Source organism: Ranitomeya imitator, chromosome 2 (assembly GCF_032444005.1).
Source record: "Ranitomeya imitator isolate aRanImi1 chromosome 2, aRanImi1.pri, whole genome shotgun sequence".
Classification (NCBI taxonomy): Eukaryota; Metazoa; Chordata; class Amphibia; order Anura; family Dendrobatidae; genus Ranitomeya; species Ranitomeya imitator.
Window position 1 is genome coordinate 222,670,099 of NC_091283.1, and position 1,153,433 is coordinate 223,823,531.

General features: G+C 45.4%; 3 protein-coding genes across 5 annotated transcripts; 2 read left to right on the forward strand and 1 right to left on the reverse strand.

Moving 5' to 3' along the window:
- The first annotated feature begins 23,212 nt into the window (after positions 1-23,212).
- On the forward strand, positions 23,213-742,114 carry LOC138662747 (probable E3 ubiquitin-protein ligase MID2). 2 transcript variants are annotated; one of them, XM_069748647.1, is made up of 10 exons: positions 23,213-23,682; positions 31,704-32,413; positions 228,107-228,202; positions 388,885-388,992; positions 443,914-444,062; positions 469,112-469,239; positions 477,054-477,197; positions 659,413-659,574; positions 710,922-711,129; positions 737,250-742,114. In XM_069748647.1, the coding sequence occupies exons 2-10, from the start codon at positions 31,754-31,756 to the stop codon at positions 737,656-737,658; spliced, it is 2,064 nt and encodes a 687-aa protein (XP_069604748.1). In that variant the 5' UTR covers positions 23,213-23,682; positions 31,704-31,753; the 3' UTR covers positions 737,659-742,114. The 2 variants fall into 2 exon arrangements, with proteins under 2 accessions (XP_069604748.1, XP_069604747.1); XM_069748646.1 differs by having other exon boundaries at positions 23,487-23,682; positions 388,885-389,001.
- Positions 688,332-691,056, forward strand: LOC138662745 (uncharacterized). Of its 2 annotated transcripts, XM_069748644.1 has the most exons (7): positions 688,332-688,886; positions 688,966-689,073; positions 689,165-689,236; positions 689,363-689,446; positions 689,533-689,743; positions 689,825-689,981; positions 690,101-691,056. In XM_069748644.1, the coding sequence occupies exons 2-7, from the start codon at positions 689,029-689,031 to the stop codon at positions 691,029-691,031; spliced, it is 1,500 nt and encodes a 499-aa protein (XP_069604745.1). In that variant the 5' UTR covers positions 688,332-688,886; positions 688,966-689,028; the 3' UTR covers positions 691,032-691,056. The 2 variants fall into 2 exon arrangements, with proteins under 2 accessions (XP_069604745.1, XP_069604744.1); XM_069748643.1 differs by having other exon boundaries at positions 688,332-689,073.
- LOC138662746 (uncharacterized) lies at positions 691,044-692,867 on the reverse strand. Its single transcript, XM_069748645.1, has 2 exons — positions 692,230-692,867; positions 691,044-692,124 (listed from the first exon to the last, which is right to left on the reverse strand). Exons 1-2 carry the CDS (start codon positions 692,580-692,582, stop codon positions 691,242-691,244), a joined length of 1,236 nt encoding a protein of 411 aa, XP_069604746.1. The 5' UTR covers positions 692,583-692,867; the 3' UTR covers positions 691,044-691,241.
- Positions 742,115-1,153,433: the final 411,319 nt, after the last annotated feature.

Consider the following 1,153,433-nt stretch of genomic DNA (forward strand, 5'->3'; position numbering starts at 1 on the left):
TAGGACGCACCTGTATGACAGGTAGGCCTGGAGTTATTCTGGGACCCTAGAGACGCCCCTCTCCCACGATTGCCTCCTATGTCCGTTTAGGTGATTTAAGTCATTTAAGTATTTAAGTCAGACAGCCAACCTGTAATTAACTGTCCTGCTGTGAAGTAATGCGTGGAGTCTGTTACTTCCTCGGTGCTCCGGCCACCGGCTATGCGCCTCAGAAGGATGTTGCCACAGTCTTAGGAACACGACTCCTTCTGGTTCTATCTCCTTCGTGCGATGATCCAATGTTAGGGCTAGCGCAACGCACCAAATACAAAGACAGATAGAGTATGGTGCGTTCGCAGCCCGGGGTCCACCGTGCAGAGATGGAACCTGCTGCCAAGTAATGACGGACTATATGGCGGTACTCATAAGTACACACACGTGGGTTAAACTTCACCCAGCGTGAAGGAAGCGATCCTGTTGCGTCACAGGATCGCGGTACCGCACATAGAGCGCGAGCAAGTAGTCAGCGAACTCAACCCCAACTAGGATTGAAGTCCGATTAGACCCTTGCTGGCACAACACCGCAACTGGGTGTGTAAGGAAACTGAGTAACAATATTAGGGCACAAGAGTGCATGCGGTGCCGCACTGACGAACGTCACTAACCACCCACGCTTGGGTAAGGAAAGCACAGAGGGAGTGCACGGCGCCGTACTGGCGGTCACAGCAACTGGACACTGTAATGTGTGATTCGTGCTGTAGGATAAGTCGGGCGCTAGATAGCAACCATACACCTTCCGCGAACAGACATTCAATAGGGAAGGGGTATCCAAGGATGACTTGCACTCACAACAAACACACATATGCAAATGTACACTAGCGCATGGCCGTGCGGTCATGCGCAGTTTATATAGTTGCAGCACAGGAAGTGGCCACAGAAACTTTGCCCTTCCAAGACCTGCCAAGAGGACCAATTTAATGTGCTGCAGGGCCTGAGCACATGACCCTCGATCTCCAACGGGAGATCTTGCCCTGGGCATGCTCAGTGTGTGCAGACAAGGACTTAGTCCCAGAGAAGTCTGCTCGCTGCTGACCAGCACTGGCTTTAATGGCAGAAGCTGAAGAAGCAGCAGTAACTCTCTGTACAGAGTGAGACTGAGCAAGACGCTGGGACCGACGTCCCCGCTGAGCAGACTCCACTGCGGCTGGATAAGAATGGGAGACCGCAGCGGAGATAGCTCGAGATTCCCCCTGTGCAGAAGCGGGAACTCGAGACCTAACATTACCCCCCCTCCTAGGGCCCCCCCCTCCTTGGGCCTCGCTACGCTCGAAGGCAGCAATGAGCTGTGGGGCCCGAATGTTTTCAGCAGGCTCCCATGACCTGTCCTCTGGGCCATAACCCTTCCAATCCACCAGATAGAACATTTTGCCTCGTACCACCTTGCACCCCAAAATAGCGTTCACCTCGTAATCGTCCGTAGACGAACCCGATGTCCCGGCAGATGACTCGGAAAACCGGGACATGTATACGGGTTTCAAGAGGGACACATGAAAGGTGTCGGTGATACCCAAGCGTGGAGGAAGAGCCAAACGATAGACCACAGGATTAACCTGTTCGAGAACCTTGAAGGGACCCAAGTAGCGAGGAGCAAACTTAGTGGACTCAACTCGCAGCCTGATGTTACGGGCGGAGAGCCACACCAAGTCGCGAGGAGCAAAGGTCGGAGCGGGGCGCCGATGAACATCGGCGGAGGACCTCATTCTCTCCTTGGAGGCCCGAATGGCATCCTGCGTGCGGTCCCAAATGTCCCGTGCCTCCACAGCCCAGTCTGCCACCCTGGAGTCAGCAGAAGACAGAGGCATGGGCACAGGAACACGCAGATGCTGGCCGTAATTTAGGAGGAATGGAGTCTGACCGGTGGAGTCGGCTACGGCATTGTTAAGTGCAAACTCTGCCCACGGTAGCAAGGATGCCCAGTCATACTGCCTGGCAGAAACAAAATGTCGTAAATATGTGACCAAGGTCTGGTTGGCCCTCTCTACCAACCCATTCGTCTCGGGATGATATGCCGAAGAGAGATTCAACTCAATACTGAGTAGACGACAAAGCTCTCTCCAGAATCGAGACGCAAACTGGGGACCCCGGTCACTAACAATTTTGTCTGGCATACCGTGTAGGCGAAAGATATGCTTGACGAACAAGACAGCCAACGCCCGTGCAGAAGGTAGCCGTGGAAGAGGCACCAAGTGCACCATTTTGGAAAAATGGTCGGTGATCACCCAGATAATGGTGCAGTTACGAGACTTGGGTAAGCCCACCACAAAGTCCATCCCGACCATCTCCCAGGGCCTGTCCACCACCGGCAGAGGATAAAGCAAATCAGCTGGCCGTTGCCGAGGAGTCTTGTTCTTGGCGCAAGAGACACACGCCCGAGCATACTCTGCGACATCACGAGCCATATGCGCCCACCAGTATGTCCTCGCCAGTAACTCAGATGTCCTTTTGGTACCAAAATATCCACCCACCCTGGACGAGTGTGCCCAAGAGAGAACCTCCGGTCGCAAACTGGATGGTACAAAAGTCTTGCCCGGAGACACAGACTCTAGCGAAACCGGGGCTACAGTTCTCAAGCTCTCGGTGGGGACAATAAGCCGAGGCTCCTCCTCCTCCTCCGCAGATGACACAACGGAGCGAGAGAGAGCGTCGGCCCGAATGTTCTTCTCCCCAGAAAGAAAATGGAGGGTGAAATGAAACCGGGAGAAGAATAAGGACCATCTGGCCTGGCGAGAATTCAACCGCTGGGCTGTCTGCAAGTACACCAAATTTTTATGGTCTGTGAAGACTTGGAAGGGAAAACGTGCTCCCTCCAAGAGATGTCTCCACTCCGAGAAAGCCAACTTCATGGCTAGCAACTCCCTGTCCCTGATGGAATAATTCCTCTCTGCTGGTGAGAAGGTTTTGGAGAAAAAGAAGCAAGGATGTTTCCGACCTTGAGCATCCTTTTGGAAGAGGACTGCTCCAGCACCAACAGAAGAGGCATCCACCTCCATGATAAATGGCTTATCAACATCGGGGCGATGTAGGATGGGAGCACTAGCGAAGTGTGACTTTATAGAGTTAAAGGCCTTGGAGACCTCCTCAGACCACAATTTGGGATTCGCCCCCTTCTTGGTGAGGGCAACCAAGGGAGCTACCAAAGTTGAGAAGTGCGTAATGAACTGGCGATAATAATTAATGAACCCCATAAAGCGCTGCACCGCTTTAAGAGAATGGGGTTCCTGCCATTCCATCACAGCCTGTAGTTTGGCAGGATCCATAGCCAATCCCTGGGCAGAGATGATGTAGCCTAGGAAAGGTAAGGACTCCTGCTCAAACATACACTTCTCCAACTTGACATAGAGGGAGTTTGCCCGTAGGAGGTTGAAGACTTTGCAAACATCTCTCCGGTGGGAGTCAATATCTGGAGAGTAGATGAGAATATCATCCAGATAGACTACGACCGAGGTGGAAAGCATATCCCGGAAGATATCGTTCACAAAGTCTTGGAAAACGGCTGGGGCATTACAGAGCCCGAAGGGCATCACCAGATATTCATAGTGCCCATCCCTGGTGTTAAAAGCCGTCTTCCATTCGTCCCCCTCACGGATGCGAATCAGGTTGTAAGCACCCCGCAGATCTAGTTTAGCAAATACCCTTGCTCCCCGAAGCCTATCGAAGAGCTCAGATATCAAGGGCAAAGGATACTTATTTTTAACGGTGATGGCATTAAGACCCCTGTAGTCTATGCATGGACGCAATTCCCCATTCTTCTTCTGCACGAAGAAGAACCCTGCCCCAGCAGGTGACACTGACTTCCTAATGAATCCTCTTGCCAGATTTTCCTGGATGTACTGTGACATTGCCTCCGTCTCCGGGAGAGATAACGGATAGACTCGACCCCGGGGAGGCTCAGCACCAGGCAAGAGATCAATAGGACAGTCATAGGGGCGATGGGGCGGAAGGATCTCCGCCACCTTTTTGGAGAACACGTCTGCATAAGACCAATACTGCTTGGGGAGAGAGGAAAGATCTGCGGGTACCTCTGTAGTAGCAACCTGAACGCACTTCCCTCTGACACCTACCCCCACAAGATTCGCCCCATCCCAGGATTCTGCCAGAGGACCACTCAATATGAGGAGAGTGGTACCGTAGCCAAGGTATTCCCAACAGGACCTCATCAATTCCCTCAGGAATGACGAGCAGAGATATAATCTCCTGATGAGATGGCGACATGGACAGAGTAAAAGGGATGGTCTGGTGTGTAATCTGTGAGGGCAGTGTCAACCCATTCACCACTCGTACTGTTACTGGTTGAGCTAGCATAACCAGGGGTATTGCGTGACGTTGGGTGAAGGCAGAAGACATAAAATTGCCCTCCGCCCCAGAATCCACGCAGAGCTCTACCGAGTGGGAGAATGAGCCTATAGTAATTGTCCCCTTAAAGGACAATTTAGAGGCAAACGTCGCCGTGTCTAGTGTACCTCCACCTACTACCACTAGACGCTGACATTTCCTCGACCGCTGAGGACATCTGGTGGCTAGATGTCCTGACTAGGGTTGAGCGAAACGGGTCGTTCATTTTCAAAAGTCGCCGACTTTTGGCAAAGTCGGGTTTCATGAAACCCGATCCGACCCCTGTGCGGGGTCGGCCATGCGGTACGCGACTTTCGCGCCAAAGTCGCGTTTCAATGACGCGAAAAGCGCCATTTCTCAGCCAATGAAGGTAAACGCAGAGTGTGGGCAGCGTGATGACATAGGTCCTGGTCCCCACCATCTTAGAGAAGGGCATTGCAGTGATGGCTTGCTGTCTGCGGCGTCACCGGGGCTATAAAGGGGCGTTCCCGCCGACCGCCATGTTACTGCTGCTGATCTGAGCTTAGGGAGAGGTTGCTGCCGCTTCGTCAGAAGCAGGGATAGCGTTAGGCAGGGTCCATTAACCACCAAACCGCTTGTGCTGTAGCGATTTCCACTGCCCAACACCACCTTCGGTGTGCAGGGACAGTGGAAGCTACATTTTTTTTTTTTCCCTCAGCGCTGTAGCTCATTGGGCTGCCCTAGAAGGCTCCCTGATAGCTGCATTGCTGTGTGTACGCCGCTGTGCAAACCAACTGCTTTTTTCAAAGCACAAATCCTCTTGTTCCTTCCTTTCTGCACAGCTATCTTTTTGGTTTGTACACACTTTTTATTTAATTTGTGCATCAGTCCACTCCTTATTGCTGCCTGCCATACCTGGCTGAGATTACTGCAGGGAGATAGTAATTGAAGGACACTCCCTGTTTTTTTTTTTTTTTTGTGGGAGATTAAGATTGACATTTCTGCTAGAGTGCCATCCCTGTCTGTGTCATCTCTCACTCAGTGGGCCATAGAAAGCCTATTTATTTTTTTGCTTGATTTGGGTTATAAAATCTACCTGAAAAAAAATCACTACGTCAATCAGTGGGAGAAAAATATTGGCCTCAGGGCTTGTGTGCCACTCTTGACTCCTGTGTGCATCATCACTCACTCAGTGGGCCATAGAAAGCCTATTTATTTTTTTGCTTGATTTTGGTTCTAAAATCTACCTGAAAAAATCACTACATCAATCAGTGGGAGAAAAATATTGGCCTCAGGGCTTGTGTGCCACTCCTGACTCCTGTGTGCATCATCACTCACTCAGTGGGCCATAGAAAGCCCATTTTTTTTGCTTTATTTGGGTTCTAAATTCTGCCTAAAAAAATCAATAAATCAATCAGTGGGAGATTAATATTGGCCTTTGGGCTTGTGTGCCAGTCCTAAGCGTGCCATCTCTCTCTCTCAGATAGTGGGCCATAGAAAGCCTATTTTTTTTGCTTTATTTGGGTTCTAAATTCTGCCTAAAAAAATCAATAAATCAATCAGTGGGAGATTAATATTGGCCTCTGGGCTTGTGTGCCAGTCCTGAGCGTGCCATCTCTCTCACAAATAGTGGGCCATAGAAAGCCTATTTATTTATTTTTTTTTGGTTTTATAAATTCTCCCTTAAAAAAAAAGGGAGATTAATATTGGCCTTTGGGCTTGTGTGCCAGTCCTAAGCGTGCCATCTCTATCTCTCAGATAGTGGGCCATAGAAAGCCTATTTATTTTTTATTTTTTTTAATGGGTTTATAAATTTTCCCTGGAAAAAAAAAAAAAAAGTGGGAGATTAATATTGGCCTCTGGGCTTGTGTGCCAGTCCTGAGCGTGCCATCTCTCTCACAAATAGTGGGCCATAGAAAGCCTATTTATTTATTTTTTTTGGTTTTATAAATTCTCCCTTAAAAAAAAAGGGAGATTAATATTGGCCTTTGGGCTTGTGTGCCAGTCCTAAGCGTGCCATCTCTCTCTGTCTCTCAGATAGTGGGCCATAGAAAGCCTATTTATTATTTTTTTTATTGGGTTTATAAATTTTCCCTGGAACAAAAAAAAAAAAGTGGGAGATTAATATTGGCCTCTGGGCTTGTGTGCCACTCCTGACTCCTGTGTGCGTCATCTCTCACTCAGTGGGCCATAGAAAGCCTTTTTTTGTTTTATTTGTTTTCTAAATTCTCCCTGAAAAAATCATTTTATTTTCTTTGGTTTCTAAATTCTTCCTGAAAAAATCATTTTATTCTATTTTTTTTTTTCCTAAATTCTCCCTAAAAAAAAAAAAAAAAAAACAAATCAGTGGGAGATTAATATTGCCCTTTCTGCTTGTGTGCCAGTCTTGACTCCTGGGTGTGCCATCTCTCTCTCTCTCCAATTGTGGGCCATAGAAAGCCTATTATTTTTTTAGCTTGATTTGGGTTCCAAAATCTACCTGAAAAAATCACTACATCAATCAGTGGGAGATAAATATTGGCCTCTGGGCTCGTGTGCCACTCCTGACTCCTGTGTGCGTCATCTCTCACTCAGTGGGCCATAGAAAGCCTTTTTTTGTTTTATTTCTTTTCTAAATTCTCCCTGAAAAAATCATTTTATTTTCTTTGGTTTCTAAATTGTTCCTGAAAAAATCATTTTATTCTATTTTTTTTTTTCCTAAAGTCTCCCTGAAAAAAAAACAAAAAAAAAAACAAATCAGTGGGAGATTAATATTGCCCTTTCTGCTTGTGTGCCAGTCTTGACTCCTGGGTGTGCCATCTCTCTCTCTCTCTCCAATTGTGGGCCATAGAAAGCCTATTATTTTTTTAGCTTGATTTGGGTTCCAAAATCTACCTGAAAAAATCAGTACATCAATCAGTGGGAGATAAATATTGGCCTCTGGGCTTGTGTGCCACTCCTGACTCCTGTGTGCGTCATCTCTCACTCAGTGGGCCATAGAAAGCCTTTTTTTGTTTTATTTGTTTTCTAAATTCTCCCTGAAAAAATCATTTTATTTTATTTGGTTTCTAAATTCTTCCTGAAAAAATCATTTTATTCTATTATTTTTTTTTCCTAAAGTCTCCCTTAAAAAAAAAAAAAAAATCAAATCAGTGGGAGATTAATATTTACATTTGTGCTTCAGTGACAGTCCTGCGTGTGTGGCATCTCTCTCATTTGCTGCCACCAACAACAGAGTGTGTAACATTGTGCCTGATTTTCGTTGTGGTCTCACTCACCTGTAAAGGGGTAGCTAAATCATACTGAAGTTATAGCTCACCGTGTAATTTGTGTGACAGCAACAAATACCGTTAGTTTGTTTACGTTTTTAAACCAATGAGGAAGTATGGTGAAAGAGGTCGTGGCCGGGGGCTTTCATTGTCAGCTGGTAATGAGGGTAGTGGTAGTGGTGGAGCATCAGCTGGTCGTGGGAAAAAAAATATTGCACCTAAGTCTGGAGCTGTGGAGCCAGGTTCGTCGTCTGGCTACACAAGGCCTCGAACGCTCCCTTTTCTGGGAGTAGGAAAACCGCTTTTAAAGCCGGAGCAGCAAGAGCAAGTTTTGGCTTATCTTGCTGACTCAGCCTCTAGCTCTTTTGCCTCCTCTCGTGAAACTGGTAAATGTCAAAGCAGCGCGTCGTTAGTGGATGTTCACGGTCAGGGACAAGTCGCTTCCTTGTCCTCTTCAGCAAAAACAACAACAGAGAAGAATGCAGCAGGCGACACAACGGGTTACTCCATGGAGCTCTTTACACATACCGTCCCTGGCTTAGAAAGTGAAGCAGTTAACAGTCCATGCCCATTACAAGTTGAATCTGACATGGAGTGCACTGATGCACAGCCACAGCCAGACTACTATGCTGGTCCTTTGACTCAGACCACAACATTGCCCTCGCAGGGTGCTGATCAAGAATCAGACCCTGATGAGACTATGTTGCCCCATCACGAACGCTATACCACCGACCGACACGGTGACACAGACGAAGTTGCACACGAGCTACAAGAAGAGGTAATAGATGACCCAGTTCTTGACCCCGATTGGCAGCCATTGGGGGAACAGGGTGCAGGCGGCAGCAGTTCTGAAGCGGAGGAGGAGGGGCCGCAGCAGGCATCAACATCGCAACAGATTCCATCTGCCGGGCCCGTATCTTGCCCAAAACGCGTGGCAAAGCCAAAACCTGTTGGAGGACAGCGTGGCCATCCGGTTAAAGCTCAGTCTGCAATGCCTAAAAAGGTATCCGATGCTAGAAAGAGTGCAGTCTGGCATTTTTTTAAACAACATCCAATTGATCAGCGCAAAGTCATCTGTCAAAAATGTTCAACTACCTTAAGCAGAGGACAGAATCTGAAAAGTCTCAATACAAGTTGCATGCATAGACATTTAACCACCATGCATTTGCAAGCCTGGACTAACTACCAAACGTCCCTTAAGGTTGTAGCACCCTCGGCCAATGAAGCTAGTCAGCAACGCAACATCCCTTCCGGCAGTGTAGGGCCACCATTTTCCGCACCACCTGCAGTATCTGTGCAGGTTTCTTTGCCAGGCCAAAGCAGTCAGGGTCAGGGAATCACCAGTTTCGTAGTAGGAAACACTGCATCTAGGGCACCGGTGGCAACAATACCATCTCCCACCGTCTCTCAGTCTGCCATGTCCACCGGCACCCCCGCTAGTTCCACGATCTCCAGCTCTCCAGTCCAGCTCACCCTACATGAGACTATGGTTAGAAAAAGGAAGTACTTAGCCTCGCATCCGCGTACACAGGGTTTGAACGCACACATAGCTAGACTAATCTCGTTAGAGATGATGCCCTACCGGTTAGTTGAAAGCGAAGCTTTCAAAGCCCTGATGGACTACGCTGTACCACGCTACGAGCTACCCAGTCGACACTTTTTTTCCAGAAAAGCCATCCCAGCCCTCCACCAGCATGTTAAAGAGCGCATCGTCCATGCACTCAGGCAATCTGTGAGCACAAAGGTGCACCTGACAACAGATGCATGGACCAGTAGGCATGGCCAGGGACGTTACGTGTCCATCACGGCACACTGGGTAAATGTGGTGGATGCAGGGTCCACAGGGGACAGCAAGTTTGGGACAGTTCTGCCTAGCCCACGGTCTAGGAAACAATTGGCTGTAGCCGTTCGCACCCCCTCCTCCTCCTCTTCGTCCTCCTGCAGAAGCGAGAGCTCGTCCACAGACCACAGTCGCACAACCACTCCATCCGCAGCTGCCACTGTTGCACACCAGGTCTCCCATTATGGGGCAGCTACTGGCAAACGTCAGCAGGCTGTATTGGCTATGAAGTGTTTGGGCGACAACAGACACACCGCGGAAGTTCTGTCCGAGTTCTTGCAGAAAGAAACGCAGTCGTGGCTGGGCACTGTAGATCTTGAGGCAGGCAAGGTAGTGAGTGATAACGGAAGGAATTTCATGGCTGCCATCTCCCTTTCCCAACTGAAACACATTCCTTGCCTGGCTCACACCTTAAACCTGGTGGTGCAGTGCTTCCTGAAAAGTTATCCGGGGTTATCCGACCTGCTCCTCAAAGTGCGTGGACTTTGCTCACATATCCGCCGTTCGCCCGTACACTCCAGCCGTATGCAGACCTATCAGCGTTCTTTGAACCTTCCCCAGCATCGCCTAATCATAGACGTTGCAACAAGGTGGAACTCAACACTGCACATGCTTCAGAGACTGTGTGAACAGAGGCGGGCTGTTATGTTTTTGTGGGAGGATACACATACACGGGCAGGCAGTAGGATGGCAGACATGGAGTTGTCAGGTGTGCAGTGGTCGAAGATTCAAGACATGTGCCAAGTCCTTCAGTGTTTTGAGGAATGCACACGGCTGGTTAGTGCAGACAACGCCATAATAAGCATGAGCATCCCCCTAATGCGTCTGCTGATGCAAAGTTTGACGCACATAAAGGATCAGGCGTCTGCAGCTGAGGAAGAGGAAAGCCTTGATGACAGTCAGCCATTGTCTGGCCAGGGCAGTGTACAGGACGAGGTAGCGGGCGAAGAGGAGGAGGAGGACGAGGAGGATGATGGGGATGATTATATTTTTAATGAGGAAGCTTTTCCGGGGCCACTGGAAATTGGTGGCGCGGCAAGGCCGGGTTCTGGTTTTTTGAGGGACACAAGTGATGTGGATTTGCCTGAAACTGCCCCTCAACCAAGCACAACCGCAGATTTGAGAACTGGAACTTTGGCCCACATGGCGGATTATTCCTTACGTATCCTCAAAAGGGACACACGCATAACTAAAATGATGAATGATGACGATTACTGGTTGGCCTGCCTCCTTGATCCTCGCTATAAAGGCAAATTGCAAAATATAATGCCACATGAGAACTTGGAACTAATATTAGCAACCAAACAATCAACTCTTGTTGACCGTTTGCTTCTGGCATTCCCTGCACACAGCGCCCGTGATCGTTCTCACACGAGCTGCAGGGGCCAGCAGACCAGAGGAGTTAGAGGGGCAGAAATCAGAAGTGGCGTTGGCCAGAGGGGTTTTCTGACCAGGTTGTGGAGTGATTTTGCTATGACCGCAGACAGGACAGGTACTGCAGCATCAATTCAAAGTGACAGGAGACAACATTTGTCCAGTATGGTTACAAACTATTTTTCATCCCTTATCGATGTTCTCCCTCAACCGTCATTCCCATTTGATTACTGGGCATCAAAATTAGACACCTGGCCAGAATTGGCAGAATATGCATTGCAGGAGCTTGCTTGCCCGGCAGCTAGTGTCCTATCAGAAAGAGTATTCAGTGCTGCAGGTTCAATACTAACAGAAAAAAGGACTCGTCTGGCTAGCCAAAATGTAGATGATCTAACCTTCATTAAAATGAACCACAACTGGATTTCGAAATCTTTTGCCCCACCTTGCCCGGCTGACACCTAGCTTTCCTATGAAAAGGTCTTGCCTGTGGACTATTCTGAATGCCTTTTCCAATCTCGTAACTTTCTGCACCTGATTGTCCAGCATACGACATGTTTACACCTCACTAAATGGCCAAACTCCCCACACGGGGCCGTGGTATCGACACTTGGCGACAGCACCCGTGAGAGTGCAGTTTGTCTGAAGAGGTGGGTGAGCCCGCTTTTGGTCGACGGCACTGCCACTGGGTCCCTCCTAGTACAATAAAGTGTCTCTGGCGGTGGTGGTGCGCACCCAACGTCAGACACACCGTTGTAATATGAGGGGCCCTGGGCCTGTACCGCCGGCCACAAGACAGTTTCCCCCCACCCCAGCTCAAACAGTGCTCTACCACTTGCAAAATTATCTCACAGCTCCACCAATGTTTAGTCTATGCGCTGACATCCTTCAATGCCTGCCACTGACAATACCATTGTATTGACATTTTTGTTATGTTAGGCCTTCGATGCCTGTAGGTAGGAGCCAGCCGAAACCTCTGCCTACACTGGGCTCGCTCTAACCTCCGCTCGTTAAAACGGAGGTCAATTCGAGTGGAGACAGTTATTAACTCCTCCAGTGTGGCAGGAATCTCCCTAGTGGCCAGAGCGTCCTTAACGTGGTCAGCCAGGCCCCTCCAAAATATGGGGATAAGAGCTTTATCCGACCAATCCAGCTCAGAAGCTAAAGTGCGGAATTGGACGGCAAACTGACTGATCAAGGACTCACCCTGAGTTAATGCCAGCAGTTGGAGCGCAGTATCATGGGTGACTTGAGGTCCTAAAAAGACCTGTTTCAGAGTGCTCAGAAACAGCGGAGCACTCTGCACCACATGATCGCCACGCTCCCACAGCGGCGTAGCCCATTCCAACGCCCTGTCCGACAAGAGAGACACTATAAATCCCACCTTAGCCCGCTCTGTGGGAAAACGTGCAGCCAGGAGCTCGAGGTGAATAGAGCACTGACTCACAAATCCCCTACAAAATTTGCTATCACCAGAAAATTTTTCTGGCAGCGGGAGGCGAGAAAATGTCGGAGCAGGGGTGGCAATGGACAGGGTTGCTGCAGCCACGCTAGCAGCCTGTACAGCAACTGCGGTAACATCCACAGCTGAGGTTGCGCTCTCAAGAGCCGCCAACCTACCCTCCAGCTGCTGGATATACCGCAAGGATTGCAGTTTGTCCGTCATTACTAGCCAGACCCAGGCGCTAGTGTAATGTTAGGGCTAGCGGAACGCACCAAATTCAAAGACAGATAGAGTATGGTGCGTTCGCAGCCCGGGGTCCACCGTGCAGAGATGGAACCTGCTGCCAAGTAATGACGGACTATATGGCGGTACTCATAAGTATACACACGTGGGTTAAACTTCACCCAGCGTGAAGGAAGCGATCCTGTTGCGTCACAGGATCGCGGTACCGCACATAGAGCGCGAGCAAGTAGTCAGCGAACTCAACCCCAACTAGGATTGAAGTCCGATTAGACCCTTGCTGGCACAACACCGCAACTGGGTGTGTAAGGAAACTGAGTAACAATATTGAGTAAGTCGGGCGCTAGATAGCAACCATACACCTTCCGCGAACAGACATTCAATAGGGAAGGGGTATCCAAGGATGACTTGCACTCACAACAAACACACATATGCAAATGTACACTAGCGCATGGCCGTGCGGTCATGCGCAGTTTATATAGTTGCAGCACAGGAAGTGGCCACAGAAACTTTGCCCTTCCAAGACCTGCCAAGAGGACCAATGGAATGTGCTGCAGGGCCTGAGCTCATGACCCTCGATCTCCAACGGGAGATCTTGCCCTGGGCATGCTCAGTGTGTGCAGACAAGGACTTAGTCCCAGAGAAGTCTGCTCGCTGCTGACCAGCACTGGCTTTAATGGCAGAAGCTGAAGAAGCAGCAGTAACTCTCTGTACAGAGTGAGACTGAGCAAGACGCTGGGACCGACATCCCCGCTGAGCAGACTCCATTGCGGCTGGACAAGAATGGGAGACCGCAGCGGAGATGGCTCGAGATTCCCCCTGTGCAGAAGCAGGAACTCGAGACCTAACATCCCGCTTCTCACTTCTCCACAATATACTTCGCTTCGTGTCCTTCCTTAGGATGCCGCCGCAAGGTAGTGCAGGTGCGGCTCCGTAACAATCTGTCCTTCTGCTAGGTACCTGCCAGGTTCCCACTTCTGACAGGTCCTCTCCCGGGCTGCTTTCTGTCTAACTTCCTGTCCATCCCCCAGTTTTACCAGAGTGTGAGGAGTGGCCTAGTACATAGAGCCCTTTTGCTCCCCCTGGCGGCCTGAGTGTGAAGTGTAATGTGTGAATGTGATACCTGGTCAGGTGAACTCCTTTAGTGCAATCAGACATAACATCACCCCCCTTAGTGGCAGAGTGACATTACTGCAACGACCAGGACTCTGGGGTGCTGCATATGCATTACAGGAGCTCGCTTGCCCTGCTTCTAGTGTGCTATCAGAAAGAGTCTTCAGTGCTGCTGGTTCAATACTGACCGAAAAAAGGACACGTCTGGCTACCCAGAATGTTGATGATCTATCCTTCATTAAACTGAACCAATCATGTATTTCAAATTATTTTGCCCCACCTTTCCCGGGTGACACGTAGCTTGCCGGAAAAATGTCTTGCTTTTGGCCTCCTCTTACTGACTTCTCCAATTCCTCCATTTGCAACTGCTGAATGTCCACCATAGGCCATTTTTATACCTCCCTAAATGGGCTGACTCCCCCCACAGGGCCGTGGTCACCACCTGGCGCAAGCACCCGTGCGAATGCCGTTTGCCTGGACAGGTGGGTGGGCCCACTCTTGGGCGACGGCACTGGCACAGGGTCCCTCATAGTACAATGAAGTGTCTCTGATGGTGGTGGTGCACAACCAACGTCAGACACACCGTCGTAATATGAGGGGCCCTGTGCCTGTACCGCCGCCCACGAGAGTGTATTCCCCCCCAGCTCTAACAGTGCTTTACTACTTGCAATACTTACCTCTCTCTGCTGCACAACTGTGTAGTCTGTGCTGTTAAATCCTTCAATGGCACTGCCAGTACAAATTTGTTGAAATGATAGATGATAGTTAAAATATACAGGGGCCCTGGCCTCCATTTAGACCAGTTAACACTTTGCGCCTACTACCACTGTCTGCTACTCAGCAGAGGAGCCCACCCCTGTACCTAGCTGTGCCGCCTGTTTAGTCCTGTTACCAATTTTGAACTGCATTTAGCCTACTTTATTATTTGGGCCTACTAACTGTGTCTGCCACTCATTACAGTTGTCCTCCACTGAACAAAGCAATGCTGCCCGTTTTGTCCTGAAACCAATTTTGAACTGCATTTAGCCTACTTTATTATTGGGGCCTACTAACTGTGTCTGCCACTCATTACAGTTGTCCTCCACTGAACAAAGCTATGCCGCCTGTTTAGTCCTGTTAACAATTTTGAACTGCATTTAGCCTACTTTATTATTTGGGCCTACTAACTGTGTCTGCCACTCATTACAGTTGTCCTCCACTGAACAAAGCAATGCTGCCCGTTTTGTCCTGAAACCAATTTTGAACTGCATTTAGCCTACTTTATTATTTGGGCCTATATCTGTGTTTCCTCCTCATCCTGCCCATTGGCCAGCCACTGCGCAAAATTGTCTCTGCCAGTGGGAGTCGCCACCCACCGTCAAACACACCACCATACTATGAGGGGACCTGTGCCAGTGCCAACGAGTGCCCCCCCCCCCTGCTTGCTCAGGATCACAGCACTTGCAAAGTTTAAATACTCACCTCTCCCTGCTCCACCGCTGTGACGTATTCCGCGTTTCCAGGGCCCATGAAAATCTTGAGCCAGCCCTACCGCCCCACAAGTTTAGCCAAATGACCCCCAGTTTTCAATGCCTCACTATTATTATAAATTAAATTAAGATTGACAAGCTTCAGTAATACGAATTGATGTTTTTGGCATTAAAATGGGCACTGTAGGTGTTTTCCTGTCCTCCACTCACTGCCGACTTTGATTCCCTATTGACTTGCATTGGGTTTCGTGTTTCAGTCGGCCCCCGACTTTTCGCAATAATTGGCCGATTTCACCTGCCCCGACTTTTGACAAAGTCGGGTTTCGCGAAACCCGACTCGATCCGAAAAAAAGTAAAAGTCGCTCAACTCTACTCACAACCATTTATCACAGGATCCTCTCAACTGTAAGTACCAACATCCATTCTGCTCAGGAACACCAAAAGTGTGCCTTTGATCACCGACACAACAGCAACAAAGAAATCACTGCTGGCACCATTGTTTACATCAAGAATCAATGTCGTATGGGTTCAAAGATGGAACCACGCTGGGTTGGACCCTACTTAGTTGTGTAATCCTTAACCAAGGGACGAGTAAAACTTAAGAACAATAAGACTGACAAGATAGTAAGCAACACCTACCATGCCAGCAACCTTAAGATTTAACAGGATGAAGAGACTTCTCTACCACCCCAGTCCCCTGATGACTGTCCCAGTGACTTTGCCACACAGAAACACCAGCAAACCAAGACTTTCAACCCACTACCAAGCTCAGGAAGGAAGTATCTTACCACCACTCTTGACCTTACATTTAGTAGGGTTGTGTACGTTGGATGCTCAAGAGATCTTAGACAACCACGGCATACAGATGAAACCAAAGGTGATGGGAACTGCTACTTTCGCGCCATCTATAATTTAACGCTGGGAGCGTCACTCTGTCCGAAGCCTTTATAGACTGCACAAGCGCAAGCGCCGGCGCAGTCTGGACAGCAGAGTGACGCTCCCAGGAGATTGCGGTATGCGTAAACACTGAACGCACACCGCGGTCTCCACTGAAGAGGCAGGGACACGCCAGGAGGGTGAGTATATTCACCTGTCCCCCGTTCCAGCGATGCGTGCGGCACCGTCTCCTGGGTCCTCTGCCTGTGACGTTCACAGTTCAGAGGGCGCGATGACGCGCTTAATGCGCACCGCCCTCTGACTGAACAGTCACAGCCAGAGGAGCCGGAACACGGAGCGGACGCAGAGCTGGATCAGGGCCAGGTGAATATAGCAAGTGTCGGGGGCCTGAGCGAGCGGCGATACCGGCACCTGACCCACACAGTGCGCCAGTGTCCCCGCCTGCTCAGGCCCCCCAGCACTCGGCACCCAGCGATGATAGGTGAGTATGGTATTTTTTTTTTCATATATCGCAGCAGCATACGGGGCATACACTATGGAGCATCTTATGGGGCCATCAACCATAATGGAGCAGTGTACGGGGGCATACACTATGGAGCATCTTATGGGGCCATCAACCATAATGGAGCAGTGTACGGGGGCATACACTATGGAGCATCTTATGGGCCATCAACCATAATGGAGCAGTGTACGGGGGCATATAGTACTATGGAGCATCTTATGGGGGCCATAAACCTTTATGGAGCAGTGTACGGGGCATATGGATGGGAGCAGCAAATTACAGAATGGTGGCGCAGGATGGGAGCAGCAAATTACAGAACGGTGGCGCAGGATGGGAGCAGCACATGACAGAACGGGGGCGCAGGATGGGAGCAGCACATGACAGAACGGGGGCATGTCAGGATGGGAGCAGCACATGACAGAACGGGGGCATGTCAGGATGGGAGCAGCACATGACAGAACGGGGGAGCAGGATGGGAGCAGCACATGACAGAACGGGGGCGCAGGATGGGAGCAGCACATGACAGAACGGGGGTGCAGGATGGAAGCAGCACATGACAGAACGGGGGCGCAGGATGGGAGCAGCACATGACAGAACGGGGGTGCAGGATGGAAGCAGCACATGACAGAACGGGGGCGCAGGATGGGAGCAGCACATGACAGAACGGGGGCGCAGGATGGGAGCAGCACATGATAGAACGGGGGCGCAGGATGGGAGCAGCACATGACAGAACGGGGGCGCAGGATGGGAGCAGCACATGACAGAACGGGGGCGCAGGATGGGAGCAGCACATGACAGAATAGGGCAGCACATGACAGAACGGGGGTGCAGGATGGCAGCAGCACATGACAGAACGGGGGCGCAGGATGGGAGCAGCACATGAAAGGATGGGGGTGCAGGATGGGTGCAGCACATGTCAGAATGGATGCGCAGGATGGGTGCAGCACATGTGAGAATGGGGGCGCAGGATGGAGCAGCACATGACAGGATGGGGGCGCAGGATGGAGCAGCACATGACAGGATGGGGACGCAGGATGGAGCAGCACATGTCAGAATGGGGGCGCAGAATGGAGCAGCACATGTCAGAATGGGGGCGCAGGATGGAGCAGCACATGACAGGATGGGGGCGCAGGATGGAGCAGCACATGACAGGATGGGGACGCAGGATGGAGCAGCACATGACAGGATGGGGGCGCAGGATGGAGCAGCACATGACAGGATAGGGGCGCAGGATGGAGCAGTTCATGACAGGATGGGGATGGAGGATGGAGCAGCACATGACAGGATGGGGACGCAGGATGGAGCAGCTCATGACAGGATGGGGATGCAGGACGGAGGAGCACATGACAGGATGGTGACGCAGGATGGAGCAGCACATGACAGGATGGGGATGCAGGATGGAGCAGCATATGACAGGATGGAGACCATCTACTATATAAAGCTGAATGTGTGTATGTGTGTGTGTGTGTATGTGTGTGTGTGTGTATGTCCGGGATTGGCATCTGCACCGTCGCAGCTACAGCCACAAAATTTTGCACAATCACACGTCTGGACCCCGAGAGCGTCATAGGCTATATTGTGAGGCGAAATTTTAACCCCGCGCGTTCCAATTCACCAAACAATTTTGCCCCTATCTACATAATGGGGAAAAAAGTGAAAGGAAAAGTGTTGGAGGCGTCGCAGCTACATAAACAAAATTTTGCACAGTCACACGTCTGGACCCTGAGAGCATCATAGGCTACGTTGTGAGGTGAAATTTTAACCCCGCGCTTTCCAATTCACCAAACAATTTTGCCCCTATCTACATAATGGGGAAAAAGTGAAATGAAAAGTGTTGGAGGCGTCGCAGCTACAGCCACAAAATTTTGCACAGTCACACGTCTGGACCCTGAGAGCGTCATAGGCTATGTTGTGAGGTGAAATTTTAACTCCGCGCTTTCCAATTCACCAAACTATTTTTCCCCTATCTACATAATGGGGAAAAGTGAAAGGAAAAGTGTTGGAGGCAAATTGACAGCTGCCAGATGTGAACAAGGGGGACTTAAAGAGTGAGAGCGATGGCGCCAAAGAGTATATACCGTACAGTTGCTAAGGTGGGACCCCGACATGGGATACTCACCACACACGGGGATATGAACACACACACAAAATGCGCCACACACTACCACGTGCTTGAACACATATACCACCCTCAGCACACATTTCACCACACATACACCAACCTCGCCACATAAAAGTCGAAACACAAAAGTCGCCGCTCAAAACTCACCACGCGCAAAACTCGCCACATGCAAAAAATAGGCTCACGCAAAACTCGCCACAAGTGCAAAACTCACCTCATGGAAAACTCGCCACACGCAAAACTTGCACATGCGGAAAAATTGCCACATGCACAAAATTTGCAACACATGCAAAAGTTGCCTCGCACAAAACTTGCACATACTCAAAAGGCACCAGACATAAAACTCACCACGCGCAAAACTCGCCATGCGCAAAACTTGCTGCACACAACTTGCTACACTAACCTGTCACATGCAACTCGACACACAAAAAGTTGCTACACGCATGTTGCCACACAAAACTCATCTCACAAAAGTCGCTACATGCATGTCGCCACACACAACTCAACACACACAACTTGACAAACGAAACTCGCCCTAAAACACACACAAGTCTGGTATTAGCCTTCAAAAATAAAAATCTGATTAATAAGCAGACAAACTACAAGAGCAACAAATGTACCATATAGGAAATACGGCAGCTGTCAGTCACATGACCTGTCTATTATGTGTATGTGTGAGCTAATATATACTGCCAGGGGGAGGGCTTCCTGTTGGCTGGGGATTTATCAGGCTGCCAATTTAGCTTACAAATACTGAGGTAAAAATACTGAGCAAATAACGTGTTAACGAGGTCTAATACAGGAGATCACACAGGTATATACTATATACAGGGGAGATGACACACAGATATATACTATATACAGGAGAGATGACACACAGGTATATACTATATAGAGGAGGAGATGACATACAGGTACATACTATATACAGGAGGAGATGACATACAGGTATATACTATATACAGGAGGAGATGACACACAGGTATATGCTATATATAGAAGATGACATGCAGGTATATACTATATATAGAAGATGACATACAGGTATATACTATATACAGGAGGAGATGACATACAGGTATATACTATATACAGGAGGAGATGACACACAGGTATATACTATATACAGGAGCAGATTACCTACAGGTATATACTATATACAGGAGGAGATGACATACAGGTATATGCTATATATAGAAGATGACATACAGGTATATACTATATACAGGAGGAGATGACACACAGATATATACTATATACAGGGGAGATGACACACCGGTATATACTATATACAGGAGGAAATGACATACAGGTATATACTATATATAGAAGGAGATGACATACAGGTATATACTATATATAGGAGGAGATGACATACAGGTATATACTATATATAGGAGGAGATGACATACAGGTATATGCTATATATAGGAGGAGATGACATACAGGTATATACTATATACAGGGGAGATGACACACAGCAGGTATATACTATATACAGGGGAGATGACATACAGGTATATACTATATACAGGAGATGACATACAGGTGTATACTATATATAAGGGAGATGACAAACATGTATATACTGAGGTGAAAAGGAGAGGTGTGAGGTGAAAATGAAAAGGTGTGAGTGCAAAATGAGAGGAGTGAGGGAAAATAGTGTAGTGATCGGAAAATGACAGATGTGAGGTCGAAAAGACAAGTGTTAGGCGGGAATGAGAGGAGTGAGGGAGAAAATGAGAGGTGTGAGGGAGAAAATGAGAGATGTGAGGGGGAAAATTAAAGATGTGATTGGGAAAATGAGAGGCGTGATGGGAAAATAAGAGAAGTGACGTGCTATAACTAACCACAGATATTTACTATGCCCAGGCAACGCCGGGCTCTTCAGCTAGTATACCAATATAAATGCTCGCCACCCGGGCGTAGAACGGGTTCAATAGCTAGTCAGCTTTATCCTGACAGGAACAGAGGACAACTACTCCCTTCTCAGAGCTAAAGTCATCCACCACATGAAAACTGACTTGTCCAAAAAACTACAGGGCTACTGTAATCAAGATGTGAATGAATATGTGAACACCTCTGGCATCTCTCGTGATGGAGTCTGGGCAACTGATGCAGAAATCATGGCCACAGCAAATCTGTTGAGTTGTGACATCGTCATCCACGCAAAAGTCGGTGACAACATGGATTGGTTGACCTATCCCGCAAGCTTCAATCTGCAGTCAACAACAGAACATGCACTTGAAAACAATCATGATCATTTTAATGTTGTTATCAGTGTTTACTAATCATTTTAATGTTGTTATCAGTGATTACCTTTGAACGTTTATATTGTAGTGTCCTGTCACCAGCCATGTGTACGATTATCAGCCGAAAGCCTCTCTGGAACCAATAATCCCCCCATATAAAGGTATCTTTATAAGCTGCAGTTTCAGAATGTTATGCCTTTTATTATATCCCGAACAGTCAAGACTTTTATGAACCGTCAATTTTTTCTGGTTGAAGTAACAAAAGTCTGTGAGTTTAGAGATTGAAACAATAAAATGTTGAAAAATTATGTAATTCTTGAGTATATCACTCAATGTTGCTCATAAACATGAAAAATCTGATCTTTAATATACTTTAATCTTTAAAATACTCAAGAACTGGGCCCCAGATGTTGCACAGGGGCCCCTGACGTCGCACATCGCACAGGGGCCTTAGACATCGCACAGGGGCCCAAGACATTGCACATCGCACAGGGGCCCAAGACATCGCACAGGGGCCCCAGACATCGCACAGGGGCCCAAGACATCGCACATGGGCCCCAGTCATTGCACATCACACAGGTGCCCCAGACATCGCACAGGGGCCCTAGACATTGCACATCACACAGGTGTCCCAGACATCGCACAGGGGCCCAAGACATCGCACATCACACAGGGGCCCCAGACATCGCACAGGGGCCCAAGACATCGCACATGGGCCCCAGTCATTGCACATCACACAGGTGCCCCAGACATCGCACAGGGGCCCAAGACATCGCACATCACACAGGGGCCCCAGACATCGCACAGGGGCCCAAGACATCGCACATCACACAGGGGCACCAGACATCGCACAGGGGCCCAAGACATCGCACATGGGCCCCAGTCATTGCACATCACACAGGTGCCCCAGACATCGCACAGGGGCCCAAGACATCGCACATCACACAGGGGCCCCAGACATCGCACAGGGGCCCAAGACATCGCACATCACACAGGGGCCCCAGACATCGCACAGGGGCCCAAGACATCGCGCATGGGCCCCAGTCATTGCACATCACACAGGTGCCCCAGACATCGCACAGGGGCCCAAGACATCGCACATCACACAGGGGCCCCAGACATCGCACAGGGGCCCAAGACATCGCGCATGGGCCCCAGTCATTGCACATCACACAGGTGCCCCAGACATCGCACAGGGGCCCAAGACATCGCACATCACACAGGGGCCCCAGACATCGCACAGGGGCCCAAGACATCGCACATCACACAGGGGCCCCAGACATCGCACAGGGGCCCAAGACATCGCGCATGGGCCCCAGTCATTGCACATCACACAGGTGCCCCAGACATCGCACAGGGGCCCAAGACATCGCACATCACACAGGTGCCCCAGACATCGCACAGGGGCCCAAGACATCGCACATCACACAGGGGCCCCAGACATCGCACAGGGGCCCAAGACATCGCACAGGGGCCCCAGACATTGCACAGGGGCCCAAGACATCACACATTGCACAGGGGGCAGAGACAGTGCACAGGGGCTCAGTATGCTGTCCCTTGCCCCCTTATGTGCTGTCTCTGCCCCGTCTGCTGTCTGGGGCCCCGTATGCTGTCTCTGCCCCCTGTGTGCTGCAAGGGCCCCTGTATGCTGCCTGGGTCCCCCATGTGCTGCCTGGGGCCCCATGTGCTGCCTGGGACCCCGATTGCCGTTTGGGGCTTCGTTATTGAGCATATCACTCAATGATTCTCAAAAGCCTGAAAAATCTGATCTAGAGCAGCTTGGGCATATTCTGACCCGGAGGGGTATAATCTGACCCGTAGGGGTATAATCTGACCCGGAGGGGTATAATCTGACACGGAGGGGTATAATCTGACACGGAGGGGTATAATCTGACCCGGAGGCGTATATTCTGGCCTCTTACCCCAGTACCCACTATCATTATGCCCATGCCAGAAGCCTCGGAGGATGACTCTTCCTGCATTATACAATGCTACACAATTTCTAATGTTCAGGGTAAAAGAGAGCGAATGGTAAAGGGAGCCGACAATCTTCGGGGTCCCGGGTGTAGCAGGGAACATCTCCTCCAGCTGATGCTCCATGTCCTGGGTTGGGCGGTCTCTATTTACGCTCTAGCTCCTGTTATTTGCACTTATTGGCCTTTTGTTACTTGTGTATTGTTCTAAATTCCGGTACAAAATCAAATTATGTAAATCTCAGCGGCAAAAGCAAAATGTATCAATTGTATGTATCTGGTGAAATGTCTGGTGTGAAATGTTTCCTGCCTGCTGTGTGTAGAGGAGATAGGAGGACGCTGCAGTGCCATGTGCGGGGGCAGGGGGCGCCCTCTGCCCGTGTATGAGCAGCTGTCCTGCGCTCTGTCTGACTTACTATGTGCCAGGGAGTGGGAGTGAAGATGGATCAATACTGGAAGTAACTGCACCGACTGTTACAGTGAATGTCACCCCTCCCGGCTCGCACCGAGCCCAGCTCTGCTCCCATTGGACCCTCCAGCACAGCCTGCTCTCGCTGCACTGTGCGCTGACTGTGGGGTGGCAGCAGGACCCTCACCCCGATGATAGGTAGGCTACCGGAGGGGCCTATGTGTGTGCAGTGTGGCTACAGGGAGGCTGAGCTAGCCATTTCTGGGAGAAGATTGCCACAGCCTCAAGGATCCCATCAGGAGCAGCAGCAGCAGCAGCATACTAACTAATGACTGATGGTCTCCAGCGACAACTCCCCTCATCATCCACTGTCCACACTGCACCCTGCACCTGTTACACCGGCAGCCGGAGCCCCCGGCCGTCAATCAGAGTGATGCCGGAGCAACTATGGCCCCCTGGGAAAGTTACGGGTAATGTATAGCTGTGTACATCCACCTACCTCTATCTATTATCTATCATCTATTATCTATCATCTATTCTATCATATATCTATCGATCTGTGTATTATCTATCCATTATCTATTATCTTTTCTCTATCTATTATCTATATGTCTATATATTATCTATCTATCATCAATCTAGCTATCTATTAACTATCTATTATCTATCTAATATCTATATATCTATCTATATATTATCTAACTATATTATTTATTATCTACCATCTATCTAGCTATCTATTATCTATCTATCTATCTATCTATTAACTATCTATTATCTATGTATATATTATCTATATATCTATATATTAGCTATCATCTGTCTAGCTATCTATTATCTGTCTATCTATTATTTATCTATTAACTATCTATAATGTATCTATTATCTATATATCTATTTCTATATATCTATCTAATATCTATCTATCTGTTATCTATCTATTATCTATCTATCTATCTATCTATATATTATATATCTATTATCTATCTATTATTTATTATCTATCTATTATCTATCTATCTGTTTATCTATCATCTATCTATTATCTATATATCTATCTATCATCTATCTATTATCTATCTATCTGTCTGTCTATCTATCTATCTATTATCTATCTATCTATTATCTATCTATCTATCTATCTATCTATCTATCTATCTATTATCTATCTATCTATCTATCTTTCTATCTATCTATCTATCTATCTATCTATCTATCTATCTATTATCTATTTGTCTTTCTATCTAACTCATACAGCTAGATCCAGATATATTTGGCCAGTGACGGATCTTCGTGATTTCAGCTCTGCAGGCCACTATTTTTTATGTAAAATGAAACAACTGAGATAAGACTGAAGTGCAGACTTTCAGGTTTAATTAAAGGACTTGAAAAAATATCCTGTGAGATGTTTAGAAATTGCAACCATTTTTCTACAGTGAGGGGCTTTTTCTGCACCGTAGCAAGGATCAGCCACCTCTGTTTTCTTCTGTCGACGTCCAGGCCTTTTTCACCACTGTGCTCTTTTTTTTTTTGTTGCAGATTGTACCAAACTGTTGATTTGGCTGCTCCTAACATTTCTGCTGTCGCTGATGGATTTTTTCTTTGTTTTATCCTAATGATGGTCTGTTTCTCTCCCATTAAGTGCTCCAATGTCCGCATGTTGTGTGATCATAGCAACATCTTCCCAATGCAAATACCGCACCTGGAATCAGCTCCAGACCTTCTACCTATTTGATGATGGATTAACGAGGGAATAGCACATGCTGCCCATTAAAATTGTGAGCTCATTGTCCAAATACTTTTGGTCTCTTTAAAAAGAGGCAGCTTCATAAGAAAGAGCTGTAATTCTTAAATCCTTCCTCCAATTAGGATGTGAATACCCTCAAATTAAAGTTGACAGTCGGCACGTTAAGCCTAAATTCATTATATATCCAGATCTTAAATATGTTTCGGTAAACAGATAAAATGCCAAAACTTGTGTCACTGTCCAAATATTTCTTACTCTATCCTTATCTATCTATCTATCTATCTATCTATCTATCTATCTATCTATCTATCTATCTATCTATCTATCTATTAACTATCTATTATCTATGTATTATCTATCTATCTATTATCTATATCTTTTATCTATCTATTATATAGTCTATTATCTATCTATTACTTATTATCTATGTATTATCTATCTATCTATCTATCTATCTATCTATCTATCACCTATCTATCTTAATATCTATTGTCTATCTATCATCTATCTATATATAATCTATCTATATATCTATATATTATCTAGCTATCATCTATATAGCTATCTCTTATCTATGTATTATCTATCATCTGTCTACACCGTGTGCAGAACTATTAGGCAAGTTGTATTTTAGAGGATTATTTTTATTATTGATCAACAACTATGTTCTCAATCAACCCAAAAGATTCATAAATATCAAAGCTTAATATTTTTAGAAGTTGGAGTGTTTTTTTTTTAGATTTTAGATCTTAGGAGGATATCTGTTTGTGCAGGTAACTATTACTGTGCAGAATTATTAGGCAACTTAATAAAACCAAATATATTCCCATCTCACTTGTTTAATTTCACCGGGTTAACCAATATAACTGCGCAAAATTTAGAAATAAACATTTCTAACATGCAAAAACAAAACCCCCAAATATTAGTGACCAATATAGCCACCTTTCTTTATGATGACACTCAGCAGCCTCCATCCATAGATTCTGTCAGTTGCTTGACCTGTTTACGACCAACATTGCGTGCAGCAGCCACCACAGCCTCCAGACACTGTTCCGAGAGGTGGACTGTTTCCCTCCCTGTAGATCTCACATTTTATGAGGGACCACAGGTTCTCTATGGGGTTCAGATCAGGTGAACAAGGGGGCAATGTCATTATTTTTTCTTCTTTGAGACCTTTACTGGCCAGCTGCGCTGTGGAGTAGTTGGAGGCATGTGATGGAGCATTGTCCTGCATGAAAATCATGTTTTTCTTGAACGATACCGACTTCTTACTGTATCACTGCTTGAAGAAGTTGTCTTCCAGAAACTGGCAGTAGGTCTGGGAGTTGATATTCACTCCATCCTCAACCTGAAAAGGTCCCATAAGTTCATCTTTGATCATACCAGCCCAAACCAGTCCCCCACCTCCACCTTGCTGGCGTCTGAGTCGGAGTGGAGCTCTCTGCCCTTTACTGATCCAGAATCTGGTCCATCCATCTGGCCCATCAAGAGTCACTCTCATTTCATCAGTCCATAAAACCTTTGAAAAGTCAGTCTTAAGATATTTCTTGGCCCAGTCTTGACGTTTTATCTTATGCTTCTTGTTCAAAGGTGGTCGTTTTTCAGCCTTCCTTACCCTTGGCCATGTCCCTGAGTATCGCACTCCTTGTGCTTTCTGATACTCCAGTAACGTTGCAGCTCTGAAATATGGCAAAACTGGTGGCAAATGGGATCTTGGCAGCTTCACGCTTGATTTTCCTCAATTCATGGGCAGTTATTTTTCGCCTTTTTTGCCCAACACGCTTCTTGCGTCCCTGTTGGCTATTTGCCATGAAACGCTTGATTGTTCGGTGATCACGCTTCAAAAGTTTGGCAATTTCAAGACTGCTGCATCCCTCTGCAAGACATCTCACAATTTTGGACATTTCAGAGCCCGTCAATTCTCTCTTCTGACCCATTTTTTCTAAGGAAAGGAAGTTGCCTAATAATTAAGCACACCTTATATAGGGTTTTGATGTCATTAGACAACACCCCTCCTCATTACAGAGATGCACATCACCTGATTTACTTAATTGGTAGTTGGCTTGGAGTAGGACAACATGTATAAAAAGTATCATGTGATCAAAATACAACTTGCCTAATAATTCTACATACAGTCTATCTATCTATCTATCTATTATTTATTATCTATGTATTATCTATCTATTATATATCTATTATCTATCTATTATTTATTATCTATGTATTATCTATCTATTATTTTTCTATCTGTTTATCTATCTATCACCTATCTATCTTTATATCTATTATCTATCATTTATCTATCATCTATCTATTATCTATCTATCTATCTATCTATCTATCTATTCTATCTATCATCTATCAATCTATTATCTATCTATCCATCAGTGAATACAGATAGAAGATGGCCCTGGTGTAAGAACTTTACATGGGCCCTTTTCATTTCAATGATGCGTCTCTGATTTAAGGTGTTTTCTGCTTTGGTGGTGGATGTGGCCCCCTCACCTCTTTGGCCCCTGCCTGGCTGCAGAGGTCTCACCAGTGTCCTGTCCGCCCTGGTATCTATCTTTCTATCTCAGGATATACTATTTCATTCCTTATCTATGTATCAGGCTCTGTCTTCCACAAACGCTCCATTACACTTGTTGTCTCTACTCACCTTCCCCGCTCCCCTGTATAGAACATTGCCTCGGCTGGGCCACATTCTCATACACCTGGGTGAAGGCTCCATACTTCTGCTTTATTCTGTGCTGTGCTCACTGCATAAATATATTCTGCACATTGTTCACATCGTTACACTATAAGTTGTGGCTGGTATGGATAGTATGTCACTGCCGGTCAGGCCTGATGGCCAGACACACATCACAGCCTGGTAGATATGCCCAAGACATGGAGTGTGCTGTGTGTCCTCCTCTCGTGTTCTCCTCTCGTGTCCTCCTCTCGTGTTCTCTCTTGTCCTCCTCTCTTGTCCTCCTCTCGTGTTCTCCTCTCGTGTCCTCCTCTCGTATCCTCCTCTTTGGACCTCCTCTCGTGTCCTCCTCTTGTGTTCTCCTCTTTTGTTCTCCTCTTTTGTCCTCCTCTTGTGTCCTCCTCTTGGTTCCTCCTCTTGTGTCCTCCCCTCGTGTTCTCCTCTCGTGTCCTCCTCTCATGTTCTCCTCTCGTGTCCTCCTCTCGTGTTCTCCTCTCGTATCCTCCTATCGTGTCCTCCTCTCGTGTCCTCCTCTCTGGTCCTCCTCTCGTGTCCTCCTCTCGTGTTCTCCTCTTGTGTCCTCCTCTCGTGTCCTCCTCTCGTGTCCTCCTCTCGTATCTTCCTTTCATGCCCTCCTCTCATGTGCTCCTCTCGTGTTCTCCTATCGTGTCCTTCTCTCGTGTCCTCCCCTCATGTTCTCCTCTCGTGTCCTCCTCTCATGTCCACCTCTCGTGTTCTCCTCTTGTGTCCTCCTCTTGTGTCCTCCTCTCGTGTCCTCCTCTCGTGTCCTCCTCTCGTGTCCTTCTCTCGTATCTTCCTTTCGTGCCCTCCTCTCATGTGCTCCTCTCGTGTTCTCCTATCGTGTCCTTCTCTCGTGTCCTCCCCTCATGTTCTCCTCTCGTGTCCTCCTCTCATGTCCTCCTCTCGTGTTCTCCTCTCGTGTCCTCCTTTTGTGTCCTCCTCTCGTGTCCTCCTCTCGTGTCCTCCTCTCGTGTCCTCCTTTGGTGTTCTCCTCTTGTGTCCTCCTCTCTGGTCCTCCTCTTGTGTCCCTCCCTCATGTTCTCTCGTGTCCTCCTTTCGTGTCCTCCACTCATGTTCTCTCGTGTCCTCTCGTGTTCTCCTCTCGTGTCCTGCTCTTGTGTCCTCCTCTCGTGTTCTCCTCTCGTGTCCTCCTCTTGTGTCCTCCTCTCATGTCCTCTCGTGTCCTCCTCTTGTATTTTCCTCTCGTGTCCTCCTCTCCCGTTCTCCTCTCATGTAATCCTCTCATGTCCTCCTCTCGTATCTTCCTCTCATGTCCTACTCTCGTATCTTCCTCTCGTGTGCTCCTCTCATGTGCTCCTCTCATGTCCTCCTCTCGTGTCCTCCCCTCATGTTCTTCTCTCGTGTCCTCCTCTCGTGTTCTCCTCTCGTGTCCTCCTTTTGTGTTCTGTCGTGTCCTCCTCTCGTGTTCTTCTCTCGTGTCCTCCTCTATGGTCATCCTCTCGTGTCCTCCTCTTTGGTCCTCCTCTCATATTCTCCTTTCATGTCCTCCTCTTGTGTCGTTCTCTCGTGTCCTCCTCTCGTGTTCTCCTCTCGTGTCCTCCTTTCTGGTCCTCCTCTCGTGTCCTCCTCTTTGGTCCTCCTCTCGTGTCCTCCTCTCGTGTTCTCCTCTCGTGTCCTCCTCTCGTGTACTCCTTTCGTGTTCTCTCGTGTCCTCCTCTCGTGTCCTCCTCTCGCATCTTCCTCTCGTGCCCTCCTCTCGTGTGCTCCTCTTGTGTTCTCCTCTCGTGTCCTCTCGTGTCCTCCCCTCATGTTCTCCTCTCTTGTTCTCCTCTCGTGTCCTCCTCTCGTGTTCTCCTCTCGTGTCCTCCTCTCGTGTCCTCCCCTCGTGTTCTCCTCTCGTGTTCTCCTCTCGTGTCCTCCTCTCGTGTCTTCCTCTCGTATCCTTGTGTCCTCCTCTTATGTTCTCCTCTCGTGTCCTCCTCTCATATTCTCCTCTCATGTCCTCCTCGTGTCCTCCCCTCGTGTTCTCTCGTGTCCTCCTCTCATGTTCTCCTCTCATGTCATCCTCTCGTATCCTCGTGTCCGCCTCTCGTGTCCTCCCCTTATGTTCTCCTCTCGTGTCCTCCTCTCATGTCCTCCTTGTGTCCTCCTCTCATGTCCTCCCCTCGTGTCCTCCTCTCGTGTCCTCCCCTCGTGTTCTCCTCTCGTGTCCTCTCGTGTTCTCCTCTCGTATCTTCCTCTCGTATCCTCCTCTCGTGTCCTCAGTGCATGGCATCACTTCTGCATTACACTTTGCTTTGGTTGTTGTGCTGCTTTTCGTCTTCTTTCTGTGTCCACACATCACACACAGATCTATGGTCAGTGGAGCAATATTTGGTGCAGGGATCGGTTGCTTTCTGCTGAGCTCCTTTAGATGCTGTGACAGTTTTGATACACCGTGTTCTGGCTTATATCTAACCTCATTACAAAGCATTAGTGAGCGCCGTTCTGCCAAATCCAGGGCCGGATGCTGAAGTCAGATCATTGTCGTCTCCTATCACATCTGTAAGACAATTAGCAGGGTGAAGACAATCGCCCACATCTGCTATTTCTGTTGCATCAGATGTCTGGCGTCAGTTGCAGATTTGTGCTCTTTACACTTTACGTTTTAGACATATGTAGAAAAAAAGGGTGTTTATTTTACAAATCAAAAAACTCCCTATTAATAGGTTCAATTCATTGGTATAAGGTGAGGTAGATAAAAGTTGTCATAAGTGGGGGAGAATGTGAATATATGAGATTGCACCAGAGGTCCTCCATATTCATGAGCTCTTTGTAGCTCCGCCTCCACCACTGATTGGCAACTTTCTGGCTATGCACGTTGTTCACAGAAAGCAGCCAATCAGTGGAGCGGGCGGAGTTATACAGAGCTCAGCAGTCAGAGAATTTCTATCCCAGGAATCAGCGACAGATTCCTTTTCAGTGATTTTTATTTTAGCATAATCAGTGAATTAGTGGTGGTCCAAGATCTCACGTTATCCTAATGGGACCTCCCCACATGTGTCACTTTCATTGAATTTATCCTCTGAGACGTTAAAGAAAGCCTGACAGCTGATACCTATGGTGTGACCACGGTCAGCAAGTGTCAGGCAGTGGCTGTGTGATCTCAGCCACGTAAGTGAGACACAGCCCACAGCAAAATATACGTAAAAAGCTAACGGGGATTAATCTGCTCCAGAGACTAGTCATAAAGACATCGAAGGCCTCTCCCCACCCGCTGACTGTGACTGACAGGTCTTTTCCTATACACACACACAGTGAGATACCTATCACTTTAAGGCAGAGGGAAGATGTCTGGGATCCTCCTGTCTGACTGATCTCTACCTGGCTGCTTTTAAAGTATGTTTTGCTCTGAAACACTGCAATGTTTTAGCCTGAAACATGCATGGATGAACTCATGCAGCCAGTGTCTGACATATGCTGTCTGTGGATCGGGCAGTATATATCAGCTGTCAGGTGGTGGGAGAAACTAACAACTGCATAGAAATCAATTTGATGGATCCAGCTGACTGGGATGTTAGGAGTTAACTCTTCTGGAATGTTACTATTGCTCACACTAAGCCAGTGTTTTGGGCAATCACTAGAGCCGAGCTCCAGGGAAACCAGCTGTACAGTATCAAAGACAAAAGCTCTAATTGGAGTACACTGAAAACAGATAGAAAAAGCAAGTCAATTACAAACTTGCTTATTTTCATGCTGTCTGCTCTTTAACTTCACCAATTTAGTAACATGAGAATAGCCCTTTAATAACTACTGATTACCAGAGGTCTCAGTTGTCAGGTAGGAAAACTGCTTTAAATTATGCACTTGGATTGTTACTTGTTCACTGCTCTATACGGACTAGTCATTAATATCTAAGTCCTAACTCCTTGCATTTACTGTCTACATTTAGTCTTTGTATCGTTCCTCCGTACACTGTATTCTTTCACTGCAGCATTTTGCATCCCATCCTCGGCTATGTATCTAATAGAAGTGTGCATGATATTGCCAGAAAATGGGATCTGCTTAAAAACTAATACTGTGCTTTCGTTTAGGTAAAAAATGACTCTGAAGATCTCCTAAATCTGGAATGGTTTAGCCAAACATGGAAACACTGGAGTCAGAACTAACCTGCCCAATATGTCTGGAGCTCTTTGAGGACCCCCTACTGCTTCCATGTGCTCATAGCCTGTGTTTCACCTGTGCCCACCGTATACTGGTTTCTGGAAATTCTTCCAGTGAAATAGTGGAACCTGTTCCAGCCTTTCAGTGTCCAACCTGCAGATATGTCATCGCTCTTAATCATCGTGGTCTGGAAGGGTTGAAACGCAACGTGACTTTACAAAACATTATTGACCGCTTTCAGAAGGCCTCTCTGAGTGTGCCAAGCTCTCCCGGGGACGAAAATCGAGACAAAATCTACAAAAGTATCCCGATCATGGCAACTGAAAGAATTCCATGCCAGTTCTGCGAGGTGGAGCCACCGAGAGATGCGGTGAAGACATGTATCACTTGTGAGGTGTCCTATTGTGACCGCTGTCTACGTGCAACGCACCCGAACAAGAAGCCTTTTACCAGTCACCGCCTGGTGGCACCAGTACCAGACGCACATTTCCGTGGACTTGTTTGCCTGGAACATGAGAATGAGAAGGTTAATATGTACTGTACTGTAGACGATCAGCTTATTTGTGCCTTATGCAAATTAGTTGGTAGACACAGAGAACATCAGGTGGCTTCATTAAGTGATCGGTATGAAAAACTAAAGGTAAGACATAACCTAAATAGTAATTATGGTTATTGAAGTTGTAGCAGCCGTCTGTGTGCTCCGCAATTGTGTGGTGGTCGACGGTGCCAGGCAGATACGTGCAAGTTCCCACCATGCTCATCTATGGTGCCGACTGCTCTGATACCCTCAACCCTTTCGGTCCTCGCCCACAAACCCTAAACTCAACTTGAGGGGCTACATAATGTGGTTACTTCGGTAGACCAAACCCTTTGAAGTGGATATCCAGTGAAGACAAGGTATCACCTATGATAACTGATAGATCGGTGGAGGTGCGACCGCAGGGCGCCGCACTGATCAGCAGAATGGGACACTATTATCCCTGGTGGACTGGAGTGGCAGTGCTCATGCCTGGCCGTGGCTCCATTTATTCCCTTTGACAAACCTTTTGCTCAATTTCGTAGAAAATGAAATTCAGCAGTAGTAATAGTGCTCTGTTCTGCTGATCACTGCTGGAAACCATGGTCAAACCCCCACTGATCTGTGAGCTAGGGCCTATCATGTGGTTTCTTATTTTTTATATTAAGGGTTTTTTCTAGGCAAGGCCTAAGGCTTTGGTCATGCTGTGGCTTCTAACCGCAGCCACTCCATTTATTTCCTTTGCGCCTGAAAAACCTTTAGCTCAACTTCATAGAAAATTAAATTCAGCAGTAGTAATAGTGCTCTGTTCTGCTGATCACTGCTGGAAACCATGGTCAAACCCCTACTGATGTGTGAGCTAGCGCCTAACTTGTGGTTTCTTTTATTAAGGTTTTTGTAGGCAAGGCCTAAGGCTGTGGTCATGCTGTGGCTTCTAACTGCTGCTGCTCAGTGTTGCTGCAGTCTTTTTACTGTTTCCCTGCATAATTACCTAAAGGGAATCTGTCATCAGCTTTTTGCCACCTAATCTCAGAGCAGCATGTAGAGGCAGAAACCCTGATTACAGTGATCTGTCCCTTACTGAGCTGCTTGCTGTAGTTTTTCTAAAATCACTGTTTTACCAATAGGAGATTATCACTACAGGACAAGTAAACCTGCTGCCTGGTAGTACAACCACGCCTCCATCACTGATTGGTAGATTTCTGACAATGCAGAGTGCAGCACACAGAAAGCTGCCAATCAGTGGTGTGGGCGGGGTTATTCAGAGCTCAGCATTTAGAGAACTGCTAGATCTGCAGAAGGAAAAAGTGTTTTTAATTAAAACTGCAGCACCCAGTAAGTGATACATTGTAAGTATCATGGTCTCTGCCCCTACATTATGCTGCTCTGAGATAGGGTAGCAAAAACCTGGTGCCAGATTCCATAGATCTTGTAGAGAAGCAGCTGTTTGTGAAGTACGGTGCAGGTGATCATTATGGCTGGGTGGTTTTACAGGTGCAGATTAAGTGATTGTGCATGGAAACGGTAAAAAGACCCCAGCATGTCCGCCGCGTTTGACACAGTATAATTACTTGTGGAGCTTTGTCATCATACGAGGTAATGCATCCCGCTCTGTATAAATGGAGGGAGACAGAGGAGCTGCCAGTGCTGGGTTTCCGTTACATTGTATACCATCTTGGCAGAGCATCATGACTTTCCTATTTTACATCATTGTGACACTTTGCCAATGGGGGTTCAGTGCTTCCATTACATTCCGAGGCATGAAGAAAGAGGCGCCATGCCGCCGCTCGAGAGTTAGCGAACCGCTGGCAGTCCAGGTTGGCAGAAGAGCATGCAGTGAGAGGGGATCTTTACAGTTACAGCAGGACTTCATGGAAGTGGAAAATGTCAGAAGCAGGAGTGGGTATGCCATTGGTGTAACCTGTGGAGCTGCACAGGGGCCCTAGAGGTAAGGGGGCACGGTCATCCCCAAAGCAGGTAGGAGTGTGCACTGTATATTGTCCATGAAAAGAGTCCCTGTAATGTCTATGTCCATGTAGCATGGTGCAGGGCGGTAGCAGTGGGTGAGGCTCTCATCTCTAGTGCCCACCGTTACATGACGGCGGGGGTCCTGGCTGGGTGTGTGGACTTGTGCCGTGAGTGACTAAAGAAAAACGAGCAGCGTCCAATCCAGGTGAAAAAGTAAAAAGTTCTTTATTCTGCCATCAATACATACAACATTTCGACCAACGTTTCGACTCTTTAGTTGTATTTGTCCAAATTGGGTCTATGGACTTTAGAGCGTGTATCCCGACCCTCTGAAGTGCTGTCCGTTGCTGCTTTTCTGTATACTGTTTATGCTGCGAGTGAGTCTATGCTCGAGCAGGTTGATTGTAACCGATGTTGCTCATTTGCCACGACCAGACGTTCCACAGTTCAATGATGGCGACGACCAGTCAAAAATAAACTCTTTACTGAATGGGGATTTGATAGAGAAAATATACAAGACATAACGGGTACATGGTCCTATGGACGTTTCCTCTACAACTTGAAGCATTTTCCACAGTTTCCTTCCTTAGTAGTTTACTCATTTGCTCCCTATGTCCACTGCTTCTACCAACGTCACCACCACCCAGCTTTAAAGAGAACCTGTCAGCAGGATTTTGCTGTGGAAACTACAGACAGTGCCATATTAGTGCTGTAATACTGATTAAAATGATTCCTGCGGTGAAGAAATCCATTTTGTACTTCTTGTGTAATCAGTGTTTAAAGTTAGGGGCAGGACTATGGTCGGGACTATGTCATAGGACAATGTGACGGGACTGTGGGGCGGGACTATGACATGTGACAATGTGATGGGACTATGGGGCGGGACTATGTCATGTGACAATGTGATGGGACTATGGTCGGGACTATGTCATAGGACAATGTGACGGGACTGTGGGGCGGGGCTATGACATGTGACAATGTGATGGGACTATGGGGCAGGACTATGTCATGGGACAATGTGATGGGACTATGAGCGGGACTATGTCATGGGACAATATGATGGGACTATGAGTGGGACTATGTCATGAGACAATGTAACGGGACTGTGGGGCGGGACTATGGGGCGGGACTATGGAGTTGGACTATGTGGTGGGACTATGGGGTGGGACTATAGAGTTGGACTATGTGGTGGGACTATGGAGTTGGACTATGTGGTGGGACTATGGGGCTGGACTATGGGGCGGGACTATGTGGTGGGACTATGGGGCAGGACTATGGAGTTGGACTATGTGGTGGGACTATGGGGCTGGACTATGGGGCGGGACTATAGGGCGGGACTATGGGGCAGGTCTATGGAGTTGGACTATGTGGTGGGACTATGGGGTGGGACTATGGAGTTGGACTATGTGGTGGGACTATGGGGCTGGACTATGGGATGGGACTATGGGGCTGGACTATGGGGTGGGACTATGGGGCAGGACTATGGGGCGGGACTATGTGGTGGGATTATGGGGCCGGACCATGGGGCGGGACTATGGAGTTGGACTATGTGGTGGGACTATGGGGCTGGACTATGGGGCGGGACTGTGGACAATCTCTTCTTCTGGTTCTGGACCCTCTGCCTCCTGTTGGAATCACAGGTCACTGATTCTGTGGGGTGGGACTATGGAGTTGGACTATGTGGTGGGACTATGGGGCTGGACTATGGGGTGGGACTATGGGGCTGGACTATGGGGCTGGACTATGGGGCTGGACTATGGGGCGGGACTATGTGGTGGGATTATGGGGCCGGACCATGGGGCGGGACTATGGAGTTGGACTATGTGGTGGGACTATGGGGCGGGACTATGGGGCGGGACTATGGGGCTGGACTATGGGGCGCGATTATGGAGCGGGATTATGGAGTTGGACTATGTGGTGGGACTATGGGGCGGGACTATGGTGTTGGACTACGTGGTGGGACCATGGGGCTGGACTATCGGGTGGGACAATGGGGCTGGACTATGGGGCAGGACTATGGGGCGGGACTATGGAGTTGGACTATGGGGCGGGACTATGGAGTTGGACTATGTGATGGGACTATGGGGCCGGACTATGGGGCAGGACTATGGAGTTGGACTATGTGGTGGGACTATGGGGCTGGACTATGGGGCGGGACTATAGGGCGGGACTATGGGGCAGGTCTATGGAGTTGGACTATGTGGTGGGACTATGGGGTGGGACTATGGAGTTGGACTATGTGGTGGGACTATGGGGCTGGACTATGGGACGGGACTATGGGGCTGGACTATGGGGTGGGACTATGGGGCAGGACTATGGAGTTGGACTATGGGGCGAGACTATGGAGTTGGACTATGTGGTGGGACTATGGGGCTGGACTATGGGGCAGGACTATGGGGCGGGACTATGGGGCTGGACTATGGGGCGGGACTATGGGGCAGGACTATGGAGTTGGACTATGTTGTGGGACAATGGGGCGGGACTGTGGACAATCTCTTCTTCTGGTTCTGGACCCTCTGCCTCCTGTTGGAATCACAGGTCACTGATTCTGTGGGGTGGGACTATGGAGTTGGACTATGTGGTGGGACTATGGGGCTGGACTATGGGGTGGGACTATGGGGCTGGACTATGGGGCTGGACTATGGGGCTGGACTATGGGGCGGGACTATGTGGTGGGATTATGGGGCCGGACCATGGGGCGGGACTATGGAGTTGGACTTTGTGGTGGGAGTATGGGGCGGGACTATGGGGCGGGACTATGGGGCGGGATTATGGAGCGGGATTATGGAGTTGGACTATGTGGTGGGACTATGGGGCGGGACTATGGAGTTGGACTACGTGGTGGGACCATGGGGCTGGACTATCGGGTGGGACTATGGGGCTGGACTATGGGGCAGGACTATGGGGCGGGACTATAGAGTTGGACTATGGGGCGGGACTATGGAGTTGGACTATGTGGTGGGACTATGGGGCTGGACTATGGGGTGGGACTATGGGGCGGGACTATGAGGCTGGACTATGGGACTGGACTATGGGGCGGGACTATGGGGCAGGACTACCTGGAGCAGCCAGTGCCAGGCAGCAGCTGCCAAGGCAAACAGGATCATGGGGTGCATTAAAAGAGGTCTGGATACACATGATGAGAGCATTATACTGCCTCTGTACAAATCCCTAGTTAGACCGCACATGGAGTACTGTGTCCAGTTTTGGGCACCGGTGCTCATGAAGGATATAATGGAACTAGAGAGAGTACAAAGGAGGGCAACAAAATTAATAAAGGGGATGGGAGAAGTACAATACCCAGACAGATTAACGAAATTAGGATTATTTAGTCTAGAAAAAAGATGACTGAGGGGCGATCTAATAACCATGTATAAGTATATAAGGGGACAATACAAATATCTCGCTGAGGATCTGTTTATACCAAGGAAGGTGACGGGCACAAGGGGGCATTCTTTGCGTCTGGAGGAGAGAAGGTTTTTCCACCAACATAGAAGAGGATTCTTTACTGTTAGGGCAGTGAGAATCTGGAATTGCTTGCCTGAGGAGGTGGTGATGGCGAACTCGGTCGAGGGGTTCAAGAGAGGCCTGGATGTCTTCCTGGAGCAGAACAATATTGTATCATACAATTATTAGGTTCTGTAGAAGGACGTAGATCTGGGGATTTATTATGATGGAATATAGGCTGAACTGGATGGACAAATGTCTTTTTTCGGCCTTACTAGCTATGTTACTATGTTACTATGTATGTTACTATGGAGTTGGACTATGTGGTGGGACTATGGGGCGGGACTGTGGACAATCTCTCCTTCTGTTTCTGGCCCCTCTGCCTCCTGCTGGAATCACAGGTCACTGATTTGTCACTCATCTGCCTCCTATTTTAAGTCTTGTGCACGTGAGGTACTTTCTTTTGTCTGCAAAAACATTAGGTCTCCATCAAAATGGCATCTAAAAGTCCATACTAATTCTCAATCTGCGCATGATCCATCCACTGTGCCCAGCGCAATGTTTATAGTCTCCTCTTCAGCATGGTCTCTTCTGGGCAGAAGAGGAGACAGTAAACATTGTGCAGGTCCTCTGGGCATGGTGGGTGTCACTGCTTGCCTTGGACTTTTAAGGTCACCCATTATTCACTCCTGGCCTTCACCCACTATTCACTCCTGGCCCTATCTAACTCTCTTAGGCTACGTTCACATTGGCGTTCCGCCAATGTGCGTCGCTGTTGCGCCGGCGACGCAGCGGCGACGCAGCGGCGACGCGCCCCTATGTTTAACATAGGGGACGCGTGCGTTGTTTTGGTGGCGTTTTCGCCACGTGCGTCGTTTCCGACGCTAGCGTCGGACGCAAGAAAACGCTACATTGTAGCATTTTCTGTGCGTCCGATTTTCGTCAAAAACGACGCACGCGTCGCAAAACGCAAAAGGGCGGCGCAACACTAGTGTGAACCTAGCCTTACAGGAAATGATCACTTTCCCTATACAAAATAACCGCTCCCACTCTGGGCTAGTCCCAAACATTAACTTTTCCTACAGTGAACCTGCACGTCATTACCACATAACACTGTTCACATGACATCACAACATTGCATTATATATTACATTTCACATTACACCACATAACAACAATAAACTTGTTTCTTCAATTGGGAAACGTGAGTAGCATGTCCATGTCCTTACATCCGCACCTGAAGCCAAGATAAGTTGGGGGCCCCGCAACCTCCATTCATGAGTTAAAAGGGGGATGGTATGAAGCATCAATTAAAAGGGGTCTATTAGTTGTCTTTACTTTTGGATCGCTTTCTTTTATGTCCATTCAATAAAATGTACAAATATTTTTAAGGAAATTTGTCACCATATTTTGCCACCTATTCTGAGAGCAGCACAACGTAGTGGCAGAGACCCTGATTTCAGCGATGTATCACTTACTGGGCTGCTTGTTATAGTTTAAATAAAATCACAGCATTATCAGCAGGAGATTTTCACTAGAGGACTAGTAAACCTGCCGTCATGTCGTCCTCCATATTCATAAGCTCTGTATCACCTGTCCCCATCACTAATTGGCAGCTTTCTGCCTATGCACAGTGTACACAGAAAGCTACCAATTAGTGGTGTGGGCGGGGTTATATAGGGCTCAGCATTCAGAGAAGTGCTAGATCTGCAGCAGATAGCCCACAACAGATTAGCAACCCTCTGGAATCAGTGTCTCTGCCCCTACTTTATGCTGCTCTCAGATGGGGTGGCAATAAGTTGGTGACAAATTCCCTTTAAAAACTCTTGCCTATAGCATTTATATTCCTTGAAAATACATTGGCCCTAGATAAAGTAAAGCTGCAGTTCTGTAGAAACAATTTTTACTAACGATTGATGGCTGAGTCTGATGTGTCCGGCAGCTGCTATTGTCACGTGAAATGTATCTGGATGTGCATGTTCGCCCCACCTTATATAAAAGTGTAGCGTCTGTTCACAGATACAGTGACAGAATGGGAAGTGGATTTGTGGAGAGCGCACTGTCATTATTCCGGTCGTTTCACATATAAAAGTGTAGAGTCTGGTCACAGATACAGTGACAGAATGGGAAGTGGATTTGTGGAGAGCGCACTGTCATTATTCCGGCCGTTTGACATATAACAGTATAGAGTCTGGTCACAGATAGAGTGACAGAATGGGGAGTGGATTTGTGGAGAGCGCACTGTCATTATTCATGGCCATGTCACATATAAAAGTGTAGAGTCTGGTCACATATACAGTGACAGAATGGGAAGTGGATTTGTGGAGAGCGCACTGTCATTATTCCGGCCGTTTCACATATAACAGTATAGAGTCTGGTCACAGATACAGTGACAGAATGGGGAGTGGATTTGTGGAGAGCGCACTGTCATTATTCACGGCCATGTCACATATAAAAGTGTATTGCCTGTTCACACATACAGTGACAGAATGGGAAGTGGATTTGTGGAGAGTGCACTGTCATTATTCATGGCCATGTCACATATAAAAGTGTATTGCCTGTTCACAGATACAGTGACAGAATGGGAAGTGGATTTGTGGAGAGTGCACTGTCATTATTCACGGCCATGTCACATATAAAAGTGTATTGCCTGTTCACAGATACAGTGACAGAATGGGAAGTGGATTTGTGGAGAGTGCACAGTCATTATTCCAGCTGTTTCACATATAACAGTATAGAGTCTGGTCACAGATAAAGTGACAGAATAGGAAGTGGATTTGTGGAGAGTGCACTGTCATTACTCCCCACCGTGTCACATGTAAAAGTGTAGCGTCTGTTCACAGATACAGTAACAGAATGGAAAATGGATTTGAGCAGAGCGCACTGTCATTACTCCTGGCCGTATCACATGCTACATGGATATCACTGTGATGGTCACGGGGACACTCCGCAGGTGAACAGTGATTAGAGAGCTGTTGTCTCCTGTCATCATCGAGGTGTTCCCACCTTAATTTCTTTCTGCTCATTGATGTAAGTACGTCTGAGTATCTTGGCACTCTCCATCAGGATGGAGGAGGAACGTGCAGCAGAATGCGCTGCGCTTCCTTTTTATGAAGGATGAGTGACATAACCACTATAGGGCTATAGAGGCCAGCAGCACGGTGTGTGACCGCCGAGAGCAACAATCAGGGGAAAAGTATCACCATGTCTGTATTATTTTATTATATTATCTCTTTTTCAAGTATTTTTTATTGAGTTTATTAAGTATGGAATTATTAAAACAAATTATATTATAAAAAAACAAGTAAAGGGCAATTATAAAAGTGAGTAAGGGAGGAAAGAAAAAGGGCGAGGAAGGAATATGGGGGAAAACAGGTAGAAAGGGAAAAGGAAGGAGAACAGAAAAAGAAATCGAACAAATCATTAAACAACTTGGTGTATTCAAATTCACCAAACATTTGTCATATACTGTATTTGTAAAAAGCACGTCTTCAGCATTATTCTGCCAGTCACCGAAGAGCAGCTAATATCTTATCTCTCTAGCTCCGGGCAGAGATGATGGAGTATGCCGCAATATGCAACAAAAGGTCACATGTAATGAATAAAGTGCGTGGAGTCCATCAACAGGAGCCAATAATGACCTAAAGACGTGGTGAGGCCAGTATAAAGTTCTCTGGGGACAGAGACACGAGAGGAGCGCAGAAGCCCCTAGAACAGTATTTCTCAACTCCATTCCTCAAGACCCACCAACAGGTCATGTTTTCAGGATTTCCTTACTACTGCATAGGTGATGGAATTAATGCTTGAAAAGGTGATGAAATGATCACCTATGCAATACTAAGGAAATCCTTAAAACATGACCTGTTGGTGGGACTTGAGGACTGGAGTTGAGAAACACTGCTCTAGACGCACGTTTCGCTGCACTGGACTTCATCAGGAGCACTTTATACTGGCCGCACCATCTCGTTAGGTAATTACCGTACCTTATTTTAATTAGGGACCTGATCTCATTACGCCACGTTTGTCCAATAGGGGGCAGCCCGTTTAAGTGCCTGCCAAGATCTCTGGCAGTAGAAACAAGATCTATCAGAGAAGAGATGGAGGAGCGACATGTAAGAGCAAATGTGCATGATATGTTGATGCGGCTGCTTGTAAAAGAGGCATCATGAGACAAACCCCTCTAAGATCTGTGAAGCAGCTGTGATTTTCCATAGATGTAGTGCCAGGGCTGTGATTCTCAGAACAGGTTTGCTTTGCCTGAAGCAATTTAATGTCACACACACATCCTGAAACTCCAGACTGCAGACGTAGCCGTGCTGAATCCACAATTTACCTTTAGTGTCCTATACCCATGGCTGAGCAGTGTGCCGGAGGTTGTGCAGGCGCACAGATCGCTCCTCCGGGGCCCGTGTAACACTTTAGGACGTCACACCAGGTGATGTTTGTCGGAGATGATGCTTTCTGCAAACTAATCTAATTAAATCGGCTCATCTTTACTGAAAATAACCGCGGGCACCGAAAGACACCAAACCTTTTGGCTAGGGTTGAGCGAAACGGGTCGAACATTTTCAAAAGTCGCCGACTTTTGGCTAAGTCGGGGTTTCATGAAACCCGATCCGACCCCTGTGCGGGGTCAGCCATGCGGTACGCGACTTTCGCGCCAAAGTCGCGTTTCAATGACGCGAAAAGCGCCATTTCTCAGCCAATGAAGGTAAACGCAGAGTGTGGGCAGCGTGATGACATAGGTCCTGGTCCCCACCATCTTAGAGAAGGGCATTGCAGTGATTGGCTTGCTGTCTGCGACGTCACAGGGGCTATAAAGAGGCGTTCCCGCCGACCGCCATCTTACTGCTGCTGATCTGAGCTTAGGGAGAGGTTGCTGCCGCTTTGTCAGAAGCAGGGATAGTGTTAGGCAGGGTCCATTAACCACAAAACCGCTTGTGCTGCAGCGATTTGCACTGTCCAACACCACCCTCGGTGTGCAGGGACAGTGGAAGTTTTTTTTTTTTTTTTCCCCTCAGCGCTGTAGCTCATTGGGCTGCCCTAGAAGGCTCCCTGATAGCTGCATTGCTGTGTGTACGCCGCTGTGCAAACCAACTGCTTTTTTCAAAGCACAAATCCTCTTGTTCCTTCCTTTCTGCACAGCTATCTTTTTTGTTTGTCCACACTTTTTATTTCATTTGTGCATCAGTCCACTCCTTATTGCTGCCTGCCATACCTGGCTGAGATTACTGCAGGCAGGGAGATAGTAATTGTAGGACATTCCCTGTTTTTTTTTTTTTTTGGTGGGAGATTAAGATTGGCAATTTGGCATTTCTGCTAGAGTGCCATCCCTGTGTGTGCCATCTCTCTCACATAGTGGGCCATAGAAAGCCTTTTCATTTTTCTGTATTTTTTTTTTGTGGGGTGTATAAATTCTCCCTGATAAAAATACAGTGGGAGATTAATATTGGCCTTTGGGCTTGTGTGCCAGTCCTGAGTGTGCCATCTCTCTCACAAATAGTGGGCCATAGAAAGCCTATTTTATTTTTTTTGGGGTTTTATAAATTCTCCCTGAAAAAAAGGGAGATTAATATTGGCCTCTGGGCTTGTGTGCCAGTCCTGAGCGTGCCATCTGTGCCAGCCCTGAGCGTGCCATCTCTCTCACAAATAGTGGGCCATAGAAAGCCTATTTAATTTTTTTTTTGGTTTTATAAATTCTCCCTGAAAAAAAGGGAGATTAATATTGGCCTCTGGGCTTGTGTGCCAGTTGTGAGCGTGCCATCTGTGCCAGTCCTGAGCGTGCCATCTCTCTCACAAATAGTGGGCCATAGAAAGCCTATTTAATTTTTTTTTTGGTTTTATAAATTTTCCCTGAAAAAAGGGAGATTAATATTGGCCTCTGGGCTTGTGTGCCAGTTGTGAGCGTGCCATCTGTGCCAGCCCTGAGCGTGCCATCTCTCTCACAAATAGTGGGCCATAGAAAGCCTATTTAATTTTTTTTTTTGGTTTTATAAATTCTCCCTGAAAAAAAGGGAGATTAATATTGGCCTCTGGGGTTGTGTGCCAGTTGTGAGCGTGCCATCTGTGCCAGTCCTGAGCGTGCCATCTCTCTCACAAATAGTGGGCCATAGAAAGCCTATTTAATTTTTTTTTTGGTTTTATAAATTTTCCCTGAAAAAAGGGAGATTAATATTGGCCTCTGGGCTTGTGTGCCAGTTGTGAGCGTGCCATCTGTGCCAGTCCTGAGCGTGCCATCTCTCTCACAAATAGTGGGCCATAGAAAGCCTATTTAATTTTTTTTTTGGTTTTATAAATTTTCCCTGAAAAAAGGGAGATTAATATTGGCCTCTGGGCTTGTGTGCCAGTTGTGAGCGTGCCATCTGTGCCAGTCCTGAGCGTGCCATCTCTCTCACAAATAGTGGGCCATAGAAAGCCTATTTAAATATTTTTTTGGTTTTATAAATTCTCCCAGAAAAAAAGGGAGATTAATATTGGCCTCTGGGCTTCTGTGCCAGTCCTGAGCGTGCCATCTGTGCCAGTCCTGAGCGTCCCATCTCTCTCACAAATAGTGGGCCATAGAAAGCCTATTTTTTTTTTTTTTTGGGTTTTAGAAATTTTCCCTGAAAAAAAAAGGGAGATTAATATTGCCCTTTGGGCTTGTGTGCCAGTACTAAGCGTGCCATCTCTCTCTCTCTCTCAGTCAGTGGGCCATAGAACGCCTATTTTTGGTTTTATTTGTTTTCTAAATTCTCCCTGAAAAAATCATTTTATTTTATTTGGTTTCTAAATTCTTCCTGATAAAATCATATTTTTTTTATTATTTTTTTTTCTAAAGTCTCCCTGAAAAAAAAAAAAAAAAAAAAAAAACAGTGGGAGATTAATATTGGCCTTTCTGCTTGTGTGCCAGTCTTGACTCCTGGGTGCGTCATCTCTCAGTCAGTGGGCCATAGAACGCCTATTTTTGGTTTTATTTGTTTTCTAAATTCTCCCTGAAAAAATCATTTTATTTTATTTGGTTTCTAAATTCTTCCTGATAAAATCATATTTTTTTTATTATTTTTTTTTCTAAAGTCTCCCTGAAAAAAAAAAAAAAAAAACAACCAAAAAAAACAGTGGGAGATTAATATTGGCCTTTCTGCTTGTGTGCCAGTCTTGACTCCTGGGTGTGCCATCTCTCTCTCTCTCTCTCTCTCTCTCCAATTGTGGTCCATAGAAAGCCTATATTTTTTTTCCTTGATTTGGGTTCCAAAATCTACCAGAGAAAATAACTACATCAATCATTGGTAGAAAAATATTGGCCTCTGGGCTTGTGTGCCACTCCTGACTCCTGTGTGCGTCATCTCTCAGTCAGTGGGCCATAGAACGCCTATTTTTGTTTTTATTTGTTTTATAAATTCTCCCTGAAAAAATCATTTTATTTTATTTGGTTTCTAAATTCTTCCTGATAAAATCATATTTTTTTTATTATTTTTTTTTCTAAAGTCTCCCTGAAAAAAAAAAAAAAAAAACAACCAAAAAAAACAGTGGGAGATTAATATTGGCCTTTCTGCTTGTGTGCCAGTCTTGACTCCTGGGTGTGCCATCTCTCTCTCTCTCTCTCTCTCTCTCTCTCTCGCTCTCTCCAATTGTGGTCCATAGAAAGCCTATATTTTTTTTCCTTGATTTGGGTTCCAAAATCTACCAGAGAAAATAACTACATCAATCATTGGTAGAAAAATATTGGCCTCTGGGCTTGTGTGCCACTCCTGACTCCTGTGTGCGTCATCTCTCAGTCAGTGGGCCATAGAACGCCTATTTTTGTTTTTATTTGTTTTATAAATTCTCCCTGAAAAAATCATTTTATTTTATTTGGTTTCTAAATTCTTCCTGATAAAATCATATTTTTTTTATTATTTTTTTTTCTAAAGTCTCCCTGAAAAAAAAAAAAAACAAACAAACAAAAAAAACAGTGGGAGATTAATATTGGCCTTTCTGCTTGTGTGCCAGTCTTGACTCCTGGGTGTGCCATCTCTCTCTCTCTCTCTCTCTCTCCAATTGTGGTCCATAGAAAGCCTATATTTTTTTTCCTTGATTTGGGTTCCAAAATCTACCAGAGAAAATAACTACATCAATCATTGGTAGAAAAATATTGGCCTCTGGGCTTGTGTGCCACTCCTGACTCCTGTGTGCGTCATCTCTCAGTCAGTGGGCCATAGAACGCCTATTTTTGTTTTTATTTGTTTTATAAATTCTCCCTGAAAAAATAATTTTATTTTATTTGGTTTCTAAATTCTTCCTGATAAAATCATATTTTTTTTATTATTTTTTTTTCTAAAGTCTCCCTGAAAAAAAAAAAAAAAAAAAAACCCCCCCCCCAAAAAATGGGAGATTAATATTGGCCTTTCTGCTTGTGTGCCAGTCTTGACTCCTGGGTGTGCCATCTCTCTCTCTCTCTCTCTCTCTCTCCAATTGTGGTCCATAGAAAGCCTATATTTTTTTTCCTTGATTTGGGTTCCAAAATCTACCAGAGAAAATAACTACATCAATCATTGGTAGAAAAATATTGGCCTCTGGGCTTGTGTGCCACTCCTGATTCCTGTGTGCGTCATCTCTCACTCAGTGGCCCATAGAAAGCATATAGTTTGTTACATTTGTTTTCTAAATTCTCCCTGCAAAAATCTATTTTTTTTTTTTGGGGGGGTTTCTAAAGTGTTCCTGAAAAAAATAAAAAAAAAAAAAAAATAATAGTGTGACATTAATATTAACATTTGTGCTTCAGTGACAGTCCTGCGTGTGGGGCATCTCTCTAATTTGCAGCCACCAAAAAAAGAGTGTGTAACATTGGGCCTGATTTTCGCTGTGGTCTCACCAACCTGTAAAGGGGTAGCTAAATCATACTGAAGTTATAGCTCACCGTGTAAGTTGTGTGACTGCAACAAATAACGTTAGTTTGGTTACGTTTTTAAAACAATGAGGAAGTCTAGTGGAAGAGGTCGTGGCCGGGGGCGTTCATTGTCAGCTGGTAATGAGGGTAGTGGTAGTGGTGGAGCATCAGGTGGTCGTGGGGAAAAAAATATTGCACCTAAGTCTGGAGCTGTGGAGCCAGGTTCGTCGTCCGGCTACACAAGGCCTCGAACGCTCCCTTTTCTGGGATTAGGAAAACCGCTTTTAAAGCCGGAGCAGCAAGAGCAAGTTTTGGCTTATCTTGCTGACTCAGCCTCTAGCTCTTTTGCCTCCTCTCGTGAAACTGGTAAAAGTAAAAGCAGCGCGTCGTTAGTGGATGTTCACGGTCAGGGACAAGTCACTTCCTTGTCCTCTTCAGCAAAAACAACAACAGAGAAGAATGCAGCAGGCGACACAACGGGTTACTCCATGGAGCTCTTTACACATACCGTCCCTGGCTTAGAAAGTGAAGCAGTTAACAGTCCATGCCCATTACAAGTTGAATCTGACATGGAGTGCACTGACGCACAGCCACAGCCAGACTACTATGCTGGTCCTTTGACTCAGACCACAACATTGCCCTCGCAGGGTGCTGATCAAGAATCAGACCCTGATGAGACTATGTTGCCCCATCACGAACGCTATACCACCGAACGAAACGGTGACACAGACGAAGTTGCGCAGGAGGTACAAGAAGAGTTATTAGATGACCCAGTTCTTGACCCCGATTGGCAGCCATTGGGGGAACAGGGTGCAGGCGGCAGCAGTTCTGAAGCAGAGGAGGAGGAGGGGCCGCAGCAGGCATCAACATCGCCACAGGTTCCATCTGCCGGGCCCGTATCTTGCCCAAAACGCGTGGCAAAGCCAAAACCTGGTGGAGGACAGCGTGGCCATCCGGTTAAAGCTCAGTCTGCAATGCCTGAAAAGGTATCTGATGCTAGAAAGAGTGCAGTCTGGCATTTTTTTAAACAACATCCAATTGATCAGCGCAAAGTCATCTGTCAAAAATGTTCTACTTCCTTAAGCAGAGGTCAGAATCTGAAAAGTCTCAATACTAGTTGCATGCATAGACATTTAACCACCATGCATTTGAAAGCTTGGACTAACTACCAAACGTCCCTTAAGGTTGTTGCACCCTCGGCCAATGAAGCTAGTCATCAACGCAACATCCCTTCCGGCAGTGTAGGACCACCATTTAGCGCACCACCTGCTGTATCTGTGCAGGTATCTTTGCCAGGCCAAAGCAGTCAGGGTCAGGGAATCACCAGTTTCGTAGTAGGAAACACTGCATCTAGGGCACCGGCGGCAACAATACCATCTCCCACCGTCTCTCAGTCTGCCATGTCCACCGGCACCCCCGCTAGTTCCACGATCTCCAGCTCTCCAGTCCAGCTCACCCTACATGAGACTATGGTTAGAAAAAGGAAATACTTAGCCTCGCATCCGCGTACACAGGGTTTGAACGCCCACATAGCTAGACTAATCTCGTTAGAGATGATGCCCTACCGGTTAGTTGAAAGCGAAGCTTTCAAAGACCTGATGGACTACGCTGTACCACGCTACGAGCTACCCAGTCGACACTTTTTTTCCAGAAAAGCCATCCCAGCCCTCCACCAGCATGTTAAAGAGCGCATCGTCCATGCACTCAGGCAATCTGTGAGCACAAAGGTGCACCTGACAACAGATGCATGGACCAGTAGGCATGGCCAGGGACGTTACGTGTCCATCACGGCACACTGGGTAAATGTGGTGGATTCAGGGTCCACAGGGGACAGCAAGTTTGGGACAGTTCTGCCTAGCCCACGGTCTAGTAAACAGTTGTCTGTAGCCGTTCGCACCCCCTCCTCCTCCTCCTCCTCCTCGTCCTCCTGCAGAAGCAAGAGCTCGTCCACAGACCGCAGTCGCACAAACACTCCATCCGCACCTGCCACTGTTGCACACCAGGTCTCCCATTATGGGGCAGCTACTGGCAAACGTCAGCAGGCTGTATTGGCTATGAAGTGTTTGGGCGACAATAGACACACCGCGGAAGTTCTGTCCGAGTTCTTGCAGCAAGAAACGCTGTCGTGGCTGGGCACTGTAGATCTTGAGGCAGGCAAGGTAGTGAGTGATAACGGAAGGAATTTCATGGCTGCCATCTCCCTTTCCCAACTGAAACACATTCCTTGCCTGGCTCACACCTTAAACCTGGTGGTGCAGTGCTTCCTGAAAAGTTATCCGGGGTTATCCGACCTGCTCCTCAAAGTGCGTGGACTTTGCGCACATATCCGCCGTTCGCCTGTACACTCCAGCCGTATGCAGACCTATCAGCGTTCTTTGAACCTTCCCCAGCATCGCCTAATCATAGACGTTGCAACAAGGTGGAACTCAACACTGCACATGCTTCAGAGACTGTGCGAACAGAGGCGGGCTGTTATGTTTTTGTGGGAGGATACACATACACGGGCAGGCAGTAGGATGGCAGACATGGAGTTGTCAGGTGTGCAGTGGTCGAAGATTCAAGACATGTGTCAAGTCCTTCAGTGTTTTGAGGAATGCACACGGCTGGTTAGTGCAGACAACGCCATAATAAGCATGAGCATCCCCCTAATGCGTCTGCTGATGCAAAGTTTGACGCACATAAAGGATCAGGCGTCTGCACCAGAGGAAGAGGAAAGCCTTGATGACAGTCAGCGATTGTCTGGTCAGGGCAGTGTACATGACGAGGTACCGGGCGAAGAGGAGGTGGAGGATGAGGAGGATGATGGGGATGAGTATATTTTTAATGAGGAAGCTTTCCCGGGGGCACGGGAAATTGGTGGCGTGGCAAGGCCGGGTTCTGGTTTTTTGAGGGACACAAGCGACGTAGATTTGCCTGCAACTGCCCCTCAACCAAGCACAACCGCAGATTTGACAACGGGAACTTTGGCCCACATGGCGGATTATGCCTTGCGTATCCTCAAAAGGGACACACGCATTACAAAAATGATGAACGATGACGATTACTGGTTGGCCTGCCTCCTTGATCCTCGCTATAAAGGCAAATTGCAAAATATTATGCCACATGAGAACTTGGAACTAATATTAGCAACAAAACAATCAACTCTTGTTGACCGTTTGCTTCTGGCATTCCCTGCACACAGCGCCCGTGATCGTTCTCACACGAGCTCCAGGGGCCAGCAGACCAGAGGTGTTAGAGGGGCAGAAATCAGAAGTGGCGTTGGCCAGAGGGGTTTTCTGACCAGGTTGTGGAGTGATTTTTCTATGACCGCAGACAGGACAGGTACTGCAGCATCAATTCAAAGTGACAGGAGACAACATTTGTCCAGTATGGTTACAAACTATTTTTCATCCCTTATCGACGTTCTCCCTCAACCGTCATTCCCATTTGATTACTGGGCATCCAAATTAGACACCTGGCCAGAATTGGCAGAATATGCATTGCAGGAGCTTGCTTGCCCGGCAGCTAGTGTCCTATCAGAAAGAGTATTCAGTGCTGCAGGTTCAATACTAACAGAAAAAAGGACTCGTCTGGCTACCCAAAATGTAGATGATCTAACCTTCATTAAAATGAACCACAACTGGATTTCAAAATCTTTTGCCCCACCCTGCCCGGCTGACACCTAGCTTTCCTATGAAAAGGTCTTGCCTGTGGACTATTCTGAATGACTTTTCCAATCTCGTAATTTTCTTCACCTGATTGTCCAGCATACGACATGTTTCCACCTCACGAAATGGCCAAACTCCCCACACGGGGCCGTGCTATCGCCACTTTGCGCTTGGACCCTTGAGAGTGCTGTTTGTCTGAAGAGGTGGGTGTGGCCGCTTTTGGTCGACGGCACTGCCACTGGGTCCCTCATAGTACAATAAAGTGTCTCTGGCGGTGGTGGTGCGCACCCAACGTCAGACACACCGTTGTAATATGAGGGGCCCTGTGCCTGTACCGCCGGCCACAAGACAGTTCCCCCCCCCAGCTCAAACAGTGCTCTACCACTAGCAAAATTATCTCTCACAGCTTCACCAATGTGTAGTCTAGGCGCTGACATCCTTCAATGCCTGGCACTGACAATACCATTGTTTTGACATTTTTGTTATGTTAGGCCTTCGAAGCCTGTCTGCGGTCCCTTCTTTCTACAACTACTACACTGACCAGGCCACTGCTGGCCGTGTTACCCTGGAACCAATTTAAAAGTGCCTACAGTCAGCCCAATTTTGTTATGTTAGGCCTTCGAAGACTGTCTGCCGTCACTCCTTCCACTAGACTTCCACTGACCAGACCACTGCTGCCCGTGTACCCCTGGAACCAATTTAAAAGTGCCTACAGCCAGCCCAAGTTTGTTATGTTAGGCCTTCGAAGCCTGTCTGCGGTCACTCCTTCCACTAGACTTCCACAGACCAGACCACTGCTGCCCGTGTACCCCTGGAACCAATTTAAAAGTGCCTACAGCCAGCCCAAGTTTGTAATGTTAGGCCTTGGAAGCCTGTCTGCGGTCACTCCTTCCACTAGACTTCCACTGACCAGACCACTGCTGCCCGTGTACCCCTGGAACCAATTTAAAAGTGCCTACAGCCAGCCCAAGTTTGTTATGTTAGGCCTTCGAAGCCTGTCTGCGGTCACTCCTTCCACTAGACTTCCACAGACCAGACCACTGCTGCCCGTGTACCCCTGGAACCAATTTAAAAGTGCCTACAGCCAGCCCAAGTTTGTTATGTTAGGCCTTTGAAGCCTGTCTGCGGTCACTCCTTCCACTAGACTTCCACAGACCAGACCACTGCTGCCCGTGTACCCCTGGAACCAATTTAAAAGTGCCTACAGCCAGCCCAAGTTTGTTATGTTAGGCCTTGGAAGCCTGTCTGCGGTCACTCCTTCCACTAGACTTCCACTGACCAGACCACTGCTGCCCGTGTACCCCTGGAACCAATTTAAAAGTGCCTACAGCCAGCCCAAGTTTGTTATGTTAGGCCTTGGAAGCCTGTCTGCGGTCACTCCTTCCACTAGACTTCCACTGACCAGACCACTGCTGCCCGTGTACCCCTGGAACCAATTTAAAAGTGCCTACAGCCAGCCCAAGTTTGTTATGTTAGGCCTTCGAAGCCTGTCTGCGGTCACTCCTTCCACTAGACTTCCACAGACCAGACCACTGCTGCCCGTGTACCCCTGGAACCAATTTAAAAGTGCCTACAGCCAGCCCAAGTTTGTTATGTTAGGCCTTGGAAGCCTGTCTGCGGTCACTCCTTCCACTAGACTTCCACTAACCAGACCACTGCTGCCCGTGTACCCCTGGAACCAATTTAAAAGTGCCTACAGCCAGCCCAAGTTTGTTATGTTAGGCCTTGGAAGCCTGTCTGCGGTCACTCCTTCCACTAGACTTCCACTGACCATACACTGCTGCCCATGTACCCCTGGAACAAATTTAAAAGTGCCTACAGCCAGCCCAAGTTTGTTATGTTAGGCCTTCGAAGCCTGTCTGCGTCCCGTTCTTTCAACTACAACTACACTGACCAGGCCACTGATGGCCGTGTTCCCCTGGAACCAATTTTAACTTGCCTACAGCCAGCCCTATGTTATTATGTTAGGCCTTCGAAGCCTGTCTGCGTCCCATTCTTTCAACTACAACTACACTGACCAGGCCACTGATGGCCGTGTTCCCCTGGAACCAATTTTAACTTGCCTACAGCCAGCCCAATGTTAGGCCTTTGATGCCTGTCTGCCGTCACTCCTTCCACTAGGCCTCCACTGACCTGTCTATTGCTGCCCGTGTACCCCTTGAACCAACATCATTAAATATAAAAAAAATTAATTTGATTATAAAAAATAAGATCGTGTTGAGATCTCAAATGCAGACATTTTAACAATCAAAACAAACACACAACAAATATCTGGAACTGTACTACAAAGGTCCAACAGCTACAATTTCTTTCTCCTGCAAGAAGTTAACTGAAAGTTTTTTGGAGTTGTTAACACAGATATGGCATCCACCGAGTGTTGTCCTGTCGCGTCTCCTTTAAATTATTTCCAATAAGATGTTAAACTATTAATTTAATAAAATCAATAATTAAAAAAATAATTGAGTAAGTCAAAAGCACATTGCAAATAAACATTAATTACAAATCAAGAAGCATGGCGCGTCCGAGGGTGAGTAGATACCGAATAAGAATATAATCACCCTCGGACGCGCAATGCTTATTTAAAACAGCCTTCCTTCCTAAGAATCAGCCCTTCCGTGGTGTAGAGAGAGGTTGTGTTACACTCCAAGGTGTTCCCCAGGTTGCCTTTCCTGAGCTTCGATCTTCCGGCTCTCGTTTAGTAGCTGTTGGAAACTACGCTGCATTAGGCCTACTAATTGTGTATGGGTGAAACAGTGGCGCATCTGCGGTCCCTCCTTCCACTAGGCCTCCACTGACCTGTCTACTGCGGCCCGTGTACCCCTTGAACCAACCTAATAAAATATTTAAAAAATTAATTTGATTATAAAAAATAAGATCGTGTTGAGATCTCAAATGCAGACATTTTAACAATCAAAACAAACACACAACAAATATCTGGAACTGTACTACAAAGGTCCAACAGCTACAATTTCTTTCTCCTGCAAGAAGTTAACTGAAAGTTTTTTGGAGTTGTTAACACAGATATGGCATCCACCGAGTGTTGTCCTGTCGCGTCTCCTTTAAATTATTTCCAATAAGATGTTAAACTATTAATTTAATAAAATCAATAATTAAAAAAATAATTGAGTAAGTCAAAAGCACATTGCAAATAAACATTAATTACAAATCAAGAAGCATGGCGCGTCCGAGGGTGAGTAGATACCGAATAAGAATATAATCACCCTCGGACGCGCAATGCTTATTTAAAACAGCCTTCCTTCCTAAGAATCAGCCCTTCCGTGGTGTAGAGAGAGGTTGTGTTACACTCCAAGGTGTTCCCCAGGTTGCCTTTCCTGAGCTTCGATCTTCCGGCTCTCGTTTAGTAGCTGTTGGAAACTACGCTGCATTAGGCCTACTAATTGTGTATGGGTGAAACAGTGGCGCATCTGCGGTCCCTCCTTCCACTAGGCCTCCACTGACCTGTCTACTGCGGCCCGTGTACCCCTTGAACCAACCTAATAAAATATTTAAAAAATTAATTTGATTATAAAAAATAAGATCGTGTTGAGATCTCAAATGCAGACATTTTAACAATCAAAACAAACACACAACAAATATCTGGAACTGTACTACAAAGGTCCAACAGCTACAATTTCTTTCTCCTGCAAGAAGTTAACTGAAAGTTTTTTGGAGTTGTTAACACAGATATGGCATCCACCGAGTGTTGTCCTGTCGCGTCTCCTTTAAATTATTTCCAATAAGATGTTAAACTATTAATTTAATAAAATCAATAATTAAAAAAATAATTGAGTAAGTCAAAAGCACATTGCAAATAAACATTAATTACAAATCAAGAAGCATGGCGCGTCCGAGGGTGAGTAGATACCGAATAAGAATATAATCACCCTCGGACGCGCAATGCTTATTTACAACAGCCTTCCTTCCTAAGAATCAGCCCTTTCGTGGTGTAGAGAGAGGTTGTGTTACACTCCAAGGTGTTCCCCGGGTTGCCTTTCATGAGCTTCGATCTTCCGGCTCTCGTTTAGTAGTTGGTGGAAACTACGCTGCATTAGGCCTACAAATTTGGTATGGGGTGTAGAGACAGGTTGTGTTACACTCCAAGGTTTTCACCAGGTTGCCTTTCCTGAGCTTCGATCTTCATGCTCTCGTTTAGTAGTTGTAGAAAAGTACGCTGCATTAGGCCTACAAAATGGGTATGGGGTGGAGAGAGATGGTGTGTTACACTCCAAGGTGTTCCCCAGGTTGCCTTTCCTGAGCTTCGATCTTCATGCTCTCGTTTAGTAGGTGTCGGAAAGTAGGCTGCATTAGGCCTAAAAAATGGGGAATGGGGTGGAGAGAGATGGTGTGTTACACTCCAAGGTGTTCCCCAGGTTGCCTTTCCTGAGCTTCGATCTTCATGCTCTCGTTTAGTAGGTGTCGGAAAGTAGGCTGCATTAGGCCTACAAATTGGGTATGGGGTGGAGAGAGATGGTGTGTTACACTCCAAGGTGTTCCCCAGGTTGCCTTTCCTGAGCTTCGATCTTCATGCTCTCGTTTAGTAGGTGTCGGAAAGTAGGCTGCATTAGGCCTACAAATTGGGTATGGGGTGGAGAGAGATGGTGTGTTACACTCCAAGGTGTTCCCCAGGTTTCCTTGCCATTGCTTCGGTCTTCCGACTCTCGTTTAGTAGTTGTAGAAAAGTACACAGCATTAGGCCTACAAAATGGGTATGGGGTGGAGAGAGATGGTGTGTTACACTCCAAGGTGTTCCCCAGGTTGCCTTTCCTGAGCTTCGATCTTCATGCTCTCGTTTAGTAGGTGTCGGAAAGTAGGCTGCATTAGGCCTAAAAAATGGGGAATGGGGTGGAGAGAGATGGTGTGTTACACTCCAAGGTGTTCCCCAGGTTTCCTTGCCATTGCTTCGGTCTTCCGACTCTCGTTTAGTAGTTGTAGAAAAGTACACTGCATTAGGCCTAAAAAATGGGTATGGGGTGGAGAGAGATGGTGTGTTACACTCCAAGGTGTTCCCCAGGTTGCCTTTCCTGAACTTCGATCTTCATGCTCTCGTTTAGTAGGTGTCGGAAAGTAGGCTGCATTAGGCCTACAAATTGGGTATGGGGTGGAGAGAGATGGTGTGTTACACTCCAAGGTGTTCCCCAGGTTTCCTTGCCATTGCTTCGGTCTTCCGACTCTCGTTTAGTAGTTGTAGAAAAGTACACAGCATTAGGCCTACAAAATGGGTATGGGGTGGAGAGAGATGGTGTGTTACACTCCAAGGTGTTCCCCAGGTTGCCTTTCCTGAGCTTCTATCTTCAGGCTCTCATTAAATTGTGGTTAAATGGAACAACTGCATTTGGCGTACTAGTTGGTTTGGGGCCTACTATCGGTGTCTGCCACTCCTTGCTGTTCTCCTGGTTTCCTGTCCTGAAATTCCATTTTCAGCCTCTCGTTAAGTAGTTGTTAATGTTAGACTGCATTTGGCCTACTAGTTGGGTTGGGGCCTACTATCGGTGTCTGCCACTCCTTGCTGTTCTCCTCCACTGAACAAAGCTGTGCCGCCTGTTTACTACGGTTGCCAATTTTGAACTGCATTTCGACTACTTACTGATTTGGCCCTACTCTCTGTGTCAGCCTCTCATTCCAGTTGTCCTCCACTGCAATGCCCCCTGGTTATTCCTGTGTTACCAATTTTGAACTGCATTTAGCCCACTTTCTTCTTTGGGCCTATATCTGTGTTTCCACTTCATCGTGCCCATTGCCCAGCCAGTGATAGATGAGTCTGCTGGTACATTGACCCATAACGCAACATTCCCCGTGCACGCTACACAACAACATTGTGACCCTGCTGAAAGTCAGGTTGCTCTTCCCGCATACCATACCACCTTACACGGGGACAAAGAGGAAGGTGCAGATGAAAGTGCAGGTTCCTTCATCAGGTGGGGGGAGGAATACTAGTTGGCGACGTCACTGGCACAGGGCCTCTCATAGTACGCAAAAGTGTTGCTGCCGGTGGGAGGCGCCCCCGCCGTGCAAACACACCGCTGTACTTTGAGGGGCCCTGTGCCAGTGCCAATGCCAACGAGTGGGCCCCCCCTGCTTGCTCAGGTTCACAGCACTTGCAAAGTTGAAATACTTACCTCTCCCTGCTCCACTGCCGTGACGTGGTCCAGATTTCCTGGGCCCACTAATTACTTGAACCAGCCCTACCCCCCACAACTTTAGCCAAATGACCCCCAATTTCAAATGCCTTCCAATTATTATAAGGTAAATTACGCTTGACAAGCTTCATTAAGAAGAATGGATGGTTTTGACATTAAAATGGGCACTCTAGGTGTTTTCCTGGCCCCCACTCACTGCCGACTATGCTGCCCCATTGACTTGCATTGGGTTTCGTGTTTCGGTCGATCCCGACTTTACGTCATAATCGGCCGATTTCACTCGACCCGACTTTGGACATAGTCGGGTTTCGCAAAACCCGGCTCGACTCTAAAAAGGTCAAGGTCGCTCAACTCTACTTTTGGCTGCTGCCACATTCGGAGGCACAACTGGCGTTCAGACTCCTTGGAAGGATAACTCTTATATGTTGCAATTTGCTGATTTTTTTTACTCAGGTTTCTGTTCCCTTCCCAGTGACTATGCCGAGTTTCTGTGTTACTTCACACAGTCTCACATTGTCTATCCAGGTAAAATCTCTCATTCTCTCTCATAAACCCTACTACTCTCTAAGACTTTGTCCTCTGGTCCACTCCGCACTCGCTCCCACATTTATAGTAGGGTTGTCTTCACATCTTGGCCTTGCCCCACTGTCTGCTTCACCCAGTCCAGTCTAATCCAGGCCATACCCATGGCTTACAGGACAAGAAGACCTTGCTATACTATTTTCCAAAACACAAGTCCCCGCTGCATCCTCCCTCTTATATCAGTACAACAGTTTATCCCATCACTTCTTCCCATATTAATCTGGTTAGCCTCACAGCCCCAGGCCCTATTCACATCTCTGCGAAGGCTTCGATCATGACTCAAGATTTCCAGTTCACTAATGTAACACTGATGGGTGTGGACCCATTGCGCCACAGGCCACTGGAGGGGCGAGACAAAATGTCTTCCAAGTCTTTACTTTGACCTCTGATGGTGAGGATTGGCTGGTTCAACGCTAGACACCAGGTAACACTTGAGTGCAGTCTCCGGGACTGCAGCAGCTGCCTGGAGGGTCAGAGATGCAGGTACGAGGTACAGAAGGACAAGACAGAAGCAAAGGCAGGTGGTTTGAGGTCTGGGCAGGCAATACGGTTTCAGTTTTCAAATCTGTAGTCAGGAATGAAGATGTCAAATAAAACAGGTAAAAAGGCTGGGTCGATAACGGGAAAGAATACAAAGATACGCATGAACCATAAGTTGACAGAAGAGATCCAGATCAATGAAGTTGCCTGCAGAGCAGGAATCCAGGTGGGCAGCAGTGGAGAGGGACCTCTCCTACCTGGTCAAGATAACTTCACTCAGTAGCTTTGGAGAGCAATTACTCTCATCTAGGGTTGCTCCCCATGTCAACCCTAGGTTCCTATCTCACAGGCCACTGGTGAACAAAATGTCCATTGCCTCCACAGTACATGTAAATGTTCTCTCTGTACCTCTGCTGTCATTCCTGCACATACAGTTTTGCCCACTCAACCTGCATCTTCTCAGTTGCAAGGGGTGCCATTTGTGGTAGTAGAGGAAACTGGAAGTTTTGAGCCAGTCTGGGGGTCCTCTGGCACGAGTGGACACCGAAGCTTGTTGCTGAGCTCCGTCATGGAAGTGGAGATCTATGCTAATTCCTAGTAGCTAGTTGTATAAGGGCATCCAGTGAGGATGGTAGATCTCTTCCAGCCAACTCATCCTTGATTTGACCCAACAGGCCCTGCCAGAAGGTCGCTACCAAGGCTTCTTTGTTCCAAGCCAGCTCTGCTGCCAAGGTACAGAAGTGTAAAACATATTGTGCCACAGTACTCATGCTCTGCCCAGGAGACAACAGGGACAAAGCAGTTGAGGAGATACAGCCTGGAACCTCGAATTCCACACGTAACATCACCAGGAGCCTCCCAACATCGTGGGTCTCCACACCTCCACGCTAAATAATAGGGTTTGCCCATTGTTAGTCGAGACAGCAGAGAAACCATAAACACTATCTCGTTCTGATACAAAGAAAAGAGGTGAGTGTGGAGTATGAAGCGGATCTTACACATTAATGAAGCCACAGCTCTTCTTGGGGTCTCCATCATCGTGAGACAGAAGTGGAAGCTTAGCTTAGCAGTTGCACCAGGAATTGGAGCATCAGGCGGTTTCCTTGGAGAGGCTGACTGTCCAGAGAAGGGTTGGCCAGACATGGTAGAAGCAGAAGACAGGGAGGACATTGCAATGAACAGATCCAGCAGCTGGGTTGCGATGACATTGATGGCCGGCATCAGCTGATCCTAACGCTTACATAGAGAGCGTACCTCCTCGTACAGTACTTGTACACTAGACTTGGGGTCTCTAGGTCCTAATTTATCAGTTGGGTCTATAGCCCAAACATAATTTAACGCTGGTAGGTGTGCACCCACTGCATAAAGGGCCTAGTCTACCCCGGAGGGTGTGACTATGTGTCTACTGGGTATTCACTGGGGTCTCTGATGGTGAGGATAGGCTGGGCTGTCGGTACACTCTATGTATCACTCCAGGGTAGTCCACGGTACTGCAGCAGATTACTGGAGGGTCAGAGATGCAAATACGAGGTACAGGAGGGCAAGACAGAAGCAAAGTCACATGATGCGAGGTCGGGGCTGACAGCATGCTGTCACTTTTCAAATCTGGAGTCAGGAATGGAGATGTTAACTAAGCGAGTAAACAGGTCGGGTCGATAACATAAAGGGAGACAGAATACAAAGATACACATGAACCAGGTAGTAGCGGGCTAGGAAACAATGTTCGGGTGAGGAGTAGAGGGTGGAATCGCCTAATATATCTAGCAGGTAATAGGCTGGGGACACAAATCTCTGCGGGATAAAGTGGATAAAAATTCCCGCAGAGATCAGCCGCGTCCCCTATGACTCACAGCCAGCACAAGGCAACTCAGAGCGATGGCCAGGTACTAGGGGGAGTAGAGGGAAACATGTGGTGGGTAGGCCGGTGCTTAGAAGGCGTGCAAGTGGCCGGCGTAACAGCTACATTCATAGCCACAATGTGCAGTTTTTCCTCTTCTCGGCAGACAATGGGACAAACTTGCTCCTAAAGGCACATTTAGCTCATCTGAAAAACTGAACCATCATTCACGATAATTGTGTAATGCAAACGAGTTGAGCAACTGAACAATGTGTTGAATAACGCTCATTCATCAAACATAAACCCAAAATTCTTGTTCCTCATTTTGAAAAATGTGTATCGTAAATGGTGATAGTTTTTCTCAAAACAATCGTTATTCAACGATTTCATTCACGATTCTCGTCTTGTATAAACACTTGTCTGCCATTGTTTGCCAGCGATGAGTTACATTGCTTGCGTCAACCAATATCCGCTGGTGTAAGCGACCCCATTGAATTGCATCCAGCCATGGTTGGTTTTATTCTGCCCCTAAATACTCTCCCTGATGAATCACAAATACCAGCGAAACACGTAGGAGTAATGACTGGAAAATATGAGAGATTTACAGTCGCACTATGATTGTAATGTAGGGTGATGACGAGGAATAATTAGAAACACTTTATCTCTTCACTTTGTTTAATCAGTGTTTCAAGGGCAGACAAATGAAAAAATAATAGAGTAGGAAACCACTAATAGCTCTTGATGAAACATGGAGATGTAGGGTTTTGATTGTGATAGAGAACTGTAATCCAAATGATGACAAACTTGATGTACGGAGATTATATGAATAAAATAAAGAATAATCATGTAATGATAAGTAAGGGGAAGTTTATATGTTACAGAATAATGACCTCTTGTAAGTAATCAGATAGACTGAGTACTAAGCCATGGTCTACTTGGACTGGAGTCATGACCCACATGTAATAAATGAGATATTTTGATTATTTTTTAATAATCAGATTACATATTCCCTGTCCTCAACAACAAATTGAGTCTGATCCAGGACTGAGCCCGGATTCTTTCCCGTCCTTTTAAACACAGAATAATATTGAGAAGTGGATGTGTGAAATACATTTTATTAGGTTGATGGTTGTTAAGCGCCTAATGTTCCTTAGTATATTATGTCAAATAACAATTTAATTATCGTTAATTATAGGTTTTATTTTAATGGGAAATAGCATCCCTCTATTTTGCCTACAAAATTATGAAAACAAGTCAAACTTTTTCCACTAAAATGTCGATTTAGTCCCAAATTTTTCTTTTTTTCTAAGGAAAAAAAGAGAAAAAATGCAACTCACAATTCATAACACAATTTCTCTTCAGGTTTTGGAATATGAAGCCAAACTATTGTTTGTGTGCAATATGGCGCACAGACATCATCCCCTGATGAAGCCACTGTAGTGGTGAAACAATTCTAATCTGCGACTATGTAACAACCCTGCCGGCATCACTGCATGGCCTTCCATTCCTCACCTGCCTGTTACATCAACTCACTCACCCAGTGCCATGCTGTGAGATCTGTCTGCTGCTGGCTCCATGCCATGTGCTTTATGGTGGCTTGCTCTGTGTTCACTTCCTGGCTGTGTGCATAGGGGGGCGGCGCCAACCACTCTGGATTCTTATTGAGACTGTGTGCACCTCCCTTGGGTGTTCCTGGCCAATAGCCTTGAGGCCTCTGATACTTAAGGCATCCTCACCCATTGGAGGATGCCTGAGCAAACTATTCCCCTCAGTTAGCACTTGCTACAGAGCTGCCAGGTTGTGTCTGTTTCCTGTCTCAGAGGGCTGCAATACTGCAGGCTTTCATCTGTATTCTATTAGTGTTTCCGTGTCCGTTCCTGTCTGAACTCTGGTCTATGTCCGTCCTTGCTCCTCCTATGTCATTAGTCATTTCCCGCTCTGCTGTGTGTACCTCCGCCTTATCTTCCTGCTCTGATTGCCACTATCTGTGGCTCTACATCTCTCTGCTCTGTTCTGCCACAACCTGCGTCTCCACTCTTGGCTCCGCCTCCAGCGTCTCCACTCTTGGCTCCGCCTCCTGCATCTCCGCTCTTGGCTATGCCCCCTGCGGCTCCATCCTTGGCTCTGCCTCCTCCTTCTCTACTCTTTGCTCTGCTTTCTCCTTCTCTTCTCTTAGCTCCACCTCCTATTCTTACTCCGCCTCCTATGATTCAGCTTTGCTTCCACTCTTGCTCTATCTTTATGCTGCAACTTTCCATACAGGTCTACCTGTTTCTTTATGTTCTCCAGTCTGAACAGGTTCTTACCTGTTTCCATACATCCATCTGAATACCAGTTCCTACTAGAGTATCAGTCCTGTCTGCCAGTGCCAGCCGTGCCCGCCTGTCTGCCTGAGTGCCAGCCGCGCCCATCTGCCTGCCTGTATCTCCGTCAAGCCAGTCTGCCCGTCTGGGCCTCTGCCATACCCGTCTGTCAGCCAGTGTCACAGCCATGCCTGCCTGCCCGTGTCTTGTCCCCGGTGGGATCAGCATCCACAGTCCGACTCCACCCTGGAGTGGTACCTGGTAGCTTCCTATTGCACAAGTCTGACCTCACCATCAGAGGCTCCAGCGAACACCTAGGAAGCTACTTAGTTACGCCCCTTCAAGGGAAGTTCGGTCTGTGGTCCAGTGGGGCCACACCCCCAGGCGCCCGCACCTACCAGTCTCGGCACGAGCGTTACAGACTATTTGTGTTGAAAGAAAAGTGAAATCACTGTTATACAGGCATTAGCCAGTAATAGGACGATATTCTGGGGACCTTATTTGCAATTAATTAAGGCACCAAACATACTCTATATGACATTCACTATGATTACATCAAGAAACTGTTTAATTATTAATTTTCGTATGATCCTTATTTGTAAATAATTGTCATTATAATAGTTATATTGTATAAAGGTAAAAGTGAAGATTTAGTAAGAGACCGGCTGTCCTACTGCTGGAGGTTTATACTGTTTTTATGATTACATTTTGGAAAATACACCCACTCGGGAATTCATCAGGGATGTAGTGAGCACTTTGGCTCCACACTTTTTTCATGGATTATTACAAAATTGAACAATGGAAATGAAAAATGATATTCTTTAAAATATTTCAATTTAGCAAAAATAAATTATTCATGTAAAACGTAAAATGAGAAAAAAAAGGAGCCCGCAAATTCGAACAGAGTTTCTCTTGAGTATTTTAACACGGAATGTATTATCAGACATTACTGTTTGGACTTGGAAGGGAATGAGCACCATTTGGCTTTAGGAGCGCAGATTTTGGTGAAATAGTTTATCACATATTTAGAGCCACTAAGGTGCCGGAACAGGAAAACATCCTTAAAATGACCCAATTTTTGAAATTAGACCTCACATGGAATTCATCTACGGTTGTAGGGAGCATTCTGACCCTCCACAAGTGTTTCACGGCATATTATGGCACTGGGCCATGAAAATGAAAACATCAATTTTTTCCAATAAAATTACGGCCAGACCCCAATTTTTTTTTTCTTTTAACAAGACATAACAGGTACCAATATTTGTTAGGAAACTTTTTCTAACTGCTTTGCAGTCCAGTTGGTTGTTTCTTTACAGTCTTTTTTGGTGATGTACGCTTTCACCCCTAGCTCCCAGGTCCTGTCAATCACATCGGCAATGGATCAGGCAGTCTAGCAGCCTCCGATGCTTCTGAGCAGTGGCCGGCACGAAAGAGTGAAATCACACACCCCCAGAGAAAACTACGAAGAAAATGCCTGGTTGCACTAGAAACAGAAATTTCACATACTACGCTTCAAAAGCAATACATGCAAATATCTCTGCTTTAGACCGATACAGAGTAAAAAAAATGGCAAAATCAATGGACTTTTACAAAGTATTTGACTCAATTTTTTGAGAAAATGACAACGAACAAGGAGTAGTCTTTATTGTCGTCAAGTATGCCATGTTTCAATAAATAATCACAGACTTTAGATAAAAAGACAGATTCTGTGGAATCCCAGAAAAGTGTTATAAAACCGGTTATATATCTGGGGTTATACTAAGGAACATTATTTGTATTTGGGATTTTAATAGCACCACTTTGAGTATCAAAATCAGATTTTTATTTTTTTTAAGAGAATTTTTCATAACATGATATAACAAAATCAAAGGTTGTGGCCCACATCGGCCTATCAGAAGATAAACAAAACAGAATTTTATAAACTTTGATCCACTAAAGAAACGAGTGCTACATTATAGCGAGGAGACAAAACATTCAGATCTGGGTCAGACCACAAAACTGAACAAACAAAAGGGAAAAAACGATATCAGGTAATACAATTCAATTGGATATAGTAGAGTCTCCAGAAGACCAAGACCGTATCCTCCGGGAACCTATAGCAGTGAGTCAGTTGTATAACAAAAACTGGTTAAAGGCAGAAGGAAGACAGGCGAGGAAAATCATACGAGCAGACAATGGACTATAATCAACTTATAATAATTGATTTTGATTAAGGTCGGGCTCCGCGCTTCGGCTCTAGTGGTGGGCAAGGTCCTGTCAGCAGAGGTAGGTCCTGGAGATAAATGACCCATAGGTAGTTGTATGTCACAATCATGGTAGGGGGTGATTATTCTTAACCAAAGGCTGCCATGTGAGTAGAAATTTTTCGTGTGTGTGGGAATCCCAGCTGGACAGTTCTTCCATTCTATAAATGTCTAGAAATTCTACCCAAAGCCAATCAGAGTTATGTTTTAGTCCTGATTTTAGTTTGGAAATAATAAAATTAACATGATGCTTTTGTAGAGAGTCGTGGGGTCGCTTCTTGGCATCTCTTGGCCAAGCGTCTATGCAGGGGATTTGGTTGGAAAGGAGATGTGAAATTGGTAAGTTAGGTGAAGAGTCTCATAAACCGAAAGCGTCAACATAATTGGGGTCAATGAGCCAAGGGATGATTTTCAGTGGAATATTGTCTAAGAAAAAACAGTGAGGTACCCTATTAGGAATTAGAGAACGTCGAATAGCTAAGGTGTTGTAAGTTATAACATCGAGTGAATTGGTGGGGGGAGTGCAGGAAGACCAGAGGAAGATCTCTGCTTTATTTCCCATCGGGTAAATTCGAGATTAGAGATTTTAGGGTCTGGGTTAGTCTTGACTAAACGTAACCATCTAGCAAGATGGATTGCATGGTAGTAAGTCTTAAAGTTAGGAAGGCCAAGTCCACCTTTGTTTTTGGGAAGTGAAAGAATTTTAGGAGAGAGTCTAGCTCTCTTTGATCTCCATATGTAATTTGCGACTAATTTATTCATGAAAGTAAAGAAGGAACTGGGGAGAGGAATGGGGACCATGTTCATTACATAGAAAATTTTTGGAAGAATATAGGATTTAATAACATTGATCCTGCCTACCCGGGAGAGATATGGTAAATCAAAGGATCTAAGCAAAGTCTGCATCTTGACCAATAAAGGGAGAAAATTAAATTTGTAGAGTGTAGTAGGGTCTGCAGACAAGTAAATCCCTAGGGACCTTAATTTCTCAGGAGGCCATTTAAAAGGGGTAGTTTGTTTCAGAATCGTGGCATCTGCCTCTGGCAAAATCAGATTTTTAAAAAACATTTTTTACAAAATCTCACATTGTTTTTGAGGTTTTGTTTTTATGGCATTCTTTTGTGTGTCATAGTTGATATGACAATTTGGCCATATAAGTATATGTATGGTGGTGCCAAATTAATTTTTTTATGTTTTACAATTTATTCTTTTTAAGAAAAAACATGTTTTTATGTTGCTAGATTCTGACAGCTATAATATATATTTTTTTTTACCATGATGGAGGCTCACTTTTCTGAAAGATGAGCTCATGTTTTATTAGTACTATTTTTTGGTTAACTACTGTGTTATAAGAGTTTGATCTTGAAAAGTTATTTCTTAAAAAGTGCACAAAATAAAAAAAGACTCAATAGTAATCTGCTAGATTACAGCGGATCACTGAAGGTCCCAGCAGCCTTCTCATCAGTTTTTTGATGGCAGATCCTTTCAAAAGATTTTTTGTCTTAATTAGACATTCCTATTTGAAGAAAGAATCAGGCTTTATCAAATAAGCAAACAAAACTCAAAATGTTTAAAAAAACTGACAAGGACAATATTGTGAATATAAGAAAAACCCATAACGGTCACTGAAATAACATGAAACTGGCAAAATTAATTTTAAGTAAAAATTTACTTAATATCAAATAATGAATTTCAGATATTGCTTTTTAGTTATGGTTACAAAAGAGCATTTAACAAAAACTAATGAAAATGGCCTGGACAAAAATTATGGTAACCCGAGAACAGATTAAAAATAATTTGACCCTAGGCACATGTGCCCTGAAATTAGCATCAAAGGTGTCTCCAAACTTGTAATCAGTCAGTTGCCCATTTCAAAGGTGAAAAGTAGTCATTGTGCTGTTTGATATCATGTTGTGTATCACACTGAACATAAAGCTCAGAGAGATAAGGAGAAAGTTGTCTAGGGAGATTAGAAAGAAGATTTTGGTAAAGGATATAAGACCCTCTCAGCTTGGTGTTCCTGCTATTGCAGTTGCACATATTTTTCAGAAGTTTAAGGACTATGGGATTGTAGCCGACCTCCCAGGACGTGGCCGCAGGAGGAAAATTGATGACAAGTTGAAGAGATGGATAATACAAATGGTAACTAAATATCCCAGATCAACCTCCAAAAAGATTAAAAGTGAACTCCAAGGTCAAGGAACATCAGTGTTAAATTGCACCATCCCTTGCTGTCTTGGTCAAAGTGGACTTCATGGAAAATGACCAAGGAGGAGACCACGGTTTAAAGCAAATCTTCAAAAAGTGAATTTGCCAAAATGCATATTCACAAACTTTAATGCTTCTGGGAGAATGTACTTTGGAGAAATGAGACAAAACTGGAGATTTTGGTTGTTACGTCAGCTCTATGGTCACAGACACAAAAAATGAATCATATAAAGAAAAGAACATTGTACCTACTGTTAGACATGGAGGAGGCTTGGTTATGTTTTGTGGGCTGCTTTATTGCATCTGGGACAGCGTGTCTTGAAATCTCAAGACTATAAAGGTATTCTAGAGCCAAATGTGGTGCCCAAGTGTCATAAACCTCTATCTTATCTATCCAACAGGATAACGACCAAAACACAGCTAAAAAACATCCAAGAATGACTAAGAGCAAACCACTGGACTATTCTGAAGAGGTTTCTATGAGCCCTGAGCTAAATCCTATCGAACATCTGTGGAAAGAGCTGAAGCCTGCAGTCTGGAGAAGATACCTTCATACTTCAGACACAAGGAGCAATTTTCCTATGAGTAGTGGACCAAAATACCTGTGAACAGGTGCAGAAATCTCATTAGGAGTAATTTTTTGTGTGCAGTGATTGCCTCAAAATGGTGTGCAACAAAATATTAAATAAAGGTACTGTGACGCTAGTCACTACTTACGGTTAAGCCATGATGCTGGGTAGTCAAGAGGTCCGGGGTCAGATACCAAGAGGGCTCATCATAAATAAAGGGGTAAGGCAAAGGCATAGTCAGGCCACAGTCCAAGGTCAGAGTTCCAGGAACGTAGCCGATCAAGACAAAGGAGCTAGGCAAATAGATGGTCAGAGACAAGGTCCAAGATCATGCAGCAATAGATCAGAGACAGAACACTGAAGAACAAGGCAAACATGCACCACCGATCTAAAGCTAAATTGGCAGTAATCAAAGGCAGACACCCAGCTAAATAGCCAGGGAATCACTCAGAACAGGAGACACCTGTTGACATCCCAGCACACCCTGGCCCTGATTGGGTGGCTGGACTGTCACTCACTGGTGACTGGTACCATCACTTTTGTCCAGGCCAGTTTCATTATTTATTTTTTTTTTTCTGTTGAATCAAAATTCTAAAACAATGTCTGATTCTGATTAGTTGATATCAAATACATTTAAATTGAAAATTACTTTTGTCAGTATTAAGTTTTCTCAGTGACCATTGTGGGGTTTTCTTACTTTAAAGGGACTCTGTCACCTGAATTTGGCGGGACTGGTTTTGGGTCATATGGGTGGAGTTTTCGGGTGTTTGATTCACCCTTTCCTTACCCGCTGGCTGCATGCTGGCTGCAATATTGGATTGAAGTTCATTCTCTGTCCTCCATAGTACACGACTGCGCAAGGCAATCTTGCCTTGTGCAGGCGTGTACTATGGAGGACAGAGAATGAACTTCAATCCAATATTGCAGCCAGCATGCAGCCAGCGGGTAAGGAAAGGGTGAATCAAACACCCGAAAACTCCGCCCATATGACCCAAAACCAGTCCCGCCAAATTCAGGTGACAGGTTCCCTTTAATAGAAGACTTCCAGCAATTTTGTCCACATCTGTACTTGCCATCCCTAAAACAGAATTTAATCTGAAATATAATGTCTGTATAAGGCTTCATTTACACATATCGTGTTTTTTGTGGCCCATTTATTGCGGGCCTTTTTTGTGGGCTGTATCGCCGCAATTTTCATGGTCGGCCGCAATAATGGACTGCAATAAACTTGCGGATTGCCAGTTTCCAGGTTTCCAATACTATGGAAATAGTACTGGAAAAAAAACGGTGTTCCGCAAAACCAGAAGTCACAGTGCACCGCAAAAACAAGCTTTCGTTGTTTTTGCGGCCCCATTGATTTTTCACGGCCGTAAATACGGCCCTCATGGCCATACGGCGCATGGCGCACCCTGAAATTATTCGACCCATTTTTGCGGCCCCATAGAAATCTATTGGGGCAGCAAAAACGGGCCGCAAAACAACGGTATGTGTAAAAGAAGCCTTAGACATCTTGTGGCCGTGGAGTCGGACAATCTTTCAGTCTTTACACAAACTTCTCCATCTGCGGCTATCACAGATCTGTGTGGATGAGTGCACCAGTTCCTTCTAGTCAAAGTCGAATATTGCTAAATTTCTAGACTGATAATTACCAGAAAACAATAAAAAAACTTACATGAAGTTATTTCTGCCATAGGGTACACCAGAGTATTTGGATTATCTAGCAGCCTCTTTTCCTGTATGTGCATGTTCCCATTTTTCCTGTTTGTCAGTTTGCACCAAGCACTGCTCACATACAGTACAGACCAAAAGTTTGGACACACCTTCTCATTTAAAGATTTTTCTGTATTTTCATGACTATGAAAATTGTACATTCACACTGAAGGCATCAAAACTATGAATTAACACATGTGGAATTATATACTTAACAAAAAAGTGTAAAACAACTGAAATTATGTCTTATATTCTAGGTTCTTCAAAGTAGCCACCTTTTGCTTTGATGACTGCTTTGTATACTCTTGGCATTCTCTTTATGAGCTTCAAGAGGTAGTCACCGGGAATGGTTTTCACTTCACAGGTGTGCCCTATCTGGTTTAATAAGTGGGATTTCTTGCCTTATAAATGGGGTTGGGACCATCAGTTGTGTTGTGCAGAAGTCTGGTGGATACACAGCTGATAGTCCTACTGAATAGACTGTTAGAATTTGTATTATGGCAAGAAAAATGCAGCTAAGTAAAGAAAAACGAGTGGCCATGATTACTTTAAGAAATGTTAGTCCGAAAAATTGGGCAGACTTTGAAAGTGTCCCCAAGTGCAGTGGCAAAAACCATCAAGCGCTACAAAGAAACTGGCTCACATGAGGACCGCCCCAGGAAAGGAAGACCAAGAGTCACCTCTGCTTCTGAGGATAAGTTTATGCGAGTCACCAGCCTCAAATCGCAGGTTAACAGCAGCTCAGATTAGAGACCAGGTCAATGCCACACAGAGTTCTAGCAGCAGACACATCTCTACAACAACTGTTAAGAAGAGACTTTGTGCAGCAGGTCGTTATGGTAAAATAGGCTAGTAAACCACTGCTAAGGACAGCCAACAAGCAGAAGAGACTTGTTTGGGCTAAAGAACACAAGGAATGGACATTAAAACAGAGGGAATCTGAGCTTTCGTCTGATGAGTCCAAATTTGAGATCTTTGGTTCCAACCACCGTGTCTTTGTGCGACGCAGAAAAGGTGAACGGATGGACTCTACATGCCTGGTTCCCACCGTGAAGCATGGAGGAGGAGGTGTGATGGTGTGGGGGTGCTTTGCTGGTGACACTGTTGGGGATTTATTCAAAATTGAAGGCATACTGAACCAGCATGGCTACCACAGCATCTTGCAGCGGCATGCTATTCCATCCGGTTTGTGTTTAGTTGGTCCATCATTTATTTTTCAACAGGACAATGACCCCAAACACACCTTCAGGCTGTGAAAGGGCTATTTGACCAAGAAGGATAGTGATGGGGTGCTACGCCAGATGACCTGGCCTCCACAGTCACCAGACCTGAACCCAATCGAGATGGTTTGGGGTGAGCTGGACCGCAGAGTGGAGGCAAAAGGGCCAACAAGTGCTAAGCATCTCTGGGAACTCCTTCAAGATTGTTGGAAGACCATTCCCGGTGACTACCTCTTGAAGCTTATCAAGAGAATGCCAAGAGTGTGCAAAGTAGTCATCAAAGCCAAAGGTGGCTACTTTGAAGAACCAAGAATATAAGACATAATTTCAGTTGTTTCACACTTTTTTGTTAAGTACATAATTCCACATGTGTTAATTCATAGTTTTGATGCCTTCAGTGTGAATTTACAATTTTCATAGTCATGAAAATACAGAAAAATCTTTAAATGAGAAGGTGTGTCCAAACGTTTGGTCTGTACTGTATTTCTTAACCACTTGAAATTATAATAATGTAATTTAATTTATCCTCATACCAAATGAAAACGAAAATAACTCAATCATATTCTTGAGGCAGGGAAATACAGAATTGTGTTGTGCTAAAACCAGATTCACAGTCGAATGTTCGTGCGATGTGTCTAGTGGAAGATCATAATCCCGAGCGGTGATGATGGGGGGGGCGATTCTGTCATATTGATGGAATATTGATCCCACATCTTTTCTGAGCGAACGTCTTCATGATTATAATTCCAGTCCATGAGCGACTCACACCACTTTATGGCATGTCATGGCCTGATATGTGTGGCTCTAAAAGATTGCTGTGCTCTTCAAGCCAAGTCCGGAGACACCCCAGCATATCACATCTGAAGCGATATGGTAATGGCCCTCGGGTCCTGCTCTTCTGCAAGTGTGAGCGTAGTGGCCATGCTCTGTGCTCCGATCCTCTCGGAGCTGCGGAGGAGATGGAAAAAGTAATTTCTCCATCTCCTCCATTGCTGCCGTCTGCAAACCGGAAGCACATCATATTGTGGGGCAGCGATCAGTTGTCATAGCAGCAAGGGGTCTACAGAAGAACCTTGTGACTGTCATTGTGAATCTCTTATGAACGCCAGCCCAATGCCGACATTCATATGAGATTCGGGTCTCAGAAAATGGTGACATTTTTTTCTTACACCACTTTTGATTTTTCTTTTACCACTTAAGTAAAAAAATAACCTAAATATGTTAGTACCTTCAAACTTGTAATCACCTGGAGAATCATAATGGCAGGTCAGTTTTAGCATTTATTAAAAATGGCAAACAAAAAAAAAATAAAAAACAAGTGTGGAATTGCACTTTTTTCCAGTTTCACCGCACTTTGAATTTTTTTCCCCATTTTCTAGTACATATGGTAAAACCAATGGTGTCATTCAAATGTACAACTTGTCCCGCAAAAAATGCCCTCACATGGGCATATTGATGGAAAAATAAAAAGTTATGGCTTTGGGAAGAAGGGGAGCGAAAAACAAAAGCGCAAAAACGGACAATTGCAAGATACTGTGCTCCCTTCATAGACATCAGTAAAGATCCCAGAGAACATGTTCTGAGCACTCACATTAGAAATGCTGTGTAAAGTGTCTCCTCAGTCCCCACATATTGGAGATTACTGTATTCAGGGTGCATGCCATAGTAACGTGCGGCGCTGCAGTTATTGCAGTTGTAAGTGTGTGATGTGCGGCATGAAAATCACCGCTCTCTTGCATGTAGGGACACAAAATATTAATGACTCTCCGCATTTGTGAGATCTCCTGGTGCTCAGCCAAACACCGTCCTCGTATATTTCAGTACGAGCTTGGTGGGATGATTTCTTCTCAGTTGTGTTTTCTCCCCTCGCAGATTATCTCTGTCCTTTTTGCAATATTTACAGGCACGATCATCCTTGTGCAAAATGAATGATCCTTGTATTACTGACCAGCCTCACTAGTGTAGGAAACCCCAGATCAACTGATGGAGAAAGCTCTAATTATTGGTATATGGAAGGTCAGAGCTGATGATGGACTGTGATGTTTATTGAGAAGACCCCTGTTGTACCATCTTTTTTCGATACTGGTTTGCACTCAATATTGTGAAATCTGAATCTCTGGAGCAGCTAGGTGTGGCTCTATTCATTTATTCATTTCTCCTATACATCAGTGTTTGATCATAGGTCACTGGTGAAAGCTGGTAGCATGACTGATGAAATGATCTAGTGACTGCATGACGTTCTGTAAGGAAAAGATCTAAAAAATCAAATGGATATTTTTGGACGGCAAAAGTAAAAAAAAAAAAAAATCATCTCGATTGTTGTTGATGCTGGAGACAATTGGTAGAATGAATGTCATGGCACCCACTGCATCCTTCTTCTTGTCCTTCCAGTACCCACTACATCCTTCTTCTTGTCCCTCCGGTACCCACTGCATCCTTCTTCTTGTCCCTCCGATACCCACTACAGCCTTCTTCTTGTCCCTCAAGTACCCACCGCATCCTTCTTCTTGTCCCTCCAGTACCCACTGCATCCTTCTTCTTGTCCCTCCAGTACCCACTGCATCCTTCTTCTTGTCCCTCCAGTACCCACCGCATCCTTCTTCTTGTCCCTCCAGTACCCACTACATCCTTTCCTTGTCCCTCCAGTACCCACTGCATCCTTCTTCTTGTCCTTCCAGTACCCACTACATCCTTCTTCTTGTCCTTCCAGTACCCACTACATCCTTCTTCTTATCCCTCCAGTACCCACTGCATCATTCTCCTTGTCCCTCCAGTACCCACTACATCCTTTTCTTGTCCCTCCAGTACCCACTGCATCCTTCTTCTTGTCCTTCCAGTACCCACTACATCCTTCCTCTTGTCCTTCCAGTACCCACTGCATCCTTCTTCTTTTCCCTGCAGTACCCACTGCATCCTTCTTCTTGTCCCTCCGGTACCCCCTGCATTCTTCTTCTTGTCCCTCCGGTACCCACTGCATCCTTCTTCTTGTCCCTCCGGTACCCACTGTATACTTCTTCTTGTCTCTCTGGTACCCACTGTATACTTCTTCTTGTTCCTCCAGTACCCACTGCATCCTTCTTCTTGTCCCCCCAGTACCAACTGCATCCTTCTTCTTGTCCCTCCAGTACCCACTGCATCCTTCTTCTTGTCCCTCCAGTACCCACTGCATCCTTCTTCTTGTTCCTTCGGCACCCACTGCATCATTCTTCTTGTCTCTCCGGTACCCACTGCATCCTTCTTCTTGTCCCTCTGGCACCCACTGCATCCTTCTTCTTGTCCCTCCGGTACCCACTGCAACCTTCTTCTTGTCCATCCGGTACCCACTGTATGCTTCTTCTTGTCCTTGCAGTACCCACTGCATCCTTCTTCTTGTCCCTCCAGTACCCACTACATCCTTCTTCTTGTCCCACCAGTACCCACTGCATCCTTCTTCTTGTCCTTCCAGTACCCGCTACATCCTTCTTTTTGTCCCACCAGTACCCACTGCATCCTTCTTCTTGTCCCTCCGGTACCCACTGCATCCTTCTTCTCATCCTTCCAGTACCCACTGCATCCTTCTTCCTGTCCCTCCAGTACCCACTGCATCCTTCTTCTTTTCCCTCCAGCACCCACTGCATCCTTCTTCTTGTCCCTCCGGCACCCACTGCATCCTTCTTCTTGCCCCTCCGGTACCCACTGCATCCTTCTTCTTGTCTCTCCGGTACCCACTGTATACTTCTTCTTGTCCCTCCAGTACCCACTGCATCCTTCTTTTTGTCCCTCCAGTACCCACTGCATCCTTCTTCTTGCTCTCCGGTACCCACTGCATCCTTCTTCTTGTCCCTCCAGTACCCACTGCATCCTTCTTCTTGTTCCTCCGGCACCCACTGCATTCTTCTTCTTGTCTCTCCGGTACCCACTGCATCCTTCTTCTTGTCCCTCCAGCACCCACTGCATCCTTCTTCTTGTCCCTCCGATACCCACTGCATCCTTCTTCTTGTCCCTCCGGTACCCACTGTATGCTTCTTCTTGTCCTTGCAGTACCCACTGCATCCTTCTTCTTGTCCTTCCAGCACCCACTGCATCCTTCTTCTTGTCCTTCCAGTACCCACTGCATCCTTCTTCTTGTCCCTCCTGTACCCACTTCATCCTTCTTCTTGTCCTTCCAGTACCCAATGCATCCTTTTTCTTGTCCCACCAGTACCCACTGTGTCCTTCTTGTCGTTCCAGTACCCACTGCATCCTTCTTCTTGTCCTTCCAGTACCCACTGCATCCTTCTTCTTGTCCTTCCAGTACCCACTGCATCCTTCTTCTTGTCCCTCCGGTACCCACTGCATCCTTCTTCTTGTCCCTCCGGTAACCACTGCATCCTTCTTCTTGTCCCTCCTGTACCCACTGCATCCTTCATCTTGTCCCTCCAGTACCCACTGCATCCTTCTTCTTGTCCCTCCAGTACCCACTGCATCCTTCTTCTTGTCCCTCCAGTACGCACTGCATCCTTCTTCTTGTCCCTCCAGTACCCACTGCATCCTTCTTCTTGTCCCTCCAGTACCCACTGCATCCTTCTTCTTGTCCTTCCAGTACCCACTGCATCCTTCTTCTTGTCCCTCCGGTACCCACTGCATCCTTCTTCTTGTCCCTCCGGCACCCACTGCATCCTTCTTCTTGTCCCTCCAGTACCCACTGCATCCTTCTTCTTGTCCCTCCAGTACCCACTGCATCCTTCTTCTTGTCCTTCCAGTATCCACTGCATCCTTCTTCTTGTCCCTCCGGTACCCACGGCATCCTTCTTCTTGTCCCTCCGGCACCCACTGCATCCTTCTTGTCCCTCTGGCACCCACTGCATCCTTCTTCTTGTCCATCCAGTGTCCACTGCATCTTTCTTCTTGTCCATCCGGTGTCCACTGCATCTTTCTTCTTGTCCCTCCAGTACCCACTGCATCCTTCTTCTTGTCCCTCCAGTACCCACTGCATCTTTCTTCTTGTCCTTCCAGTACCCACTGCATCCTTCTTCTTGTCCCTCTGGTACCCACTGCATCCTTCTTCTTGTCCCTCCGGCACCCACTGCATCCTTCTTCTTGTCCCTTCGGCACACACTGCATCCTTCTTCTTGTCCCTCCGGCATCCACTGCATCCTTCTGCTTGCCCCATTGTGCCCACTGCATCCTTCTTCTTGTCCCTCAGGTACCCACTGCATCCTTCTTCTTGTCCCTCTGTACCCACTGCATCCTTTTTCTTATCCCCCTGTACCCACTGCATCCTTTTTCTTATCCCCCTGTACCCACTGCATCCTTCTTCTTGTCTCCCCAGTATCCACTGCATCCTTTTTCTCGTCTCTCTGGCACCCACTGCATCCTTCTTTTTGTCCCTTCGGTAATATGTCATGAATCACAGCAGGGATATTTTTATCATCCCATGCTGCCACCAATATGTCATGGACTGGGGATGTTTCGTGGCCCCCAGTTCTTTTCTGAAGGGGCTTTATTTATATCCCACTTCCCAGTTCTGGTTTGGAACTCACAGCTCTCTGGAGCCTCCCTTGCCCTCAGGTCAAACAGGGAACTGCACCTTGGATAATTTTTGCCAGAAGGGCTCCCTTGCTAAGTACTGGCTACTGTGCACACTGCAGCGAGGGTGATATACTTACTCCCATTTTCGCTGCTACCAGTTCTTAGTGCTTATTAAATAATGGGTTAGGAACCAACCCAATTAGTAGCAATGGCTTACTTCAGAGGATTTAAGGTAAGTTTTAGAGCAAGGGGAACAAGGCTAGCAAATATTACAACTTTTACTCCAAAAAGGTTAAGCAGTGTTTGCAAAAGTTTATAAAAGATATTATAAAAGGAGACAATTATCGTATGTACTGACAATTACAAAATAAAAAGGGATTAATGGAAGAAAAAAACACTTACAGTTGCTTAAGTCATTTCATTTCATGGCAGACCATGCGGTTTGAGGGGAGGAGCAATACATCAAAATGCATCACAGCGCGTATAAACTACATCCTTCTTCTTGTCCCTCCGCCACCCACTGCATCCTTCTTGTCCCTCCGGTACCCACTGCATCCTTCTTCTCTTCCCTCCAGAGCCCATTACATCCATCGTCTTGTCCCTTGGTACCCACTCTGTCCTTTTCTTGTCCCTCTGTACCCACTGCATCCTTCTTCATTTCTCTTCGATACCCACTGCATCCTCCTTCTTGTCCTTCCATGGGTGTCATTCTCTCAGGCCCACACCATTGTTAGTGCACATAAACACAGAAATACACAATAGGGTGATGGTTTGGGGTCTGTGGAGAAGAGCAGCTCTTACTATAGTGTAAATGTCAGAAATGTGGCTAGAAAGACTACAATAATATAATAATCGCTGTAATGCTTTGTTCGTTCATACTAATAAAACTGTTCGATAGTCTGGAAAGTGAAATATGACACTTCATATTTATATAAAATAACAATAATCTGACACTTTATATAATAATCTGACACTTTTATATTTATTTAATAATCTTATACTTTATATTTATACTAGCTGTACTACCCGGCTTCGCCCGGGTTAATAACTGCTGTTAGCAAAGCCCTCCCCCCTGGCAGTATATATTAGCTCACATATACACATAATAGACAGGTCATGTGACTGACAGCTGTCGTATTTCCTATATGGTACATTTGTTGCTCTTGTAGTTTGTCTGCTTATTAATCAGATTTTTATTTTTGAAGGATAATACCAGACTTGTGTGTTTTAGGGCGAGTTTCATGTGTCAAGTTGTGTGTGTTGAGTTGCGTGTGGTGACATGCATATAGTGAATTTCGTGAGATGAGTTTTGTGTGGCGACATGCTTGTAGCAACTTTTTGTGTGTCGAGTTGCATGTGACAGGTTAGTGTGTTTTGCGCGTCGAGTTTTATGTGTGGTGCGTTTTGAGTATGTGCAAGTTTTGTGTGAGGCAACTTTTGCATGTGTTGCAACTTTTGTGCATGTGGCAATTTTTCCGCATGTGCAAGTATTGCGTGTGGCGAGTTTTCCATGAGGTGAGTTTTGCACGTGTGGCGAGTTTTGCGTGAGCCTATTTTTGCATGTGGCGAATTTGGCAAGTGGCGAGTTTTGAGCAGCGACTTTTGTGTTTTGACTTTTATGTGGCGAGGTTGGTGTATATGTGGTGAAATGTGTGCTGAGGGTAATATGTGTTCAAGAACGTGGTAGTGTGTGGCGCATTTTGTGTGTGTGTTCATATCCCCATGTGTGGCGAGTATCCCATGTCGGGGCCCCACCTTAGCAACTGTATGGTATATACTCTTTGGCGCCATCGCTCTTGTTCTTTAAGTCCCCTTTGCTCACATCTGGCTGCTGCCTTTTTCCCCTGTATGTAGATAGGGGCCAAATTGTTTGGTGAATTAGAACGCGCGGGGTTAAAATTTCGCCTCACAACATAGCCTATGACGCTCTCGGGGTCCAGACGTGTGACTGTGCAAAATTTTGTGGCTGTAGCTGCGACGGTGCAGATGCCAATCCCGGACATACACACATACACACACACATACACACATTCAGCTTTATATATTAGATAATAATAATCTGACACTTTTTATTTATATAATAATCTGACACTTTATATTTATACAATAATCTGATACTTTTATATTTATATTTATATGATAATCTGATACTTTTATATTTACAGTTAGGTCCATATATATTTGGACAGAGACAACATTTTTCTAATTTTGGTTATAGACATTACAACAATGAATTTTAAACAAAACAATTCAGATGTCTTTGAAGTTCAGACTTTCAGCTTTCATTTGAGGGTATCCACATTAAAATTGGATGAAGGGTTTAGGAGTTTCAGCTCCTTAACATGTGCCACCCTGTTTTTAAAGGGACCAAAAGTGATTGGACAATTGACTCCAAGGCTATTTCATGGACAGGTGTGGGCGATCCCTTCGTTATGTCATTCTCAATTATGCAGATAAAAGGCCTGGAGTTGATTTGAGGTGTGGCGCTTGCATTTGGCAGGTTTTGCTGTGAAGTAAACATGCGGTCAAAGGAGCTCTCCATGCAGGTGAAACAAGCCATCCTTAAGCTGCGAAAACAGAAAAAACCCATCCGAAAAATTGCTACAATATTAGGAGTGGCAAAATCTACAGTTTGGTACATCCGGAGAAAGAAAGAAAGCACTGGTGAACTCATCAATGCAAAAAGACCTGGGCGCCCACGGAAGACAACAGTGGTGGATGATCGCAGAATAATCTCCATGGTGAAGAGAAACCCCTTCACAACAGCCAACCAAGTGACGAACACTCTCCAGGAGGTTGGCGTATCAATATCCAAATCTACCATAAAGAGAAGACTGCATGAAAGTAAATACAGAGGGTTCACTGCACGGTGCAAGCCACTCATAAGCATCAAGAATAAAAAGGCTAGACTGGACTTTGCTAAAAACATCTAAAAAAGCCAGCACAGTTCTGGAAGAACATTCTTTGGACAGATGAAATCAACATCAACCTCTACTAGAATGATGGAAAGAGAAAAGTATGGCGAAGGCGTGGTACAGCTCATGATCCAAAGCATACCACATCATCTGTAAAACATGGCGGAGGCAGTGTGATGTCTTGGGCATGCATGGCTGCCAGTGGCACTGGGTCACTAGTGTTTATTGATGATGTGACACAGGACAGAAGCAGCCGAATGAATTCTGAGGTATTCAGAGCCATACTGTGTGCTCAGATCCAGCCAAATGCAGCCAAACTGATTGGTCGTCGTTTCATACTACAGATGGACAATGACCCAAAACATAAAGCCAAAGCAACCCAGGAGTTTATTAAAGCAAAAAAGTGGAATATTCTGGAATGGCCAAGTCCGTCACCTGATCTCAACCCAACTGAGTAGCATTTCACTTGTTAAAGACTAAACTTCAGACAGAAATGCCCACAAACAAACAGCAACTGAAAACCACTGCCGTGAAGGCCTGGCAGAGCATCAAAAAGGAGGAAACAGCGTCTGGTGATGTCCATGAGTTCAAGACTTCAGGCAGTCATTGCCAACAAAGGGTTTTCAGCCAAGTACTACAAATGAACATTTTATTTACAATTATTGAATCTGTCCAATTACTTTTGGTCCCTTTAAAAACAGGGTGACACATGTTAAGGAGCTGAAACTCCTAAACCCTTCATCCAATTTTAACGTGGATACCCTCAAATGAAAGCTGAAAGTCTGAACTTCAACTGCATCTGAATTGTTTTGTTTAAAATTCATTGTGGTGATGTCTATAACCAAAATTAGAAAAATGTTCTCTGTCCAAATATATATGGATATAACTGTATATAATTATCTGACACTTTTATATTTATATTATAATCCGACACTTTACATTTATATTTATAGATTAATAATCTGACAATTCTTATTTATGTAATAATCTGACACTTTATATTTATATAATAATTTGACACTTTATATTTATATAATAATCTGACATTTTTGTATTGATATAATAATCTGACGCTTTATATTTATATTACGATACAGTAGACTGAAGGATAAAACATTGGTAAGACGACATTTGTGACTTGTCTCACAGAAGTGTTCTGCCTTCATTCCTATTTCCCAAATGATGTTTTTCCAGCGACACTGAGCTGAGCCTATAAAAGGAGATCAGTGCTGAGAGGCGCGGGGATGTTGTGGTTTATAGAGAGGAGCGCAGCGCGGCGGCTCTGCAGACACTGCTGGTATCTGACCATACTGTACAGCACGCGTCTATGGAACATTACTGCAGATGAGACTACAGCAGGCGCCCTACATACCTGAATACGACGGTTTATTTTCACACGGATTCGTTTCCTGCACTGACACAAAAAGCCAAGTCATTAGATGTAGGAACATCGGCTGAAGGGAAATTCTTTCCGAGAACGTTATGTAAAAACAAACCCACAATGTCACCTTGAAACCTGGCATCTGTGTTATTATAAGATGTTTGTGGATTTATTAGAAAAGTGTATTCAGATATTAAAGGAGCTCTGCTACCAAGTGTTTGCTCCCCTGTCTGAGAGCAGCATGATGTAGGGGCTGAGACCCTGATTCCAGCGATCTGTCACTTCCTGGGTTGCTGATCTGCTGTGGGCTATCTGCTGCTGATCTATCATTTCTCTAAATGCTGAGCTCTGTATAACTCCGTTCACACCACTGATTGGCAGCTTTCTGTGTACACTGTGCATAGGCAGGAAGCTGCCAATTAATAGAGGGGACAGGGTATTACAGAGCTCATGAATATGGAGGACTAGCAGGCAGCAGGTTTACTAGTTGGAGAGCCCCCAGACGCAGGGCTGCGGGGTACTCGGTCCGGGGTTGGGGTTGTCACGGTGGCGGGACCCAGTCCGTGACCCTGCTAAGGGGCGTCCAATGAAAGGGTGATGTAAGATTGTCAAGTATTACGTGACGCCACCTGTGGTATTCGGTAAGGATGACCGACGCTGCTTAGGGGTCCGCTGGGGTGATGGAATGGCAGCTAGATGGTGTACCTTCCCACAGGTGAAGTATGTCCCCAGGGCTTCCCAGTAGTGTAGGAGGCGATGATGTGAGGCGCAGTTAATAACGAGGACACAGGGTTGCAGTCTCTTTACCTTTTACTGAAGACTGCGGGATCCGCAATCCAGAGCACTGCTAACAGGGCTCTCTGAGACCGGCCGGTCCGAAGGCACATCCAGAGTTCCCTTTGCAGGTGGAAATCAGTGCCTACCAACTAGCGCCTGTGTGTTGTAGTCCTTCCCTGCTGAGCATTCGGGATAGTCCTCACAACTTTCGTATTCGTTCTTTCTCTCTCCGTCCCCCAAGTTTATCTGGCTAGGATGCACCCGTTTGACGGGAAGGCTCGGAGCTATTCTGGGACCCTAGAGATGCCCCTCTCCACGTTTGCCCCCTATGTCTTCTTTGGTGATGTAAGGTAGACAGCCAACCTATAATCAACTGTCCTGCCGCTGTTTGAAGTAATGCTTGAAGTCTGTTACTTCCTCGGCGTTCCGGCCACCGGCTACGCGCCTCAGTAGGATGTTGCCGATCTCAGGGCACGACTCCCACTGGTTTATCTCCTTGTGCTGCGATTTCGTTTCTCACTTCTCCACAATATCCTTCGCTTCGTATCCTTCCTTAGGATGCCGCCACAAGGTAGTGCAGGCGCGGTTCCGTAACGATCTGTCCTTTCTGCTAGGTAACTGCCAGGAACCCACCCCTGACAGGTCCTCCCTGGAGCTCTCCCAGGCTGCGTTCTCCCTAACTTCCTATCCAATCCCCAGTTTTACCAGAGTGTGAGGAGTGGCCTAATACATAGAGCCTTTTGCTCCCCCTGGTGGCCGGAGTATGAAGTGTAATGTGTGACTGTGATACCTGGTCAGGTGAACTCCTTTAGTGCAATCAGAGATAACATCACTCCCCTTAGTGGCAGAGCAACATTACTGCAACGACCAGATCTCTGGGGCGCTGCACTAGTCCTCTAGTGATAATCTCCTGCTGATAAAACTGTGATTATATCCAAGCTACCAAGCAGTCTAGTAAGTGACACATCACTGGAATTGGGGTCAATCTAGATAATAGATAGATATAGTTAGATAGATAATAGATAGATAGATAATAGATAATAGATTGATAGATAATAGATAGATAGATAGATAGATAGATAGATAGATAGATAGATAGATAGATAGATAGATAGATAGATAGATAGATAGACAGACCCCTGGTCTTGCCCCTGCCCCAGGTATGGACTGGGACTGAAATTCCGTCCTGGCATTTGCAATCACACAGGCCCATGTTGTCCCCCCTCCCCAAGCACCAGCTGGGATATATCACTAATATTACCCTGGATGGTGGAAAGCAAGGTTTACTACAGGACCAATATTTCTAATGCTGCCTGTGGCCGGATGGGGTGAGTGTTAACAGTATGGGTGTTTTGAGAACACGGATTCTGTTAACAACGTGGCAGACAAGGTGGCCCATGACCAGACAGGCCCTTCTGGCATTTGCCAGATGGCCAGCCCGGCCGGCCCTATTTTTATCTGTGCCCAGAAGAACCTTGAAAGTTGATTTGCAAAATCCAAATTCCAATGTAATTTTCGTCTTTAGAAGATGAATCTTTTCTAATGTCAGAATCATGTGACTTGTCTTAGGCCCCCGGGGGAAGTTGGCAAAGTATGTGCACCCTCACAATACCTCCTATTCAACATTCACATGGCAATTCCAGTTCTTCCAGCATTAGCCAATCGAGTCCAGGTGCCAGACTAGAGGAAGAGAGCTCAGGAGTCCAGAACCGCAAAACTGTACAAGAAGCATGGGGAAGATTAACCCCTGAAGTCCCCAAACCCCTGAAGTCCCCAACCTAAACCTGTCAGTCAGTAGTTAGGATTCCATATAGATGCTCAGCACTTTATTGTTGTGCAGACTTTGGTTCACAGTCGCTTTCCCAGTTTCATATCATAATGATCTTTTGTTGTCCCTATATATTCCTGAGCGCTCATACAGGAGCATGGAGGACCGGCTCACAAATTACAGTCTATAATATGTAATGCAAAAGCTAGAAGTGCTTGTGGAGTGCCATATTCCAGTCATCTTTTACTCAATCAACAGTCAGAAGATGGAGGTCCCTATTATTGCTGTAGGTCCCTATTCAAGATGTAGGTCCCTATTTTAGATGGAGGTCCTTATATTAGATGGAGGTCCATAGTCCAGATGTAGGTCCCTATTTTAGATGAAGGTCCCTCTTTTAGATGGAGGTCCTTATATTAGAAGAGGTCCTTTTTTAGTTGGAGCACCCTATTTCAGATGTAGGTCCCGATTTTAGATGGAGGTCCCTATTCAAGATGTAGGTCCCTATTTCATATGGAGGTCTCTATTTTAGATGTAGGTCCCTATTCCAGATGTAGGTCCCTATTTTAGATGGAGGTCCTTATTCCAGATGTAGGTTCCAAGTTCATGTGGAGGTCCCTGTTTTTGATGTCAGGTCCCTAGTCCAGATGTAGGTCCCTATTTTAGATGAAGGTCCTTCTTTTAGATGGAGGTCCTTATATTAGATGGAGGTCCCTGTTTTTGATGTAGGTCCCTAGTCTAGATGTAGGTCCCTATTTTAGATGAAGGTCCTTCTTTTAGATGGAGGTCCTTATATTAGATGGAGGTTATTTTTTAGTTGGAGGACCCTATTCCAGATGTATTTTAGATGAAGGTCCCTCTTTTAGATGGAGGTCCCTATTCCAGATAGAGGTCCTTATTTTAGATGAAGGTCCCTATTACAGATGGAGGCCCCTATTTTAGATGGAGGTCCCTATTACAGATGGAGGTCCTTTTTTAGTTGGAGGACCCTATTCCAGATGTAGGTCCCTATTTTAGATGAAGGTCCCTCTTTTAGATGTAGGTCCCTATTTCAGATAGAGGTCCCTATTTTAGATGGAGGTCCTTATATTAGATGGAGGTCCTTTTTTAGTTGGAGGACCCTATTCCAGATGTAGGTCCCTACTTTAGATGAAAGTCCCTTTTTTAGATGGAGGTCCCTATTCCAGATAGAGGTCCCTCTTTTAGATGGAGGTCCCTATTCCAGATAGAGGTCCCTATTTTAGATGGAGGTCCTTATATTAGATGGAGGTTCCTATTTTAGATGGAGGTCCCTATTACAGATGGAGGTTCCTATTTTAAATGGAGGTCCCTATTACCGATGGAGGTTTCTATTTTAGATAGAGTTCCTTATATTAGATGGAGGTCCCGTTTTTAGATGGAGGTCCCTATTCCAGATAGAGGTCCCTATTTTAGATGGAGGTTCTTTTATTAGGTGGAGGTCCCTGTTTTAGATGGAGGTCCCTATTACAGATAGAGGTCCCTATTTAAGATGGAGATCCTTATATTAGATGGAGGTCCCTATTACAGATAGAGGTCCCTCTTTTAGATGGAGGTCCTTATATTAGATGGAGGTCCCTATTTTAGATGGAGGTTCCTATTTTAGATGGAGGTCGTTATATTAGGTGGAGGTCCCTTTTTATATGGAGGTCCCTATTACCGATGGAGGTTCCTATTTTAGATGGAGGTCCTTATATTAGATGAAGGTCCCTATTTTAGATGTAGGTCCTTATTCCAGATAGAGGTCCCTATTTTAGATGTAGGTCCCTATATTAGATGGAGGTCCTTTTTTAGTTGGAGGACCCTATTCCAGATGTAGGTCCCTATTTTAGATGAAGGTCCCTCTTTTAGATGGAGGTCCTTATATTAGATGGAGGTCCCTTTGGCTCCTATTCAGTAAAACTAGCGCTTTGTACTTAATGACCGACGTGCCGGAATAAGATGCACACCTTCATTGAGGAGCTCACATCTCTTAGTATGTTTGGCACATCTTATCAGTCAGGGACTGGAGAAATATTCTGGGGTAAGAATTTCCATGAATTTGATGAACAGACAAAGCGATGTCCCTTTCCAGACTTTCTCTGCCCATTTTGGTGGAGGGCCTAGAAACTCTTGTAAAAATGCTAAAAGTCATTTACTTTTGCACAATGTAAATTTGCAACTTTTCAAATGTTTTTACTCCTGAACTGGCATAAAACAATCTTCTTATTGACCCCTTTGGCTTTTCGGGTTTTGCATAACCTTAGTGATGTCGCAAGGATCCTTATAAGATTGTCATTGACTTATCCTCCAACAGGCGGACCTGGAGAGACAGGTTTATTCCTCTTGGAGGAGCATGATGTCGAATACACTTTCCCCATGAAGTGCTCCTCAAGGAGTAATTTACCTTCTAGACCTCTATCAAAGGCCTCACTCAGCCGACCAGTGTCCTGCTCTGGAATGACAAGGGGTACAAACCATGAGTGAGCTGTAAATGGAGGTCTTTTTTTTTGGAGAAGATTATGGTTTGGCTGAATATCCTAAGTCCTATGGTCAGGCACAATATGGGGAGTACTAGAGAGTCAGCTTTACTCTTCCGCATGTAGACTTCTTTGCAATGAGCTGTAAATGTTATGAATTGTGCCTGTTAATCCGATTGTCTGTGGTGGTGTAGACCTTACTAAGGAAGAAGTAGGCCGTAATGTACCATGCACATTCTAGTGTCACCACATAGTGGACGCCAAGGTCAGACTGTAGGACTACAGCACCTGGACAAGGGGAATGGTGACACTCAGTCGTCTACTTTCTTATACAGTTCCAGTAGAATAACAAACGGAACAACACAGAGATCTAAGACCAGATGCTTAATAGACCTTCTGCCGATAGGAAAAATCCCCTACAGAACAAAACTAGAACACATGGAAAATATCTGCCCAACACTGGACACATGTGTGTCAATGCAGAAAACATATTGATATATGATAAAATATTAATACATTAATGTGGGCCGGGAGGTTCACTCGCCGTCCACCATCTCACCTTCCACACTTCCTGACTTCTGAGCAGTGGTCCTCAACAGAATAATAACTGTTCATAAATCTCATATAAGTCATTTATATATATACTAGATGGCAGCCCGATTCTAAAGAATCGGGAGTCTAGAATCCATATATACTTTATTTATTCAAATGTAAGAATAATACAATAAATAATAGTAAGAAAGAACAAAAATGGCTGCACTCACCAGCTCTTGACAATTCTTGTTATTTAAGGTACAGTTACACAGGATCCATGAACATGCTTATGAGGGGAGGGATGAAAGACATCAGACGACAACTTTGCGTGTTGTGGCAAATGCCACAACAACGGTTCTTTGCTTAAGAACAATAATGTAAATAATAAATAATATGTATCAATAACTATGTATATTGGTATGTTCTATGACATTTTAAAATATTTCATTATTATGTGGAAAGGCTCTTAGTACCCATACTGGCGCATACTTGTGTGCCCATCAGGTATTTTCACAGTAATTATACATCTGATGGGTTGGTATGAAACGTTTTTAATCATCTCTTGGGCTTAGCTAAGCCTTCATTTTAAATAATTCTAATAGGTACAACAGAAATAAAAGCCTTTTTGTGTACCCACATTTTTTGTGTTTATTTTTACAGAAGTGTAAAATTTAAGAAATCAACGTTCATAGTACACCGATGGGCTAATATAAGCATGCCCATCAACCACATCACAGTAGCCTTTGAACTGATGGGTCCTAACTAACGAATCTATGACTGAGGACGTGGAAATATTATGTTTGCAACGTTGAGAGCGTGCAGCAGCAGCTTTATTACTTAATCGATTAGTTTTGTCCTCAAAAGACTCATTAGTAATGCGTTTATTGCAAGCAGCATTAACAGTGTCCAGGCGCTTATGTCTGTCCTCTGTAGTCATCGGCGGCTTTTCGCTCAGCGTCATTGGTATACTTATTATCAGACCTGATGTTATGTGCGCCATCAGCAGCTTTGGGCTCTGTGTCATTAGTATACTTAACAGTGTCCAGGCGCTTGCATCTCTCCTCTGTACTCTTGTTAGCACGCTGTTTGCGCTTACGTGCGGCATCGGCGGCTTTTCGCTCTGCATCATTACCATACTTTATATCAGACCTGATCTTACGTGCGCCATCAGCAGCTTTGGACTCTGTGTCATTAGTATACTTAACAGTATCCAGGCGCTTGCATCTATCCTCTGTACTCTTGTTAACACGCTGTTTGTGCTTACGTGCGGCATCGACGGCTTTTCGCTCTGCATCATTACCATACTTAATATCAGACCTGATCTTACGTGCGCCATCAGCAGCTTTGGGCACTGTGTCATTAGTATACTTAACAGTATCCAGACACTTGCATCTATCCTCTGTACTCTTGTTAACACGCTGTTTGCGCTTACGTCCGGCATCGGCGGCTTTTCGCTCTGCATCATTACCATACTTTATATCAGACCTGATCTTACGTGCGCCATCATAAGCTTTGGACTCTGTGTCATTAGTATACTTAACAGTGTCCATGCGCTTGCATCTATCCTCTGTACTCTTGTTAGCACGCTGTTTGCGCTTACGTGCGGCATCGGCGTCTTTTTGCTCTGCATTATTAGTATACTTTCTATCAGACCTAATCTTACGTGCGCCATCAGCAGCTTTGGGCTCTGTGTCATTAGTATCCTTACTATTAGAGCTCATGTTGGCTAAGCTAAACAGCTTTAAGCGTGGTGGTGGCAAACAACAGGTTAATAAGAGGCAGTGTCAGGTAGTAGGAAAATAGCCAGTTAATAATAGGCAATAGTTCTTTGCAGGAATGCAGATATTAATAAATAGGCAGTTTATATTGCAGAGAAATTGCTGGGCAATAATGGACAATGTCCTTATGTGGCAAATAATAGAGCAATATACCCAATGTGGCAAAGAAGAGGTTAATAAACGGCAGTCTCTCAGTATAACAGTCAGTGAATAATAGGCAGTATATGGAGAAAACACCAAACAAAATTTCAAAATTGGTGTGAAAATGTCACTGAACCACTTCACAACTAAATATATATAGTTTTGGTAAATGGTATTATCATTTTTTTTACGAAATTCGGCAGGAGCTTGAAGAGCAACGTCACTGGGCCTGCCTCCACGCAGTAGAAACTTGCTGTGAGGTAAAAATTCAAAAATCACACAAAAATGGCGGGCGGAGTGTGTCACAGTACGGCACGTTTCTGATTGGTCGCTCGCAGCAGGCGGCAACCAATCAGACACTGGACACTGTTGACGTCACTTATCTCCGGACATTAGCTCCGGACATTAGCTCCGGACATTAGCTCCGGACATTATCTCCGCACATTAGCTCCGGACATTAGCTCCGGACATTAGCTCCGGACAAAGCCACGGAAGTTGGCACAAATTGCAGGAAGTAGTACTCTAGGCAATTAATCTCCGGACATTAGCTCCGGACATTAGCTCCGGACATTAGCTCCGGACATTAGCTCCGGACAAAGCCACGGAAGTTGGCACAAATTGCAGGAAGTAGTATTCTAGGCAATTATATATTAGATATATACATATCTACTGGAGATATAAAATTCACCAAAGTTCCTGGCAGCATATCTATAAAGGAAATCTGCAACCAGGAAAGACTGCATGCTGTCTAAATAGTTGTTAAAAACTAAGAGATGATGAGAAAGAAGACTGAAAATGTGCCACACCGATGGGAGGAGATCCATACAATCAAAAGACAACAGACTCCTTGGGCATTTCTAACAAGCCATCAATTGAATCTGTTGGAATTCTGCCTGAATCCACTTATATGGCAGCTGTCATCAGAGCAGGATCAATTGTTCAGATTTTTGTGTTAAATGTATTTTTGGCAATGTTTATTTACGTATCAAAATCTGTATTAAAAATCAAAAATAGAAAACTTGCAATTTTTATATTTGGCACTCAGGCTTTTTTAGACTCTAACTTCAAGTTTCAAGAAACAACATATGCACTTAGCTACAATAAACTCTGACCTTATTTTTTGCATTGAAGTATCTAATGAGTGTGAGCAAAAGGTACCTTCACACATAACGATATCGTTAACGATATCATTGCTTTTTGTGACGTAGCAACGATATCGTTAACTAAATCGTTATGTGTGACAGCGACCAACGATCAGGCCCCTGCTGGGAGATCGTTGGTCGCTGGGGAAAGTCCAGCACTTTATTTTGTCGCTGGATCTCCCGCTGACATCGCTGAATCAGTGTGTGTGACGCCGATTCAGCGATGTCGTCACTGGTAACCAGGGTAAACATCGGGTTACTAAGCGCAGGGCCGCGCTTAGTAACCTGATGTTTACCCTGGTTACCGTTGTAAATGTAAAAAAACAAACACTACATACTTACATTCCCGGTGTCTGGTCATGTCCCTCGCCTTCAGCTTCCCGCACTGACTGGTGAGCGCCGGCCAGCCGTAAAGCAGAGCACAGCGGTGACGTCACCGCTGTTCTTTACGGCCGGCACTCAGTCAGTGCTGGAATCTGAAGGCGAGGGACCTAACCAGACACCGGGAATGTAAGTATGTAGTGCTTGTTTTTTTACATTTACAACGGTAACCAGGGTAAACATCGGGTTACTAAGCGCGGCCCTGCGCTTAGTAACCCGATGTTTACCCTGGTAACTGGCATCGTTGGTCGCTGGAGAGCTGTCTGTGTGACAGCTCTCCAGCGACCAAACAGTGATGCTGCAGCGATCGACATCATTGTCGGTATCGCTGCAGCGTCGCTGAGTGTGACGGTACCTAAAGGTGATTGTGAAGGGAGGGCAAGCCGGGTCAGATCTGACATCACCTATTGTGATTGGTGGAATCTACAGTCTTCGGCCTTGGCGCTATAAATTTACATAATAAAAATAGACACATGTATCAAAGAAATTGCAAAACAAGTGTAAGAAATAGGGATTGTTGTGAAACCTAGAAGTGAAGAAAAAGCATCAACATAAAAAAAATGTGATCATCCTGACCCAGAGCAGGAGGCGACATCACAGGACGGGTGATGAGTAACAAAGGACCAGGTCTTAAAATATATGTGTAAGATTTTGGATATTGGGCATTTCTTGGGGATCAATAGATTGGAAGACTGGTCCTGGTTTTTGTCTTCTTCATGCACTGGATCCTGCACACAACATGTGACTGTTAGGATTCTGCTTCACTTACATTTATTTTAAGAAACGTGTTTTTATTGTATGTCATTTGCTGTTTTCTTATTTTTATATTGTTTAACCCCTTAATGACCGCCAATACGTCTTTTAACTGACCTGAGATATGAGAGACTAGCATCCCCATACAGGAGACAATCCAGTAGCTGTCGGCTGTACACTATAGCTGACAACTTGCTGCATCAGCCACGATCAGTGTTTGCACCGTACAACTCTGTTTAACCCCTTAGATGCTGCTGTCAATAGTGACTACATCATTATAAATGGTTAACAAAGTGTGGGGGCTTCCTATTTAAACAAACTGGTGCCCTCAGATCTTGATTGTGTGGTCCTGATGTTTGCCATGGCAATTCATGACCAAATAGCGGCCTTAGAGTCTGATGGCTGTAGTAATCTGTTCAGAAGTTAGAGACATTTAGGTGGTAAAAATGCAAATTTTCATTCCTATCATGCAACTTTACGTTAATTCCTGTAAAGCACCTGAAGAGTTAATAAACTACCTGACAGCAGTTTTCAATATGTCAGGGGGTGTTGTTTTTAAAATGGTATCATGTTTGGATGTTTCCCAATATATGAGACCCCTAAAGTCACTTCAAACATGGATAAGTCCCTAAAAAAATAAATTTTGTAAATTTCCTTGAAAAATGAAACATTGCTGCTACATTTTTAATCCTCCTAAAATGCTAACAAAATAAAATAACATTTTACAAATGGTGCTGATGTAAAGCCGACATGTGGGAAATGTTATTTATTAATGGTTTGCTGTGGTATGGCCATCTGGATTAAAGGGATAATCATTCAAAGTTTGAAAATTGCAAATTTTTTAATATTTTTCTCAAATTTTTGATATTTTTTATAAATAAACGCAATTAAACATATTGACCTAAATTTACCATTATCATAAAGTATAACGTGTCACGAAAAAATAATCTCAAAATCACTGGGATTTGTTGAAGCGTTGCAGAGTTATTACCACATAAAGTGACACTGGTCAGATTTCAAAAATTTGGCTCCGTCACTAAGGGGTTAAGCATTGTGACCGTTTTCATCATAATGAACTGCATTTACTAAGTTCTGTCTTGCGTTCTCATTTGAATCCATCTGCTAATTTTGATTTTGTATTGAGAAGTAAAGGAGTAACTGAGGGCTTTCTGAAGAGTGCTAGCTCTCAAGCCAAACCTTAGTGGTGGCAGCTTTGGGTGGTTATTCACAAGGGTAAAATGTGTATTAGGCGGTTGTCATTGTTTGGACAGCCTAGGCCAGTGATGGCGAACCTTTTAGAGACCCACTTATTTATCACAAAGTGTCAACACGTAATTTATCCTGGGGCTTCTGCGGACATTACAGGAGATACGGATTAGATATTAGAAAAAACTTTTTGACAGTGAGGGTGATCAATGAGTGGAACATGAGGCCATGAGAGGTGGTGAGTTCTTCTCCAATGGAAGTCTTCAAACAAAGACCGGACAGACATCTGTCTGAGATGGTTTAGTGAATCCTGCATTGATCATGGGGTTGCACAGAGATGTCCCTTGAGGTTCCTTCAAACTCTAGCATTCTATGATTCTATGGATCAGCACGCCAGGTTTAGAGCATTTGCCTATTTCGGAAAATAATGAAAACCTTGACACCTACTTTCAGGGTTTTGAAAAAAACCTGCAAAGAGTACCAATTGCCCTGCAGGCACTAGGCACGGAACTTTACCCTTGAAATGGATGGAAAAGCCTTAGAAACATTTGCTGATCTTCCCTTTGAGTTGGGTCACGATTATGAGATAATCAAGAGCGCGTTGCTGCTCCAAATTAACATTAACCCTGAGGTACACCAAAAAAGTTCAGACACTTAACACATAGTGTCCTTGACATCTAAAGTAAAAGTGTTTCTCAATTATTCTCTTTACTACTTTTTAAAAATGGATTGAAGAATTAAACATGAACAACTTTGATGAACTGAAGGATCTTATGATTCAGGAACAATTCGTTTCATTATGCTCTCTGTATGTGAAATAATAGGTGATCGATCATGAACTTGTTCCATCTGAGGAGTTCATCAGACTTGTAGATGGATTTACTGCTACTCAGGCCTCTCCCGCTAAAAAATGAACTTTCATACTAGGGCATTCCTCACGAGGGCGATCAGGAGAACAAGCAGTGTCCTCAGCCCTATCACCTGTTCCTTCTCTGCCTGGGAGACTGGGAGCCAAGCCTGTTGCAGGTACTCACTGGTGTTTTGTTTGCCATCTGGTCAGGCACATCAATACCATCTGTCCAGCGAAGATTTGCAACCATCATTAGAGTGTTATGTTACAGGATGTAGCATTGACCATAGGTTTGTGTCAGAATCTAACCCTGCTTTTTCACCTCATCCTTGCCTGAGGTCAGTAGAGCATTTATCCCATTCTGATGAGTGGCTGGAAGCTAAGAAGTAGGGTTGGTGCATCAAATGTTCCATGGGGAACGACTTACTGAATGGAAGGACAGTTTAGCAAGGCTAATCCTGTGACAGAACCAGTAGTCTCCAAATGTGGGGACGCTAAGGGGAAGGGTTTGATCGTTAATCCTCTGGGAATCTACCAGCCATTAACTAGAGGACTCGAGTATGGGAACGATTGCCAGGATGAGGTCTCTGGTTCTGTGCTTCAAAGCTCTGTGGATCTCCATGTGTTTCAGAGAAATGCCAGGAATAAGACGGAGGACCCAGGGCAGAGAAGAAGTGCCAAAGTGTTCACAACTCAAAATGTGAGTCATCACAGTGTGCTTCCACAGGTTACGGAGGAGAGAGGGGTCCATGGTGCAACAAGGTTTCCACAAAAGTCCATGATGTTTGCTACATTAGAGAAATCCACATATTTCCCCAGGAGAATCATCAAGCAGATATGTTGCAGCTTTATTCCTCACATGACCGTAACACAAAGCAACAACGAACCCTAGAATGAGGACGTGCAAATGGGGGATGAAAAAAACACATGTGTCAGATGACTATAAAAGCATCATGACTAGTCCCACACTGAATGCAAGTGGGGCATCGCACAGCAATACCAGGGTTAAACCATTCGCAACATTTGCTAGTAAGTAGGGAGAAGACAAGTGTTTATCTTTTCTGCAGCACTTAGACATAAACTCAGTCCACATCAGTCCACCATGGCGTCTACAGCACTCAGTATTGTCATGGGCTGTACGGGTGCTAACTTGGACTAGTGAAGCAGGTATGCAAAAAATAAAATAATTCTTTATTTTTTAAAGATATACAAAAAATAATAACACCTCCTGATCCTTTACCAAAAAAAGACTTCACATGAAAAGCTATGTACGGTAGTTACATGTCCCAAAAGCAATCACCTGCAACAATCTACTGTATTCACGTATCAAGTGCAGGTGTAATATTGGACTGTTAAAATTAGTGTAACGTTTTTAAAACACGCACTTTTAATGTTTTGAAATGTTGACATTTTTATTTTATCTCTTAGAAAAAAAAACCTTAAAAATTACCCTTTACAAAAAATAAGGCAAAATAAATACAAAAACTAATATGATGTATGGCGTGTCTATCTCACAAGCCAAGAAGCACACTTTCTCTAACAAACAAGCCTTGGTTTCAGTATTTTTCTTCAGTAGAAAAATTGGGAATGAGGGGACTTAAATTGCCCTTTTTATTTGTAGTGCATCAAGTTTGAAACTAAAAAGCTGTCTTAAAGATGCTGTAATGCAGAATATCACAGTCACACAGACTCTGCAGGTCCTGCACCTCCCCATCGCCTCAATCACAGACTGAAACAACTACATCGCTTCCATTTTCTATGTTCTTCACTGCCACAATAGTACAATAGTACAACACAAGCAGAGTTAGATCTTTCTAACCCTATATGTAATGATGATCTGTGTGCTCTGACCTCCTATCCCTAGGCTGTAAAATCCTAAATTCCCTGCCATCATCTTTTATTGTGTCTATGATAGATCTCCATGATTGCGGGTGCTAGACATAGGCATTACGATGAAGACAATGCGGCCACACCTCATGTCATATGTGCTCTCTCTGGGGGATGCATGTTTCAGCAATATTTGAAATATTTTAGACTTAGAACATTTTTTTTTGATCCACGCAAATTGAAATGTTCAAAAATTCCCCAAGATCTGCAGATTTCAGGAAATTTCACTCAAAGTGAATCGTTCGGATCACCTCTAGTAGTTAGATTTTGTATTTCGGGGTGGTGGTGGGTGCAGGTGTGGGCGTGATCCATGTGTTATTGGATTGACATGCATTGCATAACTTTACCATTTGCTTGGTCTAGATTGCAGCGTGATCATTTCTTCTGCTGGAGGGCTGTCATATGTTGTCGGAATATTCCCTTCTGTGGACACATAACACTCAGTATAAATCATGGTTATTACTCGAAGGACTTTGGGGCTTTATTCAATTCATAAGGACCGCAGAGTTAAATGGGTCTCAGCGGAGACATAAAATGGCTTCAATTACAGTATGTGGCTTAGCATTACTCCAGAAAGCTCTCCGCTCAACATCTGTCATTGCTCCTGTCCAGGAACCATTTAGTATCATGTATGTAATAGGTTGAATAGTAGGTTTGCAAATTTCTATATCACATTTTACCTTTACTTCCTCAGCTCATTTACCCGATCATTTAAGAATTGTATTAAAATCCCATATATTACAGACAAAAAATTATATGTGATTTATTTAGACATCCAGCAAGATTTTACATTTAGAGATATAATGAAAATGCCACCTATAGTATCTGACATCTTCACATTTTAAAGAACTTTGTTTTACTTGTGTAATTTATCGAAGCTAAAAAAAAGAAAAAGCACAATTGCATCTATCCTCACATACAGCTATCTGTCCACTGGGTAATGGGAGCCAATTATACCTCCTGGGGAAAGAAATATTTCCCTCGTAACCCCTCAAGGACAGTCAGGTAAATGACCAGGATCAAGTTTATGGACAATATGTGGTAGAATTTGCTCACTTGTGAGGCCCCAGCATCATCGTGGATTAGCTAAAGAGGTTGCGAGAAACATTTTTGAACAAGTTATCTAACCATGAAATATTAGAATTATAATGAAGAAAAAAATTGATAATGATTTTCATTCACATGCTGTTAATTTATCCAGTGATGTTAGAACATCTTCTTATATTGCGTAATACCACCAAGTGTAAAGCAATGTGCACATCTCCATAACATTCTGTGTTTATGGATACACATGCTCCGTTGGTATAGTGCTGTGAAATGATGGATGCACATGCTCAGTTGGTGTAGTGCTGTGAAATGATGGATGCACATGCTCAGTTGGTGTAGTGCTGTGAAATGATGGATACACATGCTCAGTTGGTATAGTGCTGTGAAATGATGGATACACATGCTCAGTTGGTGTAGTGCTGGGAAATGATGGATACACATGCTCAGTTGGTATAGTGCTGTGAAATGATTGATACACATGCTCAGTTGGTGTAGTGCTGTGAAATAATGGATACACCTGCTCAGTTGGTGTAGTGCTGTGAAATGATGGATACACCTGCTCAGTTGGTGTAGTGCTGTGAAATGATGGATACACATGCTCAGTTGGTATAGTGCTGTGAAATGATGGATACACATGCTCAGTTGGTGTAGTGCTGTGAAATGATGGATACACATGCTCAGTTGGTATAGTGCTGTGAAATGATTGATACACATGCTCAGTTGGTGTAGTGCTGTGAAATGATGGATACACCTGCTCAGTTGGTGTAGTGCTGTGAAATGATGGATACACATGCTCAGTTGGTATAGTGCTGTGAAATGATGGATACACATGCTCAGTTGGTGTAGTGCTGTGAAATGATGGATACACCTGCTCAGTTGGTATAGTGCTGTGAAATGATGGATACACATGCTCAGTTGGTATAGTGCTGTGAAATGATGGATACACATGCTCAGTTGGTGTAGTGCTGTGAAATGATGGATACACATGCTCAGTTGGTGTAGTGCTGGGAAATGATGGACACACATGCTCAGTTGGTGTAGTGCTGGGAAATGATGGATACACATGCTCAGTTGGTATAGTGCTGTGAAATGATGGATATACATGCTCAGTCGTTTTTGTGCTGTGTGTTGATGGATACACATGTTCAGTGAGTTTTGTGCAGTATGTTGATGGATACACATGCTCAGTCGGTGTCGTGCTGTGTGTTGATGGATACACATGCTCAGTTGATGTTGTGTCATGTGTTGATAGATACACAAGCTCAGTTGGTGTTGTACTTTGTGTTGATCAATACACATGTTAATTCGGTGATGTGCTGTGTGTTGATGTATACACATGCTCAGTTGATGTCACACTGTGTGTTGATGGATACACATGCTCATTCAGTGTTTTGCAGTGTGTTGATGGATACATATGCTGAGGGTGTCATGCTTTGTGTTGATGGATACACATGCTCAGTTGGTGTTGTGCTGTGTGTTGATGGATACACATGCTCAGTCGATGCTGTGCTGTGTGCTGATGGATACATATGCTCAGTCAGAGGAGATTATCATAATTAATATGTCTCTGCAGTCTTACGAGACGAGTTTTTATTTTGAATGACACCAAATAATTTTTTTTTTTAAATTGAAAAATTATTTTTTGAATTCTGTTTTTATGGCGTTGTTGTGCAGTAACAAAAACCTGACAACATAACTCATTAGGAAAGTACAATTAAGGCAAAAACAAAGTAGCATAGTCTATTTCCCTTGTGCTTTTTTTAAGTATTTTTCTTATAGTGGTTAAAAAAATATTTAAATGGTGAAAAAAATTCAGAAATGTGAAACAATAAAAATCGGAGACAGCCCTGCTGAAGGAAAGATTATTTTCCACAAGTCCCCCATTTCAGATAAATACCAATTTTTTAAATCTGTCCAAAGTGAGTACATACATTAATAATGTATTGGTTTATCCTTGCCCCAGGCTCTATACGACATACATTTCTGGCTGGAAATAATTAGAAACAGGCAAAGAAGCAGCAATCTTCACGTAGCCATCGAGTTTGTGTGTTTGTGTAGGTGTAGATATCTGAACAAGGACACTAAATTGGATAAGAAGAGTACCGAAGTTTACTGGAGAGAACCGAGCACGTTGAGAATTTGATCTTCTGCCATTAGCTCTGTCTCTTCATGCTCTGGCGGGAGCAATACTTCCTAAATTTGGTCTGGAATGCCTTTGATGAACATAAACATGAAAATGATTGTGCATGGTCACTTTGGTTTTTACCTTTCCTATAAAAGGCAAGGCTCAAGACAAGGCCTAACATACTGATCAGGCATTTACCGTGACCTGATCCGTTATTCTATAGAAGGTGCCAATGTCAATGGCAGAGATGTATGAGGGGTTTGGTAAAGGGTAGAGTTCATGAGTACAGGATGAGACAGGAACTGACGGTCTCTGGGCCTGAGAAGACGAGACAAAAGATGGGCAAGAACTCAGTCTTGGGGCAAGGGGAAGAGATGATGTGGCTGTACTACATGTGGGGTAGAAGCTGAGACCCTAGGAGATGTTCAACACTAGTTGCTCTGTCTCCAGTTGAAAGCTGGCCAGCTTTGGACTTGTTTTAATCAAGCTACTCCACTTACATAGTAACATAGTAACATAGTTAGTAAGGCCGAAAAAAGACATTTGTCCATCCAGTTCAGCCTATATTCCATCATAATAAATCCCCAGATCTACGTCCTTCTACAGAACCTAATAATTGTATGATACAATATTCTTCTGCTCCAGGAAGACATCCAGGCCTCTCTTGAACCTCTCGACTGAGTTCGCCATCACCACCTCCTCAGGCAAGCAATTCCAGATTCTCACCGCCCTAACAGTAAAGAATCCTCTTCTATGTTGGTGGAAAAACCTTCTCTCCTCCAGACGCAAAGAATGCCCCCTTGTGCCCGTCACCTTCCTTGGTATAAACAGATCCTCAGCAAGATATTTGTATTGTCCCCTTATATACTTATACATGGTTATTAGATCGCCCCTCAGTCGTCTTTTTTCTAGACTAAATAATCCTAATTTCGCTAATCTATCTGGGTGTTGTAGTTCTCCCATCCCCTTTATTAATTTTGTTGCCCTCCTTTGTACTCTCTCTAGTTCCATTATATCCTTCCTGAGCACCGGTGCCCAAAACTGGACACAGTACTCCATGTGCGGTCTAACTAGGGATTTGTACAGAGGCAGTATAATGCTCTCATCATGTGTATCCAGACCTCTTTTAATGCACCCCATGATCCTGTTTGCCTTGGCAGCTGCTGCCTGGCACTGGCTGCTCCAGGTAAGTTTATCATTAACTAGGATCCCCAAGTCCTTCTCCCTGTCAGATTTACCCAGTGGTTTCCCATTCAGTGTGTAATGGTGATATTGATTCCTTCTTCCCATGTGTATAACCTTACATTTATCATTGTTAAACCTCATCTGCCACCTTTCAGCCCAAGTTTCCAACTTATCCAGATCCATCTGTAGCAGAATACTATCTTCTCTTGTATTAACTGCTTTACATAGTTTTGTATCATCTGCAAATATTGATATTTTACTGTGTAAACCTACCAGATCATTAATGAATATGTTGAAGAGAACAGGTCCCAATACTGACCCCTGCGGTACCCCACTGGTCACAGCGACCCAGTTAGAGACTATACCATTTATAACCACCCTCTGCTTTCTATCACTTAGCCAGTTACTAACCCATTTACCCACATTTTCCCCCAGACCAAGCATTCTCATTTTGTGTACCAACCTCTTGTGCGGCACGGTATCAAACGCTTTGGAAAAATCGAGATATACCACGTCCAATGACTCACCGTGGCCCAGCCTATAGCTTACCTCTTCATAAAAACTGATTAGATTGGTTTGACAGGAGCGATTTCTCATAAACCCATGCTGATATGGAGTTAAACAGTTATTCTCATTGAGATAATCCAGAATAACATCCCTCAGAAACCCTTCAAATATTTTACCAACAATAGAGGTTAGACTTACTGGCCTATAATTTCCAGGTTCACTTTTAGAGCCCTTTTTGAATATTGGCACCACATTTGCTATGCGCCAGTCCTGCGGAACAGACCCCGTCGCTATAGAGTCCCTAAAAATAAGAAATAATGGTTTATCTATTACATTACTTAGTTCTCTTAGTACTCGTGGGTGTATGCCATCCGGACCCGGAGATTTACCTATTTTAATCTTATTTAGCCGGTTTCGCACCTCTTCTTGGGTTAGATTGGTGACCCTTAATATAGGGTTTTCATTGTTTCTTGGGATTTCACCTAGCATTTCATTTTCCACCGTGAATACCGTGGAGAAGAAGGTGTTTAATATGTTAGCTTTTTCCTCGTCATCTACAACCATTCTTTCCTCACTATTTTTTAAGGGGCCTACATTTTCAGTTTTTATTCTTTTACTATTGATATAGTTGAAGAACAGTTTGGGATTAGTTTTACTCTCCTTAGCAATGTGCTTCTCTGTTTCCTTTTTGGCAGCTTTAATTAGTTTTTTAGATAAAGTATTTTTCTCCCTATAGTTTTTTAGAGCTTCAATGGTGCCATCTTGCTTTAGTAGTGCAAATGCTTTCTTTTTACTGTTAATTGCCTGTCTTACTTCTTTGTTTAGCCACATTGGGTTTTTCCTATTTCTAGTCCTTTTATTCCCACAAGGTATAAACCGCTTACACTGCCTATTTAGGATGTTCTTAAACATTTCCCATTTATTATCTGTATTCTTATTTCTGAGGATATTGTCCCAGTCTACCAGATTAAGGGCATCTCTAAGCTGGTCAAACTTTGCCTTCCTAAAGTTCAGTGTTTTTGTGACTCCCTGACAAGTCCCCCTAGTGAAAGACAGGTGAAACTGTACAATATTGTGGTCGCTATTTCCTAGATGCCCAACCACCTGCAGATCTGTTATTCTGTCAGGTCTATTAGATAGTATTAGGTCTAAAAGTGCTACTCCTCTGGTTGGATTCTGCACCAATTGTGAAAGATAATTTTTCTTGGTTATTAGCAGAAACCTGTTGCCTTTATGGGTTTCACAGGTTTCTGTTTCCCAGTTAATATCCGGGTAGTTAAAGTCCCCCACTGAATATCGTGTTTTGTTTTTATAATCTGTCATATGGATCCAAAGATCTGGCCATTTTTGTTAAGTACTAATTTTTATAGGCTTTAACCCCTTCACGACATGCGCCGTACTAGTACGGCGCATGCCGTGAATCCCCCTTTGATGTGGGCTCCGGCGGTGAGCCCACATCAAAGTCGCGACATGTCAGCTGTTTTGTACAGCTGACATGTGCGCGCAATAGCGGCGGGCGAAATCGCTATTCACCCGCCGCTATTAACCTCTTAAATGCCGCTGTCAAACACAGACAGCGGCATTTAACTACCGCATCCGGCTGGGCGGCCGGATATGACGTCATCACCGACCCCCGTCACATGATCGGGGTTTGGCGATGCATCAGGAAGGTAACCATAGAGGTCCTTGAGACCTCTATGGTTACTGATGCAGGTCTGCTGTGAGCGCCCCCCTGTGGTCGGCGCTCACAGCACACCTGCATTTATGCTACATAGCAGTGATCTGATGATCGCTGCTATGTAGCAGAGCCGATCAGGCTATGCCAGCTTCTAGCCTCCCATGGAGGCTATTGAAGCATGGCACAAGTAAAAAAAAAATGTTTTTAAAAATATGAAAAAAATATAAAAAATATAAAAGTTTAAATCACCCCCCTTTCGCCCCATCCTAAATAAAACAATAAAAAAAACCAAACCTACACGTATTTGGTATCGCCGTTTTCAGAATCGCCCGATCTATCAATTAAAAAAAAGCATTAACCTGAACGCTAAACGGCGTAGCGAGAAAAAAATCCGAAACGCCAGAATTACGTTTTTTTGGTCACCGCGACATTGCATTAAAATGCAATAACGGGCGATCAAAAGAACCCCCTCACCCGACCCCAGATCACGAAAAATGGAGACGCTACGGGTGTCGGAAAATGGCACTTTTTTTTTTTTTTTGTTTAGCAAAGTTTGGAATTTTTTTTCACCACTTAGGTAAAAAATAACCTAGTCTTGCTAGGTGTCTATGAACTCGTAATGACCTAGAGAATCATAACGGCAGGTCAGTTTTAGCATTTAGTGAACCTAGCAAAAAAGCCAAACAAAAAACAAGTGTGGGATTGCACTTTTTTTGCAATTTCACCGCACTTGGAATTTTTTTCCTGTTTTCTAGTAAAAGACATGGTAAAACCAATGGTGTCGTTCAAAAGTACAACTTGTCCCGCAAAAAATAAGCCCTCACATGACCATATTGACGGAAAAATAAAAAAGTTATAGCTCAGGGAAGGAGGGAAGTGAAAAACGAAAACGCAAAAATGAAAAAGGGCCGCGACTTGAAGGGGTTAACAAGGGGCTGTCACAAACGGGGCATGTCTTTAGGCTACTCTGAATTGTCACCCTGACTGCTTTGGCACCACGGTATAGACCATAAAAATTACCGCCAAATAAAAAGGCTCATATTTCTGACCCCATAATAGTGATTTAAAGAAGCACTCCTTCACCCATCAAAGTTTTTATCCTCTTAATATATTGTAGTCATCATATTATATAGCACTGTGTACTTACAATTGCTCATTTTGCCTTTCTACCCAGATAATGCTTCTGTTTTCCATTAGTTCTATAACATAATGTGATTAAAAATGGATGAGCTGCATCCTCTATGTAGAAACAGAAAGTCTGCTTTCACTACATGAGTCATCGCTACAAAAGTCTCTGGCAGAGGGAGGAGAGTGCAGCTGCATCAGGAGTTGAAGAAGGGGATGACTCATGCAGGAACAAGAAACATCCTGTTTCTACATAGAAAAGTGAAGAATTAGTCAGGTAGAAAGGCAAAATGAGCAATTGTAAGTACACCGTGCTATATAATATGATGACTGCAATATTTTGAAATGATAAATACTTTGATGGGGAGGAGGAGTGCTTCTTTAAAAACAGCAAAAAATGTAATAATTAGGAAAGCAACAGAAAGAACATTTTGACCTAATGACAGGGTCTGTTAAAGTAACCAGTCTCTGGTAAATTTTCCCCACAGGCCATGAGGAAGAATGCCGGATTACTGGATTTCCCTGTTCCCCTGCTGCACTATGAAATGTTTTAATGTTCTAATAAAATAAGAATATTTTATCATTTCACCAGAAGCTTGAACCCTTGTTAGTTTTTTCATGATACTTGCGCTTGTCAGACTGTTGTTCCTGACACACTGGCCCCTAGAATACGGTGAGTTGGCTCCTTTTTCACTGTATACTAGAGATAAGCGGTGTTCGAGTCGAACTGTTCGCCAATTTCAAATTCAAGCTGTTTTGGGCGGTGTTCTCTGATGCTCGGGTGATTATACCCATGGTAATAGTACGCAATCGGTTAGTAAGATTTCACGGCTTACTGTGTATAGGGCAGCTACAGGACATATGGGTTTGTGATGCCTGGTGGTTCTGTGTGAGCATCTAGGGGTGGGCAATTGCCCTATTCATTTGAGAAATACGTTTTCTCTGGCTATCGACACTTGTCTTACCAGAATAACGAATTATCGAGGAATATTATGCACTGGCACCTTTCTGTGGTATGACCCGGTAATGACTATTTTGCATTGACTCCTTAAAATTTTGAGTATTTTTTATGAAAAAGTAATGGATTGTCTGAATAATTAATTAGATTGTTACCTTAAAATTTTGAATATTTGCTATGAAAAAGTAATGGATTGCCTCAATAATTAATTAGATTGCTATGAGCATCGATTGACATATGTATAGTAGGAAAGGCAACCGTTTTTGCCTGGACATCTGCTGTTTTCTTTGCTGGTCCTCACAATGTTATCTTTGTTCTGGTTCTGAGGCACTGATTTTAATTGTGTGTATTATTTATGTGAATAAAGGTTGTTCTTAAACTAATAAACACTTCGTGACCGAGTATGGTTTAATAACTTTACTGTCAGTATGTTCATTACGCACACTATAGCCTGGGAATCAGAAGTCTGCTCCAGAGCTTCTGTGAATCCAGACGAGGAAATGATCTGCACTGATTCCCCACAATCTTTGTGAGTCGGATCCAGGTCAAGGTGAAGAAGGTACCAAGCATAATGTAGACCCTCGTTCCCAGACTGTAACTCCTGTTGGTGGAGACAATGAGGAAGATGATGATGAGGCTGAGATACCTGATTGGAACGAAAACTTAACTTTTCGGTCGGGGCAAGAAGATGTTGGCTCTGAGGACGACCGGTGTGAGAACACACAGGATGATGATGAAGAGGTTGTAGACCCCACTTACTGTCAACCCCCAGTCCGCCAGTCCATGAGGTCAGTAGAGGAGGTGGAGGAGGATGCTAGTGACGAGTCTGACGACGAGGTTACGTTGCGCCTTCCTGGACAGAGATGGAGTACTGGAAGCACGTCAACAACTGCATCCTCAACCCCAACTGTGCTTCAGACCAGAAGTCATGGTGGCTCTTCAGGTCGCACGGGCTCTAAGCCGTGCATAGCCTGGGCATTTTTTGACATTGCAAAGGATGACCCAACTCATGTTGTCTGTAAGATTTGTCAACAAAATCTCAGTAGAGGACAAAAAGTGACTAGATTGAGTACTTCATGCATGAACCGTCACATGGATATGAGGCATAAGTTGCAGTGGAAAGCTCACTGTGCTACAATGTGACCTAGCGGGCCGGGTCAACCACCGTCTGCCCCATCAAGTGCATCCGCGTCCTATTCATCCTCTGTGACTGTGGGGACAGCAGTCGCACATGGTTTTGGACGCAGACCTTACACCTTTTTACCCGCAACAGCCAGTGTGGTTGGCAGGTCGTCAGGACACTTGCAAGTGGAAACACCTGCTGTTGTTGAGCGCTCTCTGACATCGACACCACCTTTTGATCAAGGCAACATAACATCTCTGCCTGCACCTTCCTCACAGACTAGCAGTTTGCCGGGGACACCCTACTCAACTCCATCTAAGCACGGCAGCAAGCCCTCTGTCCCTCAGATGTGGACAAGTAAAAGACCATTTCCTCCTAGCCATGACAAAGCTAAGAGGTTGAATTTCTCCATCTGCAAGCTGTTGGCTACAGAAATGCTGCCTTTCCGCCTGGTGGACACAGAGGATTTTCGAGACCTTATGTCCATCACTTTGCCCCAGTACCAGATGCCCAGTCGCCAATACTTCTCAAAGAAAGCTGTGCCTGCGCTACACCTACATGTCACACACAACATCACCGCTTCCTTGAGAAACTCTGTGTGTGACAGGGTGCATTTCACCACAGACAGTTGGACTAGTAGACATGGACAGGGGCGTTACATTTTGGTGACTGGGCACAGGGTAACTATGGTGACTAGAGTTGAGCGACCTTGACCTTTTTAGAGTCGAGCCGGGTTTCGCGAAACCCGACTATCTCAAAAGTCGGGTCGAGTGAAATCGGCCGATTATGACGTAAAGTCGGGATCGACCGAAACACGAAACCCAATGCAAGTCAATGGGGCAGCATAGTCGGCAGTGAGTGGATGCCAGGAAAACACCTAGAGTGCCCATTTTAATGTCAAAACCATCCATTCTTCTTAATGAAGCTTGTCAAGCGTAATTTACCTTATAATAATTGGAAGGCATTTGAAATTGGGGGTCATTTGGCTAAAGTTGTGGTGGGTAGGGCTGGTTCAAGTAATTAGTGGGCCCAGGAAATCTGGACCACGTCACGGCAGTGGAGCAGGGAGAGGTAAGTATTTCAACTTTGCAAGTGCTGTGAACCTGAGCAAGCAGGGGGGGCCCACTCGTTGGCATTGGCACTGGCACAGGGCCCCTCAAAGTACAGCGGTGTGTTTGCACGGCGGGGGCGCCTCCCACCGGCAGCAACACTTTTGCGTACTATGAGAGGCCCTGTGCCAGTGATGTTGCCAACTAGTATTCCTCCCCCCCACCTGATGAAGGAACCTGCACTTTCATCTGCACCTTCCTCTTTGTCCCCGTGTAAGGTGGTATGGTATGCGGGAAGAGCAACCTGACTTTCAGCAGGGTCACAATGTTGTTGTGTAGCGTGCACGGGGAATGTTGCGTTATGGGTCAATGTACCAGCAGACTCATCTATCACTGGCTGGGCAATGGGCAGGATGAGGAGGAAACACAGATATAGGCCCAAAGAATAAAGTTGGCTAAATGTAGTTCAAAATTTGTAACACAGGAATAACCAGGGGGCATTGCAGTGGAGGACAACTGGAATGAGAGGCTGACACAGAGAGTAGGCCCAAATCAGTAAGTAGTCGAAATGCAGTTCAAAATTGGCAACCGTAGTAAACAGGCGGCACAGCTTTGTTCAGTGGAGGAGAACAGCAAGGAGTGGCAGACACCGATAATAGGCCCCAACCCAACTAGTAGGCAAAATGCAGTCTAACATTAACAACTACTTAACGAGCGCCTGAAAACGGAATTTCAGGACAGGAAACCAGGAGAACAGCAAGGAGTGGCAGACACCGATAGTAGGCCCCAAACCAACTAGTACGCCAAATGCAGTTGTTCCGTTTAACCACAATTTAATGAGAGCCTGAAGATAGAAGTTCAGGAAAGGCAACCTGGAGAACACCTTGGAGTGGAACACACCATCTCTCTACACCCCATACCCAATTTGTAGGCCTAATGCAGTGTAGTTTCCAAGAACTACTAAACGAGAGCCGGAAGATCGAAGCTCAGGAAAGGCAACCTGGAGAACACCTTGGAGTGGAACACACCATCTCTCTACACCCCATACCCAATTTGTAGGCCTAATGCAGTGTAGTTTCCAACAACTACTAAACGAGAGCATGAAGATCGAAGCATTGGCGAGGAAACCTGGGGAACACCTTGGAGTGGAACACACCATCTCTCTACACCCCATACCCAATTTGTAGGCCTAATGCAGTGTAGTTTCCAAGAACTACTAAACGAGAGCCGGAAGATCGAAGCTCAGGAAAGGCAACCTGGAAAACACCTTGGAGTGGAACACACCATCTCTCTACACCCCATACCCAATTTGTAGGCCTAATGCAGCGTAGTTTCCAACAACTACTAAACGAGAGCATGATGATCGAAGCATTGGCGAGGAAACCTGGGGAACACCTTGGAGTGGAACACACCATCTCTCTACAGTGGAACACACCATCTCTCTACACCCCATACCCAATTTGTAGGCCTAGTGCAGCGTAGTTTCCAACAACTACTAAACGAGAGCCGGAAGATCGAAGCTCAGGAAAGGCAACCTGGGGAACACCTTGGAGTGGAACACACCATCTCTCTACACCCCATACCCAATTTGTAGGCCCAATGCAGCGTAGTTTCCAACAACTACTAAACGAGAGCCGGAAGATCGAAGCTCAGGAAAGGCAACCTGGGGAACACCTTGGAGTGTAACAAACCCTCTCTCTACACCACGGAAGGGCTGATTCTTAGGAAGGAAGGCTGTCGGAAAGAAGTAGGGCGCGTCCGAGGGTGATTATATTCTTATTAGGTATATACTCACCCTCGGACGCGCCCTGCTTCTTTATTTGTAATGAATGTTTATTTGCAATGTGGTTTTGACTTACTCTATTTTTTTGGTAAATAATGATTTTATTATTTTCATTGTTTTGCATCTTCTTGGCAATAATATAAAGAAGACGCGACAGGACAACACTCGGTGGATGCCATATCTGTGTTTAAAATTGAAAAAACCTTTCAGTTAACTACTTGCAGGAGAAAGTTATTGTAGCTGGTGGCCATTTTTAGTACTGTACCAGATTTTTGTTGTATGTGTTTGTTTTTAATGTTAAAATGTCTGCATTTGATATCTCTCCAGTATTTTCTTTTTTATAAGCAAAATACTTATTTTTATATTTTCTGATGTTGGTTCCAGGGGTACACGGGCAGCAGTGGTGTGGTCAGTGGAGGCCTAGTGGAAGGAGTGACCGCAGACAGGCATCGAAGGCCTAAAATAATAACACATGGCTGTAGGCAATTTTAAATTGGTTCCAGGGGTACACGGGCAGCAGTGGTGTGGTCAGTGGAGGCCTAGTGGAAGGAGTGACCGCAGACAGGCATCGAAGGCCTAAAATAATAACACATGGCTGTAGGCAATTCTAAATTGGTTACAGGGGTACACGGGCAGCAGTGCCCTGGTCAGTGTAGTAGTAGTTGAAAGAATGGACCGCAGACAGGCATCGAAGGCCTAAAATAAAAAAATTGGGCTGGCTGTAGGCAATTTTAAATTGGTTCCAGGGGTACACGGGCAGCAGTGGTGTGGTCAGTGGAGGCCTAGTGGAAGGAGTGACCGCAGACAGGCATCGAAGGCCTAAAATAATAACACATGGCTGTAGGCAATTTTAAATTGGTTCCAGGGGTACACGGGCAGCAGTGCCCTGGTCAGTGTAGTAGTAGTTGAAAGAATGGACCGCAGACAGGCATCGAAGGCCTAAAATAAAAAAATTGGACTGGCTGTAGGCAATTTTAAATTGGTTCCAGGGGTACACGGGCAGCAGTGGTGTGGTCAGTGGAGGCCTAGTGGAAGGAGTGACCGCAGACAGGCATCGAAGGCCTAAAATAATAACACATGGCTGTAGGCAATTTTAAATTGGTTCCAGGGGTACACGGGCAGCAGTGGTGTGGTCAGTGGAGGCCTAGTGGAAGGAGTGACCACAGACAGGCATCGAAGGCCTAAAATAATAACACATGGCTGTAGGCAATTTTAAATTGGTTCCAGGGGTACACGGGCAGCAGTGCCCTGGTCAGTGTAGTAGTAGTTGAAAGAATGGACCGCAGACAGGCATCGAAGGCCTAAAATAAAAAAATTGGGCTGGCTGTAGGCAATTTTAAATTGGTTCCAGGGGTACACGGGCAGCAGTGGTGTGGTCAGTGGAGGCCTAGTGGAAGGAGTGACCGCAGACAGGCATCGAAGGCCTAAAATAATAACACATGGCTGTAGGCAATTTTAAATTGGTTCCAGGGGTACACGGGCAGCAGTGGTGTGGTCAGTGGAGGCCTAGTGGAAGGAGTGACCGCAGACAGGCATCGAAGGCCTAAAATAATAACACATGGCTGTAGGCAATTTTAAATTGGTTCCAGGGGTACACGGGCAGCAGTGCCCTGGTCAGTGTAGTAGTAGTTGAAAGAATGGACCGCAGACAGGCATCGAAGGCCTAAAATAAAAAAATTGGGCTGGCTGTAGGCAATTTTAAATTGGTTCCAGGGGTACGCGGGCAGCAGTGGTGTGGTCAGTGGAGGCCTAGTGGAAGGAGTGACCGCAGACAGGCATCGAAGGCCTAAAATAATAACACATGGCTGTAGGCAATTTTAAATTGGTTCCAGGGGTACACGGGCAGCAGTGGTGTGGTCAGTGGAGGCCTAGTGGAAGGAGTCACCGCAGACAGGTATCGAAGGCCTAAAATAATAACACATGGTTGTAGGCAATTCTAAATTGGTTACAGGGGTACACGGGCAGCAGTGGTGTGGTCAGTGGAGGCCTAGTGGAAGGAGTGACCGCAGACAGGCATCGAAGGCCTAAAATAATAACACATGGCTGTAGGCAATTTTAAATTGGTTCCAGGGGTACACGGGCAGCAGTGGTGTGGTCAGTGGAGGCCTAGTGGAAGGAGTGACCACAGACAGGCATCGAAGGCCTAACATAACAAAAATGTCAATACAATGGTATTGTCAGTGGCAGGCATTGAAGGATGTCAGCGCATAGACTAAACATTGGTGGAGCTGTGAGATAATTTTGCAAGTGGTAGAGCACTGTTTGAGCTGGGGTGGGGGGAAACTGTCTTGTGGCCGGCGGTACAGGCCCAGGGCCCCTCATATTACAACGGTGTGTCTGACGTTGGGTGCGCACCACCACCGCCAGAGACACTTTATTGTACTAGGAGGGACCCAGTGGCAGTGCCGTCGACCAAAAGCGGGCTCACCCACCTCTTCAGACAAACTGCACTCTCACGGGTGCTGTCGCCAAGTGTCGATACCACGGCCCCGTGTGGGGAGTTTGGCCATTTAGTGAGGTGTAAACATGTCGTATGCTGGACAATCAGGTGCAGAAAATTACGAGATTGGAAAAGGCATTCAGAATAGTCCACAGGCAAGACCTTTTCATAGGAAAGTAGGTGTCAGCCGGGCAAGGTGGGGCAAAAGATTTCGAAATCCAGTTGTGGTTCATTTTAATGAAGGTTAGATCATCTACATTTTGGGTAGCCAGACGAGTCCTTTTTTCTGTTAGTATTGAACCTGCAGCACTGAATACTCTTTCTGATAGGACACTAGCTGCCGGGCAAGCAAGCTCCTGCAATGCATATTCTGCCAATTCTGGCCAGGTGTCTAATTTTGATGCCCAGTAATCAAATGGGAATGACGGTTGAGGGAGAACATCGATAAGGGATGAAAAATAGTTTGTAACCATACTGGACAAATGTTGTCTCCTGTCACTTTGAATTGATGCTGCAGTACCTGTCCTGTCTGCGGTCATAGCAAAATCACTCCACAACCTGGTCAGAAAACCCCTCTGGCCAACGCCACTTCTGATTTCTGCCCCTCTAACTCCTCTGGTCTGCTGGCCCCTGCAGCTCGTGTGAGAACGATCACGGGCGCTGTGTGCAGGGAATGCCAGAAGCAAACGGTCAACAAGAGTTGATTGTTTGGTTGCTAATATTAGTTCCAAGTTCTCATGTGGCATTATATTTTGCAATTTGCCTTTATAGCGAGGATCAAGGAGGCAGGCCAACCAGTAATCGTCATCATTCATCATTTTAGTTATGCGTGTGTCCTTTTTGAGGATACCTAAGGCATAATCCGCCATGTGGGCCAAAGTTCCAGTTCTCAAATCTGCGGTTGTGCTTGGTTGAGGGGCAGTTTCAGGCAAATCAACGTCACTTGTGTCCCTCAAAAAACCAGAACCCGGCCTTGCCGCGCCACCAATTTCCAGTGGCCCCGGAAAAGATTCCTCATTAAAAATATAATCATCCCCATCATCCTCCTCGTCCTCCTCCTCCTCTTCGCCCGCTACCTCGTCCTGTACACTGCCCTGGCCAGACAATGGCTGACTGTCATCAAGGCTTTCCTCTTCCTCAGCTGCAGACGCCTGATCCTTTATGTGCGTCAAACTTTGCATCAGCAGACGCATTAGGGGGATGCTCATGCTTATTATGGCGTTGTCTGCACTAACCAGCCGTGTGCATTCCTCAAAACACTGAAGGACTTGACACATGTCTTGAATCTTCGACCACTGCACTCCTGACAACTCCATGTCTGCCATCCTACTGCCTGCCCATGTATGTGTATCCTCCCACAAAAACATAACAGTCCGCCTCTGTTCACACAGTCTCTGAAGCATGTGCAGTGTTGAGTTCCACCTTGTTGCAACGTCTATGATTAGGCGATGCTGGGGAAGGTTCAAAGAACGCTGATAGGTCTGCATACGGCTGGAGTGTACGGGCGAACGGCGGATATGTGAGCAAAGTCCACGCACTTTGAGGAGCAGGTCGGATAACCCCGGATAACTTTTCAGGAAGCACTGCACCACCAGGTTTAAGGTGTGAGCCAGGCAAGGAATGTGTTTCAGTTGGGAAAGGGAGATGGCAGCCATGAAATTCCTTCCGTTATCACTCACTACCTTGCCTGCCTCAAGATCTACAGTGCCCAGCCACGACAGCGTTTCTTTCTGCAAGAACTCGGACAGAACTTCCGCGGTGTGTCTGTTGTCGCCCAAACACTTCATAGCCAATACAGCCTGCTGACGTTTGCCAGTAGCTGCCCCATAATGGGAGACCTGGTGTGCAACAGTGGCAGCTGCGGATGGAGTGGTTGTGCGACTGCGGTCTGTGGACGAGCTCTCGCTTCTGCAGGAGGACGAAGAGGAGGAGGAGGGGGTGCGAACGGCTACAGCCAATTGTTTCCTAGACCGTGGGCTAGGCAGAACTGTCCCAAACTTGCTGTCCCCTGTGGACCCTGCATCCACCACATTTACCCAGTGTGCCGTGATGGACACGTAACGTCCCTGGCCATGCCTACTGGTCCATGCATCTGTTGTCAGGTGCACCTTTGTGCTCACAGATTGCCTGAGTGCATGGACGATGCGCTCTTTAACATGCTGGTGGAGGGCTGGGATGGCTTTTCTGGAAAAAAAGTGTCGACTGGGTAGCTCGTAGCGTGGTACAGCGTAGTCCATCAGGGCTTTGAAAGCTTCGCTTTCAACTAACCGGTAGGGCATCATCTCTAACGAGATTAGTCTAGCTATGTGTGCGTTCAAACCCTGTGTACGCGGATGCGAGGCTAAGTACTTCCTTTTTCTAACCATAGTCTCATGTAGGGTGAGCTGGACTGGAGAGCTGGAGATCGTGGAACTAGCGGGGGTGCCGGTGGACATGGCAGACTGAGAGACGGTGGGAGATGGTATTGTTGCCACCGGTGCCCTAGATGCAGTGTTTCCTACTACGAAACTGGTGATTCCCTGACCCTGACGGCTTTGGCCTGGCAAAGAAACCTGCACAGATACTGCAGGTGGTGCGGAAAATGGTGGCCCTACACTGCCGGAAGGGATGTTGCGTTGCTGACTAGCTTCATTGGCCGAGGGTGCTACAACCTTAAGGGACGTTTGGTAGTTAGTCCAGGCTTGCAAATGCATGGTGGTTAAATGTCTATGCATGCAACTTGTATTGAGACTTTTCAGATTCTGTCCTCTGCTTAAGGTAGTTGAACATTTTTGACAGATGACTTTGCGCTGATCAATTGGATGTTGTTTAAAAAAATGCCAGACTGCACTCTTTCTAGCATTGGATACCTTTTCAGGCATTGCAGACTGAGCTTTAACCGGATGGCCACGCTGTCCTCCAACAGGTTTTAGCTTTGCCACGCGTTTTGGGCAAGATACGGGCCCGGCAGATGGAACCTGTTGCGATGTTGATGCCTGCTGCGGCCCCTCCTCCTCCGCTTCAGAACTGCTGCCGCCTGCACCCTGTTCCCCCAATGGCTGCCAATCGGGGTCAAGAACTGGGTCATCTATTACCTCTTCTTGTAGCTCGTGTGCAACTTCGTCTGTGTCACCGTGTCGGTCGGTGGTATAGCGTTCGTGATGGGGCAACATAGTCTCATCAGGGTCTGATTCTTGATCAGCACCCTGCGGGGGCAATGTTGTGGTCTGAGTGAAAGGACCAGCATAGTAGTCTGGCTGTGGCTGTGCATCAGTGCACTCCATGTCAGATTCAACTTGTAATGGGCATGGACTGTTAACTGCTTCACTTTCTAAGCCAGGGACGGTATGTGTAAAGAGCTCCATGGAGTAACCCGTTGTGTCGCCTGCTGCATTCTTCTCTGTTGTTGTTTTTGCTGAGGAGGACAAGGAAGCGACTTGTCCCTGACCGTGAACATCCACTAACGACGCGCTGCTTTGACATTTACCAGTTTCACGAGAGGAGGCAAAAGAGCTAGAGGCTGAGTCAGCAAGATAAGCCAAAACTTGCTCTTGCTGCTCCGGCTTTAAAGGCGGTTTTCCTACTCCCAGAAAAGGGAGCGTTCGAGGCCTTGTGTAGCCAGACGACAAACCTGGCTCCACAGCTCCAGACTTAGGTGCAATATTTTTTTTCCCACGACCAGCTGATGCTCCACCACTACCACTACCCTCATTACCAGCTGACAATGAACGCCCCCGGCCACGACCTCTTCCACCATACTTCCTCATTGTTTTAAAAACTTAAACAAACTAACGGTATTTGTTGCTGTCACACAAATTACACGGTGAGCTATAACTTCAGTATGATTTAGCTACCCCTTTACAGGTGAGTGAGACCACAACGAAAATCAGGCACAATGTTACACACTCTGTTGTTGGTGGCAACAAATGAGAGAGATGCCACACACGCAGGACTGTCACTGAAGCACAAATGTAAATATTAATCTCCCACTGATTTGATTTTTTTTTTTTTTCAGGGAGACTTTAGGAAAAAAAAAAATAGAATAAAATGATTTTTTCAGGAAGAATTTAGAAACCAAATAAAATAAAATGATTTTTTCAGGGAGAATTTAGAAAACAAATAAAACAAAAAAAGGCTTTCTATGGCCCACTGAGTGAGAGATGACGCACACAGGAGTCAGGAGTGGCACACAAGCCCAGAGGCCAATATTTATCTCCCACTGATTGATGTAGTGATTTTTTCAGGTAGATTTTGGAACCCAAATCAAGCTAAAAAAAATAATAGGCTTTCTATGGCCCACAATTGGAGAGAGAGAGAGAGAGAGAGAGATGGCACACCCAGGAGTCAAGACTGGCACACAAGCAGAAAGGGCAATATTAATCTCCCACTGATTTGTTTTTTTTTGTTTTGTTTTTTCAGGGAGACTTTAGGAAAAAAAAATAGAATAAAATGATTTTTTCAGGAAGAATTTAGAAACCAAATAAAATAAAATGATTTTTTCAGGGAGAATTTAGAAAACAAATAAAACAAAAAAAGGCTTTCTATGGCCCACTGAGTGAGAGATGACGCACACAGGAGTCAGGAGTGGCACACAAGCCCAGAGGCCAATATTTATCTCCCACTGATTGATGTAGTGATTTTTTCAGGTAGATTTTGGAACCCAAATCAAGCTAAAAAAATAATAGGCTTTCTATGGCCCACAATTGGAGAGAGAGAGAGAGAGATGGCACACCCAGGAGTCAAGACTGGCACACAAGCAGAAAGGGCAATATTAATCTCCCACTGATTTGTTTTTTTTTTTTTTTTTTTTTCAGGGAGACTTTAGGAAAAAAAAAAATAGAATAAAATGATTTTTTCAGGAAGAATTTAGAAACCAAAGAAAATAAAATGATTTTTTTCAGGGAGAATTTAGAAAACAAATAAAACAAAAAAAGGCTTTCTATGGCCCACTGAGTGAGATATGACGCACACAGGAGTCAGGAGTGGCACACAAGCCCAGAGGCCAATATTTATCTCCCACTGATTGATGTAGTGATTTTTTCAGGTAGATTTTGGAACCCAAATCAAGCTAAAAAAATAATAGGCTTTCTATGGCCCACAATTGGAGAGAGAGAGAGAGATGGCACACCCAGGAGTCAAGACTGGCACACAAGCAGAAAGGGCAATATTAATCTCCCACTGATTTGTTTTTGTTTTTTTGTTTTTTCAGGGAGACTTTAGGAAAAAAAAAAAAATAGAATAAAATGATTTTTTCAGGAAGAATTTAGAAACCAAAGAAAATAAAATGATTTTTTCAGGGAGAATTTAGAAAACAAATAAAACAAAAAAAGGCTTTCTATGGCCCACTGAGTGAGAGATGACGCACACAGGAGTCAGGAGTGGCACACAAGCCCAGAGGCCAATATTTATCTCCCACTTTTTTTTTTTTGTTCCAGGGAAAATTTATAAACCCAATAAAAAAAATAATAAATAGGCTTTCTATGGCCCACTATCTGAGAGACAGAGAGAGATGGCACGCTTAGGACTGGCACACAAGCCCAAAGGCCAATATTAATCTCCCTTTTTTTTTGTAAGGGAGAATTTATAAAACCAAAAAAAAATAAATAAATAGGCTTTCTATGGCCCACTATTTGTGAGAGAGATGGCACGCTCAGGACTGGCACACAAGCCCAGAGGCCAATATTAATCTCCCACTTTTTTTTTTTTTCCAGGGAAAATTTATAAACCCAATAAAAAAAATAAAAAATAAATAGGCTTTCTATGGCCCACTATCTGAGAGAGAGAGATGGCACGCTTAGGACTGGCACACAAGCCCAAAGGCCAATATTAATCTCCCACTGATTGATTTATTGATTTTTTCAGGTAGAATTTAGAACCCAAATAAAGCAAAAAAAAAAAAAAAAAATGGGCTTTCTATGGCCCACTGAGTGAGTGATGATGCACACAGGAGTCAGGAGTGGCACACAAGCCCTGAGGCCAATATTTTTCTCCCACTGATTGATGTAGTGATTTTTTCAGGTAGATTTTAGAACCAAAATCAAGCAAAAAAATAAATAGGCTTTCTATGGCCCACTGAGTGAGTGATGATGCACACAGGAGTCAAGAGTGGCACACAAGCCCTGAGGCCAATATTTTTCTCCCACTGATTGATGTAGTGATTTTTTCAGGTAGATTTTATAACCCAAATCAAGCAAAAAAATAAATAGGCTTTCTATGGCCCACTGAGTGAGAGATGACACAGACAGGGATGGCACTCTAGCAGAAATGTCAATCTTAATCTCCCACAAAAAAAAAAAAAAAAACAGGGAGTGTCCTTCAATTACTATCTCCCTGCAGTAATCTCAGCCAGGTATGGCAGGCAACAATAAGGAGTGGACTGATGCACAAATTAAATAAAAAGTGTGTACAAACCAAAAAGATAGCTGTGCAGAAAGGAAGGAACAAGAGGATTTGTGCTTTGAAAAAAGCAGTTGGTTTGCACAGCGGCGTACACACAGCAATGCAGCTATCAGGGAGCCTTCTAGGGCAGCCCAATGAGCTACAGCGCTGAGGGGGAAAAAAAAAAAAATGTAGCTTCCACTGTCCCTGCACACCGAAGGTGGTGTTGGGCAGTGGAAATCGCTACAGCACAAGCGGTTTGGTGGTTAATGGACCCTGCCTAACGCTATCCCTGCTTCTGACGAAGCGGCAGCAACCTCTCCCTAAGCTCAGATCAGCAGCAGTAACATGGCGGTCGGCGGGAACTCCCCTTTATAGCCCCTGTGACGCCGCAGACAGCAAGCCAATCACTGCAATGCCCTTCTCTAAGATGGTGGGGACCAGGACCTATGTCATCACGCTGCCCACACTCTGCGTTTACCTTCATTGGCTGAGAAATGGCGCTTTTCGCGTCATTGAAACGCGACTTTGGCGCGAAAGTCGCGTACCGCATGGCCGACCCCGCACAGGGGTCGGATCGGGTTTCATGAAACCCGACTTTGCCAAAAGTCGGCGACTTTTGAAAATGAACGACCCGTTTCGCTCAACCCTAATGGTGACATCAGGAGAAGGGGCTGCTGTCCAAGTCTTGCCGTCCCCACTAGTTACTCGTCGATCCTCTGTATCTAGAAGTTCCTCCACTGCTTCGGCCTCCTCAACCTTCTGTTGGTCCTCCACCTGCACCCAAAGCCTGTCTGGTAATGCCACCCATGTTGTAACTGCGCAGAGGGAATCCTGCTCACCTCCTCACTATGCTGTCACCAGGGCTCAACGGCATCAGGCAGTGTTTACATTGAAATGTCTGGGAAATGTGAGTCACACAGCTGAGGAGTTGTGGTCAGCACTGGAGACCGATTTCCATCAATGGTTGTCTCTACTCAACCTGCAGCCAGGGAAGGCTGTGTGCGACAATGCAGCAAACCTGGGTGCGGCTCTTCGCCGGGGCAATGTCACACACGTGCCTTGTATGGCTCACGTTTTGAACCTGGTTGTCCAGCAATTTTTATCCCACTATCCCGGACTAGATGGATTTCTGCAGAGGGCACGGTCGCTGTGTGCTCACTTCCGCCATTCACATCCCGCAGCTCAACGACTTACATCTCTACAGAAGTCATTGGGCCTGCCAGTTCACCGGCTGAAATGCGATATGCCCACACGGTGGAATTCAACTCTGCACATGTTGCAGCGACTGTGGCAGCACTGACGAGCCCTGGTGCAATACGTTATGACGTATAGCCTGGGCCAATGAGATCAAGAGGTGGGGCAAATCACGCTGCAGGAGTGGTCTCAGATCAGGGACCTATGCACCCTTCTGCACAGTTTTGAAATAGCAACGAAGATGTTTAGTGCTGACGATGCCATTAACAGCATGACCATGGAGCACACCTTACAGAGTGTTCGGAGTCAGGTGGTGGAACAAGAGGAGGAGGAGGAACAGGAGGAGTTGTATGCAGAATGGATAATATCTCTAAGGTCAAGAAGGTTGGCAGCACCAAGGCGGCTGGCATTGGAGGCTGGGGGAGAGGGATTACCGAGGGCGCATGGTAGCAGCCAAACTGTTGAGGAAGTTGCAAGAGGCGAGGAAGAAGTGGAGGACGAACTGGCGCTGGGCATGGAAGACTCATCAGATGAGGGAGACCTTGATCAAATTTCTGTTGTGCGAGGTTGGGGGGAGAGGGCTGACGAAGGAAGCATGATTCTCACCTCGCCACCACCAAGACAACAAGGACTTGGTCCTCCTGGATGCGCAAGACACACAAGTGCCTTCTTGCTGCACTACCTGCAACATGACCCTCGGATTGTCAGAATCCGAAGTAATGCCGACTACTGGGTTTCCACACTCTTAGATCCCCGGTACAAAAGCAAATTTGGCTAAATAATTCCTGCCATAGAAAGGGATTCATGCATGCAGGAGTATCAGCAGAGACTGTTACAGAATCTGCTTTTCCACAAAACACCAGTGGTGCACGTAGTGAATCTCTGAGTTCCAACTTGCCAACCGTAGGAGTATTGAGTCATCACTCAAACCTTAACAGTATCATCGTATCTGGTTGTAACAGCAATTTTTTCCAATCGTTTCAAGATTTTTTTAGACCATCCTTTGCAAGGCCACAGGAGACAGGAAGTCTGACGCACAGCCAACGCCTAGAGAGGATGGTACAAGAGTATCTCCAAGTTAACATTGATGCCATGACTGTGGAACTGTGGACTCTTGCTCATTTTGGGCTTCCAATCTTGAAAAATGGCCTGAGCTCGCCACTCACGCCTTGGAGATCTTGTTGTGCCCCGCAGCCAGCGTTCTCTCTGAACGTGTGTTCAGCGCTGCTGGTCGTGTTCTGACAGATAAGCGCACGCGGCTGTCCAGTGACAATGTAGACAGACTAACGTTCATCAAGATGAACAAATCCTGGATCCGCAAGGACTTTTCTACCCCTGTGTCATCTTGGGGAGACTAAAAGCTTGATGATTTTTGAAAATCACCTCACCAACCGTTTTAAAAAACTCTGGCGAAATTGATGCCACTTAAGTGGTGTCTGTGGCCAAATTTTTGGAAAAAATGGAGACTCTTTATTTAGTCCCCTTGCTGAGTTTTACATGACATTGCCATCGTCAATTCCAGGTGGGTGGGGTCGTCTGCAGGGTTGCTTACTCATACTATGGCCTGGGATTCAGAGGTTTGCTCCAAAGCTTCAGTGTCTGCTAGTCAGCAGAGTAGCCTAGCCACCCACCGCCTGTTTTCCTAAGTACTATTTTTATCGGCATCTGGCCCAGGAAATCCTTTTGGGCCTAGTAGAATTTGGTGCTACTCAGCAGCATACCCCACCCATGAAGCAAGCTACACTGCCTGTTTACCTAACTACTATTTTGTAATGGCATCTAGCCCAGGAAATCCTTTTGGGCCTAATAGAATTTAGTGATACTCAGCAGCGCACCCCACCCATGAAGCAAGCTACACCGCCTGATTACCTAAGTACTATTTTTTAACGGCATCTAGCCCAGGAAATCCTTTTGGGCCTAGTAGAATTTAGTACTACTCAGCAGCGTACCCGACCCATGAAGCAAGCTACACCACCTGTTTACGTAAGTAGTATTTTGTAACGGCATCTTGCCCAGGAAATCCTTTTAGGCCTAGTAGAATTTAGTGCTACTCAGCAGCGTACCCCACCCATGAAGCAAGCTACACCACCTGTTGATCTAATTACTAATTTTAAACTGCATCTAGCCCAGGAAATTGTTTTTTACCTAATAGCATTTTGTGCTACTCAGCAGAGTACCCTACCCATGAAGTAACCAACACTGCCTGTTGATCTAATTACTAATTTTTAACTGCATCTAGCCCAGGAAATTGTTTTGTACCTAATAGCATTTTGTGCTACTCAGCAGGGTACCCCACCCATGAAGCAAGCTACACCGCCTGTTTACCTAAGTACTATTTTTTAACGGCATCTAGCCCAGGAAATCCTCTTGGGCCTAGTAGAATTTGGTGCTACTCAGCAGCGTACTTCACCCATGAAGCAAGCTACACCGCCTGTTTACCTAAGTACTATTTTTTAACGGCATCTGGCCCAGTAAATCCTTTTGGGCCTTGTAGCAATTTCTGCTACTCAGCAGAGTACACCGCCTTCTTTCTTTCTCAATCTAACCCCTCGGCTCTGGGGTGTCCACTCTCCCTCCAGCTCTCTCCTTCTCACAGGTGGACTACCGCATGTTTTCACTCTGTGGTGAATCTTTTGGGCCCAGGCATAAGTAGTCGTCGAGGTAATGGATAATATGTGCCACCTTACAAACGTCCGTGACGACACATTCGATGAAGCAACTAAATGCCTCAAATAGTGAGCAGAATATGGAGCACCCCATGGGCAAACAGCGATCTATGTAGTATGCTCCTTCACAGAAGCAGCCCAATAGGCGGACACTATTCGGAGGCACAGGTAGTAACCGAAACGCCCCCTCAATGTCTGTTTTGGCCATTAGGGTGCCCCTTACCAACTTCTTGGCCCGCCTGATTGCCTCGTCAAATTAGGTACAGTACATAGTACTGTACTTGGTTCCACGTCGATGTTGTAGTTTACTGACCTGCCCCTTGGATATGACAAATGGTGGATTAGTCTGAATGTATTGGGTTCATTTTTTGGCACAACTCCCAACGGGGGTACCACTACGTCTTCTAAGGAAAGTGTTCTGAAAGGACCCGCCGCCATTCTACCTAAAGATATTTCTTTTTTTATTTTTTTTGTCAAGACTAGGGTTGAGCGAAATGGGTCGAAAATTTTCAAAAGTCGACGACTTTTGGCAAGGTCGGGTTTCATGAAACCCGACCCGACCCCTGTGTGGGGTCGGCCATGAAGTCGGCGATCTTTTGAATCTGGAATCGGAATTCCGATACCGATTCCCGATATGTTTAAGATATCGGGAATTGGTATCGGAATTCAGATTTAAGTGTAAAATAAAGAATTAAAATAAAAAATATCGCAATACTTACCCTCTTCCGAGGGTGAGTATATTCCTATCAGGTATATACTCACCCTCGGACGCGCCCTGCTTCTTTCCGACAGCCTTCCTTCCTAAGAATCAGCGCTTGCAGGACCTTCGGTGATGTCGCGGTGACGTCACGGCTTCTGATTGGTCGCGCGAGCGGTCACATGGGCGGCCGCGCGACCAATCACAAGCCGCGACGTCACCGCGACGTCACCGCAAGGTCCTGGAAGCGCTGATTCGAAGGAGGAAGGTTCCCGGTTAGTACCAGGGCGCGTCAGAGGGTAAGTATTGCGATATTTTTTATTTTAATTCTTTATTTTACACTAAAATATGGATCACAGGGCCTGAAGGAGAGTTTCCGCTCCTTCAGACCCTGGGAACCATGGAAACCCAATGCACTGCATTGGGTTTCGGGTTTCGGCCGACCCCGACCCCGACTTTTTTATAGGATCGGCCGATTTCACTCGACCCGACTTTTGAAAAAGTCGGGTTTCGTGAAACCCGACCCGATCCTATAAAAGTAAAGGTCGCTCAACCCTAGTCAAGACGTCTGGGAGTTGGTAGAGTGATTTTAGATTTTTACTCCAGCCTTTCTTGATTTTAGAAGGGCATGACATGCCTATATCTGTGTCTCCTCCTCCTTTTACTCCTCCACCTCTTTTCTTTTCGCATGACTATATGTAGTTGTGACTTTTCCATGTGTTTGTTGTGTCTTCTGAGCAGTTTGTTAGCTTTTGGACACCTTTTAAGGTGTTTTCTATGTGTTTTCCATGTGTTTGTATGTGTTTGCGTTTGCCTGCCATTGGTTTCAATGGGGTTTGACGGTGTTCGTTGAACGTTCGACGAACATTTGTCGAACACGTCCCTGTTCCACGAACCGAACCGAACCCGAACACTAGGGAGGTGGCTCAACACTACTGTATACATAACATTAGGATTTGGCAAGTTGCAAGGCTTGCCCAAAGTTTTCTCGGGGATTGACAAACCCATTATCCCGGCAGTGGAGAGTAAAGAACGGCACCACTGTGGCACCTGTTGTCTAATTCCAGCTGAATGTAATTGACACCTTGCCCCTAGAATCTCGCGTGGACACCATAGAAAAAACAAGTCAAATAGTGTCCATGAAGGAAAAAATGTGGCACTCCCCAAGCCGGTAAAAAAGTTCCTTTTATTGGTTCACCTTTTAGAACATGCCAACAGGAAGGTATTCATGTGGAGCACAATGGACAACGGTCGTTTCGCGCCTACTGCGCTTCAATGGATGAGTGCCACCTTTTTTCTTTCACTGACACAACCCATTTATCCACTTCTCCAAACATGAACTGTCCTGGGTCCAGCATCTTCTCCAGACACCTCTCACTTCACGAGGTGCTTCTCTGGAGCTAGATTGTCTATGTACTTTCTCCTTTTCTTTTTGGTTTCTAACACATCAGAGTCTTTGACTTTTCCGCTGCATGATCTTTAGGGATATATGAGAAATCATAGATGAAGAGAAAATAATTGCTGCGCGGAATCTGCTCTTCCCTTTAATGTCAGACTTACAAGATTAAAACCTGTTTAAAAGAATATCATCATAGATAGAAATCCACATAAAAGTCCATACAAGATCCAACACATTTCACCTTGCTGACTTCTTTATGAAAACCCTTTCTAAAGGCTCCGCTCCAAATCCTATTTTTATACAGATTTGTTGCAGCATTTCCAGATTTTCAAAAGGTGAAACTCAAAGTAGTAATTACTTTACCATTAAACAGTTTATACTCGGCTCCGATATTGCTATGGCAAGTAAGCGCTGCAGCCAATCAGCGGCCATTTATTGGCTGCAGTGCTCATGTGTCAGATAGACAGTAATGATGATGATGTTGCGAGAGTCGGATTATCGATCTGCTAATGCATCGCTTCTGGGAATAATGGCTCCTGGGAGAGATGTCAATCTCTTTGAACTACGGTACTCCATCGCCTGAGATCTTACACAGGTGCCATTTTTCCCAAGGGTGGCGCTTCAGCAGATGAATACGTCTCACACTTTGGATGGTTTTCACACTTTAGATTCTAAAAATCTGCTAACAGATTCGCTTTAGATTTAGATCTCAGACCACAAAGTTAATGTATGCTTTTGCTTATGTCCCGAAATTAATTCAGACCCAAATTAAATTATTCAGACTTAATTCCAGGGCCCTTAAATTAAATCATAAAATAGCCCCCAAAAAACAATTTACACTACAAGACCAGACCTTTAAATAAGTTCAGCCCCCACCCCCCTTATTTCAATGTCAGACAAATACTAAAAAAAATCAATTCAAACCCTAAACTGGAAGTCTTGTACGTTTGCAATCTGCTTGCTTTTTCTATCTGTCTTTGTTCAGCTGTTGTCATTTCTTTTATATTTTTCATTTACTGCTTGTGACACTCAAGAATAAACACAAACTGAACGTAGCAAATCATATACTTCAACGTAAAAGGAATAATCGACCACTGTGGGGGAAAAAGTGATATATACTTGCGTAGAGGTGAATGGAAGACCATTCGGTAGAGAACTGTGAACCATAAAGAGAACACCGAACATCAAAAATGTGAGTTAGAAGGATAAACTACATTTATTGAACAGTATGGTATATGGTGGCACTATAAGCAAAATAGTACCCGCACTTACATAAAAGACATTAATTATACAGACATGATAAAGGTCAGTCAGGGTCCACGTAAGAAAGAAAATCATATACCTATAAAATCATATATATCTAGTAATGGCGTGAAAATGCCCACAATATAGTAGATGTATCGGGAAACAGACCCAACGAGATGGCTTGGCTATATATATAATAGTTACCCTCCATAAGTGCCCCCCGCTAAAGTAGAAAAAGGAAAACTACCAATTCTCAAAGGGTAGAAATTTTGACGGTAAAGATGAGATAGCCAACACAAAGAATGCCTGATAGAAACCTAGTAAGAACATGAGAGGGGAATCCATGCCATAGTAACACGCCTGTACATGGGAATATAGAACACTAACTAATGTGATAAGTAATGTGAGCAAAATACCAGGAACTCGGTAAAGGATTGATTGTGACTTGTAGGATCGATACTTCCAACAGGTGGCACTATAGAGTCCAAGACCTCTTTTTCTCTGAAGAGGCAATAAGCCTCCTTACCTTGACAAGCCAGAGCTGGTGTGTCACTTTCCACAAGGAGAAACCTTGCTCCTTAGACCTCAGTCCAGAGCTTCTCGGCCAAATCAGTTCTCATGCTTCGCACTGACGAGGGCCAACAGCCAGAAACACTGTGTCTGCAAATTGAGATACTGATTTGGCTTTTATCCTAAGTCATATTGCAAGACACGTTAATGGGCTGATTGGGACTTGTAGGATCACTACTTCCAACAGGTGGCGCTATAGAGTTCAAGTCCTCTTTTTCTCTGAAGAGGCAATTTGCATACAGGAACTGATGGAAATAGTAAACTGCCATGCGAGCTCTTGATAATAGGTAGAGTTGAGAGAACTTGATCGGGTCACTGCTTATTCGGCAAGCTATAGCGCTTACCAAATAAGCAGGGATCCAATCAACTTCGCTCATCTCTACTAATAGGTAGAAAAGGGACTATCTGTATAATGCAGCTATTAATCAAAGAGCGATATACTGCCAAAAAGATGACAAAGTGCCAAGTGGCTACAGAAGGAATCATGGCAGTGATCAATATATTCAAAAAAGTCAATGTAGACTATTCTTATAAATGTCATGTGTAAATATCCATCCATTCATTGGAACACACCCAGGGTTAAATCACATTTGTAAGAAAAGCAGACAGCTATTTTGGGAAGGGGCCAATATCCATAAATGTTGTCAGCCTATTAATAACAGCTCACAGCTGTCTGTTTAGCCTTTACTGGTTATTAAAAAGGGGGGACGCTCAAAAAATGACATAGCATTCCCCCTATTTTTAATAATTAGCAAAGGCTAAACAGACAGCTGCGGGCTGATCTTTATAGGCTAGGAAGAGGCCATGGATATTGGTCCCCTTCCAGACTAATAACACCAGCACTCAGTCTATGCGCCGATTCTGGTGCTCAGCCTTAGCTTTTCGCACTTGGCCTGGTGCATTGGCAAGCGGGGCAATAGTTTATGGGGTTGATGTCAGCTGTATAATGACTGCTGACATCAAGCCCAAAGGTGAGTAATAGAGAGGTTTCTATCAGACACCCCTATTACTAATCCAGAAAGTTAAAAAAATATACACACACAGGAAAAAAAAAACAATTTATTTGAATAAAGACCCCCCCCACACACATTCACTGGTTTACCCATTTATTTATATATATTCCCTTCCCAGAATAAAAACACCAGCTGTCTGCTTTTCCTCAGCTAGTAATTAAAAATACGGGGGACCCCACATTGTTTTTCATTTATTAACAATAAAAGACAGTAAAACACACTCCCAAGGTAACCTTAGTTCACAGCCACTCGTGTCCCAGCAGCTGGAAACTCCAATAACCTTAAAGTGTCCCTCAAAGGTTTCCATGAGGTTTCCAAACTTGACATCTGCCAGGAGACCCAAGGTAACCCAAGTTCACAGCCCCTCATGTGTCCCAGCAGCTGGAAATGCCAATAACCTTAAAGTGTCCCTCAAAGGTTTCCATGAGGTTTCCAAACTTGACATCTGCCAGGAGACCCAAGGTAACCTTAGTTCACAGCCCCCCATGTGTCCCAGCAGCTGGAAACTCCAGTAACCTTAAAGTGTCCCTCAAAGGTTTCCATGAGGTTTCCAAACTTGACATCTGCCAGGAGACCCAAGGTAACCTTAGTTCACAGCCCCCCATGTGTCACAGCAGCTGGAAACTCCAGTAACCTTAAAGTGTCCCTCAAAGGTTTCCTTGAGGTTTCCAAACTTGACATTTGCCAGGAGACCTGATGGCTGTGAACTATGTTACCCCTTAACTGAGCTTGCAGCTACCATGTATCACAGTAGTTCAAGCACTGAACTGTTGAGTGCCAAGTGCCGGATTTGCGGTTGTTCATCAGTTCCGCACTGTTGCCGCGCAGCATGAGAACCAGCTGCTATGAACTCAGGTGATCGAACAGTAAGGTTATCGCAGTTCACAGGCCGGCTCACACAGAGCTTACAGTGAGGACAACCAACTGTGACCTGCAGTAACCTTAATTACATCATCGCTGCTCAGAACCGCCACGTTCTTACGCTACGTGTGTTCCAGCTAGCTCATTATGGATTAACAGTGGAGAGGTGAGGATTAGTTTTATTTTTTATTTTTATGTTAATAAGTGGGTAAAAGAGGGTAATTGTCAAATAATTATGTCTACAATTAAAGACTTTTCTGTGTGTGTTTACTTAATATTTTTGACAAAGGAGTTAGTAATGGGGGTGTCTTATAGATGCCTCTCTATTAGTAACCTCTGACATCAGCTGACATTATAAAGCTGACATCATCCCCAAATGCTATTACCCAGCTCGCCAATGCACCAGGGCAAGCGGTAAGAGCTGAGGCTAAGCTCCAGAATTGGTGCATCTAATGGATGCAACTTTCTTGGGCGGCCAAGGGCTGGTGTTATTAGGCTGGGAGGAGGCCAATTTACATGGCCCCTTAGCAACCTATTAATATCAGCCTGCAGCTGTCTACTTTGCTTTAGCTAGTTATTACATCTTTTTTAAGGGTCCACGTTATTTTTAATAACCAGCTAAGGCAAGTCAGACAGCTGCGAGCTGACATTAATAGACTGTGCAGCTTCCTGGATATTGGCTGTCTCCCAGTCTAAAAATACCAAGTTCCAGCTGTCTATTTTCCCTCGGCTGGTTGGAGAAAGGAAGGGGACCACATGGGGCCACATGAAATGGCTGTAATGGAGCCAGAAGTGCCCACAGACTTAAGGCTTGTTGATTGGCTGTGCTGCAGCCTTTCAGCAAGTTTCATTACACTTCTGGACAACAACCGGAAAATGAACATACATTAAGAAGTCCGTGTTCATGGTCTGGTATCAGACACTAGACACTTTCCAGTTCGGGTTTGCTAATCCCTAGTGATGACCATCGGCTGAAAAAATCGAAAATGCCCAGCCAGAGTTTTGAACAAAGAGTTTTGGCTTGGCTTCTGGTCTCTTAAGGTTCCACTCTTCATACGGAAATGCTTTTCTGATGTGACTAATGGTATTGTGGGTTATAAATAATCTAGCGATAATTTATAAGTGATCAAAAAAAGTTGAAATTAATACTAATAATAACTTTTTATTTACAAATCAGAGGGAACTTGCACAGACAAGGTAAGACATTACAGAGTATAAAAAATTCTACAGATACCAAGAGGTGCAAGGGCCCCGCTGTTCACAAGCTACAGTCTATGATGGTCCATCTATTGACCTAAGTCTCTTTCTAACCCACGTATCAGAATTTCACCTCTTCCTGTGTAAATCTTTGGCTCATACTATGGGGCACTTGTACTTACGAGCCCTTACTGCTACATCTTATGATTGTGGAAATGTCCCTTTTATTATGTAGATCCATCGGCCTTTGGGAATTCCACTTTCTGCTCATATACATTTGCAGATGTTGTTCTGGCAATGTAGCATCCCTCAGCATCTGTCTCTTAGTGTCTGTTTGCATAGTAAGATGAAAGGAGCAAATTCAGCATAAGTAATAGCCTTATATATTGCTATTATGAATCGGAAATAAACATAATCCAGAAGAACCATATGTCAATGGTAAACCAAGGTCTGATTAGCTCTGCTTGTAATAAAAATTAGGTATAAAATCCAAACGAATATGGAAATACAGATACACAGAAACTAGCAGTGTAACGTTTTGGACAAAGGTGGGTAAACATAAAAGCATTGAGACGATTGCTTGAATTGCAGTGAAAAATTGAAGAAAATTAAATACCAAAATTTAAAAACTTATTTAAAGAGGTTGTCCACTAATTTTACATTGATGCCATTTCCTGAGGACAGGGCATCAATATCTGATCAGCTGAGGTCCAGCACCCTGCCAATCAGCTGTCATCGGTGCTGCCGCTGCTGGTCGAAAGTACTTACTTGCAGATTTTGGCCATCTACTTATAGTAGGGTACTACACATCCACCCACCATTCCATTCCATAGGAGGTGGATGTGCAGAAACAGCCCCGGCCAGTACAAGTAGACAGCCAAGCTCCACAAGTAAGGACTTCCGGCCAGCAGCAGCAGCAACGATAACATGGGGGGTGCCAATCTTCGGATCCCAGCCGATCAGACATTGATGCCCTATCCTAAGAATAGGGCTTCAGTGTAAAAGTAGTGGACAACTTCTTTAACACGAGCTGTCTTCCTCGGCTTGATCGGTCTACACTGTCCTGGGAAAGTTTTCCATTAGATCCTGGAAAAACCTCAATAAAATTCATGCCTTTATTCAGTAGACTTTTAATGGTGGTGGCTACTGTTGTTGGCTTGACTTAGCCTGCATTCCTTCATCACAAAGGTGGGGTTTATACCAAGGCTTTCCTCCATGCCAGATTGGACAACTCATTTTTTCATGCATTGCAGTTTACAAATGTGAAGGTGCAAAAGTTGTAAAGGGGCATTCTGGTTTAATTAAATTAACTTTGCAGCGGCCCGTGTCCCTCTTTGCCTCTTCTGGATCAGAAGTCTTGCGCACGTACAAAATGTCTTTGCTATACAAATCCCCCCGAATCCACAGTTCTTGTGTCTTAGGTTATGTAAATGATGTAACAGAGAACGAATGCTGACTAATTGCTCTAAAACGTCTTCTTTATCCAGCACGGAAACTCATTGCTGCCCTTCGGCTCGGCAGCAATATTCCTGGTGTGTGAGAATTACTAGATAGAATGAATGCAGAGATGAGACTAGAATAGGAGGTAGACAAAAAATGGAAAGCGCTAAACATATATGAAATCACATCAGGACAAACATTTAGTGTAGGGTTCTGCTTTGTCCACAGTTTGGGTACACGGCGACATTAGATGTGTCCAGCTAGTTTGCTGATCATTGTCATTGTTCTCTTATTTTACCTACGACTTTGCACTGTACAGTTATGGACAATGATGTAGCAAAGAATGTCTCTTGTATTCTTGGTAAATCATAGGGACATTGGGGAATTGCTTTAATTTATGTATTTGTAAAATGTAAAATCTTAATAAAAAACATGGACTTACCTTACAAAAAGATTAGTGGGGCAACTCAATTCTGGTCACCACTTCACAGAAAGGAAGCCCTGGAGTTAGGAAAGGTCTAAAGAAGAGTCACATATCTGATATGGGGTATGTAACATAGTAACATAGTAACATAGTTAGTTAGGCCGAAAAAAGACATTTTATCATCCAGTTCAGCCTATATTCCATCATAATAAATCCCCAGATCTACGTCCTTCTACAGAACCTAATAATTGTATGATACAATATTGTTCTGCTCCAGGAAGACATCCAGGTCTCTCTTGAACCCCTCGACTGAGTTCGCCATCACCACCTCCTCAGGCAAGCAATTCCAGATTCTCACCGCCCTAACAGTAAAGAATCCTCTTCTATGTTGGTGGAAAAACCTTCTATCCTCCAGACGCAAAGAATGCCCCCTTGTGCCCGTCACCTTCCTTGGTATAAACAGATCCTCAGCAAGATATTTGTATTGTCCCCTTATATACTTATACATGGTTATTAGATCGCCCCTCAGTCGTCTTTTTTCTAGACTAAATAATCCTAATTTCACTAATCTATCTGGTTATTGTAGTTCTCCCATCCCCTTTATTAATTTTGTTGCCCTCCTTTGTACTCTTTCTAGTTCCATTATATCCTTCCTGAGCACCGATGCCCAAAACTGGACACAGTACTCCATGTGCGGTCTAACTAGGGATTTGTACAGAGGCAGTATAATGCTCTCATCATGTGCATCCAGACCTCTTTTAATGCACCCCATGATCCTGTTTGCCTTGGCAGCTGCTGCCTGGCACTGGCTGCTCCAGGTAAGTTTATCATTAACTAGGATCCCTAAGTCCTTCTCCCTGTCAGATTTACCCAGTGGTTTCCCGTTCAGTGTGTAATGGTGATATTGATTCCTTCTTCCCATGTGTATAACCTTACATTTATCATTGTTAAACCTCATCTGCCACCTTTCAGCCCAAGTTTCCAACTTATCCAGATCCATCTGTAGCAGAATACTATCTTCTCTTGTATTAACTGCTTTACATAGTTTTGTATCATCTGCAAATATCGATATTTACTGTGTAAACCTTCTACCAGATCATTAATGAATATGTTGAAGAGAACGGGTCCCAATACCGACCCCTGCGGTACCCCACTGGTCACAGCGACCCAGTTAGAGACTATACCATTTATAACCACCCGCTGCTTTCTATCACTAAGCCAGTTACTAACCCACTTACACACATTTTCCCCCAGACCAAGCATTCTCATTTTGTGTACCAACCTCTTGTGCGGCACGGTATCAAACGCTTTGGAAAAATCGAGATATACCACGTCCAATGACTCACCGTGGTCCAGCCTATAGCTTACCTCTTCATAAAAACTGATTGGATTGGTTTGACAGGAGTGATTTCTCATAAACCCATGCTGATATGGAGTTAAACAGTTATTCTCATTGAGATAATCCAGAATAACATGCCTCAGAAACCCTTCAAATATTTTACCAACAATAGAGGTTAGACTTACTGGCCTATAATTTCCAGGTTCACTTTCAGAGCCCTTTTTGAATATTGGCACCACATTTGCTATGCGCCAGTCCTGCGGAACAGACCCCGTCGCTATAGAGTCCCTAAAAATAAGAAATATTAGTTCTTAGAAAGATTAACCCTTTCCAAACATTTGACATGTACGGTATGATCGGGAATGGGTTCCCACAATAGGATGCAAACAGGGCCGTATTTAGAGTTTCTGCCACCCTAGGCACTTTTAGTGCTGCCTTCCCCATTGAAGAGTATGACACTATTGGCAGTGACTTTGGCAAAAATCGCTGATGTGAAAGTAGCCTTTTGCAGTTTTTCCGCATCTGCCGCGATACGGATCACTTACGGCAACACTGCGTTCGGCCTCATTCATTCCCTATGGGACTTGCGGACATGTGCGGCACTTGCGGTTTTGCCGCGATGCGGCAAATGCGGTACTTGCAGCAATGGGAAAAAACGCTGCCAGCAGTGTTTTTGTCTTACCGCAAGTGCAAAACCACAAGTGACGCACATGTCCGCAAGTAGCCATCACTACCTGTCCCTGCACCTTGCTAGCTCATCCCTAACCATTCCTCCCTGACCTAAAACTACACTATAAAGCTTTAGAAAAACAATTTTTTAAAGGGAGTCTGTCACCCCAAAAATCGTATATGAGATAAGGTCACCAGCATCAGGGCCTTATCTACAGCATTCTGTAATGCTGTAGATAAGCCCCCGATGTATCCTGAAAGGTAAGAAAAACAGGTAAGATTATACTCACCCAGGGGCGGTCCCGGTCCGGTTGGGGTCCGATGGGCGTCGCGGTCTGGTCCGGGGCCTTCTATCTTCATACGATGATGTCCTCTTCTTGTCTTCCTGCCCCTGCTCCGGTGCAGGCGAACTTTGTTTGCCCTGTTGAGGGCAGAGCAAAGTACTGCAGTGCGCAGGCGCCGGGAAAGGTCAGAGAGGCCCAGCACTTGCGCACTGCAGTACTTTGCTCTGCCCTCAACAGGGCAAACAAAGTATGCCTGCGCCGGAGCCGCAGCATGAAGACAAGAAGAGGACGTCATCGTATGAAGATAGGAGGCGCTGGACCTGCACCGTGACACCCATTGGACCGGACCGCAGCAGAACCGCCCCTTGGTGAGTATAATATAACCTTTATTTCTCATCTTTCAGGATACCTCGGGGGCTTATCTACAGCATTACAGAATGCATTACAGAATGCTGTAGATAAGCCCCTGATGCCGGTGGGCTTACCTCACCCGCGATTTTTGAGGTGACAGGTTCCCTTTAACTGACATATTACTATGATAATGAGGGCTCCAGGCTATGGCGTAGACAGGGACGGGCAGTTTCTGGGTCTCCATTCTCTCTCTGTGCACACCCTCAGTCCCTGCCTCACTGCCTGTGCTGCACTGTGCACAGACCTCCCTCCACCGGACCCGGTAATCACCGCTCACAGCAGCATACCGGCAGAGGTGTATGTCGGTTTTCTGGCATCCGGGGAAAGAATTCATTTTGGCGCCCCCCCAGCACACATGCGATTTGCACACTCAGTCATGTACCCACGAGCTCCTCACCCTAATGCTCTCAATGTTCAGTGAAAAACAGAGAAGCAGAAGAGAAGCTCGTTGTCACAGGACCACAAGTATGAAATTCGCATATGAGTGAAGTATCCATGTAACGAGTCGACTACTGGAACCTGCCGAGCTGAATCCTGACATCGCAGCTTCTGAATTCTCACAACTAATGCACTGCACACTTTTAGGATTCTCCCCTGCCGGTGAACAGTCATGTCAGCACAAGGACATGATTTGTATACTTCTGACCACATTCCGACTAGATGTGCCCGGCCTAGCTCAGCTCGTTTTCATTGACTGAGGCCACACATGTCTAGTCAGCACGTGGCTGCATGTATGTAAATCACCAGCATGAGAGAATCCTGACAGTGTGCAGGGCGCACTGTGAGAAGTCAGAAGTCTGCAGTCACAAAGAATGACTGCAGACTCATCACAAACCTGGACATCCCCTTTAATGCTCCTAATATGAGTAAAAACATGAGAGTTAGTCAGTATCACAAATAACATTTACATCCAGGTACCTTATAGATGACGTCATCTCTGGAGTCGTTCTCCTTTTCTTCATCTTGTCCAGACCCCATGATGAGTTTTCTCATCCACAGCTCGTCTCTGCCGACTTCCATGTTCTCCGCTCTTTTGCAGAAAATCTCCACGATGCCCTTAAAGATACAAATGTCATTATAATGCTGCTGTATAAAAAATTGCCCCTCACTATATTGTCTGCACAAAATATGACCCCACATTGTCCCCCTTATGGTACATGCTCTTCACACTGACCTCTCATTTCCATACCGGTCCCCTCTTCATACTGTCCTCTCATACTGTGTCCCCTCTATAGGGGCCAGTATTTATACTGTACTCTCTCATCATACTCCCCCTCCTTGATATACTGTCGCCTCCTGGCTGTGCCCTTACACTGTCCCCCCATGCTACGAACCCGCTACTCAGTTTCTATTCTGTGCCCACTCACTTTTCTCCCCCATATTGTCTCCTCACACTATTCCCCTCCCTCCTCATACTGTCTCCTCTCACATCCCCCTGTTCAACATACTGTCTCCTCCTATATTTAACCCTTCACTTTCTATACTGCCTGCTCACCTGACTCCCCATACTGTGTCTGCACATATCCCATCCCCCTCACTCCCCGTACTCTGTCCACATACATTTTTCACATCGCTACTCATACTGTGTCCGCATACATTCCCCGTTCGCTCCCCATACTGTCTGCACCCATCTCCCCATACTGTTTACTCATACATGCCCCCATTCCCCCAGTACTGTTTCCCCGTCTCCCCCTTTGTTCTTCATTTTGTGCCCTTAAATCTCACCCCACACATTAAGCACCCCCATCTCCACTTCAATTCTCCCCACACATAATAAATTCCCCACTCAAATTGTCCCCCCCTCCCGTGCACTTAATCTTCGGTGTCTTCTGCTCCACTGGGGCACTTACCACCAGTGTTTGCTTCTGCAGCGCAAGTGAGCAACGTCAGCAGCTTGATCACATGATCTGATCACACTGCTCACGTCACTCTGACCCGGCAGTCAGGGCCTCAATTGTACTCACTTCTGTAAGATGCGAGTACAATTGTTACCTGGGCAGGGGCGGACACTGACAGCTTGGGGCCCCTGTGCAAGAACTGTGCCTAGGCCCCCCTCTTTTTATGGAGACAAAGCTATATAGATACAGCCACACACACACATACATGTCTATATATTACACACCGTATATACTCGAGTATAAGCCGACCCGAGTATAAGCCGAGGCACCTAATTTTGCCACAAAGAACTGGGTAAGGTTACCGACTCGAGTATAAGCCGGGTATGTATTGTCCCCTCATCACTGTCCATCATGTGTGGCTCCCCCCTCTTGTCCTGCTCTGTGTGGCTCCACCTGTTATATGCATGGCTCCCCCCTCCCATCTTGTATGCGTGGCTCTGCTCCCTCCTCCCATCCTTATATGTGTGGCTCTGCTCCCCCCTCCCATCCTTATATGCGTGGCTCTGCTCCCCCTCTCATCCTTATATGCATGGCTCTGCTCCCCCTGCCAACCTTATATGCGTGGCTCCTCTGTCCTCCTTCATCCTCCCCGTCCTCCTTCACCATCCCCCATCCTCCCTCCCCCGTCCTCCTGTATCCTCCCCCATCCTCCTGCATCCTCCCCGTCCTCCTGCATACTCCCCCATCCTCCTTCATACTCCCCCGTCCTCCTTCATACTCCGCCGTCCTCCTTCATACTCCCCCATCCTCCGTCATACTCCCCCGTCCTCCTTCATCCTCCCCCATCCTCCTGCATCCTCCCTGTCCTCCTGCATCCTCCCCCATCCTCCTTCATACTCCCCAGTCCTCCTGCATCCTCCCCGTCCTCCTTCATACTCCCCTGTCCTCCGGCATCCTCCCCCTCCTCCTGCATACTCCCCTGTCCTCCTTCATCCTCCCCCGTCCTCCTTCATACTCCCCCGTCCTCCTCCGTCCTCCTACATCCTCCCCCGTCCTCCTTCATACTCCCTTGTCCACCTGAATACTCCACCCTTCCTCCTTCATCCTCCCCGTCCTCCTTCATACTCCCCCATCCTCTTTCATACTCCCCCATCCTCCTGCATCCTCCCATGTCCTCCTACATCCTCCTCCGTCCTCCTTCATACTCCCCCATCCTCCTGCATACTCCCCCATCCACCTGCATTCTCCAACGTCCTCCTGCATACTCCCCCGTCCTCCTGCATACGCCCCATCCTTCTTCATACTCCCCCATTCTCCTGCATCCTCCCCATCCTCCTTCATACTCCCTGTCCTCCTGTATACTCCCCCATCCTCCTGCATACTCCCTTGTCCTCCTTCATACTCCCCGTCCTCCTGCATACTCCTCCGTCCTCCTTCATACTCCCTCGTCCTCCTGCATACTTGTGCATCAAATCATTATATTCTCACCTCCCGGCGTCCGCGGCAGCCTTTCCCGCTCCTCGTGACACTCCGGTCACAAGAATGCATTGCGGCAATGACCCCAGATGATGTAGCGGACTCTCAAGACTGCTACATCATCACGGGTTATTGCTGCAAGGCATTACTGGGAATGGAGCATCGCGAGGAGCATCACTAAAGGCCTGGGCTGGATGCGGGGCTGCCGGAAGGTGAATATATAACTATTTTTTATTTTAATTCTTTTTTTAAAAGGGATATGGTGCCAATATTGCGATATACTACATGGGCTGTGTTGTATACTGCGTGGGCTGTGTTATATACTAGTGGGCTGTGTTAGATACTGCGTGGGCTGTGTTATATACTGCATGGGCTGTGTTATATACTACGTCGCTGTGCTATATACTACGTGGGCTGTGCTATATACTACGTGGCTGTGCAATATACTACGTGGCTGCACTATATACTACGTGGCTGTGTTATATACTACGTGGTCTGTGTTATATACTATGTGGGCTGTGCGATATACTATGTGGCTGTTTTATATATTACATGGGCTGTGTTATATACTACTTGGGCTGTGTAATATACTGCGTGGGCTGTGCTATATACTACATGGGCTGTGTTATATACTACTTGGGCTGTGTTATATACTACATGGGCTGTGCTATATACTACGTGGGCTATGTTATATACTTTGTGGGCTGTGCTGTGTGCTGCGTGGGCTGTGTTATATACTACGTGGGCTGTGTTATATACTACATGGGCTGTATTATATACTTCGTCTCTGTGCTATATACAATGTGGCTGTGCTATATACTACGTGGGCTGTGTTATATACTATGTGGGCTGTGTTATATACTGTGTGGGCTGTGTTATATGCTATGTGGCTGTGCTATATACTACATTGATGTGCTATATGCTACGTGGCCGTGCTATATACTATGTGGCTGTGTTATATATTACGTGGGCTGTGTTATGTACTACGTGGGTTGTGCTATATACTACATGGGCTGTGTTATATACTGCGTGGGCTGTGCTATTTACTACATGGCTGTGCAATATACTACGTGGCTGTGTTGTATACTGCATGGGCTGTGCTATATACTACATGTCTGTGCAATATACTACATGGCTGGGCAATATACTACGTGGGCTGTGCTATATACTATGTGCCTGTACTATATACTACGTGGCTGTGCAATATACTACGTGGCTGTGCAATATACTACGTGGCTGTGCTATATATTACGTGGCTGTGCTATATACTACGTAGCTGTGCTATATACTACGTGGCTGTGCTATATACTACGTGGCTGTGCTATATACTAAGTGGATGTGCTATATACTACATGGGCTGTGTTACATGCTACGTGAATCCAAAAGCTATGATGGCTAGCACTCAACTCGGGTAAAGGTGACGGTGCTAGTGAATGGAAGCAAAGGTTCCAAAGTCACTGGATATAGAGATCACTGCACACGTTCAAAGGAAGATATGCTTGAAAAGTGGAAGTTTATTTATAGTGATTTCAAGATAAAGCGACTGGTAAATTTTGACGTTTCGGCCAATACATAGCCTTGGTCACAACGTCGCTGCAAAAAACATAGAGATACAACTATTTACAATTCAGTATATACAAAAAACAATAAAGATATGTACTGTACAATATATACAAGATATACAGCTAAAGGTTTAGATGGTAGTCATGTACAGAGTAATGACTCTGTGAGACATGTAACGAGGTATACTAAAAAAAGGGGGATAAATGATGATAACCAAGGGGTGTATATAAACAAGAGGATCGAAAAAGGGTTTACATGATGACAAGGATATGTCCACATATAATAGTACATACAACTAAATTCATGGGTAATCTAGAAATTAGTCTAGAGGGCCAAAAAATGGCCTGAATAGCTATATTTTATATAGATCAATCATGATATAAAAATCACACGGCAAATGAGGGTGGCCCACCTAATATGCAGAGTAAGTCTCAGTTCAGGGTGTCGCAAATGTGGTACTGACAAGAGGTTACGTCCTGGTGGGGATGGAGGGTAAAAAGAATATAAATCAATATGAGTATGGTTATCCATTATGAATCCTGTAATGGAGTGTAGGGAAATATGGAAGAGAGCATCAACCTACCCCTATATATGCTACGTGGGCTGTGAGACTCTTTCGCCCGGGGCCATCAAAAACCTGCAGCTGGCCCTGGTTTCACTGACGGCCGGCCACGAACAATCAGTGACAGGCACAGTCCGGCTGCGAATTGGAGCAGGATTTGAACCACGTTTCGCTAATTGTTCGCACCCGGCCGGCCGAAGTCTGTGTATTCATTGCATTATTCTGAAATCTTCATAAATAAACTACATACATATTCTAGAATACTCGACCCGTTAGAATCGGGCCACCTTCTAGTATTATATAAAGTGCTAGTGCTCGAATTCAGCAGTGCTCTAAATAGAAAATTTGTTTGGTCTCCCCAGAATCGTTTCTCACTCCTCCACTCAGTCATAGGTTCACCAACTCAAAATGAGAATAAGGAGAGATTTAACTCTGTATTGGCAGTGGGGGGTAGGAAAAAAAAGATGTTCCTGTCCTTTCAATACTCCATGTCGTGCCCCTGCATTACTCCTGCCCTGACAAAGGGCAGTACCCAAGTATGGACCTGTTCAAAAATTACCCATAATGGTTGTGTAGCCTCCCAATGTGTTTCTCCTTCCATTTGGATGGTTCATCAGGGGGGATTTAAACCAATATCTGATATGGACTCTTACAGTGGCAAGTAATGCCAAATAAGCATAGTGGTTGTGTCAGTACTCCTGTCCGGGGTGAAAAAGTTTATCACATCATACCATCTGTTGTCCTATATATGTAGTAGATAATCCCCCTGACGCCATTTCCGATTTTCAAGAGGTTGGTCCCTGTAGTTTGAATGCCTGCATCATTCCAGACCTCGGGAGTGCCAATTGATGCTCTTTGACTTCACTTCCGGTTTATATAATATTGTTTGTCCGTATGTAGAAATTGGCTGATAACCTTTTAGATAATTAAAAGATATGTTCTAAATATTTTTCCTTGCCCTGCTGAAATCTCCTTACACTGTGCATAGGCAGAAAACAGCAGTGGTGGGAGAGGGGTTATACAGAGGTCATGAGATCCCTAGTGTTAATATCATGTTAATAAAATAGTTTATCAAAACTGCAGCAAGCAGTCTAGTACATGACACATCTCTGGAATCAGGGTCTACATATTCTACTGCTTTCAGATTAGTATAAAATAAAATAAAATAAAATAAGTGTAACATTAAATGCCAAAGATTGATGGACTGGGTTTGCTTTTCTTGGTGTTGAGCAGAAGGTTTTGTCTTGTTTTCTGACCAGTTCTGTTTCCCCATGAGCTGCTCCCTATCTGACACCAGGTTGTAAAAGTCGCCTCTCCTCTCCCCTTCCTCCTAATAACATATCCATTTCTTCCTCCTCCCCATCTCCTTCTGGCAGTCACGGTGTTACAGTAGATGGACATCTGTGAGAAGTGAGAAGGTTACTGCTGGAGTCTGGCGAAACACATGCGGCTGTAAAGTCGCCATATTGCCGCTTTCCCTAATCTCATTTATTGCAAGCTTCAGTCACTCACGCTAGAACCGTAGCGCCATACTTTATTGTGAAGCTCATCTTTGTGGTGCTTGGAGGATTAATCATTTGGAAGCAGATGTCTTTTGTAGAACAACAGTTTGAGATTACGCTGGAGGCTCCTGGAGATGGACAGTCCTGTTCCAGATTCCTTAGGGCACTGGCTCCAAGAGGCAAATATTATCCCTGACAACAGTAGAGTGTAGGGAAAAGATTCTGAGCTGGAAGATAACGTTAATGGTCTCATCATGTTCTGGTATCAGCTTTAATATTGATTCTCTTGTTCCCCAAAACTTTATAGAAGAAAGCAAATGGTAGTAGACAAGAAGTAGGAAACACGCAAAGTTCCCAACACTCTCATAGTAAAAGGTCACTTCAGATTGTTCTTCATTTTTGCACTTTTTGTTGATCAGAGCCTAAGTGGTTTGACACAAAGTAAGTATGTGTCATTAGGAAAATCCCATTAGGGGGGTTGTACAGCATGACCCCATCACTAATATGTTTTTTGCTCCATCAAAATCCAATGGACAGTAAATTAAACAACACTCTGCTAGATCGGGAACTGACCGGGACTCCATCCAGCACAGTTCAGGCGCAAGCTGAGACATCAGTCTCCGAAGAATTCGTCAAGTGCTTGCTGAGTGGAGGCTTTAGCTGGACGCAGTCATCTAGGCAGACAAGGCAGCTAAATGTTGGCCATCGCCCAACTCCAATGTAAGATTGAATAGTTTTAGTCACATCTTTACTAGAATGAAAGTGTCATGACTCTGTTGTCGGGTGTCCTGGGACCAGGGGCTCCTTTCCTGTCCCGACTGCTAGGGGCACCCTATCTTGCCCTGTTCCCTTGATTACTTCTTAAGGTGAAGATGTTTGGGCCACATACCTTGCCTTAACACCTGAATCCGACCTCGTCTGTACCCTTCCTCTACCCAGGGAAGAGAGGAGTAGTAGTGTACCATAATACACCAACCGGAGTTAACAAGATAATACGAACAGGGATAATGAAAAATATAAAACATACACAAATACACACACATATAACAGAAGAATGCACTGGAGAGTGGAGGATGGGTTAAACCAAAGTAGGAGAAAAAAGGGAATAGACACACTCAAAACCAAGCAAACAACAGTCACAGATAAATCCACCAAGCGCCTTCTCAAATAACAACCACCTCCAGCCATGCAGCATAAGCTAAGTCTAACAATGAGTGCTAGTCAGTTTATTTAGGAGATGGGAGTGGCTAACAATGCACAGCTAAGAGCCTTAGCTCCAGGAGTTCTCATCTGTGCAGTTTAACCTCTATACTGCCCAAAGAAATTTACGCCGTTTAATATGATGGCGAAGTGCTTCTATTCAGCGCAGGAGCAGCAGAAATCAGAAGCGCGGTCTTCTGGCTCCTCTCTGTCGCTGTAAACCCGCGACAGAATGTCTCCGTTTTCTTATCTCACCAGTGTGTACAGAGTCACAGGAGTGGCTCCTCTGCAAGAACAATATATGGGCCCTTTGCTCATCATAAGGCACAATTTCATCTATTTTGGAGGTTGTAGTGGCCCCAGGGCCGCCATCAGGGCATTTCAGCCGCGACTGGCATATGGGGCCCAGTGAGCAGAGGGAGCCCGCATCGGGCCCCCTCTTACCTGCTCACCGGGCCCCTACCGGCAGCCGCAGGCTGAACCGGGCCCTTAGCGGCGGCCGGCACTACAGCTGTTTAACTCTATTGACGTGCGGGCCCGCGCCCGCACGTTAATAGTTAACAGCCGTCAGCCGCAGCGTGCAGGTCGCCGGTGTCTGACGTCATTGTCAGTCGCCGGCGAGTGCACGCTGCAGCTGCATGGAGAGAGCAGGAGCGCGGCGGCAGGTAAGCAGAAACTTTTTTTTTTTTTTTTTAATTGAGAGCGACTATCCGGGGGGGGGGGGGGGGGAGGGGGGGGGGGTGGCAGAAAGCTGAACACAGGGGGGCAGAAAGCTGGACACAGGGGGGGCCCGGGGCAGAAAGCTGGACACGGGGGGGCAGAAAGCTGGACACAGGGGGGGCAGACAGCTGGACACAGGGAGGGGGGCAGAAAGCTGGACACAGGGGGGGCCCAGGGCAGTGAAGCTGGACACAGGGGGGGGGCAGAAAGCTGGACAGGGGGGGGGCAGAAAGCTGGACACGGGGGGGGCAGAAAGCTGGACACAGGGGGGGCAGAAAAGCTGGACACGGGGGGCCCAGGGCAGTAAATCTGGACACAGGGGGGGCAGAAAGCTGGACACGGGGGGGGGGCAGAAAGCTGGACACAGGGGGGGCCCAGGGCAGTAAAGCTGGACACAGGGGGGGCAGAAAGCTGGACACGGGGGGGGGGGGGGGGGCAGAAAGCTGGACACAGTGGGCCAGAATGCTGGACACAGGGGGGGGGCAGAATGCTGGACACAGTGGGGCAGAAATGCTGGACAAACAGTGGGGCAGAAATGCTGGACACACAGTGGGGCAGAATGCTGGACACACAGTGGGGCAGAATGCTGGACACACAGTGGGGCAGAGTGCTGGACACACAGTGGGGCAGAAATTCTGGACACACAGTGGGGCAGAATGCTGGACACACAGTGGGGCAGAAATGCTGGACACACAGTGGGGCAGAATGCTGGACACAGTGGGGCAGAAACGCTGGACACACAGTGGGGCAGAAATGCTGGACACACAGTGGGGCAGAAATGCTGGACACACAGTGGGGCAGAAATGCTGGACACACCGTGGGGCAGGATGCTGGACACAGTGGGGCAGAAATGCTGGACACACAGTGGGGCAGAATGCTGGACACACAGTGGGGCAGAATGCTGGACACACAGTGGGGCAGAATGCTGGACACACAGTGGGGCAGAAATGCTGGACACCAAGTGGGGCAGAAATGCTGGACACACAGTGGGGCAGAATGCTGGACACAGTGGGGCAGAAATGCTGGACACAGTGGGGCAGAAATGCTGGACACAGTGGGGCAGAAATGCTGGACACAGTGACAGGGGCAGAAATGCTGGACACAGTGACAGGGGCAGAATGCTGGACACAGTGACAGGGGCAGAATGCTGGACACAGTGACAGGGGCAGAATGCTGGACACAGTGACAGGGGCAGAATGCTGGACACAGTGACAGGGGCAGAATGCTGGACACAGGGGCAGACTGTGAGACCCGGGGGCAGAATGCTGGACATTGGGGCAGAATGCGAGACACCGGGCAGAATGGAGATACGGGGCATGATTGGAGACATGGGGCAGGATGAAAGACATGGGGGCATGACTGGAGACAGATGGGGGAGGATTGGAGACAGATGGGGCAGAATGGAGACACAGGGGGCATAATTGGAGACAAGTGGCAGAATTGCAGACACAGGGGCATGGTTGGAGACATAGGGGGCAGAATGGAGACATGGGGCATGATTGGAGACACTGGGGGCAGAATTGGAGACAGATCGTGCAGGATCATGGGGCAGGATGGATATGATGGAGACAGTCAGATGGGGCCGGATGGAGAGATCACATGGGGCGTTCATATGGGGCAGGATGGGGAGATCATATGGGGCAGAATGGATACTCATGAGGGCAGGATGGGAGAACATATGGCTGACGCCAGGAATGAGACACACGGTGGCCAGGATTGGGAATATTATTACCATAGGGGCTAATTTAGGGATATTATTACTGCAGTGATGTATTTTTTATTTTTTGAGTATACTGTTTTAAATGAGGGGGCGGTCCTGTTACTGTATAGAGTGATACTATGTTGCCTCTTTTTCTTCATGTGGTGTAATGTAGAAGTTGTGAAAAATTAAGTAATGTATTCTACAAGTGGAGCTCGAGATAACTGTGTTATTTCCTGCAGAGACGAGTCCTGGCTGGATGAAAGGATGGCGGTCTGTGCTGGATGAAAGATGAAGGACTTCACCTAGAGACGTCACTGGTGAGTCAGTGTGTTACCTATACACTGACACTATACACTGTATACTATATACAGAGCTCCTGTGTATAATTTCACTAGTGATCACTGTATTATCTGTACACAGACACTGCATACTAAGTACAGATCTCCTGTGTATAATGGCACTTATGGTGATAGTATGGTGCTTTTTTTTTAATTACTGATCAGAATTGTAGTATTCGGTCACTTTGTGGTGGTAATATGTGGTCTGGTCATGGTGTTGTGGTATTTGTTCCTTGTATGTGATATTATTCGCTCACTGTGGTGGTAATATGTGGTCTGGACATGGTGTTTTGGTATTTGTTCCTTGTATGTGATATTATTGGTCATTTTAAACATTGAAAAATAAATAAAAATATACCTAAATTGTATTGCATATTTTAACAAATATTTAATAGGTTACAGTAGAGTAGGGCCCGGCCAAAAGTGTCTACCGTGTTATGGTGGCGGCTTAAAAAATCTTTTGGCCAAAACAAAAGCTGCTGGCTATATGTGTGATCTGGTGATGGGAACTGTTAATGTGTGATAGGTGAGAAGGGGAGTTTTTCCAAGAGAGAGCGGTGGGACTGTGGACAGTTTGAGGGGTGGAGCGTGGAGGCGGGGCTGGGGTGGAGCATGGGCGGAGTCTCAAGGGGGCCCCGAAAATTTTGCCAGTATGGGGCCCCGAAATTTCTAGTGGCAGCCCTGAGTGGCCCACTTACCTCTTGGTCATCTGTGTGGCACTAATGGTATGTCCCCTGCAGAGCCTTAATGAGACTGGGAATTAGAAGTCTACAGATGCAGAATTGTGCTCCACTAAGTGGAGAAGTTGCATGTCCTTAGTCCTTATTTTGTTCCTTAAGGTACCTTCACACATAACGATTTAGTTAACGATATCGTTGCTTTTTGTGACGTAGCAACGATGTCATTAACGAAATCGTTATGCGTGACAGTGACCAACGATCAGGCCCCTGCTGGGAGATCGTTGGTCGCTGCGAATGATCAGGACCTTTTTTTGGTCGCTGATCACCCGTTTTCATCGCTGAATCGGCGTGTGTGACGCCGATCCAGCGATGTGTTCACTGGTAACCAGGGTAAATATCGGGTTACTAAGCGCAGGGCCGCGCTTAGTAACCCGATGTTTACCCTGGTTACCATTGTAAATGTAAAAAAAAACCACATGCTCACATTCCGATGTCTGTCACGTCCCCCGGCGTCAGCTTCCCGCATGTGTCAGCGCCGGCCGTAAAGCAGAGCACAGCGGTGACGTCACCGCTCTGCTTTACGGCCGGCCCTTACACAGTGCAGGGAAGCTGACGGCAAGGGACGTGACAGACACCGGAATGTGAGTATGTAGTGTTTTTTATTTTTTTTACATTTACAATGGTAACCAGGGTAAACATCGGGTTACTAAGCGCGGCCCTGCACTTAGTAACCCGATGTTTACCCTGATTACCCGGGGACTTCGGCATCGTTGGTCGCTGGAGAGCTGTCTGTGTGACAGCTCTCCAGCGACCACACAACGACTTACCAACGATCACGGCCAGGTCGTATCGCTGGTCGTGATCGTTGGTAAATCTTTAAGTGTAACGGTACCTTTAGCCCCAACAACTCCTGGAAAGATAACCAGATAGTTTGTGCCACATTGGCCGTCCCCAATCTAATATCTGTATTTAAACCAATAAACATTTTTCATTTTCATACAATCAGAGAAATGGTGAGGAATGGATTCTTCCCATAGATAGAATGTTTATTTTGACATTTGTTTTGATTGTAACCAGCCTTTAACAAGACAATTGTCTACGCTGGATCACACTAGAAATAGATTATGAAGTAGTTGAAACTGAATACTGTAATTGAAAAAAATATATCCTCAGATTGTTGTACCAGGTCTAAAGATAATGGTTTTGTGCTCCGTGAGGAGCCATAAATAAGACAAAGTCTCAGTATATCTCTCTCTTAACGTCGTCTTCGGTTAGACCATAGATACACAACTTATGAATCACTACCTGAATTGTGGTCCCAGAATGTGACATCGGATGACATATTCCCAGTACATTCTTTGGTGAACCAGATTACAAAATTATGTAATAAAATGGATTGATTCTATCTATTGGCTGCTGGTGCTAACAGAAAGGTGCTAAATAGTGATGAGCGAATATACTCGTTACTCGAGATTTCCCGAGCACGCTCGGGGGTCCTCCGAGTATTTTTTAGTGCTCGGAGATTTAGTTTTCATCGCCTCAGCTGAATAATTTACAGCTACTAGACAGCTTGATTACATGTGGGGATTCCCTAGCAACCAGGCAACCCCCACATGTACTTATGCTTGCTAACAGATGTAAATTATTCAGCTGAGGCAATGAAAACAAAATCTCCGAGCACTAAAAAATATTCGGAGGACACCCGAGCGTGCTCGTAAAATCTAGAGTAACGAGTTTATTCACTCATCACTAGTGCTAAATATTTATTATAGCATCAATTGATTAGTCCAAACTCTCGGCGAGCTTCCTGCTGTGCGTGGGTCTTAGAGATCGCTCACCTGCAGGGTCCTCGAGGTGTGGGGCGGTGCCCTGGGCAGAACATATCTAGTTTCCCGTTTACAATGTAGGATCCGATTTATTATTGCATATTCGCCTGTTTTATTGTCAGGATTTTGTTTTTCACCTGTTTTTCATTTGTACCTGATTCTTCTTTTCATTTGCACCATTTTCACAGTCTGGTTTTTATTTGTTCAGTTCACCTGTATTTTATGTTCACCATTGTGGCAAAAATTTGTGGTTTTCAAACGATTAAATTTAGAATTTTTAAAAAGTCGGAATATTTGGGGCAAATGTACTCCAGTCCTCCCCTAGCCCCAATTTTGTGTGTGCCACATATTTTGATACAGCTTCGGAGCCATTTTGAGAAATATTCCGCTTAAAAAAGGCAAAAAGAAAGAGCATTTTTTACTTTGGGAGCAAACCATGAGCTGGATAATCCTTTCTAATAATGTGGTGCAAAAAACAACAACAAATGCCACACAAAAAAAGAAAAGGACTAAAATATGCAAACAATGAATTGCGGCCACAGTATTAAAAAAAAAAGCTGCAGTGTTGCAGTGTTAAAATATGCTACAACCCAAATAACACTGCCCAATAAATCAAATGAAGCTGCAACCTGTGCAGGACTATCTATCTGGTTTACTCACATCTCAGTCACTCATGGCTGGCTCTCGATTACCTATCCTTTCAAGCTCATATTCTTGTGGCTCAGATCGCACAGACAAATGTTCAAAGTCTGAATAGTGGTATACAATCCCCTTTTTGTAAAGCTGTAAGGATAAAAAAGTCTCCCAAATGGAACAGCTCTGTTGCAATGGTTGTCTACTGGTCTTCAAGTGCTGCTTAATATAAAAGTCCCAAGTCTAGAGTCCTAGTGGCAGGTCAGACTTTCGCCTTACCTTGGGTTTCACTTTCAAAGCTTCTTCTGGGGCATGTGGACTACCATTGCAAGAGAGTTGCTCTTCTTTGGGACCAATTTATCCTTAAGTTTATACAAAGGTGCTGAATGGAAATCATAATTCTGACTGTGACCATTTGCTTGTACGTAAAAAATCCACAGAAGTACAAACTTGATCTGATTGTACATTTAAGGGATTGTGGACTTTCCTTTATTTCTTTTGTTAGTCCACCATTATAATTGTAACTTTTGGTTTGCAACACTCTTCCACTTACATCGATATTATATATGGATTGTCGATTCCTTCGCACCACCTAAAGTAGCGTGGAACTCTACTGAGCTGTATCCGGAGTCCCTCGCTCCTACGGCTAGTGCACTGTTTTTGTATCAGACTTTTCGGCATAGTGCCCTGCATTCTAAATGCATTCAGGATCAAGGATTTTTATGTTATACTTTTCAAATTGCATCCTCATTTGCCAGGCATGTCTTTTTACTTCAGAGGGAATTCGGAAGCAAAGTCACAGTCAGAATCTTTTCAGTATCACATTTTATACATGTCGTAGAATCTTAGAATGTTAGAGTTGGAAGGGACCTCCAGGGTCATCATGTCCAACCCCCTCCTCCATGCAGGATTCACTAAACCATCTCAGACAGATGTCTGTCCAGCCTCTGTTTGAAGACTTCTATTGAAGGAGAACTCCAAATATATAGATACATAGCTTAGAAAAGACAACGGTCCATCAAGTCCAACCTTTCTCCACCAATTGTACATTTTGTCGCTAATTTAACTATAACCCGCAATGTTATATGTACCGAGGAAATCATCCAGCCCTTGTATAAAAGCTGTTATAGTGTCGGCTGTGAGGATATGGTCGCTTACTATAGGACAAATGGGTGTAGAGCGGAGACTTTTTCCAGAACAAAGGACTGGTTTTGTTGTGTTTTATTAGATATTTTCTTGCTGTGTTTTATTAGTGATTTTCTTGCTCATCAGTTCATCCTCAGGAATCGTTTACATTCAGTGACAGTAAGGGTACCGTCACACTCAGCAACTTTGCAAAGAGAACGACAACAATCCGTGACGTTGCAGCGTCCTGGATAGCGATTTCGTTGTGTTTGACACGCAGCAGCGATCTGGATCCCGCTGTGCCATCGCTGGTCGGAGCTAGAAGTTCAGAACTTTATTTCGTCGCCAGGTCGGCGTGTATCGTCATGTTTGACATCAAAAGCAACGACGCCAGCAACGAGCATAGGGCCCCTAGATGTGTGTCGGATCGGTACACTCCGGCTGTTTGACATGGAGCTAAAAACCAGTGAGAAGGAGAAGTGATTCGCCGTTACGTCACTGGATCTCTCCTGCATCGTTCTGGAGTTGCTGTGTTTGACGTCTCTACAGCGACCTAAACAGCGATGCTCCAGCGATCTAGTTTAGGTCAGCTCGTTGTCTATATCGCTGCAGCGTCGCTGAGTGTGACGGTACCTTAAGCAGAGGAAGAATAGCAGGCTAGATCTTATGTGTAGTTAAGGCCAGACAGTAGATTGCTAACCGTAAATGTAAAGCAATCATCCTATCAATCCATTGTCCTACCAGCCTAGGCCCATTGTGTGGATGGAGAGAGTAGACCCAGGGGAGCCGTCGCCACAGGGGGTCTCACATCAGCCTCAGGTGATGGAATATGCTTTGTTCTGTGAGCTAAAGAAAAATGTTTAAGGGGGAGGGAGAAAAGGGCACATGGGTTGAAACAGGCAATTGTTGGAGGGACTTCAATGGAAAATGATCCCAGCTGGGATGGATGATCTATGGAGTTTTGGATATTGACTGTTGGCTGGACGGGTATCCATGAGCTATGTTCGGGATTTCCATCATCTGGAGGAACATAGGCTGTGACGGCACACTATACCGGCTGGAGATACGAAATCTGTGGGCCAACCAAAATTGGGAGACAGTGGGTATCGCCTGGTACAGGGCCATTTTATTGCTTTCCGGGGGTGGTGTTAATCTCATCTCTCGAGATTACCATCTGCGCATGTGCAGGTGGCCATATTCCCTGAGACCACCGCACATAGAGCTTTGGAAGTGCAAGGGCTCTGGCTTGTCACAAAATGTCAGAGCCACGGGCAGCATCGGACACCCACGCAGCACCGCTGGGCATCGGAAATACCCGCAGCATCGGCCAGCAACCGCTGGACACCCTGTATATCACTTGTGCAGTCGCTGTTCATGGCCGCAAGGCACGCAAGACACTGCTGTGGTGCCTTATGGGATTCGGGGACAGCGGCCGGAAGTCCCAACTGGCGATTATTATATAGAATAACCTCAGATCTTCACATTGGCCATTATTGCCTCTTGTGGTTGGCATTCCACAGTCTGACTACTCTAACTGTAAAGAACCCTTTCCTCTTTAGCTGCCAAAGTCGGCCTTCTTCCACCCATAACGAGTGCCGCTAGGTCCTTAGTATGGTCCATGGAAGGAATAAGTCCTGTGCCGTCCTTTGTACTGACCACACATGTATTTATACATATAAATGAGATCCCCTCTGAGGTGTTTTTTTTTCTAAGCTAAACAAGCTCAACTTTTCCAACCTCTCATCATATGAGCGACCTCCATCCCTTGTAATATTCTATCTGCTGCCTTTGACTGACTCTAACTTCTTTATATTCTTTTTAAAACGTGGAGCCCAAAACTGGATCCCATATTCTAGATGTGGCCTTACAAGTGATTTATAAAGTGGTAATAATACGTTGGGAATGCGGGATTTTATTTCCCTTTTTATACATCCTAAAATCTTGTTTTTGCTTTTGCGGCTTCTGCTTGACATTGAGTACTGCTGCTCAGTTTACTTGTCACCAGAATACTCAAGCCCTTCTGTTCTGTAGTCCCGAGTACAGTCTCATCTAATGTATATGCAGCAATAGGATTACTCCGTCCTCGGTGATTAGTCTACATTTATCTACATTAAAAATCATTTGACAAGTGTTTGTCCGTGAGATGTCTTATCAAGATTGTTTTGCAATATTGTGATGTCAAGGTCAGATTTTAATATCCTACATAGTTTTTTTTGTCATAAGCAAAGACTGACACTTTTCTCTCAATCCCATCCACTAAGTCATTAATGAAAGGTACAGATCCCTGCGGGCCCCAAAACTCCCAGTACAGATTCTTATACTGCTGACTATATCCCATTTAGAGAACGTACCATTTATGATGACTTTGCTTCTTGCCATTTAGCCTATTCCTTACCCATCTGCATATAGTTTCCAACAGTCCCTGCTTTTTGGGCTTCAGTATAAGGCTCTTAAGTAGTACAGTATCAAATGCCTTTTCAAAATACAGATAAATCACATCAGCTGCATTACCAAAATCCTTATTTGCACATACTTCCTCATAGAAACCCAACATGTTGGTTAGACATGAATAATTCTTCATGAATCCATGCTGGTTGTCAATTATATTATTCTCTGCAATATATCTCTGCAGATCATCTCTTATAATGCACTCAAAAACTTTGCACATTACTGATGTCAGACTTACCAGACAGTAGTTACCTTCCTACCTTTCTTATATATCGGTACCATGTGAGCCATCCTCCAATCCTGTGGCACTACCCGTGTTACAAGTCTAAAAATATGATATACAGAGGTCTGTCAATTAGTGAGCTCAATTCCCTCAGTATCCATGGATGAATGCCATCTAGGCTGGTGGATGTGTCAATGTTTAATTTGCTCTGACAAAGGCATACATCTTCTTGTGTTAAACTAATTATATCAAATGGTGAATTTGATGTTTGCCTGGTTGAATGATGCATGGAGCAGTCAGTTCATTTGTGAACACAGATGAAAAGTGCCTGTTTAATATCTCAGCCTTTTCTTTGTCCTCTATAATTATCTTGTTATTATCATCTTTTAAGGGAATGATAGCATCTGTATTTTTATTTTTGGCATTGATGCATTTATAAACTTTGGGGAGTCATTTTAATGTCACTGGTTATTTGTTTCTCTCTAGATAACTTTTGGAGCTTGGCTTCTTATTTACATTTCTTATTGAGATGTTTATACTCCTTAAGTGCTATTTCTGTATTCTCTTCCTTCAAGATTTCTCACACTATGTTTTTGCCTAAACTTTGCACTCTTGTTTATCCATAATAGTTTATTGTTATTCCTGGACATTTTATTGCCAGAGGGTATATGTTTTCTACAGGATTCTAGTAGTATTTCCTTAAACATGCCCCATTTATATTCGGTATCCCCAGTTACCATGACATGGTCCCAGTCTACATGACTAAGCTCCTTCCTTAATTTGTTGAAATCAGCTTTCCTAATGTTCCAGGTTTTAAGATTTCTCCTTTGAAATGTTTTATTGAATATTGCAAGCTTAACATATTATGGTCACTGCCTCCCAAATGCTCCCTGACCTTTACAGTACAGACCAAAAGTTTGGACACACCTTCTCATTTAAAGATTTTTCTGTATTTTCATGATTATGAAAATTGTACATTCACACTGACGGCATCAAAACTATGAATTAACACATGTGGAATTATATACTTAACAAAAAAGTGTGAAACAACTGAAATTATGTCTTATATTCTAGGTTCTTCAAAGTAGACACCTTTTGCTTTGATGACTGCTTTGCACACTCTTGGCATTCTCTTCATGAGCTTCAAGAGGTAGTCACCGGAAATGGTTTTCACTTCACAGGTGTGCCCTGTCAGGTTTAATAAGTGGGATTTCTTGCCTTATAAATGGGGTTGGGACCATCAGTTGTGTTGTGCAGAAGTCTGGTGTATACACAGCTGATAGTCCTACTGAATAGACTGTTTGAATTTCTATTATAAAATAGCAACTGAGTAAAGAAAAACAACTGTGGCAATCATTACTTTAAGAAATGAAGGTCAGTCAGTCCGAAAAATTGGGAAAACTTTGAAAGTATCCCCAAGTGCAGTTGCAAAAACCATCAAGCGCTACAAAGAAACTGGCTCACATGAGGACCGCCCCAGGAAAGGAAGAACAAGAGTCACCTCTGCTTCTGAGGATAAGTTTATCAGAGTCACCAGCCTCAGAAATCACAGGTTAACAGCAGCTCAGATTAGAGACCAGGTCAATGTCACACAGAGTTCTAGCAGCAGACACATCTCTACAACAACTGTTAAGAGGAGACTTTGTGCAGCAGGCCTTCATGGTAAAATAGCTGCTAGGAAACCACTGCTAAGAACAGGCAACAAGCAGAAGAGACTTGTTTTGGCTAAAGAACACAAGGAATGGACATTAAACCAGTGGAAATCTGTGTTTTGGTCTGATGAGTCCAAATTTGAGATCTTTGGTTCCAACCACCGTGTCTTTGTGTGACACAAAAAAGGGGAACAAATGGACTCTACATGCCTGGTTCCCACTGTGAAGCATGGAGGAGGAGGTGTGATGGTGTGGGGGTGCTTTGCTGGTGACACTGTTGGGGATTTATTCCAAATTGAAGGCATATTGAACCAGCATGGCTACCACAGCATCTTGCAGTGGCATGCTATTCCATCCGGTTTGCATTTAGCTGGACCATCATTTATTTTTCAACAGGACAATGACCCCAAACACATCTCCAAGCTGTGTAAGGGTTATTTGACCAAGAAGGAGAGTGATGGGGTGCTACGCCAGACCTGAACCCAATCGAGATGGTTTGGGGTGAGCTGGACCGCAGAGTGAAGGCAAAAGGGCCAACAAATGCTAAGCATCTCTGGGAACTTCTTCAAGATTGTTGGAAGACCATTTCCGGTGACTACCTCTTGAAGCTCATCAAGAGAATGCCAAGAGTGTGCAAAGCAGTCATCAAACAAAAGGTGTCTACTTTGAAGAACCTAGAATATAAGACATATTTTCAGTTGTTTCACACTTTTTTGTTAAGTATATAATTCCACATGTGTTAATTTATAGTTTTGATGCCTTCAGTGTTTATGTACAACTTTCATAGTCATGAAAATACAGAAAAATCTTTAAATGAGAAGGTGTGTCCAAACTTTTGGTCTGTACTGTATATCTGAAATTGTATCTGGTCTCCGTGACAGAATCGGATCCAGCAGATTACCGCCCCTGGTTGGTTCATCTACCAACTAAGAGAAGTAATTGTCCTCAATTGTGGATAAGTACTTACAGCTTTTAGCACGACCAAAAAGATTCTATGTCCCATTAAATGTCTGGGTAAAATCTCCCATAATAAGGACCATATTATTATTTGCTGCCATTTTAATTTGTTGCAGCATTTCCTCCTCTACATGTTAAGCTATATTAGAAGGTTTGTAGCACACTCCAATTACCAGCTTTCCATTGTTGCCATTCCCATGTACATTTACCCATATTAACACTACATTGTCGCAGCTACCCCCAATGTCGTTATTGAGCACAGGTCTTAAGATGGATTTAACGAAACTACACACCCTTCCATTTTTTTTTGTCTTTCCTGTCCATTCTAAATGTATGGTAACGTTCTATGCTTGTCACCCAGTCATGGCTGTTGTCCAGCCAGGTTATTACTACTCTTCACCTTCCTATGTTCCTTGCATGTCCCATCCCCCTAAATCCTCAATGTCCCATACTGTCTCATTCTCACTGTCTACTCTACATATCCTCACTTTAGCACAACTACCCTCCCTCCCCCCTAGATAAAAGCTCCTTCATCCATCTGACCATTTTCCCCCTGCACAGCTGCACCCTCCCCATTGAGGTGCAGCCCGTCCCTACCATAAAGCCTGTAGCCAACAGAGAAATCGGCCCATTTTTCCATGAACCCAAACCTTTTTTTCCTGCACCAATTTCTAAGCCACTTATTTATCTTCCTAAGCTGCTGCTGTCTTTCCAGTGAAGCTCATGGCACCGGCAGTATTTCTGGAAACACCATCTTGGAGTTGCTGTCCTTCACTTTCTCTCCTAGTTCCCTGTAATCGTTTTTAAGGACCTTGCACCTCCCTCTAACTTTGTCATTTTTACCGATTTGTACTATGACCGCTGGGTGTTACAAGTCGCAACCAGCAATCTGTCTATCCGATCCACAATACTGTATGCTGTACCAGAGCACCCGGCAGACAACACACTGTTCGGCATTCACGGTCTCAGCGGCAGAAGACCTTGTCTGTCCTCCTAATAATAGAGTCCCTTACCAATAACACCTGTCTATTCTGCTAATTATAGAGTCCCTTACCACCAACACCTGTCTGTCCTCCTAATTATAAAGTCCCTTACCACCAACTCCTGTCTGTCCTCCTAATTATAGAGTCTCCTACCACCATCACCTGTCTAGCCTCCTAATTATAGGGTCCCTTACCACCAACACCTGTCTGGCCTCTTTATTATAGAGTCCATTACCACCAACACCTGTCTGTCCTCTTAATTATAGAGTCCCTTACCACCAACACCTGTCTGTCCTCTTAACTATAGAGTCCCCTACCACCAACACCTGTCTGTCCTCTTAATTATAGAGTCTCTTACCTATAACACCTGTCTGTCCTCCCAATTATAGAGTCCCTTACCACCAACACCTGTCTGTCCTCTTAATTATAGAGTCCCTTACCACCAACACTGTCATGATCCCAATGGCAGGGGATCACTAAAGGACAAGCACAGATACAAACAAGCTCTAGGGCGATGGAACCTGAGCTGACCGCGACCCTGAACCTAACACACAAATAAAAGTAGCCGGGGAACGTGCCTACGATGATCCTAGACATCTCGCTCCAGCCGAAGATCTAACTTCCCCTATTAGAAGAAACACAGACCTCTCTTGCCTCCAGAGAAATACCCCACAGAAATAGCAGCCCCCCACATATAATGACGGTGAAATGAGAGGAAAGCACATACGCAGTATGAAAACAGTTTCAGCAAAATGAGGCCCGCTAAAGCTAGATAGCAGAGGATACAAAAGTGAACTGCGCGGTCAGTGAAAAACCCTTCAAAAAACCATCCTGAAATTACTTGAACTCATGTGCCAACTCATGGTACATGAGGAGCAATTTCAGCCCACTAGAGCAACCAGCAGCAAAGAATCACATATCTGCAGGCTGGACTTAAAAACCAAATAAAGCAAAACACCAAAACAGGAAAATCCAAACTTAGCTTGACCAGAAGGTTCTAGGAGCAGGGAGCAGAGGTAACAAGACACACTGGATACATTGATAACCGGCGAGGAAATGCCAGCAAAGCCAGGTTAAATAGGAAACTCCCATATCCTGATGGAACAGGTGGAACCCAGAGACCCAGGAAAGACAAGTCACCCAGTACCATCAGTAACCACCAGAGGGAGCCCAAAAACAGAACTCACAACAGTACCCCCCCCTTGAGGAGGGGTCACCGAACCCTCACGAGAACCACCAGGGCGACCAGGATGAGCCCTATGAAAAGCGCTAACCAAATCATCAGCATGAACATCCGAGGCAACCACCCAAGAATTATCCTCCTGACCATAACCCTTCCACTTGACCAAATACTGGAGTTTCCGTCTGGAAACACGAGAATCCAAGATCTTCTCCACAACATACTCCAATTCTCCCTCCACCAGCACTGGAGCAGGAGGCTCAAGCGAAGGAACAACAGGTACCTCATACTTCCACAACAACGACCGATGGAACACATTATGAATAGCAAACGATGCCGGGAGATCCAAACGAAACGACACAGGGTTAAGAATTTCCAAGATCCTATAGGGACCGATGAACCGAGGCTTGAACTTAGGAGAAGAGACCTTCATAGGAACAAAACGAGAAGACAACCACACCAAGTCCCCAACAAGAAGTCGAGGACCCACGCGGCGACGGCGATTAGCAAACTGCTGAGCCTTCTCCTGGGACAACTTCAAATTGTCCACCACATGACTCCAAATCCGATGCAACCTATCCACCACCATGTCCACTCCAGGACAATCAGAAGGTTCCACCTGACCAGAGGAAAAACGAGGATGAAACCCCGAATTACAAAAGAAAGGAGAAACCAAGTTAGCAGAACTAGCCCGATTATTAAGGGCAAACTCGGCCAGCGGCAAAAAGGTAACCCAGTCATCCTGATCAGCAGAAACAAAACACCTTAAATAAGTTTCCAAGGTCTGATTAGTTCGTTCAGTCTGGCCATTCGTCTGAGGATGGAATGCAGACGAAAAGGACAAATCAATGCCCATCTTAGCACAGAACGTCCGCCAAAATCTAGACACAAACTGGGATCCCCTGTCAGAAACGATGTTCTCAGGAATCCCATGCAAACGAACCACATTCTGAAAAAACAGAGGGACCAACTCAGAGGAGGAAGGTAACTTAGGCAAGGGTACCAGATGAACCATTTTAGAAAAGCGATCACACACAACCCAGATGACGGACATTTTTTGAGAGACAGGGAGATCCGAAATAAAGTCCATGGAAATGTGCGTCCAAGGCCTCTTCGGGATAGGCAAAGGTGACAACAATCCACTGGCCCGAGAACAGCAAGGCTTAGCCCGAGCACAAACCTCACAAGACTGCACAAAAGAACGCACATCCCTCGACAAGGAAGGCCACCAAAAAGACCTGGCCACCAAGTCTCTAGTACCAAATATTCCAGGATGACCTGCCAACGCAGAAGAATGGACCTCGGAGATGACTCTACTGGTCCAATTATCCGGAACAAACAGTCTCTCAGGCGGACAACGATCAGGTTTACCCGCCTGAAACTCCTGCAAAGCACGTCGCAAGTCTGGGGAGACAGCAGACAAAATCACCCCATCCCTAAGGATACCAGAGGGCTCAGAATTTCCAAGGGAGTCAGGCACAAAACTCCTAGAAAGAGCATCCGCCTTCACATTCTTTGAACCTGGCAGGTATGAAACCACAAAATTGAAATGAGAGAAAAACAGTGACCAACGAGCCTGTCTAGGATTCAGACGCCTGGCAGACTCAAGGTAAATCAAATTTTTGTGATCAGTCAAGACCACCACACGATGTCTAGCACCCTCTAGCCAATGACGCCACTCCTCAAATGCCCACTTCATGGCCAAAAGTTCCCGATTACCAACATCATAATTCCGCTCAGCCGGCGAAAACTTTCTAGAAAAAAACGCGCATGGCTTCATCACTGAGCCATCGGAGCTTCTCTGAGACAAAACCGCCCCCGCTCCAATCTCGGAAGCATCAACCTCAACCTGAAAAGGGAGCGAAACATCTGGCTGACGCAACACAGGAGCAGAAGAAAACCGGCGCTTAAGTTCCTGAAAGGCCTCCACAGCCGCAGGAGACCAATTAGCAACATCAGCACCCTTCTTAGTCAAATCCGTCAAAGGCTTAACAACACTAGAAAAATTAGTTATAAAACGATGATAGAAATTAGCAAAGCCCAAGAACTTCTGTAGACTCTTAAGAGATGTAGGCTGCGTCCAGTCACAAATAGCCTGAACCTTGACGGGATCCATCTCAATAGTAGAAGGGGAAAAAATATACCCCAAGAAAGAAATCTTCTGGACTCCAAAGAGACACTTTGAGCCTTTTACAAACAAGGAATTGGCCCGCAGGACCTGAAACACCTTCCTGACCTGCTGAACATGAGACTCCCAGTCATCAGAAAAAACCAAAATATCATCCAAATACACAATCATAAATTTATCCAGATATTCACGGAAAATATCGTGCATAAAGGACTGGAAGACTGAAGGAGCATTAGAAAGTCCGAAAGGCATTACCAAATACTCAAAATGGCCCTCAGGCGTATTAAATGCGGTTTTCCACTCATCACCTTGCTTTATTCGTATAAGATTATACGCACCCCGAAGATCAATCTTAGTGAACCATTTAGCCCCCTTAATGCGAGCAAACAAATCAGTCAACAATGGCAAAGGATACTGATATTTTACGGTAATCTTATTCAAAAGATGATAATCTATACAAGGCATCAAGGAACCATCTTATTTGGCCACGAAAAAAAAACCTGCTCCCAAAGGGGACAAAGATGGACGGATATGTCCCTTTTCCAAGGACTCCTTAACATAATCCCGCATAGCAGTATGCTCTGGCACTGACAGATTGAACAAACGACCTTTAGGAAATTTACTGCCTGGAATTAAATTTATAGCACAATCGCAATCCCTGTGAGGAGGAAGCGAACTGAGCTTAGGCTCCTCAAAAACATCCCGATAGTCAGACAAAAACACAGGAATCTCAGAAGGAGTAGATGAAGCGATAGAAATCGGAGGTGCATCATCATGAACCCCCTGACAACCCCAGCTTAACACAGACATCGATTTCCAGTCAAGGACTGGATTATGAGTTTGTAACCATGGCAGACCAAGCACTAGGACATCATGCAAATTATACAGTACCAGGAAGCGAATCACCTCCTGATGAACAGGAGTCATACGCATGGTCACTTGTGTCCAGTACTGAGGTTTATTCATAGCCAAAGGTGTAGAGTCAATTCCCTTCAAAGGAATAGGGACTTCCAGAGGCTCCAGACTAAACCCACAGCGATTGGCAAATGACCAATCCATAAGACTCAGGGCAGCGCCTGAATCCACATAGGCATCGACGGAAATGGATGATAATGAACAAATCAGAGTCACAGACAGAATGAACTTAGACTGTAAAGTACTAATGGCAACAGACTTATCAACCTTTTTTGTGCGTTTAGAGCATGCTGATATAACATGAGCTGAATCACCACAATAAAAGCACAACCTTTTTTTTCCGCCTATAATTTTGCCGTTCACTTCTGGACTGAATTCTATCACATTGCATTATCTCAGGTGACGGTTCAGACGACACCGCCAAATGATGCACAGGTTTGCGCTCCCGTAAACGCCGATCAATCTGAATAGCCATAGTCATAGACTCATTCAGACCAGTAGGCGCAGGGAACCCCACCATAACATCTTTAATGGCCTCAGAAAGGCCATCTCTGAACTTTGCAGCCAGGGCGCACTCATTCCACTGAGTAAGCACCGACCACTTCCAAAATTTTTGACAATAAATTTCTGCTTCATCTTGCCCCTGAGAGAGGGCCAACAAAGCTTTTTCAGCCTGAATCTCTTGGTTAGGTTCCTCATAGAGCAAACCCAATGCCAGAAAAAACGCATCCGCATTAAGCAACGCAGGGTCCCCTGGTGCCAATGCAAATGCCCAATCCTGAGGGTCACCCCGCAGGAAAGATATAATAATCTTGACTTGCTGAGCAGGGTCTCCAGAGGAGCGAGATTTCAAAGAAAGAAACAACTTGCAATTGTTCCTAAAATTCAGAAAACGAGATCTATCTCCAGAAAAAAACTCTGGGACAGGAATTCTAGGTTCAGACATAGGAGCATGTACAACAAAATCCTGTATATTTTGAACCTTAGCGGCAAGATTATTCAGGCTGGAAGCCAAACTCTGGACGTCCATGATAAACAGCTGGGATCAGAGCCATTCAAAGATTAAGAGGAGGAGGAAGTAGCCAGGCTGCAATAAGGCTAGGCAGCAAACTCTGAGGGAAAGAGAAAAAAAAAAAAAAAAACTTCCTCAGACTACTTATCCTCCTACTTCAGCCAATACAATTAACACTTTGTCGGCCGTTATACTGTCATGATCCCAATGGCAGGGGATCACTAAAGGACAAGCACAGATACAAACAAGCTCTAGGGCGATGGAACCTGAGCTGACCGCGACCCTGAACCTAACACTAAACCTTTGACTAAACCTGTCAAAAACTGAACTCCTCGTGTTTTCTCCCTCTACTAACCTACCTTTGCCTGACATTGCCATCTCCGTGTGCGGTTCCACCATTACTCCAAAGCAACATGCCCGCTGCCTTGGGGTCATCCTTGATTCTGACCTTTCATTCACCCCCCACATCCGATCACTGGCTCGCTCTTCTTACCTGCATCTCAAAAACATTTCTAGAATTCGCCCTTTTCTTACTTTCGACTCTGCAAAAACTCTTACTGTTTCACTTATTCATTCTCGTCTGGACTATTGTAACTCTCTACTAATCGGCCTCCCTCTTACCAAACTCTCCCCGCTCCAATCTGTCCTGAATGCTGCTGCCAGGATCATATTCCTCACCAACCGTTACACCGATGCCTCTACCTTGTGCCAGTCATTACACTGGTTACCCATCCACTCAAGAATCCAGTACAAAACTACTACCCTCATCCACAAAGCACTCCATGGCTCAGCACCACCCTACATCTCCTCCCTGGTATCAGTCTACCACCCTACCCGTGCCCTCCGCTCCGCTAATGACCTCAGGTTAGCATCCTCAATAATCAGAACCTCCCACTCCCGTCTCCAAGACTTTACACGTGCTGCGCCGATTCTTTGGAATGCACTACCTAGGATAATACGATTAATCCCCAATCCCCACAGTTTTAAGCGTGCCCTAAAAACTCATTTGTTCAGACTGGCCTACCGCCTCAATGCATTAACCTAACGATCCCTGTGTGGCCTATATTAAAAAAAAAAAAAAAAAAAATTAATTAACTGGTTCATGCAGCTTTACATGAACACCCAAGCCTTACACTATGGCTGGTCCGAATAACTATAGCAATTGTTACCATCCACCTCTCGTGTCTCCCCTTTTCCTCATAGTTTGTAAGCTTACGAGCAGGGCCCTCACTCCTCTTGGTATCTGTTTTGAACTGTATTTCTGTTATGCTGTAATGTCTATTGTATGTACAAGTCCCCTCTATAATTTGTAAAGCGCTGCGGAATATGTTGGCGCTATATAAATAAAAATTATTATTATATTATTATTAACACACAAATAAAAGTAGCCGGGGAACGTGCCTACGATGATCCTAGACGTCTCGCTCCAGCCGAAGATCTAACTTCCCCTATTAGAAGAAACACAGACCTCTCTTGCCTCCAGAGAAATACCCCACAGAAATAGCAGCCCCCCACATATAATGACGGTGAAATGAGAGGAAAGCACATACGCAGTATGAAAACAGTTTCAGCAAAATGAGGCCCGCTAAAGCTAGATAGCAGAGGATACAAAAGTGAACTGCGCGGTCAGCGAAAAACCCTTCAAAAAACCATCCTGAAATTACTTGAACTCATGTGCCAACTCATGGTACATGAGGAGCAATTTCAGCCCACTAGAGCAACCAGCAGCAAAGAATCACATATCTGCAGGCTGGACTAAAAAACCAAATAAAGCAAAACACCAAAACAGGAAAATCCAAACTTAGCTTGACCAGAAGGTTCTAGGAGCAGGGAGCAGAGGTAACAAGACACACTGGATACATTGATAACCGGCGAGGAAATGCCAGCAAAGCCAGGTTAAATAGGAAACTCCCATATCCTGATGGAACAGGTGGAACCCAGAGACCCAGGAAAGACAAGTCACCCAGTACCATCAGTAACCACCAGAGGGAGCCCAAAAACAGAACTCACAACACAACACGTGTCTGTCCTCCTAATTGTAGAGTCCCTTACCAATAACACCTGTCTGTCCTCTTAATTATAGAGTCCCTTACCACCAACACCTGTCTGTCCTTCTAATTATAAAGTCCCTTACCACCAACACCTGTCTGTCCTCTTAATTATAATGTCCCTTACCACCAACACCTGTCTGTCCTCCTAATTATAAAGTTCCTTACCACCAACACCGGTCTGTCCTCTTAATTACAGAGTCCCTTAACACCAACACCTGTCTGTACTCCTAATTATAAAGTCCCTTACCACCAACACCTGTCTGTCCTCTTAATTATAAAGTCCCTTACCACCAACACCTGTCTGTCCTCCTAATTATAAAGTTCCTTACCACCAACACCGGTCTGTCCTCTTAATTACAGAGTCCCTTAACACCAACACCTGTCTGTACTCCTAATTATAAAGTCCCTTACCAAAAACACCGGTCTGTCCTCTTAATTATAGAGTCCCTTACCACCAACACATGTCTGTCCTCTTAAGTATAGAGTCCCTTACCACCAACACGTCTTGCTTCCTAATTATAAAGTCGCATACCACCAACACCTGTCTGTCCTCTTAATTATAGAGTCCCTTACCACCAACACCTGTCTGTACTCCTAATTATAAAGTCCCTTACCACCAACACCTGTCTGTCCTCTTAATTATAGAGTCCCTTACCAAAAACACCGGTCTGGACTCCTAATTATAAAGTCCCTTACCAAAAACACCGGTCTGTCCTCTTAATTATAGAGTCCCTTACCACCAACACCTGTCTGTCCTCTTAAGTATAGAGTCCCATACCACAAACACCTGTCTTGCTTCCTAATTATAAAGTCGCTTACCACCAACACCGGTCTGTCCTCTTAATTATAGAGTCCCCTACCACCAACACCTGTCTGTCCTCTTAACTATAGAGTCCCTTACCACCAACACCTGTCTTGCTTCCTAATTATAAAGTCGCTTACCACCAACACCTGTCTGGCCTCCTAATTATAGATTCCTTTACCACCAACACCTGTCTGGCCTCGTAAATATAGAGTCCCTTACCACCAACACTTTTCTGGCCTCCTAATTATAAAGTCCCTTACCACCAACACCTGTTGGTCCTCTTAACTATAGAGTCCCTTACAACCAACACCTGTCTGTCCTCCTAATTATAGAGTCCCTTACCACTAACACCTGTCTGTCCTCTTAATTATAGAGTCCCTTACCACCAACACCTGTCTGGCCTCCTAATTATAAAGTCCCTTACCACCAACACATGTCTGTCCTCTTAATTATAGATTCCCTTACCACCAACCACTGTCTGTCCTCCTAATTACAGAGACCCTTACCAATAACTCCTGTCTGGCCTCCTAATTATAGAGTCCCCTACCACCAACACCTGTCTGTCCTCTTAATTATAGAGTCCCTTACCACCAACACCTGTCTGTCCTCCTAATTATAGAGTCCTTTACCACCATCACCTGTCTGGACTCCTAATTATAGAGTCCTTTACCACCAACACCTGTCTGGACTCCTAGTTATAGAGACCCCTATCACCAACACCTGTCTGTCCTCCTAATTATAGAGACCCTTACCAATAACTCCTGTCTGGCCTCCTAATTATAGAGTCCCCTACCACCAACACCTGTCTGTCCTCTTAATTATAGAGTCCCTTACCACCAACACCTGTCTGTCCTCCTAATTATAGAGTCCTTTACCACCATCACCTGTCTGGACTCCTAATTATAGAGTCATTTACCACCAACACCTGTCTGGACTCCTAATTATAGAGACCCCTACCACCAACACCTGTCTGTCCTCCTAATTATAGAGACCCTTACCAATAACTCCTGTCTAGCCTCCTAATTATAGAGTCCCCTACCACCAACACCTGTCTGTCCTCCTAATTATAAAGTCCCTTACTATCAACACCTGTCTGGCCTCCTAATTATAACGTCCCTTACCACCAACACCTGTCTGTCCTCCTAATTATAAAGTCCCCTACCACCAACACCAGTCTGTCCTCTTAATTATAGAGTCCTTTACCACCAACACCGGTCTGGGCTACTAATTATAAAGTCCCTACCACCAACACCTGTCTGTCCTCCTAATTATAGAGTCCTTTACCACCAACACCTGTCTGTCCTCCTAATTATAGAGTCCTTTACCACCATCACCTGTCTGGACTCCTAATTATAGAGTCCTTAACCACCAACACCTGTCTGGACTCCTAATTATAGAGACCCCTACCACCAACACCTGTCTGTCCTCCTAATTATAGAGACCCTTACCAATAACTCCTGTCTGGCCTCCTAATTATAGAGTCCCCTACCACCAACACCTGTCTGTCCTCTTAATTATAGAGTCCCTTACCACCAACACCTGTCTTTCCTCCTAATTATAAAGTCCCTTACCACCAACACCTGTCTGGCCTCCTAATTATAACGTCCCTTACCACCAACACCTGTCTGTCCTCCTAATTATAAAGTCCCCTACCACCAACACTGGTCTGTCCTCTTAATTATAGAGTCCTTTACCACCAACACCGGTCTGGACTCCTAATTATAAAGACCCTTACCACCAACACCTGTCTGTCCTCTTAATTATAAAGTCCCTTACCACCAACACCTGTCTGTCCTCCTAATTATAAAGTCCCTTACCACCAACACCTGTCTGTCCTCTTAATTATAAAGTCCCTTACCACCAACACCTGTCTGTCCTCCTAATTATAAAGTCCCTACCACCAACACCTGTCTGTCCTCCTAAGTATAGAGTCCTTTACCACCAACACCTGTCTGTCCTCCTAATTAAAGAGTCCTTTACCACCAACACCTGTCTGTCCTCCTAATTATAAAGTCCCTTACCACCAACACCTGTCTGTCCTCTTAATTATAAAGTCCCTTACCACCAACACATGTCTGTCCTCCTAATTATAAAGTCCCTACCACCAACACCTGTCTGTCCTCCTAAGTATAGAGTCCTTTACCACCAACACCTGTCTGTCCTCCTAATTATTGAGTCCCTTACCACCAACACCTGTCTGTCCTCCTAATTATAGAGTCCTTTACCACCAACACCTGTCTGGACTCCTAATTATAGAGACCCTTACCACCAACACCTGTCTGGACTCCTAATTATAGAGACCCCTACCACCAACACCTGTCTGGACTCCTAATTATAGAGTCCTTTACCACCAACACCTGTCTGGACTCCTAATTATAGAGACCCCTACCACCAACACCTGTCTGTCCTCTTAATTATAGAGTCCTTTACCACCAACACCTATCTGGACTCCTAATTATAGAGTCCCCTACAACCAACACCTGTCTGGCCTTCTAATTATAGAGACCCCTACCACCAACACCTGTCTGTCCTCCTAATTATAGAGACCCTTACCAATAACACCTGTCTGGCCTCCTAATTATAGAGTCCCCTACCACCAACACCTGTCTGTCCTCTTAATTATAGAGTCCTTTACCACCAACACCTGTCTGGACTCCTAATTATAGAGTCCCTTACCACCAACACCTGTCTGTCCTCCTAATTATAGAGTCCATTACCAATAACACCTGTCTGGCCTCCTAATTATAGAGTCCCCTACCACCAACACCTGTCTGTCCTCTAAATTATAGAGTCCTTTACCACCATCACCTGTCTGGACTCCTAATTATAGAGTCCTTAACCACCAACACCTGTCTGGATTCCTAATTATAGAGACCCCTACCACCAACACCTGTCTGTCCTCCTAATTATAGAGACCCTTACCAATAACTCCTGTCTGGCCTCCTAATTATAGAGTCCTTTACCACCATCACCTGTCTGGACTCCTAATTATAGAGTCCTTAACCACCAACACCTGTCTGGACTCCTAATTATAGAGACCCCTACCACCAACACCTGTCTGTCCTCCTAATTATAGAGACCCTTACCAATAACTCCTGTCTGGCCTCCTAATTATAGAGTCCCCTACCACCAACACCTGTCTGTCCTCTTAATTATAGAGTCCCTTACCACCAACACCTGTCTTTCCTCCTAATTATAAAGTCCCTTACCACCAACACCTGTCTGGCCTCCTAATTATAACGTCCCTTACCACCAACACCTGTCTGTCCTCCTAATTATAAAGTCCCCTACCACCAACACTGGTCTGTCCTCTTAATTATAGAGTCCTTTACCACCAACACCGGTCTGGACTCCTAATTATAAAGACCCTTACCACCAACACCTGTCTGTCCTCTTAATTATAAAGTCCCTTACCACCAACACCTGTCTGTCCTCCTAATTATAAAGTCCCTTACCACCAACACCTGTCTGTCCTCTTAATTATAAAGTCCCTTACCACCAACACCTGTCTGTCCTCCTAATTATAAAGTCCCTACCACCAACACCTGTCTGTCCTCCTAAGTATAGAGTCCTTTACCACCAACACCTGTCTGTCCTCCTAATTAAAGAGTCCTTTACCACCAACACCTGTCTGTCCTCCTAATTATAAAGTCCCTTACCACCAACACCTGTCTGTCCTCTTAATTATAAAGTCCCTTACCACCAACACATGTCTGTCCTCCTAATTATAAAGTCCCTACCACCAACACCTGTCTGTCCTCCTAAGTATAGAGTCCTTTACCACCAACACCTGTCTGTCCTCCTAATTATTGAGTCCCTTACCACCAACACCTGTCTGTCCTCCTAATTATAGAGTCCTTTACCACCAACACCTGTCTGGACTCCTAATTATAGAGACCCTTACCACCAACACCTGTCTGGACTCCTAATTATAGAGACCCCTACCACCAACACCTGTCTGGACTCCTAATTATAGAGTCCTTTACCACCAACACCTGTCTGGACTCCTAATTATAGAGACCCCTACCACCAACACCTGTCTGTCCTCTTAATTATAGAGTCCTTTACCACCAACACCTATCTGGACTCCTAATTATAGAGTCCCCTACAACCAACACCTGTCTGGCCTTCTAATTATAGAGACCCCTACCACCAACACCTGTCTGTCCTCCTAATTATAGAGACCCTTACCAATAACACCTGTCTGGCCTCCTAATTATAGAGTCCCCTACCACCAACACCTGTCTGTCCTCTTAATTATAGAGTCCTTTACCACCAACACCTGTCTGGACTCCTAATTATAGAGTCCCTTACCACCAACACCTGTCTGTCCTCCTAATTATAGAGTCCATTACCAATAACACCTGTCTGGCCTCCTAATTATAGAGTCCCCTACCACCAACACCTGTCTGTCCTCTAAATTATAGAGTCCTTTACCACCATCACCTGTCTGGACTCCTAATTATAGAGTCCTTAACCACCAACACCTGTCTGGATTCCTAATTATAGAGACCCCTACCACCAACACCTGTCTGTCCTCCTAATTATAGAGACCCTTACCAATAACTCCTGTCTGGCCTCCTAATTATAGAGTCCCCTACCACCAACACCTGTCTGTCCTCTTAATTATAGAGTCCCTTACCACCAACACCTGTCTTTCCTCCTAATTATAAAGTCCCTTACCACCAACACCTGTCTGGCCTCCTAATTATAACGTCCCTTACCACCAACACCTGTCTGTCCTCCTAATTATAAAGTCCCCTACCACCAACACTGGTCTGTCCTCTTAATTATAGAGTCCTTTACCACCAACACCGGTCTGGACTCCTAATTATAAAGACCCTTACCACCAACACCTGTCTGTCCTCTTAATTATAAAGTCCCTTACCACCAACACCTGTCTGTCCTCCTAATTATAAAGTCCCTTACCACCAACACCTGTCTGTCCTCTTAATTATAAAGTCCCTTACCACCAACACCTGTCTGTCCTCCTAATTATAGAGTCCCTTACCAATAACACCTGTCTGGCCTCCTAATTATAGAGTCCCCTACCACCAACACCTGTCTGTCCTCTTAATTATAGAGTCCTTTACCACCAACACCTGTCTGGACTCCTAATTATAGAGTCCCTTACCACCAACACCTGTCTGTCCTCTTAAGTATAGAGTCCCTTACCACCAACACCTGTCTTGCTTCCTAATTATAAAGTCGCTTACCACCAACACCTGTCTGGCCTCCTAATTATAAAGTCCCTTACCACCAACACCTGTCTTGCTTCCTAATTATAGAGTGCCTTACCACCAACACTTTTCTGGCCTCCTAATTATAAAGTCCCTTACCACCAACACCTGTCTGGCCTTCTAATTATAGAGACCCCTACCACCAACACCTGTCTGTCCTCCTAATTATAGAGACCCTTACCAATAACACCTGTCTGGCCTCCTAATTATAGAGTCCCCTACCACCAACACCTGTCTGTCCTCTTAATTATAGAGTCCTTTACCACCAACACCTGTCTGTCCTCCTAATTATAGAGTCCCTTACCAATAACACCTGTCTGGCCTCCTAATTATAGAGTCCCCTACCACCAACACCTGTCTGTCCTCTAAATTATAGAGTCCTTTACCACCAACACCTGTCTGGACTCCTAATTATAGAGTCCCTTACCACCAGCACCTGTCTGTCCTCCTAATTATAGAGTCCCTTACCAATAACACCTGTCTGGCCTCCTAATTATAGAGTCCCCTACCACCAACACCTGTCTGTCCTCTTAATTATAGAGTCCTTTACCACCAACACCTGTCTGGACTCCTAATTATAGAGTCCCTTACCACCAACACCTGTCTGTCCTCTTAAGTATAGAGTCCCTTACCACCAACACCTGTCTTGCTTCCTAATTATAAAGTCGCTTACCACCAACACCTGTCTGGCCTCCTAATTATAAAGTCCCTTACCACCAACACCTGTCTTGCTTCCTAATTATAGAGTCCCTTACCACCAACACTTTTCTGGCCTCCTAATTATAAAGTCTCTTACCACCAACACCTGTCTGTCCTCTTAATTATAGAGTCCCTTACCACCAACACCTGTCTGTCCTCCTAATTATAGAGTCCCTTACCACCAACACCTGTCTGTCCTCTTAATCATAGAGTCCCTTACCACCAACACCTGTCTGGCCTCCTAATTATAAAGTCCCTTACCACCAACACCTGTCTGTCCTCTTTATTATAGATTCCCTTACCACCAACACCTGTCTGTCCTCCTAATTATAGAGTCCCTTACCACCAACACCTGTCTTGCTTCCTAATTATAAAGTCCCTTACCACCAACACCTGTTTGCCCTCTTAATTATAGAGTCCCTTACCACCAACACCTGTCTGTCCTCCTAATTATAGAGTCTTTACCACCATCACCTGTCTGGACTCCTTAGTATAGAGTCCTTTACCACCAACACCTGTCTGGACTCCTAATTATAGAGACCCCTACCACCAACACCTGTCTTGCTTACTAATTATAAAGTCCCCTACCACCAACACCTGTCTGTCCTCCTAATTATAGAGACCCTTACCAATAACACCTGTCTGGCCTCCTAATTATAGAGTCCCCTACCACCAACACTTGTCTGTCCTCTTAATTATAGAGTCCGTTATCACCAACACCTGTCTGTCCTCCTAATTATAAAGTCCCTTACCACCAACACCTATCTGTCCTCCTAATTATAAAGTCCCTTACCACCAACACCGGTCTGTTCTCTTAATTATAGAGTCCTTTACCACCAACACCGCTCTGGACTCCTAATGATAAAGTCCCTACCACCAACACCTGTCTGTCCTCCTAATTATAGAGTCTTTTACCACCAACACCTGTCTGTTCTCCTAATTATAGAGTCCCTTACCAATAACACCTGTCAGGCCTCCTAATTATAGAGTCCCCTACCACCAACACCTGTCTGTCCTCTTAATTATAGATTCCTTTACCACCAACACCTGTCTGGACTCCTAATTATAGAGTCCCTTACCACCAACACCTGTCTGTCCTCTTAAGTATAGAGTCCCTTACCACCAACACCTGTCTTGCTTCCTAATTATAAAGTCGCTTACCACCAACACCGGTCTGTCCTCTGAATTATAGAGTCCCCTACCATCAACACCTGTCTGTCCTCTTAAGTATAGAGTCCCTTACCACCAACACCTGTCTTGCTTCCTAATTATAAAGTCGCTTACCACCAACACCTGTCTGGCCTCCTAATTATAAAGTCCCTTACCACCAACACCTGTCTTGCTTTCTAATTATAGAGTCCCTTACCACCAACACTTTTCTGGCCTCCTAATTATAAAGTCCCTTACCACCAACACCTGTCTGTCCTCTTAATTATAGAGTCCCTTACCACCAACACCTGTCTGTCCTCTTAATCATAGAGTCCCTTACCACCAACACCTGTCTGGCCTCCTAATTATAAAGTCTCTTACCACCAACACCTGTCTGTCCTCTTTATTATCGATTCCCTTACCACCAACACCTGTCTGTCCTCCTAATTATAAAGTCCCTTACCACCAACACCTGTTTGCCCTCTTAATTATAGAGTCCCTTACCACCAACACCTGTCTGTCCTCCTAATTATAGAGTCTTTACCACCATCACCTGTCTGGACTCCTAATTATAGAGTCCTTTACCACCAACACCTGTCTGGACTCCTAATTATAGAGACCCCTACCACCAACACCTGTCTTGCTTACTAATTATAAAGTCCCCTACCACCAACACCTGTCTGTCCTCCTAATTATAGAGACCCTTACCAATAACACCTGTCTGGCCTCCTAATTATAGAGTCCCTTATCACCAACACCTGTCTGTCCTCCTAATTATAAAGTCCCTTACCACCAACACCTGTCTGTCCTCTTAATTATAAAGTCCCCTACCACCAACACCTGTCTGTCCTCCTAATTATAAAGTCCCTTACCACCAACACCGGTCTGTTCTCTTAATTATAGAGTCCTTTACCACCAACACCGCTCTGGACTCCTAATTATAAAGTCCCTACCACCAACACCTGTCTGTCCTCCTAATTATAGAGTCCTTTACCACCAACACCTGTCTGTCCTCCTAATTATAAAGTCCCTTACCACCAACACCTGTCTGTCCTCCTAATTATAAAGTCCCTACCACCAACACCTGTCTGTCCTCCTAATTATAGAGTCCTTTACCACCAACACCTGTCTGTACTCCTAATTATAGAGTCCCTTACCACCAACACCCTTCTGTCCTCCTAATTTTAGAGTCCTTTACCACCAACAGCTGTCTGGACTCCTAATTATAGAGTCCTTTGCCACCAACACCTATTTGGACTCCTAATTATAGAGTGCCCTACAACCAACACCTGTCTGGCCTTCTAATTATAGAGTCCCTTACCAATAACACTTGTCTGGCCTCCTAATTATAGAGTCCCCTACCACCAACACCTGTCTGTCCTCTTAATTATAGAGTCCTTTACCACCAACACCTGTCTGGACTCCTAATTATAGAGTCCCTTACCACCAACACCTGTCTATTCTCCTAATTATAGCGTCCCTTACCAATAACACCTGTCTGGCCTCCTAATTATAGAGTCCCCTACCACCAACACCTGTCTGTCCTCTTAATTATAGAGTCCTTTACCACCAACACCTGTCTGGACTCCTAATTATAAAATCCCTTACCACCAACACCGGTCTGTCCTCTTAATTATAGAGTCCCCTACCACCAACACCTGTCTGTCCTCTTAACTATAGAGTCCCTTACCACCAACATCTGTCTGTCCTCTTAACTATAGAGTCCCTTACCACCAACACCTGTCTTGCTTCCTAATTATAAAGTCGCTTACCACCAACACCGGTCTGTCCTCTTAACTATAGAGTCCCCTTCCACCAACACCTGTCTGTCCTCTTAACTATAGAGTCCCTTACCACCAACACCTGTCTTGCTTCCTAAATATAAAGTCGCCTACCACCAACACCTGTCTGGCCTACTAATTATAGAGTCCGTTACCACCAACACCTGTCTGTCCTCCTAATTATAGAGTCCCTTACCACCAACACCTGTCTGGCCTCCTAATTTTAAAGTCCCCTGTTGTGAATTCTGCTCTTGGGCTCCCTCCGGTGGTTGTTGATGGTAATGCTGTTGTGCCTGGGCGGCAGTCCTGGACAGGTGTTTCTACTAATAGCAATTCTGACTGGGGTATTTAGCTTTGCAGGACTCATTAGTCCTTGCCAGTTTTCAATGTTCTATTGGAAGTATTGGTTCTCTGCCTGGCCTCTCCTGCTTGCTGCCATTTCAGCACAGATAAGTGTCTTCTTCATTTTCTTAGGCACTCAGGCTGTGTGTCTATTTTCTGTGCTGTTCATAGTTTCTATTTTCTTCCAGCTTGGACTGTCCTGTTGTTTTTCTCAGTCTGGTTGGATTTGCTGGAGTCGCAGATATACTCTCCACATCTTTAGTTAGGTGGTGGAGTTTTTGTATTTTTCTGCTGTGGATATTTTGTAGTTTTTGTGCTGACCGCTTAGTATCCTGTACTATACTTGCCTAACTAGGTAGAAGTGGCCTCCTTTGCTAATCCTGTTTTCTGCCTGCGTGTGTCTTTTCCTCTCCTACTCACAGTCATTATTTGTGGGGGGGGGTCTGCCTATCCTTTGGGGGTCTACTCTGAGGCAAGTCAGTTTTCCTATTTTCCATCTTTAGGGATATTTAGTCCTCCGGCTGTGTCGAGGTGTCTAGGTCTGGTTAGGTACACCCCACGGCTGCTTTTAGTGTCTGTGATAAGTTCAGGGTTTGCGGTCTGTATAGTTACCACTACTCCAGCGAAGGTTTTTTCATGTGGTTCCAAGGCCGCCTGATCATAACAGTCCCCTACCACCAACACCTGTCTGTCCTCTTAACTAGAGTTGAGCGACCTTGACCTTTTTAGAGTCGAGCCGGGTTTTGCGAAACCCGACTATCTCAAAAGTCGGGTCGAGTGAAATCGGCCGATTATGACGTAAAGTCGGGATCGACCGAAACACGAAACCCAATGCAAGTCAATGGGGCAGCATAGTCGGCAGTGAGTGGGGGCCAGGAAAACACCTAGAGTGCCCATTTTAATGTCAAAACCATCCATTCTTCTTAATGAAGCTTGTCAAGCGTAATTTACCTTATAATAATTGGAAGGCATTTGAAATTGGGGGTCATTTGGCTAAAGTTGTGGTGGGTAGGGCTGGTTCAAGTAATTAGTGGGCCCAGGAAATCTGGACCACGTCACGGCAGTGGAGCAGGGAGAGGTAAGTATTTCAACTTTGCAAGTGCTGTGAACCTGAGCAAGCAGGGGGGGCCCACTCGTTGGCATTGGCACTGGCACAGGGCCCCTCAAAGTACAGCGGTGTGTTTGCACGGCGGGGGCGCCTCCCACCTGCAGCAACACTTTTGCGTACTATGAGAGGCCCTGTGCCAGTGACGTCGCCAACTAGTATTCCTCCCCCCACCTGATGAAGGAACCTGCACTTTCATCTGCACCTTCCTCTTTGTCCCCGTGTAAGGTGGTATGGTATGCGGGAAGAGCAACCTGACTTTCAGCAGGGTCACAATGTTGTTGTGTAGCGTGCACGGGGAATGTTGCGTTATGGGTCAATGTACCAGCAGACTCATCTATCACTGGCTGGGCAATGGGCAGGATGAGGAGGAAACACAGATATAGGCCCAAAGAATAAAGTTGGCTAAATGCAGTTCAAAATTGGTAACACAGGAATAACCAGGGGGCATTGCAATGGAGGACAACTGGAATGAGAGGCTGACACAGAGAGTAGGCCCAAATCAGTAAGTAGTCGAAATGCAGTTCAAAATTGGCAACCGTAGTAAACAGGCGGCACAGCTTTGTTCAGTGGAGGAGAACAGCAAGGAGTGGCAGACACGGATAGTAGGCCCCAACCCAACTAGTAGGCCAAATGCAGTCTAACATTAACAACTACTTAACGAGCGCCTGAAAACGGAATTTCAGGACAGGAAACCAGGAGAACAGCAAGGAGCGGCAGACACTGTTAGTAGGCCCCAAACCAACTAGTACGCCAAATGCAGTTGTTCCATTTAACCACAATTTAACGAGAGCCTGAAGATAGAAGCTCAGGAAAGGCAACCTGGAGAACACCTTGGAGTGGAACACACCATCTCTCTCCACCCCATACCCATTTTGTAGGCCTAATGCAGTGTAGTTTTCTACAACTACTAAACGAGAGTCGGAAGACCGAAGCAATGGCAAGGAAACCTGGGGAACACCTTGGAGTGTAACACACCATCTCTCTCCACCCGATACCCATTTTGTAGGCCTAATGCAGTGTAGTTTTCTACAACTACTAAACGAGAGTCGGAAGACCGAAGCAATGGCAAGGAAACCTGGGGAACACCTTGGAGTGTAACACACCATCTCTCTCCACCCGATACCCATTTTGTAGGCCTAATGCAGTGTAGTTTTCTACAACTACTAAACGAGAGTCGGAAGACCGAAGCAATGGCAAGGAAACCTGGGGAACACCTTGGAGTGTAACACACCATCTCTCTCCACCCGATACCCATTTTGTAGGCCTAATGCAGTGTAGTTTTCTACAACTACTAAACGAGAGTCGGAAGACCGAAGCAATGGCAAGGAAACCTGGGGAACACCTTGGAGTGTAACACACCATCTCTCTCCACCCGATACCCATTTTGTAGGCCTAATGCAGTGTAGTTTTCTACAACTACTAAACGAGAGTCGGAAGACCGAAGCAATGGCAAGGAAACCTGGGGAACACCTTGGAGTGTAACACACCATCTCTCTCCACCCGATACCCATTTTGTAGGCCTAATGCAGTGTAGTTTTCTACAACTACTAAACGAGAGTCGGAAGACCGAAGCAATGGCAAGGAAACCTGGGGAACACCTTGGAGTGTAACACACCATCTCTCTCCACCCGATACCCATTTTGTAGGCCTAATGCAGCCTACTTTCCGACAACTACTAAACGAGAGCATGAAGATCGAAGCTCAGGAAAGGCAACCTGGGGAACACCTTGGAGTGTAACAAACCCTCTCTCTACACCACGGAAGGGCTGATTCTTAGGAAGGAAGGCTGTCGGAAAGAAGCAGGGCGCGTCCGAGGGTGATTATATTCTTATTAGGTATATTCTCACCCTCGGACGCGCCCTGCTTCTTTATTTGTAATGAATGTTTATTTGCAATGTGGTTTTGACTTACTCTATTTTTTTGGTAAATAATGATTTTATTATTTTCATTGTTTTGCATCTTCTTGGCAATAATATAAAGAAGACGCGACAGGACAACACTCGGTGGATGCCATATCTGTGTTTTAAATTTAAAAAAACTTTCAGTTAACTACTTGCAGGAGAAAGTTATTGTAGCTGGTGGCCATTTTTAGTACTGTACCAGATTTTTGTTGTATGTGTTTGTTTTTAATGTTAAAATGTCTGCATTTGATATCTCTCCAGTATTTTCTTTTTTATAAGCAAAATACTTATTTTTATATTTTCTGATGTTGGTTCAAGGGGTACACGGGCAGCAGTAGACAGGTCAGTGGAGGCCTAGTGGAAGGAGGGACCGCAGACAGGCTTCGAAGCCCTAACATAATAAATTGGGCTGGCTGTAGGCAATTTAAAATTGGTTCCAGGGGAACACGGGCAGCAGTAGACAGGTCAGTGGAGGCCTAGTGGAAGGAGGGACCGCAGACAGGCTTCGAAGCCCTAACATAATAAATTGGGCTGGCTGTAGGCAATTTAAAATTGGTTCCAGGGGAACACGGGCGGCAGTAGACAGGTCAGTGGAGGCCTAGTGGAAGGAGAGACCGCAGACAGGCTTCGAATCCCTAACATAATAAATTGGGCTGGCTGTAGGCAATTTAAAATTGGTTCCAGGGGAACACGGGCAGCAGTAGACAGGTCAGTGGAGGCCTAGTGGAAGGAGGGACCGCAGACAGGCTTCGAAGCCCTAACATAATAAATTGGGCTGGCTGTAGGCAATTTAAAATTGGTTCAAGGGGAACACGGGCGGCAGTAGCCAGGTCAGTGTAGTAGTAGTGGAAAGAATGGGCCGCAGACAGGCTTTGAAGGCCTAACATAACAAAAATTGGGCTGTAGGCAATTTAAAATTGGTTCCAGGGGAACACGGGCGGCAGTAGACAGGTCAGTGGAGGCCTAGTGGAAGGAGGGACCGCAGACAGGCTTCGAAGCCCTAACATAATAAATTGGGCTGGCTGTAGGCAATTTAAAATTGGTTCCAGGGGAACACGGGCGGCAGTAGACAGGTCAGTGGAGGCCTAGTGGAAGGAGGGACCGCAGACAGGCTTCGAAGCCCTAACATAATAAATTGGGCTGGCTGTAGGCAATTTAAAATTGGTTCCAGGGGAACACGGGCAGCAGTAGACAGGTCAGTGGAGGGCTAGTGGAAGGAGGGACCGCAGACAGGCTTCAAAGCCCTAACATAATAAATTGGTCTGGCTGTAGGCAATTTAAAATTGGTTCCAGGGGAACACGGGCGGCAGTAGCCAGGTCAGTGTAGTAGTAGTGGAAAGAACGGGCCGCAGACAGGCTTCGAAGGCCTAACATAACAAAAATTGGGCAGTAGGCAATTTAAAATTGGTTCCAGGGGAACACGGGCGGCAGTAGACAGGTCAGTGGAGGCCTAGTGGAAGGAGGGACCGCAGACAGGCTTCGAAGCCCTAACATAATAAATTGGGCTGGCTGTAGGCAATTTAAAATTGGTTCCAGGGGAACACGGGCAGCAGTAGACAGGTCAGTGGAGGCCTAGTGGAAGGAGTGACCGCAGACAGGCTTCGAAGGCCTAACATAAGAAAAATGTCAGTACAATGGTATTGACAGTGCCAGGCATTGAAGGATGTCAGCGCATAGACTAAACATTGGTGGAGCTGTGAGAGAAAATTTTGCAAGTCGTAGAGCACTGTTTGACCTGGGGGGGGACTGTCTTGTGGCCGGCGGTACAGGCCCAGGGCCCCTCATATTACAACGGTGTGTCTGACGTTGGGTGCGCACCACCACCGCCAGACACTTTATTGTACTATGAGGGACCTAGTGGCAGTGCCGTCGACCAAAAGCGGGCACACCCACCTCTTCAGACAAACAGTACTCTCACGGGTGCTGGCGCCAAGTGGCGATACCACGGCCCCGTGTGGGGACTTTGGCCATTTAGGGAGGTGTTAACATGTCGGATGCTGGACAATCAGGTGCTGCAAATTACGAGATTGGAAAAGTCGTTCAGAATAGTCCACAGGCAAGACCTTTACATAGGAAAGCTAGGTGTCAGCCGGGCAAGGTGGGGCAAAAGATTTCGAAATCCAGTTGTGGTTCATTTTAATGAAGGTTAGATCATCTACATTTTGGGTAGCCAGACGAGTCCTTTTTTCTGTTAGTATTGAACCTGCAGCACTGAATACTCTTTCTGATAGGACACTAGCTGCCGGGCAAGCAAGCTCCTGCAATGCATATTCTGCCAATTCTGGCCAGGTGTCTAAATTTGATGCCCAGTAATCAAATGGGAATGACGGTTGAGGGAGAACGTCGATAAGGGATGAAAAATAGTTAGTAACCATACTGGACAAATGTTGTCTCCTGTCACTTTGAATTGATGCTGCAGTACCTGTCCTGTCTGCGGTCATAGCAAAATCACTCCACAACCTGGTCAGAAAACCCCTCTGGCCAACGCCACTTCTGATTTCTGCCCCCATAACACCTCTGGTCTGCTGGCCCCTGCAGCTCGTGTTAGAACGATCATGGGCGCTGTGTGCAGGGAATGCCAGAAGCAAACGGTCAACAAGAGTTGATTGTTTGGTTGCTAATATTAGTTCCAAGTTCTCATGTGGCATTATATTTTGCAATTTGCCTTTATAGCGAGGATCAAGGAGGCAGGCCAACCAGTAATCGTCATCGTTCATCATTTTTGTTATGCGTGTGTCCCTTTTGAGGATACGTAAGGCATAATCCGCCATGTGGCCCAAAGTTCCAGTTCTCAAATCTGTGGTTGTGCTTGGTTGAGGGGCAGTTTCAGGCAAATCCACGTCACTTGTGTCCCTCCAAAAACCAGAACCCGGCCTTGCCGCGCCAACAATTTCCACTGGCCCCGGAAAAGCTTCCTCATTAAAAATATAATCATCCCCATCATCCTCCTCGTCCTCCTCCTCCTGTTCACCCGCTACCTCATCCTGTACACTGCCCTGGCCAGACAATGGCTGACTGTCATCAAGGCTTTCCTCTTCCTCAGCTGCAGACGCCTGATCCTTTATGTGCGTCAAACTTTGCATCAGCAGACGCATTAGGGGGATGCTCATGCTTATTATGGCGTTGTCTGCACTAACCAGCCGTGTGCATTCCTCAAAACACTGAAGGACTTGACACATGTCTTGAATCTTCGACCACTGCACACCTGACAACTCCATGTCTGCCATCCTACTGCCTGCCCGTGTATGTGTATCCTCCCACAAAAACATAACAGCCCGCCTCTGTTCACACAGTCTCTGAAGCATGTGCAGTGTTGAGTTCCACCTTGTTGCAACGTCTATGATTAGGCGATGCTTGGGAAGGTTCAAAGAACGCTGATAGGTCTGCATACGGCTGGAGTGTACGGGCGAACGGCGGATATGTGAGCAAAGTCCACGCACTTTGAGGAGCAGGTCGGATAACCCCGGATAACTTTTCAGGAAGCACTGCACCACCAGGTTTAAGGTGTGAGCCAGGCAAGGAATGTGTTTCAGTTGGGAAAGGGAGATGGCAGCCATGAAATTCCTTCCGTTATCACTCACTACCTTGCCTGCCTCAAGATCTACAGTGCCCAGCCACGACTGCGTTTCTTTCTGCAAGAACTCGGACAGAACTTCAGCGGTGTGTCTGTTGTCGCCCAAACACTTCATAGCCAATACAGCCTGCTGATGTTTGCCAGTAGCTGCCCCATAATGGGAGACCTGGTGTGCAACAGTGGCAGCTGCGGATGGAGTGGTTGTGCGACTGCGGTCTGTGGACGAGGTCTCGCTTCTGCAGGAGGACGAGGAGGAGGAGGAGGGGGTGCGAATGGCTACAGCCAACTGTTTCCTAGACCGTGGGCTAGGCAGAACTGTCCCAAACTTGCTGTCCCCTGTGGACCCTGCATCCACCACATTTACCCAGTGTGCCGTGATGGACACGTAACGTCCCTGGCCATGCCTACTGGTCCATGCATCTGTTGTCAGGTGCACCTTTGTGCTCACAGATTGCCTGAGTGCATGGACGATGCGCTCTTTAACATGCTGGTGGAGGGCTGGGATGGCTTTTCTGGAAAAAAAAGTGTCGACTGGGTAGCTCGTAGCGTGGTACAGCGTAGTCCATCAGGGCTTTGAAAGCTTCGCTTTCAACTAACCGGTAGGGCATCATCTCTAACGAGATTAGTCTAGCTATGTGGGCGTTCAAACCCTGTGTACGCGGATGCGAGGCTAAGTTCTTCCTTTTTCTAACCATAGTCTCATGTAGGGTGAGCTGGACTGGAGAGCTGGAGATCGTGGAACTAGCGGGGGTGCCGGTGGACATGGCAGACTGAGAGACGGTGGGAGATGGTATTGTTGCCGCCGGTGCCCTAGATGCAGTGTTTCCTACTACGAAACTGGTGATTCCCTGACCCTGACTGCTTTGGCCTGGCTAAGAAACCTGCACAGATACTGCAGGTGGTGCAGAAAATGGTGGCCCTACACTGCCGGAAGGGATGTTGCGTTGATGACTAGCTTCATTGGCCGAGGGTGCTACAACCTTAAGGGACGTTTGGTAGTTAGTCCAAGCTTGCAAATGCATGGTGGTTAAATGTCTATGCATGCAACTTGTATTGAGACTTTTCAGATTCTGCCCTCTGCTTAAGGTAGTTGAACATTTTTGACAGATGACTTTGCGCTGATCAATTGGATGTTGTTTAAAAAAATGCCAGACTGCACTCTTTCTAGCATCGGATACCTTTTCAGGCATTGCAGACTGAGCTTTAACCGGATGGCCACGCTGTCCTCCAACAGGTTTTGACTTTGCCACGCGTTTTGGGCAAGATACGGGCCCGGCAGATGGAACCTGTTGCGATGTTGATGCCTGCTGCGGCCCCTCCTCCTCCGCTTCAGAACTGCTGCCGCCTGCACCCTGTTCCCCCAATGGCTGCCAATCGGGGTCAAGAACTGGGTCATCTATTACCTCTTCTTGTAGCTCGTGTGTGTCACCGTGTCGGTCGGTGGTATAGCGTTCGTGATGGGGCAACATAGTCTCATCAGGGTCTGATTCTTGATCAGCACCCTGCGAGGGCAATGTTGTGGTCTGAGTCAAAGGACCAGCATAGTAGTCTGGCTGTGGCTGTGCATCAGTGCACTCCATGTCAGATTCAACTTGTAATGGGCATGGACTGTTAACTGCTTCACTTTCTAAGCCAGGGACGGTATGTGTAAAGAGCTCCATGGAGTAACCCGTTGTGTCGCCTGCTGCATTCTTCTCTGTTGTTGTTTTTGCTGAAGAGGACAAGGAAGCGACTTGTCCCTGACCGTGAACATCCAATAACGACGCGCTGCTTTTACTTTTACCAGTTTCACGAGAGGAGGCAAAAGAGCTAGAGGCTGAGTCAGCAAGATAAGCCAAAACTTGCTCTTGCTGCTCCGGCTTTAAAAGCGGTTTTCCTACTCCCAGAAAAGGGAGCGTTCGAGGCCTTGTGTAGCCAGACGACGAACCTGGCTCCACAGCTCCAGACTTAGGTGCAATATTTATTTTCCCAAGACCACCTGATGCTCCACCACTACCACTACCCTCATTACCAGCTGACAATGAACGCCCCCGGCCACGACCTCTTCCACCAGACTTCCTCATTGTTTTAAAAACGTTACCAAACTAACGGTATTTGTTGCTGTCACACAACTTACACGGTGAGCTATAACTTCAGTATGATTTAGCTACCCCTTTACAGGTGGGTGAGACCACAACGAAAATCAGGCACAATGTTACACACTCTGTTGTTGGTGGCAACAAATGAGAGAGATGCCACACACGCAGGACTGTCACTGAAGCGCAAATGTAAATATTAATCTCCCACTGATTTGTTTTTTTTTTTTTTAAAGGGAGACTTTAGAAAAAAAAAAATAATAAAAAAAAATGATTTTTTAAGGAAGAATTTATAAACCAAATAAAATGAAATGATTGTTTCAGGGAGAATTTAGAAAACAAATAAAAAAAAATAGGCTTTCTATGGCCCACTGAGTGAGAGAGGACGCACACAGGAGTCAGGAGTGGCACACAAGCCCAGAGGCCAATATTTATCTCCCACTGATTGATTTAGTGATTTTTTCAGGTAGATTTTGGAACCCAAATCAAGCAAAAAAATTAATAGGCTTTCTATGGCCCACAATTGGAGAGAGAGAGAGAGATGGCACACCCAGGAGTCAAGACTGGCACACAAGCAGAAAGGGCAATATTAATCTCCCACTGATTTGTTTTTTTTTTTTTTTCAGGGAGACTTTAGAAAAAAAAATACAAAAAAATGAATTTTTCAGGAAGAATTTAGAAACAAAATAAAATAAAATGATTGTTTCAGGGAGAATTTAGAAAACAAATAAAAAAAAAATAGGCTTTGTAGGGCCCACTGAGTGAGAGAGGACGCACACAGGAGTCAGGAGTGGCACACAAGCCCAGAGGCCAATATTTATCTCCCACTGATTGATTTAGTGATTTTTTCAGGTAGATTTTGGAACCCAAATCAAGCAAAAAAATTAATAGGCTTTCTATGGCCCACAATTGGAGAGAAAGAGAGATGGCACACCCAGGAGTCAAGACTGGCACACAAGCAGAAAGGGCAATATTAATCTCCCACTGATTTGATTTTTTTTTTCAGGGAGACTTTAGAAAAAAAAAAAAAAAAAAAAATGAATTTTTCAGGAAGAATTTAGAAACGCGATCTGCCCGCACCTATTAACTAGTTAAATGCCGCTGTCAAACGCAGACAGCGGCATTTAACTACCGCTTCCGGCCGGGCGGCCGGAAATGACGTCATCGCCGACCCCCGTCACATGTCCGGGGGTCGGCGATGCGTCTCCATTGTAGCCATAGAGGTCCTTGAGACCCTATGGTCGGCGCTCACAGCACACGTGCAATTCTGCTACATAGCAGCGATCAGCAGATCGCTGCTATGTAGCAGAGCCGATCGTGCTGTGCCTGCTTCTAGCCTCCCATGGAGGCTATTGAAGCATGGCAAAAGTTAAAAAAAAAAGTTTAAAAAAATGTGAAAAAAATAAAAAAAACATAAAAGTTTAAATCACCCCCCTTTCGCCCCAATCAAAATAAATCAATAAAAAAAATATCAAATCTACGCATATTTGGTATCGCCGCGCTCAGAATTGCCCGATCTATCAAATAAAAAAAAGTATTAACCTGATCACTAAACAGCGTAGCGGGAAAAAAACTCGAAACGCCAGAATTACGTTTTTTTGGTCGCCGCGACATTGCATTAAAATGCAATAACGGGCGATCAAAAGAACGTATCTGCACCGAAATGCTATCATTAAAAACGTCATCTCGGCACGCAAAAAAAAAAGCCCTCAACCGACCCCAGATCACGAAAAATGGAGGCGCTACGAGTATCGGAAAATAACGCAATTTTTTTTTTTTTTTTAGCAAAGTTTGGAATTTTTTTTCACCACTTAGATAAAAAATAACCTAGTCATGTTTGGTGTCTATGAACTCGTAATGACCTGGAGAATCATAATGGCAGGTCATTTTTAGCATTTAGTGAACCTAGCAAAAAAGCCAAACAAAAAAACAATGTGGGATTGCACTTTTTTTGCAATTTCACCGCACTTGGAATTTTTTCCCCGTTTTCTAGTACACGACATGCTAAAACCAATGATGTCTTTCAAAAGTACAACTCGTGCTGCAAAAAATAAGCCCTCATATGGCCAAATTGACGGAAAAATAAAAAAGTTATGGCTCTGGGAAGGAGGGGAGCGAAAAACGAACACGGAAAAACGAAAAATCCCCCGGTCATGAAGGGGTTAATATCCCACTGATTTGATTTTTTTTTTTTTTCATGGAGACTTTAGAAAAAAAAAATACAAAAAAAATGATTTTTTCAGGAATAATTTAGAAACCAAATAAAATAAAATGATTTTTTCAGGGAGAATTTAGAAAACAAATAAAACAAAAAATAGGCTTTCTAGGGCCCACTGAGTGAGAGATGACGCACACAGGAGTCAGGAGTGGCACACAAGCCCAGAGGCCAATATTTATCTCCCACTGATTGATTGATTTATTGATTTTTTCAGGTAGAATTTAGAACCCAAATCAACCCAAAAAATAAATAGGCTTTCTATGGCCCACTATTTGTGAGAGAGATGGCACGCTCAGGACTGGCACACAAGCCCAGAGGCCAATATTAATCTCCCACTTTTTTTTTTTTCCAGGGAAAATTTATAAACCCAATAAAAAAAATAATAAATAGGCATTCTATGGCCCACTATCTGATAGAGAGAGATGGCATGCTTAGGACTGGCACACAAGCCCAAAGGCCAATATTAATCTCCCACTGATTGATTTATTGATTTTTTCAGGTAGAATTTAGAACCCAAATCAAGCAAAAAAATTAATAGGCTTTCTATGGCCCACTGAGTGAGAGATGGCACACACAGGAGTCAGGAGTGGCACACAAGCCCTGAGGCCAATATTTTTCTCCCACTGATTGATGTAGTGATTTTTTCAGGTAGATTTTAGAACCCAAATCAAGCAAAAAAATAAATAGGCTTTCTATGGCCCACTGAGTGAGAGATGACACAGACAGGGATGGCACTCTAGCAGAAATGCCAATCTTAATCTCCCACAAAAAAAAAGAAAAGAAAAAAAAAAAGGAACTGTCCTTCAATTACTATCTCCCTGCAGTAACCTCAGCCAGGTATGGCAGGCAGCAATAAGGAGTGGACTGATGCACAAATTAAATAAAAAGTGTGGACAAACAAACAAGATATCTGTGCAGAAAGGAAGGAACAAGAGGATTTGTGCTTTGAAAAAAGCAGTTGGTTTGCACAGCAGCGTACACACAGCAATGCAGCTATCAGGGAGCCTTCTAGGGCAGCCCAATGAGCTACAGCGCTGAGGAAAAAAAAAAAATGTAGCTTCCACTGTCCCTGCACACCGAAGGTGGTGTTGGGCTGTGGAAATCGCTACAGCACAAGCGGTTTGGTGGTTAATGGACCCTGCCTAACGCTATCCCTGCTTCTGACGAAGCGGCAGCAACCTCTCCCTAAGCTCAGATCAGCAGCAGTAACATGGCGGTCGGCGGGAACGCCCCTTTATAGCCCCTGTGACGCCGCGGACAGCAAGCCAATCACTGCAATGCCCTTCTCTAAGATGGTGGGGACCAGGACCTATGTCATCACGCTGCCCACACTCTGCGTTTACCTTCATTGGCTGAGAAATGGCGCTTTTCGCGTCATTGAAACGCGACTTTGGCGCGAAAGTCGCGTACCGCATGGCCGACCCCGCACAGGGGTCGGATCGGGTTTCATGAAACCCGACTTTGCCAAAAGTCGGCGACTTTTGAAAATGAACGACCCGTTTCGCTCAACCCTACTCTTAACTATAGAGTCTCTTACCACCAACACCTGTCTTGCTTCCTAATTATAAAGTCGCTTACCACCAACACCTGTCTGGCCTACTAATTATAGAGTCCTTTACCGCCAACACCTGTCTGGCCTCCTAATTATAGAGTCCCTTACCACCAACACCTGTCTGGCCTCCTAATTATAAAGTCCCTTACCACCAACACCTGTCTGTCCTCTTAATTATAGAGTCCCTTACCACCAACACCTGTCTGGCCTCCTAATTATAGAGTCCCTTACCACCAACACCTGTCTTGCTTCCTAATTATAAAGTCCCTTACCACCAACACCTGTCTGTCCTCCTAATTATAGAGTCCCTTACCACCAACACCTGTCTGTCCTCCTAATTATAGAGTCCCCTACCACCATCACCTGTCTGGCCTCCTAATTATAAAGTCCCCTACCACCAACACCTGTCTGGCCTCCTAATTATAGAGTCCCTTACCACCAACACCTGTCTGTCCTCCTAATTATAGAGTCCCTTACCACAGACACCTGTCTGGCCTCCTAATTATAGAGTCCCCTACCACCAACTCCTGTCTGTCCTAAATATAGAGTCCCTTACCACCAACACCTGTCTGGCCTCCTAATTATAGAGTCCCCTACCACCAACACCTGTCTGTCCTCCTAAATATAGAGTCCCTTACCACCAACACCTATCTGGCCTCCTAATTACTTTTGTGTGAAATTTGCCTTTTTTTTCTGTTTTTTTGTATTAGTCCAATACACACAAAGGAAAGAAACGTGTGCACCAAATCATGGGTCACTGCAATAATTTTATGGGAGAATACTACGTTTTCTGGAATAATTTCAAGGGTGCCAACACTTTCGGCCATGACTGTATGTGTATCATGTGTCAGCGTTGAGTACTTGGTGCAGGCTCAGGGCAAGCTATATCAAGACTCAGTTTCAAATGAGCAAATGGTGGATTGAAATCCTTGCCTAAATATTAGTTTAAAAGGCATCTGTTAGCAACACCAACTTTCCTAAGTCATCTACTGTAAATGGGCATGTAGGTCATAGGAAGCTGAAGAACATGACACCTTGATACCTTCAATCTGATGTCTTATTCCAGAGAAAGCCACATTTGTCTGATATGTAAATGAGTTGTTAAGATCTCTGGGCTGGACATAGATCTCAATGAGAATCTGCCTCCAGAGATTATTATAAATGACAGGTGGTGTTACCAGTGTGAGACATGTAATGACTGACAGTCCGCTCTCCTGATCTACAGGTCTCACACTGGTAACTTTCCAAGTCATTTATAATAATCTCTGGAGGCAGATCCTCAGGGAGATCTAAATAAAAACCTGAATTTCTCCGCAATAAGTCATCAGATCACAGGTATCAAGGTGTCATGTTCTTCAGCTTCCTATGACCTGTGTGTCCATATAGACAGCTCAGAAGGACCATCCTACTGATGGACTCCCATTGAGGACTGGCCTTACACCTGAGTTTTTTAAGCAATTAATAAAAAATATATAATGCTGTGATTTTTCTAAAACTGCAACAAAAAAAGGCCACTTTGGGGGAAGATAAGCCACCGAGAAGAACTCATTGTGACTAGAGTTGAGCGACCTTGACCTTTTTAGAGTCGAGCCGGGTTTCGCGAAACCCGACTATCTCAAAAGTCGGGCCGAGTGAAATCGGCCGATTATGACGTAAAGTCGGGATCGACCGAAACACGAAACCCAATGCAAGTCAATGGGGCAGCATAGTCGGCAGTGAGTGGGGGCCAGGAAAACACCTAGAGTGCCCATTTTAATGTCAAAACCATCCATTCTTCTTAATGAAGCTTGTCAAGCGTAATTAACATTATAATAATTGGAAGGCATTTGAAATTGGGGGTCATTTGGCTAAAGTTGTGGTGGGTAGGGCTGGTTCAAGTAATTAGTGGGCCCAGGAAATCTGGACCACGTCACGGCAGTGGAGCAGGGAGAGGTAAGTATTTCAACTTTGCAGGTGCTGTGAACCTGAGCAAGCAGGGGGGGCCCACTCGTTGGCATTGGCACTGGCACAGGGCCCCTCAAAGTACAGCGGTGTGTTTGCACGGCGGGGGCGCCTCCCACCGGCAGCAACACTTTTGCGTACTATGAGAGGCCCTGTGCCAGTGACGTCGCCAACTAGTATTCCTCCCCCCACCTGATGAAGGAACCTGCACTTTCATCTGCACCTTCCTCTTTGTCCCCGTGTAAAGTGGTATGGTATGCGGGAAGAGGAACCTGACTTTCAGCAGGGTCACAATCTTGCTGTGTAGCGTGCACGGGGAATTTTGCGTTATGGGTCAATGTACCAGCAGACTCATCTATCACTGGCTGGGCAATGGGCAGGATGAGGAGGAAACACAGATATAGGCCCAAAGAATAAAGTTGGCTACATGCAGTTCAAAATTGGTAACACAAGACTAACCAGGGGGCATTGCAGTGGAGGACAACTGGAATGAGAGGCTGACACAGAGAGTAGGCCCAAATCAGTAAGTAGTCGAAATGCAGTTCAAAATTGGCAACCGTAGTAAACAGGCGGCACAGCTTTGTTCAGTGGAGAACAGCAAGGAGTGGCAGACACCGATAGTAGGCCCCAACCCAACTAGTAGGCCAAATGCAGTCTAACATTAACAACTACTTAACGAGCGCCTGAAAACGGAATTTCAGGACAGGAAACCAGGAGAACAGCAAGGAGCGGCAGACACTGTTAGTAGGCCCCAAACCAACTAGTACGCCAAATGCAGTTGTTCCATTTAACCACAATTTAACGAGAGCCTGAAGATAGAAGCTCAGGAAAGGCAACCTGGAGAACACCTTGGAGTGGAACACACCATCTCTCTCCACCCCATACCCAATTTGTAGGCCTAATGCAGTGTAGTTTTCTACAACTACTAAACGAGAGCCGGAAGATCGAAGCTCAGGAAAGGCAACCTGGGGAACACCTTGGAGTGTAACACACCCTCTCTCTACACCCCATACCCAATGTGTAGGCCTAATGCAGCGTAGTTTCCAACAACTACTAAACGAGAGCCGGAAGATCGAAGCTCAGGAAAGGCAACCTGGGGAACACCTTGGAGTGTAACACACCCTCTCTCTACACCCCATACCCAATTTGTAGGCCTAATGCAGTGTAGTTTCCGACAACTACTAAACGAGAGCCGGAAGATCGAAGCTCAGGAAAGGCAACCTGGGGAACACCTTGGAGTGTAACACACCCTCTCTCTACACCCCATACCCAATTTGTAGGCCTAATGCAGCGTAGTTTCCGACAACTACTAAACGAGAGCCGGAAGATCGAAGCTCAGGAAAGGCAACCTGGGGAACACCTTGGAGTGTAACACACCCTCTCTCTACACCCCATACCCAATGTGTAGGCCTAATGCAGCGTAGTTTCCGACAACTACTAAACGAGAGCATGAAGATCGAAGCTCAGGAAAGGCAACCTGGGGAACACCTTGGAGTGTAACACACCCTCTCTCTACACCACGGAATGGCTGATTCTTAAGAATGAAGGCTGTCGGAAAGAAGCATTGCGCGTCCGAGGGTGATTATATTCTTATTAGGTATATACTCACCCTCGGACGCGCCCTGCTTCTTTATTTGTAATGAATGTTTATTTGCAATGTGCTTTTGACTTACTCTTTTTTTTAGGTAAATAATGATTTTATTGTTTTCATTGTTTTGCATCTTCTTGGCAATAATATAAAGAAGACGCGACAGGACAACACTCGGTGGATGCCATATCTGTGTTTTAAATTTAAAAAAACTTTCAGTTAACTACTTGCAGGAGAAAGTTATTGTAGCTGGTGGCCATTTTTAGTACTGTACCAGATTTTTGTTGTATGTGTTTGTTTTTAATTTTAACATGTCTGCAATTGATATCTCTCCAGTATTTTCTTTTTTATAAGCAAAATCCTTTTTTTTTTATTTTCTGATGTTGTTCCAAGGGGTACACGGGCAGCAGTAGACAGGTCAGTGGAGGCCTAGTGGAAGGAGGGACCGCAGACAGGCTTCGAAGGCCTAACATAATAAATTGGGCTGGCTGTAGGCAATTAAAAATTGGTTCCAGGGGAACACGGGCAGCAGTGGCCTGGTCAGTGTAGTATTAGTGGAAAGAATGGGCCGCAGACAGGCTTCAAAGGCCTAACATAACAAAAATTGGGATGTTGGCAATTTACAATTGGTTCCAGGGGAACACGGACAGCAGTAGACAGGTCAGTGGAGGCCTAGTGGAAGGAGGGACCGCAGATGCGCCAATGTTTCCCCCATACCCAATTTGTAGGCCTAATGCAGCGTAGTTTCCAACAACTACTAAACGAGAGCCGGAAGATCGAAGCTCAGGAAAGGCAACCTGGAGAACACCTTGGAGTGTAACACACCCTCTCTCTACACCCCATACCCAATTTGTAGGCCTAATGCAGCGTAGTTTCCAACAACTACTAAACGAGAGCCGGAAGATCGAAGCTCAGGAAAGGCAACCTGGAGAACACCTTGGAGTGTAACACACCCTCTCTCTACACCCCATACCCAATTTGTAGGCCTAATGCAGCGTAGTTTCCACAAACTACTAAACGAGAGCCGGAAGATCGAAGCTCAGGAAAGGCAACCTGGAGAACACCTTGGAGTGTAACACACCCTCTCTCTACACCCCATACCCAAATTGTAGGCCTAATGCAGCGTAGTTTCCAACAACTACTAAACGAGAGCCGGAAGATCGAAGCTCAGGAAAGGCAACCTGGAGAACACCTTGGAGTGTAACACACCCTCTCTCTACACCCCATACCCAATTTGTAGGCCTAATGCAGCGTAGTTTCCAACAACTACTAAATGAGAGCTGGAAGATCGAAGCTCAGGAAAGGCAACCTGGAGAACACCTTGGAGTGTAACACACCCTCTCTCTACACCCCATACCCAATTTGTAGGCCTAATGCAGCGTAGTTTCCAACAACTACTAAACGAGAGCCGGAAGATCAAAGCTCAGGAAAGGCAACCTGGAGAACACCTTGGAGTGTAACACACCCTCTCTCTACACCCCATACCCAATGTGTAGGCCTAATGCAGCGTAGTTTCCAACAACTACTAAACGAGAGCCGGAAGATCGAAGCTCAGGAAAGGCAACCTGGAGAACACCTTGGAGTGTAACACACCCTCTCTCTACACCCCATACCCAATTTGTAGGCCTAATGCAGCGTAGCTTCCGACAACTACTAAACGAGAGCATGAAGATCGAAGCTCAGGAAAGGCAACCTGGGGAACACCTTGGAGTGTAACACACCCTCTCTCTACACCCCATACCCAATGTGTAGGCCTAATGCAGCATAGTTTCCGACAACTACTAAACGAGAGCATGAAGATCGAAGCTCAGGAAAGGCAACCTGGGGAACACCTTGGAGTGTAACACACCCTCTCTCTACACCCCATACCCAATGTGTAGGCCTAATGCAGCGTAGTTTCCGACAACTACTAAACGAGAGCATGAAGATCGAAGCTCAGGAAAGGCAACCTGGGGAACACCTTGGAGTGTAACACACCCTCTCTCTACACCATGGAAGGGCTGATTCTTAAGAATGAAGGCTGTCGGAAAGAAGCATTGCGCGTCCGAGGGTGATTATATTCTTATTAGGTATATACTCACCCTCAGACGCGCCCTGCTTCTTTATTTGTAATGAATGTTTATTTGCAATGTGCTTTTGACTTACTCTTTTTTTTTGGTAAATAATGATTTTATTGTTTTCATTGTTTTGCATCTTCTTGGCAATAATATAAAGAAGACGCGACAGGACAACACTCGGTGGATGCCATATCTGTGTTTTAAATTTAAAAAAACTTTCAGTTAACTACTTGCAGGAGAAAGTTATTGTAGCTGGTGGCCATTTTTACTACTGTACCAGATTTTTGTTGTATGTGTTTGTTTTTAATTTTAACATGTCTGCAATTGATATCTCTCCAGTATTTTCTTTTTTATAAGCAAAATACTTTTTTTTTTATTTTCTGATGTTGGTTCAAGGGGTACACGGGCAGCAGTAGACAGGTCAGTGGAGGCCTAGTGGAAGGAGGGACCGCAGACAGGCTCCGAAGGCCTAACATAATAAATTGGGCTGGCTGTAGGCAATTTACAATTGGTTCCAGGGGAACACGGGCAGCAGTAGACAGGTCAGTGGAGGCCTAGTGGAAGGAGGGACCGCAGACAGGCTTCGAAGGCCTAACATAATAAATTGGGCTGGCTGTAGGCAATTTACAATTGGTTCCAGGGGAACACGGGCAGCAGTAGACAGGTCAGTGGAGGCCTATTGAAGGAGGGACCGCAGACAGGCTTCGAAGCCCTAACATAATAAATTGGGCTGGCTGTAGGCAATTTACAATTGGTTCCAGGGGAACACGGGCAGCAGTAGACAGGTCAGTGGTGGCCCAGTGGAAGGAGGGACCGCAGACAGGCTTCGAAGGCCTAACATAACAAAAATTGGGATGTAGGCAATTTACAATTTGTTCCAGGGGAACACGGACAGCTGTAGACAGGTCAGTGGTGGCCTAGTGGAAGGAGGGACCGCAGACAGGCTTCAAAGCCCTAACATAATAAATTTGGCTGGCTGTAGGCAATTTACAATTGGTTCCAGGGGAACACGGGCAGCAGTAGACAGGTCAGTGGAGGCCTATTGAAGGAGGGACCGCAGACAGGCTTCGAAGCCCTAACATAATAAATTGGGCTGGCTGTAGGCAATTTACAATTGGTTCCAGGGGAACACGGGCAGCAGTAGACAGGTCAGTGGAGGCCTAGTGGAAGGAGGGACCGCAGACAGGCTTCGAAGGCCTAACATAACAAAAATTGGGATGTAGGCAATTTACAATTGGTTCCAGGGGAACACGGACAGCTGTAGACAGGTCAGTGGTGGCCTAGTGGAAGGAGGGACCGCAGACAGGCTTCGAAGCCCTAACATAATAAATTTGGCTGGCTGTAGGCAATTTACAATTGGTTCCAGGGGAACACGGGCAGCAGTAGACAGGTCAGTGGAGGCCTATTGAAGGAGGGACCGCAGACAGGCTTCGAAGCCCTAACATAATAAATTGGGCTGGCTGTAGGCAATTTACAATTGGTTCCAGGGGAACACGGGCAGCAGTAGACAGGTCAGTGGTGGCCTAGTGGAAGGAGGGACCGCAGACAGGCTTCGAAGGCCTAACATAATAAATTGGGATGGCTGTAGGCAATTTAAAATTGGTTCCAGGGGAACACAGGCAGCAGTGGCCTGGTCAGTGTAGTAGTAGTGGAAAGAACGGGCCGCAGACAGGCTTCGAAGGCCTAACATAACAAAAATTGGGATGTAGGCAATTTACAATTGGTTCCAGGGGAACACGGGCAGCAGTAGACAGGTCAGTGGTGGCCTAGTGGAAGGAGGGACCGCAGACAGGCTTCGAAGGCCTAACATAATAAATTGGGATGGCTGTAGGCAATTTAAAATTGGTTCCAGGGGAACACAGGCAGCAGTGGCCTGGTCAGTGTAGTAGTAGTGAAAAGAACAGGCCGCAGACAGGCTTCGAAGGCCTAACATAACAAAAATGTCAATACAATGGTATTGACAGTGCCAGGCATTGAAGGATGTCAGCGCATAGACTAAACATTGGTGGAGCTGTGAGAGAAAATTTTGCAAGTGGTAGAGCACTGTTTGAGCTGGGGGGGGGGGACTGTCTTGTGGCCGGCGGTACAGGCCCAGGGCCCCTCATATTACAACGGTGTGTCTGACGTTGGGTGCGCACCACCACCGCCAGACACTTTATTGTACTATGAGGGACCTAGTGGCAGTGCCATCGACCAAAAGCGGGCACACCCACCTCTTCAGACAAACAGTACTCTCACGGGTGCTGGCGCCAAGTGGCGATACCACGGCCCCGTGTGGGGACTTTGGCCATTTAGGGAGGTGTTAACATGTTGGATGCTGGACAATCAGGTGCTGCAAATTACGAGATTGGAAAAGTCGTTCAGAATAGTCCACAGGCAAGACCTTTACATAGGAAAGCTAGGTGTCAGCCGGGCAAGGTGGGGCAAAAGATTTCGAAATCCAGTTGTGGTTCATTTTAATGAAGGTTAGATCATCTACATTTTGGGTAGCCAGACGAGTCCTTTTTTCTGTTAGTATTGAACCTGCAGCACTGAATACTCTTTCTGATAGGACACTAGCTGCCGGGCAAGCAAGCTCCTGCAATGCATATTCTGCCAATTCTGGCCAGGTGTCTAATTTGGATGCCCAGTAATCAAATGGGAATGACGGTTGAGGGAGAACGTCGATAAGGGATGAAAAATAGTTAGTAACCATACTGGACAAATGTTGTCTTCTGTCACTTTGAATTGATGCTGCAGTACCTGTCCTGTCTGCGGTCATAGCAAAATCACTCCACAACCTGGTCAGAAAACCCCTCTGGCCAACGCCACTTCTGATTTCTGCCCCTCTAACACCTCTGGTCTGCTGGCCCCTGCAGCTCGTGTGAGAACGTTCACGGGCGCTGTGTGCAGGGAATGCCAGAAGCAAACGGTCAACAAGAGTTGATTGTTTGGTTGCTAATATTAGTTCCAAGTTCTCATGTGGCATTATATTTTGCAATTTGCCTTTATAGCGAGGATCAAGGAGGCAGGCCAACCAGTAATCATCATCGTTCATCATTTTTGTTATGCGTGTGTCCCTTTTGAGGATACGTAAGGCATAATCCGCCATGTGGGCCAAAGTTCCAGTTCTCAAATCTGTGGTTGTGCTTGGTTGAAGGGGCAGTTTCAGGCAAATCCACGTCACTTGTGTCCCTCCAAAAACCAGAACCCGGCCTTGCCGCGCCAACAATTTCCACTGGCCCCGGAAAAGCTTCCTCATTAAAAATATAATCATCCCCATCATCCTCCTCGTCCTCCTCCTCCTCTTCGCCCGCTACCTCGTCCTGTACACTGCCCTGGCCAGACAATGGCTGACTGTCATCAAGGCTTTCCTCTTCCTCAGCTGCAGACGCCTGATCCTTTATGTGCGTCAAACTTTGCATCAGCAGACGCATTAGGGGGATGCTCATGCTTATTATGGCGTTGTCTGCACTAACCAGCCGTGTGCATTCCTCAAAACACTGAAGGACTTGACACATGTCTTGAATCTTCGACCACTGCACACCTGACAACTCCATGTCTGCCATCCTACTGCCTGCCCGTGTATGTGTATCCTCCCACAAAAACATAACAGCCCGCCTCTGTTCACACAGTCTCTGAAGCATGTGCAGTGTTGAGTTCCACCTTGTTGCAACGTCTATGATTAGGCGATGCTGGGGAAGGTTCAAAGAACGCTGATAGGTCTGCATACGGCTGGAGTGTACGGGCGAACGGCGGATATGTGAGCAAAGTCCACGCACTTTGAGGAGCAGGTCGGATAACCCCGGATAACTTTTCAGGAAGCACTGCACCACCAGGTTTAAGGTGTGAGCCAGGCAAGGAATGTGTTTCAGTTGGGAAAGGGAGATGGCAGCCATGAAATTCCTTCCGTTATCACTCACTACCTTGCCTGCCTCAAGATCTACAGTGCCCAGCCACGACTGCGTTTCTTTCTGCAAGAACTCGGACAGAACTTCAGCGGTGTGTCTGTTGTCGCCCAAACACTTCATAGCCAATACAGCCTGCTGACGTTTGCCAGTAGCTGCCCCATAATGGGAGACCTGGTGTGCAACAGTGGCAGCTTCGAATGGAGTGGTTGTGCGACTGCGGTCTGTGGACGAGGTCTCGCTTCTGCAGGAGGACGAGGAGGAGGAGGAGGGGGTGCGAATGGCTACAGCCAACTGTTTCCTAGACCGTGGGCTAGGCAGAACTGTCCCAAACTTGCTGTACCCTGTGGACCCTGCATCCACCACATTTACCCAGTGTGCCGTGATGGACACGTAACGTCCCTGGCCATGCCTACTGGTCCATGCATCTGTTGTCAGGTGCACCTTTGTGCTCACAGATTGCCTGAGTGCATGGACGATGCGCTCTTTAACATGCTGGTGGAGGGCTGGGATGGCTTTTCTGGAAAAAAAGTGTCGACTGGGTAGCTCGTAGCGTGGTACAGCGTAGTCCATCAGGGCTTTGAAAGCTTCGCTTTCAACTAACCGGTAGGGCATCATCTCTAACGAGATTAGTCTAGCTATGTGGGCGTTCAAACCCTGTGTACGCGGATGCGAGGCTAAGTACTTCCTTTTTCTAACCATAGTCTCATGTAGGGTGAGCTGGACTGGAGAGCTGGAGATCGTGGAACTAGCGGGGGTGCCGGTGGACATGGCAGACTGAGAGACGGTGGGAGATGGTATTGTTGCCGCCGGTGCCCTAGATGCAGTGTTTCCTACTACGAAACTGGTGATTCCCTGACCCTGACTGCTTTGGCCTGGCAAAGAAACCTGCACAGATACTGCAGGTGGTGCAGAAAATGTTGGCCCTACACTGCCGGAAGGGATGTTGCGTTGATGACTAGCTTCATTGGCCGAGGGTGCTACAACCTTAAGGGACGTTTGGTAGTTAGTCCAAGCTTGCAAATGCATGGTGGTTAAATGTCTATGCATGCAACTTGTATTGAGACTTTTCAGATTCTGCCCTCTGCTTAAGCTAGTTGAACATTTTTGACAGATGACTTTGCGCTGATCAATTGGATGTTGTTTAAAAAAATGCCAGACTGCACTCTTTCTAGCATCGGATACCTTTTCAGGCATTGCAGACTGAGCTTTAACCGGATGGCCACGCTGTCCTCCAACAGGTTTTGACTTTGCCACGCGTTTTGGGCAAGATACGGGCCCGGCAGATGGAACCTGTTGCGATGTTGATGCCTGCTGCGGCCCCTCCTCCTCCGCTTCAGAACTGCTGCCGCCTGCACCCTGTTCCCCCAATGGCTGCCAATCGGGGTCAAGAACTGGGTCATCTATTAACTCTTCTTGTAGCTCGTGTGCAACTTCGTCTGTGTCACCGTGTCGGTCGGTGGTAGAGCGTTCGTGATGGGGCAACATAGTCTCATCAGGGTCTGATTCTTGATCAGCACCCTGCGAGGGCAATGTTGTGGTCTGAGTCAAAGGACCAGCATAGTAGTCTGGCTGTGGCTGTGCATCAGTGCACTCCATGTCAGATTCAACTTGTAATGCAGGAAAGAAATATATCTTGGTACCGTGTTAGCCAGTGGATAGAAAAATATTTAGAATTGAGAGTCCTCAGTGGTTGATACCTTTTAATGGCTAACTGAAAAGATGGTAACAAATTGCAAGCTTTCGAGACTACACAGGTCTCTTCATCAGGCAAAGACTAAAACAAATTCTGAAGAATCACATATTTATGCACAACATAGTATAGGAAAAAAAAAAAAAAAAAAAAAAAACCATGGATAAGCCAGGTGACATGAAGCAGAATTACCATGGGTGATAAACAGTTACGTCCATAAATATTGGGCCAATTCTTAGATAAGGATTGTTTTATTGTCCTGTGATTAGGGTCTCTGTTTTAATGACCCTTCATGGTCTGAGGGGCAAGTTCCTTAGTTGATGTAAAAAGACATAAATCCATGTGACACATTCATTCCTTGCAGGAATGAATGTGTCACATGGATTTATGTCTTTTTACATCAACTAAGGAACTTGCCCCTCAGACCATGAAGGGTCATTAAAACAGAGACCCTAATCACAGGACAATAAAACAATCCTTATCTAAGAATTGGCCCAATATTTATGGACGTAACTGTTTATCACCCATGGTAATTCTGCTTCATGTCACCTGGCTTATCCATGGTTTTTTTTTTTTTTTTTTTTTTTCCTATACTATGTTGTGCATAAATATGTGATTCTTCAGAATTTGTTTTAGTCTTTGCCTGATGAAGAGACCTGTGTAGTCTCGAAAGCTTGCAATTTGTTACCATCTTTTCAGTTAGCCATTAAAAGGTATCAACCACTGAGGACTCTCAATTCTAAATATTTTTCAACTTGTAATGGGCATGCACTGTTAACTGCTTCACTTTCTAAGCCAGGGACGGTATGTGTAAAGAGCTCCATGGAGTAACCCGTTGTGTTGCCTGCTGCATTCTTCTCTGTTGTTGTTTTTGCTGAAGAGGACAAGGAAGCGACTTGTCCCTGACCGTGAACATCCACTAACGACGCGCTGCTTTTACTTTTACCAGTTTCACGAGAGGAGGCAAAAGAGCTAGAGGCTGAGTCAGCAAGATAAGCCAAAACTTGCTCTTGCTGCTCCGGCTTTAAAAGCGGTTTTCCTACTCCCAGAAAAGGGAGCGTTCGAGGCCTTGTGTAGCCAGACGACGAACCTGGCTCCACAGCTCCAGACTTAGGTGCAATATTTATTTTCCCACGACCACCTGATGCTCCACCACTACCACTACCCTCATTACCAGCTGACAATGAACGCCCCCGGCCACGACCTCTTCCACCAGACTTCCTCATTGTTTTAAAATGTTAACAAACTAACGGTATTTGTTGCTGTCACACAACTTACACGGTGACCTATAACTTCAGTATGATTTAGCTACCCCTTTACAGGTGGGTGAGACCACAACGAAAATCAGCCACAATGTTACACACTCTGTTGTTGTTGGCAACAAATGAGAGAGATGCCACACACGCAGGACTGTCACTGAAGCGCAAATGTAAATATTAATCTCCCACTGATTTGTGTTTTTTTTTTTAAAAGGGAGACTTTAGAAAAAAAAAAAAAAATACAAACAAAATGATTTTTTCAGGAATAATTTAGAAACCAAATTAAAAAAAATGATTTTTTCAGGGAGAATTTAGAAAACAAATAAAACAAAAAATAGCCTTTCTAGGGCCCACTGAGTGAGAGATGACGCACACAGGAGTCAGGAGTGGCACATAAGCTCAGAGGCCAATATTTATCTCCCACTGATTGATTTAGTGATTTTTTCAGGAAGATTTTGGAACCCAAATCAAGCAAAAAAATTAATAGGCTTTCTATGGCCCACAATTGGAGAGAGAGAGAGAGAGAGAGAGATGGCACACCCAGGAGTCAAGACTGGCACACAAGCAGAAAGGGCAATACGAATCTCCCACAGATTTGTGTTTTGTTTTTTTTTCAGGGAGACTTTAGAGAAAAAAAAATACAAACAAAATGATTTTTTTCAGGAATAATTTAGAAACCAAATAAAATAAAATTATTTTTTCAGGGAGAATTTAGAAAACAAATAAAACAAAAAATAGCCTTTCTAGGGCCCACTGAGTGAGAGATGACGCACACAGGAGTCAGGAGTGGCACACAAGCCCAGAGGCCAATATTTATCTCCCACTGATTGATTTAGTGATTTTTTCAGGAAGATTTTGGAACCCAAATCAAGCAAAAAAAATTAATAGGCTTTCTATGGCCCACAATTGGAGAGAGAGAGATTGAGAGATGGCACACCCAGGAGTCAAGACTGGCACACAAGCAGAAAGGGCAATATGAATCTCCCACAGATTTGTGTTTTTTTTTTTTTTTCAGGGAGACTTTAGAGAAAAAAAAATACAAACAAAATGATTTTTTCAGGAATAATTTAGAAACCAAATAAAATAAAATGATTTTTTCAGGGAGAATTTAGAAAATAAATAAAACAAAAAATAGCCTTTCTAGGGTCCACTGAGTGAGAGATGACGCACACAGGAGTCAGGAGTGGCACACAAGCCCAGAGGCCAATATTTATCTCCCACTGATTGATTTAGTGATTTTTTCAGGAAGATTTTGGAACCCAAATCAAGCAAAAAAATTAATAGGCTTTCTATGGCCCACAATTTGAGAGAGAGAGAGAGAGAGAGATGGCACACCCAGGAGTCAAGACTGGCACACAAGCAGAAAGGGCAATATGAATCTCCCACAGATTTTTTTTTTTTTTTTTTTTCAGGGAGACTTTAGAGAAAAAAAAATACAAACAAAATGATTTTTTCAGGAATAATTTAGAAACCAAATAAAATAAAATGATTTTTTCAGGGAGAATTTAGAAAACAAATAAAACAAAAAATAGCCTTTCTAGGGCCCACTGAGTGAGAGATGACGCACACAGGAGTCAGGAGTGGCACACAAGCCCAGAGGCCAATATTTATCTCCCACTGATTGATTTATTGATTTTTTCAGGTAGAATTTAGAACCCAAATCAACCAAAAAAATACATAGGCTTTCTATGGCACACTATTTGTGAGAGAGATGGCACGCTCAGGACTGGCACACAAGCCCAGAGGCCAATATTAATCTCCCACTTTTTTTTTTTTTTCCAGGGAAAATTTATAAACCCAATAAAAAAATTAATAAATAGGCTTTCTATGGCCCACTATGTGAGAGAGAGAGATGGCACACTTAGGACTGGCACACAAGCCCAAAGGCCAATATTAATCTCCCACTGATTGATTTATTGATTTTTTCAGGTAGAATTTAGAACCCAAATCAACCAAAAAAATACATAGGCTTTCTATGGCACACTATTTGTGAGAGAGATGGCACGCTCAGGACTGGCACACAAGCCCAGAGGCCAATATTAATCTCCCACTTTTTTTTTTTTTTTCCAGGGAAAATTTATAAACCCAATAAAAAAATTAATAAATAGGCTTTCTGTGGCCCACTATGTGAGAGAGAGAGATGGCACGCTTAGGACTGGCACACAAGCCCAAAGGCCAATATTAATCTCCCACTGATTGATTTATTGATTTTTTCAGGTAGAATTTAGAACCCAAATCTAGAAAAAAAAATAATAGGCTCTCTATGGCCCACTGAGTGACAGATGGCACACACAGGAGTCAGGAGTGGCACACAAGCCCTGAGGCCAATATTTTTCTCCCACTGATTGATGTAGTTATTTTTTCAGGTAGATTTTAGAAGCCAAATCAAGCAAAAAAAATAAATAGGCTTTCTATGGCCCACAGAGTGAGAGATGACACAGACATGGATGGCACTCTAGCAGAAATGCCAATCTTAATCTCCCACCAAAAAAAAAAAAAAAAAAAAAGGAACTGTCCTTCAATTACTATCTCTCTGCAGTAATCTTAGCCAGGTATGGCAGGCAGCAATAAGGAGTGGACTAATGCACAAATTAAATAAAAAGTGTGGACAAACAAACAAGATAGCTGTGCAGAAAGGAAGGAACAAGAGGATTTGTGCTTTGAAAAAAGCAGTTGGTTTGCACAGCGGCGTACACACAGCAATGCAGCTATCAGGGAGCCTTCTAGGGCAGCCCAATGAGCTACAGCGCTGAGGGGGGAAAAAAAAAAATGTAGCTTCCACTGTCCCTGCACACCGATGGTGGTGTTGGGCAGTGGAAATCGCTACAGCACAAGCGGTTTGGTGGTTAATGGACCCTGCCTAACGCTATCCCTGCTTCTGACGAAGCGGCAGCAACCTCTCCCTAAGCTCAGATCAGCAGCAGTAAGATGGCGGTCGGCGGGAACGCCCCTTTATAGCCCCTGTGACGCCGCAGACAGCAAGCCAATCACTGCAATGCCCTTCTCTAAGATGGTGGGGACCAGGACCTATGTCATCACGCTGCCCACACTCTGCGTTTACCTTCATTGGCTGAGAAATGGCGCTTTTCGCGTCATTGAAACGCGACTTTGGCGCGAAAGTCGCGTACCGCATGGCCGACAACGCACAGGGGTCGGATCGGGTTTCATGAAACTCGACTTCGCCAAAAGTCGGCGACTTTTGAAAATGTTCGACCCGTTTCGCTCAACCCTAATTGTGACCTGTATTTCATATAGTCAATATTTGGCCCAAGAATGCGGTGATAGAAGTGTGTGAATAGTGTGGTGCTAATCCCACCACTCCGCACCCCACAGGCAGCGCTAGAAGAGATTATCTGTTTGATTTTCTTCTGGCTTAATCCTTACAATTTCTCAGCTATGTTCTTTCTTGTTTAGTTTCCCTCCCTAGCGTGTGAAGCATTACAAGTGCGGCAAAGATATAGGTCACATTGAAGTGCCACGTAGAAGAATGGCATTTATTTCTGCTTGACCCTCATTCTTGTGTACAGAGATTTGCCCTAATTCTGACAGGTCACTTCTTTACTACCCCCCTGAAAATCTATTTTCAAATATTCGACTAGGGACTTTTCGATTAAAGGGGTATTCCCATCTCATTATGCCATGGTGTATCGTAATGCGATAAGCAACAGCAAAATAACGAGGCAGGCACTGCTGTGTGCACAAGGGGAACAACGAGACCCTCAAGAAGTTTTCAGCTGAAGCAAGGGCTCCCTGCAAAGGACTCCAGAGGGGCTCAGCAGGAGAGATCAAAAGTCATCAAAATGAGCAACACAAAAGAATAATTAAAACCTATAACAGTACTTTTCACTTACAGAAAAAAAGGTATTGGGATCAGGAAAGGCACATTAAACCTGTGAAAAATCTGGGTATGAATAGTCTCCAACACATGACTTTTGGATATGGGATGGACCCCACTCCTTCTTAAAACCACCATAACTACTGTAAACCTAGGTACTAAAATAAATACACAAAACACATTATTTTGGTTGTCAAAATGGCCACAGCTTTTATTCAAATCACAGGATTAAATAATCACAGTAGGAGTCAGGTGGAGTGCTAGTACATTGGGATTCACAAGTACTGCGATATCCCCAGCTGTCTGACATACAGCACCAGGACAGACAGCCATAAAGGGGTGGCACACACTGGCTTGCCATTCAAGCAGAGCCAGTAAACTTTCAGGGCACCAATGACCCTATTATCCTCACTCCTGTGCTTAACCACTGTGCCCGCCCCTGATTGATGTTACCATTACAACGTCCTTGAGGCTGGCCACCAAAGCCGAGCCTGCTCACCACCATGAGGTTTTACATCCTCTATTAGTTAAAATGAGTCCACCTTAACTTGTCTGCAACTTCCACCTGACTCCTAAACTGCAAAGCCGTGACGGGTTATAAATTCCAAGTCTCATTTGACACTTTTTTTTTTTTATAATTAAATCATTTTTGTAAACTTAAAAACTAGAAGTCCCTGCAAAAGCATTAATGGGACTAAACTTGGCAAACACCCGACTCACAAAAAGTCATCCTACAGAGCTCAGGAGAGGAAAAACCCCCTGTGGAGGAAACCTCCAGGGAACCATGGCTGAAGGATTGACCTTCCCTTGGGCTTAGAAGGTTACCGCAAATAATAACTCTTTATAGCCAATATACAATTGAACCTGAACCTGGTACAAGAGACACGATGACAAATTCAAAAATACAATAAAGCATCTATCATTATACAAGCAATAATTAAAAAGTTTAAGGACAGAGGTTATAAATAGGGTGGGAGGGTGGCTAATGTTTCCTCCTGTCCATACTGTGAGAGAAAGAGGGAGAGCCAGAGTTGCCTCCCCTATATAAGCCCCACTCTCCTCACAGTAATACACCAGGCACAAACATCTAAACTCCTTCCTCTTAAAGCAACAACTCTCTTGTTTAAGACTATGTGCACACATTCAGGTTTTTTCGCATTTTTTTCGCGTTTTTTTGCGCTAAAAACGCTATAAAAACTTATTTAAAACGCATACATTATGCATTCTATCATTTAGAATGCATTCTGCATGTTTTGTGCACATGGATGCGTTTTTTTTTCGCGAAAAAAACGCATCGCGGTAAAAAAATGAGCATGTTCATTATTTTTGCTGGTTTTTTGCGTTTTTCCCGCAATTCTAACCATTTGGGAAAAATGCACAAAAAAACGCACCAAAAACGCATCAAAACACGTGAAAAACGCTGTAAAATCGCTGTAAAATCGCTGTAAAAACGCATGAGGATTTCTGGCAGAAATGTCTGATTTTTGTCAGGAAAATTTCTGCAAGAAATCCTGACGTGTGCACATACCTTAAAATCTACACCGCAAAACAAACAAAAGCTGCAGGAGTTCTCAGTCCACCCATCCCCAAGTCATGTCCACCTCCATCTAGTCTCCGGTGGTTTCTAGATTATCCACTGATCTTCATCCACTTTTACTATAAGTGAATAGTCATATACAGTGGGTACAGAAAGTATTCAGACCCCTTTAAAATTTTCAATCTTTGTTTCATTGCAGACATTTGGTAAATTCAAAAAAGTTCATTTTTCCTCAATAATGTACACTCTGCACCCCATCTTGGCTGAAAAAAAAATGAAATGTAGACATTTTTGCAAATTTATTAAAAAAGAAAAACCGAGTATATGGGAAAGATAGGAGAGGAACTGGGTGAATTCTTTAGGATAAATGAAGGTAGTGCAGAGGGTCATATACAGTACAGACCAAAAGTTTGGACACACCTCATTTAAAATTTTTTCTGTATTTTCATGACTATGAAAATTGTAAATTCACACTGAAGGCATCAAAACTATGAATTAACACATGTGGAATTATATACTTAACATAAAAGTGTGGAACAACTGAAAATATGTCTTATATTGTAGGTTCTTCAAGGTAGCCACCTTTTGCTTTGATGACTGCTTTGCACACTGTTGGCATTCTCTTGATGAGCTTCAAGAGGTAGTCACCGGGAATGGTTTTCACTTCACAGGTGTGCCCTGTCAGGTTTAATAAGTGGGATTTCTTGCCTTATAAATGGGGTTGGGACCATCAGTTGTGTTGTGCAGAAGTCTGGTGGATACACAGCTGATAGTCCTACTAAATAGACTGTTAGAATTTGTATTATAGCAAGAAAAAAGCAGCTAAGTAAAGAAAAATGAGTAGCCATCAATACTTTAAGAAATGAAGGTCAGTCAGTCTGAAAAATTTGGAATAGTTTGAAAGTGTCCCCAAGTGCAGTTGCAAAAACCATAAAGTGCTTCTGAGGATAAGTTTATCCGAGTCACCAGCCTCAGGAATCGCAGGTTAACAGCAGCTCATAATGGCTCGACTGATGGAGGGCTGCAGTGATAGGTGACTTTGTGGAACTTTCTCCCATCTCCCTATTGCCTCTCTGGAGCTCAGCCCCAGTGATCTTGGGGTTCTTCTTTACCTCTCTCACCAAGGCTCTTCTCCCATGATTGCGCAGTTTGGCAGTTTCTTTATGTAAATGAGAATAGTTATGTTTGAAGAAATATAAACACTACGTTACAGCATAAGGGTTTGCTCGCATCTGCGTATGGCGAGTGCAATATGAGAAAAAAATTGCATTGCACTTGCAGCTAAGTTAGTCAATGAGGCAGTGTTCATCTGAAAGTTTTTCCTCACCTGGAATTGGGGACAGAATCGCAGCATTGTGCGTATGACCGCCTAAAACTTCCTAGACTCATCAAAGCAAGTCTATGGGTGTGAGATAAAAAACTGCATGGCACACGGACCATGCATGCTCCTTCCCATTTTAATGCACAAATCTCAAAGGAAACTCAACATTTCATCAGCCAAATACAGTAAATTTACAGCATGAACCGTCAGATTAAATGGATAGAAAAATGCCAGTGAGATATATAATAAGTGCTTTATGTGTGTAGCTTATTGTACATGTATTTAACTAATAAATATAAAATCAAATGAAAAGAATGCTGCGAGTTTCCCCTTCTTTTTAGTAACCAGCTGAGGTAAAGCAGACAGCTGGCCGGAAGTTGGTGTTATTATTCTGGGAAGGAGTCAATAAGCATGGAGCTTCTCAGACTATTAATATTGGTTCACAGCTTTCTACTTAGCCTTTAATGGTTATTAAAAAAGAAGGACACAAAAAACAAATGACGTGGGATCCCCCTTATTATTTAATAACCAGCAAAGGCTAAGCAAACAGCTGTGGGCTGATATTAATTGACTGGTTAGGGGGCATGGATATTGTCGCCCTCCCAGACCAATAATACTAATAATATCTATTATCTCTTTTATTATTTATCTATTATCTATGTATTATCTATCCATCTATCCATCTATCTATCTATCTATCTAGCTATCTATCTATTGTTAGTGATGAGCGAGTGTACTTGTTGTCTATCTATCTATCTATAGATCTATCTATCTATTATCTATCTATCTATCTATTATCTATCTATCTATCTATCATCTATCTATTATCTATCTATCTATCTATCTATCTATCTATCTATCTATCTATCTATCTATCTATCTATCTATGTGTTATATATCTATCTATTATCTATCTATCTATAGATCTATCTATCTATCTATTATCTATCTATCTATCTATCTATTATCTATCTATCTATAGTTCTATTTATCTATCTATTATCTATCTTTCATATCGTTTTACTATTAGAAAACTTGCTTGAAATGACAGAGAATTCCGGTATGTAAAAGCTGATGTTAAAAACGCATTGCATTCAGATGTTAGGTGAGAAAAAAAATGTATGTCACTCGCCAACTTTTCTGGCTGAGAATCTCAGAGATTTTCTATCTGCAGATGTGAGCGAACCCTAAACCCTCATATCATCTATGAATCACAATTCTTGTAGTATCATGGTCTGGGTCTTCTTTACTGCATCGGAGCCAGGATGCATGGCTGCCATCAGATGCAGTCTTCTACAAAAATTTGTTAAAGTTAAAATTTTGGAATAGCAAAAATCAAAGTCTTGACTTTAGTCCTATAGAAATGTTGTGGAAGGGCTTGAAGGAAAAAGTTCATGGGAGCTAAAGATATTCGTAGGGAAGTGCAAGCTGAAGTTCCTTCAAGCCGACGAGCGGGACTAACAAAAAATCACTGCAAAAGGCTACTTTCACACTAGCGTCGGAATCTCCCCGTCGCAATGCGTCGGGGAGAGATTCCGATGCTAGCGTTTGCTGCATTGCACAATGGGTGCAGCGGATGCATTTTTCCGGCGCATCCGCTGCCCCATTGTAAGGTGCGGGGAGGTGGGGGCGGAGTTCCGGCCGCGCATGCGCGGTCGGAAAAAGCGGTCCGTCAGGAGCAAAAAACGTTACATGTAGCGTTTTTTGCCCCCGACGGTCCGCCAAAGCACGACGCATCCGTCGCTCGACGGATGCGACGTGTGGCAATCCATCGCAAATGCGTCGTCAATACAAGTCTATGGGGAAAAAACGCATCCTGCAAGCACTTTTGCAGGATGCGTTTTTTCTGCAAAACGACGCATTGTGACGGATTGCAGAAAACGCTAGTGTGAAAGTAGCCTTAAGGACATCAATGCTTCACATACCAGCCTAAGTTAAAGGGATAAATAGCAATAAAAAAATTAATACATTGAAATTGCGCCCATAGGTGAAAAATAAACAAATTTAAAGGCATAAATACAATGGTAAGCAAAAGTTAAACACAGATATAACATTATATTTATAGAAAAGAGAAAGCATTTTAAAATGTTTTTAGCTGTTCTTTTTTGTTAGAATGTCAAGTTTAAAATTGAAAGAAAATCTTATAAATAGACACATATTTCCTACTTTTATTACATTTTCCTCCAATTTCAGTAAAATAGATCTGAAAAAGTCATATAAATTAAGCCCAATGTTTCATGAAAAAAAGTAAAAAAAATATTATTTAAGTTTCTGAATGAGAATAGCTGATAGATGCACAGGTAATAAAAAAAAAAAGAAAATGTGCCTGGCCAAGAACAGGGTAACATGGCCCTAACCCTGAACTGGCTAAGGAGGTGGATAATGTCTGGTGTAGAGATGAATGGCGATATGCAGAAAAATGGTTCTGCCCTTTATATACAGTATCTGCTCCATACTTTTATTTATTTATTTTTTTAACAATCGGCTGTCGTACGCTTTGATCAAATCTTTGAGGGTGGTAGTTTTCAAAATGGTATACATTTTTGGGGGGGAGTTGGGTGGGGGTAGGGTTTACAATATTTTACTTCAAAGCTTCTGCCACAAAAACAGTGGTGCAAGTGGGCACAACATATTGAGCTCGGAAAATCGTCTATCTGTGGCACAATTGCAAATTTTGTTTTGGACCACTGCATTACTTTATGGAAGCCACCTATGGAGTTGAATGCCTACCTCACCACTTGGAGAATTTCTTAAGAATTTCCCCTTTCTGGACAAATACGTGACCTGTCACTCCAGGGCGGTGGGCCGGTAGAAGCTGCCGGGGACCCGCCTGTCCGACTAGTCTCCATTTTAGAACTAAATTGGTCCCCGAACAACTTCAGCAAATTCCACAAATTGCTGCTAAAGGTGGAGGACGTCCACCCAAAATGACAAAAGGTTGTATTAAGAAATACTGGCCGTGTGCAGAGATTCCTGCGACTTGCTGGCGTTTAGCTGTCGCCGAGTTAACTGTCTCTTGAAATCTTAGAGGAAATGCCGTAGATTACATCTGTTTTGACCTCAGCGCTCAGGTTCTAATAGGGGTGAAATGACTGCCTCCGTCCCTGCCGCCAGCCGCTAATTACCCCGACACACATCATTTTATTTGTTCCTGCTGCCAACCGGAAACAATAGAAAATGTCATTCCTGGAAGGCCTAAACTATTAATAAGGGATCATTTACATGTCGGGTTAAGCGCCATTTCATTTACCTACACTTTCCTCATATCATTTAATGGGGATTCAGTGTCACGTGAATTATTGATGCTTTATATGGTCTCCGATGTTCAGAAATCTAGAAATACTTCCAAATGGATTATCTTTAGCTCTGCTAAGCTCTCTACAGCCTTTATAAATATTGCATAATGCACAGTGGACAGATAAACAGTGTATAATGTGGCGTCTGCTATGGTAAATGACAGCTCCGCTGAACACAGCCTGATTTTATGGAAATATATTCATATATTTATGCGTTTTGTGGAAGTAAACATTTCTGTGTGAGTGATTTTCACTCCATAAGACAGACGTGTGCGCGGAAGAGACAGTATATCTAACCTCCTTACTAATAGCCGTACTCTGCATATTATTAGGGCGCCATGCCTGTTACTACATTGCTCTGCGTGGTAGATTGGTTCTCATTGTTTGGTCTGTCGTAGTGAATATCCAGCACTGCAGAAGTTGAATTTTACTTATATAAAGTTAGTAAGGTTTCTAATTCAGAGCTGTTACTGTGTGACTTGTTTGCAAGTATACTTATATCTGTACTAGATGGTGGCCCAATTCTAACGCATCAGGTATTCTAGAATATGCATGACCACGTAGTATATTGCCCAGCCACGTAGTATATAGCACACCAACGTAGTATATTGCCCAGCCCCGTAGTATATTGCCCAGCCACGTAGTATATTGCCCAGTCACGTAGTATGTAGTATATTGCTCAGCCAAGTAGTATATTGCCCAATCACGTAGTATATTGCCCGGCCACATAGTATATTGCCCAATCACGTAGTATATTGCCCAGCCACGTAGTATATTGCCCAGCCACATAGTATATTGCCCAATCACGTAGTATATTGCCCAGCCACGTAGTATATTGCCCAGCCACGTAGTATATTGCCCAGCCACGTAGTATATTGCCCAGTCACGTAGTATGTAGTATATTGCTCAGCCAAGTAGTATATTGCCCAATCACGTAGTATATTGCCCGGCCACATAGTATATTGCCCAATCACGTAGTATATTGCCCAGCCACGTAGCATATTGCCCAGCCACATAGTATATTGCCCAATCACGTAGTATATTGCCCAGTCACATAGTATATTGCCCAGCCACGTACTACACCCCAATAAGTTTGCTAAGTTGTCAGATGAGGGGGGTGCCAGTACAGAGGTAGCACTGGTGCAGCCAGGCATGTCCTCTGAAAGCCGGAGGAGTGACTGCTCCAGTAAGGAGGGAAATAGGAGAGCAGGGCAGGCCAGACAGGTGCTGGTAGTGGGGGACTCAATTATTAGGGGAACAGATAGGGCAATCTGTCACAAAGACAGGGATCACCGAACGGTGTGCTGCCTACCTGGCGCTCGAGTCTGACACATCGCTGATCGGGTGGACAGATTACTGGAAGGGGCTGGTGAGGATCCAGCGGTCATGGTGCACATTGGCACAAATGACAAAGTTAGAGGTACAGTACAGACCAAAAGTTTGGACACACCTTCTCATTTAAAGATTTTTCTGTATTTTCATGATTATGAAAATTGTACATTCACACTGACGACATCAAAACTATGAATTAACACATGTGGAATTATATACTTAACAAAAAAGTGTGAAACAACTGAAAATATGTCTTATATTCTAGGTTCTTCAAAGTAGACACCTTTTGCTTTAATGACTGCTTTGCACACTCTTGGCATTCTCTTGATGAGCTTCAAGAGGTAGTCACCGGAAATGGTTTTCACTTCACAGGTGTGCCCTGTCAGGTTTGATAAGGGGGATTTCTTGCCTTATAAATGGGGTTGGGACCATCAGTTGTGTTGTGCAGAAGTCTGGTGGATACACAGCTGATAGTCCTACTGAATAGACTGTTTGAATTTCTATTATCGCAAGAAAATAGCAACTGAGTAAAGAAAAACGAGTGGCCATCATTACTTTAAGAAATGAAGGTCAGTCCGAAAAATTGGGAAAACTTTGAAAGTGTCCCCAAGTGCATTTGCAAAAACCATCAAGCGCTACAAAGAAACTGGCTCACATGAGGACCGCCCCAGGAAAGGAAGAACAAGAGTCACCTCTGCTTCTGAGGATAAGTTTATCAGAGTCACCAGCCTCAGAAATCGCAGGTTAACAGCAGCTCAGATTAGAGACCAGGTCAATGCCACACAGAGTTCTAGCAGCAAACACATCTCTACAACAACTGTTAAGAGGAGACTTTGTGCAGCAGGCCTTCATGGTAAAATAGCTGCTAGGAAACCACTGCTAAGGACAGGCAACAAGCAGAAGAGACTTGTTTGGGCTAAAGAACACAAGGAATGGACATTAAAACAGTGGAAATCTGTGTTTTGGTCTGATGAGTCCAAATTTGAGATCTTTGGTTCCAACCACCGTGTCTTTGTGCGACACAAAAAAGGGGAACAAATGGACTCTACATGCCTGGTTCCCACTGTGAAGCATGGAGAAGGAGGTGTGATGGTGTGGGGGTGCTTTGCTGGTGACATTGTTGGGGATTTATTCCAAATTGAAGGCATACTGAACCAGCATGGCTACCACAGCATCTTGCAGTGGCATGCTATTCCATCCGGTTTGCGTTTAGTTGGACCATCATTTATTTTTCAACAGGACAATGACCCCAAACACATCTCCAAGCTGTGTAAGGGCTATTTGACCAAGAAGGAGAGTGATGGGGTGCTACACCAGACCTGAACCCTATTGAGATGGTTTGGGGTGAGCTGGACCGCAGAGTGAAGGCAAAAGGGCCAACAAATGCTAAGCATCTCTGGGAACTCCGGGAACTCCTTCAAGATTGTTGGAAGACCATTTCCGGTGACATATTCATTTTATAGGAGGGGAAGATAGTGCAGATAGAGACCTGGGCACAAATAAGGAAGTTGGGGGTGGTGGTGGCATGGGGGGTGGGGATAGAACTGTTAATAATTTAAGAAAGAATAGAGGTGCAGAGAGATACATAAAGTGCATGTATACTAATGCCAGAAGTCTCGCCAACAAAATGGACGAATTAGAATTAATGTTGTTGGAGCATAATTATGACATGGTGGGGATATCTGAGACGTGGCTGGATGAGAGCCATGACTGGGCTGTTAACTTGCAGGGTTATAGCCTGTTCAGAAATGACCAAATGGATAAGCTAGGGGGAGGTGTGTGTCTCTATGTAAAATCGTCCTTAAAACCCATCCAGCGTGATAATATAGGTGAATCTAATGAAAATGTAGAGTCCCTGTGGGTAGAGATAAGGGGAGGGGGGAAAAATAATAAATTACTGATAGGGGTTTGTTTTAAATCTCCAAAAATAATGGAAGCAATGGAGAATATCCTCGTAAAGCAAAAAGATGAAGCTGCGACTCAAGGAGAAGTCATTATTATGGGGGACTTCAACTACCCTGAAATAGATTTGGGAACGGAAACCTGCAGTTCCAGCAAAGGTAATTGGTGTCTGACAACTATGAGAGACAATTACCTCTGACAACTGGTTCAGGACCCAACAAGAAGGGGGGCACTGCTAGACCGAATATTAACCAACAGGCCAGATCGCATAGCAAATATAAGGGTTGGGGGTCATTGGCGGAATAGTGATCACAAAATAATAAGTTTTCATGTATCCTTTAATAAGATGTGTAGTAGAGGCGCTACACAGACACTAAACTTCAGGAGGGCAAATTTCCAATGGATGAGAGATGATCTTGGTGCAATTAACTGGGATGATATCCTGAGACATAAAAATACACAAAGAAAATGGGAGACGTTTATTGGCATCCTGGATAGGACCTGTGCACAGTATATACCGAATGGGAATAAACATACTAGAAATAGGAGGAAACCAATATGCCTAAATAGAGCTGTAAGGGGCGCAATAAGTGACAAAAAGAAAGCATTTCGAGAATTAAAGGAAGTAGGTAGTGATGAGGCATTAAATAAATACAGAAAATTAAATAAAGTCTGTAAAAAGCAAATCAAGGCAGCAAAGATTGAGACAGAGAGACTCATTGCCAGAGAGAGGAAAAATAACCTCAAAATATTCTTTAACTACATAAATAGTAAGAAACTAAAAAATGATAGTGTTGGCCCTTTAAAAATAGTCTGGGTGAAATGGTGGATGAGGATGAGGAAAAAGCCAATATGCTAAATTAATTTTTTCCATCAGTATTTACAAAATAAAATCCCATGGCGGACAATATGATCAGTGATAACAAAAATTCCCCATTAAATGTCACCTGCTTAACCCAGCAGGCAGTACGTTGGCATCTAAAAATCACTAAAATTGACAAATCTCCGGGCCCGGATGGGATACACCCCCCGAGTACTGCAGGAATTAAGTACAGTCATTGATAGACCATTATTATTAATCTTTAAAGACTCCATAATAACAGTGTCTGTACCACAGGACTGGCATATAGCTAATGTGGTGCCAATATTCGAAATGGGGACCAAAACTGAACTCGGTAATTATATTCCAGTAAGCTTAACCTCTACTGTAGTTAAAATCCTGGAGGGCATTCTAAGGGATGCTATACTGGAGTATCTGAAGAGGAATAACCTCATGACCCAGTATCAGCACGGGTTTACTAGGGACCGTTCATGTCAGACTAATCTGATCAGCTTCTATGAAGAGGTAAGTTCCAGACTGGACCAAGGGAACCCAGTGGACGTAGTGTATATGGACTTTTCAAAAGCTTTTGATACGGTGCCACACAAAAGGTTGATACATAAAATGAGAATAATGGGGATAGGGGAAAATATGTGTAAGTGGGTTGAGAGCTGGCTCAGGGATAGGAAGCAAAGGGTGGTTATTAATGGAGCACACTCGGATTGGGTAGCGGTTAGCAGTGAGGTACCACAGGGGTCAGTATTGGGCCCTCTTCTTTTTAACATATTTATTAATGACCTTGTATGGGGCATTCAGAGCAGAATTTCAATATTTGCAGATGACACTAAACTCTGCAGGGTAATCAATACAGGGGAAGACAATTTTATATTACAGGATGATTTATGTAAACTAGAAGCTTGGGCTGATAAATGGCAAATGAGCTTTAATGGGGATAAATGTAAGGTCATGCACTTGGGTAGAAGTAATAAGGTGTATAACTATGCGCTTAATTCTAAAATTCTGGGCAAAACCATCAATGAAAAAGACCTGGGAGTATGGGTGGATGACAAACTCATGTTCAGTGGCCAGTGTCAGGCAGCTGCTACTAAGGCATATAAAATAATGGGATGCATTAAAAGAGGCATAGATGCACATGAGGAGAACATAATTTTACCTCTATACAAGTCACTAGTTCGACCACACTTAGAATACTGTGCACAGTTCTGGTCTCCGGTGTATAAGAAAGACATAGCTGAACTAGAGCGGGTGCAAAGAAGAGTGACCAAGGTTATTAGAGGACTGGGGGGTCTGCAATACCAAGATAGGTTATTACACTTGGGGCTATTTAGTTTGGAAAAACGAAGACTAAGGGGTGATCATATGTTAATGTATAACTATATGAGGGGACAGTACAAAGACCTTTCTGATGATCTTTTTAATCATAGATCTGAGACAGGGACAAGGGGGCATCCTCTACGTCTGGAGGAAAGAAGGTTTAAGCATAATAACAGACGCGGGTTCTTTACTGTAAGAGCAGTGAGACTATGGAACTCTCTGCCGTATGATGTTGTAATGAGTGATTTATTACTTAAATTTAAGAGGGGATTGGATACCTTTCTTGAAAAGTATAATGTTACAGGATATATATACTAGATTCCTTGATAGGGTGTTGATCCAGGGAACTAGTCTGATTGCCGTATGTGGAGTCGGGAAGGAACTTTTTCCCCAATGTGGAGCTTACTCTTTGCCACATGTTTTTTTTTGCATTCCTCTGGATCAACGTGTTAGGGCATGTTAGGATAGGCTATGGGTTGAACTAGATGGACTTAAAGTCTTCTTAATAACTATGTTACTATGTAACTATGTAGTATATTGCCCAGTTACGTACTATGTTGCCCAGCTATGTAGTATATTGCCCAGCCACGTAGTATATTGCCCAGTGACGTAGTATATTGCCCAGCCACATAGTATATTGCCCAGTCACGTAGAATATTGCCCAGTCACGTAATATATTGCCCAGCTACGTAGTATATTGCCCAGCCACGTAGCATATTGCCTAGTATATTGCCCAGTGACGTAGTATATTGCCCAGCCACATAGTATATTGCCCAGCCACGTAGTATACAGCACAGAGCCACGTAGTATATTGCCCAGTCACGTAGTATATTGGCCAGCCACGTAGTATATTGCTCAGTAACGTAGTATATTGCCCAGTCACGTAATATATTGCACAGCCCACGTAGTATAAAGCACAGCCCATGTAGTATATTGCCCAGCCACGTAGTATATTGCCCAGTCACGTATTATATTGCCCAGTCACGTATTATATTGCCCAGTCACGTAGTATATTGCCCAGTAACGTAGTATATTGCCCAGCCACATAGTATATTGCCCAGCCACGTATTATATTGCCTAGTCACGTAGTATATTGCCCAGTAACGTAGTAAATTGCCCAGCCACATAGTATATTGCCCAGCCACGTATTATATTGCCCAGTAACGTAGTATTTTGCCCAGTCACGTAGTATATTGCCCAGCCACGTAGTATATTTCCCAGTAACGTAGTATATTGTCCAGCCACGTAGTATATTGCCCAGCCACGTAGTATATTGCCCAGTAACATAGTATATTCCCCAGTCACGTAGTATATTGCCCAGCCACGTAGTATATTGCCCACTAACGTAGTATATTGCCCAGCCACATAGTATATTGCCCAGTAACGTAGTATATTGCCCAGTCACGTAGTATATTGCTCAGCCACGTAGTATATTGCCCAGTAACATAATATATTGCCCAGCCACGTAGTATATTGCCCAGCCCAAGTAGTATATTGCTCAGTCACGTAGTATATTGCACAGCCCACGTAGTATATTGCCCAGTCATGTAGTATATTGCACAGCCCACGTAGTATAAAGCACAGCCCATGTAGTATATTGCAACAGCCCATGTAGTATATGCATGCCCACATAGTATATAGCAATGTGGGCATCATATCCCTGTTAAAAAAAAGAATTAAAATAAAAAATAGGTATATACTCACCTTCCGGAGCCCCCGGATCCAAGCGAAGCGGTTACCGACGCTAAGTCCTCACGCGCTCCAGTCTGAAGAGTGCATTGCGGTCTCGCGAGATGATGACGTAGCAGTCTCGCGAGACCGCTACATCATCATCTCGCGAGATCGCAGCATGGACCGGTTACCAGAGAGTCGCGAGCGGGAAAGGCCTGTTGTGGATCCGAGGGGCCGACGGACGGCCAGTATATAATGATTTTTAATTTTTTTTATTATATTTAACATTAGATCTTTTTACTATTGATGCCGCATAGGCAGCATCAAGAGTAAAACATTGGTCAGGCAGGGTTAATAGCAGCGTTAACCGAGTGTGTTACACCGCGGCATAACGCGGTCGGTTAAGGCTGCCATTAACCCTGTGTGAGCGGTGACCAGAGGGGAGTATGGAGGGGGCACTGACTGCGGGGAGGAAGGAGCGGCCATGTTGCAGCCAGACTGTGCCCATCGCTGATTGGTCGTGGCTGTTTTGCTGCGACCAATCAGCGACTTGGATTTCCATGACAGACAGAGGCCGCGACCAATGAATATCCGTAACAGACAGAAGGACAGACAGAAAGATGGAAGTGACCCATAGACAATTATATAGTAGATATGGAAATCATACAAATTACATATTTTTGCAGAAACCATCAAAAAAGGTGCATCACAGGGGTGTTCCAATGCGCTGATACTAATGAGATATCCAATTGGTGGGGGTCCAACACCCAGCAAGTAGAGATGAACAGATCGATCTGCAGAGAATCGAGTTCAAGTCAAAATTCCCCAAATTCTCCGCTTCACAAAAATTCAAACATTTTGGATTCAGTTTGCACTTCACAAAAAAATTGCCTTGCACCAATTCCCACACTGCTGAAGCATCAGAGAGCAGGGTAATGACATTTTGCATGGTGGACTTCCCCATAATCCCCTGCAGTTATGACAGCTAGCAGATTATTAGACCTTGTACAGTGGTGGTCAGTAAGGAGGCCATCACAGATCAGTGACACAGTAACATAGTTAGCAAGGCCAAAAAAAAGACATTTTTCCATCCAGTCCAGCCTATATTCTGTCAGAATAAATCCCCAGAACTACATCCTTCTAAAGAACCTAATAACTGTAAGGTACAAGATTGTTAGGCTCCAGGAAGACATCCAGGCCTCTCTTGAACCCCTCGACTGAGTTCGCCATCACCACCTCCTCAGGCGACGAATTCCAGATTCTCACTGCCCTAACAGTAATGAATCCTTCTCTCCTCCAGACGCAGAGAAGCCCCCTTGTGCCCGTTACCTTCCTTGGTATAAACAGATCCTCAGCGAGATATTTGTATTGTCCCCTTATATATTTATACATGGTTATTAGATCGCCTGTTATGGACCTGGTGGTTAGGAGCACCCGGAATGACCTGATGGTTAAACTAACACAGGACAACTCTGGGAAGTGGGAGCTCTGCTGACCGCAACCCCTAATCCTATCACACACACTAGAAATAGCCGTGGAGAGTACCTAACTCTGCCTAGACGCCTCTTCACAGCCTAAGAGCTAACTACCCCTAGAGATAGGAAAATAAGCCTATCTTGCCTCAGAGAAGTTCCCCAAAGAAAAAGGCAGCCCCCCACAAATATTGACTGTTAGTTAAGATGAAAGTCACAAACACAGGAATGAAACAAGTTTCAGCAAAGGGAGGGCAGACTTACTAAACAGACTGAGGATAGAAAAGGTAACTTTGCGGTCAGCACAAAAAACTACAAAAAGACCACGCAGAGTGTGCAAAAAGACCCCCGCACCGACTCACGGTGCGGAGGTGCCACTCTGCATCCCAGAGCTTCCAGCTAACAAGGCAAAATCATGATAGCAAGCTGGACAAAAAAACAAAGAACAACAAATAAACTAGCAGGGACTTAGCTTCTGCTGGAGTAGACAGGTCACCAGAAAGATCCAAGAGCGAACTGAACCAGTACTAGAACATTGACAGCTGGCATGGAGTAACGATCTGAGTGGAGTTAAATAGAGCAGCCAGCCAAAGAATAAACTAGGTCACCTGTGGAAGGAACCTCAGAACCAGCAGCTCCACTCACAGCCACCAGAGGGAGTCCATGGACAGAACTCGCCGAAGTATCATTCATGACCACAGGAGGGAGTTCGATAACAGAATTCACAACAGTACCTCCCCTTGAGGAGGGGTCACCGAACCCTCACCAGAGCCCCCAGGCCGATCAGGACGAGCCAAATGAAAGGCACGAACCAGATCGGCAGCATGAACATCAGAGGCAACAACCCAGGAATTATCTTCCTGACCATAACCCTTCCACTTGACCAGGTACTGGAGTTTCCGTCTCGAAATACGAGAATCTAAAATCTTCTCCACCACATACTCAAACTCCCCCTCGACCAACACCGGGGCAGGAGGGTCAACGGAGGGAACCATAGGTGCCACGTATCTCCGCAATAACGACCTATGGAACACATTATGGATGGCAAAAGAAGCTGGAAGGGCCAAACGAAATGACACAGGATTGAGAACTTCAGAAGTCTTATAAGGACCAATGAAACTTAGGAGAGGAAACCTTCATAGGAACATAACGAGACGACAACCAAACCAAATCCCCAACACGAAGTCGGGGACCAACACAGCGACGGCGGTTAGAGAAACGTTGAGCCTACTCAGGGGACAATGTCAAATTGTCCACTACATGAGTCCAAATTTGCTGCAATCTGTCCACCACAGAATCCACACCAGGACAGTCCGAAGGCTCAACCTGCCCTGAAGAAAAACGAGGATGGAAACCAGAATTACAGAAAAAAGGCGAAACCAAAGTAGCCGAGCTGGCCCGATTATTAAGGGTGAACTCAGCCAAAGGCAAGAAGGACACCAAATCATCCTGATCAGCAGAAACAAAGCATTTCAGATATGTCTCCAAAGTCTGATTGGTTCGTTCGGTTTGGCCATTTGTCTGAGGATGGAAAGCCGAAGAAAAAGACAAATCAATGCCCATCCTAGCACAAAAGGCTCGCCAAAACCTCGAAACAAACTGGGAACCTCTGTCAGAAACGATGTTCTCCGGAATGCCATGTAAACGAACCACATGCTGGAAAAACAATGGCACCAAATCAGAGGAGGAAGGCAATTTAGACAAGGGTACCAAATGGATCATCTTAGAGAAGCGATCACAAACCACCCAGATGACCGACATCCTTTGAGAGACAGGGAGATCTGAAATAAAATCCATGGAAATATGCGTCCAGGGCCTCTTCGGGACCGGCAAGGGCAACAGCAACCCACTGGCACGAGAACAGCAGGGCTTAGCCTGAGCACAAGTCCCACAGGACTGCACAAAAGAACGCACATCCCGTGACAAGGAAGGCCACCAAAAGGATCTAGCCACCAAATCTCTGGTACCAAAGATTCCAGGATGACCAGCTAACACCGAACAATGAACCTCAGAGATAACTCTACTAGTCCATCTATCAGGGACAAACAGTTTCTCCGCTGGACAACGGTCAGGTCTATCAGCCCGAAATTTCTGCAGCACCCGCCGCAAATCAGCACCCGCCGCAAATTTCTGCAGCACCCGCCGCAGACAAAATTACCCCCTCTTTGAGAATACCAGCCGGCTCAGGAACACCCGGAGAGTCAGGCACAAAACTCCTTGAAAGGGCATCAGCCTTCACATTCTTAGAGCCCAGAAGTTATGAAACCACAAAATCGAAACGGGAGAAAAACAGCGACCATCGAGCCTGTCTAGGATTCAACCATTTGGCAGACTCGAGATAAGTCAAATTCTTGTGATCCGTCAAGACCACCACGCGATGCTTGGCTCCTACAAGCCAATGTCGCCACTCCTCGAATGCCCACTTCATAGCCAACAACTCTCGATTGCCAACATCATAATTGCGCTCAGCAGGCGAGAACTTTCTATAAAAGAAAGCACATGGTTTCATCACCGAGCCATCAGAACTTCTTTGAGACAAAACAGCCCCTGCTCCAATCTCAATAGCATCAACCTCGACCTGAAACGGGAGCGAAACATCTGGCTGGCACAACACAGGGGCAGAAGAAAAACGACGCTTCAACTCCTGAAAAGTCTCAACGGCCGCAGAGGACCAATTGACCACATCAGCACCTTTCTTGGTCAAATCAGTCAACGGATTAACAACACTAGAAAAATTAGCGATGAAGCGACGGTAAAAATTAGCAAAGCCCAGGAACTTCTGCAGGCTCTTCACAGATGTAGGCTGAGTCCAATCATAAATGGCCTGAACCTTAACAGGATCCATATCGATAGTAGAAGGGGAAAAAATGAAACCCAAAAATGAAACCTTCTGAACTCCAAAGAGACATTTAGACCCCTTCACAAACAAGGAATTTGCACAAAGGACCTGGAACACCATTCTGACCTGCCTCACATGAGACTCGCAATCATCCGAAAAGACCAAAATATCATCCAAATATACAATCATAAATCTATCCAGGTACTTTCGGAAGATGTCATGCATAAAGGACTGAAACACAGATGGATTATTAGAAAGCACGAATGGCATCACCAGGTACTCAAAATGGCCCTCGGGCGTATTAAATGCTGTTTTCCATTCATCGCCCTGTTTAATACGCACAAGATTATACGCTCCTCGAAGATCTATCTTGGTGAACCAACTAGCCCCCTTATTCTGAGCAAACAAATCAGACAGTAGCGGCAAAGGGTACTGAAATTTGACCGTGATCTTATTAAGAAGGCAGTAATCAATACAAGGTCTCAAAGAACCATCCTTCTTGGCCACAAAAAAGAACCCAGCTCCCAACGGTGATGACGATGGGCGAATATGCCCTTTCTACAAGGACTCCTTTATATAACTCCGCATAGCGGCGTGTTCTGGCACAGATAAATTGAACAGTCGGCCCTTAGGAAACTTACTACCAGGAATCAAATTAATACCACAATCGCAATCCCTATGAGGAGGTAGGGCACTGGATTTGGGCTCATCAAATACATCCCGGTAATCCGACAAAAACTCAGGGACTTCAGAAGGAGTGGAAGATGAAATTGACAGCAATGGAACATCACCATATACCCCTTGACAACCCCAGCTGGACACAGACATTGATTTCCAATCCAACACCGGAATTATGGACCTGTAGCCAAGGCAACCCCAAAACGACCACATCATGCAGATTATGCAACACCAAAAAGCGAATATCCTCCTGATGTGCAGGAGCCATGCACATGGTCAATTGAGTCCAGTACTGAGGCTTATTCTTGGCCAAAGGCGTAGCATCAATTCCTCTCAATGGAATAGGATACTGCAAGGGTTCCAAGAAAAAACCACAGCGCCTGGCAAACTCTAAGTCCATCAAATTCAGGGCAGCGCCTGAATCCACAAATGCCATTACAGAATAGGACGACAAAGAGCAAATCAGAGTAACGGACAAAAGAAATTTAGACTGTACCGTACCAATGGTGGCAGACCTAGCGAACCGCTTAGTGCGCTTAGGACAATCGGAGATAGCATGAGTGGAGTCACCACAGTAAAAACACAGCCCATTCTGACGTCTGTGTTCTTGCCGTTTAGCTCTGGTCAAAGTCCTATCACATTGCATAGGCTCAGGCCTCTGCTCAGAGAATACTGCCAAATGGTGCACAGCTTTGCGCTCACGCAAGCGCCGATTGATCTGAATGGCCAAGGACATAGACTCATTCAGACCAGCAGGCGTGGGAAATCCCACCATATCATCCTTAAGGGCTTTAGAAAGACCCTTTCTGAAAATTGCCGCCAGGGCACACTCATTCCACTGAGTAAGCACAGACCACTTTCTAAACTTCTGACAATATACCTCTGCTTCATCCTGACCCTGACACAAAGCCAGCAAGATTTTCTCTGCCTGATCCACTGAATTTGGTTCGTCATAAAGCAATCCAAGCGCCAGAAAAATCGCATCTACATCACGCAATGCAGGATCTCCTGGTGCAAGGGAAAATGCCCAGTCTTGAGGGTCGCCACGCAACAAAGAAATAATGATTTTTACTTGCCGAACGGGGTCACCAGAGGAGCGGGGTTTCAAAGCAAGAAACAGTTTACAATTATTTTTTAAATTCAGGAATTTAGATCTATCCCCAGAAAACAAGTCAGGAATTGGAATTCTAGGCTCTAACATCGGATTCTGAACCACAAAATCTTGAATGCTTTGTACCCTTGCAGTGAGATGATCCACAGAAGAGGACAGACCTTGAATGTCCATATCTACACCTGTGTCCTGAACCACCCAGAGGTTAAGGGGAAAAGAAAGACAAAACACACTGCAGAGAAAAAAAAATTGGTCTCAGAACTTCTCTTATCCCTCTATTGAGATGCATTAACACTTTTGGCCAGCTGTACTGTTATGGACCTGGTGGTTAGGAGCACCCGGAATGACCTGATGGTTAAACTAACACAGGACAACTCTGGGAAGTGGGAGCTCTGCTGACCGCAACCCCTAATCCTATCACACACACTAGAAATAGCCGTGAAGCGTACCTAACTCTGCCTAGACACCTCTTCACAGCCTAAGAGCTAACTACCCCTAGAGATAGGAAAATAAGCCTACCTTGCCTCAGAGAAATTCCCCAAAGAAAAAGGCAGCCCCCCACAAATATTGACTGTGAGTTAAGATGAAAGTCACAAACACAGGAATGAAACAAGTTTCAGCAAAGGGAGGCCAGACTTACTAAACAGACTGAGGATAGAAAAGGTAACTTTGCGGTCAGCACAAAAAACTACAAAAAGACCACGCAGAGTGTGCAAAAAGACCCCCGCACCGACTCACGGTGCGGAGGTGCCACTCTGCATCCCAGAGCTTCCAGCTAGCAAGGCAAAATCATGATAGCAAGCTGGACAAAAAAACAAAGAACAACAAATAAACTAGCAGGGACTTAGCTTCTGCTAGAGTAGACAGGTCACCAGAAAGATCCAAGAGCGAACTGAACCAGTACTAGAACATTGACAGCTGGCATGGAGTAACGATCTGAGTGGAGTTAAATAGAGCAGCCAGCCAAAGAATAAACTAGGTCACCTGTGGAAGGAACCTCAGAACCAGCAGCTCCACTCACAGCCACCAGAGGGAGTCCATGGACAGAACTCGCCGAAGTACCATTCATGACCACAGGAGGGAGTTCGATAACATAATTCACAACAATCGCCCCTCAGTCGTCTTTTTTCTAGACTAAATAATCCTAATTTTGCTAATCTTTCTGGGTATTGTAGTTCCCCCATCTCCTTTATTAATTTTGTTACCCTCCTTTGTACTCACTCTAGTTCCATTATATGCTTCCTGCGCACCGGTGCCCAAAACTGTACATAGTACTCCATGTGCGGTATAATCAGGGATTGTACAGAGGCAGTATAATGCTCTTATCATGGTTCTAAGCAAAGCAGAATCTGTACTGTATGGTCATTTGAGTCACTGGGTCAGTCTCACTCTCCAGTAGAGTGTAAAGTCTTATGGTCAGCGGGGTCCTCTCTCTCCTGTAGAGTGAAAAGTATTATGGTCAGTGGGGTCCTCTCTCTCCTGCAGAGTGTAAGCTCTTATGGTCAGTGGGGTCCACTTTCTCCTGTAGAGTGTAAGACCTTATGGTCAGTGGGGTCCTCTCTCTCTCCTGTAGAGTGTAAGCTCTTATGGTCAGCGGGGTCCTCTCTCTCCTGTAGAGTGTAAGCTCTTATGGTCAGTGGGGTCCTCTCTCTCCTGTAGAGTGTAAGCTCTTATGGTCAGTGGGGTCCTCTCTCTCCTGTAGAGTGTAAGCTCTTATGGTCAGTGGAGTCCTCTCTCTCCTGTAGAGTGTAAGCTCTTATGAGCAGTGTGGTCCTCTCTCTCTACTGTAGAGTGTAAGCTCTTATGGTAAGTGGGGTCCTCTCTCGCTCCTGTAGAGTGTAAGCTCTTATGGTCGGTGGGGTCCTCTCTCTGCTGTAGAGTGTAAGCTTATATGGTCAGTGGGCTCCTCTCTCTCTCCGGTAGAGTGTAAGCACTTATGGTCAGTGGGGTCCTCTCTTTTCTGTAGAGTGTAATGTCTTATGGTCAGTGGGGTCCTCTCTCTCTCCTGTAGAGTGTAAGCTCTTATGGTAAGTGGAGTCCTCTCTCTCCTGTAGAGTGTAAGCTGTTATGGTCAGTGGGGTCCTCTCTCGCTCCTGTAGAGTGTAAGCTCTTATGTTCAGTGGGGTCCTCTCTCTCTCTCCTGTAGAGTGTAAGCTCTTATGGTCAGTGGGGTCCTCTCTCTCCTGTAGAGTGTGAGCTCTTATGGTCAGCGGGGTCCTCTCTCTCCTGTAGAGTGTAAGCTCTTATGGTCAGTGGGATCCTCTCTCTCCTGTAGAGTGTAAGCTCTTATGGTTAGCAGGGTCCTCTCTCTCCCCTGTAGAGTGCAAGCTCTTATGGTCAGTGGGGTCCTCTCTCTCCTGTAGAGTGTAAGCTCTTATGGTCAGTGGGGTCCTCTCTCTCCTGTAGATTGTAAGCTCTTATGGTCAGTGGGGTCCTCTCTCTCCTGTAGAGTGTAAGCTCTTATTGTCAGCGGGGTCCTCTCTCTCCTGTAGAGTGTAAGCTCTTATGGTCAGTGGGGTCCTCTCTCCTGTAGAGTGTAAGCTCTTATGGTCAGTGGGGTCCTCTCTCCCCTATAGAGTGTAAGCTCTTATGGTCAGTGGGGTCCTCTCTCTCCTGAAGAGTGTAAGCTCTTATGGTCAGTGGGGTCCTCTCTCTCCTGTAGATTGTAAGCTCTTATGGTCAGTGGGGTCCTCTCTCCCCTATAGAATGTAAGCTCTTATGGTCAGTGGGGTCCTCTTTCTCCTGTAGAGTGTAAGCTCTTATGGTCAGCAGGGTCCTCTCTCTCCTGTAGAGTGTAAGCTCTTATGGTCAGTGCGGTCCTCTCTCTCCTGTAGAGTGTAAGCTCCTATGGTCAGTGTGGTCCTCTCTCTCCTGTAGAGTGTAAGCTCTTATGATCAGCGGGGTCCTCTCCTGTAGAGTGTAAGATCTTATGGTCAGTGGGGTCCTCTCTCTCCTGTAGAGTGTAAGCTCTTATGGTCAGTGGGGTCCTCTCTCTCCTGTAGAGTGTAAGCTCTTATGGTCAGTGGGGTCCTCTCTCTTTTGTAGAGTGTAAGCTCTTATGGTCAGTGGGGTCCTCTCTCTCCTGTAGAGTGTAAGCTCTTATGATCAGCGGGGTCCTCTCTCCTGTAGAGTGTAAGCTCTTATGGTCAGTGTGGTCCTCTCTCTCCTGTAGAGTGTAAGCTCTTATGGTCAGTGGGGTCCTCTCTCTCCTGTAGAGTGTAAGCTCTTATGATCAGCGGGGTCCTCTCTCCTGTAGAGTGTAAGCTCTTATGGTCAGTGCGGTCCTCTCTCTCCTGTAGAGTGTAAGCTCTTATGATCAGCGGCGTCCTCTCTCCTGTAGAGTGTAAGCTCTTATGGTCAGTGCGGTCCTCTCTCTCCTGTAGAGTGTAAGCTCTTATAGTCAGTGGGGTCCTCTCTCTCCTGTAGAGTGTAAGCTCTTATGATCAGCGGGGTCCTCTCTCTCCTGTAGAGTGTAAGATCTTATGGTCAGTGGGGTCCTCTCTCTCCTGTAGAGTGTAAGCTCTTATGGTCAGTGTGGTCCTCTCTCTCCTGTAGAGTGTAAGCTCTTATGGTCAGTGGGGTCCTCTCTCTCCTGTAGAGTGTAAGCTCTTATGATCAGCGGGGTCCTCTCTCTCCTGTAGAGTGTAAGCTCTTATGGTCAGTGGGGTCCTCTTTCTCCTGTAGAGTGTAAGCTCTTATGATCAGCGGGGTCCTCTCTCTCCTGTAGAGTGTAAGATCTTATGGTCAGTGGGGTCCTCTCTCTCCTGTAGAGTGTAAGCTCTTATGGTCAGTGCGGTCCTCTCTCTCCTGTAGAGTGTAAGCTCTTATGGTCAGTATGGTCCTCTCTCTCCTGTAGAGTGTAAGCTCTTATGATCAGCGGGGTCCTCTCTCTCCTTTAGAGTGTAAGATCTTATGGTCAGTGGGGTCCTCTCTCTCCTGTAGAGTGTAAGCTCTTATGGTCAGTGGGGTCCTCTCTCTCCTGTAGAGTGTAAGCTCTTATGGTCAGTGGGGTCCTCTCTCTCCTGTAGAGTGTAAGCTCTTATGATCAGCGGGGTCCTCTCTCTCCTGTAGAGTGTAAGCTCTTATGGTCAGTGGGGTCCTCTCTCTCCTGTAGAATGTAAGCTCTTATGGTCAGTGGGGTCCTCTCTCACCTGTAGAGTGTAAGCTCTTATGATCAGCGGGGTCCTCTCTCTCCTGTAGAGTGTAAGATCTTATGGTCAGTGGGGTCCTCTCTCTCCTGTAGAGTGTAAGCTCTTATGGTCAGTGCGGTCCTCTCTCTCCTGTAGAGTGTAAGCTCTTATGGTCAGTGTGGTCCTCTCTCTCCTGTAGAGTGTAAGCTCTTATGATCAGCGGGGTCCTCTCTCTCCTGTAGAGTGTAAGATCTTATGGTCAGTGGGGTCCTCTCTCTCCTGTAGAGTGTAAGCTCTTATGGTCAGTGGGGTCCTCTCTCTCCTGTAGAGTGTAAGCTCTTATGGTCAGTGGGGTCCTCTCTCTCCTGTAGAGTGTAAGCTCTTATGATCAGCGGGGTCCTCTCTCCTGTAGAGTGTAAGCTCTTATGGTCAGTGCGGTCCTCTCTCTCCTGTAGAGTGTAAGCTCTTATGGTCAGTGGGGTCCTCTCTCTCCTGTAGAGTGTAAGCTCTTATGATCAGCGGGGTCCTCTCTCCTGTAGAGTGTAAGCTCTTATGGTCAGTGCGGTCCTCTCTCTCCTGTAGAGTGTAAGCTCTTATGATCAGCGGGGTCCTCTCTCCTGTAGAGTGTAAGCTCTTATGGTCAGTGCGGTCCTCTCTCTCCTGTAGAGTGTAAGCTCTTATAGTCAGTGGGGTCCTTTCTCTCCTGTAGAGTGTAAGATCTTATGGTCAGTGGAGTCCTCTCTCTCCTGTAGAGTGCAAGCTCTTATGATCAGCGGGGTCCTCTCTCTCCTGTAGAGTGTAAGATCTTATGGTCAGTGGGGTCCTCTCTCTCCTGTAGAGTGTAAGCTCTTATGGTCAGTGCGGTCCTCTCTCTCCTGTAGAGTGTAAGCTCTTATGGTCAGTGTGGTCCTCTCTCTCCTGTAGAGTGTAAGCTCTTATGATCAGCGGGGTCCTCTCTCTCCTGTAGAGTGTAAGATCTTATGGTCAGTGTGGTCCTCTCTCTCCTGTAGAGTGTAAGCTCTTATGATCAGTGGGGTCCTCTCTCTCCTGTAGAGTGTAAGCTCTTATGATCAGCGGGGTCCTCTCTCCTGTAGAGTGTAAGCTCTTATGGTCAGTGTGGTCCTCTCTCTCCTGTAGAGTGTAAGCTCTTATGGTCAGTGGGGTCCTCTCTCTCCTGTAGAGTGTAAGCTCTTATGATCAGCGGGGTCCTCTCTCCTGTAGAGTGTAAGCTCTTATGGTCAGTGCGGTCCTCTCTCTCCTGTAGAGTGTAAGCTCTTATGATCAGCGGCGTCCTCTCTCCTGTAGAGTGTAAGCTCTTATGGTCAGTGCGGTCCTCTCTCTCCTGTAGAGTGTAAGCTCTTATAGTCAGTGGGGTCCTCTCTCTCCTGTAGAGTGTAAGCTCTTATGATCAGCGGGGTCCTCTCTCTCCTGTAGAGTGTAAGATCTTATGGTCAGTGGGGTCCTCTCTCTCCTGTAGAGTGTAAGCTCTTATGGTCAGTGTGGTCCTCTCTCTCCTGTAGAGTGTAAGCTCTTATGGTCAGTGGGGTCCTCTCTCTCCTGTAGAGTGTAAGCTCTTATGATCAGCGGGGTCCTCTCTCTCCTGTAGAGTGTAAGCTCTTATGGTCAGTGGGGTCCTCTTTCTCCTGTAGAGTGTAAGCTCTTATGATCAGCGGGGTCCTCTCTCTCCTGTAGAGTGTAAGATCTTATGGTCAGTGGGGTCCTCTCTCTCCTGTAGAGTGTAAGCTCTTATGGTCAGTGCGGTCCTCTCTCTCCTGTAGAGTGTAAGCTCTTATGGTCAGTATGGTCCTCTCTCTCCTGTAGAGTGTAAGCTCTTATGATCAGCGGGGTCCTCTCTCTCCTTTAGAGTGTAAGATCTTATGGTCAGTGGGGTCCTCTCTCTCCTGTAGAGTGTAAGCTCTTATGGTCAGTGGGGTCCTCTCTCTCCTGTAGAGTGTAAGCTCTTATGGTCAGTGGGGTCCTCTCTCTCCTGTAGAGTGTAAGCTCTTATGATCAGCGGGGTCCTCTCTCTCCTGTAGAGTGTAAGCTCTTATGGTCAGTGGGGTCCTCTCTCTCCTGTAGAATGTAAGCTCTTATGGTCAGTGGGGTCCTCTCTCACCTGTAGAGTGTAAGCTCTTATGATCAGCGGGGTCCTCTCTCTCCTGTAGAGTGTAAGATCTTATGGTCAGTGGGGTCCTCTCTCTCCTGTAGAGTGTAAGCTCTTATGGTCAGTGCGGTCCTCTCTCTCCTGTAGAGTGTAAGCTCTTATGGTCAGTGTGGTCCTCTCTCTCCTGTAGAGTGTAAGCTCTTATGATCAGCGGGGTCCTCTCTCTCCTGTAGAGTGTAAGATCTTATGGTCAGTGGGGTCCTCTCTCTCCTGTAGAGTGTAAGCTCTTATGGTCAGTGGGGTCCTCTCTCTCCTGTAGAGTGTAAGCTCTTATGGTCAGTGGGGTCCTCTCTCTCCTGTAGAGTGTAAGCTCTTATGATCAGCGGGGTCCTCTCTCCTGTAGAGTGTAAGCTCTTATGGTCAGTGCGGTCCTCTCTCTCCTGTAGAGTGTAAGCTCTTATGGTCAGTGGGGTCCTCTCTCTCCTGTAGAGTGTAAGCTCTTATGATCAGCGGGGTCCTCTCTCCTGTAGAGTGTAAGCTCTTATGGTCAGTGCGGTCCTCTCTCTCCTGTAGAGTGTAAGCTCTTATGATCAGCGGGGTCCTCTCTCCTGTAGAGTGTAAGCTCTTATGGTCAGTGCGGTCCTCTCTCTCCTGTAGAGTGTAAGCTCTTATAGTCAGTGGGGTCCTTTCTCTCCTGTAGAGTGTAAGATCTTATGGTCAGTGGAGTCCTCTCTCTCCTGTAGAGTGCAAGCTCTTATGATCAGCGGGGTCCTCTCTCTCCTGTAGAGTGTAAGATCTTATGGTCAGTGGGGTCCTCTCTCTCCTGTAGAGTGTAAGCTCTTATGGTCAGTGCGGTCCTCTCTCTCCTGTAGAGTGTAAGCTCTTATGGTCAGTGTGGTCCTCTCTCTCCTGTAGAGTGTAAGCTCTTATGATCAGCGGGGTCCTCTCTCTCCTGTAGAGTGTAAGATCTTATGGTCAGTGTGGTCCTCTCTCTCCTGTAGAGTGTAAGCTCTTATGATCAGCGGGGTCCTCTCTCTCCTGTAGAGTGTAAGATCTTATGGTCAGTGGAGTCCTCTCTCTCCTGTAGATTGCAAGCTCTTATGATCAGCGGGGTCCTCTCTCTCCTGTAGAGTGTAAGATCTTATGGTCAGTGGGGTCCTCTCTCTCCTGTAGAGTGTAAGCTCTTATGGTCAGTGTGGTCCTCTCTCTCCTGTAGAGTGTAAGCTCTTATGATCAGCGGGGTCCTCTCTCTCCTGTAGAGTGTAAGCTCTTATGGTCAGTGTGGTCCTCTCTCTCCTGTAGAGTGTAAGCTCTTATGATCAGCGGGGTCCTCTCTCTCCTGTAGAGTGTAAGATCTTATGGTCAGTGGAGTCCTCTCTCTCCTGTAGAGTGTAAGCTCTTATGGTCAGTGTGGTCCTCTCTCTCCTGTAGAGTGTAAGCTCTTATGGTCAGTGTGGTCCTCTCTCTCCTGTAGAGTGTAAGCTCTTATGATCAGCGGGGTCCTCTCTCTCCTGTAGAGTGTAAGATCTTATGGTCAGTGGGGTCCTCTCTCTCCTGTAGAGTGTAAGCTCTTATGGTCAGTGGGGTCCTCTCTCTCCTGTAGAGTGTAAGCTCTTATGGTCAGTGGGGTCCTCTCTCTCCTGTAGAGTGTAAGCTCTTATGATCAGCGGGGTCCTCTCTCTCCTGTAGAGTACTAGAGTGTAAGCTCATATGGTCAGTGGGGTCCTCTCTCTCCTGTAGAGTGTAAGCTCTTATGGTCAGTGGGGTCCTCTCTCTCCTGTAGAGTGTAAGCTCTTATGATCAGCGGGGTCCTCTATCTCCTGTAGAGTGTAAGATCTTATGGTCAGTGAGGTCCTCTCTCTCCTGTAGAGTGTAAGCTCTTATGGTCAGTGCGGTCCTCTCTCTCCTGTAGAGTGTAATCTCTTATGGTCAGTGTGGTCCTCTCTCCTGTAGAGTGTAAGATCTTATGGTCAGTGGGGTCCTCTCTCTCCTGTAGAGTGTAATCTCTTATGGTCAGTGCGGTCCTCTCTCTCCTGTAGAGTGTAATCTCTTATGGTCAGTGTGGTCCTCTCTCCTGTAGAGTGTAAGATCTTATGGTTAGTGGGGTCCTCTCTCTCCTGTAGAGTGTAAGCTCTTATGGTCAGTGCGGTCCTCTCTCTCCTGTAGAGTGTAATCTCTTATGGTCAGTGTGGTCCTCTCTCCTGTAGAGTGTAACATCTTATGGTCAGTGGGGTCCTCTCTCCTGTAGAGTGTAAGATCTTATGGTCAGTGGGGTCCTCTCTCTCCTGTAGAGTGTAATCTCTTATGGTCAGTGTGGTCCTCTCTCCTGTAGAGTGTAAGATCTTATGGTCAGTGTGGTCCTCTCTCCTGTAGAGTGTAAGATCTTATGGTCAGTGGGGTCCTCTCTCTCCTGTAGAGTGTAAGATCTTATGGTCAGTGGGGTCCTCTCTCTCCTGTAGAGTGTAAGCTCTTATGATCAGCGGGGTCCTCTCTCCTGTAGAGTGTAAGCTCTTATGATCAGTGGGGTCCTCTTTCTCCTGTAGAGTGTAAGCTCTTATGGTCAGTGGGGTCCTCTCTCTCCTGTAGAGTGTAAGCTCTTATGATCAGCGGGGTCCTCTCTCTCCTGTAGAGTACTAGAGTGTAAGCTCATATGGTCAGTGGGGTCCTCTCTCTCCTGTAGAGTGTAAGCTCTTATGGTCAGTGGGGTCCTCTCTCTCCTGTAGAGTGTAAGGTCTTATGATCAGCGGGGTCCTCTATCTCCTGTAGAGTGTAAGATCTTATGGTCAGTGAGGTCCTCTCTCTCCTGTAGAGTGTAATCTCTTATGGTCAGTGTGGTCCTCTCTCCTGTAGAGTACTAGAGTGTAAGCTCATATGGTCAGTGGGGTCCTCTCTCTCCTGTAGAGTGTAAGCTCTTATGGTCAGTGGGGTCCTCTCTCTCCTGTAGAGTGTAAGGTCTTATGATCAGCGGGGTCCTCTATCTCCTGTAGAGTGTAAGCTCTTATGATCAGCGGGGTCCTCTCTCTCCTGTAGAGTACTAGAGTGTAAGCTCTTATGGTCAGTGGGGTCCTCTCTCTCCTGTAGAGTGTAAGGTCTTATGATCAGCGGGGTCCTCTATCTCCTGTAGAGTGTAAGCTCTTATGGTCAGTGCGGTCCTCTCTCTCCTGTAGAGTGTAATCTCTTATGGTCAGTGTGGTCCTCTCTCCTGTAGAGTGTAAGATCTTATGGTCAGTGGGGTCCTCTCTCTCCTGTAGAGTGTAATCTCTTATGGTCAGTGCGGTCCTCTCTCTCCTGTAGAGTGTAATCTCTTATGGTCAGTGTGGTCCTCTCTCCTGTAGAGTGTAAGATCTTATGGTTAGTGGGGTCCTCTCTCTCCTGTAGAGTGTAAGCTCTTATGGTCAGTGCGGTCCTCTCTCCCCTGTAGAGTGTAATCTCTTATGGTCAGTGTGGTCCTCTCTCCTGTAGAGTGTAAGATCTTATGGTCAGTGGGGTCCTCTCTCCTGTAGAGTGTAAGATCTTATGGTCAGTGGGGTCCTCTCTCTCCTGTAGAGTGTAATCTCTTATGGTCAGTGTGGTCCTCTCTCCTGTAGAGTGTAAGATCTTATGGTCAGTGTGGTCCTCTCTCCTGTAGAGTGTAAGATCTTATGGTCAGTGGGGTCCTCTCTCTCCTGTAGAGTGTAAGATCTTATGGTCAGTGGGGTCCTCTCTCTCCTGTAGAGTGTAACCTCTTATGGTCAGTGGGGTCCTCTCTCTCCTGTAGAGTGTAAGCTCTTATGATCAGTGGGGTCCTCTTTCTCCTGTAGAGTGTAAGCTCTTATGGTCAGTGGGGTCCTCTCTCTCCTGTAGAGTGTAAGCTCTTATGGTCAGTGGGGTCCTCTCTCTCCTGTAGAGTGTAAACTCTTATGGTCAGTGGGGTCCTCTCTCTCCTGTAGAGTGTAAGCTCTTATGGTCAGTGGGGTCCTCTCTCTCCTGTAGAGTGTAAGCTCTTATGGTCAGTGGGGTCCTCTCTCTCCTGTAGAGTGTAAGCTCTTATGGTCAGTGGGGTCCTCTCTCTCCTGTAGAGTGTAAACTCTTATGGTCAGTGGGGTCCTCTCTCTCCTGTAGAGTGTAAGCTCTTATGGTCAGTGGTGTCCTCTTTCTCTCTATTAACAGAAAACAGGCCATGAAATGACCATCAGTCGGCAATTTGCATAAATGGGCGATTGTTTAATACTGCAAATTATGTGCTCTAAAAGCGCATTACAAGATTATTCAGACTGCTGCTGTTTGTGTAAGATCTACTGTATATCTGTGTTTTTCACTGATAGAATTAAAATCTATTATAGTCAACGGGGCCATATACGTTTGTTTGTTTTTTGCGGAACAAGTGATGCATGCAAAATCATTGATATGTGCGATATTAATACAAGTGTGAGATCAAAATCTGCAATACAAGTCTATGGGTTTGCAAAAAAAAATGGACACCACTCAGATGCCATCTGTGTGTCTGTTTTTCATGGACTACTAGATAGAAGAAGATAGATGAGAACAATTAAAGTTTTTCTAAGAAAACGAAAGTCTGAATAAAATCACTGATGGCACCAGGACCGTTTTTTTTTTGTATGTGAATAATCGGGCCGTCTGACTGAGCGTTTAAGTCGTCACCTCTTTTGCCTCCCAGCTGTATCCAAACCTCTGGGTTATGACTTTGGCTTATCTCAGTGATACATCACACCGCACCTACAGACGTCTTGTAGCATCTGTTAGAAGTGGTTCTCTTTTCTCAGTCGCTCTCAACCCTCGTTTACAAACTTGCCTGATAACAGGGTCTTTTGCTCCACAGGATTGCAAACAATCTTTTTTTGGGTATCGCTCAAAAGTATTTTTAATTATATTAGTAAAGACTCTACGACTTATGTTCTCCCATACAATGTATTTCAAAGTTACTTTTAAGAATAGAAAAAAAAAAGTGCAAAAGTAAGTAAAGCACTTACCTATGCACAGTACCCTCCGTATATGTGTGGCACATACCTGATAACTTTATTTTTCTTTTGGTGGTTTAGTAGTTTGTACTTGATATTCATTGTATATGTGCTGACGTCCTTATCGGCCTGTAGTAGACACATAGCAGGCGATCTAAGGAGGTGGGAGCAGCCTGAGCCAATGGGGAGGCAGGGGGTGTGTCTCAGACTACCTCAGACTCCCTGCAGACACTGGAGCTAAGCTGTAGTCGCAGAGCATGAGTTTTCTATAATGGCGATATGATAATCAGCAACCAAACAGCAAAATGTGGAGTAAATAAATAAATCAGTTATTTTCATGATGTTTACTGAACTTATTTCACATTGACATTTACAAAATGACCTTTACTGCTCTCTAATCTTTAGCCTTTCTCTGTGTATTTTTCTATAGCAAACGCTGGAATATAATATCACCAATCTGGTCAAGCATAGCAGTGAACTTGAAACCCAAATGGCAAAGCTCATACAAATTTGTCAACAGGTTGAGGTAAGAACAACTTCTACATTCACCACGTGATAATACGCTGAGCACGGGTAGCTATGTTATCATTTATGGAACATATATTTGGACATGTTGTTACTGCTGGAATTATAATTTATTAAATGGAATCTGTCAGCAGTGTTTTGATAGGTAATCTGAGAGTAGCATGATTGTAGGGGCAGAGACCCTGATTCCAGCGATGTGTCACTTACAGGGCCGTGTTTTACAGTGTCAGTACAGTCATTGATGTATCAGCGGGAATTGTCACTACAGGACTAGCTGTCACATGCATACTAGCCCAACCACGCCCCCACCACTGATTGGCCGATTTGTGTCAATATACCGTGTACACAGAAAGTTACCAATTAGTGGTGTGGGTGGGGTTATAAACAGGAAGTTAACAATCTGGTGTGGGCAGGGTTGTATACGGAAGCTGCCAGTCAGAGGTGTGGGCAGGGTTATAGACAGGAAGCTGCCAATCAGAGGTGTGGGCGGGGTTATACACAGGAAGCTGCCAGTCAGAGCTGTGGACGGGGTTATACACAGGAAGCTGCCAGTCAGAGGTGTGGGCAGGGTCATACACAGGAAGCTGCCAGTCAGAGGTGTGGGCGGGGTTATACACAGGAAGCTGCCAGTCAGAGGTGTGGGCGGGATTATACACAGGAAGCTGCCAGTCAGAGGTGTGGGCAGGGTCATACACAGGAAGCTGCCAGTCAGAGGTGTGGGCAGGGTTATACACAGGAAGCTGCCAGTCAGAGGTGTGGGCGGGGTTATACACAGGAAGCTGCCAGTCAGAGGTGAGGGCGGGGTTATACACAGGAAGCTGCCAGTCACAGCTGTGCGAGGGGTTATACACAGGAAGCTGCCAGTCAGAGGTGTGGGTAGGGTTATACACAGGAAGGTGCCAGTCAGAGGTGTGGGTGGGGTTATACAGGAAGCTGCCAGTCAGAGGTGTGGGCGGGGTTATACACAGGAAGCTGCCAGTCAGTGTGGGCGGGGTTATACACAGGAAGCTGCCAGTCAGAGGTGTGGGCAGGGTTATACACAGGAAGCTGCCAATCAGAGGTGTGGGCGGGGTTATACACAGGAAGCTGCCAGTCAGAGGTGTGGGCGGGGTTATACACAGGAAGTTGCCAGTCAGAGGTGTGGGCGGGGTTATACACAGGAAGTTGCCAGTCAGAGGTGTGGGCGGGGTTATACACAGGAAGCTGCCAGTCAGAGGTGTGGGCGGGGTTATACACAGGAAGTTGCCAGTCATTTTGGCTTCAAACCCAATTTCATTAAGTAGGTTCAACTAATGAACAAAACCAGCAGAGCCAGTCTCGGTGTCAATGTCGTCCCATGCACCACTTTCAGTTACACAGGGGCACCCGTCATGAATTCCCCATCTCCAGCTTTGTTTCTTCTTGTTTTGGAGCCAATGACTGCTCATTCCATAACTCTTCATCACTACTTGCTTCCCATTGGTAGAAAAGTCTTGTTTAATTGATCTTTGCACAGATTACATGATTTCTCCCTTTATGACTAGCACCGTTCCCTGGAGGTGATTAGGGCATGATCAGACGCATCCGGCCTTTGCATTAACTGGCAAAACTCTGCTTTAATGTTTCTGTCTTATGCGCAGTTGCCCACCCCATCTCTGCAGTGTGTCCGTAAAGTCATGATGCACTTTTGGCCAGTTGCTGGAAAGCAACAAAAAAACAATAGAAATGTAAAATCTGCTACAAATAAAAGAAAAACTCTCCCAGTTTCATACCTACTCAGTGCAGTTCGATTTGGGCTCCATTTGTTGCCCTACACACATCCAAACAATAGTGAAGTTCTTGCCACACACGGGTAAAGACGTGAACAGAGTGAATAACATCTGTGATTCTCTGTTTTAAGTGATTAATGTCATTGATACGTTCAATGTACACATGTTGCTTCAAATAACCCCAAAAGTAAAATTGGCCTGTCACCTTATCATGCATCAGGCCACACCACACGTTCACTTTAGCATATCTGTAGCAAACGCGCATTGTTTGGGTCTATCTGCCGGTTTGATAGCGTGTAACAAATGCAATTTGTGCCCCGTAAAACAGAGATTTTTTTTAACACCTTATGAACTGTAGTCTTGCTTATGTGTAATTGTCGAGCACACGCACGCACAGATTTTTTAGGGCTTCTTAGGTAGCTACCCCGTATAGCTTCTACAGACTCGTCACTGACTGATGGCCTACCAGAACGGGGTTTCTCCACCAAACTGCCGATTTCCTCCAACTGCTTATCCCACCGAGTAATGTTATTCCTATGTGGTGACGCTTCGTTATAAACGCGCCGATATTCACGTAGCACTTCGGTCACGGATTCGAATTTAGCGAGTCACAGAACACCCTGAACTTTCCTCTGTACCGTCCACATCTCGACTGGCATGGAACCCACACTGCTGGAATAAGCTTGTGGTTGTATGATGTCACAGACCTGGCCGTGTTTTAATCAGAGTTCAGTGAATCTGACTGGGGGATCGTGAACAGCTTAAATGACTTTGTGTTGTTTGATTGGTTCTTGTTGTCTCTCCTCATGAACAGGTCTGATATGATTGGGCCAGAGAAAGGGTGCCAAAATGTAAACTATAAATATAAATTGATCCTGTGATTGGTGAAAAGTGCACCATGACTTTACGGAGACACTGTATTTCTCAAGACCTTGTGTCTTCCTTTATACACCCTGACAAACACATGTCTAGAGACCGCACATTATTTAAAAAAGAAAACATATTCCTAGTCCTAGAACTAATCAAGGTCAAACTCATAAACTGGGCAAAATTACCATTAGTGGTTGGTGGTGTCAAATCTAGCAAAAGTAGTCATTCCATCCAAATGCCTAAAAATACCGCAGCACAGGCCAATCAAGATTCCTGTGAGATTCTTCAGAATACGTAGAGGGAACCTACACCCTAAACTGCCACAATCTCTGTCTTTCATCCCTTACCTACATTCTTATAAGCTCCTTCTTGTGGATTTGTGGGTAACTATAAAATTAACTTAGTGGTTGTGCTATGATAGTCGGGGGGTGACTAGTCAGGGAAGGGCATTGATTTCCCAGGACTAATCCTCCATATCGTCATGTGCAAGAGCGAGGTGGTCATTCTCTGCACTCCATGTTCTTCCACCCTGAGCATTTACAGTGCATCCATGAAGATTACATCTGGCTTCACTGTGCATTACATGGAGGCAAAGTGGATCACATCACTCCACAGGGCTTACACGAGGAGAGCGGGGAACAGTCAGTGTCCCCCAAACTAGTCACTCGCTAATCCGCACAGCGCAACCGTAGGTTAAAGTTAATTTTGTAGTTATTAACAAGTGGCTAAGCCACAAATAGAGGCTTATTAGAGTGAAGGAAAAGGGGGCCAGGGCCGCTGACCGGTTCCCTCTAACCCCTACTGACCACATGCATGCAAACGGAAATAATTTCATCTGGTGTGTGCCGGAACGACGTTGTCTAAATTCCATTTACACTACCTGGCAGTAAAACTGAGAAACTGTGTGTCTGTGAATTGGGTTAACCCCCCATTACCCATAGCAGACGATAGTCTATTGAGATTTCTGGAGCGTCCTGAATTCCCTAAACCTACCAATCTCTTACCTACTCATAGACGGTTCTCCAGTTCTGTCGTTTGCCCTCCTTTGTCACGGAGGTAATGTCTATAATAATAGTGTCTGTTCCTACAGTAGACTCTTAAGGTACCTTCACACTGAGCGATGCTGCAGCGATCAAGACAACGATCCCGATCGCTGCAGCGTCGCTGTTTGGTCGCTGGAGACCTGTCACACAGACAGCTCTCCAGCGACCAACGATGCCGGTAACCAGGGTAAACATCGGGTTACTAAGCGCAGGGCCGCGCTTAGTAACCCGATGTTTACCCTGGTTACCAGCGTAAAAGTAAAAAAAAACAACCACTACATACTTACCTTCCGCTGTCTGTCCCCCGGCGTTCTACTTCTCTGCACTGTGTAAGCACAGCGGCCGGAAAGCAGAGCGGTGACGTCACCGCTGTGCTCTGCTTTCCGGCTGGCCGGCGCTCACAATGCAGAGAAGCACAGCGGAGGACAGACAGCGGAAGGTAAGTATGTAGTGGTTGTTTTTTTTTACCTTTACGCTGGTAACCAGGGTAAAACATCGGGTTACTAAGTGCGGCCCTGCGCTTAGTAACCCGATGTTTACCCTGGTTACCAGTGAAGACATCGCTGAATCGGCATCACACACGCCGATTCAGCGATGTCTGCAGGAGGTCCAGCAACGAAATAAAGTTCTGGACTTTCTGCGCCGACCAACGATGGCACAGCAGGATCCTGATCGCTGCTGCGTGTCAAACTGAACGATATCGCTAGCCAGGACGCTGCAACTTCACGGATCGCTAGCGATATCGTTCAGTATGAAGGTACCTTTACCATCTCCTGATCTCGTTTGTACAGCCACTTCCATATGAGACATGCACGTATCTCACAAGTGTATCCCTCCAATATCCACACTTCCTCATGCCCCTTATAGATGTCTGAAGGTCTCCAGACACTAACGGCCTTATCTCTGCTCTAGATACTCATTTACTATCAGCTGGTGGAGCCAAAATGGCAATCCTTAAAAGGGATATCTAACAGTCAAAGGCACGGATGCTCCTCCATTATCGGATGTTTCTCTGACGACTCATTCACACGTCACTGTTTCACCAGCACTTAATAATAAATTACTTCAACTCTACATGATTTATTACACCTATCTGACCTCTTCCATTTGCACATTTGTTTTCCTCTCTCGTACCCTACACTGTGAACGTAAAGTATCTCTGTTCGGAATACAAGATGAAGAACAATGGCAACATTATACTCAATTTTTTTTAAACAACATTTTTTTAAATGAATGCAATACATTACCTTGATAACCTGCGTACAACAGTCTGAATAAAACAATAAAATGTGTTCTGTCTGTAGTCAGGACCTATATAGGTAAGGCAGCAACAGAATGCTTTACTATGGTAGAGTCCCTAGAACACCCACAGGCCGGAGACTAGGAAATACAGTGGGGAAAAAAGGTATTTAGTCAGCCCCCAATTGTGCAAGTTCTCCCACTTATAAAGACGAGAGAGACCTGTAATTGACATCATAGGTAGACAACAACTATGAGAAAACAATGAGAAAACAAATCCAGAAAATCACCTTGTCTGATTTGGAAGATTTATTTTGCAAATTATGGTGGAAAATAAGTATTTGGTCATTAACAAAAGTTCATCTCAATATTTTGTTATATATCCTTTGTTGGCAATGGCCAGGGCCGTATTTGCCACTAGGCACTTGAGGGCACGTGCCTAGGGCGGCAGGATGCTGGGGGGGGGCGCACTTGAGCAAGGTTTATTTTTTTATAAAGTCCGCCCCCCCTCCCTCCCGCCCCCTCGCTCTCGCCCCCTCCCTCCCTCTCTCCCTCCCGCCCCCTCCCTGAAGACTTCATACTCACCCTCCACCAGCGATGCCTGCTGCAACTCCGTCTCAGTGCCGGCAGCTCGTCCTGTCCTCAGCGGTCACGTGGTACCGCTCATTAAGGTGATGAATATGGATGCATATTCATCACCTTAATCAGCGGTACCACGTGACTGCTCATACAGGAAGGAAGACACTGCGGGGACAGAGATGCCGGGAAGTTCAGCGCCGCACGGTGAGAGAAAGGTGAGTATGATAGGGGAGGATAGAGGAGGATGGGGGAGGATGGAGAAAGACGGAGGAGGACAGGGGAGGGTGATGGAGGAGTCATGTTTACAGGGTGGGAGGATGGGGAAGCCATGCATACAGGGTGGGAGGATGGGGGAGCCATGCATACAGGAGGGGGGAATATGAGCCATGCATACAGGAGGGGGGGAATATGAGCCACGCATACAGGAGGGGGGAATATGAGCGATGCATACAGGAGGAGGGGGATATGAGCCATGCATATGTGATGGGAGGGAGATGAGCCATGCATACAGGAGGGGGTAATATGAGCCATGCATACAGGAGGGGGGATATGAGCCATGCATATGGAATGGGAGGGAGATGAGCCATGCATACAGGAGGGGGGGAATATGAGCCATGCATACAGGAGAGGGGGGAATATGAGCCATGCATATGGGATGGGAGGGAGATGAACCATGCAAACAGGAGGGGGGGAATATGAGCCATGCATATAGGAGGGGGGAAATATGAGCCATGCATATGGGATGGGAGGGAGATGAGCCATGCATACAGGAGGGGGGATATGAGCTATGCATACAGGATGGGGGAGATGAGCCATGCATACAAGATGGGAGGGGGGCATTATACAGTATTGAGCATCATGTGGGATCATTATACAGTATGGAGCATCATGTGTGGCTATTATACAGTATGGAGCATCATGTGTAGCCATTATACACTATGGAGCATCATGTCTGGCCATTATACAGTATTGAGCATCATGTGGGATCATTATATAGTATGCAGCACTGTGTGGCCATTATACAGTATGGAGCATCATGTGTGGCCATTATACAGTATTGAGCATCATGTGTGGCCATTATACAGTAGTGAGCATCATGTGTGGCCGTTATATAGTATTGAGCATCATGTGTGGCCATTACACAGTTTTGAGCATCATATGTGGCCATTATACAGTATGGAGCATCATGTGTGGCCATTATACAGTATTGAGCATCATGTGTGGCCATTATACAGTAGTGAGCATCATGTGTGGCCGTTATATAGTATTGAGCATCATGTGTGGCCATTACACAGTTTTGAGCATCATATGTGGCCATTATACAGTATTGAGCATCATGTGTGGCCATTATACAGTATGGAGCATCATGTGTGGCCATTATACAGTATGGAGCACTGTGTGGCCATATTTGTTTTTGGTTATAATAATTGTATATGAAACAGTGTGATCAGCAGTGCTAAATGGGTGTGGTTGGGACGTGGATATGGGTGTGACTAGTTGTGAAATGGGTGTGATCAGAGGCGTGGCCTAAAATTTGCCGCAGTGCACTACGCGCACCGCAAACTTTATACCTCTTTCCCTTCTTCAAAAGTTGGGCGGTATGGTACCACATTTGCCAGATCACGGCAAGTGTCGCAAATCCCATAGGGAATGAATGAGGCCGAACGCAGTGTTGCCGTAAGTGATCCGTTACACGGCAGATGCAGAAAAACTGCCGGATCTGCTGCAAAAGGCGACTTTCACATCAACGATTCTTGCCAAAGTCACTGCCGATAGTGTCATACTCACGAAAGGGGGAGGCAGCACTAAAAGTGCCTAGGGCAGCAGAAACTCTAAATACGGCCCTGGCAATGGCAGAGGTAAGACATTTTCTGTAAGTCTTCACAAGGCTGGCACACACTGATGGTGGTATGTTGGCCCATTCCTCCATGCAGATCTCCTCTAGAGCAGAGGGGGCGTCTGTGGACGCATAGTTGACATGGAATTTCTTCAAATCCCACCCACCATGCTGTAACATCTGGCCACAGCGGGTTGGACACTGCATAAATACACAGCATCAAACCTGCATCAAATCCGGATCATGTGCATATACCCTTAGATGCTGAAATGTGGACTCCTGGCTGGTCCACACTATTAGCAGAAATGATTTAGATGCAGGAAGGTCGATTTCACACAGGATCCTATCTCTCTGAACTATCTGACTTCTTGCAGCAGCAGTAGGAGCCTCTCTGCACTGTTACACTGACAAAATGGCACAAAAATAATATGTCCGCTGTTTATATGGAGAGGGACATGTGATTTCAGTAGCCAATGGCAGATGTCCTTGTGTGGGAACATTGTGGATGGTTTCTGCCCCCTGATTGGCTGCCGGAATGTCCACACATTAAATTAAAAAATAAATGAATAACAGTCAGCCGCTCCTCTGACCTGTCCCCACCTCTCCCTTCATCAAACCTGCCCACCAATCATCATACCGCCCCACTATCCTAGCCAATGTCATAACAAAAGCATTAGTGGAAACTCCATCATTTACTGAACTTTGGGCACATTTTGTGGGTTTGGACGAAAATGTTCAGGAATGTGAACACGAATCTGAATGTGCTACATTCGTGCCAACTTTGAGATTGGGGAATATTTTCTAAACACGTTCGCTCATCTCTAATAAGGAGCCATGGAGACACACAATGGGACTTGTGCAGGCTTGGACTGGCCCACCGGAGAAGCGGAGGATTCTCCAGTGGGCCCAGGCACTGACACCAGCTGCCTAGGGCCCTCCACTGCTCCACGGGCCCCCAGCCAGTGGCTATGGGGCCCCTGAGTCAAGGGGGCCTGCCCTGTGCCAGTAGCAGCAGCAGCTGGAGACAGGATCCTGTCCCCGCTGCTAAAGCAAAATGAATATTTAAGCTTTCCCACGCCCCTATGGGCGTGGAGAGGCGTGAATACTAGAGTTGAGCGACTTTTACTTTTTTCGGATCGAGTCGGGTTTCGCGAAACCCGACTTTGTCAAAAGTCGGGTCGGGTGAAATCGGCCGATTATTGTGAAAAGTCGGGGGCCGACTGAAACACGAAACCCAATGCAAGTCAAAGGGGAATCAAAGTCGGCAGTGAGTGGAGGACAGGAAAACACCTACAGTGCCCATTTTAATGTCAAAAACATCAATTCTTATTACTTAAGCTTGTCAATCTTAATTTACTTTGTAATAATAGTTTAACATTGAAAACTGGGGGTCATTTGGCTAAGTTGTGGGGGGGTAGGGCTGGCTCAAGATTTTCGTGGGCCCAGGAAACGCGGAATACGTCACGGCGGTGGAGCAGGGAGAGGTAAGTATTTCAACTTTGCAAGTGCTGTGATCCAGAGCAAGTGGGGGGGGGCCCACTCGTTGGCACTGGCACAGGGCCCCTCATAGTACGGCGGTGTGTTTGACGGCGGGTGGCGCCTCCCACTGGCAGAGACACTTTTGTGTACTATGAGGGACCCTGTGCCAGTGATGTCGCCAACGAGTATGCCCCCCCACCTGATGAAGGAACTTGCACTTTCATCTGCATCTTCCTCTTTGCTCCCTTGTAAGGTGGTATAGTATGCGAGAAGGGGAACCTGACTTTCAGCAGGGTCAGATTCTGGCTGTGTAGAGTGCAAGGGGAATGTAGTGGTCTGGGTCACTGTACCAGCAGACTCATCTAGCAGTGGCTGGTCAATGGGCAGGATGAGGAGGAAACACAGATATAGGCCCAAATAATAAAGTAGGCTAAATGCAGTTCAAAATTGGTAACAGGACTAAACAGGCGGCATTGCTTTGTTCAGTGGAGGACAATTGTAATGAGTGGCGCAGACACAGTTAGCAGGCCCAAATAATAAAGTAGGCTAAATGCAGTTCAAAATTGGTAACAGGACTGAACAGGTGGCATTGCTTTGTTCAGTGGAGGACAACTGTAATGAGTGGCAGACACAGTTAGTAGGCCCAAATAATAAAGTAGGCTAAATGCAGTTCAAAAATGGTAACAGGACTAAACGGGCGGCATTGCTTTGTTCAGTGGAGGACAACTGTAATGACTGGCAGATACAGTTAGTAGCCCCAAATAATAAAGTAGGCTAAATGCAGTTCAAAATTGGTAACAGGACTAAACGGGCGGCATTGCTTTGTTCAGTGGAGGACAACTGTAATGAGTGGCAGACTGTTGTGAATTCTGTGGCAGAGCTCCCTCCTGTGGTCACGAGTGGTGCTTCGGCTGATTCTCTCTGTGAGCTTCCGTTGGTGGAGGAAAGTGGTACTGCGGCTTCTGAGTTTCCTTCCTCAGGTGTGTGGTGAAGTCGTTAGGTGCTGCTCTATTTAACTCCACCTAGTGCTTTGATCCTGGCCTCCAGTCAATGTTCTAGTATTGGACCTGTTTCCTCCTGGATCGTTCCTGTGGCCTGCTGCTCTGCATAGCTAAGTTCCGCTTTGCTATTTTGTTTGCTGTTTTTTTCTGTCCAGCTTGTCTATTTGTTTTTTCCTGCTTGCTGGAAGCTCTGGGACGCAGAGGGTGTACCTCCGTGCCGTTAGTTCAGTACGGAGGGTCTTTTTGCCCCCTTTGCGTGGTTTTTGTAGGGTTTTGTGTTGACCGCAAAGTTACCTTTCCTATCCTCGCTCTGTTCAGAAAGTCGGGCCTCACTTTGCTGAACCTATTTCAGCTCTACGTTTGTCTTTTCATCTTAACTCACAGTCATTATATGTGGGGGCTGCCTTTTCCTTTGGGGTATTTCTCTGAGGCAAGGTAGGCTTATTTTCTATCTTCAGGCTAGCTAGTTTCTCAGGCTCTGCCGAGTTGCATAGGGAGCATTAGGCGCAATCCACGGCTGCCTCTAGTGTGGTTGGAGAGGATTAGGGATTGCGGTCAGCAGAGTTCCCACGTCTCAGAGCTCATTCAATGTTTTTGGGTTATTGTCAGGTCACTGTATGTGCTCTGACCTCTATGTCCATTGTGGTACTGAATTACCTTATCATAACAGTACTGGAGGCCAAAAGTACTAATGATTCTCAATAGAGGGAAAAAAGAAGCTCTGAGACCATTTTTTTTTCTCTGCACTGTGTTTTGCCTTTTTTTTCCCCTAGACATTTGGGTGGTTCAGGACACAGGTGTAGCGATGGACATTAAAGGTCTGTCTTCATGTGTGGATCAGCTCACGGCAAGAGTACAGAATATTCAAGACTTTGTGGTTCAGAATTCTATGTTTGAACCGAGAATTCCTATTCCTGATTTGTTTTTTGGAGATAGAACTAAATTTCTGAGTTTTAAAAATAATAAAAATATATATACACACTAAGAAGGTGAATACACACCCGCGCTACGTCCTACGTTCCTACCAAGAAATAACACTACTAATATACAAGTTCTAGTTATTATTACCTGCTTTAACAGATGGAATGGGGCGGATAGTTTTGATAGTGGCACAGGTCAGATTTAAAAAAATGCTGCGGATGTTTTCACTAGTGGAAAAAAGTAAGGACATTAACGTTGATATTTCAAAACTACAGCATTCATATTTATAGTGTCTACCGAATAAAAAATAGTTTACTCAAGATAGCGGCTTAACGAGAAAAGAGATAACCTATATGTCATCACTAATTAAATAGTGCAATCTCTACTGAAAAAATGGTGCAGTCAGGATAGCAGCTTGACAAAAAACATAACCTGTTTGTCACCATTAATGAATAGCACAATCTCTTGCAGTTATACGGTATTCAATATTACATACCTCTTCCTATTGTTTTTAATACAGAATCCACAGGTCTTATGTAATAAATGTGCCTGTATAGTATAGCTCAATAGAGTCAGAGGTCTCAGACAACGCTGAGAAAATAGATACTGGAACAGTAGTGAGTCAAAGCGAAGGTACTTAGCTGGCAGATTCCTGCTATACGTAGAATATCTTCTGCGCGCGCTGTCCCGGCCGGTGACAGGCGTGCGCGTTACTCCACGAGTCTTCACCGGAAGTAGAGAAGGACCTTCGGAAAAGACCTTCGGTATCCAGGTAGCCGAATCACGTGATGATCAGTCACGTGATGCTTCTTTCGGAAAGTACGGAGCGTGGTGGGAGCCAGAAAACCAACGCGTTTCGGAATTCCTACGGATTCCTTCATCAGGGTTGGCTCCCCCACGCGCTGGTCATGCTTAAATACATGTATGCTCATTAGTATAATTTATTCAAAGGCAAATAGCTCCACCTCATTGTTCAAACCTTTCGGTCTCAGAGTATCTAGTTCAAAAATCATGCGAGTCTCTTCACGTGACATACGCTTAATGAAATCACCATTCCGCCAGTCTTTTTTAACCACTTTAATCCCTGTTATTTTCACTCCCAGCGTTGATCCTTTGTGATACTTTAAAAAGTGTCTGGACAAAGGGTGTAGGTCATATTTGTTACGAATGTTCCGTAAATGTTCATTAATCCGTTTATGTAAAGGCCGTTTTGTCCGACCCACATACTGTTTTTTACATGGACATTCGATCATATAGATTACACCTTGTGTCGTACATGTTATAAAATCTGTGATGTTAATTTGTGTACCGCTATGGGATAACACGAATTCCTGTTTGGTTGGGGCTACGGATTTACACATTTTGCATTTTTTGCATGGAAAAAAACCTTTCAATATCTGATTGAATGGTCCCTTTATGATATTTTGTAGTTTGGGATTTTTTACTGTTGGTGCGATTGTTAGTCCCAAATTGCGTGCTTTTCTGAAAACAAATTTAGGTTGTGTTGATATTTTATCCCCTATTATCTTATCATCTTTTAAAAGATCCCAATGCTTATTCACAATCTTTTTTAATAATCCGATATTAGAATTATACTGGGTAATGATTGGTATGGAGATCTGATCCTGGGGAATTTCGTTATTCACCGCAACTTTATTGCATAGAAGGTCTTTCCTTGGTATTTCCTGCACGTTGTCCCTTACTTCAGTTAAAAACTGATGGTCATAACCTTTATTCAAAAATTTATTTATTAAAATGTCTGTTTCCCTAGTATAATCCCGGGAGCTGGTACAGTTACGGTGTGACCTAACAAATTGACTACGGGGCACATTCAGCAGCCATGTTGGAAGATGACAACTGTTTACAGATATAAAGCTGTTAGAATCCGTCGGTTTTAAATAAGTGCATGTCTGAATACGGTCCTCTGAAATAAAAATATTAAGATCTAAAAAATGTACGTTCTCTCTACTTATTGTAGCTGTAAATTCTAAAAAAAAGTCATTTTTATTTATATCGATTAAAAACTGATGTAGAGAGTCGTCATTACCCTCCCAAATAAAAAAGATGTCATCAATAAAACGCAGCCATAGGGCCAGACCCGCGCGCAGCTCGCCACCTGGATAAATGTGGGTAGTCTCCCATCGACCCACATACAGGTTTGCGTAGCTGGGCGCGAATCTGGTCCCCATGGCTGTACCCCACTGCTGGGTATAGTAGTACTCCATGTATTTAAAACAATTGTGCGTAAGAATAAAATGAGCACAATCTTGAATAAAAGTCACCTTCTCCGGAGAGAGAGATTGTGAAGCATTTAAAAAGTGACCCATAGCTTCTATACCTCTATCATGTTGAATTACCGTATAGAGCGATGTAATATCGAGGGTACCCATAATATAGTCACTCTTCCATTGTAGTTTATCCAGTATCTGTAAGACATGTTTACTGTCTTTGAGGTATGCTGGTAAGGAGGGCACTGGTTCCTGTAGAAAACTATCCACATAATGAGATAAGTTAGAAGTTAAATTGCCGATTCCTGAGATAATTGGCCGACCTGGTGGATTTGTGGCGTTCTTATGGATTTTCGGCAGATGGTAAAATACAGACATTCTTGAATGTGGTGTATATATATATTCAAATTCTTGTTTATTAATGAATCCATTGTCTAGCCCTTTAATCAATAGTTTCTTTAATTCATTTGTGAATTTTACAGAAGGGTCACTTGATAATTTCTTGTATGTTCTTGTATCATTAAGAAGCCGCAATGATTCCTTCTCATATTTAGATTGATCCAGGATAACGATCCCACCCCCCTTATCGGCGGGGCGGATGATGATATCCTCTTTCTGTTGTAATGACAGAATAGCACTTTTTTCTCTTTTAGTTAGATTATGTCTAACTTTGTTGCATTTTTTATTACTGATTTTTTTCAAATCGTGGATCACATTCCTTTGGAATGCTTCAAATGATTCTGAGTATTCATTAAGTGGATTAAATTTAGATTTAGCACGTAAGTTGGTAAAATTTCCCAATTGTGGCCCACCATGTTGTATTTGTGGTGCCTCACCAATAGGGTTTTTCTTAATGAAATACTTTTTCAAGGCTAACTTCCGCATAAATTGTTTAATGCCTATGAATGCTTCGAATTTATTAAATTTTGATGCTGGGGCAAATTTTAGTCCTTTCTTTAGAAGAGTTATTTCATTCCCTTTTAATTTATATGAACTCAAATTAAAGATCTTTTGAGTGTCTTCATTTATTTCTTTGTATTTTTTCTTTTTTTGGGAGAGTTTCCCCCCTCTGCAGCCCCTATAATGTTTTTTCTTTGATCTAATCGAAAAAACTGATTGATAGTTTTATGTCTTCCTACTAGCTGCTGTTTATTAGTATTCAATATTCTATCTGGCCTTGCAGATGTACTGGTTTGAGGCTCTGGTGTATTCGTATTTGGCATTGACGATTCGTCTAATCTGTCCAATGTTTCAAAACGATTTTGAATTACAATTGGGGGTGTAGTCTGGATATTATCATTGGATTCGCATCTAGTTTCTGTTGTTATCATAACTTCATGACAACCAGACTGACTTATTAAAATGCTGGGATTTGGTGACAGGTGTATAGAAAAATCCTCTTCTGATATGGAAGATTGACTTCCATCTACCTGATCTATTATCTCAAAATCTTGTCCGATTCTGGATTCAAAAGATGGAATCATATCACGTCCGAATTTTCGCTTCTTTTTTTCGATAATTTCTTTCTCTTTATTATTTATGCGATTTTTTATACTAGTTGAGAGATTCCGAATTTCTGGATGGTTTTTAAATGGATCAATCTCTTTAAAAAGTGTGGATATTTCATTTTTACTTATTAATAATTGATCCCTTCGTTTATTTATGATAAATGACATTGCTTGTTTTGAAAAAGTTTTTAATAATAAATCCCATTCTTTTAAGGTGTCTTCGTCACCTATATCCCCAGACAAAGATTTTTGTATTATCAATCCTTTTGGGATGCAATCAAATGCCAAATAACGTTCTAAGGTGACTACCTCCCAGAGATCTCTCATTTCCTTTAATAGTAATTGTTCTAATCGTTTCAATTTCTCTTTGATGGTGTATATATTACTATCACAAATATCTATATGAGCTCGTGATTTCCCTAAGTTAAAGAAAGATTCAATATACTGAATGCGTTCTTTCCTATCTTCACGTAGGATACTCATTTTAGGGGTTTGTGGGTATATATTCACTTATTTTAGAAGTAGTGAAAACTTAGTAGCACGTTTGTACTGCTGCCAGCTAATGATGTGATACAGCGTAAAGCGTAAAAAAATAGTAAAGAATAGCGGCGCTGTTGCGTATGGAAAAAATGGACTGCAGCGGGTGAAAGCCCTATATCACGAATAGGGTAAACAGCAAATAATAAAAATATATATACACACTAAGAAGGTGAATACACACCCGCGCTACGTCCTACGTTCCTACCAAGAAATAACACTACTAATATACAAGTTCTAGTTATTATTACCTGCTTTAACAGATGGAATGGGGCGGATAGTTTTGATAGTGGCACAGGTCAGATTTAAAAAAATGCTGCGGATGTTTTCACTAGTGGAAAAAAGTAAGGACATTAACGTTGATATTTCAAAACTACAGCATTCATATTTATAGTGTCTACCGAATAAAAAATAGTTTACTCAAGATAGCGGCTTAACGAGAAAAGAGATAACCTATATGTCATCACTAATTAAATAGTGCAATCTCTACTGAAAAAATGGTGCAGTCAGGATAGCAGCTTGACAAAAAACATAACCTGTTTGTCACCATTAATGAATAGCACAATCTCTTGCAGTTATACGGTATTCAATATTACATACCTCTTCCTATTGTTTTTAATACAGAATCCACAGGTCTTATGTAATAAATGTGCCTGTATAGTATAGCTCAATAGAGTCAGAGGTCTCAGACAACGCTGAGAAAATAGATACTGGAACAGTAGTGAGTCAAAGCGAAGGTACTTAGCTGGCAGATTCCTGCTATACGTAGAATATCTTCTGCGCGCGCTGTCCCGGCCGGTGACAGGCGTGCGCGTTACTCCACGAGTCTTCACCGGAAGTAGAGAAGGACCTTCGGAAAAGACCTTCGGTATCCAGGTAGCCGAATCACGTGATGATCAGTCACGTGATGCTTCTTTCGGAAAGTACGGAGCGTGGTGGGAGCCAGAAAACCAACGCGTTTCGGAATTCCTACGGATTCCTTCATCAGGGTTGGCTCCCCCACGCGCTGGTCATGCTTAAATACATGTATGCTCATTAGTATAATTTATTCAAAGGCAAATAGCTCCACCTCATTGTTCAAACCTTTCGGTCTCAGAGTATCTAGTTCAAAAATCATGCGAGTCTCTTCACGTGACATACGCTTAATGAAATCACCATTCCGCCAGTCTTTTTTAACCACTTTAATCCCTGTTATTTTCACTCCCAGCGTTGATCCTTTGTGATACTTTAAAAAGTGTCTGGACAAAGGGTGTAGGTCATATTTGTTACGAATGTTCCGTAAATGTTCATTAATCCGTTTATGTAAAGGCCGTTTTGTCCGACCCACATACTGTTTTTTACATGGACATTCGATCATATAGATTACACCTTGTGTCGTACATGTTATAAAATCTGTGATGTTAATTTGTGTACCGCTATGGGATAACACGAATTCCTGTTTGGTTGGGGCTACGGATTTACACATTTTGCATTTTTTGCATGGAAAAAAACCTTTCAATATCTGATTGAATGGTCCCTTTATGATATTTTGTAGTTTGGGATTTTTTACTGTTGGTGCGATTGTTAGTCCCAAATTGCGTGCTTTTCTGAAAACAAATTTAGGTTGTGTTGATATTTTATCCCCTATTATCTTATCATCTTTTAAAAGATCCCAATGCTTATTCACAATCTTTTTTAATAATCCGATATTAGAATTATACTGGGTAATGATTGGTATGGAGATCTGATCCTGGGGAATTTCGTTATTCACCGCAACTTTATTGCATAGAAGGTCTTTCCTTGGTATTTCCTGCACGTTGTCCCTTACTTCAGTTAAAAACTGATGGTCATAACCTTTATTCAAAAATTTATTTATTAAAATGTCTGTTTCCCTAGTATAATCCCGGGAGCTGGTACAGTTACGGTGTGACCTAACAAATTGACTACGGGGCACATTCAGCAGCCATGTTGGAAGATGACAACTGTTTACAGATATAAAGCTGTTAGAATCCGTCGGTTTTAAATAAGTGCATGTCTGAATACGGTCCTCTGAAATAAAAATATTAAGATCTAAAAAATGTACGTTCTCTCTACTTATTGTAGCTGTAAATTCTAAAAAAAAGTCATTTTTATTTATATCGATTAAAAACTGATGTAGAGAGTCGTCATTACCCTCCCAAATAAAAAAGATGTCATCAATAAAACGCAGCCATAGGGCCAGACCCGCGCGCAGCTCGCCACCTGGATAAATGTGGGTAGTCTCCCATCGACCCACATACAGGTTTGCGTAGCTGGGCGCGAATCTGGTCCCCATGGCTGTACCCCACTGCTGGGTATAGTAGTACTCCATGTATTTAAAACAATTGTGCGTAAAAATAAAATGAGCACAATCTTGAATAAAAGTCACCTTCTCCGGAGAGAGAGATTGTGAAGCATTTAAAAAGTGACCCATAGCTTCTATACCTCTATCATGTTGAATTACCGTATAGAGCGATGTAATATCGAGGGTACCCATAATATAGTCACTCTTCCATTGTAGTTTATCCAGTATCTGTAAGACATGTTTACTGTCTTTGAGGTATGCTGGTAAGGAGGGCACTAGTTCCTGTAGAAAACTATCCACATAATGAGATAAGTTAGAAGTTAAATTGCCGATTCCTGAGATAATTGGCCGACCTGGTGGATTTGTGGCGTTCTTATGGATTTTCGGCAGATGGTAAAATACAGACATTCTTGAATGTGGTGTATATATATATTCAAATTCTTGTTTATTAATGAATCCATTGTCTAGCCCTTTAATCAATAGTTTCTTTAATTCATTTGTGAATTTTACAGAAGGGTCACTTGATAATTTCTTGTATGTTCTTGTATCATTAAGAAGCCGCAATGATTCCTTCTCATATTTAGATTGATCCAGGATAACGATCCCACCCCCCTTATCGGCGGGGCGGATGATGATATCCTCTTTCTGTTGTAATGACAGAATAGCACTTTTTTCTCTTTTAGTTAGATTATGTCTAACTTTGTTGCATTTTTTATTACTGATTTTTTTCAAATCGTGGATCACATTCCTTTGGAATGCTTCAAATGATTCTGAGTATTCATTAAGTGGATTAAATTTAGATTTAGCACGTAAGTTGGTAAAATTTCCCAATTGTGGCCCACCATGTTGTATTTGTGGTGCCTCACCAATAGGGTTTTTCTTAATGAAATACTTTTTCAAGGCTAACTTCCGCATAAATTGTTTAATGCCTATGAATGCTTCGAATTTATTAAATTTTGATGCTGGGGCAAATTTTAGTCCTTTCTTTAGAAGAGTTATTTCATTCCCTTTTAATTTATATGAACTCAAATTAAAGATCTTTTGAGTGTCTTCATTTATTTCTTTGTATTTTTTCTTTTTTTGGGAGAGTTTCCCCCCTCTGCAGCCCCTATAATGTTTTTTCTTTGATCTAATCGAAAAAACTGATTGATAGTTTTATGTCTTCCTACTAGCTGCTGTTTATTAGTATTCAATATTCTATCTGGCCTTGCAGATGTACTGGTTTGAGGCTCTGGTGTATTCGTATTTGGCATTGACGATTCGTCTAATCTGTCCAATGTTTCAAAACGATTTTGAATTACAATTGGGGGTGTAGTCTGGATATTATCATTGGATTCGCATCTAGTTTCTGTTGTTATCATAACTTCATGACAACCAGACTGACTTATTAAAATGCTGGGATTTGGTGACAGGTGTATAGAAAAATCCTCTTCTGATATGGAAGATTGACTTCCATCTACCTGATCTATTATCTCAAAATCTTGTCCGATTCTGGATTCAAAAGATGGAATCATATCACGTCCGAATTTTCGCTTCTTTTTTTCGATAATTTCTTTCTCTTTATTATTTATGCGATTTTTTATACTAGTTGAGAGATTCCGAATTTCTGGATGGTTTTTAAATGGATCAATCTCTTTAAAAAGTGTGGATATTTCATTTTTATTATTTGCTGTTTACCCTATTCGTGATATAGGGCTTTCACCCGCTGCAGTCCATTTTTTCCATACGCAACAGCGCCGCTATTCTTTACTATTTTTGAGTTTTAAAAATAATTGTAAACTATTTCTGGCTTTGAAACCTCGCTCCTCTGGTGACCCAGTTCAACAAGTTAGGATCATTATTTCTTTTTTACGTGGCGACCCTCAGGACTGGTCATTTTCTCTTGCGTCAGGAGATCCTGCATTAAGTAATATCGATGCGTTTTTCCTGGATCTCGGATTGCTGTACGATGAACCTAATTCAGTGGATCAGGCAGAGAAAAATTTGCTGGCTCTGTGTCAGGGTCAGGATGAGATAGAGGTATATTGTCAGAAATTTAGAAAGTGGTCTGTACTCACTCAATGGAATGAAGGTGCGCTCGCAGCTATTTTCAGAAATGGTCTCTCTGAAGCCCTTAAGGATGTCATGGTGGGATTTCCTATGCCTGCTGGTCTGAATGAGTCTATGTCTTTGGCCATTCAGATCGGTCGACGCTTGCGTGAGCGTAAATCTGTGTACCATTTGGCGGTATTACCTGAGCTTAAACTTGAGCCTATGCGGTGCGATAGGACTTTGACCAGAGCTGAGCGGCAAGAACACAGACGTCTGAATGGGCTGTGTTTCTACTGTGGTGATTCCGCTCATGCTATCTCTGATTGTCCTAAGCGCACTAAGCGGTTCGCTAGGTCTGCCACCATTGGTACGGTACAGTCAAAATTTCTTCTGTCCGTTACCTTGATCTGCTCTTTGTCATCGTATTCTGTCATGGCATTTGTGGATTCAGGCGCTGCCCTGAATTTGATGGACTTGGAGTATGCTAGGCGTTGTGGGTTTTTCTTGGAGCCCTTGCAGTGTCCTATTCCATTGAGAGGAATTGATGCTACGCCTTTGGCCAAGAATAAGCCTCAGTACTGGACCCAGCTGACCATGTGCATGGCTCCTGCGCACCAGGAGGATATTCGCTTTCTGGTGTTGCAAAATCTGCATGATGTGGTCGTGTTGGGGTTGCCATGGCTACAAGTCCATAATCCAGTATTAGATTGGAAATCCATGTCTGTGTCCAGCTGGGGTTGTCAGGGGGTACATGGTGATGTCCCATTTCTGACTATTTCGTCATCCACCCCTTCTGAGGTTCCAGAGTTCTTGTCTGATTACCGGGATGTATTTGATGAGCCCAAGTCCGATACCCTACCTCCGCATAGGGATTGTGATTGTGCTATCGATTTGATTCCTGGTAGTAAATTCCCAAAAGGTCGACTGTTTAATTTATCTGTGCCTGAGCACGCCGCTATGCGGAGTTATGTGAAGGAGTCCTTGGAGAAGGGGCATATTCGCCCGTCATCGTCGCCATTAGGAGCAGGGTTCTTTTTTGTAGCCAAGAAGGATGGTTCGCTGAGACCTTGTATAGATTACCGCCTTCTAAATAAGATCATGGTTAAATTTCAGTACCCCTTGCCGTTGTTATCTGATTTGTTTGCTCGGATTAAAAGGGCTAGTTGGTTCACCAAGATAGATCTTCGTGGTGCGTATAATCTTGTGCGTATTAAGCGAGGCGATGTATGGAAAACTGCATTTAATACGCCCGAGGGCCATTTTGAGTATCTAGTAATGCCATTCGGACTTGCCAATGCTCCATCAGTGTTTCAGTCCTTTATGCATGACATCTTCCGAGAGTACCTGGATAAATTCCTGATTGTGTACTTGGATGAAATTTTGATCTTCTCGGATGATTGGGAGTCTCATGTGAAGCAGGTCAGAACGGTGTTTCAGGTCCTGCGTGCTAATTCTTTGTTTGTGAAGGGATCAAAGTGTCTCTTTGGTGTTCAGAAGGTTTCATTTTTGGGGTTCATCTTTTCCCCTTCTACTATCGAGATGGATCCTGTTACGGTCCAAGCCATCCATGATTGGACTCAGCCGACATCTCTGAAAAGTCTGCAAAAGTATCTGGGCTTTGCTAATTTTTATCGTCGTTTCATCTGCAATTATTCTAGTATTGCTAAACCATTGACCGATTTGACCAAGAAGGGCGCTGATGTGGTCAATTGGTCTTCTGCTGCTGTGGAAGCTTTTCAAGAGTTGAAGCGTCGTTTTTCTTCTGCCCCTGTGTTGTGTCAACCAGATGTTTCGCTTCCATTCCAGGTCGAGGTTGATGCTTCTGAGATTGGAGCAGGGGCTGTTTTGTCGCAGAGAAGTTCTGATTGCTCGGTGATGAAACCATGCGCCTTCTTTTCCAGGAAGTTTTCGCCTGCTGAGCGAAATTATGATGTGGGCAATCGAGAGTTGCTGGCCATGAAGTGGGCATTCGAGGAGTGGCGTCATTGGCTTGAAGGAGCTAAGCATCGTGTGGTGGTCTTGACTGATCATAAGAACTTGACTTATCTCGAGTCTGCCAAGCGGTTGAATCCTAGACAGGCTCGTTGGTCGCTGTTTTTTGCCCGTTTTGACTTTGTGATTTCGTACCTTCCGGGTTCTAAAAATATGAAGGCGGATGCTCTGTCTAGGAGTTTTGTGCCCGACTCTCCGGGTTTATCTGGGCCGGCGGGTATCCTCAAAGAGGGAGTAATTGTGTCTGCCATCTCCCCTGATTTGCGGCGGGTGCTGCAAAAATTTCAGGCTAATAAATCTGATCGTTGTCCAGCGGAGAAACTGTTTGTCCCTGATAGGTGGACGAATAAAGTTATCTCTGAGGTTCATTGTTCGGTGTTGGCTGGTCATCCTGGAATCTTTGGTACCAGAGAGTTAGTGGCTAGATCCTTTTGGTGGCCATCTCTGTCGCGGGATGTTCGTTCTTTTGTGCAGTCCTGTGGGATTTGTGCTCGGGCTAAGCCCTGCTGTTCTCGTGCCAGTGGGTTGCTTTTGCCCTTGCCTGTTATGGCTGGCAATCAGGCAACACAGCGTGCAGTAATCAGCGCACATACAGAGATCTGGCAATAACCAAAAACAATAGGACGAGCTCTGAGACGTGGAATCTCTGTAGACTGCAGTACCTGATCTATCCTCACACAACTATAAGCAGCAGTGGATTGCGCCTATCACTACCTATGCAACTCGACACTGCCTGAGGAGCTGACTAGCCTGAAGATAGAAATACAAGCCTGACTTACCTCAGAGAAATACCCCAAAGGAATAGGCAGCCCCCCACATATAATGACTGTTAGCAAGATGAAAAGACAAACGTAGGAATGAAATAGATTCAGCAAAGTGAGGCCCGATATTCTAGACAGAGCGAGGATAGCAAAGAGAACTATGCAGTCTACAAAAAACCCTAAAACGAAAACCACGCAAAGGGGCAAAAAGACCCACCGTGCCGAACTAACAGCACGGCGGTGCACTCCTTTGCTTCTCAGAGCTTCCAGCAAAAGTTAATAGCAAGCTGGACAGAAAAAAAAGAAAACAAACTAGAAGCACTTATCTAGCAGAGCAGCAGGCCCAAGGAAAGATGCAGTAGCTCAGATCCAACACTGGAACATTGACAAGGAGCAAGGAAGACAGACTCAGGTGGAGCTAAATAGCAAGGCAGCCAACGAGCTCACCAAAACACCTGAGGGAGGAAGCCCAGAGACTGCAATACCACTTGTGACCACAGAAGTGAATTCAGCCACAGAATTCACAACAGTACCCCCCCCTTGAGGAGGGGTCACCGAACCCTCACCAGAACCCCCAGGCCGACCAGGATGAGCCACATGAAAGGCACGAACAAGATCTGGGGCATGGACATCAGAGGCAAAAACCCAGGAATTATCTTCCTGAGCATAACCCTTCCATTTGACCAGATACTGGAGTTTCCGTCTAGAGACACGAGAATCCAAAATCTTCTCCACAATATACTCCAATTCCCCCTCCACCAAAACAGGGGCTGGAGGCTCCACAGATGGAACCATAGGTGCCACGTATCTCCTCAACAACGACCTATGGAATACATTATGTATGGAAAAGGAGTCTGGGAGGATCAGACGAAAAGACACCGGATTGAGAATCTCAGAAATCCTATACGGACCAATAAAACGAGGTTTATAAAATAGGAGAGGAAACCTTCATAGGAATATGACGAGAAGATAACCAAACCAGATCCCCAACACGAAGTCGGGGTCCCACACGGCGTCTGCGATTAGCGAAAAGCTGAGCCTTCTCCTGGGACAAGGTCAAATTGTCCACTACCTGAGTCCAGATCTGCTGCAACCTGTCCACCACAGAATCCACACCAGGACAGTCCGAAGACTCAACCTGTCCTGAAGAGAAACGAGGATGGAACCCAGAATTGCAGAAAAATGGAGAGACCAAGGTAGCCGAGCTGGCCCGATTGCCAACGGCAAAAATGACACCCAATCATCCTGGTCAGCGGAAACAAAACATCTCAGATATGTTTCCAAGGTCTGATTGGTTCGTTCGGTCTGGCCATTAGTCTGAGGATGGAAGGCCGAGGAGAAAGATAGGTCAATGCCCATCCTACCACAAAAGGCTCGCCAGAACCTCGAGACAAACTGGGAACCTCTGTCAGAAACAATATTCTCAGGAATGCCATGTAAACGAACCACATGCTGGAAGAACAAAGGCACCAAATCAGAGGAGGAAGGCAATTTAACCAAGGGCACCAGATGGACCATTTTAGAAAAGCGATCACAGACCACCCAAATGACTGACATTTTTTGAGAAACGGGAAGGTCAGAAATGAAATCCATCGAAATATGTGTCCAAGGCCTCTTCGGGACCCGCAAGGGCAGAAGCAACCCACTGGCACGTGAACAGCAGGGCTTAGCCCTAGCACAAATTCCACAGGACTGCACAAAAGCACGCACATCCCGCAACAGAGATGGCCACCAGAAGGATCTAGCAACCAACTCCCTGGTACCAAAGATTCCTGGATGACCGGCCAGCACCGAACAATGAAGTTCAGAGATAACTTTACTAGTCCACCTATCAGGGACGAACAGTTTCTCGGCCGGACAACGATCAGGTTTATTAGCCTGAAATTTCTGCAACACTCTCCGCAAATCAGGGGAGATGGCAGACACAATGACTCCTTCCTTGAGGATACTCGCCGGCTCAGATAACCCCGGAGAGTCGGGCACAAAACTCCTAGACAGAGCATCCGCCTTCACATTTTTAGAGCCCGGAAGGTATGAAATCACAAAATCAAAACGAGCAAAAAATAACGACCAACAGGCCTGTCTAGGATTCAAGCGCTTGGCAGACTCAAGATAGTAAGGTTCTTATGATCAGTCAAAACCACCACGCGATGCTTAGCACCCTCAAGCCAATGACGCCACTCCTCGAATGCCCACTTCATGGCCAGCAACTCTCGGTTGCCCACATCATAATTACGCTCAGCAGCAGAAAATTTCCTGGAAAAGAAAGCACATGGTTTGAACACTGAGCAACCAGAACCTCTCTGTGACAAAACCGCCCCTGCACCAATCTCAGAAGCATCAACCTCGACCTGGAACGGAAGAGAAACATCAGGTTGACACAACACAGGGGCACAGCAAAAACGACGCTTCAACTCCTGAAAAGCTTCCACGGCAGCAGAAGACCAATTAACCAAATCAGCACCCTTCTTGGTCAAATCGGTCAATGGTCTGGCAATGCTAGAAAAATTACAGATGAAGCGACGATAAAAATTAGCAAAGCCCAGGAATTTCTGCAGACTTTTTAGAGATGTCGGCTGAGTCCAATCCTGGATGGCCTGAACCTTAACCGGATCCATCTCGATAGTAGAAGGGGAAAAGATGAACCCCAAAAATGAAACTTTCTGCACACTGAAGAGACACTTTGATCCCTTCACGAACAAGGAATTAGCACGCAGTACCTGGAAAACCATTCTGACTTGCTTCACATGAGACTCCCAATCATCTGAGAAGATCAAAATGTCATCCAAGTAAACAATCAAGAATTTATCCAGATACTCACAGAAAATGTCATGCATAAAAGACTGAAAAACAGATGGAGCATTGGCAAGTCCGAACGGCATCACCAGATACTCAAAATGACCCTCGGGCGTATTAAATGCCGTTTTCCATTCATCTCCCTGCCTGATTCTCACCAGATTATACGCACCACGAAGATCAATCTTAGTAAACCAACTAGCCCCCTTAATCCGAGCAAACAAGTCAGAAATCAATGGCAAGGGATACTGAAACTTAACAGTGATCTTATTAAGAAGGCGGTAATCAATACACGGTCTTAGCGAACCATCCTTCTTGGCTACAAAAAAGAACCCTGCTCCCAATGGTGACGACGATGGGCGAATATGTCCCTTCTCCAGGGACTCCTTCACATAACTGCGCATAGCGGTGTGTTCAGGTACGGACAAATTAAATAAACGACCCTTAGGGAATTTACTACCAGGAATCAAATCGATAGCACAATCACAATTCCTATGCGGAGGTAGGGCATCAGACTTGGACTCTTCAAATACATCCTGAAAGTCCGACAAGAACTCTGGGATGTCAGAAGGAATGGATGACGAAATAGACAAAAATGGAACATCACCATGTACTCCCTGACAACCCCAGCTGGTTACCGACATAGAGTTCCAATCCAATACTGGATTATGGGTTTGTAGCCATGGCAACCCCAACACGACCACATCATGCAAATTATGCAGTACCAGAAAGCGAATAACTTCCTGATGTGCAGGAGCAATGCACATGGTCAGCTGGGCCCAGTACTGAGGCTTATTCTTGGCCAAAGGTGTAGCATCAATTCCTCTCAACGGAATAGGACACCGCAAAGGCTCCAAGAAAAATCCACAACGTTTAGCATAATCCAAATCCATCAGATTCAGGGCAGCGCCTGAATCCACAAACGCCATGACAGAATACGATGACAAAGAGCACATTAAGGTAATGGACAAAAGGAATTTGGACTGTACAGTACCAATAACGGCAGAGCTATCGAACCGCCTAGTGCATTTAGGACAATTAGAAATAGCATGAGTAGAATCACCACAATAGAAACACAGTCTGTTCAGACGTCTGTGTTCTTGCCGTTCTACTTTAGTCATAGTCCTGTCGCACTGCATAGGCTCAGGTTTACTCTCAGACAATACCGCCAGATGGTGCACAGATTTACGCTCGCGCAAGCGACGACCGATCTGAATGGCCAAGGACATAGACTCATTCAAACCAGCAGGCATAGGAAATCCCACCATTACATCCTTAAGAGCTTCAGAGAGACCCTTTCTGAACAAAGCCGCTAGTGCAGATTCATTCCACAGAGTGAGTACTGACCACTTCCTAAAATTCTGACAATATACTTCTACATCATCCTGACCCTGGCATAAAGCCAGCAGATTTTTCTCAGCCTGATCCACTGAATTAGGCTCATCGTAAAGCAATCCCAGCGCCTGGAAAAATGCATCAACATTACTCAATGCAGAATCTCCTGGTGCAAGAGAAAACGCCCAGTCCTGTGGGTCGCCGCGCAAAAAAGAAATAATAATCAAAACCTGTTGAATAGGATTACCAGAAGAATGAGGTTTCAAGGCCAAAAATAGCTTACAATTATTTCTGAAGCTCAGGAACTTAGTTCTGTCACCAAAAAACAAATCAGGAATCGGAATTCTTGGTTCTAGCATCGATTTCTGATCAATAGTATCTTGAATCTTTTGTACATTTACAACGAGATTATCCATTGAGGAGCACAGAGCCTGAATATCCATGTCCACAGCTGTGTCCTGAAGCACTCTAATGTCTAGGGGAAAAAAAAGACTGAAGACAGAGCTAAGAAAAAAAAATGCTGTCAGGATTTCTTTTTTCCCTCTATTGGGAATCATTGGTTTGGCTCCTTGTACTGTTATGGCTGGCAATCAGGCAACACAGCGTGCAGTAATCAGCGCACATACAGAGATCTGGCAATAACCAAAAACAATAGGACGAGCTCTGAGACGTGGAATCTCTGTAGACTGCAGTACCTGATCTATCCTCACACAACTATAAGCAGCAGTGGATTGCGCCTATCACTACCTATGCAACTCGACACTGCCTGAGGAGCTGACTAGCCTGAAGATAGAAATACAAGCCTGACTTACCTCAGAGAAATACCCCAAAGGAATAGGCAGCCCCCCACATATAATGACTGTTAGCAAGATGAAAAGACAAACGTAGGAATGAAATAGATTCAGCAAAGTGAGGCCCGATATTCTAGACAGAGCGAGGATAGCAAAGAGAACTATGCAGTCTACAAAAAACCCTAAAACGAAAACCACGCAAAGGGGCAAAAAGACCCACCGTGCCGAACTAACAGCACGGCGGTGCACTCCTTTGCTTCTCAGAGCTTCCAGCAAAAGTTAATAGCAAGCTGGACAGAAAAAAAAGAAAACAAACTAGAAGCACTTATCTAGCAGAGCAGCAGGCCCAAGGAAAGATGCAGTAGCTCAGATCCAACACTGGAACATTGACAAGGAGCAAGGAAGACAGACTCAGGTGGAGCTAAATAGCAAGGCAGCCAACGAGCTCACCAAAACACCTGAGGGAGGAAGCCCAGAGACTGCAATACCACTTGTGACCACAGAAGTGAATTCAGCCACAGAATTCACAACACTTGCCGGTCCCGAAGAGGCCTTGGACACATATCTCTATGGATTTTATTTCAGAACTTCCCGTCTCTCAAAAGATGTCAGTCATTTGGGTGGTCTGTGATCGCTTCTCTAAGATGGTCCATTTGGTACCCTTGTCTAACTTACCTTCCTCCTCTGATTTGGTGCCATTGTTCTTCCAGCATGTGGTTCGTTTACATGGCATTCCAGAGAATATCGTTTCTGACAGAGGTTCCCAGTTTGTTTCGAGGTTTTGGCGAGCCTTTTGTGGTAGGATGGGCATTGACTTGTCTTTTTCCTCGGCTTTCCATCCTCAGACTAATGGCCAGACCAAACGAACCAATCAGACCTTGGAAACATATCTGAGATGCTTTGTTTCTGCTGATCAGGATGACTGGGTGTCCTTTTTGCCGTTGGCTGAGTTCGCCCTTAATAATTGGGCCAGCTCGGCTACCTTGGTTTCACCGTTTTTCTGCAAGTCTGGGTTCCATCCTCGTTTCTCTTCAGGGCAGGTTGAGTCTTCGGACTGTCCTGGTGTGGATACTGTGGTGGACAGGTTGCAGCAGATTTGGACTCATGTAGTAGACAATTTGACCTTGTCCCAGGAGAAGGCTCAACGTTTCACTAATCGCAGATGCTGTGTGGGTCCCCGACTTCGTGTTGGGGATTTGGTTTGGTTATCTTCTCGTCATATTCCTATGAAGGTTTCCTCTCCTAAGTTTAAACCTCGTTTCATTGGTCCGTATAGGATTTCTGATGTTCTCAATCCTGTGTCTTTTCGTCTGACCCTTCCAGATTCTTTTTCCATACATAACGTATTCCATAGGTCATTGTTGCGGAGATACGTGGCACCTATGGTTCCATCTGTTGATCCTCCTGCCCCGGTTTTGGTGGAGGAGGAGTTGGAGTATATTGTGGAGAAGATTTTGGATTCTCGTGTTTCAAGACGGAAACTCCAGTATCTGGTTAAGTGGAAGGGTTATGCTCAGGAAGATAATTCCTGGGTCTTTGCCTCTGACGTCCATGCTCCCGATCTTGTTCGTGCCTTTCATATGGCTCATCCTGGTCGTCCTGGGGGCTCTGGTGAGGGTTCGGTGACCCCTCCTCAAGGGGGGGGGGGACTGTTGTGAATTCTGTGGCAGAGCTCCCTCCTGTGGTCATGAGTGGTGCTTCGGCTGATTCTCTCTGTGAGCTTCCGTTGGTGGAGGAAAGTGGTACTGCGGCTTCTGAGTTTCCTTCCTCAGGTGATGTGGTGAAGTCGTTAGGTAATGCTCTATTTAACTCCACCTAGTGCTTTGATCCTGGCCTCCAGTCAATGTTCTAGTATTGCTACATAAATAAGGCAGCACACTGCAGCGCTAGAACATACAAACTTGAAAAACGAAATTTGAACTGCATTACTGCACTAAAAATATGAAAAATGAGAGTGTTTAGCGCATAAAAATGGCCAATTTTATGTGTACCTGGTAGCCACTTTACGGCATCTCTCTTATACCAAGTCCTACGCTTGCCTTACCTCGCTGAGAATAAACGTCTCCATCTCAATGGGTACATGTGAAACCACTTCCTAGACTAAAATTCTCTCTCTCTATGGAGGGGTATTGGACCTGCTGTAATTAAAACACCTGTGGCTAGAAGGCGGAGTGCACGATCAGAAGGCTAGAGAATACATTTCAAAAACCTGACCTGCACATCCAAACATAGACTAAGTGTGAACAGGTGCTGAACCTAGAGTCGCCAACTCGTATATAGTTACATAAATAAGGCAGCACACTGCAGCGCTAGAACATACAAACTTGAAATACGAAATTTGAACTGCATTACTGCACTAGAAATATGAAAAATGAGAGCGTTTAGCGCATAAAAATGGCCAATTTTATGTGTACCTGGTAGCCACTTTACGGCATCTCTCTTATACCAGGTCCTACGCTTGCCTTACCTCGCTGAGAATAAACGTCTCCATCTGAATGGGTACATGTGAAACCTCTTCCTAGACTAAAATTCTCTCTCTCTATGGAGGGGTATTGGACCTGCTGTAATTAAAACACCTGTGGCTAGAAGGCGGAGTGCACGATCAGAAGGCTAGAGAATACATTTCAAAAACCTGACCTGCACATCCAAACATAGACTAAGTGTGAACAGGTGCTGAACCTAGAGTCGCCAACTCGTATATAGTTACATAAATAAGGCAGCACACTGCAGCGCTAGAACATACAAACTTGAAATACGAAATTTGAACTGCATTACTGCACTAGAAATATGAAAAATGAGAGCGTTTAGCGCATAAAAATGGCCAATTTTATGTGTACCTGGTAGCCACTTTACGGCATCTCTCTTATACCAGGTCCTACGCTTGCCTTACCTCGCTGAGAATAAACGTCTTCATCTGAATGGGTACATGTGAAACCTCTTCCTAGACTAAAATTCTCTCTCTCTATGGAGGGGTATTGGACCTGCTGTAATTAAAACACCTGTGGCTAGAAGGCGGAGTGCACGATCAGAAGGCTAGAGAATACATTTCAAAAACCTGACCTGCACATCCAAACATAGACTAAGTGTGAACAGGTGCTGAACCTAGAGTCGCCAACTCGTATATAGTTACATAAATAAGGCAGCACACTGCAGCGCTAGAACATACAAACTTGAAATACGAAATTTGAACTGCATTACTGCACTAGAAATATGAAAAATGAGAGCGTTTAGCGCATAAAAATGGCCAATTTTATGTGTACCTGGTAGCCACTTTACGGCATCTCTCTTATACCAGGTCCTACGCTTGCCTTACCTCGCTGAGAATAAACGTCTCCATCTGAATGGGTACATGTGAAACCTCTTCCTAGACTAAAATTCTCTCTCTCTATGGAGGGGTATTGGACCTGCTGTAATTAAAACACCTGTGGCTAGAAGGCGGAGTGCACGATCAGAAGGCTAGAGAATACATTTCAAAAACCTGACCTGCACATCCAAACATAGACTAAGTGTGAACAGGTGCTGAACCTAGAGTCGCCAACTCGTATATAGTTACATAAATAAGGCAGAACACTGCAGCGCTAGAACATACAAACTTGAAATACGAAATTTGAACTGCATTACTGCACTAGAAATATGAAAAATGAGAGCGTTTAGCGCATAAAAATGGCCAATTTTATGTGTACCTGGTAGCCACTTTACGGCATCTCTCTTATACCAGGTCCTACGCTTGCCTTACCTCGCTGAGAATAAACGTCTCCATCTGAATGGGTACATGTGAAACCTCTTCCTAGACTAAAATTCTCTCTCTCTATGGAGGGGTATTGGACCTGCTGTAATTAAAACACCTGTGGCTAGAAAACGGAGTGCACGATCAGAAGGCTAGAGAATACATTTCAAAAACCTGACCTGCACATCCAAACATAGACTAAGTGTGAACAGGTGCTGAACCTAGAGTCGCCAACTCGTATATAGTTACATAAATAAGGCAGCACACTGCAGCGCTCGAACATACAAACTTGAAATACGAAATTTGAACTGCATTACTGCACTAGAAATATGAAAAATGAGAGCGTTTAGCGCATAAAAATGGCCAATTTTATGTGTACCTGGTAGCCACTTTACGGCATCTCTCTTATACCAAGTCCTACGCTTGCCTTACCTCGCTGAGAATAAACGTCTCCATCTGAATAGGTACATGTGAAACCTCTTCCTAGACTAAAATTCTCTCTCTCTATGGAGGGGTATTGGACCTGCTGTAATTAAAACACCTGTGGCTAGAAGGCGGAGTGCACGATCAGAAGGCTAGAGAATACATTTCAAAAACCTGACCTGCACATCCAAACATAGACTAAGTGTGAACAGGTGCTGAACCTAGAGTCGCCAACTCGTATATAGTTACATAAATAAGGCAGCACACTGCAGCGCTAGAACATACAAACTTGAAATACGAAATTTGAACTGCATTACTGCACTAGAAATATGAAAAATGAGAGCGTTTAGCGCATAAAAATGGCCAATTTTATGTGTACCTGGTAGCCACTTTACGGCATCTCTCTTATACCAGGTCCTATGCTTGCCTTACCTCGATGAGAATAAACATCTCCATCTGAATGGGTACATGTGAAACCTCTTCCTAGACTAAAATTCTCTCTCTCTATGGAGGGGTATTGGACCTGCTGTAATTAAAACACCTGTGGCTAGAAGGTGGAGTGCACGATCAGAAGGCTAGAGAATACATTTCAAAAACCTGACCTGCACATCCAAACATAGACTAAGTGTGAACAGGTGCTGAACCTAGAGTCGCCAACTCGTATATAGTTACATAAATAAGGCAGCACACTGCAGCGCTAGAACATACAAACTTGAAATACGAAATTTGAACTGCATTACTGCACTAGAAATATGAAAAATGAGAGCGTTTAGCGCATAAAAATGGCCAATTTTATGTGTACCTGGTAGCCACTTTACGGCATCTCTCTTATACCAGGTCCTACGCTTGCCTTACCTCGCTGAGAATAAACGTCTCCATCTGAATGGGTACATGTGAAACCTCTTCCTAGACTAAAATTCTCTCTCTCTATGGAGGGGTATTGGACCTGCTGTAATTAAAACACCTGTGGCTAGAAGGCGGAGTGCACGATCAGAAGGCTAGAGAATACATTTCAAAAACCTGACCTGCACATCCAAACATAGACTAAGTGTGAACAGGTGCTGAACCTAGAGTCGCCAACTCGTATATAGTTACATAAATAAGGCAGCACACTGCAGCGCTAGAACATACAAACTTGAAATACGAAATTTGAACTACATTACTGCACTAGAAATATGAAAAATGAGAGCGTTTAGCGCATAAAAATGGCCAATTTTATGTGTACCTGGTAGCCACTTTACGGCATCTCTCTTATACCAGGTCCTACGCTTGCCTTACCTCGCTGAGAATAAACGTCTTCATCTGAATGGGTACATGTGAAACCTCTTCCTAGACTAAAATTCTCTCTCTCTATGGAGGGGTATTGGACCTGCTGTAATTAAAACACCTGTGGCTAGAAGGCGGAGTGCACGATCAGAAGGCTAGAGAATACATTTCAAAAACCTGACCTGCACATCCAAACATAGACTAAGTGTGAACAGGTGCTGAACCTAGAGTCGCCAACTCGTATATAGTTACATAAATAAGGCAGCACACTGCAGCGCTAGAACATACAAACTTGAAATACGAAATTTGAACTGCATTACTGCACTAGAAATATGAAAAATGAGAGCGTTTAGCGCATAAAAATGGCCAATTTTATGTGTACCTGGTAGCCACTTTACGGCATCTCTCTTATACCAGGTCCTACGCTTGCCTTACCTCGCTGAGAATAAACGTCTCCATCTGAATGGGTACATGTGAAACCTCTTCCTAGACTAAAATTCTCTCTCTCTATGGAGGGGTATTGGACCTGCTGTAATTAAAACACCTGTGGCTAGAAGGCGGAGTGCACGATCAGAAGGCTAGAGAATACATTTCAAAAACCTGACCTGCACATCCAAACATAGACTAAGTGTGAACAGGTGCTGAACCTAGAGTCGCCAACTCGTATATAGTTACATAAATAAGGCAGCACACTGCAGCGCTAGAACATACAAACTTGAAATACGAAATTTGAACTGCATTACTGCACTAGAAATATGAAAAATGAGAGCGTTTAGCGCATAAAAATGGCCAATTTTATGTGTACCTGGTAGCCACTTTACGGCATCTCTCTTATACCAGGTCCTATGCTTGCCTTACCTCGATGAGAATAAACATCTCCATCTGAATGGGTACATGTGAAACCTCTTCCTAGACTAAAATTCTCTCTCTCTATGGAGGGGTATTGGACCTGCTGTAATTAAAACACCTGTGGCTAGAAGGCGGAGTGCACGATCAGAAGGCTAGAGAATACATTTCAAAAACCTGACCTGCACATCCAAACATAGACTAAGTGTGAACAGGTGCTGAACCTAGAGTCGCCAACTCGTATATAGTTACATAAATAAGGCAGCACACTGCAGCGCTAGAACATACAAACTTGAAATACGAAATTTGAACTGCATTACTGCACTAGAAATATGAAAAATGAGAGCGTTTAGCGCATAAAAATGGCCAATTTTATGTGTACCTGGTAGCCACTTTACGGCATCTCTCTTATACCAGGTCCTACGCTTGCCTTACCTCGCTGAGAATAAACGTCTCCATCTGAATGGGTACATGTGAAACCTCTTCCTAGACTAAAATTCTCTCTCTCTATGGAGGGGTATTGGACCTGCTGTAATTAAAACACCTGTGGCTAGAAGGCGGAGTGCACGATCAGAAGGCTAGAGAATACATTTCAAAAACCTGACCTGCACATCCAAACATAGACTAAGTGTGAACAGGTGCTGAACCTAGAGTCGCCAACTCGTATATAGTTACATAAATAAGGCAGCACACTGCAGCGCTAGAACATACAAACTTGAAATACGAAATTTGAACTGCATTACTGCACTAGAAATATGAAAAATGAGAGTGTTTAGCGCATAAAAATGGCCAATTTTATGTGTACCTGGTAGCCACTTTACGGCATCTCTCTTATACCAGGTCCTACGCTTGCCTTACCTCGCTGAGAATAAACGTCTTCATCTGAATGGGTACATGTGAAACCTCTTCCTAGACTAAAATTCTCTCTCTCTATGGAGGGGTATTGGACCTGCTGTAATTAAAACACCTGTGGCTAGAAGGCGGAGTGCACGATCAGAAGGCTAGAGAATACATTTCAAAAACCTGACCTGCACATCCAAACATAGACTAAGTGTGAACAGGTGCTGAATAGTGTTGAGCATTCCGATACCGCAAGTATCGGGTATTGGCCAATACTTGCGGTATCGGAATTCCGATACCGAGATCCGATACTTTTGTGATATCGGGTATCGGTATCGGATCAATAGGGATGTGTAAAATAAAGAATTAAAATAAAAAATATTGATATGCTCACCTCTCCGGCGGCCCCTGGAAATCATGCTGCTAACCGGGAGGCTTCTTTGTTTAAAATGCGCGCCTTTAGGACCTGGGAATGACGTCCCGGGTTTTGATTGGTCGCGTGCCGCCCATGTGACCGGCACGCGACCAATCAGAAGCCGCGACGTCATTCTCATTCACAAAAACTCCTAATTCTAGGAATTGAGGACCTGCGAATGACGTCACGGCTAGAGTTGAGCGACCTTGACCTTTTTAGAGTCGAGCCGGGTTTCGCGAAACCCGACTATCTCAAAAGTCGGGTCGAGTGAAATCGGCCGATTATGACGTAAAGTCGGGATCGACCGAAACACGAAACCCAATGCAAGTCAATGGGGCAGCATAGTCGGCAGTGAGTGGGGGCCAGGAAAACACCTAGAGTGCCTATTTTAATGTCAAAACCATCCATTCTTCTTAATGAAGCTTGTCAAGCGTAATTTACCTTATAATAATTGGAAGGCATTTGAAATTGGGGGTCATTTGGCTAAAGTTGTGGTGGGTAGGGCTGGTTCAAGTAATTGGTGGGCCCAGGAAATCTGGACCACGTCACGGCAGTGGAGCAGGGAGAGGTAAGTATTTCAACTTTGCAAGTGCTGTGAACCTGAGCAAGCAGGGGGGGCCCACTCGTTGGCATTGGCACTGGCACAGGGCCCCTCAAAGTACAGCGGTGTGTTTGCACGGCGGGGGCGCCTCCCACCGGCAGCAACACTTTTGCGTACTATGAGAGGCCCTGTGCCAGTGACGTCGCCAACTAGTATTCCTCCCCCCCACCTGATGAAGGAACCTGCACTTTCATCTGCACCTTCCTCTTTGTCCCCGTGTAAGGTGGTATGGTATGCGGGAAGAGCAACCTGACTTTCAGCAGGGTCACAATGTTGTTGTGTAGCGTGCACGGGGAATGTTGCGTTATGGGTCAATGTACCAGCAGACTCATCTATCACTGGCTGGGCAATGGGCAGGATGAGGAGGAAACACAGATATAGGCCCAAAGAATAAAGTTGACTAAATGCAGTTCAAAATTGGTAACACAGGAATAACCAGGGGGCATTGCAGTGGAGGACAACTGGAATGAGAGGCTGACACAGAGAGTAGGCCCAAATCAGTAAGTAGTCGAAATGCAGTTCAAAATTGGCAACCGTAGTAAACAGGCGGCACAGCTTTGTTCAGTGGAGGAGAACAGCAAGGAGTGTCAGACACCGATAGTAGGCCCCAACCCAACTAGTAGGCAAAATGCAGTCTAACATTAACAACTACTTAACGAGCGCCTGAAAACGGAATTTCAGGACAGGAAACCAGGAGAACAGCAAGGAGTGGCAGACACCGATAGTAGGCCCCAAACCAACTAGTACGCCAAATGCAGTTGTTCCGTTTAACCACAATTTAATGAGAGCCTGAAGATAGAAGTTCAGGAAAGGCAACCTGGAGAACACCTTGGAGTGGAACACACCATCTCTCTACACCCCATACCCAATTTGTAGGCCTAATGCAGTGTAGTTTCCAAGAACTACTAAACGAGAGCCGGAAGATCGGAGCTCAGGAAAGGCAACCTGGAGAACACCTTGGAGTGGAACACACCATCTCTCTACACCCCATACCCAATTTGTAGGCCTAATGCAGTGTAGTTTCCAACAACTACTAAACGAGAGCATGAAGATCGAAGCATTGGCGAGGAAACCTGGGGAACACCTTGGAGTGGAACACACCATCTCTCTACACCCCATACCCAATTTGTAGGCCTAATGCAGTGTAGTTTCCAAGAACTACTAAACGAGAGCCGGAAGATCGAAGCTCAGGAAAGGCAACCTGGAAAACACCTTGGAGTGGAACACACCATCTCTCTACACCCCATACCCAATTTGTAGGCCTAATGCAGCGTAGTTTCCAACAACTACTAAACGAGAGCATGAAGATCGAAGCATTGGCGAGGAAACCTGGGGAACACCTTGGAGTGGAACACACCATCTCTCTACAGTGGAACACACCATCTCTCTACACCCCATACCCAATTTGTAGGCCTAATGCAGCGTAGTTTCCAACAACTACTAAACGAGAGCCGGAAGATCGAAGCTCAGGAAAGGCAACCTGGGGAACACCTTGGAGTGGAACACACCATCTCTCTACACCCCATACCCAATTTGTAGGCCTAATGCAGTGTAGTTTCCAACAACTACTAAACGAGAGCATGAAGATCGAAGCATTGGCGAGGAAACCTGGGGAACACCTTGGAGTGGAACACACCATCTCTCTACACCCCATACCCAATTTGTAGGCCTAATGCAGTGTAGTTTCCAAGAACTACTAAACGAGAGCCGGAAGATCGAAGCTCAGGAAAGGCAACCTGGAAAACACCTTGGAGTGGAACACACCATCTCTCTACACCCCATACCCAATTTGTAGGCCTAATGCAGCGTAGTTTCCAACAACTACTAAACGAGAGCCGGAAGATCGAAGCTCAGGAAAGGCAACCTGGGGAACACCTTGGAGTGGAACACACCATCTCTCTACACCCCATACCCAATTTGTAGGCCCAATGCAGCGTAGTTTCCAACAACTACTAAACGAGAGCCGGAAGATCGAAGCTCAGGAAAGGCAACCTGGGGAACACCTTGGAGTGTAACAAACCCTCTCTCTACACCACGGAAGGGCTGATTCTTAGGAAGGAAGGCTGTCGGAAAGAAGCAGGGCGCGTCCGAGGGTGATTATATTCTTATTAGGTATATACTCACCCTCGGACGCGCCCTGCTTCTTTATTTGTAATGAATGTTTATTTGCAATGTGGTTTTGACTTACTCTATTTTTTTGGTAAATAATGATTTTATTATTTTCATTGTTTTGCATCTTCTTGGCAATAATATAAAGAAGACGCGACAGGACAACACTCGGTGGATGCCATATCTGTGTTTAAAATTGAAAAAACCTTTCAGTTAACTACTTGCAGGAGAAAGTTATTGTAGCTGGTGGCCATTTTTAGTACTGTACCAGATTTTTGTTGTATGTGTTTGTTTTTAATGTTAAAATGTCTGCATTTGATATCTCTCCAGTAGTGTTGAGCATTCCGATACCGCAAGTATCGGGTATTGACCGATATTTGCGGTATCGGAATTCCGATACCGAATTCCGATACTTCCCGCGTATCGGATACCGGAATCGGAAGTTCCCAGAATTCAAATTGAACGCAGCAGCCAATGAGGAATGAATGAAAGTGTGGGCACATCCTGTTTAGCATGGTGGGCATGTAAGTACTGGCAAGGCTGGGATTGGCTGCTGAAATGATGTCACTCTGCACTATAAAAAAGCGCTGCCGCCATTTTGCGCTCACTCTGCTGTGATTTCAGTTAGGGACAGGACGCTGTGTTCTAACTGAGGGCCAGTTGAGCTTGCTAATTGCTTTATTTTCCTTTCCAAAGGCTAATTTAGCAAAACGCTGTGTGTTCTTCACTGTTCACCTTGCTCTTGCCTTGCAGCGCTGTTTTAACAGCGTTCTGCAAGGTCTCTGTGTGTGTGTGTGTGTGTGCAGCTCACTCTGTAGTCTGTGTGCAGCCATATACCCGGTTGTATTCAGCTCAGGGGGGGGTTCACACTGCCTCACACAGTTGTTCTTTTTTGCTCTTAGTGCAGCCTGCTGCACATTTTTTCTCAAATTTCCTATTAGTGTTTTTCCACCAGTCTCCAGCTCTATTGTGGAAAAACACTACATAGGATAACCTAGAGGGGGGTTTTTGGGCCTTGCAGCACCGTTTACGGCTGTCTGCATGGTCTCCGTGTGAGCCCAGCTCGCCCTGTAGTCTGTGTGCAGCCATAGCCGGTTGGATTCAGCTCAGGGTTCGTTACTGGCTCATACCTTGAGAAAAATTTTCCTTTTTTTCAAATAGTGCAGCCTGTTTAAAATTTGAAAAAAAAAATTCCTATTAGTGTCTTTCCACTCGTATCCAGCTAAATAGTGGAAAAACACTATATAGGATAACCTAGAGGAGGGTTTTTTGGCCTTGCAGCGCCGTTTACGGCTGTCTGCACGGTCTCCGTGTGAGCCCAGCTCGCCCTGTAGTCTGTGTGCAGCCATAGCCGGTTGGATTCAGCTCAGGGTTCGTTACTGGCTCATACCTTGCGAAAAATTTTCCTTTTTTTTCAAATAGTGCAGCCTGTTTAAAATTTGAAAAAAAAAAATCCTATAAGTGTCTTTCCACTCGTATCCAGCTAAATAGTGGAAAAACACTATATAGGATAACCTAGAGGAGGGTTTTTTGGCCTTGCAGCGCCGTTTACGGCTGTCTGCACGGTCTCCGTGTGAGCCCAGCTCGCCCTGTAGTCTGTGTGCAGCCATAGCCGGTTGGATTCAGCTCAGGGTTCGTTACTGGCTCATACCTTGCGAAAAATTTTCCTTTTTTTTCAAATAGTGCAGCCTGTTTAAAATTTGAAAAAAAAAAAATTCCTATTAGTGTCTTTCCACCAGTCTCCAGCTCAATTGTGGAAAAACACTACATAGGATAACCTAGAGGGTTTTTTTGGGGCCTTGCAGCGCCGTTTACGGCTGTCTGCACGGTCTCTGTGTGAGCGCAGCTCGCCCTGTAGTCTGTGTGCAGCCATAGCCGGTTGGATTCAGCTCAGGGTGCGTTACTGCCTCATACCTTGAAAAACAATTTCCTTTTTTTCAAATAGTGCAGCCAGTTTAAAATTTGAAAAAAAAAATTCTTATTAGTGTCTTTCCACTTGTATCCAGCTAAATAGTGGAAAAACACTATATAGGATAACCTAGAGGAGGGTTTTTTGGCCTTGCAGCGCCGTTTACGGCTGTCTGCACGGTCTCCGTGTGATTTAAACTAGCTCTGGAGCCCGATCTGCACAAAAAAAAAAGTTAAGTTCACCAAACACAACTTAACACTTGTGTAGGCCACATTTGAAAAATAATAAAGTTTAGTCCACAATTTACAACATTAGTGTTTCTTACACCTGTTAGGAGGAGCATTACAGGAATAAGCACACTAAGGCCTTAGTACTTTTCTGCTTATCTTTATCTGTCAACCAAGATGAAGAGGGCAGGGAGTAAGGCACGTGGGCGTGGGCGCGGAGCAGGGAGAGGAGCAGGGAGAGGACGTGGTGATTCTGTGCCTGCTGCGGGCGCCGGTGACTCGTCGTCACTCAGTTTCAGCAGGGAACAGTCCTTCATGCGCAGCTTTGTCGGAGAGCGCCGTGCACCGCTGCTGCGTGAAGACCAAATTGAAGCCGTTGTCGGGTGGATGGCAGCTAACGCCTCGGCATCGACTTCAGTTAGTGCCACATCCTCTCAGGCACAGAGCACTGGAGAGCAGCCATCTGTCTCTTCACCACCTGCCAAATTGGCCAGGCAGTCAGAGAGCCCAGGACAGGAGCCGTCTCTACTTCTGTTCTCTGAATCTCTTGGCTTGGAAACAGGGGGCCAGCCAAGCAGCATTGGAGAAATGGAAGAAGAGGCAGTGTGCAGTGATGCCCAACACCTTTTTCTCTCTGACTCTGAAGAGGCAGGTGGGCCAGTGCCTCCGGTGACCACAGCGCAGTACGCATCTGATGATGAAACTCAGGTGCCGCTTTCTCGTGCGTACTGTGCTGCTGAGACTACCCAGGAGGAGCAGTTGGTGGCAGAGGGTAGTGGAGATGATGAGGTCCTTGACCCATCGTGGCGTGAGGAACAGGAAGGTGGTGGGAGCAGCTCAGAGGAAGAGCTTCCTCTTACGGGCCAAAGAGGGAGAGGGAGGGGGAAGACTGCGGAGCCTGTAGCCTCCACTTTGGCACCCGTTAGGAGCCTGTCTCTTTCCAAAGCCAAAAAGGGCGCTCCCAAGACTTGCAGTGCCTGGTCCTTTTTTGACACAGTTGCAGATGACATTTGTTTTGTCAAATGCAAGCTGTGTCATCATAAAGTAAAAAGAGGGAAAAATGTCAGCAACCTCAATACCACAAATATGTGGAAACATGTGCGGACCAGGCACGCGGTGGAGTTACAGAAACACACTGAAGATGTAGGCCAACCAACAGCGGCAGCTACCACCTCTTCAGCTCGTGTTGCCTCTTCCTCCAGCTCACGCACAGCTGGTTTGGCTTCCTCCCAGAGACCTTGTGTAATTCCACCCACAGCACCACCTTCCCAGTCATCCTCACACTCCCAGTCTACTCTACAGCCATCGGTAGTACAGGCATGGGAGAAAAGGCGGGCATTCTCGGCCAACCATCCCCGAGCACAGGCTCTGAATGCAGGCATTGCCAAACTGTTGTCCCTGGAAATGCTCTCGTTCAGGCTGGTGGAGACTGACAGCTTCCGTGACTTGATGGCATTGGCAGTCCCACAGTACAAGGTGCCCAGCCGCTTTTACTTCAGCAGGCAGGCTGTCCCTGCCCTGCACAGGCATGTTGAGGCAAACATAAAACATGCGCTACTGAACGCCGTCAGTAGCAAGGTCCACCTCACCACCGATGCGTGGACCAGTCAGCATGGACAGGGGCGATATGTTTCCCTCACTGCCCATTGGGTTAATGTTGTTGAGCCAGGTACAGATCGTGCGAGTGGCGCAGGACGTGTCCTGCCCACTCCAAGGATTGCAGGAATCCAGTCTGTACGCATCGACTCCTCCTCTTACACCAGTTCCTCTGATTCCTCTCTGCAGGATCCGTCACAGTCCACCCCCACATGGACCCGTGAACGTTTACCTATGACCGACATGAGCACAGCCGTGGCCAAACGTCAGCAGGCCGTCTTGAAACTAGTTTCATTGGGGCATCGAAGCCACACAGCGCAGGAGCTCTGGAATGCCATAAAGCAGGAGAGCGATGTGTGGTTACTGCCAGCGAATCTCCAGCCAGGCATGGTAGTGTGTGACAATGGCCGAAATCTGGTGGCAGCTTTGGCCCTTGGCAACCTCACTCACATCCCATGTCTGGCACATGTGCTCAATTTGGTTGTGCAGAGTTTTCTGAGGGACTATCCGGATCTTGATGCCCTGCTGCACAAGGTCCGCCTAGAGTGTGCTCACTTGCGGCGTTCCAGCTTGGCCAGATCCCGCATTGCTGCTCTGCAGCGCCGATTCCGCCTTCCGGAACACCGCATCATATGTGACCTACCTACCCGGTGGAATTCCACGTTACATATGTTGGAGCGGTTGTGTGAGCAGCAGCAAGCAGTTATGGAGTACCAGCTGCATCAGGCGCAAAGAAGTCGCAGTCAGCGCCGATCAGACTTCACAACCACAGAGTGGGCCACTATGAAGGACGTCTGCCAGGTTTTGCGTCCTTTTGATTATTCCACGCGGATGGCAAGTGCAGATGATGCACTAGTCAGCATGACTGTCCCCCTTATCTGCCTGCTTCAGCAAACTTTGCAAGGGTTAAGGGATGATGTGGTGGAAGAGGTGGAGGATGAGGAGTCACCTTTTCCATCAGCTTCTGGAGAGTCAGCGCCACGTGGTTCCTCACAAAGGGGTACGCAGGGGCCAATTTGTGAGGAGGATGAGGAGGAGTCAATGGAGGAGGAAGAGCTCCGTCCAGAGGAGGGAGCGACACAATTGTCCAGTGGTCAGTGTGTACAGCGAGGGTGGGGTGATGACGAGCGGGCAGAGATCATGTCTCAAGCAGGGGACAGCGTTTCTGGGCCAGTTGGCACTCTGCAGCACATGGTGGATTTCATGCTGCAGTGCCTGAGAAGCGACCGCCGCATCGACCACATTCTCAACATGCCTGATTATTGGGTGTTCACCCTCCTCGATCCTCGCTACCGGGACAACGTCCAAAACCTCATCCCTGCGTTGACCCGGGAGCGTAAATTGCGGGAGTACCACGACACACTGGTGAATTCCATCATCTTCTCCTGTCCAACTGAGAGGAATGCTGCTAGTGCTTTACAAAGCAGCTCAGTGCGTCGAGGCAGTGGGGGAGGCTCTGCCCAAAGAGGGAGCAGAAGCAGTGCCTCTGCCCAAGGCAAGCCCAGTATGGCACAACTCTGGCACACTTTTGTGTGCCCGCCCCAAATGTCTACACCATCACCGGCGGCTCCAGTCAGCAGGAGGCAACGGTTCCGTCAGATGGTGACAGACTACATGGCTTGCCCTCTTACTGTACTCCCAGACGGCTCTTCCCCGTTCAAGTTTTGGGTCTCTAAGCTGGATACATGGCCAGAGCTAAGCCAGTATGCATTGGAGGTGCTGGCTTGCCCTGCGGCTAGTGTCTTATCGGAACGTGTCTTTAGTGCCGCAGGTGGTGTACTAACAGACCGTCGCATGCGACTATCCTCCGATAACGTTGACCGGCTTACTTTCCTGAAAATGAACCAGGCCTGGATCTCGCAGGAATTTGCCACTCCTCTGCCTGATTAAGTAATTGGGTGTCATCCAGGTCTCCTGCTGTGTTCATCTTTCTACCACCTGAACTGCTATTCCTGGGCTCCAACACCGCCAGTTGCGGCTCAGAAGTGCAGGCTGCACAGTAAAAACATACGACCCAGTGTTATTGGGTTTCAGTAACGTCAGCTGATCCCCAGCTGTGTAGCCGGCAATGTGTCCTGCGACCGCCACGCTGGCACAACAACCTAAATGTAAGGGAACCTGTCCCTCCCCCCCCCCCCGTCGTTTGTTACTGAAAGAGCCATCTTGTGCAGCAGTAATGCTGCACAAGGAAAAGGTAGCTCTTTTTTTTTAGCTCTTTGCACACGCAGAACTTAACACTTATAAAATGTGTTCACTGATACCGTTATACCGTCCCGGAGCTGGGACTTTCCTTCGTAATGTGACGCAGCACAGCCGTCATTCCTACCCCCTTGGTGCCATGCGCTGCCTCCTCAGCGTTGTTTTAAGCTGTCACGGAGCCTGCGCTGTTCTGTTATCCCTTGGGCATGCCCTATTTGCGCTGCCTGTCTTCTGACATAATTTGGTGTCAGGCTGGCTGCGCCTGTGCGGCCGCGGTGCCCGAGATCCCGCCTCGCAGTGTCTTCTGATTGAGTCACACTGCGGGCCTGGGATCCATGGGCATGCGCAGTGCATATCTTCCCCTCGGGCTCTCGCTCATTTCCCTCCGCCTTCTTTAGACTGTGCGCCGTCAGCTGATCCCTAGCATGCCACGGCCGTGACACCGCACAGTCTGAAGAAGAGGGAAGGAGGGGAGTGAGAGTCGAGGATATGCACTGTGCATGTCCATGGATCCAAGGCCCGCAGTGGGATTACAATAGACGACACTGCGAGGTGAGATCTGGAGTCGCGTGGACGCACAGGCACTGACAGCCTGACACCAAATTATGTCAGAAGACAGGCAGCGCTAATTGGGCATGGCCAAGGGCTAACAGAACAGCGCAGGCTCTGTGACAGCTTAAAACAACGCTGAGGAGGCAGCGCACGGCATCAAGGGGATAGGAATGACAGCTGTGCTGTGTCCCATTACGAAGGAAATTCGCACCTCCGGAACGGTTTAACGGTATAAAGGGACACATTTTTAGTGTTTACTTCGGTGTTTGCAAGGAGCATAATTAAAAGAGCAACCTTTTCCTTTTGCATCCTTAGTGCTGCACAAGATGGCTCTTTCAGCTACAAACGTCTTGGGGGGGGGGGGTTAAAGGTTTCCTTTCAACTTGCTCCAATCAGGCTTCGGCCTACACTCTGTTCCTCTGCTCCTCCTGCTGTCCCTGGGCTCTAACACCGCCAGTTGGTGCCTGGAAGTGCTGTGTGCACAGTCAACAGTCGCTCCTCTGTTATTGGGGTTCAGTAGCGTCAGCTGATCCCCAGCTGTGTGTGCGGCAATACCTCCAATCTGCTCCTCCTGCTGTCCCTGGGCTCTAACACCGCCAGTTGGTGCCTGGAAGTGCTGTGTGCACAGTCAACAGTCGCTCCTCTGTTATTGGGGTTCAGTAACGTCAGCTGATCCCCAGCTGTGTGTGCGGCAATACCTCCAATCTGCTCCTCCTGCTGTCCCTGGGCTCTAACACCGCCAGTTGGTGCCTGGAAGTGCTGTGTGCACAGTCAACAGTCGCTCCTCTGTTATTGGGGTTCAGTAACATCAGCTGATCCCCAGCTGTGTGTGCGGCAATACCTCCAATCTGCCTCTCCTGCTGTCCCTGGGCTCTAACACCGCCAGTTGGTGCCTGGAAGTGCTGTGTGCACAGTCAACAGTCGCTCCTCTGTTATTGGGGTTCAGTAACGTCAGCTGATCCCCAGCTGTGTATCCGGCAATGTGTCATGCGACCGCCACGCTGGCACAACTAAAATGTAAGGGGACCTGTCCCCCCCCCCCCAGGCGTTTGTTACTGAAAGAGCCACCATGTGCAGCACTAATACTGCACAAGGGAAAGGTCGCTCTTGAAATTATGCTCCTTGCAAACGCTGAACTACACACTCATGTAATGTGTCCCCTCACACCGTCCAACCGTCCCGGAGGTGGGACTTTCCTTTGTAATGTGACGCAGCACAGCCGTCATTGCTACCCCCTTGGCACCGTGCGCTGCCTCCTTAGCGTTGTTTGATTCCGTCATGGACCCTGCACTGTTATGTTATCCCTTGGCCATGCACAGTTTGCGCTGCCCGTCCTCTGACATCATTTGTTGTCGTCCTGGCTGCGCCTGTGCGTCCACGCTGCCCGAAATCACACCTCGCAGTGTCGTCTAATGTGATCCCACAGTGGGCCTGGTATCCATGGCCATGCGCAGTGCATATACTAGCCTCTCACTCCCCTTCTTCACGCTTCTTCAGACTAGGCGGCGTCAGCTGATCCCTAATAGCATGCCACGGCCGTGACGCCGCACAGTCTGAAGAAGCAGGAAGGAGGTGAGTGAGAGGCGATGATATGCACTGCGCATGCCCATGGATCCCTGGCCCGCAGTGGGACTACATTAGATGACACTGCAAGGTTGGATCTCGGGCAGCTTGGACGCACAGGCACTGCCAGCCTGACACCTACATGATGTCAGAAGACGGGCACCGCTAACTGTGCATGGCCAAGGGATAACATTACAGCACGGGCTCCGTGACAGAACCAAACAACGTTGAGGAGGTGGCGCCCGGCACCAAGGGGGTTGGAATGACGGCTGTGCTGTGTCACATTACAAAGGAAAGTCCCACTTCCGGGATGGTTTGACAGTGTGAGGGGACACATTATATGAGTGTGTACTTCAGCGTTTGCAAGGAGCATAATTTTCGGAGCCACCATTTTCCATGTGCAGTATTACTGCTGTACAAGATGGCTCTTTCAGCAACAAATGCCTGGGGGGGGGGGGTTAAAGGTTCCCTTTCAACTTGCTCCACTGCAGGCTTCGGCCTACACTCTGCTCCTCTTTGATTCCCTGGGTTTCAACGCTGTCAGTTGCCACCTGGAAGTGTTGTCTACACAGAAAAAACACTAGGTGATGTGTCAGTGGGGTTCAGCACCGCCAGCTGTTCCCCTGCTGTGTAGTCGGCAACGTGTCCAGCACAAGCCACGCTGGCACAACAGAACAAAAGCTGCCACCAGTGCAGGCTTCGGCCTACACTCTGCTCCTCTCCTCCTCCTGCTGACCCTGGGCTCAAACACCGCTAGTTTTTGCCCGGAAGTGCTAGCTGCACAGAGAAAAACACCAGCCAATGTGTTAGTGGGGTTCAGCAACGCCAGCTGTTCCCCTGCTGTGTAGCCGGCAACGTGACCTGCAAACGCCATGCAGGCACAGGAACTGAAATTAAAGAGAACCTGGCCCCACCCCCCCAGGTGTTTCTATGTATAACAGCCACGTAGTACAGCAGTACTGCTGCATTTGTACAAGGTGGCTGACTTTTTCTCCTTGCCCACGTGGAACTCAACACGTACAAAATGTGTCTCATTGAGACCATTCCACTGTCCCTGAGGTGTGACTTTCCTTTGTAATGATACGCAGCACCCCCCTTGGTAGCGTTTCCCGTCTTTTGTCATCATGGTTAGCTGGCTGCGCCTGTGCATCCGCCCTGCTAGAAACAACGCCCCTCGTTGTCATATTTATTTTGTCAGCGAGGGTGTGGTTTATGGGCACGAGCAGTGCATATGTTCGCCTGTCTTAACTCATCTCCTTCCGCCTTCTTCAGACTGTGCGGCCTCCTGGCCGTGGTAGGCGATAAGGGATCAGCTGAGGCCGCCCAGTCTGGAGCAGGTGTAAGGACATGTGTAAGCGGCAAACCTATTTACTGCACAAGGCCACGAATCCCAGCCACGCAGTGTGATTTTTTGAAAACACACTGTGGGTCTGGGATTCATGTCCATCGCTAACCGCAACAGCCGACATGAAATGAGGTCAGAAGACAGGAAGCGCTCACAGCGCATGGCCAAGGGATCACAATAGCACAGACTCCTGTACAGCAAATAACAACGCTCAGGAATCTGCGCCCAGTACCTAGGTGCAAATTTTGACACCTGTGCTGCGTCTCCTTAAAAAGACAAGTCACGCCTCCACAACTGTTTGACAGTATAATGGGCTAAATAGTGTACGTGTTTTAGTCAGCGTGTGCAAGGAGCAAAACAAATAGAGCAACCTTTTACTTGTGCAGCATTAATGCTGCACAAGGTGTGGCTCTTGTACCTTGCAACACCTGAGGGGGGTTAAAGGTAACCTTTGAAATTGGTTCAACTAGGCTTCGGCCTACACTCTGCTCCTCTCCTGCTGACCCTGGGCTCAAACACCGCCAGTTTCTGCCCGGACATGCTAGCTGCACAGAGAGAAACACCAGCCAATGTGTTAGTGGGGTTCAGCACCACCAGCTGTTCCCCTGCTGTGTAGTCGGCATCATGTCCAGCACAAGCCACGCTGGCACAACTGACCAAAAGCTGCCACCAGTGCAGGCTTCGGCCTACACTTTGCTCCTCTCCTCCTCCTGCTGACCCTGGGCTCAAACACCGCCAGTTTCTGCCCGGACATGCTAGCTGCACAGAGAGAAACACCAGCCAATGTGTTAGTGGGGTTCAGCACCACCAGCTGTTCCCCTGCTGTGTATTCGGCATCATGTCCAGCACAAGCCACGCTGGCACAACTGACCAAAAGCTGCCACCAGTGCAGGCTTCGGCCTACACTTTGCTCCTCTCCTCCTCCTGCTGACCCTGGGCTCAAACAACGCCAGTTTCTGCCCGGACACGCTAGCTGCACAGAGAAAAACACCAGCCAATGTGTTAGTGGGGTTCAGCACCGCCAGCTGTTCCCCTGCTGTGTAGCTGGCAACGTGTCCTGCAAACGCCACGCAGGCACATGAACTGAAATTGAAGGGAGCCTGCCCCCCACCCCCCCAGGTGTTTCTATGTATAACAGCCACCTTGTACAGCAGTACTGCTGTATTTGTACAAGGTGGCTGATGTTTTCTCCTTGCCCACGTGGAACTCAACACGTACAAAATGTGTCTCATTAGAGACCAATGCTAATGTCCCTGAGGTGTGACTTTCCTTTTTAATGACACGCAGCACCCCCATTGTTAGCGCTGCCCGTCTTCTGACATCATTGGTTGGCTGCCTGTGCCTGTGCGTCCGCCCTGCCCGACACAACGCCCCTCGTTGTCTCATATTTTGGATGCGAGGGTGTTATTGATGGGCATGTGCAGTGCATATGTTCGCCTGTTTTAAGTCACCTCCTTCCGCCTTCTTCAGACTGGGTGTCCTCATGGCTGCGGCATGCGATAAGGGATCAGATGAGGCCGCCCAGTCTGAAGCAGGTGTAAGGACATGTGTGAGCGGCAAACATATTTAGTGCACCAGGGCACGAATCCCAGCACCGCAGTGTGATTTTTTAAAAACACACTGTGGGTCTGGGATTCATGTCCATCGCTAACCGCAACGGCCAACATGAAATGAGGTCATAAGACAGGAAGCGCTCACAGCGCATGGCCAAAGGATCACAAGAGCGCAGACTCCTGTACAGCAACTAACAACGCTCAGGAAGCTGCGCCCATGCAAAAAGGTGTTGTTTTCGACACCTGTGCTGCTTTTCTTTAAAAAGACAAGTCACGCCTCCACTACTGTTTAACAATATAATGGGCTAAATAGTGTACGTGTTGCATTCAGCTTGTGCAAGTAGACAAATTAATAGAGCAACCTTTTACTTGTGCAGCATTAATGCTGCAGAAGGAGTGGCTCTTGTACTTTGTAACACCTGAGAGGGGGTTAAAGGTAACCTTTGAAATTGGTTCAACTAGGCTTCGGCCTACACTCTGCTCCTCTCCTCCTCCTGCTGACCCTGGGCTCTAACAACGCTAGTTTTTGCCCGGAAATGCTAGCTGCACAGAGAAAAACACCAGCCAATGTGTTAGTGGGGTTCAGCACCGCCAGCTGTTCCCCCGCTGTGTATTCGGCATCGTGTCCAGCACAAGCCACGCTGGCACAACCGACCAAAAGCTGCCACCAGTGCAGGCTTCGGCCTACACTTTGCTCCTCTCCTCCTCCTCCTGCTGACCCTGGGCTCTAACACCGCTAGTTTTTGCCCGGACATGCAATCTGCACAGAGAAAAACACCAGTCAATGTGTCAGTGGGGTTCAGCAACGCCAGCTGTTCCCCTGCTGTGTAGCTTGCAACGTGACCTGCAAACGCCACGCAGGCACATGAACTGAAATTGAAGGGAGCCTGCCCCCCACCCACAGATGTTTCTATGTATAACAGCCACCTTGTACAGCAGTACTGCTGCATTTGTACAAGGTGGCTGACTTTTTCTCCTTGCCCACGTGGAACTCAACACGTACAAAATGTGTCTCATTAGAGACCATTACAATGTCCCTGAGGTGTGACTTTCCTTTGTAATGACACGCAGCACCACCCTTGTTAGCGCTGCCCGTCTTTTGACATCATTGGTTAGCTGGCTGCGCCTGTGCATCTCCCCTGCTCGAAACAACGCCCCTCGGTGTCTTATTTTTTTGGACAGCGAGGGTGTGATTGATGGGCATGTGCAGTGCATATGTTTGCCTGTGTTCACTCATCTCCTTCCGCCTTCTTCAGACTGGGTGTCCTCATGGCCGCGGCAGGCGATAAGGGATCAGATGAGGCCGCCCAGTCTGAAGCAGGTGTAAGGACATGTGTGAGCGTCAAAAATATTTACTGCACAAGGCCACGAATCCCAGCCACGCAGTGTGATTTTTTGAAAACACACTGTGGGTCTGGGATTCATGTCCACCGCTAACCGCAACGGCCAACATGAAATGAGGTCATAAGACAGGAAGCGCTCACAGCGCATGGCCAAAGGATCACAAGAGCGTAGACTCCTGTACAGCAACTAACAACGCTCAGGAAGCTGCGCCCATGCAAAAAGGTGTTGTTTTCGACACCTGTGCTGCTTTTCTTTAAAAAGACAAGTCACGCCTCCACTACTGTTTAACAGTATAATGGGCTAAATAGTGTACGTGTTGCATTCAGCTTGTGCAAGTAGACAAATTAATAGAGCAACCTTTTACTTGTGCAGCATTAATGCTGCAGAAGGAGTGGCTCTTGTACTTTGTAACACCTGAGGGGGGGTTAAAGGTAACCTTTGAAATTGGTTCAACTAGGCTTCGGCCTACACTCTGCTCCTCTCCTCCTCCTGCTGACCCTGGGCTCTAACAACGCTAGTTTTTGCCCGGAAATGCTAGCTGCACAGAGAAAAACACCAGCCAATGTGTTAGTGGGGTTCAGCACCGCCAGCTGTTCCCCCGCTGTGTAGCCGGCATCGTGTCCAGCACAAGCCACGCTGGCACAACCGACCAAAAGCTGCCACCAGTGCAGGCTTCGGCCTACACTTTGCTCCTCTCCTCCTCCTCCTGCTGCCCCTGGGCTCAAACACCGCTAGTTTTTGCCCGGAAATGCTAGCTGCACAGAGAAAAACACCAGCCAATGTGTTAGTGGGGTTCAGCACCGCCAGCTGTTCCCCTGCTGTGCAGCTTGCAACGTGACCTGCAAACGCCACGCAGGCACATGAACTGAAATTGAAGGGAGCCTGGCCCCCACCCCCAGGTGTTTCTATGTATAACAGCCACCTTGTACAGCAGTACTGCTGCATTTGTACAAGGTGGCTGATGTTTTCTCCTTGCCCACGTGGAACTCAACACGTACAAAATGTGTCTCTTTGAGACCATTCCACTGTCCCTGAGGTGTGACTTTCCTTTCTAATGATACGCAGCACCCCCCTTGGTAGCGCTTCCCGTCTTCTGACATCATTGGTTGGCTACTTGCGCCTGTTCGTCCGCCCTGCCTGAATAAAATGCTCCTCGTTGTCTTAATTATTTTGACTGCGAGGGTGTGATTGATGGGCACGAGCAGTGCATATCTTCGCCTGTCTTAACTCATCTCCTTCCGCCTTCTTCAGACTGTGCAGCCTCATGGCCGCGGCATGCGAGAAGGGATCAGCAGAGGCCGCCCAGTCTGAAGCAGGTGTAAGGACGTGTGTGAGCGGCCAAAATATTTACTGCTCAAGGCCACGAATCCCAGCACCGCAGTGTGGCTTTATGAAAAGACACTGTGGGTCTGGGATTTATGGCCATCGTTAACCACACCGGCCAACATGAAATGATGTCATAAGATGGGCAGCGCTAACAGGGCATTGCCAAGGGATAACACAAGAGCGCAGACTCCTGTACAGCAAATAACAACGCTCAGGAAGCTGCGCCAAGCACCAAGGCGTTATTTTGGACACCTGTGCTGCGTCTCATCAAAAAACCAAGTCACGCATCCACTACAGTTTGACTGTAGAATGGGGTAAATTGTGTATGTCTTTCATTCAGCGTGTGCAAGTAGACAAATTAATAGAGCAACCTTTCACTTGTGCAGCATTAATACTGCACAAGGTGTGTCTCTTGTACTTTGTAACACCTGAGGGGGGGGTTAAAGGTTTCCTTTGAAATTGGTTCAACTAGGCTTCGGCCTACACTCTGCTCCTCTCCTCCTCCTCCTGCTTCAACACGGGCTCTAACATCGCTAGTTTTTGCCTGCAAGTGCTAGCTGCACAGAGAAAAACACACGCCATTGTGTTAGTGGGGTTCAGCAACGCCAGCTGTTCCCCCAGTGTGTAGCCGGCAAAGTGTCCTGCAAACGCAACGCAGACACAAAGCTGCCTCCAGTGCAGGCTTCGGCCTACACTCATCTCCCCCTGCTTACCCTTTGCTCCAACACCGCTAGTTGGGGCTCTAGGAAGACAATCTTTAATAGGCAAGGCAACGCATCTGGGTTCCAGCACCGCCAGCTGGTTCTCGGCAGTGTTCTTGTCACAGGTACTCCCTCGTGCCAAGCCTGGTTTCAGCACCGTCAGCTGTTTCGGGGTTGTGTCAACTTCACTGAGACGCCTATGCTTGCCCCGTCGTGGTGCGGTCGAGTTAGCCAACTCCAGGGTGCCTCCAGTTTAGGAGCTTCCTATGTGGGCTGCGTGAACTGGTAGTCAAGGCTGGTTCTGTAGTGCCAGTAGGCCCAGCTCCCCCTGTAGGACTGTTGGGGTTCGGTAACTGCGGCTGCCTCGCGGCCTAGCTGTTCTCTCCTCTCCTGTGGACCTTCGGGTCCACCACCTGGTTCCAGCACCGTCAGCTGGTTCCGGGCCGAGCCTTTGGCTTAGGTGCCTCCTCCTGGGTATCCGAGTTCCGCCAACGCCAGGCGGTCCTTGGTAGTGCTTTTAAGCGCGGGCACCTACAGCTTAGTAACCGGGTTCCAGCACCGTCAGCTGGTCCTCGGTCGTGCCATTGGCTCTTGCACACTGGGGCAACGCATCCGGGTTCCAGCACCGCCAGCTGGTTCTCAGCAGTGTTCTTGTCACAGGTACTCCCTCGTGTCAAGCCTGGTTTCAGCACCGTCAGCTGTTTCCGGGTTGTGTCAACTTCACTGAGACGCCTATGCTTGCCCCGTCGTGGTGCGGTCGAGTTAGCTAACTCCAGGGTGCCTCCAGTTTAGGAGCTTCCTATGTGGGCTGCGTGAACTGGTAGTCAAGGCTGGTTCTGTAGTGCCAGTAGGCCCAGCTCCCCCTGTAGGACTGTTGGGGTTCGGTAACTGCGGCTGCCTCGCGGCCTAGCTGTTCTCTCCTCTCCTGTGGACCTTCGGGTCCACCACCTTGTTCCAGCACCGTCAGCTGGTTCCGGGCCGAGCCTTTGGCTTAGGTGCCTCCTCCTGGGTATCCGAGTTCCGCCAACGCCAGGCGGTCCTTGGTAGTGCTTTTAAGCGCGGGCACCTACAGCTTAGTAACCGGGTTCCAGCACCGTCAGCTGGTCCTCGGTCGTGCCATTGGCTCTTGCACACTGGGGCAACGCATCCGGGTTCCAGCACCGCCAGCTGGTTCTCGGCAGTGTTCTTGTCACAGGTACTCCCTCGTGCCAAGCCTGGTTTCAGCACCGTCAGCTGTTTCCGGGTTGTGTCAACTTCACTGAGACGCCTATGCTTGCCCCGTCGTGGTGCGGTCGAGTTAGCCAACTCCAGGGTGCCTCCAGTTTAGGAGCTTCCTATGTGGGCTGCGTGAACTGGTAGTCAAGGCTGGTTCTGTAGTGCCAGTAGGCCCAGCTCCCCCTGTAGGACTGTTGGGGTTCGGTAACTGCGGCTGCCTCGCGGCCTAGCTGTTCTCTCCTCTCCTGTGGACCTTCGGGTCCACCACCTGGTTCCAGCACCGTCAGCTGGTTCCGGGCCGAGCCTTTGGCTTAGGTGCCTCCTCCTGGGTATCCGAGTTCCGCCAACGCCAGGCGGTCCTTGGTAGTGCTTTTAAGCGCGGGCACCTACAGCTTAGTAACCGGGTTCCAGCACCGTCAGCTGGTCCTCGGTCGTGCCATTGGCTCTTGCACACTGGGGCAACGCATCCGGGTTCCAGCACCGCCAGCTGGTTCTCGGCAGTGTTCTTGTCACAGGTACTCCCTCGTGCCAAGCCTGGTTTCAGCACCGTCAGCTGTTTCCGGGTTGTGTCAACTTCACTGAGACGCCTATGCTTGCCCCGTCGTGGTGCGGTCGAGTTAGCCAACTCCAGGGTGCCTCCAGTTTAGGAGCTTCCTATGTGGGCTGCGTGAACTGGTAGTCAAGGCTGGTTCTGTAGTGCCAGTAGGCCCAGCTCCCCCTGTAGGACTGTTGGGGTTCGGTAACAGCGGCTGCCTCGCGGCCTAGCTGTTCTCTCCTCTCCTGTGGACCTTCGGGTCCACCACCTGGTTCCAGCACCGTCAGCTGGTTCCGGGCCGAGCCTTTGGCTTAGGTGCCTCCTCCTGGGTATCTGAGTTCCGCCAACGCCAGGCGGTCCTTGGTAGTGCTTTTAAGCGCGGGCACCTACAGCTTAGTAACCGGGTTCCAGCACCATCAGCTGGTCCTCGGTCGTGCCATTGGCTCTTGCACACTGGGGCAACGCATCCGGGTTCCAGCACCGCCAGCTGGTTCTCGGCAGTGTTCTTGTCACAGGTACTCCCTCGTGCCAAGCCTGGTTTCAGCACCGTCAGCTGTTTCCGGGTTGTGTCAACTTCACTGAGACGCCTATGCTTGCCCCGTCGTGGTGCGGTCGAGTTAGCCAACTCCAGGGTGCCTCCAGTTTAGGAGCTTCCTATGTGGGCTGCGTGAACTGGTAGTCAAGGCTGGTTCTGTAGTGCCAGTAGGCCCAGCTCCCCCTGTAGGACTGTTGGGGTTCGGTAACTGCGGCTGCCTCGCGGCCTAGCTGTTCTCTCCTCTCCTGTGGACCTTCGGGTCCACCACCTGGTTCCAGCACCGTCAGCTGGTTCCGGGCCGAGCCTTTGGCTTAGGTGCCTCCTCCTGGGTATCCGAGTTCCGCCAACGCCAGGCGGTCCTTGGTAGTGCTTTTAAGCGCGGGCACCTACAGCTTAGTAACCGGGTTCCAGCACCGTCAGCTGGTCCTCGGTCGTGCCATTGGCTCTTGCACACTGGGGCAATGCATCCGGGTTCCAGCACCGCCAGCTGGTTCTCGGCAGTGTTCTTGTCACAGGTACTCCCTCGTGCCAAGCCTGGTTTCAGCACCATCAGCTGTTTCCGGGTTGTGTCAACTTCACTGAGACGCCTATGCTTGCCCCGTCGTGGTGCGGTCGAGTTAGCCAACTCCAGGGTGCCTCCAGTTTAGGAGCTTCCTATGTGGGCTGCGTGAACTGGTAGTCAAGGCTGGTTCTGTAGTGCCAGTAGGCCCAGCTCCCCCTGTAGGACTGTTGGGGTTCGGTAACTGCGGCTGCCTCGCGGCCTAGCTGTTCTCTCCTCTCCTGTGGACCTTCGGGTCCACCACCTGGTTCCAGCACCGTCAGCTGGTTCCGGGCCGAGCCTTTGGCTTAGGTGCCTCCTCCTGGGTATCCGAGTTCCGCCAACGCCAGGCGGTCCTTGGTAGTGCTTTTAAGCGCGGGCACCTACAGCTTAGTAACCGGGTTCCAGCACCGTCAGCTGGTCCTCGGTCGTGCCATTGGCTCTTGCACACTGGGGCAACGCATCCGGGTTCCAGCACCGCCAGCTGGTTCTCGGCAGTGTTCTTGTCACAGGTACTCCCTCGTGCCAAGCCTGGTTTCAGCACCGTCAGCTGTTTCCGGGTTGTGTCAACTTCACTGAGACGCCTATGCTTGCCCCGTCGTGGTGCGGTCGAGTTAGCCAACTCCAGGGTGCCTCCAGTTTAGGAGCTTCCTATGTGGGCTGCGTGAACTGGTAGTCAAGGCTGGTTCTGTAGTGCCAGTAGGCCCAGCTCCCCCTGTAGGACTGTTGGGGTTCGGTAACTGCGGCTGCCTCGCGGCCTAGCTGTTCTCTCCTCTCCTGTGGACCTTCGGGTCCACCACCTGGTTCCAGCACCGTCAGCTGGTTCCGGGCCGAGCCTTTGGCTTAGGTGCCTCCTCCTGGGTATCCGAGTTCCGCCAACGCCAGGCGGTCCTTGGTAGTGCTTTTAAGCGCGGGCACCTACAGCTTAGTAACCGGGTTCCAGCACCGTCAGCTGGTCCTCGGTCGTGCCATTGGCTCTTGCACACTGGGGCAACGCATCCGGGTTCCAGCACCGCCAGCTGGTTCTCGGCAGTGTTCTTGTCACAGGTACTCCCTCGTGCCAAGCCTGGTTTCAGCACCGTCAGCTGTTTCCGGGTTGTGTCAACTTCACTGAGACGCCTATGCTTGCCCCGTCGTGGTGCGGTCGAGTTAGCCAACTCCAGGGTGCCTCCAGTTTAGGAGCTTCCTATGTGGGCTGCGTGAACTGGTAGTCAAGGCTGGTTCTGTAGTGCCAGTAGGCCCAGCTCCCCCTGTAGGACTGTTGGGGTTCGGTAACTGCGGCTGCCTCGCGGCCTAGCTGTTCTCTCCTCTCCTGTGGACCTTCGGGTCCACCACCTGGTTCCAGCACCGTCAGCTGGTTCCGGGCCGAGCCTTTGGCTTAGGTGCCTCCTCCTGGGTATCTGAGTTCCGCCAACGCCAGGCGGTCCTTGGTAGTGCTTTTAAGCGCGGGCACCTACAGCTTAGTAACCGGGTTCCAGCACCGTCAGCTGGTCCTCGGTCGTGCCATTGGCTCTTGCACACTGGGGCAACGCATCCGGGTTCCAGCACCGCCAGCTGGTTCTCGGCAGTGTTCTTGTCACAGGTACTCCCTCGTGCCAAGCCTGGTTTCAGCACCGTCAGCTGTTTCCGGGTTGTGTCAACTTCACTGAGACGCCTATGCTTGCCCCGTCGTGGTGCGGTCGAGTTAGCCAACTCCAGGGTGCCTCCAGTTTAGGAGCTTCCTATGTGGGCTGCGTGAACTGGTAGTCAAGGCTGGTTCTGTAGTGCCAGTAGGCCCAGCTCCCCCTGTAGGACTGTTGGGGTTCGGTAACTGCGGCTGCCTCGCGGCCTAGCTGTTCTCTCCTCTCCTGTGGGCCTTCGGGTCCACCACCTGGTTCCAGCACCGTCAGCTGGTTCTAGGCAGTGTCTTTTGCTCTTGTACCTTCTGCTCCCCATCCTGATTCCAGTAACGTCAGCTGGTTCCGGGCAGAGCCTTTGGCTTAGGTGCCTCCTTCTGGGTATCCAAGTTCCACCAACGTCAGGTGGTCCTTGGTAGTGCTTTCAGGCACGGGTACCTCCTGCTTAGTAACCGGGTTCCAGTAACGTCAGCTGGTCCTCGGTAGTTCCATTGGCTCTTGGACCTTCGGCTACCCATCCGGGTTCCAGTACCGTCAGCTGGTTCTCAGCAGTGTCTTTTGCTCTTGTACCTTCTGCTCCCCATCCTGGTTCCAGTAACGTCAGCTGGTTCCGGGAAGAGCCTTTGGCTTAGGTGCCTCCTTCTGGGTATCCGAGTTCCGCCAACGTCAGGCGGTCCTTGGTAGTGCTTTTTAGCACGGGTACCTCCTGCTTAGTAACCGGGTTCCAGTAACATCAGCTGGTCCTCGGTAGTTCCATAGGCTCTTGAACCTTCGGGTAGCCATCCGAGTTCCAGTTCCATCAGCTGGTTCTTGGCATTTTCTCAGCCTTCTTGTACCTTCTGCTACATTTCCAAGTTGAAGACCCTAAAGTCGACGACCCGGAAGACCACCCCGATGACGACGACGACGACGACCCGGAAGACCACCCCGATGACGACGACGACGACGGCGGAGACGACGACGGAGACGACGACGGCGGAGACGACGACGGCGGAGACGACGACGGCGGAGATGACGACACTGAAGACGACGACCCTGGAGACGACGACATGGAAGACCGAGAAGCAGAAGAACAAGAGGCTGCAGAACAAAGAGCAGAAGAACATTAAGCATAACACTTAATATCAGAGCAAAAGATATTATCTAAATTATATGCAGAAGAAGACTAAGCAGTGTATGGGGGTGAGTCCGTTCCTCCTCGTGGTGCCCCTGGATAAAGCCTGATGCTGCACGCCAAACTGAACGCGGACAAATGTAACTTTTGTGACTGGCAGAACGGAAGGTGTAATCTTCCAACTTTTATAGATAACAACTACGGGAATGCCTGTCACAAATGAGAATATGATGAAGAAGTAGAATAGGAAGAATAATAACAGTGGAATAAAAAGAATATGTAGAATAGGAAGAATAATAATAGTTGAAGAAAATGAATATGAAGAATGTAATAAAAAAAAAAAATAGGTAGAAGATGAAGAAGAAGATGAATAAGGTGAAGAAGTTGATGTCAAAGATGCTGATGATGATGAAGATGAAAGTGTGGGAAAAGGAAAAAAAAGAAGGGGAAGGTCGTGGAATAGTGAAACATCAATATATGACAAAATAAAAAAAATTTTACATAGTCAATATCTTTTTCAATCCGAACGTCTTTAAAAAAAAAAAAAATCATGCTATTCTATTTGATTGGACTAATCCTCATTGCCTTTAATGTCTCCGCCACCTCCCCCATACATCCTACATTATTCTTAGTTGTTTTCCTTCATGTAGAATGAACCTACAAGGAAAGAAAGGGTTTATTTTAATTCCGATATTTTGGTCCCATTGACTTGCATTGGGATCGGGTATCGGTATCGGCGATATCCGATATTTTTTGAATATCGGCCGATCCAAACCGATACCGATACTTTCCGATATCGGAAGGTATCGCTCAACACTACTCTCCAGTATTTTCTTTTTTATAAGCAAAATACTTATTTTTATATTTTCTGATGTTGGTTCCAGGGGTACACGGGCAGCAGTGGTGTGGTCAGTGGAGGCCTAGTGGAAGGAGTGACCGCAGACAGGCATCGAAGGCCTAAAATAATAACACATGGCTGTAGGCAATTTTAAATTGGTTCCAGGGGTACACGGGCAGCAGTGGTGTGGTCAGTGGAGGCCTAGTGGAAGGAGTGACCGCAGACAGGCATCGAAGGCCTAAAATAATAACACATGGCTGTAGGCAATTCTAAATTGGTTACAGGGGTACACGGGCAGCAGTGGTGTGGTCAGTGGAGGCCTAGTGGAAGGAGTGACCGCAGACAGGCATCGAAGGCCTAAAATAATAACACATGGCTGTAGGCAATTTTAAATTGGTTCCAGGGGTACACGGGCAGCAGTGGTGTGGTCAGTGGAGGCCTAGTGGAAGGAGTGACCACAGACAGGCATCGAAGGCCTAACATAACAAAAATGTCAATACAATGGTATTGTCAGTGGCAGGCATTGAAGGATGTCAGCGCATAGACTAAACATTGGTGGAGCTGTGAGATAATTTTGCAAGTGGTAGAGCACTGTTTGAGCTGGGGTGCGGGGAAACTGTCTTGTGGCCGGCGGTACAGGCCCAGGGCCCCTCATATTACAACGGTGTGTCTGACGTTGGGTGCGCACCACCACCGCCAGAGACACTTTATTGTACTAGGAGGGACCCAGTGGCAGTGCCGTCGACCAAAAGCGGGCTCACCCACCTCTTCAGACAAACTGCACTCTCACGGGTGCTGTCGCCAAGTGTCGATACCACGGCCCCGTGTGGGGAGTTTGGCCATTTAGTGAGGTGTAAACATGTCGTATGCTGGACAATCAGGTGCAGAAAATTACGAGATTGGAAAAGGCATTCAGAATAGTCCACAGGCAAGACCTTTTCATAGGAAAGCTAGGTGTCAGCCGGGCAAGGTGGGGCAAAAGATTTCAAAATCCAGTTGTGGTTCATTTTAATGAAGGTTAGATCATCTACATTTTGGGTAGCCAGACGAGTCCTTTTTTCTGTTAGTATTGAACCTGCAGCACTGAATACTCTTTCTGATAGGACACTAGCTGCCGGGCAAGCAAGCTCCTGCAATGCATATTCTGCCAATTCTGGCCAGGTGTCTAATTTTGATGCCCAGTAATCAAATGGGAATGACGGTTGAGGGAGAACATCGATAAGGGATGAAAAATAGTTTGTAACCATACTGGACAAATGTTGTCTCCTGTCACTTTGAATTGATGCTGCAGTACCTGTCCTGTCTGCGGTCATAGCAAAATCACTCCACAACCTGGTCAGAAAACCCCTCTGGCCAACGCCACTTCTGATTTCTGCCCCTCTAACTCCTCTGGTCTGCTGGCCCCTGCAGCTCGTGTGAGAACGATCACGGGCGCTGTGTGCAGGGAATGCCAGAAGCAAACGGTCAACAAGAGTTGATTGTTTGGTTGCTAATATTAGTTCCAAGTTCTCATGTGGCATTATATTTTGCAATTTGCCTTTATAGCGAGGATCAAGGAGGCAGGCCAACCAGTAATCGTCATCATTCATCATTTTAGTTATGCGTGTGTCCCTTTTGAGGATACGTAAGGCATAATCCGCCATGTGGGCCAAAGTTCCAGTTCTCAAATCTGCGGTTGTGCTTGGTTGAGGGGCAGTTTCAGGCAAATCAACGTCACTTGTGTCCCTCAAAAAACCAGAACCCGGCCTTGCTGCGCCACCAATTTCCAGTGGCCCCGGAAAAGCTTCCTCATTAAAAATATAATCATCCCCATCATCCTCCTCGTCCTCCTCCTCCTCTTCGCCCGCTACCTCGTCCTGTACACTGCCCTGGCCAGACAATGGCTGACTGTCATCAAGGCTTTCCTCTTCCTCAGCTGCAGACGCCTGATCCTTTATGTGCGTCAAACTTTGCATCAGCAGACGCATTAGGGGGATGCTCATGCTTATTATGGCGTTGTCTGCACTAACCAGCCGTGTGCATTCCTCAAAACACTGAAGGACTTGACACATGTCTTGAATCTTCGACCACTGCACACCTGACAACTCCATGTCTGCCATCCTACTGCCTGCCCGCGTATGTGTATCCTCCCACAAAAACATAACAGCCCGCCTCTGTTCACACAGTCTCTGAAGCATGTGCAGTGTTGAGTTCCACCTTGTTGCAACGTCTATGATTAGGCGATGCTGGGGAAGGTTCAAAGAACGCTGATAGGTCTGCATACGGCTGGAGTGTACGGGCGAACGGCGGATATGTGAGCAAAGTCCACGCACTTTGAGGAGCAGGTCGGATAACCCCGGATAACTTTTCAGGAAGCACTGCACCACCAGGTTTAAGGTGTGAGCCAGGCAAGGAATGTGTTTCAGTTGGGAAAGGGAGATGGCAGCCATGAAATTCCTTCCGTTATCACTCACTACCTTGCCTGCCTCAAGATCTACAGTGCCCAGCCACGACTGCGTTTCTTTCTGCAAGAACTCGGACAGATCTTCCGCGGTGTGTCTGTTGTCGCCCAAACACTTCATAGCCAATACAGCCTGCTGACGTTTGCCAGTAGCTGCCCCATAATGGGAGACCTGGTGTGCAACAGTGGCAGCTGCGGATGGAGTGGTTGTGCGACTGCGGTCTGTGGACGAGCTCTCGCTTCTGCAGGAGGACGAAGAGGAGGAGGAGGGGGTGCGAACGGCTACAGCCAATTGTTTCCTAGACCGTGGGCTAGGCAGAACTGTCCCAAACTTGCTGTCCCCTGTGGACCCTGCATCCACCACATTTACCCAGTGTGCCGTGATGGACACGTAACGTCCCTGGCCATGCCTACTGGTCCATGCATCTGTTGTCAGGTGCACCTTTGTGCTCACAGATTGCCTGAGTGCATGGACGATGCGCTCTTTAACATGCTGGTGGAGGGCTGGGATGGCTTTTCTGGAAAAAAAGTGTCGACTGGGTAGCTCGTAGCGTGGTACAGCGTAGTCCATCAGGGCTTTGAAAGCTTCGCTTTCAACTAACCGGTAGGGCATCATCTCTAACGAGATTAGTCTAGCTATGTGTGCGTTCAAACCCTGTGTACGCGGATGCGAGGCTAAGTACTTCCTTTTTCTAACCATAGTCTCATGTAGGGTGAGCTGGACTGGAGAGCTGGAGATCGTGGAGCTAGCGGGGGTGCCGGTGGACATGGCAGACTGAGAGACGGTGGGAGATGGTATTGTTGCCACCGGTGCCCTAGATGCAGTGTTTCCTACTACGAAACTGGTGATTCCCTGACCCTGACGGCTTTGGCCTGGCAAAGAAACCTGCACAGATACTGCAGGTGGTGCGGAAAATGGTGGCCCTACACTGCCAGAAGGGATGTTGCGTTGCTGACTAGCTTCATTGGCCGAGGGTGCTACAACCTTAAGGGACGTTTGGTAGTTAGTCCAGGCTTGCAAATGCATGGTGGTTAAATGTCTATGCATGCAACTTGTATTGAGACTTTTCAGATTCTGTCCTCTGCTTAAGGTAGTTGAACATTTTTGACAGATGACGTTGCGCTGATCAATTGGATGTTGTTTAAAAAAATGCCAGACTGCACTCTTTCTAGCATCGGATACCTTTTCAGGCATTGCAGACTGAGCTTTAACCGGATGGCCACGCTGTCCTCCAACAGGTTTTAGCTTTGCCACGCGTTTTGGGCAAGATACGGGCCCGGCAGATGGAACCTGTTGCGATGTTAATGCCTGCTGCGGCCCCTCCTCCTCCGCTTCAGAACTGCTGCCGCCTGCACCCTGTTCCCCCAATGGCTGCCAATCGGGGTCAAGAACTGGGTCATCTATTACCTCTTCATGTAGCTCGTGTGCAACTTCGTCTGTGTCACCGTGTCGGTCGGTGGTATAGCGTTCGTGATGGGGCAACATAGTCTCATCAGGGTCTGATTCTTGATCAGCACCCTGCGAGGGCAATGTTGTGGTCTGAGTCAAAGGACCAGCATAGTAGTCTGGCTGTGGCTGTGCATCAGTGCACTCCATGTCAGATTCAACTTGCAATGGGCATGGACTGTTAACTGCTTCACTTTCTAAGCCAGGGACGGTATGTGTAAAGAGCTCCATGGAGTAACCTGTTGTGTCGCCTGCTGCATTCTTCTCTGTTGTTGTTTTTGCTGAAGAGGACAAGGAAGCGACTTGTCCCTGACCGTGAACATCCACTAACGACGCGCTGCTTTGACATTTACCAGTTTCACGAGAGGAGGCAAAAGAGCTAGAGGCTGAGTCAGCAAGATAAGCCAAAACTTGCTCTTGCTGCTCCGGCTTTAAAAGCGGTTTTCCTACTCCCAGAAAAGGGAGCGTTCGAGGCCTTGTGTAGCCAGACGACGAACCTGGCTCCACAGCTCCAGACTTAGGTGCAATATTTTTTTTCCCACGACCAGCTGATGCTCCACCACTACCACTACCCTCATTACCAGCTGACAATGAACGCCCCCGGCCACGACCTCTTCCACCATACTTCCTCATTGTTTTAAAAACTTAAACAAACTAACGGTATTTGTTGCTGTCACACAAATTACACGGTGAGCTATAACTTCAGTATGATTTAGCTACCCCTTTACAGGTGGGTGAGACCACAACGAAAATCAGGCACAATGTTACACACTCTGTTGTTGGTGGCAACAAATGAGAGAGATGCCACACACGCAGGACTGTCACTGAAGCACAAATGTAAATATTAATCTCCCACTGATTTGATTTTTTTTTTTTTTTTTCAGGGAGACTTTAGGAAAAAAAAAAAATAGAATAAAATGATTTTTTCAGGAAGAATTTAGAAACCAAAGAAAATAAAATGATTTTTTCAGGGAGAATTTAGAAAACAAATAAAACAAAAAACGGCTTTCTATGGCCCACTGAGTGAGAGATGATGCACACAGGAGTCAGGAGTGGCACACAAGCCCAGAGGCCAATATTTATCTCCCACTGATTGATGTAGTGATTTCTTCAGGTAGATTTTGGAACCCAAATCAAGCTAAAAAAAATAATAGGCTTTCTATGGCCCACAATTGGAGAGAGAGAGAGAGAGAGATGGCACACCCAGGAGTCAAGACTGGCACACAAGCAGAAAGGGCAATATTAATCTCCCACTGATTTGTTTTTTGTTTTTTTGTTTTTTCAGGGAGACTTTAGGAAAAAAAAATAGAATAAAATGATTTTTTCAGGAAGAATTTAGAAACCAAATAAAATAAAATGATTTTTTCAGGGAGAATTTAGAAAACAAATAAAACAAAAAAAGGCTTTCTATGGCCCACTGAGTGAGAGATGACGCACACAGGAGTCAGGAGTGGCACACAAGCCCAGAGGCCAATATTTATCTCCCACTGATTGATGTAGTGATTTTTTCAGGTAGATTTTGGAACCCAAATCAAGCTAAAAAAATAATAGGTTTTCTATGGCCCACAATTGGAGAGAGAGAGAGCGAGAGATGGCACACCCAGGAGTCTAGACTGGCACACAAGCAGAAAGGGCAATATTAATCTCCCACTGATTTGTTTTTTTTTTTTTTTTTTTTTCAGGGAGACTTTAGGAAAAAAAAAAATAGAATAAAATGATTTTTTCAGGAAGAATTTAGAAACCAAATAAAATAAAATGATTTTTTCAGGGAGAATTTAGAAAACAAATAAAACAAAAAAAGGCTTTCTATGGCCCACTGAGTGAGAGATGACGCACACAGGAGTCAGGAGTGGCACACAAGCCCAGAGGCCAATATTTATCTCCCACTGATTGATTTAGTGATTTTTTCAGGTAGATTTTGGAACCCAAATCAAGCTAAAAAAATAATAGGCTTTCTATGGCCCACAATTGGAGAGAGAGAGAGAGATGGCACACCCAGGAGTCAAGACTGGCACACAAGCAGAAAGGGCAATATTAATCTCCCACTGATTTGTTTTTGTTTTTTGTTTTTTTCAGGGAGACTTTAGGAAAAAAAAAATAGAATAAAATGATTTTTTCAGGAAGAATTTAGAAACCAAAGAAAATAAAATGATTTTTTCAGGGAGAATTTAGAAAACAAATAAAACAAAAAAAGGCTTTCTATGGCCCACTGAGTGAGAGATGACGCACACAGGAGTCAGGAGTGGCACACAAGCCCAGAGGCCAATATTTATCTCCCACTGATTGATGTAGTGATTTTTTCAGGTAGATTTTGGAACCCAAATCAAGCTAAAAAAATAATAGGCTTTCTATGGCCCACAATTGGAGAGAGAGAGAGAGATGGCACACCCAGGAGTCAAGACTGGCACACAAGCAGAAAAGGCAATATTAATCTCCCACTGATTTGTTTTTTTTTTTTTGTTTTTTCAGGGAGACTTTAGGAAAAAAATTAAAAAAAAATAAAATGATTTTTTCAGGAAGAATTTAGAAACCAAAGAAAATAAAATGATTTTTTCAGGGAGAATTTAGAAAACAAATAAAACAAAAAAAGGCTTTCTATGGCCCACTGAGTGAGAGATGACGCACACAGGAGTCAGGAGTGGCACACAAGCCCAGAGGCCAATATTTATCTCCCACTTTTTTTTTTTTGTTCCAGGGAAAATTTATAAACCCAATAAAAAAAATAATAAATAGGCTTTCTATGGCCCACTATCTGAGAGACAGAGAGAGATGGCACGCTTAGGACTGGCACACAAGCCCAAAGGCCAATATTAATCTCCCTTTTTTTTTGTAAGGGAGAATTTATAAAACCAAAAAAAAAAAAATAAATAGGCTTTCTATGGCCCACTATTTGTGAGAGAGATGGCACGCTCAGGACTGGCACACAAGCCCAGAGGCCAATATTAATCTCCCACTTTTTTTTTTTTTTCCAGGGAAAATTTATAAACCCAATAAAAAAAATAAAAAATAAATAGGCTTTCTATGGCCCACTATCTGAGAGAGAGAGAGATGGCACGCTTAGGACTGGCACACAAGCCCAAAGGCCAATATTAATCTCCCACTGATTGATTTATTGATTTTTTTCAGGTAGAATTTAGAACCCAAATAAAGCAAAAAAAAAAAAAAATGGGCTTTCTATGGCCCACTGAGTGAGTGATGATGCACACAGGAGTCAGGAGTGGCACACAAGCCCTGAGGCCAATATTTTTCTCCCACTGATTGATGTAGTGATTTTTTCAGGTAGATTTTAGAACCAAAATCAAGCAAAAAAAATAAATAGGCTTTCTATGGCCCACTGAGTGAGTGATGATGCACACAGGAGTCAAGAGTGGCACACAAGCCCTGAGGCCAATATTTTTCTCCCACTGATTGATGTAGTGATTTTTTCAGGTAGATTTTATAACCCAAATCAAGCAAAAAAATAAATAGGCTTTCTATGGCCCACTGAGTGAGAGATGACACAGACAGGGATGGCACTCTAGCAGAAATGTCAATCTTAATCTCCCACAAAAAAAAAAAAAAAACAGGGAGTGTCCTTCAATTACTATCTCCCTGCAGTAATCTCAGCCAGGTATGGCAGGCAGCAATAAGGAGTGGACTGATGCACAAATTAAATAAAAAGTGTGTACAAACCAAAAAGATAGCTGTGCAGAAAGGAAGGAACAAGAGGATTTGTGCTTTGAAAAAAGCAGTTGGTTTGCACAGCGGCGTACACACAGCAATGCAGCTATCAGGGAGCCTTCTAGGGCAGCCCAATGAGCTACAGCGCTGAGGGGGAAAAAAAAAAAAATGTAGCTTCCACTGTCCCTGCACACCGAAGGTGGTGTTGGGCAGTGGAAATCGCTACAGCACAAGCGGTTTGGTGGTTAATGGACCCTGCCTAACGCTATCCCTGCTTCTGACGAAGCGGCAGCAACCTCTCCCTAAGCTCAGATCAGCAGCAGTAACATGGCGGTCGGCGGGAACTCCCCTTTATAGCCCCTGTGACGCCGCAGACAGCAAGCCAATCACTGCAATGCCCTTCTCTAAGATGGTGGGGACCAGGACCTATGTCATCACGCTGCCCACACTCTGCGTTTACCTTCATTGGCTGAGAAATGGCGCTTTTCACATCATTGAAACGCGACTTTGGCGCGAAAGTCGCGTACCGCATGGCCGACCCCGCACAGGGGTAGGATCGGGTTTCATGAAACTCGACTTTGCCAAAAGTCGGCGACTTTTGAAAATGAACGACCCGTTTCGCTCAACCCTAGTCACGGCTTCTGATTGGTCGCGTGCCGGTCACATGGGCGGCACGCGACCAATCAGAACCCGGGACGTCATTCCCAGGTCCTAAAGGCGCACATTTTAAACAAAGAAGCCTCCCGGTTAGCAGCATGATGTCCAGGGGCCGCCGGAGAGGTGAGCATATCAATATTTTTTATTTTAATTCTTTATTTTACACCTCCCTATGGATCCCAGTGCCTGAAGGAGAGTTTCCTCTCCTTCAGACCCTGGGAACCATGAGAATACCTTCCGATACTTGATGTCCCATTGACTTGTATTGGTATCGGATATCGGTATCGGCCATATCCGATATTTTTCGGGTATCGGCCGATACTATCCGATACCGATACTTTCAAGTATCGGACGGTATCGCTCAACACTAGTGCTGAACCTAGAGTCGCCAACTCGTATATAGTTACATAAATAAGGCAGCACACTGCAGCGCTAGAACATACAAACTTGAAATACGAAATTTGAACTGCATTACTGCACTAGAAATATGAAAAATGAGAGCGTTTAGCGCATAAAAATGGCCAATTTTATGTGTACCTGGTAGCCACTTTACGGCATCTCTCTTATACCAGGTCCTACGCTTGCCTTACCTCGCTGAGAATAAACGTCTCCATCTGAATGGGTACATGTGAAACCTCTTCCTAGACTAAAATTCTCTCTCTCTATGGAGGGGTATTGGACCTGCTGTAATTAAAACACCTGTGGCTAGAAGGCGGAGTGCACGATCAGAAGGCTAGAGAATACATTTCAAAAACCTGACCTGCACATCCAAACATAGACTAAGGGTGAACAGGTGCTGAACCTAGAGTCGCCAACTCGTATATAGTTACATAAATAAGGCAGCACACTGCAGCGCTAGAACATACAAACTTGAAATACGAAATCTGAACTGAATTACTGCACTAGAAATATGAAAAATGAGAGCGTTTAGCGCATAAAAATGGCCAATTTTATGTGTACCTGGTAGCCACTTTACGGCATCTCTCTTATACCAGGTCCTACGCTTGCCTTACCTCGCTGAGAATAAACGTCTCCATCTGAATGGGTACATGTGAAACCTCTTCCTAGACTAAAATTCTCTCTCTCTATGGAGGGGTATTGGACCTGCTGTAATTAAAACACCTGTGGCTAGAAGGCGGAGTGCACGATCAGAAGGCTAGAGAATACATTTCAAAAACCTGACCTGCACATCCAAACATAGACTAAGTGTGAACAGGTGCTGAACCTAGAGTCGCCAACTCATATATAGTTACATAAATAAGGCAGCACACTGCAGCGCTAGAACATACAAACTTGAAATACGAAATTTGAACTGCATTACTGCACTAGAAATATGAAAAATGAGAGCGTTTAGCGCATAAAAATGGCCAATTTTATGTATACCTGGTAGCCACTTTACGGCATCTCTCTTATACCAGGTCATACGCTTGCCTTACCTCGCTGAGAATAAACGTCTCCATCTGAATGGGTACATGTGAAACCTCTTCCTAGACTAAAATTCTCTGTCTCTGTGGAGGGGTATTGGACCTGCTGTAATTAAAACACCTGTGGCTAGAAGGCGGAGTGCACGATCAGAAGGCTAGAGAATACATTTCAAAAACCTGACCTGCACATCCAAACATAGACTAAGTGTGAACAGGTGCTGAACCTAGAGTCGCCAACTCGTATATAGTTACATAAATAAGGCAGCACACTGCAGCGCTAGAACATACAAACTTGAAATACGAAATTTGAACTGCATTACTGCACTAGAAATATGAAAAATGAGAGCGTTTAGCGCATAAAAATGGCCAATTTTATGTGTACCTGGTAGCCACTTTACGGCATCTCTCTTATACCAGGTCCTACGCTTCCCTTACCTCGCTGAGAATAAACGTCTCCATCTGAATGGGTACATGTGAAACCTCTTCCTAGACTAAAATTCTCTCTCTCTATGGAGGGGTATTGAACCTGCTGTAATTAAAACACCTGTGGCTAGAAGGCGGAGTGCACGATCAGAAGGCTAGAGAATACATTTCAAAAACCTGACCTGCACATCCAAACATAGACTAAGTGTGAACAGGTGCTGAACCTAGAGTCGCCAACTCGTATATAGTTACATAAATAAGGCAGCACACTGCAGCGCTAGAACATACAAACTTGAAATACGAAATTTGAACTGTATTACTGCACTAGAAATATGAAAAATGAGAGCGTTTAGCGCATAAAAATGGCCAATTTTATGTGTACCTGGTAGCCACTTTACGGCATCTCTCTTATACCAGGTCCTACGCTTGCCTTACCTCGCTGAGAATAAACGTCTCCATCTGAATGAGTACATGTGAAACCTCTTCCTAGACTAAAATTCTCTCTCTCTATGGAGGGGTATTGGACCTGCTGTAATAAAACACCTGTGGCTAGAAGGCGGAGTGCACGATCAGAAGGCTAGAGAATACATTTCAAAACCCTGACCTGCACATCCAAACATAGACTAAGTGTGAACAGGTGCTGAACCTAGAGTCGCCAACTCGTATATAGTTACATAAATAAGGCAGCACACTGCAGCGCTAGAACATACAAACTTGAAATACGAAATTTGAACTGCATTACTGCACTAGAAATATGAAAAATGAGAGCGTTTAGTGCATAAAAATAGCCAATTTTATGTGTACCTGGTAGCCACTTTACGGCATCTCTCTTATACCAGGTCCTACGCTTGCCTTACCTCGCTGAGAATAAACGTCTCCATCTGAATGGGTACATGTGAAACCTCTTCCTAGACTAAAATTCTCTCTCTCTATGGAGGGGTATTGGACCTGCTGTAATTAAAACACCTGTGGCTAGAAGGCGGAGTGCACGATCAGAAGGCTAGAGAATACATTTCAAAAACCTGACCTGCACATCCAAACATAGATTAAGTGTGAACAGGTGCTGAACCTAGAGTCGCCAACTCGTATATAGTTACATAAATAAGGCAGCACACTGCAGCGCTAGAACATACAAACTTGAAATACGAAATTTGAACTGCATTACTGCACTAGAAATATGAAAAATGAGAGCGTTTAGCGCATAAAAATGGCCAATTTTATGTGTACCTGGTAGCCACATTACGGCATCTCTCTTATACCAGGTCCTATGCTTGCCTTACCTCGCTGAGAATAAACGTCTCCATCTGAATGGTTACATGTGAAACCTCTTCCTAGACTAAAATTCTCTCTCTCTATGGAGGGGTATTGGACCTGCGGTAATTAAAACACCTGTGGCTAGAAGGCGGAGTGCACGATCAGAAGGCTAGAGAATACATTTCAAAAACCTGACCTGCACATCCAAACATATACTAAGTGTGAACAGGTGCTGAACCTAGAGTCGCCAACTCGTATATAGTTACATAAATAAGGCAGCACACTGCAGCGCTAGAACATACAAACTTGAAATACGAAATTTGAACTGCATTACTGCACTAGAAATATGAAAAATGAGAGCGTTTAGCGCATAAAAATAGCCATTTTTATGTGTACCTGGTAGCCACTTTACGGCATCTCTCTTATACCAGGTCCTACGCTTGCCTTACCTCGCTGAGAATAAACGTCTCCATCTGAATGGGTACATGTGAAACCTCTTCCTAGACTAAAATTCTCTCTCTCTATGGAGGGGTATTGGACCTGCTGTAATTAAAACACCTGTGGCTAGAACATAACATAGTAACATAGTAACATAGTTAGTAAGGCCGAAAAAAGACATTTGTCCATCCAGTTCAGCCTATATTCCATCATAATAAATACCCAGATCTACGTCCTTCTACAGAACCTAATAATTGTATGATACAATATTGTTCTGCTCCAGGAAGACATCCAGGCCTCTCTTGAACCCCTCGACTGAGTTCGCCATCACCACCTCCTCAGGCAAGCAATTCCAGATTCTCACTGCCCTAACAGTAAAGAATCCTCTTCTATGTTGGTGGAAAAACCTTCTCTCCTCCAGACGCAAAGAATGCCCCCTTGTGCCCGTCACCTTCCTTGGTATAAACAGATCCTCAGCGAGATATTTGTATTGTCCCCTTATATACTTATACATGGTTATTAGATCGCCCCTCAGTCGTCTTTTTTCTAGACTAAATAATCCTAATTTCGCTAATCTATCTGGGTATTGTAGTTCTCCCATCCCCTTTATTAATTTTGTTGCCCTCCTTTGTACTCTCTCTAGTTCCATTATATCCTTCCTGAGCACCGGTGCCCAAAACTGGACACAGTACTCCATGTGCGGTCTAACTAGGGATTTGTACAGAGGCAGTATAATGCTCTCATCATGTGTATCCAGACCTCTTTTAATGCACCCCATGATCCTGTTTGCCTTGGCAGCTGCTGCCTGGCACTGGCTGCTCCAGGTAAGTTTATCATTAACTAGGATCCCCAAGTCCTTCTCCCTGTCAGATTTACCCAGTGGTTTCCCGTTCAGTGTGTAATGGTGATATTGATTCCCTCTTCCCATGTGTATAACCTTACATTTATCATTGTTAAACCTCATCTGCCACCTTTCAGCCCAAGTTTCCAACTTATCCAGATCCATCTGTAGCAGAATACTATCTTCTCTTGTATTAACTGCTTTACATAGTTTTGTATCATCTGCAAATATCGATATTTTACTGTGTAAACCTTTTACCAGATCATTAATGAATATGTTGAAGAGAACAGGTCCCAATACTGACCCCTGCGGTACCCCACTGGTCACAGCGACCCAGTTAGAGACTATACCATTTATAACCACCCTCTGCTTTCTATCACTAAGCCAGTTACTAACCCATTTACACACATGTTCCCCCAGACCAAGCATTCTCATTTTGTGTACCAACCTCTTGTGCGGCACGGTATCAAACGCTTTGGAAAAATCGAGATATACCACGTCCAATGACTCACCGTGGTCCAGCCTATAGCTTACCTCTTCATAAAAACTGATTAGATTGGTTTGACAGGAGCGATTTCTCATAAACCCATGCTGATATGGAGTTAAACAGTTATTCTCATTGAGATAATCCAGAATAACATCCCTCAGAAACCCTTCAAATATTTTACCAACAATAGAGGTTAGACTTACTGGCCTATAATTTCCAGAAGGCGGAGTGCACGATCAGAAGGCTAGAGAATACATTTCAAAAACCTGACCTGCACATCCAAACATAGACTAAGTGTGAACAGGTGCTGAACCTAGAGTCGCCAACTCGTATATAGTTACATAAATAAGGCAGCACACTGCAGCGCTAGAACATACAAACTTGAAATACGAAATTTGAACTGCATTACTGCACTAGAAATATGAAAAATGAGAGCGTTTAGCGCATAAAAATGGCCAATTTTATGTGTACCTGGTAGCCACTTTACGGCATCTCTCTTATACCATGTCCTACGCTTGCCTTACCTCGCTGAGAATAAACGTCTCCATCTGAATGGGTACATGTGAAACCTCTTCCTAGACTAAAATTCTCTCTCTCTATGGAGGGGTATTGGACCTGCTGTAATTAAAACACCTGTGGCTAGAAGGCGGAGTGCACGATCAGAAGGCTAGAGAATACATTTCAAAAACCTGACCTGCACATCCAAACATAGACTAAGTGTGAACAGGTGCTGAACCTAGAGTCGCCAACTCGTATATAGTTACATAAATAAGGCAGCACACTGCAGCGCTAGAACATACAAACTTGAAATACGAAATTTGAACTGCATTACTGCACTAGAAATATGAAAAATGAGAGCGTTTAGCGCATAAAAATGGCCAATTTTATGTGTACCTGGTAGCCACTTTACGGCATCTCTCTTATACCAGGTCCTACGCTTGCCTTACCTCGCTGAGAATAAACGTCTCTATCTGAATGGGTACATGTGAAACCTCTTCTTAGACTAAAATTCTCTCTCTCTATGGAGGGGTATTGGACCTGCTGTAATAAAACACCTGTGGCTAGAAGGCGGAGTGCACGATCAGAAGGCTAGAGAATACATTTCAAAAACCTGACCTGCACATCCAAACATAGACTAAGTGTGAACAGGTGCTGAACCTAGAGTCGCCAACTCGTATATAGTTACATAAATAAGGCAGCACACTGCAGCGCTAGAACATACAAACTTGAAATACGAAATTTGAACTGCATTACTGCACTAGAAATATGAAAAATGAGAGCGTTTAGCGCATAAAAATGTTCTAGCGCTGCAGTGTGCTGCCTTATTTATGTAACTATATACGAGTTGGCGACTCTAGGTTCAGCACCTGTTCACACTTAGTCTATGTTTGGATGTGCAGGTCAGGTTTTTGAAATGTTCTAGTATTGGACCTGTTTCCTCCTGGATCGTTCCTGTGGCCTGCTGCTCTGCATAGCTAAGTTCCGCTTTGCTATTTTGTTTGCTGTTTTTTTCTGTCCAGCTTGTCTATTTGTTTTTTCCTGCTTGCTGGAAGCTCTGGGACGCAGAGGGTGTACCTCCGTGCCGTTAGTTCGGTACGGAGGGTCTTTTTGCCCCCTTTGCGTGGTTTTTGTAGGGTTTTGTGTTGACCGCAAAGTTACCTTTCCTATCCTCGCTCTGTTCAGAAAGTCGGGCCTCACTTTGCTGAATCTATTTCATCTCTACGTTTGTCTTTTCATCTTAACTCACAGTCATTACATGTGGGGGCTGCCTTTTCCTTTGGGGTATTTCTCTGAGGCAAGGTAGGCTTATTTTCTATCTTCAGGCTAGCTAGTTTCTCAGGCTGTGCCGAGTTGCATAGGGAGCGTTAGGCGCAATCCACGGCTGCCTCTAGTGTGGTTGGAGAGGATTAGGGATTGCGGCAGCAGAGTTCCCACGTCTCAGAGCTCGTTCAATGTTTTTGGGTTATTGTCAGGTCACTGTATGTGCTCTGACCTCTATGTCCATTGTGGTACTGAATTACCTTATCATAACAGCAGACACAGTTAGTAGGCCCAAATAATAAAGTAGGCTAAATGCAGTTCAAAATTGGTAACAGGACTAAACAGGTGGCATAGCTAGGTACAGGGGTGGGCTCCTCTGCTGAGTAGTAGACAGTGGTAGTTGGCGCAAAGTATTAACTGGTCTAAATAGAGGCCAGGGCCCCTGTATATTTTTACTATCATCTATCATTTCAACAAATTGGTATTGGCAGTGCCATTGAAGGATTTATCAGCACAGACTACTCTGTGGTGGAGCAGGGAGAGGTAAGTTTTGCAAGTGGTAGAGCACAGTTCGAGCTGAGGGGGGAACACTCTCTCGTGGGCGGCGGTACTGGCACAGGGGCTTTCATATTACGACGGTGTGTCTGACGTTGGTTGTGCACCACCACCATCAGAGACACTTCATTGTACTATGAGGGACCCAGTGCCAGTGCCGTCGCCCCAGAGTGGGCCCACCCACCTGTCCAGGCAAACGGCACTCGCACGGGTGCTTGCGCCAAGTGGTGACCACGGCCCTGTGGGGGGAGTCAGCCCATTTAGGGAGGTATAAAAATGGCCTAATGCCCTTCTCTAAGATGGTGGGGACTGAGACCTCTATCATCAAGCTGCCCACACTCTGCGTCCACCCTCATTGGCTGAGAAATGGCGCTGAACGTGTCATACGACACGCAAAATTTGGCACGAAGATCGCCGACCTCATGGCCGATCCCACATTATGCCCTCATATTAGCGCTTTTTATCGAACCATATGGGGTCTTGTATCTATTTCTATGTAGCTACATAGTGGGCCCCAAGAATGATTTTCTCTGGTGGGCCTAAGGTGCTCCAGTCCGACGCTGGACTTGTGGACTCTTTTGGACCCATTGATGGGCGATATTGTTCTTTTATGTATCTCTCGGTATTCTATTATTTATACATGGGTGCTTGGATCTAGGTACTATAGGATATATATATATGGTCCTTCTCTTGCCTTACGGACCTTTACTGACACTATCAGAATGATTTACCATCCATTTATTGTACACCATTGCTAACATTTTACCTTTTTTCTTTCCTTTTTACCTTTCTATAAAGGTTTTTTTTCTGTATATTTCTGGAGATGGATTTATCCATGGTGAATTGTAGCTGCAGTTATTTTACGAATATATTATAAGTGATTTTTTGTACTCATTATTGCTGGTTCAGGGTTTACATTTGAGAGCAGGTCTTCATTCTGCTCGGACCTGCCTGTAGATCTTCTCCTTGTGCTTGGTACAATAAAATCTCATTACTAATCAGCGAGCAGGTAATGAAGCTGCTGGTTCTTCCGGAATCCTAGAGGATCCTTGAAGATGGTCCAGATGGATGGAGTGGTGGATGGTTAGTACATGATGATTAGGACTGTGGTGTAGATTGTGACTCCCGATGGAGACAGTGACGATGATGTCTGTAAAGTGCTGCGGAATACGGTGGTCGGGCGTAAGGGCGCACACTACATGTTTACCCAGATGGAACCCTAATGAAACATTCACCAAAGCGAGACAGACGGACTCCCCGTTGTGCTCGGTTTGGCCTTTGTACTGGTGTGATTTTTTTTAGGTGGACATGAAAGTGTAGTGTATGGAGGAACAGAAGACGGACGCAGCAGTGACCCGTCTGCTCCATTAGTGGAACCTCCAATGATGGGTCCATGCCACCTCTGCACATTGCTGTGTCTGGATACAGCTGATTCCATGGCCGGTGATGCCTCTCACTGCACACATGGTCGTCTTCCAGCATCGACCATGCCCGTGGCTGGAGCCGGATAACACCGCCGTGTGCTGTCTGATGGACACCGATCAGCCAGTAACCTGGCTCACTGCTGCCTCGCACACTGGGCACCATTTTCGATTCCCTGTCTGATGGAAGATGTGAGCTTCTCCATGGTAAATGAGGCTTTTAGTAACGATCCTTTATGGTGCAGAGATCAGTGCTGGCAGACTGACATCCAGCAGTGTATGGTACCTTCACACATGGGAGGGTTGTGGCATCGTGCAATGTGCGGCCAGATACGCCCCGTCCAGAGGAATGATGGGGCTGATCGGCAGCTTCTGAGAACTTACACAGCCAGTGATTGTCCCGACGCTGCTGCAGTGCAACATAATGCAAGGAGCTACATGGCCCCGCAACAGTTGCAGAAAAACAAAAATCATTTAGGATGTTGCATAATTAAAGGGAATTTGTCACCAGGTTTTTACTGATCCCATCTGAGAGCACCATAATGAAGGGGCAGAGAGCCTGATTCCAGTGATGTTTCACTTACTGGGCTGCTTGCTGCAGTTTTAATTCAACCACATTTTTCTCTGCTGCAGATCTAGCAGCTCTCTGAATGCTGAGCTCCGTATAACCCCACCCACACCACTGATGATTGGCTGCTTTCTGTGTAGACTGTGAATGGGCAGAAAGCTGGGGCTATACAGAGCCAATATAGAGGACTACATGGCATCAGGTTTACTAGTCCTCTAGTGATAATCTCCTGCTGATAAAACTGTCATTTTATAAAAACTCCAGCAAGCAGTTTAGTAAGTGATATCACTGGAATCAGGGTCTCTGTGTCTTCAGCATGCAAAACATAGTGACTTCTAAAACTATACGATGTAACAACCACAAAATCAATCTAAGGGCGCAGTCAGACGGTCGTATAACACGAACAGCGATGGCACCATAATGCTCCGACTGGCCGGCGGCTCTCCTGACCCTGCATAGAAATACCGTACATGCTGGCACGCTCGGGTCAGGAGAGCCGCCGGCCAGTCCAAGCATTGTGATGCCATCGTCGTCCATGTTATATCTGTCTGCGCTACACACAAGGAAAGTTCACATCTAGATTTAACTAGACCTTGATAAAAAAAACCAAATATAATGAAATGTAAAGGCATGAAAAGTTTGCGCTGATATGGAAAGCGCTGCTCCTTGCCTCCTGGCTCCCTGCTGGGACAGGTCAGGCCAGCGCCATTATTACACTGCTGGCCTGGTGGTTTGGAATAAGAGCTCACCAGCTTTCCTGGATCCCCCGCCAGCCTCAGCGCAATGCTTACCAGCTCCGCTATAAAGAGCTTGTAAGCACTGCATATGCTCGGCCATCACTCCTAAACCGCAATGTGCTCACTTTCTTTCTTGCATGACAGGTTGTTGCTTTCATTGGTACCATTTTGGGGACATATATTGTTTTGAGTGATTTGTGTTGCATTCTTTCAGATGAGTTGCAGCAACCAAAAATGGACAATTCTGGCATCTTGATTTTATTTTATTTCCTTTACAGCATTTATTATATGAGATTTATGCTTTGCCGATTGGACATTTTGGACATATCAATAGCATGTATGTTTATTTGTAACTGGAAAGAATCATTCAGCTTTTCATGTTTTTTTTTTTACTTTTTTTTTATTGCTTACTTATTTTTTTAAGCCTTCCGAATAAACTTGAACCTTCGATCATTTGCTCGCCCGAACTATGTGCTGCAATACTTCAGGATTTCATTATGTAGTGAATGTAACAATCTCCTGTGAAGCACAGACTTGGCTTAATAGCAGCGGAACGATGGCTGTGATGGGATCCACTGTACTAGATGCACTGCGGGAGTCGGGAAGAAGTGTACTTTTATTTTCAGGTGGCTGTTCAGAATAAGTTTTTGTTTGTACTTATGGGGTAATTCTGTTTCTGGCTATCATAGGATTTTACATAACACTTCTTTGCTTCACCAGTTTTCCCCCATACTGGCTGTTTTTCAATACTTCAGTTGTCTCTGAGCTAGTAGATGGAGACCTGCAGTAATGACGCCTCCCATACACAGCATGCGGGAGGAATTCCTGCTCTCTTACATCCATATAGCACATATAGATAGACTGGAGTATTCTCATATATTAACTGTTTTTCATAGTGAATAATGAATTTAGGAGTTGAATGTCATGATCCAGGCCAGGGTTTGTTTCTTGTTACTTTCTCCCCAATTTGGTCATGTGGGAGTTAACCATCTCTGCCTCGTTTTGGGTTCTGTGTGCCTGCGGACCAATGTCAGTGATAGTTCATGCTCCCAGGCTAGAGCAGCTGACCCCTTGATACCGTGTTTTTGTCCTCTGCCCGTTTAGTCTGTTCCCGTGACTTCCCTTTCCTGCCTCCCCGCTTGTCTTAGAGTTCGCTACCTGTGCTTGGATCTTTTTTGTTATGTAACCCGGCTTGTCATCTGAACGGCTTGACTGTCTCTCCTCTCTTTTATCTCTGCTCCCGTCTGGCTCTGACTTCTGGCTTGTATTTGACCACGTGTATTGCTGTGACCTCTGGCACTTCTTGTCCTGACAGTTTCTGACTCGGCTCGCCTGACCTCTCTTTCACCACTTGGTTGAGCTTGTGCTGCTGCTCAGTGCTGTTACGCTGTGTGTGCAACCTCTCTTCCCTCTCCAGCATCCTCTGGTGGAGGTTGTGCTATACTGCTCTGCAGCAGCATTACATTGAGCAGGATAAAACAGCCAGAAAGTGGCAAAGGAAACATATTTCTCCCATAAGATATATTACAAAGCTTCTTAGATTTACTTGTACTATAGATTTATGCAAAGTTTCTTACAATCAGAGTGACCATTAACAACAGCTATATAAGGCATAAAAAGACAAAAAATAAAATTCCCCAAACCATTACATACTATAAACCATGACACCAATATCAGAATCAATTTCTGCTACTTTTTCTGATGCAGTAAATTAATGAAGTGTAAAAGCAATAAAAAATAATAAACAATAGTATATACCAAATACAGTAGTGCTTGAAAGTTTGTGAACCCTTCAGAATTGTCCATATTTTTACATAAATTTCACCTAAAAATGTATCCTAAAAGTACAGTAGATAAAAATCACTAAACCAAACCTGTGAGTCACTAATCTTTTAAAAGTGGAAAATGATCCAATCTCATATCTGTAGGTGGCAAAAGCATGTGACCCTTTATTTCAGTATGTACTGTGACCCCGTTGTGCAGCAATATCTGCATCGAAACGTTTCTGGCTGTTGTTGATATTCTGTTTGGAGGAATTTTAGCTCATTCCGCTTTCTTATATTGGTCGGTTTTCTCCCATGAACTCCTGACATTCCCTTTCACATTTTCTGATATTGGCATGAAACAATGACGCTCTACTGTCTATTTTCAACGCCGACTTATCCACTCGGATCAAAGATGAACTCGCTGTCAGAGATTTCCCTTCCGCCCTCAATGAATTCATTACTCTTGCTACCCAAGTAGACTTGCATTTTAAAGAATGGTCTAGGGAAAAAACGCTTGATTACCACACTATTTTTGTGACGTTTATGGTTGCTAAATTGGACTATTAAAACCATACAAATCCTTTACTTTTTTGCATTTTATTTATAATCTGTTTTTACTTTTTTGTTTCATTTTAAATAATCTTCCCCTTCTTGACCAATAATGCACCATGACTTGAAAATGGAACGTTACTAATTAGCTACACATACAAGTTCAGCGCCCCAGAGTCCTGGTCGTTGCAGTAATGTCATTCTGCCACTAAGGGGAGTGATGTTACGTCTGATTGCACTAAAGGAGTTCACCTGACCAGGTATCACAGTCACACACTACACTTCACACTCCGGCCACCAGGGGGAGCAAAAGGCTCTATGTATTAGGCCACTCCTCACACTTGGGTAAAACTGGGGGTTGGACAGGAAGTTAGTCAGAAAGCAGCCCGGGAGAGTTCCAGAGAGGACCTGTCAGGGGTGGGATCCTGGCAGGGACCTAGCGAAAAGGACAGATCAGTACGGAGCCGCGCCTGCACTACCTTGCGGCGGCATCTTAAGGAAGGACACGAAGCAAAGTATATTGTGGAGAAATGAGAAACGAGATCACAGCAAAAAGGCGATAGAACCAGTAGGAGTCGTGCATCGAGATCGGCAACATCCTACTGAGGCGCGTAGCCGGTGGCCGGAATGCAGAGGAAGTAACAGACTTCAAGCATTACTTCAAACAGTGGCAGGACAGTTGATTATAGGTTGGCTGTCTACCTTACATCACCTAAGCAGACATAGGGGCAATTGTGGGAGAGGAACGTCTCTAGGGTCCCAGAATAACTCCAAGCCTTCCCGTCAAACGGGTGCATCCTAGCCATATCATCTGGGGGACGGAGAGAGAAAGAACAAATACGACAGTTGTGAGGACTATCCCGTGGTGCTCAGCAGGGAAAGACTACAACACACAGGCGCTAGTAGGTAGTCACTGATTTCCACCTGCAAAGGGAACTCTGGATGTGCCTTCGGACCAGCCGGTCACAGCCAGCCCTGTTAGCAGTGCTCTGGATTGCGGATCCAGAAGTCTTCAGTAAAAAGGTAAAGAGACTGCAACCCTGTGTCCTCGTTATTAACCGCACCTCACATCATCACCATCTACACTACTGGGAAGCCCTGGGGAAACACTTCACCTGTGGGAAGGTATTCCATCTAGCTGCCATAACATCACCCCAGTGGACCCCCAAGCAGCATCGGTCACCCTGACCGAATACCACAGGTGGCGTCACGAACCCTTGACAAACTTTCATCACCTTTCATTGGACGCCCTTTAGCAGGGTCACGGACCGGGTCTAGCCACCGTGACAACCCCAGGACTGAGACAGAGAGTCTGGGGGCGCTCCACATTGACGCCATCTATTGGCTAATGTATGTGTAGGAGAGTTAGCTATTAACAATCTCTTCGCCATAAAATTCTACTAGAAGCTATTAGAAATGTGTGGGACTCCTAGCTCAGTGCTCTCACACTCCGAGGGCTGGAACAAACCAATCTAGTGTGGTCTAACAATAAGTTGCTTAGATGTTTCTTAAATGGGTCCAGGTTTTAGAAGTGACCAGAAGAGCTGAGTGGGACTGGTCGCTCCCATAACTGTGTTCCAGGTCTTCTGATGAGGACTAGTTTAAGGCAGCTGATATGCCTCAGTGTGATGTGTGTGTGTTGAGGTGAAAAGACCTGTGAATGTTGCTTAAACTCTGACAGAGATTGAGAACTGGACTTTATTCTGTTCTTATGAGCCCGCACTGACAAACCTGTGCCTACTGCATGGACTATTTATTTTCTGTTTTCCTTTGTGTCAGGAAAAAAGCTGTTCATTTTTGTTGGAGTCCTACTAAAGTATATGAATATTAATAAATCTTCCTGGCCTGTGTGGACCAGGCATCTATCAAAGAGCAAGAATTACCTACAAAATTATATATACAGTTAGGGCCAGAACTATTTGGACAGTGACACAATTTTCGCGAGTTGGGCTCTGCATGCCACCACATTGGATTTGAAATGAAACCTCTACAACAGAATTCAAGTGCAGATTGTAACGTTTAATTTGAAGCGTTGAACAAAAATATCTGATAGAAAATGTAGGAATTGTACACATTTCTTTACAAACACTTCACATTTTAGGAGGTCAAAAGTAATTGGACAAATAAACATAACCCAAACAAAATATTTTTATTTTCAATATTTTGTTGCAAATCCTTTGGAGGCAATCACTGCCTTAAGTCTGGAACCCATGGACATCACCAAACGCTGGGTTTCCTCCTTCTTAATGCTTTGCCAGGCCTTTACAGCCGCAGCCTTCAGGTCTTGCTTGTTTGTGGGTCTTTCCGTCTTAAGTCTGGATTTGAGCAAGTGAAATGCATGCTCAATTGGGTTTAGATCTGGAGATTGACTTGGCCATTGCAGAATGTTCCACTTTTTGGCACTCATGAACTCCTGGGTAGCTTTGGCTGTATGCTTGGGGTCATTGTCTATCTGTACTATGAAGCGCCGTCCAATCAACTTTGCAGCATTTGGCTGAATCTGGGCTGAAAGTATATCCCGGTACACTTCAGAATTCATCCGGCTACTCTTGTCTGCTCTTATGTCATCAATAAACACAAGTGACCCAGTGCCATTGAAAGCCATGCATGCCCATGCCATCACGTTGCCTCCACCATGTTTTACAGAGGATGTGGTGTGCCTTGGATCATGTGCCGTTCCCTTTCTTCTCCAAACTTTTTTCTTCCCATCATTCTGGTACAGGTTGGTCTTTGTCTCATCTGTCCATAGAATACTTTTCCAGAACTGAGCTGGCTTCTTGAGGTGTTTTTCTGCAAATTTAACTCTGGCCTGTCTATTTTTGGTATTGATGAATGGTTTGCATCTAGATGTGAACCCTTTGTATTTACTGTCATGGAGTCTTCTCTTTACTGTTGACTTAGAGACAGATACACCTACTTCACTGAGAGTGTTCTGGACTTCAGTTGATGTTGTGAACGGGTTCTTCTTCCCCCAATTAAGTATGCGGCGATCATCCACCACTGTTGTCATCCGTGGACGCCCAGGCCTTTTTGAGTTCCCAAGCTCACCAGTCAATTCCTTTTTTCTCAGAATGTACCCAACTGTTGATTTTGCTACTCCAAGCATGTCTGCTATCTCTCTGATGGATTTTTTCTTTTTTTTCAGCCTCAGGATGTTCTGCTTCACCTCAATTGAGAGTTCCTTTGACTGCATGTTGTCTGCTCACAGCAACAGCTTCCAAATGCAAAACCACACACCTGGAATCCACTCCTGACCTTTTAACTACTTCATTGATTACAGGTTAACGAGGGAGACGCCTTCAGAGTTAATTGCAGCCCTTAGAGTCCATTGTCCAATTACTTTTGGTCCCTTGAAAAAGAGGACGCTATGCATTACAGAGCTATGATTCCTAAACCCTTTCTCCGATTTGGATGTGGAAACTATCATATTGCAGCTGGGAGTGTGCACTTTCAGCCCATATTATATATATACAGTGGGGCAAAAAAGTATTTAGTCAGTCAGCAATAGTGCAAGTTCCGCCACTTAAAAAGATGAGAGGCGTCTGTAATTGACATCATAGGTAGACCTCAACTATGGGAGACAAACTGAGAAAAAAAAATCCAGAAAATCACATTGTCTGTTTTTTTATCATTTTTTTTGCATATTATGGTGGAAAATAAGTATTTGGTCAGAAACAAACAATCAAGATTTCTGGCTCTCACAGACCTGTAACTTCTTTTTTAAGAGTCTCCTCTTTCCTCCACTCATTACCTGTAGTAATGGCACCTGTTTAAACTTGTTATCAGTATAAAAAGACACCTGTGCACACCCTCAAACAGTCTGACTCCAAACTCCACTATGGTGAAGACCAAAGAGCTGTCAAAGGACACCAGAAACAAAATTGTAGCCCTGCACCAGGCTGGGAAGACTGAATCTGCAATAGCCAACCAGCTTGGAGTGAAGAAATCAGCAGTGGGAGCAATAATTAGAATATGGAAGACATACAAGACCACTGATAATCTCCCTCGATCTGGGGCTCCACGCAAAATCCCACCCCGTGGGGTCAGAATGATCACAAGAACGGTGAGCAAAAATCCCAGAACCACGCGGGGGGACCTAGTGAATGAACTGCAGAGAGCTGGGACCAATGTAACAAGGCCTACCATAAGTAACACACTACGCCACCATGGACTCAGATCCTGCAGTGCCAGACGTGTCCTACTGCTTAAGCCAGTACATGTCCGGGCCCGTCTGAAGTTTGCTAGAGAGCATTTGGATGATCCAGAGGAGTTTGGGGAGAATGTCCTATGGTCTGATGAAACCAAACTGGAACTGTTTGGTAGAAACACAACTTGTCGTGTTTGGAGGAAAAAGAAAACTGAGTTGCATCCATCAAACACCATACCTACTGTAAAGCATGGTGGTGGAAACATCATGCTTTGGGGCTGTTTCTCTGCAAAGGGGCCAGGACGACTGATCCGGGTACATGAAAGAATGAATGGGGCCATGTATCGTGAGATTTTGAATGCAAACCTCCTTCCATCAGCAAGGACATTGAAGATTAAACGTGGCTGGTTCTTTCAACATGACAATGATCCAAAGCACACCGCCAGGGCAACGAAGGAGTGGCTTCGTAAGAAGCATTTCAAGGTCCTGGAGTGGCCTAGCCAGTCTCCAGATCTCAACCCTATAGAAAACCTTTGGAGGGAGTTGAAAGTCCGTGTTGCCAAGCGAAAAGCCAAAAACATCACTGCTCTAGAGGAGATCTGCATGGAGGAATGGGCCAACATACCAACAACAGTGTGTGGCAACCTTGTGAAGACTTACAGAAAACGTTTGACCTCTGTCATTGCCAACAAAGGATATATTACAAAGTATTGAGATGAAATTTTGTTTCTGACCAAATACTTATTTTCCACCATAATATGAAAATAAAATGATAAAAAAACAGACAATGTGATTTTCTGGATTTTTTCTTCTCAGTTTGTCTCCCATAGTTGAGGTCTACCTATGATGTAAATTACAGACGCCTCTCATCTTTTTAAGTGGTGGAACTTGCACTATTGCTGACTGACTAAATACTTTTTTGCCCCACTGTAATTGTATTTCTGAACATGTTTTTGTAAACAGCTAAAATAACAAAACTTGTGTCACTGTCCAAATATTTCTGGCCCTAACTGTATATATATATATATATATATATATATATATATATATATATATATATATATATATATATATATATATATATATATAGTTAAGTCCATATATATTTGGACAGAGACAACATTTTTCTAATTTTGTTATAGACATTACCACAATGAATTTTAAACAAAACAATTCAGATGCAGTTGAAGTTCAGTCTTTCAGCTTTCATTTGAGGGTATCCACATTAAAATTGGATGAAAGGTTTAGGGGTTTCAGCTCCTTAACATGTGCCACCCTGTTTTTAAAGGGACCAATAGTAATTGGACAAATTAAATAATTTTAAATAAACTGTTCATTTCTAGTACTTGGTTGAAAACCCTTTGTTGGCAATGACTGCCTGAAGTCTTGAACTCATGGACATCACCAGACGCTGTTTCCTCCTTTTTGATGCTCTGCCAGGCCTTCACTGCGGTGGTTTTCAGTTGCTGTTTGTTTGTGGCCTTTCTAAGTCTGACGTTTAGTCTTTAACAAGTGAAATGCTGCTCAATTGGGTTGAGATCAGGTGACTGACTTGGCCATTCCAGAATATTCCACTTCTTTGCTTTAATAAAGTCCTGGGTTGCTTTGGCTTTATGATTTGGGTCATTATCTGTTATGATCTGGTGGCCTTGGAGCCGCATGGAACTTTCTCTGGAGTTGGTGGAAACTATACTGACCGCAAATTCTGAACTTAACACTGCAACTAGAAGTAGCCGTGGGGTGTGCCTAACAAATCCTAGACACCTCGACACAGCCGGAGGACTAAATACCCCTATAGATGGAAGTATGAATTCTACCTTGCCTCAGAGCAGAACCCCAAAGGATAGGCAGCCCCCCACAAATATTGACTGTGAGTAGTAGAGGAAAGACACACACAGGCAGGAAACAGGATTTAGCAAAAGAGGCCACTTCTAGCTAAATAGGAAAGGATAGGACAGAGTACTAAGCGGTCAGTATTAAACCCTTCCAAAAAATATCCACAGCAGATGATACAAAAAACTCCACCATCTAACTAAAGATGTGGAGCGTATATCTGCAACTCCTGAGAAACCAACTAGACTGAGAAAACACTGACACAATCTAAGCTGGACAAGAGAAAACAATGAATAGCACAAAATTATTAGCACACAGCATGTGTGCCACAGAAAAAGAAACCAAACACTTATCTTTGCTGAATTAGCAGCAAGGCAGGAGGAACCAGACAGAGAACCTACTCCTCCCAGAGCCATGGACAACTGGCAAGGACTAATGAATCCTGCACACCTAAATACCCCAGTCAGAACTGCAATCAGCAGAAACACCTGACCAAGACTGCCCTTCAGGGACAACTGCATTACAACATACAACCACCGAAGGGAGCCCAAAAGAAGAATTCACAACAGTACCCCCCCCTTGAGGAGGGGTCACCGAACCCTCACCAGAGCCCCCAGGATGATCAGGACGAGCTAGATGAAAGGCACGGACCAAATCAGCAGCATGGACATAAGAGGCAAAAACCCAAGAATTATCCTCCTGGCCATAACCCTTCCATTTGACAAGGTACTGAAGCCTCTGCCTCGAAAAACGAGAATCCAAGATCTTCTCAACCACATACTGCAACTCTCCATCAACCAACACCGGGGCCGGAGGATCAATAGAGGGAACAACGGGCACCACATATTTCCGCAATAAAGATCTATGGAAGACATTATGGATAGCAAAAGAGGCCGAGAGCGCCAAACGAAAAGACACCGGATTAATAATCTCAGAAATCCTATAAGGACCAATAAACTGAGGCTTAAACTTAGGGGAAGAAACCTTCATAGGAACATGACGGGAAGACAACCAGACCAGATCCCCAACCCGAAGCCGGGAACCAACACACCGACGACGGTTAGCAAAACGTTGAGCCTCCTCCTGCGACAACACCAAATTGTCCACCACATGAGCCCAAATCTGCTGCAACCTGTCAACCACAGAATCCACACCAGGACAGTCAGAAGGCTCAACCTGCCCAGAAGAAAAACGAGGATGAAAACCAAAATTACAAAAGAAAGGTGAAACCAAAGTAGCCGAACTAGCCCAATTATTAAGGGCAAACTCGGCCAATGGCAAGAAGGCCACCCAATCATCCTGATCAGCAGACACAAAGCATCTCAAATAAGTCTCCAAAGTCTGATTAGTTCGTTCGGTCTGGCCATTTGTCTGAGGATGAAATGCAGGAGAAAAAGACAAATCAATGCCCAGCCTAGCACAAAAGGCCCGACAAGACCTAGAAACAAACTGGGAACCTCTGTCGGACACAATATTCTCCGGAATACCATGCAAATGAACCACATGCTGAAAAAACAACGGGACCAAATCTGAAGAGGAAGGCAATTTAGGCAAATGCACCAAATGAACCATCTTAGAGAACCGGTCACAAACAACCCAGATAACAGACATCTTCTGGGAAACCGGAAGATCAGAAATAAAATCCATAGAAATATGCATCCAGGGCCTCTCAGGGACCGGCAATGGCAAAAGCAACCCACTAGCACGAGAACAACAAGGCTTGGCCCGCGCACAAGTCCCACAGGACTGCACAAAAGAACGCACATCACGTGACAAAGAAGGCCACCAAAAGGACCTAGCAACCAAATCTCTGGTACCAAAAATAACAGGATGACCAGCCAACACAGAACAGTGAACCTCAGAAATCACTCTACTAGTCCATCTTTCAGGAACAAACAGTTTCCCCACTGGACAGCGGTCAGGTCTGTCAGCCTGAAATTCCTGAAGAACCCGTCGTAAATCAGGGGAAATGGCAGAAAGGACCACCCCTTCTTTCAGAATGCCGACCGGTTCAAGGACCTCAGGAGAATCAGGCAAAAAACTTCTAGAGAGGGCATCAGCCTTAATATTCTTAGAACCCGGAAGATATGAAACCACGAAATCAAAACGGGAAAAAAATAAGGACCATCGAGCCTGTCTAGGGTTCAGCCATTTGGCAGACTCGAGGTAAATCAGATTCTTATGATTGGTCAAGACCATAATATGGGCTTAGCTCCCTCAAGCCAATGTCGCCACTCCTCAAACGCCACTTCATAGCCAACAACTCCCGATTGCTGACAAAGCATCTTCATTCCATTTAGTCAACACAGACCATTTTCTACATTTCTGACAATACAATTCTGCCGCCTCCTGACCCTGAGACAGGGCCAACAAGGTCTTCTCCGCTTGATCCACAGAATTAGGTTCATCATATAATAATCCTAAAGCCTGAAATAAGGAGTCTACATTAAGCAAAGCAGGATTCCCAGATTCCAGGGAAAATGCCCAATCCTGTGGATCGCCACGCAGCAGGGAGATGATGATTTTAACTTGCTGAAAGGAATCACCAGAGGACCGAGGTCTCAGAGCAAAAAACAGTTTACAGTTGTTTTGAAACTCAAAAATTTGGACCTGTCACCGAAAAACAAATCAGGAGTAGGAATCTTTGGCTCTAAAGCAGGAGTCTGAACAATATAATCAGAAATACCCTGTACCCTAGCAGCAAGCTGGTCTACACGAGAAGCTAATTGCTGAACATCCATGCTAGCACAAAACTCCTCAGCCACCCAGAGATAAAGAGGGAAGAGAAAAAAAAGCAGACTACAGAAAAAAAATGGCTCAACACCTTTCTTCCCTTCTTCTGAGATGCATTTAACTCATTGTTGGCCAGTTGTACTGTTATGATCTGGTGGCCTTGGAGCCGCATGGAACTTTCTCTGGAGTTGGTGGAAACTATACTGACCGCAGATCCTGAACTTAACATCGCAACTAGAAGTAGCCGTGGGGTGTGCCTAACAAATCCTAGACACCTCGACACAGCCGGAGGACTAAATACCCCTATAGATGGAAGTATGAATTCTACCTTGCCTCAGAGCAGAACCCCAAAGGATAGGCAGCCCCCTGTTGTGAATTCTGTTGTCGGGCTCCCTCCTGTGGTCATGAATGGTACTTCGGCGGGTTCTGTCCATGGACTTCCTCTGGTGGGTGTTTCTGAGTTTCCTTCCACAGGTGACGAGGTTAATTCGTTAGCTGGCTGCTCTATTTAACTCCACTTAGATCTTTGCTCCATGCCACCTGTCAATGTTCCAGTATTGGTCTAGTTCACTCCTGGATCGTTCTTGTGACCTGTCTTCCCAGCAGAAGCTAAGTTCCTGCTTGTATTTTCTTTGGTTTGCTATTTTTCTGTCCATCTTGCTATTTTTATTGCTGTCTTGCTTGCTGGAAGCTCTGGGACGCAGAGGGAGCGCCTCCGCACCGTGAGTCGGTGCGGAGGGTCTTTTTGCGCCCTCTGCGTGGTCTTTTTGTAGGTTTTTGTGCTGACCGCAAAGCAACCTTTCCTATCCTCGGTCTGTTCAGTAAGTCGGGCCTCACTTTGCTAAATCTATTTCATCTCTGTGTTTGTATTTTCATCTTTACTCACAGTCATTATATGTGGGGGGCTGCCTTTTCCTTTGGGGAATTTCTCTGGGGCAAGGTAGGCTTTATTTTTCTATCTTCAGGGCTAGCTAGTTCCTTAGGCTGTGCCGAGTTGCATAGGGAGCGTTAGGAGCAATCCACGGCTATTTCTAGTGTGTGTGATAGGATTAGGGATTGCGGTCAGCAGAGTTCCCACGTCCCAAACCTCGTCCTATATTTTTTGTAACTATCAGGTCATTCTGTGTGCTCTTAACCACCAGGTCCATTATTGTCCTGACCACCAGGTCATAACAGTACAGGTGGCCCAAAGTACTAATGCATCTCAATAGAGGGATAAGAGAGGTTCTGAGACCATTTTTTTTTCTTTGCAGTGTGTTTTGTCTCTCTTTTCCCCTTTACATCTGGGTGTTTCAGAACACAGGTTTAGACATGGACATTCAAAGTCTGTCCTCTTGGATGGATAATCTCACTACAAGGGTACAAAACATTCAACATTTTGTGGTTCAGAATCCGATGTCAGAGCCTAGGATTCCAATTCCTGATTTGTTTTTTGGTGATAGATCTAAGTTCTTGAATTTCAAAAATAATTGTAAATTGTTTCTTGCCTTGAAATCTCGCTCCTCAGGTGACCCTGTTCAACAAGTAAAGATCATTATTTCTTTGTTACGTGGTGACCCTCAAGACTGGGTGTTTTCCCTTGCGCCAGGAGATCCGGCATTGCGTGATGTTGATGCGTTTTTCCTGGCGCTTGGATTGCTTTATGACGAACCTTATTCAGTGGATCAGGCAGAGAAATTCTTGCTGGCTCTGTGTCAGGGTCAGGATGAAGCGGAGATATATTGTCAGAAGTTTAGAAAGTGGTCTGTGCTCACTCAGTGGAATGAATGTGCCCTGGCAGCAATCTTCAGAAAGGGTCTCTCTGAAGCCCTTAAGGATGTCATGGTGGGATTTCCCATGCCTGCTGGTCTGAATGAGGCTGTCTTTGGCCATTCAGATCGATCGACGCTTGCGTGAGCGTAAAGCTGTGCACCATTTGGCGGTACTATCTGAGCATGGGCCTGAGCCTATGCAATGTGATAGGACTTTGGCCAGAGCTGAACGGCAAGAACACAGACGTCGGAATGGGCTATGTTTTTACTGTGGTGATTCCACTCATGTTATCTCCGATTGTCCTAAGCGCACTAAGCGGTTCGCTAGGTCTGCCACCATTGGTACGGTACAGTCTAAATTTCTATTGTCCGTTACTCTGATTTGCTCTTTGTCATCCTATTCTGTTATGGCATTTGTGGATTCAGGCGCTGCCCTGAATTTGATGGACTTGGAGTATGCTAGGCGCTGTGGTTTTTTCTTGGAGCCCTTGCAGTATCCTATTCCATTGAGAGGAATTGATGCTACGCCTTTGGCCAAGAATAAGCCTCAGTACTGGACCCAATTGACCATGTGCATGGCTCCTGCACATCAGGAGGATATCCGCTTTCTGGTGTTGCATAATCTGCATGATGTGGTCGTTTTGGGGTTGCCATGGCTACAGGTTCATAATCCAGTATTGGACTGGAAATCTATGTCTGTGTCCAGCTGGGGTTGCCAGGGGGGACATAGTGATGTTCCATTTTTGTCTATTTCGTCTTCCACTCCTTCTGAAGTTCCAGAGTTTTTGTCGGATTATCGGGATGTATTTGATGAGCCCAAAGCCAGTGCCCTACCTCATCATAGGGATTGCGATTGTGCAATTAATTTGATTCCTGGTAGTAAGTTTCCTAAGGGCCGATTGTTCAATTTATCTGTGCCAGAACACGCCGCTATGCGGAGTTATATAAAGGAATTCTTGGAGAAAGGCCATATTCGCCCGTCGTCATCACCCTTGGGAGCAGGGTTCTTTTTTGTGGCCAAGAAGGATGGTTCTTTGAGACCTTGTATTGATTACCGCCTTCTTAATAAAATTACAGTTAAATTTCAGTATCCTTTGCCGTTGCTGTCTGATTTGTTTGCTCATATTAAAGGGGCTAGTTGGTTCACCAAGATAGATCTTCGAGGGGCATATAATCTTGTGCGTATTAAACAAGGCGATGAATGGAAAACAGCATTTAATACGCCCGAGGGCCATTTTGAGTACCTGGTTATGCCATTCGGGCTTTCCAATGCTCCATCAGTATTTCAGTCCTTTATGCATGACATCTTCCGAGAGTACCTGGATAAATTCCTGATTGTGTATTTGGATGATATTTTGGTCTTTTCGGATGATTGGGAGTCTCATGTGAAGCAGGTCAGAATGGTGTTCCAGGTCCTTCGTGCGAATTCCTTGTTTGTGAAGGGGTCAAAGTGTCTCTTTGGAGTTCAGAAGGTTTCATTTTTGGGGTTCATTTTTTCCCCTTCTACTATCGAGATGGACCCTGTTAAAGTCCAGGCAATTTACGATTGGACTCAGCCGACATCTGTGAAGAGCCTGCAAAAGTTCCTGGGCTTTGCTAATTTTTATCGGCGCTTCATCGCTAATTTTTCTAGTGTTGCTAAACCGTTGACTGATTTGACCAAGAAAGGTGCTGATGTGGTCAATTGGTCTTCTGCAGCTGTAGAGGCTTTTCAGGAGTTGAAGCGTCGTTTTTCTTCTGCCCCTGTGTTGTGCCAGCCAGATGTTTTGCTCCCGTTTCAGGTTGAGGTTGATGCTTCTGAGATTGGAGCAGGAGCTGTTTTGTCGCAAAGAAGTTCTGATGGATCGGTGATGAAGCCATGTGCTTTCTTTTCTAGAAAGTTTTCACCTGCTGAGCGTAATTATGATGTTGGTAATCGAGAGTTTTTGGCCATGAAGTGGGCATTCGAGGAGTGGCATCATTGGCTTGAAGGAGCCAAGCATCGCGTGGTGGTCTTGACAGATCACAAGAATTTGACTTATCTTGAGTCTGCCAAACGGTTGAATCTGAGACAGGCTCGATGGTCGTTATTTCTCTCCCATTTTGATTTTGTGGTTTCGTACCTTCCGGGCTCTAAGAATGTGAAGGCTGATGCCCTGTCAAGGAGTTTTGTGCCTGACTCTCCGGGTGTTCCTGAGTTGGCGGCTATTCTCAAAGAGGGGGTAATTTTGTCTGCCATCTCCCCTGATTTGCGGCGGGTGCTGCAAAAATTTCAGGCTGATAGACCTGACCGTTGCCCAGCGGAGAAACTGTTTGTCCCTGATAGATGGACTAGTAGAGTTATCTCTGAGATTCATTGTTCAGTGTTGGCTGGGCATCCTGGAATCTTTGGTACCAGAGATTTGGTGGCTAGATCCTTTTGGTGGCCGTCTTTGTCACGGGATGTGCGCTCTTTTGTGCAGTCCTGTGGGACTTGTGCTCGGGCTAAGCCCTGCTGTTCTCGTGCCAGTGGGTTGCTTTTGCCCTTGCTAGTCCCGAAGAGGCCCTGGACGCATATTTCTATGGATTTTATTTCGGATCTCCCCGTCTCTCAAAAGATGTCGGTCATTTGGGTGGTTTGTGATCGCTTTTCTAACATGGTCCATTTGGTACCTTTGTCTAAATTGCCTTCCTCCTCTGATTTGGTGCCATTATTTTTCCAGCATGTGGTTCGTTTACGTGGTATCCCGGAGAACATCGTTTCTGACAGAGGTTCCCAGTTTGTTTCGAGGTTTTGGCGATCCTTTTGTGCTAGGATGGGCATTGATTTGTCTTTTTCCTCGGCTTTCCATCCTCAGACAAATGGCCAAACCGAACGAACTAATCAAACTTTGGAAACATATCTGAGATGCTTTGTTTCTGCTGATCAGGATGATTGGGTGTCCTTTTTGCCATTGGCTGAGTTCGCCCTTAATAATCGGGCCAGCTCGGCTACTTTGGTTTCGCCGTTTTTCTGCAATTCTGGTTTCCATCCTCGTTTCTCTTCAGGGCAGGTTGAGTCTTCGGACTGTCCTGGTGTAGATACTGTGGTGGATAGGTTGCAGCAGATTTGGACTCATGTGGTGGACAATTTGACATTGTCCCAGGAGAAGGCTCAACATTTCGCTAACAACCGGCACTGTGTGGGTCCCCGACTTCGTGTTGGGGATTTGGTTTGGTTGTCGTCTCATTATGTTCCTATGAAGGTTTCCTCTCCTAAGTTTAAGCCTTGTTTCATTGGTCCGTATAAGATTTCTGAGGTTATCAATCCTGTGTCATTTCGTTTGGCCCTTCCTGCTCCTTTTGCCATCCATAATGTGTTCCATAGGTCGTTATTGCGGAGATACGTGGCGCCTGTGGTTCCATCCGTTGATCCTCCTGCCCCGGTGTTGGTTGAGGGGGAGTAGGAGTATGTGGTGGAGAAGATTTTGGATTCTTGTATTTCGAGACGGAAACGCCAGTACCTGGTCAAGTGGAAGGGTTATGGTCAGGAAGATAATTCCTGGGTTTTTGCCTCTGATGTTCATGCTGCCGATCTGGTTCGTGCCTTTCATTTTGCTCATCCTGGTCGGCCTGGGGGCTCTGGTGAGGGTTCGGTGACCCCTCCTCAAGGGGGGGGTACTGTTGTGAATTCTGTTGTCGGGCTCCCTCCTGTGGTCATGAATGGTACTTCGGCTGGTTCTGTCCATGGACTTCCTCTGGTGGGTGTTTCTGAGTTTCCTTCCACAGGTGACTAGGTTAATTCGTTAGCTGGCTGCTCTATTTAACTCCACTTAGATCTTTGCTCCATGCCACCTGTCAATGTTCCAGTATTGGTCTAGTTCACTCCTGGATCGTTCTTGTGACCTGTCTTCCCAGCAGAGGCTAAGTTCCTGCTTGTATTTTCTTTGGTTTGCAATTTTTCTGTCCAGCTTGCTATTTTTATTGTTGTCTTGCTTGCTGGAAGCTCTGGGATGCAGAGGGAGCGCCTCCGCACCGTGAGTCGGTGCGGAGGGTCTTTTTGCGCCCTCTGCGTGGTCTTTTTGTAGGTTTTTGTGCTGACCGCAAAGCAACCTTTCCTATCCTCGGTCTGTTCATTAAGTCGGGCCTCACTTTGCTAAATCTATTTCATCTCTGTGTTTGTATTTTCATCTTTACTCACAGTCATTATATGTGGGGGGCTGCCTTTTCCTTTGGGGAATTTCTCTGAGGCAAGGTAGGCTTTATTTTTCTATCTTCAGGGCTAGCTAGTTCCTTAGGCTGTGCCGAGTTGCATAGGGAGCGTTAGGAGCAATCCACGGCTATTTCTATTGTGTGTGATAGGATTAGGGATTGCGGTCAGCAGAGTTCCCACGTCCCAGAGCTCGTCCTATATTATTTGTAACTATCAGGTCATTCTGTGTGCTCTTAACCACCAGGTCCATTATTGTCCTGACCACCAGGTCATAACAGCCCCCCACAAATATAGACTGTGAGTAGTAGAGGAAAGACACACGCAGGCAGGAAACAGGATTTAGCAAAAGAGGCCACTTCTAGCTAAATAGGAAAGGATAGGACAGAGTACTAAGCGGTCAGTATTAAAACCCTTCCAAAAAATATCCACAGCAGATGATACAAAAAACTCCACCATCTAACTAAAGATGTGGAGCGTATATCTGCAACTCCTGAGAAACCAACTAGACTGAGAAAACACTGACACAATCTAAGCTGGACAAGAGAAAACAATGATTAGCACAAAATTATTAGCACACAGCACGTGTGCCACAGAGAAAGAAACCAAACACTTATCTTTGCTGAATTAGCAGCAAGGCAGGAGGAACCAGACAGAGAACCTACTCCTCCCAGAACCATGGACAACTGGCAAGGACTAATGAATCCTGCACACCTAAATACCCCAGTCAGAACTGCAATCAGCAGAAACACCTGACCAACACTGCCCTTCAGGGACAACTGCATTACCACCTACAACCACCGGAGGGAGCCCAAAAGCAGAATTCACAACAATTATCCATCTGTAGTATGAAACGATGACCAATCAGTTTGGCTGCTTTTGGCTAGATCTGAGCACACAGTATGGCGGCTCTGAAGACCTCAGAATTCATTCGGCTGCTTCTGTCCTGTGTCACATCATCAATAAACACTAGTGACCCAGTGCCACTGGCAGCCATGCATGCCCAAGCCATCACACTGCCTCCGCCGGGTTTTACAAATGATGTGGTATGCTTTGGGTCATGAGCTGTACCACGCCGTCACCATAATTTTCTCTTTCCATCATTCTTGTAGAGGTTGATCTTGGTTTCATCTGTCCACAGAATGTTCTTCCAGAACTGTGCGGCTTTTTTTTACATGTTTTTAACCTTTTTCTTCTTGATGCTTATGAGTGGCTTGCACCGTGCAGTGAACCCTCTGTAGTTACTTTCATGCAGTCTTCTCTTTATGGTAGATTTGGATATTGATACGCCGACCTCCTGGAGAGTGTTGTTCACTTGGTTGGCTGTTATGAAGGGGTTTCTATTCTCCATGGAGATTATTCTGCGATCATCCACCACTGTTGTCTTCCGTGGGCGCCCAGGTCCTTTTGCATTGATGAGTTCACCAGTGCCTTCTTTCTCAGGATGTACCAAACTGTAGATTTTGCCACTCCTAATATTGTAGCAATTTCTCGGATGGGTTTTTTCTGTTTTCGCAGCTTAAGGATGGTTTGTTTCACCTACATGGAGAGCTCCTTTGACCACATGTTTACTTCACAGCAAAACCTTCCAAATGCAAGCACCACACCTCAAATCAACTCCAGGCCTTTTATCTGCATAATTGAGAATAACATGACGAAGGGATCGCCCACACCTGTCCATGAAATAGCCTTGGAGTCAATTGTCCAATTACTTTTGGTCCCTTTAAAAACAAGGTGGCACATGTTAAGGAGCTGAAACTCCTAAACCCTTCATCCAATTTTATTGTGAATACCCTCAAATGTAAGCTGAAAGTCTGAACTTCAACTGCATCTGAATTGTTTTGTTTAAAATTCAGTGTGGTAATGTCCATAACCAAAATTAGAAAAATGTTGTCTCTGTCCAAATATATATGGACTTAACTGTATTTATACACAGTATTTTTATATTCTATTCCAAGCAGATGTAAACTTTTTTGTTAGCAATGTTTCTTAATTATTTTAACTTCTTTTTTCTGTCCTTTATGTCTGTATTCCCAGTGATGCGAGAGGCTCACTAAATTATGCTCCTTTTTGATATGTGCCGCCTCTTTAAAATCATGATGGTACAATTTCCAACATGGATATGAATGTATTGTGAAAAATAAATAACATACAAACATACTTATTGATTGTAATTGGGTGTAAAAAGAAATGATATGTAGTGCTTTATAAAACACAGGATGGATCACATTGGTGCTCACTAAATTCCAAAAAATGTGGTGGAGCCGCTGGTACATAAACAAATGCTGTGCCAACTCCGTCAGTGAGCCTGAAATACGGTAATGTTAAAAATTAAAGGTACCGCTCTACAAGCTGTACAATCAAGAATGGGCTGGCTAGTTGGGTGTGCACCTCTACTAGGGTGCACTGCTGCAACAACTCAATTGAGGTGGAGAGCCCAGATATAATTGCACTGATGCTATAGACAGAAGCAAGTGAACCTAGTTCGTGTGCCAATAGACTAGTAATTGTACATATCAAACTGTATACTATACTGTTTGCAGAATTATTAGGCAAGTTGTATTTTGCTCACATGATACTTTTTATACATGTTGTCCTACACAAGCTGTTCTGGCTGGAGAGCCAACTACCAATTAAGTAAATCAGGTGATTTGCCTCTCTGTAATGAGGAGGGGTGTTGTCCAGTGACATCAAAACCCTATATAAGGTGTGCTTAATTATTAGGCAACTTCCTTTCTTTTGGCAAAATGGGTCAGAAGAGAGATTTGGGGGGCTCTGAAAAGTCCAAAATTGAGTGATGTCTTGCAGAGGGATGCAGCAGTCTTGAAATTGCCAAACTTTTGAAGTGTGATCACCAAACAATCAAGCGTTTCATGGCAAATAGCCAACAGGGTCTCAAGAAGCGTGTTGGGCAAAAAAGGCGCAAAATAACTGCCCATGAATTGAGGAAAATCAAGCGTGAAGCTGCCAAGATGCCATTTGCCACCAGTAGGGATGAGCGACCTTTACTTTTATAGGATCGGGTCGGGTTTCACGAAACCCGACTTTTTCAAAAGTCGGGTCGAGTGAAATCGGCCGATCCTATAAAAAAGTCGGGGTCGTCCGAAACTCGAAACCCAATGCAGTGCATTGGGTTTCCATGTTTCCCAGGGTCTGAAGGAGCGGAAACTCTCCTTCAGGCCCTGCGATCCATATTTTAGTGTAAAATAAAGAATTAAAATAAAAAATATCGCAATACTTACCCTCTGACGCGCCCTGGTACTTCCTTCCGACAGCCTTCCTTCCTAAGAATCAGCGCTTGAAGGACCTTCGGTGACGTCACGGCTTCTGATTGGTCGCGCGAGCGGTCACATGGGCAGCCGCGCGGCCAATCACAAGCCGCGACGTCACCGCCAGGTCCTGGAAGGCTGATTCTAAGGAAGGAAGACTGCCGTTTAGTACCAGGGCGCGTCAGAGGGTAAGTATTGCGATATTTTTTATTTTAATTCTTTATTTTACACTTTAATCTGAATTCCGATACCAATTCCCGATATCTTAAACATATCGGGAATCGGTATCGGAATTCCGATTCCAGATTCAAAAGATCGCCGACTTCATGGCCGACCCCACACTGGGGTCGGGTCGGGTTTCATGAAACCCGACCTTGCCAAAAGTCAGCGACTTTTGAAAAATCTTGACCCGTTTCGCTCAACCCTAGCCACCAGTTTTGCCATATTTCAGAGCTGCAACATTACTGGAGTAACAAAAAGCACAAGGTGTGCGATACTCAGGGACATGGCCAAGGTAAGGAAGGCTGAAAAACTACCACCTTTGAACAAGAAGCATAAGATAAAGCATCAAGACTGGGCCAAGAAATATATTAAGACTGACTTTTCAAAGGTTTTATGGACTGATGAAATGAGAGTGACTCTTGATGGGACAGATGGATGGGCCAGAGGCTGGATCAGTAAAGGGCAGAGAGCTCCACTCCGACTCAGACGCCAGCAAGGTGGCGTTGGGTACTGGTATGGGCTGGTATTATCAAAGATTAACTTGTGGGACCTTTTCGGGTTGAGGATGGAGTGAAGCTCAACTCCCAGACCTACTGCCATTTTCTGGAAGACAACTTCTTCAAGCACTGGTACAGGAAGAAGTCGGTATCGTTCAAGAAAAACATGATTTTCATGCAGGACAATGCTCCATCACATGCCTCCAACTACTCGACAGCGAGGCTGGCCAGTAAAGGTCTCAAAATAGAAAAAATAATGACATGGCCCCTTGTTCACCTGATCTGAACCCCATAGAGAACCTGTGGTCCCTCATAAAATGTGAGATCTACTGGTAGGGAAAACAGTACACCTCTCGGAACAGTGTCTGGACGCTGTGGTGGCTGCTGTACGCAATGTTGGTCATAAACAGATCAAGCAACTGATAGAATCTATGGACAGAAGGCTGTTAGTGTCATCATAAAGAAAGGTGGCTATATTGGTCACTAATTTGGGGGGGGGTTGTTTTTGCATGTTCTAAATTTTGTCTAGTGATATTGGTTTACCTGGTGAAACTAAGTGAGATGGGAATATATTTGGTTTTTATTAAGTTGCCTAATAATTCTGCACAGTAATAATTACCTGCACAAACAGATATCCTCCTAAGATAGCCAAATCTAAAAAAAAGAACACTCTAACTTCCAAAAATATTAAGCTTTGATATTTATGAGTCTGTTGGGTTGATTGAGAACATAGTTGTTGATCAAAAATAAAAATAATCCTCTAAAATACAACTTACCTAATAATTCTGTGCACAGTGTAGTGCATAATTCATATATACTATTGTATATATCATTGGTAGTCAGTTATGAATATGTAATTGTATAGTCAAGTATACTTGCCCAACTCAATTTTCCCCTGGTTGACAGTAGGGTATCATCCCAAGGTTATTGACAAGGGGTTGTCTGCTATAGTGTAACACTCCAGTGTCGGATTGAAGGTGCGTGGAGATATAATTGTATTGATGCCAACTGAGTGATCCCCCGATCGCCAGTAGGGTATCATCCCAAGGTTATTGACAAGGGGTGGGCTGCTATAGTGAAACACTCCGGTGTCGGATTGAAGGTGCATGGAGATATAATTGTACTGATGCCAACTGAGTGATCCCCTGGTCGCTAGTAGAGGTATTATCCCGAGGTTGTCAACAAGGAATGGGCTGCCATAGTGTAACGCTCCGGTATGGATTGAAGGTGCGTGGAGATATAATTGTATTGATGCCAACTGAGTGATCCTCCGGTCGCCAGTAGGGTATCATCCCGAGGTTGTTGACAAGGGGTGGGCAACTATAGTGGAACACTCCAGTGTTGGATTGAAGGTGCATGGAGATATAATTTTATTGATTCCAATGCGTTTCGAAGGACTGCGTCCTTCTTCATCAGGATTACCCGGTAACCTCCACCCCTACTCTTCCCATAGAGTATAAGGTATAACCTGACACTACACTGTGCTAGTAGTCCATCTTGTCTTCTTGACCAATACAGAGTTGAGCTGTGCTTTTCATACGGTGGATAGTAAGTTCGGGAGGTAGGGTAAAGGAAAGAAGGGGCTCATAAAGAAAGAAATAATAAGATTTGAAAAGTTTCTTGTAATTTGCTTGTACTATTGATTTATGCTAAGTTTGTTAAAAGTATAGGTCGCACTTGAGCAAATATTGACCTCTGTATAGTTTCTTGGCTCTTTCCAACCTGTTCATTTTATCCTTATGTGCTTCCATTTGCTTATTAATATTTCATTGTGATCTTGTTTTTTGCTCATATTTTACCATGAAGTGGATATATTTTCAAATAGCAAGAAGATGAGAAAAAGAAAACCATACTTGAATATTCTAGTCATGTATAGTATGTATAACTTTAATGCATGCAGGCCAAGAACCCCCAATGCAAAAAACTTAATAATAGACATGGACGTATCCAGATAATACGTCTCCAGTTTTTCAGGCAGTTTTGCTTTCCAACATTAAAATAAAGGAAAAATCCCTTCCCTAGATTTATAGCACTAATTAAACTAATAAGGCAGTGTTCTGTTACTATCGGCATATTGCGGTCTACCTGACTTCTGCTTGTTCCGTAGATGATATATTACTGAGATCAGGTTTTGACATTGATTATTTTGTACTGGACAAGCTGGGAAAAATAAATTTACATAGTGAATGATTTACCAAGTATTAGATGTGGTCTGTAGGCCCAGGAGCGGATATTTTGCAGTGTCTCATGCTTCCATTTAAAGATTCATGTGTTTAGGACATGTATATTTCCACTTGAATGGAGATAACTGAGCTCATTGAATTTCTTCTCTTAATAAATGCCTTCAGTGAAATTGGCAATCACGTGTCTGCTAAGCAAAATGCATGATGAATATGATAATTCATCCCCGGCAATTACTGAATGGCTTTGAGAGGCAACCACAGCCATCATGATAAAACTAGTAACAAGTATTACAAAACTGAAGCTACTTAAGAAAATGAGGCAGAATGTGTGACACATTAACATTACAGGATACTACTATCACCAGTGTCGGCATTAAAGGCAGGCAAACCAGGCAGCTGCCTAAGGCCCCACTACTCCAGGGGCCCCTAGCCAGTGGCCGCCATGGGGCCCATGAATAAGAGGGGCCCAGCGCTGTTTCCCTCAGCCTGCATCGCACATTCAACTTATCGGCATCATAGATACAGATACAGTTGAAAGCAATGATGGAGGAGAGTGTCATTTGACATTCCCTTTCCCATCACTCCCCCTCTGCCTCTGACTCGACAGCATGTGCCAGCAGTGGAGCTGATCACATGCAGAAGCCAGAGCAACGGGGGAACGAGGGGAGACATAAGTATTGTGTGTGTGTGTGTGTATATTCACTAAAGTGTGTGTATGTGTGTTGCATTATATTGGTGTATGTGTTGCATTATACTGTGTGTGAGGGGGCTGCACTATACTGTATGTGTGGGGAGGCTGCATTATACAGTGTGTGTTGCATTATAATGTGTATGAGGGTTGCATTACACTGGGTGTGGGGGACTGCACTATAATGTGTGTGGGGGGATGCATTATACTGTGTGTGTGGGACTGCACTCTACTGTGTGTTTGGGAGGGCTACATTATACTGTGTGTGAGTGGGCTGCATTATATTGTGTGTGCGGGGCCGCATTATGCTATGTGTTTTGGGGGGCTGCATTATACTCTGGGTGTGGGGGTGCCGCATTATACTGTGTGTGTGGGGGGGCTGCATTACTCTGTGTGTGGGGGAGGCCAGCTTTATACTGTGTGTGGGGGGGTTGCATTATACTGTGTGTGTTTGTGGGGGTGAATTTTACTGTGTGTGTGGGTGGCTACATTATTCTGTGTGTATGTGGGGCTGCATTATACTCTGAGGGGGCTGCATTATATTGTGTGTGGGGGGGGCGCTGCATTATACTCTGAGGTGGATGCATTCTGCTCTATGAGGGGACTACATTATACTCTATGAGGGGGCTGCAATATGCTCTATGAGGGGGGCTACAGTGTGCTCTGAGGGGAGCTGCAGTGTGCTCTGAGGGCGGCTGAATTATACTCTGATGGGGGCTGCATTATACTCAAGGACCATGGGGATGCATTATACTATATGTACTATATGGGACCTTCATTATACTGTATCATGGACTATCTGTAGCTATCATTCTTCTCAGCTGGTGTAAAGAGGCCAGGAAACAAGTGTCGTGCGACTTCAATATTGTCGATCGGTCGTTTAGCGGCCTGAACTCAGCACATGTAGATACCACTGAAAAGTTTCTGTGTGATGTTGCAATAAGGGAGCATTTGGGACCCCACTTTGTCTAAAACTGGCCCTGACTATCACTACATTGTGGTGATAAGATTATACCTCTATCTGCGCTTTGGGGTCGTAACCATGGGTACATAAGGTCCTGCAATGGCCTGCACATGCGGTAAGAGACAAAGCTAATCAGGAGAAGTACACCTTTCTAATTGGAGGTATTTACTAATATTATTATTACACCTACTACATATGGGAAAAGGATCTTTACCCCTTTAAGGAAATCTGTCAGCAGGCAACCAAAAAAGATCTAACCCCTTCAATGCCTGTCCTGATAGGCCTGGAGCTCATGTGATCCTCCTTGAACCCTAAAAGCACTCTCCTGCCTTTTCTTTCTTTGTTTTAGTTTTTTTTATCTTTTTTTTATTTTTTATATCCTGTCAAAGATCACAGCCTGGGCAGTCGCACTAAACTTCCCCGCTATTTTTTGTCACGAACAGCCCTTTGCTGCTGCCCCTATCGTCTTGACAATTACGCAATTGACCGACAATTAATGGAGGAGGCTGCAAGCGGTTATTGGAGGACTAACAGTGAGAGTTTGGTATACATACCTCCAATTCCATAGCAATGGAATAAGTGTATATACCCCCAAAATGGCCACTGCTAACTTCACAATAACCAAAGAAAGGTTATTAGCTGCTACCACCAATCATTTATTGGCCAATTGGACGCCTGGCTTCAGGTAGTGTATGGCTTTCAGGAGTGTGGTTTACAGAAGAAAAGAAACAGGATTATAAATCTTTATGTTTAATCCAGAACAATAAGCAGTGCTTATAAAAAAAATATACAAACAATTTTACAAAGGGGACAAAACAATACAGAGAAAACAAATCCAGAAAATCACCTTGTCTGAATGGCAAGATTTATTTTGCAAATTATGGTGGAAAATAAGTATTTGATCATTAGCAAGGTTCACTTCAATATTCTCTTATATATCCTTTGTTGACAATGACACAGGTCAAACGTTTTCTGTAAGTCTTCACAAGGTTCGCACACACTGTTGGTGGTATGTTGGCCCATTCCTCCATGCACATCTCCTCTAGAGCAGTGATGTTTTGGGCCTGTCGCTGGGCAACACCGACTTTCAACTCCCTTCAAAGGTTATCTATGGCATTGAGATCTGGAGACTGGCTAGGCCACTCCTGAACCTTAATATATAAGCCACTCCTTATATATATATCTATATCTATCTATCTATCTATCTATCTATCTATCTATATATATATATATATATATATATATACACTGCTCAAAAAATAAAGGGAACACTTAAACAACAGAATATAACTCCAAGTAAATCAAACTTCTGTGAAGTCAAACTGTCCACTTAGGAAGCAACACTGTTTCACAGTCAATTTCACATGTTGTTGTGCAAATTGAATAGACAACAGATGGAAATCATTTGCAGTTATCAAGACACCCTCAATAAAGGAGTGGTCCTGCAGGTGGGGACCACAACCCACATCTCAGTACAAATGCTTTCTGGCTGATGTTTTGGTCACTTTTGAATGTTGACTGTGCTTTCACACTTGTGGTAGCATGAGACGGACTCTACAACCCACACAAGTGGCTAAGGTAGTGCAGCTCATCCAGGATGTCACATAAATGGGAGCTGTAGCAAGAAGGTTTGCTGTCTCTTTTAGCGTAGTGTCCAGAGGTTGGAGGCCAGGCCACCAGGAGACGTGGAGGGGGCCGTAAAAGGGCAACAACCCAGAAGCAGGACAGCTACTTCAGCCTTTGTGCAAAGAGGAACAGGAGGAGCACTGCCAGAGCCCTGCAAAATGACCTCCAGCAGGCCACAAATGTGCATGTGTCTGCACAAACGGTTAGAAACTGACTCAATGAGGATGGTCTGAGTGCCCGACGTCCACAGATTGGGATTGTGCTCAAAGCCCAACATCGTGCAGGACACTTGGCATTTGCCACGGAACACCAGGATTGTCAAATTCGCCACTGTAGTCCTGTGCTCTTCACAAATGAAAGCAGGTTCACACTGAGCACATGTGACAGATGTGACAGAGTCTGGAGACGCCGTGGAGAGCAATCTGCTGCCTGCAACATCTTTCAGCATGATCGGTTTGACAGTGGGTCAGTAATGGTGTGGGGTGGCATTTCTTTGGATGGCTGCACAGCCATCCTTGTGCTTGCCAGAGGTAGCCTGACTGCCATTAATGTACAAAACACGGCACTCTGCTGGATGGTGAGATATGGTGCTCAAGTAGGGTCTCCAACCCGTCAATCAATGTATACAATAAACTTGGCACTCAAATCGGTTGTAAGGTGAAGTTAATTGACTTTATTGCACGTCCCAGATACAGTTTCATCAGTTAAAAGTTTTCAGTCCCACTGGACCTTCTTCAGAACAATTTCCAATTTATCTGGTTAAGCTGGTTACAACATGTGGAAGGAAAAATCACCTTCTAACGAGAAACTGTGGAGCAATGCAATAAATGAGAAAACGAAGGGGCTCTAGGCGAACTAAGCCGCTAATGGAGTCTGTGGCCCATAATCAGGATGAGGAGCTCAGATCTGCGTGGCGCTGGATTGCCAGAGAGGGACGTACATGGCACAAAACTAAAGTCATTACAAATGGCAACTTTCTGGCTTTAAGAAACACTAAAAGAAATCAAGAACAAATAATGTGGTAGTCAGTAATAGTTACTTTTTTATCCAAGCATAGGAAAAAAAACAAGGAATCACTCAATTCTGAGGAAAAAAATTATGGAATCACCCTGTAAGTTTTCATTCCCAAAACTAACACCTGCATCAAATTAGATCTGCTTGTTAGTCTGCATCTAAAAAGGAGTGATCACACCTTGGAGAGCTATTGCACCAAGTGGACTGACATGAATCATGGCTCCAACACAAGAGATGTCAATTGAAACAAAGGAGAGGATTATCAAACTCTTAAAAGAAGGTAAATCATGATGCAATGTTGCAAAAGATGTTGGTTATTCACAGTCAGCTGTGTCTAAAATCTGGACCAAATACAAACAACATGAGAAGGTTGTTAAAGGCAAACATACTGGTAGATCAAGGAAGACATCAAAGCGTCAAGACCGGAAACTTAAAGCAATATGTCTCCAAAACAGGAAACTCACAACAAAACAAATGAAGAACAAACGGGAGGAAACTGGAGTCAACGTCTGTGACCGAACTGTAAGAAACCGCTGAAAGGAAATGGAATTAACCTACAGAAAAGCTAAACGAAAGCCATCATTAACACCTAAACAGAAAAATATAAGGTTACAATGGGCTAAGGAAAAGCAATCGTGGACTGTGGATGACTGGATGAAAGTCATATTCAGTGATGAATCACGAATCTGCATTGGGCAAGGTGATGATGCTGGAACGTTTGTTTGGTGCCATTCCAATGAGATTTATAAAGATGACTGCCTGAAGAGAACATGCAAATTTCCACAGTCATTGATAATATGGGGCTGCATGTCAGGTAAAGGCACTGGGGAGATGGCTGCCATTACATCTTCAATAAATGCACAAGTTTATGTTGATATTTTGGACACTTTTCTTATCCCATCAATTGAAAGGATGTTTGGGGATGATTAAATCATTTTTCAAGATGATAATGCATCCTGCCATAGAGCAAAAACTGTGAAAATATTCCTTGAAAAAAAAACACATAAGGTCAATGTCGTGGCCTGCAAATAGTCCGGATCTCAATCTTTGGTGGAAGTTGAAGAAAATGGTCCATGACAAGGCTCCAAACTGCAAAGCTGATCTGCCAACAGCAATCAGAGAAAGTTGGAGCCAGATTGGAAAAGAGTCCTGTGTGACTCTCATTAAGTCCAGGCCTCAGAGACTGCAGGCTGTTAGAAAAGCCAGAGGTGGTGCAACAAAATACTAGTGATGTGTTGGAGGGTTTTTTCTTTGTTTGTTTTTGATGATTCCATAATTTTTCCCTCAGAATTGAGTGATTCCATAATTTTCCCCTATGCTTGGTTAAAAAAAAAGTAGCCATTACTGACTATCACATTTTTTGTTCTGTATTTCTTTTAGTGTTTCTTAAAGAGAATCTGTCACCCTAAAATTTGTCTATAAGCTAAAGCCACCGGCATCAGGGGCTTATCTCCAGCATTCTGTAATGCATTCTGCAATGCTGTAGATAAGCCCCCAATGTAACCTGAAAGATAAGAAAAACAAGTTACATTATACTCACCCAGGGGTGTTCCCGATTCCGTCCAGTCCGATGGGTGTCGCGGTCCGGGGCCTCCCATCTTCATATGATGATGTCCTCTTCTTTGCTTCCTGCCGCGGCTCCTGCGCAGGCGTACTTTGTCTGCCCTGTTGAGGGTAGAGCAAAGTACTGCAGTGCGCAGGCGCCGGGCCTCTCTGACCTTTCCCGGCGCCTGGTTGGTTCATTGTGTTATATACTCTATACTGTGGTTGCTAAAGCTACAAATGCAACATTACATTTCATTGCAATGCAACGTTGCACATCAGATGATTGTGAGCAGGTTGCGAGATGCAGTGATGGACAGGCGACAGAGCAAGGGTTATTGTATTTACTTTAACAGGGATGTACGCCATGCAGGGAGATAAAACAGTTCAACGGGGGTATTGCGGGTAATATGAAATAGAGGATATGCGGGGTGGCGGCAATGCAGGTTTACAATAGCAGTAAAAGTTCTTAAGGTGCAACTTACCCATTCAGATGACTTCCAAATTCTAGAGTTTACGAAACAAGCGATGGTGCCAACATCGGTCAGCGCAGAGTTGATCTGGTGTAATCCTGAAGACAACGTTGAGCTGGGTCCTGGCGGCAGCGGTTATTCTCTGATGTCCTCTGTGGGATCCTTAGTCCAGGGGTAGCTGTGGTAAGGGGTAAGGCGCTGACCACAGTGTTGTTGGGGCCCAACGTGGCCCGACAAATATGCGCTGGGAGGTCACAGTACAGTTCACGGTCACATCCCCAGTGCATCTCAGGTGGTAGGTGCGCAGCAGTCATGGGCCTAGGGTGTCTGGCACTTTTCTTTGCGGGGGCCATCGGACGCATGGCACATCTCTGCTCACAGTCTCTGCAGCGGGGATACATGGGCACCTGCCTGCGCTGCTACGGTGCTCGGAGGACGGAGCATTCACCTCCCCCTGCTGCACACTGTTTGTTCCCGCCAAGTCTGACTGCTTATGTGTGTGCTTTCTCTTTTAATCTTCAAACATGCCCCCTGCTGCCAAGTGCAAAGGTTGATCCGGTTCTTTTAGTTCCGGACCCGGCGCAAGGAAGGTACCCTCAGCCCGGTCTTTCTGCTTACATGATGCTCAGGCACACCATTCTGTTTCCTCAAAATGTGAAGGCCTTGCTTCGTCATACAAGAACAGTTGAAATGCCCAAACAATCATCTGGCATTGGGCAAAACCTTAATAATATAGCAATGTTTCTTTAGAAAATTGTGCGTGATCAAATGATAGGGCCTGTCCAATGAAAGGAGTATGTGTTACTTTCCCAAATGTAGTGCAGGCACATTGTTCCAAATGTGCTAAAATGTACACTTGTTGATAACAAAAGTACCAAATACATATTATAAAGCCAGGATCGTGGCAGGAAGAACCACCCACCCCCAGACTTACTCAATCAGCTCCAAAAAATATATATGAATAAGGAGGAAAATAAGGAGCATCGATGAAATCTAATTAGATAAAAAAAATGCATATCATTAGTCACTTTGACATACAGCGGATCATGGGGTTTTCCCTGGGGTGATTTGGGTGAATTCTCATTTTTGCATTGCATTGGCGTTGTCTTGTTACTATGTGATATAATATGGTATTTTAACCTTTATATATAGATTAATAAAATTATCTTTTTTATCTAATTAAATTTCCTCGATGCTCTTTATTTTCCTCCTTATTCAAATGTACAGTTGATGTTGACAGAGAGCCATGACATTGTGGAAAATAATTCTCACACCCGAAATGACCGCACACAGGACCCACCAGAACCGCAGCCAGAGCTTTCAGGTGCCATTGATCCTTCTACATCACCAGCATTTGTTGCATTGTTGGAATAACCTGTTCCTTAACTGATCTGAGAAGATGTAGATCTACCCCTACAATCACTTTTGACAGCCCTCAGTTTTGCTCTTTATTGTTGATGCTATCACCCTACTCTTTTAATGACTTCACCTTCTCATCATCCTAATCTGGTTTACAAGTCTTGTCCACCACAAAATGATCATACTTTTTATCCCTGACTCAGCTGACAGTTGTCTCAATGGGCATTGTCCTGAGCTCCTTGCCCACCCACCTGGTTCCCACTTTTAGATTTGCCTACCTCAGAGTGCCACTAACATTTTGGCTGCCACTGCCGGTGTCCTTACTATCGTGGCTGTTAGTGCTACTACCACCACCACCAACATAACTATACATTTTAGTCATATTCTTCACCTCCACCACCCCTCCTGACCTAAGTCCAAATGTTGACTATTCTCATTCCAGAACTAAGCTAAATTTCTGCAAAAATTTCTTCCCTAGCACATTGAATGATGTTACGTAGAGAACTGGGGTGAGATAAAATAGATATGTCGTTGATGGAATGTAAAAGTCTGCAGTCAGAAAGATTAACTGCTATGAGAAAGAATATGCAGAACAGTTACTAAAATTGATGGTGTTACTGTCAGAGGTAACATCATCCTGCTGTGCCCGGTCGATGTTTCATGTAGTCCATAACATCCCCTGCTTTTTCCCCTCTTATATGCTTGTTGAAGGCAAAGGAGGCTAATTGTGGCCTGTATTTGGTAGTACTAGCAACTCCCATATTCTTAGCCATGATATGTGGATTGTTTTATTCCACACTTCCTTGTCTGTTGCCATTGCCAGTTTCCTAGTGTAACATTTCCAAAAATAGTCAACCACATCTGTTCAACCTTTGACAGCGCAGTGTGAACAAGAAATACTAGGAAGGTCACAAGTGGTTCCCAAAAAGCCTAAAGAACCCACCCATAATACTACTATGATGTTTAAGGGTCTCAAAGACCCAAATTGGTGGTGTTAATGGCAGAAGTAACCTCACTCTGTTGTGATTTCAGATGAATGGTGTACAATTGCAATATTTACTGTATAATTGTCTAAGGGTCACTTCCGTCTGTCTGTCCTTCTGTCTGTCCTTCTTTCTGTCATCATCTCGCGAGACCACAATGCACTCTTCAGACCGGAGTGCACGAGGAGCGTCAGTAACCACTTCGATCTGGGGGGCCAACGGAGGGTGATTATATAACTATTTTTTATTTTAATTCTTTTTTTTAACAGGGATATCGTGCCCACATTGCTATATAATAAGTGGGCTGTGCAATATACTACATGGGCTGTGCTTTATACTACGTGGGCTGTGCAATACACTACGTGGGCTGTGCTTTATACTACGTGGGCTGTGCAATATACAACGTGGGCTGCGCAATATACTACGTGGGCTGCGCAATGTACACCGTGGGCTGCGCAATGTACTACGTGGGCTGCGCAGTATACTACGTGGGCTGCACAATATACTACGTGGGCTGCGCAATATACTACATGGGCTGGGCAATACGTTGGCTGTACAATATACTAAGTGGGCTGCACAATATACTACGTGGGCTGCGCAATATACTACGTGGGCTGCGCAATATACTACGTGGGCTTCGCAATATACTACGTGGGCTGGGCAATATACTACGTGGGCTACACAATATACTACGTGGGCTGCGCAATATACAACGTGGGCTGCACAATATACATTGTGGGCTTCGCAATATACAACGTGGGCTGCGCAATATACAACGTGGGCTTTGCAATATACTACATGGACTGTGCAATATACTACATGGGCTGCACAATATACAACGTGGGCTGCGCAATATACTGCGTGGGCTGGGCAATATACTACGTGGGCTGCACAATATACTACGTGGGCTGCGCAATATACAACGTGGGCTGTGCAATATACAACGTGCGCTGCGCAATGTACTACGTGGGCTGGGCAATATACTACGTGGGCTGCGCAATATACTATGTGGGATGCGCAATATATAACGTGTACTGCGTGGGCTGCGCAATGTACTGTGTGGGCTGTGCAATGTACTGCGTGGGCTGTGCTATACACTACACATACGTATTCTAGAATACCCGATGCGTTAGAATCGGGCCACCATCTAGTAGTCCATAACATCGTCCTCTCCACTAATACACTTGTCAGAGATATAGGAGGACAGTTATTATGTATATTTGGTAGTCCTGAAGCCCAGATGGCTGGTGCCAGTAATTGTGCGGCTGCTTCTTCTTCCACATCCTTATTGACAGATGCTGTGGTATGTTTTTTCCTGTTACATTACAGAGCGCAGTGTTGATGCCACATGTGCAAACTTCAAACCAGACTAATAAAATAATAGTTGGAAAAAAATCAGTAGTTTTTGGGGCTGTCACAGAGTTAAATGTCTGCATTTATATTACTCCTCTTTAGTATATTGAACACAATTCCCCCTTCCCCAAAATTATTGGCCAAAAAATGCTAGGTAAACGCCAAAGAACAGCGGCAAAAGGCAGCTGCATTGGCGTGTCAGGTACAGAAGTCAAATTGGACTAATAAAATGGCTGTGCAAAAACTCGGTTAAACCTGAATTGCTTTTTACTTCTTTTCTGTAACAAATTTCCCCTTCCCAAAAAAGAGCACCCAAAAACTGATAGACAAAAGCAAAACAAAAAAAAAGCGGCCAACTTCAGTATCGGTGATGCATGTATGCACATCAGATAAAGATAAACGTACAGTAGCAGGTGTGCAAAAAATCAGCAGTATTGTTCATCACGTGCGCACTTTGTGAGACAGTCCCAGAGTTATTTTTCCAATCAATATTGGTGACTTGCTTCTGCATTATTACAAAAAATGAATAACTGATATTGCGCAGCACTGTAACCAAGTTGATCAAGTAAAGCAGCAGCTACCACCTCTCATATTCTCCCTGCTGTGATGTCGCACACGGTCTGTACAATTTGTTCAGGGTTTTGTGGCTTCTTTTCTCTATCTTCATGGCTAAGCTGTGAGCTTTGACATGCTTTCATTATGATTCATAACAAAATGGCTGCTGCATTCCCTGCTTCTACTTTTATACAAGCTATGATAGTCCCTTCTGATTGGCTGAGCTATTTTCTGCTATTCCAATAGCAAATTATTCAAATTTTTGAATCGATTGAATTGATTTGATCATCTCTGCTTCATATTGAAATCATATTATAACTGATATTTATCTATGTGACTTTCACAGATGTGATAGATGTGGTGATGATCACTGATGCCTTCTCCTGTGTTTTTTACCACTAAATATCACCCTGCACATATATGTTCCTAGACAATGTGATGTCAGTGCATTGAAGTGGATCATTATACTGTGTATGTTGCTTTTCCAACTAGAGGCGCAGTGATAGTAAAAGGTCCGGATCAATAGTAATTTGTACGTGACTATCTAGTGTGCCCATAGTTTGTGCCTGCAGAAATCAGCCTGGGATCCTTGTATCAGCGTCGGTTTCCTAGATCAGGCACAATATTAGTAGATCAGGGTGGGGGATGACTGTTGCTTTATTGCTTCCTTTGCATAATGCCGTCTGCTATTTTGGCTCATAGAGGAGATTTTCATTGAGGATAAAATTGAAAGCCCAGAATGCATTGCAGGCACCGAACCATCATTTTTCACAACAGAACAGGGAGACAGGATTTCAGAGCTGCGTGATGCAAGTTCTGGCTTTTGTTAGAGCCGATGTAATGGCCCAGCGAGGTCCTACGTGACAAAAGATAATCACTGGACCAGTGCACCTCGCGGGGCGCAGCCCAGGAGCGGAGAGGGGGTTATGTATGGCTTCAGCTCCCCGTATCTCAGCAGCACCGCACTCATCATTACATTACTCGATGACTTACTGTACCGAGAGATGGCGCGTGACCCAGCGTGGAGGAGAAGACAGCGCAGGTGATGACTGCGACACAGATTACAGTATTATTTAGCCTGAAAAATAACAGATCAAAGTTCAGCCTTTGAAAGTAATAATAGATTATTTTAGCTGGATAATTTTTAACCCTCAATGCCATTTAAAGGGAACCAAAGACAATAAACATGGAAGAGCGCAGCATGAGAAGCACCAGGTGCTTTGATTGGGATGTTTCAATGAAAGGTGAGGGGGATTGGCCTCTCACCTGGAAGGGTTGTGCACCCCTGCACAACTCCGGTAGCAGACGTCTCCGTGCACTCCTGCTCTGTTGCTCCAGGACCACTCCTGTGCTGTGCTTCCTGCTCTGGCCACATGGGCCCAAGATCCAATCACGTGATGCCACTTCACAGGATGTGACATCACTTCAGGTCCTGTTGCCTGGAGATGAACTCTATGGCTGCTCCAGCCACAATCCCTCAAGGGGAATATCAAAGTTTTTGTTGGAAAAAAATGGCATGTGTATGTGGTCAATTTAAGTAGCGCTATGGCTATAGAGGAAGGTAGCAGTCTGCTGCCAAAATGCGTAGTGGTTCAATAAATAGTCTGTTCACCACTAATCTATTGCAGTGTGCTCTATAGGCATAGCGCTCCTTAAATTGACCACATTTTTTTCCCCAAAAAATTTAAATGGATCCTGACATCAATAAATTGCAAAACAATCCGTCCTGCAGGACGTTGAATGATGATGGTGCTTCTAGCTGAGCGGTTTTAGCATAATTATAAAATAACACGGCGGTCCTAGTCATTGAGGTGGTCCAGCATTCTGACCAAGTCACCTGTCATCCATGTCATCACGCCCATTGTCTTATGATTGATCGCACCCCTACGTACTAACATCAGAGTAGACATTTATTATATCACGCCCATGTTCTTATAAGAGTCCTGACTCCTGATGTTTCTGTGCAGTGAGAGGCATCTACATCTCGGCCTCACCAAGTCTACTGTAATGATACAGAGAATTAGTAAAAGTTTCATAAAGTTCTTATTCAACTAAAGTGTTCCGTCCTTAAGCTACAAGTCTGCAGTCACTCTATGTGTCACGATAGGTGACTGCAGACTTGTCAGTCCTCACATCGCGTGACCTGCCTGCTGTAATGATTCTACACTGCCAGTGTCAAGTGACCTCAAACATGTGATTTGCATACTCCCGGCAACATTCCTACTAGAGGAGCGCAGCCTCGCTCAATGCAAGTGTATTAATCTAGACTAGAAGCAGTCTAGTCTGAATGTGGCCAGAATGGGGGACATTATCAGGGTATGGAGGCCAGAATGGAGACATTATTAGGGTATGGAGGCCAGGATGGAGACATTATCAGTGTATGGAGGCCAGAATGAGGACATTATCAGTGTACGGAAGCCAGAATGGGGACATTATCAGTGTACGGAGGCCAGAATGGAGACATTATCAGTGTATGGAGGCCAGAATGGGGACATTATCAGTGTATGAAGGCCAGAATGGAGACATTATCAGTGTATGGAGGCCAGAATGAGGACATTATCAGTGTATGGGGGCTAATATGGGGGACAGTATCAGTGTATGGAGGCCAGAATGGAGACATTATCAGTGTATGGAGGCCAGAATGGAGACATTATCAGTGTATGGAGGCCAGAATGGAGACATTATCAGTGTATGGAGGCCAGAATGGAGACATTATCAGTGTATGGAGGCCAGAATGGAGACATTATCAGTGTATGGGGGCCAGAATGGGGGACAGTATCAGTGTATGGGGGTCAGAATGGGGACATTGTCAGTGTATGGAGGCCAGAATGGAGACATTGTCAGTGTATGGGGGCTTAAATGGTCATGCATACTGTATCTCCTGCTGTGCACACTCACCTTCTGCTTTCTGTGCTGCGCCACTAGTTGCTCCCACCTCTCACTGGAGATCAGTGCCTTCATGGTCACCCTATTAGTTGTCTGGTGTGTGAGTATGAATCTTTGAATGCTACAACACTTATTCTTGTGGCTTGGGCTTATTATTTTAGTATTAATATATGTAGGACATGCCATGATTACTGTCTAAGAGTGAGGCGCATATTATAATAAGCACCCCCCAGACCGTTAACATGGCCAGAGCTGCATTACTTGTAATAATCTCTTAATATTTGTATGACATCATTAAATGCAGTGCACCTCCTGCCAGGGTTACTGTTTGGGATGGGGTAGGCTAACAGCACGATATTACAGATGATTATTTTCCCCATATCGTGATTGCGTCTTTTGTAGCCCTTCCCCCCAGACAGTAGCCATGATGTGCAGTAAATAATTATGCATCACATTATCTTAGCTGGGCTAGGCTGACTTCTGGTGTTAACAGACCTCCGATCTACAATATGTTTGCTGATAATAATCGTTTAATAGCCTGTTTAAACACACAGAGCACATTTAATATGCACCCAGAATGATCAGTAATAGACTGTCAGCACATACTATGTCTCCAAAGGGCGATAATGGTGCTGTCACAATGTGACTCGACCCCACGAATGGTCGGTCAATGGACGACACTAACACAACAGGGAACACAAGAGAAACAATAACAATGGAGAGCCCTGTCGATAGGGAATGGACACCTCCTGTCACCTGAGGAGGTGCTCTGATATCACTATCATCCCTATACGGGTTCTTTCACCCAGTCGTCGAGCAGGATACCTAATCCCTCACTTGAACTGCTCTTATCCCTAAGTAGTGAACTGGCAGGTGAGAGCACAGGCCCCACTGCTGCACTAATACAACAAAAGGAAAGGAAAGACAGACACCAAAAAGGGACAGGCTAAAAAAAATGCAACACTTAAAGGGACTCTGTCACCTGAATTTGGCGGGACTGGTTTTGGGTCATATGGGCGGAGTTTTCAGGTGTTTGATTCACCCTTTCCTTACCCGCTGGCTGCATGCTGGCTGCAATATTGGATTGAAGTTCATTCTCTGTCCTCCATAGTACACGCCTGCGCAAAGCAATCTTGCCTTGTGCAGGCGTGTACTACGGAGGACATAGAATGAACTTCAATCCAATATTGCAGCCAGCATGCAGCCAGCGGGTAAGGAAAGGGTGAATCAAACACCCGAAAACTCCACCCATATGACCCAAAACCAGTCCCGCCAAATTCAGGTGACAGGTTCCTTTTAAGCTTTCTGCTGAAAAGCGCCACACAGCAGGATAAAGACATCAGATAAACGTATTCAGCTGAAGCACAACTGCACCCAGAAAGCTCCTTTACTCAAGCTTGGTCACTGCAGATTGCTCTAAAACCAACAGCTGATGCATCAGGTGACCTCTTGAAGGATGGCGGAAGTGGTCACCACCCACGTCAGCGGACCCAGCAGCAGTGCAATTACACCAGCGGGCCGCTGGGGAAAAACTGCATTAACCCCCGATGGCCTGAAAGGAAAAAAGTTTTAAGTTGATGAAACCAGATCTGCCAAAAATTCCAAAAATGGATCGTGACAGGTGCCGTGTAAATCCACCGTAAGAGCATGTAGTGGATGATTAGTACTCGCCATCATGGTACTAGAGAACGGCACATGATGGATGATAACGGCAAATTACCATTACTATGTTAACAAACTGGTGCGTGGTATGGAGGATTACGGAATTAATTACAGTGTTGGAGGGAATGATGCAGGAACTCTGCAGTCACTGTAATTATCTACGTGAATTATTCACTAATGCCTGCTGACATATTTATGTGTACTTTTTCATTTCTGGATTCATAAATATAAATATATATATATATATATATATATATATATATATATATTCTATGCTGCTGATGTATATTTATGTGTATGGATTATTCCTTGATGAATGTTGGTATATACTTATTTATACGTTTCTTTTACTGCTGATGTATATTTACGTGTATATTTCATTGCTTTATGCTAGCATACACTTATGTATGTGGTTTATTCAATGCTGATATATATTTGTGCATTTTCTTCATAGCTTGTACTGGTATATACTTATATATTCTGTTTCTGAGTGGCAATATACCAGTGAGTATGTTTTTCTTCTTTGTGGGCTGCTTTGTTTGGATTCCTGGCAGTTGGAATCCATTTCATTTTTACTTACCGTTACAAACGAGGTAGGCTTCGTCCTGCCCTGATCTTCTACTTTTTGGAATTCTCTCCCTTGTGGCTGTAATGTGCACATAGACTCAGGCTCGGGCTTCAGAAATTAAAAAGCTGCTTCTGGATTTTGGGGTCTTTTTTTTTATTGGGACATTTTCCAAACACAAATGTTGGTTTGTCAAGCAGTTAACCGAAAATCTGGGTGAAAAGCAGAAAGTTGGTGGTTCCTGGCTGCTAATATCCAGACGTGGATGTAAAGTAACTCCAATAGGATCAATATTCACTGGGTATATTATTATTAAAATGTTATGAAATAATTTAAAAACAAAAAAGAAAATCCACAAAGGTGAAAAGCCCATTCAGCGTTTCACTAGGTGACTGCTCTTATTTAAAGCATCCCTGACAGCTGAATCATCCCCTATATGCTCATTATACGGCTGCATCTGTCTTTTAAGGCACAAGGAACGGCGACAGGACGAGGGGTACAGCAGCAATCAGCAGACATGATTTTATGAAAACAAAGGAAAGGATGGTAGGGAAATAGTGTATAAGTGACAAATACTATGACAGGAGTTATTCACAGTAACACCAACTAAGAGCATACACAGGTACACTTACACAGAATTAAGAGCTATATGCGAGCAAAATACAATGCAATAAACAATTTCTATGCATAAATCAATAAAATGATAATATTGAGCCAGTACCTTAGTATTCGCCTATTTGGATCAGTTTTCAAAATGTCTCTTACACAAGAGGCGTTCTTTTCCTCACTAGTTAAGTAAATAAGGCAGCACACTGCAGCGCTAAAACATGTAAACTTGAAAACACGAAATTTGAACTGCATTACTGCACTAGAAATATGAAAAATGAGAGCTTTTAGCGCATAAAAATGGCCAATTTTATGTGTACCTGGTAGCCCCTTTACGGCATCTCTCTTATACCAGGTCCAAAACTTGCCTAACCTCGCTGAGAATAAACGTCTCCATCTGAATGGGTACATGTGAAACCTCTTCTTAGACTAAAATTCTCTCTCTCTGTGGAGGGGTATTGGACCTGCTGTAATTAAAACACCTGAAGCTAGGAGGCGGAGTGCACGATCAGAAAGCTAAAGAATACATTTCAAAAACCTGACCGGCACATCCAAACATAGACTAAAGGCCCCTTCACATTAAACAACGCTGCAGCGATACCGACAACGATCCGGATCGCTGCAGCGTCGCTGTTTGGTCGCTGGAGAACTGTCACACAGACCGCTCTCCAGCGACCAATGATGCCGGTAACCAGGGTAAACATCGGGTAACTAAGCTCAGGGCCGCGCTTAGTAACCCGATGCTTACCCTGGTTACCATCCTAAAAGTAAAAAAAACAAACAGTACATACTTACCTACCGCTGTCTGTCCTCCAGCGCTGTGCTCTGCACTCCTCCTGTACTGTCTGTGTGAGCACAGCGGCCGGAAAGCAGAGCGGTGACATCACCGCTCTGCTTTCCGGCTGACCGACGCTCACAGCCAGAGCAGGAGGAGTGCAGAGCACAGCGCTGGAGGACAGACAGCGTTAGGTAAGTATGTAGTGTTTGTTTTTTTTACTTTTAGGATGGTAACCAGGGTAAACATCGGGTTACTAAGCGCGGCCCTGCGCTTAGTTACCCGATGTTTACCCTGGTTACCAGTGAAGACATCGCTGGATCGGTGTCACACACGCTGATCCAGCGATGTCCACGGGAGATCCAGCGACGAAATAAAGTTCTGGACTTTCCTCAGCGACCAACGATCTCCCAGCAGGGGCCTAATCGTTGGTCGCTGTCACAAATAACAATTTTATTAACGATATCGTTGCTAGATAACCAAAAGCAACAATATCGTTAACAATATCGTTATGTGTGAAGGTACCTTAAGTGTGAACAGGTGCTTAACCTAGAGTCGCCAACTCGTATATAGTTAAGTAAATAAGGCAGCACACTGCAGCGCTAAAACATGTAAACTTGAAAACACGAAATTTGAACTGCATTACTGCACTAGAAATATGAAAAATGAGAGCTTTTAGCGCATAAAAATGGCCAATTTTATGTGTACCTGGTAGCCCCTTTACGGCATCTCTCTTATACCAGGTCCTAAACTTGCCTTACCTCGCTGAGAATAAACGTCTCCATCTGAATGGGTACATGTGAAACCTCTTCTTAGACTAAAATTCTCTCTCTCTGTGGAGGGGTATTGGACCTGCTGTAATTAAAACACCTGAAGCTAGGAGGCGGAGTGCACGATCAGAAGGCTAAAGAATACATTTCAAAAACCTGACCGGCACATCCAAACATAGACTAAGTGTGCTGCCTTATTTACTTAACTATATACGAGTTGGCGACTCTAGGTTAAGCACCTGTTCACACTTAGTCTATGTTTGGATGTGCCGGTCAGGTTTTTGAAATGTTCTTTTCCTCACTAGACCTCTGTAAGGCAATTTATATAAGCACATATATATTCAAATGTAAGATGGCACCGGTACTTCCTGAAACTGAAGTAGAAGTTTCCTTGCTGGGCTGAGTCCTGAATAATCAGAAACACTGTCTTGAAGCTCTTAGGGAATACCAATCTCTCCAATACAGGGATTCCTTAATTCCTTAGAAATAAGGCCTTACGTGGCCTAGCCCAAGACGCTGTGTAGTAGGTTGTCCTCACAGAGTAGGCTCATGTCAAGCCGCACAACGCGTCCCAGAGTCACCAGCAACAGATCCAGTTGCACATCCCTATCCAGCCTTTGTCAAAGGATCTGCAGCTTCACTTCCACCTGGACTCTCCTTTGAGTTCTCCCCACCACCAAAAACCCCACAGTCCAACTCCAGCCTCTCACTACTGTCCTCTACTGGCCACATCATATATTATATCACAAATCTCCAATAATACAGTAAACTTTGATAAACCCTTACATTTATTGTGAGGGGGAAGTTTATAGTATTTGGTGATTCTCACATTTTTAAAATTCTTTTTCCTCATATCTAAAGGTATTTGACTAGCTGAAAAGGAGTAGCTCTGGGCGGACCAGTCCGGCTCCATTTTCCCTGAGATGTAACTGTGAACTGTTATCCAGCCTTACTCTCTCCTTCTAGAACTTTGAATCCCACAGTTGCTTGTGAACACAGCGACTTCAGGCATGAGCAATGGTTCTCTACGCACACACCCGGAGGCTTCAGGTCGCGCTGTGTATGCCTAAAGCCATGGCATTCACAAGCAGCTGTGGGATGCAAAGTACTGAGAGGAGACAGTAAGAGTGGATCAGGGTTCTCAGTCACTCCTCAGGGGCATGCTATCCGCAGGACAGATCTGCCCATAGTGCACGCCTCTTCACCTGGGCAAGGTCCTTTTAGATATGCAGCAAAAGAAGTTTGAAAAGGTTAAAGAGAAACTGTCACCCCAAAAAATTGTATATGAGATAAGGCCACCGACATCGGGGCTTATCTACAGCATTCTGTAATACTGTAGATAAGCCCCCAATGTATCCTGAAAGATGAGAAAAAGAGGTTAGATTATACTCACCCAGGGGCGGTCCCGCTGCGGTCCGGTCCGATGGGCGTCGCGGTCCGGTCCAGGGCCTCCCATCTTCATAGGATGACGTCCTCTTCTGGTCTTCACGCTGCAGCTCCGGCGCAGGCATACCTTCCCTGCCCTGTTGAGGGCAGAGCAAAGTACTGCAGTGCGCAGGCAACGAGAAAGGTCCGAGAGGCCCAGCTCCTGCACACTGCAGTACTTTGCTCTGCCCTCAACAGGGTACATAAATACACCTGCGCCGGCGCCACAGCAGGAAGACAAGAAGAGGACGTCATCGTATGAAGATAGGAGGCACCGGACCAGACCGCGATGGCCATCGGACCTGACTGCAGCAGGACCGCCCCTGGGTTGGTATAATCTAACCTGTTTTCCACACACGATGAGGTCACCTGTAATCAGCCTTAAAAAGACAGATGCAACCAAAAAGTTTATTGGTGTTGATCTCGCTGTCTTTCCATAACACCTTCCTGTAGTAATACTGGTACAGACCTTATTATTTGCCAGTAACTGAGTTTCTTCGCTATTATCATTCACAATTGAGAAACTTTTGGGGGAATTTTCTTTAAAATTCATCCAGAATTATGAAATCTATCACTAGCCTTCTAATGTCACCTGGGTAGTGATCAGACGTAAAGCTGGGGTTATTGGGGAATTGTTTGTGTGAATTTCCTCTCCTCTCCCCATACACACAGACTAATAGGTAAGTGGCCTGCTAGGAGATTGTTGTGGACGTGGTCATGTGAGTGTTGTACATGGCTGCAGAATAATACGCCATTGTATAAGCATTACTAGATAACTAAAGCATTATAAAGCCTGGAAGTTATTATAATTGGCTACGTGCTTTTTGTAATGTCACCTGGATAGCCAGGTCCATTTGGTTACAACCCAGATTGCAGTATGTATGAGTAATGCTAATCGTAATTAAAAAAGACAAAGAAGCTTCACCTACTGATTCTTCAAAGGACAAGCGGAAAGACAGAGAAGAAAATGGAATTCTGGAAGTGAGAGGTTAGATTAGGTATTAGATGTATAAAGAGAATAAAAGATGAGGAAGATAGAAAACCTGGACTGCTTGAGGAATGAAATATTACGTAGTGAGGCCGTGGGGGCCTGGAGCAAGAAGTTGAGAAATAAAGATTGAGGGAATAAATCAAAGAGAAAGAAGAAGAGAACACACAGCCGATTCAGAAAGATTAAACACTGCACGGTTATTTGCTGTCATTCTTTTCTTCTCAAGATCATTTTTAACTTATTCTGAGAAGTCAGCATTATTACTTCAGGTAATGTAATGAGTAGAATAATAGAAACTGCATGTTCATGCATAGAGATGAGCAAATATAGTCAGGTGGAATTCAATTTTACTTGAATTTTACAAAAATCTGCATTGGCCAAAAGGGCCATAAAAAGGTGTTATCCTAAAGGACCATCATAAAGGGCCGTCATAAAGGGCCATCATAAAGGCCATCATAAATCTGATTCCTAAAGGGCCATCATAAAAATTAAAAGAAAATGTCCTTATACTTACCGCACCACTCATTTCTGCAGCTCCTCCAGTCCCCACCATCGCTCTTCAGGATCTCATCACATTTTTTGATCCCCGCCACTCGATCTGACATTCCCAGGGCACAAACACTGAAGGGGACTTCTGGCTTTGACGAGGACTGCTATGGTTCTGAAAAAAGCAATATACAGAAACACTAGTGCTTAGTAAATCCATTGAAACTAGAACACGCTAAAAAAGTTGCTGCCAGTCCAAATGTGGTCCTGTGTGATGGCCCATTTATGTTAATGACAAAATTGAAAATAGTGTGCGGTATGGCCCTGCTAATGGCACAATATGATGGCCTAATGGGTAGAACACATCTCGTGTCTCCCCTTTTCCTCATAGTTTGTAAGCTTACGAGCAGGGCCCTCACTCCTCTTGGTATCTGTTTTGAACTGTATTTCTGTTATGCTGTAATGTCTATTGTATGTACAAGTCCCCTCTATAATTTGTAAAGCGCTGCGGAATATGTTGGCGCTATATAAATAAAAATTATTATTATATTATTATAACACATGGAGATGATTAAAAATGCGATATTGTGTGTGTGTATGAGTTAAAAATCACTTGTCACATAAATATCCTTGTAGGTAAACTCCAAGAGGACCAAGTTACTATAGGAGTAATGTCCTGAGACTAGGGTGTGGGCAGTTCAGTCGGAGCTCCATGTGCATGGTTCCATGATGTCCTGTGTGCAGAAAGTTGGGTTCTTGGTCCTTTGGTATCCTGTGATGTCATCTGCATAGCACTGGTGGGTAGACCAGGGGACCAAGGCTGGTAGCTGCATGTGGAGATTGAGAGAAGGCGTGTGGCGTCACTGGCTGCTGGGTACGGTGTCCTGTAGTAGCCTAAGACAAATGTGTTTCCCAGAACACAGTTCTTCTTTGTCAGGGTCTGGCTGCTGCTAAGTCTTGGTTTCCTTATACAGTATAGCCTATTGGCCCGTCCAGCAAAGGATTACTTTGGATTTAAAGGAAGGAAACTAACTTGCTGATCCTAGGGGGTATGACCACTGGAACCCCAAGGGATCCTAAAAACATGGCTCCTTATCTCTGAAAATGGGGCCAGAAAATCCCTCTCTTGAAAGGAGGATAGGTGGGCATGTTCTGTATACCCTCCAAATGCCTCACACTATATTCGTCGGCAGTGGGACTGCAGGATAATATTGCTTTGACCCCGCCCATCATTGGCACTAACTAACTTTATTCCTCTTTAGGTTTCAGTTACAGGGTTCAGTCACCGCTCTGTGTATTGAGAGTGGCGCTGTAACCTCGCCTCGACACTGACTGACAGCAGCTCAGCATTATGGCGTCTGTCAGTGCAGGGTGTGTGGTCGCAGCGCCATTCTCTATACACAGAGCGGTGATTGACCACGTGTCGGAGCCCCCCATGACTGAACCCAAACGCTGCCCATAGGAATAAAGTTCCTTTCCTTTTTCGGCACCGTGGGTCTAAGTCACAGCGCTATTAACCTGCAGATTAACCTCATATCTGCTGGTTAATATAGTTTATTTTCACGTGATGGGTTCCCTTTAAAGTCAGTGGAGCACAAATTTCTTGCACCCAACACTTGATTACTGCAACAACAAAAAAAATTGGCTAGCAAAGAAAAGTTTTCATCCTTGACTTGAAATCCGCGTACATAATAATTCTTTGTGATATGTACCGTAACTCCTTTTGGACTGAATCAATGTCTGTGCTAAAGCAAAACCAAAATGAGAATATTCATGGCATTGCAGGCAGAGAATCCTGTCGGGTAGACTTTGCAATGTGTAATCTAAAACTAAAATAAATTAACAATGAATACAAATATTCATAAATGTATTGTGGAAACTACAGTAGTTTCATTCAATTGTTTTCCATCAAGTATGGGGAATTTTTCCTAATCCCAATTATTCTGTAAAGATCCAATACATACAGTACACTATATAGTGTATAGAGGTACATGGAGGGGAGCTCACACTATAAAGAGGTATATGGGGTGGAGCTCACACTATAAAGAGGTATATGGAGGGGAGCTCACACTATAAAGAGGTATATGGAGGGGAGCTCACACTATATAGAGGTACATGGAGGGGAGCGAACACTATAAAGAGGTATATGGGGTGGAGCTCACACTATAAAGAGGTACATGGAGGGGAGCTCACACTATAAAGAGGTATATGGAGGGGAGCTCACACTATATAGAGGTACATGGAGGGGAGCGAACACTATATAGAGGTATATGGGGTGGAGCTCATACTATAAAGAGGTATATGAGGTGGAGCTTACACTATATAGAGGTATATGGGGTGGAGCTCACACTATATAGAGGTATATGGGGTGGAGCTCACACTATATAGAGGTATATGGGGTGGAGCTCACACTATATAGAGGTATATGGGGTGGAGCTCACACTATATAGAGGTACATGGGGTGGAGCTCACACTATATAGAGGTATATGGGGTGGAGCTTACACTATAAAGAGGTATATGGGGTGGAGCTCACACTATATAGAGGTATATGGGGTGGAGCTTACACTATATAGAGGTATATGGGGTGGAGCTTACACTATATAGAGGTATATGGGGTGGAGCTCACACTATATAGAGGTATATGGGGTGGAGCTCACACTATATAGAGGTATATGGGGTGGAGCTCACACTATATAGAGGTAAATGGGGTGGAGCTTACACTATGTAGAGGTATATGGGGAAGAGCTCACACTATATAGAGGTATATGGGGAGGAGCACACACTATATAGAGGTATATGGGGAGGAGCTTACACTATATAGAGGTATATGGGGTGGAGCTTACACTATATAGAGGTATATGGGGTGGCGCTCACACTATATAGAGGTATATGTGGTGGAGTTCACACTATATAGAGGTATATGGGGTGGAGCTTACACTATATAGAGGTATATGGGGTGGAGCTCACACTATATAGAGGTATATGGGGTGGAGTTCACACTATATAGAGGTATATGGGGTGGAGCTCACACTATATAGAGGTATATGAGGTGGAGCTCACACTATATAGAGGTATATGGGGTGGAGCTCACACTATATAGAGGTATATGGGGTGGAGCTTACACTATAAAGAGGTATATGGGGTGGAGCTCACACTATATAGAGGTATATGGGGTGGAGCTTACACTATATAGAGGTATATGGGGTGGAGCTTACACTATAAAGAGGTATATGGGGTGGAGCTCACACTATATAGAGGTATATGGGGTGGAGCTCACACTATATAGAGGTATATGGGGTGGAGCTCACACTATATAGAGGTATATGGGGTGGAGCTTACACTATATAGAGGTATATGGGGTGGAGCTTACACTATAAAGAGGTATATGGGGTGGAGCTCACACTATATAGAGGTATATGGGGTGGAGCTTACACTATATAGAGGTATATGGGGTGGAGCTTACACTATAAAGAGGTATATGGGGTGGAGCTCACACTATATAGAGGTATATGGGGTGGAGCTCACACTATATAGAGGTATATGGGGTGGAGCTCACACTATATAGAGGTATATGGGGTGGAGCTTACACTATATAGAGGTATATGGGGAGGAGCTCACACTATATAGAGGTATATGGGGAGGAGCACACACTATATAGAGGTATATGGGGAGGAGCTTACACTATATAGAGGTATATGGGGTGGAGCTTACACTATATAGAGGTATATGGGGTGGCGCTCACACTATATAGAGGTATATGTGGTGGAGTTCACACTATATAGAGGTACATGGGGTGGAGCTTACACTATATAGAGGTATATGGGGTGGAGCTCACACTATATAGAGGTATATGGGGTGGAGTTCACACTATATAGAGGTATATGGGGTGGAGCTTACACTATATAGAGGTATATGGGGTGGAGCTCACACTATATAGAGGTATATGGGGTGGAGTTCACACTATATAGAGGTATATGGGGTGGAGCTCACACTGTATAGAGGTACATGGAGGGAAGCTCACACTATATAGAGGTACATGGAGGGGAGCTCACACTATATAGAGTTATATAGGGTGGAGCTCACACGAAATATAGAGGTATATGGGGTGGAGCTCACACTATATAGAGGTACATGGAGGGAAGCTCACATAGAGGTACATGGAGGGGAGCTCACACTATATAGAGTTATATGAGGTGGAGCTCACACTAAATATAGAGGTATATGGGGTGGAGCTCACACAATATAGAGGTATATGGGGTGGAGTTCACACTATATAGATGTATATGGGGTGGAGTTCACACTATATAGAGGTATATGGGGTAGAGCTCACACTATATAGAGGTACATGGAGGGAAGCTCACACTATATAGAGGTACATGGAGGGGAGCTCACACTATATAGAGTTATATGGGGTGGAGCTCACACTAAATATAGAGGTATATGGGGTGGAGTTCACACTATATAGAGGTATATGGGGTGGAGTTGACACTATATAGAGGTATATGGGGTGGAGCTCACACTATATAGAGGTACATGGAGGGGAGCTCACACTATATAGAGGTACATGGAGGGGAGCTCACACTATATAGAGGTATATGGGGTGGAGCTTACACTATATAGAGGTATATGGGGTGGAGCTCAAACTATATAGAGGTACATGGAGGGGAGCTCACACTATGTAGAGGTACATGGAGGGGAGCTCACACTATATAGAGGTATATAGGGTGGAGCTTACACTATATAGAGGTATATGGGGTGGAGTTCACACTATATAGAGGTATATGGGGTGAAGCTCACACTATATAGAGGTATATGGGGTGGAGCTTACACTATATAGAGGTATACGGGGTTTAGCTCACACTATATAGAGGTATATGAGGTGGAGCTCACACTATATAGAGGTATATGGGGTGGAGCTCACACTATATAGAGGTATATGGGGTGGAGCTCACACTATATAGAGGTATATGGGGTGGAGCTCACACTATATAGAGGTATATGGGGTGGAGCTCACACTATATAGAGGTATGTGGGGTGGAGCTCACACTATATAGAGGTACATGGAGGGGAGCTCACACTATATAGAGGTATATGGGGTGGAGCTCACACTATATAGAGGTATATGGGGTGGAGCTCAGACTATAGAGGTATATGAGGTGGAGCTCACACTATATAGAGGTACATGGGGTGGAGCTCACACTATATAGAGGTATATGGGGTGGAGCTTACACTATAAAGAGGTACATGGGGTGGAGCTCACACTATATAGAGGTATATGGGGTGGAGCTCACACTATATAGAGGTACATGGGGTGGAGCTCACACTATATAGAGGTATATGGGGTGGAGCTTACACTATAAAGAGGTATATGGTGTGGAGCTCACACTATATAGAGGTAAATGGGGTGGAGCTTACGCTATATAGAGGTATATGGGGTGGAGCTTACACTATAAAGAGGTATATGGGGTGGAGCTCACACTATATAGAGGTATATGGGGTGGAGCTCACACTATATAGAGGTATATGGGGTGGAGCTCACACTATATAGAGGTAAATGGGGTGGAGCTTACACTATATAGAGGTATATGGGGAGGAGCTCACACTATATAGAGGTATATGGGGAGGAGCACACACTATATAGAGGTATAAGGGGAGGAGCTTACACTATATAGAGGTATATGGGGTGGAGCTTACACTATATAGAGGTATATGGGGTGGCGCTCACACTATATAGAGGTATATGTGGTGGAGTTCACACTATATAGAGGTATATGGGGTGGAGCTTACACTATGTAGAGGTATATGGGGTGGAGCTCACACTATATAGAGGTATATGGGGTGGAGTTCACACTATATAGAGGTATATGGGGTGGAGCTTACACTATATAGAGGTATATGGGGTGGAGCTCACACTATATAGAGGTATATGGGGTGGAGCTCACACTATATAGAGGTATATGGGGTGGAGCTTACACTATAAAGAGGTATATGGGGTGGAGCTCACACTATATAGAGGTATATGGGGTGGAGCTTACACTATATAGAGGTATATGGGGTGGAGCTTACACTATAAAGAGGTATATGGGGTGGAGCTCACACTATATAGAGGTATATGGGGTGGAGCTCACACTATATAGAGGTATATGGGGTGGAGCTCACACTATATAGAGGTATATGGGGTGGAGCTTACACTATATAGAGGTATATGGGGTGGCGCTCACACTATATAGAGGTATATGTGGTGGAGTTCACACTATATAGAGGTACATGGGGTGGAGCTTACACTATATAGAGGTATATGGGGTGGAGCTCACACTATATAGAGGTATATGGGGTGGAGTTCACACTATATAGAGGTATATGGGGTGGAGCTTACACTATATAGAGGTATATGTGGTGGAGCTCACACTATATAGAGTTATATGGGGTGGAGTTCACACTATATAGAGGTATATGGGGTGGAGCTCACACTGTATAGAGGTACATGGAGGGAAGCTCACACTATATAGAGGTACATGGAGGGGAGCTCACACTATATAGAGTTATATAGGGTGGAGCTCACACGAAATATAGAGGTATATGGGGTGGAGCTCTCACTATATAGAGGTACATGGAGGGAAGCTCACATTACATAGAGGTACATGGAGGGGAGCTCACACTATATAGAGTTATATGAGGTGGAGCTCACACTAAATATAGAGGTATATGGGGTGGAGCTCACACAATATAGATGTATATGGGGTGGAGTTCACACTATATAGAGGTATATGGGGTAGAGCTCACACTATATAGAGGTACATGGAGGGAAGCTTACACTATATAGAGGTACATGGAGGGGAGCTCACACTATATAGAGTTATATGGGGTGGAGCTCACACTAAATATAGAGGTATATGGGGTGGAGTTCACACTATATAGAGGTATATGGGGAGGAGCTTACACTATATAGAGGTATATGGGGTGGAGCTCAAACTATATAGAGGTACATGGAGGGGAGCTCACACTATATAGAGGTACATGGAGGGGAGCTCACACTATATAGAGGTATATAGGGTGGAGCTTACACTATATTGAGGTATATGGGGTGGAGTTCACACTATATAGAGGTATATGGGGTGGAGCTCACACTATATAGAGGTATATGGGGTGAAGCTCACACTATATAGAGGTATATGGGGTGGAGCTCACACTATATAGAGGTATATAGGGTGGAGCTTACACTATATTGAGGTATATGGGGTGGATTTCACACTATATAGAGGTATATGGGGTGGAGCTCACACTATATAGAGGTATATGGGGTGGAGCTTACACTATAAAGAGGTATATGGGGTGGAGCTCACACTATATAGAGGTATATGGGGTGGAGCTTACACTATATAGAGGTATATGGGGTGGAGCTTACACTATAAAGAGGTATATGGGGTGGAGCTCACACTATATAGAGGTATATGGGGTGGAGCTCACACTATATAGAGGTATATGGGGTGGAGCTCACACTATATAGAGGTATATGGGGTGGAGCTTACACTATATAGAGGTATATGGGGAGGAGCTCACACTATATAGAGGTATATGGGGAGGAGCACACACTATATAGAGGTATATGGGGAGGAGCTTACACTATATAGAGGTATATGGGGTGGAGCTTACACTATATAGAGGTATATGGGGTGGCGCTCACACTATATAGAGGTATATGTGGTGGAGTTCACACTATATAGAGGTACATGGGGTGGAGCTTACACTATATAGAGGTATATGGGGTGGAGCTCACACTATATAGAGGTATATGGGGTGGAGTTCACACTATATAGAGGTATATGGGGTGGAGCTTACACTATATAGAGGTATATGGGGTGGAGCTCACACTATATAGAGGTATATGGGGTGGAGTTCACACTATATAGAGGTATATGGGGTGGAGCTCACACTGTATAGAGGTACATGGAGGGAAGCTCACACTATATAGAGGTACATGGAGGGGAGCTCACACTATATAGAGTTATATAGGGTGGAGCTCACACGAAATATAGAGGTATATGGGGTGGAGCTCACACTATATAGAGGTACATGGAGGGAAGCTCACATAGAGGTACATGGAGGGGAGCTCACACTATATAGAGTTATATGAGGTGGAGCTCACACTAAATATAGAGGTATATGGGGTGGAGCTCACACAATATAGAGGTATATGGGGTGGAGTTCACACTATATAGATGTATATGGGGTGGAGTTCACACTATATAGAGGTATATGGGGTAGAGCTCACACTCTATAGAGGTACATGGAGGGAAGCTCACACTATATAGAGGTACATGGAGGGGAGCTCACACTATATAGAGTTATATGGGGTGGAGCTCACACTAAATATAGAGGTATATGGGGTGGAGTTCACACTATATAGAGGTATATGGGGTGGAGTTGACACTATATAGAGGTATATGGGGTGGAGCTCACACTATATAGAGGTACATGGAGGGGAGCTCACACTATATAGAGGTACATGGAGGGGAGCTCACACTATATAGAGGTATATGGGGTGGAGCTTACACTATATAGAGGTATATGGGGTGGAGCTCAAACTATATAGAGGTACATGGAGGGGAGCTCACACTATGTAGAGGTACATGGAGGGGAGCTCACACTATATAGAGGTATATAGGGTGGAGCTTACACTATATAGAGGTATATGGGGTGGAGTTCACACTATATAGAGGTATATGGGGTGAAGCTCACACTATATAGAGGTATATGGGGTGGAGCTTACACTATATAGAGGTATACGGGGTTTAGCTCACACTATATAGAGGTATATGAGGTGGAGCTCACACTATATAGAGGTATATGGGGTGGAGCTCACACTATATAGAGGTATATGGGGTGGAGCTCACACTATATAGAGGTATATGGGGTGGAGCTCACACTATATAGAGGTATATGGGGTGGAGCTCACACTATATAGAGGTATGTGGGGTGGAGCTCACACTATATAGAGGTACATGGAGGGGAGCTCACACTATATAGAGGTATATGGGGTGGAGCTCACACTATATAGAGGTATATGGGGTGGAGCTCATACTATAGAGGTATATGAGGTGGAGCTCACACTATATAGAGGTACATGGGGTGGAGCTCACACTATATAGAGGTATATGGGGTGGAGCTTACACTATAAAGAGGTACATGGGGTGGAGCTCACACTATATAGAGGTATATGGGGTGGAGCTCACACTATATAGAGGTACATGGGGTGGAGCTCACACTATATAGAGGTATATGGGGTGGAGCTTACACTATAAAGAGGTATATGGTGTGGAGCTCACACTATATAGAGGTATATGGGGTGGAGCTTACGCTATATAGAGGTATATGGGGTGGAGCTTACACTATAAAGAGGTATATGGGGTGGAGCTCACACTATATAGAGGTATATGGGGTGGAGCTCACACTATATAGAGGTATATGGGGTGGAGCTCACACTATATAGAGGTAAATGGGGTGGAGCTTACACTATATAGAGGTATATGGGGAGGAGCTCACACTATATAGAGGTATATGGGGAGGAGCACACACTATATAGAGGTATAAGGGGAGGAGCTTACACTATATAGAGGTATATGGGGTGGAGCTTACACTATATAGAGGTATATGGGGTGGCGCTCACACTATATAGAGGTATATGTGGTGGAGTTCACACTATATAGAGGTATATGGGGTGGAGCTTACACTATGTAGAGGTATATGGGGTGGAGCTCACACTATATAGAGGTATATGGGGTGGAGTTCACACTATATAGAGGTATATGGGGTGGAGCTTACACTATATAGAGGTATATGGGGTGGAGCTCACACTATATAGAGGTATATGGGGTGGAGCTCACACTATATAGAGGTATATGGGGTGGAGCTTACACTATAAAGAGGTATATGGGGTGGAGCTCACACTATATAGAGGTATATGGGGTGGAGCTTACACTATATAGAGGTATATGGGGTGGAGCTTACACTATAAAGAGGTATATGGGGTGGAGCTCACACTATATAGAGGTATATGGGGTGGAGCTCACACTATATAGAGGTATATGGGGTGGAGCTCACACTATATAGAGGTATATGGGGTGGAGCTTACACTATATAGAGGTATATGGGGTGGCGCTCACACTATATAGAGGTATATGTGGTGGAGTTCACACTATATAGAGGTACATGGGGTGGAGCTTACACTATATAGAGGTATATGGGGTGGAGCTCACACTATATAGAGGTATATGGGGTGGAGTTCACACTATATAGAGGTATATGGGGTGGAGCTTACACTATATAGAGGTATATGTGGTGGAGCTCACACTATATAGAGTTATATGGGGTGGAGTTCACACTATATAGAGGTATATGGGGTGGAGCTCACACTGTATAGAGGTACATGGAGGGAAGCTCACACTATATAGAGGTACATGGAGGGGAGCTCACACTATATAGAGTTATATAGGGTGGAGCTCACACGAAATATAGAGGTATATGGGGTGGAGCTCTCACTATATAGAGGTACATGGAGGGAAGCTCACATTACATAGAGGTACATGGAGGGGAGCTCACACTATATAGAGTTATATGAGGTGGAGCTCACACTAAATATAGAGGTATATGGGGTGGAGCTCACACAATATAGATGTATATGGGGTGGAGTTCACACTATATAGAGGTATATGGGGTAGAGCTCACACTATATAGAGGTACATGGAGGGAAGCTTACACTATATAGAGGTACATGGAGGGGAGCTCACACTATATAGAGTTATATGGGGTGGAGCTCACACTAAATATAGAGGTATATGGGGTGGAGTTCACACTATATAGAGGTATATGGGGAGGAGCTTACACTATATAGAGGTATATGGGGTGGAGCTCAAACTATATAGAGGTACATGGAGGGGAGCTCACACTATATAGAGGTACATGGAGGGGAGCTCACACTATATAGAGGTATATAGGGTGGAGCTTACACTATATTGAGGTATATGGGGTGGAGTTCACACTATATAGAGGTATATGGGGTGGAGCTCACACTATATAGAGGTATATGGGGTGGAGCTCACACTATATAGAGGTATATGGGGTGGAGCTTACACTATATAGAGGTACAGTGGGGCAAAAAAGTATTTAGTCAGTCAGCAATAGTGCAAGTTCCACCACTTAAAAAGATGAGAGGCGTCTGTAATTTACATCATAGGTAGACCTCAACTATGGGAGACAAACTGAGAAAAAAAAATCCAGAAAATCACATTGTCTGTTTTTTTATCATTTTTTTTGCATATTATGGTGGAAAATAAGTATTTGGTCAGAAACAAACAATCAAGATTTCTGGCTCTCGCAGACCTGTAACTTCTTCTTTAAGAGTCTCCTCTTTCCTCCACTTATTACCTGTAGTAATGGCACCTGTTTAAACTTGTTATCAGTATAAAAAGACACCTGTGCACACCCTCAAACAGTCTGACTCCAAACTCCACTATGGTGAAGACCAAAGAGCTGTCAAAGGACACCAGAAACAAAATTGTAGCCCTGCACCAGGCTGGGAAGACTGAATCTGCAATAGCCAACCAGCTTGGAGTGAAGAAATCAACAGTGGGAGCAATAATTAGAAAATGGAAGACATACAAGACCACTGATAATCTCCCTCGATCTGGGGCTCCACGCAAAATCCCACCCCGTGGGGTCAGAATGATCACAAGAACGGTGAGCAAAAATCCCAGAACCACGTGGGGGGACCTAGTGAATGAACTGCAGAGAGCTGGGACCAATGTAACAAGGCCTACCATAAGTAACACACTACGCCACCATGGACTCAGATCCTGCAGTGCCAGACGTGTCCCACTGCTTAAGCCAGTACATGTCCGGGCCCATCTGAAGTTTGCTAGAGAGCATTTGGATGATCCAGAGGAGTTTTGGGAGAATGTCCTATGGTCTGATGAAACCAAACTGGAACTGTTTGGTAGAAACACAACTTGTCGTGTTTGGAGGAAAAAGAATACTGAGTTGCATCCATCAAACACCATACCTACTGTAAAGCATGGTGGTGGAAACATCATGCTTTGGGGCTGTTTCTCTGCAAAGGGGCCAGGACGACTGATCAGGGTACATGAAAGAATGAATGGGGCCATGTATCGTGAGATTTTGAGTGCAAACCTCCTTCCATCAGCAAGGGCATGAAGATGTAACGTGGCTGGGTCTTTCAACATAACAATGATCCAAAGCACACTGCCAGGGCAACGAAGGAGTGGCTTCGTAAGAAGCATTTCAAGGTCCTGGAGTGGCCTAGCCAGTCTCCAGATCTCAACCCTATAGAAAACCTTTGGAGGGAGTTGAAAGTCCGTGTTGCCAAGCGAAAAGCCAAAAACATCACTGTTCTAGAGGAGATCTGCATGGAGGAATGGGCCAACATACCAACAACAGTGTGTGGCAATCTTGTGAAGACTTACAGAAAACGTTTGACCTCTGTCATTGCCAACAAAGGATATATTACAAAGTATTGAGATGAAATTTTGTTTCTGACCAAATACTTATTTTCCACCATAATATGCAAATAAATTGTTAAAAAAACAGACAATGTGATTTTCTGGTTTTTGTTTTCTCAGTTTGTCTCCCATATTTGAGGTCTACCTATGATGTAAATTACAGACGCCTCTCATCTTTTTAAGTGGTGGAACTTGCACTATTGCTGACTGACTAAATACTTTTTTGCCCCACTGTATATGGGGTGGAGCTCACACTATATAGAGGTATATGGGGTGAAGCTTACACTATATAGAGGTATACGGGGTTTAGCTCACACTATATAGAGGTATATGAGGTGGAGCTCACACTATATAGAGGTATATGGGGTGGAGCTCACACTATATAGAGGTATATGGGGTGGAGCTCACACTATATAGAGGTATATGGGGTGGAGCTCACACTATATAGAGGTATATGGGGTGGAGCTCACACTATATAGAGTTATATGGGGTGGAGCTCACACTATATAGAGGTACATGGAGGGGAGCTCACACTATATAGAGGTATATGGGGTGGAGCTCACACTATATAGAGGTATATGGGGTGGAGCTCATACTATAGAGGTATATGAGGTGGAGCTTACACTATATAAAGGTATATGGGGTGGAGCTCACACTATATAGAAGTATATGGGGTGGAGCTCACACTATATAGAGGTATATGGGGTGGAGCTCACACTATATAGAGTTATATGGGGTGGAGCTCACACTATATAGACGTACATGGAGGGGATCTCACACTATATAGAGGTATATGGGGTGGAGCTCATACTATAAAGAGGTATATGAGGTGGAGCTTACACTATATAGAGGTATATGGGGTGGAGCTCACACTATATAGAGGTACATGGAGGGGAGCTTAAACTATAAAGAGGTATATGGGGTGGAGCTCACACTATATAGAGGTATATGGGGTGGAGTTCACACTATATAGAGGTATATGGGGTGGAGCTAACACTATATAGAGGTATATGGGGTGGCGCTCACACTATATAGAGGTATATGGGGTGGGGCTCACACTATATAGAGGTATATGGGGTGGAGCTTACACTATATAGAGGTATATGGGGTGGAGCTTACACTATATAGAGATATATGGGGTGGAGCTTACACTATAAAGAGGTATATGGGGTGGAGCTCACACTATATAGAGGTATATGGGGTGGAGCTTACACTACATAGAGGTATATGGGGTGGAGCTCACACAATATAGAGGTATATGTGGTGGAGCTTACACTATACAAAGGTATATGGAGTGGAGCTTACACTATAAAGAGGTATATGGGGTGGAGCTCACACTATATAGAGGTATATGGGGTGGAGCTTACACTATATAGAGGCATGTGGGGTGGAGCTCACACTATATAGAGGTATATGGGGTGGAGCTTACACTATAAAGATGTATATGGGGTGGAGCTCACACTATATAGAGGTATATGGAGGGGATCTCACACTATATATCGGTAAATGGGGTGGAGCTCACACTATATAGAAGTATATGGGGTGGAGCTCACACTATGTAGTGGTATAAGGGGTGGAGCTTACACTATAAAGATGTATATGGGGTGGAGCTTACACTATATAGAGGTATAAGTGGTGTAGCTTACGTTATTAAGATGTATATGGGGTGAAACTTACACTATATAGAGGTATATGGGGTGGAGCTTACACTATAAAGAGGTATAAGGGGTGGAGGTCACACTATATAGAGGTATAAGGGGCTGAGCTCAGGGCTCTGGGTGGCCCGTCACACAAAACTCCCCCAACTAAGGCTTGATGGACTTATCACTGGGCCACAGTCATGGAAAGCAGAAAAAAATCCCTACCCAAACTGCTCCCATAAACTATATGTCCTTTTACACTGAAAGATTATCATGAATGAACGTTCCTGGGACGGCTCATTCCTTCATAAACCTGCAGTGAGAATGGGCTAAAACATTAAAATCTCCCAGCACGTGAACTAAGGGTCCCAAGCCGGCCTATGAAAAAAGCATCAACATTCCTCCACAAACTTTACAGCAGACACAATGCAGTCAGGCAAGTAACGTTCTCCTGGCAATCAACCAACCCAAAGTTGTCCATCAGACGGCGGATGGAGATGTGTGATTCTTCTCTCCAGAGAACGAGTTTCCACTGCTCCAGTAGAATGACGTCTAGTGTGGTCGAGCTTCACGTCTACATTTCTACATCCATCCAACACTGTTGGGGTTTTGCAGTCATGCGTGTAGAGCCCGATGGCGACCTATAAGCCCCTTAGCATTCTACAACATCGCTTTGTAACTCTACGTGGTCGGACACCTTGTGGCTGAGATTTTGTGACTTTGTGGTTTCTAGACGCTTCCACTTTTCAATAATATCACAATTATTGTGGAATATAGAAGAAGGACGAAACTTCACACGTTGTCTCCCAAAACATGAAAATGTGGTCAGAACACTGTGTGCTTCCCAGTAACTAGTAACAATGATAACTGCAGTCATCCTGCAAAAACAACAATCCAATGCACACCTCAGTCAGCAGGAAAGAAGTATGGCAAAAAACACTTCAATTGTGTAAAAGTAATTAAAAAATTATATATATATTTATTGTTTAAATGATCACCACAATGGTAGTGACCCTCTGAATACAGTAACAATCTTATTTACGTGGCATGGCAAGATTGTTTTCATCCCTTCCAGGAATAAAATGAATAAAATATATACAGTGGGTACGGAAAGTATTCAGACCCCTCTTAGTAATTGCGTGGATGGCAGACCAGGAGTGTCTAACCATGGACCCCAGACGCTTTCACATTTCAGCCTTTCTTATCTTATATATGTTCTTCTCCATTTTAATCATGGAATTCATCCTGTTTATAAAGTCTGATGACGACGGAGGTGCACCGCGGATCCATCGAACAGTTATGCATTTTCTAGCCAAGAATAAGATTCTAGAGATACCTATTTGTATCTGATCAAAATCCATTTCATTCTCTGGCATTCCCAGAATGAATATTTTAGGATTCAGATGTGGATTAATATTATAGACGGTAGGATTAATCTTAAGGTAAATGATGTTAAAATGATACCTTACTAAAAGCTTTAACTGGCAGGAGTACATGATCTTATATTCTTCCGAGAGCCGCCGGCTTTCAGTCATAGGGGCGGAGCATGGAGTGATTACATTCCCGGCTCGCTATACTGTACCCGGCGGTTGTAATCCCTCCCCGACACTTTGATTGACAGCCCACTGTACATGCATCCACATCTGTGCGGATCGTACTGCCAATCAAAGTGAATAAAGAACTATACTGACCCATGATTGAAGCCCCATGCAGTCCTCTATGACTGAAAGCTGGCATCTCCTGAAAATGTATAAATTAATTTTATACAGTAGCCGCACTTTCAGTAAAGCAGCCGGGTGTGCTTTTTAACTCTATTTACTTGCAGATTAACCCTACACCTGCAGGTAAATAGTATTTTTGCACATGACAGGATCCCTTTAACTAAGAATACTGTAAGAATTCCTGAAGCCAAAGAGGCCTAAAGATTTACCCCTGGAAATCAAGATGCTAATATTTTTTCAATCGGCCAATCAACCCATGGCCACACCCACAGAGAAGTTCTGCGGTATACGCCCATTTGGTTGAAGGGAAAGTTTGCACCTTTATTACTGGCAGTCATAACTTTGGAACAGAGGGGCACATAAGATAATGAAAAACTGTCCCAGAATCAGTGGAACAACACCATTCTTAAAACAATCAAGTGAAAGGTGCTCTTTAAGGTTTAGGATCATTGCAGCAATGAGCATAGCATACACAAGGTACAAGGTTATCCTATTGACTAATTACACGAGGCGTTGCCACAAGTTGCATTTCAGTTTTGTAATTGGTTGTATCAATCTTCTAATATGTTTCATTGCATCAATAACAAAGATATTAAGATAAAAGATGTCATTGATTTTGTCTTGTGGCTTCGGATTTTTCTGACAATCCTTCAGACTGCTCGAATTCCTGGAGAGATGTGGGATAACGAGGCGGCCTCGTATTGGCAGCTCATCTAACCTGTAAACCACCATTGATTAGAGAACAATTAGACGATGCAATTATGCCGCCTGGTGTCCGATGATTCAGCACCGGACAGCGACCTTTCCAGGGATGAGAGATGTAGGTGCCATTAGCTTAATGTCACAATTACATTCGCTCATTTCTTGTGGATTTTCCACTGTGAGGATCAGATAAATGTTCCACAACCTGATGTAATAAATCCAGATCTATCGGTGCAGCAATTGCCTCTTACCTGTAGGATGTAATAGCACCTTGTATTGTGGAATATATACTAATTATTGGGTAAATCTTGACCTGCTTATTTTCGGTATTACTTTAATTATATTGTTTTCTAGGTATATTTTATTATTTTCTGTATTTTGTGAAACTGTGCGCTTAGCGAATAAGGTTCAGGTTAATTTGGCTTTCTGTTAATCGTTAATCGTATATTTATCACTAGTTCCTTATCACATTATACTTTGCTTGCTTTTCCTCATATTCTTTGGTTATATCTTTTTAGTTGTGTTTTTGCTTATTTGCTTCACATTCATTTTCACTATTTAATAATCACAAATATTGTTTTTCTATTTTTTTCTTCTAATGTCATGGAGACAGAGCAGTGGCTTCTCTTTCGCTTTGTTGTGTTGACGGGGCGTGACTGCTGACGTCATGGAGACAGAGCAGTGGCTTCTCTTCTGCTTTGTTCTGTTGACGGGGCGTGACTGCTGATGTAATGGAGACAGCAGTGGCTTCTCTTCCACTTTGTTCTGTTGATGGGGTATGACTGCTGACGTCATGGAGACAGAGCAGTGGTTTCTCTTCTGCTCTATTCTACTGTATTGAGGGGGTGTGACTGCTGATGTCATGGAGACAGAGCAGTGGTTTCTCTTCAGCTATATTCTGGTGAAGGGGCGTGACTGCTGATGTCATGGAGACAGAGCAGTGGTTTCTTTTCAGCTCTGTTCTGTTGAGGGGGCGTGACTGCTGATGTCATGAAGACAGAGCAGTGGCTTCTCTTCCACTTTTTTCTGTCGATGGGGTATGACTGCTGACATCATGGAGACAGAGCAGTGGTTTCTCTTCCGCTCTGTTCTGTTGAGGGGGTGTGACTGCTGACATCATGGAGACAGAGCAGTGGTTTCTCTTCCGCTCTGTTTTGTTGAGGGGGTGTGACTGCTGTCATCATGGAGACAGAGCAGTGGTTTCTCTTCCGCTCTGTTCTGTTGAGGGGGTGTGACTGCTGACATCATGGAAACAGAGTAGTGGTTTCTCTTCTGCTCTATTCTATTGAGGGGGTGTGTGTTAGGGCTAGCGGAACGCACCAAATAGAGAAAAGGAATAAGGTGCGTTCGCAGCCTGGGGTCCACCGTGCAGAGATGGAACCTGCTGCTAAGCAATGACAGACTATATGGCGGTATAATGAGGATACACACATTGGTTAGCTCCACCCTGTGTGAAAGAAGCGAACCCTGTTGTGTCACAGGGCCGCAGTACCGCACGTAACAGAAATAATAATTAAATAGCACGAGAGTGCATGCGATGCCGCACTGGCAAACGCCACTAACCACCCAGCTTGGGTTTGGAAAGTGCGGTGATAGCGCACGGCACCGCACTGGTGGTCACAGCAATAGACGCTGTTTGTGTACCAGTGTTGGTAACAAGTCATCCACCATACGCGAGCATTCAAACACAAGGGAGGGGATGATTAATGAGTGACTTTCACTCACAACACACACATACACAAGTGTATACTAGCGCATGGCCGAATCTTTTATAGCTGCAGCAAGTTCAGGACCTTCCTAGAGGACCAATGAGAACTACTACAGTAACTGAGCAGCTTGCTATAGGACCTTCCTAGAGGACCAATAGGAGCTACTGCAGTACCTGAGCATGTGACCCCAGACCTCCACTGAGAGGTCTTCCTTTGGGCATGCTCAGAAGGGGAAAAGCAGGACTTAGTCCCAGAGACGTCTGCTGGCCGCTGATCAGTACAGGCTACAATGGCAGAGCCTGGAAAGGCAGCAGTAACCCTTTGCACAGAATCCGACTGAACGAGACTCTGGGACTGAAGTCTCTGCTGAGCAGGCTCCACTACGGCTGATGCAGAATGAGAGACCGCAGCAGACATGGTTCGAGATTCCCCCTGTGCAACGGCGGGAACTCGACTCCTAACAGTGTGACTGCTGATGTCATGGAGACAGAGCAGTGGTTTCTCTTCAGCTATATTCTGGTGAAGGGGCGTGACTGCTGACGTCATGGAGACAGAGCAGTGGTTTCTCTTCCGCTCTGTTCTGTTGAGGCGGTATGACTGCTGACGTCATGGAGACAGAGCAGTGGTTTCTCTTCAGCTCTGTTCTGTTGAGCGGGCATGACTGCTGACATCATGAAGATAGAGAAGTGGCTTCTCTTCCACTTTGTTCTGTTGATGGGGTTTGACTGCTGACATCAAGGAGACAGAGCAGTGGTTTCTCTTCAGCTCTATTATGTTGAGGGGGTGTGACTGCTGACATCATGGAGACAAAGCAGTGGTTTTTCTACAGCTCTGTTCTGTTGAGGGGGCGTGACTTCTGACATCATGGAAGCAGAGCAGTGGTTGTTCTTCCACTCTGTTCTGTTGAGGAGCCGTGACTTCTGATATCATGGAAACAGCAGTGGTTTTTCTTTCGCTGTGTTCTGTTGAGGGGGCGTAACTGCTGATGTCATGGAGACAGAGCAATGGTTTCTCATCCGCTCTGTTCTGTTGAGGGGGCATGACTGCTGACATCATAAAGACAGAGCAGTGGCTTCTCTTCCACTTTGTTCTGTTGATGGAGCATGACTGCTGACATCATGGAGACAGAGCAGTGGCATCTCTTCAGTTCTGTTCTATTGAGGAGGCGTGACTGCTGACATCATGGAGACAGAGCAGTGGTTTATATTCCGCTCTGTTCTGCTGAGGGGGCGTGACTGTTGACATCATGGAGACAGAGTAGTGGTTTCTCTTCAGCTCTGTTCTGTTGATGGGGTGTGACAGCTGATATCATGCTGATTGACAGTTAACTCTCAGCTGCATAACTGCAGGAAGCCAGCTGTCAGTCCGCATGACATTGTCATTCACACTGATGTCAACCGGAAGAAGAGCTGCTCTGTTGGTGTGGAGCAGCTGAATCGCCAGCAGAAGTGGTCAATGGCTGCTCTGTGCCAGGGCCAGATAGAACAGGCAGGGAGTTGCAAACTAAATAGCAACTCCCTGCCTGTTAGTTTTTAGCTCATAGTAAAAAAAACAATTTCGTCCTAGACAACCCCCTTAATTATTTTTCTTACCTGAATATAAAACGCAGATCAGGCAGTAAATTATTTACCCATGGGAAGGTCACAGTTGGTGACAATTTGTGTATGACTTTACACCCGCTTTTAACTTTTTTGCATTGCTCTTTTTCTATAGCTTTTTTTTTGGTCTCTGGCACGTATCAGGGTGTTTTGGCTGCTCCTGTTTGGGTTTTGTGCTGTTCTGACATATACACTGTATACATTTATCTAGTAAACACTATATATGCTAATTGGTATTCAGTGTGCTCGCCCAATTCTACATAGCTCTGCTTTATTGGTGCCGTAGTACCTCGGTGTCAATCTGACAAACCAGTGTTTTTCCCAGAAACCATGTAAATAGGAGAAGCAGTATGTTATTACTGTATGAGACTTCACATTTGTAACAATTCCATACGTGTGTTGCCACAAATACACAACATGTTCAGATGATTGTGACTTAGCTCTCAGGGTTGTACCCTCCACCACACGCTGTTGACCAAATGATGGCTCAGCCGACAGCTATCTCCCCTGTGTTCTCTATGAGAGCTTCTGTCAGACTCCTCTGGTGGTGGCTTATCTCTCTCAAAGAACAGTACAATCTTCTGTTCGAAATGGGACTCATTGGATCCTTCTTCCCCCAACTTCATCTGCAAGTCCAGAGGCCCAAATACATATTAGGATATTGGCTGGTTTGGCCATTGTTAGTTTAATGTGTAGTGCGGCCTTTATGGATATACTTCTATTTGCTATTTAACAGATTAGGCTACTTTTAAGGTGACAGTGGACTCTTGTGTGGCGCCCCTGAGGTCCGGTCGCCACAGAGGTACTGCACCTCCTCCAGAGGTGTGGGACTTCGTTCTCTGGTAAGGAGGGGGCACTACCCAGGACCCACACACTTGCATCCAACATCATATCACTTTAGCCTGGCAAGATGGGCAGACCCTAGAGAAAAGGGGCGGGATCTCACGCAGGCGGGAGGAGTAGTGACAGTTGGAGGGAAAGTTAGTCAGAGACTGTGAGAGGGAGTAGATGGAGTGAGACATGCAGAAAGGAGCTCCCAGAGAGAGGGAGCTAGATAAAGGTGAAGCTACAGAAAGAAGAGAGAGAAGGGGTCCTAGGGGCACGGTTAGTGAGGAATCCACAAAGGGGGCCCGCATCAACGCCGACCATAGTTGGGTGGAGAGACCAGGTCGCAGTGGGGAACCGGCCCTCAAAACTAGTGGAGAACTTCAGGGCTCAGCTAACCAGCCAGAGTCTGTGGTATCTGTATGTGCTACAGCCACATCCATACATATTCACTGAAAAAGCAGCCATTTGGGATCAAGGGGACACAGAAGACATCGCCAGACAAGATCCAAGGCTGCTGGCTTGGGACACTGTGTGAGAAGGCGCAGGGCAGGAGAGGAGGGAGCCAGCACAATGAGACGATCAGGAAAGGAACATAAGAACAGGGTCCTGGAAAAGTGCACCCAAATTACCTGAGAGCTGGCTGGACCACAGATCCGGAGGACACAGCACCCTGGCTGGGGACTGCAAATAAGAACTGTGAGTAAAGGTGTGGAAACTGCACCCTGCTGTTTCCTCTGAATTATTAATGCGTCACCTGCCCTGCACTACAACATTCACCATCATTGACTTTACCACCATAATTGCCCTGGGACTAAGCTCTACCTGTGTAGAGCTGTAACAACAATGCTGCATCACTATCAGCCCCAGCGGTCTCTTTAAGTAGCTTCAGCCATTTCTAGCCAAGTGCCACAGGTGGCGTCACGGACACTCCCTTACCCTATATAAACTTTATTCCCTTTTATTGGCACCCAGGGCCATGGACCGGGTCACTGCTGCCGTGACACAACCCCTTTAAGAATTCTTTGACCCAGCCCGAGTACCCCACAGCCATGGCGGGCGCTCCACTTGTACCTACTGGGTGAAACTGCATCGGAACAACCCGACATTATAAATCTGGAGGCAAGGATGTTTGCGACTCCCCAACATCTGACACCAAAGACATTAGATGGCCAATTCTGACATCTTCAGTGGATTTGGACGATTTTAGACTTATTTGTATGGGGACTTTAAGTCCTCTGGTTCTCCGATGGGACAGTCCGGCCCTGTATGGGGGTCTTTATAAATCATTCTAAAGTTTGAGAAATATTATACAGTTGAAAAGAACAGGAAGGGTATGTTCACAGTTTCTTTTGGATGGATCGGCATAATAAAACACCTCCCCTTGTTATCCATGTTGCCAATCAAACAGTTAAAACTTCTTCCTATGCGAATTTGAAACCAGCTTCAGCAAGTGACATGTCTGTTATTGAAGTAGCTAACATACAGATTGCACAAGCAAATCGGTGTGGTCGGTATATGCAAATTAGTCCCATGTAAGAGGGATAATAATATGTGGAAGGACCAACAGTAGTTCCAACTGTGAATCCTTAGCAGAAACCCAAAGGGTAAGCCTCGGATTTGAGACGAAAATTATTTTTCCATCTGAAAATTCTGCCGTGTGAAGAAGCACTCTCATGAAAAATGTAATTGGCTAAACTTGTGTAAATGTATATGTAGTGTAGTGTAAGTGCATGGATATGGTCATCAGATGCCATCATCTCCAGTTTCCAGCGTGGCTCATGTTCTGGTCAGAACAAGACTTCATAGACTTGCAATCTAAAAATGATTTCCCACTCACAAGGTAAAGTTAGAATAGCCATCAAGTGACTTGGAAGAGTACTCTAGCAGCGCTGAAACTGGGGAAGATGGCGATCGATAAGTGTATTAATGCACATGCACTACATATGTATTTACACAGGCTTAGCCAACATGGGAGTGCTTCCTTGAGTGGAGAGAAAAGGTGCCCTAATAGATGCTGCATGATCAGTCACCAAATTACAATGACCAAATGATCAATCAGACAATCACCACTAGTGTTGAGCATTCCGATACTGAAATATCGGGTATCGACCGATATTCGCTGTATCGGAGTTCCGATACTGAGTTCCGATACTTTTAGAATATCGAATACTGGAATCGGAAGGCATGTTAACTAATGGCATGGCTGTGATTGGCTGCTAAAATGATGTCATGATGCACTATAAAAGCCGCCGCCATTTTTGATTCACTCTGCTGTGAATTTACTTAGGGACAGGAGGCTGCTGTTCTGACTCTGAGGGACAGTTTGAGATAGCGATTTGCTTCATAGTGCTTTACCCAGGCTACTTTAGCAACCGCCATGTGAGAAGCTTTCTTTTGCCTTGCAGCGCTGTTCACGGCTGTCTGCGAGGTGTCTGTGTGTGAGTGCAGCTCACGCTGTAGTGTGTTCTGCAGCCACCTCCGGTTGTAGTCCGCTCAGCGTGCGTCACTGCCTCATACATTCTCCTTTTTTGCATTAGTGCTGCTCATTTTTCTTGATTTCTCCTATTAGTGTGGTTCCATCCGTATCCAGCTAGATTGCTTGCAAACATTATATAGGAGTAGATAGAGGAGCCTTTCTGCAGCCTTGCAGTGCTAGTGCACAGTTCTCGGCACTGTTCACGGCTGTCTGCGAGGTCTGTGTGTGTGAGTGCAGCTCACGCTGTAGTGTGTTCTGCAGCCACCTCCGGTTGTAGTGCGCTCAGTGTGCATCACTGCTAGTGTTGAGCGATACCTTCCGATATCAAGAAGTATCGATATCGGATTGGATCGGCCAATATCCCAAAAATATCGGATATCGCCGATACCGATACCCGATACCAATGCAAATCAATGGGACACAAACATCGGAATGTAAATAAGCCCTTTCTGTCCCTCTACATCCTGTTCCGGAGGGGGGAAGAGTGTGGGCGGTGCGTGGGCAGACACTGTGCGTGTCTGTGTGTGCAGGCGGCATCTGTGCGGGCCTGCCAGGGATCTGTACGGGTGTCTCGGGGCTCTGTGCGGCCTGCCTGGGCTCTGTGCGGGCTTGCCGGGGCCCGGTGCGGGCTTGCTGGGGCTCTGTGTGGCTTGTGGGGGCTCTGTGCGGGCTTGCCGGGGCTCTGTGCGGCTTGCGGGGTCTGTGCGGGCTTGCCGGGGCTCTGTGTGGCTTGCGGGGGTTCTGTGCGGGCTTGCCAGGGCTCTGTGCGGGCTTGCCGGGGCTCTGTGCGGGCTTGCCGGGGCTCTGTGCGACTTGCGGTGGCTCTTTGCGGGCTTGCCGGGGCTCTGTATGGCTTGCCGGGGCTCTGTGTGGGCTTGCCGGGGCTCTGTGCGGGCTTGCCGGGGCTCTGTGCAGATTTGCCGGGGCTCTGAGCGGGCTTGCGGGGGCTCTGTGTGGGCTTGCCGGGGCTCTCTGCGGGCTGCCGGGGGTCTATGCAGGCATCGTCCGATGGGACTACAAGTCCTATCGGACGATGCCTGCAACAGTGACAGTGATTGACACATTAGCCAATGATGGGAGAGTAGTAGTCCCATCATCCGGCTAATGTGTTGAATGTAAAAAAAAATAAAAAAATACTACATACTATACATACTACATACTTACTACATACAATACATTCTTACATTACATACATAACATACATACAGACATACAGTACATTAAACATAGAGTTCATACCATTACTTGTCACTTTGATCCCCGAAGCCAGTGTCATCTGTAAAAAATATGAAAATAACAAACAACTAATATACTCCCTGTCCGCAGAAATCCACGAGTGTCCCACGACGATCTCCCGTAGAGAACGGCAGCATCAGCTGTTGCGACCGCTCTCCAGGGGCTCCAAGAACACAATGATGGGAAGAAGGTATCCTTCCGCACTGTATTCATCCGCCGCTGTAAAAAATAGTCCCTAGTCTCACTTTTGGCATTGCTGTATGAGAATTTTTCCCACGCAGCAATTGCCATAAAGTGAGACTTTGTCCTAAGGTAACCTCTCAGTGATGCACTGCAGGAGCCATTGTCTCCTGTCAGTGTATCACTGAGGGTCCTATAGAGCAGTGACATCACCCGATGTCACTGTTCTATAGGGGGGATCGTCGTGGGACACTCGTTATTTATTGGACTACGGCGGACAGTTAGTATGCGGTTTATTATTTTACGTTTTTTTGCAGGTGCTGAAGTATGGTAAGTATGGTTAAATGAAGAATATTAAAACACTTTTTTCCTAATGTGTGTGTTTTATTAACCCTTTATTACTACTGGATTAATAATGTATAGGCGTCTTATTGACGCCTCTCCGTTATTAACCCGGCTTAATGTCACCTTACAATATCAAGGTGACATTAACCCCTTATTACCTCATAGCTACACGGGAGTATGAAGAGAGGGGCTAAGTGCCGGAATTGGCACATCTTACAGATGCGGCATTTCTGCGGCGGCTGCGGACTGGTATTTGTAGCCTGGGGGGCAATATCCATGGCCCCTCTTTAGGCTATGAATATCAGGCCACAGCTGTCTGCGTAGCCTTTCTGGCTATAAAATATAGGGGGACCCCACGTCATTTTTTGGGGGGTCCCTCTAATTTTAATAGCCAGTGCAGTTTTTGGTGCAGTTTTTAAATGCAGGTTTTTGGTGTGGTTTTTGATGCAGTTTTTGGTGTGGGTTTTGATGCAGGTTTTGGTGCAGTTTTTGGTGCAGTTTTTGATGTAGGTTTTTGGTGTGGTTTTTGATGCGTTTTTTGATGCTGATTTTGGTGCACTTTTTGATGCATTTTTGTGTGCAGTTTTTGTTGTGGTTTTTGATGCAGGTTTTTGGTGTGGTTTTTGATGCGGTTTTTGAAGCGGTTTTTGATGCAGTTTTTGGTGCAGTTTTTGATACAGGTTTTTGGTGTGGTTTTTGATGCTTTTTTCATGCTGTTTTTGGTGCAGTTTTTGGTGCAGATTTTTGGTGTGGTTTTTGATGCGTTTTTGATGCTGTTTTTGGTGCAGTTTTTGATGCAGGTTTTTGGTGTGGTTTTTGATGCTGTTTTTGGTGCAGTTTTTGATGCAGGTTTTTGGTGTGTTTTTTTTATGCATTTTTTGATGCTGTTTTTGGTGCAGTTTTTGATGCAAGTTTTGGTGCAGTTTTTGGTGCAGGTTTTGATGCAGGTTTTTGGTGTGGTGTTTGATGTTTTTTTTATGCTGTTTTTGATGCAGTTTTTGGTGCAGTTTTTGATGCAGGTTTTTGGTGTGGTTTTTGATGCTGTTTTGGTGCAGTTTTTGATGCAGGTTTTGGTGTAGTTTTTGATGCAGATTTTTGGTGTGGTTTTTGATGCTTTTTTTATGCTATTTTTGGTGCAGTTTTTGGTGCAGTTTTTGATGCAGGATTTGGTGTGGTATTTTTATGCTGTTTTTGATGCAGTTTTTGGTGCAGGTTTTGGTGCAGGTTTTTGGTGTGGTTTTTGATGCTTTTTTGATGCTGTTTTTGAAAAAAAAAAACGGATCCCGCGGCAAAAAACGGATCCGGAGGAAAAAAACGGATCCTGTGGGAAAAAAGCGGATCCTGTGGGAAAAAACGGATGCGGTGGAAAAAAAACGGATCCGGAGGAAAAAAAAGGGATCCGGCATAAAAAAACGGATCCAGTAGAAAAAACGGATCCGGTGGAAAAAATGGATCCGGCGGGAAAAAAAACGGATCCGGTGGAAAAAAATGAATCCTGCGGAAAAAAGCGGATCCGGTTGAAAAAACAGATCTGGTTGAAAAAGCGGATCTGGTGAAAAAAAACAGATCCAATGGAGAAAGCGGATCCGGTGGAAAAAAACAGATCCGGCAGAAAAAAACTGATCCGTTTTTTTCAAAACTCGCCGGATTGTGCCTACGGCAAAAACCTGATGTGTGAAAGCAGCCAGATATATGGATAGATACATCTATGTATCTATAGATATATCTATCTATAAATTTATCTATAGATAGATATATCCAGGGCCGTATTTGCCACTAGGCACGCGAGAGCACGTGCCTAGGGCGGCGACATTGCGGGGGGCGGCACCTGAGCAAGGTGTTTTTTTTGTTGTTGTTTTTTATAAGTCCCGGGTCAAAAATGCGACCGACGGCCCCGCCCCCCCGCCTCCGAGTCCCCCCACCTCCGAATCCCCCCACCTCCGAGTCCCCCCACCTCCAAGTCTCAGAGTCTCCCCGCCTCCGAGTCCCACCCACCCTCCTTGAAGACGATACTCACCTGCTCCAGCGATGCCTGGTCTCAGCGTCTTTAGCGCGTCCTGAGTGAGCGGTCACGTGGTACCGCTAATTAAGGTCATGAATATGCACATATTCATGACCTTAATTAGCGGTACCACATGACCGCTCACTCAGGAAGAAGGCGCTGCGGCGGGACAGAGCTGGAGCCAGAGGGATGTCGGCGCGGCGTGTGGGACAGGCAGCTGACAGGTGAGTATGAGGGACGGGGGGCGGGGGGAGGATGGTAAGCCACCCGCGCCATGCAAGATGGCCCGGGAGAAGGAGCGGGGGAGGGGGTGGAGAGATGAGCCATGCACAGGGAGGGAGGGAGGGGAGGGGAATTATGAGCCATCAGCCATCAGCCATGCATAGGGAGGGAGGGCGGGAATTATGAGCTATGAGCCATGAGCCATGCATAGGGAGGTGTTGTGAATTCTGTGGCAGGGATCCCTCCTGTGGTCACAAGTGGTACTTCGGCTGATTCTCTCTGTGATCTTCCATTGGTGGAGGGAAGTGGTACTGCGGCTTCTGAGTTTCCTCCCTCAAGTGATGTGGTGAGGTCGTTAGGTGCTGCTCTACTTAACTCCACCTAGTGCGTTGATCCTGGCTTCCTGTCAATGTTCCAGTATTGGACTTGTTTTCCTACTGGATCGTTCCTGTGGCCTGCTGCTCTGCATAGCTAAGTTTTCCTTTGCTATTTTGTTTGCTTTTCTTCTGTCCAGCTTATCTATTTGTTTGCTGGAAGCTCTGGGATGCAGAGGGTGTACCTCCGTGCCGTTAGTTCGGTACGGAGGGTCTTTTTGCCCCCTTTGCGTGGTTTTTAGGGTTTTGTGTTGACCGCAAAGTTATCTTTCCTATCCTCGCTCTGTTCAGAAAGTCGGGTCTCACTTTGCTAAATCTATTTCATCTCTACGTTTGTCTTTTCATCTTAACTCACAGTCATTATATGTGGGGGGCTGCCTTTTCCTTTGGGGTGTTTCTCTGAGGCAAGGTAGGCTTATTTTCTATCTTCAGGCTAGCTAGTTTCTCAGGCTGTGCCGAGTTGCATAGGTAGCGTTAGGCGCAATCCACGGCTGCCTCTAGTGTTGTTGGAGAGGATTAGGGATTGCGGTCAACAGAGTTCCCACGTCTCAGAGCTCGTTCTATGTTTTTGGATTATTGTCAGATCACTGTGTGTGCTCTGACCTCTATGTTCACTGTGGTACTGAATTGCCTAATCATAACAGTACAGGAAGCCAAAAGTACTAATGATTCTTAATAGAGGGAAAAAAGAAGTTCTGAGACCATTTTTTTTTCTCTGCACTGTGTTTTGCCTTTTTTTTTTTCCCTAGACATTTGGGTGGTTCAGGACACAGGTGTAGCAATGGACATTAGAAGTCTGTCTTCATGTGTGGATCAGCTCTCGGCAAGAGTACAAAAGATTCAAGACACTATTGATCAGAAATCTATGTTAGAACCAAGAATTCCTATTCCTGATTTGCTTTTTGGTGATAGAACTAAGTTTCTGAGTTTCAAAAATAATTGTAAACTATTTCTGGCCTTGAAACCTCGCTTCTCTGGTGATCCAGTTCAACAGGTTTTGATCATTATTTCTTTTTTGCGTGGCGACCCTCAGGACTGGGCATTTTCTCTTGCGCCAGGAGATCCTGCATTAAGTAATATCGATGCGTTTTTCCTGGCGCTCGGATTGCTGTACGATGAACCTAATTCAGTGGATCAGGCAGAAAAAAATTTGCTGGCTCTTTGTCAGGGTCAGGATGAGATAGAGTTATATTGTCAGAAATTTAGAAAGTGGTCTGTGCTCACTCTATGGAATGAATCTGCGCTGGCAGCTATGTTCAGAAAGGGTCTCTCTGAAGCCCTTAAGGATGTCATGGTGGGATTTCCTATGCCTGCTGGTTTGAATGAGTCTATGTCTTTGGCCATTCAGATTGGTCGACGCTTGCGTGAGCGTAAATCTGTGCACCATTTGGCGGTATTACCTGAGCTTAAACCTGAGCCTATGCAGTGCGATAGGACTTTGACCAGAGTTGAACGGCAAGAACAGAGACGTCTGAATGGGCTGTGTTTCTACTGTGGTGATTCCACTCATGCTATCTCTGATTGTCCTAAGCGCACTAAGCGGTTCGCTAGGTTTGCCACCATTGGTACAGTACAGTCAAAATTTCTTCTGTCCGTTACCTTGATCTGCTCTTTGTCATCGTATTCTGTCATGGCATTTGTGGATTCAGGCGCTGCCCTGAACTTGATGGACTTGGAGTATGCTAAGCGTTGTGGGTTTTTCTTGGAGCCCTTGCAGTGTCCTATTCCATTGAGAGGAATTGATGCTACGCCTTTGGCCAAGAATAAGCCTCAGTACTGGACCCAGCTGACCATGTGCATGGCTCCTGCACATCAGGAGGTTATTCGCTTTCTGGTGTAGCATAATCTGCATGATGTGGTCGTGTTGGGGTTGCCATGGCTACAAGTCCATAATCCAGTATTAGATTGGAAATCCATGTCGGTGTCCAGCTGGGGTTGTCAGGGGGTACATGGTGATGTTCCATTTCTGTCAATTTCGTCATCCACCCCTTCTGAGGTTCCAGAGTTCTTGTGTGATTACCGGGATGTATTTGATGAGCCCAAGTCCGATGCCCTACCTCCGCATAGGGATTGTGATTGTGCTATCAATTTGATTCCTGGTAGTAAGTTCCCAAAAGGCCGATTGTTTAATTTATCTGTGCCTGAGCACGCCGCTATGCGCAGTTATGTGAAGGAGTCCCTGGAGAAGGGGCATATTCGCCCGTCATCGTCACCATTAGGAGCAGGGTTCTTTTTTGTAGCCAAGAAGGATGGTTCGCTGAGACCTTGTATAGATTACCGCCTTCTAAATAAGATCACGGTTAAATTTCAGTACCCCTTGCCGTTGTTATCTGATTTGTTTGCTCGGATTAAGGGGGCTAGTTGGTTCACCAAGATAGATCTTCGTGGTGCGTATAATCTTGTGTGAATTAAGCGAGGCGATGAATGGAAAACTGCATTTAATATGCCCGAGGGTCATTTTGAGTATCTAGTAATGCCATTCGGACTTGCCAATGCTCCATCAGTGTTTCAGTCCTTTATGCATGACATCTTCCGAGAGTACCTGGATAAATTCCTGATTGTGTACTTGGATGACATTTTGATCTTCTCGGATGATTGGGAGTCTCATGTGAAGCAGGTTAGAACGGTTTTTCAGGTCCTGCGTGCTAATTCTTTGTTTGTGAAGGGATCAAAGTGTCTCTTTGGTGTGCAGAAGGTTTCATTTTTGGGGTTCATCTTTTCCCCTTCTACTATTGAGATGGATCCTGTTAAGGTCCAAGCCATCCATGATTGGACTCAGCCGACATCTCTGAAAAGTCTGCAAAAGTTCCTGGGCTTTGCTAATTTTTATTGTCGCTTCATCTGCAATTTTTCTAGTATTGCTAAACCATTGACCGATTTGACCAAGAAGGGTGCTGATGTGGTCAATTGGTCTTCTGCTGCTGTGGAAGCTTTTCAAGAGTTGAAGTGTCGTTTTTCTTCTGCCCCTGTGTTGTGTCAACCAGATGTTTTGCTTCCGTTCCAGGTCGAGGTTGATGCTTCTGAGATTGGAGCAGGGGCTGTTTTGTCGCAGAGAGGTTCTGATTGCTCAGTGATGAAACCGTGCGCCTTCTTTTCCAGGAAGTTTTCGCCTGCTGAGCGAAATTATGATGTGGGCAACCGAGAGTTGCTGGCCATGAAGTGGGCATTCGAGGAGTGGCGTCATTGGCTTGAAGGAGCTAAGCATCGCGTGGTGGTATTGACTGATCATAAGAATTTGACTTATCTCGAGTCTGCCAAGCGGTTGAATCCTAGACAGGCTCGTTGGTCGCTGTTTTTTGCCCGTTTTGACTTTGTGATTTCGTACCTTCCGGGCTCTAAAAATGTGAAGGCGGATGCTCTGTCTAGGAGTTTTGTGCCCGACTCTCCAGGTTTGTCTGAGCCGGCGGGTATCCTCAAGGAAGGAGTAATTGTGTCTGCCATCTCCCCTGATTTGCGGCGAGTGCTGCAAAAATTTCAGGCTAATAAACCTGATCGTTGTCCAGCGGAGAAACTGTTTGTCCCTGATAGGTGGACGAATAAAGTTATCTCTGAGGTTCATTGTTCGGTCTTGGCTGGTCATCCTGGAATCTTTGGTACCAGAGAGTTAGTGGCTAGATCCTTTTGGTGGCCATCTCTGTCGCGGGATGTGCGTACTTTTGTGCAGTCCTGTGGGATTTGTGCTCGGGCTAAGCCCTGCTGTTCTCGTGCCAGTGGGTTGCTTTTGCCCTTGCCAGTCCCGAAGAGGCCTTGGACACATATCTCTATGGATTTTATTTCAGATCTTCCCGTTTCTCAAAAGATGTCAGTCATTTGGGTGGTCTGTGATCGCTTTTCTAAGATGGTCCATTTGGTACCCTTGTCTAAATTGCCTTCCTCCTCTGATTTGGTGCCATTGTTCTTCCAGCATGTGGTTCGTTTACATGGCATTCCAGAGAATATCGTTTCTGACAGAGGTTCCCAGTTTGTTTCGAGGTTTTGGCGAGCTTTTTGTGGTAGGATGGGCATTGACTTGTCTTTTTCCTCGGCTTTCCATCCTCAGACTAATGGCCAGACCGAACGAACCAATCAGACCTTGGAAACATATCTGAGATGTTTTGTTTCTGCTGATCAGGATGACTGGGTGTCCTTTTTGCCTTTGGCTGAGTTCGCCCTTAATAATCGGGCCAGCTCGGCTACCTTGGTTTCGCCATTTTTCTGCAACTCTGGGTTCCATCCTCGTTTCTCGTCAGGACAGGTTGAGTCTTCGGACTGTCCTGGTGTGGATAATGTGGTGGACAGGTTGCAGCAGATTTGGAATCAGGTAGTGGACAATTTGACCTTGTCCCAGGAGAAGGCTCAACGTTTTGCTAATCGCAGACGCTGTGTGGGTCCCCGACTTCGTGTTGGGGATCTGGTTTGGTTATCTTCTCGTCATATTCCTATGAAGGTTTCCTCTCCTAATTTTAAACCTCGTTTCAATGGTCCGTATAGGATTTCTGAGGTTCTTAATCCTGTGTCTTTTCGTCTGACCCTTCCAGATTCTTTTTCCATACATAACGTATTCCATAGGTCATTGTTGCGGAGATACGTGGCACCTATGGTTCCATCTGTTGACCCTCCTGCCCCGGTTTTGGTGGAGGGGGAGTTGGAGTATATTGTGGAGAAGATTTTGGATTCTCGTGTTTCAAGACGGAAACTCCAGTATCTGGTTAAGTGGAAGGGTTATGCTCAGGAAGATAATTCCTGGGTCTTTGCCCCTGATGTCCATGCTCCCGATCTTGTTCGTGCCTTTCATGTGGCTCATCCTGGTCGGCCTGGGGGCTCTGGTGAGGGTTCGGTGACCCCTCCTCAAGGGGGGGGTACTGTTGTGAATTCTGTGGCAGGGCTCCCTCCTGTGGTCACAAGTGGTACTTCGGCTGATTCTCTCTGTGAGCTTCCGTTGGTGGAGGGAAGTGGTACTGCGGCTTCTGAGTTTCCTCCCTCAGGTGATGTGGTGAGGTCGTTAGGTGCTGCTCTACTTAACTCCACCTAGTGCTTTGATCCTGGCTTCCTGTCAATGTTCCAGTATTGGACTTGTTTTCCTCCTGGATCGTTCCTGTGGCCTGCTGCTCTGCATAGCTAAGTTTTCCTTTGCAATTTTGTTTGCTTTTCTTCTGTCCAGCTTATCTATTTGTTTGCTGGAAGCTCTGGGACGCAGAGGGTGTACCACCGTGCCGTTAGTTCGGTACGGAGGGTCTTTTTGCCCCCTTTGCGTGGTTTTTAGGGTTTTGTGTTGACCGCAAAGTTATCTTTCCTATCCTCGCTCTGTTCAGAAAGTCGGGTCTCACTTTGCTAAATCTATTTAATCTCTACGTTTGTCTTTTCATCTTAACTCACAGTCATTCTATGTGGGGGGCTGCCTTTTCCTTTGGGGTATTTCTCTGAGGCAAGGTAGGCTTATTTTCTATTTTCAAGCTAGCTAGTTTCTCAGGCTGTGCCGAGTTGCATAGGTAGCATTAGGCGCAATCCACGGCTGCCTCTAGTGTTGTTGGAGAGGATTAGGGATTGCGGTCAACAGAGTTCCCATGTCTCAGAGCTCGTTCTATGTTTTTGGATTATTGTCAGATCACTGTGTGTGCTCTGACCTCTCTGTTCACTGTGGTACTGAATTGCCTAATCATAACAGGGAGGGGGGGGGGGAATTATGAGCCATGAGCCATGAGCCATGCATAGGGAGGGAAAGAGGGAAATTATGAGCCATGAGCCATGCATAGGGAGGGAAGGGGGGGAATTGAGGCGACAGCCATGCATAGGGAGGGAAGGGGGGAATTATGAGCCATCAGCCATGCATACAGGGGGGGGAATTATGAGCCATCAGCCATGCATAGGGAGGGTGGGGAATTATGAGCCATCAGCCATGCATAGGGAGGGGGGGATTATGAGCAATCAGCCATGCATAGGGAGGGAGGGGGGGAATTCTGAGCCATCAGCCATGCATACAGGGAGGAGGGGGAATTATGAGCCATGCATACAGGAGGAGGGGGGATATGAGCCATAGCCATTATACAGTATTGAGCATCATGTGAGGTCATTATACAGTATGGAGCATCATGTGAGGTCATTATACAGTATGGAGCATCATGTGTGGTCATTATACAGTATGGAGCATCATGTGGGGCCATTTTAAAGTATGGAGCATCATGTGTGGCCTTTATAAAGTATGGAGCATCATGTATGGCCATTATACAGTATTGAGCATCATGTGGGGTCATTATACAGTATGGAGCATCATGTGGGGCCATTATACAGTATGGAGCATCATGTGTGGCCATTATACAATATGGAGCATCATGTGGGGCCATTATAATGTATGGAGCATCATGTGTGGCCTTTATAAAGTATGGAGCATCATGCATGGCCATTATACAGTATTGAGCATCATGTGAGGTCATTATACAGTATGGAGCATCATGTGTGACCATTATACAGTATGGAGCATCATGTGGGGCCATTATACAGTATGGAGCATCATGTGTGGCCCTTATACAGTATTGAGCATCATGTGTGGCCATTATACAGTATGGAGCATCATGTGTGGCCATTATACAGTATGGAGCATCATGTAGGGCCATTATACAGTAGGTGGAGCACTGCGTAGCCATTATACAGTATGGAGCACTGCGTGGCCATATTTTTTTGGTTTTAATTATTGTATATGAAACAGTGTGATCAGCAGTGCTGAATGGGTGTGGTTGGGACTTGGATATGGGTGTGATTAGTTGTGAAATGGGTGTGGTCAGAGGCGTGGCCTAAAATTTGCCGTTGCGCACTATGTGCGCCGCAACCTTTAGACCTTTTTCGCTTCTTCAAAAGTTTGGAGGTATGGTACCGCATTTCCCAGATCACAGCAAGTACCGCAAATCCCATAGGGAATGAATGAAACCAAACGCAGTGTTGCCGTAAGTGATCCGTGGTAGATGCAGAAAAACTGCCCGATCTGCTGCAAAAGGCGACTTTCACAACAGTGATTCTTGCCAAAGTCACTGCGGATAGTGTCATACTCACCAGAGGGGGAGGCAGCACTAAAAGTGCCTAGGGCAGCAGAAACTCTAAATACGCCAGAGGGGGAAAGCTGACAGTCGGGGGCCAATATTTGTAGCCTACTATGAATATCAGCCCGCAGCTGTCTGCGTAGCCTTTACTGGCTATTAAAATAGGGGGACCCCCCCAAAAAAAATGGCGTGGGGTCCCCCTATATTTTATAGCCAGAAAGGCTACGCAGACAGCTGCAGGCTGATATTTATAGCCTAGAGAGGGGCCATGGATATTGCCCCCCCGCTACAAATACCAGTCCACAGCCGCCCCAGAAATGGCGCATCTGTAAGATGCGCCAATTCCAGCACTTAGCCCCTCTCTTCCCACTCCCGTGTAGCGGTGGGATATGGGGTAATAAGGGGTTAATGTCACCTTGCTATTGTAGGGTGACATTAAGCCGGGTTAATAACGGAGAGGCGTCAAAAAGACGCCTATCCATTATTAAAGGGACTCTGTCACCCCCTCCAGCCGTTAGAAACTAAAAGAGCCACCTTGTGCAGCAGTAATGCTGCATACTGACAAGGTAGCTCTTTTAGTTATTGGTGCAGTCAAAGCAGAAATAAAGAGTTTTATAATTTTGCAAAAATACCTGTTTTTAGTCCTGGAGGCAGGTCTTAACCCCCCTGCTGCACACGCCACACTGCCATCACTCAAGGCTTCTTCAGCACCGGGCGCCGCCCCCTCTACGCTGTTTTCAAATCAAATCCGGTGCTTGTGCTGTTTTGTTCTGCTTGGGGCAGGCGCAGTGAGCGCTGCCCGTCTGACATCAGATGCAGTCTCGCAGACTACACCTGTGCAGCCACCCAGCTTGTGAATCCCAGTCCCGCACTGTGCATAATGCATAACACACTGCGGGGCTGGGATTCACAAGCTGGGTGGCCACACAGGCGCAATGCCAAAAGTGAGACTAGGAACTATTTTTTTTTACAGCGGCGGAGGAATACAGTGAGGAAGGATACCTTCCTCCCGTCATTGTGTTCTTGGAGCCCATAGAGAGCGGTCGCATCAGCTGATGCTGCCGTTATCCACGGGAAATCGTCGTGGGACACTCGTGGATTTCTGCAGACAGGAAGTATATTGGTTGTTTGTTATTTTAATATCTTTACAGATGACACTGGCTTCGGGGATCAAAGTGACAAGTAATGGTGAGTATGAACTCTATGTTTAATGTACTGTATGTCTGTATGTATGTATTGTATGTAATGTATGAATGTATTGTATGTAGTATGTATGTATGTAGTATGTACGTAGCATGTATGTATGTAGTATGTATGTAGTATGTATGTATCTAGTATGTACGTAGCATGTATGTAGTATGTATGTAGTATGTATGTAGTATTTTTATTTTTACATTCAACACATTAGCCGGATGATGGGACTACTACTCTCCCATCATTGGTTAATGTGTCAATCACTGTCACTGTTGCAGGCATTGTCCGATGGGACTTGTAGTCCCATCGGACGATGCCTGCACAGACCCCCGGTAGCCCACAAAGAGCCACGGCAAGCTCGGACAGAGCCCCCACAAGCCCACACAGAGCACCGGTAAGCCCGCACAGAGCCCCGGCAAGCCCTCACAGAGCCCCCGCAAGCCGCACAGAGCTCCAGCAAGCCCGCACAGAGCCCCCGCAAGCCGCACAGAGCCCCCGCAAGCCGCACAGAGCCCCGGCAAGCCCGCACAGAGCCCCCGCAAGCTGCACAGAGCCTCGGCAAGCCGCACAGAGCCTCGGAAAGCCCACACAGAGCCTCGGCAAGCCCGCACAGAGCCCCCGCAAGCCGCACAGAGCCTCGGCAAGCCCGCACAGAGCCCCGGCAAGCCCGCATAGAGCCCCCACAAGCCGCACAGAGCCCCCGCAAGCCGCACAGAGCCCTCGCAAGCCGCACAGAGCCCCCGCAAGCCTGCCCAGAGCCCCGGCAAGCCCGCATAGAGCCCCTGCAAGCCGCACAGAGCCCCCGCAAGCCGCACAGAGCCCCCGCAAGCCCCACAGAGCCCCCGCAAGCCCGCACAGAGCCCTGACAAGCCTGCACAGAGTCCCGGCAAGCCCGCACAGCACCCCCTATGGTCACGCACAGACCCCGCCCGCACACACACGCAGTCTCCGCCCACGCACCGCCCACACTCCATTATAGTGCATCATTGCACTATGGGAACTTCCGATTCTGGTATCCGATATCGCAAAAATATCGGAACTCAGTATCGGAATTCCGATACAGCGAATATCGGCCGATACCCGATATCTGCAGTATCGGAATGCTCAACACTAGTCACTGTCTCATACATTGTCATTTTTTGCATTAGTGCTGCTCATTTTTCCTGATTTCTCCTATTAGTTTGGTTCCATCCATATCCAGCTAGATTCTAAGTTGTTTTCCTTCATGTAGAATTAACCTACAAGGAAAGAAAGGGTTTATTTTCATTCCGATATTTGTGTCCCATTGACTTGCATTGGTTTCCGGTATCGGAATCGTCGATATCCGATATTTTTTGGGTATTGGTCCGATCCAATCCGATCCGATATTTCCCGATATCGGAAAGTATCGCTCAACACTATTCACCACATAACCTCCAGTAACAGTCATGGACCCAAGTAATAGCTATCATATTCCCAGCAAGTATATGTGCTCACAACCTCCTGTTCAGTCATGTACTCTCCGTAAACCGCCTGAAAAAGCACGGAATCATTGTTAATCGGAATGAACATAGGTACTGAAAAGTACATTGCTTGCTGTGCATGTATTCAGTCTTTTGATCGTCTTTTACCAGCTTCATATTTGTAAAGACTTGAAGCAGTTAAAAGAAGTTATGGGTCCATTTTTCAGGCAGCTTACACCTAGAAGCCACTCACTCCTGTAGCAAAGCTCTGCGTGTACAAAGATGTTGTGTGCACATACCCCAAAAGCCACAGGACCCCAATAATATTGAGAGCTAGTAAGAAAAAATGCATATTTTGTAATGCAAAAAATGCCAGATGGAAAGGTAATGATTCTTTTCAGAGGTTCCAAACTCAAGGCCCGTAGGCCGCATATGGCCTGTCACATAATTTTATGTGGCCCGCAAGGACAAAACACAGAATGACCAGCTCTCCCCTTTAAAAATAAAAGAGCCTTGTGAAAGTGTGCGCCGAAGCTAAAAGTCTAAGATGTCACCCACACCCTGTGTTGTCGCCACCCCCTCTAAAAGGTACTGACTACATTCTACATTGACACAGCCAGTGTTTAGCAGAGGCTGTGGGGCCAGCTCAGGAAGCAGATGATATCATGGAATCTGAGGAGACGCAGTCCGCACATAGTTGAGGGAGCGGCACCAACAGAAGGAGCGGGTGACATCTTTGAAACCAAGTAAATGCAATCAGCCAGCACAAAAACTGAACACAGTGAAAGCAGTCAGTCAACATAAAAAGTGAACACAGTCAGTCAGCACAAAAATTGGTCAGCTAGCACCAGACAAAGTCAGTACTTGGCATAGGAAGAAGTTCATCTTGGACTCTGATGTCTGACACAGCTGTCTTAGCCCTACAACCCAGGGACAGCTCTCTCAGCCCTACTGCACAGGGACAACTGTCTTAGCCCTACAACCCAGGGACAGCTCTCTTAGCCCTACTAACAAGGGACAGCTCTCTTAGCCCTATTACACAGGGACAGCTCTCTTACCCCTACTACCCAGGGACAGCTCTTTTACCCATACAACCCAGGGACAGCTCTCTTGGCTCTACTACCCAGGGACAGCTCTTTTAGCCCTACTACCCAGGGACAGCTCTCTTAGCTCTACTAACCAGGGACAGCTCTCTTAGCCCTACTACCCAAGGACAGCTCTCTTAGCCCTATTATCCAGGGACAGCTCTCTTAGCCCTATTACCCAGGGACAGCTCTCTTAGCCCTACTACACTGGGACAGCTATCTTAGCCCTATTACTACCCAGGGACAGCTCTCCTAGCCCTATTACCCAGGGACAGCTCTCCTAACCCTACTACACTGGGACAGCTCTCTTAGCCATACTACTCAGGGACAGCTCTCTTAGCCCTACTACACTGGGACAGCTCTCTTAGCCCTACTACCCTGGGACAACTCTCTTAGCCCTACTACCCAGGGACAGCTCTCTTAACCCTACTACCCAGGGACAGCTCTCTTAGTACTACTTCCTTGGGACATCTCTATTAGCCCTACTACCCACTGACAGATCTCTTAGCCCTGTTACCCAGGGACAGCTCTCTTAGCCCTACTACACTGGGACACCTCTCTTAGCCCTACTACCAAGGGACAGCTCTCTTAGCCATACTACCCAGGGACAGCTCTGTTAGCCCTATTGCCCAGGGACAGCTCTCTTAGCTCTACTACACTGGGACAGCTCTCTTAGCCCTACTACCCTGGGACAGCTCTCTTAGCTCTACTACCCAGGGACAGCTCTCTTAGCCCTATTACCCCGGGACAGCTCTCTTAGCCCTATTACCCAAAGACAGCTCTCTTAACCCTACTACCCAGGGACAGCTCTCTTAGCCCTATTACCCAGGGACAGCTCTCTTAGCCCTATTACCTAGGGACAGCTCTCTTAGCCCTACTACCCAGGGACAGCTCGCCTAGCCCTATTACCCAGGGACAGCTCTCCTAACCCTACTACACTGGGACAGCTCTCTTAGCCATACTACCCAGGGACAGCTCTCTTAGCCCTACTACACTGGGATAGCTCTCTTTTGCCCTACTACCCTGGGACAACTCTCTTAGCCCTACTACCTAGGGACAGCTCTTTTAGCCCTACTACACTGGGACAGCTCTCTTAGCCCTACTACCAAGGGACAGCTCTCCTAGCTCTACTACACTGGGACAGCTCTCTTTGTCCTACTACCCTGGGACAACTCTCTTAGCCCTACTTCCCAGGGATAGCTCTCTTAGCCCTACTTCCCAGGGACAGCTCTCTTAGCCCTACTTCCCTTGGACATCTCTCTTAGCCCTACTACCCACTGACAGATGTCTTAGCCCTACTACCCAGGGACAGCTCTTTCACCCTACTATTCACAGACAGCTCTCTTAGCTCTACTAATCAGGGAAAGCTCTTTAGCTCTACAACCCAGGGACAGCTCCCTTAGCCCTACTACCATGGACAGCTCTCTTAGCCCTTCTATCCATGGACAGCTCTTTTAGCCCTACTACCCACGGACAGCTCTCTTGGATCTACTAACCAGGGACAGCTCTCTTACCCCTACTACCCATGGACAGCTCTTTTAGCCCTACTGCGCAGGGACTGCTCTACTACCCAGACTGTGACAACTAGACCAGCCCTCATTGCCCATCCACATTGTCTCCCTTCTGTTTGCAAGTTCCAGAATATTATATGCAAAATACCTCTCACTGTGAAGTACTCCTCAAGATCTCCACTAAAAGTTAAGCTGTCACCGTGCCGTAAACCATAAGGAATGGCCTTAATATCACAGGAATGAGATTTGCTGTTATTAGACATTTCTGCTCTTTCGGTAAGCTTTTCATTTTTCTTCGAGCTACAGTCCAAGGTAATTTTCAATACCTCTCAAATAATTGCCAAATTTCTCTTCTGTTTCCCCGCTGTACCTAAACTAACACTGGAGTTAAAAAAAAATAAAGCCTTTTCAGTGTAAGAGAAAAAACAGACAGCTAAATAAAGAAAACAATTATAAAAGTGAGATGCTCTGAAACAAATGTTCGTCCTGACCTTTACGTACTTTCTGATGTAGTGCACAATTAGAAAATGTTAATCCACCGTGACAGGCCTACATTAAATGTATTCCCAGCAATAAGGCAGCTTGCTGTGTGGCTCCGGAGTAGAGGTTAAGATCTTTTAGATTGAATTTGTCTCTAAATCATGACTCAGTCTAGCGCTGTACTGTACGCTGGCATCGCGTAACCTGAAATAAGAGGGCATTTTATCCTAGCAATCCATTTCCTCACATTCGGGCAGCATATTCCTTCCACACTAGCATATTTGGCTCTATAAGCAGCAGTTGTGCCCACATAATGTCCATTAGAGCTATGCCATTAAGCAGGCAGCGTAGTGAAAAGGAATACAGATTATACAGGAAGGCGGCTGCACACCGCTAATGGGAAATTAAACATGTCACTTCATGGTGCTTTCCCCGTAACCCATTTAACCTATTAAACATGTCATTATTATTCTGCTAAATTGGTTTCACATCTGTAATAAGTAGATGGTGTACCGGCCAAAAACTTTGTATTTCTTGTCTTCCTACAGGTTAACACCAGCATGCATGAGGCGAAGCTCAACGAGGAATGTGATGAACTCATGGACATTATACAGAGACGAAAGCAAATGATTGCGGTGAAGATCAAGGAAACAAAAGTAAGAAAAGTGTGTACAGACATAAATAGTATAACATAAAATGTTATTGTGTCGCTCAAATATTGGAGGTTTTTTTTGTATGTATATAGATATTAATGGGGTTGTCTACTACTCAAACAACTGCTTCTCAATTGCCATATTCCCCCATGTACTATATAATTGTCTAAGGGTCACTTCCGTCTGTCTGTCCAGGATATTCATTGGTCGCGGCCTCTGTCTGTGATGGAAATTCAAGTCGCTGATTGGTCTCGCCAGCTGCCTGTCATGGCTGCCGCGACCAATCGGCAACAGCCACAGTCCGATTAGTCCCTCCCTACTCCCCTGCCTCCCAGTGCCCGACGCCTGCTCCATACTCCCCACAGTCAATGCCCGGCGCCCGCTCCATACTACCTGCAGTCAGTGCCCGGCGCCCGCTCCATACTCCCCGCAGTCAGTGCCCAGCGCCCGCTCCATACTCCCCGCAGTCAGTGCCCAGCGCCCGCTCCATACTCCCCACAGTCAGTGCCTGGCGCCCGCTCCATACTCCCCGCAGTCAGTGCTCGGCGCCCGCTCCATACTCCCTGCAGTCAGTGCCCGGCGCCCACTCCATACTCCCTGCAGTCAGTGCCCGGCGCCCGCTCCATACTTCCCGCAGTCAGTGCCCGGCGCCCACTCCATACTCCCCGCAGTCAGTGCCCGGCGCCCGTTCCATACTCCCCGCAGTCAGTGCCCAGCGCCCGCTCCATACTCCCCGCAGTCAGTGCCCGACGTCCGCTCCATACTCTCTGCAGTCAGTTCCAGGCGCCAGCTCCATATTCCCCTCCAGACACCGCTCACATAGGGTTAATGCCAGCGGTAACGGACCGCGTTATGCCGCAGGTAACTCACTCCGTTACCGTCGCTATTATCCCTGTGTGACCAAGTTTTTACTTTTGATGCTGCCTATCCAGCATCAATGGTAAAAAGATGTAATGTTAAAAATAATAAAAAAAACAAAAAAACTGATATTCTCACCATCTGTAGTCAGACGATGCGCTCGCGCCTGCCGCCAGTTTCCGGTACCAGAGATGCATTGCGAAATTACCCAGAAGGCTTTGCGGTCTCGCGAGACCTCTAAGTGATCTGGGTAATTTAGTAATGCATCCTGGGAACACAAGATGGCGGCAACCGCGCGCATCACCAGAGGTTCGCCGGATCTACACTGGATCCCGCCGGGTGAGTATATAACTATTTTTTATTTTAATTATTTTTTTAACAGGGATATGGTGCTTACACTGCTAAATACTATGTGGGCTGTGTTAGATACTGCGTGGCTGCTATATACTACCTGGCCAGTGTTAGATACTATGTGGGCTATGTTCTATACTGCGCGGGCTGTGCCATATATTACGTGGCCAGTGTTATATACTGCGTGGGCTGCGTTGTATACTACATGGCTGCTATATACTACGTGGGCTGTGTTATATACTACATGGCTGTGTTCTATACTGCGTGCTATATACTACGTGGCCACTGTTAGATACTATGTGGGCTGTGCTATATATTACGTGGGCTGTGTTATATATTATGTGGCCAGTGTTACATACTACGGGGGCTGTGTTATATACTGCGCGGGCTGTGCTATATATTACGTGGCCAGTGTTATATACTGCGTGGGCTGCGTTATATACTACATGGCTGCTATATACTACGTGGGCTGTGTTATATACTACATGGCTGTGTTCTATACTGCGTGCTATATACTACGTGGCCACTGTTAGATACTATGTGGGCTGTGCTATATATTACGTGGGCTGTGTTATATATTAAAATATATATATATTTGCGCTAGGGAACCCCAAAAGCTGAGAAACAATTAGTAACAAAACTATTAGTAACAAAACTATATACCCAAGATGGTATAACTCATAACATGTACCGAAAAGATTACCTATTTGGCATAATTTTTCCTTCATCCATACAATCTACACAATGTGACAGGCGTCCACGTGTGTGCTGCACTTTCCCGAATAGCAGTGACTCTCCAAAAACAAGTGAGGAAAAGGGTGTGAAAAACTGTCCCGGCCGGTGACAGTCACCCCCTACCTCACAGGCGATCTTCCTGGATCTTCAGCGGTGGGACCGCACTTACTCGGGCGAATACCCGGCGATAATCCCAGATCTTCAGCTGCAAAAAGCCGCGCTTCTGTAAACAAGTTTGCCGGCGAGGTGCAGAGAAGCTGCAGGACCTCGCGTGACGTCACATGCACGTGGTGATACACGTGATCGGCTGACGAGATGCACCTAGGACCAAAAGACTTATCCAACGCGTTTCGGAGTCGGCAGTAACTTAATAAAAATTATTGGATTTTATTGATGAACTTAATAAAAATAATTATTTTTTAAATTTTACAGCGAGCACTAGTAATAAAGAAATAAATTTTTTGGACTTGAGGATTTTTATAGAAAATAACGAGATTCAGACTAGTCTATATCACAAACCAACTGATTCAAATAACTATATTACATTAAATAGTTGTCATTTACCTAGCTGGCTTTTGAATGTACCCAAAGGCCAATTTATAAGAGCTCACAGAAATTGCTCCAAACTGGAGGACTTTAATAATGAGACAAATGTCCTTATAGAGAAATTTAGCCAGAAAGGATATGACAAAGAGACTCTTACACGTGTTAAGGAACAAGTAGGGAAACAATCAAGAAAGAAATTACTTAAACAGAAAAAGAAGAGGAATAACAATATGGTAAATGAAGAGACACCGATCATAACTCCATATAATTCTAATAGTCATCTATTGAAAAAAATTGTAAATAAACATTGGAGTTTATTAAAGGAAGATAAAGTGATCGGGAACATATTGGCGGAATATCCCAGATTTGTGTATAGGAGGGCAAATAATTTAGGTAACATAATAGCTCCATCGGTACGTAAACCCGTGTCATCTATATTGCCCTCTACATTAAAAGCTCTGTCTGGTTTTTTTCCATGCAGAAAGTGCTTACCGTGTAAGAAATTAAATATAAAAAAACAACTGAGCATCACCAATGAAGAATTTGAAGCAGATATAAAGGACTTCATAACTTGCTCCACTCGAGGCGTTATTTATGGTATACAATGTCCATGTGGGAAATGGTATATAGGCCGTACCATACGGCCTATGAGTGTACGTATTGGGGAACATCTACGCAATATTAATAAAAAGTTCACGGGACACCCCTTATCTCAACACTTTGAGGAATATCACGGGGGCTCAGTGAAGGATATGATAGTGGTTGGGATTAAAAAAGTGGAAAAGAACTGGCGAGGAGGGAATTTTATCCACCAAATGTCAAAAGAGGAAAGCAGGTGGATTTTTGAAATGAATACACTGATCCCGAATGGACTGAACAGCGAGATTGAACTTTTTGCTTTCAACAAATAGACTGAGCCCTTCTATTCATTGCACGATATAAAAGAACCTCTGTTATGCACCAGACCATCCCTGAAGAAGGAGTCTGCCGACTCCGAAACGCGTTGGATAAGTCTTTTGGTCCTAGGTGCATCTCGTCAGCCGATCACGTGTATCATCACGTGCATGTGACGTCACGCGAGGTCCTGCAGCTTCTCTGCACCTCGCCGGCAAACTTGTTTACAGAAGCGCGGCTTTTTGCAGCTGAAGATCTGGGATTATCGCCGGGTATTCGCCCGAGTAAGTGCGGTCCCACCGCTGAAGATCCAGGAAGATCGCCTGTGAGGTAGGGGGTGACTGTCACCGGCCGGGACAGTTTTTCACACCCTTTTCCTCACTTGTTTTTGGAGAGTCACTGCTATTCGGGAAAGTGCAGCACACACGTGGACGCCTGTCACATTGTGTAGATTGTATGGATGAAGGAAAAATTATGCCAAATAGGTAATCTTTTCGGTACATGTTATGAGTTATACCATCTTGGGTATATAGTTTTGTTACTAATAGTTTTGTTACTAATTGTTTCTCAGCTTTTGGGGTTCCCTAGCGCAAATATATATATACAGTGGGGCAAAAAAGTATTTAGTCAGTCAGCAATAGTGCAAGTTCCACCACTTAAAAAGATGAGAGGCGTCTGTAATTTACATCATAGGTAGACCTCAACTATGGGAGACAAACTGAGAAAAAAAAATCCAGAAAATCACATTGTCTGTTTTTTTAACATTTTATTTGCATATTATGGTGGAAAATAAGTATTTGGTCAGAAACAAAATTTCATCTCAATACTTTGTAATATATCCTTTGTTGGCAATGACAGAGGTCAAACGTTTTCTGTAAGTCTTCACAAGGTTGCCACACACTGTTGTTGGTATGTTGGCCCATTCCTCCATGCAGATCTCCTCTAGAGCAGTGATGTTTTTGGCTTTTCGCTTGGCAACACGGACTTTCAACTCCCTCCAAAAGTTTTCTATAGGGTTGAGATCTGGAGACTGGCTAGGCCACTCCAGGACCTTGAAATGCTTCTTACGAAGCCACTCCTTCATTGCCCTGGCGGTGTGCTTTGGATCATTGTCATGTTGAAAGACCCAGCCGCGTTTCATCTTCAATGCCCTTGCTGATGGAAGGAGGTTTGCACTCAAAATCTCACGATACATGGCCCCATTCATTCTTTCATGTACCCGGATCAGTCGTCCTGGCCCCTTTGCAGAGAAACAGCCCCAAAGCATGATGTTTCCACCACCATGCTTTACAGTAGGTATGGTGTTTGATGGATGCAACTCAGTATTCTTTTTCCTCCAAACACGACAAGTTGTGTTTCTACCAAACAGTTCCAGTTTCGTTTCATCAGACCATAGGACATTCTCCCAAAACTCCTCTGGATCATCCAAATGCTCTCTAGCAAACTTCAGACGGGCCCGGACATGTACTGGCTGAAGCAGTGGGACACGTCTGGCACTGCAGGATCTGAGTCCATGGTGGCGTAGTATGTTACTTATGGTAGGCCTTGTTACATTGGTCCTAGCTCTCTGCAATTCATTCAATAGGTCCCCCCGCGTGGTTCTGGGATTTTTGCTCACCGTTCTTGTGATCATTCTGACCCCACGGGGTGGGATTTTGCGTGGAGCCCCAGATCGAGGGAGATTATCAGTGGTCTTGTATGTCTTCCATTTTCTAATTATTGCTCCCACTGTTGATTTCTTCACTCCAAGCTGGTTGGCTATTGCAGATTCAGTCTTCCCAGCCTGGTGCAGGGCTACAATTTTGTATCTGGTGTCCTTTGACAGCTCTTTGGTCTTCACCATAGTGGAGTTTGGAGTCAGACTGTTTGAGGGTGTGCACAGGTGTCTTTTTATACTGATAACAAGTTTAAACAGGTGCCATTACTACAGGTAATGAGTGGAGGAAAGAGGAGACTCTTAAAGAAGAAGTTACAGGTCTGTCAGAGCCAGAAATCTTGATTGTTTGTTTCTGACCAAATACTTATTTTCCACCATAATATGCAAATAAAATGTTAAAAAAACAGACAATGTGATTTTCTGGATTTTTTTTTCTCAGTTTGTCTCTCATTGTTGAGGTCTACCTATGATGTAAATTACAGACGCCTCTCATCTTTTTAAGTGGTGGAACTTGCACTATTGCTGACTGACTAAATACTTTTTTGCCCCACTGTATTTTAGTTTTTGTGTTTTTTACATTTTACCTTGGACACTTTTTGGTAGTTGTGTCCTTTTATTTGCAGCAAGGGAGAAATTCTAGCGTAACCCTTTGTGCAGCGCCCTTAGTTGTTTGTATATTTGTGTTATATATTATGTGGCCAGTGTTACATACTACGTGGGCTGTGTTATATACTGTGTAGCTGCTATATACTGTGTGGGCTGTCTTATATACTACGTGGGCTGTGTTATTTACTGCGTGGCCTATATTAATGCATCGGGTATTCTACAATATGTATGTATATAGCAGCCACATGGTATATACCACACGCCACGTAGTACTCCTATATACTACGTGGCCTGTACTATATACTATGTAGCTGCTATATACAGTACATACATACAGTGGGGCAAAAAAGTATTTAGTCAGTCAGCAATAGTGCAAGTTCCACCACTTAAAAAGATGAGAGGCGTCTGTAATTTACATCATAGGTAGACCTCAACTATGGGAGACAAACTGAGAAAAAAAAATTCAGAAAATCACATTGTCTGTTTTTTTAACATTTTATTTGCATATTATGGTGGAAAATAAGTATTTGGTCAGAAACAAAATTTCATCTCAATACTTTGTAATATATCCTTTGTTGGCAATGACAGAGGTCAAACGTTTTCTGTAAGTCTTCACAAGGTTGCCACACACTGTTGTTGGTATGTTGGCCCATTCCTCCATGCAGATCTCCTCTAGAGCAGTGATGTTTTTGGCTTTTCGCTTGGCAACACGGACTTTCAACTCCCTCCAAAGGTTTTCTATAGGGTTGAGATCTGGAGACTGGCTAGGCCACTCCAGGACCTTGAAATGCTTCTTACGAAGCCACTCCTTTGTTGCCCTGGCGGTGTGCTTTGGATCATTGTCATGTTGAAAGACCCAGCCACGTTTCATCTTCAATGCCTTTGCTGATGGAAGGAGGTTGGCACTCAAAATCTCACGATACATGGCCCCATTCATTCTTTCATGTACCCGGATCAGTCGTCCTGGCCCCTTTGCAGAGAAACAGCGCCAAAGCATGATGTTTCCACCACCATGTTTTACAGTAGGTATGGTGTTTGATGGATGCAACTCAGTATTCTTTTTCCTCCAAACACGACAAGTTGTGTTTCTACCAAACCTTTGCAGTTTGGTTTCATCAGACCATAGGACATTCTCCCAAAACTCCTCTGGATCATCCAAATGCTCTCTAGCAAACTTCAGACGGGCCCAGACATGTACTGGCTTAAGCAGTGGGACACGTCTGGTACTGCAGGATCTGAGTCCATGGTGGCGTAGTGTGTTACTTATGGTAGGCCTTGTTACATTGGTACCAGCTCTCTGCAGTTCATTCACTAGGTCCCCCGGCGTGGTTCTGGGATTTTTGCTCACCGTTCTTGTGATCATTCTGACCCCACGGGGTGGGATTTTGCGTGGAGCCCCAGATCGAGGGAGATTATCAGTGGTCTTGTATGTCTTCCATTTTCTAATTATTGCTCCCACTGTTGATTTCTTCACTCCAAGCTGGTTGGCTATTGCAGATTCAGTCTTCCCAGCCTGGTGCAGGGCTACAATTTTGTATCTGGTGTCCTTTGACAGCTCTTTGGTCTTCACCATAGTGGAGTTTGGAGTCAGACTGTTTGAGGGTGTGCACAGGTGTCTTTTTATACTGATAACAAGTTTAAACAGGTGCCATTACTACAGGTAATGAGTGGAGGAAAGAGGAGACTCTTAAAGAAGAAGTTACAGGTCTGTGAGAGCCAGAAATCTTGATTGTTTGTTTCTGACCAAATACTTATTTTCCACCATAATATGCAAATAAAATGATAAAAAAACAGACAATGTGATTTTCTGGATTTTTTTTTCTCAGTTTGTCTCCCATAGTTGAGGTCTACCTATGATGTAAATTACAGACGCCTCTCATCTTTTTAAGTGGTGGAACTTGCACTATTGCTGACTGACTAAATACTTTTTTGCCCCACTGTACATGCATATTCTAGAATACCTGATGCGTTAGAATCGGGCCACCATCTAGTATAAAATATAAACAGCCTGCACTCACCTCCATGGCCAGAGCCGTTCCTGAGCGTGACCCTGCAGCCAATCAGTGACCGCTTCACTCTAATTTTTTTTAACATAACTTACTTCTGGAAGAGGTCAGAGAGAAGCAGCAGCTCTCACTTCTGGATGTCAGTTTTGTTTGAAGAAAGTAAGAACAAAGCGGCCGCTGATTGACTGCAGTACTCACGTGTCATAACAAAGCCACACCAGCCCCAGGAGACCTGCCAACGTAGCTACTAGCTAGTATTGGCACTGGAGGTGAATAGAAGCTGTTATGAACAGGTAATTCAGAACCACAATGGACCTTGAAGTTCAGAGCACACAAGGTGACCTGACATTTACCAAAAACATAGGACAAACTCTGAGACGTGGAAACTCTGCTGACCGCAATCCCTAATCCTAACACACCACACTAGAGGTAGCCGTGGATTGCGCCTAACGCTCCCTATGCAACTCGGCACAGCCTGAGAAACTAACTAGCCCTGAAGATAGAAAAATAAGCCTACCTTGCCTCAGAGAAAATTCCCCAAAGGAAAAGGCAGCCCCCCACATATAATGACTGTGAGTAAAGATGAAATACAAACACAGAGATGAAATAGATTTAGCAAAGTGAGGCCTGACTTACTGAGTAGACCGAGGATAGGAAAGATAGCTTTGCGGTCAACACAAAAACCTACAAACAACCACGCAGAGGGGCAAAAAGACCCTCCGCACCGACTAACGGTACGGAGGTGCTCCCTCTGCGTCTCAGAGCTTCCAGCAAGCAAGAAAAACTAATATAGCAAGCTGGACAGAAAATATAGCAAACAAAAAATAACACAAGCAGATCTTAGCTTATGCAGGATAGAGAGGCCACAGGAACGATCCAGGAGGAAGCAAGACCAATACTAGAACATTGACTGGAGGCCAGGATCAAAGCACCAGGTGGAGTTAAATAGAGCAGCACCTAACGACTTAACCTCATCACCTGAGGAAGGAAACTCAGAAGCCGCAGTACCACTCTCATCCACCAAAGGAAGCTTATAGACAGAACCAGCCGCAGTACCACTCACGACCACAGGAGGGAACTTGGCCACAGAATTCACAACAAGAAGCTGCTTTTATTTTACACAGGGTAAAATAGCAATTGAGAAGGGGATGTTCAGTGATTTTTTTTATTTTCACAAGGGTAACAGGAGAAAATGGACCACAAAATTTGTTACACAATTTCTCCTGAGTATGCTGATACCCATATGTGTGTGAAAACTACTGTTTGGGCGCACAGCTGGGCTCAGAAGGAAAGGAGTGCCATTTGACTTTTTGAATGTGAAATTTGATGGAATCATTAGTGGATGCCATGTCGCATTTGTAGAGCCCCTGATGTTCCTGAATAGTGGAAATACCCCATAAGTTACCCCATTTTAGGAATTAGACCCCTCAAGGAACGTTTCTAAATGTGTGTTGAGCACTTTGAACCCCAAGGTGCTTCACAGAATTTTATAACGTAGAACCGTGAAAATAAAAAAAATCACATTTTTTCCCACAGAAATGTTCTTTTACCACCCATTTTTATATTTTCACAAGGGTAACAGAAGAAAATGGACCCAAACTTTGTTGTATAATTTCTTGTCAGTACACCAATACCCCATATGCGGTTGAAAACTACTTTTGAGGCACAGTACAAAGCTCAAAGGGGAAGAAGCATCATATTGGATTTCAGATTTTGATGGACTGGTTTGAGGGTGCCATTTGACATTAGCAGAGCGCTTGAGGTGCCAGAACAGCAGAACCCCAAAAAATTGACCCCATGAACAAACTACACATCTCAATGAATTAATCTAAGGGTGCAGTGATTATATTGACACCACGGGTGTGTCACAGAATTTTATACCATGCAGTAAAGGAAAATTACATTTTTTCCACCGAAATTTTGTCTAAGCCCCAGATTTTACATTTTGACACTGGTAAATTGGTAAAAAAAAGGCACGTATATTTGTCTCACAATTTCTGCTGAATGTAGAAATGCCCCATATGTGGCTGTACAGTACTGCTTAGCCATAAGGCAAGATTCGAGAGGGATGTATAATATTTTACCTCCTTTAGAGCAGAATTTCCTAGATGACAGAGTTCCTAAGTGCTAGAAGAGGAGAACCACCACCCAAGTGACCCCATTTTGGAAATTATACCCCTTTGGGAATTTATTTACAGCTGTAGTGACAATTTTGACTTCATGGGTGTTTTACAGAAACAAGCAGGATTGGATGTTGTTCACTGAAAATTTCAAACTGCTATTGTAATTACCAGTACCTTGTAGTGGCCAGTACGTTGTAGTGGCCAGTAAGTTGGAGTCCCCAATACCTTGTATTTCCCAGGTCATCCTCCTAGAGACACGCACCCATAAATTAGGTGGGCTCTCATCGCTACATAAATACTAAACATGTAGACGCTAAATGTCGTTTAGGCGCACAGAGGATAAAATGTCCCCTGTTATGGACCTGGTGGTTAGGAGCACCCGGAACGACCTGATGGTTAAACTCACACAGGACAAGCTCTGGGACGTGGAAGCTCTGCTGACCGCAACCCCTAATCCTATCACACAACTAGAAATAGCCGTGGAGCGTACCTAACACGACCTAGACGCCTCTTCACAGCCTAAGAGCTAACTAGCCCTAAAGATAGAAAATAAAGCCTACCTTGCCTCAGAGAAATTCCCCAAAGGAAAAGGCAGCCCCCCACATATATTGACTGTGAGTTAAGATGAAAGTCACAAACACAGAAATGAAACAGCTTTCAGCAAAGGGAGGCCAGACTTACTAAACAGACAGAGGATAGGAAAGGTAACTGCGGTCAGCAGAAAAAACTACAAAAGGACCACGCAGAGTGTGCAAAAAGACCTCCGCACCGACTCACGGTGCGGAGGTGCCACTCTGCATCCCAGAGCTTCCAACTAGCAAGGAAAAATCATGAAAGCCAGCTGGACAAGGAAACAATGAACAAATAAATGACTAGCAGGGACTTAGCTTCTGCTGGAGTAGACAGGTCACCAGAAAGATCCAAGAGCGAACTGAACCAGTACAAGAACATTGACAGCTGGCATGGAGTAACGATCTGAGTGGAGTTAAATAGGGCAGCCAGCCAAAGAATAACCTACGTCACCTGTGGAAGGAACCTCAGAAGCAGCAGCTCCACTCACAGCCACCAGAGGGAGTCCATGGACAGAACTCGCCACAGTACCATTCATGACCACAGGAGGGAGTCCGATAACAGAATTCACAACAGTACCCTTACCTTAAGGAGGGGTCACCAAACCCTCACCAGAGCCCCCAGGCCGATCAGGACGAGCCAAATGAAAGGCACGAACCAGATCGGCAGCATGAACATCAGAGGCAAAATCCCAGGAATTATCTTCCTGACCATAAGCCTTCCACTTGACCAGGTACTGGAGTTTCCGTCTCGAAATACGAGAATCCAAAATCTTCTCCACCACATACTCCAATTCCCCCTCGACCAACACCGGGGCAGGAGGATCAACGGAGGGAACCATAGGCGCCAAGTATCTCCACAATAACAACCTATGGAACACATTATGGATGGCAAAAGAAGATGGATGAGCCAAACGAAATGACACAGGATTAAGAACTTAAGAAATCTTATACGGACCAATGAAACGAGGCTTAAACTTAGGAAAGGAAACCTTCATAGGAACATGACGAGATGACAACCAAACCAAATCCCCAACACGAAGTCGGGGACCAACACAGTGCCGGCGGTTAGCTAAACGTTGAGCCTTCTCCTGGGACAATGTCAAATTGTCCACCACATGAGTCCAAATCTGCTGCAACCTGTCCACCACCGTATCCACACCAGGACAGTCCGAAGGCTCAACCTGCCCTGAAGAGAAACGAGGATGGAAACCAGAATTACAGAAAAAAGGCGAAAGCAAAGTAGCCGAGCTGGCCCGATTATTAAGGGCGAACTCAGCCAAAGGCAAGAAGGACACCCAATCATCCTGATCAGCAGAAACAAAGCATCTCAGATATGTTTCCAAAGTCTGATTAGTTCGTTCGGTTTGGCCATTTGTCTGAGGATGAAAAGCCGAAGAAAAAGACAAATCAATGCCCATCCTAGCACAAAAGGACCGCCAAAACCTCGAAACAAACTGGGAACCTCTGTCCGAGACGATGTTCTTTGGAATGCCATGCAAACGAACCACATGCTGGAAAAACAATGGCACCAAATCAGAGGAGGAAGGCAATTTAGACAAGGGTACCAAATGGACCATCTTAGAGAAGCGATCACAAACCACCCAAATGACCGACATCCTTTGAGAGACAGGGAGATCTGAAATAAAATCCATGGAAATATGTGTCCAGGGCCTCTTCGGGACCGGCAAGGGCAAAAGCAACCCACTGGCACGAGAACAGCAGGGCTTAGCCCGAGCACAAGTCCCACAGGACTGCACAAAAGAACGCACATCCCGTGACAAAGAAGGCCACCAAAAGGATCTAGCCACCAAATCTCTGGTACAAAAGATTCCAGGATGACCCGCCAACACCGAACAATGAACCTCAGAGATAACTCTACTAGTCCATCTATCAGCGACAAACAGTTTCTCCGCTGGACAACGGTCAGGTCTATCAGCCTGAAACTTCTGCAGCACGCGCCGCAAATCAGGGGAGATGGCAGACAAAATTACCCCCTCTTTGAGAATACCCGCTGGCTCAGGAACACCCGGAGAGTCAGGCACAAAACTCCTTGACAGGGCATCAGCCTTCACATTCTTTGAGCCCGGAAGGTACGAAACCACAAAATCAAAACGGGAGAAAAACAGCGACCATCGAGCCTGTCTAGGATTCAACCGTTTGGCAGACTCGAGATAAGTCAAATTCTTGTGATCCGTCAAGACGAGCACAAAATACTTGGCTTCTTCAAGCCAATGTCGCCACTCCTCGAATGCCCACTTCATGGCCAACAACTCTCGATTGCCAACATTATATATGCGCTCAGCAGGCGAGAATTTTCTAGAAAAGAAGGCACATGGTTTCATCACCGAGCCATCAGAACTTCTTTGCGACAAAACAGCCCCTGCTCCAATCTCAGAAGCATCAACCTCGACCTGAAACGGGAGCGAAACATCTGGCTGGCACAACACAGGGGCAGAAGAAAAACGACGCTTCAACTCCTGAAAAGCCTCTACAGCCGCAGAGGACCAATTGACCACATCAGCACCTTTCTTGGTCAAATCAGTCAACGGTTTAGCAACACTAGAAAAATTAGCAATGAAGCGACGGTAAAAATTAGCAAAGCCCAGGAACTTCTGCAGGCTCTTCACAGATGTCGGCTGAGTCCAATCATAAATGGCCTGAACTTTAACAGGGTCCATCTCGATAGTAGAAGGGGAATAAATGAAACCCAAAAATTAAACCTTCTGAACCCCAAAGAGACATTTCGACCTTTTCACAAACAAGTAATTTGCACGAAGGACCTGGAACACCATTCTGACCTGCTTCACATAAGACTCCCAATCATCCGAAAAGACCAAAATATCATCCAAATATACAATCATGAATCTATCCAGGTACTCTCGGAAGATGTCATGCATAAAGGACTGAAACACAGATGGAGCATTAGAAAGCCCGAATGGCATAACCAGGTACTCAAAATGGCCCTCGGGCGTATTAAATGCTGTTTTCCATTCATCGCCCTGTTTAATTCGCACAAGATTATACGCCCCTCGAAGATCTATCTTGGTGAACCAACTAGCCCCCTTAATCCGAGCAAACAAATCAGACAGCAGCGGCAAAGGGTACTGAAATTTGACTGTGATCTTATTAAGAAGGCGTTAATCAATACAAGGTCTCAAAGAGCCATCCTTCTTGGCCACAAAAAAGAACCCTGCCCCCAACGGTGATGATGACGGGCGAATATGACCTTTCTCCAAGGATTCCTTTATATAACTCCGCATAGCGGCGTGCTCTGGCACAGATAAATTAAACAGTCGGCCCTTAGGAAACTTACTACCAGGAATCAAATTAATAGCACAATCGTAATCCCTATGAGGAGGTAAGGCACCGGATTTGGGCTCTTCAAATACATCCCGATAATCTGACAAAAACTCAGGGACTTCAGAAGGAGTGGAAAGGGAAATTCACAGCAATGGAACATCACCATGTACCCCCTGACAACCCCAGCCGGACACAGACATAGATTTCCAATCCAATACTGGATTATGGACCTGTAGCCATGGCAACCCCAAAATGACCACATCATGCAGATTATGCAACACCAAAAAGCGAATATCCTCCTGATGTGCAGGAGCCATGCACATGGTCAATTGAGTCCAGTACTGAGGCTTATTCTTGGCCAAAGGCGTAGCATCAATTCCTCTCAATGGAATAGGATACTGCAAGGGCTCCAAGAAAAAACCACAGCGCCTGGCAAACTCCAAGTCCATCAAATTCAGGGCAGCGCCTGAATCCACAAATGCCATAACAGAATAGGACGACAGAGAGCAAATCAGAGTAACGGACAAAAGAAATTTAGACTGTACCGTACCAATGGTGGCAGACCTAGCGAACCGCTTAGTGCGCTTAGGACAATCGGAGATAGCATGAGTGGATTCACCACAGTAAAAACACAGCCCATTCCGACGTCTGTGTTCTTGCCGTTCGGCTCTGGTCAAAGTCCTATCACATTGCATAGGGTCAGGCTTATGCTCAGAGAATACTGCCAAATGGTGCACAGTTTTGCGCTCACGCAAGCGCCGATCGATCTGAATGGCCAAGGACATAGACTCATTCAGACCAGCAGGCGTGGGAAATCCCACCATGACATCCTTAAGGGCTTCAGAAAGACCATTTCTGAAAATTGCCGCCAGGGCACACTCATTCCACTGAGTAAGCACAGACCACTTTCTAAACTTCTGACAGTACACCTCCGCTTCATCCTGACCCTGACACAAAGCCAGCAAGATTTTCTCTGCCTGATCCACTGAATTTGGTTCATCATAAAGCAATCCAAGCGCCAGAAAAAACTCATCTACATTCCGCAATGCAGGATCTCCTGGCGCAAGGGAAAATGCCCAGTCTTGAGGGTCACCACGCAACAAAGAAATAATGATTTTTACTTGTTGAACGGGGTCACCAGAGGAGCGGGGTTTCAAAGCTAGAAACAGTTTACAATTATTTTTGAAATTCAGGAACTTAGATCTATCTCCAGAAAACAAATCAGGAATTGGAATTCTAGTCTCTAACATCGGATTCTGAACCACAAAATCTTGAATGTTTTGAACCCTTGCAGTGAGATGATCCACAAAAGAGGACAGACCTTGTATGTCCATATCTACACCTATGTCCTGAACCACCCAAAGGTTAAGGGGAAAAGAAAGACAAAAAACACTGCAGAGAAAAAAAAATGGTCTCAGAACTTCTCTTATCCCTCTATTGAGATGCATTAATACTTTGGGCCAGCTGTACTGTTATGGACCTGGTGATTAGGAGCACCCGGAACGACCTGATGGTTAAACTCACACAGGACAAGCTCTGGGAAGTGGAAGCTCTGCCGACCGCAACCCCTAATCCTATCACACAACTAGAAATAGCCGTGGAGTGTACCTAACACGACCTAGACGCCTCTTCACAGCCTAAGAGCTAACTAGCCCTAAAGATAGAAAATAAAGCCTACCTTGCCTCAGAGAAATTCCCCAAAGGAAAAGGCAGCCCCCCACATATATTGACTGTGAGTTAAGATGAAAGTCACAAACACAGAAATGAAACAGGTTTCAGCAAAGGGAGGCCAGACTTACTAAACAGACTGAGGATAGGAAAGGTATCTTTGCGGTCAGCACAAAAAACTACAAAAGGACCACGCAGAGTGTGCAAAAAGACCTCCGCACCGACTCACGGTGCGGAGGTGCCACTCTGCATCCCAGAGCTTCTAACTAGCAAGGAAAAATCATGAAAGCCAGCTGGACAAGGAAACAATGAACAAATAAATGACTAGCAGGGACTTAGCTTCTGCTGGAGTAGACAGGTCACCAGAAAGATCCAAGAGCGAACTGAACCAGTACAAGAACATTGACAGCTGGCATGGAGTAACGATCTGAGTGGAGTTAAATAGGGCAGCCAGCCAAAGAATAACCTACATCACCTGTGGAAGGAACCTCAGAAGCAGCAGCTCCACTCACAGCCACCAGAAGGAGTTCATGGACAGAACTCGCCGCAGTACCATTCATGACCACAGGAGGGAGTCCGATAACAGAATTCTCAACAGTCCCCGCATTTGCATTTTGAAGTGCAAATTTGCTGGATTTCTTTTGAGGTGCAAGGAGCCATTTAGCTTTTCCAGAGCCTTTGTACTACCAGTAACATGGAAAAATCCTATATTTCAGTTAACAGATGATGTACCTGAGTGGGGATTTGCTTTTTTTAACCTAACGTTTGGAATCAGTTATCCTGCGCTCCACGCTGAGCACTTATGGGTCTCCATCTAAATCTCCAAATGATGTCATTCAGATAAAACTCCTGAGTAGAGATGAGCAAATATGTTCAGAAAACGATCGCCAAACATAAATTTGTCATGAATATAGCACATTCGGATTCATAATCGGAAACACCAGCATTTTTTCTTAAAATCTGAAAAAGTCAGTAAAATTCTGTGAAAGTGCGGGAAATTAATTGAGTTGCTTGCCACTAAAGTATTTTAACCCCTTAAGCCCCAAGGGTGGTTTGCACATTAATGACCAGGCCAATTTTTACAATTCTGACCACTGTCCCTTTATGAGGTTATAACTCTGAAACGCTTCAACGGATCCTAATGATTCTGACATTGTTTTCTCCTGACATATTGTACTTCATGATAGTTGTAATATTTCTTCGAGAAGACTTGCGTTTACTTGTGAAAAAAACAGAAATTTGGCGAAAGTTTTGAAAATTTAGCAATTTTCCAAATTTGAATTTTTATTCCCTTAAATCACAGAGAGATGTCACACAAAATACTTAAGTAACATTTCCCACATGTCTACTTTACTTCAGCACAATTTTGGAACCAATTTTTTTTTGTTAGGTAGTTAAAAGGGTTAAAAGTTGACCAGCAACTTCTCAGTTTTACAACACCATTTTTTTTAAGGACCACATCTCATTTGAAGTCATTTTGAAGGGTCTATATTACAGAAAATAACCAAGTGTGACAACATTCTAAAAACTGTACCCCTCAAGGTTCTCAAAACCACATTCAAGAAGTTTATCAACCCTTCAGGTGATTCACAGGGATTTTTGGAATGTTTAAATAAAAATGAACATTTACCGTATATACTGGAGTATAAGCCGAGATTTTCAGCCCAAAATTTTGGGCTGAAAGTGCCCCTCTCGGCTTATACTCGAGTCAAGGTGGGTGGCAGGGTCGGCGGGTGAGGGGGTGAGGGTGCTGAGGCATACTTACCTAGTCCCAGCGATCCTCGCGCTGTCCCTGCCGTCCCACGGTCTTCTGTGCTGCAGCTTCTTCCCCTCTTCAACGGTCACGTGGGACCGCTCATTACAGAAATGAATAAGCGGCTCCACCTCCCATAGGGGTGGAGCCGCCTATTCATTCCCCTAATCAGCGGTGCCGGTGACCGCTGATAGAGAAGGAAGCTGCGGCACCGAAGACCAGGCAGAGGGACAGCGCGAGGATCGCCAGGACTAGGTAAGTATAGCATATTCACCTGTCCTCGTTCCAGCCGCCGAGCGTCGCTCCATCTTCCCGGCCGGCGCCTCCATCTTCCCAGCGTCTGCGCTCTGACTGTTCAGGCAGAGGGTGCGATGACGCAAATAGTGTGCGCGGCGCCCTCTGCCTGATCAGTCAGAGCAGAGACGCCGGGAAGATGGAGGTGCCGGAACGAGACGCCGGGAGCTGCAATCAAGGGAGGTGAGTATGTGTTTTTTTTTTTTTATTGCAGCAGCAGCAGCGGCGGCGGCAGAGATTTATGTGGAGCATCTATGGGGCACAGTGAACGGTGCAGAGCACCGTATATGGCACATCTATGGGGCACAGTGAACGGTGCAGAGCACCGTATATGGCACATCTATGGGGCACAGTGAACGGAGCAGGGCACCGTATATGGCACATCTATGGGGCACAATGAACGGTGCAGAGCACCGTATATGGCACATCTATGGGGCACAGTGAACGGTGCAGAGCACTGTATATGGCACATCTATGGGGCACAGTGAACGGTGCAGAGCACCGTATATGGCAAATCTATGGGGCACAGTGAACGGTGCAGAGCACCGTATATGGCACATCTATGGGGCACAGTGAACGGTGCAGAGCACCGTATATGGCACAGCTAGGGGGAAATATGAATGGTGTAGAGCACCGTATATGGCACATCTATGGGGCACAGGGAACGGTGCAGAGCACCGTATATGGCACATCTATGGGGCACAGTGAACGGTGCAGAGCACTGTATATGGCACATCTATGGGGCACAGTGAACGGTGCAGAGCACCGTATATGGCACATCTATGGGGCACAGTGAACGGTGCAGAGCACTGTATATGGCACATCTATGGGGCACAGTGAACGGTGCAGAGCACCGTATATGGCACATCTATGGGGCACAGTGAACGGTGCAGAGCACCGTATATGGCACATCTATGGGGCACAGTGAACGGTGCGGAGCACCGTATATGGCACATCTATGGGGCACAGTGAACGGTGCAGAGCACCGTATATGGCACATCTATGGGGCACAGTGAACGGTGCAGAGCACCGTATATGGCACAGCTAGGGGGAAATATGAATGGTGTAGAGCACCGTATATGGCACATCTATGGGGCACAGTGAACGGTGCAGAGCACCGTATATGGCACATCTATGGGGCACAGTGAACGGTGCAGAGCACCGTATATGGCACATCTATGGGGCACAGTGAACGGTGCAGGGCACCGTATATGGCACATCTATGGGGCACAATGAACGGTGCAGAGCACCGTATATGGCACATCTATGGGGCACAGTGAACGGTGCAGAGCACCGTATATGGCACATCTATGGGGCACAGTGAACGGTGCAGAGCACCGTATATGGCACATCTATGGGGCACAGTGAACGGTGCGGAGCACCGTATATGGCACATCTATGGGGCACAGTGAACGGTGCAGAGCACCGTATATGGCACATCTATGGGGCACAGTGAACGGTGCAGGGCACCGTATATGGCACATCTATGGGGCACAGTGAACGGTGCAGAGCACCGTATATGGCACATCTATGGGGCACAGTGAACGGTGCAGGGCACCGTATATGGCACATCTATGGGGCACAGTGAACGGTGCAGGGCACCGTATATGGCACATCTATGGGGCACAGTGAACGGTGCAGGGCACCGTATATGGCACATCTATGGGGCACAGTGAACGGTGCAGGGCACCGTATATGGCACATCTATGGGGCACAGTGAACGGTGCAGAGCACCGTATATGGCACATCTATGGGGCACAGTGAACGGTGCAGAGCACCGTATATGGCACATCTATGGGGCACAGTGAACGGTGCAGAGCACCGTATATGGCACATCTATGGGGCACAGTGAACGGTGCAGGGCACCGTATATGGCACATCTATGGGGCACAGTGAACGGTGCAGGGCACCGTATATGGCACATCTATGGGGCACAGTGAACGGTGCAGGGCACCGTATATGGCACATCTATGGGGCACAGTGAACGGTGCAGGGTACCGTATATGGCACATCTATGGGGCACAGTGAACGGTGCAGGGCACCGTATATGGCACATCTATGGGGCACAGTGAACGGTGCAGGGCACCGTATATGGCACATCTATGGGGCACAGTGAACGGTGCAGGGCACCGTATATGGCACATCTATGGGGCACAGTGAACGGTGCAGGGCACCGTATATGGCACATCTATGGGGCACAGTGAACGGTGCAGAGCACCGTATATGGCACATCTATGGGGCACAGTGAACGGTGCAGAGCACCGTATATGGCACATCTATGGGGCACAGTGAACGGTGCAGAGCACCGTATATGGCACATCTATGGAGCACAGTGAACGGTGCAGAGCACCGTATATGGCACATCTATGGGGCACAGTGAACGGTGCAGAGCACCGTATATGACACATCTATGGGGCACAGTGAACGGTGCAGAGCACCGTATATGGCACATCTATGGGGCACAGTGAACGGTGCAGAGCACCGTATATGGCACATCTATGGGGCACAGTGAACGGTGCAGGGCACCGTATATGGCACATCTATGGGGCACAATGAACGGTGCAGAGCACCGTATATGGCACATCTATGGGGCACAGTGAACGGTGCAGAGCACCGTATATGGCACATCTATGGGGCACAGTGAACGGTGCAGAGCACCGTATATGGCACATCTATGGGGCACAATGAACGGTGCAGAGCACCGTATATGGCACAGCTATGGGGAAATATGAACGGTGCAGAGCACTGTATGGCACAGCTATGGGGAAATAATGATCTATTTTTATTTTTGAAATTCACCTTTAAATGCTGCATTTCCACCCTAGGCTTATACTCGAGTCAATAAGTTTTCCCAGTTTTTTGTGGCAAAATTAGGGGGGTCGGCTTATACTCGGGTCGGCTTATACTCGAGTATATACGGTAACTTTTTTTCACACAAAATTTATTTCAGCTCCAATTTGTTTTATTTTACCAAGGATAACAGGAGAAAATGGACCCCAAAAGTTGTTAAACAATTTGTCCTGAGTACGCCGATACCCCATATGTGGGGGTAAACCACTGTTTGGGTGCATGACAGGGCTCGGAAGGGAAGGAGCGCTTGGAGAGCCCCTGATGTGCCTAAACATTGAAACCCCCCACAAGTGAAACCATTTTGGAAAGTAGACCAATGAAGGAACTTATCTAGATGTGTGGTGAGCACTTTGACCCACCAAGTGCTTCACAGAAGTTTATAATGCAGAGCCGTAAAAATAAAAAGTCATATTTTTTCACAAAAATGATCTTTTCGCCCCCAATTTTTTATTTTCCCAAGGGTAAGAGAAAAGATTGGACCCCAAAAGTTGTTGTGCAATTTGTCCTGAGTACGCCGATACCCCATATGTGGGGGTAAACCACTGTTTGGGTGCATGACAGAGCTCGGAAGGGAAGAAGCGCCATTTGACTTTTCAGTGCAAAATTGACTGGAATTGAGATGGGACGCCATGTTGCGTTTTGAGAGCCACTGATGTGCCTAAACATTGAAAAAAAACCAAAAGTGACACAATTTTGGAAAGTAGACCCCCTAAGGAACTTATCTAGATGTGTTGTGAGAGCTTTGAACCCCCAAGTGTTTCACTACAGTTTATAACGCATAGCCGTGAAAATAAAAATTATTTTTTTCCCACAAAAATTATTTTTTAGCCCCCAGTTTTGTATTTTCCCAAGGGTAACAGGAGAAATTGGACCCCAAAAGTTGTTGTCCAATTTGTCCTGAGTATGCTGATACCCCATATGTGGGGGGGAACCACCGTTTGGGTGCATGGCAGAACTCGGAAGGGAAGGAGCGCCATTTGTAATGCAGACTTAGATGGATTGGTCTGCAGGAGTCACATTGCATTTGCAGAGCCCCTGATGTAACTAAGCAGCAGAAACCCCCCACAAGTGACCCCATGTTGGAAACTAGACCCCCAAGGAACTTATCTAGATGTGTTCTGAGAACTTTGAACCCCCATATGTTTCACTACAGTTTATAACGCAGAGCCGTGAAAATAAAACATAATTTTTTTCCCACAAAAATGGTTTTTTAGCCCCCCAAATTTTTATTTTCCCAAGGGTAACAAGAGAAATTGGACCCCAAAAAGTTGTTGTCCAATTTGTCCTGAGTACGCTGATACCCCATATGTTGGGGTAAACCCCTGTTTGGGCACATGGGAGAGCTCGGAAGGGAAGGAGCACTATTTTTTACTTTTTCAATGCAGAATTGGCTGGAATTGAGATCGGACGCCATGTCGCGTTTGGAGAGCCCCTGATGTGCCTAAACAGTGGAAACCCCCAATTCTAGCTGAAACCCTAATCCAAACACACCCCTAACCCTAATCCCAACGATAACCCTAACCACACCTCTAACCCTGACACACCCCTAACCCTAATCCCAACCTTATTCCCAACCGTTAATGTAATCCAAACCCTAACCCTAGCCCCAACCCTAACCCTAGCCCCAACCCTAACCCTAGCCATAACCCTAGCCCTACCCCTAACCCTAGCCCTAACCCCAGCCTTAACCCTATCCTAACCCTAACCCGAGCCCTAACCATTATTCTGATTTTTGTGAGGCAGAATGACCAAAAACCAGCTATTCATGAAATCCTTTTGGGGGGGGGCGTTTATACCGTTCCACATTTGGTAAACTTGATTCTTCGGATCAGTACGATTACAACGATACCTCATTTATATCATTTTTTTATGTTTTAGCGCTTTTATACAAAACCAATTATTTTTGCATCGCTTTATTCTGAGGACTATAACTTTTTTATTTTTTCGCTGATGATGTTGTATAGTGACTCGTTTTTGTGGGACAAGATGACGTTTTCAGTGGTATCGTGGTAATTTATATCCGTCTTTTTGATCGTGTGTTATTCCACTTTTTGTTCAGCAGTATGATAATAAAGCGTTGTTTTTTGCCTCGTTTTTTTTTACTGCATTCACTGAAGGGGTTAACTAGCAGGACAGTTTTATAGGTGGGGTCGTTATGGATGCGGCGCTACCAAATATGTGTACTTATTTTTTTTATTATTATTTAGATAAAGAAATGTATTTATGGGAGCAATATTTTTTTTTTTTTTTTTTTTTACACATGTGGATATTTTTTTTTTTTACTTTATAACATTGCCCCGGGGGCACTGGGTCAGATCAGCGATCTGACATGCAGGGCTGCAGGCTTACCAGCAAATGCTCTGAGCAGGCGCTGGTAAGCCACCTCCCTGCAGGACCCCGATGTAGCCCCGCAGCCATTTTGGATCCGGGGCCTGCAGGGAGGAGACGCTCGGTAGAAGGTGAGCACATCGCCTTGTACCGAGGGTCTCAGGGAAGCACGCAGGGAGCCCCCTCCCTGCGCGATGCTTCCCTGTACCACCGGAATGCTGCAATCATGTTTGATCGCAGTGTTCCAGGGGTTAATGTGCCAGGAGCAGTCCGTGACCACTCCTGGCACATAGTGCCGGATGCTAGCTACGATAGTCAGCTGACGCTCGGCACGATCGGCCGCGCTCCCCCCATGAGAGCGGCCGATCGCATATGACGCTGCAGCGCCCCAGGGTTCTGGTCGTTGCAGTAATATCATTCTCCTCTAGGGGGAGTGATGTTATGTTTGGAAGCAATGAAGGAGAACTCTTTGTCAGGTAACACAATGCATGCAACCTGTTGACACTCCAGACCAGAAGGGGGAGCTCTAAGCCTGTTTAAGGTGAACTCCCCTATAACAACATCCTGATCTGGAGGGAAAGGGTTCAGTTCCTGTCAGGGAGACAGAGGGAAAGGAAACAGAGGAGCCCTGTGCCTGAAGTGCTCCAGCTCCTAGGGAACAGATGAATAGAAAGCAGAACATATTGCAGCAAGCATGAAGGAAAGCAAAGGAGAGGATATCAGAGGGAGATCAGCCAGGAGCAGACTGCTTCCTTCTGAGGCTCAGAAATCTGGTAGCCAGAATACAGAGGGAGTATGGATCTCTACGCTTTACTTCAGAGACTGGCAGGACAGCTAATTGCAAGTTACCTGTCCGCAGCTACACCCAGGAGGCACGGTGGCATCTCTAAGAGGCCGGGGCGTGCTAGAGTCCCTACAATAAGCCTCAAGCCACCAGTCATACGGGTTTGTCCTATCCTATCCAGGGGACAGAGAGAGACATAACATCTACAACAGCTGTGAGGACCTTATGAGAAGCTTAGCAGTAAGGGACTACAACACTGCAGCGCAAGGGAAGGCTACCGATTTCCACCTTGACAAAGGGGACTCTGGACTTGCCTCCAAACCAGCCGGACTCTGCCTGCCCTGTGGTCTAGTGCTCTAGACTGTGGATGCTGAAGCCTTCAGTAAAAGATAAAGAGACTGCAACCTTGTGTCCTCGTTCTTTACTGCGCCTCTCACCATTCTACCATCTACACACTGGGAATCCCTGGGGACATACTTCACCTGTGGGAAGGTATACCATCTAGCTGCCATAACATCACCCCAGCGGACCCCTTAAAGCAGCGTCGGTCACCCTGACCGAATACCACAGGTGGCGTCACAAACATATCCCTTTAAGGACCTCTCCCTTTAACAGGGACGTCCCATGGGCCACGGACTGGGTCAGCCACCATGACATCCCCCTGAGAACCGAAATTCCCAGTACCGAGTACCCCGCTGCCCATGGGGGCGCTCCAACGTACTATCCCGTCAGTGGTCATACGGGCCGACCCCACCTCGACGGGATAGTACGTCATATGGGATTAAGGGGTTAAAGTAGATAATAGATCGATAGATAGATATAGAAAAAGAAAACACAGCAGTGGTTGATGCATGCTTTGGCCAATTTATGCGCTAAAAACCTTCATTTATGCAAGTACATCTTTCTGTGTAATAACACAGTTTAGATTTAACGTATTCAGAGTTTGCATATATCTTGGCTCATATAGAGTGCTGCTTAGTTTTCTTTTTCTATATTATGTGGTTATTGCAGCTGCCACCTGTTTACACTTAGGAGGTGCTGGTCAGGTTTTTTCTCTAGATAGATAGATAAAGAACCAGCAATTCAACAGCTGCGTACAGTAAATTCACAGCAGGACCTTACAGGATAGAATAGATGGATTACATACAGTAAATACACATAGAATAGATAAATATATAGATGTCATTGACATATATGTGCATATATACAGTGGGGGAAATAATTATTTGATCCCTTGTTGATTTTGTAAGTTTGCCCACTGACAAAGACATGAACAGTATAATTTTAAGGGTAGGTTCCTTTTAACATTGAGAGATAGAATATCAAAAATAAAATTCAGAAAATCACATTGTATAAATTATATAAATTTATTTGCATTATTTGTTCTGGCTACTACAGACCAGTTAGACTCCTAATCAACTCGTTACCTGCATTAAAAACAGCTGTCTTACATAGTCACCTTTATAAAAGACTCCTTCCCACAGACTCAATTAATCAGTAGGACTCTAACCTCTACAACATGGGCAAGACAAAAGAGGTTTCTAAGGATGTCAGGGACAAGATCACAGACCTGCACAAAGCTAGAATGGGCTACAAAACCATAAGTAAGACGCTGGGTGAGAAGGAGACAACTGTTTGTGCTATAGGAAGAAAATGGAATAAATACAAAATGACTGTCAATCGACATCGATCTGGGCACAATGCAAAATCTCACCTCGTGGGGTATCCTTGATCACGAGGAAGGTGAGAGATCAGCCTACAACTACACAGGGGGAACTTGTTAATGATCTCAAGGCAGCTTGGACCACAGTCACCAAAAAACCATTGGTAAAACATTACGCTGTAAAGGTTTATAATCCTGCAGTGCCCGCAAGGTCCCCCTGCTCCAGAAGACAAATGTGCAGACTAGGGTTGAGCGAAACGGGTCGAACATTTTCAAAAGTCGCCGACTTTTGGCTAAGTCGGGGTTTCATGAAACCCGATCCGACCCCTGTGCGGGGTCGGCCATGCGGTACGCGACTTTCGCGCCAAAGTCGCGTTTCAATGACGCGAAAAGCGCCATTTCTCAGCCAATGAAGGTAAACGCAGAGTGTGGGCAGCGTGATGACATAGGTCCTGGTCCCCACCATCTTAGAGAAGGGCATTGCAGTGATTGGCTTGCTGTCTGCGACGTCACAGGGGCTATAAAGAGGCGTTCCCGCCGACCGCCATCTTACTGCTGCTGATCTGAGCTTAGGGAGAGGTTGCTGCCGCTTTGTCAGAAGCAGGGATAGCGTTAGGCAGGGTCCATTAACCACAAAACCGCTTGTGCTGCAGCGATTTGCACTGTCCAACACCACCCTCGGTGTGCAGGGACAGTGGAAGTTTTTTTTTTTTTTTTTTTCCCCTCAGCGCTGTAGCTCATTGGGCTGCCCTAGAAGGCTCCCTGATAGCTGCATTGCTGTGTGTACGCCGCTGTGCAAACCAACTGCTTTTTTCAAAGCACAAATCCTCTTGTTCCTTCCTTTCTGCACAGCTATCTTTTTTGTTTGTCCACACTTTTTATTTCATTTGTGCATCAGTCCACTCCTTATTGCTGCCTGCCATACCTGGCTGAGATTACTGCAGGCAGGGAGATAGTAGCTGCCTGCCATACCTGGCTGAGATTACTGCAGGCAGGGAGATAGTAATTGTAGGACATTCCCTGTTTTTTTTTTTTTTTTTTTTTTGGTGGGAGATTAAGATTGGCAATTTGGCATTTCTGCTAGAGTGCCATCCCTGTGTGTGCCATCTCTCTCACATAGTGGGCCATAGAAAGCCTTTTCATTTTTCTGTATTTTTTTTTGTGGGGTGTATAAATTCTCCCTGATAAAAATACAGTGGGAGATTAATATTGGCCTTTGGGCTTGTGTGCCAGTCCTGAGTGTGCCATCTCTCTCACAAATAGTGGGCCATAGAAAGCCTATTTATTTTTTTTTTTGGTTTTATAAATTCTCCCTGAAAAAAAGGGAGATTAATATTGGCCTCTGGGCTTGTGTGCCAGTCCTGAGCGTGCCATCTGTGCCAGCCCTGAGCGTGCCATCTCTCTCACAAATAGTGGGCCATAGAAAGCCTATTTAATTTTTTTTTTTGTTTTATAAATTTTCCCTGAAAAAAGGGAGATTAATATTGGCCTCTGGGCTTGTGTGCCAGTTGTGAGCGTGCCATCTGTGCCAGTCCTGAGCGTGCCATCTCTCTCACAAATAGTGGGCCATAGAAAGCCTATTTAAATATTTTTTTGGTTTTATAAATTCTCCCAGAAAAAAAGGGAGATTAATATTGGCCTCTGGGCTTGTGTGCCAGTCCTGAGCGTGCCATCTGTGCCAGCCAGCCCTGAGCGTGCCATCTCTCTCACAAATAGTGGGCCATAGAAAGCCTATTTAATTTTTTTTTTTGTTTTATCAATTTTCCCTGAAAAAAGGGAGATTAATATTGGCCTCTGGGCTTGTGTGCCAGTTGTGAGCGTGCCATCTGTGCCAGTCCTGAGCGTGCCATCTCTCTCACAAATAGTGGGCCATAGAAAGCCTATTTAAATATTTTTTTGGTTTTATAAATTCTCCCAGAAAAAAAGGGAGATTAATATTGGCCTCTGGGCTTCTGTGCCATCTGTGCCAGTCCTGAGCGTCCCATCTCTCTCACAAATAGTGGGCCATAGAAAGCCTATTTTATTTTTTTTTTGGGTTTTAGAAATTCTCCCTGAAAAAAGGGAGATTAATATTGGCCTCTGGGCTTGTGTGCCAGTTGTGAGCGTGCCATCTGTGCCAGTCCTGAGCGTGCCATCTCTCTCACAAATAGTGGGCCATAGAAAGCCTATTTAAATATTTTTTTGGTTTTATAAATTCTCCCAGAAAAAAAGGGAGATTAATATTGGCCTCTGGGCTTCTGTGCCAGTCCTGAGCGTGCCATCTGTGCCAGTCCTGAGCGTCCCATCTCTCTCACAAATAGTGGGCCATAGAAAGCCTATTTTATTTTTTTTTTGGGTTTCAGAAATTCTCCCTGGAAAAAAAAAGGGAGATTAATATTGCCCTTTGGGCTTGTGTGCCAGTACTAAGCGTTCCATCTCTCTCTCTCTCTCAGTCAGTGGGCCATAGAACGCATATTTTTGGTTTTATTTGTTTTCTAAATTCTCCCTGAAAAAATCATTTTATTTTATTTGGTTTCTAAATTCTTCCTGATAAAATCATATTTTTTTTATTATTTTTATTTCTAAAGTCTCCCTGAAAAAAAAAAAAAAAAAACAACCAAAAAAACAGTGGGAGATTAATATTGGCCTTTCTGCTTGTGTGCCAGTCTTGACTCCTGGGTGTGCCATCTCTCTCTCTCTCTCTCTCTCTCTCTCTCTCTCTCTCTCCAATTGTGGTCCATAGAAAGCCTATATTTTTTTTCCTTGATTTGGGTTCTAAAATCTACCAGAGAAAATAACTACATCAATCATTGGTAGAAAAATATTGGCCTCTGGGTTTGTGTGCCACTCCTGACTCCTGTGTGCGTCATCTCTCAGTCAGTGGGCCATAGAACGCCTATTTTTGTTTTTATTTGTTTTATAAATTCTCCCTGAAAAAATCATTTTATTTTATTTGGTTTCTAAATTCTTCCTGATAAAATCATATTTTTTTTATTATTTTTTTTTCTAAAGTCTCCCTGAAAAAAAAAAAAAAAAACAGTGGGAGATTAATATTGGCCTTTCTGCTTGTGTGCCAGTCTTGACTCCTGGGTGCGTCATCTCTCAGTCAGTGGGCCATAGAACGCCTATTTTTGGTTTTATTTGTTTTATAAATTCTCCCTGAAAAAATCATTTTATTTTATTTGGTTTCTAAATTCTTCCTGATAAAATCATATTTTTTTTATTATTTTTTTTTCTAAAGTCTCCCTGAAAAAAAAAAAAAAAAAACAACCAAAAAAAACAGTGGGAGATTAATATTGGCCTTTCTGCTTGTGTGCCAGTCTTGACTCCTGGGTGCGTCATCTCTCAGTCAGTGGGCCATAGAACGCCTATTTTTGGTTTTATTTGTTTTATAAATTCTCCCTGAAAAAATCATTTTATTTTATTTGGTTTCTAAATTCTTCCTGATAAAATCATATTTTTTTTATTATTTTTTTTTCTAAAGTCTCCCTGAAAAAAAAAAAAAAAAAAACAACCAAAAAAAACAGTGGGAGATTAATATTGGCCTTTCTGCTTGTGTGCCAGTCTTGACTCCTGGGTGTGCCATCTCTCTCTCTCTCTCTCTCTCTCTCTCTCTCTCTCTCTCTCTCTCTCTCCAATTGTGGTCCATAGAAAGCCTATATTTTTTTTCCTTGATTTGGGTTCTAAAATCTACCAGAGAAAATAACTACATCAATCATTGGTAGAAAAATATTGGCCTCTGGGTTTGTGTGCCACTCCTGACTCCTGTGTGCGTCATCTCTCAGTCAGTGGGCCATAGAACGCCTATTTTTGTTTTTATTTGTTTTATAAATTCTCCCTGAAAAAATCATTTTATTTTATTTGGTTTCTAAATTCTTCCTGATAAAATCATATTTTTTTTATTATTTTTTTTTCTAAAGTCTCCCTGAAAAAAAAAAAAAAAAAAAAACAACCAAAAAAAACAGTGGGAGATTAATATTGGCCTTTCTGCTTGTGTGCCAGTCTTGACTCCTGGGTGTGCCATCTCTCTCTCTCTCTCCAATTGTGGTCCATAGAAAGCCTACATTTTTTTTCCTTGATTTGGGTTCCAAAATCTACCAGAGAAAATAACTCCATCAATCATTGGTAGAAAAATATTGGCCTCTGGGCTTGTGTGCCACTCCTGATTCCTGTGTGCGTCATCTCTCACTCAGTGGCCCATAGAAAGCATATAGTTTGTTACATTTGTTTTCTAAATTCTCCCTGCAAAAATCTATTTTTTTTTTTTGGGGGGGTTTCTAAAGTGTTCCTGAAAAAAATAAAAATAAAAAAAAAATAATAGTGTGACATTAATATTAACATTTGTGCTTCAGTGACAGTCCTGCGTGTGGGGCATCTCTCTAATTTGCAGCCACCAAAAAAAGAGTGTGTAACATTGGGCCTGATTTTCGCTGTGGTCTCACCAACCTGTAAAGGGGTAGCTAAATCATACTGAAGTTATAGCTCACCGTGTAAGTTGTGTGACTGCAACAAATAACGTTAGTTTGGTTACGTTTTTAAAACAATGAGGAAGTCTAGTGGAAGAGGTCGTGGCCGGGGGCGTTCATTGTCAGCTGGTAATGAGGGTAGTGGTAGTGGTGGAGCATCAGGTGGTCGTGGGGGAAAAAATATTGCACCTAAGTCTGGAGCTGTGGAGCCAGGTTCGTCGTCCGGCTACACAAGGCCTCGAACGCTCCCTTTTCTGGGATTAGGAAAACCGCTTTTAAAGCCGGAGCAGCAAGAGCAAGTTTTGGCTTATCTTGCTGACTCAGCCTCTAGCTCTTTTGCCTCATCTCGTGAAACTGGTAAAAGTAAAAGCAGCGCGTCGTTAGTGGATGTTCACGGTCAGGGACAAGTCACTTCCTTGTCCTCTTCAGCAAAAACAACAACAGAGAAGAATGCAGCAGGCGACACAACGGGTTACTCCATGGAGCTCTTTACACATACCGTCCCTGGCTTAGAAAGTGAAGCAGTTAACAGTCCATGCCCATTACAAATTGAATCTGACATGGAGTGCACTGACGCACAGCCACAGCCAGACTACTATGCTGGTCCTTTGACTCAGACCACAACATTGCCCTCGCAGGGTGCTGATCAAGAATCAGACCCTGATGAGACTATGTTGCCCCATCACGAACGCTATACCACCGAACGACACGGTGACACAGACGAAGTTGCGCAGGAGGTACAAGAAGAGTTATTAGATGACCCAGTTCTTGACCCCGATTGGCAGCCATTGGGGGAACAGGGTGCAGGCGGCAGCAGTTCTGAAGCAGAGGAGGAGGAGGGGCCGCAGCAGGCATCAACATCGCCACAGGTTCCATCTGCCGGGCCCGTATCTTGCCCAAAACGCGTGGCAAAGCCAAAACCTGGTGGAGGACAGCGTGGCCATCCGGTTAAAGCTCAGTCTGCAATGCCTGAAAAGGTATCCGATGCTAGAAAGAGTGCAGTCTGGCATTTTTTTAAACAACATCCAATTGATCAGCGCAAAGTCATCTGTCAAAAATGTTCTACTTCCTTAAGCAGAGGTCAGAATCTGAAAAGTCTCAATACTAGTTGCATGCATAGACATTTAACCACCATGCATTTGAAAGCTTGGACTAACTACCAAACGTCCCTTAAGGTTGTTGCACCCTCGGCCAATGAAGCTAGTCATCAACGCAACATCCCTTCCGGCAGTGTAGGACCACCATTTAGCGCACCACCTGCTGTATCTGTGCAGGTATCTTTGCCAGGCCAAAGCAGTCAGGGTCAGGGAATCACCAGTTTCGTAGTAGGAAACACTGCATCTAGGGCACCGGCGGCAACAATACCATCTCCCACCGTCTCTCAGTCTGCCATGTCCACCGGCACCCCCGCTAGTTCCACGATCTCCAGCTCTCCAGTCCAGCTCACCCTACATGAGACTATGGTTAGAAAAAGGAAATACTTAGCCTCGCATCCGCGTACACAGGGTTTGAACGCCCACATAGCTAGACTAATCTCGTTAGAGATGATGCCCTACCGGTTAGTTGAAAGCGAAGCTTTCAAAGACCTGATGGACTACGCTGTACCACGCTACGAGCTACCCAGTCGACACTTTTTTTCCAGAAAAGCCATCCCAGCCCTCCACCAGCATGTTAAAGAGCGCATCGTCCATGCACTCAGGCAATCTGTGAGCACAAAGGTGCACCTGACAACAGATGCATGGACCAGTAGGCATGGCCAGGGACGTTACGTGTCCATCACGGCACACTGGGTAAATGTGGTGGATTCAGGGTCCACAGGGGACAGCAAGTTTGGGACAGTTCTGCCTAGCCCACGGTCTAGTAAACAGTTGTCTGTAGCCGTTCGCACCCCCTCCTCCTCCTCCTCCTCGTCCTCCTGCAGAAGCAAGAGCTCGTCCACAGACCGCAGTCGCACAAACACTCCATCCGCACCTGCCACTGTTGCACACCAGGTCTCCCATTATGGGGCAGCTACTGGCATACGTCAGCAGGCTGTATTGGCTATGAAGTGTTTGGGCGACAATAGACACACCGCGGAAGTTCTGTCCGAGTTCTTGCAGCAAGAAACGCAGTCGTGGCTGGGCACTGTAGATCTTGAGGCAGGCAAGGTAGTGAGTGATAACGGAAGGAATTTCATGGCTGCCATCTCCCTTTCCCAACTGAAACACATTCCTTGCCTGGCTCACACCTTAAACCTGGTGGTGCAGTGCTTCCTGAAAAGTTATCCGGGGTTATCCGACCTGCTCCTCAAAGTGCGTGGACTTTGCGCACATATCCGCCGTTCGCCTGTACACTCCAGCCGTATGCAGACCTATCAGCGTTCTTTGAACCTTCCCCAGCATCGCCTAATCATAGACGTTGCAACAAGGTGGAACTCAACACTGCACATGCTTCAGAGACTGTGCGAACAGAGGCGGGCTGTTATGTTTTTGTGGGAGGATACACATACACGGGCAGGCAGTAGGATGGCAGACATGGAGTTGTCAGGTGTGCAGTGGTCGAAGATTCAAGACATGTGTCAAGTCCTTCAGTGTTTTGAGGAATGCACACGGCTGGTTAGTGCAGACAACGCCATAATAAGCATGAGCATCCCCCTAATGCGTCTGCTGATGCAAAGTTTGACGCACATAAAGGATCAGGCGTCTGCACCAGAGGAAGAGGAAAGCCTTGATGACAGTCAGCGATTGTCTGGTCAGGGCAGTGTACATGACGAGGTACCGGGCGAAGAGGAGGTGGAGGATGAGGAGGATGATGGGGATGAGTATATTTTTAATGAGGAAGCTTTCCCGGGGGCACGGGAAATTGGTGGCGTGGCAAGGCCGGGTTCTGGTTTTTTGAGGGACACAAGTGACGTAGATTTGCCTGCAACTGCCCCTCAACCAAGCACAACCGCAGATTTGACAACGGGAACTTTGGCCCACATGGCGGATTATGCCTTGCGTATCCTCAAAAGGGACACACGCATTACAAAAATGATGAACGATGACGATTACTGGTTGGCCTGCCTCCTTGATCCTCGCTATAAAGGCAAATTGCAAAATATTATGCCACATGAGAACTTGGAACTAATATTAGCAACAAAACAATCAACTCTTGTTGACCGTTTGCTTCTGGCATTCCCTGCACACAGCGCCCGTGATCGTTCTCACACGAGCTCCAGGGGCCAGCAGACCAGAGGTGTTAGAGGGGCAGAAATCAGAAGTGGCGTTGGACAGAGGGGTTTTCTGACCAGGTTGTGGAGTGATTTTTCTATGACCGCAGACAGGACAGGTACTGCAGCATCAATTCAAAGTGACAGGAGACAACATTTGTCCAGTATGGTTACAAACTATTTTTCATCCCTTATCGACGTTCTCCCTCAACCGTCATTCCCATTTGATTACTGGGCATCCAAATTAGACACCTGGCCAGAATTGGCAGAATATGCATTGCAGGAGCTTGCTTGCCCGGCAGCTAGTGTCCTATCAGAAAGAGTATTCAGTGCTGCAGGTTCAATACTAACAGAAAAAAGGACTCGTCTGGCTACCCAAAATGTAGATGATCTAACCTTCATTAAAATGAACCACAACTGGATTTCAAAATCTTTTGCCCCACCCTGCCCGGCTGACACCTAGCTTTCCTATGAAAAGGTCTTGCCTGTGGACTATTCTGAATGACTTTTCCAATCTCGTAATTTTCTTCACCTGATTGTCCAGCATACGACATGTTTCCACCTCACGAAATGGCCAAACTCCCCACACGGGGCCGTGCTATCGCCACTTTGCGCTTGGACCCTTGAGAGTGCTGTTTGTCTGAAGAGGTGGGTGTGGCCGCTTTTGGTCGACGGCACTGCCACTGGGTCCCTCATAGTACAATAAAGTGTCTCTGGCGGTGGTGGTGCGCACCCAACGTCAGACACACCGTTGTAATATGAGGGGCCCTGTGCCTGTACCGCCGGCCACAAGACAGTTCCCCCCCCCAGCTCAAACAGTGCTCTACCACTAGCAAAATTATCTCTCACAGCTTCACCAATGTGTAGTCTAGCCGCTGACATCCTTCAATGCCTGGCACTGACAATACCATTGTTTTGACATTTTTGTTATGTTAGGCCTTCGAAGCCTGTCTGCGGTCCCTTCTTTCTACAACTACTACACTGACCAGGCCACTGCTGGCCGTGTTACCCTGGAACCAATTTAAAAGTGCCTACAGTCAGCCCAATTTTGTTATGTTAGGCCTTCGAAGACTGTCTGCCGTCACTCCTTCCACTAGACTTCCACTGACCATACACTGCTGCCCATGTACCCCTGGAACCAATTTAAAGTGCCTACAGCCAGCCCAATTTTGTTATGTTAGGCCTTCGAAGCCTGTCTGCGGTCACTCCTTCCACTAGACTTCCACTGACCAGACCACTGCTGCCCGTGTACCCCTGGAACCAATTTAAAAGTGCCTACAGCCAGCCCAAGTTTGTTATGTTAGGCCTTGGAAGCCTGTCTGCGGTCACTCCTTCCACTAGACTTCCACTGACCAGACCACTGCTGCCCGTGTACCCCTGGAACCAATTTAAAAGTGCCTACAGCCAGCCCAAGTTTGTTATGTTAGGCCTTGGAAGCCTGTCTGCGGTCACTCCTTCCACTAGACTTCCACTGACCAGACCACTGCTGCCCGTGTACCCCTGGAACCAATTTAAAAGTGCCTACAGCCAGCCCAAGTTTGTTATGTTAGGCCTTGGAAGCCTGTCTGCGGTCACTCCTTCCACTAGACTTCCACTGACCAGACCACTGCTGCCCGTGTACCCCTGGAACCAATTTAAAAGTGCCTACAGCCAGCCCAAGTTTGTTATGTTAGGCCTTGGAAGCCTGTCTGCGGTCACTCCTTCCACTAGACTTCCACTGACCAGACCACTGCTGCCCGTGTACCCCTGGAACCAATTTAAAAGTGCCTACAGCCAGCCCAAGTTTGTTATGTTAGGCCTTGGAAGCCTGTCTGCGGTCACTCCTTCCACTAGACTTCCACTGACCAGACCACTGCTGCCCGTGTACCCCTGGAACCAATTTAAAAGTGCCTACAGCCAGCCCAAGTTTGTTATGTTAGGCCTTCTAAGCCTGTCTGCGGTCCATTCTTTCAACTACTACTACACTGACCAGGTCACTGCTGCCCGTGTACCCCTGGAACCAATTTAAAATTGCCTACAGCCAGCCCAATTTTTTTATTTTAGGCCTTCGATGCCTGTCTGCGGTCCATTCTTTCAACTACTACTACACTGACCAGGTCACTGCTGTCCGTGTACCCCTGGAACCAATTTAAAATTGCCTACAGCCATGTGTTATTATTTTAGGCCTTCGATGCCTGTCTGCGGTCACTCCTTCCACTAGGCCTCCACTGACCACACCACTGCTGTCCGTGTACCCCTGGAACCAATTTAAAATTGCCTACAGCCATGTGTTATTATTTTAGGCCTTCGATGCCTGTCTGCGGTCACTCCTTCCACTAGGCCTCCACTGACCACACCACTGCTGTCCGTGTACCCCTGGAACCAATTTAAAATTGCCTACAGCCAGCCCAATTTTTTTATTTTAGGCCTTCGATGCCTGTCTGCGGTCCATTCTTTCAACTACTACTACACTGACCAGGTCACTGCTGTCCGTGTACCCCTGGAACCAATTTAAAATTGCCTACAGCCATGTGTTATTATTTTAGGCCTTCGATGCCTGTCTGCGGTCACTCCTTCCACTAGGCCTCCACTGACCACACCACTGCTGTCCGTGTACCCCTGGAACCAATTTAAAATTGCCTACAGCCATGTGTTATTATTTTAGGCCTTCGATGCCTGTCTGCGGTCACTCCTTCCACTAGGCCTCCACTGACCACACCACTGCTGCCCGTGTACCCCTGGAACCAATTTAAAATTGCCTACAGCCAGCCCAATTTTTTTATTTTAGGCCTTCGATGCCTGTCTGCGGTCCATTCTTTCAACTACTACTACACTGACCAGGTCACTGCTGCCCGTGTACCCCTGGAACCAATTTAAAATTGCCTACAGCCATGTGTTATTATTTTAGGCCTTCGATGCCTGTCTGCGGTCACTCCTTCCACTAGGCCTCCACTGACCACACCACTGCTGTCCGTGTACCCCTGGAACCAATTTAAAATTGCCTACAGCCATGTGTTATTATTTTAGGCCTTCGATGCCTGTCTGCGGTCCATTCTTTCAACTACTACTACACTGACCAGGGCACTGCTGGCCGTGTACCCCTGGAACCAACATCAGAAAATATAAAAATAAGTATTTTGCTTATAAAAAAGAAAATACTGGTGAGATATCAAATGCAGACATTTTAACATTAAAAACAAACACACAACTCTAATCTGGTACAGTACTAAAAATGGCCACCAGCTACAATTACTTTCTCCTGCAAGTAGTTAACTGAAAGTTTTTTTAAATTGAAAACACACATATGGCATCCACCGAGTGTTGTCCTGTCGCGTCTTCTTTATATTATTGCCGAGAAGATGCAAAATAATGAAAATAATAAAATCATTAATTACCAAAATAATAGAGAAAGTCAACACCACATTGCAAATAAACATTCATTCCAAATAAAGAAGCAGGGCGCGTCCGAGGGTGAGTATATACCTAATAAGAATATAATCACCCTCGGACGCGCAATGCTTATTTCCAACAGCCTTCCTTCCTAAGAATCAGCCCTTCCGTCGTGTAGAGAGACGTTGTGTTACACTCCAAGGTGTTCCCCAGGTTGCCTTTCCTGAGCTTCGATCTTCCGGCTCTCGTTTAGTAGTTCTTGGAAACTACTCTGCATTAGGCCTTCAAATTGGGTATGGGGTGTAGAGAGATGGTGTGTTCCACTCCAAGGTGTTCCCCAGGTTGCCTTTCCTGAGCTTCGATCTTCCGGCTCTCGTTTAGTAGTTGTTGGAAACTACGCTGCATTAGGCCTTCAAATTGGGTATGGGGTGTAGCGAGAGGGTGTGTTACACTCCAAGGTGTTCCCCAGGTTGCCTTTCCTGAGCTTCGATCTTCCGGCTCTCGTTTAGTAGTTCTTGGAAACTACACTGCATTAGGCCTTCAAATTGGGTATGGGGTGTAGAGAGAGGGTGTGTTACACTCTAAGGTGTTCCCCAGGTTTCCTTGCCATTGCTTCGGTCTTCCGACTCTCGTTTAGTAGTTGTAGAAAAGTACACTGCATTAGGCCATACAAAATGGGTATGGGGTGGAGAGAGATGGTGTGTTACACTCCAAGGTGTTCCCCAGGTTGCCTTTCCTGAGCTTCTATCTTCAGGCTCTCATTAAATTGTGGTTAAATGGAACAACTGCATTTGGCGTACTAGTTGGTTTGGGGCCTACTATCGGTGTCTGCCACTCCTTGCTGTTCTCCTCCACTGAACAAAGCTGTGCCGCCTGTTTACTACGGTTGCCAATTTTGAACTGCATTTCGACTACTTACTGATTTGGCCCTACTCTCTGTGTCAGCCTCTCATTCCAGTTGTCCTCCACTGCAATGCCCCCTGGTTATTCCTGTGTTACCAATTTTGAACTGCATTTAGCCCACTTTCTTCTTTGGGCCTATATCTGTGTTTCCACTTCATCGTGCCCATTGCCCAGCCAGTGATAGATGAGTCTGCTGGTACATTGACCCATAACGCAACATTCCCCGTGCACGCTACACAACAACATTGTGACCCTGCTGAAAGTCAGGTTGCTCTTCCCGCATACCATACCACCTTACACGGGGACAAAGAGGAAGGTGCAGATGAAAGTGCAGGTTCCTTCATCAGGTGGGGGGAGGAATACTAGTTGGCGACGTCACTGGCACAGGGCCTCTCATAGTACGCAAAAGTGTTGCTGCCGGTGGGAGGCGCCCCCGCCGTGCAAACACACCGCTGTACTTTGAGGGGCCCTGTGCCAGTGCCAATGCCAACGAGTGGGCCCCCCCTGCTTGCTCAGGTTCACAGCACTTGCAAAGTTGAAATACTTACCTCTCCCTGCTCCACTGCCGTGACGTGGTCCAGATTTCCTGGGCCCACTAATTACTTGAACCAGCCCTACCCCCCACAACTTTAGCCAAATGACCCCCAATTTCAAATGCCTTCCAATTATTATAAGGTAAATTACGCTTGACAAGCTTCATTAAGAAGAATGGATGGTTTTGACATTAAAATGGCCACTCTAGGTGTTTTCCTGGCCCCCACTCACTGCCGACTATGCTGCCCCATTGACTTGCATTGGGTTTCGTGTTTCGGTCGATCCCGACTTTACGTCATAATCGGCCGATTTCACTCGACCCGACTTTGGACATAGTCGGGTTTCGCAAAACCCGGCTCGACTCTAAAAAGGTCAAGGTCGCTCAACTCTAGTGCAGACCCATCTGAAGTTTGCCAATGAACACCTGGAAGATTCTGTCAGTGATTGGGAGAAGGTGATGTGGTCAGATGAGACAAAATTGAGGTCTTTAGCATTAACTCAACTCGCGGTGTTTGGAGGAAGAGAAATGCTGCCTATGACTCAAAGAACACCATCCCCACAGTCAAGCATGGAGGTGGAAACATTATGTTTTGGGGGTGTTTCTCTGCTAAGGGCACAGGACTACTTCACCGCATCAGTGGGAGAATGGATGGAGCCATGTACCGTAAAATCCTGAGTGACAACCTCCTTCCCTCCGCCGGGACATTAAAAAAGGGTCGTGGCTGTGTCTTCCAGCAAGACAATGGCCCAAAACATGACTGTTCAAGTCTTTGTCAGTGGGCAAACTTACAAAATCAGCAAGGGATCAAATACCTATTTCCCACACTGTATATAATATAAATATAAATATATATACTGTATATATATATATTTATATATATATATATATACACACACACACACAGTGCCTTGCGAAAGTATTCGGCCCCCTGGAACTTTTCATCCTTTTCCCATATATCATGCTCTAAACATAAAGATACCAAATGTAAATTTTTGGTGAGGAATCAACAAGTGGAACACAATTGTGAAGTTGAATGAAATTTATTGGTTATTTTAAATTTTCGTGGAAATTCAAAAACTGAAAAGTGGGGCGTGCAATATTATTCGGCCCCTTTACTTTCAGTGCAGCAAACTCACTCCAGAAGTTCATTGTGGATCTCTGAATGATCCAATATTGTCCTAAATGCCTAATGATGATAAATATAATCCACCTGTGTATAATCATGTCTCCGTATAAATGCACCTGCTCTGTGATAGTCTCAGGGTTCTGTTTGAAGCACAGAGAGCATCAGGAAGACAAAGAAACACAACAGGCAGATCCGTGATACTGTTGTGGAGAAGCTTAATGCTGGATTTAGTCACAAAATGATTTCCAAAACTTTAAACATACCAAGGAGCACTGTGCAAGCGATCATATTGAAATGGAAGGAGTATCCTACCACTGCAAATCTACTAAGACCCGGCCGTCCCTCTAAACTTTCATCTCAAACAAGGAGAAGACTGATCAAAGATGCAGCCAAGAGGCCCATGATCACTCTGGATGAACTGCAGAGATCTACAGCTAAGGTGGGACAGTCTGTCCATAGGACAACAATCAGTCGTACACTGCACAAATCTGGCCTTTACGGGAGAGTGGCAAGAAGAAAGCCATTTCTCAAAGATACTCATAAAAAGTGTTGTTTAAAGTTTGCAAGAAGCCACCTGGGAGACACACCAAACATGTAGAAGAAGGTGTTCTGGTCAGATGAAGCCAAAATCGAACTTTTGGCAACAATGCCAAACGATATGTTTGGCGTAAAGGCAACACAGCTCATCACCCTGAACACACCATCCTCAAAACATGGTGGTGGCAGCATCATGGTTTGGGCCTGCTCTTCTTCAGCAGGGACAGGGAAGATGGTTAAAATTGATGGGAAGATGGATGGAGCCAAATACAGGATCATTCTTGAAGAAAACATGTTGGAGTTTGCAAAAGACCTGATACTGGGACGGAGATTTGTCTTCCATCAAAACAATGATCCCAAAAGGAAAATCTACAATGGAATGGTTCACAAATAAACATATCCAGGTGTTAGAATGGCCAAGTCAGAGTCCAGACCTCAATCCAATCGAGAATCTGTGGAAAGAGCTGAAAACTGCTGTTCACAAACGATCTCCATCAAACCTCACTGAGCTCGAGCTGTTTGCCAAGGAAGAATGGGCAAGAATTTCAGTCTCTCGATGTACAAAACTGATAGAGACATACCCCAAGCGACTTGCAGCTGTAATCGCAGCAAAAGGTGGCGCAACAAAGTATTAAGTTAAAGGGGCCGAATAATATTGCACGCCCCACTTTTCAGTTTTTGAATTTCCATAAAAGTTTAAAATAACCAATAAATTCTGTTCAACTTCACAATTGTGTTCCACTTGTTGTTGATTCTTCACCCAAAATTTACTTTTTGTATCTTTATGTTTGAAGCATGATATGTGGGAAAAGGATGAAAAGTTCCAAGGGGGCAAATACTTTTACAAGGCACTGTATATAATGGGTGTGGAAAGTATTCATGCCAATTTAAATTTTTCACTCTTTGTTCCATTGCAGCCATTTGGTAAGTTCAAAAAAGTTCATTTTTTTCTCATTAATGTACACTCTGCACCCCATCTTGACTGAAAAATACTGAAATGTAGACATTTTTATAGATTTATTAAAAAAGAAAAACTGAACTATCACATGGTCATAAGTATTCAGACCCTTTGCTCAGTTTTGAGTAGAAGCACCTTTTGAGCTAGTACAGCCATGAGTCTTCTTGGGAATGATGCAACAAGTTTTTCACACCTGGATTTGGGGATCCTCTGCCATTCTTCCATGCAGATCTTCTCCAGTTCCGTCAGGTTGGATGGTGAACGTTGGTGGATGCCATTTTCAAGTCTCTCCACAGATACTCAATTGGGTTTAGGACAGGGCTCTGGCTGGGCCAGTCAAGAATGGTCACAGAGTTGTTCTAAAGCCACTTCTGTGTTATTTTAGCTGTGTGCTTAGGGTCATTGTCTTGTTGGATGGTGAACTTTCGGCCAAGTCTGAGGTCCAGAGAACTCTGGAAGAGGTTTTCATCCAGGATATCTCTGTACTTGGCTGCATTCATGTTTCCTTCAATGACAACCAGTCGTCCTGTCTCTGCAGCTGAAGAACACCCCCATAGCATGATGCTGCCTCCACCATGTTTCACTTTTGGGATTGTATTGGGCAGGTGATGAGCAGTGCTTGGTTTTCTCCACACATACCACTTAGAATTATCAGCTAAAAGATCTATCTTCATCTCATCAGACCAGAGAATCTTATTTCTCATAGTCTGGGAGTCCTTCATGTGTTTTTTTTTAGCAAACTCTATGCAGGCTTTCATATGTTTTGCACTGAGGAGAGGCTTCCGTCAGGCCACTCTGCCATAAAGGCCCGACTGGTGGAGGGCTGCAGTGATAGTTGACTTTGTGGAACTTTCTCCCATCTCCCTACTGCATCTCTGGAGCTCAGCCACAGTGATCTTGGGGTTCTTCTTTACCTCTCTCACCAAGGCTCTTCTCCCACGATTGCTCAGTTTGGTTGGATTGCCAGGTCTTGGAAGACTTCTGGTGGTCCCAAACTTCTTCTATTTAAGGACTATGGAGGCCACTGTGCTCTTAGGAACCTTGATTTCTGCAGAAATTCTGTTGTAACCTTGCCACAATTCTGTCTCTGAGCTCCTTGGCCAGTTCCTTTGACCTCATGATTCTCATTTGGTCTGACATGCACTGTGAGCTGTGAGGTCTTATATAGACAGGTGTGCACCTTTCCAAACCAAGTCCTATCAGTTTAATTACACACAGCTGGACTCCAGTGAAGGAATAGAACCATCTCAAGGAGGTTCACAAGGAAAAGGACAGCATGGGACTTAAATATGAGTGTCTGAGCAAAGGGTCTGAATTCTTATAACCATGGGGTATTTCAATTTTGTCTTTTTTATTAAATTTGCAAAAATTTCTACATTTCTGATTTTTTCAGTCAAGATGGGGTGCAGAGTGTACATTAATGGGATAAAAAAAATTTTTTGAATTTACCAATTGGCTGCAATGAAACAAAGAGTGAAAAAATTAAAGGGGTCTGAATACTTTCCGTACCCACTGTATATAATATAGATAGAAGAAAATCTGGCAATTCAGAAGCTGTGTACAATAAAATCACAGCAGGACCCAACAGGTTAGATTAGATGGATTGCAAACAGTATATAGGAAAAAATTGCAGGCAGCACTCCATAGTTTAAAGGTGAAAAAATGTGGTTTTATTTCAAACCCATATGCTGTGGCAACGTTTCTGCTCAAAGGAGCCTTTTTCAAGCTGTGATTAACACACATGGGTAGGTTTTTATACATAGTTCTTCACAATACTTATTAATTTACATTTCATCAAAAACGTTTTAAAATACATATTCCAAGGCAATTATGTCCAGGTGCAATTACATCAGTACAAAAATCTTTTCATATAAAGTGACTCGTGCAATAAAGTGATTCATATATCAGATATAGTGCTCAAAAACATTTAATCGAGTCTAATTATACAGTGCATACATATGTGCAAAATAGGAATTACATTACACCCAGTTAGGTTTTCTCATTAGCACAAGGAGGACGCTAGAAAACACCATAAACACTAACTGCGCATGTCAGAGCGCATAACTGCTTCCACATTGGCTGCTGGCCAATCAACAGGCTTGTGTGGAAAAATCTGGGTTCGCACATGTGCAGTACCACTTTCCGGACATGTTGACACCATCTTGGATGTGGAACCACATTCTTTTATAAAGAGTGGTTCCTCATCCAAGATGGTGTCAACATGCAAACCCAGATTTTGCCACACAAGCCTGTTGATTGGCCAGCAGCCCATGTGGAAGCAGTTATGCGCTCTGACATGCGCAGTTAGTGTTAGAGAAGCTGAATATGGTGTTTTCTAGCGTCCTCCATGTGCTAATTAGACTCGGTTAAATATTTTTGAGCACTATATCTGATATACACTGTGTGCAGAATTATTAGGCAACTTAATAAAAACCAAATATATTCCCATCTCATTTGTTTATTTTCACCAGGTAAACGAATATAACTGCACAAAATTTAGAAATAAACATTTCTGACATGCAAAAACAAAACTCCAAAAAATTAGTGAACAACATAGCCCCCTTTCTTTATGATGACACACAGCAGCCTCTATCCATAGATTCTGTCAGTTGCTTGATCTGTTTATGATCAACATTGCGTGCAGCAGCCACCACAGCCTCCGGACACTGTTCCGAGAGGTGTACTGTTTTCCCTCCCTGTAGATCTCACATTTTATGAGGGACCACAGGTTCTCTATGGGGTTCAGATCAGGTGAACAAGGGGCCATGTCATTTTTTTTTTCTTTGAGACCTTTACTGGCCAGCCACGCTGTGCAGTAGTTGGAGGCATGTGATGGAGCATTGTCCTGCATGAAAATCATGTTTTTCTTGAACGATACCAAGTCGACTTCTTCCTGTACCACTGCTTAAAGAAGTTGTCTTCCAGAAACTGGCAGTAAGTCTGGGAGTTGAGCTTCAATCCATCCTCTAACCCAAAAAGGTCCCACAAGTTCATCTTTGATTATACCAGCCCATACCAGTACCCCACCTCCACCTTGCTGGCGTCTGAGTCCGAGCGGAGCTCTCTGCCCTTTACTGATCCAGCCTCTGGTCCATCCATTGGCCCATCAAGAGTCATGCTTATTTCATCAGTCCATAAAACCTTTGAAAAGTCAGTCTTAAGATATTTCTTGGCCCAGTCTTGACATTTTATCTTATGTTTCTTGTTCAAAGGTGGTCGTTTTTCAGCCTTTCTTACCTTGGCCATGTCCCCGAGTATCGCACACCTTGTGCTTTTTGTTACTCCAGTAATATTGCATTTCAAGGCGCCTCCTGCCACCGCTCCTGCCACCGCGTCTGCTGCTCTCTACACCCCGACATACTTACCCATCCCGGCGCGCTCCAGCAGTTTGCGCGCGCCTTCTGGTCTCTTCTCCTGACTCACCACTGGTCCCTGGCTCTCGTCGTGTGCGTGCCTCTCACTGCGCACTTCTTCTGTCTGGTCTGCAGACGCTCCGTTCCTCCACTCTATGATTCTGGAGGATCTTGACCCGGAAGTTCTGCAGCACTCAGTCTATTTAAGGTAACTCCTTCCCCTGCTCCATGCCTGATTGTCATTTGTCCTCATTTGACCCAGGTCCTTCTGTGCCTTGCTCTGTCCTGTGCATCCGCCATATCCTGCCTGTCCTGTGTCTCCGCCATACCCTGCCTGTCCTGTGTCTCCGCCATACCCTGCCTGTCCTGTGTCTCCACCATACCCTGCCTGTCCTGTGTTTCCACCATACCCTGCCTGTCCTGTGTTTCCGCCATATCCAGTTTGTCCTGGGCGTCCGCCATATCCTGCCTATTCTTAGTCTCAGTCATTGCCAGTCTGTCCTGTGTCTCCATTATAGCCAGTTCTGCGTCTTTTCCGCTCTTACTTCCTGTTCCTGGGTATCAGCTTCTGCGACAATAGTCTCCCTCGGGCCTGCCCCTCACACTCCCTGTATTGGGGGTGGTCCACCAGGCCAGCTCACCCTTGGGACTTTGTTGTCGTGGTTCTGCGGGTTCACTTTAGGAGTTCTAAAGATCTGACATCGCAGCTCTGAAATATGGCAAAACTGGTGGCAAATGGCATCTAGGCAGCTTCACGCTTGATTTCCTCAATTCATGGACAGTTATTTTGCACCTTTTTTGCCCAATACGTTTCTTGCGACCCTGTTCGCTATTTGCCATGAAACGCTTGATTGTTCGGTGATCACACTTCAAAAGTTGGGCAATTTCAAGACTGCTGCATCTCTTTGCAAGACATCTCACAATTTTGGACTTTTCAGAGCCCGTCAAATCTCTGTTCTGACCCATTTTGCCAAAGGAAAGGAAATTGCCTAATAATTAATCACACCTTATATAGGATTTTGATGTCATTAGACAACACCCCTCCTCATTACAGAGATGCACATCACCTGATTTACTTAAGTGTAGTTGGCTCTCAAGCCGGAACAGCTTGGAGTAGGACAACATGTATAAAAAGTATCATGTGATCAAAATACAACTTGCCGAATAATTCTGCACACAGTGTATGAATCACTTTATTGCACGAGTCACTATATATGAAAAGATTTTTGTACTGATGTAATAGCACTTGGACATAATTGTCTTGGAATATGTATTTTAACATGTTATTATGTAAGATAATAAGAACTATGTCTAAAAACCTATCCCATGTGTGTTAATCACTGCTTGAAAAAGACTAATTTAAGCCAAAATGTTGCCACAGCATATGGGTTTGAAATAAAACCACATTTTTTCACCTTTAACCCCTTAATGACCGCCAATACGCCTTTTAACTGACCTTACATATAAGAGAATATCATCCCCATACAGGTATCAATCCGGCATCTGTTGGTTGTGCACTATAGCTGACAACTTTCTGCATCAGCCACGATCAGTGTTTGCACCGTCCAAATCTGTTTAACCCCTTAGATGCTGCTGTAAATAGTGACTACATCATTATATATGGTTAACAGAGTGTGGGGGCTCCCTCTTTATCCCAATTGGTGCCCTCAGATCATGATTTTGTGGTCCTGATGTTTGCCATGGCAATTCATGACCAAATAGCGGCCTTCGAGTCTGCCGGGTGTAGTAATCTGTTCAGAAGTTAGAGGCATTTAGGTGGTAAAAATGCACATTTTCATTTTTGTCATACCACTTTGCATTAATTCCTGTAAAGCACCTGAAGGGTTAATAAATTACCTGACAGCAGTTTTTTTATATGTCAGGGGGTGCTGTTTTTAAAATGGTATCACGTTTGGGGGTTTCCCAATATATGAGACCCCTAAAGTCACTTCAAACATGGATGAGTCCCTAAAAAATAAATTTAGTAAATTTCCTTGAAAAAATGAAAAATTGCTGCTACAATTTTAAACCTCCTAAAATGCTAAAAAAATAAAATATCATTTTACAAATGGTGCTGATATAAAGCCGACATGTGGGAAATATTATTTATTAATGTTTTGCTGTGGTATGACTATCTGGATTAAAGGGATAATCATTCAAATTTTGAAAATTGCAAATTTTTTAACATTTTTCTCAAATTTTTGATATTTTTTATAAATAAACACAAAACATATTGACCTAAATTTACCATTTTCATAAAGTATAATGTGTCACGAAAAAACAGTCTCAAAATCACTGGGATTTGTTGAAGCGTTGCAGAGTTATTACCACATAAAGTGACAATGGTCAGATTTCAAAAATTTGGCTCTGTCACTAAGGGGTTAAACTAGGGAGTGCTGCTTGCAATTTTTTCCTATGTCTGGATTGAGGCAAGTCTGGGAAGTTTTGTCTGGGAGGCGTGCACCCACCTATTGGTAAAGTGCTTTTCAAATGTTCTATGTTTGCAAACAGTATATACACATAAAATAGATAGATATATAGATGTCAGTGATGCATACAGTTGTGCTCATGAGTTTACACACCTCGGCAGAATTTTTGCTTTCTTGCCCTTTTTTCAGAGAATATGAATGATAACACCAAAACTTTTTCTCCACTCATGTTTAGTGGTTAGGTGAAACCATTTAGTGACAAACTACTGTGTTTTCTGTTTTTAAATCAAAAAGACAACCCAAAACACCCAAATGACCCTGATCAAAAGTTTGCATACTCAATTTCTTAATACCGTGTATTGCCCCCTCTAACAGCAATGACTGCTTGACGTCTTTTTTGGCAGTTGTGGATGAGGTTCTTTATTTTCTCAGATGGTAAAGCTGCCCACTCTTCTTGGTAGAAAGCCTCCAGTTGCTGTAAATTCCTGGGCTGTCTAGCATGAATTGCATGCTGGAGATCTCTCCAGAGTGGCTCAATGATATTGAAGTCAGGAGACTGAGATGGCCACTCCAAAACTTTCATTTTGTTCTGCTGTAGCCAATGGCAGGTCAACTTGGCCTTGTGTTTTGGGTTGTGGTCATGTTGCAATGTCCAAGTACGTCTCATGCGCAGCTTCTGAGGCTGATGATTCAAATTTGCCTCCAGTGTTTGCTGATAATGTGCTGCATTCATCTTTCCTTCAACTTAGACCAAGTTTCCTGTGCCTTTGTAGCTCACACATCCCCAAAATATCAGCGATCCACCTCCGTCCTTTACAGTAGAAATGGTGTTCCTTTCATCATAGACCTTGTTGACCTCTCTCCAAATGTAACATTTATGGCTGTGGCCAAAAGTTCAAATTTGGTCTCGTATGTGAAGAGGTTGAAGGTTTGAGGATGTAATCCGTGCTGCCGACTAAAATTCAGGACCAAAGATATCCAAATGAAAGAAAGTGGTTTATATTTCAACGTGTTTTGAAGTTCAAGTGACTTCTTCCTCAGGAACACAACCACATGTATACATGTTCCTGAGGAAGAAGTCACATGAACTTAGAAATGCGTTGAAATAAAAACCACTTTCCTTCATTTGGATATCTTTGGTCCTGAATTTTAGTCGGCAGCACGGATTACATCCTCAAACCTTCAACCTCTTCACATCTGATATGGTCGCCAACAGACCCGTGGATCTGCTGCAGCTGATATTCTCAGAGATCTATATGTTATTACATTAGATCTATCAGGTTAGTGCAATTTTAGTAGATCACTTATTTTGTCCATCGGATAAGACCCTATGTGCGCTGATTTCTTCTACAATTACGTTCTCAATTTTGGTCTAATCACTCCAAATTACCTTTTTCCAGAAGTGTTGAGGTTTGTCTCTGTGCTGTTTTGCGTATTGTAGGTGAGATACTTTGTGGCATTTGCACAGTAATGGCTTTCTTCTGTGACTCCACCATGCAGCCCATTTTTTTTCAAGTGCCTCCTTATTATGCATCCTGAAACAGCCACACTCTAGTTTTCAGAGAGTCCTGTATTTCAGCTGATGTTATTTGTGGGATTTTCTTTGCATCCTGATTAATTTTCCTGGCCGTTGTGGATGACATTTTTTTGGTCTACCTGACTATGGTTTTGTTTTTACAGAGCCCCTGATATTCCATTTGTTAATCAAAATGTGAACGCTGATGACTGGCATTATCAATTCTTTGGATATCTTTTTGTATCCCTAACCTGTTTTATACAATTCAACTACCTTTTCCATTGGATTTGTTGACAATTCTTTTGCTTTCCCCATGACTCACAATCTAGAAACGTCAGTGGCTGGATGAAAGATGTAAGAGTCTGTCTGGATCCCAGAAACTCACTCAGCTTTTATGCACACACACTGATTACAAGCAAACAGGTCACAGGTGAGGATGTTACCTTTAGTAGCCATTCACACCCATTTGTGTCAATGTCTGTGCATGTTATCAGGCCAAAATCACCAGGGTATGTAAACTTTTGATCAGGGTCATTTGAATATTTTGGGTTGTCATTCTGATTTTCCCACGCTCAAGAATTCATATGAGATCAGGCCGGCAGGGAGCGCAGCTTCGGTGATGTCACCACTAGTCTCTGAAGCTCCACTCCCTGCATTTCATTAATTCCCCAGTAGTTTACAACCGGAATGGTTACATTAGCACAGCTCCCGGTTGTAAACTGTATATACCCCAGATATGGATTATGGCGTGAGGCTGACTGTATGCTGGACAGGTATGGGTATATTGTTGGTTTTTTATTTTAAATTTTTTACAGGAGATCGATGGTTTCACATGGATTACCTGTAACAATAAAATGGTCAAACAGTGTTTAGGGTTTTATTTCATTAAAAGACTTTATTCTGCATGTGGGTGTTTATTTAACCCTTTACAAACTATAGGATTAATAATGGAGAGGTGTCTTATTGACACCTCTCCATTACTATACCGGATTAATGTTACCTTACAATACAAAAGTGACATTAACCCCTTATTACCCCACATGCAATGCAACAGGGCAGTGGTAAGAGAGAGAGGCTAAGTGCCAGAATTGGCGCATCCTACAGATGCGCCTTTTCTGGGGTGGCTGGTGGCTGATGGTTTTAGCCAGGGTGGGGCAATAACTATGGTCCCTCTCTAGGCTATTAATATCTGCTCTCAGTCACTGGCTTTCCCTCTCTGGCGCAGAAAATTGCGTGGGATCCCATGCCAGTTTATTCAGTGAATACATTATTTTATTAAATACATACAGGTCCCAAATTTTACACTCGCATACTACTAACAGTATTAGACACTGACATCTATAACTCTAACTGTTTTGCAATGGTTTGCTGTATGTAAACCATGTTTCCTATCCTGTCGGCTTCTGCAATGATTTTGCAGAAGCTGACTAATGAATTATATGCGATTCTACTATCTCTCTATGAAATATAAAGAAAGATATGTACAGTACATACCCAAAGTTTGGGCACACCTTCTCGTTTCAAGATTTTTCTGTATTTTCATGACTATGAAAATTGTACATTCACACTGAAGGCATCAAAACTATGAATTAACACATGTGGAATTATATACTTAACAAAAAAGTGTGAAACAATTGAAATTATGTCTTATATTCTAGGTTCTTCAAAGTAGCCACCTTTTCCTTTGATGACTGCTTTGCACACTCTTGGCATTCTCTTGATGAGCATCAAGAGGTAGTCACCGGGAATGGTTTTCTCTTCACAGGTGTGCCCTGTCTGGTTTAATAAGTTGGATTTCTTGCCTTATAAATGGTGTTGGGACCATCAGTTGTGTCGTGAAGAAGTCTTGTGGATACACAGCTGATAGTCCTACTGAATAGGCTGTTAGAATTTGTATTATGGCAAGCAAAAAGCAGTAATGAAAAACGAGTGGCCATCATTACTTTAAGAAATGAAGGTCAGTCAGTCCAAAAAATTGGGCAAACATTGAGAGTGTCCCCAAGTGCAGTGGCAAAAACCATCAAGCGCTACAAAGAAACTGGCTCACAGGAGGACCGCCCCAGGAAAGGAAGACCAAGAGTCACCTCTGCTTCTGAGGATAAGTTTATCCGAGTCACCAGCCTCAGAAATCGCAGGTTAACAGCAGGTCAGATTAGAGACCAGGTCAATGCCACACAGAGTTCTAGCAGCAGACACATCTCTACAACAACTGTTAAGAGGAGATTTTGTGCAGCAAGCCTTCATGGTAAAATAGCTGCTAGGAAACCACTACTAAAGACAGGCAACAAGCAGAAGAGCCTTGTTTGGGCAAAAGAACACATGGAATGGACATTAGACCAGTGGAAATCTATGCTTTAGTCTGATGAGTCCAAATTTGAGATCTTTGGTTCCAACCACTGTGTCTTTGTGCGACGCAGAAAAGGTGAACGGATGGACTCTACATGCCTGGCAATCACCGTGAAGCATGGAGGAGGAGGTGTGATGTTGTGGGGGTGCTTTGCTGGTGACACTGTTGGGGATTTATTCAAAATTGAAGACATACTGAACCAGCATGGCTACCACAGCATCTTGCAGTGGCATGCTATTCCATCCGGTTTGCGTTTAGTTGGGCCATCATTTATTTTTCAACAGGACAATGACCCCAAACACACCTCCAGGCTGTGTAAGGGCTATTTGACCAAGAAGGAGAGTGATGTGGTGCTACGCCAGATGACCTGGCCTCCACAGTCACCAGACCTGAACCCAGTCGAGATGGTTTGGGGTGAGATGGACCGCAGAGTGAAGGCAAAAGGGCCAACAAGTGCAAAGCATCTCTGGGAACTCCTTCAAGATTGTTGGAAGACCATTTCCAATGACTACCTCTTGAAGCTCATCAAGAGAATGCCAAGAGTGTGCAAAGCAGTCATCAAAGCAAAAGGTGGCTAATTTGAAGAACCTAGAATATAGTCTAGAATATAGAATACTGAATATATGAACACTAGAATATAGAACTGAATATTTTCAGTTGTTTCACACTTTTTTGTTAAGTATATAATTCCACAAGTGTTAATTCATATTTTTGATGCCTTCAGTGTGAATTTACAATTTTCATAGTCATGAAAATACAGAAAAATCTTTAAATCAGAAGGTATGTCCAACTTTTGGTCTATACTGTATTTTTGCAAATTTATTAAAAAAGAAAAACTGAAATATCATGCGTCTGCCTGGTTATCTACTGCGGGTACGCTATCTTTCTTGCTTGTGTTCTCCCTTGTTCCCTGGTTCCCTTTCTCTGTTCGCTCTGGTGTCTCAGCCGTACCAGCTCAGCACCTCAGCTGTACCTGCCCTGTGTCTCATCCATGCCCACCCCGTGTCTCAGCCGTACCAGCTCGGCGTCTCAGCCGTGCCTGCCCTGTGTCTTGCCGTGTCTGCTCTGTGTCTCTCCCTTACCTACCCTGAGTCTCTGTCGTATCAGCTCCATGTCTCTGCCGTGCCTTCTCAGTGTCTCAGCCATCCCATCCTTGTGTCCACTCGTGCCTACCAGTTCCTTTTATTTCTGCTAGTCATTACCATTTTCGTTCCTGTCTTGCAGCATTGTGCCACCGCTCCGTCTCTGGTCCTCCTGGTCCCATTTGCCTCCCGTATTCCATAATTTCCGTTTGTTCTCTGTTCTCATCTACCGCCTCCATACCCAAGTCTCTTCCCTCTCTTTATTTACCCTTAGTCGCCCCTTTGGCTCCAGCCGTTGTGGTTCCATCCTTCTTGGGACTGCCCCTTATGCTCCCTGTATATGGGGTGGTTCCATCAGGTCCGCTCACCCTTGGGGGCTCTAGAACTATAACCCAGAGGGTCCACATTCGGGTCTTCCCTTCGAGCCCTGATACAGCATCCATTAAACCAAATAACCCTTTTTGTCTTGAATGCCATGATGTACTACCTAGGATAGCGCTGTAGCCGAATTAATAAAATTGTATGTGTACACAACGTCTTGCGTTGCATTCGTACTTGCATTGTTTTGAATACAATAGATGCTTGAGGAAAACATTGAAGCGTCCTTTTTTAAGTCTTTTTTAGTCCTTGTGCTTAGCCTTGTATTTGTGCTTTGCCATAGATTTTTTTTCCTCATATATACCACAGTGGCGTTTTCTGAAGGATGCTGTTGATAGAACGGTCCGGAAAACTTCTTTTAGCCACTTGATGGCTTTTGAAGCCTGAAGTTCTTAATAAAAGTTACAAAAGATGGAACATGTGCACCACAAGTCATTTTAACGTTGCTGAGCATATATTCAATCTTTTTGGCATTTTGTGGCGCTTGTTCAGGTGGATTCAGGCGAAACCCACCTGCAAAAGACTTTGTGTGGAGATAATCTGTAAGTACCCCCATGTAACAAAAAACATCTTGTAGAGTACTTCTGGTGTGAAAGACCTGAGATGGCTGCTGCGGAGCTCAGGAATTCTCCATTGTACTTTCATACTGTCATATTGCCCCTTAAGAATCGTCTGTGCCTTCTGAATGGTAACAATAAGCAGTGCGGTTGTGGAAGGCTTTTCAGACATTGGGGTTAACACACTAGCGACTAGTAGCATTTTGCCTAGTGTAGAGACCACAGGGTTCTCTTTGGTTCTCTCTCAGGTTTTCTCCTCTCTAAAGATTTTATAATATGTTATTAGATACGGTACATTCGTGATCTGCTTTATTCATCACCTTTCCTGATTATAGACCTATTGGTTTTGTGGTTCTCTCTTTCTGGCTTAGTCATTTAAAGAGATATTCATCTTTCAGTATTTTACAGATGATCAAGTTGATAGCAATTAAGTGTGGATGGGAATGAGGTGGGTTCTCCTTATCCACACAGCCCACACAAGGGTCAATAAATCAATAAATCCTCATTACTGGGCCTTCACTGTGCACAGCTGTTCGAGAAGTATGAAGCCTCTTAATTATTATCAATGGCTGACTGCAGTAGCAATCATTTATCCTTTGTTAAGTTTCCGAAGTATCGTATAGTAAAGGGGAGATGAACGTTATTCCACTACAGATCTGTTCTTCTCTATTCTTTGTTATATATTGTTTGATGACGTATACTATACCATCATACTTTTTTACGTTAGATTTATATTTAATATGACAGAATAATCCTCTATGTATTTGTTTCTAAAATTGGGGCATATTGAGGTCTCACCGAAGGCTGGCATTGGTGCATTGCTCTTCTGTATTACTGTAAATGAGCAGAAAACTAACAGAAAATGATCAACAATAAAACATTAAAGCAACACTAGCAGTATTTTTAGATTAGTTCTGGAGTGGTGGCACTAATCTAAGTTCCCTTCTTGTAGTATTTTACTCCCCAGCCGCTGTCTTCATCTGTTCTCAGCACCGCACCATTGTCTTCTGCAGTTTCTTACCGGATCGCTCCAGTGTTTGCTGGGCGCCGGAAGTCACTCACAACTCAATGTATATCTATGAGAGGCAGAATGAGACTAGAATGAGGCCACAACATGGCTCTCATAGACTGACACTGAGAGCTTGTGGTCATTACCTGTCACTTCTGCTTAGTCCTGAGCTGCAGTCACAAGATGGGGGATCGGAACCAGAAAAGCTGAAGACGACGGCTGAGGAGTAGCACCACTCAAGCACTGAGATAAGTAAATCTCTTTGGAGTGGTGCTTTAAGCCTCTGGTTAATCAAATTAGGACCGTAATTAAAACAAAACCATTATACACTCACCTCCTGCACTGGTGCAGTGATGTTGGTGCTGCTTTTGTCGGAGAGTAATGCGACTGGTTGTGTCACATGCCGGCTGCAGCCAGTGCATCGGCCGCTCTTTGGCTCCAATTCATTAATATTCCATTAGAGCAGACGCCTTTCCTGGTTAATTGGTGGAAGCTGCTGCCTGTGATGGTCGGCGCGTGACACAAGAAGCCACGTCACTCTCCAGTAACAGCAACACAGACATGGATGGAACGGCGCCGCTACAAGAAGTGAGTATACACTGTTTTTATATTAAAATCTACAAGAGAAAAACGTAAACGAAAACCCTGATGTAACTAAGGAAAAAAGCAAAAGTGCATTTAAATAACACAGAGTTTTTAGTAATACTGTTTTTTGATCAAAAAATAGCACAAAAGCCATCCCACCTCGTCACGGTAACTCTGATCGGGACAGTCCTACACTGTCTAATATTGAAACCTTACCATGTGTCAATGTTGACCTCAGTTTGAATAAGGGCAGACAAAAGGACTGGGCCCAAGCAGTGAAACACCAGACTGGGGAAACCTTATATAGTCTCTAGCTCAGAAACAGGGAGGCCACACCCCGGCTTGCACAGAATGCAACAATACAGAGAAAAAAAACAACAACACAAAATTGAGCTTAACGTAAGTTGGTACACATGCAGAGGTTAAACGCATGTTCACATTGGCCACAAAACATTAAAACCTACAAGAGAAAAAAGTAAACGAAAACCCTGATGTAACTAAGTAAAAAAGCAAAAGTGCATTTAAATAACACAGAGTTTTTAGTAATACTGTTTTTTGATAAAAAAATAGCACAAAAGCCATCCCACCTCGTCACGGTAACTCTGATCGGGGCGGTCCAACACTGTCTAATATTAAAACCTTACATTGTGTCAATGTTGACCTCAGTGTCAATAAGGGCAGAGTTTTTAGTATTGTTGCATTCTGTGCAAGCCGGGGTGTGGCCTCCCTGTTTCTGAGCTAGAGACTATATAAGCCTTCCCCAGTCTGGTGTTTCACTGGTTGGGCCCAGTCCTTTTGTCTGCCCTTATTCACACTGAGGTCAACATTGACACAATGTAAGGTTTTATTATTAGACAGTGTAGGACCGCCCCGATCAGAGTTACCGTGACGAGGTGGGATGGCTTTTGTGCTATTTTTTGATCAAAAAACAGTATTACTAAAAACTCTGTGTTATTTAAATGCACTTTTGCTTTTTTACTTAGTTACATCAGGGTTTTCGTTTACTTTTTTCCCTTGTAGGTTTTAATGTTTTGTGGCCAATGTGAACATGCGTTTAACCTCTGCATGTGTACCAACTTAAGTTAAGCTCAATTTTGTGTTTGTTTGTTTTTTTCACTGTTTTTATATTAATTAAGATCTGGAAATTATTAATCTGGGATTGCCCGGTTCTGGACAGCCCTCATAATTTGTTTGGCACAGTAATATTCATCTGTTTTCAATGTCTAGCTCAGTGCACTGATGACTGGGTCTTCGTGTTATAAGATAGCATTAAAAAGGTGGTCTACTAAATTGGATAGTGCCCACATCAATTTACACCTTTTAACTAAATATTTTTTTAAATACCTTCTGCTGCCATATGTGCCTGTGAGTGGCGCTATCGCTGTTCTCTCAGTCCGCATCATGTGACCCCAGCTGCAGCCGCTGATGTGTCAATTTCCGGATTTCCTGGATTCACCCCGGTCGCTCACAGGCATATATGGCAGCAGAAGGTGTTACAAAAATTCTTAGATAAAAGGTGGAAATTAATGGGGCTTTATACAATGTAGTAGACTGCCTCTTTATTTACAGTATATTAGGAAAAGGTTTTATTTATTTACTTTTATATATTTTTTCAAGGTCATGAAGTTAAGGAAACTTGCTCAGCAAATTGCCAACTGTCGGCAGAGGCTTGAGCGATCAACAGTGCTAATTAACCAGGCTGACCATCTCCTTAAAGAAAATGATCATGCAAGGTTCCTGCAAGCTGCTAAAACAGTAGTAGACAGGTAAGGGATGGAAAAAATGTAACTTTTTTTTTATAAATATTGATTCACGTGGCTTAGTCGAATGTTCAAAGACATGGTTAATTAAAAGGTATCTGGTTTGAAGGGGTCTGTGATCATGTCATTATTGGTTCCTTAAAATGTTGTAAATATCATAGGGTGAATATAGAGTAAGGAAATTTCTCCTTGTGGAAAGTGGCAAAATGGCGTAAGGAGACATGTAAGTCATGCAATGCTCCTATTGGCCTTTAAATATTCATGCTGCCTCTTCAGAGAGGAAGAGGACAGAAATCCTAGTGCAACATATTGGAGCTAGCAATCCTAAAAGTCAGTATCAACCCTTTAAAAGGCAGTGCTAGATTGCTGAGGGTAAAAATCCAAACCGGAAATTCCATTAGTAGACACATGTTTCGATATGGTTTCCCCCAATAAGTGGCACTATAGTTCCCCCAATAAGTGGCACTAAAGTTCCCCCAATAAGTGGCACTAAAGTTCCTGTCTTTTTTTCGCTCTAAAATGGCTACTTTCATATGAAATTTCCCAGAGGAGCTGTCACACACACTGTGGGAAGACTTAAGTGCAACATAAAGCGATGGGGGGAAGGAAGCCCAGACACTTGGGCAGGGGGAAACCTCAGGCCCCAGGAACACTTAGGGCACTCGATGATCTTTTATCAGGCCCCTGAGCAGGTTCTCAGGGACCGCATTCTTGGGCAAGGAGCTGTATTTTCATTGCCACAAGATCATTAATTTCTTCTTGCTCTGTTAGCACACACATGCAGTGTTCACTACTGAACACTGAAGGGCATGCAATGAAAGATTATGTCCTGAAACCAGTGCCAGAGTCAGGATGTACTTTGTGGGTGGAATTTGAACAGCCCCCGAAAGATGGTATAAATATTAGTGATGAGTGAGTGTACTCGTTGCTTGGGTTTTCCCGAGCACGCTCGGGTGACCTCCGAGCATTTATGACTGCTCGGAGATTTAGTTTTCATTGCGGCAGCTGAATTATTTGCAGCTACTAGCCAGGCTGAGTAAATGTGGGGGTTGCCTGGTTGCTAGGGAATCCCCACATGTAATCATGCAGGCTAATAGCTGTAAATCATTCAGCTGCTGCAATGAAAACTAAATTTCTTATCAGTCATACTCGGAGGTCACCCGAGCAACGAATACACTCGCTCATCTACTATATAATTGACTAAGGCAGAGGTGTCAAACTGCATTCCTCGAGGGCTGCAAACAGGTCATGTTTTCAGGATTTCCTTGTGTTGCACAGGTGATAATTTAATCACCTGCACAGAATGATTCCATCACCTGTGCAATACTAAGGAAATCCTGAAAACATGGCCTGTTTGCAGCCCTCGAGGAATGCAGTTTGACACCTCTGGTCTAAGGGTTACTTCCATCTGTCTGTCTTTCTGTCACAGATATTCATTGGTCGCGGCCTCTGTCTGTCATGTAAATCCAAGTCACTAATTGGTCGCGGCAAAACAGCCACGACCAATCAGTGACGGGCACAGTCCGGAAGAAAAATGGCTGCTCCTTACTCCCCGCAGTCAGTGCCCAGCGCCTGCATACTCCCCTCCAGTCACCGCACACACAGGGTTAATGCCGGCGGTAATGGACCGCGTTATGTCACGGGTAACGCACTCTGTAACCGCTGCTATTAACCCTGTGTGTCCCCAACTTTTTACTATTGATGCTGCTTATGCGGCATCAATAGTGTTAAAAATAATAAAAAAACAAAAAACCTGCTATTCTCACCCTCCGTAGTCCGACGATGCACTCGCGCCTGCCACCAGCTTCCGTTCCCAGAGATGCATTGCGAAATTACCCAGAAGACTTAGCGGTCTCGCGAGACTGCTATGTCATCTGGGTAATTTTGCAATGCATCATGGGAACAGAAGATGGTGGCAGCCGCGTGCGTATCGCCGGAGCTTCGTTGGATCCCAGGGGTGAGTATATAACTATTTTTTATTTTAATTATTTTTTTTTAACAGGGATATGGTGCCCACACTGCTGTATACTACGTGGGCTGTGTTAGATACTGCGTGGCTGCTATATACTACATGGCCAGTGTTATATACTATGTGGGCTGTGTTCTATGCTGCGTGGGCTGCGTTATATACTACATGGCTGCTATATACTACGTGGGCAGTAGTGTTGAGCATACCGATACCGCAATTATCGGGTATCGGCCGATATTTGCGGTATCGGAATTCCGATACCGAATTCCGATACTTCCCGCGTATCGGATACCGGAATCGGAAGTTCCCAGAATTCAAACTGAACGCAGCAGCCAATGAGGAATGATTGGAAGTGTGGGCAAATCCTGTTTAGCATGGTGGGCATGTAAGTACTGGCAAGGCTTGGATTGGCTGCTGAAATGATGTCACTCTGCACTATAAAATACGCTGCCGCCATTTTGCGCTCACTCTGCTGTGATTTCAGTTAGGGACAGGACGCTGTGTTCTCACTGAGGGCCAGTTGAGATAGCTAATTGCTTTATTTTCCTTTCCAAAGGCTAATTTAGCAAAACGCTGTGTGTTCTTCACTGTTCACCTTGCTCTTGCCTTGCAGCGCTGTTTTAACAGCGTTCTGCAAGGTCTCTGTGTGTGTGTGTGCAGCTCACTCTGTAGTCTGTGTGCAGCCATATACCCGATTGTATTCAGCTCAGGGGGGGTTCACACTGCCTCACACAGTTGTCCTTTTTTGCTCATAGTGCAGCCTGCTGCACATTTTTTCTCAAATTTCCTATTAGTGTTTTTCCACCCGCCTCCAGCTAAATTGTGGAAAAACACTACATAGGATAACCTAGAGGGGGGTTTTTGGGCCTTGCAGCGCTGTTTACGGCTGTCTGCATGGTCTCCGTGTGAGCCCAGCTCGCCCTGTAGTCTGTGTGCAGCCATAGCCGGTTGGATTCAGCTCAGGGTTCGTTACTGCCTCATACCTTGAAAAAAAATTTACTTTTTTTCAAATAGTGCAGCCTGTTTAAACTTTAAAAAATAAATTTCCTATTAGTGTTTTTCCACCCGTCTCCAGCTAAATTGTGGAAAAACACTACATAGGATAACCTAGAGGGTGTTTATTGGGCCTTGCAGCGCCGTTTACGGCTGTCTGCACGGTCTCTGTGTGAGCGCAGCTCGCCCTGTAGTCTGTGTGCAGCCATAGCCGGTTGGATTCAGCTCAGGGTGCGTTACTGCCTCATACCTTGAAAAAAAATTTCCTTTTTTTCAAATAGTGCAGCCTGTTTAAAATTTAAAAAAAAAATTCCCTATTAGTGTCTTTCCACCCGTCTCCAGCTAAATAGTGGAAAAACACTAAATAGGATAACCTAGAGGAGGTTTTTTGGGCCTTGCAGCGCCGTTTACGGCTGTCTGCATGGTCTCCGTGTGATTTAAACTAGCTCTGTAGCCCGATCTGCAAAAAAAAAAAAGTAAAGTTCACCAAACACAACTTAACACTTGTGTAGGCCACATTTGAAAAATAATAAAGTTTAGTCCACACTTTACAACATTAGTGTTTCTTACACCTGTTAGGAGGAGCATTTCAGGAATAAGCACACTAAGGCCTTAGTACTTTTCTGCTTATCTTTATCTGTCAACCAAGATGAAGAGGGCAGGGAGTAAGGCACGTGGGCGTGGGCGCGGAGCAGGGAGAGAAGGAGGGAGAGGACGTGGTGATTCTGTGCCTGCTGCGGGCGCCGGTGACTCGTCGTCACTCAGTTTCAGCAGGGAACAGTCCTTCATGCGCAGCTTTGTCGGAGAGCGCCGTGCACCGCTGCTGCGTGAAGACCAAATTGAAGCCGTTGTCGGGTGGATGGCAGCTAACGCCTCATCCTCTCAGGCACAGACCACTGGAGAGCAGCCATCTGTCTCTTCACCACCTGCCAAATTGGGCAGGCAGTCAGAGAGCCCAGGACAGGAGCCGTCTCTACTTCTGTTCTCTGAATCTCTTGGCTTGGAAACAGGGGGCCAGCCAAGCAGCATTGGAGAAATGGAAGAAGAGGCATTGTGCAGTGATGCCCAACAGCTTTGTCTCTCTGACTCTGAAGAGGCGGGTGGGCCAGTGCCTCCGGTGACCACAGCGCAGTACGCATCTGATGATGAAACTCAGGTGCCGCTTTCTGGTGCGTAATGTGCTGCCGAGACTACCCAGGAGGAGCAGTTGGTGGCAGAGGGTAGTGGATATGATGAGGTCGTTGACCCATCGTGGCATGAGGAACAGGAAGGTGGTGGGAGCAGCTCTGAGGAAGAGATTCCCCTTACGGGCCAAAGAGGGAGAGGGAGGGGGAAGACTGCGGAGCCTGTAGCCTCCACTTTGGCACCCGTTAGGAGCCTGTCTCTTTCCAAAGCCAAAAAGGGCGCTCCCAAGACTTGCAGTGCCTGGTCCTTTTTTGACACAGTTGCAGATGACATTTGTTTTGTCAAATGCAAGCTGTGCCATCAGAAAGTAAAAAGAGGGAAAAATGTCAGCAACCTCAATACCACAAATATGTGGAAACATGTGCGGACCAGGCACGCGGTGGAGTTACAGAAACAGACTGAAGATGTAGGCCAACCAACAGCGGCAGCTACCACCTCTTCAGCTCGTGTTGCCTCTTCCTCCAGCTCACGCACAGCTGGTTTGGCTTCCTCCCAGGATCGCCATGGAAGAACCTCTGGCACTGTTGTCCAGAGACCTTGTGTAATTCCACCCACAGCACCACCTTCCCAGTCATCCTCAGACTCCCAGTCTACTCTACAGCCATCGGTAGTACAGGCATGGGAGAAAAGGTGGGCATTCTCGGCCAACCACCCCCGAGCACAGGCTCTGAATGCAGGCATTGCCAAACTGTTGTCCCTGGAAATGCTCTCGTTCAGGCTGGTGGAGACTGACAGCTTCCGTGACTTGATGGCATTGGCAGTCCCACAGTACAAGGTGCCCAGCCGCTTTTACTTCAGCAGGCAAGCTGTCCCTGCCCTGCACAGGCATGTTGAGGGAAACATAAAACATGCGCTACTGAACGCCGTCAGTAGCAAGGTCCACCTCACCACAGATGCGTGGACCAGTCAGCATGGACAGGGGCGATACGTTTCCCTCACTGCCCATTGGGTTAATGTTGTTGAGCCAGGTACAGATCGTGCGAGTGGCGCAGGACGTGTCCTGCCCACTCCAAGGATTGCAGGAATCCAGTCTGTACGCATTGACTCCTCCTCTTACACAAGTTCCTCAGAATCAACTCTGCAGGAGCCGTCACAGTCCACCTCCACATGGACCCGTGAACGTTTACCTATGACCGACATGAGCACAGCCGTGGCCAAACGTCAGCAGGCCGTCTTGAAACTAGTTTCATTGGGGAATCGAAGCCACACAGCGCAGGAGCTCTGGAATGCCATCAAGCAGGAGAGCGATGTGTGGTTACTGCCAGCGAATCTCCAGCCAGGCATGGTAGTGTGTGACAATGGCCGAAATCTGGTGGCAGCTTTGGCCCTTGGCAACCTCACTCACATCCCATGTCTGGCACATGTGCTCAATTTGGTTGTGCAGAGTTTTCTGAGGGACTATCCGGATCTTGATGCCCTGCTGCACAAGGTCCGCCTAGAGTGTGCTCACTTGCGGCGTTCCAGCTTGGCAAGATCCCGCATTGCTGCTCTGCAGCGCCAATTCCGCCTTCCGGAACACCGCATCATATGTGACCTACCTACCTGGTGGAATTCCACGTTACATATGTTGGAGCGGTTGTGTGAGCAGCAGCAAGCAGTTATGGAGTACCAGCTGCATCAGGCGCAAAGAAGTCGCAGTCAGCGCCGATCAGACTTCACAACCACAGAGTGGGCCACTATGAAGGACGTCTGCCAGGTTTTGCGTCCTTTTGATTATTCCACGCGGGTGGCAAGTGCAGATGATGCACTAGTCAGCATGACTGTCCCCCTTATCTGCCTGCTTCAGCAAACTTTGCAAGGGTTAAGGGATGATGTTGTGGAAGAGGTGGAGGATGAGGAGTCACCTTTTCCATCAGCTTCTGGCGAGTCAGCGCCACGTGGATCCTCACAAAGGGGTACGCAGGGGCCAATTTGTGAGGAGGATGAGGAGGAGTCAATGGAGGAGGAAGAGCTCCGTCCAGAGGAGGGAGCGACACAATTGTCCAGTGGTCAGTGTGTACAGCGAGGGTGGGGTGCTGACGAGCGGGCAGAGATCATGTCTCAAGCAGGGGACAGCGTTTCTGGGCCAGTTGGCACTCTGCAGCACATGGTGGATTTCATGCTGCAGTGCCTGAGAAATGACCGCCGCATCGACCACATTCTCAACATGCCTGATTATTGGGTGTTCACCCTCCTCGATCCTCGCTACCGGGACAACGTCCAAAACCTCATCCCAGCGTTGACCCGGGAGCGTAAATTGCGGGAGTACCACGACACACTGGTGAATTCCATCATCTTCTCCTGTCCAACTGAGAGGAGTGCTGCTAGTGCTTTACAAAGCAGCTCAGTGCGTCGAGGCAGTGGGGGAGGCTCTGCCCAAAGAGGGAGCAGAAGCAGTGCCTCTGCCCAAGGCAAGCCCAGTATGGCACAACTCTGGCACACTTTTGTGTGCCCGCCCCAAATGTCTACACCATCACCGGCGGCTTCAGTCAGCAGGAGGCAACGGTTCCGTCAGATGGTGACAGACTACATGGCTTGCCCTCTTACTGTACTCCCAGACGGCTCTTCCCCGTTCAAGTTTTGGGTCTCTAAGCTGGATACATGGCCAGAGCTAAGCCAGTATGCATTGGAGGTGCTGGCTTGCCCTGCCGCTAGTGTCTTATCGGAACGTGCCTTTAGTGCCGCAGGTGGTGTACTAACAGACCGTCGCATGCGACTGTCCTCCGATAACGTTGACCGGCTTACTTTCCTGAAAATGAACCAGGCCTGGATCTCGCAGGAATTTGCCACTCCTCTGCCTGATTAAGTAATTGGGTGTCATTCAGGTCTCCTGCTGTGTTCATCTTTCTACCACCTGAACTGCTATTCCTGAGCTCCAACACCGCCAGTTGCGGCTCAGAAGTGCAGGCTGCACAGTAAAAACATACAACCCAGTGTTATTGGGTTTCAGTAATGTCAGCTGATCCCCAGCTGTGTAGCCGGCAATGTGTCCTGCGACCGCCACGCTGACACAACAACCTAAATGTAAGGGAACCTGTTCCCCCCCCCCCCCCGTCGTTTGTTACTGAAAGAGCCATCTTGTGCAGCAGTAATGCTGCACAAGGAAAAGGTAGCTCTTTTGGTTTAGCTCCTTGCACACGCAGAACTTAACACTTATAAAATGTGTTCACTGATACCGTTATACCGTCCCGGAGCTGGGACTTTCCTTCGTAATGTGACGCAGCACAGCCGTCATTCCTACCCCCTTGGTGCCATGCGCTGCCTCCTCAGCGTTGTTTTAAGCTGTCACGGAGCCTGCGCTGTTCTGTTATCCCTTGGGCATGCCCTATTTGCGCTGCCTGTCTTCTGACATAATTTGGTGTCAGGCTGGCTGCGCCTGTGCGGCCGCGCTGCCCAAGATCCCGCCTCGCAGTGTCTTCTGATTGGGTCACACTGCGGGCCTGGGATCCATGGGCATGCGCAGTGCATATCTCCCCCTCGGGCTCTCGCTCATTTTCCTCTGCCTTCTTTAGACTGTGCGCCGTCAGCTGATCCCTAATAGCATGCCACGGCCGTGACACCGCACAGTCTGAAGAAGAGGGAAGGAGGGGAGTGAGAGTCGAGTATATGCACTGTGCATGCCCATGGATCCAAGGCCCGCAGTGGGATTACATTAGACATAGTAACATAGTAACATAGTTAGTAAGGCCGAAAAAAGACATTTGTCCATCCAGTTCAGCCTATATTCCATCATAATAAATACCCAGATCTACGTCCTTCTACAGAACCTAATAATTGTATGATACAATATTGTTCTGCTCCAGGAAGACATCCAGGCCTCTCTTGAACCCCTCGACTGAGTTCGCCATCACCACCTCCTCAGGCAAGCAATTCCAGATTCTCACTGCCCTAACAGTAAAGAATCCTCTTCTATGTTGGTGGAAAAACCTTCTCTCCTCCAGACGCAAAGAATGCCCCCTTGTGCCCGTCACCTTCCTTGGTATAAACAGATCCTCAGCGAGATATTTGTATTGTCCCCTTATATACTTATACATGGTTATTAGATCGCCCCTCAGTCGTCTTTTTTCTAGACTAAATAATCCTAATTTCGCTAATCTATCTGGGTATTGTAGTTCTCCCATCCCCTTTATTAATTTTGTTGCCCTCCTTTGTACTCTCTCTAGTTCCATTATATCCTTCCTGAGCACCGGTGCCCAAAACTGGACACAGTACTCCATGTGCGGTCTAACTAGGGATTTGTACAGAGGCAGTATAATGCTCTCATCATGTGTATCCAGACCTCTTTTAATGCACCCCATGATCCTGTTTGCCTTGGCAGCTGCTGCCTGGCACTGGCTGCTCCAGGTAAGTTTATCATTAACTAGGATCCCCAAGTCCTTCTCCCTGTCAGATTTACCCAGTGGTTTCCCGTTCAGTGTGTAATGGTGATATTGATTCCCTCTTCCCATGTGTATAACCTTACATTTATCATTGTTAAACCTCATCTGCCACCTTTCAGCCCAAGTTTCCAACTTATCCAGATCCATCTGTAGCAGAATACTATCTTCTCTTGTATTAACTGCTTTACATAGTTTTGTATCATCTGCAAATATCGATATTTTACTGTGTAAACCTTCTACCAGATCATTAATGAATATGTTGAAGAGAACAGGTCCCAATACTGACCCCTGCGGTACCCCACTGGTCACAGCGACCCAGTTAGAGACTATACCATTTATAACCACCCTCTGCTTTCTATCACTAAGCCAGTTACTAACCCATTTACACACATTTTCCCCCAGACCAAGCATTCTCATTTTGTGTACCAACCTCTTGTGCGGCACGGTATCAAACGCTTTGGAAAGATCGAGATATACCACGTCCAATGACTCACCGTGGTCCAGTCTATAGCTTACCTCTTCATAAAAACTGATTAGATTGGTTTGACAGGAGCGATTTCTCATAAACCCATGCTGATATGGAGTTAAACAGTTATTCTCATTGAGATAATCCAGAATAACATCCCTCAGAAACCCTTCAAATATTTTACCAACAATAGAGGTTAGACTTACTGGCCTATAATTTCCAGGTTCACTTTTAGAGCCCTTTTTGAATATTGGCACCACATTTGCTATGCGCCAATCCTGCGGAACAGACCCTGTCGCTATAGAGTCACTAAAAATAAGAAATAATGGTTTATCTATTACATTACTTAGTTCTCTTAGTACTCGTGGGTGTATGCCATCCGGACCCGGAGATTTATCTATTTTAATCTTATTTAGCCGGTTTCGCACCTCTTCTTGGGTTAGATTGGTGACCCTTAATATAGGGTTTTCATTGTTTCTTGGGATTTCACCTAGCATTTCATTTTCCACCGTGAATACCGTGGAGAAGAAGGTGTTTAATATGTTAGCTTTTTCCTCGTCATCTACAACCATTCTTTCCTCACTATTTTTTAAGGGGCCTACATTTTCAGTTTTTATTCTTTTACTATTGATATAGTTGAAGAACAGTTTGGGATTAGTTTTACTCTCCTTAGCAATGTGCTTCTCTGTTTCCTTTTTGGCAGCTTTAATTAGTTTTTTAGATAAAGTATTTTTCTCCCTATAGTTTTTTAGAGCTTCAATGGTGCCATCCTGCTTTAGTAGTGCAAATGCTTTCTTTTTACTGTTAATTGCCTGTCTTACTTCTTTGTTTAGCCACATTGGGTTTTTCCTATTTCTAGTCCTTTTATTCCCACAAGGTATAAACCGCTTACACTGCCTATTTAGGATGTTCTTAAACATTTCCCATTTATTATCTGTATTCTTATTTCTGAGGATATTGTCCCAGTCTACCAGATTAAGGGCATCTCTAAGCTGTTCAAACTTTGCCTTCCTAAAGTTCAATGTTTTTGTGACTCCCTGACAAGTCCCCCTAGTGAAAGACAGGTGAAACTGCACAATATTGTGGTCGCTATTTCCTAAATGCCCGACCACCTGCAGATTTGTTATTCTGTCAGGTCTATTAGATAGTATTAGGTCTAAAAGTGCTGCTCCTCTGGTTGGATTTTGCACCAATTGTGAAAGATAATTTTTCTTGGTTATTAGCAGAAACCTGTTGGCTTTATGGGTTTCACAGGCTTCTGTTTCCCAGTTAATATCCGGGTAGTTAAAGTCCCCCATAACCAGGACCTCATTATGGGTTGCAGCTTCATCTATCTGCTTTAGAAGTAGACTTTCCATGCTTTCTGTTATATTTGGGGGTTTGTAACAGACCCCAATGAGAATTTTGTTACCATTTTTCCCTCCATGAATTTCAACCCATATGGACTCGACATCCTCATTCCCTTCGCTAATATCCTCCCTTAAAGTGGACTTTAGACAAGACTTTACATAGAGACAAACCCCTCCTCCTCTCCGATTTTTACGATCCTTTCTAAACAGACTGTAACCCTGTAAGTTAACTGCCCAGTCATAGCTTTCATCTAACCATGTCTCGGTTATTCCCACTATGTCAAAGTTACCTGTAGATATTTCTGCTTCTAGTCCTTCCATCTTGTTTGTCAGGCTTCTGGCGTTTGCGAGCATGCAGTTTAGAGGATTTTGTTTTGTTCCAATCTCCTCACTGTGGATTGTTTTAGAAATGTTCTTACCTCCCTTCTGAGTATGTTTTCCTGGGTCGTCTTTGTTCGAGTCTAATGTTTTTCTTCCCGTCCCCTCTTCTTCTAGTTTAACGCCCTCCTGATGAGTGTAGCGAGTCTTCTGGCGAATGTGTGTTTCCCAGGTTTGTTGAGGTGTAGTCCGTCTCTGGCGAGGAGTCCATCATACCAGTAATTCACACCGTGGTCCAGGAATCCAAATCCTTGTTGTCTGCACCATCGTCTTAGCCAGTTGTTTGCATCAAGGATCCTGTTCCATCTCCTGGTGCCATGCCCGTCTACTGGAAGGATAGAAGAAAAAACTACCTGTGCATCCAGTTCCTTTACTTTCTTCCCCAACTCTTCAAAGTCCTTGCAGATTGTCGGTAGGTCCTTCCTTGCCGTGTCATTGGTGCCAACATGTATCAGAAGAAATGGGTGGACGTCCTTGGAGCTGAAGAGCTTTGGTATCCTATCGGTCACATCCTTGATCATCGCACCTGGAAGGCAGCATACTTCTCTTGCAGTTATGTCCGGTCTGCAGATGGCTGCTTCGGTGCCTCTCAGTAGTGAGTCTCCCACCACCACCACTCTTCGTTGCTTCTTGGCTGTACTTTTTGCTGTCACTTGTTGCTGTGTGCCCTTTTCTTTTTTGCTTGCTGGTATTGCTTCATTCTTAGGTGTGCCATCTTCATCCTCTACAAAGATTTGATATCAGTTCTTCAGTTGTGTGGTTGGTGATTTCTCCATGGTCTTCTTGCTTCTTTTGGTCACATGCTTCCACTCATCTGCTTTTGGAGGTTCTCTGACACTTTTTGCACCTTCTGTGACCAGTAGAGATGCTTCTGTTCTGTCTAGAAAGTCTTCATTCTCTTTGATGAGTTTCAAAGTTGCTATTCTTTCTTCCAGACCCCGCACCTTTTCTTCTAAAAGGGCCACTAGTCTACACTTCTGACAGGTGAAATTGGATTCTTCTTCTGGTCGATCTGTGAACATGTAGCACATGCTGCAGCTCACCATGTAGGTTGTCACATCTGCCATGTTGCTCCTAGATCCTGCTGACTTGCTGTGTGTTTTCCTCCTTGTGTAATCTACTCAGCCAAGCTCTCTTGCAATAATGTCCTACAGGCAAAAATTTGGTGATGCTTTCGAAGCAGCTGGTCCCGGCTGTACCCAACGATCTTCTAGCTTAGGGAGACTTCGCTTCTCCCAGACGAGACTGCGAGGTGGGATCTGGAGCAGCGTGGACGCACAGGCACTGACAGCCTGACACCAAATTATGTCAGAAGACAGGCAGCGCTAATTGGGTATGGCCAAGGGCTAACAGAACAGCGCAGGCTCCGTGACAGCTTAAAACAACGCTGAGGAGGCAGCGCATGGCACCAAGGGGATAGGAATGACAGCTGTGCTGTGTCCCATTACGACGGAAATTCGCACCTCCGGGACGGTTGAACGGTATAAGGGGACACATTTTTAGTGTTTACTTCAGTGTTTGCAAGGAGCATAATTAAAAGAGCAACCTTTTCCTTTTGCATCCTTAGTGCTGCACAAGATGGCTCTTTGAGCTACAAACGTCTTGGGGGGGGGTTAAAGGTTCCCTTTCAACTTGCTCCAATCAGGCTTCGGCCTACACTCTGTTCCTCTGCTCCTCCTGCTGACCCAGGGCTCTAACACTGCCAGTTGGTGCCTGGAAGTGCTGTGTGCACAGTTAACAGTCGCTCCTCTGTTATTGGGGTTCAGTAACGTCAGCTGATCCCCAGCTGTGTGTGCGGCAATACCTCCAATCTGCTCCTCCTGCTGTCCCTGGGCTCTAACACCGCCAGTTGGTGCTTGGAAGTGCTGTGTGCACAGTTAACAGTCGCTCCTCTGTTATTGGGGTTCAGTAACGTCAGCTGATCCCCAGCTGTGTGTGCGGCAATACCTCCAATCTGCTCCTCCTGCTGTCCCTGGGCTCTAACACCGCCAGTTGGTGCCTGGAAGTGCTGTGTGCACAGATAACAGTCGCTCCTCTGTTATTGGGGTTCAGTAACGTCAGCTGATCCCCAGTTGTGTGTGCGGCAATACCTCCAATCTGCTCCTCCTGCTGTCCCTGGGCTCTAACACCACCAGTTGGTGCCTGGAAGTGCTGTGTGCACAGATAACAGTCGCTCCTCTGTTATTGGGGTTCAGTAACGTCAGCTGATCCCCAGCTGTGTGTGCGGCAATACCTCCAATCTGCTCCTCCTGCTGTCCCTGGGCTCTAACACCGCCAGTTGGTGCCTGGAAGTGCTGTGTGCACAGTTAACAGTCGCTCCTCTGTTATTGGGGTTCAGTAACGTCAGCTGATCCCCAGCTGTGTGTGCGGCAATACCTCCAATCTGCTCCTCCTGCTGTCCCTGGGCTCTAACACCGCCAGTTGGTGCCTGGAAGTGCTGTCTGCACAGTCAACAGTCGCTCCTCTGTTATTGGGGTTCAGTAACGTCAGCTGATCCCCAGCTGTGTATCCAGCAACGTGTCATGCGACCGCCACGCTGGCACAACTAAAATGTAAGGGGACCTGTCCCCCCCCCCTAGGCGTTTGTTACTGAAAGAGCCACCATGTGCAGCACTAATACTGCACAAGGGAAAGGTCGCTCTTGAAATTATGCTCCTTGCAAACGCTGAACTACACACTCATGTAATGTGTCCCCTCACACCGTCCAACCGTCCCGGTGGTGGGACTTTCCTTTGTAATGTGACGCAGCACAGCCGTCATTGCTACCCCCTTGCCACTGTGCGCTGGCTCCTTAGCGTTGTTTGATTCCGTCATGGACCCTGCGTTGTTATGTTATCCCTTGGCTATGCACAGTTTGCGCTGCCCGTCCTCTGACATCATTTGTTGTCGTCCTGGCTGCACCTGTGCGTCCACGCTGCCCGAAATCCCACCTCGCAGTGTCGTCTAATGTGATCCCACAGTGGGCCTGGTATCCATGGCCATGCGCAGTGCATATACTAGCCTCTCACTCCCCTTCTTCACGCTTCTTCAGACTAGGCGGCGTCAGCTGATCCCTAATAGCATGCCACGGCCGTGACGCCGCACAGTCTGAAGAAGCAGGAAGGAGGTGAGTGAGAGGCGATGATATGCACTGCGCATGCCCATGGATCCCTGGCCCGCAGTGGGACTACATTAGATGACACTGCAAGGTTGGATCTCGGGCAGCTTGGACGCACAGGCACTGCCAGCCTGACACCTACATGATGTCAGAAGACGGGCACCGCTAACTGTGCATGGCCAAGGGATAACATTACAGCGCGGGCTCCGTGACAGAACCAAACAACGTTGAGGAGGTGGCGCACGGCACCAAGGGGGTTGGAATGACGGCTTTGCTGTGTCACATTACAAAGGAAAGTCCCACTTCCGGGACGGTTTGACAGTGTGAGGGGACACATTATATGAGTGTGTACTTCAGCGTTTGCAAGGAGCATAATTTTCGGAGCCACCATTTTCCATGTGCAGTATTACTGCTGTACAAGATGGCTCTTTCAGCAACAAATGCCTGGGGGGGGGGGTTAAAGGTTCCCTTTCAACTTGCTCCACTGCAGTCTTCGGCCTACACTCTGCTCCTCTTTGATTCCCTGGGTTTCAACACTGTCAGTTGCCACCTGGAAGTGTTGTCTACACAGAAAATACACTAGGTGATGTGTCAGTGGGGTTCAGCACCGCCAGCTGTTCCCCTGCTGTGTATTCGGCAATGTGTCCAGCACAAGCCACGCTGGCACAACAGAACAAAAGCTGCCACCAGTGCAGGCTTCGGCCTACACTCTGCTCCTCTCCTCCTCCTGCTGACCCTGGGCTCTAACAACGCTAGTTTTTGCCCGGAAGTGCTAGCTGCACAGAGAAAAACACCAGAAAAAGTGTTAGTGGGGTTCAGCACCGCCAGCTGTTCCCCTGCTGTGTAGCCGGCAACGTGTCCTGCAAACGCCACGCAGGCACATGAACTGAAATTGAAGTGAGCCTGCCCCCCACCCCAGGTGTTTCTATGTATAACAGCCACCTTGTACAGCAGTACTGCTGCATTTGTACAAGGTGGCTGACTTTTTCTCCTTGCCCACGTGGAACTCAGCACGTACAAAATGTGTCTCATTAGAGACCATTACAATGTCCCTGAGGTGTGACTTTCCTTTTTAATGACACGCAGCACCCCCATTGTTAGCGCTGCCCATCTTCAGACATCATTGGTTGGCTGGCTGTGCCTGTGCGTCCGCCCTGCCCGACACAACGCCCCTCGTTGTCTCATATATTTTGACTGCGAGGGTGTGATTGATGGGCACGAGCAGTGCATATGTTCGCCTGTCTTCACTCCCCTCCTTCCGCCTTCTTCAGACTGTGCGGCCACATGGCCGTGGCAGGCAATAAGGGATCAGCTGAGGCCGCCCAGTCTGAAGCAGGTGTAAGGACATGTGTGAGCGGCGAACATATTTACTGCACAAGGCCACGAATCCCAGCACCGCAGTGTGACTTTATGGAAAGGCACTGTGGGTCTGGTATTTATGGCCATCGTTAACCGCACCGGCCAACATGAAATGAGGTCATAAGACGGCCTGCACTAACAGTGTATTGCCATTGCCAAGGGATAACACAAGAGCGCACTCTCCTGTACTGCAAATAACAACGGTAAGGAGTCTGCGCCCAGCACCTAGGTGTAAATTTTGACACCTGTGCTGCGTCTTCTTCAAAAGAAAAGTCACGCCTCCACTACTGTTTGACAGTATAATGGGCTAAATAGTGTACGTGTTTTATTCAGCGTGTGCAAGGAGCAAAATGAAGAGAGCAACCTTTGACTTGTGCAGCATTAATGCTGTTCAAGGTGTTGCTCTTGTACCTTGCAACACCTGAGGGGGGGTTAAAGGTTACCTTTGAAATTGGTTCAACTAGGCTTCGGCCTACACTTTGCTCCTCTCCTCCTCCTGCTGACCCTGGGCTCTAACACCGCTAGTTTTTGCCCTGAAGTGCAGGCTGCACAGAGAAAAACACCAGCCAATGTGTTAGTGGGGTTCAGCACCGCCAGCTGTTCCCCTGCTGTGTAGCCGGCATCGTGTCCAGCACAAGCCACGCTGGCACAATCGACCAAAAGCTGCCACCAGTGGAGGCTTCGGCCTACACTCTTCTCATCTCCTCCTCCTGCTGACCCTGGGCTCTAACACCGCTAGTTTTTGCCCGGAATTGCTAGCTGCACAGAGAAAAACACCAGCCAATGTGTTAGTGGGGTTCAGCACCGCCAGCTGTTCCCCTGCTGTGTAGCTTGCAACGTGACCTGCAAACGCCACGCAGGCACATGAACTGAAATTGAAGGGAGCTTGCCCCCCACCCCCAGGTGTTTCTATGTATAATAGCCACCTTGTACAGCAGTACTGCTGCATTTGTACAAGGTGGCTGACTTTTTCTCCTTGCCCACGTGGAACTCAACACGCACAAAATGTGTCTCATTGAGACCATTCAACTGTCCCTGAGGTGTGACTTTCCTTTCTAATGATACGCAGCACCACCCTTGGTAGCGCTGCCCGTCTTTTGACATCATTGGTTGGCTGCCTGTGCCTGTGCGTCCGCCCTGCCCAACACAACGCCCCTCGTTGTCTCATATATTTTGGCTGCGAGGGTGTTATTGATGGGCATGTTCAGTGCATATGTTCGCCTGTCTTATCTCATCTCCTTCCGCCTTCTTCAGACTGTGCGGCCTCATGGCCGCGGCATGCGATAAGGGATCAGATGAAGCCACCCAGTCTGAAGCAGGTGTAAGGACATGTGTGAGCGGCAAACATATTAACTGCACAAGGGCACGAATCCCAGCCACGCAGTGTGATTTTTTCCAAACACACTGTGGGTCTGGGATTCATGTCCACCGCTAACCGCATTGGCCAACATGAAATGAGGTCAGAAGACAGGAAGCGCTCACAGCGCATGGCCAAGGGATAACAAGAGCGCAGACTCCTGTACAGCAAATAACAACGCTCAGGAAGCTGCGCCCATGCACCAAGGTGTTATTTTCGACACCTGGGCTGCTTTTCTTTAAAAAGACAAGTCACGCCTCCACTACTGTTTTACAGTAGAATGGGCTAAATAGTGTACGTGTTTTATTCAGCGTGTGCAAGGAGCAAAATTAATAGAGCAACCTTTTACTTGTGCAGCATTAATACTGCACGAGGTGTGGCTCTTGTACCTTGCAACACCTGAGGGGGGTTAAAGGTTACCTTTGAAATTGGTTCAACTAGGCTTCGGCCTACACTCTGCTCCTCTCCTCCTCCTGCTGACCCTGGGCTCTAACACCGCCAGTTTTTGCCCGGACGTGCTAGCTGCACAGAGAAAAACACCAGCCAATGTGTTAGTGGGGTTCAGCACCGCCAGCTGTTCCCCAGCTGTGTAGCCGGCAACGTGACCTGCAAACGCCACGCAGGCACAACAGAACAAAAGCTGCCACCAGTGCAGGCTTCGGCCTACACTCTGCTCCTCTCCTCCTCTCCTCCTCCTGCTGACCCTGGGCTCTAACACCGCTAGTTTTTGCCCGGAAGTGCTAGCTGCACAGAGAAAAACACCAGCCAATGTGTTAGTGGGGTTCAGCACCGCCAGCTGTTCCCCTGCTGTGTAGCCGGCAACGTGCCCTGCAAACGCCATGCAGGCACATGAACTGAAATTGAAGGGAGCCTGCCCCCCACCCCCAGGTGTTTCTATGTATAACAGCCACCTTGTTCAGCAGTACTGCTGCATTTGTACAAGGTTGCTAACTTTTTCTCCTTGCCCACGTGGAACTCAACACGTACAAAATGTGTCTCATTGAGACCATTCCACTGTCCCTGAGGGGTGACTTTCCTTTCTAATGATACGCAGCACCCCCCTTGGTAGCGCTTCCCGTCTTTTAACATCATTGGTTAGCTGGCTGCGCCTGTGCATCTGCCCTGTGTGAAAAAACGCCCCTCGTTGTCTTATTTATTTTGTCAGCGAGGGTGTGGTTTATGGGCACGAGCAGTGCATATGTTCGCCTGTCGTCACTCATCTCCTTCCGCCTTCTTCAGACTGTGCGGCCTCATGGCCGCGGCATGCGAAAAGGGATCAGCAGAGGCCGCCCAGTCTGAAGCAGGTGTAAGGACGTGTGTGAGCGTCGAAAATATTTACTGCTCAAGGCCACGAATCCCAGCACCGCAGTGTGACTTTATGAAAAGGCACTGTGGGTCTGGGATTTATGGCCATCGTTAACCGCAGCGGCCAACATGAAATGAGGTCATAAGACGGGCAGCGCTAACAGGGCATTGCCAAGGGATAACACAAGAGCGCAGACTCCTGTACAGCAAAAAACAACACTCAGGAAGCTGCGCCAAGCACAAAGGCGTTATTTGGGACACCTATGCTGCGTCTCCTTAAAAATACAAGTCACGCCTCAACTACAGTTTGACTGTAGAATGGGCTAAATTGTGTACGTGTTGCATTCAGCGTGTGCAAGTAGAAAAATTAATAGAGCAACCTTTTACTTGTGCAGCATTAATGCTGCACAAGGTGTGGCTCTTGTACTTTGTAACACCTGAGGGGGGGGTAAAGGTTACCTTTGAAATTGGTTCAACTAGGCTTCGGCCTACACTCTGCTCCTCTCCTCCTCCTGCTGACCCTGGGCTGTAACAACGCTAGTTTTTGCCCGGAAGTGCTAGCTGCACAGAGAAAAACACCAGCCAATGTGTTAGTGGGGTTCAGCACCGCCTGCTGTTCCCCCACTGTGTAGCCGGCAAAGTGTCCTGCAAACGCAACGCAGACACAAAGCTGACTCCAGTGCAGGCTTCGGCCTACACTCTGCTCCCCCTGCTTACCCTTTGCTCCAACACTGCTAGTTGGGGCTGTAGGAAGACAATCTTTGATAGGCAACGCATCCGGGTTCCAGCACCGCCAGCTGGTTCTCGGCAGTGTTTTTGTCACAGGTACTCCCTCGTGCCAAACCTGATTTCAGCACCGTCAGCTGTTTCCGGGTTGTGTCAAACTCGCTGAGACGCCTATGCTTGCCCCGTCGTGTTGCAGTCGGGTTAGCCAACTCCAGGGTGCCTCCAGTTTAGGAGCTTCCAATGTGGGCTGCGTGAACTGGTAGTCAAGGCTGGTTCTGTAGTGCCAGTAGGCCCAGCTCCCCCTGTAGGACTGTTGGGGTTCGGTAACTGCGGCTGCCTCACGGCCTAGCTGTTCTCTCCTCTCCTGTGGGCCTTGGGGTCCACCACCTGGTTCCAGCACCGTCAGCTGGTTCCGGGCCGAGCCTTTGGCTTAGGTGCCTCCTCCTGGGTATCCGAGTTCCGCCAACGTCAGGCGGTCCTTGGTAGTGCTTTTAAGCGCGGGCACCTACAGCTTAGTAACCGGGTTCCAGCACCGTCAGCTGGTCCTCGGTCGTGCCATTGGCTCTTGCACACTGGGGCAACGCATCTGGGTTCCAGCACCACCAGCTGGTTCTCGGCAGTGTTTTTATCACAGGTACTCCCTCGTGCCAAACCTGGTTTCAGCACCGTCAGCTGTTTCCGGGTTGTGTCAAACTCGCTGAGACGCCTATGCTTGCCCCGTCGTGTTGCAGTCGGGTTAGCCAACTCCAGGGTGCCTCCAGTTTAGGAGCTTCCTATGTGGGCTGCGTGAACTGGTAGTCAAGGCTGGTTCTGTAGTGCCAGTAGGCCCAGCTCCCCCTGTAGGACTGTTGGGGTTCGGTAACTGCGGCTGCCTCGCGTCCTAGCTGTTCTCTCCTCTCCTGTGGGCCTTGGGGTCCACCACCTGGTTCCAGCACCGTCAGCTGGTTCCGGGCCGAGCCTTTGGCTTAGGTGCCTCCTCCTGGGTATCCGAGTTCCGCCAACGTCAGGCGGTCCTTGGTAGTGCTTTTAAGCGTGGGCACCTACAGCTTAGTAACCGGGTTCCAGCACCGTCAGCTGGTCCTCGGTCGTGCCATTGGCTCTTGCACACTGGGGCAACGCATCTGGGTTCCAGCACCGACAGCTGGTTCTCGGCAGTGTTTTTGTCACAGGTACTCCCTCGTGCCAAACCTGGTTTCAGCACCGTCAGCTGTTTCCGGGTTGTGTCAAGCTCACTGAGACGCCTATGCTTGCCCCGTCGTGGTGCGGTCGGGTTAGCCAACTCCAGGGTGCCTCCAGTTTAGGAGCTTCCTATGTGGGCTAAGTGAACTGGTAGTCAAGGCTGGTTCTGTAGTGCCAGTAGGCCCAGCTCTCCCTGTAGGACTGTTGGGGTTTGGTAACTGCGGCTGCCTCGCGGCCTAGCTTTTCTCTCCTCTCCTGTGGGCCTTCGGGTCCACCACCTGGTTCCAGCACCGTCAGCTGGTTCCGGGCCGAGCCTTTGGCTTAGGTGCCTCCTCCTGGGTATCCGAGTTCCGCCAACGTCAGGCGGTCCTTGGTAGTGCTTTTAAGCGCGGGCACCTACAGCTTAGTAACCGGGTTCCAGCACCGTCAGCTGGTCCTCGGTCGTGCCATTGGCTCTTGCACACTGGGGCAACGCATCTGGGTTCCAGCACCGCCAGCTGGTTCTCGGCAGTGTTTTTGTCACAGGTACTCCCTCGTGCCAAACCTGGTTTCAGCACCGTCAGCTGTTTCTGGGTTGTGTCAAGCTCACTGAGACGCCTATGCTTGCCCCGTCGTGGTGCGGTCGGGTTAGCCAACTCCAGGGTGCCTCCAGTTTAGGAGCTTCCTATGTGGGCTGCGTGAACTGGTAGTCAAGGCTGGTTCTGTAGTGCCAGTAGGCCCAGCTCCCCCTGTAGGACTGTTGGGGTTCGGTAACTGCGGCTGCATCGCGGCCTAGCTGTTCTCTCCTCTCCTGTGGGCCTTGGGGTCCACCACCTGGTTCCAGCACCGTCAGCTGGTTCTCGGCAGTGTCTTTTGCTCTTGTACCTTCTGCTCCCCATCCTGGTTCCAGTACCGTCAGCTGGTTCCGGGCAGAGCCTTTGGCTTAGGTGCCTCCTTCTGGGTATCCAAGTTCCACCAACGTCAGGTGGTCCTTGGTAGTGCTTTCAGGCACGGGTACCTCCTGCTTAGTAACCGGGTTCCAGTAACGTCAGCTGGTCCTCGGTAGTTCCATTGGCTCTTGGACCTTCGGCTACCCATCCGGGTTCCAGTACCGTCAGCTGGTTCTCGGCAGTGTCTTTTGCTCTTGTACCTTCTGCTCCCCATCCTGGTTCCAGTACCGTCAGCTGGTTTCGGGCAGAGCCTTTGGCTTAGGTGCCTCCTTCTGGGTATCCGAGTTCCGCCAACGTCAGGCGGTCCTTGGTAGTGCTTTTTAGCACGGGTACCTCCTGCTTAGTAACCGGGTTCCAGTAACGTCAGCTGGTCCTCGGTAGTTCCATAGGCTCTTGAACCTTCGGGTAGCCATCCGAGTTCCAGTTCCATCATCTGGTTCTTGGCATTTTCTCAGCCTTCTTGTACCTTCTGCTACATTTCCAAGTTGAAGACCCTAAAGTCGACGACCCGGAAGACCACCCCGATGACGACGACGACGGCGGAGACGACGACGGCGAAGACGACGACGGCGGAGACGACGACGGCGGAGATGACGACACTGGAAACGACGACATGGAAGACCGAGAAGCAGATGAACAAGAGGCTGCAGAACAAAGAGCAGAAGAACATTAAGCATAACACTTAATATCAGAGCAAAAGATATTATCTCAATTATATGCAGAAGAAGACTAAGCAGTGTATGGGGGTGAGTCCGTTCCTCCTCGTGGTGCCCCTGGATAAAGCCTGATGCTGCAGGCCAAACTGAACGCGGACAAATGTAACTTTTGTGACTGGCAGAACGGAAGGTGTAATCTTCCAACTTTTATAGATAACAACTACGGGAATGCCTGTCACAAATGAGAATATGATGAAGAAGTAGAATAGGAAGAATAATACAGTTGAATAAAATGAATATGTAGAATAGGAAGAATAATAATAGTTGAATAAAATGAATATGAAGAATGTAATAAAAAAAAAAAAAAGGTAAAGGATGAAGAAGAAGATGAATAAGGTGAAGAAGAAGTTGATGTCAAAGATGCTGATGATGATGAAGATGAAAGTGTGGGAAAAGTAAAAAAAAAAGAAGGGGAAGGGCGTGGAATAGTGAAACATCAATATCTGACAAAATAAAAAAAATATTTACATAATCAATATCTTTGTCACTCCGAACGTCTTTAAAAAAAAAAAAAAAACATGCTATTCTATTTGATTGGGCTAAACCTCTATGACTTTAATGTCTCCGCCACCTCCCCAAATACATCCTGCATTATTCTTAGTTGTTTTCCTTCATGTAGAATGAACCTACAAGGAAAGAAAGGGTTTATTTTAATTCCGATATTTTGGTCCCATTGACTTGCATTGGGATCGGGTATCGGTATCGGCGATATCCGATATTTTTTGAATATCGGCCAATCCTGTCCGATACCGATACTTTCCGATATCGGAAGGTATCGCTCAACACTAGTGGGCAGTGTTATATACTGCGTGGGCTGTGTTATATACTACGTGGCTGCTATATACTAAGTGGGCAGTGTTATATACTGCATGGGCTGTGTTATCTACTGCATGGGCTGTGCTATATATTACGTGGCCAGTGTTATATACTGTGTGGCCAGTGTTATATACTGCATGGCCTTTGTTATATACTATGTCGCCTGTGTTATATACTGCATGGGCTGTGTTATATAGTACGTGGGCTGTGTTATATACTGTTTGGGCTGTGTCATATACTGCATAGCCACTGTTATATATTGCGTGGCCTGTATTTACGCATCAGGTATTCTACAATATATAAGTATGTATATAGGAGCTACATAGTATATAGCACAGGCCACGTAGTATTTGTCTGCTATATACTACATGGCTCCTATATACTACGTGGCCTGTGCTATATACCAGGGGTGTCAAACTGCATTCCTCAAGGGCTGCAAACAGGTCATGTTTTCAGGATTTCCTTGCATTGCACAGGTAATAATTTAATCACCTGCAGAGAATGATTCCAGCACCTTGTGCAATGCTAAGGAAATCCTGAAAACATGACCTGTTTGCAGCCCTCGAGGAATGCAGTTTGACACCCCTGCTATATACTATGTGACTGCTATGTACATACATAAATACATATTCTAGAATACCCGATGCGTTAGAATCGGGCCACCATCTAGTCACTAATAAATATTCAAATGGCCCTACGCAGAAAAAAGATTCCCCTCCCCTGCACTAGGGAAAGGGTGAGTGGAGACCCCTAGGCAGATCTGATAATACCCTACCAGCCCTACCATGTCTAAATTGGTTCCTCACCAATCCCCAAGCAGGAATCTAAGCCCTGTATCTCCCTAGAGCTAGGTAGGTCCTGGATAGGGAGGGGGTGGGATGAACAGTTTTGAGTTCCTACTGTAAACTAAAGACAAAAAGGTAGACTACTATAGCTGCAAGCCTTCACAACAGAAAACTGTGAATATCACCGGCAACTCTCTGCAGCAGACTGGGGATTTATAAACCCCCAGGTCCAGGTTTGCCACTAGATCTGGAGGGAGGTTACCGCTGGGTCCCAGAGTGAAAAGGATTAAGGAGGCGTCTGCAATGCCAAATGCAGAGACCTTATGGAGCCAGATGCAGAGCGACAGTCTGTTGCATCTGACACACCTGTGAAGGGAGTGTTGCATGGCCTATATGTTTATGTAGCCAACTTGACACTCTCCACTAGGAGTAACTTTAACCCCTATATACTCTGTCATAGGCCTCTCACCAAATGAAACTAGATTCCCTGCTTTGCACTGAGGATGCTCAAACACACAGAAACATATGCCTGCAGAATGGAGTTTCTGATTTGGCTCCTAAGTAATGTGGTAAGGTCATTAAAATGGTTGATATTGACTTCTAGATTTGTTACCCCAAAGGTGGCATTAGTGTCCCAGTCCTTGTTCTCTTTGAAGAGACAATTTGTCTAAAGTAGGGAAGCCACAGGAAGTCGAATTCGCCAATCTTGGCTCCCGAGTAGACTAACACTGTACAGGCTGTAACCTGCGACCCACAGGTTGTCCATAACGGATTCCGGGGTCAAACACAGTTCTTCCTCTCTAACGGATATACAAGTGCTTCTCACAAAATTAGAATATCATCAAAAAGTTAATTATAGTTCTTCAATACAAAAGTAAAGCTCATATATTATATAGAGTCATTACACACAGAGTGATCTATTTCACGTGTTTATTTCTGTTAATGTTGATGATTATGGCTTACAGCCAATGAAAGCCCAAAAGCCATTATCTCAGTAAATGAGAATACTTTATGACACCAGCTTGAAAAATGATTTTAAAATCCAAAATGTTGGCCTACTGAAATGTATGTTCAGTAAATGCACTCAATACTTGGTTGGGGCTCGTTTTGCATCAATTACTGCAAAATTACTTACATGCGTGGCATGGAGGCGATCAGCCTGTGGTACTGCTGAGGAGTTATGGAAGCTCAGGTTGCTTTGATAGCATCCTTCAGCATTGTTAGTTCTGGTGTCTCATCTTCCTCTTGACAATACCCCATAGATTCTCTGTGAGGTTAAGCTCAGGTGAGTTTGCTGACAATCAAGCACAGTGATACTGTTGTTTGTAAACCAGGTATTGGTACTTGGTGCCAAGTTCTGCTGGAGAATAAAATTTCCAATTCCAAAAAGCTTGTCAGCAGAGGGAAGCATGAAGTGTGTGATGGTCCAGCCTCAGCACCAGTATCAGCACTACAGATCTGTGATTCGTTATGCTGTGTACACACAGGCCTGGATAACCGCTTTCTCCCTCCATTCATAAACTGTACCTGAACTGTGCAATGGGTGAGTGAGCCCAGCGCTGGGGCGACTGTCTCTTTAGAATCTCTGATGAGATAATGTGGCCAGCCAATCACAGTAATGTCTCCTCCAAGATGTTTACAGCATTAAGTTGACTGGCAGGAAATCCCTGCATGTTTATTGGCCGTGTAACAGGCGCCAAACATGTGGGGGGGATTAGAGTTTGAAATCGAGAACCAGCTAATGCTCGCCGAGTCCCAAGCATTTCTGAGCCCCCCGATGCTCAACTGATATCCGAGTATCACCAAGCACGTCCGCTCATCCCTACTGCATACAATAAGAGTGTTACTATGAGGCATTTTGCTTTTCAGTCTTATGCTCATTTGAATAACGGTCATACTATGAACCGTGACTTTAAAAGTCTTTCTTAGTGGGTCAATTTAGACAACTGTGTTATGTAATTACTATAACTGATTTAGAGAAAAGAAGAAAATATTTCCTATTTTCGAGAAACAGAATTCACATAAGTGAAATGAAATGAAAATCACGGAAGAACCCAAATATTTAATGGTGCTGTTATCTTATGACAGGGTATCCATGGCAACTACATCTTCTCAAGTTCTTATCCCTGATGTCAATTTAAATGATGCCTTTGAAAACTTTGCCCTGGATTTCTCCAGAGAGAAAAAATTGTTAGAAGGTTTGGACTACGTAACAGGTAAGAGGATCCGAGCCCGATATCTGCTCAATCATCAAAGACAGCTCACACCGATAATATTTCCTTTAGAGTTTAATGTTTTCCTCTGATTAGTGTTTGATTTCTTTTAAGTGTTTCAAAGGAAGTTTTCAGGAAGGGGAGTAATATAGGAGAAAGATTGGAAGAATTCCTTCATTTCCAGCACTAGACACAATGCAATCGATAATGGGTAGGACGTACATGGAGTAGATACAATACAATTAATATTGTGTGTGACGCACATAGAGTAGATACAATAAATATTGTGTAGGACGTACATGGAGTAGATACAATAAATATTGGGTAGGACATACATAGAGTAGATACAATAAATATTGTGTAGGACGTACATAGAGTAGATACAATAAATATTGGGTAGGACGTACATAGAGTAGACACAATAAATATTGGGTAGGACGTACATAGAGTAGATACAATAAATATTGTGTAGGATGTACATGGAGTGGATACAATAAATATTGGGTAGGACGTACATAGAGTAGATACAATAAATATTGCGTAGGACGTACATGGAGTGGATACAATAAATATTGGGTAGGACGTACATAGAGTAGATACAATAAATATTGTGTAGGACGTACATAGAGTAGATACAATAAATATTGGGTAGGACGTACATGGAGTGGATACAATAAATATTGGGTAGGATGTACATGGAGTGGATACAATAAATATTGGGTAGGACATACATGAAGTGGATACAATGAATATTGGGTAGGACGTACATAGAGTAGATACAATAAATATTGGGTAGGACGTACATAGAGTAGATACAATAAATGTTGGGTAGGACATACATGGAGTAGATACAATAAATATTGGGTAGGACATACATGGAGTGGATACAATAAATATTGTGTAGGACGTACATGGAGTGGATACAATACAATAAATATTGTGTAGGACGTACATAGAGTAGATACAATAAATATTGTGTAGGACGTACATAGAGTAGATACAATAAATATTGTGTAGGACGCACATAGAGTAGATACAATAAATATTGTGTAGGACGTACATGGAGTGGATACAATATGTACAGGTTAGTACTTACTCTGCTCTTGAGGTCGGCACAGGGGGCGGTTCTCATGCAATAGTCCAGGCAGGTTTATTTATCTTCATAAACCGCTCCGGGTGGCAAAACAAAACAGAGCCTTTTCTGTAACAAAGTGAAGACAAACTGAACCAAATAGTCCATATGACATTGAGGGTCCGCCTGTTCAGGTCAGTGCCTTTAGCAACTCAGACTGAAGGAAAACACGAACTACAGGTGAATAGTCCATATAGCCCTGCGGGTCCGCCCGCTCGGGTCAGTATCTTTAACAACACACACTAGAGGTCTCCACACCTCCAGCCACAGAACCCAACGAGAGACTCGGCAACCATTTTATCTGCCAAACCATGCCCCTAGGGTTGGGATATGTGAGTGGCCATTCCCACCCACCTCTTATGGCCGCTCGTAAAACCCGATCCAGGAATGGCCAAATAACTCTCTCAGCACTATACAGTTAGGTCCATATATATTTGGACAGAGACAACATTTTTCTAATTTTGGTTATAGACATTACCACAATGAATTTTAAACAAAACAATTAAGATGCAGTTGAAGTTCAGACTTTCAGCTTTCATTTGAGGGTATCCACATTAAAATTGGATGAAGGGTTTAGGAGTTTCAGCTCCTCAACATGTGCCACCCTGTTTTTAAAGAGACCAAAAGTAATTGGACAGATTAAATAATTTTAAATAAAATGTTCATTTTTAGTACTTCGTTGAAAACTTTTTGTTGGCAATGACTGCCTGAAGTCTTGAACTCATGGACATCACCAGACGCTGTGTTTACTCCTTTTTGATGCTCTGCCAGACCTTCACTGCGGTGGTTTTAAGTTGCTGTTTGTTTGTGGGCCTTCCTGTCTGAAGTTTAGTCTTTAACAAGTGAAATGCATGCTCAATTGGGTTGAGATCAGGTGACTGACTTGACCATTCCAGAATATTCCACTTCTTTGCTTTAATAAACTACTGGGTTGCTTTGGCTTTATGTTTTGGGTCATTGTCCATCTGCAGTATGAAACGACGACCAATCAGTTTGGCTGCATTTGGCTGGATCTGAGCACACAGTATGGCTCTGAATACCTCAGAATTCATTCGGCTGCTTCTGTCCTGTGTCACATCATCAATAAACACTAGTAACCCAGTGCCACTGGCAGCCATGCATGCCCAAGCCATCACACTGCTTCCGCCGTGTTTTACAGAGGATGCGGTGTGCTTTGGATCATGAGCTGCACCACGCCTTCACCATACTTTTCTCTTTCCATCATTCTGGTAGAGGTTGATCTTGGTTTCATCTGTCGTAAGAATGTTCTTCCAGAACTGTGCTGGCATTTTTAGATGTTTTTAGCAAAGTCCAGTCTAGCCTTTCTATTCTTGATACTTATGAGTGGCTTGCACCGTGCAGTGAACCTCCTGAATTTACTTTCATGCAGCCTTCTCTTTATGGTAGATTTGGATATTGATACGCCGACCTCCTGGAGAGTGTTGTTCACTTGGTTTGGCTGTTGTGAAGGGGTTTCTCTTCACCATGGAGATAATTCTGCGATCATCCACCACTGTTGTCTTCCCTGGGCGCCCAGGTCTTTTTGCATTGATGAGTTCACCAGTGCTTTCTTTCTTTCTCAGGATGTACCAAACTGTAGATTTTGCCACTCCTTATATTGTAGCAATTTCTCGGATGGTTTTTTTTCTGTTTTAGCAGCTTAAGGATGGCTTGTTTCACCTGCATGGAAAGCTCCTTTGACCGCATGTTTACTTCACAGCAAAACCTTCCAAATGCAAACACCACACCTCAAATCAACTCCAGGCCTTTTATCTGCTTGATTGAGAATGACATAACGAAGGGATTGCCCACACCTGTCCACGAAATAGCCTTGGAGTCAATTGTCCAATTACTTTTGGTCCCTTTAAAAACAGGGTGGCACATGTTAAGGAGCTGAAACTCCTAAACTCTTCATCCAATTTTAATGTGGATACCCTCAAATGAAAGCTGAAAGTCTGAACTTCAACTGCATCTGAATTGCTTTGCTTAAAATTCATTGTGGTAATATCTATAACCAAAATTAGAAAAATGTTGTCTCTGTCCAAATATATATGGACCTAACTGTATGTGCTGGAGCATGCTTCTGAGCTCACATCACTGCAGCTAACAGCTGCGATGACCCATATCTCTCCTCAAGGACTCATCTGGCAGCCATCTTACATAACCTCCCCCTCTGCCCAAAGCTTTAGGGCTTGGCACCTTCTGCCAACAAACAGTGGATCCTCGACTGAGTATCAGCATTTTATTCAGTTTCCATGACCATTACCAGACCTGCGGTGGATACAGCGTCTCCTTCCTCCTCTCCAGCTCCTCTCTGGCTTGATCGGCTGGTTTAGCCCTCTAATTCAACAGGATTTCCTGTTCATCCCAATCATTTGATGCAATATTTTGTTCTCTTGAGGGTCTATATCATATACCCTGATGAAGCACACTGATGAAGGTCCTTGCAGACCGAAACGTTTGTGAACATTGTGAATACTGTATGTATTAAACACTTTTTTGCATCAGACTCACTGGAGTGTGCCAAGTATATCCTATACCATATTCTAAGGTCTGGGCACCTACTTCTAGCTACCTCCACCCTTGGGCTGTGCTGACCATTTACTGTACTGCACCTCTAGAGATAAGACTGCACCCAGCTTTACATCCGAAGCATTCGTCTGAACCCCAAACTCCTTGAGAAATCGAGTGGTACCAGCCCCGGCTGTTTGTACAGGGCCAGCTTCAGTTCCTGGAAGGCATTCTCAGCTTCTGGAGACCACTTAGCCATAGCTGACTTTGTCCCTTTATGGAGGTCAGTCAGATAGGCAGCTACCAGGTCAAAGTTTGGGATAAATTATCAGTAATAGCCCACAATGCCCAGGAGCATCCTGACCTGCTTCTTTGAGAGAGGTTGTGGCCAGCCCTGGATTGCCTCAACTTTATTTATCTGGGGCTTTATTTCACCCCTGTCTACAACTTTGCTCAAGTATCTTGCTTCTTCCATTCACAAGGCACATTTCTTTGGGTTTAAGGAAAACCTTGCCTTCCATAGAGCATCAAATATCTCCTGGACCTTGTTCAGATGGCTTCCTCAATCGTGGCTGAAGATCACAATATCGTCCAGGTATGCTGCTGCATACCTCTTGTGGGGAGCTAGGATTCGGTCATTGGCTCATTAGAACATTGCTGGTGCTCCATGTAGCCCAAACAGCATCCTTGTATACCAGTGTTCCCCAAGTCCGGTCCTCAAGAGCCACCAACAGGTCATGTTTTCAGGATTTCCTTAGTATTGCACAGGTGCTAATTGCATCACCTGGCCAGGCAAGCATTCAATAACCTGTGTGCAATACTAAGGAAATCCTCAAAACATGACCTGTTGGTGGCTCTTGAGGACCGGACTTGGGGAACACTGTTGTATACAGTGGGGTAAGGCCTTCGACCAGTCCATTCATCTGAAGATGGTATACTGAGGTTCTGAACTGGGAAATTTGCAGAAACTTGCACAGCTCCCTCATGACTTTTGACATGAAGGCGGTCCCTTGATCCATTAGTATCTCCTTCGGCAGCCCGGTTAGGGAGAAGATATGGATCAGCTTCTTAGAGATACACTTGGCAGAGACATTTCTTAAGGGCACCGCCTCTGAGTACCGAGTAGCATAATCCAGGACCACCAATATATATTGATGTCCTCTTGTGGATTTTTAGAAGCCTGGGGGTGCTCAGAAGAAAAAAAAACCTAAATATAAAAATGAAAGAATCTTCAGCACTCAAAAAGGAACAATTTAATGTCATCCAATACTCATATGAAAACAAAAGAGGAAAATTGTCGACCACATATACAAGGTACAAAACACTGGTATATATAGATATGTTTCTGCTGCAATGTTTCGGCACTTATATGCCTTTCTCAAGCCAAATCTGTGCTGAAGTGAATCTCTGGTAATGAGGTGTAAGTGGCGTATCTGCCTGAACGCTCAAGCCTGTGTGAGAGGGGACGAGCAGCCAGTGTCTGTCCCTTGTGGATTTTACCATGGGTCCCACCAGGTCCATCGTTATGCGCTCGAATGGCACCTCGATGATGGGCAACGGTACCAAAGGACTTCGGAAGTTGTCTACTGGGGAGGTCAGCTGGCACGTGAGGCAGGAACAACAATTGTTCACAATTTCTCTGTAACACCCAGGCCAGTAGAATCTCTGCAGAATGTGTTCTTGGGTCTTATCTGCCCCAAGGTGACCACCCAACTCATGGGAATGAGCCATGTCCAACAGCCTGCATCTATAGGGCTTTGGTACCAATAGTTGCTCTATTACCTCACCTTTTGGCATGGTTACCCTATACAGTAGATCTCCAATCACAGTAAAATGAGGGAACCAACTGTCGGCCCCTGGCTCCTGAGGCACACTATTTAATACAGTAACATTTTCAAATGCCCATTTAAGAGTTAGGTCCCTGAGTGGGGTGGTTACAATGTTTACCCCGGACACCCTCAGCTCAGGGACGTTGACTTCCGTGGATGCCACCTCATCCTCATCGCCAACAAGTACTCAAAATGGAAACTTGTCATCCACAGCGTGCAACTAAGTTTCTTCGGGAGCAACTTGGCTGTTGTTCAGACAACCAGCCGTCCTCCCTTCTGCCCACAAGTCTCAAAATAACACAAAGTCCCACCCTATTATAATAGGGTGCAATAGGTCCTTGATCACGCCGACCTCATGGGACTCGGTGCCACAGCTTGTGTTCATGACCACTTGGGCCACAGGGTAGTCCTTCGCATTGCCATGGAAACAGCAGACGCCCACCCTCTTTCCAGGAATCAGCTGATGAGGAATTGTGGCCCTCACTAGGGTTACCAAACTTCCTGAGTCCAGAAGATCAGTCTCTTGCACCCGGCTTACTGTGTCGGGACATGCCTGAGGTCCCTCTCCTGGTTGAGGGACAGCACTACAGGCGGGGTTATGCAAAATTGAAGCAGCGCCATCCCAGGCTGCAATCTATTGTCTCAGTGGTCATAGGGCAACAGGTGACTATGTGACCTGGGGCATGACTCCTCCAACAAATTATAATGTGGACAGGGCTTTTGACTCTGGTACCTCCTGGGTTCGTGGACGTACCACACCCTTTTTGGTGTCCACCCCCTTTTAAGACCCCCATTATGGGGAGACTCCACCCCCTTGCTTCCCCAAGGACCTCTCAACCACCTGGTACCTCTCCACCAGGCTCACTAGGTCATTGGCATTACGGGGATCTCCCTGGGCAACGCAAGATTGCACTGGCCTTGGTAGGGAGTGTATTAACCTGTCCATGACAACCTTCTCCACCATCTGTGCTGCAGAGGAGGATTCAGGTTGCAAACATTTTTAGACCGGGTGTAGGAGATCTTACATTTGGGACCGGGGAGGTTTGTCACTGTGATACGCCCACTCGTGCACACATTGCACCCTGACAGTCAGGGTCACTCCTAAGCGTGCCTAGATCTCAACCTTTAACTTGGCGTATTCTTTTGTATCCTGCAACACCAAGTCATACTATGCCTTCTGCGGTTCACCTGTCAAATTTGGCACCAGAATCTCTGCCCACTGCTCTGGAAGCAATTTCTCCCGCTCTGCCACCCTATCAAACACTGCCAGGAAAGCCTTGATGTCATCACCCGGGGTCATCTTTTTCAATGCTTTTCTTACGGTCTTCCTCACATGAGAGTCATCACCTGGATTTAGGGTTGGGGCCGTCTCTCTGCTGCGGACATCTCCCGCCAGGAGTTCCATCTGCCTCTGCTGCTGTTGAATTTGTTTCATCAGGAGTTTGTTTGTATCCTGCTGTATCTGCTGCTGCTCTCTATGCTGCTGGTATTGTTGCTGCCATATCTGTTACTGCTGGTGATTAGCCTGAATGAGTTGCTTTACCAATTCCTCCATGTTGTCAGATTTTGCTCCTGCAGCCACTTTCACCCAGGACATGCTGTATCGGCAGTCACACTGCTTCTTGGGATTCGTGCCCGTGCTTCTAGCACCAATTGTAGAGGTTTGTACTCACTCAGCTGCTCTTGAGGTCGGCACAGGACGCGGTTTTCATGCCTTAGTCCAGGCCAGTTTATTTAACTTCATAAACCGCTCCGGGTGGCAAAACAAAACAGAGCCTTGTCAGGCACAAAGTGAAAAACTGAGAACAAATAGTCCATGTGGTGTTGCGGGTCTGCCCGATCAGGTCAGTGTCTTTAGGTACGCCTCCAGCCACAGACCCCAATGAGAGACTCGGCCACCACTTTATCTGCCAAACCACGCACCTGGGGTTGGGATATGTGAGCGGTCATTCCAAAGCATCTCTTATGACCACTCGTCAAACCTGACCCTGGAATGGCCTAAGAATTCTCTCAGCACTATATGTGCTGGAGCATGCTTCTGAGCTCACATCTCCGCAGCTAACAGCTGTGATGATGACACATATCTCCCCTCAAGGACTCGTCCAGCAGCCATCTTACAAACACAATAGATAATGTATCACCGCAGAAAACAGAATTAAGCAATGATTTTTTGTATCATTTACCCTATTTACAGCAAGCGATATTGATGTCATACATTCTCCCCAGTTGGAGATAACACATTGAACTGACATTCTGCTTATCCCTGTATGGTTGTGGTTTCTGGCAGTCACTTTGTACAACTCTATGTCTGATGATTATATTTATGTTCTCATTTCCATCTCCAGCCCCAAACCCTCCGACTATAAGAGAAGAGCTTTGTACTGCATCGCATGACACTATAACCGTCCATTGGATGTCCGATGATGAGTTCAGCGTTGGTTCCTACGAGCTACAATACACCATCTATACTGGACAAGCCAACTTCATCAGTAAGATTGATCTTTTACACGAAAAGCAGTATGCAATGCTTGAAAGGAAATCTGTCAGCAGGTTCTTATTAATTAATCTGAGAGGGACAGAGACCCTAATTTTAGTGATGTGTCACTTACAAGGCTGTGTATTACTGTTTTTTAAAAAATAAAATCAGTGTTTTATCAGCAGGAGATTATCACTACAAGACTACATGTCTCATGCCATCTAGTCATCCTGACCTTCGTAACCCCGCCTCCACCAATGATCGGCAGCTTTCTGCCTATGCGGGGTTATACAGCAACTCTGCAGCAGAGAAAACAATGATGGCATACAGATCAGCAAGTGTCGCTGGAATCAGGCTGCTACATAGCAGAAACCTGGTGACAGATTCCCTGCCATCTGAATTATGCTGCCCAAGCCACATGCAGCATAAAACAGAGCCTGGCTGCACATCAGCTAAGTATTTCAGAGAGAGCATACTACAGACATCCGGCACTAGCCCTGGCCGGCTAGTCCCAGACCTGTTCTATGTGATTGATATGCCTTTTTGCTATGGGAGAGACCTGTCAATCACATTTGTAACACTGGGAAGAGCCGACTAGAAACGCCGGAGATTTTTACAGAAGTATATTACTGGCTGCAGTGGCGCAAACAGACAGGGATTGGGCAGCATGAGTCCGGTGACAGGGTCCCTTTAAATGACTGCAGTACAGATGTAAAGGGGATTACTGTTGTCTGGAATCTTGTACATTACAACTTGCTTCTTCAGAGGAATTGTTGCATTTCATGAACCAAAAATTACAATTGTAGACTTGTTCTTTAGTCTTAAATGTAAAATGGAATCCAGCCCCGGCCTTCACGTTGGTGAGATCTCATCCCCTCAACATAAAGATAAAACATTTCTTAAGATTCATGGGTTTTCTCTAAGACAGTTTTTAGCAGATCTGCCGGAAAAAATGTTCTTTAACTTGTGTCCATTGAAGTGAATGGAGACATTGTGCTACATGGATACATGGAGTTCTCCATAGCAGGAGCTCTTTTTCCAGTTTTACTCATCTTGGCTAATTCTGTGGCTTCTATGACAACTATATGTGTTCATATAAAAATCGTACTATGCTATAAAATACTTGTGGATTTACCTGAAATTACTGTCAGTTTACAATATGTTTTTTTCATGTATTTTGTAAAGATGAAAGTATGGTTTAGGCATTTTCTTCCTATGCAAGCTGCAAAAATACAACGTAAAACTACACACAGTTGTGTAAAGACATGCTGTTTTGGCACTCGGTTCTTCTTTTTTGGCACTCAGTTCTGTTTTGGCACTCAGTTAAGTTTTGGCACGCAGTTCTTCTGTTTTGGCACTCGGTTCTTGTGTTTTGGCAATCGGTTCTTGTGTTTTGGCAATCAGTTCTGTTTTGACACTTGGTTCTGTTTTAGCCCTTGGTTCTTCTATTTTGGCACTCGATTCTTCTGTTTTGGCACTCGATTCTTCTGTTTTAGCACTCTGTTCTTGTGTTTTGGCACTTGGTTGTGTTCTTGCCCTCGGTTCTTCTGTTTTGGCACTCGATTCTTCTGTTTTGGCACTCGATTCTTCTGTTTTGGCACTCGATTCTTCTGTTTTGGCACTCAGTTCTGTTCTGGCACTCAGTTCTGTTTTGGCACTCAGTTCTGTTTTGGCACACAGTTCTGTTTTGGCACTCGGTCCTTCTGTTTTGGCACTCGGTCTTTCTGATTTGGCACTCGGTCCTTCTGTTTTGGCACTCGGTCCTTCTGTTTTGGCACTCAGTTCTGTTTTACCACTCAGTTCTGTTTCGGCACTCAGTTCTGTTTTAGCACTCGGTCCTTCTGTTTTGGCACTCAGTCCTTCTGTTTTGGCACTCGGTTCTTGTGTTTTGGCACTCAGTTCTGTTTTAGCACTCAGTTCTGTTTTGACACTCAATTCTGTTTTGGCACTCGGTCCTTCTGCTTTGGCACTTGGTCCTTCTGTTTTGGCACTCAGTCCTTCTGTTTTGGCACTCGGTCCTTCTGTTTTGGCACTCGGTTCTTGTGTTTTGGCACTCAATTCTTCTGTTTTGGCACTCAGTTCTGTTTTAGCACTCAGTTCTGTTTTGGCACTTGATTCTTCTGTTTTGGCACTCGGTCCTTCTGTTTTGGCACTCAGTTCTGTTTTAGCACTCAGTTCTGTTTTAGCACTCGGTCCTTCTGTTTTAGCACTCGGTCCTTCTGTTTTGGCACTCAGTCCTTCTGTTTTGGCACTCGGTCCTTCTGTTTTGGCACTCGATTCTTCTGTTTTGGCACTCAGTTCTGTTTTAGCACTCAGTTCTGTTTTGGCACTCGATTCTTCTGTTTTGGCATTCGGTCCTTCTGTTTTGGCACTCAGTTCTGTTTTACCACTCAGTTCTGTTTCGGCACTCAGTTCTGTTTTAGCACTCGGTCCTTCTGTTTTGGCACTCAGTCCTTCTGTTTTGGCACTCGGTTCTTGTGTTTTGGCACTCAGTTCTGTTTTAGCACTCAGTTCTGTTTTGACACTCAATTCTGTTTTGGCACTCGGTCCTTCTGTTTTGGCACTCGGTCCTTCTGTTTTGGCACTCAGTCCTTCTGTTTTGGCACTTGGTCCTTCTGTTTTGGCACTCGGTTCTTGTGTTTTGGCACTCAATTCTTCTGTTTTGGCACTCAGTTCTGTTTTAGCACTCAGTTCTGTTTTGGCACTCGATTCTTCTGTTTTGGCACTCGGTCCTTCTGTTTTGGCACTCAGTTCTGTTTTAGCACTCAGTTCTGTTTTAGCACTCGGTCCTTCTGTTTTAGCACTCGGTCCTTCTGTTTTGGCACTCAGTCCTTCTGTTTTGGCACTCGGTCCTTCTGTTTTGGCACTCGGTCCTTCTGTTTTAGCACTCAGTTCTGTTTTGGCACTTAGTTCTGTTTTAGCACTCAGTCCTTCTGTTTTGGCACTCGATTCTTCTGTTTTGGAACTCGATTCTTCTGTTTTGGCACTCGGTTCTTGTGTTTTGGCACTTGGTTCTGTTTTGGCACTCAGTCCTTCTGTTTTGGCACTCGGTTCTTGTGTTTTGGCACTTGATTCTTCTGTTTTGGCACTCAGTTCTGTTTTAGCACTCAGTTCTGTTTTGGCACTCAGTTCTGTTTTGGCACTCGATTCTTCTGTTTTGGCACTCGATTCTTCTGTTTTGGCACTCAGTTCTGTTTTAGCACTCAGTTCTGTTTTGGCACTCAGTTCTGTTTTGGCCCTTGATTCTTCTGTTTTGGCACTCAATTCTTCTGTTTAGGCACTCAGTTCTGTTTTGGCACTCAGTTCTGTTTTGGCACTTGGTCCTTCTGTTTTGGCACTCAGTCCTTCTGTTTTGGCACTCGGTCCTTCTGTTTTGGCACTTGGTTCTTGTGTTTTGGCACTCTGTTCTTGTGTTTTGGCACTCAGTTCTGTTTTGGCACTCGGTTCTTGTGTTTTGGCACTCAGTTCTGTTTTGGCACTCAGTTCTTCTGTTTTGGCACTTAGTTCTTCTGTTTTGTCACTCATTTCTGTTTTGACACTCGGTTCTTCTGTTTTGGCACTCGGATCTTGGCTGCGTGGCACACTACCACCGTCTGGACAGACAGTCTAAAACTTGATAAAGATGTTCCCCGCAGAGATGATTGAATCAATACATTTTAAGCTTAATTTTGTGAAATATATTGCAGGTTTTGGTGAGTTGTTTTGCATTGATCGCAAACAAATATATTCCCAGAATCGTTGTACACCAGACATTGCTGAAGAGAGCACATTCTCACCCGATACCAGGCATGGCTGTACAGGCTACCTCATGATGCCTAGCAGCTATCGCATCACATGGTCTACTGCAGTCAATCAGGAAGAACTATCACAGCTACTATAAGGCTATGTGCACACGTTGCGGATTAGGCTTAGGAATTTCTGGTGCAGATTCTGCCTCTCCAGGCAGAAAACGCACCTGCGGATTTGTCACGTTTTTTGTGCAGTTCCCCAGCGGTTTTAGTGCATTTTTGCTGCGGTTTTCTTGCGGATTTACCCGTGGTTTTCTGTAATGGAATGGGTACAAAAATGCTGCAGATTCACAAAAAATAAATGCTACTTCTTTTAAACCGCAGCGTTTCCGCAGCAGATTTTCTGCAAAGTGTGCACAGCATTTTTTTTTTCTCATTGATTTACATTGTACTGTAAATCAATTGCGGATCTGCAGCGTTTCTGCACCGCAAAAAATGCTGCGGATCCGCAGAGAATCCGCAACGTGTGCACGTACCCTAAAAGAGGTGGGCAAGGAAAGCAGCAGCCATTTTTACATTTCACAGATAGGAAGCCGATGCACACAGCTCATCATTACACATAGGGATGTAAATGTCTAATCAGATTGTGGTGTATTATTGCAATGCTGGAGAACATAGAATGTGGGGTTGGTTGTCTCAGGCAGTTCTAAGTGATAGGAAGGTGCAGGACCTGCAGAGTCTGTCAACTGGTTGATCCATGACATACTGCACTTTAATGAACACCACTTTCTTTTTGTAATTTCTGATGCAGTGGCAAAATAATAGGACAGTTTAATTCCCCTCATCCCTAACTTTGTTGCTCTAGAGAAATACTCAGCTTGTCTGTCTCAGAAAGCAATGCTTCCTAGTTTTTGAGACAAGGAGTAAGCAATATCATTTTTTGTATTTTCTTTGCATTTTTTTGTAAAGGCATGGTGGTTTTTTAAGACAAAAGACAAATCTCAACACTCTGGAAATATACAGTAAATGCAAATGTCAACCATGCAAAGTGTGCAATAACCCAACATTACTTTACCATCTTTTGTGAAGTCTTTTTGATAAAGACCCATGGAATTTTTCTTTAAATCTTTTAAAAAAAAAGTAGAAAAATATTTAGAATTGAGAGTCTTCAGTGGTTGATACCTTTTAATGGCTAACTGAAAAGATGATAATAAATTGCAAGCTTTCGAGACTATCTATCTACTGGCTAACACGGTACCAAGATATATTTCTTTTTTTCTTTTAAAAAAAAGTACACATTCAGTTTTGCATACCTGTTTTACTAGCAAGCTACCTAACACTGTAGTTTTTAGTGTTACATAATTTTTGTCAAGGTGGCTGAGAATTGAAACAAATATATGTGTATAAAAAATACAGGATAAAAACGTTTTGCATAGCTGTTTTACTAGTAGAAATAAGTGTGCTTGCACCCTGTGGCCATATAGCGACAGAATGTAATATAAAAATGAGCAAATACCCTTTAAGAAGTAAATACATAAATAGTATTAATAATAGTGGACTTCTTGTAAGTAACACCATTTTGATCAAAACGTGTAAAAAGCCATCCCACCGTGACAAGGTGTACCCGATCGGGACGGTATGTAACCCTTGTAGGACAGTGCAGGACCAGGTCCCAACTCTTCAGACACTCTTTCTCCACCCTTATCTGATACACAGTGATGTAAACTACAAGAGTTAGGTACTGTCACAGTTGGTTTCACCTTGTCGCGGTGGGATGACATTTACTCTTTTTTTGTTCAAAACAGTGTTAGCTAAGTCTTATGTGTTATTTACATGTACTATTACTATTTATTCAATTAATTACTACAGGGATTCTGTCCATTAATATGACTGTGTTTGCATTATAAAACTCACGAGGGGTTTAATAATCCAAAGGGACCTCAAAATGTTATACACGTATTTTCTAGGAATTTAAAGGCTTTTCAGCATTGTGATTTTTTTCAGCATAGTATGTGTTAGGTGTTGAGTTCCCACCTCTGCACAGGGGGAATCTTGAACCACCTCCGCTGCGGTCTCCCATTCTTCTAAAGCCGCAGTGGAACCTGCTCAGCGGAGACATCGGTCCCAGCGTCTGGCTCAGGCTGATACAGGGCAACTGGTTACTACTAGGGTTGAGCGAAACGGGTCGGCCATTTTCAGAAGTCGCCGACTTTTGGCAAAGTCGGGTTTCATGAAACCCGACCCGACCCCTGTGTGGGGTCGGCCATGAGGTCGGCAATCTTCTGAATCTGGTATCGGAATTCCGATCCCGAGCTCCGATATGTTTGCAATATCGGAAATCGGTATCGGAATCCATATTTAAGTGTAAAATAAAGAATTAAAATAAAAAATATTGCTATACTTACCCTCTGACGCGCCCTGGTACTAACCGGCAGCCTTCCTTCCTTAGAATCAGTGCGTGAAGGGCCTTAGATGACGTCGCGTCTTGTGATTGGTCGCGTGACCACCCATGTGACCGCTCGCGCGACCAATCACAAGCCGCGACGTCACCGAAGGTCCTTCAAGCGCTGATTCTTAGGAAGGAAGGCTGCCGGAAAGAAGCAGGGCACGTCCGAGGGTGAGTATATACCTAATAGGAATATACTCACCCTCGGACGCGCCCTGCTTCTTTCCGGCAGCCTTCCTTCCTAAGAATCAGCGCTTGAAGGACCTTCGGTGACGTCGCGGCTTGTGATTGGCATGAGCGGTCACATGGGCGGTCGCACAACCAATCACAAGCCGCGACGTCATCTAAGGCCCTTCCTGCGCTGATTCTAAGGAAGGAAGGCTGCCGGTTAGTACCAGGGCGTGTCCGAGGGTGAGTATAGCAATATTTTTTATTTTAATTCTTTATTTTACACTTAAATATGGATCCCAGGGCCTGAAGGAGAGTTTCCTCTCCTTCAGAACCTGGGAACCATAGTATCCCATTGCACTGCATTGGGTTTCGTGTTTCGATCGACCTCGACCCTGACTTTTTTATAGGAGCAGCAGATTTCACTCGACCCGACTTTTGAAAAACCGACCCGATCCTATAAAAGTAAAAGTCGCTCAACCCTAGTTACTACTGTTCTTCCAGGCTCTGTCTTTGTAGCCAGCGCTGATCAGCAGTGAGCAGATCTTTCTGGGACTAAGTCCTGCTTTTCCCATACTGGGCATGCCCACTGGACGACCTCCCATTGGAGGTCGGGGGTCACATGCGCAGGTCCTGAAGCAGTTCCTATTGGACCACTAGGAAGGTCCTTGAGTGCTAAAACTATAAAAGGTTCGCATGGCCGCACTAGTATCAAACCAATGTTAAAGAGCTCAGCGCCAGTGTGGTCATGCTTGTATGTGGTCAGGGTTTAGCTGAAATAAGCCCCTAGAATACCGGCTCCAGTGAGGAGTTGTTTGTGTGCTATTCTAACTGCATAACCACAGTTTTGCTCTGTTTGGTAGCTGTGTTCCTCTGTGAGGTTAACAGGCCACAGCATCTAGTTATTCCTTCGAATCTGTGAAGTAACAGAGTTTGCTAATACCGCCATATATTACCGCCTATTACTAGCAGCAGGTTTCTGGTGGACCCCAGGTTGCGAACGCACCAATTGTCTCATATATATATATATATATACTAGCTGAAGAGCCCGGCGTTGCCTGGGCATAGTAAATATCTGTGGTTAGTTATAGCATGTCACTTCTCTTATTTTCCCATCACGCCTCTCATTTTCCCAATCACATCTTTAATTTTCCCCCTCACATCTCTCATTTTCTCCCTCACACCTCTCATTTTCTCCCTCACTCCTCTCATTCCCGCATAACACTTGTCATTTCGACCTCACATCTGTCATTTTCCGATCACTACACTATTTTCCCTCACTCCTCTCATTTTGCACTCACACCTTTTCATTTTCACCTCACACCTCTCATTTTCACCTCAGTATATACATGTTTGTCATCTCCCTTATATATAGTATACACCTGTATGTCATCTCCTGTATATAGTATATACCTGCTGTGTGTCATCTCCCCTGTATATAGTATATACCTGTATGTCATCTCCTCCTATATATATAGTATATACCTGTATGTCATCTCCTCCTATATATAGTATATACCTGTATGTCATCTCCTCCTATATATAGTATATACCTGTATGTCATCTCCTTCTATATATAGTATATACCTGTATGTCATCTCCTCCTGTATATAGTATATACCTGTGTGTCATCTCCCCTGTATATAGTATATATCTGTGTGTCATCTCCTCCTGTATATAGTATATACAGTGGGGCAAAAAAGTATTTAGTCAGTCAGCAATAGTGCAAGTTCCACCACTTAAAAAGATGAGAGGCGTCTGTAATTTACATCATAGGTAGACCTCAACTATGGGAGACAAACTGAGAAAAAAAAATCCAGAAAATCACATTGTCTGTTTTTTTATCATTTTATTTGCATATTATGGTGGAAAATAAGTATTTGGTCAGAAACAAAATTTCATCTCAATACTTTGTAATATATCCTTTGTTGGCAATGACAGAGGTCAAACGTTTTCTGTAAGTCTTCACAAGGTTGCCACACATTGTTGTTGGTATGTTGGCCCATTCCTCCATGCAGATCTCCTCTAGAGCAGTGATGTTTTTGGCTTTTCGCTTGGCAACACGGACTTTCAACTCCCTCCAAAGGTTTTCTTTAGGGTTGAGATCTGGAGACTGGCTAGGCCACTCCAGGACCTTGAAATGCTTCTTACGAAGCCACTCCTTCGTTGCCCTGGCGGTGTGCTTTGGATCATTGTCATGTTGAAAGACCCAGCCACGTTTCATCTTCAATGCCCTTGCTGATGGAAGGAGGTTTGCACTCAAAATCTCACGATACATGGCCCCATTCATTCTTTCATGTACCCGGATCAGTCGTCCTGACCCCTTTGCAGAGAAACAGCCCCAAAGCATGATGTTTCCACCACCATGCTTTACAGTAGGTATGGTGTTTGATGGATGCAACTCAGTATTCTTTTTCCTCCAAACACGACAAGTTGTGTTTCTACCAAACAGTTCCAGTTTGGTTTCATCAGACCATAGGACATTCTCCCAAAACTCCTCTGGATCATCCAAATGCTCTCTAGCAAACTTCAGACGGGCCCGGACATGTACTGGCTTAAGCAGTGGGACACGTCTTGCACTGCAGGATCTGAGTCCATGGTGGCGTAGTGTGTTACTTATGGTATTCCTTGTTACATTGGTCCCAGCTCTCTGCAGTTCATTCACTAGGTCCCCCCGCGTGGTTCTGGGATTTTTGCTCACCGTTCTTGTGATCATTCTGACCCCACGGGGTGGGATTTTGTGTGGAGCCCCAGATCGAGGGAGATTATCAGTGGTCTTGTATGTCTTCCATTTTCTAATTATTGCTCCCACTGTTGATTTCTTCACTTCAAGCTGGTTGGCTATTGCAGATTCAGTCTTCCCAGCCTGGTGCAGGGCTACAATTTTGTTTCTGGTGTCCTTTGACAGCTCTTTGGTCTTCACCATAGTGGAGTTTGGAGTCAGACTGTTTAAGGGTGTGCACAGGTGTCTTTTTATACTGATAACAAGTTTAAACAGGTGCCATTACTACAGGTAATGAGTGGAGGAAAGAGGAGACTCTTAAAGAAGAAGTTACAGGTCTGTGAGAGCCAGAAATCTTGATTGTTTGTTTCTGACCAAATACTTATTTTCCACCATAATATGCAAATAAAATGATAAAAAAAAACAGACAATGTGATTTTCTGGATTTTTTTTCTCAGTTTGTCTCCCATAGTTGAGGTCTACCTATGATGTAAATTACAGACGCCTCTCATCTTTTTAAGTGGTGGAACTTGCACTATTGCTGACTGACTAAATACTTTTTTGCCCCACTGTACCTGTATGTCATCTCCTCCTGTATATAGTATGTACCTGTATGTAATCTCCTCCTCTATATAGTATATACCTGTGTGTCATCTCTCCTGTATATAGTATATACCTGTGTGTCATCTCCCCTGTATATATATATATATCTGTGTGTCATCTCCTCCTGTATATAGTATATACCTGTATGCCATCTTCTATATATAGCATATACCTGTATGTCATCTCCTCCTGTATATAGTATATACCTGTAGGTAATCTGCTCCTGTATATAGTATATACCTGTGTGTCATCTCCTCCTGTATATAGTATATACCTGTATGTCATCTCCTCCTGTATATAGTATGTACCTGTATGTCATCTCCTCCTCTATATAGTATATACCTGTGTGTCATCTCTCCTGTATATAGTATATATCTGTGTGTCATCTCCCCTGTATATAGTATATACCTGTGTGATCTCCTGTATTAGACCTTGTTCACACGTTATTTGCTCAGTATTTTTACCTCAGTATTTGTAAGATAAATTGGCAGCCTGATCCCCAGCCAACAGGAAGCCCTCCCCCCTGGCAGTATATATTAGCTCACACATACACATAATAGACAGGTCATGTGACTGACAGCTGCCGTATTTCCTATATGGTACATTTGTTGCTCTTGTAGTTTGTCTGCTTATTATTCAGATTTTTATTTTTGAAGGCTAATACCAGACTTGTGTGTGTTTTAGGGCGAGTTTCGTTTGTCAAGTTGTGTGTGTTGAGTTGTGTGTGGCGACATGCATGTAGCGACATTTGTGAGATGAGTTTTGTGTGGCAACATGCGTGTAGCAACTTTGTGTGTCGAGTTGCATGTGACAGGTTAGTGTAGCAAGTTGTGTGCAGCAAGATTTGCGCATGGCGAGTTTTGCGCGTGGTGAGTTTTATGTCTGGTGCCTTTTGAGTATGTGCAAGTTTTGTGTGAGGCAACTTTTGCATGTGTTGCAAATTTTGTGCATGTGGCAATTTTTCCGCGTGTGCAAGTTTTGCGTGTGGCGAGTTTTCCATGAGGTGAGTTTTGCACTTGTGGCGAGTTTTGCGTGAGCCTAGTTTTTGCATGTGGCGAGTTTTGCGCGTGGTGAGTTTTGAGCGGCGACTTTTGTGTTTCGACTTTTATGTGGCGAGGTTGGTGTATGTGTGGTGAAATGTGTGCTGAGGGTGGTATATGTGTTCAAGCACGTGGTAGTGTGTGGCGCATTTTGTGTGTGTGTTCATATCCCCATGTGTGGTGAGTATCTCATGTCTGGGCCCCACCTTAGCAACTGTACGGTATATACTCTTTGGCGCCATCGCTCTCATTCTTTAAGTCCCCCTTGTTTACATCTGGCAGCTGTCAATTTGCCTCCTACACTTTTCCTTTCACTTTTCCCCATTATGTAGATAGCGGAAAAATTGTTTGGTCAATTGGAAAGCGCGGAGTTAAAATTTCACCTCACAACATAGCCTATGACGCTCTCAGGGTCCAGACATGTGACTGTGCAAAATTTTGTGGCTGTAGCTGCGACGCCTCCAACACTTTTCATTTCACTTTTTCCCCATTATGTAGATAGGGGAAAAATGGTTTGGTGAATTGGAAAGCGCGGGGTTAAAATTTCACCTCACAACATAGCCTATGACGCTCTCAGAGTCCAGACATGTGACTGTGCAAAATTTTGTGGCTGTAGCTGCGACGCCTCCAACACTTTTCATTTCACTTTTTCCCCATTATTTAGATAGGGGAAAAATGGTTTGGTGAATTGGAAAGCGCGGGGTTAAAATTTCACCTCACAACGTAGCCTATGACGCTCTCAGGGTCCAGACGTGTGACTGTGCAAAATTTTGTTGCTGTAGCTGCGACGCTTCCAACACTTTTCCTTTCACTTTTTTCCCCATTATGTAGATAGGGGCAAAATAGTTTGGTGAATTGGAACGCGCAGGGTTAAAATTTCGCCTCACAACATAGCCTATGACGCTCTCGGGGTCCAGACGTGTGACTGTGCAAAATTTTGTGGCTGTAGCTGCGACGGTGCAGATGCCAATCCCGGACATACACACACACATACACACACACACACACACACACATACACACATTCAGCTTTATATAGTAGATATATATATATATATTCGGTGCGTTTCGCCAACCGTAACAGTAGGTAAATTCAGATTTCATACTATTCGCCTAACTCTACTGATATACCATATTCCAAAAAATAAACTAACAAGCAATAAAGAATATTACAAGGTAGGACAAAATTAAGTACTTTCAGGCATTGAACTTCTTTTTTTATTTCCTGTTTTTAAATCAACTTGTACCCAGGCTACTAATTGATCAAACCTTAGAATGAGGATCGCTCAGACTGAGTCCTCTGGTTTAATATTAGCTCGAAAATAATCAAGTCCTCCCCGTCCTAATTGGGCACAGAGCACACACAGCTAAGAGAAAAAGAATGGGTTTTATATTATCTAATTAGTTCTAACAGTAGTAAATAGCACTGACTGCGCAATATTGCACAAAATATAGAACCACGAAAGGAAGCGGTCAACAACTCCACGGATTCACATTCATCAGCAACTCTTGATTTTTAACTCCTCTTCTTCCTAAGCCACCTATACATCAAGCCTCAGAATAGACAACCACTTCTTAATTGCCCAAATCCTCTGCGTAAAATAACAAAAGGCATATCAGTCTTGACAGTCCTTGCCGTGTGGATGGTTCTCTTTCTATGTTTGCCTTATAATAATAAAAGAGTTTATTTTGTGAACAAAGTGCATATTAATCTATTGATCTTAGCATAATAAGAAGTTCCACAACTGGATGTGTAAAAAAAATGTTCTTGTGCTGAGATAATCTTATAAATGTGCCCCTGCTGTACTGTGTAATGGCCGCGTCTCACTGTACAGGGACATGGTCTGATAATACCACAGCTCCTGGGCAGGAGAGAAGAGAGAATACAGACAGGACAGCCCAGGAACATTATTCCTATAAATGTGTCCCTACTGTACTGTGTAATGGCTGCGTCTGACCGTACAGGGACATGGTCTGATCATACCACAGCTCCTGGCAGGGGAGGAAGAGAGAATACAGACAGGACAGCCCAGGAACATTATTCCTATAAATGTGCCCCTGCTGTACTGTGTAATGGCCGCGTCTCACTGTACAGGGACATGGTCTGATCATACCACAGCTCCTGGGCAGGAGAGAAGAGAGAATACAGACAGGACAGCACAGGAACATTATTCCTATAAAAGTGTCCCTACTGTACTGTGTAATGGCTGCGTCTGACCGTACAGGGACATGGTCTGATCATACCACAGCTCCTGGCAGGGGAGGAAGAGAGAATACAGACAGGACAGCCCAGGAACATTATTCCTATAAATGTGCCCCTGCTGTACTGTGTAATGGCCGTGTCTGACCGTACAGGGACATGGCCTGATCATACCACATCTCCTGGGCAGGAGAGAAGAGAGAATACAGACAGGACAGCACAGGAACATTATTCCTATTAATGTGCCCCTGCTGTACTGTGTAATGGCCTTGTCTGACCGTACAGGACATGGTCTGATCATACCACAGCTCCTGGGCAGGGGAGGAAGAGAGTATACAGACAGGACAGCACAGGAACATTATTCCTATAAATGTGCCCCTGCTGTACTGTGTAATGGTCGTGTCTCACTGTACAGGGACATGGTCTGATCATACCACATCTCCTGGGCAGGGGAGAAGAGAGAATACAGACAGGACAGCACAGGAACATTATTCCTATAAATGTGCCCCTGCTGTACTGTGTAATGGCCGTGTCTGACCGTACAGGGACATGGTCTGATCATACCACAGCTCCTAGGCAGGGAAGAAGAGAGAATACAGACAAGACAGCACAGGAACATTATTCCTATAAAAGTGTCCCTACTGTACTTCGTAATGGCCGTGTCTGACCGTACAGGGACATGGTCTGATCATACCACAGCTCCTGGGCAGGAGAGAAGAGAGAATACAGACAAGACAGCACAGGAACATTATTCCTATAAAAGTGTCCCTACTGTACTTCGTAATGGCCGTGTCTGACCGTACAGGGACATGGTCTGATCATACCACAGCTCCTGGGCAGGGAGGAAGAGAGAATACAGACAGGACAGCCCAGGAACATTATTCCTATAAATGTGCCCCTGCTGTACTGTGTAATGGCCGTGTCTGACTGTACAGGGACATGGTCTGATTATACTACAGCTCCTGGGCAGGGGAGAAGAGAGAATACAGACAGGACAGCACAGAAACATTATTCCTATAAATGTGCCCCTGCTGTACTGTGTAATGGCCGTGTCTGACTGTACAGGGACATGGTCTGATCATACCACATCTCCTGGGCAGGAGAGAAGAGAGAATACAGACAGGACAGCACAGGAACATTATTCCTATAAATGTGCCCCTTCTGTACTGTGTAATGGCCGTGTCTGACCGTACAGGGACATGGTCTGATCACACCACAGCTCCTGGCAGGGGAAGAACAGAGAATACAGACAGGACAGCACAGGAACATTATTCCTATAAATATGCCCCTGCTGTACTGAGTAATGGCCGTGTCTGACCGTACAGGGAAATGGTCTGATCTTACCGCAGCTCCTGGCAGGGGAGGAACAGAGAATACAGACAGGACAGCACAGGAACAGTATTCCTATAAAAGTGCCCCTGATGTACTGTGTAATGGTCATGTCTGACCGTACAGGGACCTGGTCTGATCTTACCACAGCTCCTGGGCAGGGGAGAAGAGAGAATACAGACAGGACAGCACAGGAGCATTATTCCTATAAATGTGCCCCTGCTGTGTACTGTGTAATGGTCGTGTCTGACCGTACAGGGACATGGTCTGATCATACCACAGCTCCTGGGCAGGGGAGAAGAGAGAATACAGACAGGACAGCACAGGAACATTATTCCTATAAATGTGCCCCTGCTGTACTGTGTAATGGTCGTGTCTGACCGTACAGGGACATGGTCTGATCATACCACAGCTCCTGGGCAGGGGAGGAAGAGAGAATAGAAACAGGACAGCCCAGGAACATTATTCCTATAAATGTGCCCCTGCTGTACTGTGTAATGGCCGTGTCTGACTGTACAGGGACATGGTCTGATCATACCACAGCTCCTGGGCAGGGGAGGAAGAGAGAATGCAGACAGGACAGCACAGGAACATTATTCCTATAAATGTGCCCCTGCTGTACTGTGTAATGGCCGTGTCTGACCGTACAGGGACATGGTCTGATCATACCACAGCTCCTGGGCAGGGGAGAAGAGAGAATACAGACAGGACAGCACAGGAACATTATTCCTATAAATGTGCCCCTGCTGTACTGTGTAATGGCCGTGTCTGACCGTACAGGGACATGGTCTGATCATACCACAGCTCCTGGGCAGGGTAGGAAGAGAAAATACAGATAGGAGAGCACAGGCAGTGACGCTGCTACCATTAGGTGATTTGAGCACTTTGACTCAGGCGGCAGAAGAGAGGGGGCGGCAGATTCTGTAGTAACTGGATTTGCGCTGCTAGTTTTTATTTTTTTTTTTATAAAACTCTGGTGTCAAGTGCCCGCCCCCCCTCCTCCCTCCCTCCTTCTAGCCCCCCTCCACTCTCCCTCCTTCCCGCCCCCCCTCCTCCCTCCCTCCTTCCCACTCCCCCTCCTGTTAAAAATCGTTATTGAGCAAAAATATCTCATCAAGACTTAACCAGGTGCGTTATTCTTAAAATAAAAATGTCATGATATTCTGACGAAAGTATAGTGGTTTATTGAGTTATCCACCATCGCAACAAAAACATAAAAGGTAGATGAAACAATTACAAACAGAGTGTCCATGTGTAGATATCAGCGCTTCTCCTGTTACTCATCTTTCCAGGGTCCTGAATGGTAGAAGTCATCTGTCTGTGTGAAAGTCTGAAGTCATCATGGCATGGAGTAGCTAACAGCTGTTGTTCCTCGTGTCTTGTCCCATGTCCATGGAGAATGATGGTGAAGGAAGGGAGGTGTCCCTACTGTACTTCGTAATGGCCGTGTCTGACCGTACAGGGACATGGTCTGATCATACCACAGCTCCTGGGCAGGAGAGAAGAGAGAATACAGACAAGACAGCACAGGAACATTATTCCTATAAAAGTGTCCCTACTGTACTTCGTAATGGCCGTGTCTGACCGTACAGGGACATGGTCTGATCATACCACAGCTCCTGGGCAGGGAGGAAGAGAGAATACAGACAGGACAGCCCAGGAACATTATTCCTATAAATGTGCCCCTGCTGTACTGTGTAATGGCCGTGTCTGACTGTACAGGGACATGGTCTGATTATACTACAGCTCCTGGGCAGGGGAGAAGAGAGAATACAGACAGGACAGCACAGAAACATTATTCCTATAAATGTGCCCCTGCTGTACTGTGTAATGGCCGTGTCTGACTGTACAGGGACATGGTCTGATCATACCACATCTCCTGGGCAGGAGAGAAGAGAGAATACAGACAGGACAGCACAGGAACATTATTCCTATAAATGTGCCCCTTCTGTACTGTGTAATGGCCGTGTCTGACCGTACAGGGACATGGTCTGATCACACCACAGCTCCTGGCAGGGGAAGAACAGAGAATACAGACAGGACAGCACAGGAACATTATTCCTATAAATATGCCCCTGCTGTACTGAGTAATGGCCGTGTCTGACCGTACAGGGAAATGGTCTGATCTTACCGCAGCTCCTGGCAGGGGAGGAACAGAGAATACAGACAGGACAGCACAGGAACAGTATTCCTATAAAAGTGCCCCTGATGTACTGTGTAATGGTCATGTCTGACCGTACAGGGACCTGGTCTGATCTTACCACAGCTCCTGGGCAGGGGAGAAGAGAGAATACAGACAGGACAGCACAGGAGCATTATTCCTATAAATGTGCCCCTGCTGTGTACTGTGTAATGGTCGTGTCTGACCGTACAGGGACATGGTCTGATCATACCACAGCTCCTGGGCAGGGGAGAAGAGAGAATACAGACAGGACAGCACAGGAACATTATTCCTATAAATGTGCCCCTGCTGTACTGTGTAATGGTCGTGTCTGACCGTACAGGGACATGGTCTGATCATACCACAGCTCCTGGGCAGGGGAGGAAGAGAGAATAGAAACAGGACAGCCCAGGAACATTATTCCTATAAATGTGCCCCTGCTGTACTGTGTAATGGCCGTGTCTGACTGTACAGGGACATGGTCTGATCATACCACAGCTCCTGGGCAGGGGAGGAAGAGAGAATGCAGACAGGACAGCACAGGAACATTATTCCTATAAATGTGCCCCTGCTGTACTGTGTAATGGCCGTGTCTGACCGTACAGGGACATGGTCTGATCATACCACAGCTCCTGGGCAGGGGAGAAGAGAGAATACAGACAGGACAGCACAGGAACATTATTCCTATAAATGTGCCCCTGCTGTACTGTGTAATGGCCGTGTCTGACCGTACAGGGACATGGTCTGATCATACCACAGCTCCTGGGCAGGGTAGGAAGAGAAAATACAGATAGGAGAGCACAGGCAGTGACGCTGCTACCATTAGGTGATTTGAGCACTTTGACTCAGGCGGCAGAAGAGAGGGGGCGGCAGATTCTGTAGTAACTGGATTTGCGCTGCTAGTTTTTATTTTTTTTTTTATAAAACTCTGGTGTCAAGTGCCCGCCCCCCCTCCTCCCTCCCTCCTTCTAGCCCCCCTCCACTCTCCCTCCTTCCCGCCCCCCCTCCTCCCTCCCTCCTTCCCACTCCCCCTCCTGTTAAAAATCGTTATTGAGCAAAAATATCTCATCAAGACTTAACCAGGTGCGTTATTCTTAAAATAAAAATGTCATGATATTCTGACGAAAGTATAGTGGTTTATTGAGTTATCCACCATCGCAACAAAAACATAAAAGGTAGATGAAACAATTACAAACAGAGTGTCCATGTGTAGATATCAGCGCTTCTCCTGTTACTCATCTTTCCAGGGTCCTGAATGGTAGAAGTCATCTGTCTGTGTGAAAGTCTGAAGTCATCATGGCATGGAGTAGCTAACAGCTGTTGTTCCTCGTGTCTTGTCCCATGTCCATGGAGAATGATGGTGAAGGAAGGGAGGTGACCGTCCCACGTGACAAAAAGCCCTCCACCCTCCTTAGAGACGTTATTTATATGGTTTCTACAGATCACGTGTCCTCTGTATATGGAGTTAACTTATACTCTGAGCTACATACACAGAAATAGCTTTTGATAGTGTCAGCAAGAAACCATGTGCTCGGTACAGAATAATTAATATTTAACACCTCCTCCCTCCCTCTTTCCGCCCCCTCCTTGAAGACGTAATACTCACCTTCCTCCAGTGGTGGCTGCAACTGCGTCTCAGCGCCGGCAGCGCGTCCTGTCTTCAGCGGTCACATGGTACCGCTCATTAAGGTCATGAATATGTGCATATTCATGACCTTAATTAGCACTAACATGTGACCACTGAAGACAGGAAGAAAGACGCTGCAGAGATGCCAGGAAGTTCTGTGCCGCGCGGTGAGTGGTGAGTATGGCAGACAGGGAAAAAGGATGGGGAGCCATGCACGGCAGGATGGGAGGATAGGGGAAGCATGCACGCAGGGGAGAAGGATAGGGGAGCCATGCACGCAGGGGAGAAGGATGGGGGAGCCAAGCATGCAGGGGAGAAGGATGGGGGAGCCATGAACGCAGGGGAGAAGGATGGAGGAGCCATGCACGCAGGGGAGAAGTTTGGGGGAGCTATGAACGCAGGGGAGAAGGATGGGGGAGCCATGAATGCAGGGGAGAAGGATGGAGGAGCCATGCACGCAGGGGAGAAGGATGGGGGAGCCAAGCACGCAGGGGAGAAGGATGGGGGAGCCATGAACACAGGGGACAAGGATGGGGGAGCCATGCACACAGGGGAGAAGGATGAGGGAGCCAAGCATGCAGGGGAGAAGTTTGGGGGAGCCATGAACGCAGGGGAGAAGGATGGGGGAGCCATGAATGCAGGGGAGAAGGATGGAGGAGCCATGCACACAGGGGAGAAGGATGAGGGAGCCAAGCATGCAGGGGAGAAGTTTGGGGGAGCCATGAACGCAGGGGAGAAGGATGGGGGAGCCATGAATGCAGGGGAGAAGGATGGAGGAACCATGCACGCAGGGGAGAAGGATGGGGGAGCCAAGCACGCAGGGGAGAAGTATGGGTGAGCCATGAATGCAGGGGAGAAGAATGGGGAGCCATGCACACAGGGGAGAAGGATGGGGGAGCCAAGCATGCAGGGGAGAAGGATGGGGGAGCCATAAACGCAGGGGAGAAGGATGGGGGAGCCAAGCACGCAGGGGAGAAGGATGGGGGAAGGATACTCGCCGATCACCACCTTCATCCTCCATCACATGCTGCATCTCCAGCTGCTTCACCATAGACGGCCATGTCCAGGCCATGGAGGTTACAATGTGTCATAAGTTTGTGACTATATCACACGTAGAACACGCCTAGGCCTGGACAAGGCGGGAAATATTGGAGATATGGCTCACAACAGCAGAAAGAGGATAGGATGTTGAGTATCAGGGCGGCTGGTGACTTTTATTTACCTTATTTATAAATCAATTCTCACCTCTCCAGCCAGCCCGTTATTCACCATCTGATCCTCTTCTTTTGGTTATTGGACTTGCTACACCTCCAGCCTCTGAACCACATCCAGGTCAGATCTTACTAAGCATCATAAGGGTACGATGATGATGATGATGATGTGACCTTATGACACGCAGAGAGCTCTGACCTGAACTTGGCTGAAAGTCTAAAGTGAAGAGGCCAAAGAAGCGGTACATGATAGTGAGAAGAAGAGGAACAGATGATTGCAAGAAAGTGTATTGATGAGGTGAATATTATTATTTTTTTTTTCACATACAATGTTCGGAATTAGGTCTCCGACGTAAGTCAGGGAATGTGTGTATATGGACAATACTTTTGATCAAATTGTTCCCATACTAAACACACTTAGCTGTTTTTTGGGCTAGTGTAACAAATAAAGATTCGATGTGGCTGGCACCTTTTGTTCTCTTATGTTTGTAGGAATTCACAAACTTTATTTTTAGATTAAATATGGTGAAGCAACGCTACAGGAAGTTACAACAAGGTCCCGGCTAATTCCCTAGAGGGCTTTTAGTGTCCTACTTCTCTCCTTGTGAATAATGAACTTTTGTAAGCGATCAGGCTGCAGGTGCCCTCCTGTAGATGTTGCAGAACAGAGAGAACAGCAGAGAAGCTCCTGAGCAGTCACAAAAAGCTCAAAGTGTCACTAATTTGCTTTGTTGTAATCCACAGCATCTGGGTGCTTGTTAACTCTTTCATATTCTATGTAACTGTGACATTTAAAGTAATTGAACCATTTTAAGAGCTTGCATTTTCCTTTTACCTTAAAGAAGCCTTCCTCCTCCTCCTTTTCCGGTTTGTTCTACTTATCCTTGCCCTCCTCCCATCAAAATTGTTATCCTCTTAATATATTGCAGTCACCATATTATATAGCATTGTGTACTTACAATTGCTCAGTTTGCCTTTCTACCCAGATAATTCTTCACTTTCCATTAGGTCTGTGACCTCACATGATTAAAAACTGACGGGATTAATCCTTTCTAAACTCTATGTACAAGCAGGAGGTCAATTTTCCCTGCATGTGTCATCACTGCAAAAATCCCTTGCGGTAGAAGGAGCGGAATAGTTGGGTCAGGAGATGAAGAGGGTGATAACTCATGCAGAGAAAAGAGACTTCCTGTTTCTACATAGAGCAGAGAACACAGGTGAATTATCTGGGTAGAAAAGCAAAGTGAGCAATTGTAAGCACACAGAGCTTTACAATACGATGATAGCAATATATTAAGAGGATAAAAACTGTGATGGGAGGAGGAAGAGGAGAAGGAGGAAAAGGAGGAAGAGGAGAAGGAGCAGTTCTTCTCTCCACCAAAGTGCTGCAGAATATATTGAAATAATTATATATATATATATATATATATATATATATATATATATATATATATATACAGTATATATAATATTTTACAAGAATTATCATTCTTTATTATAGTGATGTAAAAGCAATTACAACAAATGCCAAAAACCGCAAAAAGTACAATGGACACACATATATATATATATATATATATATATATATATATATATATACGGTATATACAGTTAGGTCCATATATATTTGGACAGAGACAACATTTTTCTAATTTTGGTTATAGACTTTACCACAATGAATTTTAAACAAAACAATTCAGATGCAGTTGAAGTTTAGACTTTCAGCTTTCATTTGACGGTATCCACATTAAAATTGGATGAAGGGTTTAGGAGTTTCAGCTCCTAAACATGTGCCACCCTGTTTTTAAAGGGACCAAAAGTAATTGGACAATTGACTCCAAGGCTGTTTTATGGACAGGTGTGGGCAATCCCTTCATTATGTCATTCTCAATTAAGCAGATAAAAGGCCTGGAGTTGATTTGAGGTGTAGTGCTTGCATTTGGAAGGTTTTGCTGTGAAGTAAACATGCTGTCAAAGGAGCTCTCCATGCAGGTAAAACAAGCCATCCTTAAGCTGCGAAAACAGAAAAAACCCTTCTGAGAAATTGCTGCAATATTAGGAGTGGCGAAATCTACAGTTTGGTACATCCTGAGAAAGAAAGAAAGCACTGGTGAACTCATCAATGCAAAAAGACCTGGGCGCCCACGGAAGATAACAGTGGTGGATGATCGCAGAATTATCTCCATGGTGAAGAGAAACCCCTTCACAACAGCCAACCAAGTGACCAACACTCTCCAGGAGGTCGGCGTATCAATATCCAAATCTACCATAAAGAGAAGGCTGCATGAAAGTAAATTCAGGAGGTTCACTGCACGGTGCAAGCCACTCATAAGTATCAAGAATAGAAAGGCTAGACTGGACTTTGCTAAAAACATCTAAAAAAACCAGCACAGTTCTGGAAGAACATTCTTACGACAGATGAAACCAAGATCAACCTCTACCAGAATGATGGAAAGAGAAAAGTATGGTGAAGGCGTGGTGCAGCTCATGATCCAAAGCACACTGCATCCTCTGTAAAACACGGCGGAGGCAGTGTGATGGCTTGGGCATGCATGGCTGCCAGTGGCACTGGGTCACTAGTGTTTATTGATGATGTGACACAGGACAGAAGCAGCCGAATGAATTCTGAGGTATTCAGAGACATACTGTGTGCTCAGATCCAGCCAAATGCAGCCAAACTGATTGGTCGTCATTTCATACTACAGATGGACAATGACCCAAAACATAAATCCAAAGCAACCCAGGAGTTTATTAAAGCAAAGAAGTGGAATATTCTTGAATGGCCAAGTCAGTCACCTGATCCCAACCCAATTGAGCATGCATTTCACTTGTTAAAGACTAAACTTCAGACAGAAAGGCCCACGAACAAACAGCAACTGGAAACCACCGCAGTGAAGGCCTGGCCGAGCATCAAAAAGGAGGAAACACAGCGTCTGGTGATGTCCATGAGTTCAAGACTTCAGGCAGTCATTGCCAACAAAGGGTTTTCAACCCAAGTACTAAAAATGAACATTTAATTTAAAATTATTGAATCTGTCCAATTACTTTTGGTCCCTTTAAAAACAGGGTGCACATATTAAGGAGCTGAAACTCCTAAACCCTTCATCCAAATTTAATGTGGATACCCTCAAATGAAAGCTGAACGTCTGAACTTCAACTGCACCTGAACTGTTTTGTTTAAACTTCATTGTGGTAATGTCTATAACCAAAATTAGAAAAACGTTGTCTCTGTCCAAATATATATGGACCTAACTGTATATATATATACATACATACAGTATATATGTATATCACATCCGAAACATTGTCACGCCAGCTGGACAATAAAGTCCACTTTTTTTCATACTTCTTTTGTGCGGTTTTCCTTTTTTTACTTTATATACTGTGTGTGCACAGAATATCTGTGTATTTGGATAAGTCTGAATACATGCAGGGAAAAAAAAATCATGAATCCATTATCTGCTAGTGCTGGATTATTGCATTTTCTGGAATATCCAATTGAATGGAATTTTACAGTATTTTTAACAATTTGTACCACCTTATTAGGATTTGCTTGAGAAAATAGTGAAGATGACTTTGGTAGGAGAGCCGGATACTCGGAGTAAGCCAATGATGTGAGATTATGTGCAAACACACTATTACAATAAACAATAGCTAATTCTGCTGTACAGATATAATACAGGCTAACAAAGCTAATAAATCCAATGATTGAGCGTAGGTCTGAGAATCTAGAGTCCGCTCATACCTGGGCATATGTTCTCCTCTCCAACTACAATGCAGTCTCTATGGATTCCTAATAGGCTGTAAATTAGGAAAAATAATTTATTTTTTATAAAATATTTTATTTAAGTGGTTCGAATCTTATACCCCGGAGGAAAAAAACACAAGGCTGGAGCTACCCAGCACCGATGGCTGTGACCCGGTCGGCATGGCCAACGCTCACTATGTGACTAGCGCCATACTACTGCCCAGGGTCTCACTTTGACCGTAGCAAGCAAGTCGCAGAATATCCAAAGTTGTTGCATTTTTGCTACTTGCTTGTCTCACCCCTCGGGAATGATGGCGCCTGTGCAAGATCTCAGGCAAGGGAGGAATAGACTTCATGAAAGTTTCTGGTTCTTTACATAGATTACGTTAGTTTAGGGTTAGAGGTTAGGGTTAGAGGTTCCCTCTAATGATAAAACTATTTGGTACCTGCCCAGGGCAGAGCTGCGGTATGTTCTCTACATTGCAGGTATAATATCTCAGCAGTTTTGCACAATGCTCAGCCATTTAGTCTGAAGAGCATTTTCCCCTGTGACCAGGTGATAAATGTGTTATTGCTAGGAGGCAACATTGATGGGTACCGTGAAAATAGGAGTTGTGGCTGCCCAGGGTTTCCCAACCTGTGACTCTCTAACTATTGTGGAACTACAAATCCCAGCAAGTCATACCAGTTTATGGCTATCTATCTATGCCAAGGATTGGATACTTCCGCTACTGAAGAGTCACAACGTTATACTGACCTAATAGTAGAGATCTTTATTATTAATTCCATTCATATTTACAAGCTCTAAATTCATCCCACCATGCTCTCCCCCACCTGCCCTACATTGGGGTCTCTACTAATATTTTTCTGCCTGGAGACCATGAAGATTTACTGCAATACTAATATTTCCAATAATACTGCTATAAAATCACAATAATAATGCTTATATATATATAACATTTAATAAGAATTATTCTGCACTGATAATATTGCAATAAACAGACAAATACGGGCACTCCATAACTAACTATATAGCCATATATACAGCAGTAATAATACCGGTCATCAAAACAGCTGTACTTGGACTGATATCCCCGCCATACAATCACCATATAATGGGAATATCAGGTGTACCCCAGTGCTTTGCAGACCATATACCGTGTATACTCGAGTATAAGCAGAGTTTTTTAGCACATTTTTTGTGCTGAAAGCGCCCCCTTGGCTTATTGGCTTACAGTTATTCTCAAAAGTTTACATACCCCGGCAGAATTTTTGCTTTCTTAGCCTTTTTTACAGCTAAAGCCTGTGCCCACTGCTAAGGAGCTGGCAGTGAATATTAATTTCTCTGTAATAGTGCGCACAGTGTGAGCCGCAGCTGCCGGGCGATCACGTGTGACTCCTACTTATGGCTACGTTCAGATTAGCGTTTCCCGACGCTGCGTCGGGAAACGCAGCGGCGACGCACGCGTCATGCGCCCCTATGTTTAACATGTGGGACGCATGCGTTTTTCTTGTTGCGTTTTCCGACACGTGCGTCGTTTTTGACGCTAGCGTCGGACGCAAGAAAATGCAACAAGTTGCATTTTTCTTGCGTCCGATTTTCGTCAAAAAACGACGCACGCGTCGCAAAACGCAGCGTTTTTGCGTGCGTCGTGCGTTGCGTCGCCGACGCAGCGGCGCGCAACGCTAATCTGAAGGTAGCCTAAGAGAAATGAATATTCACATGGGAGTGGAGAGAGGTGAATAATGAATATTCACCTCTCTCCACTCCCATGTGAATATTCATACCCTTTAGCAGCAGCACACGTGATCGCCCGGCAGCTGCTGGAAGAAAGCTGCTGTGGCTAACACTGTGCTCGCTTTTAAATAGCAATGAATACTCATTGCCCTCCAAGCACATAGTCCCAGTGTGGAGAGAAGTGATTATTCCGGCAGCTGTTCTCTGCTTGTAAGCAGTGCATGACATCCCTGCTATGCACTGTTTACAAGCATAAATCAGCTGCTGGCACTGGAATAAGACACTGTGAGAGAGCACAGAGACTGTAAGTATAATGGATTTTTTTATGTTTTTGGATGGTGGCCATGCATACCAGGATAGGGATGAGGAGCCATGTATACAAGAATAGAGCTGAGGAGGCCATGCTTACCAGGATAGGGATGAGGAGGCCATGCATACCAGGATAGGGATGAGGAGGCCATGCATACCAGGAAAGGGATGAGGATCATGCATTCAAGAATAGGTATGAGGAGGCCATACATACAAGAATAGGGATGAGAAGACCACGTATACCAGGCTAGGATGAGGAACCATGCATACCAGGAGAGGGATGAGGATCCATGCAGACAAGGATGGTGATGAGGAGCTATGCATACCAGGATAGGGATGAAGAAGCCATGCACAAGGATAGTGATGAGGGAGCCATGCTGACCAAGATGAGGATGAGGAGCCATGCAGACCAGGATGGGGATGAGGAGCCATGCAGACCAAGATGGTGATGAGGGTGCGATGCATACCAGGTTAGGGATGAGGAGCCATGCAGACCAGGATGGGGATGAAGAGCCATGCAGATCAGGATGAGGATGAGGAGCCATGCATACAAGGATAGGGATGAGGGGACAATGCATACCCGGCTTTTACTCAAGTCTATGCATTTTGCCAATTTTTGTGGTAAAATGAGGTGCCTTGGCTTATACTTGGGTCAGCTTATACTCAAGTATATATGGTATGTGTGAACTGTGCAGGTTCTCACCTGTGTTCAGTAGACCATATACAGTTGAAACCAGAAGTTTCCATCCACTATATAAAAAGACACATCTGCATGTTTTATTACTTACTGCAAAGTCAAAAGTTTCCATACATTTCATTAGTATTTGGTACCATTGCCCTTATACAAAAAGACTTGGGTTAAACATTTGGGATATCTCTCCACAAGCTTCTCACTATAGTTGGTGGGAATTTGGGTCCATTCCTCTTGACAAAACTGGTGTAACTCATCCCGATTTGTAGGTCGCCTTGCTCGTACAAGTCTTTTCAGCTTTGCCCATACATTTTCAGTAGGATTGAGATCACGTCTTTGTGATGGCCACTCCAAAACATTGACTTTGCTATATTTAACCCCTTTCTGACATTAGACGTACTATCCCATCGAGGTGGGGTGGGCCCGTATGACCACCGACGGGATAGTACGTCATATGCGATCGGCAGCGCTCACGGGGGGAGCGCCGCCGATCGCGGCCGGGTGTCAGCTGCTTATCGCAGCTGACATCCGGCACTATGTGCCAGGAGCGGTCACGGCATATTAACCCCCGGCACACCGCGATCAAGGATGATCGCGATGTGCCGGCGGTACAGGGAAGCATCGCGCAGGGAGGGGGCTCCCTGCGGGCTTCCCTGAGCCCCCCGCAGCAACGCGATGTGATCACGTTGCTGCGAGGGTCTTACCTCCCTCCCTGCCTGCTCCAGGCCCGGATCCAAGATGGCCGCGGATCCGGGTCCTGCAGGGAGGGAGGTGGCTTCACAGAGCCTGCTCAGAGCAGGCACTCTGAAGCCTGCAGTGCTGCATGTCAGATCGGTGATCTGACAGAGTGCTGTGCAAACTGTCAGATCACCGATCTGTGATGTCCCCCCTGGGACAAAATAAAAAAGTAAAAAAAAAAATTTTTCCAAATGTGTAAAAAAAAAAAAAAATATTCCTAAATAATGAAAAAAAAAAAAATATTATTCCCATAAATACATTTCTTCATCTAAATAAAAAAAAACAATAAAAGTGCACATATTTAGTATCGTCGCGTCCGTAACGACCCGACCTATAAAACTGGCCCACTAGTTAACCCCTTCAGTAAACACCGTAAGAAAAAGAAAAAAAAAACGAGGCAAAAAACAACGCTTTATTATCATACCGCCGAACAAAAAGTGGAATAACACGCGATCAAAAAGACAGATATAAATAACCATGGTACTGCTGAAAACGTAATCTTGTCCAGCAAAAAACGAGCCGCCATACAGCATCATCAGCAAAAAAATAAAAAAGTTATAGTCCTGAGAATAAAGCGATGCAAAAATAATTATTTTTTCTATAAAATAGTTTTTATCGTATAAAAGCGCCAAAACATAAAAAAAATATAAATGAGGTGTCGCTGTAATCGTACTGACCCGAAGAATAAAACTGCTTTATCAATTTTACCAAACGCGGAACGGTATAAACGCCTCCCCCAAAAGAAATTCATGAATAGCTGGTTTATAGTCATTCTTCCTCACAAAAATCGGAATAAAAAGCGATCAAAAAATGTCACGAACCCGAAAATGTTACCAATAAAAACAACAACTCGTCCCGCAAAAAACAAGACCTCACATGACTCTGTGGACCAAAATATGGAAAAATTATAGCTCTCAAAATGTGGTAATGCAAAAAATATTTTTTGCAATAAAAAGCGTCTTTCAGTGTGTGACGGCTGCTAATCATAAAAATCCGCAAAAAAACTCGCTATAAAAGTAAATCAAACCCCCCTTCATCACCCCCTTAGTTAGGGAAAAATTAAAAAAATGTATTTATTTCCATTTTCCTATTAGGGCTTGGGTTAGGGCTAGGGTTAGGGCTAGGGTTAGGGCTAGGGTTAAGGTTAGGGCTAGGGTTAGGGCTAGGGTTAGGGCTAGGGTTAGGGTTAGGGCTAGGGTTAGGGCTAGGGTTAGGGTTAGGGCTAGGGTTAGGGCTAGGGGTAGGGCTAGGGTTAGGGTTAGGGTTGGGGCTACAGTTAGGGTTGGGGCTAAAGTTAGGGTTAGGGTTTAGATTACATTTACAGTTGGGAATAGGGTTGGGATTAGGGTTAGGGGTGTGTCAGGGTTAGAGGTGTGGTTAGGGTTACCGTTGGAATTAGGGTTAGGGGTGTGTTTGGATTAGGGTTTCAGTTATAATTGGGGGGTTTCCACTGTTTAGGCACATCAGGGGCTGTCCAAACACGACATGGCGTCCGATCTCAATTCCAGCCAATTCTGCGTTGAAAAAGTAAAACAGTGCTCCTTCCCTTCTGAGCTCTCCTGTGTGCCCAAACAGGGGTTTACTCCAACATATGGGGTATCAGCGTACTCAGGAAAAATAGGACAACAACTTTTGGGGTCCAATTTCTCCTGTTACCCTTGGGAAAATACAAAACTGGGGGCTAAAAAATAATTTTTGTGGGAAAACAAAAAGATTTTTTATTTTCACGGCTCTGCATTATAAACTTCTGTGAAGCCCTTGGTGGGTCAAAGCGCTCAAAACACATCTAGATAAGTTCCTTAGGGGGTCTACTTTCCAAAATGGTGTCACTTGTGGGGGGTTTCAATGTTTAGGCACATCAGTGGCTCTCTAAACGCAACATGGCGTCCCATCTCAATTCCTGTCAATTTTGCATTGAAAGGTCAAACGGCGCTCCTTCCCTTCCGAGCTCTCCCATGCGCCCAAACAGTGGTTTACTCCCACATATGGGGTATCAGCGCACTCAGGACAAATTGTACAACAATTTTTGGGGTCCAATTTCTTCTCTTACCCTTGGGAAAATAAAGAATTGGGGGCGAAAAGATAATTTTTGTGAAAAAATATGATTTTTTATTTTTACGGTTCTGCATTATAAACTTCTGTGAAGCACTTGGTGGGTCAAAGTGCTCACCACACCTCTAGATAAGTTCCTTAGGGGGTCTACTTTCCAAAATGGTATCACTTGTGGGGGGTTTCAATGTTTAGGCACATCAGAGGCTCTCCAAACGCAACATGGCGTCCCATCTCAATTCCTGTCAATTTTGCATTGAAAAGTCAAACGGCGCTCCTTCCCTTCCGAGCTCTCCCATGCGCCCAATCAGTGGTTTACTCCCACATATCGGGTATCAGCGTACTCAGGACAAATTGTACAACAACTTTTGGGGTCCAATTTCTTCTCTTACCCATGGGAAAATAAAAAATTGGGGGTGAAAAGATAATTTTTGTTAAAAAATATGATTTTTTATTTTTACGGTTCTGCATTATAAACTTCTGTGAAGCACTTGGTGGGTCAAAGTGCTCACCACACCTCTAGATAAGTTCCTTAGGGGGCCTACTTTCCAAAATGGTGTCACTTGTGGGGGGTTTCAATGTTTAGGCACATCAGGGGCTCTCCAAACGCAACATGGTGTCCCATCTCGATTCCAGCCAATTTTGCATTGAAAAGTCAAATGGCGCTCTTTCGCTTCTGAGCTCTGTCACGCACACAAACAGTGGTTTACCCCCACATATGGGGTATCGGTGTACTCAGGACAAATTGTACAACAACTTTTGTGGTCCATTTTCTCCTGTTACCCTTGGTAAAATAAAACAAATTGGAGCTGAAGTAAATTTTTTGTGAAAAAAAGTTAAATGCTCATTTTTATTTAAATATTCCAAAAATTCCTGTGAAGCACCAGAAGGGTTAATAAACTTCTTGAATATGGTTTTGAGCACCATGAGGGGTGCAGTTTTTAGAATGGTGTCACACTTGGGTATTTTCTATCATATAGACCCCTCAAAATGACTTCAAATGAGATGTGGTCCCTAAAGAAAAAAAAAAGGTGTTGTAAAAATGAGGAATTACTGGTCAACTTTTAACCCTTATAACTCCCTAACAAAAAAAAAATTTGGTTCCAAAATTGTGCTGATGTAAAGTAGACATGTGAGAAATGTTACTTATTAAGTATTTTGTTTGACATATCTCTGTGATTTAATTGCATAAAAATTCAAATTTGGAAAATTGCGAAATTTTCATAATTTTCGCCAAATTTCCGTTTTTTTCACAAATAAACGCAGGTACTATCAAAGAATTTTTACCACTATCATGAACTAAAATATGTCACGAGAAAACAATGTCAGAATCACCGGGATCTGTTGAAGCGTTCCAGAGTTATAACCTCATAAAGGGACAGTGATCAGAATTGTAAAAATTGGCCCGGTCATTAACGTGCAAACCACCCTTGGGGGTAAAGGGGTTAAGCCACTTTATTACTATTTTCTCAGTATGCTTCAGGTCATTGTCCATTTGGAAGACCCATTTTTAGTTTCATCAGACCACAGGACATGTCTCCAAAAATAAAGGTCTTTGTTCCTGTGTGCATTTGAAAACATTAATCTGTCTTTTCTATGTTTCTTTTGGAGTAATGGCTTCTTCCTGGCAGAGTGGCCTTTCAGCCTATGTTGATACAGTACTCATTTCACTGTGGATATTGGCACAATCTTACCAGCTTCCACCATCATCTTCACAAGGTCTTTTGCTTTTGTCCTTGGGTTGATATGCATATATCGGACCGAATGTTCATCTCTGGGACACAGAACCCATCTCCTTCCTGAGCGGTATGATTGCTGGACATTCCCATCTTGTTTGTACTTGAGTATAATTGTTTTTACAGATGAACGTGGCACCTTTAGGTAACTTGAAATTGTACCCAAGGATGAGCCAGACTTGTGTAAGTCCACATTTTTCTTGCTGATTTCTGGGCTGATTTCTTGAGACTTTCCCATGATGCCACACAAAGAAGCAGGGTGTTTCAGGTGTGCATTAAAATACATCCACAGGTGAATCATTGAATGTTCCACTCATTGATCACCCTCACTGTCAAAAAGTGTTTTCTAATATCTAATCTGTGTCTCCTCCCATTCAGATTCATCCCATTGCATCTAGTCTTTCCTTGTGCAAATGAGAATAATGATGATGATCCTTCTACAATGTGACAGCCCTTGAGATATTTGTAGACAGTTATTAAGATGGAATCATAAGTTCTCTAATTAACTCAGATGTTGCCATAACGCCTATCAGAAGCTTCCAAACAGATGACATCATCATATGGGCAGTCCAGAATTGATTAAAGGCATAGTAATCTTAATATATGTAAACGTTTGACATTGCAGTAAGTAATACAAATACCATAAAACATTCTCTCTCTCTCTCATTATCCTGGCATTTGACAAATATTAATATTTATGGTAATCCTAAAATGGGAAAAGGTTTATTCTGATTTCATGTCAGATATTCAGAAAAAAATGCGGATGTGTCTTTATGTATAGTGGACGGAAACTTCTGGTTTCAACTGTATGTGTGTACTGTGCATGTCCTCACCAGTGCTCTGCAGACCATATATGTGTAGATTGTGCAGGTTCTCACTAGTGATTTTATCGCTGATTGTTGTCATTCATTTTCCTTTTTCATTCGGCCCAGACCACCATGACCTCTTTTTCTATCCGTAACTCATCCCTGCAAAATGTAACACACAGACCTCTTTTGGCTGACTGCTTTTCCAGGACTGTCCTCACATTTTCCCAGCTCTACACAAACCATACTGTGCAATTAACAGTGCACCAGACAGTAATAATGCCTCATTTTTACCCTGTGCAGTAATAGTCCCCTCCTTTTGAGCCCCACACAATAACAGTGCCCCCTTTGTGTCCCTACACAATTATAATGTTCCCTATGTACTTCCTCATGGAAATAATTCTCCTCTGTACCTCCTAAGAATAATAATCCTTCTGTGCCTCATAATAATAATAACAACAGTAATAATAATAACAACCCCATATCTCCTTATAATCATAATTACCTCATACCTTCTTATAATAATAATCCCCCTGTGCCTCCTTATAACATGACTAGATGGATGCCAGATGCTATCACATCGAGATGGTGGTAATGTCACGATGGGGGCAGGCTTTGCAGCGTTGAGAATCTCTCCCACATGCACTCACCCACCTATCCACTCTCTCTTTCCCCATGTGCTGACTTCTCCCATCTGTGCTCTCTTCTTTGACCTGTCTACCCCATGTGCTATCCCCCCTGTCTCTCTCCTTCCTGTGCCGTGTTCTCCCCTCATGTGCTGTCCCGTTTGAGCTGTCTCCCCGTGTGCTCTGTCTCTCTCACCCCTGTGCGCTCTCTCTCTCCCTCATCTGCTGTCTTCTCCTCTCATGCTTTCTCTTCTTTTGACCTGTGTACCCCATGTGCTCTCCCCCTTGTGTGCTCTTTCTTTCTCCACCATTGTGCTGTCTTCTTCCATCATGTATTTCTCGTTTGAGCTGTCACGTCGCGCATCTGCCACCGATATCAGCCGAATGATTCACTGCACCTGTAAATTAGACCACCGCCATCTTTGTGCAGACAGATAGCGGTGGTCACATTAAAACTGCACATGTGCTCCTCCTGTACAAAGATGGGGGTGGTCAGTGAATCATTCGGCTGATCATCGAGGCGGCTTGTTCGTGACAGTGTTCCGCTGGTGGCACCGCGCAAGAGGCTGCATACAGCGTACACAGTGTGTGAGTGTGTGTGGTGCGTAAGGCGTATACAGTGTGTATGCGTGTGTGTGTGTGTGTGGTGTGACGGTGTTCTGCTGGTACCACCAGCAGTTTCCGTATTGAGACACCCATCACTTGGGTATCCCAATATGGTGGTCAGTGAACTTCGCCGCTTGGAATTCTGGGATCCGGAAATATCTGAATGGAACCAGATATGAAGACATTATAAGGTAAGTATATATTAAGATCCCCCGTGCCTCCTTATAATAATAATCCCCCTGTGACCCCTTATAATAATTACCCCATACCTTCTTTTAATAATTCAAACGCCCCAGTGCTTTCTTATAATAATGCATCCTTGCTCCCCATTGTGCCTCCTTATAATAAAGAATGGCAGTGTCTCTTTATTGTAATAATGTCCCTGAGCAGGGGTGCACATAGAAATCATGAGTAGGGTTGAGCGAAATGGATCGGACAAATTAAAAAATCGCCGACTTTCGGCAAAGTCGGGTTTCTTGAAACCCCACCCGATCCTAGTGCGGGATCGGCCATGAGCTCGGCGATCTTTGCGCCAAACTCACGTTTCGTATGACGCTTTCAGCGCCATTTTTCAGCCAATGAAGGAGGACGCAGAGTGTGGGCAGCGTGATGACATAGGTCTCGGTCCCCACCATCTTAGAGAAGGGCATGACAGTGATTGGCTTGCTTTCTGCGGCGTCACAGGGGCGATAAAGGGGCATGCACGCCGACAGCCATCTTACTGCTGCTGATCTGAGCATAGGGAGAGGTTGCTGCAGCTTCATCAGAAGAAGGGATATAGTTAGGGAGGGAAGATTAACCCCGAAACTGCTTGTGCTGTAGCGATTTCCACTGTCCAACACTACTATTTGTTAGCAGGGACAGTGGAGTTTATATTTTTGTGCATCAGCTCTGTAGCTTATTAGGCTGCATTATAAGGCTCCCTGATAGCTGCATTGCTGTTTGTACGCTGCAAACCAACTGCTTTTTTAAAGGCAAAAATCCTGTTGCTCCTTTCTGCACAGTTATCTTGTTTATTTGTCCACACTTTTGTGTGCAGCAGTCCTTTTTATTGCTGACATACTTTTCCTGAGATCAAATCAAATTCTCACAAAATGGATATACTGCAGTCCTGTTAGTTTGTGGTATGTCAGCCAGCCACTTTCTGCTACTTAGATTGCATTTTTATATACACTGGGCCTGAGTTTTGGGTCAGGCTCCCCCCAAAAAAGGGAGATTTAAATTCTCAACAAGTTTATATACACCTTCTACCTTGTTTTACAGTACCATCTAATGGTTGTTATTTTGGTTAGATTTTCCAAAAAATGAGGAAGGCTCGTGGAAGAGGCCGTGGGCGGTGGTTGCCAGCTGGTACTGATGGTGGTGGTGGTGGTGCATCTGGTGGTAGTGGCAAAAGCACAATAGCACCTAAGGCTGGAGGTGTTGAACCAGCGTCATCGTCTGACTACACATGGCCTCGAAGGCTCCCTTATCTGGGAGTAGGAAAACAGCTTTTAAAGCCAGAGCAGCAGGAAAAAGTTTTGGCTTTCCTTGCTGACTCAGCCTCTAGCTCTTTCGCCTCCTCTTCAGAAAGTTCCAAATATAAAAGTAGCGAGTCGTCAGTGGATGCTGCCAGTCAGGAACAAGACGTTTCCTTGTGTCCTTCACCGAAACCAAAAGTGAAGGTTGCGTCTGGTTACACACACCGTGCCTGGGTTAGAAAGGGAAATTGTTAACTGCCCATTACAAGATGAATCGGACATGGACTGCACTAATGCACAGCCACAGCTAGATTATAGTGCTGTTCCATTGACTCAGATCACAACATTGCCCTCGCAGTGTACTGAGCCAGAATCTGACCCTGATGAGACTATGGTGCCCCGTCCCGAACGCTATAGCACCTTACACGGTGACACAGAGGAAGGTGCACATGACATTGAAGAGGAGTGACAGATGACCCAGTTGTTGACCCAGATTGGCAGCCATTGGGGGAAGAGGGTACCGCTGCCAGCAGCTCTGAAGCGGAGGAGGATGATCCGAAGCAGCCATCTACATCGCAACAGCTGTCATCTGGCAGGACCGTATCAGGCCAAAAACGTTTGTCAAAAACAAAAACAGTTTTAGGACAGCGTGGCCATCCAGTGAAAGTATCACAGTGTGCAATGCCTGAAAAGGTATTCCATAGTAGGAAGAGTGCAGTGTGGCAATTTTTTAACAAAGATCCGAATGATCAGTCAAAAGTTATACGTAAGAAATGCTCAAAGACCTTTAGCAGAGGGAAGAATCTTCAATATTTAAATACAATGTGCATGCTTAGACATTTAACCAGCATGCACTTGTAAGCCTGGACTAACTACCAAACATCCAGTACCGTTGGTGCACCTGCTCAGAATGAAGGTAGTCAGCAATGCTACATTGCTTCCCTCACTGTAAGCCCACCAGTTAGGACACCACCAGCAGCAAATGTGGAGGTATCGTCACAAGGCCAAAGCAATCAGGGAATCACAAGGTTCTTGGTAGGAAACACTGTATGTAGACCAACATCAAGAATACCATCACCAACCCTCTCTCAATCTGCCATGTCCACCACCACCACCACCGCTAGTTCCACCACATGCACCTCTCCAGTCCAGCTCACCCTACAAGAGACTCTCGTTAGGAAAATAAAGTACTCATCCTCTCATCCGCGTACACAGGGTTTGAACGCACACATTGCTAGACTAATCTCGTTAGAGATGATGCCCTACCGGTTGGTTGAAAGCGAAGCTTTCAAAGCCCTGATGGCCTACACAGTACCACGCTATGAACTACCCAGATGACACGTCTTTGCGAGAAAAGCCATCCCAGCCCTCCACCAGCATGTCAAAGACCGCATTGTCCATGCACTGAGGCAATCAGTCAGTAGAAAGGTGCACCTCACAACAGATGCAGGGACCAGTAGGAATGGCCAGGGACGTTACGTGTCCATCACGGCACACTGCGTTAATGTGGTGGATGCAGGGTCCACAGGGGACAGCCATAGTGGGACAGTTCTACCTAGCCCACGGTCTAGGAAACAGTTGGCTGTAGGCGTTGGCCACCCCTCCTCCTCCTCCTCCAGAAGCGAAAGCTCGTCCACAGAGCGCAGTCGCATGACCACTCCATCCCCAGCTGCCAGTGTTGCACACGAGGGGTCCCATTATCAAACAGCTAGTGGTAAGCGTCAGCAGGCTGTGTTAGAAATGAAGTGTTTGGGTTACAACAGACACACCACGGAAGTACTGACCGAGTACTTGCAGCAACAAACTCAGTCATGGCTGGGCAGTGTACATCTTGAGGCAGGCAAGGTAGTCAGTGATAACGGAAGGAATTTTATGGCTGCCATAGCCTATTCAGAACTTAAACACATACTTTGCCTGGCTCACACCTTGAACCTGGTGGTGGAGTGCTTCCTCAAAAATTATCCGGAGTTACCAGCCCTGCTCCTGAAGGTGCGAAGACTTTGCTTGCACATCCGCCGGTCGCCCGCACACTCCAGCCGTATGCTGAACCATCAGCGATCACTGAATCTTCCCCAGCACCACCTAATAATTGATGTTGCAATAAGGTGGAACTCCACACTGCACATGCTTCAAAGGCTGTGCGAACAGAGGCGTGCTGTGATTAATTTTTGGGAGGATACACATACACAGGCAGGCAGTTGGATGGCAGACATGGAGTTGTCTGGTGTGCAATGGTCGAAGCGCCAAGACCTCTGTCAAGTCCTTCAGTGTTTTGAGGAATGCACACGGCTGTTAAGTGCAGACGACGCCATCATAAGCATGAGCATCCCACTAAGGCGTCTGCTGATGCAAAGTTTGACGCACATTAAGGAGCTGGCATCTGCAGCCGAGGAGGAGGGAAGCCTTGATGATAGTCAGCCATTGTCTGCTCAGGGAACTCTCCTGGACGAGGTGGCAGACAAAGAGGAGGAGGAGGAGGATGATGGGGATGAATATTTATGGTAGTAGGATGCTTCACAGGGGAAAATAGAAACTGGTGGTGTTGCAAGGTCAGGTACAGGGTTTTTGCGGGACACAAGTGATGTTGATTTGCAAGAAAGTGCTCCTCAACCCAGCACAAGCAGTGAATTGACACCTGGAACATGGGCCCATATGGCTGAGTATGCCTTTTGTATCCTAAAAAGGGACCCCCGCATTATCAAAATGATGACCGATGACGATTACTGGTTGGCCTGCCTCCTGGATCCATGATATAAAGGAAAATTACAAAATATCATGCCACATGAGAACCTTGAGCAACTATTGGCTACCAAACATGCAACTCTTGTAGACCGTTTAGTTCAGGCATTCCCAGCACACAGCGGCGGTGATGGTTCTCACACGAGGCGTAGGGGGCAACATGGCAGAGGTGTTAGAGGTGCACAAATCCAAAGTGGCGTTGGACAGAGGGGTTTTATGACCAGCTTGTGGAGTGATTTCGCAATGACCGCTGACACGACAGGTAGTGCTGCATCGATTCAAAGTGACAGGAGACAGCATTTGTCCAGTATGAATGCAAACTACTTTTCCTCCCTTATCGATGTTCTCCCTCACAGGTCATTCCCCTTTGATTACTGGGCATCTAAAATAGACACCTGGCCTGAATTGGCAGAATATGCATTACAGGAACTCGCTTGCCCAGCTGCTAGTGTGCTATCAGAAAGAGTCTTCAGTGCTGCTGGTTCAATACTGACCGAAAAAAGGACACATCTGGCTACCCAGAATGTTGATGATCTAATCTTCAATAAATTGAACCAATCATGGATTTCAAATTATTTTGCCCCACCTTCTCCTGCTGACACGTAGCTTGCCTGAAAAATGTCTTGCTTTTGGCCTCCTCTTACTGACTTCTCCAATTCCTCCAATTGCAGCTGCTGAATGTCCACCATAGGCCATTTTTATACCTCCCTATATGGGCTGACTCCCCCCAAAGGGCCGTGGTCACCACCTGGCGCAAGCACCCATGCGAGTGCCGTTTGCCTGGACAGGTGGGTGCGCCCACTCTTGGGCGACGGCACTGGCACAGGGTCCCACATAGTACAATGAAGTGTCTCTGACAGTGGTGGTGCACAACCAACGTCAGACACACTGTCGTAATATGAGGGGCCCTGTGCCAGTACCGCTGCCCATGAGAGAGTGTTGCCCCCAACTCGAACAGTGCTCTACCACTTTCAATACTTACCTCTCCCTGCTCCACCACTGTGTAGTCTGTGCTGTTAAATCCTTCAATGGCACTGCCAATACAAATTTGTTGAAATGATAGATGATAGTTAAAATATCCAGGGGCCCTGGCCTCCATTTAGACCAGTTAATACTTTGCGCCTACTACCACTGTCTGCTACTCAGCAGAGTAGCCCACCCCAGTACCTAGCTATGCCACCTGTTTAGTCCTGTTACCAATTTTGAACTGCTTTTAGCCTACTTTATTATTTGGGCCTACTAACTGTCTCTGCCACTCATTACAGTGGTCCTCCACTGAACAAAGCAATGCCACCTGTTTAGTCCTGTTACCAATTTTGAACTGCATTTAGCCTACTTTATTAATTGGGCCTATATCTGTGTTTCCTCCTCATCCTGCCCATTGCCCAGCCACTGCTAGATGAGTCTGCTGCTGCTGGTACATTGACCCAGACCACTACATTCCCCTTGCACCCTACACAGCCAGATTCTGACCCTGCTGAAAGTCAGGTTCCCCTTCCCGCATACTATACCACCTTACACGGGGACAAAGAGGAAGGTGCAGATGAAAGTGCAGGTTCCTTCATCAGGTGGGGGGGCATACTCGTTGGCACTGGCACAGGGCCCCTCATAGTATGTAAAAGTGTCTCTGGCAGTGGGAGGCGCCACCCGCCATCAAACACACCGCCGTACTATGAGGGGCCCTGTGCCAGTGCCAACCAGTGGGCCCCCCTGCTTGCTCAGGATCACAGCACTTGCAAAGTTGAAATACTTACCTCTCCCTGCTCCACCGCCGTGACGTATTCCACATTTCCTGGGCCCACGAAAATCTTGAGCAAGCCCTACCCCCCCACAACTTTAGCCAAATGACCCCCAGTTTTCAATGCCTAACTATTATTATAAAGTAAATTAAGATTGACAAGCTTAAGAAATAAGAATTGATGTTTTTAGCATTAAAATGGGCAGTGTAGGTGTTTTCCTGTCCTCCACTCACTGCCGACTTTGATTCCCCATTGACTTGCATTGGGTTTCGTGTTTCAGTCGGCCCCCGACTTTTCGCAATAATCGGCCGATTTCACCTGACTCGACTTTTGACAAAGTCAGATTTCGCGAAACCCGACTCAATCTGAAAAAAATAAAATTCGCTCAACTTTAATCATGAGTACTCAGCAAAAGTCTTATCATGGCACATAGGTTCAGTCACAGAGGAACATACCTTAAAGGCATGGAAATGGATATGTAATGTGGGACTTATGCAAATATTTTGCCCTTACTGAAGCCACTCAGTGTTCTCACTCACTATGATACCCCTTCCATGTCCTCCCTTGATTATGATACCTCATAAAATGCCCTCACACATAATAGGACTCCACAGAGAATGATATTGCACATTCCTCCACCTATACAGTATGATGGACCCGCAAAACCTTCACAAAGTATGATGCTACATCGCACCCCACACAGTGACATGGCCACCACAGCCTCTCATAGAGTATGATGCTCTACAACAGCCAGTTAATGTCCCACAGATGCCACAGTGTTATGTCCAATATCTCCCACACAGCATGATGTCCACCATAGCCCTCATACAGTATGATGTCCACCACAGCCCGCCATACAGTATCATGTCCACCACAGCCCCATAGAGTAAGATGTCCACCACAGTCCCGCAAACAGTATGATGTCCACCACAGCCTTCCATACAGTCCACTACAACCCCCATACAGTATGATGTCCTGCACAGTGTCCCTGCAGTATGATATCCACCACAGTCCCCACACAGTATAATGTCCACCATAGCCCCCCACACAATATATCCAAAACAGCCTTCCATTCAGTCTACTACAGCTCCATACAGTGTAATGTTCAACAGAGTCCCCCACACAGTGTGATGGTCACCATATCCCCCAATGCTGAATAAGGTTTCCCGCAGCCCCCATACAGTATAATGACCCCCATAACTCCCCATGAAGAAGTGTCTTGATTCCCATTCTCAGATTTGTGATTCTTATAGATATCTGAATACATCTCCTCTGCTCTAAGGGTTTATGTGCTATCTAATGAGACATTGGACAGCACACGGGCATTTCATTCGGATGTGTGAATGCAGCCTAAGCTAATGAAGGTCAGTTTTAAATAAAATTGAAACATAATCTCCTTTATTTTAATTACGAGGTGCTGTAATTCAATGGGAGTTTTATTGTGAAATGGAAAGCGTGTTTAATGGATTTTGATTCATTTTGACCTGCAATCGTCTGCAAGTAATTGTTTTAAAATAGTTCTGTCCAATTTAATTATCCACATAGCGGTGTGTAAATCTGGCCGTCAGGAACTGGATTGAAATAATCATCTACAAATCTCCTGTGATGCAGTCACAAATCCCGGAGATGTTCACCAAGCATTGCAGCCTCACAAATGAAAGGATATATTGTAAGTGATGTGCCCTCCTGGCAGAACGGATGCTGCTATTTGACTTCTGCTTCAAGAACATTATTGGATATGGCAACAACATGTGAGGGAGGTGGGTTTTTGTTTCATTTTGGGGGAGAAGGTGGGGAGAGGGGAGTCAGGCGAGGTTTGTGCTAGAGAAGAGCAACTTTGATGTATGCTGTCTATTTTCTCTTATGAGCGAGGACAGAAAGGCTGTTTGGGTGAAGACTCATGGTCTACACAGTTTATTAATTACAGCCAAAAGAACATTGATTTAATCCTGACCATCACATACATGTGAGCTTATCGGAAATCCTATTCCTTTCTGCAGAAACAATTTCGTCTTCTCATTTTTCAGAAGTTTGGAGTCAATCTTTGTGAATTCGTGTCCCTTTGAGAGAACGGGTACTGATGTTGGCCAAGTAGGTCTAGGTAAGGTTACAAGTGGCATCCCAATTCTTCTCAAAGGTGTCCAAAGTGGCCGATGTCAGGACGTGTGTTCTTCCACAGCAATTTCTTCAAACAATGTCTTTCTAGACCCAGCTTTACACAGGATCATGGTCATGGCTAGTACGGGAAAAGACCTAACTGTTGCTTCCAAAGTGGCAAGCTGTCATTTAAGTTAAGTTAAAGACCTTAAAAAAATCCCTTTTCAAAAACCTGACCTGCACATCCAAACATAGACTCAGTGTGAACAGGTGCTGAACCTAGAGTCGCCAACTCGTATATAGTTAAGTAAATAAGGCAGCACACTGCAGCGCTAGAACATACAAACTTGAAATACGAAATTTGAACTGCATTACTGCACTAGAAATATGAAAAATGAGAGCGTTTAGCGCATAAAAATGGCCATTTTTATGTGTACCTGGTAGCCCCTTTACGGCATCTCTCTTATACCAGGTCCTACGCTTGCCTTACCTCGCTGAGAATAAACGTCTCCATCTGAATGGGTACATGTGAAACCTCTTCCTAGACTAAAATTCTCTCTCTCTATGGAGGGGTATTGGACCTGCTGTAATTAAAACACCTGTAGGCTAGGAGGCGGAGTGCACGATCAGAAGGCTAGAGAATACATTTCAAAAACCTGACCTGCACATCCAAACATAGACTCAGTGTGAACAGGTGCTGAACCTAGAGTCGCCAACTCGTATATAGTTAAGTAAATAAGGCAGCACACTGCAGCGCTAGAACATACAAACTTGAAATACGAAATTTGAACTGCATTACTGCACTAGAAATATGAAAAATGAGAGCGTTTAGCGCATAAAAATGGCCAATTTTATGTGTACCTGGTAGCCACTTTACGGCATCTCTCATATACCAGGTCCTACGCTTGCCTTACCTCGCTGAGAATAAACATCTCCAGCTGTGCATCTCCATTGTGTGTATTTTACCACATGGGTCCACTGCATCCTGTTAGTGCATTTGTTTGGAGGCCTAGGCAGGTAAGAACCTCTGCCGTGTTTTGCTGTTTTTTCTAATTTTTGGAGGATCTCTGAATCCTCTTTTTGTGCTTTTGCTGTTTAGAGATAGGACTCATAAGCGTGAGTACCCTTGACGTGGGTTATGAGCTTGCGTATTTTGGCCAGAATATAAACCAATACCTCACATAATATTTTTTTATGTGTTTTTTGCACTTTTTTTCGGGGTGCAGTTGGGCCCATTTTCTGCTTGTAAACTGTGGTGTCTGTGCACATGGGGTGCATTTGGATAGCGCTGGGCAGGCCCGCCTGATCTAATAGAAGGGTGTCACTACTAGGCCTGCCTGGATGCTGTGCATCTCCATTGTGTGAACAGCGCCACATACAAGTTTTTATGTGCAGCTATGTGCCAAGCAGCCACCCCCTCCATTAGTTTGGTAGCTGATGAGTGGCTGCGTCATCGGTTATGCTGCACCTGTGTTTCTATTTTACCACATGGGTCCACTGCATCCTGTTAGTGCATTTGTTTGGAGGCCTAGGCAGGTAAGAACTGTTTGCTGTTTTTTCCTCTTTTTGATGAATCAGGACCTACTTTATGTAAATAAAAAATATTATTATTTGGCCTATGTATTTTTTTAATCTTACTAAATATGTGACTGGTCTGGGATCTTGTTTCTCTTTTTCACACTAAAGGGGGTCCGTCAGTAGGATGGTCCTCCTGAGCCATCTGTAGAGGCACGCAGGGTCATAGGACGCTGAAGAACATGACTGTTGTGAATTCTGCTCTTGGGCTCCCTCCGGTGGGTGTTGATGGTAATGCAGTTGTGCCTGGGCAGCAGTCCTGGACAGGTGTTTCTGCTAATTGCAATTCGGACTGGGGTATTTAGCTTTGCAGGACTCTTTAGTCCTTGCCAGTTGTCAATGTTCTATCCTGTACTATACTTTCCTATCTAGGTAGAAGTGGCCTCCTTTGCTAATCCTGTTTTCCGACTGCATGTGTCTTTTCCTCTCCTACTCACCGTCATTATTTGTGGGGGGCTGCCTATCCTTTGGGGGTCTACTCTGAGGCAAGTCAGTTTTCCTATTTTCTATCTTTAGGGATATTTAGTCCTCCGGCTGTGTCGAGGTGTCTAGGTCTGGTTAGGCACACCCCACGGCTACTTCTAGTGTCTGTGATAAGATCAGGGTTTGCGGTCTGTATAGTTACCACTACTCCAGCGAAGGTTTTTTCATGCTGTTCCAAGGCCGCCTGATCATAGCAGTACAACTGGCCAGACCGAGCGAACTAATCAGACCTTGGAGACCTATTTGAGATGCTTTGTGTCTGCTGATCAGGATGATTGGGTGGCTTTTTTGCCATTGGCCGAGTTTGCCCTTAATAATCGGGATAGTTCGGCTACCTTGGTTTCGCCTTTTTTTTGTAATTTTGGTTTTCATCCTCGTTTTTCTTCTGGGCAGGTTGAGCCATCTGACTTTCCTGGTGTGGATTCTGTGGTTGACATGTTGCAGCAGATTTGGGCTCATATGGTGGACAATTTGGTGTTATCTCAGGAGGAGGCTCAACGTTTTGCTAACCGTTGTCGGTGTGTTGGTTCCCGGCTTCGGGTTGGGGATCTGGTTTGGTTATCTTCCCGTCATGTTCCTATGAAGGTTTCTTCCCCTAAGTTTAAGCCTCGGTTTATTGGTCCTTATAGGATTTCTGAGATTATTAATCCGGTGTCCTTTCGCCTGGCGCTTCTGGCCTCTTTTGCTATCCATAATGTATTCCATAGATCTTTATTGCGGAAATATGTGGAGCCCGTTGTTCCCTCTGTTGATCCTCCGGCCCCTGTGTTGGTCGATGGGGAGTTGGAATATGTTGTTGAGAAGATTTTGGATTCTCGTTTTTCGAGGCGGAAGCTTCAGTACCTTGTCAAATGGAAGGGTTATGGCCAGGAGGATAATTCTTGGGTTTCGGCCTCTGATGTCCATGCCGCTGATTTGGTTCGTGCCTTTCATTTGGCTCATCCTGATCGGCCTGGGGGCTCTGGTGAGGGTTCGGTGACCCCTCCTCAAGGGGGGGTACTGTTGTGAATTCTGCTCTTGGGCTCCCTCCGGTGGTTGTTGATGGTAATGCAGTTGTGCCTGGGCGGCAGTCCTGGACAGGTGTTTCTGCTAATTGCAATTCGGACTGGGGAATTTAGCGTTGCAGGACTCTTTAGTCCTTGCCAGTTGTCAATGTTCTATTGGAAGTATTGGATCTCTGCCTGGCCTCTCCTGCTTGCTGCCATTTCAGCAAAAGATAAGTGTCTGCTTCATTTTCTTAGGCACACAGGCTGTGTGTCTATTTTCTTTGCTGTTCATAGTTTCTATTTTGTTCCAGCTTAGACTGTCCTGTTGTTTTCTCAGTCTGGTTGGATTCTCTGGAGTCGCAGATATACTCTCCACATCTTTAGTTAGGTGGTGGAGTTTTTGTATTTTTCTGCTGTGGATATTTTGTAGTTTTTGTGCTGACTGCTTAGTATCCTGTACTATACTTTCCTATCTAGGTAGAAGTGGCCTCCTTTGCTAATCCTGTTTTCCGCCTGCGTGTGTCTTTTCCTCTCCTACTCACCGTCATTATTTGTGGGGGGCTGCCTATCCTTTAGGGAGCTATTCTGAGGCAACTCAGTTTTCCTATTTTCTATCTTTAGGGATATTTAGTCCTCCGGCTGTGTCGAGGTGTCTAGGTCTGGTTAGGCACACCCCACGGCTACTTCTAGTGTCTGTGATAAGATCAGGGTTTGCGGTCTGTATAGTTACCACTACTCCAGCGAAGGTTGTTTCATGCTGTTCCAAGGCCGCCTGATCATAACACCTGACACATCGATATCTGCGATCTGATGTCTTATTCCAGAGAAATGCACATTTTTCTGAAATGTAAATAAGCTGTTTAGATCTCTGGGCCGGACATAGATCGTCCTGAGGATCTGCCTCCAGAGATTATTTTAAAGCACTAGAGCGGGTTTTGGTTATTTCAGTGCTGGAGTGGTGAAACTAACCTGTGTTCTCAGCGCTTATTATTATACTCACCAGCCGCTGTCTTCAGCTGTTCCCCGTTCTGCTCTGGTCCCACGCCAACATTTTGTAGACTCAACTTCTGACTGACCAGAAGTCAGAGGTAACGGTCACAATCTCTCAGTGTAAGTCTATGAGAGCTTCCTTCTGGCCTTGATCTGGCTCTCGGATACTTACATTGAGTTGTGACTTTCAGCTCGCCCAGCAAATGCTGAAACCATCCACCAGGTCACAACCTGCAGAAGATGACTGGAGCCTAGCATATCACAGAGGAAGACAGCAGCAGTTTAATATTGGGACAGAGAACTTAGATTAGTTGCACCACTCCAGTGGTGCAATAAAACAACCTGCTGGAGTAGTGCTTTATATGAAAATGAGCGCTAGTAGTGTGAGACAAGTGGATCAGGAGTCGACTGTCAGTCATTACATGTTTCACTGGTAATGCTACTTATCATTCATAATAAGCTCTGGAGGCAGATCCTCAGGGAGATCTATATCTGGCCCAGAGATCTTAAAGCTTTTGGTGAAGAAATCTGCTTTGTCCTTTGCCTTTAGAAACCATTTCCAATTTTTTGCTAATTTGATATCTGTACATAGGGGCCGGACTGTGCACTGGATCTTTTGCTCCTTATAAGTGTTTTTCTGGCTTATCCACTGCCTCCAGTCTTTGAATAGCAGGTCACTGCTGAGATTTGAGACAGAAGAGGCTGAATATTCACACACCAAAAGCGGAGGGGCCAAGAATCACAAACTGCAGGCAGAGGGGTCAGGAATCTTAGACCGGACGGAGAGGGGCCAGGAATCTCAGACCGGAGGGAGAGGGACCAGGAATCTCAGACCGGAGGGAGAGGGGCCAGGAATCTCAGACAAGGAGGAGAAGGCCCCTGTGCATTGAAATCTACATTACAAAATCGTGCTGACAGGTTGTTTTTAACTGCTCATTCACATAGTAAAAAATATGGATTTATATGAAATAAGACATCAGATCGCAGATATCAATATTATGCATCTTCCTATGACCTGTTTGCCCATATAGACGGCTCAGGAGGACGATCCTACTGACAGATCCCTTTAACATTTGTTAGTTTATTCATTTTCTGTTACATTCCTCATTGTATGTAAATTACAATCCTGCCTCAGATTTCTTTCTGCCCTATCCTTTCAGTACTTTTCCCTTGATTCTTTCTTACTGATAGCTCTTTTTAGGAGTTGTCTCCTGATGTCAATATGTGGTTTCTAGCTTGCTGTCTGATTTGTGACTAGCCCACCCGGGAAGTGAATATACAGCAGAGTGGATAGGAAAGGGCCGTAAAGCCCATCTGGGACACACAATGGAACAACAAAATCAAAGGTGTTTCGATATTTCCAGCAGACATCTGGTACATGTCACTTACAAATAGGACAAATAACAGAGTATTCGATGACTCTTCTATTCCGGCCTCTTGTCATAAGCTCGGAAGCCATGAAGAAGTGGAGCGCCTGTATTATAATGCAGAACTTGTGCCTGAATGTGTCAGCGAAGGAGCGGCCGGAGGGAAGAGGCAGAGACGGGTGTGATGTTTGGGAAGATGAGAGAATAAGACTGTAGGGGAAAGAAAGGCGAGTGTGTAAGAGACAGACACGTTGTAGTGATGGGGAGAGTGACAGACAACTCCGAGGCGCAGAGCGACAGGGACGAATACCGATGAAGGAAAGCTGGGAGCTGTAGAAGAACATGCGTGACAAAATGGCAACAATTATTAGAGTAACTTTAAAGGGGATCTCACCTTTCTGATAATATTTTGCCTCAGCTTCAGACACTGAATAACAACGAGCTGTACTCACCTTCCCCAGGTCCACTGGCGAGTTTCCATCGCTGCTCCCGGTGTCTGGCTGCCACGCTGTCAACATGATGTCATCACCGCAGTGAAAGCCAATCAGTGAGCTAACACGGACGTTATGTCTACATGGGCAGAGCTGCTGGGCTACTGATTGGTTGCCACACTGTCAACATGATCTCAGGGATACACCCAATGCCAGATATCAGGAGCAGTATTGAACCTGGGGAAAGTGAGTAAAGCATCGTTTGTTACTTTTCAATAAACTTCAGCCAGGGCAGAATATAATCTTTAAAGGGACAAACGCTATTAGTTTACTAGTGATGGTGATACTTACATAGGAAGGGACGATTTTGAGGACAATTGTGTGGAAAAGAAAAGTAATGGGGGAGGAAAGCAGAATAGGAGAAGAAAGGATGGCATCAGTCATTCCCACATTACTATTCAGGTGCTGTTAGAGGCGCTGCGCTAAATCTCTAAGGATGCTGTCAGATTGCGTGTCGGCACCTGTTCAGTGGCTCCGTTGGGGCTTATGTGCGTCGGCACTGTAGCAATATGTTATATGTTCATGTGGCCTCTAGGGGTCTCACTACTTTTATGTGTGTTCTATATTCTTTGTTTGGAACTTGTTGGATGTTGTTGTACTCGGAATTCATGTAATGGAGGTTGAGACATGATGTGAATAAAGAGCCTGGAGATACTCACAGAGTGTGATTTATGACAGGATTCATCAAACACAACATGGTGGCAGCCGGGCACAGAACCTGCAAATTCTTAGAGCTTATATGAGGCTGGAACTGCACAGATCACTGCAACTGTAAGGACAGATTCCCTGACAGTACAGGAAAATGGAGACTGGTCTGAAGCCCCCTCAGAGACTGGATGTCACTTCATGTAATCTGTCCCAGACTTGGAGACATTGGAAGGAAGAGTTTACACTGTATGTGGATCTGACTGTGGGCCCCACTGATGACAAACGGAAAGTAAAGCTGTTTTATTACCTAATTGGGGAAAATGGCAGAGAATTAGCCCACACCTTGCTCCCAGACACAGACAACCTCCTCCTAGCAGACATTGTGCAGGCATTTGATAAACACTGTGACCCAAAGAAGAATGAGACAGTGGAAAGATATGTTTTTCACAAGACATCAGGAGGATGGTGAAAATGTGGACAGATATCTGACAGAGCTGAGGAGACTTGCAGAAACATGTGGCTTTGGAGAGATCAGGGACAGTCTAATCAAGGACAGAATGGTGTGTGGCATAAAGGACAGTCATCTCAAAGAAAGATTACTGAGAGAGGAAGGCATGACTTTAGAGAAATGTATGCAAATCTGCAGGGCTGCTGAGCTCACAAAGCACAGCCTGAAGATGATGGCAGGCACCAGTGAGAATGATGATGACAAGGTACATGCAGTATCTAGGAAAGGAAAGACAGGACCAGACTACCCTATAAACACTGTCAACTGCAAGTATTGTGGGAAAAGACATGAGAGAGACAAAACCAAGTGTCCAGCATATGGGGAAACCTGCAGGTCATGTGGCAAGAAGAATCATTCCTCTGCTGTCTGCAGGCAAGGAAGAGGCAAACAGTACAGACAGCTCCACACTGTGACACCAGACACTGACAGTGCAGAGGACATTACATGGCTACAAATGCAGTCTACAACAGAGAAAGTCAATGTAGTCGGGCAGTCAGTAGTGAAGGATGCCAAGCAGCTTTATGCAACATTCTTGTTGGATGAGAAGCCCGTTAGATTTCAGCTGGATTGTGGAGCAAGCTGCAATGTAATTTCATTTGATCTGCTAAACAAACAGGTTTCTATTGAGCCAACTGACAAGGTACTGGTGATGTACAACAAAAGTGTTCTGAAACCAATGGGGACATGTAAGCTAAAAATACGAAACCCATGTAACAGAAAGAGTTATAGAGTTGAATTTACCGTGTTACGGGGTGGTAACCATGTACCATTACTGGGAGTAAAAGCAGTTCAGGCAATGGACTTAATAAAAGTACAGTCTCAGAACATTATGTCTGTTGAAGTTGCCCAGGATATACAAAATCCTAAACTAAATGCAGAGCACAACTTGGACATGCAGAAAATAAAAGCAGAGTATGCTGATGTATTTGAAGGTGATGGGTGCTTTGAAGGTAAATATAGGCTAGAAATTGACAACACAGTGCAGCCCACCAGATTACCTACAAGAAGAGTGCCTGTAGCGTTAATGCAACCGCTGAAAGTAGATCTACAGAGAAGAGGCATGATAGCACCAGTCCATAAGAGCACAGATTGGATCAGCAGTTTGGTCATAGTGCAGAAACCATCGGGCAAGTTAAGAATATGTATTGATCCTAAGCCACTCAACAAGGCGCTGAAACGAAATCATTACCCAATGCCAACATTAGATGATGTTCTACCAGATTTATCAAAGGCTAAAATATTTTCTGTATGTGATGTAAAAAATGGATTCTGGCATGTGGCCCTGACTGAAGATTCAAGTTTATTGACAACATTTTCTTCACCATTTGGACGCTTTAAATGGCTGAAAATGCCCATGGGACTAAAACCTGCTCCAGAGATATTCCAGCAGAAATTGATGCAGGCTTTGGAAGGACTTACTGGAGTGAAGACAATAGCGGATGATATCCTAGTAGTGGGAGAAGGTGAAAATATGGAATCTGCAATCAAGGATCACGATCAGAAGATGATACAATTTTTGGACAGATGCAGAGAAAAAAACATAAAGCTGAATTTGGACAAATTCACATTGAAAATGACAGAAGTGGCCTATATTGGTCATCGACTGACTTCAACTGGGGTCAAAGTGGATCCTGAAAAGGTGAGAGCAATACAAGATTTGCCTACCCCTACTGATGTTTCTGGAGTACAACGATTTTTGGGCATGGTGAATTATCTCTCAAAATTTTGCAGACATCTGTCAGACATGTGTGAGCCACTGAGACAGCTAACCCACAAAGATGTGCGCTGGGAATGGACAGAAAGCCAGGAGACTGCTTTCCGAGCAGTAAAGAATGCCATTGCAGATACAGCAACCCTAAAGTATTTCGATCCAGATCAAGAAGTGGTGGTACAATGTGATGCTTCGGAAAAAGGCCTTGGAGCCACATTAATGCAGAACAAACAGCCAATTACATTTGCAAGCAGAGCCCTTACAACAACAGAGCAGGGATATGCGCAGATTGAGAAGGAACTACTGGCTGTGGTATTTGGGATGGAGAAGTTTCACCAGTACACCTATGGTCGACGGGTAACAGTGCAGTCGGATCACAAACCATTGGAGAGCATTACAAAGAAACCATTACTAAATGCCCCAAAGAGACTACAGCGCATGCTGTTGCGACTTCAGAAATATGATGTTGACATCGGGTACTGTCCAGGACGAGACTTACTGATTGCAGATACGCTAAGCAGAGCTTACCTTCCTATCACAAATGATGAGGAGGAAGACATTGAAACCATCAATATGTGTAACTACCTTGCAGTGTCAAAAGAAAAGGTCAAGCAAATCCAGACTTTTACAGAGAAGGATAAAAGTCTCCAGAGTTTAAAGACTGTCATCTTGCAGGGCTGGCCAAAATACAAGCAGCATGCTCCGAGGGAAGTCTCACCATTCTTCCACATAAGAGATGAATTGTCAGTGCAGCAAGGAATCATCTTTAAAGGAGACAGGGCTGTTATACCTGAAGTTCTCAGAAGAGGCATATTGAAGACATTGCACTCTTCTCACTTAGGCATGGAAGGATGCCTATGTCGTGCACGAGAATCAGTTTATTGGCCAGGAATGAATGACCACATAAAAAACTACATAGCACAATGTGAAATATGTGCATCCTGCAATGATAAGCAACCAAAGGAGACATTGCAACCTCATGAAATTCCACATAGGCCTTGGTCAAAAATAGGAACAGACTTGTTCACATGGAATGACAAAGAATACCTGATTACAGTGGACTATTTCTCTAACTTCTGGGAGGTTGATTTGGTGCAGGACACAAGGGCGAGAACAGTGATTAAAAAACTCAAGGCCCATTTTGCCAGGTATGGCATTCCAGATATCGTTTTCTCTGACAATGCGGCACAGTTTACGTCGGAAGAATTCAAAACTTTCAGTAAGAAATGGGAATTTGAACACCAGACATCTTCTCCAAGATATCCTCAGAGTAATGGGAAAGCAGAGTCAGCAGTAAAAACGGCCAAAAGACTCATGCAGAAAGCAAACCAGGCGGGTGCTGATGTATATCTGTCTATACTGGATCATAGAAACACACCCACCCAAGGCCTAGACAGCAGTCCGGCACAGAGGCTCATGAGTAGGCGTACAAAGACACTAGTACCAACTGCGTGTCATCTGTTAGAGCCAAAGCTGCTGGGAAACATCGAAGCTAAATTACAGAAGAATCAAGCTAGGCAAGCTTTCTATTACAATAAATCTGCAAAGGATCTGCCTGAGCTCCAGAGAAATGACAACATTCGGCTGCAGCCAAGCACCACATTTGACAAACACTGGCAAAAGGCAAAGGTTGTCCAGAAACTGGGACCTCGGTCTTACGAAATTCTAACAGACGACGGAAGAAGACTAAGGAGGAATCGAAGATATTTGAGGAAAACGCAAGAAAGAGATGATTCATGGCCTTTTGAACAGTATCCAGACACCCAAGACAACGAGGCAGCAAGTACAAGTCAGGCACCAACAGTGACAGCTGACCATCAGGGTGAGGACTCTGGCCAGAGACAGACAATATCAGAAGAACTACCAGATGTACCAGATGTAGAAAGTGACACATCTTATATTACCAGAGCTGGCAGAATTAGCAAAAAGCCGGCGTACCTCAAAGATTATATCTAACTGGACGTACTAGGTTAATTTCTAACTTTGTCATAGTATACATTAGTTTAGTATCTTTTATTGTTCCTCCAGTTAAAAGAGAAAGGATGTAGCAATATGTTATATGTTCATGTGGCCTCTAGGGGTCTCACTACTTTTATGTGTGTTCTATATTCTTTGTTTGGAACTTGTTGGATGTTGTTGTACTCTGAATTCATGTAATGGAGGTTGAGACATGATGTGAATAAAGAGCCTGGAGATACTCACAGAGTGTGATTTATGACAGGATTCATCAAACAGAACAGGCACCACTTCAGTGGCTCCGTTGGGGCTTATGTGCACCGGCACCAGTTCAGTGGCTCTGTTGGGGCTTGTGTGCGTCAGCACCAGTCCAGTGGCTCCATTGGGGCTTATGTGCACCGGCACCAGTTCAGTGGCTCCATTGGGGCTTATGTGCACCGGCACCAGTTCAGTGGCTCCGTTGGGGCTTATGTGCACCAGCAGCAGTTCAGTGGCTCCGTTGGGGCTTATGTGCACTGGCACCAGTTCAGTGAATCCGTTGGGGCTTATGTGCACCAGCAGCAGTTCAGTGGCTCCATTGGGGCTTATGTGCACCGGCACCAGTTCAGTGAATCCGTTGGGGCTTATGTGCATCGGCACCAGTTCAGTGGCTCCGTTGGGGCTTATGTGCACCGGCACCAGTTCAATGGCTCTGTTGGGGCTTATGTGCACTGGCACCAGTTCAGTGGCTCTGTTGGGGCTTATGTGCGTCAGCACCAGTTCAGTGGCTCGGTTGTGGCTTATGTGCGTCGGCACCAGTTCAGTGGCTTCACTGGGGCTTATGTGCACCGGCACCAGTTCAGTGGCTCCGTTGGGGCTTATGTGCACCAGCAGCAGTTCAGTGGCTCCGTTGGGGCTTATGTGCACCAGCAGCAGTTCAGTGGCTCCATTGGGGCTTATGTGCACCGGCACCAGTTCAGTGGCTCGGTTGTGGCTTATGTGCGTCGGCACCAGTTCAGTGGCTCCACTGGGGCTTATGTGCACCAGCACCAGTTCAGTGGCTCTGTTGGGGCTTATGTGCACCAGCAGCAGTTCAGTGGCTCCGTTGGGGCTTATGTGCACCAGCAGCAGTTCAGTGGCTCCGTTGGGGCTTATGTGCACCGGCACCAGTTTAGTGAATCCGTTGGGGCTTATGTGCGTCGGCACCAGTTCAGTGGCTCCGTTGGGGCTTATGTGCAGCGGCACCAGTTCAGTGGCTCTGTTGGGGCTTATGTGCACCGGCACCAGTTCAGTGGCTCGGTTGTGGCTTATGTGCACCGGCACCAGTTCAGTGGCTCGGTTGTGGCTTATGTGCGTCAGCACCAGTTCAGTGGCTCCGTTGGGGCTTATGTGCATCAGCACCAGTTCAGTGGCTCCGTTCGGACTTATGTGCGTCAGCACCAGTTCAGTGGCTCCATTGCGGCTTATGTGCACCGACACCAGTTCAATGGCTCTGTTGGGGCTTATGTGCACCGGCACCAGTTTAGTGGCTCCGTTGGGGCTTATGTGCACTGGCACCAGTTCAGTGGCTCTGTTGGGGCTTATGTGCGTCAGCACCAGTTCAGTGGCTCGGTTGTGGCTTATGTGCGTCGGCACCAGTTCAGTGGCTTCACTGGGGCTTATGTGCACCGGCACCAGTTCAGTGGCTCCGTTGGGGCTTATGTGCACCAGCAGCAGTTCAGTGGCTCCGTTGGGGCTTATGTGCACCAGCAGCAGTTCAGTGGCTCCATTGGGGCTTATGTGCACCGGCACCAGTTCAGTGGCTCGGTTGTGGCTTATGTGCGTCGGCACCAGTTCAGTGGCTCCACTGGGGCTTATGTGCACCGGCACCAGTTCAGTGGCTCTGTTGGGGCTTATGTGCACCAGCAGCAGTTCAGTGGCTCCGTTGGGGCTTATGTGCACCAGCAGCAGTTCAGTGGCTCCGTTGGGGCTTATGTGCACCGGCACCAGTTTAGTGAATCCGTTGGGGCTTATGTGCGTCGGCACCAGTTCAGTGGCTCCGTTGGGGCTTATGTGCAGCGGCACCAGTTCAGTGGCTCTGTTGGGGCTTATGTGCACCGGCACCAGTTCAGTGGCTCGGTTGTGGCTTATGTGCACCGGCACCAGTTCAGTGGCTCGGTTGTGGCTTATGTGCGTCAGCACCAGTTCAGTGGCTCCGTTGGGGCTTATGTGCATCAGCACCAGTTCAGTGGCTCCGTTGGGACTTATGTGCGTCAGCACCAGTTCAGTGGCTCCATTGCGGCTTATGTGCACCGACACCAGTTCAATGGCTCTGTTGGGGCTTATGTGCACCGGCACCAGTTTAGTGGCTCCGTTGGGGCTTATGTGCACCTGCAGCAGTTCAGTGGCTCCGTTGGGGCTTATGTGCACCGGCACCAGTTCAGTGGCTCCGTTGGGGCTTATGTGCACCGGCACCAGTTCAGTGGCTCGGCTGTGGCATATGTGCACCTGCGCCAGTTCATTGGCTCCGTTGGGGCTTATGTGCACTGGCACCAGTTCAGTGGCTCCGTTGGGGCTTATGAGCAGCGGCACAAGTTCAGTGGCTCCGTTGGGGCTTATGTGCGTCGGCACCAGTTCAGTGGCTCCATTGGGGCTTATGTGCACCGGCACCAGTTCAGTGGCTCGGTTGTGGCTTATGTGCACCGGCACCAGTTCAGTGGCTCGGTTGTGGCTTATGTGCACCGGCACCAGTTCAGTGGCTCGGTTGTGGCTTATGTGCGTCGGCACCAGTTCAGTGGTTTCGTTGGGGCTTATGTGCATCAGCACCAGTTCAGTGGTTCCGTTGGGGCTTATGTGCGTCAGCACCAGTTCAGTGGCTCCATTGGGGCTTATGTGCGTCAACACCAGTTCAGTGGCTCCGTTGTGGCTTATGTGCACCGGCACAAGTTCAGTGGCTCGGCTGTGGCATATGTGCACCTGCGCCAGTTCAGTGGCTCCGTTGCGGCCTATGTGTACCGGCACCAGTTCAGTGGCTCCGTTGTGGCTTATGTGCACCGGCACCAGTTCAGTGGCTCTTGTTGTGAATTCTGTTGTCAAGCTCCCTCCTGTGGTCATGAATGGTACTTCGGCTGGTTCTGTCCATGGGTTTCCTCTGGTGGTTGTGAGTGGAGCTGCGGCTTCTGAGTTTCCTTCCACAGGTGACGAGGTTAATTCGTTAGCTGGCTGCTCTATTTAACTCCACTTAGATCATTGCTCCATGGCACCTGTCAATGTTCCAGTATTGGTCTAGTTCTCTCCTGGATCGTTCTTGTGACCTGTCTTCCCAGCAGTAGCTAAGTTCCTGCTTGTTTTTCTCTGGTTTGCTATTTTTCTGTCCAGCTTGCTATTTTGGTTTTTGTCTTGCTTGCTGGAAGCTCTGGGATGCAGAGGGAGCGCCTCCGCACCGTGAGTCGGTGCGGAGGGTCTTTTTGCGCCCTCTGCGTGGTCTTTTTGTAGTTTTTTGTGCTGACCGCAAAGTTACCTTTCCTATCCTCTGTCTGCTCAGTAAGTCGGGCCTCACTTTGCTAAATCTATTTCATCTCTGTGTTTGTAATTTTCATCTTTACTCACAGTCATTATATGTGGGGGGCTGCCTTTTCCTTTGGGGAATTTCTCTGAGGCAAGGTAGGCTTTATTTTTCTATCTCTAGGGCTAGCTAGTTTCTTAGGCTGTGTCGAGTTGCATAGGGAGCGTTAGGAGCTATCCACGGCTATTTCTAGTGTGTGTGATAGGATTAGGGATTGCGGTCAGCAGAGTTCCCACGTCTCAGAGCTCGTCCTATATTATTAGTAACTATCAGGTCATTCCGTGTGCTCTTAACCACCAGGTTCATTATTGTCCTTACCACCAGGTCATAACAGGCTCTGTCGCAATTCGGGCGTATGTGCCGATGAGGCATTATACTGTAACGACGCACGGCAGAGTAAACATGGGCTCTTGTGGTCATTCTGTTTGGATGTATATGCCTACTGGAGGCGGCCACTCACAGGCAGCCTACTACATCTGGGGGTCTGTCTCTAGTAAGTGTACACGGCTGAATATGATTCCTGGCAGAGCTCACGTTTGCTCTGTTGGAACCATTATAGTCTATGGTCACATTGGCCCATTTTAAAGGGGGTTCAGGCATAAGCCCTGACGGGATCACTGAACGGAGTGCTATGTGAGAGCACCCTATGGTGAGTGCCCCGCTGTGAGGCCGCCGGCTCCTCTACATGCAGCACATAGAGCGGGGAGGATGACAGTGATACTCACCGACCAATGAGGGCACCACGCCGTCACATCCTTATTACTGACTGTATCCAATTATACAGAACACGGCGACTCAGGAATTATATTACCGAGATTTAGGAAAAGTAATATTGTCTAGTTTGTAGAAATCATTTTGGGTTACTCAATATCATCAAGTTCAAGCTTCTCGTTAATTTCTAAATGAATAAAGTGTGACATCATAGATAACTAAAATAATGTGTTCGAAAACAGTAAATATATCTGGATCAGGAATTTATTGTTCACAATGTAAATATATGTGCAGCATGCAGAAGTGCAGTGTTACTTCACACAATGCAAAGTTATTGAAAATGTGACAGTGTCACTTGCCATCTTCATGCTGATAAAATCACAATTTTTTGGCTGGAAATCCGAATGCTGAGCTCTGTATAACCCCGCCCACACCACTGATTGGCAGCCTCCTGTGTATAACCCCGCCTACACCACTGATTGGCAGCTTCCTGTGTATAACCCCACCCACACCACTGATTGGCAGCTTCCTGTGTATAACCCCGCCCACACCACTGATTGGCAGCTTCCTGTGTATAACCCCGCCCACACCACTGATTGGCAGCTTCCTGTGTATAACCACGCCCACACCACTGATTGGCAGCTTCCTGTGTATAACCCCGCCCACACTACTGATTGGCCGCATTCTGTGTATAACCCCGCCCACGCTACTGATTGGCAGCTTTCTGTGTATAACCACGCCCACACCACTGATTGGCAGTTTCCTGTGTATAACCCCGCCCACACCACTGTTTGGCAGCTTCCTGTGCATAACCCCACCCACACCTCTGACTGGCAGCTTTCTGTGTATAACCCCGCCCACACCACTGATTGGCAGCCTTCTGTGTATAACCCCGCCCACACCACTGATTGGCAGCTTCCTGTGTATAACCACGCCCACACCACTGATTGGCAGCTTCCTGTGTATAACCCCGCCCACACTACTGATTGGCCGCATTCTGTGTATAACCCCGCCCACGCTACTGATTGGCAGCTTTCTGTGTATAACCACGCCCACACCACTGATTGGCAGTTTCCTGTGTATAACCCCGCCCACACCACTGTTTGGCAGCTTCCTGTGCATAACCCCACCCACACCTCTGACTGGCAGCTTTCTGTGTATAACCCCGCCCACACCACTGATTGGCAGCCTTCTGTGTATAACCCCGCCCACACCACTGATTGGCAGCTTTCTGTGTATAACTGTTTCTATTCAGTGGGGGAGGCAATGTTACACAGAGCAGTTGACTAGGAGGCACGAGACACCTAGTCTTCTAGTGACAATCACCTGCTGATAATACATTGATTTTACTAAAACAACAATACTCAGCCTAGTAATTGACCCATCACTGGAATCAGGGTCTCTGCCCCTACATCATTCTTCTGTCAAATTACATTGTAAAAACCTGCTGACACATTCCCCTTACTGAGTTTTACACATTCTGTGTATCATTGTGAAGAATAACATTCCATGTGACTAGTTTAATAGGGGAGTAGCTTTGGTATTACTATATGAGAAAAAAAAATGAATGGTCGGGTCCCCAAGTGTTTGGGCAGTGAAACAATGTTATAATTTACCTCCATATATTTCCAGGATGGATTCAACTACCAAAGAAATTGATTTCTACTTTTCTAGCTCTGTAGTAACCAGAAAGATGCAGCAGCACAGAGGACTCTGTACAGCAGTATTGAGCGGTGTTGCTGTGAATGCAGCAGTAAAACAAAATACATTCTTTATAGGCTGCAACAAGCTCTTTGTGTGTCTACCTGGTCTGTCACTGTGCTGAGTGTTCTTCATGCCTCCTCCCCATCTATATCCATAGAGTTCAGTATTTTCTGTTGCCTCACGCTGGAGATAAGCAGATCATTGGAAATTCAAAAGAGAAAGTCATTGTCTTTATTTGACCAAACCAGATTTCAGTCATTTTTTTCAGCATGCAAAGCAAATTCACGCAGAAGTGAGAAGGGGAAGGAGTGGCTCATAAGTGGAGAAAGGAGCTGATTTCTTTGAAAAGATTTATTACAAAGTCTCTAACACTTGCCACCTTGTGGTTGGCGCTCAAAGCAATGCTATAATTCTCCTACATAGAGGCGATCGAGTGGTGCCAGCTTCTAGCCTCCCATGGAGGCTACTGAGACATGGCAAAAATAAAGAAAAAATGTGTTTACATTTCTGAAAAAAAAATTAAAAAAGCATAAAAGCTTAAATCACCCCCTTTCACCCCATTCAAAATAAAACAATAAAATAAAAAATCAAGCCTACACATATTTGGCATCACCGCTTTCAGAATCGCCCGATCTATCAATAAAAAAATAGGATTAACCTGATCGCTAAACGGCGTAGCAAGAAAAAAAGTCAAAACGCGAGAATTACATTTTTTTGGGTCACCACGACATTGCATTAAAATGCAATAACGGGCGATCAAAAGAACGAATCTGTGCCAATATGGTATCATTAAAAATGTCAGCTCGGCGCGCAAAAAATAAGCCCTCACCCAACCCCAGATCACTAAAAATGGACACGCTACATGTATCTGAAAATTGCGCAATTTTTTTTTTCTTTATCAAAGTTTGGAATTTTTTTCCCCACTTAGATAAAAAAAAGAACCTAGACATGTTCGGTGTCTATGAACTCGTAATGACCTGGAGAATCAAAATGGCAGCTCAGTTTCAGCATTTAGTGAACGTAGCAAAAAATCCAAACAAAAAAACAAGCGTGGGACTGCACTTATTTGCAATTTCACCGCACTTGGAAGCTTTTTCCCGTTTTCTAGTACACGACATGGTAAAACCAATGGTGTCGTTCAAAAGTAAAACTCGTCCCACAAAAAAAATAAGCCCTCACATGGCCACATTGACGGAAAAATAATAAAAGTTATAACGAAAACGCAAAACTGGAAAAAGCCCGGTCATTAAGGGGTTAAATATATATATATTTTTTTACAACTGGGTCCCCAAATTCAAATCTCAAGCGCATATACTATATGTCTATCTCTAATTGTACCGCAAAGAAAGGCTAACGAAATCTGTGTTTAGGGAATTCATTTTAACCCCTTTCTGCCATTAGACGTACTATTGCGTCCATGTGGGGTGGGCTTTACTTCCCAAGGACGCAATAGTACGTCATATGCGATCGGCAGCGCTCACGGGGGGAGCGCCGCCGATCGCGGCCGGGTGTCAGCTGCCTATCGCAGCTGACATCTGGCACTATGTGCCAGGAGCGGTCAAAGACCGCCCCCGGCACATTAACCCCCGGCACACCGCGATCAAAGATGATCGCGATGTGCCGGCGGTGCAGGGAAGCACCGCGCAGGGAGGGGGCTCCCTGCGGGCTTCCCTGAGCCCCCCGCAGCAATGCGATGTGATCGCGTTGCTGCGAGGGTCTTACCTGCCTGCCTCCCTCCCTGCTCGAGCCCCGGATCCAAGATGGCCGCGGATCCGGGTCCTGCAGGGAGGGAGGTGGCTTCACAGAGCCTGCTCAGAGCAGGCACTGTGAAGGCTGTACTGCTCTAAGTCAGATCAGTGATCTGACAGAGTGCTGTGCAAACTGTCAGATCACTGATCTGTGATGTCCCCCCCTGGGACAAAGTAAAAAAGTAAAAAAAAAAATTTTCAAATGTGTAAAAAAAAAATTAAAAAAAATATTCCAAAATAATGAAAAAAAATATATATATTATTCCCATAAATACATTTCTTTATCTAAATAAAAAAAAAAAACAATAAAAGTACACATATTTAGTATCGCCGTGTCCGTAACGGCCTGACCTATAAAACTGGCCCACTAGTTAACCCCTTCAGTAAACACCGTAAGAAAAAAAAAAAAAAAACGAGGCAAAAAACAACGCTTTATTATCATACCACCGAACAAAAAGTGGAATAACACGCGATCAAAAAGACAGATATAAATAACCATGGTACCGCTAAAAGCGGCATCTTGTCCCGCAAAAAACGAGCCGCCATACAGCATCATCAGCAAAAACATAAAAAAGTTATAGTCCTGAGAATAAAGGGATGCAAAAATAATTATTTTTTCCGTAAAATAGTTTTTATCGTATAAAAGCGCCAAAACATAAAAAAATGATATAAATGAGGTGTCTCTGTAATCGTACTGACCCGAAGAATAAAAATGCTTTATCAATTTTACCAAACGCGGAACGGTATAAACGCCTCCCCAAAAGAAATTCATGAATAGCTGTTTTTTGGTCATTCTTCCTCACAAAAATCGGCATAAAAAGCGATCAAAAAATGTCACGTGCCTGAAAATGTTACCAATAAAATCGGCAACTCGTCCCACAAAAAACAAGACCTCGCATGACTCTGTGGACCAAAATATGGAAAAATTATAGCTCTCAAAATGTGGTAACGCAAAAAATATTTTTTGCAATAAAAAGCGTCTTTCAGTGTGTGACGGCTGCCAATCATAAAAATCCGCTAAAAAACCCGCTATAAAAGTAAATCAAACCCCCCTTCATCACCCCCTTAGTTATGGAAAAATTAAAAAAATGTATTTATATCCATTTTCCCGTTAGGGCTAGGGTTAGGGCTAGGGTTAGGGCTAGGGTTAGGGCTAGGGCTAGGGTTAGGGCTAGGGTTAGGGTTAGGGCTAGGGTTAGGGCTAGGGTTAGGGTTAGGGTTGGGGCTACAGTTAGGGTTGGGGCTACAGTTAGGGTTGGGGCTAAAGTTAGGGTTAGGGTTTAGATTACATTTACAGTTGGGAATAGGGTTGGGATTAGGGGTGTGTCAGGGTTAGGGGTGTGGTTAGGGTTACCGTTGGAATTAGGGTTAGGGGTGTGTTTGGATTAGGGCTTCAGTTATAATTGGAGGGTTTCCACTGTTTAGGCACATCAGGGGCTCTCCAAACACGACATGGCGTCCGATCTCAATTCCAGCCAATTCTGCGTTGAAAAAGTAAAACAGTGCTCCTTCCCTTCCGAGCTCTCCCGTGTGCCCAAACAGGGGTTTGCCCCAACATATGGGGTATCAGCGTACTCAGGACAAATAGGACAACAACTTTTGGGGTCCAATTTCTCCTGTTACCCTTGGGAAAAAACAAACTAGGGGCTAAAAAATAATTTTTGTGGGAAAAAATTTTTTTTTTTTATTTTCACGGCTCTGCGTTATAAACTGTAGTGAAACACTTGGGGGTTCAAAGTTCTCCCAACACATCTAGATGAGTTCCCTGGGGGGTCTAGTTTCCAATATGGGGTCATTTGTGGGGGGTTTCTACTGTTTAGGTACATTAGGGGCTCTGCAAACGCAATGTGACGCCTGCAGACTATTCCATCTAAGTCTGCATTCCAAATGGCACTCCTTCCCTTCCGAGCCCTCCCATGCGCCCAAACGGTGGTTCCCTCCACATATGGGGTATCAGCGTACTCAGGACAAATTGGACAACAACTTTTGGGGTGGAATTTCTCCTCTTACCCTCGGGAAAATACAAAACTGGGGGCTAAAAAATAATTTTTGTGGGAAAAAATTTTTGTTTTATTTTTACGGCTCTGCATTATAAACTTCTGTGAAGCCCTTGGTGGGTCAAAGCGCTCACCACACATCTAGATAAGTTCCCTATGGGGTCTACTTTCCAAAATGGTGTCACTTGTGGGGGGTTTCAATGTTTAGGCACATCAGTGGCTCTCCAAACGCAACATGGCGTCCCATCTCAATTCCTGTCAATTTTGCATTGAAAAGTCAAACGGCGCTCCTTCCCTTCCGAGCTCTCCCATGCGCCCAAACAGTGGTTTACCCCCACATATGGGGTATCAGCGTACTCAGGACAAATTGTACAACAACTTTTGGGGTCCAATTTCTTCTCTTACCCTTGGGAAAATAAAAAATTGGGGGCGAAAAGATAATTTTTGTGAAAAAATATGATTTTTTATTTTTACGGTTCTGCATTATAAAGTTCTGTGAAGCACTTGGTGGGTCAAAGTGCTCACCACACCTCTAGATAAGTTCCTTAGGGGGTCTACTTTCCAAAATGTTGTCACTTGTGGGGGGTTTCAATGTTTAGGCACATCAGGGGCTCTCCAAACGCAACATGGTGTCCCATCTCGATTCCAGTCAATTTTGCATTGAAAAGTCAAATGGCGCTCCTTCGCTTCCGAGCTCTGTCATGCGCCCAAACAGTGGTTTACCCCCACATATGGGGTATCGGTGTACTCAGGACAAATTGTACAACAACTTTTGCGGTCCATTTTCTCCTGTTACCCTTGGTAAAATAAAACAAATTGGAGCTGAATTAAATTTTTTGTGAAAAAAAGTTAAATGTTCATTTTTATTTAAACATTCCAAAAATTCCTGTGAAGCACCAGAAGGGTTAATAAACTTCTTGAATATGGTTTTGAGCACCATGAGGGGTGCAGTTTTTAGAATGGTGTCACACTTGGGTATTTTCTATCATATAGACCCCTCAAAATGACTTCAAATGAGATGTGGTCCCTAAAAAAAATGGTGTTGTAAAAATGAGAAATTGCTGGTCAACTTTTAACCCTTATAACTCCCTAACAAAAAAAAATTTTGGTTCCAAAATTGTGCTGATGTAAAGTAAACATGTGGGAAATGTTACTTATTAAGTATTTTGTGGGACATATATCTGTGATTTAATTGCATAAAAATTCAAAGTTGGAAAATTGCGAAATTTTCATAATTTTCGCCAAATTTCCGTTTTTTTCACAAATAAACGCAAGTACTATCAAAGAATTTTTACCATTGTCATGAAGTACAATATGTCACGAGAAAACAGTGTCAGAATCACTGGAATCCGTTGAAGCGTTCCAGAGTTATAACCTCATAAAGGGACAGTGGTCAGAATTGTAAAAATTGGCCCGGTCCATAACGTGCAAACCACCCTTGGGGGTAAAGGGGTTAAGAGTATAAAATATAAGTGAAACCTTTACCTGACAATGCAGAATAAAAGTAGAATTTTACAGAATCTGTTACGTTAACCAGAAATGTATAAAAATTTCATAGAATATATAATGTCATACAATATATAATATACTATAATATAATATGTTGGTGCATTTTCCGCTGATGTTTGATTTTTATGGTGAGGCTCACTTTGTCCTTGACTTTGTCCTTGACCTATCTTGCTTCATTTTCCTGGTGAGTCTCGCTTTATCCTTGACCTATCTTATCTATTTTTTTTGCTGCAGAACTTGTCATGTTCTGTATTCTGGCTGTGATTGTCAGAATCTATCATTTTTATATTGTGGAACTTGTAGATTTATTGCTGTTGCGAATATAAAAATGAATTAAGGTTTTGCTCGGAGGTCATGTTCCTTTCGAAGGTGTCTGCTTAGATTTGGCCTTAGAAAACTTACAAAAATGCAAATCTTTTTTTTCCTTTACTCCTTAGCGGTCGCACATTACGTAATCATGATGTGCAGGGTATACAGTCATGGCCAAAAGTATTGACACCCCTGCAATTCTGTCAGATAATACTCGGTTTCTTCCTGAAAATGATTGCAATCACAAATTATTTGGTATTATTATCTTCATTTAATTTGTCTTAAATGAAAAAAAACACAAAAAGAATTGTCCTAAAGCCAAATTGGATATAATTCCACACCAAACATAAAAAAGGGGGTGGACAAAAGTATTGGCACTGTTCGAAAAATCATGTGATGCTTCTCTAATTTGTGTAATTATCAGCACCTGTAACTTACCTGTGGCACCTAACAGGTGTTGGTAATAACTAAATCACACTTGCAGCCAGTTGACATGGATTAAAGTTGACTCAACCTCTGTCCTGTGAAATAAGACCAAAGCACTGTCTGAGGACTTGAGAAACCAAATTGTGAGGAAGCATGAGCAATCTCAAGGCTACAAGTCCATCTCCAAAGACCTGAATGTTCCTGTGTCTACCGTGCACAGTGTCATCAAGAAGTTTAAAGCCCATGGCACTGTGGCCAACCTCCCTAGATGTGGATGGAAAAGAAAAAATTGACAAGAGATTTCAGCGCAAGATTGTGCGGATGTTGGATAAAGAACCTAGACTAACATCCAAACAAGTTCAAGCTGCCCTGCAGTCCGAAGGTACAACAGTGTCAACCCGTACTATCCATCGGCATCTGAATGAAAAGGGACTGTATAGTAGGAGACCCAGGAAGACCCCACTTCTTACCCCGAGACATAAAAAAGCCAGGCTGGAGTTTGCCAAAACTTACCTGAAAAAGCCTAAAACGTTTTGGAAGAACGTTCTCTGGTCAGATGAGACAAAAGTTGAGCTTTTTGGGCAAAGGCATCAACATAGAGTTTACAGGAGAAAAAAAGAGGCATTCAAAGAAAAGAACACGGTCCCTACAGTCAAACATGGCGGAGGTTCCCTGATGTTTTGGGGTTGCTTTGCTGCCTCTGGCACTGGACTGCTTGACCGTATGCTTGCCATTATGAAGTGTGAAGACTACCAACAAATTTTGCAGCATAATGTAGGGCCCAGTGTGAGAAAGCAGGGTCTCCCTCAGAGGTCATGGGTCTTCCAGCAGGACAATGACCCAAAACACACTTCAAAATGCACTAGAAAATGGTTTGAGAGAAAGCACTGGAGACTTCTAAGGTGGCCAGCAATGAGTCCAGACCTGAATCCCATAGAACACCTGTGGAGAGATCTAAAAATGGCAGTTTGGAGAAGGCACCCTTCAAATATCAGGGACCTGGAGCAGTTTGCCAAAGAAGAACGGTCTAAAATTCCAGCAGAGCATTGTAAGAAACTCATTGATGGTTACCAGAAGCGGTTGGTCGCAGTTATTTTGGCTAAAGGTTGTGCAACCAAGTATTAGGCTGAGGGTGCCAATACTTTTGTCTGGCCCATTTTTGGAGTTTTGTGTGAAATGATCAATGTTTTACTTTTTGCTTCATTCTCTTTTGTGTTTTTTCATTTAAGACAAATTAAATGAATATAATAATACCAAATAATTTGTGTTTGCAATCATTTTCAGGAAGAAACTGAGTATTATCTGACAGAATTGCCGGGGTGTCAATACTTTTGGCCATGACTGTATTTGCACTTGGTATATAAATTGATTTTATATTTGCGGCAGTAGTGAGTTGTATTTATATTTTATATTATTCTCTCTCTTAGAAATGGTTTCAGCCTTTCCGGAGCTTTACGCATGCAGTTTATGGGAGGAGAATTATCAGATATTGGCAAAATGTAAAATATAGGATACATGGAAAAATACAATTTACAAATTATAGTCTATGTCCTTATTTCTCTATAGAGCATACATATAGCTCCGCGAAACGTAGGTTTACCTTTTATGATTTGTGAACGTAATTGCTCAGGGCTTAGATTCCTGACATTAGGCCAGTGTTGGCATAATCTGGCTATTATTTGTTCTTTGTTCTCATTTAAAAGCTTCTATTTAAAGGGAACCTGTCACCCCGTTTTTTGAGATTGAGATATAAATACTGTTAAATAGGGCCTGTGCTGTGCGTTACTATGGTGTATGTAGTGTACCCTGATTCCCCATGTATGCCGAGAAATACATTACCAAAGTCGGCGTTTTCGCCTGTCAATCAGGCTGGTCTGGTCAGGTGGGCGTGTTCACAGCGTTCTTTTCTTCCCCAGGTTTCCGTTGGTGGCGTAGTGGTGTGCGCATGTCCAAGGTCCGGATTCCCTGTGCCCACGTGAAGACACAGCGCGCGATCTGCGCTGTCATTCCTTTCATCGGTGCGGGCGGCCATCTTCCTGGGGCCGCGCGTGCGCAGATGTAGTGCTCTGCTGCACGGGGCTTCAGAAAAATGGCCGCGGGATGCCGCGCGTGCGCAGAAGAGATCGCGGCGGCCATTTTCCCAAAGCCGAGTTTGCATCTCGGCTTTGGGAAAATGGCCGCCGCGATCTCTTCTGCGCACGCGCGGCATCCCGCGGCCATTTTCCTGAAGCCCCGTGCAGCAGAGCACTACATCTGCGCACGCGCGGCCCCAGGAAGATGGCCGCCCGCACCGATGAAAGGAATGACAGCGCAGATCGCGCGCTGTGTCTTCACGTGGGCACAGGGAATCCGGACCTTGGACATGCGCACACCACTACGCCACCAACGGAAACCTAGGGAAGAAAAGAACGCTGTGAACACGCCCACCTGACCAGACCAGCCTGATTGACAGGCGAAAACGCCGACTTTGGTAATGTATTTCTCGGCATACATGGGGAATCAGGGTACACTACATACACTATAGTAACGCACAGCGCAGGCCCTATTTAACAGTATTTATATCTCAATCTCAAAAAACGGGGTGACAGGTTCCCTTTAATGGAAATATCAAGGAAATAAAACTAACAGCAGAAAATGCCGCTACCCCACTAAATTCTGTGAACGGCTCTCACTGGGCGTGAAATGATAGTGATCCGCGGCCACGACCCCGCCCTCTGAACCAGTCCCCGCATTGGCTGGCTGCAATTTGGAAGGGTTCCGGCAATCTGAAATGTGTGTTCACCTATGGTTAGCTTATATCTAATAGGGATCCATTTAGGATCAAAAAGAGCCAGCGTTTTTTAGTAAACAGAACCAATTGATCCAGATCAAAAAGAGCCGGACTGCTGAACACTACTGCATCAATATTTGACCTCTGCAGCCAATCAATGGCGACAGCAGTGATGCCTGTATGGCACAAGACTGCTGAGGCCAGAAATTAATTATTAGGCCGGAGTCACACTAGAGCGTACTACGGACGAGTGCTATGTGATACAAAATCGCACAGCACTCGGACCAATGTTTCTCAATGGGGCAGCGCCCATCATCCGTTGTTTTCTCGGCCGTATTATACACGCAAGAGAAATTGCTGCATGTTGGGATTATCACCGTAATACGCCTGAAATACGCCAATGCAAGTCTATGGGTGCGAGAAAAACCATCAGTGTGACTTGTGAGAAATACGCACCGGTGTCCTATAGAAAAGCCGGCAATTCAGTGCGGTGTATAGTAAAATCACACTGACAGGTTAGAATAGAATACGTAGAATAAATGTCTACACATAGTATAGGGGTATATATATGTGTATATATATATATATATATATATATATATATATATACCTATATATATATATACCCCTATACAGCATGGGTCTTTACTGTACAGCAGACAGGTATGGGATATTGTTGCTTTATTATTTTGGAATTTTTTACAGGAGAACGAGGGCTTTGATTGGATTGAGAGAGCAATAAAGATTTTAAAACCTGTGTTTTTCATTATTTCATTAAAACACTTTGTTCTTAATGTGTGTGTGTGTATTTAACCCTTTCATACTACTGGATTAATAATGGATAGATGTCTTATTGACACCTCTCTATTATTAACCAGGCTTAATGTCACCTTACAATAGAGTGAAGATTAGCAATACTGTCCCATGCTGTAACCCATGTCTGCAATATGTGGTTTACTACTGATGTAGTAGTTCAGGATTTTGCCAGGATGCAGTAGTTTAGGATGAACCCATGGGATAATGAGGTGCTGTGAGCACAGCTTCAGTGACTAGAGGTGATGTTATTGAGGTTACCACCGGTCACTGAGGCTGCGTTCCTATTGGCGCTTCACTGTGAGTTTGGATGATAAACTACGGTGAACTCAAAGAGATCACCGCGGGCACCATGAGAATTTTCTCACAATGACTGATGTGACTGCCATCCAAATCATCGTCATTGGACACTATGGATTATCTTCACGTCGGACAGGTGAGAGATATGGTTATTATTTTTCTTTTTTACACAGGACAAGGACTTTGATAAAATGGGCATAAGGTGAGTTTTACGGTTGTTTATTATTTTTTGTTTTTTTACAGAACTTAAGTACTTTATGCAATCCAGACCCTATATGCTTCTCTGACAGGAAATTGTCACTTTCCCATCACCTCAGCCCTTTCCCACTCTGGGCTAGTCTCAAACAATAACTCTCACTATCCCGACTGTCAAACTACACACAGTATTAATGACAACTACATTTAACTTACATCACAATTTATGTTATACATCACAGTTCACAATACATCACATAACATTAAACTTATTTCTTCATGGGGGAACATGGGCAGTATGTCCATCTTTTTACATAGCTAGCAGATTCTAGATGTCATTCTCTGCACAGATCTAAGCTGTGGGTAACAACTTTATGTGATTATGAGTTATGTATGAGGCTTGGCATCTGTATCAACAGAACCAAACACGCACTGCAGCTTCTGAAAATATCTATTGCTCAGAGTCCTAGGATGCAAACTTTTGATCATTTCCACTTATTATACCAAAGGAGTCACTTGTAACTCTTGGAAATTATTGCACTGTAGGCATTTTTATTTGCATATCACTAGCCTATTAGCAGATGAAAGAATTTTCCGTTACGGCACTACACATATTTTTAGAGTACGGCAGTTTTGTCAGCTATTTCCAATTTTTGCTAGAGGGATGCAGTTGTGTTTTGGTCAGTAATATTGTAAAAAAAAAAAGAACAATTCTTCTGATCTGTGAAAGGCATTCAGTGACAGCTAGGAAGTCTTTGTAACACTATAGGTTCTATCACAAAACTGGAATAAATATGGACGAATGTAAATATAAATGTCATCTTGTTCTGCAAAAAACAAGCCAGCTCCATCAGGGGAAAAATAAAAAAAGTTATACCGAATGCAGCGATACAAAAATAATTATTTTTTCTATAAAATAGTTTTTATTGTGTAACAACGCCAAAGCATTAAAAAAATGATATAAATGTGCTATCGCTGTAATCGTACTGACCTGAAGAATAAAACTGCCTTATCAATTTCATGACATGGCATAACCCCCCCAAAAAAATATTCCAGAATTGCTTTTCTTTGTTCATTCTGCCTCCCAAAAATTGGAATAGAAAATTATGAAAACACATTTTGTGACCAAAAATGGTAGCAAGAAAACGTCAACTCGTCATGCAAAGAACAAGCCCTCACATTACTCTGTTGGCAGAAATATGAAAAAATTATAGTTCTTGAAATATGACTAGGGACTCTATAGCGACAGGGTCTGTTCCGCAGGACTGGCGCATAGCAAATGTGGTGCCAATATTCAAAAAGGGCTCTAAAAGTGAACCTGGAAATTATAGGCCAGTAAGTCTAACCTCTATTGTTGGTAAAATATTTGAAGGGTTTCTGAGGGATGTTATTCTGGATTATCTCAATGAGAATAACTGTTTAACTCCATATCAGCATGGGTTTATGAGAAATCGCTCCTGTCAAACCAATCTAATCAGTTTTTATGAAGAGGTAAGCTATAGGCTGGACCACGGTGAGTCATTGGACGTGGTATATCTCGATTTTTCCAAAGCGTTTGATACCGTGCCGCACAAGAGGTTGGTACACAAAATGAGAATGCTTGGTCTGGGGGAAAATGTGTGTAAATGGGTTAGTAACTGGCTTAGTGATAGAAAGCAGAGGGTGGTTATAAATGGTATAGTCTCTAACTGGGTCGCTGTGACCAGTGGGGTACCGCAGGGGTCAGTATTGGGACCTGTTCTCTTCAACATATTCATTAATGATCTGGTAGAAGGTTTACACAGTAAAATATCGATATTTGCAGATGATACAAAACTATGTAAAGCAGTTAATACAAGAGAAGATAGTATTCTGCTACAGATGGATCTGGATAAGTTGGAAACTTGGGCTGAAAGGTGGCAGATGAGGTTTAACAATGATAAATGTAAGGTTATACACATGGGAAGAGCGAATCAATGTCACCATTACACACTGAACGGGAAACCACTGGGTAAATCTGACAGGGAGAAGGACTTGGGGATCCTAGTTAATGATAAACTTACCTGGAGCAGCCAGTGCCAGGCAGCAGCTGCCAAGGCAAACAGGATCATGGGGTGCATTAAAAGAGGTCTGGATACACATGATGAGAGCATTATACTGCCTCTGTACAAATCCCTAGTTAGACCGCACATGGAGTACTGTGTCCAGTTTTGGGCACCGGTGCTCAGGAAGGATATAATGGAACTAGAGAGAGTACAAAGGAGGGCAACAAAATTAATAAAGGGGATGGGAGAACTACAATACCCAGATAGATTAGCGAAATTAGGATTATTTAGTCTAGAAAAAAGACGACTGAGGGGCGATCTAATAACCATGTATAAGTATATAAGGGGACAATACAAATATCTCGCTGAGGATCTGTTTATACCAAGGAAGGTGACGGGCACAAGGGGGCATTCTTTGCGTCTGGAGGAGAGAAGGTTTTTCCACCAACATAGAAGAGGATTCTTTACTGTTAGGGCAGTGAGAATCTGGAATTGCTTGCCTGAGGAGGTGGTGATGGCGAACTCAGTCGAGGGGTTCAAGAGAGGCCTGGATGTCTTCCTGGAGCAGAACAATATTGTATCATACAATTATTAGGTTCTGTAGAAGGACGTAGATCTGGGGATTTATTATGATGGAATATAGGCTGAACTGGATGGACAAATGTCTTTTTTCGGCCTTACTAACTATGTTACTATGTTACTATGCAAAAACTAGTTTTTGCAACAAAAAAGCGTATTTTAGTGTGTGACAGCAGTCTAACATAAAAAACTGGTATAAATCTGGTATCACTGTAATCATACTGACCTGAAGAATAAAGTTGTCTAGTCACTTATACCACATGAGGAACGGAATAAAAAATATATAAAAACAATTCTTCACCTGCTGTTGATTTGCTCATTTGGCTTCCCAAAGATCGCATTATGGCTCGATGCACATTTATCCTGCTCTCTGCACTGAGCGCTTATACCGGGGTTTCAGTGTAAATCTCTGAAATACGTGATTCAGATGGAACCCCCGGTGAAAGATTCCCTATAGTGAGGCAGATGGGGGCACTGTGGACATTGGCCTACGATTCAGTGGTGTCCATCTTTTTAGGCATGCGTAGAAGGATATAATGGCCAGCACCAACAAATTTATCAAGATCAACCTAATGTATATATTGTAGTAACCGAAAAAAGAAGAGTATATGCAATACACATGGATATCTTAAAGAAGTAACAACAAATTTTATTCATATAATACTACAGGTAAAAAATATAATTTAAAAAGCCCATGGCCTAAGAATACTGACCAAAAACAAACAAACTCCTAATAGAGTTGTGGCCACCCTAATCCACCAGATGGCACAAGTATGAACACACATGCAATAATAGCATCTAAACCTCCAATGCAACACAATTAATAGTAAAATTGTACATATACATTACAATGTGCCACTAAGGGAATGAAGGAGAGAAACATGCATAATAATGATACTGGTCACAAATAGCAGTTTAGATGAAATGAGAGTAGAACATCTAAAAAATGCATGAGCATAGCCCTATTAAATGAAACGTGACAATAATGTCTTGTAAAAAAATGTCAAATACAAGACAACAATCATTTTTTTTCTTTTATTGGCACAAAAGCAGGAGAGGCACAACACTTGTAGCTGTCGCCCCATATCACTTCTCCTCCTGCTCCCTGCTCCTACTCCCTTTTGACCACTTACAATCTGGCTTCCGACCGCACCATTGCACTGAAACTGCCCTGACTAAAGTCACCAATGACCTACTAACCACCAAATCCAAGCCACACTACTCTGTGCTCCTCCTTCTGGACCAGTCATCTGTCTTCGACACAGTGGGACATTCCCTCTTACTACAGATTCTCTCATCTCTTGGCATCACAGACTTGGATCTCCTCATACTTAACAGACCGGATACTCAGCGTTTCCCACTCACACACCACCTCCACACCCCCTATCTGGCGGAGTCCCCCAAGGTTCAGTTTTAGAATCCCTGCTCTTCTCCATCTAAACTTTCGGCCTGGGACAGCTCATAGAGTCCCACGGCTATCAGTATCATCTTTATGCTCAGGACACACAGTCCTTCCTCTCTGGACCTGATATTACCTCCTTACCAACCAGAATCCCACAATGTCTGTCAGCTACTTCATCTTTTTTCCTGATAGATTTCTAAAACTTACAATGGATAAGACAGAATTCTTTATCTTTCTACCACCGCATTCAACCCCTTACAACAGACCTATCCATTAAAGTCAATGGCTGCCCACTCTCCCCGCCCCAGTCCCGTAAGCCTAGGTTCATGCTGCGTTAAAGCAGCCCGTTCAACGCAAGTTAACGCAAGCGCTGAATTTTGTGCACGCTAGCGCAGAGAGAGCTAGCAGATGCTCTCACTGCTCTAGCAATGTCGGACCCGGAAACGCTGCAGCCCGCTTCCCAGGGTCCGTCACTCAATGACGTCACATCGCTAGTGCACGCCCAAAATAGGCATGCGCTAGCGATGCGCCCAAAATAAGGTAGAATGGCAGCGTTAACGGACTGCGTTACATTATATATTATAACGATGTCCGTCTAATGGACTGCTGGAACGAAATGTGAACTCAGCCTAAGCTTGTTGTCTCTGGGTAACCGTTGACTTTATTTTCTCCTTCAAACCACATATCCAAGCCCTTTCTATTTCTTGCCGACTCCAACTCAAAAATATTTCCTAGATCCGCACATTCCTCAACCAAGAATCTAAAAAGGCACTAGTGCATGTCATAATTATCTCCTGCCTTGACTACTGCAACCTCCTGCTTTGCGACCTCCCCTCTAACACTCTTGCACAATTCCAATCTATCCTAAACTCTGCTGCCCGACTAATGAACCAACCTTCCTATTGCCTGGCCTCTTCTCTCTGTGAATCCCTTCACTGGCTCCCCATTGCCCTGACACTCGAGTTCAAAACCCTAACCATTGCATACAAAGCCATCCACAACCTGTGTCCTCCATACAGGGCCGGCGTCAGCACCCGGCGTACCCGGGCAAGTGCCAGGGCCATGGCGAGACAGGAGGGCCCATTCAGGGCTGGCATTAGGGGCAGGCAGCTGCTTAGGGCCCACGCTCCCCAGGGGCCCTCAGCTAGCGGCACATTACGCAGCCGCTATGGGGCATCTGTGAGGCAGGGGGGCCTGCCTGTCACCAGCGCCAACTCCCCTGCCGCCGCATTGACCTATACCGGTATCTGCCGGTAAAGTTAAAAGCAAATGATGGAGGAGAGAGCGTCACTTGACGATCCCTCTCCCATCATTCCCCACTCTTTCTCTGACACTGCCGCTGCGGGTGCACGATGACGTCATCGCGCACTCGCTGTGTGCCAGGCAGTGCAGTGGCAGCTGCCGAGACCGGAGCAGGGAGCAGCGCGGGCACGTTGAGAGGTGAGGAGTGTTTTTTTTTTGTAATTATACCAGTGAGTACTGGACTATGGGGCCAATATTGGGGGGAGGGGGCTATGCTGTATACTACATGTCTGTGCTACATACTACATGGCTGTGTTATATACTATGTGGGCTGTGCTATATACTATATGGGCTGTTATATGCTACGTGGGCTGTGCTATTTACTACATGGCTGTTCTATATACTACATGGGCCGTGTTATATACTATGTGGGTTGTGCTATATACTATATGGGCTGTTATATGCTACGTGGGCTGTGCTATATACTACATGGCTGTTCTATATACTACATGGGCCATGTTATATACTATGTGGCTATGCTATATACTATATGGGCTGTTATATGCTACGTGGGCTGTGCTATATACTACATGGCTGTTCTATATACTACATGGGCCATGTTATATACTATGTGGCTGTGCTATATACTATATGGGCTGTTATATGCTACGTGGGCTGTGCTATATGCTACATGGCTGTTCTATATACAGTACTACGTGGGCCGTGTTATATACTATGTGGCTGTGTTATATACTATATGGGCTGTTATTTGCTACGAGGGCTGTGCTATATACTACATGGCTGTTCTATATACTACATGGGCCATGTTATATACTACGTGGGCCGTGTTATATACTATGTGGGCTGTTATATGCTACGTGGGCTGTGCTATATACTACATGACTGTTCTATATACTACGTGGGCCGTGTTATATACTACGTGGGCTGTGTTATATAATACGTGGCTGTGTTATATACTATATGGGCTGTTATATGCTACATGGACTGTTATATACTACATGGCTGTGTTATATGCTACGTGGCTGTGTTATATGCTACGTGGGCTGTGTTATATACTACATGGCTGTGTTATATGCAATCATGAATCGTGGTATGTGTTAAAGGGGGGGCCCACTGAGACCGTTTCGCCCGGGGCCCTCAAAAACATGGAGCCGGCCCTGCCTCCATACATCTGTAACTTAGTCTCCCGATACTTACTGTACCTGCATGCAACCTCCGATCCTCACAAGTTCTCCTTCTCTACTCCTCTCTTATTTCCTCTTCCCACAATCGTATACAAGATTTTTCCCTTGTATCACCCCTACTCTGGAACACTCTACCTCAACATATAAAACTATCGCCTACTATGGAAACCTTTAAAAGAAACCTGAAGACCTACCTCTTTCGACAAAAATAACATGAAAAAAGAGCCAATTAGAGAGCTTACATCCCTACTAGTTAAACAAGTGTGAAAATATAAAGAAGTCCAGTCATTGAATAAATATATAACAGGTCTTTGTTAATCAGTAAATGACCAGGACATAAGTAGAAAAATTAAATTACACACTTTACAAAAAAATTGTCTCTATAAAATAAGGCGGGCAGTGACAGATCCGTGTAGCAACATCGTGGGCAAAGATTGTACATACAAAAAGAGGGTTGGAGAGCATCATATGAGGCACTTAATATGTAAATAATACATTCAGAAAGGACTACAAAGAAGCACCCTAAGGTACCTTCACACTGAACAACATTACAATGATAACGATAGCGATCCGTGACGTTGCAGCGTCCTGGATAGCGATATCATTGTGTTTGACACGCAGCAGGGATCTGGACCCTGCTGTGACATCGCTGGTCGGAGCTAGAAGGCCAGAACTTTATTTCGTCGCTGGATCACCCGCTGTCATCGCTGGATCTGCGTGTGTGACGCCGATCCAGCGATGTGTTCACTGGTAACCAGGGTAAATATCTGGTTACTAAGCGCAGGGCCGCGCTTAGTAACCCGATGTTTACCCTGGTTACCATTGTAAATGTAAAAAAAAAACCACATACTCACATTCCGGTTCCTGTCACGTTCCCCGGCGTCCGCTTCCCTACACTCCTCCTGCATCCTGTGTCAGCGCCGGCCATAAAGCAGAGCACAGCAGTGACGTCACCGCTCTGCTTTATGGCCGGCGCTTACACAGGATGCAGGAGGAGTGCAGGGAAGCGGACGGCGGGGGACGTGACAGGCACCGGAATGTGAATATGTGTTTTTTTTTTTTTACATTTACAATGGTAACCAGGGTAAACATCGGGTTACTAAGAGCGGCCCTGCGCTTAGTAACCCAATGTTTACCCTAGTTACCGGGGGACTTCGGCATCGTTGGTCGCTGGAGAGCTGTCTGTGTGACAGTTCTCCAGCGACCACACAAGGACTTTCCAATGATCACAGCCAGGTCGTATCACTGGTCGTGATCGTTGGAAAGTTGCTGAGTGTGACGGTACCTTAAATGTAAAGGTAAAGGGGTGCAACTATTGTCTAGCAATAGAAAAAAAGAATTAATCTTGTAAACCACAATGGGCAGAGATCACTAGAATATAAACCACCCCATATGTGCACCTTAGGGTATAATAACCCCAGCTGAGATCAAAACCAGCTCAAATCAAAATGACAAGGAGACTCCTTACCCATGTCAAATATGCCCACGTGCCGCACTGGAGCAGATCTTTCGACAAGCCTACAATCTGCAGTAACCCTCATTCCACCAAACCGCTGCATGACCTGCTCTGCCCTCACCTACTCTATCCTCGCTCATCCTTTGTATATTTTGAGCTCTCATGGGCGGGGTCTTCTCTCCTCCTGTACCAGTCAATGACTTATTTTGTTCAAGATAATTATACTTTTTTGTTATGTACAGCCCTCCTCACATGTAAAGCACCATGGAATAAATGGCACTATTATAATAATAGTCTCATAGTCACAATAGTCTCAATAACTCATCTCAGCTGAAGACTTTGCCTCATTTTTCAAGCAGAAGATAGAGAACATCAGATACAGTTTTAGTCCACAACTAGGGAGCCCTTCCTCCCAACTACCCAGCCCTCCACCTCGAAAACCAACTTCTCCACCATTACAGAAGATCGACTCTCCACTCTACTCTCAAGATCGCATCTCACCACCTGTGCACTTGACCCGATCCCTTCCCGCTTCATCCCAAACCTCACCACAGTCTTCATCCCAACACTAACCCATCTCTTCAACCAATCACTAACAACTGGTGTTTTCCCCTCAAGATTTAAACATGCCTCAATCACACCTATCCTCAAAAAGCCCTCTCTTGACCCATCCTCTGTATCTAGCTATCGCCCTATATCACTTCTCCCCTATGCCTCAAAACTACTAGAACAACACGTCCATCTTGAACTGTCCTCTCATCTATCTTCCTGCTCCCTTTTCGACCACTTACAATCAGGCTTCCAGTCACACCACTCCACTGAAACCACCCTAACTAAGGTCACCAATGACCTATTAACCGCCAAGAGCAAGCAACACTTCTCTATCCTCCTCCTCCTGGACCTGTCCTCCGCCTTTGACACAGTGGAACATTCCCTATTACTACAGACCCTCTCATCCCTTGGCATCACAGACTTGGCCCTATCCTGGATCTTGTCATACCTAACTGACCGAACATTCAGCGTCTCCCATTCACACACCACCTCTTCACCTCGCCCCTATCTGTCAGAGTCCTGCAAGGTTCAGTTCTAGGGCCCCTGCTCTTCTCCATTTACACTTTTGTCCTGGGACAGCTCATAGAATCTCACGGTTTTCAGTATTATCTCTATGCTGATGACACACAGATCTACATCTTTGGACCAGATATCACCTCCCTACTAACCAGAATCCCTCAATGTCTGTCCACTATTTCATCCTTCTTCTCCACTAGATTTCTAAAACTTAACATGGACAAAACAGAATTTATTGTCTTTCCCCCATCTCACGCGACCCCCCCAACGAACCTAGCCATTACAGTAAACGGCTGCCCACTCTCCCCAGTCCCACAAGCTCGCTGTCTCGGGGTAATCCTTGACACTGATCTCTCCTTCAAAACGCATATCCAGGCCCTTTCCACTTCCTGCTGCCTTCAACTCAAAAATATTTCACAGATCCGTACATTCCTAAACCAAGAATCTGCAAAAACCCTAGTTCATGCCCTCAGCATCTCCCGCCTCGACTACTGTAATCTCCTGCTCTGTGGCCACCCCTCTAACACTCTCGCACCCCTCCAATCTATTCTAAACTCTGCTGCACGACTAATCCACCTGTCCCCCCACTATTCCCCGGCCTCTCCCCTCTGTCAATTCATTCACTAGCTCCCCATTACCCAGAGACTCCAGTACAAAAGCCTAACCATGACATGCAAACCTCCGATCCTCACAAGATCTCCTTCTCTAATCCCCTCTTGTCTCCTCTTCCCACAATGGCATACAAGATTTCTCTCGCGTATCACCCCTACTCTGGAACTCTCTACCACAACATATCAGACTCTCACCTACCATCGAAACCTTCAAAAAGAACCTGAAGACCCACCTCTTCTGGCAAGTGTAACCACTGATCGACCAAACCATTGCACGACCAGCACAATCCTCACCTACTGTATCCTCACCCATCCCTTGTAGATTGTGAGCCCTCGCGGGCAGGGTCCTCTCTCCTCCTGTACCAGTTATGACTTGTATTGTTCAAGATTATTGTACCTGTTTTTATTATGCATACCCCTCCTCACATGTAAAGCGCCATGGAATAAATGGTGCTATAATAATAAATACTTTTTTTTTCCGGCGTATAAGACGACTTTTTATAAAGACGAGATCTGAATCTGAGCATGCGCCGCACCCAGCGGCCATTTTCCCGGAGGCCACCGCATCGCAGCAATGGAGCTGCCGGTGCCTCCGGGCTTTGAAAAAATGCTGACGGAGCCCCGACGCTGCATGAAGATACGCTGCTGCCGCCCCACAGCACAGAGCACCCTCGGCAGGAAGATACACTGCCCAGCACAGAGACCCCACGCTGCTACGATGAAGTAATAGGGGGATACTCCACTCACACTTTCCTGTGAGACACCCCCTCCCTTCGTCATCGGGACCACTCCCCCCCCAAAAGGCACATTAGTCACTGACCCTATAAGACGACACATGGCATATAAGAAGACCCCCCTTTTAAGAAGATTTTATATTTTAACTGGAAAAGTTGGGGGGTCATCTTATACGCTGGAAAATACGGTAGTAGTAATAATAATAATAATAATAGAAGCTTGAGGGTATTATAAAAACTTTAGATGAAAAAACGAAGGACTCAATAGTCAATAATGAATAGTGCGGACCGCGGTGATAAAAAATCTGTGGCTGTTATCAGGTAGAACAAGGGACCAGACCCCATGCATATCATCACACCATGTGTGGTTCCCTCAGGGGCAATTGTGTATTCTTAAGCCATCGGCTTTTTAAATGTTTTTAAATTATTTTTTGCTTTTCGGCATGGATAAAAACTCTGCCACAGTTTTGTGCACTTCTGAAAAGAATGACACCACTGAACAGAGTCCAAAATAACTGTGCAGCCTCATTATAGTTATTGGACTGGTCAGGGATTTCATCTGAATCACGTAGTTCAGAAATTTTAGATTTAGTAACTGCTCAGCTGAGAATGCAGCATAAATGTGATCCCAAACTTTATGTACAATGTTTCCAATAAAAGCTTTAACTCTCTTCACAAAAAAAGTAAGCCCGCACTCAGGTCCGTCATATGTTAACGTAAATATAGGGGGCTTCCAGGTTACTAGTAGCAAAATGGCTCCTTACACCCCAAAATAAATCCAGCAAATTCTGTGCTCCAAAATCCAACCCCCCTCCCTTCGGAGTATTTGTAATATCTGTAGTGATGAGAGGAGGGCCTGATTAATTTCCGGGTGAATGCCTCCAGAAGAAGGAGCTAGGCACTACAATGTACAGGGCACTACAACGTACTGGGCACTAAAATATACTTGACTATATAGCAAACTGGGCACTACAACATTCGGGGCACTGCATTGTATTGGGTACTATAACGTGCTGGGCACTACAATAGCAGATTTGAAATTTTCACTCAGCAACATCCACTGCTGCTTACTTCTGGAGAATGTCCATGGAGTCAAAATCGTCACTACACCTGTAGACACAGTAAATTCCCAAAGAGGTATCATTTCCAAAATTGGGTCACTTGAGGGGTAATTCTTCTCTTCTAGCACTTAGTGGCTTTGTATATGGAGTCCGCAAACTGTTCTAGAAAAATCTGTGCTCCACGAGGCAAATAGCACTCCATCCCTCTTGAGTCTCACCTTGTGGCTAAGAGGTACTAAACAACCACATACGGGGTATTCCTACAAATTTTGGTGCCATATTTACTCATTTCCCTAGTTGAAAATGCAAAATGTGGGGCTAAAACAAAATCTTTGTATTAAAAATTCTGTGACACCCCTGTGGTGTCAATATGATCACTGCACTCCTAGATGAATTAATTTAGAGATGTAGTTTGAAAATTGTGGTCACCTATGGAAGGTTCTGTAGTTCTGGAACCTCAGGGACTCTCCCACTGTGACATGGTACCATTAAACCATTCCAGAAAGATCTGAGCTCCAATATGGCGCTACTGAACTTTGCACTCCACCTCAAAAGTAGTTTTCGACCGCATATGAAGTATCCGCATACTTGGGAGAAATTATACAACAAATTTTGTGGTCCATTTTATCCTGCTATCCATGTGAAAATGAAAAAATTGGGACTAAAATATAATTTTTGTGGGAAACATTTTTTTCACATTCACAGTTCAAAGTAAAATTCTGTGAATTTGGGTTTAAGATGCTCACCACATGTCTAGATAAATTCCTTGAGGGGTCATTCCAAATGGGATCACTTATGTTGGTTTCCACTGTTTAAGAACATCAGGGGCTCTCCAAATCTTTGTAAACATATCAAAATTGGGGCAAAAAATGTTTTTGCGTGAAACTTCATTTTTTATTTTCTCAGTTCAACATCATAAACTTCTGTGAAGCACCTAGGAGTTCAAGGTGCTCATCACACATCTAGATAAATTCTTTGTGGCGTCTAGTTTCCCAATTGCGGTCTCTTGTGGGGCGTTTCCACACTTTAGGCACATTAGGGGCTCTTCAAACAGGGCATGGCATCCGATCTCGATTCCAGCCATTTTTGCGCTCAAAAAGTCAAATGGAGCTCCTTCCCTCCTTAAGCCCTGTCATGCGTTCAAACAGTAGTTTTCCCCCTTCATATGGTTATCAAGGTGAACCAGTTAAATGACATAGCCAGAAGCAAATATGGTAGGTAAGGTGTTTGAGATGGGACGCTCTTTGTTACTCCATCAGCTACACCTTGACATGATCGCAGGATGCCTTGGAGTTGTTATAATCTCCAATTAAAATAGTCATAGTTTAAAAAAAAACTTATTTTCATTATTAAAATGCTTTATTTTGAACAAATATAAAAAGAAAAAGAATCATATACTTCTATTCACTTCTGTAATGACTGAACTATTAATTGACCACATTATTTGACCGTCACAGTGAGTGTCACCATAATTGTGATCACCTGAAGAAATACGATAACCTATTAGGTATGCTGCATGGTGAACAGCACAAAATGTACAAAAAATGCAAAATAATGGCGGAATTGCTGTTTGTTTAATGTATAATGAAACGTACATAATACATCATATAAAACTAAGCTCACAAAAAAACTATATAGTGCTGTGTCGCAAAAAAAAGTTATTGTAATGAACTGTTGAAAAAAAAAGCTCAGCCATTCTTTATGGACCAAACAGCCTTCCTCCATAACGGGTTAAGTATGCTTCCCTCGATTCCTCTTTAGTATACTGCTCTGTTGTACCTCTCTTTTGTCACTTTTTTAGCGTAGTATTTGCTGGTTCTTTTCCTCTTCCTCTTGCTTTTGGGATTTCTGTATGGATGCAATTCTTTGTCTCTCTCTTACCACCATTTAGCTATAAACTGGCGACAAGCCGTGATATACTTATTGATGTCACCTCGTCACCACTGTTAGTCTCCATAGCACCAATGTTTGTCCATCAGCTGTCTTTAATATTATTTCTTTTTGCTACTTGACAACGCGCATTTCAGAATCTAATCTTGTGTTCTCTTAATCTACTAAACTTTGAAAATGTGGTATCTCCCTTTTAGCATATGGCACTGCCGTAACTTCTAGGCAGGAGGCCAGCAGTCTTACAGCTATGCTTTCTCAGATCTCTATTTTACTGCCTACATTCGCACATAGGTCAACAGCTCCCCAAAAACATCTCAAGACTCGACTTTTCACGCTTGTTACTGTGGAAGAAAACAAAACTGTAATTGCTGCCCTTATTTTGTCTTTCCTTGATTATCTGAACCCATAAATAACCAGTCTTCACCAAACATTCCTTTCTCCAATTCGTTGTCTTGGACCTCTCTCGTACGGCACCAGTTTTCTGGCATGCACTACCCAGGATGAAAAGATTTTCCATTGGCATGTCAGAGTTAGGAGACTAAAAAGCCTTGCATGCTCCTCTGGAAAATTAAATATGTAAATGTTCTCTTCGGCGAGGAAGAGAACTTGAACTTTAGCACCACCTATTAGAAGCAGCGACCCTAAAAGTTAATATCGACCCTTCAACGGCCTTGCCATATGACTTATGATAAAACCCAAACCAGAAGAAACGTGCATGGATTTTAAGTTTACTAAAAAAGGAGAAACGTTACCCCTTGCACCCCAATCCAGAGCCTCTCACCTAGCTATATCAGATCTCATACTTTGCACTGATGAGGATCAATCACCCTGAAACACTGTGTCTGCACATTGAGATTCTGGTTTGGCTTTTATTCTAAGTCATATTGCAAGGCTCGTTGAAGGGTCTATATTAAAGTTTAGTGTCGATGTTTCCTATAAGTGGTTCAAGTCCTCTTCCTCTCTGAAGAGACAATTTCCATATTTAATTTCCCAGAGGAGCAAGCATGGTTTTTAAGTCTCCTAACTCCGACATGCCAGGCTTGACGTGTCACTCTACACAAGGAGAAATGTTACCCCTTAAACCACATTTTTATACCCTTCTCTCATATTTTACAGTATATAATGCATTACTAAAAGAAGCCAGACATATTCAGTGTTTTTTAGTCCTTGTACTCTATGTATCATCCATGCGCCAGGAAACACAAATGTATTTTTCTATCTTATTGCGAAGTGAGCGCATTCATTCCTTCCATCTTCTTGGCTTGTGTTCCTGATTCCTGGCAGTGATGCTGCATGTGTCATTTTCCCAATATTCACTTTTTACAAGTGTGCTACTTTTCCTTTTTTGATAAGCTACATGTTACCAGAAAGTTCTACAAATGTCATGTAGCAGGAAGCTGATCAAGTGATTGTCACCGGCACAAAATGACCTAGAAAAGTTTTCGAGTTTTGGTGAAAGCTTTACAGCGTATTACACATTGAACATTCTGGGACTCTTGCCTCATCATTTCTGTCCAAATGGCGCGTTGTTACTTCTCTCGAGATTTATGCTTAAAGCTTCATTTTTTCTAGGTTTGAGAACCAGCTGTTTTATCGATGTTTTCTCTCTCTGGCATATGCTCTCGTCTTTTCCTGAGGGCATGAATCTGCTGCAGACACTACGGTCCATTCTTCCAGTGTCACAAGAGAAACCTCTGTTGTAAGGGGAATGCGAGGCCGAGGAGGATGACCCCGAATTCTCCTAGTCTGGGAATTGCTGCATTCTTTGACATTTTACTGATGCTTGATATTGGCAGTATATATGAGTTTTGTTAAACCCAAAATCAGATTTTATTCGCAGCATTATTAGATTTTACTCCGGTCTCGCATTTTTGACTGCTTAGTTTAGGATAAAGTGCAGTTGAGCATTTGCCTCTACTAAGTGTTAATTTGTGTCCACCAGATCTTTGTTAATATGTGTGATGTATATATAAAACACTGGGGAAACATAGCCATCATAACCCTGAATTCAGATGACAATTTTTTTGTAGCATGAAAAACCCCAGAGTGATTTTCATCAATGTGCAGGATCAGGTCATGAGCAGGGTTTAGCCCGTGTGTCGGCTTCTCCCGTCAGGCAGTGGGGCTCATCAGTGTGCTGTCCCAATATTTCACAAACCCATAGAAACTGATGAGTTTCATCAATGACTTAGAGAAAAAATGGCCTTGGCTCTGTTTTGTTGTTTTATTTTTGCTGCAAAAGAAAAATTGATCCGTGACCAGTCCTCAAACTTTAATGGCCATGAGATCTTGCCTTGAAAAGCTTGGATAAGCGCAAGCTCGAAAAATCGATTTCTGGATGAGGCCTAAAGAGTTCTAGTATGTGCTTGGCAATATTATCTGGATTTTGTCAGTCTATACATGTGGTGTAGAGGTGCCGCCTTCCTCGTCTTCCTCGACTTGCCCTCATCTTTATACAGCAGCTTTGGCTTATGCATAAGCGGCTCGTTAAGGATCAGTGATGTGTTACCAGGTCTGCAGTATTGGGGCTCATTCAGACATTGTTTTTTCTCATTTGTGCACTATCCATGTTTTTCACATGTAGCACTCGTAGCTATGAGAGTCTATGGGGTAGTTCACCTGTCCATTACCAGTGTGAGCCATGTAATGACTGACAGTCTACTCTGCTAGTCTCCACGTCTCCACTATAGATTAGGGGACCTGTGGAAGTTCAGGCTCGTCGAGGTCTACCAAAATTTGGTCATGCTGCCAGATCTATACCCGAATTTGAACCTGAACCTAAACGTCAAAGAAATCAAAGGGGACTTGAAGTTTGGGACTGGAAAAAATCTCTCTTGCGCTCTCTCTCCTACTCGAACTCCCGAACTGTAAGATGAACTTCCAGGAGAAGTCCATGTTTGGAGTTCAGCACCGTACTCCTAGTCCGATACGAACCCCGAACTTTACAATTCAGGTTTGCTCATCTCTAGTCTCCACTGGTAATTCCTTCTTTCATATAAAATAAATCCTGCTGGCAGATTCTCAATGAGATCTATGTCCAGCTCATTTACATATACAGAAAAACGCGAATTATTCTGTAATAAGACATCAGATTGCAGATATCAAGGTGTCATGCTCTTCAGCTTCCTATGACCTGCATGCCCCTATAGACGGCTCAGGAGGACGATCCTACTGATGGACTCCCTTTAAAAGATGGGAGGTGTGCAGTATCCTATATGTCAGGAGGGGAAATATCTACAAGTTCAGAGTACAGGCTAGAGATAATCATTGACTAACAGCATTTCAGCCAAAAATGTAAATACACCTCCCTACCTACTTATTTCCCTCTATCTCCACTCTTTTTGGATTGATTGTACAGACAGATGACCTTTAAGGAACTAAAGATAGACAATACTTGCTGCACATTTTGTGTTACGCCATGCTGGTAACTTTAACCTATCTGTAATAATAATAATAATAATAATAATAATAATAATCTTTATTTTTATATAGCGCTAACATATTCCGCAGCGCTTTACAGGTTGCACACATTATCGTCGCTGTCCCCATGGAGGCTCACAATCTAAATTCCCTATCATTATGTCTTTGGAATGTGGGAGGAAACCGGAGTACCCCCACGCAAACACGGAGAGAACATACAAACTCTTTGCAGATGTTGTCCTTGGTGGGGCTTGAACCCATGACTCCCGCGCTGCAAGGCTGCTGTGCTGACCACTGCGCCACACCCCTGTTCCCTAGAAGACATACAGTTATATGAAAAAGTTTGGCCACCCCTATCAATCTTAAGCTTAATGTTTTATAAAAATTGTTTTTTTGGCAACAGCTATTTCAGTTTCATATATCTAATAACTGTTGGACACAGTAATGTTTCTGCCTTGAAAAAAGGTTTATTGTACTAACAGAAAATGTGCAATCTGCATTCAAACAAAATTTGACAGATGCATAAGTATGGGCACCCCACCAGAAAAGTGACATTAATATTTAGTAGAGCCTCCTTTTGCAAAAATAACAGCCTCTAGTCGCTTCCTGTAGCTTTTAATGAGTTCCTGGATCCTGGATGAAGGCATTTTTGACCATTCCTCTTTACAAAACAATTCCAGTTCAGTTAAGTTTGATGGTCGCCGAGCATGGACAGCCCTCTTCAAATGATCCCACAGATGTTCAATGATATTCAGGTCTGGGGACTGGGATGGCCATTCCAGAACAGTGTAAGTGTTCCTCTGCATGAATGCCTGAGTAGATTTGGAGCGGTGTTTTGGATCATTGTCTTGCTGAAAGATCCATCCCCTGCGTAACTTCAACTTTGTCACTGATTCATGAACATTATTGTCAAGAATCTGCTGATACTGAGAGGAATCCATGCGTCCCTCAACTTTAACAAGATTCTCGGTGCCGGCATTGGCCACAGAGCCCCAAAGCATGATGGAACCTCCACCAAACTTTACTGTGGGTAGCAAGTGTTTTTCTTGGAATGCTGTGTTTTTGGCCGCCATGCATAATGCCTTTTTGTATGACCAAACAACTCAATCTTGGTTTCATCAGTCCACAGGACCTTCTTCCAAAAAGAAATTGGCTTCTCCAAATGTGCTTTTGCAATACCTCAGCCGACTCTGTGGCGTACTTGCAGAAATGGCTTCTTTCACATCACTCTCCCATACAGCTTCTCCTTGTGCAAAGTGCATTGTATAGTTGACCGATGCACAGTGACACGATCTGCAGCAAGTTGATGCTGCAGCTCTCTGGAGGTGATCTGAGGATTGTCCTTGACTGATCTCACCATTTTTCTTCTCTGCCTTTCTGATGTTTTTCTTGGCCTGCCACTTCTGGCCTTAACAAGAACTGTACCTGTGTTCTTCCATTTCCTTACTATGTTCCTCACAGTGGAAATTGATAGCTTAAATCTCTGAGACAGCTTTTTGTATCCTTCCCCTGAACAACTATGTTGAATAATCTTTGTTTTCAGATCATTAGACAGTTGTTTTGAGGAGCCCATCTCAGAGGAGATTCAAACAGGAGAACAACTTGCAAGTGGCCACTTTAAGTAGCTTTTCTCATGATTGCATACACCTGGCTATGAAGTTCAAAGCTCAATGAGGTTAGAAAACAAAAAAAAGTGCTTTAGAAAGTCAGTAAAAAGTAGGTAGGAGTATATAAAACAAGAAAATGAAAAGGGTGCCTTATGCACCTGTCAAATTTTGTTTGAATGCAGATTGCACGTTTTCTGTTAGTACAATAAACCTCATGTCAAGGCAGAAACATTACTGTGTCCAACAGTTATTAGATATATCAAACTGAAAGAGCTGTTGCAAAAAAAAAAACAATTTTTATAAAACATTAAGCTTAAGATTAATAGGGGTGCCCAAACTTTTTCATATAACTGTAATTAATGTTAATGGAATACTGCATTCTGTTAACATTCATGGATTCCATGCACCAGTCCATACACCATTCCATGCACATGTCCAGGCACCAGTCCATGCACCAGTTTGGGCACCAGTCCGGGCACCAGTTCATGCACCAGTCTATACACCAGTCCAGGCATCAGTTCATGCACCAGTCCATACATCAGTCCAGGCACCAGTCCATGCACTAGTCCGGGCACCAGTCCACGCACCAATCCATGCACTAGTCCAGGCACCAGTCCGGGCACCAATCCATGCACTAGTCCAGGCACTAGCCCAGGCATCAGTTCATGCACCGGTCCAAGGCACCAGTCCATGCACCAATCCAGGCACCAGTCCATGCCCCAGTCCAAGCACTAGTCCAGGCACTAGTCCAGGCATCAGTCCAAGCATCAGTTCATGCACCCGTCCAATGCACCAGTCCAGGCACCAGTGTGATTTAGTAAAAACATTTCTCAATGTTTCCCAGTTGTGTTCCTAGAAGCTGTGATAGGGAAAATGTTGTCTCTGACAATATGCTGCCCTAACCATGGGAACAATGACAGCCAGGTCAGTGTATTATTTTCTGAATCGTCATTTTAGAGAAAATAAACTTTAATGATCTGCCCGGAAACATAGCCAAAAATGAGACTAGTTCATGACCGCCTCTAACTGGTTTCTCACAGCACTACTGAAGGTGATTGACAGGTCTCTCCCATAGTTAATGACCTGGTACAGCGCTTTGCCGGATTTTCAAAGAATATTAAATTACAAGATGGTGGCCCGATTCTAACGCATCGGGTATTCTAGAATATTCATGTCCACGTAGTATATTGCCCTGCCACGTAGTATATTGCCCAGCCACGTAGTATATTTCCCAGCCACGTAGTATATTGCCCAGCTACGTAGTATATTGCCCAGCCACGTAGAATATTGCCCAGTCACGTAGTATATTGCCCAGTCACGTAGTATATTGCCCAGTCGCGTAGTATATTGCCAAGCGACGTAGTATACAGCACAGAGCCACGTAGTATATTTCCCAGTCACGTAGTTTAATGCCCAGCCACATAGTATATTGAACAGTGACGTAGTATACAGCACAGCCACGTAGTATATTGCCCAGTCACATAGTATATTGGCCAGTCACGTAGTATATTGCCCAGCCACATAGTATATTGCCCAGACACGTATGTAACAGGTTAAAAAAGACTTAAAATTAAAAAAAACATATACTCACCTTCCGAGGGAGCCCTTGTAGTCCCGTCGCCTGTGTGCGGTGCAGGCGGCAGCTTCCAGTCCCAGGGTTGGATGAGCGCAGGACCTGTGATGACGTTGCGGTCACATGACCGTGACGTCATAGAAGGTCCTTGTCGCATACCATCCTTGCCACCGGAACCTGCCGCTTGCATGGAGCGGTCACCGGAGCATCACGAGGAGCAGGAAATGTGCCGGAGGGTGAGTATATGATGATTTTTTATTTTTTAAATTATTTTTAACATTAGATCTTTTTACTATTGAGGCTGCATAGGCAGCATCAATAGTAAAAAAGTTTGTCACACAGGGTTAATTGCAGTGTTAATGGAGTGCATTACACCGCGGTTCATTAGCGCTGCCTTTAACCCTGTGTGAGCGCTGATTGGAGGGGAGTACGGAGCGGGCACTGACTGCGGGGAGGAAGGAGCGGCCATGTTGCCGCCGGACTGAGCCCGTCGCTGATTGGTCATGGCAATGGTCGTAGGCGTTTTGCCACGACCAATCAGCGACTTGGATTCCATGACAGACAGAGGCTGCGACCAATGAATATCTGTGACAGACAGACAGAAGGACAGACAGAAAGACGGAAGTGACCCTTAGACAATTATATAGTAGATAATATATACCTGTGTTCAGTCTTTCAGCCAGGTTCTGATTCTTGCTGCCCAAACCGTTGACAGGTTCCCTTTAATTATTTCAATATCAGGTTTACATTCAGCTGACTATGCGCTGGCAGAGGATCAGTCATAACTAGAGATGATCGGGTCGTTTTAAATTGACATTTGCTGGTGTAAGATTGCACTTACTTACAGGTTGGGGAATACTCGCTTGGCACGGGACTCAAGCACTCAAGCACGTTTTTTTAAACACAAAACGAGTCCATACGGTTTATTTTATACAGCATAAACCGCACTGTAAGCCTGGTTACACATCATTTGCTTACACATAGTCCGTTACTTCATCATTAATCTGTGGCAACTAAACACACCGGTCCTCTCCTGACCAGTTGCCGAGGGTTACCACACAGTACATAGAACATCATAAGCCCCAACAGTCTATTGAGGTACCTTACTGGAGCTCCTGCTCCACCCGCTGACTCCTTGTCAGTCCTCTCTCCTGGAGAAAGCTGCCTCACAGGGATCACCAACTTGCCTGGCAGGCATACCTCAGTCAGTTCCAGACCCACCGAAGGACTGTAGCTTCCCCACACAGTAGCTGTAACTGGCTCTGCAGATCCTTGTGCTGTTCAGGGATCCAGTCCTACTCCCAGGACCTCCCAACACCCAGGTTACTCGGGATCACACAGGTGGCCTGTCTGGGTACTATTCAGGACGTCCATCCCCGGCTGGGACTTTCCAATACCCAGGCCACCAGTAGCAAAGTCCCACCACGTGCTCTTCAGGGCTAGCACACCCAACACCGAGGTTTCTACCAGGACCTTGCACATGGACCATTCAGGTCCCCTCCCTCAGAACATGTGACCTACACCCTGGTCAAATTACATACCTGTAACCACTCCCCTGGATGGGAGTGTGGGTGTGTGAGTAGTTTGACCCGCCCATCTCTCATAACTAGCCTTGCCAGCCTCCCTTAAGAACTTCACAATTACTTATGAGACTACAGGTCCCAGAACACAACATCGCTTCAGGCTGACAATGCAGAGTTCCTTCTTCTGCGACACACGCATGTGATCATTCACCACAATGCCGGACACTGTCTTACTATCCCCATTACGTCTCCATGCGTGTACTGGGGAGCACATACAGTGCCCCCTAGCTGTAACAGGGGTCACTACATCACATATTCCCCCCCCCCCCCGTTCAAACTTGTGGGGTTGAACATTTGTCACATACCAGGGATCTCGGGATCGGGTACCCAAGTCACCTTGCCCTACCAGTCGAGAGGTCCCTGTCAGTCGGGTTTGAGCATCTCTCATCGTCATACCCTCATTATTTTTTTCCCGCCCCTGGCTGTCAACATGTACGTCTTGAGTTTTGGCCCCCAAGCCACTATCCATTTGTGTCAACAGAGCTTTGGTCACCACATTTTCCCTGTATGCCTCGTCATCCGACTTTTCTCTCCATGGCCATCACCCACGGTTGTCACGGTCATGAGACCCACTTACAGTCAAGGCTACTGTCTGGTCAGATTTTGACCCTTTGTCACTATTTTTTCTCCAAGGTCTCCCACCTATGTCACTCAGCCCTGAGTTAACTGAGGCGACACTACTTCTTTCATCAGACTTTGTACTTCCACCCCTTTGTTTGTCCACATTTCAGGTTGAAAGTGGCCGCCATCTTCTTTGCCTTTTCGGCAGCTGTTTATTAACTTGCAGTCTCTCAAGTCTCAGCTGCTCTACCTCTCTTACATATGCCATGCGATATTCCAGGAGCATGCAGATAGTCTCAAGACTCTCTCTGGATCCAACCTCAAGGAATGAAACCATCCCATCTTCACCCATGACCCGGACCTCGTCATCAGCTGGTATCCTCAGTCTTTTCACACTGGATTTATCCACCATCTCCTGCATCACTCTCCCAAGTCTCCCAATGACTTTCGCCACCAGAACTTTGGGTACTCGGACTGTGTCTTCCACCAAGCCCAGACAACTTTGAGCTTTCCTTTAATGCTCCAAACGTCGAGCAGCTTCATTATTCTTCAATATGATCCTCTGTTTTTTACAGAGACAGTGTAGGTGCATGTCCCTCAGGATCGCCACCCGCTTCACTGTGACTTCCCTAGTCGACAGTATCACCAATTGCTGAGTCTCAGGTGCCCAGTGCACACTACACGCCTCTACTGCCTTTCTAAAAGCCTCATGCACACCCTTACTGGCACACACTTCTCGCATGTCTTCGGGTACTTCTATTATGCTCTTGGAAAGCGGGGTATCACTCTCTTCATGGACGGACGGCTCCTGCCTTGCCATGGACCTTTTCATCAAGACCTCTGCCACCACCGTGTGACTGTCTTGTTCCTCTCTTAGCGCACCCTCTTCTTCAGCATTACCCTCTTCCAGACCCCTGGTCAAGATGGGCATTAGCAGCTTCACCTCGTTACTACTCTGGTGCCAGCACGGTAAGTCTGCGATAACCATCTCTTTTTCTTGTAGAGGGCCTTTTACTGCTTCTCTGAGCAGTTCCATGTCTTCCTTTAGGGCCTTGGTCACAGTTTTCCACTTTGACAGGTGACCTCTGAGCTCCGACACCTCTTTCTCCAAAGCACCCACTCGGCACTCAGCAGCCTGTCTCCGAAGCTCCTCTTACTTCAGCCGGGTTTCTACCACCTCCTGGAACCTCGTTAACTCGCTTCTCCCATCCTCTGGTTGGGTTGAGTTTCCATCACTTGAGAAGGTATCTGCGTCAGGCCCCACACCTTTGGTGGCTTCCTCCACCTCTGCACCCTTGGACTCAGCACTGTCACCTTCATCCCTCTCTTGGGTCTCAGCGGTGACATCCTTAGCTTCATCCTGTTTCTCTGGGACTTTAAAGTACTTTACACACTCCAGGTATTCAGCACCAGGTTTTCTGGAGGCTTCATCATCTTCCGTCAAATCTTCACAAGGTGCAATTAGTTCAGCCCCTTTGCCTTTTTTAAGTCTCCGGCGACGGGAGGAAGACTTGCCACCTGTACCTGAGCCAGCGTTACTGCACTCTTTTCCACTGGCGTCATCATCTGAATGGGAGTCACCTCCACCCAAACGGTTATCTTGGAACCGACAGTCCCCACTTAAACAGGTCACATTTTCTGGCATGGCTGTCGCCGCCATCCTGACTTCACCCTGTGGTGCCCTGTCGTTCCCCTGTGTCAGTACTTCTGATAGCATAACACTGTACTCAGTTGTAACTTGTAGCTTGTCACTGGCCATGACATGTTACAGTCACCCCCAAAGTCTGTCTCACACCCCACAACATTATGAACCTTCCAGTTGCGTCCTAACTGGGTGTCAGCTTCACAGGCTTTATTAACCATGTCACTTACAGTCATCTTGGGGTACACATCAGGTGACACGTCTGTAAGTTGGGCAGATGCACCTTCCCCACTGGTCAACCCGACGTCTGACCCGTCAACTTTGGGAGGTATAAATGCTTTAAGGTATGCAACCCCACCAGCTGAACAACCCAGAGTCCCAGCCAATTATCACTGGACAGGGTAAGTTTGTGACTATGCTGACATCATGGATCGCACTGTCCCTGGCCGTCTTGAGGACCACCCTGGCCACTGGATAGTCCTTAGTGTGCCCATGGATGCAGGTGACCCTGACCCTCCTATTGGGTATTTCAAATCCCTCAGTTGCAACCCTCACTAGAGTCACCGGGCTCCCAGATTCGACCAGTTCGTACATTTCCATCTCATGCATCCGCAGGGCACTCCCCTGTAAACTATCGCCGGGTATATAGCTCACACAGCAGACTGGACACACATAACTCATTTGCCCTGGGCAACAGTCTATCTGCGGCACCCCTTCAGGATGCTCCTCCCCTTTTGGGAAACTATTCCCTTGGACTCCACACCTTTTTGGGACACCATCCCTGTTTGGGTTATCGCCCCCTTTTGGGCAACCATTCCTGTTTGGATTACCGCCCACATTTAGGGACACCACCCTCTTTAGGGACACCACCCCTTCTCTGGGGTACACCCCGTGGACTCTCCCACGGCACTCCCAGGCCCCAGTTCGCACATTACACCACTATGTCTCTGGGCTTGTACTGGCCCTTTAAGAGTCTGCACGACCTGGTACTGCCACTGCTCCCGCTGCAGTCACAAACAACCGGTACCTCTGGCTGTCGATCACAAGCCACTGCTGCTGCCACTGCAGCTCCGGCTGCTGCGGAACCTCTTGCTGCAACTGCAGCTACACTCCACAGGGCTCTGTACGGCTCCACCGCAGACTTCGTGGACCCGCCGATCCACAGCAAGCCGCTTGTCACCTTCGTGGACCAGCCGATTAACAGCAAGGTGCTTGTCAGCTTCGTAACCCCACCGAGTTACAGCCAGACTCAATCTTCGTGGCCCCGCCGAGCCACAGCAATTAACTCCGCACGTGCTTTCCTGGACCGCTGCCCGCAGTCTAGCACCATATGTAAGATTGCAATTATTTACAGGTTGGGGAATACTCGCTTGGCACGGGATTCAAGCACTTAAGCACGGTTTTTAAACACAAAGCCAGTCCATACGGTTTATTTTATACAGCATTATCCGCACTGTAAGCCAGGTTACACATCATTGGCTTACATATAGTCCGTTACTTCATCATTAATCTGCGGCAACTAAACACGCTGGTCCTCACCTGACCAGTTGCTGTGGGTTGCCACACAGTACATAGAACATCATAAGCCCCAACAGTCTATTGAGGTACCTTACAGGAGCTCCTGCTTCACCTGCTGACTCCTTGTCAGTCCTCTCTCCTGGGGAAAGCTGCCTCACAGGGATCACCAACTTGCCTGGTCGGCACACAACAGTCAGTTCCAGACCCACCGAAGGACTGTAGCTTCCCCACACAGTAGCTGTAACTAGCTCTGCAGATCCCTGCCCTCACCTCGTGCTGTTCAGGGATCCAGTCCTACTCCCAGGACCTCGCAACACCTAGGTTACTCTGAATAACACAGATGGCCTGTCCGGGGACTATTCAGGACGTCCATCCCCGGCTGGGACCATGCAATACCCAGGTCACCAGTAGCAAAATCCCACCACATGCTCTTCAGGGCTAGCACACCCAATACCGAGGTTTCTACCAGGACCTTGCACATGGAACATTCAGGTCCCCTCACTCAGAACATGTGACCCACACCCTGGTCACATTACATACCTGTAACCACTCCCCTTGGTGGGAATGTGCATGTGTGACTAGTTTGAGCCACCCATCTCTCATAACTAGCTTTTGCCAGCCTCCCTTAAGAACTACACAATTACTTGTGGGACTACAACTCCAAGAACACAACATCGCTTCAGGCTGACAACGCAGAGTTCCTTCCTCTGCGACTCACATACCGATCATTCACCACAATTCCGGACACTGTCTTATTATCCCCATTACGCCTCCATGCGTGTCCTGGGGAGCACATATAGCACCCCCTAGCTGTAGCAGGGGTCACTGCATCACACTGGCTTTGTCAAATTTTCCACAAAAAATAATTTTGCATAAATCTGTTGCGAATTGCAACATTGGAAAGATTTTAATTGCTTGGAAAAGAGAGATGTAATGGTTAAATGAGTTGCAGAGCACTAAATTGGTCTTTACTATGAGCCAAAAACTAACAGACAGGTAGCTCCTAAAAGAGACAGCTACCTTCCTGCTCTGTCTTGCGCTGGTGTAAGGTGCCCAAGTGAGGTGGTCATGGGTGCAGGTGTAAGGTGTATGAGCGAGGTGGTCATGGGCACAGGTGTAAGGTGCCCGAGCGAGGTGATCATAGGTGCAGGTGTAAGGTGTACGAGCGAGGTGGCCATGGGCACAGGTGTAAGGAGACCGAGCAAGGTGGTCATGGGCGCAGGTGAAAGATGCCTGGGCAAGGTCATCATGTGTGCAGGTGTAAGGTGACTGAGCAAGGTGGTCATGGGCACAGGTGTAAGGTGTATGAGCGAGGTAGTCATGGGCGCAGGGGTAAGGTGCCTGAGCAAGGTCGTCATGGGTACAGGTGTAAGGTGCCTGAGTGAGGTCATCATGGGTACAGGTGAAAGGTGCCTGAGCAAGGTCATCATGTGTGCAGGTGTAAGGTGTTTGAGCGAGGTAGTCATGGGCACAGGTGTAAGGTGCCTGAGCGAGGTCGTCATGAGTACAGGTGTAAGGTGCCCGAGCGAGGTAATCATGGGTACAGGTGTAAGGTGCCTGAGCGAGGTCGTCATGTGTGCAGGTGTAAGGTGACTAAGCGAGGTGGTCATGGGCACAAGTGTATGGTGACCGAGCAAGGTGGTCATCAGCGCAGCTGTAAGGTGACCGAAGGAAGTGGTCATGGGCGCAGGTGAAAGTTGCCCAAGCGAGGTAGTTTTGGGCACAGGTGTAAGGTGCCCAAACGAGGTGGTCATGGGTACAGGTGTAAAGTGACCGAATGAGGTGGCCATGGGTGCAGGTGTAAGGTGCCCGAGCGAGGTAGTCATGGGCGCAGGTGTAAGGTGACTGAGTGAGGTGGTCACGGAAACAGGTGAAAGATGCCCGAGCGAGGTAGTCAAGGGTGCAGGTTTAAGGTGCCTGGGCGAGGTGGTCATGGGCGCAGGTGTAAGGTGCCTGAGTGAAGTGTTCATGGGTGCAGATGTAAGGTGCCCGAGCGAGGTGGTCATGGGCGAGCTCTAACTCCTGCACGCTCTGGCACTTTGGAACTGATATTGAACTTTGACATGGCAGGTGTCTCTTTGGCGCCCATTTTTTTCTAAACCATGTGTATAAATATGTTCACCTTGCACTGTCTGTATATACGGTTTGTGTCCTGAAGAAGAAGTCTGGAATGACTTTGAAGCTCGTTGACTAAAAAACCTGAAATAAAAAATCAACTATTATACTTCCATTTGGATTTTCATTGCCTACCAGCAGCGGATAAAGCACAGTTAGGATGACGTCGGCAGTCACCCCCCGCCAACAGAGCAGAGCGGAATAGAAATCAGCAGAAGCTGCAGAATCACTATCAGGAGCGTTCAATGATTGGCTTCCAGCACAACAGACACTTAGTTATCCCTCGGTAAAAAGTTAATATCGTTATGAATAACCACTTTAAATTTGATCTGTATCATTCACTTACCCACTGAGTCTGGAGATGGAATCCAGTTCTTCTGTACAAATTGTCAGACCTGCAGAGCTCCACTGGGACCTGCTGATTTCTGATAAACCAGGTACTGGTCAGTGGTCGCCATCGTACAAGGTGTGAAATCTATAAACTGGGATTGACCACGTGATGTCATAGCTGCGTCCAAGCAGGACACCATTAGCGCACGCTCTGATGTTTCAGCACTGTGAGACGTAGTGCCGGACATTTTTAGCCCATGCAAATCGAATCTCAAAATGTTTGAATTTGTGTTGAACAGCGAATGTTAGGACGTTTTAGGAACTTCAACTTGAGGTCGATCCTCTGCTGACCTGCTCATCTCTGGTGACAAAACCTGCATTTTAGCAATAAGCACAGGATCTACTTTTGCATCCGGCATATTGTGTTTATCTGCTTCTATGAGGCATAAATATTTATACGGGTAAACCTATATCTCTTGTATCTTGTTTAGCATTGACAACAAGATAATGAAACGTTCATGTTTTCGAATCTGTTTTTATCTCTGTATTTTTGTACTTTTTATTTTATTTTCTCCACATGACTATGATAGATTGCGACCTTACCTGAGCTTCTCATAACAACATTTAGGGCATGTAGGACAGCGTCCACATGGATCACAGAATTCCGCAGGCAATATCTGATCTGGCTCAGTAATTCCTATAATAAAGGCATGTTCAGGGAGCATTTTCTATTGTCAATTGAATGGATCTAAGATTATGCTTGAAAGTTTGTGAACTCTTCAGAATTTTCCACATTTCTGCATAAATTTGACCTTTATCAGTTCTATAACTAAGAAAAGAGAACCGAAATTTCATCTATTCTCAGTAAATAGTGATGAGCGAAGTGCTCCGATAACGTCTTGTCCGAGCACACTTGGGTGTTATCCAAGCCTCTGGGTGTGCTCGTATATTATATTCGAGTCTCCGCAGCTGCATGATTTGTGGCTGTTACACATGTGAAGATCGACTGTTTTTTATGCAATCCCCACAAATCATGCAACCGCAGGGACTCAAACATGATATACGAGCACTCCCAAGGTACTTGGATAACACCCGAGCATGCTCGGATAAGATGTTATCCAAGCACATTCGCGAGCAGGAAATTATAAAAGAAAATGTCAAGACATCTGTCCTTGCGCTAAATCTCAAGGTGGGTCATGCAGCAAGACCCAAAGACCCAAAGCCTCAAGTCATTCTACAAGAAAATGGTTGCAGAAACTAACAGTTTTTGAATGGCTAAGTCAGAGTCCTGAGCTTAATCTTATAGAAATATTGTGGAACGACCTTAAGTGAACAATTCATTGGAGATGACCAAATAAATTAAATTGAAATTGAATTCCACTTTTATTTACCAAAATTTGCATTTGGCAAAAAGTACATTTTTTTTTTGCAATTTACCTTTGTGCAGAGTCTGCAAAATGGTGGCCGCTGAACTTTAAAGGGCCATCAAAAGGTTAAAAAAATGAAAAAAAAAATCCTTACACTCATCTCACTGCTCACTTTTCCAGCTCCATGATTCCTCACCATCAGCTGTCTGGTCCTTGTCGCCCCACTGATCCTGATCTAAGGGCTCATTTCCACTTGAGAGAAAAAAAACGGTCCGACTGTCATGTAAATCATGCGACTGTCATGCGATTTTTTATCGCAACATCCGTATGACATCCGTATCCGTATGCAATCTGTGAGCAATGCAGTTCTCAGACATTTACATATCGTTTTACGACATATTCTTCAAAACACATGTATATACAGTGGGGCAAAAAAGTATTTAGTCAGTCAGCAATAGTGCAAGTTCCACCACTTAAAAAGATGAGAGGCATCTGTAATTTACATCATAGGTAGACCTCAACTATGGAAGACAAACTGAGAAAAAAAAATCCAGAAAATCACATTGTCTGTTCTTTTATCATTTTATTTGCATATTATGGTGGAAAATAAGTATTTGGTCAGAAACAAACAATCAAGATTTCTGGCTCTCACAGACCTGTAACTTCTTCTTTAAGAGTCTCCTCTTTCCTCCACTCATTACCTGTAGTAATGGCACCTGTTTAAACTTGTTATCAGTATAAAAAGACACCTGTGCACACCCTCAAACAGTCTGACTCCAAACTCCACTATGGTGAAGACCAAAGAGCTGTCAAAGGACACCAGAAACAAAATTGTAGCCCTGCACCAGGCTGGGAAGACTGAATCTGCAATAGCCAACCAGCTTGGAGTGAAGAAATCAACAGTGGGAGCAATAATTAGAAAATGGAAGACATACAAGACCACTGATAATCTCCCTCGATCTGGGGCTCCACGCAAAATCCCACCCCGTGGGGTCAGAATGATCACAAGAACGGTGAGCAAAAATCCCAGAACCACGCGGGGGGACCTAGTGAATGAACTGCAGAGAGCTGGGACCAATGTAACAAGGCCTACCATAAGTAACACACTACGCCACCATGGACTCAGATCCTGCAGTGCCAGACGTGTCCCACTGCTTAAGCCAGTACATGTCCGGGCCGGTCTGAAGTTTGCTAGAGAGCATTTGGATGATCCAGAGGAGTTTTGGGAGAATGTCCTATGGTCTGATGAAACCAAACTGGAACTGTTTGGTAGAAACACAACTTGTCGTGTTTGGAGGAAAAGGAATACTGAGTTGCATCCATCAAACACCATACCTACTGTAAAGCATGGTGGTGGAAACATCATGCTTTGGGGTTGTTTCTCTGCAAAGGGGCCAGGACGACTGATCCGGGTACATGAAAGAATGAATGGGGCCATGTATCGTGAGATTTTGAGTGCAAACCTCCTTCCATCAGCAAGGGCATTGAAGATGAAACGTGGCTGGGTCTTTCAACATGACAATGATCCAAAGCACACCGCCAGGGCAACGAAGGAGTGGCTTCGTAAGAAGCATTTCAAGGTCCTGGAGTGGCCTAGCCAGTCTCCAGATCTCAACCCTATAGAAAACCTTTGGAGGGAGTTGAAAGTCCGTGTTGCCAAGCGAAAAGCCAAAAACATCACTGCTCTAGAGGAGATCTGCATGGAGGAATGGGCCAACATACCAACAACAGTGTGTGGCAACCTTGTGAAGACTTACAGAAAACGTTTGACCTCTGTCATTGCCAACAAAGGATATATTACAAAGTATTGAGATGAAATTTTGTTTCTGACCAAATACTTATTTTCCACCATAATATGCAAATAAAATGATAAAAAAACAGACAATGTGATTTTCTGGATTTTTTTTTCTCAGTTTGTCTCCCATAGTTGAGGTCTACCTATGATGTAAATTACAGACGCCTCTCATCTTTTTAAGTGGTGGAACTTGCACTATTGCTGACTGACTAAATACTTTTTTGCCCCACTGTATATTTATATATATACTAGATGGTGGCCTGATTCTAACGCATCAGGTATTCTAGAATATGCATGTCCACGTAGTACATTGCCCAGTCACGTAGTATATTGCCCAGTCACGTAGTACATTGCCCAGTCACGTAGTATATTGCCCAGTCACGTAGTATATTGCCCAGACACGTAGTATATTGCTCAGCCACGTAGTATATTGCACAGCGACGTAGTATATTGCACAGCCACGTAGTAATTGCCCAGCCACGTAGTATATTGCCCAGTCACGTAGTATATTGCCCAGCCACGTAGTTTATTGCCCAGCCACGTAGTTTATTGCCCAGCCACGTAGTATATTGCCCAGTCACGTAGTATATTGCCCAGTCACGTAGTATATTGCTCAGCCATGTAGTATATTGCACAGCGACGTAGTATATTGCCCAGCCACGTAGTAATTGCCCAGCCACGTAGTATATTGCCCAGTCACATAGTATATTGCCCAGCCACGTAGTTTATTGCCCAGCCACGTAGTATATTGCCCAGCCACGTAGTATATTGCCCAGCCACGTAGTATATTGCCCAGTCACGTAGTATATTGCCCAGTCACGTAGTATATTTCCCAGTCACGTAGTATATTGCCCAGCCACGTAGTATATTGCCCAGCGACGTAGGATATTGCACAGCCCACGTAATATATTGCCCAGCCACGTAGTATATTGCCCAGTCACGTAGTATATTGCTCAGTCACGTAGTAATTGCCCAGCCACGTAGTATATTGCCCAGTCACGTAGTATATTGCCCAGTCACGTAGTATATTGCCCAGCCACGTAGTATATTGCCCAGCCACGTAGTATATTGCCCAGCCACGTAGTATATTGCCCAGTCACGTAGTATATTGCCCAGTGACGTAGTACATTGTCCAGCCACGTAGTATATTGCCCAGCGACGTAGTATATTGCCAGCGACATATTATATTGCCCAGTCACGTAGTATATTGCTCAGTCACGTAGTAATTGCCCAGCCACGTAGTATATTGCCCAGCCACGTAGTATATTGCCCAGTCACGTAGTATATTGCCCAGTGACGTAGTACATTGCCCAGCCACGTAGTATATTGCCCACACATGTAGTATATTGCCCAGCCACGTAGTATATTGCCCGGCCACGTAGTATATTGCCCAGCCATGTAGTATATTGCCCAGCTACGTAGTATATTGCCCAGCCACGTAGTATATTGCCCAGTCACGTAGTATATTGCCCAGTCACATAGTATATTGCCCAATGATGTAGTATATTGCCCAGCCACGTAGTATATAGCAGAGCCTCGTAGTATATTGCCCAGGCACGTAGTATATTGCCCAGCACAGAGCCACGTAGTATAGAGACTTAAAAAAAAAAACATATACTCACCTTCCGAAGGCCCGTTGGAAGTCCTGCTATACTCACCATCCGCCGCCTTTGCCGCTCCTCGCCACGTTCCTGGGATCGCTCCATTGGAAGTGGCAGCTTGCGGTCCCAGGGCTGGTGTGAGCAGGACCTATGATGACGTCGCGGTCACATGCCCGTGATGTAACGGCAGGTCCTTGTCGCACACCAGCCCTGGTAGCGGAAGCTGCCGCTTGCAATGGAGCGGTCCCGGGAGCGTGGCGAGGAGCGGGAAAGGCGGCGGAGGGTGAGTATAGCAGGTTTTTTTTTTTTTTTTAATTATTTTTAACATGACCTATTTTTACTATTGATGCTGCATAGGCAGCATCAATAGTAAATAGTTGGGGACACACTGGGTTAATAGTAGCGGTAACAGAGTGTGTTACACCGCAGGCCGTTACCGCTGCCATTAACCCTGTGTGAGCAGTGAGTGGAGGGGATTACAGAGCGGGCACTGGGCAGTGAGTTTAGGGGAGCAGGGGAGGGACTAATCGGACTGTGCCCGTCGCTGATTGTCGCGGCAGCCATGACAGGCAGCTGCCGAGACCAATCAGCGAACGAATAACCGTGACAGAAGGACAGACAGACAGGCGGAAGTGACCCTTAGACAATTATGTATATAGATATATATGTCAGTGAGAAACCTATATACAGTATATATATTTAATACAGCGCTAGATAGCAGAAAAGCCGGTAATGCCGGCTTTTCCTATCTCCTTCACAAACCCGACAGGATATGAGACATGGTTTACATACAGTAAACCATTTCATATCCGTTATATTTTTACATATTCCACACTACTAATGTTAGTAGAGTCTGTGTATAAAATTTGGGCACTCTAGCTGTTAAAATAAAGGGTTAAATCATAGAAAAAATTGGCGTGGGCTCCCGCGCAATTTTCTCCTCCAGAGTGGTAAAGCCAGTGACTGAGGGCATATATTAATAGCCTGGAGAGGGTTCATGGTTATTGTCCCCCCTAGCTAAAAACATCTGCCCCCAGCCACCCCAGAAGAGGCACATCTGTAAGATGCGCCTATTCTGGCACTTGGCCACTCTCTTCCCACTTCCGCGTAGCGGTGGGCTATGGGGTAATAAAGGGTTAATTCCACCTTGCTGTTGTAAGGTGACATTAAGCCAGGTTAATAATGGTGAGGTGTCAATAAGACACCTATACATTATTAATCCTATACTAGTAAATGGTTAATAAAACACACACACATTAGGAAAAAAGTATTTTAATGAAATAAAGACACGGGGTGTTGTAATAGTTTATTATACTCTCAATCCAATTGAAGACCATTGTCACCTGAAACAAAGTTAAAATAAAAAAAACAACAATATTCCATACCTTCCGGCGCTCAGTCTTGTCCCATGCTGTAAATCTATCTGATGGGGTTAAATAATTTTACAAGCAGGAGCCTGCTAATGTAGCTGTGCTCCTGCCTGTAAAATCTGGGGAATGAAAGGAAAGCAGGGGAACGTAGCTACCTAGACTTGCAGAGCTGCACCCCCTGCTGGTACAGTATAAACTCATATGAACTCTAACGCGAGAATTTTTCTGAATTTTTCTGAAGAGAGCTGCCATAATATCATCCCAGAGGACCCTGTTAAGCAGCGTCGGTCACACCTGATGGAATACCACAGGTGGCGTCATGAGCTTTCCTTATTTCTACAAATCCCTTTAAATACTATCCCTTTAACATGGGCGCCCATGGCCACGGACCGGGTCACCACCACCGTGACTCGTCCCTTTAAGTACCGGACCTAGTACTGAGTACCCCACGGCCCTGACAGGTGACTCACATACCCTCAGAGACTGATCCTGGCTGTGTATCACAGCCATCATCTGCTGGGTATGTTACATTCACTGCTTCTGAGTACTTGTGCTATAAATGTACGCAAATATCATAAAGGGTAAAAAAAAAGTCTCAGCTTCTTCCACATTTTCTACAAAAATGCATTTTTGAGTGGTAGCTACTGTAGTGAATTCTCCCACTAAGACCATGCACAGAATTGAGACCCTGCACATAGCAGGGCAAAAGGGGAAAATGTATGCAATGTATGTAATTTAGCAGATAAAAATTCTTATTTTTACATTAATGCAAATTACAGTGGCATGTAAAAGTTTGGGCACCCCTGGTCAAAATTACTATTATTATAAACAGGTAAGCAAGTTGAAGATAAAATAATCTCTAAAAGGCCTAAAGTTAAAGATGACAAATTTCCTTTGTATTTTAGGCAATATATACACAGTATGTATATATATATAGATATATATATATATATATATATATATATACATATATATATATATCTACATATATACATATATGTATATATATAGATATATATATATGTATATATATATATATATATATACACTAGATGGTGGCCCGATTCTAACACATCGGGTATTCTAGAATATATATGTAGTTTATTTATGAAGTTTTCAGAATAATTCAATTTACGGTATACACAGGATTCGGCCATCCTGGCGCGACCAATTAGCGAAGCGTGGTTCAAATTCCGTGTCAATTTGTGGCCGGACTGTGCCGGTCGCTGATTGTTCGCGGCCGGCTGGGCGTGACCAATCATAGAAACCAGGGCCTGCTCCAGGTTTTTGAGGGCCCCGGGCGAAAGAGTCTCACCCACGTAGCATATAGCACAGCCACATAGTATATAGCACAGCCACGTAGCATATAACACAGCCATGTAGTATATAAAACAGCCCACATAGTATATAGCACAGCCCACACAGTATGAAGCACAGCCCACGCAGTGTATAGCACAGCCCACAAAGTGTATAACACAGCCCATGTAGTATATAACACAGCCCATGCAGTGTATAACACAACCCACGTAGTATATAGCACAGCCCACGTAGTATATAACAGCCCACGTAGTATATAACACAGGCCACGTAGTATATAACACAGCCAACATAGTATATAACACAGCCACGTAGTATATAGCACAGCTACATAGTATATTTCCCAGCCATGTATATTGCACAGCTACGTAGTATATAGCACAGCCCACGTAGTATATAGCACAGCCCATGTAGTATATAGCACAGCTCATGCAGTATATTGCTCAGCCACGTAATATATTGCACAGCCACGTAGTATATAGCAAAGCCCACATAGTATATAGCACAGAGACGTAGTATATAACACAGCCCACACAGTATATAACACAGCCACATAGTTTATTGCCCAGCCACGTAATATGTTTCACAACCTCGTAGTATATAGCACAGCCCACGTAGTATATAGCAGAGACGTAGTATATAACACAGCCCATGCCGTATATAACACAGCCCATGCAGTATATAACACAGCCACGAAGTATATAGCACAACCACATAATATATGTCACAGCCACGTAGTATATTGCACAGCCACGTAGTATATAGCACAGCCATGTAGTATATGTATGCCCACTTAGTATATAGCAATGTGGGCACCATATCCCTGTTAAAAAAGAATTAAAATAAAAAATAGTTATATACTCACCTTCCATCGGCCCCCAGATCCAGGCGAGGCATTTAATGATGCTCCTCATGATGGTCCAGTCCTAAGAATGCATCGCGGTCTCGTGAGATGATAACATAGTGGTCTCGCGAGACCGCAATGCATGGCCCGGAGCATTGCGAGGAGCGGGAAAGGCGCCGGAAGGTGAGTATATAATGATTTTTTATTTTTTTAATTATTTTTAACATTACATCTTTTTACTATAGATGCTGCATAGGCAGCATCAATAGTAAAAAGTTGGTCACACAGGGTTTATAGCAGCGTTAACGGACTGGGTTACATTGCGGCATAACGCGGTCCGTTAATGCTGGAATTAACCCTGTGTGAGCGCTGACTGGAGGGCACTATGGAGGGGCACTGATGGAGAGTAGGAAGGGGCAAATTCACGGCCAGACTGTGTCTGTCGCTGATTTGTCACAGCTGGCAGCGAAGCGGGATTTCCATTACAGACAAACAGACAGAAGTGACCCTTAGACGATTATATATATATACTAGATGGTGGCCAGATTGTAACGCATTGGGTATTCTAGAATATGCATGTCCACGTAGTATATTGCCCAGCCACATAGTATATTGCCCAGTAACGTACCATATTGCCTTGTCACGTACTATATTGCCCAGTCACATAGTATATTGCCCAGCCACATAGTATATTGCCCAGTCATGTACTATATTGCCTAGTCACGTACTATATTGCCCAGTCACATAGTATATTGCCTAGCCACGTAGTATATTTCCCAGCCACGCAGTATATTGCCCAGCCACGTAGTATATTGCCTAGTCACGCAGTATATTGCCCAGTCACGTAGTATATTGCCCAGCCACGTAGTATATTGCCCAGTCACGCAGTATATTGCCCAGTCACGCAGTATATTGCCCAGTCACGTAGTATATTGCCCAGCCACGTAGTATATTGCCCAGCCACGTAGTATATTGCCCAGTCACGTAGTATATTGCCCAGTCATGTAGTATATTGCCCAGCCACGTAGTATATTGCCCAGTCACGTAGTATATTGCCCAGCCACATAGTATATTGCCCAGCCACGTAGTATATTGCCCAGCCACGTAGTATATTGCCCAGTCGCGTAGTATATTGCACAGCCCGCGTAGCATATTGCACAGCCCGCATAGTATATTACCCAGCGCACGTAGTATATTACCCAGCGCACGTAGTATATTGCCCAGCCAGCATAGTATATTGCCCAGCCCGCGTAGTATATTACTCAGCCCGCGTAGTATATTGCCCAGTCACGTAGTATATTGCTCAGTCACGTAGTATATTGCACAGCCCGCGTAGTATATTGCACAGCCGGCATAGTATATTGCTCAGCACGCGCAGTATATTGCCCAGCGCGCAAAGTATATTGCCCAGCCAGCATAGTATATTGCCCAGCCCGCGTAGTATATTGCACAGCCCGCGTAGTATATTGCACAGCCGGCATAGTATATTGCCCAGCGCGCGTAGTATATTGCCAAGCCCGCGTAGTATATTGCCCAGCCCGCGTAGTATATTTCACAGCCCGCGTAGTATATTGCCCAGCGCGCGTAGTATATTACACAGCCCACGTAGTATATTGCCCAGTCACGTAGTATATTGCCCAGCGCGCGTAGTATATTGCCCAGCCCACGTAGTATATTGCCCAGCCCGCGTAGTATATTGCCCAGCCCGCGTAGTATATAATACAGCCCGTGTAGTATATTGCACAGCCGGCATCGTATATTGCTCAGCGCGCGCAGTATATTGCACAGCGCGCGTAGTATATTGCCCAGCCCGCATAGTATATTGCCCAGCCCGCGTAGTATATTGCACAGCCCGCGTATTATATTGCACAGCCGGCATAGTATATTGCCCAGCGCGCGTAGTATATTGCCAAGCCCGCGTAGTATATTGCCCAGCCCGCGTAGTATATTGCCCAGCCACGTAGTATATTGCCCAGTCACGCAGTATATTGCCCAGTCACGCAGTATATTGCCCAGTCACGTAGTATATTGCCCAGCCACGTAGTATATTGCCCAGCCACGTAGTATATTGCCCAGTCACGTAGTATATTGCCCAGTCACGTAGTATATTGCCCAGCCACGTAGTATATTGCCCAGTCACGTAGTATATTGCCCAGCCACGTAGTATATTGCCCAGCCACGTAGTATATTGCCCAGTCGCGTAGTATATTGCACAGCCCGCGTAGCATATTGCACAGCCCGCATAGTATATTACCCAGCGCACGTAGTATATTACCCAGCGCACGTAGTATATTGCCCAGCCAGCATAGTATATTGCCCAGCCCGCGTAGTATATTACTCAGCCCGCGTAGTATATTGCCCAGTCACGTAGTATATTGCTCAGTCACGTAGTATATTGCACAGCCCGCGTAGTATATTGCACAGCCGGCATAGTATATTGCTCAGCACGCGCAGTATATTGCCCAGCGCGCAAAGTATATTGCCCAGCCAGCATAGTATATTGCCCAGCCCGCGTAGTATATTGCACAGCCCGCGTAGTATATTGCACAGCCGGCATAGTATATTGCCCAGCGCGCGTAGTATATTGCCAAGCCCGCGTAGTATATTGCCCAGCCCGCGTAGTATATTTCACAGCCCGCGTAGTATATTGCCCAGCGCGCGTAGTATATTACACAGCCCACGTAGTATATTGCCCAGTCACGTAGTATATTGCCCAGCGCGCGTAGTATATTGCCCAGCCCACGTAGTATATTGCCCAGCCCGCGTAGTATATTGCCCAGCCCGCGTAGTATATAATACAGCCCGTGTAGTATATTGCACAGCCCACGTAGTATATAGCAATGTAGGCATCATATCCCTGTTAAAAAAAGAATTAAAATAAAAAATAGTTATATATTCACCTTCCGTGGATCCAGAAAGCGTTTACCGACGCTCCTCACGCGCTCCAGTCTCAAGAGTGCATTGCGGTCTCACGAGATGATGACGTAGCGGTCTCACGAGACCACACGTCATCATCTCGCGAGATCGCAATGCATGGACCGGTCACCGGAGCATCGTGAGGAGCGGGAAAGGAGCCGGAAGGTGAGTATATGATGATTTTTTATTTTTTTTATTATTTTTAACATTAGATCTTTTTACTATTGATGCTGCATAGGCAGCATCAATAGTAAAAAACTTGGTCACACAGGGTTAATAGCAGCATTAATGGAGTGCGTTACACCGCGGCATAACTTGCTGCCATTAACCCTGTGTGAGTGCTGACTGGAGGGGAGTATGGAGGGGGCACTGGCTGCGGGGAGGAAGGAGCGGGCATTTTGCCGCCGGACTGTGCCCGTCGCTGATTGGTCGTGGCAATGGTCGTAGGCGTTTTGCCACGACCAATCAGTGACTTGGATTTCCATGACAGACAGAGGCCGCAACCAATGAATATATGTGACAGACAGACAGAAAGACAGACAGACAGACGGAAGTGACCGTTAGACAATTATATAGTAGATACAGTATATATATATATATATATATATATATATATATATATATATATATATATTACATTTTAAAAGTTACAAAAAGGAAAAATTACTGATGCAAAAGTTTGAGTACCTTGCATGGTTAGTACCTAGTAGCACCCCGTTTTGAAAGTGTCACAGATTGTAAATGCTTTTTGCAGCCATACAAGAGTCTTTCATTTCTTGTTTGAGGGATTTTCAACCATTCTTCCTTGGAGAATTCCTCCAGTTCTGTGAGATTCCTGGGACGTCTTGAATGCTCTGCTGTTTTGGGGTCTCGCCACAGATTTTCAATGATGTTCAGATCAGGAAACTGTGAGGGCCATTGTAAAACCTTCAGCTTGTGCCTTCTGAGGTCGTCTATTGTGGATTGTGATGTGTGTTTAGGATCATTATCCATTTGTAGAAGCCATTTTCTTTTCACCTTAAGCCTTTTTACAAATGGTGTTATGTTTGCATCAAGAATTTGTTGAAATTTCATTGAATCCATTCTTCCCTTTACCCGTGTAATGTTCCCCGTGCCATTGACTGCAACACAACCCCAAATCATGATTGATCCCACAGAAGCTTAATGGTTGGCGAGATGTTCTTTTCCTGAAATTCTGTCTCCTTTTTTCTCCACACATACGTTTGATCATTTTGGCCAAAGAGTTCTATTTTAGCCTCATCGGTCCTCAGTACTTGTTTCCAAAATGCATCATGCTTGTTTAGATGTTTTTTTGCAAACTTCTGATACTGAATTTTGTGGTGAGGACTCAGGAGAGTTTTTTTTCTGATGACTCTTCCATGAAGGCCATATTTGTGCAGGTGTCAACATCCAACTCCAAAGTCTGCTAAATCTTTCTGAAGGTCTTTTGCAGTCAAGCAAGAGTTTTTTTATTTTCCTCTCTGGCAATCATTCAAGCAGCTCTCGCTAAAATTTTGCTTTGTTTTCCAGACCTTATCTTGACCTCCACTGTTCCTGTTAACTGCCATTTCTTCATTACATTTTTAATTGAGGAAAGGGCAACGTGAAAACACTTTGCTATCTTCTTATAGCCTTATCCTGCTTTGTTGGCTACCATTTTCAGACTGCTAAGCAGCTGCGTAGAAGAACCCATGACTGCTGTTTATTGGCACAAGGTTAGAGGAGGCTGGGTTTATAAAAAGCTGGGAAATTTGCATCAGCTGGTCTTTCCTAATGATGATATTGAACAGGCCATAACCTTTATAGGCTAACTAAGGTCTGAATCCCTTGTCAAAGTTATCTGAACGCAAGTCTGCCAGGGAGCACAAACTTTTGCATTGGACCACGTTTCTTTACTCCTTGTAGTCACTATGAACAAATATCAGGAAGCTTAGGAGACAGATCGATCCTTCGCAATTCTTTTAGATGCATCTTCAAGTGATAATGAACCAATACTAAACAGTTATCTTGAGAAGGCATCACTTCTTCAAGGATTTCAGATTCACTCAGTTTGCTTTACATTAGTAGGTAATGGCAAATTCTACTGGTGAAAGAATATCTTAATGCCAGGTCCTCAGCTACAACATCACAATTCTCCAATGCAGATGTTTCATTAACTGCACTGTCATTGCCCCAAAGATAGATGTCTATCATCACCCTATAGACGTCGGTTATAAAATGCATGCTCAATCAGGATTGACATAGACCAAAGTCCTAGACAGGAGAATTCTGAGTTGGCCCCCGTGCAGGAAATTTCAGCTGTTCTAGTAGACTTAGAGGCAGTGACAGAATTATGTATATGATCACAAAAAACTAAGAGGGATAATTTTTGGACAGTTTTTCTAATTTTAAAAAGCATGAAATGCTTGTTTGTGCTGTGTGGCATTGAACAGGCTGTTGGCCACCATTAGTTACCAGCCCTTTACCCATGGCCAGAGATGTTGAGGTCAATTGGAGACTAAGGCTGTGATTGCATAAAGTCTCAAAGGGGATGTATACAGTCCTAGGAGAGCTCAGAGTGTTACACACTTCGAGTTCCGAACAATTATAATCTTTACAGTATTGAAATTCCCAACAAATTGTCAAACCCATCATTTTAAGTTTCAAAAGAAGTGTTCATCTTTATTAGAATGTTGTAATAAATCTGCCCTATTATACTTAGCATAAAGCTTTATGTAAACAATAGCTCATTTTTTTTGGTTTGTTTTCTGTTTTTTTTTTTTTTGCACAGTTAACAGTTGTTGTAATATAACGCTTCTAAATCTGCCCAAGTAAAGATTCACTCCTGCCTCTCGGTTTCCTGAGTTTTTACATGCTGGGTATCAGACAGTAAACCTATGAAGCTATTAGTTTCTCACCCATATTACTTGTAGGTGTAGCAATCCAGGAGGGATAATGGAAATTTCATGAAAGGTGCAGACACCAGGATGGTTCTCAGGTTCAATCCTTATTAGAGGAAACTACCTCAAGAATTATCCAAAGTAGAAAATCTATGCATACTCACAAAACAAGACTGGTATAAGTGTTACATAAAAAAAAAGAAAGAAAAAAATGAAGGATTAACAAAAAAAAGCTACTTCAGACATTCTGTAGTGAAGATAATTAACTAGTGCAAAATAAAGACATATTACATTTCTGGAGGGGTGTGAGACAGACACTAACAAGGTTCCATAAAAGCTAATATCACTAACTAATGCACATAAATAAAAAGGAGAAATAAATTAATCTAGAGGGGCAATAATATTATGGAAACCTTCCAGAAGTATAAGGATGTGGGGCCGGTAGAGGTATACGTGCAATAATATAGCACACTAAAGTGAAAGATATGTAGTAACTAAGTAAAAAATAAAGAAAGGGTTAATAAAATATGTAAACAGACCAAGAAATATTCGAATATGGAAATAAGGATTAGTGCACACTAAACGTATAAACATATAATAATGACTCCAATAATTACCAAACTGTGGAGAACAACATCCAGCGTTTCGCCTGGCGCTTCATCAGCAGTTATAAAGGAGAAGGGTAGGTGTGGCTGCAATCGTATTCCAATAGGCATGTTCTGTGTCCGAGTCACTGCTTCTATTCTGGTGACCTGAGTGATGTCGCTGGAGCTTGTCGACATTTCACCGTCCATGACGTCAGTCAAGCTCAGTTTGTAGCGTGCGGCAGGACCGGGCATGAGCAGTTGGCGCCCCACACACCGAGAGACCAATTTTGAAGACCGCATATGGTAATGTAACGAAAAAAATACATGACTGAGAAGGAGTAATATTATAGAAAACAGGATACACAAAAAAGGTCATATCTATATATATAATTGTCTAAGGGTTTTTCCGTCTGTCTGTCTGTCTGTCTTGGAAATCCCGCCTCTGTGATTGGTCGAGGCCGCAAATCATGCAGCTGTGGGGACACAAACATAATAAATGAGCACACCCAAGATACTCGGAGAACACCCAAGAATGCTCAGAAAACTCGAGCAACAAGCACACTCACTCATCACTAATAATCATCAACATTAACAGAAATAAACACGTGAAATACATCACTCTGTGTGTAATGACTCTATATAATATATGAGATTCACTTTTTGTATTGAAGAACTGAAATAAATTAACTTTTTGATGATATTCTAATTTTGTCAGAAGCACTTGTACCTATATTTTATACTTAATTACTATAGATATTGAATTTTGTTCATTTCTTGTGCTACATTATTGCATGTATTGCACGGTATTCACGGTGGAAAATGAAATGCTAGGTGAAATCCCAAGAAACAATGAAAACCCTATATTAAGGGTCACCAATCTAACCCAAGAAGAGGTGCGAAACCGGCTAAATAAGATTAAAATAGATAAATCTCCGGGTCCGGATGGCATACACCCACGAGTACTAAGAGAACTAAGTAATGTAATAGATAAACCATTATTTCTTATTTTTAGTGACTCTATAGCGACAGGGTCTGTTCCGCAGGACTGGCGCATAGCAAATGTGGTGCCAATATTCAAAAAGGGCTCTAAAAGTGAACCTGGAAATTATAGGCCAGTAAGTCTAACCTCTATTGTTGGTAAAATATTTGAAGGGTTTCTGAGGGATGTTATTCTGGATTATCTCAATGAGAATAACTGTTTAACTCCATATCAGCATGGGTTTATGAGAAATCGCTCCTGTCAAACCAATCTAATCAGTTTTTATGAAGAGGTAAGCTATAGCCTGGACCACGGTGAGTCATTGGACGTGGTATATCTCGATTTTTCCAAAGCGTTTGATACCGTGCCGCACAAGAGGTTGGTACACAAAATGAGAATGCTTGGTCTGGGGGAAAATGTGTGTAAATGGGTTAGTAACTGGCTTAGTGATAGAAAGCAGAGGGTGGTTATAAATGGTATAGTCTCTAACTGGGTCGCTGTGACCAGTGGGGTACCGCAGGGGTCAGTATTGGGACCTGTTCTCTTCAACATATTCATTAATGATCTGGTAGAAGGTTTACACAGTAAAATATCGATATTTGCAGATGATACAAAACTATGTAAAGCAGTTAATACAAGAGAAGATAGTATTCTGCTACAGATGGATCTGGATAAGTTGGAAACTTGGGCTGAAAGGTGGCAGATGAGGTTTAACAATGATAAATGTAAGGTTATACACATGGGAAGAGGGAATCAATATCACCATTACACACTGAACGGGAAACCACTGGGTAAATCTGACAGGGAGAAGGACTTGGGGATCCTAGTTAATGATAAACTTACCTGGAGCAGCCAGTGCCAGGCAGCAGCTGCCAAGGCAAACAGGATCATGGGGTGCATTAAAAGAGGTCTGGATACACATGATGAGAGCATTATACTGCCTCTGTACAAATCCCTAGTTAGACCGCACATGGAGTACTGTGTCCAGTTTTGGGCACCGGTGCTCAGGAAGGATATAATGGAACTAGAGAGAGTACAAAGGAGGGCAACAAAATTAATAAAGGGGATGGGAGAACTACAATACCCAGATAGATTAGCGAAATTAGGATTATTTAGTCTAGAAAAAAGACGACTGAGGGGCGATCTAATAACCATGTATAAGTATATAAGGGGACAATACAAATATCTCGCTGAGGATCTGTTTATACCAAGGAAGGTGACGGGCACAAGGGGGCATTCTTTGCGTCTGGAGGAGAGAAGGTTTTTCCACCAACATAGAAGAGGATTCTTTACTGTTAGGGCAGTGAGAATCTGGAATTGCTTGCCTGAGGAGGTGGTGATGGCGAACTCAGTCGAGGGGTTCAAGAGAGGCCTGGATGTCTTCCTGGAGCAGAACAATATTGTATCATACAATTATTAGGTTCTGTAGAAGGACGTAGATCTGGGTATTTATTATGATGGAATATAGGCTGAACTGGATGGACAAATGTCTTTTTTCGGCCTTACTAACTATGTTACTATGTTACTATGTTACTATGTATACCACTACTGGCCCTGTATCCTTATACTTCTAGAAGGTTGTATTTACTACGTCTTGATATTTATGGGCATTATTTTGGGCTTTCATCTTTTATGGAACCTTACTAGTGCCTGCATATCACCCCTCCTGCAGAATTTTAATGTTTTTTCATATTGCAGTTTTTTTTATATTTAGATAATTATTTTCAATTAAGATGAATTTCTGAATTTGCATTTTTATATTTCCTTCATGTATTGGCTCCTATGTAACACTTTTTCCAGTTTTAGTTACTAGATGTTCATGTATGTAGAATATAGAATGTGAAATCCACTTTACATTACAACATTCCATTAACTTCATTTCAGCTTCTAATATGTTAATATCAGTCGTGGAGTCATGTGCTTCATTCTCTCTGGGTGGCAGAGTATATGGCCCTCGATGGCTCTTGGTCAGGGGGTGTGGTGGAATCATTAGGAGGTGCCCACCTCTTCATGAATCTGGACTGTCTGACTAGTGGTGTGTGTCTCTGTGCGCCATGCCAGAAATCTTACGCTGGGTTCACATTTCTTTCTGGCAGTCCATTAGATGTGGTGTAACGCAGTCCGTTAACGCTGCCATTCTCCCCTATTTCAGGCGCATCACTAGTGCATGCCCATAATGGGCATGTGCTAGCGATGTGCCGTCATTGAGTGACTGACCCTGGGACGCGGGCTGCAGCGTTTCCAGGTCCGTCACTGCTAGCGCAGATAGAGCATCTGCTAGGTCTATCTGCGCTAGCGCATGCGAAATTCAGCATTTGCATTAACACAGCTCGTTTAACGCATGTGTTGAACGGGCTGCTTTAACTCCTAGCCTTACTCCAGACACGAAGTGAAGTGAGATTCCTGGCATAGGGAATGCTTCAGAACTTCATGATTTTGATGATCTGCGGCAATACAACCCTGCCCTGCCCCAGATAGAGCTGACAGAAACTGGCATGAAGGTGCCACTAGCCACAATGTTTTGGCACAACTTCGAGTTGTGTCAACATTTTCTGATTTTTGAAAGCTATTTTGCCAATTTTTGAGTGTACAATCTCTATTGAATCAGAGCTTATGTTGTCTGGTAGACTATTGAGTGTAATTGGACCACTGGACCTACATATAAGCGAGGGACGTTCTATCACCTTTTTCTTGAGGTAATGTCTGTGAGATGAGGCGAATCATGGACACAATATCTCTTTCCATTGGTAGCACTGACACAGCAATACTTGGAAAAATGAGGACTACATTGCTGCACAAAGCTTGGAAAGAACTTTATGTACTATATTATGGCGTAATCTAGTGAATATTCGGACAAAGCTCAGAGATTTTCTTCAGTTTTATATCTCAGAATAACTTTTTAATGGGAACTTGTCATACTAACCATCTAGTCGGCTCTGAAGCACGTTATGGAGCAGAGTAGGAGTCGTAATTTGGTAGGAAAAGATTCCATGATTCTCATTATTTTATTCATTTTATGCACAATCGTACAGAGATGACAGTCAGTCATTAGGTAAGACCGCCCACCGGACTTGTGAGCATAGAGACAGCAGGGATCTCAACTGATAACTTTTTCGTTTAGTAGATTTATAGTAAAGGATTGAATATATGAATGTTCTCAGATTCTCCTGCTCTGTCATGGCCCTTCACGCCTGTGGATTGAACACAATTTTCTGCGTTTAGTATTGATAAAGATGGTGATCTTCATTCACTTATTCTCGAAATACTGTATATCAGTATATATTGCATTGCGTGTAAGGCTTACGCCAGCATTAGTTATCACTATTGAAAATTGTGAAGGAATCCTATAAGACTTAAGTACGTGGAAATCAGCAGAAGACTTTGACCGGCTGCGACAAAGTGATGGCCACGAAGCACAGTCCTTTCAGAGAGATACAGGTCAAGTAGACATACACAACCATGTGTTATGAGTTGATTATGACCAACGATATTAATCCCAGAGAACCTTGTGCGAGTCTCAGGTCACCTCCGTACAAATCAATGTTCTCACACAAACATACCTAGAAAAGAGACAGGAAAACATCCAACTACAATTTCGACACCACTTTTCCTGACATAAAACAAATTAGTGACTTACACTTTTGGGCATTTTGACTGGAAATTAATGTATTCTGAGATGCAGATGTAGAGCTACAAATCATGTTACGTCCACAATGATGTTGCATCTAGAGTTGGTCAAATAAGAATGTGCCAAATTGTGCAGGTCTTGAAATTTCATTGGAATTTGATTTGCAGAAAAGTTATTCACTGTAAATGTAATGTTCCCGATTATGCTTCAGGGTCTTATAATTTATTTTTTAACCTTGCCTCACCTTGCCTAGCACTCTACAGGTTCAGCAAAATGGTGGCCTCAGCTGGTTGCTGCTTTGATGAATTTGAGAGGCACAAGCTGAAAAATGTTTGTATTATGGAGAAAATTCGAGGAGAATTCAATTTCACTTAAATAAATTTGCTCATATCCAGAAGTGAAACTATAGCAGTCATGTAAATTAGACAAACCAAGTTTGTCACCATGGGATAGGGGATAACTATCCAATCGCCAGGGATCTGACTGCTATTATTCCCGCAGATCCAGAGAACAAAAAGCCCAGCTGAATGGAGTGGAGGTCGTCCATGTGCACTGCTTTTCCATTCATTCTAATAGGAGAGCCGAAGATCATGCAAGAGCTTGGCAATCCCCGACACTCCCGTTTAGAATGAATGGACAGGTTGTGTACATAATCGACCTCTGCTCCATTCAGCAAGGATCATGACGGCCCTGGTTTTGATGGATGACATGGCAATCGGACCCCTAGAGATTGGAAGCATATACCCTATCCTGTGAATCATAACGTTTAAGCTTGAGAACACCTCTTTAAAAGATACATTACTTGTTGCACAGCCCAATGTGATCAAATATGCAAAATGTGAAGTATGTGCCAAGCAAGTAGACACCGACTAACGGCAAACATTCATACCTTCCACCATAGTTTATGTGGGACATTTTCTTAGTTGTATGGGTAGTTGGGCGGTCTGTTGTGGTGGTGTCGCTCAAGCAGGACAGCGGCTTGACATTGTGTATTTGCTCACCCTACTGACACCGTTGTAAAGTGGTGTGGGGCAGTAGCCATGGGCGAGGTACTTGTCCCTTGTGTCTCAGCACTATACATGAAGGTAAGGGTCATAGGTGTATGGACTTATTCTATGGGGGCACTATGCCCTTGCAGGCTGCATATAACCGATGACTTTGGTTGGCCAGGATCAGATGTTTGACAGTTCTATGATGGAAACCACTAGTTAAAATATAAACATTCTACTCAACGATAACTTGGAAGGGATTATATACAAGAGATTGCGGGTACACATCTTGATTAATGTTTCTTTTACAATACAGAGCATTTTCCACACACACATTTTTAATTATTTTCACTTTACTCGTCTGTTTTCTATCTTTACTATTTCTCTCTACCTTACCACAGCCCAGCTGAGTAGGTAGCCGGCCAGGTAGCAAGAGTCCTTCACTCAACCTTCGGTTCCGCATCTTCTTTCCAGTATTGCCAATGCTTATCTTGTCTGTCTCTGACGCTCTGGAACTCTCGGCCGTACTCTCTTCATCTTATATACTTTGTCCCATCCTGACCCGTTACCTCGGTGAGTTATAAACTTTGGACTGTACTGCTATACGTCCTTACCCTAGTCCGTCTCCGATTGATCAATTTGTTCTTCTGGTCACTTCTCTCCTGGGATGTCACTATCCTCTGTCTCCACCTTCACTATGGATACCCACGTCATGCAACACTTCTCACAACATACCTTAGGTCTTCTTTCCAGGAAACTATCTCTTTTCCTTCAGCCTATTTCTTCCCACCCTGGGCTAGTTCCAAATATTAACTCTCTCTTTCCCTACTGTCTGGCAGCGCACAACATTAACATCATTAACACTTATCACAATTCACATGGCACAATAAAATAGTATATTTAGGAATGTTAATAATATTATTAAAAATGTTGGCAGTATGTCCATCTCCTTACATCGTTACAAAGGAGGCTTTGTGGAATTGGCGATGGTGATGTCTGTTGTATTTGTGGGAGGCGTTCAGACATCTTTATCTAAATTCGATCAGTTGTGGGTACATTTGCTATCAATATTGTTTGCGATAAAAAATGAGCCTTAAGTGCATAAGTAGAAGAAGATTTGCAGCACTGTTGATTGTGGGTGGGACCAATGGATATGGTACATATAAACAATACTGATAATATACTCACTTACATTGTTACTCGCGGAATGAGTTGCTAAGGATCCGGGCAGGAACTGTTTGTGATGAGCGTAATACTTGGGAATGTTGCTCCCTTGGACCACCAAATTTCCAACTAATTGATTAGATTTATATTTGCATTAGTTATAATATTAAACAGTGGATACAGCCTGATTCAATTATGTCAATTTGTATACTCTATACAATTAACAGGTTAACCGCCACATGCGGAGCTAGCTTTCATCCCCAGTTGTTAAAGGCACTTGATGGTTGATAAAGTCAGCCATAATCTGCTGGGAAAGGAGTGAGCCTGCATCAAAGGCAGGGACACAACATATGATTTATCAATATATCTTATGTCGTGAGGGGTTAATAAAGTTACTTATATTTATAAAAAATGCTGCAGAAATGGCGCAAAAACCTGTTTTTGCACTTTCTCTAAAACAAAGAGAAAGTAAATAGAAAACAACTATGGGAGCAAAAACGCTGTTAGGGACTGGCGGAACGCACCAAGAATCAGATGTTATGGTATTAGGTGCGTTCGCAGTCCAAGGTCCACCGTGCAGGTAAAAGACCCTGCTGCTAGTAAGACGGACTATATGGCGGTACTAAGTATACACACATGGGTTAACTTCACCCTGCGTGAAGGAAGCGATCCTGTTGCGTCACAGGACCGCAGTACCGCACATAAAGCGCGAGCAAGAAGTCAGCGGACTCAACCCCTACACAGGATTGAAGTCCGATTAGACACTTGCTGGCACAGCACCGCAACTGGGTGTGTCAGAGGAACATAAATAATAATATTAAGGCACAAGAGTGCGTGCGGTGCCGCACTGACGGACGCCACTAACCACCCAGGCTTGGGTCAGGAAAGCACAGAGCAAGCGCACAGCGCCGTACTGGCGGACACAGCAACTGGTAGCTGTAATGTGTGTTTCGTGCTGTTGGATAAGTCGGGCGCTAGATAGCAAACATACACCTTCCGCGAACAGACATTCAATAGGGAGGGTTATTTAAAGAGCGACTTTCACTCACAACACACACACATATTTACAAGACAATACTAGCGCATGGCCGTGCGGACATGCGCAGTTTATATAGCTGCAGCACAGGAAACAGCTACAGAAGTTTTGCCCTTTCAGGACCTGCCAAAAGGACCAATGGGATGTGCTGCAGTACCTGAGCATGTGACCCTCGATCTCCAACGGGAGATCCTGCCCTGGGCATGCTCAGACAGAGAAAAGCAGGACTTAGATCCAGAAACGTCCACTCGCCGCTGCCCAGCACTGGCTTCAATGGCAGAAGCAGGAAAAGCAGCAGTAACTCTTCGCACAGAGTCAGACTGAGCGAGACGCTGGGATCGACGTCCCTGCTGAGCAGACTTCACTGCGGCTGGAGAAGAATGGGAGACCGCAGCGGAGACGGATCGAGATTCCCCCTGTGCAGCAGAGGAAACTCGACTCCTAACATGGCCCCCCCCTCCTTGGGCCTCGCTACGTTCGAAGGCAGCAATGAGCTGCGGGGCCCGAATGTGCTCAACAGGCTCCCAGGACCTGTCCTCGGGGCCATAACCCTTCCAGTCCACCAAATAAAAATTTTTGCCACGTACCACCTTGAACCCCAAAATAGCATTCACCTCATAATCGTCCGTAGACGAACCCGATGTCCCAGCAGATGACTCGGAAAACCAGGACATATACACGGGTTTCAAGAGGGACACATGAAAGGTGTCGGTGATACCCAGGCGTGGCGGAAGGGCCAAACGATAGACCACAGGATTAACCTGCTCGAGGACCTTGAATGGGCCCAAGTAGCGAGGAGCAAATTTAGTGGACTCAACTCGCAGCCTGATGTTACGGGCGGAGAGCCACACTAAATCGCCAGGAGCAAAGGTCGGGGCAGGGCGCCGATGTGCATCGGCGGAGGACCTCATTCTCTCCTTCGAGGCCCGAATGGCATCCTGAGTGCGGTCCCAAATGTCCCGTGTCTCCACTGCCCAGTCTGCCACCCTGGAGTCAGCAGAGGACACGGGCATAGGCACAGGAACCCACGGATGCTGACCGTAATTAAGGAGGAAAGGAGTCTGACCGGTGGAGTCGGCTACAGCGTTATTAAGGGCGAACTCTGCCCATGGTAATAAAGATGCCCAGTCATCCTGCCTGGCAGAAACAAAATGTCGTAGATATGTGACCAGAGTCTGATTGGCCCTCTCTACCAACCCATTCGTCTCATGATGATATGCAGAAGAGAGATTTAACTCAATGCTGAGAAGACGACAAAGCTCTCTCCAGAACCGAGACGCAAACTGGGGACCCCGGTCACTGACAATTTTGTCTGGCATGCCGTGTAGGCGGAAGATGTGTCTTATGAACAACGCTGCCAAGGCCCGTGCAGAAGGTAACCGTGGGAGCGGCACCAAATGCACCATTTTCGAGAAATGATCAGTAATAACCCAAATGATGGTACAGCCGCGAGACTTGGGCAAACCCACTACAAAGTCCATCCCGACCATCTCCCAGGGCCTGTCTGCCACCGGCAGGGGATAGAGTAACCCAGACGGCCGTTGTCGATGAGACTTATTTTTGGCGCATGAGACACACGCCAGAACGTAATCTCTGACATCTCGGAGCATATGCGGCCACCAGTACGTCCTCGCCAGCAGCTCAGATGTCCTTTTTGTCCCAAAGTGTCCACCCACCCTGGAGGAATGAGCCCAAGAGAGAACCTCCGGTCGCAAATTTATGGGCACAAAAGTCTTGCCTGGAGGCACAGACTCAAGCGACACCGGAGCCACGGTTCTCAAGCTCTCAGAAGGAACAATAAGCCGAGGCTCTCCTTCCTCCTCCTCAGATGACACAACAGAGCGAGAAAGAGCATCAGCTCGAATATTCTTCTCCCCAGCGAGATAATGGAGGGTGAAGTGGAATCGGGAGAAGAATAAGGACCATCTGGCCTGGCGAGAATTTAGCCGCTTTGCTGTTTGCAAATAGAGCAAATTTTTGTGGTCTGTAAAAACTTGAAAGGGAAAACGAGCCACCTCCAAGAGATGTCTCCACTCTGAGAAAGCCAATTTCATCGCTAGCAACTCCCTGTCCCCGATGGAATAATTCCTCTCCGCTGGTGTGAAGGTCTTGGAGAAGAAGAAGCACGGATGCTTCCGACCTTGAGCATCCTTTTGGAAGAGGACTGCTCCAGCACCAACGGAAGAGGCATCCACCTCCATTATAAACGGCTTATCGACATCGGGACGATGTAGGATGGGAGCGCTAGCAAAATGAGACTTAGTAGAAGAAAAGGCCTTGGAGACCTCTTCAGACCACACTTTGGGATTTGCTCCCTTCTTGGGGAGGGCTACCAAGGGAGCTACCAAAGTTGAGAAATGGGGAATGAACTGGCGGTAATAATTAATGAACCCCATAAAGCGCTGCACCGCTTTAAGTGAATGGGGTTCTTGCCAGTCCTTCACAGCCTGGAGTTTGGCAGGATCCATAGCCAATCCCTGGGCAGAGATGATATAGCCCAGGAAAGGTAAAGACTCCTGCTCAAACACACACTTCTCCAACTTTGCGTAAAGAGAGTTTGCCCGTAAGAGGTCGAAGACTCTGCCAACATCTCTCCGGTGGGAGTCAATATCTGGAGAGAAGATGAGAATATCATCCAGATAGACTACGACCGAGGTGGAAAGCATATCCCGGAAGATGTCATTGACAAAGTCTTGGAAAACGGCTGGGGCATTACAGAGCCCGAAGGGCATCACCAGATACTCATAGTGCCCATCTCTGGTGTTAGACGCCGTCTTCCACTCGTCCCCCTCACGGATGTGAATCAGGTTATAAGCTCCCCGCAGGTCTAATTTGGTAAATACCTTAGCTCCCCGTAGCCTATCAAAAAGCTCAGAAATCAAGGGCAGCGGGTACTTATTCTTAACGGTGATGGCGTTAAGACCCCTGTAGTCTATGCAAGGACGCAACTCTCCATTCTTCTTCTGTACGAAGAAGAACCCTGCCCCTGCTGGTGACACTGACTTCCTAATAAACCCTCTTGCCAAATTCTCCTGGATGTACTGGGACATAGCCTCCGTTTCCGGGAGAGAGAGGGGATAGACATGTCCCCGAGGAGGTTCTGCTCCAGGCAAGAGATCTATAGGATAGTCATAGGGACGGTGAGGCGGAAGGGTCTCCGCGGCCTTTTTGGAGAAGACGTCTGCATAAGACCAATAGTATTTGGGGAGAGTAGAGAGATCTGCGGGCATCTCAGTGGTGGAAACCTGAACGCACTCTTTCACACATCTGCCCTTACAGGATTCACTCCAACCCAATATCCTCCCAGAGGTCCACTCAATATGTGGGGAGTGGAAACGGAGCCAGGGTATTCCCAGCAGAATCTCATCCATTCCCTCGGGAAGGACAAGAAGGAAAATAATCTCCTGGTGGGATGGGGACATGGCTAACGTGAAAGGGACAGTCTGATGTGTGATCTGTAGCGGAAGTGTCGACCCATTCACCACTCTAACGGTTACTGGTTTGGCAAGCATAACCAGAGGTACTGCGTGGCGCAGAGCAAAAGCAGAAGACATAAAATTTCCTTCTGCTCCTGAATCCACACAAAGCTCTACTGTAAGAGTGGATGTGCCTAATAGGATTGTCCCTTTAAAGGACAATTTGGAGGAAAATGCCGCTGTGTCCAGTGAACCTCCTCCAATGGTCACTAGACGCGATCGTTTTCCCGACCGCCGTGGACATTTATTAGCGTAATGTCCCGGTTGCTGGCAATTTTTACACACCACAGGTACTCGAGCGGTCTGAGACCTAGGTCCCGCTCGAGAAACCTCCATGGCCTCATGGGAGTCAGATGCCATAACAGGAGATTCTAGAGGTTTGGCAAAGGTGGGAGCCAGCCGAAACCTCTGCCTACACTGGGTCCGCTCCAACCTCCGCTCGTTAAAATGGAGATCGATGCGGGTAGCTATAGTAATAAGCTCCTCCAGTGTGGCGGGAATCTCCCTGGTGGCTAAGGCGTCCTTTCCATGATCTGCCAGTCCTTTCCAGAACACCGGAATAAGGACTTTATCCGGCCATTCCAGCTCAGAAGCTAGAGTCCGGAATAGGATGGCGAACTGGCTGACCATGGACGAAGCCTGAGTAATTGCCAACAATTGGAGCGCGGTATCGTGGGTGACATGGGGTCCCAAAAAGACCTGCCTCAGAGCGTCCAGGAAGATAGGAGCACTCTGTACCACACGATCACCACGTTCCCAAAGCGGCGTTGCCCACTCCAACGCCCTGCCCGACAAAAGAGACAAGATGAATCCCACCCTCGCCCGTTCCGTAGGAAAACGTGCAGCCAGCAGCTCGAGATGTATGGAGCACTGGCTCACGAATCCCCGACATAGCTTACTGTCACCAGCAAACTTGTCTGGAAGCGGGAGATGGGATAAGGTCGGAGCAGGGGTGGCAGCGGACAAACTGGCTGCAACTGCACTTGCAGCCTGAACAGCGACAGCAGTAACGTCCACAGCTGAGGTTGCACGCTCTAGAGCCGCCAACCTACCCTCCAGCTGTTGGATGTACCGCTGTGAACGCTGATCGTCCGTCATTACTAGCCAGACCTTGGCGCTAGTATTCTGTTAGGGACTGGCGGAACGCACCAAGAATCAGATGTTATGGTATTAGGTGCGTTCGCAGTCCGAGGTCCACCGTGCAGGTAAAAGACCCTGCTGCTAGTAAGACGGACTATATGGCGGTACTAAGTATACACACATGGGTTAACTTCACCCTGCGTGAAGGAAGCGATCCTGTTGCGTCACAGGACCGCAGTACCGCACATAAAGCGCGAGCAAGAAGTCAGCGGACTCAACCCCTACACAGGATTGAAGTCCGATTAGACACTTGCTGGCACAACACCGCAACTGGGTGTGTCAGAGGAACATAAATAATAATATTAAGGCACAAGAGTGCGTGCGGTGCCGCACTGACGGACGCCACTAACCACCCAGGCTTGGGTCAGGAAAGCGCAGAGCAAGCGCACAGCGCCGTACTGGCAGACACAGCAACTGGTAGCTGTAATGTGTGTTTCGTGCTGTTGGATAAGTCGGGCGCTAGATAGCAAACATACACCTTCCGCGAACAGACATTCAATAGGGAGGGTTATTTAAAGAGCGACTTTCACTCACAACACACACACATATTTACAAGACAATACTAGCGCATGGCCGTGCGGTCATGCGCAGTTTATATAGCTGCAGCACAGGAAACAGCTACAGAAGTTTTGCCCTTTCAGGACCTGCCAAAAGGACCAATGGGATGTGCTGCAGTACCTGAGCATGTGACCCTCGATCTCCAACGGGAGATCCTGTCCTGGGCATGCTCAGACAGAGAAAAGCAGGACTTAGATCCAGAAACGTCCACTCGCCGCTGCCCAGCACTGGCTTCAATGGCAGAAGCAGGAAAAGCAGCGGTAACTCTTCGCACAGAGTCAGACTGAGCGAGACGCTGGGATCGACGTCCCTGCTGAGCAGACTCCACTGCGGCTGGAGAAGAATGGGAGACCGCAGCGGAGACGGATCGAGATTCCCCCTGTGCAGCAGAGGAAACTCGACTCCTAACAAACGCTGAAAGAATTGACATGCTGCAGATTTACAAAATGCTGCAATTCACAAATTTAGTCAGGAAAAAAAAAAAAATCGCGTGCACTTAGGAAATCTTAGACCTTTTGGTGGTGCTGTAAAAAGCAGCTTGTTTTCTGTTAAAAAAGAAAAAAAAGCAGCAAAAAATGCTGAAAAAGTGCCACTTGTGAACATAGCCTAAATGTAACTACAGTATATTGCTAGTAAGTAGGGTTGAGCGAAACGGGTCGAACATTTTCAAATGTCGCCGACTTTTGGCTAAGTCGGGGTTTCATGAAACCCGATCCGACCCCTGTGCGGGGTCGGCCATGCGGTACGCGACTTTCGCGCCAAAGTCGCGTTTCAATGACGCGAAAAGCGCCATTTCTCAGCCAATGAAGGTAAACGCAGAGTGTGGGCAGCGTGATGACATAGGTCCTGGTCCCCACCATCTTAGAGAAGGGCATTGCAGTGATTGGCTTGCTGTCTGCGACGTCACAGGGGCTATAAAGAGGCGTTCCCGCCGACCGCCATCTTACTGCTGCTGATCTGAGCTTAGGGAGAGGTTGCTGCCGCTTTGTCAGAAGCAGGGATAGCGTTAGGCAGGGTCCATTAACCACAAAACCGCTTGTGCTGCAGCGATTTGCACTGTCCAACACCACCCTCGGTGTGCAGGGACAGTGGAAGTTTTTTTTTTTTTTTTTCCCCCTCAGCGCTGTAGCTCATTGGGCTGCCCTAGAAGGCTCCCTGATAGCTGCATTGCTGTGTGTACGCCGCTGTGCAAACCAACTGCTTTTTTCAAAGCACAAATCCTCTTGTTCCTTCCTTTCTGCACAGCTATCTTTTTTGTTTGTCCACACTTTTTATTTCATTTGTGCATCAGTCCACTCCTTATTGCTGCCTGCCATACCTGGCTGAGATTACTGCAGGCAGGGAGATAGTAGCTGCCTGCCATACCTGGCTGAGATTACTGCAGGCAGGGAGATAGTAATTGTAGGACATTCCCTGTTTTTTTTTTTTTTTTTTTTTTGGTGGGAGATTAAGATTGGCAATTTGGCATTTCTGCTAGAGTGCCATCCCTGTGTGTGCCATCTCTCTCACATAGTGGGCCATAGAAAGCCTTTTCATTTTTCTGTATTTTTTTTTGTGGGGTGTATAAATTCTCCCTGATAAAAATACAGTGGGAGATTAATATTGGCCTTTGGGCTTGTGTGCCAGTCCTGAGTGTGCCATCTCTCTCACAAATAGTGGGCCATAGAAAGCCTATTTTATTTTTTTTTGGGTTTTATAAATTCTCCCTGAAAAAAAGGGAGATTAATATTGGCCTCTGGGCTTGTGTGCCAGTCCTGAGCGTGCCATCTGTGCCAGCCCTGAGCGTGCCATCTCTCTCACAAATAGTGGGCCATAGAAAGCCTATTTAATTTTTTTTTTGGTTTTATAAATTCTCCCTGAAAAAAAGGGAGATTAATATTGGCCTCTGGGCTTGTGTGCCAGTTGTGAGCGTGCCATCTGTGCCAGTCCTGAGCGTGCCATCTCTCTCACAAATAGTGGGCCATAGAAAGCCTATTTAATTTTTTTTTTTGTTTTATAAATTTTCCCTGAAAAAAGGGAGATTAATATTGGCCTCTGGGCTTGTGTGCCAGTTGTGAGCGTGCCATCTGTGCCAGTCCTGAGCGTGCCATCTCTCTCACAAATAGTGGGCCATAGAAAGCCTATTTAATTTTTTTTTTGGTTTTATAAATTTTCCCTGAAAAAAGGGAGATTAATATTGGCCTCTGGGCTTGTGTGCCAGTTGTGAGCGTGCCATCTGTGCCAGTCCTGAGCGTGCCATCTCTCTCACAAATAGTGGGCCATAGAAAGCCTATTTAAATATTTTTTTGGTTTTATAAATTCTCCCAGAAAAAAAGGGAGATTAATATTGGCCTCTGGGCTTCTGTGCCAGTCCTGAGCGTGCCATCTGTGCCAGTCCTGAGCGTCCCATCTCTCTCACAAATAGTGGGCCATAGAAAGCCTATTTTTTTTTTGGGGGGGGGTTTTAGAAATTCTCCCTGGAAAAAAAAAGGGAGATTAATATTGCCCTTTGGGCTTGTGTGCCAGTACTAAGCGTTCCATCTCTCTCTCTCTCTCTTAGTCAGTGGGCCATAGAACGCCTATTTTTGGTTTTATTTGTTTTCTAAATTCTCCCTGAAAAAATCATTTTATTTTATTTGGTTTCTAAATTCTTCCTGATAAAATCATATTTTTTTTATTATTTTTTTTTCTAAAGTCTCCCTGAAAAAAAAAAAAAAAAAAAAAAAAAACAGTGGGAGATTAATATTGGCCTTTCTGCTTGTGTGCCAGTCTTGACTCCTGGGTGCGTCATCTCTCAGTCAGTGGGCCATAGAACGCCTATTTTTGGTTTTATTTGTTTTATAAATTCTCCCTGAAAAAAATCATTTTATTTTATTTGGTTTCTAAATTCTTCCTGATAAAATCATATTTTTTTTATTATTTTTTTTTCTAAAGTCTCCCTGAAAAAAAAAAAAAAAAAACAACCAAAAAAAACAGTGGGAGATTAATATTGGCCTTTCTGCTTGTGTGCCAGTCTTGACTCCTGGGTGTGCCATCTCTCTCTCTCTCTCTCTCTCTCTCTCCAATTGTGGTCCATAGAAAGCCTATATTTTTTTTCCTTGATTTGGGTTCCAAAATCTACCAGAGAAAATAACTCCATCAATCATTGGTAGAAAAATATTGGCCTCTGGGCTTGTGTGCCACTCCTGATTCCTGTGTGCGTCATCTCTCAGTCAGTGGGCCATAGAACGCCTATTTTTGGTTTTATTTGTTTTATAAATTCTCCCTGAAAAAATCATTTTATTTTATTTGGTTTCTAAATTCTTCCTGATAAAATCATATTTTTTTTATTATTTTTTTTTCTAAAGTCTCCCTGAAAAAAAAAAAAAAAAATCAACCAAAAAAAACAGTGGGAGATTAATATTGGCCTTTCTGCTTGTGTGCCAGTCTTGACTCCTGGGTGTGCCATCTCTCTCTCTCTCTCTCTCTCTCTCTCTCTCCAATTGTGGTCCATAGAAAGCCTATATTTTTTTTCCTTGATTTGGGTTCCAAAATCTACCAGAGAAAATAACTCCATCAATCATTGGTAGAAAAATATTGGCCTCTGGGCTTGTGTGCCACTCCTGATTCCTGTGTGCGTCATCTCTCAGTCAGTGGGCCATAGAACGCCTATTTTTGGTTTTATTTGTTTTATAAATTCTCCCTGAAAAAATCATTTTATTTTATTTGGTTTCTAAATTCTTCCTGATAAAATCATATTTTTTTTATTATTTTTTTTTCTAAAGTCTCCCTGAAAAAAAAAAAAAAAACAGTGGGAGATTAATATTGGCCTTTCTGCTTGTGTGCCAGTCTTGACTCCTGGGTGCGTCATCTCTCAGTCAGTGGGCCATAGAACGCCTATTTTTGGTTTTATTTGTTTTATAAATTCTCCCTGAAAAAATCATTTTATTTTATTTGGTTTCTAAATTCTTCCTGATAAAATCATATTTTTTTTATTATTTTTTTTTCTAAAGTCTCCCTGAAAAAAAAAAAAAAAAAAAAAAAAAAACAGTGGGAGATTAATATTGGCCTTTCTGCTTGTGTGCCAGTCTTGACTCCTGGGTGTGCCATCTCTCTCTCTCTCTCTCTCTCTCTCTCTCTCCAATTGTGGTCCATAGAAAGCCTATATTTTTTTTCCTTGATTTGGGTTCCAAAATCTACCAGAGAAAATAACTCCATCAATCATTGGTAGAAAAATATTGGCCTCTGGGCTTGTGTGCCACTCCTGATTCCTGTGTGCGTCATCTCTCACTCAGTGGCCCATAGAAAGCATATAGTTTGTTACATTTGTTTTCTAAATTCTCCCTGCAAAAATCAATGTTTTTTTTTGGGGGGGGTTTCTAAAGTGTTCCTGAAAAAAATAAAAATAAAAAAAAAATAATAGTGTGACATTAATATTAACATTTGTGCTTCAGTGACAGTCCTGCGTGTGGGGCATCTCTCTAATTTGCAGCCACCAAAAAAAGAGTGTGTAACATTGGGCCTGATTTTCGCTGTGGTCTCACCAACCTGTAAAGGGGTAGCTAAATCATACTGAAGTTATAGCTCACCGTGTAAGTTGTGTGACTGCAACAAATAACGTTAGTTTGGTTACGTTTTTAAAACAATGAGGAAGTCTAGTGGAAGAGGTCGTGGCCGGGGGCGTTCATTGTCAGCTGGTAATGAGGGTAGTGGTAGTGGTGGAGCATCAGGTGGTCGTGGGGAAAAAAATATTGCTCCTAAGTCTGGAGCTGTGGAGCCAGGTTCGTCGTCCGGCTACACAAGGCCTCGAACGCTCCCTTTTCTGGGATTAGGAAAACCGCTTTTAAAGCCGGAGCAGCAAGAGCAAGTTTTGGCTTATCTTGCTGACTCAGCCTCTAGCTCTTTTGCCTCCTCTCGTGAAACTGGTAAAAGTAAAAGCAGCGCGTCGTTAGTGGATGTTCACGGTCAGGGACAAGTCACTTCCTTGTCCTCTTCAGCAAAAACAACAACAGAGAAGAATGCAGCAGGCGACACAACGGGTTACTCCATGGAGCTCTTTACACATACCGTCCCTGGCTTAGAAAGTGAAGCAGTTAACAGTCCATGCCCATTACAAATTGAATCTGACATGGAGTGCACTGACGCACAGCCACAGCCAGACTACTATGCTGGTCCTTTGACTCAGACCACAACATTGCCCTCGCAGGGTGCTGATCAAGAATCAGACCCTGATGAGACTATGTTGCCCCATCACGAACGCTATACCACCGAACGACACGGTGACACAGACGAAGTTGCGCAGGAGGTACAAGAAGAGTTATTAGATGACCCAGTTCTTGACCCCGATTGGCAGCCATTGGGGGAACAGGGTGCAGGCGGCAGCAGTTCTGAAGCAGAGGAGGAGGAGGGGCCGCAGCAGGCATCAACATCGCCACAGGTTCCATCTGCCGGGCCCGTATCTTGCCCAAAACGCGTGGCAAAGCCAAAACCTGGTGGAGGACAGCGTGGCCATCCGGTTAAAGCTCAGTCTGCAATGCCTGAAAAGGTATCCGATGCTAGAAAGAGTGCAGTCTGGCATTTTTTTAAACAACATCCAATTGATCAGCGCAAAGTCATCTGTCAAAAATGTTCTACTTCCTTAAGCAGAGGTCAGAATCTGAAAAGTCTCAATACTAGTTGCATGCATAGACATTTAACCACCATGCATTTGAAAGCTTGGACTAACTACCAAACGTCCCTTAAGGTTGTTGCACCCTCGGCCAATGAAGCTAGTCATCAACGCAACATCCCTTCCGGCAGTGTAGGACCACCATTTAGCGCACCACCTGCTGTATCTGTGCAGGTATCTTTGCCAGGCCAAAGCAGTCAGGGTCAGGGAATCACCAGTTTCGTAGTAGGAAACACTGCATCTAGGGCACCGGCGGCAACAATACCATCTCCCACCGTCTCTCAGTCTGCCATGTCCACCGGCACCCCCGCTAGTTCCACGATCTCCATCTCTCCAGTCCAGCTCACCCTACATGAGACTATGGTTAGAAAAAGGAAGTACTTAGCCTCGCATCCGCGTACACAGGGTTTGAACGCCCACATAGCTAGACTAATCTCGTTAGAGATGATGCCCTACCGGTTAGTTGAAAGCGAAGCTTTCAAAGACCTGATGGACTACGCTGTACCACGCTACGAGCTACCCAGTCGACACTTTTTTTCCAGAAAAGCCATCCCAGCCCTCCACCAGCATGTTAAAGAGCGCATCGTCCATGCACTCAGGCAATCTGTGAGCACAAAGGTGCACCTGACAACAGATGCATGGACCAGTAGGCATGGCCAGGGACGTTACGTGTCCATCACGGCACACTGGGTAAATGTGGTGGATTCAGGGTCCACAGGGGACAGCAAGTTTGGGACAGTTCTGCCTAGCCCACGGTCTAGTAAACAGTTGTCTGTAGCCGTTCGCACCCCCTCCTCCTCCTCCTCCTCCTCGTCCTCCTGCAGAAGCAAGAGCTCGTCCACAGACCGCAGTCGCACAAACACTCCATCCGCACCTGCCACTGTTGCACACCAGGTCTCCCATTATGGGGCAGCTACTGGCATACGTCAGCAGGCTGTATTGGCTATGAAGTGTTTGGGCGACAATAGACACACCGCGGAAGTTCTGTCCGAGTTCTTGCAGCAAGAAACGCAGTCGTGGCTGGGCACTGTAGATCTTGAGGCAGGCAAGGTAGTGAGTGATAACGGAAGGAATTTCATGGCTGCCATCTCCCTTTCCCAACTGAAACACATTCCTTGCCTGGCTCACACCTTAAACCTGGTGGTGCAGTGCTTCCTGAAAAGTTATCCGGGGTTATCCGACCTGCTCCTCAAAGTGCGTGGACTTTGCGCACATATCCGCCGTTCGCCTGTACACTCCAGCCGTATGCAGACCTATCAGCGTTCTTTGAACCTTCCCCAGCATCGCCTAATCATAGACGTTGCAACAAGGTGGAACTCAACACTGCACATGCTTCAGAGACTGTGCGAACAGAGGCGGGCTGTTATGTTTTTGTGGGAGGATACACATACACGGGCAGGCAGTAGGATGGCAGACATGGAGTTGTCAGGTGTGCAGTGGTCGAAGATTCAAGACATGTGTCAAGTCCTTCAGTGTTTTGAGGAATGCACACGGCTGGTTAGTGCAGACAACGCCATAATAAGCATGAGCATCCCCCTAATGCGTCTGCTGATGCAAAGTTTGACGCACATAAAGGATCAGGCGTCTGCACCAGAGGAAGAGGAAAGCCTTGATGACAGTCAGCGATTGTCTGGTCAGGGCAGTGTACATGACGAGGTACCGGGCGAAGAGGAGGTGGAGGATGAGGAGGATGATGGGGATGAGTATATTTTTAATGAGGAAGCTTTCCCGGGGGCACGGGAAATTGGTGGCGTGGCAAGGCCGGGTTCTGGTTTTTTGAGGGACACAAGTGACGTAGATTTGCCTGCAACTGCCCCTCAACCAAGCACAACCGCAGATTTGACAACGGGAACTTTGGCCCACATGGCGGATTATGCCTTGCGTATCCTCAAAAGGGACACACGCATTACAAAAATGATGAACGATGACGATTACTGGTTGGCCTGCCTCCTTGATCCTCGCTATAAAGGCAAATTGCAAAATATTATGCCACATGAGAACTTGGAACTAATATTAGCAACAAAACAATCAACTCTTGTTGACCGTTTGCTTCTGGCATTCCCTGCACACAGCGCCCGTGATCGTTCTCACACGAGCTCCAGGGGCCAGCAGACCAGAGGTGTTAGAGGGGCAGAAATCAGAAGTGGCGTTGGCCAGAGGGGTTTTCTGACCAGGTTGTGGAGTGATTTTTCTATGACCGCAGACAGGACAGGTACTGCAGCATCAATTCAAAGTGACAGGAGACAACATGTGTCCAGTATGGTTACAAACTATTTTTCATCCCTTATCGACGTTCTCCCTCAACCGTCATTCCCATTTGATTACTGGGCATCCAAATTAGACACCTGGCCAGAATTGGCAGAATATGCATTGCAGGAGCTTGCTTGCCCGGCAGCTAGTGTCCTATCAGAAAGAGTATTCAGTGCTGCAGGTTCAATACTAACAGAAAAAAGGACTCGTCTGGCTACCCAAAATGTAGATGATCTAACCTTCATTAAAATGAACCACAACTGGATTTCAAAATCTTTTGCCCCACCCTGCCCGGCTGACACCTAGCTTTCCTATGAAAAGGTCTTGCCTGTGGACTATTCTGAATGACTTTTCCAATCTCGTAATTTTCTTCACCTGATTGTCCAGCATACGACATGTTTCCACCTCACGAAATGGCCAAACTCCCCACACGGGGCCGTGCTATCGCCACTTTGCGCTTGGACCCTTGAGAGTGCTGTTTGTCTGAAGAGGTGGGTGTGGCCGCTTTTGGTCGACGGCACTGCCACTGGGTCCCTCATAGTACAATAAAGTGTCTCTGGCGGTGGTGGTGCGCACCCAACGTCAGACACACCGTTGTAATATGAGGGGCCCTGTGCCTGTACCGCCGGCCACAAGCCAGTTCCCCCCCCCAGCTCAAACAGTGCTCTACCACTAGCAAAATTATCTCTCACAGCTTCACCAATGTGTAGTCTAGGCGCTGACATCCTTCAATGCCTGGCACTGACAATACCATTGTTTTGACATTTTTGTTATGTTAGGCCTTCGAAGCCTGTCTGCGGTCCCTTCTTTCTACAACTACTACACTGACCAGGCCACTGCTGGCCGTGTTACCCTGGAACCAATTTAAAGTGCCTACAGCCAGCCCAATTTTGTTATGTTAGGCCTTGGAAGCCTGTCTGCGGTCACTCCTTCCACTAGACTTCCACTGACCAGACCACTGCTGCCCATGTACCCCTGGAACCAATTTAAAAGTGCCTACAGCCAGCCCAAGTTTGTTATGTTAGGCCTTCGAAGCCTGTCTGCGGTCACTCCTTCCACTAGACTTCCACTGACCAGACCACTGCTGCCCGTGTACCCCTGGAACCAATTTAAAAGTGCCTACAGCCAGCCCAAGTTTGTTATGTTAGGCCTTGGAAGCCTGTCTGCGGTCACTCCTTCCACTAGACTTCCACTGACCATACCACTGCTGCCCGTGTACCCCTGGAACCAATTTAAAAGTGCCTACAGCCAGCCCAAGTTTGTTATGTTAGGCCTTGGAAGCCTGTCTGCGGTCACTCCTTCCACTAGACTTCCACTGACCATACACTGCTGCCCATGTACCCCTGGAACCAATTTAAAAGTGCCTACAGCCAGCCCAAGTTTGTTATGTTAGGCCTTCGAAGCCTGTCTGCGGTCACTCCTTCCACTAGACTTCCACTGACCAGACCACTGCTGCCCGTGTACCCCTGGAACCAATTTAAAATTGCCTACAGCCATGTTTTATTATTTTAGGCCTTCGATGCCTGTCTGCGGTCACTCCTTCCACTAGGCCTCCATTGACCACACCACTGCTGCCCGTGTACCCCTGGAACCAATTTAAAATTGCCTACAGCCAGCCCAATTTTTTTATTTTAGGCCTTCGATGCCTGTCTGCGGTCCATTCTTTCAACTACTACTACACTGACCAGGGCACTGCTGCCCAAGTACCCCTGGAACCAATTTAAAATTGACTACAGCCATGTGTTAATATTTTAGGCCTTCGATGCCTGTCTGTGGTCACTCCTTCCACTAGGCCTCCACTGACCACACCACTGCTGCCCGTGTACCCCTGGAACCAATTTAAAATTGCCTACAGCCATGTGTGATTATTTTAGGCCTTCGATGCCTGTCTGCGGTCACTCCTTACACTAGGCCTCCACTGACCACACCACTGCTGCCCGTGTAACCCTGGAACCAATTTAAAATTGCCTACAGCCATGTGTTATTATTTTAGGCCTTCGATGCCTGTCTGCGGTCACTCCTTCGACTAGGCCTCCACTGACCACACCACTGCTGCCCGTGTACCCCTGGAACCAATTTAAAATTGCCTACAGCCAGCCCAATTTTTTTATTTTAGGCCTTCGATGCCTGTCTGCGGTCCATTCTTTCAACTACTACTACACTGACCAGGGCACTGCTGCCCAAGTACCCCTGGAACCAATTTAAAATTGACTACAGCCATGTGTTAATATTTTAGGCCTTCGATGCCTGTCTGTGGTCACTCTTTCCACTAGGCCTCCACTGACCACACCACTGCTGCCCGTGTACCCCTGGAACCAATTTAAAATTGCCTACAGCCATGTGTGATTATTTTAGGCCTTCGATGCCTGTCTGCGGTCACTCCTTCCACTAGGCCTCCACTGACCACACCACTGCTGCCCGTGTAACCCTGGAACCAATTTAAAATTGCCTACAGCCATGTGTTATTATTTTAGGCCTTCGATGCCTGTCTGCGGTCACTCCTTCCACTAGGCCTCCACTGACCACACCACTGCTGCCCGTGTACCCCTGGAACCAATTTAAAATTGCCTACAGCCAGCCCAATTTTTTTATTTTAGGCCTTCGATGCCTGTCTGCGGTCCATTCTTTCAACTACTATTACACTGACCAGGGCACTGCTGCCCGTGTACCCCTGGAACCAATTTAAAATTGCCTACAGCCATGTGTTATTATTTTAGGCCTTCGATGCCTGTCTGCGGTCACTCCTTCCACTAGGCCTCCACTGACCACACCACTGCTGCCCGTGTACCCCTGGAACCAATTTAAAATTGCCTACAGCCATGTGTTATTATTTTAGGCCTTCGATGCCTGTCTGCGGTCACTCCTTCCACTAGGCCTCCACTGACCACACCACTGCTGCCCGTGTACCCCTGGAACCAATTTAAAATTGCCTACAGCCATGTGTGATTATTTTAGGCCTTCGATGCCTGTCTGCGGTCACTCCTTCCACTAGGCCTCCACTGACCACACCACTGCTGCCCGTGTACCCCTGGAACCAATTTAAAATTGCCTACAGCCAGCCCAATTTTTTTATTTTAGGCCTTCGATGCCTGTCTGCGGTCCATTCTTTCAACTACTACTACACTGACCAGGGCACTGCTGCCCAAGTACCCCTGGAACCAATTTAAAATTGACTACAGCCATGTGTTAATATTTTAGGCCTTCGATGCCTGTCTGCGGTCACTCCTTCCACTAGGCCTCCACTGACCACACCACTGCTGCCCGTGTACCCCTGGAACCAATTTAAAATTGCCTACAGCCAGCCCAATTTTTTTATTTTAGGCCTTCGATGCCTGTCTGCGGTCCATTCTTTCAACTACTACTACACTGACCAGGGCACTGCTGCCCGTGTACCCCTGGAACCAATTTAAAATTGCCTACAGCCATGTGTTATTATTTTAGGCCTTCGATGCCTGTCTGTGGTCCCTCCTTCCACTAGGCCTCCACTGACCTGTCTACTGCGGCCCGTGTACCCCTTGAACCAACCTAATAAAATATTTAAAAAATTAATTTGATTATAAAAAATAAGATCGTGTTGAGATCTCAAATGCAGACATTTTAACAATCAAAACAAACACACAACAAATATCTGGAACTGTACTACAAAGGTCCAACAGCTACAATTTCTTTCTCCTGCAAGAAGTTAACTGAAAGTTTTTTGGAGTTGTTAACACAGATATGGCATCCACCGAGTGTTGTCCTGTCGCGTCTCCTTTAAATTATTTCCAATAAGATGTTAAACTATTAATTTAATAAAATCAATAATTAAAAAAATAATTGAGTAAGTCAAAAGCACATTGCAAATAAACATTAATTACAAATCAAGAAGCATGGCGCGTCCGAGGGTGAGTAGATACCGAATAAGAATATAATCACCCTCGGACGCGCAATGCTTATTTACAACAGCCTTCCTTCCTAAGAATCAGCCCTTCCGTGGTGTAGAGAGAGGTTGTGTTACACTCCAAGGTGTTCCCCAGGTTGCCTTTCCTGAGCTTCGATCTTCCGGCTCTCGTTTAGTAGCTGTTGGAAACTACGCTGCATTAGGCCTACTAATTGTGTATGGGGTGTAGAGACAGGTTGTGTTACACTCCAAGGTTTTCACCAGGTTGCCTTTCCTGAGCTTCGATCTTCATGCTCTCGTTTAGTAGGTGTCGGAAAGTAGGCTGCATTAGGCCTACAAATTGGGTATGGGGTGGAGAGAGATGGTGTGTTACACTCCAAGGTGTTCCCCAGGTTTCCTTGCCATTGCTTCGGTCTTCCGACTCTCGTTTAGTAGTTGTAGAAAAGTACACAGCATTAGGCCTACAAAATGGGTATGGGGTGGAGAGAGATGGTGTGTTACACTCCAAGGTGTTCCCCAGGTTGCCTTTCCTGAGCTTCGATCTTCATGCTCTCGTTTAGTAGGTGTCGGAAAGTAGGCTGCATTAGGCCTAAAAAATGGGGAATAGGGTGGAGAGAGATGGTGTGTTACACTCCAAGGTGTTCCCCAGGTTTCCTTGCCATTGCTTCGGTCTTCCGACTCTCGTTTAGTAGTTGTAGAAAAGTACACAGCATTAGGCCTACAAAATGGGTATGGGGTGGAGAGAGATGGTGTGTTACACTCCAAGGTGTTCCCCAGGTTGCCTTTCCTGAGCTTCTATCTTCAGGCTCTCATTAAATTGTGGTTAAATGGAACAACTGCATTTGGCGTACTAGTTGGTTTGGGGCCTACTATCGGTGTCTGCCACTCCTTGCTGTTCTCCTGGTTTCCTGTCCTGAAATTCCATTTTCAGCCTCTCGTTAAGTAGTTGTTAATGTTAGACTGCATTTGGCCTACTAGTTGGGTTGGGGCCTACTATCGGTGTCTGCCACTCCTTGCTGTTCTCCTCCACTGAACAAAGCTGTGCCGCCTGTTTACTACGGTTGCCAATTTTGAACTGCATTTCGACTACTTACTGATTTGGCCCTACTCTCTGTGTCAGCCTCTCATTCCAGTTGTCCTCCACTGCAATGCCCCCTGGTTATTCCTGTGTTACCAATTTTGAACTGCATTTAGCCCACTTTCTTCTTTGGGCCTATATCTGTGTTTCCACTTCATCGTGCCCATTGCCCAGCCAGTGATAGATGAGTCTGCTGGTACATTGACCCATAACGCAACATTCCCCGTGCACGCTACACAACAACATTGTGACCCTGCTGAAAGTCAGGTTGCTCTTCCCGCATACCATACCACCTTACACGGGGACAAAGAGGAAGGTGCAGATGAAAGTGCAGGTTCCTTCATCAGGTGGGGGGAGGAATACTAGTTGGCGACGTCACTGGCACAGGGCCTCTCATAGTACGCAAAAGTGTTGCTGCCGGTGGGAGGCGCCCCCGCCGTGCAAACACACCGCTGTACTTTGAGGGGCCCTGTGCCAGTGCCAATGCCAACGAGTGGGCCCCCCCTGCTTGCTCAGGATCACAGCACTTGCAAAGTTGAAATACTTACCTCTCCCTGCTCCACTGCCGTGACGTGGTCCAGATTTACTGGGCCCACTAATTACTTGAACCAGCCCTACCCCCCACAACTTTAGCCAAATGACCCCCAATTTCAAATGCCTTCCAATTATTTTAAGGTAAATTACGCTTGACAAGCTTCATTAAGAAGAATGGATGGTTTTGACATTAAAATGGGCACTCTAGGTGTTTTCCTGGCCCCCACTCACTGCCGACTATGCTGCCCCATTGACTTGCATTGGGTTTCGTGTTTCGGTCGATCCCGACTTTACGTCATAATCGGCCGATTTCACTCGACCCGACTTTGGACATAGTCGGGTTTCGCAAAACCCGGCTCGACTCTAAAAAGGTCAAGGTCGCTCAACTCTACTAGTAAGTGAGGCACTGGGAGTTTATTTACTTCCAGAATTACAACTTTCATAGTTTTAGGGGTTGAAATGTGGGTTGAAGACTCCAGAGAGAAATCCGAAGAAGCGTCGGAGCCAAACAGGAGTTTTGCATTTCTAAAGGCGAATCTGGATCCAGTACAGTTGGCCATCTGCTTATTGCAGTTTTTTAGAAGAGAAAAGTCTGAGAAAGTAATAGGCAACTGTAAGTTTTCTACGGAATAAGTTTTACATACGGTATATTTTATACCGATCTCAACTCATTGAATATATTATCAATAGTCATAATGGTAAGAATATTTATCATAAACGCCAATGATGAAAAGAATAAAACAGGAGAGCTGCTTACCGATGTGAATGTGTAATACTTGGTCAATATTGGGGGAATTACAGAAATATCAATAGTTTTCTTTGTATTGTTCATCTATTCAGTCACATTTGAGGGGGGACATCCAACTAAAGTACATATACAGAATCTGAGGAGATCAGACCTACTATGACCACCACCCATCTTACAGCAAATTCAAAAAGTTAAGGCACCTGAGAAACCGAGCCATGCGGCTTTTCCCCATTGATGTCTGTGGAACATATGGAAAAAGAATGCAAAGCCCTTACTCAGACTTCAGGAAGGCCAGAGAGAAGACCAGAAGAAGGTTGTATCTTTATAGGAATGATATGGCCACAGGCTCAATGCGCCGTTACGCCTCCTCAGTTCACATTTTGGGAACTTCCCTCATGTCTGATGGACAGTGCTCGCTTGCTCAGAGCAAGCAGTGTAGAAACTTAGTCTGCAGTTCTGCAGAGTGCACTGATATTGCCTAAGCCTGGCCACGTGTGTACACCATGTAGGAAGGCACATTCTCCTCCCTTGTTCGTCTCTAAAGCCATTGCTACACTAATACACCCAGAATTGGCGGCTTCAGAGAGAGGAGCTGTGGGGGAGGACACCCAAACCCACACTGTGTGCTCACAGCCGGGCTCAGGCAGTGTCAGTGCACACACACAGACTCAAGTGATGAGTTCATGCCACACTCACCATGGACAATCAAGAGCAGTCAGCAGTAGGGTAAGTCTTTAAACTGCAAATTGAGGGGGTATAATGTTGCATAGTTTGGTCGCAGAAGAAACTTGTGAAAGTAGATTATATGGGGTAATTCAACTTTCATCTTCACAGATCATGAGGTACATGCATCAGCTTCTTAATACAGCAAAACAGGAAGTCTGAAGGACCTTTTACCAGAGAGAAAGTGAAACCAAAGTACAATAAGTATATGTATTACATTCAACTAAGCATATAACAGTAACAACATCGCCATCTACTGTCAGAAAAGTGTAAACTCATCCTGTACAAAAATACATATGTATCTGTTGCATGTCTGCCAACATATAATGGTGCACTTAGCCCTGGCTATGGTAAAGGCAAGGAACCACTCACTGCTCATTTGGTATTGGCCATATTATTGTTACCGACATGACTGTGTATGAAACCTATTCTTATTGGGTGAAAAGGCACCTTTTGGTTAGTGTCACCCCTACATGAACAGGTTTTGCTTTTCGTCAGGTTACAGGGAATTGTTGCTGTTGTTGTTGGAGAGGATAGGAAGCGTTCAGCAATGATATTTCTCAGATTAGGGTTCCGTATAATATACAGGGCCAGGCCTGAACATATTTTTTAATGGCAATCTTTCTGTAAACCAAGCGTTCACAAATCCTAAAGTTGTTGGAATTGGAGAGTTTCTGTAGAATAATTTGCATATATTGTAATTGTTCTCCTGAAGATAAGAATTTATTCAGATGTCACGCTGGACGTATGCAGCGTTTCCACTGGAGAATTATGAAGGCGCTTTCTTAAGAACGCTCGTCTCACAATGATCTTAAAGTGTAAACAGGTTACCAATTGCCCAAAAGATCATTTCACCCGAAGTACGGGCATTTTGCGGATTCATCTGGTGAAATGATCTTTTGATTTTTCCCAAATGATCATGGTTCTCGATGGTGCATCATCTTCTGTATACATTGGAGAACAATGACATCCTCTGCACATTAAGCGATCTAATGCAGATTCATCGGGGTGCATGACTTCCCGAAGACGGCCATTAACAACGAATCTGTAAATGTCTCCCGGTGGCTGGTCGTTTAGTGCCACTGGTTATTCTGTGTAAACGGACTCTTAGGCCATTATTTTGGACAAAGACGTGTGTGGTAGTTAGCAGCACTCTCCCACTAGGAGAATGCGATATCCAAAAATTAAGGAATCCAACTTGGCAAAAATACACCAGTCTAAAAAATATAGGCAGCATCCAAATGGGTTGTAAGAGAAAACAAACATAATCTATTCCTCCTAATATACTGTATCAATGATAGGTTTCGACCTGTTGTTGGTCTCTTTAAAGCATTTAGAAGAAGACTTAAAATGAATTTCAATAGGGAAACATACACATACCCACCTATCATAATGAAAAGGGCCACCCACCTAATTAGCCGATCATAAAAGTTTTAAATCCAAGCCTCTACATAATTACAGAGGTGTGAAATTCCAAATATTAGTAGTTCCTATCATTAATACAATAACTAATCAATAGAACATAATCATAACTAACATCGTTTGCTGGGTGATCACAGCCATGTTTGTCTATTCTGCCAACAACAGCCATGGAATCCCCCCTTACCAAGGTCCCACTGTCAGCCGATTGGAGAGATTCCTTCACCGTGCGGCAAGAGTCAAAGAAGTACAAGGCATCCACGCAACCAAGTAACCACAATCATGTAACGCAAAGAAGACCATCGCCAGCCAGCAAATAATTGCTAGATAGAAAAAAAATCATTTGGGCAATGTCTATCTTTATCCATTTCGTCTTCGTGAGAGTGATATCTTACCGGTTGTTGAGTCCATTTTGGTTAATCTTTGTCCTGACGTGGGTACCACAATGTCATCTCTATCTCAGATTTCATTAGCTTTTTTAAGCAAAGAAATGAACATTATAAATATTTGATTTTCAGTTTTATTTGTCCCAAATATCAATTTTGGATAGACTGCACAAATTCCATGTAGAGGAAAAAAAAAACCTTTTGTAAAAAGTTATCTGATATCAGAAGCGTTTCAGGTGGCCACTGATAACATTTGGGTCACTTTATGCTATATACCAGTTGTAAGCTCATGAGAAACAAAAATGATCTCTTAGAATGATCTCATGTTCTTACCAATATTTGCTTTTTGAACCTTTTTCTGTTGCGGTCAATTTAAATTATGTGTGAAAAGTGTCGACACCAGATTTTAACAGCTCAGAAATATTGGTGATCACTTAGGTTTCCTAGCAGAAGTTCTTGGTGTTGCCGCATCGGTGGATGAGTATGGATGAGTTTTTCACTTACGGGAATCCACCTCCCCATTATTCAGCAGACCAGAAAGGGCTTAAGTCTGTGACTTATTGCCTTACAGCCTTGACTTCTTAGAAACAAAGGATGTCTTTTTTCTAAGCAACCTTCTTCTGGTCCACTGGTGATCATTTCAGGGGCCATTCAATCTCTGCAGTTGTTTCTACTAATTCAACTGTGATATAAAAGTCTCCACACGTTCTCCTCTAAGGGTGTGTGCACTTGGCATCGTTATCAGGTGGATTCCGTCTGGAACATTCCAGAAAAGATGCTAAAAAGAAAGTATGATACATATGCACGGCGATGTAAAAATGATTTGCTTTTCTCATATAATCAGTGTTTTGAGCCGTCTTCTACTCTGCAGAGATGTTCTAAAACGCGCAACTGTATAGCTGCAGCAGCGGTTTATTACCATCTCTGCCTTCTCTCTGTATACACAGCAATGATCTAACACTGTATTTGCAGTAAAAGGAATCAAGGAGACGCTTCCTCCTCTGGACAGAGCTGTCATTTGATCACGGTGTATAAAGGGGGAGCAGGATTGCTGGGTCACAGGAGACCCCAACAGCTCTGCTGTGCAGACAGGAGGCAGCATTTCCCCTGTAACTGGGGCTAATATACCATCCCCAGTCACAAGTGAAATAAGATGAAAATAAAAAGATGTAAAATTTGAAATACCCCACAAAGGTCTTTTATGACCTTATGGAGGGGCACAATGTATAAAAGAAATGAAAAATGAATAAATAAATAAATGCAAATAGCAGATTGAAAATAAAAATGTTAATGCCTATCCAAATTTCTGTTACTAGCCCCTCTCAGATAGAAAAAAAAGGGTCCAGTATGTAAAATTTATTGTTACAGAATGAGGAATACATTGTTAAATGTATTTTAGGGGTCCTTTGTGGTCATTAAAGATAGACACTTATTTTATTTCCCCACCGATATCGCTTGTTATAAGCTAAAAAGATTTAAAGAAATTATCTCTGTGAAAATGAAAAAAAGGAGAAAATTCAGCCCGATATATTATGAAAAAAAAGATCAAAAGTTACCGGAATATCCAAATGAAAAAAGGTTTGCGGCTCTTTAACCCCTTTCTGACATATGACGTACTTTACCGTCGAGGTGGGGTGGGCCCGTATGCCCACCGACGGGATAGTACGTAATAGCGATCGGCCGCGCTCACGGGGGGAGCGAGGCCGATCGCGGCCGGGTGTCAGCTGCCTATCGCAGCTGACATCCGGCACTATGTGCCAGGAGCGGTCACGGACCGCCCCCGGCACATTAACCCCCGGCACAACGCAATCATACATGATCGCGATGTGCCGGCGGTACAGGGAAGCATCGCGCAGGGAGGGGGCTCCCTGCGGGCTTCCCTGAGACCCCCGCAGCAACGCGATGTGATTTGCGTTGCTGTGAGGGTCTGCCTACCTCCCTCCCTGCAGCAAGGCCCGGATCCAAGATGGCCGCGGCATCCGGGTCCTGCAGGGAGGGAGGTGGCTTCACAGAGCCTGCTTAGAGCAGGCACTGTGAAGCCTGCAGTCCTGTAAGTGACATCGGTGATCTGATAGAGTGCTGTGCAAACTGTGAGATCATCGATCTGTGATGTCCCCCCCTGGGACAAAGTAAAAAAGTTTAAAAAAAATTTCCAAATGTGTAAAAAAAAAATATTCCTAAATAATGAAAAAAAAAAAATTATTATTCCCATAAATACATTTCTTTATCTAAATAAAAAAAAAACAATAAAAGTACACATATTTAGTATTGCTGCGTCCGTAACGGCCCGACCTATAAAACTGGCCCACTAGTTAACCCCTTCAATAAACACCGTAAGAAAAAAAAAAAACGAGGCAAAAAACAACGCTTTATTATCATACCGCAGAACAAAAAGTGGAATAACACGCGATCAAAAAGACGGATATAAATAACCATGGTACCGCTGAAAACATAGTAACATAGTAACATAGTAACATAGTTAGTAAGGCCGAAAAAAGACATTTGTCCATCCAGTTCAGCCTATATTCCATCATAATAAATCCCCAGATCTACGTCCTTCTACAGAACCTAATTGTATGATACAATATTGTTCTGCTCCAGGAAGACATCCAGGCCTCTCTTGAACCCCTCGACTGAGTTCGCCATCACCACCTCCTCAGGCAAGCAATTCCAGATTCTCACTGCCCTAACAGTAAAGAATCCTCTTCTATGTTGGTGGAAAAACCTTCTCTCCTCCAGACGCAAAGAATGCCCCCTTGTGCCCGTCACCTTCCTTGGTATAAACAGATCCTCAGCGAGATATTTGTATTGTCCCCTTATATACTTATACATGGTTATTAGATCGCCCCTCAGTCGTCTTTTTTCTAGACTAAATAATCCTAATTTCGCTAATCTATCTGGGTATTGTAGTTCTCCCATCCCCTTTATTAATTTTGTTGCCCTCCTTTGTACTCTCTCTAGTTCCATTATATCCTTCCTGAGCACCGGTGACCAAAACTGGACACAGTACTCCATGTGCGGTCTAACTAGGGATTTGTACAGAGGCAGTATAATGCTCTCATCATGTGTATCCAGACCTCTTTTAATGCACCCCATGATCCTGTTTGCCTTGGCAGCTGCTGCCTGGCACTGGCTGCTCCAGGTAAGTTTATCATTAACTAGGATCCCCAAGTCCTTCTCCCTGTCAGATTTACCCAGTGGTTTCCCATTCAGTGTGTAATGGTGATATTGATTCCTTCTTCCCATGTGTATAACCTTACATTTATCATTGTTAAACCTCATCTGCCACCTTTCAGCCCAAGTTTCCAACTTATCCAGATCCATCTGTAGCAGAATACTATCTTCTCTTGTATTAACTGCTTTACATAGTTTTGTATCATCTGCAAATATCGATATTTTACTGTGTAAACCTTCTACCAGATCATTAATGAATATGTTGAAGAGAACAGGTCCCAATACTGACCCCTGCGGTACCCCACTGGTCACAGCGACCCAGTTAGAGACTATACCATTTATAACCACCCTCTGCTTTCTATCACTAAGCCAGTTACTAACCCATTTACACACATTTTCCCCCAGACCAAGCATTCTCATTTTGTGTACCAACCTCTTGTGCGGCACGGTATCAAACGCTTTGGAAAAATCGAGATATACCACGTCCAATGACTCACCGTGGTCCAGCCTATAGCTTACCTCTTCATAAAAACTGATTAGATTGGTTTGACAGGAGCGATTTCTCATAAACCCATGCTGATATGGAGTTAAACAGTTATTCTCATTGAGATAATCCAGAATAACATCCCTCAGAAACTCTTCAAATATTTTACCAACAATAGAGGTTAGACTTACTGGCCTATAATTTCCAGGTTCACTTTTAGAGCCCTTTTTGAATATTGGCACCACATTTGCTATGCGCCAGTCTTGCGGAACAGACCCTGTCGCAATAGAGTCCCTAAAAATAAGAAATAATGGTTTATCTATTACATTACTTAGTTCTCTTAGTACTCGTGGGTGTATGCCATCCGGACCCGGAGATTTATCTATTTTAATCTTATTTAGCCGGTTTCGCACCTCTTCTTGGGTTAGATTGGTGACCCTTAATATAGGGTTTTCATTGTTTCTTGGGATTTCACCTAGCATTTCATTTTCCACCGTGAATACCGTGGAGAAGAAGGTGTTTAATATGTTAGCTTTTTCCTCGTCATCTACAACCATTCTTTCCTCACTATTTTTTAAGGGGCCTACATTTTCAGTTTTTATTCTTTTACTATTGATATAGTTGAAGAACAGTTTGGGATTAGTTTTACTCTCCTTAGCAATGTGCTTCTCTGTTTCCTTTTTGGCAGCTTTAATTAGTTTTTTAGATAAAGTATTTTTCTCCCTATAGTTTTTTAGAGCTTCAGTGGTGCCATCCTGCTTTAGTAGTGCAAATGCTTTCTTTTTACTGTTAATTGCCTGTCTTACTTCTTTGTTTAGCCACATTGGGTGGCTAAACAAAGTGTCCTGCAAAAAACTAGCTGCCATACAGCATCATCAGCAAAAAAATAAAAAAGTTATAGTCCTGAGAATAAAGCGATACAAAACTAATTATTTTTCCTATAAAATGGTTTTTATCGTATAAAATCGCCAAAACATAAAAAAAGATATAACTGAGGTATCGCTGTAATCGTACTGACCCGAAGAATAAAACTGCTTTATCAATTTTACCAAACGCGGAACGGTTTAAACGCCTCCCCCAAAAGAAATTCATGAATAGCTGGTTTTTGGTCATTCTGCCGCACAAAAATCGGAATAAAAAGCGATCAAAAAATGTCACGTGCCCGAAAATGTTACCAATAAAAACGGCAACTCGTCCCGCAAGAAACAAGACCTCACATGACTCTGTGGACCAAAATATGGAAAAATTATAGCTCTCAAAATGTGGTAACGCAAAAAAATTTTTTTGCAATAAAAAGCGTCTTTCAGTGTGTGACGGCTGCCAATCATAAAAATCCGCTAAAAAACCCGCTATAAAAGTAAATCAAACCCCCCTTCATCACCCCCTTAGTTAGGGAAAAATTAAAAAATTAAAAAAAATGTATTTATTTCCATTTTCCCATTAGGGTTAGGGTTAGGGTTAGGGCTAGGGTTAGGGCTAGGGCTAGGGCTAGGGTTAGGGTTAGGGTTGGGGCTAGGGTTAAGGCTACAGTTAGGGTTGGGGCTAAAGTTAGGGTTAGGGCTAGGGTTAGGGCTAGGGTTAGGGCTAGGGTTAGGGCTAGGGTTAGGGCAAGGGCTAGGGTTAGGGTTAGGGTTGGGGCTAGGGTTAAGGCTACAGTTTGGGTTGGGGCTAAAGTTACGGTTAGGGTTTAGATTACATTTACAGTTGGGAATAGGGTTGGGATTAGGGTTAGGGGTGTGTCAGGGTTAGAGGCGTGGCTAGGGTTACCGTTGGGTTTAGGGTTAGGGGTGTGTTTGGATTAGGGTTTCAGTTATAATTGGGGGGGTTTCCACTGTTTAGGCACATCAGGGGCTCTCCAAACGCGACATGGCATCCGATCTCAATTCCAGCCAATTCTGCGTTAAAAAAGTAAAACAGTGCTTCTTCCCTTCCGAGCTCTCCCGTGTGCCCAAACAGGGGTTTACCCCAACATATGGGGTATCAGCGTACTCAGGACAAATAGGACAACAACTTTTGGGGTCCAATTTCTCCTGTTACCCTTGGGAAAATACAAAACTGGGGGCTAAAAAATAATTTTTGTGGGAAAAAAAAGATTTTTTATTTTCACGGCTCTGCGTTATAAACTGTAGTGAAACACTTGGGGGTTGAAAGTTCTCACAACACATCTAGATAAGTTCCCTGGGGGGTCTAGTTTCCAATATGGGGTCACTTGTGGGGGGTTTCTACTGTTTAGGTGCTGCCTTGGTGATGTACGCGTCATCATGGGGAGGCGGGTCTCAGCAGTGGCGGCCAAACGAGGTACACAGCAATGGCGGCAGCATTGTGTCTAGATGGTAATGTGGTTCAGTGTTATTCATCGCCATGGTAGCATGTCCTATGGGCGCATTCATGACATCATGCTCCCAGCATACCTTTGATTGGAACTATAACATTCAGCTGATGCATGCAGCAGTGATTGGTGGTTGCTCTGTATTTTAAGCTTGTCACTTCCCCTACCTTGTTACCCCTTGAGAAAGGCTCATCACGCCGAGACGCGCATTGGGGTGGGTACACGCTGTGGACCGGGGTATACTTTGTGCCTGTGCAGGTAAATATGATGGATTTGTTTGGTTAGCATTACCGCTGTATTATTTAGATGTATTTCCAAGTTGGATACTGCTTTCCTGCGATGGCCATTTCTAGCTATCCTCATTTAGGACTTAGATATTGATTACTATTGTCTATATGGTCTACATGCCGGTACCCCTGGCCGTTTCATGGTGCACATTGTGACCTGAGTTTTTTCCTCCTTCCCTCTCTGGCCGTATTAAATACCGTGTTTTATTCATCTTATATATAATTGCCTAGAATACTACTTCCTGCAATTTGTGCCAACTTCCGTCCGGAGCTAATGTCCGGAGCTAATGTCCGGAGATAAGTGACGTCAACAGTGTCCAGTGTCTGATTGGTTGCCGCCTGCTGTGAGCGACCAATCAGAAACGTGCCGTACTGTGACACACTCCGCCCGCCATTTTGGTGTGATTTTTGAATTTTTACCTCACAGCAAGATTCTACTGCGTGGAGGCGGGTCCAGTGACGTTGCTCTTCAAGCTCCTGCCGAATTTCAAGTATATATGGATTCTAGACTCCCGATTCTTTAGAATCGGGCTGCCATCTAGTATTTAATAAAGGATTTATATGATTTTTCTATTTGGGTGTTTTTGATCGTGTGTTTTTCTATGGTCGTTTATCTTTAAGAAGCGATTTTCCCATAGACATGTCCGTAATGGCCCATATTTAATATCTAACATTGGATTATACATCATTCATTTTACAACTGTTATATGGGCATGCTTCTCATGAAGTTGTGTTTTTCTTATTAAGTATTTTGTGTGACATATCTCTGTGATTTAATTGCATAAAAATTCAAAGTTGGAAAATTGCGAAATTTTCATAATTTTCGCCAAATTTCCATTTTTTTCACAAATAAACGCAGGTAATATCAAAGAATTTTTACCACTATCATGAAGTACAATATGTCACGAGAAAACATTGTCAGAATCACTGGGATCCGTTGAAGCGTTCCAGAGTTATAACCTCATAAAGGGACAGTGGTCAGAATTGTAAAAATTGACCCGGTCATTAACGTGCAAACCACCCTTGGGGGTAAAGGGGTTAAACCTAATGTACAAAAAAATCTGAAAAATGTGAAAAGACATAAAAAGCGACATGATAAAACAGCGCTGATAGGCGCCATGTGCACGTGTCCTTAGAGTAATCTGTCTCAGTAAGTGTCGGATGTGGTGTGCATAGACATTTGCCAGTCGTCAGGTTACTGCGGCCAATAGATGTGGATTTCATTGTATGTTTGTAATCACATATAATTTAAGGGATCTCTCCCCCGCTGGTGCCATAAATAAGTATAATATAAGGGATCTCTTGCCCGCTGGTGCCATATATAAGTATAATATGAGGGATCTTTCGCCCGCTGGTGCCATAAATAGGTATAATATGAGGGAACTCTCGACCGCTGGTGCCATATATAAGTATAATATGAGTGATCTCTTGCCCGCTGGTGCCATAAATAGGTATAATATGAGGGATCTCTCACCCGCTGGTGCCATATATAAGTATAATATGAGTGATCTCTCCCCCGCTGGTGCCATGAATAAGTATAATATGAGGGAACTCTCGACCGCTGGTGCCATATATAAGTATAATATGAGTGATCTCTTGCCCGCTGGTGCCATAAATAGGTATAATATGAGGGATCTCTCGGCCGCTGGTGCCATAAATAAGTATAATATGAGGGATCTCTCAACCACTGGTGCCATATATAAGTATAATATAAGGGATCTCTCGTCCGCTAGTGCCATATATAAGTATAATATGAGTGATCTCTTGCCCTCTGGTGCCATAAATAGGTATAATATGAGGGATCTCTCGGCCGCTGGTGCCATAAATAAGTATAATATGAGGGATCTCTCAACCACTGGTGCCATATATAAGTATAATATAAGGGATCTCTCGTCCGCTAGTGCCATATATAAGTATAATATGAGGGATCTCTTGCCCGCTGGTGCCATATATAAGTATAATATAAGGGATCTCTTGCCCGCTGGTGCCATAAATAGGTATAATATGAGGGATCTCTCGGCCGCTGGTGTCATATATAAGTATGATATGAAGGATCTCTCGCCTGCTGGTGCCATATATAAGTATAATATGAGGGATCTCTCACTCGCTGGTGCCATATATAATTATGATATGAAGGATCTCTCGCCCGCTGGTGTCACATATAAGTATGATATGAAGGATCTCTCGCCCGCTGGTGCCATATATAAGTATAATATAAGGGATCTCTCAACCACTGGTGCCATATATAAGTATAATATAAGGGATCTCTCGTCCGCTAGTGCCATATATAAGTATAATATGAGTGATCTCTTGCCCTCTGGTGCCATAAATAGGTATAATATGAGGGATCTCTCGGCCGCTGGTGCCATAAATAAGTATAATATGAGGGATCTCTCAACCACTGGTGCCATATATAAGTATAATATAAGGGATCTCTCGTCCGCTAGTGCCATATATAAGTATAATATGAGGGATCTCTTGCCCGCTGGTGCCATATATAAGTATAATATAAGGGATCTCTTGCCCGCTGGTGCCATAAATAGGTATAATATGAGGGATCTCTCGGCCGCTGGTGTCATATATAAGTATGATATGAAGGATCTCTCGCCTGCTGGTGCCATATATAAGTATAATATGAGGGATCTCTCACCCGCTGGTGCCATATATAATTATGATATGAAGGATCTCTCGCCCGCTGGTGTCACATATAAGTATGATATGAAGGATCTCTCGCCCGCTGGTGCCATATATAAGTATAATATAAGGGATCTCTCGTCCGCTGGTGCCATAAATAGGTATAATATGAGGGATCTCTCGGCCGCTGGTGCCATAAATAAGTATAATATGAGGGATCTCTCAACCACTGGTGCCATATATAAGTATAATATAAGGGATCTCTCGTCCGCTAGTGCCATATATAAGTATAATATGAGTGATCTCTTGCCCGCTGGTGCCATAAATAGGTATAATATGAGGGATCTCTCGGCCGCTGGTGCCATAAATAAGTATAATATGAGGGATCTCTCAACCACTGGTGCCACATATAAGTATAATATGAGGGATCTCTTGCCCGCTGGTGCCACATATAAGTATAATATAAGGGATCTCTTGCCCGCTGGTGCCATAAATAGGTATAATATGAGGGATCTCTCGGCCGCTGGTGTCATATATAAGTATGATATGAAGGATCTCTCGCCTGCTGGTGCCATATATAAGTATAATATGAGGGATCTCTCACCCGCTGGTGCCATATATAATTATGATATGAAGGATCTCTCGCCCGCTGGTGTCATATATAAGTATGATATGAAGGATCTCTCGCCCGCTGGTGTCATATATAAGTATGATATGAAGGATCTCTCGCCCGCTGGTGCCAAATATAAGTATAATATAAGGGATCTCTTGCCCGCTGGTGCCATAAATAGGTATAATATGAGGGATCTCTCGGCCGCTGGTGTCATATATAAGTATGATATGAAGGATCTCTCGCCTGCTGGTGCCATATATAAGTATAATATGAGGGATCTCTCACCCGCTGGTGCCATATATAAGTATGATATGAAGGATCTCTCGCCTGCTGATGCCATATATAAGTATAATATGAGGGATCTCTCGCCCGCTGGTGCCATATATAATTATGATATGAAGGATCTCTCGCCCGCTGGTGCCATATATAAGTATGATATGAAGGATCTCTCGCCCGCTGGTGCCATATATAAGTATAATATAAGGGATCGCTCACCCGCTGGTGCCATATATAAGTATAATATAAGGGATCTCTCGCCCACTGGTGCCATATATAAGTATGATATGAAGGATCTCTCTCCCGCTGGTGCCATATATAAGTATGATATGAAGGATCTCTCGCCCGCTGGTGCCATATATAAGTATAATATAAGGGATCGCTCACCCGCTGGTGCCATATATAAGTATAATATAAGGGATCTCTCGCCCACTGGTGCCATATATAATTATGATATGAAGGATCTCTCTCCCGCTGGTGCCATATATAAGTATAATATAAGGGATCTCTCGCCCGCTGGTGCCTTATATAAGTATAATATGAGGGATCTCTCACCCGCTGGAGCCATATATAAGTATAATATAAGGGATCTCTCGCCCGCTGGAGCCATATATAAGCATGATATGAAGAATCTCTCGCCCGCTGGTGCCATACATGTCTAAGGGGACATTAATCTTATTCCGGAGAACACTCTTCCCCACTAATCAGACCTTGTCACAATGGCTCCACATCTTGCATTCATTGCTGCCTTTTCACTGTCACTAATGAAACCCCTCTTGTAGACAGAATGGACTCTTTAAATCTGTCAGTGCCGTCAGCTCGGCGGGCTTCATTAGACAGCGCCCAGAAGTACTGGCTGGTAAAATATCCCACTACAAGGAAGAGTAATCACATCTCTTAGAAATCCCAGGCGCTTATTGTAATGCACGTAATATCAGAACATAAATCTTAATTAGAAGTGATTGTGACTTGCATGAGCGCCGTATCAGGCGAGGAGTTAGCCAGGAAAATATTAATACAGCGCGGTTATTCAAACATGTCTTCTTTAATACCCTGGAAATAAAGAACACAGATTGCATATAAATAGGAAAATAGCAGCGGAAGATACTGTGTGGCAATAAAATAAAACAGGTGACATTGGTACGAGAATTATGAGGAACCTACGGGCCACGTATAAAGAAGAGCGACGGTAATGGGAATATGCCACGTGAGATTAATAGAGCAATAATAAGAACGAGCGGCGCTCACTCCTTACACAATAAGAACAGATTCTAGAAACTGTTTTTTCTTTCTACTGTCTACTATTCTGATCACATTTTAGTGGATGATGGGAGTGAACGTTTCATTGTGATTCTGCCAAGTGAAAACCACCATTGCTATTATAATAGGAGCAGTTCCCCCTAACCTGCCGCTCAGGGGCCACATGTGCCACTTTGGCTTGGTGCATATGGTTTCTGAAGACACCAGTGTCAGGCACCGGAAAAGGTCAGAGAGGCCCGGCGCCTGCGCACTGCAGTTCTTTGCTCTGCCCTCAACAGGGCAGATATGTATGTGAAGGAGCGCAATTCCGGGGAGCCATGAAGCAAGCAGGAGGGCGGCGATCATAAGAAGATGGGAGGCACCGGACCTGGACCAGCGACACCCATCGGACTGGACCGCTCCCCCGGATGAGTATATTAAAAGTTATTTTTCTTCTCTTGCAGGTCAGTTCAGGGCCTTATGTACAGCATTATAGAATGCTGTAGATAAGCCCTGAAACATAGTGGCCTAGCTTATATCGGCCAAACCTGGTGACAGGTTCACTTTAATTCTCAGCATTTCTGGCTCTTCTTTTGATTATCCATGCTGGCACATCCTTATCATTGTGACATGATGCACACTTCATCAGGCCACCCATTGTAATCAAGGCAAGATATGTGGCCCCAGCATCTTCACCATCAGAAGTAATCCAAGAAACAGGGCGAGCTAGGGCGTCCCTAACGTTAGGGACAGAGAAGGATACCCTGGTCCTGGGACACCCGACAACAGAGTTGTGATATTAGCTCTGACCAACACAGTTTATTTTTAACAGTTATGGATCTTATCACTGCTCTGAAAGGGAAACTGCGGCAGCTCAGCCTGGAGGTGGCAGATTTTACAGCACCCTAACGCATCAAGTTTGGGGACCATGACTCCCATACAACCCTTAGTGAAGCCTAAGATCGCTTTGCTTGACAGGTACTCTGGGGGTGTGACAAGTTTGTTTTTTTCAAGGAGGCCTGTAAGCTAGATTTCAGGTTATGTCCTTGTTCCTCAGGAGCAACAGGTGGGGATAATAGTCTTAATCCTTCATATTGACCCCCCATCATGGGCATTCTCTCTCCCATCTGACTCCCAATCGCTCCAGATAGTGGAGGAATTTTTCTGGCACTGGGTCATATATACGGTGACCACAACTGCATCTCCCTGAATGAGTCCACACTATGTCAGCTTCAGCAGGTAGATTGGCCAGAGGAGGAGGATTGCTCCGAGTTTTTAAGGTGGTCCACGGACACTAATTGAAACGACCCTGCGTTCTTATGACAGTTCTGTGAAGGGCTATCAGTAAGAGTAAAGGATGCCTTAGCCCTGTTTGAGACTCCAGTTTCCCTTTGACATAGCCATGTCTCTGTCTATCCGGGTGGATTGCCGTCTTCACCAGAGACATAAAGGGACACCCCAATATGCGAGAGGTCCGGGTCCAAGGGAAACCGGGTCAGAGTCATCTGAGGAACCTTTGAAATTGGGAAGGGAAACTCGTTCTGGAAAGTAGTCTGTTGTTCGGAGCAAAGAGGAGTATGTTTTTATTGTGGAAGAAAGGGCCATTTCATGGGCATGTGTCCTTCCCTACCTCACTGTAAACATCCGCCAGAAAACTAAGGAGACCAGGTTGCAGGGAGGCTAGCAACCCAGGTGTTCATATCTCATCCTTGAGTAGTACCCCATTTTCTACCTGCTGAAATATATCTGGGCAAAAATAAGGTGATTTTTTCTGCGTTTCTGGACAGAGGGGTGGGGTTTAACTTGATCGACACTAGGTTCGCACAGATCCAGGGCCTGAAACCACATACGCTGTCCAGACCCAAACCCATAATAGCCATCGACTCCACACCCTTGAGACAGGGGTATTTAACTCAGTCGTCCAAGGGTTACATCTGCAGGTAGGGACCATAAACACAGAAGGTATTGACTGCTAGAAAGTTTGCCCTCTCCTGTGGTTCTTGGACTTCCTTGGCTCACACTGCACAACCCTGTGGGAGATTGGCAGACTCGGGAGGTGGTAAAGTGGAGTGAGTATTGTGAAGGACTCTTCTTGAGCACCCAACTTGGTGGTTAAGGCAGTCTGTGCCGAAATACCCATCTGACTTAGGTGATGTGTTCTCGGAGCAGTGGTGCAAATAGTTTCTCCCCATTGTCCTTATGACTGCACTTGTCCCTGGGGCCAAGCTGCCAAAGAGCAGGCTATATAATATCTCTGGTCCAGAGAGGCAGACCATGAAGGACTATATCGCGGAAAGTTTGGCAAAGGGTCTTATCAGACTATCCCTATCTCCCATTGCTGTGGGGTTCTTCTTTGTAAAAAAGAAAGATGGGGGTTGCGCCCCTGCCTAGATTTCCACGAACTTAATCAGTTCACGGTCTGGGATCCATATCGGCTCCCTCTCATCCCGGACCACTTTAATCAGATTGTAGGAGCAGAATGGTTTTCTACACTGGATCTCAGGTGGGTGTATAATCTCATTCCTATTAAAGAGGGGTATGAGTGGAAAAGAGCTTTCAATACGCCTGAGGGATACTATGAGAACCTTGTGATGCCATTTGGGTTGACTAATACTCCTGTCGTCTTTCAGCTGTAATGTGCTGCTGCAGTGTAGTATAGTGCAACCTCCACCAGGGGGTGCTGGTTAAGGAAAAGAGGCTGTAAACACAGCGCAGCAACACTGAACAACAACACAGGTGTCACAGGTAATGAAAGAGAAGTCAGACAAGCCAAGGTCATACACAGAGAGATAAGAAGAAGAGGGGACGGGAAGAAAAACATTAGACTTGAACAAAGAAGATCCAGGAAAACATACTCAGATGGGAGGTAAGAACATTTCTAAAACAATCCACAGCGAGGAGATTGGAACAAAACAAAATCCTCTAAACTGCATGCTCGCAAACGCCAGAAGCCTGACAAACAAGATGGAAGAACTAGAAGCAGAAATATCTACAGGTAACTTTGACATAGTGGGAATAACCGAGACATGGTTAGATGAAAGCTATGACTGGGCAGTTAACTTACAGGGTTACAGTCTGTTTAGAAAGGATCGTAAAAATCGGAGAGGAGGAGGGGTTTGTCTCTATGTAAAGTCTTGTCTAAAGTCCACTTTAAGGGAGGATATTAGCGAAGGAAATGAGGATGTCGAGTCCATATGGGTCGAAATTCATGGAGGGAAAAATGGTAACAAAATTCTCATTGGGGTCTGTTACAAACCCCCAAATATAACAGAAACCATGGAAAGTCTACTTCTAAAGCAGATAGATGAAGCTGCAACCCATAATGAGGTCCTGGTTATGGGGGACTTTAACTACCCGGATATTAACTGGGAAACAGAAACCTGTGAAACCCATAAAGGCAACAGGTTTCTGCTAATAACCAAGAAAAATTATCTTTCACAATTGGTGCAGAATCCAACCAGAGGAGCAGCACTTTTAGACCTAATACTATCTAATAGACCTGACAGAATAACAAATCTGCAGGTGGTCGGGCATCTAGGAAATAGCGACCACAATATTGTACAGTTTCACCTGTCTTTCACTAGGGGGACTTGTCAGGGAGTCACAAAAACACTGAACTTTAGGAAGGCAAAGTTTGACCAGCTTAGAGATGCCCTTAATCTGGTAGACTGGGACAATATCCTCAGAAATAAGAATACAGATAATAAATGGGAAATGTTTAAGAACATCCTAAATAGGCAGTGTAAGCGGTTTATACCTTGTGGGAATAAAAGGACTAGAAATAGGAAAAACCCAATGTGGCTAAACAAAGAAGTAAGACAGGCAATTAACAGTAAAAAGAAAGCATTTGCACTACTAAAGCAGGATGGCACCATTGAAGCTCTAAAAAACTATAGGGAGAAAAATACTTTATCTAAAAAACTAATTAAAGCTGCCAAAAAGGAAACAGAGAAGCACATTGCTAAGGAGAGTAAAACTAATCCCAAACTGTTCTTCAACTATATCAATAGTAAAAGAATAAAAACTGAAAATGTAGGCCCCTTAAAAAATAGTGAGGAAAGAATGGTTGTAGATGACGAGGAAAAAGCTAACATATTAAACACCTTCTTCTCCACGGTATTCACGGTGGAAAATGAAATGCTAGGTGAAATCCCAAGAAACAATGAAAACCCTATATTAAGGGTCACCAATCTAACCCAAGAAGAGGTGCGAAACCGGCTAAATAAGATTAAAATAGATAAATCTCCGGGTCCGGATGGCATACACCCACGAGTACTAAGAGAACTAAGTAATGTAATAGATAAACCATTATTTCTTATTTTTAGGGACTCTATAGCGACAGGGTCTGTTCCGCAGGATTGGCGCATAGCAAATGTGGTGCCAATATTCAAAAAGGGCTCTAAAAGTGAACCTGGAAATTATAGGCCAGTAAGTCTAACCTCTATTGTTGGTAAAATATTTGAAGGGTTTCTGAGGGATGTTATTCTGGATTATCTCAATGAGAATAACTGTTTAACTCCATATCAGCATGGGTTTATGAGAAATCGCTCCTGTCAAACCAATCTAATCAGTTTTTATGAAGAGGTAAGTTATAGGCTGGACCACGGTGAGTCATTGGACGTGGTATATCTCGATTTTTCCAAAGCGTTTGATACCGTGCCGCACAAGAGGTTGGTACGCAAAATGAGAATGCTTGGTCTGGGGGAAATTGTGTGTAAATGGGTTAGTAACTGGCTTAGTGATAGAAAGCAGAGGGTGGTTATAAATGGTATAGTCTCTAACTGGGTCGCTGTGACCAGTGGGGTACCGCAGGGGTCAGTATTGGGACCTGTTCTCTTCAACATATTCATTAATGATCTGGTAGAAGGTTTACACAGTAAAATATTGATATTTGCAGATGATACAAAACTATGTAAAGCAGTTAATACAAGAGAAGATAGTATTCTGCTACAGATGGATCTGGATAAGTTGGAAACTTGGGCTGAAAGGTGGCAGATGAGGTTTAACAATGATAAATGTAAGGTTATACACATGGGAAGAAGGAATCAATATCACCATTACACACTGAATGGGAAACCACTGGGTAAATCTGACAGGGAGAAGGACTTGGGGATCCTAGTTAATGATAAACTTACCTGGAGCAGCCAGTGCCAGGCAGCAGCTGCCAAGGCAAACAGGATCATGGGGTGCATTAAAAGAGGTTTGGATACACATGATGAGAGCATTATACTGCCTCTGTACAAATCCCTAGTTAGACCGCACATGGAGTACTGTGTCCAGTTTTGGTCACCGGTGCTCAGGAAGGATATAATGGAACTAGAGAGAGTACAAAGGAGGGCAACAAAATTAATAAAGGGGATGGGAGAACTACAATACCCAGATAGATTAGTGAAATTAGGATTATTTAGTCTAGAAAAAAGACGACTGAGGGGCGATCTAATAACCATGTACAAGTATATAAGGGGACAATACAAATATCTCGCTGAGGATCTGTTTATACCAAGGAAGGTGACGGGCACAAGGGGGCATTCTTTGCGTCTGGAGGAGAGAAGGTTTTTCCACCAACATAGAAGAGGATTCTTTACTGTTAGGGCAGTGAGAATCTGGAATTGCTTGCCTGAGGAGGTGGTGATGGCGAACTCAGTCGAGGGGTTCAAGAGAGGCCTGGATGTCTTCCTGGAGCAGAATAATATTGTATCATACAATTAGGTTCTGTGGAAGGACGTAGATCTGGGGATTTGTTATGATGGAATATAGGCTGAACTGGATGGACAAATGTCTTTTTTCGGCCTTACTAACTATGTTACTATGTTACTATGTAAGCACAGTACACAGGGGGAGTCAGAGGAACAGTCGGGGTCAAGCAAGAAGTCAGAGCCTACCGGGAATGTGGTAACCAAAACGTGAGACGTAAGATGGAGTCGAGGTACAAGCCAGAGGTCAGAACAAGTCATAAACGGGTGCAGGCAGTCAGAGGCAAAAGGAACACTAGTAGAAGTATCCAGGTCAGGTGCTCAAACCGTGCAGCATGAACTATAGCTGACACTGGCCCACAGGCTGCCGAGGACTTAAATAGCTCAGCCAGCTTCAAAGTGAGGCAGTTGGGATTAACTCCCACATGACCAGTCCAGAGACAAGACAGCTGAACACAAACTCAGAACTGGATCATGACATCAGCACTTTGTAAATGACATCTTTAGTCACCTGGTAGGGAGATTTGTGGTAACCTATCTTGATGACATATTCATTTATTCACCTGATCTTGAGTCACATCAGATACTTGTCTGGCAGGTCTTACAGATACTCAGAGACAAAAAATTATTTGTCAAACCAGAGAAATGTATGTTCTCGATAGAGGAGATTCATTTTCTAGGATATGTTTTATCGTCAACTGGTTTTCACGTGAATCCGGTGAGTGTCCGGGCTGTACTGGATTGGGAACGTCCTGAGGATTTCAAGGTGTTACAAAGGTTTTTAGGTTTCGCCAACTACTACCGTAAGTTCATCAAAAACTTTTCAGTAGTGGCCAAACCTCTGACTGATATGACCAGGAAAAGGACAAACTTTTCTATTTGGTCCAGTCCAGCCAGGGAGGCATTTGATATCTCGAAGGAGTGTTTTGCATTTGCGACAATTCTCATACATCCTGATGTCACTCAGCCTTTAATTGTAGAAGTTGATGTGTCAGTAGTGGGTGTGGGGGCTGTATTGTCTCATGGTGCATCTCTTGTTAAATGGTGTCCATGTGCATATTTTCATTAAAAAAAACTGTCATCTAAAAAGAGAAATTATGACATTGGTAACAGGGAACTCTTGGCAATCACAGATCATAAGAATCTCGTATATATAAAGTTTGCAAAACATCTAACGCCTCAACATGTAAGATGGGCATTGTTCTTCACCAGATTTAATTTTTGTGTTACATATGCGCCTGGAAACAAGAACATTAAGGCGGATTCCTTATCTTGTTGTTTTCCTCGGGGTGGACATAATTGTGAACAAGTTCCTATACTACAAAAAGGGTTGGTTATTGTGTCTGTATGCTCCGATCTTGAGAAAGAGATTGTTGAGGCTCAGTGGGACACCTCTGCTGCCTGTCCATTAGGTAAAGTATTTATACCTGTGAATTTCTGTCTGAGAGTTCTTAGTGAACATCACGATTCGGTCTTGGCCAGACATCCTGGTAATAAAGTAACCGCCGATCTTCTTACTCTGTGGTTTTGGTGGTCAGGGGTACATCGGAATGTTTGCGAGTATGTAGCCAATTTCTACACTGCACTGTTATGTTTGAGGGATCTTCTGGGGAGGTATGTTGTTCTGCACTTTCATATTTATTTTGGTGCTACTGGGGAGGTATTTTGCGCTGCTCTATTGAATTTGCTGAATCTATTGATGTTTGTTGTGAATAGCTAATTTGAGAACTCATTTAGAGTTTAATGAAGAGACCTGTACATGCCCAGCCATCAACGTTCACCCCCCATTGACAGGATATTGTGAGTTCAGTTGGTGGACCCCTCATGTGTCAGTCACTTATGGGGTCTCCTGTGGGTTTGCTGTATATATCATCACTATATCACAGACACAGGAATCTGACTTTGTCTTAAAAACTCACTTTATTTATTGTCACTATTCTCCGATATGGGGGGACGGGGGCGATATTTTATGTGGGTGGGTGGCCTTTGTGAGCCTAGGATACTGTTTAATCCCAATCTTTCCCTATTTGTATGTAATTAAGTCAAAAGATACAGAAAGACATTAGCAAGTAAATGTGAACAGTGTCAAATACTTATCGTGAGAAATCCGTATATAAGAAATCCATATGTGGGTAAGTTGTTGGGCTATGGGTGAATATTTTAGGCTGCAGCCTTTCATCAGTTGTGTGGACTTTGCATGTTCCACCGGCTTATTCATATTATCCCCAGCGAGATGAACTGTGTGATGTAGAATAAAATGAATCAGAAATGAATGTCTTCTCTGTGGTATACTGTAATACCAGGCTGAGTAACGGACCTCCCCCGCTGCACCCCCGCTGCACCCTGCTCAGTATGCAGCGGCTCGGCCGGCTTCTGGAGCTGACGTTCTGTCAATCTCCGCACCGCCTGCCTGTGTACTTCAGGATTCAGGTGCGTGAAATTACATATGAATTCAGGAGCCTGAGACTATTTCAGTTGATATGGTGTTTAGTGAATCAACGACATAAAGTAGAGAATCGCTCATAGACTCATCTTTTAGGTCGTTTAGTCCTGCTTAAAATGCCAGTGCTGTAATCAATGCAGGATAATAACAGCAGCAATACTTGGAGGGGTTCACACACTATCCTCCTAATGCAGAGGTGTGCGTCTGCTTACTGATACATGCAGAGTCTGGCCTCAATTATTCCTTTTCCCCTTGATTTTTCATCTTCCCTTTCTTGACTGAAGACCAGCAGCCATTGGTTTTCTAGTGAAATGCTGGGGGTAGGAATAAGGGAACCATGGGCAGCATGATCCAGATCCTGGCTGCTTGTCAACAGACAGGTATGTTTTTTCTCTAAACCCTGGCATTTCAGAGAAATTATGCTTTAAAGATGTGGACAGGGACTAAAGCCAGAGATGTGACCAGTCCGGCTCCGCCCCTGGCCGGCTCTTCCCAGCGCCACGCTTGGTTATTGACAGGTCTCTCCTTATGTACACACAGAAGGGAGATACCTGTCAATCACCTGCTGCCATGCTAAAATACATTTTCTATAAAAAGTCACAGCATTTTAGAAAAAAAATATATACCTGGCTGCACTCATGCATCCAGGATCTGATTCATGATGCCTCCGCTTTGAGCATAATCAATGATGTGAAAGATTGCCCTTAACTATCAAACCTATGTGCATCCATTTTTTACATGGATGCAGCACAGTGGCTCAGTGGTTAGCACTGTGTGGTGGCTCAGTGGATAGTACTGTACGGAGACTCGGTGATTAGCACTGTAAGGTGGCTCAGTGATTAGCACTGTATGGTGCTTCAGTGGTTAGAACTACACAGTGGATCAGTGGTTAGCACTGTGTGGTGGCTCAGTGGATAGTACTGTACGGAGACTCGGTGATTAGCACTGTAAGGTGGCTCAGTGATTAGCACTGTATGGTGCTTCAGTGGTTAGAACTACACAGTGGATCAGTGGTTAGCACTAGAAGGTGGCTTCATGGTTAGCACTGTACGGTGGTTAGCAACGTACGGTGGATCAATGGTTAGCACTGTATGGTGGCTCAGTGGTTAGAATTACACAGTGGATCAGTGGTTAGCACTAGAAGGTGGCTTAGTGGTTAGCACTGTACGGTGGTTAGCAACGCACGGTGGATCAATGGTTAGCACTGTATGGTGGCTCAGTGGTTAGCACAGCATGGTGGCTTAGTGGTTAGTACTGCAGCCTTACAGCCCTAGGATACTTCGTTCAAATCCCACCTAAGCCAACATCTGCAAGAAATCTGTATGTTCTCCCCATGTGTGCATGTGTTCCTTCTGGTTTCCTTCCACACTCCAAAGATTGATAGAGAATCTAGATTGTGAGCCACAATGGAGACAGTGGTGACGTCTGTACAGTGCTGTGGAATATGATAGCGCTATATAAGTATAGCATAGAAATAGAAAAATAATAACATCCCATGTAAGTGCTTGCAATGCACAAAGTAGAGAAATAGGTTGCACTCACCCTCCAGTTTTCTTTATTTCATCATGAATAACAGTTTAGGTGGGAGGAGAGTGGAGACTTCTGGACATGGGGGGCATTTCTCGCTAACTTCGCTTGAACGCTTGAAGTGCACTCACTCTGGCCGTGCATGCACTGTGTTTTCTGTGTTTTAGCACATAGTGCCCATGGTGGCGGCACTGGGATCCCTGCTGGTCCGTGGGGAATATAAAGCCATATTTGTCCTCTGCTTGTCAGAGAAGATATCCATCGTGCACATACGGGCTTCATGCAGATGACTACATAGACTGACCGCCAGCCGTCCACCTCTGCTCATACGTGCTCACTGATGACGGTAGATGTGCTCACAGTGGGACGCTGTAAGGAGAGAGAAAACTGAATAACTAAACACAACGACGTCTATAATTGGGCTCCGACTATAAATCACAAATTACTTATTGCACTTTACAAAGTCTTAGGCTACTTTCACACTAGCGTCGTGTGACGGACGTCGCAATGCGTCGTTTTGGAGAAAAACCGCATCCTGCAAAGTTGCCCGCAGGATGCGTTTTTTCTCCATAGACTTGCATTAGCGACGCATTGCGATGTATTGACACACGTTGCATCCGTCGGGCGACGGATGCGTCGTGTTTTCGGCGGCCGCGACGCACAAAAAACGTTCAATGTAACTTTTTTTGTGCGTCAGGTCTGCCATTTTCGACCGCGCATGCACGGCCGAAACTCCGCCCCCTCACAATGGGCAGCGGATGCGTTGTAAAACTGCATCCGCTGCCCACGTTGTGCTAATCAATCACACTGTCCGTCGGTACGTCGGGCCGACGGACTAGTGTGAAAGTAGCCTTACTGGAAGCAAACCTTTCCTAACATTCCTGGTTGCATTACTTCCATCCAGTCGCCGGCACATGGACATTTTGCGGGACCACATAGATCTGGACCTTTTAGCCGTGTTCATCCTTCCAAGAGCTGAGCTGAAGCCTGTTGCTTTCTCGAGCCCATGGCACCATGTTTAATTTCATTATCTTACTCTTCTGTAATTGTGTTATGATTTGACATTATCCAGAACGCCCGGACTTATACCGCCGGCATAATATGCATAATCCAACATTCTCTTGGCGAATTCCTCCCAGCCGGTGAATGCAGCCAGTTACCTTGTATGTATTCAGTGTAATTAAACTTTTCCAATGCTGCGCCGCGTGATTTGTATTTTATCCTCATTTTTTATATTCCAATTTGTGTATCCCGGGGTGATAGATATTTTTTTTCAGCGCCGGTATAAACATTTACTCATCAGATTGAACTTCATTTGCACTCCCTGTAGAATCCGGAATTTTAAGATGCTTGGAAACCAGGCAGAGATTAATTCAAGATTAGTTATGACAGAAAGTAGTACATTAAATGCTTCATATCCTGGATTAAGTGGATCCTCTAATTCACAAACTGCTGAAACATTGAACACAGAATTAAACTACGTCTCATTGCTTTATATGAGGAGATTTTGTTCTGAAATGGACAATAACATGGCGGTAAGCGTGCTCTCTGGACAGCCAGGGGGAAATGCTTGACGTACCTTTTACTTCTGCTGTGGATCACCTTGTGATGTGGATTAGTAAGCCATAGGTCAGGGTGAGCAGCATGGGCGAGAGGCATCCGAACAGCTGGGTCGCAGCAGAACCGAGTGTGCGGGCAGCATATTGAATCAGTGAAGATGAGTAGGCAGGACAGTTCCTTTACGCAGCAGAGTTATGCGGACAGCACCTTGAATCAGCAGAGCGGAATAGGCAATGTGGCACCCTGTTGTAGTAGAGCAGGGGTGCAGATAAGGCCGGAGCCACGCTAGCGTATAGTAGCATCCGATGACCCTCGGCTCCCGCTCTGCTGCGAGGGAGAGCCAAGTGTCATGCTACCCGATTCTCTCACATGACAGGATTGGAGCACAGCTGTGGAGGAGAAGGAGAAAGAAATTTCTCCATCTCCTCTGCTGCCGGCGTCGGCGGAAATCACACTGAACTCAGGTGAAATCAGAGTGCAGAGCAATGTTTCACTTGGGTGCATGTGAGCTGAGTCTTGCTGCAATCGCAGCATGCTGGCGAATCGGTATGAGAAAATGATCGCAGATCTGAGCTGCCCCATAGAGTAACACTAGGACAAGTGCTATGCAATGCTTTATTGCTTACCACTGCCCTCCCACAACTAAGGTCACTGTGATTGGCTGTTCAGTTCTAAGCAGCCAATCACAACGTTTTTAGCGTTTCAGGCAACATTATCATCACAAAGGCCAGCTCTGATTGGTGCAATCGGATGATAGCGCTGATTGCACCAATCAGAGTGCACAGACACGATCTGACCCCACAGTGACCACCCTGTATTTCCTCATTCTAGCTACTGATGTGTACAGGTGGTTACTGCACTGTTCTGTTACGTCCTGGACCTTGTGGTTCCACAGACTTTTTGAACCCTGTTCCATCACTGCTGCTGGCGTGCATGCAATTCCTGAAATAAGAAAGAAGACATTCCCTATCCCTAAAGTTTCCTAATCCACGCAATCTCCATCTCCCTCCTTTCCCCCTTTTTCCACATTTTTACCCACTTCCCCATTGTATCACCAAGCACTGATCTGTACTTGATTGCTTAATCTTTGTCAGGTTTTTTTGTGTTTGCGTATCCTGCAGCTGCTGAGCGCTGATCAGTGACACAAATTTCTGATCAATGTCCATGCTCACTGTTTTCCATTACTTTTTTCTCCCTATCTATCCCCGTCTTTGCACCACCTCTGTGCATACGTCCTTCTGCAGTTGAACCACTGATCCGATGCATATAACTGATTGGCACCCGTGCTCGATTTTGGCTAGGAATCTTTTTTTAACTATTTTTTTTCTCCTCTTTTTGCATCACATTCATTTGTATGTCATACAGTGGTTGGCGCTGGTCAGGGCGAACATTACTGATCGGCCTCCTGTTGTTGTTTTTTTGGTGTGTAAAAACAATTAATTAAAAAATAATTTAGATTATTTGATAGGACTAGATTAAAAACAGTAAAAATATCCTTTAGTAATCAGCTCATTCTGCAGTATTTTTTTTTACTGAATTTGGCCAGTGTTAGTCTTACATAGGAAAAAGTAAAATCAGAAGCAAAACAATCTATATATATAATTGCCTAAGGGGTACTTCCGTCTGTTTCTAACTTCCGTCTGTTTGTCTGTAATGGAAATCCTGGGTCGCTGATTGGTCGTGGCGTGGCTGTGCATTCTAGAATACCCGATGCGTTAAGGTACCGTCACATTTAGCGATGCTGCAGCGATCTAGACAACGATCCCGATCGCTGCAACGTCGCTGTTTTGTCGATGGAGAGCTGTCACACAGACCGCTCTCCAGCGACCAACGATGCCGGTCCCCTGGTAACCAGGGTAAACATCGGGTTACTAAGCGCAGGGCCGCGCTTAGTAACCCGATGTTTACCCTGGTTACCAGCGTAAACGTAAAAAAAACACTACATACTTACATTCCGCTGTCTGTCCCCCGGCGCTGTGCTTTCCTGCACTGTCAGCATCGGCCAGCCGTAAAGCAGAGCAGTGACGTCACCGCTGTGCTTTACAGCCAGCCGGCGCTCACAGCCAGTGCAGGAAATCACAGCGCCGGGGGACAGACAGCGGAATGTAAGTATGTAGTGTTTGGTTTTTTTACGTTTACGCTGGTAACCAGGGTAAACATTGGGTTACTAAGCGCGGCCCTGCGCTTAGTAACCCGATGTTTACCCTGGTTACCAGTGAAGACATCGCTGAATCGGCGTCACACACGCCGATTCAGCGATGTCTGCGGGAGATCCAGCGACGAAATAAAGTTCTGGACTTTCTGCTCTGACCAACAATGGCACAATAGGATCTTGATCGCTGCTGCGTGTCAAACTGAACGATATCGCTAGCCAGGACGCTGCAATGTCACGGATCGCTAGCGATATCGTTCAGTGTGAAGGTACCTTTAGAATCGGGCCACCATCTAGTTAATTTATAATGCTTGATGGGACTATATTAGGGACAGTAAAAATATATCATAGTCATCAGCGTCTACTACAGTATTTTTTACTGAATTTAGCCAGGGTTAGTGTGGGATAGCAAAGTGGAAAAAAAATCACATCCTTGCATGCGTCCTACAGCGGTCGAGCACTGATCATCACGGATAAGCATCCAGTTGTTTTGTTTTTTTGGGTGAGAAAAAAAAATGTGATTAGTTGATAGGACTAGATTGAGGACAGTACAAATAAACTATAGTAATCGTCAACTTCTACAGTGTTTTTACTGAATATAGTAAGAGTGTCAGATAGTTGCCGGCGCTCAGTAATTTTTTTTGCTTATGTCCGTTGTGAGATAGCGCTCACTAGCGGATTGGGGAATACTCGCTTGGCAGCAGGATAAGCATAGACAGGCAAGGTTTTTCACATAAACAGTCCATGTGGTTTATTATATACTCAGCATAAACCACTGTAGGCTATGTTACACATAACAGACCTCACATAGTCCTTAGCACTTCATAGTATATGGCTTTGAAGTGCAGTCAGTAAACTGTTGTGAATTCTGTTGTCGGGCTCCCTCCTGTGGTCATGAATGGTACTTCGGCTGCTTCTGTCCATGGACTTCCTCTGGTGGGTGTTTCTGAGTTTCCTTCCACAGGTGATGAGGTTAATTCGTTAGCTGGCTGCTCTATTTAACTCCACTTAGATCTTTGCTCCATGCCACCTGTCAATGTTCCAGTATTAGTCTAGTTCACTCCTGGATCGTTCTTGTGACCTGTCTTCCCAGCAGAAGCTAAGTTCCAGCTTGTATTTCTTTGGTTTGCTATTTTTCTGTCCAGCTTGCTATTTTTATTGTTGTCTTGCTTGCTCGAAGCTCTGGGACGCAGAGGGAGGGGTCTTTTTTGCGCCCTCTGCGTGGTCTTTTTGTAGGTTTTTGTGCTGACCGCAAAATAACCTTTCCTATCCTCGGTCTGTTCAGTAAGTCGGGCCTCACTTTGCTAAATCTATTTCATCTCTGTGTTTGTATTTTCTTCTTTACTCACAGTCATTATATGTGGGGGGCTGCCTTTTCCTTTGGGGAATTTCTCTGAGGCAAGGTAGGCTTTATTTTTCTATCTTTAGGGCTAGCTAGTTCCTTAGGCTGTGCCGAGTTGCATAGGGAGCGTTAGGCGCAATCCACGGCTATTTCTAGTGTGTTTGATAGGATTAGGGATTGCGGTCAGCAGAGTTCCCACGTCCCAGAGCTCGTCCTTTATTATCAGTAACTATCAGGTCATTCCGTGTGCTCTTAACCACCAGGTCCATTATTGTCCTGACCACCAGGTCATAACAGTAAACATGCTGGACCTTACTTTGTCCAGTTGCCATGGGTGACCGCATGCTGCACAATTCATTAGTTCATAGCACACAACAAGCACCGACAGTCTGTGGAGGTACCTTACGGGAGATCCTGCTTCACCTGCTGACTCCTTGTCAGTCCTCTCTCCTGGGGAACTGCCTTACGGGGATCACCAACTTGCCTGACAGGCATACACCAGTCAGTTCCAGACCCACCGAAGGATGGTAGCTTCCCCAACACGGTAGCCGTCACCGACTCTGCAGGTACGTGGCCTCTCTGTGCGCTCTTCAGGATGTCGAGCCCCGGCTGGGACCATCCAACACACAGGCCACTCAGTACCAAAGCCCCACCATGTGCTATTCATGGAGATAGCACTACCAACACATAGGCTTTTCCGGGACCTTGCATAAGGACCATACAGATCCAAACACTCTCCTCCATGTGACCAAACCCTGATCGCATTATGTAGCTTGTAACCACACCCACAGGTGAGGTATGGATCATATGGGCTGGTCACGTGATCCTGACATCACTGCAGGTCCTCAAGAACCCGCACTTCCCACAGGAAAAAGGGGTACAGTGAGCACCCTCTCCCAGAGGTGAGGTACGTGGTTAGCCAGACCCTCCCATCTCTCATAGCTACCCGCAACCCGGCCCCGGTTGCACTAAATGACATCATAGTGCTCATGTGCACCAAAGACAAAATACTCCAGGTTGCACTACAGGGAGCAGGTCCCCATATCAAGTGAGGCTTACAGCGCAGAAGACCTCTTCCTCTGCGACACATACCGGCCATTCATCACAATGCCGGACACTGTCTCACTATCCCTATTACGCCTCCATGCGTGTCCTAGGGAGCACATACAGCGCCCCCTAGCTATAACAAGGGTCACTGCATCACATCGTATAATAAGTTTGTTTTTTATTTTACCATTTTTTTATTCTTTTTATCTTTTTCTTTCTGGATTCGTTTATTTTTTTCTCTTTTAACCCCTTAATGACCGCCAATACGCCTTTTAACTGACCTGAGATATAAAAGACTTATATCCCCATACAGGTGACAATCCAGCAGCTGTCGGCTGTACACTATAGCTGACAACTTGCTGCATCAGCCACGATCAGTGTTTGCACCGTCCAAATCTATTTACATAGTAACATAGTAACATAGTTAGTAAGGCCGAAAAAAGACATTTGTCCATCCAGTTCAGCCTATATTCCGTCATAATAAATCCCCAGATCTACGTCCTTTTACAGAACCTAATAATTGTATGATACAATATTGTTCTGCTCCAGGAAGACATCCAGGCCTCTCTTGAACCCCTCGACTGAGTTCGCCATCACCACCTCCTCAGGCAAGCAATTCCAGATTCTCACTGCCCTAACAGTAAAGAATCCTCTTCTATGTTGGTGGAAAAACCTTCTCTCCTCCAGACGCAAAGAATGCCCCCTTGTGCCCGTCACCTTCCTTGGTATAAACAGATCCTCAGCGAGATATTTGTATTGTCCCCTTATATACTTATACATGGTTATTAGATCGCCCCTCAGTCGTCTTTTTTCTAGACTAAATAATCCTAATTTCGCTAATCTATCTGGGTATTGTAGTTCTCCCATCCCCTTTATTAATTTTGTTGCCCTCCTTTGTACTCTCTCTAGTTCCATTATATCCTTCCTGAGCACCGGTGCCCAAAACTGGACACAGTACTCCATGTGCGGTCTAACTAGGGATTTGTACAGAGGCAGTATAATGCTCTCATCATGTGTATCCAGACCTCTTTTAATGCACCCCATGATCCTGTTTGCCTTGGCAGCTGCTGCCTGGCACTGGCTGCTCCAGGTAAGTTTATCATTAACTAGGATCCCCAAGTCCTTCTCCCTGTCAGATTTACCCAGTGGTTTCCCGTTCAGTGTGTAATGGTGATATTGATTCCCTCTTCCCATGTGTATAACCTTACATTTATCATTGTTAAACCTCATTTGCCACCTTTCAGCCCAAGTTTCCAACTTATCCAGATCCATCTGTAGCAGAATACTATCTTCACTTGTATTAACTGCTTTACATAGTTTTGTATCATCTGCAAATATCGATATTTTACTGTGTAAACCTTCTACCAGATCATTAATGAATATGTTGAAGAGAACAGGTCCCAATACTGACCCCTGCGGTACCCCACTGGTCACAGCGACCCAGTTAGAGACTATACCATTTATAACCACCCTCTGCTTTCTATCACTAAGCCAGTTACTAACCCATTTACACACATTTTCCCCCAGACCAAGCATTCTCATTTTGTGCACCAACCTCTTGTGCGGCACGGTATCAAACGCTTTGGAAAAATCGAGATATACCACGTCCAATGACTCACCGTGGTCCAGCCTATAGCTTACCTCTTCATAAAAACTGATTAGATTGGTTTGACAGGAGCGATTTCTCATAAACCCATGCTGATATGGAGTTAAACAGTTATTCTCATTGAGATAATCCAGAATAACATCCCTCAGAAACCCTTCAAATATTTTACCAACAATAGAGGTTAGACTTACTGGCCTATAATTTCCAGGTTCACTTTTAGAGCCCTTTTTCAATATTGGCACCACATTTGCTATGCGCCAGTCCTGCGGAACAGACCCTGTCGCTATAGTCACTAAAAATAAGAAATAATGGTTTATCTATTACATTACTTAGTTCTCTTAGTACTCGTGGGTGTATGCCATCCGGACCCGGAGATTTATCTATTTTAATCTTATTTAGCCGGTTTCGCACCTCTTCTTGGGTTAGATTGGTGACCCTTAATATAGGGTTTTCATTGTTTCTTGGGATTTCACCTAGCATTTCATTTTCCACCGTGAATACCGTGGAGAAGAAGGTGTTTAATATGTTAGCTTTTTCCTCGTCATCTACAACCATTCTTTCCTCACTATTTTTTAAGGGGCCTACATTTTCAGTTTTTATTCTTTTACTATTGATATAGTTGAAGAACAGTTTGGGATTAGTGTTACTCTCCTTAGCAATGTGCTTCTCTGTTTCCTTTTTGGCAGCTTTAATTAGTTTTTTAGATAAAGTATTTTTCTCCCTATAGTTTTTTAGAGCTTCAATGGTGCCATCCTGCTTTAGTAGTGCAAATGCTTTCTTTTTACTGTTAATTGCCTGTCTTACTTCTTTGTTTAGCCACATTGGGTTTTTCCTATTTCTAGTCCTTTTATTCCCACAAGGTATAAACCGCTTACACTGCCTATTTAGGATGTTCTTAAACATTTCCCATTTATTATCTGTATTCTTATTTCTGAGGATATTGTCCCAGTCTACCAGATTAAGGGCATCTCTAAGCTGTTCAAACTTTGCCTTCCTAAAGTTCAATGTTTTTGTGACTCCCTGACAAGTCCCCCTAGTGAAAGACAGGTGAAACTGTACAATATTGTGGTCGCTATTTCCTAGATGCCCAACCACCTGCAGATTTGTTATTCTGTCAGGTCTATTAGATAGTATTAGGTCTAAAAGTGCTGCTCCTCTGGTTGGATTCTGCACCAATTGTGAAAGATAATTTTTCTTGGTTATTAGCAGAAACCTGTTGCCTTTATGGGTTTCACAGGTTTCTGTTTCCCAGTTAATATCCGGGTAGTTAAAGTCCCCCATAACCAGGACCTCATTATGGGTTGCAGCTTCATCTATCTGCTTTAGAAGTAGACTTTCCATGCTTTCTGTTATATTTGGGGGTTTGTAACAGACCCCAATGAGAATTTTATTACCATTTTTCCCTCCATGAATTTCAACCCATATGGACTCGACATCCTCATTCCCTTCGCTAATATCCTCCCTTAAAGTGGACTTTAGACAAGACTTTACATAGAGACAAACCCCTCCTCCTCTCCGATTTTTACGATCCTTTCTAAACAGACTGTAACCCTGTAAGTTAACTGCCCAGTCATAGCTTTCATCTAACCATGTCTCGGTTATTCCCACTATGTCAAAGTTACCTGTAGATATTTCTGCTTCTAGTTCTTCCATCTTGTTTGTCAGGCTTCTGGCGTTTGCGAGCATGCAGTTTAGAGGATTTTGTTTTGTTCCAATCTCCTCACTGTGGATTGTTTTAGAAATGTTCTTACCTCCCTTCTGAGTATGTTTTCCTGGGTCGTCTTTGTTCGAGTCTAATGTTTTTCTTCCCGTCCCCTCTTCTTCTAGTTTAACGCCCTCCTGATGAGTGTAGCGAGTCTTCTGGCGAATGTGTGTTTCCCAGGTTTGTTGAGGTGTAGTCCGTCTCTGGCGAGGAGTCCATCATACCAGTAATTCACACCGTGGTCCAGGAATCCAAATCCTTGTTGTCTGCACCATCGTCTTAGCCAGTTGTTTGCATCAAGGATCCTGTTCCATCTCCTGGTGCCATGCCCGTCTACTGGAAGGATAGAAGAAAAAACTACCTGTGCATCCAGTTCCTTTACTTTCTTCCCCAACTCTTCAAAGTCCTTGCAGATTGTCGGTAGGTCCTTCCTTGCCGTGTCATTGGTGCCAACATGTATCAGAAGAAATGGGTGGACGTCCTTGGAGCTGAAGAGCTTTGGTATCCTATCGGTCACATCCTTGATCATCGCACCTGGAAGGCAGCATACTTCTCTTGCAGTTATGTCCGGTCTGCAGATGGCTGCTTCGGTGCCTCTCAGTAGTGAGTCTCCCACCACCACCACTCTTCGTTGCTTCTTGGCTGTACTTTTTGCTGTCACTTGTTGCTGTGTGCCCTTTTCTTTTTTGCTTGCTGGTATTGCTTCATTCTTAGGTGTGCCATCTTCATCCTCTACAAAGATTTGATATCGGTTCTTCAGTTGTGTGGTTGGTGATTAACCCCTTAGATGCTGCTGTCAGTAGTGACTACATCATTATAAATGGTTAACAGAGTGTGGGGGCTTCCTCTTTATCCCAATTGGTGGTCTCAGATCATGATTGTGTGGTCCTGATGTTTGTCATGGCAATTCATGACCAAATAGCGGCCTTAGAGTCTGACTGCTGTAGTATTCTGTTCAGAAGTTAGTGACATTTAGGTGGTAAAAATACACATTTTCATTTTTCTCATGCCACTTAGCATTAATTCCTGAAAATCACCCGAAGGGTTAATAAACTACCTGACAGCAGTTTTCAATATGTCAGGGGGTGCTGTTTTTAATATGTTATCACTTGTGGGGATTTCCCTATATATAGGACCCCCAAATTCACTTCAAACATGGATAGGTCCCTAAAAAAATACATTTTGCAAATTTCCTTGAAACAAATTTAAATTGTTGCTACATTTTTTAACCTCCTAAAATGCTAAGAAAATAAAATAACAATTTGCAAATGGTGCTGATGTAAAGCAGACGTGTGGGAAATGTTATTTATTAATGTTTTGCTGTGGTATGGCTATCGGGATTAAAGGGATAATCATTCAAAGTTTGAAAATTGCTAATTTTTTAACATTTTTTTCAAATTTCTGATATTTTTTATAAATAAACACAAAACATATCAACCTAAATTTACCATTATCATAAAGTATAATGTGTCACGAAAAAACAGTCTCAAAATCACTGGGATTTGTTGAAGCATTGCAGAGTTATTGCTACATAAAGTGACACTGGTCAGATTTCAAAAATTTGGCTCCGTCACTAAGGGGTTAAATAAACAAAAGTTTACATCAACGCTCATACACACCTGAATAAAATTTGGTACACACACAAACACCTAATACATGAAAAAATGTACTGATTGTCCCAAACCCAATATTTAGCAGAGGAGGCATATGCTTTCTTGCCTCCAACACTGATAGTGAGGGAAAGGATGCCACCTCCTCCACGTCCTCAAGTGACACCGAACCACCACTCAGTCACCCCAAGACAGAAAAGCAACCAGTGTCCATCATTACTGACCCCGTATGGAACTCACCCCATGAAGTTTAGAATCCACATATTCCTGATTTTATATCAAAAGGAGAAATCAGGCGGAATTAGGTATAAAAATAGTACATTTATAATAATTCAAAAAAGTCCACAAAATAAATCATATCATCCAGTAAATCAAAAAACAAAAACACCGAAAGAAAGGATCCTATTAATTGCACCTGCCCACTCTGTTACATTAAATAAGGTGCAAGTGCAATAGTACATTGCCTATAAATGGCAAGCAAAATCACCCAGCAATAACTCTCAGATCACTCTGTCAATGTACAAACCGGGGGATAGAAAATGCTTACCAGAGGCAGAAAGGGTCCTAGACCAGGTGTGGATACCCCAAATACCCCGACGCGCGTCTCACGTGTCTATAACACCGCTGTCGCCCCTTGAGAGAAATTGCTCAACTAATTTTGGGGTCGACTTTCTCCTGTTACCCTTGTGAAAATAAAAAAATGGGGCTAAAAGAACATTTTTGTGGAAAAAAATAGATTTTTTTTTATTTTCATAGCTCAAGACTATAAATTTCTGTAAAGCACCTTGGGGTTCAAAATGCTCACCACACACCTAGATAAATTCTATGATAGGTCTAGTATCCAAAATGGGGTCACTTGTGGTGGGTTTCTACTGTATAGGCACATCAGAGCCTCTCCAAATCTGACATGGCATTTGCTCTCGATTCCAGCCAATTTTGCAGTCAAATAGTGCTCCTTCCCCGCTGAGTCCTGCCATGTCGCAAAACAGTTGATTAACCTCATATATGGGTATTCAGAAGAAATTGCACAATAATATATAGGGTCCATTTTATCCTATCACCCTAGTGAAAATAAAAAATATTGGGACTAAAAGAATATTTTTGTGAAAAAATATGATTTTTTTATTTTCACAGCTTAACGTTACGTTTCTTGATGGGGTATACTTTCCAAAATGGGGGTCACTTGTATGGGGTTTCCTCTGTTTAGATACATCAGGGGCTCTCCAAACGAGACAAGGCATCCGCTCTTGATTCCAGCCAATTTTGGGTTTAAAAAGTCAAATGTTGCTCCTTCCCTTCTGATACCTGCCATGCATGCAAATGGTAGATTTCCCCACTTATGGAATATCAGCATACTCAGGAGAAATCGCTCAACAATTTTTGCTATCCATTTTTTTCCTGCTAAAATTGTGAAAAAAAAATTGGGGCTAAAAGAACATTTTATTCTTACAAATTAGATTTTTTTTATTTTCACAGCTCAGCTATATAAACTTTGGTGATGCACCAATAGCGTTCAAGGTGCTCACCACACATCTAGATAAGTTCCTTGGGGTGTCTAATTTCCTAAAGGCGTCCACGACATCGGCTCAAGGCAATTTTGCATTTAAAAAGTCAAAATGGTGCTCCTTCCCTTCCGAGATTTGCCCTGCATGCAAAAGGTAGATTCCCCCACATAAGGAGTATCAACATACTCAGGAGAAATCACTCAATCATTTTTGCTGTCCTTTTTCTCCTGTTACCATTGTAAAAATAAAAAAAATTGGGACTAAAAGAACTTTTTTGTGGAAATTTTTTTATTTTCAAATCTCAACGTTATAAATTTTTAAGATGCACCTGTGGGTTCCAAGTGCTCACCACAAATCTAAATAAGATGCTTGAAGGGTTTACTTTTTAAAATGGGGTCATATTTTGGGAGTTTCCACTGTTTAGGCACATCAGAGGCTCTCCAAATGAAAGATGGTGTCAGCTCTTCACTGCAGATAATTTTGTGTTCAAAAAGTCAAACAATGCTCATTCCCTTCCGAGCCCTGCCATGCGCCCGAACAGTAGTTTTTCCCCACATATGGAGTATTGCTAAGGAGAAATAGCACAACACATTTTTGGTCCATTTTTTCTTTTTACTCTTGTGAAAACAAAGAAATTTGGGGCTAAAGAATTTTTTTTTGTGGAAAAATAGTTAATTGTTAATTTTTTCATTCCACATTTCTTCAGTTCCTGTAAAGCACCTGAAGGGTTAATAAACTTCTTGATTGTGGTTTTGATCACCTTGAGGGGTTCAGTTTTTAGAATAGTGTCACATTTGAGTAGAGTATTTTCTGTCATATAAACCTCTCAAAGTCACTTAAAATGGGTTATGGTTCCTAAAAATCATGGTTTTCTAAATTTTGTTGAAAAAATGAAAAACCGCTGGTCATCGTTTAATGCTTCTATCTGCCTAACAAAAAAAAATAATGTTTCAAAAATGAAAGTGAAACCTAGTCATGAAGGTCAAAATAGGCCTGGGGGGTGAAGGAATTAAAGACTCAGTTTACCAATAAGTTTTTACAATCAAAATATGTTCCTTCAAACTGTATCTGTACATTGTTAACAAATGAAGGAAGTTGGCAGGAGAGAAATGCAAACACCACACACAAACTACTGATACATAGAAAGGCCTGCAGCAAGTCTATCTAATAGTGGAGATGATCGGTGGGGCAACAAGTCAGCGAGACCACTCGGTGCAAGGATGTTTCTCATGAACCAAAGTATGTACAGTCCAAATTTCAGTACTGTCAACTGAGACTTTTAGAAGCTACAGTAATTTTTCCGGGTCAAGTAGTGAGTGAATCACCCTGAATAATAAAGTAAGAATATACAAAAAAAGACAATTCCAAATACTGTATATTATTTTATCTTCATCCCTCATACTAAAAAGTAAAAGTAAAATAGATGGAAAAGTTATATGTGTGGCAAAATAACACCAGTAAAAGCTACAGCTTTTCTTACAAAAAAAAAAAACAAGCCAAGCTCGAATATAGCACATTCTATGGAAAAATAAAGACGTTATTTCAACTGAAAAAAAAAAAAAACGTTAAAAAAGTGTGTTTTTTTTGTACAAAAGTAGTAAAACATATCCCAAAGATACATATGCTTGCTATAATGTGTTCAATATTTCTTGTGCCTATTATGCTTCAGGACCATCTAGTTGTCATCAGAAGTAAGGATGAATGGACCAATGAAAGTTTGGGTTCTCGAATCAGATCCGAACTTTATTCCAAAGTTCAGTTCGGGTAAAAGGACAGTACATGAACTTGAACTAGAGCTCGAAACTCCATTGCAAACAATGGGAACCTGAACATTTGAGCTGGAAAATTATCTCTCTCTCTCCCCGGAATTTCAAACTTTGCAATGGATATCTGGAAGAAGTCCATGTTCGGCATTTAGTCCATGTTTGGCATTTAGCACTGGAAAACTAACTATCCGGTACGACCCCCAAACTTTTAAGCTCTGATTCGCTCATCTCTTTTCAGAAGGTTACTAAATCTATGACAATTTCTACTCTACTTATTGGACCTTTAAATTTTTTATATTACAATTTGGACAGATGAAGATCTGAAATTGTGAACCAGAAATGTTCTGTTCTGGATTGCACAAGAAGAATTCATCTTATCTACTGTTTTGGTGGTGTGCCGAGTTCTTCAGATCTTCATTGCTTAGTTCCAGCTGCTGCTTGATCACTGATATACGAATAGGTCATCAAATGTTCCGTCCTAGATAACTCTTTTTTCTGTTCTAAAAAATAAGTATGCAAAACTTACATGTTGATGCCCCTGCCAAATTTAAGGACAGGATGAGGAATGGCTAGGCTTTGCCTAACTTTAACCACCTGAATTCCCCCTTTTACTTTATCCCTACCCCCTCTTTCAATAATGACAGACATTGTGGGTTTTGATGAAATGGCCACATCAGCCTTTATTAAATTGCATTAACAATATTAATACTCATATTACAATGTTTTCAATTGACCTGAATATAATAAAGGCTCTTTATAAGCTGAAACATAAAACCTTGCACCATCAGCTGTTCCTCTTTGCCCTCAACTGCATTGCGCTGATTTGGGTGCCCTTCTGCTGAATAGTGTGCCATAAATTGTCACTCTGAGACCTTGGTGAAGTAAGCACCACAAGTATTTTCTTACCACTCACAAGGGGTGAAGGTTGTTGTGAATTCTGCTTTTGGGTTCCCTCCAGTGGTTGTAGGTGGTAATGCAGTTGTCCCTGAGTGGCAGTCATGGTAAGGTGTATCTGCTGATTGCAGTTCTGACTGGGGTATTTAGGTGTGCAGGATTCATTAGTCCTTGCCAGTTGTTCATGGTTCAGGGAGGTTTTGGATCTATGTCTGGTTCCTCCTGCCTTGCTGCCAATTCAGCAAAGATAAGTGTTTGGGGTTTTTTTTTCTGTGGCACACATGCTGTGTGCTTATTAATTCTGTGCTATTCATTTGTTTTCTCTTGTCCAGCTTAGATTGTGTCAGTGTTTTCTCAGTCTTGTTGGATTCTCAGGAGTTGCAGATATACGCTCCACATCTTTAGTTAAATAGTGGAAGGTTTTGTATCATCTGCTGTGGATATTTTTTGGAAGGGTTTTAATACTGACCGCTTAGTATTCTGTCCTATCCTTTCCTATTTAGCTAGAAGTGGCCTCTTTTGCTATATCCTGTTTCCTGCCTGTGTGTGTATTTCCTCTACTATTCACAGTCAATATTTGTGGGGGGCTGCCTATCCTTTGGGGTTCTGCTTTGAGGCAAGGTAGAATTCCTACTTCCATCTATAGGGGTATTTAGTCCTCCGGCTGTGTCGAGGTGTCTAGGATTTGTTAGGCACACCCCACGGCTACGTCTATTTGCGGTGTTAAGTTCAGGATTTGCGGTCAGTACAGTTTCCACCAACTCCAGAGAAAGTTCCATGCGGCTCCAAGGCCACCATAACAGTACAACTGGCCAATAATGAGTTAAATGCATCTCAGAAGAAGGGAAGAAAGGTGTTGAGCCATTCTTTTTCCTGCACTCTGTTTTGTCTTCTCTTCCCTCTTTTTCTCTGGGTGGCTGAAGAGTCTTGTGCTAGCATGGATGTTCAGCAATTAGCTTCTCGTGTGGACCAGCTTGCTGCTAGGGTACAGGGTATTTCTGATTATATTGTTCAGACTCCTGTTTTAGAGCCAAAGATTCTTACTCCTGATTTGTTTTTTGGTGACAGGTCCAAATTTTTGAGTTTTAAAAACAACTGTAAACTGTTTTTTGCTCTGAGACCTCGATCCTCCGGTGATTCCATTCAGCAGGTTAAAATCGTCATCTCCCTGCTGCGTGGCGATCCACAGGATTGGGCATTTTCCCTGGAATCTGGGAATCCGGCTTTACTTAATGTAGACTCCTTTTTTCAGGCTTTAGGATTATTATATGATGAACCTAATTCTGTGGATCAAGCGGAGAAGACCTTGTGGCCCTGTCTCAGGGTCAAGAGGCGGCAGAATTGTATTGTCAGAAATTTAGAAAATGGTCTGTGTTGACTAAATGGAATGATGATGCTTTGGCGGCAATTTTCAGAAAGGGTCTTTCTGAATCCGTTAAAGATGTTATGGTGGGGTTTCCCACGCCTTTCGGTCTGAGTGATTCTATGTCTCTGGCCATTCAGATTTACCGGCGCTTGTGGGAGCGCAGAACTGTGCGCGCTGTGGTGTTGTCCTCAGAGCAAATTTCTGAATCAATGCAGTGTGATAGGATTCTGTCTAGAACAGAACGACAAGGTTTCAGACGTCAGAATAAGTTGTGTTATTATTGTGGCGACGCTTCTCATGTCATTTCTGTCTGCCCTAAGCGGACAAAGAGGATCGCCAGTTCATTTACCATCAGTACTGTACAACCTAAATTTCTGTTATCTGTGTCCTTGATCTGCTCATTGTCATCATTTTCTGTCATGGCGTTTGTGGATTCAGGCGCCGCCTTGAACTTAATGGACTTTGAGTTTGCCAGGCGTTGTGGTTTTCCCTTGCAGCCTTTGCAGAAACCTATTCCTTTAAGGGGCATTGATGCTACACCTTTGGCTAAAAATAAGCCCCAGTTTTGGACACAGGTGACCATGCGCATGGCGCCAGCCCATCAGGAAGATTGTCGATTTCTGGTGTTGCATAATTTGCATGATGCTATCGTGCTGGGTTTTCCGTGGTTGCAGGTACATAATCCTGTGTTGGACTGGAAGTCTATGTCTGTGACTAGTTGGGGTTGTCAGGGGATTCATAATGATGTTCCTTTGATGTCAATCTCCTCTTCTTCCTCTTCTGAAATTCCAGAGTTTTTGTCTGATTTTCAGGATGTATTCGATGAGCCCAAGTCCAGTTCCCTTCCACCGCACAGGGACTGTGATTGTGCTATTGACTTGATTCCAGGCTGTAAGTTTCCTAAGGGCCGACTTTTCAACCTGTCTGTGCCTGAACATACCGCCATGCGGAATTATATTAAGGATTCTTTGGTGAAAGGGCATATTCGGCCATCTTCTTCACCGTTGGGAGCGGGATTATTTTTTGTTGCTAAGAAGGATGGCTCCTTGAGACCCTGTATTGATTATCGCCTCTTGAATAAGATCACGGTCAAGTTTCAAAACAGTTTACATTTGCTTTCTGATTTGTTTGCTAGGATTAAGGGGGCTAGTTGGTTTACTAAGATTGACCTTCGGGGGGCATATAATCTTGTTCGTATTAAGCAGGGTGATGAATGGAAAACTGCGTTTAATACGCCCGAAGGTCATTTTGAATATCTTGTGATGCCATTCGGGCTCACTAATGCTCCATCTGTTTTTCAGTCCTTCATGCATGATATCTTCCGGACTTATCTTGATAAATTCTTGATTGTATATTTGGACGATATTTAGATTTTTTCTGATGATTGGGAGTCTCATGTGGAACAGGTCAGGATGGTATTTCAGATCCTTCGTGACAATGCCTTGTTTGTGAAGGAGTCTAAGTGTCTCTTTGGGGTGCAGAAGGTTTCTTTTTTGGGCTTCATTTTTTCTCCCTCATCTATGGAGATGGATCCGGTTAAGGTTCAGGCCATTCATGATTGGATTCAACCCACATCCGTGAAGAGCCTTCAGAAATCTTTGGGTTTTGCAAATTTTTATCGCCGTTTCATTGGTAACTTCTCTAGCGTGGTTAAACCCTTGACCGATTTGACGAAGAAAGGCGCTGATGTGGCGAATTGGTCCTCTGCGGCTGTCTCTGCCTTTCAGGAGCTTAAACGCCGTTTTACTTCTGTTCCGGTTTTGCGTCAACCGGATGTTTCTCTTCCATTTCAGGTTGAGATTGACGCTTCTGAGATTGGGGCAGGGGCCGTTTTGTCTCAGAGGGACTCTGTTGGTTACTTGATGAAACCGTGTGCCTTCTTTTCCCATAAGTTTTCGCCTGCTGAACGCAATTATGATGTCGACAATCGAGAGTTGTTGGCTATGAAGTGGGCGTTTGAGGAGTGGCGACATTGGCTTGAGGGAGCTAAGCACCGTATTGTGGTCTTGACCGATCATAAGAATCTGATTTACCTCGAGTCTGCCAAACTGCTGAATCCTAGACAGGCTCGATGGTCCTTGTTTTTTTTCCCGTTTTGATTTCATGGTTTCGTATCTTCCGGGTTCTAAGAATATTAAGGCTGATGCCCTCTCTAGGAGTTTTTTGCCTGATTCTCCTGAGGTCCTGGAACCGGTCGGCATTCTGAAAGAAGGGGTGGTCCTTTCTGCCATTTCCCCTGATTTACGACGAGTTGTTCAGGAATTTCAGGCTGACAGACCTGACCGCTGTCCAGTGGGGAAACTGTTTGTTCCTGACAGATGGACTAGTAGAGTGATTTCTGAGGTTCACTGTTCTGTGTTGGCTGTTCATCCTGGTATTTTTGGTACCAGAGTTTTGGTTGGTAGGTCCTTTTGGTGGCCTTCTTTGTCACGTGATGTGCGTTCTTTTGTGCAGTCCTGTGGGACTTGTGCGCGGGCCAAGCCTTGTTGTTCCCGTGCTAGTGGGTTGCTTTTGCCATTGCCAGTCCCTGAGAGGCCCTGGACGCATATTTCTATGGATTTTATTTCTGATCTTCCGGTTTCCCAGAAGATGTTTGTTATCTGGGTTGTTTGTGACCGGTTCTCTAAGATGGTTCATTTGGTGCCTTTGCCTAATTTGCCTTCCTCTTCAGATTTGGTTCCATTGTTTTTTCAGCATGTGGTTCTTTTGCATGGTATTCCGGAGAATATTGTGTCCGACAGAGGTTCCCAGTTTGTTTCTAGGTTTTGGCGGGCCTTTTGTGCTAGGCTGGGCATTGATTTGTCTTTTTCTTTTGCATTTCATCCTCAGACAAATGGCCAGACCGAGCGAACTAATGAGACTTTGGAGACTTATTTGAGATGCTTTGTGTCTGCTGATCAGGATGATTGTGTGGCCTTCTTGCCATTGGCCGAGTTTGCCCTTAATAATCGGGCTAGTTCGGCTACTTTGGTTTCGCCTTTCTTTTGCAATTTTGGTTTTCATCCTCGTTTTTCTTCTGGGCAGGTTAAGCCTTCTGACTGTCCTGGTGTGGATTCTGTGGTTGACAGGTTGCAGCAGATTTGGGCTCATGTGGTGGACAATTTGGTGTTGTCGCAGGAGGAGGCTCAACGTTTTGCTAACCGTCGTCGGTGTGTTGGTTCCCGGCTTCGGGTTGGGGATCTGGTCTGGTTGTCTTCCCATCATGTTCCTATGAAGGTTTCTTCACCTAAGTTTAAGCCTCGGTTTATTGGTCCTTATAGGATTTCTGAGATTATTAATCTGGTGTCTTTTCGATTGGCGCTTCCGGCCTCTTTTGCTATCCATAATGTCTTCCATAGATCTTTATTGTGGAAATATGTGGTGCCCGTTGTTCCCTCTGTTGATCCTCCGGCCCCTGTGTTGGTTGATGGAGAGTTTGAGTATGTGGTTGAGAAGATTTTGGATTGTCGTTTTTCGAGGCGGAGGCTTCAGTACCTTGTCAAATGGAAGGGTTATGGCCAGGAGGATAATTCTTGGGTTTTTGCCTCTGATGTCCATGCTGCTGATTTGGTTAGTGCCTTTCATCTGGCTCGTCCTGATCATCCTGGGGGCTCTGATGAGGGTTCGGTGACCCCTCCTCAACGGGGGGGGGGGTACTGTTGTGAATTCTGCTTTTGGGTTCCCTCCAGTGGTTGTAGGTGGTAATGCAGTTGTCCCTGAGTGGCAGTCATGGTCAGGTGTATCTGCTGATTGCATTTCTGACTGGGGTATTTAGGTGTGCAGGATTAATTAGTCCTTGCCAGTTGTCCATGGTTCAGAGAGGTTTTGGATCTATGTCTGGTTCCTCCTGCCTTGCTGCCAATTCAGCAAAGATAAGTGTTTGGTTTTTTTTTCTGTGGCACACATGCTGTGTCCTTAATAATTATGTGCTATTCATTTGTTTTCTCTTGTTCAGCTTAGATTGTGTTAGTGTTTTCTCAGTCTTGTTGGATTCTCAGGAGTTGCAGATATACGCTCCACATCTTTAGTTAGATGGTGGAAGTTTTTGTATCATCTGCTGTGGATATTTTTTGGAAGGGTTTTAATACTGACCGCTTAGTATTCTGTCCTATCCTTTCCTATTTAGCTAGAAGTGGCCTCTTTTGCTATATCCTGTTTCCTGCCTGTGTGTGTATTTCCTCTACTATTCACAGTCAATATTTGTGGGGGGCTGCCTATCCTTTGGGGTTCTGCTCTGAGGCAAGGTAGAATTCCTACTTCCATCTATAGGGGTATTTAGTCCTTCGGCTGTGTCGAGGTGTCTAGAATTTGTTAGGCACACCCCACGGCTACTTCTAGTTGCAGTGTTAAGTTCAGGATTTGCGGTCAGTACAGTTTCCACCAACTCCAGAGAAAGTTCCATGCGGCTCCAAGGCCACCAGATCATAACAGACGGTGACCCTACCAAAATGGATCCACTACCCCACTTTACCATACCACCAACTGGCTTTCCAAAGACCTGTTCCCGCCAGCTATCATGACAAAATGCTTAAAGTGCCCCTGTCAGCAGGATAGTTCACAGTAAACTACAGACAGTGTCAGGTTGGTGCCGTTATACTGATTACAATGATACCTGGTGATTAAATCTGTCTTGTGGTTGTTGTTTAATTTTTATTTTCAGTTTTGAGTTAATGATATTCTCGTGCTTCTGGGTGGGGTGGTGGGTGGAACCGTGGGTTGGGCTTTATGTGGTGCTCTGATTAGCTATTCATGTGTACTGCTTCTGACAAGTCACTGATCCCTCAGGGACCTGCCCCCTAGTTTACATAATGAATATTATATACTGTATAGCTTGGAGAAAAAGAAAACCTTCTGCCTTCAGGCACCTGCACTGCAGCAGGTGTCGGTGGCGTCATCTTGGAAAAGGAAATTATTTTTTTCTCTAGCAAGATGACGTTGGCGGCACCAGCGTAATAGCAGATATCGGCAATCGACGATAGCTGCTACTGTGCAGGCGCCGCTGGCACCATTTTGGAGGAGGATTTTCTTTTCTCTACCAAGATGGCGTCAGTTGGCGCCTGCGCAGTAGCAGCTATCTGATCACTGCTACTGTGCAAGCTACTGTGCAAGCGCAGCTGGCAAAATTTTCAAACTTTTTTTTAAAGTGAATATTAGGATTACATCAAACAAATTAGTTATATACACATCACATATACAATCATGCTGCAGTGCAGGCTCCATAGCCTTCAAAAGGTTTTTTCCCCCAAGCTATATATATAATATTCATTATGTAAACTAGGGGGCAGTACTATGAGGAATCAGAGCCTTGTCAGAAGCCATACACATGAATAGCTAATCAGAGCACCACATGAATACCTTCACAGGCCACCCCAGAGCACGAGCATATCATTAACTCAAAACTGAAAATACAGATTCCACAACAACCACAAGACAGATTTCATCACCAGGTATCAGTGTAATCAGTATAACGGTGCCGACCTGACACTGCCTGTGGTTACTGTGCACAATCCTGCTGACCGTTCCCTTTAACCTTGAGAAGCTGAACAATACCCAAATCTTGACCTTTAAACCTCCAGTCTCTCTAGGTTTCAAGCAACCTTAGGAGAGGGATGGTGGGACGCTGATCCACCAATGGACTGCTCTTGCACCACTCAGTCAACCCTATATACTCAGCTCCTTCCATCAATTGGGTAGGACCACGTTATTCCAGTTACTCCTCTAATTCCCCCATTTTTCTGTTTAGTCCCTGTCTACTGTCTCCTAAAACACCATCTTAGGCTATCCTATCAAATGATACCCCACCCCAATACCAAGGCCCTGGTATACATCCTAGTCATGTTACCATCTTTTTTAGCCCCTTTGGGTCACACTACATGCCGTACTTTGGGGGTGCACTTGAGGGGCATTGTTTGTAATCAGACTACCAATAGGACACAAGGAGTCTTCTGTATTTGCACAAAGACAGAGAACCAATTAGAAAGTTCAGGTATTATATGATCATTTCATCTGCTTAAAATTTTCAGTTGTTTACCCTTGATTTTACTGTTTTATAGGTTTATACAGCTCCATGGACAGCTGGATGATAGTCCCCAATATCAAGCAGAACCATTACACTGTGCATGGACTCCAAAGTGGAACTCGTTATATATTTTTGGTCAAAGCAATTAACCAGGCTGGGAGCAGACATAGTGATCCGGCAAGACTCAAGACTAACAGTGAGTATATGTGATCATTAGGTGGTAACGCAAGAGCAAAATCTCATGAAGATGATAAATGTTCCCTGGCTGGATTCCTCAATTGCATCTGAAATTAATTATGATCAACTATCCCTTAAATATAAGGATGGGCGAACCCAAATGGTAAAGTTCAGTGTCCGTACCGAACACTTAGTGTCTGTGTACGGACCCCAAGCATGGACTTCTTGAAGTCTGTGTCACTGTTCAGGTTTGTCAGCCCGAACATTCAGCATTAATATGCTGCCATCTGTGTGACAGCGAGAGAAACACTGGCTCTGATTGGCGTTAAGTTTGTTACCACCCGTCAGAGGGCTGCAGTTCCCATGCTGTCATACAAATGACAATGTGTGAGCCAGCAGTTGTGACCGGCAGTAAAAAGGTCACCGCCGGTCACAGGTGTCCTCTGATGAGAGTCCTCATCTTCATATGCCTGGTGTTAGGGGTCGAGTTCCTGCCTCTGCACAGGGGGAATCACGGGCCATCTCCGCTGCGGTCTCCCATTCTTCTCCTGCCGCAGTGGATCCTGCTCAGTGGAGACGTCAATCCCAGCGTCTCGCTCAGTCTGACTCTGTGCTAAGAGTTACTGCTGCATTTCCTGCTTTTGCCATTGAAGTCAGTGCTGGGCAGCTGCGAGCGGACGCTTCTGGGGCTAAGTCCTGTTTTTCACATTCTGAGCATGCCCAGAGTAAGATCTCTCAGTGGAGATCGAGGGTCACATGATCAGATGCTGCAGCTAAGGTCCTTGTAGGTGCTAGGACTAAATCCTGCTTTGCACTCTGAGCATGCCCAGGGCAAGATCTCTCAGTGGTGATCTGGGGTCACATGCTCAGGTGCTGCAGCTCTCCATTGGTCCTTCTTTGAAAGGTCCTAAACGTGCTGCAGCTATTTAAGGCTCGCATGGCCGCACGGCCATGCGCTAGTATCAAGTCATTTATGTGCTTTGCGCCAGTGTGGTTATGTATGAGTGTGTTCAGGGACCCGGCTGAAATAAGCCCCTAGAATACCGGCACCTCCGGTGAGGAGATTGCATGTTACATAACCACTGACTGCTATCAGCTTGGCAGTAAGCTTGCGCTCCTGTGAGGCTAAACAGGGCACAGTGCTTCCCTTTCACGGCTACTCTGTGGAGTAACAGAGCTAGCCTATATCGCCTAACAGTGCCACCATTCGCTAGCAGCAGGTTCCTCCTGCACGGTGGACCCCGGGCTGCGAACGCACCTTTCATAATAAACATCTCTATTTTCTCGGTGCGTTCCGCTAGCCCTAACACCTGGTCTCAGTGATAGTAGCAGGTGCAGGCAAATAACAATGAGAGTATTCATCAGCCGGTGCCTTTGCAATAAATAAATAAATACAATTTAAAAATGGCGTGGCAGTCCCTGTATTCTTGATAACTTGATAAAACTTGATTAAAGAAAGTAACTTAAAGTAACAGACAAAAAATAGCCAAAAATAAAAAATTGAACCATGAGGCGGTGGTCAAAGTGGAGGAAGGAATAGAGAAGTGGTAAGGAGAGGGTGGAGGCGGACATGGAAGAGGGGGCCAACACTGTTTTATTAATTTTGTTTTTTTTTGCTTAAATTTGGGGAAGCAACAAAATGAATTGAATGCAAAATGGAGAATAACCATGGCTGGATGCAGCTGATATAATATTTCAGTTAGCCAAAGAAATGCAGAAGCCCTGAGTCATCCACTCCTGATTCATTTTAATGATTCTTAGGTTCCCACTAGGGTTGAGCGAAACGGGTCGAACATTTTCAAAAGTCGCCGACTTTTGGCTAAGTCGGGGTTTCATGAAACCCGATCCGACCCCTGTGCGGGGTCGGCCATGCGGTACGCGACTTTCGCGCCAAAGTCGCGTTTCAATGACGCGAAAAGCGCCATTTCTCAGCCAATGAAGGTAAACGCAGAGTGTGGGCAGCGTGATGACATAGGTCCTGGTCCCCACCATCTTAGAGAAGGGCATTGCAGTGATTGGCTTGCTGTCTGCGACGTCACAGGGGCTATAAAGAGGCGTTCCCGCCGACCGCCATCTTACTGCTGCTGATCTGAGCTTAGGGAGAGGTTGCTGCCGCTTTGTCAGAAGCAGGGATAGCGTTAGGCAGGGTCCATTAACCACAAAACCGCTTGTGCTGCAGCGATTTGCACTGTCCAACACCACCCTCGGTGTGCAGGGACAGTGGAAGTTTTTTTTTTTTTTTTTTTCCCCTCAGCGCTGTAGCTCATTGGGCTGCCCTAGAAGGCTCCCTGATAGCTGCATTGCTGTGTGTACGCCGCTGTGCAAACCAACTGCTTTTTTCAAAGCACAAATCCTCTTGTTCCTTCCTTTCTGCACAGCTATCTTTTTTGTTTGTCCACACTTTTTATTTCATTTGTGCATCAGTCCACTCCTTATTGCTGCCTGCCATACCTGGCTGAGATTACTGCAGGCAGGGAGATAGTAGCTGCCTGCCATACCTGGCTGAGATTACTGCAGGCAGGGAGATAGTAATTGTAGGACATTCCCTGTTTTTTTTTTTTTTTTTTTTTTTTGGTGGGAGATTAAGATTGGCAATTTGGCATTTCTGCTAGAGTGCCATCCCTGTGTGTGCCATCTCTCTCACATAGTGGGCCATAGAAAGCCTTTTCATTTTTCTGTATTTTTTTTTGTGGGGTGTATAAATTCTCCCTGATAAAAATACAGTGGGAGATTAATATTGGCCTTTGGGCTTGTGTGCCAGTCCTGAGTGTGCCATCTCTCTCACAAATAGTGGGCCATAGAAAGCCTATTTATTTTTTTTTTTGGTTTTATAAATTCTCCCTGAAAAAAAGGGAGATTAATATTGGCCTCTGGGCTTGTGTGCCAGTCCTGAGCGTGCCATCTGTGCCAGCCCTGAGCGTGCCATCTCTCTCACAAATAGTGGGCCATAGAAAGCCTATTTAATTTTTTTTTTTGTTTTATAAATTTTCCCTGAAAAAAGGGAGATTAATATTGGCCTCTGGGCTTGTGTGCCAGTTGTGAGCGTGCCATCTGTGCCAGTCCTGAGCGTGCCATCTCTCTCACAAATAGTGGGCCATAGAAAGCCTATTTAAATATTTTTTTGGTTTTATAAATTCTCCCAGAAAAAAAGGGAGATTAATATTGGCCTCTGGGCTTCTGTGCCAGTCCTGAGCGTGCCATCTGTGCCAGTCCTGAGCGTCCCATCTCTCTCACAAATAGTGGGCCATAGAAAGCCTATTTTATTTTTTTTTTGGGTTTCAGAAATTCTCCCTGGAAAAAAAAAGGGAGATTAATATTGCCCTTTGGGCTTGTGTGCCAGTACTAAGCGTTCCATCTCTCTCTCTCTCTCAGTCAGTGGGCCATAGAACGCATATTTTTGGTTTTATTTGTTTTCTAAATTCTCCCTGAAAAAATCATTTTATTTTATTTGGTTTCTAAATTCTTCCTGATAAAATCATATTTTTTTTATTATTTTTATTTCTAAAGTCTCCCTGAAAAAAAAAAAAAAAAAACAACCAAAAAAACAGTGGGAGATTAATATTGGCCTTTCTGCTTGTGTGCCAGTCTTGACTCCTGGGTGTGCCATCTCTCTCTCTCTCTCTCTCTCTCTCTCTCTCTCTCTCCAATTGTGGTCCATAGAAAGCCTATATTTTTTTTCCTTGATTTGGGTTCTAAAATCTACCAGAGAAAATAACTACATCAATCATTGGTAGAAAAATATTGGCCTCTGGGTTTGTGTGCCACTCCTGACTCCTGTGTGCGTCATCTCTCAGTCAGTGGGCCATAGAACGCCTATTTTTGGTTTTATTTGTTTTCTAAATTCTCCCTGAAAAAATCATTTTATTTTATTTGGTTTCTAAATTCTTCCTGATAAAATCATATTTTTTTTATTATTTTTTTTTCTAAAGTCTCCCTGAAAAAAAAAAAAAAAAACAGTGGGAGATTAATATTGGCCTTTCTGCTTGTGTGCCAGTCTTGACTCCTGGGTGCGTCATCTCTCAGTCAGTGGGCCATAGAACGCCTATTTTTGGTTTTATTTGTTTTATAAATTCTCCCTGAAAAAATCATTTTATTTTATTTGGTTTCTAAATTCTTCCTGATAAAATCATATTTTTTTTATTATTTTTTTTTCTAAAGTCTCCCTGAAAAAAAAAAAAAAAAAACAACCAAAAAAAACAGTGGGAGATTAATATTGGCCTTTCTGCTTGTGTGCCAGTCTTGACTCCTGGGTGCGTCATCTCTCAGTCAGTGGGCCATAGAACGCCTATTTTTGTTTTTATTTGTTTTATAAATTCTCCCTGAAAAAATCATTTTATTTTATTTGGTTTCTAAATTCTTCCTGATAAAATCATATTTTTTTTATTATTTTTTTTTCTAAAGTCTCCCTGAAAAAAAAAAAAAAAAAAAAAAAAAAAAAAAAAAACAGTGGGAGATTAATATTGGCCTTTCTGCTTGTGTGCCAGTCTTGACTCCTGGGTGTGCCATCTCTCTCTCTCTCTCTCTCCAATTGTGGTCCATAGAAAGCCTACATTTTTTTTCCTTGATTTGGGTTCCAAAATCTACCAGAGAAAATAACTCCATCAATCATTGGTAGAAAAATATTGGCCTCTGGGCTTGTGTGCCACTCCTGATTCCTGTGTGCGTCATCTCTCACTCAGTGGCCCATAGAAAGCATATAGTTTGTTACATTTGTTTTCTAAATTCTCCCTGCAAAAATCTATTTTTTTTTTTTTGGGGGGTTTCTAAAGTGTTCCTGAAAAAAATAAAAATAAAAAAAAAATAATAGTGTGACATTAATATTAACATTTGTGCTTCAGTGACAGTCCTGCGTGTGGGGCATCTCTCTAATTTGCAGCCACCAAAAAAAGAGTGTGTAACATTGGGCCTGATTTTCGCTGTGGTCTCACCAACCTGTAAAGGGGTAGCTAAATCATACTGAAGTTATAGCTCACCGTGTAAGTTGTGTGACTGCAACAAATAACGTTAGTTTGGTTACGTTTTTAAAACAATGAGGAAGTCTAGTGGAAGAGGTCATGGCCGGGGGCGTTCATTGTCAGCTGGTAATGAGGGTAGTGGTAGTGGTGGAGCATCAGGTGGTCGTGGGGGAAAAAATATTGCACCTAAGTCTGGAGCTGTGGAGCCAGGTTCGTCGTCCGGCTACACAAGGCCTCGAACGCTCCCTTTTCTGGGATTAGGAAAACCGCTTTTAAAGCCGGAGCAGCAAGAGCAAGTTTTGGCTTATCTTGCTGACTCAGCCTCTAGCTCTTTTGCCTCATCTCGTGAAACTGGTAAAAGTAAAAGCAGCGCGTCGTTAGTGGATGTTCACGGTCAGGGACAAGTCACTTCCTTGTCCTCTTCAGCAAAAACAACAACAGAGAAGAATGCAGCAGGCGACACAACGGGTTACTCCATGGAGCTCTTTACACATACCGTCCCTGGCTTAGAAAGTGAAGCAGTTAACAGTCCATGCCCATTACAAATTGAATCTGACATGGAGTGCACTGACGCACAGCCACAGCCAGACTACTATGCTGGTCCTTTGACTCAGACCACAACATTGCCCTCGCAGTGTGCTGATCAAGAATCAGACCCTGATGAGACTATGTTGCCCCATCACGAACGCTATACCACCGAACGACACGGTGACACAGACGAAGTTGCGCAGGAGGTACAAGAAGAGTTATTAGATGACCCAGTTCTTGACCCCGATTGGCAGCCATTGGGGGAACAGGGTGCAGGCGGCAGCAGTTCTGAAGCAGAGGAGGAGGAGGGGCCGCAGCAGGCATCAACATCGCCACAGGTTCCATCTGCCGGGCCCGTATCTTGCCCAAAACGCGTGGCAAAGCCAAAACCTGGTGGAGGACAGCGTGGCCATCCGGTTAAAGCTCAGTCTGCAATGCCTGAAAAGGTATCCGATGCTAGAAAGAGTGCAGTCTGGCATTTTTTTAAACAACATCCAATTGATCAGCGCAAAGTCATCTGTCAAAAATGTTCTACTTCCTTAAGCAGAGGTCAGAATCTGAAAAGTCTCAATACTAGTTGCATGCATAGACATTTAACCACCATGCATTTGAAAGCTTGGACTAACTACCAAACGTCCCTTAAGGTTGTTGCACCCTCGGCCAATGAAGCTAGTCATCAACGCAACATCCCTTCCGGCAGTGTAGGACCACCATTTAGCGCACCACCTGCTGTATCTGTGCAGGTATCTTTGCCAGGCCAAAGCAGTCAGGGTCAGGGAATCACCAGTTTCGTAGTAGGAAACACTGCATCTAGGGCACCGGCGGCAACAATACCATCTCCCACCGTCTCTCAGTCTGCCATGTCCACCGGCACCCCCGCTAGTTCCACGATCTCCAGCTCTCCAGTCCAGCTCACCCTACATGAGACTATGGTTAGAAAAAGGAAATACTTAGCCTCGCATCCGCGTACACAGGGTTTGAACGCCCACATAGCTAGACTAATCTCGTTAGAGATGATGCCCTACCGGTTAGTTGAAAGCGAAGCTTTCAAAGACCTGATGGACTACGCTGTACCACGCTACGAGCTACCCAGTCGACACTTTTTTTCCAGAAAAGCCATCCCAGCCCTCCACCAGCATGTTAAAGAGCGCATCGTCCATGCACTCAGGCAATCTGTGAGCACAAAGGTGCACCTGACAACAGATGCATGGACCAGTAGGCATGGCCAGGGACGTTACGTGTCCATCACGGCACACTGGGTAAATGTGGTGGATTCAGGGTCCACAGGGGACAGCAAGTTTGGGACAGTTCTGCCTAGCCCACGGTCTAGTAAACAGTTGTCTGTAGCCGTTCGCACCCCCTCCTCCTCCTCCTCCTCGTCCTCCTGCAGAAGCAAGAGCTCGTCCACAGACCGCAGTCGCACAAACACTCCATCCGCACCTGCCACTGTTGCACACCAGGTCTCCCATTATGGGGCAGCTACTGGCATACGTCAGCAGGCTGTATTGGCTATGAAGTGTTTGGGCGACAATAGACACACCGCGGAAGTTCTGTCCGAGTTCTTGCAGCAAGAAACGCAGTCGTGGCTGGGCACTGTAGATCTTGAGGCAGGCAAGGTAGTGAGTGATAACGGAAGGAATTTCATGGCTGCCATCTCCCTTTCCCAACTGAAACACATTCCTTGCCTGGCTCACACCTTAAACCTGGTGGTGCAGTGCTTCCTGAAAAGTTATCCGGGGTTATCCGACCTGCTCCTCAAAGTGCGTGGACTTTGCGCACATATCCGCCGTTCGCCTGTACACTCCAGCCGTATGCAGACCTATCAGCGTTCTTTGAACCTTCCCCAGCATCGCCTAATCATAGACGTTGCAACAAGGTGGAACTCAACACTGCACATGCTTCAGAGACTGTGCGAACAGAGGCGGGCTGTTATGTTTTTGTGGGAGGATACACATACACGGGCAGGCAGTAGGATGGCAGACATGGAGTTGTCAGGTGTGCAGTGGTCGAAGATTCAAGACATGTGTCAAGTCCTTCAGTGTTTTGAGGAATGCACACGGCTGGTTAGTGCAGACAACGCCATAATAAGCATGAGCATCCCCCTAATGCGTCTGCTGATGCAAAGTTTGACGCACATAAAGGATCAGGCGTCTGCACCAGAGGAAGAGGAAAGCCTTGATGACAGTCAGCGATTGTCTGGTCAGGGCAGTGTACATGACGAGGTACCGGGCGAAGAGGAGGTGGAGGATGAGGAGGATGATGGGGATGAGTATATTTTTAATGAGGAAGCTTTCCCGGGGGCACGGGAAATTGGTGGCGTGGCAAGGCCGGGTTCTGGTTTTTTGAGGGACACAAGTGACGTAGATTTGCCTGCAACTGCCCCTCAACCAAGCACAACCGCAGATTTGACAACGGGAACTTTGGCCCACATGGCGGATTATGCCTTGCGTATCCTCAAAAGGGACACACGCATTACAAAAATGATGAACGATGACGATTACTGGTTGGCCTGCCTCCTTGATCCTCGCTATAAAGGCAAATTGCAAAATATTATGCCACATGAGAACTTGGAACTAATATTAGCAACAAAACAATCAACTCTTGTTGACCGTTTGCTTCTGGCATTCCCTGCACACAGCGCCCGTGATCGTTCTCACACGAGCTCCAGGGGCCAGCAGACCAGAGGTGTTAGAGGGGCAGAAATCAGAAGTGGCGTTGGACAGAGGGGTTTTCTGACCAGGTTGTGGAGTGATTTTTCTATGACCGCAGACAGGACAGGTACTGCAGCATCAATTCAAAGTGACAGGAGACAACATTTGTCCAGTATGGTTACAAACTATTTTTCATCCCTTATCGACGTTCTCCCTCAACCGTCATTCCCATTTGATTACTGGGCATCCAAATTAGACACCTGGCCAGAATTGGCAGAATATGCATTGCAGGAGCTTGCTTGCCCGGCAGCTAGTGTCCTATCAGAAAGAGTATTCAGTGCTGCAGGTTCAATACTAACAGAAAAAAGGACTTGTCTGGCTACCCAAAATGTAGATGATCTAACCTTCATTAAAATGAACCACAACTGGATTTCAAAATCTTTTGCCCCACCCTGCCCGGCTGACACCTAGCTTTCCTATGAAAAGGTCTTGCCTGTGGACTATTCTGAATGACTTTTCCAATCTCGTAATTTTCTTCACCTGATTGTCCAGCATACGACATGTTTCCACCTCACGAAATGGCCAAACTCCCCACACGGGGCCGTGCTATCGCCACTTTGCGCTTGGACCCTTGAGAGTGCAGTTTGTCTGAAGAGGTGGGTGTGGCCGCTTTTGGTCGACGGCACTGCCACTGGGTCCCTCATAGTACAATAAAGTGTCTCTGGCGGTGGTGGTGCGCACCCAACGTCAGACACACCGTTGTAATATGAGGGGCCCTGTGCCTGTACCGCCGGCCACAAGACAGTTCCCCCCCCAGCTCAAACAGTGCTCTACCACTAGCAAAATTATCTCTCACAGCTTCACCAATGTGTAGTCTAGCCGCTGACATCCTTCAATGCCTGGCACTGACAATACCATTGTTTTGACATTTTTGTTATGTTAGGCCTTCGAAGCCTGTCTGCGGTCCCTTCTTTCTACAACTACTACACTGACCAGGCCACTGCTGGCCGTGTTACCCTGGAACCAATTTAAAAGTGCCTACAGTCAGCCCAATTTTGTTATGTTAGGCCTTCGAAGACTGTCTGCCGTCACTCCTTCCACTAGACTTCCACTGACCATACACTGCTGCCCATGTACCCCTGGAACCAATTTAAAGTGCCTACAGCCAGCCCAATTTTGTTATGTTAGGCCTTCGAAGCCTGTCTGCGGTCACTCCTTCCACTAGACTTCCACTGACCAGACCACTGCTGCCCGTGTACCCCTGGAACCAATTTAAAAGTGCCTACAGCCAGCCCAAGTTTGTTATGTTAGGCCTTGGAAGCCTGTCTGCGGTCACTCCTTCCACTAGACTTCCACTGACCAGACCACTGCTGCCCGTGTACCCCTGGAACCAATTTAAAAGTGCCTACAGCCAGCCCAAGTTTGTTATGTTAGGCCTTGGAAGCCTGTCTGCGGTCACTCCTTCCACTAGACTTCCACTGACCAGACCACTGCTGCCCGTGTACCCCTGGAACCAATTTAAAAGTGCCTACAGCCAGCCCAAGTTTGTTATGTTAGGCCTTGGAAGCCTGTCTGCGGTCACTCCTTCCACTAGACTTCCACTGACCAGACCACTGCTGCCCGTGTACCCCTGGAACCAATTTAAAAGTGCCTACAGCCAGCCCAAGTTTGTTATGTTAGGCCTTGGAAGCCTGTCTGCGGTCACTCCTTCCACTAGACTTCCACTGACCAGACCACTGCTGCCCGTGTACCCCTGGAACCAATTTAAAAGTGCCTACAGCCAGCCCAAGTTTGTTATGTTAGGCCTTGGAAGCCTGTCTGCGGTCACTCCTTCCACTAGACTTCCACTGACCAGACCACTGCTGCCCGTGTACCCCTGGAACCAATTTAAAAGTGCCTACAGCCAGCCCAAGTTTGTTATGTTAGGCCTTCTAAGCCTGTCTGCGGTCCATTCTTTCAACTACTACTACACTGACCAGGTCACTGCTGCCCGTGTACCCCTGGAACCAATTTAAAATTGCCTACAGCCATGTGTTATTATTTTAGGCATTCGATGCCTGTCTGCGGTCCATTTTTTCAACTACTACTACACTGACCAGGTCACTGCTGCCCGTGTACCCCTGGAACCAATTTAAAATTGCCTACAGCCATGTGTTATTATTTTAGGCCTTCGATGCCTGTCTGCGGTCACTCCTTCCACTAGGCCTCCACTGACCACACCACTGCTGCCCGTGTACCCCTGGAACCAATTTAAAATTGCCTACAGCCAGCCCAATTTTTTTATTTTAGGCCTTCGATGCCTGTCTGCGGTCCATTCTTTCAACTACTACTACACTGACCAGGTCACTGCTGCCCGTGTACCCCTGGAACCAATTTAAAATTGCCTACAGCCATGTGTTATTATTTTAGGCCTTCGATGCCTGTCTGCGGTCACTCCTTCCACTAGGCCTCCACTGACCACACCACTGCTGTCCGTGTACCCCTGGAACCAATTTAAAATTGCCTACAGCCAGCCCAATTTTTTTATTTTAGGCCTTCGATGCCTGTCTGCGGTCCATTCTTTCAACTACTACTACACTGACCAGGTCACTGCTGTCCGTGTACCCCTGTAACCAATTTAAAATTGCCTACAGCCATGTGTTATTATTTTAGGCATTCGATGCCTGTCTGCGGTCCATTTTTTCAACTACTACTACACTGACCAGGTCACTGCTGCCCGTGTACCCCTGGAACCAATTTAAAATTGCCTACAGCCATGTGTTATTATTTTAGGCCTTCGATGCCTGTCTGCGGTCACTCCTTCCACTAGGCCTCCACTGACCACACCACTGCTGCCCGTGTACCCCTGGAACCAATTTAAAATTGCCTACAGCCAGCCCAATTTTTTTATTTTAGGCCTTCGATGCCTGTCTGCGGTCCATTCTTTCAACTACTACTACACTGACCAGGTCACTGCTGCCCGTGTACCCCTGGAACCAATTTAAAATTGCCTACAGCCATGTGTTATTATTTTAGGCCTTCGATGCCTGTCTGCGGTCACTCCTTCCACTAGGCCTCCACTGACCACACCACTGCTGTCCGTGTACCCCTGGAACCAATTTAAAATTGCCTACAGCCATGTGTTATTATTTTAGGCCTTCGATGCCTGTCTGCGGTCCATTCTTTCAACTACTACTACACTGACCAGGGCACTGCTGGCCGTGTACCCCTGGAACCAACATCAGAAAATATAAAAATAAGTATTTTGCTTATAAAAAAGAAAATACTGGTGAGATATCAAATGCAGACATTTTAACATTAAAAACAAACACACAACTCTAATCTGGTACAGTACTAAAAATGGCCACCAGCTACAATTACTTTCTCCTGCAAGTAGTTAACTGAAAGTTTTTTTAAATTGAAAACACACATATGGCATCCACCGAGTGTTGTCCTGTCGCGTCTTCTTTATATTATTGCCGAGAAGATGCAAAATAATGAAAATAATAAAATCATTAATTACCAAAATAATAGAGAAAGTCAACACCACATTGCAAATAAACATTCATTCCAAATAAAGAAGCAGGGCGCGTCCGAGGGTGAGTATATACCTAATAAGAATATAATCACCCTCGGACGCGCAATGCTTATTTCCAACAGCCTTCCTTCCTAAGAATCAGCCCTTCCGTCGTGTAGAGAGACGTTGTGTTACACTCCAAGGTGTTCCCCAGGTTGCCTTTCCTGAGCTTCGATCTTCCGGCTCTCGTTTAGTAGTTCTTGGAAACTACTCTGCATTAGGCCTTCAAATTGGGTATGGGGTGTAGAGAGATGGTGTGTTCCACTCCAAGGTGTTCCCCAGGTTGCCTTTCCTGAGCTTCGATCTTCCGGCTCTCGTTTAGTAGTTGTTGGAAACTACGCTGCATTAGGCCTTCAAATTGGGTATGGGGTGTAGCGAGAGGGTGTGTTACACTCCAAGGTGTTCCCCAGGTTGCCTTTCCTGAGCTTCGATCTTCCGGCTCTCGTTTAGTAGTTCTTGGAAACTACACTGCATTAGGCCTTCAAATTGGGTATGGGGTGTAGAGAGAGGGTGTGTTACACTCCAAGGTGTTCCCCAGGTTGCCTTTCCTGAGCTTCGATATTCCGGCTCTCGTTTAGTAGTTGTCGGAAACTACGCTGCATTAGGCCTACAAATTGGGTATGGGGCGTAGAGAGAGGGTGTGTTACACTCCAAGGTGTTCCCCAGGTTGCCTTTCCTGAGCTTCGATATTCCGGCTCTCGTTTAGTAGTTGTCGGAAACTACGCTGCATTAGGCCTACAAATTGGGTATGGGGTGTAGAGAGAGGGTGTGTTACACTCCAAGGTGTTCCCCAGGTTGCCTTTCCTGAGCTTCGATCTTCATGCTCTCGTTTAGTAGTTGTCGGAAACTACGCTGCATTAGGCCTACAAATTGGGTATGGGGTGTAGAGAGAGGGTTTGTTACACTCCAAGGTGTTCCCCAGGTTGCCTTTCCTGAGCTTCGATCTTCCGGCTCTCGTTTAGTAGTTGTTGGAAACTACGCTGCATTAGGCCTTCAAATTGGGTATGGGGTGTAGCGAGAGGGTGTGTTACACTCCAAGGTGTTCCCCAGGTTGCCTTTCCTGAGCTTCGATCTTCCGGCTCTCGTTTAGTAGTTCTTGGAAACTACACTGCATTAGGCCTTCAAATTGGGTATGGGGTGTAGAGAGAGGGTGTGTTACACTCTAAGGTGTTCCCCAGGTTTCCTTGCCATTGCTTCGGTCTTCCGACTCTCGTTTAGTAGTTGTAGAAAAGTACACTGCATTAGGCCATACAAAATGGGTATGGGGTGGAGAGAGATGGTGTGTTACACTCCAAGGTGTTCCCCAGGTTGCCTTTCCTGAGCTTCTATCTTCAGGCTCTCATTAAATTGTGGTTAAATGGAACAACTGCATTTGGCGTACTAGTTGGTTTGGGGCCTACTATCGGTGTCTGCCACTCCTTGCTGTTCTCCTCCACTGAACAAAGCTGTGCCGCCTGTTTACTACGGTTGCCAATTTTGAACTGCATTTCGACTACTTACTGATTTGGCCCTACTCTCTGTGTCAGCCTCTCATTCCAGTTGTCCTCCACTGCAATGCCCCCTGGTTATTCCTGTGTTACCAATTTTGAACTGCATTTAGCCCACTTTCTTCTTTGGGCCTATATCTGTGTTTCCACTTCATCGTGCCCATTGCCCAGCCAGTGATAGATGAGTCTGCTGGTACATTGACCCATAACGCAACATTCCCCGTGCACGCTACACAACAACATTGTGACCCTGCTGAAAGTCAGGTTGCTCTTCCCGCATACCATACCACCTTACACGGGGACAAAGAGGAAGGTGCAGATGAAAGTGCAGGTTCCTTCATCAGGTGGGGGGAGGAATACTAGTTGGCGACGTCACTGGCACAGGGCCTCTCATAGTACGCAAAAGTGTTGCTGCCGGTGGGAGGCGCCCCCGCCGTGCAAACACACCGCTGTACTTTGAGGGGCCCTGTGCCAGTGCCAATGCCAACGAGTGGGCCCCCCCTGCTTGCTCAGGTTCACAGCACTTGCAAAGTTGAAATACTTACCTCTCCCTGCTCCACTGCCGTGACGTGGTCCAGATTTCCTGGGCCCACTAATTACTTGAACCAGCCCTACCCCCCACAACTTTAGCCAAATGACCCCCAATTTCAAATGCCTTCCAATTATTATAAGGTAAATTACGCTTGACAAGCTTCATTAAGAAGAATGGATGGTTTTGACATTAAAATGGCCACTCTAGGTGTTTTCCTGGCCCCCACTCACTGCCGACTATGCTGCCCCATTGACTTGCATTGGGTTTCGTGTTTCGGTCGATCCCGACTTTACGTCATAATCGGCCGATTTCACTCGACCCGACTTTGGACATAGTCGGGTTTCGCAAAACCCGGCTCGACTCTAAAAAGGTCAAGGTCGCTCAACTCTAGTTCCCACGTTGTCTGATGAAACCACCTGCAGTATAAAAGTCACGTTCTGACATGACACTTGCAGCAGGGCAGGCCAGCACTTCCAAACAAACAGGGCAAGGTCTGACCTTGTGTCCATTTCGGACACCCAATAGTTAAATGAGGTAGTACGTGGATATGTATGGACACATACTCTTTCACCATGTTGATGAGATGCTGCCTCCTACTGATACGAGCAGTATCACACGGTGGTGTCAGATGTTGTGGCATTCTCAGAAAGTTCTGACCAATTGCAGCCATGCTAACCCTGCCTTAAGGTGGTGGCGGTGCCACAGTTGTGTTGGTGATTTCCTCTTCTGCCTTTGCCTTGTTGTTCCACTGAGTTGCTGCTCTCAGGTGGGAAAGCCATCAGTAGTTTCTCTACCAATGCGTTCTTGAATTGATGCATTTTTCGATCCAGCTCTAGTGATGGAATCAATTATGGTCTGTTGCCCTTGTACCAGGAATCCAGCAAGGTGGCATCTCAGTAATCTACATTGGTGCATTTATTTAAATAATATAAAAAAATGTCATGGGCCCCCCCCCATTTTTGACAACAAGCCAAGCTAAAGCAGAGGGCTGATATTCTCAGATTGGGAAGGGGTCCTGGATATTGGCCTTCCAAATCCTAAAAACATCAGCTCGCAACCACCCCAGAAAAGATGTATCTATTAGATGTGCCGGTTCTGGCGCTTTGCCCAGCTCCTTCCACTTTCCCTGATACAGTGACAAGTGGAGTAATATTTTTGGGGTTGATGTCAGCTTTGTAACGTCAGCTGAAATCAATCCCAAGGGTTAGTAATGGAGAAGCATCTATGAGACGACCTTATTATATATATATATATATATATATATATATATATATATAAAGCCAAAAGTTTGGACACACCTTCTCATTTAAAGATTTTTCTGTATTTTCATGACCCTGAAAATTGTACATTCCCACTGAAGACATCAAAACTATGAATTAACACATGTGGAATTATATAGTTAACAAAAAAGTGTGAAACAACTGAAATTATGTCTTGTATTCTACTGTAGGTTCTTCAAAGTAGCAACCTTTTGCTTTGATGACTGCTTTGCACACTCTTGGCATTCTCTTGATGAGCTTCAAGAGGTAGTCACCGGGAATGGTTTTCTCTTCACAGGTGTGCCCTGTCAGGTTTAATATTGGGATTTCTTGCCTTATAAATGGGGTTGGGACCATCAGTTGTGTTGTGCAGAAGTCTGGTGGATAGACAGCTGATAGTCCTACTGAATAGACTGTTAGAGTTTGTATTATGGCAAGAAAAAAGCAGCTAAATAAAGAAAAACGAGCGGCCATCATTACTTTAAGAAATGAAGGTCAGTCAGTCCGAAAAATTGGGAAAACTTTGAAAGTGTCCCCAAGTGCAGTGGCAAAAACCATCAAGCGCTATAAAGAAACTGGCTCACATGAGGACCACCCCAGAAAAGGAAGACCAAGAGTCACCTCTGCTTCTGAGGATAAGTATATCTGAGTCACCAGCCTCAAAAATCGCAGGTTAACAACAGCTCAGATTAGAGACCAGGTCAATGCCACACAGAGTTCTAGCAGCAGACACATCTCTACAACAACTGTTAAGAGGAGACTTTGTGCAGCATGCCTTCATGGTAAAATAGCTGCTAGGAAACCACTGCTAAGGACAGGCAACAAGCAGAAGAGACTTGTTTGGGCTAAAGAACACAAGGAATGGACATTAGAGCAGTGGAAATCTGTGCTTTGGTCTGATGAGTCCAAATTTGAGATCTTTGGTTCCAACCACGTTGTCTTTGTGCGACACAGAAATGGTGAACGGATGGACTCTACATGCCTGGTTCCCACGTGAAGCATGGAGGAGGAGGTGTGATGGTGTGGGGGTGCTTTGCTGGTGACACTGTTAGGGATTTATTCAAAATTGAAGACATACTGAAACAGCATGGCTACCACAGCATCTTGCAGCGGCATGCTATTCCATCCGGTTTGCATTTAGCTGGACCATCATTTATTTTTCAACAGGACAATGACCCCAAACACACCTCCAGGCTGTGTAAGGGCTATTTGACCAAGTAGGAGAGTGATGGGGTGCTACGCCAGATGACTATCGAGATGGTTTTGGGTGAGTTGGACCACAGAGTGAAGACAAAAGGACCAACAAGTGCTAAGCATCTCTGGGAACTCCTTCAAGATTGTTGGAAGACCATTCCCGGTGACTACCTCTTGAAGCTCATCAAGAGAATGCCAAGAGTGTGCAAAGCAGTCATCAAAGCAAAAGGTGGCTACTTTGAAGGACCTAGAATATAATACATAATTTCAGTTGTTTCACACTTTTTTGTTAAGTATATAATTGCACATGTGTTAATTCATAGTTTTGATGCCTTCAGTGTGAATGTACAATTTTCATAGTCATGAAAATACAGAGAAATCTTTAAATGAGAAAGTGTGTCCAAACTTTTGGTCTGTACTATATATATATAAATATATATATATATATATATATATATATATATATTAGGCCTTTTACATTCTAGAATGCTTATAATGATTTAATGAAAAGCTCAGGGTCTCATGGCTAAGCCTCCTCTTCTACGACCCATTTCTAGAATTCCACTTTGTCTCTTAGTCACTAGTAATTCAGAACTGAACTGTCTTAATGTCTCCTATTCGGTCCCCTGTCACTTAGAGTCCCCACCAAATGCAACACCTTTGGTCCACTCACTATGCACTCCAGGCCCTATCTGGCCTCCAAACAGGAAACAGTTTCCCTTACACTAACCCCTCCCACTATGGGCTAGCCCCAACTCTTAACTTTTACTGTCCCTGTCAGCTGTCTGTTGATGGGCAGAATACAGCTTCATCATCAACAATGCAAATCACCACACATAACACAACATATAACAGCAACAGTCTACCTCATGACAAGTATATTGACACACTTACACTCCAGTACGTATACACAGGCTCGGACTGGCCACAGGAGAACTGAGAATCTTCCGGTAGGCCCCTGTGATGGAGTGCTAATGAGTAATGCTGTTACACTTGAATTACAATTTGCAGAAAAAGTTATATGCTAATCATTCATTAAACAACCTAGCCAAGTTAATATTACATAGAAACAAGAGTAAATTTGTGTAGTAGGTTCAGGTTATTTTTGCATATAACTCAACAGTTGGCTCCAGGAATCAACGTTACTGGTGGGCATTTTGGCAACTCAGTCCAACATAGGTTTAGTGGGAAAAAGTTCAGGGGAATGTGTCTTTAAAGCTGAACATCATCTTCTCAGAAAGATTTAGCCACGGGAAACTATCATCAGATGCTTTGTACTTACTATATTCAAGGAACACAGTGGTTCTATTAAAACCAAATTTTCTGCCTATACTTAGAGGAAATTGCTATTCACGATGAATTCTGAATTTAATGTTCTCTCGTACTGCTAAAATGACTCTGCCCTTGTAGGATCTAACAATTCATTGTGAGCGTGCATTTTCTATATATGCCTTGGCGCCTGTCTCAGACTGAAATAACGGCCTTTAAAAGCTTAGACACTCAATAAGATTTCCAATCAGAAGTCTGACAGGCCAGATCTAAAACGTGGACCGTTTACCAATAACGCTCATATCTGCAGTTTGAGATTGATTAATCTGCCGGCAGCTAGTGCATTAGGCTGGTGATATGCCGGGAATGTGAACCCTATCTAACTGTAAATGCTAAATAGGGTACGGCGGGGGTACGGCAAACCAGACTGGTTATTGTTAATGGGAATAAATTGGTTTATATCAAACATATTGTCTGCGTCCTCGTAAATTGTACCCGAACGTCCCTCCGAATGCTCCCTACTGCTTCTGTAATTGTCACTGTCAAGACACAGTCGTATGATGCATGTGCAGACGTGGCTGACTTTCAAGTCGCTTTATCATTGTCTGCCACGTTATAGAAAAAAGTAGCTGTGTTTTGTTTTGTTAGTGACTGCGGATACTCTGACGACAAAGTAAGAAAATGCACGAAGTCCTGAGGAACGTTCCTGACCCATGTATGGAAACAAAAACTTGTATTATGTCTTGTATCAATGCAAACACATTCAATTTTGCTTCTAATTGTTGGCTCACATTTCATTAGGATTGTTCTTAACGTCTTAAAATATGGTAGTGATTAGTTTAACAATTGTTTTTCTCGTATTGATTTTTGAATTCCAGGAGCCGTAATATATATTTTTTTTATTTTGTTACAACTGTGTGAGGGCTTGATTTTTGCAGGATGGGTGGGATTTGTCGATGGCAAAATTATAGTGTTAAAATTTACCCAAATTTTTTTTTATTAAAGAGGTCATTTACTTTCGGTAAAATAAAAAAGGTGATGACTATTTTTTTTCTTAAATAGAACTTGTTTTTTTTTTACATATTCTGAGAAGCATTACTTTTACATTTTTGTTTTATAATCAGGGCTCTATGTGTTAGGAGTCGAGTTTCCTCTGCTGCACAGGGGGAATCTCGATCCGTGTCTGCTGCGGTCTCCCATTCTGCTTCGGCCGCAGTGGGCTCTGCTCAGCGGAGGCGTCGCTCCCAGCGTCTTGCTGGGACTGATTCTGTGCAAAGGGTTACTGCTGCCTTTTCTGGCTCTCCTGTTGTACCCTGCACTGATCTGCGGCGAGCGGGCTTCTCTGGGACTAAGTCCTTATTTGCACACACTGAACATACCCAGGGCAAGATCTCCCGTTGGAGATCGAGGGTCACATGCTCAGGTACTGCAGCACATCCCATTGGTCCTTTTGGCAGGTCCTGAAAGGGCAAAACTTCTGTAGCTGCTTCCTGTGCTGCAACTATATAAACTGCGCATGACCGCACGGCCATGCGCTAGTATTGTCTTGATATAATGTGTGTGTGTAGATGGATGTATGTCGATGGATGAAAGCTCCTAAGTATCCCTCCCTAGTGTTGTTGACTGCTCGCGGATGATGGTAGCTATCTAGCGCCCGACTAGCCATCTGCACGTAACACACATCACAGCGTCCAGTTGCTGTGTCCGCCAGTACGGCGCCGTGCGCTTCCTCTGCGCTTTCCTTACCCAAGCCTGGGTGGTTAGTGGCGTCCGTCAGTGCGGCACCGCATGCACTCTCGTGCCTTTATACACTATTTTAATAGTTTCCTTACACACCCAGTTGCGGTGTTGTGCCAGCAAGTGGTCTAATCGGACTTCAATCCTGAGTTGGGGTTGTGTTCGCTGACTTCTTGCTCGCGCTCTATGTGCGGTACCGCGGTCCTGTGACGCAACAGGATCGCTTCCTTCACGCAGGGTGAAGTTAACCCGTGTGTGTATACTTATAGTACCGCCATATAGTCCGTCTTACTAGCAGCAGGGTTTTTACCTGCACGGTGGACCTCGGACTGCGAACGCACCTAGTTTCATATCATCTATACTTGGTGCGTTCCGCCAGTCCTTAACATAATACTAGCGCCAAGGTCTGGCTAGTATTGACGGACGATCAGCGTCTACAGCGGTACGTCCAGCAGCTGGAGGGAAGGTTGGCGGCTCTAGAGCGTTCAACCTCAGCTGTGGACGTTACTGCTGTCGCTGTTCAGGCTGCAAGTGTGGCTGCAGCTACCTTGTCCACTGCCGCCTCCCGCTACCAGAGAAATTTTCTGGTGACAGTAAGTCCTGTAGGGGTTTCGTGAGTCAGTGCTCAATACATCTCGAACTTCTGGCCTCTCGTTTCCCTACAGAGCGGGCTAAGGTGGCTTTTATCATATCCTTATTGTCGGACAGGGCGTTGCAGTGGGCTACGCCGCTGTGGGAGCGTGGCGATCATGTGGTGCAGAGTGCTCCGTTATTCCTGAGCACTCTGAAACAGGTTTTCTTAGGACCTTGTGTCACCCATGATACGGCGCTCCAACTGTTGGCATTGACTCAGGGCTCGTACTTGGTCAGCCTTTTTGCCGTCCACTTCCGCACTCTAGCATCTGAGCTGGAGTGGTCGGATAAAGCCCTTATCCCTATATTTTGAAGGGGGCTGGCTGACCACGTTAAGGACGCCCTGGCCACTAGGGAGATTCCCGCCACACTGGAAGAATTAATAACAGTATCTACTCGTATTGACCTCCGTTTTCACGAGCGGAGGTTAGAGCGAGCCCAGTGTAGGCAGAGGTTTCAGCTGGCTCCCACCTTCGCCAAACCTCTGGAATCTCCAGTCCAGGCTCCTGAGTCCCATGAACCTAAGGTAGTGTCACGAGCAGGATCTAAGTCCCAGACCGCTCATGCACTCCAGGTTTGCCATGTATGCCAACAGTCAGGACATCTTGCCACCAGATGTCATCAGCGGTCGAGGAAACGTCAGCGTCTAGTGGTAGTAGGTGGAGGTGCAAGAGACACTGCGACATTTGCCTCCAAATTGTCCTTTAAGGGGACAATTACTTTTGGCTCATCCTCCCACTCGGTAGAGCTCTGCGTGGATTCTGGGGCGGAGGGCAATTTTATGTCTTCTGCCTTCGCCCAACGTCACGCAATACCCCTGGTAATGCTACCTCAACCAGTAACGGTACGAGTGGTGAATGGGTCGACACTCCCCGCACAGATAACACATCAGACCATTCCTTTTACTCTGTCCATGTCCCCATCCCATCAGGAGATTATATCTCTGCTCATCATTCCTGAGGGGATTGATGAGGTTCTGTTGGGGATACCTTGGTTACAGTACCACTCTCCTCACATCAAGTGGTCCTCAGGCAGAATTCTGGGATGGTGTGAATCATGTGGGGGTAGGTGTCACCGAGAGTGCGTTCAGGTTGCTACTACTGAGGTACTCGCAGATCTATCCTCTCTCCCCAAGCAATATTGGTCTTACGCAGACGTGTTCTCCAAAAAGGCGGTGGAGACCCTTCCGCCCCATCGCCCCTATGACTGTCCTATCGATCTCTTGCCTGGTGCGGAGCCTCCCCGGGGTCGAGTTTATCCATTATCTCTCCTGGAGACAGAGGCCATGTCTCAGTACATTCAAGAGAATCTGGCAAGAGGGTTTATCAGGAAGTCAGTGTCACCTGCTGGGGCAGGGTTCTTCTTCGTGCAGAAGAAGAATGGGGAACTACGTCCATGCATAGACTACAGGGGTCTTAACGCTATCACCGTTAAGAACAAGTATCCTTTGCCCTTGATATCCGAGCTCTTCGATAGGCTTCGGGGAGCTAGAGTGTTTACTAAATTAGATCTGCGGGGTGCTTATAACCTGATTCGCATCCGTGAGGGGGACAAATGGAAAACGGCGTTTAACACGAGAGATGGGCACTATGAGTATCTGGTGATGCCCTTCGGGCTCTGTAATGCCCCAGCCGTTTTCCAAGACTTTGTCAACGACATCTTCCGGGATATGCTTTCCACCTCAGTTGTAGTCTATCTGGATGATATTCTCATCTTTTCTCCAGATATTGACTCCCACCGGAGAGATGTTGGCAGAGTCTTCGACCTCCTACGGGCAAACTCTCTTCATGCTAAGTTGGAGAAGTGTATGTTTGAGAAGGAGTCTTTACCGTTCCTGGGCTATATCATCTCCGCCCAGGGATTGGCTATGGATCCTGCCAAACTACAGGCTGTGATGGACTGGCAAGAGCCCCATTCTCTTAAAGCGGTGCAGTGCTTTATGGGGTTCATTAACTATTACCGCCAGTTCATTCCCCACTAATCAACTCTGGTAGCTCCCTTGGTAGCCCTCACCAAGAAGGGAGCGAATCCCAAATTGTGGTCGGAAGAGGTCTCCAAGGCCTTCACTTCTATTAAGTCCCACTTTGCTAGTGCTCCCATCTTACATCGTCCCGATGTGGATAAGCCATTCCTAATGGAGGTGGATACCTCATCCGTTGGTGCTGGAGCAGTCCTCTATCAAAAGGATGCTCAAGGTTGGAAGCATCCATGCTTCTTCTTCTCTAAGACCTTCTCGCCAGCGGAGAGAAACTACTCCATCGGGGATAAGGAGTTGCTAGCAATGAAGTTGGCCTTTTCAGAGTGGAGACACCTTCTGGAAGGTGCGCGGTTTCCCTTCCAAGTTTACACGGACCACAAAAATTTGGTCTACTTGCAAACAGCCCAGCGGCTAAATTCTCGCCAAGCCAGATGGTCCTTGTTCTTTTCCCAGTTCCACTTTTCTCTTCATTTTCTCGCCAGGGAGAAAAATATTCGTGCTGACGCTCTCTCTCGCTCCCTTATATCAACTGAAGAGGAGGAAGAGGAGCCTCGGCTTTTTGTCCCTTCTGAGAGCCTGAGAACCGTAGTGCCGGTTTCACTGGAGTCTGTTCCACCGGGCAAGACTTTTGTGCCCATTAATTTGCGACCGGAGGTTCTCTCTTGGGCTCATTCGTCCAGGGTGGGTGGACACTTTGGGACAAAGAGGACATCTGAGCTACTGGCGAGGACGTACTGGTGGCCGCATATGGTCCGGGATGTCAGGGATTATATTCTGGCGTGTGTCTCCTGCGCCAAAAATAAATCTCCGCGTCAAAGGCCAGCTGGGTTGCTCTATCCCTTGCCGGTGGCAGATAGGCCCTGGGAGATGGTCGGGATGGACTTTGTCGTGGGTTTACCCAAATCTCACGGCTGTACCATCATTTGGGTCATCACCGATCATTTCTCAAAAATGGTGCATTTGGTGCCGCTACCACGGTTACCTTCTGCACGGGCCTTGGCAGCGTTGTTCATTAAACACATCTTCCGCCTACATGGTATGCCTGACAAAATTGTCAGTGACCGGGGTCCCCAGTTTGCGTCTCGGTTCTGGAGAGAGCTTTGTCGTCTTCTCAGTATTGAGTTGAATCTCTCTTCCGCTTATCATCCCGAGACGAATGGGTTGGTAGAGAGGGCCAACCAGACCTTGGTCACATACCTGCGACATTTTGTTTCAGCCAGGCAGGATGACTGGGCATCCTTGCTATCATGGGCAGAGTTTGCGCTGAACAACGCCGTAGCCGACTCCACTGGACAAACCCCATTTCTCCTCAACTATGGTCAGCATCCACGGGTACCTGTGCCTATGCCCGTGTCTTCCGCAGACTCCAGGGTGGCAGACTGGGCTGTGGATGCACGGGATATTTGGGACCGCACTCAGGATGCCATTCAGGCCTCTAAGGAGAGAATGAGGTCCTCCGCCGTTGCTCATCGGCGCCCCGCTCCGACCTTTGCTCCTGGCGACTTAGTGTGGCTCTCCGCCCGTAACATCAGGCTGCGTGTTGAGTCCACTAAGTTTGCTCCTCGCTACTTGGGTCCCTTCAAGGTCCTTGAACAGGTTAATCCTGTGGTCTACCGTCTGGCTCTTCCTCCACGCCTTGGTATCACCGACACCTTTCATGTGTCCCTTCTTAAGCCCGTATACATGTCCCGGTTTTCTGAGTCATCTGCCGAGACATCGGGTTCATCTACGGACGATTTCGAGGTGAACGCTATCTTGGGGTGCAAGGTGGTACGTGGCAAAAAAATTTTTTGGGTGGACTGGAAGGGTTACGGTCCTGAGGATAGGTCCTGGGAGCCTGCTGAGCACATTCGGGCTCCGCAGCTTATTGCTGCCTTTGAACGTAGCGAGGCCCAAGGAGGGGGGGGCCCTAGGAGGGGGGGTAATGTTAGGAGTCGAGTTTCCTCTGCTGCACAGGGGGAATCTCGATCCGTGTCTGCTGCGGTCTCCCATTCTGCTTCGGCTGCAGTGGGCTCTGCTCAGCGGAGGCGTCGCTCCCAGCGTCTTGCTGGGACTGATTCTGTGCAAAGGGTTACTGCTGCCTTTTCAGGCTCTCCTGTTGTACCCTGCACTGATCTGCGGTGAGCGGGCTTCTCTGGGACTAAGTCCTTATTTGCGCACACTGAGCATGCCCAGGGCAAGATCTCCCGTTGGAGATCGAGGGTCACATGCTCAGGTACTGCAGCACATCCCATTGGTCCTCTTGGCAGGTCCTGAAAGGGCAAAACTTCTGTAGCTGCTTCCTGTGCTGCAACTATATAAACTGCGCATGACCGCACGGCCATGCGCTAGTATTGTCTTGATATAATGTGTGTGTGTAGATGGATGTATGTCGATGGATGAAAGCTCCTAAGTATCCCTCCCTAGTGTTGTTGACTGCTCGCGGATGATGGTAGCTATCTAGCGCCCGACTAGCCATCTGCACGTAACACACATCACAGCGTCCAGTTGCTGTGTCCGCCAGTACGGTGCCGTGCGCTTCCTCTGCGCTTTCCTTACCCAAGCCTGGGTGGATAGTGGCGTCCATCAGTGCGGCACCGCATGCACTCTCGTGCCTTTATACACTATTTTAATAGTTTCCTTACACACCCAGTTGCGATGTTGCGCCAGCAAGTGGTCTAATCGGACTTCAATCCTGAGTTGGGGTTGTGTTCGCTGACTTCTTGCTCGCGCTCTACGTGCGGTACCGCGGTCCTGTGATGCAACAGGATCGCTTCCTTCACGCAGGGTGAAGTTAACCCCTGCGTGTATACTTATAGTACCGCCATATAGTCCGTCTTACTAGCAGCAGGGTTTTTACCTGCACGGTGGACCTCGGACTGCGAACGCACCTAGTTTCATATCAACTATACTTGGTGCGTTCCGCCAGTCCTTAACACTATGAACATTTTTTTATTGCATGACAACATGTAGTTTACAGGGGTAGTACATTTTCAACCTTTGATTTTTTTTTTATGCCCATTCGCAGTACACAAAGCAGTTAATAAAAAAACATTTTTTCGTGTCTAATTTGGCAGCATTTTTTTATTAGGTTGATAGATGGGTTAAACGCTTAACAGGAATTCTTCATTTTTTCAGTAAAATTTATTAAGCCATTTTTTTGTACTTATTATTGAAGTAACTTGTTCCAGTTTGTTAGAAAACCTCCAAACAATGCTAAATATTAAAACAGCATTCTCCAAGGTATCAGAAAATAATTAATGAAGTTTTAACTATTTAGAAGCCTCACAGGAATTAGTAAAAAAAATAAACGATTACATTGTATTTACTAAAATTATGTTTTAGCCCCAATTTCTTCATTTTCACAAGAGGAAAAAATGAGTCCTCCAGTGTGTTGTGCAATTTCCCATATTTGGTTTGTAACTACTGTTTGAGCCCACGCATGGGAGGGAAAAAGCCCCTTTTTGACTTTTGGAACACAAATTTGACTTGATCATATTACAGATATCATGTAACAATTAGCAGAGCCCCAGAGGTGTCAACAGCAGAAACCCCAAACAAGTGGCCCGCTTTTGGAAGCTACCCTTCTTAAAATATTCCTCTAGGGGTGTGGTGAGTATTTTGGAGCTACAGGTGCTTCACAAAATTTTATAACAATGGGCTGTGGAAAGTGAAAATATTTTTTTCCACTAAAATGTTTGTTTTGTCTCAATGTCACGGTGGCACAGTGGTTAGCATTGCATCGCTGGGGTCCTGGGTTCAAATTCCTCCAAGAACGACATCTGCAAGGATTTTGAATGTTCTCCCCGTGTTTGTGTGGGTTTCTTCGAGTTCCTCCCACACTGACTGATAGGGAATTTCGATTGTGACCTCCAATGGGGATGGTGATGATGAGGTCTGTAAAGTGCTGTGGAATTAATGGTGATATATAAGTGAGAAAAATAAATATTTCATTTTTAAAAAGTAACAGGGTAAAATGGACTCCACAGAGTATATGTGGTCAGGAACTGTTGCTTAGGGACACTGCAGGGCTCAGGACAGAAAAAGAGCTTTTTTACTTTTGAAGCAGAATTTCGGCTAGAGTGTGAACGCTATGTCACATTTGAAGAGCGCTTACATGTCAAAACAGCAGAAATCTCCAGAATTCACGCTATTTGGAAAATTTAACTCCTTAAGGAACTCATCTAGTGGTGTAGATTAATTTTTACAGAGGTTGACAAGAGAAATTAGGCCCCAATGTATGTAATGCCATTTCTGCTGAGAATTCAAATCCGGAAATGTGGTCAGAATCTACTAATCGAAAAAACTGAAATGCTCAGTGGAGATGGGGGAAAATTTTGGAGGGCAAAGGTTTCTAGAATGCTTTCCGGGTACTGTATCACATTGGGCAAGTCCCGAAGGTACCAGAATAGCAGTACCCACCAAAACGTAACTCCATTTTACAATCTACACACCACAATGAATTTCAAATATTCCACCGTAGCACCCAATGTGCCATTGTAGCATTGTGGCCATCTTGTGCTTCTGGAGACACGCACACTGTAAATTGATTAGGGGGCTCTCCACCATAGGAATGCCAAAAAATGTGGATGCAGTTTAGGCACACTATGGGAGTCAATAGAGAACGGGGCATTTGGATTTAGAAGCTCAGATTTCACTTGATTGTTTCTTAGGCAGAGCCATGTGGCTTTTCCAGGGTCTTTGTTCTACCAGTAAAACGGAAACTCCCCATATTTCCGACAGTTAATGGACCTGAGTTGGGACTTGTTTTTTGTGGTTTGAGTTGAAACTTTTATTGGTACCATTTTGGAGTACATAAAACTTTGAATCACTTTTCAGACTCGGTTCACATTTATCCTGTGCTCTACGCTGAGTGCTTATATCAAGATTTCCATCTGGGTCTGCAATATACACGAGTCTGATATAACCAGTAAGTATGATGAGGTAGACGGAGTCTCAGGACTCAGGGTTCCATTTTTGTCTCTGTTTTGTCCGGGGCCATTTTGCTGTCATAGAATCATAGAATCCTAGAATGGTAAAGTTGGAAGGGACCTCCAGGGTCGTCGTGTCCAACCCCCTGCTCAATGACGGATTCACGAAACCGTCTCAGACAGATGTTTGTCCAGCCTTTGTTTGAAGTTCATTGAAGAAGAACTCACCACCTCTCGTGGCAGCCTGTTCCCTTACCCTCACTGTCAAAAAGATTTCTCTAATATCTAAGGCCTCTTTCACACTTCAGTCTTTCGGCGTCAGTCAAAAACCGCCATTTTCGTGAAATGGCGGATCCGCCATTTTTTTTTGGCGGATCCGCTATTTTCCCATTGACTTGCATTAGAGACGGATTGTGGCGGATGGCCGTCCGTTCCATCCGCCATGCGACGGATCCGTCGATATTTGGCGGACGTTGTCTAGACATTGACGGACTTTGTAACGTTTTTTGGCGCCGCCGAAAAGGCGGACCGCGGCGGATCCGTCGTGTCCGCCTTTTTTTAGAATGGGCGCCTATGGGCGACGGATCCGTCGCGATCCGCTTTTTGGCGGATCCGTCGCCTCAATCCGCTTTTTTTGATTGAGCATGCTCCAAAAAGTGGATACTTTGCCCAGACAACCCAAAAACTATATAAAGAGGACAGGTCATTCCCAAATGTACCAGCCAGCAAGACAGACCCTTCAATGCAAGAGAGACCCAGCCAGACCCTGCCAGCAAGACCTTGCCAGCCAGCCAGAGAGGCCCTGCCAGCTAGCCAGAGAGGCCCTGCCAGCCAGAGAGGCCCTGCCAGCCAGAGACACACTGCCAGACCCTGCAAGCAAGACCTTGCCAGCCAGGCCCTGCCAGCCAGCCAGAGAGGCCCTGCCAGCCAGCCAGAGAGGCCGTGCCAGCCAGACCCTGCCTGAGACAGCCATGTGAGTACTGACATCCAGCGTGCATGTGTGTGTGTGTGTGTGTGTGTGTGTGTGCGCATTTGTGTATGACGTACTGAGTACAGCAAGAGCTTTTAAAACCTGAATCCAACCTGAGGCCTGCCGTCGTCCTGCAACAGCCAGTGCCCTGCTACAGTCCAGATCCACCCCGAGGCCTGCCACTGTGAATATATCAAGCTCCAGCTGGAGGACTGATGGCCGTGTGTGTGTGTATTTTTGTACTGCTGTGTGCTTTTGTATGTATGTGTTCATGTGCCTGCACCTTATTATGCCTTCGTCAATATTACGCCTGTTCATGTGTTATGCTTGCGTTATGACTCTGCTTGCAGGTATGTTTGTGTGCATCTTGTTGGTTGCATGTGCATTTGTCAATGCCATATTGGTTAATGTTGATTTTTGATGTATTTACTAAAGGTACCGTCACACGCTGCAGCGATACCGACAACGATCCGGATCGCTGCAGCGTCGCTGTTTGGTTGCTGGAGAGCTGTCACACAGACAGCTCTCCAGCGACCAACGATGCCGGTAACCAGAGTAAACATCGGGTTACTAACTGCAGAGCCGCGCTTAGTAACCCGATGTTTACCCTGGTTACCAGTGTAAAAGTAAAAAAAAAAGGTAAATTCCGCTGTCTGTCCCCGTGCTGTGCTTCTCTGCATTGTGAGCGCCAGCCAGCCGTAAAGCAGAGCACAGCGGTGACGTCACCACTCTGCTTTCCGGCCGCTGTGCTTACACAGGGCAGAGAAGCAGAGTGCCGAGGGACAGACAGAAGGTGGCTGTGTGTGTGTGCGTGCGTGCGTGCGTGCGTGTGCCTGCCTGCCCTGTTTATATGTTTTTCATACTATGCTGGTATTTTGAATAGCTGTGGTGTAAAATTTGTTTTGTGTGTGTGTATAAATGATGTGTGATGTGTTCTGCATCTTTGTTGTTTTCCATAATATACTTGTATTTCAAATAAAGAGCAGTGTAGCTCCTACTGTACCCTAAAAAAAAGAAAATTTAAAAAAATATAGTAATAAAAATTTCACAAAACTGTCAGTAGTCTCATTTCAAGATAAATGTAATATTGGGTAAACATGCAGTAAAGGTTATATATACAAATGAGTAATGCAAATCTTTGCTATAGAATATGTTATCTGGTTTTAGAAAATACAAACTGTAGGGTAATCATAATTAACAATTTTGGGGATTGGTATTTTAATTTCGAATGAGGAACATTTTTTATAAGGTTAAACTTTGTTTAGGTGGGTTTTACCAGCATGCGCATTGCGCATATCAAGTTCTAAGTAGTTTTGGTGTTGTTTTAAAGGGATTTTTTGGGGGTTTTTTTTGTGGGGAAACAGGAGGTAGAGGGTTTGGCAGCTTGTGCATCAAGTTTGACGGTAGAATTTTTTTTTTCTTTTGTGGTGGGGGAAATCAAAAATAAGTTGGCACTGTAGGTACTGTAGTAGGTACTGAGCCAAGACGTACACAAGCAGGCTCCCCATTTTTTTTTTAAAGTTGTAAGTGTAAAGTCCCTACAGCTGCATCTATCCTTTTGTATAGTAGCTTAGAACTCTCTTTATGCTTGCAGATTCTAGGGACCAAGAGGACCCAAGCAAGGGACCGACCGACCCAAGCTATACGCAAGCCCCAAGTTTTGGAAACAGATGTAAGTGTAAAGTCCTGAAAGCTGCATCTATCTATCTATCCTTTTGTATAGTAGCTTAGAACTCCCTTTATGCTTACAGATTCTAGGGACCAAGAGGACCCAAGCAAGGGACCGACCAACCCAAGATAGACGCAAGATCATAATGTCTTCTTCTGAGAGCCCCCCAGCACATCATCAGCAAACTGAGGTGTTAATTTTTTTTCTTCATAAATTTTTTATTTTGGTGCAACAATGGCAATTGTATTTTAAGCCTTTATGTGTTTATTCTGTATTCACAGGAATATGAAGCAGAGGGGCTAACAGAAGGAGACGGACAGGGTGGAGAAATACAAGGAGCGGGAGCGCATAGTGTAAGTTTTGAACAGACCGATCCTCACATACAATGCACTACACCCAACACAAACATTCAGCACAGCACACAATACATATGCCTCGATCAAAGAACATTATTAATTTTATTTTTTTTTTTAAATTAGTCTTCACAATCCGGGGCTCGACGTAGAGTTCCTCAAAGCACCTCCCATAGTCGTCGGAATGATAATCGCGGCGGTCGCCGAAGAGTAAGTTCCTTTTTGGTTTGGTGTTTAGTAAAATGTAAAATTCATGTGTTGTAATCTTTCCCTTTTTATTCTTATCTTTTTGTTAGGCTTCACAGCGTGCTCCCGAACAAGATGATGAAGAGGAGGGCATCGATGTGAACACCCTCATCGAAGCAGTACAAAGTCGGGAGCCGCTGTGGAACATGTCGGACCGCCGCCATGCTGACCAGTTAATCACCCGACGGCTATGGGAGGAAGTGTGCAGTGCTGTTATGGATAACTGGGAGGAACTCGATGCTGGGGCCCAGGATCTAGCGCGTAAGTATTCACACTTCATAACCTTATGTTAGCATGATTTAATGTGGTGTATAGTAACCAATTTTTGCTTTTTCTTTCCAGGTAACAGGATTATCGTGCGGTGGCGGTCACTCAGGGATCGCTTCAAGAGGGAGTTTAATAAGGAGATGCAGGCCCCGAGTGGATCTAGAGGACGCAGGAGCAGATACAAACATGCCAGAGCCCTGTCGTTCCTCCGGTCGACGCTGCTGAGCAGAAGGTAAATATTCAACACCACATATTTTCAGTCAAACTGTAAAAATGTGTAACCTTCAATTTTTTTTGCAGCAAGGGCAATTGTAATATCCAGATACTAATTTTTTTTTTCTTCTTTAACAGCACTTTCTGCAGCACTCGGGAGCCTGCATCAGAGTTGCACCCCTCTGGAGCGATCCCTCAAGAGTCCGCCACCGGGGACCACGTCAACCCCTCTGTTTCTGCACCTTCCCTTTCGTTTGATCCCTCAGCCTCATCCACCAGCGCTGGAGCAGCAGGGCGGACTTCGTCACTTGAAGCTGCAGGTGATGAGTTAGAGTTCCCTTTACCCCACCCCTCTGCCACTGCCGCAACATCTAGACCAACGTTGTGGTCAGGACGGCAGCGCCAGAGAGGTCAGGAAAGGAGCTATGCGCCTGACTTTTTGCAGCTGAATGCATCCTTTCACAGTGCCATCAAGCTTTTGAGTGAGCAAACGTCTGCTGGGTACAATATGCTTAACAAAAGCATACTTGAACTCAGCAGTCGTCTTGATAGGATGCAATCAGATGCAAATCAGTCACCAAGGCACTGTTTTTTTCAGTCGGTCCTCAGGCACATGGAAAATCTAACTCCTGACCTGCAGATGCATGTGATGCAAGGCTGCCACACTGCTCTAGCGCAGGCGATGTCCCATGCCCCTCCACCTACCCTTCATGTGTCAACACCTTTCCCCTCTCAATCCACCGTCTATCCTCCCGTCCGTCCTCCTCCTGTCCGTCCTCCTCCCGTCCATTCTACTCCTTCGTCATTTGTTCCTTCCCCCCTTAGTCTTTCCCAGTTTTTACCGTCCCCCTTCCATTCTTCCCCTTTAACTTCTCCGTTCCCAATCCCACCAACACCTTCATACCTCCCACACACCACATCAGCACCTCAACTCTCTACACAACCTCATGTTTTCACCACCCATTCTACTTCTGTTCCTCCCCGTGATGTCCTGTCCCCCACTCTCGACGTGGTCCGCCCTGTCAGCCCCTCCGCTACTATCTCCACCCCAAACTATGAGAATCTGTAAATAAATAAACAGTTTTTTGGTTTAAAAACAATTTTATTGTCTTTCTCTTTTTTTTTTGTAAAGTTTTTAAATCACCAAGGTTATGGCAATAGTAACAATAACAGTGTTTAAAGGGTACCGTTGCAAAACATACAATGCTGCATTAAAGTACAAAGATTTTGTAAGCAAACAAAAAATGGTATTTTTACAAGTGTAAAAAGAAAAATTTTTTTACACCATTTCATACTGCCAGTCAACTGATCCTGCAGGAGACATGAAGTAGTCTGCAAAACTGTCCCGCATTCTGGAGACTGCTACTGGACTGCGAAAAGTGGGGTTTTGGTAATCCCGTAAGGTGCTTTCAGAAACATTATCCTCCAGGGAAACTTGTTCTTTTGATAAAACAAAATTGTGCAGGACAACGCACGCTTTGACCACATCATCGACAGTTTCAGTCTGCAGTTTAATTGCAGTTAGCAGGACTCTCCATTTGGCAGTTAAGATGCCAAAAGCACATTCCACTACTCTTCGTGCTCTGGTTAAGCGGTAATTGTAAATTTTTTTCCTCTGGGTCAGTCCACTACTTCCAAAGGGTTTCAGCAAGTGTGGGGAAAGCTGGAAGGCATCATCTCCAACACAAACAAATGGTAATGGTGGACTAGTGGTTCCAGGGAGAGGTCTAGGGGGCGGAAAATCAAATGTCTCTCCATATAAACGGCGCCCCATTGGTGAATTTTTAAAGATTTGTGAATCATTTGCGCGTCCATACGCACCGATATCAACAGCGATGAACTTGCATTGTGCATCGGCTATGGCCATCAACACAATAGAGAAGTACTTCTTATAGTTATAAAACTGTGATCCAGAGCCTGAAGGTTTGACGATCCGTATGTGCTTTCCATCAACTGCTCCAACACAATTTGGAAACTGGCAAATTTGATGAAAATTTTGGGCGATCTCCAGCCACCTCTCCTGTGATGGCTCTGGGATGTATTCCACTTGTAGGCACTCCCACAATGCCCGGCAGGTATCTCTGATGATCCCCGAGATGGTGGATATCCCAAGTCGATACTGAAAATGGAGGGATGAGAACGACTCTCCAGTTGCAAGGAATCTGTTAACAAAACGAAAAGACAATAATTAATAAAAAAATTCAAAAAACAACATTACAGTTATAAGTCTGATGAATGAGAATCATTTAAAAAAAAAAATTACTTACCGAATAGTCACCATGAGACGCTCTGCTGGTGATATTGAGAATCGCATCTGGGTGTCTCGTCTACGTATACAGTCTTCCACATAGCCTAATAAAAACTCGAAATTTTCAGCTCTCATCCTCACATAATTGAAGAACTTTTGAGGGTTTTCCCTTAGTTCCATGTAAAGCGTGGAATAAACACCACGGGTCATACGTTGTGCTGTGATGGGATGGATCCACAGCCTTCTCTTCCGCCGCTGCCGTAGGATGCGCAGTCTTTGTTCCTCCCTCTCTCGAACGCTGACTGCCAACTGATTTGCCTCAAAAGTAAAATCCGCATAGATCTTTGCAATGTTCGCCAGGACTCCTTCCATTTCTGCCACTTTCTCTACAACCTTTCAAAGATGTGGTGTAAATACACGCTATATATAGTTTTGCAGTAGTATCCAGTAGCCAATCACATTGAAATCCTCCCCTTTTAAAAAACGGATCCGTCAAAAAACGGTTACAACGGATGTAAAAACGGTCGCAACGGTTCTAACGGATCCGTTTTTAAAACGGATCGGGGCAGCTGATCCGTCAAAAAAACGGATCCGTTAGAACCGTTTTTCCACCAAATTTGACGGATCCGTCGATCCGCCACGATGTCGGACCTAACTGACGCCACACAACTGAAGTGTGAAAGAACACTAATCTGTATGTTCTCCCTTTCAGTTTCATCCCATTGCTTCTTGTATTTCCATGTGCAAACGAGAATAATGATGATCCCTCTACATTGTGACATCTCTTCAGATATTTGTAGACAGCTATTAAGTCTCCTCTTCTTTTTGCAGTTAAACATTCCCAGATCCTTTAACCGTTCCTCGTAGGACATATTTTGCAGTTCGCTCACCATCCTGGTCTCTCTTCTCTGAACTTGCTCCAGTTTTTAATGTATTTTTTAAAATGTGGAGCCCAGAACTGGGCACAGTATTCCAGATGAGGCCTGACCGAGGAGGAGTAGAGGTTGATAATTAATTAATTCACATTATAGTTGCACAAAGGAATTGTCCATACTCTGTGTACCTAAATGGATAGGAAAAATGTTAAAATTTGAGAGTCCTCAGTAGTTGATACCTTTTAATGGCTAACTGAAAAGATGGTAACCAATAGCAAGCTTTCCTGACCTGTGTAGTCTCAAAGCTTTCTATTTGTTACCATCTTTTCATTTAGCCATTAAAAGGTATCAACCACTGAGAACTCTCAAATTTTAATATTTTACTTTTTACTGCCTAGCACAGTACAAATATATATATATATTCTTCCTGTATCTAAAAGATACAGCAATATCAGACTTATATTTTTTTATGCTTTGCTACTTTCACATCTCATTTCTTTTTTAGAAAAAAAAATTGGCATGCCATACTGTATTTTGAGATCTATATATTTTTTTCTATTTTTCTGACAGAGCGGTACGAGGGCTTATATCTTGCGATATGATTTGGTGTTTTTATTGGTATCATTTGGAGTTGCATAGCATTTTTTTTTATCACTTTCTGTTGTGATTTTTGACAGGCAGAGTGAATAAAAATGGCAATTCTGGATTATTTAATTTTTTTTAATACACTGATCTGCAAGTGGTAAAAGTAATATGGCAGCTTTATTCTTTGGGGCAGTATGATTACAGTGATATTACATTTATATTGCTGTTTATGTATTGCTACTTTTGCATACTAAAATTTACTATTTTGTGGAAAAAAATGTTTATTCCTTGCTTTATTCTAAGGGTTATAGATTTTTTTTACATTTTTCTGCTGACAGAGGTCAGTGGCAGCTAGATTTTGTGAGATGAAATCATTTTTTGCCTGTGATTCCATTGTTAGTTACAGATGACAATTTGATTGCGTTTTACTTTTTATGCGGCGCAATGTTGAAAATGTTGAAAAATCTGTGATTTTACCCTGATTTTACTATGTTGTTGACTCTAGGGGAAAAATAGTGTATTATCGATCGAGCCATTCTGGATTCGATTTTACCAAATAGAAGTAGACGAACCCGATGTACCTGGGTAGAAGTAATAAGATGTATAACTATGCGCTTAATTCTAAAACTCTGGGCAAAACCATCAATGAAAAATACCTGGGAGTATGGGTGGATGACAAACTCATATTCAGTGGCCAGTGTCAGGCAGCTGCTACAAAGGCAAATAAAATAATGGGATGCATTAAAAGAGGCATAGATGCTCATGAGGAGAACATAATTTTACCTCTATACAAGTCACTAGTTCGACCACACTTAGAATACTGTGCACAGTTCTGGTCTCCGGTGTATAAGAAAGACATAGCTGAACTAGAGCGGGCGCAGAGAAGAGCGACCAAGGTTATTAGAGGACTGGGGGGTCTGCAATACCGAGATAGGTTATTACACTTGGGGCTATTTAGTTTGGAAAAATGAAGGCTAAGGGGTGATCTTATTTTAATGTATAAATATATGAGGGGACAGTACAAAGACCTTTCTGATGATCTTTTTAATTATAGACCTCAGACAGGGACAAGGGGGCATCCTCTACGTCTGGAGGAAAGAAGGTTTAGGCATAATAACAGACACGGGTTCTTTACTGTAAGAGCAGTGAAACTATGGAACTCTCTGCCGTATGATGTTGTAATGAGTGATTCATTACCTAAATTTAAGAGGGGACTGGATACATTTCTTGAAAAGTATAATGTTACAGGGTATATATACTAGATTCCTTGATAGGGTGTTGATCCAGGGAACTAGTCTGATTGCCGTATGTGGAGTCGGCAAGGATTTTTTTTCCCCAAGGTGGAGCTTACTATTTGCCACATGTTTTTTTTTTGCCTTCCTCTGGATCAACATGTTAGGGCATGTTAGGTTAGGCTATGGGTTGAACCAGATGGACTTAAAGTCTTCCTTCAACCTTAATAACTATGTTACTATGTTGCACGCCTTGACACAGTGGGTCTGTGCTTCCGAAGCTCGCTTATGCATCACAGGTGAGCTGGTTTATATTTCTGTTCTTTTGGGAGCCACAACAACCATCACACCATGGGTTATGTTAGCGTGATGGGGTGAAAAAGGAAGTCAACTCCCTCTCACAACCTTCTCAATGACACAATTGCTATTGTTGATGCCTTCTAGAGAGTTAAACTGTTAGAGACATTGCTTTTACTGCAGGAGCCCGGCTGCCAGTTAAGCCTAGCTGCTGGCAGTGAATATGCGGGCACAGCTCCTGTTCCCGTATAATCACTACGACGTAACTAGGAACTCACGATCTACATGTACAAAAAATGTCATAAATAATTGACACACTAACTTTAGCCTCTTGGTCGGTACAATATTGACAATACCAAACATATTATTTTTAAGGATTTTACTTATTTTGCAGACAAAATCCCTTTTTAAAATAAAACAAACAAAAAAACATTTTCTTTTTGTTTGTCACATTGAGGAACACATAACTTTTTTCTTGTTTGTAAATAGAGGTATACGGGGCTTATTTCTTCGAGGACAAATGGTTTTCATGTATACCATTTCTGGATGCAGATCACACAGAAGACTTGAGTGTTGCATGGCATTCTTAACGGAGGGTGTGCAGGAATAAGATGTGCACGCCACTTAAGGAATTTGGCGCATCTTACCCGTGACATGTGTCTCCGTGTGCCTTGCCAGAAATGTTACTCCAGTCAAAGACTCACGTAACATTTCTGGTGTAAGAAACATTGTCGCTTTGCATAAATTTGTTGGGTGGGCCTTGTCACACCTGTCCTGCCCCAGTTCTGCCCCAGTTCTGCCCATTTTTCTGAGCTCTACAGCTTTTCATAGTGTTTTAGACCAGTTTTAATGCATAAATATTTTGGATCTCCTAGACTCGTAATGCACATACACTAAGTGTATGGACTGACAAACATTTCCCCATGGGGGGTAAATTTAAAAAAAAATATTTAATAGGGATCACAGACACCCTTGCCAAAAATAATGACTGTCTGTAGCAGCACGGAACACGTGAACCCTGGTGATCTAGTGGTGGAAAATGATGAGAGATGGAGGAAGGCCTCATTAAAAACTAGGCCCAATTTAAAGGAGTGGGTCTCCTAAACCTGTAATGCCCATATACTAAATGTATGGGCTGACAAACATTTCCCCATGGGGGATACATTTAAAAAAAATATTTAATTGGGATCACAGGCACCCTTGCCAAAAAATTGACTGTCTGTAGCAACACGGAACACGTGAACCCTGGTGATCTAGTGGTGGAAAATGATGAAAGGTGGAGGAAGGCTTCATTAAAAACTAGGCCCAATGATAAGGAGCGGGTCTACTAGGCTTGTAACAACCATACACAAAGTACATGGGCTGGGAAACATTTCCCCAAGGGGGATACATTTTTTTTAAATATACTGTGGGCATCATAGACACCCTTGCCAAATATTGGACAGCAGTACAGAACATGTTAAGCGTGGTGAATGGTGATCTAGTGGTGGAGAATGAGGAGACATTGCTGAAGGTCTCATTAAAAACCAGGCCCAATGTAAAGGAGTGTGTTTCCTAAACTTGTAATACCCATACTCGCAGTACATGGTCTGACAAACATTTCCCCAAGGAGGATACATTTTTTAAAAATATACTATAGGCATCATAGACACCCTTGCCAAAAATTGGATTGCCTGCAGAGGCACAGAATACGTTAAGCCTGGTGATCTAGTGATGGAGAATGAGGAGTTAATGCTGAAGGCCTCATGAAAAAAAAGGCACAATGAAAAAGGAGTGTGTCTCCTAGACTTGTAATGCCCATACACGCAGTGCATGGTCTGAAAAACATTTCCCCAAGGGGATGCATTTTTTACAAATATGCTATAGGCATCATAGATACCCTTGCCAAAAATTGGACTGCCTGTAGCGGCACAGAAAACGTTAAGCCTGGTTATCTAGTGGTAGAGAATGAGGAGACATAAAGATAATTCATACTGAAATAAAAAAAAGGATGTGAATCCACCGATGAAAGTAAATGCGAAAATGGAGGGCCGAACACAGGTTTATATATATGATGCCAGATTGTGTCCAACAAGATATGTTTGTCCCTAGCAACAGCTCAGAGACAGGGATATAAAAAATATATATAATACAATTGCAATATTTTCATATTGTAGAGGTATACACTGGGTCATAAAAGATATTAAAACTGGAATATATAAGAATACATGGGAAAATATACGTACATCTTATTTTGATGACAGTTCCTCCTGGGGGAGTTTATTTTGGTTTCTAATTAGTAATGGACATCTGAAAACACCCTTGCACAAAAATTGAGTGACTTTTGCATCATGGAATGCGTTCACCCTGGGGTTGTACCGGTTGTGGATGATGAGGATGAGAATAAGGAGAAGGATAACACCAAACAAACGATATCAGGAAGCGAATAGCCATGTGTGGTTGGGGAGAGGTGCATGATAATACACCTCCGCAAAAAAGACAAGGTATTACAGGTTATGTTTCACTGTTTTGAGTTTGTGGTGTTCAGAAATCTTGTCCAATCCAGCCCTTGTTCATTTTTATAAGAGTCAGCCTGTCAGCATTTTCAGTTCACAGGCAAATACACTTATCTGTTATAATTCCACCAGCGGCACTAAAAACCCGCTATGATAGAACACTAGCAGAAGGGCAGGCCAGGACCTCCAAGGTATAGAGAGTCAGTTCATGCCATGTGCCCAGCTTGGATACCCAATAATTAAAATGCACAGAGGAATCACGGAGGATGTTTGTATGATCTGCAAGTTACTCCCTCACCATCTTCCCAAACATTGCACTTCTTGTGACAGCACCCCTTGCCTCTGTGCCAGCATGATAGGAGGGTCTGGGAAAACTGTCCCAGAACTTTGTCATTGTTCCCCTGCCTGAGCTGGATTGTACTTCTGTCTCTCTCACTTGGACTCTGACATCTGCTGCCAGCGTTCTCACATGTGAAATTTCTAAGTAATTCTGCTACAAGGGCCCTCTGGTACTGCAACATTTTAGTACACCTCTCTGCCTCTGGCAGAAGAGATTGAAAGTTCTCCTTGTTACAGTGTCACCAACCAGTAATGAGTGTCACCAAATTTTTTTATAATTGAAACGCAGCGCAACATAAAGTCAGCCATGCGTGCCATACTGCTAATAGCCATGACTTCCGTGTCCTCACCAACAGGACTACTGACCATGCTGTCCACCTCCTCCTCATCCTCCTCCTTCCTGTCCTCAGACCATCCCCACTGAACAGATGGTATGATAGCTGTGCTTGTAGTACCGTCTATAACGCATGAAAGAAGCTCCTGTTCTTCCTCCTCCTCCACATTGCCTACCACTCCACGTTAGGAAGACATGAGGCTGGGCTGAGTGAAATCCGCCTGTATGGTTACTTGTTCCATGTTCTTGTGCTCTGCCTGCAATGCATCCTCTTTAATTGTGACCAGAGGTTTTCAGAATGCTGAGAAGCGGGATGGTGACACTAATTATGGCGTCATCGCTGCTCACTGTCTTGGTACAGTCCTCAAAGTTATGGAGGACAGACATATGTCTGACATCCATGTCCACTCCTGAGGTATTGTGTGGAGTCTGGACTGAATATTGACGGCCTGGTTGATGTTGGTAGTCAACAACTGCCCTCTTCTGCTAACAAATCATTTCCAACATATGCAGCGTACAGTTCCAACACGTTGGGACATCACACACCAGTCGGTGAGCTGTAAGCTGCAAACGCTGCTGAAGCACGGCAAGGGCGGCTGAAGCTGTAGCTGACTTTTTAAAACGGGCAGACAGGCGGCATACTTTCACTAGCAGAGTCGGGAGCTCCGGGTAGCTTTTCAGAAATTGTTAAACCATGAGGTTAAGCACATGGGAAAGGCAAGGTATGTGTGTGAGCTCACCTTGCCTCAGAGCCGTCACCAGGTTCCAGCCATTGTCACACATGACCATGCCTGGCTGTAGGTTCAGCGGTGTCAAACAAATATCTGACTGCTCTTTCAGCCATGTCAACTCTTCTGCATTGTGCGGTTTGTCACCAATGCAGATTAGCTTTATCACAGCCTGTTGCCGCTTGGCTGAGGCAGTTCTGCAGTGCTTCCAGCTTCTGACTGATGTGTTGATTTCAGAGATGGAGGCTGAAGAGGAGGAGGAGGAGGTGCAGGAGCTGTAGACTGTTGGGGCAATTGTGATTGACATAGAGCCCACAATTCTCAGCGTGGCGAGGATGTGTTCCATCCCAAGGTCCGACTGGGTCCCAGCTTCCACTATGTTAACACAGTGTGCCATCAGTGAGATGTACCGTCCCTGCCCAAAAGGACTTGGCCACGTGTCCTTGGTTAGGTGGACTTTCCCAGTAACAGCATTGTTGAAGGCACGGGTAATGTTGTGGAACACATGCTGGTGTAATGCCGTTACAGCATACCGGGAGAAATAGTGGCAACTGGGGATAGAGTAGTACGGGCAACACGGTGGCTCAGGGGCTGCACAGTGGCTCAGTGGATAGCACTGCAGCCTTGCAGCGCTGGAGTCCTGGGTTCAAACCCCACCAAGGACAACATCTGCAAAGAGTTTGTATGTTCTCTCCGTGTTTGCGTGGGTTTCATCCAGGCACTCCGATTTCCTCCCACATTCCAAAGACATACTGATAGGGAATTTAGATTGTGAGCCCCATCAGGGACAGAGATGATAATGTGTGCAAACTGTTAAGCGCTACAGAATATGTTAGCGCTATATATAAAGAAAGAAAGAGTACCTTGGGATGGTCGCCACCATCAGATTGCGGAAAGCTTTTGTCTCAACCAGCCTAAAAGGCAAAATTTCAAGCGCAAGCAGAAGAGAAATGCGAGAATTTAGTACTGTGGCCTGTGGGGCGTTGGCTGGGTATTTTCACTTGTCTTCCAATGACTGGGGTATAGACAACTGAAGGCTGTGCTGGGACAAAGACCTGGACGGGCTTGATGATGGTGCTGCTTGACTGTGGGCAACAACAGGTGCAGGACTAGAGGCCTCTTCACATGCACCTTGGACTGGGGATTGGATTCTATGCAAAAGAGTGGAAGAAGCAGTGGTGTCACCTGCAGACAGTGTTCCTGGAGCCTGAGGTTCGGCCCACAAAGTAGGGTGCTTTGCTGCCATGTGCCTGATCATGCTGGTGGTGGTCAGCCTGGTAGTTTTACTACCCCTGCTGATGCGGGCATGGCAGATGCTGCAAATGGCCTGTTTGGGGTTATCGGCAGAGTCTTTAAAAAATAACCAGACTCGGGAAGATCTAACTGTTGGAATGGCAACTTCCCTCATGTTGGTGTTAAGAGGAACGCATGCACGCCTTCTGTCTGTCGCCACCACACTGCTTCTCACCTGCCTGTTGGAGTCCCCATGTGGGCTGCTGTCATCGCTCTGCGTGTCCTCCTGCCAGTTTGGGCCAGTCACTTTGTCATCCTTCACGTCGTCTTCCACATCAGCACCCTGCTCCTCCTCTTGACTTTCTGGCAATTGTGTCACCATCTTTGTGCACCTCTAGTGACACTTTCCCACCATCGCCTTTGTGTGACCGTGGCTGGTTAAAGCTTTGGGCATCACTACATGCAATCTCATCTGGCCCCACTTCAAGTTGACCTGCTGAGAGTCTGGAATCTTAAAAGGGAAAACTGAACAGCTCTTCGGCGTGTCCAATTGTTGGATCAGTTGTCTCAGGGCACTCGGCATGGTGAGAGGAAGGAGGATCAGGGTGAGGAATATCCGATCCACACTCACGGCTACTCAGACTTGGCCGTGTGGAAGACATGGTGGTGGTGGTGGTGGTGGCTAAGTGACTGGAAGCATTATCGGCTATCCAACCAACAACTGTTTCACACTCCTCTGGCTTCAATAGTGGTGTGTTGCGATCCCCTAGAAACTGGGACAGGAAGGTCGAGCGAGAAGATGTGGTTCTTTGTCGTGGCCCATTTTCAGCTTGGCCACGGCCTCGTCCTATGCATGCACCATCAGCATCACGTCCTCTTCCCCATCCCTTTCCCCTTGCCTTCCCAATTTTAAATGGACTGCTGAACTATTTAAAAAGCTCAACACAAATGTATTTATTTGGAGCAAAATTATATCTGACTAGTATGCCTTCAAAGCTACGATTTTTCCACCACTGATACAACAGGCCTCAGCCTGACATAACCGACTGTATAAATTGTTTTTGGAGAATTTTTTTTTTTAAAGTGGAAAAAGGCTATCAGACAGAACTATGCAACTTATGCCTGCAAAGCAACAATTTTTCCACCACAGATACAACAGGCCAAAGCCTGACATAACAGACTGTATACATTTTTTTTTAGTTTTTGGAGAATTTTATTTATTTTTTTTAAAGTGGAAAAAGGCTAGCAGACAGAACTATGCAACTTATACCTGTGAAGCTATGATTTTTCAAACAAAGATACACCAGGCCTCAGCCTGACATAACAGACTGTATAAAATATATTTTTTAGGGGGTGTATTTTTGAAGAAGAAAAAAGAACAAGGCTAGCACACAGAACTATGGTATGTATGCCTGTGAAGCTATGATTTTTCCACCACAGATACACCAGCCGCCAGCCTCAGATAACAGACTGATCTAAATGTGGCCTTGAATTTTTTGGGCACAACTAAATTGTGTCAACAAGTTGGTATGACACACACAAAAAAAGATTTTTTGGCGCACTCACATCTGGTGTCTGGGACCAAAAAAATGGTAGATTTGCACGTTCTTAGACTTCAGTAACCTGGCTGTAGTAGGCAGCATGAACAAGCAAATAAATGTTAAAATAAGGGGGCTATGGATTGCTTTAAAATAAAAGGAGCAGGTATCAGGTGGCGAAAAAAAAGCCACAGGAAACTGCAGCTAGATATATATTAAATAAGCAGCAGAGACAGTAATGGAGCCTTTGGAGGGATGCAGTGAGAGCTATGGACGCACATACAGTGCCTGCAGGCCTTTCACTGATATGGATATGCGCACATAGACTTCCCTGCCTACCTAGCACTGCAATCTATGTATGTATGCATGCATAATAAATAACATTATAGTTTTAGAGTATCAGCAGTTATTGTATGGATTGCTACAGATACTGCAATGCTAAATAAGTGTTTTGTGGACATTTGTATTTTTTCCAGATTAAACTATTTATACTTGGGAAAATTGAGATTCTAGATTTTTTTTTTACATTTTTTTATATTAAACCAAACTTTTTAACAATATTTATCTATTACTACTTAAACATGTGATTCTTTTATAGCATAGGTATTACACTGCATTACTTTATACTGTCACACTGGCAGAAAACATATTGTATTCTGCCTCTAGCATCAGCATATGCAGTGGCATGTAAAAGTTGGGGCACACTTGGTCAAAATTACTGTTAGGCTGCCGTCACACTAGCAGTATTTGGTCAGTATTTTACATCAGTATTTCCAAGCCAAAACCAGGAGTGGGTGATAAACACGGAAGTGGTGCATATGTTTCTATTATACTTTTCCTCTATTTGTTCCACTCCTGGTTTTGGCTACAAATACTGATGTAAAATACTGACCACATACTGCTAGTGTGACGGCAGCCTTATTGTGAACAGGTAAGCACGTTGAAGATGAAATAATCTCTAAAAGGGCTAAAGTTAAAGTTGACACACTGTCCCTGTACTTCAGGTATATATATATATATATATATATATATATATATATATATATATATACACTGTATATATATATATACTGTATATATATGCATTTTTTTTCATTAAAAAAATTACAGAAAGGCAAATGATCTAATGCAAAACTTTGGGCACCTGTGGAGATTTCTGTGCTCAGATAACTTTGACCAATGTTTCCGACCCTAATTAGCCTGTTGGGGTTATGGCTTCACTATCATCATTAGGAAAGGCCAACTGATGCAAATTTCCCAGCTTTATAAAAACCCAGACTCCTCTAACCTTGTGCCACAAACCCGCAGCCATGGGTTTTTCTAAGCTGCTACCGAGCACTCTGAAAATGAAAATGGTGGAGGACCACAAAGCATGAGAAGGCTGGAGGAAGATTTCATCTTCAACTGCTAAATTGGTGAAAACGCTGATCCTAGAAATTATGGAGCGCCCCCAGACACAGGGCCGTGGGGTACTCGGTACCGGTCCTCTCTGTCTCGGTGCTGGGGTTGTCACGGTGGCTGGACCCGGTCCGTGACCCTGCTAAGGGGCGTCCAACAAAAGGGTGATGTAGTTTGTCAAGGGTTCGTGACGCCAACTGTGGTATTCGGTCAGGGTGACCGACGCTGCTTAGGGGTCCGCTGGGGTGATGGAATGGCAGCTAGATGGTATACCTTCCCACAGGTGAAGTATATCCCCAAGGCTTCCCAGTAGTGTAGGTGGCGATGATGTGAGACGCAGTTAATAACGAGGACACAGGGTTGCAGTGTCTTTACCTTTTTACTGAAGACTTTGGGATCCACAATCCAGAGCACTGCTAACAGGGCTGGCTGAGTCCGGCCGGTCCGAAGGCACATCCAGAGGTCCCTTTGCAGGTGGAAATCAGTGCCTACCAACTAGCGCCTGTGTGTTGTAGTTCTTCACTGCTGAGCATTCGGGATAGTCCTCACAGCTTTCGTATCTGTTCTTTCTCTTTCTCTCCGTCCCCCAAGTTTATATCTGGATAGGATGCACCCGTTTGACGGGAAGGCTCGGAGCTATTCTGGGACCTTAGAGACGCCCATCTCCAACTTTGCCCCCTATGTCTGCTTAGGTGATGTAAGGTAGACAGCCAACCTAAAATCAACTGTCCTGCCGCTGTTTGAAGTAATGCTTGAAGTCTGTTACTTCCTCGGCGTTCCGGCCACCAGCTACGCGCCTCAGTAGGATGTTGCCGATCTCGGGGCACGACTAATACTGGTTATCTCCTTGTGCTGCGATTTCGTTTCTCACTTCTCCACAATATCCTTTGCTTCGTGTCCTTCCTTAGGATGCCGCTGCAAGGTAGTGCAGGCGCGGCTCCGTACGTTTTGTCCTTCTGCTAGGTACCTGCCAGGAACCCACCCCTGACAGGTCCTCCCTGGAGCTCTCCCAGGCTGCGTTCTGTTCTAACTTCCTATCCAACCCCCAGTTTTACCAGTGTGAGGAGTGGCCTAGTACATAGTGCCTTTTGCTCCCCCTGGTGGCCGGAGTGTGAAGTGTAATGTGTGACTGTGATACCTGGTCAGGTGAACTCCTTTAGTGCAATCAGACATAACATCACTCCCCTTAGTGGCAGAGCGACATTACTGCAACGACCAGGACTTTTGGGCGCTGCAATTACATCAGGTCTCCTGCCGGTGATTGCAGGTATAGCAGCGCACTGTGCCATCACTGTGACACATATATCTTTTATGGATTTCTAATTAAAGAGGTTGCCCAGTACTTTTATAATGATGGCCTATGCTTAGGATATATCATTAGTATCAATCTGTGTGGGTGCGACAACCAGCACCCTCGCTGATCAGCTGTCCCCGGTGCCACCAATAGACAGATGTGTTCAGTTGTTGAGCCGCACAGCACAGTTCCATCAACTGCAAAGTGGCCATAGCCAGGTACTGCACTGCTGCTCATATTTGAACCCACTGCGCCTACTATGCAGTTGTGCAGATTCGCATTCGATCACATCTGGCCGCTGCCAACACTGACTCGGAACAGCTGATCAGTAAGTTTGCTAGTTGTCGCATCCCTTCAGATCGGATATTAATCACTCCTCCTAAGACAAATGTATGTCATGTCATGTTAACAGGTTAATGAAATAATATTGTCGCAATTCCTCTGCTCAGTGTGTCTTGGATGCAGTGAGTGACAGTTTTGCTGCCCTATGGAATCAGAGGCGTGCTCAGCTGTCAGTTTGATGATTGAAAGCTTAGAAGTCCAATGAAGAGCAGGGGCGAGTTCAACTGTTGGTATTTGGATAGACAGCTCAGCTGTCCAATCTGAGACTGGGTGGTGGTGAGCTTCCTTCAGGTGTTCCCTGTCCTTACTGATTACTCAGCTATTTAGTTAAGCTGTCAGTCCCAGACCTCTGCCAGCTTTCACCTTACTTGTGTATTTTCTCTGTGCTCTGAACTCAGACATTCTGATTTTTCTTTGCCGGTCCTTGGATTTGCTTTTTGTCTACCCATTTGTATTACCCCATTATCCTTGACGCACTCTAACCTTGGAATTTTCATCCTGGACTGTGATATGACTACGCCTTTGTTTCTTCCTTCTGTTTATGCTGACCCTGGACTCTTTGACTTCCCTAACTCACAGCTTGTCCATGAGAAATGATAATAATAACAATAAATGCAAGATTAACCCCTTAGCGACCGCCGATACGCCTTTTAACGGCGGCCGCTAAGGGTACTTAAACCACAGCGCCGTTAATTAACGGCGCTGTGGAAAAAGTCAATAGCGCCCCCCAGAGGCCGATTTTCTCCGGGGTCTCGGCTACCGAGGGTAGCGGAGACCCCAGAGAACATGATTCGGGGGGTTTTTAACCCACCCCGCATTTGCGATCGCCGATAATTAACCGTTTACCGGCGATCGCAAAAAAAAAAAAAAAAAAAAGCGATCTCTTTTTAATTTCTCTGTCCTCCGATGTGATCGCACATCGGAGGACAGAGAAAAGGGGTCCCAGGTGGCCCCCCAATACTCACCTAGCTCCCCCGATGCTCCTCGTATCTCCCGGTGGGCGCCGCCATCTTCAAAATGGCGGGCGCATGCGCAGTGCGCCCGCCGGCCGGCACCGGGAAAATCTTTGGGGTCTCGGCTGCCGGGGGTAGCCGAGACCCCAAAGAGCATGATCGGGGTCGGTTTTACCGACCCCTGTTTTGCGATCGCCGGTAATTAACTGTTTACCGGCGACCGCAAAAAAAAAAAAAAAACTCCAAGTGTAATTCTCTGTCCTCTGATGTGATCGCACATCAGAGGACAGAGAAATAGGGGGATTCGGGGACCCTACAATACTCACCTGTGTCCCTGGATCCTCTTGCTGCTCCTCCTGGCCGCCGGCAGAAGAACATGGCGGACGCATGCCCAGTGCGCCCGCCATCTGTCTCCATCTGCCGGCCGGCAGGAGACCAGCAGTTGGGGCTAAAATTAGGGTTAGGGTTAGGGGTAGGGTTAGGGGTAGGGTTAGGGGTAGGGTTAGGGTTAGGGATAGGTTAGGGGTAGGGTTAGGGTTAGGGGTAGGGTTAGGGGTAGGGTTAGGGGTAGGGTTAGGGTTAGGTTAGGGGTAGGGTTAGGGGTAGGGTTAGGGGTAGGGTTAGGGGTAGGGTTAGGGGTAGGGTTAGGTTAGGGGTATGGTTAGGTTAGGGGTAGGGTTAGGGTAGGGTTAGGGGTAGGGTTAGGTTAGGGGTAGGGGTAGGGGTAGGGTTAGGTTAGGGGTAGGGTTACGGCTAGGGTTGGGGCTAAATTTAGGGTTAGGGTTGGGGCTAAATTTAGGGTTAGGCTTCTTTCACACTTACGTCGGTACGGGGCTGTCGCAATGCGTCGGCCCGACATACCGACGCACGTTGTGAAAATTGTGCACAACGTGGGCAGCGGATGTAGTTTTTCAATGCATCCGCTGTCCAATCTATGTCCTGGGGAGGAGGGGGCGGAGTTACGGCCACGCATGCGCGGTCAGAAATGGCGGATGCGACGTACAAAAAAACGTTTCATTGAACGTTTTTTTGTGCCGACGGTCCGCCAAAACACAACTGATCCAGTGCACGACAGATGCGACGTGTGGCCATCCATCACGATCCATCGGCAATACAAGTCTATGGGCAAAAAACGCATCCTGCGGGCACATTTGCAGGATCCGTTTCTTGTCCAAAACGACGGATTGCGACGGATGCCAAACGACGCAAGTGTGAAAGTAGCCTTAGGGCTAGGGTTAGGGTTGGGGCTAAAGTTAGGGCTAGGGTTGGGGCTAAAGTTAGGGTTAGAGCTGGGATTAGGGTTACGGTTTGGATTAGGGTTGGTATTAGGGTTAGGGTTGGCATTAGGGTTACGCTTGGGATTAGGGTTAGGTTTGGCATTAGGGTTAAGGTTAGGGTTGTGATTAGGGGTGTATTGGGATTAGGGTTAGGTTTGAGGTTAGGGTTGAGATTAGGATTAGGGGTGTGTTGGATTTAGGGTTTTGATTAGGGTTATGGTTAGGGTTGACATTAGGGTTGTTTTGGGGTAAGGGTTGTGATTATGGTTGGGGTTAGTGATTAGGATTATGGAACAGGTTGGGATTAGGGTTAGGTGTGTGTTGGGGTTAGGGTTAGAGCTAGAATTGGGGGGTTTCCACTGTTTAGGTACATCAGGGGGTCTCCAAACACGACAGCCAATTTTGCGCTCAAAAAGTCAAATGGTGCTCTCTCCCTTCCGAGCTCTGCCGTGTGCCCAAACAGTGGTTTACCCCCACATATGGGGTACAAGCATACTCAGGACAAATTGGACAACAACTTTTGGGGTCCAATTTCTCTTGTTACCCTTGTGAAAATAAAAACTTGGGGGCTAAAAAATCTTTTTTGTGGAAAAAAAAAATATTTTTTGTTTTCACGGCTCTACGTTATAAACTTCTGTGAAGCACATGGGGGTTCAAAGTGCTCGCCACACATCTAGATAAGTTCCTTAAGGGGTCTAGTTTCCAAAATGGTGTCACTTGTGGGGGGTTTCCACTGTTTAGGCACATCAGGGGCTCTCCAAACGTGACATGGCATCCGATCTCAATTCCAGCCAATTCTACATTGAAAAAGTAAAACGGCACTCCTTCTCTTCCAAGCTCTGTGGTGCGCCCTAACAGTGGTTTAGTCCCACATATTGGGTATCAGTGTACTCAGGAGAAATTGCACAACAACTTTTGTGGTCTAATTTCTCCTGTTACCCTTGTGAAAATAAAAATTTGTGGGCAAAAAGATCATTTTTGTAGAAAAAATGCGATTTTTTTTTTCACGGCTCTACATTATAAACTTCTGTGAAGCACATGGGGGTTCAAAGTGCTCACCACACATCTAGATAAGTTCCTTAAGGGGTCTAGTTTCCAAAATGGTGTCACTTGAGGGGTTTCCACTGATTAGGCACATCAGAGGCTCTCCAAACGCGACATGGCGTCCAATCTCAATTCCAGCCAATTCTACATTGAAAAAGTAAAACGGCGCTCCTTCACTTCCAAGCTCTGCGGTGCGCCCAAACAGTGGTTTACCCTCACATATGGGGTATCGACGTATTCAGGAGAAATCGCACAACAACTTTTGTGGTCTAATTTCTCCTGTTACCCTTGTGAAAATAAGAATTTGTGGGCGAAAAGATCATTTTTGTGTAAACAAAAGCGATTTTTTATTTTCACGGCTCTACGTTATAAACTTCTGTGAAGCACTCGGGGGTTCAAAGTGCTCACCACACATCTAGATAAGTTCCTTAAGGGGTCTAGTTTCCAAAATGGTGTCACTTGAGGGGTTTCCACTGATTAGGCACATCAGGGGCTCTCTAAACGTGACATGGCGTCTGATCTCAATTCCAGCCAATTCTGCATTGAAAAAGTCAAACGGCGCTCCTTCACTTCTAAGTTCTGCGGTGCGCCCAAAAAGTGGTTTACCCCCACATATGGGGTATTGGCGTATTTAGGAGAAATTGCATGACAAAATTTATGGTTACATTTCTGTTTTTACACTTGTGAAAATAAAAAAAATGGTTCTGAATTAAGATGTTTGCAAAAAAAAGTTAAATGTTCATTTTTTCCTTCCACATTGTTTCAGCTCCTGTGAAGCACGTAAAGGGTTAATAAACTTCTTGAATGTGGTTTTGAGAACCATGAGGGGTGTAGTTTTTAGAATGGTGTCACACTTGGGTATTTTCTATCACATAGACCCCTCAAAATGACTTCAAATGTGATGTGGTCCCTAAAAAAAAATGGTGTTGTAAAAATGAGAAATTGCTGGTCAACTTTTAACCCTTATAACTCCCTAACAAAAAAAAATTTTGTTTCCAAAATTGTGCTGATGTAAAGTAGACATGTGGGAAATGTTATTTATTAACTATTTTTCGTGACATATCTCTCTGATTTAAGGGCATAAAAATACAAAGTTTGAAAATTGCAAAATTTTTAACATTTTCGCCATATTTCCGTTTTTTTCATAAATAATCGCAAGTAATATCGAAGAAATGTTACCACTAACAAGTACAATATGTCACGAAAAAACCATCTCAGAATCAGCGGGATCCGTTGAAGCGTTCCAGAGTTATAACCTCATAAAGTGACAGTGGTCAGAATTGCAAAAAATGGCTCGGTCATTAAAGGGAACCTGTCACCTGAATTTGGCGGGACTGGTTTTGGGTCATATGGGCGGAGTTTTGGGGTGTTTGATTCACCATTTCCTTACCCGCTGGCTGCATGCTGGCTGAAATATTGGATTGAAGTTCATTCTCTGTCCTCCGTAGTACACGCCTGCGCAATGCAAGATTACTTTGCGCAGGCGTGTACTATGGAGGACAGAGAATGAACTTCAATCCAATATTGCAGCCATCATGCAGCCAGCGGGTAAGGAAAGGGTGAATCAAACACCCAAAAACTCCGCCCATATGACCCAAAACTAGTCCCGCCAAATTCAGGTGACAGGTTCCCTTTAATTACCAAATTGGTTCTGTCACTAAGGGGTTAAGATCACATATTGGTTCTTCTCTAGTGATGAGCAAGTATGAGAACGCTCGGATGGTCTTCAAGTATTTCAGCGTGCTGGGAGATTTAGTTTATGTTGATGCAGCTGCAAGATTTGCGGCTGCTAGACAGCTTGAAGGTGAAGGTTGCTTAACAAGCAGGCATTCCCCACATGTACTCAGGCTGTCTGGCAGCCACATATCATGCAGCTGCGTCAACATAAACTGAATCTCCCAGCACGCTGAAATACTTGGAGATCACCCGAGCATGCTCAGAGAAACTTGAGTAACGAGCATATTCGCTCATCACTAGTCTTCTCCTATTCCTCTATTTGTGCTATATATTTAGAGTACACATTTTTTTTTACAAATCAACAGTACAATTTTGGCAAAGTCGGGTTTCATGAAACCTGACCCGATCCCTGTGTGGGGTCGGCCATGCGGTACGCGACTTTCGCGCCAAAGTCGTGTTTCGTATGACGCGCTTGGCGCCAATTTTTTCAGCCAATTAAGGAGCGTGGGCAGAGTGATGACATAGGTCTTAGGGGCGTGGACGCCTATCGTCATCTTGTCGATTGTGCGCTGTAGCGATTTGCAATGTGTTACACCAGCTTTTCGAGGAAAATAGAAACAGAGCGACAGAAAGGGAAACCGCTGCAACCTCTGGTGGCTAAAGCCAGTATGGTAAAGATAGCAAGGTGCAAATTAATCGGTATTTGTCAACTTTTCAAAACAATTTTCCCCAAGAAGATGGGGACTGCGATTGCGAAATGGTTACTTGAATCAACATCCCCTTTTTCAGCAAGTCGCATGCCTTTCGTGACCTGAATCTGCCCCTGAAAGTTGCTCGGGACAAAGATGAGATATCCTGGAAATATAGTTTGGGGTGGTCCAACACTTTTCAGAAGGTGTTAGTTAGCACTACGAGATTTGTCAAGTCTTCTGGGAGGCTTCCTTTTATTCTTGGGGACCTCCTGTACATATTGGCAGAGATGGCTGTAATATTTGGGTATTGTGTTGTCTTCAGACCCATTTTGATATGTTTGCTATTTAATATCTTATATTGTCTACTTCTACCTATAGGTCAGCCATTTAAACTTGACCCTAAATTTGCACATAAGAAGCTAAAAATAACCAATGATGGAATGCAGATGGAAAAAGAAGAAAGTTCCCTGAAGAAGAGTCACACACCGGAGCGCTTCAGCGGCACAGGATGCTACGGGGCAACAGGCAATGTCTTTATTGACAGTGGATGTCATTACTGGGAAGTAGCTATAGGGAATTCTACTTGGTGAGTATGCCGGCTATGCCATACAATGACAATGTCCAGCTCTCTTAGATTTTTTAGCACATTCTATATGAGGCCACAGTTAACTTTCTAGGATACCTGACGCCTAATTTCTAAGGATTCAGAAACTCAGTGAGGTGTTTCTATCAAAAATGCATAAAATGTATCACTATATATACAGCACATAGAAGAGCCGGTGAATAGCAAGAAAGAGACACCTAGTAACGGAGAAGGAAGGCGTCTCCTATCTACTTAAGAAACATCCATTAATAGGTTCCTGCAGTATCGGACTCAACTTTGTCACTATATGTTAGGGGTCTAAGGGGTAACATTTCTCCATGCTGAGAGTGATATGCCAGTGTAAGGAGACTTATAGGCAATGCGATACTCCTCTGAGAAATTAAATATGCAAATTACCTCTTCAGAGAGGAAGAGGACTAGACCTCTGCTGCCATTCTTGTGTTAACGGCAAGTCTCGCTAATGGGTCGATATTGACTTTTAGGATCGCTGCTTCCAATAGGTGCTGGAGTCCAAGTCCTCCTCTCTGAAGAGACAAGTTCCTATAAGTTTTTTATTCAGAATTTTTAACTGTTTTAAACCCTATTAACCGAAAGACTTTTACTAAATGAATGTTTGCCATTTTATCACTGGCATTTTAGTCTTATTTTTGGATGCAGAGCACATATTGGTGATGCATCTTGTCCATCAGGTACAACTTTTTATAATAAATCAACAGTATAAATCTTTTCTCCCTGCGCTGATTATTTACTTCAAAAATTGCTCAATTCTATATACAGATCTGTTTTCAGTGAGGGATCAAATTACACCTACTACCTATAGAGGTGAGAAGGAGGCGAAGCTGGAGGGAGCTAAAAGCAGAGAAACACAAAGAGAATCCGCTGCAGCCTCCAGTGACTAGAGCCAGGAGAGTCATACAATGGCGAGGAGGAGTAGTGTTATTGTTTTTATATATTCCTTATTCCGAAAAGTCACTTAATGGTGTGGTTACACTTTATATCGCTTGGCTTCTTAAGTCCAATAGACTGAATAGTGTTACAATGACGTATTTGACACTTTTGTGTAAAGGACGCCTGTCGCCATATTCCTCAGTACAAGCTGCATTCATTATTAAACAGATCCCTTGGAAGTGATGAGGCCGGTTCCTTTTTGTGAAAAGTATGTCAGAGTGCCTGTGTAATGCCTTTTAAAAGTTTTCAAACATGATTTTAAAATGAGCATTTTGAATGCAGCAAGAGATAAAATGACCATGGTAATATCGAGATTATGCAACGATTGCTTTTAGATCTTACCAGTTCCTTGACCGTCCGTATACTTAAAATGTCCTGGACCATCCACACTTTACACTGACATTCTGAACTGTCAATGCAGAATAAGCTGCTTGCACGAACTTGTCCAACTGTGGGGGCAGGAAGCCGGCTGTAGGCATAGTCACATATACAGTAGAAGGCAGAGATGGTTTATTACCAAATGTGCCTTCCCGATTGCTGTATACAGAACGCTGAACAAGTCCTGTGTACACAGATTTGGTAGCCCTGACAGTGCCTCCTCCTCCGGACCCAATAATCTTGTGATCGCTGGTTGTAGGGAGGAAATAATAAGAGTTCCTGGGTCCTTCTTTGTACCTCAGTGTACAGGCAATACAGTGATCACTATTGGCATTATGTACAGTAGCTCTGTATATAGTGTCAGTGTAGAGGTAATAGCTTGATCATTAGTGACATTATACACAGGAGCTCTGTATATAGTATGCAGTATTTAGTGTATGTGTACAGGTAACACATTGACTCACCAGTGACATCTCTAGTTGAAGTCCTTCATCTTCGCTTTTCTTCTTCATCCAGTTCGGACCGCTATCACTTCTTCCAGCCAGGATTCGTCTCTGCAGAAAATTACACAGTTATCTAGAGTACATTCCACAATTTTTCCCCAACCTCTATATGATGCCAGATGAAGAAAAAGGTGACTGTGTCACCCTGCACAGTAACAGGACCTCTCCTCTCCCACACTGAAAACAGTATCCTTAAAAATAATATCATTTAATAAGCCCCTACAGTAAAATTATCTCACATTCTTGACCACATGTTTCCTCCCATTCTGGACACTTGTCCAACCATTCTGCCTCAAGTCTCTCCATACTGCCCCATAGTCATCCATAATAGTATAATGCATCCCATAGTCATATATAGTAGTATAATGCAGCCCCATAGTGCAATAATGCAGCCACATAGCGATGTAATGCAGCCACATAGCGGTATAATGCACCCCATAGTGGTATAATGCACCCCATAGTAAAATTAAGCCCCATAGTAGTATAATGAACCCCATAATATAATGCACCCCCATGGTGGTATAATGCACCCCCATAGTAGTATAATACACCCTCATAGTGTAATGCACCCCATATTAAAATGCAGCCTCATAGCAGTATAATGCACCCCTGTGGTATAATTCATCCCCATAGCAGTATAATGCAACCCCATAGCAGTATAATGCACTATATAGCAAAATGCAGCCCCATAGCAGTATAATGCACCTCGTAGTATAATGCAGCCCCATAGCAGTGTAATGCACCCCATAATATAATGGAGCTCCATATCAGTTTAATGCACCCCCATAGTATAATGCAGCCCCATAACACTATAATGCACCCCATAGTATAATGCAGCCCCATAGGAGTATAATGCACCTCCATAGTATAATGCACCCCTATAGTGTACAATGCACCCCCATAGTATAATGCACCACCCTAGTGTATAATGCAGCCCCTAATAGTATAATACACCCCCTAGTATAATGCAGCCCTATAGTAGTATAATGCACCCCATAGTATAATGCAGCCCCATAGTAGTATAATGCACCAACATAGTTTAATGCAGCCCCATAACAGTATAATGCACCCCATAGTAAAATGCAGCTCCATAGCATTATAATGCACCCCTATAGTATAATGCAGTCCCATAGCAGTATAATTCACCCTCATAGTATAATGCAGCCTCCTAGTATAATGCAGCCCCATAGGAGTATACTGCAGCCCATAGTACAGTGCACCCCCATAGTGTATAATGCAGCCCCATAGGAGTATACTGCAGCCCATAGTACAGTGCACCCCCATAGTGTATAATGCAGCCCCATAGGAGTATTATGCACCCCATAGTATAATGCACCCCCATAGTGTATAATGCAGCCCCATAGGAGTATAATGCACCCCTGTAGTATAATGCAGCCCCATAGTAGCATAATGCACTGCACAGTATAATGCACCACCTGGTGGACAATGCAGCCCCATAGTAGTATAATGCAGCTCATAGTATAATGCACTGTGCAGTATAATGCACCCCTGGTGGATAATGCAGCCCTATAGTAGTAAAATGCAGCCCATAGTATAATGTACCTCCATACCGTGACGCGATGTTCTCCCCTATGATTCAGCTGAGGCATGGACCTTTGTTTTGCCGTATGACAGTGACGTCATACGCCAGCGACGTTTCCGCTGATGTCAGCCGCCGGCCTGTGATGCCCTAGTGACTGCTAACTGTTGTCGTGCGGGAGGAATCTCCCATATGACAACAAATATTAACTGCCTGTAAGGATACACGGGCAGTTACTGAGCCGGCAGAATCCTGCCGCTGGGGCCCATTAAGCAGAGTAGAGAAGACCCGCTGCAGGCCCCCTCTGCTCATCGAGCCCCATATGCCAGTAAGGGCAATAATGCCCTGATGGCAACCATGGACATATACATCAGGTTTATGAATAGAATCTATATTTTAATTGCTGACCTATATTTTTCTTGAGAGAAAAATACTTGCTTGGACAGAGATGGTTACTCTGTAGGCTTCCTTTCTTACAAAATCAGAAACTGCACTGATAATGCCCCATCTGCATTGTCAGTAGAGATTTTAAGGGAAGAAGGACTTTTAGTGACATGTGACCAAAGATTATTGAGTGGCCCAAGACAAGTGTTCCCGCGTGACCTAGAGTTGCCAACAGGTTGGACACCGCTGCTCTATAGTAGGACAGATCTGATTGTTCTTACAGATCAGTCCATTTACAGGCGGCATGACCTTGTCTCTCTTCCTTCTTGTTTCTGTCACCGTAGGAGGGCATTCTTATCCTAAAGTTTGGGCCTCTCTTTCACAAGAACAATATTCATAGAGCGAGGCATTACTGATGGTTGTTATATTAAGGATCTGTAAAAAGACATGACATGTGGATGTACCAGTATGGGACGTGTTCTTTGTGCACCCGTGGACCTATATGGGCAAGTCTGATCCAGAATACGGAGGAAATATGCTGCAATTTTTGCCATGTAAACCATCATCATCACGTGAGCTTCCACACCGAGCTTTAGATAACGTCCTTGTGCTTTATCCAAGCATGGTCTGTATGAATTCTCTGGTGTTCTGGAGGCAGAGCACGTACACGCGGCAGCCTCCGGCCACTCTCGTGGGCGCTGTGTAATTCATGCCACGTAACAGTACCGGAAACTCTTAGAACAAAGCAGGGAAGCTTTTATTTAAGACTTAATTCACACATCAGTTTTTATTTCTCGCACATTTCACTGCGCTGGATCTAACTTTTATCCTTTTTTTTATGTGTCTATTCATACCATCTGTGCGCCATGTGTTTTTTTAAGATCAAAAATTGAACCCCTTCACAATGCGGCCGATTTCCATTTTTTGCTTTTTAGTTTTTTCCTCCACTTCTTCTTCCCAAAGCCATAGCTTTGATTTTTTCTGTCTGCATAGACGTACGAGGGATTGTTTTTTTGTTTTTGCAGGGCGAGTTTTAGTTTTGAATCACACCCACGTAATGTACTGGAAAAGGGGAAAAAAATTGTGAAAAAATAAAAAATGCAATTCTAACACTGTTTTTTGGGAATTATTTTTCATGACGTACATTGTGTGATAAAAATGACCTTGCAATATGATTCTGCTCATCAGTACGATTACAGAGATACCACACATCTCCAGGTTTCTTTTATTTGTTAGTGGTAAAAAAAAAATGGGGCGAGTCGCGTCACCATTCACAATACCTGTAACATTTACATTTTTTGGTAATGAAGCTGTGTGACGGCTTATTGTTTGCGGGGTGAGATGGCCTTTTTATTGATACCATGTTGAGATAGATGTGACTTTTTGATCGCTTGTCACAGCATTTTTTGTGGTATTGCAGTGACCAAAAAAGCAGAATTTGGGGGTTCTTGAATTTTTTTTTTTAATTTACAGTATTTACCGATTGAGTTAGTTATTTTGATATTTTGAAAGATCGGACTTTTCTATGTGCGATGATACCACATATGTGTGTTAATAGGGCAAAAGGGGAAAGGAGTGAACATTTATGTTTTTTTAAACATTTTTTCATATTTTTTTAAAACATTTTTTTTTTAACTTTTCACTGCTCTTGTTATTCCGATAGAGGACTTGAGGTTGCGATTGTCTGATGTTTCAAGGCTGATTATAGGGTCGATACTGACTTTTTACTTCCAACAGATGGCACTAGAGTTCTAGTCCTCTTCGTCTCTGAAGAGGCAATTTGCAATGCTTAAATGTCTCCTCACATTAGCATGCCAGGCTTGGAATATCATTCTCCACAATGAGATCTGTTACCCATTAGATCACTGACAAATCTCTGTCACAATTTTATTCCCAAACCTGATACTTGACTGACAGCCTCTATGATGTGTGATTTTGGGCAATGAAGCTGTCAGTCATGCAGGAGGGGACCATATTGGGCGGAGAATAGAGCTGGAGTGACAGATGCTTAAGAGCAACCATAGCCCTTCCACCTCATTTACATGTCAATTGATATGCTGATTTTTCAGTAACGGAGAAGCAGGCTAGCCATGTAAAGGTATTTCTGGATTTATCAATGAAAGTGTGTGGGGTGTGGAATCCTAATGACAGATTTATTTTAAAGGAAACCTGTAACATCCAGAAATGCTATTTACTTGCACATGTACCTGCAGGTAAACAGCATTTTCAATAAGCGGCATTACTGGAGCAGTGGCTTCAGGGAGAAAATAAAGTTTTTTGGCTATGTGCGCACACATTCAGCATTTTTCGCGTTTTTTTCGCATTTTTCGGCCATTTTCTGCTGAAAAAAACCCTAAAAAAATGCATACATAAGCATCCCATCGTTTTTAATGCATTCCGCAATTTTTGTGCACATGCTGTGTTTTTTTCCGCGAAAAAGACACTTTGCGGTAAAAAATGCAGCATGTTCAATAATTTTGCGGATTTTTTTGCATTTTTTGCTGCTATTTTACTGCATTGGGAAGCTCACGAAAAATCCACCCATAAAAACCGAGCAAAAACGCAATAAAAAGGCAAAAAAAAAACGCATGCGGATTTCCTGCGGAAAAAGTCCGGATTTGCTCAGGAAAATTCTGCACACTTTCCTGAATGTATGCACATAGCCTAATTCTCCCTGCAGTCGCTCTCTATCAGCCATGCTCAGTGTGACCTCAAGACGCTGGAATGTAGGCAGCCCCAAAGGTCCAGCGTTCACAAGCAACCATGGAATGCAAACTTCTGGAAGGAGAGTGTGAGGTCGGAATGTGATCCCGCCTCAGTGGGCGTGCTAACCGCATACGGTGCAGAACTGGTCTACCCGTTACCCATAGCGTATGCCGTTTTGATTGGGCAAAGATTTCGAATTTTGAAAATATGGGTAGCACCATATACAGTACTCTAAGCTTTCCCCCAAAATGTAGTAGCCTGTAATCAGCCTTAAAAGACGCATGCAGCCATTATAATTAGCTTATAGGTGCGGATCCAATTGTCAGCATCGCTTTGACGTACGTTGATGTTGATTGGACTGTGTAATGTAAAAATATAAATGATTGACCACATTATATTAGCAAATCCCAAAATGTCTCACCCCACAAAAAATAAGCTTATTTATATTGTAATGGCGAGTGCAAATCTGGCGTCTTATACCCATATAGCCATAAATTCACCAGGAGATCCAGAACACACATTGCCAGGATGTCCAAGTGTGTTAGACTAAGTTTTAATGGTCCGGCGTTCTTCCTGCACTCTGCCTCCCTCCTGCCTCAAGGTCCCAAGCTACATAGTACTTGGTCAGTTGGTTCCTGACAACTTCCATTAAAGTGATGCTGTCGACTCGGCTTAAACTTCTCGCCCGTCGTCTGTTTAACATGCAGCGTGGAGTCTTCCAACATTCATTTTTAATAAGGTACATAGCACTTCAGGCTTTCTAAGCGTAAAAAATCCCATTCCTTGCTGCAGAGGTGTTCATAATGTTTAGGTTCCAGTGCAACGGAAATCTGTTTTGCCGAGTTAATAAAAACCCACAAGCAAAATCTCTGCTTATTGTGGACGTCTTACCCAGAATCCCTTTCTAGTGACACTGTGCAGTTAATACATTTTTAACATTGTTATGCATTAGTCAGAGATTAGGCAGAGAGATACATCAGGAAAGTGTTTACCTTTTGCTGGCTCCAAGTAAATGACAGTTTAGAGAACTCCACACTTCTGACATTAACATCTTTGCTCTTGGCGATGTTAGGGTCTGAAGCATTGTTCTTAAAATATATTCTGCAACCTGAATATTTGTAAAAGATGTTGGTGCTGGTAGATAAAATCATTTATGGTGTCTTGTTCAGATCAGCTCTATAATGTTCACAAATCTGAAATGTTTCCCCATAGCCTCATGGAAGTGTGGTACCCCAGGGTCCTGGTCGTCACAGTAGCATTGCTTACCTCACGGGGAGAGTGATGCTACATTTGGAGGCAAGAAGGGATAACTGGCACCAGGTAAACACAAGCATGCAACACATTCACACTCCAGGCCACCAGGGGGAGCTTTTGATCCTATTTACTAGGTGACTCCCCATATATATGGTAGTCTGTAGGGAAAGTTAGTCAGTTCTTGCCAGGAAGCAGACTGGACCAGTCTGAGGCAGAAGAGGGTTTACGGAGCTGTGTAGCCACAGTGCTGCAGCTCCTGGAAAGAGACATTCAGAAAGCCAAATATATTGCAGTGAGCGTGCAGGAGAGCGAAGCACAGGAGAGGAACACAAGTGGGAGACCAGCCACGAGCAGGCTGCCTCCTTCTGAGGCGCAGAGACCGGTAGCCAGAACACCGAGGTTGTAAGGACCTCTACGACTTACATCAGAGACTGGCAGGACAGCTGATGTTATGATCCGGTGGTTTGGACAAATAATGGACCTGATAGTTACTGATAATAAGGACGAGCTCTTGGACGTGGGAACTCTGCTGACTGCAATCCCTAAACCTATCAAAACACACTAGAAATAGCCGTGGATTGCGCCTAACGCTCCCTATGCAACTCGGCACAGCCTAAGAAACTAGCTAGCCCTGAAGATAGAAAAATAAAGCCTACCTTGCCTCAGAGAAATTCCCCAAATGAAAAGGCAGCCCCCCACATATAATGACTGTGAGTAAAGACGAAAATACAAACACAGAGATGAAATAGATTTAGCAAAGTGAGGCCCGACTTACTGAACAGACCGAGGATAGAAAAGGTTACTTTGCGGTCAGCACAAAAACCTACTAAAGACCACGCAGAGAGTGCAGGGAAAAATACCTTCCGCACCGACTCACGGTGCGGGAGGCGCCCCTCTGCGTCCCAGAGCTTCCAGCAAGCAAGGCAATATTGACAAAAGCAAGCTGGACAGAAAAAATAGCAAACAAGCAAAATAGCACAGAGGAACTTAGCTTCTGCTGGAGCAACAGGAACTCAGAATGATCCAGGAGCGAACTAGAGCCATAGTACAACATTGACAGCTGGCATGGGGCAAAGATCCAAGTGGAGTTAAATAGAGCAGCCCACTAACGAATTAGCCTCGTCACCTGTGGAAGGAAACTCAGAAACACCCACAGGCACCAGAGAAAGTCCATGGACAGAACCAGCCGAAGTACCATTCATGACCACAGGAGGGAGCCTGACAACAGAATTCACAACAAGCTGAACTCCAAGTTACCTATCCGCCTTAGTACTCAGGAGGCACGGTGACAACCTTAGAGCCCAGGGCATGCTAGAGTCCCTATAAACAGGCTCAAGTCACCAGTCATACGGGTTGTGTCCTATCCCATATGGGGAACAGAGAGAGAACTGTGAGGATCTTATTTGAAGCCATATGCAGTAAGGAACTACACCACCACGTTAGAGGAAGGCTTTGATTTCCACCTGGATAAGGGGACTCCTAACTTGCCTCCAAGCCGGCCGGACCCTGCCTGCCCTGTGATCTGGTGCCCTGGACTGTGGCTGCCTGAAATCTTCAGTAAACAAGGTAAAGAGACTGTAAACCTGTGTCCACGTTCTTTACTGCACCATCCACCACCTTCCATCAACACACCGGGAGCCCTGGGGATATACTTTACCTGTGGGAAGGTATACCATCTAGCTGCCATAACATCACCACAGAGGACCCCTTAAAGCAGCGTCGGTCCCCACTGACCGAATACCACAGGTGGCGTCATGAACTTAAACTTTATTCCCTTTAAAGACCTTTCCCCGTTTTACATGGGTGCCCAGGGCCAGGGACTGGGTTACCACCATGATATCCCCCTGTGAACGCAGGACACGGTACTGAGTACACCACGGCCCTGGCGGGCGACTCAGAAGGGCAGCATATAACGCTCCAACTTCTCTGAGAAATCCAGACTAGATAATGAAACCTGCAGTAACACAGAAACACACACTGTCATGTAATATAGTAGAAAAAGCCAACATATGGCTAAAAACGGGGGCAGATATGGACAGCGTAGGGCCCTGTGCAAAAAATATGTTTGGGACCCTCTCATTTTATAACAACCAAGCTACAGATTATATACTTTTTGGGTATATATATATATATATATATATATATATATATATACAGTCATGGCTGAAAGTGTTACCTCCCAGGAAATTGTTCCAGGAAATGCATAAAATTAAATATTTCTTCCGTAAAATTATTGCAATTACCCATATTTTGTTAAACACATGTTTTTTCCTTTGTGTGCATTGGAACAACATAAAAAAAAACAGAAGTAGAAAAAGTCAAATTGGACAAAATAGTTGGCACCTTTCCAAAATTGTGTGTAAATAACTTTGTGTTTCAAGCATGTGATGTTCATTCAAACTCACCAGTGGCAAGTAACAAGTGTGGGCAATAAGAAAATCTCACCTGAAACTAGATAAAAAGCGAAAAAATTAACTCAGTCTTTGCATTGTGTGTCTTTGTGTGCCACCCTAAACATGGAGAACAGAGAGAGGAGAAGAGAACTTTCTGAGGACTTGAAATTGTTGAAAAATATCAACAATCTCTAGGTTGCAAGTCCATCTCGAGAGATCTTCTTGTCCCTTTGTCCACGGTGTACAACATAATCAAGAAGTTTACAACCCATGGCACTGTAGCTAATCTCCCTGGACATGGATGGTAGAGAAAAATTTATGAAAGGGTGCAATGCAGGATAGTCCGGATGATGAATAAGCAGTCCCAATCCAGTTCCAAAGAAATTCAAGCTGTTCTGGAGGCTCAGGGTGCATCAGTGTCAACGCAAACTATCTGCCAACATTTGAATGAAATGAAACTCTATATCAGGAGATCCAGGACATAAAAATGCTAGACTTCAGCTTGCCAAAACTACGTGACTGAGCCCAAATCCTTCTCGGAAAGCGTTTTGTGGACCAATGAGAACACGATACACCTTTTTGGGAAAGCACATCATTCTGTTTACCTAAAATGGAATGAGGCCTTCAAAGATAAGAACACAGTATCTACAGTCAGATATGGTGGAGGTTCAAATGTTTTTTTTTCTGACTCTGACACTGGGTGCCTTGACTGTTTTCAAGGCATCATAAAATCTGAAGATTACCAAAGGATTTTGGGTCGCAATATGGTGCCCAGTGTCAGAAAGCTGAGTTTTTCATCCTAGGTCATGGGCCTTCCAGCAGGACTCTAGACATACTTCAAAAAGCACCAAAACGTGGATGAAAACAAAGCGCTGGAAAGTTCTGAAGTGGTCAGCAATGAGTCTGGACCTAAATCCCATTAAACACCTGAGGAGAGATCTTAAAATTCCCGTTGGGAGAAGGCGCCTTCAAATAAGAGAGACCTGGAGCAGTCTGCAAAATAAAAGTAATCCAAAATTCTAGCTGAGAGGTGTAAGAACCTTGTTTATTGTTGTAGGAAGTGCCAACAATTTTGTCCAGGCCATTATTGGGGTTTAGTATGAAATTATATCCTGTTTGCATATTTGTATCTGTTGTATTGTGTTGATCCTGCACACACAAAGGAAATAAACGTGTATAACAAAACAAGTGTGATTGCAATAATTTTCTTGGAGAAAGACATCATTTTCTGGAACAAGTTTTAAGGGTGCCAACACTTTCGGCTATAACTGTAGGAATATAGTTGATCAGCTTCTGTCTTTAGAAAAGAAGCTTTACCATGCTCCAACAGCCATCATTTAATTTATATCTAACAAGAGAGAATGCTGTGAAATAAAGAACAGGGCAATATAAATAACAAAGATAACAAGAGAATTTCTTATGTAAGGAACTATGCTGTACATAACAAGAGAGGACACTGTGCTATAAGAGAAGGTAATATACAGTACATAATGAGAGGAGACTATGTGATATATAAATACTAGTTTTGAGCGATACCGTCCGATACTTGAAAGTATCGGTATCGGATAGTATCGGCCGATACCCGAAAAGTATCGGATATCGCCGATACCGATATCCGATACCAATACAAGTCAATGGGACACCAAGTATCGGAAGGTATTCTGATGGTTCCCAGGGTCTGAAGGAGAGGAAACTCTCCTTCAGGCCCTGGGATCCATATTAATGTGTAAAATAAAGAATTAAAATAAAAAATATTGATATATTCACCTCTCCGGCGGCCCCTGGACATCATCGCGGGTAACCGGCAGGCTTCTTTGTTTAAAATGAGGGCGTTTAGGACCTGAGGAATGACGTCGCGGCTTCTGATTGGTCGCGTGCCGCCCATGTGACCGCGACGCGACCAATCAGAAGCCGCGACGTCATTCCTCAGGTCCTAAATTCCTAGAATGAGGAGTTTAGTGCCTGAGAATGACGTCGCGGCTTCTGATTGGTCGCGTCGCGGTCACATGGGCGGCACGCGACCAATCAGAAGCCGCGACGTCATTCCACAGGTCCTAAACGCGCTCATTCTAGGAATTTAGGACCTGAGGAATGACGTCGCGGCTTCTGATTGGTCGCGTCGCGGTCACATGGGCGGCATGCGACCAATCAGAAGCCGCGACGTCATTCCTCAGGTCCTACGCGCTCATTTTAAACAAAGAAGCCTGCCGGTTACCCGCGATTATGTCCAGGGGCTGCCGGAGAGGTGAATATATCAATATTTTTTATTTTAATTCTTTATTTTACACCTCACTATGGATCCGATACTGATACCCGATACCACAAAAGTATCGGATCTCGGTATCGGAATTCCGATACCGCAAGTATCGGCCGATACCCGACACTTGTGGTATCGGAATGCTCAACACTAATAAATACATAAATAAATAAATATATATATATATATATATACCGTATATACTCGAGTATAAGCCAAGAATTTCAGCCCATTTTTTTAGGCTGATATTGCCCCTCTTGGCTTATACTCGAGTCATACCCAGGGGTCGGCAGGGGAGGGGGAGCGGCAGCTGTGTAATAATACTCACCTGCTCCTGGTGCGGTCCCTGCACGTCCCTGGTTCCCGGCGCCGGCAGCTTCTTCCTGTAGTGAGCAGTCACATGGTACCGCTCATTACGGTAATGAATATGGACTTGACTCCACTCCCATAGGGGTGGAGCCGCATATTCATTACTGTAATGAGCGGTACCACGTGACCGTTCACTACAGGAAGAAGCTGCCGGCGCCGGGGAACCAGGGACGGTATATATATATATATATATGTACATATATATATATTACTGTAATGAGCGGTACCACGTGACCGTTCACTACAGGAAGAAGCTGCCGGCGCCGAGGAACAGACGTGAAGGGACAGAGCCAGGAGAAGGTGAGTATGACGGGGGCAGTGTGCGATTTTCACCTGCACCCCGTTCCACCGCCGCCGGCGCCGCTGCGTCTTCCCCATCCTCTGCACTGACGCTCAGGTCAGAGGGCGAGATGACGCGATTAGTGTGCGTGCCGCCCTCTGCCTGAACAGTCACTGCAGAGGATGGGGAAGACACAGCGGCAGTCGGCGCTGGAACGCGGAGCAGGTGAATGTAGCAAGTGCCGGGGGCCTGAGAGGTGAGTCTTGTCATTTTTTATTTTTTTAATCGCAGCAACAACATATGGGGCAAATATCTGTATGGAGCATCTTATGGGGCTATGTGCAGCATTATATGGGGCAAATATCTATATGGTGCCATGCGCAGCATTATATTATTTTTGAAATTTACCAGTAGCTGCTGCATTTCCCACCCTAGGCTTATACTCGAATCATTAAGTTTTCCCAGTTATTTGTGGCAAAATTAGGGGGATCGGCTTATACTAGAGCATATACGGTATATATATATATATATATATATATATATATATATACACAATCTCATTATGGTAAAGCTTCTTTTCTAAATGCAGAGGCTGATGGACTAGTTATCTGGTCGCAGGCTGCTCCATCAGCAATCAGTTTATATCTAAGAAGACAGGACTATGCAATAAAGAAAGGGCACTATGCATAATAAAAAAGATAACAAGAATAGACTATGTAAAGAAGGATGCTGTATATTTTAAGACATAATACTGTGTAATAATGAACGATAATGTACATAACAACAGATAAAGTACAGCACTATGCATAATAGAGAGTGCTACATAATTATGGACAGTGTTATCTATATATATAAAAATGAGTGTATGTATGTGTGTGTGTGTGTGTATCAGCCACGCCTACTCCACATAGCCCCAACCAATCACTAAGCATCTTTCATTTCACCAGAGCTGTTTAAAAGAAGCTGAGCTGTGATTGGTCGCTTTGAGCAACAGTTTTCCGTGTAGACAGTTGTGGTAACTGAGGCCTATTATTCTTATCATTTCTATGGTGTCATCGACCTTCTGTAAAGCGGGAAATAACACAATTTATTACCGTACCGACACCGACCACCTCTGACACTAACTGCAGGGGCCCAGAATCAGGAACTTCTCTTTGTCCGGCATGAAGCATCTCATTAACTTCAACCACAGGTTAAAAAAAGGAACACAAGACGGATTTCTCCAACCCTGGAATCATTTCAATTGGTGCAACAGCGCAAACCTGACAATGTTGGCTCTGATGGGATGATGTGGGATATTAGGGGTAGTAGTCCGGTGGCTCTGGCTAACAGGATGATGGGGGATATTAGGGGTAGTAGTCCGGTGGCTCTGGCTGACGGGATGATGTGGGATATTAGGGGGAGTAGTCCGGTGGCTCTGGCTGACGGGATGATGTGGGATATTAGGGGGAGTAGTCCGGTGGCTCTGGCTGATAGGATAGTGTGGGATATTAGGGGTAGTAGTCCGGTGACTCTGGTTGATGGGATGATGTGGGATATCAGGGGTAGTAGTCCGGTGGCTCTGGCTGATGGGATGATGTGGGATATTAGGGTTAGTAGTCCGGTGGCTCTGGCTGATGGGATGATGTGCGATATCAGGGGTAGTAGACCGGTGGCTCTGGCTGACGGGATGATGTGGTGGAGTGCCCCCAGACACAGGGCCGCGGAGTACTCGGTACCGGTCCTTTCTGTCTCACTGCTGGGGTTGTCACGGTGGCTGGACCCGGTCCGAGACCCTGCTAAGGGGCGTCCAATGAAAGGGCGATGTAGTTTGTCAAGGATTCGTGACGCCACCTGTGGTATTCGGTCAAGATGACCGACGCTGCTAGGAGGTTCCACTGGGGTGATGGAATTTCAGCTAGATGGTATACCTTCCCACAGGGGAAGTATATCCCCAGGGCTTCCCAGTAGTGTAGGTGGCGATGGTGTGAGGCGCAGTTAATAACGAGGACACAGGGTTGCAGTCTCTTTACCTTTTACTGAAGGCTTCGGGATCCGCAATCCAGAGCACTGCTAACTGGGCTGGCTGAGTCCAGCCGGTCCGAAGACACATCCAGAGCTCCCTTTGCAGGTGGAAATCAGTACCTACCAACTAGCGCCTGTGTGTTGTAGTTCTTATTTGCTGAGCATTCGGGATAGCCCCCGCAACTGTCGTATCTCTTTCTCTCCATCCCCCAAGTTATTGTGTGGATAGAACGCACCCGTTTGACGGGAAGGCTCGGAGCTATTCTGGGACCCTAGAGACGCCCCTCTCCAACTTTGCCCCCTATGTCTTCTTAGGTGATGTAAGGTGATGTAAGGTAGACAGCCAACCTAAAATTAACTGCCATGCCGCTGTTCGAAGTAATGCTTGGAGTCTGTCACTTCCTCGGCGTTCCGGCCACCGGCTACGCGCCTCAGTAGGATGTTGCCGATCTCGGGGCGCGACTCCTACTGGATATCTCCTTGTGCTGCGATTTCGTTTCTCACTTCTCCACAATATCCTTCGCTTCGCTTTGTGTCCTTCCTTAGGATGCCGCCGCAAGGTAGTGCAGGCGCAGCTCCGTAATGTTTTGTCCTTTCTGCTAAGTACCTGCCAGGAACCCACCCCTAACAGGTCCTCCCTGGAGCTCTCCCAGGCTGCGTTCTGTTCTAACTTCCTATCCAACCCCCAGTTTTACCAGTGTGAGGAGTGGCCTAATACATAGTGCCTTTTGCTCCCCCTGGTGGCCGGAGTGTGAAGTGTAATGTGTGACTGTGATACCTGGTCAGGTGAACTCCTTTAGTGCAATCAGACATAACATCACTCCCCTTAGTGGCAGAGCGACATTACTGCAATGACCAGGACCCTGGGGCGCTGCACTCCCCCCCGGTTAAATCCAGTACTACTGGACTGTGAAAAGAAGAACAAGAATACATATTACGGAAAAGACATACAAAATTTTGAAATGCTGTGAACAAGTAAATATAACAATGCTTCCCTTTATGGGAGGTGAGAACACTTGAACGTTACAAACAGAAACATTTTAAATAACATTCTAATCTACTGACTATCAATAATTTCCTATTACCCAGCCGGGTATTCTACTAAGTGCAAATCTTTGAACAATAATTTAACTTTTCCTTTAAGGGTGTATAGGCTGAACCCACTAAAGGCTTACTATAAAACACTATGGTACAAAACTAACATTCTCTTTACTTCTTCTAACTTCACACAGATGCAGGACCGCCTGGCTATTCGTCTGGGCCTACTACCTCTCTTCTTCTCTCTCTCTATGGTTCTCAGACTCACTAACCCCTACAGGTTCACTTTCTAGCTCTCTAGCTACATGGCATCTATTATGCAAACATTATCACTATCTTACTACTTAAGGTAACATCATCAAGTGCAACAAGTAAACATTCCCTTTAAGAGGAAAAATCAGTCTTTGCAATCAATCAACAAGTCACTAATAAACTTTAAGACAAGAGAAACTTTCACGTCGTCATCAGGAACAGTTTCTTCGCAAAGTCTTCTGCCTTTGTAAAACCATTCGGGAGCACCTTTAAGAAGGTGCAAACTATTTACAACACAGTTTGTGAATCACTCTCCGTCCATGATTCGGCAGTCTTTTTAAACAGTGATGAAGTTGTGTAAAAGAAAAATGGAAACAATAGGGATCCCGGGAAAACGAAGGGACCCCTTTTAAGGATTAACCCTAAACGGGTTCAAGGAGCAAAAGAGCAGGAAACAGTTAACTATTTACAGTTTCGGTTTTCCGAGGTTTAGTGCTGTAACGGCTTCACCTCACACACCATCCTCCTCGGCCGAGAACGGGTGGGGCTCAAGGTTATAGCACATATATACGAAAAGCGGCTTAAAAAGCCTAAGCCAGCTCACCAACCAGACCAGCAGTAATGGAGCACGAGAGTCCGTCTTGATCCAAACGTCCAGCAACAGCAAATCCAACAGAAAATAGATACTCCAGCTCCGATAAAAACTTGAAATCTTTAATAATCCAGATGGTTAAAATAGACAATCCTTACATGCGGTGGACCAGACAGGTGTTTGTAATAGATAAGGCTACGCGTTTCGACCTGAATCGGTCTTACTCATGCCTGTGTTACATTGCAAGTGAAAGCTACACATATAGTGTTCCTAGACAGAAGGTTTCGCCCTCTCCACATCACATGATCTCTAGTGAAAGGTCCTACAAGGTCCTACAAACACATAGGTGAGTATAATATACAATTTAAAACAATAACACTAAACAATTAGCAATAGTAGTATAATAATTCGTTTCTTTTGTTTAACCCTGATGGAAATCGAGTGTTGAGATTAAAAATCCAGAACGCCTCTCTTGTGAGTAGACGTCTTTTTATGTCTTAAGACAAAAGGATAAGAAGGGGAACGGTCCACGCCAACGAAGGTAATGTGCCTACGCCACTGCGCGATTTAACCCTTCGGTCTTTATTTGATTGGGCAATTTAACCCCTTGATCTCCTATTAAGCTGCACTTGCACCTTACAAACTACTAATCTCACTCCTGTGAGTATTGTTACCATACTCGGCCGTAACTTTATTCAGGCCTTTTTACAACCCTCATCAAAGCCATATAGGTACAGATACATTAACAGTAGGAGGGTTTTTTTTCCCACCGTAGATTTACCTTTTTTCTCTGTATACCTATATGTTCCTTTTTTCACATAAGCCCAATAGCGCCATTTATCCGTAGGCTGGTCCGTACATAGTTTGCACAGTGTCTTCGCAACTTCTTATCCTTTTGTCTTATTTAAAGTGTTGATTTTAACTATTGATTGAAATAAAACGTTTGTATTTTAAGGCTATAGCTTTTTTCGCTTTTATGGATGTGTATACTTTTCATGAGCTGCCTGAACCTAGGCATGACATAATTCTGAGATTAGTCTTTTTATGTCTCCTCCTCGATTAGGCGGATAGATTTTTTCTATGCCATGCACCTTAATTTGGATAATTTCTAGCTTTATAAATTGCCATACAAAAAATGTAGTCTATGAAATAGAGTGCACTACATGTCAGAAATCCTATGTGGGCTGCACATCGCGCAAATTAAAAACTCGCATTACAGAGCACCTGAAAGATGTCAATATATGTAATATGACTAATAGAAATATATCAATGGCTGCAAAACATTTTCGTACGATGCATAATGGTGATACTTCATCCTTTAAGGTGCATGGCATAGAAAAAATCTATCCGCCTAATCGAGGAGGAGACATAAAAAGACGTCTACTCACAAAAGAGGCGTTCTGGATTTTTAATCTCAACACTCGATTTCCATCAGGGTTAAACAAAAGAAACGAATTATTATACTACTATTGCTAATTGTTTAGTGTTATTGTTTTAAATTGTATATTATACTCACATACAGTGGGGCAAAAAAGTATTTAGTCAGTCAGCAATAGTGCAAGTTCCACCACTTAAAAAGATGAGAGGCGTCTGTAATTTACATCATAGGTAGACCTCAACTATGGGAGACAAACTGAGAAAAAAAAATCCAGAAAATCACATTGTCTGTTTTTTTAGCAATTTATTTGCATATTATGGTGGAAAATAAGTATTTGGTCAGAAACAAACAATCAAGATTTCTGGCTCTCACAGATCTGTAACTTCTTCTTTAAGAGTCTCCTCTTTCCTCCACTCATTACCTGTAGTAATGGCACCTGTTTAAACTTGTTATCAGTATAAAAAGACACCCGTGCACGCCCTCAAACAGTCTGACTCCAAACTCCACTATGGTGAAGACCAAAGAGCTGTCAAAGGACACCAGAAACAAAATTGTAGCCCTGCATCAGGCTGGGAAGACTGAATCTGCAACAGCCAACCAGCTTAGAGTGAAGAAATCAAACAGTGGGAGCAATAATTAGAAAATGGAAGACATACAAGACCACTGATAATCTCCCTCGATCTGGGGCTCCACGCAAAATCCCACCCTGTGGGGTCAGAATGATCACAAGAACGGTGAGCAAAAATCCCAGAACCACGCGGGGGGACCTAGTGAATGAACTGCACAGAGCTGGGACCAATGTAACAAGGGATACCATAAGTAACACACTACGCCACCATGGACTCAGATCCTGCAGTGCCAGATGTGTCCCACTGCTTAAGCCAGTACATGTCCGGGCTCGTCTGAAGTTTGCTAGAGAGCATTTGGATGATCCAGAGGAGTTTTGGGAGAATGTCCTATTGTCTGATGAAACCAAACTGGAACTGTTTGGTAGAAACACAACTTGTCGTGTTTGGAGGAAAAAGAATACTGAGTTGCATCCATCAAACACCATACCTACTGTAAAGCATGGTGGTGGAAACATCATGCTTTGGGGCTGTTTCTCTGCAAAGGGGCCAGGACGACTGATCCGGGTATTCTGGATTATCTCAATGAGAATAACTGTTTAACTCCATATCAGCATGGGTTTATGAGAAATCGCTCCTGTCAAACCAATCTAATCAGTTTTTATGAAGAGGTAAGCTATAGGCTGGACCACGGTGAGTCATTGGACGTGGTATATCTCGATTTTTCCAAAGCGTTTGATACCGTGCCGCACAAGAGGTTGGTACACAAAATGAGAATGCTTGGTCTGGGGGAAAATGTGTGTAAATGGGTTAGTAACTGGCTTAGTGATAGAAAGCAGAGGGTGGTTATAAATGGTATAGTCTCTAACTGGGTCGCTGTGACCAGTGGGGTACCGCAGGGGTCAGTATTGGGACCTGTTCTCTTCAACATATTCATTAATGATCTGGTAGAAGGTTTACACAGTAAAATATCGATATTTGCAGATGATACAAAACTATGTAAAGCAGTTAATACAAGAGAAGATAGTATTCTGCTACAGATGGATCTGGATAAGTTGGAAACTTGGGCTGAAAGGTGGCAGATGAGGTTTAACAATGATAAATGTAAGGTTATACACATGGGAAGAGGGAATCAATATCACCATTACACACTGAACGGGAAACCACTGGGTAAATCTGACAGGGAGAAGGACTTGGGGATCCTAGCTAATGATAAACTTACCTGGAGCAGCCAGTGCCAGGCAGCAGCTGCCAAGGCAAACAGGATCATGGGGTGCATTAAAAGAGGTCTGGATACACATGATGAGAGCATTATACTGCCTCTGTACAAATCCCTAGTTAGACCGCACATGGAGTACTGTGTCCAGTTTTGGGCACCGGTGCTCAGGAAGGATATAATGGAACTAGAGAGAGTACAAAGGAGGGCAACAAAATTAATAAAGGGGATGGGAGAACTACAATACCCAGATAGATTAGCGAAATTAGGATTATTTAGTCTAGAAAAAAGACGAATGAGGGGCGATCTAATAACCATGTATAAGTATATAAGGGGACAATACAAATATCTCGCTGAGGATCTGTTTATACCAAGGAAGGTGACGGGCACAAGGGGGCATTCTTTGCGTCTGGAGGAGAGAAGGTTTTTCCACCAACATAGAAGAGGATTCTTTACTGTTAGGGCAGTGAGAATCTGGAATTGCTTGCCTGAGGAGGTGGTGATGGCGAACTCAGTCGAGGGGTTCAAGAGAGGCCTGGATGTCTTCCTGGAGCAGAACAATATTGTATCATACAATTATTAGGTTCTGTAGAAGGACGTAGATCTGGGTATTTATTATGATGGAATATAGGCTGAACTGGATGGACAAATGTCTTTTTTCGGCCTTACTAACTATGTTACTATGTTACTATGTTACTATGAAAGAATGAATGGGGCCATGTATCGTGAGATTTTGAGTGCAAACCTCCTTCCATCAGCAAGGGCATTGAAGATGAAACGTGGCTGGGTCTTTCAACATGACAATGATCCAAAGCACACCACCAGGGCAACGAAGGAGTGGCTTCGTAAGAAGCGATTCAAGGTCCTGGAGTGGCCTAGCCTGTCTCCAGATCTCAACCCTATAGAAAACCTTTGGAGGGAGTTGAAAGTCCGTGTTGCCAAGCGAAAAGCCAAAAACATCACTGCTCTAGAGGAGATCTGCATGGAGGAATGGGCCAACATACCAACAACAGTGTGTGGCAACCTTGTGAAGACTTACAGAAAACGTTTGACCTCTGCCATTGCCAACAAAGGATATATTACAAAGTATTGAGATGAAATTTTGTTTCTGACCAAATACTTATTTTCCACCATAATATGCAAATAAAATGTTAAAAAAACAGACAATGTGATTTTCTGGATTTTTTTTCTCAGTTTGTCTCCCATAGTTGAGGTCTACCTATGATGTAAATTACAGACGCCTCTCATATTTTTAAGTGGTGGAACTTGCACTATTGCTGACTGACTAAATACTTTTTTGTATGTGTTTGTAGGACCTTGTAGGACCTTTCACTAGAGATCATGTGATGTGGAGAGGTCGGATCCTTCTGTCTAGGAACACTATATGTGTAGCTTTCACTTGCAATGTAACACAGGCATGAGTAAGACCGATTCAGGTCAAAACGCGTAGCCTTATCTATTACAAACACCTGTCTGGTCCACCACATGTAAGGATTGTCTATTTTAACCATTTGGATTATTAAAGATTTCAAGTTTTTATCGGAGCTGGAGTATCTATTTTCTGTTGGATTTGCTGAGGCTCAAGGTTACCTGACGAGTCCGAGCAACTCGAGAGTCTGCAGCGGAGGTCGCAGTCGTTCCTTCCTCGACGGATTCGGCCTCCCTGGTCGGAGATGTAGCAAGGAGGGCTGCGCACCTCTGGACACCGTGGGCCCACCAGCCAGCTCCTCTCTGCCATCGGCTGTAAGTTACCGCATCTCCAGGTCGTAGGTCGCGGTTGGCGTCAGCTTGCCCCCAGCAGGGTTCCACCTCATCCCGGGCGACACGTACCATCAACGGCATCCCGATCTCCTGGATGACTCCCCTCCCCTCCTGGGGATTGAAGAGGACCACGACACCCCACTGCAGTAGAGGATGATCCTCCCTCAAGTCAACCAAGGCCCCGGGTTTGGTTTCCTCTTTCCACTCCACCAATCGGTGCCGTTGGTACTCCTCCCAGGTGAGGACCCTAAGATCTGGTCCTCTCGGTCCACGATGGGGTGGCGTTGCGGTCGGGCCCCCCGCAGCCTCAGCAAGCAGCGGATCAACCAAGGGGGACAGTCAGATCCCAGGGGCCCATTCTGTTTCGGTACTTGCATGGGGCCTGAACCGACCTCGACCGACCCATGGTTCAGGCGGGGAGACCGGGGTCGTTAGCGTGGTGAACCGTGCCTCCCTCCAAGCATCCTTCCAACAGGTGACCAGCCGCCGGACTCTGGTCACATCCAACCCACCCTCCAAGGGCTGAGCATCGGGCCCCTCTCGTACCAGTGGACCGGAGTCCTCTCCCTCCGGCATGGAATCGGGCGAGGCCGGGGTGGTTCCACGTGGACGCCTGGGGGTCACCATGTCAGTTTCTCCGTCGCCTTCATATTCTTCCCACGCCCTCTTTCATGGGCGGCCCCGTCTCCAGATCCCCCACCCTCCATAGAGAAGCAGGAGGCGGGTCTCTGCTGGTGACAGACACGTCTCCAAGATGCAAAAATACTTAGACTGGGTGGCCATTAATTTTCGCACTTCTCAGTCCATTCACACCCACAACTCCTCGCCCCTTCTTCTTCTCCTGCATTCCTCGTGGCGTGGTAATGGCAGCAGTTTTGGCGGGAATCTTGGCGGCAAATAGCAATACACAGTCTTTGCAATAAATCACAGTTCAAGCACAATTCAATCACAGTTCCAAGGCACACATGACCCGATTCTTCAGGCTTAAGTACGATCCTGTTCGTGACGCCAAGTTGGAGAGCCCCCAGACACAGGGCCGCGGAGTACTCAGTACCGGTCCTTTCTGTCTCAGTGCTGGGGTTGTCACAGTGGCTGGACCCGGTCCGAGACCCTACTAAGAGGCGTCCAATGAAAGGGCGATGTAGTTTGTCAAGGATTCGTGACGCAACCTGTGGTATTTGGTCAAGATGACCAACGCTGCTAGGGGGTTCCACTAGGGTGATGGAATGGCAGCTAGATGGTATACCTTCCCACAGGTGAAGTATATCCCCAGGGCTTCCCAGTGGTGTAGATGGCGATGGTGTGAGGCGCAGTTAATAACGAGGACACAGGGTTGCAGTCTCTTTACCTTTTACTGAAGGCTTCGGGATCCACAATCCAGAGCACTGCTAACTGGGCTGGCTGAGTCCGGACGGTCCGAAGGCACATCCAGAGCTCCCTTTGCAGGTGGAAATCAGTGTCTACCAACTAGCGCCTGTGTGTTGTAGTTCTTCCCTGCTGAGCATTCGGGATAGCCCCCGCAACTGTCGTATCTGTTCTTTCTCTTTCTCTCTGTCCCCCAAGTTATAGTGTGGATGGGACGCACCCGTTTGACGGGAAGGCTCGGAGCTATTCTGTGACCCTAGAGATGCCCCTCTCCAACTTTGCCCCTATGTCTTCTTAGGTGATGTAAGGTAGACAGCCAAAATCTAAATCTAAAATCTAAAATCAACTGCCCTGCCGCTGTTTGAAGTAATGCTTGGAGTCTGTCACTTCCTCGGTGTTCCGGCCACCGGCTACGCGCCTCAGTAGGATGTTGCCGATCTCGGGGCACGACTCCTACTGGATATCTCCTTGTGCTGCAATTTCATTTCTCACTTCTCCACAATATCCTTCGTTTCGTGTCCTTCATTAGGATGCCGCCGCAAGGTAGTGCAGGCGCGGGTCCGTAACGTTCTGTCCTTTCTGCTAAGTACCTGCCAGGAACCCACCCCTTACAGGTACTCCCTGGAGCTCTCCCAGGCTGCGTTCTACCTAACTTCCTATCCAACCCCCAGTTTTACCAGTGTGAGGAGTGGCCTAATACATAGTGCCTTTTGCTCCCCCTGGTGGCCGGAGTGTGAAGTGTAATGTGTGACTGTGATACCTGGTCAGGTGAACTCCTTTAGTGTAATCAGACATAACATCACTCCCCTTAGTGGCAGAGCGACATTACTGCAACGACCAGGACCCTGGGGCGCTGCACTGGGTTATTAGGGGTAGTACTCCGGTGGCTCTGGCTGATGGGATGATGTGGGATATTAGGGGTAGTACTCCGGTGGCTCTGGCTGATGGGATGATGTGGGATATTAGGGTTAGTAGTCCGGTGGCTCTGGCTGACGGGATGATGTGGGATATTAGGGTTAGTAGTCCGGTGGCTTTGGTTGATGGAATGATGTGATATGTTAGGGGTCTCCGTGATCTCATTTTTGAGTCTGTGATTTTCACTTTCCAAAATGGTGTCACTTGTGGGGGGTTTCAATGTTTACGCACATCGGGGGCTCTCCAAACGCAACATGGCGTCCCATCTCAATTCTAGCCAATTTTGCATTGAAAAGTCAAACGGCGCTCCTTCTCTTCCGAGCTTTCCCATGCGCCCAAACAGTGGTTTACCCCCACATATGGTGTATCGGCGTACTCAGGACAAATTGTGCAACGACTTTTGTGGTCCAATTTCTCCATTTACCCTTGGTAAAATAAGACAAATTGGATCTGAAATAAAAATTTTGTGAAAAAAAGTTAAATGTTCAATTTTTTTTAAACATTCCAAAAATTCCTGAAGGGTTAATAAACTTCTTGAATGTGGTTCTGAGTACCTTGAGGGGTGCAGTTTTTAGAATGGTGTCACTTTTGGGCATTTTCTGTCATATAGGCCCCTTAAAGTCACTTCAAGTGTGAGGTGGTCCCTAAAAAAAAATGGTTTTGCAAATTGTGTTGTAAAAATGAGAAATTGCTGGTCAACTTTTAACCTTTATAACTTCCTGACAAAAGAAAATTATGTTTCCAAAATTGTGCTAATGTAAAGCAGACATGTGGGTTATGTTATTTATTAACTATTTTATATGATATGACTCTCCAATTTAAGGGCATAAAAACTAAAAGTTTAAAAATAGCAAAATGTTCGCCAAATTTCCATTTTTTTCACAAATAAACGCAAGTCATATCGAAGAAATTTTACCATAAAGTAGAATGTGTCACGAGAAAACAATCTCAGAATCACCAGGATCCGTTGAAGCGCTTCACAGTTATGACCTCATAAAGTGACAGTGGTCAGAATTGAAAAAAATGGCCTGGTCACGAAGTTGAAAACAGGCTTCGGGGTGAAGGGGTTAATAACCAGCCGAATTTTTCTGCGGTAGATTAACATATCCTCAGGACAGATGCTAAATGTATGATCACTGGTGGACCCTTGTGGATCACAAGAGCAAGGGTCTTACATGTCTTATTTCAATGGTGCAACAATATTGCTTGCAAGCTGCATGGAACTAATAGAAATAGCTGATCATAGCACTTGGATATCTTTGTCGGCCAAGTAGATAAAAAATGAGTGGCTGGGCATATGAGTATGCTCAAACTCCATTCAATTGGGGTCATTGGACTCCTTGTCATGGTTTGGGGTCTTAGCAGTGAGGACCCATAGGGATCAGACAATTATCACCTATTCTATTAATAGGTGTGAAATTGTTATTGTAACCCTAACTAAAGTTCCCTCTTAAAGGGAAGTTGTCATCAGAAAATTATCTATTGTTTAAATTAAGTTTTTGTCATACATGTATTTAAAAAAAGTTTGCCGTCTTTTTTTCCTATCATGACCTTAATTAAAAAAAAATAATACAGCAATTTTTACATTGACCACTAGGGCTTTATTAGAATCAAACTTCCTGTCTTTTAACGAAGCGTTTTCAGCAGGTTTGTTATCAGCAAAGGCAGGGATCTAGTGACAGGTAACTCCTCTACATACAGCTCTACATACACAAGATCCACCATTCACAATATGCTCAGAGTCTGTTCATTGTGGCTATTTACATATATTGTTTCCTGAAACAACAGGAAGTTAGAGTCTAAGAAAACCCCGGTTGCCATTATGAAAATTGAAAGATTTCTATTTTTTATTACTTATGCAGATTGGGACATGAAAAAAACCTTAAAAAATACATGCAACCCAAAAATCCTGATCTAATCAACAGGTCATACTCTGACGATAGCTGCCCATTCAGTCAAAGTAAATCCTTAAAATTGAATGAGTCTCTTCTCTTTCTTCCTAGGTACGCGGTAGGAATTGCTTACAAGTCTGCTCCTAAGAATGAATGGATTGGAAAGAACACCTCATCTTGGGTTTTCTCTAGATGTAATAACAATTTCCTCGTTAGGCACAATAATAAAGAGTTTCTGGTAGATGTTCACCCTCAACTGAAACGTCTGGGTGTCCTCCTAGACTATGACAACAATACACTTTCTTTCTATGATCCGTCTAACTCTCTTCACCTTCACACATTTGAGATCTCATTTATCCTGCCGGTTTGTCCTACTTTTACTATATGGAACAAGTCTCTACTGATCCTCTCAGGGCTCCCAGCTCCAGATTTCATGGATGCCTTTGTGACTCCTCAGCCTGAGTGTATCTGTCGACCACAAGAATCTCCATATGTTTCTGGCCTTAAGGCTTGCCAATGAATGCCAATATGATGATCGGCTCTATCGTCTTCTAAAAGTAATCCAAGATATTGGGCACCTGTATCCTACGGTGGATGACCTGCCATAAATGAGAATACACAAAGTTCTTCAACTTTAGAAAACCATTTTCTACATCTACTAGTGGATATAGATTAGATAGCTACTGTAGCTTTACAACCTTTTTCATTTCTGTTTTTTTGTTTTGCATATTATGATATGTTACTGTAAGCGAAAGTCATCCGACAGTGTCCGTCCCTGGCGAAGTCTTCCCGCATAAGGAATATTATCTGAACATTATTCTAAATCTTTTCTGACTGTGTATATATTGCAGACTTTTTTGTTACTTCCATTATTTAAGGGTTATGGTCATGAAAATGTCATTGATTAATAATGCGTGGACATTGAAAGAATTTTGAGTGTTATTGTTGCTTCAAAAATACGCCGGCTTCTGGTCATCCTTCGAAATAAAGCCGTGCAGATAAAGCATGAACTCTGCAGACACTACGTTATGACTTCCTGTCTCTGTGGGTTTTGAGAGGTGTAAAAAAGTGTAAAATACCAGAAAAATGCTATTTTCAATCAATAAACAGAGTTATGAAGTCAGTCATCTCAATGTCCAAAATAATAAAATGACCTGTAAAAAAGGGGAATTTTGAAATTCAGATCTGTGTCGAGAAAAATATAAAATTTGCCAAATTTAATAAATAATGTAATCATTGTAGCAAAACCCAAATCAATGTAATACAATGATGAACATCATATAGCGGTTTACGATTTTACCTTGTGGGGTTGTAAATGACTTGTCTGTAAAGCGTAAGACATTAAACACCCGGGCTCCAATTCCGATTCTGTAAGGGTACGTTCACACTGTTATTGGGAGCAGAATCTTCTCCAAAATTCACATAAAAAAATCTACATGAACTATCGCTAAGGGTATATCTACACATTTTCATTCTTCTAAATATGTCTTACTGTACATTATCTTTCTTTGGAAACGATACCGTTTAGATGGATTGAACAGGTTGGCACTGGCAACATATTCTGCATCAAATCTATGAAGTGTGAATATTCCATAATTTGGCCCCACAAACTAGTATTTTATGTGGAATAGGAGCATCTTGGACCCCTAAATGCATCAGTGCCCAAGGGTAATTGCTAGTTTTACGCTCCATACTCAGTGGCTATGGCTATACCCTCAGTCCTATGGAAAGCTACAATGTTTTAGCATGATGATTATGAATCGATCAGGTACACATACACATATGTTAAAAAATATAACTAAATTATCTATAACCTTTGGATGAAAACAATGGAAGAATTATTAGCTGAGTACCGAATGGCTAAGACTTTTCGGAGCTATTATCATAAGTATTGATGTAAGCTGCATCAACTCTAAATCTGACTTGCCAACTCTAAAGCCCCTCATACACTTTAATGAAGTGTTGGCCAAACTATGGTTTTGCCAAGAGCTATGACTCCGACCCTTCCATATACAGGAGCGCTCAGCAGACCTGCCACTCCTGGAATCTCTATGAGAGCTGCTGCCAGATGTCTAGTAGTGGCTAATCTGGAGAGCAAAAAGATCGTCGGTCCAAAATCGGACAGGTAGACTGATTCTGTACCTGGACCTTATCTGTTGTTGGACAGTTGGGAGGCGCCATACATGTTAGACTCTTGGCTGAACTCATCTATATCAATGTGTTTGGCTAATGTTCGTCAATGTGTATGTTGACAAGCCACTCAAGTAGGACTTTGCATCCATGCCATAAACCCTGCCGTCCAAAAACTTCTCCCATAACCATGAACCTTTTCAGGTATACAGGTCCTTCTCAAAAAATTAGCATATAGTGTTAAATTTCATTATTTACCATAATGTAATGATTACAATTAAACTTTCATATATTATAGATTCATTATCCACCAACTGAAATTTGTCAGGTCTTTTATTGTTTTAATACTGATGATTTTGGCATACAACTCCTGATAACCCAAAAAACCTGTCTCAATAAATTAGCATATTTCACCCATCCAATCAAATAAAAGTGTTTTTTAATAACAAACAAAAAAACCAACAAATAATAATGTTCAGTTATGCACTCAATACTTGGTCGGGAATCCTTTGGCAGAAATGACTGCTTCAATGCGGCGTGACATGGAGGCAATCAGCCTGTGACACTGCTGAGATGTTATGGAGGCCCAGGATGCTTCAATAGCGGCCTTAAGCTCATCCAGAGTGTTGGGTCTTGCGTCTCTCAACTTTCTCTTCACAATATCCCACAGATTCTCTATGGGGTTCAGGTCAGGAGAGTTGGCAGGCCAATTGAGCACAGTAATACCATGGTCAGTAAACCATTTACCAGTGGTTTTGGCACTGTGAGCAGGTGCCAGGTCGTGCTGAAAAATGAAATCTTCATCTCCATAAAGCATTTCAGCCGATGGAAGCATGAAGTGCTCCAAAATCTCCTGATAGCTAGCTGCATTGACCCTGCCCTTGATGAAACACAGTGGACCAACACCAGCAGCTGACATGGCACCCCACACCATCACTGACTGTCGGTACTTGACACTGGACTTCAGGCATTTTGGCATTTCCTTCTCCCCAGTCTTCCTCCAGACTCTGGCACCTTGATTTCCGAATGACATGCAAAATTTGCTTTCATCAGAAAAAAGTACTTGGGACCACTTAGCAACAGTCCAGTGCTGCTTCTCTGTAGCTCAAAAGTGGCTTTACCTGGGGAATGCGGCACCTGTAGCCCATTTCCTGCCCACGCCTGTGCACGGTGGCTCTGGATGTTTCCACACCAGACTCAGTCCACTGCTTCCTCAGGTTCCCCAAGGTCTGGAATCGGTCCTTCTCCACAATCTTCCTCGGGGTCCGGTCTCCTCTTCTCGTTGTACAGCGTTTTCTGCCACATTGTTTCCTTCCAACAGACTTACCATTGAGGTGCCTTGATACAGCACTCTGGGAACAGCCTATTTGTTGAGAAATTTCTTTCTGGGTCTTACCCTCTTGCTTGAGGGTGTCAATGATGGCCTTCTTGACATCTGTCAGATCGCTAGTCTTACCCATGATGGGGGTTTTGAGTAATGAACCAGGCAGGGAGTTTATAAAAGCCTCAGGTATCTTTTGCATGTGTTTAGAGTTAATTAGTTGATTCAGAAGATTAGGGTAATAGGTCGTTTAGAGAACCTTTTCTTGATATGCTAATTTATTGAGACCGGTTTTTTGGGTTATCAGGAGTTGTATGCCAAAATCATCAGTATTAAAACAATAAAAGACCTGACAAATTTCAGTTGGTGGATAATGAATCTATAATATATGAAAGTTTAATTGTAATCATTACATTATGGTAAATAATGAAATTTAACACTATATGCTAATTTTTGGAGAAGGACCTGTATAGAAAAAAAACCGCTGTTTTCCACTACTGTTGTTCTTAGAATGGTTTTCCCTTTACCTGGCGGTCACAATTTACATTGGGGAAGGATTTACCTAAATACAGAAGTACACATTGATATTTATTTATATATTTTAAAATGAACATGATCTTATTTGTAAATGCAAAAATACCCAGACTCATATTGTTCAGTATGCCAAGCAACTAATGCCTAGCTACTTACATACCACTCCATGATAATTATATTCAAAAAGGAGAAACATTGGAGTTTTTGGCCAAATTTCTATAACAACCTTTATTGAAACAGACCATCAAACAACATTAACAAACAAGATTTAAAAGATGTGATTAAAAAGGACACCAACACACCTCCCCTTGAGAAAGCAAGGCTATAGAGCAGCGAAACGTGCGTCGGGGTGCGTCCAGAGGTGTGCCTCAGTCTGGGTTAGATGACCCTTTTTTTCAACTTAACATAGGTTGATTTTTGTGACCATATTATTTGGAGTAGAACACATGGACACCAAGAACCTAACACCTCAATTTACACTGTCTATTTTTTTGCTAGGCTTCATGAACGCAGAGAAGCCTCACCTAGAAGACTATACGTTCAGCAGCTCAAAAATAAAATGACTTCCTTCTCCCATTGCTTCTCTCGTTTTCATCATCCCCAGGTGTAGGGTAATATAAGAAAAAGAACAACATAGCACTGAACACGGCGACCACTTATGGACAATAGGGATCACATTTTTGCATTGCAACATAGAAGACGCTACGATGTCCTATTAAACTCTGTGGGCCAAAATAAAATCTCTCCCCAGATTTTTCATACTGCTGCATATGTATCAACTACTGTGTCACTCTTAGAAATCTTTATAAATATATGTTTAAGATATACAAATGTTGTATGATATATTTATTCCAAAACCTACATAAATGCTGAATATAATTGACCTCCATGAAAACGACAACCGGGGGGATACGTTTTTATTGGAAAATATTCAAGTTGAAGGAATAAGGAGAATGTCCGATTTATATAAATAAACTTTGTGCAGAAGGTTTCTCTTGTCAGTGTTTTTTCTTCTTTCTAAATTAAACAAAAAAAATTATCTTAGACTTGTATTTCATTTCATTTACTTTTTAATTAAAGCACATGAAGCTTTCAGGAGGTAGGTGCAGGATGTGAGCCCACTTAAAAGAGCCAGGAGGCACCGTAACAATTCGTAGACTCAATCCCACTTTTATTTCCTCTCAATCTTCTTCACCAGCAGAGAGCTTGGTGCTGTGCCAGGAAGCAACAGAACACAAACTCAAGGGAAAAAAAAGATAAGTCCTAGGTTTACTGAATCATACATCTAAAGTTAATAGGATATACAGTCATTTTGTTCCAATTGGACTGTCAAAAACAGTGCCCCCTTATCAACACTTTCCCATTTATTAGAAGGGGAAGAACACCCCAAGAAGCAGCTCCCAGTGTGTAGGACTCGGTCTGATCATGGGTTATTTGGTTGCCTATTTAATTAACTTCCATGAAAACAGTTTCCAGGTATCCATGACATGAATGTTATGCAGTCATGGATACCTAATAATTATCCTATCTTTAAGAGTCCTCTTTTTAGGATCTATCTACTATATAATTGTCTAAGGGTCACTTCCGTCTGTCTGTCTGTCTTTCTGTCTGTCTGTCACAGATATTCATTGGTCGCGGCCTCTGTCTGTCATGGAAATCCAAGTCGCTGATTGGTCATGGCAAAACGCCATGACCATTGCCACGACCAATCAGCGACGGACACAGTCCGGCGGCAAAATGGCCGCTCCTTCCTCCCCGCAGTCAGTGCCCGCTCCATACTCCCCTCTAGTCAGCCCTCACACAAGGTTAATGGCAGCGTTAATGGACCACGTTATGCCGCGGTGTAACGCACTCCATTAACGCAGCTATTAACCCCGTGTGACCAACTTTTTACTATTGATGCTGCGTATGCAGCATCAATAGTAAAAAGAACTAACGTTACAAATAATAATAATAAAAAAAAGGTTATTCTCACCCTCCGACGTGCCGCGCTGTCCTCGGCAGTGCAAGCGGCAGGTTCCGGTGCCAAGGATGCTATGCGAGAAGGACCTGCCATGATGTCACAGTCATGTGACCGCGACGTCATCACAGGTCCTGCGCCCATACCAACCCTGGGACCGGAAGCTGCCGCCTGCACCGCACACAGGCACCAGGACTTGGAGGGGCCTTTGGAAGGTGAGTATATGTTTATTTTTTATTTTCAGTCTTTTTTTAACCACGCATATAGTGCCCACATTGCTGTATACTACACTGGCAGTGTTACATACTGCGTGGGCTGCGTTTTATACTACATGGCTGCTATGAACTACGTGGGCAGTGTTATATACTATGTGGGCAATGTTATATACTGCGTGGGCTGCGTTATATACTACATGGCTGCTATATACTACGTGGGCAATGTTATATACTGCATGGGCTGTGTTACATACTGTTTGACTGTGTTTTATACTGCGTGGCCACTGTTATATACTGCGTGGCCTGTATTAACGCATCGGGTATTCAAGAATATGTCGTGGCCTGTGCTATATACTATGTGGCTGCTATATACATACATATTCTAGAATACCCGATGCGTTAGAATCGGGCCACCATCTAGTAGTATATATTTATCTTGAAACCACACTTCATAAAGGAAGAAAGGGAAATAGGCACTAATAGTGTGCAATGAGTGGACACCACCAAGTTGCGGCAAATCTATCATGGTCATAAATTTGATGTATATTTACAGAAAAAAGCTTAAAACTGGCTTTTTTTTTACACTATCATTTTTTTTGCCAAAAACCCTACAAAAACTATCAAAGAGGTCGTCCTGAGTCCTGACTTGAGTGAAAAGTCTTCAGTCTATGACTCAGTCAATTGTGACACCATACGACGCCCACACTGATTCACCTGTATTCCCTGCGCACGTATGCATGTATATAGTTTGTATTGTTGTGCTCATGTGCCAAGTGTTTTCACAACCAAACATAAATGTGGCATAAAGCATGTTCACCACAGAACAGTGTTTGCCAAGTTTTTTCGATCCTTGGAAATTTGTAAACAAATTGCAGCCAAAATTCAGGCAAACATATTTCTCCTGAAAAAAATATATGGGGGTTCACAATTAAGAGGGTGTCACGTCATGGAGAGTTTAGTGAATCCACTTGACCACAGAGGACACTGTGGAAGCTGAACCCTAGGAACCAGCCGGACAAGGATGTCAGATGAATTGCAAGGCTTTATTTAGACTCTTAAACAGGAGAACACACAAGGCAGAACCCCCTGGGCTGAAACACCAAATTAGCCCGAGGGAGCCCCGGCGAGTGAAGCCCTTAGCAGGGATTACCTTGGAACAACAAAGGAGGCTCAAATGCAACAGCCCCAAGACCAGAGGTTCAGACCCAAGAGGAACATTGGAACCGAGGGGACAAGAGTAAGAGGTCCAGGAAACCAGAGAAGGTAAACCAGAAGGTACAGAGGGTACTGCCAGAGTCCACGGGTAGATAGTAACAAGCAGAAATACACATCCAGCTACTGGAGTACCACATAGTCAATATAGATCATAAACAAGTATACATATAGATATTGAGGTAATCCATAGCCAGAATATTAGGACCATAAAAGGACCCACTGAAGTAAATTAGAAACACACCACAGAAAAAAACAGTGGAAAATTTGTCCGAACAAAATAACAGATATATATTATAAAGATAAGTTTATTGAATGATACAAAAAGCAATGGATAGAGATGAGGCTAAACGAGTGGTGAACCATGCCGCAGCACAAACGGTGGAGACCGCACAATGTACCCAAATGTTACAACGATACAAGCTTAACAAGTATTGATGGCACCAATATAGATATAATCATCATGCTTATCGTAACATACCTAGTGGTGTGTAACAGGGGCACATGCAATCTCCCGCCCTCCTCGACGCGCGTTTCGGAAGAAAACTTCCTTCTTCAGGGGACGTCCACAGGTAGATAGTAGGTAGGCAGGACACTGGCACTAGGAGAAAACACTGGGTATTAGAACTAGGCAATATAAGACAGAATAAGCAAGCGCTGGTCTGGGACCTGAGAACGGCGACTTAGAACAAAGCACAAAGTTGCCCAGGCACCTCCCAAAGGACCTTAAGTATAGGCAGGCCTCTCAGCAATTGGCTGAGAGGTGATTACAGGAAAAGGATACACTGGCCCTTTAAATCATTTGACAGTGGTGCACGCGGCCTATGCTTGCTCCCTCGCAACCTAGAAGAAAGGAGGCGAAGGCGACACATCGGAAAGATGTCGCAGCCCAATGGAACATCACGAGAGTGCAGACAGGGTAAGTAAGATTGCAGGGAATGGGGGAATGCCAGTATCCTGGAGAGAGATCGCATTAACTGGGTCATTACAGTACACCCTTCCTTATGCCCCCTCCTTTTCAAGCCAGCCCGGAACCTATTCATGAGACGGGGAGCATTAATATTCTCTCTCGGTTCCCAAGACCGCTCCTCTGAACCAAAACCCTTCCAGTCGACCAAAAATAGCATTTTGTTCCCTCTCCATTTCACATTAAGTATGGACTTCACTTCGAAGACATCATCAGCTGATACAGGAGAGGCAAGAATACCAGGATCCTGGAAGTAGTGTCCGAGGATGACAGGTTGAAGGAGAGAGACATGAAAAGAGTTGTGGATCCACAAAGAGGGAGGCAATTTAACCGGTTGCATGCCGGTTTGATTTACCTCAAATGGACCTATGGAGCAAATTTGTAGGAGGGAACCTTGAGATGAATGTGCCTAAAAGAGCCATACCTTGTCCCCAGATTGGAATGGAGGGGAATCCAGATGTCTCTAGTCTGTGTGATCTTTCATACGCACGGATGCCTATTCCAAAGAAGCCTTGGTCTCGGACCAGATTTTGAAGAAGTCTCTAGCCAGATCCTCAGCTGCTGGATTACTGAAAGAGGTGTTCAAGGGAGTCAGAGTCTTAGGGTGGCACCCATATACAACAAAGAATGGAGAATTAGAAGAAGACTCACCGACATGGTTGTTGTAAGAGAAGTCCGCCCATGGCAACAAGGCAACCCAGTCACTGTGGTGTGTGTTGACAAAGTGATGCAGGTAGTTAATGAGTACCTGGTTCACCCATTCCACTTGGCCATTGGACTGCAGGTGATATGCTGAGGAGAAGTCCAGGGAGACATCCAGATGCTTGCAGCAGGATTGCCAGAACCAGGACACGAACTGCACTCCCCTGTCAGACATGATATGAAGCAGTAAACAATGAGGAAGATGTTGAACAAACAACTCCCCAGCTTAGGTGCAGACCGGACAATGGGACGAAGTGACCCATCTTGGAGAATCAATCCACCACAACCCATATCACTGTACAACAGGAAGACACCGGCAAGTCAGTGATGAAAACCCTCGCAATATACCCCCAGGGAGCAGACAGTACGGGAAGAGGCTGAAGACGACCAGTAGGAAGCCTTCTGGGAGTCTTATTGCGGGCACACGAGGGACAAGCTGACATCCACACACAACTTAGGCAACCTGCAGTGCCAGGAAATCAGCTGCAATGTCCTCTTTAGCCCCCGCATGACCAGCAAGCTTAGACAAATGTCCCCACAGAAGTACACGTTTCCTGTCCGAGACAGGGACGAACGTCTTACCCGGCGGCAAAAATGGGTAGCACTCCCACAATAAAGACACAGCCTCCTAGAAAACCTTTCCTCATGTTTTTCATTCACCCAACTTGATGCGGTCAACCTCCATAGACTCAAGAACCGAAGTTGGAGCTGCATCAGAGGCAATGAGAGGTCTTTGGAAAGATGGAGCTAAACAGGGAAATCACCTCTCATGGGTTCTTTCCTTGGTCCGTTCCTAAAGGCGGAGATCGATTCAGATGGCGAGAGAGTTGAAGTCATCCTGGGTATCATGTAGATCCCAAACTGCCAATTCATCCTTAAGTCTCCTGGATAACCTACATTGGAAGACTCCATTCAACGGTTCGTTGAACCACTGTAACTCAGAAGCCAGATTGCATACTGACCGACTGAGAGAGAACCTTGTTGTAGATTGAAGAGAGCTTTAATCGACGACGCCACTCATTCTGGATCGTCAAAGATCTTGCGGAAGGTGTTCAGAAAACTTTGGAGATGGAACACAATGGGATCGTTCCACTCCAGTAAGGGATTAAACCATGCTAAGGCCTCTCCCTCCAAGTGGGAAGCAAGGCATGCCACTTTAGCTACGTTCGGCAGATATTAATGGGGCAACAAACAAAAATGCAGCTGACACTGGTCAAGAAACCACCTGCACAACTTGGGATCACCAGAGTACTGGGTGGTTTTGCAGAGACGAGGAGAAGGGCCGGATGCCGCTGCAACGCCCGAATTGAGCACTGGTACCAGTACAGGAGGAGGAGTGGCCACCATTTGTATGCTGGTTAGGCATTGTTCCACAGAAGTCATGTAATTATTATTATTCATTATTATAACGCCATTTATTCCATGGTGCTTTGCATGTGTGAGGAGGGGTATACATAATAAAAACAAATACAATAATCTTAAATAATACAAATCACGACTGGTAGAGTAGGAGAGAGGACCCTGCCCGCGAGGGCTCACAATCTACAAGGGATGGGTGAGGATACAATAGGTGAGGGTAGAGCTGGTCATGCAATGGTTTGGTCGATCGGTGGTTACTGCAAGTTGTAGGCTTGTCGGAATGTAGGTCTTCAGACTCTTTTTGAAGGTTTAGATGGTATGCGAGAGTCTGATATGTTGTGGTAGAGAGTTCCAGAGTAGTGGTGATTAGGGTTGAGCGAAACGGATCGTTCATTTTCAAAAGTCGCCGACTTTTGGCAAAGTCGGGTTTCATGAAACCCGACCCGACCCCTGTGCGGGGTCGGCCATGCGGTACGCGACTTTCGCGCCAAAGTCGCGTTTCAATGACGCGAAAAGCGCCATTTCTCAGCAAATGAAGGTGAACGCAGAGTGTGGGCAGCGTGATGACATAGGTCCTGGTCCCCACCATCTTAGAGAAGGGCATTGCAGTGATTGGCTTGCTGTCTGCGGCGTCACAGGGGCTATAAAGGGGCGTTCCCGCTGACCGCCATCTTACTGCTGCTGATCTGAGCGTAGGGAGAGGTTGCTGCCGCTTCGTCAGAAGCAGGGATAGCGTTAGGCAGGGTCCATTAACCACCAAACCGCTTGTGCTGTAGCGATTTCCACTGTCCAACACCACCTTTGTTTGCAGGGACAGTGGAAGCTACATTTTTTTTTCCTCAGCGCTGTAGCTCATTGGGCTGCCCTAGAAGGCTCCCTGATAGCTGCATTGCTGTGTGTACGCCGCTGTGCAAACCAACTGCTTTTTTCAAAGCACAAATCCTGTTGTTCCTTCCTTTCTGCACAGCTATCTTGTTTGTTTGTCCACACTTTTTATTTCATTTGTGCAGCAGTCCACTCCTTATTGCTGCCTGCCATACCTGGCTGAGATTACTGCAGGGAGATAGTAATTGTAGGACAGTCCCTGTGATTTTTTTTTTTTTTTAATTCTCCCTAAAAAAAAAAGCTGTGGGAGATTAAGATTAGCATTTCTGCTCGAGTGCCATCCCTGTGTGTGCCATCTCACATAGTGGGCCATAGAAAGCCTAATTTTTTTTCTGTTTCTTTTTTGTGGGGTTTCTAAATTCTCCCTGAAAAAAAAAAACAGTGGGAGATTAATATTGGCCTTTGGGCTTGTGTGCCAGTCCTGAGCGTGCCATCTCTCTCTCAAATAGTGGGCCATAGAAAGCCTATTTATTTTTTTTTATTGGTTGTATAAATTCTCCATGAAAAAAATAAAAACAGTGGGAGATTAATATTGCCCTTTGGGCTTGTGTGCCAGTCCTGAGCGTGCCATCTCTCTGTGAAATAGTGGGCCATAGAAAGCCTATTTATTTTTTTTTCATTGGTTGTATAAATTCTCCCTGAAAAAAATAAAAACAGTGGGAGATTAATATTGCCCTTTGGGCTTGTGTGCCAGTCCTGAGTGTGCCATCTCTCTGTGAAATAGTGGGCCATAGAAAGCCTATATATTATTTTTTCATTGGTTTTATAAATTTTCCCTGAAAAAAAAAAACAGTGGGAGATTAATATTGCCCTTTGGGCTTGTGTGCCAGTCCTGAGCGTGCCATCTCTCTGTCAAATAGTGGGCCATAGAAAGCCTATTTTTTTTTTTTATTGGTTGTATAAATTCTCCCTGAAAAAAATAAAAACAGTGGGAGATTAATATTGCCCTTTGGGCTTGTGTGCCAGTCCTGAGCGTGCCATCTCTCTGTGAAATAGTGGGCCATAGAAAGCCTAATTTTTTTTTTCATTGGTTGTATAAATTCTCCCTGAAAAAAATAAAAACAGTGGGAGATTAATATTGCCCTTTGGGCTTGTGTGCCAGTCCTGAGCGTGCCATCTCTCTGTGAAATAGTGGGCCATAGAAAGCCTATATATTATTTTTTCATTGGTTTTATAAATTTTCCCTGAAAAAAAAAACAGTGGGAGATTAATATTGCCCTTTGGGCTTGTGTGCCAGTCCTGAGCGTGCCATCTCTCTGTCAAATAGTGGGCCATAGAAAGCCTATTTTTTTTTTTTATTGGTTTTATACATTCTCCCTGAAAAAAAAAAACAGTAGGAGATTAATATTGCCCTTTGGGCTTGTGTGCCAGTCCTGAGCGTGCCATCTCTCTGTCAAATAGTGGGCCATAGAAAGCCTATTTTTTTTTTTTTCATTGGTTGTATAAATTCTCCCTGAAAAAAATAAAAACAGTGGGAAATTAATATTGCCCTTTGGGCTTGTGTGCCAGTCCTGAGCGTGCCATCTCTCTGTGAAATAGTGGGCCATAGAAAGCCTATTTATTTTTTTTTCATTGGTTGTATAAATTCTCCCTGAAAAAAATAAAAACAGTGGGAGATTAATATTGCCCTTTGGGCTTGTGTGCCAGTCCTGAACGTGCCATCTCTCTGTGAAATGGTGGGCCATAGAAAGCCTATTTATTATTTTTTCATTGGTTTTATAAATTTTCCCTGAAAAAAAAAACAGTGGGAGATTAATATTGCCCTTTGGGCTTGTGTGCCAGTCCTGAGCGTGCCATCTCTCTGTCAAATAGTGGGCCATAGAAAGCCTATTTTTTTTTTTCATTGGTTGTATAAATTCTCCCTGAAAAAATAAAAAAAACAGTGGGAGATTAATATTGCCCTTTGGGCTTGTATGCCAGTCCTGAGCGTGACATCTCTATGTGAAATAGTGGGCCATAGAAAGCCTATTTATTATTTTTTCATTGGTTTTATAAATTTTCCCTGAAAAAAATAAAAACAGTGGGAGATTAATATTGCCCTTTGGGCTTGTGTGCCAGTCCTGAGCGTGCCATCTCTCTCTCTCAGATAGTGGGCCATAGAAAGCCTATTTGTTTTTGTTTTTTTGTTTGGTTTCTAAATTCTCTCTGATCTCTGAAAAAATCACTTTTTTTATTTTGTTTTCTAAATTCTTCCTTAAAAAATCTTTTTTTTGGGGGGGTTTCTAAATTCTCCCTGAAAAAATAAAAACAAACAGTGGGAGATTAATATTGACATTTGTGCTTGAGTGACAGTCCTGCGTGTGTGGCATCTCTCTCATTTGGTGCCACCAAAAACAGAGTGTGTAACATTGTGCCTGCTTTTCCTTGCGGTGTCACCCACCTGTTAAGGGGTATCTAAATCATACTGAAGTTATAGCTCACCATGTAAGTTGTTTGACAGCAACAAATACCGTTAGTTTGGTTACGTTTTTAAAACAATGAGGAAGTCTGGTGGAAGAGGTCGTGGCCGTGGGCGTTCATTGTCAGCTGGTAATGAGGGCAGTGGTAGTGGTGGAGCATCAGGTGGTCGTGGTAAAAAAAAATATTGCACCTAATTCTGGAGCTGTGGAGCCAGGTTCGTCGTCTGGCTACACAAAGCCTCGAACGCTCCCTTTTCTGGGAGTAGGAAAACCGCTTTTAAAGCCGGAGCAGCAAGAGCAAGTTTTGGCTTACCTTGCTGACTCAGCCTCTAGCTCTTTTGCCTCCTCTTTTGAAACTGGTAAATGTAAAAGCAGCGCGTCGTTAGTGGATGTTCACGGTCAGGGACAAGTCGCTTCCTTGTCCTCTTTAGCAAAAACAACAACAGAGAAGGATGCAGCAGGCGACACAACGGGTTACTCCATGGAGCTCTTTACACATACCGTCACTGGCTTAGAAAGTGAAGCAGTTAACAATTAACTACTATGCTGGTCCTTTGACTCAGACCACAACATTGCCCTCGCAGGGTACTGATCCAGAATCAGACCCTGATGAGACTATGTTGCCCTGTCATGAACGCTCTACCACCGACTTACACGGTGACACAGACGGAGTTGCGCACGAGCTAGAAGAGGAGGTTATAAATGACCCAGTTGTTGACCCCGATTGGCAGCCATTGGGGGAACAGGGTGCAGGCGGCAGTAGTTCTGAAGCGGAGGAGGAGGGGCCGCAGCAGGCATCAACATCGCAACAGGTTCCATCTGCCGGGCCCGTATCTGGCCCAAAACGCGTGGCAAAGTCAAAACCTGTTGGAGGACAGCGTGGCCATCCGGTTAAAGCTCAGTCTGCAATGCCTGAAAAGGTATCCGATGCTAGAAAGAGTGCAGTCTAGCATTTTTTTAGACAACATCCAATTGATCAGCGCAAAGTCATCTGTCAAAAATGTTCAACTACCTTAAGCAGAGGTCAGAATCTGAAAAGTCTCAATACAAGTTGCATGCATAGACATTTAACCACCATGCATTTGCAAGCCTGGACTAACTACCAAACGTCCCTTAAGTTTGTAGCACCCTCGGCCAATGAAGCTAGTCAGCAATGCAACATCCCTTCCGGCAGTGTAGGGCCACCATTTTCCGCACCACCTGCAGTATCTGTGCAGGTTTCTTTGCCAGGCCAAAGCAGTCAGGGTCAGGGAATCACCAGTTTCGTACTAGGAAACACTGCATCTAGGACACCGGCGGCAACAATACCATCTCCCACCGTCTCTCAGTCTGCCATGTCCACCGGCACCCCCGCTAGTTCCACGATCTCCAGCTCTCCAGTCCAGCTCACCCTACATGAGACTATGGTTAGAAAAAGGAAGTACTTAGCCTCGCATCCGCGTACACAGGGTTTGAACGCCCACATAGCTAGACTAATCTCGTTAGAGATGATGCCCTACCGGTTAGTTGAAAGCGAAGCTTTCAAAGCCCTGATGGACTACGCTGTACCACGCTACGAGCTACCCAGTCGACACTTCTTCTCCAGAAAAGCCATCCCAGCCCTCCACCAGCATGTTAAAGAGCGCATTGTCCATGCACTCAGGCAATCTGTGAGCACAAAGGTGCACCTGACAACAGATGCATGGACCAGTAGGCATGGCCAGGGACGTTACGTGTCCATCACGGCACACTGGGTGAATGTTGTGGATGCAGGGTCCACAGGGGACAGCAATTTTGGGACAGTTCTGCCTAGCCCACGGTCTAGGAAACAGTTGGCTGTAGCCGTTCGCACCCCCTCCTCCTCGTCCTCCTGCAGAAGCGAGAGCTCGTCCACAGACCGCAGTTGCACAACCACTTCATCCGCAGCTGCCACTGTTGCACACCAGGTCTCCCATTATGGGGCAGCTACTGGCAAGCGTCAGCAGGCTGTATTGGCTATGAAGTGTTTGGGCGACAACAGACACACCGCGGAAGTTCTGTCCGAGTTCTTGCAGAAAGAAACGCAGTCGTGGCTGGGCACTGTGGATCTTGAGGCAGGCAAGGTAGTGAGTGATAATGGAAGGAATTTCATGGCTGCCATCTCCCTTTCCCAACTGAAACACATTCCTTGCCTGGCTCACACCTTAAACCTGGTGGTGCAGTGCTTCCTGAAAAGTTATCCGGGGTTATCCGACCTGCTCCTCAAAGTGCGTGGACTTTGCTCACATATCCACCGTTCGCCCGTACACTCCAGCCGTATGCAGACCTATCAGCGGTCTTTGAACCTTCCCCAGCATCGCCTAATCATAGACATTGCAACAAGGTGGAACTCAACACTGCACATGCTTCAGAGACTGTGCGAACAGAGGCGGGCTGTTATGTTTTTGTGGGAGGATACACATACACGGGCAGGCAGTAGGATGGCAGACATGGAGTTGTCAGGTGTGCAGTGGTCGAAGATACAAGACATGTGTCAAGTCCTTCAGTGTTTTGAGGAATGCACACGGCTGGTTAGTGCAGACAACACCATAATAAGCATGAGCATTCCCCTAATGCGTCTGCTGATGCAAAGTTTGACGCACATAAAGGATCAGGCGTCTGCAGCAGAGGAAGAGGAAAGCCTTGATGACAGTCAGCCATTGTCTGGCCAGGGCAGTGTACAGGACGAGGTAGCGGGCGAAGAGGAGGAGGAGGAGGATGAAGAGGATGATGGGGATGATTATATTTTTAATGAGGAAGCTTTTCCGGGGCCACTGGAAATTGCTGGCGTGGCAAGGCCGGGTTCGGGTTTTTTGAGGGACACAAGTGACGTAGATTTGCCTGAAACTGCCCCTCAACCAAGCACAACCGCAGATTTGACAACTGGAACTTTGGCCCACATGGCGGATTATGCCTTACGTATCCTCAAAAGGGACACACGCATTACTAAAATGATGAACGATGACGATTACTGGTTGGCCTGCCTCCTTGATCCTCGCTATAAAGGCAAATTGCAAAATATAATGCCACATGAGAACTTGGAACTAATATTAGCAACCAAACAATCAACTCTTGTTGACCGTTTGCTTAAGGCATTCCCAGCACACAGCGCCCGTGATCGTTCTCACACGAGCTACAGGGGCCAGCAGACCAGAGGTTTTAGAGGGGCAGAAATCAGAAGTGGCGTTGGACAGAGGGGTTTTCTGACCAGGTTGTGGAATGATTTTGCTATGACCGCAGACAGGACAGGTACTGCAGCATCAATTCAAAGTGACAGGAGACAACATTTGTCCAGTATGGTTACTAACTATTTTTCATCCCTTATCGACGTTCTCCCTCAACCGTCATTCCCATTTGATTACTGGGCATCCAAATTAGACAACTGGCCAGAATTGGCAGAATATGCATTGCAGGAGCTTGCTTGCCCGGCAGCTAGTGTCCTATCCGAAAGAGTATTCAGTGCTGCAGGTTCAATATTAACCGAAAAAAGGACTCGTCTGGCTACCCAAAATGTAGATGATCTAACCTTCATTAAAATGAACCACAACTGGATTTCGAAATCTTTTGCCCCACTTTGCCCGGCCGACACCTAGCTTTCCTATGAAAAGGTCTTGCCTGTGGGCTATTCTGAATGACTTTTCCAATCTCGTAATTTGCAGCAGCTGATTGTCCAGCATACGACATGTTTACACCTCCCTAAATGGCCAAACTCCCCACACGGGGCCGTGGTATCGCCACTTGGCGCCAGCACCCGTGAGAGTGCTGTTTGTCTGAAGAGGTGGGTGTGCCCGCTTTTGGTCGACGGCACTGCCACTGGGTCCCTCATAGTACAATAAAGTGTCCCTGGCGGTGGTGGTGCGCACCCAACGTCAGACACACTGTTGTAACATGAGAGGCCCTGGGCCTGTACCGCCGGCCACAAGAGAGTTCCCCCACCCCCAGCTCAAACATTGCTAAACCACTTGCACAATTATCTCTCACAGTTCCACGAATGTTTAGTCTATGCACTGACATCCGTAAATTCCTGCCACTGACAATACCATTGTGTTGACATGTATGATGGTACTTAACATAGTCAGGGGCAGTGTCCTATATTTACCCAAGTAAATACTTTGTGCCAAATTACTAGGTCTGAAACTACGCAGAGGAGCCCACCCCAGTACTGAATGATTGCACCCTTTGGTGGTTTCGTTTTGTTGTCATGCGAGAGATTAACATGTATTTATTGTTTGGGACTACTAACTGGCAGACACTCATTACAATCGGCCTCCGCTGACAACACCAATGCTGCCCGTGTACCTCTGGAACCAATTATAAATTGCCTACAGCCCAATTTTATTATGTTAGGCCTTCAAAGCCTGTCTGCGGTCCCTTCTTTCTACTACTACTCCACTGACCTGTCTACTGCTGCCCGTGTACCCCTGGAACCAATTAGAAAGTGCCTACAGCCCAATTTTTTTTATATTAGGCCTTCGAAGCCTGTCTGCGGTCCCTCCTTCCACTAGGCCTCCACTGACCTGTCTACTGCTGCCCGTGTACCCCTGGAACCAATTATAAAGTGCCTACATCCCAATTTTATTATGTTAGGCCTTCGAAGCCTGTCTGCGGTCCCTTCTTTCTACTACTACTCCACTGACCAGACCAATGCTGCCCGTGTACCCCTGGAACGAATTTAAAAGTGCCTACAGCCCAATTTTTTTAATATTAGGCCTTCGAAGCCTGTCTGCGGTCCCTCTTTCCACTAGGCCTCCACTGACCTGTCTACTGCTGCCCGTGTACCCCTGGAACGAATTTAAAAGTGCCTACAGCCCAATTTTTTTTTATGTTAGGCCTTCGAAGCCTGTCTGCGGTCCGTTCTTTCTACTACTCCTCCACTGACCAGACCAATGCTGCCCGTGTACCCCTGGAACCAATTAGAAAGTGCCTACAGCCCAATTTTTTTTATGTTAGGCCTTCGAAGCCTGTCTGCGGTCCCTCCTTCCACTAGGCCTCCACTGACCTGTCTACTGCTGCCCGTGTACCCCTGGAACCAATTATAAAGTGCCTACATCCCAATTTTATTATGTTAGGCCTTCGAAGCCTGTCTGCGGTCCCTTCTTTCTACTACTACTCCACTGACCAGACCAATGCTGCCCGTGTACCCCTGGAACGAATTTAAAAGTGCCTACAGCCCAATTTTTTTAATATTAGGCCTTCGAAGCCTGTCTGCGGTCCCTCTTTCCACTAGGCCTCCACTGACCTGTCTACTGCTGCCCGTGTACCCCTGGAACGAATTTAAAAGTGCCTACAGTCCAATTTTTTTATGTTAGGCCTTCGAAGCCTGTCTGCGGTCCCTCCTTCCTCTAGGCCTCCACTGACCTGTCTACTGCTGCCCGTGTACCCCTGGAACGAATTTAAAAGTGCCTACAGCCCAATTTTTTTTTATGTTAGGCCTTCGAAGCCTGTCTGCGGTCCGTTCTTTCTACTACTCCTCCACTGACCAGACCAATGCTGCCCGTGTACCCCTGGAACCAATTAAAAAGTGCCTATAGCCCAATTTTTTTATGTTAGGCCTTCGAAGCCTGTCTGCGGTCCCTTCTTTCTACTACTACTCCACTGACCAGACCAATGCTGCCCGTGTACCCCTGGAACCAATTATAAAGTGCCTACAGCCCAATTTTTTTTATGTTAGGCCTTCGAAGCCTGTCTGCGGTCCCTTCTTTCTACTACTACTCCAATGACCTGTCTACTGCTGCCCGTGTACCCCTGGAACCAATTTTGAAAGTGCCTACAGCCCAATTTTTGCATGTTAGGCCTTCGAAGCCTGTCTGCGGTCCCTTCTTTCTACTACTACTCCACTGACCTGTCTACTGCTGCCCGTGTACCCCTGGAACCAATTAGAAAGTGCCTACAGCCCAATTTTTTTATGTTAGGCCTTCGAAGCCTGTCTGCGGTCCCTTCTTTCTACTACTACTCCACTGACCAGACCAATGCTGCCCGTGTACCCCTGGAACCAATTATAAAGTGCCTACAGCCCAATCTTTTTTATGTTAGGCCTTCGAAGCCTGTCTGCGGTCCCTCCTTCCACTAGGCCTCCACTGACCTGTCTACTGCTGCCCGTGTACCCCTGGAACCAATTATAAAGTGCCTACAGCCCAATTTTTTCATGTTAGGCCTTCGAAGCCTGTCTGCGGTCCCTCCTTCCACTAGTCCTCCAGTGACCAGTCCACTGCCGCCCGTGTATCCCTGGAACCTATTTCAAAGTGCATACAGCCTACTTTTTTTCTTTTATTTATAATTAAAAAAAGCCCAGATGGACTACGCTGTACCACGGTAAGAGCTACCCAGTCGTCACTTCTTTTGCGAGAAAAGCCATCTCAGCCCTCCACCATCATGTAAAAATCCGCATTGTCCATGCTCTCAGGCTATCTAATAGTAGAAAGGTGCAACTGACAACAGATGCATGGACCAGTAGGCATGTCCATGAAAGGTTACATGTCCATTACGGCGCACTGGGTTAATGTTGTGGATGCATGGTCCACAGGTGACAGCCTACTAAGTCTGTCTGCAGTCCCAAATAGAAATTGTCCTCCGCTTACCACACCAATGCTGCCTGTGTACCCCTGGAACATTTTATAAACTCCATTGACCAAAATTTTGGGTTTAAAGCCTACTACCTGTGTCTGCCGCTCCAAGGTGTTCTCCGGGTTGCCTTTTCTGAGCTTTGATCTTCAGGCTCTCGTTTAGTATTTTTTTAAAATCTAACTGCAGTGGGGCTAGTACTTGGGTTGGGGCCTACTACCAGTGTCTGCCGCTCCAAGGTGTTCTCCGGGTTGCCTTTTCTGAGCTTTGATCTTCAGGCTCTCATTTAGTATTTTTTGGTAAATCTAACTGCAGTGGGGCTAGCACTTGGGTTGGGGCCTACTACCAGTGTCTGCCGCTCCAAGGTGTTCTCCGGGTTGCCTTTTCTGAGCTTTGATCTTCAGGCTCTTGTTTAGTATTTTTTGGTAAATCTAACTGCAGTGGGGCTAGTACTTGGGTTGGGGCCTACTACCAGTGTCTGCCGCTCCAAGGTGTTCTCCAGGTTGCTTCTCCATTGCTTCAATCTTCTGGATCTCGTTTAGTAGTTGTTGAAAACAACACTGCATGCGGCCTACAAGTTGGGTCAGGGGTGTAGAGACAGTGTGTTCCACTCCAAGGTGTTCCCCAGGTTGCCTCTCCATTGCTTCAATCTTGAGGCTCTTGTTAAATAGTTGTTAAATGGAACAACTGCATTTGGCCTACTAACAGTGTCTGCCGCTCCTTACTGTTCTCCTGGTTTCCTGTCCTGAAATTCCATTTTCAGGCTCTCGTTAAGTAGTTTTTAATGTTAGACTGCATTTGGCCTACTAGTTGGGTTGGGGCCTACTATTGGTGTCTGCCGCTCCTTGCTGTTCTCCTCCACTGAACAAAGCTGTGCCGCCTGTTTGCTACTGTTGCCAATTTCGAACTGCATTTAGACTAATTACTGATTTGGGCCTACTCTCTGTGTCAGCCTCTCATTACAGTTGTCCTCCACTGAACAAAGCAATGCCCCCTGGTTAGTCCTCTTACCAATTTTGATCTGCATTTAAACCACTTTATTCTTTGGGCCTATATCGGTGTTTCCTCCTCATCCTGCCCATTGCCCAGCCAGTGATAGATGAGTCTGCTGGTACATTGACCCATAACGCAACATTCCCCGTGCACGCTACACAGCAAGATTGTGACCCTGCTGAAAGTCAGGTTCCTCTTCCCGCATACCATACCACCTTACACGGGGACAAAGAGGAAGGTGCAGATGAAAGTGCAGGTTCCTTCATCAGGTGGGGGGAGGAATACTCGTTGGCGACATCACTGGCACAGGGCCCCTCATAGTACGCAAAAGTGTCGCTGCCGGTGGGAGGCGCCCCCGCCGAGCAAACACACCGCCGTACTTTGAGGGGCCCTGTGCCAGTGCCAATGCCAACGAGTGGGCCCCCCCTGCTTGCTCAGGATCACAGCACTTGCAAAGTTTAAATACTTACCTTACCTTAACTATTATTATAAGGGAAATTAAGATTGACAAGCTTCATTAAGAAGAATGCATGGTTTTGGCATTAAAATGGGCACTCTAGGTGTTTTACTGGCCCCCACTCACTGCCGACTATGCTGCCCCATTGACTTGCATTGGGTTTCGTGTTTCGGTCGATCCCGACTTTACGTCATAATCGGGCGATTTCACTCGACCCGACTATTGAGATAGTCGGGTTTTGCGAAACCCGACTCGACTCTAAAAAAGTCAAGGTCGCTCAACCCTAGTGGTGATGCACTACAGAAATCTTGCATGCAATTGTGGGAAGAGGAGGTTGCGTACAGGTAAGTACTGGGAGACAAGGTCACAGATGTATTGAGGAGACAGGTTGTGGATGGCTTTGTATGTCATGGTTAGGGTTTTGTACTGGAGTCTCTGGGCAATGGAGAGCCAGTGAAGGGATTAACAGAGGGGAGAGGCCAGGGAATAGCGGGGGACAGGTGGATTAGTTGGGCAGCAGAGTTTAGAATAGATTGGAGGGGTGCAAGAGTGTTCGAAGGGAGTCCACAGAGCAGGAGGTTGCAGTAGTCCAGGAGATGATGAGGGCATGGACTAGGGTTTTTGCAGATTCTTAGTTTAGGAATGTACAGATTCGTGAAATATTTTTGAGTTGAGGGCGGCAGGAAGTGGAAAGGGCTCAGATATTTGGTTTGAAGGAGAGATCAGTGTTAAGAATTACCCCCGAGGCAGCGAGCTTGTAGGACTGGGGAGAGTGGGCGGCCGTTCACTGTAATGGATAGGTTCGTTGGGGGGGTCACGTGAGATGGGGGAAAGATGATGAATTCTGTTTTGTCCATGTTAAGTTTTAGAAATCTAGCGGTGAAGAAGGATGAAATAGTGGACAGACATTGAGGGATTCTGGTTAGTAGGCTGGTGATATCTGGTCCAGAGATGTAGATCTGTGTGTCATCTGCATAGAGGTGATACTGAAAGCCATGAGATTCTATGAGTTGTCCCAGGCCAAAGGTGTAAAAGGAGAAGAGCAGTGGCCCTAGGACTGAACCTTGCGGGACTCTGACAGATAGGGGGCGAGGTGAGGAGGTGGTGTGTGAGTGGGAGACGCTGAATGTCCGGTCTGTTAGGTATGATGAGATCCAGGATAGGGCCAAGTCTGTGATGCCAAGGGATGAGAGGGTCTGTAATAATAGGAAATGGTCCACTGTGTCAAAGGCAGAGGACAGGTTCAGGAGGATGAGGACAGAGTAGTGTCGCTTGCTCTTGGCGGTTAATAGGTGATTGGTGAACTTAGTTAGGGCTGTTTCAGTGGAGTGGTGTGATCGGAAGTCAGATTGTAAGCGGTCGAAGAGGGAGCAGGAAGAGAGATGGGAGGATAGTTCAAGATGGACGTGTTGTTCCAGTAGTTTTGAGGCATAGGGGAGAAGTGATATAGGGCGATAGCTAGATACAGAGGATGGGCCAAGAGAGGGCTTTTTGAGGATAGGTGTGATTGAGGCATGATTAAAGCTTGAGGGGAAAACGCCAGTTGTTAGTGATAGGTTGAAGAGATGGGTTAGTGTTGGGATGAAGACTGTGGCGAGGTTTGGCATGAAGTGGAGAGGGATCGGGTCAAATGCACAGGTGGTGAGTAGTGTTGAGCATTCCGATACCGCAAGTATCGGGTATCGGCCGATACTTGCGGTATCGGAATTCCGATACCGAATTCCGATACTTCCCGCGTATCGGATACCGGAATCGGAAGTTCCCAGAATTCAAACTGCACGCAGCAGCCAATGAGGAATGAATGGAAGTGTGGGCACATCCTGTTTAGCATGGTGGGCATGTAAGTACTGGCAAGGCTGTGATTGGCTGCTGAAATGATGTCACTCTGCACTATAAAAAACGCTGCCGCCATTTTGCTCTCACTCTGCTGTGATTTCAGTTAGGGACAGGACGCTGTGTTCTAACTGAGGGCCAGTTGAGATAGCTAATTGCTTTATTTTGCTTTTCCAAGGCTAATTTAGCAAACGCTGTGTTCACTGTTCAGTTCACCTTGCTCTTGCCTTGCAGCGCTGTTTTAACAGCGTTCTTCAAGGTCTCTGTGTGTGTGTGTGTGTGTGTGTGTGTGCAGCTCACTCTGTAGTCTGTGTGCAGCCATATACCAGGTTGTATTCAGCTCAGGGGGGTTCACACTGCCTCACACAGTTCTATTCATTGTCCTTTTTTGCTCATAGTGCAGCCTGCTGCACATTTTTTCTAAAATTTCCTATTAGTGTCTTTCCACCCGTCTCCAGCCAAATAGTGAAAAAACACTAGATAGGATAACCTAGAGGGGGTTTTTTTGGGCCTTGCAGCGCCGTTTACGGCTGTCTGCACGGTCTCCGTGTGAGCGCAGCTCGCCCTGTAGTCTGTGTGCAGCCACAGCCGGTTGTATTCAGCTCAGGGTTTGTCACTGCCTCATACTGTAAAATAACTTGTCCTTTTTTCAAATAGTGCAGACTGTTGAAAATTTTTTTTAAAATTTCCTATTAGTGTCTTTCCACCCGTCTCCAGCAAAATAGTGGAAAAACACTAGATAGGATAACCTAGAGGAGGGTTTTTGGGCCTTGCAGCGCCGTTTACGGCTGTCTGCACGGTCTCCGTGTGAGCGCAGCTCGCCCTGTAGTCTGTGTGCAGCCACAGCCCGTTGTATTCAGCTCAGGGTGCGTCACTGCCTCATACCGTTAAATAACTTGTCCTTTTTTTCAACTAGTGCAGCCTGTTTAAAAATTATTTAAAAAATTCCAATTAGTGTCTTTCCACCCGTCTCCAGCTAAATAATGGAAAAACACTAGATAGGATAACCTAGAGGAGGGTTTTTGGGCCTTGCAGCGCCGTTTACGGCTGTCTGCACGGTCTCCGTGTGAGCGCAGCTCACCCTGTAGTCTGTGTGCAGCCACAGCCGGTTGTATTCAGCTCAGGGTTTGTCACTGCCTCATACCGTTAAATAACTTGTCCTTTTTTTTCAACTAGTGCAGCCTGTTGAAAATTTTGTAAACAATTACCTATTAGTGTCTTTCCACCAGTCTCCAGCAAAATAGTAGAAAAACACTAGATAGGATAACCTAGAGGAGGGTTTTTGGGCCTTGCAGCGCCGTTTACGGCTGTCTGCACGGTCTCCGTGTGAGTTAAACTCGCTCTGTAGCCCGATCTGCACAAAAAAAAAAAAGTAAAGTTCACCAAACACCACTTAACACTTGTGTAGGCCACATTTTATCAATAATAAAGTCTAGTCCACACTTTACAACATTAGTGCTTCTTACACCTGTTAGGAGGAGCATTTCAGGAATAAGCACACTAAGGCCTTAGTACTTTTCTGCTTATCTTTATCTGTCAACCAAGATGAAGAGGGCAGGAAGTAAGGGTCGTGGGCGTGGGCGTGGAGCAGGGAGAGGAGCAGGGAGAGGACATGGCGATTCTGTGCCTGCTGCGGGCACCGGTGACTCATCATCACCCAGTTTCAGCAGGGAACAGTCCTTCATGCGCAGCTTTGTCGGAGAGCACCGTGCACCGCTGCTGCGTGAAGATCAAATTGAAGCCGTTGTCGGATGGATGGCAGCTAACGCATCGACTTCAATTAGTGCCACATCCTCTCAGGCACAGACCACTGGAGAGCAGCCATCTGTCTCTTCACCACCTGCCAAATTGGCCAGGCAGTCAGAGAGCCCAGGACAGGAGCCGTCTCTACTTCTGTTCTCTGAATCTCTTGGCTTGGAAACAGGGGGCCAGCCAAGCAGTATTGGAGAAATGGAAAAAGAGGCAGTGTGCAGTGATGCCCAACAGCTTTGTCTCTCTGACTCTGAAGAGGCGGGTGGGTCAGTGCCTGCGGTGACCACAGCGCAGTATGCATCTGATGATGAAACTCAGGTGCCGCTTTCTGGTGCGTACTGTGCTGCCGAGACTACCCAGGAGGAGCAGTTGGTGGCAGAGGGTAGTGGAGATGATGAGGTCCTTGACCCATCGTGGCGTGAGGAACAGGAAGGTGGTGGGAGCAGCTCAGAGGAAGAGATTCCCCTAACGGGCCAAAGAGGGAGGGGGGAAGACTGCGGAGCCTGTAGCCTCCACTTTGGCACCAGTTAGGAGCCTGTCTCTTTCAAAAGCCAAAAAGGGCGCTCCCAAGACTTGCAGTGCCTGGTCCTTTTTTGACACAGTTGCAGATGACATTTGTTTTGTCAAATGCAAGCTGTGTCATCAGAAAGTAAAAAGAGGTAAAAGTGTCAGCAACCTCAATACCACAAATATGTGGAAACATGTGCGGACCAGGCACGCGGTGGAGTTACAAAAACACACTGAAGACCTAGGCCAACCAACAGCGGCGGCTACCACCTCTTCAGCTCGTGTTGCTTCTTCCTCCAGCTCACGCACAGCTGGTTCGGCTTCCTCCTTGGATCGCCATGGAAGAACCTCTGGCACTGTTGTCCAGAGACCTAGTGTAATTCCACCCACAGTACCACGTTCCCAGTCATCCTCACACTCCCAGCCTAGTCTACAGCCATCGGTAGTACAGGCATGGGAGAAAAGGCGGGCATTCTCGGCAAACCACCCCCGAGCACAGGCTCTGAATGCAGGCATTGCCAAACTTCTGTCCCTGGAAATGCTCTCATTCAGGCTGGTGGAGACTGACAGCTTCCGTGACTTGATGGCATTGGCAGTCCCACAGTACAAGGTGCCCAGCCGCTTTTACTTCAGCAGGAAAGCTTTCCCTGCCCTGCACAAGCATGTGGAGGGACAAATAAAACACGCGCTACTGAACGCCGTCAGTAGCAAGGTCCACCTCACCACTGATGCGTGGACCAGTCAACATGGACAGGGGCGATACCTTTCCGTCACTGCCCATTGGGTTAATGTTGTTGAGCCAGGTACAGATCGTGCGAGTGGCGCAGGACGTGTCCTGCCCACTCCAAGGATTGCAGGAATCCAGTCTGTACACATTGACTCCTCCTCTTACACCAGTTCCTCAGATTCATCTCTGCAGGATCCGTCACAATCCACCTCCACATGGACCCGTGAATGTTTACCTGTTACGACTGACATGAGCACAGCCGTGGCCAAACGTCAGCAGGCCGTCTTGAAATTAGTTTCTTTGGGGAATCGAAGCCACACAGCGCAGGAGCTCTGGAATGCCCTAAAGCAGGAGAGCGATGTGTGGTTTGTGCCAGCGAATCTCCAGCCAGGCATGGTAGTGTGTGACAATGGCCGAAATCTGGTGGCAGCTTTAGGCCTTGGTAACCTCACTCACATCCCATGTCTGGCACATGTGCTCAATTTGGTTGTGCAGAGTTTTCTGAGGGACGATCCGGATCTTGATGCACTTCTGCACAAGGCCCGCCTAGAGTGTGCTCACTTGCGGTGTTCCAGCTTGGCAAGATCCCGCATTGCTGCTCTGCAGCGTCGGTTTCGCCTTCCTGAACATCGCATCATATGTGACCTACCTACCAGGTGGAATTCCACGTTACATATGTTGGAGCGGTTGTGTGAGCAGCAGCAAGCAGTAATGAAGTACCAGCTGCATCAGGCGCAAAAAAGTCGCAGTCTGCGCCACTCAGACTTCACAACAACAGAGTGGGCCACTATGAAGGACGTCTGCCAGGTTTTGCGTCCTTTCGATTATTCCACGCGGATAGCAAGTGCAGATGATGCACTAGTCAGCATGACTGTCCCCCTTATCTGCTTGCTTCAAGAAACCCTGCAAGGGATAAGGGATGATGTGGAAGAGGTGGAGGATGAGGAGTCAGCTTTTCCATCAGCTTCTGGACAGTCAGCGCCACGTGCTTCCTCACAAAGGGGTCGGCAGGGGACCCTTTGTGAGGAGGATGAGGAGGAGTCAATGGACGAGGAAGAGCTGCGTCCGGAGGAGGGAGTTACACCATTGTCCAGTGGTCAGTGTGTACAGAGAGGGTGAGGTGATGAAGAGCGGGCAGAGATCATGTCTCAAGCAGGGGACAGCGTTTCTGGGCCAGTTGGCAGTCTGCAGTACATGGTTGATTTCATGTTACAGTGCCTGAGAGACGACCGCCGCATCGACCACATTCTCAACGTGCCTGATTATTGGGTGTATGCCCTCCTCGATCCTCGCTACCATGACAATGTCCAAAACCACATCCCGGCGTTGACACGGGAGCGTAAAATGCGGGAGTACCACGACACACTGGTGAATTCCATCATCTTCTCCAGTCCAACTGAGAGGAGTGCTGCTAGTGCTTTACAAAGCAGCTCAGTGCGTCGAGGCAGTGGAGGAGGAGGCTCTGCACAAAGAGGGAGCAAAAGCAGTGCCTCTGCCCAAGGCAAGCCCAGTATGGCACAACTGTGGAAAACTTTTGTGTGCCCGCCCCAAATGTCTACACCATCATCGGCGGCTCCAGTCAGCAGGAGGCAACGGTTCCGTCAGATGGTGACAGACTACATGGCTTGCCCTCTTAGTGTACTCCCAGACGGCTCTTCCCCGTTCAAGTTTTGGGTCTCTAAGCTGGATACATGGCCAGAGCTAAGCCAGTATGCATTGGAGGTGCTGGCTTGCCCTGCGGCTAGTGTCTTATCGGAACGTGTCTTTAGTGCCGCAGGTGGTGTACTAACAGACCGTCGCATGCGACTATCCTCCAATAACGTTGACCGGCTTACTTTCCTGAAAATGAACCAGGCCTGGATCTCGCAGGAATTTGCCACTCCTCTGCCTGATTAAGTAATTGGGTGTCATCCAGGTCTCCTGATGTGTTCATCTTTCTACCACCTGAACTGCTATTCCTGGACTCCAACACCGCCAGTTGCGGCTCAGAAGTGCAGGCTGCACAGTCAAAACATACGACCCAGTGTTATTGGGTTTCAGTAACGTCAGCTGATCCCCAGCTGTGTAGCCGGCAATGTGTCCTGCGACTGCCACGCTGGCACAACAACCTAAATGTAAGGGAACCTGTCCCCCCCCCCTCGGCGTTTGTTACTGAAAGAGCCATCTTGTGCAGCAAGGAAAAGGTAGCTCTTTTATTTTAGCTCCTTGCACACGCAGAACTTAACACTTATAAAATGTGTTCACTGATATCGTTATACCGTCCCGGAGCTGGGACCCTGACAAAGCAAACGCAAAACGCGCGTTGGGGCCACAGCGCGGTGTCTCTCTGTGTGCCATCTCTGTGGGGTAAGGATCCAGGGTTTATATATGACCTTTCAGTATACTGCGTAGTGGTGGGAGTCTGTGTACAGGGCTCCGTCACCGGTCCACATGGACGTAATTGATGTAAACATTTAGATCAGATACACCCAGCCTCCTTTCCCCCTTTAGTAAATTTACGGCACTATGCACTTTATGGGAATGATAATTGGCACCAGTCTTACCCCGCGCTGTTTTCTATCTGTGCTACCATAGCCATTTATCTGTCTATTATACCTTGTTCATGTACTAATATTTATTGTGTTATTAATATTGTGGATTATTTTTGGTTTTTCAATAAAATTGATTTTTTATGGACAATTACTCCAGTTTTCTTGCAGTGCATACACTAGCCTCTCACTCCCCTTCTTCACGCTTCTTCAGACTAGGCGGCGTCAGCTGATCCCTAATAGCATGCCACGGCCGTGACGCCGCACAGTCTGAAGAAGCAGGAAGGAGGTGAGTGAGAGGCGATGATATGCACTGCGCATGCCCATGGGTCCCTGGCCCGCAGTGGGATTACATTAGATGACACTGCGAGGTTGTATCTCGGGCAGCTTTGACGCACAGGCACTGCCAGCCTGACACCTAAATGATGTCAGAAGACGGGCAATGCTAACTGTGCATGGCCAAGGGATAAAATTACAGCGCGGGCTCCGTGACAGAACCAAACAACGTTGAGGAGGTGGCGCACGGCACCAAGGGGGTTGGAATGACGGCTGTGCTGTGTCACATTACAAAGGAAAGTCCCACTTCCGTGACGGTTTGACGGTGTGAGGGGACACATTATATGAGTGTGTACTTCAGCGATTGCAAGGAGCATAATTTTAGGAGCCACCATTTTCCATGTGCAGTATTACTGCTGTACAAGATGGCTCTTTCAGCAACAAATGCCTGGGGGAGGGGGGTTAAAGGTGCCCTTTCCACTTGCTCCACTGCAGGCTTCGGCCTACACTCTGCTCCTCTTTGATTCCCTGGGTTTCAACACTGTCAGTTGCCACCTGGAAGTGTTGTCTACACAGAAAAAACACTAGCTGATGTGTCAGTGGGGTTCAGCAAAGCCAGCTGTTCCCCTGCTGTGTAGTCGGCAACGTGTCCAGCACAAGCCACGCTGGCACAACAGAACAAAAGCTGCCACCAGTGCAGGCTTCGGCCTACACTCTGCAACTCTCCTCCTCCTGCTGACCCTGGGCTCTAACACCGCCAGTTTTTGCCCGGAACTGCTAGCTGCACAGAGAAAAACACCAGCCAATGTGTTAGTTGGGTTCAGCACCGCCAGCTGTTCCCCTGCTGTGTAGCCGGCATCGTGTCCAGCACAAGCCACGCTGGCACAACAGACCAAAAGCTGCCACCAGTGCAGGCTTCGGCCTACACTCTGCTCCTCTCCTCCTCCTGCTGACCCTGGGCTCTAACACCGCCAGTTTTTGCCCGAACGTGCTAGCTGCACAGAGAAAAACACCAGTCAATGTGCAATTGTACAAGGTGGCAGACTTTTTCTCCTTACCCACGTTGAATTAAACACGTACAAAATGTGTCTCATTACAGACCATTACAATGTCCCTGAGGTGTGACTTTCCTTTTTAATGACACGCAGCACCCCCCTTGGTAGCGCTGCCTGTCTTCTGACATCATTGGTTGGCTGCCTGTGCCTGTGCGTCCGCCCTGCCCGACACAACCTCCCTCGTTGTCTCATATATTTTGGCTGCGAGGGTGTGATTGATGGGCATGTGCAGTGCATATGTTCGCCTGTCTTCACTCATCTCCTTCCGCCTTCTTCAGACTGTGCGGCCTCATGGCCGTGGTAGGCGATAAGGGATCAGCTGAGGCCGCCCAGTCTGAAGCAGGTGTAAGGACATGTGTGAGCGGCGAACATATTTACTGCGCAAGGCCACAAATGCCAGCTCTGCAGTGTGACTTTATTGAAAGACACTGCGGGTCTGGGATTAATGCCCATTGCTACCCGCACCGGCCAACATGAAATGAGGTGAGAAGACAGGCAGCGCTCACAGCGCATGGCCAAGGGATCACAATAGCGCAGACTCCTGTACAGCAAATAACAACGCTCAGGAGGCTGCGCCCAGCACCAAGGCGTTATTTATGTGCACCTGTGCCGCGTCTCCTTAAAAAGACAAGTCACGCCTCCAATACAGTTCTACTGTACAATGGGCAAAATTGTGTACGTCTTTCATTCTGCGTGTGCAATGAGCAAAATTGAAAGAGCAACCTCTCACTTGTGGAGCATTACTGCTGCACAAGGTGTGGCTCTTCTACATTGTAACACCTGAGGGTGGGTTAAAGGTTAACTTTGAAATTGGTTCAATTAGGCTTCTGCCTACACTCTGCTCCTCTCCTCCTCCTGCTGACCCTGGGCAAAAAACACCGCCAGTTTCTGCCCGGATGTGCTAGCTGCACAGAGAAGAACACCAGCCAATGTGTTAGTGGGGTTCAGCACCGCCAGCTGTTCCCCTGCTGTGTAGCCGGCATCGTGTCCAGCACAAGCCACGCTGGCACAACTGACCAAAAGCTGCCACCAGTGCAGGCATCGGCCTACACTCTGCTCCTCTCCTCCTCCTGCTGACCCTGGGCTCAAACACCGCCAGTTTTTGCCCAGACGTGCTAGCTGCACAGAGAAAAACACCAGCCAATGTGTTAGTGGGGTTCAGCACTGCCAGCTGTTCCCCTGCTGTGTAGCCGGCATCGTGTCCAGCACAAACCACGCTGGCACAACAGACCAAAAGCTGTCACCAGTGCAGGCTTCGGCCTACACTCTGCTCCTCTCCTCCTCCTGCTGACCCTGTGCTCAAACACCGCCAGTTTTTGCCCAGACGTGCTAGCTGCACAGAGAAGAACACCAGCCAATGTGTTAGTGGGGTTCAGCACCGCCAGCTGTTCCCCTGCTGTGTAGCCGGCAACGTGACCTGCAAATGCCACCCAGGCACATGAACTGAAATTGAAGGGAGCCTGCCCCCCACCCCGAGGTGTTTCTATGTATATCAGCCACCTTGTACAGCAGTAATGCTGCATTTGTACAAGGTGGCTGACTTTTTCTACTTGCCCACGTGGAACTCAACACGTACAAAATGTGTCTCATTGAGACCATTCCACTGTCCCTGAGGTTTGACTTTCCTTTCTAATGATACGCAGCACCCCCCTTGGTAGCGCTTCCCGTCTTCTGACATCATTGGTTGACTGGCTGCGCCTGTGCATCCGCCCTGCTCGACACAACGCCCAACGGTGTCTTACTTATTTTGACAGCGAGGGTGTGATTGATGGGCATGTGCAGTGCATATGTTCGCCTGTCTTCACTAATCTCCTTCCGCCTTCTTCACACTGGGCGGCCTCATGGCCAAGGCATGCGATAAGGGATCAGCTGAGGCCGCCCAGTCTGAAGCAGGTGTAAGGACATGTGTGAGCGGCGAGCATATTTACTGCTCAAGGCCACGAATCCCATCCCCGCAGTGTGATTTTTTGAAAACACACTGTGTGTCTGGGATTCATGGCCATCGCTAACCGCACTGGCCTACATGAAATGAGGTCATAAGACGGGCAGCGCTTACAGGGCATTGCCAAGGGATAACGCAAGAGCGCAGACTCCTGTACAGCAAATATCAACGCTCAGGAGGATGCGCCCAGCACCTAGGTGTAAATTTTGACACCTGTGCTGCGTCTTCTTAAAAAGACAATAATATAGAGAATGTTCAGCACAGCCGAAGGAAGGAGGTGCACGGTCATAGGTTCCCAAGCCTCAATATATAGATAATAAGTGACTGGCACACTCCGGACGTGTTGTGATGCAAAATTGGGGTTTATTATACATACAGTAACACAAACGTTTCGGTCATAACTGGACCTTCATCAGTGTGCTAGATAACTAGTATGTTGAAGGAGCCCCAATAATTGAAACTACATTGCATCAGAAAAAAGCCTGGAGCTATATGAAATTCAGGTGATAGTATCGGTCCATGGACACAGGGGAATATGGCCCAGATGGTGCTATCAGAAAAGAAGCCTGAAGGTATATAGATCCCAGCAGGTGAGAACAATCTGCAGATGCAGGGTGGTGTATCACAGGTAACGCTAATCCCCAGTAGATATGAAACCATGCGGAGTCACCGCTGCTGTGAGCTAAGAGGGAGGTATGCTCTGTCAGCCTGATGAGTGGAGGGAGCACGCGGTGTCCACCGCAAGTGCAGGTGGACACCGCGTGCTCCCTCCACTCATCAGGCTGACAGCGCATACCTCCCTCTTAGCTCACAGCAGCGGTGACTCCGCATGGTTTCATATCTACTGGGGGATAGCGTTACCTGTGATACACCACCCTGCATCTGCAGATTGTGCATTAATGCTGCACAAGGTGTGGCTCTTGTACTTTGTAACACCTGAGGGGGGGTTAAAGGTTACCTTTGAAATTGGTTCAACTAGGCTTCGGCCTACACTCTGCTCCTCTCCTCCTCCTGCTGACCCTGGGCTCTAACACCGCCAGTTTTTGCCCGGGACTGCTAGCTGCACAGAGAAAAACACCTGCCAATGTGTGAGTGGGGTTCAGCACTGCCAGCTGTTCCTCTGCTGTGTAGTCGGCAACGTGTCCAGCACAAGCCACGCTGGCACAACCGAACAAAAGCTGCCACCAGTGCAGGCTTCGCCTACACTCTGCTCCTCTCCTCCTCCTGCTGACCCTGGGCTCTAACACTGCCAGTTTTTGCCCGGGACTGCTAGTTGCACAGAGAAAAACACCCGCCAATGTGTCAGTGGGGTTCAGCAAAGCCAGCTGTTACCCTGCTGTGTAGTCGGCAACGTGTCCAGCACAAGCCACGCTGGCACAACCGAACAAAAGCTGCCGCCAGTGCAGGCTGCGGCCTGCACTCTGCTCCTCTCCTCCTCCTGCTGACCCTGGGCTCTAACACCGCTAGTTTTTGCCCGGAAGTGCTAGCTGCACAGAGAAAAACACCCGCCAATGTCTCAGTGGGGTTCAGCACCGCCAGCTGTTCCCCTGCTGTGCAGCCGGCAATGTGACCTGCAAACGCCACGCAGGCACATGAACTGAAATTAAAGGGACCCTGCCACCCACCCCAGGGTGTTTCTATGTATAACAGCCACCTTGTACAGCAGTACTGCTGCATTTGTACAAGGTGGCTGACTTTTTCTCCTTGCCCACGTTGAATGTAACACGTACAAAATGTGTCTCATTACAGACCATTACAATGTCCCTGAGGTGTGACTTTCCTTTTTAATGACACGCAGCACCCCCCTTGGTAGCGCTACCCGTCTTCTGACATCATTGGTTGGCTGGCTGCGCCTGTGCGTCAGCCCTGCCTGAAACAACGCTCCTCGTTGTCTTACTTATTTTGACTGCGAGGGTGTGATTGATGGGCACGAGCAGTGCATATCTTCGCCTGTCTTTACTCATCTCCTTCCGCCTTCTTCAGACTGTGCGGCCTCATGGCCGCGGCATGCGAGAAGGGATCAGCTGAGGCCGCCCAGTCTGAAGCAGGTGTAAGGACATGTGTGAGCGGCGAGCATATTTACTGCACAAGGCCACGAATCCCATCCCCGCAGTGTGATTTTTTGAAAACACACTGTGTGTCTGGGATTCATGGCCATCGTTAACCGCACCAGCCTACATGAAATGAGGTCATAAGACGGGCAGCGCTTACAGGGCATTGCCAAGGGATAACGCAAGAGCGCAGACTCCTGTACAGCAAATATCAATGCTCAGGAGGATGCGCCCAGCACCTAGGTGTAAATTTTGACACCTGTGCTGCGTCTTCTTAAAAAGACAAGTCACGCCTCCACTACTGTTTGACAGTATAATGGGCTAAATAGTGTACGTGTTTTATTCAGCGTGTGCAAGGAGCAAAATTATTAGAGCAACCTTTTACTTGTGCAGCATTAATGCTGCACAAGGTGTGGCTCTTGTACCATGCAACACCTGAGGGGGGGTTAAAGGTTACCTTTGAAATTGGTTCTACTAGGCTTCGGCCTACACTCTGCTCCACTCCTCCTCCTGCTGACCCTGGGCTCTAACACCGCTAGTTTTTGCCCGGAAGTGCTAGCTGCACAGAGAAAAACACCAGCCAATGTGTTAGTAGGGTTCAGCACTGCCAGCTGTTCCCCTGCTGTGTAGCCGGCATCGTGTCCAGCACAAGCCACGCTGGCACAACTGACCAAAAGCTGCCACCAGTGCAGGCTTCGGCCTACACTCTGCTCCTCTCCTCCTCCTGCTGACCCTTGGCACAAACACCGCCAGTTTTTGCCCGGACGTGCTAGCTGCACAGAGAAGAACACCATCCAATGTGTTAGTGGGGTTCAGCACCGCCAGCTGTTCCCCTGCTGTGTAGCCGGCAACATGACCTGCAAACGCCACGCAGGCACATGAACTGATATTGAAGGGAGCCCGCCCCCCACCCCCAGGTGTTTCTATGTAAACAGCCACCTTGTACAGCAGTAATGCTGCATTTGTACAAGGTGGCTGACTTTTTCTACTTGCCCATGTGGAACTCAACACGTACAAAATGTGTCTCATTGAGACCATTCCACTGTCCCTGAGTTGTGACTTTCCTTTCTAATGATACGCAGCACCACCCTTGGTAGCGCTGCCCGTCTTTTGACATCATTGGTTAGCTGGCTGCGCCTGTGCGTCCGCCCTGCTAGAAATAACGCCCCTCGGTGTCTTATTTATTTTGTCAGCGAGGGTGTGGTTTATGGGCACGAGCAGTGCATATGTTCGCCTGTCGTCACTCATCTCCTTCCGCCTTCTTCAGACTGTGCGGCCTCATGGCCGCGGCATGCGAGAAGGGATCAGCAGAGGCCGCCCAGTCTGTAGCAGGTGTAAGGACGTGTGTGAGCGGCGAAAATATTTACTGCTCAAGGCCACGAATCCCAGCACCGCAGTGTGACTTTATGAAAAGGCACTGTGGGACTGGGATTCATGGCCATCGTTAACCGCACAAGCCAACATGAAATGAGGTCATAAGACGGGCAGCGCTAACAGGGTATTGCCAAGGGATAACACAAGAGCGCAGACTCCTGTACTGCAAATAACAACGCTCAGGAATCTGCGCCCAGCACCTAGGTGTAAATTTTGACACCTGTGCTGCGTCTTCTTAAAAAGACAAGTCACGCCTCCACTACTGTTTGACAGTATAATGGGCTAAATAGTGTACGTGTTTTATTCAGCGTGTGCAAGGAGCAAAATTAATAGAGCAACCTTTTACTTGTGCAGCATTAATGCTGCACAAGGTGTGGCTCTTGTACCTTGTAACACCTGAGGGGGGGTTAAAGGTTACCTTTGAAATTGGTTCAACTAGGCTTCGGCCTACACTCTGCTCCTCTCCTCCTCCTGCTGACCCTGGGCTCTAACACCGCTAGTTTTTGCCCGAAAGTGCTAGCTGCACAGAGAAAAACACCAGCCAATGTGTTAGAGGGGTTCAGCACCGCCAGCTGTTCCCCTGCTGTGTAGCCGGCATCCCGTCCAGCACAAGCCACGCTGGCACAACTGACCAAAAGCTGCCACCAGTGCAGGCTTCAGCCTACACTCTGCTCCTCTCCTCCTCCTGCTGACCCTGGGCTCTAACACCGCCAGTTTTTGCCCGGAACTGCTAGCTGCACAGAGAAAAACACCAGCCAATGTGTTAGTAGGGTTCAGCACCGCCAGCTGTTCCCCTGCTGTGTAGCCGGCATCGTATACAACACAAGCCACGCTGGCACAACTGACCAAAAGCTGCCACCAGTGCAGGCTTCGGCCTACACTCTGCTCCTCTCCTCCTCCTGCTGACCCTGGGCTCAAACACCGCCAGTTTTTGCCCAGACATGCTAGCTGCACAGAGAAGAACACCAGCCAATGTGTTAGTGGGGTTCAGCACCGCCAGCTGTTCCCTGCTGTGTAGCCGGCAACATGACCTGCAAACGCCACGCAGGCACATGAACTGAAATTGAAGGGAGCCTGCCCCCCACCCCCAGGTGTTTCTATGTATAACAGCCACCTTGTACAGCAGTAATGCTGCATTTGTACAAGGTGGCTGACTTTTTCTACTTGCCCACGTGGAACTCAACACGTACAAAATGTGTCTCATTGAGACCATTCCACTGTCCCTGAGGTGTGACTTTCCTTTCTAATGATACGCAGCACCCCCCTTGGTAGCGCTTCCCGTCTTTTGACATCATTGGTTAGCTGGCTGCGCCTGTGCGTCCGCCCTGCTAGAAACAACGCCACTCGGTGTCTTGTTTATTTTGTCAGCGAGGGTGTGGTTTATGGGCACGAGCAATGCATATGTTCGCCTGTCGTCACTCATCTCTTTCCGCCTTCTTCAGAGTGTGCGGCCTCATGGCCGCGGCATGCGAGAAGGGATCAGCAGAGGCCGCCCAGTCTGAAGCAGGTGTAAGGACGTGTGTGAGCGGCGAAAATATTTACTGCTCAAGGCCACGAATCCCAGCACCGCAGTGTGACTTTATGAAAAGGCACTGTGGGTCTGGGATTTATGGCCATCGTTAACCGCACAGGCCAACATGAAATGAGGTCATAAGACGGGCAGCGCTAACAGGGCATTGCCAAGGGATAACACAAGAGCGCAGACTCCTGTACAGCAAATAACAACGCTCAGGAAGCTGCGCCAAGCACCAAGGCGTTATTTGGGACACCTGTGCTGCGTCTCCTTAAAAAGACAAGTCACGCCTCCACTACAGTTTGACTGTAGAATGGGCTAAATTGTGTACGTCTTTCATTCAGCGTGTGCAAGTAGACAAATTAATAGAGCAACCTTTCACTTGTGCAGCATTAATGCTGCACAAGGTGTGGCTCTTGTACTTTGTAACACCTGAGGGGGGGTTAAAGGTTTCCTTTGAAATTGGTTCAACTAGGCTTCGGCCTACACTCTGCTCCTCTCCTCCTCCTGCTGCCCCTGGGCTCTAACACCGCTAGTTTTTGCCCGGAAGTGCTAGCTGCACAGAGAAAAACACCCGCCATTGTGTCAGTGGGGTTCAGCAACGCCAGCTGTTCCCCCACTGTGTAGCCGGCAAAGTGTCCTGCAAACGCAACGCAGACACAAAGCTGCCTCCAGTGCAGGCTTCGGCCTACACTCTGCTCCCCCTGCTTACCCTTTGCTCCAACACCGCTAGTTGGGGCTGTAGGAAGACAATCTTTAATAGGCAACGCATCCTGGTTCCAGCACCGTCAGCTGTTTCCGGGTAGTGTCAAGCTCACTGAGACACCTATGCTTGCCCCGTCGTGTTGTGGTCGGGTTAGCCAACTCCAGGGTGCCTCCAGTTTAGGAGCTTCCTATGTGGGCTGCGTGAATTGGTAGTCAAGGCTGGTTCTGTAGTGCCAGTAGGCCAAGCTCCCCCTGTAGGACTGTTGGGGTTCGGTAACTGCGGCTGCCTCGCGGCCTAGCTGTTCTCTCCTCTCCTGTGGACCTTCTGGTCCACCACCTGGTTCCAGCACCGTCAGCTGGTTCCGGGCCGAGCCTTTGGCTTAGGTGCCTCCTCCTGGGTATCCGAGTTCCGCCAACGTCAGGCGGTCCTTGGTAGTGCTTTTAAGCGCGGGCACCTACAGCTTAGTAACCGGGTTCCAGCACCGTCAGCTGGTCCTCAGTCGTGCAATTGGCTCTTGCACACTGGGGCAACGCATCCGGGTTCCAGCACCGTCAGCTGGTTCCCGGCAGTGTTTTTGTCACGGGTACTCCCTCGTGCCCAGCCTGGTTCCAGCACCGTCAGCTGTTTCCGGGTACTGTCAAACTCACTGAGACACCTATGCGTTGCCCCGTCGTGTTGCGGTCGAGTTAGCCAACTCCAGGGTGCCTCCAGTTTAGGAGCTTCCTATGTGGGCTGCGTGAATTGGTAGTCAAGGCTGGTTCTGTAGTGCCAGTAGGCCAAGCTCCCCCTGTAGGACTGTTGGGGTTCGGTAACTGCGGCTGCCTCGCGGCCTAGCTGTTCTCTCCTCTCCTGTGGACCTTCTGGTCCACATCCTGGTTCCAGCACCGTCAGCTGGTTCTCGGCAGTGTCTTTTGCTCTTGTACCTTCTGCTCCCCATCCTGGTTACAGCACCATCAGCTAGTTCCGGGCAGAGCCTTTGGCTTAGTTGCCTCCTTCTGGGTATCCAAGTTCCACCAACGTCAGGTGGTCCTTGGTAGTGCTTTCAGGCACAGGTACCTCCTGCTTAGTAACCGGGTTCCAGTAACGTCAGCTGGTCCTCGGTAGTTCCATTGGCTCTTGGACCTTCGACTACCCATCCGGGTTCCAGTACCATCAGCTGGTTCTCGGCAGTGTCTTTTGCTCTTGTACCTTCTGCTCTCCATCCTGGTTCCAGTAACGTCAGCTGGTTCCGGGCAGAGCCTTTGGCTTAGGTGCCTCCTTCTGGGTATCCGAGTTCCGCCAACGTCAGGCGGTCCTTGGTAGTGCTTTTTAGCACGGGTACCTCCTGCTTAGTAACCGGGTTCCAGTAACGTCAGCTGGTCCTCGGTAGTTCCATAGGCTCTTGAACCTTCGGGTAGCCATCCGAGTTCCAGTTCCATCAGCTGGTTCTTGGCATTTTCTCAGCCTTCTTTTACCTTCTGCTACATTTCCAAGTTGAAGACCCTAAAGTCGACGACCCGGAAGACCACCCCGATGACGACGACGACGGCGGAGACGACGACGGCGTAGACGACGACCCTGGAGACGACGACCCTGGAGATGACGACATGGAAGACCGAGAAGCAGAAGAACAAGAGGCTGCAGAACAAAGAGCAGAAGAACATTAAGCATAACACTTAATATCAGAGCAAAAGATATTATCTAAATTATATGCAGAAGAAGACTAAGCAGTGTATGGGGGTGAGTCCGTTCCTCCTCGTGGTGCCCCTGGATAAAGCCTGATGCTGCAGGCCAAACTGAATGCGGACAAATGTAACTTTTGTGACTGGCAGAACGGAAGGTGTAATCTTCAAACTTTTATAGATAACAACTATGGGAATGCCTGTCACAAATGAGAATATGATGAAGAAGTAGAATAGGAAGAATAATAATAGTTGAATAAAATGAATATGAAGAATGTAATAAAAAAAAAAAATAGGTAGAAGATGAAGAAGAAGATGAATAAGGTGAAGAAGTTGATGTCAAAGATGCTGATGATGAAGAAGATGAAAGTGTGGGAAAAGTAAAAAAAAAAGAAGGGGAAGGGCGGGGAATAGTGAAACATCAATATCTGACAAAATAAAAAAAAAATTACATAGTCAATATCTTTGTCACTCCGAACGTCTTTAAAAAAAAAATAAAATAAGGCTATTCTATTTGATTGGGCTAAACCTCTATTAATTTAATGTCTCCGCCACCTCCCCAAATACATCCTGCATTATTCTTTGTTGTTTTCCTTCATGTAGAATGAACCTACAAGGAAAGAAAGGGTTTATTTTAATTCCGATATTTTGGTCCCATTGACTTGCATTGGGATCGGGTATCGGTATCGGCGATATCCGATATTTTTTGAATATCGGCCGATCCAATCCGATACCGATACTTTCCGATATCGGAAGTTATCGCTCAACACTAGTGGTGAGATGCGATCTTGAAAGTAGAGTGGAGAGTTTATCTTCTGTAATGGTGGAGAAGTTGGTTTTGGAGGTGGAGGGCAGGGCAGTTGGGAGGAAGGGCTCTGGGGGTTGTCGACCAAAACTGTCTCTGATGTTATCAATCTTCTGCTTGAAAAATGAGGCTGTCATGATCCGTTCCAGGGTTTATTAGTGTCTGTCCTTTTTTTTGGACAGATCATGTCAAGGGTTAACTTTGCTCTGCCTCATTCTGGGTTCAGGTTTGCCATTTAGCTCGCATAAATCTTGCTGACAGTGTCAGCTATAGTTCTGCCTTCGGCGTGTTAACCTGACCCTGCTGGTAGCTCTTGATTTGCCCTGCTGTGAACCCTGACTTGTCCTGTGTCTGTTATCTCCCTCTGTCTGCCCTTTTCCCAGTATTTCTCTGTCTGTTTGTCTGCTTGATTCTCTAGTTCTGATCTCCTTGCTTGGTTATTTACTTCGTTACTGTTTGTCCCTTTAGTACCGTATATTGCCCGTTCTGGTTTACTGATCTCTGGCTATGTCCTGACTATCCGTTTGTCTAATCCTATTATACTGTCGTGCTATCTCGTGGTTTTTACTCGGCTTGTCTGACCACTCTCTCGCCACAGCAGCCTGACAGAGGCAAAGTCTTCAGCTAAGATGAGTGGGGAGGGAGGAGGTGCTGGGGGACGGAGGAGAGAATTGAAGGTGTTGAATAACTGTTTAGGGTTGTAAGACAGGGAGGATATGAGAGATGAGAAGTAGGTTTAATTTGCAGCAGCAAGTGTGGCCTTGAAAATAGTGAGGGACTGTTTGAATGTGATGAAGTGCTCGTTGGAGTGAAATCTTTTCCATCTCCGCTCAGTAGCCCTGGAATCTTGCCTCAGTTCTTTGGTCAGGCTGATGTGCCAGGGCTGTCTGTTAATTTTGCGAGCTTTCGTATGTGTGGGAGGGGAAACAGATTCCAAAGCTACAGCTATTGTGGTGTTATACAGAACGCCAGCGACATCCACATTGTATAGGGAACTTATTTCTGTAAAAGGGAGAAGGGATTCAGAGAGTGAGTGTAGATCGAGGCGTTTCAGATTTCTGCGATGGTGTGCAAGTTTGTGGGTTGGGGGTTGTAGACAAGGCGTTGAGAGGGAAGAGATTGTGAGTAGGTTGTGGTCCGAAAGAGGAAGAGGTGAGGTAGAGAGTTTAGATAGGGAGCAGAGGTGGGTGAAAATGAGGTCCAGTGTGTGGCCACCTTTGTGGGTGGCTGTAGAAGACCATTGAGTGAGGCCGAAGTAGGAAGTGAGAGATAGAAGTTTAGTAGCAGCTGAGAGGGAAGTGTCAATTGGGATGTTGAAGTCACCCAAGATGATAGTGGGGATGTCAGCGGAGAGGAAATGAAGTAGCCAGGTGGTAAAATGGTCAAAGAAGGTGGTGACTGGCCCTGGGGGAAGGTAAATGACAGCCAGTTGGAGGGGGAGTAGATGCATACAGAGTGCACCTCAAAGGAAGGGAGGGTAACAGAGGGACATGGCCATATTGACAGAAAAATAAAAAAGTTATGGCTCTGGGAAGGAGGGGAGCGAAAAACGAACATGGAAAAATGGAAAATCCCACGGTCATGAAAGGGTTAAACTCTGTCAAGTCAAAAAGTTCTGGTATTCAAAAATTTAACCCTTTCCCCCAGACCGATTTATGATCTGTAATCAAAAAAAAATTTTCAATTTCAGTTTTAAGTAAACCCCAGTGGATCGAATAATTCATGCCTCAATCCATAAAAATTGGCATGTCCTTGAGTCCGATAATGATTTAGCCAAGTCTGGAGTAATTAAACCTAGATTCGCGTATAGATGCACAAATAAGCTTTCCGACCTATTGGTACGTAATCGCATAGAGATTATACAAAACAGCAATTGGCTTACTGTGGGTACCCCCAAAGGTAATTGTAGATGTGAAAGCTGCAATTTTTGTAGATATCATCTAATAGGGACATCTATAAAAGTTGGACATATCCAACATCGGGTTCTGGATTTAATCACTTGCAGGACCAAATTTGTGGTCTATATTATTTTTTGCCCATGTTTATTTTTTTGTATTGGGAAAACCATAAGATCTATGTTCATAAGATTCCAGGAACACTTCAATTCCATCTCCACAGGGAAAGGCTTGCCGCGGTTTATAAAACATATCCAGGAGGTACATGGTTCCGATCCCATTGCCTACGATTTGCAGGGTTAGAAGTGGTTAAACCATCAAAAAATGGGGGTGACGATAACAAAATTCTTCTACGTCAGGAAGCTAAATGGACTATTAAATCTAACGCGCAGGGCCCCTTAGGTCTTAATGAGAGGTTGGACTTTTCGTGTTTCTTATAATTTTCTATTTCTTTTTCTATGCCTGTTTAATATGTTTTTGGAAAAAATGTTTTTGATATTTATGTGAATAGGTGACATTATCAACGAAACACAATATTGGTGGTTGTTTTATATGTCTTGCTCATGTGTTTTGCATGTTTTAATTATTTTAATTCTATGAGGTCATGTGATGACATTTAAAAGGAAATGACATACCATCTGTTTCATTTAGACCCGTTGAAGCGTGTAACACGCGAAACGGCCATAGTCCATTAACCTAACCAGCTTGCTCTGCATCTATCCTGCCCTCTGTAACCATGTCCACAGCACGTTGTTGAAATAAAAGACAAAGGTTTTTTTTATCGGAAGATTTGTGCGGTGCTGCTACTTTCTTTCCTATTTGGAGACCCTGTAATAAGGCAGCCCCCCAGTCAGACCCTGTAATAAGGCAGCTTCCCCCATAGGCAGACCCTGTAATAAGGCAGCTTCCCCCATAGGCAGACCCTGTAATAAGGCAGCACCCCCTGTAATAAGGCAGCACTCCTATAGGCAGACCCTGTAATAAGGCAGCACCCCTATAGGCAGACCCTGTAATAGGGCAGCACCCCATAGGCAGACCCTGTAATATGGCAGCAGCACCCATTAAAAAATAAATAAATACTCACCTCTCTTCTTCCTGGCTCCTGCGCTGCTACCACTGATCTCCTGACAGCGGGCGCCGGGCAGCGATGTCATTGCGCCCACTGTCAGTGTTGGCGACGTCAGATGCCAACACTGACAGGGGGATGATGGGAGAAGGAACGCTGCGCTCCTTCTCCCATCAATGCGATCAGCTGTATTGGCTAAATGCCCTAGAAAACAGTGCCCATATTTTGCCCCTTGAAAGTAATAATGCCAGGTGTGCCCCTTTGATAGCCATAGTAACCCGAGTTCCCCTATAACAATAAGTGCCCACTTTACATTTAATAAAGTCCCGAGTCTCTCCCTGTACAGCTCCCCTATACACAGTATACTGACCCCTTAGTAGTCCCCAATGGGGGAATGCCTGCGGCCAGACGGGGCCCGATCTCCCAGTATCCATCCTGGAGATGGATCCTGCCAACCGAGCCGTTACAGAGGGGTAATGCAGGTGTTCCTGTTGGTTGGCAATCTTTGGGAACTGCTGAGAAGTTTCCCAGCTTAAACTACTAAGCCCTTCACATTGCACCCACATGTGGACACCAGTTTCTAATTTTGTACTAGTCGTAAAGCTTGGCCTTGCTGCTTTCCTGGAAAGAGATGTACATCCAATCACTAAGGCCTCTTTCAGACATTTTTTTTCTTTCCCGATCAAGAAAAACGGACCCATTATTTTGTTCAGAGTTTGGTCTGAGTCAGGGTCTTCCATTTTTCTCATACTTGGAAAAAAAATGTCTCCACCTTCTCCTATGTGACAGTCTGTGAAAATTGAGAAAAATCACAGACATTTGGATCGCCCAATGGACTATAACATGCTATAATGCTATCTGTGAAAACCACGGTTAGCTATTGTATAAGAACATTGGATGTCTGAATGTGGCTTCACACCAATGTTTTCATCGTCAATATTCTTTTACATTTTAGGGAAAGATAAAAGAAATAATTGATGGATCAGTTACATGACCTAATTAGCTCCAAATAAACTTATATAGGGTCCAAGAGGTTTGTTAATCTCCAACACATATGTAAACCCACCTAAAACTGATTTTTTTAGCAGTCTGGTTTCTACACAATTTTGTAGAGTGAATCAATCAATGAATATTGGCAATCCTCTACTGAGAACTGTTTTTTGTTCTTTTTGCTGTTTTGCTACTTTACATATAATTTGCTAATAAGTACTCGATTCCTTCATGATGTTCTTAGTAACTAAGAAGTGTTTCATTTGTTATTTTACTCTTAATTAGTAACCTAGTGAACTGAGATGAATAATGTTTCTCATTCATTAAAGGGTTATTGTCAACATGTGCCTTCAGCAGCAAAAAAACACCCATTCTCCTTACCTCCTTGTTTCTGGATGTGGGCAATCCTCCTTGAGTGACAGTTCTGGTCAGTATTAGTGATGAACTAACGTGCTTGGATAAGGTGTTATCCATGCTTGCATGCTAACCGAGTGTCTTCGGCGTGCTCAAATAACATGTCCCACTGCGGGGTCGGACTGGCCCACCGGGATACGGGTGAAAAGCCCGGTGGGCCCCGACCCAGGGAGGAGGAGAAGGAGGAGGAGGAAGAAGAAAAAAAAAAAGAGACGCGGGCCCTTTAAATCTTCGGGCGGCGCCGACTGCCGCCACGACCAGGGCCCCCGCCGGTGCCAGCGCTGGTATCGGGCCCCCCTTCTAATACTCACCTCTCCTGGTTCCTGCGGCAGTTGCAGTGTCTTCAGGGCCCTCTGACTCTGCGACGTCTCAGGGCAGAGGGTGCGATGACATCATAACTGTGCGCTCAGCCTCTCTGTCCTGAGCGTTGCAGAGTCGGAGAGACACTGAGTGCACCAGACCTGCGCTGGGAACGGGAGAGGTGAGGATTTTTTTTTTCTTTATGTCTGACTGGGGCCCATAATAATTTATGAAGGAGCGGGGGGGCATAAGACTGTGCTGGGGGGGGCATAATACTGTGCGGGGGCGGCATAATACTGTGCAGGGGGAGGAGGGACATAATACTGTGTGGGAGCATAATAATGTGTGGAGGAGCTGGGGGGGAAATACTATGCGGAGGCATAATACTGTGTGGAGGAGCTGGGGGAGAATACTGTGCGGGGGCATAATACTGTGTGGAGGAGCTGGGGGGAAATACTATGCGGAGGCATAATACTGTGTGGAGGAGCTGGGGGGAATACTGTGCGGGGGCATATTTAATAAAAGTTTTGTGTACGTTTGTATATTATGAGCTTCTGACTCGTTTTTTCTCCTGTATTATTATATATATTTGAGTCGCTCTGCCCTTTATTATATGCAATTTAGCATTAATGCTACTTCATGCATGGTATTTTTGTAGGAAGACTGTCTTTGGGATTATTTTTCAAAGATACGAGTCTTTGCTGGAAGATGTAATGGCTGTCTGCACTGGATGAAGAAAAAAGACCTCAACTACAGATGTCACCGGTGAGTCAGTGTGTTGCTTGTACACTTACACTATATACTGTGTACAGAGCTCCTTTGTATAAAGTCACTGGTGATCACTGTATTATGTGTACACTGACACTATACACAGAGCTCCTGTGTGCAATGTCACTCACTGGTGGTCACTGTATTACCTGTACACTGACACTATATACAGAGCTCCTGTGTATAATGTCACTGGTGATCACTGTATTAACTGTACACTGACACTATATACAGAGCTCCTGTATACAATGTCTCCTGTGATCACTGTATTAACTCTACACTGACACTATATACAGATTTATTGTGTACATTGTCACTGGTGGTAATAACAGGGTTGTTAGTATTGTGGTTTGTATTCATAATCAATATTGTAGTATTCGGGCACTATGTGTTGGTAATTTGTGGTCTGGTCACGGCGTGGCAGTATTTCTCCTTGCATGTGGTATCATGTGGTCCCTATATGCTGGTAATATTTATTTTTATTTATTTTTAGTCATTTATATAGCGCTATTAATTTCACAGCGCTTTACAGATATTATTGCCACTGTCCCCGATGCGGCTCACAATCTAGATTCCCTAGCAGTATGTCTCTGTAAATGTGGGAGGAAACCAGAGTACCCAGAGGAAACCCACGCAAACACGGGGAGAACAAACAAACTCATTGCTGATGTTGTCCTTGGTGGGATTTGAACCCAGGACCCCAGCGCTGCAAGGCTGCAGTGCTAACCTCTGAACCGTGCTGCCCTAATATGTCATATTATACAGTCACTGTGTGGTGGTAATATGTGATCTGTTCATGGTGTGGCGGTATTTGTCCCTTGTATGTAGTATTATTCGTTATAATGTTAGAACACAGAGATACCACAGATATAGGAAAATGTATATAAACCTGTATAACTTACAATTAAGAATATACACCAATCCCGGTACTCTATGTAAATTGGTGACTACCACCACCATGTGGAGAAAAGCGCCTAATCACCCTACATACAGACAACCAGAAAGCAACCCAAGCCAGGATTTATGTTAAAATATAATTTTATTACATCATCATTGGCAACAAATAAACAATAATAATTAAAATTATAACGTATAAAATCAATGAATCTGTACGTAACACAGGACATCTAAGGATAGTAAAATACCGGCAAACCCAATATTACACAATAAGTCCCTACCAGAGTAAAACAAAAGTGTAAATCAATCTCACTCATAAATATAGGAATAAACACTATCATTGAGGTGTGCAATACAAATATATATACATAGAGATTCAAAAAAAGAGGCAGCACTCCATTATTAAAGTGAAAAAATGTGGAAGGTTTAATCAACCCACATAGCCGGGCTATGTGGGTTGATTAAACCTTCCACATTTTTTCACTTTAATAATGGAGTGCTGCCTCTTTTTTTTGAATCTCTGTGAATATGGTGCAATCGTTGGACTGGTTGCCTGAGGCCCTGCACCTGAAGATAAGTACAAGCGTTGTGCTGTTCCCTTTCTTCTATTATATATATACATATATATATACTCCAAAGTGAGTCATATAAAGTGCAAATTGCTAGGAGAGTCCAATTGCATATGTTTCCTCCAGAAAGTGCAATGTGCTGACACCGCTCTGAGCGAACAAAAAATGTGCTTATACAAAATCTGTGCAGAGTGCTAGAAGGGACCAAAAAAATATAAATGTCGGTATATACCTTTAGGGTAGCCTTGTCCTGTAATAACGCACCCCGACGTGCGTTTCGGACAATTTCCTTCATCAGGGGGTAATTCATATGGGTCCGAAGAGATGTTTTATACTATACGTCCTCCTATCCCTGTCACCCCCATTGTATCTGGCGCATGCGCAATCAGGAGGACCCGGAAGTCTGAGATCCCGCCCCACGTGACCAGACGTACGGGGCCGAGTACCCGACGTTGCCATGGACACTGGGACGCAGCATGCACAGACCTCGGATCGCAGACCGCGCATGCGCTTCACCCGGAGCGCAGTACAGGAGGAATCCAACACTATCGGTAAATATATCATGTAAAAAATTATATACTTAAAGATAGCCTATAATGTTTGTAGGTGTCGTATCAGATGCTAATTGCAATCTTTATTCCTGGAGATCTCAACTATTAATCGCTCACCCTATCATCATACCCTTCACCTGTCTATATTTAAAACAATACCTACCCCAAAAATCAAATCACATATATACAGAACATATATGCATGTGTATGAGTAAAAAAAAAAATACAAAAATAATATAAAGGACTACATTTCTTACATCATACCAACCAATTCATTATTTAATTACCGTGAAGCCCCATTCTATAAATAATATATAAACAGCATATCTATATATGTAAAAAATAATCAATAATAAATACTAGCTATACAAACATAGACATAGATGTGCACCTGTAAAAAACAATAGCAATATTTATCTGTATAGGCAAAATGATATATATATATCTACAATACTACAGTTCTCAAATATACATGAAAAAAATATATAAAATAAAAAATGTGCAAAAAAATATAGAAATAAATATATATTTATATCATCAATATGAGAACACTAAACAATTGTATCATTATTCATTTTTTTATATATATACGATCTTCATAGAGACTGACGACCTACACCCAGACCGACGCTACACCAAGGGCTCCAATCCAGGTCCAGGATCATCCAACCCACAACAGCTACAGATATTGAGTAAGTACCAATCTAAAAACATATATAAAAGCATAAAATAGTGTTAAAATTCAGACCACATAAAACCAATATATAATATAATAACAAAAATGGTTTACTCGAGAACCCAGAATCATAAAAAAGGGGTAAAACTCAGATTTTCATTCAAACCTATTGGTGACACTGTATTTAAAATCCAAATCCATCTCGTTTCCATTTTTGCCAATGGTATAGTGATTGGTCCACCACGCTCACTCTTTTCAATGGTGTCAATACCAATCACTCTGAACAAAGAAGAATCACAATTGTGGTGGAGCCTAAAGTGTTTGGGAATAGTTTTCAAAACTGAAATATCTTCTGCTTCTTTTGCAGCTTCTATCCCTAGCACATGTTCTCGGACCCATATTTTGAGCTGCCTTGTGGTCATACCCACATATATCAGGGAACATGGGCATGTGGCATAATAAATAACTGCCTTCGATGTACATGTTATACTATGCCTAATTTGAAAAGTACTTGTACCATTTGAATTACAAAATGTCTGTTCCCTTACAATATTAGAGCAAGCCACACATTTCCCACATGGTCTACAACCCAAAGTCTGTTTGGCCTTATCTAAAAACGAGGGAGGAGCCAAATGGTGTGTATAATGGCTTTTTACCAAGCAATCCCTAAGATTCCTTGACCTTCTGTATGTAATACTCGGTTTCTCACCTACATACTGTGACAGAATTGGATATGCTTTTAAAATTTCCCATGATTTACTAAGTTGGGATCTCACCATTTCACTTTGCCCGTGATATTGCGTTATATAGCTAACAACCTGGTTTGTTTTAATTGGTTTAGTTCCATAAAGTGCTTGGTGCCGAGAAATACTATTTGCCCGATTATAGCCTTTTTTCACTGATCGTCGGCTATATCCCCGTTCCAAAAATCTTTCTGTAAGCTCAGAGGCCTGTCTTTCAAATTCCATGTCATATTATACGGTCACTGTGTGGCGGTATTTGTCTCTTGTATGTAGTATTATTCGGTCACTATGTGGTCTGGTCATGGTGTGGTGGTATTTCTTCCTGTATGTGGTAATATTGGTCTTGGTATAGTGGATTGTGTTGTGTATGGCGGTTATTTCTTCTCTTTGATATTAATTAGGAGAAGATTCATTATTTCCATTAGAGTTTTAATGCTTTGTACACAGCGGCGGAGATGCACTTACAGGGGGTTTTCTGTGGAAAAAAGTAATTACCTCTCCACAGGATAAGTGATAACGTATTGATTGGTGGGGTTCTGACTGCTTGGACCCATTCAGCAAAATGTGGAACTTTTTATCCCCATTAGACTGGAGTGGCATGTCCGACTAGATCACTGATCCATTCATTCCCTCAGTGGCTGCACTTGTTTTTTTTTTGGAAGCCCCAAAGAGAATGAATGGAGCTGCGGTCAGATATCCCACCTGCCGCTGCATTTTAAAATAGTGATAAAAGTGTCCTGTCAGGGATAAAACTTCCCCATTCTTCCGATCGGTGCAGTTTCTAATGGTCGGACCTAAGCGATCACCTATCCTGTGGAGCCCATGGATCGGTGATAATTGTTTTAACCAAGAACCCCGTTAATGTAAACTACTGTAATTATACATCCCAGTTATTGGGGCACAAGGTAGATGTGCAGCAGCCGCCGGTATTTTACAGCCGATGCTCCACTATAATGACAGATATTTGCATATAGCTGTAGGGTGGGCCCCTAGAGTCCATTCCCCTGGTGGGCCCCAGACACCCCAGTCCGACCCTGATCCCCTGTCTCACAGCTGTTCAACAGTCGCAACACATGCAGGGATTGCCTAACAAACAGGGAATTCCTTAATGAGTTGTCTAACCGTTACAAGACATGCACCCGCGGGACTCGAACATATTATTTGAACACGCCAAAGACACTCAGATAGCACCTAACCTGAGCACATTAGCTCATCACTAGTTATTCTTAGTTATCCTTCTTCATTGCGGCTTTAGGTCTCCTCATCTCGGCATGCTTAGCATGTCAAGCTCTGCAAGGAGAAACGATACTTCTTGGATATCGGTCGGACGCCTCTCACACAGCCAAACCAGATGTCCACTTTGCACTAACGAGGGGCAGTACCCCGAAACACAGTGTCTGCAAATTGAGATTCTGATTTAGCTATTATCCTAAGTCATGTGACAAGGCTTGTTAAAGGTTCAACATTGACTTGTAGGATTGCTACCTTCCAATAGGTGGCACTAGATTTCTAGTCCTCTTCCTCACTGAAGAGACAATTTGCATAATTAGCATATTTCCCAGAGGAGCATTGCGGCTTTACGGCTCCTCATCTTGGCATGCTTAGCATGTCAATCTCCGCAAGGAGAAACGATTCTTCTTGGATACCTTGATACTATGACACATTAAGGTCAGTGGCTTGTTCTGAAATCTATATACTTATCAGAACATTTGTAGCGACAACAGACTCTTTTAACAGACATTAATTGCAAAATCCATTCTGCTTCCCTCACAAGCTCCCGTCTGCGACAATCTCTGCCGCTGGATGGACAACTGACTTTTTCAATGCCATAAAAAGTAAAAATTCCCCTCACCAGCATGGCGCTGCTCTACAAAATATTTAACCGCCACTGAAAAGGAGTTATTTTTACTACAATTATTAGAGATGTGTTGACCAATTCTCTTCTTAAGATTTCTGATTGTACACCCTGTGTATCTAACACTCTATTTTTTGCATTCGATACAATATACCAGATGGTTCGTGTCACAGGTAATGAAGGATCCAATACTGTGCCTTTCTCCTTGACACAGCTCCACCAGATCCACAGACTGTCTTTTTTCTACCCTAAGGCTACTTTCACACTAGCGTCGTACTCGGCCCGTCGCAGTGCGTCGGGCCGACGTACCGACGCATACTGTGGAAGCGCTGCACAACGGGGGCAGCGGATGCATTTTTACAACGCATCCACTGCCCCATTGTGAGTTGCGGGGAGGAGGGGGCGGAGTTCCGGCCGCGCATGCGCGGTCGAAAATGGCGGACACAACGTACCAAAAAACGTTACAAGCAACGTTTTTTGGTGCCGACGGTCCGCCACAACACGACGCAACCGTCGCACGATGGTTGCGACGTGTGGCAATGCGTCGCAATGCGTCGCTAATGTAAGTCTATGGGGAAAAAACGCATCCTGCAGCCAACTTTGCAGGACACGTTTTTTCACCAAAACGACGCATTGCGACGTATGCAAAACGACGCTACTGTGAAAGTAGCCTAATTCACACATTACATCTTTGTTTACCACATTTAAAAAAACCTTCAGGACCGACCATGTTGTAGTGTTTTTTTTTTCTCCGCATATATAAAATTGGGGATACAAGCTCTAGAAGTGATCTTCCTCTCCTCAGTACAGCCAAAAATCTATTTTCTTAGATCGTTTTCTCAAATTTCACATCCTGATTTAAAATAGGCAAATATTTTCATATAACATATTTTATCTGATTGAATTTCCCACTATAAGGCTTTGTGCCCATGGTCTGGGTTCCTAACGTTCTGGACACAATGCATTTTCACTGTGTCCAAAATTCTGCATTAAACAGTTTTAGCACAGTGGATAGGATTAATAGAAATCTCATGCCCACTGTTTTGACTCATTATAGTGAACTAGATGGTGGCCCGATCTAACGCATCGGTTATTCTAGAATATTTATGTATGTATATAGCAGCAGCCATATAGTATATAGCACAGGCCACATAGTATATAGGAGCCATGTAGTATATAGCAGACAAATACTATGTGGCCTGTGCTATATACTATGTGGCTGCTATATACATACATATTGTAGAATACCCGATGCGTTAATACAGGCCACGCAATATATAACAGTGGCCACGCAGTATATAACACAGCCACGTAATATATAACACAGCACACGCAGTATATAGCAGCCACGCAGTATATAACACAGGCGATGTAGTATATAACACAGGCCATGCAGTATATAGCAGCCACGTAGTATATAACACTGCCCACGCAGTATCTAGCAGCCACGTACAATATAACACAGCCCATGCAGTATATAACACAGCCTATGTAGTATATAACACAGCCCACGCAGTATATAGCAGCCTTGTAGTATATAACACTGCCCAAGCAGTATATAACAGTGGCCACGTAATGTATAGCACAGCCCACGCAGTATATAGCACAGCCCATGGAGTATATCACACAGCCCACATAGTATATAACACTGCCTATGTAGTATATAGCAGCCACGTGATATATAACACAGCCCACGTAGTATACAGCAGTGTGGGCACCATATCTGTTATGAACAGGTAATTCAGAACCACAATGGACATTGAAGTTCAGAGCACACAAAGTGACCTGACAATTACCAAAAACAAAGGACGAGCTCTGAGACGTGGGAACTCTGCTGACCGCAATCCCTAATCCTAACACACCACACTAGAGGTAGCCGTGGATTGCGCCTAACGCTCCCTATGCAACTCGGCACAGCCTGAGAAACTAACTAGCCTTGAAGATAGAAAAATAAGCCTACCTTGCCTCAGAGAAATTCCCCAAAGGAAAAGGCAGCCCCCCACATATAATGACTGTGAGTAAGATGAAAGTACAAACACAGAGATGAAATAGATTTAGCAAAGTGAGGCCCGACTTACTGAATAGACCGAGGATAGGAAAGATAGCTTTGCGGTCAACACAAAAACCTACAAACAACCACGCAGAGGGGCAAAAAGACCCTCCGCACCGACTAACGGTACGGAGGTGCTCCCTCTGCGTCTCAGAGCTTCCAGCAAGCAAGAAAAACCAATAAAGCAAGCTGGACAGAAAAAATAGCAAGCAAAAAATAACACATGCAAAACTTAGCTTATGCAGGATAGACAGGCCACAGGAACGATCCAGGAGGAAGCAAGACCAATACTAGAACATTGACTGGAGGCCAGGATCAAAGCACCAGGTGGAGTTAAATAGAGCAGCACCTAACGACTTAACCTCATCACCTGAGGAAGGAAACTCAGAAGCCGCAGTACCACTCACATCCACCAAAGGAAGCTCATAGACAGAACCAGCCGAAGTACCACTCTCGACCACAGGAGGGAGCTTGGCCACAGAATTCACAACAGTACCCCCCCCTTGAGGAGGGGTCACCGAACCCTCACCAGAGTCCCCAGGCCGACCAGGACGAGCCACATGAAAGGCACGAACCAGATCGGCAGCATGGACATCAGAGGCAAAGACCCAGGAACTATCTTCCTGACCATAACCTTTCCACTTAACCAGATACTGGAGTTTCCGTCTCGAAACACGAGAATCCAAAATCTTCTCCACTATATACTCCAATTCCCCTTCAACCAAAACCGGAGCAGGAGGATCAATAGATGGAACCACAGGTGCCACGTATCTCCGCAACAAAGACCCATGGAACACGTTATGGATGGAAAAAGAAGCTGGAAGAGTCAAACGAAAAGACACAGGATTAAGAACCTCAGAAATCCTATATGGACCAATGAAACGAGGCTTAAATTTAGGAGAGGAAACCTTCATAGAAATATAACGAGATGACAACCAAACCAAATCCCCAACACGAAGTCGGGGACCCACACAGCGCCTGTGGTTAGCGAAACGTTGAGCCTTCTCCTGGGACAAAGTCAGATTGTCCACTACATGAGTCCAAATCTGCTGCAACCTATCCACCACAGTATCCACACCAGGACAGTCCGAAGACTCAACCTGCCCTGAAGAGAAACGAGGGTGGAACCCAGAATTGCAGAAAAACGGCAAAACCAAAGTAGCCGAGCTGGCCCGATTATTAAGGGCGAACTCAGCCAAAGGCAAAAAGGACACCCAATCATCCTGATCAGCAGAAACAAAACATCTCAGATATGTTTCCAAGGTCTGATTGGTTCGTTCAGTCTGGCCATTTGTCTGAGGATGGAAAGCTGAGGAAAAAGACAAATCAATGCCCATCCTAGCACAAAAGGCTCGCCAAAACCTCGAAACAAACTGGGAACCTCTGTCAGAAACGATGGTCTCTGGAATGCCATGTAAACGAACCACATGCTGGAAAAACAACGGCACCAAATCAGAGGAGGAAGGCAATTTAGACAAGGGCACCAAATGGACCATCTTAGAGAAGCGATCACAAACCACCCAAATGACCGACATTCTTTGAGAGACGGGGAGATCCGAAATAAAATCCATAGAGATATGTGTCCAAGGCCTCTTTGGGACCGGCAAGGGCAAAAGCAACCCACTGGCACGAGAACAGCAGGGCTTAGCCCGAGCACAAATCCCACAGGACTGCACAAAAGAATGCACATCCCGCGACAGAGACGGCCACCAAAAGGATCTAGCCACCAAATCTCTAGTACCAAAGATTCCAGGATGACCAGCCAACACCGAACAATGAACCTCAGAGATAACTTTATTCATCCACCTATCAGGGACAAACAGTTTCTCCGCTGGGCAACGGTCAGGTCTATTAGCCTGAAATTTTTGCAGCACCCGCCGCAAATCAGGGGAGATGGCAGACAAAATTACCCCCTCTTTGAGAATACCCGCCGGCTCAGACAAACCCGGAGAATCGGGCACAAAACTCCTAGACAGGGCATCCGCCTTCACATTTTTAGAGCCCGGAAGGTACGAAACCACAAAGTCAAAACGGGAGAAAAACAGCGACCAACGAGCCTGTCTAGGATTCAACCGTTTGGCAGACTCGAGTTAAGTCAAGTTTTTGTGATCAGTCAAGACCACCACGCGATGCTTAGCTCCTTCAAGCCAATGACGCCACTCCTCGAATGCCCACTTCATGGCTAGCAACTCTCGATTGCCAACATCATAATTTCGCTCAGCAGGCGAAAATTTCCTGGAAAAGAAGGCGCATGGTTTCATCACCGAGCAATCAGAACTTCTCTGCTACAAAACAGCCCCTGCTCCAATTTCGGAAGCATCAACCTCGACCTGGAACGGAAGCGAAACATCTGGATGGCACAACACAGGGGCAGAAGAAAAACGATGCTTCAACTCCTGAAAAGCTTCCACAGCAGCAGAAGACCAATTGACCACATCAGCACCCTTCTTGGTTAAATCAGTCAACGGTTTAGCAATGCTAGAAAAATTAGCGATGAAGCGACGATAAAAATTAGCAAAGCCCAGGAACTTCTGCAGACTCTTCAGAGATGTTGGCTGAGTCCAATCATAAATGGCCTGAACTTTAACAGGGTGCATCTCGATAGTAGAAGGAGAAAAAATGAACCCCAAAAATGAAATCTTCTGAACACCAAAGAGACACTTTGACCCCTTCACAAACAAAGAATTAGCACGCAGGACCTGGAACACCATTCTGACCTGCTTCACATGAGACTCCCAATCATCCGAGAAGACCAAAATATCATCCAAGAATACAATCAGGAATTTATCCAGGTACTCTCGGAAGATGTCATGCATAAAGGACTGAAACACTGATGGAGCATTAGAAAGTCCGAATGGCATAACCAGGTACTCAAAATGGCCTTAAATGCTGTTTTCCATTCATCGCCCCGTTTATTACGCACAAGATTATACGCACCACGAAGATCTATCTTGGTGAACCAACTAGCCCCCTTAATCCGAGCAAACAAATCAGACAGCAGCGGCAAGGGGTACTGAAATTTGACCGTAATTTTATTTAGAAGGCGGTAATCAATACAAGGTCTCAGCGAACCATCCTTCTTGGCCACAAAAAAGAACCCTGCTCCCAATGGCGACGATGACGGGCGAATATGACCCTTCTCCAAAGACTCCTTCACGTAACTCCGCATAGCGGCGTGCTCAGGTACAGATAAATTAAACAGTCGACCCTTAGGAAACTTACTACCAGGAATCAAATCGATAGCACAATCACAATCCCTATGCGGAGGTAGGGCATTGGACTTGGGCTCATCGAATACATCCCGGTAATCAGACAAGAACTCTGGGACCTCAGAAGGGGTGGATGATGAGATAGACAGAGATGGAACATCACCATGTACCCCCTGACAACCCCAGCTGGACACAGACATGGATTTCCAATCCAATACTGGATTATGGACCTGTAGCCATGGCAACCCCAAAACGACCACATCATGCAGATTATGCAACACCAAAAAGCGAATATCCTCCTGATGTGCAGGAGCCATGCACATGGTCAATTGGGTCCAGTAACATAGTAACATAGTAACATAGTTAGTAAGGCCGAAAAAAGACATTTGTCCATCCAGTTCAGCCTATATTCCATCATAATAAATACCCAGATCTACGTCCTTCTACAGAACCTAATAATTGTATGATACAATATTGTTCTGCTCCAGGAAGACATCCAGGCCTCTCTTGAACCCCTCGACTGTGTTCGCCATCACCACCTGCTCAGGCAAGCAATTCCAGATTCTCACTGCCCTAACAGTAAAGAATCCTCTTCTATGTTGGTGGAAAAACCTTCTCTCCTCCAGACGCAAAGAATGCCCCCTTGTGCCCGTCACCTTCCTTGGTATAAACAGATCCTCAGCGAGATATTTGTATTGTCCCCTTATATACTTATACATGGTTATTAGATCACCCCTCAGTCGTCTTTTTTCTAGACTAAATAATCCTAATTTCGCTAATCTATCTGGGTATTGTAGTTCTCCCATCCCCTTTATTAATTTTGTTGCCCTCCTTTGTACTCTCTCTAGTTCCATTATATCCTTCCTGAGCACCGGTGCCCAAAACTGGACACAGTACTCCATGTGCGGTCTAACTAGGGATTTGTACAGAGGCAGTATAATGCTCTCATCATGTGTATCCAGACCTCTTTTAATGCACCCCATGATCCTGTTTGCCTTGGCAGCTGCTGCCTGGCACTGGCTGCTCCAGGTAAGTTTATCATTAACTAGGATCCCCAAGTCCTTCTCCCTGTCAGATTTACCCAGTGGTTTCCCGTTCAGTGTGTAATGGTGATATTGATTCCCTCTTCCCATGTGTATAACCTTACATTTATCATTGTTAAACCTCATCTGCCACCTTTCAGCCCAAGTTTCCAACTTATCCAGATCCATCTGTAGCAGAATACTATCTTCTCTTGTATTAACTGCTTTACATAGTTTTGTATCATCTGCAAATATCGATATTTTACTGTGTAAACCTTCTACCAGATCATTAATGAATATGTTGAAGAGAACAGGTCCCAATACTGACCCCTGCGGTACCCCACTGGTCACAGCGACCCAGTTAGAGACTATACCATTTGTAACCACCCTCTGCTTTCTATCACTAAGCCAGTTACTAACCCATTTACACACATTTTCCCCCAGACCAAGCATTCTCATTTTGTGTACCAACCTCTTGTGCGGCACGGTATCAAACGCTTTGGAAAAATCGAGATATACCACGTCCAATGACTCACCGTGGTCCAGTCTATAGCTTACCTCTTCATAAAAACTGATTAGATTGGTTTGACAGGAGTGATTTCTCATAAACCCATGCTGATATGGAGTTAAACAGTTATTCTCATTGAGATAATCCAGAATAACATCCCTCAGAAACCCTTCAAATATTTTACCAACAATAGAGGTTAGACTTACTGGCCTATAATTTCCAGGTTCACTTTTAGAGCCCTTTTTGAATATTGGCACCACATTTGCTATGCGCCAGTCCTGCGGAACAGACCCTGTCGCTATAGAGTCACTAAAAATAAGAAATAATGGTTTATCTATTACATTACTTAGTTCTCTTAGTACTCGTGGGTGTATGCCATCCGGACCCGGAGATTTATCTATTTTAATCTTATTTAGCCGGTTTCGCACCTCTTCTTGGGTTAGATTGGTGACCCTTAATATAGGGTTTTCATTGTTTCTTGGGATTTCACCTAGCATTTCATTTTCCACCGTGAATACCGTGGAGAAGAAGGTGTTTAATATGTTAGCTTTTTCCTCGTCATCTACAACCATTCTTTCCTCACTATTTTTTAAGGGGCCTACATTTTCAGTTTTTATTCTTTTACTATTGATATAGTTGAAGAACAGTTTGGGATTAGTTTTACTCTCCTTAGCAATGTGCTTCTCTGTTTCCTTTTTGGCAGCTTTAATTAGTTTTTTAGATAAAGTATTTTTCTCCCTATAGTTTTTTAGAGCTTCAATGGTGCCATCCTGCTTTAGTAGTGCAAATGCTTTCTTTTTACTGTTAATTGCCTGTCTTACTTCTTTGTTTAGCCACATTGGGTTTTTCCTATTTCTAGTCCTTTTATTCCCACAAGGTATAAACCGCTTACACTGCCTATTTAGGATGTTCTTAAACATTTCCCATTTATTATCTGTATTCTCATTTCTGAGGATATTGTCCCAGTCTACCAGATTAAGGGCATCTCTAAGCTGGTCAAACTTTGCCTTCCTAAAGTTCAATGTTTTTGTGACTCCCTGACAAGTTCCCCTAGTGAAAGACAGGTGAAACTGCACAATATTGTGGTCGCTATTTCCTAAATGCCCAACCACCTGCAGATTTGTTATTCTGTCAGGTCTATTAGATAGTATTAGGTCTAAAAGTGCTGCTCCTCTGGTTGGATTCTGCACCAATTGTGAAAGATAATTTTTCTTGGTTATTAGCAGAAACCTGTTGCCTTTATGGGTTTCACAGGTTTCTGTTTCCCAGTTAATATCCGGGTAGTTAAAGTCCCCCATAACCAGGACCTCATTATGGGTTGCAGCTTCATCTATCTGCTTTAGAAGTAGACTTTCCATGGTTTCTGTTATATTTGGGGGTTTGTAACAGACCCCAATGAGAATTTTGTTACCATTTTTCCCTCCATGAATTTCGACCCATATGGACTCGACATCCTCATTCCCTTCGCTAATATCCTCCCTTAAAGTGGACTTTAGACAAGACTTTACATAGAGACAAACCCCTCCTCCTCTCCGATTTTTACGATCCTTTCTAAACAGACTGTAACCCTGTAAGTTAACTGCCCAGTCATAGCTTTCATCTAACCATGTCTCGGTTATTCCCACTATGTCAAAGTTACCTGTAGATATTTCTGCTTCTAGTTCTTCCATCTTGTTTGTCAGGCTTCTGGCGTTTGCGAGCATGCAGTTTAGAGGATTTTGTTTTGTTCCAATCTCCTCACTGTGGATTGTTTTAGAAATGTTCTTACCTCCCTTCTGAGTATGTTTTCCTGGGTCGTCTTTGTTCGAGTCTAATGTTTTTCTTCCCGTCCCCTCTTCTTCTAGTTTAACGCCCTCCTGATGAGTGTAGCGAGTCTTCTGGCGAATGTGTGTTTTCCAGGTTTGTTGAGGTGTAGTCCGTCTCTGGCGAGGAGTCCATCATACCAGTAATTCACACCGTGGTCCAGGAATCCAAATCCTTGTTGTCTGCACCATCGTCTTAGCCAGTTGTTTGCATCAAGGATCCTGTTCCATCTCCTGGTGCCATGCCCGTCTACTGGAAGGATAGAAGAAAAAACTACCTGTGCATCCAGTTCCTTTACTTTCTTCCCCAACTCTTCAAAGTCCTTGCAGATTGTCGGTAGGTCCTTCCTTGCCGTGTCATTGGTGCCAACATGTATCAGAAGAAATGGGTGGACGTCCTTGGAGCTGAAGAGCTTTGGTATCCTATCGGTCACATCCTTGATCATCGCACCTGGAAGGCAGCATACTTCTCTTGCAGTTATGTCCGGTCTGCAGATGGCTGCTTCTGTGCCTCTCAGTAGTGAGTCTCCCACCACCACCACTCTTCGTTGCTTCTTGGCTGTACTTTTTGCTGTCACTTGTTGCTGTGTGCCCTTTTCTTTTTTGCTTGCTGGTATTGCTTCATTCTTAGGTGTGCCATCTTCATCCTCTACAAAGATTTGATATCGGTTCTTCAGTTGTGTGGTTGGTGATTTCTCCATGGTCTTCTTGCTTCTTTTGGTCACATGCTTCCACTCATCTGCTTTTGGAGGTTCTCTGACACTTTTTGCACCTTCTGTGACCAGTAGAGATGCTTCTGTTCTGTCTAGAAAGTCTTCATTCTGTCTTCAGTACTGAGGCTTATTGTTGGCCAAAGGCGTAGCATCAATTCCTCTCAATGGAATAGGATACTGCAAGGGCTCCAAGAAAAAACCACAGCGCCTAGCAAACTCCAAGTCCATCAAATTCAGGGCAGCGCCTGAATCCACAAATGCCATAACAGAATAGGATAACAAAGAGCAAATCAGAGTAACGGACAAAAGAAATTTCGACTGTACCGTACCAATGGTAGCAGACCTAGCGAAATGCTTAGTGCGCTTAGGACAATCGGAGATAGCATGAGTGGAATCACCACAGTAAAAACACAGCCCATTCCGACATCTGTGTTCTTGCCGTTCAGCTCTGGTCAAAGTCCTATCACATTGCATAGGCTCAGGTCTATGCTCAAATAGTACTGCCAAATGGTGCACAGCTTTACGCTCACGCAAGCGTCGATCGATCTGAATGGCCAAGGACATAGACTCATTCAGACCAGCAGGCATGGGAAATCCCACCATGACATCCTTAAGGGCTTCAGAGAGACCCTTTCTGAAAATTGCTGCCAGGGCACATTCATTCCACTGAGTGAGTACAGACCACTTCCTAAACTTCTGACAATATATTTCTACCTCATCCTGACCCTGATACAGAGCCAGCAAGATTTTCTCTGCCTGATCCACTGAATTAGGTTCATCATAAAGCAATCCGAGCGCCAGAAAAAACGCATCAACATCATGCAATGCCGGATTGCCTGGCGCAAGGGAAAATGCCCAGTCTTGAGGTTCGCCATGTAACAAAGAAATAATGATTTTCACTTGTTGAACAGGGTCACCTGAGGAGCGAGGTTTCAAAGCAAGAAACAATTTACAATTATTTTTGAAATTCAGAAACTTAGATCTATCCCCAAAAAACAAATCAGGAATTGGAATCCTAGGCTCTAACATCGGATTCTGAACCACAAAATCTTGAATGTTTTGTACCCTTGCAGTGAGACTATTCATACAAGAGGACAGACCTTGAATTTCCATATCTACACCTGTATCCTGAACCACCCAGAGGTAAAGGGGAAAAGAGAGACAAAACACACTGCAAAGAAAAAAAAAATGGTCTCAGAACTTCTCTTATCCCTCTATTGAGATGCATTAATACTTTGGGCCACCTGTACTGTTATGACCTGGTGGTAAGGACAATAATGGACCTAGTGGTTAAGAGCACACGGAATGACCTGATAGTTACTAAAAATATAGGACGAGCTCTGAGACGTGGGAACTCTGCTGACCGCAATCCCTAATCCTATCACACACACTAGAAATAGCCGTGGATTGCTCCTAACGCTCTCTATGCAACTCGACACAGCCTAAGAAACTAGCTAGCCCTAGCGATAGAAAAATAAAGCCTACCTTGCCTCAGAGAAATTCCCCAAAGAAAAAGGCAGCCCCCCACATATAATGACTGTGAGTAAAGATGAAAATTACAAACACAGAGATGAAATAGATTTAGCACAGTGAGGCCCGACTTACTAAACAGACAGAGGATAGGAAAGGTAACTTTGCGGTCAGCACAAAAACCTACAAAAAGACCACGCAGAGGGCACAAAAAGACCCTCCGCACCGACTCACGGTGCGGAGGCGCTCCCTCTGCGTCCCAGAGCTTCCAGCAAGCAAGACAAAAATCAAAATAGCAAGCTGGACAGAAAAATAGCAAACCAGAGAAAAACAAGCAGGAACTTAGCTTCAGCTGTGAAGACAGGTCACAAGAACGATCCAGGAGAGAACTAGACCAATACTGGAACATTGACAGGTGGCATGGAGCAATGATCTAAGTGGAGTTAAATAGAGCAGCCAGCTAACGAATTAACCTCGTCATCTGTAGAAGGAAACTCAGAAGCCGCAGCTCCACTCACAACCACCAGAGGAAGCTCATGGACAGAACCAGCCGAAGTACCATTCATGACCACAGGAGCGAGCTTGACAACAGAATTCACAACAATATGCGTCTGATTCTCCCGCAAGTACACCAACTCCTTCTGAGCGGCAGCTGAGGCACCAGCGGGGTCTATGGCCTGATTATTCTGCTATGATTCCTGGAGTGGACCCACTGGGTCGCAGTGACGAACGTTCCCAGGCGAGCTGACCAGGTGGAACCGACCCCTATACAGGGACCGTTAGGGGCAAGCCTAGGAGGGAGATACACCGCGATAGCTTGTACCAGAGGGTCAGCTCGAGGACAATGAGGAGAATCGGGGTACTCACCGAGGACCAGATGGGTGGAGCAGCCACAGAGAAAACCCGTGACTCAGGACACGGAAGGGTTCACACAAAGGGTACCAGATACTGTACAGAGCTGGGCAAGCACTAGAAGCGTACAGGGACTGAGCAGAGTGCGCACACACTGGAAGCGTACAGCGACAGAGCTGAGCACACACTGGAAGCATACAGGGACAAAGCAGAGTACACACGCACTGGAAGTGTACAGGGACCTGACGTACTGAAACCTAAGTGGACCTGGTGGGAGCATGGAAGGGCACAATAATAATCAGGTGCTTCCTCTAGTGAACTGATATACCCAGAGGCCGCTGCCCAGGCAGAACAGTGCTTCCGGGTCAGTGCAACCCGGAATCATAAAGAAACTGGGAGTGCGCGCGACTGCAACCTAAGAGGAGGAGGAGGAACGCGGCGAGGGACCCAGTAAGCTAGGTGAGTATCACAGTGCGCTGTAATACAGCCAAGACTATACCCAGTTCTATGGAGACATTGTGTGATGCAGGGATTCTCTCTTTAATGTTATGCAATGCCTAGACATAGTGTGTTTGCTGGGAGCATTGCTTTGAATTGTCAGAAGAAAGTTTCTGTGAAAGCTTTTGTTTTGTTATTTTCTGTAAACTGCTCCTTTGCACTTGCCTATTTGACCCTAATTGCTATTGGAAGATGTGAAGAAGAGTGATTACCTTGTTAGCACATTTTACAGAAGCCTTTGCACTTGCCAATAAACCTACTGAGCTGGAAAAAAATTCATCTGAAAGTTTAAGCTGCTTTAAACTAGCCATAAAAGAAAGTATTTTAATGTGCAATCTAATTTGTGATCAAGTCTGTTAGTAGCCAATTATTGCATTGCCCAATAATTAATTATTTCAAGTAAACTGGCTATTTATCTAGCGAACTAATCAGATCAATAATGCTTAAAACAATTATAGGGGGAGCAGAGATGAAGGTTATTTAGTTCTTTTCTTTCTGATTGCTTATACAGCAGTAACATATTTTGCAGAGCAGTATAAAGAGTGTTACACCTGATGTGGTGGAAAAATGTTGTCTTCTATTGACAGGTCAGACAAAATGGTTCAGAATGCACAATACACTGGTTAAGAAAACCCTGCATACATTAAGATTTCCAACATAACAAGTTGGAGTAGATAAATGAAGAGATGATCCCTAAATGGAATGTCTTGGCCATGAGAGACATTGAATGTTGAGAAACTAAAGATGAAGCAATAATGTCTTTGAGCCAAGTTCTGAACAGTAGACTACTGTAGTATTCTGATCAGTAAGGCTACTTTTACACATACCGTGTTTCTTGCAGGCCATTTTGCGGGTCTTTTTTGAGGGCCGAATTGCCGCAATTTTCAAGGCCTGATACAATAACAGACAGCAAAAAACTTGCGGATCGACATTTTCCAGGTTCCCAATACTATAGCAAAACTATTAGGAAAAAAATAGAGGTCCGCTAAACTGGAAGTGACTGTGCACCGCAAAAACAACCTTCCGTTGTTTTTGTGGCCCCATTGATTTACAATGGGGGCCATGTCCATATGCTGTGAAAAAGATGAAGCAAGCTCGATCTTTTTTTCACAGTCGCAAATACGGCCCTGGCGGCCATACGGTGCATGGCGCGCCGTGGAATTATTGCGGCCCAATAGAAATCTAATGGGGCCGCAAAAGCATGGCAAGTGTAAAAGAAGCCTAATAGAAGAAACTTATGCACAAACGTAACATTTTAAGAATATAAATATACTGTATATTCATATGTCAAAATTATGGCTCAAATTCTGCTACTGTAAGTAGTGGACAACAATGCGGTCAAGTCGTCAAACCTAGAGATAAGAAAAAGGGCGTGTAAAAGCACCAAGAAACGACTGAAAGGTTTGATGAAAGTATAAAACATAAAAAAACTTTACAAAATAGAAAAACAGGTATGGGAAAATAATGGACAATTCCACGTAAAACTAAGTGCACAAACGCAGAAGGATTCACGGGAGCCGGTAAGACACTGGAATCTCACAATCTAGACATAATTGTAACAAACATCAATGAATAATTAGCCAAAGATGTGAATACATACATACATACATACATATAAACAAGAGTGAGAAGCCTGTCCAACTGTAAAGAGTAAACCAGTCAAACTAGAGCTAGATATTATGTATAGTGTGCAAGGTACACACGTGGTCAAAATTGTTGGTACCCCTCGTTTAATGACAGAAAAACCCACAATGGTCACAGAAATAACTTGAATCTGACGAAAGTAATAATAAATAAAAAATCTGGGAAAATGAACAAATGAAAGTCAGACATTGCTTTTCATCCATGCTTCCACAGAAATAAAAAAAAAAATAATACTCATGAAATAGGCCTGGAAAGAAATGATGGTCCCTTTAACTTAATATTTTGTTGCACAAGCTTTTGAGGCAATCCCTGCAATCAAACGCCCAAGCCATTCTTGGGTGTTTTTAGCTGAGTGTTTGGGTCATTATCCTGTTGCAAGACTCATGACATGTGACTGAGACCAAGCTTTCTGATGCTGGGTAGCATAATTTTCTCTAGAATCCCTTGATAGTCTTGAGATTTCATAGTACCCTGCACAGAATTTAGACACCCTGTGCCAGATGCAGCAAAGCAGCCCCAGAACATAACAGAGCCTCCTCCATGTTTCACAGTAGGGACAGTGTTCTTTTCTTCATATGCTTCTTTTTTCCATCTGTGAAGATAAAGCTGTTGTGCCTTGCTAAAAAGTTCCATTGTTGTCTCATCTGTCCATAGGACATTCTCTCAGAAGCTTTGTGGCTTGTCAACATGTAGTTTGGGAAATTCTAGTGTTGCTTTTTAATGATTTTCTTCTACAATGGTGTCCTCCTTGGTCGTCTCCCATGTAGTTCACTTTGGCTCATACAACGACGGCTGGTGCCATCTGACACTGATGTTCCTTGAGCTGGAAGTTCACCTTTAATCTGTTTAGAAGTTATTCTGGTCTCTTTTTTTACCATTCGTATTATCCGTCTCTTTGATTTGTCATCAGTTTTCCTCCTGCGGCCATGTCCAGGGAGGTCGGCTACAGTCCCATGGATCTTAAATTTCTGAATAATATGTGCAACTGTAGTCACAGGAACATCAAGCTGCTCGGAGATGGTCTTATACCTTTTGCCTTTAAAATGTCTGTCTATAATTTTCTTTCTAGTCCCCTGAGACAACTCTTTCCTTCGCTTCCTCTGGTCCATGTTGAGTGTGATACACACCATGTCACCAAACAGCACAGTGAGTATCTGTAGCCCTATATACAAGCCCACTCACTGATTCCAAGGTTGTAGACACCTGTGATGCTAGTTAGTGGACACATCTAGATTTAACATGTCCCTTTTGTCACATTATTTTCAGGGGTACCATCATTTCTGTCCAAGCCTATTTCATGAGTTCTATTTTTTTTAATTTGGTGGCAGCATGGTTGAAAAGCAATGTCTGACTTTCATTTGTTCATTTTCATAGACTTTTTATTTATTATTACTTTTGTTAGATTCAAGTTATTTTTGTGACCATTGTGTGTTTTTCTGTCATTAAACGAGGGGTATTAACAATTTTGAACATGTGTGTATGCATGAATGAATGACCGATAATGAGAAGTTAAATTAAAAGTACCTGTATAGATGGGCAGGTTAAGGCTCACTGGGAGCCTGGGTCCACCCCAACGTACATTTCGGATGCTGTTACTTCATCAGGGTGCAGGAAGCCCCTGACGAAGAAACAGCATCCGAAATGCACATTGGTTAGCCTTAGCCTGCCTATCCGTACAGGTACTATATCATTCCTTTGAATTTAACTTCTCCTTACCGGTCATTCATTCATGCATACCTTGCACACTCTACATCAGAGGTCTCAAACTGCATTCCTCCAGGGCTGCAAACAAGATATGTTTTCAGGATTTCCTTGTATTGCACCAGTGATAATTTAATCACCTGCACAAAATAATTCCAGCACCTTGTGCAATGCTTAGGAGATCTTGAAAACACGCATGGTTTGAGGCCCTCGAGGAATGCAGTTTGAGACCCCTGCTCTACATAATATCTAGCTCAAGTTTGACTGGTTTACTCTTCACAGTTGGACAGGCTTCCTACTCTTGTTTATATGTATTACCTAGATTCACATCTTTGGTTAATTATTCATTGATGTTTAATACAAACATGTCTACATTGTGGGATTCCAGTGTCTCACCGGCTCCCGCGAGTCCTTCTACATTTGTGCTTTATGTGGAATTATCCATTATTCTTCCATACCTGTTTTTGTATTTTGTATAATAAAGTTTTGATGTTTTATACTTTTTTTTAGTGCTCTAATTAGCAGAATAAAAAACCAATAAAAAAGGAGAAAAAATAATAAAAATTGAGAAAATATGCAAGAAATATATGAAAAATACATATATAAAAGCAATAATTTTAACAGGGTATATCCTGTTTTCGTTTTGAACCAAAAATCATCCATAATTTTTGCCAGTCTTTCTGAAATCTAAAAAATGTCTATGAATTCTTATTTTTAAATGGCAATATATTTAACATTACATATTGTACAAGTTATTGCATATACTCATATTTCCCAATTTTAAAATTAGAAAGAGAGAACGACTCATACTACAGCATGCATATCACGCTGTGCCAATTTTTTATTTTACACTAAGCCAGAACCCTAACCTTGCCTAATTCTATATACAGTATGCACCTATATAAAAACATTGCTCTTAGTGAAGTCCATTCACATTTTCTCACAGTATGGTACCCCTTTCATGGCCACCACATTGCTCGCTACACAGTAAAATGCTCCCACAGTTTCCACAACATACATTGTGATGCCCCCAGAGTACATTCTGGAGCACACAGTATGCTGCCCCACAGTCCCAATGTAAGGGGGTTGACGAGACAGCGGGTACCTGCGTGCTGGGTCTGGAACTAGAGATGCTGCATCCATTGTTCCCGGGGGAAGCCTGAGTGAGGCGTGCTTCCCCCAGTTGCCTGGGGGAAGCTTGAGAGGAGAGGGGCTTCCTGCTGTGGGAGGGGGTGGAAGAAAAGAGGAAAAAAGCGCACAATGCAGGGCAGTGTGGGGCCAGCGCAGAGCAGTGGGAAGCATGCTCTGCTTCCCCCTCCAGAGAGTGCTGCAGCAGGCCTGAAGGATTGCTGCATTGAGGGGGTAGTGTGCTCAGCGAGAGCCGTGCAGAGGCGAGCCATGTGGAGAAGAGCATTGCAGCGCTGAGCCGTGTTTAGCAGAGCTATGTAGAGCAGAGCTGTGCAGAGCAGAGCCGTGTGGAGCAGAGACATGTGGAGCAGAGTCATGCAGAGCAAAGCTGGGTAAAGCTGTGTACACAGAGCAGAGCTGAGCCGGGTGTTGCAGCAGCCACAGAGAGGAGTGCTACAGCCAAGAGCACCAGCGCCAAGCAGATCAGCGTCACCCGCCACCAATAGTGGGGACCTGGAAGAGCAGGAATGTGCGGTGTTTGTCCAGTGACTGCAAGAGAGAACCAGGTGCCATACACTACGTAACCCTGAGTATCGCACATGCAGTGCCCCAAGAGAGACCACACACACAGGGGCGGATTATCAGAGGGTCAATATGGGCGGTAGCCCAGGGCCCAGTGGTGTGGGGGGGCCCTGGGCTACCTCACAGATTGACCCTCGATAATCCGCCCGACTCGCCCGAGTGTGACTGCCCGCCGGCATTTGTGTGCCCCCGGACCCGGTGGGCAGAGAGAGGGGCCCGCATCGGGCCCTTTCTCATCTACTCACCGGGCCCCTTCCGGCGCTGTCATTGTCAGTCGCCGGCGAGTGTGCGCTGCTGGAGCTCGCCGCTGGAGTGCACAGGTCAGGTGAGGAGACTGTTTGTTTTTTTGTTTTGTTTTTTTTGATAACGGTGGACACACTGGGGGCAGATGAACGCTGGAGGACACACTGGGGCAGATGAACGCTGGAGGACACACTGGGGCAGATGAACGCTGGAGGACACACTGGGGCAGATGAACGCTGGAGGACACACTGGGGCAGATGAACGCTGGAGGACACACTGGGGCAGATGAACGCTGGAGAACACCCTGGGGCAGATGAACGCTGGAGGACACACTGGGGCAGATTGCTGGAGACACTGGGGCAGATTGCTGGAGACACTGGGGCAGATTGCTGGAGACTGGGGCAATGCTGGAGACACTGGGGCAATGGTGGACACACTGGGGCAATGCTGGGCACACTGGGGCAATGCTGGACACACTGGGACAGATTGCTGGACACACTGGGGCAATGCTGGAGGACACACTGGGACAGATTGCTGGACACACTGTGGGCAATGCTGGACAATTGGACATACTGGGGCAGATTGCTGGACACACTGTGGGCAATGCTGGACAATTGGACATACTGGGACAGATTGCTGGACACACTGGGGGCAATGCTGGACATACTGGGGCAGATTGCTGGACACACTGGGGGCAATGCTGGACATACTGGGGCAGATTGCTGGAAACACTGGTGGTAATATGCTGGACACACTGGGGGCAATATGCTGGAGACACTCTGGGGGCAATGCTGGACACACGGGCAGATTTCTGGACACACTGTGCAGAGTGACACTATATTGCCTTTTTTTCTTCATGTGGTGTAATGTAGAAGTTGTGAAAAATTAAGTAATGTGTTCTGCAAGCGGAGCTCGAGATAACTGTGTTATTTCCTGCAGAGACGAGTCCTGGCTGGAAGAAGTGATGGCGGTCTGTGCTGGATGAAAGATGAAGGACTTCACCTAGAGACGTCACTGGTGAGTCAGTGTTGCCTATACACTGACACTATACACTGTATACTATATACAGAGCTCCTGTGTATAATACCACCAGTGATCTCTGTATTACCTCTATACAGACACTGCATACTAAGTACAGATCTCCTGTGAATACTGGCACTTATGGTGTTAGTATTGTGGTTTTTTTTTTTCATTTCTAATCAGTATTGTAGTATTTAGTCACTATGTGGTGGTAATATGTGGTCTGGAAATGGTGTTGTGGTATTTGTCCCTTGTATGTGCTATTTGGTCACCAAGTGGTGGTAATATGTGGTCTTGACATGGTGCTGTGGTATTTGTTCCTTGTATGTGATATTATTCGATCACTGTGGTTGTAATTTGTGGTCTGGTCATGGTTCGGTGGTATTTGTTCCTTGTATGTGATATTATTGGTCAAAATATACCTAAATTGTATTGCAGATTTTAACAAATATTTAATAGGTTACAGTACAGTAGGGCCCGGCCATTTTTCTGGAATAATCTGGTTCGGGTATATCATGACCCTGACCCCCGTCACATGACCCCCGTCACATGACCCCCGTCACATGACCGGGGGGGCCCACAATGTCTGAACAGCCCGGGGCCCTGGCTACCCTTAATCCACCCCTGTATATATATATATATATATATATATATATATATATATATTCATATATATGTATATTAGCTCCTGTGGGACCCCTACAATGGAATAGGACCCATTCTTTAATTTTTATAGTTATCAGTTTATATTCTTTTTTTAATCTGCTTTTACTTTCTGTCTATTTTTCATTCTATTTTGAGTATGCATTTAGGGAAACTTCTCCCGTGTCTAAGCTGCTCTTCTGAGACAAGTATAAGACTTTAGAGATTTGTTTTAAAGGCACCAGATAGACATAAGGAAGCCCGTTAAAAAATGATGAATGATTGTAGTCATGCTTTGTGACATACAGTATGTAGGGAGAGGAGGAAGGTGAGCTGTAACCATTAACTTTTATAGTGTGACCATCTAAATTAAAAAGAACCAGAGCACCTAAATGAAATTGAGCTTAACATATAAAGTTGTTTTACACTCTAGGTAATTTATGGCAGGTTGACTTTATGCTCAGGAAACATACATTGAATTTTGCTATAGGCTATAGAAACATATTTTACACCGAAATTAATATATCATGAATCTGCTGGTGCATCTTCCTGAAACCAGACATTTGCCCATATTTTATTCACGTATTCCAGATACTCCTAACCCAGAGCCCTGACTTGTACGGTATAGGTCCTTATATATGACAGCCACTATAAAGATCAAGGAATTGATCTCTTCCCTTCAGTGATTTTTCCCTGTGGAAATTGCTCAGATTAACTTTAAATAGAAGTGGAATTTGGCCGATGAAGGCAGAATCCTCCCTGTACAAACTGTGGGAGAAAAGAGAGCAGAATATAAATGTAGCTGAAATGTTCTGTAAATGTGTCTCTCATTATCGTTAAACATTATTCCTGTAATGGTGCCTTATCATTACCATGCAGACAATCAGTTTACTGCAGAATAAAGCCTCAGAATTAAGTAGTGCAGACAGCCGCTCCCAGAGGAGCCGGAACAGAAGCCAGAACAATATGAGATTTTAACATCTCTCTGCTCCGTGTTCACAAAACCGAGAAACAGAATCCACGTGATGTACGAGCTGACTTAGCAGCAAATTCTTATCAACCTCCAGTGAATTAGTTACACAGCATTACATAGTCCGCTTCTACCTATCAACACAAAAATATGTTCTGATTGTGTCTCCTGCAACGTGTGATTTCTGCTGCAGAGCAATGGGGACTAGAAACAAGGCTCGTATCTGGAAAGAAATGTCTGCAATTCCTGTAGACGGAACGAAGGCTTCTTGTGTTTAGCGGTGATTGGACTGTGGCCGCTCATACATTAGTAATGTCTTCACACTTTTGGAGGATGTTTGTTATTTCCTGCTGTTATGGATAGCACAATGTACAGATTTGTAACTTTTACTGAAAGTATGAACTGAAAGAGTGTTTTAATCTATGGAAGATTAGGTTGTAGCCATTAAATGCTAGGGTTAGAAGATAAGCAAGTGTTAGATATGGTGGGGAGAGTCGGAATAACACAACTTACCTCATGGTGCCCTTGTTAGGTATTAGCAGGACAAGCAGGAGGCAGAGCAAGAGTTAACGGGTTTTATATATATATATTTATCTCAGCAGTAAATACTCCACTCAGGGAGTGAGGGGGTGTAGGTAAACAGGCCCACCGTATGTACATGGCAATAAAGTAACTACACAGGTCAAATAATGGGTTAACTTATCAGTCTCTGGTTCCTGGAAAATGGTGGCTGGAAAATCCCATGATGGCACCGTAGGTGGCGGAGGCGTCTCTGCGCCTGTCCTGGAGACAAGTGAAGCACTGCCTCTGCACTGCGACAAAGTATCCTGGTATTCCTACAAGTGGTCTTGTGATCCTGGAACAAGGGGCAGAATGGGGAAAGGTCTGCTGCATAGCCAAAGAAGTGCAAAGTTCCGGAGTGGAGGCCGCAGTCTCACAGCTGCGAACCGCATACAACGCCGGATCAGCATTGCCAAGGGAGTCAGCAGTTGTCAGGTGCACCGCCTGGTTAGTGTTGTAGGGATCAGGGAATAACGGGGAGTTAGTCTCAGGAGATGCACAATCTGTATGCACGAGGGATGGAACGCTACAAAATGGGAATGTCAGTTGGCGTTGGTCAGCGGAGAGGGAGTCAACTTTCTCCTGTAGCACACACTGGGTCACCACAAAAAGCACTGTTCCCACGCACTCAGTCTCTTTTATATTACACCCGCCCCCAACAGTCAGGTGCAAATGTCTACCCCGGTCAGAAAGTGCTTCCACCGGCAACAATGGTGACAGTTACGACAGTTGCGGCCCGGACACGCAAGAGAGACCACTATTCTGGTCCATCCTCCTACACCCTCACTAGGACAATCAGAGATATCATGCTCGCTTTGCTTTAAGGTGGTTTTCCGGGATGAAAAGAAAATTCTGAAGTTACCATAAAAAGGCACAATTTCGAAACTAGTCTCCTACATTTGAAATAGAGTGCAGGGTTGAGTATGTCACCACGGAACAGACAGACCAACTGTTGAGGGGAATTAATTAACAGGAATAAGATTCTCCTCGCAGGGAGTAAACAGGGGGTTAAGAGAGACAAAGCAAACAGTAAACAGTTAAGCGGAATCGAAATGTTTAATGAGTGTTCTTGTAACTTATCAGTCCAAGGAGGTCCTGACTGGAGGGTCCTTATTCCAATGTGGGTACAGTCACCAGCAGCGCTTGAGATCCTGAAGTCTCTCCTCTGTCTCCTGGGAACTGGAGACTCCGGGGTTAAGTCTTTGCAGTTTTTTCTCCCAGTGAAGCTGGAAGCAGGAAGTAACACAGCCACTCTGCTGCACCAGTCTCTGTATATTGGGCTGGCAGTCTCTCTGCAGTAGCAATGCTACACACACACAGAGCAGTTTGCTTGTCACACTCAGAGGTCCTGGCTTGTTACTGCGGTCATCGGTGCTGCGCGCTCAGATCACTGCCAGGGGATACGCCTTCTCTGATTAGAGATGCTTCCAAGTCCATACTCTCACATCCAGCCTCCACTACGGGTGGTATCTCAGCCTCAGTGCCCTCACGGGGAGCACTCTCTCTCGGAGAGCGCGGCGCTGCAGCCTGCTTTCTCTCTGGTGCGCTGTCCCCTCTGTCTTGCACGCTCTGCTCTCCCGCTCTTTCCTGACCACACCCCTCTCTCTTCCTCTCTGCCCCCAGCAGTCACATGGTCCCTTCTGTCCAGGGCAGAAAGTCCTTCCCCCAACAACCCAGCTGGCCGACTAAGTGGTTCCAGGAAAGGAGCAGGGAAAGGAACCTCTTTACATTCCCCCTCTCTTGAAGCTCGCCATTCCACGGGCAAGAACTCTTCGTGCTTCTCTTTGTTCTTTTTAGGGGAGTCAGATACCTGCAATTCTCGCATCTCCTTCTGCTTTTCTTCTTTCACATACTGCCAAACTAAATGGTCTAGGAGTTGCTTATCAGTCAGGTTGAGATATTCTTTCTCTACTTCATCGGCAGTCATAGAAGAAAGTTCCTCAGATGAATTTTGTGTTGTCACATTAGAGTTTCCAACGGCATCCACTGTCCTCTTCTTCTTTTTTTTCTTCTTCTTCTTGGTTTTGCCGCTAGCAGATGCTTGCATAGATGATTCATCCTTTTCCTTCCTTCGTCCTTTTCGTTATCGGAAACTTTAGGGACTTCTTGCCCGGGCTCCTCAGTCTGGGGGCTTAGTACAAGAAATTCTTCTCCATAGCTCCCCCTCTCTTTGACAGGAGCATTCTCGTCGAAACTAGAATCAGATGAATTAAGACCATGCAGGCCAGACTCTTCGTCATCTGCGCTGGGCTCTGTGGGCATCACTTCCCAGGGCTTCTCAGCGACACGCCCTGTCTCACACAGCTGTTCCATTTCCTCTGTCCGATCAGGAACTGGTGAGCTGAGAGCCAGCACACTCTTCACCTCAGGGGACGACATCAGTGGTTGCTCCTTCTCATTGACTAGGACCTTGAAAAAGAGCATTGCAGGAACACTTGGCACTTTCTCCCCTTCTCCTGGGCATCAGACATTGTGGTACTGTCTTGCTGTAGGTGGGGCTCTTCTCTTCCTGCCATACCACTCCCTCCAGGGGCAACGTTCACTCCAGTTAGCAGGACCCTCAGAGGGGTGAGCGGATCTCTGCCACCGCTCTTCTTGGGTAGGGCAATTTCAGGACATGTGTCCCACCCTTCTGCATAACCAGCACTCACGTCTGCGTCTGTCTGGAGGGCGCTTTAGTCTGGATCGTCGACCTCGGTGGGAGACATCTATCATCAGCGGTTGCTCTTCACCCCAGGATACGGAGTTACACTCTGGGGCCTCCACTGAGACCTTCTCCATGCTACGCACCTCTCCGCTATCTATTTCTGGCTGCTTCTGCACGTTACCTCGGGGTATGCCGCTGGTCCCCAAAACGGCAGTCAGAGCTTTCCCCAGACTCTCAATCTCTTCACAGATTCTTCTTATCTTCAACCGGGAATCTCGGGTCCATGTCATCTCCTCTTCATTCTGACTGGGTGCTCCGCAATTGTAGCATGTCGGCAGTCTTCTTCGTCGATCGGCACTAGTCTCACTTTGGGGGGCGGTCTCTCTTTCTCGCACCGGAGGGCTGCACTTTGCAGCAGGGGTCTTCTTATATTCAGCCACTTCCTCACGGTCCTGCTTAACCTCCTTCTTCAAGTCTTCTACCCATTGAGGGGCTGTTTCTTCCCTGCTCCATACCTTCCCCACTGGCACTACCACCCCTTGCTCTTACTCGCGTGTGCGTGCCTCACGCTCGACCTCAGAGAAGGTCATATCTGGCTTTACGCGCATGCGCTCTTGCAGGGCCTGTTTCATCAACACATCTAGCAAGCCTGTCACCAGTTTTGCAGCACAATGTCAATTGACCCCACACCTACGCCGTCCTTCCGTATAACGGCAGTATGAAGCTCCTGCAGTGCATTCATATATTGCATCACGGTCTCCCCCTCTGTTTGTACCGGGCAAAACAGTCGCATACGCAGCTCCCCCACGTCAGTGGGGTCCCCATGCATCTCAAGGATACGTAATACTTTGTCCAGGGTATCTCTCGCCTGGGGGGGGGTCTGAGCATAACAGAGTCCCATGCATCCCCCTCTAGGGCCATCACAGCTATCCGACAACCCAGCTGTCCGACTAAGTGGTTCCATGTAGGGAGCAGGGAAAGCAACTTCCTTACACATTCACAACTTTGTGGGGAAACACTGCTTGTCCATTGTTAGTAGTGTTGATCATTCCGGTACTGCAAATATCGGGTATCGGCCGATGTTCGCTGTATTGGAATTCCGATGGAGTGTGAAAAAAAAAAGAGAAAAAGGAGCCACTATATATATATATATATGCACACCACGGACATATGAAACAACAATAACTCATATAAAGTAACAAGAATTTTATTGGCAAACCACACAAAGAAAATTTAAAACATAATTAAAAACAATGCATATAAACAACTTGGTCCCTCCGTTATTATAAACATATAGTGTTATAGTATACAATAATATGCCTGCAAAACAATGTAAAGGGAAAACCTATCCCCTGGCTCATGAGGTCAAAATGGGGACATACCCAAAACCTGGACACAAATACTGACTGCCCTGAGCCACCAAACTGATGGAAAAGTGCATGCAAAAGAGCGGAAAACAGTAGCTAACTGCACAATAACATAGTGATCTACAAGCGATCACTCATAACGGACGCATGGGGGAAAAACCCCAAACAAGAAACAGGCAGTAAGACAGTGCCCAGTACGATTAGCGGGTTAAATAACTCATAATAGAGTCAAGAGGTGCAGTATTACCCAGAAGAGTAACAGAGGACAAAATCCCCATGTGCAGGCACACCGGAACCAAGGCAACGCGACCCCACGCGTATCGCCCTCTGAATAGCGCTTCGTCAGGGGAGGATGTGGTGTGGATACCAAGTCCTGTTAATATAGCAACTAATGATACAGACCTGATGAAGATCAGGTGAGCAGGAGCATGGAGTGGACGGCAATAAGCTGTGTTCACCATTGCACATGCGGCATATAGAACAGACGTACCTCCCTGCAGAGCAGAGAGAGAGCCTGGCAATAACAGTGCGCAGGCGCAGTGTGGCAAGAGGCGCCAATGAGCATGGAGCGGGCAATAGTAAAATGCAGTACTTGTTGTGCCTGAGGGCATAAAGTCAAAGAGAAATGACAAGCTACCGTCATTTGAAGGAGCACAGAAAGACTCAGGATGTGGGCAAGCTTGTGCAGCCTAATCAGGGGTGCATATACAGAATATCAACCCAAAGGGGAAAAAAAAAAAAAAAAAAAAAAAAATACACACATAGGGCAAAAGAAGTCAAATGACATGAAAAATGTCTAAATCATAAGGGCAAACCCCCCCACTGATGAAAATATATGGGGGGAAAAGGCAAGATAGTGTGAATAGGAAACCGGGAAAAAGGGACAAATTGTCAATCCCTAACCCATGTATACACCAACACATAAAGCCAGATTTATCATTCATAAACATACAAGCCACATTCAGCCCCCGGGGGTATTAAACACATACCGCATGTATAATTCACATATACGCATCATAAAATATTTTTTTAATAGAGACCCAAATGCGTGCATATATCAAAATAGTTTTATTAAACAGCTCAACATCCGGAATATATAACAATCAGGTTTTACTTAATAAAATATTATATAATATATATTTGCACATGACCGGTAATACGGCCTATAAATATGCTTTTCCTTCTTTCCTTCCTCCTTTTTCCTCCTCCTTCTACTATTTCTTCTTTGCACATCCCCTTTTAGAACCTACAAGGTCAAACAGTAGTCAAATAGACGCCCATTGATGAAAACATTCCCAAAATGGGAAGAGATGAATCCCGTGTCCGAGTCCTGCCCCAAAGTAGCATAGTTGAAAGAAAAATATATGCCAAGAAACGTACAAGCAAAATGGTTTAGAGTAGGGCACCCACTACACCAACTAACCATGATCATCAAGCAAGAGAGAAAAACCCCATGAGCCAGGTGTGGAGGCAGTAATGCGCGATATGAAAGAATAGAACAATACGACAGTAATCTGTCCGGTCAGGAGCACCTGAATATCCACCACATATAGGAATAAAACAAATATACAGAATATACCATATACGGGCAGGGCCAGCACATCGGTATGTACAAACCACCATAATACCAAAGCCATACAGAGAATGAATACAAATCACGTATATTCATCGTCCAAGTGGTAATGGAAATGAAGAGTGTAACCATGCACCCAGGTGTGCTGAAGAGTTGGTGGAAGGCAACCAATGCGTAATTTTCTTAAAAAGTTTTAATCCCAGATCAACATCGGCATATTCCTCCATAATAGATTCCAAGTAGATTCACCCAGGTAGGTCCTATATAGCACCTAGAGAATGGGAAGAAGAGAGAACACAGGCAATTAGCCCAGAAAACCTGTAAACAACAACTCCTCATTGAGACCCGCTGGGGCCACCGACCCCAGATCAAAGATCCATCGGGCCTCGGATCTGAGGAGACGGGGCTTAATAGGACCACCCCTGTTGGAACAGTTGATCCTTTCCAGCCCCACCACTTGTGTATGGGACACACGACCTGAGTGATGGGCCAAAAAATGGGCCGCCACAGGAGTGAGGGTCCTGCCTTTGGCCAGATCAGCTGCGGCCAAGCTGATCGTGGAGAAGTGCTTCTGCACCCTGCGTCGCAACTCCTGCGAAGTCTGACCCACATATACCAGCCGGCAGGGGCAGACTAACGCATAAATAACACAGGTGGTCTTACAGTTTATGTAGGACCGTAATCTGTGCCGACTCCCATCCCGGGGGTTGGTAAAAAAATCCCTCGTCGCCCCTACATGGGCACAGACATTACAACTCCCACATGCAAAGGAGCCATTGAGCCTAATCCCCTGGTTTGTCCTGATGGACTGTCTCACGTAATGACTTCTGGTTAGGAGATCCCTAAAATTTGGGGCCCTTCTGGCAGTAAGCAAAGGACGCTCCCCCACTATTTTGGACGTGCTCAGGTCAGTAGTTAGAATCCCCCAGTGTCTCCGTAGAATGGCACCCAGACTATCCCAACTGTTATTAAAGGCCGTAATAAATCTGGGCTTGTTATCACATACCCTAGTCCTTGGTTCCAGAAGAGAGTCCTGCGTATGGGCACTGGCCCGCTGGTATGCCCTGGAGATGCTTCCACGGGGATAATGCCGATTCTTGAAACGAGTCGTGAGCTCCCTTGCTTCCCTTTGGAAATCCGAGTCATCCGTACAATTCCTTCTGACCCGCAGGAATTGGCCCGTTGGGACCCCCATCCTGGTGTGTACTGGGTGGAAGCTCCTATAATCAAGCAGGCTATTTGTAGCTGTAGGCTTCCGGAATAGTTTTGTAACAATTGATCCATTCTCCAGGATGACTTGCAGGTCCAAAAACGTCACTGTCGATGATGACATGGAGTGCGTAAGAAAGATGTTGTGGGTGTTGGTATTCAGGAAGTCAATAAATTGACAACACTCCTCCGTAGACCCTGTCCAAACGAAAAACAAGTCATCAATATATCGTGACCAGTGACATACATTACTCCTGAAGGCCAACGATGTAAAAACCTGCGTGGCCTCCCACCAACCTAAAAGGAAAGAAGGAAAGAAGGAAAAGCATATTTATAGGCCGTATTACGGGTCATGTGCAAATATATATTATATAATATTTTATTAAGTAAAACCTGATTGTTATATATTCCGGATGTTGTGCTGTTTAATAAAACTATTTTGATATATGCACGCATTTGGGTCTCTATTAAAAAAATATGTGTTTAATACCCCCGGGGGCTGAATGTGGCTTGTATGTTTATGAATGATAAATCTGGCTTTATGTGTTGGTGTATACATGGGTTAGGGATTGACAATTTGTCCCTTTTTCCCGGTTTCCTATTCACACTATCTTGCCTTTTCCCCCCATATATTTTCATCAGTGGGGGGGTTTGCCCTTATGATTTAGACATTTTTCATGTCATTTGACTTCTTTTGCTCTATGTGTGTATTTTTTTTTTTTTTTTTTTCCCTTTGGGTTGATACCATCAGTTTGGTGGCTCAGGGCAGTCAGTATTTGTGTCCAGGTTTTGGGTATGTCCCCATTTTGACCTCATGAGCCAGGGGATAGGTTTTCCCTTTACATTGTTTTGCAGGCATATGATTGTATACTATAACACTATATGTTTATAATAACGGAGGGACCAAGTTGTTTATATGCATTGTTTTTAATTATGTTTTAAATTTTCTTTGTGTGGTTTGCCAATAAAATTCTTGTTACTTTATATGAGTTATTGTTGTTTCATATGTCCGTGGTGTGCATATATATATATAGTGGCTCCTTTTTCTCTTTTTTTTTTTCTGGTTGTACATTGGCCACTTTTTGCACCCCGGCTGACACCTATTTTATACAATTTGTTAGTTGTGCGCTTGGTGTTTTTTGGTTTCTCACTCTGGTCATTGCCTTATCTCATTATAAGGTTTTCTTACTGAGCAGCACACGCCTCATTGTGGGTTTATTATATGGTGTGACTATTATATATTGTAGTTCACATCGGCCTTGTATAGTTATTTGATAAAGGTTTCATCCCCTTACAGATGGTAGAGATTTGTGGGCAGGTGTTCCAGGCATGTGGGGCTATGCGCCCATACCTATAAGGCTCTGTCCTTGATGTTTTCATTTTTTTTTTTTTTTTTTTTTTTTTTTATATATATATTTTTTTTATTTATTCATTTATTTTTATTATTTATTTTTTTTTTTTTTTTTTTTATTTTTTTTTTATTGTTCTTTGTCCCCTTTTTTTTTTCTCTCTTTTCAGTGTATTGATTAAGGAGTGTTTTTGCACGGAACATGGATTGGGAGGCCCGTGAGGCGGCTTGGCAGGCCCAATCTGCCAATATCTTCTCCACTAAGGAGGACATTACCACAGACTCGGACTTTTCAAGACTCTCTACAGAGTTAACAACAGCCCACAGGACTGGTATAAGGCTATGGTGGAATATCCGTAGCCTAGAGGAATATGTCAAAGTTAATATTGTACCCCGGGGTCTAAGGGTTTCCATCTATCCTGCATGGGAGCCCTCCTCAACCTTTCGGACCACCTGGGAACAAGGGCTGCTGAAATGTTCCAACATTATTATCAACATGCTGTTGGAGCATGATAGGGAATTGTTGGCCGTTACAAGGGCTAATATCAGGGATTTGGATACTAAACTATCAAAATTTGATGAGATCAAGGAAGTGCAACCCTTTAAAATTAGACTGAAGGAGAATTTGGATAAATATGATAGGGATATCATGAATAAGAAAAAGTCTAAATTTCTTAGAGATAGAACTGATTTTGAGTCCTCTAGGGCCTTCAAATGGAAGCATCAAGGTAACCAGAGGCAGGTCCCGCCTGTTCAAAAAATGAGGAACATGACACAAGAGACCCCCAGGGGCATGGGCTATACCTCTGGAAGTGATTTTTTTATCTTCAGCAGAGAGCGAGCCAGACGCCGTACCCGAAGGGGGCGCAGGCGCCGCTCTGGTTTCTATGAGGACCACCAGGTTCGGAGGGCGTCGGCCGCCGGCGCAGAAACACTACAGGAATCACCGCAAATATTAGCACTTACAGCTTCGGAAACAGCCTCTGGAGGAATCATGGCATCAGGTAACACTCTGCAGGTTATTAATCTCACTGACTATGAGCTTTCGGCGACTGAGCTCTCTGTTTTACAGAGGGGTCTTACTTTTTCTCCTGCTCAGACTGCCGAAAAGTTCACTTTAATTAAAGATTTATACCTGTTTTGTAGAAATCTTGTTCTCCGGGTACTACATAATCGGCCTCATCTATTGGGAAATTCTGACCAAACTGATCAACAGACACTGCAAGATTTAATCCAGCTGCTCCAGGAGAATGAACCCGACACAGGTAGGAACCGCTTCCCTCACAGGAATCGGTCCAGTGTGACACCTCCATTTTCCTTGGTACCAGCCGTCCGGGTGTTCTTTGAGCTTGTTAAAAAGGATATCATGACCTTATCATCACGAGCCTTGGTCCCCAATAATCTAAGTAAAGAGGAGAAACGGGCCCTTTCTGGGTTGCGTCAAAACAAGACGTTTCTTATCAAGGAGGCGGATAAAGGGGGCAATGTGGTCTTATGGCCGCATGCCCTCTATCTGGAAGAAGCATCACGCCAATTGGAAGATACCAGGTTCTACAAAAAGTAGCCCTCTGACCCCACTCAGGTATTTTCGGTTAGATATAGACAACTCCTGGAGAAGGCTAGAGATCTGGGCATTATTGACCATCATGAATTTAAGTTTCTGTGGGTCGAGTGCCCGGTCACGGCCACTTTTTACATGTTACCAAAAGTGCATAAATGCCTCCTCAAGCCCCCAGGTAGGCCCATTGTGGCCAGTATTGGTAGCCTTTGCGAGAAGGCATGTGTCTATGTGGACTTTTTTCTACAACCCCTGGTTAAATGACGACGATGATGACATGGAGTGCGTAAGAAAGATGTTGTGGGTGTTGGTATTCAGGAAGTCAATAAATTGACAACACTCCTCCGTAGACCCTGTCCAAACGAAAAACAAGTCATCAATATATCGTGACCAGTGACATACATTACTCCTGAAGGCCAACGATGTAAAAACCTGCGTGGCCTCCCACCAACCTAAAAGGAAAGAAGGAAAGAAGGAAAAGCATATTTATAGGCCGTATTACGGTATGTTTATGAATGATAAATCTGGCTTTATGTGTTGGTGTATACATGGGTTAGGGATTGACAATTTGTCCCTTTTTCCCGGTTTCCTATTCACACTATCTTGCCTTTTCCCCCCATATATTTTCATCAGTGGGGGGGTTTGCCCTTATGATTTAGACATTTTTCATGTCATTTGACTTCTTTTGCCCTATGTGTGTATTTTTTTTTTTTTTTCCCTTTGGGTTGATATTCTGTATATGCACCCCTGATTAGGCTGCACAAGCTTGCCCACATCCTGAGTCTTTCTGTGCTCCTTCACATGACGGTAGCTTGTCATTTCTCTTTGACTTTATGCCCTCAGGCACAACAAGTACTGCATTTTACTATTGCCCGCTCCATGCTCATTGGCGCCTCTTGCCACACTGCGCCTGCGCACTGTTATTGCCAGGCTCTCTCGCTGCTCTGCAGGGAGGTACGTCTGTTCTATATGCCGCATGTGCAATGGTGAACACAGCTTATTGCCGTCCACTCCATGCTCCTGCTCACCTGATCTTCATCAGGTCTGTATCATTAGTTGCTATATTAACAGGACTTGGTATCCACACCACATCCTCCCCTGACGAAGCCCTATTCAGAGGGCGATACGCGTGGGGTCGCGTTGCCTTGGTTCCGGTGTGCCTGCACATGGGGATTTTGTCCTCTGTTACTCCTCTGGGTAATACTGCACCTCTTGGCTCTATTATGAGTTATTTAACCCGCTAATCGTACTGGGCACTGTCTTACTGCCTGTTTCTTGTTTGGGGTTTTTCCCCCATGCGTCCGTTATGAGTGATCGCTTGTAGGTCACTATGTTATTGTGCAGTTAGCTACTGTTTTCCGCTCTTTTGCATGCACTTTTCCATCAGTTTGGTGGCTCAGGGCAGTCAGTATTTGTGTCCAGGTTTTGGGTATGTCCCCATTTTGACCTCATGAGCCAGGGGATAGGTTTTCCCTTTACATTGTTTTGCAGGCATATGATTGTATACTATAACACTATATGTTTATAATAACGGAGGGACCAAGTTGTTTATATGCATTGTTTTTAATTATGTTTTAAATTTTCTTTGTGTGGTTTGCCAATAAAATTCTTGTTACTTTATATGAGTTATTGTTGTTTCATATGTCCGTGGTGTGCATATATATATATAGTGGCTCCTTTTTCTCTTTTTTTTTTCTGGTTGTACATTGGCCACTTTTTGCAACCCGGCTGACACCTATTTTATACAATTTATTAGTTGTGCGCTTGGTGTTTTTTGGTTTCTCACTATAATGGAGTGTGGGCGGTGCGTGGGTGGAGACTGCGTGTCTGTGTGTGCGGGCGGGGTCTGTGCGTGCCTGCCGGGGGTCTGTGTGGGCCTGCTGGTGCTTTGCGCGGGCCTGCTGGGGCTCTGTGTGGGCTGCCAGGGGTCTGTGCGTGCCTGCCGGGGCTCTGTGCGAGCTGCCGGGGCTCTGTGTGGTCCTGTGGGGGCTCTGTGCAAGCTGCCGGGGGTCTGTGCGTGACTGCCGGGGGCTCTGTGTGGGCTGCCGGGGCTCTGTGCAGGCTGCCGGGGCTGTGTGTGTGCCTGCTGGGGGCTCTGTGTGGGCTGCTGGGGCTCTGTGCATGCCTGCTGGGGGGTCTGTGCGTGACTGCCGGGGGCTCTATGCGTGACTGCCGGGGGTCTGTGCGTGCCTGCCGAGGGCTCTGTGCGTGACTGCCAGGGGCTCTGTGCGGGCTGCCGGGGTTCTCTGTGTGCCTGCCGAGGGCTCTGTGCAGGCTGCCGGGGCTCTTTGCGGGCTGCCGGGGCTCTGTTTGTGCCTGCCCGGGGCTCTGTGCGAGCTGCTGGGGGCCTGTGCGTGACTGCCGGGGGTCTGTGTGTGATTTCCAGGGGCTCTGTGTGGGCTGCCGGGGTCTCTGCATGCTGCCGGGGCTCTTTGAGGGCTGTCGGGGGTCTGTGCGTGTCTGCCTAGGGCTCTGTGCGTGACTGCCAGGGGCTCTGTGCGGGCTGCCGGGGTTCTCTGCGTGCTTGCCGAGGGCTCTGTGTGGGCTGCCGGGGCTCTTTGTGGGCTGCCGTGGCTCTGTTCGTGCCTGCCGGTGGCTCTCTGCGTGCCTGCTGGGGGCTCTGTGCGGGTGGCCGGGGCTCTGTGCGGACTGCTGGGGCTCTGTGCAGGCCATGCATACAGACATACAGTACATTAAACATAGAGTACATACTCACCATTACTTGTCATTTTGATGCCAAAAGCCAGTGTCATCTGTAAAAAAGATTAAAATAGCAAAGAACTAATATACTCCCTGTCCGCAGAAATCCACGAGTGTCCCACGACGATCTCCCGTGGAGAACGGCAGCATCAGCTGATGCGACCACTCTCCAGGGGCTCCAGGAACACAATGACGGGAGGAAGGTATCCTTTCACACTGTATTCCTCCGCCGCTGTAAAAAATAGTCCCTAGTCTCACTTTTGGCATTGCTGCGTGAGAAATTTTCCCTCACAGCAATTGCCATAAAGTGAGACTTTGAACTATAGTAACCTCAGTGATGCACTGCAGGAGCCATTGTCTCCTGTCAGTGTGTCACTGAGGGTCCTATAGAGCAGTGACATCACCCGATGTCACTGTTCTATAGGGGAGATAGTCATGGGACACTCATTATTAATTGGACTACGGCAGACAGGTAGTATACGGTTTATTATTTTCCGTTTTTTGCAGGCGCTGAAGTATGGTAAGTAGGGTTAAATGAAGAATATTAAAGTACTTTTTTCCTAATGTGTGTGTGTTTTATTAACCCTTTATTACTATTGGATTAATAATGGATAGGCGTCTTATTGACGCCTCTCCGTTATTAACCCGGCTTAATGTCACCTTACAATAGCAAGAGACATTAACCCCTTATTACCCCATATCCCACCGCTACACAGGAGTGGGAAGAGAGGGGCTAAGTGCCGGAATTGGTGCATCTTACAGATGCGCCATTTCTGGGGTGGCTGCGGACTGGTATTTGTAGCCGGGGGGAGGGGGCAATATCCATGGCCCCTCTCTAGGCTATGAATATCAGCCCGCAGCTGTCTGTGTAGCCTTTCTGGCTATAAAATATAGGGGGACCCCACGTCATTTTTTTGGGGGTCCCCCTATTTTAATAGCAAGTAAAGGCTACGCAGACTGGTGTGGGATGATATTCATAGCAGGCTACAAATATTGGCCCCCGGCCGTCGGCTTTCCCCCTCTGGCGCAGAAAATTGCGCGGGAGCCCATGCCATTTTTTTCCTTTTTTTTAAAAAAATTAAATGCTCATTAAGGCCCCTTTCACACTGGCGTCGGTACGGGTCCGTCGCTATGCGTCGGGCCGACGTACCGATGCACAATGTGAAATTTGTGCCCCAACTTGGGCAGCAGATGCAGTTTTTCAATGCATCCGCTGCCCATTCTGAAGTGTGGGGAGGATGGGGCAGAGTTTTGGCTGCCCATGCACGGTAGAAAATGGCAGACGCGACGGACAAAAAAACGTTAACTTGAATTTTTTTTGTGCCGATGGTCCACCAAAACACGACGGATCTATTGCACGACGGACGTGACGTGTGGCCATCCGTCGCTAATACAAGTCTATGGGTAAAAAAGGCATCCTGCGAGCACATTTGCAGGATCCGTTTTTTCCCAAAATGACGGATTGCTAAAAACGCAAGTGTGAAAGTAGCCTTAGAAACATTGGCCTTTCTATTATATATCTATTGATATATATATCTATAGATTTATTTATAGATAGATATGTCTACAGTATAGATACATAGATGTATCTATCCATATATCTGGCTGCTTTCACACATCAGGTTTTTGCCGTCAGGCACAATCCAGAGACTTTTGAAAAAAACGGATCCGGCAGAAAAAACAGATCCGGCGGAAAAAAAAACGAATCCAGCATAAATGAACGGATCTGGCGGAAAAAAACAGATCCGGCTGAAAAGAACGGATCCGGCTGAAAAGAACGGATCCAGCGGAAAAGAACGGATCTAGCGAAAAAATGGATCTGCCGGAAAAAACTGATTTGTTTTTTTCACAACTCGCCGGATTGTGCCTGACGGCAAAAATATGATGTGTGAAAGCAGCCAGATATATGGATAGATACATCTATGTATCTATAGATATATCTATCTATGATATATCTATATATAGATATATCCATAGATATGTAATAGAAAGGCCGATGTTTCTAAGGCTACTTTCACACTTGCGTTTTTAGCAATCCGTTGCAATCCGTCATTTTGGGAAAAAAACGGATCCTGCAAATGTGCTCACAGGATGCATTTTCTACCCATAGACTTGTATTAGCGACAGATCGCGACAAATGGTCACACGTCCTGTCAGTTGTGTAACGGATCCATTGTGTTTTGCCGGACCGTCGGCATGAAAAAATGTTCAAGTGAACTTTTTTTGTCCGTTGCATCCGCCATTTTCTACAGCGCATGCGCAGCCCTAACTCCGCCCCATCCTCCCCGGACTTCAGAATGGGCAGCAGATGCGTTGAAAAACTGCATCCGCTGCCCACGTCGGGGCACAAATTTCATAACGTGCGTCAGTATGTTGGCCCGACGCATAGCGACGGACCCATACTGACGCAAGTGTGAAAGAGGCCTTAAAGAGCTTTTAATTTTAAAAAAAGGAAAAAATGTTCTGCGCCAGAGGGGGAAAGTCGACGCCCCCCCGGCTATAAATACCAGTCCGCAGTCGCCCCTCTCTTCCCACTTTCATGTAGCAGTGGGATATGGGGTAATAACGGGTTAATGTCACCTTGCTATTGTAAGGTGACCTTAAGCTGGGTTAATAACTGAGAGGTGTCAATAAGACGCCTATCCATTATTAATCCAATAGTAATAAAGGGTTAATAAAACACACACATATTACGAAAAAAGTATTTTACTATTCTTCATTTAACCCTATTTACCATACTTCAGCGCCTGCAAAAAACATAAAATAATAAACTGTATACTACCTGTCCGCCGTAGTCCAATTAATAACGAGTGTCCCACGACTATCTCCCCTATAGAACAGTGACATTGGGTGATGTCACTGCTCTATAGGACCCTCAGTGACACACTGACGGGAGACAATGGCTCCTGCAGTGCATCACTGAGGTTACTATAGTTCAAAGTCTCACTTTATGGCAATTGCTGCGTGGGAAAATTTCTCACACAGCAATGCCAAAAGTGAGACTAGGGACTATTTTTTTTACAGTGGCGGAGGAATACAGTGCGGAAGGATACCTTCCTCCCATCATTGTGTTCCTGGAGCCCCTGGAGAGCGGTCGCATCAGCTGATGCTGCCGATCTCCACGGGAGATCGTCGTGGGACACTCGTGGATTTCTGCGGACAGGGAGTATATTGGTTCTTTGTTATTTTAATCTTTTTTACAGATGACACTGGCTTCGGGGATCAAAATGACAAGTAATGGTGAGTATGTACTCTATGTTTAATGTACTGTATGTCTGTATGGATAGCCCGCACAGAGCCCCAGGCAGCCCGCACAGAGCCCCAGGCAGCCCGCACAAAGCCCCGGCAGCCCGCACAGAGCCCCCGGCAGTCCGCACAGAGCCCCCGGCAGCCCGCACAGAGCCCCCGCAGGCACGCAAAGACACCTGGCAGCCCGCACAGAGCCCCAGCAGCTTGCACAGAGCCCCCGGCAGGCATGCACAGACCCCCGGCAGTCATGCACAAACCCCCGGTGGCCCGCACAGAGCCCCAGCAGCCCACACAGAGCCCCCGGCAGGCACACACAGACCCCCGGCAGTTCGACAGAGCCCCGGCAGCCCGCACAGAGCCCCAGCAGCACGCACAGAGCCCCTGGCAGGCATGCACAGATCCCCCGCAGGCACGCACAGACCCCCGGCAGGCACGCACAGACCCCCGGCAGGCACGCACAGACCCCCGTCAGCTCGTACAGAGCCCCGGCAGCTCGCATAGAGCCCTGGCAGGCCCGCACAGAGCCCCGGTAGCCCGCACAGAGCCCCGGCAGCCCACACAGAGCCCCGGCAGACCAGTACAGACCCCCGGCAGCTCGCACAGAGCCCCGGCAGGCCCACACAGACCCCGCCCACACACACATACACGCACAGTGTCCACCCACGCACTGCCCACACTCTTCTCCCCTCCGCAACAGGATGTAGAAGGACAGAAAGGGCTTATTTACATTCCGATATTTGTGTCCCATTGACTTGCATTGGTATCAGGTATCGGTATCGGCGATATCCGATATTTTTTGGATATCGGCCGATCCAATCTGATACCGATGCTTCTGGATACCGACAGGTATCGCTCAACACTACTGATATATTTATTTGATGACATCATAGTTAACTGATGTCAGAAATATTTGTTAACATGATAATTGTTTGATGTCAAAATACTGATGATGTCATAATTTGATATTGTAATAATTATTCAATGATGTGATAATCAATTGATGATGTCATAATGGTTTGATGATCTCATAATAAACAGATGATGTTATAAATATTTTCTGATGTCATAATCAACTGATGATGCCATTGGAGCTCCTGCAACACTCGACCTACTGTCTCTTTCTCCATAGTCCTGTAGAATGTAATCACGGAAGGGCAGGGTTCTCTTCCCCCTGTATCAATCTGTCATTGTTAGTTTGTTTTCTGAAAGTGACATTTGTATTTTGATGTAACCGCTTCTCATGTTCAGCAACATGGAATCAATGGTGCTATATAAATAAATAATAATAATGATGGAATAATTATTCGATTAAGATTTGATGTTGTCATAATTACTTAATGATGTCGTAATGAACTGATGTCATAATCAGTTGATGATGTCATAATAAACTAATGTCATAATTATTTGATGATGCCATAATCAGCTGATGTTTCCATAATCATTTGATGTTATAATCAACTGTTAAAGTCATAATCATTTGGTGATGTCATAATAATTTGATGTCATAATCAGCTGATGATGTAATAATTATTTGATAATGACATATTCAACTGATTGTCATAATAAATTCGATAGGTTCATAGTCATATCATGATGTCACAATGCTTTGATGATGACACATAATCATTTGATGATGTAGTCAACTGATGTCATATTTATTTGTTAATGTGACAATTATTTGATGAGGTCATAATACTGATGATGTCATAATGTGATGTTGTCATAATTATTCGATTATGTCAATCATTTGATGATGTCACAATAAACTGATGATGTGATATTTTTATTATGTCAATCATTTGATGATATCATTATTCGATGAATTAATAATCGATTCATGATGTCATAATTATTTGATGATGTCAATTAATTGATGTTATATTCATATGATGAGGTCATAATTTTTTAATGACGTTATAATGAGCTGATATTGTCTTAATTTGCTGATGTCATAAATATTTGATGCTATCATCAGCTGCTGATGTCAAAATCATTTGATGATGTCATAATACTGATTATGTAAATTTGGTATTGTAATAATTATTTGATATTATAATCATTTCATTATGTCATAATCATATGATGATCTCATAATAAACTGATTATGTCAAAAATTTTCTGATGTCATAATCAACTGATGATGCTATTGGAACTACTGCAACACCTGATCTACTGTCTCCTTCCCATAATCCTGTAGAATGTAAGCACAAAATGGCAGGGTCCTGGCCCCTCTTTACCAGTCTGTCATTGTTAGTAATTGATATTTGTATTTTGATGTAACCCCTTCCCATGTACAGCACCATGGAATCAATGGTGCTATATAAATAAATTAAAATAATAATTATGGCATAATTATTCGATTAAGTCATAAACATTAGATGATGTCATAAGCATTTAATGATGTAGTAAAAAACTGATGATGTCATAATGAGCTGATGGTGTCATAATCATTCGATGATGTCAATCAACTGACAAAGTCAATTATTTGATGATGTCAACCAACTGATGATGTTATAACCATTTGATGATGTCATAATTAGCTGGTGATGTCATATTTATTTGATTGTCATAATTATTCGATGAGGTCATAATCAACTAATGATGTCATAATCATTTATTGAGGATATAAATATTCATTAATGTCGTAATCAACTGATGGTGTCGTAATTATTGGATAATGTCATAATCAACTGATGTCAAATATTTAATGATGTCATAATCAACTGATGTCATAATCACCTGATAATGCCATTATTCATTCATGTCATAATTATTTGATGATGTCATACTCATTTGATGATGACATCATTATTCAATGATGTCACAATTATTTGATTATGTCACAGTTTTTAAATGATGTTGTAATCAACTGATGATGTTCTAATCATTTGATGATGTCATAATTAACTGGTGATGTCATATTTATTTGATTGTCAATTATTCGATGGGGTCATAATCAACTGATGATGTCATAATAATTTATTGAAGATATAAATAATCATTGATGTCGTAATCCTCTTCCTTCTGTACCAGTCTGTCATTGTTAGTTTGTTTACTGTAAGTGATATTTGAATTTTGATGTAACTCCTTCTCAATTACAGCACCGTGGAATCAATGGTGCTATATAAATAAATAAAAGTAATAATGGCATATTTATTCACTGAAGTAATAAACTTTTGATGATGTCAAAATTAATGATGTTGTAATCAATTGATGATAGCAATCGTTTGATGACGTCATAACAAACTAATAATGTCATAATTATTCAATAATGTCGTAATCAGCTGATGTTGTCAATCATTTGATGATGTCATATTCATCTGATGATGTTATTTGAAGATGTAATAATTATTCGATGATGTCATAAAAATTCAATAATTTTATAAATATTCGATGATCTCGTAATCAACTGATGATGTCTTCTTCATTTGATGCCATATTAAACTGATGATGTCATAATTATTCAATGATGTAATCAACTGATGATGTCAAAATCATTTGATGGCATGATAAAGTGATGATGTCATACTCATTTGATTATGTCTTAATCAACTGATGATGTCATAATTACCTGATATGTCATTATTCATTCATGTCATAATTATTTGATGCTGTCATCACAATCATTTGATGTTATATTTATTCAATGATGTCGCAATCAACTGATGTTCTAATCATTTGATGATGTGATAATTAACTAGTGATGTCATATTTATTTGATTGTCAATTATTCGATGAGGTCATAATCAAGTTACGATGTCATAATCATTTATTGAAGCTAAAAATATTCATTGATGCCGTAATCCTCTTCCCTCTGTACCAGTCTGTCATTGTTAGTTTGTTTACTGTAAGTGATATTTGTATTTTGATGTAACTCCTTCTCATGTACAGCAACATGGAATCAATGGTACTATACAAATAAATAAAATTAATAATGGCAAATTTATTCGATGAAGTAAACTTTTGATGATGTCATAATTAATGATGTTGTAATCAAATGATATAATTATTTGATGTCATAATAAACTAATAATGTCATAATTATTCATTGATGTTATAATCAGCTGATGTTGTTATAATCATTTGATGATGTCATATTCAACTGATAATGCATGTAAAGTAAGCTGCAGAGACACCATCACGTGTTTCTCAACGCAAGCAATGAATAGCCAGGCCTTTCCCCGGGAAGGAACAACCACGGGAAGGGCAGCATCCAATAAAGGAAAACATCCAATAAAGGAAAACCACCTATGCCAAGCATGGTATCCATCCACAGACAGCTGTTTCGGGGTTTTTGCCCCTCATCAGTGTGGAGTAGGAAACTGGCTATCAGGAGCAGTGCCTAGTAAAAGGCTGTGAAGGTACAGATGAATGACCTCGGGGAGACCAAAACATCCAACACCGCGGAGACACCATCACGTGTTTCTCAACGCAGTGATACAGAACACTGCCCCCATCCCTTATGAAAAATATGCAAATGCATGTAAAGTAAGCTGCGGAGACACCATCACGTGTTTCTCAACGCAAGCAATGAATAGCCAGGCCTTTCCCCGGGAAGGAACAACCACGGGAAGGGAAGCATCCAATAAAGGAAAACATCCAATAAAGGAAAACCACCTATGCCAAGCATGGTATCCATCCACAGACAGCTGTTTCGGGGTTTTTGCCCCTCATCAGTGTGGAGTAGGAAACTGGCTATTAGGAGCAGTGCCTAGTAAAAGGCTGTGAAGGTACAGATGAATGACCTTGGGGAGACCAAAACATCCGACACCGCGGAGACACCATCACGTGTTTCTCAACGCAGTGATCCAGAACACTGCCCCCATCCCTTATGGGAAATATGCAAATGCATGTAAAGTAAGCTGCGGAGACACCAACGCAAGCAATGAATAGCCAGGCCTTTCCCCGGGAAGGAACAACCACGGGAAGGGCAGCATCCAATAAAGGAAAACATCCAATAAAGGAAAACCACCTATGCCAAGCATGGTATCCATCCACAGACAACTGACAGTAATTATTCAATGATGTTATAACCATTTGATTATATCATAGTTATTCAATGATGTAATAATCAACAGATGATGTTATAATCATTTGATGTCATAATTAGCTGATGATGTTATATTTATTTGATCATGTCAATTATTTGATGATGTCATAATCAACTGATGTCATAATCATTTATTGAAGACATAAATATTCAATTATGTCATAATCAACTGAATTTCATAATTATCCAATTATGTCATAATCAACTAATGATGTCAATTATTTGATGACCTTGTAATCACCTGATGTCATACTTATTTGATGATGTCATAATTATTTGATGATGTCAGATTCATCTGATGATGTTATAATTTGAAGATGTCATAATTATTCGATGATGTCATAAATATTCGATGAGGTCATAAATATATGATAATATCATGTTTTTGATGATGTCATATCAATCATTTGATGGTATCATAATCAACTGACAATGTCATAATTATTTGATGACCTTGTAATCACCTGAAAATGTCAGAATTATTCATTGATGACATAATTATTTGATGATGTCATCATAAAATGATGATGTCATACTCATTTGATGATGTCACAGTTACTCGGTTATAATTATTTGATGATCTAATAATCAACTGATTATGTCATAATAATTCAATGATGTTGTAATCAACTGATGATGTCATAATCAACTGATGATGTCAATCATTTGATTGACAAGCCTATAACCTGCAGTAACCACCAATTAACCAAACCGCTGCATGACCAGCTCTACCCTCGCCTACTGTATTCCAACCCATCCCTTGTAGATTGTGAGCCTTCGCGGGCAGGGTCCTCTTTCCTCCTGTACCAGTTATGACTTGTATTGTTTAAGATTATTGTACTTGTTTTTATTATGTATACCCCTCCTCACATGTAAAGCGCCATGGAATAAATGGTGCTATAACAATAAATAATAATAATAATAATAATAATTTGATGATATCAACTTATGATGTTATCATTCATAATGACATTATCAACTGATGATTAGAGTTGAGCGACTTTTACTTTTTTAGGATCGAGTCGGGTTTCGCGAAACCAGACTTTCTCAAAAGTTGGGTCGGGTGAAATCGGCCGATTATTGCGAAAAGTCGGGGGCCGACCGAAACACGAAACCCAATGCAAGTCAATGGGGAATCAAAGTCGGCAGTGAGTGGAGGACAGGAAAACACCTACAGTGCCCATTTTAATACCAAAAACATCAATTCGTATTACTGAAGCTTGTCAATCTTAATTTACTTCATAATAATAGTTAGGCATTGAAAACAGGGGGTCATTTGGCTAAAGTTGTGGCTGGCTCAAGATTTTCGTGGGCCCAGGAAACGCGGAAAACGTCACAGTGGTGGAGCAGGGAGAGGTAAGTATTTCAACTTTGCAAGTGCTGTGATCCTGAGCATGCAGGGGGACCCACTAGTTGGCACTGGCACAGGGCCCCTAATAGTACGGCGGTGTGTTTGACGGCGGGCAGCGCCTCCCACTGCCAGAGACACTTTTGCGTACTATGAGGGGCCCTGTGCCAGTGCTAACGAGTATGCCCCCCCACCTGATGAAGGAACCTGCACTTTCATCTGCACCTTCCTCATTGTCCCCGTGTAAGGTGGTATAGTATGCGGGAAGGGGAACCTGACTTTCAGCAGGGTCAGATTGTGGCTGTGTAGAGTGCAAGGGGAATATAGTGGTTTGTGTCAATGTACCAGCAGACTCATCTAGCAGTGTCTGGGCAATGGGCAGGATGAGGAGGAAACACAGATATAGGCCCAAATAATAAAGTAGGCTAAATGCTGTTCAAAACTAGTAACAGGACTAAACAGGCGGCATTGCTTTGTTCAGTGGAGGAAAACTGTAATGAGTGGCAGACACAGTTAGTAGGCCCAAATAATAAAGTAGGCTAAATGCTGTTCAAAATTGGTAACAGGACTAAACAGGCGGCATTGCTTTGTTCAGTGGAGGAAAACTGTAATGAGTGGCAGACACAGTTAGTAGGCCCAAATAATAAAGTGGGCTAAATGTCTGCCAAAAAATTGTTCATAAATAAACTGTGGCATAGCTAGGTACAGGGGCGGGCTCCTCTGCTGAGTAGCAGACAGTGGTAGTAGGCACAAAGTATTAACTGGTCTAAATAGAGGCCAGGGCCCCTGTATATTTTAACTATCATCTATCATTTCAACAAATTTGTATTGGCAGTGCCATTGAAGGATTTAACAGCACAGACTACACAGTGGTGGAGCAGGGAGAGGTAAGTATTGCAAGTGGTAGAGCACTGTTCGAGCTGGGGGGGAACACTCTCTCGTGGGCAGCGGTACTGGCACAGGGCCCCTCATATTACGACGGTGTGTCTGACGTTGGTTGTGCACCACCTCCGTCAGAGACACTTCATTGTACTATGTGGGACCCTGTATGTGGGATCCTGTGCCAGTGCCGTCGCCCAAGAGTGGGCTCACCCACCAGTCCAGGCAAACGGCACTCGCACGGGTGCTTGCGCCAGATGGTGACCACGGCCCTGTGGGGGGAGTCAGCCCATTTAGGGAGGTATAAAAATGGCCTATGGTGGTCATGCAGCAGCTGCAAATGGAGGAATTGGAGAAGTCAGTAAGAGGAGGCCAAAAGCAAGACATTTTTCAGGCAAGCTACGTGTCAGCAGGGGAAGGTGGGGCAAAATATTTTGACCTCCAGCCTTAGTTGCTATTGTGCTTTTGCCACTACCACCAGATGCACCACCACCACCACCATCAGTACCAGCTGGCAACCACCACCCACGGGCAATTCCACCAGACTTCCTCATTTTTTGGAAAATCTAACCAAAATAACAACCGTTATATGGTACTGTAAAACAAGGTAGAAGGTGTATATAAACTTGTTGAGAATTGAAATCTCCCTTTTTTGGGGGGAGACTGACACAAAACTCAGGCCCTGTGCATACAACACAATGTAAGTGGAAGAAAGTGGCTAGCTGATATACGACAAACTAACAGGACTGCAGTATATCCACTTTGTGAGAATTTGAATCTCACTTTTTTGGGGGGAGACTGAACCAAAACTATAGGCGCAGTGTATAAAACAACACAATGTAAGTGGCAGAACATGGCTGGAAGATATATGAAAAAAATACAAGGACTGTAGTACAATTTCTCCCTACAATGATCTCAGGACAAGTATGGCAGCTATAAAAAGGACTGCTGCAAACAAAAGTGTGGACAAAGAAACAAGATAACTGTGCAGAAAGGAGCAACAGGATTTTTGCTTTTAAAAAAGCAGTTGGTTTGCACAGCAGCGTGCAAACAGCAATGCAGCTATCAGGGAGCCTTATAAGGCAGCCTAATAAGCTACAGAGCTGATGCACAAAAATATAGCCTCCACTGTCCCTGCAAAAATATGGTGGTGTTGGACAGTGGAAATCGCTACAGCACAAGCAGTTTGGGAGATTATCTTCCCTCCCTAACTATATCCCTTCTTCTGATGAAGCTGCAGCAACCTCTCCCTATGCTAAGATCAGCAGAAGTAAGATGGCGGTCGGCGTGCACGTCCCTTTATAGCCCCTGTGACGCCGCAGAAAGCAAGCCAATCACTGTCATGCCCTTCTCTAAGATGGTGGGGACCGAGACCTATGTCTTCACGCTGCCCACACTGTGCGTCCTCCTTCATTGGCTGAAAAATGGCGCTGAAAGTGTCATATGAAATGCGACTTTTGCGCGCAGATCGCCGACCTCATGGCCGATCCCACACTAGGATCGGGTCGGGTTTCATGAAACCTGACTTTGCCGAAAGTCGGCGATTTTTGAATTTGTCCGATCCGTTTCGCTCAACCCTACTGCACGTGGGCATGGAGCAGGGAGAGGACGTGGGGATTCTGTGCCTGCTGCAGGCACCGGTGACTTATCATCATCCAGTTTCAGCAGGGGACAGTCCTTCATACACAGCTTTGTAGGAGATCGACGTACCCCGCTGCTGCGGGAAGAACAAATTGAAGCTGTTGTCGGATGGATGGCAGCTAACGCATCGACTTCAATTAGTGCCACATCCTCTCAGGCACAGAGCACTGGAGAGCACCCATCTGTCTCTTCACCACCTGCCAAATTGCCCAGGCAGTCAGAGAGCCCAGTACAGGAGCCATCTCTACTTCTGTTCTCTGAATCTCTTGGCTTGGAAAGAGGAGGCCAGCCAAGCAGCATTGGAGAAATGGAAGAAGAGGCAGTATGCAGTGATACCCAGCAGCTTTGTCTCTCTGATTCTGAAGAGGCAGGTGGGCCAGTGCCTCCGGTCAGCACACCTCAGTACGCATCTAATGATGAGACTCAGGTGCCACTTTCTGGTGCGCACTGTGCTGCCGAGACTACCAAGGAGAAGCAGTTGGTGGAAAAAGGTAGTGTAGATGATGAGGTCCTTGACCTATCGTGGCGTGAGGTATAGGAAGGTGGTGGGAGCAGCTCTGAGAAAGAGATTCCCCGAACGGCCCAAAGAGGGAGAGGGAGGGGGAAGAATGCTGTGCCTGTAGCCTCCACTTCGGCACCCATTCGGAGCATGGCTCTTCCAAAAGCCAAAACGGGCACTCCCAAGACTGGCAGTGCCTGGTCCTTTTTTGACACAGTTGCAGATGACATTTGCTTAGTCAAATTCAAGGTGTGTCATCAGAAAGTCAAAAGAGGGAAAAGTGTCAGCAACCTCAATACCATAAATATTTGGAAACATGTGCGGACCAAGCACGCAGTGGAGTTACAAAAACACACTGAAGACCTAGGCCAATTTACAGCGGCACCTACCACCTCTTCAGCTCGTGTTGTTGCCTCTTCCTCCAGCTCACACACAGGTGGTTTGGCTTCCTCACAGGATTGCCATGAAGGAACCTCTGGCACTGTTGTCCAGAGACCCAGTGTAATTTCATCCACATCACCACGTTCCCAGTCATCCTCACACTCCAAGCCCAGTCTACAGCCATTGGTAGCACAGGCATGGGAAAAAAGGTAGCCATTCTCGGCAAACCACCCCCGAGCACAGGCTCTGAATGCTGGCATTGCAAAACTACTGTCCCTTGAAATGCTGTCATTCAGGCTGGTGGAGACTGACACCTTCCGTAACTTGATGGCATAGGCAGTCCCACAATACAATGTGCCCAGCTGCTTTTATTTCAGCAGGCAAACCATCCCTGCCCTGCAAAAGCATGTGGAGGGACACATAAAACACGTGCTGCTGAACGACGTCAGTAGCAAGGTCCACCTCACCACTGATGCAAGGACCAGTCACCATGGACAGGGGTGATACATTTCCCTCACTGCCCGTTGGATTAATGTTGAGGAGCGAGGTACAGATCGTGCGAGCGGTGCAGGACGTGTTTTGCCAACTCCAAGGATTGCAGAAATCCCGTCTGTACACATTGCCTCCTCCTCATACTCCAGTTCCTCAGAATCATTGCTGCAGGAACTGTCGCGGACTACCTCCACCTTGACCCGTGAACGCTTACCTATTACTACCGATATGAGTACAGCCGTGTCCAAACGTCAACAGGCCGTATTGAAATTAATTTCTTTTGGGATTCGAAGCCACACAGCGCAGGAGCTCTGGAATGCCATCAAGCAGGAGAGCGACGTGTGGTTTGTGCCAGCAAATCTCCAGCCAGGCATGGTAGTGTGTGACAATGGCCGAAATCTGGTGGCAGCTCTGGCCCTAGGCAACCTCACTCACATCCCATGTCTGGCACATGTGCTCAACTTGGTCATGCAGAGTTTTTTGAGGGACCATCCGGATTTTGATGCACTGCTGCACAAGGTCTGCCTAGAGTGTGCTCACTTGCGGCGTTCCAGCATGGCAAGATCGCACATTGCAGATTTGCAGAACCGATTCCGTCTTCCGTAACATCGCATCATATGTGACCTACCCACCAGGTGGAATTCCACGTTACATATGTTGGAGCGGTTGTGTGAGCAGCAGCAATCAGTAATGGAGTACCAGCTGCATCAGGCGCAAAGAAGTCGCACTGCGCGCCGTTCAGACTTCACAACCACTGAGTGGGCCACTATGAAGGACGTCTGCCAGGTTTTGCATGCCTTCGATGATTCCACGCGGATGGCGAGTGCAGATGATGCACTAGTCAGCATGACTGTCCCCCTTAGCTCCCTGCTTAAAAGAACACTGCAAGCGCTAAGGGATGATGTTGTGGAAGAGGTGGAGGATGAGGAGTCACCAATTCCATCTGCTTCTGGACAGTCAGCGCAACGTGGTTCCTCACAAAGGCTTAGGCAGGCGACACTTTGTAAGGAGGATGAGGAGGAGTCAATGGAGGAGGAAGACATCGGTCCAGAGGAGGGAGTTACACAATTCTCAAGTAGTCAGTGTGTAGAGTGAGGGTGGGGTGATGCAGAGCAGGCAGAGATCATGCCTCAAGCAGGGGACAGCGTTTCTTGGCCAGTTGGTAGTCTGCAGCACATGGTTGATTTCATGCTGCAGTGCCTGAGAAACGACCGCCACATCGCCCACATTCTCAACATGGCTGATTATTGGGTGTACACCCTTCTAGATCCGCACTACCGGGACAACTTACAAACCCTCTTAACACCGTTGAAGCGGGAGCGTAAAATGCGGGAGTACCAAGACACACTGGTACATTCCATCATCTTCTCCTGTTCAACTGAGAGCAGTGCTGCTAGTAATTTACAAAGCAGCTCAGTGCGTCGAGGCAGTGGAGGAAGCTCAGCACAAAGAGGGAGCAGAAGCAGTGCCTCAGCACAAGGCATTCTTGTGATAGAAATATGTATATCATGTAGATCTCACTTGCATGTATACTCCTTTAAATCATATATATTCCTTTAAATCACATATACTTACACAAAAGCAAATATATCTATCTACTCAGCTACTTTATAATCAATTGCTCAATTTTACCACATGAGCTAGGCCAGATTGTGCTCGGTACTTTCCGCTATGTCTCAAACACCTTAAAAATGGGAAGTTGGACCAGATGTTCGGGACTGATATCGCTGAATCTTCTGAAATGGCAGATCAACAGTGCCAAATGTACTAAGTCCTGGTCAGATGTCTCAACTTTGCCCTACATACCGAGAGCTACATTTTAGTTGCATAATCAGCAGTCATATGCGCATTAATCACAATATTCCATATATATCAGATAACCAATAACTGAATTGTATGTTAATTAACTAACCGCCCCAACCACACCTTTCTATATGTTATTATAAAAACTATGTATCAGGAAATAAATCTCCAGTCTTTTGATTGAATGTCAAGCTGTCATCACGTGTCAGACTCATTCTTTAAGGGCTCAGAAATAATAATTGGGAGCGGCCGCAGTACACACGGGTAGATTTATCCAACCCAAATTTCCATAACAAATGGCGCCCCCGCGAGGCCGGACGAAGATATCACAGGAGGGGATCCGGATGACCGCACAGACGAGGGTGCGGGCCACGGCCTTGGCCCACGGGACGGAGACTGCAGCTCCATCAGAGTAAGGTAAGAAAATTCTATCATCTTACCTGAATGTCCCCTGTGCCCAGTCCGGGTCTGTACCTTTAGCCGGTCAGGTGTGGTCACCACCGCATTCCCAGGTAGTGTAAAAAGTCCGAGCCTGAACCTAAACCCTGGGATATAAGTCAAGGTGTCTGCTGTGTGCCGTGTATATGTTCTGTGTTTGTGTAACATCCGGGAGAAGCAAGGAACAGTGACTGCTTGTGGTTGCTGGGTAACAGACCGCATGAAGTCAAATCGCTCGATAAGTTATTGCAGGATTCCCATGCATAGGAGGGACAGGTAGTCCCGGGGCAGGTGGTCCCAGGCTCCAGGCACGGGTAGTGATAACTTAGAGGGCTACTGCAGATTCCCGTAGTGCCGACTATCTAGGTAGATAGGTCGGACAGGGGTGGTAGAATTCCTACCTGTTGTGTTTCTCACTCAGGTGGCCTGGGCATAGGTGTGCTCAGTGCGATTGGCAGTAGTCTGTTTCCCAGCGCACCCTGCACGTGTCACAGAATAATAAAGAGGGTGTCGAATCTCCTGGATGTCAATGTTCTTTGTCTATTAATATCATGTATTGTTGCTTAACTGCGTAGAATTAAAAAATAAGTTTGATTTTTTTTCTTCTCTCTCCCCGTCTGTTCTCTATTTAGAACTTCCCCTCCTCCATGCAGTTAGGAGAAATATATGCATTGTAAATCACACGGTCACCACCGTTTTTTTTTGTCTTTTTTTTCCCTCTTCTTTTTGTTGCTAAGTTTTCTGTTTTTGCATATATCTGGTTATGGTATAACATTTATTTGAAGAGGTGAAACTAAATGATATCTATCATTTTTGATGTGACATACGTGATTTTTGGTATACCAGCAGCTGCTGATAAAAAGGGGAAGTGTGTCTCTGACTGCATTTGAGCGCAGAGTACGGAGAAAAAGGAAAAAAAGGGGGGGAGAGGAGAAGCCGTTATTTTATTTTTATTTTGTTTTCTGTTTTTGTTGCATTTTGAAGTTGTTGTTTTTTTAATTTTTATGCCTCTTCACCTTTTTGTTTAAAAAGGGATTTTTATTTATTTATTTTTCTTCCATTTCTGTGAGGATCCTGAGTTTTGGATCATGTACCCAGTTTTTTTTTATGGTTCTTTTATGTTTTGATTTCAACATCTTGCATCAGTTTTTTGAAAGCTCCCTTTTTCTCCTATTTTTCGTGTTTTTATATACTTACCTCCTTGAGATTTTTATTGTTGTGTTTTTTTTATTTCTCTTTTTGCAATGGGGAATAGATTGGCCAAGCAACAGGAGAGCCTTTTGCTTCCTGATGAGAAAACGGCTCCTCAAATAGTAGCAGAGCATGAAGGTGTCAGATATGTAACATAGTAACATAGTAACATAGTTAGTAAGGCCGAAAAAAGACATTTGTCCATCCAGTTCAGCCTATATTCCATTATAATAAATACCCAGATCTACGTCCTTCTACAGAACCTAATAATTGTATGATACAATATTGTTCTGCTCCAGGAAGACATCCAGGCCTCTCTTGAACCCCTCAACTGAGTTCGCCATCACCACCTCCTCAGGCAAGCAATTCCAGATTCTCACTGCCCTAACAGTAAAGAATCCTCTTCTATGTGAAGAATTACAGGCAGCTCATGAAAGTATGTGAAATCCATAAGGGAGGCAGACTTAGAGCTGCAGAGTGGCATGATGTCTTAAAAAGAAAGAAAGGAAAGCTAGTTGATAAAAACTTGCTGCCCACTGCAACAGCATGGTATAAGGTGGCTACAGACTTACAACGTTTAGGGAGCACGGAAAGATATGTGAAGGAGTCAGGAAGTGATTTTTATGTGTACAAAGTAGGGAAAGGTGTTAAACCATCAGCACCTCCCCCATATGGGGATGAAAAAATATTGGGTGTGTGCAGTCTGCACCCAGCAGAATCCATTGTACAGGGAGACTTGCTCAGCATGTGGTGCGCCCCGCCCAAACTTGGTACAGGGAGATGGCACTGTTACTCTGACAATGCCGGCACGGGCTGCATCAAAGAAGAAGGAATTATCTTCTTGTCTTTCTCCTCCATCTTTTTCCTCTCTGTCTTCTGCACTGCCCTCTCCTCATCCTCTTTCTTCTCCACCTCTTTCTCCTCCTCTTTCTCTTCCTCACCCTTCTCATTATTCCGCACCTCCTCCCCCTACCCCACACCCACCTCCTTCTTCTTCTTCTTCATCTCCTCCAACTACACCACACCCACCTTCTTCTTTTTCTTCATCTCCTCCTCCTACACCACAACCACCTCCTTCACACTTTTCATCTCCTCCTCTCTCTCTGAAGCACTCTCCCCTTCCTCTAAATCACCCATCTTTTCCTTACTCTGTGTCACACTCTCCTTCTCCTGATCTGCTGCCTGTCAGACAGGTGCCGAGTCCAGGCAGTGTGGTGTCCCTGTATCCAGTGCTCACAGCACAAGGCACATTCTATGTTCCCAATACAGCCCAGCCTCTGACAGTCATGGTATCGGGGGAGGAGGGTGGAGCTCCCCCAGTAGAAGGCACCCCCCAAGCCGCAGCAGGCTCCCCACAGGCAAACCCAGCAGCAGGCAGCTCAGGTCCGGGGACGGGGGGGGAGACAGGCATCACCATCAGATGGTGATCAGTATCCCCGGTCAGAGCAGCCAACATTCACACCACAATGGAACTATAATCCTCCACAGCCTCAGCAGGGTGGGGACACATCCTCTCACAAAAAGACAATATCCAAGACCGTCTATCAGCCACTGCATGACCCCAGTGCACTCTATCACAACTATTCCTCTGATGAGGATGAAGAGGGGACTTCATACATGCTACCCAGTACTAGAAAGAAAAACCCACGGGCACCTAGGAGACAGGGGCAGATAGAAGCACCACCATTACACTATGTGCACTTCACCCCAAGTCAGGTGACCAGCATCCTCAACAATCTTCCAGATCCAGAGATGCACCCCATGCCATTCTACAGAAGAATGCAGCAGAACCAGCGCACGTATGCAGCCACCTGGAATGATCTGTGGGCAGTGATGGAGATAAAGGCAGGTGATGCCTTCTGGCCAATCATGAAAGAACACTTCAAGCTTTCAGCAGATTTAGACGTACATGCCTGGGAGTAAGGGCCGAAGCTGATTGAACAACTCAGAGAGTGAGCCAAAGGCAGGCTGGCTGGACAGGCCCTCAGCTTACATGACATGAGTCAGGAGAAGACAGAGACTGTGGAGAAGATTCATGGCAGAGTAATGCAGGTTTTCCAGGACCTGGGCTTCACCATTCATGATCAGATACACAGGCAGATGTTGGCACAGGCCTTTGTGCATGGACTCAGAGAACCAATCAAGAAGCCACTGATAGTGGCTAGACCCGAGTACAGGTCAATAGCAATGGACACCCTGCTCACTGTAGCCAAAGGGATCGAGTCCCAACCAGGAGTGCGGAAGACAACACCCCTTATGGCGGCCATAGACTCTGAAGAGCCACCGCAATACCGAGACAGAAGGAACATCAGATGTTTCAACTGCGGCAAATTGGGTCATTACCAGAGCCGGTGCAGAGCTCCATCACAACCCAAGACCCTGCCCAGAGGAGCAAGCCGAGGAGCAGACAAGGTGGACAGTGAAGTGCCCCATCCATAGGACAGGGGCAAGCCAGGTCCGCAAGACACCACGCTCCTGACATGCAAAACCCCTTCAGCAGGACCAACCCCTCAAATTACCCTGAAAGTGAATGGCGTTGTCAGGTCTTTTCTTGTGGACACTGGTGCAGCCAGAAGTGTGATGAGACATGGGGAACTCCCTGACCCTACCTGCCTATCAGAATCCTCTGTGTCTTGCGTAGGCATCGACGGTCAAGTCAGAAATTCTCAGCTTACAAAGCCTCTGAGCGTGTGCACTCAGCCAGGACACTCTATCCTGTCCCAGTTTTTGGTGTCAAGAACCTGCCCACTCAACCTACTGGGGGCAGACCTACAGAAACTAAAAGCAACCATAGTGTTCCAGGAAGATGGGACCGTGACCCTTTCTTCACCTCTGACCCAGGAAGAGTCAGTCATGCTGGCAGCCTTACAGGAACCTCAAACAACCCATGAAGGCCTACCAAGGAGGTACTGGACGTAGTACCAGAAAGTCTATGGTCCAAGGGACCCCAAGATGTGGGAAAACTTCAAGTTGCCCCGGTGCGGGTATCACTCAAGCCAGGTACTCCATATCCTCGTAAGGCAAAGTATCCCATGTCCATCGCACAGAGTTAAGCCGTCTCAGACCAATTGAAGGTGTTCCTCAAAATAGGGGTCATTGTCCCCTGCACCTCTCCTTGCAATACCCCGCTTTTCCCCGTCAAGAAAAAGACTGTAAAAAGAGAGCCAGCCAAGTTCAGAATGGTACATGACCTAAGAGCGGTGAATGACGCTACAGTATTTGAAACTCCAATTGTGCCGAATCCACACACCCTGCTCTCAAATGTGCCTTCCACAGCAACAGTGTTCACGGTGATCGACCTGGCAAATGCTTTCTTCAGTGTTCCCCTCCATCCAGACGACCAGTTCCTGTTTGCCTTCACGCATCAGGGGGCACAGTACACATGGGCGGTGATGCCCCAGGGGGCCCAGAACAGCCCCTCGCAATTCACCAAAGCAATGTCCACAGTTCTCGCCAACTGGATCACAGAACATGCAGAAGTGACCCTGCTACAGTACGTGGATGATCTACTCCTTTGTGCAGTTGACTTTGACACGTGTAAAGCACATTCCGTGTCTCTCCTACTCTACCTGGTGAAACAACACTGCAAGGTCTCAAAGAACAAAGTCCAGTGGTGTCTGAAGCGAGTTACATTCCTTGGGCACTGCATTGCTCACCAGACTAAACACCTGACAGATGACCGGAAGACCACAGTGGAGAGGATGGCTCCCCCAACATCTCCAAAGGCACTACAAGCTTTTCTTGGTCTAGTTTCATATTGCAGAGCCTGGATCCCTGATGCCTCAGTCCTAATGCAACCTCTGTATGACTGCATTAACGTAACCCCATTCCTGCTAACAGATGTGGCCTTCAGTTCGTTCAAGAAGCTAAAAGACTCAGTAGTCTCAGCGCCAGCGCTAGGCCTACCTGACTACGAGAAGCCATTCCGTCTCTACCTGATGGAGAAAGAAGGCCATGCTACTGGAGTCCTGACACAGACTCACGGGGGAAGACAGAGACCTCTAGGCTATTTTTCAGGTCGCCTGGATCCAGTTGCAAGGGGAGCCCCCTCCTGCATGAGATTAGTATTTGCAGCACACGCCCTCCTGGACAAAACAGCTGACATCATTCTTGGACATCCACTGGAAATCCTGGCTCCACATGACATCTCAGCAATTCTCAATCAAACCCAGCCAAAACATCTCTCCACCGCAAGACATCTTCGTCTACAGTGCTCACTACTACTGCCTGACAACGTCACCATCTCCAGATGTACAGTCCTCAATCCGGCCACTCTACTCCCACTCCCAAGGGGGGATACAGATACGAACCTTCCAGATCAAAATCTGCATGATACCTTCCACAAGGATCTGGATTTGCTCCAACAGGATGATCATGATTGTTTCAGCATCATGCAACAGGAAACAGCAGAACTACCCAATGTGGCAGAAGAGCCACTGGCCAACCCAGAGTTGATCCTCTATGTAGATGGCTCCAGATTTGCAGATGATGAAGGAAGATTTCACACGGGATGTGCAGTGACCAGCAATCAAGAAATCCTGTGGTCCAGGAGTCTGCCACCTAGCCTGTCAGCCCAAGAAGCAGAACTGATAGCGATGACGAAGGCTTGCCAGATTGCAGAAGGCAAAACTGCAAACATTTACACCGATTCAAGGTATTCGCATGGCATAGCACACGACTTCTGACCCATCTGGGCTGCAAGAGACTTCATCACAGCAAGTGGAACAACCGTAAAGCATCATGGAGCTATTAAAGACCTACTGAGCGCACTCCAACTCCCAAAAATGGTGGCAGTACTGAAGGTCAAAGCACATGGAAAACTGAACACAGTAGAGGCACGGGGCAACAACATGGCGGATATGACAGCCAAAGAAGCCGCCAAAGGAAGACAGTATGGAGAAATGGGAGAGGTCGTAGAGCCGGACGGCTACTACGTGGCAACTGAGGACAAGACACCAGATGAGATGACGTCTTGGGATCTATTCAAGAAGTTGCAAGAACAAGCCCCAAAGGAGGAGAAGGAGAATTGGATGCGGAAGGGTGCAACACATCAAGAAGGAAGGGTATACTCAATGGACTACAAACCCTGTTTACCCCGAAGCATGTACCCTATGGTGGTCCAGTGGGCACATGGGCCCACGCACAGATCAAAGACACAGATGAATGATCTGATTGGTGCTTACTGGTTCGCTCCAGGGATCTCCACCCTAACAGCCAAGTTCACTAGCAGCTGTCTGACCTGCGGCAAATGCAACCCTGGAAGAATGGAGAAAGTTCCCACACATCATCTTGCCAGACCGCTGTACCCCTTCCAGAGGATCCAGATAGACCACATCCAGATGCCGCCAAGTGGAGGATTCGAATATGCCCTTGTGGTCGTGGATGTGTTTTCAGGATGGCCAGAAGCTTTCCCAGTGAGGAATCAGTCAGCAAAGACTACTGCAAAGAAGCTACTCTCAGAGATCGTGTGCAGATACGGGGTCCCAGAAGTGATAGAGAGTGATCAGGGGCCCGCATTCACAGCAAACCTCAAAAGGGAGATCTGGTCAGCAGTAGGGTCAGACTTAGGCCTACACACTCCCTACCACCCCCAGAGTAGCGGGAAAGTGGAAAGACTGAATGGGACACTCAAAAACAGGATGTTAAAAGTTGCCCAAGAGACACGCAAACCATGGCATGAAACACTCCCCATCGCACTGTTTAGTGTCAGGCACACTCCCAGGGGCCCAGAAAAGCTGTCACCTCATGAGATTCTGTTTGGGTCCAGCCCTCGGTTAGGGGTATTCTTCCCTCAGCAGTTGACAATGCAATATGATACTTTGTCTGCTTATGTAATTGAACTCACCAAGAAACTTGCTAACATCTATTCTCGAGTTTTCTCTTCATTACCAGATCCAGGATCGGTACCCGGTTCACACTCCCTGAAACCAGGAGACTGGGTGTTGGTGAAGAAGTTTGTGAGGAGAACGCTCGACCCTAGATTTGACGGTCACTTCCAAGTGCTGCTGACGACACCAACCTCTGTGTAACTAGAGGGAAGGCCCACTTGGATCCACGCATCGCAATGCAAGAAGGCTCCCGTACCAGAAGATACGCCTAAGCCAGAATGATCCTGATGATGGAAAAGACAGTGAAGGAAACTACAAACCTGATGCCGCATCTCCTCCTGGACGAACCTATCCGAATTCAGATTCACCCACCTGATGGCTCCTCCAATCCTGATGACGACGAATATGTGGAACTGATCGCAGAGTCGCCAATATGAGACCATGCATGTTTCTACCCCCGTTTAGGGACAGATCTCCTGATCGCCCATTGCGAAAGTCTGTATGGTGTAGGGCGTAGGCACTAGGTTTGCGTCAGTTCGCCGGCAGCACAAAAGAGTTGCAGCGCTTTGGGACAGGGGGCTAGGCTTTAGGGCAAGTGATATCTAAGGGGGGCTTGTGATAGAAATATGTATATCATGTAGATCTCACTTGCATGTATACTCCTTTAAATCATATATATATTCCTTTAAATCACATATACTTACACAAAAGCAAATATATCTATCTACTCAGCTACTTTATAATCAATTGCTCAATTTTACCACATGAGCTAGGCCAGATTGTGCTCGGTACTTTCCGCTATGTCTCAAACACCTTAAAAACGCAAAGTTGGACCAGATGTTCGGGACTGATACCGCTGAGTCTTCTGAAATGGCAAATCAACAGTGCCAAATGTACTAAGTCCTGATCAGATGTCTCAACTTTGCCCTACATACCGAGAGCTACATTTTAGTTGCATAATCAGCAGTCATATGCGCATTAATTACAATATTCCATATATATATCAGATAACCAATAACTGAATTGTATGTTAATTAACTAACCGCCCCAACCACACCTTTCTATATGTTATTATAAAAACTATGTATCAGGAAATAAATCTCCAGTCTTTTGATTGAATGTCAAGCTGTCATCACGTGTCAGACTCATTCTTTAAGGGCTCAGAAATAATAATTGGGAGCGGCCGCAGCACACACGGGTAGATTTATCCAACCCAAATTTCCATAACAAGACCAGTATGGCCCAACTGTAGCAAACTTTTGTGTGCCCGCCACAAATGTCTACACCATCACAGATGGCTCCAGTTAGTAGGAGGCAATGTTTCCGTCAGATGGTGACAGACTACATGGCTTGCCCTCTCAGTGTACTCCCAGACGGCTCTTCCCCCTTCAAGTTTTGGGTCTCTAAGCTGGATACATGGCCAGAGTTTAGCCAGTATGCATTGGAGGTGCTGGCTTGCCCTGCTGCTAGTGTATTATCGGAACATGTCTTTAGTGCCGCAGGTGGTGTGCTAACAGACCGTCGCATGCGACTATCCTCCGATAATGTTGACCGGCTTACTTTTCTGAAAATGAACAAGGCCTGGATCTCACAGGAATTTGCAACTCCTCTTCCAGATTAAAAAAATTGGTTGGCTACAGTATCCAGGTCTCCTGCTGCATTCATGTTTCTACCACATGAACTGTAATCCCTGGGCTCCAACACCGCCAGTTGCTGCTCAGAAGTGCTGTCTGCACAGTCAAAACACATGACCCAGTGTTATTGGATTTCAGTAACGTCAGCTGATCCCCAGCTGTGTATCCGGCAATGTGTCCTGCTACCTCCACGCTGACACTACATTTGAAATTTAAAGCAACCTGTCCCACCCAGGTGTTTGTTACTGAAAGAGCCGCCTTGTGCAGCAGTAATGCTGCAAAAGGAAAAGGTGGCTCTTTTAGTTATGCTCCTTGCACACGCTCAACTTAACACTGAAAATGTGTCCCCTCATACCATGAAAACAGCCTGGAGGTGGAACTTTCCTTCCTAATGAGATACAGCCATCATTTCTACCCCCTTGGCGCCAGGCGCCACCTCTACAGCGTTGTTTGAATCTGTCCCGTAGCCTGCGCTGTTATGTTCAACCTTGGCCATGCACAGTTAGCGCTGCCCGTCTTCTGACATCATTTGGTGTCTGGCGGACTGTGCCTGTGCGGCCGCGCTGCCCGAGATCCCGCCTTGCAGTGTCTTCGGATTTTATCGCACTGCGGGCCTGGGACTCATGGGCATGCGCAGTGCATATCTTCACCTCAGGCTCTCACTCATCTCCCTCTGCCTTCTTCAGACTGTGCGCCATCAGCTGATCCCTAATAGCATGCCATGGCCGTGACGCCGCAGAGTCTGAAGAAGCCGGAAGCAGGTGAGTGAGAGGCGAAGATATGCACTGCGCATTCCCATGAATCCCAGGCCCGCAGTGTGATTAAATCAGAAGACACTGCGAGGCGGGATCTCGGGCAGCGCGGCCGTACAGGCGCAGTCAGCTTGACACCAAATGTTGCCAGAAGATGGGCAGCCCTAACTGCACAGGGCCAAGGTTGAATATAACAGCGCAGGCTCCAGGACAGATTCAAACAATGCTGAAGAGGTGGCGCATGGCGCCAAGGGGGTAGGAATCACGGCTGTGCTGCATCCCATTACGAAGGAAAGTCCCACCTTCGGGATGGTTTCACGGTATCAGGGGACACATTTTAGAAGTGTTTAGTTCTGTGTTTGCAAGGAGCATAATTAAAAGAGCCACCTTTTCCTTGTGCAGCATTATTGTTGCACAAGGTGGCTCTTTCAGTTTCAAACGCCTGGGGGAGGGTAAAGGTTCCCTTTCAACTTGCTCCAATTAGGCCTTGGCTGCACTCTGCTTCTCCTGCATTCCCTGGGCTCCAATACCGCTAGTTGTTGCCCAGAAGTGCTGTCTGCACAGTCAACACTTGCTGCCATGTTATTGGGGTTCCGTAACGCCAGCTGTTCCCCTGCTGTGTATCCGGCAATATATCCTGCGACTGCCACGCTGACACAACAACAGACATTAAACTGCCTCCAGTGCAGGCCTTGGCCTACACTCTGCTCCTCCTGGATTCCCTGGGCTCCAATACTGCCAGTTGGTGCTCGGAAGTGTTGGCTGCACAGAGAAAAATACTCGCTCACGTGTCAGTGGGGTTCAGTAACGCCAGCTGTTCCCCTGCTGTGTAGCCGGCAACGTGTCCTGCGACCGCCAGGCAGACACAACAACAGACATTAAACTGCCTCCAGTGCAGACCTTGGCCTACACTCTGCTCCTCCTGGATTCCCTGGGCTCCAATACCGCCAGTTGGTGCTCAGAAGTGCTAGCTGCATAGATAAAAACACTCGCTCATGTGTCAGTGGGGTTCAGTAACGTCAGCTGTTCCCCTGCTGTGTGAGCTGCGACCGCCACGCAGACACATCAACAGACATTAAACTGCCTCCAGTGCAGGCCTCGGCCTACACTCTGCTGCTCCTAGATTCCCTGGGCTCTAACACCGCCAGTTGTTGCTCGGAAGTGCTGGCTGCACAGAGAAAAACACTCGCCACTGTGTCAGTGGGGTTCAGTAACGTCAACTGTTCCCCTGCTGTATAGTCGGCAATGTGTCCTGCGACCGCTATGCTGATACAACAGACATTAAACTGCCTCCAGTGCAGGCCTCGGCTGTTAGGGTTGGCGGAACGCACCAAATATATTTATTAAATGAGATAGGTGCGTTCGCAACCTGGAATCCACTGATGCAGGAAAGAACCTGCTGCTAAGCAAGGTGGTGCAGCAAATTAGTATAAACGAACTCTGTTACTTCACAGAGCCCGTAGTAAAGAGAACGCTGTGCCCTGTTTAGCTCACAGGGGCACAGCTACTGTGTAGAGCTGACAGTGGTCATACAGTCCAACCAAAATGCAGCTCCTCTCCGGTGGAGCCGGAATTCTAATGGCTATTAGCCAGCCCTGAATTCAGACATAAACTCCTCGCCGGAGGCGCCAGTATTCTAGGGGCTTATTTCAGCCGGGTCCCTGAATGCATACACAAAACTCCTCGCCGGAGGTGCCAGCATTCTAGGGTCTTATTTCAGCTGGGTCACTGACCACACACATGACCACACTGGCGCTGAGCTCGTACATATTTGATACTAGCGCATGGCCATGCGGTCATGAGAACCTTTTATAGCTGTAGCACCTACAGGACCTTCCTAGAAGAACCAATGGAAGGCTGCCACAAAACTTGATCAGGTACAGGACCTTCCTGGAGGACCAATGGAAGTTGCTTCAGTACCTTAGCATGTGACCCTTGATCTCCACTGAGAGATCTTACACTGGGCATGCTCAGTGTGTGCAAAGCAGGACTTAGTCCCAGAAAAGCCTGCTCACCGCAGACAAGTGCAAGGTACAATAGCTGAGCCTGGAGAGGCAGCAGTAACCCTTTGCACAGTATCAGATTCAGTGAGACGCTGGGACCGACATCTCCGCTGAGCAGGCTCCACTGCGGCCGATGCAGAATGGGAGAACGCAGCACACATGGTTCGAGATTCCCCCTGTGTAGCGGTGGGAACTCGACTCCTAACATTACCCCCCCTCTTAGGGCCCCCCCTCCTTGAGCCCCGCTACGCTCAAAAGCTGCAATAAGCAGCGGAGCGCGAATGTGCTCCACAGGTTCCCAGGTTCTATCTTCTGGATTGTGACCCTTCCAGTCCACCAGATAAAATTTCTTGCCATGTACCACCTTGCACCCCACGATAGCATTCACCTCAAACACATCCAAGGATGAACCCGATGTCCCAGCAGATGACTCAGAAAACCGGAACAAATGAACGGGCTTTAAGAGAGAAACGTGAAAAGTGTTGGTGATACCAAGACGTGGAGGAATAGTCAAACGGTAGACCACAGGGTTGACCTGTTCCAGAACCTTGAACGGGCCAATGTAGCAAGGCGCAAACTTAGTGGACTCAACTCGCAGCCTGATGTTACGAGCGGAGAGCCACACTAAGTCACCAGGAGCAAAGGTCGGAGCGGGGCGCCGGTGTGTATCAGCAGAAACCCTCATTCTCTCCTTGGAGGCCCGGATGGCATCCTGTGTCTAGTCCCAAATGACACGTGCCTCCACCGCCCAGTCTGCCACCCTAGAATCGGTGGATGACACGGGCATGGGCACAGGGACACGCGATGCTTGCCGTATTTAAGGAGAAAAGGAGTCTGCCCAGTGGAATCGGCTATGGCGTTGTTCAAGGCAAATTCCGCCCAAGGTAGCAAAGATGCCCAGTCATCCTGCCTAGCAGAGACAAAATGCCGCAAGTATGTCACCACTCACCAGAGTCTGGTTGGTCCTCTCTACCAACCCATTCGTCTCAGGATGGTATGTAGAGGAGAGATTCAACTCTATGCTGAGTAAACGGCAGAGCTCTCTCTAAAACCGAGACGCGAACTGGGGACCCTGGTCACTGACAATTTTATCAGGCATTCCATGTAAATGAAAAATATGCTTTATGAATAACGCCGCCAAGGCCCGTGCAGAAGGTAACCGTGGAAGCGGCACCAAGTGCACCATCTTAGAGAAATGATCGATGACAACCCATATAACAGTGCAGCTACGAGACTTGGGTAAGCCCACCACGAAGTCCATCCCGACCATTTCCCAGGGCCTGTCTGCCACCGGTAGGGGGTAAAGCAACCCAGCAGGCCATTGCCGAGGAGACCGATTCTGGGCTCAGGAAACGCACGGCCGAATATAGTACCCGACATCACGGGTCATATGCGGCCACCAGTATGTTCTCGACAAAAGCTCAGATGTCCTCTTGGTCCTACCCACTCTGGACGAGTGAGCCCAAGAGAGACCCTCCGGTCACAAATTCGCTGGCGTGAAAATCTTGCCCGAGGGCACAGACTCTAAGGGTACCTTCACATTTAGCGATGCTGCAGCGATCCAGACAACGATCCCGATCGCTGCAGCATCGCTGTTTGGTCGCTGGAGAGCTGTCACACAGACAGCTCTCCAGCGACCAACGATGCTGGTTCCCTGGTAACCAGGGTAAACATCGGGTTACTAAGCGCAGGGCCGCGCTTAGTAACCCGATGTTTACCCTGGTTACCAGCGTAAAAGTAAAAAAAAAACAAACACTACATACTTACCTTCCGCTGTCTGTCCTCCGGCGCTGTGCTTCTCTGCACGCGCTTAGTAACCGGATGTTTACCCTGATTACCAGTGAAGACATCGCTGAATCGGCATCACACACCCCGATTCAGCAATGTCTGCAGGGAGTCCAGCGACAAAATAAAGTTCTGGACTTTCTGCAGCGACCAACGATGGCACAGCAGGATCCAGATCGCTGCTGCCTGTCAAACTGAACGATATCGCTAGCCAGGATGCTGCAACGTCATGGATCGCTAGCGATATCGTTCAGCGTGAAGGTACCTTAACGAAACCGGAGCTACAGTTCTCAGGCTCTCAGAAGGGCCAATAAGCCAAGGGTCCTCCTCCTCCTCCACAGATGACACTACGGAGCAGGAGAGAGCGTTGGCGCGATTGTTCTTCTCCCCAGAGAGAAAATGAAGAGTAAAATGAAACTGGGAGAAGAACAGGGACCATCTAGCCTGGCGAGAATTCAGCCGCTGGGCTGTCTGCAGATATACCAAGTTCTTGTGGTCAGTGAAAACCTGGAAGGGAAAGCGAGCTCCCTCCAAGAGGTGTCTCCACTCTGAGAAAGCCAACTTCATGTCTAGCAACTCCCTGTCCCTGATGGAATGATTCCTCTCCGCCTGTGTGAAGGTCTTGGAGAAGAAGAAGCAAGGATGCTTCCGACCTTGAGCATCCTTTTGGAAAAGGACTGCTCCAGCATCAACGGATGAGGCATCCACCTCAATGATAAATGGCTTATCTACATTGGGGCGATGTAGAATGAGAGCGATAGCGAAGTGTGACTTAACCGAGAGGAAGGCCTTGGAGACATCCTCCGACCACAACTTGGGATTTGCTCCCTTATTGGTGAGGGCAACCAAGGGAGCTACCAAAGTTGAGAAGTGTGGGATGAACTGGCGATAGTAATTAATGAACCCCATAAAGCGCTGCACCACTTTAAGTGAATGGGGTTCCTGCCAGTCCATCACAGCTTGTAGCATGGCAGGATCCATAGCCAAACCATGGGCAGAGATGATATAACCAAGGAAAGGCAAGGACTCCTGCTCAAACACACACTTCTCCAACTTGGCGTAGTGGGAGTTTGCCCGTAAGAGGTCGAAGATTTTGTGAACATCTCTCCGATGGGAGTCAATATCTGGAGAGTAGATGAGAATATCATCCAGATAGACTACGACTGAGGTGGTGAGCATATCCCGGAAGATGTTGTTCACAAAGTCTTGGAAAATGGCTGGGGCATTACAGAGCCCAAAGGGCATCACCAGATATTCATAGTGCCCATCCCTGGTGTTAAAAGCCGTCTTAGATTCATCCGCATCACGGATGTGAATCAGGTTGTAAGCACCCCGCAGATCTAATTTAGTAAATAACCTTGCTCCCCGTAGCCTATCAAAAAGCTCAGATATCAGGGGTAGTGGGTACTTGTTCTTAATGGTGATGGCGTTAAGACCCCTGTAGTCTATGCATGGACGTAAGTCTCCACTCTTTTTCTGCACGAGGAAGAACTCAGCCCCTGCAGGTGACATTGACTTCCTAATGAATCCTCTTGCCAGATTCTCTTAGATGTACTGAGACATTGCCTCCGTCTCCAGGAGACATAACGGATAGACTCGACCCCGGGGAGGCTAAGCACCAGGCAAGAGGTCAATAGGACAGTCATAGGGGCGGTGAGGCGGAAGGATCTCCAAAGCCCTTTTGGAGAACACGTCCGCATAGGGCCAATCATGCTTGGGGAGAGAGGAAAGATCTGCGGGTACCTCTGTTGTAGCAACCTGAATGCACTCCCTCTGACATCTACCCTCACAGGATTTACTCCATCCCAAAATTCTCCCTGAGGACCACTCTATATGAGGAGAATGATAGCGTAGCCATGGTATCCTCAACAGGACCTCATCAATTCCCTCAGGAATGACTAATAGAGAGATAATCTCCTGATGTGATGGAGACACAGAAAGAGTGAAATGAATGGTTTGGTGGGTAATCTGTGAGGGTAGTGTCGACCCATTTACCACTCGAACGGTTACTGGTTAGACGAGCATCACCAGGGGTATTGCGTGACGCTGGGCAAAAGCGGATGACATAAAATTACCCTCCGCCCCAGAGTCCACGCATTGCTCTACCATAAGAGTGGATGGGCATATGGTAATTGTCCCCTTGAAGGACAACTTAGAGGCAAACGTCGCCGTGTCTAGTGTACCTCCTCTAACTGCCACTAGACGCTGACGTTTCCCCGACCGCTGAGGACACTTGGAGACAAGATGTCCTGACTGCCGGAAAACATGACAGACCTTAAGTGCACGAGCGGACTGGAACTTGGACCCCGCTCGTGTCACCTCTATGGCCTCATGTGACTCGGACGCCTGGACTGGAGATTCCAAAGGTCTGGCGAAGGTAGGAGCCAGCCAAAACCTCTGCCTACACTGGGCTCGCTCCAACCTTCGCTCATGAAAACGAAGGTCTATGCAAGTTGATACAGCTATGAGCTCCTCCAGTGTGGCGGGAATCTCCCTATTGGCCAAAGCATCCTTCACATGGTCAGCCAGCCCCCTCCAAAATACAGGAATGAGGGTTTTATCTGGCCATTCCAACTCAGACGCTAATGTCCGGAAGTGGATGGCAGAATAGCTGACCATGATCGAACCCTGAGTCAAAGCCAGCAGTTGGAGCGCTGTATCATGGGTGACTTGAGGTCCTACAAAGACCTGTTTCAGAGTGTCCAGAAACCGAGGAACACTCTGCACCACATGATCGTTGTGCTCCCACAGCGGCGCAGCCCACTCCAAAGCTCTGTCTGACAGGAGAGAGATTATGAATCCCACCTTTGCCCTCTCAATGGGAAAACGTGCAGCCAGGAGCTCGAGGTGTATACCACACTGGCTCACAAAACCCCTACAGGACTTACTGTCCCCAGAGTATTTTTCAAGCAATGGGAGGTGAGATAAAGTCGGAACAGAGGTGGCAGTGGGTAAAGCTGCTGGAGCCACGCTAGCAGCCTGAACAGCTATTCCGGTAACATCCATCGCCGAGGTTGCACGCTCAAGAGACGCCAACCGGCCCTTCAGCAGCTGGATGTACCCCTGCAATCGCTGTTCATACACCATTACTTAGCCAGATCCTAGCGCTAGTATACTGTTAGGGTTGGCGGAACTCACCGAATATATCTATTAAATGAGATAGGTGCGTTCACAACCCGGGATCCACCGTGCAGGAAAGAACCTGCACCTGTTCCTTTGTACAGAGAGTACAAAGGAGGGCAACAAAATTAATAAAGGGGATGGGAGAACTACAATACCCAGATAGATTAGCGAAATTAGGATTATTTAGTCTAGAAAAAAGACGACTGAGGGGCGATCTAATAACCATGTATAAGTATATAAGGGGACAATACAAATATCTCGCTGAGGATCTGTTTATACCAAGGAAGGTGACGGGCACAAGGGGGCATTCTTTGCGTCTGGAGGAGAGAAGGTTTTTCCACCAACATAGAAGAGGATTCTTTACTGTTAGGGCAGTGAGAATCTGGAATTGCTTGCCTGAGGAGGTGGTGATGGCGAACTCAGTCGAGGGGTTCAAGAGAGGCCTGGATGTCTTCCTGGAGCAGAACAATATTGTATCATACAATTATTAGGTTCTGTAGAAGGACGTAGATCTGGGTATTTATTATGATGGAATATAGGCTGAACTGGATGGACAAATGTCTTTTTTCGGCCTTACTAACTATGTTACTATGTTATGTTACCTGCTGCTAAGCAAGGGGGCGAAGCAAATTAGTATAAACGAACTCTGTTACTTCACAGAGCCCGTAGTAAAGAGAACGCTATGCCCTGTTTAGCTCACAGGGGACACAGCTACTATGTAGAGCCAACAGTGGTCATGCAGTCCAACCAACACGCAGCTCCTCTCCGGTGGAGCTGGAATTCTAATGGCTATTAGCCAGCCCTGAATTCAGACATAAACTCCTCGCCGGAGGTGCCAGCATTCTGGGGGCTTATTTCAGCCGGGTCCCTGACTGCATACACAAAACTCCTCGCTGGAGGTGCCAGTATTCTAGGGGCTTATTTCAGCCGGGTCCCTGACCACACACATGACCACACTGGTGCTGAGCTCGTACATATTTGATACTAGTGCATGGCCGTGCGCTTATGAGAACCTTTTACAGCTGTAGCACCTACAGGACCTTCCTAGTAGGACAAATGGGAGGCTGCCACAGAACTTGATCAGGTACAGGACCTTCCTGGAGGACAAATGGAAGTTGCTGCAATACCTGAGCATGTGACCCTTGATCTCCACTGAGAGATCTTACCCTGGGCATGCTCAGTGTGTGCAAAGCAGGACTTAGTCCCAGAAAAGCCTGCTCGCCGCAGACCAGTGCAGGGTACAATAGTAGAGCCTGGAGAGGCCGAAGTAACCCTTTGCACAGTATCAGATTCAGTGAGATGCTGGGACCGACGTCTCCACCGAGCAGGCTCCACTGCGGCCGATGCAGAATGGGAGACCGCAGCAGACATGGTTCGAGATTCCCCCTGTGCAGCGGCGGGAACTAGACTCCTAACATCGGCCTACACTCTGCTCCTCCTGATTCCCTGGGCTCCAATACCGCCAATTGGTGCTTGGAAGTGCTGGCTGCACAGAGAAAAACACTCACTCATGTGACAGTGGGGTTTAGTAACGTCAGCTGTTCCCCTGCTGTGTAGCCGGCAATGTGTCCTGCGACTGCCAGGCTGACACAACAACAGACATTAAACTGCCTCCAGTGAAGGCCTCGGCCGACACTCTGCTCCTCCTGGATTCCCTGGGCTCCAATATCGCCAATTGGTGCTCAAAAGTGCTGGCTGCACAGAGAAAAACACTCGCCACTGTGTCAGTGGGGTTCAGTAACGTCAGCTGTTCCTGTGCTGTGTAGCTGGCAATGTGTCCTGCGACTGCCAGGCTGACACAACAACAGACATTAAACTGCCTCCAGTGTAGGCCTCGGCCTACACTCTGCTCCTCCTGGATTCCCTGGGCTCCAATACCGCCAGTTGGTGCTCGGAAGTGCTGGCTGCACAGAGAAAAAAACTTGCTCATATGTCAGTGGGGTTCAGTAACGCCAGCTGTTCCCTTGCTGTGTAGCCGGCAATGTGTCCTGCGACCACCATGCAGACACAACAACAGATATTAAACTGCCTCCAGTGCAGGTCTTGGCCTACACTCTGCTCCTCCTGGATTCCCTGGGCTCCTATACCACCAGTTGGTGGTCGGAAGTACTGGCTGCACAGAGAAAAACACTCGCTCATGTGTCAGTGGGGTTCAGTAATGCCAGCTGTTCGCCTGCTGTGTAGCCGGCAATGTGTCCTGCGACTGCCATGCAGACACAACAACCGATATTAAACTGCCTCCAGTGCAGGCCTCGGCCTACACTCTGCTCCTCCAGGATTCCCTGGGCTCCAATACCGCCAGTTGGTGCTCGGAAGTGCTGGCTCCACAGAGAAAAACACTCGCCACTGTGTCAGTGGGTTCAGTAACATCAGCTGTTCCCCTGCTGTGTAGCCGGCAACGTGTCCTGCGACCGTCACGCTGACACAACAACAGACATTAAACTGCCTCCAGTGTAGGCCTCGGCCTACACTCTGCTAATCCTATATTCCCTGGGCTCCAATACCACCAGTTGATGCTCGGAAGTGCTGGCTGCACAGAGAAAAACACTCGCTCATGTGTCAGTGAGGTTCAGTAACGTCAGCTGTTCCCCTGCTGTGTACCCGGCAATGAGTCCTGCGACCGCCACGCTGACACATCAACAGACTTGAAACTGCCTCCAGTGCAGGCCTCGGCCTACACTCTGCTCCTCGTGGATTCCCTGGGCTCAAATACCGCCAGTTGGTGCTCGGAAGTGCTGGATGCACAGTAAAAACACTCGCCACTGTGTCAGTGGGGTTCAGTAATGTCAGCTGTTCCCCTGCTGTGTAGCCGGCAATGTGTCCTGCGACCGCCACGCTGACACATCAACAGACATTAAACTGCCTCCAGTGCAGGCCTCGGCCTACACTCTGCTCCTCCTGGATTCCCTGGGCTCCAATACCGCCAGTTGGTGCTCAGAAGTGCTGGCTGCACAGAGAAAAACACTCGCCACTGTGTCAGTGGGGTTCAGTAACGTCAGCTGTTCCCCTGCTGTGTAGCCGCCAATTTGTCCTGCGACCGCCACGCTGACACAACAACAGATATTAAAGGGAACCTGTCCCCCCAAGGCATTTGTAACTAAAAACATCACCTTGTGTGGCACTAATGCTGCACAATGAAAAGGTGCCTCTTTTCATTATGCTCCTTGCACACGCTGAAGTTAGCACTTATAAAATGTGTCCCCTCATACCCTGAAATCATCTGGCTGGACTTTCCTTCTTAATGAGATGCAGTACAGCTGTCATTCACACCCCCTTGGTGCCGTGCGCCACCTCCTCAGCATTGTTTGAATCTGTCCCGGAGCCTGCGCTGTTATGTTGTCCCTTGGCCCTGCGCAGTTAGCGCTGCCTGTCTTCAGACATCATTTGTATGATCAGGGTATGAGGGGACACATTTTATAAGTGTTAACTTCAGCGTGTACAAGGAGATAATGAAAAGAGGCACCTTTTCCTTGGGCAGCATTAGTGCCGCACAAGGAGGCTCTTTTAGTTTGGGGGTTAAAGGTTCCCTTTCAACTGGCTCCAATTAGGCCTCAGCCTATACTCTGCTTCTCCTGGATTCCCTGGGCTGCAACACCGCCAGTTGCTGCTTAGAAGTGTCTTTGTCACGGGTAGTCCCTTCTGCCCACCCTGGTTCCAGTACCGTCAGCTGGTTCCGGGCAGAGCCTTTAGCTTAGGTGCCTCCTTCTGGGTAACTGAGTTCCACCAATGTCATGTGGTCCTTGGTAGTGCTTTCTGGCATGGGTACCTCCTGCTTAGTAACCGGGTTCCAGTAATGTCAGCTGGTCCTCAGTAGTTCCATTGGCTCTTGTACCTTCGGCTAGCCATCCGGGTTCCAGTACCGTCAGCTGGTTCTCGGCAGGGTCTTTTGCTCTTGTACCTTCTGCTCCCTATCCTGGTTCCAGTACCGTCAGCTAGTTCCGGGCAGAGCATTTGGCTTAGGTGCCTCCTTCTGGGTATCTGAGTTCCACCAACATCAGGTGGTCCTTGGTAGTGCTTTCTGGCACGGGTACCTCCTGCTTAGTAACCGGGTTCCAGTAACGTCAGCTGGTCCTCGGTTAGTTCCATTAGCTCTTGTACTTTTGGCTAGCCATCCGGGTTCCAGTACCGTCAGCTGGTTCTCGGCAGTGTCTTTTGCTCTTGTACCTTCTGCTCCCCATCCTGGTTCCAGTGCCGTCAGCTGGTTCCGGGCAGAGCCTTTGGCTTAGGTGCCTCCTTCTGGGTATCCAACTTCCACCAATGTCAGGTGGTCCTTGGTAGTGCTTTCTGGCACCGGTACCTCCTGCTTAGTAACCGGGTTCCAGTAGCGTCAGCTGGTCCTCGGTTATTCCATTGGCTCTTGTACCATCGGCTAGCCATCCGGGTTCCAGTACCATCTGCTGGTTCTCAGCGGTGTCTTTTTCTCTTGTACCTTCTGCTACATTTCCAAGTTCAAGACCCTAAAGGTGATGACCCTGAAGACCGAGAAGCAGAAGAACAAGAAGCTGCAGAACAAAAAGCAGAAGAACATTAAGCATAAGGCTAAAAATCAAAGCAAAAGATATTATCTAAATTATAAGCAGAAGAAGACTAAGCAGTGTATGGTGGTGAGTCAGTTCCTCCTCGTGGTGCCCCTGGAAAAATCCTGCTGCTGCAGGCCAAACTGAACGCGGACAAATCCTGTTGTAAATCTTTTGTGACAGGCAGAACAGAAGGTGTAATCTTCAAACTTTTAACAACTACAGGAAGGCCTGGCTGTCACAAATAAGAATATGATGAAGAAGAAGAAGATGAAGAAGTTGATTATGAATAATAATAATAGTTGAATAAAAAGAATATAAATAATTAAAAAAAAAAATAATACGAAGAAGGGGAAGAAGAAGAAGATGAAGAAGTTGATGGAAAAGATGATGCTGCTCAGGATGATGAAGTGTTGGAGAAGTTAAAAAGAAGGTGAACAGCATGGAAGTAGTAAAACATAAATATGTGACTAAATATAAAAAATTGTAACATAATCAATAGCTTTGTAACTCCGAATGTCTTAAAAAAAAAAAATTAATTCCTGCTATTCCATTTAATTGGCCTAAACTAGGGTTGAGTGAAACGGATCGGACAAATTCAAAAGTTGCTGACTTTCAGCAAAGTCGGGTTTCGTGAAACCCGACCCGATCCTAGTGTGGGATTGGCCATGAGGTCGGCGATCAGCGCGCCAAAGTCGCGTTTCGTATGACGTTTTCAGCGCCATTTCTCATCCAATGAAGGAGGACGCAGAGTGTGGGCAGCGTGATGACATAGGTCTCGGTCCCCACCATCTTAGAGAAGGGCATTACAGTGATTGGCTTGCTTTCTGCGGCGTCACAGGGGCTATAAAGGGGCGTGCACGCCGACCGCCATCTTACTTCTGCCGATCTTAGCATAAGGAGAGGTTGCTGGAGCTTCATCAGAAGAAGGGATATAGTTAGCGAGGGAAGATTAACCCCGAAACTGCTTATGCTGTAGCGATTTCCACTGTCCAACACCACCTTTTCTTTGCAAGGACAGTGGCATTTATATTTTTGTGCATCAGCTCTGTAGCTTATTAGGCTGCCTTATAAGGCTCCCTGATAGCTGCATTGCTGCTTATACGTCGCTGTGCAAACCAACTGCTTTTTTAAAAGCAAAAATCCTGTTGCTCCTTTCTGCACAGTTCTCTTGTTTATTTGTGCACACTTTTGTGTGCAGCAGTCCTTTTAATTGCTGCCATACTTGTCCTGAGATCATTGTTGGGAGATTGAAGTTGCACTACAGCCCTTTTATTTTTTGATATATCATCCAGCCACGTTCTGCCACTTACATTGTGTAGTGTAATACGCTGGGCCTGAGTTTTGTTGCAGTCTCCCCCCCAACAAAAAGGGAGATTGAAATTGGCAGTAAGTGGATCTACGTCACAGTTCTGTTAGTTTGTCGTATATCTTCCAGCCACATTCTGCCACTTACATTGTGTAGTGTAATACACTACGCCTAAGTTTGGTTGCCCTCTCCCACCTCAAAAAAAGGGAGATTTAAATTGGCACTATGTGGATCTACATCAGTTCTGTTAGTTTGTCGTATATCAGCCAGCCACGTTCTGCCACTTACATCGTGTAGTGTAATACACTGGGTCTGAGTTTTGTTGCAGTCTCCCTCCAAAAAAGGGAGATTTAAATTGGCACTAAGTGGATCTACGTCACAGTTCTGTTAGTTTGTCGTACATCTTCCAGCCATGTTCTGCCACTTACATTGTGTAGTGTAATACACTGGGCCTGAGTTTTGTTGCAGTCTCCCCCCCAAAAAAGGGAGATTTAAATTGCACTAAGTGGATCTACGTCACAGTTGTGTTAGTTTGTCGTACATCTTCCAGCCACGTTCTGCCACTTACATTGTGTAGTGTAATACACTGGGCCTGAGTTTTGTTGCAGTCTCCCCCCAAAAAAAGGGAGATTTAAATTGGCACTAAGTGGATCTACATCACAGTTGTGTTAGTTTGTCGTACATCTTCCAGCCACGTTCTGCCACTTACATTGTGTAGTGTAACACACTACGCCTGAGTTTTATTGCAGTCTCCCCCCCCCCCAAAAAAAAAGGGAGATTTAAATTCTCCACATGTTTATATACACCTTCTACCTTGTTTCACAGTACCATATAACGGTTGTTATTTTGGTTAGATTTTTCCAAAAATGAGGAAGTCTGGTGGAAGAGGCCGTGGGCGGTCGTTGCCAGTTGGTACTGATGGTGGTGGTGGTGAAGCATCTGGTGGCAGTGGGAAAAGCAAAATAGCACCAAAGGCTCAAGGTGTTGAGCCAGCATCATCGTCTGGCTACACAAGGCCTCGAAGGCTCCCTTTTCTGGGAGTAGGAAAACAGGTTTTAAAGCCGGTGCAACAGGAAAAAGTTTTGGCTTTCCTTGCTGACTCAGCCTCTAGCTCTTTCGCCTCCTCTTCAGAAGGTTTGAAATCTTAAAGCAGCGAGTCGTCAGTGGATGCTCCCGGTCAGGAACAAGTCGCTTCCTTGTGTCCTTCACCCAAAAAAAAGTGAAGGATGCGGCAGGCGAAACTACAGTTTACTCCATGGAGCTCTTTACACATACCGTGCCTGGGTTAGAGAGGGAAATTGTTAAAAGCCCATTAAAACATGAATCGGACATGGAGTGCATAGATGCACAGCCACAGCTAGATTATTATGCTGTTCCATTGACTCAGATTTCTACATAGCCCTCGCAGTGTACTGAGCCAGAATCTGACCCTGATGAGACCATGGTGCCCCGTCACGAACGCTATAGCACCTTACACGGTGACACAGAGGAAGGTGCACATGACATTGAAGAGGAGGTGATAGATGACTCAGTTGTTGACCCAGATTGGCAGTCATTGGGGGATAGGGTGCCGCAACCAGTAGCTCAGAAGCGGAGTAGGGTGATCCGCAGCAGCCATCTACATCGCAACAGCTTTCATCTGGCAGGCCCGTATCTGGCCAAAAATGTTTGTCAAAACCAAAAACAGTTTTAGGACAGCGTGGCCATCCGGTGAAAGTAGCACAGAGTGCAATGCGTGAAAAGTTAATCCATAGTAGGAAGAGTGCAATGTGGGAATTTTTTAACCACGATCCGAATGATCAATGCAAAGTTATCTGTAAGAAGGGCTCAAAGACCTTTAGCAGAGGGAAGAATCTCCCAAATTTAAATACAACGTGCATGCGTTGACATTTAACCAGCATGCACTTGCAAGCCTGGACTAACTACCAAACGTCCAGTACCGTTGGTGCACCTGCTCAGAATGAAGGTATTCAGCAACGCTACATTGCTTCCCTCACAGTAAGCCCACCGGTAAGGACACCACCAGCAGCAAATGTGGAGGTATCGTCGCAAGGCCAAAACAGTCAGGGAATCACAAGGTTCTTAGTAGGAAACACTGTAGGTAGGCCGACATCAAAAATACCATCACCAACCCTCTCTCAATCTGCCATGTCCACCACCACCCCCACTAGTTCCACCATATGCAGCTCTCCAGTCCAGCTCACCCTACAAGAGACTCTCGTTAGGAAAAAGAAACTACTCATCCTGCCTGTCATCCGCGTATACAGGGATTAAACGCCCACATTGCTAGACTAATCTCATTAGAGATGATGCCCTACCGGTTGGTTGAAAGCGAAGCTTTCAAAGCCCTGATGGCCTACGCAGTACCACGCTATGACCTACCCAGTCGACACTTCTTTGCGAGAAAAGCCATCCCAGCCCTCCACCAGCATGTCAAAGACCGCATTGTCCATGCACTGAGGCAATCAGTCAGTAGAAAGGTGCACCTCACAACAGATGCATGGACCAGTAGGCATGGCCAGGGACGTTACGTGTCCATCACGGCGCACTGGGTTAATGTGGTGGATGCAGGGTCCACAGGGGACAGCAATATTGGGACAGTTCTGCCTAGCCCACGGTCTAGGAAACAGTTGGCTGTAGGCATTTGCCACCCCTCCTTCTCCTCCTCCAGAAGTGAAAGCTCGACCACAGAGCGCAGTTGCACGACCACTCCATCCGCAGCTGCCAGTGTTGCACACGAGGTGTCCCATTATGGAACAGCTAGTGGTAAGCGTCAGCAGGCTGTGCTACAAATGAAGTCTTTGGTTGACAACAGACACACCGCGGTAATACTGGCCAAGTACTTGCGGCAAGAAACTCAGTCATGGCTGGGCAGTGTACATCTTGAGGCAGGTAAGGTAGTCAGTGATAACGGAAGGAATTTTATGGCTGCCATAGCCCTTTCAGAACTGAAACACATTCATTGCCTGGCTTACACCTTGAACCTGGTGCTGCAGTGCTTCCTGAAAAATTATCCGGAGTTACCAGCCCTGCTCATGAAGGTGCGAAGACTTTGCTCGCACATCCGCCGGTCGCCCGTACACACCAGCCGTATGCAGAACCATCAGCGATTGCTGAATCTTCCCCAGCATTGCCTAATAATTGACGTTGCAACAAGGTGGAACTCCACACTGCACATACTTCAGAGGCTGTGCGAACAGAGGCGTGCTGTCATTTATTTGTGGGAGGATACACCTACACGGGCAGGCAGTTGGATGGCAGACATGGAGTTGTCTGGTGTGCAGTGGTCGAAGCTCCAAGACCTCTGTCAAGTCCTTTAGTGTTTTGAGGAATGCACATGGCTGGTAAGTGCAGACGACGCCATCATAAGCATGAGCATCCCACTAATGCGTCTGCTGATGCAAAGTTTGACGCAAATCAAGGAGCAGGCGTCTGCAGCCGAGGAGGAAAGAAGCCTTGATGACAATCAGCCATTGTCTGGTCAGGGAACTCTCCTGGACGAGGTGGCGGATAAAGAGGAGGAGGAGGAGGATGATGGGGATGAATACTTATTGGAGGAGGATGCTTCTCAGGGGGCAATAGAAACTGGTGGCGTTGCAAGGTCAGGTACAGGGTTTTTGCGGGCACAAGTGATGTTGATTTGCAAGAAAGTGCTCCTCAACCCAGCACAAGCAGTGAATTGACACCTGGAACATTGGCCCACATGGCAGAGTATGCCTTGCGTATCCTAAAAAGGGACCCCCGCATTATCAAAATGATGACCGATGATGATTACTGGTTGGCCTGCCTCCTGGATCCACGATACAAAGGAAAATTACAAAATATCATGCCACATGAGAACCTTGAGCAAACATTGGCTACCAAACAAGCAACTCTTGTAGACCGTTTGGTTCAGGCATTCCCAGCACACAGCGGCGGTGATGGTTCTCACACGAGGCGTAGGGGGCAACATGGCTGAGGTGTTAGAGGTGCACAAATCCAAAGTGGCGTTGAGCAGAGGGGTTTTATGTCCAGGTTGTGGAGTGATTTCACAATGACCGCAGACACGACAGGTACTGCTGCATCAATTCAAAGTGACAGGAGACAGCATTTGTCCAATATGGTTGCCAACTATTTTTCCTCCCTTATAGATGTTCTCCCTCACAGGTCATTCCCCTTTGATTACTGGGCATCTAAAATAGACAACTGGCCTGATTTGGCAGAATATGCATTACAGGAGCTCGCTTGCCCAGCTGCTAGTGTGCTATCAGAAAGAGTCTTCAGTGCTGCTGGTTCAATACTGACCGAAAAAAGGACACGTCTGGCTACCCGAAATGTTGATGATCTAACCTTCATTAAAATGAACCAATCATGGATTTCAAATTATTTTGCACACCTTCCCCTGCTGACACGTAGCTTGCCTTAAAATGTCTTGCTTTTGGCCTCCTCTTACTGACTGCTCCAATTCCTCCATTTGCAGCTGCTGAATGTCCACCATAGGTCATTTTTATACCTCCCTAAATGGGCTGACTCCCCCACAGGGTCGTGGTCACCACTTGGCGCAAGCACCTGTGCGAGTGCCATTTGCCTGGACAGGTGGGTGTGCCCACTCTTGGGCGACGGCACTGGCACAGGGTCCCTCATAGTACAATGAAGTGTCTCTGATGGTGGTGGTGCACAACCAACGTCAGACACACCGTCATAATATGAGGGGCCCTGTGCCAGTACCGCAGCCCAAGAGAGAGTGTTCCCCCCAGCTCGAACAGTGCTCTACCACTTGCAAAACTTACCTCTCCCTGCTTCACCACTGTGTAGTCTGTGCTGTTAAATTTTTCAATGGCACTGCCAATACAAATTTGTTGAAATGATAGATGATAGTAAAAATATACAGGGGCCCTGGCCTCCATTTAGACCAGTTAATACTTTGCGCCAACTACCATTGTCTACTACTCAGCAGAGGAGCCCACCCCTGTACCTAGCTATGCCACCAGTTTATTTTTTATCATTTTTTGGGCTGACATTTAGCCCACTTTATTATTTTGGCCTACTAACTGTGTCTGCCACTTATTACAGTTGTCCTCCACTGAAGAAAGCAATGCCGCCTGTGTACTCCTCTTACCTATTATGAACTGCATTTAGCCTACTTTTTTATTTTAGGCCTACTAAGTCTGTCTGAGCCACTTATTACAGTTGTCCTCCACTGAACAAAGGAATGCCATCTGTGTACTCCTGTTACCAATTTTGAACTGCATTTAGCCTACTTTCTTACTTGGGCCTAGTAATTGTGTGAGCCTCTCGTAACAGTTGTCCTCCTCCGCTGTACAAAGCTATGCCGCCTGTGTACTCCTGTTACCAATTTTGAACTGCATTTAGCCCACTTTTTAATTTAACTCCTTACAGTTGTCCTCTGCTGAACATAGCAATGCCGCCAGTTTAGTCCTGTTAGCAATTTTGAACTGCATTTAGCCTACTTACTTGTTTGGGCCTAGTAACTGTGTCAGCCACTCCTTCCAGCTGTCCTCCGCTTAACAAAGCAATGCCGCCAGTTTAGTCCTGTTACCAATTTTGAACTGCATTTAACCTACTTTCTTATTTGGGCCTAGGGTTGAGCAAAACGGGTCGTTCATTTTCAAAAGTCGCCGACTTTTGGCAAAGTCGGGTTTCATGAAACCCGATCCGACCCCTGTGCGGGGTCGGCCATGCGGTACGCGACTTTCGCGCCAAAGTCGCGTTTCAATTACGCGAAAAGCGCCATTTCTCAGCCAATGAAGGTAAACGCAGAGTGTGGGCAGCGTGATGACATAGGTCCTGGTCCCCACCATCTTAGAGAAGGGCATTGCAGTGATTGGCTTGCTGTCTGCGGCGTCACAGGGGCTATAAAGGGGCGTTCCCGCCGACCGCCATGTTACTGCTGCTGATCTGAGCTTAGGGAGAGGTTGCTGCCGCTTCGTCAGAAGCAGGGATAGTGTTAGGCAGGGTCCATTAACCACCAAACCGCTTGTGCTGTAGCGATTTCCACTGCCCAACACCACCTTCGGTGTGCAGGGACAGTGGAAGCTACATTTTTTTTTTTTTCCCCTCAGCGCTGTAGCTCATTGGGCTGCCCTAGAAGGCTCCCTGATAGCTGCATTGCTGTGTGTACGCCGCTGTGCAAACCAACTGCTTTTTTCAAAGCACAAATCCTCTTGTTCCTTCCTTTCTGCACAGCTATCTTTTTTGTTTGTACACACTTTTTATTTAATTTGTGCATCAGTCCACTCCTTATTGCTGCCTGCCATACCTGGCTGAGATTACTGCAGGGAGATAGTAATTGAAGGACACTCCCTGTTTTTTTTTTTTTTTTTTTTTTTGTGGGAGATTAAGATTGGCATTTCTGCTAGAGTGCCATCCCTGTGTGTGCCATCTCTCACTCAGTGGGCCATAGAAAGCCTATTTATTTTTTTGCTTGATTTGGGTTATAAAATCTACCTGAAAAAATCACTACATCAATCAGTGGGAGAAAAATATTGGCCTCAGGGCTTGTGTGCCACTCTTGACTCCTGTGTGTGCCATCTCTCAGTCAGTGGGCCATAGAAAGCCTATTTATTTTTTTGCTTGATTTTGGTTCTAAAATCTACCTGAAAAAATCACTACATCAATCAGTGGGAGAAAAATATTGGCCTCAGGGCTTGTGTGCCACTCCTGACTCCTGTGTGCATCATCACTCACTCAGTGGGCCATAGAAAGCCCATTTTTTTTTTTTTTTTTGCTTTATTTGGGTTCTAAATTCTACCTGAAAAAATCAATAAATCAATCAGTGGGAGATTAATATTGGCCTTTGGGCTTGTGTGCCAGTCCTAAGCGTGCCATCTCTCTCTCTCAGATAGTGGGCCATAGAAAGCCTATTTATTATTTTTTTTATTGGGTTTATAAATTTTCCCTGGAACAAAAAAAAAAAAGTGGGAGATAAATATTGGCCTCTGGGCTTGTGTGCCACTCCTGACTCCTGTGTGCGTCATCTCTCACTCAGTGGGCCATAGAAAGCCTTTTTTTGTTTTACTTGTTTTCTAAATTCTCCCTGAAAAAATCATTTTATTTTATTTGGTTTCTAAATTCTTCCTGAAAAAATCATTTTATTCTATTATTTTTTTTCCTAAAGTCTCCCTGAAAAAAAAAAAAAAAACAAATCAGTGGGAGATTAATATTGCCCTTTTTGCTTGTGTGCCAGTCTTGACTCCTGGGTGTGCCATCTCTCTCTCTCTCTCCAATTGTGGGCCATAGAAAGCCTATTATTTTTTTAGCTTGATTTGGGTTCCAAAATCTACCTGAAAAAATCACTACATCAATCAGTGGGAGATAAATATTGGCCTCTGGGCTTGTGTGCCACTCCTGACTCCTGTGTGCGTCATCTCTCACTCAGTGGGCCATAGAAAGCCTTTTTTTGTTTTATTTGTTTTCTAAATTCTCCCTGAAAAAATCATTTTATTTTATTTGGTTTCTAAATTCTTCCTGAAAAAATCATTTTATTCTATTATTTTTTTTTCCTAAAGTCTCCCTTAAAAAAAAAAAATAAACAAATCAGTGGGAGATTAATATTGCCCTTTCTGCTTGTGTGCCAGTCTTGACTCCTGGGTGTGCCATCTCTCTCTCTCTCTCCAATTGTGGGCCATAGAAAGCCTATTATTTTTTTAGCTTGATTTGGGTTCCAAAATCTACCTGAAAAAATCACTGCATCAATCAGTGGGAGATAAATATTGGCCTCTGGGCTTGTGTGCCACTCCTGACTCCTGTGTGCGTCATCTCTCACTCAGTGGGCCATGGAAAGCCTTTTTTTGTTTTATTTGTTTTCTAAATTCTCCCTGAAAAAAATCATTTTATTGTATTTGGTTTCTAAATTCTTCCTGAAAAAATCATTTTATTCTATTTTTTTTTTCCTAAAGTCTCCCTGAAAAAAAAAAAAAAATCAAATCAGTGGGAGATTAATATTGCCCTTTCTGCTTGTGTGCCAGTCTTGACTCCTGGGTGTGCCATCTCTCTCTCTCTCTCCAATTGTGGGCCATAGAAAGCCTATTATTTTTTTAGCTTGATTTGGGTTCCAAAATCTACCTGAAAAAATCACTACATCAATCAGTGGGAGATAAATATTGGCCTCTGGGCTTGTGTGCCACTCCTGACTCCTGTGTGCGTCATCTCTCACTCAGTGGGCCATAGAAAGCCTTTTTTTGTTTTATTTGTTTTCTAAATTCTCCCTGAAAAAATCATTTTATTTTATTTGGTTTCTAAATTCTTCCTGAAAAAATCATTTTATTCTATTATTTTTTTTTCCTAAAGTCTCCCTGAAAAAAAAAAAAAAATCAAATCAGTGGGAGATTAATATTTACATTTGTGCTTCAGTGACAGTCCTGCGTGTGTGGCATCTCTCTCATTTGTTGCCACCAACAACAGAGTGTGTAACATTGTGCCTGATTTTCGTTGTGGTCTCACTCACCTGTAAAGGGGTAGCTAAATCATACTGAAGTTATAGCTCACCGTGTAATTTGTGTGACAGCAACAAATACCGTTAGTTTGTTTACGTTTTTAAAACAATGAGGAAGTCTGGTGGAAGAGGTCGTGGCCGGGGTCGTTCATTGTCAGCTGGTAATGAGGGTAGTGGTAGTGGTGGAGCATCAGCTGGTCGTGGGAAAAAAAATATTGCACCTAAGTCTGGAGCTGTGGAGCCAGGTTCGTCGTCTGGCTACACAAGGCCTCGAACGCTCCCTTTTCTGGGAGTAGAAAAACCGCTTTTAAAGCCGGAGCAGCAAGAGCAAGTTTTGGCTTATCTTGCTGACTCAGCCTCTAGCTCTTTTGCCTCCTCTCGTGAAACTGGTAAATGTCAAAGCAGCGCGTCGTTAGTGGATGTTCACGGTCAGGGACAAGTCGCTTCCTTGTCCTCTTCAGCAAAAACAACAACAGAGAAGAATGCAGCAGGCGACACAACGGGTTACTCCATGGAGCTCTTTACACATACCGTCCCTGGCTTAGAAAGTGAAGCAGTTAACAGTCCATGCCCATTACAAGTTGAATCTGACATGGAGTGCACTGATGCACAGCCACAGCCAGACTACTATGCTGGTCCTTTGACTCAGACCACAACATTGCCCTCGCAGGGTAATGATCAAGAATCAGACCCTGATGAGACGATGTTGCCCCATCACGAACGCTATACCACCGACCGACACGGTGACACAGACGAAGTTGCACACGAGCTACAAGAAGAGGTAATAGATGACCCAGTTCTTGACCCCGATTGGCAGCCATTGGGGGAACAGGGTGCAGGCGGCAGCAGTTCTGAAGCGGAGGAGGAGGGGCCGCAGCAGGCATCAACATCGCAACAGGTTCCATCTGCCGGGCCCGTATCTTGCCCAAAACGCGTGGCAAAGCCAAAACCTGTTGGAGGACAGCGTGGCCATCCGGTTAAAGCTCAGTCTGCAATGCCTGAAAAGGTATCCGATGCTAGAAAGAGTGCAGTCTGGCATTTTTTTAAACAACATCCAATTGATCAGCGCAAAGTCATCTGTCAAAAATGTTCAACTACCTTAAGCAGAGGACAGAATCTGAAAAGTCTCAATACAAGTTGCATGCATAGACATTTAACCACCATGCATTTGCAAGCCTGGACTAACTACCAAACGTCCCTTAAGGTTGTAGCACCCTCGGCCAATGAAGCTAGTCAGCAACGCAACATCCCTTCCGGCAGTGTAGGGCCACCATTTTCCGCACCACCTGCAGTATCTGTGCAGGTTTCTTTGCCAGGCCAAAGCAGTCAGGGTCAGGGAATCACCAGTTTCGTAGTAGGAAACACTGCATCTAGGACACCGGCGGCAACAATACCATCTCCCACCGTCTCTCAGTCTGCCATGTCCACCGGCACCCCCGCTAGTTCCACGATCTCCAGCTCTCCAGTCCAGCCCACCCTACATGAGACTATGGTTAGAAAAAGGAAGTACTTAGCCTCGCATCCGCGTACACAGGGTTTGAACGCCCACATAGCTAGACTAATCTCGTTAGAGATGATGCCCTACCGGTTAGTTGAAAGCGAAGCTTTCAAAGCCCTGATGGACTGCGCTGTACCACGCTACGAGCTACCCAGTCGACACTTTTTTTCCAGAAAAGCCATCCCAGCCCTCCACCAGCATGTTAAAGAGCGCATCGTCCATGCACTCAGGCAATCTGTGAGCACAAAGGTGCACCTGACAACAGATGCATGGACCAGTAGGCATGGCCAGGGACGTTACGTGTCCATCACGGCACACTGGGTAAATGTGGTGGATGCAGGGTCCACAGGGGACAGCAAGTTTGGGACAGTTCTGCCTAGCCCACGCTCTAGGAAACAGTTGGCTGTAGCCGTTCGCACCCCCTCCTCCTCCTCTTCGTCCTCCTGCAGAAGCGAGAGCTCGTCCACAGACCGCAGTCGCACAACCACTCCATCCGCAGCTGCCACTGTTGCAAACCAGGTCTCCCATTATGGGGCAGCTACTGGCAAACGTCAGCAGGCTGTATTGGCTATGAAGTGTTTGGGCGACAACAGACACACCGCGGAAGTTCTGTCCGAGTTCTTGCAGAAAGAAACACAGTCGTGGCTGGGCACTGTAGATCTTGAGGCAGGCAAGGTAGTGAGTGATAACGGAAGGAATTTCATGGCTGCCATCTCCCTTTCCCAACTGAAACACATTCCTTGCCTGGCTTACACCTTAAACCTGGTGGTGCAGTGCTTCCTGAAAAGTTATCCGGGGTTATCCGACCTGCTCCTCAAAGTGCGTGGACTTTGCTCACATATCCGCCGTTCGCCCGTACACTCCAGCCGTATGCAGACCTATCAGCGTTCTTTGAACCTTCCCCAGCATCGCCTAATCATAGACGTTGCAACAAGGTGGAACTCAACACTGCACATGCTTCAGAGACTGTGCGAACAGAGGCGGGCTGTTATGTTTTTGTGGGAGGATACACATACACGGGCAGGCAGTAGGATGGCAGACATGGAGTTGTCAGGTGTGCAGTGGTCGAAGATTCAAGACATGTGTCAAGTCCTTCAGTGTTTTGAGGAATGCACACGGCTGGTTAGTGCAGACAACGCCATAATAAGCATGAGCATCCCCCTAATGAGTCTGCTGATGCAAAGTTTGACGCACATAAAGGATCAGGCGTCTGCAGCTGAGGAAGAGGAAAGCCTTGATGACAGTCAGCCATTGTCTGGCCAGGGCAGTGTACAGGACGAGTTAGCGGGCGAAGAGGAGGAGGAGGACGAGGAGGATGATGGGGATGATTATATTTGTAATGAGGAAGTTTTTCCGGGGCCACTGGAAATTGGTGGCGCGGCAAGGCCGGGTTCTGGTTTTTGGAGGGACACAAGTGACGTGGATTTGCCTGAAACTGCCCCTCAACCAAGCACAACCGGAGATTTGAGAACTGGAACTTTGGGCCACATGGCGGATTATGCCTTACGTATCCTCAAAAGGGACACACGCATAACTAAAATGATGAACGATGACGATTACTGGTTGGCCTGCCTCCTTGATCCTCGCTATAAAGGCAAATTGCAAAATATAATGCCACATGAGAACTTGGAACTAATATTAGCAACCAAACAATCAACTCTTGTTGACCGTTTGCTTCTGGCATTCCCTGCACACAGCGCCCGTGATCGTTCTCACACGAGCTGCAGGGGCCAGCAGACCAGAGGAGTTAGAGGGGCAGAAATCAGAAGTGGCGTTGGCCAGAGGGGTTTTCTGACCAGGTTGTGGAGTGATTTTGCTATGACCGTAGACAGGACAGGTACTGCAGCATCAATTCAAAGTGACAGGAGACAACATTTGTCCAGTATGGTTGCAAACTATTTTTCATCCCTTATCGATGTTCTCCCTCAACCGTCATTCCCATTTGATTACTGGGCATCAAAATTAGACACCTGGCCAGAATTGGCAGAATATGCATTGCAGGAGCTTGCTTGCCCGGCAGCTAGTGTCCTATCAGAAAGAGTATTCAGTGCTGCAGGTTCAATACTAACAGAAAAAAGGACTCGTCTGGCTACCCAAAATGTAGATGATCTAACCTTCATTAAAATGAACCACAACTGGATTTCGAAATCTTTTGCCCCACCTTGCCCGGCTGACACCTAGATTTCCTATGTAACGGTCTTGCCTGTGGACTATTCTGAACGACTTTTCCAATCTCGTAATTTGCAGCACCTGATTGTCCAGCATCCGACATGTTAACACCTCCCTAAATGGCCAAAGTCCCCACACGGGGCCGTGGTATCGCCACTTGGCGCCAGCACCCGTGAGAGTACTGTTTGTCTGAAGAGGTGGGTGTGCCCGCTTTTGGTCGACGGCACTGCCACTAGGTCCCTCATAGTACAATAAAGTGTCTGGCGGTGGTGGTGCGCACCCAACGTCAGACACACCGTTGTAATATGAGGGGCCCTGGGCCTGTACCGCCGGCCACAAGACAGTCCCCCCCCAGGTCAAACAGTGCTCTACGACTTGCAAAATTTTCTCTCACAGCTCCACCAATGTTTAGTCAATGCGCTGACATCCTTCAATGCCTGGCACTGTCAATACCATTGTATTGACATTTTTCTTATGTTAGGCCTTCGAAGCCTGTCTGCGGTCCCTCCTTCCACTAGGCCTCCACTGACCTGTCTACTGCTGCCCGTGTTCCCCTGGAACCAATTTTAAATTGCCTACAGCCAGCTCAATTTATTATGTTAGGGCTTCGAAGCCTGTCTGCGGTCCCTCCTTCCACTAGGCCTCCACTGACCTGTCTACTGCTGCCCGTGTTCCCCTGGAACCAATTTTAACCCTCCGTCACATACAATATTCGGACTAACGAGTTCACATACAATGTGCCTGTCAGGCGCCTGCTGGAAAAATACCTATAATACCTAATGTTTGCAATTTCAGTGCTCTAAAAGTGATCAGTGACCTTCATAGGGATGTAATAAAAGAGACTACACATAATCAGTTGCAAAAAAAAACCATTTACTTAACATCAAACTAATAACTATGAAATACAAACTTTTCAAAACTCCTGCCAAATAGTCCCCAGTTCGACTCTCTCAAAAAAATGTACAAAGAAAATTTTTGAACACGAACTTAATTTTAAGGTACCTTAAGTACTATTAAAAACATATTCAATCAGAAGTAGATGCTGAGGTTTCCCCAGAAAAGTCACACTTGCAGAGCAAATAGCAAGAATTACACACCATTTTTGCATGTGTCAGGCAAATTGCTTTATGACATTTGAGACATTCATAATTTGAAAGCCTTCTGGTTCCGCTTTCCGTTTGGCAGGTGGTGCATCTCCTTCTTTTGTGAGGTGGTGCAGATGGTGACTTTTCACCATCATCTTCTGGGCGGAACCTTTTGAGCTGAACTTGAAGGCGAGAGGGGATACCGATTGTTTTCACGCTTCTCCTGCGTAGCTCTCCAAGTACTAGTTCATGGGCCAATTTTTTCAGATACAATCGTCTACGGAGTGGTTCAAGCTTGTTTTCAAGATAAATTACTTGTGAATTTATACCACCCAAATTCAACATAGCAAAAAATATGACCATTGGCCAGCGTTTGATGTTTCTGCCGACGTTGAAAGTGGAGCACATCTGATCTGCTGTATCCACACCCCCTTTGGTGGCATTGTAAAATGTAATTATCTTTTTTTTCTGCCCCAGTCCCAGGATCAATGGCAGCATCATCATGAAGTGTTGATAGAAGAAGTACGATTTTTTTGGCATGTGGTACATAGGAAACTAAAGCCTTTCCATTATGGAATGCAAACATACTGCTGTACTGTTGTCTCTCTTTCACACTTACAAACTGTGGCGGCAATTCCCTTTTGTTTTTTCTTACAGTTCCCACATATGACAGCTTCTGAATTTTTAGATAATCAATCAGATCACAACTTGTAAACCAATTGTCAGCTGTAATATTGCGACCCGATCCAAATAAGGGTTCAGCCAGTCTTTTTACAACATCAATGGGTTTGTTGCTCACACAGTAAGGACCTTCTGGTTGTTATCCTGCATAAACTTCCAGGTTGTAAGTGTAGGTCTTACTGGCATCAACAAGGGCATAAATTTTTATTCCATATTTGTTTGGCTTTGATGGAATATATTGACGAAAGGCACATCTACCACGAAAACCAGGGAGCATTTCGTCAATAGTGAGATTCTCTCCAGGGTAATAACTTTGTTTACAGTTTACAACAAATCTTTGAAATATATCACGAATTGGAGCAAGTCGGTCATGTGTTTTGCGTTCGGTTCGGGTAGTTCTGTCGTCAAACCGAAGGCAACGAATTAGAATCTTGAATCTGTTTATGGACATAACAAGGCTAAATTTTTCAACTCCATCCCCATCTTTACCCCAAAGTTCCTCCAAACTTTGTCTATTTGCCCTATAAGCTCCTGCAAGGTACAGTAATCCAAAAAAAGCACGCAGTTCTATTTCATCTGTGGGCTTGATGGTTCTGTTGCAGATGTACTTGTCCTTTATAATGTCTATATATTGGTTGGTATATGTGACAATAGAGTCCAGAATGTCATCTGTAAATATACTGTTCCAGCATTCAACTGCAGTTTTTGCATTACGTGCAGTTCCTATTACTGCAGGAAGGTGAGTAATAATGTTTAAAGGTTCCCTACATTTTTTCTGGAATGGCTTCTTGTTCCATTTAGTATTTTTATCTTTTCCAATATATTATGATCCAACTTCTTCATCCTCACCACTGTCACCATCTTGCTCTGTTTCAGAATCCAGGACACATTCTTCCACCTCATCATGAGAATCAATCTCACTTTCCTCTCCTAAATCCTCATTCAGTGTGAGGTCTCTATCATCTAACAGCATGTTTGTTACTTCCTCAACATCAAGTTGTTTGGATAAATTGTACATTTTCCTCTCCATTTCAGCAGATAATCTGAAGCAAGAGAAGGAATATGTTAGGGAACTACTGTATATGCCTGAGCAGCACACTTTCTTTTATAAAATCTCCCTTATTTCTATGAAATATCCTCACATTTTGTGCTATACATTCATAAAACAAGCTAAATAAACTATTGTGATGAATAAAAACATAAAATACCAACCTTACTGAATGTGACGTGTTCACATACAATGAGCCTGAGAGATCTGTGCAGCTATATCCTCTCCCCTGAAGCTCTGAAATCCAACTGTGATATCAGGTTTCACAGACCTTCAAGAGACAGGAGACTACCTGGAGGGAGGGGGTTTCCTCACAATCTGGTGAGGAAGGAGAAATGAAAGTAAAAGAGAAGCGCCTGTCAGATCAGTTGTATGTGACGGAGGGTTAAATTGCCTACAGCCAGCCCAATTTATTATGTTAGGGCTTCGAAGCCTGTCTGCGGTCCCTCCTTCCACTAGGCCTCCACTAACCTGTCTACTGCTGCCCGTGTTCCCCTGGAACCAATTTTAAATTGCCTACAGCCAGCCCAATTTATTATGTTAGGGCTTCGAAGCCTGTCTGCGGTCCCTCCTTCCACTAGGCCTCCACTGACCTGTCTACTGCCGCCCGTGTTCCCCTGGAACCAATTTTAAATTGCCTACAGCCCAAATTTTGTTATGTTAGGCCTTCGAAGCCTGTCTGCGGCCCGTTCTTTCCACTACTACTACACTGACCTGGCTACTGCCGCCCGTGTTCCCCTGGAACCAATTTTACATTGCCTACAGCCAGCCCAATTTATTATGTTAGGGCTTCGAAGCCTGTCTGCGGTCCCTCCTTCCACTAGGCCTCCACTGACCTGTCTACTGCCGCCCGTGTTCCCCTGGAACCAATTTTAAATTGCCTACAGCCAGCCCAAATTATTATGTTAGGGCTTCGAAGCCTGTCTGCGGTCCCTCCTTCCACTAGGCCTCCACTGACCTGTCTACTGCCGCCCGTGTTCCCCTGGAACCAATTTTAAATTGCCTACAGCCAGCCCAATTTATTATGTTAGGGCTTTGAAGCCTGTCTGCGGTCCCTCCTTCCACTAGGCCTCCACTGACCTGTCTACTGCTGCCCGTGTTCCCCTGGAACCAATTTTAAATTGCCTACAGCCAGCCCAATTTATTATGTTAGGGCTTCGAAGCCTGTCTGCGGTCCCTCCTTCCACTAGGCCTCCACTGACCTGTCTACTGCCGCCCGTGTTCCCCTGGAACCAATTTTAAATTGCCTACAGCCAGCCCAATTTATTATGTTAGGGCTTCGAAGCCTGTCTGCGGTCCCTCCTTCCACTAGGCCTCCACTGACCTGTCTACTGCCGCCCGTGTTCCCCTGGAACCAATTTTAAATTGCCTACAGCCCAATTTTTGTTATGTTAGGCCTTCGAAGCCTGTCTGCGGCCCGTTCTTTCCACTACTACTACACTGACCTGGCTACTGCCGCCCGTGTTCCCCTGGAACCAATTTTAAATTGCCTACAGCCCAATTTTTGTTATGTTAGGCCTTCGAAGCCTGTCTGCGGCCCGTTCTTTCCACTACTACTACACTGACCTGGCTACTGCCGCCCGTGTTCCCCTGGAACCAATTTTAAATTGCCTACAGCCAGCCCAATTTATTATGTTAGGGTTTCGAAGCCTGTCTGCGGTCCCTCCTTCCACTAGGCCTCCACTGACCTGTCTACTGCTGCCCGTGTACCCCTTGAACCAACATCAGAAAATATAAAAATAAGTATTTTGCTTATAAAAAAGAAAATACTGGAGAGATATCAAATGCAGACATTTTAACATTAAAAACAAACACATACAACAAAAATCTGGTACAGTACTAAAAATGGCCACCAGCTACAATAACTTTCTCCTGCAAGTAGTTAACTGAAAGTTTTTTTCAATTTAAAACACAGATATGGCATCCACCGAGTGTTGTCCTGTCGCGTCTTCTTTATATTATTGCCAAGAAGATGCAAAACAATGAAAATAATAAAATCATTATTTACCAAAAAAATAGAGTAAGTCAAAACCACATTGCAAATAAACATTCATTACAAATAAAGAAGCAGGGCGCGTCCGAGGGTGAGTATATACCTAATAAGAATATAATCACCCTCGGACGCGCCCTGCTTCTTTCCGACAGCCTTCCTTCCTAAGAATCAGCCCTTCCGTGGTGTAGAGTGAGGGTTTGTTACACTCCAAGGTGTTCCCCAGGTTGCCTTTCCTGAGCTTCGATCTTCATGCTCTCGTTTAGTAGTTGTCGGAAAGTAGGCTGCATTAGGCCTACAAATTGGGTATGGGGTGTAGAGAGATGGTGTGTTCCACTCCAAGGTGTTCTCCAGGTTGCCTTTCCTGAGCTTCGATCTTCCGGCTCTCGTTTAGTAGTTCTTGGAAACTACACTGCATTAGGCCTACAAATTGGGTATGGGGTGTAGAGAGATGGTGTGTTCCACTCCAAGGTGTTCTCCAGGTTGCCTTTCCTGAACTTCTATCTTCAGGCTCTCATTAAATTGTGGTTAAACGGAACAACTGCATTTGGCGTACTAGTTGGTTTGGGGCCTACTATCGGTGTCTGCCACTCCTTGCTGTTCTCCTGGTTTCCTGTCCTGAAATTCCGTTTTCAGGCGCTTGTTAAGTAGTTGTTAATGTTAGACTGCATTTGGCCTACTAGTTGGGTTGGGGCCTACTATCGGTGTCTGCCACTCCTTGCTGTTCTCCTCCACTGAACAAAGCTGTGCCGCCTGTTTACTACGGTTGCCAATTTTGAACTGCATTTCGACTACTTACTGATTTGGGCCTACTCTCTGTGTCAGCCTCTCATTCCAGTTGTCCTCCACTGCAATGCCCCCTGGTTATTCCTGTGTTACCAATTTTGAACTGCATTTAGCCAACTTTATTCTTTGGGCCTATATCTGTGTTTCCTCCTCATCCTGCCCATTGCCCAGCCAGTGATAGATGAGTCTGCTGGTACATTGACCCATAACGCAACATTCCCCGTGCACACTACACAACAACATTGTGACCCTGCTGAAAGTCAGGTTGCTCTTCCCGCAATACCATACCACCTTACACGGGGACAAAGAGGAAGGTGCAGATGAAAGTGCAGGTTCCTTCATCAGGTGGGGGGAGGAATACTAGTTGGCGACGTCACTGGCACAGGGCCTCTCATAGTACGCAAAAGTGTTGCTGCCGGTGGGAGGCGCCCCCGCCGTGCAAACACACCGCTGTACTTTGAGGGGCCCTGTGCCAGTGCCAATGCCAACGAGTGGGCCCCCCCTGCTTGCTCAGGTTCACAGCACTTGCAAAGTTGAAATACTTACCTCTCCCTGCGCCACTGCCGTGACGTGGTCCAGATTTCCTGGGCCCACTAATTACTTGAACCAGCCCTACCCACCACAACTTTAGCCAAATGACCCCCAATTTCAAATGCCTTCCAATTATTATAAGGTAAATTACGCTTGACAAGCTTCATTAAGAAGAATGGATGGTTTTGTGTTGTGAATTCTGTGGCTGAATTCACTCCTGTGGTCACAAGTGGTATTGCAGCCTCTGGGCTTCCTCCCTCAGGTGTTTTGGTGAGCTCGTTGGCTGCCTTGCTATTTAACTCCACCTGAGTCTGTCTTCCTTGCTCCTTGTCAATGTTCCAGTGTTGGATCTGAGCTACTGCATCTTTCCTGTGGCCTGCTGCTCTGCTAGATAAGTGTTACTTTGTTTTTGTTTCCGTTTTTTCTGTCCAGCTGTGCTATTCTCTTTTGCTGGAAGCTCTGAGACGCAAAGGGTGCACCGCCGTGCCGTTAGTTCGGCACGGTGGGTCTTTTTGCCCCCCTTTGCGTGGTTCTGCTTTAGGGTTTTTTGTAGACTGCATAGTTCTCTTTGCTATCCTCGCTCTGTCTAGAATATCGGGCCTCACTTTGCTGAATCTATTTCATTCCTACGTTTTGTCTTTTCATCTTGCTAACAGTCATTATATGTGGGGGGCTGCCTATTCCTTTGGGGTATTTCTCTGAGGCAAGTCAGGCTTGTATTTCTATCTTCAGGCTAGTCAGCTCCTTAGGCAGTGCCGAGTTGCATAGGTAGTGTTAGGCGCAATCCACTGCTGCTTTTAGTTGTGTTTAGGATAGGATCAGGTATTGCAGTCTACAGAGTTTCCACGTCTCAGAGCTTGTTCTATTGTTTTTGGGTTATTGCCATATCACTGTATGTGCGCTGATTACTGCACACTGTGTTGCCTGATAGCACAGCATAACAGTTTTGACATTAAAATGGGCACTCTAGGTGTTTTCCTGGCCCCCACTCACTGCCGACTATGCTGCCCCATTGACTTGCATTGGGTTTCGTGTTTCGGTCGATCCCGACTTTACGTCATAATCGGCCGATTTCACTCTACCTGACTTTTGAGATAGTCGGGTTTCGCGAAACCCGGCTCGACTCTAAAAAGGTCAAGGTCGCTCAACTCTATTTGGGCCTTCTAACTGTGTCTGCCCCTCATTACAGTTGTCCTCCACTGAACAAAGCAATGCCGCCAGTTTAGTCCTGTTAGCAATTTTGAACTGCATTTAGCCTACTTACTTTTTGGGGCCTACTAACTGTGTCAGCCTCTCATTACAGTTGTCCTCTGCTGAACAAAGCAATACCGCCTGTTTAGTCCTGTTACCAATTTTTAACTGGATTTAGCCTATTTTCTTATTTGGGCCTATATCTGTGTTTCCTCCTCATCCTGCCCATTGGCCAGCCACTGCTAGATGAGTTTGCTGGTACATTGACCCCGACCACTACATTCCCCTTGCACTCTACACAGCCAGAATCTGACCCTTCTGAAAGTCAGGTTCCTCTTCCTGCATACTATACCAGTTTACACAGGGACAAAGAGGAAGGTGCAGATGAAAGTGCAGGTTCCTTCATCAGGCCCCTCATAGTACGCAAAAGTGTCTCTGGCAGTGGGTGGCGCCGCCCGCCATCAAACACACTGCCGTACTATGAGGGTCCCTGTGCCAGTGCCAACTAGTGGGCCTCCCCTGCTTGCTCAGGATCACAGCACTTGCAAAGTTGAAATACTTACCTCTCCCTGCTCCACCGCCATGACGTATTCCGCGTTTCCTGGGCCCACGAAAATCTTGAGCCAGCCCTACCCCCCCACAACTTTAGCCAAAAGACCCCCTGTTTTCAATGCCTAACTAACCGACCCGAATTTTGAGAAAGTCGGGTTTCGCGAAACCCGACTCGATCCTAAAAAAGTAAAAGTCGCTCAACTCTAGGCTAAACCTCTATGCCTTTAATGTCTCCTCCATCTCCCCCAATACAGCCTACATTATTCTTAGTTGTTTTCCTTCATGTAGAATTAACCTACAAGGAAAGAAAGGGTTTATTTTAATTCCGATACTTGTGTCCCATTGACTTGCTTTGGTATCGGGTATCGGTATCGGCGATATCCGATATTTTTTGAACATCGGCCGATCCAATCCGATACCGATACTTTTGGATATCGGAAGGTATCGCTCAACACTAATGATAAGTATGGGATTATATACATTTATGACTTGGTAGCACCACTCGGGTGTTTTTAGTGGTGGTGTTTTACGGGCATTTATAGGTAACTAGCATAGGTATACATATGTATATATACGGATGTGGGACTTATAGATGTTCATCATTAATTAAGGGCATATAGCACCTTCAATATAATATAAAGATATCGCACTTTAGCACTTTAATCACTATTGATAATGATATTATATTCGCATCTTTCTACTTTATTAATATTTTATATAGTTCACTAAGTACTGAAATAAAGATGTTATTTTAATATATTTTTAAGTGTGTTATTTATTCACTATTCACGTCTTATGGCACATTTGCACTTTCTTGGCAGCATTAGTTATTTTTGTGCACATAAAATCCCCACCTACATGTCATCCTTGCTGTGCACATTCGCAGTACATCTCAGTTCCCTGCATTTCTGGACACGCCCACTACTGGTTACGTCTGTGTTTCATGCAGCGTTCCATGGAGCGCATGCTCAGTAATGCCTATTCGGCCAGGAACGAGACGGAAGATTCATGCGCCGTAGAGCTTGGATGACATCTGGATCATCACCTCCCCTTAGTGACGCGCAGCCTTCTGGTTGGTCAGGCTTCACTTAAGAAGCCATCACTTTCTCACTGCGGCACGCCTCCGGAAGAAGCTCTGGGCGAAACGCGCGTCGGGGCTCACGAGGAAGGATCGGTGGGCTCTCACTTGGTACCGCTGCTTTTCTTTGGGGATGTCACTCCTTAGGTAATTATGGCTTTGGATTAATAGTGACCACACATGCTTGATTATTTAAGATATTTTTCTACTATGTGGCCGCACATGCTTGATTATTTAAGATATCGCTCCACTATGTTGTGGACAGTGGTAATATATATATATATATATATAGCATTAAGCACTGAGCGACTACATATGTTGTACTTTTAGTTTATATCTGATCTCCATTCACTAACAATAAATCCATTATATATGGTTTATTACAACTTGTACATTTCTAAGGTGAAGGATATTAACTACAATGCCGCAATAAGCAGTGGTTAGGCATTGATCCAATTTGGACTATATATTGTTAGCATAGACAAGTTTGAGCCATATCTATCCATTCCTTGGACACTTTGTTTTATAATGTTTGGTCTTGTTTTGTTTTTACGTGATATTGTTTCATAAAGATTACAATTTTAAATATTTTCATATGGATCTCTTCATGCGGCCAAAGTAATTTAAGTCCGCAAGTGGTAGTACATTGTGTTGAAGTGCCATAATTTATGAATTTGAGGACAATTTGATAGCGTATGTAATTTGTATACTGTTGCATTAACAGTTTGTCCAGTATCATGGATATAAAAGCCAGGGAGTCGGCTTGGCGTTCTAAGGCAGTCGACATTTTTAAGTGTCCCAGTCGTTTCGCAGGATGCCCCACACAAAATTAAGGATGGTATATTCTAGTACAGGAATGCTATGTTCAGTCCTTTCTGTATCCCAATCAGAAGAGAAAATATCAGTATGGCTACTAAAGATATCCTCAATCAGAAAATGCTAAACCTTTTTTTTCCTGAAATCCATCAAATCTCTTAAAAAAAAGTTCATGTTTTTTAATCTTCAGTGATGTTTAATAGTTTGAAGTTTGCAGAATAGCTTTCTTCCTGTTAAATTGTTGGTCTATATTGAACTTTAAAGGGGTACACCCATCTCCAAGATCCTATCCCAATCTGTAGTAGGTGTAATAATAATAATATTAGCAAATACCTCCAATTTTAAATGTAGGATAGTTTTTTTTGTTTCATGTCTCTTTCCTCATGTACAGGCATTACAGGACCTTAGGTATCCATGGTTATGTCCACTGATAAATAGACTAGTTATCTAGTTGCTAGTGGTCATAATTATGGATACCTAAGGTCCTGCAATGCCTTCACATGAGGAAATAGACATAGCGAGTTAAAAAAAAAAACTATACTACTTTTCTAACTGGAGATATCTGATAACATTATTTTCATTACATCTATTACATATTGAGATAGGATCTTGGAGATGGGAATATCCCTTTAAGGTAAAGTTATTCCATATAGGAGATTTAATAACGTAAATGCTCTTATAGCAGAACTTTAACTACAATGGAGTCAATTTCTTGGAAACAACACACTGTGACATCGGCACATGTGTAATCTTCTACATTGGGAAGGAGCTGGAGTAAAAAACAAAGGATTGCAGCAAATAATTACATCTGTATTATGGAGACTGAAAAGAAATAAATGAATCCTTAAATATTCTATTCTCCTCGGATTCTCCAAAACAGGAATCACTTTGTATCTGAAACTTACTCCTGGCAGTCACATGAATCTTGTCATTTTCAACTCATGCATGTAACACGTTTTAAAGAGGAAATACTGCAAAAAGTAGCTATTTGATACACCCTAAATACATAAGTAGGATCACATTGGTGACCTTTGTGATCTCTGTTACGAGAAACCAAACAATCCAGGTACAACATCAAGAATTTAACCCCTTTCCGACATTAGACGTACTATCCCCTCGAGGTGGGGTGGGCCCGTATGACCACTGACGGGATAATACGTCATAGCGATCGGCCGCGCTCACTGGGGGATCACGGCCGGGTGTCAGCTGGCTATCGCAGCTGACATCCGGCACTGTGTGCCAGGAGCGGTCACGGACCGCCCCCTGCGATCAAACATGATCGCAGTGTTCGGGCAGTATAGGGAAGCATCGCGCAGGGAGGGGGCTCCCTGTGGGCTTTCCTGAGACCAATGGAGCAACACGTTGCTCCGAGGGTCTTCTACCTCCTTCCTCCCTGCAGCAGGCCCGGATCCAAAATGGCCGCGGCATCCGGATCCTGCAGGGAGGTGGCTTCACAGCGCCTCCAGGAGTGCACGTCAGATCGCTGATCTGAAACAGTGCACAGCAAAGTGTCAGATCAGCGATCATACACTATACCATGATGCCCCCCTCCCCATCCTTACCTCCCCAACCCCCTCCCCGGGCAATGTTATAGTGTAAAAAAAAATTTTCACATGTGTAAAAAAATGTAAAAAAAATTCCTAAAAAAAAAATATATATATATATATATATATACAGTGGGGCAAAAAAGTATTTAGTCAGTCAGCAATAGTGCAAGTTCCACCACTTAAAAAGATGAGAGGCGTCTGTAATTTACATCATAGGTAGACCTCAACTATGGGAGACAAACTGAGAAAAAAAAATCCAGAAAATCACATTGTCTGTTTTTTTATCATTTTTTTTGCATATTATGGTGGAAAATAAGTATTTGGTCAGAAACAAACAATCAAGATTTCTGGCTCTCACAGACCTGTAACTTCTTCTTTAAGAGTCTCCTCTTTCCTCCACTCATTACCTGTAGTAATGGCACCTGTTTAAACTTGTTATCAGCATAAAAAGACACCTGTGCACACCCTCAAACAGTCTGTCTCCAAACTCCACTATGGTGAAGACCAAAGAGCTGTCAAAGGACACCAGAAACAAAATTGTAGCCCTGCACCAGGCTGGGAAGACTGAATCTGCAATAGCCAACCAGCTTGGAGTGAAGAAATCAACAGTGGGAGCAATAATTAGAAAATGGAAGACATACAAGACCACTGATAATCTCCCTCGATCTGGGGCTCCACGCAAAATCCCACCCCGTGGGGTCAGAATGATCACAAGAACGGTGAGCAAAAATCCCAGAACCACGCGGGGGGACCTAGTGAATGAACTGCAGAGAGCTGGGACCAATGTAACAAGGCCTACCATAAGTAACACACTACGCCACCATGGACTCAGATCCTGCAGTGCCAGACGTGTCCCACTGCTTAAGCCAGTACATGTCCGGGCCCGTCTGAAGTTTGCTAGAGAGCATTTGGATGATCCAGAGGAGTTTTGGGAGAATGTCCTATGGTCTGATGAAACCAAACTGGAACAGTTTGGTAGAAACACAACTTGTCGTGTTTGGAGGAAAAAGAATACTGAGTTGCATCCATCAAACACCATACCTACTGTAAAGCATGGTGGTGGAAACATCATGCTTTGGGGCTGTTTCTTTGCAAAGGGGCCAGGACGACTGATCCGGGTACATGAAAGAATGAATGGGGCCATGTATCGTGAGATTTTGAGTGCAAACCTCCTTCCATCAGCAAGGGCATTGAAGATGAAACGTGGCTGGGTCTTTCAACATGACAATGATCCAAAGCACACCGCCAGGGCAACGAAGGAGTGGCTTCGTAAGAAGCATTTCAAGGTCCTGGAGTGGCCTAGCCAGTCTCCAGATCTCAACCCTATAGAAAACCTTTGGAGGGAGTTGAAAGTTCGTGTTGCCAAGCGAAAAGCCAAAAACATCACTGCTCTATAGGAGATCTGCATGGAGGAATAGGCCAACATACCAACAACAGTGTGTGGCAACCTTGTGAAGGCTTACAGAAAACGTTTGACCTCTGTCATTGCCAACAAAGGATATATTACAAAGTATTGAGATGAAATTTTGTTTCTGACCAAATACTTATTTTCCACCATAATATGCAAAAAAAATGATAAAAAAAACAGACAATGTGATTTTCTGGATTTTTTTTTCTCAGTTTGTCTCCCATAGTTGAGGTCTACCTATGGTGTAAATTACAGACGCCTCTCATCTTTTTAAGTGGTGGAACTTGCACTATTGCTGACTGACTAAATACTTTTTTGCCCCACTGTATATATATATATATATATATATATATATATATATATATATATTGTTCCTATAAATACATTTCTTTATCTAAATAATAAAAAAACAATAAAAGTACACATATTTAGTATTGCTGCGTCCATAACGACCCGACCTATAAAACTTTCCCACTGGTGAACACCGTAAAAAAAAAAAGAAGCAAAAAAGAACGCTTTATTATCATACCGCCAAACAAAAAGTGGAATAACACACGATCAAAAAACGGATATAAATAACCATGTTACCGCCGAAAACGTCATCTTGTCCCACAAAAAACGAGCCGCCATACAGCGTCATCAGCAAAAAAATAAAAGTTATAGTCCTCAGAATAAAGCTATGCAAAAATAATTATTTTTTATATAAAATAGTTTTCGTCGTATAAAAGCGGCAAAACATAAAAAAATTATATAACTGAGGTATCGTTGTAATCGTACTGACCCGAAGAATAAAACTGCTTTATCCATTTTACCAAACGCGGAAAGGTATAAACGCCCTCCCCCCCAAAAAAGAAATTCATGAATAGCTGTTTTTGGTCATTCTGCCTCACAAAATTCGGAATAAAAAGCGATCAAAAAATGTCACATGCCTGAAAATGTAACCAATAAAAACGTCAACTTGTCCCGCAAAAAACAAGACCTCACATGACTCTGTGGACCACAATATGGAAAAATGATAGCTCTCAAAATATGGTAACGCAAAAAATATTTTTTGCAATAAAAAGCGTCTTTCAGTGTGTGACGGCTGCCAATCATAAAAATCCACTAAAAAACCCGCTATAAAAGTAAATCAAACCCCCCTTCATCTCCCCCTTAGTTACAGAAAAATTAAAAAAATGTATTTATTTCCATTTTCCCATTAGGGTTAAGGTTAGGGTTAGGGCTAGGGTTAGGGCTGGGGTTAGGTTTAGGGCTAGGGTTAGGGCTAGGGTTAGGGCTAGGGTTAGGGTTAGGGCTAGGGCTAGGGTTAGGGCTAGGGTTAGGGCTATGGTAAGTGTTAGGGCTGGAGTTGGGGCTAGGGTTAAGGCTAGAGTTAGGGTTGGGGCTAAAGTTAGGGTTAGGGTTTGGATTACATTTACGGTTGGGAATAGGGTTGGGATTAGGGTTAGGGGTGTGTCAGGGTTAGGGGTGTGGTTAGGGTTACCATTGGGATTAGGGATGTGTTTGGATTAGGGTTTCAGTTATAATTGGGGGGTTTCCACTGTTTAGGCACATCAGGGGCTCTCCAAACGCGGTATGGCGTCCGATCTCAATTCCAGCCAATTCTGCGTTGTAAAAGTAAAACAGTGCTCCTTCCCTTCCGAGCTCTCCCGTGCGCCCAAACAGGGGTTTACCCCAACATATGGGGTATCAGCATACTCAGGACACATTGGACAACAATTTCTCCTGTTACCCTTGAGAAAATACGAAACTGGAAGCTAAAATATAATTTTTGTGGAAAAAAAAAAAGATTTTTTATTTTCACGGCAATGCGTTATAAACTGTAGTGAAACACTTGGGGGTTTAAAGTTCTCACAACACATCTAGATCAGTTCCATGGGGGGTCTAGTTTCCAATATGGGGTCACTTGTGGGGGGTTTCTACTGTTTAGGTACATTACGGGCTCCGCAAACGCAATGTGATGCCTGCAGACTAATCCATCTAAGTCTGCATTCCAAATGACCCTCCTTCCGTCCCGAGCTCTGCCATGCGCTCAAATGCTGGTTCCCCCCACATATGGGGTATCAGCGTACTCAGGACAAATTGGAAAACAACTTATGGGGTCCAATTTCTCCTGTTACTCTTGAAAAAATACAAAACTGGGGGCTAAAATATAATTTTTGTGGAAAAAAAAATATTTTTTATTTTCACAGCTCTGCGCTATAAACTGTAGTGAAACACTTGGGGGTTCAAAGCTCTCACAACACATCTAGATGAGTTCCTTAGGGGTCTACTTTCCAAAATGGTGTCACTTGCGGGGGGTTTCAATGTTTAGGCACATCAGTGGCTCTCTAAACGCAACATGGCGTCCCATCTCAATTCCAGTCAATTTTGCATTGAAAAGTCAAAAGGCGCTCCTTCCTTTCCGAGCTCTGCCATGCGCCCAAACAGTGGTTTACCCCCATATATGGGGTATCAGCGTACTCAGGACAAATTGTGCAACAACATTTGGGGTCCAATTTCTTCTCATACCCTTGGGAAAATAAAAAATTGGCGGTGAAAAATCATTTTTGTGAAAAAATATGATTTTTTATTTTTACGGCTCTGCATTATAAACTTCTGTGAATCACTTAATGGGTCAAAGTGCTCGCCACACATCTAGATAAGTTCCTTAGGGGGTTTATTTTTCAAAATGGTGTCACTTGTAAGGGGTTTCAATGTTTAGGCACATCAGGGGCTCTCCAAACGCAACATGGCGTCCCATATCAATTCCAGTCAATTTTGCATTGAAAAGTCAAGTGGCGCTCCATCGCTTCCGAGCTCTGTCATGCGCCCAAACAGTGGTTTACCTCCACATATGGGGTATTGGCTTACTCAGGACAAATTGTGCAACAACTTTTGGGGTCCATTTTTTCCTGTTACCCATGGTAAACTAAATCAAATTGGAGCTGAAATAAATTTTTTGTGAAAAAAAGTTAAATGATCATTTTTATTTAAACATTCCAAAAATTCCTGTGAAACACCTGAAGGGTTAATAAACTTCTTGAATGTGGTTATGAGCACCTTGAGCGGGGCAGTTTTCAGAATGGTGTCACACTTGGGTATTTTCTATCATATAGACCTCTCAAAATTACTTCAAATGAGATGTGGTCCCTAAAAAAAAATGGTGTTGTAAAAATGAGAAATTGCTGGTCAACTTTTAACCCTTATAACTCCCTAACAAAAAAAAATGTTGGTTCCAAATTTGTGCTGATGTAAAGTAGACATGTGGGAAATGTTACTTGTTAAGTATTTTGTGTGACATATCTCTGTGATTTAATTGCATAAAAATTCAAAGTTGGAAAATTGCGAAATTTTCAAAATTTTCGCCAAATTTTTTTTTTTCCCACAAATAAACGCATGTAATATCAAAGAAATGTTACCACTATCATGAAGTATCATATGTTGTGAGAAAAGATTGTCAGAATCACTGAGATCCGTTGAAGCGTTCCAGAGTTATAACCTCATAAATGGACAGTGGTCAGAATTGTAAAAATTGGCCCGGTCATTAATGTGCAAGCCACCCTTGGGGGTAAAGGGGTTAAATGAATCTTTCACTAATGAAGCATGGCATACATGTAAATCACAGAGTGCCTTTAATTAAGTCACCATGGCATACATATACATCACAAGGCTCTCACAGACTAAGAAGATGTGCAGCAGAAACATCGCCGGAGCCTGACCGTGATTTCCTGCTGGTGTTCCATTGCCCTTAGTGAGAAACCACTGAAAAAGTAGTCCACACATGTATGTGCTTAGACAGATGGCAGATCAACCTATGTCAGAGGTGTCAAACTGCATTGCTCAAGGGCCGCAAACAGGTCATGTTTTCAGGATTTCCTTAGCATTGCACAAGGTGCTCTAATCATTATGTGTGCAGGTGATTAAATTATCACCTGTGCAGTACAAGGAAATCCTGAAAACATGACCTGTTTGCGGCCCTTGAGGAATGCAGTTTGATACCTCTGACCTATGTCACACCATAAGTGATCCAAAACCATCTGATATTTGAGGGTTGAAGGAAACCATGCTATGGAAGCTAGAAGGCTAACAATAACCTCCAGGCCTGCAAACAACAGAAGCTTGTTAGGCTTTTCCACAAAAATCTTGGCAGTTGACAATAATTTTTGTAGTCACTTTGCCTTAATAACAAATAGTCAAAGCGTAAATAGGATGCATGAGTACCGCAGCCTTGACAAGTAGTATGAGTGCATGAAATGTAAGTCTTCCCTCATCCGATTTAAGGCTGTTTGTAAAGATAAATAAAGGTTAGGAAATATAGAGAGTGCCGCAGGATTTTTTTCATTTTATGCATTTGCTTTAGAGACTTACTGCACATTGTACAAAAACGGCGCCTGCTCATCCAGAAACATCTACAAGCCAAGTGGATTTAAAATGACAGTTATATCTGAATTTGGGACGGAGAGAAGAAGATATTGGAGAGATTTATCGAAGATAAATGAAAATTACCTAAATGTTAGGAGAACATGGCAAATTGATGAGCAAATAATTAATTTCAAAGAATGGAGAAATGGGAATGTACTATGGATGAACTAATAAATGTGAGTGGAAAAGAATTCTACAAAAATTTCACGAAAATTTCGCATTCACCAAAATGCAGATTTTTTTGTCATTAGTTTCTGCGAGGACAGCCGTTATTCTGAACCATAAAAGACAATCAGAATGTAAAAAAAATCCTTACACTCACCTTACCAATCATTTTTCCATCCCCTTTGCTCGTCATCTTCAAAAGTCTGGTTCTCATCGCATCTTCAGATTGCCGCCGCTCACGTTAAATTTCCCAGGCGTCGGGTGGAGCTTATGGGTTCAATTCAGTTGGGTTCTGCCCATGGGCAAGGTCATTTCACCAAATCCTTTGGCACTCCCTTGCGTAGAACCCTCACGCCTGGACCTCATGAGACCCAGAAGTCCGGGCCCGGCATGAGAGGCCAGTGGAATTCAACAAGAGCGGCAGCAATACTAAAATGGACCAGACAGATGATGATGAACAGCAGAGGGGCCAAAGAGGTGAGAGGTGAGTATACGTCTAACGTATTTTTCTTATTTTTTACATATTACGTTTATTGAAAATGATAAGTTGCTCTAAATTCACAGAGAATATCTTCTCCGATAATCACATCTCCTGGTAAATTTCGTAAGAAGATGCAAATTTGAATTTGGCCTGATCAGCTCATCTCCAGAATGTACATATGTAGCAAAGCTTTACGCACATGACACAGCAATGCGATATCACGACACAGTTAAGTTTAATTTCACACTTGACTTGATATCAGTCAAAGGCTTGTGAAATGTTATCTTAATCCTCTTAAAGAAAATTATCACTAGGTTTGTGCCAACTAATTTGACATCAGTATAGTGTACAGACAAAGACCCTGATTTAAGCGATGTGTCACTTACTGGGCTGCTTACTGTAGTTTTGATAAATTTACTGTTTTAACTGCAAGAGATGAATAAACCTGCTGCCTGTAGTCCTCCACATTCATGAGCTCTCTTTAACCTCGCACCCACCACTGATTGGCAGCTTTCTGCCTATGCACAATGTACCCAGAAAGCTACCAATCAGTGTTGTGGGCGGGGTTATACAGCTCAGCATTCTGAGAACTGCTAGATCTGCAGCAGATAAAATAGGTATTTTATCAAAACTACATCGAACAGCCCAGAAAGCTACACATCGCTGGAATGAGGGTCTCTGCTGCTACATCACGCTGCTCTCAGATGGGGTGGCAAAAACCTGGTGACTCGTTCCCTTTAAGTGAGATTACAGGACTATATATGCTAATAATGAAAAATTGCACGATAACTGAAATTTTTATGTAGAGAGATGAACCTTCAATGAGGAATTTAAAGAACAGAATTATTTTCTATAACCTTCAGAACTGTTATAAAGTAAGTAGAGAAGACAGACTGTAACTTACTAATTAAAAAAACTGTACTGTAAGAGGAATGAGGGAGAAAAAGGAAAGATATTTCAATCATAAACCGTCCATAACTAATTTTTCACAAAATAGTTATAGGGTGAAGAATTTGCAATGTCATGTTCTTAAGAGTAATCAGGGTTATTTGCATAAGCCAGGAGTGGCAGATAGAAGATCACAAACTAATAAAGGTTGGCTTGTGACAAGTTGTGTTAGGGAACATCTAAATAAATTAACAAATAGTTCAATGAGGTTTGTTTTTACCTGAAAGCGTTACATGATATGTAAAATCTTGATATTAGACAAACAAATATTTTACCATCAATGTAAACAGGGGTTAAGCGTATGAGATTAACGAGTTGATCAATTTGAAAAGTGGTAATGTGGTCTCCATACGTGGAATGTACATCCAAACTAAAGACTAAGTCTTGTACATGTGACCTGGGGGCAGTAAGTGCATTGTGGTGGCATTGGGACTTACCTCCCAATCCGTAAGTAGTGACAACATTGAGCTTCTTGGGTGTGTGCACTGGTTGCGGTACCTGTTTTGTTCAATCTGTAGCCTCAGAGTGGGGCAAAAATAAGATTTAGCTGTAGAGGGGTGTGGACCTCACACGACTGAAGGCCTTATACGTGACAGATTGGTGGTGTCCACTACTTGAACAACTTCTTCTCATACCCCATGCTTGGCCCCGATAAAATAAAAAAGCTTATACTCACCTCCCATGCTGGCACTGTTCCCGTGGAGTCGACACTCGCTCTCTCCAGGGCTTTTCTGTGGTTGTTGTGACTTGTGATCCTGTCCCCACCTCCTGTCGAATTAAACATGAAGAGGAAGTCAGAGATCTGCTGAAGCCCAGACTTCCTCTTCATGTTCAAATAGTACGAAGGCAGGTACAGTGACGCTAGTGCTGATTGGACACCGGGGGTCACGTGTCCCAACAACAGCATGGGAGCTTCAGCAGAGTGAGTGCTGAACATGGGAAGTGAGTATAAGCTTTTTTTATTTTGACAGGGCCAAGTGTGGGGTACGAGAATATGATGTCCTAGTAGTGGACAACCCTTTAAAGAAAATTTTAATTAAATATTTGCCAGAAATGTATCTGATTTGGGGCAAAATCAATCTATCTAGATCAGAGGTCCCCAACTCCAGTCCTCAAGGCCCACCAACAGGTCATGTTTTCAGGATTTCCTTTGCATTGCACAGGTGATGCAATTATTACCTGGGCAAGACTAAGGAAATCCTGAAAACATGACCTGTTGGTGGGCCTTGAGGACTGGAGTTGGGGACCTCTGATCTAGATCACAAAGATCACAAATCACATTAAGTAGTGGACAAAAAAATGACAGAATTATTTAGCTCACAGCAAATTGAAACCACTCAACACTGGTAAAAATCTGAATAATTTATCCTTATTTCCATGATTAAAATTAAGTGCTTTCGTTGTAATGTGATTGTGCATGGTAGAAAGGAATTTTATTTGTCTATCACAAAGAATCCCTTTTCTATCAAATAGTTTTTAAATTGTGGCACAAAATATGCAATATATCTCCTTGAGTGTGGCTCAATATACAGGAAGAACAGCGCAGAAGATCAGAGGAAACGCTCGAATAAATATCGACCTAATAAGCACAATGGGATTCAGAGACACCGCACATCCAGACACTCTGTTTAGAACATAACAAGGCCCTACAAGTATAATCTTACAATTCTAGAACAAATCCCAGAATAAGTTCCATGTCACTTTAGAAAACCAGGAATCCTTCTAGTTATTTAAGGTGTGCGCATTAATACTGGAGGGTTCAAATGAATGTGCTAATAGAATGCTGTAATTTACTATCTGATCTTTAGTGTCTTTATCCACATTCTCGTTTGTATCGTTTTCTCTTCCCCTTATTCCAAGAGACAAAACTTTGGTTACTTTTCCTTCCACATAGTCATGTCAGGGCTTTTTTTTTTTTTTACAAGGGACGAGTTGTACTTTTAAAAGACACCATCAAATTTATCATGTAAAGCAGGAAGAAAATTCCAAGTGCAGCAAAATCTTGAAAAAAGCGCAATTCTGCAATTGTTTTTCGCATTTTTTTTTATCAACAGCATTGATTTTATGACAAAAATGACCTGCCGTTATGATTATCAAGGTCAGTACGATTGTGGTGATACCAAACATGTGTCGTTTTTCTTTTATTTAAAAGTTGAAAAGAAAAAAAATCAGAAATGTATAAAAATAAAATTTGCTTGTGTCACAATTTTTAAAAAGCCGTAACATATTAAATTTTAGGATATGAGGCTATGTGGGGGCTTGTTTGTTGCGCCCTGAGCTGATATTTTTCAGATTTTTATTTTGATGTAGATATGATATTTTGATGGCTTCTTATTATTTTTTTGGTGTTGTTGTGGTGTTCGAAAAACTGCTTCTGGCGTTTTGATTTTTTTTCTCATTTACCATTAATTTATTAATATATTTTGATATATCAGACTTTTACCAATGCAGCAATACCAAATACAGTATGTGTAATTTTTATTTTTTTTATTTCTTAATTTTTAACTGAGAAGAGAGGGGTGATTTGAGCTTTTATATTTTTTTCATTATTTAAAAAAAAACTTTTTCTTAATTTTTTTTATTGTATTTAATAGACTATTTAGGGGACTTGAAAATTTGTCAAACATAGCCAAATGCCATTGGAGTCAATGGGAGGCAAGAACAAATGCATACACAACACCTTCAAATGGGTCCAAAAGCTGCCAAAACACATCAAATTAGGGGCAGACACCAGAAAAGTGGCCTCAATTTACCCACAGTACAAATTTTAGAGTGGCGCGGCAGCAATCAGCCAGGCATGAGGTATCGGGGTCTGGGCCAGCATTTACAGCTTTCAGTTGAACTTCAAATTAAAACTAGGTGGGTGAGGGATCGGTGTAGACCTGCTGTACTGGGAGCCCTGATACCACATGCAACACCTCTACCTGCTTTTATGCTCAGCCACATTCAGGTGGCACCAATATCAGTTTCGTAGACTACCATTGTCAGAAAAATGTAAGGATTGTAAGACGGGTAGTTGATTGAAAGTAAGTGGATGCCTGCTGGTCTTGGAGGCCTACTACTACAGGCAATGTGCTACACACATTAGGAGATAAACCGAAAACTGAGCTGAAGTACGACTTGAAAACACGCATGATGTAAAAGCATGTTCACACTGGCCATGGAAACAAACAAAACCAAAGAAAAGACAATGTGTGTATATACCCTAATGAAAATAAATAAGTAAAAAAGCAAGCGCATTAAATAACATAGGGTATTTAGTAAACACTGTTTTTGATCAAAAAAAGCATAAAGCTGTCCCACTGCGACAAGGTATACCAAGTTGGGACAGTACCTACACTCTCTAATGTTAAAACCTACCTAGTGTGAACAGTGGCAGAGAGTCACAGGGTCCCAACCGAACACCCAGCTTTCGAGGGATTATATATAATCATTTCCCAGGTGAACACAGTGGAGGAGTCTGGTTGGTCCTTACATGGTCCTCCAGCTAGTACTCATATTAGCATTAATGACTTTTTAATTGTTTTTAAACGTGTCTTTTTGGTCTTGCATACATATTTGGACTTAAATAAAATTATTGATGTTATTTAAATTTGATTCTACAGCCTACAAAAACCAAGCCGCCGCCAGAGCCGCCGCCAGAGCCGCCGCCTCACCGCCGCCAGAGCCACCGCCTCACCGCCGCCAGAGCCGCCGCCTCACCGCCGCCTCACCGCCGCTAGAGCCGTCGCCTCACCACCGCCAGAGTCGCCGCCTCACTTCCGCCAGAGCCGCCGCCTCATTGCCGCCAGAGCCGCCGCCTCACCCCTACCGTCTGTCTCTTCCCCACTATCCCATAGAATGTAAGTCCACAAGGACAGGGTCCTCTCCCCCTGTACCAGTCTGTCACTGTAATCCTGTTTACTGTAAACGATATCTATAACCCTGTATGTAACCCTTTCTCATGTACAGCACCATGGAAATAATGGTGCTATGTAAATAAATAATAATAATAATAATAATTCTAGCCTTGTGTTTGCACACTTCTTTTTCTCCCATGTTTTTCGATACAGTAGGTGCCATAAGGCAGTATCGTGGAGCAAGGGTTACTGCAGGTTCAACACTAGTAGGAAGAAATCGGTCTTCAGGTTCCTTTTGAAGGTTAACATGGTAGGCGAGAGTCTGATGTGCTGGGATAGAGTGTTCCACAGAAGGGGAGATGCTGGGGACATATCTTGTATGTGATTGTGGCAAGAAGATATAAGAGGGAAGTAGAGAAGGAAATCTTGTAAGGATGGGAGGTTGCGCACAGGTAAGTATACAGAAGGGAGGGTAGGTCACAGACGTATGGAGGAAACAGGATTTTGATAGCTTTGAATGACAAAGTTCGGCTTTTCAACTGGACTCTCTTGGCAATGGGGAGTCAGCGCAGGGATTGATAGAGGGGAGAATCCAGGGAATAGCAAGGTGACAGGTGAATTAGTCTGCCAGCAGAGTTTAGGATAGTTTGAAGAGGTGCGACAGTGGCAGATGGGAGGCCACAGAGCAGGAGGTTGTAGTAGTCAAGGCAGGAGATGATGAGTTTGTGCACTGGTGATTTTGTAGCTTCATGGTTGAGGAACGTTGGAGTCAGTGACAAGTGGAAATGGCTTGGATCTGACCTTTGAAGGAGAGATAAGATTCAAGTTTTCTGGACTGGGGAGAGTGGGCAGCCATTGACTTTGATGGATAGGTCAGTTGGGAGGATGAATGAGATGGTGGAAAGATGATGATTGATGAATTTGATTTTATCCTTTTTAAGTTTCAGAAATCTAGCAGAAAAGACGAAATAGCGGACACACATTCTGGAATTCTGGTTAGTAAGGAGGTGATATCAGGTCCAGAGAGGTAGATCTGTGTGTCATCAGCATAGAGGTGATACTGAAAGCTGTGAGATTATCAGCTTTCCCAGGCCAAAAATATAGATGGAGAAGAGCAGGGGTCCAACAACTGAACCTTGGGAGACATTGACACAGAGGGAGAGAGAGATGAGGAGGTGGTGTGTGAGTGGGAGACGCTGAATGTCATGTCTGTTTGGCATGGGGAGATCCAAAAAAGGGCCAAATCTGTAATGCCAAGAGATCAGAAAGTCTGTAGTAAGAGGAAATAGTCCCCTGTCTTAGGCAGATGGTAGGCCCAGGAGGAGGAGGACAATCTAGCGTCGCTTGGATTTGGCGTTTAGAGAGTAGTTGGTGACTTTAGTCAGGACAGTTTCAATGGAATGGTGCAGTCTGAAGCCACATTGTAAGCAGCTTTAGAGAGAGTAAGAGGAGAGGTAGGAGTACAGTTCTAAATGAGTAGCTCAGCAGAGGAGGTGGAGGAGGAGGAAGACAAGGCGGCTACAATGCGGCTTTCTGCACAGACACAGAGTTATTCAACCACAACAAGCAATGCATCCTCAGCCCCAGCTCAGTCAGTGGCCAGCAGCGTTCGTGGGTCTGCAGTTGCCTAACATGGGTCTTTTTTCCAATCTCCAAAAATGACACAACTCACATTATCTGCCAACTTTCTTAAAAACGACGTAAAAAAAAAATGCAATAATTTGTTTACTACATGAATGAACTGGAACATGCACAATCAAAATGTGATAAGCTGGGAATCTCACTGTGCTAATATGCAGAAAAGAGGGCCTCACTGACCACCGTCCGCCCCATCAACCGCATCTTCTGTTTCTTCCTTCTCCCTTACCATGGCAAATATTCTCATATTGGTCCCTGGCTGCAGCATCTCAACTTGTTTACCTGTAAGGCTACGTTCACATTTGCGTTGTGCGCCACTGCGTCGGCGATGCAACGCACAACGCAAATAAAAATGCACCAAAACGCACACAAAAACGCTGCGTATTGCGACGCATGCGTCATTTTTTGCCGAAATTTGGACGCAAGAAAAATGCAACTTGTTGCGTTTTCTGCGCACGACGCTTGCGGCAAAAAAAACGCATGCGTCGCACAACGCAGCACAACGCATGTCCATGCGTCCCCCATGTTAAATATAGGGGCGCATGACGCATGCGTCGCCGCAGCGTTTCCCGATGCTGCGTCGGGAAACGCTAACGTGAACGTAGCCTTACAGTCAGGTTGAGTGAGAGCCTATCCGCTTTTACGGAAGTGGACATGCCTGCTGTTTTTGACTGATCTCAGATGCTGAGCACATCATACTTTTCTCAATCCACCATAACATCTCCATCTGCACATCTGTCACAGTCCAGCAGTTTGTCATGTTCACCCTACTCCATACTCTCTCAGCACAGCAGTAAACCCTCAATCCCACAGTTGTGGTAACATAAATCATTGTTTCCTCCTACACATGCCAAAGCAAAGAACTTGAACTTCACTTTCTCCAATCGGTTGGCCACGGAAATGCTGCCTTTCCGCCTGGTAGAAACAGACAGTTTCTGAAAGCTGATGGCCTTTGCATCCCCCATTACCAGTTGCCCAGTCACCATTACTTTTACCACAAAGCTGGGCCTGCACTACACCTGCATGTTGCAGACATCAACTGTTCCTTGAAAAACTCTGTCTGCCAAGTTGCATTTTACCACTGACACCTGGGCAAGCAAGCTTAGCCCGGTACGTTACATCTCGCTGACTGGGCACTTAGTGACTCTGGTGGTTGTGGGGGCAAGCGTGGAAGGGGCTGCTCCACAAGTCTTGGAATCACCAAGGCACTTGTGGATGGAGAACTAAACCCCTACACACCATAAAAAGGAGAACTAAACTACTATACATCAGGGCTTGACAAAATAAACTACTAAATACAGTTGAAACCAGAAGTTTACATACACTATATTAAAAAAGACACATCTGCATGTTTTTTTCAATATCTGACATGAAATCAGAATAAACCTTTCCCGTTTTAGGTCAGTTAGGATTAGTATAATTATTAATATTTGCCAAATTCCAGAATAATGAGAGAGGATAATGTTTTAAGGCATTTTATTACTTACTGCAAAGTCAAAACTTTATAGGTTTGTAAGTCACCTTGCTCGCACCGGCCTTGTCAACTTTACCCATAAATTTTCAATACGATTGAGATCAGGGCTTTGTGACGGCCACGCCAAAACATTGACTTTATTGTCTTTAAGCCACTTTGTTACCATTTTGGCAATATGCTTCGGGTCATTGTATGTTAGGAAGACCCATTTCTGCCCAAGCTTTAACTTCCTGGCTGATGTCTTGAGATGTTGCTTCAGTATATCTTCTTCTCTCATGCTGCCATCTATTTTGTGAAGTTCACTGGTCCCTCCTGCAGCAAAACAACCCCACAAAATGATGCTGACACACCGTGTATCACAGTTGGGATGGTGTTGTTAGGCTTCCAAACTTCTCCCTTTTTCCTCAAAACGTAACGATGGTCAGTATGCCCACAAAGTTCAATTTTAGTGTCATCAGACCACAGAGCATGTCTCCAAAAATTATGGTCTTTGTTCCTGTGTGCATTTGCAAACATTAATCTGGCTCTTTTATGTTTCTTTTGGAGTAATGGCTTTGGACCGTGAGGTACTTGGGCCGGGTCCGACAGTTCTTAAGGGAATAGTCATGGCAGCAGTGACCCGCTCCGTGGCTCTGGGCATCCAATATAAAAGTCAATTCAAATTAAAGGGGAATAAAGTTTATGGGGAGATTGTTCGTGACACCACCCGTAGTGTCCGGCAATAAGGAGATGGCCGACGCTGGAAATCAGGTCCACTGGGGCAGTTGGTGACACAGCAGTGATGTTGCAGCTTCCCACGGATAGAGCTAGGCCCCAGGGCAGTTAAAGTCTATGATGGTGAATGTTGTAGTGCAGGGCAGGTGATGCAGTAATAATTCAGGGGACACAGCAGGGTGCAGTTTCCACACTTTACTCACAGTTCTTATGTGCAATTCCCAGTTGGGTGATGTGTCCTCCAGGTTTGTTGTCCAATCAGCTCCCAGGTAATTTGGAGTACACTTTGCCAGAACCCCCTTCTCATGTTCCTTCTCTGGCCATCTCACTGCGTTGGCTCCCGCCTCTCCTGTCCTGCGCCTTCACACAGTGTCCCATGCCAGCAGCCTCGGATCCTGTTGGGCAACATCCTCTTGGTCCCCTTGATCCTATATGGCTGCCTTTTCAGCGAATGTGTGTGGCTGTGACTGTAGCACATGCAGTTACGTCACTCTCCGGTTTGCTAGCTGAGCCCTCAGTTTCTCCACTAGTCTAGGGCCGGTCCCTTACTGCAACCTGGTCCCTCTACCCAACTACATCGGCGTGGATTCAGGCCCCACGGGTGGATTCCTCATTAAAATACATCTACAGGTGTGTTTCTAATTAACTCACATGTTTCCAAAAAACCTATCAGAAGCATCCAAACACATGACTAGATATGAGCACATATGTTCGGAAAACATTCGCCAAACATAAATTCGGCACAAATATGTCTCATTAGGATTCATGATCAAAAACACTTATGACTACATGATATTTCAGTTTTTCTTTTTTAATAAATTTGGCAAAAATACTACATTTCTGTTTTCTCCATCAACATGGTGTGCAGAGTATACATTAATGTGTCAACAAATGAACTTTTTTGAATTTACCAAATGGCTGCAATGAAACAAAGAGTGAAAAATTTAAAGGGGTCTGAATACTTTCTGTACCCACTGTAAATAGATAAAAAGCCGGCAATTCAGCAGCCGTGTACAATAAAACCACAGCATAACCAGACAGGATAAAATACAGTGGGGGAAATAAGTATTTGATACCTTGCTGATTTTGTAAGTTTGCCGACTGACAAAGACATGAACAGTCTATAATTTTAAGGGTAAGTTAATTATAACATTGAGAGATAGAATATCAAAAATAAAATCCGGGAAATCACATTGTATAAATTATATAAATTTATTTGCATTTTGCAGTGAGAAATAAGTGTCTGATCCCCTACAAACCATTAAGCGATCTGGCTCTTACAGACAATTAGATGCTCCTAATCAACTCATTACCTGCATTAAAGACATCTGTCTTACATAGTCACCTTTATGAAAGACTCCTGTCCACAGACTCAATTAATCAGTCAAACTAACCTCTACAACATGGGCAAGACCAAAGAGCTTTATAAGGATGCCAGGGACAAGATCATAGACCTGCACAAAGTTGGAATGGGCTACAAAACCATAAGTAAGGCTGGATGAGAAGGTGACAACTGTTGGTGCAATAGTAAGAAAATGGAAGAAATACAAAATGACTGTCAATTGACATCGATCTGGGGCATCATGCAAAATCTCACCTCATGGGGTATGCTTGATCATGAGGAAAGTAAGAGATCAGCCTCCAAGAAAACCATTGGTAATACATTATGCTGTAAAGGTTTAAAACCCTACTGTACCCGCAAGGTCCCCCTGCTCAACAAGGCACATGTACAGGTCCATCTGAAATTTGCCAACACCTGGATGAGTCTGTGAGTGATTGGGAGAAGGTGCTGCGGTCAGAGGAGACAAAAAGTCTTTGGCATTAACTCAACTCACCGTGTTTGGAGGAAGAGAAATGATGCATATGACCCAAAGAACACCATCCCCACTGTCAAGCATGGAGGTGGAAAAATTATGTTTTGGGGTGATTCTCTGCCAAGGGCAAAGGACTACTTCACCTACAATGGGAGAATGGATGGAGCCATGTTAGAGTTGGCGGAACGCACCGAATATATTAATTAGGTAAGATTGGTGCGCTCGCCACCCGGAATCCACCGTGCAGGAAAGAACCTGCTGCTAAGTGAATGGCGGCACTATATGGCGGTACAATGTGATTTCACACACGGGTTAACTTCACCCTGTGTGAAGGAAGCAATCCCTGTTAAGTCACAGGGTCGCGGTACCGCACAGAGAGCGCAAGCAAGGAACCACAGAACTCTATCCCAGGACACAGGATTAGAGCTAGTGTAGACCTCTTGCGATCGACAGCACAATTGGGGTATCAGCGGTAACTATTATGCACAGAAGTGCATGCTGTGCCACACTATCGGACGCCACTAACCACCCAGACTTGGGTAAGTTAAGCACTCTAATAGCGCACGGCGCTGCACTGGCGGTCACAGCAGTTAGACACTGCTTCGTGTGCTAAAGCTGTGAGTTCAGCCGGGCGCTAGATTGCAGCCATACACCTTACGCGAACAGTCATACACAAGGGATGGGTTTTTTAAGGAATGACTTGCACTCATAAACACACACACGATAACAATTGTATATTAGCGCATGGCCGTGCGGTCATGCGAAGCTTATATAGCTGCAGCACGTTCAGGACCCTTCAAAGAAGGACCAATGGATTTGCAGCAGTACCTGAGCATGTGACCCTGGATCTCCATTGAGAGATCTTGCCCTGGGCATGCTCAGTGTGAGCAAAGCAGAATTTAGTCCTAGCACCTTCAGGACCTTCCTGAGCATGTGACCCTAGATCTCCACTGAGAGATCTTGCCCTGGGCATGCTCAGTGTGTGCAAAGCAGGACTTAGACTCAGAAAAGCCTGCTCGCTGCAGATCAGTGCAGGGTACAATAGCTGAGCCTGGAGAGGCAGTAGTAACCCTTTGCACCGTACCAGTCTCAGCGAGTCGCTGGGAGCGACGTCTCCGCTGAGCAGGCTCCACTGCGGCCGATGCAGAATGGGAGACCTCAGCAGACACGGATTGAGATTCCCCCTGTGCAGCAGAGGAAACTCGACTCCTAACATTCCCCCCACTCCTAGGGCCCCCCCTCCTTGAGCCTCACTACGCTCAAAAGCTGCAATGAGCAGCGGAGCCTGAATGTGCTCCACAGGCTCCCAGGTTCTATCCTTTGGGCCGTGACCCTTCCAGTCCACCAGATAAAATTTCTTGCCACGTACCACCTTGCACCCCACGATAGAATTCACCTCAAACTCATCCATGGATGAACCCGATATCCTAGCAGATGACTCAGAAAGCCGGGACAAATGGACGGGCTTTAAGAGGGAAACGTGAAAAGTATCGGTGATACCAAGGCGTGGAGGAATAGCCAAACGGTAGACCACAGGGTTGACCTGTTCCAGAACCTTGAACGGGCCAATGTAGCGAGGCGCAAACTTAGTGGACTCAACTTGCAGCCTGATGTTACGGGCGGAGAGCCACACTAAGTCGCCAGGAGCAAAGGTCGGAGCGGGGCGCCGGTATGTATCAGCCGAAACCCTCATTCTCTCCTTGGAGGCCCAGATGGCATCCTGAGTGCGGTCCCAGATGTCACGTGCCTCCACCGCCCAGTCTGCCACCCTAGAATCGGTGGATGACACAGGCATGGGCACAGGGACATGCGGATGCTGGCTGTAATTAAGGAGAAAAGGAGTCTGACCAGTGGAATCGGCTGAATCAATGCAAATTCCGCCCAAGGTAGCAAAGATGCCCAGTCATCCTGCCTAGCAGAGACAAAATGTCGCAAGTATGTCACCAGAGTCTGGTTGGTTCTCTCTACCAACCCATTCGTCTCAGGATGATATGCAGAGGAGAGATTCAGCTCTATGCTGAGCAAACGGCAGAGCTCTCTCCAAAACGGAGACGCAAACTGGAGACCCCGATCGCTGACAATTTTATCAGGCATTCCATGTAAGTGGAAAATGTGTTTAATGAACAACACCGCTAAGGCCCGTGCAGAAGGTAACCCTGGAAGCGGCACCAAATGCACCATCTTAGAGAAATGGTCGGTGACTACCCAGATAATGGTGCAGCTACGAGACTTGGGTAAGCCCACCACGAAGTCCATCTCGACCATCTCCCAGGGCCTGTCTGCCACCAGCATGGGGTAAAGTAACCCAGCAGGCCGTTGCTGAGGAGACCGATTCTGGGCGCAGGAGACACATGGCCGAATATAGTCCCCGACGTCACGGGCCATATGCGGCCACCAGTACGTCCTCGCCAAAAGCTCAGATGTCCTCTTGGTCCCAAAATGTCCACCCACTCTGGACAAGTGAGCCCAAGAGAGAACCTCTGGTCGCAAATTCGCTGGTACGAAAGTCTTGCCCGGGGGCACGGACTCTAGCGAAACCGGAGCCATAGTTCTTAGGCTCTCTGAAGGGACAATAAGCCGAGGCTCCTCCTCCTCCTCCTCAGATGACACTACGGAGCGGGAGAGAGCGTCGGCACGAATGTTCTTCTCCCCAGAGAGAAAATGGAGAGTAAAATGGAACTGGGAGAAGAACAGGGACCATCTAGCCTGGCGAGAATTCAGCCGCTGGGCCGTCTGTATATACACCAAGTTCTTGTGGTCAGTGAACACTTGGAAGGGAAAGCGAGCTCCCTCCAAGAGATGTCTCCAATCAGAAAAAGTCAACTTCATGGCTAGCAACTCCCTGTCCCCGATGGAATAATTCCTCTCCGCTGGTGTGAAGGTCTTGGAGAAGAAGAAGCAAGGATACTCCCGATCTTGAGCATCCTTTTGGAAAAGGGCTGCTCCAGCACCAACGGATGAGGCATCCTCCTCCATGATAAATGGTTTATCTACATTGGGGTGATGTAGGATGGGAGCGCTAGCGAAGTGTGACTTAATCGAGAGAAAGGCTTTGGAGACCTCCTCTGACCACAACTTGGGATTTGCTCCCTTCTTGGTGAGGGCAACCAAAGGAGCCACCAAAGTTGTGAAGTGTGGAATGAACTGGCGATAGTAATTAATGAACCCCATAAAGCGCTGCACCTCTTTAAGAGAATGGGGTTCCTGCCAGTCCATCACAGCCTGTAGCTTGGCAGGATCCATAGCCAAACCCTGGACAGAGATGATATAACCAAGGAAAGGCAAGGACTCCTGCTCAAACACACACTTCTCCAACTTGGCGTAGAGGGAGTTTGCCCGTAAGAGGTCGAAGACTTTGCGAACATCTCTCCGATGGGAGTCAATATCTGGAGAGTAGATGAGAATATCATCCAGATAGACTACGACCGAGGTGGTGAGCATATCCCGAAAGATGTCATTCACAAAGTCTTGGAAAACGGCTGGGGCATTACAGAGCCCGAAGGGCATCACCAGATATTCATAGTGCCCATCCCTGGTGTTAAAAGCCGTCTTCCATTCATCCCCCTCACGGATGCGAATCAGGTTGTAGGCACCCTGCAGATCTAATTTTGTAAATACCCTTGCTCCCCATAGCCTATCAAAAAGCTCAGATATCAGGGGTAATGGGTACTTGTTCTTAACGGTGATGGCGTTAAGACCCCTGTAGTCTATGCATGGACGTAAGTCTCCAGTCTTCTTCTGTATGAAGAACCCAGCCCCTGCAGGTGACACTGACTTCCTAAAGAATCCTCTAGCTAGATTCTCTTGAATGTACTGAGACATTACCTCCGTCTCCGGGAGAAATAACGGATAGACCCGACCCCGGGGAGGCTCAGCACCAGGCAAGAGGTCAATAGGACAGTCATAGGGGCGGTGAGGCGGAAGAGTCTCCGCAGCCCTTTTGGAGAACACGTCTGCATATGGCCAATAGTGCTTGGGGAGAGAGGAAAGATCTGCGGGTACCTGTGTTGTAGCAACCTGAACGCTCTCCCTCTGACATCTACCCTCGCAGGATTTACTCCATCCCAAAATTCTCCCTGAGGACCACTCTATATGAGGAGAATTATAGCGTAGCCATGGTATCCCCAACAGGACCTCATCAATTCCCTCAGGAATGACTAATAGGGAGATAATCTCCTGATGTGATGGAGACACCGAAAGCATGATAGGAATGGTTTGGTGGGTAATCTGTGAGGGTAGTGTCGACCCATTTACCACTCGAACGGTTACTGGTTTGGTGAGCATCACCAGGGGTATTGAATGACGCTGGGCGAAAGCGGATGATATTAAATTACCCTCCGCCCCTGAATCCACGCATAGTTCTACCATAGGAGTGGATGGGACTATGGTAATTGTCCCCTTGAAGGACAACTTTGAGGCAAACGTCGCCATGTCTAGTGTACCTCCTCCTACTGCCACTAGATGCTGACGTTTCCCCGACCACTGAGGACACTTGGAGGCAAGATGTCCTGACTGCCGGCAAACATGAGAGACCTTATGTGACTCGGACGCCTGGACTGAGGATTCCAAAGGTTTGGCCAGCCGAAACCTCTGCTTACACTGGGCTCGCTCCAACCTTCGCTCATGAAAACGAAGGTCTATGCGAGTAGATACAGCTATGAGCTCCTCCAGTGTGGCGGGAATCTCTCTAGTGGCCAAAGCGTCCTTCACATGGTCAGCCAGCCCCCTCCAAAATACAAGAATGAGGGTTTTGTCTGGCCATTCCAACTCAGACGCTAATGTCCGGAAGTGAACAGCAAAATGGCTGACCATGGCTGAACCCTGAGTCAAAGCCAGCAGTTGGAGCGCTGTATCATGGGTGACTTGAGGTCCTACAAAGACCTGTTTCAGAGTGTGCAGAAACCAAGGAACACTCCGCACCACATGATCGTTGCACTCCCACCGCGGCTTAGCCCACCCCAACGCCCTGTCCGACAAGAGAGATATTATGAATCCCACCTTTGCCCGCTCTGTGGGAAAACGTGCAGCCAGGAGCTCGAGATGTATACCACACTGGCTCATGAAACCCCTACAGGACTTACTGTCCCCAGAGTATTTCTCAGGCAAAGGGAGGTGAGATAGAGTCGGAACAGGGGTGGCAGTGGGTAAAGCTGCTGCAGCCACGCTAGCAGCCTGACAGCAATTGCGGTAACATCCACCGCCGAGGTTGCACACTCAAGAGACGCCAACCGGCCCTCCAGCAGCTGGATGTACCCCTGCAATCGCTGTTCATCCGCCATTACTTAGCCAGATCCTTGCGCTAGTATTACGTTAGGGGTGGCGGAACGCACCGAATATATTAATTAGGTAAGATTGGTGCGTTCGCCACCCGGAATCCACCGTGCAGGAAAGAACCTGCTGCTAAGTGAATGGCGGCACTATATGGCGGTACAATGTGATTTCACACATGGGTTAACTTCACCCTGTGTGAAGGAAGCGATCCCTGTTAAGTCACAGGGTCGCGGTACCGCACAGAGAGCGCAAGCAAGGAACCACAGAACTCTATCCCAGGACACAGGATTAGAGCTAGTGTAGACCTCTTGCGATCGACACCAAAATTGGGGTATCAGCGGTAACTATTATGCACAGAAGTGCATGCTGTGCCACACTATCGGACGCCACTAACCACCCAGACTTGGGTAAGTTAAGCGCTCTAATAGTGCACGGCGCTGCACTGGCGGTCACAGCAGTTAGACGCTGCTTCGTGTGCTAAAGCTGTGAGCTCAGCCGGGCGCTAGATTGCAGCCATACACCTTACGCGAAGTCATACACAGGGGATGGGTTTTTTAAGGAACGACTTGCACTCATAAACACACACGATAACAATTGTATACTAGCGCATGGCCGTGCGGTCATGCGAAGCTTATATAGCTGCAGCACGTTCAGGACCCTTCAAAGAAGGACCAATGGATTTGCAGCAGTACCTGAGCATGTGACCCTAGATCTCCACTGAGAGATCTTGCCCTGGGCATGCTCAGTGTGTGCAAAGCAGGACTTAGACTCAGAAAAGCCTGCTCGCTGCAGATCAGTGCAGGGTACAATAGCTGAGACTGGAGAGGCAGTAGTAACCCTTTGCACCCTACCAGTCTCAGCGAGACGCTGGGAGCGATGTCTCCACTGAGCAGGCTCCACTGCGGCCGATGCAGAATGGGAGACCGCAGCAGACACGGATTGAGATTCCCCCTGTGCAGCAGAGGAAACTCGACTCCTAACAAGCCATGCACCATAAAATCCTGAGTAACAGCCTCCTTCCCTCCACCAGGAGATTAAAAATGCATCGTGGCTAGGTCTTCCATCAAGACAATGACCCAAAATATACAGCCAAGGCATCAAAGCATAGCTCAAAAAGAAGCACATTAAGGTCATGGAGTGGCCTAGCCAGTCTCCAGACCTTAATTCCATAAAAAACTTATGGAGAGTAAGACAAGACCATTTGACTTGATACACACTGATGTATGTGGACCCATGAAAGTGTCCACATCAGGGGGTAATAGATATATGGTGACCTTCTTCATAGATACACAGTCACCTACTTTATAAAGAACAAAAGTGAAATTTTTGAAAAATTAGAATACTATGTGGCAAAGTCAAATAGCAAGTTTCAGAAGAAGCCAATCATCATCAGAAGCGATAATGGAGGTGAATTTACTGGACATCAAATGGAAAACTACTTAAGACAGAATGGAATAGAGCATCAAAAGACTGTTCCATGCACACCTGAACAGAACGGGGTAGCAGAAAGGAAACACAGAACTCTGACTGAAATTATAAGATGTATGCTAACAGACTCCAAACTACCAGAGAAATACTGGGGTGAAGCAGCAATGACACCTTCTTATCTGCAAAACAGACTTTTTTCAAGAAAACTAAAAAAAAAAAACATACAAACTGTGGCAAGGTAAGAAACCAAGTGTGAGTCATTTAAGAGTTTTTGATTGCAAAGTTTTTTGTGTTTATTCCAGAAGAAAAATGCTCCAAACTTCAAAACAGAACCATTGAAGGAATATTTGTCTGATATAGCGACAATTGCAAAGGATACCGAATCCTAGAGCCCAAGACAGACAGAATCACTGTGAGTAATAGTGTAACATCCATTGAAGATCTAAATGATAACATAATGACATCACTAGTAACGAAAAATGAGAGAAACGACAGTGATACAATTGCAGGAACATTTAATGAGAAAGAAGTGGAAATCGATGAAAATAAAAAAACTGAAAGTCAAGAGATAGAGCTCCATACAGACACAGGACCAAGACGCTCAATAAGAGAAAACAAAGGAAGACCACCTCTTTCATACAAGGCAAGCACAAATAAAATTTATTAACCTATAGCATGTGACAGGCATCTAGTCAGGGATTATTGTCTTACTAGATTGTGGCCCGATTCTAACGCATCGGGTATTCTAGAATATGCATGTCCCCGTAGTATATGGACAATGATGATTCCAGAATTCGCGGCACACTGTGCCCGTCGCTGATTGGTCGAGGCAACCTTTATGACATCATCGTCGCCATGGCAACCATTATGACATCTACGTCGATACTGTGCCCGTCGCTGAATCAGAAACGTGAGATGTCTATGTCCTTTATGACATCATCGTCGCTGTGCCCGTTGCTGATTGGTCGAGGCCTGGCGGCCTCGACCAATCAGAGACGTGGGATTTCTACGTCGATGCTGTGCCGGTCTCTGATTGGTCGAGGCCTGGCGGCCTCGACCAATCAGAGAGCCAGGATTTCCAGGACAGACAGACAGACAGACAGACAGATGGAAAAACCCTTAGACAATTATATATATAGATAAATTCTTAGCCTTGCTGCTGCTTTTCTCCATGCAGTCATTGACTGATTGCTTACAAGATTTCACAGCCGGGACAAAAGAGTTTTTACACTAAGTACAGAAGATCCTGGCCTCCTCTATTTCACAATGAGTAGATGTGAAATCTCCAGCATATTCCCCAGCAGGGTTAATTAAATTACAGTCGTTGATGCTGCCACATTAAACTAATTCCTTTTCAGGGTTAATACAAATATATTCTATATACTGCTAATATCTGCAATTCGTAGAGGGTGAGTTGTCGCAGAAGTGATAGCTTATTACAGAGATCTAGTCAGGGATTATTGTCTTATAAATTATAATAATTGCTGATGCAATTTAGTGTTGGGATAGGAGCTAGGTACCATCTGCTGGAAATGAGTGTTTATACTGGTCACATAAATCTCTTTCACATTCCATACCTTGATTGCTTTTTTCCATGCAGATATTGACAGATTCATGTTTTATACGGTGACCCGTAAGCAAGAGTTTATCAAAGCAGGCATATTAATTGATTTAACCCCTTTACCCCCAAGGGTGGTTTGTAGGGTTGAGCGAAACGGGTCGAACATTTTCAAAAGTCCCCGACTTTTGGCGAAGTCGAATTTCATGAAACCCGATCCGACCCCTGTGCGTGGTCGGCCATGCGGTACGCGACTTTCGCGCCAAAGTCATGTTTCAATGACGCGAAAAGCGCCATTTCTCAGCCAATGAAGGTAAACGCAGAGTGTGGGCAGCGTGATGACATAGGTCCTGGTCCCCACCATCTTAGAGAAGGGCATTGCAGTGATTGGCTTGCTGTCTGCGGCGTCACAGGGGCTATAAAGGGGAGTTCCCGCCGACCGCCATGTTACTGCTGCTGATCTGAGCTTAGGGAGAGGTTGCTGCCGCTTCGTCAGAAGCAGGGATAGCGTTAGGCAGGGTCCATTAACCACAAAACCGCTTGTGCTGTAGCGATTTCCACTGCCCAACACCACCTTCGGTGTGCAGGGACAGTGGAAGCTCCTTTTTTTTTTTTTTTTCCTCAGCGCTGTAGCTCATTGGGCTGCCCTAGAAGGCTCCCTGATAGCTGCATTGCTGTGTGTACGCCGCTGTGCAAACCAACTGCTTTTTTCAGAGCACAAATCCTCTTGTTCCTTCCTTTCTGCACAGCTATCTTGTTTGTTTGTCCACACTTTTTATTTAATTTGTGCATCAGTCCACTCCTTATTGCTGCCTGCCATACCTGGCTGAGATTACTGCAGGGAGATAGTAATTGAAGGACAGTTCCTTTTTTTTTTTTTGGTGGGAGATTAAGATTGACATTTCTGCTAGAGTGCCATCTCTGTCTGTGTCATCTCTCACTCAGTGGGCCATAGAAAGCCTATTTATTTTTTTGCTTGATTTGGGTTCCAAAATCTACCAGAAAAAATCACAACATCAATCAGTGGGAGAAAAATATTGGCCTCAGGGATTGTGTGCCACTCCTTACTCCTGTGTGTGCCATCTCTCACTCAGTGGGCCATAGAAAGCCTATTAATTTTTTTGCTTGATTTGGGTTCTAAATTCTACCTGAAAAAATCAATAAATCAATCAGTGGGAGATTAATATTGGCCTTTGGGCTTGTGTGCCAGTCCTAAGCGTGCCATCTCTCTCTCTCTCTCAGATAGTGGGCCATAGAAAGCCTATTTTTTTATTATTTTATTGGGTTTATAAATTTTCCCTGGAAAAAAAAAAAAAGTGGGAGATTAATATTGGCCTCTGGGCTTGTGTGCCAGTCCTGAGCGTGCCATCTCTCTCACAAATAGTGGGCCATAGAAAGCCTATTTATTTTTTGGTTGATTTGGGTTCATAATTCTACCTTAAAAAATCAATCAATCAATCAGTGGGAGATTAGTATTGGCCTTTGGGCTTGTGTGCCAGTCCTAAGCGTGCCATCTCTCTCTCTCAGATAGTGGGCCATAGAAAGCCTATTTATTATTATTTTTTTTATTGGGTTTATAAATTTTCCCTGGAAAAAAAAAAAATGGGAGATTAATATTGGCCTCTGGGCTTGTGTGCCAGTCCTGAGCGTGCCATCTCTCTCACAAATAGTGGGCCATAGAAAGCCTATTAATTTTTTTGCTTGATTTGGGTTCCAAAATCTACCTGAAAAAAATCACTAAATCAATCAGTGGGAGATTAATATTGGCCTCTGGGCTTGTGTGCCACTCCTGACTCCTGTGCGCGTCATCTGTCACTCAGTGGGCCCTAGAAAGCCTATTTTTTGTTTTATTTGTTTTCTAAATTCTCCCTGAAACAATCATTTTATTTTCTTTGGTTTCTAAATTATTCCTGAAAAAAATCATTTTTTTTGTATTTTTTTTTCTCTCAAGTCTCCCTGAAAAAAAAAAAAAAAAAAAAATCTGTGGGAGATTCATATTGCCCCTTCTGCTTGTGTGCCAGTCTTGACTCCTGGGTGTGCCATCTCTCTCTCTCTCCCCAATTGTGGGCCATAGAAAGCCTATTAATTTTTTTGCTTGATTTGGGTTCCAAAATCTACCAAAAAAAATCACTAAATCAATCAGTGGGAGATTAATATTGGCCTCTGGGCTTGTGTGCCACTCCTGACTCCTGTGTGCGTCATCTGTCACTCAGTGGGCCCTAGAAAGCCTATTTTTTGTTTTATTTGTTTTCTAAATTCTCCCTGAAACAATCATTTTATTTTCTTTGGTTTCTAAATTATTCCTGAAAAAAATCATTTTTTTTGTATTTTTTTTTCTCTCAAATCTCCCTGAAAAAAAAAAAAAAAAAATCTGTGGGAGATTCATATTGCCCCTTCTGCTTGTGTGCCAGTCTTGACTCCTGGGTGTGCCATCTCTCTCTCTCTCCCCAATTGTGGGCCATAGAAAGCCTATTAATTTTTTTGCTTGATTTGGGTTCCAAAATCTACCTGAAAAAAATCACTAAATCAATCAGTGGGAGATTAATATTGGCCTCTGGGCTTGTGTGCCACTCCTGACTCCTGTGTGCGTCATCTGTCACTCAGTGGGCCCTAGAAAGCCTATTTTTTGTTTTATTTGTTTTCTAAATTCTCCCTGAAACAATCATTTTATTTTCTTTGGTTTCTAAATTATTCCTGAAAAAAATCATTTTTTTTGTATTTTTTTTTCTCTCAAGTCTCCCTGAAAAAAAAAAAAAAAAAAAAAATCTGTGGGAGATTCATATTGCCCCTTCTGCTTGTGTGCCAGTCTTGACTCCTGGGTGTGCCATCTCTCTCTCTCTCCCCAATTGTGGGCCATAGAAAGCCTATTAATTTTTTTGCTTGATTTGGGTTCCAAAATCTACCAAAAAAAATCACTAAATCAATCAGTGGGAGATTAATATTGGCCTCTGGGCTTGTGTGCCACTCCTGACTCCTGTGTGCGTCATCTGTCACTCAGTGGGCCCTAGAAAGCCTATTTTTTGTTTTATTTGTTTTCTAAATTCTCCCTGAAACAATCATTTTATTTTCTTTGGTTTCTAAATTATTCCTGAAAAAAATCATTTTTTTTGTATTTTTTTTTCTCTCAAGTCTCCCTGAAAAAAAAAAAAAAAATCTGTGGGAGATTCATATTGCCCCTTCTGCTTGTGTGCCAGTCTTGACTCCTGGGTGTGCCATCTCTCTCTCTCTCCCCAATTGTGGGCCATAGAAAGCCTATTAATTTTTTTGCTTGATTTGGGTTCCAAAATCTACCTGAAAAAAATCACTAAATCAATCAGTGGGAGATTAATATTGGCCTCTGGGCTTGTGTGCCACTCCTGACTCCTGTGTGCGTCATCTGTCACTCAGTGGGCCCTAGAAAGCCTATTTTTTGTTTTATTTGTTTTCTAAATTCTCCCTGAAACAATCATTTTATTTTCTTTGGTTTCTAAATTATTCCTGAAAAAAATCATTTTTTTGGTATTTTTTTTTCTCTCAAGTCTCCCTGAAAAAAAAAAAAAAACTGTGGGAGATTCATATTGCCCCTTCTGCTTGTGTGCCAGTCTTGACTCCTGGGTGTGCCATCTCTCTCTCTCTCCCCAATTGTGGGCCATAGAAAGCCTATCATTTTTTTTAGCTTGATTTGGGTTCCAAAATCTACCTGAAAAAATCAGTACATCAATCAGTGGGAGATAAATATTGGCCTCTGGGCTTGTGTGCCACTCCTGACTCCTGTGTGCGTCCTCTCTCACTCAGTGGGCCCTACAAAGCCTTTTTTTTTTTTTTTTTTTTCCTAAATTCTCCCTGAAACAATCATTTCATTTTATTTGTTTTATAAATTCTTCTGTAAAAAATAATTTTTTTTTAATTTTTTTTTTTTCTGAAGTCTCCCTTTTAAAAAAAACAAACACAAATCAGTGGGAGATAAATATTTACATTTGCGCTTCAGTGACAGTCCTGCGTGTGTGCCATCTCATTTGTTGCCAACAACAACAGAGTGTGTAACATTGTGGCTGATTTTCGTTGTGGTCTCACCCACCTGTAAAGGGGTAGCTAAATCATACTGAAGTTATAGCTCACCGTGTAAGTTGTGTGACAGCAACAAATACCTTTCGTTTGTTAACGTTTTTAAAACAATGAGGAAGTCTGGTGGAAGAGGTCGTGGCCGGGGGCGTTCATTGTCAGCTGGTAATGAGGGTAGTGGTAGTGGTGGAGCATCAGCTGGTCGTGGGAAAAAAAATATTGCACCTAAGTCTGGAGCTGTGGAGCCAGGTTCGTCGTCTGGCTACACAAGGCCTCGAACGCTCCCTTTTCTGGGAGTAGGAAAACCGCTTTTAAAGCCGGAGCAGCAAGAGCAAGTTTTGGCTTATCTTGCTGACTCAGCCTCTAGCTCTTTTGCCTCCTCTCGTGAAACTGGTAAATGTCAAAGCAGCGCGTCGTTAGTGGATGTTCACGGTCAGGGACAAGTCGCTTCCTTGTCCTCTTCAGCAAAAACAACAACAGAGAAGAATGCAGCAGGCGACACAACGGGTTACTCCATGGAGCTCTTTACACATACCGTCCCTGGCTTAGAAAGTGAAGCAGTTAACAGTCCATGCCCATTACAAGTTGAATCTGACATGGAGTGCACTGATGCACAGCCACAGCCAGACTACTATCCTGGTCCTTTGACTCAGACCACAACATTGCCATCGCAGGGTGCTGATCAAGAATCAGACCCTGATGAGACTATGTTGCCCCATCACGAACGCTATACCACCGACCGCCACGGTGACACAGACGAAGTTGCACACGAGCTACAAGAAGAGGTAATAGATGACCCAGTTCTTGACCCCGATTGGCAGCCATTGGGGGAACAGGGTGCAGGCGGCAGCAGTTGTGAAGCGGAGGAGGAGGGGCCGCAGCAGGCATCAACATCGCAACAGGTTCCATCTGCCGGGCCCGTATCTTGCCCAAAACGCGTGGCAAAGCTAAAACCTGTTGGAGGACAGCGTGGCCATCCGGTTAAAGCTCAGTCTGCAATGCCTGAAAAGGTATCCGATGCTAGAAAGAGTGCAGTCTGGCATTTTTTTAAACAACATCCAATTGATCAGCGCAAAGTCATCTGTCAAAAATGTTCAACTACCTTAAGCAGAGGACAGAATCTGAAAAGTCTCAATACAAGTTGCATGCATAGACATTTAACCACCATGCATTTGCAAGCCTGGACTAACTACCAAACGTCCCTTAAGGTTGTAGCACCCTCGGCCAATGAAGCTAGTCAGCAACGCAACATCCCTTCCGGCAGTGTAGGGCCACCATTTTCCGCACCACCTGCAGTATCTGTGCAGGTTTCTTTGCCAGGCCAAAGCCTTCAGGGTCAGGGAATCACCAGTTTCGTAGTAGGAAACACTGCATCTAGGGCACCGGTGGCAACAATACCATCTCCCACCGTCTCTCAGTCTGCCATGTCCACCGGCACCCCCGCTAGTTCCACGATCTGCAGCTCTCCAGTCCAGCTCACCCTACATGAGACTATGGTTAGAAAAAGGAAGTACTTAGCCTCGCATCCGCGTACACAGGGTTTGAACGCACACATAGCTAGACTAATCTCGTTAGAGATGATGCCCTACCGGTTAGTTGAAAGCGAAGCTTTCAAAGCCCTGATGGACTACGCTGTACCACGCTACGAGCTACCCAGTCGACACTTTTTTTCCAGAAAAGCCATCCCAGCCCTCCACCAGCATGTTAAAGAGTGCATCGTCCATGCACTCAGGCAATCTGTGAGCACAAAGGTGCACCTGACAACAGATGCATGGACCAGTAGGCATGGCCAGGGACGTTACGTGTCCATCACGGCACACTGGTTAAATGTGGTGGATGCAGGGTCCACAGGGGACAGCAAGTTTGGGACAGTTCTGCCTAGCCCACGGTCTAGGAAACAATTGGCTGTAGCCGTTCGCACCCCCTCCTCCTCCTCTTCGTCCTCCTGCAGAAGCGAGAGCTCGTCCACAGACCGCAGTCGCACAACCACTCCATCCGCAGCTGCCACTGTTGCACACCAGGTCTCCCATTATGGGGCAGCTACTGGCAAATGTCAGCAGGCTGTATTGGCTATGAAGTGTTTGGGCGACAACAGACACACCGCGGAAGTTCTGTCCGAGTTCTTGCAGAAAGAAACGCAGTCGTGGCTGGGCACTGTAGATCTTGAGGCAGGCAAGGTAGTGAGTGATAACGGAAGGAATTTCATGGCTGCCATCTCCCTTTCCCAACTGAAACACATTCCTTGCCTGGCTCACACCTTAAACCTGGTGGTGCAGTGCTTCCTGAAAAGTTATCCGGGGTTATCCGACCTGCTCCTCAAAGTGCGTGGACTTTGCTCACATATCCGCCGTTCGCCCGTACACTCCAGCCGTATGCAGACCTATCAGCGTTCTTTGAACCTTCCCCAGCATCGCCTAATCATAGACGTTGCAACAAGGTGGAACTCAACACTGCACATGCTTCAGAGACTGTGTGAACAGAGGCGGGCTGTTATGTTTTTGTGGGAGGATACACATACACGGGCAGGCAGTAGGATGGCAGACATGGAGTTGTCAGGTGTGCAGTGGTCGAAGATTCAAGACATGTGTCAAGTCCTTCAGTGTTTTGAGGAATGCACACGGCTGGTTAGTGCAGACAACGCCATAATAAGCATGAGCATCCCCCTAATGCGTCTGCTGATGCAAAGTTTGACGCACATAAAGGATCAGGCGTCTGCAGCTGAGGAAGAGGAAAGCCTTGATGACAGTCAGCCATTGTCTGGCCAGGGCAGTGTACAGGACGAGGTAGTGGGCGAAGAGGAGGAGGAGGACGAGGAGGATGATGGGGATGATTATATTTTTAATGAGGAAGCTTTTCCGGGGCCACTGGAAATTGGTGGCGCGGCAAGGCCGGGTTCTGGTTTTTTGAGGGACACAAGTGACGTGGATTTGCCTGAAACTGCCCCTCAACCAAGCACAACCGCAGATTTGAGAACTGGAACTTTGGCCCACATGGCGGATTATGCCTTACGTATCCTCAAAAGGGACACACGCATAACTAAAATGATGAATGATGACGATTACTGGTTGGCCTGCCTCCTTGATCCTCGCTATAAAGGCAAATTGCAAAATATAATGCCACATGAGAACTTGGAACTAATATTAGCAACCAAACAATCAACTCTTGTTGACCGTTTGCTTCTGGCATTCCCTGCACACAGCGCCCATGATCGTTCTCACACGAGCTGCAGGGGCCAGCAGACCAGAGGAGTTAGAGGGGCAGAAATCAGAAGTGGCGTTGGCCAGAGGGGTTTTCTGACCAGGTTGTGGAGTGATTTTGCTATGACCGCAGACAGGACAGGTACTGCAGCATCAATTCAAAGTGACAGGAGACAACATTTGTCCAGTATGGTTACAAACTATTTTTCATCCCTTATCGATGTTCTCCCTCAACCGTCATTCCCATTTGATTACTGGGCATCAAAATTAGACACCTGGCCAGAATTGGCAGAATATGCATTGCAGGAGCTTGCTTGCCCGGCAGCTAGTGTCCTATCAGAAAGAGTATTCAGTGCTGCAGGTTCAATACTAACAGAAAAAAGGACTCGTCTGGCTACCCAAAATGTAGATGATCTAACCTTCATTAAAATGAACCACAACTGGATTTCGAAATCTTTTGCCCCACCTTGCCCGGCTGACACCTAGCTTTCCTATGAAAAGGTCTTGCCTGTGGACTATTCTGAATGCCTTTTCCAATCTCGTAATTTTTAGCACCTGATTGTCCAGCATACGACATGTTTACACCTCACTAAATGGCCAAACTCCCCACACGGGGCCGTGGTATCGACACTTGGCGACAGCACCCGTGAGAGTGCAGTTTGTCTGAAGAGGTGGGTGAGCCCGCTTTTGGTCGACGGCACTGCCACTGGGTCCCTCCTAGTACAATAAAGTGTCTCTGGCGGTGGTGGTGCGCACCCAACGTCAGACACACCGTTGTAATATGAGGGGCCCTGGGCCTGTACCGCCGGCCACAAGACAGTTTCCCCCCACCCCAGCTCAAACAGTGCTCTACCACTTGCAAAATTATCTCACAGCTCCACCAATGTTTAGTCTATGCGCTGACATCCTTCAATGCCTGCCACTGACAATACCATTGTATTGACATTTTTGTTATGTTAGGCCTTCGATGCCTGTCTGTGGTCACTCCTTCCACTAGGCCTCCACTGACCACACCACTGCTGCCCGTGTACCCCTGGAACCAATTTAAAATTGCCTACAGCCATGTGTTATTATTTTAGGCCTTCGATGCCTGTCTGCGGTGACTCCTTCCACTAGGCCTCCACTGACCACACCACTGCTGCCCGTGTACCCCTGGAACCAATTTAAAATTGCCTACAGCCAGCCCAATTTTTTTATTTTAGGCCTTCGATGCCTGTCTGCGGTCCATTCTTTCAACTACTACTACACTGACCAGGGCACTGCTGCCCGTGTACACCTGGAACCAACATCAGAAAATATAAAAATAAGTATTTTGCTTACAAAAAAGAAAATACTGGAGAGATATCAAATGCAGACATTTTAACATTAAAAACAAACACACAACTAAAATCTGGTACAGTACTAAAAATGGCCACCAGCTACAATTACTTTCTCCTACAAGTAGTTAACTGAAAGGTTTTTTCAATTGAAAACACACATATGGCATCCACCGAGTGTTGTCCTGTCGCGTCTTCTTTATATTATTGCCGAGAAGATGCAAAACAATGAAAATAATACAATCATTAATTACCAAAATAATAGAGAAAGTCAACACCACATTGAAAATAAACATTCATTCCAAATAAAGAAGCAGGGCGCGTCCGAGGGTGAGTATATACCTAATAAGAATATAATCACCCTCGGACGCGCAATGCTTATTTCCAACAGCCTTCCTTCCTAAGAATCAGCCCTTCCGTGGTGTAGAGAGACGTTGTGTTACACTCCAAGGTGTTCCCCAGGTTGCCTTTCCTGAGCTTCGATCTTCCGGCTCTCGTTTAGTAGTTGTTGGAAACTACGCTGCATTAGGCCTTCAAATTGGGTATGGGGTGTAGAGAGATGGTGTGTTCCACTCCAAGGTGTTCCCCAGGTTGCCTTTCCTGAGCTTCGATCTTCCGGCTCTCGTTTAGTAGTTGTTGGAAACTACGCTGCATTAGGCCTTCAAATTGGGTATGGGGTGTAGAGAGATGGTGTGTTCCACTCCAAGGTGTTCCCCAGGTTGCCTTTCCTGAGCTTCGATCTTCCGGCTCTCGTTTAGTAGTTCTTGGAAACTACACTGCATTAGGCCTTCAAATTGGGTATGGGGTGTAGAGAGAGGGTTTGTTACACTCCAAGGTGTTCCCCAGGTTGCCTTTCCTGAGCTTCGATCTTCCGGCTCTCGTTTAGTAGTTGTTGGAAACTACGCTGCATTAGGCCTTCAAATTGGGTATGGGGTGTAGAGAGAGGGTGTGTTACACTCCAAGGTGTTCCCCAGGTTGCCTTTCCTGAGCTTCGATCTTCCGGCTCTCGTTTAGTAGTTCTTGGAAACTACACTGCATTAGGCCTTCAAATTGGGTATGGGGTGTAGAGAGAGGGTGTGTTACACTCCAAGGTGTTCCCCAGGTTGCCTTTCCTGAGCTTCGATCTTCCGGCTCTCGTTTAGTAGTTCTTGGAAACTGCACTGCATTAGGCCTACAAATTTGGTATGGGGTGGAGAGAGATGGTGTGTTACACTCCAAGGTGTTCCCCAGGTTTCCTTGCCATTGCTTCGGTCTTCCGACTCTCGTTTAGTAGTTGTAGAAAAGTACACTGCATTAGGCCTACAAAATGGGTATGGGGTGGAGAGAGATGGTGTGTTACACTCCAAGGTGTTCCCCAGGTTGCCTTTCCTGAGCTTCTATCTTCAGGCTCTCATTAAATTGTGGTTAAATGGAACAACTGCATTTGGCGTACTAGTTGGTTTGGGGCCTACTATCGGTGTCTGCCACTCCTTGCTGTTCTCCTGGTTTCCTGTCCTGAAATTCCATTTTCAGGCTCTCGTTAAGTAGTTGTTAATGTTAGACTTAGTGTTGAGCATTCCGATACCGCAAGTATCGGGTATCGGCCGATATTTGCGGTATCGGAATTCCGATACTGAATTCCGATACTTCCCGCGTATCGGATACCGGAATCGGAAGTTCCCAGAATTCAAATTGAACGCAGCAGCCAATGAGGAATGAATGAAAGTGTGGGCACATCCTGTTTAGCATGGTGGGCATGTAAGTACTGGCAAGGCTGGGATTGGCTGCTGAAATGATGTCACTCTGCACTATAAAAAAGCGCTGCCGCCATTTTGCGCTCACTCTGCTGTGATTTCAGTTAGGGACAGGACGCTGTGTTCTAACTGAGGGCCAGTTGAGCTTGCTAATTGCTTTATTTTCCTTTCCAAAGGCTAATTTAGCAAATTGCTGTGTGTTCTTCACTGTTCACCTTGCTCTTGCCTTGCAGCGCTGTTTTAACAGCGTTCTGCAAGGTCTCTGTGTGTGTGTGTGTGTGCAGCTCACTCTGTAGTCTGTGTGCAGCCATATACCCGGTTGTATTCAGCTCAGGGGGGGTTCACACTGCCTCACACAGTTGTTCTTTTTTGCTCTTAGTGCAGCCTGCTGCACATTTTTTCTCAAATTTCCTATTAGTGTTTTTCCACCAGTCTCCAGCTCTATTGTGGAAAAACACTACATAGGATAACCTAGAGGGGGGTTTTTGGGCCTTGCAGCGCCGTTTACGGCTGTCTGCACGGTCTCCGTGTGAGCCCAGCTCGCCCTGTAGTCTGTGTGCAGCCATAGCCGGTTGGATTCAGCTCAGGGTTCGTTACTGGCTCATACCTTGAGAAAAATTTTCCTTTTTTTCAAATAGTGCAGCCTGTTTAAAATTTGAAAAAAAAAATTCCTATTAGTGTCTTTCCACTCGTATCCAGCTAAATAGTGGAAAAACACTATATAGGATAACCTAGAGGAGGGTTTTTTGGCCTTGCAGCGCCGTTTACGGCTGTCTGCACGGTCTCCGTGTGAGCCCAGCTCGCCCTGTAGTCTGTGTGCAGCTATAGCCGGTTGGATTCAGCTCAGGGTTCGTTACTGGCTCATACCTTGCGAAAAATTTTCCTTTTTTTTCAAATAGTGCAGCCTGTTTAAAATTTGACAAAAAAAAATCCTATAAGTGTCTTTCCACTCGTATCCAGCTAAATAGTGGAAAAACACTATATAGGATAACCTAGAGGAGGGTTTTTTGGCCTTGCAGCGCCGTTTACGGCTGTCTGCACGGTCTCCGTGTGAGCCCAGCTCGCCCTGTAGTCTGTGTGCAGCCATAGCCGGTTGGATTCAGCTCAGGGTTCGTTACTGGCTCATACCTTGAGAAAAATTTTCCTTTTTTTGAAATAGTGCAGCCTGTTTAAAATTTGGAAAAAAAAAAATTCCTATTAGTGTCTTTCCACCAGTCTCCAGCTCAATTGTGGAAAAACACTACATAGGATAACCTAGAGGTTTTTTTTGGGGCCTTGTAGCGCCGTTTACGGCTGTCTGCACGGTCTCTGTGTGAGCGCAGCTCGCCCTGTAGTCTGTGTGCAGCCATAGCCGGTTGGATTCAGCTCAGGGTGCGTTACTGCCTCATACCTTGAAAAACAATTTCCTTTTTTTTCAAATAGTGCAGCCTGTTTAAAATTTGACAAAAAAAAATCCTATAAGTGTCTTTCCACTCGTATCCAGCTAAATAGTGGAAAAACACTATATAGGATAACCTAGAGGAGGGTTTTTTGGCCTTGCAGCGCCGTTTACGGCTGTCTGCACGGTCTCCGTGTGATTTAAACTAGCTCTGTAGCCCGATCTGCACCAAAAAAAAAGTTAAGTTCACCAAACACAACTTAACACTTGTGTAGGCCACATTTGAAAAATAATAAAGTTTAGTCCACAATTTACAACATTAGTGTTTCTTACACCTGTTAGGAGGAGCATTACAGGAATAAGCACACTAAGGCCTTAGTACTTTTCTGCTTATCTTTATCTGTCAACCAAGATGAAGAGGGCAGGGAGTAAGGCACGTGGGCGTGGGCGCGGAGCAGGGAGAGGAGCAGGGAGAGGACGTGGTGATTCTGTGCCTGCTGCGGGCGCCGGTGACTCGTCGTCACTCAGTTTCAGCAGGGAACAGTCCTTCATGCGCAGCTTTGTCGGAGAGCGCCGTGCACCGCTGCTGCGTGAAGTCCAAATTGAAGCCGTTGTCGGGTGGATGGCAGCTAACGCTTCGGCATCGACTTCAGTTAGTGCCACATCCTCTCAGGCACAGAGCACTGGAGAGCAGCCATCTGTCTCTTCACCACCTGCCAAATTGGCCAGGCAGTCAGAGAGCCCAGGACAGGAGCCGTCTCTACTTCTGTTCTCTGAATCTCTTGGCTTGGAAACAGGGGGCCAGCCAAGCAGCATTGGAGAAATGGAAGAAGAGGCAGTGTGCAGTAATGCCCAACACCTTTTTCTCTCTGACTCTGAAGAGGCAGGTGGGCCAGTGCCTCCGGTGACCACAGCGCAGTACGCATCTGATGATGAAACTCAGGTGCCGCTTTCTCGTGCGTACTGTGCTGCTGAGACTACCCAGGAGGAGCAGTTGGTGGCAGAGGGTAGTGGAGATGATGAGGTCCTTGACCCATCGTGGCGTGAGGAACAGGAAGGTGGTGGGAGCAGCTCAGAGGAAGAGCTTCCTCTTACGGGCCAAAGAGGGAGAGGGAGGGGGAAGACTGCGGAGCCTGTAGCCTCCACTTTGGCACCCGTTAGGAGCCTGTCTCTTTCCAAAGCCAAAAAGGGCGCTCCCAAGACTTGCAGTGCCTGGTCCTTTTTTGACACAGTTGCAGATGACATTTGTTTTGTCAAATGCAAGCTGTGTCATCATAAAGTAAAAAGAGGGAAAAATGTCAGCAACCTCAATACCACAAATATGTGGAAACATGTGCGGACCAGGCACGCGGTGGAGTTACAGAAACACACTGAAGATGTAGGCCAACCAACAGCGGCAGCTACCACCTCTTCAGCTCGTGTTGCCTCTTCCTCCAGCTCACGCACAGCTGGTTTGGCTTCCTCCCAGAGACCTTGTGTAATTCCACCCACAGCACCACCTTCCCAGTCATCCTCACACTCCCAGTCTACTCTACAGCCATCGGTAGTACAGGCATGGGAGAAAAGGCGGGCATTCTCGGCCAACCACCCCCGAGCACAGGCTCTGAATGCAGGCATTGCCAAACTGTTGTCCCTGGAAATGCTCTCGTTCAGGCTGGTGGAGACTGACAGCTTCCGTGACTTGATGGCATTGGCAGTCCCACAGTACAAGGTGCCCAGCCGCTTTTACTTCAGCAGGCAGGCTGTCCCTGCCCTGCACAGGCATGTTGAGGCAAACATAAAACATGCGCTACTGAACGCCGTCAGTAGCAAGGTCCACCTCACCACCGATGCGTGGACCAGTCAGCATGGACAGGGGCGATATGTTTCCCTCACTGCCCATTGGGTTAATGTTGTTGAGCCAGGTACAGATCGTGCGAGTGGCGCAGGACGTGTCCTGCCCACTCCAAGTATTGCAGGAATCCAGTCTGTACGCATCGACTCCTCCTCTTACACCAGTTCCTCTGATTCCTCTCTGCAGGATCCGTCACAGTCCACCCCCACATGGACCCGTGAACGTTTACCTATGACCGACATGAGCACAGCCGTGGCCAAACGTCAGCAGGCCGTCTTGAAACTAGTTTCATTGGGGCATCGAAGCCACACAGCGCAGGAGCTCTGGAATGCCATAAAGCAGGAGAGCGATGTGTGGTTACTGCCAGCGAATCTCCAGCCAGGCATGGTAGTGTGTGACAATGGCCGAAATCTGGTGGCAGCTTTGGCCCTTGGCAACCTCACTCACATCCCATGTCTGGCACATGTGCTCAATTTGGTTGTGCAGAGTTTTCTGAGGGACTATCCGGATCTTGATGCCCTGCTGCACAAGGTCCGCCTAGAGTGTGCTCACTTGCGGCGTTCCAGCTTGGCCAGATCCCGCATTGCTGCTCTGCAGCGCCGATTCCGCCTTCCGGAACACCGCATCATATGTGACCTACCTACCCGGTGGAATTCCACGTTACATATGTTGGAGCGGTTGTGTGAGCAGCAGCAAGCAGTTATGGAGTACCAGCTGCATCAGGCGCAAAGAAGTCGGCAACGGCCGACATGAAATGAGGTCAGAAGACAGGAAGCGCTCACAGCGCATGGCCAAGGGATCACAATAGCGCAGACTCCTGTACAGCAAATAACAACGCTCAGGAATCTACGCCCAGTACCTAGGTGCAAATTTTGACACCTGTGCTGCGTCTCGTTAAAAAGACAAGTCACGCCTCCACAACTGTTTGACAGTATAATGGGCTAAATAGTGTACGTGTTTTAGTCAGCGTGTGCAAGGAGCAAAATAAATAGAGCAACCTTTTACTTGTGCAGCATTAATGCTGTTCAAGGTGTGGCTCTTGTACCTTGCAACACCTGAGGGGGGTTAAAGGTTAAAGGTAACCTTTGAAATTGGTTCAACTAGGCTTCGGCCTACACTCTGCTCCTCTACTCCTCCTGCTGACCCTGGGCTGTAACAACGCTAGTTTTTGCCCGGAAATGCTAGCTGCACAGAGAAAAACACCAGCCAATGTGTTAGTGGGGTTCAGCACCGCCAGCTGTTCCCCCGCTGTGTAGCCGGCATCGTGTCCAGCACAAGCCACGCTGGCACAACCGACCAAAACCTGCCACCAGTGCAGGCTTCGGCCTACACTTTGCTCCTCTCCTCCTCCTCCTGCTGACCCTGGGCTCTAACACCGCTAGTTTTTGCCCGGACATGCAATCTGCACAGAGAAAAACACCAGTCAATGTGTCAGTGGGGTTCAGCAACGCCAGCTGTTCCCCTGCTGTGTAGCTTGCAACGTGACCTGCAAACGCCACGCAGGCACATGAACTGAAATTGAAGGGAGCCTGCCCCCCACCCACAGGTGTTTCTATGTATAACAGCCACCTTGTACAGCAGTACTGCTGCATTTGTACAAGGTGGCTGACTTTTTCTCCTTGCCCACGTGGAACTCAACACGTACAAAATGTGTCTCATTAGAGACCATTACAATGTCCCTGAGGTGTGACTTTCCTTTGTAATGACACGCAGCACCACCCTTGTTAGCGCTGCCCGTCTTTTGACATCATTGGTTAGCTGGCTGCGCCTGTGCATCTCCCCTGCTCGAAACAACGCCCCATGGTGTCTTATTTTTTTGGACAGCGAGGGTGTGATTGATGGGCATGTGCAGTGCATATGTTTGCCTGTGTTCACTCATCTCCTTCCGCCTTCTTCAGACTGGGTGTCCTCATGGCCGCGGCAGGCGATAAGGGATCAGATGAGGCCGCCCAGTCTGAAGCAGGTGTAAGGACATGTGTGAGCGGCAAACATATTTAGTGCACCAGGGCACGAATCCCAGCACCGCAGTGTGATTTTTTAAAAACACACTGTGGGTCTGGGATTCATGTCCATCGCTAACCGCAACGGCCAACATGAAATGAGGTCATAAGACAGGAAGCGCTCACAGCGCATGGCCAAAGGATCACAAGAGCGCAGACTCCTGTACAGCAACTAACAACGCTCAGGAAGCTGCGCCCATGCAAAAAGGTGTTGTTTTCGACACCTGTGCTGCTTTTCTTTAAAAAGACAAGTCACGCCTCCACTACTGATTAACAGTATAATGGGCTAAATAGTCTACGTGTTGCATTCAGCTTGTGCAAGTAGAAAAATTAATAGAGCAACCTTTTACTTGTGCAGCATTAATGCTGCAGAAGGAGTGGCTCTTGTACTTTGTAACACCTGAGGGGGGGTTAAAGGTAACCTTTGAAATTGGTTCAACTAGGCTTCGGCCTACACTCTGCTCCTCTCCTCCTCCTGCTGACCCTGGGCTCTAACAACGCTAGTTTTTGCCCGGAAATGCTAGCTGCACAGAGAAAAACACCAGCCAATGTGTTAGTGGGGTTCAGCACCGCCAGCTGTTCCCCCGCTGTGTAGCCGGCATCGTGTCCAGCACAAGCCACGCTGGCACAACCGACCAAAAGCTGCCACCAGTGCAGGCTTCGGCCTACACTTTGCTCCTCTCCTCCTCCTCCTGCTGACCCTGGGCTCAAACACCGCTAGTTTTTGCCCGGAAATGCTAGCTGCACAGAGAAAAACACCAGCCAATGTGTTAGTGGGGTTCAGCACCGCCAGCTGTTCCCCTGCTGTGCAGCTTGCAACGTGACCTGCAAACGCCACGCAGGCACATGAACTGAAATTGAAGGGAGCCTGGCCCCCACCCCCAGGTGTTTCTATGTATAACAGCCACCTTGTACAGCAGTACTGCTGCATTTGTACAAGGTGGCTGATGTTTTCTCCTTGCCCACGTGGAACTCAACACGTACAAAATGTGTCTCTTTGAGACCATTCCACTGTCCCTGAGGTGTGACTTTCCTTTCTAATGATACGCAGCACCCCCCTTGGTAGCGCTTCCCGTCTTCTGACATCATTGGTTGGCTACTTGCGCCTGTTCGTCCGCCCTGCCTGAATAAAATGCTCCTCGTTGTCTTAATTATTTTGACTGCGAGGGTGTGATTGATGGGCACGAGCAGTGCATATCTTCGCCTGTCTTAACTCATCTCCTTCCGCCTTCTTCAGACTGTGCAGCCTCATGGCCGCGGCATGCGAGAAGGGATCAGCAGAGGCCGCCCAGTCTGAAGCAGGTGTAAGGACGTGTGTGAGCGGCCAAAATATTTACTGCTCAAGGCCACGAATCCCAGCACCGTAGTGTGGCTTTTGTTATGGCTGGCAATCAGGCAACACAGCGTGCAGTAATCAGCGCACATACAGAGATCTGGCAATAACCAAAAACAATAGGACAAGCTCTGAGACGTGGAATCTCTGTAGACTGCAGTACCTGATCTATCCTCACACAACTATAAGCAGCAGTGGATTGCGCCTATAACTACCTATGCAACTCGGCACTGCCTGAGGAGCTGACTAGCCTGAAGATAGAAATACAAGCCTGACTTACCTCAGAGAAATACCCCAAAGGAATAGGCAGCCCCCCACATATAATGACTGTTAGCAAGATGAAAAGACAAACGTAGGAATGAAATAGATTCAGCAAAGTGAGGCCCGATATTCTAGACAGAGCGAGGATAGCAAAGAGAACTATGCAGTCTACAAAAAACCCTAAAACGAAAACCACGCAAAGGGGCAAAAAGACCCACCGTGCCGAACTAACAGCACGGCGGTGCACCCCTTTGCTTCTCAGAGCTTCCAGCAAAAGTTAATAGCAAGCTGGACAGAAAAAAACAGAAAACAAACTAGAAGCACTTATCTAGCAGAGCAGCAGGCCCAAGGAAAGATGCAGTAGCTCAGATCCAACACTGGAACATTGACAAGGAGCAAGGAAGACAGACTCAGGTGGAGCTAAATAGCAAGGCAGCCAACGAGCTCACCAAAACACCTGAGGGAGGAAGCCCAGAGACTGCAATACCACTTGTGACCACAGAAGTGAACTCAGCCACAGAATTCACAACAGTACCCCCCCCTTGAGGAGGGGTCACCGAACCCTCACCAGAACCCCCAGGCCGACCAGGATGAGCCACATGAAAGGCACGAACAAGATCTGGGGCATGGACATCAGAGGCAAAAACCCAGGAATTATCTTCCTGAGCATAACCCTTCCATTTGACCAGATACTGGAGTTTCCGTCTAGAGACACGAGAATCCAAAATCTTCTCCACAATATACTCCAATTCCCCCTCCACCAAAACAGGGGCAGGAGGCTCCACAGATGGAACCATAGGTGCCACGTATCTCCTCAACAACGACCTATGGAATACATTATGTATGGAAAAGGAGTCTGGGAGGGTCAGACGAAAAGACACCGGATTGAGAATCTCAGAAATCCTATACGGACCAATAAAACGAGGTTTAAATTTAGGAGAGGAAACCTTCATAGGAATATGACGAGAAGATAACCAAACCAGATCCCCAACACGAAGTCGGGGTCCCACACGGCGTCTGCGATTTGCGAAAAGCTGAGCCTTCTCCTGGGACAAGGTCAAATTGTCCACCACCTGAGTCCAGATCTGCTGCAACCTGTCCACCACAGAATCCACACCAGGACAGTCCGAAGACTCAACCTGTCCTGAAGAGAAACGAGGATGGAACCCAGAATTGCAGAAAAATGGAGAGACCAAGGTAGCCGAGCTGGCCCGATTATTAAGGGCGAACTCAGCCAACGGCAAAAATGACACCCAATCATCCTGGTCAGCGGAAACAAAACATCTCAGATATGTTTCCAAGGTCTGATTGGTTCGTTCGGTCTGGCCATTAGTCTGAGGATGGAAGGCCGAGGAGAAAGATAGGTCAATGCCCATCCTACCACAAAAGGCTCGCCAGAACCTCGAGACAAACTGGGAACCTCTGTCAGAAACAATATTCTCAGGAATGCCATGTAAACGAACCACATGCTGGAAGAACAAAGGCACCAAATCAGAGGAGGAAGGCAATTTAACCAAGGGCACCAGATGGACCATTTTAGAAAAGCGATCACAGACCACCCAAATGACCGACATTTTTTGAGAAACGGGAAGGTCAGAAATGAAATCCATCGAAATATGTGTCCAAGGCCTCTTCGGGACCGGCAAGGGCAAAAGCAACCCACTGGCACGTGAACAGCAGGGCTTAGCCCTAGCACAAATTCCACAGGACTGCACAAAAGCACGCACATCCCGTGACAGAGATGGCCACCAGAAGGATCTAGCAACCAACTCCCTGGTACCAAAGATTCCTGGATGACCGGCCAGCACCGAACAATGAAGTTCAGAGATAACTTTACTAGTCCACCTATCAGGGACGAACAGTTTCTCGGCCGGACAACGATCAGGTTTATTAGCCTGAAATTTCTGCAACACTCTCCGCAAATCAGGGGAGATGGCAGACACAATGACTCCTTCCTTGAGGATACTCGCCGGCTCAGATAACCCCGGAGAGTCGGGCACAAAACTCCTAGACAGAGCATCCGCCTTCACATTTTTAGAGCCCGGAAGGTATGAAACCACAAAATCAAAACGAGCAAAAAATAACGACCAACGGGCCTGTCTAGGATTCAAGCGCTTGGCAGACTCAAGATAAGTAAGGTTCTTATGATCAGTCAAAACCACCACGCGATGCTTAGCACCCTCAAGCCAATGACGCCACTCCTCGAATGCCCACTTCATGGCCAGCAACTCTCGGTTGCCCACATCATAATTACGCTCAGCAGCAGAAAATTTCCTGGAAAAGAAAGCACATGGTTTGAACACTGAGCAACCAGAACCTCTCTGTGACAAAACCGCCCCTGCACCAATCTTAGAAGCATCAACCTCGACCTGGAACGGAAGAGAAACATCAGGTTGACACAACACAGGGGCACAGCAAAAACGACGCTTCAACTCCTGAAAAGCTTCCACGGCAGCAGAAGACCAATTAACCAAATCAGCACCCTTCTTGGTCAAATCGGTCAATGGTCTGGCAATGCTAGAAAAATTACAGATGAAGCGACGATAAAAATTAGCAAAGCCCAGGAATTTCTGCAGACTTTTTAGAGATGTCGGCTGAGTCCAATCCTGGATGGCCTGAACCTTAACCGGATCCATCTCGATAGTAGAAGGGGAAAAGATGAACCCCAAAAATGAAACTTTCTGCACACCGAAGAAACACTTTGATCCCTTCACGAACAAGGAATTAGCACGCAGTACCTGGAAAACCATTCTGACTTGCTTCACATGAGACTCCCAATCATCTGAGAAGATCAAAATGTCATCCAAGTAAACAATCAAGAATTTATCCAGATACTCACGGAAAATGTCATGCATAAAAGACTGAAAAACAGATGGAGCATTGGCAAGTCCGAACGGCATCACCAGATACTCAAAATGACCCTCGGGCGTATTAAATGCCGTTTTCCATTCATCTCCTTGCCTGATTCTCACCAGATTATACGCACCACGAAGATCTATCTTGGTGAACCAACTAGCCCCCTTAATCCGAGCAAACAAGTCAGAAATCAATGGCAAGGGATACTGAAACTTAACAGTGATCTTATTAAGAAGGCGGTAATCAATACACGGTCTTAGCGAACCATCCTTCTTGGCTACAAAAAAGAACCCTGCTCCCAATGGTGACGACGATGGGCGAATATGTCCCTTCTCCAGGGACTCCTTCACATAACTGCGCATAGCGGTGTGTTCAGGTACGGACAAATTAAATAAACGACCCTTAGGGAATTTACTACCAGGAATCAAATCGATAGCACAATCACAATTCCTATGCGGAGGTAGGGCATCAGACTTGGACTCTTCAAATACATCCTGAAAGTCCGACAAGAACTCTGGGATGTCAGAAGGAATGGATGACGAAATAGACAAAAATGGAACATCACCATGTACTCCCTGACAACCCCAGCTGGTTACCGACATAGAGTTCCAATCCAATACTGGATTATGGGTTTGTAGCCATGGCAACCCCAACACGACCACATCATGCAAATTATGCAGTACCAGAAAGCGAATAACTTCCTGATGTGCAGGAGCCATGCACATGGTCAGCTGGGCCCAGTACTGAGGCTTATTCTTGGCCAAAGGTGTAGCATCAATTCCTCTCAACGGAATAGGACACCGCAAAGGCTCCAAGAAAAATCCACAACGTTTAGCATAATCCAAATCCATCAGATTCAGGGCAGCGCCTGAATCCACAAACGCCATGACAGAATACGATGACAAAGAGCACATTAAGGTAATGGACAAAAGGAATTTGGACTGTACAGTACCAATAACGGCAGAGCTATCGAACCGCCTAGTGCGTTTAGGACAATTAGAAATAGCATGAGTAGAATCACCACAATAGAAACACAGTCTGTTCAGACGTCTGTGTTCTTGCCGTTCTACTTTAGTCATAGTCCTGTCGCACTGCATAGGCTCAGGTTTACTCTCAGACAATACCGCCAGATGGTGCACAGATTTACGCTCGCGCAAGCGACGACCGATCTGAATGGCCAAGGACATGGACTCATTCAAACCAGCAGGCATAGGAAATCCCACCATTACATCCTTAAGAGCTTCAGAGAGACCCTTTCTGAACAAAGCCGCTAGTGCAGATTCATTCCACAGAGTGAGTACTGACCACTTTCTAAATTTCTGACAATATACTTCTATATCATCCTGACCCTGGCATAAAGCCAGCAGATTTTTCTCAGCCTGATCCACTGAATTAGGCTCATCGTAAAGCAATCCGAGCGCCAGGAAAAACGCATCGACACTACTCAATGCAGGGTCTCCTGGCGCAAGAGAAAACGCCCAGTCCTGTGGGTCGCCGCGCAAAAAAGAAATAATAATCAAAACCTGTTGAATAGGATTACCAGAAGAATGAGGTTTCAAGGCCAAAAATAGCTTACAATTATTTCTGAAGCTCAGGAACTTAGTTCTGTCACCAAAAAACAAATCAGGAATCGGAATTCTTGGTTCTAGCATCGATTTCTGATCAATAGTATCTTGAATCTTTTGTACATTTACAACGAGATTATCCATTGAGGAGCACAGAGCCTGAATATCCATGTCCACAGCTGTGTCCTGAAGCACTCTAATGTCTAGGGGAAAAAAAAGACTGAAGACAGATCTAAGAAAAAAAAATGATGTCAGGATTTCTTTTTTCCCTCTATTGGGAATCATTGGTATGGCTCCTTGTACTGTTATGGCTGGCAATCAGGCAACACAGCGTGCAGTAATCAGCGCACATACAGAGATCTGGCAATAACCAAAAACAATAGGACAAGCTCTGAGACGTGGAATCTCTGTAGACTGCAGTACCTGATCTATCCTCACACAACTATAAGCAGCAGTGGATTGCGCCTATAACTACCTATGCAACTCGGCACTGCCTGAGGAGCTGACTAGCCTGAAGATAGAAATACAAGCCTGACTTACCTCAGAGAAATACCCCAAAGGAATAGGCAGCCCCCCACATATAATGACTGTTAGCAAGATGAAAAGACAAACGTAGGAATGAAATAGATTCAGCAAAGTGAGGCCCGATATTCTAGACAGAGCGAGGATAGCAAAGAGAACTATGCAGTCTACAAAAAACCCTAAAACGAAAACCACGCAAAGGGGCAAAAAGACCCACCGTGCCGAACTAACAGCACGGCGGTGCACCCCTTTGCTTCTCAGAGCTTCCAGCAAAAGTTAATAGCAAGCTGGACAGAAAAAACAGAAAACAAACTAGAAGCACTTATCTAGCAGAGCAGCAGGCCCAAGGAAAGATGCAGTAGCTCAGATCCAACACTGGAACATTGACAAGGAGCAAGGAAGACAGACTCAGGTGGAGCTAAATAGCAAGGCAGCCAACGAGCTCACCAAAACACCTGAGGGAGGAAGCCCAGAGACTGCAATACCACTTGTGACCACAGAAGTGAACTCAGCCACAGAATTCACAACAGGCTTTATGAAAAGACACTGTGGGTCTGGGATTTATGGCCATCGTTAACCGCACCGGCCAACATGAAATGATGTCATAAGATGGGCAGCGCTAACAGGGCATTGCCAAGGGATAACACAAGAGCGCAGACTCCTGTACAGCAAATAACAACGCTCAGGAAGCTGCGCCAAGCACCAAGGCGTTATTTTGGACACCTGTGCTGCGTCTCATCAAAAAACCAAGTCACGCATCCACTACAGTTTGACTGTAGAATGGGGTAAATTGTGTATGTCTTTCATTCAGCGTGTGCAAGTAGACAAATTAATAGAGCAACCTTTCACTTGTGCAGCATTAATACTGCACAAGGTGTGTCTCTTGTACTTTGTAACACCTGAGGGGGGGGTTAAAGGTTTCCTTTGAAATTGGTTCAACTAGGCTTCGGCCTACACTCTGCTCCTCTCCTCCTCCTCCTGCTTCAACACGGGCTCTAACATCGCTAGTTTTTGCCCGCAAGTGCTAGCTGCACAGAGAAAAACACACGCCATTGTGTTAGTGGGGTTCAGCAACGCCAGCTGTTCCCCCAGTGTGTAGCCGGCAAAGTGTCCTGCAAACGCAACGCAGACACAAAGCTGCCTCCAGTGCAGGCTTCGGCCTACACTCATCTCCCCCTGCTTACCCTTTGCTCCAACACCGCTAGTTGGGGCTCTAGGAAGACAATCTTTAATAGGCAAGGCAACGCATCTGGGTTCCAGCACCGCCAGCTGGTTCTCGGCAGTGTTCTTGTCACAGGTACTCCCTCGTGCCAAGCCTGGTTTCAGCACCGTCAGCTGTTTCCGGGTTGTGTCAACTTCACTGAGACGCCTATGCTTGCCCCGTCGTGGTGCGGTCGAGTTAGCCAACTCCAGGGTGCCTCCAGTTTAGGAGCTTCCTATGTGGGCTGCGTGAACTGGTAGTCAAGGCTGGTTCTGTAGTGCCAGTAGGCCCAGCTCCCCCTGTAGGACTGTTGGGGTTCGGTAACTGCGGCTGCCTCGCGGCCTAGCTGTTCTCTCCTCTCCTGTGGGCCTTGGGGTCCACCACCTGGTTCCAGCACCGTCAGCTGGTTCCGGGCCGAGCCTTTGGCTTAGGTGCCTCCTCCTGGGTATCCGAGTTCCGCCAACGCCAGGCGGTCCTTGGTAGTGCTTTTAAGCGCGGGCACCTACAGCTTAGTAACCGGGTTCCAGCACCGTCAGCTAGTCCTCGGTCGTGCCATTGGCTCTTGCACACTGGGGCAACGCATCCGGGTTCCAGCACCGCCAGCTGGTTCTCGGCAGTGTTTTTGTCACAGGTACTCCCTCGTGCCAAACCTGGTTTCAGCACCGTCAGCTGTTTCCGGGTTGTGTCAAGCTCACTGAGACACCTATGCTTGCCTCGTCGTGGTGCGGTCGGGTTAGCCAACTCCAGGGTGCCTCCAGTTTAGGAGCTTCCTATGTGGGCTGCGTGAACTGGTAGTCAAGGCTGGTTCTGTAGTGCCAGTAGGCCCAGCCCCCCCTGTAGGACTGTTGGGGTTCGTTAACTGCGGCTGCCTCGCGGCCTAGCTGTTCTCTCCTCTCCTGTGGGCCTTGGGGTCCACCATCTGGTTCCAGCACCGTCAGCTGGTTCCGGGCCGAGCCTTTGGCTTAGGTGCCTCCTCCTGGGTATCCGAGTTCCGCCAACGCCAGGCAGTCCTTGGTAGTGCTTTTAAGCGCGGGCACCTACAGCTTAGTAACCGGGTTCCAGCACCGTCAGCTAGTCCTCGGTCGTGCCATTGGCTCTTGCACACTGGGGCAACGCATCCGGGTTCCAGCACCGCCAGCTGGTTCTCGGCAGTGTTTTTGTCACAGGTACTCCCTCGTGCCAAACCTGGTTTCAGCACCGTCAGCTGTTTCCGGGTTGTGTCAAGCTCACTGAGACACCTATGCTTGCCTCGTCGTGGTGCGGTCGGGTTAGCCAACTCCAGGGTGCCTCCAGTTTAGGAGCTTCCTATGTGGGCTGCGTGAACTGGTAGTCAAGGCTGGTTCTGTAGTGCCAGTAGGCCCAGCTCCCCCTGTAGGACTGTTGGGGTTCGGTAACTGCGGCTGCCTCGCGGCCTAGCTGTTCTCTCCTCTCCTGTGGGCCTTGGGGTCCACCACCTGGTTCCAGCACCGTCAGCTGGTTCTGGGCCGAGCCTTTGGCTTAGGTGCCTCCTCCTGGGTATCCGAGTTCCGCCAACGCCAGGCGGTCCTTGGTAGTGCTTTTAAGCGCGGGCACCTACAGCTTAGTAACCGGGTTCCAGCACCGTCAGCTAGTCCTCGGTCGTGCCATTGGCTCTTGCACACTGGGGCAACGCATCCGGGTTCCAGCACCGCCAGCTGGTTCTCGGCAGTGTTTTTGTCACAGGTACTCCCTCGTGCCAAACCTGGTTTCAGCACCGTCAGCTGTTTCCGGGTTGTGTCAAGCTCACTGAGACACCTATGCTTGCCTCGTCGTGGTGCGGTCGGGTTAGCCAACTCCAGGGTGCCTCCAGTTTAGGAGCTTCCTATGTGGGCTGCGTGAACTGGTAGTCAAGGCTGGTTCTGTAGTGCCAGTAGGCCCAGCTCCCCCTGTAGGACTGTTGGGGTTCGGTAACTGCGGCTGCCTCGCGGCCTAGCTGTTCTCTCCTCTCCTGTGGGCCTTGGGGTCCACCACCTGGTTCCAGCACCGTCAGCTGGTTCCGGGCCGAGCCTTTGGCTTAGGTGCCTCCTCCTGGGTATCCGAGTTCCGCCAACGCCAGGCGGTCCTTGGTAGTGCTTTTAAGCGCGGGCACCTACAGCTTAGTAACCGGGTTCCAGCACCGTCAGCTAGTCCTCGGTCGTGCCATTGGCTCTTGCACACTGGGGCAACGCATCCGGGTTCCAGCACCGCCAGCTGGTTCTCGGCAGTGTTTTTGTCACAGGTACTCCCTCGTGCCAAACCTGGTTTCAGCACCGTCAGCTGTTTCCGGGTTGTGTCAAGCTCACTGAGACACCTATGCTTGCCTCGTCGTGGTGCGGTCGGGTTAGCCAACTCCAGGGTGCCTCCAGTTTAGGAGCTTCCTATGTGGGCTGCGTGAACTGGTAGTCAAGGCTGGTTCTGTAGTGCCAGTAGGCCCAGCTCCCCCTGTAGGACTGTTGGGGTTCGGTAACTGCGGCTGCCTCGCGGCCTAGCTGTTCTCTCCTCTCCTGTGGGCCTTGGGGTCCACCACCTGGTTCCAGCACCGTCAGCTGGTTCCGGGCCGAGCCTTTGGCTTAGGTGCCTCCTCCTGGGTATCCGAGTTCCGCCAACGCCAGGCGGTCCTTGGTAGTGCTTTTAAGCGCGGGCACCTACAGCTTAGTAACCGGGTTCCAGCACCGTCAGCTGGTCCTCGGTCGTGCCATTGGCTCTTGCACACTGGGGCAACGCATCCGGGTTCCAGCACCGCCAGCTGGTTCTCGGCAGTGTTCTTGTCACAGGTACTCCCTCGTGCCAAGCCTGGTTTCAGCACCGTCAGCTGTTTCCGGGTTGTGTCAAGCTCACTGAGACACCTATGCTTGCCTCGTCGTGGTGCGGTCGGGTTAGCCAACTCCAGGGTGCCTCCAGTTTAGGAGCTTCCTATGTGGGCTGCGTGAACTGGTAGTCAAGGCTGGTTCTGTAGTGCCAGTAGGCCCAGCTCCCCCTGTAGGACTGTTGGGGTTCGGTAACTGCGGCTGCCTCGCGGCCTAGCTGTTCTCTCCTCTCCTGTGGGCCTTGGGGTCCACCACCTGGTTCCAGCACCGTCAGCTGGTTCCGGGCCGAGCCTTTGGCTTAGGTGCCTCCTCCTGGGTATCCGAGTTCCGCCAACGCCAGGCGGTCCTTGGTAGTGCTTTTAAGCGCGGGCACCTACAGCTTAGTAACCGGGTTCCAGCACCGTCAGCTGGTCCTCGGTCGTGCCATTGGCTCTTGCACACTGGGGCAACGCATCCGGGTTCCAGCACCGCCAGCTGGTTCTCGGCAGTGTTCTTGTCACAGGTACTCCCTCGTGCCAAGCCTGGTTTCAGCACCGTCAGCTGTTTCCGGGTTGTGTCAAGCTCACTGAGACGCCTATGCTTGCCTCGTCGTGGTGCGGTCGGGTTAGCCAACTCCAGGGTGCCTCCAGTTTAGGAGCTTCCTATGTGGGCTGCGTGAACTGGTAGTCAAGGCTGGTTCTGTAGTGCCAGTAGGCCCAGCTCCCCCTGTAGGACTGTTGGGGTTCGGTAACTGCGGCTGCCTCGCGGCCTAGCTGTTCTCTCCTCTCCTGTGGGCCTTGGGGTTCACCACCTGGTTCCAGCACCGTCAGCTGGTTCCGGGCCGAGCCTTTGGCTTAGGTGCCTCCTCCTGGGTATCCGAGTTCCGCCAACGCCAGGCGGTCCTTGGTAGTGCTTTTAAGCGCGGGCACCTACAGCTTAGTAACCGGGTTCCAGCACCGTCAGCTGGTCCTCGGTCGTGCCATTGGCTCTTGCACACTGGGGCAACGCATCCGGATTCCAGCACCGCCAGCTGGTTCTCGGCAGTGTTCTTGTCACAGGTACTCCCTCGTGCCAAGCCTGGTTTCAGCACCGTCAGCTGTTTCCGGGTTGTGTCAAGCTCACTGAGACACCTATGCTTGCCTCGTCGTGGTGCGGTCGGGTTAGCCAACTCCAGGGTGCCTCCAGTTTAGGAGCTTCCTATGTGGGCTGCGTGTACTGGTAGTCAAGGCTGGTTCTGTGGTGCCAGTAGGCCCAGCTCCCCCTGTAGGACTGTTGGGGTTCGGTAACTGCGGCTGCCTCGCGGCCTAGCTGTTCTCTCCTCTCCTGTGGGCCTTCGGGTCCACCACCTGGTTCCAGCACCGTCAGCTGGTTCTCGGCAGTGTCTTTTGCTCTTGTACCTTCTGCTCCCCATCCTGGTTCCAGTACCGTCAGCTGGTTCTGGGCAGAGCCTTTGGCTTAGGTGCCTCCTTCTGGGTATCCAAGTTCCACCAATGTCAGGTGGTCCTTGGTAGTGCTTTCAGGCACGGGTACCTCCTGCTTAGTAACCGGGTTCCAGTAACGTCAGCTGGTCCTTGGTAGTTCCATTGGCTCTTGGACCTTCGGCTACCCATCCGGGTTCCAGTACCGTCAGCTGGTTCTCGGCAGTGTCTTTTGCTCTTGTACCTTCTGCTCCCCATCCTGGTTCCAGTAACGTCAGCTGGTTCCGGGCAGAGCCTTTGGCTTAGGTGCCTCCTTCTGGGTATCCGAGTTCCGCCAACGTCAGGCGGTCCTTGGTAGTGCTTTTTAGCACGGGTACCTCCTGCTTAGTAACCGGGTTCCAGTAACGTCAGCTGGTCCTCGGTAGTTCCATAGGCTCTTGAACCTTCGGGTAGCCATCCGAGTTCCAGTTCCATCAGCTGGTTCTTGGCATTTTCTCAGCCTTCTTGTACCTTCTGCTACATTTCCAAGTTGAAGACCCTAACGTCGACGACCCGGAAGACCACCCCGATGACGACGACCCGGAAGACCACCCCGATGACGACGACGACGACGGCGGAGACGACGACGGCGGAGACGACGACGGCTGAGACGACGACGGCGGAGATGACGACACTGGAGACGACGACCCTGGAGACGACAACATGGAAGACCGAGAAGCAGAAGAACAAGAGGCTGCAGAACAAAGAGCAGAAGAACATTAAGCATAAGACTTAATATCAGAGCAAAAGATATTATCTAAATTATATGCAGAAGAAGACTAAGCAGTGTATGGGGGTGAGTCCGTTCCTCCTCGTGGTGCCCCTGGATAAAGCCTGATGCTGCAGGCCAAACTGAACGCGGACAAATGTAACTTTTGTGACTGGCAGAACGGAAGGTGTAATCTTCCAACTTTTATAGATAACAACTACGGGAATGCCTGTCACAAATGAGAATATGATGAAGAAGTAGAATAGGAAGAATAATAACAGTGGAATAAAAAGAATATGTAGAATAGGAAGAATAATAATAGTTGAAGAAAATGAATATGAAGAATGTAATAAAAAAAAAAATATAGGTAGAAGATGAAGAAGAAGATGAATAAGGTGAAGAAGTTGATGTCAAAGATGCTGATGATGATGAAGATGAAAGTGTGGGAAAAGGAAAAAAAAGAAGGGGAAGGTCGTGGAATAGTGAAACATCAATATCTGACAAAATAAAAAAAATTTACATAGTCAATATCTTTTTCAATCCGAACGTCTTTAAAAAAAAAAAAAATCATGCTATTCTATTTGATTGGACTAATCCTCATTGCCTTTAATGTCTCCGCCACCTCCCCCATACATCCTACATTATTCTTAGTTGTTTTCCTTCATGTAGAATGAACCTACAAGGAAAGAAAGGGTTTATTTTAATTCCGATATTTTGGTCCCATTGACTTGCATTGGGATCGGGTATCGGTATCAGCGATATCCGATATTTTTTGAATATCGGCCGATCCAAACCGATACCGATACTTTCCGATATCGGAAGGTATCGCTCAACACTAGTTAGACTGCATTTGGCCTACTAGTTGGGTTGGGGCCTACTATCGGTGTCTGCCACTCCTTGCTGTTCTCCTCCACTGAACAAAGCTGTGCCGCCTGTTTACTACGGTTGCCAATTTTGAACTGCATTTCGACTACTTACTGATTTGGCCCTACTCTCTGTGTCAGCCTCTCATTCCAGTTGTCCTCCACTGCAATGCCCCCTGGTTATTCCTGTGTTACCAATTTTGAACTGCATTTAGCCCACTTTATTCTTTGGGCCTATATCTGTGTTTCCACTTCATCGTGCCCATTGCCCAGCCAGTGATAGATGAGTCTGCTGGTACATTGACCCATAACGCAACATTCCCCGTGCATGCTACACAACAACATTGTGACCCTGCTGAAAGTCAGGTTGCTCTTCCCGCATACCATACCACCTTACACGGGGACAAAGAGGAAGGTGCAGATGAAAGTGCAGGTTCCTTCATCAGGTGGGGGGAGGAATACTAGTTGGCGACGTCACTGGCACAGGGCCTCTCATAGTACGCAAAAGTGTTGCTGCCGGTGGGAGGCGCCCCCGCCGTGCAAACACACCGCTGTACTTTGAGGGGCCCTGTGCCAGTGCCAATGCCAACAAGTGGGCCCCCCCTGCTTGCTCAGGATCACAGCACTTGCAAAGTTGAAATACTTACCTCTCCCTGCTCCACTGCCGTGACGTGGTCCAGATTTCCTGGGCCCACTAATTACTTGAACCAGCCCTACCCCACACAACTTTAGCCAAATGACCCCCAATTTCAAATGCTTTCCAATTATTATAAGGTAAATTACGCGTGACAAGCTTCATTAAGAAGAATGGATGGTTTTTACATTAAAATGGGCACTCTAGGTGTTTTCCTGGCCCCCACTCACTGCCGACTATGCTGCCCCATTGACTTGCATTGGGTTTCGTGTTTCGGTCGATCCCGACTTTACGTCATAATCGGCCGATTTCACTCGACCCGACTTTTGAGATAGTCGGGTTTCGCGAAACCCGGCTCGACTCTAAAAAGGTCAAGGTCGCTCAACTCTAGTGGTTTGCACTTTAATGACCGGACCAATTTTTCCAATTCTGAACACTGTCCCTTTGTGAGGTTATAACTCTGGAAATCTTCAAAGGATCCTGATGATTCTGACACTGTTTTCTCGTGACACATTGTACTTCATAATAGTCGTAACATTTCTTTGATACTACCTGCGTTTATTTGTGGAAAAAATGGAAATTTTGAAAATTTCACAATGTTCCAAATTTGAATTTTTATGCAATGAAATCACAGAGATATGTCACACAAAATACTTAATAAGTAACATTTCCCACAAGTCTACTTTACATCAGCACAATTTTGGAACCAAAATTATTTTTGTTAGGGAGTTATAAGGGTTAAAAGTTGACCAGCAATTTCTCATTTTTACAACACCATTTTATTTTAGGGACCACATCACATTTGAAGTCACTTTGAGGGGTCTATATGATAGAAAATAACCAAGTGTGACACCATTCCAAAAACTGCACCCCTCAAGGTACTCAAAACCACATTCAAGAAGTTTATTAACCCTTCAGGTGTTTCACAGGAATTTTTGGAATGTTTAAATAAAAATGAACATTTAACTTTTTTTCACAAAAAATTTACTTCAGCTCCAATTTGTTTTATTTTACCAAGGGTAACACGAGAAAATGGACCCCAAAAGTTGTTGCACAATTTGTCCTGAGTACGCCGATACCCCATATGTGGGGGTAAACCACTGTTTGGGTGCATGGCAGAGCTCGGAAGCGAAGGAGCGCCATTTGACTTTTCAATGCAAAATTGACTGGAATTGAGATGGGACGCCATGTTGCGTTTGGAATGCCCCTGATGTGCCTAAATATTGAAACCCCCCACAAGTGACAACATTTTGAAAAGTAGACCCTCTAAGGAACTTGTCTAGATGTGTGGTGAGCACTTTGACCCACCAAGTGCTTCAGAGAAGTATACCTACTGCAACACCACACCATTGACAAATTGCAGATAAGAGAGGTATTATTGTAGAGTATAAGAGGGATTTCAAACAGCCCTAAAAAGATTTTTTATGTGTGGCAGCAACAAACTGCAGGAACGCAGGTAAGGCTACGTTCACATTTGCGTTGTGCGGCAAATATGAACGCATGCACAAACGCTGCGTTTTGCGACGCATGCGTTGCTTTTTGCATGGTTTTGGGCGCAGGAAAAACTGCATCATGCTGCGTTCCCTGCGCCCTGACGCATGCGCTGCAGCGACGCATGCGTCGCAAAATGCAAATGCAACGCATGTCCATGCGCCCCCATGTTAAATATAGGGGCGCATGGCACATGCGCAGCCGGGAGCGGCGCAAATGTGAACGTAGCCTAACACTGCCAGCTTTGCTGAATTTTTGAGCACAGATCACCATAAAAAACATGAATCGGTCAATGAGTGCATGGAAAAAGCAGCAGGTCTTAGAATTAAATAACGCAATGATCCCTGACTAGATGCCTGTCATGTGCTACACCTACTGCAACACCTCAGCATAGACAAATTGCAGATAAGAGTGGGATTATTATAACGGACTAGATTGTATTTGAATTAGCCTTGAAAAAAAGTAATTAGTTTAATGCTGAGGCATAAAGGACTGTTATTTCATCAACCCTCTTGGGAAAAATAATGGAGAGTTTCATGTCTACTCAGCCTGAGGATTTTCTGTACTTTCTGTTCAAACTCTCATGTCTGGGCTAGGAAATCCTGTATGCAGTGTGAGAAGTCCCTATGTGAAAACCACCTGACAGCCCACAACAAGACACTGAATCATATACTATTTGAACCTACCGGCTCCTTTGGATTCCAAAAATGTTCCCTAAACCAGAAGGTGGAGCCTCAGAGAAGCAATTTTTCCCATTACTAAGAGTAGGTCTCCTACACTGGTAAAGGGTAAGCACTAAGTGCAATGGATGCCAAAAATTAGAAGGAGGCACTCCAATAACCTTTTGAAGAAACGTATTGGAAGGCCTTAGAAAATATTTTTTTCCCATTATTAAGGAGTAGGTATCCTAGACTGGTAATGCACATTCACTAAGTGCATGGGATAAAAAACATTTACCCCTGGGGTTATACATATGTATCAAATAATGTTCAACACAGGCCTCTATAAATTGTTAATATGAGCATCCTGAACACCCTAAAAATTTTTATAGTGAGGGTAGCATGATCACCCTGTTGATGTGATGGAGGAGGAGGATAACACAAAAAAATGAAATCCTGAAGCATATACCTAGTATTTGTGTGAGAGGGGGGCATGGGAATAGACCAGAAAATAAACAAAACACTGGATTTAAGTTTATGTTCCGCTGCTATCATCTGGTGGTGTAGAGTCTGGCCCAATCCAGTCCTTGTTCATTTTGATAAGAGTTAGCCTGTCAGCATTTTCATACCCTCGGTGGCGCTAAAAACCCGCTCTGACAAAACTCTATCTGCGGGGAAGGCCAGGACCTCCAAGGCATAGAGAGACAGTTCATGACACGTGTCTAGCTTGGCACCAGGGAACATCACGAACTGCACCGCTTCTTCCCTGGCACCAGTACTTGTCATACTGATGACAATGCCCATCACTGTGAACGTTGTCGCACTGAGATGAGCGCAAGCAAGAGACAAAGATGACAACTGCCTTCAGCAGCCGGCCAGCATGAGGGAAGAGCGCAAACTGTACCGCTTGTTCCCAAATGCTGGTAAGTGTCATGATGTGATCAGTGTGCAGCACGCATTTTGTCCATGCTGTGAAAAAAAATTACATGTCTGCAGGTTTTTCACAGGCACACAGTCGGTGTAAAAAACCTGACATGTGTGCTCCACCATACACCGTACAATGCATCTGTATTTGTAGTCCTTAAAAAATTGACCTCATATGGATATACAAAATGGACATGTGAAGAAGGCCTTAGGGTGATCAATCAAAAGACACCAGCTCATCTCTGATTACATAATCCTGATTTCAATTGCATCATTTACTTGTATAAATGCTCTATGTGTAAGGTATACCCTTTTAGAATTTATTGACTTAGTTTCTTAGCATATTTATGTGTGTCTATATGATATGCCTCATTTTTGCATTAGCAAAGCGGATAGTTTTTGCTACATATGCGGAGAAGTCACTTTTGCATCATGAAGGCGAAACTTGACTACCATGATAAAGAAATCCTACAACCTGTGTTTTGGCTGCAAAATTGGAGATCAGGATAGCTGTTAGGCTCTCAAGAATACAGCGACAGAGAGGGGCCTGTAGATACCAGAATCTGGTTACACGTAAACCTGCTGTCAGGACTCGAACCCAGCAGATTTTGTGCACCAGGCAGCAGCTTTTCCCTCTGAGCTATTCAGCTCACTGGACAGTTCCTTGCTAGCGCAGATACTAGTACCTGTGTTGTTTTAATTGTCTCCACCCTAAGTTCCTGATTGTCTCAACCCTGAGTTCCTGATTGGCTCAATCCTGTGATCTCTTGATTGAACACCCTACTTAAACCTGGCAGACTATTGAGCTCCCAGGCTTTAGTCAAGATTCTTTCCACCTGCTGCTAATTCTCAAGATTATACTGCTGATACCATGTACCGACGTCTGGCTATTCCTGATTACACAAACTGCTGATCCTTTAACTATACTGCTGCTCCCATGTACCAACCTTTGACTATTATTGACTATGGAACCAGCTTATCTTCCCAACTATACTGCAGCTCTTGTGTACCAACTTCTAGCTTCCGGACTACACTACCTGCCGGAGATGCCCCTAGTGGTTGCAATATCACTACTCAAATTCAGGTCAGTCCATAACACCTGCACTGATTAGAACTGTATCACCTTCCTATTAGCAGTGCAGGTTTCCTTTGCTCTGTTATTGCAAGGGTTAAACTGTTGCATTTATCTCCTGGAGCTCTCTGTCCTGAATTGTTTTAACTGTTCTGTGTTGGTCAATCCCCTCTGGTGTATATGCTCATTTACTGCACTTGGGAGTTGCCAGTAATAGCTTTACAACTACCTCATTTGGAATTTGAGGAGTGCGCTGAGTTTGGAGCAGGCGTTTGGAGTTGTATCAGGAGATATCTGCATGAAGTTGGTTTGGGTGTCTGTCTCCTTATTCTAATTCCTTTTTGGTTTGCCTTCCTTTCTCCTTCTTTATATTCCACTCATTTGTGAGCATTTTTGTATGATTGTGCAGCGCCCCAGGGTCCTGGTTGCTGCAGTAATGTCGCTCTTCCACCAGGGGGAGTGATGTTACGTCTGATGGCACCGAAGGAGTCCACCCTGCCAGGTACGTATCACAAGACCCACAGCACACTTCACATTCCAGGCCACCAGGGGGAGCTAAGGGTTCTATCTACTAGGCCTCTCCTCACAAATGGGTAAAACTGGTGGGTTGGATAGGAAGTGAGGGAGAAGCTGGGAGCAGGAGGGAGAGAGGAAGTGAGAAGGAGTAAGAGGGAAGGAGCTGCCTGGGCTTGGCCCAGGAGACACCTGTCAAGCAGACAGCGGAGAAGGAAAGGACATTGGAGGCTCACCAAGATAGAAAGACACGGAGCTGCGCCTGCACTACATTGCGGCAGTATCCCTGGAAAGGACACGAAGCGAAGTGTGTTCGTAGGGAGTGAGACACGAAGTAACGGCAAAGGAGTATAGAAAACCAGAAGGAGTTCTTTCCTGTGAGAGGCTGCCTCTTTCTGGAGCGCGGACCGGTAGCCGGAGCACCGAGGGAGTAATAGACTCTATGCTTTACTTCAGAGACTGGCAGGGTAGTCAATTCCAAGTTGGCTGTCTGACCTAAGAACCTAAGCAGACAAGGTGGCAACGTGGAGGAGGGGCGACACTAGGGTCCCTATAAAATAGCCTCAGGCCACCACCGTCATACAGGTTTGTCCTATCCATCTGGGGGACAGAGAGAAGAGAAACATCTACAAAAGTTGTGAGGACCTCACCGAGTTGCTCAGCAGGGGGGTACTACAACGCCCGAGCACTAGTAGGTAGGCTACTGACTACCACCTGGACAAGGGGGCTCTGGAAGTGTCATCGGACCGGCTGGACCCTGCCTATCCTGTAATCCTGTACTCTGGACTGCGGATGCAAAAGCGTTCAGTAAAGGTAAAGCGACTGCACCCTTTGTGTCCTCATTATTAACTGCGCCTCACATCATCACCATCTACACTACTGGGAAGCTCTGGGGAAACACTTCACCTGTGGGAAGGTATTCCATCTAGCTGCCATAACATCACCCCAGTGGACCCCTAAGCAGCGTCGGTCACCCTGACCGAATACCACAGGTGGCGTCACGAACACTTGACAAACTTACATCACCTTTAATTGGGCGCCCGTTAGCAGGGCCACGGACCAGGTCGGGCCACCGTGACATCCCCAGAAGGAAGGGACTGAAGGACCCAGTACCCCATTGCCCTGCGCCTGGGGGCGATCCAATTGTGGATTTCTTTGATCCCTTTTTGTTTCACCTCTGTGTCTTTACATTAGAGCAGGACTAGCAATTATGCAACCCTACTCACTAGCCATAGTGATTCTCAAGGTAAGACAAGGATAGGAACATGACCATCACATGGGATGAAAGAACACATTTAGGGATGCCAGTGTAGCTCATGGTGGTGCAGGACAAGAATCAGGAGTTCCCCTTGTTTCCTTCCCTAGTGGCTGAGCTCCATTTCACATCTGTCTCATTTAGTGCCATCTTGCTTCCATCAGAAGCATCACACATATATTACATTAAATGTGCATCACATATTCTGCAGTGGTAGCATGGGAAGAGGCAATCTATGTATTTTGCAGTCCCAATGATCTGGGGAGAGCCAACCGATTACACTACCAATTGCTATCTTGAATGGTGCTCCCATTAAGAAAAGAGTTTCAAGGAAGAAGTGGACCAGTATCCAAACATTCCATCTGCAATACCCCTAGTGCCACATGCAGAAGAAGTGCTGGTTCCAAAAGCGCTGAAAACGTTTTCAGTAGAGATGAGCAAGCGTGTTCGTCACTACTCGGTATTCGCCCGAGCATCTCACTGCTGGTCCCCACCCTGCATGTTTGGTGCTCCTTAGAGAGCCAATGAACATGTAGGAATTGTCTGCCACACTGTAATGCCGAAGCCATGTTGGTTGTGGCATTACAGTGATTGACTGGCCGCAGAGCGTCATCAGGTCTATATTAGACCTGGCACCGCCATGCTCGTCACAGTCTACTCCGGAATCAGGCAGTGTAGGGAAAGTTGCTGCTGAGCTAGGGAGAGATTTACTTGTTTCTTAGTGTAGGTATACCACAATATACTAAACACATATCCATCTCAACTAACTGTCCTTCTGAGGACTAATCCAGGAGCATAGATATCAGTGTTAGGCAGGCAGGCAGTGTAAGTGGCAGACGGCAGTGCATATAGCAAGAGGGTCCAGTCCAGTTCTGTCTGCTGCTGCTGCTGCTTTTACAGATATTTCCAGACATAGCTCCCGGTATCAGGGGCCAGGAATCATTTTTGGGGGATCTTAATCCTGATTATTTTCTTGAAAAAAGCATTCCAGAGAACACAGTTTTTCAGCTCCATTTGCTTGTTGGCACTGCAGAATGCAGCCAGATCCTTTCCATATTACAGCGCTAAAAATCCATCTATTTAAAACTGTAGTTTGTCCGTCACATGAATCACATATTCAAAATTCTGCCATTTCTGGCTTGCCTTTAAATTTTGTTCCAATGTGTTAGTGAAGTTATTGACACCAGTTTGCTGTTAAAAATAGATACTTACAGGCCAGCTATTTAAAACTGTGGTTTGTCCGTCACATGGATCACATATAAGTGTACTCAAAATTCTGCAAATTCTGGCCTACATTTAAATTTTGTTGCAGTGTGTTAGCAAAGTTATTGACACCAGTTTGCTGTTAAAAATAGTTATCTACAGGAGAGCTATTTAAAACTGTGGTTTGTTTGTCACACGGATCACATATAAGTATGCTCAAAATTCTGCCATTTCTGGCCTCCATTTACATTTTTGTTGTGAATTCTGTGGTCAAGCTCCCTCCTGTGGTCATGAGTGGTACTTCGGCTGGTTCTGTCTATGAGCTTCCGCTGGTGGATGTGAGTGGGGCTGCGGCTTCTGAGGTTCCTTCCTCAGGTGATGAGGTTAAGTCGTTAGGTGCTGCTCTATTTAACTCCACCTAGTTCTTTGTTCCTGGCCTCCAGTCAATGTTCCAGTATTGGTCTGGCTCTCTCCTGGGTCGTTCTTGTGGCCTGTCTGCCCTGCATAAGCTAAGTTCTGCTTGTGTTACTTTTGTTTGCTATATTTTCTGTCCAGCTTGCTATATTGGTTTTTCTTGCTTGCTGGAAGCTCTGAGACGCAGAGGGAGCACCTCCGTACCGTTAGTTGGTGCGGAGGGTCTTTTTGCCCCCTCTGCGTGGTTGTTTGTAGGTTTTTGTGCTGACGGCAAAGCTATCTTTCCTATCCTCGGTCTATTCAGTAAGTCGGGCCTCACTTTGCTAAAATCTATTTCATCTCTGTGTTTGTATTTTCATCTTAACTCACAGTCATTATATGTGGGGGGCTGCCTTTTCCTTTGGGGAATTTCTCTGAGGCAAGGTAGGCTTATTTTTCTATCTTCAGGGCTAGTTAGTTTCTCAGGCTGTGCCGAGTTGCATAGGGAGCGTTAGGCGCAATCCACGGCTACCTCTAGTGTGGTATGATAGGATTAGGGATTGCGGTCAGTAGAGTTCCCACGTCTCAGAGCTCGTCCTGTTAGTAACTATCAGGTCACTTTGTGTGCTCTTAACCACTAGGTCCATTGTGGTTCTGAATCACCTGTTCATAACAGTATATACTGTTGTGAATTCTGTGGTCAAGCTCCCTCCTGTGGTCATGAGTGGTACTTCGGCTGGTTCTGTCTATGAGCTTCCGCTGGTGGATGTGAGTGGGGCTGCGGCTTCTGAGGTTCCTTCCTCAGGTGAGAGGTTAAGTCGTTAGGTGCTGCTCTATTTAACTCCACCTAGTTCTTTGTTCCTGGCCTCCAGTACTGTTATGAACAGGTGATTCAGAACCACAATGGACCTAGTTGTTTTTTAAAGACTCTGTCAATAGCCTCAAAATAGCCATTTGCACCACTTGCCAGGCCAACATCAGCAGGGGTAGCAAAACTACCAGCTTGACCACCACCAGCATGATCAGGCACATAGCAGCAAAATACCCGACTTTGTGGGCCGAATCCCAGGGTCCAGGAACAGTGTCTGTGGGTGAGACCACTGCTTCTTCCACTGTTGTGCGTGCAAGCCAATCCCCTGTCCATGGTGCATGCGAAGATGCCTCCTGCCCTGCACCTGTTGTTGCACACACTCAACTAACACCATCAGCAAGCACGTTCATGTCAATGTTCCAGAGCAGCGTTCAGTTGTCCATACCCTGGTCCTTGGAACACAAGTGCAAATTCACAGCCAATGCCCCAAAGGCCACACTACTGTATTAAATTCATACATTTCACGACTGCTTGCACTCGAAATGTTGCCTTTTATGCTCGTGGAGAAAGAAGCATTCCGCAACCTGGTGGCGGTGGCTGTCCCTCGGCACTCGGTCCCCAGCCGCCACTATTTATCCCAGTATGCCGTCCCCGCATTACACAATCACGTGTCCCACAACATTAGCCAGACACGTGGACAAGTGCTTGTGGGCAGGGATGGGATCTTGCTGATGGCACACTGGGACCCAGTGGAAGCCGGGACCCAGTCAGACCTTGGGATGGAACACGTCCTCCCGATGCTGAGGATTGTGGTCTCTAGGTCAATCAGGGTTTCCCCATAGTCTACAGCTCCTGCATCTCATCCTCCACCTCTTCAGCCTCCATCTCCTAAATGACCGCATCAGTCACAAGCTGGAAGTCCTGCAGCACTGCCTCAGCCAAGCGGCAACAGACTGTACTGAAGCTAGTATGCTTAAGTGACAAATCGCACAATGCTGAAGAGTTGTGGACAGCTCTGAAAGTGCAGGTAGATCCGTGGCTGACACTGCTGAACCTACAGTCAGGCATGGTCGTGTATGACAATGGCCGGAGCCTGGTGGTGGCTCTGAGGTGAGGCGAGATCACAAACGTACCATGCCTGACACATGTGCTTAACCTCATGGTTCAGCAGTTTCTGAAAACCTACCCAGAGCTGCTGGATCTGCCTGCCAAAGTACACCGGCTGTATGCCCATTTTAGAAAGTCAGCTACAGCTTGCGCCGCCCCTGCCGTGCTTCAGCAGCGTTTGCAGCTTCTGGCTCACCGACTGGTGTGTGATATCCCCACACATTGGAACTCTACACTGCAGATGTTGGGAAGGATTTGTAAACAGTAGAGGGCAGTTGTTGACTACCAGCATCAACAAGTCCATTGGTATTCAGTTCAGACTCCACACATAAGACCTCAGAAGTGCACATGGATGTCAGACATATGTACCATCCTCGAAAACTTTGAGGACTCCACCAAGATGGTGAGCGGCGATCACACCATAATTAACATCACCATCCTGCTTCTGTGTGTTCTGAAATGCAGTCTGCTCACAATCAAAGAGGATGCATTGCAGGCAGAGCATGATAAGATGGAAAAAGGAAACATACAAGGTGATTACACACAGCCCTGCCTCATCTCATCCCGTGGATTGGGTAACAATGAGGAAGAGGAGGAGGAAGAACAGGAGCTAGTTTCATGCGCTGTAGATGGTACTACAAGCACAACTGTCATACCATGTGTTCAGCATGGATGGCCTGAGGACAGGCAGGAGGAGAGCATGGTTAGTCATCCTTTTGGTGAGGACACGGAAGCCTTGCCTGTTAGCAGTCTGGCACGCATGGCTGAGTTTATGTTACGCTGCCTTTCCCGTGACCCTCGCATTCTCCAAATTTTGGGTGACAGTCATAACTCGTTGGTGACACTTCTAGATCCATGCTACAAGGAGAACTTTCTATCTCTTATTCCCGAGGTGGACAGGTCTACTATAATGAAGCAATACCAGAAGGCCCTTGTTGTGGAATTATTAAAAAATTTTGCATCTGAAAACGCTTTTGGCAGAGGTCACAGTTCGTTGCACAACCAAGGAGTACAGGTGAGAGAGACTCAACTGCAATTCATCAGAGGCAGGGGAACACTGTCAAAGTTCTTTGAGAGTTTTCTCACACCCTCGCACAGGCCTTGAGGCATGGGGTACTCACAAGGAGTAAAAAATTTGGAAAGATGCTGAGGGAGTACCTTGCTGACCATACCAATGTCCTCCATGATTCCTCTGTGCCTTACAATTATTGGGTATCCAAGCTGGACCCATGGCATGAACTGGCCTGCTAATGTGACCACCCCACGGCTGTAAACTACTGGGGAATGAATGAGAAGCAGCGAGTACAGACTCAGTGACGTCACCGCTGGTTACTGAGCCTGCGCCCACACCACACACAGAGGAACAGCACTTACTGTAGTGCTGCTTCCCTGGCGGCCATCATGGTGGTACTGATACGGCACACGGGTGGCACACGGTTGCCACACGTGTGCCGCACATTGTACACAGATGGACACACGGGCACGGATATCTCCACTACAGTCTTTACCAGTAGAGTTGAGCGACTTTTACCTTTTTCGGATCGAGTAGGGTTTCACGAAACCCGACTTTGTCAAAAGTCGGGTCGGGTGAAATCGGCCGATTATTGCAAAAAGTCAGGGGCCGACTGAAACACGAAACCAAATGCAAGTCAAAGGGGAATCAAAGTCGGCAGTGAGTGGAGGACAGGAAAACACCTACCGTGCCCATTTTAATGCCAAAAACATCAATTCTTATTACTTAAGCTTGTCAATCTTAATTTACTTTAAAATAATAGTTAGGCATTGAAAACTGGGGGTCATTTGGCTAAAGTTGTGGGGGGGTACGGCTGGCTCAAGATTTTCGTGGGCCCAGGAAACGCGAAATACGTCACGGCAGTGGAGCAGGGAGAGGTAAGTATTTCAACTTTGCAAGTGCTGTGATCCAGAGCAAGCAGGGGGGGCCCACTCATTGGCACTGGCACAGGGCCCCTCATAGTACGGCGGTGTGTTTGACGGCGGGTGGCGCCTCCCACTGGCAGAGACACTTTTGCATACTATGAGGGGCCCTGTGCCAGTGGCGTCGCCAATGAGTATGCCCCCCCCACCTGATGAAGGAACCTGCACTTTCATCTGCACCCTCCTATTTGCCCCCGTGTAAGGTGGTATAGTATGCGGGAAGGGGAACCTGACTTTCAGCAGGGTCAGATTCTGGCTGTGTAGGGTGCAAGGGGAATGTAGTGGTCTGGGTCAATGTACCAGCAGACTCATCTAGCAGTGGCTGGGCAATGGGCAGGATGAGGAGGAAACACAGATATAGGCCCAAATAATAAAGTAGGCTAAATGCAGTTCAAAAATGGTAACAGGACTAAACAGGCGGCATTGCTTTGTTCAGTGGAGGACAACTGTAATGAGTGGCAGACACAGTTAGTAGGCCCAAAAAATAAAGTAGGCTAAATGCAGTTCAAAATTGGTAACAGTACTAAACGGGCAGCATTGCTTTGTTCAGTGGAGGACAACTGTAATGAGTGGCAGACACAGTTAGTAGGCCCAAATAATAAAGTAGGCTAAATGCAGTTCAAAATTGGTAACAGGACTAAACAGGTGGCATACCTAGGTACAGGGGAGGGCTCCTCTGCTGAGTAGCAGACAGTGGTAGTAGGCGCAAAGTATTAACTGGTCTAAATGGAGGCCAGGGCCCCTGTATATTTTAACTATCATCTATCATTTCAGCAAATTTGTATTGGCAGTGCCATTGAAGGATTTAGCAGCACAGACTACACAGTGGTGGAGCAGGGAGAGGTAAGTATTACAAGTGGTAGAGCACTGTTCGAGCTGGGGGAACTCTCGTGGGCAGTACTGGCACAGGGCCCCTCATATTACGACGGTGTGTCTGACATTGTTTGTGCACCACCACCATCAGAGACACTTCATTGTATGAGGGACCCTGTGCCAGTGCCGTCGCCCAAGAGTGGGCACACCCACCTGTCCAGGCAAACGGCACTTGCACATTTGCTTGCGCCAGGTGGTGAGCACGGCCTTGTGGGGGGGAGTCAGCCCATTTAGGGAGGTATAAAAATGGCCTATGGTGGACATACAGCAGCTGCAAATGGAGGAATTGGAGAAGTCATTAAGAGGAAGCCAAAAGCAAGACATTTTTCAGGCAAGCTACGTGTCAGCAGGGGAAGGTGGGGAAAAATAATTTGAAATCCATGATTGGTTCATTTTAATGAAGGTTAGATCATCTGGCTTTAAAAGCTGTTTTCCTACTCCCAGATAAGGGAGCCTTCGAGGCCTTGTGTGGCCAGACGATGATGCTGGCTCAACACCTCCAGCCTTAGGTGCTATTGTGCTTTTGCCACTACCACCAGATGCACCACCACCACCATCAGTACCAGCTGGCAACCACCGCCCACGGGCTCTTCCACCAGACTTCCTCATTTTTTGGAAAATCTAACCAAAATAACAACCGTTATATGGTACTGTAAAACAAGGTAGAAGGTGTATATGAACTTGTTGAGAATTTAAATCTCCCTTTTTTGGGGGGAGAGACTGAACCAAAACTCAGGCCCAGTGTTTATAACAACGCAATCTAAGTGGCAGAAAGTGGCTGGCTGACATACCACAAACTAACAGGACTGCAGTATATCCACTTTGTGAGGATTTGAATCTCACTTTTTTTGGGGGAGACTGAACCAAAACTCAGGCCCAGTGTATAAAACAACACAATGTAAGTGGCAGAAAGTGGCTGGAAGATATATGATAAAATACAAGGACTGTAGTACAATTTCAATCTTTCTACAATAACCTCAGGAAAAGTATGGCAGCAATAAAAAAGGACTGCTGCACACAAAAGTGTGGACAAATAAACAAGATAACGATGCAGAAAGGAACAACAGGATTTTTGCTTTTAAAAAAGCATTTGGTTTGCACAGCAGCGTGCAAACAGCAATGCAGCTATCAGGGAACCTTATAAGGCAGCCTAATAAGCTACAGAGCTGATGCACAGAAATCTAGCCTCCACTATCCCTGCAAAAAAATGGTGGTGTTGGACAGTGGAAATCGCTACAGCACAAGCGGTTTGGGGGTTAATCTTCCCTCCCTAACTATATCCCTTCTTCTGATGAAGCGGCAGCAACCTCTCCCTATGCTAAGATCAGCAGAAGTAAGATGGCAGCCGGCGTGCACGCCCCTTTATAGCCCCTGTGACACCGCAGAAAGCAAGCCAATCACTGTCATGTCCTTCTCTAAGATGGTGGGGACCGAGACCTATATCATCACGCTGCCCACACTCTGCGTCCTCCTTCATTGGCTGAAAAATGGCGCTGAAAGCGTCATAACAAATGCGACTTTTGCGCGCAGATCGCCGACCTCATGGCCGATCCCACACTAGGATCGGGTCGGGTTTCATGAAACCCGACTTTGCCGAAAGTCGTTGATTTTTGAATTTGTCCGATCCATTTCGCTCAACTCTATTTACCAGTACCGGAAATATCAGGACGTGTGAAACCAGCCTAACACAAAGTGAACTGAACAATCTTTTTAGAGATTTTTATCTACCTAAGAGTGAGGTTGAGGTTCCAGGCTACAGCAGTGGAATTTGCTAGCGGCCGGGCGATGTCCAGATTTCTTTGTTCAAAAACCGTTATAAAGATCTTGTCCAAATCTCTTCAAGGATGGAGATATTGTGGCATTCAACAACATCAACAGTTTAATGGAAGCTCTGAAGATAAGTCATAATCCGGAGCAAGGGAAGCTCTTCATCAATTCGACAAAGGCGACAAAATCTTTTTGCCCTTTGGCACCAGCCTAAGTACTTTGCTAAATAAGTGAGGAGTGCTATGCTAAATAAGGTATGGCCATGCACTATACAGCAAATTTACTACGGTAGCTCAAAGCTTCTTTGGAACTCAATTTCTTGAGCATATCATGTTAAAAAGTGTGTCACGTTTAATAAGAAATGTGCGTAGAGATTAGCAGATCTGAAAAAGTTTGAATTTTTCAAAGATTGAGAATTTAACCAGGAAAATCAATTTGCAATGAAATTATTATCCGAAAATTGAATGTTCCCTTTCATACTTTGAGCTCTCGCCAGACCCCAGAGCATAATAAACGTGAGATATAAGTTATTTTTTCTATTTTATTTAACAGCCCTTGCCTTGGTCTTGAGCCATTGTGCTGTGACAGATGAGCGTTCTGTAGCAGGATCAATCTTGTGCAAGCCTAGATAGGTCCACCATGGACTTCTCCAACGGAATAATCTTTATGTTGTCAAGCAATGGGGCTGTTAGTCTTCCTCTTTACCTAGTTCCTTCTATTATTCCGACCATGATGGCCTTCTTTAGTGATCGCGCTCTTTGTATGATGTGTTCAGAGTCAAGTCGTAACTTTGTGATCCTTGCTTCGAGTGACATGTCTGGCTTGATTTGTAATGTAGATAGAGAAAAAATCCCATACTCACCTCATTGCTCACCTTTCTGCCCATTGTCTGGTCCTTTGTGTCTCGATCGTGCTACATTTCAGGCCCAGTGTTCACTCTTTGCCGGGGCTTCTGGCCGTGAGTGGGTCCCAGAGTTAATTCCGCAGGCGCAGTGATCGGTACTATTTTCCAGTGATATCACAATAGTGTGTATATGTTTCTTATCTGTTTTAGTGATGTCACAATAGTGTATAGAACTGAACTGTGCACAATTGCTCATCGCACGGTGAAGTTCTGCACCAATATCAATCGACAGTGATAAACATTGGAGATAGAAAATGTGATCATCGATCAGCTGGCGTATTTCAGTGCATGTGAATGTATGAGTTTCCACTGTCATGGATGCCCAATGTACAGTATGTAAGAGCCTAGTTGCTTCTTACATAATAACATAAAGCATCTGTTTATGTGCAGGGAAATCACTTGTGTTCACAGTTAACAATACGAAAACATGACTTCAGTCATCTTTTGAAGTGAAAATGAGTTCATGCTGCAAAAGTCTCAAGGAACTGCAGTCGCCATGGTAACAAGTGATTAGTAGTATAGGTTTTGCTTTTAAATTATTTGAAGACATTTTCTGGTGTCTCAAAAAAAAAAAAATCTCCTGGAATATGATGCTTAGAAAAGAACTGTTTCTCTTTTCCAATAGCCAAACATATATCCAATCAAAGATCTATTGTAATGTATTTTGTATTATTTTGATTAAACCCTTCCCAGCTTGTGCTGTGTATATGGCTAAAGTGCAAGGTTTTTAGTTGAAGCTGCCATGTAAGTAGAGCAAACACTCGCATACACTGCGTGCAGAATTATTAGGCAAGTTGTATTTTAGAGGATTATTTTTATTATTGATCAACAACTATGTTCTCAATCAACCCAAAAGACTCATAAATATCAAAGCCTAATATTTTTGGAAGTTGGAGTGGGGTTATTTTTAGATTTGGCTATCTTAGGAGGATATCTGTTTGTGCAGGTAACTATTACTGTGCAGAATTATTAGGCAACTTAATAAAAACCAAATATATTCCCATCTCACTTGTTTATTTTCACCAGGTAAAGCAATATAACTGCACAAAATTTAGAAATAAACATTTCTAACATGCAAAAACAAAACCCTCAAATATTAGTGACCAATATAGCCACCTTTCTTTATTATGACACTCAGCAGCCTCCATCTATAGATTCTGTCAGCTGCTTGATCTGTTTACGATCAACATTGCGTGCAGCAGCCACCACAGCCTCCAGACACTGTTCCGAGAGGTGGACTGTTTCCCTCCCTGTAGATCTCACATTTTATGAAGGACCACAGGTTCTCTATGGGGGTCAGATCAGGTGAACAAGGCGGCCATGTCATTATTTTTTCTTCTTTGAGACCTTTACTGGACAGCCACGCTGTGGAGTAGTTGGAGGCATGTGATGGAGCATGTTTTTATTGAACAATACTGACTTCTTCCTGTACCACTGCTTGAAGATGTTTTCTTCCAGAAACTGGTAGTAGGTCTGGGAGTTGAGCTTCACTCCATCCTCAACCCGAAAAGGTCCCACAAGTTCATCTTTGATGATACCAGCCCATACCAGTACCCCACCTCCACCTTGCTGGCGTCTGAGTCGGAGTGGAGCTCTCTGCCCTTTACTGATCCAGCCTCTGGCCCATCCATATGTCCCATCAAGAGTCACTCTCATTTCATCAGTCCATAAAACCTTTGAAAAGTCAGTCTTCAGATATTTGTTGGCCCAGTCTTGATGTTTTATCTTTCTTGTGGTGGTTGTTTTTCAGCCTTCCTTAACTTGGCCATGTCCCTGAGTATCGCACACCTTGTGCTTTTTGTTACTCCAGTAATGTTGCAGCTCTGAAATATGGCAAAACTGGTGGCAAATGGCATCTTGGCAGCTTCACGCTTGATTTTCCTCAATTCATGGGCAGTTATTTTCGCCTTTTTTGCCCAACACGCTTCTTGCGACCCTGTTAGCTATTTGTCATGAAACGCTTGATTGTTCAGTGATCACTAGTGTTGAGCATTCCGATACCGCAAGTATCGGGTATCGGCCGATATTTGCGGTATCGGAATTCCGATACTGAATTCCGATACTTCCCGCGTATCGGATACCGGAATCGGAAGTTCCCAGAATTCAAATTGAACGCAGCAGCCAATGAGGAATGAATGAAAGTGTGGGCACATCCTGTTTAGCATGGTGGGCATGTAAGTACTGGCAAGGCTTGGATTGGCTGCTGAAATGATGTCACTCTGCACTATAAAAAAGCGCTGCCGCCATTTTGCGCTCACTCTGCTGTGATTTCAGTTAGGGACAGGACGCTGTGTTCTAACTGAGGGCCAGTTGAGCTAGCTAATTGCTTTATTTTCCTTTCCAAAGGCTAATTTAGCAAAACGCTGTGTGTTCTTCACTGTTCACCTTGCTCTTGCCTTGCAGCGCTGTTTTAACAGCGTTCTGCAAGGTCTCTGTGTGTGTGTGTGTGCAGCTCACTCTGTAGTCTGTGTGCAGCCATATACCCGGTTGTATTCAGCTCAGGGGGGGTTCACACTGCCTCACACAGTTGTTCTTTTTTGCTCTTAGTGCAGCCTGCTGCACATTTTTTCTCAAATTTCCTATTAGTGTTTTTCCACCAGTCTCCAGCTCTATTGTGGAAAAACACTACATAGGATAACCTAGAGGGGGGTTTTTGGGCCTTGCAGCGCCGTTTACGGCTGTCTGCACGGTCTCCGTGTGAGCCCAGCTCGCCCTGTAGTCTGTGTGCAGCCATAGCCGGTTGGATTCAGCTCAGGGTTCGTTACTGGCTCATACCTTGAGAAAAATTTTCCTTTTTTTCAAATAGTGCAGCCTGTTTAAAATTTGAAAAAAAAAATTCCTATTAGTGTCTTTCCACTCGTATCCAGCTAAATAGTGGAAAAACACTATATAGGATAACCTAGAGGAGGGTTTTTTGGCCTTGCAGCGCCGTTTACGGCTGTCTGCACGGTCTCCGTGTGAGCCCAGCTCGCCCTGTAGTCTGTGTGCAGCCATAGCCGGTTGGATTCAGCTCAGGGTTCGTTACTGGCTCATACCTTGAGAAAAATTTTCCTTTTTTTCAAATAGTGCAGCCTGTTTAAAATTTGAAAAAAAAAATTCCTATTAGTGTCTTTCCACTCGTATCCAGCTAAATAGTGGAAAAACACTATATAGGATAACCTAGAGGAGGGTTTTTTGGCCTTGCAGCGCCGTTTACGGCTGTCTGCACGGTCTCCGTGTGAGCCCAGCTCGCCCTGTAGTCTGTGTGCAGCCATAGCCGGTTGGATTCAGCTCAGGGTTCGTTACTGGCTCATACCTTGAGAAAAATTTTCCTTTTTTTCAAATAGTGCAGCCTGTTTAAAATTTGAAAAAAAAAATTCCTATTAGTGTCTTTCCACTCGTATCCAGCTAAATAGTGGAAAAACACTATATAGGATAACCTAGAGGAGGGTTTTTTGGCCTTGCAGCGCCGTTTACGGCTGTCTGCACGGTCTCCGTGTGAGCCCAGCTCGCCCTGTAGTCTGTGTGCAGCCATAGCCGGTTGGATTCAGCTCAGGGTGCGTTACTGCCTCATACCTTGAAAAACAATTTCCTTTTTTTCAAATAGTGCAGCCAGTTTAAAATTTGAAAAAAAAAATTCCTATTAGTGTCTTTCCACTTGTATCCAGCTAAATAGTGGAAAAACACTATATAGGATAACCTAGAGGAGGGTTTCTTGGCCTTGCAGCGCCGTTTACGGCTGTCTGCACGGTCTCCGTGTGATTTAAACTAGCTCTGTAGCCCGATCTGCACCAAAAAAAAGGTTAAGTTCACCAAACACAACTTACACTTGTGTAGGCCACATTTGAAAAATAATAAAGTTTAGTCCACAATTTACAACATTAGTGTTTCTTACACCTGTTAGGAGGAGCATTACAGGAATAAGCACACTAAGGCCTTAGTACTTTTCTGCTTATCTTTATCTGTCAACCAAGATGAAGAGGGCAGGGAGTAAGGCACGTGGGCGTGGGCGCGGAGCAGGGAGAGGAGCAGGGAGAGGACGTGGTGATTCTGTGCCTGCTGCGGGCGCCGGTGACTCGTCGTCACTCAGTTTCAGCAGGGAACAGTCCTTCATGCGCAGCTTTGTCGGAGAGCGCCGTGCACCGCTGCTGCGTGAAGACCAAATTGAAGCCGTTGTCGGGTGGATGGCAGCTAACGCCTCGGCATCGACTTCAGTTAGTGCCACATCCTCTCAGGCACAGAGCACTGGAGAGCAGCCATCTGTCTCTTCACCACCTGCCAAATTGGCCAGGCAGTCAGAGAGCCCAGGACAGGAGCCGTCTCTACTTCTGTTCTCTGAATCTCTTGGCTTGGAAACAGGGGGCCAGCCAAGCAGCATTGGAGAAATGGAAGAAGAGGCAGTGTGCAGTGATGCCCAACACCTTTTTCTCTCTGACTCTGAAGAGGCAGGTGGGCCAGTGCCTCCGGTGACCACAGCGCAGTACGCATCTGATGATGAAACTCAGGTGCCGCTTTCTCGTGCGTACTGTGCTGCTGAGACTACCCAGGAGGAGCAGTTGGTGGCAGAGGGTAGTGGAGATGATGAGGTCCTTGACCCATCGTGGCGTGAGGAACAGGAAGGTGGTGGGAGCAGCTCAGAGGAAGAGCTTCCTCTTACGGGCCAAAGAGGGAGAGGGAGGGGGAAGACTGCGGAGCCTGTAGCCTCCACTTTGGCACCCGTTAGGAGCCTGTCTCTTTCCAAAGCCAAAAAGGGCGCTCCCAAGACTTGCAGTGCCTGGTCCTTTTTTGACACAGTTGCAGATGACATTTGTTTTGTCAAATGCAAGCTGTGTCATCATAAAGTAAAAAGAGGGAAAAATGTCAGCAACCTCAATACCACAAATATGTGGAAACATGTGCGGACCAGGCACGCGGTGGAGTTACAGAAACACACTGAAGATGTAGGCCAACCAACAGCGGCAGCTACCACCTCTTCAGCTCGTGTTGCCTCTTCCTCCAGCTCACGCACAGCTGGTTTGGCTTCCTCCCAGAGACCTTGTGTAATTCCACCCACAGCACCACCTTCCCAGTCATCCTCACACTCCCAGTCTACTCTACAGCCATCGGTAGTACAGGCATGGGAGAAAAGGCGGGCATTCTCGGCCAACCACCCCCGAGCACAGGCTCTGAATGCAGGCATTGCCAAACTGTTGTCCCTGGAAATGCTCTCGTTCAGGCTGGTGGAGACTGACAGCTTCCGTGACTTGATGGCATTGGCAGTCCCACAGTACAAGGTGCCCAGCCGCTTTTACTTCAGCAGGCAGGCTGTCCCTGCCCTGCACAGGCATGTTGAGGCAAACATAAAACATGCGCTACTGAACGCCGTCAGTAGCAAGGTCCACCTCACCACCGATGCGTGGACCAGTCAGCATGGACAGGGGCGATATGTTTCCCTCACTGCCCATTGGGTTAATGTTGTTGAGCCAGGTACAGATCGTGCGAGTGGCGCAGGACGTGTCCTGCCCACTCCAAGGATTGCAGGAATCCAGTCTGTACGCATCGACTCCTCCTCTTACACCAGTTCCTCTGATTCCTCTCTGCAGGATCCGTCACAGTCCACCTCCACATGGACCCGTGAACGTTTACCTATGACCGACATGAGCACAGCCGTGGCCAAACGTCAGCAGGCCGTCTTGAAACTAGTTTCATTGGGGCATCGAAGCCACACAGCGCAGGAGCTCTGGAATGCCATCAAGCAGGAGAGCGATGTGTGGTTACTGCCAGCGAATCTCCAGCCAGGCATGGTAGTGTGTGACAATGGCCGAAATCTGGTGGCAGCTTTGGCCCTTGGCAACCTCACTCACATCCCATGTCTGGCACATGTGCTCAATTTGGTTGTGCAGAGTTTTCTGAGGGACTATCCGGATCTTGATGCCCTGCTGCACAAGGTCCGCCTAGAGTGTGCTCACTTGCGGCGTTCCAGCTTGGCCAGATCCCGCATTGCTGCTCTGCAGCGCCGATTCCGCCTTCCGGAACACCGCATCATATGTGACCTACCTACCCGGTGGAATTCCACGTTACATATGTTGGAGCGGTTGTGTGAGCAGCAGCAAGCAGTTATGGAGTACCAGCTGCATCAGGCGCAAAGAAGTCGCAGTCAGCGCCGATCAGACTTCACAACCACAGAGTGGGCCACTATGAAGGACGTCTGCCAGGTTTTGCGTCCTTTTGATTATTCCACGCGGATGGCAAGTGCAGATGATGCACTAGTCAGCATGACTGTCCCCCTTATCTGCCTGCTTCAGCAAACTTTGCAAGGGTTAAGGGATGATGTGGTGGAAGAGGTGGAGGATGAGGAGTCACCTTTTCCATCAGCTTCTGGAGAGTCAGCGCCACGTGGTTCCTCACAAAGGGGTACGCAGGGGCCAATTTGTGAGGAGGATGAGGAGGAGTCAATGGAGGAGGAAGAGCTCCGTCCAGAGGAGGGAGCGACACAATTGTCCAGTGGTCAGTGTGTACAGCGAGGGTGGGGTGATGACGAGCGGGCAGAGATCATGTCTCAAGCAGGGGACAGCGTTTCTGGGCCGGTTGGCACTCTGCAGCACATGGTGGATTTCATGCTGCAGTGCCTGAGAAACGACCGCCGCATCGACCACATTCTCAACATGCCTGATTATTGGGTGTTCACCCTCCTCGATCCTCGCTACCGGGACAACGTCCAAAACCTCATCCCTGCGTTGACCCGGGAGCGTAAATTGCGGGAGTACCACGACACACTGGTGAATTCCATCATCTTCTCCTGTCCAACTGAGAGGAGTGCTGCTAGTGCTTTACAAAGCAGCTCAGTGCGTCGAGGCAGTGGGGGAGGCTCTGCCCAAAGAGGGAGCAGAAGCAGTGCCTCTGCCCAAGGCAAGCCCAGTATGGCACAACTCTGGCACACTTTTGTGTGCCCGCCCCAAATGTCTACACCATCACCGGCGGCTCCAGTCAGCAGGAGGCAACGGTTCCGTCAGATGGTGACAGACTACATGGCTTGCCCTCTTACTGTACTCCCAGACGGCTCTTCCCCGTTCAAGTTTTGGGTCTCTAAGCTGGATACATGGCCAGAGCTAAGCCAGTATGCATTGGAGGTGCTGGCTTGCCCTGCGGCTAGTGTCTTATCGGAACGTGTCTTTAGTGCCGCAGGTGGTGTACTAACAGACCGTCGCATGCGACTATCCTCCGATAACGTTGACCGGCTTACTTTCCTGAAAATGAACCAGGCCTGGATCTCGCAGGAATTTGCCACTCCTCTGCCTGATTAAGTAATTGGGTGTCATCCAGGTCTCCTGCTGTGTTCATCTTTCTACCACCTGAACTGCTATTCCTGGGCTCCAACACCGCCAGTTGCGGCTCAGAAGTGCAGGCTGCACAGTAAAAACATACGACCCAGTGTTATTGGGTTTCAGTAACGTCAGCTGATCCCCAGCTGTGTAGCCGGCAATGTGTCCTGCGACCGCCACGCTGGCACAACAACCTAAATGTAAGGGAACCTGTCCCCCCCCCCCCCCCCCGTCGTTTGTTACTGAAAGAGCCATCTTGTGCAGCAGTAATGCTGCACAAGGAAAAGGTAGCTCTTTTTTTTTAGCTCTTTGCACACGCAGAACTTAACACTTATAAAATGTGTTCACTGATACCGTTATACCGTCCCGGAGCTGGGACTTTCCTTCGTAATGTGACGCAGCACAGCCGTCATTCCTACCCCCTTGGTGCCATGCGCTGCCTCCTCAGCGTTGTTTTAAGCTGTCACGGAGCCTGCGCTGTTCTGTTATCCCTTGGGCATGCCCTATTTGCGCTGCCTGTCTTCTGACATAATTTGGTGTCAGGCTGGCTGCGCCTGTGCGGCCGCGGTGCCCGAGATCCCGCCTCGCAGTGTCTTCTGATTGAGTCACACTGCGGGCCTGGGATCCATGGGCATGCGCAGTGCATATCTTCCCCTCGGGCTCTCGCTCATTTCCCTCCGCCTTCTTTAGACTGTGCGCCGTCAGCTGATCCCTAGCATGCCACGGCCGTGACACCGCACAGTCTGAAGAAGAGGGAAGGAGGGGAGTGAGAGTCGAGGTTATGCACTGTGCATGCCCATGGTTCCAAGGCCCGCAGTGGGATTACGTTAGATGAGACTGCGAGGTGGGATCTGGAGCAGCGTGGACGCACAGGCACTGACAGCCTGACACCAAATTATGTCAGAAGACAGGCAGCGCTAATTGGGCATGGCCAAGGGCTAACAGAACAGCGCAGGCTCCGTGGCAGCTTAAAACAACGCTGAGGAGGCAGCGCACGGCATCAAGGGGATAGGAATGACAGCTGTGCTGTGTCCCATTACGAAGGAAATTCGCACCTCCGGAACGGTTTAACGGTATAAAGGGACACATTTTTAGTGTTTACTTCGGTGTTTGCAAGGAGCATAATTAAAAGAGCAACCTTTTCCTTTTGCATCCTTAGTGCTGCACAACATGGCTCTTTCAGCTACAAACGTCTTGGGGGGGGGGGTTAAAGGTTTCCTTTCAACTTGCTCCAATCAGGCTTCGGCCTACACTCTGTTCCTCTGCTCCTCCTGCTGTCCCTGGGCTCTAACACCGCCAGTTGGTGCCTGGAAGTGCTGTGTGCACAGTCAACAGTCGCTCCTCTGTTATTGGGGTTCAGTAACGTCAGCTGATCCCCAGCTGTGTGTGCGGCAATACCTCCAATCTGCTCCTCCTGCTGTCCCTGGGCTCTAACACCGCCAGTTGGTGCCTGGAAGTGCTGTGTGCACAGTCAACAGTCGCTCCTCTGTTATTGGGGTTCAGTAACGTCAGCTGATCCCCAGCTGTGTGTGCGGCAATACCTCCAATCTGCTCCTCCTGCTGTCCCTGGGCTCTAACACCGCCAGTTGGTGCCTGGAAGTGCTGTGTGCACAGTCAACAGTCGCTCCTCTGTTATTGGGGTTCAGTAACGTCAGCTGATCCCCAGCTGTGTATCCGGCAACGTGTCATGCGACCGCCACGCTGGCACAACTAAAATGTAAGGGGACCTGTCCCCCCCCCCCCCTAGGCGTTTGTTACTGAAAGAGCCACCATGTGCAGCACTAATACTGCACAAGGGAAAGGTCGCTCTTGAAATTATGCTCCTTGCAAACGCTGAACTACACACTCATGTAATGTGTCCCCTCACACCGTCCAACCGTCCCGGAGGTGGGACTTTCCTTTGTAATGTGACACAGCACAGCCGTCATTGCTACCCCCTTGGCACCGTGCGCTGCCTCCTTAGCGTTGTTTGATTCCGTCATGGACCCTGCGCTGTTATGTTATCCCTTGGCCATGCACAGTTTGCGCTGCCCGTCCTCTGACATCATTTGTTGTCGTCCTGGCTGCGCCTGTGCGTCCACGCTGCCCGAAATCACACCTCGCAGTGTCGTCTAATGTGATCCCACAGTGGGCCTGGTATCCATGGCCATGCGCAGTGCATATACTAGCCTCTCACTCCCCTTCTTCACGCTTCTTCAGACTAGGCGGCGTCAGCTGATCCCTAATAGCATGCCACGGCCGTGACGCCGCACAGTCTGAAGAAGCAGGAAGGAGGTGAGTGAGAGGCGATGATATGCACTGCGCATGCCCATGGATCCCTGGCCCGCAGTGGGACTACATTAGATGACACTGCAAGGTTGGATCTCGGGCAGCTTGGACGCACAGGCACTGCCAGCCTGACACCTACATGATGTCAGAAGACGGGCACCGCTAACTGTGCATGGCCAAGGGATAACATTACAGTGCGGGCTCCGTGACAGAACCAAACAACGTTGAGGAGGTGGTGCCCGGCACCAAGGGGGTTGGAATGACGGCTGTGCTGTGTCACATTACAAAGGAAAGTCCCACTTCCGGGATGGTTTGACGGTGTGAGGGGACACATTATATGAGTGTGTACTTCAGCGTTTGCAAGGAGCATAATTTTCGGAGCCACCATTTTCCATGTGCAGTATTACTGCTGTACAAGATGGCTCTTTCAGCAACAAATGCCTGGGGGGGGGGGTTAAAGGTTCCCTTTCAACTTGCTCCACTGCAGGCTTCGGCCTACACTCTGCTCCTCTTTGATTCCCTGGGTTTCAACACTGTCAGTTGCCACCTGGAAGTGTTGTCTACACAGAAAAAAACACTAGGTGATGTGTCAGTGGGGTTCAGCACCGCCAGCTGTTCCCCTGCTGTGTAGTCGGCAACGTGTCCAGCACAAGCCACGCTGGCACAACAGAACAAAAGCTGCCACCAGTGCAGGCTTCGGCCTACACTCTGCTCCTCTCCTCCTCCTGCTGACCCTGGGCTCAAACACCGCTAGTTTTTGCCCGGAAGTGCTAGCTGCACAGAGAAAAACACCAGCCAATGTGTTAGTGGGGTTCAGCAACGCCAGCTGTTCCCCTGCTGTGTAGCCGGCAACGTGACCTGCAAACGCCATGCAGGCACAGGAACTGAAATTAAAAGGGAACCTGGCCCCACCCCCCCAGGTGTTTCTATGTATAACAGCCACCTAGTACAGCAGTACTGCTGCATTTGTACAAGGTGGCTGACTTTTTCTCCTTGCCCACGTGGAACTCAACACGTACAAAATGTGTCTCATTGAGACCATTCCACTGTCCCTGAGGTGTGACTTTCCTTTGTAATGATACGCAGCACCCCCCTTGGTAGCGTTTCCCGTCTTTTGTCATCATGGTTAGCTGGCTGCGCCTGTGCATCCGCCCTGCTAGAAACAACGCCCCTCGTTGTCATATTTATTTTGTCAGCGAGGGTGTGGTTTATGGGCACGAGCAGTGCATATGTTCGCCTGTCTTAACTCATCTCCTTCCGCCTTCTTCAGACTGTGCGGCCTCCTGGCCGTGGTAGGCGATAAGGGATCAGCTGAGGCCGCCCAGTCTGGAGCCGGTGTAAGGACATGTGTAAGCGGCAAACCTATTTACTGCACAAGGCCACGAATCCCAGCCACGTAGTGTGATTGTTTGAAAACACACTGTGGGTCTGGGATTCATGTCCATCGCTAACCGCAACGGCCGACATGAAATGAGGTCAGAAGACAGGAAGCGCTCACAGCGCATGGCCAAGGGATCACAATAGCGCAGACTCCTGTACAGCAAATAACAACGCTCAGGAATCTGCGCCCAGTACCTAGGTGCAAATTTTGACACCTGTGCTGCGTCTCGTTAAAAAGACAAGTCACGCCTCCACAACTGTTTGACAGTATAATGGGCTAAATAGTGTACGTGTTTTAGTCAGCGTGTGCAAGGAGCAAAACAAATAGAGCAACCTTTTACTTGTGCAGCATTAATGCTGCACAAGGTGTGGCTCTTGTACCTTGCAACACCTGAGGGGGGGGTTAAAGGTAACCTTTGAAATTGGTTCAACTAGGCTTCGGCCTACACTCTGCTCCTCTACTCCTCCTGCTGACCCTGGGCTCAAACACCGCTAGTTTTTGCCCGGAAATGCTAGCTGCACAGAGAAAAACACCAGCCAATGTGTTAGTGGGGTTCAGCACCGCCAGCTGTTCCCCTGCTGTGTAGTCGGCAACGTGTCCAGCACAAGCCACGCTGGCACAACCGACCAAAAGCTGCCACCAGTGCAGGCTTCGGCCTACACTTTGCTCCTCTCCTCCTCCTGCTGACCCTGGGCTCAAACAACGCCAGTTTCTGCCCGGACATGCTAGCTGCACAGAGAAAAACACCAGCCAATGTGTTAGTGGGGTTCAGCACCGCCTGCTGTTCCCCCGCTGTGTAGCCGGCATCGTGTCCAGCACAAGCCACGCTGGCACAACCGACCAAAAGCTGCCACCAGTGCAGGCTTCGGCCTACACTTTGCTCCTCTCCTCCTCCTGCTGACCCTGGGCTCAAACAACGCCAGTTTCTGCCCGGACATGCAATCTGCACAGAGAAAAACACCAGTCAATGTGTCAGTGGGGTTCAGCAACGCCAGCTGTTCCCCTGCTGTGTAGCTTGCAACGTGACCTGCAAATGCCACGCAGGCACATGAACTGAAATTGAAGGGAGCCTGCCCCCCACCCACAGGTGTTTCTATGTATATCAGCCACCTTGTACAGCAGTACTGCTGCATTTGTACGAGGTGGCTGACTTTTTCTCCTTGCCCACGTGGAACTCAACACGTACAAAATGTGTCTCATTAGAGACCATTACAATGTCCCTGAGGTGTGACTTTCCTTTGTAATGACACGCAGCACCACCCTTGTTAGCGCTGCCCGTCTTTTGACATCATTGGTTAGCTGGCTGCGCCTGTGCATCTCCCCTGCTCGAAACAACGGCCCTCGGTGTCTTATTTTTTTGGACAGCGAGGGTGTGATTGATGGGCATGTGCAGTGCATATGTTTGCCTGTGTTCACTCATCTCCTTCCGCCTTCTTCAGACTGGGTGTCCTCATGGCCGCGGCAGGCGATAAGGGATCAGATGAGGCCGCCCAGTCTGAAGCAGGTGTAAGGACATGTGTGAGCGGCAAACATATTTAGTGCACCAGGGCACGAATCCCAGCACCGCAGTGTGATTTTTTAAAAACACACTGTGGGTCTGGGATTCATGTCCATCGCTAACCGCAACGGCCGACATGAAATGAGGTCAGAAGACAGGAAGCGCTCACAGCGCATGGCCAAGGGATCACAATAGCGCAGACTCCTGTACAGCAAATAACAACGCTCAGGAATCTGCGCCCAGTACCTAGGTGCAAATTTTGACACCTGTGCTGCGTCTCGTTAAAAAGACAAGTCACGCCTCCACAACTGTTTGACAGTATAATGGGCTAAATAGTGTACGTGTTTTAGTCAGCGTGTGCAAGGAGCAAAACAAATAGAGCAACCTTTTACTTGTGCAGCATTAATGCTGCACAAGGTGTGGCTCTTGTACCTTGCAACACCTGAGGGGGGGGTTAAAGGTAACCTTTGAAATTGGTTCAACTAGGCTTCGGCCTACACTCTGCTCCTCTACTCCTCCTGCTGACCCTGGGCTCAAACACCGCTAGTTTTTGCCCGGAAATGCTAGCTGCACAGAGAAAAACACCAGCCAATGTGTTAGTGGGGTTCAGCACCGCCAGCTGTTCCCCTGCTGTGTAGTCGGCAACGTGTCCAGCACAAGCCACGCTGGCACAACCGACCAAAAGCTGCCACCAGTGCAGGCTTCGGCCTACACTTTGCTCCTCTCCTCCTCCTGCTGACCCTGGGCTCAAACAACGCCAGTTTCTGCCCGGACATGCTAGCTGCACAGAGAAAAACACCAGCCAATGTGTTAGTGGGGTTCAGCACCGCCTGCTGTTCCCCCGCTGTGTAGCCGGCATCGTGTCCAGCACAAGCCACGCTGGCACAACCGACCAAAAGCTGCCACCAGTGCAGGCTTCGGCCTACACTTTGCTCCTCTCCTCCTCCTGCTGACCCTGGGCTCAAACAACGCCAGTTTCTGCCCGGACATGCTAGCTGCACAGAGAAAAACACCAGCCAATGTGTTAGTGGGGTTCAGCACCGCCTGCTGTTCCCCCGCTGTGTAGCCGGCATCGTGTCCAGCACAAGCCACGCTGGCACAACCGACCAAAAGCTGCCACCAGTGCAGGCTTCGGCCTACACTTTGCTCCTCTCCTCCTCCTGCTGACCCTGGGCTCAAACAACGCCAGTTTCTGCCCGGACATGCTAGCTGCACAGAGAAAAACACCAGCCAATGTGTTAGTGGGGTTCAGCAACGCCAGCTGTTCCCCTGCTGTGTAGCTTGCAACGTGACCTGCAAACGCCACGCAGGCACATGAACTGAAATTGAAGGGAGCCTGCCCCCCACCCACAGGTGTTTCTATGTATATCAGCCACCTTGTACAGCAGTACTGCTGCATTTGTACGAGGTGGCTGACTTTTTCTCCTTGCCCACGTGGAACTCAACACGTACAAAATGTGTCTCATTAGAGACCATTACAATGTCCCTGAGGTGTGACTTTCCTTTGTAATGACACGCAGCACCCCCATTGTTAGCGCTGCCCGTCTCCTGACATCATTGGTTGGCTGGCTGTGCCTGTGCGTCCCCCCTGCCCGACACAACGCCCCCCGTTGTCTCATATATTTTGACTGCGAGGGTGTGATTGATGGGCACGAGCAGTGCATATGTTCCCCTGTTTTCACTCCCCTCCTTCCGCCTTCTTCTGACTGTGCGGCCTCATGGCCGCGGCATGCGATAAGGGATCAGCTGAGGCCGCCCAGTCTGAAGCAGGTGTAAGGACATGTGTGAGCGGCGAACATATTTACTGCACAAGGCCACGAATCCCAGCACCGCAGTGTGACTTTAGGAAAAGCCACTGTGGGTCTGGGATTTATGGCCATCGTTAACCGCACCGGCCAACATGAAATGAGGTCATGAGACGGCCTGCACTAACAGGGTATTGCCAAGGGATAACACAAGAGCGCAGACTCCTGTACAGCAAATAACAACGCTCAGGAATCTGCGCCCAGTACCTAGGTGCAAATTTTGACACCTGTGCTGCGTCTCGTTAAAAAGACAAGTCACGCCTCCACAACTGTTTGACAGTATAATGGGCTAAATAGTGTACGTGTTTAATTCAGCGTGTGCAAGGAGCAAAATTAAATAGAGCAACCTTTGACTTGTGCATCATTAATGCTGTTCAAGGTGTGGCTCTTGTACCTTGCAACACCTGAGGGGGGGGTTAAAGGTAACCTTTGAAATTGGTTCAACTAGGCTTCGGCCTACACTCTGCTCCTCTACTCCTCCTGCTGACCCTGGGCTCAAACACCGCTAGTTTTTGCCCGGAAATGCTAGCTGCACAGAGAAAAACACCAGCCAATGTGTTAGTGGGGTTCAGCACCGCCAGCTGTTCCCCTGCTGTGTAGTCGGCAACGTGTCCAGCACAAGCCACGCTGGCACAACAGAACAAAAGCTGCCACCAGTGCAGGCTTCGGCCTACACTTTGCTCCTCTCCTCCTCCTCCTGCTGACCCTGGGCTCTAACACCGCTAGTTTTTGCCCGGACATGCAATCTGCACAGAGAAAAACACCAGTCAATGTGTCAGTGGGGTTCAGCAACGCCAGCTGTTCCCCTGCTGTGTAGCTTGCAACGTGACCTGCAAACGCCACGCAGGCACATGAACTGAAATTGAAGGGAGCCTGCCCCCCACCCCCCCAGGTGTTTCTATGTATAACAGCCACCTTGTACAGCAGTACTGCTGCATTTGTACAAGGTGGCTGACTTTTTCTCCTTGCACACGTGGAACTCAACAAGTACAAAATGTGTCTCATTACAGACCATTACAATGTCCCTGAGGTGTGACTTTCCTTTTTAATGACACGCAGCACCCCCATTGTTAGCGCTGCCCGTCTCCTGACATCATTGGTTGGCTGGCTGTGCCTGTGCGTCCCCCCTGCCCGACACAACGCCCCCCGTTGTCTCATATATTTTGACTGCGAGGGTGTGATTGATGGGCACGAGCAGTGCATATGTTCCCCTGTTTTCACTCCCCTCCTTCCGCCTTCTTCTGACTGTGCGGCCTCATGGCCGCGGCATGCGATAAGGGATCAGCTGAGGCCGCCCAGTCTGAAGCAGGTGTAAGGACATGTGTGAGCGGCGAACATATTTACTGCACAAGGCCACGAATCCCAGCACCGCAGTGTGACTTTAGGAAAAGCCACTGTGGGTCTGGGATTTATGGCCATCGTTAACCGCACCGGCCAACATGAAATGAGGTCATGAGACGGCCTGCACTAACAGGGTATTGCCAAGGGATAACACAAGAGCGCAGTTTCCTGTACTGCAAATAACAACGGTAAGGAATCTGCGCACAGCACCTAGGTGTAAATTTGTACACCTGTGCTGCGTCTCCTTAAAAAGACTAGTAGTCACGCCTCCACTACTGTTTGACAGTATAATGGGCTAAATAGTGTACGTGTTTAATTCAGCGTGTGCAAGGAGCAAAATTAAATAGAGCAACCTTTGACTTGTGCATCATTAATGCTGTTCAAGGTGTGGCTCTTGTACCTTGCAACACCTGAGGGGGGGGGTTAAAGGTAACCTTGGAAATTGGTTCAACTAGGCTTCGGCCTACACTCTGCTCCTCTACTCCTCCTGCTGACCCTGGGCTCAAACACCGCTAGTTTTTGCCCGGAAATGCTAGCTGCACAGAGAAAAACACCAGCCAATGTGTTAGTGGGGTTCAGCACCGCCAGCTGTTCCCCCGCTGTGTAGCCGGCATCGTGTCCAGCACAAGCCACGCTGGCACAACCGACCAAAAGCTGCCACCAGTGCAGGCTTCGGCCTACACTTTGCTCCTCTCCTCCTCCTCCTGCTGACCCTGGGCTCTAACACCGCTAGTTTTTGCCCGGACATGCAATCTGCACAGAGAAAAACACCAGTCAATGTGTCAGTGGGGTTCAGCAACGCCAGCTGTTCCCCTGCTGTGTAGCTTGCAACGTGACCTGCAAACGCCACGCAGGCACATGAACTGAAATTGAAGGGAGCCTGCCCCCCACCCACAGGTGTTTCTATGTATAACAGCCACCTTGTACAGCAGTACTGCTGCATTTGTACGAGGTGGCTGACTTTTTCTCCTTGCCCACGTGGAACTCAACACGTACAAAATGTGTCTCATTAGAGACCATTACAATGTCCCTGAGGTGTGACTTTCCTTTGTAATGACACGCAGCACCACCCTTGTTAGCGCTGCCCGTCTTTTGACATCATTGGTTAGCTGGCTGCGCCTGTGCATCTCCCCTGCTCGAAACAACGCCCCTCGGTGTCTTATTTTTTTGGACAGCGAGGGTGTGATTGATGGGCATGTGCAGTGCATATGTTTGCCTGTGTTCACTCATCTCCTTCCGCCTTCTTCAGACTGGGTGTCCTCATGGCCTCGGCAGGCGATAAGGGATCAGATGAGGCCGTCCAGTCTGAAGCAGGTGTAAGGACATGTGTGAGCGGCAAACATATTTACTGCACCAGGGCACGAATCCCAGCACCGCAGTGTGATTTTTTAAAAACACACTGTGGGTCTGGGATTCATGTCCATCGCTAACCGCAACGGCCAACATGAAATGAGGTCATAAGACAGGAAGCGCTCACAGCGCATGGCCAAAGGATCACAAGAGCGCAGACTCCTGTACAGCAACTAACAACGCTCAGGAAGCTGCGCCCATGCAAAAAGGTGTTTTCGACACCTGTGCTGCTTTTCTTTAAAAAGACAAGTCACGCCTCCACTACTGTTAAACAGTATAATGGGCTAAATAGTCTACGTGTTGCATTCAGCTTGTGCAAGTAGACAAATTAATAGAGCAACCTTTTACTTGTGCAGCATTAATGCTGCAGAAGGAGTGGCTCTTGTTCTTTGTAACACCTGAGGGGGGGTTAAAGGTAACCTTTGAAATTGGTTCAACTAGGCTTCGGCCTACACTTTGCTCCTCTCCTCCTCCTCCTGCTGACCCTGGGCTCTAACAACGCTAGTTTTTGCCCGGAAATGCTAGCTGCACAGAGAAAAACACCAGCCAATGTGTTAGTGGGGTTCAGCAACGCCAGCTGTTCCCCCGCTGTGTAGCCGGCATCGTGTCCAGCACAAGCCACGCTGGCACAACCGACCAAAAGCTGCCACCAGTGCAGGCTTCGGCCTACACTTTGCTCCTCTCCTCCTCCTCCTGCTGACCCTGGGCTCAAACACCGCTAGTTTTTGCCCGGAAATGCTAGCTGCACAGAGAAAAACACCAGCCAATGTGTTAGTGGGGTTCAGCAACGCCAGCTGTTCCCCCGCTGTGTAGCCGGCATCGTGTCCAGCACAAGCCACGCTGGCACAACCGACCAAAAGCTGCCACCAGTGCAGGCTTCGGCCTACACTTTGCTCCTCTCCTCCTCCTCCTGCTGACCCTGGGCTCAAACACCGCTAGTTTTTGCCCGGAAATGCTAGCTGCACAGAGAAAAACACCAGCCAATGTGTTAGTGGGGTTCAGCACCGCCAGCTGTTCCCCTGCTGTGCAGCTTGCAACGTGACCTGCAAACGCCACGCAGGCACATGAACTGAAATTGAAGGGAGCCTGGCCCCCACCCCCAGGTGTTTCTATGTATAACAGCCACCTTGTACAGCAGTACTGCTGCATTTGTACAAGGTGGCTGATGTTTTCTCCTTGCCCACGTGGAACTCAACACGTACAAAATGTGTCTCTTTGAGACCATTCCACTGTCCCTGAGGTGTGACTTTCCTTTCTAATGATACGCAGCACCCCCCTTGGTAGCGCTTCCCGTCTTCTGACATCATTGGTTGGCTACTTGCGCCTGTTCGTCCGCCCTGCCTGAATAAAATGCTCCTCGTTGTCTTAATTATTTTGACTGCGAGGGTGTGATTGATGGGCACGAGCAGTGCATATCTTCGCCTGTCTTAACTCATCTCCTTCAGCCTTCTTCAGACTGTGCAGCCTCATGGCCGCGGCATGCAAGAAGGGATCAGCAGAGGCCGCCCAGTCTGAAGCAGGTGTAAGGACGTGTGTGAGCGGCCAAAATATTTACTGCTCAAGGCCACGAATCCCAGCACCGCAGTGTGGCTTTATGAAAAGACACTGTGGGTCTGGGATTTATGGCCATCGTTAACCGCACCGGCCAACATGAAATGATGTCATAAGATGGGCAGCGCTAACAGGGCATTGCCAAGGGATAACACAAGAGCGCAGACTCCTGTACAGCAAATAACAACGCTCAGGAAGCTGCTCCAAGCACCAAGGCGTTATTTTGGACACCTGTGCTGCGTCTCATCAAAAAACCAAGTCACGCATCCACTACAGTTTGACTGTAGAATGGGGTAAATTGTGTATGTCTTTCATTCAGCGTGTGCAAGTAGACAAATTAATAGAGCAACCTTTCACTTGTGCAGCATTAATACTGCACAAGGTGTGTCTCTTGTACTTTGTAACACCTGAGGGGGGGGTTAAAGGTTTCCTTTGAAATTGGTTCAACTAAGCTTCGGCCTACACTCTGCTCCTCTCCTCCTCCTCCTGCTTCAACACGGGCTCTAACATCGCTAGTTTTTGCCCGCAAGTGCTAGCTGCACAGAGAAAAACACACGCCATTGTGTTAGTGGGGTTCAGCAACGCCAGCTGTTCCCCCAGTGTGTAGCCGGCAAAGTGTCCTGCAAACGCAACGCAGACACAAAGCTGCCTCCAGTGCAGGCTTCGGCCTACACTCATCTCCCCCTGCTTACCCTTTGCTCCAACACCGCTAGTTGGGGCTCTAGGAAGACAATCTTTAATAGGCAAGGCAACGCATCCGGGTTCCAGCACCGCCAGCTGGTTCTCGGCAGTGTTTTTGTCACAGGTACTCCCTCGTGCCAAGCCTGGTTTCAGCACCGTCAGCTGTTTCCGGGTTGTGTCAAGCTCACTGAGACACCTATGCTTGCCTCGTCATGGTGCGGTCGGGTTAGCCAACTCCAGGGTGCCTCCAGTTTAGGAGCTTCCTATGTGGGCTGCGTGAACTGGTAGTCAAGGCTGGTTCTGTAGTGCCAGTAGGCCCAGCTCCCCCTGTAGGACTGTTGGGGTTCGGTAACTGCGGCTGCCTCGCGGCCTAGCTGTTCTCTCCTCTCCTGTGGACCTTCGGGTCCACCACCTGGTTCCAGCACCGTCAGCTGGTTCCGGGCCGAGCCTTTGGCTTAGGTGCCTCCTCCTGGGTATCCGAGTTCCGCCAACGCCAGGCGGTCCTTGGTAGTGCTTTTAAGCGCGGGCACCTACAGCTTAGTAACCGGGTTCCAGCACCGTCAGCTGGTCCTCGGTCGTGCCATTGGCTCTTGCACACTGGGGCAACGCATCCGGGTTCCAGCACCGCCAGCTGGTTCTCGGCAGTGTTCTTGTCACAGGTACTCCCTCGTGCCAAGCCTGGTTTCAGCACCGTCAGCTGTTTCCGGGTTGTGTCAACTTCACTGAGACACCTATGCTTGCCTCGTCGTGGTGCGGTCGGGTTAGCCAACTCCAGGGTGCCTCCAGTTTAGGAGCTTCCTATGTGGGCTGCGTGAACTGGTAGTCAAGGCTGGTTCTGTAGTGCCAGTAGGCCCAGCTCCCCCTGTAGGACTGTTGGGGTTCGGTAACTGCGGCTGCCTCGCGGCCTAGCTGTTCTCTCCTCTCCTGTGGACCTTCGGGTCCACCACCTGGTTCCAGCACCGTCAGCTGGTTCCGGGCCGAGCCTTTGGCTTAGGTGCCTCCTCCTGGGTATCCGAGTTCCGCCAACGCCAGGCGGTCCTTGGTAGTGCTTTTAAGCGCGGGCACCTACAGCTTAGTAACCGGGTTCCAGCACCGTCAGCTGGTCCTCGGTCGTGCCATTGGCTCTTGCACACTGGGGCAACGCATCCGGGTTCCAGCACCGCCAGCTGGTTCTCGGCAGTGTTCTTGTCACAGGTACTCCCTCGTGCCAAGCCTGGTTTCAGCACCGTCAGCTGTTTCCGGGTTGTGTCAACTTCACTGAGACACCTATGCTTGCCTCGTCGTGGTGCGGTCGGGTTAGCCAACTCCAGGGTGCCTCCAGTTTAGGAGCTTCCTATGTGGGCTGCGTGAACTGGTAGTCAAGGCTGGTTCTGTAGTGCCAGTAGGCCCAGCTCCCCCTGTAGGACTGTTGGGGTTCGGTAACTGCGGCTGCCTCGCGGCCTAGCTGTTCTCTCCTCTCCTGTGGACCTTCGGGTCCACCACCTGGTTCCAGCACCGTCAGCTGGTTCCGGGCCGAGCCTTTGGCTTAGGTGCCTCCTCCTGGGTATCCGAGTTCCGCCAACGCCAGGCGGTCCTTGGTAGTGCTTTTAAGCGCGGGCACCTACAGCTTAGTAACCGGGTTCCAGCACCGTCAGCTGGTCCTCGGTCGTGCCATTGGCTCTTGCACACTGGGGCAACGCATCCGGGTTCCAGCACCGCCAGCTGGTTCTCGGCAGTGTTCTTGTCACAGGTACTCCCTCGTGCCAAGCCTGGTTTCAGCACCGTCAGCTGTTTCCGGGTTGTGTCAACTTCACTGAGACACCTATGCTTGCCTCGTCGTGGTGCGGTCGGGTTAGCCAACTCCAGGGTGCCTCCAGTTTAGGAGCTTCCTATGTGGGCTGCGTGAACTGGTAGTCAAGGCTGGTTCTGTAGTGCCAGTAGGCCCAGCTCCCCCTGTAGGACTGTTGGGGTTCGGTAACTGCGGCTGCCTCGCGGCCTAGCTGTTCTCTCCTCTCCTGTGGACCTTCGGGTCCACCACCTGGTTCCAGCACCGTCAGCTGGTTCCGGGCCGAGCCTTTGGCTTAGGTGCCTCCTCCTGGGTATCCGAGTTCCGCCAACGCCAGGCGGTCCTTGGTAGTGCTTTTAAGCGCGGGCACCTACAGCTTAGTAACCGGGTTCCAGCACCGTCAGCTGGTCCTCGGTCGTGCCATTGGCTCTTGCACACTGGGGCAACGCATCCGGGTTCCAGCACCGCCAGCTGGTTCTCGGCAGTGTTCTTGTCACAGGTACTCCCTCGTGCCAAGCCTGGTTTCAGCACCGTCAGCTGTTTCCGGGTTGTGTCAACTTCACTGAGACACCTATGCTTGCCTCGTCGTGGTGCGGTCGGGTTAGCCAACTCCAGGGTGCCTCCAGTTTAGGAGCTTCCTATGTGGGCTGCGTGAACTGGTAGTCAAGGCTGGTTCTGTAGTGCCAGTAGGCCCAGCTCCCCCTGTAGGACTGTTGGGGTTCGGTAACTGCGGCTGCCTCGCGGCCTAGCTGTTCTCTCCTCTCCTGTGGACCTTCGGGTCCACCACCTGGTTCCAGCACCGTCAGCTGGTTCCGGGCCGAGCCTTTGGCTTAGGTGCCTCCTCCTGGGTATCCGAGTTCCGCCAACGCCAGGCGGTCCTTGGTAGTGCTTTTAAGCGCGGGCACCTACAGCTTAGTAACCGGGTTCCAGCACCGTCAGCTGGTCCTCGGTCGTGCCATTGGCTCTTGCACACTGGGGCAACGCATCCGGGTTCCAGCACCGCCAGCTGGTTCTCGGCAGTGTTCTTGTCACAGGTACTCCCTCGTGCCAAGCCTGGTTTCAGCACCGTCAGCTGTTTCCGGGTTGTGTCAACTTCACTGAGACACCTATGCTTGCCTCGTCGTGGTGCGGTCGGGTTAGCCAACTCCAGGGTGCCTCCAGTTTAGGAGCTTCCTATGTGGGCTGCGTGAACTGGTAGTCAAGGCTGGTTCTGTAGTGCCAGTAGGCCCAGCTCCCCCTGTAGGACTGTTGGGGTTCGGTAACTGCGGCTGCCTCGCGGCCTAGCTGTTCTCTCCTCTCCTGTGGACCTTCGGGTCCACCACCTGGTTCCAGCACCGTCAGCTGGTTCTCGGCAGTGTCTTTTGCTCTTGTACCTTCTGCTCCCCATCCTGGTTCCAGTACCGTCAGCTGGTTCCGGGCAGAGCCTTTGGCTTAGGTGCCTCCTTCTGGGTATCCAAGTTCCACCAACGTCAGGTGGTCCTTGGTAGTGCTTTCAGGCACGGGTACCTCCTGCTTAGTAACCGGGTTCCAGTAACGTCAGCTGGTCCTCGGTAGTTCCATTGGCTCTTGGACCTTCGGCTACCCATCCGGGTTCCAGTACCGTCAGCTGGTTCTCGGCAGTGTCTTTTGCTCTTGTACCTTCTGCTCCCCATCCTGGTTCCAGTAACGTCAGCTGGTTCCGGGCAGAGCCTTTGGCTTAGGTGCCTCCTTCTGGGTATCCGAGTTCCGTCAACGTCAGGCGGTCCTTGGTAGTGCTTTTTAGCACGGGTACCTCCTGCTTAGTAACCGGGTTCCAGTAACGTCAGCTGGTCCTCGGTAGTTCCATAGGCTCTTGAACCTTCGGGTAGCCATCCGAGTTCCAGTTCCATCAGCTGGTTCTTGGCATTTTCTCAGCCTTCTTGTACCTTCTGCTACATTTCCAAGTTGAAGACCCTAACGTCGACGACCCGGAAGACCACCACGATGACGACGACACGGAAGACCACCCCGATGACGACGACGACGACGGCGGAGATGACGACACTGGAGACGACGACCCTGGAGACGACAACATGGAAGACCGAGAAGCAGAAGAACAAGAGGCTGCAGAACAAAGAGCAGAAGAACATTAAGCATAAGACTTAATATCAGAGCAAAAGATATTATCTAAATTATATGCAGAAGAAGACTAAGCAGTGTATGGGGGTGAGTCCGTTCCTCCTCGTGGTGCCCCTGGATAAAGCCTGATGCTGCAGGCCAAACTGAACGCGGACAAATGTAACTTTTGTGACTGGCAGAACGGAAGGTGTAATCTTCAAACTTTTATAGATAACAACTACGGGAATGCCTGTCACAAATGAGAATATGATGAAGAAGTAGAATAGGAAGAATAATAACAGTGGAATAAAAAGAATATGTAGAATAAGAAGAATAATAATAGTTGAATAAAATGAATATGAAGAATGTAATAAAAAAAAAAAAATAGGTAGAAGATGAAGAAGAAGATGAATAAGGTGAAGAAGTTGATGTCAAAGATGCTGATGATGATGAAGATGAAAGTGTGGGAAAAGAAAAAAAAAAAGAAAAAAAAGAAGGGGAAGGGCGTGGAATAGTGAAACATCAATATCTGACAAAATAAAAAAAAAATTTACATAGTCAATATCTTTGTCACTCCGAACGTCTTAAAAAAAAACAAAAAACATGCTATTCTATTTGATTGGGATAAACCTCTATGACTTTAATGTCTCCGCCACCTCCCCAAATACATCCGGCATTATTCTTAGTTGTTTTCCTTCATGTAGAATGAACCTACAAGGAAAGAAAGGGTTTATTTTAATTCCGATATTTTGGTCCCATTGACTTGCATTGGGATCGGGTATCGGTATCGGCGATATCCGATATTTTTTGAATATCGGCCGATCCAAACCGATACCGATACTTTCCGATATCGGAAGGTATCGCTCAACACTAGTGATCACGCTTCAAAAGTTTGGCAATTTCAAGACTGCTGCATCCCTCTTCAAGACATCTCACAATTTTGGACTTTCAGGGCCCGTGAAATCTCTCTTCTGATCCATTTTGCCAAAGGAAAGGAAGTTGCCTAATAATTGAGCACACCTTATATAGGGTTTTGATGTCATTAGACAACACCCCTCCTCATTACAGAGATGCACATCATGCACATCACCTGATTTACTTAATTGGTAGTTGGCTCTCCAGCCTGAGCAGCTTGGAGTAGGACAACATGTATAAAAAGTATCATGTGATCCAAAAAGCAACTTGCCTAATAATTCTGCCCGCATTGTAGTGTGGACTTAGGTGCTGAGCCTGAGCCATAATTGCTGGATGTCAGCTGTAATGACCCATGACCCCTTGCTGCATCAGATATGTCAGATACCTGTACTGGCTGTTTAGTTCATTGGTCAATAGTAGAGCTGGTGCAAAATGGTGCGCATGATCTGGTTCTTTGGTCAAGTCTAATCTGTGGTCGTTAGATGGAAGCCATAAAAACCACCTCCTACGTGACATCATCCCCAGCTACTTTCTTGATTAGGTGGCCTAGAGCAATGTTATCATTGTGGCATTATATACATGTGATGTCGTATCAGGCCATCTAATGAAAAGAAGAGCCGTGGTGCAGTCAGGCGATTTACAGAGCCCACGATTATTGACATTGCTGATGGACAGGATGTAGTGACTAACCTACAAACCTACAAAAAAGCGAATTGCCACAAAAAATGAATCAATATATATAATTTTATTAGTACAAAAAATATTAAAGTTTACATTAAAAACGTGGCGGAAATTACTGTATATACTCGAGTATAAGCCGAGATTTTCAGCCCATTTTTTTAGGCTGAAAGTGCCCCTCTCGGCTTATACTCGAGTCACTGTCCCAGGGGGGGCGGCGGAGGAGGGGGAACGGCAGGATTGGCGGTTGTCATATCATACTCACCTGCTCCCGGCCCGGTCTCTGCACTTCCTTGCTTCTTAGACGGTCTCCGGCGCTGGCAGCTCTTCCTGTGTTCAGCGGTCACGTGGTACCGCTCATTAAAATGATGAATATGGACGCGCCTCCACTCTCATAGGCGTGGAACGCATATTCATTACTTTAATGAGCAGTACCATGTGACTGCTGAACACTGGAACAAGCTGCCGGCGCCCGCTGGAGACCATCTGAGAAGCAGGGACGTGCAGACTGTGCCAGGAGGGTGAGTATGATGATGGAGGATGAGCCATGCAATATTCACCTGTCCCTGTTCCTCCGCCGGGCTGTGTCTTCTGCATCCTCTGGCTGTGACATTCAGGCAGGGGGCACGATGATGTGGTTAGTGCGCTACCTCTGCCTGAACAGTCACTGCAGAGACCTGGAAGACACAGCGGCATGCATCACTGGAACGGGGACAGGTGAATATCGCAAGTGCCGGGGGCTGGAGCCGGCGGCGACTCCTGCACCTGACGCCCAGGAACGAGAAGTGAGTGTGTAATTTTTTTTTAATCGCTGCAGCAGCATATGGAGCATATTATTCTATGGAGCGTCTTTTGGGGCCATCAACCTTTATGGAGCAGCATTTGGGACATATTCTATGGAGCATCTTATGGGGTCATCAACCTTTATGGAGCAGCATATGTGGCATATTCTATGGAGCATCTTATGGGGCCATTATTAACCTTTGTGCAGCATTATTTGGGGCATATTATTCTATGGAGCATCTTATGGAGCCATCAACATTTATTGAGCAGCATATGGGGCATATTATTCTATGGAGCATCTTATGGGGTCATCAACCTTTATGGAGCAGCATACGCGGCATATTCTATGGAGCATCCTATGGGGCCATTATTAACCTTCGTGCATCATTATAGGGGGCATATTATTCTATGGAGCATCTTATGAGGCCATTATTAACCTTTGTGCAGCATTATATGGGGTATAATTTAATATGGAGCATCTTATGGGGCCATCATTAACCTTTGTGCAGCATTATATGGGGCATATTTTTTGTATGGAGCATATTATGGGGCCCATCATGAACTTTGTGGAGCATTATATGGTGCGTATTTTGTATAGAGCATCTTATGGGGCTCATCATGAACTGTATGGAGCATTGTATGGGGCTCCTGATTTAAAATGGATATTCAAAAACACTTAACCTACTGATGTCTCAATTAATTTTACTTTTATTGATATCTATGTTTTTTAAAATTTACCAGTAGCTGCTGCATTTCCTACCCGAGGCTTATACTCGAGTCATTAAGTTTTCACAGTTTTTTGTTGCAAAATTAGGGGTCTCGGATTATACTTGGGTCGACTTATACTCGAGTATATGCGGTATACAAAAGGAAGTTCATGACAAATATGTCATGTATGGGTATACAGTATACAATAAAACCTGGCACTCAACTTTTATGTCTGGAAATATATTTTATTGTCAGCAACGAAACGTTTCGGTCCCAAAAACTGGACCTTCATCAGTCACTGAAAGTGCAAAATAAACAATGCACAAAAAAATAAAATACAAATTGAACAGAAACAAAGTATATACAATACTGGACATCCAGTGTATAACAAATATGGCAATTCAGTTACTAAAAGGTACAAGAACAGTATCGAACCGACCAATATTGGCACAATGCTACTCCGGATGGTAAGTGGTTAATCTATAAAAAGTATGGAGGTAATCACATACCGTGCTTATGCAGAGTTTTTAGAAGAGATGTGCCCGTATGGGCAGACGATAGGTAGTTACTGTAATAAAGGATTGAGTATATGAGTGGTGGGCCAGGGGAATCGTGGTACAGAAAGAACGAGTCATACCAGTAAAGATCCAGGGTAATGGTCTGTATGGCTGCATGGGCAGCATCCTATTAAAGTATATAACGCAGGGAGTTAGATAAAAAGCATCTGCCTGTAAGACCCCGTGGAATGTGTAAGCACCTTACCGTGCAGGGATGGCGTTATCGACGCGGTGTCCACCGCTAGTCAGACGTCCTTAGGGTAGAGAGTGCGCCATATATAGTCGCAGCCGTCTAAAAGCCGCTAACCGGAAGTGGGCGTGTCCGGCACGCAGTGCAGCGAGGTCATGTAAGTCATCACCAACATGGTGGTGCATTCCAGGGGGCAGTATATGCGTGACACGTCAGGAGGCGTGTCCCATAGAAGGAGGTGTATTCTAGTGCGCAGCCTCTGAGCCGTCCGACCAGAAAGGGATATACCCGGCGCGTCCTAATACAGATACCGGCCTGGGACGTCATCACCAACATGGTGGTGCGTTCCAGGGGGCGATGCCTTGCATGTCACGTCGATAGGTATAGGGGGAGGTGCTACCTTGTATGTAGCGGCATAATGTCAGCAATAGTGACAATTAGACAAAGGTGTCTTGTCCCAAATAGGTATAAATGTAGCATATAGGTACGGTGATTATATGGGAACATGCAGTGAGGCACTGGTAATAAGTCACATACACAGAAAAAAGTATCTATATGGAAAAAATGTATACAGATATTGTGGAACATATTCAGTGAGAGGATGTACCGGAAGGCAGTATTACGTTCACTTTGCTGAGACAGTGCAGGTGAATAGAAGGTGAGCCGCCATACTAAAGTGAGTGCCATATGGAAGAGTTCTGGATCCAAGAATCAATAAAGGCGATTCTAAAATAACAGACAAAGGGAATAATTAGCATACATATGACAAAAGGCAGAATGACTAGGCAATAAATGGTACAGTTATTCAGATAAATGCCAACAAATCATAATCCCTGTTTAACCCTTTAGGTGTCAGGGTATCCAAGGTGTGTATCCAGAACGCCTCTTACTTCTTTAGAAGCGCAATTCTATCACCCCCTTCCTTCCCCCCCGTCGTTGTGGGGAAATTGAATCGATCACTTGGTATCTCAGCTGTGAAATGGTGTGACCGTGAGTGGAGAAATGATGGGGAACTGGCAAAAGGAGATTATTACAGCGAATGGTAAATTTGTGCTTAGATATCCTGTCTCGCACTGGTTGGGTGGTTTCCCCGATGTATAATAGGCCGCATGGGCATTTGATAAGGTAAATGACGAACGACGACAGGCATGTGTAATAATTTGTTATCTCAAAGCTTTTACCTGTGTGTGGATGTTGAAAGGTATTGCCTTGCTGCACATTCCCACATTGTGCACAGTGTAGACACGGGAATGTCCCCATTCTGGGATGTGACAAGAATCTAGATTTTGTTGGCTGCGTAGGACCAAAATCCGCCCTGACCAACGTGTCCCTAAGATTTCGTGGTCTTTTAAAACATGGGAGGAAAGGAAGCTTAAATTCCAGAACTGTGGGGTATGCTATTGAGAGTAGAGGCCAGTGTTTTCTAATGTGCTTGTGGAGGATAGAGGTGACCGGGTGATAGACATGCACAAAAGGGACCCTTTTTCCCTGATCACCACCCCGGATGCGGGGAGGAGGGTTTTTTTGTTCCTCTAAGACGCGTTCGGGGTAACCACGTTGGTGGAATTTAGTGGTCATATCCCGTAGGCGTTGGTCCCGTAGGCTTTGGTCAGAGACAATGCGGCGTACGCGTTGGAATTGTGATCTAGGGACACAGCGTTTAACTGCTGGAGGGTGAAAACTATCATAGTGCAGGACGCTATTGCGGTCAGTGGGTTTTACATGGAGGTCAGTGGTCAGACGGCCCTCCTCATCCTTAAGAACCGTAGTGTCTAAAAAACTTACAGACCCAGTATCATGGGTTATAGTAAACCTTATGCCCGGCCATGCTCCGTTCAAAAACGTGAAGAATGTTCCAACGTGCCCCCCCCATAGGCAGAAAATGTCATCTATATAACGTGTCCAATAGAGGACATGCGAAATGAAGGGCGGATGCTTATAGATGACAGACTCCTCAAAATGTGCCATATAGGTATTAGCGTACGGGGGCGCGACGTTGGAACCCATGGCGGTCCCGTGTACCTGGAGGAAGAACTGATCCTGAAAAAGGAAATGATTATTGAACAGAATCAAAGTGAGAAGATCCACACATAAGTTTATCTGGTTAGAATCCAGACCCACAGATGTTAGTAAATGGTGGACTGAATTAATACCCCCTATATGGGGAATCGAGGTGTATAGGTCCTTCACGTCCATAGTAACCAGAATTGTCTGAGGGGGTATAGTGCCTATAGCCTGAATTTTGCTCAAAAAGGCCCCAGTGTCTAAAAGAAAGGATGGGGTATTCTGAATCAAAGGCGTGAGGATTTTCTCTAAAAAAATTGATAGTGGAGACAGAATGGATTCGGTAGATGCCACTATCGGTCTGCCCGGGGTATTCTGCAAGTTCTTATGGACTTTAGGTAAAATGTAAAAAACCAGTATAACCGGATTCTTTTTTGTCAAAAAATCAATGTTTTTGGGGTCAAGGATCCCTATCGTGGAGTATCTTTGTAATACTGCCCCTATTTTAGTTTGAATGTCACTAGTGGGATTTCTACTAAGTTTGGTGTATATCGACTCGTCCTGCAACTGTCGCGTAATTTCTGATAGGTACATGGATTTGTCCATGACCACCAGGGCACCTCCTTTGTCTGCTGGCTTGATTATCAGACTGTCGTCCTCCCTGTGGGTTCTGAGAGCCTGTCTTTCGACGGAGGACAAATTGGGAGGGAAGAATAATCTCCCTTTCTCAATGTCGTCACGCATGTCGAGGAAAGACTTATGTACAAAACTAATGAATGTCTCTACGGCGTGTGATCCCTGTGGTGGATGGAAATTACTCTTACACCTCAACCCTAACTGAGTAATAGATAGTGGGTTGCTGGAAGCACCTATGTCAGGAGGGGGAGGTGGTGTAGTGGAAAAGTATGCCTTCAGTCTTAGGAGGCGAAAAAAGCGTTGCAAGTCCATCTCTAATTGGAAAGTCTGACATTTGTATGAGGGGCAGAAAGAGAGGCCTTTTTGTAACACACTCAGTTCGGCAAGGCCAAGGGACCTAGAGGAAATATTAATCACCAGTGATTCCATACCATGGAGCGCGTCACCCGCATCCTGTCCGTGTTGTCGTTTTTGTTGCCGCCCCTGCCTCGTTTTCTTTGTGGAAACCGGCGCTTTTGCCCTAAAAAAGGAGCCTGGCTGGTGGAGGGTGCGTCCCGTTCCGCATCGGATCCGAAGGTGGAGAATGTTGTGAGTTCTGTTTTTGGGCTCCCTCTGGTGGTTACTGATGGTACTGGGTGACTTGTCTTTCCTGGGTTTCTGGGTTCCACCTGTTCCATCAGCATATGGGAGTTTCCTATTTAACCTGGCTTTGCTGGCATTTCCTCGCCGGTTACCAATGTATCCAGTGTGTCTTGTTACCTCTGCTCCCTGCTCCTAGAACCTTCTGGACAAGCTAAGTTTGGATTTTCCTGTTTTGTGTTTTGCTTAATTTGGTTTTTAGTCCAGCCTGCAGATATGTGATTCTCTGCTGCTGGTTGCTCTAGTGGGCTGAAATTGCTTTTCATGTACCATGAGTTGGCACATGAGTTCAAGTAATTTCAGGATGGTTTTTTGAAGGGTTTTTCGCTGACCGCGCAGTTCACTTTTGTATCCTCTGCTATCTAGCTTTAGCGGGCCTCATTTTGCTGAAACTGTTTTCATACTACGTATGTGCTTTCCTCTCATTTCACCGTCATTATATGTGGGGGGCTGCTATTTGATGTGGGGTATTTCTCTGGAGGCAAGAGAGGTCTGTGTTTCTTCTGATAGGGGAAGTTAGATCTTCGGCTGGAGCGAGACGTCTAGGATCATCGTAGGCACGTTCCCCGGCTACTTTTATTTGTGTGTTAGGTTCAGGGTCGCGGTCAGCTCAGGTTCCATCGCCCTAGAGCTTGTTTGTATCTGTGCTTGTCCTTTTTGTGATCCCCTGCCATTGGGATCATGACAGTATAACCGGCCCACAAAGTGTTAATTGTATTGGCTGAAGTAGGAGGATAAGTAGTCTGAGGAAGTTTTTTTTTTTCCCCTCAGAGTTTGCTGCCTAGCCTTATTGCAGCCTGGCTACTTCCTCCTCCTCTTAATCTTTGAATGGCTCTGATCTCAGCTGTTTATCATGGACGTCCAGAGTTTGGCTTCCAGCCTGAATAATCTTGCCACTAAGGTTCAAAATATACAGGATTTTGTTGTACATGCTCCTATGTCTGAACCTAGAATTCCTGTCCCAGAGTTTTTTTCTGGAGATAGATCTCGTTTTCTGAATTTTAGGAACAATTGCAAGTTGTTTCTTTCTTTGAAATCTCGCTCCTCTGGAGACCCTGCTCAGCAAGTCAAGATAATTATATCTTTCCTGCGGGGTGACCCTCAGGATTGGGCATTTGCATTGGCACCAGGGGACCCTGCGTTGCTTAATGCAGATGCGTTTTTTCTGGCATTGGGTTTGCTCTATGAGGAACCTAACCAAGAGATTCAGGCTGAAAAAGCTTTGTTGGCCCTCTCTCAGGGGCAAGATGAAGCAGAAATTTATTGTCAAAAATTTCGGAAGTGGTCGGTACTTACTCAGTGGAATGAGTGCGCTCTGGCTGCAAAGTTTAGAGATGGCCTTTCTGAGGCCATTAAAGATGTTATGGTGGGGTTCCCTGCGCCTGCTGGTCTGAATGAGTCTATGACTATGGCTGTTCGGATTGATCGGCGTTTACGGGAGCGCAAACCTGTGCATCATTTGGTGGTGTCGTCTGAACCGTCACCTGAGATAATGCAATGTGATAGAATTCAGTCCAGAAGTGAACGGCAAAAGTATAGGCGGAAAAAAGGGTTGTGCTTTTATTGCGGTGATTCAGCTCATGTTATATCAGCATGCTCTAAACGCACAAAAAAGGTTGATAAGTCTGTTGCCATTAGTACTTTACAGTCTAAGTTCATTCTGTCTGTGACTCTGATTTGTTCATTATCATCCATTTCCGTCGATGCCTATGTGGATTCAGGCGCTGCCCTGAGTCTTATGGATTGGTCATTTGCCAATCGCTGTGGGTTTAGTCTGGAGCCTCTGGAAGTCCCTATTCCTTTGAAGGGAATTGACTCTACACCTTTGGCTATGAATAAACCTCAGTACTGGACACAAGTGACCATGCGTATCACTCCCGTTCATCAGGAGGTGATTCGCTTCCTGGTACTGTATAATTTGCATGATGTTCTAGTACTTGGTCTGCCATGGTTACAAACTCATAATCCAGTCCTTGACTGGAAATCAGTGTCTGTGTTAAGCTGGGGTTGTCAGGGGGTTCATGATGATGCACCTCCGATTTCTATCGCTTCATCTACTCCTTCTGAGATTCCTGTGTTTTTGTCTGACTATCGGGATGTTTTTGAGGAGCCTAAGCTCAGTTCGCTTCCTCCTCACAGGGATTGCGATTGTGCTATAAATTTAATTCCGGGCAGTAAATTTCCTAAAGGTCGTTTGTTCAATCTGTCAGTGCCAGAGCATACTGCTATGCGGGATTATGTTAAGGAGTCCTTGGAAAAGGGACATATCCGTCCATCTTTGTCCCCTTTGGGAGCAGGGTTTTTTTTCGTGGCCAAGAAAGATGGTTCCTTGAGGCCTTGTATAGATTATCGTCTTTTGAATAAGATTACCGTAAAATATCAGTATCCTTTGCCATTGTTGACTGATTTGTTTGCTCGCATTAAGGGGGCTAAATGGTTCACTAAGATTGATCTTCGGGGTGCGTATAATCTTATACGAATAAAGCAAGGTGATGAGTGGAAAACCGCATTTAATACGCCTGAGGGCCATTTTGAGTATTTGGTAATGCCTTTTGGACTTTCTAATGCTCCTTCAGTCTTCCAGTCCTTTATGCACGATATTTTCCGTGAATATCTGGATAAATTTATGATTGTGTATTTGGATGATATTTTGTTTTTTTCTGATGACTGGGAGTCTCATGTTCAGCAGGTCAGGAAGGTGTTTCAGGTCCTGCGGGCCAATTCCTTGTTTGTAAAAGGCTCAAAGTGTCTCTTTGGAGTCCAGAAGATTTCTTTCTTGGGGTATATTTTTTCCCCTTCTACTATTGAGATGGATCCCGTCAAGGTTCAGGCTATTTGTGACTGGACGCAGCCTACATCTCTTAAGAGTCTACAGAAGTTCTTGGGCTTTGCTAATTTCTATCGTCGTTTTATAACTAATTTTTCTAGTGTTGTTAAGCCTTTGATGGATTTGACTAAGAAGGGTGCTGATGTTGCTAATTGGTCTCCTGCGGCTGTGGAGGCCTTTCAGGAACTTAAGCGCCGGTTTTCTTCTGCTCCTGTGTTGCGTCAGCCAGATGTTTCGCTCCCTTTTCAGGTTGAGGTTGATGCTTCCGAGATTGGAGCGGGGGCGGTTTTGTCACAGAGAAGCTCCGATGGCTCAGTGATGAAGCCATGCGCGTTTTTTTCTAGAAAGTTTTCGCCGGCTGAGCGGAATTATGATGTTGGTAATCGGGAACTTTTGGCCATGAAGTGGGCATTTGAGGAGTGGCGTCATTGGCTAGAGGGTGCTAGACATCGTGTGGTGGTCTTGACTGATCACAAAAATTTGATTTACCTTGAGTCTGCCAGGCGTCTGAATCCTAGACAGGCTCGTTGGTCACTGTTTTTCTCTCGTTTCAATTTTGTGGTTTCATACCTGCCAGGTTCAAAGAATGTGAAGGCGGATGCTCTTTCTAGGAGTTTTGTGCCTGACTCCCTTGGAAATTCTGAGCCCTCTGGTATCCTTAGGGATGGGGTGATTTTGTCTGCTGTCTCCCCAGACTTGCGACGTGCTTTGCAGGAGTTTCAGGTGGCTAAACCTGATCGTTGTCCGCCTGAGAGACTGATTGTTCCGGATAATTGGACCAGTAGAGTCATCTCCGAGGTCCATTCTTCTGCGTTGGCAGGTCATCCTGGAATATTTGGTACTAGAGACTTGGTGGCCAGGTCTTTTTGGTGGCCTTCCTTGTCGAGGGATGTGCGTTCTTTTGTGCAGTCTTGTGAGGTTTGTGCTCGGGCTAAGCCTTGCTGTTCTCGGGCCAGTGGATTGTTGTCACCTTTGCCTATCCCGAAGAGGCCTTGGACGCACATTTCCATGGACTTTATTTCGGATCTCCCTGTCTCTCAAAAAATGTCCGTCATCTGGGTTGTGTGTGATCGCTTTTCTAAAATGGTTCATCTGGTACCCTTGCCTAAGTTGCCTTCCTCCTCTGAGTTGGTCCCTCTGTTTTTTTCAGAATGTGGTTCGTTTGCATGGGATTCCTGAGAACATCGTTTCTGACAGGGGATCCCAGTTTGTGTCTAGATTTTGGCGGACTTTCTGTCCTAAGATGGGCATTGATTTGTCCTTTTCGTCTGCATTCCATACTCAGACGAATGGCCAGACTGAACGAACTAATCAGACCTTGGAAACTTATTTAAGGTGTTTTGTTTCTGCTGATCAGGATGACTGGGTTACCTTTTTGCCGCTGGCCGAGTTTGCGCTTAATAATCGGGCTAGTTCTGCTACCTTGGTTTCTCCTTTCTTTTGTAATTCTGGGTTTCATCCTCGTTTTTCCTCTGGTCAGGTGGAACCTTCTGATTGTCCTAGAGTGGACATGGTGGTGGATAGGTTGCATCGGATTTGGAGTCATGTGGTGGACAATTTGAAGTTGTCCCAGGAGAAGGCTCAGCAGTTTGCTAATCGCCGTCGCCGCGTGGGTCCTCGACTTCTTGTTGGTGACTTGGTGTGGTTGTCTTCTCGTTTTGTTCCTATGAAGGTCTCTTCTCCTAAGTTCAAGCCTCGGTTCATCGGTCCCTATAGGATCTTGGAAATTCTTAACCCTGTGTCGTTTCGTTTGGATCTCCCGGCATCGTTTGCTATTCATAATGTGTTTCATCGGTCGTTGTTGCGGAAGTATGAGGTACCTGTTGTTCCTTCTCTTGAGCCTCCTGCTCCAGTGCTGGTGGAGGGAGAATTGGAGTATGTTGTGGAGAAGATCTTGGATTCTCGTGTTTCCAGATGGAAACTCCAGTATTTGGTCAAGTGGAAGGGTTATGGTCAGGAGGATAATTCTTGGGTGGTTGCCTCGGATGTTCATGCTGATGATTTGGTTCGCGCTTTTCATAGGGCTCATCCTGGTCGCCCTGGTGGTTCTCGTGAGGGTTCGGTGACCCCTCCTCAAGGGGGGGGTACTGTTGTGAGTTCTGTTTTTGGGCTCCCTCTGGTGGTTACTGATGATACTGGGTGACTTGTCTTTCCTGGGTTTCTGGGTTCCACCTGTTCCATCAGCATATGGGAGTTTCCTATTTAACCTGGCTTTGCTGGCATTTCCTCGCCGGTTACCAATGTATCCAGTGTGTCTTGTTACCTCTGCTCCCTGCTCCTAGAACCTTCTGGACAAGCTAAGTTTGGATTTTCCTGTTTTGTGTTTTGCTTAATTTGGTTTTTAGTCCAGCCTGCAGATATGTGATTCTCTGCTGCTGGTTGCTCTAGTGGGCTGAAATTGCTTTTCATGTACCATGAGTTGGCACATGAGTTCAAGTAATTTCAGGATGGTTTTTTGAAGGGTTTTTCGCTGACCGCGCAGTTCACTTTTGTATCCTCTGCTATCTAGCTTTAGCGGGCCTCATTTTGCTGAAACTGTTTTCATACTACGTATGTGCTTTCCTCTCATTTCACCGTCATTATATGTGGGGGGCTGCTATTTGCTGTGGGGTATTTCTCTGGAGGCAAGAGAGGTCTGTGTTTCTTCTGATAGGGGAAGTTAGATCTTCGGCTGGAGCGAGACGTCTAGGATCATCGTAGGCACGTTCCCCGGCTACTTTTATTTGTGTGTTAGGTTCAGGGTCGCGGTCAGCTCAGGTTCCATCGCCCTAGAGCTTGTTTGTATCTGTGCTTGTCCTTTTTGTGATCCCCTGCCATTGGGATCATGACAGGAGAAGTCTGTTGACGATCTTGGATTCTGTGGGGGTGGACGTCTTGTGGAAGAGCTGTTGTGCCATCGATAGATTTGGTTTTGTTCGTAGTCGATGGTATCCCTGGAGAACTTGCTTCTTTTTCAGTTTTCAGTATCTCTCTTGTGTTGTTCCAATCGTGTCTGGATCTGTGCCTTGAGTGCGCTGAGCTCCTCTGGTGTCCCTGCTGAGGTCAGTTGTGCTTCGATGTTTCGGATCTCTGCTGCGTTGGCCTCAATCTTCTTGTGTAGGAACTCCACCGTGAGGATCATCAGGTCAAAAGAACACTTATTAAGAATTTGTTTATACTTAGAACAATAATCAGTATTGTCATGAAATAGTGTGGGACGTAAAGCCACTCTCAGCCCCCTGGGGATGCACTTGACCCTTAGATACTCGGATAGGGTGGCGCAATGGAGCTCGATGCTAACCTGGTGCCGGAGTGCTTTTTCTAGATCCCGACCACGTGTCTCGTGCGGTGGACTTTTGAGGAAATCGCATGAAAGAGTCGATTGTGCCAAAATATTGGAAGATTCTTCCGTGTTATACGAGAACGTATCCGAGGATGTAGCCATCTATGGCGTGCAATCAAGTAAAGGAAATATAACTTGATTTTTAAACTTGTGCACTGCCTGTGAATTAGTGGTGCTCAGGTAGGTTCCAACACCATAACCATATACAATAAAACCTGGCACTCAACTTTTATGTCTGGAAATATATTTTATTGTCAGCAACGAAACGTTTCGGTCCCAAAAACTGGACCTTCATCAGTCACTGAAAGTGCAAAATAAACAATGCACAAAAAAATAAAATAGAAATTGAACAGAAACAAAGTATATACAATACTGGACATCCAGTGTATAACAAATATGGCAATTCAGTTACTAAAAGGTACAAGAACAGTATTGAACCGACCAATATTGGCACAATGCTACTCCGGATGGTAAGTGGTTAATCTATAAAAAGTGTGGAGGTAATCACATACCGTGCTTATGCAGAGTTTTTAGAAGAGATGTGCCCGTATGGGCAGACGATAGGTAGACTCCCAACCCAACTCAGCATACCCAGTGGCCAAAGGCGGGAACAGCTACCTTGAGCCGGGCTGCTGTACACTGCTACCAAGGCGAAGCTGACCCTGCATTGGGGGCTACGACTATCCAAGGGGTGGAAGAGATGGAGGAAGTGCTGCATGAAGTAGACCCCGTGCAGGCAGCCTGGGCAGATAATCGACAACAGCATCGACAGGTCGTGTGGGTTAATGGGAAACTTATGCATGGACTAAGAGATTCCGGGGCAACCTTGACCCTTGTAAAGCCTCATCTCGTCCAGGTCCAAGAGAAGACGGACCAGACAGTGGCAGTCCCTGTAGCAGGGGAGCTATACATCGACTGCCCACTGCCAGGATTCACCTGAACTGGGGAGTCGGGGATGGCCTAGTTGAGGTCGGCTTGATGGAGGATTTGCCTGCAGACGTCTTGCTGGGAAATTACTTGGGGCCCATGTTGTCTGCATTCTCGGTTGCCCCTCTGGCTGAGACATATCCTGTGACCACCCGGAGACAAGCTCGAGCTGCGGAGGCGGAATCACACTCAGAGGAGGCCCAGGTAAGACATCCCAGCCCTACACATATTCCCAAAGCCAGACACATTTCTTGGGCCACCCAGATGAATTTAAGAGGGAGTTTCTTGAGGATCCTTCATTGGAGGGATATCGCAGGAAGGCACAGGAGGGGAGAGGGCTACTGGAAGGGGAATAGTTTGTATGGAAGCAGGGACTCCTCTACCGGATCACAGAGCAGCACCACACAGGGACGAGCCCCACTATAAAACGACAGCTGGTTGTTCCCAAGAAGTATAGGCAGGAGCTACTGCGAATTTCTCATGACATACCCTTGGCCAGGCACTTTGGCGTCAGTCGCACCAGGCATCGTCTGAAACAAAACTTCTTTTGGCCGGGGGTAACCTATAATGTTCGTCAGTACTGCCAGACCTGTGACAGTTGCCAGCGCATTGGCAAGAGGGGGGATTGATGCAAGGCCAAATTACGCCCCTTCCCCAATGTGGTGGAACCATTTAGCCGAGTAGCGGTCGATCTGCTATGGCCGTTATCCAGACCCAGTCCGTCATGGAAAAGGTATATATTGACAGTGGTAGATTATGCCACACGGTATTCAGAGGCGGTTGCGTTACCTAACATACTGGCAGAAACGGTGGTGGCCGCCCTGCTCCAGGTTTTCACACGGGTTGGATTTCCCCGGGAGATTATTTCGCACCAGGGTACCCAGTTTACAGCAGAGGTGACCAACCAACTGTGGAAGCTGTGCGGTGTAAAGTCCATTAGAAGCACCCTGTACCACCCGAAAACCAATGGGTTGTGTGAACGCTTTAATGGGACATTAAAACAGCTCATTGGGACTTTTACCAGGACCTACAGGGACTGGGAGAAATTCTTGCCACACCTCCTGTTTGCCTGTCGTGAGGTGCCCCAAGAATGCACGGGATTCTCCCCATTCGAGCTGGTATATGGGAGATGGGAAAGGGGACCCCTAGACTTAGTGCTAGAACACTGGGAAAGGTAGGGCCTCAAAGAAGGGGTACCTATTGTACCCTATGTGCTGGAATTCCGGGACCGCCTACAGGAGCTGACCCAGGCTGTACGTGAGAACATGCAGGCAACCCAGCGGCGCCAGCGCATATGGTACGATCGGAGGGCCAGAGAGCACACCTTGGAAATAGGACAGAAGGTCCTGGTGTTAGAGCCTACTAAGCAGAACAAGTTCCAAGCTGCATGGCAGGGGCCCTACCAGGTAGTGAGGAAAATAGCCGACACAACCTATAATGTCGCCGATTGTAACGACCCCAGGGTTATCCGCATGTTCCACGTGAATATGCTGAAGCCCTACAGGGAGCGCCCTGAAGAGGTAGTGGCAATCCTTGCACCTGAAGCAGAGGATTTAGCCGGACTTCCCTTGCCGCATGTCTTAGGGGAAAGGACTCAGCCTAAAACATGGGACCAGGTACACTTGGGTGAAGACCTAGGCCCCCGGGAGAAACAGCAGGCGGAGGAGTTGTTGAGGCAGGGACAGAGGATGTTTTCGTGGAGACCAGGGTACACTCGCCTGGCACAACACAAGGTTGAGACCCAGGATCAGACCCCCCTGCGACAAAACCCCTTCCGCGTCCCTGAGTCTGTACAAGAGGGGATGCGACAAGAGATACAAGAGATGTTGCGTTTAGGGGTCATTGAAGAGTCAGATAGTCCCTGGGCATCCCCCGTAGTGTTAGTGTCCAAGAAGGATGGGACTACATGGTTTTGTGTAGATAATCGTAAGCTCAATGAGAAAACAGTGACGGATGCATATCCCATGCTGAATGTGGATGAGTTGTTAGACCGGCTGGCGGGGGCAAAGTATTTGACCACCATCGATCTATGCAAAGGCTACTGGCAGATTCCCCTTAGTCCTGACACTATTCCCAAGTCGGCATTTGTCACCCCGTTCAGCTTATTCCAGTTTAGAGTTATGCCATTTGGGATGAAGAATGCCCCGGCGACCTTCCAAAGGCTGGCTGACCGGCTTCTGGATGTTCTCCAGGACTATGCTTGTGCCTACCTGGACGACATCGCCATCTACAGTGCGACATGGGAAGAGCATCTAAATCACCTAGAGACAGTATTGGACAGGATCCACCAGGTGGGAATCACCCTGAACCCAAACAAGTGTCACGTGGGCAAAGCAGAGGTTTAGTATTTAGGGCATTGGGTGGGAAGTGGGAAACAGCGACCAGAACCAGCCAAGATTGAGGCCATAGCCAAATGGGCCACCTCACGCACTAAAACCCAGGTCATGGTGTTTCTAGGGACAGCGGGGTATTACAGGAAATTCATTCCCAATTACAGCAGCGTAGCCAAGCCCCTCACTGATCTGACCCGTAAGAACTAACCCCGCCAGGTAACCTGGACCCCAGAGTGTGAGGAAGCCTTCCGCCAACTAAAGGACGCCCTCACCAATACCCCTGTATTGGCCGCACCCAATCCAACTAAACGTTTCCTTGTTCACACAGACGCTTCTATGTTTGGATTGGGGGCAGTACTGAGCCAAGTCGGGGCAGTACTAAGCCAAGTCGGGCCAGACGGCCAAGAACACCCGGAAGCTTACCTGAGTCGGAAACTACTGCCCCGTGAAGTAAGCTATGCGGCCATCGAGAAGTAGTGCCTGGAGGTAGTATAGGCACTCATAAAGTTGCAACCATATTTGTATGGATGACAGTTTTCCCTCCTAATGGACCATAATCCCCTAGTCTGGCTTAATTGGGTCTCCGGAGACAACGCCAGATTGCTGCGGTGGAGTTTAGCCCTACAACCTCTGGACTTCACTATCCACTACAGACCCAGCAAACAAAACAGTAATGCCAATGGACTAAGTCAACAAACGGAACTTGTACCAACCCCATAAACTTCGGTCATCCCCAATCCGATCCGTTAAGGATCAGACTGTGTATGCCGATCGTGTCGCTGAAAAGGGGAGCCGTGTTACAGAACCACTCAGCACCCAGAATATGTTGTGCAGTTATATGTATGTATAATAGGTTCCATGTGAGATGCATGTCCCTAATGCATCAGCCCACAGGCTGCGCCCCTGGGCAGAGGGGACATGATATTCCCCTTTTGTCCGCCCCCCCACCTTTGTAATTCCCACAGTAATTATCGGCAGGCTCCGGCCACCTGCAGCTATTGTAATGTATGTCTGGCCTGCCGCTTTTCTATTGGCCTGCCCTCTGTATCTGTGTTATACAGGTCCTTCTCAAAAAATTAGCATATAGTGTTAAATTTCATTATTTACCATAATGTAATGATTACAATTAAACTTTCATATATTATAGATTCATTATCCACCAACTGAAATTTGTCAGGTATTTTATTGTTTTAATACTGATGATTTTGGCATACAACTCCTGATAACCCAAAAAACCTGTCTCAATAAATTAGCATATTTCACCCATCCAATCAAATAAGTGTTTTTTAATAACAAACAAAAAAACCAACAAATAATAATGTTCAGTTATGCACTCAATACTTGGTCAGGAATCCTTTGGCAGAAATGACTGCTTCAATGCGGCGTGGCATGGAGGCAATCAGCCTGTGACACTGCTGAGATGTTATGGAGGCCCAGGATGATTCAATAGCGGCCTTAAGCTCATCCAGAGTGTTGGGTCTTGCGTCTCTCAACTTTCTCTTCACAATATCCCACAGATTCTCTATGGGGTTCAGGTCAGGAGAGTTGGCAGGCCAATTGAGCACAGTAATACCATGGTCAGTAAACCATTTACCAGTGGTTTTGGCACTGTGAGCAGGTGCCAGGTCGTGCTGAAAAATGAAATCTTCATCTCCATAAAGCATTTCAGCCGATGGAAGCATGAAGTGCTCCAAGATCTCCTGATAGCTAGCTGCATTGACCCTGCCCTTGATGAAACACAGTGGACCAACACCAGCAGCTGACATGGCACCCCACACCATCACTGACTGTGGGTACTTGATACTGGACTTCAGGCATTTTGGCATTTCCTCCTCCCCAGTCTTCCTCCAGACTCTGGCACCTTGATTTCCGAATGACATGCAAAATTTGCTTTCATCAGAAAAAAGTACTTGGGACCACTTAGCAACAGTCCAGTGCTGCTTCTCTGTAGCTCAAAAGTGGCTTTGCCTGGGGAATGCGGCACCTGTAGCCCATTTCCTGCACACGCCTGTGCACGGTGGCTCTGGATGTTTCCACACCAGACTCAGTCCACTGCTTCCTCAGGTTCCCCAAGGTCTGGAATCGGTCCTTCTCCACAATCTTCCTCAGGGTCCGGTCTCCTCTTCTCGTTGTACAGCGTTTTCTGCCACATTGTTTCCTTCCAACAGACTTACCATTGAGGTGCCTTGATACAGCACTCTGGGAACAGCCTATTTGTTGAGAAATTTCTTTCTGGGTCTTACCCTCTTGCTTGAGGGTGTCAATGATGGCCTTCATGACATCTGTCAGGTCGCTAGTCTTACCCATGATGGGGGTTTTGAGTAATGAACCAGGCAGGGAGTTTATAAAAGCCTCAGGTATCTTTTGCATGTGTTTAGAGTTAATTAGTTGATTCAGAAGATTAGGGTAATAGGTCGTTTAGAGAACCTTTTCTTGATATGCTAATTTATTGAGACAGGTTTTTTGGGTTATCAGGAGTTGTATGCCAAAATCATCAGTATTAAAACAATAAAAGACCTGGCAAATTTCAGTTGGTGGATAATGAATCTATAATATATGAAAGTTTAATTGTAATCATTACATTATGGTAAATAATGAAATTTAACACTATATGCTAATTTTTTGAGAAGGACCTGTATATTCTGTGTCCTGTGAGTAAAGTGTTGTCAGACTGGAAATACGTGGAGAAGCAGTGATCTTTTATATGCGCCCATGTAATCAAGGAATTCCAGCCAGCGTCCTTCATTCAGACTCCAGCCAAAGCAGAGTGGACCTCCGGAATCACGGGGTGGTACTGAAATTGGTAACCCAGATTTGTAGAACCCGTTACAGATGTGATGTGAGTATATGTACGTAATCTTTATATGTAATTAATCTTTATTTGTACTTAACCTTTGTATGTTAAAATATACAAAAGTGTACACACTCACACTATTCCTTTAATTTTGTACTTTGAAATAGAATTGTGTTACATCACAAGTAGTAGCCTTCTTTAATGTCGTATTCGAACTTTGTGCTAAAAACTTGGCAATACAGAGGGGAGTAGAGAAGAAAATCTTGTGAGGATCAGATGTTGCATGCAGGTAGGTAACGGGAGACGAGGCCACAGATGTATGGAGGAGACAGGTTGTGGATGACTTTATATGGCATGGTTAGGGTTTTGAACTGGAGTCTCTGGTTAATGGGATGACAGTGAATGGATTGACAGAAGATAATGCATGGATAAAAAGGAAATAGTGCAGCGTGGATGTGTTCAGTGAGGAGCTATATGTGGTGCTTGGATGGATGTAGGAATGGAAACTTTCTTTGATGGGAACCTAAACCCAATATATATGAAGCAACAAATGTTTGATAAATACTAGGTTTAGTATTTTATCAAAAAAAGTGTCCAGTCATTGATCCATCCAGCCACCAAATACTACTGTATATGTGTGCAGAATCATTTTTGTTTTTATATATTTTGAAAAATTTTATACAAAAAATCAACAATGAATACCAGAATCCATTAAAGAAAAGTCACTTAAAAAGATAGAAATCATGGATTTGTGTCAGTGTCTTTTTTGAGAAAAATAAATGACAACTTATAAAATACACTCTAAAGTAAGTTGCTGAGGAGCAACTGAACAAAAATTGTATAAGTAAGTAGAGACTGGATGCAATTTGTACTTTCTAATATTAACACGGTGCATGCCATGTTTCTTTAGATGGGTGAGTTTGTCATTAATCATGGGGAAACTATTTGGAGAGCTACTAGGGAAGGCACAAATAATTACCTGTCTGTCAATAATTCTATCAGCAGATGTCAAGATGGCTTTATAGGAGATTGATCTGTCAAATGTAATTAGTTACTATCTAGGAGGAAACAGCCGCTCTGAGCATCATGTTGTTATCTGAACTCTACTAACACCTTACACAGTTATATTGATATGCAAAAGTGTTTGCCCCCTTCCCATATTTCTATCCGTTGATATTTGTCAGTTTCATCCCTGGTGTTAAAAGCCGTCTTCCATTCGTCCCCTTCACGGATGCGAATCAGGTTGTAAGCAACCCGCAGATCTAATTTAGTAAATACCCTTGCTCCCCGAAGCCTATCGAAGAGCTCAGATATCAAGGGCAAAGGATACTTATTCTTAACGGAGATGGCGTTAAGACCCCTGTAGTCCATGCATGGACGCAATTCCCAATTCTTCTTCTGCACAAAGAAGAACCCTGCCCCAGCAGGTGACACTGACTTCCTAATGAATCCTCTTGCCAGATTTTCTTGGATGTACTGTGACATTGCCTCCGTCTGCGGGAGAGATAACGGATAGACTCAACCCTGGGGAGGCTCAGCACCAGGCAAGAGATCAATAGGACAGTCATAGGGGCGATGGGGCGGAAGGGTCTCCGCCGCCTTTTTGGAGAACATGTCTGCATAAGACCAATATTGCTTGGGGAGAGAGGATAGATCTGTGGGTACCTCTGTAGTAGCAACCTGAGCGCACTCCCTCTGACACCTACCCCCACAAGATTCACCCCATCCCAGAATTCTGCCAGAGGACCATTCGATATGAGGAGAGTGGTACTGTAGCCAAGGTATTCCCAACAGGACCTCATCAATTCCCTCAGGAATGACGAGCAGAGATATAATCTCCTGATGGGATGGCGACATGGACAAAGTAAAAGGGATGGTCTGGTGTGTTATCTGTGAGGGCAGTGTCGACCCATTCACCACTCGTACCATTACTGGTTGAGCTAGCATAACCAGGGGTATTGCGTGATGGTGGGCGAAGGCAGAAGACATAAAATTGCCCTCCGCCCCAGAATCCACGCAGAGCTCTACCGAGTGGGAGGATGAGCCTATAATAATTGTCCCCTTAAAGGACAATTTGGAGGCAAACGTCGCCATGTCTAGTGTACCTCCACCTACTACCACTAGACGCTGACGTTTCCTCGACCGCTGGGGACATCTGGTGGCAAAATGTCCTGACTGCTGGCAAACATGACAGACCTTGAGTGCACAAGCGGTCTGGGACTTAGATCCCACTCGTGACACTTCCATGGCCTCATGTGACACAGGAACCAGTACCGGAGATTCCAGAGGTTTGGCGAAGGTAGGAGCCAGACGAAACCTCTGCCTACACTGGGCTCGCTCTAACCTCCGCTAAAACGGAGGTCAATACGAGTAGAGACGTTATTAACTCCTCCAGTGTTGCAGGAATCTCCCTAGTGGCCAGAGCGTCCTTCACGTGATCAGCCAGCCCCCTCCAAAATATGGGGATAAGGGCTTTATCCGACCACTCCAGTTCAGAAGCTAAAGTGCGGAAGTGGACGGCAAAATGGCTGACCAAGGACTCACCCTGAGTTAATGCCAGCAGTTGGAGCGCAGTATCATGGGTGACTTGAGGTCCTAAAAAGACCTGTTTCAGAGTGCTCAGGATCAGCGGAGCACTCTGCACCACATGATCGCCACACTCCCACAGCGGCGTAGCCCATTCCAACGCCCTGTCCGACAAGAGAGGCACAATAAATCCCACCTTAGCCCGCTCTGTGGGAAAATGTGCAGCCAGGAGCTCGAGGTGAATAGAGCACTGACTCACGAATCCCATACAAGATTTGCTATCTCCAGAAAAATTTTCTGGCAGCGGGAGGTGAGATGTCGGAACAGGGGTGGCAGTGGACAAGGTTGCTGCAGCCACGCTAGCAGCCTGTACAGCAACTGCTGTAACGTCCACAGCTGAGGTTGAGCTTTCGAGAGCCGCCAACCTACCCTCCAGCTGCTGGATATGCTGCAAGGATTGCTGTTTGTCCGTCATTACTGACCAGACCCAGGCGCGCTAGTGTAATGTTAGGGCTAGCGGAACGTACCAAATAATAAGATGGAATAAGGTGCGTTCGCAGCCGGGGGTCCACCGTGCAGAGATGGAACCTGCTGCCAAGTAATGATGGACTATATGGTGGTACAATGTGAATACACACACGGGTTAACTTCACCCTGTGTAAAGGAAGCGAACCCTGTTGCGTGACAGGGCCGCAGTACCACACGTAACAAAACTAATAATTAAATAGTACGAAAGTGCGAACTGTGCCGTACTGGCGGATGCCACTAACCACCCTGACTTGGGTTAAAGAAGCGCTCTAATGGCGCGTGGCACCGTACTGGCGGTCACAGCAGTAGGCGCTGTTTCATGTGTTAATGCTGTGAGTTCAGCCGGGCGCTAGATTGCAACCATACACCTTACGCGAACAGTCATACACAAGGGATGGGTTTTTTAAGGAACGACTTGCACTCATCAACACACACATGATTACATTTGTACACTAGTGCATGGCCGTGCGGTCATGCGAAGCTTATATAGCTGCAGCATGTATAGGACCTTCCAATAAAGGACCAATAGGAAGCTGCCACAGAAGTTTAGCACCTTCAGGACCTTCTTGGAGGACCAATGAGAACCGCTGCAGCATCTGAGCATGTGACCCTCGATCTCCAACGGGTGATCTCACCCTGGGCATGCTCAGAAGGGAAAAAGCAGGGCTTAGTCCCAAAAGCGTCTGCTCGCCGCTGCCCAGCACTGGCTTCAATGGCAGAAGCAGGAAAAGCAGCAGTAACCCTATGCACAGAGTGAGACTGACTAAGATGCTGGGACCGACGTCTCCGCTGAGCAGACTCCACCGTGGCCGGAGAAGAATGGGAGACCGCAGCAGAGATGGTTCGAGATTCCCCCTGTGCAGAGGTGGGAACTCGACACCTAACAATGTGCCACACAATATAGTTAATAAATAAAGGTTCCACATGCCTACTTTACATCAACACAATTTAAAAAAAATGTTGTTGTTAGGAAGTTACAAGGGTTAAAATTTGATCAGCAACCTCTTATTTTTCCTTCAAAATTTACATAACCATTATTTAAGGGACCACCTCACATTTGAAGTGACTTTGAGGGGTCTGTATGATAGAAAATACCCAAAAGTGACACCATTCTAAAAACTGCACCCCTCAAGGTGCTCAAAACCAGATTCAAGAAGTTTATAAACCATTTAAGTGCTTCACATGAATTTTTGGAATGTGGAAAAAAAATAACATTTAATTTTTTTTTTCACAAAAAATGTATTTAGACCCCAAATTTTTTATTTTCACTTGGGAAACAGGAAAAAAATGAACCACAAAATTAGTTGTGCAATTTGTCCTGAAGACGCCAAAATCCCATATGTTAAGGGAAAACCACTGTGTGGGCGCACGGCAGAGCTCGAAAGGGAAGGAGTGCCATTTGACTTTTTGAATGCAAAATTTGCTGGAACAATTAGCGGACACCATGTCACGTTTGGAGAGCGCCTGATGTTCCTAGATAGTGAAAATCCCCCACAAGTGACCCCATTTTTGAATCTAGACCCTGCAAGGAACTTAGCTAGATATGTGGTGAGTACATTGAACTTATCAGACGTTGGTGCTTCACAGAAGCTTATAACGTTGAGCCGTGAAAATAACAAAATCACATTTTCCCCACAAAAATGTTTTTTAGACCCAAATTTAGCATTTGCCTAAGGGTAACAGTTTAAATTGCACCATACAATTTAATGTGCAATTTCTCCTGAGTACGCCTGTCATGACTTTATTGTCAGGATTCCCGGGACCAGAGGCTCCTTCCCTGTCCTTAACACTAGGGGTGCCCTTGCTCGCCATGTTTCCCGGATAACTTCTGATGGTGAAGACGGCGTTTTATTGGGAACATTTTACATAAGGTTTTGGATCACATTTATACTGCCCTCTACACTGAGCACTTACTTTGGGGTTTCCATCTAAATCTCTGAGTGACTTGATTCATATGAAACCCCTGAGGGATCCATTCACTATGAAGAGGCAGCAGAGTTACTCTGAGCTTCGTCTGTCCTCTAATCAGCTGTGTCTTTTCAGAAGTGCGCAAAACTGTGGCTGACACACTTTATGCTCTCCTGAAAAGACGGACACCGCCGGATCATGGGCCAGACGGCGTCCACAGTGCCTCCATCTGCCTCATTATAGGGAATCTTCTGCTGGGGATTCCATTTGAATAACGTATTTCAGAGATTTACACAGAAGCCCCAAGGCAAGCGCTCAGTGAGGAGCGCAGGATAAATATGCGCCGAGCTTTACTGTGATCCTTGGGAGGCAGAATGAACAAAAAACAGTAATTCAGGAATTTAATTTGATTGTTTTTTTATGTTGTTGTGAGCGTGGTAAAATTGATAAGTTTTATTTTTCAGGTCAGTATGATTACATATTCAGGTCAGTATGATTTATATTTTTTTATGTTGTGTCGATTTTATTCAATAAAAACTATTTCATAGAAAAAATTATTATTTTTTATCGCTTTATTCTGAGTGCTATAACTAATTGAGCTGTATGATGGGGTTTTTTTGTGGGACTAGATGACGTTTTCAGCGATACCATGTTTATTTATATTGATCTTTTTGATCTCATTTTATTCCACTATTTGTTCTGTAGTATGATGGTAAAGCATTGTGTGTTGCCTTGTTTTTTATTTATTATTTCATGATGTTCACTAAAGTATTTAACTAGTGAGACAGTTTTATAGGTTGGGTCATTCCGGATGCAGAGATACCAAATATGTGTACTTTTATTGTTTACATATTTTTTTAATACAAATATTTATTTATGGGTACAATATATTTTGATTTTTTTATGACTATTTTTTTTAAAACAATATCTTTACAATTTGTTTTCCCTTTTTTTTCCCTTTTTTTTTTGCTTTTTTACTTTGTCCCACAATGGGTGTTCTGTCTTCCTCCACGTAGGATGCTGTGTGGATTCCAACATACGGCTAAACCTTCATCCACATCCCAGTAAACAGACTGTGTTGATGCTTAAGTCTTATTTATTAGGGTGATGATAACCAAAACTATAACGTTGAACAACAATGGTGGACAGTATTCATAGTAGATGATCGAATAGTGAATGATGTTGATGTACAAAGTGGATGTTCAGTGAATAATCATAGTGGATGACTGATCATAGTGGATGAGTGGTGAAAAACTGTAAAGAGTAACAGCATTTCAGTATATGCACATACAGGGTGCAATCACATAAATAACTGGGACATAACAGCAAGAATTATACAGAGTGCATTACACAGTAATTCTAACAGCACTTCCCTATTCTATACAAGAATGCATCTATCTAAATGCAGAGTACACATTAACCTAACTGCAAGCTGCAAAGCACATCTGCCTAACTATATCTGACTATAGGAGCTGCATAAGGCTTAAATACTAACACAAACATAAGATGCATTAAACCTTTATAAACGTACCGAGATCCGTTAGGACAGGGGTAAGAAAGTAAGCGAGACAGGAGCACGTGTGCCTCTCTGCAGATCTGAGAAAAAATGGCTACTGAAGCTTGTCTTCACAAGAAGAATGTGGGTGGAACTAACCCATAAGACATTGCTCTTAGGAGGGAAAGGTTGGTAAACAACATGAAAAGTAGGCAACTGATGACCTCCAGTGGCCACAACTTGAATAACATGATAATTAACTCTGCACATTAAGTGGCCGAGTGGCCACTCATTCCGATGTGACTGACTGTCTTTGACGAGTACAACATCGCCAGATTGAATGTTTGGGCGGTCTTTCTGCCACTATGTCCTGCTTTGCAGAGTGGAGAGCTACTGTTTCCTCCATCTATTCCAGAAGACGTTGGACACGCTTTGTACTTGCCTCCATTGTCGTCTGTAGAGGTCTTTGTCATTGAATTCTCCGAGTGGAGCTTTCGGGACACAGGTTTTCTGTGTGAGTAACATTGCAGGAGTAAGGATGGATGGATCTCCAGAATCACTAGAAAGTGCTGTCTTGTAGGACTGGGTTACATGAAATAGACAAGCTATAGCTCGAACAAGTGACTTCCATGTGGAGAACCTGCTGAACTGGTGAGATTCGAGGTGGCAGCTTGAAATCTCTGTATGTAGAGCAGACACTTGAGGTCGGATCTCTTCATCTGTGTTTGGACCCACTAGTTTGAAAGTTTCAGGCCTGCTGATGTGGGACATCGAACGTTACAAAGAGGTAGGTCACCTCTGGTGACGGTATCTCAGACCTGTTGTCAGGAATCTGGTTGCACTCCAGGATGGTCGGTAGTGACAGACAGGTCTGGCCATCCATGGACTCCACTTTGTATCCGGTTGCTTTCCTCCCCGCCGTCTCGACGATACCTGAACATGTCCTAAGGGAGTAGGGAGAACTGGGGCCTACAATGCTGAAGTTGTCAAAGAAGATGGACCTGGCTAAAGACCTATTACTTTGGTCATCTAGGATTGCATATATCTTGAGCGCTTTGTCTCTGTGGCCTGTTGGATAGACTCGGACAAGGCAGATTTTTGAGCAGGATCTTCCTCCCTTGAGTCCCTTACAGATCTCCGTACATTGAGAGGTGACCGCAGGGGTGTCTCCGTCGGAGTTCTTCTGTTTCTCATCGTGCTCCTCTGCTTGTGACTACACTCCTGGAGGTGGTCCAGGATGCAAGGCTGTATTGTGATCCGTGCTGCTGCATTCTGCACATTTCACGCTAGCTCCACAGTTCCTGGTGAAGTGAGAGGTCGTAGCACAGCATTTGAAGCAGATGTTGTTTTCCTTGAGGAAACCTTTGCGATCCTCTAAAGTCTTCTCCCTGAAGGCTCTGCACTTTAGTAGAGGATGTGGTTTCCTGTGTAGAGGACACTGCTTACTGACATCCTGAGGTTTGCTCTCTTCCGTAGGGGCTTAGTTGTCTTGTGTGGAGGACCTGTGGAATCAATATCAGTTTTATGGACTGCCACGGGTGTCTTACTGGGTTTGACACCAGGGGTAGTGGAAAATGTGTATCACTAAAGTTAAAAAGAAAAAAAAAAAAAAATAACTTTAACTTTAGTGATATTCTTTAGTAGTATTTGATGTATTCTTTTTTTGCGGTGGTCCATGGGACTGTGACTCCGGAATACAGCTATTATGTACATTATCCTCTTTTGGTTTTTTGTTTTTCTGTTTTTTGTGTTTTGTTTTGTATATTTCTTATACAGTATATTATTTTTAATTTTATTTATTTATTTTTTTCCTTTTCTAGTGGTTTTGTGTTCACACCTGGGCTCAATATATATGCGCTTTTCTATTGTCTCTATATGGATTTCCCATGTCTGGGATAGTATATTACTTCATGTATTGGCCATTCTATTTTGTATGTGGCGGCAGCGCTATTCTAGTAGTACCCGGTTCGGGTGCATCAGTCTGTGGCTCTACACGGGTTAGGGCAATTATTTAATTACTAAGAGATCGTTCTCAAACTATATAGAAAGCATCTTTAAGGTCTCCCCTTAATACGTGGGCTGCAGTTCCCTTCTATATGCCCGCACCACTGAGTGTAATATGGTCTCTTTCATAATGGCCACACAGTGTGCTTTCATATGGTCTTCTTTAAAATGGCCGATTAATGCAGTCTGCGCATGCGCGGACGCTCTGCATCTGTACAACCCGGAAGTGCGGCTTCTGCTCTGGGCGGCGTGGCGCCATCGCTGCGGTGAGCGCATGGGGCCCCGTGCGACTCCTGTTGCGTGGCGTCCAGGTGCTCCGTGAGTGGATCCACCAGGGACTTCATTATCATCAGGTACTCCGCTGCCATTGGTTATATAATTAGCTCTTGCCCTATCATGGTGTGCCCCTTTCCCTTATATACTTCACCCAGCTTGTCACTATTATACCACTTGAAAAAGGCAGTAGCCGAAACGTGCGTCAAGGGGGGACAGGTGTGTGGTGCCTTCTGATACTTGTGACCTCTGCACTCTACCCGGTATGTATATGTGTTACTATGCATTGGCTCTATTTTCTGTACCCTATGGGTCTTAGTACATGTAGCTACATCAGGCTATCTTTGCATTGCCTTTAACGTTTGATAGACTGTGCTTACAGGGTAGTAGTATTTATAAGTTTTATACTATTGGCACCTACCACCTGCCCATTGTTTGTGCATGCTCTGTGTAGTACGGGGATTGCTATATCCCTCCGTTATGTTTTTACCTGTTATTATCAATAAAGTTTTTTGTATTTTTTCATTATTTTGGACTAGTTGCTGCTTCTTTTCCTCTTTTTGGTAAACCTATGTGTGGGTATTCTATGTTAATGTCTCTTAGTCTTTTAGCATGCTCGACCGATTCAGTTCCAAGCCACTTTACCAGGAGATCTAACTCCTCACTACTAGAAAGGTCCAGTCCCTGAATGGCGTTCTGGAACGAAGCTCGCCACGACCTGTAGTTTTCGGCTTTGTCAGTGAACTTTACAAGTCCTTTTGTTACCAGTTCTCGGCGGGCAAAGAACTTTGCCAAGTCTATGGTGGCTTGATCAGTGTTGGTACGAGCCGGTATGTTATAGCCATGTCTAGTGTGTGGTGCGTCACCATACCTGTGAGACGCTCTTGGCTTCGGACAGTCTGCATAGTACCTTTCTGGTGAAGAAGATGTCTCTTTAAGGGAAGGTGGGAGCTGTACCTTCTTCTCAGTGGAACGGTAGCTGTGGTCGACTCCTCTGTGTTGGACGTCTTCTTGTTTGTAGTAGTGAAGTTCGGGGTTGGATCGATGATAATCGGCGTAGGCTGATCGTTGTAGTCTGTCGAGGGTGTTGTCCATGCTGGAGTGTCGATGAACGTACTCTGCGACGCGCTGAGCTGGATCTTGCTGCTCTAGATCTGTTCCAAGAACGTTGCTGCGTCTCTCATAATCAGGATCCTTCATGACTTCCAAGTACTCTGCCTTAGCTATTGCAGCTGCTGCCTCTTTGTCTACCATAAGTCTTTCTAGAGACACTTGCAGGCGCGCACCTTCTGCTTCTTGCTGTGCCCGCAAACGTGCGGTTTCAGCCTGCAAACGTGCATTTTCTGCTTCATGCTCTGCCCGCAAACGTGCGGTTTCGGCTTGCAGGCGTGCAGTTTGTTCTGCCTGCAAACGTACCTTTTCTGCCTCATGCTCTGCTTGTCTCAGCTTTAGATGCATTTCTTTCTCGGCAAAGGAGGACCTCGCTTTGACTGCTTCAGCTTCAGCACGAGCGACAGCAGCCAGCTCTGCTAATGATGACCTGTTAGAGCTTGCTCGTGACCTCATCTTGAGTGAGGATGTGCTGTTTCGAGACATTGTGCGCTTAGCTGCGTACTGCTGAGTGTTTTGGCGGGAAACTGAGTCTAGGTGCGGTGAGCTTCCGCGTGGCGGGAATGATGAAGCTTCTTTTGGCGGGCTGCAGTATAGTCCCGAGGCTGTATGGCGGCTGCTGTGATACCCGAATGCGGAGCAGTGTGGGTGTTAGCGGTTCCGTACAGTCTGAACAACTACAGCCTGCGACCGGCTATCAGTTTCACTGAAGGCAGCTAATCTGTTCTTACTTTACAATCACCGCCTGCGACTGACGGTCTCATTTTTCACTGTTCTGTCTTCTTCCACGTAGGATGTTGTGTGGATTCCAACATACGGCTAAACCTTCATCCACATCCCAGTAAACAGACTGTGTTGATGCTTAAGTCTTATTTATTAGGGTGATGATAACCAAAACTATAACGTTGAACAACAATGGTGGACAGTATTCATAGTAGATGATCGAATAGTGAATGATGTTGATGTACAAAGTGGATGTTCAGTGAATAATCATAGTGGATGACTGATCATAGTAGATGACTGGTGAAAAACTGTAAAGAATAACAGCATTTCAGTATATGCACATACAGGGTGCAATCACATAAATAACTGGGACATAACAGCAAGAATTATACAGAGTGCATTACACAGTAATTCTAACAGCACTTCCCTATTCTATACAAAGATGCATCTATCTACATGCAGAGTACACATTAACCTAACTGCAAGCTGCAAAGCACATCTGCCTAACTATATCTGACTATAGGAGCTGCATAAGGCTTAAATACTAACACAAACATAAGATGCATTAAACCTTTATAAACGTACCGAGATCCGTTAGGACAGGGGTAAGAAAGTAAGCGAGACAGGAGCACGTGTGCCTCTCTGCAGATCTGAGGAAAAATGGCTACTGAAGCTTGTCTTCACAAGAAGAATGTGGGCGGAACTAACCCATAAGACATTGCTCTTAGGAGGGAAAGGTTGGTAAACAACATGAAAAGTAGGCAACTGATGACCTCCAGTGGCCACAACTTGAATAACATGATAATTAACTCTGCACATTAAGATGGGCAGAACAATGGGACTGTCATTTTTTTGTAGGCTGATTGTTTGTATAGCATGGGGATGCAGCAGCATCCCTATGCTATGTAAACTGTCATATTTGACAGGCAAACTTGCTGATCATGTTCGGAGCTTGATAAAGCAACTTTGCTAGCTCCGGTGACCCGTATGTCACCAGGATGACATCAGGTCACAATGGCAATTATCAGGACCCCGCAATGACGTCACGGGGTCTCTGATCCAAGGGCACAGGGGCTTGTCAGAATTAGCTGATACCTGGTGGTGATCGCCCATGCACAGCCCCTGTGCACACAAATCGCTGGGACGTATCCATACATCTCAGGTCAATAAGTACCAGGTCATAGGTATGTATGGATACGTCTCGGGTGGGAAAGGGTTAAAAAAAAAATAATTATTTATTTTTTAACTTTCTTAGATTGTCCCACTATGGAACATTATCTTCACACTGACAGATCGCTGATCTGATACTCTGCAATGTTTCTGCACTGCAGGGCATCAGAGCAGTGTCTGACAGGCAGGGGAGGAGGCATAGCCACTCCTGCTCACAGGTCACCCTCTGTGAAGGACCCTGAAGGGCCCCGTGGCCACCTTGGGGTCACCATGGAGATCATCAGCACAACACAATCACATGGTGCTGTGCTGATGGGAGCAGTCAGCGAGCTCACTCCCTCTACAATGCTCCTTCATGTCGCTGTCACTATTGACAGCGGCATCAGAGGGGTTAAACGCAATTGAGAAGTATACTGCGGTTTGTGGGAACATTGCTCTCGCAGCGCCGTACATATATGGCACATGTCGGTAAGGGGTTAAACCCGCTGTCATGTCATCCTCCATATTCATGAGCTCTGTATAACCCTGCCAATGACTGGCGGCTTTCTGCCTATGCACAGTGTACACAGAAAGCTGCCAATCAGTGGTGTGGGAGAGGTTATACAGAGCTCAGCATTCAGAGAGCTGCTAGATCTGCAGCAGAATACTGTGATTTTATTAAAACTGCAATAAGCAGCCCAGTAAGTGACACATCGCTGGAATCAGGATCTCTACGTCTACATTATGCTGCTCTCAGACGGGGTAGAAAAAAAAACAGGAGACAGATTCCCATTAATATGCATTATTTCATTAACTTTACAAGCTATTATCTCCTCAGCAGAGAGGAGGAATTAAAAAGAATAACCTTTTTCTCATTTTCGCAGCCAGTACTCCATGATGTGGCCAATTTATCACTCTAAAACTGGTGAAAAGTCCTCACTCGAATTTCAAATAATCCTCTTATCTCTAATTAGATCAATTACTGTGATTGCATTTTCCGGTCCTGTTTTTTTAGATTTGAGCAAAAACATTTTGTTCTGCAGTTCTCTTTTGATGGACAGGTGAGACAACTGGCAATGTGCAAAATCAGGATCCCAGCAGAGAAAAAGACGGGAGCAGTCAGTTCCTCATCAGCAGTTGCACAGGACAGGCTTTTTTTCCTGTGAAATATGAAGAGTTTCCTCGAGGTTATCAGTAAGCGGTTGGGCCTATCAGTAACCATCCGAGCGGAGAAGATCACATTGACAGAACACTGTCAGTTCATAGTGATCTGTGACCGGCCTCGACTCTCAGTTTCTCAACTGCAGAAAGATAAGATGCTAAGTAAGATATCGACCCAGCTACTGGTAAAAATAGCAATTGTCCCTCATCTGGGTCTGTGCACAATGTCAGCTTATGGTAGTGACTTACCGTATGTGGATCGTGCCGGCTTCAGATAAAGAATGGGAGAGACAAAAAATGACACAATTGTTTCCTATCCCCCTCACTCTTTACATAAGGGCCATGATGCATCACAAAACCATGTCTGCTATGTCCAAAGTGTGTGATTACTTAAATCCATTAATAAGTCATAATTCGGGATCTGAGCACATGTGAATATATGGAAAAAAAATTAACTTTTTAACGGTTTATCAAATTGAAGCAAATTTGTCATTTTTTTGTCAGATCGTAAAAGTAGGCCAAAACTATTTATATTTTTAATTAAAGATGAAAAAGAAAATAACAATTTTGAAAAAAAAAACAATTGTTTCCCCTTAGGCTACTTTCACACTAGCGTTTTTTTAAATCCGTCACAATGCGTCGTTTTGCAGAAAAAACGCATCCTGCAAAAGTGCTTGCAGGATGCGTTTTTTCCCCATAGACTTCTATTGACGACGCATTTGCGACGGATTGGCACACTTCGCATCCATCTTGCGACGGATGCGTCGTGCTTTGGCGGACCGTCGGGAGAAAAAAACCCTACATGTAACGTTTTTTTCTCCCGACGGACCGCTTTTTCCGACCGCGCATGCGCGGCCGGAACTCCACCCCACCTCCCCGCACCTTACAATGGGGCAGCGGATGCGCCGGAAAAATGCATCCGCTGCACCCATTGTGCAATGCAGCAAACGCTAGCGTCGGAATCTCTCCCCGATGCATTGCGACGGGGAGATTCCGACGCTAGTGTGAAAGAAGCCTTACATCATATTTACAAGTTGTACTATCTAGATTTGATCAAATGTTTTGAAATTCGAATTTGCAGGCTTCAACAAATTTTACCCAAATATTTGATTGTGATTTATTCCATTTTGCACAAATCTCAATGCTGTGAAAGTTCTAATTGCCCAGAAAAAAAATGTGTATAACACTTTCAAAGTCTCATGGGACTGTATTAAATGTCTAAGTGACCTACACATATCTGGCTAGAGGAAAACAGATGTTAACTGCTTAAAACTAACAACACACTGCACTAACAGACATTTTAGGCTTCTTAAATGGTAAAAATGGTCTAATATGTATCCCTATTGGGGCGCAAATGCCTGGCTTCCTTGGCTTAATAGACAGGCAGTGCAAACAGTAGAAGTGATGGCTTTTGATAATGGTTAATGCAAATATTATCCCTGTTTGGAGGATATCAATGGAAATACATAGTGGATGCTTTCCTGAAACGGAAAGTACTTGCAAGCAGCATAATACAAAGAATAGCAGGTTTACCCAGAATCCTTTGCAGTAGGCGGAGCTATGCAAATCATCTCTTTCCACCCCTGTCTAATCCACAGCGCTTGGAACCGCCAAGCGTGCAATGCTGCGGATTAGTTTCTAAATTTACACAGCCAACCAATTCCTACCTATGGACACGTGTTTCGGGCTTTAGGCCCTCATCAGCACAGGGCTGGAATTGGTTGGCTGTATGGAGTGGGGCTCGGTGAGCAAGCGATACATACATGCTAGCCACCTTAGGGAGAGACCCAAGTTGGGCTAAATGTAGCGGGACGAAAGAGACCGAAAAGCCCTCTACTCAAAGGAAATACATAGTGGATGCTTTCCTGAAACGGAAAGTACTTGCAAGCAGCATAATACAAAGAATAGCAGGTTTACCCAGAATCCTTTGCAGTAGGCGGAGCTATGCAAATCATCTCTTTCCACCCCTGTCTAATCCACAGCGCTTGGAACCGCCAAGCGTGCAATGCTGCGGATTAGTTTCTAAATTTACACAGCCAACCAATTCCTACCTATGGACACGTGTTTCGGGCTTTAGGCCCTCATCAGCACAGGGCTGGAATTGGTTGGCTGTATGGAGTGGGGCTCGGTGAGCAAGCGATACATACATGCTAGCCACCTTAGGGAGAGACCCAAGTTGGGCTAAATGTAGCGGGACGAAAGAGACCGAAAAGCCCTCTACTCAAAGGAAATACATAGTGGATGCTTTCCTGAAACGGAAAGTACTTGCAAGCAGCATAATACAAAGAATAGCAGGTTTACCCAGAATCCTTTGCAGTAGGCGGAGCTATGCAAATCATCTCTTTGGTTGGTTGTGTAAATTTAGAAACTAATCCGCAGCATTGCACGCTTGGCGGTTCCAAGCGCTGTGGATTAGACAGGGGTGGAAAGAGATGATTTGCATAGCTCCGCCTACTGCAAAGGATTCTGGGTAAACCTGCTATTCTTTGTATTATGCTGCTTGCAAGTACTTTCCGTTTCAGGAAAGCATCCACTATGTATTTCCTTTGAGTAGAGGGCTTTTCGGTCTCTTTCGTCCCGCTACATTTAGCCCAACTTGGGTCTCTCCCTAAGGTGGCTAGCATGTATGGAGGATATCAAGAGCTTTGTTTTCTGCTAAATAAATAGGGGATATCCTTTTCACAAGCCATGCAAAATTATTCCTTTATATAGGAATCAGAAAAAGCTGTACTGTTTTGAAACTGAAGAAACAATGGCTTCTCAACTGAAAGGGAAAAAAATATTTTTTTAGGATCCATAACAGGTTTCTATAGTCAAATTGGCTTTTTAACATCCAAAAACATCCAAAATTGATTCCTTCATTTAAAGAGCATGAATAGGTCAGCTGTTTTCAAAGTAAAGAAGCAATGGCTTGTCAATAAATTGTGAAAAAAATATTCAAATCTTGGTAGGAGTTAAATTTTTTACCCTGAAGAAGGTACAGTGGGGAAAATAAGTATTTGATATACTGCCAATTTTGCTAGTTTTCCAACCTAAAAAAATGGAGAAGTCTGTTATTTTTATTGTAGATACACTTCAGCTGTGAGAGACAGAATCTAAAATTTAAAAAAATATTTTTGATGAGTTAATTAATTAAACTGCATTTTATTGCATTAAATAACTATTTGATCACCTACCAACCAGCAGGAATTCTGAATCTCACAGACCTGCAAAATTGAACCTTTTGGCCTCCAAGGTAATTGCTATATCTGGTGTCAAACCAACACAACTTATTACCCCAGGAATACCATCACCACAATAAAACATGGTGGTGGCAGCATAATGCCGTGAGGATGTTTTTTGGCTGCTGGTACAGGGAAGATGGTCCGAGTCAAGTGGAAGATGGATGGTGGAAAATACAGGGATATTGTCGAGCAAAACCTGTTTCAGTCTGTCAGTGATTTCAGAAAGGGACAGAGGTTCACCTTCCAACAAGACAATGATCCATAGCATTCTGCTAAAGCAACACTCAAGTGGTTTAAGTGGAAACGTGTAAATGTTCAGGAGTGACCGAGTCAAACATGAGTCCCCATCTCCTTTGTGTTGAGGCACATACAGTTATTTTATTGAACTAGCAAAATAGATATGCAAAACTTTAAAAGGAATTTATCAGCGGGATTTCACTAACCAATCTATTTACATGTCCGTTCCTCCGTTACCGAGAAATCAGAGTTTGAATTGATATGCAGATGAAAAAATAGACATGAATCCTCTGTCACTCCAGATCTACACCCTGCCCATCATCACCTCCTGCTGTGTGACTATGCGTTCCTTTCCCTGACATCACACAGCATAGAGACTGTCAGTCAAACAGGAGGGGAAGGCTGTAGGTGTAGTATAGAGCTGGAATAACAGGGGCTTCAGATCTACCATAGCTTTTCCACTTCATTTAAATACCAAATTAAATGTTCATTGTTCAGTAATGGAGGAAGGGACCGGCCTTGTAATGGTGTTGCTGGACTTCTCTTTGAAAAAATTACAGGTGCATATACAGTCATGGCCAAAAGTATTGACACCCCTGCAATTCTGTCAGATTCAGTTTCTTTCTGAAAATGATTGCAAACACAAATTATTTGGTATTATTATCTTCATTTAATTTGTCTTAAATGAATAAAACACAAAAAGAATTGTCCTAAAGCCAAATTGGATATAATTCCACACCAAACATAAAAAAGGAAGGTGACAAAAGTATTGGCACTGTTCAAAAAATCATGTGATGCTTCTCTAATTTGTGTAATAACAGCCCCTGTAACTTACCGTATATACTCGAGTATAAGCTGACTCGAGTCTAAGCCGACCCCCCTAATTTTGCCACAAAAAACTGTGAAAACTTATTGACTCGAGTATAAGCCTAGGGTAGGAAATGCAGCAGCTACTGGTAAATTTCAAAAATAAAAATAGATGCTCCATACCGTTCATTATTGCCCCATAGATGCTCCATATACAACTGTGCTATATACAATGCTCTGCACCGTTCATTATGGCCCCATAGATGCTCCACATAAAGCTGTGCCATATGGAATGCTCTATACCGTTCATTATGGCCCCATAGATGCTCCTTATAAAGCTGTGCCCCATATATATGCTCTGCACCGTTGATTATGGCCCCATAGATGCTCCTTATCAAGCAGTGCCATATAGAATGCTGCTGGTGCTGCAATAAAAAAAAAATCACATACTCACCTCTCTTGCTCAGGACGCCGGCGCTTTCAATATTTACCTGCTTCTCGTGCGGCTCCGTCTCCAGCACTGACGCTCAGCAGAGGGCGCGCTGACTACGTCACCGCACCCTCTGACCTAAGCGTCACTGCTAGAGGACGGTGCAGACGGAGCCGCACCGGAGCGAGGAGCAGGTAAATATAGCGCAGCGCTGCGCTCCCCGTATACTTACCTGCTCCTGTTGCGGTCCCTACAGTCCCTGGCTTCCCCGGCGCTGCAGCTTCTTCCTGTAATTGAGCAGTCACAGTTACCGATCATTTACAGCAATGAATATGCGGCTCCTCCCCTATGGGAGGTGGAGCCGCCTATTCATTTCTGTAATGAGCGGTGCCATATGACCACTCAGTACCTGAAGAATCTGCAGCGCCGGGGAAGCCAGGGACTGCAGGGACCGCGCCGCAGCAGGTAAGTATAACTACACAGCCCCCGCTCCCCCTCACCTGCCGACCTCCCGGTATATGACTCAAGTATAAGCCGAGATGGGGACTTTCAGCCCAAAAAAATGGTCTGAAAATCTCGGCTTATACTCGAGTATATACGGTACCTGTGGCACCTAACAGGTGATGGCAATAACTAAATCACACTTGCAGCCAGTTGACATGGATTAAAGTTGACTCAACCTCTGTCCTGTGTCCTTGTGTGTACCACATTGAGCATGGAGAAAAGAAAGAAGACCAAAGAACTGTCTGAGGACTTGAGAAACCTAATTGTGAGAAAGCATGAGCAATCTCAAGGCTACAAGTCCATCTCCAAAGACCTGAATGTTCCTGTGTCTACCGTGCGCAGTGTCATCAAGAAGTTTAAAGCCCATGGCACTGTGGCTAACCTCCCTAGATGTGGACGGAAAAGAAAAATTGACAAGAGATTTCAACGCAAGATTGTGCGGATGTTGGATAAAGAACCTCGATTAACATCCAAATAAGTTCAAACTGCCCAGCAGTCCGAGGGTACAACAGTGTCAACCCGTACTATACGTCGGCGTCTGAATGAAAAGGGACTGTATGGTAGGAGACCCAGGAAGACCTCACTTCTTACCCCGAAACATAAAAAAGCCAGGCTGGAGTTTGCCAAAACTTACCTGAAAAAGCCTAAAACGTTTTGGAAGAATGTTCTCTGATCAGATGAGACAAAAGTAGAGCTTTTTGGGCAAAGGCATCAACATACAGTTTACAGGAGAAAAAAAGAGGCATTCAAAGAAAAGAACACGGTCCCTACATTCAAATATGGTGGAGGTTCCCTGATGTTTTTGGGGTTGCTTTGCTGCCTCTGGCACTGGACTTCTTGACCGTGTGCATGGCATTATGAAGTCTGAAGACTACCAACAATTTTGCAGCATAATGTTGGGCCCAGTGTGAGAAAGCTGGGTCTCCCTCAGAGATCATGGGTCTTCCAGCAGGACAATGACCCAAAACACATTTCAAAAAGCACTAGAAAATGGTTTGAGAGAAAGCAGTGGAGACTTCTAAGGTGGCCAGCAATAAGTCCAGACCTGAATCCCATAGAACACCTGTGGAGAGATCTAAAAATGGCAGTTTGGAGAAGGCACCCTTCAAATATCAGGGACCTGGAGCAGTTTGCCAAAGAAGAATGGTCTAAATTTCCAGCAGAGCATTGTAAGAAACTCATTGATGGTTACCGGAAGTGGTTGGTCGCAGTTATTTTGGCTCAAGGTTGTGCAACATAAGTATTAGGCTGTGGGTGCCAATACTTTTGTCTGGCCCATTTTTTTGAGTTTTGTGTGAAATGATCAATGTTTTGCTTTTTGCTTCATTCTCTTTTGTGTTTTTTCATTTAAGACAAATTAAATGAAGATAATAATACCAAAGAATTTGTGTTTGCAATCATTTTCAAGAAGAAACTGAGTATTATCTGATGGAATTGCAGGGGTGTCAATACTTTTGGCCATGACTAAGTAGTATAGGGGATGAATTCCTGCTGTCAGGCTCCCTTGATTTTAAATAATTTTTCAAAACATTTTTTATATGTTTTTTAATAATCCCCAACTGGGCAAAAAAGCTATAACCATATCTCCCCCACCCCTTCAACCAAAAATTAATAACTCTACAAAAGCCATGTTGCCATATTTTTTTTTTTATGGGATTTTTTTTTACTTTTTTTTTTCTTTCTCCTCTACCTATACAAAGAATCAACTGTAACCAAAAAAGTAAATTGCCTGAAGTCACACAATATAGAAGCTGTCGGTCAAGCAGAAGTAAGCAACATCGGGCAGTGACTAGATCTGGAGTGACGGGGGCTTCAGATCTACAGTCTCAATTGCATATGAGTTTGAATGCTGATTTCTAAGCAAAGGATGAACGGACTTGCCATTTTAGGCCTTTTTCAAACTTCCGTCGTGAATTCTCTGTCACAATGCATCGTATTGTTAAAAAAAGCATCCTGCAAATTTGCTTGCAGGATGCGTTTTTTCCCCATAGACTTGTATTAGCGATGTATCGCGACGCATGGTCACACGTTTCGTCCATCGCGCACTGGATCCTGCGCAATTTGACGGCACATAGTCTTAAAAAAAGTTCAATGAAATGTTTTTTTGTCAGCGTCGGAAAAACTTGCAACGACGCATCCTGCGGCATCCATCGTTGGCAATAATGGCAGCCTATGGATGCAGGATGCGTCGTTGCCTGTGAAAAGCAGGAATCCTGCAACGTATTGCGTTTCTCTATTCCGAGCTTGCCTGGAAGGATTTTGTAGTCTGGGGAAATTCTCTCTCTCCAGAAATTTATACCTATGAATTCAAGCACTTCTTCATTCGACTGATCCGTCAAGAAACTGGATGCGTTGGATCCGTTTTTCTTTATTTTCCTGGTATCTATCGATACTTCACAACAACGCATTGTGACGGCCTCCGAACGATGGAAGTGTGAAAGAAGCCTTAAGGTATTGCTGGACTTGTCTTTGAAAAGAGTTATATGCTGACACAGTTTTTTTTTCAATGGGGGAGTGAACTCTTGCTGACAGATTCCCTTTAAACTGCCCTTTATGTTTAGTATTTGGCAAAAATGAAAAAAGGTGTTATTAGGCTGTTTTCCCAATAAATATTTGGTGCATTTTTTTAACTGCATATTTGCCAACTGATATGGTATAGAAAATACTATAAAGTGAAACAGCGTGATGCTCCACTGCTTTGTGGTATTTTCTATACCATATCAGTGGGCAATCGTGGCTAGTTTGCTGATAAGTCTGCCATAAAGGACTCTATGAATGGGAAATGCGTTGGGAGTAGCGCACCCTTGCAAACTATACACTCCCCTGGTCATCACTTCTTAGACCTACTCCAGTTACCATACAACTGATTGGGTGACAGGGTTCCTTCTTATATGTGATGCCTTTTGTATGGGGATTTTTGTGGGAACACTAATACAGTCTATGTGCTTGTGTTTACCAGGACTTTATATATAGAGACATATCCTGGATGACTGACTGAATGTAATTGGGTTCCCTGTGTATCTATACATTTTGTTGCTGTCTTTATATTGTTCCACAGGTTAATAATAATAATTTTTATTTATATAGCGCCAACATATACCCTTGGTTAGTATCGATGAAATATTATGTTTATTCATAGCTTAGTCTCGTGTGGTGTTGCACTATATGCACTTTAGATTATTTTTTTGTTAACTTTTATATTAGTTACATTAAAAGCTAAGTTTTAGAACTACTTTTTGCTATTATACTGCCTCATTATTGTTGTGAATTCTGCTTTTGTGTTCCCTCCAGTGGTCGTAGGTGGTAATGCAGTTGTCCCTGAGTTGCAGTCATGGTCAGGTGTATCTGCTGATTGCAGTTCTGACTGGGGTATTTAGGTGTGCAGGATTCATTAGTCCTTGCCAGTTGTCCATGGTTCAGGGAGGTTTTGGATCTTTGTCTGGTTCCTCCTGCCTTGCTGCCAATTCAGCAAAGATAAGTGTTTGTTTTTTTTTTCTGTGGCACACATGCTGTGTGCTTAATAATTCTGTGCTATTCATTTGTTTTCTCTTGTCCAGCTTAGATTGTGTCAATGTTTTCTCAGTCTTGTTGGATTCTCAGGAGTTGCAGATATATGCTCCACATCTTTAGTTAGATGGTGGAATTTTTGGTATCATCTGCTGTGGATATTTTTTGGAAGGGTTTTAATACTGACCGCTTAGTATTCTGTCCTATCCTTTCCTATTTAGCTAGAAGTGGCCTCTTTTGCTAAATCCTGTTTCCTGCCTGCGTGTGTCTTTCCTCTACTACTCACAGTCAATATTTGTGGGGGGCTGCCTATCCTTTGGGGTTCTGCTCTGAGGCAAGGTAGAATTCCTACTTCCATCTATAGGGGTATTTAGTCCTCCGGCTGTGTCGAGGTGTCTAGGATTTGTTAGGCACACCCCACGGCTACTTCTAGTTGCGGTGTTAAGTTCAGGATTTGCGGTCAGTACAGTTTCCACCAACTCCAGAGAAAGTTCCATGCGGCTCCAAAGCCACCAGATCATAACACATTATAGGGAATGGATCCATCTGGGTTTTTATCTGCCACGTCACTTCAGAGATTTAGATGTAAACCCCGATGTAAGTGCTCAGCGTAGAGCGCTGGATAAATGTGATCCTAAATGTTTTCTAAAATGTTCGCCATAAAAGCTTCAACTCAATCCACAAAAGAAGCAAGTCCCCACTCAGGTCAGTCATCTGTTATTGGAAATATAACGAGGCTTCCACGATACTGGTAGCCCAAAGGCTCTGGAAAAGCAAAATGGCTCTTCGCTCCCCCCCCAAAAAAACAAAAAAACAAAAGAAATTCAGCAAATTCTGCATTCCCAAATCCAAATGCCCCCCTCTCTTCTGAGTCCCAGTGTGTCTAAATGATATTTTGTGCCCATATGTTTGGCATTTTATGTACGGTGACTCAAAAGTAGTTTTCAACAACATATGGGGTATTGATGAACTCTTGAGAAATTGCATAACACATTTTGGGGTCCAGTTTCTCTTGTTACCCTTGTGCTTGTGAAAATACAAAATTTGGGGATAAAAAACATTTTTGTGGGGAAAATTTGAATTTTTTTTATTTCCTTGGCTCAACGTTATAAACTTCTGTGAAGTATCTGGGGATTTAAGGTGCACACCATACATCTAGATAAGTTCCCTCAGGTGTCTAGTTTCCAAAATGGGGTAACTTATGGGAGATTTCCACTGTTTAGGCATATCATGGGCTCTTCAAACGCGACATGGCGTCCACTAATTATTCCAGCAAACTTTACATTCAAAAAGTCAAATGGCTCTTTTCCATCCGAGCCCTGCCGTGTGCCCGAACAGTGGCTTTCCCCCACATATGGGGTATTGGCATGCTCAGGAGAAATTGTTCGACAAATTGTATGGTGAAATTTCTACAGTTATCCTGATAAAAAAATAAAAAAAAATTTGTGAAAAAAAGTTAAATGTTTATTTTTTCTTCCACATTCCATTAATTCCTGTGAAGCACCTGAAGGGTTAATAAACTTCTTGAATGTGATTTGGAGCATTTTGAGGAGTGCAGTATTTTTAATGGTGTCACTTTTTGGTATTTTGTGTCATATAGGCCCCCTAAAGTCACTTCAAATGTGAGGTGGGCCCTAAAAAAATGGTTTTGTAAATTTTGTTTTAAAAATGAGAACTCACTGGTCAAATTTTAACCCTTATAACTTCCTAACAAAAAAATTATGTTTCAACAATTGTGCTGATAAAGTAGACGTGGCAAATGCTACTTACTATTTTGTGTGACAAGTGTTGTGAATTCTGTTATCGAACTCCCTCCTGTGGTCATGAATGGTACTTCGGCGAGTTCTGTCTACGGACTCCCTCTAGTGGCTGTGAGTGGAGCTGCTGCTTCTGAGGTTCCTTCCACAGGTGACGTGGTTTGTTCTTTGGCTGGCTGCTCTATTTAACTCCACTCAGATCGTTACTCCATGCCAGCTGTCAATGTTCTTGTGCTGGTTCAGTTCGCTCTTGGATCTGTCGGGTTTCCTGTCTACTCCAGCAGAAGCTAAGTCCCTGCTAGTTTCTTATTTGTTCTTTGTTTTCTTGTCCAGCTTTCCTATCATGATTTTGCTTTGCTTGCTGGAAGCTCTGGGATGCAGAGTGGCACCTCCGCACCGTGAGTCGGTGCGGAGGTCTTTTTGCACACTCTGTGTGTTTTTTTGTAGTTTTTTGTGCTGACCGCAAAGTTACCTTTTCTATCCTCTGTCTGTTTAGTAAGTCTGGCCTCCCTTTGCTGAAACCTGTTTCATTTCTGTGTTTATGACTTTCATCTTAACTCACAGTCAATATATGTGGGGGGCTGCCATTTTCTTTGGGGAATTTCTCTGAGGCAAGGTAGGCTTTATTTTCTATCTCTAGGGCTAGTTAGCTCTTAGGCTGTGAAGAGGCGTCTAGGGAGTGTCAGGAACGCTCCACGGCTATTTCTAGTGTGTGTGATAGGATTAGGGGTTGCGGTCAGCAGAGCTCCCACTTCCCAGAGCTTGTCCTTTGTTGGTTTAACCATCAGGTCTTTTCGGGTGCTCCTAACCACCAGGTCATAACAGACAAGACCCTAATTTAAGGGCATAAAAATGAAAAGTTTTAAAACTGTAAAATTTTCAAAATTTTCTCTATATTTCTGATTTTTTTTTTACAAATAAACATGTCATAATAGAAATGTAACATAAATTTAACATTTCACTATCATGAAGTACAATATGTAAAAAAAAACAATTTCATAATCAGTGGAAGTTATTACCTCTTTAATTGACAGTCATCAGAATTGAAAAAGTTGGCCTAGTCAAGAAGGTCGCAGGATGATCGCCTCCATGCCACGCCGCATTGATGCAGTAATTGATGCAAAAGGAGCCCTGACCAGGTATTGAGTGCATTTACTGAACATACATTTCAGTAGACCAACATTTTAAAAAACATTTTTCAAGCTGGTGTTAGAAAGTATTCTAATTTACTGAGATAATGACTTTTGGGTTTTCATTTTCTGTAAGCCATAATCATCAACATTAACAGAAATAAACACGTGAACTAGATCACTCTGTGTGTATTGACTCTATTAATTGGCCTCCCCCTCACTCGACTTTCCCCTCTCCAGTCCATCCTTAATGCAGCAGCCATGGTCGTCCATCTGGCTAATCGTTACTCGGACGCGTCCGCTCTTCGCCAGTCATTACACTGGCTACCCATTCATTACAGGATACAATTCAAAGTACTTGTTCTCACCCACAAAGCTCTCCACAGTGCGGCACCCCCTTACATCTCCTTCCTCATTTCTGTCTATCAGCCTAACAGACCACTGCGCTCTGCAAATGAATTTCGATTAACCTCTGCACTAATCCGTACCTCCCACTCCCGACTCCAAGACTTCTCCCGTGCTGCGCCAATCCTCTGGAATGCTCTGCCCCAAGATATTAGGACCATCCATAATTTGCATAGTTTTAGGCGCTCGCTCAAAACACATTTGTTCAGAGCGGCCTATCTCGTTCACTAATCAAAGTCATTTTATGTTTGTGTGTGTGTGTAGCCCATTCACTATCCCCATCTATTCCCCAACCCCTGAAGATGGCTGGACCATGATTGTAAATACATCATTGTAAATACACACCTGTACTTTGCATCTCCCCCACCTCATTGTAGATTGTAAGCTCTCACGAGCAGGGTCGTCTTATTTTGCTTTAATTATTGTATTGTTAACGTTGTTACTTATGACTTTTGTGTTTGAAACTGTTAAACTGTAAAGCGCTGCGGAATATGTTGGCGCTATATAAATAAAGATTATTATTATTATTATTATTGACTCTATAGAATATATGAGTTTCACTTTTTGTATTGAAGAACTGAAATATAATAACTTTTTGATGATATTCTAATTTAATGAGAAGCACTTGTACACTCCCTGACAGAAGTAATATCACATTACTTTCTGTGGGTGACAAAACTTTTGTCTCGCCAAAATCTGACCATTCTGTGTCCATTAACTGATCAATATTTCTGCATTGATGCCAAATTATTTTCTTAACCTAAACCACATTTCGGAGGGTTTCAGCTTTCAAAGGAATAATTTGTACAACCAATGGATGAACTTAACGTCAAGTTATAAGCTTTTATTTACATAACATGGATAAGCGACATAACTTCTGTCAAGGAGTGTACATGCTTATAGACCGCTTAGAAGGGTTTATCCTACTGACTGATTCCCTTTAAGACAAAAAACTGAAACCCAATTTTTTTCTCATCTTATCTTTCCCTTAAAAAAAATAATTTAAAGACACAGTAAAAAAAATATAGCTCTCTAAAAAAAATTTTAAAAGCAGTCACAATCATTTTTTTTGCAAAGGTTAATATATATTTTTTTTAACCAGCACCCCGTATATAAATTTGATATAGATTTAAGGCCGGCCTCACACTAGCGAGTTTTCCAGCAGGAAGTGCGGCGGCGTCTAAAAATCACTAAAATTGACAAATCTCCGGGCCCGGATGGGATACACCCTCGAGTACTGCATGAATTAAGTACAGTCATTGATAGACCATTATTTTTAATCTTTAAAGACTACATAATAACAGGGTCTGTGCCACAGGACTATAAAGGCACAGATGATTGGCCTCGGGGAGACCAAAACATCCAACACCGCGGAGACACCATCACGTGTTTCTCAACGCAGTGATTCCAGAACACTGCCCCCATCCCTTATGGGAAATATGCAGATGCATGTAAAGAAGCTGCGGAGACACCATCACGTGTTTCTCGACTGCATATTTCCCATAAGGGATGGGGGCAGTGATCTGGAATCACTGCGTTGAGAAACACGTGATGGTGTCTCCGCGGTGTTGGATGTTTTGGTCTCCCCGAGGCCAATCATCTGTGCCTTTATAGCCTTTTTACTAGGCACTGCTCCTAATAGCCAGATTCCTACTCCACACTGATGAGGGGCAAAAACCCCGAAACAGCTGTCTGTGGAAGGATACCATGCTTGGCATAGGTGGCTTTCCTTCATAGGATGCTGCCCTTCCCGTGGTTGTTCCTTCCCGGGGAAAGGCCTGGCTATTCACTGCTTGCGTCGAGAAACACGTGATGGTGTCTCCGCAGCTTCTTTACATGCATCTGCATATTTCCCATAAGGGATGGGGGCAGTGTTCTGGAATCACTGCGTTGAGAAACACGTGATGGTGTCTCTGCGGTGTTGGATGTTTTGGTCTCCCCGAGGCCAATCATCTGTGCCTTTATAGCCTTTTTACTAGGCACTGCTCCTAATAGCCAGATTCCTACTCCACACTGATGAGGGACAAAAACCCCGAAACAGCTGTCTGTGGATGGATACCATGCTTGGCATAGGTGGCTTTCCTTCATAGGATGCTGCCCTTCCCGTGGTTGTTCCTTCCCGGGGAAAGGCCTGGCTATTCACTGCTTGCGTCGAGAAACACGTGATGGTGTCTCCGCAGCTTCTTTACATGCATGTGCCACAGGACTGGCGTATAGCAAATGTGGTGCCAATATTCAAAAAGGGAACAAAAACTGAACTCGGAAATTATAGGCCAGTAAGCTTAACCTCTACTGTGGGTAAAATCCTGGAGGGCGTTCTAAGGGACGCTATACTGGAGTATCTGAAGAGGAATAACCTCATGACCCAGTATCAGCACGGGTTTACTAGGGACCGTTCATGTCAGACTAATTTGATCAGTTTCTATGAAGAGGTAAGTTCCGGATTGGACCAAGGGAACCCAGTGGATGTAGTGTATATGGACTTTTCAAAAGCTTTTGATACGGTGCCACACAAAAGGTTGATACATAAAATGAGAATAATGGGGATAGGGGAAAATATGTGCAAGTGGGTTGAGAGCTGGCTCAGGGATAGGAAACAAAGGGTGGTTATTAATGGAGCACACTCGGACTGGGTAGCGGTTAGCAGTGGGGTACCACAGGGGTCAGTATTGGGCCCTCTTCTTTTTAACATATTTATTAATGACCTTGTAGGGGGCATTCAGAGTAGAATTTCAATATTTGCAGATGACACTAAACTCTGTAGGGTAATCAATACAGAGGAGGACAATTTTATATTACAGGATGATTTATGTAAACTAGAAGCTTGGGCTGATAAATGGCAAATGAGCTTTAATGGGGATAAATGTAAGGTCATGCACTTGGGTAGAAGTAATAAGATGTATAATTATGTGCTTAATTCTAAAACTCTGCGCAAAACCGTCAATGAAAAAGACCTGGGTGTATGGGTGGATGACAAACTCATATTCAGGGGCCAGTGTCAGGCAGCTGCTACAAAGGCAAATAAAATAATGGGATGCATTAAAAGAGGCATAGATGCTCATGAGGAGAACATAATTTTATCTCTATACAAGTCACTAGTTCGACCACACTTAGAATACTGTGCACAGTTCTGGTCTCCGGTGTATAAGAAAGACATAGCTGAACTAGAGCGGGTGCAGAGAAGAGCGACCAAGGTTATTAGAGGACTGGGGGGTCTGCAATACCAAGATAGGTTATTACACTTGGGGCTATTTAGTTTGGAAAAACGAAGACTAAGGGGTGATCTTATTTTAATGTATAAATATATTAGGGGACAGTACAAAGACCTTTCTGATGATCTTTTTAATCATAGACCTGAAACAGGGACAAGGGGGCATCCTCTGCGTTTGGAGGAAAAAAGGTTTAAGCATAATAACAGATGCGGATTCTTTACTGTAAGAGCAGTGAGACTATGGAACTCTCTGCCGTATGATGTTGTAATGAGTAACATAGTAACATAGTAACATAGTTAGTAAGGCCGAAAAAAGACATTTGTCCATCCAGTTCAGCCTATATTCCATCATAATAAATCCCCAGATCTACGTCCTTCTACAGAACCTAATAATTGTATGATACAATATTGTTCTGCTCCAGGAAGACATCCAGGCCTCTCTTGAACCCCTCGACTGAGTTCGCCATCACCACCTCCTCAGGCAAGCAATTCCAGATTCTCACTGCCCTAACAGTAAAGAATCCTCTTCTATGTTGGTGGAAAAACCTTCTCTCCTCCAGACGCAAAGAATGCCCCCTTGTGCCCGTCACCTTCCTTGGTATAAACAGATCCTCAGCGAGATATTTGTATTGTCCCCTTATATACTTATACATGGTTATTAGATCGCCCCTCAGTCGTCTTTTTTCTAGACTAAATAATCCTAATTTCGCTAATCTATCTGGGTATTGTAGTTCTCCCATCCCCTTTATTAATTTTGTTGCCCTCCTTTGTACTCTCTCTAGTTCCATTATATCCTTCCTGAGCACCGGTGCCCAAAACTGGACACAGTACTCCATGTGCGGTCTAACTAGGGATTTGTACAGAGGCAGTATAATGCTCTCATCATGTGTATCCAGACCTCTTTTAATGCACCCCATGATCCTGTTTGCCTTGGCAGCTGCTGCCTGGCACTGGCTGCTCCAGGTAAGTTTATCATTAACTAGGATCCCCAAGTCCTTCTCCCTGTCAGATTTACCCAGTGGTTTCCCGTTCAGTGTGTAATGGTGATATTGATTCCCTCTTCCCATGTGTATAACCTTACATTTATCATTGTTAAACCTCATCTGCCACCTTTCAGCCCAAGTTTCCAACTTATCCAGATCCATCTGTAGCAGAATACTATCTTCTCTTGTATTAACTGCTTTACATAGTTTTGTATCATCTGCAAATATCGATATTTTACTGTGTAAACCTTCTACCAGATCATTAATGAATATGTTGAAGAGAACAGGTCCCAATACTGACCCCTGCGGTACCCCACTGGTCACAGCGACCCAGTTAGAGACTATACCATTTATAACCACCCTCTGCTTTCTATCACTAAGCCAGTTACTAACCCATTTACACAAATTTTCCCCCAGACCAAGCATTCTCATTTTGTGTACCAACCTCTTGTGCGGCACGGTATCAAACGCTTTGGAAAAATCGAGATATACCACGTCCAATGACTCACCGTGGTCCAGTCTATACCTTACCTCTTCATAAAAACTGATTAGATTGGTTTGACAGGAGCAATTTCTCATAAACCCATGCTGATATGGAGTTAAACAGTTATTCTCATTGAGATAATCCAGAATAACATCCCTCAGAAACCCTTCAAATATTTTACCAACAATAGAGGTTAGACTTACTGGCCTATAATTTCCAGGTTCACTTTTAGAGCCCTTTTTGAATATTGGCACCACATTTGCTATGCGCCAGTCCTGCGGAACAGACCCTGTCGCTATAGAGTCACTAAAAATAAGAAATAATGGTTTATCTATTACATTACTTAGTTCTCTTAGTACTCGTGGGTGTATGCCATCCGGACCCGGAGATTTATCTATTTTAATCTTATTTAGCCGGTTTCGCACCTCTTCTTGGGTTAGATTGGTGACCCTTAATATAGGGTTTTCATTGTTTCTTGGGATTTCACCTAGCATTTCATTTTCCACCGTGAATACCGTGGAGAAGAAGGTGTTTAATATGTTAGCTTTTTCCTCGTCATCTACAACCATTCTTTCCTCACTATTTTTTAAGGGGCCTACATTTTCAGTTTTTATTCTTTTACTATTGATATAGTTGACGAACAGTTTGGGATTAGTTTTACTCTCCTTAGCAATGTGCTTCTCTGTTTCCTTTTTGGCAGCTTTAATTAGTTTTTTAGATAAAGTATTTTTCTCCCTATAGTTTTTTAGAGCTTCAATGGTGCCATCCTGCTTTAGTAGTGCAAATGCTTTCTTTTTACTGTTAATTGCCTGTCTTACTTCTTTGTTTAGCCACATTGGGTTTTTCCTATTTCTAGTCCTTTTATTCCCACAAGGTATAAACCGCTTACACTGCCTATTTAGGATGTTCTTAAACATTTCCCATTTATTATCTGTATTCTTATTTCTGAGGATATTGTCCCAGTCTACCAGATTAAGGGCATCTCTAAGCTGTTCAAACTTTGCCTTCCTAAAGTTCAATGTTTTTGTGACTCCCTGACAAGTCCCCCTAGTGAAAGACAGGTGAAACTGCACAATATTGTGGTCGCTATTTCCTAAATGCCCAACCACCTGCAGATTTGTTATTCTGTCAGGTCTATTAGATAGTATTAGGTCTAAAAGTGCTGCTCCTCTGGTTGGATTCTGCACCAATTGTGAAAGATAATTTTTCTTGGTTATTAGCAGAAACCTGTTGCCTTTATGGGTTTCACAGGTTTCTGTTTCCCAGTTAATATCCGTGTAGTTAAAGTCCCCCATAACCAGGACCTCATTATGGGTTGCAGCTTCATCTATCTGCTTTAGAAGTAGACTTTCCATGGTTTCTGTTATATTTGGGGGTTTGTAACAGACCCCAATGAGAATTTTGTTACCATTTTTCCCTCCATGAATTTCGACCCATATGGACTCGACATCCTCATTCCCTTCGCTAATATCCTCCCTTAAAGTGGACTTTAGACAAGACTTTACATAGAGACAAACCCCTCCTCCTCTCCGATTTTTACGATCCTTTCTAAACAGACTGTAACCCTGTAAGTTAACTGCCCAGTCATAGCTTTCATCTAACCATGTCTCGGTTATTCCCACTATGTCAAAGTTACCTGTAGATATTTCTGCTTCTAGTTCTTCCATCTGTGATTCATTACTTAAATTTGATTCATTACTTAAATTTAAGAGGGGACTGGATACCTTTCTGGAAAAGTATAATGTTACAGGGTATATACACTAGATTCCTTGATAGGGCGTTGATCCAGGGAACTAGTCTGATTGCCGTATGTGGAGTTAGGAAGGAATTTTTTTCCCCAATGTGGAGCTTACTCTTTGCCACATGGGTTTTTTTTTTGCCTTCCTCTGGATCAACATGTTAGGGCATGTTAGGTTAGGCTATGGGTTGAACTAGATGGACATATAGTCTTCCTTCAACCTTAATAACTATGTAACTATGTAAGTATGTAACTATGTAAGAGAGGTGCAGAAAATACGGATTGCACACGGTACAATGCATCTCTATGGCCAAGCTTCTACCTGCCGTATTTTATGGATCCGTATTATACGAGGTTCTACGGCCGTAGAAAATCGCAGCATGCTGCGTTTGTCACCGTATTGCGCAAAAAAATCGCCAATGAAAGTCTATGAGGGCGAGAAAAATACGGATTACACACGGACCAACAGTGTGACTTGCGTGAAATACGCCAGACATCTCCAGACATCGCCAGGTGCAAGGAATTGTGTCAAGCCCTCAATCATGAATCTCAGACATGCTAATTAGCTCAAAAACCCACATAGACATCCCGGAAGTCTGGTGCTCGCCTCCACGGAGTTCCAAGCAGCATGGCCAGCATAATAAACGTGGATATGCTCCTCATCCTGGTCCAAGAAAGACCAGAAATATGGGACCAGTGGAATCCCAACTACTCAAACCGGGCCAGGAAAGAGGCAGCTTGGAGGGCCATCTGTGGGCTCCTATTCCCCAATTATGCCCAACGGCCACGTGCGGAGCAGACAAGTCTATGTAAGTCTCCCCCACCTCATTGTAGATTGTAAGCTCTCACGAGCAGGGTCGTCTTATTTTGCTTTAATTATTGTATTGTTAATGTTGTTACTTATGACTTTTGTGTTTGAAACTGTTAAACTGTAAAGCGCTGCGGAATATGTTGGCGCTATATAAATAAAGATTATTATTATTATTATTATTATGTAAGTACACTCATGTATTCACAAGATTTAACTTTACAAGATGCTTTCCCTAAATGATTACTTGAGCAATCATTTTTATCTTTCTATGTCATTTATGGCCATTTTTGGCAATTTATAAAGCTGAGTATCATGCCAAAGAGTTTCTGGACATAGTTAATCTTGATCTTGCCCTGCTAAATATTTTCTTGGCCTCCTAACCCGTCCAGAGGGGTGTTGTCCCTTGTCTTATTTTGACATAATTTCGCACATTAGGCTCATTATTGCACAAGGCATTTTCCTTTCCTATCCTATCCTATCTTACCTAATATATGTTTGCAAGAACAGGGTTCTCTCCCCTCTCTACCAGTCTGTTACTGTCAAGTTATTAACTGTGGGCAGCACGGTGGCGCAGTGGTTAGCACAGCAGCCTTGCAGCGCTGGGGTCCTGGGTTCTAATCCCACCCAGGACAACATCTGCAAAGAGTTTGTATGTTCTCTCCGTGTTTGCGTGGGTTTCCTCCCACATTCCAAAGACATACTGATAGGGATTCTAGATTGTGAGCCCCATCGGGGACAGTGGTGATAATGTGTGCAAAACTGTAAAGCGCTGCGGAATATGTTAGCGCTATATAAAAATAAAGATTATTATTATTATATAGACCTCTGCATGTAACCCCTTTATCATCTGCATCACCATGGAAATTATGGTGCTATAAATAAATTTTAAACTTAAACAAAAAATATGACTGACAACTGGAATAAGCTATGTTCAGAATGATATTGAACAATATTTCTGACAATGTAATTGCAGTGGATGATGTTATGACACGATGGTGCAGCATCCGGGACCAATACCGGCGGGAAAGACAGCAGCGGGCTAGAAGTGGGTCAGCAGCCCCACTGAAGAAGTGCAAATACATATATTATGACCGTCTTTCCTTTTTGGATGTCAGTATGGATCTTAGGCAGTAAGTAAAAACCACTCAACACATTTGTAATGAAAATAAATCTTAGTCTGTTTTGTGGATTAGGGTTATTACATTGCAAATTCCATGTAAGGATGTGTCAATATAGTGCAAACAATAATGTAAACAAGCATAAATTCCAAAAGGGTCCTGGAGGAGAGAGGACCCTGGCCGCCAAGCATCCCAAGCTTCAACAAGGGATGGGTGAGAATGTAGTATGCAAGTTTAGAGATGTTCAGGCAGTGTTTTGTTGGATAGGTTGTTCCTGCAGGTTATCTGATTGTTTGAAGAGGTGGGTCTTCCTGGTTTTTGTCTAGCATGAAATGGTATGCCACATTATGATGTGTTGTGATAGTGTTTGGTACATATGTGGGGATCCACAAGACAAATTTTGTATATTCTTGTGTGAATATGAGATAAGAGGGGAGTAGAGAAGGAGATGTTGTGCTGATCTGAGGTTGTGTTTTTTTTGGTGGTAATATTGCCCACAGATGTTTAATTAAACAATGGCCACAACAAAATTACCTTTTCTTGTTTTATTAACAGAACACAGTCTAACCTCACAGAGAGGGAAACTGGATCTGAATCTGAGGCTCTCATAGATTCTGTAAGTGTTGATGAAGAGGTTGCAGGACCATCTTTGGCTTCATCAGCATCCATCCTTGAGGACCCATCAGCATCATCATCACTGCAGGCAGCAGCAAGTGAGGAAGATGCAGCACCACCACCCTCAGCAGCACATGATGCGGAAAGGCTTGAGGAACATGGCCAGGGCAGCAGACCTACAGGCCCACTGGTGTCATCCCCACAGGCAGCTGGTCCTTTACGGAGATCCCGCCGAAGGAGAGAGCTGGAAGCCAGAAGAAGTGATGTTGATGCAGGGGTCCTCAATTATTTGGCCAGGGCAGCTACGGATGATGGATAGGAGGCCTTTTCTCGCAGCCTTGCCCATTACCTTAGACCCCTTCCCCGTGAGGTGAGGCTACGTGTGAGAGGGTGTATGCAAATCCTGATTGATTTAAGCACCCCTCCAAATAACCCCTAAGAGGTGTTTGAATATCTGGAGCGAAGGCAGCTTGGCCAAACCAACCTCTTGCGCCTTCAATTCCCTCAACAGGAGCAGAATCAATCAGGATTTGCAGCACCTACTCCACGTAAGCCTCCACCTCAACCCCTCCCGCCCCAAAATCTACAAAGGTCATCAGACTACCAAATGGCAGGCTACAACCCCCAATCCCAATATGGCCACTTTTCCAGACCCAGTGATGTTGGCTGGTCCCAACCTGGGTTTGGACAACATGGCCATTTTGGGTTGAGGTATGATGCAAGCCAATATGTACATCAGCATGATGCACAGAGACAATTGGCTTATGGTCACCACACAACTGGCCAATATGGACAAGGCCAATATTCAGGCCCACAAGCCACTGCATCCTCACAGGATGAACTCCCATCGGCCCAACAAAGGCCCCCTGACCAGGACCCAGAGCTGTCAACATCTCCCCCACCAACTTACAGGGATCTGTAATTGTTTTTTTTTTTTTGTTTTTTTTAATTTTGGTAGCTGCCTACCATGTTAATTTTGTGTTTGCCCACCATTTCCACTTTGTCGTGGTTCCTTGTTTGAAAGCCCCCAAAAAATAAGGGTTATAAAAACCATATGCCAAAAATATGGTTTAAAGTTACAAAAAAAAGGCTTGGTATGTTAGTAAAGAGTTATCACCAAAGCCAATTGATGTTTGTGGATTAATCATTTTTGCATCACACACATATTCCGAAAACATAAACATATAGTCATTAAGGAAAAAAAACACACACAGTACTGCTTCAGTGGATGAAAATAGTATATTTCACAAACATATCTTTAAAATAATGAAATCATAACTGAGAAACAGCATAATCTTGCCAGGGAGTAGAACCCTGAGGAGAAACAAAAAAATTGGTCAATACATCCCTAACTTTTAGGCCACAAAGGGGACGGCGCGGATGAGGGCCATGTGGTGTTGGCCTAATTACACTACGCAACATGTGTTCATCATTACCATCTGAGAAGCAATCATGTATGCGGGTATAGTTGTGCAAAATTACTGATGCTTTGATTACTTCATTTACTGTAGCCTCACTGAGCTGTATGGCAGTCTGTAGGACACGCCATTTAGCCACCAGAATACCAAAGGCGCACTCCACCAGTCTGCGGGCCCTAGAAAGTCGCAAATTAAATATCCTCCGACGGTGGTCCAGGTTGCGCCGGGGATAAGGCCTCATGACGTGTCTGGTGAGTTGGAATGCCTCATCTCCCACAAAAAAAAGGCAGTGCTTCTGCAGTAGAGCCTGGGCGTTGTGGTGGTGGGAGGTCTAAGTGGTTGTCACGTAGCCGCCGACCCATTATAGACGAATTGAAGACCCTAGAGTCTCCAGTTCGGCCATAGGCCCCAATGTCTACAATTATAAACCTGTAGTTACTGTCAACTACAGCTAACAGAACTACAGAGAAAAACTGCTTATAGTTGTAGAATTGGGAGCCTGAGTTCGGCGGCTTACGTACCCTGATATGTTTCCCATCCACCGCTCCAATGCAGTTTGGGAAGTCACAATTGACCTGGAACCCACGGGCTATTTTGAGCCAATCAGGCATCACAAGGTCCTTGAGTCTATCCCATATTTGGCGACAGCTTAACCGCACAATGCCAGAAATGGTGGACCGGCCAATCAAAAATTCAAGGCGGAGACCCGCAAAGGACAATCCAGTGGACAGGAATCTGTAAGTGAAAACCCCCCCAAAAAATAAGGTATGTTTCAAGAGTGAACAAAAATCATGAATAAGCACAATCATATTTGCATTTGGCTGATACTAGATTACCGCTGGAAAGGGAAAAATGTCCTTAAGGTGCTTAACTATAACAGTTACGTCACTTTGTCAGATCTGCTTGGGACATAATGTACACATATTCCGGCAAAATACAGAATAAAAATAAAAAACCAAAAAGAAAAAAGATCATCAACATACAGTATGTGAGGATGTAGAATACATACCGTAATGTGAGGAGAAGACGCTCCTCAGCGGAGATGGCTTTGCGCATCCTTGTGTCCTGAAATGTTATTCCTGGGCATAATATCTCCAACAATCTGTCAAATGTTTGTATTGTCATGCGACAGTAGAGATAAAACGTTTCAGGATGTTCCCGCAGAGCTGTATATAGCCGATGAAAATGGCCTTTAGTGAGGCGTTTAGTCAGAAGAGGATGCACCCACATTCTTCTGCCCCTCCTTCGCGGATCCACAATCACAGGGCATGGGTGCCCAAACCGACGAGACAATAGCCAGTTAAACAAAACCCGCTGCGTTGGGGTGAACTGCAGGTGGTCAGACATGGTACAAATGTTACCACAACACTACAACAGTTGACAAACCACAAAATGACCATATGGGAGTGAGCCACCTGTTGTAGAGGCCTTAAATAGGGTTGATGAGGGTAATTTAAATCAATTTCACCCTCAAAAACCGTTAAATGTCCATTTTGTCAGGTTGCGTGAAAAATACGCATTACGGTGGGCATACGGATTACATACGAAACATTACATGCGCAAAATACGCGACCACACCTTGCCTACGGAGTTCTTACGGATCACCGTATTTCAAATTTTGAGGCGTATTACGGCCGTAAAATACGGACCGTATTTTTCAACGCTGAGTGTGAGGCCGGCCTAACCCTGACCCACAGAATTATCTTACCAGGGTATACTTTTTGGACATTTAAAACTTTTCTCCTGTTTTCCAGTACATTATGTGGTAAAGTGAATGGCGCCGTTCTAAACTACAACTATGACTATGTTGATGGAAAAATAAACATTTATGCCTCCTGGAAGAAGGAGATGGAAAAATAAAAACACAAAAATGAAATCAGAAATTGTAATATTAATATTAAATGTTAATATCAATTATAAATAAAATTGCATAGTGCAGAGGTGAAATAATATTCCAGTTTATAAGAATAAAATAATAAAGAAAATGACGGAAGAAAGCCTTGTCTCAAATGCTATTTTTTTTATTAGTATTGCAGGAAAGATCCTTGGCTCACGGCTTTTCATAAAATCACAAATACCTTTTTGAGGGCCACTTGAATGAGATGGACAGCAAGTTTTTTATTCTAACTGCGAGATTTTCTTAAAGCACTCTAGAGCAGCAGTGATGTCCACTCAGTCCACAAACGTCTTAAGGTACCATCACATTTAGCGATGCTGCAGCGATCAAGACAACTATGCCGATCGCTGCAGCGTCGCTGTGTGGTCGCTGGAGAGCTGTCACACAGACAGCTCTCCAGCGACCAACGATGCCGGTCCCCGGGTATCCAGGGTAAACATCCGGTTACTAAGCGCAGGGCCACGCTTAGTAACCCGATGTTTACCCTGGTTATCAGTGGTAAATGTAAAAAAAACAAACAGTACATACTTACATTCCGGTGTCTGTGGCGTCCCCCGGCGTTCTGCTTCCCTGCACTGTAAGCGCTGGCCGTAAAGCAGAGCGGTGACGTCACTGCTGTGCTCTGCTTTACGGCCAGCCGGCGCTGACAGTGCAGTGAAGCAGAACACTGGGGGACGCCACAGACACCGGAATGTAAGTATGTGGTGTTTGGTTTTTTTTACATTTACACTGGTAACCAGGGTAAACCTCGGGTTACTAAGCGCGGCCCTGCGCTTAGTAACCCAATGTTTACCCTGGTTACCAGTGAAGACATCGCTGAATCAGCGTCACACACGCCGATTCAGTGATGTCTGCTGGAGATCCAGCGACGAAATAATGTTCTGGCCTTTCTGCTCCAACCAACGATGTCACAGCAGGATCCCGATCACTGCTGCGTGTCAAACACAACGATATCGCTATCCAGGACGCTGCAACGTCACGGATCGCTAGCGATATCATTGTTAAGTTGGTCAGTGTGAAGGTACCTTTATGTATTCAGAACCACACACAGGAACACAGAGACTGCTGTAATGTCATGTCATGATAAAGACATTTTTCTTGTCACAATATTTGGCAAGCAATATAACCTCGCTACCAAGGACCTCAGGCCTTTAATATTTTATTGACTAGAAACATGGTGGCATTTCCTGCTAGTTTGGATGTGGGTCTCTGTAAAGCTCCATCCCTCACCATAAAGGAAGTAAGGCTGTGAAGTAGTTTCTCAGTATGTGAGGCTTAACAAAGTTCATAATGAATTTGCCCTCAAACTACTCCGATTTAATCTCTCTAAGAATGTCTTCCTGTATGGGTGACAGCTCTACCACCAGCTTGTTTGGACTGCCGTGGGCAGTCCCTGTGAACAAAGTTTTGGCAATTGATATCTTAAATGGTGGGGGATCAGGTGCTGTTTATGGATGGAATGGTCCAATATGTCTCGTCCATATTGTTGTGGGAGAAATATATTGATGATGTACATATCCTATGTCCGTTTCCAGTAAGAGATTTATTAGATGGAGGCCCAATGCTATTGCATCGGGAATGCGGTAATGTCACAATGGGGCAGATTTTGCAGTGTTGAGAATCCCCCCCATGTATTCACCCACCTATCCACTCTCTTTCCCCATGTGCTGATGACACAGACAATTTTTAAAATGAACTTTCCTTCTCGGGAAAACCCCTTTAATGTGACCGGCTTCCTCTGCCTGTAGACACTTCGCGCATCTGATGAAGGGATCAGCAAAATGATTCACTGTGCCTGCACGGAATTCACGTAGGCACAGTAAATCAGACCGCCGCCATCTTTGTGCAGACAGCTAGCGGCGGTTACAATAAAACTGCATCTGCTCCTCCTGTACAAAGATGGCAGCGGTCAGTGAATCATTCGACTGATCCCGGTGGTGGCGTGTTAACGATGGTGTTCCACTGGTAGTAGCGTGCAAGAGGCTGCGTACGGCGTATACTGTACAGTGTGTGTGTGGTGCGTACGGCGTATACAGTGTGTGTGTGGTGCGTACGGAATATAGTGTGTGTGTGGTGCGATGGTGTTCCACTGGTGGTACCGCGCAAGAGGCTGGTACCACCAGCAATTTACATATTGAGACACCCATCACTTGGGTGTTCCAATACGGAGGTCGGTGAACTTCTGCCACTTGGAATTCTGGGATCCGGACACCTCTAGACGGAACAGGATGTGAAGACCTTACAATGATATGTTTGACCTTGTTTCTTGGTGTAATTTCTGTTTGGAAGCTTTGGTTGTCATTATTCATATAATGGATGCTCTATGTCACTATTTGTGGGAAGTCAGTAGCTGGATGTCACTATTCCAGGGGAAGGGGGATACTTTGGATGTGGCTTGAAACACGCTCTCAAAGCTGAATGTGGCTCTCAAGGTAAGAAAGGTTGGGGATCACTCTTAGAAGCCAACCTTGACTAACAGTCTTCTCTCTAGGGAAAGTCACCAACCAAAGGCATTTGAAATGGAAGATTTCCAAAGGTCAATACTTAAGGTTGGGAAGAAATTATTCTGAGATGGATGATTACATGCAAAATCTAAGGACTTACAGATGCGGTTCTTGGGGAAGGGGTATGCTAGAAAGATTCTGGGTAATACATATACACATGCACTTTTGTCAAATTCGAGTGGTCTCCTTACCCCACGAATCAAGATCATGGACAAAATTGTTTGTATCCTTCCTCTTGAGAAAGTAACTTGAAACTGACAAAAGTAATTTTAAATTTATTTTATATAAGAAAAGAAAATTAGGCTATTGCTTTTGAATTGTAGTTGAACATAAAATTTTGAGAAAAACAAACTAATGACACTGCCTTGGACAAAAATAATGGTGCCATAATGTAATATTTTGTTGAGCACGTTTTTGAGGCAAACACAGCAAATTATGTCTATAACTCTCAATAAGACTTCTGGACCCATCCACAGATATTTTCGCAATCCCTCATGAACAAACTGCAGTTTTCAGCTCCTTCCACAGATGTTCACTAGGAGTTAGCCTCTTCAGAAGAGTCTGATGCTTTGCTCTCACACATTCTTGGATTTTTTTAGCAGTGTTTTGGGCAATTATCCTGTTGGGGGATCCACGATATCCGACTCATACAAAGTTTCTTGACACTTGGCCGCACAATTTGCTCCAGAATACCTTGATAGTCTTGAGATTTCATTGTACCCTGCACAGATTCAAGACATCCTGTGAAAGATGCAAAGCAGCCCTAAAACATAACTAAGCCTCCTCCATGTGTCACAGCAGGTACAATCTTCTTTTCTGTGTATGCTTCATTGTTGTGTTTGTGAACATAGAGCTGATGTGACACCAAAAAGTTCCAGTCTTGTCTCTTTTGTTGAAAGAATATTATCACAGAAGCTTTGTGGCTCATTAATATGCATTTTGGCAAACCCCAGTCTTTTTTATCACTTGTTTTTAACAGTGATTTCCTCCTCGGTCATCTTCCATGAAGTCCACTTTGACAGGGACAACAACAGATGGTGCGATCTGATAATTGCATACCTTTATCTTGCCAAGGCAAACAGGATCATGGGGTGCATTAAAAGAGGTCTGGATACACATGATGAGAGCATTATACTGCCTCTGTACAAATCCCTAGTTAGACCGCACATGGAGTACTGTGTCCAGTTTTGGGCACCGGTGCTCAGGAAGGATATAATGGAACTAGAGAGAGTACAAAGGAGGGCAACAAAATTAATAAAGGATTAAAAAACACAATGAACACCTCTTAAAACTACAAATCAAACCTAAATAGGAATAAAAATCGTAATGTGTCTCATGGAGTTAGGGTGCACTGTGAAAGCTTCAGTGAATAAACACTGAGAAAGGAGAACCAAACCACCTAACCACCAATATTGCCAATATATTTAATAAAGGCATATTATTGATCCTAGCGTTGTGGTACTCTCTGAAAATTAATAAAGGGGATGGAAGAACTACAATACCCAGATAGATTAGCGAAATTAGGATTATTTAGTCTAGAAAAAAGATGATTGAGGGGCGATCTAATAACCATGTATAAGTATATAAAGGGACAATACAAATATCTCGATGAGGATCTGTTTATACCAAGGAAGGTGACGGGCACAAGGGGGAATTCTTTGCGTCTGGAGGAGAGAAGGTTTTTCCACCAACATAGAAGAGGATTCTTTACTGTTAGGGCAGTGAGAATCTGGAATTGCTTGCCTGAGGAGGTGGTGATGGCGAACTCAGTCGAGGGGTTCAAGAGAGGCCTGGATGTCTTCCTGGAGCAGAACAATATTGTAGCATACAATTATTAGGTTCTGTAGAAGGACGTAGATCTGGGGATTTATTATGAAGGAATATAGGCTGAACTGGATGGACAAATGTCTTTTTTCGGCCTTACTAACTATGTTACAATGTTACTATGTTACTATCTTGGATTATGCCTCTAATCTTTTTGGAAGTTGTTCTGTGCTCTTTGGTTACCATTGGTATTATCTGTTTCTTCAACGTGTCATGAATTTTCATCTTGGGGCCACATCGAGGGAGGTCAGTTATAATCCCATAGACATTAAGCGTCTGAATAATAAGCGCAACCGTAGTAACAGGAACATCAAGCTTCATAGAGATGGTCTTATAGCTTTTACCTTTAACATGTTTGTCTATAATTTTCTTTCTAATCTCATGAGACAACTCTCAGTTTTTTTGAGGCCATGTTCAGTGTGATACCCAACTTGATACCAAACAGCATTGTGACTACCTTTCACCTTCTAAATAGACAACTGACTGAAGACAAGTTTGTAGACAACTTTGATGCTAATTACAGGACACACCATAATATATTGAGTCCCTATAGTCAAATTATTTACAATCTTTTCTAGGTGTGCCATACTTTTTGTCCAGGTTGTCTTCATTATTTTTTTATGATTATTTTTTGTGTTGATTAACAAATCTAAAGCAGTGTCTGATTGTCATTAGTTAGTCATTAGTTGATTTTCAGTAAATTTAAAGTGAAAATTAAGTTTTGTCAATTTCTAGTTACAGGTCCTTCTCAAAAAATTAGCATATAGTGTTAAATTTCATTATTTACCATAATGTAATGATTACAATTAAACTTTCATATATTATAGATTCATTATCCACCAACTGAAATTTGTCAGGCCTTTTATTGTTTTAATACTGATGATTTTGGCATACAACTCCTGATAACCCAAAAAACCTGTCTCAATAAATTAGCATATTTCACCCATCCAATCAAATAAAAGTGTTTTTTAATAACAAACAAAAAACCATCAAATAATAATGTTCAGTTATGCACTCAATACTTGGTCGGGAATCCTTTGGCAGAAATGACTGCTTCAATGCGGCGTGGCATGGAGGCAATCAGCCTGTGACACTGCTGAGATGTTATGGAGGCCCAGGATGCTTCAATAGCGGCCTTAAGCTCATCCAGAGTGTTGGGTCTTGCGTCTCTCAACTTTCTCTTCACAATATCCCACAGATTATCTATGCGGTTCAGGTCAGGAGAGTTGGCAGGCCAATTGAGCACAGTAATACCATGGTCAGTAAACCATTTACCAGTGGTTTTGGCACTGTGAGCAGGTGCCAGGTCGTGCTGAAAAATGAAATCTTCATCTCCATAAAGCATTTCAGCCGATGGAAGCATGAAGTGCTCCAAAATCTCCTGATAGCTAGCTGCATTGACCCTGCCCTTGATGAAACACAGTGGACCAACACCAGCAGCTGACATGGCACCCCACACCATCACTGACTGTGGGTACTTGACACTGGACTTCAGGCATTTTGGCATTTCCTTCTCCCCAGTCTTCCTCCAGACTCTGGCACCTTGATTTCCGAATGACATGCAAAATTTGCTTTCATCAGAAAAAAGTACTTGGGACCACTTAGCAACAGTCCAGTGCTGCTTCTCTGTAGCCCAGGTCAGGCGCCTCTGCCGCTGTTTATGGTTCAAAAGTGGCTTTACCTGGGGAATGCGGCACCTGTAGCCCATTTCCTGCACACGCCTGTGCACGGTGGCTCTGGATGTTTCCACACCAGACTCAGTCCACTGCTTCCTCAGGTTCCCCAAGGTCTGGAATCGGTCCTTTTCCACAATCTTCCTCAGGGTCCGGTCTCCTCTTCTCGTTGTACAGCGTTTTCTGCCACATTGTTTCCTTCCAACAGACTTACCATTGAGGTGCCTTGATACAGCACTCTGGGAACAGCCTATTTGTTGAGAAATTTCTTTCTGGGTCTTACCCTCTTGCTTGAGGGTGTCAATGATGGCCTTCTTGACATCTGTCAGGTCGCTAGTCTTACCCATGATGGGGGTTTTGAGTAATGAACCAGGCAGGGAGTTTATAAAAGCCTCAGGTATCTTTTGCATGTGTTTAGAGTTAATTAGTTGATTCAGAAGATTAGGGTAATAGGTCGTTTAGAGAACCTTTTCTTGATATGCTAATTTATTGAGACAGGTTTTTTGGGTTATCAGGAGTTGTATGCCAAAATCATCAGTATTAAAACAATAAAAGACCTGACAAATTTCAGTTGGTGGATAATGAATCTATAATATATGAAAGTTTAATTGTAATCATTACATTATGGTAAATAATGAAATTTAACACTACATACTAATTTTTGAGAAGGACCTGTATTGCCATGACCATTGTAGATTGTTTTTGCTTTAACAGAAGGATATCAACAATTACATAGTAACATAGTAACATAGTTAGTAAGGCCGAAAAAAGACATTTGTCCATCCAGTTCAGCCTATATTCCATCATAATAAATCCCCAGATCTACGTCCTTCTACAGAACCTAATAATTGTATGATACAATATTGTTCTGCTCCAGGAAGACATCCAGGCCTCTCTTGAACCCCTCGACTGAGTTCGCCATCACCACCTCCTCAGGCAAGCAATTCCAGATTCTCACTGCCCTAACAGTAAAGAATCCTCTTCTATGTTGGTGGAAAAACCTTCTCTCCTCCAGACGCAAAGAATGCCCCCTTGTGCCCGTCACCTTCCTTGGTATAAACAGATCCTCAGCGAGATATTTGTATTGTCCCCTTATATACTTATACATGGTTATTAGATCGCCCCTCAGTCGTCTTTTTTCTAGACTAAATAATCCTAATTTCGCTAATCTATCTGGGTATTGTAGTTCTCCCATCCCCTTTATTAATTTTGGTGCCCTCCTTTGTACTCTCTCTAGTTCCATTATATCCTTCCTGAGCACCGGTGCCCAAAACTGGACACAGTACTCCATGTGCGGTCTAACTAGGGATTTGTACAGAGGCAGTATAATGCTCTCATCATGTGTATCCAGACCTCTTTTAATGCACCCCATGATCCTGTTTGCCTTGGCAGCTGCTGCCTGGCACTGGCTGCTCCAGGTAAGTTTATCATTAACTAGGATCCCCAAGTCCTTCTCCCTGTCAGATTTACCCAGTGGTTTCCCATTCAGTGTGTAATGGTGACATTGATTCCTTCTTCCCATGTGTATAACCTTACATTTATCATTGTTAAACCTCATCTGCCACCTTTCAGCCCAAGTTTCCAACTTATCCAGATCCATCTGTAGCAGAATACTATCTTCTCTTGTATTAACTGCTTTACATAGTTTTGTATCATCTGCAAATATCGATATTTTACTGTGTAAACCTTCTACCAGATCATTAATGAATATGTTGAAGAGAACAGGTCCCAATACCGACCCCTGCGGTACCCCACTGGTCACAGCGACCCAGTTAGAGACTATACCATTTATAACCACCCTCTGCTTTCTATCACTAAGCCAGTTACTAACCCATTTACACACATTTTCCCCCAGACCAAGCATTCTCATTTTGTGTACCAACCTCTTGTGCGGCACGGTGTCAAACGCTTTGGAAAAATCGAGATATACCACGTCCAATGACTCACCGTGGTCCAGCCTATAGCTTACCTCTTCATAAAAACTGATTAGATTGGTTTGACAGGAGCGATTTCTCATAAACCCATGCTGATATGGAGTTAAACAGTTATTCTCATTGAGATAATCCAGAATAACATCCTTCAGAAACCCTTCAAATATTTTACCAACAATAGAGGTTAGACTTACTGGCCTATAATTTCCAGGTTCACTTTTAGAGCCCTTTTTGAATATTGGCACCACATTTGCTATGCGCCAATCCTGCGGAACAGACCCTGTCGCTATAGAGTCCCTAAAAATAAGAAATAATGGTTTATCTATTACATTACTTAGTTCTCTTAGTACTCGTGGGTGTATGCCATCCGGACCCGGAGATTTATCTATTTTAATCTTATTTAGCCGGTTTCGCACCTCTTCTTGGGTTAGATTGGTGACCCTTAATATAGGGTTTTCATTGTTTCTTGGGATTTCACCTAGCATTTCATTTTCCACCGTGAATACCGTGGAGAAGGTGTTTAATATGTTAGCTTTTTCCTCGTCATCTACAACCATTCTTTCCTCACTATTTTTTAAGGGGCCTACATTTTCAGTTTTTATTCTTTTACTATTGATATAGTTGAAGAACAGTTTGGGATTAGTTTTACTCTCCTTAGCAATGTGCTTCTCTGTTTCCTTTTTGGCAGCCTTAATTAGTTTTTTAGATAAAGTATTTTTCTCCCTATAGTTTTTTAGAGCTTCAATTGTGCCATCCTGCTTTAGTAGTGCAAATGCTTTCTTTTTACTGTTAATTGCCTGTCTTACTTCTTTGTTTAGCCACATTGGGTTTTTCCTATTTCTAGTCCTTTTATTCCCACAAGGTATAAACCTATTGCCAAGACGGGACAGGGATTGTCCAGGAAGAGCAGTGATTGCCAAGAGGACAGGGATTGACCAAGAAGAGCCGTGAATGCCGAGAAGACAGGGAGAGTTCTAGGAATTACACTATTTATTCACTGTAATGGAAACCCTGCTGGTGAGTACAATTGAACTGCTAAGAATGAACATTGTATTTGGAGTCCTTTGTGAGACCTGTTGATTGGAATCTGGGATGATAGAATCAGATGGGACTCCGACAATTAACGTGAGTGTTCTTTTGCATACATTGCACACACAGCAAAAGGAACATTACGATTCATTTGTGGGGTGCCAGGGTGTGGGAACACTACTGCTCATTGCCACGACTACCACCCTGGCCACCTTACATTGACATGCATCATCTTCAAGTGTACAAACTTACTGGAGACGGACACCCATACATAGTACACTGCTAAATGCTGTTGACAATCTCTGACAGTGGCATTAACAGAGCAATGGCATGGAGGACTGTCATTATATCAACGCCCTAGCAGCATGATCTCTTGGCTTGGATAGTCAAGGGTCTATTGAAGACCCCCGTGTTTGTGTTCACAAAGCTTCCTTGAAAACCACCCTGTGGATGGGCTTCAAAAGAGATATTGATTTTTGCTATGTACAGAAGTACTGGAGTATTGCTATATATAGAACAAGCGATCAGACAATTGCAGGTTCAAGTACCCTGAGAGTACAAACAAGTGCTTCAAAAAACAAAATTAAAAGCACATAAAAATCCTTTTCTCCCATTAAAAATAGAGATGTTTAAAAAAAATTAAAAACACAATGTTAGGGTTGGCGGAAAGCACCAAATATATTTATTAAGTAAGATTGGTGCATTCGCCACCGGGATCCACCGTGCAGGAAAGAACCTGCTGCTAAGTGAATGGCGGCACTATATGGCGGTACAATGTGATTACTCACATGGGTTAACTTCACCCTGTGTGAAGGAAGCGATCCCTGTTAAGTCACAGGGTCGCAGTACCGCACAGAGAGTGCAAGCAAGGAACCACAGAACTCTATCCCAGGACACAGGATTAGAGTTAGTGTAGACCTCTTGCGATCGACACCACAATTGGGGTATCAGAGGTAACTATTATGCACAGAAGTGCATGCTGTGCCACACTAGCGGACGCCACTAACCACCCAGACTTGGGTAAGGTAAGCGCTCTAATAGCGCACAGCGCTGCACTGGCGGTCACAGCAGTTAGACGCTGCTTCGTGTGTTAAAGCTGTGAGTTCAGCCGGGCGCTAGATTGCAGCCATACACCTTACGCGAATAGTCATACACAAGGGATGGGTTTTTTAAGGAACGACTTGCACTCATCAACATACACACGATAACAATTGTATACTAGCGCATGGCCGAAGCTTATATAGCTGCAGCACGTTCAGGACACTTCAAAGAAGGACCAATGGATTTGCAGCAGTACCTGAGCATGTGACCCTAGATCTCCATTGAGAGATCTTGCCCTGGGCATGTGCAGCACCCCAGAGACCTGGTCGTTGCAGTATGACTCTCTGCCACTAAGGGGAGTGATGGTACATCTGATGGCACTAAAGGAGTTCTCCTGACCAGGTATCACCAGCACATATTACACTTCACACTCCGGCCACTAGGGGGAGAAAAAGGCTTTATTTATTGGTCCACTCCTCACACTGGTAAAACTAGAGGTTGGGAAGGAAGTTAGTCAGAAGCTGACTGGGTTGGATTCAGGCAACATCCCGTGACAGGGGGTGTTGCAGGGAGAAGACACAGGGGGGGCCCTGTCAGGCGTGGGAACCTGGCAGGTGCCTAGCGAACAGCAGAATGTAACGGAACCGCGCCTGCACACCCCACGGCGGTATCCAGGAGAGAGACACGAAGGGAAGGATATTGTGGAACAGTGTAAACGAGATCAAGCACAAAGGAGTGCCGTGTAATCGAGGCAACATCTTACTGAAGTGCGTAGCCGGTGGCCGGAACACCGCGGGAGTAACTGACTCTAGGCCTTACTTCGAACTCCGCAGGACAGTTAATTATAGGTTGGCTGTCTACCTTACTACACCTACGAAGACATAGGGGGCAACGCGTGGAGAGGGGCGTCTCTAGGGTCCCGGAAGAGCTCCGAGCCTTCCCGTCATACGGGTGGCGTCCTAGCCATAACATACCTGGGGGACGTTGAAACTAGTAACATCTGCAACCAAAGAACGAGAGAGCTGTAGAGAACGAACTAACGAGAACAGCAGTTGTGAGGACTATTCCGAATGCTCAGCAGGGTAGGACTACAACACACAGGCGCTAGTGGTAGGCAACGATTTCCATCTGCGAAGAAAACTCTGGATGTGCCCATCCGACCGGCCGGTCTCAGATAGCCCTGTTAAGCGTGCTCTGGATTGAGGATCTTGAAGTCTTCAGTAAAGAGGTAAAGAGACTGTAACCTTGTGTTCTCATTATTGACTGCACCTTACACCATCACCATCTACCTTACTGGGAAGCCCTGGGGACATACTTCACCTGTGGGAAGGTATACCATCCAGCTGCTATTCCATCACCCCAGCGGACCCCACAGCAGTGTCGGTCACCCTGACCGAATAACACAGGTGGCATCACGAACCCTTGACAGACTGTACCACCTTTATTGGACGCCCCTTAGCAGGGTCACGGACCGGGTCTAGCCACCGTGACAGCCTCAGAACCGAACCAGAGAGGCCCGGTACCGAGAATTCGTGGCCCTGTGTCTGGGGGCGCTCCACATGCTCAGTGTGTGCAAAGCAGGACTTAGTCCCAGAAAAGCCTGCTCGCTGCAGATCAGTGCAGGGTATAATAGCAGAGCCTGTGGAGAGGCAGTAGTAACCCTTTGCACAGTACCAGTCTCAGACGCTGGGAGTGACATCTCTGCTGAGCAGGCTCCACTGCAGCCGATGCAGAATGGGAGACCGCAGCAGACACGGATCGAGATTCTCCCTGTGCAGCAGAGGAAACTCGACTCCTAACACACACATACGTCATGTAGGGGTTTTACTCACTTGGATGCAATGGGAAGAAAACAGGAGACTTGTTCCTTAAAAAGCTCATGTGGGTTTATTGCGTCATAAACCCAGAAGCCAAGCAGAAAAACAAACAGCCTTTAGATCAGGCAAGCAAAGTAAATAGGTCCTTAGCAGGTCTCTGCTCCTCCAGGACTGTGGGCACAGAGGCTGGGGTAGTATCCAGTATTGAGGCGTGGTTTGGAGCCAAACACATACAGGAGGCCTTCTCCTTCCCAACATAAAGACTATGTGCCAAACAACAGCCTCCATTATATAGGCTGTAACCACACCCAGAGGTGAGGTATGTGGGCAGCCAGACCCACCCACGTATCATATCTACCAGGTGCACTAAACAAAATCCTAGTGCTTACACGCACTAAAGAAAAATACTCCGGGTTACATCACAGTGAGCAGCCATTTCTGCAACACATACCTCCCATGGACTACACAGCCATTAGCCTCCTTACAATGGTATCACAAAAATTCAGATCTGCCAAAGTTAGGGTTAAGTGAAACGGATCGGACAAATTTAACAATCGCCGACTTTCGGCAAAGTCGGGTTTCATGAAACCCGACCCGATATAAGTGTGCGATCGGCCATGAGGTCGCCGATCTGCGCGCAAAAGTCGAGTTTCATATGACGCTTTCAGCGCCATTTTTCAGCCAATGAAGGAGGACGCAGCGTGTCGGCAGCGTGATGACATAGGTCTTGGTCCCCACCATCTTAGAGAAGGGCATGACAGTGATTGGCTTGCTTTCTGTGGCGTCACAGGGGCTATAAAGGGGCGTGCACACCAACCGCCATCTTACTTCTGCCGATCTTAGCATAGGGAGAGGTTGCTGCAGCTTCATCAGAAGAAGGGATATAGTTAGGGAGGGAAGATTAACCCCCAATCTGCTTGTGATGTAGCGATTTCCACTGTCCAACACCACCTTTTCTTTGCAGGGACAGTGGAGGCTATATTTTTGTGCATCAGCTCTGTAGCTTAATAGGCTGCCCTATAACACTCCCTGATAGCTGCATTGCTGTTTGCACGCCGCTGTGCAAGCCAACTGCTTTTTTAAAAGCAAAAATCCTGTTGCTCCTTTCTGCACAGTTATCTTGTTTATTTGTCCACACTTTTGTGTGCAGCAGTCCTTTTTATTGCTGCCATACTTGTCCTGAGATCATTGTAGGGAGATTGAAATTGTACTACAGTCCTTGTATTTTTTCGTAAATCTTCCAGCCACGTTCTGCCACTTACATTGTGTTGTTTTATACACTGGGCATGAGTTTTGGTTCAGTCTCCCCCCAAAAAAGTGAGATTCAAATTCTCACAAAGTGGATATACTTCAGTCCTGTTAGTTTGTCGTATATCAGCCAGCCACTTTCTGCAACTTAAATTGTGTTGTTTTATGCACAGGGCCTGAGTTTTGGTTCAGTCTCTCCCAAAAAAAAAGGGAGATTCAAACTCTCACAAAGTGGATATACTTCAGTCCTGTTAGTTTGTCGTATGTCATCCAGCATCTTTCTGCCACTTAGATTGCTGTTAGGGCTAGCGGAACGCACCAAAGAATAAGAAAGATAGAGTAAGGTGCGTTCGCAGCCTGGGGTCCACCGTGCAGAGATGGAACCTGCTGCCAAGTAATGATGGACTATATGGCGGTACAATGTGGATACACACATGGGTTAACTTCACCCTGTGTGAAGGAAGCGAACCCTGTTGCGTCACAGGGCCGCGGTACTGCACCAAGAGCGCTAGCAAGAAGTCTCAGAACTCAATCCCAAGACACAGGATTTGAGTTCATATAGACCTCTTGCGCTCGACACCGCAACTGGGGTGTCAGAGTGGCAGAAATAATAATAATAAAGATGCACGAGAGTGCGTGCGGTGCCGCACTGGCGGACGCCACTAACCACCCAGGCTTGAGTCAGGAAAGTGCTGTGAAAGCGCACGGCGCTGCACTGGCGGGCACAGCAATTAGACACTGTTTTGTGTGTTACGTGCTGAAGGCTAAGTCGGGCGCTAAATAGCAATCATCCACCTTCCGCGAGCAGTCATACAATAGGGAGGGGATTTTAAAGAATGACTTTCACTCACAACACACACACTTTTACAAATGTACACTAGCGCATGGCCGTGCGGTCATGCGAACCTTATATAGCTGCAGCATGTACAGGACCTTCCCAGAAGGACCAATGGGAGGCTGCCACAGAAGTTGAGCACCTCCAGGACCTTCCTGGAGGACCAATGGGATCTGCTGCAGTATCTGAGCATGTGACCCTCGATCTCCAATGGGAGATCTTGCCCTGGGCATGCTCAGAAGGGGAAAAGCAGGACTTAGTCCCAAAAGTGTCTGCTCGCCGCTGCCCAGCACTGGCTTCAATGGCAGAAGCAGGAAAAGCAGCAGTAACCCTATGCACAGAATGAGACTGAGCAAGACGCTGGGACCGACGTCTCCGCTAAGCAGACTCCACTGTGGCTGGAGAAGAATGGAAGACCGCAGCAGAGATGGTTCGAGATTCCCCCTCTGCAGAGGCGGGAACTCGACGCCTAACATATTGCATTGTTATATACACTGGGCCTAAATTTTGGTTCAGTCTCCCCCCAAAAAAAGGGAGATTCAAATTCTCACAAAGTGGATATACTTCAGTCCTGTTAGTTTGTCGTATGTCAGCCAGCCACTTTCTGCTACTTAGATTGCGTTGTTATATACACTGGGCCTGAGGTTTGGTTCAGTCTCCCAAAAAAAAGGGAGATTCAAATTCTCTCAAAGTGGATATACTTCAGTCCTGTTAGTTTGTCGTATATCAGCCAGCCACTTTCTGCCACTTACATTGTGTTGTTTTATACACTGGGCCTGAGTTTTGGTTCAGTCTTCCCCCAAAAAAGTGAGATTCAAATTCTCACAAAAGTGGATCTACTGCAGTCCTGTTAGTTTGTCGTATGTTAGCCAGCCACTTTCGGCCACTTAGATTGCGTTGTTATACACTGGGCCTGAGATTTGGTTCAGTCTCCCAATAAAAAAAGGGAGATTCAAATTCTCACAAAGTGGATATACTTCAGTCCTGTTAGTTTGTCGTATATCAGCCAGCCACTTTCTGCCACTTACATTGTGTTTTTATGCACAGGGCCTGAGTTTTGGTTCAGTCTCCCCACAAAAAAGGGAGATTTAAATTCTCAACAAGTTTATATACACCTTCTACCTTGTTTTACAGTACCATATAACGGTTGTTATTTTGGTTAGATTTTCCAAAAAATGAGGAAGTCTGGTGGAAGAGCCCGTGGCGGTGGTTGCCAGCTGGTACTGATGGTGGTGGTGGTGCATCTGGTGGTAGTGGCAAAAGCTCAATAGCACCTAAGGCTGGAGGTGTTGAGCCAGCATCATCGTCTTGCTACACAAGGCCTCGGAGACTCCCTTATCTGGGAGTAGGAAAACAGCTTTTAAAGCCGAAGCAGCAGGAAAAAGTTTTGGCTTTCCTTGCTGACTCAGCCTCTACCTCTTTCACCTCCTCTTCAGAAAGTTCCAAATATAAAAGCAGCGAGTCATCAGTGGATGCTCCCGGTCAGGAACAAGACGTTTCCTTGTGTCCTTCACCCAAACCAAAAGTGAAGGATGCATCAGGCGACACTACAGGTTACTCCATGGAGCTCTTTACACATACCGTGCCTGGGTTAGAAAGGGAAATTGTTAACTGCCCATTACAAGATGAATCGGACATGGAGTGCACTGATGCACAGCCACAGCTAGATTATTATGCTGTTCCATTGACTCAGATCACTACATTGCCCTCGCAGTGTACTGAGCCAGAATCTGACCCAGATGAGACTATGGTGCCCCGTCCCGAACGCTATAGCACCTTACACGGTGACACAGAGGAAGGTGCACATGACATTGAAGAGGAGGTGATAGATGACCCAGTTGTTGACCCAGATTGGCAGCCATTGGGGTAAGAGGGTGCCGCTGCCAGTAGCTCAGATGCGGAGGAGGATGATCCGCAGCAGCCATCTACATCGCAACAGCTGTCATCTGGCAGGCCCGTATCAGGCCAAAAACGTTAGTCAAAAACAAAAACAGTTTTAGGACAGCGTGACCATCCGGTGAAAGTAGCACAGCGTGCAATGCCTGAAAAGGTATTCCCTAGTAGGAAGAGCGTAGTGTGGCAATTTTGTAAACAAGATCCGAATGATCAGTCAAAAGTTATCTGTAAGAAATGCTCAAAGACCTTTAGCAGAAGGAAGAATCTTCAAAATTTAAATACAACGTGCATGCGTAGACATTTAACCAGCATGCACTTGCAAGCCTGGACTAACTACCAAACGTCCCGCACCATTGGTGCACCTGTTCAGAATGAAGGTAGTCAGCAATGCTACATATCATCCCTCACTGTAAGCCCACTGGTTAGGACACCACCAGCAGCAAATGTGGAGGTATCGTCGCAAGGCCAAAGCAGTCAGGGAATCACAAGGTTATTGGTAGGAAACACTGTATGTAGGCCAACCATCACCAACCCTCGCTCAATCCGCCATGTCCACCACCACCACCGCTAGTTCCACCATATGCAGCTCTCCAGTCCAGCTCACCCTACAAGAGACTCTCATTAGGAAAAGAAAGTACTCATCCTCTCATCTGCGTACACAGGGTTTGAACGCCCACATTGCTATACTAATCTCATTAGAGATGATGCTCTACTGGTTAGTTGAAAGCAAAGCTTTCAAAGACCTGATGGGCTACGCAGTACCACGCTATGGCCTACCCAGTCGGCACTTCTTTGCGAGAAAAGCCATCCCAGCCCTCCAACAGCATGCCAAGGACCGCATTGTCCATGCACTGAGGCAATCAGTCAGTGGAAAGGTGCACCTCACAACAGATGTATGGACCAGTAGGCATGGCCAGGGACGTTACGTGTCCATCACAGCGCACTGGGTTAATGTGGTGGATGCAGGGTCCAGAGGGGACAGCCATAGTGGGACAGTTCTGCCTAGCCCACGGTCTAGGAAACAGTTGGCTGTATGCATTCGCCACCCCTCCTCCTCCTCCTCCTCCAGAAGCGAAAGCTCATCCACAGAGCGCAGTCGCACGACCACTCCATCCGCAGCTGCCAGTGTTGCACACGAGGTGTCCCATTATCGAACAGCTAGTGGTAAGCGTCAGCAGGCTGTGTTACAAATGAATTGTTTGGGCGACAACAGACACACCGCGGAAGTACTCGCCGAGTACTTGCAGCAACAAACTCAGTCATGGCTGGGCAGTGTACCTTTTGAGGCAGGCAAGGTAGTGAGTGATAACGGAAGGAATTTTATGGCTGCCATAGCCCTTTCAGAACTTAAACACATACCTTGCCTGGCTTACACCTTGAACCTGGTGGTGCAGTGCTTCCTCAAAAATTATCCGGAGTTACCAACCCTGCTCCTGAAGGTGCGAAGACTTTGCTCGCACATCCGCCGGTCACCCGTACACTCCAGCCATATGCTGAACCATCAGCGATCGCTGAATCTTCCCCAGCACCACCTAATAATCAATGTTGCAACAAGGTGGAACTCCATACTGCACATGGTTCAGAGGCTGTGCGAACAGAGGCGTGCTGTAATTAATTTGTCGGAGGATACACATACACGGCAGGCACTTGGATGGCAGACATGGAGTTGTCTGGTGTGCAGTGGTCGAAGCTACAAGACCTCTGTCAAGTCCTTCAGTGTTTTGAGAAATGCACACGGCTGGTAAGTGCAGATGACGCCATCATAAGCATGAGCATCCCACTAATGTGTCTGCTGATGCAAAGTTTGATGCATATTAAGGAGCTGGCGTCTGCAGGAGGAGGGAAGGTTTGATGACAGTCAACCATTGTCTGCTCAGGGAACTCTCCTGGATGAGGTGGCGGACAAGGAGGAGGAGGATGATGGGGATGAATATTTATGGGAGGAGGATGCTTCTCAGGGGGCAATAGAAACTGGTGGCGTTGCAAGGTCAGGTACAGGGTTTTTGCGGGGCACAAGTTATGTTGATTTGCAAGAAAGTGCTCCTCAACCCAGCGCAAGCAGTGAATTGACATCTGGAACATTGGCCCACATGGCTCAGTATGCTTGCGTATCCTAAAAAGGGACCCCCGCTTTATCAAAATTATGACAGATGACGATTACTGCTTGGCCTGCCTCCTGGATCCACGAAATAAAGGAAAATTAAAAAATATCATGCACATGAGAACCTTGAGCAAATATTGGCTACCAAACAAGCAACTCTTGTAGACCGTTAGGTTCAGGCATTCCCAGCACACAGCGGTGGTGATGGTTCTCACACGAACCATAGGGGGCAACATGGCAGAGGTGTTAGAGGTGCACAAATCCAAACTGGCATTGGACAGAGGGGTTTTATGACCAGGTTGTGGAGTGATTTCGCAATGACTGCTGACACGACAGGTAGTGCTGCATCGATTCAAAGTGACAGGAGACAGCATTTGTTCAGTATGGTTATGAACTGCTTTTCCTCCCTTATCGATGTTCTCCCTCACAGGTCATTCCCCTTTAATTACTGGGCATCTAAAATAGACACCTGGCCTGAATTGGCAGAATATGCGTTACAGGAGGTCGCTTGCCCTGCTGCTAGTGTGCTATCAGAAAGAGTCTTCAGTGCTGCTGGTTCAATACTGACCGAAAAAAGGACATGTCTGGCTACCCAGAATTTTGATGATCTAACCTTCATTAAAATGAACCAATCATGGATTTCAAATTATTTTGCCCCACCTTCCCCTGCTGACACGTAGCTTGCCTGAAAAATGTCTTGCTTTTGGCCTCCTCTTACTGACTTCTCCAATTCCTCCATTTGCAGCTGCTGAATGTCCACCATAGGCCATTTTTATACCTCCCTAAATGGGCTGACTCCTCCCACAGGGCTGTGGTCACCACCTGGCGCAAGCACCTGTGCGAGCACCGTATGCCTGGACAGGTGGGTGGGCCCATTCTTGGGTGACGGCACTGGCGCAGGGTCCCTCATAGTACAATGAAGTGTCTCTGACTGTGGTGGTGCACAACCATCGTCAGACACACCATCGTAATATGAGGGGCCCTGTGCCAGTACCGCCACCCACGAGAGAGTGTTCCCCCCCAGCTCTAACAGTGCTCTACCACTTGCAATACTTACCTCTCCCTGCTCCACCACTGTGTAGTCTGTGCTGTTAAATCCTTCAATGGCACTGCCAATACAAATTTGTTGAAATGATAGATGATAGTTAAAATATACAGGGGCCCTGGACTCCATTTAGACCAGTTAATAATTTGCGCCTACTACCCCTGTCTGCTACTCAGCAGAGGAGCCCACCCCTGTACCTAGCTATGCCACCTGTTTATTTTTTGGCAGACATTTAGCCCACTTTATTTTTTGGGCCTACTAACTGTGTCTGCCACTCATTACAGTTTTCCTCCACTGAACAAAGCAATGCCGTCTGTTTAGTCCTGTTACCAATTTTGAACTGCATTTAGCCTACTTTATTACTTGGGCCTACTAACTGTGCCTGCCACTCATTACAGTTTATCTCCACTGAACAAAGCAATGCCTCCTGTTTAGTCCTGTTACCAATTTTGAACTGCATTTAGCCTACTTTATTACTTGGGCCTACTAACTGTGCCTGCCACTCATTACAGTTTTCCTCCACTAAACAAAGCAATGCCTCCTGTTTAGTCCTGTTACCAATTTTGAACTGCATTTAGCCTACTTTATTATTTGGGCCTGCTAACTGTGTCTGCCACTCATTACAGTTTTCCTCCACTGAACAAAGCAATGCCGCCTGTTTAGTCCTGTTACCAATTTTGAACTGCATTTAGCCTACTTTATTCTTTTGGACTATATCTGTGTTTCCTCCTCATCCTGCCCATTGCCCAGCCACTGCTAGATGAGTCTGCTTGTACATTGACCCAGACCACTACATTCCCCTTGCACTCTACACAGCCAGAATCTGACCCTGCTGAAAGTCAGGTTCCCCTTCCCGCATACTATACCACCTTACACGGGGACAAAGAGGAAGGTGCAGATGAAAGTGCAGGTTCCTTCATCAGGTGGGGGGCATACTCTTTGGCGACGTCACTGGCACAGGGCCCCTCATAGTACCCAAAAGTGTCTCTGCCAGTGGGAGGCGCCCCCGCCGTCAAACACACCACTGTATTATGAGGGGCCCTGTGTCAGTGCCAATGAGTGGGCCCCCTGCTTGCTCAGGATCGCAGCACTTGCAAAGTTAAAATACTTACCTCTCCCTGCTCCACCGCCGAGACGTATTCCGCGTTTCCTTGGCCCACGAAAATCTTGAGCCAGCCCTACCCCCCCACAACTTTAGCCAAATGACCCCCAGTTTTCAATGCCTAACTATTATTATAAAGTAAATTAAGATTTACAAGCTTAAGTAATTAGAATTGATGTTTTTGGCATTAAAATGGGCACTGTAGGTGTTTTCCTGTCCTCCACTCACTGCCTACTTTGATTCCCCATTGACTTGCATTGGGTTTCGTGTTTCAGTCAGCCCCCGACTTTTCGCAATAATCGGCCGATTTCACCCGACCTGACTTTTGACAAAGTTGGGTTTCGCGAAACCTGACTCGATCTGAAAAAGTAAAAGTCGCTCAACTCTAATCAAAGTCCATAAAAGTCAGATTTGTCAAAATGCTAAATTTATTAGCCAGAGTGGTAAACTTACATGAACAGAAAAAACAAATCCAAAAGGCAATCTTGCCTTGCGCAGGCGTGTACTACGGAGGACAGAGAATGAACTTCCATCCAATATTGCGGCCAGCATGCAGCCAGCGGGTAAGGAAAGGGTGAATCAAACACCTGAAAACTCTGCCCCTATGACTGAAAACCGGGACCGCCAAATTCAGGTGACAGGTTCCCTTTAAAATGTATAATCAAAATCATCAACCAAAAAAATAAAACTATCAATTGGGGAAAATGGCAAAACAATCGAAAAGAAAAATCCTTTACAAATTTTCAATTTTTGTCTCTAAAATAATAAGAAAAATTAGACACAATCGTACAAACCTGAGCAATCTTGATGCCAGATAATTTTTATCACAGAATGTACACTTTAAAACAATTAGCAATATGGAATATCAGAATTGTGGGGGGATTTTTTTGTGATTTGCAATTTCACGTCACTTGGAATTTTTTTCCTGCTTTCCAGTACACTTTGCGGTGAAATGAATGGTTTCTTTCAAAAGTACAACTGATTACGCTAAAATACAAGTCCTAAAGCATAAATATAAAGGCAGAAATATAAATAAAATGGCCCTTGAAAGAAGGGACGGAAAGAATGGAAACATAAAAATGACAATTGGTCAGGTTGAGAAGGGGTTAATAGATTAGCTGATGAAGTTGGTGCACTTGTAAGAGTGTGGAGTGTGCTCCTGCTCCTAAAGACAACATATCCATAATTTAGATAATGTCATGTGAATTATGTACTATGTAGTGCAGCGGTGTCCACGCTGTGCAGTGTTGAGGCAGTGACCCAGCAAAGTTCAAAACAAAACGTGTTTAATGTCCAAAAAATTACACAGTGTACAGCATGCTGTATCTTCTACATCCCAGCAGTGAAAACAAAGACAGTCCGTGATCGATTGCCGTGGGCAACTTCACCGCCGTGTAGGCTGAGGGTGCCAGACCCTTTGGCTCCGCTTGTCTATGTGTTACCTCACACAGGTAGTGCTCTGCAGATCGACTGCTCTGCCTGCTTGCAAGACCAAAACTGACACACCCAAACCCTTTACTGCCGGGCCTTTAACTTGAATCTGTGGCCATGGGCCACATGGAAAACCCGGAGCTGAGGAGGAAATGGACCAACCCCACTACCTTCCTGTAGTCCTTTTCAAAAATAAAAGCACATGACAGGATTTCTTAAGTCTGCCTTGGACAAATATCTTGCCCAAAGCTAAACTTACTTTTATTCTACATTGCAATCACAGCTATGCTTGTGACTGCAATGCACTCCCATGGTCTCCATATGCTTCTTCGCACATCCTGGGGGACACACAGTGACCCTCGCATATAACACTGGTCACTGCCTCACAACAGTTAATATAGTAGTGAGAAGTATGATAAGCATAGTACATGGCAGCGGTATGTTGAGTGCACAGTGTAAGGACAGACTTAGTTCATGCTGTTATAGGATAGTAACTGTTGGTAGCACAAGGCACAGGAATAAGATACAGTTATTGTTCAGAGCTAGCCCACAATAGGAGGAGGTTAGTAAGTTTAGAAAAGGGACTCACTTCCTGATGGGTATCAGATAGGGAAATATCGTCACAATGTCAAGTTTAAGAGAAGTGGGTTGCTATAGCCAGCATGTGACGCGGTCGTGTGGGCCGGGGGTACTCAGTAGTCAGGCAGGCAGTCTATGAGGGATGTCACAGTGGCGATTGCCCAGCACCATGGCCCTGACCGGGCAAATAAAAAGGTAATATTTACAGGGGATAATAGTTTATTGTTGTATCGTGATGCCAGCTGAGGTGTCTGGCCAGGGATGCCCAGCATTGCAAATGGGGTCCTCAGAGGATAGATGGCAATGCAGCACGATGGATCACTCCCCTCAGCAGGAACATGTCCCTGGAGCAATGATGGGGGTTGTAGTGAGCAGTGCAGCAGAAAGAAGCAAGGAGGTAAAAGAATTCAGTCTTTACCTTTACTGATGATGGATGCAGATTGAATTCAGGGGTACTGGTCACTAAGTACAGGCTCTGGCTAATTCTGGAAGCAACTGGAGTCCACTCCACTAAGTGGGTAGAATGAGCCTTCCATTCTGTCTGTCTCTTAGGAGACTCGGCAGCTTGTGAGCTGATCTGTACCCCTTGCTTGCCTATTCTGCAGCAGCTCCAGCCAGCCAGCAAGCCAAGATGTACTCTCGGTTCCAGCTCTGAACTCTCTGTAATGTGTTGCTTCTAGTGCTGCAGTGGTGACCAGAGGACCTGCAGTCCTTCTGGCCTCCAGATTCTGCTCCCAGGATTTATAATCCCTGGAAGCCTAGGGCTCTGGTGCCCTGTTCTATTCTTATCCTAGGGTGAGCTTTCCATAGCTTCAACCCCTGTTCAGTAAATTGCTTGTTAAATGACCTTTGTGTCCCTTGAGTTGTGTGCAGCAGCTTCTGAAGAAGGAGACCTGGAGACAGCTGACAGCTGAAGCCTGTGGCCTGTAAGTGAGTGTGATGCATCCCACACCTGACAGCACCCTGGGACACAGTTTTCCTGTAAAGTGCCAAAGCGTAACGGGACAGCAGCTCAGTCATGAGTGACTACAGCTCTCGGCCACTTTACACATGTTATGAAAATCCACATCAGATTGGCTGTGTAGATTCTGGCAGGACTCATAAAATAAAATTTAAAAAAATTGAACCAGAGTATAAGTTGGTATGTATGTGACGCATGCATGCCCACACCGGCCATTAAACAGACAACAAAAATTAAGATAGAAACAAAGAATGGGACATATATTCTGATGCAAATAAGAAAAAAGTGAAAAGTAATAGTATATATAAATAACACAGGGAACTTAGTTAAAACTGTTTAGAATCAAAAAGGTGTAAAAGTCAATCCCCTATTGCCAAGATGTACCCCAAAAAAGTACAAGTCTCATCTGGTCTGAGATTTTTTTTTTTCATAATATATGCAACTTGAAATGTGAAGTCTGGTAACAGGTTCCCCTTCATCCATCAAGTTTATAAATTTTTCTGTGAAGATTTCTTAAAAATCTACTGCCTCAAAACTCTATGATGTCTATGATATATATGCCAATGACACTCAGAGCTACATCTCTGGCCCAGATGTCACCTCTGCACTCCAGAATCCCAGAATGTCTCTCAGCCATATCCTCCTTCTTCTCCTCTCGCTTCCTCAAACTCAATGTGGACAAATCTGAACTAATTATCTTTCCTCCATCTTGCACACCTTCCCTACCTGATCTCTCACAATAAATGAATTCACACTCTCCCCCTGTCCCCGTAATCCACTGCCTCGGAGTAACCCTTGACTCTGCCCTGTCCTTTAAACCGCACATCCAAGCTCTCGCTTCCAGCTCAAAAATATTTCCAGAATCCGTCCTTTCCTCAACCCTCACTCTACCAAAATGCTTGTGCATGCCTTCATCATCTCCCGACTCAACTACTGCAACATCCTTCTCTGTGGCCTACCTTCTAACACTCTCGTACCCCTCCAGTTTGTCCTTAACTCTGCTGCCCGACTAATTAATCTCTCTCTTCGCTACACTCCTGTTTCTCCTCTTTGTAAATCCCTTTACTGGCTCCCAATTTCCCAGCATATTGAGTTTAAACTACTAACACTGACCTACAAGGCTATCCATAACCTTTCTCCATATACTGTATTTCCAATCAAATTTCTCAATATCTTCCCTCATGTAATCTTTGGTCCTCCCAAGACCTCCTTCTCTCCTCCACGCTTATTCACTCCTCACCCAACCGCCCTCAAGACTTCTGAATATCCCCCATCATCTGGAATTCTGTGCCCCAACATGTCCAGTTATCTACCACATTTGGATCCTTTAAAAGAAACCTGAAAACCCACCTCTTCAAAGAAGCTTACAGCCTGTAATGACCACATGGCCACCTCAACACCATCAGAGCTACTGCCACCCCCGACCTACTGTCTCCTTCCCCATCATCCTGTAGAATGTAAGCCCGCAAGGGCAGGGTCCTCTCCCCTCTGTATCAGTCTGTCATTGTTAGTTTTGTTTACTGTAAGTGATATTTGTATTTTGATGTAACCCCTTCTCATGTACAGCACCATGGAATTATATAAATAAATAATAATAATGGATATCAGTGATGGAATTAATTCCTTAACACATGAAGTCTATGACTCTGTGAGAACTCAATGTGGTCATTGCTGATTCTCATTGTCGCTAACACTGGTGGACAGTGACAAAAATAAAGACTATTCTTATGTTGTGTTGGCCCTCTGTGATAACACCCTACTTTTCTGTTTTGGATACTGCAGTGACGGGAGAAATAACGACTTGTCTACGCAGATCTGATCTCACGTCTGACTCTGGCAGAATGAAGTGATTGGGGCTGTGCTTCTACATTAGGAACTCTCTATAAGGCCATGTTCACACGTTCAGTATTTGGTCCGTGTTTTACATCAGTGTTTGTAGCCAAAACCAGGAGTGGAACAATCATAAGAAAAGTCTAAAAAGAAACACGTCACCACTTCTGTATTTATCATCCACTCCAGGTTTTGGCTACAAATACTGATGTGAAATACTGACTAAATACAGAATTGACAAATTCTAGTGACTGCTCAATCGGCACAGATATTTCAAACATTAGGAGATAAGGAGTTAAACAGTATTGTGATCTCTTTGCCATAGATATACTTGGGTCACCTCTTCCATAAAAACGAATAAGTTATGAATAGTGTTGAGCATTCCGATACCGCAAGTATCGGGTATCGGCCGATACTTGCGGTATCGGAATTCCGATACCGAGATCCGATACTTTTGTGGTATCGGGTATCGGTATCGGATACATAAAGATGTGTAAAATAAAGAATTAAAATAAAAAATATTGATATATTTACCTCTCCGGCGGCCCCTGGACTCAGCGCGGGTAACCGGCAGGCTTCGTTGTTCAAAATCAGCGCTTTTAGGACCTGAGAATCACGTCCCGGCTTCTGATTGGTCGCGGGCCGCCCATGTGACCGCCACGCGACCAATCACAAGCCGCGACGTCACCGCAAGCTATTAGCGCGCTCATTTTTGAAAAATGAGCGCGTTAATGACTTTCAAAGACGTAGCGGCTTGTGATTGGTCGCGGCCACGCGACCAATCACAAGCCGCGACGTCACCGCAAGCTATTAACGCGCTCATTTTTAAAAATGAGCGCGTTAATGGCTTTCAAAGACGTAGCGGCTTGTGATTGGTCGCGTGGCCGCGACCAATCACAAGCCGCGACGTCACCGCAAGCTATTAACGCGCTCATTTTTAAAAATGAGCTCGTTAATGACTTTCAAAGACGTAGCGGCTTGTGATTGGTCGCGGCCGCGCGACCAATCACAAGCCGCTACGTCTTTGAAAACCATTAACGCGCTCATTTTTAAAAATGAGCGCGTTAATAGCTTGCGGTGACGTCGCGGCTTGTGATTGGTCGCGTGGCCGCGACCAATCACAAGCCGCTACGTCTTTGAAAGTCATTAACGCGCTCATTTTTCAAAAATGAGCGCGCTAATAGCTTGCGGTGACGTCGCGGCTTGTGATTGGTCGCGTGGCGGTCACATGGGCGGCCCGCGACCAATCAGAAGCCGGGACGTGATTCTCAGGTCCTAAAAGCGCTGATTTTGAACAAAGAAGCCTGCCGGTTACCCGCGCTGAGTTCAGGGGCCGCCGGAGAGGTAAATATATCAATATTTTTTATTTTAATTCTTTATTTTACACATCCCTATGGATCCCAGGGCCTGAAGGAGAGTTTCCTCTCCTTCAGACCCTGGGAACCATGAGAATACCTTCCGATACTTGATGTCCCATTGACTTGTATCGGTATCGGATATCGGTATCGGCGATATCCGATATTTTTCGGGTATCGGCCGATACTATCCGATACCGATACTTTCAAGTATCGGACGGTATCGCTCAACACTAGTTATGAAATGTTTATTATTATAGAGCATAATAGGATCATATAGTGTGGATGTGAAATGCTCTGTTATCAGGAGAGCCCTGAGCCCTGTGCAGATGAAATCTGCCATTTCATTTTACGGCCTGATAGAATGGCAAAAGTAAATTCTCAGAAACCAGGAGTCAGTGTTACTTTTCTTGAATTTCTCCACTTTTCATTATAGCTGTTTGGATGCATCATGACTAGTTTCTGAATGCCGTTCTGTCGAAATACTTGCCTTAAAAGCCACAATTATGTGCTCAGTTTCTGGCTTTACCATTTTTCCATGCTTGTGCTCTCAGTATCTGCTACACTATAATAGTGTCCCTTCATAGAGCCGGAGCACAGATGTCTTGATTATTAATGACCCGGCCAGTCATGGAGCCCAGCGGACTGTGACTGCACCTCCTGCTCCCCATATCATTCTCTCTTTCTCTCGCTCTATCTTTTGTAAGGCCTGAATGCTTTTTCTAATTTGTCTTTCCCTAGTCTCCATAAACACGCCAATGTTTTTCTTTATCGCTCTCGTTTTCTCTTTGTTTACTTTTACTAAATATCATGACTTATCTCTCCACATCCAAGAGCATAATAAACATAAGATGTAAAAACTATAAAAAATCCTTACACTCACCTACTCACCTCTTTGGTCCATCTGCTACTCACCATCACATGTCTCGTCCTCACTGCATCTTCTGGTCACCACCGCTCTCACGCTAGTCTTGAACTTCCAGATCTCTGAGCATTCTGCACCATTGTTAGGAAGGCCACACTGTAATGACGTACACTGTGACCTTACAAGCGCATGTGCAGAACCCTGCCAGGCCTCATCAGAGCCAAAAGTCACAGCCTAGTGTGAGAAGTCCGGAGATCTCAGCACAAGGGGCAGTGATCAGAAGATACGGCAAGAACCGGACTAGTGATGAAGAAAACCAAAGGGGCCAGAGAGGAGAGAAGTGAGTATACAGGTTTTTATTTTGTTTTTAAAGGGACTCTGTCACCCCCTCCAGCTGTTATAAACTAAAAGAGCCACCTTGTGCAGCAGTAATGCTGCATTCTAACAAGGTGGCTCTTTTAGTTTTTGGTGCAGTTATTGCCAAAATAAAGCGTTTTATAATTTCGCCAAAATACCTTTCTTTAGACAGGGAGGCAGGTTTTAACCCCCCTGCTGGAAACGCCTCACTGCCATCACTCAAATCTTCTGGGGCACCGGGCGCCGCCCCCTCCGTGCTGTTTTTCCAAGAAATCCGGCGCCTGCGCTGTTTAGTACTGGCTGGTGCAGGCGCAGTGAGCTCTGGCCATCTGACCTCACATCCAGTCTTGCAGACTGCTCCTGTGCGGCCAGTACTAAACAGCGCAGGCGCCGGATTTCATGGGAAAACAGCACGGAGGGGGCGGTGCCCGGCGCCCCAGAAGATTTGAGTGATGGCAGTGTAGCATTTGCAGCAGCCTGATCCAAAGAGAAGCTCGGCACTGACAGTGGTTGAGTTGCTGCTGTGAGAGCCGAGGGTGGAGCTGGAACAGCCAAGGACGTGCTGATCAATGCCCTTGGCTGATTAACCCTGCTGATGCTGCAATCACTCACGATTTGGAAGGCAGTGAAGAGATGTAGGAACCAATGACAGCATCCCTGCATCTCTGATTGCTGTGATTGGATAGTAACTGTAACTATCAGGGCCGGACTGGCCATCTGGCAATTCTGGCAAGTGCCAGAAGGGCCTGACTGGTCATGGGCTGCCTTGTCTGCTATGTTGCTAGCAGAATCGGTGTTCTCAAGATACCCATACTGTTAAGAGTTGTGATGGAGCACAAAGTCACTGACTCCATCACTTACCCCAACATTTGAAATGTTAGTCTTGTAGTAAATCTTGCTTTGATTTCGAGAAGGACTTGGGGATCCTAGTTAATGATAAACTTACCAGGAGCGGCCAGTGCCAGGCAGCAGCTGTCATGGCAAACAGGATCATGGGGTGCATTAAAAGAGGTCTGGATACACATGATGAGAGCATTACACTGCCTCTGTACAAATCTTTGGTTAGACCGCACATGGAGTATTGTGTACTGTTTTGGGCACCAGTGCTCAGAAAGGATATAATGGAACTAGAGAGAGTACAAAGGAGGGCAATAAAATTAATAATACCCAGAGAGATTAGCAAAATTTGTATTATTTAATCTAGAAAATAGATGATTGAGGGACGATCTAATAACCATGTATAAGTATATAAGAGAACAATGCAAATATCTCTCCGAGGATCTGTTTATACCAAGGAAGGTGGTGGTCACAAGGGGCATTCTCTGCTTCTGGAGGAGAGACGGCTTTTACACCAACATAGAAGAGGATTCTTTACTGTTAGGGCAGAGGGGGTCTGGAATTCTTTGCCTGAGCAGGTGGTGATGGCGAACTCAGTCGAGGGGTTCAAGAGAGGCCTGGATGTCTTCCTGGAGCGTAACAATATTGTATCTTATAGATATTAGGTTCTTTAGAAGGACGTAGATCTGGGGATTTATTCTGACGGAATATACTGTAGGCTGAACTGGATGGACAAATGTCTTTTTTCGGCTTTGCTAACCATGTTACTATGTTACATACCGCATATACTCAAGTATAAGCCGAGAATTTCAGCCCATTTTTTCAGGTTGAAATTGCCCCTCTCGGCTTATACTCGAGTCATACCCAGGGGTCGGCTGGGGAGGGGGAGCAGCAGCTGTCTAATAATACTCACCTGCTCCTGGCACGGTCCCTGCACGTCCCTGGTTCTCCGGGTGCCGGCAGCTTCTTCCTGTAGTGAGCGGTCACATGGTGCCACTCATTACAGTAATGAATATGGACCCGGCTCCACTCCCATAGGCGTAGAGCCGTATATTCATTACAGGAAGAAGCTGCCGGCGCCAGAGAAGCAGGGACTGCACTGCGCCAGGAGCAGGTGAGTATAACGCAGTGCGCGATATTCACCTGTTCCTTGTTTCACCGATGGCCGCTGCTGAGTCTTCCCTGTCCTCGGCAGTGACGCTCTAGTCAGAGGGCGCGGTGATGCGATTAGTGTGCGCGGTGCCCTCTGCCTGAACCTTAGTGCAGAAGACGGGGAAGACACAGCGGCGACCGTCGGTGGAACGCGGGACAGGTGAATAAAGCAAGTGCCGGGGGCCTGAGAGCTGAGTATGTCATTTTTTTTTTTAATCACAGCAACAGCATATGGGGCAAATATTTGTATGGAGCATCTTATGGGGCCATGTGCAGCATTATATGGGGCAAATATCTCTATGGAGCATCTTATGGGGCCATAATCAGCATTTGTGGAGCATTATAGGGGGCAAATGTGTCTATGGAGCATCTTATGGGGTCATAATCAACATTTTTGCAGCATTATATGGAGCATTATATGGGGCGTATTTTGTATGGAACATCTTATGGGGCCATCATGAACTGTATGGAGCATTATATGGGGCTCCTGATTCAATATGGATATTCAAAAACACTTAAACTACTGATGTCTCAATTAATTTTACTTTTATTGGTATCTATTTTTATTTTTGACATTTACCGGTAGCTGCTGCATTTTCCACCCTAGGCTTATACTCGAGTCATTAAGTTTTCCCAGTTTTTTGTGGCAAAATTAGGGGGGGTCGGCTTATACTCGGGTCGGCTAATACTCGAGTATACACTGTACTTTCTTGCATCCAGGGTAATATTATATCCCATCTTGTGCTTGGGAACGGGGACAGCATGGGCCTGTGTGATTTTGCATACCATGACAGAATTTCAACCCCAGTCCGTACCTGGTAACCATCCAATCACAGCAATGAATCAAATGCGGGAAGCAGCTGCACAGCTCCAACTTGTCACTCTGTTTGTGATATTGTTAGGGATCGGAGCTGTGATGGTGTTAGAAACTTGTGCGAAATCTAAAATCAATTTTTATCCCACTCTCAGCGTCACCCCTGTCTCCCTGTCCATCTTCCCATCTCCTCTGTCATATAAAATGTATATATATATATATATATATATAAATAAATAAAAAAAAATATATATATATATACTGTATATATCGCTATCTGTGTATATATATATATATACATATATATATATATGTACTCCAAAAGTAGTAACTGGAGCCCTGTTGATTTGGCGGATATTTTAATTTTTTTTGGCATTCTTCTCAGTATGGGTCTGATAAAGAAACCCACTCTCAGATCATATTGGTCAACTGATGTCCTGTACGACACCCCTATGTACAGAGAGGTAATGGCCCGGCAACGATTGGAGAGCATTCTGCGATTTCTATGAAAATGCAAATTGCCCCCCTCCCAATTACCCCAGCTATGACTGACTTTACAAATTTAGGCCCCTAATAAATTATTTTAACAATAAAATTTTCCCAGACATATATCACCCAAATAATATCTGTGTGAACGAGTCCCTGGTCCTTTTCATTGGCAGGCTCCATCTCAAGCAGTACTTGCCGAATTAAAGGTCCCGATTGGAGCTGAAAATATATATAAGTTGTGGGAAAGCGACTCTGGCTACACACACAAATTCCGGGTGTATGAGGGGAAAGACTTGCAGATTGTTGCTCCTGAATACCCCCCTCCCTAAATATAGCTGGGAAAATTGTGTGGGACCTGGTCCATCCCCTTTTAGGTAAGGGGTACAACCTGTGCGCTGATAACTGTTATACAAGTGTTCTGTTCAGGTGCCTGTCTGACAAAAAATACGTGGCCTGTGGAACCATACGTCGGACCAAAGTGCGTTGACCAACACTCTTGTCACCCAAAAATTAAAGACAGGCAAAATTAAGTCGCTCTGTAATGAGGACATGCTGCTTGTCAAATTTCGAGACAAAAAAGATTTTCTCATGTTGTCATCACTCTATGCTGACGGAAGCAGCCAAGTCCCTGTATGTGGTGCAAGTTCTACTGTCCAGAAGCCTGTCTGTATACAGGACTACACTAAGTTTATGGGTGTTGTGGACCTTGTGGACCAGATGCTGCAGCCCTACACTGCTGTTCACAAGTCTCACGTATGGTATAAAAAACCTGCTATACACCTAATCCGAGTGGCCCTAAACAAATCGTTTGCATTGTACCAAAAAACTGGGAACCAAGGATCTTACTTTGAGTTCCAGGAAAAAGTAATAAAATATTTGATATTTGGAGACCAAGGGAGGGTAGGGGGAGAATTATGTAGTGAGGCCAGCAGAATAATCCCTGGTCAGCATTTTCTCTCACAAGTTCCACCGACAGCCAACAAAGGCCGACCCCAAAAGAGATGAAGGGTGTGTAATAAAGATGGAGTTAGAAGGGAAAACGTTTACTAGTTTGACATATATCCTCTTCAGGGTCATCTTCTTGATCTTCGGGGTGGTCTTCAGGGTCGTCTCCGGGGTCGTCGTCTCCGGGGTCTTCGTCTTCTTCGGGGTGGTCTTCAGGGTCATGGTCTCCAGGATCGTCGTCTCTGCGGTCGTCGTCTCCGGGGTCATCATCTTCGGGGTGGTCTTCAGGGTCGTTGTCTTTAGGGTCGTCGTCAGGGAGATCCAGAGTGATTACCAAAAACCATTTCAAAAAGCTTGAACTTGGAAATGTAGCAGAAGGTACAAGAAGGCTGAGGAACTGCTGAGAACCAGCTGACGGTACTGGAACCCGGATGGGTAGCCGAAGGTACAAGAGCCAATGGAACTACCAAGGACCAGCTGATAGTACTGGGACCCGGTTACTAAGCAGGAGGTATCCGTGCCAGAAAGCACTACCAAGGACCACCAGACGTTGGTGGAACTCGGATACCGAGAAGGAGGCACCTAAGCCAAAGGCTCTGCCTGGAACCAGCTGACGGTACTGGAACCCAGGGGGACCTATTCAACATTGACTTCAAAAGAACCAGCTAATGGTGCTGGAACTCAGATAGGCAGCAGAACGTCCAAATGAAAAAAAAATTGCAAGGCCGCGAGCCGGCCGGAGTTACCGAAACCCCACAGTCCGACAGGGGGAGCTAGTCCTATTGGCACTATGGAACCGGCCTTCATTGCCAGTTCCTGCAGCCCACATAGGAAGAACCTAAACTGCAGGCACCATGGAGTCGGCTAACCTGACCGCAACCCGACAGGACAACGTATTGGAGGCAAAGTGACCTTGACACTACCCGGAAACAGCTGGCATGCTCTAACCAGGCTGGGCAGGAGGGAGTACCCGTGCGAAAGACACTTCTGAGCAGCAACTGGCGTTGTTGGAGCCCAGGAATTGTAGTAGTGTGAATGTGGAGGGAGCAGGAGAAATTGCCGCACACACAGCAGGGGATCAGCAGATGTTACTGAACCCCAATGACACTGGAGTATGTGTTGACTGCGCAGATGGCACTTCTAAGCAGCAAGTGGCAGTGTTGGAGCCCAGGAATTGCAGGAGAAACAGAGTGTAGGTTGAGGCCTGATTGGAGCAAGTTTAATAAAACTCTGCACGACCAAGTTGAGCACTTGTGCCAGACATGGGATGTGAGTGAGGTTGCCTAGGCCCAGAGCTGCCACCAGATTTCGGCCATTGTCACACACTACCATGCCTGGCTGGAGATTCGCTGGCACAAACCACACGTCGCTCTCCTGCTTGATGGCATTCCAGAGCTCCTGCGCTGTGTGTCTTTGATTCCCCAAAGAAATTAATTACAATATGGCCTTTTGACATTTGGCCACGGCTGTGCTCACATCGGTCATAACAGATAAGCGTTCACGGGTCCATGTGGAGGTAGACTGTGATGGTTCCTGCAGCGCTGATTCAGAGGAACTGGAGTATGAGGAGGAGTCAATGTGTACAGACTGGATTCCTGCAATCCTTGGAGTTGGGAGAACACATACAGTACAGCGCCACTCTCAAGATCTGTACCCGGCACCATAATATTTACCTAATGGGCAGTGAGGGAAAGGTATCGTCCCTGTCCATGGTTACTGGTCCACGCATCGGTGGTCAGGTGGACCTTGCTACTGACTGCGTTTAGTAGCGCATGTTTAATGTTTCCCTCCACATGCTTTTGCAGGGCAGGGATGGATTGCCTGCTGAAATAAAAGCAGCTGTGCATGTTATATTGTGGAATGGCCAATGCCATGAAGTTACGGAAGGTGTTAGTCTCCACCAGCCTGAATGACAGCATTTCAAGGGACAGTAGATTTGCAATGCCAGCATTCAGAGCCTGTGCTCGGGGGTGGTTTGCCGAGTATGGCCAACTTTTCTCTCATGCCTGTGCTACCGATGGCTGTACACTGGCCTGTTAGTGTGAGGATGACAGGGAACATGGTGCTGTGGGTGGAATTACACTGTGTCTCTGTACAACAGTACCAGAGGTTCTTCCGGGGCGATCCTGTGAGGAAGCCGAACCAGCTGTGTGTGAGCTGGAGGAAGAGGCTACACCACGAGCTGAAGAGGTGGTAGGTGGCGCTGTAGGTTGGCCTAGGTCTTCAGTGTGTTTTTTTTAACTCCACTACGTGCTTGGTCTGCACATGTTTCCACATATTTGTGGTATTGAGGTTGACACTTTTCCCTCTTTTCACTTTCTGATTACACGGCTTGCATTTGACAAAGCAAATGTCATCTGCAACTGTGTCAAAAAAGGACCAGGCAATGCAAGTCTTGGGAGCGCCTGTTTTGGGTTTTTCAAAGAGGCATGCTCCTAATGGGTGCCAAAGTGGAGGCTACAGGCAACCCAGTCTGCCCCCTCCCTCTCCCTACTTTTTGGGCGGTTCGGAGAATCTCTTCCTCAGAGCTGCTCCCACCACCTTCCTGTACCTCACACCATGATGGCTCAAGGACCTCATTATCTACACTACCCTCTTCCAACAACTGCCTCTCCTGGGTAGTCTCGGCAGCACAGTATGCACCAGAAAGTGGCACCTGAGTCTCATCATCAGATGCGTACTGAGGTGTGCTTACCATAGGCCCTGGCCCACCCGCCTCTTCATATTCAGAGAGACAAAGCAGTTGCGCATCACTGCATACTGCCTCTTCCATTTCTCGAATGCTGCTTGGCTGGCACCCTCTTTCCAAGCCAAGAGATTCAGAGAACAGAAGTAGAGATGGCTCCTATCCAGGGCTCTCTGACTGCCTGGGCAATTTGGCAGGTGGTGAAGAGATGGGTGCTCTTCAGTGCTCTGGACCTGAGAGGATGTGGCACTAATTGAAGTCGATACGTTAGCTGCCATCCATCCGACAACGGCTTCAATTTGTTCGTCCCGCAGCAGTGGGGTATGGCAAGCTCCTACAAAGCTGCGCATAAAGGACTGGTCCCTGGTAAAACTGGGGGATGCTGAGTCACTGGTGCCCGCAGCAGGCACAGAATCCCCACGTCCTCTCCGTGCAGAAACTCCATGCCCACGACCACGTGCCTTACTCCCTGCCTTCTTCATCTTGGTAGACTGATAGAGATAGGCAGAAAAGTACTAAGGGCTTAGTGTGCTTATTCCTGAACAGCTGCTAACAGGTATAAGAAACACTAATTTTATAAAGTGTGGACTAGATTTTAATATGAGCTAATGTGGCCTACACAACTGTAAAGTGGAGTGTTTGGTGAACTTTATTTAGGTTTTTTTTTTTTGCAAAAAAAATGGATGTGCCCAAAGATGTCAAACCGATAGTATCACAAACTTTTTGTAGCTATTACAATGCAGGAAGGTAACCTACAATGCAATAGAGGCGGCTCCAAAAAATAGGCTAATACTAATCTGGCTGGGGCTGCAGGGCAAAAGGCTGCAGAAAGGCTCCTTTATCTACTTCCATATATTGTTTGCATGCAATCTAGCTGGATACAGATGGAAACAAAATAATAGGAGAAATCAGGAAAAATGGGCAGCAGTACTAATGAAAAAAAGGACAGTGTAACAGTATGAGGCAGTGATGCATGCTGAGCAGACTACAACCAGATGTGGCTGCAGAACAGACTACAGCGTGAGCTGCACTCACACACAGAGACCTCGCAGACTGCCGTGAACAGCACTGCAAGGCTGTAGAAAAGCTCTTCTATCTACTCCTATATAGTGTTTGCACACAATCTAGCTGGATACGGATGGAAACACACTTATAGGAGAAATCAGGAAAAATGTGCAGCAGCACAAATGCAAAAAATGACAATGTAACAGTATGAGGCAGTGACGCACGCTGAGCGGACTACAACCAGATGTGGCAGCAGAACACACTGCAGCATGAGCTGCACTCACACACACAGAGACCTTGCAGACAGCCGTGAACAGCACTGCAAGGCAAAAAAAGCTTCTCACACAGCGGTTGGTACAGTAGCCTGGGTAAAGCACAATGAAGCAAATCGCTATCTCAAACTGTCCCTCAGTCAGAACAACAGTGTCCTGACCCTGACTGAATTCACAGCAGAGTGAACCCAAAATGGCGGCGGTGGCGGCTTTTATAGTGCATCATGACATCATTTCAGCAGCCAATCACAGCCATGCCATTAGTTACATGCCTAACATGCACACTTCTGAGGATTCCTCATTGGCTGAATTAAATCAAACTGGCTCATAGCATTATGGGAACATCCGATATTGAGAAAGTATCGGAACTCCTATACTGCAAATATCGGCCGATACCCGATACTTTTGCAGTATCAGAATAATTAATAATTTGGAATACAAAAAAATAAAACAAAATGAAAAAGTTAATGCTCACTATACCTTTAGATGAATACCATGAGGGGAATTTGCTGAAACAGTGTACTTTTTTTTATTGCAATGCAGTTTTTCCAGCTCTAATGAAATAACAGTGGTATGCTTTGTGAGTCCATTAAAGTCATATTTATTGGCAAATGTGATGCTGGGGTCATTGTACCTTATATATAGGATTTAATTACCTAAAAATACACAGGGTGCTTCCATCCCTTTTGGGCCTAACCATTCAGTCAGCCTACTAATGGAATTACATCTGAGTACAGGAGACATTTATCTATAAATTTGGGGGTGCATTCCTCACCTCTCACTACTATGTATTAAAAATTTGTCCTAAAAATTATGCTTTTGTGATATTTTTTTTATTTTTTTCACACTCATTTTGAACAAAATCTTTTAACAAAAATCAAGTTTCGTGGTAAAAATAGGATTTTTTATTTTTTCGGCTCAACATCATAAACTTCTGTGAAGCACCTAAAGGTTAAAGATGCTCGTCACACATCTAGATAAATTCCTTGAGGTGTCTAGTTTCTAAAATGGGGTCAGCTGTGGGTGGTTTCCACTGTTTATGCACATCAGGGGCTCACCAAATGCAATACGGCGTCCACTACTAATTTAAGCCAATTTTGTGTTGCAAAAGTCGAATGATGCTCCTTTCCTTCCGAGCCCTGCCATGAGCCCAAATAACAGTTTTCTACCACATATTTTCAGCATATTCAGGATAAATTTCATAACAAATATTGTGGTTCATGTTCTCTTGATACTCTTGAGAAAATGAAAAAAATTTGTGTATGAAGTGCAATGTTTGTGTAAAAAAGTTAAATGTTCATTTTTTCCTTCCACATTGCTTCAGTTCTTGTGAAGGGTTAATAAACTTCTTGAATGTGATTTTGAACACCTCGAGGGGCGTAGTTTTTATAATGCTGTCACTTTTGGGTATTTTCTGTCATATAGTGTTAGGGCTAGCGGAACGCACTGAGTAAATAGAGATGTTTTTATTGATATTGGTGCGTTCGCAGCCCGGGGTCCACCGTGCAGGAGTACCTGCTGCTAGCAAACGGTGGAACTATATGGCGGTATAGACTAACTCAGTTAATTCACCGAGTAGCCGTGAAAGAGAAGCACTGTGCCCTGTTAGACTCCACAGAGGCACAGGCTAACTGCCCAAACAGAGAGCAGTCAGTGATCACGCATGTACACAAAACTCCTCGCCGGAGGAGCCAGCATTCTAGGGGCTTATTTCAGCCGGGTCCCTGAATACACGTAAACACAATCTCCTCGCCGGAGGAGCCAGCATTCTAGGGGCTTATTTCAGCCGGGTCCCTGAATACATCCAAACACAAACTCGTCGCCGGAGGTGCCAGCATTCTAGGGGCTTATTTCAGCCGGGTCCCCGAACACACTCTCATGTGACCACACTGGCGCAAAGCACATAACAATAGACAATACTAGCGCATGGCCGTGCGGCCATGCAGGCCTTAAATAGTTGCAGCACGTTTAGGACCTTTCAAAGAAGGACCAATGGAGTTGCTGCAGTACCTGAGCATGTGACCCTAGATCTCCACTGAGAGATCTTGCCCTGGGCATGCTCAGAGTGCAAAGCAGGATTTAGTCCTAGCACCTACAAGGACCTTAGCTGCAGTATCTGATCATGTGACCCTCGATCTCCACTGAGAGATCTTACTCTGGGCATGCTCAGAACGTGAAAAGCAGGACATAGTCCCAGAAGCGTCTGCTCACCGCTGCCCAGCACTGACTTCAATGGCAGAAGCAGGAAAGGCAGCAGTAACTATTAGCACAGAGTCAGACTGAGCGAGACGCTGGGATCGATATCTCCGCTGAGCAGGCTCCACTGCGGCAGTAGAAGAATGGGAGACCGCAGCGGAGATGGCCCGAGATTCACCCTGTACAGAGGCAGGAACTCGACCCCTAACATATAGGCCCCCAAAGTGACTTCAAATGTAAGGTGGTCCCTAAAAAAATGGTTTCGTAAATTTTGTTGCAAAAATGAGAAATCGCTGATCAATTTTTAACCCTTACAACTTCCTAACAAAAAAATTACATTTCAAAAATTATGCTGATGTTGTAACATGTGCAGTTGTAACATGACACCTGGCTAGCTTCAGACAAGGGATTCACACCACCCATCAGCTAGCTGGGGTGCAGCCTTCTACAGGAAGATCCCCTGTGGATCCAAGCCATTCTGCCTGAGTCATTTGTTCAGCCAGTTAGGATTTCATAAAGGAGTTATGAAATACTATAAATCCTAGCTGTACATTGTGTGTATTTCCAAGATCCCCAGAACAGGGCAAGCGCCCACCTGGGTCTCGAGCCATTTTAGCACGCACGGGAACAGCTTAGATCAGCCAGAAGCAGCTTGGTAGCTAAATAATGTTTAGTCTCTATGAGTAGCAAGGGCAGTTGCAAGTAGCAAGGGCTCAGCCCGATTCGATGGCATTAGAACCGCTGACCTAGGACTGTACAGAAAGAAGTTATGATCTTTCATAGATTTTGGAAAATTTATTTATCTCCAAACCTCCAGGGAAAGGGATTTAGGATCAGCCCAGAGGGTAAGAGGGGAGTTACCCAGCGGGTTAAATGCTTGTGTGCAATATATCTTATTGCTTTTTCTCTGAGAGGTTGCAATGACACATTGTATTTTTTATATCGAATTGCCCCTAGGGGTTTTCTGAAAATAAAACCCTTTTAAGTAATTGTAGGAGTATGTTAGTGACTCCTTAAGTGCTGCATAGAGAATCTACTATTAAATTGATATTCGTTTTGTGGTTCCTTCTCTTTGACAGAGTGGTAAATGTAATTTTCTAAAGCCTTCAACTATTTTTCAATAAAAACTATAAAAACTGCTCACAAGACCTATTACACATATTCTGACTCAATGTGAGGTGAACAGGAGAGCAAGATGCATTATATAAATCTGAGTAACTGCATCAGATTAGCATACTGACTATGACATGATAGATCATTCTCTTATGTCAAAATAGGTCACAGAGAGCACTCTTCTGGTTCTTCCTTATTCGGACATAAAAACAATAGTGTGGCAATATAGACTACAGAAAAGAAATGTAAGATGTACTTGTTACCTAAAGTTTTATTCTGGTTGACTTTACTCAATGATCTGATCACAAGAGCTTACACTCTACAGAAGAGAAAAAGGACCCCGCTGACCTTAAGAGCTTACAATCAACAGGAGAGTGAGGACCCCACTGACAAAAGGAGCTTACATTCTACAGGAAAGAGAGGATTCCACTGACCATTAGAAATTACACTCTACAGGAGAGAGAGGACACCATTGACCTTAAGAACTTACATTCCATAGGACAAAGAGGACCCCACTGAACATAAGAGCTTACACTCTAAAGAAGAAAGAGAGGACCCTACTGACCATAAGAGCTTACACTCTACAGAAGAGAGACAGGGCCCAGCTGACCATAATAGTTTACCCTCTACAGAAAGTAGAAAGCACCCCACTGACCATAAGAGATTACGCTCTACAGGAGAGAGTGCCCCACTGACCATAAGAGCTTACTCTCTACAGGAGAGAGAGGACCCTGATGACTATAAGAGCTTACACTCTACAGGAGAGAGAGGACCCGACTAACCATAAGAGCTTACACTCTACAGGAGAGAGAGGAATCCGCTAACCATAAGAGCTTCCACTCTACAGGAGAGAGAGGAGAGAGGACCCCACTGACCATAAGAGCTTACACTCTACAGGAGAGAGAGGACCCCACTGACCATAAGAGCTTACACTCTACAGGAGAGAGAGGACCCCACTGACCATAAGAACTTACACTCTACAGGAGAGAGAGGATCCCACTGACCATAAGAGCTTACACTCTACAGGAAAGAGAGGACCCCACTGACCATAAGAGCTTACACTCTACAGGAGATAGAGGACCCCACTGACCATAAGAGCTTACACTCTGCAGGAGAGAGAAGACTCCACTGACCATAAGAGTTTACACTCTACAGGAGAGAGAGAGGACTCCGCTGACCATAAGAGGGAATACTCTACAGGAGAGAAAGGACCCCGCTGATCCTAATAGGTTACACTCTACAGGAGACAGAGGACCCTGCTGACCATACGAGCCTAAACCCTACATGAAAATGAGGATCCCACTGGCCATAAGAGCTTACACTCTACAGGAAAGAGAGGACCCCACTGATAATAATAGGCTTCACTCTACAGGAGAGAGAGGACCCTGTTGACCATAAGGGCCTACACTCTACATGAGAAAGAGGACCCCACAGGCCATAAGAGCTTACACTCTACAGGAGAGAGCAAGGACTCTGCTGACCATAAAAGAGCTTACACTATACAGGAGAGAGAGTACCCTGATAACTATAAGAGCTTATACTCTACAGGAGAGAGAGGACCCCACTGACCATAAGAGATTGCACTCTACACGATAGAGCTAGTACCCCACTGACTGTAAGAGCTTGCTCTCTACGGGAGAGAGAGGACCCTGATGACAATAAGAGTTTACACTCTACAGGAGAGAGATGACCCTGCTGACCATAAGAGCTTACACTCGACAGAAGAGAGAAGACCCCACTAGCCATAAGAAGTTACACTCTACAGGAGAGAAAGGACCCTGCTGACCATAAGTGCCTACACCCTACATAAAAAAGAGGACTCCACTGACCATAAGAGCTTATACTCTACAGGAGAGAGAGGACCCTGTTGACTATAAGAGCTTACACTCTACAGGAGAGAGAGGACCCCACTGACCATAAGAGCTTACACTCTACAGGAGAGAGAGGACCCTGCTGACCATAAGAGCTTACACTCTACAGGAGAAAGAGGACCCCGCTGACCATAACAGCTTACACTCTACAGGAGAGAGAGGACCCCACTGACCATAAGAGCTTACACTGTACAGGAAAGAGAACTAGTCACTCTGTACAATTAAAACAACTCTGAGCCGCTGATCTCCCAGGTACTGATCATCACTCTACAAGATATGATAATCCATAAGATTTCATAGTTGCAGGGAATTATGGAAAATGCAATGTGGCAATGCAAAATTATATTATCTCACTCCCTGATACTTCAGTAGTGTGTGCAATGGTGCTGGGCAAGGAGTTTTTCTTTACAAATCAAATTTGAAAATGTTTGTGTTTGCGTGAAACCGCAAATTTCAGGAAATTCACCTTAAACTCAATCAATCCGCTCATGTCTATCTAGCCCTTGAAAAAAATATTTTGAGTTCTTTGAACTGAGCTGATGTTGGGGGTCGAGTTCCCGCCTCTGCACAGGGGGAATCTCGAGCCATCTCCGCTGCGGTCTCCCATTCTTCTCCTGCCGCAGTGGAGCCTGCTCAGCAGAAGCGTCGGTCCCAGTGTCTTGCTCAGTCTGACACTGTGCAAAGGGTTACTGCTGCCTTTCCAGCTTCTGCCATTGTAGCCAGTACTGGTCAGCGGCGAGCAGATGTCTTTGGGACTAAGTCCTACTTTTCCCCTTCTGAGCATACCCAGGGTAAGATCTCTCATTGGAGATCAAGGGTCACATGCTCAGGTACTGCAGCAACTCCCATTGGTCCTCTAGGAAGGTCCTAAAGTTGCTCAAGTTCTGTGGCAGCCTCCCATTGGTCGTTCTGGGAAGGTCCTGTAGTTGCTGCAGCTATGAAAGGTTCGCATGACTGCACGGCCAGGCACTAGTATCAATCTATGTTATGTGCTTTGCGCCAGTGTGGTCTTGCGTGTATGTATTTAGGGCCCCGGCTGAAATAAGCCCCTAGAATACCGGCACCTCTGGTGAGGAATTTTGTGTGGATGCATTCAGGGCCCCGGCTGAAATAAGCCCCTAGAATATCGGCACCTCCGGTGAGGAGTTTGTGTGTGTGCAAGACCACTGACTGCTATCAGCTCAGCAGTTAGCTGTGTACTCTTGTGAGTCTAACAGGGCACAGTGCATCCTTTTGATGGCGACTGGGAAGTAACAGAGTTCACTTATACCGTCATATTGTGCCATTTGCTAGCAGCAGGTTCCTCCTGCACGGTGGACCCCCGGCTGTGAACGCACCAATAACTTCACCTATTTACTTGGTGCGTTCCGCTAGCCCTAACAGCTGATTTGCTGAAATAGTAGGGGATAGCATGTGTTAAACTTTTTTTTTAGCTCTAATTGTCTCATTTCATAAGTCATCTGAGATTTTAATCTTGCCAATGATATTCATTCCATTAGGCATAAAGTTGCGCTGCAAGTTATGATGTGCCTCTAGGTCAGGACTAGGTATGTGCATCCATATCGCAATATCGCAGCATTGTAAAGTCATGATGACATGTGCAACAGCCTTTTAACGCCCATATGCAGGGACATCTCGGACCTAGGTATGCCTGAAAGTCCCGCCTAGTGTAAAGATATCCAGGGTTTCACTATGTGGTGGTGATAAGCATAGGCTTTTAGGACCATAGAAAAATTTGCATATCATAAGATCCACTCATCTCTACAAAAGAGATATATGCCGTATTTTGCAAAGTATATCATACTGTATAACTGTTCTGGAAATATATAGATTTAGTGTAAACAGTCAAATAATATATTTTGTAGTTGAAATTCTCATGTCTGAATAAATTCTACTTTTTTGTGCCTTATATTATTTCTGCATCAGAGATACATATCCCACAGAGGCATAATAAAAACAGGCTTCCTGCCCTTTAATAAATGTCATTGAACAAGCAGATATTGTTTACTTATTTTGTGTAACAAAATTTCAAGCAAAACACATTATTTTCAAAGAGTGACCTGTCAGCATTGCTTAAGAGAACAACGTCTGAAAGTCTGAGGATGGAGCCTGTAGGAAGACTTACCTGCACATCAGAAGGAATTAATGACTAAGGTGTACAGTGAGGTGGACTCACGTGTGTAAAATGTATTTCTCATAAAGAAAATGGGCTAGCTTTGTGCAACATTACTAAATCTGGTATTTCTAGATATATTGTTCAGATCAATGTATAAATCAAAATCGTGGAAAGTAAAAAACAACAAAAAACTGTAAATTATGGTCAGTGTGCTACAAATGACTGATAAGGTTACTTCATAAACTTCTAATTTATGTAAAATGCTTAAAACCCAAACTCCAATAAAAAAAATAAAACAAACAACGCTTTATGCTTAATTATACATGTATTCCTCATCTTTAGACCGGATTCATACATCCACGCTGTTGAGTTTTTCAGGAAACCCACACCTAGTGCCTGCATCGAGGTCTCATTACAGCCAATGATGGAGCTGTGGGAAAAATCAGTGCGAAATAGGGTCTTATCCATTGGATATTATAATTATCTGCTCAGATGATACTAACCTGAGATGTCCAGTAATAGAGCGAAAATCATCAGGAAATGTCAGCTGCAGCAGATCCACGGATCAACCAGTGACCCTATCAGACTTCCCAGGAACTTCCAGCTGCATCACATCTAATGTGGTGTACCTAATTATATGGACTAAATGTCCAACTGGGGGTCTGTATGTAGGGGAGGCAAGGATGAACTCTCATTGCCACACAATAAGAGAAAAAAGAATGGATCTACCTGTGGCAATACATTTCTGTCTCCCAAATCATAACATTATGGACATGAAATTACTAGTATTGAAAGATAACTTCAAATCTCAAAGAGACAAGAGTCTGGGAATATAAACTGATGATGACCTTTGACACACAGGAATGAATGTGTTGCATGGATTTATGTCTTTTTACATCAATTAAGGAATTTGCTCCTCAGACCACGCGGGGGAATCATAACATAGAACCAGACCCCAATCAGAGGACAGTAAGACATTCACTCCTTATCTATGAACTGTTCCAATATTTACGGGCATAACTGTTTATCACTCACATAATGTTAGTTCTCCTTCACATCACCTGTCTTATCTATGGCATTTTTCTGTGCTGTGTTGTGCATAAATATGTGATTCTTCAGAATTTCTATTAGTCTATGCCTGATGAAGGGACGGGGGTAGTCTCGAAAACTTGCAATTAATTATCTTTTCATTTAGTCATTAAAAGGTATCAGCTACTGAAGACTCTCAATTCTAAATATTTTTCATATCAGACTTCAGAATGAAAGGAATATCATGGATATTACCCACGCTGCTGGATAAAGTTTCATTTCAAATGAAACAAGTGAAGGATGGTGGTTTATTCTATGCATTTCAAAGAATTTAATTACTTCTTCATCAGGAAAGAAATGATCATTTGTATACCTACAAATGGTACACAAATGGTGATGTCCTGATTAAGTAATTGAATACTTTGAAATGCGTAGAATAACCACCATCTTTCGCTTGTTTCGTTTGGATTGGAACTTTATCCAGCAGTGCTGGTAATAGCCACAATATTCCTTTCATTCTGAAGCCTTCTATTGTAAAACCTTTCAGAAGAATTTGTTGAGATTGGTGTTTCATATAACAATTCTCAACGTTTAGCCAAATGGAGCAGGGTGCACCAAATTTATCAAGAGGTGCAAATTTCTTAATATATTGCTTTGCATCTTTGGGCTGTGTGTGCAGCAGAAATTATATTCTAAACCAATCATGAGCTTGTACAAATTTCAGCTACAATAACATCTACAATACACGCTAGCTTCCTTAACACACTATAGTATTTTTTACATAATAAGGGAGTACACTATATACTAAGGGAATGTGCTAACCATAATAAGTGTGCACACTATGTAATAAGTGACTGTGTTATACCACTGGGGAACACAATTTTTTAAGAGTTAGGTCAGACAACTGTTCTTAATTAATTTTTGGATGCTGAATCCAGAAATGATCTCAGTTTTTTCTCTATGACGTCAAGTTTTTGAACTATAGGATTTTTGTCTTCTCAAAACTATGTAAACTACTGTACCTAAAAAGTGTTTTTTTTATTAAATAGTACAAATATGAACAAAAAATGAAATATATAAGAAATAGGCATGACAAAGTTGTGACTATTCTTACAAGTTGCCACGTAGCTCTATATGAGTCGAATTGTAATCAGATAACAAGTCTTATTACAGATATCAGTGCAATTGTGCTTCTCTGGCAGGTAAGTTGTGTAGGAAAAACTTGACGTGCTAGAAAAAAACTGACTACATTTTTGGAATCAGCATGCCGATTTTAGTATAAATCAGCTCAAAAACCTAACTCAACAGAAATTTTTTTTCAAATTGTTCCCCTGTGAAGTGAGTACACTATATACTAAGGGACTGTGCGATACGTAATAAGTGAGTACACAATAATATACTATGGGACTGTGCCATGCATAATAAGTGAGTACACTATATACTAAGGGACTGTGTTATACATAATAAGTGAGTACACTATATACTAAGGGACTGTGCTATACGTAATAAGTGAGTACATTGTATATAAGGGATTGTGCTGTGCATAATAAGTGAGTACACTATATACTAAGGAACTGTGCTATACATAATAAGTGAGTACACAATATACTACGGGACTGTGCTATACATAATAAGTGAGTAGCTTGAGAAAGGTCCACATCCTGGACTGAAACGTCGCACATGGGCCAATAAATCACTTTTATTTTTTCTATTGGAGTGCTGCCTTCATTTTTTCGGACAATAGTATGAGGTTTGGTATATGCCTGGAAGGATTTTTTGCACCCTTTGTTTTCTTTTGGTGCTGCTTTTTGTTTTCTTTTTCTAATAAGTGAGTACACTATATGGTAACGGACTGTGCTGTGCATAATAAGTAAGTACACTATATACTAAGGGACTGTGTTATACATAATAAGTGAGTACACTATATGGTAAGGGACTGTGCTGTGAATAATAAGTGAGTACACTATATACTAAGGGACTGTGTTATACATAATAAGTGAGTACACTATATGGTAAGGGACTGTGCTGTGCATAATAAGTGAGTACATTATATACTAAGGGACTGTGCTATACATAATAAGTGAGTACATTGTATACTAAGGGATTGTGCTGTGCATAAGTGAGTACACTATATACTAAGGGACTGTGCTATACATAATAAGTGAGTACACTTGTCACGTCCGCACATACTTACCTGCCTTCTCCTATCCCTCGGCGCACTCATGACTATGTCCCTCGCCGCTCTGCTTCTTCCTTTGCTGGGTCGCGGCGTCTGGTTTCTTTGTGCATGCGCGGTCGCGTCTCCTGCGCCGCTGAGCCTTCTGGGAGGTCGCGACCCAATGGCCCCGCCCCAACATGGCGGCGCCCATCGGGTATTTCTTCCCGGCGTCTTCCCAGGTAAGACGCCTTTGCTTTGTAGGATCTCTGTCTTCTGTCAGTGTTCCTATGCCCTAGGCTCCCTAAGTCTCTGTATTATCCTCCATGCTGTTACTCTGTGTCTCCGCTTAGTCTGCCCTGTGTTCCTGCCGTATCCTGCCTAGTCCTGTGCTCCTGCCATGTCCAGCCAAGTCCTGTGTTCCAGCCGTATCCTGTCAAGTCCCGAGTTCCTGCCGTATCCTGCCTAGTCCTGTGTTCCTGCCGTGTTCTGCCAAGTCCTGTGTTCCTGCCGTGTCCTGCCGAGTCCTGTGTTCCTGCCGTGTCCTGCCTAGTCCTGTGTTCCTGTCATATCCTGTCAAGTCCCGAGTTCCTGACGTATCCTGCCTAGTCCTGTGTTCCTACCGTGTCCAGCCAAGTCCTGTGCTCCTGCCGTATCCTGCCAAGTCCCGTGTTCCTGCCTTATCCAGATAAGTCCCGCGTTCCTGCCGTGTCCCGTCTGTCCTGTGTTCCTACCGTTCCCCAGCCAGTCCAAAAGCTCCGTTGTCTCTCTCTCTCTCTTTTGGGTCGTCCCTTTGGCTCTAGCTGTTGTGTCTCCATTCCCCCTTGGACCTGCTCCTAACGCTCCCTGTATAGAGGGTGGTTCCATCTGGTCCGCTCATCCTCGGGGGCTCTAGAGTCACGACCCAGAGGGTCCACTCTCGGATTCTACTCCAAATCCTTACAACACTATATACTAAGGGACTGTGTTATACATAATAAGTGAATACACTATATATTAAGGGGCTGTGCCACACATAATAAGTAAGTACACTATATACTAAGTGACTGTGCTATACATAATAAGTGAGTACATTGTATACTAAGGGATTGTGCTGTGCATAATAAGTGAGTACACGATATACAAAGGGACTGTGCTATACATAATATGGCTACATCCCTGTAGCCGTGTGCAGTGTCAGTGTGCTGCCCACTTTTACAGACTATTGAGCATGTCCTATTCTGATCCTCAAAATCGGATCAGAACAGAACATTCTCTGACCCTCACGATTCTCATTCTCAAATCTGTGATTTTTATGTATGTGTGAATGGACCTATAAAAATCTATGAGTCCGTGTGCCATCCGATAAAAAAAAACTGTAAGCACATGGATATATTACACAAACGTGAGAATGTAGAATAAGGGATTTTACAAAAAAATAATCACTCCAAGTCATACAGTGCAGATACAGAATAATATCTACATCCAGGCACTTACCGCTGATGTCTCGTCTGATTAGAGTCACTTTCTCCTGTTTTTTCTCTATCTGGTCAGACCTTCATGTCGACATCTCCCAGCCACGACTCATCTTGTCACGGTGAAATTCGCAGCCCTGAAAATAACAAGGTCACACACATTGTATACAGGGCCGCCATCAGGGCATTACTACCCTTACTGGCGTATGGGGCCCAATAAACAACGGGCCCCAGTGGCAGTAACTGCCGCTTCAGTAGCTGATTGTGTGTCTTCCGTCGCATGATCAGTTAAAATCTTTTGCATAGAGAAGATTCCTCCCACACAGCAATAGTTAACAGCCGCCAGCCAATCACTGGTCGGCAGCTGACGTCAGCACACATGTTGCCGACATATGACGTCACTGTCATACGCCGGAATGATGCTGCATTCGTCAGCTGAATCGGAGAGGAGAACACCGCTGGACCCCGGTCAGGTAAGGAAAAACTTTTTTTTTTAAAGCTGTGGTATAGGGCATATTATACCAGTATGGGTGTGCATTATACTACTATGGGGATAGGAAAATGGGTTGCGTTATACTGTATGGGGGTGCATCATACTATGGGGTGAATTATACTCCTATGGGGCTGCTTTATACTATAGGGTGCATTATACTCTTATGGGGGTGCATTATACTTCTATGGGGTGTATTATACTACGGGAGTGCATTATAGTACTATAGGGCGCATTATACTTCTATGGGAGTGCATTATACTACTATAGAGGTTCATTATACTGCTATGGTGCTCATTATGCTACTATGGTGCTTCATTATAATGCTATTGGGTGCATTTTACTGCGATGAGGGTGCATTATACCACTATGGGGGTGCATGTATAATAATAATAATAATTATACTATGGGGTGCATTATACTACTATGGGGCTGCATTATACTACTATATGGCTGAATTATACCACTATGGGGTGCATTATACTATGAGGCTGCATTATACATCTCTGGGAGTGCATTATACTGCTATCGGGCTGCATTATACAACTATGGGGTATATTATACTGCTATGTGGTACATTATACTGCTATATAAGACTATGGGATACACTTTACTATTATGGATGACAACGGTGACAATATAGAGAGACATGGGAGAGGTATGGAAAGGCGTGAGGCAGAATGGGAGAACTTGTGGGGTTCAGAATGGGAGGACAAGAGGGGTCCAGAAGGTTGGATATTATTACTGTAGGGGCTAATTAAAGGATATTATTTTTGAGGATATTGCTTTCAGTGTGGGGGAGGAGAGGTCTTGTTACTGTTCAGGGTGACACGGTCTCTTTTTTCATCATCTTGCATAGTGTAGAGGTTGGGTAATGTGCTCTAGATAACTGCATTATTTTCTGCAGAGACGAGTCCTGGCTGGAAGAAGTGATGGCGGTGTGCGCTGGATGAACATGAAAAGCGAAGATGAAGGACTTCAACTAAAGATGTCACTGGTGAGTCAGTGTGTTACCTGCACACTGACACTATACACTGTATACTATATACAGAGCTCCTGTGAATAATGTCACCAGTGATCACTTTATTATCTATACACGGACACTGTATACGAAGTACATATCTCCTGTATATAATGGCATTTATAGTGATATTATGGTGCCTTGTAAAAGTATTCGGCTCCTTAGAACTTTTCAACCTTTTCGCACATATCATGCTTCAAACATAAAGATACCAAATGTAAATTTTTGGTGAAGAATCACCAACAAGTGGAACACAATTGTGAAGTTGAACGAAATTTATTGGTTATTTTAAATTTTTGTGCAATTTCAAAAACTGAAAATTTACATTTGGTAAATCATCTTTATGTTTGAAGCATGGTATGTGGGAAAAGGTTGAAAAGTTCCAGGGAGCCGAATACTTTCGCAAGGCACTGTAGTATTGTGGTTTTTTATTAGTGATCAGTATTGTAGTATTCGGTCACTATGTTGTGGTAACATGTGATCTGGTCATGGTGTGGTGGTATTTATTCCTTGAATGTGGTATTTTTTGATCACTATATGGTGGTAATACAGCAGGGGATATACAGTACGTATTTGATCCCTTGCTGATTTTGTAAGTTTGCCCACTGACAAAGACATGAACAGTCTATAATTTTAAGGGTAGGTTAATTTTACCATTGAGAGATAGAATATAAAAGGTAAAATCCAGAAAATCACATTGTATAAATTATATAAATGTATTTGCATTTTGCAGTGAGAAATAAGTATTTGATCCCTCTGGCAAACAAGACTTAAAACCTGGTGGCAAAAACCCATGTTGGTAAGCATAGGAGTCAGACCTTTTTTATAGTTGATGATGAGGTTTGCACACATGTCAGGAGGAATTTTGGTCCACTTTTCATTGCCAATCATCTCTAAATCTTTAAGATTTTGAGGTTGTCACTTGGCAACTGGGGGCTTCAACTCCCTCTATAAGTTTTCTATGGGATTAAGGTCTTGAGACTGGCCATGTCACTTCATGACCTTAATGTGCTTCTTTTTGAGCCACTCTTTTTTGCCTTGGCTGTATGTTTTGGGTCATTGTCTTGCTGAAAGATCTAGCTATGACCCATTTTTTATGTCCTGGCGGAGAGAAGAAGGTTGTCACTCAGGATTTTATGGTGCATGGCTTCATCCATTCTCCCATTGTTGTGGTGAAATAGTCCTGTGCCCTTAGCAGAGAAGCACCCACAAAACATACTGGAGCTGATGAGATGCCCTGTAGAAGCCAAGACAGCAGAGGGAATGAGAATGTGGATATGTGTGTGTATGTGTGTGTGTGTTGCAGTATACTGTGTTGTGTGTGTCTGCTGCACTATACTGTGTGTGGGAGGACTGCACTATACTCAGTGTGTGTGGGGGCTGCATTATTCTGTGTTTGGGGCTGCACTATACTGTGTGGGGGGAATACACCATACTCTGTGTAGGGGCCTGCATTATACTGTGTGTGGGGGCTGCACAATACTGTGTGCGTGTGTTTGTGCGGGACTGAATTATACTGTGTGTGAGCCTGCATTATACTCTGAGGGGGCTGCTTTATACTCTGGGGGGCTGCATTATACTGTGTGTGTGTGTGTGTGTCGTGCTGTGTTATACACTTAGGGTATAGTCCCACAGTCCGAAATCGCTCAGTATTTGCTCAGGATTTGAGACAGGTGAAATCTAAACCAAATCTGCATCTGACGTCAGTGGCAGGTCACATTCATTTTTTATGCGTTTTTTCCGCATGCGTTTTTGTCTGCTTACCTTGGATGGTTAGCAAAAATAGTGGGATCCCCTCCAAAAAAAACAGCGTAGGGTGCCCCTATTTTTGTTAACCAGCCAAGGAAAAAGCAGACAGCTGCCGCCTGGTATTCTCAGGCTGCGAAGGCCCATGGATTTTGGCCCTCACCAACCTAAAACTAGCAGCCAGCAGCCGCTCCACAATTGGCGCATCCAAAGATGCACCAATTGTGGCACTTTACACCAGAGGCGTAGGTAGGGTTTTGGTTCGGGGGGGGGGAAAACTTCTGAGTGGGCCCCTAACTAGGTAACCTTGATTACAATTGGGGGACGTACCCTAATAGTGGATGTAGCAGAACCTCAGAAGATGACTGCGCTGTTACTGAAAATAATCTCTATACAAAGACCAACACTGATATTACTGCCATATGGTCAATGGTAGATATTAGCCCTACAAAACATGTAAGATATTATAGCACAGTTATAGTTGATGACTTACAGAGGATGTTCTTTCTGATGGAATTGTTCACTTTTCCCGTCTTTTCCATCTGTCTCAGATCGACATGATGACTTTTTCCAGCCAGGACTCAGCTGCAGAGATTACCGCAAAGACACATTTCACTTCTCATATTCCAGCTATCACCATCTATTCCCAACCTGCACAAACTCCTCATCCTGCTGATACCCCAATACTGAGCCGCTGCTGCCATATGTGTCATATGTAATACTATTTTTGATCAAAAGTAGCATAAAAGCCATCCCACCACGACAAGGTAGCTCTGATGGGGACAGTCCTACACTGATTGTATTGTTATGATACGGTGGTCTAGGAGCAACATGGAACGAGCTCTGAAGGAAGTGGTAACTGTACTGACCGCAGTCCCTAAGCTCAACACAACACTAGAAGTAGCCGTGGAATGCTCCTAACTCTCCCTAGGCATCTCATCACAGCCTAAGAGCTAACTACCCCTAAAGAAAGAAGCAGGAAAGCTATCTTGCCTCAGAGAAAATCCCCAAAGGATAGATTAGCCCCCCACAAATAATGACTGTGAGTGGAGAGGGAAAAGACATACACAAAATGAAACCAGGATGAGCACAGGAGGCCAGTCTAGCTAAATAGATAGGCCAGGATGGAATATTGTGCGGTCAGTATAAAACACTACAAAAATCCACGCAGAGTTTACAAAAAATCTCCACACCTGACTAAAGGTGTGGAGGGCAAATCTGCCTCCCAGAGCTTCCAGCAAGACAGAATTAATTCACACTGATAAGCTGGACAAACATAGAAAGCACAGAATGGATAAGTCCACAATCTATGGACAGAAAAGAGCAAGCAAAAACTTAGCTTTGCTGAACTGGTCAGGATAACAGGGAACTCCAAAGAGATGTGAATCCAACCAGGAACCATTTACAAGTGGCACTGGCTGAAGAAAGAGCCAGGCCTAAATAGCCGAGCAGAAGAGACGATAAGTGGAGGCAGCTGATGACAGCTAACTCCAAGGAGCAGCCATACCACTAGAAACCACAAGAGGGAGCCCAAGAGCAGAACTCACAAAAATGCCACTTACAACCACCGGAGGGAGCCCAAGAGCGGAATTCACAACATTGTATATAAAGCTCCCCAAGGCTGGTGTTCTACTAGTTGGGCCCAGTACTGTTGTCTGCCCTTATTTACGCTGAGGTCAACATTGACACATGGTAAAGTTTTTAATATTGGACAGTGTAGGGCCATGCCGATCAGAGTTTCCTTGTCGTGGTGGGAAGGCTTTTATGCTATTTTTGATCAAAAACATTATTACTAAAAACTCTGTGTTATTTAGATGCACTTTTTGCTTTTTACTTATTTACAGCAGGGTTTTTGCTCATTTTTTCTCTTGCAGGTTTTATATATTTTATGGCCAATGCAAACATGTGCTTATGTGCTGCGTGTAAACCAACTCAAGTGAAGCTCAATGTTTGTGCTTTTTCTTTGTATTATTGCATACTCTGCAAGCAGGGGGGTGGGGCCACTCATTTTTGGGCTGAAGATTGCATATAAAGCTCCCCAAGGCTGGTTTTCTACTGGTTGAGCCCCGTCCTGTTGTCTGCCCTTATTCAAACTGAGGTCAACATTGACACATGGTAAGGTTTTAATATTAGACAGTGTAGGACTGTCTCGATCAGAGTTACATTGTCGTGGTAGGATGGCTTTTATGCTATTTTTGATCAAAAACAGTATTACTAAAAACTGTGCTATTTAGATGCACTTTTTGCTTTTTACTTATTTACAGCAGGATTTTTGCTCATTTTTTCTCTTGTAGGTTTTATATGTTTCCTATATTGTATAATGCACACCCATAGGCAGACTCTATAGTATAATGCACCCCTCCACGCCCAGGCAGACTCTATTGTATAACGCACCCCCCCACACAAACAAACACATGCGGACTCTATAGTATACTGCACTCCCCATAGGGAGACTCTATAGTATAATGCACCCCCCCACACACACAGGCAGACTATATAGTATAATGCACCCCCCATAGGCTGACTCTATTGTGTAACGCACCCCCCCACACACACACAGGCGGACTCTATAGTATACTGCACTCCCCCCACACACAGGCAGACTCTATAGTATACTGCACTCCCCATAGGGAGACTCTATAGTATAATGCACCCCCATAGGCAGACTCTATAGTATGTTGCACTCCCCCACACACTGGCAGACTCTATAGTATAATGCACCCTCCACACACACATACAGCAGACTCTATAGTATATTGCACCCACACACACACACAGCAGATGCTATAGTATATTGCACCCAACCACACACAAGCAGACTCTATAATATAATGCACCCCCCCCACACACACACACACACACAGCAGACTCTAGCATATTACACTCCTCACACACAGGCAGACTCTATAGTATAATGCAGGCCCCCCCCCCACACACACAGCAGACTCTATAGTATAATGCACCCCCACAAACAGGCAGACTCTATAGTATAATGCACCCCCCACACACACACCAGACTCTATAGAATACTGCACTCACCCCCCCCCCCCCCCACAGTCAGACTCCATAGTGTAATGCACCCCATGAAAAACAATAAATCCAATACTCACCTCTCTTCCTCCTGGTTCCTATGCTGTCCAGAGATGTGCGGGCGCTGAGCAGTGATGTCATTGCACCAGCTGTCCAGTGTCTGCATCAATGACGTAAGATGCTGAGCAGGGAGTGATGGGAGAGGGAGCGTAATGCTCCTCTCATCATTGCAGTCAGCTGTATCCAATTCAGGTGAACAAGCAATGGTGGACGGGGGCCTACCTCTCATGGTTTACTGGGTTCTCAGGTCAAGTAGTTGCAGGGTTAACTCGGATAGCCTCTTTCTGGGTTCTGGGAGGCTTTTTATAGCCTCACAATGAGGCCAATCTTTGTTGTTTATGCTCTGACCCTTGGCTGAGTGTGTCTGACCCTGGTGTGCCTCTGCTTTGTGCATGTACTACTGTCTGTCTGTTTGGTTTCTGATTTGGTTCCGTCCTTGTTGTGATTCTTGCCTACCGTTTCTGTACTGTCCTTTGCCCATTCTGGTTTACTGATCTCTTGCTGCGTTCTGAAAATTCTTCTGACTGCCCCGGTGTATTGCACTGACCTCTCTGTGTTTGACTTTAGCTTGTGTGACTACGTGTTTTCCTGTCACCCTTTTTTCATCCCTGTGGTCTCCTCTCAATTTTGCACTTTCCACCCGAAGCCGCTGCAGGCCACTTGCTGTAGTCTCATATAGCAGCGCTAGGCTCCGTCCACCCCATCTGACTCACGGTCATGTGACTGCAGGTCCTGTTTGCCTTCTCTGGAGAGCAGCCAGCTCATACAAGCGCCACTGGTAGCGCTCTCATGGCTCCCCGGTGTCACAAGGCTGTCCCCAGCACCTGACGTCCAGGCTAATCCCCTGCGCAGCCGCTGGTGAGTACCTGTCGGGGCGCTGGTCCTGACACTACCTCCTGCTCAGGGCCCCATAGCAGCCTGGAGGCTGTGCATGCCAATACAGTTACAGCAGCGTAGCTCCGGGTGGGCCCTCATAGAGCATGGGGCCCTGGGCAACCGCCCCCTCTGCTCCCCCAGTAGCTATGCTACTGCTTTACCCGGCTCTTCCCACTTGCCCTGTAGTTGTGGCAAGTGGGGTAACATTTGTGGGGTTGATGTCACCTTTGCATTATCTATATGACACCTATCCATTACTAATCTTATAGTTATATGGTAAATAAAGACACAGTCAGAATAAAGTCCTTTAATTGAAATAATCACACAGACACCTTTAATATTCTTAATTAAACCATACTTACTACATCGCCTATTCCACTGAAGCCCTCGATCTCCTGCAAGAGAAGTGAAACAAAAAAGCAACAGTATACCATACCCTTCCACCAAGAAGATAATCTATAATGTCCCACGAAGAGTCCAGCTCTGCTACATCTTGATGTCAGGCTGAACGATGACATTATGCCACTATCCAGCCTGACATCCAGACACAGCGGAGCTTGTAGATGACCACCGGAGATAACTCGGTCTCTGGCGGTCACCTGCACTGCAGTTCTCATGATCAGCTGACCATGAGAACTTGACAAGTAACCGCAGATAACCCCGGCAGTCATGTGCACGGCAGTGCGTGCCGTCAGCTGAGCTCATTGTGAGTACTACAGTGGACGCGAACTTCCAGCTGTGGCACAAGGTAAGACATTATTTAAATTAGTTCACATGTGTAGTAAACTGTGTTCCTGCACTTAATATGTATGTGACTATAAAGACAATGCGGTTTTACCGCATCCAATAGTAACATAGTAACATAGTTATTAAGGTTGAAGGAAGACTTTAAGTCCATCTAGTTCAACCCATAGCCTAACCTAACATGGCCTAACATGTAGAGCCAGAGGAAGGCAAAAAAAAAAACCATGTGGCAAATAGTAAGCTCCACCTTGGGGAAAAGAATTGCTTCCCGACCCCACATACGGCAATCAGACTAGTTCCCTGGATCAACACCCTATCGAGGAATCTTGTCTATATAACCTGTAACATTATACTTGTCAAGAAAGGCATCCAATGCCCTCTTAAATTTAAGAAATGAATCACTCATTACAACATCATACGGCAGAGAGTTCCATAGTCTCACTGCTCTTATAGTAAAGAACCCGCGTCTGTTATTATGCTTAAACCTTCTTTCCTCCAGACGTAGAGGATGCCCCCTTGTCCCTGTCTTAGGTCTATGATTAAAAAGATGATCAGAAAGGTATTTGTACTGTCCCCTCATATATTTATACATTAAAATAAGATCACCCCTTAGTCTTTGTTTTTTCAAACTAAATAGCCCCAAGTGTAATAACCTATTCTGGTATTGCAGACCCCCCAGTCCTCTAATAACCTTCGTCGCTCTTCTCTGCACCCGCTCCAGTTCAGCTATGTCTTTCTTATACACCGGAGACCAGAACTGTGCACAGTATTCTAAGTGTGGTCGAACTAGTGACTTGTATAGAGGTAAAATTATATTCTCCTCATGAACATCTATGCCTCTTTTAATGCATCCCATTTTTTTATTTACCTTTGTAGCAGCTGCCTGACACTGGCCAATGAACATGAGTTTGTCATCCACCCATACTCCCAGGTCGTTTTCATTGACGGTTTTGCCCAGTGTTTTAGAATTAAGCTCATACTTATACATCTTATTACTTCTACCCAAGTGCATGACCTTACATTTATCCCCATTAAAGCTCATTTGCCATTTATCAGCCCAAGCTTCTAGTTTACATAAATCATCCTGTAATATAAAATTGTCCTCCTCTGTATTGATTACCCTGCAGAGTTTAGTGTCATCTGCAAATATTGAAATTCTGCTCTGAATGCCCCCTACAAGGTCATTAATAAATATGTTAAAAAGAAGAGGGCCCAGTACTGACCCCTGTGGTACCCCACTGCTAACCGCGACCCAGTCCGAGTGTGCTCCATTAATAACCACCCTTTGTTTCCTAGCCCTGAGCCAGCTCTCAACCCACTTACACATATTTTCCCCTATCCCCATTATTCTCATTTTATGTATCAACCTTTTGAGTGGCACCGTATCAAAAGCTTTTGAAAAGTCCATATACACTACGTCCACTGCGTTCCCTTGGTCCAGTCCGGAACTTACCTCTTCATAGAAACTGATCAGATTAGTCTGACATGAACGGTCCCTAGTAAACCCGTGCTGATACTGGGTTATGAGGTTATTCCTCTTCAGATAATCCAGCATAGCGTCCCTTAGAATGCCCTCCAGGATTTTACCCACAGTAGAGGTTAAGCTTACTGGCCTATAATTTCCGAGTTCAGTTTTTGTTCCCTTTTTGAATATTGGCACCACATTTGCTATACGCCAGTCCTGTGGTACAGACCCTGTTATTATGGAGTCTTTAAAGATTAAAAATAATGTTCTATCAATGACTGTACTTAGTTCCTGCAGTACTCGGGGGTGTATCCCATCCGGGCCCGGAGATTTGTCAATTTTAGTGATTTTTAGATGCCGACGTACTTCCTGCTGGGTTAAGCAGGTATTACTTGATGGGGAATTTTTATCACTAGTCATTTTGTCTGCCATGGGATTTTCTTGTGTAAATACTGATGAAAAAAAGTCATTTAGCATATTGGCTTTCTCCTCATCCTCATCCACCATTTCTCCCAGATTATTTTTAAGGGGGCCAACACTATCATTTTTTAGTTTCTTACTATTTACGTAATTAAAGAATATTTTGTGATTTATTTTTACTCTCTCTGGCAATGAGTCTCTCTGTCTCAATCTTTGCTGCCTTGATTTGCTTTTTACAGAATGTATTTATTTTTTTGTATTTATTTAATGCCTCCTCACTACCTACTTCCTTTAATTCTCTAAATGCTTTCTTTTTGTCACTTATTGCGCCCCTTACAGCTCTATTTAGCCATATTGGTTTCCTCCTATTTCTAGTATGTTTATTCCCATACGGTATATACTGTGCACAGGTCCTATCCAGGTGCTAATAAACGTCTCCCATTTTATTTGTGTATTTTTATGTCTCAGGATATCTTCCCAGTTAATTGCACCAAGATCCTCTCTCATCCGTTGGAAATTTGCCCTCCTTTAGTTTAAAGGATACATGAAAACTTATTATTTTGTGATCACTATTCCCCAAGTGACCCCCAACTCTTATATTTGCTATGCGGTCTGGCCAGTTTTATCAGAAAGATGGATGTTTTTTGAGTCGCCCAGCCAGGGCCTTGGGGTACCCAGTACCGGGTCTGGTGTTCACAGGGGGATGTGAAGGTGGCGACCCAGTCCGTGGCCCTGGGCGCCCATGTAAAAGGGGAAAGGTCTTTTAAGGGAAAATGTTTATAAGTCTGTCGTGACGCCACTTGTGTTCGGTCAATAGTGGGACTGACACTGCGTTAAAGGGATCCCCTAGGGGATGTTATTGCAGCACTGATGGTACACTTCCCACAGGTGAAGCGGGGTCCCCAGGGGTCCTAAGGTGTGTGGCAAGGTGGTGAATGCCTACGAATAAGTGGAGAACACAAGTTGTAAAGTCTTTACCTGGTTTACTGTAGTTAGCAGGCCACAGTCCAGGGTACCAGGCATGGATGATGGTATGGCCCGGCTGACCTAAAGGCAATGGAGGGTTCCCTTGTTCCAGTAGAGGTCCGTGAGCCTTTCCAACTACCGCTTGCTGTATATGGGGTCCCTGCTGCCTGAAGCTTCCTGCAGAGTCCTCTATTCCCCATCCTAAGACAGGTACGTGCATGACGGGCAGCTTGAGCCTTTTTACAGGGACTCTATCATGCCCCAGGCTCCTCGGGTGCTGCTGTGTTTCAGGTGTGGTGTGAACCAATTACATTGTTATGATCTGGTGGTTTAGGAGCAACATGGGACGAGCTCTGAAGGAAGTGGTACCTGTACTGACCGCAGTCCCTAAGCTCAACACAACACTAGAAGTAGCCGTGGGATGCTCCTAACACTCCTTAGGCACCTCGTCACAGCCTGAGAACTAACTACCCCTAAAGATAGAAACAGGAAAACTATCTTGCCTCAGAGAAAATCCCCAAAGGATAGATAGCCCCCCACAAGTAATGACTGTGAGTGGAGAGGGAAAAGACATACACAGAATGAAACCAGGATGAGCACAGGAGGCCAGTCTAGCTAGATAGATAGGACAGGATGGAATACTGTGCGGTCAGTATAAAACACTACAAAAAATTCACACAGAGTTTACAAAAATCTCCACACCTGACTAAAAGTGTGGAGGGTAAATCTGCTTCCCAGAGCTTCCAGCATCACTGAATTAATTCATACTGACAAGCTGGACAAAACATAGAATGCACAGAACGGATAAGTCCAAAACCTGTGGACAGAAAAGAGCAAGCAAGGACTTAGCTTTGCTGAACTGGTCAGGATAACAGGGAAATCCAAAGAGATGTGAATCCAACCAGAAACCATTGACAAGTGGCACAAGCTGAAGGAAAGAGCCAGGCTAAATAGCCGAGCAGAATAGACAATCAGTGGAAGCAGCTGCAGACAGCTAAATCCAAGGAGCAGCCATTCCACTTAAAACCACCGGAGGGAGTCCAAGAGCAGAACACACAAAAGTACCACTTACAACCACCGGAGGGAGCCCAAGAGCGGAATTCACAACATACATACAGTTCTCGGCCATCCGGTTCTGCTCTGTGTCCTAAAGTCCCACAAAAGCCTCGGGCTCCCAGTTCCCGGCTACTGAGCTCTGGCTCTGAGAGTGTCCTTCCTCTGTTCCCATCTGAGCCCTGTTTCTCTCCTTTGCTCCTTCCGGTCCGGCTCCTCCACATTCAACACCTCAGGTCTTCCTCCTTCCAGAGGCTGCAGTTCCCTCATGGCTGCCAGGCCTCTCTGTCTGCTCAGTGTCTCTCCTAGACATCTGCTCTCCTTGGTCTCCCTGGACCAACTGTCTAGCTCCTCCTCCAGGTCAGGATACATATTGCTTAGGGAAGCTCCCCTGAATCCAGGTCCTGAGCTCCCCCTCCTGGCCTGGATTTGGAATGTGTTGTGTGTGGGTGCCTTACCATGTGAAGAGAACTCCATTGCCTCTGAGCATGATATTACTCTCCCCGAAAGGAAAGCAACATCACTGCAGCAACTGGTCCCCTGGGGTGCTGCACTTTCATTATTGCACTTGAGGATATATTCAAAGTTCTAGCAATTTTCTGGATTATACTTAATGTCTTAAAGTAATCAGGAATTCTCAGTTTTCTTTATTTAGTTAAGTAGTCCTTGCCACAATATGACTTAGAACAGTTGTGGAAAAGGGCTCAGCACTGATTATTATCAGACATAACACGTGACTACCTGATGAAGCTGTTCGAGTGAATGCTAAGGGAGTGTAGAGCTGTCAACAGTCAAAAAAATGGGGCTATTTTTAAGAATTAAAGATTTAATTCATATTCTGTTTTATTTCACACGTCTTTATTCTTTGTTTCCATATGTGTTCCATTGTGTTTTTTGTTGCTTTCAGCCTGAATCAGCAATGTGCACATTCTATATAGAAATCGAACTGCAGAGGCCCTATAAATGACATTTCTTGAAATTTGTAGGTCTCAGTGCATTTGAACAATCAGTGCCAAATGTCCGGCGCCATTTCACACACTTGTGAAATTCTGGGAACGAACTAATGGCTTTGCAGCTAGGCATAATCTCCATAATGCCATAAGCTGTCTATCTCTGACAGTTTGTGTGTTATAGAAATATCTTTTTTGTAGTAATGCGATTGTGGTGAATTTATTTAACGAAAATCAATTTTTTTAGGGAAAATTTTGCCAAATTGGTAAATTTGAGTTTTGAATGATTTGCTCAACTTTGGCACAGTCCAATGGAAACAAGAAATACCATTGCACAAACAGATGTATTCAAACTTTTTAAAAAAATTACATAAAAAAATCAGAAAACTAAGTCTGATGCTAAATGATAATCCCTGTAGAAATCACTTTTCAGCAGTTATTATTATAGGCAGGATAATGACGAATGCTACAGTAAATAATGCAACGTTCATAGTAGGTGATATCACAGCTTGCCTCCTCCTCCTCCATTCACATTGACCGTTACCAAATTGGAATGAGAAATAAAAACACCAATCTGCACTGCCCCACAGTATAACATTGGTCCGATAAACTGTCATGTAGCACTCGGTCTATGCATACGCTCGTGTGAGCGAGCCCTTAGTCTTCCTCACAATGTCATGTATGGCAGGGGTGTCAAACTGCATTCCTCGAGGGCCTCAAACCATGCGTGTTTTCAGGATTTCCTTAGCATTGCACAAGGTGCTGGAATCATTCTCTGCAGGTGATTAAATTATCACCTGTGCAATGCAAGGAAATCCTGAAAACATGACCTGTTTGCAGCCCTCGAGGAATGCAGTTTGACACCCCTGATGTATGGGGGCCATCAATGTACTTGTTTTATGTGTAATAATTTACAATGCTCTCTGATCCCGTTACCCAGAAGTCATCATACTGTCGGTGGAACTTTACGTGTTGACCTAACATTCCCATTTTTCTATTAGGCACATGGCTCATGGTGATGATATTGAATCTTGGCACAAGAAATAAAAACCTACAAAATGCTTTCTGCAAGCTCAGATATTTACCTAATTGATCTCCGATCCTTTTTCATGTCCACAAAGATCATTGTGCTAGCATCCTAGCGTTCCTTCTGTGTGAACTACACCCTAGCGGTTGACAATCCCTAAGATTGATATTTTTCCTTCTTATTGTTTAGAGAACCTAAATGTCTAAATGAAACGATCTATCATTTACAGCATTAAGTGAATTGCATGTTACACATCCATAAATCTATTTTACGCTTTCGCAATGCTAACACTTTTTATTTGCATTCTTGCAGAATGACAGTTTATTTACACTCACAGAGCTTCTTCTTGGAGGCATACGGAGCCCTCGAGTCAACCTCTGCGCCTCATAATAAGTCTAATAATAAGGTTCTATTTGCAATTCTTCGGGCTACAGAATAATTGGATACAAAACTCCAGCAAGGCCTGAAATCCCGCGCTCTTCATCTCACCGCTAATTAGGCAGCTCGTTAGTATCACAGCCTTTCTCCAGCAGCCCAGCAGATCTGATCTCCTATGGGAGACTGAGCAATGTCTTTTAAGTTTCTCCTTAGCGGATATGGAGAATGCAGAGCGCAGCAGGATAGACAGAAGAAAATCTCAGCTCAAGAAGTATTTTTCTCTTCGTTCTTTCGAGATTGAAACCACAGCGCTGCTGCAACCTCTGTCACATTTTCAAAGAATAAATGCTGGTCATGCACTAGTTGTGTTCACAGCCATTCCTGATCAGATTTGGTGAATCTCCTTTAGAAATAAAGCAGATTAATAAAATGTAACATTTATGTATCACAACTATAGAATATTCAGGTAAGTGGCTGACTGTTCTTTAACCTTGGGGCCATGTGTGAAATGTCTTATTAAAATAAAAATAAGGGGAGTGTCAATTATAAGGGTGCAGGGTGCACTGTATATTAAAAATGTTTCACCTGTGATTTTATTGGGGAGATATCAAAGTGCACACGGATTACACACATTGATGAAAACTATTTGCCCCTCAGACATGGATTACGGCGCGAGACAGAACAACGGACAGGTATTTTTATTATTTTACTTTTATTACAGGAGATCGAGGGCTTCGGTGGAATTCGGCAAGGTCTTAAGTATGGTTTAATTGATATTAATAAAGGAGTCTGTGTCATTCTTTCAAATAAAGGACTTTATTCTGGCCGTGTCTTTATTTACCATATAACTATAGAACTAAGCCATGGGACTGATGTCACTTGACATTACAGAGGTGACATCAACCCCACAAATATTAACCCCACGTGCCACCACTACAGGGCAAGTGGGAAGAGCCGGACAAAGCGACAGAAAAAGCACATCTAATAGATGCATCTTTTCTGGGCAGCTGCAGGCTGCTGTTTTTAGGCTGAAGGGCTTATATCAATGGCCCCTTACCAGCCTGAGAATACCAGCCCCCCATTGTGAGCTTTAACAAGGCTGGTTGTCTAAAATGGAAGGACCCCAATCCATTTTTTTTACTTATTTAGTTAAATAAATAAAATAACAGCATGGGGACCCCTCTATTCTTGATAACCAACCTTGCTGAAGCTGACAGCTGGGGCCCCCAGCTGTGAGTTTTGCCTGATTTGTTCAAGAAAATAGGGGGGGAACCCACACCGGGGTTTTTAATTTATTTGTTTAGTTAGATTGCGGCTGTGGAATACCCCGATCATCTGCTCCTGCTGTCACTGTTATTAGTGGTAGCAGGTGTTGGATGATGGGGTAAGAGTCCTAAAAGCCCCCACCTGCTGTTGTTCAGACTTTAATATGACTCACATCATTCACCTCTGCTTGCACCGATTGCCGGCAGAGCAAAGAAGAATGATGAGAGTCGCCTTCAGAACCCTCCACCGGGGAACAGCGCTTATTGTAGCTGATACGTGTCACACCGAGGACATCAATGTGTGTTCTCCGTGTGCACGCATGCGGGACGTTTTGCCATCCGTGCTGACGGTAAAAAACGGACATGTCTATGTATGGGGCACATGGACACATGGTCCATGCAAACACACGGACATGTGCACAGACCCACTCATTTACATAGTACATAGTAACATAGTTATTAAGGTTGAAGGAAGACTTTGAGTCCATCTAGTTCAACCCATAGCCTAACCTAACATGCCCTAACATGTTGATCCAGAGGAAGGCAAAAAAAAACCATGTGGCAAAGAGTAAGCTCCACCTTGGGGAAAAAAATTCCTTCCCGACTCCACATACGGCAATCAGACTAGTTCCCTGGATCAACACACTATCAAGGAATCTAGTGTATATACCCTGTAACATTATACTTTTCCAGAAAGGCATCCAGTCCCCTCTTAATTTTAAGTAATTAATCACTCATTACAACATCATACGGCAGAGAGTTCCATAGTCTCACTGCTCTTACAGTAAAGAATCCGTGTCTGTTATATGCTTAAACCTTCTTTCCTCCAGATGTAGAGGAGGCCCCCTTGTCCCTGTCTCAGGTCTATGATTAAAAAGATCATCAGAAAGGTCTTTGTTCTGTCCCCTCATATATTTATGCATTAAAATAAGATCACTCCTTAGTCTTCGTTTTTCCAAACTAAATAGCCCCAAGTGTAATGACCTATCTTGGTATTGCAGACCCCCCCCAGTCCTCTAATACCCTTTGTCGCTCTTCTCTGCACCCGCTCTAGGTCAGCTATGTCTTTCTTATACATCGGAGACCAGAACTGTGCACAGTATGCTAAGTGTGGTCGAACTAGTGACTTGTATAGAGGTAAAATTATATTCTCCTCAGGAGCATCTATACCTCTTTTAATGCATCCCATTATTTTATTTGCCTTTGTAGCAGCTGCCTGACTTTGGCCACTGAACATGAGTTTGTCATCCACCCATACACCCAGGTCTTTTTCATTGATGGTTTTGCCCAGAGTTTTAGAATTAAGCACATAATTATACATCTTATTACTTCTACCCAAGTGCATGACCTTACATTTATCCCCATTAAAGCTAATTTGCCATTTATCAGCCCAAGCTTATAGTTTACATAAATCATCCTGTAATATAAAATTGTCCTCCTCTCTATTGATTATCCTGCAGAGCTTAGTGTCATCTGCAAATATTGAAATTCTGCTCTGAATGCCCCCTACAAGGTCATTAATAAATATGTTAAAAAGAAGAGGGCCCAATACTGACCCCTGTGGTACCCCACTGCTAACCGCGACCCAGTCCGAGTGTGCTCCATTAATAACCACCCTTTGTTTCCTATCCCTGAGCCAGTTCTTAACCCACTTACACATATTTTCCCCTATTCCCTTTATTCTCATTTTATGTATCAACCTTTTGTGTGGCACCGTATCAAAAGCTTTTGAAAAGTCCATATACACTACATCCACTGGGTTCCCTTGGTCCAGTCCGGAACTTACCTCTTCATAGAAACTGATCAGATTAGTCTGACATGAACGGTCCCTAGTAAACCCGTGCTGATACTGGGTCATGAGGTTATTCCTCTTCAGATACTCCAGTATAGCATCCCTTAGAATGCCCTCCAGGATTTTACCCACAGTAGAGGTTAAGCTTACTGGCCTATAATTACCGAGTTCAGTTTTTGTCCCCTTTTTGAATATTGGCACCACATTTGCTATACGCCAGTCCTGTGGTACAGACCCTGTTATTATGGAGTCTTTAAAGATTAAAAATAATGGTCTATCAATGACTGTACTTAGTTCCTGCAGTACTCGGGGGTGTATCCCATCCGGGCCCGGAGATTTGTCAATTTTAGTGATTTTTAGACGCCGACGTACTTCCTGCTGGGTTAAGCAGGTGACATTTAATGGGGAATTTTTATCACTAGTCATTTTGTCCGCCATGGGATTTACTTGTGTAAATACTGATGAAAAAAAGTCATTTAGCATATTGGCTTTTTCCTCATCCTCATCCACCATTTCACCCAGACTAGTTTTAAGGGGGCCAACACTATCATTTTTTAGTTTCTTACAATTTATGTAGTTATAGAATATTTGGGGATTATTTTTACTCTCTCTGGCAATTGCTTTTTACAGAATTTATGTAATTTTCTGTATTTATTTAATGCCTCCTCACTACCTACTTCCTTTAATTCTCTAAATGCTTTCTTTTTGTCACTTATTGCGCCCCTTACAGCTCTATTTAGCCATATTGGTTTCCTCCTATTTCTAGTATGAATGGGTCTACGCGTGTACGTGTCTCCGGTACATGTGAAAACTGTCACAACACATACCGGAGACACGGACATGTGAAAGAGGCCTAACATCTATGTTGAATGTTATCTGCAGATGTTTCCTTTAGACTTGCATTAGAGGTGAAATATCTCCAGGTAAAAACTGCATATGCATTTATTATTGTGTTTCTGCAACAGAAACACATCAGAAACACATGTAATCCACACAGTGTTTAAAAAGCGAAAATTACTTTAAAAATCAAGGATCCTACTTTATCTAATAGGTGCAGAAATAGTGTAGAAAGCCTGCAACTTTAAAAACTCACCAAAAGCTCAACATGGAAATCATATGATGGCTCTCCTTAGCCAGCCCGTCTTTTATGCCGGATGTGATAGCACCCGTGATCGGCTGCGCTAGAGCATGTCAGTTGAACCCTGTAGGGCATTATGGGGAAAGTCACTGAGTTTTCAGCAGTGTGTGAAATGGTGGCAGGCATTTTTTTTTTGCTGATTATCATGGACATAATTGTAAAATCTATAAAGCCATCCCATAAGTGAACATTGAAGCAAGGCTCGCACTCTATGAGCTACACATGACATAGCCCTTATTCTCAGCTGGAATCCCCCCAAACAGGTAATTAAAGTTTGTTATTGGATGGATCGCAGACCAGGAAAGGCTGACAAAAGGATTTGGAAAACAACAGATTTATGGCCGGTGGAGATATCCTACTGTGTCTCCCTTGGCCTCTTGGTGACCAGAAAGGCAAACAGACTAGTTGAGCTCCTTTGTCCTACTTTTCAAATTATGACTCTTAGCCTTTTATGAATGGTATCGATTCAACAGATATGAGAGATCCATTTTTGACATTGTGACGAATATAACGCATTGTCTTACATCACTGGACAGTTAGGCAGCACCTCAAAATGAATATCGGTCAGGTGGATGACAATATCCATGTCATGTTTTCTATCTATCAAAAGATAAAATAGTGATAGGAAATATGGCATTAATATCTCCTGTTTGCAACCTCAAGGGGCGAAGATATTTTGAGTGTTGGGGATCCCATCATTTTCTCAACTCCTTGCCACATTCCATGACCTGCCCTTTAATAATCACCCGAGTGGAAGTATGTGATTATGACTTGTGTTAATAAAATCAGTGTCAGTTCGCTGCAGAGATGTACGATCTCCCTAAAAAGAGAATGATTCCCTCCACTACAATCTGCATAATTTCTGTGACACAGGTTTAGTACTTTTCGTTTGTTATTCTTTTATCTTATATGTAATTGTATATGTTGTGTTGTTTTGTCCATTTTGTAACATCTTTGTATATTTTATAAGCACTGCCTACTTTTTGAATTAAATATATAAAATGTAATAGTTACATTTCTCTTGCTTTATAATCCGCACCCCTGAAGCAATACGCTATCTCTAACGGTATCAAATCAGTCTGTATAAACGATTTGTGGTGCCAGCTAGTTCCTTTATGTATTGTGGAGTTTGAAGGTGACTGTACCTGGGTATATACATATATTTCATAAGTTGGAAACAGATGTGTATATACTATACGCTCACAGTGAGTTCACAAATGCCTAAGTAGTAAAACCAGCCATGGTCTTGCTGATCACTCGTCGATCAACTGCGTAATTGTCCTAATGATTGGAGGCAGCAGAGTGTTTCTGTCACAACTCTGTTGTCAGGTGTCCCTGTTCCTAGCGCTAGGGGCGCCGAAGCCCGTCCTATTCCCTGAATTACTTTTGATGGTGAAGACACCGCGGCCACATACTTTGCCTTAGCTTGTGAATCCGCCCTCAGTCTGTATCCTTCCCCCACCAGGGAAGAGGGGAGTAGTAGTGTACCGTAATACACCAACCAGACTAACAAGGTTATACGAACAGGGATAACGAAAAATACCAAACATACAAATACACTCACTCAGACAACAGAGGTAAACACTGAGGAGTGGAAAGTGGGGCTAAACCAAAGTAGGAGAAAAAAGGGAATTATCACACACTCAAAATCTACCAGACGCCTTCTCAAATAACAACAACCACCAAAAACCATCAGTCATACAGCAAAAGCTTCCAGGAGCTCTCAACTGAGCAGATTAACCCCTGCATTAAAAGAAATGTACACCATGTAATATGAAGGTGAAGTGCTTCTAATCAGTGCAGGAGTAGGAGAAATCAGAAGCTGTGGTCTTCTGTCTCGTCCCTGTCACTGTAAACGTGTGACAGTTTCCCTCACACTAATCCTCTGGAATCAAATTGCTTGAATTCTTGTTGACCTGCAAATTTCAAGAAATTCAACTCAATGTCATTTCTCTATGGATGATTAACTCATCTCTATTTAATAATGTATTATGTATGGAACAGTGGCAGCCTTTTTATTTTCAGAAGGTATAGTGACAACTTATTTGTTATGCGGGGGGCATGGTTACTATTATTATTATTATTTATTGTTATAGCGCCATTTATTCCATGGCGCTTTACATGTGAGCAGGGGTATACATAATAAAAACAAGTACAATAATCTTAAACAATACAAGTCATAACTGGTACAGGAGGAGAGAGGGCCCTGCTCGCGAAGGCTCAGAATCTACAAGGGATGGGTGAGATTACAGTAGGCGAGGGTAGAGCTGGTCATGCAGCGGTTTGGGCGATCGGTGGTTACTGCAGGTTGTAGGCTTGTCGGAAGAGGTAGGTCTTCAGGTTCTTTTTGAAGGTTTCCATAGTAGGTGAGAGTCTGATATGTTGTGGTAGAGAGTTCCAGAGTAGGGGTGATGCGTGAGAGAAATCTTGTATGCAATTGTGGGAAGAGGAGATAAGGGGGGAGTAGAGAAGGAGATCTTGTGAGGATCGGAGGTTGCGTACAGGAAAGTACCCGGAGACGAGGTCACAGATGTATGGAGGAATCAGGTTGTGGATGGCTTTGTATGTCATGGTTAGGGTTTTGTACTGGAGCCTCTGGGCAATGGGGAGCCAGTGAAGGGATTGACAGAGGGGAGAAGCTGGCGAATAGCGGGGGGACAGGTGAATTAGTCGGGCAGCAGAGTTTAGAATAGATTGGAGGGGTGCAAGAGTGTTCGAGCGGAGGCCACAGAGCAGGAGGTTGCAGTAGTCAAGGCGAGAGATGATGAGGGCATGGACTAGGGTTTTTGCAGATTCTTGGTTGAGGAATGAACGGATTTGTGAAATATAAATATTTTTGAATTGAAGTCGGCAGGAAGTGGAAAGGGCTTGGATACGTGGTTTGAAGGAGAGATCAGCGTCAACGATTACCCCGAGGCAGCAAGCTTGTGGGACTGGGGAGAGTGGGCAGCCATTTACTGTAATGGATAGGTTCGTTGGGGGGGTCACGTGAGATAGGGGAAAGATGATCAATTCTGTTTTGTCCATGTTAAGTTTCAGAAATCTAGCGGAGAAGAAGGATGAAATAGTGGTCAGACATTGAGGGATTCTGGTTAGTTGGGAGGTGATTTCTGGTCCAGAGATGTAGATCTGTGTGTCATCAGCATAGAGATGATACTGAAAGCCATAAGATTCTGTGAGCTGTCCCAGGCCAAAGGTGTAAATGGAGAAGAGCAGGGGCCCTAGGACTGAACCTTGTGGGACTCCGACAGATAGGGGGCGAGGTGAGGAGGTGGTGTGTGAGTGGGAGACGCTGAATGTCCGGTCTGTTAGGTATGATGAGATCCAGGATAGGGCCAAGTCTGTGATGCCAAGGGATGAGAGGGTCTGTAATAATAGGGAATGGTCCACTGTGTCAAAGGCAGCCGACAGGTCCAGGAGGAGGACAGAGTAGTGTCGCTTGCTCTTGGCGGTTAAGAGGTCATTGGTGACCTTAGTAAGGGCAGTTTCAGTGGAGTGGTGTGACTGGAAGCCAGATTGTAATGCGGTAAAAGAGGGAGCAAAAAGAGAGATGGGAGGACAGTTCAAGGTAGACGTGTTATTCCAGTAGCTTGGAGGCATAGGGGAGAAGTGATATCGGGCGATAGCTAGATACAGTGGATGGGTCAAGAGAGGGCTTTTTGAAGATAGGTGTGATGGAGGCATGTTTAAAGCTTGAGGGGAAAACACCAGTTGTTAGTGATAGGTTGAAGAGATGGGTTAGGGTTGGGATGAAGATTGTGGTGAGGTTTGGGATGAAGTGGGATGGGATCGGGTCAAGTGCACAGGTGGTGAGATGCGATCTTGAGAGTAGAGTGGAGAGTCGATCTGTAATGGTGGAGAAGTTGGTTTTGGACGTGGAGGGCTGGGAAGTCGGGAGGAGTGGCTCTGAGGGTTGTTGACCAAAACTATCTCTGATGTTATCAATCTTCTGCTAGAAAAATGAGGCAAAGTCTTCAGCTGAGATGAGTGGGGAGGGAGGAGGTGCTGGGGGACGGAGGAGAGAATTGAAGGTGTTGAATAACTGTTTAGGGTTGTGAGACAGGGATGATATGAGAGATGAGAAGTAGGTTTGTTTAGCTGTGGCGAGTGTGGTCTTGAAAGTAGTGAGGGACTTTTTGAATGCGATGAATTGCTTGTTGGAGTGGGATCTTTTCCATCTGCGCTCAGCAGCCCTGGAAGCTCGCCTCCGTTCTTTGGTCAGGCTGGTGTGCCAGGGCTGTCTGTTGATTTCGCAAGCTTTGATATGTGTAAGTGGGGCAGCAGATTCCAAAGCTGCAGCTATTGTGGTGTTATATAGAGCGGCAGCGTCATCCGCATTGTGTTATAAACATATATCTGTGAGAGGGAGGAGGGATTCAGAGAATGAGTGTAGGTCAAGGTGTTTAACCGTCCGTCAGGGGCAACTGATCTGACAGGCGCAGCTCATTTAGTTTCATTTCTCTATTTTCAGTGGTTTGTCTGGGAAACACCCTCCTCCCAGTACCTTCATAACTTTAAAGGCTGTGTGAAACCTGAGAAGCCTCTTGTGCTGCAGAGCTGCAGGAGATCATATATCAGTGTTTTAGCTTCTCCGGCTCATTGTCCCTGAATGCGTCACACCCTTGACTACGGGAATTTGCTGTTTTTATTCATCCAAATTGTTTTTTAGCTTGTTTTATGAATAACTAGTGCTAAATTTGTGGATTTGTCATAGAAGGTTTTGTGTTATGATAAGGTAATTCAATACCCCAATGGACATAGAGGTCAGAGCACACACAGTGACCTGACAATAACCCAAAAACATAGAACGAGCTCTGAGACGTGGAAACTCTGCTGACCGCAATCCCTAATCCTCTCCAACCACACTAGAGGCAGCCGTGGATTGCGCCTAACGCTCCCTATGCAACTCGGCACAGCCTGAGAAACTAGCTAGCCTGAAGATAGAAAAAAAGCCTACCTTGCCTCAGAGAAATACCCCAAAGGAAAAGGCAGCCCCCATATATAATGACTGTGAGTTAAGATGAAAAGACAAACGTAGAGATGAAATAGATTTAGCAAAGTGAGGCCCGACTTTCTGAACAGAGCGAGGATAGGAAAGGTAACTTTGCGGTCAACACAAAACCCTACAAAAACCACGCAAAGGGGGCAAAAAGACCCTCCGTAAAGAACTAACGGCACGGAGGTACACCCTCTGCGTCCCAGAGCTTCCAGCAAGCAGGAAAAAACAAACAGACAAGCTGGACAGAAAAAACAGCAAACAAAATAGCAAAGCAGAACTTAGCTATGCAGAGCAGCAGGCCACAGGAACGATCCAGGAGGAAACAGGTCCAATACTAGAACATTGACTGGAGGCCAGGATCAAAGCACTAGGTGGAGTTAAATAGAGCAGCACCTAACGACTTCACCACATCACCTGAGGAAGGAAACTCAGAAGCCGCAGTACCACTCTCCTCCACCAACGGAAGCTCATAGAGAGAATCAGCCGAAGTACCACTTGTGACCACAGGAGGGAGCTCTGCCACAGAATTCACAACAGTTTTGTTAGAAATAAGAGTGTGCTTCTCAGGCACATTGTGCCCTAACACACATTCTCTCTCTTGCTTCTGCTTTTCTTATCAAATGGTGAGGAGAATATTTGACTTGTCCAATGCCCTTCATGTTGAGCAAGTGCAAAATATACTGCTTGATGATGAGACTGACCCCTCACAGCTAGAAGATTTAGGGGTAGAAAGTGACATTGATTCAGAAGGTGATGTGGAAGAATGTCCAGATGTGTCTGAGAAATACCAGAATGTACCGCATCTTTATGGAATTATTTTTCTATCCACTGGCTAACACGGTACCAAGATATATTTCTTTCCTGTATCAGATGTGTCTGATACAGATCAAAATGGAGAGAGTGAGCAGGATGCTCAAGACATAGAAACATATTACTTTTCTAGTTATTAAACATTTTTTTACACCTGATTATGTGTATTCTCATTATTACATTCCTATTAAGGTAACTGATCACTTTTAGAGCATTGAAATTTTTAAAAAAGGAAAATATAGCCAATTTTCTAGCCTGTGCCGGACAGGCGCAATGCCCCTAAACTCGTTATGAAACATATTGCCCCTGACGGAGGGTTAAGATTTCTGCGAGGGTGTGAAAGTTTGTGGGGTGGGGATTGTAGACATGGAGTGGAGAGGGAAGAGAATGTGAGAAGGTTGTGGTCAGAGAGAGGAAGAGGTGAGTTAGAGAGGTTAGATAGGGAGCAGAAGCGGGTGAAGATGAGGTTCAGAGTGTGGCCATCTTTGTGGGTGGCTGTAGAAGACCATTGAGTGAGGCCGAAGGAGGAAGTGAGAGATAGAAATTTAGTGGCAGATGAGAGGGAAGTGTCAATAGGGATGTTGAAGTCGCCCATGATGATAGTAGGGATGTCCGCGGAAAGGAAATGAAGTAGCCAGGTGGTGAAGTGGTCAAAGAAGGGGGTGGCTGGCCCTGGAGGGCAGTAGATGACAGCCAGTTGGAGGTTGGAGGGGGAGTAGATGCGCACAGAGTGCACCTCAAAGGAAGGGAGGGTAACAGAGGTTGGCAGTGGGATTAGGGTGAAGGAGCAGGTATCTGACAGGAGAAAACCAACTCCTCCGCCATGTTTACTGCTGGAGCGGGGTGTGTGAGAAAGGTGGAAGCCACCATACAAAAGTGCAGCAGGAGAGGCTGTGTCAGAAGGGGTGAGCCAGGTTTCGGTGATGGCGAGGAAGGAAAGTTTGGTAGCAACAAAAGATCATGGATGTAGGAAAGCTTGTTGCAGACAGAGCGAGCGTTCCACAGAGCTTCTGTTAGTGGGACTGGGGAAGCGGGGGCTGGGTGAATGGGTATAAGGTTAGAGAGGTTATGGAAGGTTGTGATAGAGCGTGAATGGGAGGTAGAAATGACTGTGGGAATGTGGTGAGGAGGACCAGGATTTGGAGAGATATCACCAGCAGTGAGAAGGAGCAAAGAAAGTGTTAGCAGGTCGGAGCAGGAGAGGGCATGTCTGTGTTTGGAGACAGAGGATTGTATGTTGAGAAACAGTTCATAGGAAGAGGTGAGATGGATGGGGAGGATTGAAGAAGAGATGAACAGTTCTTTACTAGGAGTAGGGATTAGGGGAGTTTGCAGAAAGTGAAGAATTATAGGGGTAAAAGTGAAAACAAACAGAAACATTGTTTACAGTGACTGGCCAGTTACCTTCATTTCCCTTCTGGTTCAATTCTGGTTTTAATTCTAAAATTAATCTTCACACTTCTAGGACACACTTATAGGAATCACACAGCAGAATAACGTCATTGCAGACTTTTGCTATGCAATATATGTACAACTAAGTCTAAGTTCACATTTGCGTTGTGCGCCGCAGCGTCGTCGCCGCAACGCACAACGCAAACAAAAACGCACCAAAACGCATGTACAACGCAGCGTTTTGCGCCGCATGCGTTCAACGCATGCGTCGCAAAACGCTGCGGGTTTTTGAAACGCAGTTGCGTTTTTACCAAAAAACGCAGCGTTTTTAGACGCATGCGTTTTTAGTGCAGTGAGTCATTCATCATCCCCCACCCACAATAAAAAGTGTCTACACAATAGATAAAGAACCACCAATGGCTAGAAGAGGGTTGGTGTTAACAAATGTGTATATACCCTGGCAGAGATGAATTCCTCACATTTTGCTGGTATTCATGATGGAGCGAACCATGAACAGTATCTACATGGATATGGAGATAGAATTTGCCTTGGCTCATGCCTATGCTGTTGCCTGTTTTAATGAAAGGGAAAGGGAAAAACGGAGATGGAGTCGTCGCCGCTTTTGGATCCACCCTATAGTTGAAGTCCGGGAGAGTCGTGGAGCATACCATTGCTTGTTTGGCGAACTGAATGACAACCGGGAAAAATATTTCGAATATACCAGGATGTCACAGGACAGCTTCCGCTATCTTCTGCGTCGGGTGGAAGGATCCATTAGCAGGCAGGATACGCAGCTCCGGAGAGCTATTTCCACAGAGGAACGGCTGCTGGTGACTCTACGGTACGTTGCTGTTTGAATGACGTGATATGTATTTACTTTTTATTTTATTTTATTAATTTTTTTCAATTGTAATGGTCAATGTACTTTTATAAATTATAATGTGCTTTATTCTAAATTTCTTTATCTTCTTTGCAGTTTCCTGGCTACCGGAGAAACGTTGAGGTCACTTCATTTTCAATTCCGGATTGGAGTCTCCACACTTTCAGGAATTATTGCAGAGACATGCCGCGCTTTGTGGGATAATCTCCGGGAGGAATATTTACCTGTCCCTACTAGCGAAATCTGGGAGGCCAACGCACAGAAATTCAACCAAGTGTGTAATTTTCCAAACTGTATTGGCGCAGTCGATGGAAAGCACATTCGGATTACCAAGCCTGCGAAAAGTGGATCTCTTTTCTACAATTATAAAAAATACTTTTCAACTGTTCTCATGGCAATTGCCGGTGCGGACTGCCGTTTTCTCGCAGTGGACATTGGTGCATTTGGGCGTGCAAATGACTCGCGCACATTTAAAGAGTCGGATATGGGCCAAAAATTATATGGAAACAATTTTAATTTCCCACAGCCACGACCTCTTCCCCACACCGAAGGCCCTGCGATGCCATTTGTTGTGGTAGGGGATGAGGCATTCCAAATGTCTGCCAACCTATTGAAACCCTACTCCAGTCGGGGCTTGGACCATACAAAAATGGTTTTCAATTACAGACTGTCCAGGGCCAGAAGGACTGTGGAGTGTGCCTTTGGCATCCTTGTTTCCAAATGGCGGATATTGAGATCGGCCATTAATCTTAAAATTGAAACAGTGGATGAGGTGGTGAAGGCTTGTGTGGTTCTCCACAATTTCATTATGGCCAAAGAGAGAGTAAATGTTGAACTGGATGAACCCATAGCCAACCCCTTGCCCGATTACCATGATCATCCTCTGAGGACAAGTGTGGAAATTGCGCAGATGCGTGATCGTTTTGCGGCCTATTTTGTGTCCGATGTTGGCCGTGTGTCATGGCAAGATCAAATGGTGTAGCTGTCTTCTGATTGTAACTACACCGATAATACCTCTACTGTGACAGTTAAAAATATATTAAAAAAAAGTAATTTTCTGTTAAATGTGCAATAAAAGTTCCGTTTAGGTTGGTTTTGTATATTTCACAAATTTAATGTTCCTATAAAAAACTTGAATCTGTTGTTTTTAAAATATTAAATAAAAAAGTTTTTAAATTCTATACCGATTCAAATAGCATTTTTATACCATAACATTACATATACTTGTTTGTCTGATCGACCTGTATCTTTGTGTTTTACCTGATAAGCAACGATAACAGCGATGTTTTCCAATTGAAACCAGGGTAAATATCTGAAGCGTGGCCCTGCGCTTATCAACATGATGTTTACCCTGGTTACACGTGGGCCTCTGCATCGTTGTTCGCTGGAGAGATGTCTGTGACAGCTCTCCAGGGACCAATCAGCGGACGCTGCAGTGATCTGCATCATTGTCTGTTTCGCTGCTGCATTAAGTGTGAACACCTCATACACTTTAGTGTTTGTGAACACCTCATACAGCAATGAGAGACACCCAAAAAAAGGCAAACTAAAAATTGTTAAAATAGTGTCTGACATTGCATATATGAGGTGTTTGAAGCACAAAATATGTGTAGACAGCACATGGCGTGATTTGCCGAGATAAATTCTTGAAAATAATAGCAAAAATAATAACAAATAGTGTTTTTTAAAACAAAAATTTTTTATTGGGGGGAAAACAGGAAAAAAAATGGGTTATTAAACTTAGGGGGTTTCCACCTGTGCCACCAGTGGGGAATGGTAGGTGTCTTCTTTGGAATGGGGAGAGGAAGGGGAGGATGATGGTGAAGATGACGATGATGGCGAAGAGGAGGATACATAGTCAAGTAGACTGGATGGTAGATCCAAACCCTCCCCAGGGTATACTGGGGAGGAAACCGCCACCTCTGTAGGGGAGGGAGGAGGCAACACAGGCCTTGTTTGGCCCTGGCTGCTCCTACTGCGACTCGAGCCCCTACGGACAGATGGTGTCTGCACTGGAACAGCAGCCAGAGCCTCTGTGTGGGCCCGTCTGTGTTTCCTCTTTTTTTTTTTTTTTTTTGTGTCCTGTTGCAGCTCCCCCAGCATGATGACGCCTACGGGAGGATGAAGGCATGGCAGGAGCAGGAGTCGGCGGCACTATGTTATGGTGCCTGTGGTGGCGTCGCTCGGCACGTGGACCACGGTGGGGTGGCTGGAGTGGCTCTCCAGCAGTAGTGGGAGTCATGCTTGCCAGCGACGGCACTACTGCCATTGTCGCTGACTGCATGACCCCAGCCTGCTGGAGAGCCCTCACGTAGGTAGTGTTGCAGGCCTGCATCACTGAAATCTGTAGTTCCGGCGTAAGGTGTTCCACCATGCCCTTAGCAATGGTACTAAAAAAATGTTTTGCCGGATTTGAGAGCTCGGTTTCAATTGTTTCAAGGCGCCGGTCGATATTGGACAGACGAGTGTCCATGTTATCGCTCAACGCCTTGAAACAGTTCTGGAAAACCGTGCTCAAATGCAAAAATTCGGGCATGGTTGGCCTGTCCGAGGCCCGCTGGCGCTGTCGGGAATACCCAAACAAAGGTGCGCCAGAGGCCTCGGCCAGGGGAACACCTGATGTACCGGCTGCCGGTTCACCAGATGGTGGTGCAAGCCTGCTGTCGCTGTGGGAGGGCTGTGATGGATCAGATGGCGATTCATGAAGGACCGCTTCTGCGGGGCGAGCTCTCTCGAGGGTGCTGCTGTGTGTCCTGTGAAAAGATAATGAAAAAATTAGTCTTCAATGAATAACCTCTCCCATACGCCAACTCCTGGAATAAAAATAGCATTACATTACACAATAATACAAATCCTCGGTCTCACAGTCTGTGTGGCCAATAATTAATTTCTGATTGTTATCGCCAGCTGACCATTAGGGCCGACGATAACAATCATGAACATTCCCGCTGTCAAAGCATTTTGACCGTATACCACTGTGGGTATAAAAATTTTGTAATCGAAAACTCTTTCTGGAAGCTGCCTATGCCACAAAAATAGTTGAAAATTTAATGTCAAGATAAAAAATTAAATAAAAAAAAACCCAGTGATTTCACTGATCTGATTGCAGGAACGACCATGATGTTAGGATCATGTGATCGAGACTTCATCATTATTCCTGCAATCAGAACTACCCTGACTCAGAATTTAACCTGTCATGGACTACAAGGACTCACGCTTAACCCAAAAAATTAACTAATGGCCTATATAGCATTTTAATAGGGATACATTTACGTGGATGGCCAATATGTTACGCTGACTACATGGATGGGCAATACAGTATGTGCCTGTGAAATATACTATGTGGATACGTGGCTAGAACGTGTGGTATGTGGCTGCGATATTGTTACCTGCCAATATACTATGTGGATGCACAATGTACGTGGCTGGGCAATGTACTATGTGTTTGTGCAGTAGGCTATGTGGCTGGGCACTGTAATGGGGCTGTGCAATATGTTTTGTGGACAAAATACTTACTGACGGCGGCCAAGGACTGGTCTTAAGAACTGTAAACATTTGGAATATTTATAGGGCACAGACTTGGCCGCAGCAGCACCACTCTTCGAGCGCTCCTCATCTGCCCGTAGCCCCTTATTGAAACGGTCCTTGATGGATCGCCATCTGATCCTCAACCTTTTAACTGTGAATGCAAAGGAAAAAAAAGGTTACATATGTAGCATTTGAAATGGATAAAACAACCGTGTGCGATGCAAAACTTTAGGCGTTTATTGCATCACACACGGTTGTGTTTATCCTGGAAAGATGGTGGGTCATAGCAACGTATCTGCACGGCGTATCAGCAATACTCACTAAAGTTGGCTTTGTCCTTTGCAGGAGCTATGTCAAAGCCCTCCCACAGCGACTTTGCCACCTCTACCCACAAACGCCTCAACACCACCTGGTCCATGTGCCGGGAGTCACGGCTGTCCCACAACGGGCCACGCTCCTGGATGCTTGATATGAGGAGCTCCACATCAATGACTCCATGGTCCGTTGTGAAACCTAGAAAAATTACAAACAGAAAAGGTTACAAATATGCAAATATTAACAAACACCAGCACCTGTCATGATATGTACCTTGGCCCTATCCTTTGTCATTTGATATATGTATATTGATGGTTTCTACACCTGTATTTTTGAATGTTTTGGTTGTTTCACCTTTGTTACCTTCCCCCAATACTTGCTACCCTGAAAAGTTTGAATGTAAGCTTACTAAACATCCCTAGTGAAAGCAGGATGCTAATCAAAAAAAAAAAAGAAATTGTTTAATAAAAATACTCACTCGCCGTGCTGACGCCACACCTTGGCCCTGACCTCTCTGCTCCCGCTGACTTCCTTCACCCTCACTTGAAGAAGCCTGTAAAAATTGTATAAAGAAATTATTTTAAAAACTACAAATGACTGCGAATAGTAATGAAATTGACATAATTACTCACCACACTCCCCTGCGCCGATTGGCTCGATTCTGACACAGTGGCCATTGTAGCACGTTTGTTCTGGCATGAAAAAATGAAAAAAAAAAATCAAAACTAAACCTAAATATGGCACATACAATAAAATATGCCCAAAATTTTTTACAACAACCACAATTGACTTTTGACTGATCGGACAAAGCAAAAATAAGAAAGCGACACCACAACGCCATACATTGCAAGAGAAGACAATCAATAGAAGAAACTATACAAGAATAGACCCAAACCAAAAAGCAAAAATAGACACCTATGTCCAAAAATGGACATATCAAAACTTTCTGAAAAAACATTACAGGCACAAAAATACAATGAAAGAGCAAAATAATGAACGCAATACTTTACAATTGCAACAAGACATGATCCTAAAAAACAACATCTTGTGACATCTAACCACAGAAAGACAAAAGGCAATAAAAACCATTCTAGATAACAAGCAATAAACATTACGGGACAACCGCTGTAAAAATATACAGCAACCCAAACATAAACCATAGCCAAATAGAAAATAAAACACATGGAATTTTTAAAAAAGGCCACCACCAAAAATAATATAAACAAATAAAAATTATACTACACACTTCGCAATGCAATCAGTCAATGAAGGAAGATATATGCCATACGGAAAACGACGTAAAAACATCAGCGATATTTTTTAAAATAAAGGGAAAGTACAATTGAAACTATAATGGCATAGCAGCAGCACGGAACTATACAATACAAAGACATCATAAATGTTGCCCCCCCACCAGCAAGAAAATACACTCAAGGAAAGAAAAAATAAAGCCAACAGCATAATCCAAAACACAGCAAGACATGAGCCAAGAAAATGCCACACAGTTACCACCAACAATAGAAACCAGAAAAACATGCACCAGAAATTTTACAAGACAAAATGAGCAAAAATCAATACATTGAACAACCACATGACGCAAGAACAAAACACATAACCAAACCCAAACTAACGTAAAAAAAAAAATAAAAGAAAAAAAAAAAAAAAGAAAATAAATGCAATCCTATTAACCCAGAAGAACATCAGAACCAGACAAACAATTTTTCAATAACAACCCATAACCGTAGTAGCACAGACCAAACATTACAAAAATATAGACAAATCAAGAAATAAAACACAGAATACAAAATGTGCAAAGAGAAATATATACTTACAAGTTTGGAAAGCAGATTCTCCAGTCTAGTCTTGTCTGGTGTGATGACTTGTGAAAGACAATGGCAAACCCCTCGTTTCTTTATATATATAGGTTGTTTTTTTTGTGTCTAGACAAAGTCTAGACAATGTTTTGCATTTTTTATTGGAAAACGCATGCGTCGTACAACGCACCACGACGCAAGTACTTGCGTCGTCTGCGTTGTCAATACAAGTCAATGGGAAAAAAGGCGCATCGACGACGCAAACACGACGCAAACACGACGCATGCGTTTTTTAAAAGGTCGGCGCCGCCAGAAAAATGCAACATGTTGCGTTTGCCGCGCCCAGACAGGTGCGCCCTAACGCCGCATGCGGCGTAAAACGCAACACAACGCATGCACATGCGGCCCCATGCGGCGCCAATGTTAAAGATAGGGCCGCACGACGCATGCGTTTTGTTGCGGCGGCGACGCTGCGGCGCAAACCGCAAATGTGAACGTACCCTAAGTTCATTCAGGTGTGAAGCAGAGAGGAGTGGTCTCTGCTCATCTTGGTCAGAGAATTAAGGGTGGACCAGATGCATACAATCAAGCATTAATAATAATAATAATAATAATCTTTTATTTTTATATAGCGCTAACATATTCCGCAGTGCTTTTTACAGGTTACACACATTATCATCACTGTCCCCGATGGGGCTCACAATCTAAATTCCCTATCAGTATGTCTTTGGAATGTGGGAGGAAACCGGCGTGCCCGGAGGAAACCCACGCAAGCACGGAGAGAACATACAAACTCTTTGCAGATGTTGTCCTTGGTGGGGTTTGAACCCAGGACTCCAGCGCTGCAAGGCTGTAGTGCTAACCACTGAGCCACCGTGCTGCCCGCATTGAGTAAGCATAAATAACACAGGGTAAGCTGGGGTTAGCTGAAAGGCATACCATGTGAAAACTAGGAGTAGAGGGAGGTCTATGTGCAAAGCTAGGTGATGTACTATGTGCACTTCAAAGAAAGACAGCAGGAGAGCTGGGTGGATGAACATACCATGTGAAAGCTAGGAGCAGAGGGAAGTCTATGTGCAAAGCTGGGTGATGTACTATGTGCACTTTATAGACAGACAGCAGGAGAGCAGGAGAGCTGGGTGGATGAACATACCATGTGAAAGCTAGGAGCAGAGGGAAGTCTGTGCAAAGCTGGGTGATGTACTATGTGCACTTCATAGACAGACAGCAGGAGAGCTGGGTGGATGAACATACCTGTAGGAAGAATAGACATGTTGGTTAGAGTGCGGTGGTGGGAGATAGCAGGGCACAGTCTGTATACATCTTTCTGGTTTTAATTCTAAAATTAATCTTCACACTTCTAGGACACACTTATAGGAATCACACAGCAGACTGGTTGCAGCTAATATGCGCCACAATGGTGGTTAATATTTTGAAAGGGCATAGTAACAGCCTTTTTCTTTTCAGAAGCCTAATCTGATTGTGGTGTTATACTAAAGCATTAAATGAACTTAAAGAAATGAATTGACCTCACCATAAAAATGTCAGACAAGGGTGGAGTAGTGGTAATTGGGGATGCTTCAGTTTATCAGGCACAAATTTTATCTATGCTTTCTGATTTTACCACTTGTATAAAAAATTATCCAGTAATCTTTTCCTTTCGTATATAAAAGAAGCATACTCTCTCATAGAGGAGGGTTTGTCACTGGAAGTCATGACAGAGGAAACAAAAAGAATATTTCACAGTTGTATATCCAGTCTTACCAATTTTACATGAAATTCAAAAATCCATCATTCGACCCCCAATGAGACCAATTGTGTTCCAGTATAGGTTCTGTCACAGAATGCTTAGGGAATGGTTGGATTCATTATTACAGCCACTTGAACAAAGATTATCTGGTTCCCTTAAAGACTACCGTGATGTATTGAAACAATTATCAAATTTATCGTGGCATCCCAATTATGTCTGGCTATGTTGTGACATTGTATCCTTGTCTGCATGTATACGATTTGATGTAGCACTAGCTATGCTAGATGTTGTACGTGGTATTTCCTGAAGAAGGGGTCCTAATGACCTTGAAAGGCGTTGAATAAACAACCTTTAAACTTCATCACTAGGGTTGAGCGACTTTTCCTTTTTTGAGGTCGAGTTGGGTTTTGCAAAACCCGACTTTCTCAAAATCGGCCGATCTTCTTGAAAAGTCGGGGTATCGGCCGAAACACGAAACCCAATGCAAGTCAATGGGAAATCTCTATATTTTTATATTTACTTCAGCGCGATATAGCAGAAAAGCTGGTAATTCAATTGCCGGCTTTTCATTTCTCCTTCCTAAACCCGACATGATATGAGACATGGTTTACATACAGTAAACCATCTCATATCCCCCTTTTTTTGCATATTCCACACTACTAATGTTAGTAGTGTGTATGTGCAAAATTTCGGCGCTGTAGCTATTAAATTTAAGGGTTAAATCGCAGAAAAAATTGGCGTGGGCTCCTGCACAATTTTCTCCGCTAGAGTGGTAAAGCCAGTGACTGAGGGCAGATATTAATAGCCTGGAGAGGGTCCATGGTTATTGGCCCCCCATGGCTAAAAACATCTGCCCCCAGCCACCCCAGAAAAGGCACATCTGTAAGATGCGCCTATTCTGGCACTTGGCCTCTCTCTTCCCATTCCCGTGTAGCAGTGGGATATGGGGTAATGAAGGGTTAATGTCACCTTGCTATTGTAAGGTGACATTAAGCCAGATTAATAATGCAGAGGCGTCAATTATGACACCTATCCATTATTCATCCACTTGTATGAAATGGTTAAAAAAAAACACACAATATTGCAAAGTATTTTAATGAAATAAACACACAGGTTGTTGTAATAACAAATTAAAAATAATAAACCAACAATATACATACCTTCCGTCGATCTGTAACGTCCCACGATGTAAATCCATCTGAAGGGGTTAAAATATTTTACAGGCAGGAGCTCTGCTATAATGCAGCTGTGCTCATGCCTGTAATCACTCGGGGAATGAAGGTAATGTAGGTCAATGACCTGTAGTTACCTCCAGTCGCGGTGATGCGCCCTGTGCTGGATGTCCTCATATGACCTCGAGCGTGGGAAAATATTCAGAAAAGTTCCCAGGCTCGAGTTCATATGAGGACATCCAGCAGAGGGCGCATCACCGCGAATGAAGGTAACTAGAGGTCATTAACCTACTTTCCATTCATTCGCTGGGGTTTTACAGGCACGAGCACAGCTGCATTATAGCAGAGCTCCTGCCTGTAAAATATTTTAACCCCTTCAGATGGATTTACATCGTGGGACATATCGACGGAAGGTATGAGATTTTGTTGGTTTATTATTTTTAATTTGTTACAGGTCGAGGGTCTTCAGGTGAATTTAGAGTGCAATAAAATATTACAACAACCTGTGTGTTTATTTCATTAAAATACTTTGCAATATTGTGTGTGTTTTTTTAACCATTTCATGCTATTGGATTAATAATGGATAGGTGTCATAATTGACGCCTCTCCATTATTAATCTGGCTTAATGTAACCTTACAGCAAGGTGACATTACCCCTTCATTACCTCAGTCACTGGCTGTTGTGAGTTCTGTTTTTGGGCTCCCTCTGGTGGTTACTGATGGTACTGGGTGATTTGTGTTCTGCTGTCTCTGGTGTCCACCTGTTCTATTTGGATTTGGGAGTTTCCTATTTAACCGGGCTTTCTTGTCATTTCCCCGCCGGCTATCAAGGTTATCAGAGTGTTTTGTTACCTCAGCTTCTGGCTTCAGTAATCTTCAGGACAAGCTAAGTGTTGATTTTCCTGTTCCACGTTTTGCTTTATTTTTGTCTTGTCCAGCTTGCATATAATTGTCTCTTTGCTGCTGGTTGCTTTAGTGGGCTGTAATTGCTCCTCATGTTCCATGAGTTGGAACATGAGTTCAAGTAATTACAGGATGGTTTTTTGAAGGGTTTTTTGCTGACCGCGCAGTTTACTTTTGTATCCTCTGCTATCTAGTTTTAGCGGGCCTCATTTTGCTGAATCTGTTTTCATACTGTGTATGTGCCTTCCTCTCATTTCACCGTCATTATATGTGGGGGCTGCTATTTCTGTGGGGTATTTCTCTGGAGGCAAGAGAGGTCTGTGTTTCTTCTAATAGGGGAAGTTAGATCTTCGGCTGGTGCGAGACGTCTAGGATCAACGTAGGCACGTTCCCCGGCTATTGTCATTTGTGTGTTCAGGTTTAGGGTCGCGGTCAGCTCAGGTTCCATCACCCTAGAGCTCGTTGGTGCTTGTCCTTTTGTGATTCCCTGCCATTGGAATCATGACAGTATAGCCGGCCAAAATGTTTGGGCTGAAGTAGGAGGAAAAGTAGTCTGAGGAAGTTTTTTTTTTTTTCTCTCCTCTGAGGTTGCTGTCTAGCCTTAATTGCAGCCAGGCTGATTTTTTTTTTTCCTCCTCTTAATCCTTGAATGGCTCTGACCTTAGCTGTTTATCATGGACGTCCAGAGTTTAGCTTCCAGCTTGAATAATCTTGCTGCTAAGGTTCAAAATATACAAGATTTTGTTGTACATGCTCCTATGTCTGAACCTAGAATTCCTATTCCAGAGTTCTTTGCTGGAGATAGATCTAGTTTTCTGAATTTTAGGAACAATTGCAAGCTGTTCCTTTCTTTGAAATCTCGCTCTTCTGGAGACCCTGCTCAGCAGGTTAAGATTATTATATCTTTCCTGCGGGGTGACCCTCAAAATTGGGCATTTGCATTGGCACCAGGGGATCCTGCGTTGCTTAATGTGGATGCGTTTTTTCTGGCATTGGGTTTGCTCTATGAGGAACCTAACCAGGAGATTCAGGCTGAAAAAGCTTTATTAGCTCTATCTCAGGGGCAAGATGAAGCAGAAATATATTGTCAAAAATTTCGGAAATGGTCAGTGCTTACTCAGTGGAATGAGTGCGCCCTGGCTGCAAAGTTCAGAGATGGCGTTTCTGAGGCCATTAAAGATGTTATGGTGGGGTTCCCTGCGCCTACGGGTCTGAATGAGTCTATGACTATGGCTATTCAGATTGATCGGCGTTTACGGGATCGCAAACCTGTGCACCATTTGGCGGTGTCTTCTGAACAGGCACTTGAGACAATGCAATGTGATAGAGTTCAGTCTAGAAGTGAACGGCAAAACTATAGGCGGAAAAATGGGTTGTGCTTTTATTGTGGTGATTCAGCTCATGTTATATCAGCATGCTCTAAACGCACAAAAAAGGTTGATAAGTCTGTTGCCATTAGTACGTTACAGTCTAAGTTCATTCTGTCTGTGACTCTGATTTGCTCATTATCATCCATTTCCGTCGATGCCTATGTAGATTCAGGCGCTGCCCTGAGTCTTATGGATTGGTCATTTGCCAAGCGATGTGGGTTTAGTCTTGAGCCTCTGGAAGTCCCTATTCCTTTGAAGGGAATTGACTCTACACCTTTAGCTATGAATAAACCTCAGTACTGGACACAAGTGACCATGCGTATGACTCCCGTTCATCAGGAGGTGATTCGCTTCCTGGTATTGTATAATTTACATGATGTTCTAGTACTTGGTCTGCCATGGTTACAAACTCATAATCCAGTCCTTGACTGGAAAACAATGTCTGTGTTAAGCTGGGGATGTCAGGGGGTTCATGATGATGCACCTCCGATTTCTATCGCTTCATCTACTCCTTCTGAGGTTCCTGTATTTTTGTCTGATTATCGGGATGTTTTTGAGGAGCCTAAGCTCAGTTCGCTTCCTCCTCACAGGGATTGCGATTGTGCTATAGATTTAATTCCTGGTAGTAAATTTCCTAAAGGTCGTTTGTTCAATCTGTCAGTGCCAGAGCATACTGCTATGCGGGATTATGTTAAGGAGTCCTTGGAAAAGGGACATATCCGTCCATCTTCGTCCCCTTTGGGAGCAGGTTTTTTTTTCGTGGCCAAAAAAGATGGGTCCTTGAGGCCTTGTATAGATTATCGTCTTTTGAATAAGATTACCGTAAAATATCAGTATCCTTTGCCTTTGTTGACTGATTTGTTTGCTCGCATTAAGGGGGCTAAATGGTTCACTAAGATTGATCTTCGGGGTGCGTATAATCTTATACGAATAAAGCAAGGTGATGAGTGGAAAACCGCATTTAATACGCCTGAGGGCCATTTTGAGTATTTGGTAATGCCTTTCGGACTTTCTAATGCTCCTTCAGTCTTCCAGTCCTTTATGCACGATATTTTCCGTGAATATCTGGATAAATTTATGATTGTGTATTTGGATGATATTTTGGTTTTTTCTGATGACTGGGAGTCTCATGTTCAGCAGGTCAGGAAGGTGTTTCAGGTCCTGCGGGCTAATTCCTTGTTTGTAAAGGGCTCAAAGTGTCTCTTTGGAGTCCAGAAGATTTCTTTCTTGGGGTATATTTTTTCCCCTTCTACTATTGAGATGGATCCCGTCAAGGTTCGGGCTATTTGTGACTGGACGCAGCCTGCATCTCTTAAGAGTCTGCAGAAGTTCTTAGGCTTTGCTAATTTCTATCGTCGTTTTATAACTAATTTTTCTAGTGTTGTTAAGCCTTTGACGGATTTGACTAAGAAGGGTGCTGATGTTGCTGATTGGTCTCCTGCGGCTGTGGAGGCCTTTCGGGAACTTAAACGCCGGTTTTCTTCTGCTCCTGTGTTGCGTCAGCCTGATGTTTCGCTTCCTTTCCAAGTTGAGGTTGATGCTTCCGAGATTGGTGCGGGGGCGGTTTTGTCACAGAGAAGCTCCGATTGCTCGGTGATGAAGCCATGTGCGTTCTTTTCTAGAAAATTTTCGCCCGCTGAGCGGAATTATGATGTGGGTAATCGGGAACTTTTGGCCATGAAGTGGGCATTTGAGGAGTGGCGTCATTGGCTGGAGGGTGCTAGACATCGTGTGGTGGTCTTGACTGATCACAAAAATCTGATTTACCTTGAGTCTGCCAGGCGTCTGAATCCTAGACAGGCTCGTTGGTCACTGTTTTTCTCTCGTTTCAATTTTGTGGTTTCATACCTGCCAGGTTCAAAGAATGAGAAGGCGGATGCTCTTTCTAGGAGTTTTGTGCCTGACTCCCCTGGAAATTCTGAGCCCACTGGTATCCTTAGGGATGGGGTGATTTTGTCGGCCGTCTTCCCAGACTTGCGACGTGCTTTGCAGGAGTTTCAGGCAGGTAAACCTGATCGTTGTCCGCCTGAGAGACTGTTTGTTCCGGATAGTTGGACCAGTAGAGTCATCTCCGAGGTCCATTCTTCTGCGTTGGCAGGTCATCCTGGAATATTTGGTACTAGAGACTTGGTGGCCAGGTCTTTTTGGTGGCCTTCCTTGTCGAGGGATGTGCGTTCTTTTGTGCAGTCTTGTGAGGTTTGTGCTCGGGCTAAGCCTTGCTGTTCTCGAGCCAGTGGATTGTTGTCACCTTTGCCTATCCCGAAGAGGCCTTGGCCGCACATTTCCATGGACTTTATTTCGGATCTCCCTGTCTCTCAAAAAATGTCTGTCATCTGGGTTGTGTGTGACCGCTTTTCTAAAATGGTTCATCTTGTACCCTTGCCTAAGTTGCCTTCCTCCTCTGAGTTGGTCCCTCTGTTTTTCCAGAACGTAGGTTCGTTTGCATGGGATTCCGGAGAACATCGTTTCTGACAGGGGATCCCAGTTTGTGTCTAGATTTTGGCGGATGTTCTGTGCTAAGATGATCATTGATTTGTCCTTTTCGTCTGCATTCCATCCTCAGACGAATGGCCAGACGGAGCGAACTAATCAGACCTTGGAAACTTATTTGAGGTGTTTTGTTTCTGCTGATCAGGATGACTGGGTTACCTTTTTGCCGCTGGCCGAGTTTGCCCTTAATAATCGGGCTAGTTCTGCTACCTTGGTTTCTCCTTTCTTTTGTAATTCGGGGTTTCATCCTCGTTTTTCCTCTGGTCAGGTGGAGCCTTCTGATTATCCTGGAGTGGACATGGTGGTGGATGGGTTGCATCGGATTTGGAGTCATGTGGTGGACAATTTGAAGTTGTCCCAGGAGAAGGCTCAGCAGTTTGCTAATCGCCGTCGCCGCGTGGGTCCTCGACTTCGTGTTGGGGACTTGGTGTGGTTGTCTTCTCGTTTTGTTCCTATGAAGGTCTCTTCTCCTAAGTTCAAGCCTCGGTTCATCGGTCCTTATAGGATCTTGGAAATTCTTAACCCTGTGTCGTTTCGTTTGGATCTCCCGGCATCGTTTGCTATTCATAATGTGTTCCATCGGTCGTTGTTGCGGAGGTATGAGGTACCTGTTGTTCCTTCGCTTGAGCCTCCTGCTCCGGTGCTGGTGGAGGGAGAATTGGAGTATGTTGTGGAGAAGATCTTGGATTCTCGTGTTTCCAGACGGAAACTCCAATATTTGGTCAAGTGGAAGGGTTATGGTCAGGAGGATAATTCTTGGGTGGTTGCCTCTGATGTTCATGCTGATGATTTGGTCCGCGCTTTTCATAGGGCTCATCCTGGTCGCCCTGGTGGTTCTCGTGAGGGTTCGGTGACCCCTCCTCAAGGGGGGGGTACTGTTGTGAGTTCTGTTTTTGGGCTCCCTCTGGTGGTTACTGATGGTACTGGGTGATTTGTGTTCTGCTGTCTCTGGTGTCCACCTGTTCTATTTGGATTTGGGAGTTTCCTATTTAACCGGGCTTTCTTGTCATTTCCCCGCCAGCTATCAAGGTTATCAGAGTGTTTTGTTACCTCAGCTTCTGGCTTCAGTAATCTTCAGGACAAGCTAAGTGTTGATTTTCCTGTTCCACGTTTTGCTTTATTTTTGTCTTGTCCAGCTTGCATATAATTGTCTCTTTGCTGCTGGTTGCTTTAGTGGGCTGTAATTGCTCCTCATGTTCCATGAGTTGGAACATGAGTTCAAGTAATTACAGGATGGTTTTTTGAAGGGTTTTTTGCTGACCGCGCAGTTTACTTTTGTATCCTCTGCTATCTAGTTTTAGCGGGCCTCATTTTGCTGAATCTGTTTTCATACTGTGTATGTGCCTTCCTCTCATTTCACCGTCATTATATGTGGGGGGCTGCTATTTCTGTGGGGTATTTCTCTGGAGGCAAGAGAGGTCTGTGTTTCTTCTAATAGGGGAAGTTAGATCTTCGGCTGGTGCGAGACGTCTAGGATCAACGTAGGCACGTTCCCCGGCTATTGTTATTTGTGTGTTCAGGTTTAGGGTCGCGGTCAGCTCAGGTTCCATCACCCTAGAGCTCATTGGTGCTTGTCCTTTTGTGATTCCCTGCCATTGGAATCATGACACTGGCTTTACCACTCTGGCGCCAATTTTTTCCGCAATTTAACCCTTAAATTTAATAGGTACAGTGCCGAAATTTTGCACATACACACTACTAACATTAGTAGTGTGGAATATGCAAAAAAAGGGGGATATGACATGGTTTACTGTATGTAAACCATGTCTCATATCATGTCGGGTTTTGGAAGGAGAAATGAAAAGCCGGCAATTGAATTACCGGCTTTTCTGCTATATCGCACTGAAGTAAATATAAAAATATAGAGATTTCCCATTGACTTGCATTGGGTTTCGTGTTTTGGCCTATCTCCCGACCCCGACTTTTCAAGAAGATCGGCCGATTTCACTCGACTCGACTTTTGAGAAAGTTGGGTTTCGCAAAACCTGACTCGACCTCAAAAAAGGAAAAGTCGCTCAACCCTACGAATGACTATTGAACGGTGTCTTCCAGCTGTGCTAACTAACCTCTGAAACATTGCCCCTTGGTTAAATGGCTTAACAAAAGTTCTACTATGGACAATTTAATTAACCATCAGTTTTGAGGAAGTAAACTGTGCTTGCCAAATGTGGCATTCATTCTATCAGCGAAGGCTATTGGATGCGAATCTTTATCGCATGATATGTGATGTATAACTCATATGTGAACATTGTTTTGATTACACACCTTTCACTGCAACTCGCTATGTGTGTTTAATTACAATTTGTAGCTAGTAAGCACTTGTATTACTAATGGGGAAAAGTGTGGATGGTATCTATAGGACAAATATCGCATATGTTCATACTTTGTAGGGCAGAAACACTTTTTTATTTAAATTTTAACCTCATGTTGTAATACACCACCAGAGGTGTTTTTGTCTCATGCAGCTTTTTCCCATATATGTCTTTGCATATTTATCCCTTTGCCTATATGTCCTATCGGTGTGAATAGCATGGATAATAATTAGTGTTGAGCATTCCGATACCGCAAGTATCGGGTATCGGCCGATACTTGCGGTATCGGAATTCCGATACCGAGATCCGATACTTTTGTGGTATCGGGTATCGGTATCGGATACATAGAGATGTGTAAAATAAAGAATTAAAATAAAAAATATTGATATATTTACCTCTCCGGCGGCCCCTGGACTCAGCGCGGGTAACCGGCAGGCTTCGTTGTTCAAAATCAGCGCTTTTAGGACCTGAGAATCACGTCCCGGCTTCTGATTGGTCGCGGGCCGCCCATGTGACCGCCACGCGACCAATCACAAGCCGCGACGTCACCGCAAGCTATTAATGCGCTCATTTTTAAAAATGAGCGCGTTAATGACTTTCAAAGACGTAGCGGCTTGTGATTGGTCGCGGCCACGCGACCAATCACAAGCCGCGACGTCACCGCAAGCTATTAACGCGCTCATTTTTAAAAATGAGCGCGTTAATGACTTTCAAAGACGTAGCGGCTTGTGATTGGTCGCGGCCACGCGACCAATCACAAGCCGCGACGTCACCGCAAGCTATTAACGCGCTCATTTTTAAAAATGAGCGCGTTAATGACTTTCAAAGACGTAGCGGCTTGTGATTGGTCGCGGCCACGCGACCAATCACAAGCCGCGACGTCACCGCAAGCTATTAACGCGCTCATTTTTAAAAATGAGCGCGTTAATGACTTTGAAAGACATAGCGGCTTGTGATTGGTCGCAGCCACGCGACCAATCACAAGCCGCGACGTCACCGCAAGCTATTAACGCGCTCATTTTTAAAAATGAGCGCGTTAATAGCTTGCGGTGACGTCGCGGCTTGTGATTGGTCGCGTGGCGGTCACATGGGCGGCCCGCGACCAATCAGAAGCCGGGACGTGATTCTCAGGTCCTAAAAGCGCTGATTTTGAACAAAGAAGCCTGCCGGTTACCCGCGCTGAGTTCAGGGGCCGCCGGAGAGGTAAACATATCAATATTTTTTATTTTAATTCTTTATTTTACACATCCCTATGGATCCCAGGGCCTGAAGGAGAGTTTCCTCTCCTTCAGACCCTGGGAACCATGAGAATACCTTCCGATACTTGATGTCCCATTGACTTGTATTGGTATCGGATATCGGTATCGGCGATATCCGATATTTTTCGGGTATCGGCCGATACTATCCGATACCGATACTTTCAAGTATCAGACGGTATCGCTCAACACTAATAATAATACAAAATCTTTTTTCTTTAGTAACAAAGGTAGTTGACTGATCAATTCACCAACAGTAAAATTTGATAATGGCACAGCAGCAGTTACCTAGGGGCCATGCATGAGGTATCAGGGTCTGTCCCAGCATTTATAGCTTTGAATTTAAGTTTAAAGTAAGATGAGGTGGGTGAAGGACTGGTGTAAGGCTGCTTTGCCTGGAGCCCTGATACCTCATGCAACAGTTCAAACTGCTTTTCTGCTCAGCCACACTTAGGTGGCACAAATATCAGCTTTGAAAACTATTATTGCTAGAAACATTTAAGGATAGTAATACATGTTGTGGGCTGAAATTAAGTGCAGGCCTGCCTGTCTGGGAGCCCTACTGCTACAGGCAATACCCATGAAGGAGACCCAAATTGGAGTTGAAATAGTTTCAAAAATTGTCACACACACTAAAGTGGCATCAATGTTCTCAGAATAGAAATAATGTAATGGGGCTCTGACACACCTTCCACTACATGCAACCCACCAGATGGAGACCCATATAGTCTCCACTTTTCAAAAAGTTGTTGTTTGGAAAATCAGCAGCAGTAATGAAAGCAGGCATGGAAGCCAAGGTAAAGGTGTCACAGACTGCAATAATGGGAGATCAATGCATGACACTAAAAAGTACACAATCGCTTAGCCTGCCCAGTCTGCGACTTGGGTGCAAAAGTCATTGGAGATCCGTGACTTGTTCATCTTGATGAAAGTTAGGCCGTAGACACTTATCTGTCTGGACACCAAGAGCAATGCTGAAGACATGTTCTGAGAGAACACTGGCTGCTGGGCTTGAAAAAACCTTCATGACGTTGCTGGCGAACTCAGGCTACTTTTCCATTTTTGAAGACCAAAACGCAAAAAGGTCTGAATTCCCCTGATGGCACTGATATTGAGTTTGAGACACTTCTGCACCATCCTCTCCAGTAGTCCACAACTTGTCAGACTTGCACTCTGTTCTGCTGGTGCACATGTGAAATGACTCAGAGAAATTTTTTTAGCCCCTTACATTGTTGCTAATGGTGCTAATGTTTTTTCTTTGACGTTTCAACATTCCCGGGCTTGGCAGTCTATAACTGCAATGCGTACTGTCGGCCTCACTGCTGTCTTCAGGAAAACTTCTCTTAAGATTGTCTTCAAGCGTATTTCGATACTCCAGCATGGGTGCGTCCCTTTCCAGGGGGGAGCATCTGGCAAAATTTTCTCTTGTACCATGGTTATAACAGAGTGGCAACCCAGTAGTCAGCACTATTTCTAATCCTAACAATGCAGACATCATGTTGCAGGTAGCATCAAAAAGGCTCTCATGTGTCGGACGCTTCCATGAGGTCCAAGTCAATGGTGGGTTATTGGCGGAATAACACTCAAGCTTGCTTCCTCCATCCACTCCCGCCAACCACAAACAACAGAGTGGGGATCATTATTCTCTTCATTTCCTTATTTCCATTTGATCCTTGGCTCCTGCACCTTCCATAACAGTTTGTCTGGTATCATGAGCCCCCCCTTGATCGCTGTAATCCACCGTCTCATATCACCCGCCTGTGTGTCTAGAATATTAACTCCTCCCGCAGACTATTCAAAGTGTGCTCCAGCATATAGATGTCTGAAATAGTGATGCTAATGATGACATCGTGAGAGCTAACCATCTTAACAGCTATATCGAACCATGCAGAAGGGTGCAGAGGTCCTTCATCTGTGGCCACTCTCTAAACGTGGGCCCAGGCTATGTGTTGGCCCAGGCTATGCAAAAAGACATACTGCACCAGGGCTAGTCACTGCTACCACAGTCGATGAAACATGTGCAGAGTGAAATTCCACCACATCGGCACATCGCATATCAATCAATTAACCGGTGGGCCGAAAGACCTTTGTAGCGATGCAAGTTGATGACCTGGCTGCCACCAGGTTTTCACCATTATCTCACATAGCTTTCCCTGGCTCCCTATTCAAGGGAGACAGCCATTGCTCAAACTCGAACTAGATAGCTGTCCACAACACTGAAGCTCTGTTACTGCAATCTTCAAGGCACATTAATTTAAACGCTGCCTGATTGCAGTCAGCACTGGCTGTGCAGTATGGAGGTGGGTGGATTCTTTCTGAGCTGTTGTAAGGTGTGTCTCATTAAGGGAGAGGTTGAGGGTGCAGATTGAAGGCCCTGGAGGAGATGGAGGAGGCAGAAGCAGTGGAGGATGTGTTTGGGGATACCAAGACTTGTGAAATAGCCCCTTGACCGCCTGCCCCCACAGCCACCAGAGTCACCCATTGCCCAGTTAGTGAGATATAATTGCCCTGGCCATGTTTGCACCCTGACAGACATAGATTTTTCAAGAAAAAAAGTGATGCTGTATGTGACATGCTGCCATGCTGGTGCAGCACAGCTTTTTTAGGGAAGTAATGGTGACTGGGCAACTGGTACTGGGGAACTGTAATGGCCATCAGCTTTCAGAAACCATCTGTTTCCAACCAGGTGGAAAGGCAACATTTTCATGGCCAACAGATTTGAGATGGTGGCGTTCAAGCTCTTAGCATTGCCATATGTAGGAGGAAGCATTCTTTAATGTGACCACAACTGCAGGACCGAGGACTGGCCGCTGTGCTGAGAGAGGGTCAAATAGGGTAAACACAACAAACTGCTGGACTGTAAATGAGATGCAGGTGGAGATGTTATGCTGGATTAAGAAAGATTTCTATTACTAGAAAGGATTCAGATTTAGAAATGTGGGCTGATGTCTGTACCACACTATTAGCATGAAAAGATTTAGATTCTGAAATGTAGCCTCCTGCCTGCATCACAGTATTAGCACAAACAATTTAGATTAGGAGATGTGCCTCCTGCCTACACCACAATATAACCACAAACGAGTTAGTTTAGGAAATGTGGCCTCCTGCCTGCACCAGAGCATTAACCCAAACAATTTTGTTTAGGAAATGTGGCATCCAGCCTGCACTACAATTTTAGACTAAACGATTTAGATTAGGAAATGTGGCCTCCTGTCTGCACCAAAATATTAGCACAAACAATTTAGATTATGAAATGTGTAGTTAAAATTAGTCAGAGAATGTATTTATCCAGGGGAGATATGTTAATATTTAACAAGAAAACTTTTATTTTTGGTGCCCAAAAATGAGTGATATCTGTCTAGTGCAAACATTCGAACACGAATTCGAGTGAGCTATGTTCGTGCGGAATTTGAGATTGGCAAATGTTTTCCAAACAAATTTGCTCATATCTACATATGAACAGCCACACAGACTATAATAGGTACATGTTTTATTAATTATAATTATGGATAGAACATGTACATGATTCATAGACGTGTGAATGAGGATCATTGTGTCCAATCCATGAAATGTGAATATGTCCTATTTTGATCCGCTTTTTGACAAGATTCAGTTATTGAAGTCTATGTGGTTCAATTGAAACAGATGCAAATTGGGAGATATGCTTTTTACTTCAGTTTTGACATACATATTTTATCTGTTTTCAGCAGATCCATTCTTAAAGGGAACCGAACACGAGAAAAAGTGCTATTACCCTGCAGATATGGGGTTAATCTGCAAGTCAATATCATTGTAAGCCTGCCTGGTGCCGGCACTTAGAGCTTCACTCTTGGGAGGAAATTAACTTTATTCATCCCCATAGTGGTCTTGTTTCAGTAATGGTGGTGGCGCTGGCACGTGTTCAGTCACTGCTCTGTGTAGACAGTGGCGTCTGCAACCACCCCAGGCCCTGACTGACAGCCAGCCTTAATGCAGAGTGAGCTGTCAGTCAGTGCTGGGGACGGAGTTACAGCTACCAATCTCTATGCACAGTGTTATGTTTGCTAATGACAGGTGTTATGAAGGCAATCCAGAAACACAGTGTGCTTAGCGATCAGAGCGCACACAGTGATCTGACAAATACCCAAAAATACAAGAACGAGCTCTGAGACGTGGAAACTCTGTAGACTGCACACCTGATCCTATCCTAAACACAACTAAAAGCGGCTGTGGATTGCGCCTAACAACTACCTAGGCAACTCGGCACAGCCTAAGAAACTAGCTAGCCTGAAGATAGAAAAATAGGCCTGACTTGCCCCAGAGAAATTCCCCAAAGGAAAAGGCAGCCCCCCACATATAATGACTGTGAGTAAGATGAAAAGACAAAACGTAGGGATGAAATAGATTCAGCAAAGTGGGGCCCGATATTCTAGGACAGAGCGAGGACAGTAAAGCGAACTTTGCAGTCTACAAAAAACCCTAAAGCAAAACCACGCAAAGGGGGCAAAAAAAAACCACCGTGCCGAACTAACGGCACGGCGGTACACCCTTTGCGTCTCAGAGCTTCCAGCAAAACAAAAGACAAGCTGGACAGAAAAAAAGCAACAAAAAAGCAAAAAGCACTTAGCTATACAGAGCAGCAGGTCACAGGAACAATCAGGAGAAGCTCAGATCCAACACTGAAACATTGACAAGGAGCAAGGATAGCAGCATCAGGCGGAGTTAAGTAATGAAGCAGTTAACGAGCTCACCAGAACACCTGAGGGAGGAAGCTCAGAAGCTGCAGTACCACTTGTGACCACAGGAGTGAATTCAGCCACAGAATTCACAACAGTACCCCCCCCCTTGAGGAGGGGTCACCGAACCCTCACCAGAGCCCCCAGACCGACCAGGATGAGCCGCATGAAAGGCACGAACAAGATCGGAAGCATGAACATCAGAGGCAAAAACCCAGGAATTATCTTCCTGAGCATAACCCTTCCATTTAACCAGATACTGGAGTTTCCGTCTAGAAACACGAGAATCCAAAATCTTCTCCACAATATACTCCAATTCCCCCTCCACCAAAACCGGGGCAGGAGACTCAACAGATGGAACCATAGGTGCCACGTATCTCCGCAACAACGACCTATGGAATACATTATGTATGGAAAAGGAGTCTGGGAGGGTCAAACGAAAAGACACAGGATTGAGAACCTCAGAAATCCTATACGGACCAATAAAACGAGGTTTAAATTTAGGAGAGGAAACCTTCATAGGAATATGACGAGAAGATAACCAAACCAGATCCCCAACACGAAGTCGGGGACCCACACGGCATCTGCGATTAGCGAAAAGTTGAGCTTTCTCCTGGGACAAGATCAAATTGTCCACTACCTGAGTCCAGATCTGCTGCAACCTATCCACCACAGAATCCACACCAGGACAGTCCGAAGACTCAACCTGTCCTGAAGAGAAACGAGGATGGAACCCAGAATTGCAAAAAAATGGAGAAACCAAGGTAGCCGAGCTGGCCCGATTATTAAGGGCGAACTCAGCCAACGGCAAAAAGGACACCCAATCATCCTGGTCTGCAGAAACAAAACATCTCAGATATGTTTCCAAGGTCTGATTGGTTCGTTCGGTCTGGCCATTAGTCTGAGGATGGAAAGCCGAGGAAAAGGATAGGTCAATGCCCATCCTACCACAAAAGGCTCGCCAAAACCTTGAAACAAACTGGGAACCTCTGTCAGAAACAATATTCTCAGGAATGCCATGCAACCGAACCACATGCTGAAAGAACAAAGGTACCAAATCAGAGGAGGAAGGCAATTTAGCCAAGGGCACCAGATGGACCATTTTAGAAAAGCGATCACAGACCACCCAAATGACTGACATCTTTTGAGAAACGGGAAGGTCAGAAATGAAATCCATCGAAATATGTGTCCAAGGCCTCTTTGGGACCGGCAAGGGCAAAAGCAACCCACTGGCACGAGAACAGCAGGGCTTAGCCCTAGCACAAATCCCACAGGACTGCACAAAAGTACGTACATCCCGTGACAGAGATGGCCACCAGAAGGATCTAGCCTCTAACTCTCTGGTACCAAAGATTCCAGGATGACCAGCCAACACCGAACAATGAAGTTCAGAGATAAGTTTATTAGTCCACCTATCAGGGACGAACAGTTTCTCTGCTGGACAACGATCAGGTTTATTCGCCTGAAAATTTTGCAGCACCCGCCGCAAATCAGGGGAGATGGCAGACACAATGACTCCTTCCTTGAGGATACCCGCTGGCTCAGATAAACCCGGAGAGTCGGGCACAAAACTCCTAGACAGAGCATCCGCCTTCACATTTTTAGAGCCCGGAAGGTACGAAATCACAAAGTCGAAGCGGGCAAAAAATAACGACCAACGGGCCTGTCTAGGATTCAAGCACTTGGCAGACTCGAGATAAGTCAAGTTCTTATGATCAGTCAATACCACCACGCGATGCTTAGCTCCTTCAAGCCAATGACGCCACTCCTCGAATGCCCACTTCATGGCCAGCAACTCTCGATTGCCCACATCATAATTACGCTCAGCGGGCGAAAACTTCCTGGAAAAGAAAGCACATGGTTTCATCACTGAGCAATCAGAACCTCTCTGTGACAAAACCGCCCCTGCTCCAATCTCAGAAGCATCAACCTCGACCTGGAATGGAAGAGAAACATCTGGCTGACACAACACAGGGGCAGAACAAAAACGACGCTTCAACTCCTGAAAAGCTTCCACAGCAGCAGAAGACCAATTAACCAAATCAGCACCCTTCTTGGTCAAATCGGTCAATGGTTTGGCAATGCTAGAAAAATTACAGATGAAGCGACGATAAAAATTAGCAAAGCCCAGGAACTTTTGCAGACTTTTCAGAGATGTCGGCTGAATCCAATCCTGGATGGCTTGGACCTTAACTGGATCCATCTCGATAGTAGAAGGGGTAAAGATGAACCCCAAAAATGAAACTTTCTGCACACCGAAGAGACACTTTGATCCCTTCACAAACAAAGAGTTAGCACGCAGGACCTGAAAAACCATTCTGACCTGCTTCACATGAGACTCCCAATCATCTGAGAAGATCAAAATGTCATCCAAGTAAACAATCAGGAATTTATCCAGATACTCACGGAAGATGTCATGCATAAAAGACTGAAACACAGATGGAGCATTGGCAAGTCCGAACGGCATCACTAGATACTCAAAATGACCCTCGGGCGTATTGAATGCAGTTTTCCATTCATCTCCTTGCCTGATTCTCACCAGATTATACGCACCACGAAGATCTATCTTAGTGAACCAACTAGCCCCCTTAATCCGAGCAAACAAGTCAGATAACAATGGCAAGGGATACTGAAATTTAACAGTGATCTTATTAAGAAGGCGGTAATCAATACACGGTCTCAGCGAACCATCCTTCTTGGCTACAAAGAAGAACCCTGCTCCCAGTGGTGATGACGATGGGCGAATATGTCCCTTCTCCAGGGATTCCTTCACATAACTGCGCATAGCGGCGTGTTCGGGCACGGATAAATTAAATAATCGACCTTTAGGGAATTTACTACCAGGAATCAAATTGATAGCACAATCACAATCCCTATGCGGAGGTAGAGCATCGGACTTGGGCTCTTCAAATACATCCTGATAATCAGACAAGAACTCTGGGACCTCAGAAGGGGTGAATGACGAAATCGACAAAAATGGAACATCACCATGTACCCCCTGACAACCCCAGCTGGATACCGACATGGAATTCCAATCCAATACTGGATTATGGGTTTGTAGCCATGGCAACCCCAACACGACCACATCATGCAGATTATGCAACACCAGAAAGCGAATAACTTCCTGATGTGCAGGAGCCATGCACATGGTCAGCTGGGCCCAGTATTGAGGTTTATTCTTGGCCAAAGGTGTAGCATCAATTCCTCTCAATGGAATAGGACACCGCAAAGGCTCCAAGAAAAACCCACAACGTTTAGCATAATCCAAATCCATCAGATTCAGGGCAGCGCCCGAATCCACAAACGCCATGACAGAAAACGACGACAAAGAGCATATCAAGGTAATGGACAGAAGGAATTTGGACTGTACAGTACCAATGATGGCAGACCTAGCGGACCGCTTAGTGCGCTTAGGACAATCAGAAATAGCATGAGTGGAATCACCACAGTAGAAACACAGACCATTCAGACGTCTGTATTCCTGCCGTTCAACTCTAGTCATAGTCCTATCGCACTGCATAGGCTCAGGTTTAACCTCAGGCAGTACCGCCAAATGGTGCACAGATTTACGCTCGCGCAAGCGTCGACCGATCTGAATGGCCAAAGACAAAGACTCATTCAAACCAGCAGGCATAGGAAATCCCACCATCACATCCTTAAGAGCCTCAGAGAGACCCTTTCTGAACAAAGCTGCCAGCGCAGATTCATTCCACTGAGTGAGTACTGACCATTTCCTAAATTTCTGACAATATACTTCTATATCATCCTGACCCTGGCACAAAGCCAGCAAATTTTTCTCAGCCTGATCCACTGAATTAGGCTCATCGTACAGCAATCCGAGCGCCAGGAAAAACGCATCGACACTACTCAATGCAGGGTCTCCTGGCGCAAGAGAAAATGCCCAGTCTTGAGGGTCGCCGCGCAAAAAAGAAATAATAATCAAAACCTGTTGAATACGATTACCAGAAGAATGAGGTTTCAAGGCCAGAAATAGCTTACAATTATTTTTGAAACTTAGAAACTTAGTTCTATCTCCAAAAAACAAATCAGGAATAGGAATTCTTGGTTCTAACATAGATTTCTGATCAATAGTATCTTGAATTTTTTGTACATTTATAACGAGATTATCCATTGAAGAGCACAGACCCTGAATATCCATGTCCACACCTGTGTCCAGAATCACCCAAATGTCTAGGGGAAAAAAAAAAGTGAACACAGAGCAGAAAAAAAAAAAAATGATGTCAGAACTTTTTCTTTCCCTCTATTGAGAATCATTAGTTTGGCTCCTTGTACTGTTATGTTTGCTAATGACAGGTGTTATGAAGGCAATCCAGAAACACAGTGTGCTTAGCGATCAGAGCGCACACAGTGATCTGACAAATACCCAAAAATACAAGAACGAGCTCTGAGACGTGGAAACTCTGTAGACTGCACACCTGATCCTATCCTAAACACAACTAAAAGCGGCTGTGGATTGCGCCTAACAACTACCTAGGCAACTCGGCACAGCCTAAGAAACTAGCTAGCCTGAAGATAGAAAAATAGGCCTGACTTGCCCCAGAGAAATTCCCCAAAGGAAAAGGCAGCCCCCCACATATAATGACTGTGAGTAAGATGAAAAGACAAAACGTAGGGATGAAATAGATTCAGCAAAGTGGGGCCCGATATTCTAGGACAGAGCGAGGACAGTAAAGCGAACTTTGCAGTCTACAAAAAACCCTAAAGCAAAACCACGCAAAGGGGGCAAAAAAAAACCACCGTGCCGAACTAACGGCACGGCGGTACACCCTTTGCGTCTCAGAGCTTCCAGCAAAACAAAAGACAAGCTGGACAGAAAAAAAGCAACAAAAAAGCAAAAAGCACTTAGCTATACAGAGCAGCAGGTCACAGGAACAATCAGGAGAAGCTCAGATCCAACACTGAAACATTGACAAGGAGCAAGGATAGCAGCATCAGGCGGAGTTAAGTAATGAAGCAGTTAACGAGCTCACCAGAACACCTGAGGGAGGAAGCTCAGAAGCTGCAGTACCACTTGTGACCACAGGAGTGAATTCAGCCACAGAATTCACAACAGCACAGCCCCCGCGAGTTATTGCTGAATGTTGCCAGGAGGAATAACGTTCATTATCTCCCAGTAGCGGGGCTTTAAGTGCTGGAACCAGACAGCCTCAAATGCTGTTAAATTGCACATTAACCCCATATCTGTAGGTTAATAGTGTTTTTTCACGTGACAGGTTCCCGTTAAGTGTCAATGACTAAAAAAGTTCTGACAGTTAAATTTTTTCAGTATTTAAAAGAGGATGAAACAAAAGCAGATGCAAAACAGAAGAAAATGGTAATTTTTACACAGATGTGTGTGAATTATGATGTGAGAATATGCTGAAATTCATCAAACACCATTCTTCCATATGATTCATTATCTGGCTCTAATAAAACATTAACTTGAATTAGAAGTAAAGTCTTTTGCAAATACACATGACAGCCCAATTAATCATACTCTCCCTAATTAATGTCACTTTCCCTTGATAAGTAGATCCACATCTTTCTCCACAGGGCAGAAAATTGGCTTGGTTAGTGTATATGACAAGCACAACCCGTCATCATTGTCCTGTCACTGCTGGCAAAGCTTTTTGGCTCCTTATTGTGATCATTTTAAGAAGAGAGTTAATTCGACAATTAATCGCAATTAACTGATTGATTTTATTCATCGATGAGGTGAACTGAAATTGTCATTGTACTTAGGACACTACGCAATGACTAGAGTAAAAGAAATGATGTCACAGTCCTAAATTAACAATACGTATATAGAACTGAAATTAATTTTATAGTCATCAAAATTGTTGTATATATGATCTCTATGCAAACATAAATGGAAATAAATAAAGGCATAGATTTACAACTGCTATTTGCCAAGTCTAATAATGTCACCACTAACTAGCTAGTGTCTGAAGAGGTAAAGACAATGACAACGTCCAGATGTCAATTTATGAAAAGGAATCTCTCAGATCAACCTTCATAAACCGTCTATATGGACAAGCAGGTCACAGGAAGCTGAAGAACATGACACCTGGATATCTGCCATCTTGTTCTAGAGAAATCTAGGATTTTTTCTTAATATTTAAATGAACTTTTTAGATCTATGGGCTGAACATATATCAATGTGATGCTGGCTAGTCATTTCTCACTTACAAGCTGTGAGACAGTGGAGTAAAGGAGTCTGGGGCCAAATACCAGAATTATATCTCAAAGGCAAAGGGGCTAGACAAACGAATAGTCAAATCACAAAGTCTGAGGTCAGGCAACAAAGATCACAGTATGTCAATGCAAAAGGTGCAATATAAAAAATAGTCATAAGGCAAAGACAAACAAATAGTCAAAAGGCAAAGTCCGAGGCAACAAAGATCAGAACAGCAGAACACAGAAAACTAGAAAAACACACACCACCGAGAAAAGCTACAAATGGATATGGTCTGACCATTGTCAGCAAGATAAATAGCCATGCAATCACCCTGAAAGAAAAACACTTGGAGGAAACAGAGCAGGCCAGATTGATTGGGCTGTTTGACAATCCTTAATTTGGATCGGGACAGCCTGGCACTCCATAACCCTTGATTTGGTGGTCTGACAATTCTATTCACTAAACTGACAGCCTAGCATGCCCCTGAAATCCATAGGGTGGCTGAGCTGTCACTCACTGCATTTCTTCGACACAGTGATTGGCAGAATTGTGACAATCTTCCTCCAGAGGTTATTTTAAATGAAAGGTGGTGTTACCAATATGAGACATGTAATGACTGACAGCTAAAATCATATTCAACAGAACTGACCTTCGTCTCATTACAAACACATTTGCAGATGCAGTTGTCCTTTCATGGTGCATTAGCTTCGATCTCAGAGGTAGCCAGAATGGGAAAGGGCAGTGAAGTATAGTTGAAGGCAGGGGAGCAGAGCTGCAGCTGCAAATGTGTTTGTAATTAGACAAAGTTCAAGTCTACTTTGCTGCAGCCTGGTTGACTGCAATTTGAAAGGATAACTGCAGAAGTGTTGTTAATGAGACATAGCTCAGCTTTGGTAAGCTTCCTATGAGAAGCATTAGCTTCCATCTCAGAGGTAGCCAGAATGGGGAGAGGCAGTAAAGTATAGTTCTTGTAGGGAAACAGAGCTGCAGCTGCAAATGTGTTTGTAATTAGGCAAAGTTCAAGTCTACTTTACTGCAGCTTGGTTGACCGCATTTTCAAAGGATAACTGCAAAAGTGCTGTTAATGAGACACAGCTCAGCTTTGGGTTTCACAGGTTGGGTTTCAAGGAAGCTCTGTTTTGACAGGCATAGAGGTCTTCATCAGACACTGGACTTTAGTAGCAGAACATCAGCACCCTGCAAATGACAGCTCTGCAGCCCAATGTGAGAGGAGAATAGTGAGCTCTTAAACTGTATCGTGCTTGCAATCCAGCCAGATCAACAAGAGTTGCCCGATGCTACCTGGTTTACATCAGAGGAGGATCCTGCCATCCATTCTCTGTGTCCCAAGCACCCCAGCCTTGTAGCTCCAGGCTGAATCTTTCTGTTTCCTCTATAAATTCTACATCATAGAGTCAATAGCTACTATTGGGATGTATGGTTCCACTGTTGAGGAGTTTATAGTAGAATGACTTGCTAAGGGAGTATTGTTGGCATTTGTGGTTCCATATGCAAGGAGTTTATTAGAGAACTCTCCACGGATATTTTGCTCTTATTAAGTCATTAAGTGCACCGATGGTTTCTGAACGCACGCCAGCATTCGCTGCAATAGTGTCATCCTTAACTGTGGACCAACAGCATATGTAGAATTGGGGAATATATGATGTAATAGCTATACTGCTTTACCCCTACATATTTTCATGTGCTATCACAGCATCTAGGCCTGTTGTGAAGCACATCCTGTCACATATCTGTTCTTGTTACTTTTTATGCACTGGCCTTTTACTCCATTTATAAGAAACCTGTTAGGAAATTTTAATCTCATCTCTTTTGAGTGTGAATGGAGCATTTTCTGGGAAAATTTGAAGACCCTATTCCCTAGAGTTACCAGCATGATTCGGGTGGAGGCACGGAGTCAAACTGAGATACGAAGTTTTGGACACCCTGCCTATGGAGGCAGCTTCAAGGGGGTTTACATTAAAAAAATGCACTCAAAACTCAATGAAAAATCATTAGCCTAATTTATCCTCAAAAAGGTAGCAAATACTCATAATTAGAACATAGCCTTAAAGTAGCAGCAAATACAAGAAAAGTTTATTCTGTGGTAACACTGAGGTGTTACACTCGTATCATTGTTATTTCTGATAATTTGGTATCATTTCTTGGTTCCCTGAATCTCTCCAATTCTCTCCTGAAGTAAATATTTGCTCTAATTATAAGTCTTTATGGCTCAGCAATGCATCGTAAGGTTAATTGCTTGCACTGATTTGCAGTAAAGCAGCTGCAAACACAAACCACAGAAGACGAATTGTGAAAAAAGGAGTCATCAGCTTTGCTGCTATCATTTGCTTATATTATCAGCAGTCTTCCATGGCAGGTTTAGCATGCTATGAACAGTGAATTTCATTCTCCTATAATTATAGATTGCTGATTCATATTGTGGCAACGAAGCTGATAATGGAATTGTAAAGGTGAACTGTACTGTCTGTACTGTACCACCAAAAAGACCAATCTGGACTGGTTTTCATATCAATGGGTCAGATGTAAAATAGATGATTCCATTATCATAACTGCTTCACAGTAGAGAACATCTCAAAGCCAAATCATAATTATGGCTTACCAATCACCATTCATATCCTCTGCATGATTCTCCAATTATTGCCTTTTATTATGAATTTTTCAATGTTCTTTAGAAGAAAAATTCTTTTTTTAAGCTGTCATTTATGCAAAACTAGTCATGTTTAATTCACTATTTTACATCATACTTGTTGATACATTTGATACATTTGAGAGAAATGTTATTATTGTGCTTGGCTTTCTCTTTTGATGTTGTTAAAGCTATAATTGATTGCTTCTATTGGGTAATCACATCTGCAGCTCTCTAATATTTCTGACAGAAAAGCAACAGGGTAGTTGCCGTTGACAATCAATATCCTATTTTGCAACCTTTTAACCCATTGCTTACTCATCCGTTTATATCAACGTCTTTAGAGTGGAATGCAAAAGCTTGGGCACCCCTGGTCAAAATCACTGTTATTGTGAACAATTAACCCCTCTGTGACCTTAGACGTACTATCCCGTCGAGGTGCCCTGGGCTTATCTGACCCTGGACGGGATAGTACGTCATAGCCGATCGGCCGCGCTCACGGGGGGAGCGCGGCCGATCGCGGCCGGGTGTCAGCTGCTTATCGCAGCTGACATCCGGCACTATGTGCCAGGAGCGGTCACGGACCGCCCCCGGCACATTAACCCCTGGCACACCGCGATCAAAGATGATCGCGATGTGCCGGCGGTACAGGGAAGCACCGCGCAGGGAGGGGGCTCCCTGCGGGCTTCCCTGAGCCCCCCGCAGCAACGCGATGTGATCGCGTTGCTGCGAGGGTCTCCTCACCTCCCTCCCTGCTCGAGCCCCGGATCCAAGATGGCCGCGGATCCGGGTCCTGCAGGGAGGGAGGTGGCTTCACAGAGCCTGCTCAGAGCAGGCACTGTGAAGCAGCCTGCACTCCTATCAGATCAGTGATCTGACAGAGTGCTGTGCAAACTGTCAGATCACTGATCTGTGATGTCCCCCCCTGGGACAAAGTAAAAAAGTAAAAAAAAAAATTTCCAAATGTGTAAAAAAAATAAAAAAAAATATTCCAAAATAATGAAAAAAAAAAAAAAATATTATTCCCATAAATACATTTCTTCATCTAAATAAAAAAAAAAAACCAATAAAAGTACACATATTTAGTATCGCCGCGTCCGTAACGGCCCGACCTATAAAACTGGCCCACTAGTTAACCCCTTCAGTAAACACCGTAAGAAAAAAAAAAAAAAAACGAGGCAAAAAACAACGCTTTATTATCATACCGCCGAACAAAAAGTGGAATAACACGCGATCAAAAGGACAGATATAAATAACCATGGTACCGCTGAAAGCGTCATATTGTCCCGCAAAAAAAGAGCCGCCATACAGCATCATCAGCAAAAAAATAAAAAAGTTATAGTCCTGAGAATAAAGCGATGCAAAAATAATTATTTTTTCTGTAAAATAGTTTTTATCGTATAAAAGCACCAAACCATAAAAAAATGATATAAATGAGGTATCGCTGTAATCGTACTGACCCGAAGAATAAAACTGATTTATCAATTTTACCAAACGCGGAACGGTATAAACGCCTCCCCCAATAGAAATTCATGAATAGCTGGCTTTTGGTCATTCTTCCTCACAAAAATCGGAATAAAAAGCGATAAAAAAATGTCACGTGCCCAAAAATGTTTTCAATAAAAACGTCAACTCGTCCCGCAAAAAACAAGACCTCACATGACTCTGTGGACCAAAATATGGAAAAATTATAGCTCTCAAAATGTGGTATTGCAAAAAATATTTTTTGCAATAAAAAGGGTCTTTCAGTGTGTGACGGCTGCCAATCATAAAAATCCGCTAAAAAACTCGCTATAAAAGTAAATCAAACCCCCCTTCATCACCCCCTTAGTTAGGGAAAAATAAAAAAAAATGTATTTATTTCCATTTTCCCATTAGGGCTAGGGTTAGGGCTAGGGTTAGGGCTAGGGCTAGGGTTAGGGCTAGGGTTAGGGCTAGGGTTAGGGTTAGGGTTAGGGCTAGGGTTAGGGCTAGGGTTAGGGCTAGGGTTAGGGCTAGGGTTAGGGCTAGGGCTAGGGTTAGGGCTAGGGTTAGGGCTAGGGTTAGGGCTAGGGTTAGGGCTAGGGTTAGGGTTAGGGCTAGGGTTAGGGCTAGGATTAGGGTTAGGGTTAGGGTTGGGGCTACAGTTAGGGTTGGGGCTAAAGTTAGGGTTAGGGTTTAGATTACATTTACAGTTGGGAATAGGGTTGGGATTAGGGTTAGGGGTGTGTCAGGGTTAGAGGTGTGGTTAGGGTTACCGTTGGAATTAGGGTTAGGGGTGTGTTTAGATTAGGGTTTCAGTTATAATTGGGGGGTTTCCACTGTTTCGGCACATCAGGGGCTCTCCAAACACGACATGGCGTCCGATCTCAATTCCAGCCAATTCTGCGTTGAAAAAGTAAAACAGTGCTCCTTCCCTTCCGAGCTCTCCTGTGTGCCCAAACAGGGGTTTACCCCAACATATGGGGTATCAGCGTACTCAGGACAAATTGGACAACAACTTTTGTGGACCAATTTCTCCTGTTACCCTTGGGAAAATACAAAACTGGGGGCTAAAAAATAATTTTTGTGGGAAAACAAAAAGATTTTTTATTTTCACGGCTCTGCGTTATAAACTGTAGTGAAACACTTGGGGGTTCAAAGTTCTCACAACACATCTAGATAAGTTCATTGAGGGGTCTAGTTTCCAATATGGGGTCACTTGTGGGGGGTTTCTACTGTTTAGGTACATTAGGGGCTCTGCAAACGCAATGTGACGCCTGCAGACCAATCCATCTAAGTCTGCATTCCAAATGATGCTCCTTCCCTTCCGAGCCCTCCCATGCGCCCAAACGGTGGTTCCCCCCCACATATCGGGTATCAGCGTACTCAGGACAAATTGGACAACAACTTTTGTGGTCCAATTTCTCCTCTTACCCTAGGGAAAATACAAAACTGGGGGCTAAAAAATAATTTTTGTGGGAAAAAAATTTTGTTTTATTTTTATGGCTCTGCATTATAAACTTCTGTGAAGCCCTTGGTGGGTCAAAGTGCTCACCACACATCCAGATAAGTTCCTTAGGGGGTCTACTTTCCAAAATGGTGTCACTTGTGGGGGGTTTCAATGTTTAGGCACATCAGTGGCTCTCCAAACGCAACATGGCGTCCCATCTCAATTCCTGTCAATTTTGCATTGAAAAGTCAAACGGCGCTCCTTCCCTTCCGAGCTCTCCCATGCGCCCAAACAGTGGTTTACTGCCACATATGGGGTATCAGCGTACTCGGGACAAATTGGACAACAACTTTTGAGGTCCAATTTCTTCTCTTACCCTTGGAAAAATAAAAAATTGGGGGCAAAAATATAATTTTTGTGAAAAAATATGATTTTTTATTTTTACGGTTCTGCATTATAAACTTCTGTGAAGCACTTGGTGGGTCAAAGTGCTCACCACACCTCTAGATAAGTTCCTTAGGGGGTCTACTTTCCAAAATGGTGTCACTTGTGGGGGGTTTCAATGTTTAGGCACATCAGTGGCTCTCCAAACGCAACATGGCGTCCCATCTCAATTTCTGTCAATTTTGCATTGAAAAGTCAAACTGCGCTCCTTCCCTTCCGAGCTCTCCCATGCGCCCAAACAGTGGTTTACTGCCACATATGGGGTATCAGCGTACTCAGGACAAATTGGACAACAACTTTTGAGGTCCAATTTCTTCTCTTACCCTTGGAAAAATAAAAAATTGGGGGCAAAAATATAATTTTTGTGAAAAAATATGATTTTTTATTTTTACGGTTCTGCATTATAAACTTCTGTGAAGCACTTGGTGGGTCAAAGTGCTCACCACACATCCAGATAAGTTCCTTAGGGGGTCTACTTTCCAAAATGGTGTCACTTGTGGGGGGTTTCAATGTTTAGGCACATCAGTGGCTCTCCAAACGCAACATGGCGTCCCATCTCAATTCCTGTCAAGTTTGCATTGAAAAGTCAAATAGCGCTCCTTCCCTTCCGAGCTCTCCCATGCGCCCAAACAGTGGTTTACTGCCACATATGGGGTATCAGCGTACTCAGGACAAATTGGACAACAACTTTTTGGGTCCAATTTCTCCTGTTACCCTTGGTAAAATAAAACAAATTGGAGCTGAAGTAAATTTTTTGTGTAAAAAAGTTAAATGTTCATTTTTATTTAAACATTCCAAAAATTCCTATTAAACACCTGAAGGGTAAATAAACTTCTTGAATGTGGTTTTGAGCACCTTGAGGGGTGCAGTTTTTAGAATGGTGTCACACTTGGGCATTTTCTATCATATAGACCCCTCAAAATGACTTCAAATGAGACGTGGTCCCTAAAAAAAAATGGTGTTGTAAAAATGAGAAATTGCTGGTCAACTTTTAACCCTTATAACTCCCTAACAAAAAAAAAAATTGGTTCCAAAATTATGCTGATGTAAAGGAGACATGTGGGAAATGTTACTTATTAAGTATTTTGTGTGACATATCTCTGTGATTTAATTGCATAAAAATTCAAAGTTTGAAAATTGCGAAATTTTCAAAATTTTCGCCAAATTTCCGTTTTTTTCACAAATAAACGCAGGTACTATCAAAGAAATTTTACCACTATCATGAAGTACAATATGTCACGAGAAAACAATGTCAGAATCACCAGGATCCGTTGAAGCGTTTCGGAGTTATAACCTCATAAAGGGACAGTGGTCAGAATTGTAAAAATTGGCCTGGTCATTAACGTGCAAACCACCCTTGGGGGTAAAGGGGTTAAGCAAGTTGAAGATGAAATGAGCAATAAAAGGGCTAGTTAAAAATGGCGCATTTTCTTTGTATTTTAGCCAATATATATATATATATATATATATATATATATATATATACATACAGTACAGACCAAAAGTTTGGAGACACCTTCTCATTTAAAGATTCTTCTGTATTTTCATGACTATGAAAATTATACATTCACACTGAAGGCATCAAAACTATGAATTAACACACGTGGAATTATATAGTTAACAAAAAAGTTTGAAACAATTGAAATTATGTCTTATATTCTAGGTTCTTCAAAGTAGCCACCTTTTGCTTTGATGACTGCTTTGCACACTCTTGGCATTCTCTTGATGAGCTTCAAGAGGTAGTCATCGGGAATGGTCTTCCAACAATCTTGAAGGAGTTCCCAGAGATGCTTAGCACTTGTTGGCCCTTTTGCCTCCACTCTGCGGTCCAGCTCACCCCAAACCATCTCGATTGGGTTCAGGTCTGGTGACTGGAGTCCAGGTCATCTGGAGTAGCACCCCATCACTCTCCTTCTTGATCAAATAGCCCTTACACAGCCTGGAGGTGTGTTTGGGGTCATTGTCCTGTTGATAAATAAATGATGGTCCAACTAAACGCAAACCGGATGGAATAGCATGCTGCTGCAAGATGCTGTGGTAGCCATGCTGGTTCAGTATGCCTTCAATCAGGGCCGTATTTAGAGTTTCTGCTGCCCTAGGCACTTTTCGTGCTGCCTCCCCCATTGGTGAGTATGACACTATCAGCAGTGACTTAGGCTACATTAACATCAGCGATTTTTGACATTTGCGGCAGTTTTTCCGCATCCGTAACAGATCACTTACGGCAACAGTGCGTTCGGCCTCATTCATTCCCTATGGGACTTGCGGACATGTGCGGCACTTGCGGTTTTGCCGCGATCCTGCAAATGCGGTACTTGCAGCAACAGGAAAAAAAAATGCTGCTATCAGTGTTTTTTTGTCTCGCCTCAAGTGCAAAACCTCAAGTGCCGCACATGTCCGCAAGTCCCATAGGGAATGAGTGAGGCCAAACGCAGAGTTGCCAGCCCGTAACTGATACGTTACGTGGCAGATGCGGAAAAACTGCAGTATCTGCCGCGAACGGAGAAAATCGCTGATGTGAAAGTAGCCTTAGCAAACCTTTCCAGTTGTCATGTGAGAATCTGGTGAATCTCATACACATTACATGGTCAGTTGATTCTGCCATGGTTGCAAGGTATGACAGATTTCTAAAGTAAACCCCCTCTTCAGCCTCACCCTGTTGGATGCAGGACGCAGACTTCCCTCAACAGCCTCTCCTCACTCCTGTAAGCAGCCTTCACCTGCCGAATGCAGCCTCCCCTAGACTCCCCCTGCCAGATGCAGCCACCTCAGCAGCCTCTCATCTCACCAGCCTCTCATCTCCTCACCAGCCTCCAATCACCAGCCTCACCTCTCCTCAGCAGCCTCCCCTCACCAGCCTCTCATCTCCTCTCCAGCCTCCCCTCTCCTCACCAGCCTCCCCTCACCAGCCTCTCATCTCCTCTCCTCACAAGCCTCTCATCTCCTCAGCAGCCTCCCCTCTCATCTCCTCTCCTCAGCAGCCTCCCCTCTCATCTCACCAGCCTCCCCTCTCATCTCACCAGCCTCCCCTCTCATCTCCTCTCCTCAGCAGCCTCCCATATCCTCACCAGCCTCCCATCTCTTCACCAGCCTCCCATCTCCTCACCAGCCTCCCATCCCCTCACCAGCCTCCCATCCCCTCACCAGCCTCTCCTCACCAGCCTCCCCTCTCCTCACCAGCCTCCCCTCTCATCTCTTCTCCTCACCAGCCTTCCCTCTCCTCTCCAGTCTCTCCTCTCCTCAGCAGCCTCTCATATCCTCAGCAGCCTCCCCTGAACAGCCTCCCCTCTCCTCAGCAGCCTCCCATCTCCTCACCAGTCTCCCCTCACCAGCCTCTCATCTCCTCAGCAGCCTCCCCTCTCATCTCCTCTCCTCAGCAGCCTCCCCTCACCAGCCTCCCCTCTCATCTTCTCTCCAGCCTCTCATATCCTCCCCTTAGCAGCCTCCCCTCACCAGCCTCTCCTCACCCCTTAGCAGCCTCCCATCTCATCTTCTCTCCAGCCTCTCATATCCTCCCCCTAGCAGCCTCCCCTCACCAGCCTCTCCTCTCCCCTTAGCAGCCTCTCCTCTCCCCTTAGCAGCCTCCCCTCATCTCCTCTCCAGCCTCTCATATCCTCCCCCTAGCAGCCTGCTCTCACCAGCCTCTCCCCTTAGCAGCCTCCCCTCTCATCTCCTCTCCAGCCTCTCATATCCTCCCCTTAGCAGCCTCCCCTCACCAGCCATTCCTCTTCCCTTAGCAGCCTCCCCTCTCATCTCTCCAACCTCTCATATCCTCCCCCTAGCAGCCTGCCCTCACCAGCCTCTCCTCACCCCTTAGCAGCCTCCCCTCTCATCTCCTCTCCAGCCTCTCATATCCTCCCCTAAGCAGCCTCCCCTCACCAGCCTCTCCTCTCCCCTTAGCTACCTCCCCTCTTATCTCCTCTCCAGCCTCTCATATCCTCCCCCTAGCAGCCTCCCCTCACCAGCCTCTCCTCTCCCCTTAGCAGCCTCCCCTCATCTCCTCTCCAGCCTCTCATATCCTCCCCCTAGCAGCCTCTCCTCTCCCCTTAGCAGCCTCCCCTCACCAGCCTCTCCTCTCCCCTTAGCAGCCTCCCCTTATCTCCTCTCCAGCCTCTCATATCCTCCCCCTAGCAGCCTGCCCTCACCAGCCTCTCCCCTTAGCAGCCTCCCCTCTCATCTCCTCCAGCCTCTCATATCCTCCCCTTAGCAGCCTCCCCTCACCAGCCTCTCCTCTCCCCTTAGCAGCCTCCCCTCTCATCTCCTCTCCAGCCTCTCATATCCTCCCCCTAGCAGCCTCCCCTCACCAGCCTCTCCTCTCCCCTTAGCAGCCTCCCCTCTCATCTCCTCTCCAGACTCTCATATCCTCCCCTTAGCAGCCTCTCCTCTCCCCTTAGCAGCCTCCCCTCACCAGCCTCTCCTCTCCCCTTAGCAGCCTCCCCTTATCTCCTCTCCAGCCTCTCATATCCTCCCCCTAGCAGCCTGCCCTCACCAGCCTCTCCCCTTAGCAGCCTCCCCTCTCATCTCCTTTCCAGACTCTCATATCCTCCCCCTAGCAGCCTCCCCTCACCAGCCTCTACTCTCCCCTTAGCAGCCTCCCCTCTCCTCTCCAGCCTCTCATATCCTCCCCCTAGCAGCCTCCCCTCACCAGCCTCTCCTCTCCCCTTAGCAGCCTCCCCTCTCATCTCCTCTCCAGCCTCTCATATTCTCCCCTTAGCAACCTCCCCTGTCCTCACTCACATCAGCAGACTCCCGTCTCCTCTCTCACCTCACTCCTCTCTGCAGCTTCCTCTCACACTGCCCGCCTCCTTTCCCTGCTCACCGCCGACTTCAGTATCTTCTCCAACAAACATGACATGCTGCTCAGCTCTGCAGTCTGCTCCTACATTAAAAAGAGCGCGCAGCATGTCACATGACCGGCGTCAGGACCATGATGCACTTGGGCCTGCCTGCTGCTGCTTAAAGGTACAGCACCCATTTCTGGACGCCAGATGCACACTAACAAGTAATGCCCTGATAGCGGGCGGCCATGCGCCCGAGACCCCCTCCCCCCGCAGCAGCCGGGACTGAGGTAGGTGGGTGGGTGGGTTTGACCCCGGACCTAAAAAAAAAATTTTTTTTTTAAACTTGCTCAGGTGCCGCCCCCTCACATCGCCCCGCCCTAGGCACGTGCCCTCAAGTGCCTAGTGGCAAATACGACCCTGCCCCTATCTACATAATGGGGAAAAAGTGAAAGGAAAAGTGTTGGAGGCAAATTGAAAGCTGCCAGATGTGAACAAGGGGGACTTAAAGAGTGACAGCGATGGCGCCAAAGAGTATATACCGTACAGATGCTAAGGCGGGGCCCCGACATGGGATACTCACCACACACGGGGATATGAACACACACACAAAATGCGCCACAAACTACCACGTGCTTGAACACATATACCACCCTCAGCACACATTTCAGCACACATACACCAACCTTGCCACATAAAAGTCAAAACACAAAAGTCGCCGCTCAAAAGTCGCCGCTCAAAACTCACCACGCGCAAAACTCACCACATGCAAAACTAGGCTCACGCAAAACTCGCCACACATGCAAAACTCACCTCATGGAAAACTCGCCACACGCAAAACTTGCACACGCGGAAAAATTGCCACATGCACAAAAGTTGCAACACATGCAAAAGTTGCCTCACACAAAACTTGCACATACTCAAAACGCACCACACATAAAACCCGCCATGCGCAAAACTTGCTGCACACAACTTGCTACACTAACCTGTCACATTCAACTCGACACACAAAAAGTTGCTACACGCATGTCGCCACACAAAATTCATCTCACAAAAGTCGCTACATGCAACTCAACACACACAACTTGACACATGAAACTCGCCCTAAAACACACACAAGTCTGGTATTATCCTTCAAAAATAAAAATCTGATTAATAAGCAGACAAACTACAAGAGCAACAAATGTACCATATAGGAAATACGGCAGCTGTCAGTCACATGACCTGTCTATTATGTGTATGTGTGAGCTAATATATATTGCCAGGGGCGAGGGGTTCCTGTTGGCTGGGGATTTATCAGGCTGCCAATTTAGCTTACAAATACTGAGGTAAAAATACTGACCAAACAATGTGTGAACGAGGTCTAATACAGGAGGAGATGACACACAGATATATGCTATATACAGGAGGAGATGACACACAGGTATATACTATATACAGGAGCAGATGACACAGGTATATACTATATACAGGAGGAGATGACACACAGGTATATACTATATACAGGAGCAGATGACACACAGGTATATACTATATACAGGAGCAGATGACACACAGGTATATACAGGAGGAGATGACACACAGGTATATACTATATACAGGAGGAGATGACATACAGGTATATACTATATACAGGAGGAGATGACATACAGGTATATACTATATACAGGAGGAGATGACAACCTGGTATATGCTATATACAGGGGAGATGACATACAGGTACATACTATATACAGGGGTGATGACACAGGTATATACTATATACAGTGGAGATGACACAGGTATATACTATATACAGGAGGAGATGACATACAGATATATACTATATACAGGAGGAGATGACTTACAGGTACATACTATATACAGGAGGAGATGACACACGTATATACTATATACAGGAGGAGATGACATACAGGTATATACTATATAAAAGAGGTGACACATAGGTATATAGAGGAGGAGATGACATACAGCAGGTATATACTATATACAGGGGAGATGACATACAGGTATATACTATATACAGGAGATGACATACAGGTATATACTATATATAGGAGGAGATGACATACAGGTATATAGTATAAACAGAAGAGATGACATACAGGTATATACTATATACAGGAGGAGATGACACATGGGTATATACAATATACAGGAGGAGATGACCTACAGTAGGTATATAATATTTACAGGGGAGATGACATACAGGTATATACTATATACAAGAGAAGACATACAGGTGTATACTACTGTATATATAAGGGAGATGACAAACATGTATATACTGAGGTGAAATGAGGGGTGTGAGGTGAAAATGAAAAGATGTGAGTGCAAAATGAGAGGAGTGAGGGAAAATAGTGGAGTGATCGAAAAATGACAGATGTGAGGTCGAAATGACAAGTTTTAGGGGGGAATGAGAGGAGTGAGGGGGAAAATATGAGGAGTGAGGGGGAAAATGAGAGGTGTAAGGGAGAAAATGAGAGGTGTAAGGGAGAAAATGAGAGGCATGATGGGAAAATAAGAGACGTGAGCAGCGTCGGACTGGAGCACCTTGGGCCCACCAGAGAAAATCATTCTTGGGGCCCACTATGTAGCTACATAGAAATAGATACAAGACCACCAATTGTGCGGTAAAAAGCGCTAATATCAGGGTATAATATAAGGTAGTTCACGTCTTAATAATGTAGCAAGGGTTGGGGTAGCCCCCTCACAGAATATAATGTAGCCCCCTCATAAAATATAATGCAGTCCCCTCTCATAGAATATAATGCAGCACCCCACAAAATATAATGCAACCCTCTCAGGTATGACGCAGTCCCTACCATAGAATATAATGTAGCACCTCATAGGGTATAATGCAGCCCCCCCCCCCATATAGTATAATGCCACCCACCACAGAATATAATGTAGTCCCAAGAGAATGCAGTTCCACCACAGAATATAATGCAGCCCCCCCATAGAGTATACTGTAGCCCCCTCATATAGTATGATCTAGCCCCCATAATATTATGTAGTCCCCTAAGAGAATAATGCAGCCCCACCACAGAATATAATGCAGCCCCCCATATAGTATACTGTAACCCCTCATATAGTATGATGTAGCCCCCCATAATATAATGTAGTACCTTAAGTATAATGCAGTCCCCCCACAGAATATAATGTAGCCCCCTAGGGCCGTATTTAGAGTTTCTGCAGCCCTAGGCACTTTTAGTGCTGCCTCCCCCTTTGGTGAGTATGACACTATCAGCAGTGACTTTGGCAAGAATCACTGATGTGAAAGTCGCCTTTTGCAGCAGATCGGGCAGTTTTTCTGCATCTGCCGCGTAACGGATCACTTACGGCAACACTGCATTCGGCCTTATTAATTCCCTATGGGATTGCGGCACTTGCCGTGATCTGGCAAATGCGGTACCATGCCTCCCAACTTTTGAAGAAGGGGAGAAGGTATTAAGTTTGCGGCGTGCGTAGTGCGCTGCGGCAAATTTTAGGCCACGCCTCTGACCAGACCCATTTCACAACTAGTCACACCCATATCCACGTCCCAACCGCAGCCATTTAGCACTGCTGATCACACTGTTTTATATACAATAATTATAAGCAAACAAAAATATGGCCACACAGTGCTCCATACTGTATAATAGCCACACATGATGCTCAATACTGTATAACGGCCACACATGATGCTCCATACTGTATAATGGCCCCACATGATGCTCCATACTGTATAATGGCCACACATGATGCTCCATACTGTATAATGGCCACACATGATGCTCCATACTGTATAATGGCCCCACATGATGCTCCATACTGTATAATGGCCCCACATGATGCTCAATACTGTATAATGGCCACACACAGTTCTCCATAATGTATAATGGCCACACATGATGCTCAATACTGTATAAAGGCCACACATGATGCTCAATACTGTATAATGGCCACAAATGATGCTCCACAGTGTATAATGGCCACACATGATGCTCAATACTGTATAAAGGCCACACATGATGCGCAATACTGTATAATGGCCACACATGATGCTCAATACTGTATAACGGCCACCATACATGATGCTCCATACTGTATAATGGCCACACATGATGCTGCACACTGTATAATGGCCACACACAGTTCTTCATACTGTATAATGGCCACACATGATGCTCCATAGTGTATAATGGCCACACATTGCTCCATACTGTATAATGGCCAGACAGTGCTCCATACTGTATAATGATCCCACATAATGCTCAATACTGTATAATGGCGACAAATGATGCTCCATACTGTATTATGTCCATTGGCCACACATGATGCTCCATACTGTATAACGGCCACACATGATGCTCCATACTGTATTATGTCCATTGGCCACACATGATGCTCCATACTGTATAACGGCCACACATGATGCTCCATACTGCATAACGGCCACACATGATGCTCCATACTGTATATTCCCCCCTGTATGCATGGCTTATATTCCCCCCTGCATGGCTTATATTCCCCCCTGTATTGCTTATATTATCCCCTGCATGGCTTATATTCCCCCCTGCATGGCTTATATTCCCCCCCTGGCTTATATTCCCCCCTGCATGGCTTATATTCCCCCCTGCATGGCTTATATTCCCCCCTGCATGGCTTATATTCCCCCCTGCATGGCTTATATTCCCCCCTGCATGGCTTATATTCCCCCCTGCATGGCTCATATTCCCCCCTGTATGCATGGCTTGTATTCCCCCCTGTATGCATGGCTTATATTCCCCCCTGTATGCATGGCTCATATTCCCCCCGTATGCATGGCTTATATTCCACCCTGTATGCATGGCTTATATTCCCCCTGTATGCATGGCTTATATTCCCCCCTGTATGCATGGCTCATATTCCCCCCTGCATGGCTCATATTCCCCCCTGTATGCATGGCTTGTATTCCCCCCTGTATGCATGGCTCATATTCCCCCCGTATGCATGGCTTATATTCCACCCTGTATGCATGGCTTATATTCCCCCTGTATGCATGGCTTATATTCCCCCCTGTATGCATGGCTCATATTCCCCCCTGTATGCATGGCTTATATTCCCCCCTGCATGGCTCATATTCCCCCCTGTATGGCTTATATTCCCCCCTGTATGGCTTATATTCCCCCCTGTATGGCTTATATTCCCCCCTGCATGGCTTATATTCCCCCCTGCATGGCTTATATTCCCCCCTGTATGGCTTATATTCCCCCCTGTATGGCTTATATTCCCCCCTTTATGGCTTATATTCCCCCCTGCATGGCGGCTTATCTCTCTGCACCAGCACCCGCTCCTGCTCCTGCTCGGCGCGCCGGCTTATGTCCTCCTTCATCCCCCCTGTCCCCCCGTCCCCCCGTCCCTCCGTCCCTCCATCCCTCATACTCACCTGTCCCACTGCACGGCCGTGCCGACATCCCTCGCGCTCTGTCCCGACTCCAGGCGGCAGCGGCGGCGCAGCACCTTCTTCCTGCTTGAGCGGTCATGTGACACCGTTCATTAAGATCATGAATATGCGCATATTCATGATCTTAATGAGTGGTGTCACGTGACCGCTCGTTCAGGACGAGCTGCAGTGCAGACGCCGAGACCATCGCTGGAGCAGGGTGAGTATTCAAGGCAGGCAGGCGGGCGGGCAGGCGGGCAGGCGGACGGGCGGGCGGCCCTGGAGCGGGGGGTGGCCTGGAGCGGGGGGTGGCCTGGAGCGGGGGGGGGCCTGGAGCGGGGGGGGGCCCTGCCAGCAGGTGTCAGTGCCAGGGCCCACCGGAGGATCCTCCGGTTCCCCGGTGGGCCAGTCTGAGCCTGGACGTGAGGTGCTATAACTAACCACAGATATTTACTATGCCCAGGCAATGCCGGGCTCTTCAGCTAGTTTTGAATAAATCCCCAACAGTGTCACCAGCAAAGCACACCCACACCATCACACCTCCTCCTCCATGCTTCACGGTGAGAGCCAGGCATGTAGAGTCCATCTGTTCACCTTTTCTGCATCGCACAAAGACACGGTGGTTGGAACCAAAGATCTTAAATTTGGACTCATCAGACCAAAGCACAGATTTCCACTGGTCTAATGTCCATGCCTTGTTTTCTTTAGCCCAAACAAGTCTCTTCTGCTTGTTGCCTGTCCTTAGCAGTGGTTTCCTAGCAGCTATTTTACCATGAAGGCCTGCTGCACAACGTCTCCTCTTAACAGTTGTAGAGATGTGTCTACTGCTAGAACTCTGTGTGGCATTCACCTGGTCTCTAACCTGAGCAGCTGTTAACCTGCGATTTCTGAGGCTGGTGACTCGGATAAACTTATCTTAAGAAGCAGAGTTGACTCTTGGTCTTCTTTTCCTGGGGCGGTCCTGTAGTGCTTGATGGTTTTTGCCACTGCACTTTGGGACACTTTCAGTTTTCCCAATTTTTTGGACTGACTGACCTTCATTTCTTAAAGTAATGATGGCCACTTGTTTTTCTTTACTTAGCTGCTTTTTTATTGCCATAATACAAATTCTAACAGTCTATTCAGTAGGACTCTCAGCTGTGTATCCACCAGACTTCTGCACAACACAACTGATGGTCCCAACCCCATTTATAAGGCAAGAAATCCCACTTATTGAACCTGACAGGGCACACCTGTGAAGTGACAACCATTCCCGGTGACTACCTCTTGAAGCTCATCAAGAGAATGGCAAGAGTGTGCAAAGCAGTCATCAAAGCATAAGGTGGCTACTTTGAAGAACCTAGAATATAAGACATAATTTCAGTTGTTTCACACTTTTTTGTTAAGTACTGTATATAATTCCACATGTGTTAATTCACAGTTTTGATGCCTTCAGTGTGAATGTACAATTTTCATAGTCATGAAAATACAGAAAAATCTTTAAATGAGAAGTTGTGTCCAAACTTTTGGTCTGTACAGTATATATCTTCATTTTTTACATTTTAAGAACTACAAAAAGGAAAATGGTCCGATGAACAAATTTGGGCACTCTTTTAGATTTGTGTCCTCTGATAACTTTGAGACCTTAATTAGCCTGTTAGGATTGTTCATTATCATTGTTGGGAAAGCCTCCTCCAACCTTTTTGCCCTTTCCTCAGTTTGAAATGTTATTAAGAAATGGCAGGTAACAGGAACAGTGGAGAAGAAATTAAGGTCTGGAAGACCAAGCAAAATTTCAGTGAGAGCTACTCGTAGATTTGCCAGAGAGGCAAATCAGAACCCTCGTTTGACTGCAAAAGACCTTCAGAAAGATTTGGCACACTCTGGAGTTGTGGTACATTGCTCTACTGATCAGAAACACCAGCACAAATATGGTCTTCATGAAAGAGTCATCAAAAGAAAACCTCTCCTGCATCCTCAACATAAAATAAAGTGCTAGAAGTATGCAAAAGGCATCTAAACAAGCCTTATCCATTTTGAAAACAAGTCCTGTAGGCCGATGATGTTAAAATAGAACTCCTTGGCCACAATAATTAGTGTTGGGCAAACCTGTAGATGTTTGGGTCCGTCAGGTTTTGCCAGACTTTAAAAAAACTGAAAAAACTTGGTTAGAGTACCTGAACGGTACTCCAACTCAAAATCAAATGTGGACCACAATCAAATGAACATCTTCCCCACAGGGAGAGTGATGTCATGCTTGGAAGCGATGAAGGATTCCTTTTATCAGGTAATCACAAACATGCAACATGTTCATAAATTACAGGCCAGGAGGGGGAGCTCTTATTCAGCTTATGGGTGGCTCCCCTATATATTTTCTGGTCTGGAGGGAAAGTCAGTCAGGGAGTCAGTGAAAGGGAAGGGGCTTGGCAGATGTGAGGATCTGCAGCTCCTGTGAGGAAAGTGATGGGCCGTGCAGCCTCGTGAGATGCTGCAGCTCCTGGAAAGAGAGAGAAAGGAAAGCAGAACAGATTGTAGAGAGCGTGAAGGAGAAAAGAAGCATAGGTGAAGTGAAGAGCTGGGGAGAAGCTGCGACTGAGCTTCTTCACCGCTGAAGCGCATGACACCGGTAGCCAGAAGACCGAGGTTGTGGGGGTAACTTTATGCCCCACAACAGAAACCGTCAGGACAGCAGATTGCAAGTTACCTGTCCACCACACACCTGAAGACACAGTAATGCATAGAGCCCAGGTCGTGATAGAGATCCTGTAAAAAGGCTCGAGTTACCTGTCATACAGGTATTGTCCTACCTAAAGGGGGACAGAGAGAACACGTGAGGACTTTGTGTGAGGCCTAAGGCAGCAAGGGACTACACCATAGCGCTAGGAGAAAGGCTTCCAACTCCACCTGGTAAAGGGGTTTCAAGATTCGCTTCCAAGCCAGCCAGAACATCGACACCTGTGGTCCGGTACCCTGGACTGTGGCTGCCTGAATGCATCAGTAAACCAGGTAAAGAGACTGCAAACCTATGTCCTCCGTTTATTTCTACACCACGTACCATCTGTCCCTACTACACCGGGGAGCCCTGGGGACCCAGCTTCACCTGAGGGAAGCTATACCATCCCTGCTGCCACAACATCACCCCAGAGGACCCCTTTAAGCAGCGTTGGTCATCTCTGACTGAACACCACAGGTGGCGTCACGAACAAACTTTATTCACAAAATCCCTTTAAAGACCTTTAATTTAACATGGGCTCCAAGGGCCATGGACCGAGTTGCCGCCGCTGTGACACATCCCTTTAAGTACCGGACCCGATACCGAGTACCCCAAGCCCTGGCAGGCGTTCCATTAACAAGGGGTTTAATAAATAGTAGTTCCTCGTAGGGAGATACGTACACAAGGAGCAAGGTTATACCTAATACAGAGAGAACTAATAGGGGGAAGGTTTTTTAAGGAACGGGGAGAATGATACAAATAATACTTTTAACATTTTGGGCATCAGCCACGGGTGTATTCCTGCCCGTGACTGAGGAAGTTTAGATTAAGTGACAAAAGAAGGATCTGTCACAGTTCTGTGAAAAAA

What these genes read in the sequence shown, in the direction of transcription:
- LOC138662747 (XM_069748646.1), top strand. Translation starts at nt 31,754, where the DNA reads ATGGAAACACTGGAGTCAGAACTAACCTGCCCAATATGTCTGGAGCTC. An exon ending in AAATTTGTCAACAGGTTGAG is followed by an intron (nt 228,203 to 388,884) that starts GTAAGAACAACT and finishes GTCTTCCTACAG; the next exon opens with GTTAACACCAGCATGCATGA. An exon ending in GCTAAAACAGTAGTAGACAG is followed by an intron (nt 444,063 to 469,111) that starts GTAAGGGATGGA and finishes ATCTTATGACAG; the next exon opens with GGTATCCATGGCAACTACAT.
- LOC138662745 (XM_069748643.1), top strand. Translation starts at nt 689,029, where the DNA reads ATGTCTTCTTCTGAGAGCCCCCCAGCACATCATCAGCAAACTGAG. An exon ending in ATCGCGGCGGTCGCCGAAGA is followed by an intron (nt 689,447 to 689,532) that starts GTAAGTTCCTTT and finishes TCTTTTTGTTAG; the next exon opens with GCTTCACAGCGTGCTCCCGA. An exon ending in TCGACGCTGCTGAGCAGAAG is followed by an intron (nt 689,982 to 690,100) that starts GTAAATATTCAA and finishes CTTCTTTAACAG; the next exon opens with CACTTTCTGCAGCACTCGGG.
- LOC138662746 (XM_069748645.1), bottom strand. Translation starts at nt 692,582, where the DNA reads ATGGAAGGAGTCCTGGCGAACATTGCAAAGATCTATGCGGATTTTACT. An exon ending in CGTCTCATGGTGACTATTCG is followed by an intron (nt 692,125 to 692,229) that starts GTAAGTAATTTT and finishes TTTTGTTAACAG; the next exon opens with ATTCCTTGCAACTGGAGAGT.